The sequence below is a fragment of the Lissotriton vulgaris genome, chromosome 11, assembly GCF_964263255.1.
Source record: "Lissotriton vulgaris chromosome 11, aLisVul1.2, whole genome shotgun sequence".
NCBI classification, from domain to species: Eukaryota; Metazoa; Chordata; class Amphibia; order Caudata; family Salamandridae; genus Lissotriton; species Lissotriton vulgaris.
The window spans coordinates 401,347,896-402,501,328 of NC_141699.1; the positions used below are offsets into that span (position 1 = coordinate 401,347,896).

At 45.1% G+C, this 1,153,433-nt stretch overlaps 3 protein-coding genes across 4 annotated transcripts; 2 read left to right on the forward strand and 1 right to left on the reverse strand.

Annotated features, from left to right (window-relative positions):
• Positions 1 to 94,022: 94,022 nt before the first annotated feature.
• YKT6 (YKT6 vesicular SNARE protein) lies at positions 94,023 to 212,653 on the reverse strand. Its single transcript, XM_086943437.1, has 8 exons — positions 212,568 to 212,653; positions 182,941 to 183,096; positions 181,709 to 181,791; positions 166,554 to 166,654; positions 164,970 to 165,074; positions 138,695 to 138,760; positions 104,503 to 104,604; positions 94,023 to 100,393 (listed from the first exon to the last, which is right to left on the reverse strand). The coding sequence occupies exons 2-8, from the start codon at positions 183,042 to 183,044 to the stop codon at positions 100,358 to 100,360; spliced, it is 597 nt and encodes a 198-aa protein (XP_086799563.1). The 5' UTR covers positions 183,045 to 183,096; positions 212,568 to 212,653; the 3' UTR covers positions 94,023 to 100,357.
• Positions 212,654 to 391,149: 178,496 nt separating this feature from the next.
• Positions 391,150 to 852,822, forward strand: GCK (glucokinase). Of its 2 annotated transcripts, none has more exons than XM_086943439.1 (10): positions 391,150 to 391,542; positions 633,672 to 633,834; positions 756,271 to 756,425; positions 758,173 to 758,292; positions 759,354 to 759,449; positions 759,595 to 759,694; positions 816,083 to 816,266; positions 828,441 to 828,596; positions 829,875 to 830,108; positions 849,974 to 852,822. In XM_086943439.1, the coding sequence occupies exons 1-10, from the start codon at positions 391,150 to 391,152 to the stop codon at positions 850,116 to 850,118; spliced, it is 1,746 nt and encodes a 581-aa protein (XP_086799565.1). In that variant the 3' UTR covers positions 850,119 to 852,822. The 2 variants fall into 2 exon arrangements, with proteins under 2 accessions (XP_086799565.1, XP_086799564.1); XM_086943438.1 differs by lacking the exon at positions 391,150 to 391,542 and adding an exon at positions 574,672 to 574,824.
• A 42,824-nt stretch (positions 852,823 to 895,646) lies between these two features.
• MYL7 (myosin light chain 7) lies at positions 895,647 to 965,506 on the forward strand. Its single transcript, XM_086943440.1, has 7 exons — positions 895,647 to 895,730; positions 923,457 to 923,561; positions 925,917 to 925,992; positions 928,061 to 928,165; positions 929,393 to 929,471; positions 956,381 to 956,429; positions 963,016 to 965,506. Exons 1-7 carry the CDS (start codon positions 895,728 to 895,730, stop codon positions 963,118 to 963,120), a joined length of 522 nt encoding a protein of 173 aa, XP_086799566.1. The 5' UTR covers positions 895,647 to 895,727; the 3' UTR covers positions 963,121 to 965,506.
• Positions 965,507 to 1,153,433: the final 187,927 nt, after the last annotated feature.

Sequence of the window (1,153,433 nt, forward strand, 5' to 3'; positions counted from 1 at the left end):
GAAATTTTTCTCACTGTGGGATGAGAGACTTTCATGAAAGAGTGACACTTCAGTCTCTCCTCCAAGGATACACTAGTTTGTGTGGTGGTGATGATGGACCCTAAGTAATATAGGGATTGGATTGGAGTAGAGGTTGATTTACTGTGATTGACATGCAGTCTGAATCAATGGAGAAAATTGCTTGTCAACTGGCAATACAGATGGGCTTTTTGAGGTGTTGACACCTTGATGAACCAGTCGTTTAGATACAAGTAGACGAATATTCAGAGTTTTCTGAGGTGTGCAGCTACCACTGCCATACACTTTGAAAAAGTTTGGGGGCTGATTTTAGGTCCAATGGAAGCACTTTGTGCTAGTAATGATCATGACCTTTGATAAACCTGAGGAATTTGAGGTGCTTCTCGGCTATTGGAACGTGAAAGTACGCATTTTGGAGGTCCATCGAACAGAGTCTCCCTGGTGCAGGGATAGATATGATACAGCACAAGCATTCAAAACTTTTCTCTTTAAATCCATTTATTGCTTAGTTTTAGATAGAGAATGGGTCTGAATTTGTTTTTGGGGCCTTTATTTTTCACCAGGAAATAACGGGAATAAATCCCAGTGCCTCGTTGTTTGTGAGGAATGCAAAAAGAACTATTGATGGATAGAATGCAGAACAATGTCATACATTCACCCCAGTACAGATATCTGGGGCTAAATTAATCGTTTTGTAGCTCACCATGCCAGTCCAGTTTGAACCCAGCCATATGCAAATCACTCTTGACTCTGCAACCAATGAGAACAGTCCAGCCCGAACTGCCAGGCCAGGTCCTCCCTGGACTGGAAACAAGCATCTTAGGACCGGTTTCATCCATCATTTGTTTGCGTAGCACTTTTCACCCTAAGTGGGATGGGTATGCCCAGACGTGGGTCCCTTGCTCAGTGTGCCACTGGATTCAAGTTAGCCTGGCTGTTGAAGGGTAATACCCAGAAACTGGTCCCAGGATGCTTGTTTCGAGTCCAGGGAGGACCTGGCTTGGCAGTTCGGTCTGGATTGTTCCCATGAGGCACAGGGTCAAGGCTGATTTGCATATGACTGGGTCTAAACTGGGGTGGAATGGTGAGCAAAAGAACAATGGATTTAACCCAGATCTCTTGCCTGGAGTTGAATGTCTGATTTATTCAGCATTCCGTCCATCATTTGTTTGCGTAGCCTTCATTGTTTGTGAGGAACAGTCTGCATTGCATGCTTCTGCAGAAGAATGTTTACTTCCTAGTGCAACATCAGTAGATGTTGATTGGATGGTTTTGGTGGGAGATTTGGTGGAGGACTGGTAAACATGAGACAATACCCATTCTATACAATATTTAAAACCCAGGCGTCTTTTGTGATGGAGTGCCACTCTGTCATGAAATGGGTGAACGGAACAGGAGAAATGGGAGAAGCAGAGATGTATTGTTACAGCCTTCTGTAGGTTTTCCCTTTTGAGCAGGCTGTTGGCTAGCTCTTCTTCTGGGTTGGTGACATAGTTGTTGTTGTTGTTGGCAATCTGAGTACCATTTAGGGGTTTGAACACTCTGTGTGTAAAACATTGTTGATTAGGCTTGTATGTGTGTGTTTGTTGATCTTTTTGTTTCTTGAAACCTACTGCCTTCAGCGTCCCCATCTCAGGATTCATCTGAGCCATTTCGTCATCTGTATGACTGCGAAATAAGGTGAATTTGGAGAAGGGATGATTAAAAAGCAGTTTTTGTGTTTCTTGTTTAAGGGCTGTAATGTGAAGCCAAGAGTGCCTTCCTAGGGCCACACCATGACAGTACACGTGGTTTGCCAATAATGATGGGTAGGCAGCAGCACTAAATATTTGGTTGGAGACCATCATGCCCTATTTACCACCTCGAGGAAGTCCTCTCGTCAATCTCTAGGGAGGTCTTCTGCAAACTTTTGCGAAGCCTCCCACAAGGTTCTGTCGTATCTGACCAGGAGGGCCGATGCACTTGCTGGTTTTATAGTGGTGGCTGCTGTATCACAAACCTTGTGCCCCACTGAATCTGACTTCTTGCTCTCCATGTCTGGAAGTAATGTAGACAAAGAAGTATTAGAATGCAGTTGCTTTGCCGCAGGGATGACCACAGAATCAGGTGGAGAGTCGGAACAAAGAAACAGTAGGTCCTGCTCTGGAGGTCTAAACTTCTTTTGCTGCCTTGATAGAGCAGATTTTGCTGAGGCTCATGTGAAGAACAGCTCCACGGCCGGTTCAAGTTGGCCCAGAACTGATGATAGGAGTGGTATGGAAGTTGATCGGTGGTGAAGTGTCTCAAAATCCGATAATGTAGATGGTGTGGGAGCCGGCATTGCGATGTTCAATTTTGATGCGCCTCTCACCAGTACCTCCTGAAAAGTGGTTATGTCATCCACTGGAAAGACCCTTGGATGGGGAGAGTCAGACAGTGTTGGTGAATATCTGCCAGTGCTGGATGAGTACGATGAAGAATAATAGATCGAACGGCTTCTTGACCTTGCTTAAGACCTGGACTTGGATGCATACTACTATATTTTTTTGTAAAGCGCGAACAGCTACCTCACGAGGAGGTGTCCCGGCGCTGAAAGAACACCATTAACCAAGAGGACTGAAGTGCGAGTGCCTAGTGAGGTTGGGTAAAGAGCCAAGTTTTTAGTAGTCGCTTGAAGCAGATTTCAGACGGGGCGTGTTGGATTTCTGGGGGCAAAGTATTCCACAATGTCGCAACATTTGCCGAAAAAGTTCGACCCCCCAGTCTCGCCCTTTTCACTCTGGGGGCCGCAAGCAGAACGCGGCAGTTGGAGCGTAGTGCACGGTCCTGGAGGATCTTGGTAGCCGAGGTTTCAGATATTTTGGGCAGGTGCCAAACAGAGATCTGAAGGCCAGCGTGAGTGCCTTGAATTTGATTCTGCTGGCAACTGGCAGCCAATAAAGTGAACGAAGATGCGGAGAGACTGAATGCTTGAATGGAATTCTCCTTAACAGTCTCGCAGCCGCATTTTGGACTAGCTGGAGTCTTTGAATTAAGTATTTAGGCAAGCCCAAGTAGAGGCCATTGGCGTAGTCCAGCCTAGATGTCACTGTGGCATGGACTACTATTTTTCGGCAGCTCTCTGGTAGCAATCTCAGAAACTTGCGAAGGTTCCTCAATTTGCTCAGACAGCAGCCGACAACTTGTTGGATGTGCGTGGAGAAGGACATACTGTCGTCCCACCGCACGCCCAAGTTTTTTGCCGGTGAGCTGGGCGAGGGGGCTTGTCCCATTTCCGCAGGCCACCAAAGCTCTGGGGGTGGGGGAGGGCCCTTTCCAAACAAGATCACTTCTGTTTTATTGGCGGTGAGCTTTAATTTATTCGTATTCATCCAGCAAGCTACATCTTGGAGACCTCCCTTAAAGCTCAAGAAGGACTCCTCCGATGACTCTGAATACGGAAATACCAATTGGGTGTCATCGGCATAGGAAATTGCCTTAACACCCCAATTGGCAATCAACGTAAAGTGTGGGGCAAGGTAGATGTTGAATAAGAGGGGGCTGAGAGCTGATCCTTGAGGGACGCCGCAGTTAAGAACTTTAGGTGTTGAGGATGCAGAACCCAGCGCCACCTTCTGTGTTCTTTGGGATAGATACAACTGTATCCAATGCAGTGCCTGGACATGGATGCCTATCTCAGCCAGTCTCATCAAGAGTCTATCGTGATCAACCGTGTCGAAGGCGGCCGACAGATCCAGGAGTACTAGCATTGCTGAATTTCCTGAATCCATCGACCACCTTATTGACTCTGCCACTTCGATTAATGCTGTCTCTGTGCTAAAGCCAGGTCGAAAGCCTGATTGCGTCTCGTGAAGTATCCTGTTGTCCTCGATGAATTTGCTCAGCTGGCGCTGTATTATTTTCTCGAGCATTTTTCCCGGAGCTTCAAGCAGGGAGATCGGGCGTAAGTTGCTGAGGTCTTTAGGATCCCCGTTGGGCTTTTTTTTTAACGGGAGGAGGGTGGCATGTTTCCAAACGGTTGGGAATGTCCCAGAACTAATGGACGTGTTCCAGATCTGTTGTAGTGTGGGGGCCACAAAGTCTGCTATCATGCTCCATAGTTTAGGCGGGCAGGGATCATCCGGGGAGCCGGATTTGCAGCGGTTTAGTTCTTGTATGACAACCGTCAGGGGTATCGTTTGGAATTGAGATAGGGGTTCAAGTGTCCCTTCTTTGATGACTAGATCCGTTTTCACTGTTATTTCCGCAGGTCCAAAGGACTCATAGACGTGTTTAATTTTTTGGTCAAAGAACTCTGAGATATTTTCGCATAGAGTATTTGACGGAAGGACCTCCCTCTCAATACACGTTGGCTTGAAGAAGGACTGAACTATCTTAAAAATCTGTTTGCTCTAATTATCTGCTTGTTGGATTGAGTCCGCAAAAAATTGCTTTTTTGCCTTTCTAGTCGCTTTTTTGAGTTTTCTGGATGCTTCCTTATAGTTAGTTTTTTCTGGGAGCCCGTAATTAGCTCTCCAATGTCTTTTCAGTCTCTTACAGGCTGCTTTCTCTGCTCTGAGATCCTGGGAGAACCAGGGCGCGGAGGGAGAGTCACGTTTACATATTGCCCGTGATGCTGGAGCAATGGAAGCTACCATATTTCCAACCCAGTCATTAAGTAGCTGTGCATCTGAATTAGCATTTGAGGTAAGAGAGGGGGTAGTCTGAGCCAAAACCGGGCCCATGATCTCAGGGACCAGCTTTTTCCATTGTCTCTTCATAAAAGAGCATTTGCTGGAGACAGGACTAACCATCGCTATTTTTAATGTGAAAGGGATCAATGAGTGGTCTGACCAAATTAACGGCAATGGTTCCTCCGCCTTTACGTCGTTAATATTGGAGAAAATTAGGTCGAGCATGTGGCCTGCTCTATGAGTAGGGCCATCATTAATCAGTCTCAGGTTGGCTGTAATTAATGTGGATCTCAACACCTCAGCCGTGGCACAGTCCGATTTGTCCATGTGAATGTTGAAATCTCCGACCACGATGAGGTGAGGATGGAGGAGGGAGCTCTGAACAATTGTCTCCATCAGCGTAGACAAATTAGGATCCTCACTACCAGGTGGGCGGTAGATCACTAATCCCGCTAAGGACAGCTGCGGGCTTACTTGAAAGCAAAAATGTAGTCCCTCAATTACCTGAATCAAGGTGGGGGTTGAGGATGTTAGAGTGAGCTGCTCTTTAAATATGACAGCCACACCTCCACCTCTCTTGGTGCCTAAGCGGTTTGAAAAACATATTTTATAACCAAGGGGTACTGCCAGCGCTAAGGCCGACATATTATCGTCTTTGAGCCAAGTTTCTGTTAAGAACAGTACGTCCCATTCGAGGTCATCTAGTAGCATCCAGATCTCATCTGAATGCTTAACTAAAGATCTGCAGTTTAGGAGGCCAGCTCTAAGGCTTTTATTATTCGGCGGCTTGAATATCATGCGCCTCTTGTCGCCAATAGGTGACAGAGAGACTCCGCAATCCCCGCAGGTCTGAGGAAGAGCTGTGGTCTGAAGATCTACCCCCAGAGTGCGGCATGCGGGAGTGGATTTGAGAGCCCATAAATTAGCTCCTGACCACACAATCCTCTCCTTTTGCGCACACTCACCGGCAGCATGTCTGGCCCCGGCCGCGGTCTGATCGCGGACGGGCGCAGACGGGCTTGCCTTAGGCGCGCCTTTGGCGCGCAACCGGCGCGCCCGCTTTGCTCGCCCGCTGCGCGTTCTGTGTGTACACATAATAAATAGTATTATGATGGCGATATGTGCGTGTAGAGCAGAGGTCTTCAAACTGTGTGGCATGCCCTCTTGGGGGGGCATGGATGGGCTCCTAGGGAGGCGTGATTACCTTTGCAGATGCCTGGAATGTTGTGATTGATGACGAGATCTGGAACGTGAACGTGGGGCCTCAGAGGTGGGGTCCCACAGGTTGTAGAAGAGGTGCTGAGCCTGGAGGTGGAAGAGGTACCAGAGGAGGTGGAGAAGGAGTAGGAGAGACTGACAGCAATATAGGCAACAAAGGAGAATGTACCCTGAGTAGTCAGAGTCATGAGATAATGGTGAATGTGTAGGTTTTTTTACTCTTTTCGCAGGTCTGGATTGTATCGACGTCAACAGACTTCTCTACGTCGATTTCTCCTATGTCTCGACAATGACATACTCCTCGACGGCAAACTTCTCCTGCACCTCTGTGTTATAGTCTCCTTCAACATTCTATGTCCTAATGTCAAATGTCGTCTCCTCTTTGACATCGACCCAGCCCTCTAAAGCAAACATGTAAGAATTGGTACCTTGTTTGGACGTCGATGCCCTCGACGTCTACCAGGAACAATGACAATTTTGAAGTGAGCTTCTCTTTTTGGATCTCCCGTGCCTGGAGTCCTTAGAGGAAGGTGGAAGAGTCTTGGTAGAGAACTGACCCTCTCCTCGCTCTCTGGATGTCCGACCTTCTGATTGCGGCTGCTGCCTGCATTGCCCCGCTATACCATGGAGGTGAATCTTCTTCCTTTCCTTCAGGGTGCCCCTGGAAAACTTCCTGCAGTGTGGACATCTAACAGGAACATGGCTCTCAGGAAGGCAGATGATGCAGACATTATGAGGGTTTGACTTGGCCATCTTTCTTTCACTGGCAGGACACTTGTCAAGTAAAGATGGCATTTTATTTGACCAATAGAAAAACAATTTGTCAGAAAAAGACAGAAAAACACTGAGACAGATAAAATCAGTTGAGTGAAACAATTGGCACAGATTTCCTAGTGAGATTCTTGAAGAAAGATTCTGTCACCAAGAACCGGAAGCAAGAACTGAAGCAACTGCCACCTGCTGGGCATGGTAGGATACTGGTGGTGTCTAGGCCCTTAAAGGGGCAGACGCTGTTGTTCACATTTACATAACGGCAGCCTATAAGGCTACACTGTCCTCTTTTCCTTCATCTTTCTCCTTTTAAAAAGGGTGTGTGAAAGAGATTTAGGTAGTCAAATAACTTTGTTCAAATTAATTGGCCCTAAATTTATATTTACATATGTATTCATTACCCTTTTTTAAATGCAATCTGAAGAAATTGCCCATTATAACCTTTCTTTTAGGCAGCACAATATTCATGTCTCAAGTGTTTCTCCAGGCCTGAAGAAAGGTGAGCATCTACACTTAAGGAGACATATTATGAAAAGTGCTCCGGGATCCCCACACATGGGCGGGACTATTTAGTGCTTATGACAATCAATGGACATCCCATGAGAGAGAATTACAATTACTATAATCTATTATTTAAAGTTTAGATTTTTTTTAAATTAGAAATGAGAAGCTGTAGAGTGGAAATGTTATGTAGACTTGGCGGGTTAAGAACCCAGGACTTTTGCTTGATTCTATTAAAACATTTTGAGAACTTAATTTCCTCAGGTACGATGCAAACTTTCACAACTCACTGCAGTACCCTAAATCACGAACACACGAACACATCTCTGTCTAAGTGCACTAAGCATAACAATTTTAATATTTTAGTTTTTAGCACTTACATAACAATTAAATCCGTTGCTATCCAATTAATTTATTGGATGGATTTATATTACTCCAGCATTTTCTCTTCCTGCCACTCTTCTTTGCTTGAATGATAAATCAAAAAAAAACTTGTGATGAGGAAAACATTAAGTTCTGACAAATACCTCATAAGTATGGTTCTATGTAAACTACATTGATCATGCTTGGTGGGGCCTATACCTATCACTCTACATCCCCCATAACACCTCACTTTATCTGTGACCACTGCTTGCTTGCACACATCCTCATTCGGTTCTCTGCTGAGTACACTCACCTTATGACGCCTTAGCCACACTTACTCATTGCTTTTCCTCCTTCTGCCCAGCGCAACTGGCATTCACTCTATTCTTGCTTGTATATCCTCTTTTCTGTTTTCCAGTCCCCTCATTCCTCCTTCTCTTACTTACACATATCCACACTCCAGAATTTGTATTGCTTCAACCTTATCCCGTTTCCATCTCCAATATCCTTCGTACACTCTTCTAATATTTCACCCACCATCCAAGTTTCTGCATTACCCATCAACCTGCAACAAAATCCTCACGAGAAACATTCCCGCTAAGAAATTGGGAGGAATAGCTGTTCTCCAGAAAACCTCACAACCTACAAAATCCAAATGTAAATTTAAGATGCTGCTCCTGTACTGTCCTCCTATACCATTCTTAACAACATCATTTATCCCTGTCTAAAGACTTCTTTAAATCTTGCTTTTCTGATCTCCAAGCAGACTATTTCCGAGACCACTCTAAAACATTCCAATCTGTGAAAACTCTCAAAAGCAGACTCCATCTTTGACATTAGAGGAAATGGGTATTTGTGCATAGATGACTAGTTAATCGTGACTCGCAATAACTGTAATATCAGTTATCAATGCATGTGAGAACTTTAATCTCATGTGGTTTTTTTATTTAAACATAGCAAGAAGAGATACACTGGTTAAGGGAATTTATTTTTATCAGATAAATTGATGTATATACTGCTTTAATTGTTTTGCGGTGTCATGGTTAGACATCTTGAATAAGTGACAGATTGAAACAAATTCCTGCGTACAAATATTCGCATAAAAGAACACTTTAATATATTCTCTCTTCAATCCAATCAGGATTTCACCCTGGTTGTAGCATAGATTCTGCACTTATTACAACATGGGATGATATCAAAACAACTGTGGGCCTGTAATTGGACCTTTCTGTAAGTTTTTATATGGTCCATTACCCAACTCTCATTCGGAGACTAAAAAATACGGGCAAAAAGCACTATCCTCTGCTAGATTCCATCCTTCGTGACTAACATATCGATCATTAAATCTCTGCAACCCTTTCACTTTTACCCACAAGAATCCACCAATGTTCTCCTTCTCTTTAACATATACCCTATGTGCCTAATTTAAAAGAAACTGACGCATCGGCATCAATGCGTATGTTTCCTTGCACTTGCACCAAATGCCCTTGCGATAGCATGGATGCGCTGTATTTATAGTACAGGATTCTATGTCACAAAGATTGAACTGATGCTGCAGAAATTCAGACACATCTTTTGGCCCAAAAGTGACGCATTGCTGAATTTGGTCGTAAAACTGATGCAACTCCAGCAATGCATCAGAACACATAGTCCCATTGTAAAAGCACTGCACCAATCCTTACGCCTGGTCTGAGCAGGCGTAAGGATTTTAACGCAGTCAAGTCATAGGAGTGACGTAGTGAAATGTAAATTTAATTGGGCCACTTCTATGTGGTATTTTTTCATGGGAATGGTTACCCTGCATACATTATATCTGGTACGGGTAAAATCTGACCAGGGCTCTACAAACTGATGCATTGAACCCAATGTGTCAGTTTGTAGATATGGAGCAGTGTGACGCACTGATTGCGCCACTGCTGAGTCAAAAGAAAACAGCAGTACCAGGGGCCTGTAAATAAGCCCCTATGTTTCTATGGGAGATGATCTCCTACTTCAACCTCAGCTACTACAATTACATGAATGTAACACAAATTATGAAGAAACCTTAGAGCCCATTTGAGCTACACTCCTATGTCACTGACTAATGCATCCTATAAAATTATCATTGGATTCAGGAATATTACCTCAATCAAAACATAATAAACAGAGACACTATCCTATAGGAAATAAACCACCAACCTCAAGTCCAATAGCTCACCCAAGGAGCCTAGACCACCAGCTAACCTATCACTAAAAGTAAGGAGTCTAGGTGTGGTCATGGATAAATACTTTCCCAGATTACTCAAGTAGTCATGTTTTCCCTTACCATTGTTTGCACCACAAATTCTAAGCCACCATAAACCTCATACTCTCCTGTCTAAATTACACCAACCATTTTTATCTCAAAGCACCACCCAGAGGGATTCCGAAGCAACAAACAAATCCTGAAAGCAGTTTTGAGACTAAGCCTTAACTGTTATAACGTTTGTCACCCTTCACCTGCACTTCAGTCTGTACACTTGCTTCCTGTGGCCACACGTACTTTCAAAGCAATGTGCATAGATCATCGCACAGATCAGTTCCACTTTTCCTTTCACAAACACTCTGTCTTTCCCAAACATCCAGAGCTCTTCAATCTGGGATAGCTCCACTTCTATCTGCTGTTTCCTTCAATGCATCTAATTCTGTCTGAAATATCTCAGTTGAAAGGATTAAGATATGGAACTCACTCCCTGCAAGAATATGAGTAAATTGAACACATCTAAAATTCTGAAGTGTGCAAAAAAATAGGTTCTACCTATACTCAAAGGTATTATTGTAAGAAATTGGATTATTATTAGGGGTAGATGACTACCCAACTCAAGGAATAATCACAACCCTGATCAGGGTGAACCCTCAACATCACCAAATCAACCTAAGCTCAACCCCTGGTACCATGGCATAGAGCAGGAAGTATTAACTTAGGTCAACATGTAAAGCATTTAATAGTGCCAAAAAGCACAAAGCACCAATGTTAGTCAAGGTTGTTGTTGGACCTAGGCGAAACTTGAAGTTGATCGTGGAGGAGCGTGGGTCAGGTACACCAACCAGGTTCGTCCTGTTCTAGGATTTTACTTTTAACTTGGTCTTTTAAACCCCAGTCCACCACAAGAGTACACCAACTGGGGAGGAGCTACGACACCAACCAAGATGGCCGCATAGTCTCCCGGCTCCGCTGACCTCCGTCCTACGCTCGCTTATCCTGTCGAATATCCTGATCTCCTGCCCCGGATTCGTGTCGGTGAACTAGTCGGCACCCTGATGGTGTGATCCCGGAATTTTTCTGATGTTCTGGGGCGAAGTAACATCGAAAATGTTTTGAGGCCTAACCCAGACTGGAAGCCGGTGTCTCGATTGCTGGTCTACCCGGGTCCAAAGTGAACAACAACAGACTGCTGAGGGCGGTTGGGTCCGGTCCTTGGAACTTTTGAAAATTTCTCTGGACTACTTTGCAAATATCTGCTGCCTGGTGCTGTACCTGAGGTGAGGTGACGAGTGACGCACGGTGCTGCATCACGGGGGGCCCCGGCCCGGAGGCCCGGCACTAGCACCGCTGGTGCCCCGGAGTCGGGGTCCCACCGCGCATTACTGCATGCTGCTGGCCCGTCCCTCACGGCTTGTTTCTGCTCCGGCGTATCCTGCCCCGGAGAAGGCGCCTCTCCGTGGGGATCGTTATGCCTGCGGACGTATGGAACTTGGCGGAACGGACTCAATGTGGCCCTTCCTTGCGGATGGTAATGGCGGAACTTGCGGCGCTTCACGCGACGGTGAAGGCCCAGGTCAATCACTTGCTGTCGGCAGCAGATGGGATCATAGGACCGGGAGCAAGCCCTGACTTGATTTTTGAGACCCGGCAGCCGACTTGCCTCCTGTTGGATGCCCTAGTGGCGCGTTTGGACCCAGTGCTGGAAGCTGTGCCTGCCCCCGAAGAAATGGAACTCATTGTGTGTGCTGAGATTGGTGACTCTCTTACGTTCTCGGAAACATCGGTCCTACAGTTATCGGAACATTTCACTGCTTCCCCCATCCTGGACACTGTTGGCCCACACTATGATCTGTATCGGAACGAGTCGCACCCCCTCCCCAATCGGTCTCCCAACATGGCGGATGTAACGATGCTTGGCTTCGGAGACGGGGAGGGACATCGTTGGTGCAAGCCGTATACTTTGGGATCTGCTATTCCTCTCCCATTTGCTGACTCAAGCTCCGGCTGCTTCTGTGTGACTTTTGACTCTCCGGGGATGGGGCTTTACTTATCCGAGGGACTCGGCAACTTTGATAGACGGGGCCAAGGCTGAGATTGTGGGTTGAATTGTTTACGATGGACCTATCGGTAACGGGACTGCTTCATTACCAGACGGATTCCGGGGCGGGGAGTTTGTGGTTCCCCCCGGGGTATTTTTGTATGGTGGACAACTTTATTCGTGTTGGCTTAGGGGGGCCCCCTTTGTTAGGGCGGGGGGAGAGACCGGGAGCGCGTAGACTATCGCCCTCCTCCACTTCCCCGTTGGGTGGGGTTTCCTTTCTTTCTCTTTTTTCTCTGTTTCTTCTATATTTCGGGTTCGGTTCTCGGGCGACAGGCACACTGCCGGGGGGGCCGTAGTCATCTGCAGGGGTGCAGGGTGGGGGGGAGGGGATTTTTCGTTTTTATTTTGTTTCTATGGCCTTTTTTTCTCTTCTCTTATCTTTCTTTGTCTTTTTCTTTTTCTGGGTCAGTGCAGTGGGTTTTCTTTGGTATCAATCACTGCTTTTTCATCTGTGCCTCAATTTTCGTGGTGTTCTCTGGGTCTTAGGGCAGGTAACTAGCAGGCGCGAACTGACCATAATATTCCTTCACATCCTGAACCGCCTGTTTCAGCGCCATTGATTTGACCAATTACTGTTTACTGTTGACACGTTTACTATTCTACCTGCCATTTTTCGCTGCTGGGAAATTGTTCGGCACCTGATCCTTCCATCCTATATTATAAAATGAAAACCTTTTATATCCTGTTTTTCTAATTGTGCTGTTCAGTGACCAAGAGTACGCTAGCATGGAGATTCTGCTCCCTGAGGTGCTGCATATGATTAAAAATTGCTCTCTGTTAATCTAACTGCTTAGCGGCCAGCCCCGGGGGTTGTAGGCCCATACTTGTATTTGGTTGAAATGTCAATAAAGGTTTAAAAAAAAATTAAAAAAAGAGTACACCAACTGCCTGAAGCTTAACTCCGACAAGGTGGAAGTACTGGTCTTCTGCAACAAGTCCTCCCCATGGGACACCACCTGGTGGCTGTCGGAGCTAGAACCAGCAGTCACAGATGATGCAAGAGACCTAGGGATCATCCAAGATGACAAGCTCAACACTCAACATGATGGCTTAAGTCAACGCAGTGGGCACCCCCCTGCTTCCAAATCCTATGCAAACTGCAAAAGATCTTCAATGGTTGTCTCAGACGTTCTGAAGGACCGACACGCAAGCCCTCAACAACAGCAGGTGGGACAATGGCAATACTGTTGACACTAGAATCTCCAAACAACTCCTACACAGACTCCAGGCCATCCAAAGCACCTCCGCAAGACTCGTACTCAACCTCTCATGCTGCACCCAGGTCACATGCACCTCAAGAAGCTTCACTGGCTCCCCATTCACAAGCGCAACTAATTCAGATTTCTCACGCACACATACAAAACCCTACACAACACAGGACCAGAATACCTGAACAGCCGCATACACTTTCACCAAACCACTAGATACCTATGTTCTGCCTCACTCTCACTCGCACACACTCTTGGCATCCATAAAAGCAAAATAGGAGGTCACTCATGCTCCTACATTGCACCCAAAACTTGGAAAGACCTTGTTCAACACATAAGAGAATCCTCCTCACTTCTTGAGTTCCACAAGAAGCGTAAGACCAGGCTCTTCGTATAAGCACCTTGGGGACCACACACCTGCCCAAACGCCTGAATAGGTTTTTGGGTGATTACTGTGCTATACAAATTAAGATAACATAACACTTCTGAAGCCTCCAGGATCTCAGGGATGGCACTTAGAGACTCACAGATTGTTAGGTAGAGTCCCACAGCAGGGTCCGGTACAGGCTCATGACACTCAATCAACTGGGTACTTCCTAAAAAAACCTCTTGCAAATTGTTGTCTCCCTCTAACCACACAGGAGGTCAGTCAACTGACCATTAGAGTCCAATTATTTTTCCTGGGTACCGGAAGGAGCAGGTCCAGTCCTTCAGAGCTCCTTTCAGGTCACAGACAGCAGGTCCATTCACCTAATTATTTTCCACAGGTCCCCAAAAAATTCTGCAATAGGTTTCTGGAGGTGTCACGTTTATGCTTGGCACTAGTTAGTGGGTTGGGATAACTCCTTCCTCCTCTCAAATCAATGGGGTAAAAGTTCCAAGGCCCTGACACACCTATTTTTGCAGTCATTCCTGTTTGCTGTACTGCAAACAGGTGCAAAATGCACTGTTTCACAGCATTTTAAAGATGGTGAAATTCTTCTGCCACACTAAACTTCCACTCTGAGGACTGGGGGCGCAAGTGGGCAGTATACTATGCTAATCCTAGTGTTCATGCACATTTAACACTAGAATCAAGTTAAGGCAGAAAATGTACCCACAACAACACCAGAGACTAAGTCTGGTAGGACAGAAGCAGGGTCTTCAGCAACCAGACAGTTGATACACAAGAATTATCTTGTCATTCTTTTCTCTCCCTTTTAAGTGTGCCCCAAGTGTTACACACATTTCAACAGACCTGTAAAGCAGGATTTGGCACTATTCAGATAAAAGGTGTCCACAGACCCAACCCTGCATTTTCTGCTGAACTCCGAATGTGCCCATTCAGTTCAGCCTATTATTTGCTTCTGGGGGGCATTTCAAATCTTTTTCACTCCTTTTGAAAGCTTATCACTGGCTAGGAGGAGCTGGAGAGCCAATGCAAATAATCCTCCAGGAACCTCAGACAGGAAAAAGCTACCTTTCTAAAAGGTACTTTTCTTTAATATTTATTACAAATATGACTTTGCCATTGATTTGAATGTTAATACTAATTATAAAAAATATTTGTTTGGCTGATTCCCATTCCTGAGATACAGTATTACTCATTTTTTAAGCCTTTTTTTCAAGTTTTCCAACAACATAAACATGCTGAACAATAATAGTCGTTTGCTACATGTGCTTTGTGCTCCTTCCACACAACTACAATATCACATCATCAGTCATCACTAAACCTTAAAAAAAGGTCATCTAGCTAAGTCAATACATACATATTTTGAACTACTCCTGGAGTCCATATCTCAGTTATACACATCTGTATATAGAGTCCTGAATTGTCAGCATCCTCTGAGTCTGTTTCCTGATTAGAGCTAATACCTGGTTTGCCACAGTTATTAAACTGTTCCAAAAGTAACTCCCATGTTTCCACATCATCAGGAGCTTTCACATTACACCTTGCCATTTGTATACATGCTGCTCTTCTGCAAGCATCCATTCCAACACATCTTTAACCCAGAGTGCTATCTGTGGCATACATGTCCCTATTCACCCAATTGCTACCCGCTGCTTTGCTAAGAGGAGTGCAAGCTGCAAAAGCGTATAGGGCACCTTCCTTCCTTTGAGCCTAGCCACCAAACCCAGCAGATGAGCCCTAGGAGTGAAAGGGATTGTAGCCCTTAAAGTCCTCCCAACCTCAGGCACCACCTTTCTCCAATAATTATGGATTTCTTCACACACCCAAGCTACATGTAAAACTGTAGCTCCTTCCTCACCACACTTAGCACATTTTGCTGCCCTAGTGGGGTCAATTTTGTTCAGTGTTCATGGTGTACCATATGTCCGATGAAGATAATTAAAATGAAAAAGTTGAAATCTACTATTATGTGAGACCATGGCGACAAATTCACAGGCCCTGTTCCAATCTCCATTCAAAAATGGTTCCCCCAACTCCATCTCCAAGGCCGGCCTGCCTCTAAAATGAGTCTTGTCTGTGTCCCAATTAATGGCCTTGAGATGGTAATCAAGTTCCTATCCTCCCCCCATCGGAGTAATCCACCCAACAATTGAGATGTTTATAGTGCTGCCGGGAAGCTACACCACACTTCCTTGGCCGTATTTTCCAAGTTTGCCTATTGCAAAAATTGACCAGCCCCTACTTAAAATGCCTCCTGCGCATCCGGAAAGCGTTCCATTTACATGTCAAGAGTCTACATCCCAAAAAAGTTCAAGGTTCCACAGACACAAATCAAACAGTGACCTACATAGTATTTTCGTTACAACTGACTCCCATATTGTAGCCATTTGGCGTACCAAATACGGGGTTGGAAAGTTTGAGAGAATTCTCTTATCAACATGCATGCCAATGTCTTTACCCCTATCGTACCCTTTAAGAGACGCTTCTCTCAATCATCATACTCTGGCATCCACTTCATAATAATAGAGCTGTAGGTCTGGCAGGGCAATTCCTCCCCCCCTTCATGTCTCTTTTAAACACTAGCAAGGAGACTCTGCAATGTTTTCAGACCCACATCAGAGAGCTCAACAAGCTGCTCAATTACTGAAACATCTCTTGACCAAGCGGTTATAGGGAATTCTGAACTGTATATTGATATCTCAGGAGGGAAACCATCTTGGAGATTGCCACACAACTGATAACCGATAAATGTAATGTATTCCCAAACTCCACTGATTTTAAAAGACCCTTCAGAACAACATCCACAATAAAGCAATCATGAATAACCGCTGTATGGATGACCATAAGTCCTAGATAATGGAAACCTTGTGGTTTCCACTGGATTCCTCGCTCTGGGAGTTGCTCCTGGGTGACCGTAGCTAGCTCCCTCCTCCCATAGGCCCCCCCCCCCAAGGGAAATAACAATGTCTTCCTGACAACCTGTGCAGACCAGATACATTGCCAAATTCAACCATGTGCCTCATCAGCAGTGGTAACGCCTCCCTAGGGGCGCGAACATTAACTAACACGTTCTCTGCGTATAAAGAGATTATGTGTACGGACTCCCCTACCTGTACGCTCCAATGCTCCAATTCCTGGCACAATAGCATTGCCAAAGGCTCCAGAGCCAAAGCAAACAGATGTTGTGAGAGGGGAAAGCCCTCGCGAATGCCCCTCTCTACCACCCAGCCATGTGACACCATGCCCCCCACCCTTATTCGGATCCTAGGATCCGTGTAGAGCAGTTTCAGCCAATCTCTCAAGGCGATCCACAATGCCCAACCCCTCAGTACTTCCATCAGATAGCTCTAATTAACGGTATAAAAGGCTTTCTCTAAGTCAATTCATACCAGTGCCTCGTCTTGTTTCTCTAGTGCAGTTTCATGAATAGCATGGGTCAGTTGGCGCAGACTGAAGGCATGGTAATACGCTGTATTGATCTTCATGGACAAGCTCCTATATTACGCCTCTCAACCTAGTCGCCAGGAGCTTACAGAAAACAGTGAGGGGTCTAAAGGAGGAGGGGTCCACTACGTTTCCATCTGGTTATAAGAGAACACATGTAATGACTTCACGTGCACTAAGGGGCAGGCCTTTTTCCCTCTGAGCCTTATGGAACCCCTCCAGAAGTTTCTCTGTAAGTTATGTAGAGTATGTTTGAAAAAAATCTACAGGGAACCCATCCCCACCCATAGCTTTTAGTGTATTGAGATCCTGCAGCGCTAATTTCAGTTCCCCCAGAGTGAGCTCTGCATTCAAATCATGTGCGCTGTCTGATGACAGGTGAGGCAACACCACCCCAGCAAGGAACACCCCCACAGCATCTCCTTGGCTTATGTCCCCTGCCCAGTAGACTTCCTGACAAAGCACTCTGAAAGTATTCAATATATCAAGGCAGCTTTCCCTGGTGTTCTGATATAAAGTATAGGCAGGTCTCCTGTTCTTGCTTTAAAATCAAAGCCAGTAGCTTTCCCTACTTATCTCCCTCACTATGTAAGTGTTGCCTATAGTTCTTTAAGGTGTATTTATCTAGGGTGTCCCATAACTCTTTCAAGCCACTTTGTCTCATCACCACCTCTCTACACATATCAGCAGAGTTCTCCTCCCCCTTTGGGCTTCAGCCAGTCTGTTTTCTTGGATAGTTATGTCTGACTCCAACTGTTTCCATGTCCCTCAGGTAGCCCCTATGCATGCCCCCCTCATCACCGCCTTCATGGCCTCCCATTCACTGGCCCTGATAGGGGTAGAGGCCCAATCATTTTCAAGTATTCAGTAACGACATCGGTCAGTGACTCTTGACATGCCATATCGGTCAGCACCTCTGGAAACATTCGCCAACTTCTATTAGAGTGTGCCCCTTCTCTCCACTGCAGACAGAGCATCACCGGAGCATGGTCAGAGAGATATCTTCCTAAATGAACTACAGCTCACATCGTTTCCACCCTAAGACGGCTACAAGCAGGCGATCCAAGCGACTGAGTGTTATGCATAAACAAGTGACAGGTATATTCATGTGTCTGTGGATGTAGTAATCTCCAAATATCCAGGAATCCCAGATTGTGCACAACCTCCGAGAGCAACCTGGTCATTGGTGGCTTTTATCTCTGTAACAGTGGATGCTGGTCCCTGTTCCCATCCAAGAAGCAGTTGAAATCACCTGCCCAAATTATAGAGGAGTCCTCACTGTCCTCCAATAACTCTTGTATCTCTCCCAAGAACCTCCCATCATCAGTATTGGGTGCATGTGTGTTTATTACGGTGATATATATGCCATCTACTGTACCTTGGAGTAGAAGGTAGTGTTCCTCTATATCCGACTCAATATATGATGAAACAGCACACCAGGCGCAACCTAGATTTCCAACCCACTAGCATAGGAGGAGTATGATGCTGAATAAAATTGCCCCTGCCACATTTTTGCCAACTTCTGGACCTCGCTACCCTTCAAATGTGTTTCCTGTATGCAATTTGGATTTTATTCCAATTTAGAAAAGAATTTACCCTATATCTTTTGGTGTATCCTCCCAATACCCGCACATTCCAGGTTAACGTATTGCTACAGTCAGCCATGAGTAGGTATGCATTACAACCCAGAAGGTTCTGCACACCATAGCACGCTGAAGCATATCATGCATACGATTACCCAAAACTTCTCAGGAACCAGAGGTAAAACAGCAAAAAAATTCCCAACTCCCCCCTCCTCTCTAGGCAAACAATCTAACAAATAATAGTATGGTACAGCCATTATTTTAACGCTGTCAGTACCAATAGCCTAAATCCCAACCAATCAAACAAGTCCTACAATAATATGTGGAAGTAACTCCCCAGTTCCCCATTGCATCATCTAGAATCTAGTACCAAAGACATTTGATCATGACACTCTAGGAACACCACAAACAATTCCCATATGCCAACTACCCTCAAACAGTGCCAACCAACAAGAGTCGACATGAGCCAATTGGTCCCAAGAATCAGACAGGTGCATCACTCCATGTTCATCGTCAGAGAGGAGGGGACCTCCATTCTCTCTCATTCAGCAAGAGGGGAGTCCAGCACCATAGTACCCTGTCCTAGGATCACAATATACATAGATCCAGACATTCCATCATTCCACGCATTCAGCTACTCATTGTCTCCTCATGTCCTCCAGTCATCGGTGTGCGTCTCTTTTCCACCTTGTGAGCGATTCCTCCATGTCCCCACTTTGTCTCTTCATGTCCTCACTTTGTCTCTTTGTACTTTATTCCACACCTCTAACCACCTCCAAACATCGTCTGAAGAGTCTATCAAATGAGATTTCCCTTCTGAAATCACAAGCAGTTTTGCAGGGTGTAGAAGCATGTATTTAATACCTATGTTCTTCAGCTTTCTCTTTACATCCAGAAACGATTTCCTATCACCCTGCACTTTCTGAGTGTAGTTCTGGTAGATAGACATTTTGTGATTCTCACATTGGGCCTTGTCGGTTTCTCGTGGCGCTTGGAGTATACTGTTTCTATCTTTATAATTCAGCACACGTGCTATGATTGCCCTAGGTGGCACCCTCTGGCATGCAGGCTACCAATGCCTGATGTGCCCCTTTCAATAACAAAGAAGGGGGAAAGATTACATGGCTTCAGTGTGTCCCGTATTCACTTTTCAATTAATTGTACCGTTGAATCTCCCTCAGCACGCTCAAGTAAGCCCCGCAGGCGGATGTTATTGTGGGTAACCTCACCTCCGCATCCTCGGCTCGCACCCCAGGGCTCCAGTTTTGGATGTGATACTAGCCACTTGCTTTTTGAGCGAGGCCATCTCCACCTTGAGCTCACTTGATGGTCTTTTCCATCACTGTTACCTTAACCGACATTCTAAGCAAGTCCGCTTGAAGCATATTCACCTCTAAGGACACAGTTTCGATATTTTTCTCTAGTGCCACACAAGATCCTTGAATAGCCGTGAGTATGTCTGCTTGAGAAGGTTCCTCTGTAGGTGACTCTTGTACAGTATCTGTGTGGGAGCCCCCTTGGTGAATCTGCCTTTATGAGCACAGTGTTTGGGTGGTATATTGTTCCATCATGTACCCTTGCACGGAATCGGATGGTTTTCCCTTCCTCATTAGGAGTGTGTCTTGAAAAATACTGCAGACCAAAATTGCGATTCCTTAAATGCTTAAGCAAAATAAGGAATCGCAATTTTTTGCGATTCCTTAATTGGCTAATTTTTCATACATTTCAGATTCGGAAAAAAGGCCGTTTGCGATTCGCTAAGGCCGAAATTCAGCGAATTTCAGGCTTAACGGATCGCAAAAGCCTTGATACATATGTAAATGTAAATGTAAATGTACAGATATTTATATAGCGCAAATCACCAACCGGTCTCTAAGCACTTGCTTAGGGAACCCGTCCTGGTATTCCCCTGTGAGATAACCCCGGCAGGGTATCCGCAAGGTGAAAGCCAGGCATCCCGCCGCGAGGGGCCGTTGTGGAGATTAAGCAAGCTATTGCCCAGAGTCGCAGAGTGTGAACCCGTGAATCGAGTAGGCACCAGAGCGAGAATTGTCGAGTCCATGGACATTTTTTTTTAGGACTCAAGACCCCGTCGAGTCGGGAATTGAACCCTGGTCCCGGGCTGACCTCTGCTTCCAGGTCTGCCTCCTCTAACCAGTGAGCCACACTTCTCCACATATGGCCCCAAGACCTTCTGACCTTCAGGAGGATACTCAAGACCTGGCTCTTCGATCAGTAGCGCCTCCCAGCGCCTTGAGACCCTTGCGGGTATGTAGTGCGCTTTACAAATGATTGATTGATTATATTCAGTGTCCCAGAGATTGGCCCTCGTCCTCAAATCCAGATCAGGCTCGGACCAAAACCTAGACCCCAAACCCCTACCAGCCACTCACTTTGTCGCTTTTCTACCTCGCTGGTCGGGGGATGCTGGACACCCCCCAGACGATGTTCACCATCTGTCCTGAGGCACTTCCTGGCCTCCGATCCTCCCTCTGGACAGCCCCCAATCACCACACCGCACCACTGCGGCCTTCCACGGTCACCAGAGAGTCCTCCGCCCTGTCCGCTCATCTCCTCTGGGCCTCAGGGGCTGTGCAGGTCACCGCAGCCAGACCCTTGCCACAACCAAACATTTCTGCAAACTTCCTGCTCCTCCTCAATATGTGCAGCAGCAGGCCCGACCCTGCGGTGCCAAGGATTCCTCGTCATTACCTTGTTCCTATCGCTGTTTGTCTCTGGAGCGGGCCACTGCAATCGTTTCCTCCTCCAAATCCACTTCTCACTTACGGCCCCCGATCTCTTCTTGGTCCCCCCGGATTCCACCGCCTGATAACAGGGACCGTGCCGGGGCCAGCTGTACCACAGCGCAACTCGGCAGCACCCGCAACCCAAGAGATCCCTCTGCCTCAGCCACGAGTCTTTAACACAGGGCCTACGGCCACAACGATCACCACAGCATCTGCTTGGCTGCTGCAATCGCAGCAGACCCTGTCCATGCCAGCAGCGACACAGCAGGCATACCGTCCCCTCCTCAGTATGCACGCCCGACTAGTTCCAGACCCTGCCCTCGGCGTCACAAGGCCTGCAGGAGCCCGATTCCAGCTTCCAGGGGGTTGGAGGGCAGCACCGGACCGCCAATATTTAGTTGAAGCATGCAGTAGAATGCAAGATATGCTCGGGGCACAGGAGGCGCTCCTTAAGAACGCATCCTGTTGGCCATCTTGCGTGGCAACACCCCCCACAGTATTAAAGTAACTGTAATGACATGTTAACATTACATTTCGCTAAGTTCTACCTTTAAATACCCTGCACCCCTCCCTTGTGGGCTTCAAATTCTAGATAGGGTTGACTTGTTAATATTTGAAAGGGTGGTTTTGACCTGTCAAAAGGGTTTATGTTGACGTGCTGAATTGCAGTCTAACACTGCTACAGTCAGGATACAATGATACGCCTGAATCCATGTTTGCACAGCGCAGTAGTGGAGGGCACAAGAGGTGTTACAGTCCAATAGTGGCCTTTAAATTTCAGGTCTCGTGTACACTTTGCACCATATACTAGGGACTTATAAGAAAGTTAAATATGCCCATTAGGAGTATGCTGGATCAACAATTTTTAAAGAAAAAGTGCAGGTACTTTATTACTGGTTAGCAGGGGTAGATCTCAGGGTTCTAAAGACAGCAACAATATAGGCTCCAGCAAAAGGTTAAAAAAAATCCGAGGTGACCACGCAGAAAAGGTGGGTTTCCTACAATTGTTTTATAATTAACCATAAATATTGGTTAATGCTTTTGAGCCGTGCCACCACCACACTGTATTTAGAGCACGACTCCCAGCACTTTGCATGTAGGTGTAACTTAAACCAACACCCAGTTTAATCTGCCACTTCAAAAGGGCATATTGATTCTGATGCAAATAAAAGTGTGTGGTGAACCTGTCAGTTGAATGAGGAGTTATGCAAATGCTACAATGCGATACTCTTTTGTTGCATTAATCAATACCAATGCATTGAATGTGTGTGTTAGATCATAATTTTGTAGTAGTTGTGAAAGTTCCTCTGAAAATGTAAAAAAATAAGTATTACTCATTGAAAAAGAATTACGATACCTCTCAGAGATCACCTCAGGGAAACTTCTCAATGGAACTGCAGTTAACAACACAAAGTTACCAGGCAAGCACACAAAAGTTGACAAAATACCAACATTAGCCCCTTAACTGCGGGCCTTCGACCAATGCCCTTCCCAGTTAGGCTATTTGGGGTAGTTTGCGATTAGGGCTCCATAACTTTTTCCACATAAGGTACCCATGCACAATTTGCTGCCTTTTTTCCCCAACATCCTAGGGATTCTACGAGTTCCCAGGGTTTGTGGATTCCATGGAGGCCACCGATAAAATAGTCAAATATAGCTAAATGTTGAGTTTTTGGGGAAAAATAAGAAAAAAGTGCTCGGGATAAAAGTGTTTGTTTTTTTTTCTCCAAAAATTGCATCAACAAACGATTTGCTGTGCTAAAGTCCTTATCTTCCCAGCTTTCAGAAACATGCACCGCCGAATAAAAAAACATTTTTTTTTTTACCACAGTTTTGGCATTTATCAAAGAGGTTAACCCATTTTCCCCATTTTTCTGCTCTCAACCTTCTTCCAATTTGTGGTAGAAACTAATGTGAAACTCAAGGGTGATCCATGAAATCTATAGATTTCTGAAACATAGACAACATTTTGAATCCAGCAAGGGGTAATATATGTAGATACCCCAAAGTTTTTCTAAAAAAACTAACAGTTGAAATAAAGACATATTGAAAATCAGTAGGAAAAGCTGCCATTTGGGACAATGTTTTCATCTGTAAATTTTTGTCACGTTGGCTGATTTACAAAAGCAATATACCATTACGTCCATTGATTGTTGCGAGGATATAGGGGGTTTGTAGGTTCTCAAGGAACCCACCGTACCCAGTGCCAACAAATGAGCTGCACCGTACAAATTTATTTTTCATTGTGTACTGAGTGCAGGCCAATTCATATGGTAAAATATGTAGAGTGAAAAATGGATATCAAGGAAACCTAGGTATTTCTGAAATGAGCACAAGATATGGAGTTTAGGAGCAGTGGTTATTTTACATCTCTCAATGTGTGTGCACCCGTACTAGCATATGATTTAGAGTGTATTTTTCAAAATGTCTTCTTTCTTATACACTGGCTTACATTCAATGGGCACAAATGCAGCAAAATCCAATTTGTAATAACAGATGTTCTACTATGCTATACTCTCACATGACTTCTGATAAAAATGGTACCTCACTTGTGTGAGTAGGCCTAGTGCAACAGGAAACGGTTCAAAACACATGTGCGCATCACTTTTTCCCTTGAAAATTGACCCTGTATTAGGACGAGCTTAGGCAGTGTGCTTCTTCTGCTCGGCGAGGCATGCTGTATCCACTTTTACGGGCTTTGGCCACACCCTCGCTGCTGATTGGTTAAACTATGTGTCGTTCAGAAAAGCTTCTGTGTGGTATGTTTTACTTTATGTCTCTCCTTCTTGTGGCTAGTTCCCGCCCCTGGAGTATTGGCCTATTACTAGTCTGCTTTCTCTGTAATCTTTTCTCTTTGTGTTCTATGTTGGTTTCCTTATGTTTGAGTGTGATTCGTTTTTGTTAAGCTTTCATGTTTGGACTAACTAGTTGGAGTTGAAATGGTGCCACTGCCTCTGTAGTGCAGCCACAGCACCCCCTTCCACGGTCCCGCCCACATGTCTCATGGGTGAATCGTACAGCCCATCACGGGTTTTGCCTGGCAATTGGCTGTGGTGTGTTTCATCTCCACAGTACAATAGACCATAGGAGCCCAAAAGGGCAGAACTGCATAGTCCCGCCCATACAGGGCTGGCCGTACTGCCCACCACCACCATGGCAGTAGCTTAGATGTTGGCAGCTGCAGCCATAATAATTGCACCCCCTGGGGACGCATCACCAGCTACAAGACACACAAATGATGGACGGAATCCGGAAAAAAATCAAACATTCACCCCCAGTCAAGAGATCTGTGTTAACTCCATTATTCTTTTGCTCATCATGCCACCCCAGTTTAGACCCAGCCATATGTAAATTAGTCTTGCCCCTGCTCCTCGTGGGAACAGTTCAGCCGGAACTGCCAAGCCAGATCCTTCCTGAACCAGAAACAAGCATCCTGGGACCAGTTTCCGGGTACCACCCCTCATCAGCCAGGCTAACTTGAATCCAGTGGCACAATGAGCCCGGTACACGCGTCTAGCATACCTAGCGCACTTAGGGTGTGAAGGCAAAGGACACACAAATGATGGACGGAATGGAGTACAGGAGCAGGTGGGTCAAGACTGATTTGCATATTGCTGGGTCTAATCTGGGGTAGCATGGTGAGCAAAAGAACAATGGATTTAACCCAGGTGTCTTGACTGGGGGGGTGGGGGTGAATGTTTGATTTGTTCCGCATTCTAACCATCATTTGTGTATCTTTTGCATCCCCAGTTAAAGCAGCCGCACCCCCACACCCCGGAGCCACAATCCCATTTTGCCAACATCATGAGGCTCTCTGAGACCAAAGGCAACAAGCCAAAGCACGTGAACAGCAAGAGGGAATACTGGTAAATCCAGGAACCACAGCCAAGCAGTTTCCATGTTATTGTGAAATACCATGAGCAGCCTTCAGATGTGGCATAGGAGAAGGTGAATCCAACTTTTCATGTATGTTAGGAGGGGCTTGAAGCGACGCCTCTCGGAGACTTGCCGGCAGCCCAGCATGCTCTCCCCCAACCTCCAAGTTGGAGGATTCTACAAAGAAAGCAGCGGATTTTGCTGTATTCTTTGACGAAAAAGTGAAAACACTTGTGGATCAGGTTGCTCATCCTACCCCTCCAGAGGAGCGCAAATCCTTAGCCATTTGGCAGAACTTTGAACCGATCTCTGAAGATGCCCTCCTCTATTGTATCCTTGAAACAAAGCCCTCCGACCATTCTGTTGACCCCATCCCTAGTGCCATTGCCATTGACTTCTATACCCATTCTCTATGCGATTGGACCACTCTGGTCAACCTCTCCCTCTGTCAAGGCTCCCTTCCTGTCTCCTTCAAAACTGGGCAGGTCACCCCTCTGCTTAAAAAACCCACTGCTGATGCGAATGACCTCAACAACTTCCGCCCCATCACTAACCTACCCTTTCTTGCGAAGATCACAGAAAGATGTGTAGCGAAACAACTCTCTCGTCATATCAAGGACAATGATCTTTTTGACAGTTTTCAGTCCGGCTTCATCCAAAACTGCAGCACTGTAACAGCCCTGCTGCAAGTGATTGATGACGCGCTGCGGATACTCGATTAGGGGGGGTCTTATCTTCTAATTCTCCTTGACCTTTCTGCAGCCTTTGACACCGTCAATCACAACACTCTCCTCAACACTCTTCAGCAGAGAATGGGCATGGAGGGCACTGTGCTTAAATGGTTTGTTTCCTTCCTCTCTGATAGATCCCAAATGATCAAAATAGCGAATAGTCTTTCATCTCCCTTGGCGGTAGGTCAAGGTATTTCTCAAGGCTCTATACTTGCACCCACATTGTTCAATCTCTATTTAGAACCACTGGGAAATCTCCTAAATAAATCCGGTATCCACTATCATCTCTATGCAGACGACACTCAAACCAACTTCAAGGTTGCCTCCACTCACGATCTCTCCATCCTAAGCTCTACTCTCGACTCCATTCAAAACTGGTTGTCAACTAATCAACTGATTCTGAATCCCTCCAAAACTGAATTCCTCCTCCTCACTTTCTCCTCCCCCTGTTCAATCATGGATGGATCAGATCAATCTACTTAACAATAAACCCGTCATTGTCGACAGCGCAAAATCCCTTGGTGTCATACTCGACAAAAAACTCAATCTAATCTCCCACATCAATTCCATTGCAAAGTCTGCTTGATACCAACTGCACCTTTCTTTTGGGAATTTGTTGCTTCTTCCCGGAGCAAGACCTTAAAACCCTGGTCCAATCGCTGGTCCTCTCCAGACTGGACTACTGCAATTCTCTTCTTACTGGCCTCTCCAAATCCCACCTATTCCCCCTTAAATGTGTTCTCCATTCAGCAGCTTGTTTCTTTTATGGGGCCAAAAGAAGCGACCACATCACACCCATGTTATCCACCCTCCGCTGGCTTCCCATTGAGGCAAGAACTATCTACAAGACTGCCTGTATCACCCACAAAGCCTTGCACTCCTACTCTCCTCACTACCTGGCGAATAAACCAAAACTCTCTGGAGGCTCTAGACCAGCACATCATGCGGAAAATGTACTTGCTTGAACCTCCCACTTTCAAGAAGGACAGATCGATGGCCCAATCCTTTTCAGGCAACGCGGTGAGAATCTGGAACTCATTTCCGCCTCAGCTCCGGACCACCATCTCATCCCAGACCTTCAAAACTGACCTCAAAATTCTCCTCCTTCAAAGACACTTCCAAATTTAATTCACACCCTCTCTATTATCTGAAGGAAGACCTTCCATTATAGAAAACTCTATTCTCCAGGACTATGGAAGTGCCTTCCCAGTGTGTTCTTGTGGTTTGAGTGTCTGCCATTTATTACAGAATTAGCCTTCTACTTGTGTTTGGTACTCTTTTGTAACATGCACACGTCACTTTATTCTTGTAACACACTGTTTGCTACCTCTTACATTGCTTTCTTTAGATACTTGCACCAGTGCCACCATTGCCTACGTAACGTTTGCTCTTGTGTTTGAGTGTATGCCATTTATTGCAGTACTATACCTCTACTTGTACTTTTTACGCTTGTGTAACCTGCACATATGTCACTTTTTCCTCCTGTAATGTTCCGTTTGCTACCTCTTGTATTTGTTTACTCACGATTGTCACTTTTGCCTTATGTAACTTAACGTTTGCTTTTGTAATTTGTTCACTTGTAATTTTCTCCTCATGTATCAGTACTGTTCCTATTGTGAAGCGCTCCGACACCTTCGGGTGAAGCCTGCGCTATATTAAAAACGCATAAAATAAATAAATAAATACAATGGTGTAGCAGCTGAAAATCTACAAATGTGCTCACTTGCTCTAACCGATGCTTACAGTTTGTTAGTGTGCCCTAATGTAGATTTTATATTTTATATGCATACGTTTGGGTAATGTATTTTGATCATGGGGAGGGTAATGTATTTTAATGTATCTAGTTTAGATGTTATGTAGCCTGTTAGCCAATTCCTAGAAGCTGTAAGTCATAAGAAAGGCAGTGCATCTACAGGTGGGCAAGACAACAAATATACGGGGAGGATCTGACTCGGATCTTAGATCCCGTGCACGAGCCTTGAAATGTTTATTCACTAATAGCTGTATATCTGTACATTTCTTTAATGCAACTTGGAACTCCTGCAATGTAAACTGGTGAAACTTAACAAGGCTCGAAATTGCTTGCTTCATTAGTCTATTTTCTACATCAAAACAACTTTGGCACCCTGTCTCTCCTCTTTTTCTTTATTTGGCTTTTAAAAAAACAGCATGGCCATTTCACAGCACTGTTTCCTTTCCCCGCATCCTGGAAGAACAATCTCTACTGGCCCTCAGTTGCGGACAAGATGCTGCATGGCTAAATCCTTATAGGCCCCAAAGGCGAGACCAATTGGATTGCAAATGCTTGTTTTCAGTGTTGCCAGCTGTAGATTTTGGACTCGAGCTCAGCTGGCACCTAGAGAAACCTAGTAAACCTGTAAATTTGTGGCCACTATCTGCAACCACTGGCACACATAGGGCACATGTATCAAGATTCCAATTTGCGAATTCTAAATAGCGATTTTTAGCGAATCGCTATTTAGAATTCGCAAAATGGAATGTATGTACAAAATTGCTATTTTTTAGCGATTCCTTATTTTTCCTTATTTGCGAATTCGCATTTTGCGAATTCACAATTAAGGAATAATTCCCATGCATGCCTATGGGCCAGGAGGCCCATAGGAATGATAGTGCAATAATTCTCAAATTGCGAATTCGCAATTTGCTAATCGCAATTTGAGAATTATTTCAAGGGTGCAGGGGTGTCTAAAAGACACCCTGCTGCACCCATAAAATTTACATGTGTGTGCATGTGGCGCACATGCATGCCCTATGGGCATGTATGTGTGTCACATGCCACCCTCACAAATGCCAAATAGGGCATTTTTAAAAGAAATCGCAAATTACCACCAACTACAAGTTGGTGGTATTTTGTGATTTTTTAACACAAATTCGCAATTTCAAAAAGTTACATACATCTCATTTAAGGAATCGCAAAATTTGCGATTCCTTAAATGCTTAAGCAAAATAAGGAATCGCAAATTATTGCGATTCCTTATTTTGCGATTTTTTGATCCATATGAAAAAATGCTAAAATGCCTTTTGCGAGTCGCAAAAGGCTTGATACATCTGCCCCTAAGCACCGCTTTCAACAGGTGGGTATTAGGGCGCTCCCTGTTGTGCAGGAACCGAACTGTGGACATGATGTTTGGGGGGGTGAGGTCCAAAAGGAAATGCGGTGCTACGCAGGATCAACCACAGCGCAAGGCAATCTTGATTTGCAGATCTAATGCGTCAGAGCAGCCAACGAGCGTGACGTTGAGTTGGGTGGGGATGGAGACCTGCTAACGAATTTTTCAAAACTATTTGATACTACAGCAGAGGTAATGGGGCCACCAGATTCAGCTAGATTTGGGATTCTTCCACAAATCATACTAACAGTCAACCCTAAAACAGCCACTCAGCCTGCTGGGATTATCTGCGGTATTATAAAGAACAGTGGTCCCTATAACAAGAATTGTTGTGAGCAATGATCATACACTAAATAGGTTGTATGTCTTCTGTCCATCCGGACAGGTTTTTATTTTGAGTCAGAAAAATAATTTTAATTATTAAAAAATGTCAAGCGGGCACAGCCGTGACCTTCAACATTTACAGGACAACAACAAAAAAGACAGAAATGGAAAAAGCAAAAATTTGTCTGTACATTAGCTTTTCAATGGGACAGACATCAAATTTTAGACCGCACCATTGCAATTATCCATGTTACATACACTTTTTGCATATGGGGTTTATGTGTCGACGTTTCGATGCCTTTTTTAGAATGAGGGCATCATCATCAGGACATTGGATGACATTTTTGTTGTCTTAAATATTATATCAATTGGCCTTTCCATCACATTTACATCATCAACATTATTTACAAATGGGAGGAAAAGAAAGGGGAAAGAAAAAAGTAAAAAGAAATAGCATAAATAACAGGCATATAGTTTAAATCCTCATTGGTTCTTTTGTTCAACTGTTTTGGGTGAAAGGTGGCATGCATAAAAAGGCCATTTGTCTGTGCGTAAATGGGCGAGAACTTGATTAAATCAGCTTTGTTGTGGCTGTGAGCTGGTGGTCCGAGTGCCGCAGTGGGGTTGTTTGCTAGTGATTTTCGTGCAACATCAGCGACGAGCATTAAGATTGAGTGAGGACGGCGAGTGAGCGGGGATCGACAAGTTTTAATTGTGGCTATACGTATAACATGCTTTTAGATGCAACTGGATTCACCTACAGATTAAGGACAGCCGGCGAACCTGTATTTCCGTAGTTAGCCTGGCGTTGTGCGCAGAGTGATCTGTCGAAAGAATGACTGCCGGTTAAAGGGAGGCGGGTGGTGACTGTGAGCAGTGGCCCGTGGTGGATGAGCTATTTACCTGCAGCTTCGCGGTTCGTTATATGAAACACGCGTTGGTTTAGTCACAGCATTATATGCGGGGATCCGCCGGAAAGTACAGTGGTTCCCTGGCGGTATGCGCAGAGTGATCTGTCGAGAAATTAACTACCAATTAGAGAGAAGGAGTCAGGCGGTAGCTGCGAGCAGTGACCTGTGGTGGTTAAACTGTTTACCTGCAGTTTCGCGGTTCGTTATATAAAACGCGAGCCGGTTTTGTCACAGCATATTTTTAAGGGATCCGCCGGAAGGCACAATGGCTCTCTGTAGTTGGACAAAAAATGCCACAGAGATTACATACTAGACGCTGCAGTTTAGGCGTTACCAGGGGTTGTGGACTAGTACTTACTTCGGGATAACTTGGAGACAGCCGCGGGTCTGGCGATCTGGTGCTCGACAGCAGTGCACGTGAAAGTGATTTTTAAGGAAGGGGAGGAGTGATAGTGAACAACGTAGAAGGACTATCGTGAGTTAAACGAGAGGGGATTTTTGGCGGCCATTTTACAGTGGTGACAAGTGCTCGAGTGTCATGCATATCAGCATGTTAAAACAGTACATGAACACAGTCATTTCAAGGCGGCCATTTTACAGTGGTAACAACTGCTCAGGTGTCAGGTCTCGTTTAACTCACGATAGTCCTTCTACGTTGTTCACTATCACTCCTCCCCTTCCTTAAAAATCACTTTCACGTGCACTGCTGTCGAGCACCAGATCGCCAGACCCGCGGCTGTCTCCAAGTTATCCCGAAGTAAGTACTAGTCCACAACCCCTGGTAACGCCTAAACTGCAGCGTCTAGTATGTAATCTCTGTGGCATTTTTTGTCCAACTACAGAGAGCCATTGTGCCTTCCGGCGGATCCCTTAAAAATATGCTGTGACAAAACCGGCTCGCGTTTTATATAACGAACCGCGAAACTGCAGGTAAACAGTTTAACCACCACAGGTCACTGCTCGCAGCTACCGCCTGACTCCTTCTCTCTAATTGGTAGTTAATTTCTCGACAGATCACTCTGCGCATACCGCCAGGGAACCACTGTACTTTCCGGCGGATCCCCGCATATAATGCTGTGACTAAACCAACGCGTGTTTCATATAACGAACCGCGAAGCTGCAGGTAAATAGCTCATCCACCACGGGCCACTGCTCACAGTCACCACCCGCCTCCCTTTAACCGGCAGTCATTCTTTCGACAGATCACTCTGCGCACAACGCCAGGCTAACTACGGAAATACAGGTTCGCCGGCTGTCCTTAATCTGTAGGTGAATCCAGTTGCATCTAAAAGCATGTTATACGTATAGCCACAATTAAAACTTGTCGATCCCCGCTCACTCGCCGTCCTCACTCAATCTTAATGCTCGTCGCTGATGTTGCACGAAAATCACTAGCAAACAACCCCACTGCGGCACTCGGACCACCAGCTCACAGCCACAACAAAGCTGATTTAATCAAGTTCTCGCCCATTTACGCACAGACAAATGGCCTTTTTATGCATGCCACCTTTCACCCAAAACAGTTGAACAAAAGAACCAATGAGGATTTAAACTATATGCCTGTTATTTATGCTATTTCTTTTTACTTTTTTCTTTCCCCTTTCTTTTCCTCCCATTTGTAAATAATGTTGATGATGTAAATGTGATGGAAAGGCCAATTGATATAATATTTAAGACAACAAAAATGTCATCCAATGTCCTGATGATGATGCCCTCATTCTAAAAAAGGCATCGAAACGTCGACACATAAACCCCATATGCAAAAAGTGTATGTAACATGGATAATTGCAATGGTGCGGTCTAAAATTTGATGTCTGTCCCATTGAAAAGCTAATGTACAGACAAATTTTTGCTTTTTCCATTTCTGTCTTTTTTGTTGTTGTCCTGTAAATGTTGAAGGTCACGGCTGTGCCCGCTTGACATTTTTTAATAATTAAAATTATTTTTCTGACTCAAAATAAAAACCTGTCCGGATGGACAGAAGACATACAACCTATTTAGTGTATGATCATTGCTCACAACAATTCTTGTTATAGGGACCACTGTTCTTTATAATACTTAATGCCCAAGGTCCCTATGTGATACCTTATGGGTTCCCTTGTTTGTTTGACACACGGGATTATCTGCGGGGCTGGATAACTGTATCTCTTGGTAGGTGCTTGTTCTCTTCTACCACAGATCCTTAGCTAGAGGTACTTGCCCTGTGTGCGCACTCGCCGGGCTTGCTCGTCGCGGGCTGCTTTTACATTCGTCTGTCTTTCTTCCCCAGTTGTTTTTGGCCTCGTGTTACCTTCTGCACTTGCACGGGCGTGCACCCAGATCTCTCGAAGGCCGTCCGTTTGTTTCCTGTTTTCATGGTGTACTCTCTGTATCGGATTTCACTGCTCTTCATCTTGCAACACACCCGAGGAATGTGCTGACACCACCAGACAGACAGCTGTTGTTCTCTAACATAACTGCATTGCTGTACGTCTTTGCTTTACCTCACGGATGTCTCGTGCTTCACCGCATGAAGGTTATTTTTCACTCCTGTCCCTCTCCCCACTTTATTGGTTGTTCGGTGCTAACAGGTGTTATTTAAATTGCTTAAACACGTATTATTGTTAGCGTCATTGTTTGTTTAAGGCTGAAGTCAGTCAGTCTCAGACTCTTGCGTGAGGACAGGTTTGATGGGAAAAAGTGACCAAAACAGAGGAAGGGCGGGGACAGTTCAGGGTGAGGGGCGGCTCTAGGCTCATGGCGGCCCTGGGCAGGGAGCCTAGGTAGGGGGCCCCGGAAGAGAGGGGTCCGGATGGAGCAGACCCCCCCCACCCCCAGGAGGGTCAGGGTGTTTGTAAGTGGAACAGAGCCGGAGGCCGCCACGCAAATATGTATCCATCCTCAGAAGATTATTATATTAAGGATATACATTGGCGTGGTGGCCCCTGGGGTTTGGTGGCCCTGTGCAGGTGCACAGCTTGCACATGCCTAAGGCCGCCCCTGGGGTGACTGAAGAAGGGGGCGTGAATTGCGCGAGCTAGGACTGCCTTGGAACGGCTGCGCTGCGCTGTCTATTTTTCTGGCCTGTGCGGCAATTTGCGAGTCCATCAAAGGAGTTATGCCACAGAGGGGTTTATTTATTTCCTCGAGAGTGGACCCGCAACCTGTGTGACTGTCGCCTTGGCCTCACGGTCTCTGAGGTAACATTCGCTGTGGTATCAAAACCGCGCGCAGGAGTACTGCGTTTTACCTGAACCCCTGTGAGAAAGCTCCCTGCTGGGTCTCCCGTCTATTCCGTGCAACCTGGGCCCCTTTGCCTAACCTCAAATGCATTAAATATTCATCATGAGTGTGAGTGCTTCTGTAAGAATGAACTGAGTGTGTCCATTTGGGCGTTCGTGTCCACGCGTCACTACAGGGTGGTCTGCTGTCCTTTGCTGTCTCGTTCAGTCAGGGGTTGACAGCCACCTGGACCAGTTCAAACTAACCATAGACTCGGCGCAGAATAGATCAGAGTGATGCAGAGTGTAATGGCGTAGAATTGAGTGGTGCGGAGTAGAGTCCAATGGACTAGAGTGCAGTGGCATAAAGCGCCTTGGTGTAGATGGTGCAGAGTGAGTGGTACAGAATAGAGTGGTAGAGTGGTAAAGCAGTGGTGTAGAGTACAGTGATGAAGAGTACAATAGAGTGATGTAAAGTGCAGTGCCTGTGAGAGCAATGGTGTAGAGTGGTAAAGCATGAAGTGGCATAGAGTGCAGTGGTGCAGAGTAGCATGTCATAGAGTGCAATGGCACAGATGATAGTGGTGCAGAGTTGCGTAGAGTGTAGTGACAGAGCACCATGGTGTAGAGTTGTGCAGCGTACAGTGATGCAGAGTAGAGTGGCGCTGAGTGTAATGACACAGAGTGCAGTCTTGCAGAGTAGAGTGGCAGGGAGTAGAGTGGCACAGAGTACAATAGTGTAGCTTGCAGTGGCTTAGAGTGCTGTAGAGTATAGTGGCGCAGAGTGTAGTGGTGCGGAGTAGCTGGCGTACACTGCAGTGGTGTGGAGTGCATTGGTTTTGAGTAAAGTGGGGTTGAGTGCATCAGAGTAGAATGCAGTGGTTTAGTGTGTCATAGGGGACAGTGGCATAGAGTAGAAGAGTGATGCAGAGTAGCGTAGCACAGCAAAGAGGTCAGTGGCATAGAGTAGAGTGATACAGAGTGGAATGATACAGAGTTGAGTAGAGTTGTGTAGAGTGACGTGGACTGCATTGAAATAGACTGCAGTGGCATAGAGTAGTGGAGTAGATTTCAGTGGTGTAGAGTAAAATGATGCAGAGTAGAGTGGTGTAGAGTTAAGTGGTATAGAGTGGAGTAACGAAGACTCCAGTGGTGCATAGTAAAGTGAGGCAGAGGCCACTGGCGTAGAGTATAGCGGTGTAGAGAGGCATAGAGTGCAGTGGTTCAGAGTGCAGGGTCATAGACTGCAGTGATACAGAGTAGATTAGAGTGGCATAGAGTGAAGTGGCATAGAGTGCACTGGTGTAGTGTGAAGTAGAGTTGAGCAGAGTAGAAGAGTGCAGTGGCATAAAGTGCATTGGTTTGGAGTAAAATGGTGTACAGTGCATTGGCATAAAAAGCAGCTGCGCAGAGCAGAGTGAAGTGGCACTGAGTCCAATGGCTCTAAGTGCTGTGGCGTAGAGTAGATTGTTTCAGAGTAAGGTAGAGTGGGGTACAGTAGAGTAAAGTGGCATAGAGTGCAGTGTAGTTTAGAGTGAAGTAGAGTTTCATAGAGTAGAGCAGAGTAGAAGAGTGCAGTGGCGTAGAGTGCATTGGGTTTGAGTATAATGGTGTACCGTGCATTGGCGTAGAATGCACTGGCACAGAGTAGAGTCAAGTGCCACTGAGTGCAATGGCTCTAAGTGCTGTGGCGTAGTGTAGATTGTTTCAGAGTAGAATAGAGTGGGGAACAGTAGAGTACAGTGGCGTAGAGTGTAATGTACATTAGACTGGAATACAGTGGATTGGCATAGAGTGGCACTGGCGTAGAATGGAGTGGTATAGAGTAGAGCGTATTGGCATAGAGTGCAATATTGCAGAGTATAGTGGCATAGAATGGGGTGGCGTGGAGTGGTATAGAGTGCAGTGGTGCATAGTAGAGTAGTGTGGGGTAGACTGCATTGGCACAGATTAAAGTGGTGCAGAGTAGAGAGGTGAAGAGTTAAGTGGCATAGAGTGGAGTGGTGCAGAGTAGAGTGCAGTAACGCAGTGTGGAGTGGCATGGAGTGGAGTAATGCAGAGTGGAGTGGAGTAAAGTAAAGTGGAATATGCATGGTGTGTTAGAGCACTGCCATTATAGACAACACATCTTCAAATAAAATGACCTTTGCACAGACATAAGTCTGTAATATTCTAAAATATCTGCACAGTTTATGTACAGACATGTAAATGTTGTTGCATGCAAGAAAAAAAAACCCATCATGCAGCCTTCCTCAAGCACAGCCCAAGTAACCAGCATGATTGTTACATTAATCCTCTCACTTTAAAGTCAGAGAAAAAACAGTAACTATCAAGTTCTCTGGTAGACAGAGCCTGGTGTTTGACTGCCTTTCAATGCACAGCAAATGTGACAAGATAAGAACAAGATTTAATGGCCGGTTTACAGAAATCCAGTACTGAAGAAGAATACAATACATAGGGTTTGGACAATGGAAGGACGAGCTCAAGCCTGGCAGCCTAAAACAAATAGAGCCAGCAAATAGGAAGCAAGCAAATGTTAGTACGAAATCAGAAAGCCAATGATAACCAATAGGAGGAATGCATTCCCAGGGAAGCTTTCTGAATGTCCCCACAATGTTGTTGGCATACCAGACAGCTGAGCTGCCAGGTAGGCTTTGACTTAAAATGAAATTAAATGAAAATAATTAGATCATGAATTTAAAATAATAACAGACAATAAGAATGCTCAGTTTCCCCTCAAAAGATAAGACATATGGTAAGGTTAAATGAATAGTAATTTAAGTAAATACTTTTAAAGGTTAACATTAGACTATTTCATTCAATTAATTATGGATAGTTAAAGATTTGTGCATTAAATTGCATTATTTATAAACAAAATATTTTTTAGGATTACAGTTAGGTTATTTAATTATAAATTAAGAATGTATTTGAAGGTTAGGGTTACACTACTAATACCAATTAAATTACTTCAATGCATTTATAAATTAGGTAATTAAATTAACAATAAATTAATAGAATACATTGAAAGGTTAGAGTTAAATTATGGATAATAAATAAAAATAAACGTTTAGATTACACAAAGTGGTTGCAATTACAATGAATAAAACATATTGAAAAATAAAAACAATTGAAAAAACGTCCATGGTAGGGTTATGGTTGGGGTAGTGATTAAATACTTGAAAACCCTTGTTTGATAAAGTAGTTGAAGTAGATCTTTTGAAGCAATGGACTTCGAGGTCAGAGTAGTAATGGCTGATATATGAGCATACGAACATTTGCCTGGCCCAGAACTTTATGTCCTCCAAAGTGGGGTTTCTACTGTTTTCCTCCAGTCAGTAACCTGTATTATCAAGAAGACCCTGCACACTGGTGCTGAGTACACACTACATCTAGAATCCTAGAACACATTGCTATCCTGACCAGTAGTAGATGGAGAATTGGACTGCCTTGTGTTAGAGAGGACCTGACCCTGACCAGTGGAAGGCCCACACCAGTCAGTGTCAAATTAAGATTTGAATGGAGAATGACTCAAGGACCCAAGATGCCCAGGAGCAAAGCGACCCTGCAGAGACGCTGGCATGGAAGCAAGATTAAGACAAATAACAATCATCTCCTGGATCCTAGAGTTGCAGAGGCATTTTCCAGAACAAATGCTGGTGGGTTGACACCAACCCTGACCCACACTCTTGGTGTGCCTATATCTAAATCCCAGAGAGAGCTGAGACCCTCGGTTACCTGGAGCATGCTCGAACTATCTTTATAGCCCTACGATTCTGGAGGTTGTGGTAGGTCCCTAATACAATTCTCCAGTGACCTGTCAGAACTCATAACTATTGGCATCCATGGGTTGTCCCCACTCCCGTGTGTAGCTTCCCCTTCAGAAATTCTTGAACACAGTTGACCATTTTCAAGATATGGGTCCATAAATTTGGGACCCATGAGACATCGTATTGGGTGCGGACACATTCTTCCAATAACAGGCTCAGAAACCAGATGGCCTAGCATTGGTCTTTGACTTAGACCAATGTCCCGACCAGACAACAGATCTTAGATACCATTCCCTGAAGCCCACTGAACCGAGGCTATTGGCACTCAAAAACATAATCAGTGACTCTACCAGGGTGCCACCTTGCTCAGTGCTTGGTGGTTTTTAGCGTGAAGGCATTTTTCTATTTTTCAGTGAAAAGTCCACAGCTGGTGCTTCTACCTAATATATTGAACTCAGAGCAACAGGCTGTTCATAAAGAGGACCAAATGTATCACAGCAAATATTTTGCACTGTAGTCCTTCTGTCTTGGATCTATATTCCATTCTCTGAGACTGTAGTAAACAGAATCTTAAATCTAAAGAATCAAAACATTCTCTTAGACCCATAAGGTAACCTATGCCCCAGAGCCAATATCATATCAAATCTAGCGCATCAATGCTATACAATGTTTGAGGTCATATCTCAGCAATAAAAGGAGATAGCAACTTCTGAATTTCCACTAGTATATTAATTTTAACTGTTCCTTTTACTTATTTGTAAAATAAAAGTCCTATTCTTATTGGAAGAGCTAGCACTGGTTGGCAGGAACTTATTCTTCTGATGGATACTTCTAACCCCAGATTACACAACTTGCAATCCCCCTTCAAAGGAGATAGGTCTGAGAAGAAGAATGAGGACGTTTGCAGGACCAACCAGGGAAATACTCTCCCCTTTGGTGCCTGGTTAAGGTATGCAGGATGCCCATGTGGCTGCTTGGTAGATGTCTAAACCAAGAACACAGAGAGCCCGGGCTGTATTCGCAGCTCTTGAGCTGGTGGAATGAGCTCCAATTCCTGGCAGGAGGATTATTTGAGACCACAGCATAACACAGTTAGGTAGCCTTTCAAATCAGGGAATTTGACAAGGATCTCATCATTAGCTTGGTGTTTCTTATTTAAATTTTTTATAGCAGCTAAGGGCCTGCTTAAGATCCAACTGATGTAGCCTCTCCTCCTTAGATGAATCTTGGATAGAGAAGAATGTGGGGAACATGATTGCTCCAAATGAAACGGTGACACCACTTTCAGAAGAAAGGACACATGGGTCTAAAGCACAGCTTGCCAGGAGCTGCTGTTCTGCCCAAAGGTCTGTTCTGCTTTTTCATCAAACAGTCTGTTCCGTCATAGGGCATGTCCATGAGAGAAGCTGCGATGCCAGGAAAACCCAATAGATTGCACCCAAGCATGGAATCTGAGGTCAACATTGCGTCAAAACCAGTGATGTCCATTTCAGATTGCAATATGTACTTCGCTGCTCCTGACCATCTTGTACTGTTTTGTCAAAATTACTACAGAAGACCTCGGACAACAGAGGATAAACCTCATGCGCTATACCCAAGAAGGCATGAGTATAACAACCCTGGAGGAAAATGGCCTTTGAGGCCCATATAACTAGACTGGATCATCAGAAAACCTTACTGCCATTGGCCTCAATCCTTTTTGACTCCCTCTTCAGAGGTCCCAAACGAAATTAGTTTTGAGTTACATTTTCTGATGGAGTCCTGAACGAGGTACTCAGGAACAGAATGTTGGAGCAACTTTGGGTCACCTGTTGTGTATCGCCTGGAGATAGGCAGATACGCAGGTGGGCTGTGGCAAGGTTACAGACAGTCCACTGTAATACAATCAGTCAATGACTCTTTAAAAGGCAACAGCAGTTTCAAAGTAGTAGGACCAAGTAAAAAATCAGTCAAGAGCTTAGCCTTTGTCTCTTCCATGGAACGCTGTAAATCTAGGATTCTGCAGCCCTATGAACCATCACCGCAAAAGAAGCACTCTACTCTGTTGGGGTTCCGAAGGGTGGATTTAAGTCCATCTCTGGGGAGGATCCAGGTCACTGGCGTTCTGGAGATAAAGATACAAGACAGCATCTGTATAATCTGCAGGCGGCTAATTATCTGCCTCTTCTTCATCATCCTCATGATGAGGAGCATGCTCAATGTTCTCCATGGTATCAGAGTTTGAACCAAACAGCCTGCATTCTCGGGTAATACTTTTGTTTAGGTAGAGGAATAGGGAAGAGCGGAGGAGTCCTTCTTGATCTGAGACTGTACTTGGTCTATAGTGTAGAGTGACGTACGGTAAGCCCTTGCCGAAGCTGGTTCCAGATCTAAAATAAGAGTCAAGGTAGGAAACAGTACCAGAGCCTCTGGAGCGAGGTGAGGCCAAGATAAAGGAACCGTCAACACTATTAATCTGAACCAAACAGTAGTGTCCAGAACGTCAATTATTTCTTTATTGAAGTCTTGATTGTGACACTATTCAAAGTTCATACAAAGTGCTGTTTAAAAATATGTCTGCAGCATGTGACAATCCAGAATACATATGAGTGACGGTTTCATCGTCGACCCAAAGCATTACGGGAAAACCGTTAATCAGGGGTAACTGCAATGTAAAGTTTAGAGGGTACTATCAGAACATGTCATGGGAATACTGTCACGGATTGATAACAAAACTAAAATCAACCAATATGTGCACTCCATGCAGGAAACAAAATTGTGAAGGTTCCAAAACAAGAACGGTGAACAATAGTCCTACTGCTACAATATGGCAGTAAACTGTATAAATCAACCTACATGGCTGTGTATATAATAAATAAAGTGAATAAAACCGAGTGTCATATTGAACAAAAGTGTTCCATCTGTTAAGCGACCATTAAAAACCAAAAATGTGAGAAATGTAAAAACGCATCAGATGCTTACACACGGTTATATAGTGCTCAAGTATGCATACTCGTGAAATTAAATAGCAATTGGTGCATATGCATTCACATTACGATGTCAAACGGTAAACGCTAACTGCAATGACCATGCGAAAATGTTTCAAAGTTGGAGCATAAAACAACGATAAATGAGACTCCACACTGTGTATTACACAGTAAGAGTGCAAACATATGGATGCTTCAAGAAGCACAAGGCCGACAAATACGCCAGCCGCGTTTTAAATATTGAAACAAGGTTCACTCTATCAATCGTGCTGAGATGCTGAAATGTGGTGATCCTGGCAGGGTGTTGGAAAGTAAAGGTACGCAACAGTTAAACAACTGCATTGTATTTAAATCTAGGCAGCCGTACAATACCTATGAACGCACTAGTTACCTTGCAAAATTGAAAAGTCAGCCCCTCCAGCGTGGTGACTCCATGAGCATGCTCCGCACATAGTGTCCATCATGCGTAGTGGTTTTATATGGACCACGTAGCGGAACCATAACAGATAACCCAGAAGTGAACAGAAAATGTGAAAGAAATAAACAAAATACTCCCTTCGTCATTGTGAGAAGCTGGCCTGGTATATGATGTCCACATATGTAAGTGTAGCAAAAAAACGGAGTTATGCCCAAGGGATGAAGGGTGGGCAGGGCCAAATGAACTTATAAACAAGAAACTAGCCAACCCTTCAGTTATTTAGTTCCTGCAATTACTAAAGGTAAAATGGATGCACACGTTTCTTCTGTTTACCATGGAAATTTAATTTTCAATCCATTCATTATTTCATTTTTTTTAAAGTATAATCATACGTGGAAAAAGATGAAACATTGTCTTTTCAACATTAACCAACATAACATAATTCTGTGATCAATTGTGCAAATATTGACAATAAATTATATCAACAAGAAACCATAAATCATAGTAATCGACTATTCATATACAAAAGTGCATTGGTATTTGTCAAAAAACACCTAACCGTTAATCAGAGGTTAATCCAAAGACATAGAATGAAGACAATCATCTTCAACATTATTTGTTGTATAAATACAAAACCATATTCAACATTATTTGTTGTGTGAATACAATTGTAACAATAAAGTTTTTCCCAAACAAAAGACCAGTTTGTCGGTTTTCGCTTGAATGTTAATCACAGCGCCTCGATGTGCTGCCTTGCACAGGAGTGTAAAGCAGCTTGTTTTACCAGAATGCAATCTTATCATATAGATTAAATAAAAAGAACCACACAAGGTATTTATAAAAATATGTATTTATTATATAATACTCTCTAGCACGTTTACATACCTCCTACCGGAGATTAACACAATGCACACAATACTTTCCATAGAATTACAGTAAATAGAACAGAAAACACAGTGGACCCCAAGGGAGACCAAACCATAAACGAAGAAAGTGGTATAAGAACCACGACTCAGGTCAAGACAATGTAGAGAGGATGTAGAATTGCTGAGGACCTAAGGAACCACCCAAGGTGAGTGACGAGGAACCCCACTGAGAGTGTGTAGAGTGGGAACACGACCTTGGGCTCCGTACAAATCAACGTGTAAGTCACTGTTGGAATTTTAAGGGTTAAGGATCCTTCCCAGTGGACTCTGAAGGAGCCCCGGGGAAGACAGAAGGTTGGACAGCCACACCACCCGTGAATAGTACCCACGTTACCTGCACCAGGGAAGCCGGGTGCATAGGTGGGAAGTGGTGTCAGAAACCGCTGTCGAACCCAATGGAGGACTTCAGGAAAGGGCCACTGCTGGAGAAGGAGAAAGTGTCCGGTGGAATCAGAAGGTGGATTCTAGTTGAGAGTAACCTGCAAGCAGAGGGGAAAGAGTCTATGTCACTCAGGAGTGACCAGGAGATCTGGAAGACAAATACCCACTGATGTGGGGTGTTGCAGGAGAGTTGACGGTGAGCTTGACTCTGCAGCTATGATGATCAGGCAATGCTGGGGAAAACCAGGAGCCGTGCATGAGCTGTCCCAAGTCGGATGGCGAGTGCGGAGGGGTCGGTGTCTGGCGGAAGCAGCAACAAGCCTTGGCGAAGGCAACCAACACAGAAGTCGAAGAAGGTGCATTGTTGAGACCAGCAAGGTCCAGGGACTCACCACAAGCAGTGGAGTCAGGGCAGGCCCCAAGTAATAAGGGGAGCCCAAAAGAAGCAAAGATGACCCTCAACAGGACTCACAGGCACTGGAGTTACAAGAGGACATTGAGTAGCTCACCAAAAGTTGCAGACCACAGTGCAAGCAATGGGGTGTGACCAAAGATTCTGGTCACTGGAGATGCTTGAGGGTGGGGCTACTTGGAGCCCGAAGACCTTGGTGGAAGGAAGCCAACAAGCGTTTGCAATAGCAAGTTGACGCAGTGCACATGGGTTTGGTTCCTACTGCTCCCACGAGGGTTACTGGCCTCAGACTTGGCGAGAGGGCAAGGCAGGCTTCGAGAGCATGTGGAGAAATATGACCTGTGTTGCACAACCTTTCTGAGTCCATAGGAGCTCAGGTTCAGCAGACTAGTCAGCTTGATTGCGGTGCCTGCAGATGCAGGGAAGTGACTCCTTCATTTCAAGGGAGATTCCTTCAAGTGTCTTGGATGCCCACAGGCCTTAGAAGGTTCCTGTATGGTGCACAGGAACAGGCGATGCAGCAGACTGAAAAGGGGATGAAGCCGAGCCCAAACAAAGGCCAGCGAAGTCCAGAGCGCCCAGATGGTTGAAGAAGTGGTGTCTGAATTGAATCTTGTCCCACGACGAATCTAGGGACCCACCCACATTTTACAAATGTTTCCTAAATTTGTTTAGGATTTTTCTTGTGTTGTGTTTTCACTTTATTACTGTTAGAGTGCTGCATAAATACTTTACACATTGCCTCTAAATTAAGCCTGAATGCTTTTGTGCCCAGCTACCAGAAACTTAAATACAGGTACATTTTGGTGACTTTTGTGGTTCACCCTGACAAGGATTGTGTTTATTATTTGAGTGAGGCTTCCACACATCTCATCTAATAACCCGATTCCTTACACTGGCAATAGCGGTGTGGGCTATTCTTTCAGCACCCATCGTTATACTTCCCCACAATAGTTTTTTAGGTCTCTCCTCGCGATGCAGAGCGTAGCGCTGCTCGCGAAGCGAGTCTTATTGTCCCTGTGTAGGCTGCGAAGTGGGACAGTAGATGTGCACGAGCTTACCAAAGCTATTGCAGACAATGGCTGCGACGGCGAGCTTTAGGAGACACGCGCTGTGAATGCGCGCGCTTTAGGGGACACAAGCTGTGAACGCGCGCGTCTCTTCTCACCCTCTCCCACACTTTCACTTTCACAGCGACTGTCTCCTAAAGCACGCAGTCACAGCCATTGTCTGTAATGGCTTTGGTAAGCTCGTCAGCAATGTGTCCCCTCGCGGGACACGAGGTGGACGAAAGACGTCCTGGCCCGCTGCAGCAACTCGAGGCACGCCTGCGCCAGCTCGACATAAGCTTGTTTGTTAATGTTCTTAACAATTGCAGCTAAAATTCATAGCACGTTTCTTCTGACAGAACAATGCAGCCATTTTATGAATGCTTGCAAACTTCCAGTAATTTAAATCAAGCAAAAAAACAGTGTGCAGAGTGCATAGAAGAGACGCACCATAAAAGAGAATGAGACATCTCAGTCACTGGTAAGTACAGCATGGACTGTCTTTTTTGAACACTTTTCCCTAATTTTTAACCGTTTCTCTCCACCCCTCCCTATAAAATCTGTTTGCTGCGTGTGTCCTGCTTCTCAGTGAAGAGTCATGCCTGGTTCCTGGAACGTTTCTATGAGAGCCTGTGCGCGCGCCATAGTTATTTCTCGCGTTTCCTACTTAGCTTCACCGCTGCCATTAGTGTTTTGAGAAACGGAACAGACCTATCTTTACCTTAATAAGAAAGAAGCAAGACCCTTTCAGCAGATGGCGTTTCATTTTGCCTACCGTTCTTATTTTATTTTTTATTTAGCAATTACTAAAGTGACGCAGACGTCTGCTTTCAGTCGTCTTAAACTTAATAGAGATGCAAGGTAGTACTTTAGACCAATTTCATTTAAGAATTAGGTATAACGTGTACCGATAAAGTGTAACTTACTGTACAAACAAATAAAGATTTACATGTTGTTTAGTACGGATGGAATTATTTTGCCTGGAGCGCTTGGCTCTTCAAATGTGTGCAGTTTGCCATAACACAGGTTAATGATCGGGCTGCCTGCTGTTCTTATGCTTTCTCCTGACAGCGGTGAAAGCAGCACACTTTTTTTTCTCAAGTACTTCCACACTCTTAGGCATACAAAAAACGGCATTAACTGAAACATACTGATAAATCTGCTTACATACAAGCAAACTCTCAGGACACCGACATGTGGAAACTAAATCCGCGTGAAAAAATACTGCATTGACTTGTTTAATAGTAGAAGCAAAAGTTATAATGACATTTATGATTTCAGAATCACAGTATTTGCCCTTTGTGCACTGCTGCGGCAAATCATCCCCGATTCGACACCTTCCATTAAAACATCATAGACGTACGACCCTCTATGTCAGAAAGCCAATTAACCCTTTAAGACACTCACAAATAGAAAGTTTGCCAACTACATTACACTGAGCTAATGGCATAGGGACATCTGATTGTTGAGTGTTTTTGAGAGGTGACATTCCTATTGTTAGCAAAGTTTAAAATTAGACTGCCGGTAAATTAGAGCATCCTTATGCAGTTAGGCAGGGCATGTTTTGTGGAAACGTGGAGTTTCCCAGTGAAAATTGTCATATGTACCTAGCTTCTGATGTGAAACGTTTTTGATAAAATGCCCATGGAGCGGAGTGGCTTGTGGACGTGTGCGTTCCAGTCTTTTGGCCCTCTCAGTAAATTACAGTGGATTCTCCCCACGTTTTCTTTTTACTCTCTGTGTCATTCAGATTGCTATGAACGTGTTTGAATAGAGAAACACGTCTGAAAAGTGTTGTCTACTTTAAAAAAAGAAAATGTATTTTAAATGTTTGTAATGTTTGTGATTTACATTCACATTGACTGCAAATGGTGTAGGTATCATTACCCGTGGGCAAAGCACAGGGCCCCAGATCCACTGTTGTGCAGAAGGCCTTCCGTCTCCTAGTTATGAGTTCTGAGCCATTTTGCACTAGTCTGTCAAGGTTTGAGTGGCCCATTAATGAACGAAGCAGACCTCAGTCCTCACGTTTCGCTACGCCACTCACATGACTCCCTTTACTATGTTCACTAAGAGCCTTTGAAATCTTTACTGCTTCCATGTCGCAGGAGGGCTTTACTCGCTAGAATGGAACATACAAATGTCGATTTGAGACTCCCAGAATCCCCTCTGCCCCAAAATAGAGGGGGGCTGGGGGCTCCCTAGTAATCCGCCTTTAATGATCAGCCATACAGTCAAATAGTAGAATGTATCATGGTGCACAGGACCTTTCTGCCTTTTATGTCCTCTGAAGGCTTAATAACTGAAGGTACTTGAAAGCTTACCACTCAGTGCCAAATAATTACACAGCACATAATTACACTGTACTCAATGCAACATACATTCCAAATGCCACTCAGCGCCACATAATTACATGCCACATAATTACACTGCACTCAATGCCACATACATTCCAAATACCACTCAGTGCCACATAATTACACGCCACATAATTACACTGCACTCAATGCCAAGCAAAGACAGACTCGGCTGTTCCTAAAGGAGAGAAGAAGGGAAAAGTGCAGTCACAGGGAGGGTAGAGGTAGTGCTCAGTGGAGGGCTACCCTGGGTATCCAATTTGTTGGTTTTAATGGCCTCACACACCCTTGCGAGTGTCATGCTTCATCATTGGCGTTTGCTCCTCGTTGGGCAGGCGGTGCAATGCCCAACGGGCTCACCTCAAAGAGGGGCTCTTTGGTGGAGATCTTTTTTCCAACTGCCTATGGGTGAAGTGAGAGTGAGGGGCCAGGAAGGAAAGGATAGTGTAGATAAGTGGATTTAAAATGTGGCAGAAGATACCGGAGATCAATTTATTCTGGTGGTCCCCTGCCACAAGTAAAAACAGTTGGTAGCCTATGATCGCAGGAAATTAGGATTCCACGTCACGATCCAGGACTACATTACATATCGTACGGTCAACATGTTTCTCGCCTTTGCACACTGGCTGCGATACTTCAGGACCTAGTTAATTACATCTATCTCTAGCAAAGCATGACCTAGTTAAGTGTCAGTTAATATTTTACAGTTGTACTACCTGTATGGGACAGCTCTTGCCTAAAGGTCAAGGTGTATAGGTGTCAACAGTACCCAGTAGGTTTGACATCAAGGGGGGAGAACCATAGGGGTTTAAGGTTCTCGCTGCCTTGGTTAGTGCCCGGTGTGCCTACCCATCGCTACCGGGATCCAATGCAACCTACACTCCAAATACCACTCAGTGCCACATAATTACACGCCACATAATTACACTGCACTCAATGCAACTTACACTCCAAATACCACTCAGTGCCACATAATTACACGCCACATAATTACACTCAACTCAATGCCATATAAATACACTTTATCTATCTATCTATCTATCGCCATCACTCTAGCTGTCTATCGCACTCACTCTATCGCCATCACTCTATCTATCGATCGCCCTCACGCTATCTGTCTGTCTATCTATCTATCTATCTATCTATCTATCTATCTATCTATCTCCCTCACTCTATCTATTGCCCCCTCCCTCTATCTATAGCTCTCACTCTATCTATCGCACCACCATAGCATCACTCAGCACCACCACAGCATCACTCAGGGGCACCACAACATCACTATGCACTACCACAGCATCACTGAACGCCACAGCATCACTCGTCGCCACCACAACATCACTCAGCACCACCACAACATCAATCTGTGCAACCATTCAACAACTGGTTCAAATATGTTCTCTCAATGTTTCAAGCTTTATTACAAATGTCACAAAAACATGTTAATATTTCACTTCTGTTCTTGGTATTTTTGCCCACGTAGGATGCACTGACCATGCTGAAATGTCTGTGAGTGCCTCAGGATGGAGAATGATTGCCATTGCTTTGCAGCTCTGTGGCAGGTCAAATAATGAAAGGGAAAGGCCACCCTGTCATATATATTCTCTGCTTGTTAATAATGTGAGCTACTGACTGAATAGCACAAGAGTAGTGGTTTCCTGGCAGTGTTGTGTATCAAGTTTTGGACCCAACACCCTCTATATTGCTCAAGGTAACACAGCTGCTGCCCTCCCGCAACTAGTTCTGAAAACAGCAAGGAGGTTGTCATGTTTACACCTGGATCAAATAACAATGCTGTAAGCAGGATCCAGCTCCATTCTCTACTACCATCCATCATGTTGCTATCTAAGCCAACCAGAAACCTTCCCCATGGATCAGGCCAGAAAAAGCAATCTCTCTAATCTACAGCTGGAGGGGTTGACCAAGGAGGTTGTGGGGCTTCATGACCTTTTCATAGCCTCATTATGTAATGCTGCTGTTGTTGCTTGAAATAAGCAGGAGACCATGGCCAAAGTGGAGGACCCCCTCCCCCAAACTAGATGTATCTGAAACTGTGGGAAGAGAAGTGGCATGCTGCCCTCGATATGCCATTAGTCCAAAATGAACGATTGGGATGCAGGCACTTGATAAATATTTATCCTGGCCAAGGACTCTAGAAAGAAGAAATGGACTAGCAACCCAACCCTTCACACTACAATCCACTCCCCACAACATCTGAGTTAAAGTGCGCTATACCATACAGAAGGATATGCCTGCCTGATGTGTCAGAGGTAGAATGTGTTAGAAGCTGCCAGAGAACAGCTATTTGGACGCTAAATGAACTGGCATTCAAGTTTCAGTATCATAATGGGCAGTGACACAAACATATGGGTTCCATAGAACAATCACACAAACCAACATTGTCAGCTGTGTTGTGGCAAGATGACATGGACTATTCCAGAGACAAGACAGACCTCTACAGCACAACAGTATAAGGGAACATTAGACATATTATAAAGTTCATGCATCAGCATAGCTCTTTGGCATCCACATACACCAAGTTTCATTAACTTCATGAATGTACGCAATCTTGTTCCTGAGGGCCACAAATCATGGATTGAGCAGTATATGGTGTGTAAATGTGTATGGTAGTATACACATATGTGAGACTCCCTCATACACACTTTCACTTGCCAACCACTTAGACCATGACAACTCTGATGATAAGTGCTTAAAGATGCTCCAGTGGCAGACAAAGTGCATCTCCAAAGCAGCCAAGAGTATCCCATCCACTGCCACCAAGAAGCTACCCTCAGAATATGATAACAGCAACCCTTCCACTGCCACCAAGAACCTAATGTGGCATCGACCAAGAATGGCCTCTCTCTTATAACCAAGAAGACACTGTTCTCTGTAGCCAAAGGTTGCCCTCTTTTGCCACCGGAAAGGCACCATGTGTGCTGCGATTCTGACAATGGTACAAAAGGGGGTGGTGATGGACGGAGCATCTGAATCAATCAAACACTCACATCCAGTCAAAAGATCTGGGTTTCATCCATCACCGTTCTTTAGCCCCCTCTGCCACCCCAGTTCAGACATGGCTATATGCAAATCAGTCTGACCCTGTGCCTCATGGGAACAGTCCAGCCTGAACTGCCAAGCCATATCTTCCCTGGACCGGAAACAAGCTTCCGAGGACCGGTTTCTGGCATTCCAGCCGTCTTCAGCCCGGCTTGCTTGAATCCAGTGGCAAAGTGAGCAAGGGACTCACGTCTGAGCATACCCTGCCACACTTATGGCGGCTAAAAGCGGTACAAAAGGGGGTGGTGATGGACGGAGCATCTGAATCAATCAAACACTCACACCCAGTCAAAAGATCTGGGTTTAATCCATCACCGTTCTTTAGCCCACTCTGCCACCCCAGTTCAGACATGGCTATATGCAAATCAGTCTGACCATGTGCCTCATGGGGACAGTCCAGCCCGAACTGCCAAGCCATATCTTCCCTGGACCGGAAACAAGCTTCCGAGGACCGGTTTCTGGCTTTCCAGCCGTCTTCAGCCCGGCTTGCTTGAATCCAGTGGCAAAGTGAGCAAGGGACTCACGTCTGAGCATACCCTGCCACACTTATGGTGGCCAAAAGTGGTACAAAAGGGGATGCTCCGTCCATCACCACCCCCTTTTGTACCGCGATTCTGACAATGGCAAGCCCCACTGGACCTTTCAACTGCATATACAACTTGTCAATCATCGTTATCAGTACTGTGTCAACTACCAGAGCAGTATTGTGGCAATTACAACTGCCATGTCAGTGGTAAACACCAGAGACACAACCATGGCAAGCACTACTGTTGCCTCCGTTCCTGCCATCACTCATGCCTCCGAGGCAATCAGTACAACCTCTATGATGTCTGTCATTCACCACCTCAGCTACACCTGTGACTCTTGTACCAACAGGAACCACATGTGCCAGATGTGCCGCAGCCACTGTTCAGACCACTGCGCCGCTCGGACCAGGTTCTCTGCAACAACGCTAGCATGTGGGGTGGCTAAATACCTAAGCTGGGCTTGGCTGATAAGATCAAAAGCTCTACGATGAATTGGCATTGCTAGCCCTAAGGAAAGATGTAATTGGATCTCGGTTTTTAATTATTCTTCTTTTATTAATGTATCTTAATGGTGCTTATTGTATTGAAATTTTCACCAAAGCTGATTCTTGGTTTAATTTTTTTATCATTGTATTGTAATAATGATTGTTATTTTTAAACTTTTTATCTGATTATCCCCTCAAAGACATGTTTTTTTTAAGTGTGATGTGCTTTTTAAGATATTTTATATCGAAATAAAGCTTTGTTGAACTGAACTGAACAACAACATCAACCAATGCACTCACCATTCAGACATCTGGAGAGGTTAAGGCTCAGATTCATCATGCTGATGCTATCCCATTTCTACCTGAGGGTACAGAGAAGGTGGAGGAGGGTGTTGAGGCTATGGAGCTGTCAAATGCCTGGAAAAATGGAGTCCATCATGACTCACGGCAGTGGTGGGTACAGCTGCCACCTCTTTCAACACAGGACATCCTTCTAACTGAATGCAGAATCTTTGTCAACACTTGTATAGCCTGCAGGAAGGGCAGACAACTCTTCTAGCAACCTTGGTAGACAAGCTGGACCCTTATCTGTCCTCCATGCGATCAGGGACACCTTCTGAGGTCAGCTAGATCACATACGTCAGGTGGAGCAGTAAGCTGCAATAACATGGCACGACAGAGGCACTTTAAGTCCTCTAAACATGTTCTCTGCATCTGCACTGACCCGGAGTCAGCAGATGGTGGAGGTAAACCACCATTGGCCCAGCTCTGAATAGCCTAGCCAAGCTGTTGGAGAGGAAGGAGTTAGCCTTATACCATGAAGCACTTTGCTTTGAGGGATTGTACAGCTCCGTCGAATGCAACCCCCACCTCCCAAAAGGGACTCATCCTCCTCACAGACCTCACCACAGAGAGGAAGGACAGAATCTGCCCGTATGGAACGGCATTTAAGACCTCAGAGAAAGGCTACATGCAGTAAGACAGTTTAGGCAATGACTTAATTTCAGAACATTTGGTTTGCTGCAGATGCAGGTCTTTATGTTCAAAGTTCAGAGGTGTTTTTTTTGTGCATTCTTTTTGACCCCCTCTGCATCCTTCAAAGGTGATAAATGACTCTTTTGGTTCAAGGCTTGTGCTAACCACTCATTGCCCCTTTTGTTGTTCAATGATACAATCTATGCCCACAGTATGCCACAAATGAACTCTATTTTACAGTGGCTAAACTGGCTTCCACGATGTGTCAGGAATTACCACCATTATGCCGGGGTCTGGTATGCCTCTTGTGCACAGAAACTCACCATCGCTGCCCCAGCCCATCATCCAATACCCACCCCACCACACAGCAGTCAGGACCTTTAAGCGAGTGTTGCCCATCTTAGGCAAGGGATATTTTTTCATCAAAAACAATATGATTCCTGAGGAAAAAGCAATGTTTTTTTTCATGTGTGCATTATATTTAGCCTATTTTGTTTCATGAATAAAGCAACATTATAGTGCATTAAATCTAACAAGATTTGACTGTACAGCATACATCCTGAAGTTGTGTATTTGAATATACGATCATATGTGATAGTAAAGAAAATAGGAAGGCTTGAATTTAAAATTATTTTTAAAGCGCACGTACACCAGCGGTTTCTTGGCGCTACAACTAACAAAAGACCGGAGCTGGATAAACAAAAGCAAACTGCTGGAGGGTTAATTGAAGGACTTGGTGAACAGATGAGCCTTGAGCTGCTTCCTGAATTGCGGATACAGGGTTAAGGCTCTGAGCTCAAGGGGCAGAGAGTTCCAGAGGAGCGGCGCAAGGGTCGCAAATTTCGAACCTCCCCATTTCTTTCTCCGGAACCGTGGGATTGTAAGAAGGGACTGGGTAGATGAGCGTAGTTCCCTGGTGGGAACGTAAGGGGAGATCTCGGATGAGATGAAAGCTGGTGCCGTGCCCAGTCGTGCTTGAAAAGCGATGGAGGCGAGCTTAAACTGGACACAGGCACGAACAGGGAGCCATTGTAGCGACTTTAAGAGGGGGGTGGTGTGGTGGGATTTCGGGAGTTTGAAGACCAGGCGCGCTGCCTGGTTTTGGATCTGTTGCAGACGCCGTAGGCTACATGCAGGTATACCTGCATATAAGGCGTTTCCGTAATCCAGGCGGGAGACCACCATGGCCAGGGTGATCAGTTTGAGGGCAGCAAAGTAAAAAAAGCGAGACACCCTGCGTATAGTGCGCAGTGAAAGGAAGGAAGAAGAAACCACAGAGCTAACCTGGGAGTGAAGAGTGAGTTGAGAATTGAGTTTAATACCTAATGTTTTGACTGAGGTAGAGGGGATAGGTGGAGGGCCGAGAGGGGGGGGGGCAAAATAAAGAAGACCAGGGGCTGGATGAACCACCCGTCAACACCAGCTCGGTCTTGTCTGGGTTGAGTTTCAGATGGTTGTGGTTCATCCAGTCCCGGATATGGATCATGATAGATTGGAAATTAAGAACAGAAGAGGGGGAAGAAGACAGATTGAAGACAAGCTGGAGGTCATCCGCATAATTAAATACGGCGACCTCCATTTGTTGCAGAGAGAAGATAAGAGGGGCGATATAAAGATTAAACAAAAGAGGGGAAAGGGAGGAGCCTTGGGGGACCCCACACTGAACTTTCCGAACGTCCGCAGTGAAATCACCCAGGCGTACAGCCTGGGTGCGGTCGCTCAGGAAGGAGGACAACCAGACCAGAGCGGTGCCCCCGATCCCCGCTGCCTTGACATGGGAAAGCAAGATGGTATGATCCACCGTGTCAAAAGCGGCTGAGAGATCGAGGAGGACCAAGGCCTGGGGCTGGTTGGTATCCATACCCTCCCTGAGGTTGTCCAGGACCAAGAGGACTACGGACTCCGTAGAGTGTGCGGGCGGAACCCGGCCTGGCGGGGGGCAAGAGCTCCATGCTTCTCCACAAAGGAGCTTAGAGCGCAGGTGACATGGTGCTCGAGCACCTTTGCCAGAAATGGCAGGAGGGAGATGGGGCGAAAATTGGCAGGGATTGAGGGGTCCGCGCCCGGCTTTTTCAAAATGGGTACAATTACCACTGATTTGAATGGATTAGGTACTACGCCTTGGGAAAGAGAGCTATTGAGGAGGTGAAGGGGGGGGTCTGGACAAGTGATAAAGATATGACGGAGAATATGAGCAGGGCAGGGATCCAATGGGGAGCCGTATTTGACAAGGGGTATTATGGAGGTCAGGGATGCCTTAGTTAGAGGGGGAAGGGTGGTGAGTTCTCCCTTAGGAGGGGGACACTGGGGAATGAAATAGTTATTGAGGGAGTGACAGAGTTCTTTGGAAGGGGCAGGCTTTAAAGTTGTTCTGTCCGAAAACGCCAAATTGTGCACGATCGAAAAAATTTCCTTCGACTGGTTTTCTGCTGCGAGGATTTTGGAGGAAAAGTAGGTGGTTTTAGCCTCCAAGATGTCTTTTTTGTATTGGGTCAAGATGTTAATGAATTCCAATCGCAGTGAGGGGCAATAGTTTCTCCTCCAAGCCCGCTCCGCACGACGTACCGCTAGTTTGGTGGCCTTGAGATCTTCATTAAACCACTGATTGGCGTCCTTCTCCTGCTTAGAGGTAATTCGTTTTAGAGGGGCAACAGAGTCGCAGCCTGAGGAGAGCCACTGTTCAATGGCCTTGACCTGGGAAAGGGTGGATAGACCTTGTAAGGAAGGGAGGGAAGTGGTGAGTAGGGAGGATAGATTTTCTGGATCAACGCGGACCCAGATGTTTTTGGGGAGAGGGGGCTTGACCGGAGGGTGAATGGGAAGGGCAAATGAGATCAGGTGGTGGCCAGACCACGTGCAAAGCGAGATGGAAAGGGACTCTACAGGACAGTTCAGGGACCAGATCTGGTCTAAGATGTGACCTTTGGTATGGGTAGGAGAATGGATATGAGATGTAAAGTTGAGGGATTGAAGGGTCTTTGAAAATTCTTTTGAAGATGGACATTCAGCTGGGTCAGAGGGCCAGAAGTTAAAATCACCCAGAAGTAGAATGGAGGAGTTGTTAACGGTGATCGTGGCCAGAACTTCCAAAAAGTCAGGGAGAAACGATAAAGGGGATTGAGGGGGGCGATAGGTAAGTATGCAGGTAAGAGGGGGCGTGATGGAAGTGGTGCGGATAGCCAGATACTCGGTGGTAGCGATGTCTGGCAGAGACAGAGTTTGGAAAGGAAGGTCGGTACGGGCGATGACCGCCACGCCGCCCCCGGCTCTGCCAGTAGTGCGATCTGCACAAAGGGCGTAATATGGGGCTGGTAAAGTGGCCAGAAGAGCAGGGAGGGAGTCATTACAGAACCAGGTTTCCGTTAAGAAAAGGAGATCTGGGGCATGAAGGTCTAGCAGTACCGAGAGTTCGTGCGCATGGGCTACTGCAGACCGGGTATTAAGGTAAAATGCTGAGAGGGTTTTGGAGGTAGCAGGGAGAGCATTGTCTCTAGGAGAGTGGAGGGGGGCGACTTGGGGAGGGGGGATGTCAAGGGGAGCAGCCAGAGACAGACCAAGAGACGAAATGCGAGAGCAGGTGGAGGCTGGTAAGGACCATGGTCCCCGGAGGCAGCGTAGTTGATCGGGGGTGTAGATGGTAGGTCTGTATCATTATGCACATTTGCACACCAAGAAAATCTTGATACAATTAAATATGTGCTCTTGGACGCGCCCCTTAGCATCGCCCATAGCCCCGCCCCCAAACTCATCCCTAGTCCACAAATCAGTTTGGTGAGTATCTGCACTTATTTTTTTCCATTTAAAGCACTGACTATGATGCAAGGGCCAACTCATAGTGCCTGAAAACAAGTCTGTGAAGGTAGACTACGAGAGCTCTCAACAGCTGGCTGATTGTCTCCTATGAGCAAGAATATAAGTGTGAGGGGCTGGATAGCTTGCCAATCAGCAATGAGGGAAGCCAGAGAAGTTTTGGGCAATGATAGAGGTGTCATCAGGAGGTCACTGGCTCACAAATCTGAGCTGACATCTACTCTCACTCTACTCTACTCTCACTTCTACTAAATCACAAATAGGTATGGTTGCGCTAGGAAGAGTGACTATTATCCCTATTTGGGTCAAAGTCCAATTAGGGACGTGACTATGGTCAGAACAGGAGAGAAGCCCCTTCCTATGGAAGAGGAGGGCTCAGACACATATTAGTGTCATGCTTCATCATCGGTGACCTCTCCCCACCCTGGTAGGACAGTGCCACCAGGGCGGACTCGACCTCCTGATGGATTCAGACAAGAGGTAGTTCTGTTTTCTTGCTTTTCCATACATTACTATACAATTAGCTCCAACACATTTTACATAATGAATTCTGTATGAGTAAATAATCCTGGAACCCAGATTCCAGTATAATTTGTGTCAGCAACAGAGCGTGTTAACAACGTGAGTCACATCAAATTACAACAGTGTGGGAATACACGTAACAGAGCTGAACCAACTCCCCCACCCGCCCCTTCCTCCTGTAACTCCTGGCCACGGGCATTTGTGGTTCGTAAAGGTCAGGAAAAAGCCATGATATATACTTTAGGGCTCTGCAAAAGTGAAACGTGAGTACAAACCCATTGCTTGCCCTACACAGAGTGTATCACAGAGAAAAGAGCAACTGTGTTTTTCAAACATACATCAAACAAAGGGTTGTAGTGGAACTTAGTGTCGCACCTCACAAAAATTAGCTGTTTGGTGGGTATGAAGTATAAATACACAAAGTATATAGAGGTAGATTCGATAATGGTGCCACTCAGGGTAAAAACTTATCCTAGCACCTCAGATGTGAATACACAAAGTCATGAAACTTTTGTGTCTAAACATTGTAGGAGATATACCCCAGACACTCATTCAAAATACATAGGATGTCTGTTTACGACATTTAATTAGTATACAAAGAGATCTTTTTGATTCTTTTCACAGATACAGATCAACGAGAAAGAATTATATTTTGCTAAACACACTGTCATCAACATAGTACATTTGTTTTCATATTGTTACGAGGAATCACATTTTCCAATTCAATGTTCGGTGATGAGAATCAACAGCCGACACGTGTTTCGTCACGGAGGTGACTTTTTCAATGCTGTGTGACAATGAGATAACATATATTTCAACAGAACAGTCACTGACTAAAGTATTTGGTACATTTAAGTAAGGGTGACAAGACTGTATATTAGAAGCCCAACCTAAAGGTGAAGATCAGTGGAAGGATTCGCCCTATGAGAGCCCAAAGAGAAAGTGGTTCAGTGAGAAATAAGTCCATCGCAATTGAATTGTGTCCAGTGTGAAAAGAAAAAGATGGCATGCAAAACATATAAAAAGTTGGATTTGCCCTTAAGCAGTAAGAAGTGATAATGGGCATGAGAAAGAAAACCGAAGAATTACACTAGCTGTAGTGGATTGCTATATTAAGGTTAAGGTCTACCTTCAATGAACGGGGATGTCTCAGCATAAAGAATATAGTGGGAATAACTGAGGTACAAAGAGGAGAAATAGCTTTATTTCACCTCGTTTTATCCTCTTTCTATGTGTGCTGCAGACGACAGCACACATGGTGATTGATGGAATGCTTAAATTAATCTTAGCCACTGGCAATGGCTGGGCCCAAGCTGAAGTGGCATGGTGGGCACAAAAATGGATTGGGATGCGGTCCGAGCGATTGCCAGTGGCTGAGAATAATTAAAGCATTCCAGCCATCACCTTGTTCTATTTGCATTTGCCGCCCTTGGTGTTCAGGGTATGCCCAGATGTGGGTACTGGGCTCACAGTGCCACTGGAACCAATCAGTAGCTGGCTGAAGAGCCCTAACGAGGGCAAACCTGGTTCCATGTTTCTTGCGTTCTGCTTCAGGAGGGACCTGGCCTAGCAGTTTGGTCTGGACTGTTCCTATGGCGAGCAGGGTCAAGGCTGATTTGTATATGGCTGGGTCCAAACTGGGGTGGCATAGTGGCCAAACATCGAATAATTGGAATGCGGCCTGGAGCAAGTGCCACTGACCTCTTAAAGATGGTGGGAGTTTCCCCTGGAAGAAACCCGTTTTAACTGTGTTATACCATTTTAACAAAGGAAGAGTTTAATCTTTTTTAGTAGCATATATTTTTGTATTATAATATTGACATGTGGAAATTGTAATGATTTTAATTAATTATGCAATAAACCTCTTTGAAGTGCCAGTGGCAGAGATTATTTCAAGCATTCCATCCATCAACTTGTTGTTTTTGCATTTGTGGGGAGGATGACCATTTAGGAAAGGATGCAAGGCGCCTACTAATTGCACTAAGGAAGGGCATATTGACTGTGTCTACTTTGATTTTTCAGAACCTCAATAGCCAGCGGAGAAGCCAGCCTTTCAGGGAGTCATTGAGTAGTAGGCTTTGCGTTGGGAGATTATTCGGGGAGCAGGGACAGCCTGCAATATCTCATATACTGTGCCCTGGCATTTCCAGAACTGTGGTGCTGGCCTCATTTTTAGAGTATTGGTGCTAAAGCCATAGAAGGAAGGAAGACTCAGCCTTCAAGCAGTTTTGCTGGAGACCAGACCACTCTAGTAAATGTCAGGTGGGGATAGCCACTGGCAGGAGATGCTGCCTCTTTAATGCCACAGGCACTGACCCTGTTTACTGTGGTCTCAGAACTCATAAAGGACGGTGCACAGTCAAAATATCGATTCCCTATTATCGACCTACAGTAATATCGAGTTCAAAATATCGAAGGTGAAGAATATCGAGGTCAAGAATATCGTTGGACAGAATATCGACCCTAAGGTAAGTAATATCGATTTTTGTATATCGATGTAAGTAATATCGAAGTTAGTAATATCGATATCAAATATATCGATGTCACTAATTTCTATGTTACTAATATCGATATTTGTTTTTTGTTAAGTATTTTATTTGTTTTGAATTATGTGTACGGTTTTTTATATATTAAAAATGTTATTTTAAATTTCATTTTATGTTTTAGTACTGGAGCAGGTTGTCGGTTTATAGGGTAATAGGGTGGGAAGTAATTTAATTATAGTAAATTAATTATTAATTTTTAGTAATTGTAAATTAATTGTAATTAATTTTTGCGTTTAAGTTCTGTAGCGGGTTGTGGGTTTATAGGGGAATTGGGTGGGAAGTAATTTATTTGTAATTAAGTAATTTTTTATTTTTTATTGGTATTGATAATATTTTTTTTCTAAATAATTAATTGGTAATTAATTATTTTAATTGGTAATTAATTATTTTAATTGGTAATTAAGGTTTGTAATTGGTAATTAATTTTTTTATTTGGCAATTAATTTTTTTAATTGGTAATTAAGTTTTGTAATTGGCAATTACATTTTTTAATTGGTAATTAATTTTTTTAATTGGTAATTTTTTTAAATTGTTAATTGATATTTTTAATTGTTAATTATTTGGTAATTTATATTTATTAATTAATATTTCTTGGTATTTATTGTTATTTTATTGTTAATTATTCAATTGTAATTATGTTTTTAGTAATTATTAATGGGTATTTGCAAATTATGCAGAGTTATTTAAAAATTAAATTTTCAATTATTTTATTTACAACTATTATTTATAAGTATGTTATATTTAACTTCTACACTATCCAATGCTTTCCCTACTGTTGCACTCTCTGGAGTGGGAATAGTAATTTTTACCCCTACGCTATCCAACACTTTCCCTACTGTTGCACTCTCTGGAGTGGGAATAGTAAGTTTTACCCCTAGACTATACAATGCTTTCCCTACTGTTGCACTCTCTGGAGTGGGAATAGTAATTTTTACCCTTACGCTATCCAACACTTTCCTTACTGTTGCACTCTCTGGAGTGGGAATAGTATTTTTTACCCCTACGCTATCCAACGCTTTTCCTACTGTTGCACTCTCTGGAGTGGGAATAGTATTTTTTACCCCTACGCTATCCAACGCTTTCTCTACTGTTGCACTCTCTGGACTGGGAATAGTAATTTTTACCCCTACGCTATCCAACGCTTTCCCTACTGTTGCACTCTCTGGAGTGGGAATAGTAATTTTTACCCCTACGCTATCCAACGCTTTCCCTACTGTTGCACTCTGGAGTGGGAATAGTAATTTTTACCCCTACGCTATCCAACGCTTTCCCTACTGTTGCACTCTCTGGAGTGGGAATAGTAATTTTCACCCCTATGCGATCCAATGCTTTCCCTACTGTTGCACTCTCTAGAGTGGGAATAGTAATTTTTACCCCTACGCTATCCAACGCTTTCTCTACTGTTGCACTCTCTGGACTGGGAATAGTAATTTTTACCCCTACGCTATCCAATGCTTTCCCTACTGTTGCACTCTCTGGAGTGGGAATAATAATTTTTATCCCTACGCTATCCAACGCTTTTCCCTACTGTTGCACTCTGGAGTGGGAATAGTAATTTTTACCCCTCTGCTATCCAACGCTTTCCCTACTGTTGCACTCTCTGGAGTGGGAATAGTAATTTTCACCCCTACGCTAACCAACGCTTTCCCTACTGTTGCACTCTCTGGACTGGGAATAGTAATTTTCACCCCTATGTGATCCAGTGCTTTCCCTACTGTTGCACTCTCTGGAGTGGGAATAGTAATTTTTACCCCTACGCTAACCAACGCTTTCCCTACTGTTGCACTCTCTGGAGTGGGAATAGTAATTTTCACCCCTATGTGATCCAATGCTTTCCCTACTGTTGCACTCTCTGGAGTGGGAATAGTAATTTTTACCCCTACGCTATCCAACGCTTTCTCTACTGTTGCACTCTCTGGACTGGGAATAGTAATTTTTACCCCTACGCTATCCAACGCTTTCCCTACTGTTGCACTCTCTGGAGTGGGAATAGTAATTTTTACCCCTACGCTATCCAAAGCTTTCCCTACTGTTACACTCTGGAGTGGGAATAGTAATTTTTACCCCTACGCTATCCAACGCTTTCCCTACTGTTGCACTCTCTGGAGTGGGAATAGTAATTTTCACCCCTATGTGATCTAATGCTTTCCCTACTGTTGCACTCTGGAGTGGGAATAGTAATTTTTACCCCTACGCTAACCAACGCTTTCCCTACTGTTGCACTCTCTGGAGTGGGAATAGTAATTTTCACCCCTATGTGATCTAATGCTTTCCCTACTGTTGCACTCTCTGGAGTGGGAATAGTAATTTTTACCCCTACGCTATCCAACGCTTTCTCTACTGTTGCACTCACTGGACTGGGAATAGTAATTTTTACCCCTACGCTATCCAATGCTTTCCCTACTGTTGCACTCTCTGGAGTGGGAATAGTAATTTTTACCCCTACGCTATCCAACGCTTTTCCCTACTGTTGCACTCTGGAGTGGGAATAGTAATTTTTACCCATACGCTATCCAACGCTTTCTCTACTGTTGCACTCTCTGGAGTGGGAATAGTAATTTTTACCCCTACGCTATCCAACGCTTTCCCTACTGTTGCACTCTCTGGAGTGGGAATAGTAATTTTCACCCCTACGCGATCCAACGCTTTCCCTACTGTTGCACTCTCTGGAGTGGGAATAGTAATTTTTACCCCTACGCTAACCAACGCTTTCCCTACTGTTGCACTCTGGAGTGGGAATAGTAATTTTCACCCCTATGTGATCCAATGCTTTCCCTACTGTTGCACTCTCTGGAGTGGGAATAGTAATTTTTACCCCTACGCTATCCAACGCTTTCTCTACTGTTGCACTCACTGGACTGGGAATAGTAATTTTTACCCCTACGCTATCCAATGCTTTCCCTACTGTTGCACTCTCTGGAGTGGGAATAGTAATTTTTACCCCTACGCTATCCAACGCTTTTCCCTACTGTTGCACTCTGGAGTGGGAATAGTAATTTTTACCCATACGCTATCCAACGCTTTCTCTACTGTTGCACTCTCTGGAGTGGGAATAGTAATTTTTACCCCTACGCTATCCAACGCTTTCCCTACTGTTGCACTCTCTGGAGTGGGAATAGTAATTTTCACCCCTACGCGATCCAACGCTTTCCCTACTGTTGCACTCTCTGGAGTGGGAATAGTAATTTTTACCCCTACGCTAACCAACGCTTTCCCTACTGTTACACTCTCTGGAGTGGGAATAGTAATTTTCACCCCTATGTGATCCAATGCTTTCCCTACTGTTGCACTCTCTGCAGTGGGAATAGTAATTTTTACCCCTACGCTAACCAACGCTTTCCCTACTGTTGCACTCTGGAGTGGGAATAGTAATTTTCACCCCTATGTGATCCAATGCTTTCCCTACTGTTGCCCTCTCTGGAGTGGGAACAGTAATTTTTACCCCTACACTATCCAATGGTTTCTCTACTGTTGCGCTCTGTGGAGTGGTAATGGTAATTTTAAGTTCTATGCTATCCAACATTTTTATTAAAAAAAATGGTTTATTATAGATTTTGAATAATATTTTTATTTATTTAGCTATTAATTTGCACTCTGGAGTGGGAATAGTAATTTCCACCCCTATGTGATCCAACGCTTTCCCCTACTGTTGCACTCTGGAGTGGGAATAGTAATTTTTACCCATACGCTATCCAACGCTTTCTCTACTGTTGCACTCTCTGGAGTGGGAATAGTAATTTTTACCCCTACGCTATCCAACGCTTTCCCTACTGTTGCACTCTCTGGAGTGGGAATAGTAATTTTCACCCCTACGCGATCCAACGCTTTCCCTAGTGTTGCACTCTCTGGAGTGGGAATAGTAATTTTTACCCCTACGCTAACCAACGCTTTCCCTACTGTTACACTCTCTAGAGTGGGAATAGTAATTTTCACCCCTATGTGATCCAATGCTTTCCCTACTGTTGCACTCTCTGCAGTGGGAATAGTAATTTTTACCCCTACGCTAACCAACGCTTTCCCTACTGTTGCACTCTGGAGTGGGAATAGTAATTTTCACCCCTATGTGATCCAATGCTTTCCCTACTGTTGCCCTCTCAGGAGTGGGAACAGTAATTTTTACCCCTACACTATCGAAGGGTTTCTCTACTGTTGCGCTCTGTGGAGTGGTAATGGTAATTTTAAGTTCTATGCTATCCAACATTTTTATAAAAAAAAATGTTTTATTATGGATTTTGAAAAATATTTTTATTTATTTAGCTATTAATTTTTATGTATAAATTTAGATAATGTAGTATATAATTAATTTTAAAAATAATAAAAGTATATTTAATTTGTTTAATTTATTAAACATAATTCTTTATTTACTTATGTTTTATGTTTGTAAATGTATTTGTAATTTATATTTATTAATTTATAAATTATTTAAAAAAAGTATTACAACTTATTGTTAAGTATGTATATATATATATATGATATATTTTCTGTATATTGTTTAATGTATTATTATTATATATGTATTATTTATTAATTTTAAACATTATTAGATATTTTTAACTATGTATTTTATTTATTAGTGTTATTTACTTTATTTTACAATTATATTTTTATAGAAAAAAACCCGATATTTTTATCATCGATATTTTTAACATCTATATTTTTTCCCGATATTTTTGTACTTACCATGTTGTAGATAGGATGTCGATATTCTTGCCTTCGATATTTCTGCATCGATATTCCTGTAGGTCAATATTTTCTTGGTCGATATTTTGTCAGTGATCCATAAAGGACAACTCTCAAATTCTCAATACCAAGTCCACATTGCTACTTTTCTCTCAGTTCTATGTCTCTCGTCATAACCATTGTATTTATTTGTATTTGTGTCGTTTATAAAGCGCGCAGCTACCCCAACGGGGTGTCCCGGCGCTAATGATCAGATAGCTGTGGAGACAGGATACTAACAGAACAGAAAAGTTTTGAGGGATCTGCGGAATTCAAGTTCTGACTGAGTTAGACGAAGGGAAAGCAGAAGTCAATTCCAGTAATTGGTTGCACCAACTTGAAAAGTTTTACCTCCAGATCGGGCTTTTTTGAATCTGGGAGTGACTAATAGCTGTTTGGTATTGGAGCGCAGGGCTCTCGAATGACTGTATGGAAGGAGACAAGAAGTTAAATAACCATCTCCTCAGCTAAAAACCCATTCAGCCTCTGTTGCTACCTTCACCATTATATCTTCCTGTACTAATGGGTGCCTGCCCTCCCTGTACACCCCCTCCGGTCATGCACCCTCAAACTCCTCGCACATCCCACCTGCATTCTTTCCTCTCACTCACATATTCAACAGATACCTGTTGTGAGGCAGCTCCCCAAATGCTCCAAGTTAGCTGTGGTTATACCATTGCTACGTTTGTTATCCAATAGTCTCAATGAGCTATTATTCAATCATGCTCATTAATTACTAGCTTGGTTGGCAACTAATGGATCTCTTCTAGTCTGGCTTTTGGACTTTTTACTCAGCTGAGATGGTCCTTCTTCCTCGCTACCTGATCTCTTCTCCCTAGCAGAATCGCCAATACTTCATATTTATTTTCTGGACTGGTCATCTGTTTTTGTAGTATTTAATTTGGTAAACACTTTTGTCTAATTACCAGCCCGCTGTGAATAGTTTTTATTATACCTAGTACATTGGTCTCTTAGCCCCACGGTTTGTTTACAGACAACCCACTTGAAGTTTGAACCCCAAGGGGCGGGTCTGCCCTGGGTTATCTGGTATTTAGGTTGTGTCTGGTCAGGTCATGTGCTGCTCTGTGAGGCATGCTGTTTTTAGCTATGGACTTGAAGCTCCGCCCACCCTCCGCCTAAATTTTTCATTGGCTTGTGTCATTATTCTTTGTAAACTGTGGCTTTTCATTGGTCATTAAGCTAAGTAGTCCTTTCTTAGTATCACCTGGTCTCATTTTGTAACCTTTCATTAGGGCAGCCCCTGTTACATGTGTTGTTACTTGGTAGGCTTTAATTACAGTCTCCCAGCACAATTTGGTTAAATGGTTTTCTCCTGCCTCCTGAAACGCTCTCCCCCAACACTTTTTTTTAATTCATAGCATGGCACGCCACGCTGATATAGTGGCGGCTGTGCCTTTAGCCTGTTTGCGGGCTGAACATGGACGCATGTTTTTCTTTTTTACTATTTGTTCATATTTTCTGTTTGCAAGCGCCCCATATGGCGCTTTTACTTTAATGTCAGCCACACCCCTTTCTTTAGACCCGGCTCGTCTAAAGAAAGGTGCGTGGCTGCTATAAAGTGAAACAGCGGCATGGGGCACTTTTACCCCCAAAAAAGCATTTGTGTGTCAATTTGACAAAAATATGCTTTTTCTTGTATGAGGGTCCCATACCCCGCTTTCACTTTAATGGCGGCTGCGCTCTTTTCTTTAGATGAGCCAGGTCTAGGGGCGAGGCCGCCATTAACGGGAAAAGCGCAGCATGGTACTTTTGGCTATTTAGGCTTTTTATTGGCATTGTCATTTACAATGTCAATAACTCAAACTCTTGTAAATGCGAGACCTATTGCATTGCAAATGCTTGTCTTGCTTTATACCTCACCTGGTACTATTTTATCCTTCACAGTTTCTTTACACTAAGGATTCCCAAATCAACTCCTTTCATTTAATTGACAATGACCATAATTGCTTTTGCATTTATACTGACTCTCAGCATACTAAGGAAAATATGGCCTTACATACACTACACTCTTTCAAAACAGATTTCTTTTCTCGGTCTGCCACATCCAATCCCTCTATTCTAACTCCACTTTTTCCCATTTCCACTCCCCACAACATGCGCCAACACCACAAAAGCTGTGTCTACCGATATCACCACATATGGTCTCTTTCTTTCCACAGACAATCAACTCCTCATCATGAGAAGGATTTTTTCACATCTCAATATTAATACAGCGAAATCCATCACAGAATCACTTGCTGTGGGCAAATTAGACTGTAGTAACAGATTACTCATTGATCTCCGAAAATATGCTTTCTATTTGATTCACAAAGTTAGTTTCTTTCCTATCTGTGTAATGTTTTTACTTCCACACCCCTTTCAACTCATTAAAGAGGTAAACTCTCTTCTTAGCAGACAACAGCTATCTTTGGGATTGCAGGGTTCTTGGGATTGCAGGGTTGAGCCAACTCCACGAACTGGCCTGACCAGTTCAGCACGTCTTCGATACAGGGATTGCCTAGAGGAAAGAGAGGTCTGCATATCAGCGGTGCCAACCTCCCTCTCTGCTTCAAAAGCTCCAACTCCTTTTCCAAATGTCATGAGTGAAGCCTTACAGAGCCAATTGGACAGTGCACCCTTCACATTTGTCTCTCTTCCTCTCCCCTTGAACCCTTTACTTTCCTGCCACTGCATACACATTTGTGATTTGTGTCCTATTCTGTGTGTCTCAAGAACCAAGGTGCGACAAAGAGTCTGCAACACAATCCTCTCTAGCCAAAGTAAGTCATGACAGAAGACTCATAATTTGTTCCCCCATTTGCGTTGGCCTCTGACATAATCATTTAAGTTTGAACAGAGTGTGGTACGGACGTTTCCAGGAAATATGAAGTGAGGGAACCTCACTCTGTAGCAAAAGGATTAGGTTACCCTGTAAGCATCTGTTCGTGGCATGTGGTGATGTAGATGCACATACTTGTCATACTTTTGCCATCTAGAGCAAGGTCCAGAGTTGTGCAAGTTGTTTTTCTTCAAAGAGGTCTTTCAAGTTACAAGACTGAGTTACTCCCCCTCTCTCTGATATTGCCCAAGGGCATTGACTCCTTTGTTAGATTACTTTCCAGCAGACAGGTGAGAAAGATATGTGTAAGAAAAGCTATGTCCATTCTAAATGTAAGTATATCACAAAAATATATAAAGTAACTACAGCGGCCACAGGCGTTCGGGGAGGAGGGTGGGTGCATGTGAATCTACAGCACTACATGCCACGAGCAGAGGCGTACAGGGTAACCTAATCCGTTCAATGGCATGTGTGGCGGTAGACACATGCTCTGCACAGACGGTTAAGCAGTCCCTCCTAAGAAGCAGTGGCTAGCCTGTGAGAGTTGCAGTAGTTTGAAAAAGGGTATGTAGCACTGCTCGACCTAAACTGGCTTGTTGGCTAGCTAATACATCCACACAGTAGTGTTTGGTAAATGTGTGTGGTGTAGACCATATAACTTTCTTACAAATGACAGCTATGGGAATATTTCTGAGAAAGGCCCTACTGGCTCCATTTGTATGAGTGGAATGTGCCCTGGGAGTAACAGATAAAGGTCTTTTGGCCTTAATGTAGCAAGTTTGAATACATTTGATTATCCATCTGCCTATGCCCAATTTGAATAATGGATTGCTTTTATGAGGTGGGGAAAAGGCTACAAAGAGTTGCTTTGTTGTCCTGAAAGTTTTTAGTTCTATGTAGAACATGAGTGCTCTTTATACATCTAGGGTGAAGTCTTCAAACTTTGTTGCTCTGAGCCCCCCTAAGGAAAATGTTTTGAAGTTGTGAAAACGCCACTGAACATAATTGCGGTGCTTTGGGCCCCAATGCACTCCACCTGCTACACTAATGATGGCTGTAGCCCTGAGAAGCAGGCTAGCGCTCTTATTTCACTCCTTCTTGACCATGTCTGACCATCACTTCAATCTCAAAACACGCTTGGTCTTTCTGAAAAAAAATGAGCTACTGCATGCTGCCCCCTTTTGTGCACCAAGGGCTCCATCTGCCCTAATGCTAGCAATGAAAATGAGCACCCATTCTCATTTTTTTTATCATAAAACATTCATAATTGTGGATGCAGTGAGCCCCTGGGCAAAAGTGTCACTGCACTGGTTTCACTAATGATGTCTGCAGCATTACTGCCGCCTCAGACCTTTGTTAACATGGGACACGATCTCACACCTCCCTCCCCCCCCCCCATCTCACATCATCCCTCTCGTCTCTCTGATACCCAAACCAAGGTGTCTCCTCTGCTTCATTTTACTACATCCTTGGGCCGTTACTCCAAGGCTCGAAGAAACACTGACACAGCAAGTGTGCCCTGAGCCTTTAGTGCAGCACCAATGATACCTACAGCTCTGCAAAGCAGGCTGTCTACTCTGCCCACTCAGCCATGCCATTACTTATGGGCCTAATGCCCACAGGAGGCTTTCTGCTGCGTTGTGTAAAAAATGTCTCTTTGATGCTCAAATCAAGGTGTCGCCTCTGCTTCCTTTTACTACATCCTTGGGTAGTTACTCCAAGGCTCGAAGAAAGACTGGCACAGCAAGTATGCCCTGAGCCTTTAATGCAACTGCACCACCAATGATACATAAAAGCACATGTACCCCCTCTTCCCATCCCTGTTGCTTGGGCCCTGTAACATGTGCAACAATGGTGACCTGGGCCCTAATGCTAGCAAGAAAAATTTACCCCATGCTCTTTTCATAGTAAGACTGCCATAACTGGGATCCAGTGACCACTCACAGAGAGTGGGTGGCTCCTGTGCTGTGAAATAAACAGCGGAGAACTAAAGAAGAAACAAGTATTCTTCCAGGGTGCCCGCCACCTGAAAGAAATGCAAATGTGGTCGATGGTTAACCACCAAATATAAAGGCTGCTTTGGAGCCAATGTAGCTTTTAATTAATGGCATCACTCAGCGTCATGGTGGCAAACATTAATTCTTTTTGATAGGTGATATATATGTGAGCGGTTTCTGTCCTCCATGGGAACTACGCTATTGGGCCAGCAAGTAGAGGCAGAGCTCCGACGGTCACTTGTCCTAGAGTCCGTCCTCTACTTAAATCTCATGTCAGGCAACCTACGCAGTGGACGCGTGCACTATTAAATCTGCAGCGCAACCTGTAAGTGGACCTGCAACTTGTTTTCTGTTGTGCTTTTTAATTCCCCTGCTTTCACTTTTAAAGTGTGTAAAGTTACTGGCAGCGTTACTGTCTTGAAACAAACACCCTGGTCCACCGCAAGCGCTAGGCTTGATTGATGTGGAGGGTGTAGGGTGGTTTCTGTCCTCCCTGGGAACTAAAAAATTCCGACGGTCACCTGACTTAGAGCCCATCCTCTACTTAAATCTCATGTCAGGCAACCCGCGCAGTGGACGCACGCAGCGGTCGCACCAATGTCGCGCCGAAGACGAGCCAAAGACTAGCCCGTCTGCGCCCGTCCGAGCCCGGTCGAGACCAGTGGCCAGGACCCCGGCCCTAACTACCTCGTATACACCTGTGCTTTCATCTGAACAATTACTGGCACTTCGACCCCAATCTTAAAAGGATGCCAAACTCTCGCAGTAAAACACACAGGTAACGCAACATGCCTAAATTGCAACTTCTCGCTCTTGAATTTTCAGCCATACCCCTCCATTACTAAAAATTGCACTTCGTATACCCCTCATATACCTTCTGACTCTGACAACTTTCAGTTTTTAAGTTTAAATTGTCGCTCACTTCCCAAACATAAACTTGACATCTTTAACCTTATTTGGGAAGAACAGCCAGACGCTCTCTTTCTGACTGAAACATGGCTGCATGACAGTGCTGGTCCTGACATAGCCACAGCTCTTCCAACCAATTATTCCATCCTGCGAAGAGACAGAGCAATGAAAACAGGAAGTGGTAAAGCCAATATTTAAAAAAATTACCTGCAATGCAGATTTGACCCTTTGGACATCCCCGATTGCGAAGCTGCCTCTTTCAAATTAACTTTGAACCCCAATTTTACTCTATCGGGTATGCTCGTTTACCGTCCCTCGGGTAACCCGACACTGTGGGCCCACTACCTTTGCCAACTATATCACCCTGCTTCATTTAAGCTCTAAGAACTTCTCTCATAGGAGACCTCAATCTACACCTAGAGGATTCTTCCAATAAAATCTGCAATAACCTTATAGATGACATTGCAGCCCTTAACATCAAGCTTCTTAACTTTGGCCCCACACACAAAGCAGGACATCTGCTAGATCCTATTTTTTCCAGTCTTTCTGAGATAGTATGCTATCCGGCCACTCCTATTTGTTGGTCAGACCATTTTCTATCTAAATTTAGTCTCAGATTAGCCGCCCCTACCATTCTTCCTTTCTCCTCTCGGATAACTCTGAAGGAATTGGAAAAAACTTGACCTTTCTGCCTTAAACAAAGCTCTCTGCGGTGACAATCCCGCAGATGATCTTAAAGTGGAGATTGCTGCTGAAATCACGCAAACTTGGCTTTCCAAAGCCGTAGACTCATGTCTTCCTACATCTCATAAAAAACTCAATAACCATTGCCCCCAAGCCCCATGGTTCAATCACTCCCTCAAAATTGAAAAATCCAAATGCAAAACACTTGAGAGGAAACGGCGTAAAAATTATTCATCTGAGCAAAAAATGAAATACACCAAGGCCAGAAATAATTATCACACCTCCTGTATAAAAGCAAAAACCATTTATGTTTCTAAAACCATCACAGAAGCCACCAACCACTCAAAAATACTGTTCAGTGTGGTTAAATAACTGGCGGAATCTCAAACAGTCGCAACCCCTCGACCATTAAACGAGCAACAGTGCGACAACCTCGCTCAATTTTTCAGAGGGAAAATTGAAAATATAATTCTGGAAATAACTAGTTCCAGCTCTGACAACACCATTTCCACTAATCAAGAGGGCACAGTAAATCCCTCTGCTCCTATGGACACTTTAGATTGTTGGCCTCCCATTAATATGGACAAACTCAAAATTATTCTTGAAAAAATTAAAATCAGGTTCACTTAATGATCCCCTCCATATTACCATCTTGAAACAACTTGATGACCCTCATCTGCAGGTGATTCTTAATACTCTAAATGCCTCACTCTTACAATCCACTGTACCTGCTCCTTGGAAACACGCAATGGTGAACCCCCTCCTGGGAAAAACGATGTTTGATCCAGATGTTCTTGCCAACTAAATACCTATTTCCCTCTTACCAGTTTTTTCAAAAATTTTGGAAAGACATGTCCACTCACTACTAACACAATTCACTGAAAATATTAACTCTCTCCATCCCTCTCAATCCGGCTTTCGGGCCAGTTATTCCACCCAGACAGCATTAATAGGAGACACAGAAAAGCTCCGTCAACTTCTAGATGAAGGTCAGACAGTCGCACTTATTCTATTAGACCTTAGTGTGGCCTTTGATACCATCTCGCACAAACTGCTAATACACACGCTTAAAAACTCGAGCATATGCGGCTCGGCACTAGAGTGGATCATTTCCTTTCTGGAAAATCGTACTTTTCAAATCATGTCAACCACGGCCTGCTCCAAAACCTATACTTCACCACACAGAGTACCTCAGGGCTCGATCCTCAGTCCACTGCTATCTAACCTTTACGTCAGACCTTTAGCAGATATAGCAGATCAAGATGGACTAACTATTTACCTATGCGGACGATTCCCAAATTATCTTTTTCTCTCCCTAATTCTAACCCCTTGGCACCTTCCCAGCTTAAACAAGGTCTCATCAACATTTCCAACTGGATGACCAAACATCAGCTAAAATTAAATTGTGAAAAGACCGAGGTTCTCATCTTGGGTAAACAGAAAGACCTTTGGAAGCTCTCCCATTGGCCTACTCAAAAGGGTAGTCTCCCTAAACCGACCAGCCATGTTCGGAACCTGGGCACCATTGTGGAAGACACACAGTCCATGCACCAGCAAACCGTCAAGGTAACTGCACTATGCTTCACCATTCTGAAATTGCTCAAGAAAATCCTATGGATGTTGTCCGTCTCCACCCAAAAGATCGTAGTTCACGCTCTCATCACATCGCGACTTGACTACGGCAATATTCTCTATCTAGGGTCAAACAAAGCTGTGGTCCTTAGACTGCAGCTAATCCAGAATTCCGCTGCCAGGCTGCTTTGCAGAATTCCAAAGACTTCTAGCATTTCAGGATATCTATGTGACCTACATTGGCTCAGGGTGGAGAACCGTATTGAGTTCAAAGCCCTGAGCTACATGTTCAGGATAAAAGCAGGCACAGCTCCCCAATATCTCCAAGCACTAGTACGCCCTTATGTGCCTTCTCCCCATTTAAGGTCTGAAACCTTGGGCAACTTTTTTTTGCACAAGGTTAACTCTCCAGAATGGGAGGGAGATCTTTTTCCTATCTGGGTCCCTCCATCTGGAATACTCTTCCCACTTTCATCCATAAAGAAACTAATTACATTTGTTTTCGTAAAAACCTCAAAACCTGGTTGTTTGATCGGTAATGTCAAATGAAGGATCCGCATGCTGCCTATGTCCGTCCTGGCACCGGGAAACCCTTTTTGGGTAGCTGAGCGCCTTACAAACTCAAAAAATATATAAAATAAATAAATAGTGTGATACAATTTTAAAAATAATGACATTCACAGTGTTTTCGGTCACAAATTGGGACCTTGTAGCTCTATAAGCAAGTCACTTTTCCTCACTGCACCAATCAAGATTTAATTCTGTGACTCTCTGGTCACACACAAAGACATCTGCAGCAATCACATTAGCCAACTGAGGTTTCATAAGATAAAAGAGTATATTTCCCTTTGATTGGTTTAACTTGCATTTATTTTTCATTTAAGGTGTGTGCATCAGGGATGTGGATTTCCTATAGCCTGATGCCCAGGACATATTGTTTGGGGTCAAGGGCAACATGTTTTCATGTGCATTTTGTCCTTGGGACAAATAGGCCCATCCCCTTACAGCACAACCCCTTTGGCTGACGGTGTACAGTACCACATTATGGATCAAGGAAGTGCTATGCCTGCAGTTAATGTAATATTTCTATCCATGTGTTAATGCTGAATAAACTTGTGTTTATGGTTCATTATTGCAAATCCTTTATTATTAGGGTGAGCACTCATATTGTAAGCGTGGACTGAGCTACTGACAGTGATTTCAGTATAAAAATGTGTACACACATTTTCAAGGTTTAGCAATATGAGGCTATGTATAATGCTCCCAGAATACTCTCTGATTAGATGCAAATATATGCAGTAGCTTGAAACCAAGGTTGACGATTTGCTTTCAAAATTAACTGTTCACAAAGGGATAAAAACATTTCACTAAACTACTGTAAAGTTGTAGGTACCAATTCTTTGAAGCATCATTTAGTAAAATGTGTTGATGTATGCTAGTATTTCCCAAACTTATTCATAATGGAAAATCAGTGTAACTGGTTTCAATAAGATTACGGGAAACAAACAAACAAGCATTAGCAAAGCCATTAGCTCTGAAAATGGTGGTCAGCATTTAGGTTTTGTCAATGTGTGAATTGTTTTGCCATGGTCTTTGTAAAACCTTATTGGTGTGGGAGCTGCCGGGCTCTCACCATTATAAAACACATTTGCAAAAACTACAATTGTTTTTGGTCTCAAGCACATATTGCCACAGTAGTTCCTGGCACGGAGGAAAACTACTTTGTATGCCGATATACTCCTTGTGAAAGAGCAGAATACGGTCACTCAGAGTGAAGCTAGCCGATAGAGAGAGAGACAGAATTTTATTAAACGCAAAAGGTCATGGTTAAGGCGAGACCTACTTAGGGGCCCAATTAATAAAGAGAGTCTCAAAGGTGCACCCCTTGTATATGTCCTTACATTAAGTAAATATATATGGCTTTCGTGAATTCACAAGAATTCACATAAATAGGCCAAGAAATAGTACTCATAAAAAATATATGTTAACTGCATTTTAGCATGAGCAAATATGAATGTGTAGATTTGCTCATGCGAATATCTGAGTGTATGCAAGTTCACTTTCCCTCCAACCACTTTTTCCCCAACTCTGGAAGATGTTTTACATCTGCCATTGTCAGGAGTAAATTTCAAAACTTTCTCAGTATGGGAAAAGATTAGAGAAGAGTTGGTGAAAATCATTAAAACATGCAAGTTAGTAGGTCTGTACAGTCTCAAAAGGGCATTCCAAGTCGAACTATTGCTTACCACTACCTTCAGCCTCAGTATGTAGATCTGCGGAAACGTGGCAACATTAGGGAATTGCTGGTATTCAAACCCTACCATGGTATGAGCCCAGGCATAATCGGAGAGGCTATATCAGAGCTCTTATATAATGAGATTGCTGCCATAATGTGTCGCCGCAATACATGGCACAAACGGGACAAGTGGATTTTGTTACAGGACAAATAGATTTATGAAGCAACCTGCCCCATGGACATGTAGATCTTATTACCCAAAGGTGAATAAAAAACAATAAATTGCAGATTCATTTCTTCTTTTTAGCCATGTCATTGACATGAACTTCACAGTCACTGCCCTATACTACTCAGTAGTATCATCTTTCATGTTCTTGTTTTAAAAGTATTTGTGATCAATTATTGAATACAAACAACATATACCATTTATAGGTGTTGCCTTCTTATATTGCTGTACAGTGTTGCAGTAACATTCTTATGATGTATTATGTTTTGTGTCATTTGAAGGCATTTAATCGCCATTTATACTGTACATTTAGTTAGACATTTTGAGACTTGATTAAAGTGCTATGTACAAAAACTCTAATTTCTGACTGAACATTCACATCGTTATTGTAACTATGATAACTTTGCCCTACTGTACCTAGCCTCAACCCCTAAGCCACTTCTTTTCAGCTAGATCATGGCTGCATGTCCACATCTACCGAGGGTCAACACCAGTACTCCCAGCTTCGATAGTGCTGGACTGTCCCTTATACGGTTAAGGAAAAAGTCTGACAGGAAGACCCATGTTTGTAATAAACCTTCTAACACTAACACTAACACTAACAAACACACACACACACACACACACCCCCCACAACGTTAAGGTTTCAAGAGGATGCTGGAGGAACCAGAGGCAGAATAACACAGTTGAGTCCTTCCAAGAACATCTTGATGACTGGAATTTTTAATAATGAGAGATTGTCTATTATTTAGATAGGCAGCCGCTGCAGCGAGATTGAACAGTATGGAAGTGTAGGCTAAATTGGTCTTTTGCAAATCAAGTAGGTAGTAGATAATGTCTTGCACTGTGGCTTTTAGTGGATCAATTTGTTTGGACTGACATTAACAAACAAAACATTTCCATTTTGCAGCATAACACTATAGTTCTTGGTCTGAGTACTTCTTTGAGAATGTCCATACATTTTTTTTGTTAAGTTAGGGTAGCCAAACTATGACTGCAGTAGGCAAATTGCTAGGTTGAGCATTTTGGGGTCTAGGTGTCTGATTTGTCCTTGATTCTAAGTGAGAAGGTCCGGCCTGTTGGGGTGCTTCTCATGTGGAAATATTGAGAGATCCAGAAATGTTGTGAACCAGGGCTGACACGCTCAAGTGGGAGCTACAAGGATCATGGTAAAAGAGGTTTGCCTGCGTTTCTGAACCAGAAATGGAGGGAGAGGGACAGATGGAAGAGCATGGGCTAATATCCCTGACCAACTCATCCTTAGTGCGTTGCCCTTGAATACTGGGTGCCTGGAGGTAAAGTTTGGACTGTTTCTGTTTTCTGCTGTGGCAAAAAGGTTGATCTGAGAAACCCCCCACCTTTAAAATTAGGGATGGAGGACTTCTGGGTGGAGTTTCTAGCGTGGGTCTTTTGCTGCATCCTGCTGACGAAGTCTGAAAAATCATAGTCTGTCACCGGCAGATATTCTGCCAACAGGTGAATGCTGTGGTGGAGAGCCCAGTTCCATATGGTCTGAGAGAGGTATGATAGCTGTAAAGACTGCCCCCCCCCATCCCCGTTTTTGTAGATAATACATGCCTGTCATATTGTCCGTCCGGACGAGGACAATCTTGTGTAACAGGCAAGGAAGAAAGGCTTCCAATGCTAGGTATACTGCCTGAAGCTCCAGGTAGTTGATGTGCAGACTGATGTTTGGCACCCCAAAGACCTTGTTCTGTCAAGTCTTGTAAATGGGCACCCCCAACCCATGTTTGATGCGTCTGTGGTGAGAGTGAAGTGAGGAACAGGGTCCAGAAAAGGCTGCCCCTTTAACAGATTGTTGCTGTTCCACCATTGCAATGAACAATAAGTTTGGCAGTCTATCAACACTAGATCTTCGAGGTGACCCTGTGGGTGAGACCACTGGTGAGCAAGACATTGCTCTAGAGTGCGCATGTGTAACCTTGCTTGGGGAACTATGGCAATGCAAGAATCCATCATTCCTACCAAAGGTATGTCAGCCCTTGCTGAGAGTGTCTTGCTTGGTTGGAACTGGAGTAGAATTACATGAAAGTTCTAAATTCGAGTGGGACTGAGGTAGGCTAATCCAAACTGGGTGTTCAAGACTGCTCCCAAGTAAGGTTGAACTTGTAGAGGTTGAAGGTGAGACTTGGGGATATTCATAGTAAACCCTAGCTTGTGAAGTAGATCCACTGTCAAGTGAATGTGCTTTTGGCATTGTTTGTGAGAGATGGCCTTGATGAGCCAATCATCAAGGTTGGAAATACGTGGATATTTAGTCTTCGCAGATGTGCTGCAACTACTGCCAAACATTTGGTAAAAACCCAAGGAGCGGAAGTCACCCTGAACGGAAGTACTTTCAATTGGAAGCGCTTGCCTGCTATAACAAAATTGAGGTATTTGCGGTGAGCAGGGTGTACTGGTATGTGAAAGTAGGCGTCCTTTAGGACTAGTGTTGCCATAAAGTCTCCCTGTTTAAAAAGTGAAATAAGATTCTGTAGAGTTACCATGTGGAAGTGTTCGGATAGGATGTAGTGGTTTAGAGGTCTGAGATCTATGATTGGTCTTAGCGATTTGTTCTTTTTTGGGATCAGAAAGTATAGAGAATATACCCCTGAGCCTTGCTGTTGAAGAGAGATAGGTTCTATGGCTCTCTTGAGAAGAAAGGCTTGGACCTCTTGTTTGCGAAGTTTCCTGTGAGTACGAGGAGGAATGTTGGGCGGAGTGCTAATGAGATCCAGACAATAGCCATGTTGAATGATGGGTAGTACCCACTTGTCTGTGGTGATGGGACTCCCAGTCTGGGTAGAACTGTAGCCTGCCCCCGACAGGTGTTGTGTGTTTGAGGGGGGCGATTGAGTAATCACTCCTTCGCACTGGGTGCTGCTTTGCGTGCAGAGGCACCCGCCCCTTCTTTTGTTGCTCCCTCCTCTAAAGGAACTTCTAAAAAAACACTTACCGTAGGTGCACTGGGTTTGTTTTTGTGGGTAAGTGGATTTGTTTGTGGAGGTGGATTTATATGCACCTCTGTAGCCCGAGTGACGAAAGCAGCCTATCGGAGTGGCAGTTTGTAACGCCCCCATGGCCCTAGCTGTGTCAGTGTCCTTTATCATTTTTTCAAAGGTAGTATCTACCTGCAGTCAAAAAAAGGTGATCTTTATCAAAAGGCATATTTAAGACTGCCTGATCTTTATCAAAAGGCACATTTAAGGCTGCCTGATATTTATCAAAAGGCATATTTAAGACTGCCTGCTGGACCTATGACTTAAATCCACAACATCTAAGCCATGAGTGTCTTCTAAGAAGCACGCTAGTATTAATACCTCTAGTCGCTGTATCTACTTCGTCTAGGGTGCAGCAGATGGAATTGCTGGTAACCGAGTGCCCTTCTCTGACAATCTGTTGGCCTCTTTTGCGGTATTCCTCAGGAAGATACTGCAAGTTCTTCCATTTCATCCCAATGGGCTCTATCATAGCGCACTACAGGTGCTTGTGAATTGGCAATACGCCAATGATTGGCTGCTTCTGCTGTAACCCACTTGCCAGCTGCATCCATACAATTGCTTTCCTTCTCAGGAGGTGGAGTGTCCCCAGTAGCCTCACTGTCTGCCCAATTACGAGCAGTAGTTGCAACAATAGAGTCTGGTGCAACTGGGCTCTGGATAAAGAGGGGGTCAGAGGGTGCCGCTTTGTATTTTTTGTCCACGCTTGGGGTGATGACCTGGCACTGACTGGCTCTTGGAAAATGTTGTCTTCATGTCTCATCAAGGCAGGAAGCCTAGGCAAATACTATGTGTCCTTAGGAGTCAAAGAGGGTGGTGTGAAATAGAAAATCTTGCTCTAGGGGTTCTTTATGCATCTCAACACTAAGAAAAGTTGCTGCCCAAGCGATAACTTGCAGAAAGGAAGTGGTATCTTCAGGAGAGGAGGGAAGAGTTGGATATCATTCTGGATCGTTGGGAGAAGTGGGATCAGTGTCATACAAATCCTTGGGGCAGGATGCCCTAGGGCCCTCCTAAAGCCCCATTGTCTGAATGTGGTGACCGTTGAGGTAATTTATCAAGTGGGTCATGGGTTGGAGACAGTGGTGGAGGCAAGAGAAGTGGGGATGGAGACGATGGTAATGGTGGTGGAGGAGGATGGTGAGTAGGACTGGTGGCTTTATTTGTTGTCTCCTTTGTGGGAAGAATGAATAGTGCCTCCTCAAATGTTAATTTCCTCTTTGGCGGCAGAGAGGCAAGAATTTGAGCAGTTCCTTCTTGAATTTGAAACGCTCTCTGACAAAATGTTCTTCTTTTCCAAAATGGGTTCGACAGAAGAGATGGAAGCCGATGAAGGTCTGGATATCATTACTGATAGTTTAGACATGAAACTGTGTAGCTTGCTCAGCACCGAGGTAGATGGGGTAGGTTGCCGGGTCGATACCAAAGGTTGTGTCGATCCCAAAGCATGTACTCCGTCCGAAGAGATTAATTCTGAAGGCTCAAACCTAGGGATCAATTTTCGGTGCTGAGCCAGAGGGCGGCGTCTGAAACTGTTTTTCAGATTCGAATATGATCCGAAGACAGTGGTGGTCCGGCGACCTCTGATAGTGGGAAAAGGGATTATTGTGTGGCAGACATGGACGGAGAAGCAGGGGCTGGGGGTCACAGTACTCAAGCACTGGCCGAATGGAAGTCTGTGCATCTACATATCCAGCTCCATGTCAGAGCTGGAGCTTTCTCATTGCGAAAGCCTCCTATTCTTCAGTGGTTGGCTTTTCCTGGGCATGTTCTTTGCCGAATAGGTCTGAAGTTTCATCCCTGCTCCTTCAAGACATTTCCAACCAAACTTCAATCACAAAGGATTTTCGTGGACTGAAACGACTTACGCCTGTCGCAGTCAACTTCTTCATGGTCGGGCAAAAGGTACAGGATTCACACAAGGTATTGACCGGTGTGTGGGCATTTTGTGTGGCAACGTGGGCAAAATCTACACAGTGTACTTTCCCTCAGAAACGCATCTTTAGTGGAGGCGGTGACACGCAGGAAGGTAGGCCCAAGATAGGCGGTGCCTCGAAGGGCAGTCGGTCGAAGTTCGAACCGACGAAATTCGAGTGCAGCACAGAAGTGAAAAAGCACAACTGAGAACAATACGTCCAAGACAAAGAATCTGAAGAATCATACCAAACTGAGTTGAAACACAGAGCAGAGGAACACACGTTCGAACCAGATTGCAGAGAGAAAACAATCTTACCAAGGAGTCGATGCCCATGTGCAATTTCACAGGAGAGAAGGAGTCACTTGGTCTTGTGACTCGAAAGACTTCTTCAAAGAAAGACAATTTGCACAACTCCAGACCCACGCCAGATGTCAAGAGTATGCAGAGCATGTGTATCTACAGCCACACATGCCATCACACATACTGTTCACAGAGACGGTGTCCTATTACAATGAGGGAACATCACAGGCATCCATCTCACACAAATTCTTCTATAGTGTTGCCTGTCAATTTCCTGACAGACCGAAAGAACAATGAATGGACCGTGGCCTTTATTTGCTCTACTCCACATTGTGGAGAAAGCAAAAACATTATTTTCGCTACCTTGTAGCCAATCCCACTTTTTAGCTCAATAGTTCAGGAGGACGAACATATAAATGGGGATGATATATCAGTGCTGTCAGCTATCAGCCACATTTGCAAGGGTGAGGGACATAAAGGCTTTCAAACGAGGATGGCAATGGTGTGAAGGCCTTCTACATCTCTAAACTGCAACCCTCTCACAGACTAAAAGTTTACTCAAAATCCTACAGGTGAAAATATATCCTAGAACGCAGTATGGCTATACTAAGCCTCCCAGCACTACACACTGTTTCAGAGGAATCAACATTGTAAGTGTATGTTGTGATCCTGTATTACATTTCCAATTGTATCCATGTTCCAATGGCTTACATTTTAAAACTTATGTTCAGCTTAAGAAGACAAGCCCTACTGGTTAGTTACACCTCTATCATTGACATTTAATTAGTTGTCATCATTTTGATCTTTTTTTAACCCATTGGTCTACCTTGCACGATCACAATAAATTCTATGGCATGGGCAACCTGATTTTGTTCCTCCGTCATAGTTATCCTGATATTTTACACTCCCCACCATATTGCCTCATTCTCATCGCTACCCCCCAGATTTATAATCCATATAACAAATTGCTCTTCCAGCCATTTTTAGGTTTCGCCTGGGGCCGGAGCTCCTAGCTCCGCCCAGGAGAAATCTTATGTCCCTAGAGTGTACTGCTTAGTCCCGCCTCTGCTTCCATTGGCTAGCTCCATAAATGGAGGCTAGCCATTGGAAGCCGGATCTGTCCGTCAAGGCTGGACCAGATTCGGGTGCGTTCCCGCGATTTTTTCCCTCTCCACCCTTTTTGCATCGTCATCGGGCGGTGGGTGGAGTTTCGTTTTTTTTTTCATTTTGTGTTTGTTTTTGTCATTCCATGCCGACCACGGCCGCCGGAAGAAGTCCAGGTGAGTGCCCGTCCTCCCCCCCCCCCTGTCCGTGTCCGCCCCCCCCTCCCGCTGTCCGTCCCCCCTCCCGCTGTCCGTGTGCCCGTAGGTGCTTGTTTTGTCTTTGGAAGCAGATATCTGATCCTTGCTCTGACTGCCGCCTGGGGCGGGGCTCTGCCTTCGAGGGCGAGACTTTTACCTTTATCAGATCGCCGAGACTCCAGCTCGCTTTCTGCCTGATGGCAAGGCAGAATGCCTATGCCTCCACAGAAAGGAATTCGTAGAGGCCGTATTTTTTGAGAACCTCCGCATTCATACTCGTACGTGTGCTGTTCCTGCGCCCCCCCCCCCCTGTCCGCACCCCCTCCCGCTGTCCGTCCCCTGTCCGTGTGCCCGTAGGTGCTTGTTTTGTCTTTGGAAGCAGATATCTGATCCTTGCTCGGACTGCCGCCTGGGGCGGGGCTCTGCCTTCGAGGGCGAGACCTTTACCTTTATCAGATCGCCGAGACTCCAGCTCGCTTTCCGCCTGATGGCAAGGCAGAATGCCTACGCCTCCACAGAAAGGAATTCGTAAAGAGGCCATATTTTTCGAGAACCTCCGCATTCATACTCGTATACTGAGCCAAGAGCACACGTACGCAGAATATGCCCCCATGGGGGCAGAGGAGGGGCTGCATTCTTGAGTGGTCAGAGTAACAGCAAGCCCATTAGTATGCCTGTCATTACGGTTTGATGCTATCGCACAGTCAAACCAGCACATAGCGAACGAGTCCTCAGTCCTGCAAGCACACTTCAGCGTGTGGGGACACACGACAAGTCTGCCGTGCCTTCGCGCGCACTGTCTCTTTGGCATGTTTGCTGAAAACTCCTCTCAGTTTAAAATGGTTTTGCTGCAAGTTGGATGTTTTTATGTTTAGCAACGTGCCTTTTACCTGAAAGTAAAAACCAGTTACACAGACTGAAAACGCTACTCTGAATTATTTCTGGTATGAAATATAGGAGAAGTAGGGTTAAAAATAGCCTGCTCTCAGGGTCGCACTTGGACAAAAAATCGTCCTGGGCACTGAAATAAAAGTGGCCCCCATTAGCGAATCCGATAGCTAAGAGACTGGCGCACGCTTGCAAGTCAGGTCAGTTTTCATCTTGTAAAGACTGCGCACTATGGGGATCTTCCAAGGTCTGGGAGCCTGCACTCATTTGTGTTTACTGCTGGCTTTACTTGTGGTAACATCGGGGAAATCGATAGTAAAACCAGCCCACAAGGCCATAAAACAAGTCCACAAAGTGCTAAAAAAAAAAAAAAACAGCCCACACACTGATATGCCGGACCGGCCCATCAAGCACTGCCTGATTGCCCTGTAGGCCAATTCGGCCTAGCCTGGGATGAAATCTTATTGGCAAGTTTAATATAGCATTGCTTGCTTGGGTGCGTTTGGGCAGGGTGGACAGAGGGTTAATTGCTAAACCTCAGATCTATGTATCGACATAGATTTTGACTGGAGTGGGTTGTTCCTGTTCTCAAGCCTGTTAGAGACACATTGTAACATCCCTTTTTAATTACTATCAGGCTCTATGTTCGTGTCCTTCGCTAAACTGGCAAATTACACTGTTCGATTTCTGAACAATTCATGTAAAAATAGTTAAGGTAATCTATACCTGCAGTATATTTCCTGTTTATTTACATGTTTTTATTAATCTTGCACAAAAATGCCAGTTAATTGAAACACCATAAGCCGTAAGCGATACCCTTATTAAAGAGAACACGCTTCTTTAGATACCCCCTGATCCGACTTTTTTGTATCTACCTAATGCCCTGCATGTTGGTAATAGATCAGTGATTTAAACATGGTGAATCCATGCTTCAAAGTAATACCTAGCACTGTTCTGAAGAAGAGTGTGTGTATAACCTATTTCATTTTCAAGAGCAGGCAGTGGTCCGTGGGACTGCTGACTGCACTTTAAAAAAAGTTTTTTTTGGTTTGTTTTTTTAATTCTCAGAAGAGTAGGGCCCATTGGCATCCCTTCCCGTTTCCAAATGGCTTACCACCTTCTTTGGACAAAGAGTCAAGGGGGCAAGCAATTGGGGAATCCTGGGATTTGCAAATAGCTTGTCTGCATTGCCAAATAATAAATTGTGGTTGTTGCCGAAGGAAATGTGCATGAAACCAGCAAAACAAACTGAAAGCACACTTGGAATGAATTATGCACGTTTGTTTTCCTTTGACCAGTATCATAAGAAGCAGATTTAGACAAGGCAGTAGGATGTTGTAGTGCAAGTATGGCTACACTTTCTACAGTAGATTACTTGTCACCATGGAGGGTCATGGCAATAGCACTGGACTACTACAAATTTCCAGGAGTACACTAAATAACACAAAATATGTGAAGGGACGCTTATGATAAAGGGTATTCGCCAGATGTTTTTTTTCACTTTGTTTCTGATCAGAAACATAACCCTCCATTATATAAGGTGGTATTTCCAACCTACGTACCTGAAAATAGACTCGTACCTTTTTGAAGGTGTATATTTCTGGATGTTTCCAAAATAATAAAGTGAAAAAAATATATTTAAAAACCTTTTTCTTCGTGTGTAGGTGTTACAGATACTTTCCATGACCATACACCTTATTGTGATCCATTCATACACCCTCTTAATGTTCTGGCCAGACCTTTCTGTAGGAGTAAGTCCCTTTCAATAATGATATCGTACATCATCATTTTTGTTTTACAACTGGAAATATTATTTAATGCTGCACAGGGCTCAAGTCGGGGTACCACGCGGGTGGGCGCGTCCCTCCACTTATTTTACCGGGAGCTTGATAAATATAAACTGCAACTGAGTGCAAGCTACCTGTCGTGACGTTACTTCCTGTCATGACATCAGCGTCCCCCCACTTCTCCGCATTGTAGAGAGCAGTGTTCAGAGGACCTTTGTTTCCAGGATTTTCTCCCCGATCTGTACAGCTGCCACATACGACTGCCTGGATCGATCGCCTGCTCCAACATAGGTGGCTCACCACCGCATCTCACTTCAGTTTTTTCAGTCGTGCTCGTTCTGAACACACGGTTTTGCTGGTGCACCTAGATAGAGCAGTTTGTTTGTTTTATTGTCCGCCCTTTCTGATGATCCCTTCCATGTGTGCCTCCTGCCTTTATGCTGTACTTTATAGCACCCATCATGGCATTCCTGCAGCCATGATGGGCAGGCACTTAGTCTGCTGACAGACGGAGATGCCTTCAGAGGTTGTTATGGAGGCCGAATCACTAAAAGAACATGTTGAAAAGGAGAGCTGCCGAGGCAGCTCGGCTGCAGCGTCCGGGGAACGTTCTGCCTCTTCACCTTGGGGGTTGGACAGGCTCGGAGCTCATGAGCTAGGAGCTTGAGAGCCACAGCTTCGTTTCACCTCTTTGGGCTCCACGTGCTGCAAAGGAGGGTGCAGAGTAGAGAGTGCAGAGTAGAGAGTGTGCAGAGTAGAGAGTGTGCAGAGTAGAGAGTGTGCAGAGTAGAGTGTGCAGAGTAGAGAGCGTGCAGAGTAGAGAGTGAGTAGGGAGTGCAGAGTGACTAGGGAGTGCTAGGGAGTGCAGAGTGACTAGGGAGTGCAGAGTGACTAGGGAGTGCAGAGTGACTAGGGAGTGCTAGGGACTGCAGAGTGACTAGGGAGTGCTAGGGACTGCAGAGTGACTAGGGAGTGCTAGGGACTGCAGTGACTAGGGAGTGCTAGGGACTGCAGAGTGACTAGGGAGTGCTAGGGACTGCAGAGTGACTGCTAGGGACTGCAGAGTGACTGCAAAGTGACTGCTACGGAGTGCTAGGGAGTGCAGAGTGACTGCTAAGTGACTGCTACGGAGTGCAAAGTGACTGCTAGGGAGTGCTAGGGAGTGCAGAGTGACTGCAAAGTGACTGCAGAGATTAAGCTAATGGCAATGTAAATGACAATGCCATTTATTTACCTGTTTTCAAAACCAACACATAAATACAAATGTTGTCATTTACAATGCCAATAGCTCTAACTTTTCCAAAGGCAAAACCATTGCATTGTAAATGCTTGTTGTCTTCTGGTCTCGTATCATAGTTTAGTGCTGGGTACAAGGACAAAACACCATTTTGTGCTGGATTAAAAGCAACCACTACAACAGTAGGAGCATTTGCCAGCCAATGATGGGCTGTTCAGAGACTGCCGGTGCTTGTACCTGCCCTATAGTGTGGGTCTCAGAGTTAGTTCCTGCCTCAGATCATTTATACTAAGCCTCAGAGGCCTTAAAGAACCTAAACCAGTTGTCCAAGAAAGACTGCGACCAATCCCTGGACGTGGAGACCATGCCCAGAATGTGCCAGATTTGCAATTGCTCACTTACTTTGATTACTGATAAAGCTAACTCGGAGACCCACACTATAGGGCAGGTACAAGCCCTGGCAGTCTCTGAACAGCCCATCATTGGCTGGCAAATGCTCCTACTGAACTGCGGATCGCTTGCCAAGCACAGTCTAGAACAGTTTATTTTGCTGGAAGAGAAATGCCCCAAAGTCCCCTTCTTAACAGAAACTTGGCTGAATAAGGATAGCTGGCCATATATTGAGGCAGCGTTTCTCCCAGAATATACAACAGTGAGCAATGACCGAGAGGGTAAAAAAGAGTAGGAGTGGACATCATTTTTAAAGAGGACCTTAAATGTAAGGCATCCATACTCAATATCACAGACTGCGAAAACTTGCTTTTCTCAATTAAACTTTAACATACCTTCTCTGGTTGACTCTTATATCATCTACCTGGACCAACCACACAATTGGTATAGGTTATGCCAGAAATGGCTGTGCTACATAGCGTTCAGGCAGCTAGTTTCACACTACTCGGGGATTTGCACATTCAGATGGATGTCACCACATGTCTTTGACAGTTTATTGGTCAGACCATCTGTTAATTCCATTCTCTCTCTCTAAAACAGAAGGGCCCAAATTCAACAGCACATTAGTGAAACCCTCCAGTCAACGGTCCAAACTGGACACCAAATGATGGAAAACAGCTGAAGAGAATTCTGCCCCCAGGTCGGATGGCGATGTGGTTGGTCATCGCTTATTCAAACTTCCAAGAGTGGATTAATTCGACACTAGAGACGCTTATCCCTAAGAAGCACTTCTTGAGCCCCATGCTCTTTAAAGTGTACGTCCGTCCTCTATCAGATATAATTTGTGCTCAAGGCTGTACTATGGTCTCTTATGCGGACGAACCCCAGATTGGTGTCTCCCTGTCAGCCATACTCACTCAACCTTTGGAAGACTAACTACCTGTCTGGAGCAGGTAGCCAGCTGGATGGCTAGAAGCTTTCTCAAGTTAAATGGGGATAAAACAGAGGTTATGGTGACTGGCAATAAACTGTCACTCTGGGTCAATTCCTCTGGCCCCCATATTGGGGGAGCATCCCACTATTAAACCTGAAGTAAAGAGCCTTGGAGTCATTTTAGATTAAGATCTAGCCATGGTTTCCCAGGGAAAGAAGGTTGCAGGCACCTGGGCAGCCTCCTAAGGTCTCTTCGGAAGGTACTCATACGGCTCCCTATGGAGTGTCGTAGGACAGTGGTTCAAGGCCGGATACTCTCATGTCTAGACTATGGCAATTTACTCTATCTGGGTAGCCCCTCATATGTCACCAGAAATCTGCAGGTTACTCAGATTGGAGCAGCAAGAGCGTTGCTGGGCCTACCCAGAATGTAGTCCGCTTGTTCAGTGCATGCTCCGCTTCATTGATTGCCTATAAATAAAAGAATAGAATTTAAGGCCAATTGTATTGCTTATAGGATAAAGCATTCTTCGGGTCCGCATAGCCTTCAAAATCTCAGCACTCCATACAGTGCCCCCACAGAACTGAGATCCAATGACCTCTTCCTTCTGGAGATGCCCAGAATCAGGAAAGCAAGAGGCGGGTTGTTCATTCGTCTACCTGGTCGATAAACTCTGGAACTCCCTTCCTATCCATCTAAGATCACACAAAACATAACTGAGCTTTACGAAACAGTTTAAAATGTATCTTTTTTATCTAAGTAGCGCATGCCCTCATTTGTCCTCACTTGTTCTGTCAGTGCCGGGAAGCCCTTGTAGGTAGGTTGTGTGCTCTATAAAATAATTGCTCAGAATTTGCAACAGGTTTCTATTTCCCTTAGAAGCTGCGACTTAACAGCTTATGTTTTGTATCATGCACAACTGGGTTGTTGCACTTGGCTTGTTTGGGAGCTAAAATAACCCCAAAAAAATATTCCATACCAGTCACACATTGCACCAAGTGAATAAGGGAGGGTTTTCCCTCCACATATAAACATGGAACCACAGTTTAAAACTAAGCTATGGTTCAGGCTCAAAAACATAAAACCAGTGAAATTCACCAGTTCTAGTTCTCTGGCACACACAACGCATGCCATAAATAAATTCACCCGCTATGTTTCACTTTTGCTAATCTGTCTTTTTTTCCCTGTGCATTGCCAAATGGTTGTTTCCAGCAAGGCAGGTGTTAGTAATGTCTTTCATTATGTGCACCATGAACCATAAGTAGCACATTTCAGTTTTAGTTGGTTTTTTCCCAGTGAATTTCAAGAGTTTTTATTTTTTATAATACACTATGTCCCTAACGCACACTGTGCATCGTATTCAGCCGTGTGCAGCGGGGCGTTGTCACAGATTTGGGCCTGTAGCCAGGCCATGTACACAACCCACTGAAAGAAGCATTCCTGCTCTGCACGGATTTCGGCTGTGTTCAGGGGGCTTTCTCGCAGTTTTTTTTAACAATTAGTGAAATTTGGAAATAGAATGAGGTTTGCGATTTTTGTTTCACTAAATGTCAAACTAATCAACTAATTAAAATGGCTGCTTGTTCAATCACGTTTTGATTTTCCTCAACACGCTGTTTTCTGCAGTTTTCTGGTGTAGTACTATAGTCTTTCACATCGCTGGTTACCCCACCCTTCCCAGCTCTCCATTGGGGTCCACTCTTCTCATTGTGCCCCTCCATTACTGTGAAGTTTTTGTCCCACAGTGCAAAAGTTGTGAACTGGACTCGATTCACGATTTTTAAGATGGAGCAACAAAATTAATCTTACAGGGCCCTTCGCCGAACAAGCAAATTTGTATTACATTTCAAATGTGATTGACAAGAGTCACACAATCAGTGAATCGTGACCGCATATGGCACAGACACACAAAAGTGTTAACCTTTTAAAACCCACTCAGCACATTTTTAAATGATTATATTAAAAAAAAAATACTAAATGGATTGACAGTAAATCAACCTTGGCACACTACAAGTAAAGTTCTACTTTTATGCTAAATTTGGTGCGCCAGTTCACCTGCAAACACTGGTTCAAATTAAGTACTGTGGCGAGCCCTGACATACATTTATCTACATACTAGTTTGTTTTGTTAGGCATAAAAATTAGGCACTTGAGTTTCGAATCACTTTTTGATTAAAACATTTCATATTTCCAGTGCTGGGAGGATGAAAAGGAGTGCAAGGGGTCTTCCACTAAGGGTACCCGGCCAAGGGAACATTGCAAAAGCGCCAAAGTGAGGCCAAAATCTAAACAGGTTCATGGCACCCCAGTGGGTAATCATCATTTTAGGAAATCGGAGGCAGACGTGTTTGTCATTTTAAATTTCACAGCTGCATCGGCTCAGATTATAACTACTTTTTCCACACATCACTCAGAAAACACGAGTTGAAAAGCGCGATAAAAGTTTGTCAACCTTTATTAAAATACAATCTCTGACAGACAAGTTATTTGACAAAAATCACGAAAAGTTAATAAACTCTTTGCAAAGTAAAGTTAGTGTTACATACTTGGTAATTGAAGGTTCGCTTAAATAAAACATTCCTCGTGGAGTGCTGAACTTTCAAGATTCTGGTGCACATTTTTAAACACATGTTGCATCCTTTTCTAAGCAACGCTGTGTTGGCAAGTTCTGTATTTTCCGTTTTTGCAGGAGCGTGGATGAGTGGAGGGAGGGTGGCTGGGAGAGAACAATGCTATTATGCACATTTTCTGAGGCTGATTCCAAGCACACACAAAAACACACTGATTTGAGTAGGAAACAATGTTGTCACATTGGAGGACATCGGGGAATTTTGGGGATGTGACAAACTCCAACTGGGTCAAACAATGGCCCAAAGGGAGTAAACATATACAGGAAGGCGAGTAGGCAACTATAACAACCGAATAATCTGTATTTAGGAGTCAGCGGGGTGGACAGCGAGCCCTTTAGAGACTGGTGGCAGTACAGAGGGGTGACTGATAGGAATAATTCTGCGTTTGCTGCTTAAATGTTTCTTTCTATCTGGATTTTACAATTAAAGCATATTCATGCAGGTTTTTGATCTGCAGTCATCAGCTTTGTTTGCAACAGTTTATTTTCGGGTGTTGGTGGTCAGCACCAACTTGAGAAGGGTTTCCTCAGATTAACAAATGCGGAAGTTTGGCTTACAGGTGAATGAGATTTTAAGAGCAGCTGGTGGGGTGGTTTCGGGTGAACTGAATACCAAAAAATATGAATGATCCTGCCCGAGTCCTTCCTGCCAGAAACATGTTTAGCCACAACCACTAGTGCAGGTCGTCCTTGTTCACCCGTAGGCCAGGCCCCATTCTGCTTCAATCTAGGGATCCCGACAAGAAATGCATCTTATACCTAGGAAATCACAAAATTCCTAAGATAGAGAAAATACATAAGAAATCTCACAATTCTATCACCTCCAACCCAAAAATTGAAATCTCTTGATACTGACAGGACTAAAAAGATGAGTTGATGCAAAACGTAAAAAACAAGTTATTCACCTCACTTTGTGAATTTACTCCAGGTGCCAGACTGGATACGGAAATCTCAAAATCAGTACTCCTGCCTGCTGATGCCATTCCATTCAGAAGCTCCAAACTGAGCCACATATAAGCGCCACCACGCACCAGTTTCTTTCAGGACCTCTCCAGAGCTATCACACATAGAGCCCATTGGAAAATTGACCTCCTAGTGTGTAGATTTGGGACCTAATTAAATGTAATGGACTATGCAGAACAGGTAGGTTGAATGGCGGTGAGGCATCTGCGCTTAGAGTGTACTTCAGAAAGAACCTTAACAAAGGTTACTAACTTGTTCTTCTGATGGATACATCCCTCACCTTGTGATAACACTGCAATACCTTCCAAGGTGGTGGGTCCGGGGAATAGCTCAAACTAAGTAGTTGTGCAGGACTGAGCGGGCAAAATGCCCATCTCGATGGACCTGGCTGTCAAGGCAGTAGTGCTTCATGATTGTGTGCACTTATGCCCATTTAGCTGCCTGAGAAATATTCAGGACCGGTCCTCCGCAAGGAAGTAGCGAGAATATCTCCCAGTCTCTACTTCTGAGGCGGGGTCGCTCTCTATGAATACTTTGGCCAATACAGCATACATCTGGCATAAAATGGGCATGTGGTCCTCTGAGAAGTGGTCTGAAGAAGATGGCAGGTGCAGTGGGTCAAAAAGGAATGGCAGGGCATAGAGGAGTTGGAAAATCTGCAGTAATCATTTGTCGGAAGCGAATAGTGGCTGATCCTGCCTCCTACTGAGTATCTGTGCACTGGTAAAGGTGCACTAAAGGGGAACAGAGGTTATGGCTGAAGGGGCTGAAGATTGGGATGAATGCCTGCCCCTGCTAGTCTAGTCATTGTCTGGTGGGTCATGGTCCGACCAAAAAAGGGCTTGGAAGCCTGTTTTCTGGAGGACCGAGATGCTGTAGATAAGCCAACCCTCTGGCTTATCAAGCATTAGCAAAGCCAATAGGTCTTGCCTATGCAAGAGGTATTGGCTTTGCCAATATGTTTTAGCCATGTTGCACACTAGCAAGGCTAAAAGGTAATGGGGTAAAGGACAGTGGAGTGTCAAAGCGGAGTAGAGTTGAGTATTACGGACTGGCGAAAAGTGGTGTGAGTAGAGTGTCATAGAGTGTAAGGGCATAAAGTGGAGTTGAGTAGATTATTGTGTCATGGACTGGCACAGAGTGCCATGGAGTAGTTTAGAGCAGATTGGAGTCACGTACAGGGTGTTGCTTTGAGTAGAGTGGTGCAGAGTATACTGTTGTAGAGTGGAGTGGCATAGAGTGTAGTAGTGAATGAGAGTGGAATGACAGAGTGGAGTCAAGTGGCATACAGTAGAGTGGAGTGGCATAGAGTGAAGTGGAGTAGTGTGTCGTACAATAGAGTGGAGTAAAGCGGAATAGAGGGAGTTTGTCACAAGGGCAACAGGGAAGAGAAAGACCAATGGGGTGACTGGTGGGAAGTCCGGGTACTTTCAACCCCTTTGTTTTCTCCTCACCAGGAAGAAACGTGGCCAGCCTCAAATACGGAGCTTTCTACTTGCCAGGACGGTCCGTTTAACTGGGAAGATGCCGTCCCCTCCTGTGACGTCATGAGTTGCCGCCCAATAAGGAGCCCCAGAATACAGAACACAGTGTTTTTCCTATGGGGTATACGGAGAACACTCCCTGCCTTGACCAGACGTGTAGGACAGGACAAAACCAGCCCGAAAAGAAGAGGAGGACTTCTCGTGGCATTCTTGCTTTATTTTGCTTGTTTGTTTTCCTTCACTTTTTGATTTACTCACAAGTACTGAGGGGTAAAACTGGCTACTCACAAAAGACGAGACTATTTAAAAATAAAACCGCCTCTACCCCGACGCAGTGTACGTCGTATTCCTTCAGACCCCGCTACAGAGTTGCATAGAGCATCAGAGTGGAGTAGACTATCAGAGTGGAGATTCATAAAGTGGCCTAGGGTGGAGTGGCGTAAAGTACAGTGGTGCAGAGTAGACTGGTGTAGAGTGCATTGGTTTTGAGTAAAGTGGTGTAGAGTGCATTAATGTAGAGTGCAGGGATGTAGAATACAGTGGCGTAGAGTGGTGCAGAGTAGAGTTAAGTGGTGCAGAGTAGAGTTAAGTGGCATAGAGTAGAGTTCAGTGGTGTAGAGTGCAATGGCGTAGAACACACGGTTTCAGGGTAGTGTGCAGAGGTGTAGCGTAGAGACCAGTAGTGTACAGAAGAGTGGCGTAGAGTGCAATGATGTGGAGTTCAGAATAGATTAGAGTGGAGTGATTCAGAGTATAGTGGCATAGAGTGCAGTAGATTGGAGTGGTGCAGAGTGCAGTGGCATATAGTAGAGTGCAGAGGTGGGGAGTAGATTGGTGTAGAGAGCAGTGGCAAGGAGCACAGTGGTGCAGAGTAGAATATAGGGGTGTAGCGTGCAGAGTAGAATATAGGGGTGTAGCGTGCAGTGACAGAGTGCAATGGTGTAGATTGCAGTGGTGCAGAGTAGAGTGGTTTTGAGTTCACAAGGAGAATAATCTACAGTTAGAAGTATCCATAAGAAACAATTCTCAGTGCAGATGGACATGTTTGACAAATTGTTTCTCAGGGGTGCCGAATATGGGCACAGGAGGGCTGGATGCATGGCAGTTTTTCAGGATGTTCATATGAAACAGATTTGCAAATAATGAATTATAACAGCACTAGTTTGCAGTCTGTGGTTTTTCTGGAAAGTGTGCACTAATCTGGCCCCTCCTCGACAGGCTTTGGACACACCGGATTTGCATATTTCTATTCAGAACTGGCACCAATGGTATTTGCAGCCATTAGGAGATGAGTGAATGCAGGCCGAATGCCTTTGAGCACTTATAATCAGGTCCATCCTTGTAGAAATTTAGCATACAAAGGTTTGCAAGGGGGAGGGGTGGGGACAAATGCAAAAGGCGCAGAAAGCAAACATCATTCCTTATTATTTAGCCACATATATTAATGGAGTGCTAAAACACACCCGATATGTGGTGCAAATGTTAGTTATGCTGCAGTGTTTTTGCACCCTCTATTACTGCACAGATCTAAAGGACTCCTTTTGAAGAAATGTGTTTCTAGTGATTGAACCTCACACCAATATGCTAGTGGCTGTTATTACAAACACTGCAATGCCACACGCTCTTTAGGACTCTATTTGAAGGGGCATGGAAAGGATGGGCAAGAGTAAGAGGGGGTCCATTGTGGGTCTGGAGGGGCATGGAAAGGATGGGCAAGAGGGCAGTCCAGTGTGGACACAGCTTGCTGTGGGAGCAGTTTGTCGGATTTAATATCTGGAGTACTTCAGGCCAGACGAATAAACAGAGCATGAAGAACTGGGGTCACGTTCAAGTTGGAGGGAGTGTGTCAGGATGAGCTTCAGACCAGGAACAGTCTTCACTTTGGAATCGAAAGTAGAAATGGAAGTGACATCAAGTCTGGGGGTCTACGTCCAACATAAACCCGCAAGCTTCCAACAGATATCTTCTCAAAATGCTCAAGGAAAGTATGGGCTAGAAGTATCAGACATAGCCTGCTGCCTCTAGGCGAAATGTTCAATTTTTACAGCTAGCACTAAGATTTGTTAAACCACTTTAAGACACAGCGAGGATTGCAATCCCACAAATGTGTCGCTCACTGCAGGAAACAAGGAGGCAAGCTGGTTCAGACAAAGATAAATAAAAGCAATGAACTTTCCTGGTCATCACCTCCTAACTGACCTTGGCCCACTAAGTCCAAATTGGTTTCTCAGTGATGGGATATAAATAAATGCCCACTATACGTCTTTTATAATTCCAGATCGTATTACAATACTTTGCAAAATTCTCTTTACACAGTGAGACATCGCCATTTGACAGCTGTACGATTTAAAAAAGTTAACAGCGTGTATAAATAATGAAATGTTGGTAATAACAGTGCACAGGTTGTCAGTCATGGACAAATCTATATGATGCTGTATGTGGGTAAGCCTGTGACTTGCAAACATGTTTTTTCAACAAACCTGAGGTTAAAAAAAAGTCTGCTTTTTCTACAGCACTTCAACACTTCTTTTATTTTCTCTAAAATGGTTTTGCTTTAAACAGGCCATTCTTTATTCCCACAGACTTATAGGTGTGGTTTGACTGGTGCCCTGGTCCACTAGTGATATCACAGACTGAAATCAGAAACCTGGAATGGTGTTATAAAATCCGAGTCCCAGAGTAAAGATGATTCCTACAGTGACACCACCGTTTGGAGTGAGTCGCAGTCGGCCACCTGATTCCCGCAGTGAGTATAAACATGGCAACAGTGTCCTCCAGCGGTATCACAGTTTGGTTCGAGTCAGAGCCGAACATCCTTTCCCTGCAGTGAAGCCAAACAGGTCGAAATATGGGTAAGTGAATTGTGGGCGAGCTACAGGCTTCGTCAATGAATGCCTGAAAATGTATCACTGTAGAGCCAGTCTGTGAGGGGGAGACTGGGCTCTCGAGGGACTGTGACTGACTGCCCTCCAGAGACGTTTTAAGGTATGGGCAAAGTGGGCTCTGACCCAGGGCCACACCCTTTCAGGGGCCCCGCTGATAGAGCCAGCTCTGTTCTGCAGATAATCTTTCCCTGATAACCTTGAATAATTCTTAAATAGATTGTTTAAAATAGTGTTTTCCTTTCATTTATTTTTTAATGAGGCTGATGTGTGAGTATATTACAGACATTCTGCAGAGAAATAGGTTTTGGTTTCATTCAACATCCATAAAAAAGTTTCTTTGAGATCATAACAGGACCGCACATATGAGAAATGGGAGGGAGTCACAGAGATTAGTTGTAGTAATGTTAGTGAGCTGCTGCTGTGTTACAATATTGAAAACACGCGTCACTATGCCAGAATATTAGATGTAAACACATTTAGAATTTGGACGAGGGTGCCTGTGCACTGCCAGTGACCTGGCCACAGAGGGCTTGAAAGAGGTGACACTGGATCATAAAATCAAAGCATTTCCGAACTGGGGCCCCCAACATCCTTAAAATGCCCCAGCTGCCCTCTCCTGGCCCTGAACAGGCAAGTACAGGCTGACTCGTCGAACATGGAATGTTAGAAAGCTTCTTTCATTTGGAAAGCACTCCAGGAAAACTATAAGCCCAGAGTTCCCTTACGCAAGAAAAAGAAGAATAAATGAGTTGCTCCCCAATCTCCGGGCCCGCTGCCGGAGCAACAGCAATGTCAAAACTCCAGACACAACAACGGAGATCGTAAGAAACAGAGGCCGGAAACTAGGGGAGGAAGGGAGTCTCCTCTTGAGGGAAAACTGCACGTGGCCGCAGACGGGACACAAAACCCCGAAAAGATCTCAGCAGCCTGGGCTAGAAGGAGCGCCCACAGGGGACCCGCGGGCTCATAATGCCAAACAATAAACAGACAGAAAGGTCCCCACAGGGCAGTACGTTTGTAGGTCATTCACAGACCTACGGAGATTGTGGTGTTTGTTACGCAGCGCGCAGCTGACAGCCAGAAGAGTAACAGGCCACGGAAACTGCAAAAAGACAGGAACAAGCTGTAGAAAAAGACCGCAGCAACTTTGAAAGATGACGACAAGCCACTTGGCAACAGCAGGCGAGGCCAGGTTCAAGGGTCACTGTAATATGCATGCTAGGTCGGTCTCGGCCCTTCACAGACAGATGTGGAACAGCAGCGCTACCAGCCTCCTGCTAGTACAGCACTTCCATGTATTTACCGGGTGCATGTGAAACAATAGCAGACCTCAAACCCAATGCCAGAATATGGCACCCTTCTTTACGAGCTACGCCATCATTTTTCTGGACTTGTAAGAGGCAGACATGGTTTTAAAAATACTTTTTAGAATCCTCCCCCCACTGCACTTGCAACACTTCGATCAAAGAAAGAGAGACGACAAAACAGACCACTACCACCGTTTGTAAGAAGTAATTACATCTTCCATTATTTTCTTTTTTTAATCGTTGGTCCCCCTTGGTGAAATATAAAGGCATTTCTGAGGAATACATATTTATTTGCCATTGGTTAACCTTCCACTTCCCAACAGAGCCCCACAGTGGTCTAGCCGCACTGAAGGCTACTGGGAAGCCATGCACAAAAGGGAAAACCGCTGACTGGACAGGAGCTGTAAATGATGCTACAGGCTTGTACAAGAGAAATGGACAGATTAGGACATTGCACCGGTGCCTTCAAAAGTCAAGCTGAGCAGGGCAGTCTCAGCCGCATCAGGCTGAGCGAGGGGTTTGATTATTTCTATGTCCGACGAGAAAAGCAGTGGACATGTTTTCATTCAATCTCAATTCACTACCTCAGCCACACTGCTCATAAGAGGTACAGAATTTGAGGAGTAGTTTCCAGAGTTCCCCAACGACAAGACCACCTCTGGGGGCAGAACGAGCTAAAAAAGAATTGGCAAAGCCAATAGGTTTCGCCAATAGGAAAGACCTTATGGCATTGCCAATATTGTTTAGTCATGCAAGACAGTCGCAACAGCTTTGGTGCCTTGCTAGAAAAAATAAAATTAAAATAAACGCAGTCTCTGTGTCATTTGGTAGGTGGTGTTCAACAGGCCGACATGCACCTACAAATGGGGGATGGATTCCAGGAATGCGGCAGGCGGGGTGTGAAGCCACATCTTGTGCGGTATCTCAAGGGAGAGAACATGAGTGAAAAAGAGGCAGGAGTAGTGCAGGGAGAAAAGCACACACTGCGAGAGAGAGCAAAATGGGTGCTGGTGGGGGGCGAAGAGTACCTAGGTAAGACAGCAATGGGAGGGAGAAAGGCATACATGGAGACAGAGAGGTAACACATATAATCTCATGAGTGCTGAAACAAATAGAAAAAAAGTAGTTCCATAAACGAGGGTAGAGGAAGCTCAGAAGTCAGCCAATCAAAGAAGAGGATTCAAAGGCTATGCTCCAGGCAAGGGACAAACACAAGATTGACAGGCGGAAAGCAATGCAACAGAAAGCAAGTAAATAAGAGTTAGAGTAAAGCCAACCAGTGGTAAACAATGGGCGGACTACAATCTTCTGTATGTTTTGGGCAATCGCAAAATATGTCTTTCCCAACCAGACAGCTATCTGGTAGGCTCAACCTAATAAGGAAGGTAAAAGTCACTATGCAAGCAGACACCATCTGGAGAAGAATCACCAAGATGAAAACAGAAGTAGGTTTTAATACATATTTAAAAAAACTGAATACTGGCTAATGAAGAAAAGTAAAATAGGTTTCTACATACGTTAACGAATGCCTGCCTAGAAGCTGGCAGAAAACATTTTAAGAACATATGTTTAAATATATATATATATATTTTTTTAATAACAGGCCTCCGCAGGAGCTGAAAAGAAAAGGGGACTATATAAGTTTTTGAGAGCACTAAAACTACTGCTGAAATGATCGATACATTGGAGGGCAAAAAGTCTAGGGTTTGCAGCCTTGCACCAAAGTTTGGACACATCGTTATTTGGAAACGATAGCTAGGAAGCAAATGCTCAGACCCTGCAGTACTGATACTGAGGTTGTGTTTTTCTAGCAGACAATGGATGTTTTAATAAAGAAAAACACAAGCTTGTCTGAAAGAAACTGCTAAAACACCACCCAAAAAGCAACATATCCCACAGGTATGAAAGTAGCAAAAACATTTTCGACAGATATACCCTTCAAAAAAGTTTATACTAAGTGGACACCATGTCAGCCAGGAAGAAGTAGCGATAGGAAGGCAATAAACAACACTAATGGACGTACAGAGGTTACAATATTTATTGGACCAAATACAGCCCTGTAAAGAGTATACCACTATGGTCAGCTAATATTTAAATATATAAATTCAATGAATACAAAATAGTTAAAATGCTGAAATCTACTCTCCTTCTCAGTGATTAATCAACTTTTTACAGTCTCTTGTTTTTCCTCTTAAAAACCAGTAACCACAACTATTGAAAAAGTACGAATTTCCTGTCCCTATCGTTCGTATTCTAAGAGGACCAAGCAATGGAGAAGGGAAGGAACAAGCTGTGTCTTCAGAAACTCGAAATCTGCTTTGAGCCGCACACACAATCCAGGATGGAAAAGGATCTCAGGTTGGTGCTGTGATAAGAAATTATCATGCAGAGATTTATTTCCAAGTAACTACCTCCCATATTCAATCATTTGAAAGCAACTCATAAAACACTGCTGATCCCTCTTGCTTTCAAATAGAAGCTTTAAGTGAACTGAGAAACACCTGAAGGAACAAATAACCACATATGGACAACAAACACGTGAACCAAGTCATCAGCACGCAGAATAAATGCTGCACTCTGGACAGACCCGGGCATAGGAATCGGACAGGAATAGGCACACGTGTAGCTCCATCAAAATGCATTTAGCATTAACCCGGTACAGTTAGGTCTCACACTAGTATTAGACCACAACTACCCACATATTCATATTTGTATTTGGAAATCTACCGGTGTGCCCCATCGATGGGGCTAAGGAGTTCTGCTAAACTCATCACAAATTGGCATCAGTGCTAAACTGCTTTAGATCAGAGTAATTCGAAGGAGTATAAAAAACGAAAAGAATGTTTGAACAATTGGTGCATCCAGAAGAGGGGAATTACAGGAGTATGTAGTGTTGCTAGTTAAAATGAAGTTCACGCCTTACATGAACACAAACAGAAGTTTCAGACATTCCTGGATGAAGTTTTTCAATCTTAAACCTACACTTTATTTTCCCTTGCTTTGAAAAGGAATAGAGGAGCTTATAAAGAGCACATTTTGTATTCCACAATTTAACCTATGGTTCATTCGAGGAGGGAGCATGCTCCTGAGAGTCTGCTAATTTTAAAATAGCCATAAAACAAAAGGGCGCGGTTGTATAGCGAGGTTTCTACAGCTAGCACCAATCACTCCCGTGATTGTCAAATTAGTGTATGTGACTGAACCGGATCAAACTTATCAAGACTTGCAGCTGCAGTGGCTTGCTAGGAAATCTGCCAAGTTGCTGACAAGCACATCCGGTGTAAGAAAGAAAAAAAAACTAGACGTTAACCAAGATCCGAGCCTCGGCCAGAATTACAGGACCATGGATGCTTCACTGAAATTATCACTAGTAAAATAAGAACAATGTTCACATTTGTGCTTCTGCTGGCGAGCTGCCAATATAAAGGAAACTGATTTATAGAATAGCGGTCCACGTAGTTTACGAACTCTTGGTGCTGCACCCCTATAAAGGAGTACCTCAAATCCAGGCACCCAGTTTGCCGCACTTTGTAAATGTACCTCAAGCATGATGAGAGATGACCAGCTAAAACCTTTCTGTCTCATTTAGAAGATCTAGGAAGGATGGGCTGAAATATCCACTGAGAATCAATTCTGCCTACTGATTCAAAGCAACTCTACTTGCACTCACGTCATATGCATCTTGGAGGATTGGTTTGCAAAGAAATGTTGCATGTTGCTTGAATACTATTCATTTTTTGTGATTCTTCGTGAACACAGATTTCAGTTACCTCCTTCTGGAATGGGAATGGATGCACTAAATTATTTTCTGTACTAAACGTTTTCAAGTTACTGAGCACCATACATGCTGGGAGAAGAACATATCAAGGGACCCTGCACACACAACAAAAACTCCTCTTTATTTCAGAAAGGCAGTCCACGCCCAAGCTCTAAAAGAAAGATTTGTGAACCCGTAAGGAAACTCTGTCGTGGTCATACAGAGCAGAAGGTGCATTTTTGGAAAATCAAAGCTTAAATACATTTTCTTGCAAAAATCTGCCAATAATCTCAAAGCAGTTTTCAGGATGGTTTCATTACTAGGACCGATGCCTCGCAGTCTTCTACCAACACAGGATGCTCCAATCTTCGCAGACATCACAAGTACAATCTTGTACTAACATGGGATGCTCCAATCTTTGCAGACATCACAAGCTGAATCTTGTGAGCTATTATGCAGATTTACTGTGGCGTCAGAGCAGCGAGTCACCAAATGTCTGAGCCACAGGTTGTGTCACCACCCTGGAGAAACCCCAAAATGTTGTTAAAAACAGGCAGTTTTCTGTGCCAGAGACTTTTGCCAGAGTTGGACCTAATTTGTATACAGAAGGAGTCTCTGCCTAGAAGTCTCAATAGGGAGGTCAGTAAAGCCCGGCTGGCAACAACTAACATTCTCTTGTAGTCCACTTTATATCTCCCTGGAAACGCTCAAAGTAAGGGCTAGCAAAAACCCAGTACACCCTCTGCAAGGAATCTTATTCAAGCAAAGTGTGACCGAATGTTCTGCATCCTTTTTCCCTATTTCCGTCAAAATAATATATTGAAGTCTTGACATACAATTGCCATTCAAGAGCATACCAATCAGACTTTAACTCAAGTAGAGACAGTTGGAATGCTACCAGCATAAACATTTATATTAAAATGATTATTTCAAGCCACTGTTTCCTGCTAGGTGCTTTTCTCATTCATGCAACCCGTTGCAAACACAAAATTCCAAGAGATGATGGAACATTTAATACTTTCAAGCTGCCACCACTGCAAAACTCAGCAGCCACTAAAACATGAAAGGGGAAAAAAGCAAACGATAAGACATTAAAACAAGCTACACATCCGTCTCATATCCCATAGCAGAACTAGGTCTAACAACAATTCCGCTGTGGTTCCAATAAAGGAGGATATGTTTGGGTGCTTTAGGGAAAAGAATTGATAGTAAGATGGAGTCGCTTTCAGAGAAGAAAGTGGGGTTTATTTCTGAAGACTGAGGGAGTTGGGAAGGTCTCAGCCACCAACAGTCACATAAGGATGAGGAGGCCTGCGTGCAACATTTCAAACCCAATTATGATATTACACAATACACACACTGGCCTCTTTCTGACATTTACTCAAAGGACGCAACTTATGTAGTTATTACCTTCACTTGGCTACGTCACATTTAGGGCAAGACGTTAAACCCTGCCTGTAGGACAAACAAGAGTTCAGAGGAGACAACCACTTCAGCGCTTCCTCCAGGAATATACCACATAAATATGATAACCATGGCCACCCTCACTGAGGAGACAACCAATGTACTTTCCACCCAATGGAAGTAAATCTTTCGGGAGAGCACTGCATCATGCCTTTCAAGACAAAAAACACAAAGGTGACAACTAGTGCAAGCTTTCACGTATTTGACATCACAAAGCTGGCAACTCTACTCCAGTCCTGACCTAAAGATATCAGATCACTGAATAGACAGCAGCCAAACCTTCACAAACGAAAGCAATATTAGGTCTGGCCTTCATCTAAAAGGTCTCATCATTCCAAGGACAACCATTTCGTTTAGTGCCCATCACAGTACAGAGGGGAGAATAAGACAGCAACATCCACCTAATAAACACCAGATTCAGCGAATAAACATCATCCAATGGATACAATCACTTAAGCCTTCACACAGAGGTAACCACGCCAAGGAAGAGACAATCATTGCTCTCATGTCTGAAGATGTAATAACTGAGTGTCCTAAATTTGTTGCAGTGAGAGTACAGACTTGGCGCTCCGAATCAAGCTATAATCAGTGATTGTGATTGGAAGGTGTTTGATGTGTGGAGTTAACTTAAATACGCTGCATAAGGGTTTCTGAATAGCATTTTAGGACAGAAAGGACAATCCGGTATGGATACCTTAGTGTCAGAAGAAAAAATCCAATTTATGAAGCTATCTATCTCAATATCTATTACTTTAAAGATACAGAGTGGCTTAAACCATAGAAAACACATCAGTGAACTGCGAAGGCACTCAAGAACAGCCTGACCGTCTCTTTTCCAGCTCCTACACCTATCAGATCGAAGGAGTGCATAGGATTGCTCACAAAGCAGTGTGTGTCCTAACGGCTTTAAATTGTTAACTGCAAGAGCCCACCGTCTTAATACAAAGCGACACTTATTTTGTCACCACAAAAATCACTTCAACATCTTAAAAATGTGACTGTAGTTTGGTTTCTCAAAAAATGAATTGGATTACAACAAATAGGTTCCATGAGTGACCTGCAAGATTTAAGACTGTCTTAACAGAGAATCAACACTGACATAAATATTCATAAAAGTTCTGTTTCCCGACACCCCTGGATTTCGCTCGGAGGCCCAGAGGAAGGAGAGGAAGGGACCAGCCTGAAACAGAGGACACACACTGGCTCTCTCCCATCTACAGTTAAAGTTTGGTTTCATTTTCTTCACTTGTTCTCCTTGTCGTTAGGCATACATGGAGGTCCAGGACATGAGCCGAGATCTGATCGTTCTGGAAGGGAGACTTGTAAGGTTCGGTCCGTCACATGATCTCACAACAGGAGTTCTGCTTCCGGGCCTAAGCGGAAAAAGAAAAAGAATAGTCTGTTCTTGATTCTGACCATGGACTAGCTCTTTGCAGCTCCTTTTGCACCAAAAGCACTTTAGCCACACACAAACATTGCATCATCAATAGAGTACAAGTAGTCCCAAGGTCGTTATAAAAAGACTTCAAGTCATTCCGAATGCTGCAGCGCGCACATTACTGAAAATTACAAGTCGTCCGTCAGTATCAACAGATTTGACAAACCTGCACTGGCTCCCAATAGTCAAGAGAATTCACTTTAAAGTTCTATGCATTGCGCACAGAGTCATGTATAAGAAGGGTTCTAAGCCAACCCAAAGTTTAACTACCTATGACCCCACTAGAACTCTGCACTCCACCAGCAAGCAACTCTTTTAAGTACCCAGAATAAAGAGAGCCAGGAGCGGCGGCCGCTCCTTTGCATTTTTGGCACAAAAACTCTGACACTCCCTTCCTTCTCAAATAAGAAAAACAGAATCACAATTTAGAACATTGCTAAAAACCGCCCTTTTTCATGAATTGGTCAGTCAGAATTCTATCTGTTAGCTATCTCAGCACAGGAGGCCCTTATGCGTAGCAATGCACTGTACACATTTCCATGAGTAGAACAGAATACAAAAAATGTGCACAGAAATGTAATTCAGGTTTATGCCCTGTGGATTAGTGTCCAGTGTAATTAATGTACTGCTAAGCAGCTTCTCTGCATAAATGACTTCACCCCCCACCCCATGCTTGTGCTGACACTGTGAAAATGCATACATTTTTCTTGAACCGTAGGCAAGCAGAAACTAGCCAGAAAAGAGTGGGTAGGGTCCGTCATATGCCATAATTGTTCGCCAGGAAGTTCTTTATTCATTGTAAAATGTGTCATATTTATTCTTACTTTTGCTTGTACAGTCTGTTCATGCTGTGCTTGAGATTGTGTGCCTTTTGCCTGCGTTGCTTCGACTCTATGGCATGCTATTTTTGTTGGTTCTATTCCTGCAACAGTTCTCTCAGGTAACATAACTGGTTCTATTGTACAGTGCTCCGACACTTTCGGGTAAAGTCTGCGCTTTATACAAATGCATTAAATAACCCTGCTGCCTTCTACCTCACTTAAGTCACCAGTGATGGGTGTCTCACTCTTCACTGGTCTTTCTGCCTTCTACCTACACAAATCAAGCAACTCTGAGAACATTTGAGTCTGTCTTCTTCTTAGTCACGTGCACAATTCCTCCATGGTGCCTCTAACTGTTTTCAGCATCTACATTTACACCCTCCTTAAGATCATCAGTAATCACATCCCCATTTCACACTTACTTGTACATAAAAATACAATTGTAAAAAATCCACTGGAAGACTGACTTCTTCAGTAAGGGTGATGGATGGCAAGCTTCTTTAAACGTAGTATCTCAAAAAATACAAAGCAGTTCTGCCTACAATTCAAAACTTAACAATCTCTACAATACCCACACTGCGTTTTATATCCTGGAAGAGACATCCTTTCTAAGCACTGAATCAAAAAGCTTAGAGTTTATCCATGACTCAACCCTGAAACTTGATCAATGGTAACCAAACCGCCCCACTTCCTCCACCAACTCTCAGGCTTTATTACCTTCCTCTCTGTAAGGAAAATGGTAAAAGGCAACACCTCCATATGTCATTAATTGAACAGTACATTCTACTATCTTGGCCAGCTTAAATACCAAATAATCCATCCCCACTCACTGAGAATCAAGCGGCCCGACTCTGGCTCTAGGTAGACTATACTCTGGTGGTTTCAGATACTTCCCAGACCAGGACGCAGGGCCCTGTACTCAGGTCTTTGAGAACCTCAACTGCAGGAGAGCGGCACTAGCAGGAGATAAAATGAGCCTGCATGTGTGTCCCATGCCTAGATATTGGAAGCTACCGATACTGCCTTCTTTCCTCCCAGAAACTGTGAATTGATATGGACAATATTCAGCACTTGCATCCCCAATGTGCTACTAGTGTGTTTATAGCAGTCAAAATTCCTAAATAACAGGGACCCAAGGGGAGCAGTCACCCCAGCACCCTCAGCAAACACCTTGAGTGCAAAAAGACATGCTGTCTTGAGATTGCAAATGGGCCTGTTCTGGAGTTTGTGCCTCAAACCTCGAGGTCACCCACCTCAGCCTTAAATTTGTAGGAAAATGAAGGGATTTGCAACCAACAGTCCCCAAGTTCTTCCTCCAACTCTGACCTGCTCTGCAAGTAAATAAATAGATGAAGAGTGGCAGTAGAAAGGCCTGCCTGAAACTGGTGCCTTTGCAGGTGGAGTTCTGGGAACAGTGACAGAGGAACCGACTCACCAAGGGATATTGGAACACAAATGAGTGGGTGTTTAGACAAGTCATCTGCACCGTTTGGAAACGTTGTGCCATCTTGATTTATGTTTATCCCCACTGGACTTAACAGTGTGCAAATCTACTAGAGATGCTTTGACTTTTAACAGGAGACTTTTTACAGCAGAGCCTTCAGTGCTGAGAGAAAGATTGTGAGGGGCAGAAAAGGGAGAGGTGAGAGGGGCAGAAAAGAAGTGAGAGGGGCAGAAAAGGGAAAGGTGATGGACAGATATTGCTCTGAAATGGTAATTTCAGAATCCGTGTGCATATTGTCCCAAAAAGTTAGCAGTTTTCATGCAGGTCGGTCTCATCTATGGTGGAAGTAACATATTTCCAGTCCACATGTTCAGGCACCTGCCCTGTCCCCTTTTCTCCCGCACTGGTGTCCTGAGGAGAAAGGTTTTAAACTTTGAAAAGCCAAGCCCCGTCTGACATTGCTAGCTTTCGCCTGGCACCCAATACTCTGTGGCCCAATACTGTCTGGCTCGAGAAAAAAAAAATCACGCTTTTCCTTTCTCATCTACTTTCCCCAACACGGTCTGTTGATACAGAACCCATCTGGAGGCCTTGAAAAATAACTATCTCGTCAATTTTCTATTCTGCTCCATCTTTCCCCCGACTTGAGTCGACAATCTGCATGCCACTGGAGGTGCTCCACCTTTCAATAAGAGAGGCTCTGCTGCAGAGTACTGGGCTGAAAGGGAGTAAACCTAATGTATACCTCCACCCATATTGAGGGTGGCTACTAAATATCCTACTAGGCTAAGAGGAGATTAGCATTGGTTTGTGGTAGGTGTGTTTTGCAATTGCATGTGGTCAAGAACCTGTGTTCTGGCACTCTGATCCACGTGGGACAGTGTGCACAAGATGGTGATTAGCCAACAGGAATGCCTCGTCCATCCCGCCTGTGTCTTTATTCAGGGGCCAATTCCCGAAACTCACTTGTCCATCTCATGAGCTGGGAAGAATAACCCTCCCTTCCCTTGAAGATCAGGTTTACCCATTTTCAACTCAATCTTCCCCTGCTCACTTTCCTGTGCTGCACCGTCTTTACCTTGTCCCTGAGGCGTAACCAGTCTGAGTATAATCCACACCCCAAGACCAGGTCTGAATAGCCTGACCCACAGTATCTACCTAAAAAGTCCCACCAAGATCAGGACAAAGGAAATGGATGGCTCTCCTGAATAGAGGAAGATTTTAAACTTCAAGCCAAGCTTGCACTGTATTTGGCATTGGCAGCCAAAGCGTGCCTTCTAAGGAGGAAACACATGGCACCCCTCGTGCCAGAAATTCGTACTGAATCTAACACGGAGGAGACTGCACAGGAATGTTGATCGAAGGCAGGAAAATGCCAGCTTCTACCTTCGTTCTGGGCTGGGGAAAAGTAATGGACGTCTTGTGTCTTTACAAACATTTTGAATCTTGGATGTCATCACCAGAAGCAGTTAATTCTGCTCACAGTCTGACACCCAGACAATCACAGCCACGGCATAAAGTCCCAAGAAGAAATTCAGTTTGGAGTGCAGAGTTGCACTCATTTCCTCCACTCTTTGTGGGAAGCAGTCTTTGAGAAAGAAGGCAAGGACAACAGGTTTTCGCAGCTGTGTAGAAAACATTTGCTTAAATCTGTGAGCACGGTTGCTGGGAGGAATATCTAGAAGGTTTTTGCAGGTGTGAAAAAGGCCATTGACTACCTGTGTGGTGTGATGCGTGTGTGAGTATGACAAGTTAGCATGCAGTGTAGAAAATACTTACTGTTTTATAAAAGGCCTTGGACTGTGTTCCTAGGACTTCCGACTTCGACACTAGATCATCCAACTTCTCTCCTCGTAGTAAGAGAGATTCCATGGTGTTGTGCTGGAAGAAAACAGTTTGGCTGTTAGTAGCTCCTGAGGCAGTAATGTGAGCACAAGTAGAGCATCTCAAACCCCTCCTCCAGCACCCTCAGGCCTGGCCTTTAGTGCAGGCCTGGCCCATGTGGACTTATACAAGAGAGCACTGAGACCTGTCTCTCCACACACCTCACACACAGGGTACCCTAGTTTTGTATCAAACAACCCTAAGTGGAACTAGTTCAACACCATAGACTGCTCAAACCGAGGGAGTTCCTGTGGGTCTCTGTTACTGCTAGAAGGTCACGCCTTGGGAGACAGGTGGAGAGAGCTCAAAATACCACAAGGTATGAGATGCAGAAACACTGAAACAATCAATCAAAACAGAAAAGAAAAAAGCAAAGCAGGTTATGGAAATTCAGGGAATAATAACAATCCAACCACACCCTACCACTCTTTACAAGTTCACATCCGCCCTTTGCCTGAGAGATGCATCCTTTGAAATATGACAAACAAAATTACGAAAAGGATGTAAACAAAGAAAAAACAAGGAAACTCCGATTGGCGAACTTAATAAAAGGAGGTCAAAAACTAGCGACTCCCTTCCTTGTTATTCAAGATAATTCCTTGCCAAAGTCCAAACATGCCTCTCCCCGTGTGAGCAATTCTAACATTAAGAGTATCTCACAACTCCACGAGCTTGTCCCTCTCATAGGAAGTAGTTCTTATCCACCTATTACACTGGTTCAAGTCGCATGTTCGACATACTTCTGCCATCTAGTGTCTTAATGTGAAGTAGTTTTAATACATGAAAAACAACCCGGATTTTTAACAGAGGGCACTGTGCAACCAGATCATATAATAGCTTCCACAGAAACTCTAAAACCTACCAGGAGACTACTACAAGCAGCATTTCGAGGGTTGCCCATTTACTTACTTTTTTGCATGCATGGATATACTGGCTGATATACAAGTGAACTTAAAAAAATACATTAACTAATAGAATGCGGGTTACATTTAAGCAACATATAATTTTGTAGCACTCACTTTGTTCAATTCACTTGTTACACATGAAGGTACAAGCTGTGGAACTGACAAACGCTGCTAGAAGGAATGGCAATATCCAAGCTAAAAAAATGTGTATGTTTGTAGGAATCTGGCTCTGTATATGATATTGCCACTAGGTGGTAATACAGTGCACAGACTCCAGGGGTTCCCCATAAAATGTACAGGGCTCAATGCAAAACCCAAAGTACTCTATTAGTGGTAGTGTGGGCAAGCAGCCTTAGGCCTAACACAGAGGAGTGTAAGACATTTATTGCACACACATGATGAATAAAGGACACACAACTCAAGAAGGAGATCCAGACCAATTTAATACAATTATACTTTGTTTGAACTTTATTTTAAGAGCCAGGTCTTCGTAATAAGGCAAGTACGTTTTTAATTAAAAAATACTTTTCACTTTCAAAAATCGACACAATGTTTTTCACACTGTCCAATGTTATCATTTGGGGAAAACAATATTGCGGTTAACCAGGTGAGTATCAAACTTAGAGCTCCAGTCGTCAGAACCATAAGTCAGCAAGGGCCAGGGATCAGGTAAGTACCAAGACTGCACCACTAGCGGCACAAGGGCGGATGGGCCCAGAGGTCAAAATCGGCGCTCGACCCAATGCTTTCCAATGGAGACAGGGGGTGCCTGGAGCCACACTGCTTGCAGGTAAGGAAATCGGTTGCAGGAGTCAAGCTTTGGCGGTTAGCACAAGCACGGGGGGGCACAAGGCAGCACCAAACATACACCAGCAGCGGCAACTGGGTGCAGGATGCAAATTCGACGTTGGGCACCCAATGCTTTTCAATTTGGGTTTCCCTGATGCCAAAGAGGCAGCAGGTGTGGCACCTGGGGTTGCAGGAGGAAGACCAATGACATCAGAGGTAAGTTGGGATGTCGGAAGGGCACTGTCGGTTCAGTTCACCAAGGACCAGGGGCTTCGGCTGCAGGGATGCCTTTGGAAGTTGGACTCTTCTTACCAGAGCCGGTCCCAGTTGGGGGAAGCCTGTGGATTCACACTGCAGGCGTTGCGTGGAGGGCAGGAGAGGTCAGCCAACGCTGGACACTTGGTCAAGATACCTAGGGAGACTTCACTGCACTGGTGAGCAACTAAGTCTCGGGCCATGGACATCGGGTGCAGAGCGGGCTGGAGACGCAGATTCACCTGGATCCGGAGTCCTTGGATTCGGTTCCTTCTGGACAGGGCCGCTGTCCTCAGGAGATGGGAGTCTTTATTGAAGAAAATAGTCCTCCCAGGGGTTTTGGAGGTCGTTGTTGCAAGACAGGTTGCAGGGTTGTCGAGGCTGGAGACAGGCCGGTAGGACTGGGGCCAAGGCAATTGTCTTCTGACTTCTGCAGCAGGGTGTCTTCTTTTTTCTTTGGTCATTGCAGATCTGAGGGCTAGGTCTGGGGAAGCCACCAAAATACCAACTATAGAAGGCTTTTTAGGGGAGTGACAGCTATGGCCAATGGGCACCTTACCTACACCGTTTTTTATGCCATGCAACTGTGGGAGGGAGAACAGGCCTAGCACCGATTAGAGGGGTCTCCCCATCTTTAAGATGGCAGGGACTGAAAAGTATGATTCACCTTGCTTCCCCCCACCTTAGGGGTAGGATTGGCAGAGATGGACACACTTATCTTTTTGAATTTTCCCGCTGGCTTTCCCGCCCAAGGTGGGGGTGAAAACTAGGGGCTGCCATCTGCTGCTAGCAGCAGAGGCTGGGCGGGGGTTGCATTGCAAAGGAGGAAGCCTTTGAATCTTACCCTCTTCGAGCACTGGCCATCCTGGGGGGAGGAAGCATGACACCCATGCCCAGGATGTGCATTGTTTCCGGTCCCATAGAGCAGGGGCTCTCTACGCAGGGGTCCAGAAACAACATGTCGGGTGGTGGGTGGCTGCATACACCTGATCAGAGACCACACCTGGGTTGGTTGGGATTCATGGGGCACCTCTGAGGTACCCTCTGGGTACATGGTACAATAAATCCCACACTGGCATAAGTGTGGGTTTAATGAAAGGAGTATATTGGTACCAAACATTCCTGTATTCAGTGAAGCGATCATGATGCTGTGGAACTAGAGTTGTCGAGTTCCCAGCCCATGTACTCTCTAGGGCTTCACTGGCACTTGCAATATCAGGAAATGGTGCTCAATATTGTAGGCGCATATCTGCTGATGCAGATATGCCCCCACCTGTAGTATGGTGCACCCAGCCTTAGGGCTGTGAGGCTTGCTAGAGGGGTGACTTACCTATACTGCCAGGCACCGCTAGTTGGCATGGCACCAAGGCAGGGCGCCATGTCAACCTTGTTGTTTTCTCCCCTCACAGGGACTTGCAGGCTGCCAGTGAGGGGGGTTCCAAGGGACCCTCTCCAGCTCTCAGGCCCGAGATACCCAGGGTACCATTTACTAGGGTCTTGCAGGGGGCAGAAGTACTAATTGGGAGTTTGTTTTAGGGAAGGAGCACTGGCACTACATTTGAAACCACATCAAAACCAGGTGAAAAAGTGAGGAAAAAACATGCAAAAGAGGAACTTTCTCACAATGTTCATGTGCAAACTGAAGTAAGAAGCAAAAGGCATGCTATAAAGTTAATAGTTAATGAGAAGTCGAATTCGCCATCAGATATATAAAATAGTCAACATGGGCACAAGATGGATGGACGCTGATTTTCCAAAATGCCAAGGGGACCGGAAGTGACATTGCACATTTGGTAAGAATTGAAGACATCAAGTGGTTGACCTTCTTGTCCTACTTGACCCCCTCAAGGACATCATACTTGTTGATGTGGGGCAGAGTCAAAGACAAGGAGTTGAACCTACAGAAAGTAAACAGGTCTTTAGAGCGTACAATTATGGAAAACAAACTGTCTGCCTCTTAAAGAAGTTTTCTAAAGCTCCCCAGGTGAAAGGGATGTTTTTAAATACCCAATCTATCACAGGCTAGGGGTTCATAGGCTCTCATGGAGAAAAACAGGTAGCAACAGACTGATGCAAACTGCCCATTTCTACCTCTGACTTTCCAATTCTAAAAAGGTTTAAAAAAAAAAAAAGCTGTCCAATACAAAGGTTTCCTGTTGGAAGGCATCAGAGAGAGCAGGCAGATTGCGAGGCCACCCAACACCATTCTCAAATGGAATGGGAAGCTGTGAAATGGGGTAAGCTTCCCCTTTGTAAAAGGCTTACCACTTACTTTGAGACAGTAACTTCGTAAGGGTTTCCGAATGGACCGCAACTGCAGTCCCAAACCATCAATGCATGGCTAAAATCCGTTGGAAAGACAGAGGCATAATTAAGGAGAATGCACTACTTGAAGATACAGGAGTTATTAGTACACTATGCTACAAGGACAAGTGAAAGACAATAGAAACCAACCTGCTTTTATGGGTAACATCTTTTGCATAGCAGAGGGCGCATTGCTGTGACTTTGAGACTTGCAGGGCTTACGACCACAAAATAGCTTTGCACACGAGGCCCCTAGTTTCTGTTAATTTAAATGTTTGGCTTTTTTCTTGAACCTCAATATGTCCAAAATATGTTTTCATGAAGTATACCCTCGAGGTGAAGGAACCCACTGCTCCAAGGTCCAGCCTTACTACACACCATGCTCGCTGCTCCTGTACATTAAGATGCTAGTGGTACCTCCTTTTCGGTTGCTGGAACTCCCATCTCAAAATGAAGGGCCAATTGGGAGAATAGTTTTTAGGGAAGAAGCACTGGCACTGGGGAGCTGACTGGCAGGGACCTTGTGCACTACAATCAAAACCTCATCAAAGCCCAGTCAAAAAGGGGGGGGTAACCATGTTAAAAGAGGCAATTTCTCATAACTATGCTCTGGGTTTCTCACACACACACATTCAGGTATAACCAGCATGGCTGCATTCGTTTTTCTTTTTACCCCAGCCCATGCGGAGCACTCCAAACCATTGCCCAGCAGACACTGTACAGGGGCTGCAGAAGATACCACTCCACTGTTCTCTTGTGGCCAGTAACAAGGTCAAGTATGGGTCTGAGGACACCAGTTGCTCAGTCACCATGGAGACAATGGCACCAGTGTCTCTAAGTGCTTCAACTCTAACCCCATTAATATGTGGCCGTTACCTGTATTTCTGCAGATTACTGCGGCAGACAGCCTGGACAGCTAAATGTACCACACCCTCTGAGACTAGAGTTGCCTCAGTGAGCTCTTTGACAAGGTCAGGACTCACCTATGATCCCATCTTGAGACTTACCACTGCATTTACTGCAGGTGCACAAGAGGCATTCTTTTTATATTTACAGCTACGGTCTCCTGTTTGGTGTCTAAGGGCTCTGCAACCAGGACACCAAACCTTTTTGGGATCCCATTTCTTACCCTGGAACCCACCCGTGTCTATGTAGAGTTTCGGGCCCATTGTTCGGAGTACGTTTTTGGGGGCCTTGAGAAGGCTTGTTTTTCTGTTTTGCTTCATCACCCTCTTTCAGTTTGGGGGCTTTTGACCTTTATATGGTCACTCCACCAGTGGAAGTTTTGGTCATCCTTGTTTCGACCCAGTGTCTGCCTTCTTATCCAACTCTTGAGGAGAACTTAGATCTAGGTCTACCAGGGACTGATGTAATTTCTCTTGATAACAGTTACTCAACAGATGCTCTTTCATCAATAAATTGTAAAGCCCATCCCAATCATTCACACTGTTCCCTTTCAACCAACCACCTAGTGTTTTTACTGAAAAGTCAACAAAACCTACCCAGGATTGATTCTGAGTTTTTCGTGTCTCACTGGACTTGATCCTATACACTTCAGTGGTGAGTGCAAAGCCCTCAATCAGGGTACTCTTCATGTGGTCCTAGGACTCAGCATCTGCCTCATTCAATGTCAAGAGTCTATCCTTGCATTTACCAGAAAACAGTTCCAAAAGGAGAGTGCCCCAATACATCTGGATGACCTTCCTGGCTCTACAGGCTCTCTCAAAAGCTGTATCACCTTCTGTATATTTAGGGAAAATCCCTTTTGGTGTTTTAGTGTCTGAGTTTTCCTCCCTATTTATAGGCCCATCTCTGCTCTTTCTGTTTCTATGGCCAGGAGTTTAGCCTCTAATGCCATCTTCTTGGCCAGTTTCTGAAAATCTGCATCTTCAGGATCTACTTCTTACGAGACACTACTAGGAGTGCTTCCAAAGGTATTGCTTTCTGCAGTGTTAGAATCAAAGTCAACATCATCAACTACTTGCTCTTCATCTGCCTCATGTTCGCAAGGGAGGTTGTTCTACTCACCCATGGCTCTAGCATTTTCTGCAAGCAATGTTTGCAGATGGGATTTTGTAGGTCTAGATCCCATGGAGAGGTTCCATACTTTGCAAAGGGCCATATGTCTGTCCAACTAAAGGTTTTTATACAGCCCACCGTCGAGCTCCAGGAAAATACATGGTGTATCAGTCACGGTTTAAGTGAGTTGGGACCTTTTAAGAAAAGTGACAAAAAATACTACAACACTTTCTACAGGACTAACTTACAACAAAAACGTTTTAAACTTCTAAACAGTTTTGCAAAGGGAATTAACAAAGGCCCTTAAGGCTATTTTGAAACAATTTGGAAAAATTGCTCGCCTGAAATTTTTTTTTTAATGTAAAGACAGTTTTGGATTCCTTTGTGAAATCCCTTATCAACCAAGTGGTACAACAAATGTCAAGTCTTCTATCCAACCACTGTACCACCAATGTAGGAAGCTGACTCTTTATGTTATATATCAATAATCTGATATACCATGTAAAGAGTCCAAGGGTTCCCTTACTAGTGGACAGGGCTTGCTATAGAATCCCTAAGTGCTCTACTAGGTAGTGGTGTGGTGGAGCAGCCTTCGGCTTAACAAACAGTAGTGTACGACATTTGCAAATACCCACACTGCTTAATAAATGACAACATGATCAAGGAGATCCACACCAATTTATAAAAATAGCAAGCATCTTAATATATGTTTAGGCATCAGAGAAAAATCGTTCAGGTAAGTATGTTTTTAAATATAAATTCTTTTCACTTTAAAAAGTGGACACAGTGAACTTTGAGTTCTGCAATGTTATCCTATGAAAAGAAGAACAAGTTCTGCAAGCAGGTACAGTACATCGACTTACAGGACCAATCCCCAGGATTTAAGGTGAGTGTTGGGTAAAGTCCAAGGCAGCACCAATAGTACACCACCAGCAGCACAAGGTCGGCCAGGTGCAAGGTGCAAATGAGGGTAGGGTGCCCAATAGGTTTTAATGGAGATCAGTCACTGCGGAAAGAGGCTGCAGTCTCTGACTGAGAGTCCCTTCGAGGCGAACCCACAAAGGGGGGGTGGGGCGGTTCAAGATTTGTGATGCTTGGAGACGTAGGGACACCAGGGGTCCTCTTCTACACAGCCTAGGGGTGACGGATGTTGAGTTGTCTTTAGGCATCAGGTTTCCTTAGCGGGAGCAATCTGGGTCGAGGCGGCCTACATGCAGAGGCTGCAGGCAATGTCGTGGAGCCCACGAGGGGTGAAACCACGCTGGACTCGGGACTCTGGAGTGCTGGGGAACCTTGTTCGCACCGGTGGGCTATTTCAACTCTGCCTGGAGGCGTCGGGTGAAAAGGTGACTTCGGGTGTTGGGCCTTTGGCGATTCCAGAGGTCTCAGAGTCTTGCCTTTGGAGTTTATTTTAAATAGGTCAGCTATTTACAGGAGCTCCTGGTCTTTATTGAAGCAGGCAGCCCTCCAGGGTCTGGAGGCACTCCGCTTCAGGAAGAGTCGACTTTGGCAGAGAGTAGTCGAAGAATGGCAGACTGGTCAGTGGGGCTGGGGCCAGGTCAGGTGCTCTCTTCTGTGGCTCTTTGTGTCCTTCTTCGTAGGACATCAGGATCTCCTTCTCTGGTGCCAGAGACTCCCCTAATTACTGAATTTAGGTGTGTTAGGGGAGTGTAGGGTAGGAGTTAATCGGCTACTAACCCTTGGGGTCATTACACTCCCTATATAATCACTTCCTGTGTGAAGAGGACATAACCGTGTCCCAGAAATCCTAGATATGGCATCACAAAGGTGCAGATCACTGAAAAATCGTGCCCAGCTCACAGGTAACCCACCTGAGGGGTGGTACTACCTTGGGGGTTGCACGCCTACCTGACCAGCAAATTTTCCCACCTGTCCAGGTGCCAAGTGGGCTATGAACTGGTGGAGGTGGGGAGGAGGTTGGTGGGGTGGTAGGGGGGTGGCTTCCATCCTGTGAGGGGAGCCAGATTTGCATTTCAAAGGCGGTTGCTCTTTTAAAGCTCGCCAACCAAAGGAGGCAAATCAACAGGTCATCCTGTGGGAGGGGGGTTACATTGTCTTCCCAGAGAGGCTTTTGTTCCTGATCTCCTGAGAGCAAAATGCGCTCACCCTAGGACTTCCGAAACGTGTTTCGGGTGGCAGGCTGGCATAATCCAGTCAGCAAACACACACCTCTAAGGTTATTTTGATAATCCAACACTGGCATCAGTGTGGGTTTATTAAGACGAGATGTTTGGCATCAAACATCCCTATTTTCAGTGAAGCCATCATGTATTTAGGGAACTTGTTTTCACCAGTGTCGAGTACATGGTTTAAGATGGCTTCCCTGGTCACTTGCACTGGCAGCAATCGAACTGACCAGAATAGGGGCGTATATCTGCTCATGCAGATAAGTCCTAACATGTAATATTAAGCACCTTGCCTTAGGGCGGTCAAGCCTGCTGTAGGGGTGACTTAGAAGTATAATATGAAGTGGTAGGGGACATGGCACACAGGGATGTGTGACAAGTCGTGTTTTCACTTTTGTCTGCACCAAGACATGCAGCCTGAAATGGCAGTCGTGCATGTGCTTGGTGAGGGGTCCCTTAGAGTGGCACAATTCCTGCTGCAGCCCTTAGGGACCCTCTTTAGTAACTCAGGTCCTAGGTACCAGGGTACCATTTACCAGCCGCTTAAACGCGGCAGCAATTCAGCTGCGCTGCGGCGGTTTTATTGAGTGGGCGGGGCCGCGTCCGCCAACGGACATGAGCAGCACTACGGAGGTAGTGCTCGCGACCGCCGTTGGCCGATGGGTGCATCGAAAGGGTTAAGGACTTACAGAGGGTGCAAAGGGTTCTGCCACTTGGGGGAACAATTGGGCAGTTTTGGGAAAGGGCTCTGACACTGGGGACCTGATTAGGTTTCACCTACTAGACAGTGTATGTACTGTTTGCTGCAAGATATATTGTAGGCTTACTAAGAACATTCAGGGGCTTGGAGACCATCCATTGCTTACCACGGATTGGCTTTCAGGTCACTCTTATATACCTCCTTCATTTGTGTCCCAGCTTGTCAATCTTGTGTTTGTTCCTCCCATGGAGCATTGCCTCTTTATCATCACTTTTAGATTGGCTGGATTCTATGCTTCCACTTCTTGCTTTTCAAGCATTATTTTTTTATTTTCAGTTAAAACCTCCATTAAAGTGCATGTTTTCCCAGCTGTCTCCCTCATGGCCATCCCTTCCCCTGCACTGTGTTGCTACAGTCAGTCTGCTTTCCCTTACTCCTCCATATTGCCCTCATTCTCGACTCCTCACCGTTGCTTTCTCATCTATGTTATTCTTCACCACTCGCTCCACGCTGCTTTTCACACATTGCTTCTTGTCCCCAGCCAAACACTCCCCGCTCCCTGCTCGCCAGTGTGCCTCTTCCCCCCACCCCAGCTCCACATTGCTCTCTCACGTGTTGCTTCTACTCCCTCAAATCATGCCCTCTGTGTTGATCTGCCCCTCGTGTTACTTCCCCCGCTTCCCAACCTGCTTGAAAAAAAAGGAAAATGCAACTTATCCTGTATGTACCGGTTTGTGGGATTGTAGTGCTATGAATTCACATGCTGTGCATACTTCTGCCATCTAGAGCTGTATTCAACTTGTTTTTCTTTGAAAAGTCTTTCAAGGCACAAGGTATAGTGACTCCTACTAGAACTGGTAATGTGCATGGGTATCATCTCCACTGTTAGATTGTTTTCCCACATGGCGGGTGAGGATAGAGACGGTACACAAAGTGAAAGAAGATGGCCAAGAAAGTAAACTTAGAAAGAAAATAAAAGAAAGTATATGAAAGAACTGATGGATTCCGCGGAGGAGGGTGGGTGCATGCGAATCTATGGATCTACATGTCACAAACAGATGCTTACAGGCTAAGTAACATTTTACATTTGTGGCTCGGTGAATACACATACTGTGCACAGACTGTAAAGCACCACTCCGAAAAGCAGTGGTTAGCCAGAGGATGCCGCAGAAGACTGAAAAAGTGTGCGTAGTACAGCCTGGCCAACTTGAGCTTGTTGGCATGCTAGCACATCCACACAGTAGTGTTTGGTGAATGTGCGTGGGGTGGACCAGGAAGCTGTCTTAAAGATGTCAGCCATTTAGATATTACCCAGAAAGGACATGGAGACTGCCTTCTTGCAAGTAGAATGTGGCCTAAGTGGAGCAGGGAGAGGTATTTTGGCTTTGGCATAAAAAGTTTGAATGCACTTGAATAGACACCGAGCTACCCCTACTTTTGAAAATGAATTGTGTAGTTTGGTGTATGCAGCAAATAGTTGTTGTGTCTTATGAAATGATTTAGTCCTGTCATTATAGTAAAAGAAGGCTCTTTTAATGCCTTGTGTTTGAAGGCCAGTCTCGGCTACTGAATTTGGGTATGTGAAGAACAGCAGGAGCCCAACTGTCTGATTAAGGTAAAAGGTGGGGGGGCCACCGTAGGCAGAAACTTTAGGTTAGTTCTGAGGGCTACTTTGCCATTGCAAACCTGGAAAAAAGTTCAACCTAAAGTATAAGTTTAGAAGGCACTTAAGCATCTAAAAGAAGTAATTCCAACAAGAAAAGCAACTTTCCAAGATAGAAATTTAAGAGGGCAAGAGTGAATTAGCCCAAAAGGGGGTCCCAGGAGTCTAGTTCGGATTACATTTCAATTCCAGGCCGGGGGAACCCTGGGGAGGGAGGAATACATTTTTAAATCCTTCCAAAAGGGATATAATGACAGAAAATCTGAATAGTGAAGAGTGTTACCGGTTTTGAAGGTGAGCTGTAAATGCAGCCAAGTGTAAACAAATAGATGTGCAAGCCAGGCTTGACCGTTGTAAATGAAGAAGGTAGCAAACAATGTTTTGTATGATTTGATTTAGTGTGTCACTGTAGGCAGTAATGAACAAAACTCTTCCACCTTGCTGCGTAGCAGGTCGGCGGCTGGACAAAAAGAACTTGAGCTGTTGGCAGCGAGCACCTCCCCTCCCCCGCAGTCTCGAGACGACTTGCTTCAAGCACCCCCCCCCCCCCCCCCCCCAAGGGCCCTGTGAGATCAGTGTATCCTCTATCCCAAGCAAAAGAATGCCTTCTATGGACCCGAAGTGCCCCACCCATCATGACCTTACCCGCCACAGCCCAGCATAGTTCACCTATCTGGCCCCCTCTGCCAAGATAGCTATGTCCAGATGGCCGACGTATCAACCATGCTTGGACGTTTCAAGAAATCTCGTTATCTCACTTTAGAGAGGTTGACCCCATCCGGGATGAAAAAAGGAGCTCCTTTTGGATGCACCACCCCTGGGATAGCCTGCAATGTTTTTGGGATCTAAACAGCTTACCGACCTCAGGATAATGTGGGACCAAATGATGACAAAGTGCAGTAGATTTTTAGCCACTCAGCCCATTTGTTTGATCAGCAATTCCAATAAATTCCTCCTGCCCAGGTGCACAAAATTGCAGCCACCAAGATGCACTACCACAGCCCCAGGAGGCGTACACCCCTTGAGTAGCCATGATTCAAGCTTATCCCTCCAATGTACCAAGCGTAGCCCTCCTTGTCCATGGAAAGACACATGGCAGCCCGCCTGGCAGACCCAACCCTCAAAGCTACTTGTGGAACAAAAATGTTGAACGCGCCGTATATAAAGATAGCCTATTACCCACACTTCTGACAACAGTCAACTCAGCATACACAGTGGCTACACACTAAGGATGGACATACATTCCAAAGTTAGAGCGAGGTAACCAAACTTTAAAACCTCAAGAACCAAATTCCAAGGTGGAGCTCCTTGTGGTTTGGGTGCCTGTGCGTGCCCAGGTGCTGAGTGAGAAGATCAGGCTGGTTGGGGAAGCCTCTTGTGCTGGACCACAGACAACTTTAGGAGGGTCACGAACCATACATGCTTAGCCCACATGGGGTCAACCAGGATGAGGGAGGTTTGCTGTAAACTCCGAAACACAAACAGAAGTAGTGGAAAAGATGGAAAAGTATAGGAAAATATCCCTGACCAGTTCATCCATAGTGCGTTGCTGATGGACTGTGTGTGGAAGCGAAACTTGGGCACTTGGCTTCTTTCAGAGGTTGCAAACAGATCTAAGTCAGAGAACCCCAACGCTGGAAGTACGGGCGTAGGACTTGCGGCTGGACTTTCTGTTCGTGGACTAGTTACCTCATCCTCCTGAGCAGGTCTGCAAAATCGTTGTCAACTACCGGAAGGTACTCTGCCAACAGATGTACTCTGTGGTGAGTAGACCAACGCCAAATGCTCTGCGCTAATATAGAGAGCTGGGGAGAGTGGGTGCATCCTTGTTTGCGAAAGTAGTACATGGCAGTCATGTTGTCTGTTCTAACCAGGACTACATTGTGATGCACCTGGTAGAAGAAAGCCTTGAGAGCTAGCTGGACTGCTCACAATTCTAGGTAATTGATGTGGACGTCCTTTTGAAGGGGTTTCCACATGTCTTGAACAGTCTTGTCCTGTAGGTGTGCCACGCAGTGCCTGAGGGAGGTGTCCGTGCTAATGTTCACTTGGGGAACCAGTTCAAGAAAGGCTATTGCTGTTTCCCCACTGCGGACAGCAATTGGTACTGGTCTAAATCAACACTATCTTCCCATATATGCTCTGCTTGTGACCCCTGTGCTGCAAGTCACTCTTGAAGTGAATGCATATGTAAGCAAGCATGGGGAATGATGGAGATGCAGGAAGCCATCATGCAAAGAAAGCACATCACTGTTCTGACCTTTGAGGAACGATTTGACTGCAAAAGAGGAGGCAGAAGCTGGAAGGCTTTAACTCGTTCAGGGCTGGGATATGCTTTCCTGGTGACAGAATTGAGAAATGTCCCTGGGAAGGGCTGTATTTGAAGAGGTGGGACTTGAGCACTTTCATAGTGAAACCTAGGGTGTGTTAAAGATCTAAGGTACCTGGGTGTGGGCCAAGCACTGCTGCCTGCTTGCGCTCTTCATCAGCCAGGTATACAGGTACGGTAAGATGTGGATGCTGCTCCTCCATAGAGGGAGGCGTTTTGTGAAGACTCGGGGGGCAGTAATTATCCCAAAGGGCAGATCTTTGAACTGTTAGTGCCATCCACTTATCAAAAACCTAAGGTGACAACGATGAGCCAGGTGGATTGGAATGTGGAAATAGGCGTCCTTCAAGTCAAGGGCAGTCATAATGTCACCTTGTTGCAGTAGAGGAATGACCTCCTGGAAAATGACCATGTGGAAGTGCACCCACAGGATGTACTTTTTGAGGGGCTTGAGGAACCTGTCTTTCTTGGGGATAAAAATGTATAGGGAGCATACCGCTTTGCCCTGCTGGTGTGGCAACACACTAAATGATACAAAAAAAGTGATGGATGGAATGCTTGCATTAATATAGGCCACTGGAAAATTATTCAGAGCCACATCTCAATCCATCGTTATTTTGCACACCATGGCACCTAACTTTGGATACAGCTATATGCAAACCAGTCTTGACTAGTTATGGGCTCATCAGCCAGGTACAGCTTGGTTTGGTTGTATGACAGAGGCATGCATGGCTAAACCACGTGTGCCTCTACAACGCTGCCCAAACAACAAAAGCATCTGAACAACGCATTCCTTTATCACGCATGCCTTTACCACAAAAATTCAGTGTAAAGGCATGACTGGTATAGGGATATATGTGGTAAAGATCACACCCAGCCCCTCCTCCCTGGGCCCTAAACACAATCCCGCCCCTCCTGAGCCCTAAAACAACACCAACCACACCAAACTAAGCCCTAAAAACAACCCAGACCACCCAAACCTAAGCCCTAAAAACAACCTCGACCCCTCCGAGCCGCAACAACTACCCCCTCCCCCCCCCCCCCCCCCACAAATGGAACCCTTAAAACAACCCTGGACCCAGCCGAGCCCTAGAAACAATCCCAACCCTTAGAAACTACCCCCCAAAACCCAGCCCCACTTACCAGACCTCTTCCAATCCTTCCTTTTCCTGGCACACTGTCTTCACCACACATATGCGTGGTTAAGGCATATGCATGGTTAAGGCAAGCATGGCTCTGCTTGTGGGAAACGGCACGCATGGCTCAGCCCGTTTCCTGCTTAGTTCCTTTGAAACTGTGCACGAGACCCACATCTGAGCATACCTGTCCCACTGAGGGCAACACCCTAAAGTATACAAAAAAACATGATGGATGGAGGGCTTAAACTAATTTCATCCACTAGTAACTCCTAATCCATCGTTATTCTGCAACCACTGTACCCCAGTTTGGACCCAGCTATATGTAAATCAGTCCTGACCATGCTCCAATCAGAACAGACCAGCCCGAACTGCATTCTTCCATCTTATTGTTGTTTTTGTATCAGTCTCCCTAATTGAGCTGGGTATGCCCAGACGTAGGTCTCGGGCTCACTGCGCCACTGGGATCAAGATACTCCTGTTAAGGAAGGACCTAGCCTGGTAGTTCAGGCTGAACTGAACTGACCTCATGAGGAGCAGGGTCAAGACTGATTTGCCTATGACTGGGTTCAAACCGAGGTGGGTAAAAAATTATGGATTGGGATGCGGCCTTGGGCGATTGCCAGAGGCTGAGATTAATTCAAGTATTCCATCAATCACCTTGTTTTTGCATTTGATGCCCTAAGTGCTGGTGTGGCGGCACAGGCTCGATGACACCTAACAGTAGTAGCATGTGTGAGAAAATGTCCAGCACAAAGAAAATGTGCAATCATATTCAGAAAGTAATAATGAATCAGTTGTGAACAATACTTAACTTTCCTTTATTATGTAATTTAAAAAACTGGGAAGATATTCACGTGTATTGGGCACCAAGTCATGGCCCATAGTGTGCTCAAAAGGCCAAACCACCTGTAGCAGGGAGGCGGGAAAGGATACGGACGATACCACTCTAAAAGACTGGTGGTATACTGACATACCTTCCACCTCCTCTCTGTCACCACCTCAGGACACCTGGGAACACCTGGAGTCCGAAGAGTGGTGGAATCAGCAGGCTAAGACAACCGAGGGATGTTCCTTTTACAGGGCCAGCTGTATAGAAGAAAGCACCTCCCCCTGTGACGCGCTCCTATGCAGAATGGACAGCCTTGAGGAAACAGGCACGCCCCTCGATGACGCGCGGACCAGGGGATTGGTCAAAAAGCAGGAAGTAGAAGGAGCAGTGTGTCCCGGCACCTCGGAGGAAGAGAGGAGAGCGATTCGAGAGCGTGGAAAACGGAGGAGGACGGAGTACGGAGTTTGCGGAGGAGAAGAGGACGACAGGAGCTGTGCCAGGAGGCCAACTATACACTCACGGAGGAGGAGGAGTGTGGCTCACTCAGGTGCGTGACCGTGTGTCGGACTGGTTGGGGAGGCGGGAAGCTGTGGTGTAAAAAGTGTACATATCGTCTCCAGCCTACCCTCCCTTTTCTTCCTTACCTCCCCTTACCTCCTCTCCTCCACGAATACCCTTCACTTGTCTTGCACAGTCTAGTACCACTCTGTAGTAAGTAGTACACGATCACCGGTGTCCTCACTCCTCCTGGCAACTTGAGCGGTACACTAAGAGTCTTCTCTCTCTCCCGCATGTGGCGCTGGAACCCAACCAGAGAAAAAGAACGGGTCTCTCCAGAGAGAGGAGAAAGACGGACGAGTCCTCGAAGATCCCGCGACCTAGCTGCCACCTTGGACCCAGCCGCCCTAGCCCGAGAAAGACTAACACAAAGAAAGAAAAAGATCTTTATTAAAATAAAACCGCAGTTACCCCGCTCTGGTCTCTGTGTCCCTCCTTCTGAACCGCCACACCACAGAAGTCAAAGTGAGCGAGAAAACAATTTGTTAAATTCATAAAAATAACATAAGGGTGAGGCTAGAGGGACAGTGGTTATAGGAGTGAATACTGTGAATGACAAGCATTTACAATGCAATAGGTCTCGCAGCATTAAAGTTTGAGTTATTGGCATTGTATATGACAATGTGTTGCATGAATTTTTTTGCAAAGTCTGTATTGGTGCAATCCAAATAACAGACTAATATGTCCACCACTCAAATTAATTTCATATTTCTCTATACTAATTCATCACTATACTTTATGAGTTCCGGAGTAGCGTGCTACTTGCCGAAAAGGCACTTCAACACCTTAACAGGGGTAGCAAGCGCTATATAAAGGCAAACCTTTTTACCTCTTCTACCCTTTCACTATTCTTCTCAATCCAAATAACTGATCTAACATATCCATCACTCAAATCACTTTCACATTTCTCTATACTAATTCACCACTAATCCTTTTTGGGGGCCGGAGTAGCGTGCTACGTGCTGAAAAAGCGCTTTGGCGCCTCATCAGGGGTAGTAAGCCTTTCAGATGATTTCTATCTACTCTTCCATCCTTTCACCAACCCATACATCCATAAGAAATGCGTTACTTACCTGTAACTGCAGTTATCCAGTATTAGTGTCTTTCATAGATTCACATGCCTGAATCATTCCCCGTCGTCGAGACGGGAGCCTCCGGTATATAAAAAAGTAATGTCCTAAGACATACATAAAGAGAATAGGTCTAAGGGTCTCACCTTAGTAACCTATCTAGGTCCTTATGCAGGAAGGACCGAATAGAGTAGGCTCCAGGGTCCCACCTTGGTAGCCTATCTATGTCCTTTTGTAAAAAAGGACCAAAGTAAAAGGAACAACCAATCAGCTACTACCTCCCTCTAGAACCTTCCTGTGAGGAGCCTCAGTCTCTCAGATTTTCGTACGCACCAAGTTGGTTAGGTGTAAACCTGTTAGAGAGAGGTGAGTCCTTCCAGGGGAAGCGGGAGGGTGCATGTGAATCTATGAAAGACACTAATACTGGATAACTGCAGTTACAGGTAAGTAACGCATTTCTTATTCAGTATTTGGGTGTCTTTCATAGATTCACATGCCTGAATCAGAGTAGCAAGCTATACAATATGCACATTCTGTGATGATACAGAAAATATACGCCTGCAAATAAGGAACATTTGTGACTGTAAAGGCAACAGCATACAATGTTATGCAGAATCTAGTAATAAAGAAATGTGCATACCAGTCCAGGATGGTGGGAAGTAGGAGGGCTCACCTCACTGGAATAGGTGGCGAAGCACCGCTCTGCCCACTACTGCGTCTTTCGTCAGCTCAGCATCCAAGCAGTAGTGCCTGGTGAAGGTATGCGGGGACTTCCAGGTCGCCGCTCTACAGATGTCCAGGAGTGGCACTCCAGCAAACAGTGCCGCAGATGTAGACATGGCTCTGGTGGAGTGGGCTTTGGCCCGTGAGTCCAGAGGTCGCCCTGCCTTCTCGTGGCAGAGAGTTATAGCTGAAGAGATCCATCTTGATATACTTTGTTTTGTTAGGGGCATGCCCTTCCTAGGTCTGCTGAATGCGACAAAGAGTTGGGATGACTTCCTGAATTGTCTGGTTCTGTCCAGATAGAATTTGAGGCATCTCTGAAGGTCTAAAGAGTGCAATGATTTCTCAGCCGAAGTAGATGGGTTCGGAAAGAACGATTTAAGAACCACAGGCTCATTTAAATGGAAGTCCGATGGGACTTTGGGTATGAATCGTGGGTTGATACGCAGGATGACTCTGTCCTCTTTGAATTGTAAGAAAGGGTCCTGGATGGAGAGGGCTTGCAATTCGCCTACCCTTCTGGCCGAGGTTAGCGCCAGTAGGAGGGCTGTCTTCCACGACAGGAATTTGATATCCGATTTGTGGATAGGCTCAAAGGGATGCTTCATCAACTGGTGAAGAACTACGTTGAGTTGCCATGTTGGAGGGACAGGTTTTGGCCTAGGGAAGGACCTGAAAAGGCCCTTTAGGAATTGTTTGATGAGCCTGTCCGCCCACAGGGAAGGGCCCCTAGGCGTTCGAGTGAACCTAGAAATTGCTGCCAGGTGGACCTTGATGGACGCATGGGCAAGTCCTGAGTGCGCCAGGTGTAGGAGGTATGGCAGGAGTTGTTGGGGGGTGACATGGAAAGGATGTAGACCTTCCTTCTCACACCAGACGCAGAAGCGTTTCCATTTGAGAGTATAAGTCTTTTTTGTGCTGTCAGCTCTAGCGTTGGCCAGGACATCTTTGCACTCTTGTGGTATGTTCAGATGACTGAACTCGCGGTATTCAGGAGCCAGGCTGACAATTTCAGAGGGCCCAGGTTCGGGTGGAGAACCTGCCCGTGAGACATCGTGAGCAGGGTCGGGTGACTATGTAGGCGAAGAGGTGGATGGACCGATAGACGATGGAGCTCCGTGTACCAGTGCTGCCTCGGCCAGATTGGGGCGATGAGGATCAGGGTGCAGGGCTCCGATTTCATTTTCCCGATTACCCTGGGTATCAGTGGGAATGGCGGAAAGGCGTAAGCAAACACATTCTGCCAAGCTATGGAAAATGCATTCCCTAGTGTCCCTGGTTGGGGAAGCCTGCTTGCGAAGCTTGGGCATTTGGCGTTCTCCCTGGTGGCGAAGAGGTCTATCTGTGGCGTTCCCCACTTCGCGAAGATGTAGTCCATTGCACCCGCGTCTAGCTCCCATTCGTGGGATAGGGATTGTTCTCTGCTCAGGGCGTCCGCCAGGACGTTGTCTTTGCCCGGAACGTATTCGGCTTGGAGTGTGATGCCATGTTGTAGAAGCCAGTTCCAAACTCTCTGAGATTCTCGAGAGAGAGAGAGAGAGAGAGAGAGCGCGTCCCTCCCTGTTTGTTCAGGTAGTGCATCGTCGTTGTGTTGTCCGTCCTGACTAGCACTGGGGAGTTTCGGATGCGCGGGAGGAACGATTGGAGCGCCAGGAAGACTGCCCGTAGCTCCAGAATGTTGATGTGGAGTTTGGATTCCTGTGGCGTCCATTTTCCGTTGGTCTGTAGTTCTTGCAGGACTGCACCCCAGCCCTCCAAGGATGCGTCCGTGGTGATGATATGTGGTTGCGCCGGAAGCAGGAACGGCAGCCCATGCGACAGGTGTTTGGCTGATCTCCACCATTGTAGATTGTTGATCATAGGTTGGGTGACTCGTATGCGGTCCTCGAAAGATCCCGCAGCTTGTGTCCACTGTTTTGACAGTTCTTCCTGCAGGGGGCGCATTTTTAGGCGGCAGTGCGGGATGAGCAGGATGCAAGACGACATCATGCCGAGGAGCGACTTGAAGATACGGACGGTCAGAGTCTTTTTGGATGCCACTGACCTGGCCAAGGAGATGAGTTTCGATTTTCTCTCCTGCGATGGAAAGGCTTTTGTGCATTCCGTGTCCAGGGTCGCTCCAAGAAAAGTGATGACTTGGGTTGGTGTTAGAGATGACTTTTCCTTGTTGAGGGTCAAGCCTAGGCGGCGGAAAAGATGCAGACAGGCGCTGGAAGATGCGGCTGCGGCTTCTCTCGACGGAGCCTTTACCAGCCAGTCGTCCAGGTAAGCGAAAACCTGGTGTCCCTGCTGGCGAAGAAAGGCTGCGACAGGAGAAAGGCATTTCGTAAAGATCAGTGGAGCAGATTTGAGGCCGAAGGGGAGGACGCGGAATTGGTAGTGTACCCCTGCGACTGCAAACCTTAGGAACTTCCTGTGTCCCTTGAGGATAGGGATGTGGTAATAGGCGTCCTGTAAGTCTAGTGATGTCATATAGTCGCCTTTTTCCAGAAGTCCCAGGATCTCTTGTAGCGTGACCATCCGGAACGACTGTTTCTTTAAGAACACATTGAGAGCTCTCAAGTCGAGGATCGGTCGCCATTTCTTCCTCTTTTTGTGGATTAGGAAGAAGTGGGAATAGAATCCCTCCCCCTTCTGGGCGTGTGGGACTTTTTCTATTGCGCCCTTCTGAAGCATGGAAGCTAGTTCTTGGAGAAGCAGCCGTAGGTGTCTGTGAGGGCGCTTGACGGGTGGTGTCTGTGGGGGATTTGAAAGGAATTCCAGAGAGTGGCCGAATTGGAGAAGTTGTAGAACCCACTGGTCCGTTATTTGCCGCCAATTTTGAATGTAAAAAGAAAGTTTTCCTCCAAGTCGTAAAGAATTTGATGGTGGAGGGGCTGGCCAATTGGTAGAGTCATTGGCGATTGCCTGCGGGTCTCTTCTGTCCCTTTCCTCTGTAGGATGATTTGTTGAAGGAGGACTGACGTCCCGACTGGTTTTGGCGCTGTTGAAACTGCGTCTTGCCCTGTGAGTAGGAGTAAGAGGACTTATTTTGATAAGAGCCTCTATAGGAGGATTGTCCTCTTCCCCTGTTGGTACGAAAGGACTGATTGCGAGATTGCAGAGTGCCTAAGGCTCTGGCTGTGTCGGTGTCCTTCTTGATTGCGGTGAGGGCTTCGTCAATCTTCTCGCCGAAAAGATGATCGCAATCATAAGGCATATCAAGAATTTTGGTTTGGACCTCCTGCCTGAAAGAGGTGGCCTTAAGCCAGCCATGGCGTCTTAGGACAGCGGCGCCTGCCAGCTGTCTGAAGCCAGTCATGGCCACGTCAATGGCACAGTCGATCAGTTCTGATGCCGAAGTTTGGCCCTCAAGGAGGAGCGAGTGTGCTTCCGCTTTTAGATCTTCTGGAAGGTCAGCAAGGTAGGGCGCGATGTCCGCCCGGAGTTGACGGTTGTAACGTCCGAGAAGGGCAATGGAATTGGCGATCTTCACCGTCGTCGCAGAGGTAGTGGAAAAACGTTTCCCAACTGCATCCAATTTCCTGCCTTCTTTATCTGGTGGAATTGATAAAGGTGATGCAGGGTTGCGCGAGTTCTTCTGCGCCGCCTGGATGACCACAGAGTCCGCCTTGGGATGACCCGTAAGGCATGCTGGAGCCGACGACGTAGCTCTATATTTTTTGTCCAGTCTGGGTACAACTACCTGCAGGGAAGCTGGAGACTGCATGAGCTGTTTGCCCTGTTTTAGTAGATAATCAATGATCGGGATCGATCTTGTAGTTTTCTTTATTGGTTCCTTAAAATCATAAAGGAAACAGTCAGTTTCCTGAGTTTCCATGGACATATGGAACCTTTTGGCTGCCCTTTCCATGAGGTTATGGAAACCTCCAATATCTGCTGGCGGGGACTCAGAGGATTGTGGCTCCGGAGAGGCTGGAGAATGAGTGACGTAGTCTTGGTCTGCATCCACGTCCGTATCGTCGTCTCGGACCTCCCCTTCTTCATGTTCCCTTCCCTCATCCTCGGACGAGATGGGGTCTTGTGCTGGGTCCTGTGTCCTAGGAAGAACCAGTGGAGGGGGCTTATGTTTTGGCACCTGCGCAGGAACGGGCACAGCTGGCTGTGGAGTTGGCGGAACAACAGGAGTGGCTTTTTGTGGAAACCGCTCTTTGTAGTCCTGAATGAGGAAGCGCAAGTCTGAAACGAAGGAGGCTGGCAAGCACACCATTGGGGTCACCTGAGTGTGAACTTGGGTAGATACAACTGGAGGAACAGGTTCTTCAACCTCCTGCTCTTCGTCCGTACTTTGGCACTTGACAATCAGGTCTGAGGGGCTAGTGGCCTGGGTAAACATTTCCTCCTCCGGTTCTTGGTCCTGTAAGAAGCAGGATGGCGTCAGCTGCTGGACCTTACTAGGCGATGTCATCTCCGGTGTAATCGGTATTTTGGTGATTTTGATGGTAACATGTGATGTTTGGGCGTCCATCGCATGTGATAGTAGCTCAGACTCCTTCCAGGCACTAGTTGCCGTCGATACCTGTGACGATGGCTTCATTAAGGAGCTCTCCGTCAGTGGTTGAATTTTGGTCTTCGTCGACGGTGGGTCCGTCGACTACGCCCTCGTTGACGGTGTCTTTGTTAGCTTTTCCGCTGTCGACTGCTTTGTCGTCGGCGCTGTCGTCGACGGAGTGCCCTTCGTCGACGGCTTCGTCGACGGTGTGACCTTCGTCGACGGTGTCGTCGTCGACGTCCTCGTCGACGGTGTGCTCCTAGTCAACGACGGAGCGGAGGATGAAAGCGGTCTTCCTGTCGACGATGAGCGAGTTAGTGTCGTCGACGAGGAGGACGCCGACGATGCCATCGTCGTCGATACTGTCGTCGATGTAGAGACGGTTTTTAGCGATGAGGTGGTCGCCGATTGCGCCATCGTCATAGTAAGCAGTGGTTGCTTCCTGGGGACAGGAAGGTCCTTGCTAGACACGGTAGGCTTGCCCTCTGAAGACCTCTTGGACTTCTTAGGAGGGGTGACTGAGGGGCCAGGCGAGGAAGCCCTAGGCCTCTTCAGGGAAAACTGTGAGGCGCCAGACATGCTCTCACCTTCAGAAATCAGGTCGCCTTCCGGTTTGTCCTTAAGCCTGTTTAGCCAAATTAGAAGTCTCCCTTCCCGGTCTTTCTGGGTCTTGTGGGAGAATTTACGGCAAATCCTGCAGTCTACGGACTGGTGGTGAGGATAGAGACAGTAAAGGCATGTCTCATGTTCGTCGTCCACGTGAAGCCTCAGTTTGCCACAGGAGGCACAGGGTCGAAAAAGTGCTCTCTTCTTGCTATCAGCCATAGCAAGAAAGTCGAAAAAACTGTAAAGTTAGATGAAAATTCGATATTCCTGAGGAGAACTCAGGTGGAGACTCCCTAGCACAACGTGCGGTAGAAAATCTGAGAGACTGAGGCTCCTCACAGGAAGGTTCTAGAGGGAGGTAGTAGCTGATTGGTTGTTCCTTTTACTTTGGTCCTTTTTTACAAAAGGACATAGATAGGCTACCAAGGTGGGACCCTGGAGCCTACTCTATTCGGTCCTTCCTGCATAAGGACCTAGATAGGTTACTAAGGTGAGACCCTTAGACCTATTCTCTTTATGTATGTCTTAGGACATTCCTTTTTTATATACCGGAGGCTCCCGTCTCGACGACGGGGAATGATTCAGGCATGTGAATCTATGAAAGACACCCAAATACTGGATAATCTAGGATTTCCACTTATTCTTTCATCCCTTCACTCACCCATCCATTCTTTCAGATTTCCATTTACTCTATTATCCTTTCACCCACTGATCGATCCATCCTCTCCGATTTTCATTTACACTGCCATTCTTCCACACACACCTACCAATCAACCTGCCCACTCATCCATCCTCTGAGATTTCCATTTACTTTGCCATCTTTTCATCCACCCATCCATGCATCGTTTTTCAAGATTTCTATTTACTCTGCCATCTTTTCATTCACTTGCTACCCATTCTCTCATCCACCCATCCTCTGACCCACTCATTCACCCATCCTTTTACTCATTCATTCATCAACCCTTTCACCCATCAATCCATCCTTTCGCCCACCCATCCTTCTATCCACTCATCCATTATTTCACCATCCATCTTTTTACACAGCCATCCTTTCAACACTCATACACTTTCACCCACTCCTTCATCCATCCATCTATACATCCATCCTTTCATCCACTCACCCATCCATCCTTTCACTCATCTACCCATTCTCTCACCCACCCATCCTCTGACCCACCTTTTTACTCATTCATCAATCCTTTCACCTATCAATCCATCCTTTCGCCCACCCAGCCTTCTATCCACCCATCTATCCTTTTACCCACCCATCCTTTCAACCCTCATCCAACCTTTCACCCACTCATCCATCCATCCATCCATCCATCCATCCATCCATCCATCCATCCATCCATCCTTCCTTTCATGCACTCACCCATCCATCCATCCATCAATCCATCCTTTTATCAAACATTCCTTCACCCATTCATTCTTTCACCCACACGTTAAATGTACCCACTCGTCCATCCTTCTTTGGCTTTTCTATCTGCCCATCTTTCAGTTCTTCCTTTTGGAGTTAATTATGAGCTATTGTCTGCCAAGTTGCAGATAAAGAAGCCCATAAAGAACCTCACCCCTGCTGTAGCAGGTAAAGCGGTGGGTTCACAAAGCCCCTGTGCCACTGTTAGCAGTGGTTGTAAGGCAAAGAGCAAACTTGGCAGCAGAAAGATAGCTGGCTTCGAACAAATCACCAGGGCTGAAAACTCACACCCTGGCTCCAAAGATAGCTTGAAAGCTGAAACATAAAAGGACTTTCACATAATACTTAGCCATCCCACCAGGACAGGATCTCATGGCAAAAGTGCTGATCGAGAGATGTTCTTGCCACCTGAATGTAGGCACTTGACCTCTTTGTCTGGTACTGTGAGGCGACATGACAGGAGGCGAGGATTTCACTTTCACCTTTCAACCTGTGTTTCTTGGAACTGTATTGATGTGTAGCCAGTGTAAAGTCAAAGTTGATGAGTCTGGTTTGATCCACATGACTTTGAATGGGGTCGGGAGGTTTCTTTGTATTCACCTTCACTGGATATAAGCCAAAACCACAGGTCATCCTGTGGACTTGGAGATGCAACAGCTGAACAAAGGCTTAAGCTTAAGTTCTATCAAACACCTGGGTTGTGATAGCACGTGCTCTGACAAAAACAAATCTTTTTCAAAGGGCATGGGACACCTCCCAAGTACTCTCTGGCAATGGAGACCAAAGTGGTACTTGGTAACAAAGACCACAGCTTGCCCACAAGTTCAGGTAAAGGTATTTTTGACATTTCTCAATTTGCTTGGAATCCCTGTCCAGGGGAAGGGATATGTAAGGTAGCCTCATCAGGTCTGGCAAAAGTGGTACAACATGAATTCTCTCAAGATGATGCCTGGGCTTAGCGGCAGTGGCGTATCGAGGATGCCAGGAGTGGAAATGCAAGACAGCGACATGCCGCCCCCAAACCTCCGCCCCATGGTTGGGTACGTAAATACAGCCATTACAGGGTGCAGAAGCGCCCTCGTGCCCCTGGTGTCACTGCACTTGCTGCACTGCTGATAACAACGCCCCTGCACAGTGGAAGGCATTCCTTAAACAGCCAGAGCGGTCCGCACCCTAGCTTGTGACGAACATAGGGATTCCCTAAGACACCACTCTATGCTTGACATACACGTCACAGCGCTACACGTGAATATGATGCGGGCAGTATTGTTCCTCGAGGCAAACTACACATTATGCAAGCTGCCACAACGGAGCTTTCTTGAAGAGGTTATTTAAATGATGTGCTCACTCTGTTAAAGCGTTTGGCTTGAAAGAGATGCCCGTTCAACCGGTACAGCTTCCTCCATCTTCTGGCCCCGCGTCGGTAGATCGATTCTGTGGAGAACAAGCATTACCCCTTCCTCCAGCGCTTCCTCTGCCTCCATTGCTGCTCGTCCAGGTGCTTTAGCGGGCGCCGACGCTCGTCCCAAACTCCCTGGGTTTCCGAGGTGAAAAGGAAAACGAAACTTAACAAGATCACGCGCGACCAAATCATAAGGCGCGTGTCGTAATCCGACTCTGCCATGCTGTATGAATGCTGCGCATGGTGCGCGTGGCCAGCTCCTGTCTCCACTCATTATCGGCTGAACTGATCACTATAGTTCTCTGGCGAGAACGCACTTCGCGAGTTTCTAGCAGAGAAATAAAAAAGCATATCCACTGTCTCCCAGAGTAGAAAAGGAAAAATTCAGACAAACCACAATAAGGAGACTGAAATGCAAAATCCGAAGGTAGTGTCGCTTTAGGGATCTAAAGATGAGAAATGTAAATGAAAAGCTAATTTCCCCAACAAATGCGTAGCAGAATACTCTCTGGACAAAACGTATAATTGTACAGTAAAATGATGCAGTTGGTTCTACAGAAAAAAGTTATGAAAATAATTACATTAATTTCTGAGAGGTCACAGTCAGAAATGTAGGAAGACTCCAACGTAACTAGACAAAACAGTCGGACCGACTTACTGTGTGAAGACAGGTAAGCCTCTAACACTTCACAGTCAAGAAATGTTTAATCGATCAAAGTCTTGCCCCCATCATTATGTGTGATGCAACCTGTCAGCAAGTGATTTATCACGAGACCCCCTTGATAAAGAGTGATGTCTATAAATGGAACAAGCATCAAAACAGTTGAAGAATAATTAAAAAAAATTATAGTTAGAATAAGTGTTGTAACTAGAGGGCAACCGAATTTTCAGTCGAAAATATAACATGCAAAAATGAAATCCGTATTTGCATCCCAAGGCACTAAGCATCCCAGAGGACCAAGCGCCCTAACTGGGCATATGTAGCCTGTCAGCAAGTGATGTACAGGTGACCCCTTTGATAAAAAAAAGGGAGCGGTCTGTGGGCTGAACAGACACTTACAGGTTGAAACAGAATTAAGATGAAAAATTAAAAATCAAATGAATGTAGCAACGGAGGCATGGCAAAATATTTTGTACGTTAAGTAACAGGAAAGGCGAGATTTAGATCTTGGTGACAATCCAGACGTGCAAAGGATTCCAGGGAGCCCTGCTCCCTAGTTGGGTGTTGTCGAATGCATCCAGAAAGGCATACCCAGCAACCCATATACAAAATTAGCACCATAAGAGTTAATTTGCAACATGATGGGTGTATGTTGCCGATATGTACAGGCGACATAATGTGGGAGCCTCTAATATGCTTCAGAGAATTTGAATATATAAACCTGTATATTGATGTGAGTAATTATTTGGTTCTAAGAAGCATAAATACATTCTAATGGTCTTGTTGCAGCAAGTATTAATGCCATTAATGTAAGTTTGGGGTCAGATCCACACAGGCAGTTTCAATCAATCAATCGAGGGTTGGTAAAATGCAGCTTCTCACCCAAAAGGGTCTGAAGGAGCTGAGGGGTGGGGGCGGAGTTCCCGGAAGTTCACGGTGATTCGTCGAAGAGCCAGGCCTTGAGGTCCTTCATGAACTTGGAGTGTAGGTGTCTGACGGAGGGTGTTCCATGCCTTGGCTGCGAGGAAGGAGATTGAACGACCTCCTGTTCTGGTCTTTTTGATGCGCTGCACTGTAGCAAGGGAGAGCTGGGCTGAGCGCAGGGATCTTTGGAGTGTGTGTAACGAGAAGCGATGCTTCAGGTAGGCAGGTCTGTGTTGTGGAGGGCTTTGTGGGCATGGGTAAGAAGCTTGAAGGCGATTCTCTTCTCTGCGGAGAGCCAATGTAGTGTTCACAGGTGTTGAGTGATGTTGCGAGGTAGGTTGAGGACTAGTCTGGGGGAGGCTCTATGGAAGTTCTGGAGTTTAGGTTGAGGTTCTTGTTGATCCCAGTGTAGAGGGCGTTGTTGTAGTCTAGTCTGCTGCTGATCAGGGCATGGGTGACGGTCTTCCTGTGTTCAAGAATAATTCAGTTGAAGGTCTTTCGTAGGAGCCGGAGGGTGAAACAGGAGTAGGAGATGGCATTGATTTGGCAGTCCATTTTGTGTTCGGAGTCCAGGATGATTACAAGGTTGCGTGTGTGGTCAGTGGGAGAGGTGGGGTTCCCGAGGGCGGGGGGCCACCAGGTGGCGCTCCAGGCATCGGGGTGTGGACCCATGATGAGTACTTCGGTTTTGTCCAAGTTGAATGGGAGGTAGCTGTTTTTCATCCAGCTGGGGACAGCTTTCATTCCTTCTTGAAAATTGTTTGGAGATGTTGGGATTGTTGGATAGTGAGAGGAGGAGTTGGGTGTCGTCTGCGTAGGATACAATGTTGAGTCCGTGGGATCTGACAATGAGTGCGAGCGCATCAGTGTAGATGTTGAACTGGGTGGGACTGATGGAGGATCCTTGGGGAACTCCGCAGTTGGTACTGTCAGGTCCGAGAGGAAAGTTGGGAGTCTGACTGGTTGTGTTCTGCTGGATAGGAATGAACGGATTCAGTCGAGGGCCTTGTTCCGGATTCCTGCGTTGTGTAGTCTGCGGGCTAGGGAGCGGTGAGACACTGTGTTGAATGCTGCAGAGAGGTCCAGAAGGATAAGGGTCACAGTATCTCCTCTGTCAAGGAAGGAGCAGATGTCGTCTGTCGTGGCGAAAAAGGCGGTTTTGGTGCTGTGGTTTTTCCTGAAAACAGATGGGGAGGTGTCGAGGATGTTGTTTTCTTCTATGAAGGAGGCGAGCTGGCTGTTGACGACTTTCTCGATGACTTTCGCCGGGTACGGGAGTAGTGAGATCGGTCTGATGTTTTTGAGGTCGGAGGGGACCGCCAAGGGTTTTTTCAGGAGAGGGTTTATCTTGGTGTGTTTCCAGTCGTCGGGGAAGGAGGCAGTCTCGAAGCAGCAGTTGATGAATCCTTGATGCTCGGGGGCAATGTTGTTGGCAGCTCTGTGGTAGATGTGGTGGGGCAGGGGTCCGCGTGGGCGCGGAGTGGGTTGACTTCATAGTCTTCATGGTCTCACCAATGGTGCGGGCAGCCCAGCTGTCGAGTGTAGGCTGCGTGGTGTCGGGAGTGGTGGGTGTAGGTTCTGTGTGTAGTTTGCCGTCAAAGTTGTCATAGATGTTCTTTGTGGTCGAAGAAGACGCTGAGTCTGTTGCAAAGGTCCTGGGAGGGGGGAGAAATCGGTGGTCTCACTTAGGTTTGGCCGAACTCTCTGATGATGTCAAAGAGCTCCTTACTGTTGTGTGCATGGGCGGAGATTCTGTCCTGGAGGGCTTTCATCCTTGTGTACCTGATGAGCGTGTGGTGGGCGGAGGTGCTTCTTTGAAGATGGTGAAGTCTGCTGTGGTTTTGGAGTTTAAGAATAAATAGAACAGGAAGGACATGTCAATACTGCCACTGGCACAATTAACTATAAAAGCCCATGTGTTGATGTAAGTTAATATTGCGCTACAGAGAACATAAATGAATTCTAACTGTATGGTTGCAGCATTTATTAATGTCATTAAAGCAAATTTGTGTTTAAAGCCACATAAGCCACAGCTTATGAACAGGTGGACCAGGAAGGATATGTCAATATTGCCGAAGGCACGCGCCCTCGTGGTATTTTAGTGTGTTTAGCAAAAAGAGAATATTAGATTGCAATTAGTATAGGCAATACAATATCACAAAGAATCCTATATGAAGTTTCAAGCACCTCATGATTGGACATATAAATACTTGAACGTGGTGCAAGGAACAGAGCCTAAAAATGTTTAAATGATGATAAGTAAAGAATACACATTAACCCCCGAAGTCAGGATCCACGTCCGGGCTGAGCTGCAATTTCAGAAACGCAAAAAAAGTCCTTGTTTCTAATGTGCTTTAAATAATGAAGTAATAAACAGCAGACTCTGCATTGAAGTTACTCAGCACATATGCATACGGTGGCGATGTCGGATGAGCTAAAAGTTGTATGCCAACATGAACAAAATTAACAGCAAGGACACAATAACAAAAACTGCTGTTTGCAAATGAAGTTATTTATAAAATTAGTAAACTGTTGTGTCTTGCTCAATTGAAAAAATATATTAGATCTCTCAAGTAGTGAGGGTTTAAAAATTACTATCATTCTTTATACGGAACTAATGGTAAATCTGCTTTTAGCAAATAAACGTAGGTATCTAGAAACAATATGTTTTAGCTAATAATAAGATCTTAGAAATAAAAAACAGATTAGCCGTTAAAATTTCTCACTATATATCGGTAGTAGCTGTAGTGTAAAAGTGCTAGACTGTTAATGTCAAAATGTTCATAATTGAGACATGATGGCAAAAGCTGCAGTCTCCTAAAGATGTGCTTTTATAAACAGTTACCTCCTACAGACAAACGTCAATGTCATATGTAAAAAGAGAATACCCATAGTAGGTGACACTGGAGGGTAAATGTTAACAGTAGGAACAAGTATATCCACAAAGACCTGCTTGAGAGGCTTACCAGACAAGTACCACAGCGATAAGATCTAAAGACACGATTTAGAAAAAGGTAAGGTGTAAAATTCCAACATCGGTATTTTGTAGATGGATTCAGGCCCTGGTAGGTGATCGTTCATAATTAGGAATATGTGCACCCACGTTTGCCTGAATAAGGGGCATATCAGACTAGTACCTGAACGATAGGATGTAAAGGATACAGTTCAGGGAAAAGGAAGATGCAAAGCTATCTTGGTAATGCCGGATCCAGAGTGACAGAAAAATGGTCCAAGCAATAGTGGGTACATGCAAGTTAAGGAAGGTACGATGTCATAGGAGGCAAAATAACATGTAATGAATATAATTTATAATCACTATACCTGGTGTAAACATATGGAAGGACAAGACCCTAAATAGCAAAGCTTGCTACCACTATAAAGATACAATCGTGCAGACAGGTAGAGCTTAATGAGCAGACAAAGTTATGCAAATCCCCATCGACATTAAGACCACGGTCAACAGCACGTAGTCCAATTAGCTGCTTCTTTTTGACGTAGCGGAGCTGCTCTGTAGCACCACATTGGTGGATTTTCACCAGTTCTAGAGCATAACACATGATCTTGATGTCATCCGTATCTGCATGGATTGAGTTGTAAAGAATTGCTAGAAGGTATCTGATGTTCCTGTTCCGAATGGCACGTATGTGCTCCTGTATTCTTTCCCTAAAGAATCCAATAGAGCTACACACATATATAAGGGGACAGTAGCAGATAATAACAAAAATGACACATTTTGTTTCACAGTTGATAAAATCATGAATAGAGAAGCATGCACTATTATTAAATTGAAATTTGCTTTTTTTGTCCAAGGTAAATGGACAGATATTACACTTGCTACATTTGAAAAAAAAAAAACTCTGTTTAGGGGGTAGCGGCCACTCTGGAATCGGGTGGTAGAAAGCTGTGGCATATTCTGCCGTAATAGTAGTGCCTTTTTTAAAAACAATTTCAGGCTTGGTGGGGATCGTGCTTTCCATATTTGAGTCAAGACATGCCAGTGTTTACACATGATGTTATAGATCTCATTGCTATTTCTATTATATGGAGAGAGGAGTACCAGAGGATGTTTACTTTTGTACTTATCACATGAGGTTAGCAAAGATGATCGTTTTGTAAAACTTTTTTTGACATTGTGGATGCAATCCATCATATAGCATAGCATCTGTTGCGAAACCTTGTCTCCATTTGTTAAAGTTAAGAGTAAAATGTATTGTCCTTGCTAAAGTTTTGCAGAAGGCAGACCATTTCTCCAAATAGAATGGCCTGGATCTGGTGTCTAGGATGCACACTGGTAGAAGCGTGTGGACTTCAGTTACTAGGAAGTGCAGAAGTTCTGTGGAGAGGGAATGTTTGCACAGGGTGAGGGGGAGTTTGGTTGTGAAGCAGTGAATTCCAGCAAGTAACCTAGCTCTACAATGGGAAGGACCCATTCATTAGAGTTGCCAGTGTTCAAGAAACCCCTGCAATTGTCCCCCAACAGTTGTTACGCGGTCATGGGGAGGGAAGAGAGTGTCACTGTTTGGCAGGTGTGGCACTGTTTGCCACATCCTTGCTGCCCCTGCCTTTGGAGTTATTCCCTTTGGAGTAACCTTGAGAGGGTTGCTGATGCTTCTGGTAGGAGGTGGAATTTACTGGAGAGTTGGCTTTGGCCCGCTGCCATGAAACGAAAGGACTCGCATGGTGATGGGACTGGTGAGCACCCATTGCCTTGTCCATGTCTGAGTCTTTCTTGATTTTCTCGAGCATCTGATCAACCTGTGGCTCAAAGAGTTTTTCCCTGTCAAAGTGTAGGTTGAACAGATGGTGCTGGGTCATAGGCTTAATGCCAGAGACATGGAGCCAGGCATGATGGCGAATGACGAAACTGGAGTTATTACCTCTGTCTGCGGTGTCAGCAGTGCCTATGAGGTGGTATTAGTGATAGTAGGACGTTCTTTCGACTAACTCTTGAGCTTACGGAATATACTAGTCATGTAGGTGATGGATCAGGTTGCCTATCTCATCTCACTGGGCTCATATGTGGAGAGTATTCCCCCTGACGTGTTAGTGGAAAGTAGATCGACTGGCCAACTGTTTACCTACTGCGTTGATCTTTTTAGTCTCCTTATCTGGCAGAAGCGCATCTCATACCATGGGCATTATTTCTCTTACATGCAGTATGTGCTACCAACAAGTCTGGTGGGAGTTGAAACCAAATGTAAGATGAGTCAGATGTGAAGAGCTTGCACTTTTTACCCACCCTTGTAATAGCAACTCAGAGCTTTACAGGATCCTTAAAAATGTCCTGAGCGGTCTTTAATATGTCCTTGAGCACGGGGTGATACTGAATTGAACACTGGGTGTTAGAGTTTCAATGAGGATTTAATCCCCTTCAGGGATTGCGTGAAGATCTACCTTGTGAAAGGTGGCCCCAACTTTGAATGATCTCGTGTTAAAAGGTGGGGAACCCTCTGGCGAAGGTGGTGGATGTGGCCTATGTGGAGGAGGATGGGGAGGAGAAGGTGGAGGTACAGGGGGCAAGACAGTAGAGGACTAAATCCCCTATTTTGATGTTTTTGCAGCTTTGGAGGTGGTGGTGGGACCTCCAGAGCTAGCTGCTCCACAAAAGTAAGCGTCCTTCTCAGAGGAAGAGTTTCCTGCACCTTTAGTGGCAGTTAAGAAGACATCTTGCCTGTTTGTGAGTGATTAAAGAGTTGTTTCTGCCCGAGAGTCCAACTCCTCTTAAAGGTGCTGCAGAATGGATTGGTCATGTTTCTCGGAGTCCTCAAAGGAATGAGCTGTTGATGGCCTACTGGGCGCCAAAGTAGATTCCAGCTTTAAGGAAGGTTTCGATGTTGAATGTTGTATCAGCTATGAAGTCCCCTTTGGTGCTGGTGTCGAGGGAGTCGTCATTGCCAAAGGCGGCCAGGTTTTGTGCGGCTGCTCAGCAGAAGGGCCAGCCTCTGCTTACCATTCAAAGTTGTCACCAAAGGTGTCCGGGGTATCAACATCTCACTACTGAGCTATGGTACGTCAAGCAAGTCAACAATCATGCCAGTCCCAGAAGGTCTTTTTGGACCGGAAATAGAGGCTGGTGGGGCAGGAGGTCTCGTTGTTCTCCGGCGACAAGCATAGGTTGCAGACCTGGTGATGATCTGCCCACAGGTACTTCAAGTGACACTGCGGACTGTGCTGAAAAGGATTTCTTTCCATCACAGTCTGTGGATTCTTGAGAAGGAAGGCCGATGAGACTCTGAGAGGTAAGTCGACGAGCTCCCGGACGCAGAACCAACAGAACCACGATGGAGGCAATACCAATTGCAAAAAAAAAAAAAGATTGTCTCTTGCAAACGGGAGTGGAAGAACTGAATCCCAGACAGCAAGCAGCACGCAAAGTGAACTCAGAGCTTTAGTGATGCACGTCTGAACCAGACGGCAGAAGAAAACAATCTAACAATTTAAGCTGATGCCCCGTGCAGATTATCAGTCATAGGAGGAGTAACTATACCTCGTGACTTCAAAGACTTAGTTGACTAAAAACAAGTTGCATACTTCCAAGCCTGACACTAGATGGAAGTAGTACGCAGAGTAGGTGTATAATACAGCTACAAATGACACAAACAAATGCTTTCCTGCATTTTATTTCTTTTTAGTTATTGCTCCAACTCATAAAGGGCCCTCATCAGGAACAATAAAAAAACAAGTCTGTGTCATTTTGTAGGTGCGCACATGTGATAAGCGTGCCTGTACACTAATGCAGTTGGCCGCATCAAAGGCTTTTAAAAATGATTAAACTATACTGCACAGCATGAATAAAAGCGGTTGACAAAGCAAAAAAGTCCCAAAGGCGAGATCTACTGACTTTGCCAATCCTTTTTTATTTTATTTTTTTAATAAAAAAGCTATTCCGGCTTGAACTACGAAATGGCTAAATAAGACAATTATTTAAAAATGTGATGTTTATGCAGCAAAATTCCCAATATGAAAACATGCCCATGATAAGATTTTTCCACAGCTCAATGTGCCCTTCGCGATTAATTCCACTAATAAAAACACTCTTTATATATAATTTTTTAAAAATTGAGAATTCTATACTAAAGCCTCCCATTGGAATTAATTCCAAAGTTTAAACCTTGCAGCCATGTTTATCCTGGTATTACGGTTTTGTGGACTTACCAGAATAATTTTGGTTTCATCCAGCTCGGCTTGCACTTTACTCATAGCATCTGCTTCTCGTGGATTCTGGGAGGAACAAGAAAGCATATATTTAAAGACGGCCCTTTGCAGCAAGACATCAACAAATAATGGAGTATTTCTCAGTAATTCAAGTGAAAAGGGCAGGTGGGGGCATTAGGAGGGAATGCAACAAACCCACTTGAGTAAGGACAATAGTATTAGCAAGGTTTGGAAAACTATGCTGCCCAACTGTACTTTTCTTTTTTGGCTTGTTTCATGTTTTAACCAATATCACACACCAAATGAAGCTCATGGATGCTATCTGCGACATAATACATGAGATATTCTGGCTCAGATACCATCGAGAGATGTTCAGCTTTTGAAGGTAATTTTTTGGGAAAAGGAATTCTCTCCTTCTGTAGCACAATAACTGTGGGGCAATATCACCCTGAGGCCAAGCAGTGCTGAACTAGTAAAAAAAATGTTAGTAGAATATATTTCCAGTCTTTGGCATCTGAGACTGGCCCAGTGCTTGTGGTGCCCTCCTTGTTAACAATCTATATACTAACTTGTGTTGAAATCAGTCTGCAAACCAAGACAGTAGAAGGCACCAACTACATTAATCGCAATCAATTCTTTGGACTTCTTTCTTTATATAAATCCTTCAGACTTTGAATCCAAGATGCAAACACATGTATTTAAAGGAGTAAAAATAGATAGCTCTAACACAGTAACACATATTAGAACATTAGTTGGTGTACTAAATTCTTTGAATATCTTTAAAGAGGAAATCAGCTCATGGTCTTCAAAGACCTGATCAAAATGGAATAAGGACTTTGACTAAGGCATTACGTTTTGAGATTGATATGCAATATTTCTCAATAGTAAACAGGTTAATGTGATTGGTAGTATGGACCAATGAAAATGTAATAAAACAATATTTGATGTCTAAATTAAATCATACGTTACAAAATGTAATTTTTTTAAATTTCGAAATGTGTGCAATGCAGTAGAAATGAATGGCGACTAATAGAGGTTTAAATGCAGTGCTACAGTTAAGCTCAAAAGCTCATCATATACAAAAGTGGGGGCGTGGTGGCTAAGATAGCAACCGGGTGAACTCCCTGCACCCAGTCTGCTGCAACACATCCTGCGAGGATCCTGTACTCCCCAACCCTTCCCCCCTGACATGACCCGGTCTCCTCACACGCCATCAGAGCAAGCTGTGGGGTAACGGGCTGTTCTTCTGTGGTCCTCTGGTGACCAGCCAGAGCAGCCCAGCGAGGAGCAGAATATCGCCGACAGTGAGGCCGCGGACCCATGCAAGCCCAGAGCCTGCCACAGCCGGCAATGCATCTCCCCTCATTTCAGGGGTGCGCTTGACTTCAGTTTGGGTTATGATGGCCGACCCCTTTCTTCTGCCCTGCACTGTCAGCGCACTGGAGGCTGCGCGTCTCGGGTGTTGCCGTATGGCGCAACTGAGTTGGCCTCACTCCCCGGCCTGGGCGGAGTGGCTGGGGAAGGCACCTGCCAGTATCTCGACATTTTGGCCAGCGATGCTCTCGGTTGTGGCCCTCGGCTGCACAGCCACTGGAAAAGAGGCTCTGTGGCCCCCGCCTCACCCACACCACCCTCCGGACCACCACTGACATGATTGTGGTCTTCTGAGAGGCCTGAAGACTTTTGGGGTATATGGACTATATGGGAGGAGGCCCTAAACCAGCTCCAAAGGGAACAGTGATACATGATTTGCAGGGTCTTGGAGATTGTGCCCTCCTCCTCTCCAGCACCAGTGTAACAGTGTCCCTGCAATTGTGGCCTTCTAGGTCCACCAAGTTGATAAAGGGCCCGACATGGGCACAGATTCCTACTGTGCTCCCCTATTAAGTCTGGGCTGTGTTGTGCCACACTGCCTTGAGGAGGAGGCTTTTACTAGCTGCCTCTAATGGTATCAGTTATTTGAGCTGGTGCCCAGCTCCCCATACCTCCTGTCTGGCTGCCATCGGAGAGGGGGAACATCATGAATGGACATAAACCAGGGGCCCAGAGCGTGATGAGGAGTTGGGTGCTCCGTGGTTCTCCTGCTTGCGGGTGTGCCTGAAAAAACAGGTACAGGACTCTGTGTCTACGCTGGCTGCATTCAAGCCAGATGTCGTAGAGACAGACTTAAACATCAAAGACCAACAAGAGGAAGTTAGCTTTCTCAAGAAATGTGTTGAGAATCAAGAGGGTCTATCCTGCCATAATGTGAGATTCGTGGGGTTGCTGGGGCTCACCGAAGGACCTAGCATAGAGCTCTACCTCGAAGAGTAGCTTGCGCAGACAGTGCTGGGGCGGTAAGCTTTCAACCTGGTCTGTGGAAATGGACCCACAGGGAGCAGGGCAGGCCACCCCCTTCCGGCGCTCCCCAGAGACCATTGGTTGTCCGCCTTTTCAACTACTGGGACAGAGACTATATACTACAGGTAGCACGCGCCAAGGGATCTTGGATGATCGGTAACTCTCTGGTAAACATATTCCTTAACTACACCGTGTAGGTACAGAGGTGGCGGACCTCCTTCCTGCAGGTGAAGCGATGGCTCCATGATCATGTCGCAGTCCTGACACTCAAAATAATGCACAAGGACCATGTCACTTTCTGTGTACCCCTGGGAGGCCTGGGCTTGGCTGGAGCGTAGGAGCATCGCCTTGCTCCCAACAGGAGAGGGAAAACTGGTCGACTAGAAGGTGCAACAAGAGTGAAGGCCCTGTACCAGGAACAAAAAGGCAGGCCCCTCAAAAGCCTGAGAGAAAGCCCAAGTGGTTGCTGTGGGGGAGCGACACAATGTAACTCCTGTCCCTCAGGACTGAGGTGGAGAGACCAGAGACCGATGCAACTGAGACAAACTTGGCTTTGATAGACTTCCTGCCGTGGAAGGTCCAGTCATCACTCCTGTGTCTGCCGATGACCTACTGTAGGTTGCCCAACCTGGCCATGTGGTGTGGCTTGCTGGAGGCTCTGTAAGTACACTTACTGGAGGTCAGAGGGGGGCTTGTAACTGTAGCAGTGGACTGCATACAAGGGGCTCCTTATTGAGTAGACACATTGATGCTGCACTACCCTTAGCACACATTTGGATAGTGGCTACAATATAGGACTGTTTCTTTGCATTATAGTGCATCTGGCTTGGCTCCCGTTGGTTGGTAGTTGACTTTACCTTTCCCTGTTTATTGTGCTGTTCTATTTTAGTTCAGGTATGCATTGCTGCGAGGTTGGGGGTGATTGTGGGGGGAGTGGGATTTCAGGTCATATTGCATGAACAATGCAGGCTCGTAAACTGTTAGCTAGGACGTAATACCTGATTTTGACCTGTAATGTTAGGGGTAGGACTAGTTATGTTAAGAGGTATTGCATACACCAATATTTAAGGAGGTATGGGCTCACATAGCCTTTCTCCGGGAGACCCACCTCATCGCCCCTGCTCTGGAGGGGGTGCGCAAAAGATGGTGAGGTACAGAGGTGGGAACCACATACTCCGGGTTTGCCAGGGGACTTGATATGGGTAGCTCCTGGGGTGCCACTTTCGGAGTTGCACACTAGGATAGACTCAGAGGGGAGGTAAATGGTGTTGGAGGGGCTGTTAGAAGGGTTCTCTGTGACCCTCATCTCTTTATATGCTCCCAACTCTAACAGGCACTTTTTCTGAAATCATTAACTCCAGTGTTATTGCATGATACAATAACTCCTTTCTACTCAGAGGGTGAGGGAAGGGGACCATAATTAGGTGTCGGATGTGTCGGACTGTACCCACAGGCCGGTGCCTGGTACACAGTCTATTGTTTTATCAAAACATTTAGGACAATGGGGGTCCTACACATAGGAGTTAGATGCCTGGCGCTGTTTACATCACACAGCTAGGGAATACTCCTACCATTCCAGTTTGCATGACTTCCACACTAGAATCCATCTATTCTACTGAAGTGCTCCTGTGCTCTCCAAGGTGCCTTGGGCTGATTACCTGGGGTGAACCTCCTCTGATCACAGCGCCCTCAAGATCCTATTGGCGTGGGGCCAAGGTCGCCCGTGCATACTAAGTACTTTCAGGTGGAAGCCCTACAGGATATGGTGTTCCACGCCACTCTCCCGACCATATCACCTCCTACTTTGGGGAGAACGAGAGTACTGCCTCAGATACCTGGATAGAATAGGATGAGTTGAAGTTGGTCCTCAGGGTTCAACCCATAAAACAGTCTATGGCATCACGTTGGTGCTGCGAAAGAACTTTAGAGCCTGGAAACAGAAAATACATTAATTAACGTTACATGTGGCCCAGGTTGCCACGGACTCGTTGGCGCAAGCAAAGCTTGCGCATACGGCCGCTTTGTAGAAGTTGGGTTCCCTACACTACAATGGATACTCTGCCAGGAAGCACACGGAGGGAGATAAATTGGGCAGGTTTTTCGACTGGCTCATCTGCTCCAACTCGCCCAGGGTCCCTATCGCTGTTATTCAGGACGGGCAACATTGTCAATACCCAGGACGAAATTAACTGCCATTCCTGGATGTGCTGTGTCTCCTCAAACTGAAGGCGTCCCATCGCGCCGACCCGGAAGTACCAATAACAGAGGACAAGAGATTCTGTGCGCTTAAACAAATGACTTGGGACAGAATTCCGGCGCGGATGGTTGGCCCGTGGAGTTGTTCTCCACCATCGCATCTCATATTACTTCATGCCTCCTTCAAGTCTTAAACTCGGCCTACTCAGCGGGCATACTCTCCCCCCTTACAGGAAGTGGTGTTAGTGGGCCTTCACAAAACAGACAGAGATCCACTGCTGTTGGGTTCATATAGCCCTGATTCACTTTTACAGATTATAAGATCCTTGGGGAGGTACTAGACAATAGGCTGATTCCCATAGCACAGCATGTCATAGAACATGGCTAAAACGGTTTTACACCTGACTGGAAGACCTTTTCGAAGTTGCGCCACCTTTTCATGCTGATGCATTGAGCGAAGACATCGGGCAACAACCCCTGGATTGCCTCTCTAGATATAGAGAAGGCATTTGATACTCTGGGTGTGATTACCTCATGGTGGTCCTCAATAGGCTTGGAGAGCGCCTGAGGTTTCTGAAAAGGATTATCCGACTATATAATTTGCCACTTGCACAGGTGAAGACAGGTGATATGATCTCTGAACTGTGCCATATAGAGCGTGGCACATGAAAGGGTTGTCCCCTGTCCCGATCATCTTTGCTTTGGCCATTGAACCACCTGCGTGTGTGCTCGGCGCAAGGGAACCAACTGGGGTATTTGGGTCGAAGACAGATGAGATCAAATCTTGTTCCCCCAACAGCGATCATGAACAAACAAAGGCAGAGGATCCTATATGCCCCTCTCCCCTGGGAATCAGAGTGTACCATGCAGGCAAAGACCTGGTACACAGTAATACAGGATGGGTGCTGACCAGGGTGTCCGGTTCCCTATCATTCTAGATGGCCTTAACACTCTCTCCGATGGGACACATAGCCAACTCTAAAATGTTGGTACTTCCAGAACTTCTGTATTTCTTCTCTGCCATACCTGTCCTGCTGCCTAAGAGGTTCTTAGCAGAGCTTTACTCTCTGCTGATCGCCCTGATCTGAAGTAAGGGAAGGAGACGGATAACGATATCCAAATTATATGCCACACTGACTCAGGGTGGCTTGGGAGTACCAAACTACACATATTACTACACCGCAGTCCAACTGCAGTGGCTGATGTACTGGATGGCCGAATATGTCTGAATTAGGACACTGGTTCGGCGGAACGGCAATGCCCGTGATATTGCAGTGGTTGCTGTGCTCTGACAAAGTGATCTCAAAGTGGGAGGGTGGGTAAAAGTCCTCATGCAAGTGGCTAGGGCCTGCCGGAGAAACCTGTACAATTAAACACCGTATACTTAACTCATGTGCACTGGCTTACCCTTCCAGGCAATGCCGGGGTGCTCCACACTTCGACTTAGGCAAGAAGTGATCCAGGGGATGGAAGCAGGCCTAATCAAATAGAGAGACTTCTTCAATGATCAGGGGTACATCACTCCCATCCTTACGGGCATACTAGGACACTACACTGACTATCACACCCACACACAGATAGGCAATGGACGTAGTGCACAGGTGTGACTAATATTATCTATCAACACCAGACTTAAATATACCCAGTTCAATTTTTTACATCTCACCCACAAGGGTATAGCACATATGTACTGTTGGAAATGGCACTTCTTGCAGGGATATTCCCAAACGGTTTGCTTCTTCCTCCTATATTTTTCCTGACCCGTGGTTGTTGGCAATAGGACTCTGGGCACTTCTCCACTGCCTATCAGTACTAAAGTGCATATGCTCTCTGTGTAAATTGTTATTGTGATTGGTTATCCATGAATGGCATATTTGTATCACCAAGAAGTCCCTAGTAAAGTGCACTGAGTGTGCCAGGGCTGGTGATACAAATGCTACCAGTGGGCCTGCAGCACTGATTGTGCCACCCACATGAGCAGCCCTAAAATTGTGTCTCAGGCCTGCCACCGCAGTGCCTGTGTGCAGTCTGTGAACTGCCATGTCCTCCTGGTCATTGTCCCCACTGACCAGGCCTAAACCTTCCCTTTCCATGCACATTGGTCACCCCCATGGAAGGCCCAAGGTACCCCCTTGGGCATTGTGCGGTTTATGTGAAAGGTAGAGCATGTACTAGTGCAGGTGACATGCTCAGGTAGTGAATTATAGCCATTTTCGTTTTTTCACTATTGTAAGGCTATCTTGCCCATATGCTATCATGGGGAATTCTGGCTACAGTGGTTAACTACATATCTTCCCATAGGTGCAAGATAGGACATAAAAGTCTGGCATCGCTAAACTCAGAATTTAACAATACATCGTTTAGGAAAGGTGTTTTTTAAATCCAGTGTTTGAGAACAGCACTTTTAGAAAGTGGCTGTTCTCTTGTCTGACCTTTCTGTGTGTTTTGGCCTGTTTGTGAATTGACAGTCTTGTTTGTGAGTGGCAGGGGCTGGGTGGCTCCCAGAGGCTGAATGGGCCATCCTGGGCTGAATAGCTCCATCTGCATCTAGAGTAGTGGGAGGGGGTAGCACCTGGACCTGAATAGGGCTGTGCCTGCCTTCCACAATGCTGGCTCTACCTCCTGCAGGGGCGGCTGACAACCCTGCCCCTCTCTCTGAAAGGAAAGGAGAGGCCAGTAAAACAAAGTGCTCAAGGAACACCCAGAACTGGTTCAGACCGGGCTCACAGCCCTCCTTCACAAAGGTAACAAAGACTTTTAGGGGTATAAGTATAGGACCCCAGACTACAGTAAATTAGATCATCCTGGAATCAAGAAGGAACCTCTGCCAAGGAAAAAGCTGGAATACTGAAGAGGAAGGACTGTCCTGCTGTGTGTTTGTGGGCTGACCTGCAGTTGTTTTGCTGCCAAGGAGAGGGGAAGGACTTTGCTTTGTGCTGTGTCCCCTTGCTTGAAGAGAACTCCAAGGGCCTGAGTTGAGCTGGCTCCCTGTTAAGAAGTCCCAGGAACAAAAAGACTTCACCCCCAGCTTCCCTGAACTCTACTGAGGGAGGTCTGTCCTTCTTAGAGTGCTTGGGCCAGTTGTGGTGCCTCTGGAAGTTGTACTTGTGTTTGGGAAGCTGGAAAAGAAGATACTAAAGACTTTCTGCAAAGTTTCACGCATCGCTCGCTTGCGGAGCGCATCCCCATCAGTGCGAGGAAATTCCCGCCGCCGCGAAGATTGAGATAGTCGCAGCCCCTGTTGCCGCTGCAAGAACCGACGCATCCTTCACTTGCGGAACGCATCGCTCCGGTGCGGGAAAAGTACCATCGCTGCGAGTATTGTCGCAGAGCCTGTCGTCGCTGGGTGAGATCGCTGCACCGCTTGCTTGCAGACCACATCACGTCGCTGCGAGTATTGTCGCATCGAGGGGCTGCGAGAGGAGAAGATCGACGCTGCGCATCGCCGCCAACCCGAGATCGTCGGCGTCCCGAAGGTCATTCCATCGTGCCTTTGTGAGACGCTTCCTACGGAACCTGCACACCGGAATCCATACAAGGTATCGCCTCCCTCCCCATACAGACCGGATTTGTCGCAACATGCCTGCTGCGTCCAGCGGGACTGTTGCATCTCCTCCCCAGGGTCTCAGGAGTGATGCATCGCTTGTTTTTCAACGCTGCAGCTTCCATTTGGCTAAACGTGACGCAACTGTGGGTATTTTGACGCACACCCTAGAACTCTTTAAAATCATATTCTTGAACTGTGCATGCTGGATTTTTGTCATTTTGGTCTTGTGTAGTTTAGATTAAATAACTTTATTTTTCTAAACTGGTGTGGAGTACATTTGTGGTGTTTTCACTGTGCTACTGTGAGTGTTGGTACAAATACTTTACAGATTGCCTTTGATAAGCCTGTCTGCTCGTGCCAAGCTACCAAGGGGGTGAGCAGGGGTTATCTAAAAAGTGTTTCCCCCGTACCGCGACTAGAAGCAAGGGTCCCACTTTGGACATTGGAACCTACCTCTGCCAATGAGATGAATTATGTACAATTTTGGGAGGAGTGTGCATCCACTTGGATTGAATTTAGCGATGGCACTACAACACCCAGGAGGCTGTGCGCGGCCACGCCCAAGGAGGGGCAGGTGTAGGCCGTTTAAAACTGAAAATGCAGCAACTCCTTCTTACTTGCAAAGCCACAGAAGAAGGGAGCGTGCTAGGCTCTCGAAACGCGTCTGGCGATTTGGCAATAATTTAACTGAAGGGTTTTTCCTGTTTGTTTCTGCACTGGCATGCTGCATTAAAAAATGTGTTCTTACAGACTTCCGTGTGGCCAGTCTACTTTGGGCTCCTGGATTGATTGGATATATATATATATATACTGGTGGAGCAGCAATTAAAAGTTGGCATAATCATGTCTCTTAATATATTGTAACACCTTCTAAAAGTATTTTTAGAAGACTAGGCTTTAAATATGTGTCACATTTCTGTGGAACTGTGACAGCGTGTAAATAAAATAAGTAAATGAAATAACTTGTAGTACTAATCCAACAATGGACTTAGAATAATGAATACTCTTCAGTGCAAGAATTAGCATTTCAACTATAAACCAGGTGTATATTTCTTAGCATTTAGTCCACAAACATGGCATAAGGAAACAACATCAGTCTACGCGGCCTTCTTTGACTTACCTGGGCCTTCAACCTCATGAACAGAACCTTTCACTCTGAGGAGCTGAGAAGGTCTTGCATGAATGCACACTTGGTCTATTTGATCACCGAGTTATATGAGGCCTTGGCCATACAAATAAAGTTCACAATAGTAGACCATCTAACCGAATAGGACCTACCCAGGAGTAAACAAGGGTGCCTCCTAGCTTCATTATTACTACTTCATGAGTATATCAATGACCTAATGCAGATGTGCAAGTATTCACCTGAGATGTTCCAAAAAATAAATCCTGGCCCTACTGTATGAGGATCTTAGCGAGAAACATAAATGTACTGCTATTGCTTCTCAATTGAATGGCCCTATCCGGCAACAGTCAAATAACTAAGATCAATAATTAAGCCTAAAGCCCTGTCCTCTGTGGACCAATCATAATAGGCTGCCAAAAAAGATCTGCGTTGGGGAGGAGAGAATAGCCTGCAAATAAGTCACACAATTCCAACAGTTCTGGTTCAACAAATACTGTCTGTCAATGTCACAACACACTATACAAGAAGCCTGGTAAGGGCAGCTAAAGATATTGACAATTTTTCAGTAAGTGTTGTGATGGAATGTTAACTTGACTTGAAAATCATATTCCAGATAAAAGCAAAGGCAGTCCAGGCATACAATGTCTCAGCCGTAGCTTACACAACACAAGATGACTCAGTGTGAATTCTAGAAAAAGTGCTCTCCCTCTGCCAACCACTCTTTTTAGCCTACTAAAAGTACAAGGTGGGTTTTCAATTTCAATCATTTTTTATTCGGTTTTTCAGCACAGATGACTATTGTAGGAAGGGATGTTATTTTCGATGATCACCCCCTCAAGTTTTTGGACTGATGCTGCTGGTTTTCAACTCTGTAGTGCACTGGGCCCTGCTCTCCAGGCCAAAGTGTATGTGCTCTGACCCCCAAAGTACATGAACAATTGGCTAAAACCCGATTGGCTCATTTAACTTACCTATCAGTCCCTAGTTTATGGTACCAGATGTACCCAGGGGTTGTTGTAAATGTCATCAGTGGATTGCAGCAAGTGACTGAGCAACCACAGTGGCGACAAGGTGAAAACTTGCTCTAGGCCTGGTATTGCATCCTAGTCGGACAGCTTAAAAATGACAACTCAACATGGCAAAACAAACTGTTATGCTGAGTTAAATCCTTCCTTTTTAATAACCCAACTCTAGGGAAGGCCTTAGCAGCCCACCTCACCAGGTAGAATGCTTAATATTAAAAGGGAGAGGATGCTTCTTTTGTGTTCAACATACCATGACGGCAAAAATATGAAATTGCCGTTTTCAATGTAGCAAGGCCAGCGGTCCCATTGGCTAACATTGAGTTTCACTAAACATCACACTAAGCGCTATCTTTCATTTGGGACCGTCAAAGATATGACTACAAGGTATCAAGTTAATTGTTACATTAAACCTGAATCATTGCTGAGAACAGCTTTAATGTATCTTTTAATAGCAAGGTTTCCTGTCTATCTTAAGAAGTTGACATCAGGGACAAAATTCTACCCTTGCTAGGAAGAATGAAGCTTTCCCAGGAACAGAGAACAAAGAGAACTGCTGCTAGGAGGAGGCATGACCTCCTCCAGCAGGATGACTACAGGGCGGTGACCATAGATGGCTGTGCTTTAAAGAGGCTCCCGCCTCAGAGAAGCAAATGGTGATCACACCTTCGCCTGCCTGCACCTTTGAGCAAGCAGACAGGCTGGCTTCTCCTCCAGAGGAGGAAAACGATTGCAGAATTGGCATTCCTGGAGGATGTTCTGGGAATGTTCCAGGGGAGTGCCCAGGGCTTCTCACAGAGTAGGACAACTTGCGCCATTTAGGATTCGGGTACAAAGGTGTATAGTGTGTAGGGAATCCAGTAGGTCTCAAGAGGTTGTATGGAGGCTAAGTAGATAACACTAATGCTCCCTTTTGTGATAGTGTGGGCGAGCAGTTAGGCTTATCAGATGGATTTGTTAATGCATTTGTTGTACACACTGTGGCAATAAATGAGACACACACTCAATGAATAAATCCTAGACCAATTTAGAGAAATCATTCTTTGGCGTATTTATTTAATAAGACCACAAAACGTACATAGAAACAAGTACGTTTTTAAATAAAAAAACTTTTCAGTTTCAAAAGTGGACAGTCTTTGCAATGCTAACCTATGGTAGGGAAACAATAATGTGATTTTGCAGGTAAGTACACAACTTACATTTCCATTCTATGGGGTTGGAGTTTAGCATAGGGCAAGGTTCAGGAGAGCACAAACAATGCACCACCAGCGGCAGCAGAGAGCAGAGGTCAAATCTTGAGTTAGGGCCCAAGGTTAACCAATGATGACTGGGTTTGCTTGAAAACATACTGCTTGCAGGTAAGTAAAGCGGCTGCTGGGTTCAAGCTTCGGAGGTTTAGGCAAGCAAAGCGGGGCCACAATGCAGCACCAATCATACACCACCAGTGGCACAGGGGCGGCTGGGTGCATGGTGCAAACACTGTGTGGGGCACCCAATGCAAGTCAAAGGAGGAACTCTGTTTTGGAAACTGGCCGCATGTGTGGAATCGGAGGCTGGATGAAGAACACCAGTGACAGCAGAGATGGGATGCTGTGGGTCGCAGGGACACCGTTGATCGAGCTATCCAGGGCCCAGGGGCTTTGGGTGCTGGGATGTCCTTTGACGTTAGGTTTCTCTTACTGGAGCCAGTCACGATTTGGGGGGGGGGGGGGGGGGGGGGGGGGGGCTTCGGATTTACACTGTAGGCATTGTCACGGATTCCAGGAGGGATCGGCTAATGCTGGACTTGAACTCAGGATCGCTGGGGAACCTTTTCTGGACTGGTGCGCCACCTGGACTCAGGCCAGAGGCGTTGGGTGCAGAGTGGTCAGGGACTGCAGTTCCAGAGGGCACCAGAGTCCTTTGTCTTGGTTTCTTGTTTATTTATTTATTTATGAAACTTATAAAGCGCACAAATGCCCAAGGGCTTCTCGGCGCTAATAACAGTATACTAAGACTCTAGAAGGCGAGCAGCGGGGAGTTATTGATTGAATAACCATGTTTTGATTTTTCTGCGAAAAATCATCAGGGATTCGGAGGATCGCATCTCCAGGTCCAATGAGTTCCATAGTTTTGTGGTACACACCACGAAACGTCTGTCACCCCAGGAAGCCGTTCTGGTTCTAGGCACGGACATCAAGAAGGCATTGGCAGACCGTAATTGTCTATTGGGGACATGAAATTATAGGGCATTTAAAAGGAAGCGAGGTCCTTGGTTGCGGATTGCTATATAAGCAATGCACAAAGCCTTAAACTTTATTCTGTTTTTCACAGTAAGCCAATGGTAACTTTTTGTTACATGTACGATAGGCATGAACTTAGGAGTTGCTGAGAGCATTCTGGCAGCCGCATTCTGCACCAATTGCAACTTACGGATCATTTTCTGTTGGGTGTTCATAAACAACCCATTCCAATAATCCAATGAGGACATTACAAAGGCAGTGATCAATGTTCTGCCAGAACAAGGAGGTTGGTAAGGTAAGATCTTTTTGATGATTTTAATTTTATATAAGGAAGCAGATGCAATGGTATTTGCATGAGCAGCAAACGAAAGCTTTTCATCCAGAATAACTTCAAGATTTTTCACCTTAGCAACTGGATTGGGAAGAGAGCCTAGGTCAACAGGCCACCAGGAACTGGACCAGATCGGATGGAGTTTGCCAAAAATCATAACCTCCGTCTTCACTGAGTTAAGCTTGAGGCAATTTTGTGCCATCCACTTGCTGACGGCAAGCATACCCAGTTGGAAATTAGCTGCTACTCTCTCTCCATTGATTTATATTGCTAACACCAATTGGGTGTCATCAGCATAGGATGTTAGGCTCATCCCATATAGCTTGATGATTCTTGCTAAGTCCATCACATAAATGTTAAAAAGCAATGGACTCAGGGATGAGCCTTGTGGGACACCACATGGTAAGGTCATTTGGGCAGAATGATAATTGCCCAACGTGACCATTTGGGAGCGTTCGGAGAGAAAAGAAAGTAGCAGATCTCCCGCTTTATCCTGGATGCCTATAGAATTGACACGGTCGATCAAGATGTTGTGATCGACCGTGTCAAAGGCCGCTGATAGGTCCAGCAAGATAAGAACGGCTGACCCACCCTGATCCAGAATTGTTCTTATTTCGTCTGTGGCCTTGATCAAGGCTGTTTCTGTACTCTGCCCTCGGCGAAAGCCAAATTGGGTATCGTCCAGTAAAGAATGATGTTCAATATACTGGGAGATTTGAGTATTCATCAGTTTTTCGACCACCTTGGCTGCAAAGGGCAAGCTAGCAATAGGTCTGTAATTTTTAACATCCTCCGGATCTAAATGAGATTTTTTTTAGGAGGGGCTTCAACAACGTGTTTTTCCAATGGTAGGATGAATACCAGTGAGGAACATAGAGTTAAATATTTCAGTAAGAGAAGCAGCTACAATTTTTGCCACAGGAACGAGATTTGCTGGTGGGCATGGATCCTTAACTGATCCAGACTTGACTGAAGCCATAATATCCTTGACTTGGGACGTTTCAACCTTTTGAAAGGTCTTAAATGTAGACTTGGGTTCATTAGTGAGAGGGACCGAGAGACGTTTGTTAGTATGGGATGAAAAGTTGGTGTATATATCATTAACTTTCCCATAGAAATGATCAGCCAAATGATTGCAGAATTCTTGAGTAGACGGCAGGGTTGTTAGCAAAGGTAGTTTAGACAGTTTGTTACCAATTTGAAAAAGTTACTTATTAGAATTTTTGACTTGTTCTATTTGAGCTGAGTAATAGGTACTCATTTCTTTAATAATCATCTGTTTATATATCACAAGTTCTTTTTTGTCTATTGCCTTCCTTTCTGGCAAATATGCTTTTCTCCACTGTCTTTCCCAGTTCCTACATATCTGTCTTTGCTCTCTAAGGGCACTAGTGAACCATGGAGCAGATGGAGTACTTCGATTTTTGAGAATGATTTAGTAGGAACTGCCTCACTGATAGCATTGGTTAACCAGTGCGTATATGTTTCTGCAGCTAAATTGGGGTCATCTAGCCTATCATATTTTGATGTAGTTAAAAGATTGGTAAACTGTTGGTTATCAATCTCTTTTTTTGATGATTAGAACGGGTTGTTAATATGTGTCACCCTTTGAACAGGAGGTGGATTATCTATAGGAATTTCAAATATGATAGCATGGTGGTCTGACCAAGCCAGTGGTAGTACATTTTTGATTTTAACATTTACAACATTCGTAAACAGTCCATCCAACGTGTGACCTGCATCGTGGGTACTTTTAAGAACCCGTTGTGTAAGACCCAAGGATTGTACATCTGAAAGAAGGGTAGTTGTATCTCTATCAGAGAAGTCCTCTAGAGGAAAATTGAAATCACCCAATATAGTAGTGGCATTGTCTGTCGCTAGGGATTCCATTATATCGGTAATGAAGGCTAGAAATGGGGCTTTACTGCCCGGGAGCCGAAATAACAGAATACCTTTAAAGCGCTGAGAAGGTCCCAATGCAATTGAGAAGAGCATGGCCTCACAGGTAGAGGTGGGGACTTGATTTATGGTGGCTGCCAGATTTTGACGGTGTATTGTAGCTATTCCTCCATCTATTTTTAGAGCCCTGTCCTGTCTCAGGATATTATAGCCCTCTGGAACTGCTATTATTAAATCTGGGTCTGATGATGGATTAGTCTAGGTTTCCGTAATGAATAGCAGGTCCAAGTTGTTAATACTAATTAATTCTGCTATCTCTTCTTTGGGTTTACACATTGACCTGACATTAATAAGTGCTGCCTGGATGTAGTGTTTTTTTTCTTTCTGTCCCGAAGAAAAATAGATTTCGCTGGTACTAAGGTTGGTGTCTATTGTAAAAGAGCAGTAAGTACATGTCTTAATACAGGGATCAGGAGCATCATAGAATGAGAATTGATTACATTGGCAACTGACCTGCGGGCGAAGGGATAGCAGCGTCGCGCTACGGTAGCACAGATTGCTGATAGGGCATTTTTGGGCAGGGAATCTGGCCCTGGGCCCTGTCCTGGCGCGGATGGGCGCAGGCGGGCTTGCCTTTGGCGCGCCTTCAGCGCCCTCCCGCTGCGCGGATGGACAGATGTAATTGTTTGTACCGGAAGAGGTCGGGAGGGGCCAGGCTGCTAGAGCGCAACCGGCGTCCTACCCCCAAGATGGCGGCCACAGAAAGATATCGGCCCTAACAGCACCTAATCGGCTGTAAGACCTGAGGTGCTGTGGTAAGTGAAGTTACAGCAAAGTCCCCTCGGCGATAACACTTATAAAATTACCAATTCTGTTCCACAATTGGCAGACAACAATTTAAAATATTTCGTTTTCAATATTATTAAAATAGCCTTCGCGCTTCCCGGCTTCCGCCTCAGGAAGTTCTAGCCACTGTTACACTGTCTTGAGACACGTCCACTGTCCTCAGGAGTTCTGGTCTTTTTTTAAAGCAGGCAGGCCTCCCCGGAGTATTGGAGGTCACTGGCTGCAGGACAGGGTTGTTTTCTTTGCAGGGTCTTTGAAGATGCAGACAAGCTAGTAGAACTGGGGCAGTTGGCGTCTCCAGTCTTCTCTGCATGGCATCTTCTTCGCCCTCTCCCTTCTTCCGTCGGCAGGACTGGTTTCAGGATATGAGGGGGCCAACTAAATACTAGATTCAGGGGCAATTCATATCTCTGGTTTCCCTCAATCATTTTCTGCCTTTTTAGTGTCTAATTTAAGATTAAAATACACCCTTTTTCTAAAAATTGATGTTTTTAGGTTTTGGCTGGCGATGCGCTTTGCGCATGCACCAAAAAACCTATTGAGTTGTGTGTGTGGGTCGGGTATACGCCCCCTCCTCCAATTGGCTAGCTCCATAAATGGAGGCTAGCCATTGGAAGACGGGCCTGTCCGTCAATGCCGGACCAGATTCGGGGGCGTTCCCGAGAATTTTTGGCTTTTGGCTACGTCACGCGACGTCAGCCAAAAGCCGGGAACGCCCCCGAATCTGTTCCGGCATTGCCGGCACCCGCCTTCCTGCTCCGGCCGTCTTCTGCGTCTCTCCTCCCCCTTTCCCGCCCCCTCCCGCTTGTTTCCTGATGCTGGCCTCCCCCTTTCGCCGTCGCCGTGCGAAGAGCTGCTTCAGGAGCGGAGTGGAAGCAATGTTTTGTTTGTGAGTCAGGTGGACTGCACAGGCACCGCGATTTCTGTGCGGGCTTACCGGAACGCACACTACAAGGTGAATGTTGCGTAAAATGTTCACATTGTTCAGCTCATCTTAGTTACCCGCGCCCTTCCTAGCCCCTCCCCACCCGTCTACAGGACCTGCCCCCTTCCAATGCTCCTTGCACTGACTGTGTGCAGCAGTTTGATGCCCGGCTTACCTGTGTGTGGATAAAGATGCTGATCGCGTGGAGCCTGCTTCCAGGAATTCTCCCGGGTGTGCGCGACCCACTTGCTGTCTATAAACGATACTACTGCCCATTGTTGGCTCACCGGCGCGTCCGGCGTGCGCCCGCAGCCCCTCGGCCCAGTCCTTGGTGTGCTATGGGGCGGGGATGACAGAATACTCGAGGGGGGTGAGGGCAGAGGGAGGCGAGCGTTGCTACAACTAAAGAGCCACAGGCTTTCGGCACAGCCTCGGCGTCCCTGGCAATCGCCGGACCCGGCCAGACGAGTTGTTGGGCGGTATATAAAAGGGCCAGGGCCGCGCCGGGGAGGGCGTCTTCTCTGCTCTGCCTGAGGCGCGGAACCCAGCGGAGGACGGGGTGAAGGAGGAGGCAACCGCCGCCCGACTCGGCCCTCACCCTAGGAAAGCTGTGATGCCCCCCATAGACAAGTAGGAAACTCCGACCAGCCATGGCCGACTCCCTCCGGCGGCTGAAGAACGGGGCGCTGTGCAAGTACATGCAGGAGAAACTGGACGACTGGTACCAAGACTACCACGTAAGTCTGACTGGAGCCGCCCGTTGGTGAGGGAAGGGCGGTGACGTGCGTGCGCCCCGGGGAGCATGCACCGCGTCTGAAGCCTGCAGCGGTGCCCACATGCAACCCTGAGTAGGCGACTTCTAATTTTTTTAGCCAAAGCTCTTGATATGTCTTAATTCTCCCATAGAAAATGACCATCATTTTAATTAAGTCAATCGATAAATCGAATCTGTTCTTTTCTGCATCCAACTTCTCCATCTACTGCTACCAAAATGTTGAGATGTATGTGTGATTGGTTTCTGGATGGTGGACGGGCGCTTGAGTGCAAAGACTTTTCAATTTTCATGCATACATTGGAATTCTGGAAGTCGACGACTTGGACTAACAGGCAACTGCTCGTGTCTGCAGCAACCGCCACACTTTATCATTATATGAAGTTATATAAAATTTGCTGAAGATACTTAGCAAAATATGAACATATCTCCACACAGAGCCTTGCATACACATTCATCTCTTTGAAAAATAATTTTAGTAATCCTGGCAGTGTATGACGGACGTTTAGTAGTACAGAATTTGGCTATGCTTTTCTATAAATGCACTCGCCGTTTTCTTTCTGCGTTTTCAGATGTGTGGTAACAGGTGTTTTAACGCGACGCGCGTTATCTGGGCCGTGTTGACGTTCCACTGCAGAGTTTAATATTCCTGCAGTGATTTCACGGGGGAAAAAGTTAGATAAGATCGGCAAACAGTAGTAACCTCTTCCCGAGGGGGCGTGGCACGAGCAGACCTTTATTTCCGCAGGGCGGGCTCTAATTTCATGTCCAGGAGGGGGAGTGTTGGATTTCGTCATGCAGGTGAAATCTTTTACCGTTTACAAACGGTAGCCTCAGTTGTAACGCTTCATCTCTCAAGCGTACACACTTGACATTCACTAAAATAAAACATACAAATGCCAATGCATTATCTTTCTTTGCACGTTAATTACTTGGTCCACATGGCTGCATGATTTATGCATGGTGCACGTAAATAAATTATATTTTGCCACATACGTTACAGAATACTACATATTGGAAAGCACACGAGTTTAAGAGTACTACTGTTCGTACTAACCTGAAAAAGTGCAAGTGCTCGGAATAAGGAATGGACATAAATAGCTATAGGTGTGTGTTTTCGAAACATATCTGATCTGCAATAATAATTTGAAGACGGGCCTGTCCGTCAATGCCGGACCAGATTCGGGGGAGTTCCCGAGAATTTTTGGCTTTTGGCTACGTCACGCGACGTCAGCCAAAAGCCGGGAACGCCCCCGAATCTGTTCCGGCATTGCCGGCACCCGCCTTCCTGCTCCGGCCGTCTTCTGCGTCTCTCCTCCCCCTTTCCCGCCCCCTCCCGCTTGTTTCCTGATGCTGGCCTCCCCCTTTCGCCGTCGCCGTGCGAAGAACTGCTTCAGGAGCGGAGTGGAAGCAATGTTTTGTTTGTGAGTCAGGTGGACTGCAAAGGCACCGCGATTTCTGTGCGGGCTTACCGGAACGCACACTACAAGGTGAATGTTGCGTAAAATGTTCACATTGTTCAGCTCATCTTTGTTACCCGCGCCCTTCCTAGCCCCTCCCCACCCGTCTACAGGACCTGCCCCCTTCCACTGCTCCTTGCACTGACTGTGTGCAGCAGTTTGATGCCCGGCCTACCTGTGTGTGGATAAAGATGCTGATCGCGTGGAGCCTGCTTCCAGGAATTCTCCCGGGTGTGCGCGACCCACTTGCTGTCTATAAACGATACTACTGCCCATTGTTGGCTCACCGGCGCGTCCGGCGTGCGCCCGCAGCCCCTCGGCCCAGTCCTTGGTGTGCTAAGGGGCGGGGATGACAGAATACTCGAGGGGGGTGAGGGCAGAGGGAGGCGAGCGTTGCTACAACTAAAGAGCCACAGGCTTTCGGCACAGCCTCGGCATCCCTGGCAATCGCCGGATCCGACCAGACGAGTTGTTGGGCGGTATATAAAAGGGCCAGGGCCGCGCCGGGGAGGGCGTCTTCTCTGCTCTGCCTGAGGCGCGGAACCCAGCGGAGGGAGAGGTGAAGGAGGAGGCAACCGCCGCCCGACTCGGCCCTCACCCTAGGAAAGCTGGGATGCCCCCCATAGAGAAGTAGGAAACTCCGACCAGCCATGGCCGACTCCCTCCGGCGGCTGAAGAACGGGGCGCTGTGCAAGTACATGCAGGAGAAACTGGACGACTGGTACCAAGACTACCACGTAAGTCTGACTGGAGCCGCCCGTTGGTGAGGGAAGGGCGGTGACGTGCGTGCGCCCCGGGGAGCATGCCCCGCGTCTGAAGCCTGCAGCGGTGCCCACATGCAACCCTGAGTAGGCGACTTCTAATTTTTTTAGCCAAAGCTCTTGATATGTCTTAATTCTCCCATAGAAAATGACCATCATTTTAATTAACTCAATCGATAAATCGAATCTGTTCTTTTCTGCATCCAACCTCTCCATCTACTGCTACCAAAATGTTGAGATGTATGTGTGATTGGTTTCTGGATGGTGGACGGGCGCTTGAGTGCAAAGACTTTTCAATTTTCATGCATACATTGGAATTCTGGAAGTCGACGACTTGGACTAACAGGCAACTGCTAGCGTCTGCAGCAACCGCCGCACTTTATCATTATATGAAGTTATATAAAATTTGCTGAAGATACTTAGCAAAATATGAACATATCTCCACACAGAGCCTTGAATACACATTCATCTCTTTGAAAAATAATTTTAGTAATCCTGGCAGTGTATGACGGACGTTTAGTAGTACAGAATTTGGCTATGCTTTTCTATAAATGCACTCGCCGTTTTCAGATGTGTGGTAACAGGTGTTTTAACGCGACGCGCGTTATCTGGGCCGTGTTGACGTTCCACTGCAGAGTTTAATATTCCTGCAGTGATTTCACGGGGAAAAAGTTAGATAAGATCGGCAAACAGTAGTAATCTCTTCCCGAGGGGGCGTGGCACGAGCAGACCTTTATTTCCGCAGGGCGGGCTCTAATTTCATGTCCAGGAGGGGGAGTGTTGGATTTCGTCATGCAGGTGAAATCTTTTACCGTTTACAAACGGTAGCCTCAGTTGTAACGCTTCATCTCTCAAGCGTACACACTTGACATTCACTAAAATAAAACATACAAATGCCAATGCATTATCTTTCTTTGCACGTTAATTACTTGGTCCACATGGCTGCATGATTTATGCATGGTGCACGTAAATAAATTATATTTTGCCACATACGTTACAGAATACTACATATTGGAAAGCACACGAGTTTAAGAGTACTACTGTTCGTACTAACCTGAAAAAGTGCAAGTGCTCGGAATAAGGAATGGACATAAATAGCTATAGGTGTGTGTTTTCGAAACATATCTGATCTGCAATAATAATTTGTTAGCATGTTCCTTCTCCAAAAATCCCTTGTCATATCACGATACGCAAGTTGGTAATTGTTTTGTATTTGAATTATGTTTCTTAAACAAGATAGATTAGCTGAATACATTTCGTTCAAATTAGGACTATTAGTGTCTTGCTGCAACTGAATACATTTTTAATTTACAAATGAGGGTTTGTAATGTTTAGATTAGTGAATCACTTACCAGATGGACACGCATCTCTCTCTAAACGTGATATGCAACAAATGTAATAGCCCCAATCATTTTTACTGTTAAAAAAATCAGTACTACCGTCCTACTTTATCACCATTTATCTACCTTGGTCTCTGCTCTTCAGTTGGTTTTAAATCAAATCAATTCAGTTCAGTTTCTTGATAAGGCAGTTCTTACCTCTTCTTTTTTTTTTTTTTAAAGAAAAGAATGCAGTGAACACCTAATGCAGAACATGAGTAGGGCACCCATGCAGCGATTTAACCTTGTTTTTTTAATAACGTGCTCTTATGTTAGATGCTTTCCCCTGGTCAAACAGCAAGCGAGTAGACCATTGTAAAACCAGATGATACAACGGTTCTGCCAATATAGGGCAGACAAGAAATGAAAGGACTGCATGGGCAGATCCAACTGGCCATTACATTCAACTTTGTTATGAAAGCAGCTAACCTATAAGCATGATATACAATATAGATGTGCAGTTGTCAAATTGGTTAAAATTGACACACTTTACTAAAATAAGGAGATATCTTTCTTAAAAAACTGTATTATGGGTAGCCATACCCGATTTCAAGTTATTGGCATATAAACGTCCTAACATGAAACATTTGTTTCACAGTTTTTTCCCAGTCCGTTCGGGGTGTAAGAGAAAAAGATAGGAATTTAAAATGTGATTGATCTCCTCACAAATCCCCCTTCCTATTTGGTGGTGGAGTATGGATCATATATCACTTCAGAGTGCAACTTTTTTAGCTATAGAAACTGTGTCTTGTAGACAAATTTGACTTGGTCCAAACCCCTGCCATTACTACACACCAAAGAACATTCAGCTCAGGCCATTACTGGTGCATTCAGTATAAATGGGAATAATGCAAAATTGGAGCATTGCTCCAAAATCTTCCAGACAATGCTGCTGTGTGTGCAGTACAGACACAGGAGGGGTCACCAAAAGCTGCCTGGGTTGCTTCAATCCCACTACAGGATATAAATTTTATGAACAAGCAAGTTGGGTGCATTTTTGTTTCCAATTTTACTTCTGTTACTGCCAACGAAAAAATAAACAATTGTATTAGAATACCAGCTAGTCCTAATCCACGGGCACACTCAGCAGATACAATCCTGCATGAGCCGTAAATATCTTTATTTGTGGGCCTGTCTGCTGGAAGGCCAGATTTTGATGATTTAGACCTCTTAGTAAAACAGCTGACTTACTACAGGCTAGGCCTCCTCATCCACACTTTCAAGACACTACATAACACTGGCCCAGCATACCTCACCAATCGCATCTGCCTTCACAAACCCTACAGAAACCTCTGCTCGCCCTACTTGCACAAATTCACTCATACAGAAAACCAGATCCGGCGGTTGAGCCTTCTCCTACATCGCCCCAAAAGCATGGAACGATCCGCAGATACACCTAAGAGCCTCCTCCTCATTTCTTGAATTCCGCAAGAAGCTGAAGATCTGACTTTTTGAGTAGTGCCACTAGGCCCTAGGTGTGGTTAGAATCGCACCTGCTCAGTGACAAGATACCCTCCCGGGTAACAGCGCGCTTTACAAATCTGCATAATTTAAAATAACCTCGCAGAATAAATTGGAATGAAAGGCTGTAGTTAGAAACACAGAAATGAAAGAACATTTTCACCCTTTGGTACAAAGATACATTTTTGTAGACAAAATGCTGTTGTTTGGACTTGCAATGCTGTCTAAGTTGTTAGCCATTATAAAGGCTGCAGCAGTATTGTTACATTATAAAAGGCTGCTCCACTTACAGTGTGGTAGAAATAGGTTTGCCAGTGTTAACTTGGGTACATAAAATAATTTACAGCAGCGTCAGTTGCCTTTGTGCTTATTAGAGAAGTTAGTAGAATGTGCTGAGTTCCTTTTCCTGTTATAGCTGCATGAGTGAGTTCAAGTCATTGGTTGTGATCAAGACAGTTCCAAAATGTATGGAATTTGTGTGTCTTCCATGCACTTTTTGCTGTGCATTTACTTTGGAAGACTTGCATTTCGAATCTTGGGTGATGATGACATGGGGTAACAAATTATCTAGAGGATACGCTGGTGTGTGAGTTGGTTAGCATGATATCTTCACATGGCTACCACTCACCTTTTGGCACTACACAAATACTCTCTCATGTTCTTTTGTCAAAGATTCCAGGAGATTTTTGCAGTTATCATGCACAAGTAACTGAGGTCAAGTTTTTGACAGAAGATCTATCAACAATAGGTTACATTGTTTCAGATTATCTTGGAATTTAATTTTCTACAGTACAGTTGTATGACCATGTAGTGGATATCACCTGCACATACCAGGCGTCTGAATATTGAGTAGTAGAAGGGCAGTGTTAAGATTCATGATTCTCTCTCCCCTGCACAATGGCCTCTTTACTATCCTAACAGATTATGTTGTCGACGCCGAGACTCGACCCTGGCCCCCCAGCTCCATAATGTCCGTGTTCCCGTTCCTTCCCGCATCCCCCTCTCCCCCCCCCCCCGCTGTCCGTGTCTCCGGCCGTCTGTCCCACCTCATTTACATTAGAACATCTTCAGTCCTGCTCTTTAATAACCAGCTTCCGCAACAACTCCCCGTGCCAAGTCCTCACACACACTCTTTACATAAAACGATATTCTGCTGCCATTGGAATTTCGTGTGCCCCTGTTGCCTGCTTGTGCCTCTGTGTGCCCCTGTTGCCTGCTTGTGCCTCCGTTTTCGTGCCCCTGTTGCCTGCTTGTGCCTCCGTGTGCCCCTGTTGCCTGCTTGTGCCTCCGTGTGCCCCTGTTGCCTGCTTGTGCCTCCGTGTGCCCCTGTTGCCTGCTTGTGCCTCCGTGTGCCCCTGTTGCCTGCTTGTGCTGTGTGGGTGTGTGTGGGAAGCTTTGTGTGGCTGTGTGTGTAGGAAGCTTTGTGTGGCTGTGTGTGTGGGGGGCTTTGTGTGGCTGTGTGTGTGGGGGGCTCTGTGTGGGGGACTCTGTGTGGGTGGGCTCTGTGTGTGTGTTTGTGTGTGTCATTTGCGAGAGATCAAGCTAGTGGCATTGTAAATGACAATGCCATTTATTTATGTTAAAAAAAACATAAATAAAAATAATGGCAAGAGCAATGCCAATAGCTCTAACTTTAACAAAGGCAAAACCATTGCATTGTAAATGCTTGTTTTTATTGTTCTATGTTTCTTACTTATTTACTGTTTTGGTACTCCTAAATGCTTTACACATGTTTCTTTGATAAAGCCTGACTGCTCTGTGTCACAGCTACTGAGGCTGAGCTATGGGTTTTATAAAAGAAGCCTAACTGGACATGATAAAGACTGACATTATTACATGGTGAGGTCTCACATCTATACCACATAATGGGTATTATCAGCTCCACCCTCTTCAAAACCTACATGACTCCACTCACAGACATCATCAGATCACATAACATCAACATCATCTCCTTAGCCAATGACACCCAACTCGTCCTCTCACTCTCAGCAAACCCAACCAGACAAAAAACAACTTCCGCAACTACATGAAGAACCTAGTGACATGGATGAAAGACAACTGCCTCAAGTTGGACACGAACATAACTTCGGTAGATATAATGCCCTTTGGAATGACTCCTGGTAACCGCCGGAGTTCAGACCTACCCCCACACAAAAAGACCATGCCCGCAACCTCGGCTTCATACTAGACAGAGAACTCTCTAGGAGACGCAAAGTCAACTCCGTCACACCCACCAGCTTCAACACCATCCACATGTTCCAAAAGATTTTCAGAAGGCTTCCCACACACACCAAGAAAACTGTGACGTAGGCCCTCATCAGCAGGAGACTCGACTATGGCAATGCACCTGATACAGGCACAAACTCTGAACTCATGCAAAGACTCCAGACTTATCCTAAAGAATGCAGCAGCCAGACTTATCCTCAACTTCCCCAAGAGAATACACATCACCCAACTCCTCAAAGACCTCCACTGACTCCCCATTCACCAGAGATGCCAATTCAAGCTCCTGACCCATGCATGCAAAGCCCTCCACAACATCGGACCACACTACATGAACCACAGCCTCACTTTCCACCAAGTCACCAGAAACCTGCGTTCGCACACCTCGCCCTTTCACAGACCACACGCATCCGCCATAGCCGCAGGGGAGGACATTTGTTCTCTCACCTCGCCGCCAAGGCATTGGACACCCTCCCTCTCCACCTGCATACCTCACCCTCGATCAACCACTTCAGGGAGGGACTCAAGACCTGGCTCTTCAACTGAGACCTGCAGCATAGCGCCTTTATAAATAACCCCCACCCCTCCCGGGGTGATAATTAGCCCTCAATGAATATTATTTGATTGATTGATTGATAATAAATCACTTTCCTACAAATACTACCATCAAATGCAAATAAGACGACAACACTATCATACATCCACTTCCTTCCCTCTCTTGTCCTTCTTGACCTGGCCCATGTTCTCACCATCAATACTCCGCAAGTAGCTAGAAAGTTTCTTTTCCAATGGAATACCATCAGCAAATACTTAATCTTATTTAAAACGTTTAACTAGGCATTATCATCTACTGACTTGCCCTGGTCATATAGTTTGAAGCTTTTAAAGGATGTTCATTACACTTAAGTAGTTTCAGGTACAAGAGTTTTTAATTTTCTGTGGACAGATATCTGTTGCTTTGTAAAGTCTTGATCCATCTTCTGTGAATTCTTGATTAGTTTCTCAATCCTCAATATCTGCCAATGTTTACCGAGTCGATAAAAATCACGCCGAGGAAAACAATGATGAGAGATGCTCTAAAAAGAAGTGCATAAATAATTGGCGGAGCTACTCAAGGAATCTTGGTAAGAACATCCCTAAATTAGAGATAAAATACCAGATAGACAGCCCATACAAGTGAAGAACTATAATAGGAAGAGAGGCAAATATGCAAGGAATATTTCCTTGATGAGCAAAGGAGAGAGGTGATGGCAATGACAAGAGTGCATGTGCCGGAGCTAAACCAAGTGAAAGTGTGCAGGAATATACACAAGAACCAAAAGAGTGTTGCAATAAACATGCTCCGGTATCAGTGCTCCACATATTAGCTGAATGGCACAGATGCCAGGTGAGAGATAAGATTTTAGGGGATCCATCAGCCACATATGATCCAATGGTTCTGGTGAATTAACGTTCTCTTCAACCCATAAACAGAAATACCAAAAGTGATGAGAATATTTATTAAAAAAGCTATGGTGCTTGAAAGAGAACATACGGAGCTTCAAGGAAGGATGATAGCAGTACATCATATACCAATTAGAATCTTCACTATGAGCCACAATGTGAAAATTGAGACCTTTCACAAAGTCGTCATGTGCTATCCAGAAAAAAACACTCAAATATAAAGACAGAACTACAGACATCTGCATTTTCAACCTTAACCAAAAAGCAGAAAAGTGACAACGTAATACAACAATAGAATACAGACTGATGTTGAATGGCTTACTTGATATTTACTGAGGTAGCTGTCCAGGCCTGCGTAGGTGATGGTAGCTGGAGACCCAGAAGGCCAGTCTATTCTCTCCACCTGAGTGGAGAACTCATCAAGAACCTGGCAGACCATTTGGAAACAAAGCACGTATTACTGAAGGATTTCACAGATTTGAACAATGCACATGTGTTTTCTCCAATCACAGACTTTGTTTGGGGCCCCAATTCTTCATTTGAGACCTGGATGACACAAATTTGTTCCTCCAATTTCCAACTCTACTTTCTCAATAACCAGTGACTAGCTCTAGCCTCCTAACTACCACATACTTAGCTGTGCATGTAGTTTATCTTATTTCCTAACAGTGAAGGAAATAAATGAAAGCGCCAATACTTTATAACCATTTAAGTTGTGTAATTCCATTGGTTTTTAGGTCATCTGACCCATTTCTGATGCAGAAGCAAACACAAGCAAATCAGGCATGCCGCTGCACAAAGTAATAGTCTAGTCTGCATTTCAAGGCCCTAGGCAGAGGAGCACAAGCCACATCAGAAGTGGTTTGGGCTTTTTCCAGGCACCATCGGTGAGATGCACTTTGTGTCTCAAAGGCAGCAGGCTGAAACCCAAATGCTGATATTCACTACCACTTATGAAGAAACACTAAGACAGCAAAAGATAGATTATTGAGAAAATATATTTTAGATTCGGACTTTGCAGCTCTACTGGCACCTATCTAAAACTTGGACGGTGCAGATATATCTCATCATAATTTACAATAGTTTTTAGGAATTCAAGTTCCAGTTTATCCACCCATTAACAGTCTAAAAATCTAGGATTCAATGAGGTTTCGGCTTTTCATGTTTACACTATCTGGGTCCATATTGTAAAATGGTTTGCAAGTACCAGAAAGGTGAATTTAAGTTTGGTACAGACATGTATGAGGTAGGGAGAAATCTTTATCATCCTGGGAGACTTGATTAGTGCACATTTTAGTAGTAAACATCCCCAGCAAAGGCCACAGGCTTCTTTGAGCCTGGCTGGCCTTATTTGCTTGTTTGCTAACGTCAATACTGTGTCACAGAAACAAAGAATAACATTCTTGAAGTGCAGAACAAAAGACCTGGTCTTTAACCTTCATGAGGGCTGGAGGTTACTTCATGAAACTCTGGTACCTTTGCTGGTTGGTAACACAAAGATTTATTCTATCATGTTTTGCTAATTAATTACATTAATTGCACTATTTTTTTCTTTTTCATAGTTACTACAACTATACACGTTATCAGCACTAGATTAAGACATTGATTTTAATAAAAGTTAAAAATATATCCATATTGTGGATTCTTGCGTATGTCCATTCAAGGTGAAAGGTGTTCGAAACTCACTAACTAAAACATAATCCTGTAAGTCTCACAGGACTGATCGTTGCCCAGAATGCTCCTGATGTAAGTGCAGGTGGTTCATGGATTATAGTCCACCAGGTTTACTGTCTCTCGTTGGTAAGTTGCCATTGAGCCTTCACTTTGCTAGAGGTTTATAGGAAGCTTAATCCTGGGCTGTAGTTTGCAGAGAACTACTAAAAGCGTATCATCCCATCCTACTTACCTTGTCCAGCAGGGTAAAACAGACTCGGGGAGGGTATTCGTTATCTGCAATGACCACACCAGCTAGGGAGTCGTTCCGAACACACACATGGCACAGATACTCTGAAAGAGAGAGCAAACAGTGGATGCAAAAGTTTTGGGTAACCAACACAACAGGAGCAGGAGCTGTTATCATAACCAATGGAACATAAAAGTACGACCCGGGTAAGCTAAACCCATCTTCTCACGGGTGGGTGCTGCATCGCAGGGGCAGGCACCAACAGGCAGTACCAGACTTCGAGAAATGTCCTTGTCCGTTCGCCTTGGTATCTAGAAAACAATTAGGGTTGAGGTGCTTGATCTATTTACTTGATAAAAGTGGAGTACATTAGTTTTCCAGAAATGGTGTCCCTTTGAACTTCTATAATCTCAGCATGCCTTGAATCTTTGACAGCAATGCGGTCAGAGACCTGCCTCATACCTCTGCCATGTTTATTTTCTGTGTAAGGTTAAGGAAATGAATCAGTTGATTGATGTAAAGCATAGAAAAGGAAATGCCTAAATTTGTGAAGGGCGTATATGTTTTATTCTCTGTGCATTTATTCAGGTAGTACTAACCTGATTTTAATGGTTCATTGTTAGACCTGTCAGCCCTTTGGGGTGGTCCCTCCATTTATTTATTTATTTTTGTTCCCTTACTGCCTCCTAACCTTTGTTTTTTATGTCCACTGGGATTTTATTTTAAATTTTATTGCATATTTGACTGCTTTTCATTAACCTCTCTCTGAAAAGGCTGGCATGGCTACGGAGCAGCCAGTCTCATGACTACGAAGTGGCGCCACATCAACAGCAATAGCCACAACCAGTTCTGATACACTATTCAGCAGAATGTCACTTGAAGAGACTTTAGGCACGCACTTCTAATTTAAAGAAGTAATACAAGAAGGCAGAGTGGTGATGGCTAAAAGTTGTGTTGGGGATGACCGGGCCCAGGACATAGGACCACTTGGCAGCACTGCAGTCATACGTTAGGACTTGTACGGCAGACAGACTTGGAGAAAAGCATATCCAATATCACTTGAATTACATTTGGCAGGCTGACACGACTGAAGTACAGTGAGTAACATGACAGGATTGCCTGTGAGAGGTCTATAGGGCAGAGTAAGGCTCAGTCACATGACTGAAAGGCACAGTGAATAATATCATGTCAGTATCAACTCTCATATGCCAGAAAATATGTGGGAAGAATCAGCCACATGTCAGTCTTGCAAATGAAAGGGCAACAGAGTCAGTCATGTCTCAAGCACCCATCCGAGATCGGAGTGATCTCAGCCCAACATCACTGCACCACATAGAAAATTAAGTCCCAATAATTCTAACATAAAGAGAAGAAAACCTAAAATATATATATCGCACTCTTACTCTTTACACTTACTGTAAAGAAAAAAAAAAGTTGAGTTGAGATCTGGAGGACCTAGTATATTTATGAAGTTACTCGACCTGTGGTTCTAGTTATACTCGTTGATTTTTCAAGCCAAGAGCATATTAGTTTACTATACCATACTACTACTGCCAATTGCGGGAGTTTAATTTTTTGTTTAGTAACCATAATTTCCTTTTACTTTTGTTCTAAGCCCAATAGGTCATAACTCAACAGAATAGTTCTTTTCCCAGCAATTAATTTTTAAATGTTATACTTCATACAAGTTTGTAGTGTTAGAACATCACTGTGGTCTTTGGATATACACAGCAGGGATTAGCTACAGGGTCTAGCCCTTACACCTAGCTTTCTGCACACCCATCTCAGTCTTTAATTGGCCTTTGGCCAGACCCTGTGGCCAAGCTCCTGCACACCAACATTAGGAGCATGTTGCAGTCCTAAAATCCTGTGCACTCAACCTCTGTTGCGCCGCATAATGGATATGCATGTGTTGGGCCACTCGCAGCAGGCTCTGTGTTTATGCACTGTGCCTGCCCTTGTAGCACTAAACCAGCTAAGGCTATCAGCAGGTCACAGGGTCTGGCTTGATGCTTGGACCTGTGCCACCATGTACGCCACTGAACAAGCTGCATGTGGTCTTCACCTTTAAGTAGTGCAATATGGGACAAGTGCGAACTTAAAGCTAGGCCCATAACAGTCCTCATTCCCCTGAACCAGCTGTTCACAGCATCTGGCCACGATTGCTTGATTAAATGTGATTTCTTTTGGCTTATACAACTTTTTATTCAGTAACTGGAAGCAAAAATAAATAATCTACACACACATTTCCAGGCCTGATTTAGGAGCTGTGAACTGCAGGATATAAACTTTTTCTTTAAATCTAGGGTAACTATCAGCCCTTCTGGCACACCACCATATCTGCAAAGGTGTAAAGAAATGCGCTCTCAGTCCGCTAATAACCCTTCTCCTCCTTCCATGTGGGGTTGCTTTTTCCGGGGTGCAGGCTTCAGTGTCTGGCACGCTTTAATGGCCACCACAAAAACAATTTTCAGTTTCTGCTAGCTGATTAGATTGCTAAGCTCCTCGAATTCTCAAAGGATCCACAATGCCAGCAGTGAACAAAGGTATAAAATTGCTCCCACTTTTAATGGGATTGGTTTGTTTTTCAAAAGCCAAACAATAGTAACAGGTAAATGTATGTATGGCGATCAAGGTATGTGCTTATGTATTTCTGAAACACAGAAATGTTTTAAACGACCATAGTAGCAGCTTTTACTGATCAAGCGATCGGACTGCCTTAGATCTTTTGTCCTGTGAAGGGGGTGCTAGAGAGCCAGCTGCAAGATTGCAACAATATAGTGCAGATCAGCTGGCAGAGAGCGAATTATCCCTTCAGAATCCTGCAATCTGACTACCCAGGAAAGACCATCTGTGAGATACATGCTGGTGAAGCGCATTGGGTGACTTTACTGGCAAAATTTATAATAAGTGGCGCTGAAACGGTTACACCTCCGAGTTGGGGAACCGAGATGAAAGGCTGTTAAAGACAAAATGGTAGATGCTGAGCTCGAAGCCCAGCAAGCAAAAGGTGAGTGCACTCTGTGATCCGGAGACAGCACATCGCTGAAGGGGAACTAACTAGCCACCAGCTAACTCCGAAAGCTCCCAGGTTTAACACAGAGGCTTCGGGGAACTGCTAAAGCCTGCGCGCCCATCCTGGACAGAAGGCGGCGGCGCTGGAGAACTGAGGAGCGGCCTGGTGAGGTGCGACTTGGGTGAGACACACACTTGCTGATGAACATAGGCAAACCCCTATCTGGCACGCTGGCCTGGAGGAACCTCCCGTCAAGAGTTGGATGCTTAAGGGGCTGAGCGAGGACCACGGTGGGGCTGCATCAGTGGCGACTCGAGCTAGCAAGCCGGCAGAGAACTACGAGGCCCGGGGCGAGTTGCGGCAGACCGCTACACGCACAAACAGCCCTGAAAACGGCACAAGAGGCCTGTGCGTGGTGGGTGAACAGCGTGATGCAGGGCCCCGGGTGGCGAGTCAAACCCATGTGGACACACTAACAGCTCTGAGAAATGTGGGTCACCACAGGCATAAGAAATGCAAGCAAACTGGAATAAAAGTGGACATAGTATATGGGTCCCTAGACTAATGAAGCAGTCGGGCCCCAGACACACGCCCTTCAAGGACTAATTGCTGAACTGAAAGGAGGCCTCACCCTACCTTCCGACAGTGCAACCTTTAAATCAGACGACAGAGCGTATATGCACGCATGCATCGAACTTTAAAAAAAAAATCCTTATTATCAATCAGTGCACTGACTGGGAAGGTTTAGGGACAGTTTGGGGAGTATGTCAAAAGACTTGTTTTCTTTTTTTCTATCTTTAAATTCATGTAAATATCATTACGAGCATGGAGGGTTAAAGATACTAAACCTTAAGACTATTAGCAGAATGCTTTATATCGTCCCTAGAATCCGGCTGATGTCTTGGTTGGTCTATATCACCAGTCTCTGTCTCTCTCATCCCGTACACTCCAGACATATATTTTTGTTTTGACAATAACCTTCATTCTTATGCTCATAAAACTACATGATAATATTACAAAACTTTATCTTACAGAAAAGCTTTACTCCATTGATACTTTTGAGGCCAAAGCCTTCTTGGCAGGGCAATTGTTCTGTTAAGTGTCAAATATGTCACCTCTCCTTATCTCGGTCTGCTCACAAATGTTTAAACTATTGCAGCAAAGCTAATACTCGGTTAGAAAATGCACAACAGTGAAAGAGCTACACTGGCTGCTTGTAGGATCCTGTATACAATTTACATCCATATGTATCATCTACCAAGCACTTCATGACAAATGCCGAAGTCTCTTTGCAGTCATCTTTGGCTATAGATATGTTAGTTAGTTCACCAAATGTCACTCTCCTTCTAGTGGCAAACATCCATCAGCAGACACAAAGTTTTCAATTTGTCTTGTTCATGAATCGAAGGACTTGGAAATCCCTACCAAAAGGTAACAAAAAAGCACATGATCTTCTTAGATTGTGGGAAAACCTCAAAACTTCTCATAAATACGCCTTTCACACAATCATTTATACAGGCACCAAAAACCTGAAAAATATTGCCTGACCTGCAGGTTAAGCAACTCAAATTATCTGCCAGGCATTGAAAACATGCCCTCAACCCATGAACAAGACACAATACATTTTGGCAATGAAGAAATGTAAGCAAGCCAGGGGACTCAAACAACTATCACCTCATTAGGGCTCAGCCTTAAATCATTTGTCGACTTTCTTAGGGTAGTTACTGGCTCATCTTCAGTAAGCTGTCACTTTCGCCCATTTAAAGAGACAAGCATTTGCAATGCATAAGGTCTCGCATTAGGAAAGTTTGAGCTATTGGTATTGTAAATGACACATTTTTTATTTGTGTTGGTTTTGAAAATAGCAATAATAATAGCTTTGTCATTTACAGTGCCAATAGTTATAACTTGTGACACCTATAGCATTTGTAATGCAATATGTGTTGTATTCACGTGACTTAATACTTAAATAAAAGTTATTGTAATTTATAATGGCAATAGCTTAAACTTTTGTAAATAACTTTTGTGAAGAATATGTTCAGTGTATTTTATTGTGACGAAAATCCAAGAACAGAAGTGAAATACTAACCTCTTTTTGTGACATTTGTAATAAAGCTTGAAACATTGAGAGAACATATTTGACCCAGTTGTTGTTGAATGGTTGCACAGATTGATGCTGTGGTGGCGCTGAGTGATGTTGTGGTGGCGACTAGTGAAGCTGTGGCATTCAATGATCCTGTGGTAGCGCATAGTGATGTTGTTGTGCCCCTTAGTGATGCTGTGGTGGTGCTGAGTAATGCTGTGGTGATGCGATAGATAGAGTGAATGGGATAGATAGATAGATAGATAGATAGATAGATAGATAGATAGATAGATAGATAGATAGATAGATAGAGTGAGGGCGATAGATAGATAGAGTGAGGGTGATAGATAGAGTGAGGGTGATAGATAGTGAGGGCAATAGATAGATAGAGTGAGGGCGATAGCAAGATAGAGTGAGGGCGATAGATAGATAGAGTGAGGGCGATAGATAGAGTGAGGGTGATAGATAGTGAGGGCAATAGATAGATAGAGTGAGGACGATAGCAAGATAGAGTGAGGGCGATAGCAAGATAGAGTGAGGGCGATAGATAGAGTGAGGGCGATAGATAGATTGATAGATAGAGTGAGGCCGATAGATAGATAGAGTGAGGCCGATAGATAGATAGAGTGAGGGCGATAGATAGAGTGAGGGCGATAGATAGAGTGAGGGCGATGGATAGAGTGAGGGCGATGGATAGAGTGAGGGCGATGGATAGAGTGAGGGCGATGGATAGAGTGAAGGTGATAGATAGATAGAGTGAGGGCGATAGATAGTGAGGGCAATAGATAGATAGAGTGAGGGCAATAGCAAGATAGAGTGAGGGCGATAGATAGACAGATAGAGTGAGGGAGATAGATAGACAGATAGAGTGAGGGTGATAGATCAATAGACAGATAGAGTGAGGGAGATAGATAGATAGATAGATGGATAGATAGATAAATAGATAGATAGTTGTGTGTGGTTGCGGTTGTGTGTGTGTGGTTGTGTGTGTTATGCTTTGTTATGCTATGCTATGTTTTGTTGTGTTTGGTATGCTATGCTAGGTTTTGCTAGGCTATGATATGTTTTGTTTTGTTATGCTATGTTTTGTTGTGTTTTGTTAAGCTATGCTATGTTTTGTTGTGTTTTGCTATGTTTTGTTATGCTATGTGTTCTTGTGTTTTGTTATGCTATGCTATGTTTTGTTATGTTATGCTATGTTTTGTTATGCTATGCTATGTTTTGTTTTGCTATTCTATGCTTTGTTTTGCTATTCTATGCTTTGTTTTGTTATGCTATGCTATGTTGTTTTGCTATCCTATGCTTTATTTTGTTATGCTATGCAATGCTTTGTTGTGTTTTGCTATGATTTGTTATGCTATGCTATGTTTTGTTGTGTTTTGCTATGTTTTGGTATGCTGTGTGTTGTTGTGTTTTGTTTTGCTATGCTATGTTTTGTTATGCTATGCTATGTTTTGTTGTGTTTTGCTATGCTATGCTTTGTTATGCTATCCTCTTAACACCTTAAGTGCTGCGCCCGTCCAGTGGCCGACGGCACCACTACCTCGGGAGTGCTGCCGTCGGCCATTGGACGTTCCAACTGCACCTGCGCAATGGAACGTTCAGCACTGGAGCTGGACGTTCCATAGCCGTTAAGGTGTTAAGTGCTGCTGACAGCCAACGGTCGTCAGGAGCGCTACCTCCCCAGTGCTGCGCACGTCCATTGGACGTCCATTCAGCACTAGTTCCAATGGACAGTGCAGCACTGGGGAGGGATATTTACACGCAGCTAAGGTGTTAAGCTATGTTTTGTTGTGTTTTGCTATGCTGTGTTTTGCTATGCTTTGTTTTGCTATGCTATGTTTTGTTATGCTATGCTATGCTTTGTTATGCTATGCTATGCCATGTTTTGTTGTGTTTGATATGCTATGTTTTGCTATGCTATTATATGTTTTGTTTTGTTGTGCTATGTTTTGTTAAGCTATGCTGTTTTGTTGTGTTTTGCTGTTTTGTTATGCTATGTGTTATGTTTTGTTATGCTATGTTTTGTCATGTTATGCTATGTTTTGTCATGTTATGCAATGTTTTGTTATGCTATGCAATGTTTTGTTATGCTATGCTATGTTTGTTTTGCTATTCTATGCTTTGTTTTGTTATGCTCAGTTTAGTTTTGGTATCCTATGCTTTGTTTTGTTATGCTATGCTATGGTTTGTTGTGTTTTGTTATGCTATGCTATGCTTTGTTGTGTTTTGATATGCTATGCTTTGTTATGCTATTTTGTGTTATGCTATGCTGTTTTCTTTTATTATGCTATGCTTTCATTTGCTATGCTATGTTTTGTTATTCTATGCTTTGTTATGCTATGTTTTGTTATGCTATGGCAAGCGTTGTTTTGTTAGGCTATGCTATGTTGTGTTGTGTTTTGTTATGCTAGGTTTTGCTATGCTTTGCAATGCTATGTTTTGTTATGTATGCTATGTTTTGTTGTGTGTTATGCTATGCTATGTTTTGTTGGGTGTTGTTGTTTTGTTATGCTATGCTTTGTTTTGTTATGCTATGCTTTGTTATGTTATGCTATGTTTTGTTCTGCTATGTGTTGTTGTGTTTTGTTATGCTATGTTTTGTTATGTTATGCTATGTTTTGTTATGCTATGCTATGCTATGTTTTGCTTCCCTATGCTTTGTTTTGTTATGTTATGCTATGCTATGTTTAGTTTTGCTATCCTATGCTTTGTTATGCTATGCTATGTTTTGTTGTGTTTTGCTATGATTTGTTATGCTATGCTGTGTTTTGTTGTGTTTTATTATGCTATGCTTTGTTTTGCTATGCTATGTTTTGTTATGCTATGCAATGCTTTGTGATACTATGTTTTGTTATGCTAAGCTTTGTTTTGTTATGCTATGCTATGTTGTGTTTGTTTATGCTATGCTATGTTTTGTTGTGTTTTCTTATGCTATGTTTGCTATGCTTTGCAATGCTGTGTTTTGTTATGTATGCTATGTTTTGTTGTGTTTAGTTATGCTATGCTATATTTTGTTGTGTTTTGCTATGTTTTGTTATGCTATGCTTTGTTTTATGTTATGCTATGTTTTGTTATGCTGTTTTGTTCTGCTGTTTTGTTGTGTTATGCTATGCTATGTGTTGTTTTACTATGCTATGTTTTGTTTTGCTATTCTTTGTTATGTTATGCTATGGTTTGTTTTGTTATGCTATGCTATGCTGTGTTTTGCTATGTTTTGTTATGCTATGCTTTGTTTTAGGTTATGCTATGCTATGTTTTGTTGTGTTGTTATGCTATGTTTTGTTTTATTATGATATGTTTTGTTTTGCTATGCTATGTTTTGTTATGCTATGTTTTGTTATGCTATGCTATGCTTTGTTGTGTTTTGCTGTGCTATGTTTTATTTTGTTATGCTATGCTTTGTTTTGCTATCCTACGCTTTGTTTTGTTATGCTGTGCTTTTGCTATCCTATGCTTTTGTTTGTTATGCTATGCTGTGTTTCGTTATGGTATGCTATGTTTTGTTATGCTATGCAGATGAGGGTGTGTGAGGGTGAGTGAGGGGGGTGAGGGTGTGTGAGGGTGAGGGTTTTTGAGGGTGATGGTGTGTGAGGGTGAGAGGGTGAGGGGGTGTGAGGGGGTGAGAGTGAGTGAGGGTGTGTGAGGGGGAGAGGGGGTGTGAGGGTGAGGGGGTGTGAGAGTGAGGGGGTGTGAGGGTGAGGGGGTGTGAGAGTGAGGGGGAGTGAGGGTGAGGGGGTGTGAGGGTGAGGGGGTGTGAGGGTGAGGGGGGGTGAGGGTGAGGGGGGTGGGGGGGTGTGAGTGAGGGTGAGAGGGTGAGGGGGTGTGAGGGTGAGTGAGAGGGTGTGAGGGTGAGTGAGGGTGTGTGAGGGTATGTGAGGGGTTTGAGGGTGAGTGTGTGAGGGTGAGTGAGGGTGAGAAGGTGTACGAAGGTGAGGGGGTGTGAGGGTGAGGGGGTGTGAGGGTGAGGGGGCGTGAGGGTGAGGGGGCGTGAGGGTGAGGGGGCGTGAGGGTGAGGGGGTGAGAGGGTGGGTGAGGGTGCGTGTGAAGGTGAGGGGGTGTGAGGGTGAGAGGGTGTGTGAGGGTGTGAGGGTGAGAGGGTGTGTGAGGGTGTGTGAGAGTGAGGGGGTGTGAGGGTGAAGAGGTGTGTGAGGGGTCAGGGGGTGTGGGCGAGTGAGGGGGGTGAGGGCGTGAGGGTGAGTGTCTCCAATGAATGTTGCTGCTTCACCTTCTTTGAAAACGTTCAGTGCTGCAAATACAGCATGCCGCCCTAATTATCACAGCATGAGGCCCCAAAGTGATAATTATCACAGCATGCAGAGAGGCGCCCCACTGGAGCGCTCAACTGCACATTAATTATAGTTGAGTGCTCCAGCAGCCTGGGGCGCCTGTTGACATGCTGTGATAATTGTTACTTGCAGTGCACGATACTGATTCCCGCCCCTCCAGGACTCCCTGACTTGCCTCATGGTTGCCAAGGCAATATTTCTGAAAATATTGCTCTGCTACCGTAAGGCAGGTCATGGAGTCCTCGAGAGGTGGGATCCAGAGCAGACAAATCTGCTAAACAGGAGCTTTTCCCAATGGCAGGCCTCCGTTTCAAGAGGCCTGCCAATGGAAAAAAGGGGCGTGGCTTCATGCCATACTGAAATCCCCTGCTCACAATATCTCTTTGCCTGCAGCAGGGCCATGCCCTGCAATGCAGGCTTCGACCTAAAAATGAACAATTATCCTCAAACGGATGTGAGTAACTGTCCGCCGACGGCCCTATGCCCCTAGATCGCACAGTAACTAGTTACACCATAATTTTAATAATTAAGCAAATAGTAACTTCTGTATTTACGGCACTTAGAAATGTCAGAAGTGTGGCATTAACCACTTTAAGAAATAAAAGTTATCTATTTAATGCTATTAGTTTGTGGAGTCCTGAAATGCAATAAAGTTTCACGGGGCTCATTGTGACAGCGTCAGCCAATGACAGAACCAGAAGAGACAGTTTTTTTTTTTTAACACTTTTCATGTAATAGAATGCAGCTTTAAAATTTAATTCTGCCTGTCCTGGCTGCAACGTCTATGCTGCTGTGTGGCAGGTAATAGCCTTTACTTTGTGAATGGGTGCTATATTAGTGATGGAGAGAGTCGGTACGATGTAATTCAATTCATCCCTCTGCCTTCTGGTGGCGGGAAGCCCTATTTGGGAAGCTGTGCTCTTTAAAAATGCCAATAGAAATAGTGTACCCTCTGCTTGGGAGCAGAGCTAAACAAGGTTTAAGCAGCAGTGACACAACAGTCGTTTATAGCACACTTTCAAAAGTTATCTATGCGTAGCTTCTACTGCTCAGGCATGTGTAACATGCATTGTCCTTTTTCTGTTAGTTGAGCAACCTCCTCTTCTGAAATACCACGTTTTGATAGCTCTATTTTAGGGTCTGCTTGAAGCAGTTTTTCATCTTCTGCACTCACAGAGCCAGAATCACAGAAGTTGGAAGAAGAGAAGCATAAAATCCCCATGAGCCCGCTTCTATGAGCTGCACGATAAAAAGATGACAGAAAGCACTTAAAAGGGTGCTTGCCAAACAGAATAATCGAATTGTGTAAAAAACATCCCAGGACCTTGGAAAGTACTGATTTTGCCAGCAAACAGATTTTTAGAGCCCAGAAACTGACTGCGGCTTACCCTCTGCATTGCACATTCCCTTGTCACCCCGTAAGCATTTGCTTAAAAGTGCACAAGCACATTACAATTAACATATAATAATACTATAACCCTAAGGAGATAACCACTCAAGCCCCACAGTCATTACATAATCAATCAGTGACACTTATAAAGCGCGCTACATACCCGTAGGGTCTCAAGGCGCTGGGGGGGGGGGGGGGAGCCGCTACTGCTCGAACAGCCAGGTCTTCAGCTTCTTCCTGAAGGAGAGGTGGTCTTGGGTCAGGCGCAGGTCGGTCGGGAGGGAGTTCCAGGTCTTGGCGGCCAGGTAGGAGAAGGACCTTCCTCCTGTAGTCGCTCTTCGGATGCGGGGGACGGCGGCGAGGGCGTGGTTGGCTGATCGGAGGTGGCGTTTGGGAGCGTAGAAGTTGACTCGGCTGTTGAGGTAGCTCGGGCCTTGGTCTGTAGGGGTTTGTGTGCGTGGGTGAGGAGGCGGAAGGTGATTCTTTTGTTGACGGGGAGCCAGTGAAGGTCTCTCAGATGTCCGGAGATGTGGCTGGTTCGTGGGATGTCGAGGATGAGTCTGGCTGAGGCGTTCTGGATCCGCTGGAGTCTCTTCTGGAGCTTGGCGGTGGTACCGGCGTAGAGGGCGTTGCCGTAGTCCAGTCGGCTGGTGACGAGGGCCTGGGTGACGGTCTTCCTGGTCTCGGTGGGGATCCACCAGAAGATCTTCCGTAGCATGCGTAGGATGTTGAAGCATGCCGAGGAGACGTTGTTGACTTGCCTGGTCATGGAGAGGGAGGAGTCCAGGATGAAGCCCAGGTTGCGTGCATGGTCTGTCGGTTTGGGTGCGGTGCCCAGGGCGGGAGGCCACCAGGAGTCGTCCCAGGCGGAGGGAGAGGAGCCCAGGATGAGGACCTCCGTCTTGTCCGAGTTCAGTTTCAGGCGACTGGTCGTCATCCACTCGGCTACCTCTTTCATCCCTTCGTGCAGGTTGGCTCTGGCGGCGGCGGGGTCGTTGGTCAGGGAGAGGATCAGCTGGGTGTCGTCGGCGTAGGAGATTATGCTGAGGTTGTGTTTGCGTACGATGGCCGCGAGGGGGCTCATGTAGACGTTGAAGAGGGTGGGGCTCAGAGATGATCCTTGGGGGACGCCGCAGATGACTTCGGTGGCCTCTGACTTGTACGGTGGTAGGCGGACTCTCTGTGTTCTTCCGTCGAGGAAGGAGATGATCCATTCCAGCGCCTTGTCCTGGATTCCGACGTTGCTGAGGCGCCGTACTAGGGTGTGGTGGCAGACCGTGTCGAATGCCGCGGAGAGGTCTAGGAGGATGAGGGCCGCTGTTTCTCCGTTGTCCATCAGGGCTCGGATGTCATCGGTGGCGGCGATGAGGGCGGTCTCGGTGCTGTGGTTGGCTCGGAAGCCGGACTGTGAAGGGTCGAGGGATCCGTTCGTCTCGAGGAAAGCGGCCATCTGCTTGTTGACGGTCTTCTCGATGACTTTGGCTGGAAACGGGAGGAGCGAGATGGGGCGGTAATTCTTGAGGTCGGTGGGGTCCGCTGTTGGTTTCTTGAGTAGAGCGCTGAGTTCGGCGTGTTTCCAGCTCTCAGGGAAGATGGTGGTGTCGAAGGATGTGTTGATGATGTCTCGCAGGTGGGGTGCGATGACAGCGTCGGCCTTGTTGAAGACGTGGTGAGGGCAGGGGTCGGTCGGTGATCCGGAGTGGATGGAGTTCATCGTGCGGATGGTGTCTTCGGTGCTGATCGGGGTCCAGGCGTGGAGGGTGGTGGTGGGGGGTGGTTGTTCGGTCATGGTGTGCGTTGGTTGGTTGTTGAAGCTGTTGTGTATGTCCGCGATCTTGTTGTGGAAGTGACATAGAAGAGCACTTAAGCCTTATGAAGTAGGATACAACCACATTTGTGTTGTGGGAAAAACCTCTGCATCACATCACTTAGAAAAGAAGCCCTCAAGCTTTCAACTTGAAGGGAACATCACTGTGGCAGCAGAAAAACCAATGTTGTCTAAACAGGCAAATATTAAATTCCTGAAAGGAAAACGCCCTGATATGAAGACACTACTTGGCACAAGACTGAACCTGTGCATATCTGATTAGGGTGCTTGTTTCTAGAGAAGCTAAAGTTAGTCTGCATCTCTTACGAACACTGAGAATGGCACAAATTACAGCAGATGAAAAGCAGGCCACTTTATGAATGATTTATTTTCCAGTACTACACATTACTACATGCATTACCAGTGCCACCTATATTATCAGCCATATTAGTTCTAGATGAAGATGCAGTGGTAGGTACAATATTTCTGATAAGTATTTTAAGTGGCATGGTACCTTTAATGATGTGCCTATTACGTAGCACAGTAATTCTGACAAGCACAGTCTATAGATCAGTAACTCTGATTGCCACATTCTGTAAAGCATCAAGCAGTCTGGTTGGAACAGTAACTTAATGAGCCACGAAGGCAAATGGAGTGGCTGCACAGGCTGCTGGGCATTCTAAATAGGCACCAAAAGGAAAATGTGATTAAGGGAAGCCCTCGCAAACTGGATGCACGAACAGTGTTACGTTTTGGACTTCAAGCCATGTGACAGTCTTGGAGTTTGAGAAAGGTAGAGTTAACGTGAATCCTGAAAAACTAATGATCTGGTTTGAAATGAAAATAAGGAGAGAGCGCGAGAGAGAAATAAAATATATAGTTTTATACCAAACGGAACAAAGACAAAATAGAGTTTGATGGATCAGACCTGTACTTGCTTGGGCTGTGGTAAGTTGGCAGGAATAAATTGCCTTTCAGATGGAGGGCAAATCGGACACAACAAACAAAAGAATCACATAGCCTAATCAATAAACAAATATCTAGGAGAGCAAGGGCAAGGCGGTCAACAGGGAAACACACAAATCTCCAGCAGCAATGGGAAATAAAACAAATGCCTTGATAAGGGAAAATAGCATTGGTCGCCAGAGCTAAACATTTGGAAAATAGGAGGCAAAAACAAATTGTAGTCCTGGTCTTTCAGTAAAAGCAGAAGGTGGAATCCCAACCCTTTTGTTTCAATCTGGATCCTGCAGCTACATGAATTGGGTGAAGGAGGTAACCTGCACTATGTGGACAGACAGTTTAAGGCTAAAACTTCAGCGGCGGATGCGAAGGAGGACCTTTTGCAGCTTCACAGCAACTGACATAAAGGAGAGGGAAACTATGTTAGTAACAACAACAAAAAGGGATCACAATGTACATCAATAACAAAAGTTGTCTTGTTGCCCTGGTTTCTGAGATGGCAAGAGAAGGTGACTTAATTATAAAAAACAAAGCCTTTGTCGTCAAAGGGGAATAAGCAGGGTTGTCTCAGCCTGCCAACTTTAAGACTGATTGAAGGTGACTGAAGGATATTATCAGATGCCCAGAAAGATCTAAAGCAAGCCCGTGCAGTATGTGCTTAACCAGACGTCAAGAAGGAGGGAAAACCAGGGCTCTCATGTTTAACACACTTGAGGAAAAAAAGAGAAGGTGAAAAGACTTAAAAAGAATATGGAACTCTGGAAAGAGAAATGCATTCTTGCAGCTTGCAGTAATTCCCTATAATTTCGCAACAGTAAACACCAATATTTATAGCGCTGTAACAAACATGCTACTGTCCTGATGAGCACTATAAGGTATTTCAGGAAACATAGGAGTGATTGCATAAACAGGGGTAGGAACGTTTCGGGCAACAAAGTTCATATTAGGGAACATAAGGCAATAAATATCAAATCCTGGTAGTGATAGTTCTTACATGGATCTTTGATAGAAGAGCTGGTAACCACAGCAGTGCAGACCATCAGTAACTCGTCCTCATTAATGCCCTTCTGTCTCATCTTTAGTGGTGAAAACAATCAATATCAAAATTTGTGCCATACAACTGACTTGCCTTGCCCCTGGCAGCAAGGATTGCTTGCTTATACCTTGCTTTTCTGTCAAAATACCGAGCCCATCCTTTCCTGAGAGGACCACTCTTACCTCACTTTGACAAAGACTCGGCTTCTAACAACTTAAGTTATTTAGGATACCCCATCCTTGCACTGACAGAGATCATGTTAGGCACAGGTTTAAAAAAGATGGCCCGCACTACCCTAACTCTCATGGTGCACAACTGATAGACACATGAGAGGAAGACTGCCACAATCTAATGCGGCAAGGACTAGGTTTAAATTACTCTGTAATTGATGCTCTGCCACCCTCTCCACTCTCAATCATTATCATCTTACCTTCCGTTTGATGGGCAGAATGGTACCCTACCAGCAAAGAGCCCATAACCATTATTTTGGCCTCGTAGTGCCAGCACTACCGTGGACTGGGATATTGAGGCAAGAGGGGTGGAGGGAGTAGGGTTTGGAGACACCCACCCTTACCTTGTTCTTTGATAGACGCCCTACTGCCTGGTCCTGAACGCTCCACTATCAGCTGGCTGGTGAAGGTCATGAATTCCTGGACACTACAGAGACAGAGTGGTAGATTCAGCTCTTGTTTACGAGAAAGCACATGACATTCTTCGCAAGCAACTCCAAGCATGTAATGAAATGAAACACACTGCAGACAAACAAACAATGACACCATGGGCAATACTATGGATTTTTCATGAGATCATGGCAGCTCAAAGAGAGGTATCGGTAGAACATAGAAAGCTATACCTGCAGGGCACACAATGGATCAACAGATGGTGCATAGTGAAAGTGAGGCCAGTGTCACCCAGAGGAGTGCAAATGTAATCCATGGTTCCAACTAGAAGAGCAAAAACTCAGGGAGGAGTGAATGTTTTGGTGCACAAAGACGAGGCACTAGAAGGCCATGAAACATGATTAAACAATGAGTTTGGAAAATAAAATAGAAGTAAGGAGTAACATTTTTGAAAATTTGTGAATGGCAAATCAGATATAGCAAAAAAACAACTGAACACTAACTTTGAGAGGAATTTTGGATTTGGGAACACAGATCCAATACAGAATGCATTAGGAATTGGGAATGAAGGAGAGAGGAGTGATTCAAGAGATTTTTGTGAGAACGTTTGTGATTAGAAGAGAAAATAGTGATTAAAAACTCATACAAAGAGTTTAATAACTAATGTGTTGGGGAAGAAAACAAAAACTCATGAAAAGTAATTAACAAATAAGAAGTTATGGAGAGAAAAGAGTGACTGAAGAATAAACAAGAAATGAGCGAGCCAGGAAAAGAAATGTGTGAGTTAACTAAAGAGTACCAGTCTCCAATAGGAACTGATGAAGAAATAAATGCCTTGACATTTGGGGCTACATTTAGAGGAACAAGTAACAAATCACGGCATAGTAAGAACCGGTCACAGCTTCACAAAATATGCACAGGGGGTCACAACTTTGAGCTATGAGCTCTTGGGGAGCAGACTCAAGTTTGCAAAATGCACAATCGCAACACAAGAGGTCGAATCACTTCTCAGAACTCCACTTGGTTTTATACTATTTGCACATGACCCACAGTGGAGGTAAGGAATCTGACCAGGTGTACACACTGCATAGCAGAGCAGTCAAAATCTACTGTTATCTAAGAAGCACAAAAAGCACAGTAGTGACGTTCAAACTCTGCAGTGCAGCAACTGCAAATAGGAGCTTACCTGGACCTCTGGAAGAAGCTGAAGGACGACACATCATATGCTGCCTTCAGAAGGTGAACTTTGGGATCTCCCTTGTAGAGGATGCTGAGGCTGTAGAGCCTCATTGTAGTGTCTCCTTCACACACACTTCACTGTCCCTTCTGCAACCCGAGTAAACTGAAAACAAATTAAAATATTGAAGCAGCAATGTTGGAAAACAAACTTTTTAAATGTATTTGATTTGTATATGTGAAACATAAAACTGATCAAAAATATACTCAACACACTTAGAATATTATCAACCTATTGTAATCTTGAAATAGGTTTCCACACTGAAATGAAAAGCTTGTGCGCTGGGTACACTGAGCAATTTTATCACAGATGCTCTTTCAAAAAATGTTATTTGAACAATCTACATCAACACAAATATTTGCTCCAATACATTTCCAGTTAAGAAAAGGTCACTCATCCGTGAATACATCTCCAGCATGATTATGCTATTCCTCCAGACAATATCACAATCTCAATAAACTATTCATAGGTGCATGGGAGTGGCCTAAAGATCTGGAGGCCCTTGAATCAGCTGAAATTAATTCTAGCTCTGTATGAATAGCTGACACAATATGGACTCTAATTAATAAAGCGTGTCTCTGTATTCAACCATCTATTCTATTCAAATACACTTTATTGGTTAACCACCATAGCGGTGCACCACTAATAAGCAGGGGTATCAATTTCACCAGGTACCACCTCCTAATTTTTAAGAGAGAGATAACCTTCTATATGTATTATCTTAATTGTGCCACACCAGTCATTGTCAATTTTACAGCACGTCACGTGGTCTCCATTAATACCCTCCATGATAATGTAATGTCAAACAGCATACTGCGATAAGATAATTCCTTAGCAGCAACTAAACCAATTCTGTACAGTCACCATTTTCCAGTTATTTTCTCTAAAAAACAGCATAACTTTAGTTTTGGATCACTGTATTTTTTAAATAGTTTTTCTGCCAATGCTGCCCTTATTTATTTATCAGTAGTTGTAACCTAAAAGCAGCGTTGCTCAAGCCCACAATATTGCCTGCATAAAAAACACGCTGCGATATGATGATTATGTTTAGCCTAACCACATTAGGGAAATGTTGAGGTTTGGAGTGGTTCATCCTACTAGAATCTTCTATCCAACCTTTAAGGATGGGGCTATGGGTGGCTGAGCTTTGGGATTGTTAAGCACCAATAATGTATTGAATAGTACTGCGTATGTGCAATATGTAATACCATAGCTGCCATTAGACATCAGTATTATATGGCTGTTTTGTCAATCTTAGTTCCTGCCTTTTATTGATTGTCCCTTCCATGGAGCATAGCTTGTTTACTCTTGCTTTAGACTGGTTTGGGTGTAGCCTTTCGCTGGTGATGTCACATGAGGATAATGGTTTTTAGCCAGTACGCATCTGTTCTTGGCATATAGAGCTGCGCACTATCACCAAAGGAGGAGTCACCTGCCTCGTGACTGGAAAGACTTCTTCGAAGAAAAACAACTAGCAACCATCCGGACCCAACACTAAATGGCAGGAGTATGCAAATCATGTGATCTACAGCTCACATGCCTTGAACGGATAACATGTTTAAGGGAGTACATGTCTTGGTTTTTGGAGTGTCCTTACGCTTTTTACTTTGCTCCCACTCCTGACTAACCCCAACTCTCTCCTACCAGCTTCCTTGCCGAAGAGCTCCCATGGTACGCCAGCCACTTGATGATGGTGTTGGTGATGACCTGGATGCTGCTCCCTTGCACTACCGAGTGCTGCCTTTCTCCGAGGGTGTAGTGGCTATTAGTTTTGCCAGTGCCAGAGACTTTACAACTCTGCTGATTTTGACAAAGCCTATAGCAGCCTACCACAATATCAAAAGTACAGAAAACTATGAAAACACTGTTTTCTGTACTTTCAAGATGATCACTTGGTTACTGGTTGCTTGCACTGGTAAAGCAGATTGCGAAGCATGCTGAACAATGGCAAAGCAATTCCGACTTACTTTACCAATGCTTGTTTTTTAACCACTGAGCATCTTAGAATCCGATAGCCACAACACTGGCAATACTGGCTTTCCTTTGCATCCAGTGTTATTAGAAGTACCATTTGGTATCAGCGAAACTTAATTCACGGTCAATAGAAATCCATTTGCTGCTATTGAGCTTTTTACTTTTCATTCAAATCTCCACTTATGCAAATAAAATGCGGCTCCGTAGTTCTCTCTGCCCGTGCGGAGGTCGATTACTGAAGGTGGAACGTGTCCTTATGCCCTAATACCGATACACGTCGGTGAATCGGCTCCCGGAATGTGAGGGGAGCACTTAGAAGGTTAGCCCGAAGAGATCGGTGGCTGGGAAGCAGTGTTTCAGCTGCCTCGAATGCTCCGCGTCGGAGGCTGCAGTAAGTGAGGCGGAAGAGAAGACCGCAAGAAGACCGCGTGGCTGCACGGAATATCGGCGGACAATCTATGAGGTCCTGACTGGTGTCGGGGAACGATCACTGAGAGCAGCGGTGGAATGGCAGACCTCGGTGGGAGCCGTGAGTAAATGTGATCGCTAACGGGAGACATCAGACCCGTGAGGAAACGCTAGCGACATTAGCTTACGCAAAATGGCGGCATGTAATGCCTCTTGAGCGAGGACTCCCTGATCTGTGTAACTGTACATCGGCACGTGAGGAATAACCTGTTTAGCGCTGATCCTACCCAGGGTGCGATTGTATAGCTGTGGGACATTAGCGACTTAAGGAGTGTGAATTATGCTCAACTCGAGCAATGTGTAATGGAGGCATTGCTGATTACCGGCACCCGCTAAGAAGGGATGAGATAAGGTCGGCTCACTTGACCGGACAGTGGCGGCTGGCGCATGTACAAACAGCGCAATGGTAGCGATACTGGCACGAATGTAAGGAAATGCAGCAGTGGGATATTAGAACGGAAACAACAACAGAGTGATCGGCTGTGATTATTGTGACACATGGATGCTGGGGCTGCTTTGATGTGGAAATGAATGCGGATTCCATGAATGGGGACCCGCAGACCTGTGACTGAATTCTGTGCTGCACTATGAGTTTATAGTCCTCATATCAGGCCCCCCGGGGCACAATCTAGATTGGTCTCAATAAGTGGTCTGCTGACGTGTCTCTGATAGTGCAAGGCTTCACGCGAAGGGTGGCTCTCAAAATGGCGGCGCAGGGCTACGGCGCTGTATGAGTGTGCGCACTTCTCACATGACGACTAAACAGCCACGAGAAGAGAACGGCTAGTGCGATCTTCATACCAGCTTTTAGGAGGCTTCACCTTGGGACTATTCAGTTACTTGTATTGCGCCAGAGGAAGGAATAGGTGAGACATATACAACACACAAGCGCACAAGCGCACACAGTGCTTAAAAGAAAGAATCTGCGCCACGTCATGGCAGATAGTAAAGAGCTAGCGAAAAGCTTGAAGAGACTAAAATATGATCAGTCGAATCCGAATACGCCCATCAAAGGGGGAAAAAACAACCCTGATCCGGTCGACCTAATACTCAGCAGACTGGATGAGGTGTGGGACCTGGCAAAAGCGACCAAAGAGGAGGTGGCGGCGATCAGGCAGGATTATCGCGACACCAATGCGAAACTGCTGGAAGCGGAATCAAGGATTAGCAAGCTCGAGGACATGGAAGTCAAGTCTTGTGCTGCCATCAAACGTCTGTGTATAGCTGCAGATCAAACGACACGAAAACTCGCGGAGTTGGAGGACAGGAACAGAAGGGGGAATCTACGCATTTTTGGGATTCCGGAAGGTTCGGAGGATCAACATGGAAGTTGTGTGGCCTTCTTAGAATCCTGGTTTACTCAAGCTACCAACTTGTCCTTTCATCACCCGTTGGAATTTGATAGGGCGCATAGAGTGCCGGGCAGGATAAGTAATTCTCAAAAAGGGCCTAGAGCTATTGTTTGCAAGCCACTACGCTACCAGCATGTAGAGCAGATTCTCACCTTCATGCGGAAAAACAACCATATCCTGTGGAAATCAGCTAAAGTCTACATCTCACAAGATTATAGCAAAGAGACGGTGGACATTAGGAAAGCGTTTTTGGCACTCCGACCGATGTTGAAGAAAAGGGGCTTCCAGTATGGTTTTATGGGCCCAGCAAAATATCGTGTGATTATCCAGGGTTCTCCACACATCTTCTCCGATCCACTGAAACTGAAACGCATGCTGGATGGCCCAGAGGACCTTGACATGGAAACGAGTAACCCCGAAGGCTCAGCGGACCTGGCAATGATCTTCATCCTCGCATTCCATGCAAGCTTTCATGCGTGTTCCTCTCCCTCACTATGGAGGGAGGCTAATAGTTCTAAACTCTACTTCAGTTCCTTGCAATCGAATGGTTTTTTCAATGTTTGCAATGGTTATTGATCCATTGGTAATGAGAATGTTCTGTTGTTGCATATTAGTTTAATGATCGTTAAGCAATGTGCACCTGTATGCGAACGGAGACGCTCCCCATGGGGTATTCTGAAAGTTCTTGTTAGTCGATACTGTTGTTTTATTGAATTTGCAATAGGTTCAGCAGGTAATTCAGTCATTCACACTCCTGTCCTAAGGGGTCCCTAGATGCAGGTCCCTAGACCGCTACTTTGCCTAAGTTGCCTTAGTTAGTTAACAGCGACCGCAGGTCTGCGGTGTGAGTTCATTGTTCCGCTCATGTTTTGAAGTGTATAAGCACGGGGAGGATGCGTTGCAATCTCTCTTCAGTCACCATGCCTACTACGTACAGGTGGGGTTGGGAGGGTGGGGGGACGTGGGGATTTGGGGTTGGGCTGTGTGTTCTATGTTCCATTATTTTTCTTCTTAGTGCTTGCATAATCTTTATCGTCTCAATGCTTGGTGGTGGGGAAGGCTGTGGGCTCTACTGTGGCGCTGTCGTACATATGAGGCTTGTGGATCTTGAAGGTCGTTACCTCCCGGTCATGCTAATGTTCATACCATGTGAGTTGTATAGTTATCGCGATGAAGGTATGCCCTACTGATGTCACACAATACAATCAATACTCCTTTGGGGGTGGGTAATGTGGACAAACTGAAGGTATTATCTCTTAATGCTAAAGGTCTGAACCAACCTGTCAAGAGACAAAAGATTTTAGACTACATAAGGAGATTAAAAGGTGACATTGTTTTGCTACAAGAAACAAAACTTGAGAGTAAGCAATTCTATCACCTGAGGAATAAGTTTTATAATGAGGTAGTGGGCGCAGATGCTGTGAACAAAAAGAATGGCGTCTTGATACTTATAGCAAAAAAGTCTAAGGTAGAACTTTTGTCTTCTGAAGCGAGTGATGATGGTAGGTGGGTCACGGCCAAACTAAGTAGGGATAATACAGAGTTTTACGTTACGAGTGTGTACGCTCCCAACACAAGCGACCTTAAATTTTGGGAGGTTTTGAGTAAACATATTGAGAGTATCCCGGATAATGCTGTTCACATTTTGGCCAGGGACTTCAATCTTCCGATGGACGCAACACTGGATAGGGATTCCCACTGTCCTTTTAAAGCAAATAAGTCACATAAAGCCTTTCTCAATTTATGCCAACACTTCCACTTGGTAGATACGTGGAGGCTACAAAACCCCACAGGGAGAGACTATACTTTTTACTCCGCACCACAAGACTCGTACTCCCGAATCGATTACATCCTCATATCGCAGAACGGTGTCCCTAGAATAGACTCGACTAACATAGAACCCCGAGTGATGTCTGATCACTCTTGCATCTCCCTATCCATAGCTCATGTCAAACCCTCCTCTCGTCAGACGTCTTGGCGCCTGAATGATGAAATCCTATGTAATGATCACCACCGGACCACGATACAAGCAGCGATCTCTTCCTATCTGCAGGTCAACAAGGAGGGAGACACATCTGATCTCATTAGATGGGAGGCCTTAAAAAGTACCATAAGGGGGGTATGCATCAAAATTAGATCTGCGATGAACAAAAATTATAATGCAAATCTGGAATCCTTGGAGTGTGAAATTGTACACCTAGAGAATAAACATCTGAAGGACAGGGATGATATGTCTCTATATGCCTTGGCGAATAAAAAATACGAATACAATAAAATAGTTAGCGAGAGAGCGGGAGTCTGGTTGGACAAGAGAAGGAGATTTAAGATCTGTAACTCCAATAAAGCTGGTAAGAGTCTAGCCTCGTACCTGAAGTTTAAAATTCAAAAGAACACTATTAGTGTCATTCAGGACGCTCTAGGATCCTCTCACTCGGATCCGGACAAAATAACTGAGGTGTTCAGAGTATTCTACGAAGACCTATACGCAAAAAATAAAACAGTGGAAGAAGATAGGATTGGTAGCTACCTAGCTGAATGTGATCTTCCACGTCTCTCTGCTGAGGACCAGGTTAGTCTTAATGCCCCGATTAGTGCACTAGAAATAGGAGATGCGATTAAAAGTCTGAAATCAGGGAAGGCACCAGGCCCGGATGGCTTCACGGCCAAATTTTACAAATCCTTCCCCTCCCTACTAATAGAGCCTCTTTTACGTTTGTTTCAAGAAATAAATAACTCTGGTGAGGTTAGAGGCACACTGGCAGAAGCAATAATTGCAGTTCTCCCCAAGGATGGGAAAGATCCCACGCTCCCGAAAAATTATAGACCTATTTCACTGATTAATATAGACTGTAAAATCCTGGCTATGATACTGTCCGCCCGCCTTCAGAAGGTCCTTCCCCAATTAGTCCATCCATCTCAAGCAGGCTTCCTCAAAAATAGGCTATCCAGTGATAACACAAGGATTCTGGCGCATGTTCTAGAAAAGTCGAAATTGTTAGGTACACCCACAGCAGCAATAACACTGGACGCCGAAAAAGCCTTTGACAAGGTTGACTGGTCCTTCCTTGAAGCAGTTCTTCGCAAATTTAACCTAGAGGACACATTCACAAGGCTAGTAATGTCACTGTACTGTTGTCCTCTGGCGAGAGTTAGAGCTGGTGGATCTTTCTCTTCCGCCTTTTGTCTAAAGCAGGGCACGAGACAGGGTTGCCCCCTGTCTCCTTCATTGTTCTTATTGGCAATTGAGCCGTTCTTATATCATATTAGACAGGACCCTAACATTGCAGGCATTCCATTTGGAGATTGTACGGTTAAATTAACGGCGTATGCAGACGATGTGCTTGTCCTATCTGAGAGAGCTGACGAGGCCATACCTGCGCTCATGACTGATATTGAAGAATTTTCTAGGGTTTCTGGGTATAAACTCAATAAAGACAAAACGGAGGTCAAACTCCTGAATAACATTGGTGATAAGGGAATCATTGGGGACTCCGGTCTTTCATGGCAGCCCAAGTGCTTTAAATATTTGGGGTTGGACTTTGATAAAGATTTGATCACCACCCTGAGAATAAACGAAGAATTGACTCTTAAAAAGATATCCACATTACTTGAAGGGTGGTCTCCAAAATTCATCTCCTGGTGGGGTAGAGCGGAGACGCTTAAAATGATGTCCACTCCGTTGGTCAATTACCTGGCCAGCATGCTCCCTATGACATTCTCGAACAATTTTGTCACAAAGGTAGACCAGCTGTTTGGTAATTTACTGTGGCGGGGTAAGAAAGCCAGGGTGTCGCTAAAGAAACTGCAATTAGCCAAAGATAAAGGAGGCCTGGGTCTGCCTTCGTTCAGGAACTATCAGACAGCTTTTCTTTGCAAGCAGGGTGCTCAATGGTTACCGAAATCACCGATCTACACACCATTATGGATTAATATTGAGGAATCACTAGTGAACCATGCTCCACTCGAAACCCTACTCACTATGGACCTGTCACACTTACCACACTCCAAATATATAATGCTAAATACTAGGCGGGCACTGCTTAGGCTTGACCAAACACACAAAACCAAATTGGCTTTCGCTAAGTCATCTTTTATGTCCTTATGGAAAAATCCCTATCTCAAGCACAACTGTAATAGTCTCTTCTGGGACTCGTGGTCCAAGAAAGGCATTAACTTGGCAGGAGATCTATATGAAGAAAAGGAACCACTCCCGTTCTCTACTTTGCAGCGGAAACATGGTCTTACTCCGATGGATTTTTATGATTTCCTGAAAATTAAAGCTATTCTGACTGCACGTAATTTCTCTCCCTACACACCATGGTTAATAACTCATCTTCCACGTCTTATGCATGCGGGTCACTTCGTCTCGAAGGTGTATAAACTTTTATTGCCCTTGCCCAAGAAAACTCACAGGAATGTGGAATTGAAATGGGAGGCTGAGCCTAATTTAACAGGCATAGATTTCGACTGGGAGGTAATTCAAAAAACGGCCCTTGCCCACAAAGTCTCGCCCATCCTATTCCAAACAAAGTACATGCTAATAAACAGGGCATTTTGGACTCCAGATAAGCTCTTTAAATGTAAATTACGAGATTCTCCTACATGTTGGAACTGCCAATCAGGTTCCGGTGATCTAGCACACATGCTATTCAACTGTCCTTCTCTAAGTGTATACTGGGGGAAAATATTTGATTGCATGGAGAAGCGTGGCTCAATGGTTAGACTGGCAGACCCTGATGCAGAGGTCTGGCCCGGGACCAGGGTTCAATTCCCGCCTCGGCTGCTCTTGGACCCAATTTCCCCGGACCTGATAATTCTCGCCTCGGTGCCTAGTCTAATCATGGGTCCCACTCTGTGACTCTGGGCAATAGCTTGCTTAATCTCCACAACGGCCCCAGCAGCGCTGTGGATGCCTGGCTTCACCTTGGGGGTGCCCAGGAGTGGACATTTCACGGGAAGGCCAGGATGGGTTCCACAGTGGTATGAATACAGCGCTACGAGGCCTCCGGGTAGAAGTGCTCTATATAAATACTCTACATTTACATTTACATGTATTTAAGATAAGGCCTGTACAGGACTTCGTATATGTACTCTTGGGGGCGCTCGATCCACAGTTATCAAATGACCAGGACCGCATGCTTTTAGACTTACTGCTAACGTTGGCATGTAAAGTGATTCTGTGCAAGTGGAAAAGTGCTAAGGAGGTGAACTTCAAAATTTGGCAGGAGTGGGTAACATTTCTGAGAGGTGCCAATAATCCTGCGCTACAGGCAGCCACATGGAGCCCGTCCAATAGAAAGCTGTGGAAATCATTAGACGTATCCTCGTTCCACTACGAACCTCCCTGATGTGCTGTATGTGTTCCTGATACATTAGCCTGTGCTATCCGAGAGTAAATTTGTTGTTGCCCGTTGAGACCTATCCTGCTGCCTCCACACACTGAGTGTTATGTATGTATCTGTATTACAATGATGCAAGCAAGAGTTGATTTACTTTATATTTCATTTCATTTTTTGTAACTGTCTATCAATAACTGAATCAAGTAATCTATGTGATGGAAGAGTTATTGTATTGTTTTTCCTTTTGTTTTCTACTTCAATAAAAACGACTTGAAATAAAAAATAAAAAAAAGAATATTCTGAGGAAATATTTTCAAGAGACAACATTGCCTGCTTAATAATAAATATCTTATTAGCAGGTGGAGAAATATATGTATTAATTATTATCAAATCTTAAGAATGTGCGAGCAAACTTGTCAATGCAGGATAAATTTCCAGGAATTCCTGAATTCTTTGAAGTATCGCTGCAGGGCCTTAAGTGATAAAAATAGCCCTAGGTAGGCCAGAAGGGCTGCCATGTCACTGAAGAATAAAAATCGTAATACACTCCATTACGTCACGGGGGCTTATTCACTAAAATAGTAAAACTGCACAGGGATTTCTAAATCTATGCAACAGGTTACTTTTTTTTTTTTAATTCACAAATTCCAAAATTAAAGCTCCATGGAAACCTGCATTTGGCACAGATTTCTACATCGAATCATATTGGAATCCCATGATTTCCAAGTATGCAATCCATTCCCACCATTTGGAAGTCTCCGTGGCAGAGAACTCTCCACAAATGAAAGAATGTCCCCTGTGCAAATGCATTTGTTTGGCTTCTTCTTCCTCTGCGAGGAAAATACGTTTCCCTCATGGAGAAACCCCTTCCTCTACACCCCTACCAAATTTGGGGGTGACCAATTCAGTTTTGTGAAGATATGGGTGAATTATGGGATATGGCTAGGTAGCCTTATTGTGGAATACACTCACAAAACCTTTACTGGGTCTAGTCAGGTTCGTTTGTAAAGCATTAAGCTCAACCCTGGGTAGCTGTGGCTTCGGACAGCAAGGCTCAGACAAAGGAACTTAATTAAAGTATTTAACAGTACCAAACAGTGGAACAAGAAAGTCGCACATGAACGAAACAACACCAATTTATAAAAATAGAGTTTATTTTTAGGACATTTTAATGAGCAAAATCTACCAGAGGGTTCCAAGTGCAAACAAGCACTGGCTGACTAAAACATTGTAAACTTTTTTTAACAGTTAGTTAGGCTACTTCAGCCCAGCTTTGGTGACAAAATCTAACCGGGAGAAGGTCTAGGGGGCCATTGGGGTAGATCTGAACAGTTTCCTGGCCTCTATAGCGTTTTCCCAGTACAGTTCCAGCCTTAACAGCATGACTGTCATAGACTATAACGGACTGGTCCAGATTCTGGGGATGCAGGAAGAAAAGAGGCTTAAAAATGCTCTGGTTGATGTGCAGTCGATGGAGGTGTCTCTGTGACGATTCCTTAGTCCACGAGTGAACGACTTCGGCCACAGAGGTTAGGGTACCATGAAGTCCTCTTCAAAACAGTAGAAGGCCAGCTGCTTGTCAGCTACTGGTCCCCAAGCACAGCAGTTGGAGCGAAATCCTTTAGTGGGGGCTATTTTCCCTCTTGGGCGACCAATTCGGACTCTGACGACACTCTTGCATCCACCCGACTTGGGCAAAACTTTTGGCCTCCAAGGATCAGTATCTTACTAGCGCCAAGCGGCAGCTAGCAGCGAATCTCCGATGGCTAGCAACTTGCTGGTTTGGGTTTGTTCAGCTTTTTTGTCCCTGGAGCTTGTTCCAGGGGATTAGCCAATTGATCAGTGCAGTCAGTGGTTAGGTCTGGGGTCTGGGGAAGGGGCTTAACGTTTCCCCACCCCAGGAGCCACTGGAACAGTCCTAAGTTTGCTAGCCCAAAAGTGAAGCCGGTGCAGTCCAACAGATGGTGCAGCCTCTCTTTGTGCAGTCCAGGAGCAGCAGGGCAGACCTTCTTTGGTCCTTGTTCCAATTCCAATGTAATCTCACTTCCAGGGTGCCATATTTATCCCGTTAAAATGCCCCAAGTGGACAACGTAATCACTAGTCAATGGGCTACCAGCTCCCATCCCTCTTAGTGACGACCTTTCGGTGATAAGTGGCATCTGACAAACTCAGAGTGCATCATTCTGGCTACTACCAAGATGCAGGAATTTCTATACCGTGTCAAAAAACAATCTGTGATATTGAGGATATACAGCTGTTATCACTGGATGATGAAGATTCAACTTCACCCTCCATTACACGCATTTTCTCAGACTTAGGTATTTTGACTGATGTTAGTACTGACAGTGGCAGGAGACTCAAGTCCACTTTTTTGCTTGCTTCACAAAATGACATTGCTATAGACATTTTTCATCAACTTGTGACTAAGGAACTATTTGAATGGAAAAACAGAATTTAACAATACACAAAGATTAGCAGTGACAATCTATCACAGGGGGAAAGACATGCACTTGCCAAACTAACTGCACTTCCAGAAATAACTATCCAGGAAGCAGACAAGGGAGGCAATTTGGTGCTCATGAACACACAGGCTTACATCCATGAAATAGACAAATGTCAGATATCACAGCATATGTAAAATTGAGTTATAATCCCTTACATCAAATTACATTAACAATAGAAAGGTGACTCAAGATCTGGCATGACCAATGCCTAATCAACCTAATCAGTGATTTAGAATTCAGATACTCGTATATACCTTATCCTAGAGCACCCTGTATTTACTCTCTATCAAAAATACATAAACCTTGTAACTTTCCACCAGGGTGACCAATTATATCTGGAATTGGATCCCTGGCCGTGATGTCTCGGGATATATTGATTTCTTCCTACAACCTCTAGTGTGTAATCTTCCATCACATGTGCGTGGCACAAAAGATCTAATGAATCTATTAGTTGATTTTGGTTATTGTGTGACTAATGTTGTTTTGTGACTTCGACATCTGTTCACTCTACACCTCTATCCCCAAAGAAGCAGGCACCAAGGCTAGCCAATATTTTCCTTCATCTCGAGATGCTACGTTGTGGGAGCATACACTGATGCTGATAGAAATGATTACATTGGTTCTGGATAACAATGTATTCTTACACAATGTTAAGTGGCATTGCCAGTGCCAGGGTGTGGCCATGGGGTCGAAATGTTCTTTTTTGTTTGCCAACCTTTTCATGGGTTGGCTAGAGAAAGTGGCCCAGTAATAGGATGAATCATGTGGTGCAATGGGAGAGCGATATCGATGATGTGTTGATGATCTGGACAGGGCGTGTGGTTCTATTCGGTGAATGTTGTTCCTTTCTTAACAACAATCTATGCAACATTGTATTCACACATCAACACAGCCAGACAGAGATAATGTTTTTAGATCTGAAAACTGTAGATCAAGAAAGGAAAAGCATGGATCTTCTTTATACAGAAAAGCCACAGCACTTAATTCAATTCTACACACTCATTCTTCACATCCTAGATCACAGGTCTTCCCTATTCCTTTCGGAGAGATGACTAGGAGAATAAGAAATTGCAGTGAAGATGTGGTTTTTCAATTGGAGACAGACCATGCTGAAAAGATATTACAAGCAAGGGGATATCCAACAGGCATCATCTCTGCTGCCAAACAGTGTATTCTAAAAACTGATCGCAAAAACATATTCATGGATAAGAGGAGACAAATAACCAATACGAATAGGGTTTTTGTGATTACACCTTACCATACTCTAAGTCACATTTTCTACAATATCATGAGCAAACATGGCCACATAATTATGGTTGACTTCACTGAATAAATGTATCTCAGACAAACCGGAGTTAATTTAGAAAAGAGGTACAACCTTACAAGACATACTGTGCCCTAGTTTCTATAATCCCTAAAAGACAAACACAGGCTTAGATTGGTCACCGTCTCAACTAATGGTTTCTATAAATGCGGACATCCAAATATGTGTCAATACACCCTGGATAAGACAAAATGTTTCCAGCATAATATAACTTTTGAAAATAAAATAGACACCTTTATAAACTGTAACACCAAATTTGTGGTATACTGTGTCCTGTGTGTATATTGGCAGTACTATTCCCCCCTTAAAAGAAAGGATTCAAGAACATATTCGTGCCATGAGGAATGGTGACGAAAATGATCCTCTAGCTGTACACTTTAACACTTGCCATGGGTCTGCAGATTGGCGCTAATAAGATTCCATGGTGTGGGGATTGCATAGGATCACCCTAGAGGAGGCGATAGACTAAAAGTGCTGAGACAGGCTGAATCAACAAATGTAGGGCTGTGTACTATGGCTTAAACGTAGATGGGGAACTTTACACATTTTTAAATGATTAAAAGACCCCGTCTTGATGTTCTGTAATATAAACTCTTGCATTCCCTTCACATTAATCTGTGGGGTTGTTTACTCAAATTGGACAATAACATCGGAATAAACGTTTAGATCAACACGTTTTTTTAAGCCTACCAAATATGTTGAGACAACCCATAGATGACCATTCTATAGTTCTATGGTATAATATATTGTTTTGTCTGTACATACCAAGATCTTTAGGACTCATCAACAGTTCATTGTTAATAAAAAAATGTAAAATGAGAAGCTTCACCAACATTCTTTCATTTATTTATATATTGTTGAATTATAAGTCTCCCTTTCCTAATGAGCATTACATTTGTTAAGATGTTCATTTCTTCTGTGACCATATTATTTTCTCTTTTCCCAATGGAATAAGTGCTAACAGATATGCTCTTTTCATTACGGCACTTCTTGGGACTAATAATTCCTTTTTTGTTTATCACGCGGAACAGTTTTTGACAGACCGTCCTATTGGTTTGTTCCAGGTGGAACTTTTCTATTATGGTCTGCTGTTGGGACTTAGTGATAATTTGATACGATAAATACGGCACCCATTTTTTAAGCCGGACGGTCGAGCAGTCGCCCCTTTCACCTTTGCTTTGCTCTGGGTGAACCTCTACAACTGGTCTTATTGTTGCAGATTTTGTGAGTACTTGGCGCATTAAACATAGCGCCCATTCTCCAAGATGGAATTTCAAGCCGTCTCTACTTTTAGCGAATTTTTCCAACTCTTAAGGAGTCACTCATATGACCATACCTTGCTCGCGTCTACACTGACAATGCCGCCGGTAAGAGTTGGCCTCACTTTTTACACCTGGCAAGGATATGTTTAAATTGTAAGGTATTGCAATGGACACTTTTTTCAAGCTTCCTGTTACCTTCCCGTTACCTTTTCAGCTACAGGAACACCAGTTTATTACCAGCTTACAGCTGTTGTTGTTACGTCTTCAATAGAATGTGGTTTCTTTGACCTCAAGAAAGATGGCGTTAGACATCTGGAGCGTCTTCCCCTCGTGATGTTTAGAAAGTGTATTGTATGTGTTTTGGCAAGTGCGAATAACAAATGATTCACTTTGCTAACTCAAATAACACAGTTTGGTCCGGACACCGACATCATGGTGTTTAGTTCTCAATACTTTTAAAGAGTTGTCATTCTGGTTTTTTAATATGTATATGATTAAGCAATTATGACAAGCGGATGAAACCAATATTGTTTATTTAATTACTAACTGAATGATATGCTCTCAATTGTACATGGACTGTTTAAATTATAACTTTAGATATCTTTTCGCAGCTTGTTTTGTTGGCGTGGCGTTTGTCTTACTCTTACGAGCATTTTTTGGTTGTTTTTTCCTCTTTCCTTTCTTAGGAACATTAGCCCCTTTGAGAACTTTTGATTGAGTAAAGGATTATGACAGGCAGTGCACTGCACGCACATTGTGAGTAACTGGCTTTACCAATTTGCGCCAGCACCAGATAGATACTAAGCTCATTGTACTCAAGAGAGCGTAGGAAAGAAGCTGACATTTTGCTCAGCACCGGTGTCCAAGACGGTACCTGGGAGTGAACACAGAATCAGTATTCAGGCTCCCCTCCACAGAGGGAAAGTCTTGAAAAGTTCCCAGAAAAAGGGCCTCAAAAGGCTTTTGATGGAAGGATTCCCAGACCCTCCAAGATTTTGATCAGCAACAGTTCAGGTTGCCTTTTCTCCCACCCCGGTGTTATGACTATCTCTAGTCCGGGCACAAGAAGGGCCCAGAACCATTCACTACCCCAAATCATTGGAAAGGAAGTCTGATTATTTACAGTAGAACACAATAAACATACATATTTAAATGTAATTCACAAAAAAAGTGTGCTGGGTCTATTCTTGCATGCCCCTGTCGGAGGGCAAATGCATCTAGCAGTCTTTGTCTGAATTTTTTCTTCTGAGACTGGACCCGTGGCCTGTATTTGCAAGACTATAACCTATCTGAACGATATTGGCTGCAGATTCTCCTACTGGAAGTGCTTGCTCTATTAGATTGTGCAGGAGCTGTCACAGCTGTGACATCCCTTGTTTGACATGCCTCAGCTGTACCAACCCATCTGGTATACCACTATGTCATCTCTTGTCTGACATCTCTTTACTAATACATCAACATCAGCGCTTTTCATGAGCACCAGTTAAGGACACAAGAGATTACGTGATTCGCCCAGATCACAGGATGTTTAGCCGACAAAGAGATTCAAACCTGGTATCCCAGCTCCAAAGCAGGCCACTCTGGCCATTACATCACATCCTCTCCCCTTCATGGTTGGTAGTTGGTTCTGTTTTAGGCGGCACTAACAGGAGAAATGGGCTCGTGTAAGCTGCATCCTTTCAGAGAACCCTGGCATCTATTATTTTTTTTTACAAATTAACCACTGCTCTGCACAAGCCCTTTCATTACGTGTCTTTACTCCTGCAGAGAGGCTGGCATGTCCGTGATGTGATATGCACAATCTGATTTGTGTCAGCCTTCATATGACTTTTCTGTATCAGCATTAACTGTCCCACGTGTGTCAATATGGGCTTTTAAATAGCGAGCGGGACACCACGCTGGAATGCCACTGCATGACATACACAAACTCTAATCCAGAGACTATTACTCAGCTTATCTCTGGCATCTATCGGATAATGAATGTGACGCCATTCAGGATAGCCACCGCATTTAACATTTAATTTAGAAACTGTTTGAATTTATCTTGAACACCATATGGAAATTTGAACGTATCTTTGATCAACACGGTGAACCTGAACTAGCACTTCTGGGAGCTCAAGAGATGATTCTTCTACACTGTACCCATTGCTATTAGTCTGGCTGACTGAAGATGTATGTGGTTTTTTCCCCCCGGCTATTAACCCGGTAAGAACCAGATGTGGGGCATTTAATTGTACTTCGAGAAACCACAGCCAAAATCCCCTTGTTTTTTCTTGACAGGTCCCATTACCTATTTTTTACATAACCATTGTATGCGCCCTGAAGAAGGTGAGACCCAGAGAGGGGTCTTTCCACCGAAATACGCATTAGCGATGGAATGTGTTCCCTCCATGAACTTATTTGACTTACCCCTCTTGGAAAGTTAATGAATATACCTGGGAAAATTCCTCTCAAAGTTGAATGATTGACATTTCTTTCCAATATTTAAAAAATTGTAAATTCATTTTGCATACGTTCATTGCATTACGACAGTGACTCATGTTGCTTAAATCTTTATCACACTATTGTCTTTTCGTGTTGAAGGAGCTTGGTTCACATTTTTTTTGGTATGTATCGAACGCCTTTATATATGGTTTGCTTGAGTATGTTAGGGTGTGATATTGTATGTATGTGATGATTGGTTTGTGTGGAATGGGACTTGTTTTGCTATAACTTTTTAATATCAAATTTATATGTGATCTATCAATTTATATATTATGAAAAAAATAAAGTAATGTTTAATATATTTCGGGTTATGGTCAAGCCAGAGCAGTCAATAGAAGACGTATGGCACATTTCAAAACATATAGGTAGAGCTTTTTTGTTTTGTTTTTTGTTTTGCTCCACGTGTGTCTACTACCTGCATTGGTCTAAAACCTCTCCCAACATCCTGTCTCATGTCCTTTAATGCAGTAACAGTCACTGTCTGGTATATCCCTTCTATGTAAGTCCCATCACAAATGTCTCTCCAGTGACAAAGCCTAATGTAAATGTCTTACAAGTCTTTTCTTTGCCAGCACCTCGTGATGTCATTCAGGGGTTAACACAACTGAGGCATGTCATGCAGGTATAGTTTCCAGATACGACATGTCAAAAAAGAGTTAACAGTAACTGTACAACACCATGTCCTCTGTGAGCCCTAATCAGACTTGCCTTTGAGGTGACAACCAGTGTTACATTTCTAGGAAACACCCCCAGTGTTTACCCTACCATTATTTGTCTCCCTCTACTGGTAAATCTCTAACTGTGCTCACCCACATCTACAGGTCTCCCATTACAAGAATCCTACATCCATTATGCTTTGATCCATCACTCCTTCTTCCTCAACAATCCAACCTCTTTACCTTTTCTTCTTACCTTATCACTCCTCAAATTCTACATTTCTACTACTGTACTGCTCTGTTTAATCCTTTTATCACTCTGTGCTGTCCCATAAATTTGACGCCTCAAACCCCGCCCCCCCCCACCGGTATCTTGTTACTTTAACAGCTTTACCTAGACACCTCCACTATGTGAGACATGTGAGACCCCTATACCCAAACCCTCTACTCATGTACATATCCCTTCAAATACATACCCACCTATCCATCAACTCTTTTACATATCCCTACCAATATGCTAACCCCTTTATCAGCACCTCGTAGCTCTAATCCTGCTGTGTCCCGCTACCTAAACCCCAGTTTCAATCCCTTTACTATACATCCATTGACCACTCTTTCCATACATTTCTAAGCTCTACCTCTTTGCCTAACACTATCTCCGCCCATCTACCCCTGCTCTGCTATCCCCTACCTATTCTTAGCTACCCCTCTTACTCGATTTCCTACTACAACTATGCCTTTACCACTGTCATATCCAGGCATTTACGTCATCACCTCGACATTGCCACTATCTGTGACCCCTATATCTATATATTCTACAAAACACGGGAAAAGGGATGCTATGCAAAATAAAGCAGCCTTTTTGTGGTCTTGCCACAGATATCTTGAGCGGTCTGTCTGGAGACAGCACTGTGAACAATACACCACAGAGTCAATCCTTGCTAAATACTGGATGGCTTCATGTCAAGCTTAGTTGGCTTGCTCTTGTATGCGGCCTTGCTCTTCTTCTGTGTTTGAACTGACCACAGGAGCTTTTAAGGTCGAAGTCTACTAGACAGTGAAGCCGTCTGGTTTGCTAAAGACATCTTGGGGACATTCAGAAAGTTTGCCTGGGAATGTATTCTGCTGGTTGCTTACCACTGGCTTTGTGGTTTGTAACTCATATTTTCTGGCTTTCTCTTTGCTGACTTTATTTGCTGTAGACTGTCCAGCGGGAGTTTGTCCTTCCGAAGTAGCAAATTCTTTCCACACTACCTCTCATTGTATTCTTACAGGAGAGTTCCTTTCTGTAAACAGTCCTGTATACCTTTCTGTTACCTTGTCACATTTGCAATGCATTCAAAGACAGAGGTCAAATATCAGGCTCTGCCTTCCGAGGGAGCTTGGTGTTTACTTTTCTTTCTTTGACTTCAAAGTGAGAGGATTTATTTGACAATCTTGCTGGGTATACTGGGGCAGGAAAGGTTTTTTTCCAGTACACAACATTTAAATGAAGTATTATGCAAGTATTAGGACAACACAAATTAAGCACATGTGTTCTTAATTCTGAAGTGTGTTGGAAACAAATACTTTAATAAGATCAAAACAAATCAATACACTAAGTGATGCATTTCCAAACATTATCGTTTGTGCGCTGTATAGTTTTATTGTTAAACTGTATGTATATGCAAATATAATAGTCATTTTAATTGAAAATGTGTTGTCTCTTAATCTAAGACACCTTTATGGAGTGCTGAGCCAGACTAATAATCTCCAGGAGAGCGCTCTAGTACTTCCCTGGACGACTGAATGGGGTTTGATATGGTGTAATTACATGTTTGAAGTTTTGACCAGGTTGTTTTTTTGGCCAAAGCTCCATAAAATAAATACACCTTTTATACTCTGGTGCACTTTCCCAGGTGCAAGTCAATAGGGGGACATTGACATGTATTTGAACTACAACAATGGACAAGACAGGGCTGTCCTCTATCGCCATTTATATTTGTATTGGTCCTAGAGCCCCTCACAGCCTGGATTCACCAAGATTCACTAATTCAGGGTCTTCACTGGACAGATGACTGGGAAGGCAGAATATCGCAATATGCAGATGAAATACTGCTCTACTTCGTGGACCCATATTTCACATTGACCAGTCTAATGCACATGCATTAATCGTTTGGCCAATACTCGGGTTACATGATAAATTGACACAGATCTTCGATCTATACTCTGAGGGACCCGTGTCCACGCTGCCTCATGACTGCGAAGCAATCAGTCAATCTATCTCACAAACGACCCAGAACAATTTTTTTATAAGAACTTTTTTACTCCATTGGACAGGCGGAAAAGAGATGCTCACCATTGGAGATCCTTACCCTTTTCGTTCCTGGGAGAGCTGTTTGTTTAGGATTACGTCCCTGCCTTGATTTCCTTACGTTCTACAAAATACGCATCATCCAGTCTGCAACTCCTACTTTACAACATTGTAAGGCGAACTACAAACCACTAATATGGGATTGATGTGAAGCCGGAATACTCATACATAAACTCACTAGAGGATAGTATGACAGTGGAATTGCCCTCCTTGACGGGTGGTGGTGAAGAGGTCAATTAAGGTTACGGCTAACTGTGACAATTTTTTGTTTAATGTAAGCAAGCAATCTTGAGAAACAAAGACCAAAACAAAGACAGACAAATTGAAAGAGCAATGCCTTTATCCTCCCCCCTCCCCCCCAAGAGTGAATCAACGGTATGAATTTGTTTTAACGTTCTGGGTCACAACGAAAAATCGACTCCCAATACTGAGGGGATTGCTCAACACGCAAGCTTACAAGTTTAAAGAATTGGCAACATGAATAATAATGCGTCAAGTCTGTGCTTGGGGTATCATGTTGCCTTTTTTGCAATGAGTACAAACACAGGTTCATATAGGCCACAGTTTCTTGCTCCAACGTTACTAAAAACATTGGGTCATGTGTGGCCCTTCGCAAAGCTTGACTAGTCATCTGCCAGTTGCTTATTTCTGTACTTGCCTGTTAATCTGGTACTAATGTGGGGAAATCTTCGCCCAGATAGTATAAAGCCATTAACCCGTTAACCGCGGCGGAATTGCGGGCGTTTTCTTGCGCAGGTGGAATGCCGTCGGCAGCACTGGGGAGGTAGTGCTGCCGTTTGCCATTGGCCGACGGCAGCAGGGAAAGGGTTAAAGGAGCCGGGTTTCTGAAGCAACTACAAATGGCCAAAAGAGAACACCGAAAATACTTTATTACAAGGAGAAAATGGTGTGCCCGAAAGACAAAGTGACATTTTTCCTGGGGTTCAGAAATCATTGCAAGACATGGAATACATTAAAAAAACAAAATAATTAACAAAGTCCTGGTCATCTTTCCAATTGACCACTTAGGTACCATTAGACACCCATGAATACATAGAACAGCAGATGCGTCCACTAAACAACAGCTATATTTCATGTAACTGCTCAATTTGAATTTTCTCCAAGGAAAGGGGCTGTGAGAGGAAGTGGAGTGTCTGGTTAAAGACATGTTTTTCTGGTCAAGAGAATGAAGGAGACAGACCACGAGATGGTGAGCGCGGTTAGAGTTAGTAAAAACCTGTGGTCATGTGTTCCTGTGTGGCCCTTAGCAAAGATTGACTGGTCATCTCCCATTTGTTTATTACTGTACTTGGCTGTTTATCTGGTACTAATGAGGATATCTTTGCACAGATAGTGTAAAGCCATTTAAGGGGACTTGTTTCTGGAGCAAGCACAAATGGCCAAAAGGGAGAACACCAGAAAAACTTTATTACAAAGGAAAAGGGAGCGCCTAAAGGACAAAAAAATGTATTTTTCCTGAGGTCCTGAAATCACTGCACGATACAGAAAGCAGTGAAAATCCATTGTGCTTCTATAGGGGGAAATATGGCCACCTAAGCATTGGTTTGGTAGGACCATTTTTTTCATAACTTTTATTTGCAGTCTGTTTGAAAAATTACAGATCACATGTATTGCAGACAATAATACAGAAGTAGATTTTAAGGGGTCTGATAAGGAACGTGACTGGAAAGGGGACGCCCTCAGTGTCAGGAGAGAGATGATAACAAGAAATGACAGGGGTGTGATGGGGAGACAGTCCATGTCAGGGGAATTAACAATTAAAAATGTAAACCAAGGGCTCGAACTGCAACTGCCAGAGCCCAGCTCCCGCAAGTGTTCCTCTGCCTGGCCGTTTTCCGGGTGTGTGCCCAACCTCAAAAGCAGCCTACCTTTTTAAACAACAAACCTCCTGAAAGAAGCCCTGTTGAAGTCCACGCTTATAATTAACAATAAATCAACAAGCATTGGCATAGCCAATAGGTCTCGCCTTTGAGACCTTATAAGTGTTTTGCTATGCTCCTACACCTTGTATACCTCTGCCTTATGTAACGTTTCCTATAAACTGATTTACAAACGTATGATTGATTGCCTCGGTGAGGGAAAGGGTGCCTGGAAACGAGGACATTTTCAATGGTCTGAGCTCCTTTTCTGAAATGAAATCCAAGTGTTTGAAATAATATTCATACATACTGGAAACGCATCAAATCGAATTGGCGCTTAGTGCTTAGATAACAGGGTTTTTTATTAAATAATGTAACAATACAAGTTCAAGCAAAGTGGCAATCGGAAAGGAGACTGCTGGGTATGCTGCCCAATGCCCTCCCAGCCCCTCCCCCAAGGCTCCATGGTAAACACAGATCCTGCAGCAGGCGCTCCACCTCCTGAGCAACCTGGACAGGATGAGGTCCGGTCCTTGCAACCTGGAGCGGGTGTTCAGAAGCTGGGAGCGCTAGGTTCGCTGCAGTCACGGGTGCACAATGGACTTGCCGAGGGCTCTTTGAAAAGAAGCCTTAAGGTGCTCTGGAAGTCAGCCGGAGTTGGGGCAGGGTGGGAGGGGCAGTAGTGGAGGGGTAAGAAGTACTCATGGCAAAGGTCTAGCCCACAGTAACCAAGAGAGTGTGGTGGATGTGAAGAAAGATCAAACACGGCAGAGCGCAGGCTGCTAATTAGCAGCTCAAAACAAAATGGTGGGAGCGGGCACTTCTAGGCAGATGAGAGGAAGCGCAAGTTTTTTATCACTTGAACGCCGGGCGCCAGCTGCTGCTAACGGGCATTTTATCAGATCATAAATGTGTCTGTAATTTCTGTGATCTGCACTGAGAGCGCGGGAAAAACATCTCATTGGCAAGCATGTGTCAGCGACGTGAAAGCCCCCCTCCCTGCCACGACTTCAGGCATCACCAACATCAGGTGAAAACATCAATGAAAACATCAATGAAAACTAAAAAGAAAGAAAGTGGTGACGTTTACAAATGGGCAAATATGCCCCACCTCTGACACCGGAGCGTGGCTGCTGTGTTCACAACAGTTATTTTGATGAGGATTTCGAACAAATGCGTTTCTGACAGCGCTGTGCTTTTTTGTGCGTGCCACTGCGTAAAGATCGTGACTTCGGGGTCCAAAGGATACATTTCATTACAACCACAGAATGCACGAGGGGGGAGAAACACTGCGTGGGAGACAAGCGCAGCCACGCTAATTTAAAACAGATGGCCCCTGCTGGCTCCCGAGAGCAAAACGCTCTGGGAGTAAACATTTCCAAAGAAACTGGGACCTCTACAAGCCTTTGGCCAATTGCATACTAAAGCCAGAAGCAAAGGCAAATCGTGTGTGAGTACCACACGCACAAGCTTTTACAAAAGCTGAAGGGATTCAAGAGATCGATTCTAGAGCAGCTCTGTGCTAGACTCTACCTAAAAAAGTGCTGACAGAGTAGCACTACAAAGCATACAGGGACAAGACATGTTGAGGAAAGGAGGCCATTGCTGTTCACTTCGACCGCAGGATAGGAACAGAGGCAATATAACACAAAACAATGAGGGTTTTGGTGGGGTGAGTGCGATTAGAAGGACAAAGAGCTTGTAAAGATACAGCTCTCGTGTGCAGTGTTCAAACACAAAAAAAAGGTAGCTCCTAAAAACAGGAGCAGTGGGAGGACACGTACTTGGCCTATGCCCTGGGGAGGGTTAAACACAAGAAGAGGCATGACGCATGCATGCCATGGATAAATGGAGACAAAAGATTAGGACTGACAAGGGAGCTAGCAAATGGTAAGCCTATGGGCAGGAAGAAGCCCACCGGTTGAAAACATCATGTCTTGCTTTGACATCTGTGCTGTCTAGCCAAGACCTAAAAACAACACCACGTTTAAACAACACAAGTTTGCTGCATTTTAGTGCCTCCTAGCGGTCACTAGACAAACTGCAGAAGAGATGTAGAAAATACAACATCAATCTTACCAAGACGCTGCATACTGTAAACAAGCATTGGCAATGCTTTTGTCAACATCCCCTCATCAGTCCGCTAGCAAACTGGAAAATAGGCCTTCTTGCATTCAAGAGCAGGAGGAAGGATGGACCTGAACAGCCAATATAACAAGCATTAAAAATGCAATATGTCTCGCCTTTGCTTAAGTTAAAGCCATTTGCTTTGCTAATGGTATTTTTTAGCAAAGCAAAAGGCTTTAATTTAATCAAAGGCGAGACCTATTGCATTTTTAATGCTTGTTTTTAAGTTTGTCTACATCACTCTTGTTATCTTAACAGCCTGCATAATAGGGGCCCCCCTCTACAGGTTATACTTTCAACAAAGGGAGAAGAGGGGAAAGAACCAAAGAACACTGAGCATACTCCCTAGTAGCCTATCAATCACTTATATTGGAGACTTAATCTCTCCCGGGCTAGTTACTAAATAAAATTACAACAAGTTCAAGTTCAGAAATTTGTATAGCGCACTACTCACCCATAGGGTCTCAAGGCGCTTGTGGGAGGGGGTGCATTATTTATCGAATAACCAGGTTTTAAGTTCCTTTCTGAAGGAAATGTGGTTCTGTGTGAGGCGGAGGTGAGTGGGGAGAGAGTTCCAGGTCTTGGCCGACAAATTCACATCTATAAATTTACATGAAAGAAAAGAGAAAAATACCCCCTGGACTGACTCCTATAAATACATCCATCTCACAACCATTCAAACACATTAAAACTCACACAAATTTCATACAAACATCATCTGAATAAGGTGGAGGTTATGTAGGACAGAAAAACCTCAGCGACCAGATTGAATCTTATGTTCAAAGCACAAGGATGAGCATGAGGTCGACGCGTGTTTCGGCAGTATGTGAAGAGTAGTTATACCACCTTCATCGGTCAACAAGAGAATCACCTTCCGACTCCTCACCCGGTCAACAAGAGAATCACCTTCCGACTCCTCACCCACGCACACAAAGCCCTACAAACCTTATTCTGACCTGACCTACTCCTGGATCTAAGAGAAGGGCTCAAATGATCGTCCACCTAAAGTTCCCCGCCTGGATAGGACACTCAAGCAGTAGAATCACAGCTGAAAGATTGGAGATATGTCCCGGACCCTCTCCACAGCAGTGTTATTGATGAAAAAGTAGTTGAGTCCATAAAAGGGGCCATACTTACATACATACATACATACATACAGTGAAGTAGTGTGGCTCACTGGTTAGAGGCGGCAGACCCGAGAGCAGAGGACGGCCCAGGACCAGGGTTCGATTCCCGGCGCGGCAGGTTTCTGGACCAGGGTCAGCGGACTCGATAATTCTCTCGCCTCGGTGCCCACTCTGATCAGCGATCACACTCGGCAACTCTGGGCATTAGCTTGCCTCATCTTCACTAACGGCCCCACCAGACCGCCGGGGATGCCTGGTCTCACCCTGGAGATACCCATTAAGGGACCATCTCTCAGGGAAGCCAGGAAGGGTTTCGCAGCGGTCGAAGCGCCTTGGGACCCTACGGGTAAGTAGTGCGCTATATAAATGCCTATACATTTACATTTACATTTACATTTATACTTCTTGCCATGTAATGTATATCTCCTCTTCTGGCCCATTTGATGCAGCCACTTACCCACCAGCCCAAAGTCCTGTAACATACTTTTTAAGGCCTACCTTGTCTTAGGTGTGTGGATACAATCTTTTCTAGTGGATTAGAATCCATCAGGGTATGAAAGTCGCCCCTCGCAACCACCGGAAGCGGGGACTCCAGAAGATTCCACTCAAGAGTTGAATAGTATGATGTATCATCTGCATTAGGGCCAAAAAAGGCCCGCAAACATGAAGTCATAATTAGAAAATCTCAGCCTTGCCAAGACCTACCTCCGTGAGCTATCGGTCTTAGAATACAGCAATTCCACCTCTGCTCCTTTCCTTAATTAAATTGCAACCCCTTTAGAATATTCTAACTGATAGGAGGCCTTTTACAAGAGTGCGTATCCTTTTTAATAGACTCAATCAAAGCATCATCATCATCTAGAGTGCTGTTAACTTTACATTTACTTGTTCCACATGATGCGGAGCTTTTCAGGGATTTTAATTGCGCCTTAGCACCCAGTTTGTGAAGTCCCCCCATTTTCCTCTTCAACTCCCACTGGCCGGTAGTTTTAAGATGTCAGATCTTATGCAACGGTATAGCCCTTACTGGTAAAAATAGTACAACTTGGAGTAGGATTCTAGCAGTCATGACTAAGGAGCTGGGAACCACTGGTTCTTTATATAAGTTTGGGGCCCCAAAATATTTTAAGAAAGTCCACATAAAAGTCTTGAAAGCTGCACTTAGTCTGTGGCACAGTCAGGAAGACCTTGGCATTAATTATTTACTCTGATTTTTCACCTATCTGGGACTCCCCAGGAACCCCAGGTGTATTTTTGATAGTTTGAGCTATACCTTGAGGAATGCTGGTATAACAACCTGGGGAGAAATATTAATACATGGTTTGCTACCCTGAGAGGCACTCAAGCTGAGGACTGACGGTCTTTTATCTAGATTTTAAAATGTGCAACTAACCTCAGGGTATGCAAGTGAGAGACAGGAAATCGAGGATGTTTGGGAAGATGAGTTAAGATTGCAGGACGTGCAGCCTATGAAAAAAGAGGTCTCTATTTAGTATTGGAAGCTTCTGGATTCAGACGACCAAAATCTGAGCCGAATCCTGAGCTCCTGTGCCTGTGGCAAGCATCTTTAGTTACTATATTATACGGTTAAGCCTGCAAATCTATAAAGGAACCACTTCTTTACCCTCAATAGGATATTCTGGACCCCTCAAAGGATTGCAAGTTTTTCAAAAAAACAGATTTCTGGATGCAGATGTTGCTTCCCTGAAGCGAATGACGGGTGCATGTTTTTCAATTGTCCTTTGATAACTAGCTTCTGGGAGAGAAGAAGCTAGTTATCAACATCATCATTGAAATTCTGGAAGTCCTAGTCAAGGTAACGTATCTTAGTTGAAGTGGCATCAAAATTTGGCAGCAAGTTTAAACCGTCTGGGAAAATAAGTTAGCCACACACTGCTGTTTCAGGGTTTCAATATGCATTTTCTGGACATTTAAATAAATTGTGATAAATTAACTGGAGGATACCACTAGATCGAAAAAACCATGATGAAAGAGAAAAATTCTTAGTGTCCTTACTCGTGGCTATGGTGTACGTTTCTGCCTCTACCTGTAATGTCAATTTAGCTCTGTTTTAGTCTATCTCGTAGCTAGTGAATTATTTATTTTGTTTAATGCCCTCACTTTCTATGTTTTGTTTTGAATTGCTTTGAAACAGGATTAATGGCCTCCTCCAGTTCCCAATGTCAAGGCTGTTCTTATTAAACGTATTAATTGAGCTAAGCACACCCTGCTGTATGAATATCCTACTCAAGCCTTCTCCCGAGGATTATAATGAGGGTCATCTACTAGTTGTTAATCATTCAGCTAGGAAATAAATGAGGGTGGCAAGGCCTCTTTCCACTTCCACCATTTATGAAGAGAGGATAAGGACCATTGGATCACCTTTTGTCACTCTACGTTGTCAACCTCCCTTCTAGTGTTTATGGGCTCCCCCTCCAGTACAGTTAACTTGTGTGATAATATCTTGCGTAAATTATCACTTTCTACACTACATGTAAATGAAACCACTAATCCTTTTTCAAGTAAATGCACTAATAATGTTATTTATAATACAATACAGCAAGGTCCGAGCTACAAGTGCAGAAGAGCAATGCACATGTAACAATGAAACACAGCAAAGAAAGCACTAGCAAAATTAAGAAGAAAGCTATAGCAACGACATAGCGTTCTATTCACTACACATGGGGTTTTAAAAACATCTTTATTTTGGTTATTGATACCAACAAAGTAATGTAGTCCTATATTTCACAGTGGCCAAAAGACCATAATCCTACTATGTTTATCTAGCCATCCTGTGGAAATCCCAACTTCAACTTACATGGCATGAAACATAAAAGGGAACTTCATAATTGCTCCACTTTTGAACAATGAGGAGCATCTTTTGAGCATTCTATGGTCACTGCTTCCACAACCTGCAGACATGTAGTAAATGAGGCGAGCATGGCTGGCATTCTCACCCCCTGCCTTTCCTAGGTGCATGCTGTGCACGGGGTAACAACTATCTTTTTTTTTTAACCCAAAGAAAGAAGAGGGCAGTTTGCCTAAGTCCTTTGTTTTTGGGAAACGGGCCGAGGCGGTGTGGAGAGTTCCTATTATCCAAGTCATTTTCGACAGATCCCAGTTTATGGATGTTATTGAAGTTTTCAAAACCTAATCATGGGCACATCACAAGCACAACCAGAAATCACATACACAGATCTTTAGCTAGGATTATTTTCATGGGTGTTAATATGGCATTATTGGTATGTGACCCATTGAAGCAAACCTCGACTAACACCATGCAAATGTTGCTTAGACAACTAATATGACTAGCAGAGAGCAAATAGTAACTACTTTTCTGTATGGTGAAAAAAACTTCCATATGTACATACTTTTGAGGAAGGCGTAAAAACGTATTTTTATCCACAGAATGGAGGGCAGACTATGGAGAGAATAAATAAGCGGAGAACGCAACTGAATCCATCTTCTTGGATAAGCAATCTCACAGCTTTCCTCATTATTTCACTTTATCCTTCCTAAAGTATCCCCCCCCCCCCCGCAACCCCTTTTCTCGTTCCCTTCCTGCCATCTTCTTCACTTCTCTGTATAAGAAAACGTCTTTTTCAATTCTCTCATTCTTGAACACCCTGTTCCTCTCACGCTCAATCATATTTCTGTCTTGAGTTCCACTCAGTGCATTGAAGCGGCCTATAGCTGTCAAATGCCTATGATAAAAATAACAAAGCCATGGATATACTGTTCCAAGCGGACATATACGTGGTGCACGAAAGTTGAACGCTTATCGAAGTCTTCACACTGGAAACGTAGGCACCACATCCTTAGCATGAGAGGAAGAAAACCGGGACGTGAGGGGAATGTGGAAAAAACGCTTCTATGTCAAGCATCCACAGGGGCCCATGGTAAGAGACAAGCTCTTGTCATCTGTAACCCTAAACGAATATCCCATGGCTAGTGAATGAAGCATCACTTCAGCGGTACATTCTACGGACTCACTAGAACTCTTCCTGTAGGTCTTATTCTCCGATGCTGTATACAGTACATATTTTAAGGAGAGAGACATAAGTTAAATGCCTGCAACGCCAGGATGAGACCATTAGTACTGCGAGACCATACGAACGACAAAATGCTAGTTCTACCAATGATCTAACATCATAAGCGGGGTGGAGTGGGAGATATGGGGAACGCAGTGCCTGGGCATGGCTCTGGTGGGCCCAATCCTAATGTTGCCTTAAGTGAGCCTGGGTTAATTTGTTATGTCCCTCTATGTCATCACTGACAATAGATCATTTTGCTAACCACACCTTCGATCCTAAATCCGATTGACGTGGAAACATCATCTTTGAAATCTATTAACGGTCAAATCTCACATTCCGAAGGTGGGAGTATTATCCACCAACTCATTTTCTTTAGTTGAGCAGACACTCTCGTGTGGCATTTAAAACCTAGATCAGAAATAAAGTTTGGGTGTCTTTTTTCGCGCGGATCCGCCCCAATAAGCCCTTCCTCTGAGACTCCCCTCACTGGCCTTCTATCCGTCCTCGCCACAATTCCATCTCCCCTATCACCACAAAAGCCAAAGCCCGTCTAGCCCCACGCTCTTCTTACACTCAAATTGCTTTAGAGTCACCTAATGTCTTCCTTATGTTATTTCCCCTCGCCCCCTCCTATGAAACGCCCATGGAACACTCCATTCTAATCCGGTTTTTCGCTAGCCCCTCTGCTTACCTCTATTCTGCTCCTTCGTTCTCAGCGCTTCCGGTTCCGTGCTAAGTGCACTTCTGATAGGATAGTGACTGATTCCCATTAGAGGAATGACCGTTCGCAACTGCCTACGTGACACGTCACGTCCTATAACTGCGTGTCTTCGCTATGTCAGCCACATCGCCGCCTATGCAACATCTAGTAAGCGGCTTTGCACGTTGAGTGAAGCTCGATCTTGGCAGTTGGAGTAACGGTTTCTCTGCAGCGTTCAGGGAAGGATTCAGCTAACAATGAATGTGAAGTATAGAGAGCTGAAGGCATCGTGACTGACAGTCAATCTCACGTGGGCATGCGTGGCCCTCTGGCCACGTGTTTTTTTTCTGGAATGACCAGTACAACATGTAGAAAGTCACCTAAAGCCGGTATTTTTCGCTCTAATGGCACACCCCTAAACAGTGAATAAAATGTTCCATAATAACCCTTGACTGATAATTAACGTAAGCAAAGAAAACGGTTACAAGTGATTTTATATTGTTATGTTTGAGTACAATGTCCGAGTCTTTTCAGAATCTTTAAACGTGCACCAACGGTCATTAGGTTTTTTGTGGAATGACGACATCCTCAGAGCTGTGAAGATACAAAAATTACCCTGGGACTAGGTAGTGTAGTGACCTGCTGGTCACTGGACTAGTTGTTGTTCTTGCCAGCCACTCCCCGACGGCTGGCTTACACCCCACACCCATCCAACAGGCGTCATAGGGCATGTGACCCTGATAATAAAAGGGTCCGGGCGCACGTGCCCTGGGGCCAGTTATAATAACTAAGTACCCAGGTCTGTGTGGTCATTACTTATGCATGGGGCCCTAGGGCTCGTAGCATTACAGGTAGGACGTCTAGGAACAACAATCAAAGTGCATTAAAAATATGGGAACTGTGATCTTGAGTGGAATGGGGTTTGTGGGGTTAAAGGCATGGCTAAAAAGAACAAAATATCCTGCAACGTTATTACTGGTCTTGCATCTTTAGGTTACTACACATACAATAGCACACACCTTAAATGGAAAATAAATGCAAGCTCATCAGTGGGAAATGAACATTTTCACATTATGAAACCCTGATTGGTTAATGTAATCACTGCAGTCTCTGTGTATAACTGGATAGCCACAGAATAGAATTCTGTGATGCAGTGGGGGAAGAGGGAAACATCATTTTCAACGAAGGCTTTTCTACTCGTGACGTTTTCTACGAGGCACTTACCTCGCAAACGTCTTGTCCACGCGTGTGCCTTCAACGACAGCCTTTACCACGAATACTCCGCTCATCTTACGTTCTGTGTGTTTTCATTCCGGTCATCCTACGTTATGCGTGAAGTCCTTCTTTTATTTTGTTTGGTGTTTTCACGCTTGTTTCTTTGGTTGTTCGAAGTAATTGCTGCCGGTGTAAGGCGTGCGGCTGATAGGTAACTAATCTGCTTTTTATTTTTATTTTCGTTAATACGTAATTTTTTAGTGCTCTTACATTTAAATTCATATTAAATTTTAAAGTAATTGATGTATGCGACTTTATTGCTTTGTTCTGCACTTGTGGTAGCTGTAGACAGCTAGGCTAGAAACGTTGAGTTATCCTTGCTTCTCTCTAGAGTATGCCTTAACTTTAATTCTATGTGCTAGTTAAGCATATTAATAGCAGCTTTTATCTGCCTTTAATATACGGCTTAAAGTCAGAGCTGCTGCATTTTTTTAGGTTGTATTATCTGTAAATATACTAATGTGGTTTTCTGGGTGAGAAATGCTGTATAGTGTAGGATTCCTACTAGTGGTGCCATTGTGGTTTTTAGGAGGACATACAGGTTTCTTTGTATTTGCATCATCCTTAGTTTAGACTTCATGGGCTAGAAAAGCAGATCCGAATTTGCTTTTTTGAGAATCTATTTCATTTCTACAGTAAGGTGAGCTGGTCCCTGCTTGCCTTTTGTTTCCTGGCTGTGTGTTCCTTCTGGTGAATTTACTTTTCTTACTTATAGGAGCGGGATGCTTGGGGTATAGGGGTATTGGGTGGGGTAGTGTTTTAATACTCAGGTATTTTTTTCCAAGTTGGATAAAAATACTGAGTATTATTTTATAAGTGGGTACTTCTTATTTATTTGAAAAATGCGATTTTTTTAACATGAAATTACTACCTTTACTTTTAGGTGCGGGATGCTTGGGGTATAGGGGTATTGGGTGGGGTAGTGTTTTAATACCCTGGTATTTTTTTCCATATTTTGAAAAAAATCCCTGAGTATTATTTTGTAAGTGGCTACTCTATAATTTTGTGAAAAATAAGAAGTTACTTTACATGAAATTTCTACGATAATTTTTAGCAGCGGGATGCTTGGGATATAGGGGTATTGGGTGGGGTAGTGTTTTAATACCCAGGTATTTTTTTCCAAGTTGGATAAAAATACATGAGTATTATTTTATAAGTGGATATTCTATAATAATGTGAAAAACAAGAAGTTATTTTACATGAAATTTCTATGATAACTTTTAGGAGCGGGATGCTTGGGGTATAGGGGTATTGGGTGGGGTAGTGTTTTAATACCTAGGTGTTTTTTCATATTTTGAAAAAATACCTGAGTATTATTTTGTAAGTGGCTACTCTATAATTTTGTGAAAAATAAGAAGTTACTTTACATGAAATTTCTATGATAACTTTTAGCAGCGGGATGCTTGGGATATAGGGGTATTGGGTGGGGTAGTGTTTTAATACCTAGGTGTTTTTTCATATTTTGAAAAAATACCTGAGTATTAATTTCTAAGTGGCTACTCCATATTTATTTGAAAAATTAGAAGTTTACTTTTCATCAAAGTACTACGTTTACTTTTAGGTACGGGATGCTTGGGGTATAGGGGTATTGGGTGGGGTAGTGTTTTAATACCCAGGTATTTTTTTCCATATTTTGAAAAAAATCTCTGAGTATTATTTTGTAAGTGGCTACTCCATATTTATTTGAAAAATTAGAAGTTTACTTTTCATCAAATTACTACGTTTACTTTTAGGTGCGGGATGTTTGGGGTATAGGGGTATTGGGCGGGGTAGTGTTTTAATATCCAGGTATTTTTTTCCATATTTTGAAAAAAATCCCTGAGTATTATTTTGTAAGTGGCTACTCTATAATTTTGTGAAAAATAAGAAGTTACTTTACATGAAATTTCTACGATAACTTTTAGCAGCGGGATGCTTGGGATATAGGGGTATTGGGTGGGGTAGTGTTTTAATACCCAGGTATTTTTTTCCAAGTTGGATAAAAATACCCAAGTATTATTTTATAAGTTGATACTCTATAATAATGTGAAAAACAAGAAGTTATTTTACATGAAATTTCTATGATACTCTATAATAATGTGAAAAACAAGAAGTTATTTTACATGAAATTTCTATGATAACTTTTAGGAGCGGGATGCTTGGGATATAGGGGTATTGGGTGGGGTAGTGTTTTAATACCTAGGTGTTTTTTCATATTTTGAAAAAATACCTGAGTATTATTTTGTAAGTGGCTACTCTATAATTTTGTGAAAAATAAGAAGTTACTTTACATGAAATTTCTATGATAACTTTTAGCAGCGGGATGCTTGGGATATAGGGGTATTGGGTGGGGTAGTGTTTTAATACCTAGGTGTTTTTTCATATTTTGAAAAAATACCTGAGTATTAATTTCTAAGTGGCTACTCCATATTTATTTGAAAAATTAGAAGTTTACTTTTCATCAAAGTACTACGTTTACTTTTAGGTACGGGATGCTTGGGGTATAGGGGTATTGGGTGGGGTAGTGTTTTAATACCCAGGTATTTTTTTCCATATTTTGAAAAAAATCTCTGAGTATTATTTTGTAAGTGGCTACTCCATATTTATTTGAAAAATTAGAAGTTTACTTTTCATCAAATTACTACGTTTACTTTTAGGTGCGGGATGTTTGGGGTATAGGGGTATTGGGCGGGGTAGTGTTTTAATATCCAGGTATTTTTTTCCATATTTTGAAAAAAATCCCTGAGTATTATTTTGTAAGTGGCTACTCTATAATTTTGTGAAAAATAAGAAGTTACTTTACATGAAATTTCTACGATAACTTTTAGCAGCGGGATGCTTGGGATATAGGGGTATTGGGTGGGGTAGTGTTTTAATACCCAGGTATTAAATTCAAATGTCTCAAAAATGATATACAATCAATTTACATTATAAGCAATGGATCAATGCAATTATTAATTACATCATGCTCATTTTATATCTTTGCAAATCAAATTTGAAATAGAATCAATGTTTAAATATTGAATTTAGTAAAAAAAACATTTTTCAGTTAAAAAATGTATTTATTGAGTCAATTTTAAAAAGATAAAAATGCATCATAAATTTAATAATAATGAACAACAATTTTTTATTTTAAATCAAAAACATTAGTAATTATTTTATTAACAGGATATTTTATTCCTTTTTAGAGTTCAGTTTAATCGTTATAAACATACATTTTAATTTGAAAGATACTTCATAGTCAATAAATATATCATATTTGATTCTGTAGTCAGTCGTTCCTCTCAGCATGCAAAGGCTTGAAGACGGGGTCTGGTTAGGTTTTGTTCTTTTTTTAACCAATAAATGAAAATATTTGAAAGGTACATTTACTGTAAGGAAAGTTCTGTACGGTAATTTCAAATTCTGTGGTGAGTATCATTTTCAAATTTTATGAACTACACTTTGATCCCCATGCCGGTTGCCATAATATACTCACTTTGGGACTAATATTATCAGACTATTGAACTTTGAAACATTCTTTTATTCAGACCTTACCTAACTTTGTTAATAATAAAAATTTGAAAAATAAATTAAAATATTTCAAATTAAATATAATGATCCAAAAATGTTGTGCAGTGAGTTTCAAAAAATATGTGCTAGTTGGTAAGGTAGGTAAAGTAATTTTTAATTAAAATTTGGGTCAATTTTGAAAAATGTCAATTTAAATTTTTGGGTGATGTGTAAAACAGGCAATCATTTCACGTGTTAGAAATGAAGAATATATGCAAGACTTTCAAGGTAGTCAGACGTGCCCATTAAAGGAAATTGTTGGAGTTTTGATTGAAGTCTTTCAGTCATCTCTCGGCTACGTCTTGTCACTCGAGGATTTAGTATACCTGATAGTGACTGAGCCATCCTCATTTCTTGAAAACTTTGTTCTTTTTTTAAAATTTCCAAGAAATGATAAAAGTTTGGTTGACTTCTACCTATGGATTTATTAAATGAATTATGCCATCCTTCGATGGAATTATTGGTTTTTGCTCCTCCCTCTAAGCAAGTTAAGTAGCAGTTCCACCACTCAATGGGGAACCATGGCTTCCTCCTGCTACCTGACCTGTTAAGATTGCCAATCCAGGTTCCCTCAAAATAATTTAAAAGAGGTGCCAATTTCTCTTCATTTGCTATATAATATTCTGATTGTACAATTCAGTGTAGAAATCATCTACAAAATCTGGAGGATCAAAACACAATGCTGTTCGTTTTTTAAGCTCATATTGCAATTTGCTGTCTGACACATAATCTTCGGCTAAGGATGTTTTCTGTATATTTCTCAATACGCCTGCGAAAAGTGAAAAAACAACCTTGAATTTGGGTGTCTGGATACAGTTTACAAATGGTATTAATCATTTGTATCTCAAAATCAATTATTACTTTCCGAGGACTTTTGTTGAGAGTTTTGGTTTTTATAACTGATAAAAACTCAGAGTAAGTGGAAGATTGTCTGTCAGGCAGCAAACCGAATACTAAGGGTATAGTTGTGTGGTTAATATTGCCATGAATAGAATAAATTTGGGTAAATGGATGGGGAGTAGATTTAAATGTGCCATCCATCATCCAAATTTCTGTATTTTCAAGAGTGGCCAAATTACGTGTTGTAGAAAAGATTAGAAGACGCTTTTCAGGATTAACATTATCATATAAAAGGAAAGATTCATTACTAAAAGTCACAGTTAGTTCTTGGGGGATGTTAATGTCGGAGAAAGTTTGTGGTCTAATAGCATGTGGATTGATTGCCTGTTTTGTTCTTTGAATCATACGCCTTAAATTGGGGATTGTGGGCATATTACTGGCAACATGCATGGGGATGTTTTGTGCTACTTCCCGTAAAACTGAGCCACAGGGTTCATTGGAGGTGGACGCCAAAATTTTTATCTGCTGTAGATTTTCTCTTACCTCAATCTCCATTGCAGAGGCAGAGTGGTTATGCTCTGTGGACCTCTCCACTATGTCTCCCAGAGTAACCGCTCTGCCTTTGCAATGTGATGAGAAATATTCTACGCACCTCCAATGACTCCTGGGCTCAGTTAAACGATCCTTACAGTAAATGTAGCCTCCAAATTTTAACAACCTGTTACCCCTCTTAGATTGAATGTAATTTGCTCGGCGACTTGAATTATCTGTTGAAGATCCTGTAAATAGAAGAGGATGAAAAATAAGTATTCATTTTTTAAAAACTTTTTGTGTTTTTCTGTACAGAAGATTAATGGAATCTAAATAGAATTACAAACATTAAAAAAATTTCTGTTTCAGAATAGATGCAAGATTTAGTTTAAACAAATTAATAAAAACTGGATTCAGAAACTTTAATACAACTGTTTCCACCCATATCCTTAACCACACATGTATTATAACGCATGGGTGGTTACCACTAATAGTCTTTATCACGCATACATTTACTACAAGATATGTAGTAAAGGCATGTGTGATAATTTTAATTTAAAAAGTGGGGTTGGGGGGGTTCCCCCCCCCTTAAAAAAAAAGCCTCTTTGTTGTAATGTGAAAGCAAACAGCACGGAAAGAGGAAAAGAAAAGACACTTCCACTTCCTCGTTATGATGTGTAATGGGGGAATTGGATATTTATTAAAAAACAGAGAACTGGTGAGGAGGAGCCACAGGTATTTGGAACATTATCTTTGAGGACATAGGTCAGCCCCTGATGTGGGGTGTTTACTGTTGAACTACACAAAAATGTATTACCTGTTTTCTCCAACCCTACAGTGGCAGAGATCAGAATTATCCCTTATCTAAAATATGCCTTTATCATGCATGGGTTTTCAATGAAAATTATTGTAAAGATTTGATTTTAAAGGTATTTTTGTGGGGAAAACGGCCTCTACAACGAAGCCGTTTCCACGAAATCATTTACCACAAATGCACTACAACGCATGCGTGGTTACAACGAAAGGGTTTACCATGCATACCTTTACTACGAAATACGTAGTAAAGGCATGTGTGGTAAATAAAAAGAAAAATGAAGGGGGGTTTAGGGGGTCTCCCCCATAAAAAAATTAAAGGTCTTGGTTAAAAAGGGGGGCTGGGGGGGTCTCCCCCCTAAAAAAAACAAAACTAACCTGAGGAGCCGAAGAAAAAGCCGAAGCTGAAGCAATCAACGTCGTTAGGGAGGAAACGGAAAGTATCTTCCGCTTACTCTTAACGACGTACAACCGACGTAACCAGAGAAGATGGAGGGAAGGCGAGTTAAAAGGTAAGGGGTATTTTCGAAAAATACATATATATATATTAAGGGTTAAGGGTAAATATAAGGAGTGAGGCTGGGGGAATGTAAGTGGAGAGTTTTAACCTTTATCAAGAGTATGCCCTCACCATGCATACATTTACAACAAAAAACGGTATAAATGTATGCGTAGTAAAGGAATATTCGAGGTAAAGGTTAAGTGTGGAAAACGAATTCTGTTGTAACGCATGCGTGGTAAAGGCATGCGTTGCAACAAAATTCTTTGTAACATCATATATTCTTTTTGTGGTAACAGTAATGCAAGGAAATGGAATATGCTTTGTAACTTATGCGTTGAAAAATTTAAATAGGGGGTTTGGGGGGGTTCCCCCCCCCAAAAAAGCTTGCAAATCAGAAAGGGGGGGATTGGGGGGGTTTCCCCCCCAAATAAAAGGCATGAGTTGAGACAAGATGCATAGGGGCCCATTAGGATGGAGGGCAGATTGCCCCCGCCAGAGTGGCAGTGGCCACCCCCTACCCTGGTGGAGGCAATCCGCCCGATAAGCATTCTCATTTTCCCCTCCGCCAGATTAGGATAGTAATAGATTAATATGGTGGCGGTGTTCAATGGACACCGTCTGCCATATTACGATGGCACAAAGTAGAGGCAGGTGGAGATTGCTGCGGGGGCCCCCTGCAGGGCCCCCAGTTTGCCACCACTGTCGGGTGGCACATGGGGGGTGCATAAGCAAAGCGGCAGGCACCGCGCGGTGCCTGCCGCTTTGTATATGCAAATGCAAAAAAGCATTTTTAGCATTGTGGCGGGCGGTGCAGAGTGCACTGCCCGCCACAATGTTAAAACTACAGGATGTGCCCGCCACTGTGGCGGGCATATCCTAATTCCCCCCACGGGACCCCCGCCCTTATGGCGGGCGGTCCCGTTCTCCGATAGGGTGGTGGGCGGACAATGTCCGCCCGTCATCCTAATGGGGTCCTTAGTAACATCATACATCAAATTATAATGTGTTAAATTATTCACAGTTTTAATATCTGATTTAAATGGTTAATTTATAGATTTGTTTTAAAAAAAAATGTTTTTGACTGTACCTGAGGCTTGCATTTCTTTGTTCTTCTCTGGTGAAGATTCGTTTGCAATAGTATAGCTGTATGTTTTGCTTTCTTTTGTATTCTCTTTTCTAGTCTGTTTGGTTTTCCAGGTCAATGTTGAAGACGTAGCTGCAATTACATGTATCAATAATAGGATTAGATTAGTTTACAAAACGTTATTGGTTAATCTGCAAATTTGAAATTAATTTTTAAAAGTTTGTTTATCTGTTTCATTATTTTCTAATATTTCTATTCAAATCCTTAATTTTAAAAAAGAGTAAGATGGTTCTATTAGTAGAGGTTTATTTAAAAAGATAAGGAAAATTTAAAGGTTGTTTTATTTGTACCTGAATATTGAAAGTTTTGTTCTTTCTGCAAAAGATGTGGAAAGCTGATTTTCCTTTTTCTAGTTTATGGTTTGATGAAAATGGTTCTTTTTGCGATTTCTGGTTAGAAAAACATAATTATAGTATTTTTAAACAATTATTATTTATACATTTTACACTTCTCTGTTGTATCTTTTTTACTAAATTTATTAGATATTGATAAAGATCTTCTCTGAGGTAAGTTCCTAGATGAGTAAAAATACTAAATCTTGCTCAAGCACACCGTTCAACATCTAACCTTAGGTAAGTACCCGGTAGAGTATAAATAGTAAATCTTTTCCATTTACCTACCTACTTCTTTCCAGTGGGAAGTAACCGTCGGAGAAAGAATAGTAAATCTGGCGCAAACATGCTAACAAACATCATTACAACTACTATGAGGTAAGTACCCAGAGGAGAAAGAATAGTAAATCAGGCCCAAAAACAGTGATCAACACCTCTCCTGCGGTATGTAACCAGTGGTGTATGGATTGTTAATCTGACTCTCCAACACTAACCAGTTTTTTCTTTAATTTAAGTATCTTGCGGAGTAAGTTTACTAATACTTGACCCCTTGACTCAGCTTAACATTTTCACTGGTGTATGTTTTCAATATAGTTAAAATTTTAAAACGTGCATTCAGAAAACAGAGTTACATTGTTAAACCTGTATTGGTTTTAAAAATTCAAATGACAAATTAAAAGGTTTTTTCATTTATACCTGAAATTTGATTATATTAATACAACTGATATTATAAGTTGATCTTCCTATTTCCAGTTTATGTATTGACGGTAATGGAGATGTCTGTTTAAATAAACAAAGAAATAGTATATTTTACAATTTAGAAATATTATATTTATTTGTTGTAACATATTTTGTAAATTTAATATGTTTTAACAAACACATTCAATAAAGTAATTATTCCGCTTAATACGAATAGATAATCTGGCTCACATACATTGTCCATCACCTTTACTGAGGTAAGTCCATGGTGGTTTAAGACTACTTAATCTGGTCCACATACTCTGTCCAACATCTATCCAAATGAAAGCACCCAGCTGTCTAAAAACAGTAAAACTTCTCCCCAGTTAATACCCAATATCCTCCCTGACGCATGTTTGAAGCAGAGTAAGAATTTGTAAAAATACTCATAGAAAACAGAGTTTCTTCATTACACCAGTTTAAATTTTAAAATTAGATAAGGCAAAATTATAGGTTAATTAATTTGTACCTGTAGATTGGTTGTATTTTTCTTTCATGCAAATGATCACTTAAGATGTTCTTCCTTTTACCAGATTTTTGATTGTCGCTAATGATTCTTTATCTGATTTCTTGTTAGAAAAATAAAGACATTGCATATTTTAATATTGTAAATTCAAAATATTACATTTCTTTGTTGTAAGTTCCAACTAAGAATAGCACTAACAATTGAAAATCTGGCACCAAGACACTGACCAACACACCTATTCTGAAGTAAGTTCCCCATGAAGGAAGATTTATAATTGATGAATACAGACTCTGATTAAAACCTGCCCTCTGGTAAGTTCCTGGCGGAGTAAGAATAGTAAGGGGAGTCATTAGGATTGCAAATTTACCTATGTTACCCACCTGTATTTGTATGCAAAAATTGGCAGGCACTGCACGGTGCTTGCCGCTTTCTGCATATAAATACAATATATGCATTTTTACAATCGCTGTAATTGTAAAAATAGAGGATGTGTCCGTGATCTTGGCGGTCACATCCTAATTTCACAGGAGGAAACTCCGCCAGCCATGCAGAGTTTTCCTCCTACTCAGGGGTTGCAATTCGTTGAAAAGCATGTGAAACTTCACTGAGAGGACCTGTTACGTGCCTCCTGGGTGAAGTGAGGAGGAGCACATGGTGAATACCTATGGTATCCCCCTGTATTTGTATGCAAAAATTGGCAGGCACCACACAGTGCTTGCCGCTTTCTGCATACAAATACAATGTATGCATTTTTACCATTGCAGCAGGTGCAGCTAGAAACCGCACCCGCCGTAATGGTAAAAGTCGAGGTTGTTTCCACCTTTTCCAGAGCATGCGGAAAATCCTCTTCTGACCTATCAAAGACTCACCGCCACATTAGGATGGCTGGTGGGTCCTGGTTTCAGTCCGCTGCTTTACTGCCGCTGTTGGCTTACAACTGCGGCAGAAAAGCTCTAATATGACATAATATACCATGAACATAACATTAAAATGTGTTTTTAAAAATGCGTTGCTGTGGCAGCTTTTCCGCCATGAAAAAGCATGTGGAACTTCACTGAGAAGACCCGTTGCGGGCCTCCTCGGTGAAGAGGGGGAGGGTGGGAGGTTCACATGGGGGGTACCTATGGTACCTCCCTGTATTTGTATGCAGAAATTAGCAGGCACCGCACAGTGCTTGCCACTTTCTGCATACAAATGCAATGTATGCATTTTTACCATTGTGGCGGGTGTAGCATAAAACTGCATCCGCCGCAATGGTAAAAATAGAGAATGTGTCCGTTAGGATGGGGGACACATTCTAATTTCACTAGAGGGTACTCCGTAAACTATGCGATGGTTTCCTTCTACTCATGGGTCGCATTCCTAATGGGTCTCTAAATCTGGCTCCCAAAACTTTTATAACACATACCCTGTGGTAAGTACACAGCGGTGTAAGATTAGTAAATATGTCTACAAAATAATGACCATCATATTTTCTATATTAAGACTGATATATTTTGCAATTAGACAATGGCCAAACATCTTTTCAGCAGAAAAGTAGTTCATACCTTACTTTAAAAATAAACTGCTTCACTATCCGTTTCAGTATAAACTAAAATAATAATATACTTTAAATTTCTTAACCTATACATTTTTATATTCAGTAGAAATTTAACAAACACAAGCATTATAATATCAAAATATTAACTAGGTACTTTATTTATGAACTTTACTCTCAAATATTCATATTAATAATAATTTATTATTTATTCTTCAATTTCAGTTAATTTTAATCATATATTAACTTCCATAGACATTTTGTTTGTTAAAACTGTTTTTTTCCAAACATGGTTTATGTGACATTTTAACAAAATCAAACTAAAAACAAGGCAAAATATATTTACATTACCTTTGCGATATTTTTTATAGTTGGAAGCAATTAACACTCTCCTCAGAAAAGTTTTCCTATAATAAAATTAAAATACATTTTGTAAAATCTTAAACCGGATTAACTATTCCATTATAATATTTAATGTGTGTTAAAACGTGTACTTACTTTGCTCAGTAGATGGCAGTAACGGACTTAAATTGAGCCTTCTTTCTCCAGTTGCTCTTAACAGTGTTTACTCTCGAGTTAACGGCGAACCACTGATAAGAAAATGGTGGACAGCTCTATATATAGGTAAATTGATTAATAACTGTAATTTAAAGTAAAATATGTGTGTAAATCAGCTTAAAAAACGGGTTGCAATCGTGACTGAAAGTGTATTTTAAAATGTACATTTATTTTGAACAATTGACCTTCATCGTTGTATTTTTCATCCATCTTGGTTGGGGACACGTCTTTGAAGGGTCAGTGAAAGTGACAAAAGACAAACGCTGTCACTACGCAACATATTTTTTTGTAACCTATTACTTTCATTGTGTTTACTTTTGCGTCGTTTCTGCTTAAAAAAGGTTTGGTGCATCATTACGTTATATGCGTGGTAAAATACTTCGTTTTCATTTTCTGCGTGTTAAAACCTCTTGCGTTGTAAAATTCACGTAGTATTGGCATGCGTTGAACTTGTTTGCGTGCTATAATCATATATAAGCAGGGGGTCTCGTGGACGACCAAGGCAAAACAGGGATCTGCTGATCATGGTGTCCAGATTGTACATCACAACCAGAGACCAGGACTATGCATGAATTTCCTTCACTTTATTCTAAACAGGAATTGTTGCCAAGTACATTCCTTAAATGCTAAAACAACTACATTTCTCAAAACACACAGGGAAATAGGAAGCAACAAACTAACTACGTGTTTCACCAATCATGATAACCAGTCCATTATATGGTCCTCTATCCATGCCTTTGCACCCTTTTTATTCACTATTTGGAGAAAGTTAAGTCACTCTTTTCTCCTGACTTGTTTGCATTTCTGATTGTTTATGTTAGATGTATACTATACTGAACTGGGTGATCGCATTTACTGTACCTCTTTATTTAATAGCACACCAGATTTCCAGCTGCATAAACACCAAGGGAAATGGGCTCCTCACCCATTATCAAGCAGGCTGTTGAAGGGCACTGCGGTGGCCTTTCAAGTCCTTCGGCTTGACAGTGTCGTGTCCAGACAGGGCAGTGGGGGAATCCCTGAAAAGGCTCACCTGCGATCACAGAGTGGCCAGTAACTTCTCACACCAAGCATTTTCAATGCAGTAGGTATTGCATTTGTGAGAGTTAGAGCTATTGGCGTAGTAAATGACTATGTCTTTTACTTATGTGTTTTGGTTTTGGTGCCCTGTCTGGACATTGAAGGGAGTGGCCTCTCTCCATTTCAGAGGACTTGGGAGCCCGGCACTTGCTGTAACCCTGCTGTCTTAAGACAGCTGGGTGTGAGTCTCAACAGGTGTTTCCGCAGGAGCGAGATGTAAGATCAGATGCTAGAACCCAACTTCCCACACTCACCAGAGCCAGTCCAACAATGTCAAAGCTAACAACGGTGGGAAGGGTGAAGAAGGGGAAAAACAAAACAAGGAAAGTGAAAAGGAGATCTGTTACATTTCTATTCTATAACTATACAAAGGAATGTTATCTATATTTATTGTTTTACCCTTAAAATATATCTACCTGGTTGCAGTCCGTCTTCCTTTCGTAATTAGGTATTGAAAAGCAGAGAACAGAAAGCAGTCTTGACATAACTAGAAAAATATAAGGAAAAGTAAAGTTTTAGACCAAGTGTTCTATGTAAATGCTCCCTATGGTGTGTAATAATAAATAGTGTAACTAACCTTAACAAATGTTATGCAATAATCCAGTTAAGCCCAAAATCTCACATACAATATATACTAGACTAGGGAAAAAACATATTCTCCCATACTGGATAAAAAATACACAAAAAGGTGCCGGGCCATGAGATATAACTAATTAGCACCTTGTAACATCAGCATACTAATACTATATATATTCTTTGCCTTTACCGCCAGTGAGATTTAATAGTATTAGAATCTCCACTCGCCATGGAACACATACATCAGATAAATGTTTCATATCTATAATACCAAACATGCATATACATTGTTACCGTCCTGATGGTATGGGAACCTTTAGAATTACTTGTATTTTCCTCTCGTCAGTCACAGGAAAAATATGACAGGCTTTAGGTGAAGATCTACACAGGATCAGCAGAGGAGGACTCGAGGAACTGCAGCGAACGCGGAGGAGCCTCTCGGAAACCCGGAAGGAGAATGCTTAAGGAAAAGAAGACCGAAAGCAGAACACTAAGACAACCCTACGTGGGATTACGCCAACGCGTCCATTTCCTTAGGGAGGAGCAGAAGTCAGGGAAGTGTGGGGTAAGGCAAGAAGTCTCGGCATACACTGAATGTGAAACGCGTTTATGAAGTCTGGGGCCCCTAATATATGGCCTAGGCTCTTCCCCTCGCACATGTGCAAGAAAGAGCAGAGCACGCCAGACTCTGAGTTAGAGGTTTTAAAATGCGTATGTCTGTCTGGCCGCTGCAAGACACCTGGCCAAAGGGACATGAGCACTTTGAAAAGTGCCCAGGCAGCCCACCCTCCTCCCTGCTGCTACCATGCAAGCAGGGAGGAGGGTGCTCCCTCCTCCCTGCAGCACTGCCTAGTGGACTTTGGGGGAGTCACTGACTGGACCAGAGAAGCAGCTTCAGCACTGTCTAGAGGACTTAGAATGAGAAATTACCACTGTGATCAGAGACACAGCTGCATTCCTGCCTATGGGACTTAGAATGGAGGAGTTACTGGCTGGACCAAAGAAGCATCTAGCAAAACTGCCCAGTGGACTAATAACGAGGAATTACCACTGGGAACAGGGACACAGCTGCAGCGCCGTCTGGAGAACTGAGAATGAGAAATTACCTACTGGACCAGAGAAGCAGCTAGCAGCTCTGTCTAGAGGACATAGAATGATGAATTACGGACAGGACCAAAGAAGCAGGTAGCAGCACTGTCTGGAGGACTTAGAATGAGGAATTACCAACGGGACCCGAGTGGCAGCTAGCAGCACTGTCTAGAGGACTAAGAATGAGGAATTACTAATGTGACCTGAGACAGCTGCAGCACTGCCTAGGGGACTGAGAATGAGAAATTGCCAAAGGGACCAGAGTATCAGCTAACAGCAGTGTCTAGAGGACTTAGAATTAGGAATTACCACTGGTACCAGAGAAGCAGCTAGGAGCACTGCCTATAGGATTTATAATGAGGAAATACCGACTAGACCAGAGAAGCATCTAGTAGCAATGCCTAGAGGACTTAGAAAGAGGAATTACTGACGGGATCAGAGAAGCCGCTAACAGCACTGCCTAGAGGATTAAGAATGAGAACTTACTACTGGGACCAGAGAAGCAGCTGTAGCACTGTCTAGAGGGCTCGAAATGAGGAATCTCCACTAGGACCAGAGAGGCAGCTGCAGCACTGTCTAGAGGACTAAGAATGAGGAATTACTACAGGGACCATAAAAGCAGCTAGCAGGGAATGCTTTGATACAAGTATGTCTATACTTGAACATTTACCCTCCATGAGCGGCTGTAGTCAGTGGGGAGAATGGTGACAATGTAGACCTCAACACCAGTTCCTCCATAAAAGGGAAGGGTGGCACTTATGATAACAAGGCCATATTGGAGGATGAACCAAGGGGTAGCAGGCCCTGTTGACCGGATCTCCACGCTGGAGGGACAGGGACTAAACCAACTACTTCAGAGTAAAGCTGAGAGTGAATGCCCCAGAGCCTCTGTGGAGGGCAAGTTGACCTTGATACCGGATATTTATAATAAGATGTGCACAATTTTTTCCAAATACATGAAAGATTCCAAAAAGGAATTGGCTGTTCATGGAGGAGCCTGCCAGGATAGGCTTCAGAACATGGCAGTCACTCTCACACAAATCTTGGAATTAAATAAGAAAGCCAAGATCCAAAACCCTCTGTTTATAGATGTCCATCTCAGATTGATCGCATGGAGGATTTAACAAGATATTGGAATGACCAAGCAATTTCTTAAGTCACTGCAGATTTCATACAAAAAGCCTAAACTGGCAGCAAATTCTAAAGATATCACTCTGGTTGGTGTATGAAGAAACATCTGTATCATCTGGAGGCAGGAGTTGTCTTGAGCCTAAAGTTTCTGTTGGAAAAAGCAGCAACAGGATTGACCTAAAGAACGGTGATGCCTTCATGCCTGCGATCTCCGCTGGAATCTTTCAAGTGAATGAGACCCCCGTGGGAGGACACCTGTTGGTATGTAAGGCTATCTAAATCATCAGAATATAGATTTTCCAATTTATGGGATGTAGATAAGGTTCTAAGCATATTGCTGGATTGGCAATCAATTAATCTTTTTTATCAGAAAACAATTATGAGCAAAACTGGCTTATCCTTTTATGCCTACTGTCTTCTGATAGGGCCTCCGATATCAATGCTCTAGACATCTAAAGGCATATGTTCATACCTGATGGTTTCACCTACACGATTTCCAGAAGGACCAAGACTGATACCAGATCCATATTTTACCTGGCTATTGAAAATATGCCGAAAAATTGTACAGTGTGACATGTGAAGACCCCTGAACACATGATGCCAAAACTAAGGTCAATGAAGGAGAGACAACTCCTGATTGCATTAAAGAAACCATTTAAGGCTTTTTCATCACCATCCATAGCCAAGTAGGCAAGGTAGATCGTCCATGAAGCAGAAATAGATGTCTTGTTTTGAAGCACAGTGAGAGGGGCGGAGGATTCCAAAGCAGTGTCAATGCGAGCACAACTGAAAGACACTGTGAATGTTTTAAATTGGTTATCGTAATTGGAATTTCTGAGGCAGTGTCCTTAATAATAAGTAGGCTTTGAACATGCATAATCCTTACCTCTAGTTTTGACATACGGTGTGACATTTCCTAGCTATCGAGACCGACATTTTCAGTTCTATTTAGAGCATGGAGGCGAGGATTATCCCACCCAGGAATATCAGGGGAATATTCTTACCTCCCTTGAGTTACTTCATACAGAGTAATTACTTTGATTGCAATTTAATAAAGATATTGTAGTGTATTGGTATTCCCATTATTCAATGTCTGTATTTAATAATGTTGCTTTAGCTGAAGTTAGTTTGGTAAACAGTGTCATTTTCATGATCCATCTACATGAGGTATTACGGAATACATGTTCGTTGAAGAAATTTGATAACTGATTTTGTATTGCCTGGTCAAATCAGAAGAATGACCATTAAGTGGAAAGGAAGTTAGGAATTCCCCACAAGAAGAAAGAAAAGAGATAATATAGATAAAGAAATATATTATGGACTGGGTATCGTGATTGTTGCAACACGTAGGTAATTTATTGCCTCCTATTTTCCAGGGTGTTTGGGAAATATAGTTATTTTAGCATTTTGTGAGTATACTTGGTGATAACTACTGTTTAGAAGAAATACATACATAATCCTTGCTGTCTTTACTAAAATTGCAACTTTCCTTCTAGCATACGCAAAGGTGTACGAATGTGCCGAGGACGTCCTCACGGCTCGGGCATGAGGGAAAATCAAGTCACGGTCCTTGATGCTCCCAGATGATGCCACTTCAAAATACTGATCCATACTTACAGACCCCTGTCCTTCACCTCACTCACATCACGCTGAAGCCACAGCGGAGGTCATTCCTTCTCCTATCTTGCAGCTAGGTTCTAGAATGACCTCCCTCTTCACTTCCAGAATTCAGGAAAGGACCCAAGACCTGGCTGTTCAACTGAGTCGCACCAACAAGATCCTCAGTGCCTGGATACCCTCACAGGTGATTAGTTGCGCTGTACAAGTCTTGATTGATTGATTGCTAGCTAGGTAATTCCACATTTTGACATCCACCTTTCGACTGAGGCCACAAAAATAGAATAGAACTGCAATACTATCAGAATATGCGCACAGCTGGACTGTAATGACAAGTACAGATATAGACAGAGGATGAATATCCAAAGACATTGCCATATTCGCAGTGAGGTGCTTCCATCACAAATAAAATGTGTTTGTCAGAACCACTATCAGAGGGCCACAGGCACTCTGGGGCTCCTGGGCCCAACCATGGAGTTTTTTCGTTTTACTCCTAATGTCCCAAGGCACAACCTACTGTGGTTTTTGAGCCAGTGGACAAGTACCCCTTCCACACTTGACTCTCGGTTAGAGTGGTCAGAGCAGCTCAAGGCTGCCTCGAGGAGAAGTGGACATAGGATAGTGAACACAGGCTCATAATTCAAAGGACATGCATCAACAGTAATAAATCATTGTACATCGAAATACTCACTATTATGAAATAAGGGAAGAATATTGGTTCTCTGGTAGCTCCCTGTCCGACTCCTCATTTTAGCAAATGTGGTTATTCCCCATTCAATACTAGTAACGTCCAGGGTATGCCCCCTAATAGTCTCAAGAGTCAACTACGAATCTGATTAGATGTCAATGGCGTTCCAGCCCTATCACGCTTCAATTACCCCCTCATCTAGAAAGAATTTTCAAGTAAGCGTCCGGACAAGCTAGACAGGTTTTCTTTTTTCACTGAGAAAATTCCAGTGCAAGGTTTGCAGAGTAAATATTTTTATTTTTGAGTGTTTGTGACTCGTTTTCAAGGATCAGGGTCAATTTGTAAGAAAGGAGTGACAGCCAACACGTGTTTTGCCCCTTTCACACGGACATCCGGCCTGGGGCTTCCTCAGGGCTGTACGTTTAAACAATACAGTGAGAAGAATTACCAACAGAAAAATGTAAGTCATACATGGAAAAAACAGAGAATTGCGGTGTGTGAGGTGCACATACATTATGTACAGTGTATACAAAAAACATTACATTGACAATGATTAGAGGACAAATGGAGAGGAGATATACAGTTATGTGTGACCAGAAAGCAGCACAGGGATAAGGAGAGGGAATTCCATTCGGCTATTAGTGTTATAAAGCACTCAATTTCTCTTCATGGCCTTGTTGCGTGCAGTTAATTCACGCTTACTGTGGAAAGTTTCTGAACAGGACTTGGGTGGTCCTGTGGTATCAGCTTCTGGTATAACCCTGCATTGTAGAAAAACACAAAGAAACCCAGGTGGGGGTCATCAGGTTAGCTGACAAAATTAAACACAATCATGTCCCGTATGGAAGGGTTGATGACCATTTTGAAGGTCGGATTCTCACCTCAAAGTAATCTCTGGCATAGTGCCCTCGCATTGGAAGTTTCAGTCGGCATCAGCATCGGACCACTTCTGCCGTGGTCTTAAGTATAGTGCTGATGCTTATTGCTTCCAGGTGGCAGTTCAAGTGGTTCCGTGACGGCTCCCAGTTTATGGGCGCCATGTTGGAGTGGGGAACATTTCCGTATAGTCAATTCACTCGAAGGTTATTCCTCCCAGCAATTGCAAAATTCTATAGGTGTAGAGTGAAATTCTAGATCAGGGTTGGAGGCATTATTTGAGAGCAAATTCTCTTCTTTCCAGCTTTCAGGTGAAGAGATATAGAAGAGATACATTTTCCGTTTCGGGTTATCATTACGGGGACAGAGTTCATGGCAGCTTCTAAGTCTATTCTGGTAGTTAAGGAGGAAGCGGAGTTGCTAAGCCCTTAGAGCAGTTGAGAGTCATGGTCTTCCTATAGGGTGGTTAAGGAGGACCAGCTCCTGTTTCGTGTCGGTGCTAGCGTTTTGTGGGTACATGTGGGGGCCTATGTCTCAGTGATTTGTGGAGAGGTGTACATCATAGGACGGACACCTAGGGTATGAGTTAAAGGGAATTATGTATCAGATATCAGACATCATGGGTGTGTGATATGCTATGCTTCAGTGGTGAGGGCTTAGCACCACAGCGCACAAGTTGATTATTGAAATTTAATATGAATGTTCTATCAAACTAGGGCTGAGTGGGAGCAGGTGTATTGTGCCCCGCCCCCCTGCAATGGTGGATCGCTGTTTGGCGGCTGTGTGAGAGACTGGCGTCTTTCTGATTCCTGATCTCCGGTTTCCATCACGGAGCCTGGATCTGACCGGGTCTGTGCGATTACACTAAACAGAATGCTCCCTCCCTGTTCGGCAAAGGATTACTTTTTTTTTGATTGAGACTTGCTTGCTCACGATTCTGCAGGCTCGTATGTCTCGAAGCACCACGCTCTTCCAGGAGTTTTGCCGGTAAGGGAGGGGAGAGAGGTCATGGCCGCAGTTTGATGCATGAATGCCCCACGAACGCCCCACGAATGCTGCTTGTTTCTGTTCTGCTCGAACTGCAGTAATTGAGGGCAATTTGAAAAGAGACTGACATCTCCTGGATTTAGTCGGTGTTGGTCCGGTGGAAGAGAAGAGAAGTGAGGGGGTCTTTTTCTGCAGCGGCGATGTCTGTTTTACTTGGATAATAAAGTCCCCTCCCCCGAGACTAAAACCTTTAAAATAACGTTTTTGGAGAGGCTGTGTGAGGAGAGAGGGTCCTCGAGAAAAGGTTTTGATGGGGCTGTGACTTTTGTGGGAGGCTTATTAATATAATAACGAGATATTGCGACAGGGGTTTTCCTGGTGGAGGAAATTCACACGTTCCGTAGCCCTGAAACATCAGGGTTTTCTTCACCCAGTCAGCAGTAGTAAGCAACCAGGAGACACAGAGGGTCCGAAGCAGAGGCATTGAGACTCTTATTTTCGCTATAAGAAACAAAGAGACATGCAGCTCAGTGAAGCTCACTAAAGCGGAAATAAGAGCTTTTCTGACCTATTGTGACCTCCCCAAGCAGCCTAAGACCAACTGGAATCAAAGACAGAGTCGGTGAAGGGCTAAAGGCGAAGTGTAGAGGAACAAATCGGATCTTGCCTGTTGCCGTTGGGGGAGTCCGGGAGGAGGATTGCCGACCTGCTGGGGTTGCTGAATGCCTGCCTCCTGCTGCCCGCCCCCATTTCCACCTGGGGAAGCGCTGGTCGCTGTGGAGTGCAGGTCAGGGAACCACAACCCCCAGCAGCCCAGGGAACCACGTGACCCATTTGTAGCACCAGGAGGCGCATTTAACTGTCGTCAACCCTCCCTCGCGGGACGCCGGGCAAAGGACGGGCCCCCTGTGGCCCTCAGAGGCCTGAGGAGGACGGGACGGGCCCCACCACTTGGTTTTCCTGGAGGAGGTAAAGCCACTAATTGACATACTGTACTGGACAGTAGTATTTGCCCAATAAACTCTATTACCTTATCCACACCCAAGTCATATCATGACCCAGAAAGGGGTTGTTACAAAACTAGCGCTTCGGTCGGCTACTTGTCTGAGGATGCAAGATAAGCGCATAAATAACACACTGTTACCTTCACGTACAGACGCTGATAAAAATAACTGCCATCAGCCTGTAGTCAGTCCACCTTGTAATTATTCCCCTCCTCAAACAAACAATACAGTGTGTAGACTCTCACTGTTGGAGGAATTAAACAGTCTGTGTAAGACCAGCTATGCCCCTGCAGGATCACCATCCCCACCATCCCCACCAAATAATATTAATTCGTTAACTACAAATGAGAGAGTGCTGGAACCCTTTTCTATATTTACAAAAACAAACACACAATGTAGAGCATCCGTCCGGGCCACACCTAACAAAAGGAAGCATGACGGGGATAAATATAATGAGAGCCAATTCAAAGTACAAAAAATACAAAATGAATCCCCAATCTTGACTCCACTCCCTACCAATCTTCCCCCAACTGCAGAGGTGGCCGAAAAATTAGTCGACCTAGCCCCTTCTTCCCAGATGGCCCTATTGTCAATGATCGAACAACTGATCAAATCCATTATACACCCCCTAATCGACAAAACCAACATCTTGGTGGATAGATTGACAGGGATTGAGGTAAAAAATAAATTCTAATTTGTTAACCTCTACCCACGGATACTTCAAATAAGCCTAAACCTGCCATTCAAAATAAAGTTGCTCAAACTCGAGCATCAGTTCCCACCAATCTCCCCTTAAACATTTCTAAAGCTTCTCCTAAACCCACTACACCGAAAATTTTTGTCCCCAGAGTAGAGCGCAACAGGGTTTCTAGAAAGCATCTACCTCCAGAGGCAGCCCCATTTGTATGCATCCTCTCGGGAGTCCCGCAACTGAAAAAGGGAAAACCAGAGAGACAAGATGACTTGTTAAATAAGGTCCAGTTTTGGCTATCTAAATATAGACCCCTGCCCCATGATCTTGACGGCGGGATTGTGAGCGTGAGGAGAGTGGGTTGGCTGGGCCTCCTTCCGAAAAACATTATTGGTGACTTGATACTAATAAGATTCAGAAGCAGAAACATTGTCCCATACCTCCGAACTTGGCAACCTAAAGAAGGTGATGGCCCCATATCCATCTGGGATCTACATGACTTCTATCCAAGCACATCATATATCCCTGCCTCCAGGCCAATGACTGGGGATTGTACCAGGTTGGGTAGAGGATTTAGCTTGCCGCTTTTTTGTAGTATTCCCGCACCAAACAGATTTGAAATACCGTATAACATTTTTTAACCACTGCAACCCCTTGCACATTCCCTTTTGATGAAATGGAAGAACTGTCATCATGAACCCTGTAAAGTATGCCATTGTCAGGAAAGTTACATTCACAGGGTGAGCAAATGTCTGTTTTTTAATCTGTAGATAATCTGTGCTTCACATGTATGTATTTTTTAACTATGATTGTATTGTATTTTGTAATTGTACGCTTTCATGATTTTATATAAAAATCGAATAAAGCATATCGAACGGATATGCTATGCTTCAGCGGTGATGGCTTAGCACCACAGCGCACAAGTTGATTATTATATACAAAGAGGAGGAGCATCAAAAGAGTATAGAGTATAAATTTGTGTGCCAATCCAAATATTAAAAATCTTCCATTAACAGTCCTTAGACAGTAGATTCAGTTAAAAAAGATCTTCTTTTTTTATTGTATCAATCACAGTTCATGTCATACTTGTTGTACTAATATTTCCAATAGCTGTGCTGTATTCCATAGTTTAAATCAGACTCCACATATTAAATCAGCCGACGCGTTTCGTCCTCAAGGAACATCATCAGGGCTGAAATTATAAAACAAATACACAAAAGATAGATCAACAAAAAGCTATCTTCATTAAGTCTTCATAAGTACAATAAATGATCCTCAATAGACCCATATATTGTTCATAAATTGTCAAAACAGTATCTCCTGCCTATATCCATCCTACCGAGTTTTACTCACTCAAGATGAAGAAAACTGTACATTTCTATTTTATATATGCCCAGTACTACACTAATACTATCCTTTTTACATCCATCATCTACCTCCTAATTTCTGTGCAACCCAAAATTAATAAGAAACAACCTGATCAATGTATTATTTTAAAATAAGAAATCTCATTAACCACATACTTCTAATTTATAGAAGACACGTGGTATATTGATAAACCTTGATCTCCACTTCTTATGGCTCACTCTAGTCTTGTTACTCCTAGTCTTGTCTATTGATTGCCAGTAAATATTCTGCAATTAAAAGAATATAATATGACTGTCTAAATTGGCCCAGACTCCTATTTAATTCCATCTTATTGTCCAAAAGGTTCTCACCTTTCATACTGCGCTGATCAATCTTTGATATTTCCTCTTTATTTCATCGTAGTTGTTCGCTTTTATGCTGAAAATATCTGAGAGTATAATAAAGAAAGAGCATTACTATGTCTAGCTAAAAAGAGTTATGGTCTAATTATTTATGCGCCAAACGTTTGGCGCTTTGAATGTCCTCTCCGTTCATGGGAGTTCATCATTTTAAAATAACACCCAGTATATTTCTGTGTTTCATCTCTAAAGTATCTTGCAAAAGCAACTCGCCTAATATACCCCACTTGTTTGTGTGGGCTTGATTCTGTTCACTGTCCTTAATCTTCATGTGATTGTTCTACAAAAGAGAACCAACATATTTTAGAGATAAGGCACTTTGGGCCATATGTATGAAGCTCAAAAGGGTTCGCAAACACCGAAATTCGCTAAATGGTATGTATGTAGCAAATTTGATTGCATTTAAGGAATCACAAATTTTCCGATTCCTTAAATGCAATGTATGAAACACCCAAGTTGTGCAATTTCTCATTAAGAAATCGCAAATTACCACCAACTTGAAGTTGGTGGTAATTTGCGATTTCTTTCACCCACGTCGCCTGGCCAAAATGCCCTGAAAAGGGCCTGGTATTGCCTACGCGAAACATTGCCTGAACCTAAGCCCAAAAAATCCACTGAAAAACTAGTATGTGTTACAACATTCTCCACTATTTCCCCAAAAATCCGCAAGACTATCAAAAAAAACTGGCATATTGTGAACTCGAGTAAGCTTGAGCTGGAAGCACCTATGTTTGCCTTTAAAAAGAGCAAGAATCTGAAAAACCAACTTGTAAGGGCAGCCCTTCCTCCAACTGAAACCCCCAATACTACACTGAATGATTTCTGGTTACTACCACCATTGAGGTCACTGCAAATGTGGTTCATGTGTTGTTTGTGAATTTTGTATTGAGTGTAAAGAGTTTGCCTTCAAAGATGTAAGAAACGAGCTGAAGACTTTCACAAACTGTAACAGTTGCAATCTTATCTATGCCATCCTGTGTCCCTGCAACATGATTTATGTGGGACAAACTAAACAGATAATAAAGCTACGGATCTCGCAGTACCGAAGCAGGATCAGGTGCAGAACGGCTAATGCTCCGTTGGTCGAACACTTCATTGATAAAGGACACAGTGAAAATGATGTACGCTGGACTGTGATAAACCAGGTGGCCCTACCACCAAGAGGCGGAGACCTCTCCAAGTTACTAAATAAAGAGGAGCTGAAATGGATCCTCAAGACAGATATTCTGATCTGCGGACTGAATCTCCAAGAGGACTGGACTAACCTGATATAATAGATGACCTTCTAGTCATCAGCAGCTGCTTTTAATTGACATACCATTTGAACTCTTTTATATTGTACCATGTTCCTGGAATTTATTTTAGTTTATTTCCTCGCTCCCTAGTCACTTCTATCACTTTTTCTATCACCTCCTCACTATTCCTATATAGACGTCCCCATTCCAATATGGCCGCCGCAGTCCCTGTACAGCTAGCTCTTTTATTTCCATGCCCTCCCTATCACCAATCAGAAGCCTCCTCTCACTTTCTATGAACCCAATTAAGACCAGCAAGCCATCGCATTGCCATGGAAGACTGAAAAATCGACTGAACCGGTAAGCGCTTTATCCCTCCCCTGGTACTTCACCGTAACCAGTATGCTGCCAACTATTTCTAATTATCCCTTCCCTCTTCCTCCCAGGCTTCTCCTAACCCGATCAAAATACCCTTTTTGATGCTCCCCCCGGCTCCCGATTCTGGTAAGTCTCATGCCCCTTGTTCCATTTATTTCTCTGAACTATCACCCCTCGACCATGATAATTATTCTGGTCCTTTCACCCTTAGGGAGGCCGCCCTCATTCCTTATCGCCTTATCCATCCTAGCAAATCCTAGGTAAGCACTGTAGCCATCACACGCTGGCTTTCACCGCGCCGCTTTCACATCTGATCCGCTCGTGCTCACCTTGCCACTCGTAATATAGGTTCCTCGTAACACCACTTTATCATCCTGTTCACCCCACTTCACGATTACCGCTTCCATCCTGCTCCAATTTTACTCCATTGCGCCGTTTCTCACAGTATATTTTCCTAGTACCTCACTGTGCCGATTCTCACCACAGGTTACACTTTCGCTCACCATACGTCAGTCCTCCATGACTATTTTAATCGTTTAAACCACTGTAATGTACCGTCCTCACTGTTATAGGTATTCTTCATGAGGCAATCATTTATGTGAACCACCTTCTAGAACGGAAGGTCCTAATCTATCTATGCCCTGTCCAACCACGAGATTCCTCATGCTTCCTTCCCTTGCGAGTACACAATGAATGGAGGTAGTTTCTTCTCCAAACCCATGGTCCACAATCAATTAGGCACCGTGGCACCGTCTTAGCACCGCAATTAGTTGTGACATTTTGAATGGAGGGCGTCTCTACTCCATATTCATGGTCCACCTTTATGTAGACACATTTGCACAGGTATGTTGTCTTTTCACATCACCACCTTTTTCACAAATCACCACCTTGTAAGCATAATTACGTACTTTTTAACCCCAATTCATCCTTTTTAGGTCTTGTAGCGAAAACAGCGCGTCAGCGCTGTGTCTCGCTAGAGATCTTTTGTGAGTGACTCTGCTTCCCAGGAGACAGTTTCGGTCGCGCGCATTTCCTGTTGCTGAAGCCGATTTCATTTGGTCACGCGCACAACACCGCGCGCTTCAGCATTCATTGCAGTTTTGATACATTGAAGTGTGTGCGTCGTGGCGGCATTTCCTGTTGAAGAAGCCGATTTCAGTTGGTCACGCGCACAACACCGTGCGCTTCAGCATTTATTGCAGATTCGATACATTTAAGTGTGTGCGTCGTGGTACACGATGTTTCCAAAGCTAAACTGTTCTTGTAGCGCCTCGCAATTACTTGGCATTAATTTCCTAGCTTAGTGTGTTTTTAACTTACTGACAACTTTATATAAGTACTGAGGCGGACTTCAATTGGAGTGCGTTTCGTGTTTTTTTTTTCCTAAACATGAACTAGCGCGAAATGGACACGAATAGTGCTTTGCTTGGCGTTTATACAATATTAGGAGTTTCCAGCACATTTAACTGTGTGCGTCGTGGTACACGATGTTTCCAAAGCTAAACTGTTCTTGTAGCGCCTCGCAATTACTTGGCATTAATTTCCTAGCTTAGTGTGTTTTTAACTTACTGACAACTTTATATAAGTAGTGAGGCGGACTTCAATTGGAGTGTGTTTCGTGTTTTTTTTTCCTAAACATGAACTAGCGCGAAATGGACACGAATAGTGCTTTGCTTGGCGTTTATACAATATTAGGAGTTTCCAGCACATTTAACTGTGTGCGTCGTGGTACACGATGTTTCCAAAGCTAAACTGTTCTTGTAGCGCCTCGCAATTACTTGGCATTAATTTCCTAGCTTAGTGTGTTTTTAACTTACTGACAACTTTATATAAGTACTGAGGCGGACTTCAATTGGAGTGCGTTTCGTGTTTTTTTTTTCCTAAACATGAACTAGCGCGAAATGGACACGAATAGTGCTTTGCTTGGCGTTTATACAATATTAGGAGTTTCCAGCAGAGTAATTTGCAATGCTTTTGTTTTCGTTGGCCCCATAGTGTGCGTTTCCTGCAGAGTAATTTGCAAGGCTTTCATTGTCGTTGGCGCCATGTCAGAAGTGTCCCGTACAGTAATTTGCAAGTCTTCCACAGCAAGCGTTTAATGGTGCTTTACATGTTGTTGGCGCCATTGTAACTTTTTGTCTGCACAGTAATTTGCAAGTCTGGTTAAAACCAGCGTGATGTTAAAGTCGTATAGAGTAGTGCCATCCTTTGATAATTAGTGTTAAAGTAGGCACATCGTTTTCTTTGTTATAAGGCAATTGTTCAGCTATCGATTTTACAGGGTAGACATGGGTGTCGCATGCGAGGGAAAGCCAAGACGTGATGCAGCTTTGAGTTCGGCGTCTATATTTGACAGACTTTATTTTATAGAAAGGCCGAGGTTAACATTAAGTCGTGGGGGCTTTGGAAGGGAAGCTTTCATTTATTTTAGGCGTGGCATATTCTCGTGTTACACTTTTCGGTAATGTAATTAAAAGTGCACGCATAACGTAGCATTGTAGCATGCTAAGTGTAACTTAATGAACCAGAAGTTAGTGACATTATAAAGACATAGGCCACTTTCTTTAATGTGCTTACAGCAACGTGTTGTAACATTTGAGAGGCAGTGCATGGATGTCGCATGAGAGTGAAAGCCAGAGTTCGGCCTCTATAGCTGACAGACTTTAGCTCATAGAAAGGCCGAGGAACAAAATTAAGACGTGGGGGCTTTTCAACAGAAGCTTCTATTTAAATTAACTGTGGCCTTCAAGACTTGATGCAGCTTTGAGTTCGGCGTGTATATTTGACAGACTTTATTTTATAGAAAGGCCGAGGTTAACATTAAGTCGTGGGGGCTTTTAAAGAAAAGCTTTCATTTATTTTAGGCGTGGCATTTTTTCGTGCTCCGCTTTTCGGTAATGTAATTGAAAGTGCACGCATAACGTAGCATTGTAGCATGCTAAGTGTAACTTAATTAGCCAGAAGTTAGCGACATTATAAAGACATAGGCCACTTTATTTAATGTGCTTACAGCAACCTGTTCTAACATTTGAGAGGCAGTGCATGGATGTTGCATGAGAGTGAAAGCCAGAGTTCGGCCTCTATATTCGACAGACTTTATCTCATAGAAAGGCTGAGGAACAAAATTAAGACGTGGAGGTTTTCAACGGAAGCTTCCATTTAATTTAACTGTCGCCTTTATTCATGATACACTTTTTGAAAATGTAACTATAAGACCACGCATAACCTAGCACTGTAACATGCTAAGTTCAACTTAATTTGCCAGTAGTCAGTGATATTAAAAATACATAGCCAACTATATTTTATATGCTTATAGCAACGTATTCAGAGGCAGTGCATGGATGTCGCATTAGAGTGAAAGCCAGGATTGGATGCAGTTAAAGTTCGGCCTCTATATCCGACAGACTTTATCTCATAGAAGTGGAGGAACAAAATTAAGACGTGGGGGCTTTTGAACAAAAGCTTCCATTTAATTTAACTGTGGCCTTTATTCGTGATACACTTTGGGAAAATATTACAAAAAAAGCACGCTCTATGTAACACTGTAGCATGCTAAGTTCAACTTAATTAGCCAGAAGTTAGTAACATTAAAAAGACATAGGCAATTTTATTAATTTGCTTACAGGAACATGTCCTAACGTGTTGTTAGAGCATGGTTTTGAAAAACTACACAATTCAGATGTAGTTCGGTTAAAGGTTGCCTTTCTTAGAGGCTGGCCTGGTGGGATTTCTTTGTTTATGTTACTTTACAACCAAGGTTGTAAATAGAGGGGACTAACAGGTGTGACATGGTAATTCGTTTTCCTGTTTGTTGTGCAAGGTCGTGTTACATGTCACAATGGTGCTTAAAACGACGCTTCCTAGGCGCCAGGTCTGCTTTCTGTTTTACAAAGTCACATGTTGCCATTTTTAGCTTTCGTATTACAAAAAAGCATTGTTATTTTTAAATAATACGTATTATGTAGCTACTCTATATGTCTCATTAAATTTCTCGTGCAAAGTTTAAAATTATTTGGTAAAATTACATATTGTGGGTATGCTTGCAGCTTTGTTGCTTCACATTACTCTTAAGGATTAGGAAGTTTTCATTAAACACTGGCATTGCTTCCTTGTCTTAAATGTGTACCTTCAAGAACTCAGTTGGGGAATGGCTGTAGCTGTTTAGCAAGCTGAGATGTTAAAATACTACACTAATCATATCTAACTTTTCTTCTTTACATGGGCTAGTAATTTACACATACATTTTCTTCATTATATATGCCTTTTATGCTGCTATTCTTAGACCTCCTACATCTTGCTTTTCACTGCTACACTCCAAGGCAACGAATGTATGCTACCCATTTTAAATGTCCTTGTGTCAAACAATAAACATCTCATTAAACTCTATTATACATATTGCTGGCTACTTCTTTACATATTAAACAAGTTCTTTCACCTTAATTTTTACCACTAACTACTGCTCTACTCCTTAACAACATGCACTGTCTACATAATGAACGCTGCACATTCACTGCATCACAATACTTTAATGCGAAATTTACATGCATGGCAAATGCAGTATCACTAACATAGAAGCTAGTTTATAATTGATGTGCTTAACCTACCCTTAAACATGATATTGTGATATTACACGACTCCCACTTTGCAGTATCGCTCTAAATTCGGCACTACCAGTATGCACTGTTTTCTACTCTGCACTACAACGCTGCACTACCACTCTGCATTACCAGTCTGCACTACTAGTTTGCGCTATTAGTTTGCGCTACCAGTCTGCTTTACCAGTCTGTGGTACCAGTCTGCGCTACCAGTCTGTGGTACCAGTCTGCCCCAGTCTGCCCCACCAGTCTGCCCCACCAGTCTGCCCCACCAGTCTACCCCACCAGTCTGCTCTACCAGTCTGCCCCACCAGTCTGCGCCACCAGTCTGCGCCACCAGTCTGCGCCACCAGTCTGCGCCACCATTCTGCGCCACCAGTCTGCGCCACCAGTCTGCGCTACCAGTGGTGGCGCCACCATTCTGCGCCACCAGTCTGCACTACCAGTCTGCGCTACCAGTCTGCGCTACCAGTCTGAGCTACCAGTCTGAGCTACCAGTCTGCACTACCAGTCTGCGCTACCAGTCTGCACTACCAGTCTGCACTACCACTCTGCGCTACCAGTCTGCCCTATCACTCTGCGCTACCAGTGTGCGCTAGCAGTCTGCGCTATCAGTCTGCGCTAGCAGTCTGCACTACCATCTGTTTACAACTCTGCACTATCACTGTGCACTTTGCAATATGTATTACCAAGTGCAACTCTGCATTGCATTCCATTAGGAGGACTTAGGTGTTGCATAAAAGCAAAGCCAACACTCAAATACAGCTCTTTGCTACCACTCTGAACTACAACTTTGCACCACCACTCTGTACTACCATTTTGCACTATTAGTCTGCATTACTGCTCTGCATTACCAATCTGTACTACTAGTCTTTACTACCAGTCTGCACTAACAGTGTGCATTACAACTCTGCACTATGACTGTGCACTTTGCAAATCACATTACCAAGTTGCACATTGCATTGCATTCTAGTAGCATGGCATGGGTGTTGCATATAGCAAACAATAAACCTTAATTACATCTATGCACTATCACACTCTGCATAACACTCTACTCTTTACATATTACTATGCATTCGGATATCAATATGCATTATGTATTAACAATCTACAATCAGCACTACCAATCTGCACTCTGCAGTATTAATTTGCACCTTGTGGTAATAATCTGCACTTTGTAGTTAATCTGCACTCAATAGTACCAAACTGCACTGTGCACTATCACTGGCTCTCTTAATTTGCACTCTGCACTACCATTTGCATTCTACTATTACTCTGCCCTACCAATGTGTATTACCACTCAGCAATATTACTCTGCACTCTGGATTAATACTCTGCACTATAACTATGCACTCTACTCTACAACTATGCGTTAAAACTCTGCACTCTGCAGTACAACTCTAAACTACAATTATGGACTCTGCACTACAACTATGCAGTACACTTTTGCATTACTTATTTTTGCTCTACACTGATACTCTCCAGTATCCTCCACAACTCTCCACCACCACTCTGCAATATTACTTTTGGTGCCATAATAACTATTTTCATGAACAATGATTAGCAAGTCTGCTTAAAACCACGTGATATGAAAGTCGTATGAAGTAGTGCTATCTTTTGATAATTCGTATCGATATGCAAATCGTTTTCTTTGTCATACAACAATTTGTCAGCTATCAATACTACAGGGAGGACATGGGTGTCGCATAACATGTAGCCAAGACTCCATGTACCTTGAAATTTCGCTTGGATATTTGACAGATTTTGGCTCATGGAAGGCCGAGGAACAAAATTAACACGTGGAGGCTTTTCAAAGGAAGCTTCCATTTAATTTAAGCGTGGCATTTTTTTGTGATACACTTTTAGGAATGATAATTCAAAGTGCATGCATAACATAGCATTGTATTATGCTAAGTGTATCTTACTTAGTAAAAGTTAGTGACATATAAGACATAGGCAACTTTATTTAATGTACTTACAGCAATGTGTTCTAACATTTGAAAAAAAAAGCATGGATGTTGCATGAGAGTGAAAGCCAGAAAACATTACATGCAGTTGTGGTTTGGCCTCTATATTTAACAGACTTTATCTCATAGAAAAGCTGAGGAACAAAATTAAGACATGGAGCTTTTGAAGGAAAGCTTCCATTTAATTTAACTGTGGCCTTTATTCATGATACACTTTTGGGAAATGTAACTAAAAGAGCACGCATAACCTAGCACTGTAACATGCTAAGTTCAACTTAATTTGCCAGTAGTCAGTGATATTAAAAATACATAGCCAACATTTTATATGCTTATAGCAACGTATTCAGAGGCAGTGCATGGATGTCGCATGAGAGTGAAAGCCAGGATTGGATGCAGTTAAAGTTTGGCCTCTATATTCGACAGACTTTATCTCATACAAGTGTCGGAACAAAATTAAGATGTGGGGGCTTTTGAACAAAAGCTTCCATTTAATTTAACTGTGGCCTTTATTCGTGATACACTTTGGGAAAATATTACAAAAAAAGCACGCTCTATGTAGCACTGTAGCATGCTAAGTTCAACTTAATTAGCCAGCAGTTTGTAACATTAAAAAGACATAGGCAATTTTATTAATTTGCTTACAGGAACGTGTCCTAACATGTTGTTAGAGCATGGTTTTGAAAAACTACACAATTAAGATGTAGTTCGGTTAAAGGTTGCCTTTCTTAGAGGCTGGCCTGGTGGGATTTCTTTGTTTATGTTACTTTACAACCAAGGTTGTAAATAAAAGGGACTAACAGGTGTGACATGGTAATTCGTTTTCCTGTTTGTTGTGCAAGGTCGTGTTACATGTCACAATGGTGCTTAAAACGAGGCTTCCCAGGCGCCAGGTCTGCTTTCTGTTTTACAAAGTCACATGTTGCCTTTTTTGGCTTTCGTATTACAAAAAAGCATTGTTATTTTTAAATAAAACGTATTATGTAGCTACTCTATATGTCTCATTAAACTTCTCGTACAGAGTTTAAAAATAATTCGTGAAATTACATATTGTGGGTATGCTTGCAGCTTTGTTGCTTCACATTCTCTTAAGGACTAGGAAGTTTTCATTAAACACTCGCGTTGCTTCCTTGTATTAAATGTGCACCTTCAAGAACTCAGTTGGGGAATGGCTGTAGCTGTTTAGCAGGATGAGATGTTAAAATACTGCACTAATCATATTTAACTTTCCTTATTTACTACCTTTGTTAATAATTTACACATACATTCCCTTTATCATAAAAGTCTTCTATACTTCTTACCTTACACGTCCTACAACCTATTTTTCACTGCTACACTCCCAGGCTTATAAGCAAATAATGTGTGCTGTGCATTTTAATTGTAGTCGTGTCAAAACTTTGTATCAAAACGAAATACAGCACATTAAACTGTATTACATATTTTGCTGCCTCCTTCTTTACAAATTATAAATGTTTTATCCTCCATTTGTAGCACTAACTACTGCTCTACCCCTTAACAACATGCACTGTTTACACAATCAGGGCTGCACATTTACTGTATAACAATACTTTAGTGCAAAATTTACATACATAGTAAATGCATTATCAATACTAAAGAACTTGGTTTGTAGTAAATGTGCTCAATCTCCCTTTAAACATAATTTGTAATTATGAAGCAAATGTTTACTTTTACTATCTGTAACAACGCCATGTATTGTACTTCAAATAGTATTAAGCATAGCAAACGCCAATAATCATTGTCATTACTATGGTAAACATTGATAACACCAGTCCTTAATTTTAACCTGTTGTTGCGTGGCTGCTTTCCTTACACATTGTACATATCCTGTTTTCATTGCTCTAAAAACTAACTATATTTTTTGCCCTGTTTAAGGATGCATTTTGGAAAGGGGCGACCACTCGGTCCCCCCGAACGTATGGTGGAGTGCCCCGATCCCCCCGGGAAGCCATTTTGGGCGGGAGGTGCGTCTCGGCTGGTATGCCCAAAGCGGCGTAGCCGGGGCGCGCTTTTTCCCGCCCAAGAGTGGGTTGTCCTAGACAGTGAACCCGTCAGCCACGCCCCCGGAGGCGGGAGGAGGCGGGTTTACGCCCGCCCGAAGAAGAATAAAAGGAGCGATAAGCCAAGGAAGCATCCTCTTGTTCCTGTGCTCTGAAGCTGCACCTCCCCGCTGCACGTGAGCTCGAGACGGAACGAAGAGCCATTTTTGAAATTTGTAATTTCTCTTTTTCTCTTCTAGCACTACAAGTCTAGTCCAGGACCTTCCATCTACGTGAGGAAAATGCCGGGCAAAAGGGTCGCAAAGAAGGTTAGCACCGACCAAATGCTCCGGATGCTGGTGAAAGACATGGCGGAGATGAAGAGGAAAATGGCGACCAGGGACGGTACAGGAAGGCCAAAAAGAACCATCCCGGTGGAGGTCCCGGCCAGGAGAAGGAAGAGGGCCAGGAATGGGGCGAATGAGGACGAGGTCCCAGTTCCGGAGGCTCCCCCGGCGAGCCCTCCCAGACCAGTGGAGACTCCCGCGCCGGTTCCCGTCGAGGGGCAGCGGATCCCTGTGGTGGTTACCCCGGTGAACGAGGGGGACATGCCCCCGGAGTTGGCCGCCCAGCTGGCGGCATGGTTGGGTAGTAACAGCGGGGGTTCCGTTGCTCCAGGGGACACGGCCGAGGAGGCCAAGCAATTAATGAGGCAGTTGCGGCAGTCACGGGAGGCCGCAAAACCACCTTGTCCTTTTGTTCCCCCGCAGGCTCCAGTGGGTCAACCCGCAGCGGGCACGAGTTCGGCAGCGACTACGGTTACAGCTTCTAGCTCAGGTAAGCAGCTACTGCCGATTGCGGGGGAGGGGTCCGTACCCTCGAGAAGGGAGAAAGTGGCTCAGCATATTCCGATGGAAATCAAGGAGAGGATATGGGCTGAGAAATATGTAAACATGTTTTCCTTGCTAACTGATCATTACGAGATTGAGCACGTGAAAGTTCAAAAAGAGTTTATGCACCCGAGTGTTTGGCGCGCCAAGATGGCCGCTTTTAGAGTCGATGAGACGATAGGTAATTGGGGCAGAGCATTCGGCATATTCACTTCAATTATGGGGGAACGGAGGCCTGAACTGTTGGCCGAGTTACCCGTGTACCAGACACGTATTATGGAGTTTTCTCAGACATATGAGGGCAATCAGTGGTTTTGTTATGATAATATTTTTCGCAAGGCCAAGGAGTTCGACACATGTCTGACGTGGGATTGTTACGACTCCATTTCCTGGCAAAAAATGGAGAACTCAGGCATGTTAAAGGCGCCATTGTTGGGGGGGAACGGGGGCGAGTTTTCCCGCCATTCATCTGGGGCGCCCTTCGGGCGGGTTCAAGTAACGAGCATCACCCAAGGTCGAATGGCAATACAGGTAAAAAAGGGGTCTGCTGGAATTTTAACAGGGGAAAGTGTACAAGGCCCCAGGGGTCATGCAAGTTTAGGCACGACTGTGGGGGGTGTGGACAGTCCTCGCATCCCGAGACCATGTGCAGAGCCAAAACGGGTGATAACGGAAGTAGGGGAAGCGCCAAACAGGTCTAAAATAGTCCGAGGGGCGCCTTTACCTACACCTGTTGATACCATGGCAATGATTCCTTGGCTCAATGAATACCCGGATCACGTCTCCGCTGGGGTGTTGCGAGACGGTTTTTCGTATGGTTTCCGCATCCCGGTGGGGAATTTTCAGGGTAAAGCGCATTGTAGGAACCAACTGTCGGTCCTGCAGAATACGGCGGTGGTACAAGCGAAGATTGGGAAAGAGGTGACCCGGGGTCGGGTTGCCGGACCATTCGACATGCCACCAGTTCCTAATTTTGTTTGTTCGCCCTTGGGAGTGGTCCCCAAGAAGGACCCGGGTGAGTTTAGATTGATACATAACTTGTCAGCTCCGAGAGGTCTTTCGGTGAACGATGCGATAGACCCGGAGGGGTGTTCGGTGCGGTACGCATCTTTCGATGATGCCGTCGCCATGTTGAATCGCCTGGGGCCCGGAGCGCTGATGGCCAAATCAGACATCGAGTCAGCGTTCCGGTTGCTCCCGGTACACCCAGACGATCAGCGTCTCCTTGGTTTTATGTTTCAGGGGCGCTATTACATGGATAAATGTATGCCAATGGGATGCTCCATATCTTGTGCTTATTTTGAGAAATTCAGTTGTTTCCTGCAATGGGCATTCACAAGAATGACGGGGTTTCAGCATGTTATGCATTATCTTGACGATTTTCTGTTCCTGGGGGCAGCCGGGGACCCAGAATGTGCACAGGCTTTAAAAGAATTTTGTGGTCTGATGAGTCAGTTTGGTGTGCCATTGGCGCCAGGTAAGACTGTGGGGCCATCAACTTCGCTCGAGTTTCTTGGAATAGAGCTTGATTCCGAAGAAGGTTGCTTCCGGTTGCCCAAAGAAAAGGTGCGGAAATTCAGGGCCTCGCTTGAAACATGCATTAGGGAGACTAAGGTGAACTTGCATCAATTGCAGCAGACTGTGGGTCAGTTGAATTTTGCCCTTAGAATAATGCCAATGGCCCGCCCTTTTTCCCGCTCGATTGCACAAGCCATGGTCGGTCTTAAAGAGGGGCACCACCGCACGAGGCTCTCGGCAGAGATTCGCCAGGACATGCGCATTTGGTTGGCATTCCTGGCGGATTTCAATGGTCGGGTTGTCTGGAACAAGCCGGCGGTGTCCTCCGAGGAGTTGGGGCTGTGGACAGATTCGGCGGGGAGTATAGGCTTTGGCGCCATATTCGGTAATCACTGGTCGGCTCAAACGTGGCCGTCATGGTGGCACGAGTGTGGGCTTACAAGTAACATTGCTTTTCTCGAACTGTTCCCTATTCTGGTGGCCTTGAAAACATGGCCTGAGGGGTTTCGGGATCACTCTGTGGTGTTCTGGTCTGATAACATGACCGTGGTTGAGTGTATCAATAGTCAGGCAGCACGATGCAAATGGATTCTGAGATTGCTCAAAGAAATTGTTTTACTATGTATGCAATTGAACGTGCTCTTTAGGGCGAGACATGTGCCAGGGGTGCTGAATCAGGCTGCTGATGCGCTTTCTCGTTTCCGTATGCAGGCCTTCTGGGGTTTTCTGCCCACAGCGGACCCGGTGGCGGCACCATTTCCCGAAGCTCTCTGGTCTCTCGGTGCCCCGAACTACAAAACCTCGTGGGAGAGAGTTTAGCACCCAGGACAAGGAAGGCCTATGAAGGGGCGTTCCGTTCCTATTGGTCCTTTTTGGGTTCTGCTAGGGGGGAGCTTTGGGGCCAGGAAGAGTTTGTCATACATTTTTGCTGTCATTACATGAGGCAGGCAAATCGGTAGCCACGGCCCAGAGGCATCGGGCCGCCATTTCCTTCATGGCACGGGCTCATGGTATCCAGGACCCTACAGCGTCTTTCGTAGTGCAGAAAGCGCTGCGTGGGTGGCAACGCCTTGAGGGTCGCAGAGTAGATGAAAGGCACCCGATAGGTCTGGAAAGGTTGGCCCTGTTACTGTCCGTACTCCCTGCGACATGTTCATCCCAGTCAGAAACAGTGTTATTCCGGGCCGCTTTTGCATTAGCATTCCATAGGGCTATGCGGGTAAGCGAACTGGTGGCAAAAAACAAGCAGGATACGGGGGGGGGACTGTGCCGAGAGCACATTCAAGTTAAGGGGGAGACGATGATTGTCTCGTTTGCCAGGTCCAAGACCGATCAGGGTGCGATCGGGGACAGCGTTGTAGTCCATCGGATTCCCGGATCTCCCATGTGCCCCGTCGTATGCGTTGAGGAATATTTGGCGCAGAGGGCGGCATCATGGGGGGGGACCTTGTTGAGACACGCTGATGCCACCCCACTGACGAGGTTTCAGTTCCAGCGGGTGCTGGCAATGGCAATTTCGGCCGCCGGCTTGAACCCGGGCGAGTTTGGGACCCATTCCTTCCGGATAGGGGCTGCTACAGAGGCTACAGCCAGGGGTCTGAGTGTGGAAAAGGTGAAACAATTGGGGCGTTGGTCCTCGAATTGTTACAAAAGGTATGTGCGGTTGCACATGTTGTGAAGCCGAAATCAGGTACTCACGCTTCTTGTTTTTGTTTGGTTTACAGTTTCGCAAGCTTACGAGGCGGGGCGGACTGTGCAGTCGACCCGACACCTGGGAACCACCGGTCAAAGATCACCGGCTGAGGAAAAAGTGGTGTGGGTCGTGGGCCACTCATACGTGAGGCGTGCCGCGGACGTATTCAAAGCAGGTGACATGATTCACATGGCTGGGGAATACGGGTACAGGGTGACCTTCTACGGAAGGGGCGGGCTCTGTATTGACCAGTTTCAACCTTTTTTCAAGGGTTTGTTAGGGCGGACAAGGTCACCGCCATCTATAATCATAGTGCATCTTGGGGGCAATGATTTGGTGACCACTGGTAGACGACTACTTCTCGAGGCGATACTATCCACAGTAAGTTGGTTGGCGAGAAGGGTTCCAGGGTGCACGATTGCATGGTCCCATATGATTCCACGGAAGGTGTGGCGGGGGGCTAATTCAGTGTCTGCTATAAATCATTCTGTGAAAAAGGTGAATAACAAGCTTGGTAGACTGTTCCGTACAAGTACATTGCATTCGATTCCTCATGGTTGTATCAGGGGGGACAATATGTATCTAGAGGATGGGGTCCATTTGTCCCGGGTGGGGAATTCGTTACTCATAGGAGACCTCGTAGCCTGGTTAAAGAGTTTACAGCATGACCTTTAGGTAGGAGTTTTGTGGGGGGTCCGGATAGCCGGTCAACTATCCGGCCTGTGGCGGTAAGGTCATGATCGGTGAGCAGTCATTGGAAGATCCCTAGGGGGGGGCGTCACCCATTACGGATGGGAGCGCCCGAGGGGAGGTGGCCATTGGCCCCTCAACGGGGAGGCGGTCCCTTCTAAGGACGGGACGCCTAAAGGAAAGGGAAGGCGGTCAAGGCCCCTCCCTGGATAGGAGGGGCTACGGGCCCCTCCTGGGAATTTCCCGGGGCCAGGACATCTGCGACGGCAGATGTGGTAAGTTGTGTGGGGTGGGGAGGGGGGTCTACGCTACCTTCTAGACACCTCACACGAGTCCTCGGACGACCACTAAGATGGCGTCGAGTTAACAGGGGCCCCCGTCAAGACAAGGGAAATTGGTATGTGCACATGAGGTGCAGTCCTCTGTGCGGCCACCCCTCGCAAGTGAGGGGGGAGTTCTGGTTTAGGGATCTGACACCGGTTACGACCTTGCCGTTGGCCCTTAACGTTAGGATGTACAATTTCAATTTGAAATGCATTTGTAAGGATGTTAGTATCGGCTAGGAGAACCTTTGTATTAGAAATGTGTTAAGGTTAGCCAAAACATCGGAATGTGGAAATGAAATTGTACATGATATGAAACTGTTATTTTAATGTTTTAATTTTGTTTCATATTTTTTATAAATACGGCCGGGAGGGTAACTCCCTCCCGCCTTCCAAAAGTTCAGAACTGTTTCCGGTTTCCCATTCTTGGGGATTGTGTTGAGAGGGGGTGGCGGGTATCTCAGCCATATGGAAAGGGGCGACCACTCGGTCCCCCCGAACGTATGGTGGAGTGCCCCGATCCCCCCGGGAAGCCATTTTGGGCGGGAGGCGCGTCTCGGCTGGTATGCCCAAAGCGGCGTAGCCGGGGCGCGCTTTTTCCCGCCCAAGAGTGGGTTGTCCTAGACACTGAAGCCGTCAGCCACGCCCCCGGAGGCGGGAGGAGGCGGGTTTACGCCCGCCCGATGAAGAATAAAAGGAGCGATAAGCCAAGGAAGCATCCTCTTGTTCCTGTGCTCTGAAGCTGCACCTCCCCGCTGCACGTGAGCTCGAGACGGAACGAAGAGCCATTTTTGACCCACCCACCAGCCCCTGAGGACAGCAAGTTGTTTTGAAATAAAGTCATTTGACGTGGTAGTTGTTTTTCTTACAGGTTGTTCTGAATAAAGTTTGTGATTCGGTTTGCAATAAAGTGGATAATTCTTCGCAGCATGCTTTATTAAATACTTGCATCAGAGTTGATCAGTAATGTTTTTAGAGAGTTTATACTTGAACTGCTTAAGGTATAATTGTCTTTTCCCTCTTTAGTAATTAGTTTTGTCGTATTTATTGTTTGGTCGGGCGGTAAGGTCATGATCGGTGAGCAGTCATTGGAAGATCCCTAGGGGGGGCGTCACCCATTACGGATGGGAGCGCCCGGGGGGAGGTGGCCATTGGCCCCTCAACGGGGAGGCGGTCCCTTCTAAGGACGGGACGCCTAAAGGAAAGGGAAGGCGGTCAAGGCCCCTCCCTGGATAGGAGGGGCTACGGGCCCCTCCTGGGAATTTCCCGGGGCCAGGACATCTGCGACGGCAGATGTGGTAAGTTGTGTGGGGTGGGGAGGGGGGTCTACGCTACCTTCTAGACACCTCACACGAGTCCTCGGACGACCACTAAGATGGCGTCGAGTTAACAGGGGCCCCCGTCAAGACAAGGGAAATTGGTATGTGCACATGAGGTGCAGTCCTCTGTGCGGCCGCCCCTCGCAAATGAGGGGGGAGTTCTGGTTTAGGGATCTGACACCGGTTACGACCTTGCCGTTGGCCCTTAACGTTAGGATGTACAATTTCAATTTGAAATGCATTTGTAAGGATGTTAGTATCGGCTAGGAGAACCTTTGTATTAGAAATGTGTTCAGGTTAGCCAAAACATCGGAATGTGGAAATGAAATTGTACATGATATGAAACTGTTATTTTAATGTTTTAATTTTGTTTCATATTTTTAATAAATACGGCCGGGAGGGTAACTCCCTCCCGCCTTCCAAAAGTTCAGAACTGTTTCCGGTTTCCCATTCTTGGGGATTGTGTTGAGAGGGGGTGGCGGGTATCTCAGCCATATGAACATGAACCCTGTTATTCTATTACTACACATCGGATTACTATCTCCAAACAATGCATTGTCCCATCTTTCTTAACTACACACACCTCTATGCTTTTGAGTCTAAGTTGCTACCAACTACTTGATTTTGCATTTTCCTGTTTATCTTTAAACAGAAACTTTTGCTGCTTAACGATCCCCAAGGCCAGGAAGCTTATATTAAGCCCTTAAAACGGGGTGATGTTACTTTGTGCTACTACTTTGCAATACACTCTGCATTCCGCATTACCACTATGCATTCTGCACCACTAGTCTGCACTACCACTCTGCACTACCAGTCTGCACTACCAGTCTGCACTACCAGCCTGCACTAACAATCTGCATTACAACTCTGCACTACCACTGTGCAATTTGCAATATGCATTACCAAGTGCAACTATGCATTGCATCTAGTAAAACAACTAAGGTGTCGCATATATGCAAAGCTAACACTTGACTACAACTCTGCATTACCACTTTGGAATACCACTTTGCACTACACTTTTACACAACACTCTATTCTCTGCAGATTACTATGCACACTGCACTACATATCTGCACCATGCACTATTAGTCTACAATTTGAATTCCCAATGTACACACTGTAGTATCAATCTGCACTGTGTAATACTAATCTACACTCTGTACTATCACTGTCACAATTTGTACTCTGCACTACCATTAAATTCTTTATGTGCACTCTGCACTATTACTTTGCAGTACCACTATGCATTACCAATGTGCACTACAACTCTGCACTCTGCCCTAACACTCTGCAGTACAACTCTGCACTATGCCCTAACACTCTGCATTACAACTCTGAACTCTGCCCTAACACTCTGCATTACAACTCTGCACTCTGTCCTAACACTCTGTACAACAACTCTGCACTTTGCACTACAACTCTCCACTACCACTCTCTATTTTGCACTACAACTCTCCGCTACCACTCTCTATTTTCCCCTACAACTCTCCGCTACCACTCTCTATTTTGCCCTACAACTCTCCGCTACCACTCTCCACTTTCCACTACAACTCTCTGCTACCACTCTCCAATTTCCACTACAACTCAACTACCACTCTTAACTCTGCCCCACCACTCTGCCCCACCACTCTGCCCCACCACTCTGCCCCACCACTCCGCCCCACCACTCCGCCCCACCACTCCGCCCCACCACTCCGCCCCACCACTCTGCCCCACCACTCTGCTCCACCACTCTGCCTCACCACTCTGCACCACCACTCTGCCCCACCACTCTGCACCACCACTCTGCACCACCACTCTGCACCACCACTCTGTACCACTACTCTGCACCACCACTCTGCACTACCACTCTGCACTACCACTCTACTATTGTTCACTACTACTCTGCACTATCACTCTGCACTACCACAATACTATTCTGCATTACCACTGCATTTCTATTTTACATGTTTTCTACAAATTTGCATTGTGCAATTCCAGTCTGCATTTTGCACTCTCAAACTGCGCCACCACTCTGAGCTGCCACTATGCGCTACCACTCTTCGCTACCACTCTGCGCTACCACTCTGCGCTACCACTCTGCGCTACCACTCTGCGCTAACACTCTGCGCTAACACTCTGTGCTACCACTCTGTGCTACCACTCTGCGCTACCACTGTCCACTACATCTCTGGTACAACTCTGCGCTACATCTCTGCGCTATCACTCTGTACTACCACTCTGTGCTACCACTCTACAATTGTTCACTACTACTCTGCACTACCACTCTGCACTACAACAATACTATTGTGCATTACCATGCTGCATTACTATTTTACATGTTTTCAGCAGATTTGCATTGTGCGATTTCAATCTGCATTCTGCACTCTCACTTTGGCTACCACTCCGTGCTACCACTCTCTTTGCCACTCTGCGCTGCCACTCTGCTACCACTCTGCGCTACCACTCTGCGCTACCACTCTGCGCTACCACTCTACTATTGTTCACTACTACTCTGCACTACCACTCTGCACTACCACACTACTATTGTGCATTACCACTCTGCATTACTATTTTACATGTATATTACAAACATGCATTGTGCAATTTCAATCTGCATTTGCACTTTCAATTTGCGCTACCACTCTGCGCTACCACTCTGCACTACCACCCTGCGCTACCACTTTGCGCTACCACTCTGTGCTACCACTCTGCGCTGCCACTCTGCGCTGCCACTCTACACTACATCACTACTTGTACACTACCACTCTACACTACTATCGTGCAGTACCACTCTGCATTAACACTTTAAAGACATCAATCCTGTATCTTTTCAAATTTCCTTAATTAACTTTAGTACCTCCCAATATGTAGCATTATGTGTATTAGTTTATATTGTCACATTAATTATACAAAATCACAAAACAGTAATGTAATCATACATACAGGGCATATAATGTATTAAATAATCAGCAATAACAGGTATTACATACACAATGCAAGTATATTATTAATTTTATAAAAAAGAACGTGTGTGTGACTATCTAGACGTAAAGAAATGTGAAAACGTGTAGACTTTTAATCAATGAACAGCAATTTCACTGTACATATTAAATGCAAATAGGACTATATATATACACGATGTATTTACATGTTATATTTTATTGCTGTTTGCATATTATTTACGAACAGAGCATATTTAATAATATACTGATAGCGAATAAATGTATACTTTTAATAAAAAGAAACTAACTTTGATTTCCTAAAATATACTTCCATTTGAAGAAACGAAACTGCAACAACTTTAACGTTCGCCTTTGCCCTTTTCGTTCCCATTAACAATGAGCAAACAGCCTTTCTCACACTTACCCATTTTCTCACTAACCCTATGCATTTTTTTTTCAACCACCCTTTGCATTTTATTGCCCTAGGAGACTCTTATCAGATAACAACATCCTACTTAAACTGAAAGCCGAAAGAGTTGGTACAGACTTTGTTACTCGGCGTAATCGAACGTTATTTGGATTTTGCTCTGTGATTATTCCTATACTTCGCCTACGCATTTGCAAACATTTGCAATTATTTCCAGATTGCTATTAAAAAGGTAAGCTTCTTTTGACTTAAATGACTTTTTGGTAAAGAAAGCAATAATAATATGTCTTTACATAATTTAGGAATAGCATACATATGAGATTATTACATTAGAATTACTTAAACAACGAAAGCATATTTTAATTAATGTGCTTAGTAATTACTATGCCCGTCCTACTTTAAAATGTTATTTAAAGCTATAATTTCTTATGTGTACGTGCTTATAATTATTTGCAACGTTTTTCTTACAGCAATATTACTTGGAGTACTTGGCTGAAGCGTTTACTACTACAGGAAATAAAAGCGTATTTTTTGAACAAACACAACAAATTTGGACATCATAAAACGTAAGTGGTTACGCACTTTAAAAATAATTTTTACTTTTGAAGGTAAATTAAAGTTATTAAAAAGTTATATACAATGGGCAAGTATTATGTTTGGCAGTATTTTGCTAAGTAGGATATAACCAGTATGTAATATTATATATTTACGCGGGCAAAATAACAAGATGAAACGGGCCGTCTTAGCATATTCCTTCCAATTCGCATATGCAACATTTACATTGGCACTAAACATTAGCAAGACATAGAATCTTTATTAATGTTCGCATACGCATTCCCAAAACTGCGTACGATACTTAACATAAAAGTACCTGTTAAACCGTTATTTACAATTACGTTGCGATTAATAATACTTAAGAAAAGTCAAAATCGCCCAGTACTCAATCTTTCACCAAGCTTGGCTATATATGATACAGTACTATGCATATTTATTTCTGCGTAAGTTTATAATATATTTTGCAAGCATACATAAAGTAGCAATCAGTAAAAAAATCATCAAGTAAATATAAATAAAGATGTCGATATAATGACAAGCATTGCTATTTTAAAAACATTTCTTCGCGCGTTTGTGTAGAAGGCACTTTTCGTAATGCAAAATACGCTTTGAAAACATAGCAGCACCAGTTTATCTGTTGGTTAAACTAAATACAGATTACAATTTTGATAGCAAACCTGATGACACAACAGCTAATATATCTGCGATTAATAATACTTTAAAAATGTAGAAAACGCCCAGCAGGCAATCTTTGAACAAGCTTTTATATATATAGTACAGTGCTATGCATGTCTATTTTTATGTAACTTTATACATAAGATATTGTGGAAGCATACATAAAGTAGCAATATGTACAAAATGCTTCACGGAAAATATAAATAAACGTCTGATATAATTACAAGCATTGCTATTTCGAAAACATTTATTCGCGCGTTCGTCTGAAAGTCACTTTACGTAATATGACACACGCTTTAAACACATAGCAGCACCAATTGATTTGTTGGTATATTAAATACAGATTACATTATGAATAGCACACTTGCTAACGCAACAGCTAATATTTCAATAGGCTTTGGTATATAAAGTAAAACAAATGCAGGTCGCTATGTATTAATATTTGAAACGTATGGCAATGTACATGCAATTTACTTAACGAAATGCAATTTACAAGCATTGCATCGTTCAAAACTTTACGGCATGCTTCGTTAAACGTCTGATATAATTACAAGCATTGCTATTTTGAAAACATTTATTCGCACGTTCGTGTGAAAGTCACTTTACGTAATGTGACATACGCTTTAAAGACACAGCAGCACCAATTGATTTGTTGGTATATTAAATACAGATTACATTATGAATAGCAAACTTGCTAACGCAACAACTAATATTTCGATAAGCTTTGGTATATAAAGTAAAAAAAATGCAGGTCGCTATGTATTTATATTTGAAACGCATGGCAATGTACATGCAATTCACTTTAAGAAATGCAATTTACAAGCATTGCATCGTTCAAAACTTTACGGCATGCTTCGTTGTACGAAGCAATTTACCTAATGCCATTTTTAAATTGTACTTCACATGCTGCCAAAATTTATTCGAGATTTAAAAAGTAATTGCTTATATAATTATCTAAAAAGCATTTTATTAAGACTTAAAAAGCAGTTACGTACGCATGCATCTAAATATGCGCGAAAAAACATTACTTTGGAACAACACTTACAAATTACTATTTAATGTACAGTTACCTCATGCATCCATTTATATAGCGATATAAACCAAAAATATATATTACTTACTATTAATATTAACATTTCGAACAGTTGAAATCTTCAACAAAGTCCGGAAATAGCAGTAAAGACTTAACGTACAATACGTCGATCCTCATGTGGCATCACGTGATACAATACGGCAAAAGTGATTGGCTGTTAGAAAATACGTTAGTTCAATACAAGCGAGGCTTTTAAATACGTAACGCCACGGTACGATAAAAATCACCATTGTTAATATAATTTAACGTGTAAAGACACATGCGTATTTGTTTTTTAAAATATACCTTAAATATAACATTCACGGAGCATATATTTAACGGAACATCGTAGACAAATAATACCGATTATTAGCATTTGAACAACGCTTACATGCATATCAACTCCATGCATTCATTTAAATACCAACGTAAGTAAAAAAATATATTACTTACTATCAATATTCACATTGCAAAGAATTGAAATCTTCGGCAAAGAGTAGAAATCGCAGTATAGACTTAGCGTACTGTACGTCAAACTGCACGTTGCATTACGTCCAAAAAGCGGCAAAAGTAATTGGCTAATAGAAAAGACGTCACTAAATACATGCAAGGCTTTTACAAACGTAGCGCCACGCAACAATAAACGACGCCATTTATAATTTGATGTTACGTGCTTAAACATGCGTATATGTTTTTTATACGAAATACATTAACAATAAAAGATTTACGTAGCATTTATTTAAAGGAACATCGTACACAAATTATACCCATTATTCACATATAAACAGTTTGCAATAATCCCAAAACTGCCATACTATACGTAAACTTGTAAACCACTCGCATTACGCACAGAGTACGTTCTTGTATCAGTAATATTCTAATTTGCATCCTCTTGAAATACACCAAGGACCAATATTAGCCTTAGCATGTTAACCATATACGCATTGTTCACAGACCAATGATGGCTAATCAAAACTTCTAATATATCAACTTCAGTCCTTTAAACTATATTCTACTTCTCTGTAATTATTATAGTGCAGGGTAGAGGAAGCCTGGATTAGATATAGTAACACAATGTAAAAGCATTACACACAGATAAAATAGTATTAAATACCGAAGGTCGGAACAATTTGCAATAATCTCAAAACTGCCATAATATAAGGAAACATGTAAAACACTCGCATTACGCACAGAGCAAAGAACGTTGCTTATAAGTAATATCTAATTTGCAACCTCTCGTAACACACAGCAAACATAATGTTGGATTTAGCATGTTAACCAAATGCACATTAATAACACGTAGAGCAATGATAGCTAATTTAATACTTGTAATATACAGACTCCAGTCCTCTATACTAAATTGTTCTTTTTTGTAATTACTATTATGCAGTTTAGAGAGAGCCTAGATTAGATATAGTAACACAATGTAAAAGCATCACACACAAATAAAATAGTTAAATACCGCTAAACCGAACAGTTTGCAATAATCTTAAAACTGCCATACTCTACAAACATGTAAAATACTCGCAATTCGCACATAGCACAGTACGTTTCTGTATCACTAATATTCTGGTTTGCACTCTCTTGTAATACACACAAAACAAATATTAAACTTAGCATGTTAACTATATGTGCATTAATAACACGTAGAGTAATAATGGCTAATTTAATACTTGTAATATACTTACTAGAGCCTTTAAACTAAATTCTGTTTTTTTTTGCAATTATTAGAATGCAGATTAGATAAAGACTTGGTTAAATATACTAACGCAATGTAAAAGAATTACTTTAAAATAAAATAGTTAAACACCGCAAGTCGAAACAGTTTGCAATAATCCCAAAACTGCCATACTATACGGAAACATGTAAATAACTCGCATTTTAAAAAGACAAAACAACGTTTCTGTATCAGAAATATTCTGGTTAGCACCGTCATATAATACACACTAAAAAAAATGCTGGACTTAGCAGGTTGACAAGATGCACATAAATAACATGTAGAGCAATGATAACTAATTTATTTTTTATAATATGCTGACTAATGTCCTTTAAACTAAATTCTTCTCTTCTGTAAATATTATATGCAGCCTAGACTGAACCTGAGTCAGATATCTTAACACAATGTGAAAGCATTACAGACAAATAAAATAGTATTAAACAACGCAGGTCAGGCGTTAATTGATAGGAAACCAATTTACACGTAATTATTTAAAAGCATTTTCTAACAGACAGCAATTATAACTAATGCATCTTTAAATGCATGTAAAAAACTGCATCTGAAAAAAATAACTGCTAGTATTTAAACAAGCATTGCCATATGCTTCTATTTTTACAACTAACTTTGCTAATCACAATGTAGTGGGGAAAACATTCATTTGCGTTTAATTTTAAAAATAAAGTTGCTTACTATGCTATATATACACAAGAAACCCTTACATAAAATATTAACCACTGTATAACTCATTAGTAAAAATTCTCAAAAGCATCGACATACTGTAATAAATGCATCTCAATAACGTACTAAAACCCTAAAATATTGTATTTAAATAAAACAACTTACATGTAAACTCTTTGCATATATAGTTACCATACAATACAATTTAAAGAAGTAAGCAATATTGTGATACGCCAGTAATCACACAAAAGCACAAAAACATTAGCAATACCAAAATACACCTTATTAATAAAACTCAAAAACACCATACTGAATATTTTTTAGCACGCATTTTATTTGAACTAAATTAACACATGCGATGCTGTAAACATCTTATTTCGGTATATCTCCCTCAAATTTGAGACAAGCAAAAATAATTAAAGTAAAAATTTGAAAACGCATTAACGTTCAAATATTATATAGTATCTAATGCATGCATTTAAAACACTAGTAACATAAAAAACACATATTACTTACGATTACGAATAACATCGGGAACAGTCCGACTCCGTCACAAGCCAGGGCACTCGTACTAAAGATTTTACGTACCTTACGTCAATTAGCACGTTGCATCACATAACGTTGCATCACGTGATGCAAATCAACAAATATGATTGGCTGCTGAACACGGTACTAAAATCAACCGTAGCATAATATCGAGCGCTGGCCAACAGTCTCCCTATGATATCTAAAACACCTCTAACTCCCGTGATTGTCAAAGGCCAGCCCCCTACCATTTTAAAAGCGGCATTAATCAATTGCAGATCCCTTCCTGCTCACGCCTCTGATATCTGGTTATCACTCGACACCCATAAATGGGACTTCTTGTTTCTTACTGAAACATGGATCAAAGATTCTTCCAAACCAGACATCCACCTTGCTACTCCCCCCGGTTATTGTTTTACTGGTATTAACCGAGACAACTCTAAGGAGGTCTTGCGGTAATTGCCAAATCACATTTTAAACTTAATCTTACGATAATTCCCAATCTCGGCCTCATTGAAGCCGCATATTTTACGGTTGTGGACACCGCTTGCACTATCTGTGCAGGCATATTGGTCTACAACCCCCCCTCTGCGACGTCCTCCTCTCTACATGCTTTGACGCATTCTATTGCAGATTATTCTCTCAAACATTCCCATTTTACTGTATTGGGAGATTTTAACCTCCATATCGATAACCCCTCTTGCTCACAAGCCTCCTTCCTGCTAGAAGCTTTACTTGGACTTACCTTGCCCCAATTAGTTATTGGTCCCACCCATATTGCAGGCCATACACTTGATCTCATCTTTTCCAACCATCCTGGCATTTCCTCTTCCCCTCCGATTCCCATTACTTGGACAGATCATTTTCTGATTCCATTTACCTTCACGGCCCCTCCCCCTCCCTCCCCTACCCCTCTTAACAGAGTCAGAGGTCGGAAATGGGCCAAGGTAACCTGTGACTCCTTGGAAACCCACCTACATTTCCAACTCAATCAGCTAGAAGATCTTGATACAGAGACCACTAGATTTAATTCGACTCTCTGCGCTGCTCTTGACTCTGTTGCCCCTTTTGTTCCACTCACTTCTTCCAATTCTCGTCCCTCTGCTCCTTGGTTTTCTCCTTCGCTTCGTGAGGAGAAAAGCAAGTGTAAGCAGTTGGAACGTAAATGGAGACAGGATTATGACCCTCTAGCCAAACTGGCCTATAAATCGGCCCAGAACCATTTCCACAAACTGAAACGCTCCTCTATGAGAACGTACTTTTCCACTCTCATTCATCAGGCGCATAATTCCTCCAAAACTCTTTTCTCCATTGTGAAAGACTTTGTAAATCCCCCGGCTTCAAAATCCCAATGTATCCCCACTCAAGATCTGTGTAATGGACTCTCGGACTACTTCCAGGAGAAAATAGTCAAACTCTCCTCCTCCTTTGCTACGGTATCTTCTAATTTCCTTGAAGATAATCCATGTTCTACTCCCTGTTCTTTCAATTATTTTAATGAGCTGACTCCGGACCTTGCGCTGTCTCTGCTACACAGCGTAAAGTCTGGTTCCCCTCTGGACCCAGTCCCGGCTAAAGTCATGGGCATTCTTGCCCCTGTTCTAGTAAATCCATTTCTCTCCATCTGGAATACCTCCCTGTCCTGCGGACAGTTTCCTTCAGTGTGGAAGCAGGCCAGGCTAATTCCCATACTGAAGAAACCTGGTGCTGACCCCCTCCAATTTAGCAACTATCGGCCCATATCGCTCCTGCTCAAACCTGCTAAGATCTTGGAGAAGGTGGTACAGAAACAGTTGGAGCAGTATCTAGAATCTAACCAGCTCCTACATGACTCCCAGTCCGGTTTCAGAACCGGTTACAGCACTGAGACGGCGCTGGTAGAAGTCTCTGAGATCATTAGGGAATCAGTGGATAGGGGCGAGGAGGCCATGTTGGTCCTCCTCGACCTATCCGCTGCATTCGATACTGTATCCCATAATATACTTGCCACCCGTCTACAACAGTTAGGGGTAGGAGGCACAGTGCTGGCCTGGACTAAATCTTTTTTGTCCAGTCGATCTCAGAGGGTTACGTTGCACCCTTTTGAATCTGAGGACAAACCCCTCCTGTGCGGAGTGCCCCAGGGTTCGGCCTTGAGCCCTTTATTGTTTAATGCCTATGTGGCTTCTCTTGCCAAGGTAGTTGAGTCTTGGGGTGTCAGAGTGGTCTCTTATGCTGACGATACTCAGCTTGTTTTCTCCTTTAGAGACCACTCTGACTCCCTCTTTTCCAACTTTAGAAACTGCCTTGGCAATATTTGCACATGGATGGCATCCAATCACCTTGCCCTTAACACCGACAAAACGGAGGTTCTCTTTTTCAGCAAGAAATCTCCCCCTCCTGCAAATCTTTGGTGGCCCACTGTTTTGAATCCTCCCCCCTCTCCTGTACAAGCGGCTCGTAACCTTGGTTTCACCTTTGACAACGCTTTGTCTGGAAGGGTCCAAGTCAACAAAGTAGTAGGTGCTTGTTTCTCCAAAATGTGAATGATCAGAAAAATTTTCCCCTACCTCCCTCAATCATCTCGCAAAACAGTCATCCAGGCACTTATTACCACTCATCTAGACTATGCGAATAGTCTATATGCAGGTGCTCCCCTATACCTAATTGACCGCCTGCAAATTGTCCAGAACGCGGCAGCTCGGCTCATTGGTAATATCCCCGCTCGTACCTCGGTCAGGACCTACCGGGATGAGCTCCACTGGCTTCCCATAGCCCGTCGCATTGATTTTAAAATTCTGACTCTGACATTCCGAGCAATCCATGGAATCGGCCCTCTCTATCTGAGAAAACGTCTTATGTTCTCTTCGTCAGTTAGACACCTGAGATCTAATAGCTTGCGTCTTCTGACGGTGCCACGATTTAGGCTTTCTCGTAGTGGCGTCAGATCTTTCACCGTCACTGCCGCCAAGCTCTGGAATAGCCTTCCTCTTGATCTCAGGTTCTCTGACTCCGAGCCAGCCTTTCGACGCCAACTCAAGACCTGGTTGTTCACTATGCATTAGGGCGGCAGTTCTCCTAGGTTCAGTATTTTCTTTTTCCTGATTGTGATGCATCCTTGGTTTACTCTTTTTGGGGACTCTTATGTAATCTTAGCGCCGGTACACTTCCGCCGGAGGTAGCCGTGCGCTTTATAAGCTTCAAATAAATAAATAAAATAAAACATTAAAAAAAATTAGTTTTAATATTGCATTTATTTTACGAAACCCATTTATATAAAATATATTAAATTGACAATACAAAATAACTACTATCAAACTGTTCCCTTTCGATAAATACTTGGCATGCGTTTAAAGGAAGCCTTGGGTACAAGCACTAGCAACATACGGGCATTACAAAAGTTACCACGTATAAAACACCCCAGGTGGGAAATTACCAAACAAAGTATGGCAATTAACTGTTACAACTGCATTACATAAAGTGCTAATTTAAAATAATTACATTATAAAATAATAACAACGAGGTGTATACAAAACAAATGCTAATTTTAGATACATTAGATAACAGCATCATTGGCTAATTAAATAATAAATAAAGGAAAGCATATTATTATTGCATATTACACAAAATTACTACAACAACTAATGTTGACAGGGAAGATATTATGCATAGTATGCACATTACAAACACATAATAACATTATAGTCAGTACATAGGAAAATGTTAACACAGCATTTGATAGAGTAAAGTTCAGGTACTCTGCATTATCACAATACACTCTGCAATACTACTGTACATTACTACTCTGCAGTACCACTCTCAATTACTACCCTGCACTACATATCTGCGCAACCACTATGCATTACCACCCTGTACTACAATTTTGCACACCCACTCTGCAGTACCACCCTGCACAACCAGTCTATACACTACTCTGCACTACCAAACAGCACACTGCTGTACTACCAACACTCTGCACTACTAAAATGCACTTTGCACTACCACATTAAACTCTTAACTATAACTCTTTAGTATGCACTATTACTCTGCACTACAAACCAGCATTATAATGTACAATACTGCATTACCACTCTCCAATCTACATTACCACTTTCACTCTACACTACAACTCTACAATACCATTCTCTATCTGCATTACCACTCTACACTCTAAAACACCACTTACCTATCTGCATATTCACTCTACAATACCACCTTGCACTACGACTTTGCATTACTACTCTTCATTATTACTTTATACTCTGCATTACCACTTTGCACACTACATAATCAATTTGCACTTTGCATCCTCAATCTGCGCTCTGTATTACTACACTGTGCCCTGCATTACCACCATGCACTTTGAAGTAATAATCTGCATTACACATCATTAATTTGCACTCTGCATTCTTAATCTGCACTCTGCATTTTAACTATGCGCTCTGCACTATCACTCTGCACTACCACTGCAACTTCACATTATAACTCCACACTCAACAGAAACACTCTCAACTCTACATTACCACTCTCCACATGCACTAACACTCTCCACTCTGCACTACCACTCTTTACTCTGCACTACAACTCTACACTCTTCACTACAACTGCCCAGTATGCACTATCATACTGCACTGCCACACCGCATTACACTATGCATTACCAGTCTTTATAAATACTCTGCATTACCACTCTGCACTAACACTCTGCATTGCCACCTTGCACTGCCACTCTGCACTGCCACTCTGCACTGCCACTCTGCGCCTGCCACTCTGTACTGCCACTCTGCACTGCCACTCTGCACTGCCACTTAACACTTCCATTCAGCACTGCCACTCTGCACTGCCACTCTACACTGAGACACTACATTATAACTATTTACCACCACTATGCACTTTGCACTTGCCAATACAAATTACCACTCTATATTACCAATCTATACACTGCACTACTAACCTACACTCTGCACTAGCACTGACTCTCATAATTTATATTCTGCAGTACCAATATTGATAAGCAATTTAATGTTCTTTTTCTTTCTAAGTACATGCTTCCTGATTGCTCTCCTGTTTATTAAGAAAACTTAAAGCATCTTATAAAGCTTACTTTTAATGTTTTTACTATTTATGGACTGGTTTGCAAAAAAGGACATTTATACAAAAATATAATTACTTACTAATATATGTCTTGTTGGTGCTTAAGATATTGTACTATATTAAAGCCACCTTACAATTGATTATAGCTTCAAATTACTACTTTGAGTTAGTAACATAATGTTACATTGCATATTTTCAAAATACTTTATGTTGAAAAAATATGGGCACCTTTATTTAATATGATTATAACAACGTGTATTAACATATGTTATTACAGCATGATTTTAAAAAAAAGAAGACACAATCCAAATGTAGATTGGTTAAAAGTTGCTACTCTTAAAGGCTATCCTGATAAATGTCTCTGTTGATGTAACTTAAAAAACAAGGTTGTAAATAGCATGGACCAACAGGTGATATATAAATGTGTTTCTTCTTTGTTAGCCAGGGTTATGTTACATGTCACAATGATACATAAAACAACGCTTTTCAAGTATCATATCTGCATACTGTTTTATAAGTGTCACATGATGCCTTGTTTGGCTTATGTATAACAATAAGTAAAGTTTCATTTATGGTTACAAGTTGCCATTTTAAAGGCTATCCTGGTAGATTACTCTGTTAATGTTACTGTTAAATTTGGCTTATGTATAACAACAGCACAGGCTATTCTGGTAGATTACTCTGTTGATGTTACTGACAAGTTTGGCTTATGTATAACAACAAGCACAGTTTCATTTATAGTTAAAAGTTGCTATTCTTAAAAGCTTTCCTGGTAGATATCTCTGTTAATGTTACTATAAAACACAAGGTTGTAAATAGCAGGGACTAACAGGTATAATATGTTAATGTGTTACTATTTGTTAGCAAAGGTTATGTTACAAGTTACAATGGTACATAAAAGAACGCTTTTTAGTACCATATCTGCATACTGTTTTATAACTGTAACATGATGCCTTGTTTGGCTAATGTATAACAACAAGCACAGTTTCATTTCTGGTTAAAAGTTGCTATTCTTAAAGGCTATCATGGTAAATTTCTCTGTTGATGTTACTGCTTTGTTTGGTTTATGTATAACAACAAGCACAGTTTCATTTATGGTTAAAAGTTGCTATTCTTAAAAGCTATCCTAGTAGATTTCTCTGTTGATGTAACTAAAAAACAAGGTTGTAAATAACAGGACTAACAGGTATGATATGTTAATGTGTTTCTTGCTTTTTACCAAGGGTTATGTTACATGTCACAATGATACATAACAACGCTTTCTAAGCACTATATCTGTATACTGTTTTATAAGTGTCACATGACACCTTGTTTAGCTAACGGATGGAAAGGGGCGACCACTCGGTCCCCCCGAACGTATGGCTGAGTGCCTCGATCCCCCCGGGAAGCCATTTTTGGGCGGGAGGCGCGTCTCGGCTGGTATGCCCGAAGCGGCGTAGCCGGGGCGCGCCTTTTCCCGCCCTAGAGTGGGCTGGCCTAGACACTGACGCAGCCAGCCACGCCCTCGGGGCAGGCAGGGGCGGGTTTACGCCCGCCCTGAAGACGGATAAAAGGGACGCAAGACCAGAAGACGTCCTCTTGTTCTTGTGCTCTGAAGCTGCACCTCCTCGCTGCACGTGAGCTCGAGACGGAACGAAGAGCCAATTTTGAGCGTTTTGATCTTTCTTTTTGTCTTCCAGATACTTTGTCGGAGAGATGCCCAAGAAAGGCGCGAAGAGAATGACGACTGACCAGATGGTTCGGGTCCTCGTGAAGGAGATGTCCGAAATAAAGAAGCGGATGGCGGAGCGAGACGGGGAGGGGGGATCGGGGCGTCCATCGGCTGGAGCAGTTCCTGGAGGGAAGCCCAAGAGGCCAAGAAGGGGACCAGCCGGGGGAGACGTCCCGGTTCCCAGTGCCCCGCTCGAGGCGCCAGCCCCGGTACCGGGGGAGGGGAATCCGATTCCCGTTGTGGTCACCCCGACATCCACTGAGGATATGCCTCCCGAGTTGGCGGCACAGCTAGCAGCGTGGTTGGGCGACAGTAGCGAGGGCGCCACGGCTGCCGAGGCACAAGCACTGATGAAACAGTTACGTGAGAAACGAGATGCAGCCAAGGTGCCCGCGCCGGCTGCAGTGATAGACAAGCCACGAGTGGCGGAAGCAGCGTCCGGTGCAGGTAAGCGGCCATTGCCGATCGCGAGGGATGAGTCAGCACCCTCCCGTAGAGAAAAATTGGGGCAACATGTTCCTTTGGCAATAAAGGAAAAGATTTGGGCGGGAGAATACGTGAATATTTTCTCTCTGCTTGTCGATCATTATGAGGTTGAAACTGTTAAGGGTCAAAAGGATCTAATGCATCCGAGTGTTTGGCGCGCAAAAATGGCCGCCTTTAAAGTGAATGAGAATATTGGCAACTGGGGCAATGCATGGGGAATTTTTACGTCGATTTTGGGGGAACGTAGGCCTGAATTGCTTCCTGAGTTTCCAGTTTATCAGTCACGAATTATGGGGTACTCGACATCGCACCAAGGTAACCATTGGTTCTGTTATGATAACCTTTTCAGGAAGGCGATGGAGCATAACAAAAGTTTAACCTGGGACTGTTATGATTCTTTAACATGGGATAAGATGAAAGAATCAGGAATGTTGAAAATGCCGTTGGTGGGGGGCAATGTTGGCGAGTCCTCCCGCCAATATGCAGGGACGCCCTTTCGGTCAGGTGCGGGTACCGACGATTACTCGAGACCTGCCGGCAATACAGGGAAAAGGGGTTTCTGTTTCAATTTTAACAAAGGTAAATGTACTAGGCCCCAGGGATCGTGCAAGTTCAAGCATGAATGTAGTAGTTGCGGGTCGCCCCATCCTGAGTCCTCGTGCAGAGCCAGAACGGGTGAGAATGGGGGTAGAGGAGGCGCCAAACAGGTCTAATCCAGTCCGAGGGGCGCCTTTACCAACCCCGATTGATACCTTGGCGATGATTCCCTGGCTCAGTGAATACCCGGATCGTACTTCTGCTGGGGTGCTTCGGAACGGTTTTTCATATGGTTTCCGCATCCCGGTAGGGGACTTTCAGGGTGTCGGGACGTGCAAAAATCAACTTTCCGTCTTGCAGCATACGACCGTAGTGCAGGATAAGATCCGGAAAGAGGTTGCCCGAGGTCGGGTCGCCAGCCCGTTTAGTGTACCCCCGGTACAGAATTTTGTCTGTTCTCCTTTAGGGGTGGTCCCCAAGAAGGACCCAGGTGAGTTTCGATTGATTCATAATTTATCAGCTCCTCATGGTCTTTCTGTAAACGATGCAATTGATCCAGAGGTATGTTCGGTGCGGTACGCATCATTCGATGAAGCCGTAGCCATTTTGAATCGCCTGGGGCCCGGGACGCTGATGGCGAAATCAGATATCGAGTCAGCGTTCCGATTGCTCCCGGTACACCCAGACGACCAGGGTCTTCTGGGATTCATGTTTCAAGGTTCGTATTACATGGATAGGTGTATGCCGATGGGGTGCTCTATATCTTGTGCATATTTCGAGAATTTCAGTAGTTTTTTGCAATGGGTCTTCACGAAGAAAACGGGTTTCCGAAATGTAATGCATTACCTTGATGACTTTCTGTTCCTTGGGGCCGCCGGGGATGACGAATGCGGCCGGGCCTTGGCTGACTTTTGTGTGTTAATGGGTCAATTTGGCGTGCCATTGGCACCAGGTAAAACTGTGGGTCCCACGACTTGCCTCGAGTTTCTGGGGATTGAGTTGGACTCTAGTGAGGGTTGTTTTCGTTTACCAGCTGCCAAAGTGTCGAAATTCAGGGCAGCCCTGCAAGTATGTATAAATGCAGCTAAAGTTACGCTGCATCAATTGCAGCAACTGGTGGGGAAGTTGAATTTTGCCCTGAGGGTGATCCCAATGGCCCGCCCCTTTTCCCGTTCAATTGCCCAAGCGATGGTTGGCCTAAAGGAGGGTCATCATCGCACGAGACTATCGGCTGAGGTCCGCCAGGACATGCGTATTTGGTTAGCATTTTTGGCGGACTTCAATGGTCGAGTCGTCTGGAACAAACCAGCCGTGTCCTCTGATGAGCTTGGTCTATGGACAGATTCAGCGGGAAGCATGGGCTTTGGCGCCATCTTCGGCACAAAATGGTCGGCACAAAAATGGCCGACATGGTGGCATGAAGAGGGGCTGACAAGTAATATTGCTTTCCTTGAACTGTTTCCCATTTTGGTGGCCCTCAGAACCTGGCCCGAAGGGTTCAAAGATCATTCTGTCATATTTTGGTCTGACAATATGACCGTGGTAGAATGCATCAATAGTCAGGCAGCACGTTGTAAAATGCTTTTAAGGCTGCTCAAAGAAATTGTCTTACTGTGTATGCAACTGAACGTGATATTCAGAGCAAAACATGTCCCAGGGGTGTTGAATCAGGCGGCTGATGCACTGTCTCGTTTTCAAATGCAGGCTTTCTCGGGTTTCCTTCCCTCAGCGGACCCAGAGCCGGCACCCTTTCCCGAAGCTCTCTGGTCTCTCGGTGCCCCGAACTTCGTCACCTCGTGGGAGAGAGTCTAGCACCAAGGACGAGGAAGGCATATGAAGGGGCGTTTAGGGCCTATTTAGCCTTTTTGGGGACTGAGAGAGAGGGGCTTTGGGGCTATGAGGAATGGGTAGTACATTTTCTGATGTTCTTGCGTAGGGCTGGGAAGTCAGTGGCTACGGCCCAGAGGCATCGTGCTGCCATTTCCTTTGTTGCCAGGGCTCACAATATCCAGGACCCGACAGCGTCTTTCGTGGTACAAAAAGCGCTGCGTGGGTGGCAACGCCTTGAGGGTCGCAGAGTAGATGAGAGGCGCCCGATAGGTCTGGATAGGTTGTCCCAGTTGCTGGCCGCACTCCCTGCCACATGCTCGTCTCAGTTTGAGACGTTTTTGTTCCGAGCTGCTTTTACGCTTGCATTTCACGGGGCGATGAGGATAAGTGAATTAGTGGCGAGGAACAAACAGGATGTGGTGGGGGGTTTGTGCCAGGAACACGTTCAGATCAGGGGCGAGACGATGACTGTCTCCTTTGTCAGGTCCAAGACCGATCAAGATGGGATGGGTGACTGCATAATCATTCGCAGGATTCCTGGGTCCTCCATGTGTCCGGTAAAGTGTTTAGAAGATTACCTAGCACGAAGGGTGGCATCATGGGGGGGGACATTGTTGAGACACGCGGACGCCACCCCACTGACGAAATTTCAGTTTCAGCGGGTGCTTGCGATGTCAATTACCGCAGCGGGCTTGGACCCGGGCGAGTTCGGGACCCATTCCTTTCGGATAGGGGCTGCCACTGAAGCTACAGCCAGGGGTCTTAATGTTGAACAAGTAAAACGAGTGGGGCGTTGGTCCTCCAATTGTTATAAGAGGTATGTGCGGTTGCACATGTTGTAAAGCTGTAATGATGTACTCACGCCTCTTGTTTTTGTTTGGTTTTCAGTTGCGCAAGCCTACGAGGCAGGGCGGACTATGCAGTCGACCCAACACCGGGCCAGCGGTCAGACATCACCGGCTGTGAAAAAGGAGGTGTGGGTCGTGGGCCACTCATACGTGAGGCGTGCCGCAGACGTATTCGAAGCAGGTGACATGATTCACGTAGCCTGGGAATACGGGTACAGGGTGTCCTTCTACGGAAGGGGCGGTCTCTGTATTGATCAGTTTCAAGCATTCTTTGAGGGTTTGTTAGGGCGGACGAGGTCACCGCCGTCTATAGTCAGAGTACATTTGGGGGGCAATGATTTGGTCACCACCGGTAGACGACTTCTCCTAGAGGCAATGCTTTCCACTGTAAGTTGGTTGGCGAGGAAAGTTCCGGGGTGCATAATTGCGTGGTCTCATATGATCCCACGAAAAGTGTGGCGGGGGGCTATCTCGATTCCTGCTTTGAACCATTCTGTTAGAAAACTTAATAACAAAGTGAGTAGGTTGTTCCGTTCCAGGACATTGCATTCTATCTCGCATGGTTGTATCAATGATGACAGTATGTATTTGGGGGATGGTGTGCATTTGTCTCGGGTGGGAAATGAGTTACTCATAGGAGACTTCTTAGCATGGTTAAAAACGTTGAAGCATGACCTTTAGGTAGGAGTTTTGTGGGGGGTCCGGATAGCCGGTCACCTATCCGGGCCTGTGGCGGTAAGGTCATGATCGGTGAGCACTAATTAGAAGATCCCTATGAGTGGGCGTCACCCAACACGGATGGGAGCGCTCGGGAGAGGTGGCCATTGGCCCCTCAATGGGGAGGCGGTCCCGTCTAAGGATGGGTCGCCGGAAGTAAAGGAAAGGCGGTCAAGGCCCCTTCCTTTGTAGGAGGGGTTACAGCCCCCTCCTGGGGAATTTCCCGGGGCCAGTGACATCTGCGACGGCAGATGCGGTAAGTTGTGTGGGGTTGGGGGGAGGTCTACGATACCTTCTAGATACCTCACACGAGTCTTCGAACGACCTTTAACTGGCGTCGAGTTTTTAGGTGCCCCCGTCAAGTCAAGGGAAATTGGTAGTAGTTACACTTGAGGTACGCCTCTGTGCTGTCGCCCCTCCCAAGTGGGAGGGGTAAGTCTGGTTAGGGATCTTGACACCGGTTATGATCTTGCCGTTGGCCCTTAAACGTTAGGATGTACAATTTCAAGATTTCAAGAGAATGTTTTGTAGGATGCTAGTTCGGCTAGGAGAACCTCTGTATTAGAGAATCTGTTAAGGTTAGCCAAACATCGCAATGTGGTAATGAAATTGTACATAACATGAAACGTTTAATGTTTTTAATTTTGTTTTAATAAATACGGCCGGGAGGGTCACTCCCTCCCACTTCCAAAAACTTCAAGAACTGTTTCCGGTTTCCCTCCTTTTGGGATTGTGTTGAGAGGGGGTGGCGGGTATCTCAGCCATATGGAAAGGGGCGACCACTCGGTCCCCCCGAACGTATGGCGGAGTGCCTCGATCCCCCCGGGAAGCCATTTTTGGGCGGGAGGCGCGTCTCGGCTGGTATGCCCGAAGCGGCGTAGCCGGGGGGCGCCTTTTCCCGCCCTAGAGTGGGCTGGCCTAGACACTGACGCAGCCAGCCACGCCCTCGGGGCAGGCAGGGGCGGGTTTACGCCCGCCCTGAAGACGGATAAAAGGGACGCAAGACCAGAAGACGTCCTCTTGTTCTTGTGCTCTGAAGCTGCACCTCCTCGCTGCACGTGAGCTCGAGACGGAACGAAGAGCCAATTTTGACCCACCCACCAGCCCCTGAGGACAGCCAGTTGTTTGTAATAAAGTTGATTAATAATTCTGTTTTGTTTCGTTTACAGGTTGTGATAGTATCATGTTGATGTTGAATATAATAAAGATTGGTCTATTTTGAACGTTTTTCGATTAAAGAGATTCGGATATAGTGTTAGTTTTAAGCATGCACTTTTCGGTCATAGTGGCCAATGTATTCGTATGTGTTGTTAGCATTGTCGTATTTATTTTGGTAGGCGGTAAGGTCATGATCGGTGAGCACTAATTAGAAGATCCCTATGAGTGGGCGTCACCCAACACGGATGGGAGCGCTCGGGAGAGGTGGCCATTGGCCCCTCAATGGGGAGGCGGTCCCGTCTAAGGATGGGTCGCCGGAAGTAAAGGAAAGGCGGTCAAGGCCCCTTCCTTTGTAGGAGGGGTTACAGCCCCCTCCTGGGGAATTTCCCGGGGCCAGTGACATCTGCGACGGCAGATGCGGTAAGTTGTGTGGGGTTGGGGGGAGGTCTACGATACCTTCTAGATACCTCACACGAGTCTTCGAACGACCTTTAACTGGCGTCGAGTTTTTAGGTGCCCCCGTCAAGTCAAGGGAAATTGGTAGTAGTTGCACTTGAGGTACGCCTCTGTGCTGTCGCCCCTCCCAAGTGGGAGGGGTAAGTCTGGTTAGGGATCTTGACACCGGTTATGATCTTGCCGTTGGCCCTCAAACGTTAGGATGTACAATTTCAAGATTTCAAGAGAATGTTTTGTAGGATGCTAGTTCGGCTAGGAGAACCTCTGTATTAGAGAATCTGTTAAGGTTAGCCAAACATCGCAATGTGGTAATGAAATTGTACATAACATGAAACGTTTAATGTTTTTAATTTTGTTTTAATAAATACGGCCGGGAGGGTCACTCCCTCCCACTTCCAAAAACTTCAAGAACTGTTTCCGGTTTCCCTCCTTTTGGGATTGTGTTGAGAGGGGGTGGCGGGTATCTCAGCCATATAACAACAAGCACAGTTTCATTATAAAATACAAAATTTTAACTATCATATATTTTTTATTAAACATCTCCTACACAGCTATAACTATTTTCTCCAAATACACACTGTAGTTATGTTTGCAGCTTTTATTAATACACATTACTCAAAGAACAGGTAGTTTTTATTAAGCATCAAACAATGCACTACTCACTATATGTTTCACACTCAATACCTACCAACTTTTGCTAAATAATTCTTGCACCTTAATTTGCTAACCTATTAAATGCTGTGCTTCTTAATTTAATTCTGCGCTGCTGCAAAATGCTGCTTATTTAAATTGTCTGTTTTTACACAATAATCAATCAAATTGTTTGCAACTACACATTTTACTGCCTACTGCCCCACACATTAAATATGTTTTGCTACCGTAACTTTATGCACTATCTAATAAAATACCCTTGGGACTGTGCATTAACTCTACAACTATTTCTGAACATACACTGTATTGTAATACATTAATATAAATTTACATGCATGTTAAATGCAACATTAGTAATGAAACAGATGACTTCACAACAATGTGCTTTATACTACCTATAATAATTTACATAACATATCCTTTACTATTATAGCCTTTATGCTGTACTGTAGTATGACACTGCTCTCTGCACAACCACTTTGCAGTCTGCACTGCCACTGTGGGCTCTACACAACCACTCTAAACTACCACTTTTGCAATGCAATAACAATATACACTATTACTATACACTACCACTCTACTACTAATCTGCACAACCACTGTGCATGGAAAGGGGCGACCAACTTGGTCCCCCCGAACTTATGGCTGAGTGCCTCGATCCCCCCGGGAAGCCATTTTTTGGGCGGGAGGCGCGTCTCGGCTGGTATGCCCGAAGCGGCGTAGCCGGGGCGCGCCTGTTCCCGCCCTAGAGTGGGCTGGCCTAGACACTGACGCAGCCAGCCACGCCCTCGGGGCAGGCAGGGGCGGGTATACGCCCGCCCTGAAGACGGATAAAAAGGGACGCAAGACCAGAAGACATCCTCTTGTTCTTGTGCTCTGAAGCTGCACCTCCTCGCTGCACGTGAGCTCGGGACAGAACGAAGAGCCAATTTTGAGCGTTTTAATCTTTCTTTTTGTCTTCTAGATACTTCGTTTGAAAGATGCCCAAGAAAGGCGCGAAGAGAATGTCGACTGACCAGATGGTTCGGGTTCTCATGAAGGAAATGTCCGAGATAAAGAAGCAGTTGGCGGGGCGAGACGGCGAGGAGGGATCGGGGCGTCCACCGGCCGGAGGGAGGCCTAAGAGGCCGAGAAGGGGGCCGGTCGGGGGAGACGTCCCGGTTCCCTGTTCCCCGCTCGAGCCGCCAGCCCCGGTACCGGCCCCGGTACCGCAGGAAGGGAACCCGATTCCGGTCGTAGTCACCCCGACATCCGCTGAGGGTATGCCTCCCGAGTTGGCGGCACAGCTAGCAGCGTGGTTGGGGGACAGTACCGAGGGCGCCACGGCTGCCGAAGCGCAAGCACTCATGAAACAGTTGCGCGAGAAACGTGATGCAGCCAAGGTGCCCGCGCCGGATGCGGTGATAGACAAGCCACGAGGGGCGGAAGTAGCGTCCGGTGCAGGTAAGCGGCCATTGCCGATCGCTAGGGATGAGTCAACACCCTCTCGTAGAGAAAAATTGGGGCAACATGTTCCTTTGGCAATAAAGGAAAAGATTTGGGCGGGGGAATACGTAAACATTTTCTCCCTGCTCGTTGATCACTATGAGGTCGAAACTGTTAAGGGTCAAAAGGATCTGATGCATCCGAGTGTTTGGCGTGCCAAAATGGCCGCCTTTAAAGTGAATGAGAATATTGGCAACTGGGGTAATGCTTGGGGAATTTTTACGTCAATTTTGGGGGAACGTAGGCCTGAATTGCTCCCTGAATTTCCAGTATATCAGTCACGAATTATGGGGTACTCGACATCGCACCAAGGTAACCAATGGTTCTGTTATGACAACCTTTTCAGGAAAGCGATGGAGCATAACAAAAGTTTAACCTGGGACTGTTACGATTCTTTGACATGGAATAAAATGAAAGAGTCGGGGATGTTGAAAGTGCCGTTGGTGGGGAGTACTGTTGGTGAGTCCTCCCGCCAAAATGGGGGGACGCCCTTTCGGTCGGGTACGGGTACAGACGATTACCCGAGACCCGCCGGCAATACAGGGAAGAGGGGTTTCTGTTTCAATTTCAACAGAAGTAAATGTACTAGGCCCCCGGGATCTTGTAAATTCAAACACGAATGTAGTGGTTGTGGGGCACCCCATCCTGAGTCCTCGTGCAGAGCCAAATCGGGTGAAAATGGGGGTAGAGGAGGCGCCAAACAGGTCTAATATAGTCCGAGGGGCGCCTTTACCAACCCCGATTGATACCCTGGCGATGATTCCCTGGCTCAGCGAATACCCAGATCGTACTTCTGCTGGGGTGCTACGAAACGGTTTTTCATATGGTTTCCGCATCCCGGTGGGGAACTTTCAGGGTGTCGGGACGTGCAAAAACCAACTTTCCGTCTTGCAGCATACGACTGTAGTACAGGATAAGATCCGGAAAGAGGTTACCCGAGGTCGGGTTGCCGGCCCGTTTAGTGTTCCCCCGGTACAGAATTTTGTTTGTTCTCCTTTAGGGGTGGTCCCCAAGAAGGACCCAGGTGAGTTTCGATTGATTCACAATTTATCAGCTCCTCATGGCCTTTCTGTAAACGATGCAATTGATCCAGAGATATGTTCGGTGCGGTACGCATCATTCGATGAGGCCGTAGCCATTTTGAATCGCCTGGGGCCCGGGACGCTGATGGCGAAATCAGATATCGAGTCAGCGTTCCGTTTGCTCCCGGTATACCCGGAAGACCAACGTCTTTTGGGATTCATGTTTCAAGGTTCGTATTACATGGATAGGTGTATGCCGATGGGGTGCTCTATATCTTGTGCATATTTCGAGAAATTCAGTAGTTTTCTACAATGGGTTTACACGAAGGAAACGGGTTTTCGAAATGTGATGCATTACCTCGATGACTTTCTGTTCCTTGGGGCCGCTGGGGATGATGAATGTGCCCGGGCCTTGACTGACTTTTGTGTTTTAATGAATCAATTTGGCGTGCCATTGGCACCAGGTAAAACTGTGGGTCCCACGACTTGCCTCGAGTTTCTCGGGATCGAGTTGGACTCTAGTGAGGGTTGTTTTCGTTTACCAGCTGCCAAAGTGTCGAAATTCAGGGCAGCCCTGGAAATGTGTATTACTGCATCTAAAGTTACGCTGCATCAATTGCAGCAATTGGTGGGGAAGTTGAATTTTGCCCTAAGGGTGATCCCGATGGCCCGCCCCTTCTCCCGTTCAATTGCCCAGGCGATGGTCGGCCTAAAAGAGGGTCATCATCGCACGAGATTATCGGCCGAGGTCCGCCAAGACATGCGTATTTGGTTAGCATTTTTGGCGGATTTCAATGGTCGAGTCGTCTGGAACAAACCGGCCTTGTCCTCTGAAGAGCTGGGTCTATGGACGGATTCAGCGGGAAGCATGGGTTTCGGCGCCATCTTCGGCACAAAATGGTCGGCACAAAGGTGGCCAACATGGTGGCATGAAGAGGGGCTGACGAGTAATATTGCTTTCCTTGAACTGTTTCCCATTTTGGTGGCCCTCAGAACCTGGCCCGATGGATTCAAAAATCACTCTGTCATATTTTGGTCTGACAATATGACCGTTGTAGAATGCATCAATAGTCAGGCAGCACGTTGTAAAATGATTTTAAGGCTGCTTAAAGAAATTGTCTTACTGTGTATGCAACTGAACGTGCTATTCAGAGCAAAACATGTCCCAGGGGTGATGAATCAGGCTGCTGATGCACTGTCTCGTTTTCAAATGCAGGCTTTCTCGGGTTTCCTTCCCTCAGCGGACCCAGAGCCAGCACCCTTTCCCGAAGCTCTCTGGTCTCTCGGTGCCCCGAACTTCGTTACCTCGTGGGAGAGAGTCTAGCACCAAGGACGAGGAAGGCATACGAAGGGGCGTTTCGGGCTTATTTAGCCTTTTTGGGGACTGAGAGAGGGGGGCTTTGGGGGCATGAGGATTGGGTAGTACATTTTCTGATGTCCTTGCGTAAGGCTGGGAAGTCGGTGGCTACAGCCCAGAGGCATCGTGCTGCCATTTCCTTTGTTGCCAGGGCTCATAATATCCAGGACCCGACAGCGTCTTTTGTGGTACAGAAAGCGCTGCGTGGGTGGCAACGCCTTGAGGGTCGCAAAGTAGATGAGAGGCGCCCGATAGGTCTGGATAGGTTGTCCCAGTTGCTGGCCACACTCCCCGCCACATGCTCGTCTCAGTTCGAGGCCTGTTTGTTCCGAGCTGCTTTTACGCTTGCATTTCACGGGGCAATGAGGATAAGTGAGCTGGTAGCAAGGAGCAAGCGGGATGTGGTGGGGGGTTTGTGCCGGGAACACGTTCAGATCAGGGGTGAGACGATGACTGTATCCTTTGTCAAGTCAAAAACCGATCAAGGTGGGGTGGGAGACTGCATAGTCATTCGCAGGATTCCAGGGTCCTCCATGTGTCCGGTGAAGTGTTTAGAAGATTACCTAGCACGAAGGGTGGCATCATGGGGGGGGACATTGTTGAGACACGCGGACGCCACCCCACTGACGAAGTTTCAGTTTCAGCGGGTGCTCGCGATGTCAATTACCGCAGCGGGCTTGGACCCGGGTGAGTTTGGGACCCATTCCTTTCGGATAGGGGCTGCCACTGAAGCTACAGCCAGGGGTCTTAATGTGGAACAAGTAAAACGAGTGGGGCGTTGGTCCTCCAATTGTTATAAGAGGTATGTGCGGTTGCACATGTTGTGAAGCTGTAATAATGTACTCACGCTTCTTGTCTTTTGTTTGGTTTTCAGTTACGCAAGCCTTCGAGGCAGGGCGGACTATGCAGTCGACCCAACACCAGGCCAGCGGTCAGACATCACCGGCTGTGAGAAAGGAGGTGTGGGTCGTGGGCCACTCATACGTGAGGCGTGCCGCAGACGTATTCGAAGCAGGTGACATGATTCACGTAGCTGGGGAATACGGGTACAGAATGTCCTTCTACGGAAGGGGCGGTCTCTGTATTGACCAGTTTCAGGCATTCTTTGAGGGTTGTTAGGGCGGACGAGGTCACCGCCGTCTATAGTCATAGTACATTTAGGGGGCAATGATTTGGTCACCACCGGTAGACGACTTCTCCTGGAGGCAATGCTTTCCACTGTAAGTTGGTTGGCGAGGAAAGTTCCGGGGTGCATAATTGGGTGGTCTCATATGATCCCACGAAAAGTGTGGCGGGGGGCTGTTTCGATTCCTGCTTTGAACCATTCTGTTAGAAAACTTAATAACAAAGTGAGTAGGTTGTTTCGTTCCAGGACATTGCATTCTATCTCGCACGGTTGTATTAATGATGACAGTATGTATCTAGGGGATGGTGTGCATTTGTCTCGGGTGGGGAATGAGTTACTCATAGGAGACTTCTTAGCATGGTTAAAAACGTTGAAACATGACCTTTAGCTAGGATTTTTGTGGGGGGCCCGGATAGCCGGTCAACTATCCGGGCCTGTGGCGGTAAGGTCATGATCGGTGAGCACTAATTAGTAGATCCCTATGAGTGGGCGTCACCCAACACGGATGGGAGCGCTCGGGAGAGGTGGCCATTGGCCCCTCAATGGGGAGGCGGTCCCTTCTAAGGATGGGTCGCCGGAAGTAAAGGAAAGGCGGTCAAGGCCCCTTCCTTTGTAGGAGGGGTTACAGCCCCCTCCTGGGGAATTTCCCGGGGCCAGTGACATCTGCGACGGCAGATGCGGTAAGTTGTGTGGGGTTGGGATAAGGTCTACGGTACCTTCTAGATACCTCACACGAGTATTCGAACGACCTTTAACTGGCGTCGAGTCTTTAGGTGCCCCCGTCAAGTCAAGGGAAATTGGTAATAGTTGCACTTGAGGTACGCCTCCGTGCTGTCGCCCAGCCCAAGTGGGAGGGGTAAGTCTGGTTAGGGATCTTGACACCGGTTATGACCTTGCCGTTGGCCCTTAAACGTTAGGTGTACAATTTCAATATGTCAAGAAATGTTTTGTAGGATGCTAGTTCGGCTAGGAGAACCTCTGTATTAGAGAATCTGTTAAGGTTAGCCAAACATCGCAATATGGTAATGAAATTGTACATAACATGAAACGTTTAATGTTTTAATTTTTGTTTTAATAAATACGGCCGGGATGGTCACTCCATCCCACTTCCAAAAACTCAAGAACTGTTTCCGGTTTCCCTCCTTTGGGGATTGTGTTGAGAGGGGGTGGCGGGTATCTCGGCCATATGGAAAGGGGCGACCAACTTGGTCCCCCCGAACTTATGGCTGAGTGCCTCGATCCCCCCGGGAAGCCATTTTTTGGGCGGGAGGCGCGTCTCGGCTGGTATGCCCGAAGCGGCGTAGCCGGGGCGCGCCTGTTCCCGCCCTAGAGTGGGCTGGCCTAGACACTGACGCAGCCAGCCACGCCCTCGGGGCAGGCAGGGGCGGGTATACGCCCGCCCTGAAGACGGATAAAAAGGGACGCAAGACCAGAAGACATCCTCTTGTTCTTGTGCTCTGAAGCTGCACCTCCTCGCTGCACGTGAGCTCGGGACAGAACGAAGAGCCAATTTTGACCCACCCACCAGCCCCTGAAGACAGCCAGTTGTTTTTAATAAAGTTGATTAATTTTGCTGGTGTTCTCGTTTCCAGGTTGGAGTATCATGTTGATATTGAGTTAATAAAGAATGGTCTGTTTGAGTACGTTTTACCATTAAAGAGATTCAGATTTAGTGTTGAATTTTATGTATGCCCTTTCGGTCATAGTGGCCAATGTATTCTGAGTTTTAGTTAGCACTGTCGTATTTATTTGGTAGGCGGTAAGGTCATGATCGGTGAGCACTAATTAGTAGATCCCTATGAGTGGGCGTCACCCAACACGGATGGGAGCGCTCGGGAGAGGTGGCCATTGGCCCCTCAATGGGGAGGCGGTCCCTTCTAAGGATGGGTCGCCGGAAGTAAAGGAAAGGCGGTCAAGGCCCCTTCCTTTGTAGGAGGGGTTACAGCCCCCTCCTGGGGAATTTCCCGGGGCCAGTGACATCTGCGACGGCAGATGCGGTAAGTTGTGTGGGGTTGGGATAAGGTCTACGGTACCTTCTAGATACCTCACACGAGTATTCGAACGACCTTTAACTGGCGTCGAGTCTTTAGGTGCCCCCGTCAAGTCAAGGGAAATTGGTAATAGTTGCACTTGAGGTACGCCTCCGTGCTGTCGCCCAGCCCAAGTGGGAGGGGTAAGTCTGGTTAGGGATCTTGACACCGGTTATGACCTTGCCGTTGGCCCTTAAACGTTAGGTGTACAATTTCAATATGTCAAGAAATGTTTTGTAGGATGCTAGTTCGGCTAGGAGAACCTCTGTATTAGAGAATCTGTTAAGGTTAGCCAAACATCGCAATATGGTAATGAAATTGTACATAACATGAAACGTTTAATGTTTTAATTTTTGTTTTAATAAATACGGCCGGGATGGTCACTCCATCCCACTTCCAAAAACTCAAGAACTGTTTCCGGTTTCCCTCCTTTGGGGATTGTGTTGAGAGGGGGTGGCGGGTATCTCGGCCATATTACTACTGTGCACTACCACTCTGCAGTACTACACTGCATTACCAGTATTCACTATGCACTACAACTCTCTACTTTGCACTACTACTTTACAATACCACTCTGCATCATCACTCCTACCTCTGCACTACAACTCTATAAGCTGCATAACAACACTGTACTGTGCAGTACAACCACTAACAATATACACGTGTACTATACACTACGACCCTGCTACTAATCTGCACAACCACTGTGCATTACTACTGTGCACTACCACTCTGCAGTACTACACTGCATAACCACTATTCACTGTGCACTACAACTCTCTACTTTGCACTACTACTTTACATTACCACTCTACATCACCACCCCTACCTCTGCACTACAACTCTATAAACTGCATAACCACACTGTACTCTGCAGTACAACCACTAACAAGATACACTATTACTATACACTACAACCCTGCTACTAATCTGCACGACCACTGTGTATTACCGCTGTGCACTACCACTCTGCAGTACTACACTGCATAACCACTATTCACTGTGCACTACAACTCTCTAATTTGCACTACTACTTTACAATACCACTCTGCATCACCATTCCCACCTCTGCACTACCACTCTCCAAACTGCATAACCACACTGTACTCTGCAGTACAACTCTGCAGTTTGCACTACCACTTAGATTACCACTCTGCACTACCAATTTACAGTATACACTGCCAATTTACACTCTGCATTATCACTGTGCACCCTGGACTACCAAACTGCACTATGCATTACAAATGAGCACTCTTTAAACTAATCTACATCATGCAATACCACCTGCACACTAGAATACCACTAGCTATATCAACAGCACTCTGAACTACCATTAACACACTTAATCTGCACTCTGCACTGCCACCCTGTACTACCACTCTGCACTACAACTCTGCACTACCACTCTGCACCACCTCTCTGCCCTACAACTTTGCACTACCACTCTATAATATTAATGTGCAATTTTACTCTACACTATGCATTGCCACTGCACTATTTTTACACAATAAGCAATTAATTGCTTGCTACCACACATTCTGCAGCCTACTGCCCCACACATTTAATATGATCTGCCACCATAACTGTATGCACTATCTAATAAACTACCCTTAGGACTCTGCATTAACTCTACAACTAATGCTAGACATACACTTTATTGTAATACATTAATATAAATTTAGATGCATGTTAAATGCAAGATTAGTAATGAAACAGCTAACTTCACAACAATGTGCTTTATACTACCTATAATAATTTACATAACACATCCTTTACTATTATAGCCTTTATGCTGCACTGCAGTATAACACTGCTCTCTGCACAACCACTTTGCAGGCTGCACTACCACTATGCGCTCTGCACAACCACTCTAAACTACCACTATTGCAATGTACTAACAATATACACTATTACTATACACAATCACTCTGCTTCTAATCTGCTCAACCACTATGCATTACCACTGTGCACTACCACTCTCCAGTACTACACTGAATTACCAGTATTCACTGTGCACTACAACTCTCTACTTTGCAATACTACTTTACAATACCACTCTGCATCATCACTCCTACCTCTGCAGTACAACTCTATAAGCAGCATAACCACACTGTACTTTGCAGTACAACCACTAACAATATACACGTGTACTATACACTACAACCCTGCTACTAATCTGCAAAACTACTGTGCATTACTACTGTGCATTACCACTCTACAGTATTACACTACATAACCACTATTCACTGTGCACTACAACTCTCTACTTTACACTACTACTTTACAATACCACTCTGCATCACCACCCCTACCTCTGCACTACAACTCTATAAACTGCATAACCACACTGTACTCTGCAGTACAACCACTAACAATATACACTATTACTATACACTACAACCCTGCTACTAATCTGCACAACCACTGTGTATTACCGCTGGGCACTACCACTCTGCAGTACTACACTGCATAACCACTATTCACTGTGCACTACAACTCTCTAATTTGCACTACTACTTTACAATACCACTCTGCATCACCACTCCCACCTCTGCACTACCACTCTCCAAACTGCATAACCACACTGTACTCTGCAGTACAACTCTGCAGTTTGCACTACCACTTAGATTACCACTCTGCACTACCAATTTACAGTATACACTGCCAATTTACACTCTGCATTATCACTGTGCACCCTGGACTACCAAACTGCACTATGCATTACAAATGAGCACTCTTTAAACTAATCTACATCATGCAATACCACCTGCACACTAGAATACCACTAGCTATATCAACAGCACTCTGAACTACCATTAACACACTTAATCTGCACTCTGCACTGCCACCCTGTACTACCACTCTGCACTACCACTCTGCACTACCACTCTGCACCACCTCTCTGCCCTACAACTTTGCACTACCACTCTATAATATTACTGTGCAATTTTACTCCACACTTTGCATTACCACTCTACACTATAACTATGTACTCTTTACTACAACTAGCACCCTGCACTACCACTCTACACACTGCACTGTAATCTGTACTACACATTACAATTCTCCACTTTGCAATACTAAACATCTCTGAACTACAAATATGCATACTGCAATACAACTCTGCACCACCATAATATGCATTATATTATTACTATAATAAATATACTTACATGTCAGTTAATGCATTTGTGCATTATACATCTCTGTAAATACCATTAAGATTGCATTTGTAAAATAGCTGTTCTTTATAAATGCCAGTATAATTGCATTAGTGAAGTACATAATATATGTAATTAGCAATATAATACCATTCATTACTGGAACTCTGAAATACATATCATTTATAAAATATTATTTATCTCTACAGACTATATTCATTATTGTAATAACAATTCAATTGCATCATTATAAGTGCAATTATCATATTATAAATGCACTAATTTCTGACAGTATCATAGCCTTTATTATTAACAAGCATAAATACATATTATTATAATAAAACATTAACATAGACTATCCTTAATTAATGTCAATCATACAAAATTAATGCACTGCATCTTCCTTGTAAATTTCATGTACATACTATTACCACATTACTGATTATTAATATTTGTCATTAGCATTGCATTAAAGCATTGCTTCCTGCAGATAGGTAACACAAACATAGCTTTACTTACTGCATATATTCTATAGTTCATTCCCATTGTAATAATAATGCCTACTCTTTATAACTGGTATTTATATAATATTAATGCATTGCCAAATACATTGCCTAATATGTTTAAGTATAAGCATTATATTGATACAGTATAAGTATCATATCTAAATCATTTATAAAATACATAATCATTATAAATGTCACTATAAGAGCATAAAGTGCATAATTTTTTATCAACATTACTTATTGCTTTTATATAACACATTCTGTATCATTGACACTCTTATTAAAACATGCATTCGTATATTGTATAAATATTATTCTATAGCATTATCAATGTGCATTATATATTCATATAATTAAAATAGCATTACTAATATGCAATTCATCATAAGTATCACTCCTATTGCACTAAATAATGCCTATTTTATCAAAAAAACAATTTTATAAATGTGATGTACAGTAAATTTACAAATTTATTAAATTTATAATCATTACAAATAACATAGCATATTGATATTAGTCTTTTAAAATAATAACAACAACTAGAATTAGTAAAATGTTGTTAACAAGCAAAATGCATTAATACAGGCTACAAAATGATAATATATATATATTTATTACTTTGTTGCATAGTACTGCTACTTTCACTTATCACTAGCACTGCCCTAGCTTTGCCTGAGGCATAAGGGACTTAAAAACAGCATTGTAAACTACAAGACACACCTCACCATCCCCAACAACATTGCCCAGACCAAAAACCTCACACCTCCAACCTACAGCTTGAAGTATCAAGCTCACCACCTGCCACCTAACTGCAAACAGTGCCATACTGCCTACCACTTCCTACTTTATACCACTTGCCTCACATCTTGTACATACTACCTCCTGGCCACAAACTGCCTACAATCTGCCTATCAACATCTACCTGCATTTAAATTAATGCTACATCTCAACGCAAGTTCCCTATTGACACAAATTTACTCTCTGCCAAAAGTCACTACATATATCATTACATTACATATCAATTGCAGACAGCTATATCACTCTCAATGCTTGTTTTACCTTATTGACCACATGCAAAAGTACTGCCCCAGTACAACATCTGTTTGCACTAACAAAATTCAAACATCCAACAATCATGCAAAGCGATTGCAAAATACTGCAGGCAACGTCCAGTAGACATTTGAAGCACTAAACAAGTTAAAGAACTATTTAATATACAAATATGATGTTTTACATTTACATGTTTAAATAACATAATGTTGCCTATATTAATATACACATCCTGACAAATCATAAATGCATCAGGTGTGTAAATTAATACTATGTTTACTAATTTAACTTGAGCCAAAAATGCAAATTCTCTCTTTATAAATTATTAATATATAGGATATCTAGTAATCTTATATTACCCTTGTAAAATAATGTACCTAATTAACAATATATGTCATTAATTGTATAGAATTACAAATATTGTAATAATACTAATTATATCATTTGCTTACTTTTCAGTATATTATCAAGAAAGAAAACAACAAAGGTAAGACATCGATTTAACTAATATATATATCTATGTTAACTAACAATACCCATCATAGATACAATTAACGTTGTTATATAAAAAAAGTCTAATTAGAAACATATTTAACAAATACAATACTTATATATAAAAACATAACTATTACTAATAAATTATAACACCAAATATTATATAAAAAATAAAAACATGCACAAAATAATACAAGCTGATTACCATCAAGGACATGACAAATTCTCAACTATATCAAAAGGCAAACAATGTTTACCAAATAGTACATTTGCTATTATTCATAACTATGAAAAACCTGCACAAATATGGAACAAAGAAGACTTACATTACATTATGGATCTTGGTGATGCTTTATATAAAGATATGCACTTTTTTAATAAACAAGATCTTATGCATCCTGATGATTTACCTAAATATATTTCACATACGAATAGCATATATTCTATAACAACATGTCAACCATACTATGGAAATATATTACAACAATTTGATACATTATACCCAGACATACAAACAGCATTAACAATATCATTATTAGAGTCAGGAGTACTACTCTGCATGGATATATACGTTATATCTATTATAAAAACAGCAGATCACTATTATATTTTTGATTCACACAGTAGAGACAGCAATGGAATGCCACATCCACATGGAACAAGTATACTTTTGCAAAAAGACACTTTACCTGATGTAATGAACTACATTTACAATTTAGCTCACCAAATTAAAAAAAATAATGAAGATAATGTACCATTCGAATTAACTGGATTAAAGATACGAAGCATAAAAAAACAATCGTTAGAAAAGGCAGAATAAAATTATATTAAAAAAACAGCATGTACAGAATCACAATACTTTATGCATACTACAAATAAAACTGCAAAATACCACTCTGTTGCAAGTACATCTCACCAAGAATTTCATTCATCAAAGTTCATTGCAAAAAAAAACTTAAACTAACAAAAGAAGATTCATCAACTACAAATAAAACAATTACACATATTAGCAACAGCCAATCTTCACCTAACAAAAGACAACGAACAAATACTGTAACCTCCAATAATATTAAAATAAATAATAAAAAAAAAACAGCACACAATAGTATACACAATAATGGTAATACACCAGCACCTCATAATACTATAAACATCTATAAAAAATCTATAAAGCAACACATAAATATACAAGAACAAAATACAAGCACTTTAAAAAGCCCATTACTAAAACATGCACAAAAACAAACAAACCAACCAAAAATATACATCACAATACAAATACAAACACAACAAAACAACAAATATGTAACTCTATAAAAGCCAACATATTAACAACTACAGCAATAACAGAAGTATCACAGATACCAATTAATATTCAAGAATTACAAAACTTACATACAAAAGAAAATATAACATCTAAAGCAATTACATGTAATATTAATATTAAAATACAATCAAATGAAATTGATAATAACGAAAACAGAATTAATGCAGAACATAACATATACATTACAAATAGTATATTTGCCATTATATATAACTGCACTCACAATGCTTCAAAGTGGACTGAAGAAGACCTTAATAATATAATGCAATTAAGTTACAACTTACAAACGGAAATAGAAATATTTTATAACAAAAAAAAAATAGAAATAGAAGACATACCAAAATATATCGATCACAATAATATAATATCTGTAATTAAATTTGATAAATATTGCTATTATAACATATCAATGCAAAATACTTTACAAAAAGAAATTACACAAGTATTAAATAATATGTTGACAACATTTAATGCTATATTATTATTCATACATCACAAAATATTCACAGTAGGTAAAACAAGTAAATCTTTCTTTATATATAATTGCAATACAACAGATCTAATAGACAATATATTTATAAAGTTAAAAAGTACAGCCATAAGAATAGAAACAGCAAATAAAGTAATAGAATATCTATTACAACTTATTATTACTGAAATGTATAATAAAAATAGTGATATTATAATACAATTAGTGGCTATTGATATACATACAATCCAAAAAAAATCTTTAAAAAAGACAATCCAACGAAAAAAAGATAAAGCTACAGCAAATACACCTAAACATATGACAGTACATATTGCAAAAGCATCACACATTACAAATATAACTGTTATACATTCACCAACAAATACAAACAATGATAATGCTGCCAAAAATAATCAAAGCAATATTACTGAACAAACAGAAGTATCATTAGTACCACAAACAATTAACACAAACTTATATAATGACTCTTTAACAGAACAATACATCACTATAGATGAACACACAACAACAAATAATACACAACATAATGATATGATAGAAAACATCACATTACAATCAAATATCATTGCAAAATTTCAACAAGAAATACAATCCGGGCCAGAATATATTTGTACCATTTGTAATCAAACGTAGCATAAAGAAACAGTGAGACTAACACATGCCATTAAACACCAAAAAACATTTATACAATGTGATATAAGTTCACAAAAAACTGACTATATATGTAACACATGCCACAAATATATTAGTCAAAAGAAAATACCTCCAAGTTCAGTATTTAATGGAATGAAATTTCCAGATATACCACCTGAACTATACCTACATAACTTAGAAGAAAGATTAGTTTCACCAAGAATACCTTTTGTACAAATAAGAACATTACCTCGTGGTTTTCAAAAGTCTTTATCAGGTGCTGTTGTTAATGTACCAGCTGATGTCATGACTACTGTTACAATATTACCTAGACAAATACATGATAGCATGACAATACCCTTTAAATCAAAACGAAAATTAAGTTATAAATCATACACACATTTAGAAAATGTCAGACCCAACATTGTAAAAAAAGCAGCCATACATCTAGCACAAAATAGTGCATTATTTAAAGAATATGGAATAACAATAAACAAAAATTGGGAATATACAACAGAAATTACAAATGACAACATACAAACTTCAGAAACAAACAATACATCAAGCAGTTCAGATAACATACCAGCAGGTAACTTAGATACTATGTTAACTAATGAAACAATAACAACAGATAGCTTTAACATTTTAAGTTTAGCTCCTGCAGAACATAACATACCACGAGGTTTATATGAAGATAAAGATTCAGAATACTTAGCATTCCCAACAATATTTGCTGGACAACGTAGACCAGCAAATGAAGATAGACATGTACCAGTACATTACAGTACAATTTGTAAATGTGAACTAAGAAATTATGACAAAAGAGTAGCACAATCAGTAACAAATATGTTTTTTAAACTTAAAAAATTACAAGTTAAACAAATACAAGACAAAATTTTCATATCACTAAAAAAGCATTTTAACAATGGCCAAGTTATAACAGTAAAACACATAAAAGAAAATTTAGAAGGAATACTACAGTATAATGAAGGCTACAAAATTTTAAAAACAATACGCAGTTCACCTCCATATTGGGAAAATTGTAAAAAAGAAATATTTGCAATGCTAAGACAATTAGGAGTACCAACTTTTTTTCTAACATTATCAGCAGCAGAAACAAAATGGTTTCATTTGATTAACATATTATTACGAATAAATGGTAACAAAGAATGCACTCATGAAGAATTTGAAAATATGTCTTGGGAAAGCAAATGTACATTGATACAACAAAACCCAATTATATGTGCTCGACATTTTGACTACCAAGTACGAAAATTATTCAATAGCGTATTATTACATAAAAGTAATCCTATTGGTAAAATAGTAGATTACTTTTACAGAGTGGAATTTCAACAACGCGGGTCACCACATATACATGCATTACATGCACCTAAGTATAATGAAGCTAAAAATGAAGAAGTAACAAAATTCATTGACGAACATGTAACATGTAGTAAAACTGAAAACTCAAATATACAACATTTAATACCCTTGCAAAAACATGGACATACTAAAAATTGTCGCATTAAACATCAAAAAACATGCAAGTACCAATATCCTAGATACCCGATGCGGCATACTATTATATTAGAACCATTGCAATTAGAAGCAACCAATGATCTCATAAAAGAACACATACAAATTATCCATACAACAATGCATACACAAGAATTTGCAACTTATACATTTGACAATTTTTTGCAACAAATAAAATTAACAGAGGAACAATATATAACATGCATACAGTATCTAATACAAAAAACAACTATAGCTCTAAAAAGAACTCCAGCTGAGTGTTTTATAAATAACTACAACAGCATAATATTACAAGCATGGCAAGCTAACATAGATATACAATACGTTTTAGATGCATATGCATGTGCTGTATATATTGTTTCCTATATTAGTAAATCTCAAAGAGGATTAAGTAAAATAATTGCACAAGCTACAAAAGAAGTACAACACAATCCAAATATTAAAGAACAATTGAAACACATAGGAAATACATTCTTAAACTGTACTGAAATTAGTGCACAAGAGGCAGCTTATCTAATACTACAGATACCATTACGAAAAGCTTCACGATCATTTGTATTTATAAATACATATAGACCAGATAAACGCACATATTTAATGAAAGACATAAATACAATAAATTCACTACCAGACACATCAACAGATATACAATTTGACAATATACTTGTAAAATACAGCAGACGTCCAATAACATTAGAAAAAATCACACTAGCTGACTACGCATCTAATTACAATGCAAAAAACAAACTGCAAAAAAAAAAAATTACAAACACACATGATAACTTGCTTTTAGAATTGAACTTTTATAGCTCAGATGATGAAGAAATAGAAATTAATGACATAATTAATAAACAAGGCAATACTACATTTACTGAACGCACAAAACAAAAAATTATACGATACTGCAGATTCAGCAAATTAAATGATTCAGAAAATTATTACAGAGAGTTATTATTGCTATTTTATCCCTAGCGAATAGAGAATAATATAATTGGTACAAAAGATACATACTATGAAAGATATCTGGAATTACAAACAGTTATTGATGCAAACCATTATATATATAATAAACAAAATGAAATACTTTGCACAAGTAATATATCAACAGAAAATAATGCAAACCTTACACCACCATTATCACCTGTAATAAATAACCAAGATGATTTACATGATGACAATGACCTATATCATCAAGAATTACAGTATGACATATCTTTAGATTTGGGAATTAGAAGTACTACAGAAGAAGAAGCATTAATAAATAATATGTTACCACAAGACAAATACAATGAACTAATGCTAAATTTAACATTAGAACAACTAAACTTCATTTATCACCATCTAAATGCAATTAAAACACAAAAGCTGCCTTTTTATACTTTTTGTACTGGAGGTGCAGGAGTAGGGAAAAGCTTCCTTATAACAGCACTGCATCAAACATTATTACGCTACTACAATACCAAAGCCGGAGAAAATCCAGAAAATGTTCATATACTACTAACAGCACCAACAGGTAAAGCAGCACATAATATACAAGGACAAACACTACACAGTACTTTCAAAATACCAGTATCCCAAACATTAACATATAAACAACTAACTCATGAAAACAGGAGCATACTTCAAAGTAAGCTTATGCATTTAAAAGTATTAATAATAGATGAAATATCAATGGTTGGTGCAAATATGTTTAATTTCTTACACAATAGATTGCAAGAAATAAAAGCTTCTAACCAACCATTTGGAGGGGTATCAATATTAGCAATTGGAGATTTCTATCAATTAAAGCCTGTATTTGATACATACATATTTGACAATTCAAAACATTTGTACGGGCCATTAAGCACTAACTTGTGGAAAACACATTTTCAATTATATGAACTTACAAAAATAATGAGACAACAAAATGACATGCCATTTGCAGAAATGCTCAACAGATTAAGAGTAGGGAAACACACAAAAAATGATATCACAAAGATCAAATCACGAGAAATAGAACCTCCACAAAGTATTAAAAAATGTATACCATATATAATGGGTACTAACAGAGAAGTAAATGAAATAAATAACACAGTATTATCACAACATATGCAATATCATGCAGTTTATACCACATTAGCAATAGACACAGTTGCTTCAGACCTAAGTCAAGAAGTTAAAGATAAAATATTAAAGCAATTACCAGCAGACTCTACAAAAACAATGGGATTAGCAAGCATACTACATATTGCAATTAAACTTCGATATGATTTAACTGCAAATATTGCTGTCAATGATGGATTAACAAATGGAGCAACAGGAACAGTAGAATATGTTGATAGTACAAATAACATACCTATTATAGTATGGATACATTTTGATAAAAACAATATTGGTAAAAGTACTAGACAACAAAACAAACATTTATACCATGCTAATATATCACATGAATGGACACCAATATTGCCTATAGCAAGAAACTTTCAATACACTAAAAAATGTTTAACTATAATACAAAAGCAATTTCCATTACGGCAATCATCAGCACGAACAATTCATAGAACACAAGGTGAAACAATTGAACCACTTTATATACACTTTAATAATACCAAAACACATCACCTACATATGTAGCTATTAGTAGAGCAAAATCATTACAGAATATATATATAAAAAACTTTGACGAAAAAAAAATTGCAATACACCCAAAGGTCAATGAAGAAATGTTCCGATTAAAAACATATATGTCACTACAAATATCCATAACTCAAATATCACAATTTAAAAACTACTTTACTGTTATTGTACAAAATATACGCTCACTACAAAAAAAAAATCAATACATATTAGCTGACAGTAACATATTAAATGCTGATATTTTATGTTTTACAGAAATAAATACAACACATAAACCAAGTACAAATGCATTTATAATTCCAAATTACAATATGCAAATATTTGATAAATACCATGACAAACAAACAAACCATGGTATTATAGTATATTATAAAACAAACCACAAAATACAACCAGTATTTACAACAGTAAAACAAATTGACATCTTGCAATTTACAAAAGAAATACAAAACAATGACTACCTATTTGTGATAATCTACAAACCACCAAAGGTAAGCATTCAAATACTATTACAAATACTAACAACAATATTAAACAATTATCCAAATCATAAATATATTATAATGGGTGATTTCAATGTTGATTTACAAAAAACAACACACAATACAAATGTATTATTAGATTACATGTTGACAAACTATAACTGTGTTCAAATAATAAACACACTTACAACAGATTACAATTCTATATTAGATTTAGATCATATATTTACAAATGCAAACATACAACATTCTGGAACTTTAGAGTCATATTACAGTGATCATAAATAAATTTGGGCAGCTATTTAATATATAAGCATTACAGTACAGTTATGATATGTGTCAAATTTACAATTATGTTACCATATTAAACTAATTGCATTTTTTTACAGATGATTTCTATTCAAGAATTAAAGGACAGCAAACAAGACGAAAGTAAGCCATACCAAAAGGCAATTCGTGTAAACATCATTCACTGTACAGGAAAAACATACTATCGCAATGCTAAGCAAGAGAATAAAGTCATGTACCATATGGCATTAGCAGATCAAACATCGTCTTTAAAAGCTACTTGCTATAATGAAGACTACTATGCTCAAACCAAAGAAGGATATGGCATGCTAATTCGCAATTACCTTATGAAAAATGATACTATGATTATCACAAAACAAACTAAGATTTCAAGAATGCCAACAATTGAAATACCTGCAGAAATAAATCTAGAAGCAATTAATATTTTGCAACCACCACCTCCACCAGTGTCGCCAATCAAAACAGTGGGAGAAGTGAGTGTAAAAACACTCCTAAGCGTCTCCGGAACAATAATTGAGGTAAGCTATTTTTTTATACTTATCGTATTTACTACTGCATTATATGATGTACCAAAAAAGGTACACATTTAAAAAGTTAACAATTGCATGTTACTGAAATACACCTATGTACAAATTAAAAAATGTATTACAGTTCTAAATGTTTAAAAGCACAAAAATTGGCTAATTGCCTACCAAACTTTCAACCTATGCTGTTCCTTATAATTAATGTCTATATTACTATGTAAACTTATGTTAAATTAATATTGCTACTCTCCAAAAACAAATACCAAGTAAGTAATCTACAACTTATAAATATACACAAACTGCACAACATATGCAAAAACATATTGCATTTACCAAGAGTACTAAAAAAAAATAGTGCAACTATTATGCATTCCATTATCATACAAAAAATGTATGCACCATTTAATAACAGGTGAGTAAAACTTTTAACCTATGCTGTTCCTTATTATTAATGTCTATGTTACTATGTAAAATTATGTTAAGTTAATATTGCTACTCTCCAAAAACAAATAACAAGTAATCTACAACTTATAAATATACACAAACTGCACAACATATGCAAAAACATATTGCATTAACCAAAAGTACTTAAGAAAAAATAATGCAACTATTATGCATTTCATTCTCATACAACAAATGTATGCACCATTTAATAACAGGTAAGTAATATAAATACTATACTATATTAGTGCCAGAGTATACTAAAGAAAAAAAAATGCAACCATTATGCATTTAATTATCATACAACAAATGTATGCACCATTTAATAACAGGTAAGTAATGTAAATGCTATAATGTATTATTGACAGAGTATTCACAATAAGTAAACATATATACAGAAAACAAAATAATACATGCATATAATATATATATCACAACAAAAGTGTGCATCATCTAATAGCAGGTAAGTAATATAAACTATACTACACTATCTACAAAAGTATGAGACCAATAACAATGAAGAACACACTTAGTATACCAACCTCCCTATCAAAAAAAGTACCTCCCACCATAGAACAGGCATTCCAACAAATACATGAAGTTGTACCCACCATAGTAACAAGCACTACCTCTACTTTTAGCATTGTGACGTGCAGTAAACTCTACATACCTACCACAATGCTAAAAGTACTCATATTCCACCTTTATCTCACAAATCGATATATAACTAATACACAGTATGAGCAAGCAACTTTACAAGGTAAGTAAAGTAATAATTGAATTATTAACATATCCTCTTCATAGCCATGGCATTCTATGGCAACAACTTGCAAGCAGCACACACCACACAAACTGCCACTTTTACAAAGAATACAACGTACTCATATTCCACCTTTATCAAACAAATCAATATATAACTGGTATACAATACGAGCAAGCAATTCTACAAGGTAAGTAAACTAATAATTGAATTTTTATCATATCCTCTTCATAGCCAAGGCATTCTATACCAACTTGCAGCTACCAATTGCAATAACTAAAGATTGTAAGTTTGAACAACTGTTGTTACAAGAAGAAAGTAACACAATATCAAAAAAATACCAATTATAACAAACAAATATCTGAAAAAGAGTTAAATTGTTTGCAAAAACTGGCATGTCAACACTAATCATATTTCAGGTCAGGCAAAAACTAGCACAATGCTTGTGACTAAATAAAAATTATATAACAAACATATGTTACTTTACAGGAAGAACAAACCAAAAATATATTTGTTGGAGGACAAGAAACACAATTGAAAAGTATCACTGTTAAAGATACAACTGACTCTGTGAAAATTACTCTATGGAGAGAGGCAGCTGACTTCCCAATAGAAATTGGAAAATATGTACATTTATCTCACCTGACAGTGCATGAATTTAACAAAGAAAAGATTTAGAACACAACTCGACATACAAAAATACAAGTAAGTAAAATTTACATTACAATTTATAGTTAGCTAATATGAGTAATTAAATAAATACTAAATCAGTATCTTTGCAGGTAGTAAAACCACCACAAGAAAACCTCGACATAACTATTTATGGATTAGACAACGTACATCAAGAAACAAGCATTGTAACAGTACAAGTAAATGGAACAGAACATTTCCAATCCATGGAAATTCACAATATTTCATTAATGGACTTTTTACATATAAGCTATGATGTAGAAGACTTAGCTGATGCATTAATGAAATATCTACCATTATCTGTAAAGATAAAATTTTGTAATGGATATATAACAAACATCATTGACGATATATAATGTAATGCAATTATACAAACTTTGACAAATGTTGCCTACTAAAATAGAATTGATGTTTACAATGTTACTTTGCACAAGTTTTAATAACACAACATATATATATATAGTTTGATACTGTTTGATACAAAACTAGATTACAAAATTACTTTTGATTGAAAATCACTGTTAGAAATGCTTTTATAATAATTACTGTGTGAATATTACTGAAAATGTTGCCTACTAAAAATACAATTGTTGTTTACAATGTTACTTTGCACAACTTTTAAAAAAGACAACAAATATATATATTGTTTGGTAGTGTTTGATACAAAACTATATTACAAAATTACTTTTGATTGCTAATCACTGTTTGAAATGCTTTTATTATAATTACTGTGTGTAAATTACTGTACAAACCTTGAGTTATTATTGTATACCCTATATAGTAATACATTTGCTTACATTTACTAAGTGTAACATATACAACGTTAGTTCACTACTAAGTTTTAAAAGAATTGCATGTTAGTAATCATTTACAAGTTCTACATTTACAATTAATAAAAAAACATAACATAAATTTGAGTTTATATGAAAATGTTTATTATATAAAAACCTAGTTTACCTATACTGTTTTGCTGGTGCACCGTTTCTAATCATGTGCAAATTGCAAATTGAATGCCACTATTACTATTAGTAACGCCTGTCATATCCACTAATTTACTTAAAGCTCTAACATAATGTTACTACACCTAGCACCTCCTTTCACACTGCATTTTATTGCCACGCGCCTCCATGCCATAAAAACACTTATCTACCAGTTAATGTTAATATATCAACATACTATTTATAAAATAGTACAAATACTGTATATAAATTATTTATATGTTACCTCCAACATCGGTTTACAACTATAATACTACTACACATATCTCTAGTACTACTATTATATAAACACCAACTATACTACATCCAAAATTTACAAGTTAATCAAAGTCAGTGTATACAAGGTATTCTTTTAATGAGTTGTTATTTGTTTCTCACTATACTCTGTCTTCACTATATGAACTAAAAAATAGAAGCTACCCTGTCATTTTGTGTTTAGCTATATATATGATATTAACTTGTCATTGACTACTTTTCTACCTAACACTTGCTCTATGTCTAGTAAATAGCAGGACTGCAATTGTATACATGCTGCCTCGAAGACACCCTTAAAACTTTTACTCAAGTTCACTTCTCTACATAATGGTAATGTACTTGACTGCTAAATTAAAGCAATAACTCACACCTACTAAGGTAAGTTATACTATGTTCGAATTATGTGTCAATACTGTAAATTACTAAAAAGTTAATTGTACATTAATACTTATGCAACTCCTGCCATCAAAATGCAACTACACCATACTTGTTCGGGGAGAGTGGTATACTCCCTGGGAAATTCCCCCCACACTTTTTAATAACAATAAACTTTAAGCAAGTTATCTCTCTTTGCTATAGTTATTGTTGTATGAAAGTGTGTGGGACCTTCATCTTTACTACTGTAGACAAACATCCACCTCTACCAAAAAATCATTAACAAAATACTCAATGTATACTTGCATTATACAACATTAATTTTAGACCTTCTGTAACTAGCACAAAAAAGAGTTCACCCACAACACCTAGTTAACTTAACTATTTACTTAATACCATTTACTCTACTCAGCATCCTAATGCACAGTGTTTATAACATTATAAAATACTATTTACACTTTGCAATTAAAACAAAGTATGTGTATTAAAAGTATAATTCTACTTGTATGTTATTTATTCCTCACTGCAACTTGTCGTTACTATATCAGCTATAAAATGTCACTCACCATGTCACTATCTATAGCTTTATAACTGATACTAGCTTGTAATTACCTGCCCTTTTACCTTAGTCTGACTCTATCAACAATTTAATACAACAACTAAAATTATAAACCTGTTACCTAAAACAATTTCTTGAATACTTTCACCCAACTTTCCTTCTCTGCCTAATGTTTCCCACCTTAAATGATACACTAAAGCCATAACTAACACCTGGGACATACTTACATACTGCCTCTCTCTACCACTTGCCTACTGGTCCTAGTAATACTTACCTCCCATTTACTATAAATGTATCAACATCACTATCTATAGCTTTATAACTGATACTAACTTGTAATTACCTGCCCTTTTACCTTACTCTGACTGTATCAACAATTTAATACAACACCTAATATTACTACCTGTTACCTAAAACAATGTCTTGAATACTTTCACCCAAGTTTTCTTCTCTGCCTAATGTTTCCCACCTTAAATGATACACTAAAGCCATAACTGACACCTGGGACATACTTCCATACTGCCTCCTCTACCACTTGCATACTTGCCCTAGAAATACTTATGGAAAGGGGCGACCACTCGGTCCCCCCGAACGTTTGGCAGAGTACCTCGATCCCCCCGGGAAGCCATTTTGGGCGGGAGGCGCGTCTCGGCTGGTATGCCCGAAGCGGCATAGCCGGGGCGCGCCCTTTCCCGCCCTAGAGTGGGCTGGCCTAGACACTGACGCGGCTGGCCACGCCCTCGGGGCAGGCAGGGGCGGGTTTACGCCCGCCCTGAAGACGGATAAAAAGGGACGCAAGACCAGAAGACATCCTCTTGTTCCTGTGCTCTGAAGCTGCACCTCCTCGCTGCACGTGAGCTCGAGACGGAACGAAGAGCCAATTTTGAGCGTTGTAATCTTTCTTTTTGTCTTCCAGATACTCTGTCGGAGAAATGCCCAAGAAAGGCGGGAAGAGAATGACGACCGAACAGATGGTTCGGGTCCTCATGAAGGAGATGACTGAGCTGAAGAAGCGGGTGGCGGAGAGAGACGGGGAAGGGGGGCCGGAGCGTCCGTCGGCTGGAGCAGCTCCGGGAGGAAGAGCCAAGAGGCCAAGGAGGGGACCAGCTGGGGGAGACGCCCCGGTTCCCTGTACCCCGCTCGAAGCGCCAACCCCAGTACCAGTAGAGGGGAATCCGATTCCTGTGGTGGTCACCCCGGTGTCCAAAGAGGATATGCCGCCCGAGCTGGCAGCACAACTTGCAGCGTGGTTGGGCGACAGTAGTGAGGGCGCCACGGCTGCCGAGGCCCAGGCGCTGATGAAGCAATTGCGCGAGAAACGGGATGCAGCCAAGGCGTCCGCGCCGGCTGCAGTAGTTGACAAGCCACAAGGGACGATTGCGACCGCGGATGCAGCGTCCGGTGCAGGTAAGCGGCCATTGCCGATTGCGAGGGATGAGTCAGCACCCTCTCGTAGAGAAAGGTTGGGTCAACATGTGCCTTTGGCAATTAAGGAGAAGATTTGGGCGGGGGAATACGTGAACATCTTCTCGTTGCTTGTTGATCATTATGAGGTGGAGCATGTTAAGGGTCAGAAAGATCTTATGCATCCGAGTGTTTGGCGCGCAAAAATGGCCGCCTTTAAAGTAAATGAGACTATCGGCAATTGGGGCAATGCATGGGGAATTTTTACGTCAATCTTGGGGGAACGTAGGCCCGAGTTGCTTTCCGAGTTGCCGACCTACCAGTCAAGAATCATGGGGTACTCGACATCACACCAGGGTAACCATTGGTTCTGCTACGATAATCTTTTTAGAAAGGCAAAAGAGCATAATAAAAGCTTAACCTGGGATTGTTATGATTCTTTGACATGGGATAAAATGAAGGAGACAGGTATGTTGAAAATGCCATTGGTAGGAAGTAATGTTGGCGAATCCTCCCGCCATTATGGGGGGACGCCCTTTCGGTCAGGTACGAGTACCGACGATTACTCGAGACCTGCCGGCAATACAGGAAAAAGGGGGTTCTGCTTCAATTTCAACAAAGGTAAATGTACCAGGCCCCAGGGATCGTGTAAATTTAAACATGAATGTAGTGGGTGCGGGTCGTCCCATCCTGAGTCCACGTGCAGAGCCAAAACGGGTGATAACGGGGGGAGAGGAGGCGCCAAACAGGTCTAACGTAGTCCGAGGGGCGCCTTTACCTACCCCGATTGATACCTTGGCGATGATTCCCTGGCTCAGTGAATACCCGGATCGTACTTCTGCTGGGGTGCTGCGGAACGGATTTTCGTATGGTTTCCGCATCCCGGTAGGGGACTTTCAGGGCGTGGAGAAGTGTAAAAATCAACTTTCCGTCCTGCAGCATACGACCGTGGTTCAGGAAAAGATCCGGAAAGAGGTTACTCGAGGTCGGGTCGCCGGCCCATTTAGTGTACCCCCGGTACAGAATTTTGTTTGTTCTCCTTTAGGGGTGGTCCCCAAGAAGGACCCGGGTGAGTTTCGACTGATTCATAATTTGTCAGCTCCACGTGGTCTTTCTGTAAACGATGCAATAGACCCAGAAGTGTGTTCGGTGCGGTACGCATCCTTCGATGAGGCCGTAGCCATTTTGAATCGCCTGGGGCCCGGGGCGCTGATGGCGAAGTCAGATATCGAGTCAGCGTTCCGGTTGCTCCCGGTATACCCGGACGATCAGCGTCTCCTAGGTTTTATGTTTCAGGGTTATTATTACATGGATAAGTGTATGCCGATGGGGTGCTCTATATCTTGTGCCTATTTCGAGAAATTCAGTAGTTTTCTACAATGGGTCTTCACAAAGAAGACGGGTTTCCAACATGTAATGCATTACCTTGATGATTTTCTGTTCCTTGGGGCAGCCGGGGATCTCGAATGTGGCCGGGCCTTGGCCGAATTTTGTGTATTAATGAAGCAGTTTGGTGTGCCATTGGCACCAGGTAAGACGGTGGGTCCTGCGACTTGCCTCGAGTTTCTGGGGATCGAGTTAGACTCCAGAGAAGGTTGTTTTCGTTTGCCAACTGACAAAGTGTGGAAGTTCAGGGCAGCCCTGCAAGTGTGTCTAAATGGATCTAAAGTTACGCTGCATCAATTACAGCAGTAGGTGGGACAGTTGAATTTTGCCCTGAGAGTTATACCGATGGCCCGCCCCTTTTCTCGTTCAATTGCCCAAGCTATGGTCGGCCTAAAGGAGGGCCATCATCGCACGAGACTATCGGCTGAGGTCCGCCAGGACGTGCGTATTTGGTTAGCATTTCTGGCGGACTTTAATGGTCGAGTCATCTGGAACAAACCAGCCGTATCCTCTGAAGAGCTGGGGCTATGGACAGATTCAGCAGGTAGCATAGGTTTTGGTGCCATCTTCGGCACAAAATGGTCGGCACAAAGGTGGCCGACATGGTGGCATGACAATGGTCTGACAAGTAATATTGCTTTCCTGGAACTTTTTCCCATTTTGGTGGCCCTGAGAACCTGGCCAGAAGGGTTCAAAGATCACTCTGTGATATTTTGGTCTGACAATATGACCGTGGTCGAGTGCATCAATAGTCAGGCAGCACGATGTAAACTGATTTTAAGACTGCTCAAAGAAATTGTTTTACTGTGTATGCAACTGAATGTGCTGTTCAGAGCAAAACATGTCCCAGGGGTAATGAATCAGGCGGCTGATGCACTGTCTCGTTTTCATATGCAGGCTTTCTCGGGTTTCCTTCCCTCAGCGGACCCAGAGCCGGCACCCTTCCCCGAAGCTCTCTGGTCTCTCGGTGCCCCGAACTTCGTCACCTCGTGGGAGAGAGTCTAGCACCACGGACGAGGAAAGCATATGAAGGGGCGTTTAGGTCCTATGTAGCCTTTTTGGGGACTGATAGAGAGAGGCTTTGGGGCCACGAGGAATGGGTAGTGAATTTTCTGATGTCCTTACGTAGGGCTGGGAAATCTGTGGCTACGGCCCAGAGGCATCGTGCTGCTATTTCCTTTGTTGCCAGGGCTCATAGTATCCAGGACCCGACTGCGTCTTTCGTTGTACAGAAAGCGCTGCGTGGGTGGCAACGCCTTGAGGGTCGCAGAGTAGATGAGAGGCGCCCGATAGGTTTGGATAGGTTGGCCCAGTTGTTGGCTACTCTCCCTGCCACATGTTCATCTCAGTTTGAGGCGGTGTTGTTCCGAGCCGCTTTTACGCTAGCATTTCACGGGGCGATGCGAGTAAGCGAACTGGTGGCAAGGAACAAACAGGATGTGGCAGGGGGTTTGTGCCAAGAACACGTTCAGATCAGAGGAGAGGCAATGACGGTCTCCTTTGTCAGGTCCAAGACCGATCAAGACGGGATGGGTGACTGCATAATCATACGCAGGATTCCCGGGTCCTCCATGTGTCCGGTAAAGTGTTTAGAAGATTACCTAGCACGAAGGGTGGCATTATGGGGGGGGACCTTGTTGAGACACGCGGACGCCACCCCACTGACGAAATTTCAGTTTCAGCGGGTGCTTGCGATGTCAATTGCCGCTGCGGGCTTGAACCCGGGCGAGTTTGGGACCCATTCCTTTCGGATAGGGGCTGCTACGGAAGCTACAGCCAGGGGTCTTAATGTTGAACAAGTGAAACGAGTGGGGCGTTGGTCCTCCAATTGTTATAAGAGGTATGTGCGGTTGCACATGTTGTAAAGCTGTAATGACGTACTCACGCCTCTTGTTTTTGTTTGGTTTTCAGTTGCGCAAGCCTACGAGGCGGGGCGGACTATGCAGTCGACCCAACACCGGGCCAGCGGTCAGACATCACCGGCTGTGAAAAAGGAGGTGTGGGTCGTGGGCCACTCATACGTGAGGCGTGCCGCGGACGTATTCAAAGCAGGTGATATGATTCACGTAGCTGGGGAATACGGGTACAGGGTGTCCTTCTACGGAAGAGGCGGTCTCTGTATTGACCAGTTTCAAGCATATTTTGAGGATTTGTTAGGGCGGACGAGGTCACCGCCGTCTATAGTCATAGTGCATTTAGGGGGCAATGATTTGGTCACCACCGGTAGACGACTTCTCCTGGAGGCAATGCTTTCCACTGTAAGTTGGTTGGCGAGGAGAGTTCCGGGGTGCACAATTGCGTGGTCCCATATGATCCCACGAAAGGTGTGGCGGGGGGCTATTTCTATTCCTGCTTTGAATCAGTCTGCTAGAAAGCTTAATAACAAAGTGAGTAGGTTGTTCCGTTCCGGGACATTGCATTCTATTTCGCATGGCTGTATTAATGATGACAGTATGTATTCGGGGGATGGTGTGCATTTGTCTCGGGTGGGGAATGAGTTACTCATAGGAGACTTCTTAGCATGGTTAAAAACGTTAAAGCATGACCTTTAGGTAGGAGCTTTTTGAGGGGTCCGGATAGCCGGTCAACTATCCGGCCTGTGGCGGTAAGGTCATGATCGGTGAGCAGTAATTGGAAGATCCCTATGAGTGGGCGTCACCCAACACGGATGGGAGCGCTCGGGAGAGGTGGCCTTTGGCCCCTCAACGGGGAGGCGGTCCTGTCTAAGGAGAGGCTGCCGGAAGGAAAGGAAAGGCGGTCAAGGCCCCTTCCTGTGTAGGAGGGGTTACAGCCCCCTCCTGGGGAATTTCCCGGGGCCAGTGACGTCTGCGACGGCAGATGTGGTAAGTTGTGTGGGGTTTGGGGGGAGGTCTACGCTACCTTCTAGATACTCACACGAGTCCTCGAACGACCTTTAAGTGGCGTCGAGTTTATTGGGGCCCCCGTCAAGTCAAGGGAAATTGGTAGTTGCACTTGAGGTACGCCTCAGTGCTGTCGCCCCTCCCAAGTGGGGGGGGGGGTATTTCTGGTTAGGGATCTTGACACCGGTTACGACCTTGCCGTTGGCCCTTAAACGTTAGGATGTACAATTTCAATATTTCAAGAAAATGTTTTGTAGGTTGTTAGTTCGGCTAGGAGAACCTCTGTATTAGAGAATCTGTTAAGGTTAGCCAAACATCGCAATGTGGTAATGAAATTGTACATTAATATGAAACTGTTTAATATTATAATTTTTTGTTTTAATAAATACGGCCGGGGAGGGTCACTCCCTCCCTCTTCCAAAAACTTCAAGAACTGTTTCCGGTTTCCCTCCTTTGGGGATTGTGTTGAGAGGGGGTGGCGGGTATCTCAGCCATATGGAAAGGGGCGACCACTCGGTCCCCCCGAACGTATGGCAGAGTACCTCGATCCCCCCGGGAAGCCATTTTGGGCGGGAGGCGCGTCTCGGCTGGTATGCCCGAAGCGGCGTAGCCGGGGCGCGCCCTTTCCCGCCCTAGAGTGGGCTGGCCTAGACACTGACGCGGCTGGCCACGCCCTCGGGGCAGGCAGGGGCGGGTTTACGCCCGCCCTGAAGACGGATAAAAAGGGACGCAAGACCAGAAGACATCCTCTTGTTCCTGTGCTCTGAAGCTGCACCTCCTCGCTGCACGTGAGCTCGAGACGGAACGAAGAGCCAATTTTGACCCACCCACCAGCCCCTGAAGACAGCCAGTTGTTTGTAATAAAATGGATCGATAATTCTATTTCGTTTACAGGTTGTGGTATTATCGTGTTGATATTGAGTGTGTAATAAAGTTGGTCGATTTTATGTATGTTTTGTGATTAAAGATATTCGGTTTTTTAGTGTCCATTTATAAGCATGCTTATTTTGGTCATAGTGGCCAATGTATTGTTGGTTTAGTTAGCATTGTCGTATTTATTTTGGTCGGGCGGTAAGGTCATGATCGGTGAGCAGTAATTGGAAGATCCCTATGAGTGGGCGTCACCCAACACGGATGGGAGCGCTCGGGAGAGGTGGCCTTTGGCCCCTCAACGGGGAGGCGGTCCTGTCTAAGGAGAGGCCGCCGGAAGGAAAGGAAAGGCGGTCAAGGCCCCTTCCTGTGTAGGAGGGGTTACAGCCCCCTCCTGGGGAATTTCCCGGGGCCAGTGACGTCTGCGACGGCAGATGTGGTAAGTTGTGTGGGGTTTGGGGGGAGGTCTACGCTACCTTCTAGATACTCACACGAGTCCTCGAACGACCTTTAAGTGGCGTCGAGTTTATTGGGGCCCCCGTCAAGTCAAGGGAAATTGGTAGTTGCACTTGAGGTACGCCTCAGTGCTGTCGCCCCTCCCAAGTGGGGGGGGGTATTTCTGGTTAGGGATCTTGACACCGGTTACGACCTTGCCGTTGGCCCTTAAACGTTAGGATGTACAATTTCAATATTTCAAGAAAATGTTTTGTAGGTTGTTAGTTCGGCTAGGAGAACCTCTGTATTAGAGAATCTGTTAAGGTTAGCCAAACATCGCAATGTGGTAATGAAATTGTACATTAATATGAAACTGTTTAATATTATAATTTTTTGTTTTAATAAATACGGCCGGGGAGGGTCACTCCCTCCCTCTTCCAAAAACTTCAAGAACTGTTTCCGGTTTCCCTCCTTTGGGGATTGTGTTGAGAGGGGGTGGCGGGTATCTCAGCCATATCTCCCATTTACTATTAATGTATCAACATATTATTGCTAAAATTGCATAGAAAAAGTATATAATACAGTTATATACTACCTACATCATAGGTTTACAACTACAATACTACTACATATCTATATAGTATTGTACTATAATATAAACACCTGCTAGACTACATCCGAAGTTTACAAGTTAATCATACTCAGTGTATTGAAGGTATTCTTATAGTTAATTAGATGTGTATTTCACTACATACTGTCACCTATATGAACTAAAAATAGAAGTTACCATGTCACTTTATGTTTCCCTACATCATTGATACTAACCTGTCATTAAGTACGCTTGTACTTCACACTTGCTCTATGTTCATTTTATTGCCAGAATTGCAATTGTATACATACTGCCTCAAGTATATGCTTAATACTTTAACCCAAGTTCCCTTCTCTGCATGATTACTAAACTTGACTGCTAAATAAAATCCATAAGTTACACCTATTAAGGTAAGTTTGCTATGTTATAAAGTTATGTATCACTAATGTGAATTATTGAAAAGTAGTTATTGTCCAATAATTTCCATGCACCTACTGTCTGAGATGCAAGTACATCATACTTGCTGGGGGAGAGTGGTATACTCCCTGGAAAAATTCCCCCCACACTTTTTAATAGCAGTAAGCTTTGAGCAAGTAATCTCTTCTTGCTAAGGTTATTGTCATAATAAAGTGTGTGGGACCGGCATCGTTACTACCATGGATAAACATCCACCATTACAAAGAAAATCATTACCAAATGCTGAAACTATTACTGCAGTACAACTTAATTTTAGACCATCTGTAACTAGCACAAAAACTATTTCAAGCACAACAACTACGTTACTTAACTATTTACTTAATACCATTAACTCTACTCAGCATCACAAAGTTTACAAGTTCATAAAATGCAGTGTATTAAAGATATTCTATTACTTAATTTTTTGTGTATCTCACTAAACCGTGTCTGCGCTTTATAAACTGAAAATAGAAGTTATCATATACTTTGTATTAAACTATATAATGAATACTAACTAGTTAATTGTGTGTTAAAAATGGAACTTTTAAAAAGTAGAAATTTTCTTTTCATTAACTACTCTTGTACCTCAGACTTGCTCTATGTCCACTTTAATAGCAGAATTGCGATTGGATACATGCTGCCTCAAAGATATCCTTAATACTTTGACCCAAGTTCCCTTCTCTACATGATGGTACTCAACTTGACTGCTAGATTAAAACCATAACTCACACCTAGTAAGGTAAGTTATGCTATCTTATAAAGTTATGTGTCAATACTGAATATCACTAAAAAAGTTTAATGTAAATAAATGCAGAAAATCATCACAAAATACAGTATAAAAAAACTATGCCAAGCAAAACCAAAAAACTCTAACTTAAATACTACGAGACCTATTGCATTGCAAATGCTTGTTATGCCTTTTCCCCCCTTTTTTCCCATGCAATAGAGGCTTGAAACAATTAGGCATTAATTAATGTCCTGATGATGATCCCCTTGATGAACTAGTGGGATCGAAACGCCGTCAACCTTATATGTACCTTATACATAAAGTATACCATGTGACATGTATATGTAAAGGTGCATTTTTGATTATCTGTTCTAATTGCTATTACAGAACCTTAAACCTTTTGCCTAAAAGCCCTGTTTGTGTTCACTGTTTTCCTTATGTACTAATCTGGATGTACTTAAGTAGGGTACAGGCTTGTGCCCCACAGAGTTGAATTGTCGAAGGAAATCCTTTGTCTATTTTGCTTGAAGTAAAACATTGAGACCTCTGTCCGGCTGGACAAGTCTAACTAATATAGAATCCATTGTGTCTATATTTATTGCTCTCGTATTTCCTTTTGCATAGGACCAATGTTATTTTCAATAAGTATTCTTTCACAAAAGCACTTTTTTGCATTTGTGAAGGTGCCATGTGGCGCACATACATGTCCTTAGGGCATGTATGTGCACTATATGCGCACACATGTGAATTTCAGTGGTGCATCAGGGTGTCCTTATGACACCATTGCACCCTTGAAATTATTCTCAATTTGCGATTCTCAAATTGCGAATCACAAATTGAGAATAACTTCACATTCATTCCTATGGGCCTCCTGGCCCATAGAAATGAATCGGAAATTATTCCTTAACTGCGATTCACAATTTGCAAATCGCAATTAAGGAATTTTAAGAAAAAAATCACTATATGAGATTCGCAAATCTGGATGTTGATGCATCTGCCCTTTAATTATCTATTGAGTTGACTGCTATATATTGCCGTGTTAATTACATAACTCACCCCTTCGATTGGAATCTCTATTTCTGCCCGTGTTTTTAATAGTTACATTCTCCACCTGTTCTTCCTGTCGTTGATGTGCTAAAAAGATATATAAATCACCAAATTACTCACTATACTATTATCCAGTTCTCCCTTGTAACATTCAGGATGCCCAACAATCACTCACCATATTTCTACTTGAGTAGTATGTTCTCCTTCGGCACAGTCCAATAAATCCTGCCGATATTCCGCTCCCCTCGATTCCTACCTTAAGAAACAGTCGTTAGCCAATCAGCACACATGTGCCAATATTCTTTCCACCATTCAAAAGGTTGAAATTTCAAGTCAACCTCTCATACCATATGTTCCCTCTCTGGTCCGCTACGTATTATAACCAATCACAATCCCATACCCTAAACCAATCCACATCGCTCATTTCCCGTTATCTCTGAAATGCTTCAAGCTTCCTCTCTATTTCGTTACCGGGTACTGAGCGTCACCCGTATTTTGATTGACCAATCGTTAATGACTCTGCCCTTCCATTGTTAGTGCGCAGTACCATAAAAATCTTGCCTCACTATTCTGCAATTTAATTCATGTATATTTGGTGGTCCTATATCAACGTGCACAAAACTGTCCTGTCATAAGCTCCGCTTACTTTGCGCGTAGCAACATGGAATGTTACCTTACTATTCTGCAACTTGATTCACATTTTATTATATAAACGTGTACAGATCCGCCCTAAAATAAGTATATGACAATTAAAAACCATGGTTCTTTCCACATATTTCCTTTAAGTGGCTCTTATTAATTTTGAGTTGCACAGAAATTAGGAGGTAAATGATGAATGTAAATAGGATAGTATTAGTCCAGCACAGGGCATATATAAAATAGAAATGTACAGTTTTCTTCATCTTGAGTGAGTAAAACTCGGTAGAATGGATATAGGCAGGAGATACTGTTTTAACAATTTATGAACAATATGTGGGTCGTCGTCACGGCTCATGCACGAGGGAAAAACAATTCACAGTCCTTCTTGCTCCTGGGGACCTCCTCCAACATATGGGGTTACTGCAACTCACTGTTCATGGGCCCCAGCTCAATCAATAAGGTACGGTTCTCCACGGCATCTCATGCTAGCATCCGGAGTCACCGAACGCTACTGCACAAGACGGCTGTAATGCCAGAAACCGGTCCTAGGAAGCTTGTTTCCGGTCCAGGGAAGGCATGGCTTGGTAGTTCGGGCTGGATTGTTCCCATGAGGCACAGGGTCAGACTGATTTGCATATGGCCATGTCTGAACTGGGGTGGCAGAGTGGGCTAAAGAACGGTGATGGATTAAACCCAGATCTCTTGATTGGGTGTGAGTGTTTGATTGGTTCAGATGCTCCGTCCATCACCACCCCCTTTTGTACGGTACACAGACAAAATATCGAGTTTTAAATATCGATATACAATAATATCGAAGTTTAAATATCGATGGGACAAAATATCGACAGTCTTAATATCGATATTAGTATGATATCAGTAATATCGAAGTTTTAAATATCGATGTCAATAATATCGAAATAAATAACTTCGATGTTACTAATATCAATTTTTAAATAAATTTAGTGTATATTATATTGTATTTATTATGTTTTATTTATTTTTAATGTAATTTAATTAAATATTGTCTTTTACTACTGTAGCGGGTTGTGGGTTTATAGGGGAATAGGATGGGAAGTAATTTAATTATGTTAAATTCATTATTAATTAGTAGGAATTATTAATTAATTAATTGAGAAATAATTTTTAATTAATTTAATTAATTGATTAATTGATAAATATGTTCTGTAGCGGGTTATGGGTTTATAGGGGAATAGGGTGGGAAGTAATTTAATAATAATTAATTAATTAATATATGTTTGTACATATTTTAATTAATAATTAATTGGTAAATAATTTATATTAATTAGTTAATTAATTAATATAATTTTGTACATATTTTTAATTATTAATTAGTTGGTAATTAATTAATATTAATTATTTAATTACATTAATTATAGTAATTTTTTTATATATAATTTTTTGTTATTCTTAATTAATTGGGAAAAATAATATTAATTATTAAATTAAATTAATTACAGCTAATGTGCTAATACATTTACTTTATTGTTATTGTTAATTAATAATTAATTGGTAATTAAATAATATTAATTAATTTTGGGTAAAGGAGTATTTTTAAGGTTCTGGGTCAGTTTTCAGTTTTTGGATAAAGGGGTATTTTTTGGGTTCAGGGTCAGTTTTCAGTTCATGGGTAAAGGGGTATTTTTAGGGTTCAGGGTCAGTTTTCAGTTTTTGGGTAAAGGGGTATTTTTAGGGTTCAGGGTCAGTTTTCAGTTTTTGGGTAAAGGGGTATTTTTAGGGATAAGGGTCAGTTTTCAGTTCATGGGTAAAGGGGTATTTTTAGGGTTCAGGGTCAGTTTTCAGTTTTTGGGTAAAGGGGTATTTTTAGGGTTCAGGGTCAGTTTTCAGTTTTTGGGTAAAGGGGTATTTTTAGGGTTCAGGGTCAGTTTTGGGTTTTTGGGGTACAGGGATATTTTTAGGGTTCAGGGTCAGTTTGGGGTTTTTGGGGTACAGGCGTACAGGGTAAAAACAAAAAAATATTACATTAAATCAAATAAATAACATTAAAAAAAATATTACATTAAATTATTAAGTGTTTTATTTATTTTAAATGTATATGTATTAGTTTTAATTTTGTTTTAATATTTTTATTTAATATTTGTAAAATTATATGTATTTTAACATTATTTTTACATTATTATTAATACATTTAAAAAAACGATATTTTTGATTCCGATATTTTTGTACTACGATATTTTTTTTCGATATTTTTGTACTTACCTTTGTGAAGATAGGATTCCGATATTTTTTATGTCGATATTTTTGCTCCGATATTTTTGTATTTCGATATTCTGTCTGTCGATATTATGTCAGACATTCCTTTTGTACCGCTTTGTTTGCCATAAGTAGGCAGGGTATGCTCAGACGTGAGTCCCTTGCTCACTTTGCCACTGGATTCAAGCAAGCCAGGCTGAAGACGGCTGTAATGCCAGAAACCCGTCCTAGGAAGCTTGTTTCCGGTCCAGGGAAGGCATGGCTTGGCAGTTCGGGCTGGACTGTTCCCATGAGGCACAGGGTCAGACTGATTTGCATATGGCCATGTCTGAACTGGGGTGGCAGAGTGGGCTAAAAAATGATGATGGATTAAACCCAGATCTCTTGACTGGGTGTGAGTGTTTGATTGGTTCAGACAGATGCTCCGTACATCACCACCCCCTTTTGTACTGCACAAGGCTTTGGCACTTACCACACCGCAGTCTTTCCCACAGAACCTCCCCCCCCCCCTGCAGACTATGGAAACACCCTCTAGGCCGGCATCAACAAATCCCTACTCTACAGACTACAGACAATACAGAACGACACCACCAGACTGGTCCCAGGCCTCCCCCGGCACGAACACACCAGCCAAGACCTACGTAGACTCCACTGGCTCCCCGTGGAGAAAAGTGTCACGTTCAAGATCCTCACCCACGCCTAAAAATGCCTACACAACAATGGCCCAAAATACCTCAACAACAGAATCAACTTCCATGTACCCAAAAGAAAACTCTGATCCACCAACCCAGCGCTGGCAGTAACCCTGCGCATCCTCAGAGCCAGAGCAGGCAGAAGATCCTTCTCCCACATTGCAGCCAAAACATGGAACGAGCTACCAGCAGACATCATGCATGCCCCCTCCCTGAACACCTTCAGAAAAACCCTCAAGACTTGGCACTTCGGCTAAGCAGATCTACCATCCCCGCGCCTTGAGACCCTCATGGGTAAGTAGCACGTTTACAATCCCCTGATTGATTGAGGGTTGCTGCACTGCTACCACAAAAGGCTTCAGCCATTACCACAAGGCAGTCTTTACCATGACGACCTCTCCTGGCATACGAGGTTGCCACACGTCTACCACACAAGACTTTGCATTTTACCTCATGGTCTTTCACTGCTATTTTTACAGTGGCCCTGTCCTGGCATATTGGGGGCGCCAACTTTGTCTAGGACATAGGCAACAGCTTAATCTGTGCAGCAGCTGTTTCTTCCCACCTCGCACAGGGACTCCTCTTAACAGGGCTTCCCACTGAACCTCTCTCCCTCCAATGCTCTGCTCTTCCAGACAGGGCACACTGGTCTTGGAAAACAGGCAGGCACTGGTGCTCCAGTCTCCAGGGCAGGTGATCTTGGATTCCCTGGGTGAAGTTCCCTCACCCAGCTTTGAGCCTAGATGGCCTTGACCCTCTGTCATGATCTCAGGCAAAGATTTTTCTGAGCTTGCTGTCCTCACACAGCTAGGAAGTAACAGAGGCTTAAAGACAACACAAGGTCTACCGAGCCTGCACCAGTCACTTCCAGTCCGTAACCGACGCTGTGGGGGCAGGTGTTGACGGCTTAGACCGCGCACTAAACAGGTACCATTATTTAAGGTGCTGGTTCCACAGGAGCAGACTGCTGTGGCATCCCAGGGATTAGCTTGGGGTCGCAACATTAAGGGCAGGACCATTGGGCCTGCACATATACAGACCACAAGACTCAAGGTTGTTTATTATTCACTGTGTGTAGTACCGTTTCACTGAGGTCCTGACGAATTGCTTAGAATGCAAGAAACATGTTGACCTGATCAGAGGGCAGCAGATATTTTGCTGTAGCGTAGCACTAGTACGTATCTCCCCTCCCACTTTTTAACCAAGGTAGCCAACCAAGTTAATAAAGGCCAGGGTGGATTGCCTAACCTTTTTTAACTCACAACACCGCACGACTACACATCCACTTCCGACGACTTTTACCCTCTTACCCGCATGCAAAATATGGCAGGAACAAAAGATCTCCGATAAAGAGCCCCTTCGCGGGTGCCCGTCAGACATTGCAGTGCCAGTCTGACGAGGAGCAGAACCCATATGATGAAGCATGACACCTAGCTTGCTGGGTGTGTGAGGGTTTTAGTTCCGAAAAGGGGATTTCCCCCTTTTTTTCTGTCCTTGCTTCTACGCTAGTCTCACACTTCCTCCCTATCCCACTCTGGGGAACTTTGTTCCCTTCTTGTGTCACTGTCCTCACTCAGCTGCCATAACTCCTTTGCAGATGACAATTTTTGAGTTCTCAAACTCCCCTTCTTATAGTCCATTTCTTGACACCCCATGTTATTTTTGTTCTGAGTCTTTGAAGTTTAATGTTGGGATTCTGCCTCTTTTGAATTTCCTACTCTTCTGCTCCCTCTTCCACTTGAAAAGAAGTCTGTCACAGCAAGAGTGTCTCCGGAGCTGATAGTCCCATAACATAGGCCATAGTAGTTACTAGCGTTCACACATGGATGTCAGCCACAGTGATATGTGAAAGAGTACCCTCTGAAATGTACAGGGGAGGCCTGATCATCCCCTCCCCAGTGCATGCCTCACCCAGGTTACAGGAATGCAGCAATAGACAAATCTGTCTAGAGGATCTTTCTCCCTCTTCTCCATGCTTTCACCATGCAGACCTGGGTATCCCAAAATTGAGCCCCGGGCCCTCCATGCAATGTACCATTAAAAGGCACAATACTCCCAGTGTATTCATACAGCACAGTACAGTATCCTCCATGTAGTGTACCACTCATAGGCACACATACATCCAGCACTTCCATTTAACACACATGCACTGCCCAGCATTGTATCCACCAAGAACTGTACCACTCTTAGGCACATATACATCCAGTATATGAATGTAACATGACACACTGCATACTTCATGTACGAATTGTACCACTCAGAGGTACACATACACTCAGGATACACACTTATCATGCATGAACGGTAACCTTCATGTACTGTACCACTTACAGGTACACATACACCCAACATGTGTATTTATCCTGCACATAATACACAGCGCTACATCCTTCAGGTACTATATCACTCACAGGCACACATACACACATATTCGGTCACCTAAGAGACCTCCACTGGCTCCCCATCAACAAGAGAATAACGTTCTGTCTCCTCACCCACGCACACAAAGCCCTCTACGACCTAGGACCCAAATACCTCAACACGCGCCTGACCTTCTACACCCCCAACCGCCAACTACGATTGTCCAATCAAGCCCTCGCCGCGATTCCACGCATCCAAAGATCCACCATGGGAGGAAGATCTATCTCCTACTTAGCGGCCAAAACATGGAATTCTCTCCCCACCCACCTCTGCCTTACACAGAACCACCTCTCCTTCAGAAAACAACTCAAAACTTGGATATTTGATATATAGCGTACCCCCCCCCCCTCCCTCAAGCGCCTTGAGACCTTCTGGGTGAGTAGTGCCCTATACAAATTTTAACTTGACTTGACTTGCATTTAACGCTCATGCACTGCAGAGCACTGTATCCTCCAAGAACTGTACCACTCATAGGCGTATATACATCCAGCAAATACATGTAACATGACACCCTGCATATTTCATGTATGTATTGTACCACTCAAGGGTACACATATACTCAGCATATGCACTTATCATGCATGAATGGTACCCTTCATGTACTGTACCACTTACAGGTACACATACACCCAGCACCCCAGCACATGTATTTATCCTGCACATAATGCACATCACTACATCCTTCAGGTACTGTACCACTCGAAGGCAGACTTACATCAAGCACTTGTATTTAACACGCATGCACTGCATCCTTAATGTATTGTACTACTCACAGGTACTCATACAGCCAGCACATGCACTTATCATGCACACACTGGACCCTTCATGTATTGTACATATAACCAGTACATGCATTTATCCTGCACGCACTGCACTGTGCAACGTCCTTCAGCTACTTTACCACTCAAAGGCACATATATCTCCAGTGCATGCACTCACCATGAACACACTGCTCAGTAGTGCAGTATCCCTGAATTGTACCTTTCTCAGGCACACCATCTCTGAGCTGCGTAGCACTTCACATCATTCTGATGTAGACCAAGTGTGAGTGAAGCATGCAGCAGTGGAACTTTAAAAGGGAGTGAGCCTGTAGGCCTCACTTCCACGACACAGGTTAAAAAGGACCTATTCACTCCTACTGATAACTACACAGTATACTACCACCACCGCAAATGTGCTGCTTAACCCCTGGTGAAGGCGGTAGCCTTCCACCGCTATGAGGGTAATGCTTTGGGCGACACTCCCAGTCCAACAAGACTGCAATCTTTGAGAGAGGCCTTTGTCATGGCACACATTCATGATATGTGTTTGCCCATCACAATAAAAATCAGCATTTGGGATCAAGACAGCTGTACAGTTGGGTACTCAGTGCAGAGATGCAGTCTGTTACCACCCAGAGGACTTTTCCATCCTAACAGGCTTTTTATAGTCATTTCAGTGGTAATCGTACAAATTACATGAAATAGGGCAAGGCCTCATTTTGTTTCTCCATAACTATATGGGCTCTCATTGTGCTACCCAATATTGTTTTTATGGCATGCCCCATTGTGTTAAATAAATGTAACTGGTTTGTCATAGCATATGGCCATTGGCTATGACAATACAGCAGGGGGTTGGACGTAGGACCATGGCTCTAGCTATGCCCTGCCCAACCTACATTTGTACCCACCTATCAAGCTTCATCCTGTGGGAGTATTGCAGTACCTCACAGGAGAACAGCACCCGTTCCCAGTGGAGAACCACAGTACTCATGGCATGAATTTTCTTTTGGTTTTAGCCCCAGGGGTGGCAGGGTGTGGGGGTTACCCTCTAGGTCCCCCGCCCCACAAGTGCCTGGGTGTGAGAGTGTCCTTACCCCTCCCCCTTATATCCTATTTTTAAAACATTTTCATGACATTAGGATCAAGTCCCCGAGTCCTGTAAAGGCAACATTTGCTTCAGAGTTGCTTGGTACCATGGTATTAGTGCCGGTCCCACCTCACCAAAATAGGTGACAGGAAAAAAAGCACCCTTGGACAACCGGAGGGTTTTATTTTTTTAATTCTGTGACCTACTGTCCAGATATGCCTACTTTTTTATTCCCTCCAAGTGCAACCCAAGCACCTCTTTCAGCATGAATTTCTTGAAAAAGACTGAACAGATTTACCAAATGAAAAAATGCATGATTTGTAAGTAAACTATTTTGCCAAATTTGGTGTCATTCTGTTGAGCCATTCTGTCTGTAACAGAATTAACATGAGAAATCAAAATTCTGAGACCCCCCTTCTCTTGGCCACTGCTTGGCAGATCGGAGCAAAACTTTCCATGAAGGAGGAATTTATTTGGGGGGAAAGGTTTGTGTAGATTCATCAATCTGCGCCAAAGATGCTAACAAAAAAACACTTCTTCACTTCAAAACTCTATCCTGACTAGAACTGCACCGTATATTTATATAATCTAGTGGCAGTCGCCACATGGTAGTTATAGATAGGTCAGCAGCTCCATAGGAAAAAAAGGCCTTTTTTCTATTGCTAATAACTTTGGCACTGTTTGAAGAATCATCGCAAAACTTTCCAAAAAGGTGCAACGTTTAGGCTAGTTTGTGCATGGGAGGATTGAGGATCTTATGTCAAGTGGGGGATAAGAAAAAAGGGAGGGTCCCAAAGTAAAAAATTCCCATGCATTTTCCATATTTTTTTTTTACATGGGCTACAGCAAATACTGCTGAACAGAATTACACTGAATTCGGCAGGAAGCTAGATACCAGCCTGCAGATTGTGCTGTTTGTGATTTGGTGTAAATCTGCTCAATAGTTTTAAAAAGACACAAAGGTTAAAAAATATTCTATATCTGAACCGTTGGGTCAATGAGATTCTCACGAGTCCAGCGTGATTGTGAATAAAAAAATGGAGCCTCGTGATTTGTTGGGAGACACGTTTTTCCGTGAGCCTTCACACTCCAGCGGTAGAGAAAGACTCTAGCGAGTCCCACAGCAGCAATCTCTATGATTGGCTGGCAGTTGGAAATTTAAAAATGAAATGACCTCCATTACTGTTTACAGTGAAGACTTGTAGGTGTTGTGGAAATTAGGCAAAAAACTATATAAGGGGGCAGGAGAAGGGTTTCCTGTCCCCCTAGATTTTGACAGGAGGCCTCTATGGTATGAATCCTGCGATGAAAGTAAAGGTATAGAGGTTTTTTTTAAGTACGATCTTGCAGGATTGTGACAAGTAAAGAGAAATAGGTGAAATGTCTATACATGCTCCTAGGAGAACTGCATATTGTGCCCCTTATGGTTTGTAAGACATAAGTAATGTTATGAATTGAATTAAAACATTTTTTTTTAAGTTGAATTCTCGCGGGATTGAGAAGAATAGAAAGGAGTAGGTGATCTTTTTTTTTTTTTTTTTGAAATAATTTTTATTGTAGGCCTGTACAGGCCTTTACATATATAAGCAGTTATACAATGTGGTTTGTTGGACAGTACACAGCCGTAATGCCCACAGCCCGGGGTTGGGCGGCGATGATGTCTCTGCTCTTCCATGCCTGACGTTCGTGATAGGGGAGTGGCTGTCATTCGGATCTTGTGCATGCCTACTTTTATAGTCCTACCCAACTATGCGCTAATACCCCCAACTCCCACCCCCTGCGCTAATCCTAGAACTCCCCCCCTTGTCCCATCCCACCCACCACCACCTATCTAAGGCTCCTATAGCGGACATTCCTGGAGTACTGGCAATAGCCCCCCTGCATAACTGCTGCTCCTGGGTGCTCAGCTAGCCTCCACCTCCCTATCTTCCTCGGGGGCCTCCTCCTCCCCGTTAGCCTCGCTATCCCTGAGTGCTTGAACCATCACTTCCCACGAGGTCGCAGTGTCTGCCGCAGTCTGACTAGGGGTCCTGCGCGCAAGCTGGTACCTATGTGTGCTGTCAGCTGCCGCCCGTTTTAGGAATTCCTGCCGCCACCTCCGTGGAGTTGGCCCCACCTTCGCCTTCCAGTTCCTAGTGATCTCCCTCTTAGCCACCATCAGCCCCATATCAATGAACTTGCTCGTGAGTTTGGTCTTGGGGGTGTGGGGAAACCAGTGCAAGAGACATTCCGCCGGTCCATAGTCTATGGCCCTATCTGTCACCTCATTCAACACCTCCCCTATTTCCTGCCAGTAACCCCGTAGGGCCGGGCACGCCCATAACATGTGCACTAATTCAGCCCCTTCCTCTGGGCATCGGGGACAGGTCGCTGTTACCGCACCGAAATACCGCCTGATCCTTCCCGGGGTCATGTACGCCCTGTGTAATATGTAATAGTGGATTAGTTGGAAACGTGCGTTTCTCGTGCTGTTGTGATCCCTACGGATAAGCTGTGCCCACGTTGTATCAGGTATGTCCTTACCCAGGTCCGCCTCCCACTTGGCTTTTAGGGTTGTAAGAGGGGGAGCGGTCTCTCTAACCATTCGATTGTATAGGCACGTTACCGCCTTGACCGTGCCCGCCGCCATCATAGCGTACTGGCACGCCGCCGCCGTCTCAGGTTCCTCAAGTCCCGCGCCCCAGTGGGCCTGCATTGCCCTGGTCACTGCCGCATGAAGCAAAAATCCCCCTCTTGGGATACCAAAGCGGTCCATTAACTCCTGGAACGGGAGCAGCGCGCCATTTTCGTAGAGGTCCCCGACCACCTGCACTCCCGCTTCCTCCCACCCCTGAAGTTGCGACCAATCGCCGCCGTGCGGCAAGGCCGTGAGCATGCCCAGAGGGATCTCCGGTGCGTATGGGCGCCGCACCCCCGCCCTCCTCTGCACTCTGTTCCAGCATTGACGGTACGTGCGCTGTTCAAGCAACAAATCCCGACTGTCCAGCCGCTGCTGGAGGGTAATATACGCTAGGACATGTCTGGGTGTTCCCCGCAAGCTGTCGTCCTCCGGGCCCCGATACACTCTCGCTACCTCCTGCGTGAAAATCTGCAGTTGGGCTGCTAGATAATAAAGCTCAAGATCTGGCACCGCCAGTCCCCCCTCATCTTTCGGGCGAGAAAGCGTGGCGAGCGCCACTCTGCACCGCCCCGCTCCCCAAATAAACGTCGTTATCAGAGACTTAAGCAGCCTTAAGAAGGAGCTGGGTAGCCAGATTGGGAGCGTCCGGAAGAAATACAACAGTCTCGGCAGGGCAATCATCTTTAGCAAGGAGATCCGGCCCGCCACCGATAGCGGCAACGTGGCCCAAAAGGCCATGCAGCCCCGCAGTCCTCGCACGCACCTCCCCAAGTTGCCCTCAAGCAAGGCCTCCGCCTTATGGTAAATATGGACCCCCAGGTACTTAATGCAGGCAGGTTCCCAGGCCGCCTCTGATCGGTGCTGTGGCTGGGCTGTGCCCTCCTGCAGCGGGAACAGACTCGTCTTGGGCCAGTTAACCCTCAGGCCCGACATTTCTCCGAAGCTTCCCAGCAACGCTTCCGCTCCCTGTAGGTCCTCGACGCCGTCGCGGAGGAATAGCAGTAAATCATCGGCATACAGCGAGATAAAATGCTGTCCGTCTCGGGCTCGCACTCCACGGAAGTGCCGTCCCGTCCGGGCCTCAGCCGCCAGCGGTTCTATAGCCAATGCAAATAGAAGCGGCGAGAGGGAGCAGCCCTGCCGAGTGCCGCGCTCTACCGGGTAGCGGAGGGACACCGTCGATCCCACCCTCACCCTAGCCAACGCTTCCGCGTATAGGACCTTCGTCCAATGAATATAGCCCGTTCCCAGCCCAAACGGCTCCATCACAGCATAGAGGTAGTCCCACTCCAGGCTGTCGAAGGCTTTCTCAATGTCGACCGAGAGGACCAGCTCCGTCCCAGCCCCGCCGTCCAGCCCGTCCATGAGACGGACGAGCCTCCTGATATTTATGGTGGTGTTGCGCGTCGGTATAAAGCCATTCTGGTCTTCGTGCACAAGGCTCGTCATGTGGGGTAGGAGCCTCGCCGCTAGTATGGAGCTCAGGATCTTATAATCTGCGGTGAGCATGGAGAGTGGTCGATAGGACACGGGGTCACAACTCTCTCTGCCGGGCTTCAGCAGTGGAACCACTAGCGCTTCCCGCATTGACTGAGGCAGCCGGCCCGCTGCCTTGGCCTCTTTATACACATTCAGTAGTCGCGGCGCCAGAGCGTCTAGATATTTACTATAGAACTCTATGGGGAGCCCGTCAATACCCGGCGATTTATTCCGTGCCATGCGCCGCACCGCCGACTTGATCTCCCCCAGTACAATGTCCGAGCCCAGGTCTTTTGCCTGTTCTGCCTCTAGCCGAGGCAGGGGCAATCCAGTCAAGAAGGGTTCCGCCAGCCCCGTCCTGTCGCCTGGGGAGCTCTTGTATAGTCCCTCGTAATACGTCTGGAAGCCGTCGACTATGCCCAGCTGAGTGTGTTGCACCGCGCCCGCCGCATTCCTCAGTTGGAGTATGGGAGCGCATCGTCGAGTGGGGTTCGAGAGCCACGCCAGGAGGATACCCGCCTTATCGCCTTCCACGTGGGAGCGCAGCACATAACGCTTATAGTCGAAGGCTCGGAGCCTCTCCACTTCAATGGCTACTGCCTCCCTAGCCGAGCAAAGCGTCTCCTGTAGTTCTGGGTGCCCTGGCCGCTCCCTCTCCGTCTCCCTCAGCCTGGCATCCGCCTTGGCCAAATCGCCCAGCAGCACCTTCCTCACGCCCACATAATCCCTAATACAGATACCCCTGACCACTACTTTAAAGGCGTCCCATTCCGTCGCCCTAGTGGACGCCGTCCCTTCATTCTCCGAGAAGTATAGAGCCACCCCCTCCGCAAGGGCCGCCCCGAAGAGGGGGTCCTCCAGGGTCTCGGGCCGCAGTTTCCAGGTAGGGACCCTGGGTGGCTCCGCCACCCACGCTAGCCGGATCAGGAGCGGATTATGGTCCGAGATCGTTCTCGTCAGGTACTCAGACCCCCTCGGGAGCAGAGTATCGTGTCCAGACGGACATGCAAGTCGTGGAGCCCGGAGAAAAATGAGTAGTTCCGGTCAGTCGGGTGCTGCCCGCGCCAGACATCCACCAGTTCCCAGCTCTCTTGCCACTCCCTCCTGCCTCTAGATAGCCTGTGGACCGGGGAATCGTGTAAGGGGGGGTGAGACCTATCTAAAGAGGGGTCCGCAATGGAATTAAAGTCGCCCCCCAGAAGGATCGGGCCTGCCAGGGAGTGAGCTAGCTGTCCTGAAAGCATTGCGAGGAAGGCCAACTGATCCACATTCGGGGCATATATACTAGCTAAGGTAACCTCTCTACCTTCCAGCTTCCCCTCCACCACCACATATCTCCCTTCCTGGTCTACCCATTGGCGCGTAAGCTGGAAAGGTGTGCCCGCTCTAATCCATAGTAGTACCCCCCTAGCGTAGGCTGAATAGCAGGTGTGGAAAACCTGTCCCCGCCATCTCCTCTGTAGCGCCGCCCCTTCCTGTCGTGTAAGATGTGTCTCCTGCAGCATTGCGATGTGCACTCCCCTTCGTACTAAATAGGCATGTACCTTGTGTCTGCGCTGCATAGTATGTAGGCCCCGCACATTCCAGGTAATACAGTTCAACTTTTGCACATTAGCCATTGTCCCAGTGATCCGGTCGAAACCTTCCCTCCTGTTCCTGCCCCTCGGTGGTGGTGGTGCCCCCCCTGAACAAAACAAAACATCTCAACAGTCCTACCCATGGTGTACCCAGGGTCAATACCTGCAAGAAGAACAAACAATCCCCAACTGTGGAACCCCCCCCTCTCCCCCAGAACAGGCCCCAATATCATGATATCAGTCCCCATCCAAACACCCATACCTGATTGACCCAGGTCTCAACTACACAGCCGCAGCTGTGGGTGCCTTAAGGGCCTACGGAGCGCGGTCTCGGCCAGAGGGGGGCTGCGCCGCCTAGCTCCCTGCCCCCTCTCCAGTTACCCATGCCCTCCCTGCTCTGAGCACCCCGTTGTGCCCCGGCCCTCGCTATACTCGTAAGCATGGGTTCTCCTCCCAGGTCCCAAACATTACCTATCGTCCACTGCCAGTAGTTCAGACATTCAGGATCTCGTCCGCCGTTTGCGGTGTCACCAGCGGCCCTCCAGTCCGATGAATCCCAGAGAGGTCCGACTCTGAGCCCGAGGCCGAGACATGAGTGTCCGAGTCTGTGGCCCCTCTGGAGTCGGGGCCCTCCGCCCGTCCAAGCTTCCCCACTTCCAATATTGCGGCCTGCCGTTCGGCTTCAGTCTGGGAGGCCGTCGGCCCCAGCCTCCCCCTTCCTCGCTTTCTCAGCCTCTTTGAATTCCGCAGCCGTGCTGGCGAGCGTTCTCGCTCCTTCTCCCGTTCCTCCTGCGCCCTGGCTCCGTCGGTTCCAGCCTTGTATGTCTCCCACCAGTCCCAGGCCTCCGCCGACGTGCTAAAGAAGATCGCCTTGTCGTCTACCACCACTCGTAGCCTGGCAGGGAAAAGTAAGGAGTAGGCAATCCCTTCAGTCCGTAGCTCTTTTTTGATTGTAAGGAAGGAGGCCCGCTGCTTCTGTGTCTCGTAGGTGAAATCCGGAAAAAGTGTGACCCTGCTGTTCGCAATCTGAAAGGGGCCATCCTCCCGAGCCTTCCGAAGGAGGAGATCTCTGTCCCTGTGGTGAAGCAACTTGGCTATTATCGGTCTGGGCGGGAGCCCGGGCTTGGGAGGTCCCGAGGGGACTCTGTGAGCTTGCTCCAAAGTGAAGAATGGCGAAAGTCCTTCCGGTGCTACCACTGTTTTTAGCCATTCCTCCATATAGGCAACCATGTCCCTTGCCCCCTCCGTCTCCGGCACGCCTACGATCCGCACATTACTGCGCCGGCTCCTATTTTCAGCGTCTTCCGCTCGCCTTTCCAGGGTGCGTATGCGGTCTAGGGCCTCCGTTAGCCGTCCCTCGATCACCTTGTGGGCCGGCGCTAGATCCTTGATCACCGTTTCGGCATCCTTGACCCTGTCCTTTAGTTTGTCGTGGTCTGCCCGGAGCAAGCCCAGCCCCGACGCCACCTGCGCTATATCGTTGTGGAGCGCGTCTCGAGTGGCCGTTATGGCATCCAGTATTCGATCCTGCAACCGCTGCAGGTCTGTCTGCTCAGTGGGGCCCCCCTCCGCCGCACCAGACGTTGCCGCCTCCTCCGCCTTGGCTTTTGGCTTCCCCATCGTAGTAGGCCTCGCCGCCCACGTCCTTCCCTGTTGTCTGCGTTGCCCAGGGCCTCAGCTACGTGGCCCTCTCCTGTGCGCTATGGGGTCGCTCAGCGCTGAAGCCGTGCACCAGAGGTATCGCCCACCTCGCAGCTCGTCCCCCGGGGCCTGTGGCAGCCTGTCCTCACCCCCCTGGGCCAGCGTTCCTGGTGTGACTCGCCACAGGGGGCCGGCGCCGCCGAGGACCCTCCGCTGGATTTTGGGCTCTTCCGCTATGCCCCTGCACACCTCATTAGCCTCCGCAGCGAGGCGAGGGGGAGGGGGGAGGGGCCCCCGAGTTGTGACGCGCCATGCTCCGTTCCTCGAGGTGCACTGCTCTAAGTGGCCCCCTCTCACCCGCTGGTATGACTGGGGCTCAGAGCCGGTTCGCTGGTCGGCTGCTCATTCCTATGGCGGTGGGGGCCGCCTGCCTGCACCACCCGCTTCGGCTTCCCCGGGCGGATCCTCTCTTCCTGCTTTCGCGGTCTCAGCGCTCCGCTGCCGAGGGCGAAGGAGCGTCTTCCTCAGCGGGGGTACCGCCGCCGGGGACACCCGAGCCGGTGATCGCGCCCTTTGCGCAAGCTCCGGCAGCGCGGACCTCTGTCTGTCCCCCGGACCCTCAGGGCTCCGCTGTGGCCGCCATCTTGCGTGCCGATCTCGATCCGTCCGCCCTGGTGGCCGCCGCGAACGGCGGTCGTTCTCGCTTCTGCTTTGCTGCTGGCAGCCCAGATTCCGCCCAGCTAGTCACCGGCAGGGTTCAGGTCGGCGCCGGGGCACACACTGGCTCTTCGGCCCCTTCTGCAGGATGATTGTGGGGAATAGGCACGGAGCTCCGGGCTCACGCCGCCATTTCCCTCGGCGCTCAAGCCACGCCAAGGAGTAGGTGATCTTTGAATACACTCTGGTATGCACACTTGTTACTGTAGGAAGTAGTCTTACTGGAGATGGTGTTTATCAGATCCTACTATTTATGCCCATTGGCTTGGGAAGAGTTGTGAGTAGCGAGTTAAGACACTCCATACACCCTACTACCCACACCCGTCATACAATAGAGGGGTCTTAGTGGAGAGGTTAGTCCTTCCTCACACCTTACTACACACACCTGCCATCTGAGAGAAAGGTCTCAGCAAAGAGGCCAGTCCCTCCCTATACCCTACTATGCACACCTTTTATCCAACAGAAAGGTCTCAATGTTGAGGATAGTCCTTCCTCCCACACTACTACAAATGTTTATCTTCCTGTGGAGGAGTGTTGGTGAAGAGCTTCGTCCTTCCACACACCCTATGTCACGGTGGTCGTCTTCCTCAGGATCTGCACAATGCTCTCTAGGGCCCACCTCCAAGCACTTGTAACTGAGTGTGCTGTTATAGTGCTGAGGATTAAAGTGGCCAGGCGCGGGGAAGGGTGTGGTAAGGGAACGGCGGAGAAGGAGACCTAAAAGAAAATGGTTAGTACACCAAAATATTACACATTGATATTCTAATAAACAAGTTTGCACCAATCATGGCTTTGTGACTGGATTATAAGATTGCATTGTTAATCTCTTATGATGCTGCTCATCGAAATACCAAATGTGCTGTCATTCATGTACTCATTAACTCCAACAGTTAAAATTAGTGTTGAAAACTACATTCTCCTTATTGATGACTGGGTTTATCTTGCTGCTCATTTGCATACACTCTGCAGATACTCTGTTCGGAAATGCCAGAATTCAAAGCACACTCTGTTGAGCAAAAACGTTTCTACTCGTAAGAAAAAAACACAACTAAATCCCGGGTCTGAGACTCTGATATTCTTCAATGGTTCAATATGTAAAGGATCCTTATTGCGATACCAAAATCAAGTTCTGAGCACCAGTACAAAACTATGGCTTACCGCTCAGAGCACGGCCTGCTCTGATAAATTCTTGCAAGAAGGCTGTTAAACTCAGTGATGGCCACCCTGGAAATTGGGACCAGCACAGGAGCCGGCCCTTAATTTGGGCAGAACGTGAAGGCAGGTCTGCAGTGGGAGGCATCCAAAAGTGAAGATCTTATCGGGAGCTGACCCACTGGGATGGAGACAGGCGTTCAAACGCTCAGGAGGCCGGCACAAGGAGCCGCCCACTAGGATGGAGAAAAGAACTGAGCTTGTGCTCCTAGCAAGGACAGAGGTATAGTGAGCAGCGGGGACAGGGTGGGCCGCCTATTTGGAGTTAGACCGCACTCAAGATGACTGTCTCCAAGGCAGCTGGGAAATGTAGTTCCTCTGAGAGGTTCTCTGTAAATAAGGGAACAAACAAAGTGGAAGAGGTGTGGCGCAGCGACCATGGTGGCTGACTCTGGACCACTGGGCTCACGGTTCAATCCCCAGCACCAGCAGCAGGTTAGCCCAGCACCATGTGACTCTGGGCAATAGCTAGCTTAATCTTCCTAACGGCCCACAGCGCCTGGACACCTCTCCGGAGGTAGCTGTGCGCTTTACAAATGCTGGTATTTCATTTCAAATGTGTTTTTGCAATCACTGGCACAAGAATGAGAATAATAAAGCATCTCTGCATAACAGTACCCCCATTAGCCCCCAGAACAGTACAGCGACCAACGCTCATAGTCTCTGCAATGTATCTTGCAGCAGCAGAATTTGTAAGAATGACTGGTGCAGCGGCAGCAGGAGGCAAGCCATAGCAGGCTATGGAGGATGGGTGGGTCAGGCCCTAGAAAGCGCCACGACATGGCGCTGACACCCTACTACACCCACCTGTCATCTGAGAAAGAGGTCTCAGTGGGGAGGTCACCCCCTCCACATACCCAACTTTGCACACCCATCATCCAGGAGGGGGGTCTTAGTAATGAGGCAGTCTCTCCACACATACTACTACGTGTGCTTATCACCCCATGGACGTGTGTTATTGGACAGGTTAGTTCCTCCATATACCTAACTAAGCACACCCATTATCCTAGAGAAAGGTCTTAGCAGAGAGGTCAATACTTCTCTACACCCTACTATGCACACCCTTCTCTACACCCTACTATGTTCTCTATCATTTGAGAGAGAGGGCTCAGAGGAGAGACCTGTACATCCACACACCTTACTATACACATCTGTCATCCGATAAAGAGGTCTCAGTGAAGAAGGCCTGTGCCTCCCTACACTCATCATCCAAGAGAGGGGTCTCAGTGGAAAGGCCAGTCTCTCCACACACCCTACTATGCACACCCGTTGTCCAGGAGAGGGGTGTCAGTGGAGAGGTTAGTCCCTTACCACACACTGCTATGCATGCTGATCACATTTTTGAGTGGTGTTAGATGAGAAGTTAGTCTCTTCCTACTATGCACACCCGACACCAGGGGGAATGCTGTCAGCAGAAATGGCAGTCCCTCCACACACCTACTATGCATAGCTGGCAGCACAGAGAGTTCTCAGTGGAGAGTCTAGTCTTTCCTCTCACCCTACTACGCACACCTGTATCTGAGAGAGGTCTCAGCGGAGAGGTCAGTTCCTTCACAGACCCTACTATGCACATCCGTCATCCGAGAGAGAGGTCTCAGGAGAAGCTAGTCCCTCCCGAAATCCTGCCATACACACCCGTTATCCACGAGTGAGGTCTCATCAGAGAGACAAATTTGTCCCCTCACCCAGCTATGCACACTCGTCATTCAAGAGAGAGGTCTCAGCAAAGAGGTTAGTCCCTCCACACACCCTACTTTGCATATCTGTCATTTGACAGAGAGGTCTCAGCAGAGAGCCCAGTCCCTCATTAAATTTAATTTAATGGAATTTTGTGTTTTTTACTTTATAGTGGGTTGTGGGTTTATAGGGAAATAGGGTGGGAAGTAATTAATTATAATAAATTAATGTTTTTTTTTTAATTTAATGTTAATTATTTAATTGATATTTAATTGTGTTAATTGCACTTTTAATTTTTTTAGGGTAAATTGTAGGTGTGGGTTTATAGGGGTAAAGGGTGAGAAGTAATTTATTTGTAGTTAATTAATATTTTGTTGTTAATTAATAATAATTAATTGATGATAATTTATGTTAACTGTGTAATTTGGTTAGGTGCAGGTTGTGGGGTTTATAGAGGTAAAGGGCGGGAAGTAATTTATTTGTAATTAATGAATAAATAGTTTATAATTATTATTAATGAATTAATTGATAATTATCTTAATTGTTTTAAATTGTTTTTAGGTGCAGGTTTTAGGGTTTATAGGGTTAAAGGGTTGGGAGGAAATACATTTTAATTAATGTATAATTAGTTGCTAAATACTTTTAGTTATTTAAATTGAAAATTAATTTAATTGTGTGATTATATTTTTAAGTTTAATTTTAGGTGCGGGTTGTGGGGATTATAGGGGTAAATGGTGGGAAGTTAATTAATTTGAATGATTTATAATTTGTTTTTTAATTAATAATATTTGTTAATTGATAATAAATTATGCTACTTGTGTAATGACATTTATTTCTTTAATATTTTCGATGTGGGTTGTGGGTTTTGTGAAGGTATGGGGTGAGAAGTAATTTTAAGCAACTGATAATTATGTTTTTAATTAATGTTAATCATTAATTTATTATGTTAATTGTGTAAATAAGTTTTTGTTAAATGTTATGAATGTATTGTGTGTTTTGTGGGGGTAAATTGTGGAAAGTACATTAATTATTAATTAATGAAAATTAGTTTGTTGATGAATATTTCTATCAATAGTGCAAATATTTTTTAGGTGCAAGTTGTGAGTTTTGTGGTGTTATAGGGTTATAGGGTAACTAAATTAAATTTATGTAATAAATAATGTTTTTGTTCATAAATAATTGACCAATATTTTTGTATTTTATTAATATTTTGATGAATTTGTGATATGTATTTCACATTGTAATATGTTTATATATTTTAATTTTTAATATTAAATATATTTTTATTTATTTATTTAACATTTGTATGGCGCGACGAATCATCCCCAAGGGGATCTCACGGCGCCTCGCAGCAAGAGAACCGACCACCCGCTCAGCCTGAGCCCCTAGAACAGCCAAGTTTTTAGGCTCCTCTTAAAGTGCCCCAAAGAAGAACAGCCACGCAATCCTTCCGGTAGCCTGTTTCAATGGAAGGGGCAAGATATGAGAAGGCGCGGCCTCCCATTCTGGCCCTGTTTAATGTACAATGGGGCCAAGAGATTTTGATTACTCGATCTCAGCTGGTGCCCCGCGATATATGCTCTAACCTTCTTTCTTAGGTATGCCGGGCCCAGGTCTTGCCTTGCTTTGAACACCAAGAAAGGAAGTTTAAAGATTGCTGTCTTCCTCACAGGCAGCCAATGCAGGGATAACAATAGGGGACGGGATGGGGTACGCCTGGGCTTGTTCAGAGCCAATCTTGCACTGGTGTTCTGCAATATCTGGAGCCTAGAAAAGAGGTCTTCCCTAGCGCCCACCAAGAGAGCGCTCCTGTAGTCCAACCTGCTCACAATCAACACCTGGAAGAGGGTTTTTCTTGTATCCACAGGGATCCAAGGAAAGACTTTCCTCAGCATTTTCAAGATCCCAAAGGAGGAACCAGACAATGCTTTTACGTGATCCTCAGAAGATAGCTTACAGTCCAGTAGGATTCCCAAATTCCTAGCCTGATTAGAGGGGGAGGAAGAGATCCCCAGTTCCAAGGTCCACCAATCCAGAGACCAGAGTTCCTCCGCCTTCTCAAACAAGAGGATCTCCGTCGTATGAGTTAAGCTGGAGAAAATTATCTCTCATCCAGGCCGCTATGTTCAACATACAGATCTTAAACTTGGTTCTCGTGACCGATTGATCCGGATCAAATGGAATGATCACCTGAGTGTCATCTGCCTATGAGATCGTCTCAAACCCGCAAGATCTTATGATGGCAGACAACAGGGCCACATATATGTTGAACAGAGTGGGGCTTAGGATGGAGCCCTGGGGAACTCCCTTATCCAGAGGGGTGGGATCTGACATAAATGGCTCCAGTTTAACCCGTTGGGATTTGTTTGTCAGAAAGCTTTCCAGCCATACCAGTGCTTGGCCCTCGACACCGATCTCCTGCAGTCTGCCAAGCAACATAGAACGTGAGATGGTGTCTAAGGCTGCCGACAGATCTAAAAGCACCAACATGGTGGGAATCCCCTTGTCAAGGGACATTCTAATGCTGTCTGTGACTTCCATCAGGGCTGCCTCTGTGGTATGTCCAGCTCGAAAACCCGATTGACCAGGATCTTGAAGTTGATTCTGTTCCAAGTAACCAGTCAGTTGCTGGTTGACCAACTTCTCCATAACCTTCGCGCCGCATGGCATCTCTAATGGATCGGCTGACGTCTTTTTCAAAAGCGGTCTAATCAAGGCATTTTTCCACTTATCAGGGAAGCTGGCCGTACCAGAGAGAAGTTATAGACTTCCGTTAGCGAGGGGGCTAGAACAGAGGACAGTTCTGCCATCACAAAGGAAGGGGCACAATCTGCCTCCTCTGAGCCTGATTTAGTGGTTGCAAGAGCCGCCGTTACTTGCTCTGTGGTGAAGCTGGAAAAAGAGACAAGCTTAGGTAGGGAAGGGTCCCTACTCGTCAGGTTGGGAGCCCTTACGGTCTCACTATCCCCCAGCAAATTGTAGATATTATCTATCCTTACCTTATCGCATAGGTCTTGCGAGTGAGGGACCGCTGTGCTGCTCACCATCGGATTGGTGAATTCTTTCAATATCTTAAACAATTCCTGTGAGGAATTTTGTGCTTCCCTAATCCCTACATTCAGGTGTTCTCTCCTGGCGGTTTTGCAGTGACCTGTGAAGGATCCGCCGAATGCCTCCGGCGTGTCCTTCCTCCAGGACCTCCGCACATTCTTCCTTCCCAGGGGCTTATTTTTGCCCTCTGGCTGGGTGAAGGAGAATCTTAAGGCCCAGTGATCCATCCATGTTAGCTCCTGTGGAGATTTTACAGACAGAAGGGGACATTGGTAAAGATAGAATCCAGGGTGTGTCCCGCGCAATGGCTGGGGTCAGACACTCTGGAGAAAAGCCCCAAAGATTCCATTGCTGATAGAAGGGCCCTGGGTTCTAAGTTTGAGGAATCTTCCAAACGATTATTAAAATCACCTGCTAACACAAAGCAGTCAGATTGAAGGATATATGGGGCAAGGGTTTCCGTGAGGAAGGAGCAAAAAAATTGCTTACTTTTCCCCGGGGGATGGTAGACTACTGCGCCCATCCATCTGGAGTCCTTCCGTGAGTCTATCTGAAACACCAGTAGCTCTATATAGGTTGAGAGTACTGAGTTTAGCACCCTAATATGATGAGGAGCTCTTGTTGCAACGGCCACCCTTCCTCCCCGTTTGCCCTTACTGTCAAGTCTGATCACCTTATACTCTTTAGGGGAGGGGCGGAATGGTTCTGGAGCCATGTCTCGGTCAAAAGACATAAGTCTGGCTGCCCTTCCTCCAGCAGGTCCCAAACTTCAGCCGAATGTTTAGAGACCGACCTTGCATTCACATATAGCCCCTGAAACAGTCCTCTCTGAGCATCGTTGTCTGCCTGAGGAGATTCACCCTCCTCCAGAATCAGCCCCAGTTCCCTAGTGAGCTGCCTGGTAGGGAGACTGTAGTTAAGGGTACTTCCAGATTCACTGGCTCAGCCACAGATCCTGCACAGCCCACCCGGAGCCTCCTCACTGATCCGCAAACTACCTCTGCACCCCTGCCTCAGTCCCCAAAGTTGTTCTCTTGTGTAAGAGATGAGAGACATCCTGACCTGAGATATGGGCAGCACTTGCTGGCAGCCAGCAGCGAGCAGGCGCAGACGGGCTTGCCTTTGGCGCGCCGGCAGCGCACCCGCTCTACGAGTCCGTTGCGCTTCCGCGTACTTTTATTTTGTCAACACATTTATATTTTTGTTATTTATTTTGTTTTTAAAATAATTTTATTTTGTTGAAGATATTTTGTTTGTTGTTAATGTTGAACTTACTTGAGTGGGAATAGTAAATGGTACCCCTCCGCTATCCAACTGTTTCCCTACTGTTGCATTTATTGGGGAGGGAATAGTAACTATACCCTCCCAATTCTAACACTTTTCCTACTGTTGAAATTACTGGAGTGGGAATAGTACATTTTACCGCTCTGCTTTCCAACACTTTCCCTACTGTTGCACTTATTGGAGTGGGAATAGTAAATGTTACCCCTCCTCTATCCAACACATCCCCTACTGTTGCACTTATTGGAGTGGGAATAGTAAATTTTACCCCTCCGCAATCCAACACTTTCCCTACTCTTGTACTGACTGGAGTGGGAATAGTACATTTTTCCTCCTCAACTCTCTAACACTTTCCTTATTGTTACACTCATTGGGGTGGGAATAGTAAATTGTACCCCTCCGCAATGTAACACTTTCCCTATTGTTGTAGAGATTGGAGTGGGAATAGTAAATTTTACCCCTTCGCACTTCAACAGTTTTCCTACTATTGTACTGGCTGGAATGGGTACAGTAGATATTACCTATCCGCAATCCAACAATTTTACTACCTTTGCATTTATTTCAGGGAGATTTGTAAATGTTATTATTTTTGGGTTGTGTGACATGAGTGTAGTACATTTTTTTATATATTTATTTTAATAGATTGCGTAGTTTGGTTTAAATTGTAGTCGGAATAATAAATGTATAACATTTTATATTTTATATATTATTTTATGCTGTTATAATTTATATTATGCTTTTGTTTATTTAAAATTATTATATTTTTAAATTATTCATATTTTCTTTTTTTAATACATTTTTTATTGTCAACACAAATGTAGGACAACAAAAGAACCAAATAAGAAAAACAAGCAAGGTATATAAAAACTAAATCATAATATTCGATACTTATACATTCTGAAAAAAGAAAAGCAATCCATTAAATAATTAGATTATCAACTCATAGAGAGAAGTAAAGTAAGTAACAAAACCGTATACATTTCATATATCAAGAATAAGTATTTAGAACAATGAACCCCAAATCATATTAAATTTACGCATAGATTGAGCACCCTTCAACTTTGATAGTGCTGCCTCCATATCATATATTTGTCTGAATAATATCCACCAATCCATTACTGTGGGAGGTTTTGGTGAAATCCAAACCCAAGCTATTGTCAATCTTGCATAAGCAAGCAAGATAGTTAAGAGATCATCAGTACCAGGTCTCGTATTTCTTTTTCCAATCATTATTTCCATAATCGTTAAAGGTGTTTTGCTTTCCAATTTTTGTAATAAGATTTTTGTCACCTGCTGCCAAAATAGAGAAAGTTCTGAACATGTGACGAACATATGTTTTATGTCCGCCACGTGCAAACCACACCTTGAGCATCTTGTCCGGTCATTAGCCTGATTGTTAGGTGACCACTTTGTTATTCGATCTGACGTATAATATAATAAACAAATTGTACAAAATTGTTGCATTCGTAGCTTAGATGAATGTTCTGCTCTAACTATTGTACTGAGTGCATATGATATATTTTTAGCCGAGACGGGCGCCCCATTAACTCCAGTCCACGGTTCAGCTCTTCTTTTGCAGTCATCCAACCTGTGAGCACAGAGACTTTTATATGTTTACTAATCAAAGATTTTTCATTATATCGTGCAAGCAATCCCATATATCCGAATCAGATATGTTCATCAGATTTAGTTGCTTGATAAAATAGTCACAAATCTGCATGTATTTAAATTGCATATTATCCGTTAAATTATACAAAATCTGCATTTTCCTAAAAGTGATAAAACCATTGTGATCGTAAAGATCACCTAAACAAGTTACCCGATGAGCATTCAACTAAAGGATCATGGAATATCTCTGGCAGCCTTGGATTATACCAGAGAGGAAATTTATCATGCAGTAGTGGCACCTCATATTTAAGTGAAACAGAACACCATATAGCTATACCATCTCGGGCTGTCTTAAATTGAACCCTTTTAAAATAGTTCGGGTCATTAGTTCTAAACAAAAACTGACTACTCTCTTCACCCAACATAAATTTATGGAAGTAGGTACTTCTCTCAGGGTTAATAAAACAGTTTAGCCATATCTTTCAGCAGTGTCTCAGTTTAGAGGGATTATTCTTTCAATTTGTGCGGCCATCTTGACTCCAAGGTATGTAGCCTTGTATTGGTGGAGTTCATTTAAAATTCAGAAGAACCTGGGTTTTATATATATTTAGTTTATATCCGGAAACCAACCCGAACTCTCGTGCTTCCTTTGTTATAGTTTACAACGCACCTCCCGGATCCGTTGAAAACACTGCTATGTCACCAGCATATGCGATGAGTTTGAGAAAATTATCCCCTACCAGAAGAGGGCGAATTAGCTGTTGATTCTGGATAATTGGGACAAAAGGCTCTATATAGAGAGCAAATAAAAGTGGTGATCAGGGGCAACCTTGCCGGGTGGCCCAAAGAATAGGAACAATGGTAGATTGTAACCACGCATACATAATTATAGCACTAGGTTTATCGTACAAGGCTTTTATCGAAGTTACATATTGCCCTTTAATGCCAAAAACTTCTAATATGGCCCACAACAAGTCCCACCCCACTCGGTCAAATGCCTTCTCAGCATCTGATAAAATCATACTGAGTGGGGTTGATCGTACCGTAGCCAAATCAAAAGCAGTAACAGCCATATTTACGTGTGCAGTCGTGTCTCTCCCTTGGATAAAGCCATGTTGATAAGGCGACACCAAACTGGGTAACACAGGAGATAAACGATTCGCAAGAATTTTCGCAAAGATTTTTGTGTCTGTATTGATGAGTTATATTGGTCGATACGACCCGTACTCATCCACTTGTTTGCCTTTTTTAAGAATTATTTTATTTGTGTTTCCTTCCATGAATCAGGAGCCCTACCTTCTTCACCAATAAGTCTTATAACCTGATTAAATAGTGTCAGCAATTCCTCAAGAAAGATCTTGGAAAATTATTAACATTTTCAATGTGTAAAATAATTTGCACTAAATATAAAGAATTTTAAGTTGTTTAATGTTTTTATTTAATTAGAACGGTTTGTTTTTTAAAGAACTTGGGCCTGATTACGATGTAGGTCGGAAAGCTTCTGACCGCTGGTCAGAAGCTTTCCAACCAACATGGTCAGTTTGCGGTCTGACCACCGAATTACGATGTAGGAGGTCGGAACGTAAACCAGCAGGTCATCAGGACGTGGTTCGACCGGCTCTCGGAGTCTTACGTCCAGTAGACCTGCACCATAACCCCTATGTTCGGCGTTTCTGCCGTCGGGATTACGATGTCGGTTTCCGACAGCCTTTCCGTGCCTGCCTTTGTGACATGGAAAGGCTGTCAGAAAGCAAGGCCCCTTGTCTCTACAGCCCAGGTTGGTGGCCAAGGGGGTACCTAGGGTGCCTCCCTGTAAATCCCTGCACTGTGTGGCAGGCACCAGGAGGTGCCTGTCACAGGGTGCAGGGTTTTACCCCCCCATTTCTTTATGGGAGCCTGTTTATGGCTCTAGCACAAGCTTTGATAGAGAAATGGGAGTATGAGACCGAACAGTGTTCGGTCACATCGTAATCAGGCAGACAGAACCGCTGACCGGAGGTCGGTCGATCCCATTTCCGCATTGTTATTGGTTGAAGGAAACTCCAACCCACATCGTAATAGGTCCCTTAATGTTAATGGTATATATATGTGTATATATATATATATATATATATATATATCTCTCATATCGCTCGACGCTGCCGCATCCCAGTTCTGCTACTCCAACTGGACTCAGAACGAACAAGTCAGACCCAGCTCTGTGCAAAATCAGTGTTTTATTCCATCAATCATTTAACACCCAAGCAGTTCTGCTTGACGCGTTTCGCCTCTAGCCAGAGGCTTGATCACATGATACGTTACTGGAAATAAAAGAGGGTACTTATTGCTTTCATGAATTTCACAAAGGCGGACCATAGTGTCAATGTCCCGCCCACATTAACTCCTTAGTGTCTCTCATTTTGTTCATGGTGGAAAATGGTGTTAAATTTCTTTTGAATAAAGGGCACAGTGCCCTATTCCGTTATTCTATCTTTTCCATTTCTCACTATACAAAAAAAGTGCTGTACAATGTTATATTGATGTCCTACATACAATAGAAAAATAATTTCTCGCACATAAGGCTAAAACTCAGATTTTGAGGGGAAATATATATAATACCTCATAAATATCTAAAATTCATGATATATACATCTTATTTACAATAAAAGACACAGTGTCTAGTCTATAATAAAATGACCCTCTTTGAATCTTATTCTAGCAGCATTTATATTGTGCAAACTATAGCAACTTTAGTGTGAATTCTTGCAAAGACACATTTCCTATGTATTTCCTAAACCAATCTTATAAACAGAGGTTTATATAAAGGAAATGTCAATATATAATTTGTAAACACCATTTCAAACTTCAAAAACGAGTACATTCAAGCTGTATAAAACAACTTTAAATATCTTAATTCATCCTGGCTGTAAGTACCAAATCTCATCGTGACCCCAAAAAGAGAAAGAACTAAGTGCATATTGTGCAAATTTTAAAACATTACCATTCAACTTGTCTCAATATTTCATGATTTCATGAAGTGGAAGGAAATTGGTTCATCATTGATGATTATCAATTTTTAATTCTACTAGATGCAGCATTTAAACCCACCAACCTAGATGTAGAGCGGTTGTCGGTCCAACTATGTCAGATACATCAATTAATAAGTGGAAGTCAAGGTTGGATTACTGATTAAAATCCGATATCCCCGATTATCAATTCTCTATTAGACAATATTGTTCTTTATTCAAAAAAACCTAGAGACATGTATACAAATCTTCACTTGCATTTAGGCCTCGTGGGGCCTTGCTATCAAGTTCGATTATATATCTGGTCTCCAGCAGGCGGAGCTTCGCATCCCTGTCACCTCCTCTTTTTAGAGGCATAACACAGTCAATTACAAAATATAGGAGGCCAGATGGATCACTTTTGTGTGCACTTTCAAAGTGACGGGCCATAGTATAGGCATGGTCTTTACCCACTATTGCTCTGATGTGCTGCAGTACCCGTTTATTTACCGGCAAACGAGTGCTGCCTACATATCGTAACTCACACGGGCACTGCAGCACATAGACTGCAAAATCAGTCCTGCATGACATGCGTTTTTTAATTAGTACAGGTTTGCTGTTAAAAGGCACTGTATATTGAGTTTTATTACACCCATTTTTGCAGGCTTTACATACAGCACATTTTTTAAAACCACCTCCAAGGGCACCCCAGGTATCTGAAATAGGTTTTTCTTAAAAATTGCTCACTAGTCTATCAGACATGGATACAGATTTTCTGAACGTGATGTTCGGTTTGTTCACTACGAACTCACCAATAACAGGATCCCCTGTTATTAAGTTCTAGTTTTTATAGAAGATTTTCCGAATCTCCTTATGCTGTTTACTAAAAGTTGTAATGACTCTGGGTGTAATCGTTGTTTCTTTGGATAGCCCCTCATTGGATTTCTCCTTAGTTGTTAATGCCTCTTCTCTAGATATTGTTAGAGACCTGTTGATTGCTCGTTGTACCGTTTTAGCTGAGTAGCCTCGGGACAAGAATCGTTCCTTTCTTTCCTCCTGTATTTTGTGGCACTCAGACTCAGAGCTACATATCCGCCTAATTCGCAGCATTTCCCCAAAGGGGATACTGCTTATTAGGTGATAGGGATGCTGGCTAGAGGCATGTAATACCATATTTCCGGCTGTGGGTTTCCTATGCATTTTAGTGGCTAACCGATTGTCTGTAACGTAAACCTCAGTATGGAGAAACACCACTGACTTGTCAATTATGTGTGAGGTGAACTGCAGATTTAAACTGTTTTTGTTTAGTTCCCCAACAAATACTTGCGCTTCTATCATTGATCCTCGCCATATTAAGAACAAATCATCTAAGTATCTTAGATACAATGGTACATGTTCCTGCATTGTTCCCACCAAAGAGCCGCCCAGGACATGCTCCTCCCAAAGTCCCATGTGCAGACATGCTAGACTCGGGGAGAAGCATGACCCCCATCGCGACCCCTCTGACCTGCTGGTACATTTGGTTATTAATTAGGAAAAAGTTTTGTTCAAGGCAAATTTGTATCATGGATAGAAGCATTCTGTTATGTGCAGAAAAATTCATGGGTCGTTTGTTTAAATAAAACTCTACAGCTCGTAACCCGTCAGAGTGTTTGATCGAGGTGTACAAAGATGTTACATCAAGTGTTATAAGTTGGCTTTCCTGTTTTCAGTTTCTATTTTTGGTAAATTCTGGTGGGGTTTTTTCAGTGTTTTCTATATCTTAAAAAACTGTTGCCATCAGTGGTTACACATTTTCGCGCCACTAAAAGCAACAGAAAAAGTGTTTCTGGTGTTTATGGAACGTTTTGCTTTTATTATTGCTGGCTTATTGCACCTAAAGAACATGGTATATAGACAGTGTACTTATAGTGTATAGGAGGTCCAAATAGATTTTTGCAAATTAATCTTATTGTAGTACACCATACAATACTTCTTCAGTGAATCTTTGGGTCATGTGCGCTCGCCCTTTCCTTCCTATGTAAACTTCTGTGAAAAGGCCCTCTCAGCATTCATAGCTCCTTGGGCTGAGAACCACCAGCTAAGGGACACAGTTGGAATTACTCTTTCTTTGATGCCACATAAAGCACAAAATGATAAATATTTGTGTTTTAGTTCCTGTGCATAAGAAAACAGTGCACCAGAATAGACTAAAAAGTCAATAGCATCCCTCATTAACTCGGAAGATTGTAAAGATGCTTTCAGCATACCATCTAACAAGTGGCAAGGATCTCCTACAGGGAATCACTTCAGCTCGGGTATCAATTTTGACAGGTCACCACACAACTTTGTTATATATGTAGCTGAATCACTGCAAATACAAACAATATCACTCCAATCTTTGTTGAACTTGGAAAGAACCTTTTTTGCAGAGCATTACAAGTGACAATGCGTTCCATGTTTTCCAAAAGTCTGGTGTCATGTTTTCACCACTATCCCAGATGCTTGGTGATATATATACTTGTCACTATACCTTGCATTGAATGTTTAAAGCCTGGGATGTTGGCAATTCACCTACTATCAATACTGACCCACTAGAGACTATGGTCTGATGTATTAGGGGGTTTTACCCATTCTCTGTAGGTAAATGTGATGACACATACTAGGAAAGATTTTTCTGAAACCAGCCATTTTACCTATCAGTGAAAGAATCAAATGCAGCCAAAATATCAAATATGAGTTTGATATTTCCTGATTCTCTTTAGTTTATAAAAGGATTAAACTAGACCTAAAACATAAAACAAAACTCTGCATCTTTAGACCAAAGGCCACAAAATCGAAAAAAGTAAAAGTAAAAAGAAACAATATTTTAGTGGCATCCCTAAAGAACAAAACTCAAGCAGAATAATGTTAGCCAGTCTTTCTTACTGCTAGCTTGTATAACAAAGTTACATTGTATTGACCCCTTCAGGAACAAAACAATTACACTTTCACTCTCCTTTTGCTTTCTTTGAATGGCAATTAGTTTGTGGCTGTCCAGGTGTTTTTTCAGTGTTTATATGTTTTCACCAGTGAGGGCTATTTTTCTTTTAGTGGGGTTTTATCAGTTATTATAGGTTTAAACCTAAAACCCCACAGCTTAGTTATAAGTAAACATTTAGAGTCCCAAACTGCATTGTTCAGTTTTCTAATGAAATCAGAAGTATCCTGTACGTAGGATTTAAGGCCCTTTACCCATTCCTGGAGATAAAAATCTATATATCGGGATATATTTTCTGTTGAGCTATTTATCGCCGATATAATCGGACGTCCAGGTGGCATTGTGGTGTCCTTGTGCACTTTTGGTATCAGGTAGAATGTTGGAATTACCGGATGGTCTTTTTTCATGAATTTATATTCATCATCCGATAATAGCTTGGCACTCCTCCATGCCATTAGTTTAGAACTCTGTTCTTGCCAAGAAGACCTAAGAGCTAGCATGTTGCTTTTTTTGTAGCAGGAAGTATCGAGTAATTGTTTTTCCGCCTCAGCTACAAACATGTCCCGTGGCAAAAGGACTATGTTTCCGCCTTTATCGGCCTGGCGGACAATCACATTTTGTCTGATTCCAGTTTTTTAATCAGATTGTAGTAGCATTGGTTCTTTTTGTTAGCAACTTCATGTTTTTGGTTGGTTTTTATATACAGTTGTTTAAGCTCTTTAATGACCAAATCATGGTATATATATATTGTATTCCAAAGTGCCCTGAAGCTTTTCATTTTTTAAAAGGCCAACACGTTTCAGGATTACACATCCCTTCTTCTCGGGCTGCCACAAACCAAACACCTGATCCTCGCATTGTGTTAGAATTTAGCTTTATTTATCTCCATTACTACCCTCTGGTGGGCGCATGCTCAGTGCAGTTGATTAGTGCATGCTGGAAAACAAAGTTCCTAATGCGAGCGTTTGTTCTTCACTTCTGGTAAGTTCAAGTGTTTATTAGCAATATTTTAGGCTTACTTTCATTCCTTAGTAGGTTCCGGATCATTAGGCAGGTTAAATCAGCATATGAGGCTCTGTGCTGAAAAACGTCTTGATCAGTGCATTACGACAGCCTCACTTGCTGGAATCTGTGTTTCTCCTCCAGTCAGTAATGGTGCCCCTTCTTCACGGCCAGGCTGCCGTGCAGTTATTTTGTATTCCAAAGTGCCCTGAAGCTTTTCGGAGGTCACTCGAACAAGCCTCCCCATACGGCTTCCAAATGCAACCTGCTTACATGCTCCTTTTCATTTTTTAAAAGGCCAACGCGTTTCAGGATTACACATCCCTTCTTCTCGGGCTGCCACAAACCAAACACCTGATCCTCGCATTGTGTTTGAATTTAGCTTTATTTATCACCATACTACCCTCTGGCATTTAAGCAGGTTGCATTTGGAAGCCGTATGGGGAGGCTCGGTCGAGTGACCTCCGAAAAGCTTCAGGGCACTTTGGAATACAATATATATATATATATTAACAAAAGTCCTGAACCTTCGTAACCTCCGTTCCCGCAGTCAGGTACAGACCTCAAAAAACGTGGTCCAAGTAGTAGATTTTCAGTGCATAAATCTTTTATTTCAGTGTAGCCAGATATATGTATGACGTTTTACTTTCACGCACATAGTACACGTGATCAAGGCTGCGGATGCAGTTGAAACGCGTTGTGGTGGAATAAACCTAGTTGCAGACTAACTTGGATTTGTGGATTGTCTTGTGTGGATATATATATATATATATATATATATATATATATATATATATATATATATACTTATTATGAGCTATAACCGCCAACATAGGGAACTGCGAAAAATTATCCAACGCAACTGGCACCTTGTAAAAGAGGATCCGGTTATTGGAGACTCTCTTCCAGAATACCCCGCCATTACCTATAGAAAAGCAACATCTATGGGGGATGTTCTTGTAAGATGTAGTCCAGAATATAAGGACAGTACAGGCTTGTCCCTAGCGCGCAAAGGGTTTTACAAGTGCTCCAGCTGTAAAGCATGTTCCTTTGGAGTGAATAAAACTTCCTTCTTAACAGCTTTCAGCTCCAAACCACAATATATCAAGTTTCACTTGACATGCAAGAGTGATTTTGTGGTATACATTCTTGAGTGCACCTGTAATTTAAAATACGTGGGCAGTACCAAGCTTCCAAGCCATAAGAGGATATTACAACATATTAGGGCGATCACCAACAACGACCCTAATTATCCCGTGGCAAGACACTTCCACGAAGTCCATGGTGGCAATCTGAAAGACCTAAGATACTACATCATAGATACAGTCCCCGCGCAGAGAAGAGGAGGGGATAGGGAAGGCATGCTTCGCAGGCTTGAGACTCATTATATCCTGTCCTTAGATACTAAGCAGCCAAAAGGTCTTAATAGGACGGAAGATTTATATACATTTTTGGAATGAGTACCAAATAGTATTAGCCTTTAAGAAAAAGCGCATTCTTGCACTTTGCTCATCAGTTAAATATATGAGGACATATAAGTTTGAATTTCCATCCATTTCGGGTTGTAAATATCCAATGAATTGATTTTGTATTGTAAATAATGAATTTTATATGAGGATAAAGACATATGTACATATATATATATTTTTGATACTCCATAAGGGATTTTTAACTATTTATGCAATTTTAATGAAACCATGAGTGGATTGATCAAATATCACTATTTACAACTTCAGTAATTATGATCAATTGTGGGAAGCACTCGTATGTACATTTGTATTGAATTGCAATTATTTATTTGGTTAGAACCTTTGGAGAGTGATAGATGTATATATGATACTTACCTTGGATTTGTCTTGTAAGAACATTGGAAATAACTATTAATTTTTTCTGAACTGCTTTTTGGAAAGGTATCTTCATGTGTTCATAATTTATTTTTTGAAAAAATATTTTCGTTATGCACATGGGTTATCATTTTAGTCTAGGGACAAAGAGGTTTTTCTTTCTATCACATTTTTGATAAATGTTTTAGTATAAATTCTCTTTAGTTAGATTCACGGGGATGCACTACAGTATTAATACGAATGGACAATCAAAAAACAGTACATATTATCTATCTGTATTATACAAGAAACACTTTGAAAGAATGAATTTTCATTCGTTTCAACAAATGTATTTTACAATTACTTTTTGCATTTTGTATTTTACGTACCACACTTTGATAATGATGAAGAAAGACGCAAAACAGTATTCTTTCTATGTCCATTTGCATGCACTGGCACTTTAAAAGGAGGTGTACTCCACGACACTGTTGTCATGTGATCAAGGCAGGGATCTGCCGAAACGCGTCGTGGCTGACATGGTTGCACTTTGAAGCTAAATAATAAAAAAGACAAGCACGAAAACTGGGTCTACCTCGTCTTTGCTGGTGTGTGGCTGTAGTTCTCTTGTGGAGACGGAGGCGAGCTCTTGCAACATATATATATATATATATATATATATATATATATATATATATATATATATATATATATATATATATATATATATATATATATATATATATATATATATATATATATGCCACCAATCCCGCCTCCACAAGAAAGAACGGGTCCGACACATGCATAAAGGTTTCTCCAGGTAAGGATTTATTGCCACCAGCTCATGGACGCAAAGTTGATAAAACACCTGGCAGACGCGTTTCGGCGTTTGCCTTCCTCATTGCCAGCTTCGTGCTTTTCAAATGTTGTTTTCTGCGCGGGCCATAGCCTGCCGGTTATCTTCCCATTGGAACTTGGTTAATCCAATTGGAGGCACTGCTCTTGCCACCTCCTGTTGCAGTGCGCTATGCTAGCTGGTAGTTGTAGTCCCCACGCATGCTCATTGTCCTTCATGTTCCCGCAGCATATCACAGGCAGTCTCAAAACACGGACTCTGGTTCAGTGACCGGTCCAGAAACACGATTATGCCCCGGCATTGCCAGCTTTTGAGTCCGCTACTTTCTGCCACGGGAGACAAAGCATTTGGCAGCAATCATCTCCCAGAGGAACCTTCACCAGCAAGATGCCGCTCCCTCCCCAAACCACGACGAAAATCCTGGGCAGGGGGGGCGCCGCTGTGTGCATCCAGCACGAAACACCACCTCGAGTGTCGACTATCAGCGGAGCACCTGAACGGGAGGCGTGTCGGATAATGCGGAATCGACCACCGCATATAACATCTGCCACCAATCCCGCCTCCACAAGAAAGAACGGGTCCGACACATGCATAAAGGTTTCTCCAGGTAAGGATTTATTGCCACCAGCTCATGGACGCAAAGTTGATAAAACACCTGGCAGACGCGTTTCGGCGTTTGCCTTCCTCATTGCCAGCTTCGTGCTTTTCAAATGTTGTTTTCTGCGCGGGCCATAGCCTGCCGGTTATCTTCCCATTGGAACTTGGTTAATCCAATTGGAGGCACTGCTCTTGCCACCTCCTGTTGCAGTGCGCTATGCTAGCTGGTAGTTGTAGTCCCCACGCATGCTCATTGTCCTTCATGTTCCCGCAGCATATCACAGGCAGTCTCAAAACACGGACTCTGGTTCAGTGACCGGTCCAGAAACACGATTATGCCCCGGCATTGCCAGCTTTTGAGTCCGCTACTTTCTGCCACGGGAGACAAAGCATTTGGCAGCAATCATCTCCCAGAGGAACCTTCACCAGCAAGATGCCGCTCCCTCCCCAAACCACGACGAAAATCCTGGGCAGGGGGGGCGCCGCTGTGTGCATCCAGCACGAAACACCACCTCGAGTGTCGACTATCAGCGGAGCACCTGAACGGGAGGCGTGTCGGATAATGCGGAATCGACCACCGCATATAACATCTGCCACCAATCCCGCCTCCACAAGAAAGAACGGGTCCGACACATGCATAAAGGTTTCTCCAGGTAAGGATTTATTGCCACCAGCTCATGGACGCAAAGTTGATAAAACACCTGGCAGACGCGTTTCGGCGTTTGCCTTCCTCATTGCCAGCTTCGTGCTTTTCAAATGTTGTTTTCTGCGCGGGCCATAGCCTGCCGGTTATCTTCCCATTGGAACTTGGTTAATCCAATTGGAGGCACTGCTCTTGCCACCTCCTGTTGCAGTGCGCTATGCTAGCTGGTAGTTGTAGTCCCCACGCATGCTCATTGTCCTTCATGTTCCCGCAGCATATCACAGGCAGTCTCAAAACACGGACTCTGGTTCAGTGACCGGTCCAGAAACACGATTATGCCCCGGCATTGCCAGCTTTTGAGTCCGCTACTTTCTGCCACGGGAGACAAAGCATTTGGCAGCAATCATCTCCCAGAGGAACCTTCACCAGCAAGATGCCGCTCCCTCCCCAAACCACGACGAAAATCCTGGGCAGGGGGGGCGCCGCTGTGTGCATCCAGCACGAAACACCACCTCGAGTGTCGACTATCAGCGGAGCACCTGAACGGGAGGCGTGTCGGATAATGCGGAATCGACCACCGCATATAACATCTGCCACCAATCCCGCCTCCACAAGAAAGAACGGGTCCGACACATGCATAAAGGTTTCTCCAGGTAAGGATTTATTGCCACCAGCTCATGGACGCAAAGTTGATAAAACACCTGGCAGACGCGTTTCGGCGTTTGCCTTCCTCATTGCCAGCTTCGTGCTTTTCAAATGTTGTTTTCTGCGCGGGCCATAGCCTGCCGGTTATCTTCCCATTGGAACTTGGTTAATCCAATTGGAGGCACTGCTCTTGCCACCTCCTGTTGCAGTGCGCTATGCTAGCTGGTAGTTGTAGTCCCCACGCATGCTCATTGTCCTTCATGTTCCCGCAGCATATCACAGGCAGTCTCAAAACACGGACTCTGGTTCAGTGACCGGTCCAGAAACACGATTATGCCCCGGCATTGCCAGCTTTTGAGTCCGCTACTTTCTGCCACGGGAGACAAAGCATTTGGCAGCAATCATCTCCCAGAGGAACCTTCACCAGCAAGATGCCGCTCCCTCCCCAAACCACGACGAAAATCCTGGGCAGGGGGGGCGCCGCTGTGTGCATCCAGCACGAAACACCACCTCGAGTGTCGACTATCAGCGGAGCACCTGAACGGGAGGCGTGTCGGATAATGCGGAATCGACCACCGCATATAACATCTGCCACCAATCCCGCCTCCACAAGAAAGAACGGGTCCGACACATGCATAAAGGTTTCTCCAGGTAAGGATTTATTGCCACCAGCTCATGGACGCAAAGTTGATAAAACACCTGGCAGACGCGTTTCGGCGTTTGCCTTCCTCATTGCCAGCTTCGTGCTTTTCAAATGTTGTTTTCTGCGCGGGCCATAGCCTGCCGGTTATCTTCCCATTGGAACTTGGTTAATCCAATTGGAGGCACTGCTCTTGCCACCTCCTGTTGCAGTGCGCTATGCTAGCTGGTAGTTGTAGTCCCCACGCATGCTCATTGTCCTTCATGTTCCCGCAGCATATCACAGGCAGTCTCAAAACACGGACTCTGGTTCAGTGACCGGTCCAGAAACACGATTATGCCCCGGCATTGCCAGCTTTTGAGTCCGCTACTTTCTGCCACGGGAGACAAAGCATTTGGCAGCAATCATCTCCCAGAGGAACCTTCACCAGCAAGATGCCGCTCCCTCCCCAAACCACGACGAAAATCCTGGGCAGGGGGGGCGCCGCTGTGTGCATCCAGCACGAAACACCACCTCGAGTGTCGACTATCAGCGGAGCACCTGAACGGGAGGCGTGTCGGATAATGCGGAATCGACCACCGCATATAACATCTGCCACCAATCCCGCCTCCACAAGAAAGAACGGGTCCGACACATGCATAAAGGTTTCTCCAGGTAAGGATTTATTGCCACCAGCTCATGGACGCAAAGTTGATAAAACACCTGGCAGACGCGTTTCGGCGTTTGCCTTCCTCATTGCCAGCTTCGTGCTTTTCAAATGTTGTTTTCTGCGCGGGCCATAGCCTGCCGGTTATCTTCCCATTGGAACTTGGTTAATCCAATTGGAGGCACTGCTCTTGCCACCTCCTGTTGCAGTGCGCTATGCTAGCTGGTAGTTGTAGTCCCCACGCATGCTCATTGTCCTTCATGTTCCCGCAGCATATCACAGGCAGTCTCAAAACACGGACTCTGGTTCAGTGACCGGTCCAGAAACACGATTATGCCCCGGCATTGCCAGCTTTTGAGTCCGCTACTTTCTGCCACGGGAGACAAAGCATTTGGCAGCAATCATCTCCCAGAGGAACCTTCACCAGCAAGATGCCGCTCCCTCCCCAAACCACGACGAAAATCCTGGGCAGGGGGGGCGCCGCTGTGTGCATCCAGCACGAAACACCACCTCGAGTGTCGACTATCAGCGGAGCACCTGAACGGGAGGCGTGTCGGATAATGCGGAATCGACCACCGCATATAACATCTGCCACCAATCCCGCCTCCACAAGAAAGAACGGGTCCGACACATGCATAAAGGTTTCTCCAGGTAAGGATTTATTGCCACCAGCTCATGGACGCAAAGTTGATAAAACACCTGGCAGACGCGTTTCGGCGTTTGCCTTCCTCATTGCCAGCTTCGTGCTTTTCAAATGTTGTTTTCTGCGCGGGCCATAGCCTGCCGGTTATCTTCCCATTGGAACTTGGTTAATCCAATTGGAGGCACTGCTCTTGCCACCTCCTGTTGCAGTGCGCTATGCTAGCTGGTAGTTGTAGTCCCCACGCATGCTCATTGTCCTTCATGTTCCCGCAGCATATCACAGGCAGTCTCAAAACACGGACTCTGGTTCAGTGACCGGTCCAGAAACACGATTATGCCCCGGCATTGCCAGCTTTTGAGTCCGCTACTTTCTGCCACGGGAGACAAAGCATTTGGCAGCAATCATCTCCCAGAGGAACCTTCACCAGCAAGATGCCGCTCCCTCCCCAAACCACGACGAAAATCCTGGGCAGGGGGGGCGCCGCTGTGTGCATCCAGCACGAAACACCACCTCGAGTGTCGACTATCAGCGGAGCACCTGAACGGGAGGCGTGTCGGATAATGCGGAATCGACCACCGCATATAACATCTGCCACCAATCCCGCCTCCACAAGAAAGAACGGGTCCGACACATGCATAAAGGTTTCTCCAGGTAAGGATTTATTGCCACCAGCTCATGGACGCTATTCAACTAGCGGCTAGGCGGCAATGGTTTTAGTATCATTGTACATTCGTCCCACATGATAAGAGACACATGATAAGAGACACATTTTGAAGCAGTGTCCCCAAAAGTCAGTTTTTCCAAATAGAGCCTATTGAATCCCTTTCAAGGGAAACTGTTAGAGGCAGTTCAAAGGTAGAATGTGCTGTTTTCCCAGCTGTTAGCAAAGTGGCAGCTATTCCAGATGAAGCAACAGCTAGAGCCAAATTCCCAGAAGATCGAACTTTGGCAAGTATGAGGTTGATTAGGTAAGTCTTTCCTGTGCCACCGGGGGCGTCTATGAACAATAGTTTGCCTTGCTTCTTTTCAACACTATCAACTATGGTGTTGTAGGCGAGTTGTTGACTAAGTTAGGCAAGTGTTGAGCAAGGTAGTTATTTAGCTCTGGAATATTGTGTGCGGCAGCGATATTGTGGTATCCAGTCAGGTTAGTTCGGACCGCTGGCGGCAGGCTGAAATCTTGTAAGGACTTCTCGCTTAATAGATACAGTGAGTCTTCAATTTCTATAAGTCCTTGATTTATGATTTCATTGTTGTTAGCAGCCCGTGCCGACGTTGTCCGGGTATGAATTGCTGCCGGCCAGTAGTATATTGTTTTGTAGGATTTCGTTTTGATAGCATTTCTTATCTGTGACAGGCTTGTGAAACGCTCCGATTCACAGTGCACTGCTGATGCACTTAAGAGTGCGCGTTCAGTAGTGTGTGAACTCGAGTTTCCCTACTTTATATTTCTTTGCAATATTATTTAGCGCAAACTCGACAACATGGCATGAGCACAATTTACATTACAGAAGAACACATTCATTTGTGGCAGGCACGGGGAGACAAAGCGATTTGCCTGGAATCACAGGATGTTGAGCTGATGCCGAGATTCGAACGTAGCTCCCCAGCTCTAAAGTTCGCAATTCTAGAACATGTGGCGGGAAGTGTGTCTAAAAGTGTATGTTGGTGCTGGCCATCAATGAGAGAGACCTGTGCATTTTTCAAATGGGTGGTGAAAAAATATGAGTATGTTGCTGGAGATGTGGGCCGCCGTGCTACCAATGTACTTACCGGGGGAGGGTAAACACCGATTATTCCGCAACTTTCTTTCCGCATACCATCACTCCGCATACTTTCATTCCGAAAGTACCATGACTCAGCAATGCCATTATAACGCATAGCATTACATTTTATATTCTTTTACTATGCATACATTTACCACGAAATTCGTTGTAAATGCATGAATGGTAAAAGCATGTTTTTTTTAAATGTTTGGATAAGGTAAGTATGGGTATAGGGGTATATGTTTTGGGGTACTAAGGTATATGTTTTGGGGTGTTTGGGTATTTTAAGGGTTCAGATATAGTTTTGGGTTATGGGGTACAGGGATAGTTGTAGGGTTTAGGGATAGGTATGGGTTTTGGGGTACAGGGGTATTTTAGGGTTCAGTTAGGTTTGGGTTTTGGGGTATAGGGGTGTTTTTAGTGTTCAGGGGTAGGTTTGGGTTTTGGGGTACAGGGGTATTTTAAGGGTTCAGGGCTAGGTTTGGGTTTTGGGGTACAGGGGTATTTAAAGGGTTCAGGGCTAGGCTTGGGTTTTGGGGTACAGGGGTATTTTAAGGGTTCAGATATAGTTTTGGTGTATAGGGGTATTTTTACGGTTCAGGGGTAGGTTTGTGTTTTGGGGTACAGGGGTATTTTAAGGGTTCAGGGCTAGGTTTGGGTTTTGGGGTACAGGGGTATTTTTAGGGTTCAGGGCTAAGTTTGGGTTTTGGTGTACAGAGGTATTTTAGGGTTCAGGGGTAAGTTTGGGTTTTGGGGTACAGGGGTATTTTTAGGGTTCAGGGCTAGGTTTGGGTTTTGGGGTACAGGGGTATTTTAAGGGATCAGGGCTAGGTTTGTGTTTTGGGGTACAGGTGTATTTTAGGATTCAGGGGTAGGTTTTGGTTTTGGGGTACAGTGGTATTTTTAGGGTTCAGGGCTAGGTTTGGGTTTTGGGGTACAGGGGTATTTTTAGGGTTCAGGGGTAGGTTTGGGTTTTGAGGTACAGTGGTATTTATAGGGTTCAGGGCTAGGTTTGGGTTTTGGGGTATAGGGGTATTTTTAGGGTTTAGGGATAGGTTTGGGTTTTGGGGTACAGGGTATATTTATAGGGTTAAGATGGGTTAGTGTTTAAGGGTGTTGGGGTATTTTAAGGAGTAAGGGTGGGTTATGATCATGGGGTGCAGGGGTATTTAAAGGGAGCAGGGTGGGATTAGCACACAATATGAGACATGGCATGAAGGGTGGAACGTACCACACGCTCCCAGTGTTTGTCACGCCCCCAGCACACGCCCACAGCACAACGCAGACACTCCCACAAGGGACTACTTTGCTGGCACGGTTCTTTTACCATTTAAATGTATATGGTGGGCGTCTGTATAGCCTATGTCCTTCTGCTGCAACTGCCCTTTCCAAAGCTGTATTGGGTGTTGTGATTGGTGCTGTGGTTCCTGAGATTACCCGCCTCAAAGGTTTGGGCTCTCTCTTTATTTTATTAGTATATATATGCAAATTGAGCCTGCAGCGTGACTCTGACACCTACTAAAGGATTAAATAATGTTTTTAAATTACAAGCTGAACTTACTGAAAGAAAATAAGAAAGGCACGCATTTGGGAACTCTGATACCCATCATGCATCAATGAAGACTGCTCATATGCACACGCCCCACTGGGGGCGATCATGGTAAATAAAAAGGCCGGAAATGGCTTTAAATGCGAAGCTTCAGGCTGATTTCTAGAGGAGCCCATGAAGAAGAGGCTTAGGGCCTTGAAACACGTCGGCATGAGGAAACAGTTGGAGCAGATGCAGGCTGCATTTTACTGTCGGATGGCTGAGCACGGTTGAGTTCCCTCTCGATGCTTTGGGCACTTTGTTTGATAACATATACATATATATTTCTATCAACCCAGCAGAAAGCCGCTTGACCTGCTTACGGGGATGGGGTCCGTATGTCGGAAACAGCCGACTTCCGACAAATTTAATGAAGAAAGCAATCCCAGATGAAGCGCTCCACCTGCGAGCAAGCACCTGCCATGGCCGAAACACGGCATACCATCATGGCAACCCATTAAACAGCATTTGTTAAAGCACATACCTTTGGAGTCCTTGTTCTTGTGGTGCAAGTGAAGCGCTTCATCTTACAAAGGACTGTGTGGATTCAGTCTACATGTGAGGTACATAATGAATATTTAGTTGTTACATTTTGTTCAAGAATAAATGCTGCATTTTCCATGAGAGTCTTCATAAGCAAGAAAAATGAAATAATTACCATCTGGTTAAAGCAAGGGAAATACATGCTGACATTGGCGAACAGAAACGCTGGTATTTTCACTACAAATTTTGACAGTCCTTTGTCGCTTACCATTTTTCAAGTTTCCACCAATTAAATTAACCTTTCTGTAATTTAAACAAGTTACCTTTGATGAAGTTGTGATGAGCACTGAGGAAGGCTGTGTGTCAAATGCAGTTGCTCTGAATAAATCAAAGAATGTCCTGTGAGTGCTTAGTGCCTGTTTTGGAGCCTCATATTTTGTACGTGATTCACCCTCACGCTATCAGGAGATAGCACCCGTCCACAGTTCTGTAGTTGGGTGAAACCTTGAGCTGGACTTTAATTTCTGCCAGAACCGCTGTGTTTGAAAAGTGATACCATCTCATCAACCTGAACAGTTGACAATTATGCATTGGTGGGAATGCAGTCAAACAGACGAAAACCTGTGGGATTGGACACTAGTCAGAAAACCATGGCAGTGGCAAGGGACAGACAGACTGATGATGAGGCACCTCTGTTTGGGGGGCACTGTGGCCTTCACCTTACAAAGGACTGTGTGAATTTCAGTAATTTAAACACACGTTACCTTTGATGAAGTTGTAATGACCACTGAGGAAGGGTGTGGCCGAAATGCATTGGCTCTGAATAAATCAAAGAATGTCCTGTGAGTGCTTAGTGCCTGTTTTGGATATGGATATGGATATGGATATATATATATATATATATATATATATATATATATATATATATATATATATATATATATATATATATATATATATATACATACACATACATACAGACTAGGCTCCCTTCAGGTGAGAAAAGAGTGCGACACAGCTCCGGGATAGACTGGAAAAAGGCTTTATTAAAATTAAAACGCTCTGTGTGCAAAGTCCAAAGAAAAGCTCGGCAGACGCGTTTCTGCTTTCAATTTAGCTTCATCAGTGCCTGTTTCTGTGGCTTTTCATTATCTTGGGGGTCAGTTGTTTTAAAGATGTCCGTTATGACCACTTCCCATCAGGTGATTTCTTGCCCCTCCTCCGCTTTGGGGACTGCTGAGCACCTGGCGCTCCTCCCTCCAAGCTGCTGCATTCTGGGTGTTGGAGTCCTCTGTGCGAGCCCATTCAGTAATGGGGCCTCTCAGTCCATCATGTGATATATATATATATATATATATATATATGTGTATATATATATATATATATATATATATATATATATATATACACATATATTAGCAGAACAACTCAGCAGAACTCCACGGAGTATCCACAGCACAGAGAATGTCCACAGCACGGCAGTTTTCCTTCAAGGTAATTTTATTTTTATGTTCCTTCTCTCACACCATGTGCAACACAAAAGGATGGTCGACGCATTTCGGCTGATGCCTTCAACTGGACCACCTATATATGTTTATGTATAGGAGTATGAACATTTTTATCAGACTTGCATTTCCTGGGACTGCTGTTTTAAGAATGTACAGATTAATGCGTTATTTGCACAAAATTTATCAGTATTTGAATCTGTTATTATCTATTTATGGATTATCTATGTACTGTATGAGGCTCGTTGCACACATTACAAAATGGTATTTAAAACCAGCATGAATTTATGTGTGCAAAACATGACAAAAACGCAAATATAACATTGTCATTGCTGTATAAAAACAGGCGGAGAGTCTGTTTTCAGTATTTTTGTTGCACTGTCACTTTAAATGTTAGAGGAAACACAAGTACGTCATGTGATCAAGGCCTCTAGGGGCTGACACGCATCATGGGGGAATAGCACTGAACTGAATAAACCTGCTTGCACGAAGAAAAACTGGTGTCCGTTCCATTTCTGACTCAGTATTATGAAGTTGTGAAGATTTGGTATGGATGTTGGGCCGAGGCGGCTTTCTCTGACGTAACGGACCCTCTCTTGAGCAGGGCTGCGAGGTGGAAAGCTGATGCCGGTGAGATTCCGTAAGTGAGAAGACTCTGGGAAGAGAAAGCCACACAGCCCCCCCACCGGCGGGAGCAACAACTACGAGTGGTGAGAAGCAGTGGAACCCGGGTCGGAGGACATGGGATTCCAAGGTGGACGCACAAGGTACGAGTTGTCCATCAGTGTTGGGTGAGAGGTGTGCGGGGCAAGGAACAACACAGCGGAACTGTTGTTTGTGCCGATTATTTAAAGTGCTCAGTGTGGGCGCCGACGTACTACGCGGAAGAGAGGAGGCCGCTGACGAAATGTTTTTGGAAGTAGCAAGCGCACGCACTGGTACCTTAAGGGAGTCATTAGGATCTCAGGCGGATTGCCTCTGCCCGCATGGCGGTGGCGATCTGCCCGACATCCATCCCTGTCCACCACCCATTTCCCCCGCCACATTACTATGGCTGGGGGACCACGGCAGACGGAAAGACCGTTTGCCGCTTTTCTGCCCGGTCGACAAGTCGACCGGGCAGAAAAGAGTTTAATATGGTGGTGGTGTCTGCTAGATACCGCTATCCATATTATAATGGGGCGGACACATGCCTTTCCGTCGCGGCAACAGCATGCGGGAATCTCTTGCAGGGGCTCATTGCGGGCCCCCAGGGACTCAGGAGGTAGGGGGTGCACATGGGGTTACCTATGGTATCCCCCTCCATTTCATTATACACGGTGGCAGGCACCGTGCGGTGCCTGTCACGTTGTGCATTGAAATGCATGACGTGCATTTTTAGCATTGTGGTGGGATGTGCCCGCCACTGTGGCGGGCTCATCCTAATGGCCCCCACGGGACCCCCGCCCTAATGGCAGGCGGTCCCTTTTCACGTCGGGATGGACAGGCGGACTTTAATGTGTCCCTAAGTCCCAGCGATAGCAGCGGCACTCCAAACCTAAGGGAATTGTATATAAAACTATTGAAGCTCATGCGCTCGGAGAGGGCGAAGTGGTGGGAGCACCAATCCCTTTCCAAATATTTGGAGGTGGGTAGGGTCCCTTGATCCGGGCTATGCCAACTTAAATCCCAACATGCTCTGGGATTAGGGAGAATGCAATTTGGAATCATCAAAGAGATTAATTAAGATTCAAATCGATTATGCAGAAATTTATAGAACGGACCTGCAAACCCAAATTGACCAACTGAATGTAACAATACGTTCCACAGAAGGCAGTGAGGCGAATACCAAATTGAGAGAAGATATGATTGCACGCCTTAAAAAAGATGAAGATATCATAAAGAAGCGTAAAACTTATACGTTTCGATGAGACAAAATGACTGTGACCAATGTCAGATTTTCACATTTGCACGCAAATATGATGCGGCCAAATCTAGTTATAAGAGGAATGACAATGGAAAGGAAGGAGGAGCAATGGCAGGTCCCAGTAGTTGATTACCAGTAGCAACTTCAGTCTCTGACCTAAGTTCGTCCGTTGAAACAGAATCAGAAACAGAAAGTACTCCAAGGGGGCTGGGCGTAGTTTGCGTAGCGCCACTACGCACACTACGCAGAATTTTGGGAAAAAAATCGCGGAAAACGGGGGCGCGACCTGAGGGTCCATGTACCTGGGACAGGGGTCCCTCATGCCTGGGCAGACTCCCTGATCTCCCCGGCCTGGTTGGAGCCCGGGAGCCCTGGAGCCCGGGAGCCACGGAGCCCTGCAGCCCCGGAGCCCTGCAAACCGGGAGCCCTGCAGCCCTGGAGTCCCGGAGCCCACTGCAGCCCCGGAGCCCTGCAGCCCCGCAGCCCCCAAGCCCTGGAGCCCCGGAGCCCTGCAGCCCTGGAGCCCTCCTGCCCCGGAGCCCTGCAGCCTTGGAGCCCTGTAGCCCCGGAGCCCTGCATCCCTGGAGCCCTGCAGCCCCGGAACCCTGCAGCCCCGGATCCCTGGAGCCTCGGAGCCCCGGAGCCCCGGAGCCTTGGAGCCATGCGGCCACCAAGCCCTGCAGCCCCGGAGCCCTGGACGGGACAGGCAGATTGGCATCATGTCGGTCCCGGCCATTTGGTCGCACCTTTCCACTCGGCCATTTGCTCGCACCCAATGCTTCCCAATGGGGCGACCAGATGGCCGGGATTCCCTGGAAGTCCCGATGAGGTGCCATTCACCTCCCGGATCCCAGCCAGGGCTCCAGGAGGTCGGGCACGTTGGCGCCATGGGTCCCCTCCGTCACTCGGCACGCACGGGTTCCCAGAAAGAGGGGTAGCCTTCCTCCGGATTACTAGGGGCAAGGGTATGCCCGGACACCCTTCCGGGGCTGGCGGTTCCCTGCCGGGGACCAGGTGGGCGATGACCGGGCAACACCTCCCAGGCGTCCGGGGCTCCATCCTCCAGCCCGCGGCATGGCAAAGTACACGGGACAGGCTCCATGGGTCCCGGGCAGTCCTCCCCGTGCCTGAGGCCCAGCGTGGGGTTTCAGAGCCCCCCCCTGAGCCCTGCAGCCCTGGAGCCCGGCAGCCCCGAGTCCTGCAGCCCTGGTGCCCGGGAGCCCTGCAGCCCCGAGCCCTGGAGTCCCGGAGCCCTGCAGCCTCGGAGCCCTGCAGCCCCGGAGCCCTGGAGCCTCGGAGCCCTGCAGCCCCGGAGCCCTGCAGCCCTGGAGCCCTGGAGCCCTGCAGCCGGGAGCCCTACAGCCCTGGAGCCCGGGAGCCCTGGAGTCCTGCAGCCCCCGAGCCCTGGAGTCCCGGAGCCCTGCAGCCCCATAGCCCTGGAGTCTCGGAGCCCTGCAGCCTAGGAGCACCGGAGCCCTGCAGCCCTGCAGCCTCTGAGCCCTGCAGCCCCCGAGCCCTGCAGCCCTGGATCCCTGGAGCCTCGGAGCCCTTCAGCCCCTGAGCCCTGTAGCTCCGGAGCCCTGGAAGGGCAGGCGGGAGCCCTCCCATGGAGGCTCAGGGCAGGCAGATTGGCGTCATGTTGGTCCCGGCCATCTGGTCGCACCTTTCCACTCGGCCATCTGGTCGCACCCAATGCTTCCCAATAGGGCGACCAGATGGCCGGGCTTCCCTGGAAGTCCAGATGAGGTGCCATTCGCCTGCCAGATCCCTGCCAGGGCTCCAGAAGGTCGGGCACGTTCGAGCCTAGGGTCCCCTGAGCTGTGCAGTGCGCACTCTTTCCCAGAGAGGGGTAGCCTTCCTCCGGATTACTAGGGACAAGTGACTCTGGGACCCCTCTCGGCCTAGCGGTCCTCAGCCGTCAGCTGGACGGGCCAGGATGCCGCCCCAGCCCCGAGTACGTCCCTGGTCCTGATGCGTGGCATGATGCCCTGGACGGGGTCCGGGAGGGCCCGAGGAGGTGTCCCCTGCACCTCCGGGCCCCCCTACTAGCTCCAGGGGATGTGGTTCCGTTGTGCCTGGGGAGCCTCCCCTTGCTTGACTGGTTTCAGGAGCTCCGGCCAGGGCCCCCCCGATGGCCCCGTGAGGGTGGCCTCCCCACCCGGGGCTCCGTCCTGGGTCCTGCCGCATGGCAGGGTGCCCGGGACGGGGTCCGGAGGGCCCGGGGAGGCTCCCTCTGCGCCTCCTGGCTCGGGACCCCCGGCTGCGGCCAGGGGCCCGGCCGGGCCCCGGGTTGGGTGCTCCGGCCCTGGGCCCTGTCCCCCGGCCTGCCGCACTGCCAAAGGCCTGGGACAGGGTTCCGTTGGGCCCGGGGAGCCTCCCCTTGCTTGTCTGGGTTCAGCAGCTCCATTTGGGGCCCCTGAGGGTCCCTCAGGGGCCCCGGGAAGGGCAGCCTTTTCACCCCGGGCTCCGTCCTGGGTCCTGTCGCGTGGCAGTGTGCCAGGGACTGCCTTCCCCCTCTCAGCATGGCCGGACCTTACGGAGGTCTGCCTGAGAAAACTCGGAGAAAAAGAACCATCAGCAAGGGGCTGAGAGGCAGGAGCGTACCCGGGCCCCTGGGGACCGGGAAGCCTCCCCGGCAGGCCCGGGGAGACTTCCCCTGCGCCTCCGGGCCTTGGAGCCCTGGCTGGGTCCAGGGGCCCAGCCGGGTCCGTTGTGCCCGGGCAGGCCTCCCCTGCTTGTCAAGGTGTGCGCGGGCCCCGGGCCCTAGGGCCTGTCAGGCCCCCTTGCAGCCTCCATGGTGGGGGCCCAGCTGTGGCCCAGCTGGGGCCCCGGGCCTCTGGTCCGCCATGCCCCAGCGCCCGCTCACTCCTTCGTTGGGGCACAGGGTGTCCAGATGGCTTTCCTTTCAGTCCCGGGGCCCTCCCGCTGGGGCCCCCAGGAGCCCGGGACGCTCCTGCCTCTCAGCCCCTTGCCGAAGGTCCTTTTTCTCTGAGTTTCCTCGGCAGACCTCCGTGAGGTCAAGCCATGCTGAGAGGGGGAAGGCAGTCCCGGGGCCCGCCCGCCGGGGCCCCCAGGGGCCCAGGAATGCTCCTGCCTCTCAGCCCCTTGCCAATGGTCCTTTTTCTCCGAGTTTTCTCAGGCAGACCTCCGTGAGGTCCGGCCATGCTGAGAGGGAGAAGGCAGTCCCGGGGCCTGCCCGCCGGGGCCCCCAGGGGCCCGGGGACCCTCCTGCCTCTCAGCCCCTTGCAGATGGTCCTTTTTCTCCGAGTTTCCTCATGCAGACCTCCGTGAGGTCCGGCCATGCTGAGAGGGGGCAGGCAGTCCTGGGGCCCGGGGACGCTCCTGCCTCTCAGCCCCTTGCAGATGGTCCTTTTTCCTCGTGTTTTCCCAGGCAGACCTCCGTGAGGTCCGGCCATGCTGAGAGGGGGAAGGCAGTCACGGGGCCCGCCCGCTGGGGCCCCCAGGGGCCCGGGGATGCTTCTGCCTCTCAGCCCCTTGCCGATGGTCTTTTTTCTCTGAGTTTTCTCAGGCAGACCTCCGTGAGGTCCGGCCATGCTGAGAGGGGGAAGGCAGTCCAAGGGCCCACCCGCCAAGGCCCCCAGGGGCCCAGGGATGCTCCTACCTCTCAGCCCCTTGCCGATGGACCTTTTTCTCCGAGTTTTCTCAGGCAGACCTCCGTGAGGTCCGGCCATGCTGAGAGGGGGAAAGCTGTCTCGGGGCCCCCCGCCGGGCCCCCCAGGGGCCCGGGATGCTCCTGCCTCTCAGCCCCTTGCCAATGGTCCTTTTTCTCTGAGTTTTCTCAGGCAGGCCTTCGTGAGATCCGGCTATGCTGAGAGGGGGAAGGCAGTCCCGGAGCCTGCCCCCCGGGGATGCTCCTGCCTCTCAGCCCCTCGCCGATGGCCCTTTTTCTCTGAGTCTGCTTGCCCTGGGGGCAGGCAGGCAGGCAGGGGATATTAAGCCAGCATACCCCCTGTGCAGGGCGGCCTGTCATGGGATTCCCTGGCTGTACTCTGATCGATTGGACACTCTCAGTCAATTTAGGGAAGGGTCTGCTTATCCAGCCTCGGCTGTTGTTTCAAGCAAAGAGCTTCCACCCCGCATGGACTGTCCGACTCGAGGGTTCACCCTACCCAGCAGGACGAATGCTGAGCACCCCCGGCAGCTTGTGTCCCACAGTGGTCTGACCCGAGTGGAAGGGGTCGGCTTGCGCCAGTCCCTTGGATGCTGCTGCCCGGCAGGTCCGAAGGCCCCGTGGGCCATGCCGTCACTCCTCTCTGCCCAGCACATTTCCACAGCAGCTCGAAATGACCGTTCTGAGAGGGTGCCGTTGTCGCCAGGCTCCTGCACCCCTTCCTCCTCACTCAGCTTGCGCCTTAGCCTGCCTCTCCCTCTTGGGGGAGACGGCTGGGCCTGCCGGTGCCCATGCGACCGCACCTCTCCATGCCCCTCCACAGAGCCCTCCTGCCCGGCGGGTGGGCTCCTTCCCTTGGCAGGCTCCTGAGAGACGGAGGGATGTGTGAAGGTTGCTGGTCGGGGAGATGGGCATGCGGCTCCCCACCCCGTCATGATGTGTGGCTACCTGGTTGATCCTGCCAGTAGCATATGCTTGTCTCAAAGATTAAGCCATGCACGTGTAAGTACACACGGCCGGTACAGTGAAACTGCGAATGGCTCATTAAATCAGTTATGGTTCCTTTGATCGCTCCATCTGTTACTTGGATAACTGTGGTAATTCTAGAGCTAATACATGCCGACGAGCGCTGACCTCCCGGGATGCGTGCATCTATCAGACCAAGACCAATCCGGGCTCGCCCGGCCGCTTTGGTGACTCTAGATAACCTTGGGTCGATCGCACATCCCCGTGACTGCGACGATACATTCGGATGTCTGCCCTATTTACTTTCGAAGGTACTTTCCGTGCCTACCATGGTGACCACGGGTAACGGGGAATCAGGGTTCGATTCCGGAGAGGGAGCCTGAGAAACGGCTACCACATCCAAGGAAGGCAGCAGGCGTGCAAAGTACCCACTCCCGACTCGGGGAGGTAGTGACGAAAAATAATCATAGCCTTGATTACATCTCGCATTGACTACGCCAACGCTCTTTACGCTGGCATTTCTGCCTACCAGTTGCGCCGTCTGCAACTTGTGCAAAATCAGGCAGCCAGGTTAATTTTCTGTCAGCCAAAACATCTACACATTACTCCGCTACTAAGGAAACTCCACTGGCTGCCAGTTGCCAAACGTTGTATCATCAAACTCGGTTGCACCATATTTAAGGCGCTACATGCTCAGGGTCCGGCTTTTGTTGCTTCTAAAATTTGCCGGTACATTCTTTCCCGTGATTTGCGTTCTTCCTATCATAACCTTCTCACTATTCCAGTAGTGAAACGCAAAAAGCATGGTGGCCTCCGATTTGTGTTTTTGGCTCCTAAATTATGGAATTCACTTCCGAGAGAACTTAGATACTCTCCCAGTTACGCTCTTTTTAGATGTTCACTTAAAACTCATCTCTTCCGGCAGGCCTTTGTGTAATTCTGCATCCTTGTCCCCCCTGTTGTTTCTAGCGCCATGAAACCGTTTGGTGTCCGTGCGCTGAATAAGTACTTTTAACATAACATAACATAACAAAGAAACGTGTGCAATTCCGCATCCACATTAAGGCTCCATGGGACCTCTGTTCCAATTATGCTTCAGGCTTGAAACTGAGATATGAGAGCTATAAATAACCGGCCTTCGTGATCTCTTTTATCCGTTTGAAGTTACAGTGCTGCTGTTCGAGTACAACCTTACTAGCGGGCACCTTGGAGCCTTTAATATTTCACGCGGCAGCCTGGCCGCGAAGGTTTGCACCACCCTAAGAACACTGGGGGCCACAGGCCTGAAATTCGCCAAGCCTCTCAAGTGAAGCAGTAGCCTAGAGATTTATGGACACTATGAATCCCGGAGCCCATCCAAGGGCTGTGAAATGGTACCAGCAGAAATGACATGCACCCATCCAGGAAATTGACACGGACTACTAGTTCCATAAAGTAGCGCATTAAACTCATAATAGTGGCCCTTGTGAGGACGGTTAATTGGATAAATAAGTGAGAGTGTCATAGCACCAAAGGAACTCAAGTCGAGCCTCTGAAGATGAGCGAAGGCTCAGAAACACGTCAGGCTTAAAACTGAGACATAAGAGCTCCAAATAACCAGCATGTGGTGATGTCTTTTTCCCGTCTGAAGTTACAGTTCTGCTGTTTGATTGCAACCTTACTAGCGGGCACCTTGAAGCCTTGAATATACATATGTGTATATATATATATATGTGAGCAAACTTGCGGAAGTAAATGAAACACGTTTCCAAAGAAAATGAAGAAAGTTTTAAAGTTGGAAACGAGCCCCAGTGTCAACCTCCGATATCTAGAACCAGAGCAGAGTTTGTGTGTCTGTGTATATATATATATATATATATATATCTATATATATATACATATGTCCTTAACCTCCCCTCGTATTGCGGGGACAGTACGGATTTCATCACTAAAATAGAGGGGATCAGATGGGAGGACAGTTTCTGGATGGTTACAGTAGACGTGGTCTCACTGTACACGTGGATCAGACACCCTGATGGTTTGAAAGCATGTAGACATTTCTTGAGGGATAGGTCTATTTTCTTTTTACAACAAACAGAAATGCTGCTTGAAATGTTGGAATTTTGTTTAATGAATAATTTCTTTCTGTTCGATAACATTTGGTTTAAACAAGAGGTGGGGACGGCGATGGGAAGTTGCGTTGCTCCTAGTTTTGCCTGCATGTTGATGGGTTGGTGGGAGGAACAAGTCCTATGGTCGGAGGAGAATACCAATCTCACTCGTCACATTGCCTTTTACACCAGGTATATTGACGATATTTTCCTGATCTGGGATGGCCCCAAACTTGAGTAGAACAAATTCCTTGCCAGCATCAATAGGAATGATGTAAATCTAAAATTTACCAACAAATCAGACCAAACAGAAATGGACGTTCTAGATGTTACAGTAAAAGTTATGGAGGGAGCCATCCAAACCAGCTTATATAGGAAACCTACCTCAGGCAACAGTATTTTACATGCTAGAAGTCACCACCCCAATAACCTCAAGGACAGCATCCATATGGAGAATTCCTGATGGCTAAGCGTAATTGCAGCTCAGAGGGGGTATTCAAGAAAGAGCAGATCACCATGACACAGAGATTCAAGGCCAGGGGATATTCTGACCAGGTACTGCTGGTGGCCAAAGAAAAGGCCAAAGCAAGGAATAGGGAAGCACTTTTGACCAAAAAGATAGTGAGAGCCAATGAGAACCTGGGATCTAACAATGTCAGGATGATAACGACATACAGCGCAGAAGCAGGCAGAGTACGTGAGATACTGAAGAAGCACTGGCACATTGTAAAAAGTGATCCGGTTATAGGCAAAATGATCAATAGACAACCACAGTTGACATACAGAAAGGCACGCTCTTTGAAGGACATGCTAGTAAGAAGCTACTTCAAGGCACCCACAATGAAAAAGAATTGGCTGAAAGAATAGAAAGGCTTTTACAAATGTGGCAAGTGTAAGGCCTGTGCCACTAGCAAAAATGTCAAGTCCTATCCCCTCCTATAGGCAAAAGTGAGGCGATTGGGAAATTTATGAATTGCAATACTGACCACTGTGTGTATGTAATTGTCTGCCCATGTGCAAAATTCTATATTGGGAGCACCATCTTCCCAATAAAGAAACATGTATTGGAGCACATGAGGGCATTTAAGAATGTTGACATGAGCTATGCCACTACGCGCCACTGGTTACGCTTCCATAACAGCGATGTTAATCATTTTTCCTTCTTTGGCATTGAGAAGGGGCAACAGACTTAAGCAGCTACGTGTCCTGGAATCCCAGTACATCATTCGTCTGGATTCAAGAAACCCCTTTGGGCTGAATGAGGATGAGGAGTTACACGTGCATATTGGCTGAAAACCCTATGTTAGGCCTTTATGGTATACCTAACCCCTGCACCTGACCCTCATCTCTACCCCCTTCCCAGCTGTTGTGTTTGCAACGTCCAACTCACACTTTCCTTTAGAGAGGGCTCTCTCTATCGATAGATGTGGAGTTAGGAGCTTCACATTAGAGCTTTGACTAGACGACCCCTTCACAACCCACAAGGTCAAGCACATGGGGTAGCTCACACCTGATGAGCAACCCATCACTACGTCACTTTGGTTAAAATTACCCTCATTCCCTCGTTTGCACACTACCTCACCCCACGTTTTAACTGCACAATCACACCCAAATTTATACCTCTGTTGTAGGTCCTGTTAGGCTCTCAACAATCAGTGTAGGGTTCTCCTCCTGCACTATTCACAGGGCTAAAAGATTGATTTTAGCACCTTTTTGTTTACATCTAGCCATTTCCCTGGATTGGCTTTTTAAGCCGGGTTACCCCCTCACCCCCTGACCTAGCCCCATCCCATAGGACATACGATTCTGTAATATTCTCTTGGCAGTTTGTTAGCAGTCATATAGAAAGATTGGCCACCCGGCTGTGACTTAGAAATTTGTCCTGTGTGTAAACTCAATTTTCTTTTTTCCATCTTTCTCAGGATTAAATGTACTGACCAAATGTCAGATAGTAATAGATTCTCCATGCTAAGAGACAACAAACGGCCACTTGGCCTCCAAGCCTGATGTTTTTTGATGTTGTTGTAAATTTGGACTTGATGTGGTGTAAAAATGCAGACACCTGATCTAGTGCTTAGAATTTGGCCACTTGGCCGTAATGCAATTGAATTTAATTTATTTAGTTTAAATATTTAATTTACAATTGCTTGTTTATTTATTTAAACAGTACAATGTCACTTACATTTAATTTCAAGCACCAATGTTATGCAAGCCTTTGCACCACTGAGTCTTTCTTTCACTTCATTTGCAGTCCTCACGACTATTGTAGTTCTAATTGGGTTGTGGTCCTATGTCAATTTCCACTACTCCCCTAGTGCACTTTATAATGGTGACTGTGTGTTTATGTGGCAGGCTAACGAAGAAGACCGCCTGGTCGAAACGCGTCGCCAATAAACGATTTTTTGAACACGGACCCTGGAGTGCGAGTCTTTTGTGTTTCCTGGGACTTTACTGTGTGGGGAACCCCTTCTAACATATATATATATATATATATATATATATATATATATATATATATATATATATATATATATATATATATATATATATATATATATATATATATATATATATATATATATATATATATATATATATATATATATATATATATATATATATATATATATATATATATATATATATATATATATATATATATATACACACACATATTCACCAAAAGCTTCCTTCGAACAAGAAACAGTAGCACGCACTCACAGGATTCTGTGTTGCCCCAAAAATTCCTTTCACTATCTAGCAGCATCCAGTTTTCAAGGAAATACCGACGCATTTCGTTACCAACAGATAACTTGGTATATCTATATATATATATAAGATTGAGAACGGCTGCTGTGACAGCCGACGAAATGCGCGTTTTCAGTTGCGGGGTTGAGGGAGACCAGAGGAAATAAAAGAAGCCTTATTCCAACAATCTAGATTGCGTGCCTTCTTCCGATGTTCCGATGTGGAGAAGGATTGTATTTGTATATATATATATATATATATATATATATATATATATATATATATATATATATATATATATACACACATCTATCTATCTATCTATCTATCTATCCCTCTATATATTCTTGCAGTTCCCAATGCCTGCCCTCGTTGCCATGACCGGACAGAGGCTCAGGAAGACGGCACCAACACAGTTTGAAGTTTTCACAAGGTTAGTTTATTTTGTTTTTTAAATATCACCAGCAAAGTGCATATAGGACAAATGACCTGCGCATTTCGGCCTACGGCCTTTGTCTGGCTCACATAGGTAAAGTGCAGAGTGTCTCTTAAAGGACTTAGCCCAGCACCCTGATCACATGATCAAAAAGAGATTTTGAATAAAGGAAAAATATATGTGAAATTGAGTTTTCTTCCATATACCAAGTTCACATGATATTACATAATATGTTACACAAGTCACAATCAAATATAAATTTAAATTTAAAAGTCTCAGGTCACATTAATTTTGTAAATATTATATAGGTATAGGTGCAGTTCTTATACAGTGAGCATATATAATGTGCAGTACTTGTTTTGAGCCCAAAACTAGGGATTTGGTGGTAGCTGTGTTGTGGGCAATGTTTTATGGCCCTGTTTATTCATATTATTAAGATGGTGAAGGGCCAAACTTCCAGCATATAAGCTGTCCTAGAACACAGCAAAAAGAGGTGTACATGAATCGGGGAAAAGATTATGAGTAGATTTCAGTCATTGCACTTCAAAAATCTCTGTTGTTTATACTCATATGTTGAAGAACCTTTTTGTTTGCTCCAAGATCATCTCTGGGATCTCTTATATGTTTATTAATGAGGTCCTTAGTGGATGGAACTATTGCACTCTATATGGTATTTCAGATGACAGTTTGCACTAGCATAGAGTATTCTTTCATGCTGTGGAAATCGTTCATTCACTTTTGAAAGACAGGGGCTACATATAATTGTCCTACTCTCTAGAGTCCAAACTGTCAAAGTAGGACCCCCATATGTGGGTGAGCATCCACGCCGACTTATCCATTCAAAATACCCACTGTAAAGAAGGTCAATGTGAGTGTGATGTTAACATAATTATATGTAAAGTGCAGGTGCAATTTGATACCATTGTGCAAAATAGTGCCAATGTCCCTAAGAGAGGGTGCAACTACGGCTTACTTTTGATCAAAGGCTCCTTCTGCCCTATAAAGTACAAGTGTCGTCTATTTAAAATAAAGTAGTTTAAAAATATTATAATCCGCATAAATCAATTTAGACCAACAGCCCTAGTGAGATCAGTAAAATTAGCTGTCCAACACTGTTGAGATGCTTCTAAAATTTCAATTTTCATTAAAAAAAATACTATAAGTTTCTCGTCTAAAGTAGACATATTCAAAATTAGATTTAAGACGAGATCTGAGAGGATATAATAAGTGACAATGTAACTTGTAGTCGAGGTCATCTTATTCTGTGAAAAGGACGAGAAAGGTATCCACGAGAGCTGATGTCAGGGTCCCTACTGATTTTCACTACTAGTAAAAGGTATTTTTAAAAGATTGGAGATCGTAAAGGTAAAGGGGAATTAAAGAAAAGTGTGCAATTCCGCATCCACATTAAGGCCCCATGGGACCTCTGTTCCAATTATGATGATCCATCTGTATTCTGCTTTCCTTAGGCTAAGTTTATGGTTCACACCTCTGATCTTTGCTGGGACATGTTTGACACCAAAGAGAGTTGGTTGAGATCAGCTCCATGTTCTTTCCAAATATGTTTGGCCATGGCTTATGTGTAGTCCTTGTTAGTAACAGCTCTTATATGTTTTAGGATACGCAATTTTAATTTATTGATGATACTTCCAATATAGGGTTTCCCACACTTAAATTGTAGGACATACGCCACATGAGATATCTCACATAAAATCCTCTCTCTGATTATTTTCATTTCCCCATTAAGAGTTGTTACTTCTTTGCAGTTTTGAGCGCATTGACATGCCTTACATTTCTGGCATTTGAAAAAGCCCTTGATTCTCAACTTCCACTTCTATAAGTCTTTGAAAGTAACTATGTGTCAGTAGTTCAGATGGGGATGGTGCCTTTCTCTATGTTTTGTTTAGATGATCTGTGGTGTCTGTTGATAAGTCCTCGTCTTTCCTTAATATTTTCCAGTGATTTTGCAATGTATCTTGTATGATTCCACTTGATGTATTGAATTGTGTGATTAATCTCAGGCTTGTTCCGCCGGCCTACTCCTTATTACTGTGTGAGTTCTTTGGATGTAGTAGGGATTCTCTGATCTTGGTCATTGCTCTTTGCTTGGCATTCTTCAATACGGCTCCTGGGTAACAATGTTTTAAGAATCTGGCAAACATCAAATCTATTTGTTTGGCAAATTTCACTACTTCCGAACAGTTCCTGCGAGCCCGCAGAAACTCCCCTTAGGGTACACTCCATTTGAGACATTTGGGGTGAGCACTGTTCACCGCAAGTAGACTGTTGCAGGCCGTCGGTTTCCGAAATAGAGTGGTGCAGATTTTCTCATTTTGAATGTAGACATGAATGTCCACGTACTCAATTTCGACTTTGCTCATTGCGTATGTGAATTTCAGTTGGAGAGGGTTTTTGTTAAGAGATTTCAAAAAGGGCTCTAATTTCTCCATGGGTCCTTCCCAAATTAAAAAAGAAATTGTCAATGTAGCGCACCTACATTATCACCTTTTCATCGTTGGTTTGTTTCCTTCCGTCCATATGCATTCGGCTTCCCAAAAGCCCATGGTCAAGTTGGCTTAAGTTGGTGCAAAAGATGTTCCCCTGGCCGTTGCCCTGTTCTGCCCATAAATATATATATATATATCTGAGGAAAGAGCATGAATGCTCTGAAACGCGTAAGGCAAATGGACTTAAAAGCGGAGCTGAAATCCTGTTCCTAGCAAAAATAAAAGTTTGTTAACTTACTGGCTGGAGGAGTGCGTCTTCAATGCAGGGGCATTTTTGGAGAATATATATATATATATATATATATATATATATATATATTCCATGTGACTCCTCCTCCAATCTCTCGGTGTCTCAGGCACAGTACAGCCTCGCACACCAGCAAGCAAAGGGAGACGGACCACAACGAATCAGCATCGGTAAGTTTATTGATGCACAGAGAGCAGCTACGTGTTTCTGGCAAGTTATGCCCTTGATCACGCTGCTATATATATATTTTGCCTGCTAAGGAAGAGCCCGCACAGGTAGGTATATGCCAATAATGTATTTGCAGGAAGCAATTGTAGAAACCCACAGCATTGTCCACAGAATTCTCACACCCAGCCCGATGCGTTTCATGTAGGACACTTCTTCAGGGGCTCTGAGTGGAAAGTCTATGCTTCGGTGTTTATGGCGGCATCATTTGTAATTGCATTACCCCACCTCCGTGGGTGTGACCATTGCTCCAGTGAGCTGCCGTTGCTTAGCTTAGACTGCTGTGCTGGCAACTTTAAATCCATATATGTATATATATATATATATATATATATATATATATATATATATATATATCCACACGATCCAACCAATTAGGTCAAGAAAACGGCAAGCACTCCGATGTAAAGATGTTTTTTCAAAGTCTATTTATTTTCCAAACCCCCCTTCACCCCTGACAGACGCGCTCCGCAGGTAAGCTTTGTCAGTGTCAGGTTGTGCAAACATACAATCGCCATTTTAAACCCTCCGCTCTTTTTCATTTCATCGACATAGAAGATGGTATATTCCATGGAAACTGCGGCCATCTTGTAGTGTAGTATTACAAGTATTGTACCTTAGTTTAAACGGCTCAGATACAGTGCTCTAGTGCAAATTAAAATGGTTGACTACAACAAACATTACATTATTCTTATGCACACTGTAATCATGTATCAAATTGTCTGTTCATATATATACATTCCAAAATAGGATCCATTTGGATTCACAAGGCTAGTTATGTAGGGGTGTATCCCCTAATCTCAAAAGGGATATAACCATTTCAAAGTTTTGTATTGATTATTTTGTCTCTTTGTAAGGCCCTGTATGGGCTTGAATCCAAAATGTGTATGATACAGATATTTACATATTAGCAAGGCATTATCCAGGGATCATGCAAGTATAGGGAAATACCTTTTTCCTAAATATTTACATATTTACAAGGCATTATCCAGGAATCAGTAAATAGAAAGAAAGTGCAACCCTGCCTTATTATATAGTGGTCCCAAAAGTAGGATCCAAACAATGTATGTGGGGTGATTTATCTAGGAGCCAACATTGCACATGACAGGAAATAAGTCAATCCAAGTATACTCAAAGAGAATATTTTAGAATATATATGTATTTTTATTTTTTTATATTCTTTGAGTTAATCAAGCAAGAAAGTACAAAAATAGATTGCATTTTATATCCACATAACATTTTTTAGAGCATCAAAAGACATACATTGGTGAAAAGAGAGATAAAAAGAGAAAAAATTCATATTATATAATGACATACCCAGTAACAGACCACACTTCAATCATACTTCCATACTTACTACTACCAATTCAGTCAACCTCATATTCTACCATTCAACTTTCGTTCTTCCATTCATTCCTAAAGTCCTGGTGTATGCAATACATAGATGGTAAATTTGTTTGCATAAACCAAGATGTTAATCCAGGAGGCAAATGACATATACACGGGTCCTGATGAATATAGGACGGTATGCCGTGTCACTGGAAACACAAGCCGACGCGCGTTTCGGTGACAGGCCAATGGGGCCACACCTTCGTCAGGGCTAGAAGCTGTTAACTGGACGGGGAACAGGTATAAAATCTGAAAATAAAAACAATGTCTTAGATTTTTTGTTCTATATACATAATACAGGTATAAATTGTTCAAACATACATTTTCTGTTATTTGATACATTTCACATTTTAGATTAGCATTAGTTATTGGTATAATGATTATACGGTTGACTTCCTGTGGCTGTGCAATGCCAAACTACCTAGTGACACTCCCTAAGACAGACTCCCGGTTAGGTGAGGTCTGTTGAAGGCAAAAGGATAACCTTAACTAAGCGAACCATTGAGTACATTACATAACACTTCATATATTCAAGATGTATTATTCGGAAGAATTTTCCTCATAAACATATACATTCATTCTTAGCGCACATATGACCTATATTGAAGTCCTACTAATGAAGGCGCAGATACTTTTGACCAAAAGTCCTACGCAGGGACGATAACACTCTCTACTTAGCTTCATATTGAGTATTGAAGGTAGGTAACACTCTCTACTTAGCTTCGTACTGAATATTGAAGGTAGTAGTTCTAGAAATAAAATTCGGTTCAAATTAGGCTTTGGTAGAATAGAGTTTAGTTTGGGCAACTAGTGTTTTAACAAGACCATAATAAAGTCTCCCTAATTATTTTCTAACACAGTTAGTGGAATTGACTCCAGTATAAGTTTCTAAAACCCTGTATATAGCTACAGAATAATATATTACTTCAAGCGTTACCTTAGGATTCTTGAAAAAGGAACCTTCCAATAGGGGTATATGATTAATAAGGATCCAAGGAATGAGGTATTGTCGCTTTCAATGATATTTTCTAGTAAAAAAGAGGGACACTAATTATGGCAATGGTCATACTAGTCGGTCTGACGTCCAAAGGATTAAATAACAATATTCCATTACCTATATAGGTCAGTATCTTATCGCGTTTACGAAAACATCATGCACTGGACACCTCATAGAGCAATCGAAAGATAAGGGTGGGCAGGATAGTGGCGGCTGTGCCTGAAGCCGCGAGAGTGATCCCGCTGTGTTTTCACAGTCCTGCTGAGGTGCCAACGTGCTTCAGCGCTAAGGTCAGGAAAGTGTGATTCAACATGGCAAAAGGCTGCTCAGAGACTGACATTCCCAGCTACCCACTTGGGATTCATTGACCAACACTATCAGCGTGTGTACAGCTGGCGCCTCATTGAAGGGAGAAAATAGCACTACATTAACCAGGAGGCCAGAGTCATGGTCACGCCCTGCTGGGTGGGGCAAATTTTGCATAAATGTAGTGCGAGAAACTGCCGGTTTGAACACCACAACATCCAGCACCCCATGAAGAAGTGCTTCATAAAGCACGAAACGCGTCGGGAAGGACTTATTTCTCTGCTGCGATGTCTGACTGCTGAAGACAGCCTTTTGTTGAATAAATGGTGACAAGACTTCAACTAGCCTGTGCGTGGTCCTCTCAATTGCAGGCAAAACTGTGTTTGGATAGTGGCGGCTGTGCCTGAAGCCGCGAGAGTGATCCCGCTGTGTTTTCACAGTCCTGCTGAGGTGCTAACGTGCTTCAGCGCTAAGGTCAGGAAAGTGTGATTCAACATGGCAAAAGGCTGCTCAGAGACTGACATTCCCAGCTACCCACTTGGGATTCATTGACCAACACTATCAGCGTGTGTACAGCTGGCGCCTCATTGAAGGGAGAAAATAGCACTACATTAACCAGGAGGCCAGAGTCATGGTCACGCCCTGCTGGGTGGGGCAAATTTTGCATAAATGTAGTGCGAGAAACTGCCGGTTTGAACACCACAACATCCAGCACCCCATGAAGAAGTGCTTCATAAAGCACGAAACGCGTCGGGAAGGACTTATTTCTCTGCTGCGATGTCCGACTGCTGAAGACAGCCTTTTGTTGAATAAATGGTGACAAGACTTCAACTAGCCTGTGCGTGGTCCTCTCAATTGCAGGCAAAACTGTGTTTGGATAGTGGCGGCTGTGCCTGAAGCCGCGAGAGTGATCCCGCTGTGTTTTCACAGTCCTGCTGAGGTGCTAACGTGCTTCGGCGCTAAGGTCAGGAAAGTGTGATTCAACATGGCAAAAGGCTGCTCAGAGACTGACATTCCCAGCTACCCACTTGGGATTCATTGACCAACACTATCAGCGTGTGTACAGCTGGCGCCTCATTGAAGGGAGAAAATAGCACTACATTAACCAGGAGGCCAGAGTCATGGTCACGCCCTGCTGGGTGGGGCAAATTTTGCATAAATGTAGTGCGAGAAACTGCCGGTTTGAACACCACAACATCCAGCACCCCATGAAGAAGTGCTTCATAAAGCACGAAACGCGTCGGGAAGGACTTATTTCTCTGCTGCGATGTCCGACTGCTGAAGACAGCCTTTTGTTGAATAAATGGTGACAAGACTTCAACTAGCCTGTGCGTGGTCCTCTCAATTGCAGGCAAAACTGTGTTTGGATATATATATATATATATATATATATATATATATATATATATATATATATATATATATATATATATATATATATATATATATATATATATATATATATATATATATATATATATATATATATATATATATATATATATATATATATATTATATATATATATATATATATATATATATATATATATATATATATATATATATATATATATTCTACTGCGCTCGCCAGTAGATGGTTATAGTTAGGACCTATTATCCATAGGAAAACTGCAACACTTTACTGGCAATAACTTTGGCGTCGATTGATAAATCTTCTTGGAATTTTCCAAACTTTTGGCCAGCTCAGTTCCACTCCTTCCTTGAAAGTTTGGGTTTGATTGGTGAAGCAGGGGCGGAGAAAAAAGGGGGTCCCAAAACGTGTTTTCCCATGCAATTTCCCATAGGACCTTTAGACACACGGCCACAGCTCAAACGGCTGAACGGAATTACACCAAATTTGGCCGAGAGGTAGTACTCAGTTCCGACTTGTGCCTTTTGCTTATATTATGTCAATCTGTTCAGTAGTTTTTGAGAAAATTGAGGTTAAAGTCATTTATATATCTATGGGCGCGGTAGATCTGCGGATTGTGCGAGGATTAACATTGTAGCATAAGCACACCGTCCCGTTCACATGCTCAATTCTAATTGGTTGTCAAGCAGCAGTAAACATTCGAAACCAGGAACTGTTGGCAGCCATTTTGTGCCTCGGTAGAAGTGAAGGTGAAGAAGTCTGTGAAATATGTTGGCAAAACGTGAACAGGGGCAGGGTAGACACACCCTGACCCCCTAGGCCTGCTCAGGGGGTCCTATAAGGACCCGTAGGGCAAAAAAAGTAAGATAGTATTTTTTTAATTTTTTTTAAAGTCACAGGACGCACGTAGGATCCGCGCATTTCGCCGCTGGAAAAAACGAAGTATGTATTTTTGAGATATATTTCAAGCTTATGGTTTAGATGTTGGGTGGCTCTAAAAAGAGCCCTTGTGTTATTGAGAGATTTTTGCAGAGTCTAAAGTTCATGAGGAAGACTCTGTTCCCTTCATTTGTAAAATGTACACCATTCCTCCTAAAGATGCCATCCATATTGAAACGCAGATTGTTGTGGAATATAGACCCCATTCTATAGTCTTGGAGAAAAGCAGAAACAGATGTATTCACATGTTTCCTAGCTTTCTCAATCTGTGGACAAAATTGATTAGACTAGTTCCATTTGTGCTTTTGGCATATGATAGAATAGACAAAGGGAGTTTGGGGGAAAATTGAAATCAATAATCCAAAGGTGTCCAACATAAGCATTTGCAGACCTACCCCAGACAAAGTGCCTAGGTCAGGGGTCTCCAACCTTTTGTGTAGTCTGAGCTACTTCTGGCCAGTGAAAATCGTCGTGAGCTACTGAACCCGAATCAACTCGCGCATTTTATCGAGAGACCCCCCCACGCCCAGTTTCATTGACTTTAAGCCTAATTTCATCAGAGCCCATACTGTGGTTTGAACAAAATACCCAAGACAGGCCTGACTTAAGAGTTCCCTAGAACACCAAAAGGAATGACTTTGGATTTGTGACGCTTCAAGTCATTTCAATTAATAGAAAATTAAAATTAAAATTAAAAATTAAAAATGAAGGTCCAAAATTAAGACCTTCCAGTAATAGTGGTCATTGAAATAATCATTGAAATAGTGAGTGCTTGTCCCAGCAAGTCTTTTTGTGTTAAAAAATGACCACCTTCCTTTTTCTGCATCCCACTCATTTCTGTGTTTCGGTGTCTGTGTCTCACACCCTTCACCATCTCCGCCACCCTCTCCTCAGCTGCCCTCTGCACTTCCCAATTCACATTTGAGTCTCCCCATCACTCTTTCTACCTCCTGTTTCCCCCCATACAGCTCTGCCTGAATTGCACCCTTTTTCATGTTCATCCTTTCACTCTCTCCTTGCTGTCACTCTTTCCACTCCCTTTTGCCCTTCCCTCCTCTCTCTGACCTCCATCTCTGTCACTCTCCTCTCATTGCCATTCTTTCCACTCTCATTTGGCCCTTATGAACCTTATCACACGCTCTTTATCTCCATCCATGTTACTCTCCTTGCTGTACCTCTTTCCACTTCAAAGGCGAAGTGGTGGGCAAATGCTGATCACCCTCGTGAGGGGCAGCCCTTTGCTCAAACAGACAGACTGACGGCAGGGACAGAGAGGAGGGACCAGTGCCCAACCCGTTTTTCCCGTGGGCAGGTAGCCAACACGTAGCCACACCTCTAGGGTGGGCTACCAAGCTCCTAGCATCTAAGAAAGGGTCCCAACTTCTTTAGAGTGGGCATACATATAATTTTCAAGGTACATATATACGAAAGTTAAGTACAGAAAATCTGTACTTACCTTTCTATATTTTGGATTTTATATTTTGTCCATGATATATGTATTTGTAAAGCACACGTTCACCCAGAAGGACATCTTGGTTCTGAATAGCAGATGTTTATTGTTACCCAACTCAATGGTACCAACTTTATCAACCTCAAAAGGATGAGAGGCTGAGTGGCCCGCTGCGATTTCAACCTGCGACTATGAGGTCAAACACAGGCCCCTACAATGATGAAGGCATTAGACCACTGAACCACCAGAACACGCCATATATGTATATCGGAATAGTGTAGCTACGATATTTAAGGGACATACCTAATATTTATAAGTGCAAATATGGCATATGCCTGTGTTAATGTCATACAATATGTTGAGTCTCAGTTAACCTGAAGTAACATAAGGTGTTAGCATGGGCTTTGGAAGGAGGGGTGCCGCAGGTGCTGCTGCACCTCCAGACCTGGAGACACTGTGAAAGTGGAGACCAATGAAGCCCTTCAGTCATTTTTTTCTCCCACGGCTTTAGCTGATTGTTCAAATTTAGTTCAAGGTCAGTGGAGGTTAAGGAGAGCCCACTGAACAAATTTGTACAAAGCACTTTACATTGCCTTGTTATGTATATTTAAGGTTACACTTTATGGCTTACAAGAGATTACAAACTTTTGTCAATCTTCCAATTCAGACCTGTGGGGTGAGCCAAGTGGCAGGCACCAAGGTAAAAAAAAAATCCTTTTCAAAGTTTACATACATGTATATAAAAATTATGCTCATTCAGTTGTTTTAACTGTGGAATGTAGGGCAGGCAAGATTCAAAATAGGTTGAGAAAACAAACAAATACACATTAATTTTACACTTTAGGGCTCGTGTGGCTAAAACAACTTTAATGTACCAATGACCTATTTTCAACAACTCGTTTATTAAAAATAAAACTCCACACATTTAAGACTATTGCAACGTAATATACCTTTGAGCCACATTATTGCAAAAAATATCTCAGCCTACCTCCCACAAACACACGCGCCCCGTTTAAATAGGTTTGCTCATTTGCTGCTCCCACTTTTCAGTAATACTTGGATTTTCGGATCCTCTGTCATATTAGTGAGCTGAAGCCTCTGGGTACCAAACCCACTGAGAACATTGTTCCAGCCTCATTGGATGTTGGGGTGGCTGTGCAGAGCCAGACCCAGGACCCCTGACCCGACTGTCATTTCTTTACAGGTCTGGGCAGCCAACCTCTTTCAACAGAACCATGAAGCTTGCAAACCTTACTACACATGCAGTCAGAACACTATAGGAACTGACGTACAGCAACCTTTAAACCAGATGAAAGGTCATTGTCAATTTAATTTAGAAGTCTTTATTGAAAATTCGGCTGAAACATGCTAACATACGGTGCTATATAACAGGCACAGACAACACGTTTCTACACCTAGGTTATCAGATGGCTACATCTCACCATGGATGCAGTACTCCTGTTCTTAATTCTTCTTTTAAAGGTGCTCGTTTGCAGCAATGTTAGTTCAAATAACGTGGACTTCAATCCCCGACAAGTAATAAACTGCAGCGTGTTAGACTAGCTCCGTCGCATGGAGGGGAAGAGGAGCGGAAGCAAGGAGGAGGCCAAAACAGCAGCCCGGGCTGGGGCAGAGGGAGGGGGCCCTGGCTACTGGGAAGGGAAGGAGCGGGGCAGCAGAGCAGCCCAAGCTGGGGTCAGCGGGAGGGGCCCTGGCTGCTGGAGCCCAGAGGGGCACCAGATTTGAGGCATCTGCATATTTCAACAAAAAAAGGCACGAAAAACGGCACAATCAGGGGGGGGAAGAGGCACAAAAAAAACGAGCTTACCTGCAGTGGCTGATTCTGGCGGCGGGAGTCACGTCTCCTACTGCTTGCGCTGGCACCCGTCGCACAATGGCAGTTAGTGCGATGCCAGTGCGTTTTCAGTAGGTAATGACGTCAGACTCTCAAGAGAGACGTCGGAAGCTCCAGGAGAGGAGCGTCATCCTCTTCGCCCGCCCCATCCACACATTATGCCCAATCAGAGCGAAGGGCTTGACGAGCTACTCCCTGGGTCTCCACGAGCTACCGGTAGCTCGCGATCGACCGGTTGGAGACCCCAGGCCTAGGTCATTGCCACCACAGTGCACAATTATGAGGTCAGGGTGTTGGAGATGCAAAAGGTATTAAAGCAATGGCATCAATTGGTGTCACTTTAATCCTCTCTGTCCAATCCATTTAATGTCTACTTTGGTAAACCTAGGTCTTTGTGAATTCCTTTGTGTTCTGCATTCCTTTGGCTCAAGAAAATATAGTTGTGTCCCATATTTCACACTCTAAGCATCTTGAAAGGAGGTCTCGATGCACGCAGATGGTCTCTGTAAATAAATTGGCAGTTTGAAAACTAAGATCTTTCTAAAATGGTGGATAAGATGCAGTGTTGAAAAACAGAAAAGAAATGATTGGTTGTTTGACAACATTCTACACAGAAAACTAGGGTGCATGTTTCTGTTTTATAAAAGCATGAGTTTTATTGGTTATTAGAACGTGATTGAAAATAACAATACGTAGGATAAGGTTGTATATTGAGAAGTCGAGCACACTTGCTGTTTTATTTAGTAACATTGTGTGATGTACTTTTGCGTTCTTCGAGAGCCAGCATTACTTTTTTGCATGGGTAGATGCTAATTTGTATGTGGAAATACAATGTGCTTTGGATTTTGAAAGTGACAACAGATTTCACTGCTCGATCTTTCAAAATGCAAACTAAGTTTGCTATGGGAGGGCGGGAGTCGTGAGAGTCCCGCCCTGTCAAAGCAAGCAGCAGTATACTGGGGGTAGGCACCCCGGGACACTGCAGGAGCCGGTCGTGGTAGTTCCCAGGGCCCTCGAGGGCACCAGGCAGAGGGCCACGCAGTCTGCCTTCCGTAATACACAAATTCCCGGGGATGGTGATTCCCGGGTCTTGAGGGGGCTCGTTGAGGCCCACATACTTGTAATTTTGTTGGGGAGGGTTGGATGCGAAAGTGGTGCAAGGGGTTTGTAAATCTGGTACACAGTGTTTTACTTTGCTTTTCTTTTTGGTCTTGTAGGGGATCCAGGGTAAATATAACGGTTTTTGTACAGCCAGTAACTTTTAACCCTATCCCCAAACGGCTTCCTGCCTGTTGCCATAATAACAGTTCATGGAACACTTACGTGAGCACAGAGGTTAAAAGTTCACCACACTATAGTTATAAACTCTGGTAAAGATGTGGTAAGGAGTTAGCCTCAGAATTATACTTGAAAATATAAATATAATTTATATTGGGGAATGCTACCCCCACAATAAAAAGACATATATACTTTTTTAATTAAATTTTATTGAAACAATAAATTACTGGAAATATAACTAAAGATCATACAATAAATAACTAGAACCATAACTTTAACAAAACAATATAATAACATGTGATGTGGACTCCAATAGAAGTTCGGTAGTTAATCTACCAAACAAAAAAGAAAATTAGTGTTTAAAATTAGGTCAATGTGACTAAATGAGGTCAAACATTACAAGTCAAAGTAACACTTGACTATATTTACAATTTTTTAATGTGTGCAGTGTGCCTGATACATTTCACTTATCTTATAGGCTTGCATTCAAGCGGTCAACAGGTGTTTAAAATGATTCAGAGATGAGACAGAATTAGGTGACAGATCAAGTCATTATGCAGGACAATATTTTTAGGGCTTATTTACAAGACTCTTGCACCACTTTTGTGTTGCTTTTCTCATGTTGAAAGTGATGCAAAAGTGGCACAAGGGGTTTGTAAATAATATCTTTTATTTCTAATGTAGGTATTGTATGTCTAGGCCGTTCTGCTGACTTTGTGTAAACACTGTGAGCAAGAGAGCTCACAACTTCAACTGAGCTTTGGTTCTACGCGTCAGAGTTGACAGCAGCGTCCATAACTTTAAACGAGAAAGAGAAACGATGTGAGAGAGAGTGAGAGAGAGAGAAAGATAGAGAAAACAACATTAAAACTGTGAGAGAAAGAAAGTTATAGATGAAGCAGATTTACAAACTCAGTCTCCACCACCCATGGACCTTTCTCCCTGTTGTTGCTAGCTCCTTTGCTATGCCTTATCAATCAAACCTCTTAAATTGATCTTGGGTGTACCCACTCTCCAAACGCTTCCACTGCCCATTGTACATGCAGACTTTGGTCTACCAAAATGGATGTTTTGAAATTAATTTCCACAAGATTTAAAAAAGGTGAATGCAAGAAAAGTTACTTGCTGCATATGCAAGACTGCTTTCAAGAGGAGACCCCAATAAAAAGTACTGGTGTGGAACTGCAAGTATGCGGAAGCACTTGCAGACTAAGAATCAGGTCAACTTTGCAAGGGAAGAGTTAAGGAGATTGAGAGAGGCTCCTCCTGCTTCATGAGAAGGCCCCAGTACCAGTGGAGCAATACCGTCAACCTCTACTGCACAGCCTAATATTTGTCACCAATTTGGAACCCTTTAAGAGAAAAAATAAGAAGGTTGGGAGCTCTGTATGCCATCCTAATACCTAATCATCCATTAGTTATACAGAGATTAACGCTGTATCAGAACCATCTGTACAAGTGTGAATTGGAGATTATCTGCCACCAAAACCCCTCAAGTACTTATATCCGTTACTTTTTAACTTCGTCGACTAGTCATTAAAAAATATGGAGAGCGTGCTAAAATATAATATTGGCCAATCGATTACATGTGCATTACACAAGAAAAACTACATCGCATTAACTTGAACAGCACGTAGGACACTGCTGCGGCAACGGCCACGTGGCGCTTGGCAAATTAAAGAAACGTGGTAGGATTAAGTGATTTGCACAGAAGAAAGGATAAGAAATCAAGTTTAACGTTATTAAAAAACATGGATAGCATGCTAAAATACAACATTGGTCAATTGATTAAATGTTCAGTGCATGGGGAGGAAGCAGCTTGTGGTGTACTACCTAAAAAATTAAAGGCGGCAGGATTAAGTCATTTGCCCATAAACATCTCCTACCAAGACAACATATTTGAGGTATAAGAGCTGGAAACCGTGCTAAAGTACCCTATTGCCAAAAACAATACTTTTGCAATGCATGGGGAACGTGACGCACTACTTACACGAGAAAAAATACATTGCATTAACTTGAACAGCACGTAGCACACTGCTGCGAGAACGGCCACGTGGCGCTTGGCAAATTTAAGAAACGTGGCAGGATTACGTCATTTGCGCAGAATAAACGATAAGAAATCAAGTTTAACGTTATTAAAAAACATGGAGAGCGTGCTAATATACGACATTGCTAAATCGATTACATGTGCTGTGCATGGGGAGGAAGCAGCACGTGGCCTACTACCTAATTAATGAAAGGCGGCATGATTAAGTGATTTGGCCGGAAACGACGGCTTCCAAGGTAACTTATTCAATATACAAGAGCTGGAAACCATGCTAAAATACACTATTGCCGAAAACATTACTTTTGCAATGCATGGGGCACGTGACGCACTACTTACACGAGAAAAACAACATTGCATTAAGTTGAACAGCACGTAGCACACTGGTGCTGGAACAGTCACGTGGCGCTTGGCAAATTAAAGAAAGGCAGCAGGATTAAGTGATTTGCACAGAAACAAAAGCTACGAAGTCAACTTTAACGATATAAAAAAGCAGGAAAGCGTGCTTAAAAACAACATTGTCAAATCGAACAAAAATGTGCATTTACGTGGTATTTAAAGATCATTCAGATGAATTAATTTAATTACTCAAAAAAAGTGCTCACCTACGAAGAAGTGGATTGAACAGTATCAATGGCTGTGACAGCAGGATAGTAAAAGTTCGAGAAGGTTGGCAGGTTATAAATGCTTTGCAGAACGATGATTGGTTGAGCATGATGTCACTGGGTGTGAGAGCTATGATATGAGCATGCGCAAATAAAATGAAATACCTTAGGGTACCTAGCCAGACGGTGGGACGTATTGTGCGCATGTGTAACATTAACACACATAAGCTACCACAAACATGCATGCGGAAAGTGAAGGCAACTCCTAGGGGGTAAAAACACAGATGGAGCTCAGATGTCGTTTGAACACCGGCTACTGCAGGAGGCGGGAAGCCGGCGGGACAGTGGGGGAATTGGAAACCCTCCAAGGGTCCTCAACGGTGACGGTCAAAATAAAAAAATTTAAAAGTCCGTTTCCTGGGAATGGGGTACCCGGGACCTTGAAGTGGGTTCAGGACGGGGGCTATCCTCCATAAAATAAAAATATATAATTAGCCATGCCCCGGGGGATGGGGACCCCGGTGCCCGGAATTGGCCACTTGAGGGGGGCCACGCGGCCCTTTCCCATAAAAAAATTGAATACGGATGATCCGCTTATTGTCATCGTACCATAAGGGTACTCTTTCGATCACGCGCTGAATGCTAATTGGCTGACAAGTGGTTGTCAACATTCGAAACTAGAAACTGTTGGCAGCCATTTTATCCTCGGTAGAAGGGAGGCTGAAGAAGCGTGTGTAATGTGTGTTTAAAACATGAAAATGGGGAGGGTAAACATACCCTGATGCTCTAGGTCTGCTCAGGGGGTCCCACAAGGACCCCCAGAGCCCCAATTTTTTGTAAAATTGTGGGGGTGCGCGTATGATCCGCGCATTCTCGCGATATTAAAAAAATAAATAAACGTGGGCATCCGCGTGTGTTTGGTAATTTGCATTCTTTCAACTGTTTAAAGGAGATACACAAGTGCTGGATCCAGGATCCACCCCTGAGTAAGAAAAGGTAATAATAACACTATTTACCTGCTAAGTGAATTTTCTTTCATAGACTAACATTGAGTGGTTTCACTTGCAAATTCTTCAAAGTGCGGAGTTTTGGAACTTTAAAATATTCACCTAAAATCATCCGAACAACGAATTCCAATTTACTCACCTGTGTCTTTTTGCCCAACACTGACCCTGAAAAGTAGTTCTAAGCATACTTACAAGTAACTTGTATTTCCTTTTATAGGAGTCCCCTTCCTATAAAAAAAATGAATAAAGTTAGATTTGCGGGTCAGGCTCTAGGGGATGGGGTCCCCACTGCCCAAAAAAAGTAAAAGGAAGTGGGGGGGGGGCACACAATGTAATGTAATTTAAAAAATGAAATATCTAAAAATAAATCATTAAAAAAAGAATTTGTAAATCAGTATCAAAAATATAAGAATAAATATATTTAAAATTGTCATTTACTAAACCTTTAAAATTCGTTGAAAAAACCATAGGTTTCAGACATGTTATAGTTAGAAATTTGCATTGAAAAAACCTTTGAAATGCACTGAAAAAAACACAGGTTTCAGACATGTTATAGTTAGAAATTAGCAGTTAAAAAACCTCAGAAATTCACTGAAAAAAACCACAGGTTTCAGGGGTGTTATAGTTAGTTGGACATTTCACTCGTACAAAACCATTGAAATTCCCCCGTTATAGTTAGTTGTACTAACTAAAACTCACACGTCCGCAATCAACTGCTGATGATGTCACATATTACATCATTCATGACATGGTCAGTGACATCACTGATGACATCTCAAATTACATCACTGATGACATCATCCACATGACAATCTGATACATCTTATCATTCACTAGTATAACTTTTTAACACTCATAATAAAATATGAAGTACCATACTTGAAATCATTGATACACCAATACAAGTTTCTAAAAAGCCACTTAGTGATTCCTAGCTCTACACACAAATGTAAACACTTACTCATAGATTCACTTATACATGCTAACAAAGATCAATACAACACTATTAAATATACTTATACACCTACATCAACATCACACACCAGCTCACATCATATCCACTTATGCAGTCATTCTACTCACTTATGCAAACAATTGATCATACTTATATTTACAAAGCTACAAAATTGCACAAAGACCACTTTATGTATTCATGTAGATAGTAACTCATACTTAGTGTGTTATAAAATCATTATTACAAGAATACAGTTATCCATAAATTCACTCATACAATCACTGTTTTTTTCAGTGTATATATATATATATATATATATATATATATTCTGCTCAAATGCTCCACGTCGCAAAGAATTACCCACACTCAAGGGAGTTTTAATCTCCAAAGTTTGCTTTATTTTCAACAGACAAAGACAGACGCCCTCGCATTTCGGCACACAGCCTTTCTCGATGTCGCGATGTATATATATATATATATCTATCCATCTATCTATCTATCTACCTATCTCTCTCTCTCTCTCTCTATATATATATATATATATATATATATATATATATATATATATATATATATATATCAAAGTAAAAGAGCCGTAGACTGGGGCCCTGATGTGGTAGTCCGAGTCGGGCTCCGGAAGCCCAATACTTATAACAACAGCAAATACCCAGTTAAAAGATCACTCGGACACTCCTAAATCAAAATGCACAGTGTTTATTCTGGACAAGCCAGTCCTCAGCAATGCGTTTTGGTCGTAGCCTTGCTCACGGTATAGTAGGGAAACTGATCTGTCCATTACATAAATATGGTCACTGTCAGCGAAAAAGTACAAAAAGTGAAATCCATTTATGAAAACATACGAGTTTGGTAGCCATTTTAACAAGTGCAGTGAAGAACATGAGATACCATTATAAGCACATTTAAACACATTGCATTTCAATATGCAGAGTTTATTTCACCCATCATAGGCTCAGGCGGGCGGAGCAGATTGTTCCTCCTCTCTGCCAGCCCTGCGAGGTAGCAAAGGGCTCTCTCCTACATACGGTTTGGCAATGCATGGCCCTGTCAAGGTTCTGGCATGGGGTGATAACATGTCTCTCAGAAGTTTTGGGTTGGGACATTCCACATTGCCATGCTTGCTGCTGCTCCATATCACTGAAGGGATTGGGGTCAATAGATACAGATGCCATTTGTTGTTCCTTGGGCTTACGTTGGCTAAGGTAGACAATTCCAGGACATGGAAAGATGCCTCCCCGCCATCTATGGGGGCTTGGAAGCAGGCCTCGACTTCTGCATGGGGCTGAAAATACCGATCTTTAAGGCTCAGAGGTGTCCCCAAAAACACCCAAGGATATGGAAGAGGTGGGCAGACTATTGGGGTCTTTACTTGGAGCCCAATCCTCCTACATCACATAACGAGGACATGATGACTAGATGATGAGTGACAAACCAGATTATAACTATGCTTGTATTCAACTGGGAGGGCGGGAGATTTTTTAATGTTAAGTTGCATTTTGGAACTATGGTACTGATGCTTATCGTTTTAGTTTACATCCAGATATCCTTACATTCCAAGTGGTCTTATCTGCCTACTGTAAATGTTGACATCACTATTGCTACTATGCTTATTGTATTATTGGTAACCCTGGTTACTCCGAGTTGTAATGTCTGTCGACAATAACATTTTATTGTAAAAAAAATAAAACAATCCCAAACTCTAACCCATAATAATCAGTGACTATCCTTGTATATAATGAGATCTCACCCTGACGATACTCCCCCCCCCCCCCAAATATGGTGACTCAATGATGCCCTTCTGGAGGATTAGAACTCCAAAACTGGTATAGCAATATGCCACTTTCTGGAAGAAAACTGACCGGGGGATACCTCAGACATGACCAGGTGGAAAGCCTATCTTAGAGGCATTTTGATGAGCCTAGCAGCTGCCAGAAATAAATCCCTGAATAAATGGCTTGACTCAATTGAATCAGAAATTAAAATCTTAAATGAATCAATCAGACACTCCATTGGCTCTTAGGATGTCCCTAAGCTGCTCAAACTACAATACCAATATAACCAAATACTAGCAAAAGTGTGCAGAAATGGGTGCACTTGTACAACGTAGAGATACTGACCAATAGAAATAGAGCCAGCAAAAGCATTAGCAAACTATCTGAAATTTTCCAAAAACAGGACTAACACCTCAGCCATCAAAAACAAAGCCGGCGTATCTTCAATTTTGTAGGTATTTCATGAATTCTACTCCAATCTTTACACCTCAAGTTCAAGAACCAACATGGAGGAATGCCAGTCATACCTGAACTCTTGCATGCTACTAGAGAAGACAAATCCCTTCCAAATGCCCTCATCAATGCAGAGATTTGCACTGCCATTAAGTCCTTCATACGAGGGAAGGCTCCGGCCCGGATGGGTATTCAGTAAAGTTCTGTAAAACTTTTGCAGATCTACTATCTGACCCACTTCTATCCCTATTTCAATCATACGATTTCCGCAGGTCATGTCTCTGGCACTGAAGCCACTATAGTTGTTATCACCAAAGAAGGCAAAGACGCCCAAGATGTGAAAAATTGCAGACCGGTATAATTAATCAATATCGACTGTAAACTATAAGCCAAAGACCTGCCTTGAATATTAGAGAAGGTGGTATCAAAACGTATCCCTCCTTCCTAGACTGAATTCCTGAAAGTCAGGCTCCTGGTGGATAATAGCTTGGTCTTCTGTCATGCACCGCAAAAAGCTCAGTCATCACACTCACCATCTACTGTGATGGCTTTAACTGCAGAAAAAGCCTTTGATAACGTTTCCTGGACTTTTCTGCATAAGTTGTGAAAGAAATTCCAGCTAGGCGATGATTTCATTAATACGGTCATGGCACTCTACACGGAACCAGTAGCAAAGGTCGTCAGAATAAAGTGTCACCTGTCAGAATCACTCCCTTTGGGACAGGGCACCAGACAGGTATGTCCACCCTCTCTGCTCCTTTTCCTTCTAGTTATCGAACACCTCCTCTTCTACCTTAAAACAGAACAACAACATTAAAGGTGTATAATTCAAATCAGGCAGGCAACTAATTGCAGCCGATGCGGATGATGTCCTAATCTTCACTGAAGACACAGACAAGGCAATCCATCTATTATGTCCAAAATGTAGAAATACTCCAGAGTCCCTGGCTATACACTCAATTGCTCCAAAACCAAGATCTTCCCCAAGAAAATTATCTGTACCCCCTCGATTATGGGGATTATGGGCAATTCCAACATGAAATGGCAACCGGATGCTCTGAAAAACCTAGGTATCTGGTTTGCAAAAGATCTGCAACCCTCCCTCACGATTAACGAAAATACAACACTTTCCAAAATCAAAGACCTGCTAAACTCATTGTCCCCCAAACACATAACATGGTGGGGTGGGACAGACACCACAAAAATGATGATCGCATTGCTAGTCAACTTCTTCTCGCGTATGCTTCCCACAAACCTCTCCTCCACCATCTTTAAAACTGTACACAGGCATATTTCTGATTTACTCTGGAAGGGAAAAAGAGCTAGGTTCGCTGGTCCCACCCTTAAATTAAACAAGAGCAGGCGTGGCTTGAATATGCCTGATTTTCACAGATAACAACAGGCATTTTTAGCGGCCCAGGGTAACTGGTGGTTTAGAGAGGTGAGTGTCCAATTCCCACCACAGCTCTAAATTGAATTGCACTTACTATCTCCCATCCCTCTGAGCTCCATCTTTACCATCCAAGGTCTCCAGAAATTACCCCTGGCTCACTCACTTCCCATAAACCCAGTTACGGTCTCCGCCCTCCTGCGAGTAGATAAGACTCTGAACAAACGCATCTCTGATTCCACCCTAGCTTCTTTATGGCACAAACACAAAATTAAACTTGACGATAAATCTACGTTTTGGGAACAGTGGTCCAAAAGGGGTATCAACTCAGTTGGAGACTTAAGCACAGCCCTGAATCTAATCCCCTGTGCTGACTTGAGCACCCCCGATCCTTGAGCTTCCCCCGATCTAAAACTTAAACAAGCATTTACAATGCAACGGTCTCGCCTTTGCAAAAGTTAGAGCTATTGGCATTGTAAATGACAATATTTTTTATTCATGTGTTGGTTTTGAAAACAGATAAATAAATGGCATTGTCATTTACAATGCCAGTAGCTTAATCTCTCGCAAATGCAAGACCTATTGCATTTGCACCCACACACACACACACACACACACATAGAGCCACACACACACACAGAGCCACCCACACACACAGAGCCACACACACACAGAGCCACACACAGACACTGCTCTGAGGACAAACACTCTTTATGGGGCATTTATGTCCTCGAACTGAGGTCCTTTAAATAATCCTTAGGCAGGAACGTGGGCATAAATGAAAGCAGATAATCTCCCTTGTTTTAGGACACAGCATGCGTTTTGGTAAGTTTCCAAGGCTATCCACCATATTTTATTGTTGTAATACTTTATTCGATATTGTCATATCATAAAAAGTACGTACATTCTATAAAAGCATGTTTTGTAAAATATCCAATTCATAGAATAAAAGGCAATAAAACATTATTTACATTAATAAGAACAATTTGATGACAATACTAAAGTACAACAATATTAAAATACATGTAAGTTAGAAACAGTATGAATAGGATCTATACTTTGTTAGCATTTAACATCCTGGTGCGGATAAGCCAGGCGCATGATAGATATTTTGCCACTCCACATACAGTAAGAAGGGATGTTGTATCAGTTGTAAGGGTACGTAGGGAAACCCGGAAATCTCTGACCCCCAACTCAATACAAACTGGTTTCAACCATCTCAGTGTTGCCCTTTTGTAAGCTTTACAGCCAAACAGAAAATGTGATAGGGATTCTGATTTGCAAGGGCAACATGGGCAAGTACCGTTTGAGACCCTTGATCCTTTCCATCTTTCAGTGAATTTATTGAGGGGTAGTGTCCCATACCTCATCTTTAAGAAGACCGATCTGTCTCTTGGTATTCTGATGAGGTCTAAAAACGGTTCCAACTTTCTCATATTTTAATTCTTGAACTATTTGATTGTGGACTCCTACTGGGGGCAATGTACTCCAAGATCCCCTTGTCCACACTACAGAAAGAGACCCTTGAATGATATGGGTAAGGGGGCTACACCTGTGAACCAACATTATTCCTGGCATCCATTCGGGACACATATTTTTGACCTCGAATTGCATCTGGCCAGAAATAGCAAGATTACTCAAATCACTAGGGGAAAAAAATATTCAGCACCATTTTTTTTTGTTCACCATAAAAGAGATCTCCTTTGTGACGTTGACTGACAGGAATACAGGCTTCTGGGATTCCATGTCCAAATTGCAGCAGAGGGCAGTTAATTATCTGAATAGATCTTTTAAGTACGGGCTTTTCTGGAACATACATTCACGCCCTAATCCACATTTTCCAGGTTGTCCAGATGGCATTTCTCCCAATTACCGCAGAAGTGTAACACTCATAGTATCAGATGTACACAAGTATTCACAGATAATCAACCAAACAACGACCCTTCGCATTTCCTCAGCCCTATCAATGGAAGAATGCCTCGACTCTCAAACCACCCTAATGTATTCATATATCATATTCTTAAAAAACCTGCGCAAAAACGAGGAAAAGAAACACCCTGCGAACGATGAGCCAGAAATATCAAACAAGCACAGCCAGGGGGCAGGAGAGCTAGCACAGCCAGGGGGCAGGGGAGCAAGCACAGCCAGGGGGCAGGAGAGCAAGCACAGCCAGGGGGCAGGAGAGCAAGCACAGCCAGGGGCCAGGAGAGCAAGCACAGCCAGGGGCCAAGAGAGCAAGCACAGCCAGGTGGCAGGAGAGCAAGCACAGCGAGGGGGCAGGAGAGCAAGCACAGCCAGGGGGCAGGAGAGCAAGCACAGGCAGGGGCAGGAGAGCAAGCACCGCCAGGGGGCAGGAGAGCAAGCACAGCCAGGGGGCAGGAGAGCAAGCACAGCCAGGGGGCAGGAGAGCAAGCACGAAGGGGCAGGAGAGCAAGCACAGCGAGGGGGCAGGAGAGCAAGCACAGCGAGGAGGCAGGAAAGGGTAATAAAAGCGAGCACTCATCGGCTTGAGAAGTGGACTCTGCAGCTTCTCTACTTGCGGCTTTGCCGCACCCTAAGGGGAGTCGCCTACCCCCGGGAGATGGCACAGGGTGCATCCAGGGCTCCGCCGACCGTGCAAGGAGGAGGAGGCGGACAGAAACTTCCCAGACAGCCCAAGCTCACAGAGTGATGCGCAAGAGCCGGAGGGGACCCTCTGCCGTGCCGGCTTCACCAGTGGGCCAAGGGAGTGATGACCGGGGCGGTGGGTCTGCGGTCGGGCGGCACTTTCTCCTCCTCCGATGGGGCCGCATAGTCAGTGGTTATCCTGAAATTCTATCTTAGAAACAGCTACTCTTGAGCTAAATAGAAAATTCAATCCCTAGGCCACCCACTGCCCTCATAAACTCGGTCTGTGACCGAAACCTCTCACTTCCCCTCCAATTGGTAACACCAGTATTTGCTCTCTATAACCTCCTCGCTATCGTTTTCTTAAAAACTAGAGCCCACAGAGACCCCTTTTCATCCACCATTGATTCCCTTAACATGGGCCCTTTGCGCGGCTCGCCGTAGATTTTACCACCGGAAGCCAGCGGTCTACCGATTGGCTGCTTACAGGCTTCCGTTCTTGTGACTGCGACAGGGGTTCTCGATAATTGGCTGAGGCGCGAACATGATAATCAAGAAGCCTTCCAAGGGGCGCAACGGCTTTCCGAGTTGGTTCAGGTAGAAGCAGACCTGGAAAATTACCTGGCAAGAAAAGCTAGTCTTGGTACGCAGCCAGAACCTGGGAAAAGGCCAATTAAACGCAGGATCGAAAACTATATTCGTGCCGAGGGAAAGAAATGCTGGTAGGGGGCAGGTGTACAAATTAGTCAGCTAGATAATGGTCTCGCGCCCTTCGCAGGGGGTTCCTCGTCCGCCAAACTGCTACGCCGTGGGGCGCGCGACAGTCTCTTTCAAATGCCTTCTCGCTGAAAGAAAAGTGTTGGGAGAGTTCAAACAAGACAAGCATTTCAAAGCGGGGGCATCGGGCGGCGGGTGAGCTTTGAAGAAAGGAGCATTTGAAGACGGGAGGGGGCTGGGGGGCAGGAGGAGGGGTCTGTGGGGGGGCAGCGAACGAGCTAGAAGGCATTGGACTGGGAGGGGGGTGGAAGGGACGGGAAGAAATTGCCACGGGCAAAACTGAAACGAGCTTGTTTCAAAGCAAAAGAAAAAAGCAATACACATTTAAACATGCATTACTCGGACCACGCCATGACACCACCATCTTTCTCCGAGGCCATACAGAAATGCCTCGGAGAAACGCAGCCTCATTTTGGGATTCGGGCATGTTTTTCTTTCTCTCCTCTTCCCATTGGCTGGAAGGTAAAATTCCAGCCAATGTGAAGAGGAGAGAAAGAAAAGAGAAAGAAAGTAAAAAACACATCCCCGAATCCCAAAAAGACGGGGCTTGAACGGAGTGAAGCCCCTCTCCTCCAAAGGCTGGCCTCCGTTTTGGAAGCCAGCTACTGGAGAACAGGGGCAGGTTCGAGCCCCCACACTGTCAACATAAGATCTCAAAAAATCGAGACTGCGCAAGCGCAGCCTACGCAGTCTCGACCTAAAAAGTGATGAGATCACTGCTGAAACCACATACCCCAGAACTGTCTGGACTACTGGGAAATCTTAAAAGGCTAGGCCAGTCCGCATATAAGTTACTGGACCTGCATAAGCACACCGCCTCAACAACTTGAAAAAGAAATGGTCCCCATACAGCGCAGAAGTATCAAATCACATTTTTTGGACGCTACCTGGGATAGAAGCTGGCATTCTCCTTCTCTGGCTAAAATTACACCTGCAATCGAACCGTCCAGATTTTGGGTGATACACAAAACATACTAGATTCCACCAGATTGCATAAACTAGGGATCCTACAATCAGATAATTGCTGGTGATGTGCAGAATCGCCCGGCTCACTTGAGCATATGTTTTTCACATGTAAAATGGTTCAGCCCCTCTGGACCAAGATACACCAGCCCATTGATAACATATTTAACATTCAGCTCACACCATCTTTCTAAACCTCTACTTTAGATCTTGAGGCACACCCCTTAAAACACTGATCTCCCTTCATGTGACTCTTTGCTATTAGATCTTATGCTAGCACTGGGCTCCAAAACAGTCCTGTTAGAGAGGAAGTCCACCACAGAAATGTACTTCAACAAATGGTGGAACACCCTGTGTGCCACCAGGAGTGTGGACAATGTACAAGAAATGACATAACACATCACACATCACACACGCCCTGCCTATGGAATGCACTTGACTTGTACCTACAAAAACTGGATCAGCCGTAGCCCCGACACGCCTCCCGCTCACACAATTCCGCAATTCACTGATACAGAAAGAAACCTCAAACACACATTTAGTAGACCGACCCTCAATGCAATCTCTGTTGACCGAGTGCCCTCTCCCCCTTTCCTTCAATCTCCCTCCCCCTCTTTTCTTTCACTCGTCACTTCCCCTCTAGTGCGCTATTCGCGCCTCGCTCTCTCTCTTTCCTTTCCTTTTCTATTCGTTCTTTTCCTTTTATTTTCTGCTCACACATATTGTGCACATCAGGGTCTTCAATTGTCATCTTTCACGGAGATTCCGTACCTAACTCCCTACGTTATGCTCTCAGTGTACTTCTCCATGTGGATCTATCACCATCCCTGACAAATGATATACCAACAGATGTTTTTTGCACCATTGTGCATCCCCATGTTTACCTATGTTATAGAATGTACCCTGCAGTGTGCCATCACTACCTAATCCGTAACTGCGTATTTCCTTTTCAATCAGGTTGAACTTAAAAACAGTTGTTAATATTAATAAAATACTTCTAAAAATTGTAAATGCTGGAGATGAGCCTGTTTAAGTGAATGGAGAAAAAGCTATTTTGGAAGGGTGATGGAAGTTTGCAAATTGTATAGGCCTGTTAAAGTCTATGGAGACGTCTGGCTATTTTTCGTGTGAAAACGTCAAAACAATGAGGTGAAGTCCCAAAAAGAGTGTCAGTTGACAGGTATGCTGGAGTCTCTGCGGACCAATGGTAACCAGTTTTTTGGGACTCTAAGGGCCCTTGGAGTGGAAAGCAGAACGCGCGGCCACCTTGCAGGCCCACTCACTTCTTGTGAATGCCCTCCCACAGACACCCGTGCTTACCTTTGCCCGACAGGGCACCTGTTTTCTCGTTCGCTCGACCGCAACAGATTGGACACGGCTTTTTATGACGTCGAGGGCCGATGGGGTTGCCTCGACGACAAGGTGGACCCGGTGCAAATACAGCGTAGAGTTAGGAGCGGTTGCCGAGCTCGCCAGGAGATCGCGGCTGTTATGGCCCTGCCCTTCCGCATGAGGGCACTAATGGCGGGAAGGAGCCGGCGTCATTGCCGGAGGGGCCTTAGGAGACACCGAGGGGCGAGGGCTGACAGGACGGTGCAGGGATTGCAGGAATAAGCTGGTGACACCCGTTTCAGTCTTACCAGGAAGGCCCACCTGAGCTTGAACATTCAGCCCCTTGGAGGCCAGCCGTGTCAGCAACCGGGGCTGTAGAACAGCGAGCAGTAAGTGGACAAGTCAACTGACAGCTAATGCTTAACCGACCGGGTCAAGGGCCTCGCTGTAGACACTTGTGGAGAGCAGGAGTGCAGAAGCTTCCAGAGACCGGGGAGCAGCAGGCCGAGCTGGTGGGCAGTTCCTATCTTCCCGTAACTCCTAAGCGGGCGTCTGGAGCGGGCAAGAAAAGGAGCGCGCCCGTATCACCTGCCAGCAGCCTTTTCACTGAAAAGAGGTGGAGACCGAGGGGGCAGGAGCTCCATCCCAGCGGACGGCAGGTGCCCACACCCGGGAGCCAGGAAGGCAAGCCCAGCAGCTCGCCCCGCTGTCTTTTTTTGCCGGTTACATTTGACGGCTCTTTCCAAGGAACCCAGGCTGCCCTCATGCTGGATAACAGAAGCAGGATGGACGCCTCCAGGATGCAGAAGGTAAGAAGTGCCGTGGAAAGAAAGGCCCAGTTGGGGAAAAAAAGTACAGGGCCTAAAGTTTTCTTAGGACTTGGCGATTCCTGCATGTGGAGTGGTGTCCAGGATGCAGAAGGTAAGAAGTGCCGTGGAAAGAAAGGCCCAGTTGGGGAAAAAAAGTACAGGGCCTAAAGTTTTCTTAGGACTTGGCGATTCCTGCATGTGGAGTGGTGTGGCTCACTGGTTAGAGGCGGCAGACCCGGAAGCAGAGAACGGCCTGGGACCAGGGTTCAATCCCCGACACGGCAGGGTCGTGAACCAGGGTCAGCGGACTCGATAATTCTCGCCTCGGTGCCTACTCTAACCAGGGATCACACTGGCAACTCTGGGCATTAGTTAGCTTGCCTCATCTCCACAACAGGCCGCCCCCCACAAACGCCGGGGATGCCTTGGAGATACCCAGGAGGGAACATCTCACGGGGAAAGCGTTGTGTATTTGTACTTTTAATATGCATTGCTTGCACGCGTTCCATATGGAACGCGAGAATTGTGTTCTTTGTGGGGCATTTGATGAGTAGCCAGCTACCAGTCAGGCTGCATACCTGCTTGCTTATATAAGAACAAATCCAATTTGAATCTACGTTCAAGTGTGATTCATTAACTTAACAAATGGCGAGGAGGATAGGATCTGGACACCTCATAGTTTTGTTTTTTTTGGCACGGAGGGATTTTCTGTTGGACATTGCATTTCTGTAGGTACATACAGGTTGTGGAAATTTTGAACAATGCTGTACGTCTCAGTGATGGAAGGGCGTGGAACCTTAAAAGAGTTGCAAAATGTTCAGCACCTTCAGAATCCCCTAACAAATCTTCGTATTTATATGATTTTGATGATTTGTTGTGCAATAATTCTTCTAATGTTAATCCTGACGTCACTCAATTCTCAAGAGGTTGTTTTGGATAATTCCAGTATCGCTGTTCCTGGAACACCAGGAGTTACCACTCAAGATGATTCGAATATTCTTTTTAGAAACTCTAAACATGAGAAAAGACCTCCAGTATGATTGGCAGATTATATTTCTGAAAGTTTTCCATTGTAATATGATTCTGTGTGATGTATTCATCTTCTTTTACAGGTTTATTTTTTTCGTGTTTCTCATATACAGTTATAAAAAAAAGGGGGATGGGGATGACATGTATAGTTAATTTTTTTTTAATTATGTTCCGAAGGGGATGTGTTTAATATGGATTGCTTGCACACGTTCCATAGAATATGGAACGCAAGGTTTGTGTTCTTTGTGAGGCATTTGATGAGAAGCCAGCTACCAGTCAGGCTGAGTACCTGCTTGCTTATATAAGAATAAATCCAATTTGAATCTACGTTCAAGTGTGATTCAATAACTTAACACCTACAGTCTGACTTTATCTTACACCTGCAGGTTGTTCTCTTCATCCTGGTTGTCTCACTTTGTCAATGTTTCCCTATCTTTTTCTTCCCCCTTCTTTTCTCTTTATCTTTCTTTGGTTCAAAATCTGATGATGAAACAACTCCTCTTTCACAAACATGAACTCCGGTGCCCATCACTTCCAACCACCGGCACAAATGAAGCACTTGGGGACTAATCCCACAAACATGTCTGCCAATGTAATTTACTGCTGTCCTGGACCAACCCCTGTTTTACCATCAGAGGAAGTAAGGCACAGCTCTGCCAGTGTACCACTCACAAGGCTTGCTACTGCTTTTTTCTTACGCCTACCAACATAAAGGACATCCAGTGCATGTCAATACTGCCCTGTAGCGCTTGGCATTATGGGATGGAAGACAGGCACAGCTCTTCTTGTGCACCTAGGGCACAAATTGGGACTCTTAAATAGGAAGAATTGCCCTATATGCGCTTTTCCCATGTTGATGTGTCCGTCATTAGTGTAAACGGCAAATATAGATGATGTAGGGTGCAGATGACGGGGTAATGTTTTGGATGTAGGGTTAAGGTTCAAGTAGGCGGAGTAGGTAGTGTGGGATAGTGTAGGTAACAGTGTAAGGTATAGTGGTACGGGGCTTATCGGTTGTGTGTACTGTAGATTAGAAAGTTAGGGTTAGAGCATAGAGGTGCCCTGTCGGTGTAAGATGATGGTGATGATGTATGTGGTTATGCATGGTGTAGATAGGTAGGTATGTAAGGTGGAGGTTTGGGTGTAGGTGCGGTTGAAAGAGGTGTAAGTGGTTGTGTAGGCTGTAGGTGGTGGCATAGGTGTGGTGGTGACACAGGGAGAAACCACTGTTACAACACAACTTTTACAACGCACACCGTTACAACGCACACCATTACAACACAGGTTCCTTTACAACGCATGGCTTTACAACGCATGACATTACATAGCAGATGCTATTACAACGCATGCCATTACAACGTAAGTATAGGTAAGTAATTTATTTTATTTTACCTTTTTTAAATTACTAAAATATTTAAAATTAATAAAATAATTTAATTAAAGTAATTTTATATATATAGTTTGGTTTTTGGGGTACAGGGGTATTTTTAGGGTTCAGGGCTGGGTTTGGGTTTTGGGGTACAGGGGTATTTTTAGGTTTTAGGGCTGGGTTTAGGTTTTGGGGTACAGGGGTATTTTTAGGTTTTAGGGCTGGGTTTGGGTTTTGGGGTACAGGGGTATTTTTAGGTTTTAGGGCTGGGTTTGGGTTTTGGGGTACAGGGGTATTTTTAGGGTTCAGGGTTGGGTTTTGTGTTTTGGGGTACAGGGGTATTTTTAGGGTTCAGGGTTGGGTTTTGTGTTTTGGGGTACAGGGGTATTTTTAGGGTTCAGGGTTGGGTTTGGATTTTGGGGTATAGGGGTATTAGGGTTCAGGGTTGGGGTTGGGTTTTGGGGTTCAGGGGTATTTTTAGGGTTCAGTTCTGGGTTTGGGTTTTGGGGTACAGGGGTATTTTTAGGTTTTAGGGTTGGGTTTGGGTTTTGGGGTACAGGGGTATTTTTAGGGTTCAGTTTTTAAATAAATAATTTAAAATTATTAAAAAAAATTATTTTGATTAATTTTATTTATTAATTATAGGTCTTTAATAATAATAGTTCTTTTAAAAATAAACTTTTAAAAAAATATATATATAAGTACAAATTAATTATTTTAAAATAATTTAATTTATTTAATTAATTAAATTTTATTAAATTACATTTTTAAATAAAATAATATACTTACCTATACTTACGTTGTAATGCCATGCATTGTAATAGCATCTGCTATGTAATGTCTTGCGTTGTAAAGGTATGCGTTGTAAATGTATCTGCGTTGTAAAAATTGCGTTGTAACGGTCTGCGTTGTAAAAGTTCGCGTTGTAACGTCATACATCCGACACAGGGGTTGAAACGGAAGAAACCACATGTATATGAACATGAATATGTATAGGCGGTTAGAGTATAGGTCGTGGTATGGGGAAAACACTGTGATGTGACACAAATATAGGTGATGGTGATTTAGTGGTACAGGTGATGTAAAACCTGGTGCAGGATGTAACTGGTATAGAGTTGGTTGGTGTAGACCAGTGGTTCCCAAACTTTTGACTCCTGAGGACCCCCACTGAATCACTACTGGAAGCCGGGGACCCCCAAGCAGTTTGTACAATTTCAATAAAAAAAAAAAAAACAGTAATTTGCAAAAAATACACAAACAAGTACACACCAAACAAATACTTGCATTACTAAAGCTTTTATTATTTACAGTGTGTGTTAATTTGGTAATGCGAAGATCTGACCGTCGCCACATTGGTTTTGCACTCTCTTCAGTGCTCTTTGGGCAAGATAATCCGCAAGTTCATGCATATAAACTGACTGCCAATGTATTTGTTTTAAAAAAAATGGGTCGCACTCGGGGACACCACCACATCACTCGGGGACACCACCACATCACTCGGGGACAACACCACATCACTCGGGGACACCACCACATCACTCGGGGACACCACCACATCACTCAGGCACACCACCACATCACTCGGGGACACCACCACATCACTCGGGGACACCACCACATCACTCGGGGACACCACCACATCACTCGGGGACACCACCACATCACTCGGGGACACCGCCACATCACTCGGGGACACCGCCACACCACTCGGGGACACCGCCACATCACTCGGGGACACCGCCACACCACTCGGGGACACCGCCACACCACTCGGGGACACCGCCACACCACTCGGGGACACCACCACATCACTCAGGGACACCACCACATCACTTTAATACACCACCACATCACTCAGCCCAACCACATCATCACTCAGCACCACAACAGCACTGTCCTTGCTTGCTACCAACAAGCATTGCCATAGCCAATAGGACTCTCATTAGGAAAGTGTAAGCTATTGGCCTTCTGAATAACAATGCTATTAATTTATATATTTTCAAAGCCAACACATATTAAAAAAATGTGTCATTTACAATACCAATAGCTCACAATTTCCTAATGCGAGACCTATTGCATTGTAAATGCTTGTTTAAATGATTCTTATGCTGCGTGTGTCAGACTGGCCTGTAGGGAAACCCGCAGATAGTGAGACAGAACGGTGTTCATAGTTGTTGAATGTCACTCTTATTACAGACTTGATGCTTCTCACCGCGCTCGTGTTTTTTCTTCATGATACACCCACGTGTAAATATGCAATAATGAACATTAACTCATATTCTGTGGGCACGTTTAGTGTCGCTCCCGGGTACTGCACCGGGGACACTTGGGAGATGTCACGCTTTCCCACGTGTGGTGTGAGCATCTTGTTCCACAGGCTTGCTCTCAGTCCTATTACTGACTGTTGCACTTTTTAAAGAGAGAGCAGGTATGTAAGGCGCTCGCGATATAGAACACTTTTAAAATTAAATTAGGGCACAGGGAAGTCCCCAGCACAACGTTTACGAAAGTGCTATTCTTAACCTCTGACTCTGACTCTCAGCTGAATCAAACTGAGGAATGTTAAGAAAGTGGTTGTCTTTGGAAACTGCTACAGCGCATCAATCCTGAAGCCATGACATCCTAGGCCTTCAATATATTAATTCATAGTCAAGTGTGCAGCAGATGAAAAGACAAGAAGTAAAGGGGATGGGTCATCAGTAAAGAAGATTGTACCTGGAAATATACAGTCACTACTGGGTATGGTTTAAGAAGCTTTTGCAGTCAGCAAAAGGAAAGGAAAAGATTAAAATGCACGAATCATTTTAACTTCGGGGCAGTTGTAACAAGTGCACTTATTTACAAATATAATTACTTATCTGGTATGCTGTAGTCCTGAGTAGATGTGTCACAGAGTTTGGACTGCTTTCAAATATACCCACACAAACACGCACACACAAATTAAACACTTACATGCAGTTCCAGCCTCCAATGCTCTTCTATCTCGCCACGCAGCTGCTTTCAGGGCAAATGGGGACAGATAGCAAAATGCCCTGGGCCTGGTCACAAACAGAACAGGAAACGCACGCACTCCTGTGCGAGCTCGACGTCAGGTGATGGGCAGAAGTAAATAATAACACAATATAAGGGCAATCACCCTTCAGCTTGCACCTATAGCTGAAGGGTGATTGGCCAGATTTCACTGCTGTCTTGCCGCCCAGGCCCCAGGCGCCAGCAACATTCACACCTCTCTTCTGCACTGTGCGCCTGGGGGCCAGATTGTATTGTAGTCATGCTGCCCGGCGCCAAGTACATTCACACCTCATAAGCCTTTTGTTTTTTTACCGACATTAGGCACTCAAGTCCTGCGGACCCCCTGGGAATGTGTCACGGACCCCTGGGGGTCCGCGGACCACACTTTGGGAAACGCTGGTGTAGACTATAGATAATATGTTGGGGTTTTCAGTAATATAGGATGTATGTGGTGGGGTGGTGTTCTGTGGCTGGTTGTAGTTGGTAGGAGTGGAGTGAGGATCGTGTATGTCGTGTAGTTGGTGTGAAGAGGGCGGTAAATGGTGGTTAAGGGCATATTTGGTGTAGACTGGTGTAGGTGTAAGGTGGTGGTTTAGAATGCAGCTGCGGTGAGGATGTAAGACGCAGATGTAGTGTAGATGTACGATTCAGACTGTTGGTTGCGAGGTAGGGAAAAGATGCAGTAAGTGTGGGGTTTGAAGGTGATTAGGTAGGTGGAGGGTCTAGGAAGTTGCCTGACTAGTGAAGTAGATGAAGTAACATGCTTCGAGGAAGGAGCGGATGAAAGTGAAGTACTCCTTCCTTCTCTTGCGTCCACTGTAAGTTAGTGGCCTGTGCGAATCATGGGAGGAAGCGACATGTGTTGAGCTGTATATTTGGGTGAAGGATGTACAGCACGAAGAGGCAATGTGTAGGTGGTCCAGCTTGCCATGCACACACCAACCAACATGCATTACACACAGCAAAAGACGCACCGATCGTGGAGGCAGAAAATGTGCCGCTTACACCGAATTTAGAATTTGACTTTTTTTCAGAGCATTTTGCTAAATCTCTTTCCCGAGATCCGTTCAACCTTGAGAAATTGTATATTCCCAGGTTCTGCCTGGCCTGTGCTTTCATCCCCAGCGCGGGGTTCTTCCTCCAGATAGGCATGTAGGTGGGTTGTGTGTTGTGTACATTTTCTGCTGCACTTTTACAGTGGACAGTGCCGGTCCTAGGCCTTTTGAGGCCCCGGGCGAAAGGAAAGATGTGAGGCCCCTCTAATTGCATATTGCGTCGCAAGAAGTGACATCACAGAAAGTGACTTCGCAGGACTTTTGATCTTAGTTATTTGGCATCACTGAAGCAAACTAATGTGAATATGGACAAAAAGTAGAGGGGATGGAAAACAGGTGAGCAAATATACATGAGGCACTTTCAAGTAGTTCAGTGACAGTGACAGTTCCAACTTCCAGATAGTAAACTGACTTCATAGCTTCTCCCACACTCTCCTGTGCGGGGTGGCATCTGCTCCCCTAAGAGACTTCTTCCGCGGTGCCCTTTAACTCAGCGCCAACGTGAAATGACACTGTACATCATCAGACACATCACTTGCAGCAAGCCATAATAAATATGGCTGAGATACCCGCCACCCCCTCTCAACACAATCCCCAAGAATTGCGAAACCGGAAACAGTTCTTGAACTTTTGGAAGGCGGGAAGGGAGTTACCCTTCCCGGCCGTATTTATTAAAATATGAAACAAAATCAAAACATTAAAATAACAGTTTCATATCATGTACAATTTCATATCCACATTACGATGTTTGGCTAACCTTAACATATATCTAATACAAAGGTTCTCCTAGCCGATACTAACATCCTTACAAAAATGCATTTCAAATTGAAATTGTACATCCTAACGTTAAGGGCCAACGGCAAGGTCGTAACCGGTGTCAGATCCCTAAACCAGAACTCCCCCCTCACTTGTGAGGGGCGGCCGCACATAGGACTGCACCTCGTGTGCCATACCAATTTCCCTTGTCTTGACGGGGGCCCATGTTAACTCGACGCCATGTACGTGGTCGTCCGAGGACTCGTGTGAGGTGTCTAGAAGGTAGCGTAGACCCCCCTCCCCACCCTACACAACTTACCACATCTGCCGTCGCAGATGTCCTGGCCCCGGGAAATTCCCAGGAGGGGCCCGTAGCCCCTCCTATCCAGGGAGGGGCCTTGACCGCCTTCCCTTTCCTTTAGGCGTCCCGTCCTTTAGAAGGGACCGCCTCCCCGTTGAGGGGCCAATGGCCACCTCCCCCCGGGCGCTCCCATCCGTAATGGGTGACGCCCCCCCCTAGGGATCTTCCAATGACTGCTCACCGATCATGACCTTACCGCCCGACCAAACCATAAATACGACAAGATTAATGACTGAAAAGCAAGAGACATTCCTACTTAAAACAGATCATGTCTCAACCTAAAACATCTAAAACATTACTAATCACTCTGATGAAAGTCTTTAATAAAGCATACCGCACAGAGTTATCCACTTTATTGCAACCGAATCATAAACTTTATTCAGAAACAACCTGCAAGAAAAACTACTACGTAAAAACGAACTTTATACCACAACAACTTGCTGTCTTCAGGGGATGGTGGGTGGGTTCAAAAATGGCTCTTCGTTCCGTCTCGAGCTCACGTGCAGCGAGGAGGTGCAGCTTCAGAGCACAGGAACAAGAGGCTGCTTCCTTGGCTTGTGGCTCCTTTTATTCTTCTCTGGGCGGGCGTGAACCCGCCTCCTCCCGCCTCCCTGGGCGTGGCGGACGGCTTCGGTGTCTAGGACAACCCACTCTTGGGCGGGAAAAAGCGCGCCCCGGCTACGCCGCTTCGGGCATACCAGCCGAGACGCGCCTCCCGCCCAAACTGGCTTCCCGGGGGGATCGGGGTACTCCACCATACGTTCGGGGGGACCGATTGGTCGCCCCTTTCCATATGGCTGAGATACCCGCCACCCCCTCTCAACACAATCCCCAAGAATTGCGAAACCGGAAACAGTTCTTGAACTTTTGGAAGGCGGGAAGGGAGTTACCCTTCCCGGCCGTATTTATTAAAATATGAAACAAAATCAAAACATTAAAATAACAGTTTCATATCATGTACAATTTCATATCCACATTACGATGTTTGGCTAACCTTAACATATATCTAATACAAAGGTTCTCCTAGCCGATACTAACATCCTTACAAAAATGCATTTCAAATTGAAATTGTACATCCTAACGTTAAGGGCCAACGGCAAGGTCGTAACCGGTGTCAGATCCCTAAACCAGAACTCCCCCCTCACTTGTGAGGGGCGGCCGCACAGAGGACTGCACCTCGTGTGCCATACCAATTTCCCTTGTCTTGACGGGGGCCCCTGTTAACTCAACGCCATGTACGTGGTCGTCCGAGGACTCGTGTGAGGTGTCTAGAAGGTAGCAAAGACCCCCCTCCCCACCCTACACAACTTACCACATCTGCCGTCGCAGATGTCCTGGCCCCGGGAAATTCCCAGGAGGGGCCCGTAGCCCCTCCTATCCAGGGAGGGGCCTTGACCGCCTTCCCTTTCCTTTAGGCGTCCCGTCCTTTAGAAGGGACCGCCTCCCCGTTGAGGGGCCAATGGCCACCTCCCCCCGGGCGCTCCCATCCGTAATGGGTGACGCCCCCCCCTAGGGATCTTCCAATGACTGCTCACCGATCATGACCTTACCGCCACAGGCTGGATAGTTGACCGGCTATCCGGACCCCCCACAAAACTCCTACCTAAAGGTCATGTTGCAAACTCCTTAACCAGGTTACGAGGTCTCCTATGAGTAAAGAATTCCCCACCCGGGACAAATGGACCCCATCCTCTAGATACATATTGTCCCCCCTGATACAACCATGAGGAATCGAATGCAATGTACTGGTACGGAACAGTCTACCAAGCTTGTTATTAATCTTTTTCACAGAATGATTTATAGCAGACACTGAATTAGCCCCCCGCCACACCTTTCGTGGAATCATATGGGACCATGCAATCGTGCACCCTGGAACCCTCCTCGCCAACCAACTTACTGTGGATAGTATCGCCTCGAGAAGTAGTCGTCTACCAGTGGTCACCAAATCATTGCCCCCAAGATGTACTATGATTATAGCTGGCGGTGACCTTGTCCGCCCTAACAAACCCTCAAGAAAAGGTTGAAACTGGTCAATACAGAGCCCGCCCCTTCCGTAGAAGGTCACCCTGTACCCGTATTCCCCAGCTGTGTGAATCATGTCACCTGCTTTGAATACGTCCCCGGCACGCCTCACGTATGAGTGGCCCACGACCCACACCACTCTTTCCTCAGCCGGTGATCTCTGACCGCTGGTTCCCAGGTGTCGGGCCGACTGCACAGTCCGCCCCGCCTCGTAGGTTTGCGAAACTGTAACCAAACAAAAACAAGAAGCGTGAGTACATGATATCTGCTTCACAACATGTGCAACCGCACATACCTTTTGTAACAATTCGAGGACCAACGCCCCAACCGTTTCACTTTTTCAACACTCAGACCCCTGGCTGTAGCCTCTGTAGCAGCCCCTATCCGGAAGGAATGAGTCCCAAACTCGCCCGGGTTCAGGCCCGCGGCCGAAATTGCCATTGCAAGCACCCGCTGGAACTGAAACTTCGTCAGTGGGGTGGCATCCGCATACCTCAGCAAGGTCCCTCCCCATGATGCCGCCCTCTGCGCCAAATACTCCTCAACGCATGCAACCGGGCACATGGGAGATCCGGGAATCCGCTGGACTACTACACTATCCCCGATCGCGCCTTGATCGGTCTTGGACCTGACAAACGAGACAATCATCGTCTCCCCCTTTACTTGAATGTGCTCTCGGCACAGTCCACCCCCCGTATCCTGCTTATTTTTTGCCACCAGTTCGCTTACCCGCATAGCCCCATAAAATGCAAATGCAAAAGCGGCCCGGAATAACACTGTCTCCGACTGGGATGAACATGTAGCAGGGAGTACGGACAGTAACAGGGCCAACCTATCCAGACCTATCGGGTGCCTTTCGTCTACTCTGCGACCCTCAAGGCGTTGCCACCCACGCAGCGCTTTCTGTACCACGAAAGACGCTGTAGGGTCCTGGATACCATGAGCCCGCGCCATGAAGGAAATGGCGGCCCGATGCCTCTGGGCCGTGGCCACCGATTTGCCTGCCCTGCATAGAGACAGTAAAAACTTTATGACAAATTCTTCCTGACCCCAAAGCTCTCCCCTAGCAGAACCCAAAAAGGACCAATAGGAACGGAACGCCCCTTCATATGCCTTCCTTGTCCTGGGTGCTAAACTCTCTCCCACGAGGTTTTGTAGTTCGGGGCACCGAGAGACCAGAGAGCTTCGGGAAATGGTGCCGCCACCGGGTCCGCTGTGGGCAGAAAACCCCAGAAGGCCTGCATACGGAAACGAGAAAGCGCATCAGCAGCCTGATTCAGTACCCCTGGCACATGCCTCGCTCTAAAGAGCACGTTCAATTGCATACATAGTAAAACAATTTCCTTGAGCAACCTCAGGATCCACTTGCATCGTGCTGCCTGACTATTGATACACTCAACCACGGTCATGTTATCAGACCAGAACACCACAGAGTGATCCCTAAACCCCTCAGGCCATGTTTTCAAAGCCACTATAATAGGGAACAGTTCGAGAAAAGCAATATTACTTGTAAGTCCACACTCGTGCCACCATGACGGCCACGTTTGAGCCGACCAGTGATTGCCAAAGATGGCGCCAAAGCCTATACTCCCCGCCGAATCTGTCCACAGCCCCAACTCTTCGGAGGACACCGCCGGCTTCGTCCAGACAACCCGACCATTGAAGTCCGCCAGGAATGCCAACCAAATGCGCATGTCCTGGCGAATCTCGGCCGAGAGCCTCGTGCGGTGATGCCCCTCTTTAAGACCGACCATGGCTTGTGCAATCGAGTGGGAAAAGGGGCGGGCCATTGGCATTATTCTAAGGGCAAAATTCAACTGTCCCACAGTCTGCTGCAATTGATGCAAGTTCACCTTAGTTTCTCTAATACATGCTTCAAGCGAAGCCCTGAATTTCCGCACTTTTTCTTCTGGCAAGCGGAAGCAACCTTCTTCGGAATCGAGCTCTATTCCAAGAAACTCGAGCGAAGTTGAGGGCCCCACAGTCTTACCTGGCGCCAATGGCACACCAAACTGTCCCATCAAATCACAAAATGCATTCAGAGCCTGTGCACATTCTGTGTCCCCGGCTGCCCCCAGAAACAGGAAATCGTCTAGATAATGCATGACATGCTGAAAACACGTAATCCTTGTGAATGCCCATTGCAGAAAACAACTGAATTTTTCAAAATAAGCACACGATATGGAACAGCCCATTGGCATACATTTATCCATGTAATAGCGCCCCTGAAACATAAAGCCCAGGAGACGCTGATCGTCCGGGTGTACCGGGAGCAACCGGAAAGCGGACTCAATGTCAGATTTGGCCATCAGCGCTCCGGGCCCCAGGCGATTCAACATGGCGACTGCATCATCGAAGGATGCGTACCGCACCGAACAAAGCCCTGGGTCTATTGCATCATTAACTGACAAATCCCTCGGGCCTGACAAATTATGTATCAGTCTAAACTCACCCGGGTCCTTCTTGGGGACCACTCCCAATGGCGAACAAACAAAATTAGGGACTGGTGGCGTGTTGAATGGTCCTGCCACCCGACCCCGGGCTACTTCTTTCCCAATCTTTGCTTGCACCACTGCCGTATTATGCAGGACCGAAAGTTGGTTCCTACACTGTGCTTTACCCTGAAAATTCCCCACCGGGATGCGGAAACCGTAAGAAAACCCGTCTCGCAGCACCCCAGCGGAGACATGATCAGGGTATTTGCCGAGCCAAGGAATCATTGCCATGGTATCAACCGGTGTGGGTAAAGCCGCCCCTCGGACTATGTCAGACCTGTTTGGCGCTTGCCCTACTACCGTTATCACCCGTTTTGGCTCTGCACATGGTCTCGGGATGCGAAGACTGTCCACACCCCCCACATTCATGTCTAAACTTGCATGACCCCTGGGGCCTCGTACACTTTCCCCTGTTAAAGTTCCAGCATACCCCTTTTTTACCTGTAGTGCCGTTCGGCCTTGGGTGATGCTCATTACTTGCCCCTGTCCGAAAGGGCGCCCCGGATGGTTGGCGGGAAAGTTCACCCCCGCCCCCCCCCAACAATGGCGCCTTTAACATGCCTGATTTTTCCATTTTTTGCCAAGAAATGGAGTCGTAACAATCCCACGTCAGGCATGTATCGAACTCTTTAGCCTTACGAAAAATATTGTCATAACAAAACCACTCATTGCCAACATATGTCCGAGAATATTCCATAATACGTGCCTGGTACACAGGTAACTCGGTCAACAAATCAGGTCTCCGTTCCCCCATAATCGAAGTGAATATGCCAAATGCTCTACCCCAGTTACCTATCGTCTCATCGACTCTAAAGGCGGCCATTTTTGCGCGCCAAACACTCGGATGCATGAGTTCATTCTGAACTTTCACATGCTCAATCTCATAATGGTCAGTTAGTAAGGAGAACATGTTTACGTATTTCTCAGCCCATATCCGTTCTTTGACCTCCATCGGGATATGCTGAGCCAATTTCTCCCTTCTCGAGGGTACAGACCCCTTCCCCGCAATCGGTATTAGCTGCTTACCTGGGCTAGAAGCTGTAACCTCCGTTGCTGCCGAACTCGTGCCAGCTGCGGGTTGCTCTACTGGAGCCTGCGGGGAAACAAACGGACAAGGAGGTTTCGCGGCCTCTCGAGACTGCCGCAACTGCCTCATTAATTGCTTGGCCTCCTCAGCCGTGTCCCCTGGAGCCACGGAACGCCCGCTGCTATTACCCAGCCATGCCGCCAACTGGGCGGCCAACTCCGGAGGCATGTCCCCTTCGTCCACTGGGGTAACCACAACGGGGATCCCCTGGCCCTCGGCAGGAGCCGGCGCGGGGATCTCCGCTGGTCTAGGAGGGCTCACCGGGGGAGCCTCCGGAACTGGGACCTCGTCCTCGTTTGACCCATTCCTGGCCCTCTTCCTTCTTCCGGCCGGGGCCTCCGTCGGGTTGGGTCTATTTGGCCCTCCCGCACCGTCCCTGGCCGCCATTTTTCTCTTCATCTCCGCCATGTCCTTCACCAACATCCGGAGCATCTGGTCGGTGCTGACCTTCTTTGCGACTCTCTTGCCCGGCATTTTCTCGTAGGTGAAAGATCTTGAACACGATTTGCAGTGCTAGAAGAGAAAAGAGAGAAATTACAAAGTTCAAAAATGGCTCTTCGTTCCGTCTCGAGCTCACGTGCAGCGAGGAGGTGCAGCTTCAGAGCACAGGAACAAGAGGCTGCTTCCTTGGCTTGTGGCTCCTTTTATTCTTCTCTGGGCGGGCGTGAACCCGCCTCCTCCCGCCTCCCTGGGCGTGGCGGACGGCTTCGGTGTCTAGGACAACCCACTCTTGGGCGGGAAAAAGCGCGCCCCGGCTACGCCGCTTCGGGCATACCAGCCGAGACGCGCCTCCCGCCCAAACTGGCTTCCCGGGGGGATCGGGGTACTCCACCATACGTTCGGGGGGACCGATTGGTCGCCCCTTTCCATTCATCATGGAATGACATTTCATGTACAATAAATACATCAAGTGCAGAACCCATCAACTGAAAGCAAAGCCAAGACAGCTGCTCTTAAATAATAGAGATAGCAAAGCCTAGGAACCTAAATCTAGACAACGTCTTCTACCACTTGAGAAGCATATTTAGAGTCAGCTTGGACCTCAAATTTACACAGTAAAAAAAGAATGTACAGTTCATCAACTCGAAGTAAATGTGAGAGAACTGCTTGCAACCAAGAATTTACAGACAGACTTGGCAGTGCCTATAGTGGTACCGGTACCCAATAAACAATCAGGGTTGCATCATGTCTTGTAACAAGGATGCCAAGTTGAGAGTCCAAAAACTTACGGCAAAAGCAAGGTGACTGTTCGTACACTGGAAGCAACGGGACCGCTAGTGCCAATGAACTAAAAACAAATATATATAATGTAACATATTGCACAGAATCCACTAACATAAGGGCAGTGTTACTGCATGGAAATTAAGTCCCAAAAATAATCGAAGGGATCTCTTCTACCACAACAAACATAATTTTTGTTGCCTACTAAAGTGAGCTATGTGCAGCTCAGTCAGCATCTTCTCCTGAGGCTTGTCCTAACCCCCTCCCAATCATGCCTCATTGTACTGTAATGTTATGTGCTTAAAATAGCCACGCAACTTACTCTCAGCCACAGGTTAATAATAGCTGGTGGCGCCTTACTGTAATCAGCAAATTGATTTTTATTAAATGGCTCAATGTGTCTTTTTTGATAAAAAATTACACTTTGCGGCCTAATTGTGATCCCTAGCTATGTGTGTGCCATTCCATTTCTGGTGCTTTCTGGATATTTTAACATATTCTTAGAGTTTCTTGTTGCTATAATGGGTGTAATTTCCTAATATTAATGTTTCCCTCGTTTACATTGCTTGATTTTGTTCGGGAGAAAGTGTCACTCATAGTAGTTGGAAAGTCACTCATAATTACACTGACATTATAAAAATGTCACACATAGCAATCTGTAACCTTGGCAGCTATGATGTCACTCATAATCACAATGAAATTCTGAAAGTGAAACTGCCACACATAGCAATCTGAAACCTTGTCTAATACAATCAACACCATAGCATGAATGAATATACCTAAGACCTCTGCCCCTTCAGAAGCTCAAGCTCCACCAAGACATGACGACTCATGGATACGCGAGAAGTGAACGCGTGGATATTCAGTAAAATACAGGAATCTCAGACGGCATAATTAATGCGCGGCAGAAAGAGTTTGATATGAGCGACGCTGTTAGCACAAGCACCACTGAAAATATCGTGTTTCAACCAGGCCCAAAAGACATGATATTATTGCTGTCCTACATACCTCCGGAAAACAGGGCCCCGTGAGACCAGACCTCCGTCTTGCATACAAGTGGGCACAGTCCTGACAGCTGCTGCAACTGGATTACAAACTCCTGCCCTCTTCGACTCCCTCGGCTGGGCTCCGGTATTAATTGGGGGTACACAAAACGGTGACAGCATGCGCCAGCACGGGCAGGGTTGGTGCAAGCTGCCTGCAGCAGGTAGTGCAACACTGACTGCAAGCAAGTGCCATAACTAAATAAATTTGCGGCGGCGCCCGCAAACGGTGCCCACAAACCACTAGCCACCTGCCACTTTAGCTTTTCTCCACAACTACTTCTTAGACCCGCTCTAGCAACAGGATGTGACGTCCCTCTGCGGCGCCAGCCAGAAGCACACCCGCGGCCGCCTAAAAAATTGTGCCGCCCGGGGCAGACCGCCCCCCGCACCCCCCTAGCTACGCCACTGGACACTAACTGCCTTACTGCCTGCGCGAGCGCGAGTGCACGCAGCGCTTTTACCGCATTTGCATTTCATGTCGGGCCGACGGGCCGCCTGCTCTGCGGGCAACTCCGTGGGGCCGGCGGCGGGGCCCCCTGAGCGCGAGGCCCTGGGCAGCTGTACCGCCCATGCCTAGGACCGGCCCTGACAGTGGATGTATTTCTTCTCCCTTGTTTCACTCTCTGCACCCTTTGTACTCTTTGGTCCCTGTGTGTTGACTTTGATGCAGTTATGGTACTCTAGTTACACCACTCGATGCACACTCTGGAACACCTGTACAATCTATACTTTACTGGGAACGGGAGGCAGGACCCTACGGGAGGCAGGACCCTACGGGAGGAGGCACCCTGTTCAGGTCCTAGCTCATGTACCTGTCCCTGATGCTGGCATGTGTCATATAATCCTAGAAAGCACACACTGGTGTGCACACCTCCCTGTTTCTCATGGTGTGGCAGCTGCTCGGTTTTCATTCCACTGCGGTGTTCAGACTGAAAGTGAAGCTTTGCCAATAAGGCAGGTGCACAGTAAGTGACTAGTTAGTTACATGCCTCTACACGTCTGGTAGAGCTGGGACCGAGTCCGTCTATTGTGCTTACCTCTAAAAATGAAGTCATATTTAACTCTGAATGTCCAGTAGAGCACTAAAAGGACTGTATCTTATTCTCACCTCTGGAAGGCCAGTAGTTACAGTGCAGAGTCAGAGATGTGGCAGGCCAATGACTTTGAAAGATTGGTAGGGCTGGGTTAAAGGCAGTCACATTTTGCTGGTGTGTCTGTGAGGTTGGTAAGGCAGTGTAGGTCACTGGGCAGGGGCATCTTGTGTAATGCTGCTGGTGCTGAGAACGACACGTGGTAAGCTCGCCGAGGTAAAGGAAGGCCATCAGTCTAGTTTTGATGACTCGCGCCATGCCTGAGTAGCATCACTCAGAAACTAACAACCCATTAACCCGACCTTCGACCTCTGCAATGTGGAGGCAGCACTGGTCAGCTGTCCGGTTTCATAAAAGGAGCAAAGTCAACAAGGGCCAATAACCAACCCTGACCCTGTCGGTTAAGAGCACCGGGACTTCACAAGAGCAACCATTCAAGCGGTCCAAGGTCAGGAGCACAGCTCTGGAAGACCAGGCGATCTCAGACTGGAAGGGCGCCGTGAACTTCAGCACCATGGGGAGCGCCTCTGCTCTGAACCCTGAAGCATGCAAGCCCACAGAAGTCCCAAGGACAAATGCGTAGTTTCTCTCCTCCCCTCTCTCTTTTCTTCCTCTCTCTTTTCTTTCTCGCTTGTCTCCATCTCTCCCTCTTCTCTCTCTCTCTCATTTCTCTGTCCTCTCTCTTTCCCTTCTACCCTTTCTTTCTCCACTCTCTCTCTTTTTTGTCTCTCTTTCTCTTTTCCTCGCTCATATTCCCTTTCACTCGTTCACTAACTTTCTTTATTTCCCACCCTCTCTTCTCTCTCTCTTACTATTGAAGCCCCAGGAAAAAAATGAATTTATTAGTGAGATAGAGAGCGAAAGGGAGCAAGATGCACTGGTATGCAGAAAGTGAGTGTGTGGGGGTGGGGGGAGAATACAAAGAACTACTTCAAAGAACTTTCTTTGTCTGGCATCACACTACCCCATCACCATATTTGCATCTCACCTTTTGCCATTAATTCCTCTTATTCTAGCCTTCTTTCCTCCAGCTCCTTAGTCATGTCCCGTTACCTCTCTCCTATTCCCTTTTCCGTCTCTCATGTGCTCTTTCCATCTCCCCTGCTCTTTGCCTATCCTGAGCCACCTCTTCCTATCTTCTCCCTTACATATCTCCTGCTACCCTTTCACCTTTCACTTGTTACTTCCTTCGCAGTATCATGTGTTTTTTCTGTTTCTTGCTTCTCTTCCCTCTCCTGACTCATCCTACCATCTCCTACTGCCTCTTCCTTCATCACTGCTTTGAAACAGCCTTGTGCTACACAAGAGCTATACACGCATCCAGCCAGTAAAATCCAATCAGGCTGAAAGCAGTCTGGTTGCTTGTGATGCCTGTTGGGGGGAGTGGAGGGGGGAACGCTTGGTAGTTTGGGATGGACTGTTCCTCTGAGGAGCAGGGTCAGTACTTTTCTGCACAAAGAAGGGCTCTGTCTAGAGTGGCACATTGGGAGAAAAGCAATGTTTTGGAAAGCTACACAGAGCGATTGCCAGTGGTGTAGACTATTTCCAAGCATTACCCCATCACACTTTGTGTGATTCTGATTAGCGACTCATGACATCGGACGGAGCTACTTCTTATTTTGTTTTCAATGGGTTGGCTATAGTTTTCCCTAATGTATTGGGAGGCGCGACTTGGTGCTCTCTCAGGTTCTAACGAACAACACAGGAAGTTGGTTATATGGGCCGGGATGCCCGCCACCCCTTCCACCACCAATCCCAATGGGAGGAGACAGACACAGTTTGAACATTTGGAAGGCAGGGGGGCCTCACGACCCCGGCCGTATTTACTAAAATATGAAACAAAATTTAAAACTTTAAATTAAAAAACGTTTTATGTATCATGTACAAATTCAACTTCCATTACATTTGATGAAGACAGGTATTCAGGCTAACCTTAACAAATCTCTAATACAAAGATTTCCTAACCGAGTCTAACATCATGACAAATGCATTGCGTACGAATTTGTACATCCTAACGTTAGGGGCCAACGGCAAGGTCTTAACCGGTGTCAGATCCCTATCACCAAATTCCCGCCCTCACGTGTGAGTGGCGCATGCGCCGAGGACTTTGCCCTCGCAGCCAACTGTAACTTCCCTTGTCGTGGGGGCCCCCTTTCACGCCATCTTACGGTTGTCCGAGTTCCCGTGCGGGGTATCCGTAAGAAGGACAGCGTGGACTCCCCCCCTTTCCCCGCACTCTCTTCCGCCGTAGCGGATATCCGGCCCCCGGGAAATTCTGGGGAGGGGCATATAGCCGTCTCCCCCTGGGAGGGGCCTATGGCCGTCTCCCCCTGGGCGACCCATCCGTAATGGGTGCCGCCCCCCGTAGGAGGGGCCAATGGCCGCCTCCCCCCAGGCGCTCCCATTCATAATGGGTGGCGCCCCCCCTAGGGACCTTGAAATCACTGCTCACCGATCATGACCTTACCGCCACAGGCCAGATAGTTGACCGACTATCTGGCCCCCCCAAACCTCCTGTAGGTCATGTCTCCTCAATCCCACTAACCAAGCTATCAAGTCTCCTATCAACAAGTCATTCCCCGTCCTGGACAGCTGTACCCCATCATCTGAATAACAGTGATCGCCCCAGATGCACCCATGAGATATGCTTTGAAGATGAGCATAGCGAAACAATTGCTCCATTTTATTGTTGACCCTCTTTACCGAATGGTTCAACGCTGTTGTGGACAACCCACCCCGCCATACCCTCCTCGGGATCATGTGGGACCAAGCTATTGTACATCCCGGGAGCGTCTTTGCTAACCAACTAACTGCAGAAAGTATGCGCTCAACTAAAGCTCGTCTGCCCAGTCTTACCACGTCATTGCCCCCAATGTGCACTATGACTACAGAGGGCGGTGACCTGTGCCGCCCTGTAATTCTTCCACAAAACTTTGCAGTCGGTCAATACACAGGCCGCCCTTCCCATGGAAGGACACCCTGAACCCATATTCCTCACATGTGTGGATCGCATCACCTGTCTTGAATATGTCCCCGGCACGCCTCACGTATGAGTGGCCCACGACCCAGACCACACATCTTCCATTCCTTGTTCCTGAAGTGGTGGTTAGCTGACACTGGGCCGGTCCCAATTTCCGCCCTGCGTCACAGGCTCGTGAAACTGTAATCCAAACAAAAGACAACAAGCGAGAGTGCACTTCTTTAGTAACTTACAACATGTGCTGTCGCACGTACCTCTTGAAACAATTCGAAGACCCGCGGCCTAACTGTTTAATATTGTCTGCCTGCAGACCTTGAGCCGTAGCTTCTGTAGCGGCCCCTATCCTGAATGAATGTGTCCCAAATTCACTTGGGTTCAAGGCCGGCGCTGCAATCGTGATTGCCAGCACCCTCTGAAACTGAAACTTTGTCAACGGGGTGCCGTCCGTATGTGGCAGCAAGGCCCCCCCCCATGTTGTCAACCTTTGTTTTAGGTAGGCCTCAACATGCCTCACTGGACAACAGGGACTACCTGGAGCGCGCTGCAACACAATGCTATTCCCCTGGGCCTCCTGGTCCGTCTTTGACCTGGCTATCGTGATCAGCAGAGAATCCCTCCTTACTTGCATGTGATCCCTGCGCAGACCCCCTTCCGTATCTCTTTTGTTGGCAGCCACTAGTTCGCTCACCCGCAGGGCCCCATAGAACGCCAACGCAAACGCTGCCCGGAATAGTACAACCTCGCTAGGTGAGGAGCATGTCTCCTCCAGTTTAGCCAGCAAGGAGGTCAACTTGTCAAAACCTATTGGGTGCCTGTTATCCTTTTTGCACCCTTCTAAGCGCCTCCAGCCACGCAGCGCCTTCCTGACTAGAAAGGAGTCCGTCGGGTCCCTAAACCCATGGAGCTGAGCCATAAATGATATGGCGGCCTTATACCGTCTTGCGGTTGCCGCCGACCGGCCTTCCTCATGAAGTGCCACTAAAAATTGGGTAAAGGACCCCTCCTGCCCCCATCTATGCTCCCAGGCCGGGCCCAAAAAGGTGCAGTACGAGCGGAACGCCCCTTCATAAGCTTTCCTCGTCCTGGTCGCTAAACTGGCTGCCACGAGGTTTTGTAGTCCGGGGCGCCGATTTGCCATAGTGCTTCCGGAAATGGCGCTGCCACTAGCTCGGCTGAGGGTAAACAATCCCTGGAAGCCTGCATTTTGAAACGAGAGAGCGCATCAGCTGCATTATTCAGTACACCCGGCACATGTTTAGCCCTGAATTGTACGTTTAATCTCAAGCATTTCAACACAATTTCTTTCAACAATCGCAAGATCCATTTGCAGCGTGCTGCCTGCTGATTAATGCACTCAAACACAGTCATGTTATCGGACCAAAATACCACAGAGCGGTCTCTGAATTCCTCCGGCCATGCCGATAGAGCCACCCAGATGGGGAAGAGCGCTAGAAAGCCAATGTTACTCGTCAAACCGCTTGTTTCCCACCATGCTGGCCATCTTTGGGCCGACCAACGGTTTCCGAGGATTGCGCCAAACCCCGCGCTGCCCGCCGAGTCGGTCCATAAGCCTATTTCCGCCGACGAGGCCGGGGCTTTGCTCCAGACCACTCGGCCGTTGAAGTCCGACAGGAATGCCAGCCAAATGAGCATGTCCTGGCGAACCTCTGCCGACAGTCTTGTGCGATGGTGCCCTTCCTTGAGGCCCACCATGGCCTGGGCAATGGATCGTGAGAAAGGACGAGCCATCGGTATCACCCTTAATACAAAGTTAAGCTGAAACACTGTTTGCTGTAATTGGTGCAGTGTCACTTTCTCGTTCCAAAGACACTGCAACAGGGAAGCCCTGAATTTGGCGATCTTCTCCTCCGGCAAGTAGAAGCACCCCTCCACGGAGTCTAGCTCGATGCCCAGAAACTCCAGTGAGGTAGTCGGCCCCACCGTCTTACCTGGCACCAACGGTACCCCGAAACCCCGCATGAGCACGCAGAAATCCTGCAATGCCCGTGCACAGTCCCAAGAGCCCGCTGGGCCGAGAAACAAGAAGTCATCAAGATAATGCATCACATGTTGGTGCCCTGTGGCCTTCGAGAACACCCACTCCAGAAACGAGCTAAACATTTCAAAATAGGCACACGAAATTGAACAACCCATTGGCATGCACATATCCATGTAGTATCTCCTCTGAAACGTAAAACCCAGCAAGTGCTGATCTTGGGGATGCACCGGAAGCAAACTAAATGCAGATTCAATATCCGATTTTGCTAACAATGCACCAGGGCCTAAGCGATTCAACATTACTACTGCGTCATCGAAAGATGCATACTTTACACTGCAAATGTCAGGATCAATTGCCTCCTTAACGGAAGCCCCCTTTGGTGCCGACAAATTATGGATGAGCCTGTACTCCCCCGGGTCCTTTTTAGGCACTACCCCTAAAGGGGAACACACATAATCGGCCGTTGGTGGGTCACCAAAAGGTCCTCTGTAAATGTCCTGAAGCACACCCCTGCATTTTACTATTGTACTCCACCATTGTTTTTCACTTCGTTTTTTATCAAGTTTGGCGTGCATGCACTCTGTTGTGCACCATCCCGAATGCACCTGTACGAATACTGAGAAACGATGTGATGCGCTCCGTGCGCATCATTTAAGAGTTGCACAGCCTTATACACGTTTGTGATTCACATTATTCACGTACTCAAAAAGTAATCAAAAGTAATCAAAAGTTTCAATCCATTTATTTATATTCTTTTCTGTTTTTGTCTCTCACATCAAAGGTACAAGATTCCATAATTTCATGTATCTTATTTGCTTTAGAATTGCCAATCCAGGCTTAATCACAAGCACGTTTAAGAAACTCGAATCCTCCATTGACATTCAAATTCACCCAATGCATTTCGATCATATTTGGTCTTCGTCAGGGGTATCTGTAATAGTTAATAAATATATGTCAACCAACCAAGATCGTCCATGTGCAGCAACAATAAATTAACAATTCTTTCTTGTTATATCCCCCTAACCTTCAAATAAAACATTGCAGTGCTACCAAAACAAATTTCATCGTCCATTGGTGTCCCCGTGTCTATCATCCCCAACCTCTGTTTCTCGACCCCACCCTGTTGCGCAATACCCCATAACCTAAAGTGTAAACACAATAATCTAATCCAACCTTGTCATCATTACATTGCTAACAACTAAACATAAATTACAAATGCTACCTCTGTGATTACCTCCCTTGGTTACAACTGGCTGAATCTGCTATTTAGGAACATTATATCCCTGGTTCTCACCTACGGTGATCCTATCACGTTATACACAGCAAATCCTCCTCTTCTCTGTTCGAACACGATTAAAGTAAACTTGTCTCTCGTAACTGCTTATAACGTCACGTGTACCATTCCCAGCTGTAGTCAATTCATCTTACCCGATCCTGTGCTCCACCCCCAAAAAACTCTCCCGTCAACCTACTACACTAACCAGAATCCCCTTTTCCCTGCTGATGTGCCTAATCTTACACCCTGTGTCTAAGTATACTCATAAACAACGAAACATCACAATAAAATGAATTAATCTGAGAAAATAAAACCAAAAATAAAATTAAAACATGTCCCCAAATGTCCAACTTGTAAGTGCTGCCCAAAATGCTTTGTTGACATGCTGGTGCTCTTTGACCTCCTTCACACCAGAAACATATTTCAACGGCCTTAGATTATTGTGTTTCTTAAACTTGCTTGTGATTAAGACTGGATTGGCAATTCTAAAGCAAATAAAATACATGAAATTATGGAATCTCGTACCTTTGATGTGAGAGACAAAAACAGAAAACAATATAAATAAATGGATTGAAACTTTTGATTACTTTTGATTACTTTTTGAGTACGTGAATAATGTGAATCACAAACGTGTATAAGGCTGTGCAACTCTTAAATGATGCGCACGGAGCGCATCACATCGTTTCTCAGTATTCATACAGGTGCATTCGGGATGGCGCGCAACAGAGTGCATGCACGCCAAACTTGATAAAAAACAAAGTCAAAAACAATGGTGGAGTACAATAGTAAAACGCAGGGGTGTGCTTCAGGACATTTACAGAGATTTGTTTACCCCGACGCGTTCCGGACCCTGTAAGCACCCAATTGGAATACAAAAGTATGTACATGAAAAAGAACATCTTCTCACGTCAAAGGCCGTTGAAATATGTTTCTGGTGTGAAGGAGGTCAAAGAGCACCAGCATGTCAACAAAGCATTTTGGGCAGCTCTTACAAGTTGGACATTTGGGGACATGTTTTAATTTTATTTTTGGTTTTATTTTCTCAGATTAATTCATTTTATTGTGATGTTTCGTTGTTTATGAGTATACTTAGACACAGGGTGTAAGATTAGGCACATCAGCAGGGAAAAGGGGATTCTGGTTAGTGTAGTAGGTTGATGGGAGAGTTTTTTGGGGGTGGAGCACAGGATCAGGTAAGATGAATTGACTACAGCTGGGAATGGTACACGTGACGTTATAAGTACGAGAGACAAGTTTACTTTAATTGTGTTCGAACAGAGAAGAGGAGGATATGCTGTGTATAACGTGATAGGATCACGGTAGGTGAGAACCAGGGATATAATGTTCCTAAATAGCAGATTCAGCCAGTTGTAACCAAGGGAGGTAATCACAGAGGTAGCATTTGTAATTTATGTTTAGTTGTTAGCAATGTAATGATGACAAGGTTGGATTAGATTATTGTGTTTACACTTTAGGTTATGGGGTATTGCGCAACAGGGTGGGGTCGAGAAACGGAGGTTGGGGATGATAGACACGGGGACACCAATGGACGATGAAATTTGTTCTGGTAGCACTGCAATGTTTTATTTGAAGGTTAGGGGGATATAACAAGAAAGAATTGTTAATTTATTGTTGCTGCACATGGACGATCTTGGTTGGTTGACATATATTTATTAACTATTACAGATACCCCTGACGAAGATCAAATATGATCGAAATGCATTGGGTGAATTTGAATGTCAATGTAGGATTCGAGTTTCTTAAACGTGCTTGTGATTAAGCCTGGATTGGCAATTCTAAAGCAAATAAGATACATGAAATTATGGAATCTCGTACCTTTGATGTGAGAGACAAAAACAGAAAAGAATATAAATAAATGGATTGAAACTTTTGATTACTTTTGATTACTTTTTGAGTACGTGAATAATGTGAATCACAAACGTGTATAAGGCTGTGCAACTCTTAAATGATGCGCACGGAGCGCATCACATCGTTTCTCACCAAAAGGTCCTGCAACCCGCCCCAAACCAACCTCCTTGGCGATCTTTTTGGCGGCAACCGCCGGGTTGCGCTGAACTGACAGTTGGTTTTTACAAGAGGGGGCCCCCCGAAAATCACCCGCCGGGATCCTGAAGCCATATGAGAAGCCATCTCGCAGGATCCCGGCGGACGCATGATCAGGGTATTTGTTGAGCCACGGGGTCAAAGCCAGGATATCTATGGGCGATGGTGTTGACTTCCGCAGCGCCGTATCAATCCTGCTTGGTACCCCCTTTACCTCCGGCACCATTGGCTCTGGATCGGCAGCTAGTTTTGGGGTGTGAGGTGTTACCACAACTAGAGCACGCATGCCTGAACCTACACGTTCCTTGCCGCCTGCTACACGTTCCCTTATTGAAACCCCAACACACTCCTTGCTTATTTCCGTTCCCGCCCAACCTGGGCTGAGATCCCCCCGTAGTTTGGTCGAAAGGGCTGAGGCTGTTTTTGTGTAAAGGCCCTGGAGCCATTTGTGCTCGACCCTGAACCACCCGCTGATCCCGGCAGGAGCTGCGCATGCCACGATACAGTATTCAAACAATCCCAAGTCAGTGTTTCATTAAACTTTTTCGCTTTTCTAAAAGCCATGTCATACCCTTTCCATTCTTCTCCTCCATACTTCTCATGGAAGCTCGTGATCCTGCTTTGGTAGCAAGCCAGGTCACTCAACAGTTCCGGTGTTCGTTCAGCGATAATCGCTACAAAAATAGAAAATGCCCTGATCCAATTCATCATGGACTCCTCGACCCTGAATTCTGCCAATTTTGCCCGCCATACACTGGGGTGCCATGAATCCTTCTGAGTCTTGGCATATTCTAACTCACGATGTTCAGTCAACAATGAAAACATGTTTATATATTTATTAGCCCACACCAGTTCCTTAGTGGCTATGGGAATATGTTGAGCCAAGCTTTCCCGCCTTGAGGGTACCGCGCCCTCCCCCATCATTGGGAGTGATTTCTTACTGGCTTCCGCCGCACCTCCAGCCATGTTCGTCAACTTATTCTGGTTTTCGACAACGACCACCTTCACCACCTGTGGAGAAATAGATGGCACGTTCGCTGTCCCAGCACCCCTTGTCTGCCTTAGCTGCTCTATAATCAGCCTAGCTTCTTAGGCCGGGTCTTCCACAGCCGCGGATCCCCCCGCTCCCATCTTCAACCAGGTTAACACAACCGCCAACTGAAGCGCTAGTTCGGGAGGCATTTTGTTGATATCCAGCGGTGTGATAACCACAAGGATTGGCAATCCCCCATCCGGTGTGGGTACCGGGCTGGACGCTGGAGTTACTGGGACCAGTGGGACCTCCATCGGGACTGGGGCCTCGCTAGGAACCGTTTTCCCCTTCCTCTTTTCCCCTTATTCCCCCCTGGGGTAATGTTTGGTAAAGCAGGCCCCACAATCCTCTTAGGTCGCCCTGAGGGGCCCGCTTGGGCCTCTACTTGTTTCCGGAGGGCCGCTAACCCTCGACCCAGCTGGTCTACTTTACCAAATTTTTTATCCATCGCGATACTTGGTTCACCAATGTCCGTAGCATTCGTTCCATCTCGAAGCTCTTTCCGCTCTTCTTGCCAGGCATGTCTGCGTACGGCTTTTACCTCTGCCTGTTATCCAGCCGTGGTAGCCAGGAAAATGACGAGCATCGAGCACCTGGTGCTGCTCTACGCTCGTCATTTTCCTGGCTACCATGCCTTTCTCGTTATCTCGAGATAAAGAATGAGATTGACAGATTGCTTAATAATCTGCTTTGATATAGGAACCATCCTATCTTGCAGTAGTTTAATAAAGACAGCTCTATAAGCCCTGAAGAAGTCTCATTCCTGAGACGAAACACGTTGGCTAAAAGGAAAAATGAACTTGTAAATTTGGATTTTTTTATCTTTTATGGATCATCATAATAAAGAATTGAAAAAGAAGCATCATTCATTTTTGCATATTCAAAGGGGCAACACCATTCAGATAAAACATTTCAAAGCTGGTGCCAACAAAGCAGGTTTTTAGCAGTGCAACAGGACTGCGCAAGAAGTGTCTTGTATGGCCGCTCCCTCTGTTCAAGTGAATAGCAATGAGGTGATCTGATGAGATGATGTTCTGCATGGCTTACAAACCTAAAGAGATTTATTGTAGCAAATTAAGATTTAAAAATGAGTGCTCTACTCACAAATGTTTTCACACATTCTTAAATGAAAAGATATAACATCTAAAAACATCAAAAGAATCTTATTTGTGACCAGTGCTAACAATATTGAATGCATGCATGTGGATCTTTACGCCATGATGATAAAAAACTGGTCTCTGACGCAGAAGAACAATAAGACATGTTGGAATATGTATTGGCACTGAGCAATGACTCCAGCAGTAAGCAGAAAGAACAGCCTTACAGCGGATATTTTTTGTGATCATTTTTTAAAGAGCAAACTCTTTTAGCAATGAGGTAGGCCCTTATTATGAGTCTGGCAATCCACGGATCTCCAGACTCACAGTGGCGGTCCTCTGACCGCCCTATTACACCTATGGCAGTCGGGCCCCACTGAAACCAAGCATTCCATCGGACCCGACAGGGAACCGCTGTTCCCTGGCAGTCGCGTGATGGTCCTGGTGCCACAATATGCTTGACGGGTCTGCCGCAGTCCGATCAAGCATATCACAAGTTTCCTCTCCGCCATGGTTTTCATAACGGTGAGCTTGCTATGAAAACCGTGGTGGAGAGTAAACAAAGGGGCCCTACAGGGCCCCCTGGTGCCTCATGCCATGTGGATGGACACAGGGGGGCAAAACATGTGTCCTCTGTGTGCATGCACCCCAGTACCTTTACGGCGTGGACTGCAGCAGTCCATGATATGCAGGTATTGCCTTTGACGTTACCAATACGGTGCCTATTTCATAGGCTGTGCCCTGGGAACGCCAAAGAACTGCCCACAAGACCAGGAGAAAACTTCTGATTTGGCGGGCGATTCCTACACGGGATTGGAGGTGCAGGAGTTTGGCGGTCCTGCTCCCGCACTGCCAAACTCACAATAAAGCCCTAAGGCTCAAATACACAAGAAACTGACCTCATTAATTAGGGAGACTATGTGCGGAAGAATATTGATATCAGATCCTTTACCAGGAGTGACTATACAAGTATCAATAGGCAACCTCTTTACAGCTAACCAGTTTCTTCTTGCCTCTAAAAGTTTAATGCCATTCTAAAAGTCGAAACTTTGGACAAAAAATAAGCTGTGTGAAAAAAAGCAGGTATGACTCTCCAGGGAAGATATTTATTATGAATTTGTCTCTTGGATCATCTTTGGGTTTAATCTCTGGACAAAAGAGAGCTGGTCAACTTTTATGACTCCTCCGTAATTTTAGTTCAAGAAAGTGGGATGTTAAAATCTCCGCCACTTATTTTTATTAATTTTTCCCTGACCGGCAATCTCATCCCGAAAGAGAAGACAAAGGGAGCTCCTTGCTATTTTTGTTAATTTTAGACTAATGAGCTCCTTGCTCAAAATAATGCAGATTTTATATTTGCCATTTTAATATAATTGAAAAGCAATACAGATTGCATCATAATAGTTAATGTTTACTTTCCTCCAGGAGTCTAATCTAAGCAATTGCTCATACTTGAGAAAGAGGTGGAAAATATATGGATTCTGTACCACATCTCTTTAATCAACATGGAAGGTGTCTTGTGAAGAAGTACATCTCAGATATAAGTTGAATAAAAGGTTTCTTTATTCATTTCAAAGAAGGAAAGGATCTCATCCACAGGAGGCACAGGCAGGCAGCAGCAGCAACTGACAGGGTCCTGGCCACCCTTAGAATCATCACAAGACTACATCATGACATTCTATAAATAACATTCTATAATCAGAAACTACTACACATACATAGCACATAGAAGGACACCACACACCTTCCCCTGAAACACAAAAAAAACTATTTCAAAATATAATCTTTGAGAATTGCAGGAGCACGGGTCAAACGTGAACTTCTTCTGACAGGAACATCAGACTTGACATGAACCTCCTTGTTAATCAAACTGCTATTCGGTAAGGTCTTACCAGAAGAACCTGAAAATGAAGCAATACGATTCAAATTCCAAATCCTTCCATCATTTAGTTTAACAGCATTATGGAAGAGTTTTGTGACATAAAAGGGGGAAGAAAACTTAGCCCCAGAAGATCTAAGTGGAAGACAAACTCTTACCCGATCCCCAACACACACCTTGGTATGAGCAACAGCATGTCTTTTATCAAAGTTTTCTTTCCTCATATTGGACTTCATTCACTTGCTGTGATTCCCTGTTTCCACCCCTACATTTCTCATCCAACTCTGAAATATAGAAGTGTTTGGAATGCGACCTCGGAAAAGCACAAAAGGAATATCACCTGTGGTGGAATGTGGTGTAACTCTATAAATCATTACTCTGTCCATCAGATTATTTTTCCAATCCGAGCCCTGGTCTTTAGAGATCTGAATAGACTCCTTAAGTACGCGATTGAACCTCTCCACCATTCCGTTACATTCCGGATGGTAAAGTGAACAACGCTTGTGTTTAATACCTTTACTTGCCAATAAATCCTCCATTTCCTTTGACACTAGTTGCACACCATTATCTGTAAGGATAGTTTCAGGGAAACCTTCCCTACCAAAAATGTCTCGCAAAAATGTAACTACATCTTTGGTCTCAATATTTTGGGTTATTTTTATCTCCGGCCATCGTGAGAACATATCCATCATGACTAGAACATATCTCTGACCATTCCCAGAGGAAATGGGACCTAGAATGTCCAAAGCTACATCCTGCCAACAACGTACCAGCATATCCCTAATAACCATTGGTTGCGTCCTTGTTTTACACACTTTGTCAGAAGAGTTACATTCAACGCAATCACGAATCATTCGCTCAACTAGAAGATCAATGCCTGGCCACCAGAAATGTAACCGTATTCTCTCCTTAGTCTTGGATATGCCTTGGTGTCCTTCGTGAGCTAAGAGAAGAATTTTTTCCCTAATGAGAGAAGGTGGAATAAGTCTAGTGCCTCTCCACAACAAACCATCCTTTAAGGATAGCTCATCCTTGACATCCAATACCTCTTAGCCGGAACACTCAAATTCTTAAGACATGGCCAACCTTTACTTACCAAATCGCAAACTTCTTGTAACTCAGAGTCTGTACACATAGCATCTCTCCAATCACTTTCTTGTACAACTCCTTCAACCACCTCGCAGACCTTGAACTCATCTACTTCCCAAGAATCATCAAATGGTAAAGAATTCTGGTCAGTTTGTTCCACAACTAGCCTAGAGAGACAATCCGCAACTTTATTATTCACCCCAGGTAAATATCACACACCAAATTTAAATTCTTGGAGAGCGATAACCCATTTGCAAATACGTGAAGAAATGGCATCCAAACCCTTTTTATAAAAGACCTCCTTCAATGGTTTATGATCTGTGTGAACCACAAACGAATTGCCCCACAGAATTTTTTTTAGTTTCCTAATTGCCCAATAAATACAAAGAGCCTCCTTTTCAATCACAGAATATGACAACTCTGGGCCAACTAAAGACCTAGACAGAAACAAGATGGTAATCTCTTTCCCATCTCTCATTTGTTTGAGCACAGCCCCTAAACCTCGAGAGCTAGCATCTGTGATCAAAATTGAATCATTATTCACATCAAAACTCTGTAAAGAAGGAGCTGAGCTTAAATCATGTTTAACAAGCTCATACTCCTTTTGGCACATCTCAGACCAAGAAAACGTAGTTCCTTTTTTTAACAAAGCTCTCATGTTAGAAGTTTTATTGGCAAAATGAGGCACAAATTTGTTATAATATTCTGCCATACCTAAAAAGGTAACCAATTCTTTCCTAGATTTAGGCATAGGCAAGTTTTGTATGGTCTTCACCAGTTTATCCTTTGGTTTTAAACCATTGGGAGTTAAGCAATGACCTAAGTAGTCAATCTCCGACAGATTAAATCTGCATTTATTTTCTCTCAAAGTCAGACCTCTGTCCTCAAAACGCTCCAAAACAGATCTAACTCTAAGATCATAGTAACAACAAAGCCCCTGCACTGGAGACAAACAGTAATTTCTTGGTGATTTACATTTTCAATGAGAAAAGTAAAATGAGCACATCAAGACTTAAGTGAGTCGACCAATTGATGCAATAAAAGAGTTCAATGGTTGTAAAGTTCTTGGTGTATAACACCGGTTTAATGTTCCTCTGTACTGGCCAACACGTGTTTCATCGCAGGGAACAGACTGCGAATCTTCAGGGCCTCATAAGCTATGAAACGATAATGGTAATTTGGCCACCCGGATGGGAAAAGATGTGTAGAGAATAAGCGTTGCTCGCGTAGTTGGCTGTCTCTCATTAGTGTTCAATGGAGGCCAAAAACCGGGAGGAGAAGATTTAGCGCAGTAGCGCTCGAAATCAAAGACAGGCGGATACACCTGACTATCTGCATTCCCCCTCCTGTAGTTCCCGGCGCCGTGTTTCGAAAGACGGTCCGTACAGAGGAACATTAAACCGGTGTTATACACCAAGAACTTTACAACCATTGAACTCTTTTTCTCCAGTGCAGGGGCTTTGTTGTTACTGTGCAATTAGTGTGGATCCTCGGGGTCCCACCTTGAGCGGTTACGAGGGATTACCGCCCGCCCTTCTTTGCCTGGACTGCTGTACTCTGTAGTAGCATATACCTTGCGGTTACTCAGGTGTGCGCCTGGTCATTTCTGGAATTACCCCAAACCCTCCCAGTTGAATTCTAACTCTAAGATCATGTTCACTTTGTGATGAACCAAAAACAAGTACGTCATCCTGATAAATTTTAACGCCAGTGATACCCTTCAATACATCCTCCATCACCCTCTGAAAAACGGAAGCTGCAGAGACTAAACCAAAAGGTAAACGAGTAAACATGTATGTGCCAAAGGATGTGATGAAGGTAGTAAAACCCATGGACGTCTCATCAATTCTCACTTGGTGGTATGCAGCCCTCAAGTCCAGAGTGGAGAACATGCAAGCATCCCCAAGCTGAGTTAACATGGTATTAATATTGGGAAGAGGGTATCTATCAGCTACAACCTCCCTATTAAGACCCCTAAGGTCGACACAAAAACGAATCTCGCCTGAGGGTTTACGCGCTAAGACAACAGGCGAAACCCATTCACTTGCTTCAGATTTCACAATGATTCCATCACTCATGAGTTTCTCTAATTCTAAGCGCATAGGTTCCTGCATAGCTAAAGGAACACTGCGGACTTTACATGCCACAGGAACAGCATCTGTCTTCAGGATAATATTGTGAACATAACCAGAAAGACAACCTAGTTTATTACTAAAGACATTTTCAAACATTCCTCGCCAATCAGGATAAGACACCTCATTTTTACTAAGATCAGAGACTTCTTGTACACCTATCACATTACAGCCAGATGTGAATGAAGACAGATCATTTGAGACAAGATCATTTTTCCCTGAGTGAGATACTATGTCTCTTAGAACTATGCAGGGATTCTCACCAGGAAGTAAGGCGAGATGTAAGTCCGCCTGGTGAAACCAACTTATGATGCTATCTCCCCTGCAAGAGATGTACATTTTCCCAGCAGTAAGTCGTCCCTTGTAATCAATCTGTCCATTGAAATAACCTACAAGTTTAATAGGTTTTCTCCCATAGGCCAAAGGCCTTATATCTGGTTTGAGAACTTTTACCTTTCCAAAAAGTTTCTGGTTAAAGAAAGTTTCAGGAATTAAAGTAATTTTTGCTCCAGAGTCAAATAGTATTTTGACCTCACAATTATCAATGTGCACAATATCAATAGCACCTTTACATTTTTTCCATCAGATAAGGAAATTTCAGCACAATGCAATTCATCTGAATCAGAATTAACAGTTTCATCAAATATGGAAATCTCACCACAATGTAACTCATCTGAATCTGAATCAGAGTCTTCATCAATTATCACTTCCTTCACTTGTTTCTTTTTTTTATTAGTTTGAGACCTGCAGGCCTTCGAGTAATGTCCTACCTTACCGCAGTTGTTACACTTAGAAGATAAAGCAGGACATGACTTATCATTAGCAAGATGATCAGAGGCATTACAACGAAAGCATTTTAGTTTGGAATTAGAGGAGGATCTGGAATAATTGTAAGAAGAAGAAGCAGAGTTAGCAGTATTTGATGCAGCTCTCAGATCAGTTTTTTCCAGGGATTTCTTTTTAACAACTAAGACTTTTTCTTCAGATGCCTCTTTCTCTTTTTTAAAAACCTTTACACATGCATCAGAATGTTCTAATCTTTTGGCTATAGTGATAACCTCATCTAAATTAGGATCATCTTTTTGCCACTGTTCATCTTTAACTTTTTCTAGACAACATCCTAACATGAATTGATCACGTATCCTTTCTTCTAAAGTACCCTCAAATTTACAAGTGGCAGCCAATTTGCGTAAAGCTGTGATATAGGTTTCTATAGACTCCTCATCTTTCTGCATACGCCTGCCAAAGTGGTACCTTTCTAAAATGGTACTCACTTTTGGCAAGTAATGTTTATCCAGTTTTTTAATGTTGACCTCAAATTCATTTAAGTTGTTAGCTTCTTCAGTAGACAATTCAGGTAAATGCTCAAAAACTTCTTGCCCCTCAGAGCCTAGGCAGCGCATTAAAAGTGCAGACTTCCTTTCTGCAGAAAGAGAAGTACCGCACACCCTTGCATAATTTAGGAACACCTTTTTCCATTTAGACCAGCGAATCGGTGGATCACCTGGTTTAGAAAGGAAAAAAGGAGCAGCTGTAACGTTCTGCATGAGTGATTAGTACAATAAGCACAAAAGATGAAAATAGAATGTCAATGAACCTGTAGGGAAGTAAAATTAAGTTATAATACACAAGAATACTAACAATACCTGTTAAAATAAATAAATAAATAAATAATTTAAAGAAAGTATAGCAAGAGTAAAACAATATACTCTAACAAGGCTGAGTTTGTCAGCGTAAATAAGGTACTGCACACTACTGAAGCACTTCTAACAAAGCTGAGTGTGTCAGCGCAGAAAAGGTATATAGCAAGAGTAAAACAATATACTCTAACAAAGCTGAGTGTGTCAGTGTAAATAAGGTACTGCACACTACTGAAGCACTTCTAACAAAGCTGAGTGTGTCAGTGCAGAAAAGGTATATAAAAGCATACACACTGTTGGAGCTGAGTGTGTCAGCGTAGAGACTTTCCCACGAAGCTCAGATCGTTGTTATCACAGAAAAGTCTTCAAAACAATAAGATCCATGAAGAAAAGTCGGTATCAATTTAAGAAAAGCTTGTATTTAAGTTTCCAGCCGAGAGAAAAATGAAGCGCCGGTGTGACTCGAAATTCAGCTGCAGCGTTGCCAAGGAAGCTGAGCGTTGACAAGAGCAAAAGCGTTGCCAAGGAATGTCCGTCACTCTTTGAGTGTGACGCGTTATGCGTGCTCGAAACGCAGCATCTGGATGTGCGAGCGTTGCCAGGAAAAGCGTTGCCAAGGTAATGTCCGTCACTGTTTCCGTGTGACGCGTTATGCGTGTTTGAAACGCAGCGTCAGCCTGTTAGCTTGAAACGCAGCGTCAGAGTCAGGAGGGTCACACGTATGCGCAACCAATGAGCCTGGAGCGCGGGTGAGAGCGCGGCTGAAGATTAAGGCTGTTTATATATGAAAGCCTTTCGTTGGTGGTCTTGCGGTCATAAAAACATACGGTAATGAAAGTCAATAATTATTAATTGTTAAACAAGAGACTCGGCACGCAAAATTCACTCGGCAAGTAAAATTTACTCCGTATATAATCACAGAAAGTCGATAGGCAACACAGTAGATAGTCACAGAAAGTCGATAGGCAACACAGTAGATAGTCACAGAAAGTCGATAGGCAAAACAGTAGGCAGCTATTGAGGCAGGCAGCTATTGAAGTTAATTAGCAGGTTCTTTTAAAGAAGTTAAAATAACGTTTTTGTTTCCAGTTGGAAAGGGAAATCTGCCAGTTTAAAAAAAAATGAGTAAGTAGAAAAATTATTATTCCTTACTAGGAATATAATTTCAGTAAGGTAAAAGGAAGAGAGTCATAAATTGGTAAAAAGTCTTCTTTTTTTTAATTTCCCAAGCTGAATAGCAAAACGAAAATTAGCATAAAGTACCTTAAAATGAAGATTTTTCTTTCTTCTTGGTGTTGAGATCCTTTGAGAAATTTTCTTTAAAAGAGGGAAGAGAAAAAAAATTGTTCTTCTTTTCCAAAAGAATATTTAAATTTGAAATGAAATCCTCATCCCGTCCTCGTCGCCAATGTGAAGAAGTACATCTCAGATATAAGTCGAATTAAAGGTTTCTTTATTCATTTCAAAGAAGGAAAGGATCTCATCCACAGGAGGCACAGGCAGGCAGCAGCAGCAACTGACAGGGTCCTGGCCACCCTTAGAATCATCACAAGACTACATGATGACATTCTATAAATAACATTCTATAATCAGAAACTACTACACATACATAGCACATAGAAGGATACCACATGTCTGTAATGGGAAAATCATTGAATCGAAAATTTAACTGAATGGGTTACCCATGTCTTAAAATTATATAAGTCTGTCTGTGTGTTGGGACCTGCTTCAATCATAGCTTTGTGTCATGGTGTGCCGCTTGTGGTGTCCCCTCTTCTCATGTCATCCTTGACACCACACCCTGTCAAGAAACCACTGTGTGTCTGCTTCTGCATGTGCATCAAGTATAATGGGGTGACCCAGTGCCCTTCAGAACCTGGGTGTACGAGAATGTGGAATATGTTGGTTCTGTCGGGTACAGAATTGATTCTAGGTTAACTGAATACCAATACTCAAACCTTTCAGTAATACTCAATGAAAAGCAAAGGGAAGAAAAAGGCAAATACCATGAATCAAAAAAACAAGAGCAAAAACAAAAACACACCAAAATTAAATCAATAAAGGTCTGTATTTAAGGATAAATCCATATGTTCTTTACATTTTATGGTGTCGAAATGACATGAACAGGCTGTCAAGGTTCATGAACATGTAATTTGTTCCAACGGTGCAAGTGATATGGTCCGTTCAAACTCAAAAAAGGTCTTCACAGGGTTAAGCAAGCACAATCTAGTAAGAAACGTTCGGGGTATTGTATTCCCATTCCTCCTGCTCAAGTTCAGCTCTGATATCTGTCATTGTTTCCGTCTAAGGTAGGCTTGGGTACAAGCTCATAATATCAAGGCTTACCAATAAATTATTGATTGGATTGTATTATATGTCTGTGAGTAAGTTCAGATGATCTTAGTGTCCTTCCGGTATGTAGGGGTGCCCTGCACTATCGGTTTGAGAAAGAAATGTCAGAAGCGCGATAGTGGCTTTTGAATAGCCCCATAGGATTGGGCATTCTCCATTCGATTTTTAATCTTGTTTCTGCGTTGAAAGATCTAAAGGGAGGATTTTGTAGTTCTTCCTGTCTCCCAGGATACGGTTGCACTCGGTCTTGTAATCCTCTTTATTCTGTATTACAATACCACCACCTTTGTCAACCTCTTTTGTGATAATTGATTAGTTTTCAGTTCTCTAAGTGCTGAGGTCTCTTCCTTACTTATGTTGTGGTAAATGTTACTCTATCCCTCCTGTATTTGTTTCACCTTATTAAATACAGGCTGCTCAAATGTGAGAATCTCAATGGGGATAGTCAAAGACTGTGGACAGAAAGTCGACTTAATCTTCAGTCCTGTGTCCCCAGGGGGTTATGTTTCCCCAGTTTGTTCAGTTTTTCAAACAATGCTTTCAATTTTAGTTTTCTGATAAATTCTTATAGTTCTCAATGGAGGCGAAATTTGTTGAGGTGTGCTTTGGGCTCAAACCCACCCTTATTCAGGAGCCTCACATGAGTATTTGTGAGTGTTATTGAGGATAGGTTGGTCACAATGCAGAGTGTGTGTTGGTCCCTGGTTTTGTGTCCCTCGACTTGCTCCTGGTGTTCATTCCTGTTGGGTTCTATTGCCAGTGTATCTGTTTGTTTCTTATTCTTCTGCCTCTCCTTCCCCGCTCTATAAAAGGAAACCTCTGATTGAGAGGGAAGCATGGGGGCTGGTCCTGGTGAAAAGGGTTTTCCCAACCAAATAATGGGTGGGGTTGTGGTGGAGGGTAAAACTGTTGTGGTAACCCAATTGGATTTTAGAGGGGAGTGTATTTTGCCAATCCTGCGGCCATTGTTTTGATCTATTCTTTTCATGTTGTTTATTCTTAAAAGCTATCCCCACTTGACCAATTCCCTGTGTCTGATGAGGCTTCATCGCACATGTTGTTATCTGTTGAATCATGCTGTTCATCGATGTGGGTGTAATCAGGGTTTGATCTGTTAAGCCATGTTGTGTATCTACGTGGGTGTAATCAGGGTTTGAGTGTGGATATGTCTTTATTATTATTTAAAATTATTATTTAAAATCTTATATAGCGCGCAGCTACCCTTGGGCATCCCGGCGCTTCCAGACAACATCAGATGGTAGAGGGGACAGCATCGAGGCGTTATGCCGGAAACAGAAAGGTTTTAAGACCTTTGCGGAAACGCAGTGTACAGGGTTCAGCTCGAAGTTTTAGGGGGAGCGAGTTCCAAAGCTTTGCCGTATTAAATGAGAATCTTCTCCCACCAGTGCGGGCCTTTTTGACTCTAGGCACCATCAAGAGATGTTTCGTGTCTGATCGCAGCATTCTGCCAGCTTTGTAGGGAGTCACTAGATTTTTTAAAATAAGGGGGCCTTTACCTGCGAGAATTTTATGCGCGGTGCAAAGTGCCTTAAAGGTCACTCTCTCCCGCACGGGGAGCCAATGCAATGCCTTCAATGCCGGTTTCGCTGATTGCGTCCTCGGAATGTCCATAAGCAGCCTTGCCGCTGCATTTTGGACCTGTTGAAGGGTCTTAAAGGTTGATTCAGGGGTGCCCAAAAAGATGGCGTTACTATAATCGAGTCTAGATGTTATAAGACCCTGAATCAGCAGCTTCCTCGATGTTACCGGTAGTAGAGGGAAGATTTTCCGAGCCGACCTGAGCAGGGCATAACATACTCCTGCTGTTTTCTTGGCTTGGGTGCGGAAAGACAAGTCTGGTTCTAGCCAGACTCCAAGGCTTTTGATCGCATCTTTGGGGGCCGGGGGATCGCCCATACATCCCGGCCAGCTGAGCGGCGGGAGAAGGGTAGTTTTACTCCCCAGCAGCATTATTTCCGTCTTTGAGCCGTTTAACTTGAGGGAGGAATCTCCCATCCAAGTGTGAACATCTGCCAGGCAGGAGTTCAAGATGTCAGGATTGTCGGCCAGATGTGATAAGGAAACCACTAGCTGCGTATCGTCAGCGTAGCTGACGATTTTAATGTCATATGGGGATACTACGTCCTCCAGGGGGGCCATATATACATTAAATAATGTGGGGCTCAATGACGAGCCCTGTGGAGCTCCACACTGGAGGGGAATGGATTTGGATCTCTCAGGGCCATTCCACACCTGGTTGGAACGATTCGAGAGAAAAGATCTCAGCCACTGCAGGGCCACCCCGGAGACCCCTACCTCAGCCAGCCGTCGGATCAACACCTGATGGTTCACGGTGTCAAACGCGGCGCTGAGGTCCAGGAGGATCACCGCCACTGACCCTCCTGAGTCCAGGATGCATCTTGCTTCCTCGACAACTGCCAAGAGGGCCGTGTCTGTGCCCTGACCTGGGCGGAATCCAGTTTGTGATGGTCGAAGGAGTCCATTCGACTCCAAAAAGGCTGACAGCTGCCTGTTGACCAACCGTTCAGCAACTTTGCCGAGACCTGGCAAGAGCGAGATAGGTCTAAAGTTCGCCAGATCATTAGGGTCCAAATTGGTCTTTTTTAAAAGAGCCTTAACAACAGCCATTTTCCAAGTGGGTGGCACCACACCCTGGACAAAAGAGGCGTTCATAAGGTCTGTTACGGGAGCTGCAATGGATGCTGTTACCTGCTTGAGAAACTTCATGGGGACCGGGTCCATGGGAGAACCACTTTTAATCGACGATAGAGTTTTGGCGACGTCGCTCACTGATACTGGGCCAAAGGTGTCAATGTGGAAAACGTTCTCTCTGGCCCGAAATCCCACGACCTGCTTGCCAATGTCCTGAGATAGGTTCGGCTGGGGCAGAGAGATTAAGATCTTCTCAATTTTTGTGTGGAAGAACTCAGCCAGTTGTGTGCTTTTTTGTTTGTCATGCACCACATCCGGCTCCGGAACTTTGAGCAGTTCTTTGACCACTTTGAAACTCTCCCTAGAAGAGCTCGAAGCAGATTTGATGCGGTCATCAAAGAATAGGGCTTTCGCGCGTCGCAGGGCGGACTTATAGCCCCTAATTGCAGCCCGATATTCTTCTCTCCTAGAGACTTCCCAGTTCGTCCTCCATAACCTCTCCAGCCTTTTGCATCCCTTCCTGAGGGTGCGAAGTTCTCCGGAGTACCACGGAGCCGAGCCAACTCGTTTGTCCCTCTTAGGAACTCTCTTTTTAGGGATCAGAGCGTCCAAAGAGGCGGAAAACCAGCTGTTGATATTGGCATCGGCCTTAACGGGATCCGACTCAGGAGGGGGAGGCGAATCTTTCAGTATAGAGGACCAGTTGTCAACCGATAGTCTGGCCCAGGCTCTGTCCACTAGGAAGGCCTGTTTGGTCCTTGTAGGTCGTAGGTCGATTTGCCACAAAGCTGATACCAGAAAATGGTCTGACCATGGAAGGGGAAGGGCCGGCCTAGCTGTGAAGCGGGGAATGTTCGAAAATATCGGGTCGAGTAGGTGTCCCTTTTCGTGGGTGGGGCCGGAGTTAATTAAGACCAACTCGCGCTCCTGTAAGTCGCTCTGGAGATCCAGCGCCGTTTGGTCAGTGGGCTTGTTGAAGTGAAGATTGAGATCACCCAGCACCATGAAGTTGGCCGTCGCTGCGGCCAGGGCCGTCACTGATCCTGCCAGGGAGCTCACAAAATTACCCAGTGCGCCCGGAGGCCGGTAAATCAGCAGACCCGATATTGACACTGTCGGGGATATCCTGAGGGCGAAGTGACAGCTCTCACAATCCGAGAGTTGGCCACTATGCGTCCTGCAAACAAACAGGCTCCTATATACAATAGCGAGGCCACCCCCTCGTCCCTCTGGTCTGTCCACCTGACAGATAAGGTAGCCCGGTGGAAGAGCTTCCACGATATCCGCATCGGAACTGGGAGTTAGCCATGTTTCCGTTAGAAACAAGATATCTAGTGCCAGATCCTGGATGAGTAGGTTGACTTCTATAGCATGACGTGGGAGGGATCTACAATTCAGTAGCCCTACAACCAGGTCATTCTTCCCTTTAATAGCGGAGTGATTCCTCTCGGCTCCCTCAGCTGGGAGGGGGGAAGGGCATTGCATAGGCGGATCAGCTCTCTGAGGCAATGCATGCCGAAGAGCCATGAGTTCATCGCGCTCATAAGCGCGCCTCATGGTAGTAGATTTCGGCAGAGTATCAAGCCCTGGGCCCGTCTGGGCGTGGACGGGCACAGACGGGCTGGACTCTGGCGTGACTCCGGCGCTGGGGTCGGCGCTCCCGCAAACGCGACCGCTAGCGCGGGAGACTGCTGTTTCCTTTTATGGGGACACTAGAGCGCTCCCACCGCTCTTGCCCTCACAAAGATGGCTGCCGTGAAAAAGTAACTTCCTAGCCCTTCAAAAGCCCCAAAACGGCCGATAGAGCCGTGCAAATGCGGCGAAAATGAGTGAAGGTAGGCTGAGAGAATGCTGTCTGCAACACAGTATGGAAAATACAATTTTTAAAAACACTGTAAAAACGAGCAAAGTGACTCGTAAATAACACACAACACACTAGTACACATCAGTGCATTGCAGGTCGCGTTTTAGAATGCTACTCGCCAAGAATCTCGCAAGCACGGTCAGAGGGCTCCTTTTATGGGGACACTAGAGCGCTCCCACCGCTCTTGCCCTCACAAAGATGGCTGCCGTGAAAAAGTAACTTCCTAGCCCTTCAAAAGCCCCAAAACGGCCGATAGAGCCGTGCAAATGCGGCGAATGCATAGATAGGAAAAGCGTTTCATGTCTTTGTGAAATGTTTGTATTTTTGACTGTGTCAGGCTGTCTTTATATTCAGTCATCTCTTTATTGACCTCATCCAGTTTTTTTCTTATAATAGGTGATTGTTTCCAGGCCAAGGAGGAGTTGGCCCGGCAGTGGCCAAGGGTATGCTCAGACGTGGGTCCTTTGCTCACTGTGCCACTGGATTCAAGGTAGCCTGGCTGGTGAGGGGGTGATATGCCAAAACCGGGTCCAAGATGCTTATTTCTGGTCCAGGGAGGACCTGGCCTGTCAGTTCGGTTGGGATTGATCCCATGAGGAGCAGGGTGAAGACTGATTTGCATATGGCTGGGTCCAAACTGGGGTTGCATAGTGAGCAAAAGAACAATGAATTAAACCCATATCTCTTGACTGGGAGTGAGTGGTTGAAAAGTTTCAGCACTCCGTCCATCATCTTGTTGTGTTTAATTAAAAAGCACACTGACTGTAACTACACCAACGTCTTCTATATGATCACATGCCCCTGTGAGCTTAGCTATGGGGGAATGACCATCAGGAAAATCAAGAAACTAATCTGCAAACATCGGAGTAATGTCAGATGCAAGTGCAACACGACATGGATGATGGGCCACTTCCTCAGGGAAGGCCACACACCAAACAATATGCAATGGGTTGACATTGAACATTTGTAAGAAGGTCTCAACTATTTGCAGAACCTCCTATTCGAGAAGGAACAACTGTGGATTTACCACTTGTCCACACATAGAACTGGATTAAATGATAATGTACTGTGGAATGCCATTCAGGTGCAAAGAGATTCCACATTAGGAACCACACTCTGATGTACACAATATGAGGCTGTCCCCCCTACTATGTCACACAGAGAAAGTCTGGCTCCCTAATAAGCATTCAGAATTTTTTATCACCCATCACACTTTATACTGATTGGCAGCACAGAACACAATATCTGACTTTTAAAGTTACATAGAAACCACTTTCTGAGATTAGGATTCCAGATCTTGTGAAAGATGTGGGTTAAACCCTCTAATCGCCAACCTTTGCTACTGCACAGTGAAACAATAGTATTGATCTTAAGGAATATGTGAGGGAATCCCACTGACTTTCAACCTTTGTCATTGCATAGCGTAATAACTACCCCAGGCCCACAGAGGATTTATAATTGGGTAAAAAAAAATGACACTGCACTTGATCATAGTGCATGTTTGTATGCAGATAAACCTGACAGGCAACACATCATGTTGGGCATATCACAATTAGATATTCGCCGCTTCATCTGCCCACTTTTGAGTTTGTGTTGAGGAAAGGGTTACTCTTCAGCATTCCCCCTTGGGGTGCACTCAATGTGTTGGAGGGTTGGGTTACTCCCCTCAGCCTGCGCCGAGTTCTTGTAGTTTCCTGTACATCTGCACACGGTAACGCGAAGCACAATGACTGCCGGCTGACCATGTCATAAGTGATGTAATATGTGAGGCCATAAGCATTGCATTGCAGGGACATAAGTTATAGTTTTGTCAGTTAACTATAACTGATAAATTTCACTGGTTTTGTACAAGTGAAATTTGAGCCTAACTAAAATGTTTTTGTACCCTTTGTTTTATTTGAATTCCTATGGTTTTTAATGTTATTTCCTAGCTAGAACGTCCCTGAAACCTTTGTTTTTTCTTGTGAATTTCTATGGTTTTTTAACATCATTTCCTAACTATAAATAATAATAATAAAGGGGCTTATAAAGCGCACTGGTGACGCCATCCCGGCGTGTCCCCGCGCTGTGGAGAGAGTGACGGAGCAGGCAGTAAGCGAGGCTACTGGATGAACAAGTGAGTTTTTAGCAGCTTCCTAAATACAGTTTCAGTCTTGGCCTGCCTAATTTCATAGGGCAGAGTATTCCACTGGTTGGCTGCCAGCACTCGGAAGGAGCGACCACCCATTCTGGCCTTTTTAATGCGGGGAACTTTTAGAAGGCCCATGCCCATGGAGCGAAGTGCTCTGTTGGGTTGATAGGGGATAGCTAAGTCCTTCAAATATTCAGGGGCTTTTGAAGCGGTAATCCTGTAGCAGATTAAGAGTGCCTTAAATAGGATCCTTTTTTTTATAGGTAGCCAGTGAAGGGCAGACAGAGTGGGTTTTGATGCCGTTCTTTTGGGGAGTCTGAGAACTAGCCGGGCTGCAGTATTTTGTAGCACCTGGAGCCGCCTCATGTTTTTCTCAGTGGTCCCCAGTAGCAGTACATTCGCATAATCTATGCGGGAGGTGACTAGAGCTTGGGTCATGGTCTTTCTAGCCTCCAAGGGCAGAAGGTCCAAAGTGCGGTTTAGGGTCTTCATTATTCCAAAGCACTTCCCTGCTACTTTGTTGACATGGCTGTCAAAAGACAGTTTCGGGTGCACCCATACTCTCAGATTTTTTGCCTCCCTGCCAGGGATAGGTGTTGGGCCAAGGCAAGGAGGCCACCAATCCTGAGTCCAGCTGGTATCCTTTCCCCCGATCACTAGGACCTCAGTTTTGGAGCCGTTAAGCTTCAGGCAGTGTTGGTCCATCCAGCCAGCAAGCGCCTGCATGCAGGTTTTAAAGTTGGCCGCTGCCAAAGTGGGTGCCTATGAGAGGGAAATGAGCAGTTGAGTATCATCGGCATAGGATACCAAATCTATGCCGTATGATTGGACCACCTCTGCTAATGGAGCCATATAAAGGTTGAACAGGGTGGGGCTCAGGGCAGAGCCCTGAGGCACCCCCTGTTCTAAGGCTTTGCTGTCAGAAAGAAACAAGCCACTCTGGACCTGAAAACTGCGGTCAGAGAGGAAGGCCCTGAGCCAGCCCAATGCCGCCTTGGTGACCCCAGCCCTGCTCAGACACTGTAGCAAGATGGGATGAGCCACAGTGTCAAACGCAGCGCTGAGGTCCAGCATAATGAGAGCCATAGTGTGCCCTTCATCTGCACCCATCCGCAGAGTTTCGGTCGCTCGCAGGAGGGCCGTCTCGGTCGAGTAGTTCTTCCGAAATCCCGATTGGGAGCTGTGAAGAGCTTTTATTGCCTCTAGGTGCTCCATAAGCTGTATATTAGCTAGTTTTTCAGTCACTTTTGCAAGGAAGGGCAGGAGGGAAATGGGTCTTAGGTTCTCTAGAGTGTCCTGACTAACATTCGGTTTCTTTTTTATAGGCAGCACTATAGCCTTCTTCCAGTCACTCGGGAGAGAGGCAGACGAGAACGAGAGTTGAATGATGTGCCTAAAGTGGGGCTCGAGTACTTCCAAACTAGCAGTCAGAACTTTAGGAGGAGCAGGATCTCGAGGAGAGCCCGATTTGACACTTTGGCAAACCTTTACCAGTATATCAGGTGGAGGAACCAGGAAGCTGTGGAAAAATAACTCCGTGGGTCCGGCCTCACTGTTTTCCAAGGGATCATAGGTGGCGGTGAGGTTTCCCGAGAAGCTTGCATAGATATCCGAGATCTTTCCCGAGAAGTATCTCGCAATCCGATTGCATGTGTCTACTGAGTCATTGGAGGACCTATTATCAGTCGAGAGTACAGAAATCTCCTTAAAGATTTTAAAAAGCTCCTTCGAGGAGTTCTCTGCCGCATCAATCCGATGTTTATAGTGGGCGGCTTTAGAGATACGAACTTCTCTATAGTATTCCTTCTGCATTTTTTTATATTTTGTTTTAAACATAGGGCAAAAGTTAACACGCCATGCACGCTCCAGTTTTTTACAGGAGGATTTGAGCGTTTGGAGTTCAGGAGTATACCATGAAGAGGTTTTCCTCATGTTTTTTGGATTGCTGCCATTACGAATGGGGGCGGTTTTATCAAGGGCGCCTAAAATGCGGGATTGAAGGTGACTGTATGCAGTATCACAGTCCGTCCCTCCTAACGGACCACCCATTGTGAGATGTTCATTGAAGGTAGCCTGAGAGAAGGATTTCCATTTACGCCGCGGGTAACGCTGTACAGAGTCTTTCTTAGAGACATCCTCGGAAGACTGAATGGCAAAAGGAATGACAAAATTATCAGACCAAGGGACCGGGATCGGAGTAGAGGATTGTACTCTAGAAGGGTTACCAAAGATGGGATCCAGGAGATGCCCTAGTCTGTGAGTGGGGTCATGATTTATAAGATCAAGCTGTAGAGAATGAAGTGCAGACCTAATGTCGCTCGCCTCCCTGTCTAAAGGGTCATCAAAGTGGGCATTTAGATCGCCAAGCACAAGGAAGCTCTTTTTCCTGATCGCATGGTGAGCAGTGGCCTCCAACAGGTTGGCAATAAAATCATGCATCCTGCCCGGAGGTCTGTATACAAGGATGCCAGAAAGGGAGGTTTGAGGTCCCATATTTATCGTGAAAACACCCGCTTCACAATGATCAATATTCAGAGGCAGTAGGGTACATTGTATTGCAGCTCTAGTAGCAATAGCAATGCCCCCCCCACCCCCCCCTGCCATCCTTCCTGTCAAGTCTAGCAAGGGAATAGCCAGGGGGCAAAGCCTCTATGATGTCTGGATCAGAGAGTTCACCCAGCCACGTCTCGGTACAGAACAGTATGTCAAATTTCTCGTCTTCGAGTAGATGGTAGATTTGAAGACTGTGACCACCGAGAGAGCGGCAGTTAATCAATCCTACCTTGTCTTGTCTGTTAGCAGGCACTACCCACACTGGATTGAGGGGTTTAAAGGTGCATATAAAATTGTATTTCCAATCTGAAACCTATAACATTTGAGGGTGGGTGTGAGAGTGCCTGTAAAGGTTAGTGAGTGGGCGTGTGAGTGGCTGTATAGGTATCTGAGTGGGTGCATAAGTCTCAGTGGGTCTGTGAGTGGGTGCAGAAGTCTCCTTGTGGGTCTCTCAGTGGGTGTGTGAGTCTCTGAGTCGGTCTGTGAGTACTGCATGGGCCTGTGAGTGGGTGTGTGAGTCTCTCAGTGGGTCTGTGAGAGGATGGATGAGTGTCTGAGTGGGTTTGTCAGTGGGTGTATGAGTATCTGAGTTTGTCTGTGAGTGGGTGCATGAGTGTCTAGAGTGGGTCTGTGAGTGGGTGCATGTCTCAGTGGTTCTGTGAGTGGGTGTATGAGTGGGTCAGCGAGTGGGTGCTTGGGTCTCTGAGTGGATGTGCGAGTGGGTGTAACAGTGTGAGTGGGTCTCTGGGTGACTGCATTAGTGTCTGAGTGAGTATCTGAATGTATTTTTTTTTCCACTAGGATATACGCAAATACGTCACGTTACACGGGACGCACTAAGCTTTGCGCAGAATTCACGAATATCACTTGTGAAAATTATTTTTTTCAATGTGTTGTGCACATAAGGGATGCCTGGAAAACCCCTTTCTCACATACATGGGGTCAGAGTACCTCTACCCTGATCCCTTATATAACTTGCAGTATTTATTTTGCGTCCCCGGGACCGTGTCCCGTTGTATATAATGACGGATGCAACTTTCTATACAGGTTGTGACAAGCCGATCACATCTTTGCTGTTGGCGAGGGGATTTGCTAACCGCCGCAAACTATTCACCAAGGATTCGCGCCTCTAGATTTACAAACTTGAATTTTCTTTAATATTGGTAAAACTACTGTATGGATTTACACCAGATCATAAAAAGCACAATTTCTGGACCAAGACCTACTTTCTGCCACATTTGGTGTCCATGCGATAGTCGTGTCTAAAATCCTTATGGTAATTAACATGGGAAACACACTTTTTTGACCCCCATCTTTTTCTCAGCCCCCGCTTGATGATGAACCCAAATTTTCCATGCACAATTAGACCCACTGGCATAATTTCTGGGGAAATGTTTGTGAAGATTCGTCAACCGGCACCAAAAATATAGACAAGTCAAAAACCGATTCTCCTATGGAAACTAGTTCCTAACTATAATAAGGTAAGATATATATATAATGTAAATAATGTATATATTGCAATATGAAAGAGACACATGGAGTATGGTTTTGGAACTTTGAATATACTGTTATTAATGCCCACTGGGGCAGAATTGTTTATGAATTTTTGTCATTTAAATCATAACGAGTCACATCAATCGAATTGAGATTGAAAATGAGGAAATACACCTTAAGGAATTATATTGAATAGAAAGACAAAGTTCTCATCCTTGAAATGTGTAAAAAAAGCAATATTATTATGAATTTAAGCAACACTTTAAAATGGCTGCCACTTTCACTAAGCCTAAGATGTGGTGTAGTAGTCCTATTTTGATGTTTATGTTGCTGTGATACTTTAACAAACATAAATGAAATTAACCCGTGACAAAGGAGCTCGGTTCCGAAACGCGTCAGGCAAGGATTTGCCGGTGAATTGAAAATTAAACAATCTTTCCACGTATCAAGGAGTTGGGCTCCGTTCTTTTTGGTTTGTGCATATACCAAAGGATTGGTGGAATATATATACATATATATATATATATATATATATATATATATATATATATATATATATATATATATATATATATATACACACACACACACACACACACACACACACACACACACACACACACACACACATTTACAAGGCTACATATATATAACATTATTTGTGCCCCGAGCCTTCCTCCCCACTCTCTCTTCCCTCCCCGCAAGCAGCAGCCGACCTCCTCCTGTGCTTCCTGAAATAAACAGAGTATAGCTTAAATCACTTCAGAATTTAGAGACTCCTGTTGAAAGCATAGTTTTATTTCTGCTTTGTAGAATGACTTAACCCTTAACCCTGACTTAACCTTTGTCCCAAAAAATGGGACATGTATTGAAAATGAAGGAAAGCGTCAGATGCTGGGACAGTCCACTGAAAATCAATACTGAGGAACTCTGTGTTGCCTGGTCACCCTAGTATATGGTACCTTGGGTACTCAGGGCCTGTAAATTAAATGCTACTAGTGGGCAGCAGCACTCATTGTGCCACCCACTAAAAGTAGCCATTTAAAACATGTCACAGGCCTGCCACTGCAGCCTGTGTGCAGTTATAAACTGCTAATCTGACAAAATAAACCTTTTCCCAGGCCACCACCTCCATTTTTAATACATATAGAGCACCCCTAGGGTAGGTCCTAAACAGTTCATAGGACAGGGTGTATTGTTTTAAATAACCTGGACACATACTTTTAAGTTTTATATGTCCTGATAGTGCAACAAAGTCTAAATTAGTTTTCCACTACTGTGAGGCTTATCTCTCCCATAGGGTTACCTTATTACATTTAAAAAGTGCTAATGATTGGGAACAGGTAGAAACGTCATGTTTGGTCTCAAAAGAATTGCAATTTAAAACCCTCTTTAAGGGTAAAGTTAGATTTTAGATAACAATTTTGAAAATGACATTTTTAGAAAGTCTGCATTTTCCTACCCCAAAACCTTCTGAGGCCATCTAGGAGTTTCCAGTTTCCTAGGTCGGTTAATTGCTCCTCCATTAGGAATGTGTATTGGCTCAGGAAGTAAACAATAGGGTCTAGGTTTAGCTGGGACAGGGCCATCCTGTCAGAATGAGAAGGAGGCAGATACCAGACTTTTGTCACCCAAGGCATTTTGGGACCTGGGCAGGGAGGAAGGAAATTCCAGAACCATCTTTGGGGAGGGGGAGGGTAGGGAGAAACTCCATAAGTTTCTTCCACTTCAAAGGTGGCACCAGGTATAAATAGTGGACCCTCAGGTCTACTCTTCAGTGCACTCCTGGCCCTGCGGTAAAACTGCAGAAGGACTACCTTGTATTCCAGGAGACTACCCTCCTGCTTGAGGTCTACCGTGTTTGTCAGAGGACTGGCCTGCTGGCTTGTCCTTCAGAATTTTTCCCGCTGTTTGAGGACTTCCATGTACTTCAGACTACTACCCTGTTGTTTGAGGCATGCCTTGTACTTCAGTGGACTGCCTGCAACTATAGGCCTGCCTTGTTCATTGAAGGAGAGAGGGCATCTCTTTGAACCCAGGACCATAAGAGAGACTCCAAAGGTCAGTTGGATGACTTCCTGTTCAGTTGACATACAGGGACACCACACACTCCAGAGGCCTTCCTGCAACTGTTCAGCTGACTTTCTGCAACTTGTCCTACCTGGTCCTGCACCTGGACCTGCACCTGGGCCTGCCTGAGCCCTGCTGGTATCTGCTGGAGTACGTTCCTGATCCTCAAGAAGTGCTCCTGTTGTGAAATCTTGAAGTTTTGATCTCTTCTTGCCGGACTTTGGGAAGATATTTTTTTCAGCGGAAATAACCTGATCCCTGAATCCAGTACTCACTCCATCGCAGTGTGCCTGAACCTGTGACTTTGCCCCGGTCGAGCACAACCACATACCCACAGTTAGCGCTTTCTGCTTCTTGGTACTATTTTTACCAAAACCTTTAAAATTGTTCATTTCCAGTTCCACATATTGGATTTTTGTCATTTTCATCTCAAACTGTTTACTAACTCTTATCTATTTTTCTACATTGGTGAGGGATTTTTCTTGTGTTGGGTTTTCACTTTATCGCTGTTTGTGGGCTGCATAAATACAGTGCATCTAAGTTAAATCTGCCTGCTTTTGTGCTAAGCTAACAGAGGGTTAAGCACAGGTTATTTGGTGAGTCTGGTGGTTCATCTTAACAAGTATTGTGGTTGTTGCTTGAGATGGGTTTTCACTACTTAAGCAAAAACCTCAATTTCTTATGTCCCTCAAATTTCTTTGCAATATAAATGGGATTAAAGTACAAAGGTGAATAGCATACAAATATCTTGGAAAGGTGATGGTGACTATCTTCTAGGGTTGCAAGCCAGTACTCCAAAGATAATGGGCAAATTGATTCAATTTAGCACATAAGAAGGGGCCCTATCTGTTGTTCCTTTGATTCGCACTTATAAACAAAATCTTCTTCCTAGGATTACAAATGGTGCTGCAGGATTAGCATTGGAAAATCGTTTTGAGTATAAAACCTTTTGTTATCTTGCTGCTATCACACTATTTAATGGACCTTATCTGAAGTTTTTATGGTGTTTTTTTCCCTCTGATTTTTTAACCATGCGTGAACCCCTTTGTACCATGTATTTTATGATATGACGTTTATGGCTTGCTAGAGCTGAATAAAGAATTTGATTGACTGATCAATTAAAAGGTCATTCCACCGGCCACATTCTCAACATCGTAGCTGCCAAATTTTAGCCATCATTGACATACGGTTCCGAACTACTGGCAATCCGGGACGCTACAGCGTTAAATCTCGCCCAATCTAGGCTGTTCAAAACTCTTTTCTCAATCCCGAGACACATTTCGCAAGCCCAAATCCGTTTGGAGTTCGGTCTCACTAACCAGCTCCCAGCAAGACAAGGAGCACTTGTTAAATATTATTGGCGTATGAGGGAGGCAGAAGACGAATCCCTGGCCCACCTATGCTGGTTAGAAGTCGAAAAACAGGCCGGGCAGCCAGACTCAATATACAAGATCTTGAGGCAAGCGTTGGAGGCATTAAAACTAGATGAATCTTGGCGTCTGCCCATGACATATTCTGCCTTCAAACTGATAATCAAGAAAGCAGTCAAGCAATCATCACTATTCATGGACAAAGCAGCAGTGGCTGGCAAAAGCCATGCCTGGATCGTTTTGCCGTCATATACCCACCTAAAACCACAGGATTATTTGAAAGAATGCTTCAGGGACCACTATAAAAGGAAACTAAGCCTTCTAAGGTTGGGTTGCTTCTCGTCCAAAGACCTCACTCCCAAATGGCTACGGCAGTGGGCAACTCCCGATTGCCGTCTTTACTGCACCTCATATGTATATGCCCGGCACTCCAAAATCTAAGAAAGACGCTTCTTCGATCTCTCTTAAGAGAAGCCCAGGTGAGAACTTGCAGGGCGGCGGTGATAAGATGCCTAAGCGGTTCTTGGATAGAACTATCATGTAAAACCATAACATTTTTAGGTTTCGACCTGGCGAGGGGCACGCAGTGCCCCTCCCAGAAGGAAAACTTTTGTCTTCAGTAGGGATGTTCGGACTGCCTCTGTTTCCCATTGGCTAGCTCCATAAATGGACGCTAGCCATTGGCAGACAGAGGCTGTCAATCACGCTTTCTCGGGGAAAACGCGATTCGGGGGCGTTTCTCTGGCTTTTTTTAAGTCCCGCCCCTTTGTCCCGGGCAGCGCTGTGATTGGCTGCAGGCCCGGGACACCTCCGTGATGTCATTCCCCGGACCGCGCTGTGATTAGCTGCCGGCCGGGGAGCTGACTTTTTTTTTTTTAACTGTACCCTACATACACAATATACTAAACAGTCCTGCCCCCGGCGGCAATATGGGCCCCATTTAACACCCATGATGCAAGTAAACCAATGTTGGGTTCTAGTAAGTTCTCTACCCGTCTAAATTAACGCGAGGATATCTGTGGTGTCGTATTATATAGTTTGGATTGGCAGTTGGCATGTTATCTCCTAAACTGCTGACCGTTTTGAGTGTTTCCCTCCCGGACAACAACACTGCCGGGGTTTGGCGCGCTTCACCTAGCAATATCAATCATGTCGGCTCTTTCATGCCGGTTTCCCCTCCATCCCCAGACAACGGGTCCAGGCCGGACCCTTGTGCACCGGGGATGCTGGGAATCCGGCCAGGACTCACCGTCTTCCTTTTGGACACCATCTTGTCCAGTTTCTTGGCGATGCGCAACACCTCGTCCTCCTTCACCATCATTGTCCCGTCATAAAGGGCGAAAAACTCTGTGACGGAGGTGCTGCGCCGTGGACGGCGGGAAAACTAAACCTCAGCTGCCGCCCTCCGATACCGCTGCACGAGCACTATTTCCCACAACTACTGGTCACCCAGTCCGCTCTACACAAACACCAGAAATCCTCACAGACACACCCCTTCCAGCTGTGTCCTGGAGGCACCGTTCAAACAGTGCGGGTGGGGTTTCGATGTCCTCTTTTGGCCGTTGGGATTCGTAGTTCATAGCTCCTCTTTCCAATGTTAAGTCTGGATCTAGGGAGCAAATGATAACTACATCTCCAGTTGTGACCCGCACGTCTCGACGCCTGCAGTTCACGACGGGAATTGTAGTGTCGGTGCTCAAGCATAACGGAAGGCAGCACATTACTCTTTGCGGGAGGAGGCCTATGTTTCCCAGAGTGCCATTGGAAGGCGCTCCGAGCGGAATGTTCCAGTCAGGGATGGGCACATGCTATGGATAGGATGGCGCTGACAGGGCTGTAGCTGTGGTACCTGAGCTGCGCCCTTCTTGGTAAACAAGCTTTAATTACGGTTCAGTTTTTTCTTTTTTTCAGTTAAACCATTGTTCACGAACCGGCCTTTTGTCCGCGTGCCGTGCTCTGGATGTAAAAAATAACATAACGGGTGTCGTTTTTTGCATAACATGTTTTGTGACACGTATTTTGAGAAAGGCGCGCCCAAAGTAATATTAATTTCAAAACATACTTACGAAACGTAGAACATCAATTGTTTTATTTATCTTTTTCTTCTTTATCGTTTGTATCTGTAATGTGTGAATACGTAGAAATTCTCATGTAACGTACTTGGTTCTATTGTGAAGCACTCTGACACCTGTTGGTAAAGTCCGCGCTGTATAAAAATGCATTAAATAAATAAATACAAATGAAAAACACAGCTTCTGTGTCTGCCTCCACTTTTCGCCTAGGGATAGCAGCAGAAAAGGGATGGAGTCACAAGGTGCAGAGTCTGATAGTCAATTTACATTTATGTTTTGTAAAAACCCTGTTTAAAAAGAAATGAGTACATTTGTTTTGGCTTACTTTATTGGGTGCATAGCGCATTTAAAAATATATTACGCGTGAATGCACCTGCTGCAGAGATCCACGTACTCTTAAATTGATAGCCCTGGTGGCAATCATGAATGTGGATTGTAATCCAGTCCAGTTTGGCAGATTGCTGCTCACCCCTCACTGTTACCTCTGTAGATCGCTATAAAATCAGAGTGGAAAACTTGCCACAACCAGCATAGCAACACAACTCATACCAACACAAAAAGGGACACGTAAAGCTAATCAGAGCTGCCAGAAAAACAGATATAAAAACATACATGTATTGTACTCTGCTTATTTGTCGAAAGTGAAGGGAAGCCCGACCCCAACTGTAGTGCGAGTACTGCCCCTTTAAGGTCACTGAATGCTTCGGTATGATGTGGGGCCGGGACAGCTGGGCTGCGGCCATCTGACTGACTCGGTCGGGTCTGACATCTGGGGGCTCACTGGTGTGCGGCACGCGAATCGCTTGATGTCGCTATTTAAATGCAAATGTGCGGGGGATCATTGAAGCCTCAGCCCGTAAATCCACACAAAAGGAACCGTGCGCGCCTCGCGAGGAGGAGGGCCGCAGCTTCGGGAGGTCCGGCCGGCAGCATGCAAATTGCATTCAGGCCCGCACCCCTTCTGTGTGACTAACTCCGTCGAGGTACAGGGCCGGGTGAAGGGACCCGGGTCCCCTTCATTCACAGGGCCTCTCTGCAGGGGCAAAGCAGACAGTGAGAAGGGCTGCTCCCTTTTCAACCATAGACTTCTGCACTGGGGGCAGGGGTGCAAGTGTGAAGGGGACGCCCACCCCTTCACCCACAGCGCCTCTCTTCTGAGACACAGCAGCCTTGCATCGCAGTGCTTTTCCATTGGGGCAGAGCGGAACATTCTGGATAAGTGGACATTGGAGCAGAACACTGTTGTGTTATAGAACTCGTCTGCAAGTAATTGCTGTCTGCTGAGCTCGTCCAGTAGGGTACAATAGGTCTCACATTTGCGAGAGATTAAGCTATTGGCAATGTAAATGACAATGTCATTTATTTATCTGTTTTCAAAACCAACACATAAATAAACATTTTGTCATTCACAATGCCAATAGCTCTAACTTTTGCAAAGGCGAAACCGTTGCATTGTAAATGCTTGTTGAACCTTGCCGCCATACAGGTGGAAAAAAGGGTACCATCCAAAGAGGTCCCTGGACAATAGGACAGGCTTTGGCAGACCACAGACTTTCCCTCCCTTTTTTCCAATGGTTGTTTTTGTGCATCATGAGTTAATAATAACGAGCCTCTTGTTTGAATAACCATTATTTTTTTATACTTTTTTCTTCTTCTCTTAGACCTTTTTTTCTGCCACTTTTGCAGAGCATGTTATTAATTTTTAACTCGACTCAAAGTTTATTCTGTGTTGTTTTTATGATGTAAATACCGCTTGCATGGTGGTAAGTCCACCCTTTTATGATTTTTTTTTAAATCGAATAAAGTATTATTATCTGGCCACACGCCAGCACCTGATTAGTTGAATCCAGAATAGGATACTGCTGTCAAAAGACATCTAAGCTTAGTGACAAAGAAATTATTTTTTTAATAAGGATCAACAGTACATTTTTACCAGGCAGTCAATTAAGTGCCTTCATACTGATAAGAGGACATGTGAAACTCAAAACTATTTAAAGAATATTCCCAGCCCAGATTTAAGAATATATCTGATTTAAAAGTGATTTGTTTGACATTGAAAGTACAGAATGCTAGCCATAGTTGGTTATATTTACATATATGCATATCAGTATGGACTTTTACATTTACTTTTGACATCCTAAAGCACGGAAGAGTCAGACTAAATGTCGAAGGCAACTTTTTTAACAAGTTGAAGATCAGGACAATTTAAATGCTTTTAAATGTTGACTTTGGCTCGAGGCTGATAAGTTTGTCTTCTGAGTTGCATCGGTTTTTAAATATTTTTAGATAGAGAACTGTGTTTTTAAACTTTTTGTAACGACTTCGATGCCTGTTGTCTGTGGCGCATATGGTTGAAAACCTATTTTTTCCTTGCAAAGGCTTTTAAGTAACTATACAATAAATACTGAGATGTTATGATTTAGAACTTCAGGTTCAGGCCTCTCCACTTAATGCAGGTTGGCTGCTTGGCTTTTTGCTCCACAGATGCTGACAAGGGCCTAATTATCTGTGACAATGATTAAACCTTTTCTGTAAATGAATACGTGGAGTGTTTGGATAATATTGTGGTAGAATACCTTGAGCTGTCAGAGGCTAGGTCGACCTAAGCTCTTTCCACAAAGCAGTTTCCAGCTGTTCTTTGTAAATCTTGTCCAAACCAGTGCAGTTGCAATACGTCTTTATTTCTTCCTGCACCATATACAGCGTATTTGGGCCTTTGAAGACTGCATTAAAGGGATTCCACTTGAACTACGTAGGAATAGCATAGTTCAGATGTCTGCTAAAGACAATGGAAAATAATACTTTATAAAACTTGTATCTAAGCAGTGTCAGATTTACCCACACAATCCTTGTGATCAGAAAAATACATTAGTGTTTATTTTGTTCAGATAATTATGAAAGTCTCTAGTCCCGTTAAAATTCAGATTTAAGTTAATTGTTTCTTGTTTACATATATGGGCCAGATGCATCAAAGGGGTTTGCCCATTCTGTGTCCAACGGAAAACGTGTTCATGCATATGGCCTAGTTTTTACAAATGCTATTACTCGGTTTTAAGCCAACACGTTTTGCAAAAAAAAATTGCTTTCTCAAGGCAGAAATAAATACAAAAACACACTGTTAAAGATACAATATGAACTATAAAAATGAACTTAATCAAATGGATTTTTCTTGTATCCTTGCGATCAGTTTAGATACCGAAATCTAATACTATAGTTGAGAACTGTCCGAAAGAGTATCTTAAGTCATATTTGCATACATTGATTATTAGTGTAATGACTCTGTAGCACAGACTATGCATTCTGAAGTATAAACACGGTTGTAAATATAAAATATATTTATTATTTCCAGGTATTGTTTGTAATTATGCTAGCGTATGTCATTGCCATTTTGTGATTTTAATATATTAGCAAACACATTACTAATGTTAATGTTCAATGAGCAACACTTCAAACTTTATAATGTGCTGGGTTCCTGGCAAATCAATACAAACAGCACTGCATTCAAGAGTTTGGCAGTTAGCAAGGTTTGCACTGTAGGATGTGTCTGTTTTGCCAAGACAAGTTGAATAGAAAGAAACATAATTAAACTTGCAAAGGAAGACAATGGCAGAACATGGGGTGGGGAAGTTATGGCCCGTGCTTGGATGGAGTCTAACGCTGGCGTTCACTGCTAGGTTAACAAGTAGTAGTAGTTCCACCACTTGATCGAATTAGCTGTAAGGGGAAAGTGTTGCATTGCTAAGTCTGCATGGATACCATCACAAGGCGACGTTTCACTTATGGAAGGTGGATATTGTCACCTTACTGAGCTTGGCTGCAGTGAAGCTAGAAGGTGGAGCCCTCTTGGTCATGATATATGTTAAGTGCTCAATGAGGGATTCCCATGTCGCCGCCAAGGGGAGTTATCTAATTCCTCTGTCCATTTCCCTCCGCAGTACTCATCCCTTCTCAGTACCCCAATTTGAGGAGAGTTTGAGACCAGGCAGCCAAACAGGGAGGGCTTTGTATTTTTAATGGTAAGTGATAGCTCTCTTTTCTAGGATTAGAGCCAGGTTACTGAAGCGTGTGACTGCTCAATCTTTTTTAGAGCACATGTAAATCCCCAGGGCTATTAGAGGGAAGTCTGCTGGAATTGGCTTGGCCAAGATTGAAGAGAGTGTGGCTAGGACAGAGCTTGTGTGTGAAGTAAGACATTTCTACAAAGTAAAGAGGGCAAGTCGGTGATGCTCAGGGAAAGTATTTATAAAGAGCAACGGAAGAGAGGTAGGCTCTATGCAGCAAATAGTATTGTACTAATTTGAACTTTGCTTTCTGGTGGTTGTGCGAGGGAATTCTAGAGGACGGTTGTTCCTTGTTGTGAAATATTCTTCCTGTATCAGCTTCCAATTGCCCCTCAGGGCAGTCAACGTCTGAGATGCAAGAGGTATGAGGGCCTTATAAATCCATGGCCGGGGTGCTAGCTTATGGCATGGCTGGGTTTCTGTTCCTCATATTTCTCCCTGTTGTTTTGGGTTGAGTGTTTGTAATTGCCTTACACTACACTTCAGGAATTTGTGTTGGACTGTGGAAGCCATATGTGGGTATGTCATTAGCTTTGCACATAGGTATCTGTTTAATACCTGATCAATTTGTACTATACAAAGTCACACTCTTCTGTTTTTACCTGTTGTGAGGGAGCCAACCTAGATATGGAATGCATGGTTGAAAATGTGTAATAATGATTTGGTGGCTTTTGATGGTTTGGGTTCCACTGTGGTGGAAGGAATGCTTTCCTTCCCACTAATTGCTGTGAAACCTTAGGATGTTTTCACCACTTAACAATTTGGGAGTGATTGGATGTACAAAAGGGAACTGGCGGAACAAGTGGGCCTAATGATGAAGATACTTGTCTATCAGGAAAAATGAATAGAAGGAAGAAAACAATAAAACAGATGCAAATTTATAGACTTGGCACTACTACTGGCCAAAAGGTCTTCCACCATACACTCACAGTTTGATAGAGTTTACATAGTTGAACAATAATTGACAAATGTTTTGAAATAGGCGGAAACTGAGAACAAGGTATTAAATGTGTTCCTGGAGAAAGGGGGAGTAGACAAGAGAACTATACAGAAGTGTGAAGAGTATATATTACAATTAAAAGGAAGAAACTACCTCCAAAGGCAATTCAAGAGTATGTGCCTTGCAAATGAAACCGGATTACTACAAAAGCATGGGTATACTTGAGACCCTAATGAGTAGCTCAATGATGAACCGGAGCTGTAAATAGATAAATTCCAAAAGCCTTCATATATAAAGAGGAAGGAAACATGTCAGCACCGATTTGTTCTATGCAAGAAGTCAGCTCATTAATTCTGATATGGCCTGAATACCTTAATAATTCACTGAGTGTATAAGTATAATTGAGAGAGAGAAAAACTCTGTTTTATTTAGACCTTAGTCTTTAAAACCAAATCGAATAAAATTCAGGATAATGTACATAATTAGTTATTAATAAAACAGCGTACAACTTTTGTTAAAATCTTTAAAAAGTATAAAACATACAAAACATTCTACTTAAAATCCGAATTATCTTAGACTTTTTAAAGTCAGGGCTGTTCGTTATCTTCATCAGTCCATCATTGCTATAAGGAGATTAAAAGGTATTAATACCCATTGGACTTATCCTGCCTGAGTTACTCTTCTTCATTTATTGTATACAGGGTAACTGGGGTTTCTCACTACACTTCTTTGAGCTTTCTCCTGACCATTTGATTAATTTCTTTCAGGTAATAACCCAAAGCTATAGCTATTTCTAGATATTCCATTCTTAGCACTAAATTGATTGCTTGGGCTCTCACTCTTGTGTTATATTTTATGAATATAGGTCGCAGAATCCGTTTTCTCACTTCAACATACCTGAGACAGTCAAGAAGAATGTGCATTATCTCACACTTAGACCCCATACCGCACTTGCAAAAACCATCTGGGTACATCATTTCTGCCGTGACTTTCTCCTCCACTCTCCAAGGGATAATGCCAATTCTCATTTTTAAAATATCCCACCTAAATCCATAATTCGGGAATGCTTCTAGGTATGGATATCCTATATCGGTTTCCCACACTTCTATCATGTTTTTTACCGATTTTTTGTTTCTTAAATAACCTAGGTCCTGTGACCTCGAGTACTCCCTTCCTTTTTGTCTTAGTGTCACTTTTGTAAAGACTGCTTCTAAGGGGTTTTGGGTCGTACCCACATCTAGGCAACAAATTGTCTTCTTTTTTGCCTCAGCTGCCCATCTTAGATGGCTATGTTGTATTTCCCCACTACACCATGTATGTGCCTTGCAAATGAAACCGGATTACTACAAAAGCATGGGTATACTTGAGACCCTAATGAGTAGCTCAATGATGAACCGGAGCTGTAAATAGATAAATTCCAAAAGCCTTGATATATAAAGAGGAAGGAAACATGTCAGCACCGATTTGTTCTATGCAAGAAGTCAGCTCATTAATTCTGATATGGCCTGAATACCTTAATAATTCACTGAGTGTATAAGTATAATTGAGGATATGAACCAGAGCTCAATAAGTAAATGAGAATAGATGTATATATGAGATGTTGCATACCCCTATACGTTGTTTACTGTTTTGTATGTAAAGATGAATGCATGGGACAGATGCTTTGGAAGGACATGCAAAAAGAGAAGGTGAAGTCATTAAAGTGATTATAGACTCTCACTGTGAAGCCTATGAGAAACTGGAATTGTATTAACTGTTTTTGAGTAAAGTTATAAAATAGTGTTTTTAAATAATGTTATTTTTGCCAAAGATCAATTAACTACTGTCTGTTGACTGTTGGCTATGTTCCTACTCTAGGAGGATAGCTCCACATTAGCTGGAACACATTCTTTGTTACAGTGACTGCATTTGTCAGTCTGGAGGACAAATCCCAGTTCTTGAGCGTGCTCTTGAGTTTGCCTTAGTCCACTCTATTTTCACTGTCTCGTGAATTAACTGTTTGGTGATTTGGAGTAGGTTCTAGTGTTTCAAGGTGTTATCTGAAATGTTGCTGACGTTTAAGATAGCATAAGATTTTTAGCCTTTGTTCAGCATCCGTATGTCACTGGGCATGACCTTAAAGTGGGGACAAACTTATATGTTTGCAAGATGAAGTGTCATGTTATATTGAGCGAGTGGAACATTTCTAACCCAAGTTTGATTTTTGCCATTCATTACGCGCTCTTTTCCACTAATCCTGGGCATAATATTGTTTCTAGGTTTCTGTGAGTTTTATGCAAAATATTACAAGGCTTTGGCATGATAACTGAATATTTAAATTATTGGTTAAAAGGGGGTTATTATATGTGTTGACATTGTTGCGGCATTCGTAGGTGTGCCTCACGTCGCTCTCTATTTGTATCTGGCATTTCTGTTGACTTTCCTCCTTATAAAAAGTGAAGCAACACGTAGTACAGCTCGTGCCTGTTAGAAGGAGTGGGGGAGTGGAACTAGCCCTCTGGCAGATGAAAAGAGTGATTATTTAAAGGTGGAACCCCGCAGGGCTTTTACTGTGGACATGTGCTCTGACTTCAGCATGGTGACCCATAGAGAGTTGTATTGGAGGCAACTAGGAGTGAATTACTGCTCTGGGGCCCAATGTGTACTTCTCCCAGCATGCACATCGCATCTGAGTGGAGCTGAGTGCAGGAGGAACGTGTACAGGGAATTAGCCCACGACTGCCCACAATGACTTTGGACCTGTGCAGGACACGTCAGCTATGGGAAACTTCAGGGGCCCAGTGTGGCTCAAACGAATCAACTCTGATAGAACACACTTGTTGACAATAGTTAAAATATCTTCATTTTAAGATAATGGGGAGTTAAGAGATGGTTGGGAGCCTAGTGTTTATAGGTGGGGAGAACAACTCAACTGGCATATGCATAATTTGACCAAGGGTTTGCATACGGGCTTCTGATGGTGCAGCGGGGCCAACTCTGATCACAGTTGAATTGAGATCAGCCATGGGGTTTTCAAAAGAGAAGTTTTCCTATGCACATAGTTTCCAATAATGGAGTGCAAATTATCTCAAATGACGAGCAGGAATTTGTGACCCACTTCAGGGTTAAGCATTTCTTTGGGCCACTCCCAGTTCAATACTCTTTTTGAATGGGTTACTCCAGAATTATGTTCATGGGGCTATTGCATATGCCTTAAGATCCCAAAGTAGTTAATGACTATGGTCCCAATTTAGAGTTTGAAGGACAGGGTATACTGTTATGCAAATGCAATGGAGTACACTTTTCACCATACATTCGATCGCCCTCCATCATTTAGAGAAAGACAGACATTGAGACTTTTGTTGAAGAAACCCCAGTTGGCTGTGTCAACAGAAAGCTTCCACCATTGGCCTGATGGAGTAGGAGCCATGGGAGGAAGTACAATGCAGTGCCCACCCTATTAAGAATGCATCATATAGTGTCTGTTTTTCTCTTGTATGTCACCGCTGGGGAAAATCTGGTGTTGAGGGTCAGAAAAAAAAAGAATGACCACCATATCCTGGGAGATATTTCCCAAGCTGTGGTGGTCATTGATATATATATATATATATATTTTTAAACATTTTTATTGTTTTGCAACAAGGAAAGAACACATAACAAGCATGTCACTATCATGCAGTGTCCCCGCGCCCCCCACCCCATATCCCTTCCATTTCCTTCAAGGTTCAATATCACAGTGTCATAGTTCAGATGTTCATCCATGGCAGTTCACCAAATCTTTTAGTCCCATGCCCTCGATTCCGAACAACATTCCCCCTCATGCCAATCCAGCGTATACATGGTCGAGTCTCCTTAGAGACCTCCATCTAGGCCATGGTATTATCTCCATTTACCCCACACTCTACGGAACTTCTTCGGGCACCCTCTCACTTTGTATGTGACCCTTTCGGTCGCCATGTAAATGTCCATACCCCTCATCCATTCCCCTATCTGAGGTGTATCTGGCGCCCCCCATTTCCTAGCTATGTCCCTTTTGGCCACTACCAGAGCTAACACTAAAAAGAAGAGCAGTGGACGAGCTAGGTCCACGTCATTGGTCATTCCCAGGAGGATGAGTTTCGGGTCTAATGGAATGTCTATCTCCAGTATCTCACCCAACTCAGCGGTGACCTCGCCCCAATAGGTCTGAATGTGCGGGCATAGCCATAGTATGTGTAAGAAACCTCCACTGTTGTGCCCACAGAGCAGGCAGCTAGGGTCTGGCACTCTCCCCATTTTATAGAGCCGCACTCTATCAAGGTACGCCCTGTGTAGGATCTTAAACTGTATTAGGCGGAGACGTGATTTAATTGCTACTTCCCTAGGGTGCATCAGTACAACACCCCAGTCTACATCATCCATCTCCCCTACTTCTTGTTCCCATGTGGCCCTAAGGCCCTCCAGTCTATTTGGTATATTACTCATAATAGTTTTGTATGTCAGGGATACGGCCTTTTCAGGGATCCTCTCCTGTAGCAGTCGACCCTCCAGTGGCGCGTATTAGGGAAGTGTCTCTTGTAATGCCCCCACCGCCCTCCATGCATGCCTCAGTTGTATGTATTTAAAAAACTGGGAGCGGTGTAGCCCAAAATCTGCCTGCAGGGAAGGAAACGACTTTAGCGTCCCGTTTTTGACTACATCACCCAGGGTAGAGATGCCAATGGCGTCCCAACCCCGAAACCCTCTCAGCTTGTCGAGTTCCCTCAGCCAGGAACAATCCCATAGCGGCGTCTGCTTCGTAGGTCTGTGGGCCCACCCAGTGGTTTTCGTAGCTGTCTTCCACGCCCCCAGTGTGATTTTAGTAGCTGGCAATAGTCTGGCCTGTCCCTTCCCTCCGTATATGTAGTGGAAACATGAATGTGCGCCCACGGTGTGTCTTTCTAGTGCATACGTGGGGTGTGCGGCAGGTGCATGTAGCCAGTCATTAATAGGGGTCAGATGTTCCGCCCAGTAGTAGGCTTCTAGGTCCGGGAGTGAAATCCTTCCATCATATTGGTGTCTCTGTAGAGTCGGCAGCGCCACTCTGGGGTGCTTTCCCAGCCATAAGTACGACCTCAGCTCCGCATGAACGTCTCGAAAGGTCTTGGTGGGCACCGGGAAGTATTCATTTTGAAAAGGGTATAGGAATCTCGGGAGCGAGACCATTTTGAACAAAGCAGCCCTTCCGAGAATCGTCAGGGGGATCAATTGCCATCTACAAGCGTTGGTTTTAAACTCACGTATAACCCGGTTAACATTGCGTTCGTACGAGGCGTCACCGTCTGTTGTGATAAATACCCCTAAATACTGAAATCCCTCTCCGGTCGTCTGTAAACTCTCTGGCAGCTGGGGCCATTCTTTCCGTCCTCGGGGGTCATAGAGTGTCGACTTGTGCCAGTTGATCTGGTACCCTGACTTAGTGCCGTGGCGGGCGGGAAACATCCTTAACAACGCGGGCATTACACCGCGCTGCTATTACGACGCTGCCTTTACAACGCAAGTCGTTACGACGACTTGCGCTGGAGGGCGCTATTGGATAGGGAATAGTTAATTTTCTATTCCAACACCTTCCCTACTGTAACGTGGACTGGAGTTGGAATAGAAAATTAAACTATTCCACTATCCAGCCCTTACAGCGCAAGTCGTTGTAATGACTTGCGTTGTAAAAACAGCGTTGTAACGGCACGCGGTGTAAAAGCCCGCGTTGTAATGCCGTACATCCGTGGCGGGCCAGTTCATCGAACAGCGCCGGTATCGTGCTTTCCGGTTGTGTGATATAAAGCAAAACGTCGTCAGCATATAGGGATAATTTCTCTTCCTGTATCTCTGCCTGCCCTACCCGAAACCCCCTAATCTTTTCGCTTTGTCTAACCGTGCAGGCCATCACCTCGATGGATAGGGCAAACAGCAGGGGCGACAGGGGGCAACCCTATCGGGTTCCCCGTTGCATAGGAAAGGTCCTCGACATTGCCCCGTTAACCCTGACTCGAGCACTAGGGCCAGTATAGAGTAAACTAATTTTGTGCCTGTATTTGGGTCCAAAGCCCGTGTGTTCTAATACTCCCTCCAAAAAGGGCCAATGGACAGCATCAAACGCCTTTTCTGCGTCCAAGGACAGGAACCAATGTGGCTTTGTTCTGCCTTCCACCTCACAGAGCCAATTATGCGTTCTTCGGAGATTGTACCTAGTCGCCCTCTCCGGGATGAACCCCGATTCGAGAATCGTCAGGGGGAGCGATTGCCATCTACAAGCGTCGGTTTTAAACTCACGTATAACCCGGTTAACATTGCGTTCGTACGAGGCGTCACCGTCTGTTGTGATAAATACCCCTAAATACTGAAATCCCTCTCCGGTCGTCTGTAAACTCTCTGGCAGCCGGGGCCATTCTTTCCGTCCTCGGGGGTCATAGAGTGCCGACTTGTGCCAGTTGATCTGGTACCCTGACTTAGTGCTGTAGCGGGCCAGTTCATCGAACAGCGCCATTATCATGCTTTCCGGTTGTGTGATATAAAGCAAAACGTCGTCAGCATATAAGGATAATTTCTCTTCCTGTATCTCTGCCTGCCCTACCCGAAACCCCCTAATATTTTCGCTTTGTCTAACCGCGCAGGCCATCACCTCGATGGATAGGGCAAACAGCAGGGGCGACAGGGGGCAACTTTGTCGGGTTCCTCGTTGTATAGGAAAGGTCCTCGACATTGCCCCATTAACCCTGACTCGAGCACTAGGGCCAGTATAGAGTAAACTCATTTTGCGCCTGTATTTGGGTCCAAAGCCCATGTGTTCTAATACTCCCTCCAAAAAGGGCCAATGGACAGCATCAAATGCCTTTTCTGCGTCCAAGGACAGGAACCAATGTGGCTCTGTTCTGCCTTCCACCTCACGGAGCCAATTATGCGTTCTTCGGAGATTATACCTAGTCGCCCTCTCCGGGATGAACCCCGTCTGGTCCTTATGGATCAGTTCCAGAATGACCTTTCTCATGCGAAGAGCCAATATTGTGGCATATATCTTCGCCTCCACATTCAGTAGGGAGATGAGATGGTAAGACGCGCAGTCCTCTGCCGGCTTCCCGGACTTGTGAATAGGAACAATCGTGGCCTGTCTAATGTCCAGTGGGAACTGTCCCTCCTCCTCAGCGCCCCGGAAGAGGCCCAGTAGGTGCCGAGTCAGAAGATCAGCCATCTTCTTGAAGAACTCCGCGGGGAAACCATTTGAGCCCAGAACTTTTACTGCACAGAGTTTAGTCAGGGCCACCCTAACTTCCTCCTCAGTGACGTCAGACTCCAGGTCCATTCGGTCAGCCTCCTCAAGTTTCGGGAGGGTAATGTTCGCCATATATTGCAGCGCCTCCTCCTTGGACCGTAGATCATGGGCCTCGTATAAGGTTTCATAACAGTCGTCAAATGCGTCGGCTATCTTATCGTCCGCGCTGACCCAGACGTCATGGCCAACCCTTATTCTTTCCACCCATCTGTCATCCCTCTCTTTCCTGCTAAGCCACGCCAGAAGCTTTCCAGATTCATCACCTACATCATAGATGCGGTGTAGGGTAGCCAACGCTTGTGTCTTAGCCTCCCCCGTCACTAATTGTCTATAATGGGGGTCATTGATATTTTCGGGAAAAAACTCCCACTATGGGAGTTTTTGTTTCATAAAAACAAAACATTTTGTTAACTTTGGTGAATGTCCATCAACACCAACAGCAGCCACTCACCAAACATTTTGCACATTGAAAGGGGAACTGTTGTGACTGTGATTCCTTTTAATGTACAGAGATGACTGTTGGGCCGGCAGTCATATATATATATTTGACCAATGGTAGTCCATCAGAATGGAAGAGGTATTTCCCTCCACCACCCTGATGGACAGAGTACAATCTGTCAAATACTAATTTTTTAGAAACACTCCACAAGGTTGTCGCAAATTTGGCCAATTTAAAACCTACCTTAACACTTCTGGGAGATTTTAATATGCACTTAGAGGATCCAGTTGGAACCCACGCAGGCAGACTCCTGCTGGACCTCTCAGCAATTACTCAACTTGTCCCTGACCCTACGCATGGAAAAGGTCATCTGCTTGACCTGGTTTTCTCTAATGATGCTCTCCTGAAAGTTCAGATCCATTTTCCGATCATCTGGTCCGAACATTTTATGATTCCTTTCACTATTGACATCCTTCATCCTCACTGTGCTTCCAGCTGTATCACATGGAAAGATGGTTGCTGGTCTAAACTTTAATGTTGACTCTTGGAAACAGATTCCTTATAAGACTAGGCCGGAACTTTATCAAGATCCTAATCGAGCCTGCAGCGAGTTCTCGCACTTAATCAACAAATTCCTGGATCAAGTAATAACTATAGAAACTCAACCAGATATAGTAAATCGAAATCAGCCCCTTGGTATACTCCTCATTTTAGGACTGTAAGATAATTGTGTAAGAAAGCATAGAGCAAAGAGATTATGAAGGAAAGATTACTCAGAAATAGGTCAAGCTAAATATAAGGAGCTCACTAGAACCTATCACTGTGACATTAAATTGTCTAAGACAATATACTATGATGAAAAATTTAATTCAGCCTCAAATGCAGCACCTAGATAAATATTTCGGATTGTCAAAACCCTCCTATACCTACTCAATAACCTCCCAATCCATGTATCATCAGCTTCCCGATATCTATCTTACCTTTTCTCCATCTAAATCAGATTCTAAACCAGTGGTTAATAGTAATGGACAATGGATGAATAATCAGTCCTTAATGCTACCCTTAGTACCTTTCCTGATATGACACCAGAGAATCTTTCAATGATTTTTAATAAGGTCTCAAGTCATGTTCTCCGCTGGATCCTGCCAATGCCCCCCACGGTCATCTTGGCAAAAGTTTTGGATCAAATCCTGCCTCTCCTACTCTGCATTTTAAATATCTCTTTAGCCAAAGGAACGGCCCCAACATCATGGAAACATGCCATGGTGAAGGCCCTCCTCAAAAAAACTAATCTTGACCCCTTTGGCCCATGGAATTATATGTCCATCTCTCCACCGTCTGGCCCAAGGAAAGTCCTCTAGAGTCATGTTAACAAGCACCTCTCAGAGTATCTAGAAGCCCACAACATTCTCCACCCTAACCAGCCTGGGTTTAGAATGAAACACGGTACAGAGACTGCACTCCTGGCTGTTGTTGAGGAGGCTAAAATGCTCCTGGATCTGGGAGGATCAGTTGCCATTGTCCTCCTCGATCTCAGTGCAGCACATGATACGTCTTAACAAAGACAACTGCTAGAGTAAGGTGGGGAAATCAGGGTCAGCTTACAGAACCTTTTAGTGTGTCCAAGGGTGTTCGCCAAGGAGGCATCTTGGCCTCCACCATTTTTCTCTCTATTTGAATGATGTTGTCCACTTTCTTGCTACAAAACCTGCAGATGCCCCATTGCAAAATTAATACACTCCTATTTGCTGATGACACTCTTTTGGTATCAAAAACACTGGATGGCTTGCAATCACTATTGAATCAGTTCGAAGTTTTATGTAACTCGTGTGGCCTTGATATAAATACATCCAAAACTAAATATATGGCAATCAAGCCACCTAAAGCATATAGGGGGAGGCCTACCTTGGATGTGGTCCCCCTTGAGAAGGTTGATACATTTCAGTATCTGGTTATCACGATGTCAGAAAGGATGTGCTAGAACCCTCATATAACAAAGATGTCCCTTAAACTTGGACACACAGTTAGGGTACTTTTTTAAAGAACATCAATCTTCAAAGAGCAAACTTGTTGCCCCAGCCCTCCAAATTTATGATTTGAAAGCATTGGGTTGTGCACTTCATGGGGTGGAATTATTGAGTGTAGAGAAATGTAATGAACTTGGAAATATAAAACATACATTTGGGAGAACCTTGCTGCATATCCCTCCCAGCACCCCGGTACTTCCCTTGAAGTTGGATATGGGCATAAGATCAATTGGAGACATGGCGAGATTGCACCCCTTGCTGTATTTGAGACGAATTTGGGCTATGCCTGAATTATCTTTCTATGCTTTGGCACTCCAAGAGGTTGTAACCTATGATAAATCCAAGAAACGTGCATGGCTTTGGAATGTAAACTCATTACTGGCTGATGTAGGACTGCTGGAGATTTTTGGATTATAGTTGGGTAAAAATTCGGCACACGAGGCGTAAAGATGGAAGTCACGTTCGTGCATTCAGCAGCTTGTTGTACACAGCGCGATTTGAGGCGGCAGAGGAGCTTGTTGAAGGAGCATCCAAGGTACGCGATAAACCCGGGGGCTCAGCGGTTTGTAGATTGGTTGAGTTTCAGAATAGACTCACTCAGTTCGCGTCTTTGTTTTTCACAGTTGCAGTCAGGAAAACAAACAGACCAGTGTATTCACCGAGGGTGAGTGTAGTTTTTAGAAGTTCCAGTTGTTTGGTGCAAATTTGTTTGTTTCATAGGTTTTGATGTTTGTCAACATCGTACATTTCCCTCGTTTTAGAGCCAGATCCAGTAGCGCCACGAGGAGGGTAAGCGTTATTGTCAGTTTCATGGACCACGGGTAAACAGGTGGAGGTTTCATAATCACTCTTAACACACAACCCTTTAGTTTGAGCACCAGCACGCAAACATATTTAACCACATAACTTCTGGCCCCTCATCTGCCGGACTGTTTTACATGTCTCATTTGTTTAGATTCCAGGCCCTGGAAGAAGAGCCTCTTCTGGCTCGAAATGCATCGGGCATTCTATTGAAAAAGCGCATTAGAATATATATTTCTGCAAAATCTGTTATGCTTTCCTTTTGTTAATTTGCTCACAACATTAGTTCTGCTGTTAAAATGAATTTAAACATGTAAACAGTCAATTATTCAGAATGATGAATACAATGTATTGATTTGTTGAAAACAAATTTGTATATGTCACATTTGATTTTGGAAACAGAAAGTTTAATTAGAATTGAAGAATAAAACTAAAATAGTTTTGCAACAGTGCACAATGGTCGGGTGTGATTTCACTCGAGGTAGGAAGGTTCAGTATCAGGCACGTGAGGACAAACGCGCTACCACCGTTGCACGCATATGAATACGTTTGTAAAATAAAACTTAAAAATACCCAGCATTCAATATTCATAAAATGTATAGACTAGGTGTGCTCCTTCTCCATACTCCCCTCTCGGCATCGTGAGCACACATTGACAACAGGTGGTCACTTGATGAACAAGTTTTGGGATTTCAAATCTAATTGTGCATTTGAGGACTAACTTTACACCATCTGGTCCCAAATAAAAGAAAATTGTATATACAGTTCAGGTTGGGTACTCTTCCTCTTAATGTGTTTACGAGTGAGTGGTCCTGCCCCACCCCTACATCCAAATGTTGTCCCTGTTTTCTGGATATGATAGAGACTATAGCCCATATAATGTTTGTATGCCCAGCCAACAGGACTCCTCAGGACAAATGGCTGAAACCAGTATGTAGAGGACTGGACACAAGGAACCATATAATTGCCCTAAGGATTTTGAGATCTGATTCATCCACCATGCATGCTTGCTTGTGCTGTGATGAAGTTTCTGGAGCACCTGTGGAGCATTAGGAGGAGCCTTCATATAATTCAATGTTCTTAACCTCTCAAAAGACAGCCAGACTTTTAATTGAATATTGTCCCTATATGAGGTAAATGCCGACCATTTTAAGTGGCTTTTTAGCTCTATTTTATAGGCTGCTTCTAAGTTTTTTAATCTATTTTATGTTTTTATCCATGTATGTATCTGTATTTATGTGATTGTAAAGACTGTTGATGGCATTTGGTTGCTGAAATAAAGTTATTACTGACTGATACCGTCAGTCATGCCACTCTTATTGAGAGAATACGTAACATGGGAGTTACTGGGCGTGCCCTCTCCTGGCTTCAATCTTTTCTAACGGATAGGACCTTTCAAGTCCATGAAGGATGTTGTACCTCAGACACCTTTTCATTGAACAGCAGCGTTCCCCAGGGCTTCTCAATAAGTCCTACGCTGTTCAATTTATATATGCGTCCTTTGGCGGATATCATTCTGTCATTTGGGATTTTCTTCATCTCATATGCAGACAATACGCAATTGGTTTTTAGCCTCTTTCGCAAACAGAATCCCTGCTCCCCAGCCTTAGGCCCATGTTTAGAAGCTGTGACCAAGTGTATGAACAACTCCACCCTGAAATTGAACGGAGACAAGACAGAACTCATGATTCTTGAGAACTCCCCGAACTCTCAGCTGGACCTGGGATGGTGAAGCCTTCTGGGCACATTCCCTTATCCCAAGTTGGCCATAAAAAGTCTAGGTTTTTTGTAAGACCAATCATTGACCATGGATACCCAAGCCACAAAACTATCTGCAACATGTTATGGCATCCTTAGGACTCTCAGGAAAATTCTTCATCTGCTCCCCCTTCCTCTAAAAGAATAATAGTGCAGGCACTGATTTTAACGCGCATCGACTATGGAAATTCCCTGTATCCGGGAGACCCTAAATATGTTGTTAGTATACTTCAGGTGGTACAGAATTCAGCGGCTCGGCAGCTCTATAATTTTCCCAGACACGAGTCAGCCCAGCAAGCTCTTCTGTCTTTTCATCAGCTCCTGGTGGCCAAAGTGTCAAATTCAAATCCCTTCGTATAGCCCACATGGCTTTGTTGGGCAAAGGCCTTTTGAATGTTCAAATTCTGATTTCTCCCTATACCCATAATAGAAATCTGCGGACTACTAACTCCCGACTTGCAGCGGTCCCCTCCAAAAAAAGCCACAAGTGGAGGTCAGACATTTCAATACAATGTTGCAAAGTTATGGAATTCTTTGCCTTTCACCCTTCGGACAATTAACCTCGAACTCCATTTTCTCAGAGTACTGAAAACATGGTTGTTTGACTGTTTTTACCTCTAATGATTTGGTCAGTAGATATGTACTTAGAGCTGGGACGTCTATGGGTAGCCATGTGCTCTATAAGTGCTTCTAAGATAAGATAAGATAAGATAAGATAAGATAAGATCAGATAAGATAAGATAAGGCGGTTCCCAGGAGTTTCCTAGGTTGTTTTAAAGGAGAGAAGCAACTGGTGGAGTGTCAGGCTATACTCAATGACATTTTTCATTGGAGTAATGTTACTGGAGCTTTGCATTCTTTCTATCACTGGTTAACTAATGCACCAAATTTAATTGCACCCGGTCCACAAATTAAATCCTGTCCTCAGAGCAGCAACACTTGGTGGTTTAATGAAGAACTGTTTGACCAAGTGGCGTAATGTAAAAAGATACCCCCCCTTGCAGAATAAGAAGAGGGGCCAGATCCTCCCGTATTTGACTGATATTCATTGGCTGAATGGGGCCCCTCTGACTAGGGCTGCAAGGGCACGTGTTACACCCCTGATGTGACCTAAAGCATCTTTTCATCAGGGCTGAGGCTGGGCGCCAATGAGGAAATTCAATTGAAATGAACTATGTAAAAGAAATGTTTGACGGCATTGACAAAATGGGCAATTGCCCAGGGCCTCCAACTTCCAAGGGTCACTCCTGGATATTAAACTCTCTCTCTAGCTCACTTATGTTTATTTCTCTGTCTTAACCTTTAATGTATAAAGCAATATCGTTATGTAACATAGAACTTCAATTAGTAGAAAATGGGTAATGAAATTTAAAGTTGTTCAAAACATGGGCCCCCAAAATATTTTTTGCCCGGGGTCCCCACAAGTCGTCATTGACTCCTTCGTTCATGTCTAAGATTGCTGAATCTGCACTCAATCAACTCTCCGCACACCTTGAATAAAGCTTTTTTCACATGTCCACTCAAGCATGAGTCTGCCCTGCACATGGAACTGAGTCTGCATTGAAAATCTTCCTCTTATAATAGATTCTGAAGAACCTGTTGCATCAATCCTTTTTACCCTTCCATGGAGTTTGACAAAGTCTCACATCATTCTTGTTCGCCTGCCCTAGGTGGGTAGGATACTTGCTTACCATGAGACACAAAAGGGCCTTCACCTTCTTACCTCTCATCTCGATCAGGACCATGTAAGTTCCTCAGGATGTCCTCTCCGAGTCCACTTTGTGTCTTGTTTACATGGCCCCTCTGTGCGACACATCATAGCACTTTGCTGTTTTACTGCTACACAGATGATATACAGCTCAATATGTGCTTTAGTTCCCAGTTAAGTGTCACCAATTTACTAACCAAACTCCGTAGCTATCTGGTTGATAATGCCAGTTGGATGCACTCCAACACTCTTACACTCACCGCAGACAAAACTGAGATTGTCATTTTGCTGTCAATTACATCATCTGGTCTGAGACCTTGTAGAATAGGTACTCCCACAGCACCCCTCTCCTCTTAAACACAAATCTTATGCATCATTTGTAATTATCAGTTACATTTTAAGGCACAACAGGCTGAACTAGAATCAGTTTTGTTTCTGATTTTCAGGATCCTTTGCAAAGTATGACATTTTCTGCCACTGACCTGTCGCAAAGCCATAGTGTGGGGAGTCATTTCAGCTTGCCTGAACTCAGGGTCGGACTTGCCTATGGGACATTCTGGCAGTGCCCGAATGGATGGGCTGACAGTCAATGCATGGGCTGTTTTGTTGGGTTGTTTATGGGGCTGTTTATGGGTTGGTGGATAGTGGTAAATTTGAGCCAGTGGTTTCCGGTGCTCTGCACCTGCACTTAATGGGCAACACACCAGCACTTATGACAGTTTGCACATGGTGGCGATGTTTGTCTAATTTACAAATGAGAGCAACAACAGTTGTTTATTAATTCCATATTCATTAAAAATACCTGCTACCCAAGCTATTCTTATAGCTTTGGGGGCTTGGAACGGTCTGAATTGTCTCACTCGTATGAGTGTGACGGTTTGTAGTTGTGTTGGTGCTGTCATTGCCAGCGATGGAAGGGGCTCTATGGTAGACTGGGCTCTTGATGCAGGCCCTGGTACTTATTGTTTTTACAAATTAAGAACAGCTAGTGGGACCATTTTTTCCTGTTGATTTCTCTGATATTTCCACAAACACAGCCAGCAGCATGCACAAATACACGCGGTGTCATATACCTTGCAAAATACCCATCCAGCATGTCTTTACAAATTTAAAATTGCCCTGATTTGCAAATGCGGGCCACTTTTTAAAAATGTATCTATCTAATTCGCTAATGGGGGTCACTTTTATTTCGGTGACCAGGCCTTTTTTCTGCCCCAGTCCGACCTATGGTAACACTATCTGCTCAGATAAGTAATACCTTTCTACGCTTCAAGCCGTACAGAATCTGTGGCCCTTTTACTTTCAAATCCAACTCACGGAGAACCTATTTGTTCCCATGTGTGCCGTCTTTACCGGCTATCCCTTAACAAATGGGTGAGTTTTGAAAGCATGTTCCTCTTCGTCCTGGCCATGTCTTTGGTACCTTTTTCAGGGACACTCTCCTCTCTCGCCCTTTAGGTGTGGGAGAGGTATTCCCGCATTTGAGATCAGTCGATGACGCTTCACATCAGACAAGCCCAGATCTCTGCACTGGGGTGAATGTATGACAATGTTCTGCATTCTGCCCATCAACTGTTGTTTTTGCATTTGTCACCCCGAGTGGGACGGGTATGCTCAGACGTGAGTCCCATGCTCTCCATGCCACTGGAGTCAAACCCGTTTTACCTGTTTGGTTAAATTTTTAGTTGGACACGTATTCCCTGCTTTTAATCCTGTGGCCTCGCATACTTGCACTGCTGTCACCCTTACACGTATATAAATGATAAAAACGCACCGCATTTTGTGGGTCCCTGCCCCTAAATCGTGGCGGCCATATTGAGTGGGGTCATTTCGCGTGCTGTAGTCCTTCCTCTATTTCTCTAGGCGGACTTAAAGGTAGGCAAATTTGGGCAGCTCGCTCTATTGCAGCGCTCCCGCCTTTCTGCAGCGCTTGTCTGTTGAAGCTCTGCATTTTAATTACCCGTTTTACCTGTTTGGTTAAATTTTTAGTTGGACACGTATTCCCTGCTTTTAATCCTGTGGCCTCGCATACTTGCACTGCTGTCACCCTTACACGCATATAAATGATAAAAACGCACCGCATTTTGTGGGTCCCTGCCCCTGACTCGTGGCGGCCATATTGAGTGGGGTCATTTCGCGTGCTGTAGTCCTTCCTCTATTTCTCTAGGCGGACTTAAAGGTAGCCATGCTGACGCGCAGCGGCCACGTGCAGAGGGGACGCCAGACTGACGCCGGAGTTACGCCAGAGTTCAGCCCGTCTGCGCCCGTCCGCGCTGAGGACGGGCTGCGGGCTGGGCTGGACTCTGTGCTACCTCCCTTCCGCTCGCCTGTTACAAGGTATTCAAATTCAGATTTTCTTGCACTTAGACCGGCCTCTTTGCCCTGTTTTCATCGCTATGCTCCTGAGGGGATTCTGCACGCCTACAAGTGTAGGGCTTGTTCGGCCTCTCTGGATTTCTCCCGCATCAGCACTGTAACTCCTTATCCTTCGCCCTTACTTCCCGATGTGCTCGGGAGATCGGGCTTCTTGGTTAACGCTCGTTCGCTCATCAAACACAACATCGCCTTTCACGATTTTGTTGATGAGCGACAGCCAGACTGGGTCTTCATTACAGAGACCTGGGCCTCAGACACCTCAGGACATGACCTGATCTTGGCCATCCCTGATGGATATTCTCTTTACAGGCAGGATAGATCTCTACGAAGAGGAGGTATTGCCATTCTTAGTAAATCCTCCTTTCCCTGTTTGATAAAATCTATTTCAATGCTGGGTACGAAGCCCTATATTTTTGTATTACCCTCTCTCCTTCGGTCTCTTTTTCGGGGATCTTGGTATACAGGCCCCCTGGTCTCAGAGCCAGTTTCCCTTTAAAACTACTGACACTCTTGGAACTCTATTTCGGAAAATCTGCCTTTACCATCCTGGGTGATTTTAATTTTCATCTGGATGAGGCTAATTCAAAGGACACTATATCTCTCGTCGATTCATTAGGTGCATGTGATCTTGCCCAGCTTGTCAATAGTCCTACACACAAGGCCGGGCATATACTTGATGGGGTATTTTCTAACGATCCCAGGCTTTCTACTGGCCCCCCTCTTCCTTTGGTATGGACTGACCATTTTGCCGTCCCAATGGAACTCTCTCTTCTCGTTACCTGCCCTATCAACATTGAAACCTCTCCATTCATTCCCAGGCGAAATTTTAGGAAAATCTCGGATGAGGCCCTTGCTCCTTTTGTCCCTTCTTCCGAATCGCTATCTCTCAAAGATGCAGCTGCTGCAGCTCAAGACCTGACAGACTCTATTGCTAATGCAGTGGAACAACTTGCCCCATCATCTTTGTCCTACGTCGCGCGCCGGAAACCTACGGCACCTTGGTTTTCTGACCAGCTGCGACTCTTGAGGCGGGGCTGTAGGAGCAGTGAGAGAAACTGTAGGAAATCGTGGGACCCAAAAGACCGTGAGGCCCACAAGTCTGCACTGCGGGAATACAAACGGAGAGTGGTGACAGAGAAGCAGGAGTACTTCTCTAACCTCACAAGCTCCCTCTCCTCCTCTAGGGAGCTCTTTAAAATCGCAGACACCCTATGCTCCCTGCAACTACCAGATCCCGTAGTTAGCTCGCAAGAACTCTGTAATAACATCTCCGATTTCTTCCACAATAAAATTCTTGATATTCATACCTCCTTGGAAGCTCAGTGCCAGGCGCTGGATCAAACTGTTCCATCTGTTATTTCCAGCCTGGACTCCGTAGCTACAGATTCCTCCTGCTCCTTTGCACAGTTTCCCTCTTTATCTCTAGAGGGACTAAACCTGTTGCTAGACAAGACTAAATCTGCTTCCCCCCTGGATCCTATACCTTTGACAAAACTTAAAGAATGTAGAAACTGCCTTCTTCCTCCCATGCTTGAGGTAATAAATAAGGCTATTATCCAGGGCTCTTTTCCACCGGTATGGAAGAAGGCTACTGTTAAGCCTCTCCTCAAGAAGCCGTCCCTCGATCCGGCCCTTCTGAAAAACTTCAGGCCAATCTCCCTCCTGCCTTCCCCCGCCAAGATGTTTGAGGCGCATCTTAATCTGCATTTATCTTCTTTCCTTGAGTCATCCGGATACCTTGACAACACGCAACATGGCTTTAGAAAACACCATAGTACCGAGTCCGCCCTCATCTATGTAGTCGATAATATCCGACGCAAAGTGGACTCCGGCCTTACCACGGTTCTGGTTCTGTTGGACCTCACGGCCGCGTTTGACACCCTATCCCCGGCCATTCTTACATCTCGGCTTAGGGAAGCTGGTGTCACGGGGTCGGCCCTGAGTTTACTCAACTCCTTCCTGCTGGAAAGAGAACAGAGAGTGATGCTTGGGAACCACCTCTCCCCTGCTAAGTCTTTGCAATGTGGGGTGCCACAAGGGTCGGCATTGAGCCTGACCCTGTTTAACATCTACGTGGCCCCCCTTGCTAGACTAGTAAGATCGCAGGGAATGGAGGTGGTGTCCTACGCAGATGACACCCAGATAATGGTGTCACTGGCTCACTCCTCCGTCAGGTCATCAGCTGCCAGCTTCAGGGTATGCATGCAGTATGTGGCAGACTGGATGACCATAAACTCCCTGAAGCTTAACGGCGAAAAGACGGAGGTGCTGATTTTTGGGAAGGACCAAGATGCTTGGTCTGATGAGTGGTGGCCATCCTCGCTTGGCATCTGCCCCACCCCCTCCCAATCTGCCAGAAATCTGGGTGTAATATTTGACATCTCGCTCTCTATGACCCTTCAAGCCAACAGAACCGTGGCTACTTGCTGGGGAGTGATTAGAATACTCAATAAAATCCGAGGGTATCTTTCCCCCCAAGCTCGTAAACAGGTTGCAGTTGCCTTGGTAGGATCAAGGCTAGATTATTGCAATTCTCTTTATGCGGAAGTCAATAAAAGTCTTGTGCACCGACTGCAGATAGTGCAGAACGCGGCAGCTCGGTTTGTTCTGGCTCTCCCTAAATCCTCCTCCGCCACTGCAGCCAGGAAAGAACTCCATTGGCTTCCTGTCCACCACAGAATTTCTTTTAAAATTCTGTGTCTGGCTTACAGAGCTTTGGCAGAAGGCCCCTCGAGCGCCATTGGTTCCCTTCTGACACGCTACGTCCCTACACGAGACCTTCCCTCTTCGGGACTTTGTCAACTGGTTGTTCCTCGGACTAAGTTAGCCAGATGGGGAGCCAGAGCTTTCTCTGTGGTTGCTCCGAAGCTTTGGAACTCTATCCCTATCCAAATAAAAACCCTTCCCTCAATGGAGACATTTAAAAAGGCTCTTAAAACCTACCTTTTCAGGAGGGCATACCAATGAGAGAAGGTTGTAGAAGGGGGGACATTGCTGCTGTATTTGATTTAGGCGCCTTGACGCCCGTTTCGGGCTAAGTTTGCGCACGAGAAGACCCGGTTCATTCATTCATTCAAGCTCTCCTGGCTGATGAGGGCGGAAAGCCCCAAACCGGTCCTAGGATGCTTGTTTCCAGTCCAGGGAGGACCTGGCTTGGCAGTTCGGGCTGGACTGTTCCCATGGGGCACAGGGTCAAGACTGATTTGCATATGTCTGGGTTAAAACTGGAAAGGCATGGTGAGCTAAAAAACGATGGATTTAGGCCCAGATCTCTGTACTGGGGTGAATGTATGACATTGTTCTGCATTCTGTCCATCAACTGTTGTTTTTGCACGCTTCACATCAGACAGCCAACGCGTGGGGTACCCTTCCTTTACCGTTGTGTTGTGATAAATTTAAAGGCTTTTCTACTTTCTACTTCCATGCGATGTTTGACCCTGTGTGATGTAATCTGGAGCTGTTGCCCTTAGTCGAAGTTTGCGCCATATAAAAAAAACCCTACAAAATAATTAAATGAATAAACCATGCACCTTTCCTAGCCAGGTGCCTTAAATGAACCTGCAAAATAAATAATGAAATCGCGCTCCTTTCCTAGCCCGGTAGTGGAGTCTGCTGTAGGGCAGCTCTCACTGTCGACTATAATAAAGGGATCGGGTTGTGTGCTTTGTCCTAAAATGGTCCCAAGATGGCTATGGTGTGAGGCACGGTGAGGAGCAAACACAGCAGCATCTCTGGCAGATCTTCCGCGTTGCGCCCCTTCCAAAACATCGTGCGCTTCCCGTTAATGGCGGGGCCGTGCAGGGGACACTCTGGGTAAACACATTACCGGGGGCCGGAATCCGCGTTGCGATGGCTCAGCACTTCGCGGCAGCCGGGCAGGGCCCGTGCGCCTCACACCGAGGCCTGTCGTTGTTTTTCTGTTAATTGGAGCAAAGTCCTAAAACCGTCTCCAGAACCTCAGCGTGTAAGTGCGCGCGCGCGCCCGCCCAAACTATAAGATGACGCGTCACGTGGACTATACGTTAATAGGCGTTGAGTGATTTCTGTTTTGATGCACGATGTTCTCTCACATGAGTTATGCGTCGCTATGCACTTTTAGTGATTGATGTCGCTTATGTGTTTTCTCTCACGTGGCTTCATGTCGTATCTTAAAAAAAAAATAACAAAGTGATTAAATGAATGCTCTACCTAATCTTAGACACAGAATTCGCTTAGCAAAGCCTTCCTGTCCGTCGTTTTTCGCCCACCGCCCCCTCTAGAGAGCGATGAGGTATTTTCATATCAGTCTTGGTGGTGTTACAATATAAACAGTTCAGCACGAGCTGCCAGGCCAGGTCCCCTTCAGAGAGGAGCACAAGCAACGACGTCATGTCAGATCGAGTTCCTTAATCCAGCCCTTGCTGATTTGCCCATTGTGCGTTGATGTTGTAACTTGGGACCTTACACACATAAAGGAGAAAGCAAAACCACGTACCAGGGGCTGCATTATCCCACTCTGTGCCATGGCACACACTGAAGTCTGTGCAGCGCGCGCAGAGTGCAACAGTGCGCTGTATCACAGTATGAGCTGCAGTGCAGCCGCAGACTTGGGCCTGCCCTGGGAGCAGTGCATTAATAAAAGATGCACTGTCCGTTTGAAGCCGCCAGCCCACTTTTCACTGCACGTTTCAATGCGGCCTGCATTTGAAAGGAAGCAGTCATCTCCTTGCAGGCAGGTGCAGTAAGTGACTGCACGCCTCTGCAGGGGGATGCTGGCGTTCATTTACCCCTTTCTCAACTGTCCAGGGGCACTGCACGGTGTGCCCTGACAGTCCTCCACTTCAGCGTGGTGCGCAGTCAGTCCACCTCTCTGGCAGCTTCTTTCCCTCTGTACCCACATCTGTAATATGCCACGGGCGCAGAGGCAAAATGTTTCCTTCTGTAAACATTCAGCAAGAGGCTCTCAAAGTGTTTCCTTGTTTGCATATGGGAACACTACGTTCAAAGGAGTCTGAACGATCCCTATCATATCGAGGTGATCTGACTGAATGAACATATTCCCTGCCAATGCTTGATTAGAAGCCGGGAGATGGAGAGATTTTCTTACAAACATGACTCTAGTCTGTAATCCCCAGGTTTTATTTATTTGGTACTCGGTATTTGATATATTGCCGATCTAGTGCCAACAATTGGTCAGCACTTTGCAGAGAGCATTTACTTGCAGTAGGAGCATCTCCAACGCGAGGTGCTTTGGCTAGCTTCATCTGATGTGTGAAGAGCAGTCGACACTGGGTTACATGAGCAACAAGGTGATGGGCAGAATAGCGGTGCCGGTGGACAGTGAGGATGGTGTCTTATTTTAGTGTTGGACAAATGGGCATCACCATTACAAACTATGATAATTATCAATACTCGAGGGGCATGTTTACCATGGAAAAGGCAAAAATTACACACTTATTGGAAAGGCAGAAGACACACATTTATATAATTGTTTGTCTCTTTCAGGAAAATTACGTACATGCTAGTTTGGTAGAGTAGACACAGGAAAGTGACAGATTCTTAAAAAGTTGATTCAGTTATCTTAAACCAATATTATGCATCTGATTGCAACACTGTGTCCCAGAATGGTGGCATAGCCAAAACGATGACCACCAGGTCCGGTATCTGCATTAAACTTCAGTTGAAATTTTCCTAGGGAACCTTTACCCTGGGCCTTCTGGCTCCTGGAGGTATTTCTCTGCTGCCGAGAAGGTTTTTGAAAAGACTTCGCCAAGAAAGCCTGTTTACGCCGCTGATGCTTCTGGAAAGAAAATAATGCTTCCTCTCCTTGAACTCCTAATGCAACTTCTCCTCAAGGTCCTTCTCAAAAAGTTGAGGCCTTGTAAACTGCAACCGCAAAGCCATCAAACATTGAGCAGCATCTGTATTCCTGCCATTCAGCAACAAATTGCGCCTGGCCGCAATGGAAGCACCACAGGATAAGGCCGAAGCTCTGACTGAATCGAACGCAATGCCACAAAGAAACTCAGTCTGACATCCATGGACTCCAACAACTCAGGACACTGCTTCTCCCTCCTGCATCGTAGAGAACACAGTCTTGAAGTAAGACAGTAAGAACTGCACAACATATGCTCCATAAACTCCAGAAACGACTGGCAAGATGAGACCCAGTATAAGCCTTCTTAAAAGAGGAGTCAATCTTCTTATCTGCACCATCCTTCAGGACATTATCCTCGGCCATGGACGGACGCCCCACTAGACTGGCCACAATAGAGTCCACATCGACCGTCTCCGGAATAGTGTCCTCCATGTCCCGCAATGGATTCAGTTTAGACATGAAGCGAGGCATCAGGGTGCGTATTTGATCCTTCCACTCCTTCAAAAAGACGATTGGTGCTGTCTCTGTCCTCTCAGACGTCAGCTACTTTGGCTCGTTGGTCGGAGGTGTGGGGTTACGTGGTGGCTTCTGTTTTCATGGTGCAGTGGGCCAGGTTACGCCTTCGGTTGTTGCTGTGGTACCTTCACTCGTTGTGCGGTTCCCGCTTCTGGCTCTGTCCTTGGAGAGCCTGTTGTCTCTGAAGGGTGTCCATGGGTCACAGACAGGAAACCAAACAGGAAGCGCTTGCTAACCCCACCCACCCAACCTCCTGCCATTGGCTATAATACAATAGCCATAACACACAATTCCTGACATACCCTGCACAAAAAAGGCCTGATACCAGGAGGGTGGGTGAGAAGTATGACTGGAGCGAGGACGAGTAGGACTAAGAGTAATGAGGATTACCAGTAAGTAATCAGGGTATTAAGTCTATGTCCGTCATCCTCGACTCAGTCATAACTCGTGAGGCATACCAAAGCAGACCCCCAAAAGTGAAGGCCTTTTGGATTACCAGTAGAAACAAACCAGACACCACACAGGAGAGATGTGCACTACAATAGATTTAATGGCATGAGCTACAAATCAAAGAGGCGCAGCAGGCTCCACAGCACGCAACACACCATACCCAAAAGTCAAACGGTCATTCAGAGTGCAATTCAAATGGTAATGTCTAATACAGATAGAGTCAGAAGCCAAAAGTCCTAGGAAGACAGATTTCATCCAACACCACCCCATTAAAGGAGGCCCAGGATGCCAAGACCCAGTGAGTGGACCAGGCCAGGACACCCCAAGAAGAAGGCAAACCAGAGCCCCGATATGCCAAAGAAATTGTGTTCTTAATCTAAGGACCCACGGTCAGGTGAGAGGCAGCCTTCCCATGGCACGCAATACCAAAAGTCTCTAACAGAATGTCAATAGCACAAACAGCAGCAGTCCGGTCCACATACCCAGATAAAGCACGATTCACGTCCAGAGTGTGCAATAAGTGTTCCTCAGGAGAAGAAGGAGTAGGGCAGGAAGAAGGCAACACCAATTCCTGAGAAGTATGAAATTTAGAATGAATCTTAGGAAGAAATCCAGCACCCAAACGTCCACAGCATCCTCCATGAACCTCAAAGAAGGAGGGGAACATCACAAAGCAGGAAGTTCACGCAACTTCCTGACCGATGTGATGCCACCTTAAAAGACAAAAACTTCTTATCCACTGTCAACAGAGGCTCAAAAAGAGAGGACTGAAGAGCACATAGGACCAGATAAATACCCCATGCAGGCACAGAAGATCGGACAGCAGAGAAAGGGAGAGAAACTCTGGAACAACCAGGAAACCAAAATCCCATTCGCCGAGGCCAAGGGAGCCTGATCCCTGAAGGCCCTGATAGCCGCCTACTGGCTTTTAAAGTAGAGACTACACAACCCTTACTGAAACAATCCAAAAATGAATGCAGAACGGCAGAGATAGAGCAAGAAGCAGAAGACGGAGCATGAAGAGAACAGCATTTCTCGAAAGTAGACCAATGCTTAGAATAAGAAGACAGAGTTGACAACCTCTGAGAACCCTGCACCACAGATATAATGGGGTCCGGCAAACCCTGCCCACCTAACGTCTGCAGCTCAAACTCCTGACCGCTAAGGTGAGAGGGACCAGCAGGCGAGGAAAGAAAGAACTCAGAGGAGACGGACTCCGTGGCATGATCCAAGGAGGAACCACTGCTAAACTCAACAACAGTGGTAACTATGGTGCAAATATGCCTTTGTTGCAGGAATGATTGTTTTTGTGCACGAAGGGACACTTTCCTGCACAAACACAATAATCGATTGCGTTTTCCGCCTATGTTTGGTACACAATGCAGCACACATAGAAGGAGAAAAAAACAAGGAAAAATAAAGGTATTTCTCCTCGTTGCGCCATTTTTACGCCTCCCCTGGATAGGCGTTAGAATCGGACTCATTCCCAGGTGTAAGAAACCATGTAAATCTGTGAATGCATCAGAATCCATGGGTGTTGCGTGGGCCCACCAACAACAACACCCATGGAATGCCCCTTTCATGCAGTGTAATGCATGAAAGTGGGAGATATGAACAAGGCCATGAAAATTCACACAGTGTGTCTTTTTGCGTGGCCTTGTTAATATGGGTCAGCACACTGCACCACTGGAGCGTCAAAAATAGTGCTTATCAGATGGCGCAAGGGGCTTGCAAATATGCCCCCAAAGTGTGGAGTTCGCTGTTGGGTTCGTAAACTTTGGCTCATCCAATTGCTCTACAAAACATTGCACATGCTGTTGTCAATCAACACTCCGCAGTCACACATATACTCAATCGGAAAGGCAACCCTACTGAATCGGAAAGACAACCCTACACCAAAGACGAGCAAAGCAGGAGCCCCACCCTGAGGGTGGCTTCAGCTTGCGCCATGACCTGACTGAAATCCAGAGACTAGTTCTGCCAAGCATTGACCTTAGAAAAGAAAACAGTTTGCAGTGGCGTAGCAGGAGGCGGGGGGTGGGGGGGCAGGTCCACCCCGAGGGGCATGACTTTTGGCTCTTACTTGCATTCGGCAGCACCTCCCCACGCTCTTCAGTGCACCCGTCGCAGGGAGGCAAATGTAGGGACCGCCCCGAGCGGCCTAAGGTCTAGATATGCCTCTGACAATTTGGCGGAATCTCTCGGTAAAGCGAGGAAAGAGAGGAGAAGAGTCAACCTGCCTTGTGTGGTGCTAGCAGGTAGATCGGGGTTCAGGGGTACAGCAGGGTGCAAGTAGAGTCGTTATTATTCAGATATTGCTGTGATCAGCTTGCATATTATTGAACCACATTCAACAAAATGATGAGAAAGTCGTATAGTTACTTACATGCTTTACGGTGGATGAGTGGAAATACTTTTTTTGTTTTTTGCTTTTTTGGTCCATAAAACAAAACAAGCAACCTAAAGGGGGTTCAACAGTATAGTTCCATCAAAAAACAGACACTTTTTCAGTGGATCCCTTGCTCTTCTTCACCACTCACCACTTTCCAACCTGTGGATCAGTGTCCATGTTAGCCATCAGTGGTAGGTTTTAGAGGCACACACCTCCAGTCAGACAGGCGTAGTAATCCCAGTCTTGTTGGACATGTTATAGTCCTGCATAATGTCAATGTGCTCCAGCACAGGTAGCAGGCAGTTTGTAAACCATCTCTATTTGTAAGTGAGTGTGTGGGTAGGTATTTCATCTCCATTGTGTCTCATACTTTAATATACCAAAGATTTGGTGCTGGAGGATTTTTCTGCTTCCACATGTGCACTTTAACCATTTCTTACAGCCACCATCTGTTAAGAGTTCACCAACCACTCCCCATCCCTCACATCATCCCACTCTTCTAGTTTAATACCTATAACCATTAGACATACATTTCTTCACTATCTCCAGTCCGGCTTAGCTGGTGAAGATGGCAGCTCGGGAGCTGGGCAGGGCAGGTAGAGCTAGGTAAGTGTAAGGAGGAAAGACTTGGGGTGGTGCCAGCTCAGCAACAAAGTATGAGCTGGCAGTGTATGAAAATCAGCCCGCAGGCAAGGTGTCAAGGCACTGGGTAGTAGGCAGACGTGGGCTCCAGCCTCTAGCAGGTCACTGAGGCAATGGCCGGGCCAGGTAAGTACGACTCGCAAATAGGAATTTACAGCAGTGTCTCAGACACTGTTTGCAATTCCTAATGGGGTCGCAAATTGCCTGCCTCATTAATATTCATGAAGCGGGTGCAATTTGCAAGCCCATTGGGAATGACAGCACTCCCAGGGATGGTGGCCTACTGGGGCCAGCAGACCACCATGTCTGTGACTGCTTTTTAAATAAAGTAGTTAAAAAAAATGCGGGAGAAACATAGCAAGAATGGTAATGGTATTCCGAAAAGGTTACATAGTTATATCATTACTTCAAGCATCAAGTTCGCATAGTCTTTGGTTCATTGCGTCTCGGCTTCCCTCCCGTCCTCCCGCTATGCTGGTTTGGTTGGGCTGTGTGTCAGTTCGTGTGGCCGATGGTTGATCTTGTGTGCAGCCCTGACTGTCCATCCCCCCCGCGGCAAGAAAGGAAAAAGAGAGGGTGGGAGGTAGAGAAAGGGTATTGTATGGTTGTGGTGTTGGGTGGAGCACAGTGCATGTCCTGGGCTACAAGATGTAGGAATCAGATGTTCTCATATTGGTTGGCGCTATGTGTTAAGAGTGCTTGGTCTGGAGAAACACAGCCAACTTTAAACATCATGCAGTGGTTGGGATTGCCTGCACAAATGAGACATTATTACTACCCAAAGAACCCTATTTTTTTAGCAATCTCAGAATGAAGAAAGATTGCTAAAAAACAAGCAATACTTCCTAAATCCGAGCTTTGCACTTTGCATGCAGCTCCTTAATGCTGGCTCATAGCTCACTGTACTTAGGTGGAAGGATTATAAGATATCATTTATAACTAGGATCACTAGAATTATGCGATTCGGTTGTCGCTGCATTTTCCTCATAACTATGGATTTGCCGTATCTGACACATAATCATCGTCCACTGCATAATCTGTAGATTTTACCAATACATTTTGTTTCTAACTGAGTCAGTTCAATAGTTACTAAAAAACGTAGCAACACATGTTCCTGCACACTAGAAGGCTCTTCGCAAAGTTTGACTGGTCATCTTTTAATTGTTTATTGCTGTATTTGGTTATTAAACTGATACTAATGAGATGAAACATTTTCCCAGACAGGCTTACAGTGTTTAAAAATAAGAAAACAATGAAGCTGTACTGTCCCAAAATGCGCCGCGTTAGCCGGCATCAGTTGTATTGTCTTGCCACATAATTTGGTCCTCCCCTGCCTCATAACTCAAATGGCTCTGATTATAACCTATGCGCTGCATGTAACAAAAGGACCTCCATGACAAAAGAAGTAACTCATTGACCCATCTTCATAAAATATAACTGCGATCTGCAAGCTAAACGTTGTGCTTTGCAGTAGACAGGCTACCCCTATGTGCTAACTAATGATGAGTCAAAACTGTGACTAGACAGAATACCGATCTCTCCAGCAAGTACATATTACTCTCTGAAATCTGGACATGTGCTAGTAAATAAAATAAGGACATTTAGGCCAGCCAGCTCTAGTTGAAAATAACCACCTGACTTGGCCTTCTAGCGTGATCCCCCACTCTTGTCCACTTTGACCTAAATGTGAAAGCCTGGTGGAGGAGTGGGCCAGATGAAAGACATTGCTTTAGTTGTTGGGAGGCTGGCCCATGGGCGCCGGGGTGAGAAAGGCGTAGCAGGAGTACAGCAGCAACTTGCCTCTCCGTGAAACCTAGGCACACTGCCCCCTTCCTCCACCCACCTTGGGCTGAACGTGAAGCTGCAGTGGGGTCAGGAGCATGTAAAGGACACAGCCTCTTCTGAGCCGACTGGGGTGGAGGAGGGGAAGAAAGGGGAGTGGAAGACATGGAGCAAAGCCTGCAACATCACCTGGCCCTTACCATCTTCACACTCCTCCGTCTCACCATTGCCTCAATGTAACAGCTGGTTGAGGACTGGTGGAGGAAGTACACTGCTTCTAGGGTGGGGGCCAGCCCCACAGGGGCCAAGGTAACGATGCCACAGCAACAACACTGGCCGCCCAGCGACACCTCTGCAAGTTCAAGCGCCCCTTGCCCATCCTCTAAACTTAGCACAATTTGTCTCTTGTCCGTTTCCCTCTGCTGGCCCCATATGAAAAAGACAGTAATTAAAGTTCCCATTGGGCACATTAATTTGAGTAAAAAATATTCACAAATATACATACACCACAAAACAATACACAGGGCACATATGTAATAACCAAAGAGGCAATGCAACAATCCTAAATTAAGTAAATATACTTCACAGATTTATTAAAACAAGTGCAGTAGGGACCAATATGGTCAATATAAAAACATTTGTCAATACATTAAAATCATATGCAATAAAAATATACAGTGTAAATTATACAGGGACAGAATTAAAAAAGGAAAAGGTTAGTTCCTATTAAGGGAGAAGGAGACACAGAAATTGATGAGAACAATAAAGCTTTTCGTCAGTATTGCTGTCTCTCAAAATATAGCGTGTTTCTCCTTTCTTTAAAGTGACGCGTTTCGGTGACATCTAACATATAGCCACCTTCTTCAGGAAAATATTTTACCATCCCAAACAATCTGCAATTAAAAAGACATCATTTTCTACAAACCGCACCGGCAGAAATGATATCATAAACATTCTCTTATTACAAAGCCACAAAATTAATCCATATTCCCTCACAACAAATACATAAAGCCATTAATAAATATGGACAGATATATATCGATTATATTTCGATTATATAATCAAATAGACAAACCATACAAAGTTCATTAAATGCTTTCTCCAGTACAGATCAGTCCTGTTGTCATAAAACACAGCTAATAGTAGCATATTAAATTAAGGACACCCTTTTTTTCATATCCGGGTCAATTTCATAATTGGTAAATACCGGGAATGAAAATGGCCTGGGCAGGAAGGCATGGCAGGTGGCTGTGGAGGACAGTAGGGCACTGTGGACAGGTGGCAGATGCCCTAAAAAATGTCCCACCCTGCTGTCAGCTTCTGGTCATTCCATCTCCTTCTCTGCTTCCGGCACTGACAATAGCTAGCCAGTAGCGGGAGGCCTACTATAAATCACTTCTCTCTCAGAAAAGCATAATCCACCCACTCCCTGAATAGGCCTGCTTTAATTTGTCCAGCCAGATTCCTCATTTAGTGGAAGGTTTTTATCAATTCTGCACCCCACCTGGAAACTACTTTAGAGGCCAAGGAATTGTGAAGAATTCAGTTCTTCATGCACAGGGGGGCTGGACTGGCCTGCAGGTCAATCTGGCAGCATCCTAAGGGCTGGTCTCACTGGTCCGTATATGCGCTCTTTAAGTTGAAGCTGTCTGGTTGACTAACGATATCTTGGGGAAATTCGGAAAGCTTCACTGGGAATGCATTCTGCCGATTGTTTACCATTGCTTTTGTGGTTTGTAACTCACATTTGCTTGCTTTCTATTCGCTGGCTCTATTTGTTTTAGGCTGACCAGCTTTAGATTATCCCTTTCCTTGCCCAAATCCTATTTACTGTATCCACCCACCAGTACTTGATTGCGGTAAACGGGCCTATAAATAATGTACGTATCTTGTCACAGTTGCTGTGCATTCAGACAGAGGTCAAATTTCAATCTCGGTCTTCCAGGGGGCTTGGTGTTTACTTTTCTTTCTCTGACTTCAAAGAGAGGATTTATCTGACAATCATGCGGGCTCTGGGGGAGTGCTTGAGGAAGGCATATGTTTTCTAGCAAACAACAATCAAAAAAAGCCCAAATACAGCACATATTTTGGAAATTCTGAAGCATGGTGGAAATAAATATTTTAAAGCGATAACAACAAATCAATACACTTGGTGATCACATTAACCCCTTCGCTGCGGCGGCTATTCCGCCGCAGCGCTAAAGGGGCGGGGCGGCCGCGCGGCCGCCGCATGCTGGTGACAGAACCGCTCCGTCACCAGCTACAGTTGAGCTGTGCTGGTGACGGAGCGGTTCCGTCATGACCCGCCCCGCTCTTTAGAACGCCCGCGCAGGCGCGAAATCAGCGCCGCGCAGGCGCGGCGGCCGGGCCATGACGGAACCGCTCCGTCATCAGCACAGCTCAACTGTAGCTGATGACGGAGCGATTCCGTCATCAGCATGGAAGGGGTTAACATTTGTGCACTGTATGTTTTTATCAGTGAAATTGTATGTCTGTGAAAATGTAATGGTGATTTCAATTGAAGATGTGTTGTCTATAATGGAAGTACTTGCATGCAGTTTGGACTGGCGACTTGAAGGGGTCAATAGGCCCCAAATTCACACTTGCACCATGTACAAGTCGCCATTTTAAGTAATGAAAGTTACCATGCCGCAGGGCATTATGACTGTTTAGTTTGCCACAATACCATACAACCACATTAATGCTGTCACACAATTTCACTAGTGCTTTTCAAACACAGTTTTGTTCCTCATTTGATTAAGAATCTTTTTATATAAAAAAGCTTTGATGCGTTAGACATTATATTTATAACAGGTTGGGTTTCCACATGTGTTAAGAAATCATGTGTGCCGTGCTGCTTTTCTCTTATTTTACGTCACAATGGGTGTCTGCCAATGGCATTAATTGTCTTATACCCACTTTGATACAATTGTGTATCTTATATATTTCTTAGCCCTGAAGAAGTCGCTGTGTACATCATGGTAGTGACGAAACACGTGTTGGCTACGCTAAGACTCTGTACCAAGGAATGCACAACAAGGACAATAAATCCAGGAACCACACAGAACAGTGGATGAACAGTGTTTTTCTTTCCTACACTCATTACTGTACTAACTTAATTCTATGTACCACTAGTGTGTGCAGGGGACCTTGGAGTTCTTATAATGGAAGTATGCCACCACACCATGCATATTCCATTCTATGCCAATCCACTCTTACTCTGAACCAATCCACACTAAGCCACTTCACACTGTGTCACTGCACTCTAATCTGCACAACTCCACTCTAAGCCACTTCACTCCACACCTATCTACTCTGCACCACTCTACTCTATGCCAATACACTCTAACCTACATTACTCTACTATGCACCATTGCACTCTTTGCCACTGCACTCTACACCACTTCACTCTATGTCACTCTACTCTGCAACACTGCAATCTAATCTACTGCACTGTATGCCGGTGCACTCTACTCTGTACCACTCCACTGTATGCCAATCCACTCAAATCTACTTCACTCTAATCTACTGTACTCTACCGTGCACCACTCCACTCTACTCTGAAAAAATGTACTCTACGCCACTGCAGTTGGTGCTACTCCATTCTGCGCCGCTCCACTCTGTGCCACTCCACTCTGTACCACTCCAGTCTGTTCTGCACCACTGGACACCAATAGTCTACACCACTTTACTCAAAACTAATCCACTCTATGTCACTGCGCTGTATGCCACTCTACTTTAAACCACTGGACTCTACACCAGTGCACTCAACACCACTTTAATCAAAACCAGTGCCTTCTATGCCACTGCATCCCACGCTGTCAGATCTGATTTTGCAATCTCCTCACGAGCTGATGACTGTTCCACCAATTCCCTTTACCGGGACCAGCAACAGTATAGGTAACACTGCTACTAAGCTCAGCTCGGGGGAAAGGGGAATGGGAAAATAAACAAGAGAGACTGCCTCAGTTGGTGGCCTTCTTCTGCTATGCTGTCTGGCACCTGCAAGTAAGCACAAACAATTATTGTTGTCCCTAACTCTCATTTATTACACTAATAAGCTAACTTTCTTAGTTATCTATTTACTCTGAGGAATTAGCTTCTCTCTTGGTGAGTTGTAATGTATATCTTGATTGACTGGAAGAATACTTGATCAACTCACTGTGCGCCAATAGCTGATAAATAGAGCTTACAATTTGTGTTATATGAACTGTTGCACTTGTATTACACAACTGTTGTCTCAAAACATTACTCCATAGTCATTGAAAGTCTCTAGTAACACTTGAGGATCAAAAATTGAGAATGAAAGATCCCACAAGAAATAAAAGACTAATGTCTCTGATACGCTTCTTTCTGTTGGTGAATTCTAAGCGCTCTCAATTCTGCCAAGTCGCTGAGCGCTTACACAACTCAAGTCTCTAAGCGCTGCACTCAAAATTGTCTTTAGTACTCTTCAGATCTCCTGTCACGAATTAGGTGCGCTCACTACTGCTGGCAAGTCACTTGTGCGCAATTGCTGCTGACTGGACACTGCTCACTTCCATGGAGACTCGAAGAACAGCCATTGTGCCCTAAAATAAACAAGCATTTACAATGCAACGGTTTCGCCTTTGAAAAAGTTAGAGCTATTGGCATTGTAAATGACAACATTTTTATTTATGTGTTGGTTTTGAAAACAGATACATAAATGGTACTGTCATTTACAATGCCAATAGCTTAATCTCTTTATCTCTCACAAATGCCACACACAAACACACAGACCCACACACATACATACCTACAGAGCCACACGCAGAGCCACACACACATACAGAGCCACACACACACATACACAGAGCCACATACACAGACACACACACAGCTACAGACACACACACAGCCACACACACACACTTCATCCACCCGCATTAATATTATTATTTAACGTGACTGGGCTCTGCTGACATTAAACCATATTTATCTGTTGCTGGTAAGTCCATCATTCTCGTGTGCGTGAGTACCTGTGTCATTATATTCAGAGCATCGCATCCACAGAACACACCCATCACTTTATACTCTGAGTAGATACACTGCATTCAGGTGAATATGTGTGTGTGTGTATATATATACATATATATATATATATACATATATATATATATATATATATATATATATACATATATATATATATATATATACACATATATATATACATATATATATATATATACATATATATATATATATATACATATATATATATATATATATATATATATACATATATATCACTGCTCAAGTTTCTTTCGAGTCCAAAGAAAGAAATTACGGCACTCACAGGGAAAGTGTTTAGTATGTTTTTACTCGCTCAGCAGACAAACGCGTTTCGGTATTCCTTCGTCAGTGTCTACCATTGACGCGGAAGGAAGCGTGTTTAAAAGGTTTACATCACGTTTGTGCATGCACATAGAAAGAGGACTGACGTTATACCTCCGTGAGAAACGCTTTTTGCATAGTAAATTACTTTTTACATCAACATTTCAGAATTCACAATTATAAAGGCATATAAATTACTTATCAAATATTCAGGCACTTTATATTTTGTAATTTACCAACATTTTAGCATACAAGTGTGAAGTATATTTGCCTTTGTTGTGTGGTGTGGGTTATTAAGCCGTGGATCGGCTTAATAACCCACACCACACAACAAAGGCAAATATACTTCACACTTGTATGCTAAAATGTTGGTAAATTACAAAATATAAAGTGCCTGAATATTTGATAAGTAATTTATATGCCTTTATAATTGTGAATTCTGAAATGTTGATGTAAAAAGTAATTTACTATGCAAAAAGCGTTTCTCACGGAGGTATAACGTCAGTCCTCTTTCTATGTGCATGCACAAACGTGATGTAAACCTTTTAAACACGCTTCCTTCCGTGTCAATGGTAGACACTGACGAAGGAATACCGAAACGCGTTTGTCTGCTGAGCGAGTAAAAACATACTGAACACTTTCCCTGTGAGTGCCGTAATTTCTTTCTTTGGACTCGAAAGAAACTTGAGCAGTGATTTATCACGTGGGGCGCCGCCACGAGAGGCACCCGCCTGCGAGTGACCCGGATTTTGGTGCAACGGAGCGAATATACATATATATATATATACATATATATATATATACATCGCTATGATACTTTAAGAGCTGCCACAGCTAAGAACCGTGGAATAAAACATACGGAAGCAGCCAAAGTAACAGAGGATGATTCAGTGGTCTATAGTTCGGCCGTAGAAAGTGGCTCGGACAATGAGGGACCGAGAGACAAAAACAATGTTACACTGACTTTGGGGGAAGAGTTGGAAATTTTAACAGACAGCAGAAAAGACACCCTGAGGTCACGATTCAAGAACAAAACTGTGCAACAAAAACTCAACGCAGAAGGGGCAGGCGCAACGCAGCAAAACAAAGGAGAGCCAAGCAGGCGAGGTCGGGGCCGGGGAGCAACTCGGAAACCACGACAATAACTCCCGTTGCAGAGCCACCAATCATGGATAATGCTCAGGAGAAGGATGTAACTAATATCAACACATCAAAATCAATAATCAACCTGAGCTCCACAGTATTAAACAAGGCAGAAGAACAACTTCTGATGTTGGGTCTGAATTTTTGTCCGGAATCAAACTTTTGTTACACCAGAACAAGGGCAGACGTGTACAAATATATACGGAAATTAAAGTTGAAAAAACAATTTCTGCATAAATCATCCAATGAAAGCACTAATCCACCACAAACGAGATCAGGCAATGAAGGATTAACGGTGCAGGATATTGGCCTTTTTCACAACTTGTGTCAATTGGAAAGTGAGGATAGTCTGGGGACACAAGAAAGAGTTGCACTCAGTGGGCAATTGAAACCACGCACCCCATTTAAGCCTAAGTCCAAATATATCCCACTATCGGCCCGCGATGGATTAGATGCATTCAGTGAATCAGTGGTGATGCAAATTAAAAAATTGGCCCGTGCAAACAACAAGGGGGACAAAAAATACACAAGCCAAGAAAGAAGATTAAATCAATTGGTAAATAAGCTACAGAATGCAGAATTGGTGATCCGCAATTCTGATAAGGGTGGAAACATTGTGTTGTGGCCAAACGAAGATTACCTTAAAGAAGCATACAGTCAGTTGGATGACATCCGGTGCTATAGAAAGAGTAATCCACACCATTATAGACTGATGCAGGAGAGTCTACGTAAAAAGTTGGTAGCCTGGAAGGGGCTAGGTATGTTGAGTGGGGATGAATTCAAATACATCAAAAATGACCACCCACTAACACCATATATATACTTCATACCGAAGGTGCATAAAAATCTGACCACCCCACCGGGACGTCCTATAATATCAGCATGTGGTGGGCCCCTGGAAAACTTGTCAAAATATGTGGACTACTTTCTACAGGCACATATGAAATCCTTGAACTCATACGTACAGGACACCGGAGATTTCCTGCGGAAAATTGAACAAATTGAATGGAAATCTGATTTCCTCCTGGTGACACTGGACGTCAGTTCATTGTATACTTGTATTAAACATATGGATGGCCTACGGGCATGTGAATACTATTTAAGCAGTAGGCCAATGGAACTGACCAATCATACAAAGATGCTTCTTGAAATGTTATCTTTTTGTTTAGAAAATAACTACTTTATGTTTAATGGCCAACTATACCAGCAAACCCAGGGTGTAGCCATGGGGGCCAGCTTCTCCCCAAGCTATGCCTGCCTCTTTATGGGGTGGTGGGAGGAGCTGGTCCTAAGGCGGAAATATACACACCAGTGCACCACCAATATAATATCATGGCTGAGGTTTATCGATGACCTTTTTATTGTTTGGCATGGAACTGAAGAAAGTGTTTTTAATTTTGTACAGGACATCAATGTTAATGATCTTAATCTGAATTTTACTTCTAGTATCAGCAAGGAGTCGGTGACATTTTTAGATGTGCGTGTTTTTCTAGATAATAATGTTCTTAGTACTACCCTTTTTAGAAAACCTACGGCGGGGAACACTCTTTTACATGCTACAAGTGCCCACCCAAAACACCTGATAAAATCAATCCCGTACGGTGAGATGCTACGCATCCGCCGTATATGCAGTAATGAAGAGGATATGCAGGTTAAACAACAAGAAAGTCTTTGTAGATTTGTGGAAAGAGGATATGGGCCCGGAACAGTAGAAACCGCCATCAGGAAGTCACGACTTAAAGCTAGAGGTGATCTACTAAAGTCCAGTGAAAAAGCGAGCCAGGCTCAGAGTACAGAAGGCAATTCAGTCAGACTAGTTTTGACATACTCCAGACAAGAAAAAGAACTTAGGAGTATAATAAGGCGCAACTGGCACTTTGTGCAGGATGACCCAGTTATAGGGAGCTTGATGTCCACCAATCCCTCAATAACCTACCGAAAGGGTATGAGTTTGGGCTCTATCCTAACAAAGAAAAGCAAGGAATGTTTTGGTAAGGAACCCTGGCGCCCTATAAGCAAAGGGTTCTATAAATGCTTTGCGTGTAAGGCATGCCAGCATGGTGTTAACACCAAAAAATACACCACGGTTATCCCAAAAATCACGAGGGAAATCAAACAACATCTGACTTGTAAAACGGAATTCTGTATATACATCTTGGAATGTGAATGTGGGCTAAAATATGTAGGGAGTTCAAAACTACCTATCCACAAACGTATCCTGCAGCACTTGCGTGCGATAACTAACAAAGATCAAAGTTATCCAGTTGCCAGGCATTTTGAGGCCTTCCACAATAGCAAACCTCAGTGTTTAAAATATTTTGCTATTGAGTCAATCCCTGCCACAAAAAGAGGGGGAGATAGGGAGGCCCTTATGCGTAAAACCGAAACGAAATACATTCTGGAATTTGACGCCAAATGGCCCGGGGGATTAAATACCACGGAGGACCTCCATACATATTTATGAGATGTTATCAGTAATATATGTGAGGTCCCCCATAGGTATTTGTGTAATCAACAACAAGATACGGCAACAAAATACCCATCTTACAATTAAGGAGGAATTTAGGAATATACAATTGCTAGATTTGCACATATTTTGTACTCATATTAAACCTGTCTTTTAAAACCATTTTTTGTTTTTGGACAGATTATAAGTATTAATTGAGTGAAAATAATGATCAATTATCTCTGGCTGATTTTAGATATCGGGGTCGTTTTTATCCGGGTGTCTTTCTTTTTTAGCTGGTTTTAATTGTGTCACCGACTTCCTCCTTTTATAATTATGAAATTGTAATGTGTATAGTATTTTTAGCTGATGGTGCTCTCATTTACTATAGTGTCTTAGATCTTTGCAGTTATCAAGTAATGAACTGCTAATTAACATGAAGTACTGTATGAATTAATATGAATATGTCCCTTATATGAACTTTTTATTTATGAATTGTCCTCTAAGATGTTCCTAACAACTATGCGCTATAATGAATTTTACTTTTAACCAAATTGAAATGCGAAATGTAAAATATCTATACAATAATTTCACTAAATGATGTAAGCATGAGTCACTTTATCTATTATGCGCCTTTGCACGAGTTCACTTTTAAGGATATATAATGGGGGATCCCACTGTAAAATTAAGTGAAATATTTATGAAATAAGCACTAGGGGTTGCAATAAGTGCCACAGATATCCTATGGAGGAGTAAGGTGTTGGAAAATGATAAATACTCATAAACAGCAATGGGAAATTTCACTATCTATATGATTTAGTGAGCCCTTAATGAACTAGTGTAGTTGTATAGAGGTTAAAACATTTTGTCGCTACTCATGTGGTTAATTGTAAATAAGTATTATGAATATGTTAATGGAGAATTTGTTTCATTTATTATAGTTTGAGCACGATAGGGTGAGCACTGATTAAAATTAGAAAGTTTTGCAAATGGATAAATAGAGTTGAAAATAAGTACGGAAACTCTTAAGCATTTATGCAGTTATCTTCTTTTTTCTAAAAAAACTTTAATTGTTGAAGGAATGGAGTTTTTTCTGAATATGGTACAAATTATTTGCATAATGAGAATGAGAATGTGTATATGCAAACGTATTTAAACAGTTATAAATGCTCCATTAATTTCAATGTATTTAAACGGATAGCATTTTCTCTATGTCCATTTGTACATGTGAGCACTTGCACTTTAAAAGGAGGTTGAATTTATGGCATCGTCATGTGACCAAGGCCGCAGGGACGGCCGAAACGCGTCATGACTAGCTGTTGGGGTTAATAAACACTGCAGAAAACTACAGGAAGTGGTCCTTGCCTTGTTTTTTTCGCCTAGGAACGGTGAAAGTACTGCGAGGTATTGCAGAGATATATATATATATATATACATATATATATATATATATATATATATATATATATATATATATATATATATATATATATATATTATATATATATATATATATGAACAATCTCAGCTTTCTCTCTCCTGGAGCCCAAATTACGGATACCGACGGCGCAGAAGAAGAGAGGAGACCCAAGTGCAGGTGAGCAGTGATTTATTCAGTCGTGTTGAAGGCGCACCTCAGCATAACGTTTCGGCCTTCAAAATTTGTTCTCAAGCAGAAATTTAATAGTGGCAAGTGCACGGACCCCAAGGGAGGGGGATAATCTGAACTACAACTACCAGTATGCCTCACTGGAGAGTAGCATACAAATTGGGTAAATGACGGTTGCTGTTCTCTTCGTCACTTGTTACCTGCCCCATGAAGAAGAGGCATGTTTGCCTTGAAACGCGTTGGGAACTGAAAAATACCAGCTTTGATGTTTATCTGCCGAAACAAAAGGGTTTGTTAACCTTCTTGTGCGGAGTGGCGTCCTTACGATCGAGGAACTTTTGGTTTGTCATGTCACGCGGCAGCCTCAGCCGCGGAGGATGCACCGCCCGGTGTAACGGAAATGGGTCTGCATGGTTGCTCACTTGCAGCTCGTGAACAGCGCACGAGGAATTTCTTGAATTATGGCAGTGACATTGAAAGACCTGGGGCCCACTGGAGGGCTGTAAAATTTGTTCTAAAGCAGAAATTTAATAGTGGCAAGTGCACGGACCCCAAGGGAGGGGGATAATCTGAACTACAACTACCAGTATGCCTCACTGGAGAGTAGCATACAAATTGGGTAAATGACGGTTGCTGTTCTCTTCGTCACTTGTTACCTGCCCCATGAAGAAGAGGCATGTTTGCCTTGAAACGCGTTGGGAACTGAAAAATACCAGCTTTGATGTTTATCTGCCGAAATAAAAGGGTTTGTTAACCTCATTGTGCGGAGTGGCGTCCTTACGATCGAGGAACTTTTGGTTTGATATATATATATATATATATATATATATATATATATATATATATATATATATATATATATAGATATATATATAGATATAAACAATCTCAGCTTTCTCTCGCCTGGAGCCCAAATTACGGATACCGACGGCGCAGAAGAAGAGAGGAGACCCAAGTGCAGGTGAGCAGTGATTTATTCAGTCGTGTTGAAGGCGCACCTCAGCATAACGTTTTGGCCTTCACAGAGGCCTTGGTCACATGACGCATGCAAGGGAAAGGCAAAATTTAAAGTGCTAGTGCCATTAAGTTTGTTACGTGATTGGTTGAATCTAATCACATGTAGCGGTATCTAACAGTAGACATAGACAACAGATTTGTTGAGCAATGTCAAGCATCTCGGGGTAATCCCCCTAATACTGAGAGCATTGTGCAAAATACAAGGTGCTAATAATACCATCCAGACAATTTAAGCAGTCAACAAATAACAGTAAATACTTTGTACAAATAACGGTATTAAAATCCGAGTACAAAAGGAATATATATATAATATATCAACAATAATAAATATATTTACAATGACTACATATCATGATATATGCACTGGATAAAATTATTGATTGATGTTGCGCGTAACCGCATAAATGCAATTTACGGACCCATAAAATCATGGCAACCTTAAATAAATAAATAAATGTATTGCACTATGCAAGCAATCTGTCTATGTCATTAAGTATATGTGGGGAGGAGATAATCTTTGTTTGTTTCAAATACAATATCACAGCCTCCCCCATATATACTTATGGTAGGATATACCTAAGTACTGCATCCTAAAGCATATGATTATACAACAGCACTGGTGATAGTGAACAGTGATATGTGAATCAAATTGTTTTTTCATTTTTTGTATTACTCAAAAAGATAGATTAGACAATCCTGTATATTATACAAGCACATAGCCTAAGCCTAGGCTATGTTGCACAACTTGGTTGGTCGCAGTACTAGACACTCTCGGGACTTTGAATTTTTTAGGGGATCTTAAACAGCCCGGTTGATTCACAGGACACACATGCTCAACAAAGCTCCAGACAATCAAGATCAGTCAAATGATTATACTCCAGGTAACCCATTATGTACAAGGAGGGGCCGAGAAAGGGTTTGTTACTCAGAGACAGGTATAGAAATCTTCAGTGGAATTTAACCCTCCCGGGGCTCTACTATCCATTTCTAATATGTACCTCATCTCTAACCTTCTCAGTGCTCCCTCCCTGTCACCTCCTCTTCTTGATGGGCCTATACTGTCTATGGCATAATATTTCAATAGAGTGCTATCGTTGTTGTGGCACTCTTTGAAATGGCGCGCTACTGGGTATGCCGGGTCACTGGTGTTAATGGCCCTTATGTGCTGGAGTATCCTCTTGTGCACCTGCAGCTTGGTACTACCCACATACCGCAGGGCACACGGACACTCCAGCACATATACCACAAATTCACTTTTGCAAGTCAGTTGTTTTTTGATCTTGCGAGCACTGGTAGTGAAAGGAACCACATATTCTGACTTATTGAGCCCATGCTGGCACGCCTTGCAGGAAGAACATTTCCTAAAGCCCTTGCTCTTGTCTAAACAGTTCTTGTGTGATACAAACTCAGGGCTGGATCTAACAAGGGCATCCTGCATAGAATATGCCTTTCTATAGGTGATAGATGGTTTAGCTGGGATTTTATCACCTATAATTGGGTCGCATTTGATTAAGTCCCAGTGCTTGGTGATGATCTATCTAAGCGCGCCATGTTGCCTGTTGTAGGCCCAAATCAGTCTTGCAGACTGGTCTTGGGAGGTTGCAGGTCCTGATTTGTCTTTACGCTGAAGGGTCTGGCTACGTGACAAAGCATTAGCTTTCGCCATAGCTTTGTCAATTTGACCAGGCTTGTACCCTCTCGCAGGGAATCTAATTTTGCTAGCCTCCTGTGCCAGATGGCATTGAGCATTAGTGCTGCTCAAACGTCTGATACGCAGCATCTCCCCATAGGGGATGCTGCGTATGAGGTGGGAAGGATGATGGCTACTGGCATGGAGTACTGTATTTCCGGCTGTGGGCTTCCTATATAGCCTGGTCTCAAGTTTGTCCAGACAGTTTTTGATAGTCATGTCGAGAAAATGTACCTGCTCCTGACTAATGTCTGAGGTAAACGAAAGATTGAAATTGTTACAGTTCAGTGTCTCAATAAAATGCTCAGCTTCCAGACGTGTGCCTCTCCAAATAAAAAACACATCGTCTATATAACGATACCAGCGCACAATAGACCGTGTTGCTGTGTCAGAGTGTTCGCCACACAGGACCTGTCTCTCCCAGTAACCCATATGCAAACAGGCATAACTGGGAGAGACACAGGCCCCCATGGCGACACCTCTGACCTGCTGATAGTATCTGTTATTAAACATAAAGAAATTATGATTTAAACAGAATGAAATCATGGATAACAACACACGATTGTGTTCTACCATCATTACCGATCTCTGACCCAAATAGAACTCAATGGCCCGTAGACCATCTTGGTGGATTATGCTGGTGTACAAAGATGTAACGTCTAATGTTACCAATAACCACTCAAGATCCCAAACTATGTCCTCGATTTTGCGCAAAAAATCATTGGAATCCTGGACAAATGACGGCAAACTTTGTACCTGTTCTTGCAAGAATGAATCCACATAAATAGTTGTCTTTTCCAGCAATCCCCCGCATGCTGCAATGATTGGTCTTCCCGGGGGATTGTCTGGGTTCTTATGAACCATTGGGATCAGGTACAGGACCGGCATGATCGGATTGTCGTTTTTCAGATATTTTAGTTCATCCATGCTTATCAAGCCATAGGACCTCCACCCCATCAATAGTGAGTAGAAGTCCGCCTGGGCTTTCCTGACCAAACTGATGTCACAATGTCTGTAGCAATCAGAGTTCTTAAGTTGAGAGAGGGCTTCCTCCAAATATAGTTGTCTCGGCCATAAAACTATATTGCCCCCCTTATCGGATTGCCTGACAATGATGTTCTCATTCTGCTGAATCTTCTTGATAAGTTTCAGATATTGATAATTCTGTGAATATTTCTTTCGTTTAGTACCAAGCATTTTAGAGTACAGCACTTTGATTTCCTTAGAAGCCGCATCATGGAAAATGTCAATGTTGTCATATATCATTACAGGAGTGTAAGTTGAACGAGGTTTGAACGATGTTAGGCCCCCTAAGTTATTGACAGTCTGCGCCGGTGTATCCTGGGACACCGACTGTTCCAGTCTGAGTGATTCCATGACCTGAAGACATGGGGCATCACGAGCCAGGAGCCCCTGGTTATCCAATTCTGCCCGCACTGATGTTGTGCGTGTTTTGCTCCCTGAAAAATGTTTTTGTAGTTTCAACTTTCGGATAAATTTATATAAGTCTATCCTGATGTCAACATAGTTGAAGTCACTGGGAGGGCAGAACATGAGACCCATTGATAAAATGCGTAATTCAGACTGAGTGAACACAGTGTCAGTGAGGTTAATAACAGAGAGGGCAGTACCTGATCTTGCCGATGAGTCACTCACTTCCTGTTCCATTTCCTAGTGCTTTTCTTCTTTTTTTGCTGATTTTTTCCTTGTGTTGGCTCTTCGGCGTTGGTAGCGTGTGGCATTGCGGATTTTGTTTCTGAAGATGCTTGGATTCTTGGACGTAAGGTCTCGCGTCTGTCTTTCCGTAGGCATTCCAGCTCTTCTGCCAACGTGAGCTTGGTAAACCCCAACTGGGAATCTGCCTCTGAGGTATTGGAGTCAGAATCACTATTCATGCTGGAGCTTAAATTCGATTCCGAGGTGTTATCCGGTAGTGCCACTCCTGGCACAGGTTTCTGAGTGGAACGACCAGGAATGGATGCAGACTTGAATCTCCTGCTGGCTTTAATAGCTTCGTATTTTTTGGCAAATGTAAAAATTCGCCCCTCAGCATAGTCCGCTTTGTCTCTTTGAAATTTAAAAGCTTTCCTCTTACTGATTGCTTCCTCTTCCTTTTGGAGTCTTGCCATCATTTCACCTCGCAGTTTTGTACATTCTGTCGTTAGCTCGCTGCATGATGATTCTATCTCCATATTAAGCTCATCTATTTTAGCCTGTGTTTTCAGACGATCACTCTCAGCATATCGTACCAGTATCTGTACTAGCCTGCGTGAGGAATCGAGATTACACTCTGCCCATTCCCTGAGCATATCTGGGTCAGGATCTTCATAGCTGGGGGCTAGCATCACTCGCAGCCCCCGCGGTATTCTGTTGACCTCTAGATAGCGGCTCAGGGAGCGGTGCTCCCACCACTTCGAAAGTTCCCGCCTCATAAGTTTTTCCAGCTTTTTAAACTTCTCTCGGGTGCTCATCATTTCGCTTACAGGTGCATCTTGTACTGCGGACCCAGATGGCTCCCCAGCCGGGGAATCATCAAACGCATTCAGGGCTGCCAATTCCCTCGCTTTTATCGTGTCTGCTGTCATGCTGCCTTCCTTGGTTGTCTCATATATATTACCTACTGGCGGTGGCCAGTAGGTAGTTATAGTTAGGATTTTTTTCAATGTTAAATCTCAAAATTCTATTTGGAATAACTTTAGCACCGGTTGACGAATCTGCCTGAAAATTTCCTCAAAATGGCCTCGTTGAGCTCCGGTCCTTCCCTGAAAGTTTGGGCGGGATGCGTCAAGCCGGGGCCGAGATAAAAGGGGGTCCCAAAACGTGTTTTCCCCATGTTAATTTCCATAGGGCACTCAACCTCACTTTTAGCCCGAACGGCTGAATGGATTTACACCAAATTTGGCAAAATTGTAGGGACTGGTAGCCCGATGTGCCTTTGCTATGTCTCAAGATATGTGCTACAGTGGATTTTGAGTAATTTAGGTTCAAAAAAATATATATATCTATAAGCGCGCCCCGGTACGCGCTCCGGGGAGCGCTCCGGGCGCGACACGTGACTTGCGCGTAGAAAGCTGATTGGTTCTTGGGTGTCTGTAAACATTCGAAACAGTCCGGAGCGGCCACCATCTTGTGTCTCGGTAGGATCGAGACACAAGAGGTGGCCAAAACAAAGGGGGAATTGACCATAAGGGGGCAGGGTAGACCCCCCCTGACCCCCTAGGTTTGATGTGGGGGCTATAAAAGGGTCCCGCTGGGCAAATTTTTGAAAAAAAAATTTTCGATTTGCGCGGGGGGAGCGCCCGGTACGCGCACCGGGGAGCGCACCGGGGAGCGCACCAGGGAAAAAAAAGAATAGCAGAGTTTAAAAATGTAAGTCATTTTATATAAATTGGAGGTAGTTCTGAAAAGAACAGTTTTTTTTTCTTTTTGTTGTTTTATATATTTTTTTTGATTTTCTGAACATTTTTTGGGGGGGGATTTTCAGAACAATTTTATATATTTTTTGTAGTTTTTCTGGGGTGAAACAAAAGACGGAATTGCAAACAGCTCAACTGGAGCAAAAAAATGAAAAAAAATTAAGGTTGCTTGCTGCAGTGATGGTTGTCTGCAGCTCGATTAAGTAAAGTGATGCTCTGCTCACCATAAGATATAGTTTTGTTGCAATATATGCAAACAAATTTAAATTTGGAAAACTTTGTTTGAACATTAGGGACCATCTCCCTAGCCTCTGCACCCGATGGAGTGGGTTGCCAGAAGTTGAAGGATGGGGAGGGTTCTTGCTCAGTTGCCTGACTTCAGCTCTTGAATAATTGTTTGGGTGCTTCCTATGCATGTGCCTTATCATCGTGTGGTTCCCAAACGAATATTTCCTGTTTGGGTTCCCTCTTGACAGTTCTTGGTCACAGATGAGGCAAGTGACCTTTGCTGCATTAACTTTTTTGGCACCCCTTGGCATTTTGAAAAACTCCCAAATAAAATGTTCTTTGGGTTTGTATGGGGGAGTGTCCTCAGGCAGATATTGCCTCTCCTCCTGCTCCTCTTCGTCCTTCTCTTCTTCATGACCACCAATGTGGTCTTGTGGTGGTCTTTGTGGTGGTGGTGGAGGTGGTGGTGGTCCATATGCACCTGCAGCTGCTACTACTGAAGCCATTTTTCACAGTCTTCTTCACTCAAACAACAAAGTGAAAATGAGGAAAAAAGGTGGGGTCTTTCATCATTTGGAAAACAAAACTGTTGTGAACCAATCAAAAGTGTTATTTTTAGGTCACATGACCCGACGCGCTTACGCTACGCGCCCCGGGGAGCGCCCAGGGGCGCGTCACGTAAGCGCGTTGAATGCTTCCGGGTGCGTTTACGCCGTGCGTATCATGCGGACGCGATTCGTCACGATCATGTTTTCGTTCGCGACATTGACGCTAACGGGACGCTTCCCGGTTCGCGCACCGGGGCGCTTAAAACGAGTACGCTCTCCGGGGCGCTCACCGGGCGGGGCGCGCACCGGGAGCGCTCCAAGGAAAAAAAATAATAAAATAATTTTAAAAAAAATTGGAAAAATTGTAGGGACTGGTAGCCCGATGTGCCTTTGCTATACTCAAGTGGTTTTTACAAAAATTAACTTTGAAAAAAATATATATTGTGCTACATTGGGCTATATATATGTTAAAGCCCAAATGTAGCCCAATGTAGCCCAAAGATGGCCACCAGAGACAAAAAAAACAAATGTAGCCCAAATATCAGCCATATGTGGCCCAACTATAGCCCAGTGATAGAATGTACCAGAGTGTTCTAAAGAACAATTAGAGCGTTAACAGTCTTACTTATAAAGTGAGACTTATAGTTAGGAATTAGCATTTAAATAACCTATGAAATTCACTGAAAAAACCATAGGTTTCACACCAGTTATAATTAGAAATTAGCATTTAAAAAACCTATTAAATTCACTGAAAAAGCCATAGGTTTCACACCAGTTACAGTTACCTGGAAATTTTACTGACATAAAACCATTGAAATTCCACGTTATAGTTAGTTGGACTCACTATAACTTGCGCGTGTAATGCACTGCTGATGACATCACATATTACATCACTCATGACATGGTCAGTGACATCACTCATGACATCACTGATGACACCATCCTTGTGACAGAGTGCCTGACCTCCTTTCACTGTAAGGTAACCCTTGAAACACATATTCAAAAATAGAAACTAACATTTAAAAAAAAATGGAGATACCTATACCAGTTACAACAACCAATTCAATAATTCCACCATCTATATACACATCCACTCATTCACCAACAGTTCTATATAGTCATTCATACATATACTCACTTATCATATGTAGTGAGACACCTTTACATCCGTTAACACACCAACAGTCTTCCAAAACTTGCTCACACACATACTCACACATGCAAATAAACGATTGAACATCCATTTTTTTGCATATACAGCTATACACAAACTACCACCTTACTTCTAAGGAAACTTAAACATACTTACTCTCTTAAACAATCACTTATAGAAACACATACTTATTAAAACAAGAACTCTTTCAATCTCTCACTCTCACATATACTCGCTTATATACATCAATACTCACATATACTAGATTAAAACATATGTAGTTACTGATAAAGACACTAGTGAGACAGTCATTCACTTACTAACACATACATATACACATTCATTCACCCATACAGTCCGGCACATATGCTGTCTTCAAAACACATACAAACAGTGAGTCAGCCATTGATGCATCTATGTGCTAAGTAACACCCCCACCAAATCAAATATATATATGTATGTGCCTTGAGCAATCATAATGCCTTGACAGTTTTTTACTCGTGTCAATAAGTATTTAAAACTCACTAAGGAGTGCCCTCGTATCCCTGTTATGTGAGCGATGTATATATATATATATATCACATTTTACAAGCTAAAGTGATGTGCCAACTTTACATATCACTTTCATAATTTATATAGTTTTATAAAGTTGGCCCTTTTAAATTGGAACTCATTTGACTATATATATATATATATATATATATAAATATATATAAACGCTAATAACGTGTCACCAAGAACACCGCACAAAAATAATCTGGGACCTAAAAAACAGATATGTGGCATCTTCTAAGGGAAGTACAGGGGACCAGCAGCAAATAAGAAAGATCCTCAAATTAAATTTCAACAGTCTGACAGAGAACGCACACATTCCCTCTCTGGCTCATAAGCATAGTGACACCTCGCAACCCCCCCCCTCCACGCCCCCCACTACGTAGACGGAAACCACACATATGCACAGAGACACACTCAGAAACATACACAAGCACACACAAAATTACATTCACATACACTGACATATACAGCCACGCACGAACATAAAGTCAAACACACAGAGACAAAAACGTACATGGAGAGATCCCGACACACACAAACAGAAACAAAACGCATGCTCACGGACCAGACAGAAAAGCAAAGAAAGAAAGGGCACAACACACAGACTCACTAGCAGGCAGGCATGGGGCAACATAAAAGTACGGGGAAAGCTACAGACAAATAAACACACAAAAAACAAGCAGCTATGCACTCACAATACACAAACACCGAAACACACAGGCAGGCACGCACGAAGTAACAGAAACGTACCAAGAGAGATACAGACAGACAGATATGCAATCACAAAACACAGACACACACAGGCAGGTGGGATAACAGAAACGTACAGAGAGAGAAACAGACAGATACACGCAAGAAACAAACAGCTATGCAATAAAAACAAACACAGAGGCGGGCAGGCACGGGGTAACAGAAACGTACAGAAAAAGATACAGACAGACAGATACACGCACAGAAACAAACAGCTACGCACTCACAAAACATAAACACAGACACACATAGGCAGGCGGGATAACAGAAACGTACAGAGAACGATACAGACAGATACACGCAGAGAAACAAACAGCTATGCACTCAAAAACACAAACACAGACACACACAGGCAGGCGGGATAACAGAAACGTACAGTGAGAGATACAGATACACGCAAGAAACAAACAGCCATGCAATAAAAACAAACATAGAGGCGGGCAGGCACGGGGTAACAGAAACGTATAGAAAAAGATACAGACAGACACACGCACAGAAACAAACAGCTATGCACTCACAAGACACACTGGCAGGCAGGATAACAGCTATGCACTCCAAAAATACAGACACACACTGGCAGGCGGAGTAACAGAAACGGACAGAGAAAGATACAGACAGATACATGCGCAGAAACAAACAGCTATGCATTCACAAAACACAAACACGCAGGCAGAGACGGGGTAACAGAAAAGTACAGAGAAAGATACAGACAGATACACGCAAAGACAACAAGCCGCTCTGACGGACAGAATGCTCTGCAACGTACCAGTAGATGCGAGAAGTCGACGGGCCCCGGCGCCATCTTCGGAGGAATGAAACAAAGCAAACCTTGGCAAAAAAGAAAAAAAAACGCCCACTGCCGCAATGATGTTCACAAAGGGGCGGAGAGAGAAAAAAATCGCCGGAACACCCACGAATCGCCTCGGACAATGACGGACGCCTCTCCCTTCCAATGGCTAGCCTCCATTTATGGAGCTAGCCAATGGAAGAGAGAGGTGGGACAAAGCCACATACTGTTCTCAAAAGATTTCGCCTGCGCGAACGCTGCTGCGCAGCGGACGCCAGGCGAAACCTAAAAAGACAGGGAAACCTTACTTGATAACTGGAGAGTACTTCTCTTCACTGAAGTTACTCTCCCACACTCGTGTCTCCCAATGCTGACTTGAATCTCTGGCGAATGTCGAATGGAGGCTCTTGTCGCTTCAACTATTGCTGAGAGAAAACAATAACGTTTTTTTTTATTCCCAAAATTCCCTCCAGATGCTACTCAAGGCTAAAAGAGCGTCGCGGAGGCTAGGACGGAGCACACAAACTAGTACAAAAATTGCTATGAGGTAACAGCCAGAACACGGGAAAATAGCTGTTGCTCCTGACTGAATTCAGTTGAAGTGCGCAGTGCATAGCTCGCGCAGGCGCATTATTCCTGTTTGGGAACCTCGAGTCTCAACAACTAGACCGAGAACCCAAACAGGAAGTGAACTTTCTCTTGCAGTGTGGTGCCTACGGAATTTGTACCTTCTGCAAAACGGACCACAATTCAGCCTTCCAACTAGGACTCAGCCTTCGCCAATAGGGGTATTTCCAAACATCCAGTCCTCTTTGAGCCTTTTTAAAGCCAAGGCTTGCGCTTACAAGGGGGGTCTTAACACACGCCAACTACTCTGCACCACTGCACTCTATGCTATTCTACTCCACTCTGCAACACTCTACATTACTGCATGCTATGCCCCTGCACTCTACGCCACTCTACTCTAAGCCACTGCGCTCCTTTCCACTCTATTCTAAATCACTGCACTCTGTGCCAATGCACTTAACACCACTTTACTCAAACCCAGAGCACTCTATTCTACTGCACTCTATGCCAACTACTATATGCCACTGCACTCTATGCTACTGCACTCTACACCTTTCTACACCATTGTGCTTAATGTCACTGCACTCTACGGCACTCTTTTCTACTCTGCACCACTGTACTCTACACCACTCTGCTCTGCGTCAATCTACTCTGTGTCACTCCACGCCACTGCATTCTAGCACACTCTACAAGACTGCACTCTCTGCCACTGTATGCTATGCTATCCTGCACCACTCAAATCTACGCCACTCTACTGAGCTCTACGCAAATGCACTCCATGCCACTATGCTCTACGCCACTACACCCCACACCCTACACCACTTCCTGCCTTTCTAATCTATTCTGAACTACCGTTCTCATGCCACTGCATTCTACACTACTCTATTCTACGCCCCTGCACTCTACCCTTCACCACTCCTGTATTATCTGCATCACTCCAGTCTGCGCCACTTCACTCTACTCTGAAACAATCTACTGTACGCCACTGCACTGTATACCATTGTAGTCTACTCTGCACCACTCTTCTCTACACCGCTGCACTCTGCGTCAATATACTCTGCACCACTTTACTTTACAATGTTTCACTCTAGCCACTTTACTCCACTCTTTGTTACTCTGCTCTATGAAGAACTATGCCACTCATTGCCACTTTACTCGTGTCCATTTTATGACACACTACTCCACTCAACTACTCCACTCTGCTCCACTCCACTCTATGACACTCCATGCCACTCCTCTCTGCTCTATGCTAATCCACTTTACAACACTCTATGCCATTCCACTCTCCTACACTACTCCACTCTATGACATTCTACTCTGCTCTACACTACTGAAACCAACACACTCTGCGCCACTCTGATAGAGCGCGCAGGTCGCCCGACTCTTTATCTTAGCAGATTTCGCACACTTGGGCCCATCACGTGTTTATGACAGTATTTTTGTGAATCGGGCGAGTCTACACAACACCATCAGTAATTCTATGTGTTTTCATTAACACTATTACCAAGATACCTGACTTACCACAGGCACTTACTTTCCTGATGGATCAGGAGCTAGCAGTGGACAAGAGATAAGAAGATACTTAATACTTTATACATTTAATAACACTTTTATACCTTTATAATGACCACAGGCACCTGAAGGGTTTTAAAGATTTTATATAGTAAATTTAAATCAGAATGACATAAGAATAAGACTAATACAGATTAGAATATCAATAATCAGGATTATAACTACAATGCAACTGTGAATGAAGGCAAGCACCATTGAGTGCGTGTGAAAAATACTACTGGGTAAGGGTAACAGGGAACATGCTATTCAGTTTCAGGCTTATACTAAGGTAGGTGAGTTTAAAACATATTAGTCAGTGAATTTGCTAAAGTCTTACAAGTGATTCAAACTGATCTTAGTCTAACTGCTAATTCAAACCTAGATTCTAAACACAAGTAAAATTAGATCACACTAATTAAGTAAAACAGTTTCACTATGCCCTACAGGTAGGGGGAAAAATGGAACATAGCTAATAAACAGTTTACATGTAAGTCTTTTGGAGATGACAGACAGAATACCATGGGCAAGGATGCTTTATTAAAAGGAAAAGAAGGAAGGAGAATAGATTGACGAACACCCACAAATTTATATTTACCTAAGACAGGAATGAGGACTAACACTGGCCACGGGTCAGCTTGGGAAAGGCGAGGACAAGGACCCTCAAGGATTTAGGATGCCAGTAGGCGAGCAGGTACAGCTCACGGACAATCAGGACAGGATACCCCTCAGGATTTGGGTCAGGACTGGGCTCACCAAAGGGCACGACCAACACCTGCAGCTTCGGATGCAACGCCTGCGCTACTCCCTCTCTGCACGGAATCCGCCAGTAACCCGATTGGGTTCTCGAATCTCCCAGCAAAGTGCTTCACCAGCACTTAAGACAATTCCCCCCCTTGGAGTTTGTGGAAATTACGGACAGAGTGCTCCGCAGCTCTCTGTATCAATCACCTATAGAGTTCGTAGGGTCGGTGACAGGTCAGCTATTTGGACAAGTCGGACAATTTCTCTAGCTAAAACTAGACTAGTTATACTCTTTTCGGGTCCCTAGACCACCCACAATTGTTGCAAGTGACTGGATCCCAACTTAGGATTGGTCAGGAGAGGTGGTTAGGTCATTGTCACCACCTAAAATTCTGGGTTCCCATAGTTAATATTCAAATTTCGTACCCACCCCTTACATTCCAGTTCCCAGGGCTTGAGAAAGGTGTAAAACAATAGAACACACATAAAGTGTATACAAATGTAACATATTTAGGTACAGCCAAAATCTTCTCTCGGTGCATGGAAGATTTTCCCAGGCGCATCCCAGCTTCAGAAGCCAGCTGGCTTGGTTTTGCTTCTGCGCGGTGTGGGTTTTCTCTCATCACGTGTTTGGGGTGACATGGGTTTCAAAGATGGAGCGGCTCCCCACTCCCAGGGCCACAGATACGCGGTACATGAAAAGTAAGCGAAAACAAATTAGAAACACAGAAAAAATGAATACACTGTACACCATGATGAGCTACACTGCACCCTTACTTTATAATATCTATAGCATTAGGGTTTTAGGCAGAAATAGACAGATGAGCAAAAGCGGCAGTAGCAAGCGGAGAGCATGTTAAAGACAAAGCGGCCATATTAGCAATACTGCGCATGAGCAAAAAATCCCTCCAGAACTGCGAGTGCGTCACATCACATGGGTATGACCGACGCATGCGCAGACTAGATTTCTCCGAAGCAGCGATTCTGTAGTATGCAAGCCTCATTACGATTAATAGACACATAGGCAAGCATCTCTGGGACACCCGCGTGTAGTGTAAAAGTGCAATATTAATGACAAACAGGTTGATTAACGATATTACAGGTTAAACGAGGTTCTTGAATGTGAGCAAGGTGCTTAACTTGCGAATCCTTGCTCCATCTATCCCCTCTTTGATGATATTTACTATCATCACTATTAATGGAAACAGATGCCAACTTCCTTTCTCACATCTCACTCATCTCAATCTCTACGAATTTGTTGTTGAGCCTCTTCTCAGCATCCTTATTAGGATGGAAACTCTTAGCTTTCTTATAAATCTGGTTTCTCAGCTCCTCCAATTCAAGTTCATCTATAATCCTCTTCACTCCTCTTTTATTCACAGTATACTTCTTTCTGCATTTTTGACATCTGCAGCAAATTATTATAATCAGCACAATCAGACTTATTCCAGCTATTGGCATCAGTATTTTTCCCACAATACTTCGACCTATGTTAGAAAACCAACTACCTACAGAGAAGAGACCATCTGTTAGTCTCTTCCAGGCACTATCAACCGCCAGTGGTTTGAGTTCTTTTTCCAAATTAGTTATGTTTCGCACATATTTCTTAATTTCTACGCTCTTATCAGGAATGTAAGTGCAACAATGTTGCGCCTTCAGCATCCTGCATACTCCGCCCTCTTTTGCCAATAAGGTATCAAGAGCAAGTCGATTCTGTAAAACCATTGATCTGATCGCAACCATTTCAGTATTGACCAGTAGGAATCCAGCAGCAGTGTCAATTGATAACCGATCCACTACTGTAGAAAATTTGCAAATTCGGTGAGTATTCAGAACCACTCCCACTCCAGGTATCAGTGCACTAAATATATCACCTATAATTTCTCCTACACTTTCTCGTCTACTACGTACTAAACCATTAGTATTTTCATTGCTTCCAGCGGCGTTGTTCACATGGTATATTTTCGGGAAGACAATGCCAAAATAGCAGCTTCCATACCAGTGATCTGGCAATTTGAAATAAGCCTTGTTTCCACATATATAATAAATTCCGGGAAACACAGGTTCTGACCCATTTTTGAAACCCCAACCTCCAATTACCTTGTAATTGTGTTCGCATTCACTGGAACCGATGAATACATTTTTATAATAACTAGTCTTTTCTCTATGAAGACAGAGTTTCCCCTTTCGTTCGAAGTCCAGCAACAGTGCAGGATTAGCTTCACCATTTGAGGTGCTTTCCATGTTTTCAGCCCATTTAGGAGTTTTCTGTCTCTTATCATTTGCCTTTCTCTGGAAACTCTCCATTCTCTTTTCTGCCATTTTCAAAAACTTTTCTCTTGCTCATGTAATGAACAAGTCAAATTATCTCTGCGTGCTTCATTTTAATCTATGTCACCTATAGTCAGGAAGTATTCTCCCATGTAACAAGTCACTTTGCTTCTAACATGTACAATGTTCAGGTTTCCCCGAATAGGAAGTTCAGAAAAGATTACGTCAGTGTTTGAGTAGTAATACTGTAAGGTACTTCTGTAAAATAAGCTTGCTAATATACTACATTAAATTCCATAGGTCAGGGGTAGATGGTGATAGGTCACACGTTCAGCTACAGAAGTAGGTAGCTTCATGCAGACATAGCAATCTTCTATTTCCATGGCTTCTACATAATGCACTAAAAGATTTGCAAAGACATTTAAATGGGTTCTGTTTCTGATTCTGTGATAATGTAGTCCTTCCTCACCTGATGCATCTAAGTCAGGTCTAGTTTGTTTCATGCTAACGGTATTTTCACGTCTTTCTACACTTCGTGGTGTTTCTTCGGTTTGTACAACTTCTGTGTCTGGCGTCATTGATTTAGTAGGGTACAAGTCAGTATCTTTACTTATCATAAATGGTATAAAGACTGTTAGTTCTATCCATACTACCAGTACTATTGCTACACTACATAAGCATATTTTACAGCATGTTTTACAACAATTTCCTCTAGGTCTTCCATTCACATTTGAATCAGACATTTTGGCTCAAAAGTAGCTTTCCAACTCATCTTTGTTTCTTTACACAAGAGGCTTACGCAGTTTCACTTTCAGGTTGGGTCTTCTTCTTCGGAACCCTGATCAGTAATTGATTCTTTGTCGCTTTTGTCACTTATTTCGAGATCATCAATTTCTTCCAACACCAAGTAGGCCCATTCAGGACTCCGATAATTTTTGTTTTGTCTTTTTATTCTGGTACTGCGTCTGTTTGGCTGAGTTCCTGCTTTCTGCCTTTTACTGGCAGCCCTCTTTCGGTCTTCTAATTTCTCTTCTACTGTCTTTAATCTTAGTTTCAGTCTTTTTATGTATCTGGGTTCACTTTTCTTCTTGAGCCTTTTAGCTGTCACTGTAGTTTGGCCCTCCTCACGAGCCCTTTTATTTTTGTTTAGTTGTGGCACTGTTACTTCGATGATATCTTTTTCCCTTCCTGTCTGACTAGTCCCAGGTCTTTCTTCAGTTTCTTCCGCCTGGTTTCTAAGCTGGCCTTGTTCAGGGATATTTTGGATTTGTCTTTGAGTCTCAACTGTTTCAGGCTCTGCCTCCTGAACACGTTCGTCTATTTCTATCTGTTCCTGTTCATGCACTTCGAACCCTTGATTTTCTTCCGCATGAACTTCAGCCCTAATTACTATCTGTCCCTTTTCAGTTTCTGGAGTCTTTGGAGGAGTGTCGATGACTTGGTCTGTCCCTACTTGACCTATTTCCTGATCAGGTCTGATGTGAATCTCGATAACCTGATCGTCTCCTTCTAGTCCTGTCTCATCCTCACTATCCCACTCTCTGTCTAGGTAGGAATACTTTCTGGTTCTTATTGGATCAAGAATCAGATCGTCTGCTGGGAACCATTCGTCTTGACTGGTGCTCGGTAGTATGACATCAGCTAGATCCGGACCCTCATCTGGAGTCTCCTCAGCTGCACCACCTTCAGCCGCTTCTTCTCCGGTTACCCTCTTGGTATGGCTGGCATGGATCCACTTTGGCACGCCTGCGCACTTCACTGCAGTTGTAGTCACAAGGATCACTTGTCTCGGTTTTCCCCACTTTGGTGCAAGGCAACTCTTCCGGGTGTGTTTCTTCAACACAACCCAATCACCAGGTTTCAGTTTATGGGCTGGAGTTGTAGGCCAGGCGACGGCGTCCTCCCCAATCTGGTGAGAGATAGAACGCACTTGGTCACCCAGCTGCCTGCAGTATTCTAGTACCAAATCATCAGAAATACTTAGCAGTTTGTGTTCAGGTACCCATGCCTGTCGCATCACTCTTCCCATTAGTATCTCATGGGGACTCAGGCCTGTCTTTCGGTTTGGAATGCTTCTCAATCCCATCAGGACAAGGAGCAAGGCTTCTATACTGTTCAATCTTGTAGAGTTACACATTTTTGCCAATCTTGCTTTTATAGTGCCATTCACCTGTTCGACTACTCCAGAAGCCTCTGGATGATATGCACAGTGCAGTTTTGGCTCAATCTTGAATGCCTTATAGAGTTCTGATAAGATTTCGTTGGCAAAATGCCCACCTCTGTCTGTTTCAATTGTTTCTGGAAAACCATACCTAGGTATTAGCTCCCTAAGTAACAATTTGGCTACAGTAATAGCAGCATTTTTCTTTGCTGGGTAGGCCTCCACCCACCTTGAGAACAGGCAGACTATAACTAGGACATACCTATATCCTTTGCACATGGGCAACTGAATAAAGTCAGCCTGTAGTCCGATGAAGGGATCTTCTGCTTTTCCAATCGTACTCTGGTCCATTACTGTTCTTTTCCCTGGGTTAAATTGCTGACAAACCAAGCACCTCTGGCAAAGTGTCTCTGCAATGTTTCTGAACTTCGAATTGTAAAACACTTCTTGGAACATACGGCACATCACATCCCTCCCTATGTGTGTGTCTCCATGTATCAATCTGGCCATTGGAGCAACCATACTGTCTGGTAATACAGGCATACCCTTCTCATTAACCATAACACCATCCCTGTCCCTGGGTTGACATCCATCTGTCTCCCATCTCTCCTTTTCCTCCTCCTCTGCTGCTTGCTGCAACTCTTTCGGTTCCCTCCAAGTAGATACATTCTCAAACACCATAAGTTGGCAGCTGTTTCCGCCTCCCCATAATTTGATTTTTAGGGACATTTTGTATCGGGCACAATATTGGGCAATTTGGTCAGCATATCGATTTCCAGCTGTCACATCGTCGTTGCCAGATTTGTGAGCAGCACACTTGACCACCGCCAATTCTTTGGGCAACTGGATTGCTTCCAGTAGGTTCTGTACCACTTTTCCATTTCTGATAGGGGTACCTGAGGAAGTCATGAATTCTCTTTGCAACCATAGCTGGCTGAAGTCATGCACAACCCCGTAACCATATTGACTGTCAGTGTATATGGTTACTCTCTTATTTTTCCCTTGTTTGCAAGCTCTTGCCAATGCAATTAATTCAGCTACTTGGGCAGATTTTATTTCACTTAAGTAGGATGCCTCTAGGGTCGTTTCCAGTGTGACTACGGCATAGGCAGCACTCAACCCTCCATCCTCATGTCTCAAGCAGGAGCCATCCACAAACATCACAAGGTCTTCTACAGGTAAGGCTGTTTCTTTTATATCAGGACGTGGTTTGGTGCTAAACTCAGTTAAGTCAATGCAGTTATGTTCAATTTCACCCTCCACTTCTGCATTTTGGGTGATGGGTAACAAGGTTGCAGGATTTAGAATATTACATCGGGAAATTATCACATTTTCTGCACCTATAGGAATTCTCTCATACTTAGTCAGCCGACTAGGTGTGAGATACTGGGTCTTTGTTCGGGTCAGCAGAATCACAACTGAATGTGGAACATATACTGATACAAGATGTCCCATGACAATGTTTTCACTTTGTTCTAGACTAGTGCAAGTGGCAGCTACTGCTTTCAGACATCCAGGCAATCCAGCAGCCACTGGATCTAGAGTAGCCGAAAAGTAGGCCACTGGACGTCTGGTCAAACCATGCTCTTGAGTTAGGACTGAGAGGGCACAATTGACTCGTGTATCACAAAACAACTCAAAATTCTTAGAATAGTCTGGCATTCCCAATGCAGGAGCTGAACACAGACAGTTCCGCAATTTTATCCAGGCTGTCATACTTTCGTCATCCCAAGTAACTGGATCTTGTACTCCTTTCTTGGTCATTTTTATCAGTGGTTTGGCTAAAACAGCAAATCCCACAATCCATTGTCTGCAGTATCCTACAACTCCTAGGAACATTCTAACTTCCTTCTGAGTTCTAGGTAACTCCATATCTCGAATTATTCTAATTTTTTCTGAAGTGACCCTTCGGATACCTTTTTCTATCTGATGCCCCAGATATTTCACTGAGTTTTTACAGAACTGCAATTTGTCAGGTGATACTTTATGTCCTCCCTTGCCTAGATGATTCAATAAGGCAATGGTATCAGTAACACAGTCGTTTCAACTTTTAGACGCCACCAGAAGGTCATCTATGTACTGTACCAAAACTGATTCTTTAGGCAGGATTAATGATTCAAGACATCTTTTTAAAATCTGATTGAAAATCGAAGGACTTTCGGTGTACCCTTGAGGGACCCGATTCCAGACGTAGACATGACTGTCGAACTCAAAAGAGAAAAGAAATTTGCTGTCTGGATGCAATGGGATGGAGAAGAATGCGTGACACAAATCAATAACGGTAAACCATTCCGCATTCCATGGAATCTGGTACAAAATCACTGCAGGGTTCGGCACAATAAGACAGCCAGGTACAACAATCTGGTTTACCTTTCGCAGGTCCTGTACTACCCTGTATTTTCCGCTAGGCTTTTTAATTCCAATTATGGGTGAATTACAAGGACTCATTACTTCCTGTATTATGTTTGACTCTAGCAACCTTTTTACTTCAATTGCAACTCCAGCTTTCACTTCTGCACTCATTCTATACTGTCTAGTTTTCGGGTAAACAGCATTTGTCTTAATGGCTATTTTAACTGGGTCCACATTTGCCATTAATCCCACATCTATCCCGGTAAAATCCCACACATCTGGTATCACCTTTTGTTGGAGCTCTTCAGGTAAGTCCTGTATTGTCAGTGTCTTAATTTCTGTGTCAGGCCTCAGTAACATCAATTTGTATGGGCCACCTTCATCTGGGGTCTGAATTTCGACGCCTTTTGGTGTGCAAAAGATGGTACAGTTCATTTTGCACAACAAATCACGTCCCTGTAGATTCACTGGACTAGAGTCACAGACAACAAATCTGTGCATTTCTTTGAAGTTCCCTATAGAAATCTCCATTGGTTCAGTTACTGGAGTACTGATTATCTGATTTGACACGCCCACTACTTGGATAGCTTCTCCCGAGAGGGGTAGGTTTGGAACGTCCACTGTTCTCACAGTAGAACGGGTAGCACCAGTGTCCAACAGAAAGGTGACATCATTTCCTTCAACCTTTCCTTCAATGTATGGCCCTGTCTGGTCTACCGTTAAGGAGGCGCCAAGCACGCACTCCTCGTCCTCCCCCCTCAGGCCCCGTCAGTATGGTTCATCACAGAGGAATGTATCATTTAACAGGAATTGCGAAGTTGCTGCATTTCTCTCATCCCCTCCTTCCCATACCTCGACCCCCTCATTCTGCTGAGTCTGATTCTTATAATTAGGTCTAGGAGCTCGAGGCAATGGATGCTGTTTTACCTGCTGCTGGTTCTTTCGTGGCCCCTCTTTCTGCACCTGTGGATTTAAACCATTTATAGGGGCATTACCAGCCTGCAAATGTGGACACTCGTCTCTCCAGTGCCCTATCTGACCGCACCCGTGGCAGGGGAATTTCTTTTTGGCCTCTTCTTTACTCATTTTTACTCGGGGCTTCCCTCCTCCCCCAGAATTAGTGTTTTGAGTAGTATTATTCATTTTACTTAACTGTTTCTCTTGTTGTTCAGCCAATTTTACTTGTGCCCACATAACCTTCTCCTTCAGGGCTTTTCTTTTGTTCTCCAATTCATCCTCACAGTACTTGGCGTACTTAAGGACCTTATCTATGGGTTTGCCCTGCCAACAGATTTTATTATCTCTGATCCACTGGGATATTTCAGGTCTCAAACCCAACACGGATCGATAAATGAAATGGGTCATATCCTTCATTTCAATATTATCGATTCCACTGTAGGTTTTGAATACCTGTAGTAATCGTTCATAATAGGAGTGCACTGTTTCATCACAATTTTGGGTAGTCCTATCTATTCGGGTCCAATCGGTTTCCTTTGCTGGCACTTTCTCTTTTAGGTATTGTATGACTTTATCATACTTTCTCATTACATCTGGTGTAGGAGCTCTGGTTCTGGAGTCTCTCTCATATTCTTCATTGGGCCAATCAACTACAATCTTGCATTCTGTCCACAAGTCTACAGGAACTACAATGTCAAAGAACCCATCCAGGTCCTTCAGGAGACATTTTTGAACCTTCACGAATCTTTCAACCTGCCGATACCACACTACGGGTTTCTCTCGTAATTTTGGGAAGTCATTGGTAAAAGACACAATATCCTGTCGGGACCATGGGACATGTACATATTTCCCACTGGGTACTTTTCTCATAGGATACAGGTTTTCTGCCTTGCCCACTTCTTTTAGAACATATTCTGAAGTCTTTGGTTTGGCCTTACTGTCTTCCTTTTTCTTTGCCCACCTGGCGTTCCATTTGTCTAGATCTCCCCATTTCTGCAGTATGTTCAGCAATTCTTTTATCTGTATCTTCTTCCCTGACACATTCATGTTTTCTAAATCTTTGTCGGAAAATTTGGCTCTGTAGGGTTTCTGTAATACCTTGGATCGACTAACATCTATTCCCATATCCGTGGCTGTGTCCATTAATTTTTCATGGAACACTCTGGTGCTCCGGGTAAGGCTTTTGCTGATAAACAGCAACTCCTCCTCACTAAAAGTATTCAATCTGTCTAATCCCACATTTCCAGCCATTAGTTCCTCCATTTCTATCCTTAGTTTGTAGATATCTAAAGGTTTGGGCTGGGGAGTTTCTTTTTCTATTTCTCGGGTCCATCGATTCAGTTCCTCCGGAGTCACTACTGTGGCACTCCGAGTCCCTGAAGCTGTTTCAATTAGGACTTCCTTTGCCTTGGTCTGATGTCCTGACCGCGGTACACTGGTTCCGGGTTCCCTTATAGGCAGATCCATTAGAGAAATCACAGACTCACATTCACTTACCTGATCATCAACTATGAGCAGTTCTTTTCTTGGTGGGGCTACAATTGGTGTAATAACTGGAGTACTTGGACAAGCCTGTCTATCTCCATAAAGAGGAACAACAGGACCAATAGTCACTGGGATTGTTAGGGCGTCAGGACTGGGATTTATCTGAGCTATGGTCTGAATTAGTTCATCTCGCTGTTTAATCAGTGCTTCTCTTTCTCGTTCATGCAAAACCCTTTCCATAGAGTTGTCATGCATTACTTGGGGTACTAAAGGAGGGTATATACTCGGGGCAGTTGGGATTGCTAACCCTGGTCTGTCCTCCCCAAAAGGTGGGTAATTTGGGACCGCTGTGCCAGGTCTGCAAAATCCGTCACTATCACTGGGTTTGCTACCAGTACCAACTACATCTGTCTCACTGGCCCTCCTACTTCTAGGATGTCGGAAAAACGGATTCTTCGAGCTTAGGGGCCCAGACTCTTCAGCATAAGGAGGTGGATTTTTCATTAACAAATCCTCCAAGTATTCATCCTCCGAATCCCCCATGGCCATTAGATGTCGAGTTTTCTCTGCCCTTTTTCCTCCCTCTTGTTCAGTTACCCCGAACAGCGGAAATAGTCCCTCAACCATCATATTCTGTCTTCACTGCTTCGTCTTTTTCTCTTTTGTTTCCCGCTGCAATTTTGGATACCATTTGCTCACTCCCTTATCCATTCGGGGTCTGTCTCGCTCTAGAGCCTCAATCTCCCATTCCTCTAAAGCTTCATATTGCGTTAATCTGGGTCAGGGGTGTAATTCATTCATTCGGGTCCTCAAGTTAAACAGGATTCTACCATTAAAGGTACCATCGAGGGGAAATGCTAGGACTCCGTCATCTTCAGTATACTTTACCCAATTTTCTAACCATACACAGGTATGATACCCTTTATCAAACATCATAAATGATGCGGGAGTATTAGGTGGTGGAATAATCACACCCTCCCTAATTCTAATGGGCTTGTCTTTCTTGAAATAATTCTTGATCTTTTCAGCAATGGTCAATTTTCTCTTTCCTCCGTACATATTGTAAGGTCTACCTCTTAGCATCTGCTCCTTATGAAAACCTAGATTTTTCGGATCAGGTAAAAATTCAGGATACCACATACACCTCTCCAAACTATCTTCAAGCTCGGATTGATTAATTTTGTTTACTAAGGTGCTTCCAATGCTAGCGCGTCTTTTAATTCACAGCAACCAATCAGCACAGAGGTTGCAAACACTCTCGACCAATGGGTGCGCGGCCCCTTCGTGAGACGCGGTCTCACTCTTCGGCGCTCACCCCTCCCTTACAATTCTTAGCTTCGCTACCACCCGCTGGCTCGACCAATACCAGCGCGGCACGGAGTGACGTCAGTGCAGCCTTGCGACCGACTCCCTCCTTCACAAGGTAACAGAAACTTTGAATTTTTCTTAAAGTGCAAGTGCTCAGTTTAGTTAACAACGTATAACATTCGCCATTGTGCTTGAGGGTTTTAAAAAGGAAAAGGGTTTTTCTCTTACTGCAAGTAAACTACTTCTGTCTACTTTTCATTCACTACGGATAGATCTCTTCTGCCTATCCTCTCTCACAAGCATTAGAGAACCTGCTACTCCTTTGACTCATCCACTTCTTTCCGGGATATATACTAAGCCAAACTTTCACCAGCGGACTCCTCTGCTGTCACTCAAGCTCCGAAGAACCTATTACTCCTTCCGCATGTGGCCCTTACTAGGTGATATCACAACGGGAGTTTCAACAGGGTACTTGTAGCTATCATTTATTCAATAATTCATTCAGGAAATTCCTAATTAGCGCTTCCAGTTCTGCCTAACCATGCACTAATCTCCCTCCTAGCCAGTGACCTCACAGCCAAGTGGATTCTACTCACCACTTGCTATTTTATTTCCCAGGGGATTCCCACAACAAGAAACAATCACGAACAATTATGTTAATTACATGCAATAATATAGCAGCATTTCATAAAATATAATTTGAAACCTTTTATAACATTTAAATGCAATAACAAAACTTATTTTAGCAGCAATACATTTTAGCAGCATATTTTTATTTTTCACAGTTCCTAAAACTATCTTATCTACCTATCTTAACTAGTCCTAACCATCTATCTGCTACCAGAAAATTACTGATTGAGCGCGCAGGTCTCCCGACTCTTTATCTTACCAGATTTCATGCACTTGGGCCCATGACGTGTTTATGACAGTATTTTTGTGAATCGGGCGAGTTTACATGACACCATCAGTAATTCTATGTGTTTTCCTTAACACTATTACCAAGATACCTGACTTACCACAGGCACTTACTTTCCTGATGGATCAGGAGCTAGCAGTGGACAAGAGATAAGAAGATACTTAATACTTTATACATTTAATAACACTTTTATACCTTTATAATGACCACAGACACCTGAAGGGTTTTAAAGATTTCATATAGTAAGTTTAAATCAGAATGGCATAAGAATAAGACTAATACAGATTAGAATATCAATAATCAGGATTATAACTACAATGTAACTGTGAATGAGGGCAAGCACCATTGAGTGCGAGTGAAAAATACTACTGGGTAAGGGTAACAGGGAACATGCTATTCAGTTTCAGGCTTATACTAAGGTAGGTGAGTTTAAAACATATTAGTCAGTGAATTTGCTAAAGTCTTACAAGTGATTCAAACTGATCTTAGTCTAACTGCTAATTCAAACCTAGATTCTAAACACAAGTAAAATTAGATCACACTAATTAAGTAAAACAGTTTCACTATGCCCTACAGGTAGGGGGAAAAATGGAACATAGCTAATAAACAGTTTACATGTAAGTCTTTTGGAGATGACAGACAGAATACCATGGGCAAGGATGCTTTATTAAAAGGAAAAGAAGGAAGGAGAATAGATTGACGAACACCCACAAATTTATATTTACCTAAGACAGGAATGAGGACTAACACTGGCCACGGGTCAGCTTGGGAAAGGCGAGGACAAGGACCCTCAAGGATTTAGGATGCCAGTAGGCGAGCAGGTACAGCTCACGGACAATCAGGACAGGATACCCCTCAGGATTTGGGTCAGGACTGGGCTCACCAAAGGGCACGACCAACACCTGCAGCTTCGGATGCAATGCCTGCGCTACTCCCTCTCTGCACGGAATCCGCCAGTAACCCGATTGGGTTCTCGAATCTCCCAGCAAAGTGCTTCGCCAGCACTTAAGACTATTCAACCCCTTGGAGTTCGTGGAAATTACGGACAGAGTGCTCCGCAGCTCTCTGTATCAATCACCTATAGAGTTCGTAGGGTCGGTGACAGGTCAGCTATTCGGACAAGTCGGACAATTTCTCTAGCTAAAACTAGACTAGTTATACTCTTTTCAGGTCCCTAGACCACCCACAATTGTTGCAAGTGACAGGATCCCAACTTAGGATTGGTCAGGAGAGGTGGTTAGGTCATTAAAATTCTGGGTTCCCATAGTTAATATTCAAATTTCGTACCCACCCCTTACATTCCAGTTCCCAGGGCTTGAGAAAGGTGTAAAACAATAGAACACACATAAAGTGTATACAAATGTAACATATTTAGGTACAGCCAAAATCTTCTCTCGGTGCATGGAAGATTTTCCCAGGCGCATCCCAGCTTCAGAAGCCAGCTGGCTTGGTTTTGCTTCTGCGCGGTGTGGGTTTTCCCTCATCACGTGTTTGGGGTGACATGGGTTTCAAAGATGGAGCGGCTCCCCACTCCCAGGCCCACAGATACGCGGTACATGAAAAGTAAGCGAAAACAAATTAGAAACCCAGAAAAAATGAATACACTGTACACCATGATGAGCTACACTTCACCCCTTACTTTATAATATCTATAGCATTAGGGTTTTAGGCAGAAATAGACAGATGAGCAAAAGCGGCAGTAGCAAGCAGAGAGCATGTTAAAGACAAAGCGGCCATATTAGCAATACTGCGCATGAGCGAAAAATCCTCCAGAACTGCGAGTGCGTCACATCACATGGGTATGACCGACGCATGCGCAGACTAGATTTCTGCGAAGCAGCGATTCTGTAGTATGCAAGCCTCATTACGATTAATAGACACATAGGCAAGCATCTCTGGGACACCCGCGTGCAGTGTAAAAGTGCAATATTAATGACAAACAGGTTGATTAACGATATTACAGGTTAAACGAGGTTCTTGAACGTGAGCAAGGCTCTTTATGTGCGAATCCTTGCTCCATCAACTCCACTCTGCTTTACACCACTCCATGACACGCTGTGCCACTCTACTCTACGAAACTGTACTGCACTCTACTCTACTCCACTGTGCACCCCTCCACTCTACCACACTCTACTTCCACCACAACACTCTACACCACTCCACGACACTCAACTCAACACTACACTACTCCATAACACTCCACTCTACTCCACTTTACAACATTTTACTCTGCACTACTCTTATTTACCCCACTAACTTTCAGCCATGTTGAACAGCAGCCACGCTGGTGTGCAACATGGCTAAAGCATTTTGTCAAAACCAGTAGTTCTTACATAGGCAAGAGCTATTGGCTTTGCCAATGCTTGTTATGGCTGTTTGTGATCCTGTTATATGGTGTGGTGGGACAGTTTCTACTGTTGATTTTGCTGATGTTACCATAAACATTGTCTGCACCTAGCACAAATGCATGCAGTCTACCATACCTCACAAAACAGTTATACAAGTTTAAAACTGCCACGCTTTGTAAATGTAGGCCACTTTGTTTTTGTTATCTGACTCGCTAATGGAAACTACTTTTAATTTGGCACCACAGTATTTTTTTCCTCCCAGTCTGACCTAGTCCATATCAGGACTAATATTTCAGGTAAATCAAATGTCCTGCAGACCACGCAGAGTCCAGCACTCTACCTCTGACACTGAGTCTAGCCCATCAGTTTGCTCATGATACAATTGTTCTTTCTAACATCAATACAGTGCTTAGTTTGTAAAAAATACAAAAGTGCCAGGGCTCTCATTGGGAGGCCTTCGGCTTGCATCACACATTTTCCTATGCTGCCAATGATAGTAACAAAAAAACTACTAACCATCACACTCATTCATACAAGTGTAACATTTCGGACTTTTTTCGGGCCCAAAGCTATAAGAATGGCTTGGGCAGCAGGTAATAGTAATTTTGAATGGGTATTGAATTACAAATAAACTGTTGCTGTGGTCATCTCTATATTAGCCAGACAGTGCCACATTGTGGCAGACTACCACAAGCGCCGGTGTTGACAATTTAGGGGCCGAGTCCGATCTCGGTCGGAAGGGCACCGAATCGGGTTTGGCATTAGCAGATCCGTATCGGAGGCTGGATTTCCCTCCAAGTTGTGCACAGGTCTGAACATCGAAGTACGATGCAAAAAAGCGCGAATCTCCATTTGAATCGATTCCGGATCCGAACCGCTCTGTACGACTCAGTCACAAGCAAACCGTGGCGCGCAATGGAGATGTTTCACGACCGAGCTAGTACGATGCTCGACTCGGACAGCTGGATCGAGTCGGAGCGTTCGGCTCGCAATAGCTCCCGGAGTCGGACTTCGGGGGTCCGCGTCGTACCCCCTGTTACCCGCAGCCTTCCGACTCGGACACAGGAGGAGACCCATGGGTCTCCCCAACACAGGCAAGTACGGTGCGGATGGCACCGACGCGTACCCACTGTAGGGGGCGCACTCGTCCACGACGTACCCATTCAGTCAATGGGAGCCCATGTACGCGTCGTACGACTGGCTCCCATTGACTTCTATGGGAGTCCGACGAACCGAGTCCGACGGTATACGGCCGCATCGTACTCGCTCGGTCGGACTGCAGGAGTCCCTATCGGTCAGAAAACACCCGGGATCCAGATCGGTGGGAGTGCTTTTCAACCCAGATCGGAATCGGTCCCCAAGTGTCAGTGCAGAGCACTGGACCCCACTGGCTCAAATTAAGCACTGCATCAATATACACATTTAATTTGTGTGGGAGCAACTATCTGCTATTGAGCCTTATTCAAGAAAAAAACGGAAAATACAAGCAGAGATTTTTTTTACATCTCTGCCTGAAGGTGATTTTATGTGGTTTTTATTAATTCACAAACATATCCAGAGATACTTCTTGAAAGCGGCGCCAGACAAATATTTCCAGGCACACTGCTTGGAATGTCTTGTGTCATCTCCTGTAAGCTACTATTCCTCCTTTTTGGAAATATTGCACAGCATACAGTTCAGCGCAGGGGGATGAACCTCGCTGTGTAAATGCAGATTTTTTTTCTCCTTGGGAACACATTTTCCCTGTGGAGAACGCTCTTCCCCTACATCCCCTCTAAATTTTGCAGTAATCTGTTCCAACTTTCCGACCATTTTCAGGGTCAAAAGAAGTTGGATATAAGTTTCCTAATACCTACAAACATACATGTTTGTGGGCGTTCACAACCTTACAAGTCAAAACACACATTGTACCCTGTTGATAGAGATTAATTGGGTGCCTACCCAAATAGTAAATGAAGAATATTCAAAATCCTTCCATGTCCTTATAGGAATTCCTAATTATTTTACTCGATAACAGGTTCTTTATTCTAACTTCATTTCAATCCAATATTGTATTACACATGTCCTGTGTGATAGTACAGTAAGCAGCAGACATGTGTTTCGCCCCCTACATGGCTCGATAGCCTGGGGCTTTCTCAAGGCTTTTGCAATTATTTAGATTCTCCAACGTGAGACTCAGTTTCTTCACAATCATAGTTCAAATAGTATATTGTTCTTTTTAGATTCTTACAGGTTCAATCCCAGGAGTTCTCCATTTGGTGTGTAGCATCCAATTCCCTCCCCTTACTTGGGATTTACTACTGCAAATTATCAGCACTTGTAGACTGCAACATTGTGCACACCATACAGGAGACTGACATGGCTCTAATGGGCTGGGATGAGGTACTGATTGCCTGGCACATAGACTGCTCATGACAGAGTTTTGCTAGGCTGGGCTTCCGAGAAGACCATGACTGGGTTCTAATGTGTTTGTTAGGTTGAATACTCAGAACAGGGCTCCAGCAAACTGCACACATGATATGACCCTGTCTGTGCTCAGATCAGCTGGCATGTTAAAATCCTTGGTGGTCTGCAGTGGGCCTCCGGCAGGGTTCCATAGGACTCACTGCGTTCGATACCTATGGCAGGCCAGTGTATCAGTGGTCTGATCACAATAGATGCCCATGGTAGGAATTTCATTGTTGGGACATAGTACATGAAGACAGTACTACAATACCCTGGGCATATGACATAGCTGTATAAGACTTCTCTGGGTTGGGCACGAGATACCTATGCCGAAGTTTAGCATATGGCATAGCCGTGGCCATGCTTGTGTGGTCTGGGTGTTTGACATACACGTGGTAGAGCTTCAGAATGCTGAGCACATGATATACATATACCAGGCCTGTGATTCAAGTACACTCCTTGCTCAGTGTACTGGTGTCTGAGATGGCCATTTAATTCGTAATGCATGGAGATTCTAGGGGATGACTCACAGAAGGGTGCACATGTGCAGAAGACTCATGCACATTCATTTGCAGAACTTTTTGTGCCTTTTTCAATCATGAGAATACTTCTTTTTAGGATCTGTTCAATGAAGCCTTTCCATGATTTCATCGTAAGCAAACGGTGCAGCAAAGAATTTCACAAACGTCATGTGCATATGCACACGTCTTTTAGTTAAAAGGCCCCAGGTACCTAATGTGCCTGCCAGGTGGGTGACTGTGTGTAACGTGTACATCAGCAGTCCATGGCACACATGGCATATAGCATTTGGAATCGCTAACTGTAGAGAACCCATACATAAATAGTAAGGCCAGAGAGAAACCCAGGCTATGTGAAATGGTAAGCAGCAGGAAGTTGTGTTGAACAGGTACTTAAAGCTGAGAAGATGAAAAGTGCATATTCTCTGGTTTAGCTCTGTTGCTGATGATAGTGAACACCTAATCTACTGTGGGACTACATATCAGTCAAAAAGCATGTGGTACCAAGAAGTAGTTATTTCACAGATGGTTACTCCTACGTCCCCCTCCCCACTCAATGAGAGAACAAATTATATCACCTGCCAGTAATTGGGTTCAGTTGAATGCCAGAGTGCTATGTAGGTACCCCATTAAAGCTGTATACCCACTCCATATGATAGGATGTCTATACCCATTCACTGAATGTAGCCCGATTAAACGATAGGGGCTGTTCCACAAACAAATGGAGTTTGCAAAGCAATCATGGAGAACAGATCAATAGCTAATCCCCTCAACTGCTGTCACAAGGAGGCTTCATGGCTATACTCTATAGCCAAAGAGGTGAGACAGCTGTCTTGTAGAAGATGTGTGACTGTCACAGGGGACCCGAAACAACAGGTATTGGAGGCTATAGGGCCAGCCACTAGAAAAGCATGTCTAGTCTGTGAGGCTATTTGGTGAGAGGATTACAGGTTCAGGCCACGATTTGCTGGGACAGGCCATAGATGTTGCTCCCATCTCCAAACCGTTTATGGCCAGTAACCTTTCTGACCTACACATCAATAGATTCTTAACAAAAGGGGAGAAAATTCTCAGTTCTCAATATTCTATATACTCATTCGTTTCTAGAAGAAGATAAATCCCAAAGAAAGGAATAACATATCATTAATCAATTATTTTATTATACAAAAATATATAGATACAAAAGCATACTTTATGATACACCTTTATACATTTGAAGAAGTGCTACATTCCAAATTGAGATTTGAAAATCAAGTGTAAATGAAACTACATTTAATTTGTTCTTATTGTTACCTTATTAAAGTTCAAAGTCATCATTGGTAAAGCTGAAATCCTTTACGTTTTTTCATATACAGTTTATGGATGAGCCAAGTATGATTTTAAGCCACATTTGTTATTGTTGAGCCAAGCCTCAGCCACTTTCTCAGGCTCTAACACATGATATAAGTTCGATAACCCATATATTTGAAAGAAAAACAAGAGAAGAAAATGTAAATACAAATAGGAACAAGAAAAAACAAAGCACTCATTAATTGAATTAAAACCACAACTTATCTCTGTCACTTCAAATAACAATATTCAGTCATTTTAACATTCTCTAAAATACCTAATAACAACACACCATAAGGTTCTCTTCTTCCAGAATAATCACATATTATAACTCATGGCTATTCTTCATTAGATCAACCTTCAAACAAGTATATGTGTTTCTTTATGAATAGTTGGCAGATTCAAATTATTCATAATGATATATATATATATAGTGATCAAGGGCTTTTCGCCCGAAACGCGTCGCTGGTTCTGTTTTAAATCTTTTAATAAATACCATCTTGCTGAATTGGCTGGTCCGGTCCTCTTCCTTGTTGGCGTGGAGGCGGTGTCTGCGAACGCAGAGCAGGCTGGGGAGGAACCTTTTGTTCATATATATATATATATATATATATATATATATATATATATATATATATATATATTTAATCCATATATATATATTTAATCCAAACACGCCAATATGTATATATGTAAATGCCCTGATAGAAAGTAATATTGTAGGTTGAAATATATTTCTCAATTAGACTCAACAGGGTAGTGACATAAGATGCTAATGGTTGATAGCCTTACAGCTTGTATATGATAATAGTGTGTACTTTATATTTCAATCTATTTATTGTCAATTCTCATTAGTAACGAAACATTCAAGAGAAATAATTTAACTAAAGTATATACATTTACAATTGTATCAGGAAGCAGACAAAGCTTGACTGCATTAGCAGCAAAACCTTACTTAATGAAAAAAAAGTTCAGTATTTATTTGATAAGATGTTGATATTCTTGAACTTCCCTTTAAAGGCCATACTGTAACCTACCCTTTCAGAAACATAAGTGATTTCTAGAATCATAGATCTTTATCATTTTTTTTTTTTTTTTTTTAATTTTTGAAAACCTTTATTAAAACAGAGCACACAGCTATTCAGCCTGACATCCCGGAGGCAAGGCAGCATGAAATACAGGAGAGCATTAGTGCAAAAGTATCAACACATAATCATTGAAGGTTAATTTTATGTTTTATAAGAAGAACTAAACCAAAAAGAACGCCCTAGGGCGCGAAATGATGGCAATGGAGTCCAATGGTAGTCAGGGTGTCAGGGACGGGTAGGGGAGGATAAGCAGGGAAGCAACAAGATAGGAGAGGCATTCAGGATAAGAGGGGGGGGGGAGGAAGAAAATCAGGAGGAGACAATACATCACATCACAGTTGGCGTCACAGGTCAGGGCGACCCATGTTCACCTAAAGAAACAGGTTCCGGTGGTAGACAAACGTCCCCTCTATATGCATTCCAAGCCCCCCATACTTTGTTCCATGTCTGGGGTCTCCCTCTTGCCACATAAACCGTCTTTTCCCGGAACATACACCAATCCATATTGGCTTTCCATTGCACCACCAGGGGGGCCGTGGCCGCTCCCCACTTCTGAGCAATATCCCGCTTGGCCACCATGTTTCCCAGGGTCACCCACCTAGTCTGCGCTGTATTGTGGTCAGACGGTTCCCATACGTTAAGGAGACACCGCCGAGCCTCTGCGTTAACGACCACTCCAGTAACCTCACCCATGATCCGGTGCACCCTCCTCCAGTAGGAGGCTATCACGGGGCATTCCCACAGAATGTGGAGGAAGGTGGCGAGGGCACCGCAACCCCGGCGGCAGAGTCCGTCTGGCGAATACCCCATGCGCACCAGTCGGGGACCTGTCACATACACCCGGTGCAAGATCTTGAACTGCACTAGACGGAGGCGAGAGGAGATTGCAACCTCCTTAGGGGAGGAAACCGCACTCTGCCAGTCCTCGTCGTCAATTTCCAGACCATCCGCCACCCACTGATCACGCAAGCCAAGGAGAAGGTCTGTACGAGCGTTAATCAGTTTTTTATAGGAAAGGGAGATTGCGCTATCTGGCATGTGCCCATCTAGTATTCTGTCCTCCAATGGGGAGCTCTCGGGATATCACCGTCTGTTGGCATGGCCGAGAGCAGTGCATGTTTCAGCTGGGCGTAGCGGAAAAACTCCGTGTCACCCAACTGGTATTCGGTTTGCAGCTGAGGGAAGGTCTTAACGACGCCCCTGGAAAGCATGTCCTCCACCCTGGTTATGCCGATAAGGTCCCATTTATCAAAGCCCTTGGTGTGCCACAGTTTACCCAGAATGTCTGAATCAAATAGAGGAGTAAATCTGGTCAGTCTACCCTGCCAGCCCTGTGCCTTGGTAATCGCCCGCCAAATATGGACCGCCGTCCTTGTCGGACCCGACATCCGCCGATCTAAGGATCTCGAGTACAGGGCCCGGTAGTAGTTGCCGCCACCCAGGAGCCATCTGTCCATGGCATATCCGGGACTATCCCCAGGGCCGTAGAACCCATGATTGAGGGCCGCAAGCTGGGAGGACCAATAGTACCGACGCACATCCGGAAGAGCGATGCCGCCGTCGTACCATGGAAGCGTGAGCTTATGGATTGCGACGCGGGGTCGGCCGTCCCAAAGAAGGGTCCGCTGGAGACTCTCAAGTTCCCGGAAGTAGCGGGCCGGAACCGGGTCCTGGGCGTTCTGCAAGGCGTATAAGAACCTGGGCAGGGACATCATCTTAAACAATGCCGCACGGCCGAGGAGGGAAAGCGGGAGTTTAGGCCAGCTATCCACGTCACGCCGTAGACGCTGGAGAAGAGGGAGTAAATTGTGGTTGTACCGCATCTTTGAGTTCCCGGAGATGTAAATGCCCAGGTACCTGAAGCCATGGCTGGCAATCTGAATATTACAGCCTCTGGGGAGGCGTGGAGTATCCCCCTTGAGGACGTACAGAGAAGACTTGGCCCAGTTTATAATCAGGCCGGAGAAACGTCCGAAAAGTTTGAGCACGTCACAGGCCACAATGAGGGACCTACATGGGGAAGTCAAGTAAAGCAGGATATCATCCGCATACAGGGTGATCCTGTCTTCAAAGCCAGGGGCCCAGGTGATACCACGTAAATCCGGGTGCGTACGCAGTATGGCCGCGAGCGGCTCAAGGACCAAGGCGAACAGAAGAGGCGACAGGGGACAACCCTGTCTGGTACCCCGATGAAGGGGAAACGATGCCGATAAGCGGCCATTGACCGTGACATTGGCCAGCGGCTCGGCGTATAGTAGCTTCACCCAGCTCACAAAAACCGGCCCAAAGCCGAGCTTCGACAGCACTGCCCAGAGGTAGGTCCACTCGAGGGAGTCAAAGGCCATTGTGGCATCGAGGGACGCAAGTATCGCCGGCTCTGCGAGAGTGTGGGCCCTAGCCATAACGCCGTGAAGTCGGCGCAGGTTAAGGGCAGTATTGCGATGGGGGATGAAGCCCGACTGGTCGGGATGCACTAAGTCGCCAATGACTCCAATCAGTCGATTGGCAAGAAGTTTGGCAAGAATCTTGGGCTCCACATTAAGGAGAGAAATAGGACGATACGACCGGCAAACGTCCCGCGGTTTACCCTCCTTATGGATGACCACGATAGTGGCCAGTCTTTGATCCAGGGGAAGATGACCCGCCTCAAATGCTTCTAAGAACATTGTTCGCAGGTGCGGGGATACCGCATCCGGGCGAATTTTATATAGCTCGACCGGGATGCCATTAGGACCAGAGGCCTTACCGGTACGTAATGAGCGGATCGCCAAGGCGATTTCATCAGCAGTTATCTCTCTATCCAAGTCGGCACAGTCCTCCTCAGAGAGGCAGGGAAGATCAATTGCCGAAAGGAAAGTCGTCGAATCAGCCTTGGAAAGGTCCGAACTGGACGCATAGACCCCCCGGAAGTAACCAGCAAAGGATTCGACAATGGCACTCGGGTCCGTGAGGACAACCCCGTCATCACCCAGAATTTCAGGCACCACGCGGCTGGCCATCTCTTTCCTATCCAATCAGGCCAGCAGCTTCCCGGCTTTATCGCCTACATCGTAAATACGGCCCTGCTGTTCCTTAGCCAGAGTCAATGCGACATTCGTCGCCAGGTCATGATATTCCGCTTGCTTCAGTGAAAGGGCATGTAGAACCGAAGGGTCAGGCTCGGGTCCCAGTTGGGACTCAAGACACAAGACCTCTTCCTCGATGCTCAGCAAATCGGCATCCCTAGCCCTTCGGGCCTCTGCGATGAGCGCAAAAGCCTCGCCTCTAAGTACAGTTTTAAAGGCCTCCCATAGGGTGACGGCCGAGCCAACCGAACCTACATTTTCCGCAAAGTAGAGGTCTATGGCTGTGGCCAGGAGGGAGCGAGTCTTAAAATTGCGGAAGTACCACGGGTTTAATCGCCGCTGGCCGTCCCGACAGGACCACGTCAAAATCGAAGGAGACCCAGAAGGGGGAATGATCAGAGATGTCCCGTGCCAGAAATCGGGCCTCGGACACGGCCGGCGCGTGCGCCGCCAGTGTGAGAACATAATCGATACGGGAGAGACTGCAGTGTGCACCCGAGAGGAAGGAAAATTGGCGGAGCGTCGGATGGAGAAGACGCCAGCCATCCACCAGGCCCATTGACTCGAGAAAGGAGGGCAGCCACTGTTGGGAGCTACGGAGGTCTCGAGGCGGTTGACGGTCAAGGGAACCAGAACAGACTGAGTTAAAATCACCCCCACTATCAACAGACCAACCGGCAAAGACAAAATGGCACCACCAAGGTCCTGAAAGGTACTGGACTGCAATCCTGGGGGGACGTACACCGAGAGTAACGAAAGGGAACGCCCCTCCCATCTCCCCGCCACTGCTGCGTAGCGTCCCCTCTCATCAATCACAGTGACGTCTATCTCTAGTGGAAGGGACGCACGCACCAGGATACCCGCCCCGAGATCCGGAAGAGAACCCGGAGTCGGCCACCATCTTGTAGCCTTTGCGATTAAGAGCTTTACAAGAGTTACCCACCAAATGTGTCTCTTGAAGGAGGACAATATCAGGCATGTGTCGTTTAATCAATTGAATTACCACCCCTCTTTTGACCCGGTCTCCCAACCCATTAACGTTCCAACTGAGAACTCTTAGTTTCTTACCCCCATCACCCCGCAGCCCGCCCCACCCAGTCCCAGCAGACACCGACATCAAGTAAAGTTCAACAGCGTACACGACCCATTGCCAGAAAGAAAGAAAAAGGAAAAAACCAGCAAACAAGAAAACACGCTCGAACATACCCCCCACCCTGCACCCCTGCATCAGACTAAAAAGCCCCCCCAACCAGCAGTGTGCCTGTCGCCCCATTAACTAGTCTACGAAAAGTCCCCAGAGGAGTAAGGAATCTCCATGAACACATCCCGCCGCCCACCATGTAAGCGCCAGGAGAATCAAGTTAGATTACGAATACCAGCACCGGCAGTCACTTGAAACGGGGGTGCCGTAAGCCGAACCTTACAGTCTCACTCATCCGGACCACCAGAAGCACCTCCATCTTGGTCTTCTTGCTCGTCCCGCCGAGGAGATACAGTGTCCAACCATTCACTCACGTTGTCGGGGAAGTCAAAGAACAGGGCCCGTCCCTTATGTTCAACACGGAGTTTGGCTGGGAACATCATAGAGTATTTATAGCCCATTTCCCTGAGTCGCCGCTTTACTCCCGCATAGCTCTGGCGTTGACGCTGCACTGTCCTCGTGAAGTCAGGATAAAAGTGCACCTCCGCATTCTGGTAGTGAAGTGGTCCATGCGTCCTGGACGCTTGCAAGACCGCGTCCCGATCCCTGAAGTTGAGGAGGCGCGCCACAATCGGCCGAGGCGCCACGCCCGACTTCGGCGGGCCGCCCGGTACCCGGTGGGCACGCTCCACCGAGAAAAAGTTACTCAGTCCAGTGGGTGCTAAATGGGTTTGGATCAATTCCTCCACAAATAGGTCAGTCGCTGCTTCCTCGGAGCCCTCCGGTACACCAACTCTGCAGACGTTTTGCCGCCTGGCTCGCCCCTCAAAGTCCTCCAGTCTCCTCGAGAATAGGTCCGTGGTCATCCGCAGGTTACGGACCTCGGTCTGTAGCTCCGAGACGTCGGAGGTTAGGCTGGAGGTTTTAATGTCTAGTGTCTTCACACGATCATTGGTCTTTCCCAAATCGGCCCTTATAAGAGTGATATCAACAGCCATTGAGTCAACCTTATGAGTCAGAGTTTCATGTTGCTGCTGCATATCGGCCCGGAAGCTCGTGATGGCACCCATGATGTCGCTAAGGGTAGGCTCCGACCCATCAGGCGAGCTCGTCGATGGAGGGCCCTTAGCCGTGGCCCCCGTTGCGGGCGGTGTCTTTGGCTGAACATAGCGCTCTATGCGGTTCAGTTGCGTTTGTGACTTGCCTCGACCACCTTTGTATGGCTGAGATACCCGCCACCCCCTCTCAACACAATCCCCAAGAATGGGAAGACGAAGACGGTTCTGAACTTTTGGAAGGCGGGAGGGAGTTACCCTCCCGGCTGTATTTATTAAAATATGAAACAAAATTAAAACATTAAAATAACAGTTTCATATCATGTACAATTTCATTTACACATTACGATGTTCTTGGCTGACCTTAACACATCTCTAATACAAAGGTTCTCCTAGCCGATACTAAACATCCTGTAAATGCATTTCTCAAAATTGAAATTGTACATCCTAACATTACGGGCCAACGGCAAGGTCGTAACCGGTGTCAGATCCCTAATACCAGAACTCCCCCCTCACTTGTGAGGGGCGGGCGCACAGAGGACTGTACCTCTGTGCCCACTTCCAATTTCCCTTGTCTTAGCGAGGGCCCCTGTTAACTCAACGCCATCTTAGTGGTCGTCCGAGGACTCGTGTGAGGTGTCTAGAAGGTAGCGTAGACCCCCCTCCCACCCCACACAACTTACCACATCTGCCGTCGCAGATGTCCTGGCCCCGGGAAATTCCCAGGAGGGGCCCGTAGCCCCTCCTCCCCAGGGAGGGGCCTATGACCGCCTTCCCTTTCGGCATCCCCATCCTTAGAGGGGACCGCCTCCCCGTTTGAGGGGCCAATGGCCGCCTCCCCCGGGCGCTCCCATCCATAATGGGTGACGCCCCACCTCTAGGGATCTTCCAATTACTGCTCACCGATCATGACCTTACCGCCCGACCAAAATAAATACGACAATTTAAGCTAAAGAGGAGAAAAAGGCAATTATACTAAGCAATTCAAAGTATAACTTCTACTAAGCATCACTGTTCAACTCTGGTGCAACTACTTTGCCGAAAAAACATGCTAAAAAATTAACAACTTTATTACATACCAAATTACCAACTTTTATTCACAACAACCTGTAAAAGAAACAATATCACGTCACTCAACTTTATTCAAACAAATCGCTGTCATCAGGGGCTGGTGGGTGGGTCAAAATTGGCTCTTCGTTCCGTCTCGAGCTCACGTGCAACGGGGAGGTGCAGCTTCAGAGCACAGGAACAAGAGGATGCTTCCTTGGCTTGTTGCTCCTTTTATCCTTCTTCGGGCGGGCGTGGACCCTCCTCCGATCCGCCTCCGGGGCGTGGCCAGCGGTGTAGGTGTCTAGGACAACCCTCTCTTGGGCGGGAAAAGGCGCGCCCCGGCTACGCCGCTTCGGGCATACCAGCCGAGACTCGCCTCCCGCCCAAAATGGCTTCCCGGGGGGATCGGGGTACTCCACCATACGTTCGGGGGGACCGAGTGGTCGCCCCTTTCCATATGGCTGAGATACCCGCCACCCCCTCTCAACACAATCCCCAAGAATGGGAAGACGAAGACGGTTCTGAACTTTTGGAAGGCGGGAGGGAGTTACCCTCCCGGCCGTATTTATTAAAATATGAAACAAAATTAAAACATTAAAATAACAGTTTCATATCATGTACAATTTAATTTACACATTACGATGTTCTTGGCTGACCTTAACACATCTCTAATACAAAGGTTCTCCTAGCCGATACTAAACATCCTGTAAATGCATTTCTCAAAATTGAAATTGTACATCCTAGCATTACGGGCCAACGGCAAGGTCGTAACCGGTGTCAGATCCCTAATACCAGAACTCCCCCCTCACTTGTGAGGGGCGGGCGCACAGAGGACTGTACCTCTGTGCCCACTTCCAATTTCCCTTGTCTTAGCGGGGGCCCCTGTTAACTCGACGCCATCTTAGTGGTCGTCCGAGGACTCGTGTGAGGTGTCTAGAAGGTAGCGTAGACCCCCCTCCCGCCCCACACAACTTACCACATCTGCCGTCGCAGATGTCCTGGCCCCGGGAAATTCCCAGGAGGGGCCCTCCGCCCCTCCTCCCCAGGGAGGGGCCTATGACCGCCTTCCCTTTCGGCGTCCCCATCCTTAGAGGGGACCGCCTCCCCGTTTGAGGGGCCAATGGCCGCCTCCCCCCGGGCGCTCCCATCCATAATGGGTGACGCCCCACCTCTAGGGATCTTCCAATTACTGCTCACCGATCATGACCTTACCGCCACAGGCCGAATAGTTGACCGGCTATCCGGACCCCCCACAAAAACTCCTACTTAAAGGTCATGGCTGCACAAACTCTTTAACCAAGCTACGAAGTCTCCTATGAGTAAAGTATTCCCCACCCGGGACAAATGGACCCCATCCTCCAGATACATATGGTCCCCCCTGATACACCCATGAGGAATAGAATGCAATGTACTTGTATGGAACAACCTACCAAGTTTGTTATTCACTTTCTTCACCGAATGGTTTAAAGCTGACACAGAATTAGCCCCCCGCCATACCTTCCGCGGAATCATATGGGACCATGCAATCGTGCACCCCGGAACCCTTCTCGCCAACCAACTTACTGTGGATAGTATCAGTTCGAGAAGCACCCGTCGACCAGTGGTCACCAAATCATTGCCCCCAAGGTGCACTATGATTACAGATGGCGGTGACCTTGTCCGCCCTAACAAACCCTCCATAAAAGTTTGAAACTGGTCAATACAGAGCCCGCCCCTTCCGTGGAAGGTCACCCTGTACCCGTATTCCCCAGCCATGTGAACCATGTCACCTGCTTTGAATACGTCTGCGGCACGCCTCACGTATGAGTGGCCCACGACCCACACCACTCTCTCCTCAGCCGGTGATCTTTGACCGCTGGTTCCCAGGTGTCGGGTCGACTGCACAGTCCGCCCCGCCTCGTAAGCTCGCGAAACTGTAAACCAAACAAAAACAAGAAGCGTGAGTGCATGACATTAGCTTCACAACATGTGCAACCGCACATACCTTTTATAACAATTCGAGGACCAACGCCCCAACCGTTTCACTTTTTCCACACTCAGACCCCTGACTGTAGCCTCTGTAGCAGCCCCTATCCGGAAGGAATGGGTCCCAAAATCGCACGGGTTCAAGCCCGCAGCTGCGATTGCCATTGTTAGCCCCCGCTGGAACTGAAACCTAGTCAGTGGGGTGGCGTCGGCGTGCCTCAGCAAGATTCCCCCCCATGATGCCGCCCTCTGCGCTAAATACTCCTCAACGCATGTCACCGGGCACATGGGAGATCCCGGAATCCGCTGGACTACTACACTGTCCCCGATCGCACCCTGATCGGTCTTGGACCTGGCAAATGAGACCACCATTGTCTCCCCCTTGATTTGGACGTGCTCACGGCACAGACCCCCACCCGTATCCTGCTTGTTCCTTGCTACCAGTTCGCTTACCCGCATAGCCCCATGGAATGCTAATGCAAAAGCGGCCCGGAATAGCACTGTCTCTGATGGAGACGAACATGTCGCAGGGAGTACGGCCAGTAACAGGGCCAACCTTTCCAGACCTATCGGGTGCCTCTCGTCTACTCTGCGACCCTCAAGTCGTTGCCACCCGCGCAGCGCCTTTTGTACCAGAAAAGACGCTGTGGGGTCCTCGATGCCATGGGCCCGTGCCATGAAAGAAATGGCGGCCCGGTGCCTATTGGCCGTAGCCACTGATTTGCCTGCCTGATGTAATGATAACAGAAATTTCAGGACATACTCCTCGTGGCCCCAAAGCTACCCCCTAGCTGAACCCAAAAAGGACCAATAGGAACGGAACGCCCCTTCATATGCCTTGCCTTCCTTGTCCTGGGTGCTAGACTCTCTCCCACGAGGTCTTGTAGTCCGGGGCACCGAGAGACCAGAGAGCTTCGGGAAATGGTGCCGCCACCGGGTCCGCTGAGGGCAGAAAACCCCAGAAGGCCTGCATACGGGAACGAGAAAGCGCATCAGCTGCCTGGTTTAACACCCCTGGCACATGTCTTGCCTAAAGTGGACGTTTAGTCTCATACACAGCAGGACAATTTCCTTCAGCAATCTCAAGATCCATTTGCAGCGGGCTGCCTGACTATTGATACACTCAACCACGGTCATATTATCAGACCAGAACACCACAGAGCGATCACGAAACCCCTCAGGCCATGTCTTTAAAGCCACCAGAATAGGGAACAGTTCAAGAAACCCAATGTTACCTGTGAGCCCACTCCCGTGCCACCATGCCGGCCATGTTCGTGCTGACCAATGATTAACAAAAATGGCGCCAAAACCCACACTCCCTGCCGAGTCTGTCCACAACCCCAGCTCCTCGGAGGAAACCGCTGGTTTGTTCCACACGACACGACCGTTGAAATCCGCCAGAAATGCCAACCATATGCGCATGTCCTGGCGAACCTCTGCCGAGAGCCTTGTGCGGTGGTGCTCTTCCCTAAGGCCAACCATGGCTTGAGCAATAGAGCGGGAAAAGGGGCGAGCCATTGGTATCACTCTCAGGGCAAAATTCAGCTGACCCACAGCCTGCTGCAACTGATGCAAAGTTACTTTCATCTCGCTAATACATGTTTCAAGCGAGGCCTTAAATTTCAGTACCTTTTCCTTGGGCAAACGGAAGCACCCCTCTTCGGAATCGAGCTCTATTCCAAGAAACTCGAGTGAAGTAGACGGCCCCACTGTCTTACCTGGTGCCAATGGCACACCAAAGCGTCTCATGAGATCACAAAATTCATTCAAAGCCTGTGCACATTCTGTGTCCCCGGCTGCCCCCAGAAACAGAAAATCGTCAAGATAATGCATGACATGTGTAAACCCTGTGGTTCTTGTGAACGCCCATTGCAGAAAACTACTCACAAGAAATGGAGTAACCCATTGGCATACATTTATCCATGTAATAGCGCCCCTGAAACATAAAACCAAGGAGACGCTGATCATCTGGGTGTACCGGGAGCAACCGGAACGCCGACTCGATGTCTGATTTAGCCATCAGCGCTCCGGGCCCCAGGCGATTCAAAATGGCGACGGCCTCATCAAAAGATGCGTACCGCACCGAACAAACTCCCGGGTCAATCGCATCGTTCACCGAAAGACCCCTTGGTGCTGACAAATTATGTATCAACCTGAATTCCCCTGGATCCTTTTTGGGGACCACTCCCAGCGGTGAACAAACAAAATTAGCAACAGGTGGCATGTCGTATGGTCCCGCAACCCGACCTCGGGCCACCTCTTTCCCAATCTTTGCCTGTACCACCGCCGTATTCTGCTGAACCGATAGTTGGTTCCTACATTGTGCATTCCCCCCGAAAATCCCCCGCCGGGATGCGGAAACCATGTGAAAAACCATCTCGCAACACCCCAGCGGAGATATGATCCGGGTATTCGTTCAGCCAAGGGATCAGTGCCATGATATCAACCGGGGTAGGTAAAGGTGCCCCTCGGACTATTTCAGACCTGTTTGGCGCCTCCTCTACTTCCCGTATCACCAGTCTTGGCTCTGCACGTACTCTCGGGGTGCGAGGACTGCCCACACCCTGCACACTCATGCCTGAACCTGCAAGACCCCTGTGGCCTAGAACATTTGCCTCTGTTAAAGCTCCAGCAGACCCCTTTTTTACCTGAGTTGCCATTGTTCCTTGTGTTCTGATCATTGCTTGTTCCTGCCCGAAAGGGCGCCCCCGACGAATGGCGGGAAGACTCAACCCCGTTTCCCCCTAAAGATGGCGACTTCGCCGTGCTCGACTTCTCAATTTTTTGCCAGGAAATGGAGTCGAAACAATCCCACGTCAGGGATGAGTCGTGCTCCTTGGACTTACGAAATATGCTATCATAACAAAACCATTGATTACCCCCATATGTTTCATAAAATTCCATGATACGTGTCTGATACACGGCTAATTCCACCAATAAGTCGGGCCTACGTTCCCCCATAATAGCAGTGAACATTCCAAACGCTCTGGCCCAATTGGCTATCGATTCATCTACTCTGAAACCGGCCATCTTTGCGCGCCATACACTAGGATGCAAAAACTCTTTCTGATTTTTTACATGCTCAATCTCATAGTGATCGGTCAACAAGGAAAACATGTTCACATATTTATCCGCCCATATCCTTTCTTTTACCTCAATCGGGATATGCTGAACAACTTTTTTCCTCCTTGAAGGTACCGATCCCTCCCCCGCCATCGGCAGTGGCTGCTTACCTGAACCGGTAGCTGTGACCGTTGTCGCTGCCGAACCAACGCCCGAGACCGGGTGTTCCACGGGAGCCTGCGGGGAAACAAAAGGACACGGTGCCTTCGCAGCATCTTTCGATTGCCGCAACTGCTTCATTATCGACCTGGCTTCTTCAGCCGTGGCCCCCTCATTCTCTCTGCCCAACCAAGCCGCCAACTGGGCAGCCAGCTCAGGAGGCATATCCTCCCCGTTCACAGAAGTGACCACCACGGGGATCGGTTGCCCCGCGTTCGGGACCGGAGTCGGGGCCTCGACCGGGGCGACTGGGTGCGTTGGAGGTGATTCGGGAACCGGGGCATCCCCACCCGACGCTCCCCTCTTGGCCCTTCTACCTCTCCCGTTCGGGACCACTCCCGGCAATGCTGGTCCGATGACTTTCTTTGGTCCCCCCGCACCATTCATTGCCGCCATCTGCTTCTTCATGTCCGCCATGTCCTTTACCAGCATTCGAAGCATCTGATCGGTCCCGACCCTCTTTCCGACCTTCTTGCTAGGCATCGTCCTCGGATAATCCTCAAGGTCCTAAGTCAGGAAACTCTGAACACGCTGAAAGAAGAAACACAAAATTAAATTCTCAAAATTGGCTCTTCGTTCTGTCTCAAGCTCACGTGCAACGGGGAGGTGCAGCTTCAGAGCACAGGAACAAGAGGATGCTTCCTTGGCTTGTTGCTCCTTTTATCCTTCTTCGGGCGGGCGTGGACCCTCCTCCGATCCGCCTCCGGGGCGTGGCCAGCGGTGTAGGTGTCTAGGACAACCCTCTCTTGGGCGGGAAAAGGCGCGCCCCGGCTACGCCGCTTCGGGCATACTAGCCGAGACTCGCCTCCCGCCCAAAATGGCTTCCCGGGGGGATCGGGGTACTCCACCATACGTTCGGGGGGACCGAGTGGTCGCCCCTTTCCATTCGATGCCCTGTCGGGATCGCCTCTGCCCGCCATAATGGGTCCGATGAGAACAAAGGCGGAGCGCCACCCAAGCCCGGGTCCGCAGCGAGACGGGGAGGTAGGGCCGAATAAACAAGACCAGGTTGAAGAAAGCGTGAGCTGGAGACACTATCACTTCGCCAGTGGGGACGGCAGGCAGCCACTACGCATTCCAATCATGCGAAGTGGCGAAGTCCGGAGGGACAATGGCGCAGTCCCGGTACGGAGTTCAGCTCGACGTAGCTCAGCACTGGAACCACCGATTTGAAGGCGGAATGCAGCTCCCGCTTCAGCGGACCACCAGCAATAAGGTACCACCACCGTGGATCAGGATTTCAGGCAGGATATATGAGGCGGGTCGGACGGTTCACGAAGCTCCGAGCTTACGCGGCCATCTTGGTTGCCCGCGAAGCTCCTCCTCCGATCTTTATCATTTTATCTACCCTTGTTATTTAATATGATTTCATTACAGAGTAACCACAGTTCTACACTACTCAAATTGTACTTATCTCAATCAACAACATCATTCTTTATAGTAAAAGGAAAAAGCAAAGAAAATAGAAAAAAGAGAAAAGTAACAAACACTCCTCAATCATATATCCTTGGCTACAGTATAAACTTTCATAATAATTCAAGAAGCCACAAACACATACCAAGAGATATATAATTTCAGATCCAGGCTATAATTACAAAATTTTCACACATGAGCTTTTTGGACATCTTCACCTTCACATGGCCCCAAATCTAGCTATCCCTCAACGTTAAAAGCACAAATAAAAAAAGATGAATAGAAAAGTCCCTATTTCCCAAAGCACACCAAATCCATTTATACACCACTGCTCTGCAAAAAGGATATGATGTTCATATATGCATTCTTTTCTCAGTGGTACTTCACAAATAAATGACTATAATGATAGACATATCTTTAAAAAATGTCAATCCAATACTAGGCTTATATCACAATTCATTATTTTCAAACTGTTGTAAACAGTTAGAGTCACAATTTAATAGAGTCATAGCTCATACCTTCCTTCACAGTCAACCTTAAGTAGCTGTTGAACTTGAATTTGGCACCTGACATCACTTCATCTAACGTTCCCACTCAATTCAAATTTCAACTGTCCTTTCTGCCCACACAACACACTGCTATTGCTCTCCCATTTCAAAATTACAACTTCAAGAAGGCACTCTTCATGATGATGTGAGAATTACAACTAAACAAGCTTTATTCAGACTATAAAAACTAAATAAAAATAAAATCTTGGGTATCCTGCATCAAATAATTAATTAACATATTTTAAAGCATAGATCTATTTTCAAGAGTGCATCGGTCTCGGACCCCAACATACCACATTAGAGGTAGCATCTTATGTCATTACTCTATGTCCTGGCCATTACAGGATCAGTTACAAATATTTCATATAAATCTTGTTTTGTTGTTCTGCAATTAAAAAAAATCTCATATCATACTGTGAACTACACCAAGGAAAGAGAATGAAGACAAAACTGGAGAACATTGTAGCCTGTTGCAACTTGAAAAGAACCTTAAATGTCCAAATTACCCAGTTAACAATGTTAAAAATAAATTGATCACTTCTATCAAACAACATCTATACATATTTTGGAGACATCAATCAAATTCCTGGGTGATAATTGGTACTTCACAAATAAAAGACTATAATGATAGACATATCTTTAAAAAATGTCAATCCAATACTAGGCTTATATCACATTTCATTTTTTCAAACTGTTGTAAACAGTTAGAGTCACAATTTAATAGAGTCTTAGCTCATACCTTCCTTCAGAGTCCAGCATCTCTTCTCAGTGAGCAAAACACAGCTTTACCACCTATCAACCTTAAGTTGCTCTCGAACTTGAATTTGGCACCTGACATCACTTCATCTAACGTTCCCACTCAATTCAAATTTCAACTGTCCTTTCTGCCTATCCAACACACTGCTATTGCTCTCCCATTTCAAAATTACAACTTCAAGTAGGCACTCTTCATGATAATGTGAGAATTACAGCTAAACAAGCTTTATTCAGACCATAAAAACTAAATAAAAATAAAATCTTGGGTATCCTGCATCAAAGAATTAATTTACATATTTTAAAGCATAGATCTATTTTCAAGAGTGCATCGTCTCGGACCCCAACCTACCACATTAGAGATAGCATCTTATGTCATTACCCTATGTCCTGGCCATTACAGGATCAGTCACAAATATTTCATATAAATCTTGTTTTGTTGTTCTACAATTTATAAAAATCTCATATCATACTGTGAACTACATCAAGGAAAGAGAATGAAGAAAAAACTGGAGAACTTTGTAGCCTGTTGCAACTTGAAAAGAACCTTAAATGTCCAAATTACCCAGTTAACATTGTTACAAATAAACTGATAACTTCTATCAAACAACATCTATAAATATTTGGAGACATCAATCAAATTCCTAGGTGATAATTGGTCTCAAACCACCTAACTCTCACATTAAAGTTGTGTCTGTCAACAGCACTCCGAGTTCTGGTCATTATGAGTTTACCTGAAGATATCGCACATATTCCTTTCTATCTTATTCAACCAATTACAAAACCTTGTATCATAGCTTTACTTAAAAGGGAAACGAAGCTAAAGAAACTTTTTAATAAACATGCAAATTAGATAAGACCTTGAGAGCCATATCTCCATAAAGTTATTTATCTATCAGGAGCATACATCTATTTCCATGTGATGACCGTATCAAAGCATCTAGTAGAGAACCATTTTAGACGAAAACCTAATTAATAATGATATCAGCAATAATATGTTCATAAATTATTTTTTATGTTAAAGACCATAGGTTTGATTTCAAGTAATAACCAGTTTAGATCCATCTACCATCCACAATTAAATGTACACCTTTTATGGCCCTACTAAATGCTGGTTGTTTGGAATTCAATGTTATGTTTTAATAGTAAAGCACAGTCCCACCAGCAAGGGTATCCTGGCCCTGAGCAGGTGGTGTGTATGCCTAGCCTTACCTATGCTAGGCTGGTTCATTGAATGAGGCAGAGCTTCAACTTCTTGCGGAATTCAAGACAAGAGGAGAAGGCTCTGATGTGAAGAGAGAGGTTGTTTCAAATTGTTCTGTCAATCTACATCTCATAAACACCTTGCTTCCCAATATTAAAAAATACCAACTTCCCTATGTACACTTGTCAATAGATAACAATATCATATTTCAAGAGAAACAGGTGCTTACAGACAGTACACAATATTTTAGTTTGGATTCTGCAGATCCATCCATTATATTGCATCCTCCATACTCGAACCCTCAAGTATCACCTCATCAACAAACACGGTTTCCAATATGTTACAATAATACAGCAACCATCCCTATGAACAAAGCTATATCATATTAATGGTATTCCAAATAAATAAACAATATACAGAAAGAAAGCAAAAACGTAGGTTCAATGTTTAAGTTCAAAAGGAATAGAAATGATATTCAAGATTTACTACCCAATATCCTACACATTTAGTACATTATTTTATAGTTGTATAACATTTCGTATAAATATTAAGACCTGTTTTATAGTCTGGATGGTTTGTGTCTATCAGGTTTCCCTAAGTCTTAATTTATTTTCACATGCCCCTCCCCTTTGACTACTCTGCACATGTTCAATATCTATTAAAGTTTTTTTACCAATTTCTTCTCTTTTTATGCTTACTCAAAAATGTTGAGCTATTAGATATTTGCTGTCAAAATGTTTAATAGAATTAAAATGCTCCTTCCATCATTCTTTCTGTTGCCATTTTTCGTAGAACCAACATATTGTTTCCCATGAATACATGTAGTCAGGTATACAAAATATGTTGTATTACAATTAATGAACTGTCTGATGCTGATTTTTTTCTGTCCATCTCCTCTCTGAAATGATTTTGTTTCGTCTCTGACATATCTGCAACATACACAGTTGCCACATTTGTGGCACCTTGATGGTTTTACTGCTAACCAATTTGATGATTTCTCACTTTGATTCCATATTGTATCAAGTGGACTCAAAATTGTTCTCAGTGCATCTGCCCTTCTGAACGCCTTAGGGTCTTGGCGGTATTACCTCCAATAAATCCTTACCCGTTTTCAACACTTCCAGTACTTATTGAGAGCACTGAAGATCTTACCTTTTTCTGCACAATTTTTTGTTACAAATTTAATTTGATCTTGTCCCTTTTTTTTCTTACATGATTTTTTCCTATCTACTGGGGGTCTCATCTATTAATATGTTTAACCTTATCTATGGATCTCTGAAGAGTTTTCATCGAATACCCTGTATTGAGCAGTCGCTTAACTACAGCTTGTTCTTCCTTTTGATATTCTTCTAATTTAGTGGAATTTATCTCATTTCTTAACATTTCTCCATATGGAATGTTTCTTTTCAGTACCTCAGGATGTCCGGAACTATAGTAGAAAATGCAATTACTAGCAGATTTGCATCTTAAATGAGTGACTTGGAAAACTGCCATCTTTAACATATAATTTCAGACCCAAACATTGTAAACTGGTCTTATTATATGCAATTATTAGTTCAGTAATCCAACCAGCATTTAAAAAATGATATTTAATGAGTGATTATTCAGTTCCACACATGTGTTGGCCAAGCCCCGAAGAGAGCACAAAGAAGCTTGCATGACTAGCTCCTGCAGCTGTATTGGTTGGCCTGTGGGCTGCAATGCTAAACTCATCGGCTGCACGTCTAGCCATTACAAAGAATAAGGTTGGAGCAATGTTCAATTGGCGAATGAGGGGATACGTGTGATTGAATTAGGGGATTTATGTGATTGTACATGACATGCAACAAGAGTGTGACAGTGAGGATCAGTGTGGGTGGCAATGTAAGGCTGTGGGTGTTACAGTGTGAAGCAGGGTGCAGCTGTGTGTGAGACGAAATGAGTGTATAGGAAACTGTGACTGGGTAATGGGCAGCGTGTGTGGCAACGTGTCAAATAGGGTGATCGAAAGAGTGTCAGGCTGTATATATACCTGCAGATCACTGAAGGATGATAGATAAGTTCTGTAGGATAACAGAGGCATTAGTAGAAGGCCCTTAACCCAATGCCCAAAGCAAACACACATCCCACCCCTCCCTCAGGCACACAGTGTTTTAGCAGAAAAAGAACCCCCTGGTAAGCCTTGTCTCTCATTGTCTCTTCAGTGCACACTTGCACGGTCAATCATGTTGTGTAGGAGGACTCAGCCACCCCACACTGGACTGCACAGACCGCGACAACCAGTCCTATACGCAATGTGTGATGTAGGTTTCCATTGTTGCTGCCTGTGCCTTTGCTGAGTGTGGGGAACACTTGCACTGTTGTTGCTTGTGCTGTCATTGCTTCATTGCTTTGTGTTCAAGGGAACATAGCACATGTGCAATCTGTGCACTGTCTTTTGTTAACATGCGTGGGGAGCCTACAGCTAATAGTGAATGGGGTTGATGGGGTGGTTGGTGTGTGTTTACGCTGTTCGGCACACATAAGGGTGGAGTGTGGGCATTCACCACCGATTGCCATGTTTGCTTTGCTTTCTCTCCATTTATTACCTACTAAAAATTATTTAACTTCTAAGACCAAGCCGGAATATTTCAGTCTTTATGTTAAACTTTTTACGGGGGTGGCAGTAGTCGACAGATTCCTGTCTTTCAGTCAAGGGCCCTTTAGCCTCTCATTCAGTGGTCTTCTAAACTAATCTTTGAATACCAGTGAGTTAGAGGCTAAAGGGCTGAGTGTAAAACATTGCAAGCAATGTCCAGCATTTGAGAGCGCCTTTCATTGATGCGTTTGTAGTAAACATGCTTGTGTAACCTATAGGTCAATGTCCAAATTCTAGTCCTAGTCAAATAGCAGAGGTTTGTCTGAGTTTGCCGCAGATGTATGGATGTAACCGGCAAAGTGTAAGTTTGAATCCTTGCAATTTTCAGCTCAATCTTTCATTGAAGAAGAAGAAGAAGAAGAAGAAGAAGAAGAAGAAGAAGAAGAAGAAGAAGAAGAAGAAAATTATTTATTGTGTAGTTAATTAAAACCATTACAATATTCCAAAGCATAAAACAATTGATACCCCATTAAAAATTTGATTTCAATTTACGATAAAATATGTTTAAAAAAAAAAACGGCAAGAATTGCTGGATTATGGTTATAACCTGTATTATTATTTTGTTAAATTCGCAAAATAGGTTAAAAATGTAATAATTGGCAAATTAATTGTGGGTCCTTTGAGTCCAGGATTTTTAGTATTGCCGATCCGCTGGTGCGGATACCTCTTTCATTAAACTTCCTCCTAAGCAAATCCCGGCGGCAGCCCCCTAACACCGGGCAAATGCATATCAAATGTGTGAAGTCCTGTACAAATGCCCCGCATAGGTTACAATCTTTTGAGCCGGGGGTCCTCCAAATTGGTTGATCGGCGTTGGAAAGCAGTTTCCCCATTCGCAACTCTAAGTACTTGGTTTTTAGATGAGACGGAAAGGTGAGGCCCAGGTATGCCGCTGGCTCAGACCTTGTGTATGATTGTAAAACCATCCATGCGTGCTCAGGTCGACTTAAAGTTACTTTGTCTTCGATTAGTGAATGTGATTTTGCTGCTTTTTTTATAATCAACTGGAATGATGTCCAGGGTAGTTTCCGTTGCCAGAGAGCTGCCATCTTGGTTATTTTCAAAGAAGCTTGTAGGTACATTGCGTAATGTGATTTTGGATCGTTTTGCAAGGCTTCCCAGAGTGCCAAGTTGATTTCTAGGTCACGATTAAGACACATTTTGTACCAAAATTTCATTGTCTCGTACCTTTTATGGAGTGGTTGATGCTGTAGACCGAACTCTAGACGTACCTGGACTGGTGAGGCATCACATGGCAAACGAAATACTCTTTTGTACACTCGAGTTTGTATTTTGTCTAAAATTGGTGCAATGTTTCCATGATGGACCACACTTCCATAGGCAATAGTTGGAAGTAGTTTTGCTTTGATAACTGCCAACAGTGGAATGAACGATGGGCTTTTTAACTGTTTTGATATGCTGCAAAATGTAAACAGTAAAGCGGTTCCCTTTTTTTGGATTGTTTCATAATGCGTGACGAATGAAAACCTTTGGTCCAAGTATATCCCCAAGTATTTGTAGCTATCAGCTACTTCCAACTCATTGTTGTCAATTGTAAATTTTGGCTGTTTGGGCCAAAAGTGTGTTATAATTATGACCTTTGTTTTTTTAATATTTATTTCCATCAGGTTTGTTTTAGTGAAATCAGCTAACTCATGGATTGATCGTTGCAGACCGATTCTCGTCTGGCTTAGAAGTACAACATCATCTGCATATGACAGATGTTTTAAAGGCAGTGTACTGAGCCTTGCCGGGTGTGAATTAACCCCGTCTAGCCTTGGTGTTAAATCTGCCATAAATAAATTAAACAAGTGCGGGGCCAAAATACAGGCTTGTTTTAGCCCTTCATTGGTGGGGATCTTCCTTGTGAGCCTCTGGCCATCAGAGATCTTAACCTGCATCCAGGTGTTGGTGTAAAGATCCATGATTGGGTTTAAAATTGTGTCTGGTAGACCCTGATGCCTCAGTTTGGCCCATAATGTGTTTGGGCTGATACGGTCAAAGGCTGCCTTAAAGTCCACGAAGCATAGATGGAGTGCCTGTCACTGTCCTAGACTTTTATCGGCAATTAGCCCTATAGCTAGTGCATTTGCAATTGTGCCTGTGCCACGACGAAAGCCAGACTGATTTATAGGGATTTTTTTATTCTCATCGGACCATTTTATCAAATCGGTTAAGATCAGAGATACATAATATTTGGCCTCAGCATCTATCAACGTGATCAGGCGATAGTTTGCTGGATCTGTGCGCTCCCCGCCTTCATATATAGGATTGATAATCACGCCTCTCCAGCTTTCTGGGATACGACTGGTGGTGCTGATCATATGTTTCAGCGGTATCAAGTTGACAGTGGGGAGCATAAAGATGCTCCGCTCCCAGTCGCACTGCTGAAAAGGATATTCCATCCTAACTCAGTTTCCAAAGATCTCGAAAAATCATTTTTATCCATTTTAACAATTTTTGTCCAGTCTATTTTATACTTTTCACTTTTATGTTCCACAGGCATATGCAATCATGCGTCTTGAATGCTTCATATATTCACAGCGTGCCACAGGCCTCATCAGGAATATGACCAAAACTCAAGATTTCGTCGAGCCAGCATTTCTTTATTAATACCCAATGCATTTCGGGCTATTCATAGCCCTTCGTCAGGGGAACTGCAATTAAATCATTACAACAAAATCATTAATTTTATCGTGTCCTGGATCAAACATATACAGTTCTCAGTCCTTTGGTTTCGCACAACATTGTAAGCAATAAACCCCGTGTACCCCCATGTGAAAAACCCCATGTAATCACAATCAATACTTCATCTGTATTCTCTGTGTCCTCATATGCTTTTTTTCACCCTGTGCTTTTCCAAGTTTTATGTTCACTCCTATCATCATTCCACGAGCGTCGTAATTCAACCCCCCACTATGTTTCACTACATGTTTTATTGAGTCTCCTTCATCTGCCCTTCTGCATTAATCCTATCTAAACTTCCCCGTTACCTCTGTCACACCCTCTCTCAGCGGTATCAAGGCCACAACCAGCTTCTCATCACCTGTATTTTGGAGGCTTTCTTCGCCCCACAGATCACATGCAAAATTAAGTAAGCAGCGATAAGCCTTCCCGCATGCAGTTACTCATTCATACAGATCACCACATACAAAGTCGTAACTATCATCAAAGTTTGACCGCGCGCTCACTGCAATTGAAGGCAACCACGCCCCACAGACGGACATCTTAATTAATTAAGAACAGTTCTCCGTTTTGACTTTGACAGAGAACTACATACAAAATCGTAAGAGTGGAACTTATTCATCGAGCTCACCTAGTTTTTGAAGGCGACACCGCCCCAAAATTTACATGTGAAGAGACTTCGCTATCACACAAGCTGATAGACACCCATCCTAGCTTGGTAGATCGCTGAATCATTACACTATTAAAATATTATTGATCAGTCAGTGCTTTTAACTACTCAAGTGTGACCGCTCATCTCTACCCTCACAGATTTATATACAAATTAATTGGTGGTAATTACCTGACGAAGGCACCTCCTAGTGCCGAAACACGCATAGAAGACACCATCTCTACCACTTCTAATCGTTTATTTTGTATTTTTTAACCAAGAATTTATGATATGTACCCAAAAAGTTATTGGTGATGATTTTAAAGTATAAATGTATTTGCTTAAATAATTAAAACTCATTGTTTTTTAACTTGTGTTACTCCTTGAACTCATTTCCCATAGTACGCATGTTCAAAATTACCCGGGAATTTTATTTTCAATTGGGTGCTGATCATCTGGAACAGACTACAGATCTTACTTGCCCAGTAGTTGGGATCTTGTTTGTAGATTGCCTGTGGCACACTATTCGGTCCTGGCGCACTATCAAGCCGACTTTTTCTTATGATTTGCAAGATTTCTACTTCAGAATGGCGAGAGTTGATTAAGGTGTATCTTCTTTTTGCTTTTCATGTGTTGTGGTTGCAACCGAGGGCAGCAGATCCAAATTATTTATAAAAAATGGGGAAATGAAGTGCTGTACCCATGCATGCTCAGCGACGCAGGTCATGTTTATAATTTTGGAGGTTCTGTTCATAAAATTCACATGCTCCCAGAATGCTCTAGCGTCAGATTTCTTTGCATTATATAATAATTTTGTCCAAAAGTTGTTTTCTTTAGTTTTTTTATCAATCCAAATTTGTTTCTTATATTTTGTCTTTGATTGGTCTATGGTTGATAAACTGTACACCAATAAGTTTGGTAGTAATAGCTATTGTTAAATACCAAATATAATTCATTATGTATTGTGTTCTATATATGTGGTCATTATTAGTACTATTGCAGTACAGTACATTTGTCTTTCTAAGAAAACGTGAGAAAGTAAAATGCGTTCATATCTTGACCAATGGGCTTTTGAGTCTGGAAGCAATGTGTGCCTCTGTCCAGCGCATTCACTTTGACTTCTGACACCTGTTCTCAGCCAATACACTCAGAAAAAAATTGTGATTGTCCTGGAAGTGTGGCATTTGGAGCACGGTCCAGTGTAAGGACAAAAGAGCTTCTTGTCCCCAAACCTCTCCTCTAGGGTGCATCATGTTGCTCAGTACAGCCTGCACACACTCGGGTATTTTTTAGGTCGAAGGCTATCTGACAGCACAGCTGTCTGGTTGCAAAAAGACTTCATATGGGCATTCTGAAACTTCCCTGGAAAGCATACCGTCCATTGTTTACCATTGGCTTTGCGGTTTATAACTCACATTTTTGTCTTTCTATGTGCTGGCTCTATTTGTTTTAAGCTGCTCAAGCATCTCTTCGTCCGTCCCGCGAAGCACAGCTTGTTCACCATTGCTCCTTGTATTCTTCCACAAGTCCTCACTTTCTGTAAGCAGGCCTTTAAATTTTGTTCTTATCTTGTCAAATTTGCTTTAAGTTCAAAGGCCGAGGTGAAATGTCAGGCTTTGTGTTCCAAGGGAGCTTGGTGTTTACTTTTCTTTATCTGACTTCAACGTAGGAGGATTTATGTGACAAACTTGCTGGGTACTTGGAAAGAAAAGTTTTTTTGTAGCACACAAGAAAAATTAAATGTCTGTAAATGAACTGTGCAAATATTTTACACTATATCAGAATTAGAAAAATACGAATGAAGTGCATATTTTTTGTAATTCTGAAGTGTGGTGAAAACAAGTATTTTAATACAATCACAACAAATCAGTACACTAGGCAATGCAGTTTCCACACATTATCCTTTGCACACTGTGTAGTTTTATCAGTAAAACGGTATGTGCAAATTTAAGGGTCATTTCAAATGAACATGTGTTGTCTGTAATGGCAGTGCACTACCACACCTTGCATACTCCACACTATGCCACTCTACTCTACACCACTCCACTCTACCATGTTGTATGCCCCTCCACTCTAAGCCGCTCCACTCTATGACACTCTACTCCGCAACACAACACAACACTCCACTCCACTCCCCTCTACCACATTGTACTCTGTGTCACTCTATGACACTTCACTCTAGGCACTCTACAGCACGACACTCTATGGATACTCCAAACCAATTCACTCTATGAACTCCACTCTACACTACTCATGCCACTTTACTAAACTCCAATCCACCCTATGACACCCCACTGTACTCCACCCCACTGTATGACACTCTTCTCAGTGAAACTCTACTTCACCTTACAACACTTAACTTTACTCTACAGCACTTTATGCCGCTATACACCACTCTAGGACACTCAGCTTTACACCATACCACTTCACTATACGACTGTACTCTACTCTACGACACTTTATTCCACTCTATGCCCCACCACTCTATGTCCATCTACTCTGCTCCATGACACTCCACTCCATTTTTTGCTACTCTCCTGTGTGCCTCTAACCTTTAGCCTAGCTTCACAGCAGCCACGCTGAAGTACAACATGGCTAAAACACATTGGTAAAGCTAATAGCTCTTGCGTATGAGTGACCCATTGGCTTTGCCAATGCTTGTTTCCCCCCCTTATAGTACGTGCTCGACCAAAGGTATTGGAGCACTTTAAAGGAGAACTAGTTATATTTCACAAGGTCATTTCACAGGGTGATATTCATTTTGTAGGCATGTGCAGATTAAGTTATTGGGCCACAATCGCAGAAAGTTGAGCCGACTCGAAGACTTGAACTGGTTCCCCAGTTTCAAAGTCTGCAGCTTCGACCATAACGCCACATCCTTTCCCCCATTTGGTGGGAATGCTCTGATTGCAACCAAACCATTGTCCTAGAGCTAGCATACTGAGTTGGAAATCGGTTGGAACTCAGTTGGAGCCAAAGGACTATTAACTACAGCTGCCACCCAGTTCGGTATAAAAATAGCTGCCTGAACCAACATATGTCCTGTCTAGATCTCGTGTTTGCTGCTGATATATTAATAAATTGGGAAAGCAGATTTGTATTAATCCTATCAGCCAAACTGGAAAAGTGGAACAAAATAATTATGGAACCCATCATACTACACAAGTCACAAACATAGCACTGTGAAAGTGATCTCTTTCTGTGCATGCTGCAAACCTTTATGCCATGTGGCCAACAACATTGATATTTAAACACATTTCTGCATTTGCAAGTTGAAAAATGGTGCACAGTGAGTTTCTACATTTTTTGCATGGTGCAAAACTCTAATATCAGTTTCTTCGCATTATTTCCAAATGTTCTTCCGTCAACCATCATTCATACTTCCCCAGTAGATGGTGATCTAATCTTATACACAGGTAGTGCTAAATTCTCTACATGGAAAATAAGAGGGAATTCGATTTATTTAAGCATATTTCTATATTGGGGACATTACCCAATGGTGCTATCGCTTGACAATAGAAATGTTTTGTTACACGGAAGTTACAGATGCTCTCAAATTATCAGACACTACCAAAATAGTTACATGAGCTGTTTCTTTTTAAAGGACGGGGGGTTCTATCAGCATTACTTCAGTATTTCAATCTTGAGCCACCTGATAGCTTGAAGGTCTGCCAGGTAATGGGGAGTGGATGTCTGCAGAACTTTATGGGTGACGCAAGCAGTCTTTCGAATAGTCCTGGCTACAGTTGGCAACCATCGGAGAGTGTAAAATGCTCATTCCTTTTGGCCCTGTAGACGAACTGTGCTGCAGAGTGTAGGATTGATTTCAGCTGGATGAAATGGGTTTTGGGTCAAACAGTCAAGAAATAGTTACAATAGTCTATTCTGGAGATCAACAGTGTACGAGCAAGAGATTTCAGATCTTGTTCTGGAATTAATGGCAGGTGCTCATGGTGCTGATTTGAGAGGGTAGGTTGAACCCTTTGTCTAGGATGACTCACAAAGATTTGGCACTGTCAACAATAGTGGGTTTACTGATAAGGATGTAGTCCATGTCCATCCATGATTGCAGAATTTTAAAGGCTATCCTGAACATATAGTGTTTAAAAGCATAAAGCACCAACCGGGGCTATCTGGTCACGGTGGACCGGGTCAAATGTGAAAGTTCAGGCAGACCGCGATGGAGTGCAGGTTGGATACAGGGATCAGCCTTGGCCCGCTGAAACAGTACTTTCGTTCATGGTTAGTGGTTAGTAGTGGTAAAGTCCCAGAGTCCTAAAGCCAACAAAAATGAATTCAGCAAAAAAGTTGCCCGAGCAGAAAGGGCCATGTCCAACATGCAGTTTCTGTGCTGTAGCCCTGATTGAAAGCAGATTGAATTCCTCTACGAAGTAGTTCTTTTTGGTGCGTTGGGTGAGTTGCTCTGCTACAAATCTTTCAATGATTTTTGCTAGGAAAGGCAGGTTGGAGATCGGGCAGTAGTTGTTGAGGTAAGTAGATTAGATTAAAATACTTATAAAGCGCATGGCTGCCTCGGCAACGAGGCTTCTTAGCGCTGGAGCAGGACTAAGCAGGGAGCAAACCAAGGGTTAGAGCTTAGGAAAGAGCCAGGTCTTCAAAAGTCGTCTGAAGGCCTGGTGCGAATGTGTAGGGGAAGGGAGTTCCATAAGGCGGGGCCAGATGTCTAAAAGAGTGGCCGCCAGATCTGAACATACTTATGCAAGGAATTTGTGCAGAAAGCAGATTGGCTGAGCGCAGTGCTCGCGGTGGAGAGTATAGGGTGCATAGATCGCCAAGAATGTCTGGGTCATCCCTATCAGTATCTTTTTTTTTGTCCTCATTCGCCAATACCTTTAACGTGCTGACCGTCTGTACATTACCCTTTACCAATGGGCTAGGATGACGTGGGATCTTCCCTCGGATTCTCTGGATGCCATCAGCCCAGAGCCCGGAGGGGTCTGTTCCCAGACAAAAAGGCACTTCCCATTTGGGGAGGTTAGGTATCACTCCAGATTGATCGAAAGATCCTATGGACCCTCTCAATGCCCCATAAGCCATGTGCATAACCATTTTGGTCCAGGGAGTGTCCAGTTGGCATAATCATAGGACCACACCAAAAAAATAAAAAAACAAAACTCATCTCCACTGCAACAACAAGTCCCAGTATGCGATCTTTTTCCTGCTACATTCTCTGGCCATATCCGTTTTAGATGTTTCATGCAAGGAAGTCAACCAGCCCGGGTGAGCGGGGGGGTCAGAATTAACCCAGTATTTGCACATTTGTCTTCTTGCCAGTAGAATTGAGTAAAATAAAAAGAGCCTGGCTAGTATTTGAGTATGTAAGCCAAAGATTATTAATTTTAAGTCGATTACGATTGTCACTCCCAGTATGCTCTCCATTGTTTTTTGTACTTCTTCCCAGAATGTCTGGATGGAGGAATCTCTGTCAATACCTTGTGCGTGATACAGAGTGCCTTGAAGCGAACACGGTGTTCGAGGGGCAGCAAATGCAAGCGGTGGAGGAGATTTGAAGCATGGCTGTACTTGGGGAGGGGAAAGATGGCGCATGCTACCGCGTTTTGGATCCGCTGTAGTCGGTTCAGAACAGATTTATTTGAGCCCAAAAGGAGCACATTACAGTAGTCCAATCGGGCCAGTACGGAAGCTTGAATGATCAACTGGCGCGTTTGGGCCAAGAATTGGTTTGAGGCCACGTAGGAGTCCAAAACACTTCCCGGCCACTGACTTGGCATGAGTCTCAAAATTAAGATCTTTATCAAGCATAACACCCAGATTTTTCACAGCGGGTTTAGGAGCTGGAGGGGCTCCAAGGGCCAAGGGCCACCATTCATTTTTCCAAAGGTGGGAGTCTTTGCCAATTAGAAGGATCTCAGATTTGGCAGAGTTCATTTGCAGGAAGTTGGCTGTCATCCACTGTGTGATAGCTAAGATATCGGCCTTAAATGTTGCTCTATCTTGGCTAAGATTGTTAGATAGGGTGATTAGCAATTGGGTGTCGTCAGCATATGACTCTGGGGAAATTCCTCATGCTTTGGCCATCTGTGCCAAAGGGCTCATATATAAATTAAAGAGCGTAGGGCTCAGTGCTGAGCCCTGAGGAACCCTGCAGCGGAGTGGGTGAGCATGAGAGGCAAAAGGTGGAGCTGTCACTTGAAATGTCCGGTCGGTCAAAAAGGATGAAACCTCCAGACGGTGGCGCAGGATTTTATGGGAGACAGTATGGAATGCTGCGCTCAGATCCAACAGCACCAAGGCTGAGGTTCTGCCGGCATCCAAGGCAACTTTGAGTTGTTCTGCAACAGCCAACAATGCCGACTCAGTACTGTATCGTGGTCGGAAACCGTTCTGGGAGCTATCAAGTATATGATTGACTTCTAGAAAGTGAGTTAGCGTTGAAATCACGTGTGCTTCCAGAATTTTGGAAAGAAATGGACGATAGTTTTCTGGCTTGGAAGGGTCTAGTGTGGGTTTTTTAAGTAGGGAAACCACTTTTGCATGCTTCCACGATTTTGGCATCACTGCTGAGGAGAGGGATAGATTGAGCAGCTCCAGACAGTCAGGTAGTAGGCCCTGTTGAATTTTCCTGAAAGCGTCCTGTTTAAGGGGGTCGTCTGGGAATCCTGATTTAATTTTGACCACTAATCTCTCCAAGTCATTTAGGTGGATAGTGGGAAGTGATGTAATAGGAACAATCTCAGGGCCAGTATATGTATTCTTCCCGATGGCACTAGGGGTTGTGCCAAGGTCGAAATTGTGGTAGATGCCTTCGACCTTCTCCATAAAAAAAATGCCAGCTTTTCGCAGTGTTAGCTCGAGGATATAATACTGCCGGATCTCGAAGGGGAGGTGACCAAATCCTTCAGAAGAGAGAATATAGTTTTACTGTGATTGGTACTTGTGGTGATCAAGCTAGAGTAGTGGGCTTGCGTACTAATTTATGATAGGATTTGATGGCTGTTCTATACTGTGTTTTAGCCTGGGAGTCGTATGAATGCCCCCATCTTCTTTCCAGGATCTTACAGTTCTTCCTGGCTAGGGTCAGATCTTTGTTGAATCAGGCGTTAGCTTGGGAGCTTTTAGAGTGAGTTAGTTTAACCCCTCCCCTGCTGGTGACGGAACCACTCCGTCATCAGCCGCGGTCGCGCTGCGCTGATGACGGAGCGGTTCCGTCACGGCCCGCTCGGAACGCCTGCGCGGCGCGGATTCCGCACCTGAGCTGAACGTTCTATTGAGTGGGCGGGCCGTGACGAAACCGCTCCGTCATGAGCACAGCACAACCGCGGCTGGTGATGGAGCGGTTCCGTCACCAGCATGCGCCCGCCGCGCGGCCGCCCCACCCCCTTAGCACTGCGGTGGAATAGCCGCCGCAGTGAAGGGGTTGAGGGGAATGCAGGAGTTCAGTGCTTGGGTAATCCACCTTTGGTAGAGTGCATCAGCCTCTTCCATGTTATTGGATCTTTCTAGTGGAGTATACTTAGTATCTATAGAGGGTTTTTTGAGGAAAGGGGTGACTTGTCAAGTTTTGAAGCAGTCAGATAATGTTCCTTGGCTGAGAGAAAGATTCACCAGTTTTGTCCAGTAGGAAAGCATGTGAGACTAAAGGTCTTTTGCAATGTCGTTGGGGATTGGGTTTACAAAGTAGTTTCAGGGTTTGCTTTCATGATAATCTTGAATAAGTCTTCCTCTGTAATGTGATTAAATAGTTGCCATGTTTTATTGGATTTGCAGACCACGGGAGGGGGTAGGATGGATGGTATAATGTAGAAGTGGTTTAACTTTGATGTAAAATAACTGTCAAAACTCCTCTGCTTTTGATGGTGGATCTTCAAATTTGATGGATGTGGACCTAGCAAGGATTTTGGTGGTTTTGACCAGATTGAAGAGTTGATTTGGTCATTTCCTGACTGAGTCTAGGAGGGATCTGAAGTGGTTGGATTTCTCCCAAAGGATTTATTTATTTATTTATTTATCGATTTGTTAAGCGCAGTTGCTGCCCAGGGGCGTCCAAGCGCTGAGTTTAGACAGAGATGTGACGGAGCAGAAGGGAGGACTAGAGGGGCTTAACGAATAGTGTTGTTTTCAATTTCTTACGGAATGAGAGGAGGTCGGGTGTGGATCGAAGAGCAAGGGGGAGGGCATTCCAAAGGATAGGTTTGTTTTGTAAAGGGACCTACCATTTCTGACACAAGTGAGGTTATTGGTCGAGGGTGACAGTGTCCATTTCTTCCCTAAGGCTCTTAAAGCTTTCCTTTCCTCATATAGGGCCTTGTTGAACCATGGTGCTGATGGTGTAGGTTGGTTGTTAATGATTTGAAGTGAAGCTACATCATCAATCAGAAAGGCATTCAAAGCTGTGGGAGGTCAAGTTATTCACATCGGGGATGGGGCTGATGGGGGGTCACCATTGGACTACCAAAAGTAGTAAGTGCATTCTGTGAATACCAAAAGTAGTAAGTGCATTCTGTGAATAACAAAGTAGTAAGTTTAGGATTTTGTCTTAAGTTAGTTCTGTGAATCGGGCCCAACGTTCCTGATGTCCCGATACCAAGTAGTTGCTCTTTGTTGTTAGCCCATTATCTCGGCATGAAAATGTCAGAGGGTGAAGGAAATAAGAGAGTGATCAGACCAATCTACTGAGAAGGGAGATGGGATATTTCACTGGGGACATTTTCTTTGGAGATTATTATGTCTATTATGGAGCCTTTTGTATGTGTTGGTTTAAGGTTGTGTTGGATTAGATCCTAGTTAAAGAAAGTTGAGGCAAAGCGCTTCACTGCATTGTCTTCCAGAAAGCTCACTTTGTTGCTTAGTGTGGTGTGGTCAATTATGAGGTCCTTGCATTCCTCAACAAAGGCCATTTTACCACCTGGTGGGTGGCAGTTTGCATTTATTCTGAAAGCAGAATTGTGTTAAGCATGCAGGGGCAGAGTGAGGCATTGGAAGGTGTAGAAAGAGCCATCTGGTATCTCCTTGAATTTCAGTGAATCTCTTTAAATGGTGGTTATACCTCTCCCAACCCTGTTTACTCTTTCCTTTCTGACGATAGAGTAATTTGGAGGACGTAAACAATCAAAAGTGCTGTGGGATGTGCCATTAAACGAGGTCTCTGTAAGGATTAACACCATCGCTGCTGATGGTATTCCCCTCCTGTGCTGAGCTATCTGTAAATCCCATTGTTCATGACGAGCTGAGTTCGTCATCAGCACAGCTCAACCGTGCATCATGAGCATCGAAGGGGTTAAGAGGTCATGGTTGTATTGAGTGATAATGTCAGAAATTTCCAGTTTGTGCTTCAAAGCAGATCTACAATTGTGAAGCTTGCAGCTTAGAGCTGAGGTAACTGATTTGCTTTGAGGGGTGCTATGTGTTTTGATTATGATAATAATATTGTTCCTGTTAGTAAGAGTCTGCTTTGGGCAGGATTGGTGTTTGGAACAAATCGAAGAGATAGCCGGTGTTCTGTGCTGGTTGGAGTTGTCTAGGGTGGAGGTGGTAGGAGGAATAGAGGAGTTGGGGGTAGCGGGGTGCTGTAACTTGCAGGTAGGTCTATAATGTCAGCTTGGGTGAAAATGGGTGTGAATCTGGTGAGGCGAAGTAAACGGCTAATTGTTTTTTTTATCCATCTTTATTGAGTTTTATAGCAGTACACAGCATGGAATACACAACGGTCATATAAGTTTAATTAAATTACATCATGCACTCATCAAAAAGTTTATTTACATTTTGGTTCAAAGGGTAGACTCAGGATGACACAAATATTTGAAGAACAATAACAGGAAAAGAAAAGATCAATAATTAAAGCTTAAAGCCTTCGTCCCTGATAGAGGTTATCGCAAAGTTGCATGTATAGCGGTCTTTGGTAGCCTGGGTTGGCACGCTGCACCCACAATTAATGTGTTAGGATTGCGCCTGGGGAGTAGCTTAGTTCTGTACCTTGCTCTATTATTCACCACAAAGGGGGTCTCACTTATAGCTACGGTGGTCAGGCATCGTCGTTAGGATCAGTCTGAAGTGAAAACGTGAATTAGCCCCATGCTGTAGCAATGGTACTTTTACATGGACCACAGTCTTCCACTTGTCGCAGCATCACAGATTCTGCCTCTGGCCACTAGATCATTGACGCCTTCCACCTCATCCGAGATACACGTCTAGTCAGTAACTGCACTAAATCAATAAAGCTGGTGGTGGCTTCCCCTGCTCGTCACCATCTATAAATGCCCAAGACACAGCTGTTGTGCTGTTCAAGTCTTTTCGACCCATTATTCACAGGAGTGTCGGGCAAAAGGAGTCCCGTGAGGGGACAGTCCTAGAACATGTGTGGAAGGATAGCTTGAGGAGCTTGACAGCAAGGTCAAGCAAGGGATGCCATGGGGTATATTCTGTGGATCCTGGATGGTGTCAAATAAGCCCTTTGAAGAATGATGTGCTGTATATATTGGAATTGGGCATTGCGGGAGACCTTGCACAGGTAAATGAGTGCCCTTGAGGATCATAGGGCAGCGAGGAAGGGCAGTGGTCCTATCTGAAATGGCTCTTGAAATCCATGAAATTAGCCTTCTACCAGTGAAGGACTGGGTAATTTAAGACCCAGCGGTGCCAGGGGACAACACCTGAAACCTTCGTGGGTAACCTGTTCCGGCGTACAAATGACAGAGACACGGGACACTTCCTTCGGCGTCAAAGATTCGAGGTTTATTTACTGCAGGGAACACAGAAGTCACGTGAAGTACATAGTATGCAAGTTCGCGGAGTCTGATTCAATTTGCTACTGTGAATCGCTCCTTTTTATACAGTTTTCTCTCATAGGTTAACATGGTACACAAAGGTCTACAACTTGGTTCCCATCATAATCCCCGAGAGGGGTCGCTTTGATGTATTCAAGGTCCGGAACATAAGTACAGAAACATTTGGTGGTTCCCAACTGTAAAAACCCATCTTCTCACCATTAGTACATTCCAATCGGCAATAAACAGATCGAAAAGGAACAAGGACAGGTGCAGAGTAAGGCAGAAACAGTGGGGAGATCGGAAAGGGTGTAAAAGGTGTGGTATCGGGAAACACGAGCTACAGGCATCAAAGGGACGTGCCTAATGAGATGCACGGCTAAGACAATAGACCGGCACGGCAAGATAAGCCTCAAGCGGGGCCATCTGCCTTACAGTATCATCCCCCTCATCATAAAGACACTTTCAAAGGAAACGTGTCTTCCGCAAGAGTCTTGGGAATCCCAGGGTCGCGAAGCGGACAGAGTCCGTTCGCTGGCTACTTGAGGGCAAGAGACAAAATGGATGCCGTATCTAAAATGGAACCCGTGGGTACAGATAGATAAACTCACGAAACAAACGAACGGTTTAAGTTAGTACAGCGAAACTGCGTACACCCACTAAACTCGTCATTTGCGGTTCATAGATACCAGACTCGACCATATTCGTGCGAGTCAAAAACACCACTTACGATCGTCACGGAACCTCACCAGTGCCAAATGAGAAGAGTGTTTGGGATGGTGGATGGTGGATGTGTGGGGTGTCCAGTTGCTGGAACACTCCAGAGGAGTTCTAGCTCCAGGACCAAGCGCCTGTGTGTCAGGAAGTACCCCGCCGGGAGGCCGGTCTACTCTGACAAGAGATCAAAAGGGATCAAGTTGCCCAGACCCAGTGAGTCCTGCATCTCCTCTCTCCCTGCCCGTTCCACCCAGAGGGCTGCCAAAGACTGCGGAGGGATTTTCGGCACATAAGGCCCCCCACAGCTTGACATGCAGGGCTCGCTGATAGCTAGTATGATGCTCTTGAAGTAATGCATTTGGTAATGTAGGCAGGGATACTTTAGGATCGAACAGCTCTCTTTATTTTATTCAACGTACCTCGACCGCTGTTGGATGACATCTCTGTCAGCTTGTGCCCTGCTAATTATTGAGCCTGCCATTAAAGCTGAGCTCCAAGATAGTAGTGCTAAAAAATCAGAGCCCTCAGACCGTTGCCATCTGCGTGTCACTGTAATTTGGAAGGGGTGACTCTGCGCCTGCCGGTATCCCAAATCAAGTTGGTTAGCATTCCATCCAACATGTGAAACACCTTATAGGGAATGGAGAAAGGGGAAGTTTGTAAAGTAGCAGAGTAATCTCGTTAGCATCCCCATTTTAGATAATGTGACCCAGCCCTAAACAGTGAGACGGAGCAACTTCCAAAAAGATTGATTTGGGGCCAAAGAGCAGAGATTGCACTCAATACGCTGCCCTCAAGGAGATCAGGAGTGGAGGGATATATATGAATAACTAAGTATCGAAATGTGTGGGGCTCCCACTTCATCTGGTGGTTGTCTACCAAAATAGGGTAAGCAGGGCATTCCCAATGTAATGGAAACAGGTAGGTTTTCGACCAGTTAGTCCGCCATGTCTGAGGTATTCCGGACGTCGTGCAGTTCATGTGCTATATCAGCCTCACTGCCTCGCACATCCTGGACATTGATGAGAACATCACCAGCATACAGTGATGCCGTGTGGGCTTCCCCTCTCAAAGGAATACCCCAATCCCTTCCAGAGTAGCACAGTTGCTGTGCTAGTGGCTCCATTGCCAGGGTGAAAAGCAGCAGTAACAATGGGCAGCCCTGACGCCTTTCCCGACCCACTGGGAATTGGCCCAATATTAATTGACCGTTTTTTTACCCTGGCCACTGGTTCCATGTACAGCAATTTGACCAGGTGCAAACTACTCTTTGGTATTCTGTGCCAAGGATAGTGTGTCTTCAGCTGGGAGGTAAGGGAGTCTAAGAGAGAAGATAGTTTGGAGCACAGCTGGAATATACTTTCATTGATTGGGAAACTTTCAAGTTAAGGAGATGTAGCTGGTCTTCCAGGAGCTGGATTATGGAAGTGAAGTTACGGGGAGAGTGGAGTTTGGAGGGCGGATGGGCAAAGTGTGGTGGGAGGTGTTGGTGATTCATGGCATGCTTGGGCCACACAGAGTATTATAAAATTTTTCGAAGGGATATAGCTGAGGTCATGGGCTACAATACATTGCGCTTCATTGGAGGGAACTCCAACTTATATTTAATAGAGGTAGTAACAAAATAACTTTGCTTGTATCATGATTCCTTTGTGCAGAGCAAACACCTGCTTTGTTGCACTTGAGGCTGTGGCATCCATTTTAGACAAGATGGCGTTGAGATTAAATTGAGGCCTAGTTCACATGTGCGAGGAAAACACACTTTAACATGTCATAACAAATTTATTTTAACTGCATTAGCCTCATGTCAATATACACATATGATTTTGAGTGTAGATTATCATGCACATTTTGATTGAGACGTATAAACATGTAATCTACTCCGCCTTTAATGATTTTATCCCCACTGAAACCGCGAACTATTTACAATACAGTCTGCATTACTCTCGGTCACTTGCGTCTTTGCATCTCGATTCTTCCAACATCTTAAGCCGATTAGACTCAGTCTCTGAAATCTTCTTTCATCTCTATCTTCACCTATTTCTTTTAGATGTTATCTCCATTCTTTTAAACCCTCAATTTGGACCCATTTTATTAATGATTCATTCAGAGAATTCCAACAAGACAAATAGAATGATTGCATAAATTAACACCATGATTTTAGGGGTTAGTGTAACATTTAGCATGACCCCTCCAATATTATCAAACAACTCACCAACCTTCCTAAAGCCCTTTCCTACCTCATCAAACCAGAAACCCACTTATTCCCATAAGCCATGCTTTTCAAAAGCTTTGACGTCACAAGAAATGCAATTTACATTAGCAACATAGACATTAATAAAACTATTGTTATCCTGGAGGAAAGTCCAGCATTCTCTGTCACTTTTTAAACCCTACAGACTCCACTATCTTTCTATAGAAGGATGTCTAGCGCAAAGCGGTTTCGCACGTATCAATTAATTCATTATTTATGTGCGATAATCCACAAGCAATGTTAGAAGCCAAGTGATCCACAAGCATATTCAATCTTCAACTGTTAACATTTTTCTTAGCTACTCCAGTAAATGGAATCATACCTCCTTCCTCATACAGCACAAACTGTTCAAATCCTCTCTTCAAACCAATGGCATCACTTATCTCATTCACATGGTAAACCCTAGAGAATACCAAAGCGAGGTAGCAGATGTCTATCCTATTATGGGGTAGGTTTTTTTAACATAACATTCCGAACACATAATATATTCCTCTAAGTATTGGCTCTTCACTATCCAGTAATTCATCAATAAAATCATATCTCCTTTCCCACTCACTCTTTCCAGCAAACTCTATTGACCTAACTCCTGTAGGTTCATGACACACCACACACTATTTACCCTTTCTCCCTTGCACCATTCTCAATCTTGGATGCAAATTTGATTATTTAAATGTCTCCTCAACCTCAAACTGCTCTCTAATCTTGGTCTCATCCTTTCAGTTTCTCAGAATGTTCACTTTTCTCTCAGTATATACATGCTCCTCTTTACTGAACTACAACCATATCCCCTTTTAATTATTTTAATATCCAAGTTAGATTGTACAAACCCTTTAAAAAATGTAATATAGGTAATAGGATTCTCAGAATCTTCAGAAACAAGAAGATATTCCAGTGAACGATTGAAGTCCATAATATACGGTTACAAAAACTCTTACTTACCAAATATACTAACAAAAACATTGCAGGCTAGACTGCACAATACTGGTAGTTGATAATAGGTTGCTCCTTCACCTGCAGAAGGAGAGAGAAAAGTGCAAACAAAGAAATTTCCAAAAGCTATGATTCTGACATACTCTTCTAACAAATTAGCATAAACATTCACCTCATAAGTACTCACTAACCTGTCAGCTCATGTTAATGTCATGTATTCTAATTTATGTAATGTAGTTGATTCAACATGTTAGAGCCATATCCAACCAGAAAAATCATGCATAACATTAGACCAATTAACGCTATGTATCATTAGTGAATCTACCACAAATTGTACAAACATTTGCTGTAGCTCATCTTCTACTGAGATCAAATACCGAACACAACAATTCAAAATCAGACTAATAAATCAGACTTCAATTTTTTTTTCAAAACAATAATCAATCTTCTTTTTTGTAAATAATAATCAAAAAATAAAATCAGACTTTCAGGATCTTCTCTTTTTCTTAGTCTTTATACTTGGAATCAGAAACAACAAAATCAGCAGGTTTCTTGTAAAGTTCAAACTCTTAGTTTCAAAATCATCAGGGTTTAACACAAATATATAGGCGGCTCTTCTTCTACTGGTTTGCCTTTGAAAAAGAATTTGCAACAGATTATTGGATTGTAGATTTATTCATCTGATTCTTCTTCTGACATAGATGCTAGATACTTCTACTCAGGTGATGGATACTGTAAATTCGGGATTGTTCTTCTTATTGTTCTCTTGGCAAAAGGCAGTTCACAGTCACGCTAGGAATTTATTTCAATTATCTCTAGTTCTTCTTTGATTGATTATGTTCTTTAATTCTTCCACTGTCTCTTTTTACAGATTATTTTCACTGCATTAGACTACTTAGCTCATTGATGCATATACTCAAATCCTTTGTCTTCACTTGTGACTACTGCTGAGACTTCTCCACTCACAATTAAACACGTGCTTTGATCAGCATTAACAGCTTGACTCACTGTGAATTGTTTTTCCTGGTGGGTTCTCGAGACTCTAATTTTCAGCTTGACTTTTTCCTGAACTGTTTCATCCTGTTTCTTGTGAGCTTGCAATAGTTCTTCACTCTGATTCTCAAACAAAAACTGACTATTGATACCTTCACCACAATCTTGTTCACCTTCCTCTTCACCAGTCTCAGAATGTACTTCTCCTCCCCCCTCTGGATCCATGCAACGAATTTGAGCTTGACTCTGTGAATTAGTAGTTGTTGTTGCCACTTCTTCATACATCAACTTCTACGCTCCCAAACGCCACCTCCGATCAGCCAACCACGCCCTCGCCGCCATCCCCCGCATCCGAAGAGCGACAACAGGAGGAAGGTCCTTCTCCTACCTGGCCGCCAAGACCTGGAACTCCCTCCCGACCGACCTGCGCCTGACCCAAGACCACCTCTCCTTCAGGAAGAAGCTGAAGACCTGGCTGTTCGAGCAGTAACGGCACCCCCCTCCCCCCAGCGCCTTGAGACCCTACGGGTAAGTAGTGCGCTCTATAAATGTCTTGATTGATTGATTGATCTTCACTCCTCTCATGTGAGTTGCATGGATCCACACTTGGATTTCAGTACATCTACATCACAATTCCTGATGCTTGTGTCCGGTAACTAAAGTGGCATTTCTTTCAATTTGAAGAACAGTACATAACAAGTTTAGGACCTCATTTTCACAATGAGTTCCACAATCCATCTTAGTACAAGTAGGCAGTGGCGTAACAAACCTTGAGGGGGTCCCCCTGCAGGGTACGTGAATGGGCCCCCTTCGGACTCAATCTAGAACTCCCCAGCAGAAGTGCAGTGCTGACGGGGCTCCCTGGAGGGTGAGGCCCCCCCCCCGCAACGCGGAGGCTGCAGGGGCCTGTGTTACGCCCCTGCAAGTAGGCAAGCCAAACCTCGGTGCTAACTCTCTCAACAAGAGTGTATCCACAGCCATGCTGTCGATTCTCCTGGTCGCATAGGCCTGAACCAGGTACAAAACAAAGCAGACAATCACAAGAACAAATTTAAGACCATCGTAAATGGACATCTATATGAAGTCTGCCTGAAGTCTAGTAAATGGGTGTTCTGATCTGCCTATTTGGGTTATGATGGCCTGTGTTCACTTCCCCCGATTATTTCTCTCTGGCACAAATTTTCTGTTACGTTTCTGAATTTTGCATTGTGCAGTACTTCCTGAAAGTCAATCGTTGCATCCCTCCTCACATGACTACAGCCATACAGATAACGGGGTCACGGAATATAAATACCACTGTGTCTGGGAAGACATATTGGTGATCTGAGGTCACCTGCAAATCATTCTACTTTTTCCAACAACCGGTTAATTCCGATCTTTTTCTCTCATCCTCTGGTACCTCCTCCTGTAGATCTTACAACTCACTCAATGTTGCCTGTATTGGATTTACCAATAAACAATTGATATTGTATACATCATCATCAGTATTTCACATTGTTCTTATTCTTGTATTTGTTTCTACTCATTTGATGTTACAAGTGGACTTTTAGGGTGCGGTGTTTTGCAACCTCATCTGCATATCTGTTACCCATTGTGGCTATGCTATTACCAGATTTATGGGCTATACACTTGACAACTGAAATTTCTCAACGTTGCTGGATCGCTTCTAATACTTCTAAAATGCATGAACTATTCCTAATGAGAGTACCAGAGAATGCCATTAACCCCCTTTTGCCCATAGCTGCCCAATGTATCACTCCAAATCCATACTGGTTATTTGTGTAAATCATCACACTCAATTAATTTGCTAAGCAGAAAGTTCTTGTCAGACCATTCAACTCTGCCACTTGTGCAGAAGTTACATCAGACAAGTATGATGCTTCAAGTGTTATAGAAATGGAACAGATTGCCGAAGCTGCTGTCAGTACTCCTTGATGGTCTCTCAAACAAGAACCATTATAAACAAAGTCAGATCAGCCATTTTAAGGGAAACATTTTTGATATCTGATCTTGGCGTTGTTCATAATTCTGTCACATTTACACAATTGTGGTTGGGGTCTTCATCGTCAACTTCATCATTGTCTGGAATCAGCAGCAGCGTTGCAGGATTTTAGATATTGCACCGCCTTCATGTTTTCAGCTGCTAGTATTGTTTGCTAATACTTTGTGTAGCGGCTGTTTGTCATATCCTATGTTTTAGTACAAGTCAGCAAAATCTCAACTGAATGAGGGACAAACACAATGAGTGTATTACCCATGGCCATTTCTTCACTCTGCTCTGTGACAAGGCAAATACCAATGACCGCTTTAGACAACCTGGAAGCGCTGTGGCTACTGGATTTAATGTAGCAGAGAAGTGAGCAACAGGCCACATTAACTCATCATGCCTTTGAACGAGTATGGCAGTGCACACCTGCTATTTTCAATGGCAGAACTGAAAACACACCTTCTAAAAAGTCAGGCATTCCAAGGGTGGGTCCACTACTAAGATTTTCTCTAAGTTCTCAAAGGCCTTCATGCATTTACCATCAAATGGTACTGGATCCTTGAGTAAGTAAAGGTTTTGCAGTTAGAGAAAAGTTTGGAAACCACTCACAATAGTAGCCAACTTTCCTAGCCAGAAACATGTTCTAGGATGCTTGATTCCGGTCCAGGGAAGACATGGCTTGGCAGTTTGGGCTGGACTGTTCCCATGAGGCACAGGGTCAAGACTGATTTGCATATATCTGAACTGGGGTGGCGTGGTGAGCAAAATAACAATGGATTAGACCCAGATCTGTGACTGGGGGTGAATATTTTGCCAATGTGCAACATTCCGCCCATCACCTTGTGTGTTTAACATTCTTGCTTCCCTGTAGTAGTCAGGGGATTTGTCTTCAGGGTTGATAAATGTGTTCTTGGATGCTCCATCTTTGTGGGAGAAACCTTGTGACCATTGTCAGCAATATGATTCAAGAGTGCAGTTGTTTCTAATTTACAATCTTATGTCTTAGATGCCACTGGTGGGTCATCTATACATTTCACTAACACTGAGTTACAAGATAGATGTACACTTTCCAAATCTTTCTGAAGGTCTGACTAGAGATTGAAGGAATTTCTGTGGTATTGGACACCATAGGAAAACTTTATTTTGGAACATAAATGCTAAAAGAGAGAGGAATAAAGAAAAACGCTTGGCACAAGTCAATGACTACATACCATTCTACATTCCTTGAAATTTGGAACATAATTACAGCAGTATTTGGTACTACCAGACATCATGGGGCTACATTTTGACTGGTTTTCCTAAGGTCCGGCACTATCTTCACTTACTGCTTGTTTTTTTAATGTTCATCCCAGGAGAATTCTAAGGACCACCTCTAGTATGATGCTCTGCTCTAACCTTTTTTTCTTGCTGGGCTTCATTCCCTCCCTTTGCTTCTCGTTAAAGTTTATAATGTTGAATTATGGGTTTAGATTGCATTAGTTTTGACCTGTATTCCTAATGGTTTTGCACTTTTTATCCACCCTATCTCTTTCTGTGAAATCCCATACCTCTTCTTTGATAGTATGCTTTAAATCAAGTCATGTCATTTTTTGTAAGAACTGGAAACAACTGATCTCTCAATTTTGGGGATTTTATTTTAAACACAGGAGCTTCATCTCGGGTTTCAATTACAACACCATTCGGTGTACAGTAAATCACACAATTCATTTCACAAAGCAAGTCTTTGGCACGTGAATTAAAAAGATTCAAATCACTCAATATGAATTGGTAGCTATTCACAATTGACCCTATTTCAACTAAGACATTTGCCACCACCTGATTTGTAATCAGTTTATTAGTGATTCCAACAACTTGTACTTCTCTTCCTGAGAGGGGAAGGGTTTGAGCCTCCATGGAACGAACCACTGAGCAGGTAGTGCCAGTATCTATTAGAAATGATACGGTGGCCATTCACTTCACCAGCTCCATATGGCCCCCTATGGTCTACCTAAAGGCTGGCACCAAGCATGCAATCCTCCTCCCCACTCAAGCATTGTCATTGCAAATTTGTTGCATCCGGTAAAAACTGAGTAAAACGCTTGCTCTGAATCAATGGATTCGTTGGTGCCCTGGACTGTCTGGCATCTTGTTTCGCATGTTTTGCTGCAACACTGGAGCTATAGGCATACAGGCACATGCATCAAAGGATTTTGCGATCGCAAACGGTGCGAATCGCAAAAATCGGCCGTTTGCGATCGCAAAATCTGCTTTTGGAATGCATGAAGGGTGAAGGCCCTCGCAATTTGAGAATTCGCAAATATTTGCGAATTCTCAAATCGCGATTGCATTTAAGGAATCGCATTTTGCGATTCCTTAAATGCAATGCATGAAACTTAAAAAAACGGCGATTTCGCAATTAGGGGGAGCAAACTACCATGAGGTTGAACCTCATGGTAATTTGCGAAAACGTTTAAAAATGCACTTTTGGGCATTTTCAAAGTTTCATGTTGTGCACAGATTGATTTCAGGGGTGCAACAGGGTGTCCTTTGGACACCCCTGCACCCTTGAAATCGCATTCTCAATTTGCGATTCCCTAATTGCTAATCGAAAATTGAGAATGTTGTCCCATTCATTCCTATGGGCCTCTAGGCCCATAGGAATGAATGGGGAGGTATTCCTGATTGCAATTCGCAATTTGCGAGTCGCAATTAAGGAATATTAAGAAATCGCAATTTTTTCAGCGATTTCTTGATGCATTGCATTTTGAGATTCCTTAATTGCGATTTCTTATTTTTCGCAATTAAGGAATCGCAAAAAGCAATATTGATGCATGTGCCTGTTAGTCATTTGGAATTGTCCCTGATTTTGCACATTCTGCATAGGAGTGTCTGTTGGGTTGGGGTAAAAAACGGCACTGTAACTGGGGTAAATAAATGGCACTGTATCTTATTTGCATTTTGCTGCATCTGGGGAAATCATTCTAAATTCGATGTGGGTGCTGTCGACACTTGCGCTTCCAGTGAACAAATTTACCACAGATGTAATAAGCAAATTTACATTTGCATTAATTCCTGGATTGTTCATAGACCCTCAATCAATCAATCAATCAATCAAAGCATTTATATAGCGCACTACTCACCCAGAGGGTCTCAAGGCGCTAGGGGAGGGGGGTCCGCTACTGCTCGAACAGCCAGGTCTTAAGTTGCTTCCTGAAGGCGAGGTGGTCCTGGGTCAGGCGGAGGTGGGTCGGGAGGGAGTTCCATGTCTTGGCGCCGAGGTAGGAGAAGGACCGTCCCCCTGTGGTGGCTCTTCGGATGCGGGGGACGGTGGCGAGGGCATGGCCGGTCGATCGAAGCTGGCGTTTGGGAGCGTAGAAGTTGAGGCGGCTGTTAAGGTATCCTGGTCCTTGGTTGTGTAGGGCTTTGTGTGCGTGGGTGAGGAGTCGGAAGGTGATTCTTTTGGTGACCGGGAGCCAGTGCAGGTCTCTCAGGTGTCCTGAGATGTGGCTGCGGCGGGGGATGTCCAGGATGAGTCGTGCTGAGGCGTTCTGGATCCGCTGAAGTCTTTTCTGGAGTTTGGCGGTGGTGCCGGCGTAGAGGGAGTTGCCGTAGTCCAGACGGCTGGTGACGAGGGCCTGGGTGACCGTCTTCCTGGTCTCGGTGGGGATCCACCGGAAGATCTTTCGTAGCATGCGCAGGATGTTGAAGCACGACGAGGAGACGGCGTTGACTTGTCTGGTCATGGAGAGGGTGGAGTCCAGGATGAAGCCCAGGTTGCGTGCGTGGTCTGTTGGTTTGGGTGCGCTGCCTAGGGCGGGGGGCCACCAGGAGTCGTCCCAGGCGGAGGGTGAGGATCCCAGGATGAGGACTTCCGTCTTGTCCGAGTTCAGTTTCAGGCGGCTGTTCTTCATCCATTCGGCTACCTCTTTCATCCCTTTGTGGGGGTTGGCTCTGGCGGTGGCGGGGTCGTTGGTGAGGGAGACAATCAGCTGGGTGTCGTAGGCGTAGGAGATGATGTTGAGGTTGTGCTGGCGTGCGATGTCTGCGAGGGGGCTCATGTACACGTTGAAGAGGGTTGGGCTGAGCGAGGAACCTTGAGGAACGCCGCAGATGACTTCGGTGGCTTCAGATCTGAACGGGGGGAGGCGGACTCTCCGTGTCCTACCGGCGAGGAAGGAGATGATCCACTCCAGTGCCTTCTCCTGGATTCCGACGTTGCTGAGTCGCTGCACTAGTGTACGGTGGCAGACCGTGTCGAAGGCCGCGGAGAGGTCTAGGAGGATGAGGGCCGCTGTTTCTCCGTTGTCAAGCAGAGCTCGGATGTCATCGGTGGCTGCGATCAGGGCGGTCTTGGTGCTGTGGTTGGCCCGGAAGCCAGACTGCGAGAGGTCGAGGGATCCGTTCGTCTCGAGGAAGGCGGCCAGCTGCTTGTTGACGGTCTTCTCGATGACTTTTGCAGGAAACGGGAGCAGCGAGATGGGGCGGTAGTTCTTGAGGTCGGTGGGGTCGGCTGATGGCTTCTTTAGTAGAGCGCTGAGTTCGGCGTGCTTCCAGCTCTCCGGGAAGGTAGCGGTGTCGAAGGAGGTGTTGATGATGTCCCGCAGGTGGGGTGCGATGACAGCGTCGGCCTTGTTGAAGACGTGGTGAGGGCAGGGGTCGGTAGGAGATCCGGAGTGGATGGAGTTCATTGTGCGGACGGTGTCTTCGGTGCTGATCGGGGTCCAGGCGCGGAGGGTGGTGGTGGGGGGCGGTGGTTCGGTCGTGGCGTGCGTAGGTTGAGTGCTGAAGCTGTTGTGTATGTCCGCGATCTTGTTGTGGAAGTAGGAGGCGAGGGAGTTGCAGAGGTCTTGCGAAGGGGTGATGTCGTTGTTTCCGGCGTTGGGGTTGGGGAGCTCTTTGACGATGTTGAAGAGTTCCTTGCTGTTGTGTGCGTTGTTGTCCAGTCGTTCCTTGAATGCGGTTTTCTTGGTGGCGTGGATGAGTTGGTGGTGTTTTCGGGTGGCGAGCTTGAGGGCAGTCATGTTGTCTGGTGTTGGGTCTCTGCGCCAGGTTCTCTCGAGGGCTCGGCAGTTCTTCTTGGAGCTCTTGAGTTCGTCAGTGAACCATGGGGCTTTCTTGCTACCGGGTCTGCTAGGCGGGGTCTTCAGAGGGGCTCGACCTTGCATTTGCACCACATCACTCCTTGTACCACTCCTTGTATTTCTTGCGTCTCATTCATACTAAAATTTCCAGAATGTCCAGGCAGCACAAAATCTGAATGTGAACGTTTCATCTGATTTCTGTGGTTATTCGTCTGCGCAATTATCAACTTCTCTTTGACATTTTGCTGCTTCGCATCAAAACAGTTACTGTAGTACTTGGCATACTTCAATATCTCATTGATACTCTTAGTCTGCCAACACATCACCCTCTGCTGAATATGAGTGCTAAGCTCTTGTTCAAACCCTAAACGAATCTCCTAACACTTTCCCTTCCGCCCCACTGCGTTTATGAGCCTCTCATAGCTTATCTCCGTTATTTCTGTTTTACTTTTCTCAACTTGAAATTCATCCGTTTAAACCTTCAATATTATAGGCTGCCTCATTTGCACACCCTGCTGCATCTCTGACCTAGTATCTCATTTCATCTGAATTATAGATCATTATTCTGTTAATACCAATTGTACCCTATAAAATTTCTCTAAATCCGATTTTCAGATCAGCAATGTTCATTTTTCTCTTCTAAGATAACGTAGTTGCTATCGATTTTACAAGAGAGATAGTATTGGAAACTACTGTTTCTGTATTCAAAGCAGTTGTAATCCAACTAGGGTCAGGTAAAACTTGCAGTGTACACTCAGGTGAAGCACTGGCAGTTGTGATAGCCTTTGAAACTGGCACTGCAAAAATGATTGCTCCCTGCATTTTTATACTCGGCTCCCCACTCACACCTATAGCAGGTGCCAATGGTCCATGTGCCTGTGTACTGTCTCTGTAAGGAGAATGTCTAAAATCCAATAGGTCATTTGAAAAATGATTCTACTCTTCTGCATCAGTTGTGTTATTCTTGTTTCGTCTGTCCCTTTCAGAATTCTCAATTTGTTCTTGTCTGACTCATTGACTATTGCAGGGAACAATCTCATTCCTTCTACCATGCCCTCTCTCTATGCCCTTTTCTGATTGGCCCACTTCGATTCCATTTTCGGACTCATTGCACCTTCAATCTATCTTATTATATTTCTTGCCTTCTGTATTGCCATTTAATCCCATTTATTTAATACTTCAAATTGGGTAGGTCTAGACCTAGGCATTGCTAGCTCTAGCATAATGTGTGGACTAATTGGCCCTTTCTGGGCATGGTCAGGTCTGATTAGATGTATGTCTCCTCGCTTAAAACTTATAGCCAAAGTGATTATAGTCATATCAGAGTTGTAGTGTTGGATTCATTCATAATAGTGTTTGTATGAATTGGGCCTCGTTAGTGTGCTGACTCCTTTTTGTGCTACAAGCGCTGTTATTATCTATGCAACCAATGTTCTCCTGATGTCAGCGCCACATGGTTTTCATGCAATTATGCTATTACGTTGTTCCTGCTGTCACTCTCAGCCATAAGCAGGTAGCAGCCAACTATCAATGTATTCACTGAGCATTTTGAATAGGCTTGCCGTAACTTGCAAACATAATTCCAAGCATGCATTTCGCAATGGAGAAATTGTTAATGTGCTAAAACTACCTTGCGCTAATAGCATAAACATGTTATGTAATTTGCTGGCCACAACTAGTATTAGCTTTAGACATTTTTGTTTCATATTGATGTATAAAATGTCACATCATTAGCGTTTGCAAAACATACAATGCAACATAACCCAGTCCGCCAAATGTAAAGTCAAACTTCTTTCTACACAGAGAACTTTGCCAGGATATTGAAAAGACATGCTTGATTTCTGTTATTTGAAGTTTAAAGAACAAAAAACTTGAAGGAACTGAAGAATATTTCAGGAGGTATCATCGGCCACATGGCCACACACACCTCTCTGCGCAAGGGAGACTTTTTTTGGGGCTCACATTAAACTTGAGACCTAGTATGCATAACCCTTGCATGAATTTTCTTAGCAGAAATATATATATTTTATTTTGGCACTACTCACTTTTTAAAGTAGCCACCTCCTGAACTGATGATTTTAAACATTTGATTTTCATCATGTTTCCTTTTAAATTGGTAGTATTATACCAACACAGGACCATTTAATTGTCTATAATAGTGTTGTTTGCCAGTACCTACAAGAAAGGATTATAAATGTAACTAAATCTTACTAACCTTTAATTTTGAACTAACATAGGCACCTTTGGTGAACACAGATTCTCCCACTACTTTTTCAGTCTCAAAAGACATTTTTGTGTACATGTGTTTGGAAACATGCATGTGGGCAACATAAACTGCTGACTTTCTACCTATAGTGGTGGGCCTTGCACGACCTCATGCTTAGTGATAGGCCATTTAGATTTGAAATCACCTTATGTATGGTGGTGAACACTCTTGTCTGAATATTTAAAACAAATGTTATTAATTACATCCGAGCTTTCTTCAACTTTGCAGCCTTGAAAAAGCTCCAGACAATACTGATACGCAGATGGTGAAACACGTGTCAGCTGTTCACAATATATCAACAGTATAAATCACTTATACGATTAGGACTTCTCTGTAGAGGTATATGAAGATTAGCATACAATGGAATTTATCATCAGAAAGGAAAAATGTAAAGAGTAAAAACAAGACAACTACTAATTTGTTCTCGTCAATTTAATGGGTAGGCACAATCAATCTTCTCTCTCATTTGGCTGTAATGAGGTTAAGTATATCCAAACCTTAAGAGTGGACTACCCCCACAATTGGATATTCTTCAACAGGTTGGCGAGTGCTGGACCTTTATGCATTCCCAACACAAGAATTAACAGCATAAATCCAAAGAACTCACATACAGTAACAATTCATGACTCAAAACAAATCTCATTCTCAAGTGCACACCCCACAATGCATTACTAGCACACTGTACATTCTCAATCGCAACAATCATTCTGCTCTACTTATCCTCCTAATCATTCTGCACAGGAACAGCACTGGAACATCAGCGGGGTCAACAATTAATCCAAAGAAAGAGTCAGGAAGGCAGACTAATAATTTGTGTGGGGATGCAGACAGAGTTAGTTTCTACTCCACCCCTTATCTTCCAAACCATCCTCTGCTACCAAATAATTGTGGGTGCGGAGGGGATCTAGAAAATAATCTGCTTCAGAATTATGGGCCCAGGAGTAGGGTGGCTCAGGGACTGTGTTAACTTCAGTTGCATGAGGCAGTATGGCCCAGAGAGAAAGGTAAAAAATAATATTTTAAAAAAAAATCAAATAAGAAAGACTACCTAAAAAGTCAGTTCTAGGGCAGAATTTAGAAAACCTTGGAGGCTTATTGCAAAATTCAAAAGTGATACAATACAGACATGCAGCAGTAGTCTTGTTGTGCTGAAGACTCTCTGTATTAGGAACAAATGCAGAATAATAGGAAAAATCAGTAACAGGCTAAGTCAAATGTGCAGCAAAATCAGTAAGAGATTGAGCAGCATCCCTAGGATACGGAAGGTCCTCGTTGCCGTCAACCGACACTACAATCTAGTGTCTGTCTCTACCAGAACTGGATGCCATACACTCTTGACTCGACTAGGGTTGGGGTTAGATCTACCAGTACCACTTTTTAGGGTGCTGTACGGGTGGTCATACTTACACCTCAATGAGGTCCTGACCACCACCAAAAAGTGTAGGTAGATCCCTTTTGTTTGGTCCTGAAGAATTGCCATCATTAGATAACAGGCAAGAAACATGTTGACCTATTATACTAGCACACATTCCCGCACACCTTAGCATGGGAGGGTGCATCTTTCATTTTTAACCAGGGTAGTGACCACATCATATTAAAATTGTTCTGAGTGGACCACTATTCCCTGTTTTAACTCACACATACACCATATTATCACCTACACTCGTATTACACATAAGAGCTCTCACACGCACTGCACCCAACGGCTTAAGCAATAAAGATCTACGCTAAGTAGGCCCCAACACAGGCGCTTGATTGGGTATTGCAGCACCAACCCGAGTAGGAGCAGGCCCAATAATGAAGCAAGACACCTGTTTGCTGGGTGTGTGAGGGTCTTTTTCCGATAAGGAGGAATCACTTCTCCTGGACTTGCGTTTACCCACACACTAGGGTACACTGACTTCCACCTGCATGTCTCATTCGGAACTACATACCTTGTTGGTCACAACAGCATCCCTAGTAGTCACCCAAAAAGATCTCCTAAGAGTTCTGGTTAACCCCCAAATTGAAGGGTTTATATAGCAGTTTTCTTCATATACAATTATTAGGACTACAAAGTAATGGTGATGTGAGCAAAGAATTACATTTTCAACAAATCAGAATACAGAAATATAAAGCATCTCATAACCCTGCCACCTTAGGACTAACCCACTAAATGTATATTGATTCAGTGGGGTTAAAATAACGTCATCCGGAAATGTCAGAACAAACTAGTTCCATAAACAACAGTGAACCATCGTGAATGAATGCAATGCTGCATGCAAAGCGGAAGGACTTTAAGAAAATATTACAGTAGGCTAGAGCTTTCTTCAAGAGCAGTGCCATTCAGAAATTAACAAAATCACATCTTGCTTGATTATGTGCAGCAGAAGTAAATAGAGATTGAACATGGTATTGTGACATCCTTCTTAGAGAAGATGAAGTTGGGACCTAATTGAGTCCTAGTTAGCATAAGCCAGGAAAACACACTGAAATGTTGTAGCAAATTCATTTTAACTGCGTTATCCTCATGTCAGTATACACATTCAAATTCAAGCGTAGAATAATAATGCACGTTTTGATTTAGACGCATAAACACGTCATCACCATGGAAAAAGGGGACACCTCTACAGTGGGAAGGAAGTGAGGAAGCACAGCAGAAGAGATCATTAATTATAAGTCTGGTTTGTCAGAGTTTTAGCTCCTTTCTTGGTATCATAATCCATCACAAAAGGCTCTCAGCTAATAAGTATGCAAGTACCTTCAAGCTATTTTGCCCTGATGTTGTCAGTTGTGTTCATTCGTGGCTTTCAAATGTCATGGCAGACACAGTTAATAGCTAAAGTTTATGCCAGCACCATTCTGCCCCAGTGCCCAGGCCCACCATGAAAGGGAGTCATGTTTAACTTTCCATGCTAACAGTAGGCGATAAACAAAAGGCAGAACAAAAAGGTAAGCCCTGTGCTGTATACCCCTGCGTCCTTGGTTCATTGACCGTCCTTTCATCAGAAGTTAGTGAGTTTCACCTACCTTTGGATGTGCATACCGGCACGTGTTGAGCCCCAATGTCATGTTTCCCCAGGTACATTGCATTATGGTATGTTATTTTGAGGCAGAAGTTGCCCACCCCTGGGTCACACATATCAAGAAAGGGCCTTCATTTCCGGGGTTCCACCCTAATTATTAGTAGATTAATTGCCCGATTGTTGCTGTAACTTTTGCAAAATATTCACTCTGCCATTGGCATTTGACACGATAAACCAAGTTGTATCATCAGTTCCTCATCACGAATTTGTTGAGTTGACAAATACAGACTTGGCAGCAAAATGTCTATTTTTTGCTCAACACTCTGTATTCCTGAGCCACTGATGTGTTACCTTGTACTCGGCTGTATGATCGTGGCTCAAAAATGGATGATCTAGGGTCAATGTTTTGGGGCCTGCAGAGGCCATTCAACTGCAAAACGATGAAGGTGAGTGAGCCTTAGAGACTGGGGCATGTCTTCATACATTAGAGTCATGTGAGAGCCCAAACAATTCATACCCCATTATTAATGAATAGTAAAGCAAGCAGCACTTATACACATACTCACACTTCAATTTTTACCAGGTTTTTCTTTTAAACCAGGAAACAGCACTACATATTAATGTGGTACTGGGAACACCATGACTATCTTGTTGCACCCAACAGCAAAAACCACCAAAACACATGCAACAGAACACAGTGGACAGAATATGTCATTTACATCCAAAACAGTACAGATACAGCATATTGTCACCCATCATGTTGCTTCCAAAAGCAGTAGACGCCAAGCAGCTCCACAATGAAACGCAACAAAGATATACTTTGCACTGTTTTCCTGTTGCAAAACCCTCTAGATAAAGCATCCCACATACATCCAACATAGTACTGATATCCCTAGAATCTGAACATCTCAACACTTCTAACTGCTCTTACTGTTGTGGAAATAGATACATAACCTCCAAAGAGATATGGCATTGCTTTGCGCCTGCACCCCTGCCATACTAAAATCATAGTTTGACACCTGAATTAATACGACATTACCATTCACCCGACTATAAATTTACCATACTCACCTAGGCCCATAATTCAATTACACGTTTACTTAATCAGCTAACCTTCGCACTACTATCATAACCATCTAACATGAGTGTCTATGGCTATATGCCCCCCGGTTTCACCAGTCACAATACTGTTCTAGTGATAGAGCAGAACATAATACCCAAAGTCCATCAGTAAACAACCAATTAAACCGCAGTCTGTGAGGAAGACCTCATACCAGTCTGAAGCACACATCCCAGAAAGTCCACCGTGCTATGAGATAATACTAGAGGTAGGTATACACCAACAGGTTATCATAACAGCATTAAGAATCATAGAGCCCAGTGATATAAAGATTAGGGTGTTGTGATTGCGAGATGAGGATCCTCTAAACTACCTACAGTCGAGGACTGGTCTTGTAAGTAGAAACCTAATTTCTTGCCTACCGAGACTAAAACTATGCATGGTGATCTGTTTCTTCTTACTTTTTTAGTCTGACTACAGTGCTTACTATTATGTGCAATCCAATTGTTCTATGCTATTATGCTAGTATCTATACTACGGTAATTATTGCCTTATTGATTACCGTGATCAGGAGCGGCCCGTGCAGGTAAGAGCGTGGGGCCAGGTTGGGTGGAATCCGACCATGAGGGGAAATTAAATAAATAATTCATTTTCCCTTGTCGAAGTCTGTCGAAATAACCCCCTGCCCCCACCACCCGGACCCACCTCTCTTACCTGCACAGGCCGCAGCTGACTTTGATATTGTATTCTTTTGTGGATTGTGTTGCAGGCAGTGCTTTAAAAGGGCCGGCACTTCTTAGATTTATCACTCTGAGGACCTGCACTTCTCTACTGCTGAGGAGAGTACCAGTACTCATGAAAAGGTAGGCTCATTGGCTGTGAGTGCTGGTGAGCAGGTGTGGAACGTGCCTCTAGCAGCCAAGGCGCTGCTTCTGTAGCCCTGATCTGACCCCAGCTAAGCTATTCAGCAGGGCTCATTTGAATAATGTCTGGGTGCTCACCATCACGCTGTGTTTGACAGAGCAGGATCCGTTCAGGCCCTGTGCTGTCAATCACATTCACACTATCCTGTACATTTGTGCTAACACAGGCATCGTGGCAGTCCCCTGGCAGTGGCAATCAGGCTACGGCTAGTCCGGCCCTGGTGGCAGTTAAAAAAGCCATGGTATGTGAAGAGTATAACATGGCTTTTATCATACCCAAGTCTTTTGTGTGTCTGCTTATGTTTGTGTGTTTGCCTGCATTTGTATGCCTGTTTTTTGTAAGAAAAAAGTGAGAGAAGGAGAGATTCAATCAAGACACTCTCAGGAGGTATTTTAAAGTAAATGGGTGGCACTTTGTGTGTACATGTCTGCTCGGCGACAAAGATTCATAAATAACGTAAAAGGGAGGGTTGGTGGGTGGGTGAGTAAGTGAGTGAGTGGATGGATGAGTGAGCAAAGGTGGATGCATAGATGTATAGCTGTATGCGTTACAGCGCCAGGACACCCCAGTTGAGGTATTAGTGCGCTTTACAAGTACAAATTACATTACTTTACATGTATGTATGAATAGATGGATGGATGAGTGAAAGCATGGATGGATGGGTGAAAGAGGGTGGATGATTGGATAAAAGGACGGATGATGGGTGGATAAGTGAAAGATTGGATGGATGAATGAAAGGGAGGAAGGATGGATTAAAGGGTGGATGATGGATGAGTGAAAGGAGGGATTGAGTGAAAGGGAGGATGGAATGAAAGGGTGGATGGAATAAAGGAGTGAAAGGGTTGATGGATAGATGAGCCAAAGGATTGATGGATGAGCCAAAGGGTGGATAAAGAGATGGATGAGTGAAAGGATGAATGGATAGGTTTGGAGATGGATGGATGGATAGGTTTGGGTATGAAGGGAGGACAGACGGAATGGTGAAAAACTGAATGATGGATTAAAGACTGATTAGATGACAGAATGTAAAGGTTAAATGGTGGGCATCAGCAGGTGAATGGTAGGATGTAAGGATGAATGGATAGATCGATAGAAGAGACAAGAGATATCTTCTGTTATGTTATGTTATGTTATGTTATCCTCCATTTATAGCACGCACGGCTACTCGTAAGTGTACCGGCGCGAAGCTGTCGCAGCAGCACGTTGAACGTGAACTGACTTCTAAGATACTGAGGGCCAGACTTGTAAAGTGCTCCATGGACCAACGTGAGGGCCTAAAACAGTATGCATTGGTCAACTGGAAGCCAGTGCAAATCCCGAAGAAGCTGCCTCGCACTGGACCTTCCCGGCTTACCCAGTAAAGCTGTAGTCACCGCATTCTTGACAATCTGTAGCTTTCTTAACTGATATGCCGGAAGACCAATATATAAGGCATTAGCATAGTCCAGGAGTGAGAGAATGAGAGCCCGGGTCACCATTTCTTTAGCCATTCTAGGCACTTCAGTGTGCCAAAGCACACGCCAGCCAACCTGTTGATCTGGGGCAAAAGTCTCAATTCCTTGCTAAACCATACCCCCACATTTTTTGCCGGGCTCCCCATAAATTTAGGCGAGGGGTAGCCTGCCGGCCAGATGTCTTCTCTAAAATGGGGGGGAGGATCCGTAAAGAAGCACCTCTGATTTTTTTTAATTGGGCCTGGGCTAACTAATGAAAAACTCCTGCCAAACAATTTTTGGCCATTACTGGGGAAAGATCTGTTTTCTTCCACGTAAAGAGGAGCTGGGTGTCTTCAGCATAAGCTATGATCTTGGCCCCCAGCTCCTCCGCCAAATAGACAAGGGGTGTCATATAAAAATTGAACAGAAGAGGGCTCAATGTAGAGCCCTGAGGAACCCTTGTAGCCAAACTTCGCAAGGATGAGGCGAAGGGTGGCAGCCAGACTTGCTGCATTCTATTGGTCAAAAAATATTTAATCCATTCCTACGCCTGTCCAGAAATGCCAACATAAGATAACCGTGCCAAAAGTTGGCGGTGTGGGACGGTGTCAAATGCGGCAGAGAGGTCTAGAAAAACCAGGGCTGCTCTGCTGCCAGCATCGGTACAAAAGGGGGTGGTAATGGACGGAGCATCTGAACCAATCAAACACTCACACCCAGTCAAAAGATCTGGGTTTAATCCATCACCGTTCTTTAGCCCACTCTGCCACCCCAGTTCAGACATGGCTATATGCAAAGCAGTCTGACCCTGTGCCTCATGGGAACAGTCCAGTCCGAACTGCCAAGCCATGCCTTCCCTGGACCGGAAACAAGCTTCCGAGGACTGGTTTCTGGCATTACAGCCGTCTTCAGCCCAGCTTGCTTGAATCCAGTGGCAAAGTGAGCAAGGGACTCACGTCTGAGCATACCCTGCCACACTTATGGCGGCCAAAAGCGGTACAAAAGGGGGTGGTAATGGACGGAGCATCTGAACCAATCAAACACTCACACCCAGTCAAAAGATCTGGGTTTAATCCATCACCGTTCTTTAGCCCACTCTGCCACCCCAGTTCAGACATGGCCATATGCAAATCAGTCTGACCCTGTGCCTCATGGGAACAGTCCAGCCCGAATCTGCATGTCTCTAATAGGTGAACCGAGGGTTTGGTCATACTGTTAATGTAGCCCCAAGTCTGTCGAGTCCACCGTTGACAACTCAGTCAAGGGCCCATATTCCATCCACTTTATTGGCGAAGGACTCTATTTAGTAATTTATTTTGTTGTTTTATATCGAGATAACACTTCACCTACCACCATCTTTTGGAGCAGCTTACACATGCTAGAAAGATTTATATAATTGTATTTGAGCAACCTGTAGAAGATGCAATCTGGCAAATGGGGATATGAGAGGTTTCCCCACAGGCCATTGCTTCTACTGGTCCATAAGAGATACTTTCTGAGGTACTTGTCGCCCAAAAACGTTCCATTTACTCACAGGCGAGCCTGCCCCAGTCAGGGCCGGGAGTTCCAAAGGGAGAGGACCCTGAATTCAGGGGTGGAATACAGGCCCCTGTGGCTCACAGAGGAGCTGCGCCCCTGATGGCGACCCGCCACTTGGCCCAAGTCCTTAGTATATGCATACATGCCAACATTTTAGAAGAACAAAGTGGGAGATTAAAAAAAATTATTGCCAGAATGTATTTCCCCTATTGACTTCTATTGAAGCAGAGGCAATCTCAGGTGGGAGACAGCCAAAATAAAGTAAATTTAGGCTTTTAAAAAATTGCGAGGCTCCTGTCTGAGTGGGTCTATTGACATGCATGGCATATGTGAGGCAGCCAGCGTGAGTGAAAATTTAGAGGCCTCTCACCAAGTTGTGTAAAGGAGAGGGGGTTACTATTTTTGTTTTGCCCCGGCCCAAATTGTACATAAGTTTGGCCGATGATACATTTTCTATTCTTTTAACAATTTTTTCAGCATACTATCCGCAGCACTCAGTACCTAACCTTTAGTGAAGCTAAAAAAAGGTGTGTACATTGGACCGACGAGAGGCCCCTTCCTGTATTCGGCCATTGAAGCAGGCAGGCCTTCGTCACTGTTTCAACATTGCATGAACCTTTATCAGGGTCAGCTGTGAACGCTAGGCCAGGGCAGGCTATCGCCGGCTCCTGGCCTTGAACAAACTACAACGCTCTGAGAGGGTGGGCGAGTGAGAGGGCACGCAGAAACAGAGAAGCCGCAAGGCAGGAGCTTCTGTCCACTCTTCAGAGCTACCGAGGCCGCCATTTAGATTTGAATAGGAACCTACCCAGCACCTACTATGCACTTTGGAGGTCGAGGACAAACAATCTAACACGAGTAGGACAGCATGGACCTGGTAAGGCATTTTTATTTGACTTTAACACATTTATTCTGCACGTTTTGGAATAATTCCAATTTATGGGTTGATGCATGTTAAAGGAGACCTCCAATCTGGCATAGCTATATATAATGTAATCTACTACGGAATAAAATTCACTACGTTATATGTAAAAATAAAATAAAGTCACTTCAGAGTTTAGGGGCCTTAAAAAGATAACCTACCTTTGCCCCTTTCCCAATACAGCTAAAGGAAGTCATTTTTTTTCATGGCTGAAAATTTGGTATTCATATACTTTTCTTTCCAGAAAATCTAAGTACTTCTCTAAGCTTTGAATTCTGAAAAGGAACATATTGCCTGACTTTAAACATAAAAGTAAGTCAGTACTTACCGGTACATGAATCAGCAAACCGGCTTCCTTTGCTTTCAATTTGGCAAGACTGAGAATAAAACGGAAAGCCAGTTCATTTGCAGGATTCCCGATTTTTGCACAATGAATGGAGTGGCGATAGCGCCTGAGGTTTGCAGGCAGTAAAAGATAATGGGCACCAAACAGGTTAAAAATAAGGCTGGGACTTCACAACTGGATTTAATGTTGTAAACACAGCTTTCCGTGGAAGTTTTGACGTACTGGTGAAGGAACTCTCTCACAAAAAATTACCCGAACGAGATGTCGGCATAGTTAAGGATCTTTGCTTCCTCAAATTATGGGGGCATTTTCTGAAAAATATGAACCTGTAAGCGGCAGCTACTTGCAGCAGCATTTAGTGCTATAGAAATATTAATTTGTACATTAAACAAGAGTTTCCCAGATGTCTATGCCACATCTTAAAGGAGTCTTTTGTATTTTGATTTTTTCTCGAGTCAGAAGAAAGTCTTTTCATCTAAAGTAAAACTGGATTTGTTTTGCACATTGTAATGTTTATCTGGATTGCATTAGGTATCCACAAGCTTCTTGTCAGACCCATTTTACAAATGTGTTTCTTTAGAAAACTGTGTGCTTTATAATCTTTGGTTAATGTCGTGGTATTGTGTTTGATAGAGGTATTTGGGCTCTAGCGCACTGTTGCATGCGAAGTCTGTGTATAGCCCTCAGTTTATTTTTTGTTTGAAAGCGTCTCCCAAAAACTGCAGCTAGTGCAACAAGCCGATGGAAGAGCTATTAGCTTTGTCAATGTTTTGTTTAGTCATGTTGTTCAGCAGTGCAGCTGCTGTTAAGCATGGCTGAAAGTACAGAAATAACAAGGATTGGCAAAGCCATCAGGTTTCACCTAAGCAAGAGCTATTGGCTTTGTCAGTGTGTTTTAGTCATGTTTTAGAGCAACGCGGCTGCCGAGCAGCATGGCTAAAAGTCATTAAAAAAGCTCTCTGACGCTGTTACATCACAGTGCTTTTATTTCTACTAGACTTGATGAAAGGTGGAAACTTGGAGCAATTGGTTAGGGGTGCCACTCATCAAGCCGGCCATACATTAGACGCCATTTTCTCTAATAATTTGCAGCTCTATGTAACTAGAATCCTGCCGCTAGTTTGGTCTGACCACTCAGCAGTTTTCTTTGAGCTCTCGATACCGGACCGCAAAGTACAGAATGTATCTATAAGTCACTCTAAGAATAGAGCCTGGAACAAGATAAAAGCAGAGGATCTATATCAAACACTAACTGGGACTATCACTCCTATTCCTAGCAATCTGGATGAGGCAACCAGATAGTACACTAAATGGCTAGAAACTGCAGGGGACAAGCTAGCCCCTTTAAAATGCCTTAGCCATACCAGACAACATCCCTCCTCACCATGGTATTCGAAGGAGCTGAAGGACCAAATGCTGGCCTGCAAACGCCTGGAAAGAATAAGGAGGGGGGTTTACAAGGGAAATTATTCAAAAGGAATACAAAGCTGGTCTAGCACTATATAAACAACTACTTAAAAACTCAAAACAAGAGTTTTTCAGCAACAAAATTAGATCAGCTAAAAACTCCACTAAAAAGCTTTTTCAAATAGTAAACTCTTTAGCTCATCCTCGCACTCCTCATATTTTAGCCAGTCAAGAGCTTTGTAATAAAATTGATCAATTTTTCTTTGAAAAGGTTAATAGTATTTTTTGACATTTTCAGACTCCTCTTCCTCCTCTACTATCAGTTCGATTGAATATCAGCAAGTTACTAAACTTGATACGCTGACCTTCAATCTTTTTACCGGTTTAGATGGAGCTGATACTTACAAACTATTGGAGAAAGTTAAATCAGGCTCCCCAACTGACCCTTGTCCATGCTCAATTTTAAAACTGGCAGTAGGGCCTGTCGCAAAACAATTGACCTATATTATTAACAACTTATATCTAGAAGGATACTTTCCCAAAGAATGGAAACATGCTTCCATTTTGACTCTTCTTAAAAAACCTAACCTAGTGATCCCAATAACTTTAGACCTATTTCTAGGCTACCCCTTCCTGCCAAACGCATAGAAAGTAATTTGAACTCCCAACTTAACACATATTTGCAGGACTCACAGGCCCTTGATCCAACTCAGTACGGGTTTAGAGAGGCCCATAGCACAGAAACAGCGCTCCTAAAGTCTACAGAAGAAATTAGAACCGTTCTGGATCAATGGGGAAAAGCCGTACTAATTATGTTGGACCTGTCTGCGGCTTTCGACACGGTCCATTACGCTTTGTTGATGGACCGACTGGACGAGTTAGGGATCAAAGACACGGCGTGGAAGCTCCTTAAATCGTTTCTCACTGATAGAAGTCCAACAGTGAAATTAGATGAATTTGAAGCCAAATCTTTCTCCCTGCCCTGTGGGGTACCGCAGGGTTCGTCGTTGAGCCCAACATTGTTTAATGTTTACGTGTCATCATTAGCTCCCCTAATTCAGAGCTTTGGGTTTACCCTAACATCCTACGCTGATGACACCCAAATTGTGGTGACATTATTACCAGAGGACATACAGGAAACTGCAACAAGGCTGCAGGATTGTATGAAAGATGTGGGAGTCTGGATATCCCAGAACTGTTTGAAGCTTAATTCCGGTAAAATGGAGGTAGTCCTTTTTGGAAACAACCCCACTTTCTGGACCCCTAGTTGCTGGCCAGACGAGATAGGATCCTTACCCACGCCAATTAAAAAGGTCAATAACCTAGGAGTCCTGATTAGTGACAAATTGAGTTTTAGGGATCAAATTAACCATATTGCCTCTACTACCTCATACATCCTTGAATCTTGCAAAAAAATAATGCCTCTTCTGCCGAAGGAAGCACAACAAACTGTAGTCTTGGCCCTTGAAATGTCTAGACTAGAATATCGTAAAAGTCTATATCTTACGATTCACAAAGTATCGATGAACAAACTGCAGATGTTGTAGAAAGCTGCAGCCAGACTTATTACAGCTACATCAAAATACAAGTCTATCTCAGCTAAAATAAAACAACTTCACTGGCTCATAGTCAGTAAACATACTCAATTTAAGTCCCTGTGTCTAGTATTTGAAGCCCTTCATGGTATTGGAGCAGTATTTCGAAAAGGTCGTTTTAACTGTTATCTGCCTAAGAGAGCATTTCAGTCAGCCGACCAAAAACCCATCATCATGCCTCAGGTAAAAAAAGCTATCTGGGGTGGTAGGAGTTTCACGGTCAATGCGGCTAAGCCATGGAAAGGTCTACTGTTAACCCTTAGAAACATACCAAACGTCTTGCCTTTTAGAAATGCATTAAAAACATGGCTTTTCTCTATTTAATTGGATGTCTCTGCTTTCCAGCTTGCAGTAGGTCTTCTCATAGTGCTAGGACACCTTTGGGTATCAGTTTGTGCTCTATAAGTACAAGTAACATTAACATTAATATTATAGTGGGTGGGGATGGGCAATACAGACAACGGGAGCGACAGTGGGAAGGAACAGGCAACACTGACAACTAAAGGAATGATGGAATGTAAAGAGGAATGTGACTAAAACCCTGCTTTGACGTGCCTGGTGCAGGCTGCATCATACTGCATTGATTTCTTGTGGGAGGTGGATAAAACAGACAACTGGAGGGTAGTAGCAGCACAGACAAGGGGAAGAAGCAAGAAGCAACAGGGAAGAAGCAAATTAAACATCAGTAGGTGGAAGGGGAAGAAGCACAATGGACAACAGGGGTGGAAGGGGAAGAAGCAACACAAACAACAGGTGGTGGGAGGGAAAGAACCAACAGAGACACAGGTGTGGGAAGGGAAAGAAGCAAGACAAACATGGGGGTGGGAGGGGAAGAAATAACAAGGAAAACAGGTGGGTGGCAGGGTAAAAGCAACACGGACAAGGACGACAGGGGAAGAAACAAAAATAATAAAAAGAGTACCTCAATCACAGTGCTATCAGCGGAAGGACAGTAAAAAAGCTCAAGCAACCAGTACTTGGCCTATGCTCCAGTTGAAATAAGAGGCAGGGAAGCCAGCATGCACTGGCTTGTTAGAAAGCAGTAAATAAGAGTAGCAATGAAGTCAACGAATGGTAAGCAATGGGCAGGGTGACAGCCCCTTGTTGTACACAATATCTCTTGCAGTGCATGTGTTAGCGCAGGGGAGACCTAAAAAGAGATGTCCTGCAGTCGGTGCTAAACTTGTCATAGCACTTTAGACCCATGGGTAAGACATATTGGTTTTGCCAATGCTTCTTTGGCTGTACTTTAAGCCCCTAGCCATCCTTCCCCTGTTTCTGTGTCTTACTAGGAGTACATGCACCGTCCTTTTTTAGGATCAGTTGGATAAAGGGATTCAAATAAAGGTTCTGTTTAGCATCAGCCAATGGTGAGCAATCACCCCGGCACCCTAAACACACAGGAACTTACAGCCTGATTCATGAAAACCGGAATCTGCGATTCTCAAATAGTGAAAAATTGCGAATCGCTATTGAGAAATCGCAGATCGGAATTCATGACGTTTTGCGATAATAAAATGCGATTCTCACGCGGCCGCAAAATCCGTTTGCGATTATGGATAATCGCAGAAAAATCGCTATTTCCAGCTACATCCGTGTCGGGATTGCGATATCGCAAATAGCGATATCGCTAATTGCGAGATCGCAAAATCGCGAGATCGGGAAAACGGGAAGTCGCATTTCGAGCACAGTGATGACATCACAACCAGGAAGCAGCCAGTTCCCACCCCCATTCACCACAGTGAGGCAGACCTCGAGTCAGCAACTGGGAGAGCTCCTGCTATTCTTGTTGGATTCCAACTCTGAAACAACAGTGCTGCAATGTCTGAGGAAGCTGTTCCTGGGCCCAGCAACACCACAGGGCGGAAGAGGAAGTTAAAATTTTCCAAACAGGAGCTGGAGCATTTGATAGAAGGGGTGGTGGCCAACCACTCCAAACTGTTTGTCAAGGACTCTAGGAGGGTGCCGTAGCAGGAAAAAAGGAGGATCTGGCAGGGAATAGCGTCCACGGTGAACTCTGTGGGTGTGGCTGATAGGTCATTGGACGAACTAAAAAAACGCTGGTACGACCTCCGAGGTCGTGCCAAAGAGAAGGTGGCAGAGCGCCTTGGAGAGGCATCGGGCACTGGAGGGGGAGGACCTACAGTCCCTCCAAACACAGCCTTGGAGGACCAAGTTGAAGACACGCTTGAGAGGGAGGCGTGCATTGGAGTAACGCGTCTGGACTCATCCCGCCCCACCCAAGACATCCAAGGTAAGTGGCATGCGACTGCGACCCTGTCCCCTATGAATGCCCATGACCATATAGCCTCCCATAATGTTCCATAGTCATGCCATTGTTGCACATCAGGTAATGCCCTGAAGCATTGTGGGACATGTAGTGTGGCCACAATGTAGTAGTACCACAATGCAGCCAGACAGGTTCCAAAGTACGCAAAGCTATAGCCAGTCAGGGAATGTCACCCAGCATGCATGTAGCAACTGCACGTGTTACAGATACATGCAACTAATGAACGTCCACTTACCCTCACAGGTGGCGCAGACAGCAGCGACAGTGAGAGGCTGCTAATAGATGAGGAGGCCCAGGATGAGGAGGAGGTGCCGCCACATACACAGGCACCAGCCCCTGCCGCAGCAACAACACCAGCAGCCAGGTCCACCAGCAGTGTGCCTCCTGCGTCTGGCGCAGCAACCACTGCTGCAGCCAGGCCCACAACTAGTGTGCCCCCAGCCTCAGCCGCAACAACTACAGCCGCAGCCAGGCCCACAACTAGCGTGCCCCCAGCCTCAGCCGCAACAACTACAGCCGCAGCCAGGCCCACAACTAGCGTGCCCCCAGCCTCAGCCGCAAAAACTACAGCCGCAGCCAGGCCCACTACCAGTGTGCCTCCAGCCCCGCCGCACCAGCAACGCCTGCTGTGACACCACCAGCAGCTGGTGCTACTACATCAGGGTCCGCGACAGCGGCAACACAGCGGCCAGCCACTGTGTCAGGCCAGCAGAGCAGGCGTGGCAGGTCTCGCCAGCAGACCAATGCAGCAATCAGCAGGAGGGGGAATGGACAGCGGCTGGCGCGAATGAGCGTGGAAAGACGCATGCTGCGTATACATCAGCTGCAGGCACGCCGCCAAGGTGCCATACAGCTACAGCTGTACAACATTGGGCGCAATGTGGCCGGAGTGGGGGACCGCATGACGGCGGCCACGGCAGGTGTGGGGGAGGGAATGGCCCGCATGACTGCAGCCATGGAGGCCAACACTGCAGCTATAACATCTCAGCGCAACGCAGCACGCCGGCGCCACAGTCAGCTATTGACCCGGCTGACGGCCTACACCAGGTCCAATTGTGTTGTAGGCAATGCAACATCACAGTTGTCGCGGCGGTCCCTTGCGCCGCAGCAGCTCATCCAGTGCTGCGAGGATGTGGCCAGGGTCCTTGAGCACCTGACCACTGCCGTGACAGCACTACACCCTCCTGCTCTACCTGCCACTGTTGGGGGTGATGATGTCAGTGAGGGGACATCGAGCATGAGCAGCCACTCTGCCTCACAAGTCGGGGCATTCAGGCGCAGCACCAGGCCCACGGCAGGTACACGTGCCTTGGAAGAGGATGAGCCTCAGAGGCGCTTGGGTGGTACGCGCAGGAGGCGCAATTGACTATTTCTGGCACAGGCTGAGTATAAGCCTGCCCTGTCCTTTCACACAGCAGTATGCCGAAATACTGTTACCAATGACAACATTTATAGTGGTAGCATTATTGTGAATGAAACAATAATAATTCATTTTGCAGCACACATTGGCGTTGTGTCATTATTACATTTTGCATGCATTTGTGATTTGTTGAGTGAGGGTAGAGGGTGCACTAGAAACTGTTCATTGTGATGTGGTTGCGGCGTTTGTGGCCTTCAGCTGGGTTCTCCCTGCGTGCATGGCGTGCATGTGCAGGTGGCCGGTCGTCCCCTTCCGATTCACTGCCAGAGATGTCGACAGGTATCCGGCGCTAGGTAGCAATGTTGTGTAGGATCGCACACACAGCCACAATGCGGCAGCACACTTCAGGACTGTAGTACATGGCCCCACCTGCCTTGTGAAGTATGCGGAATCTGCTCTTCAGTAGCCCAAATGTTCTCTCTATGCAATTCCTTGTGCGCATGTGTGATACGTTGTAACGCCGTTGCTGTGGTGTAGCAGGGTTGAGGTATGGGGTGAGGAGGTATTCACGCAGGGCGTAGCCACTGTCACCTGAATGAGAGGAGCAGAGGGTGAGTGCCTGTGCAGCGCAGCTAGTCATTTGCAATGTGACATTGTGGGCAAAGTGTACTTACCAAGTAGGTGTTCTTCCCCGAAGTCTCCCCTGACCAGTCGTGTGTGGAGGCCGCTGTGGTGGAATATGAATGAGTCATGTTTACTCCCCGGGTACTATGCCACTATGTCAGTGATGTATGTCTTTGCATTGCAGACCATCTGGATGTTGAGGGAGTGGTAGGACTTGCGATTGCGGTACATGTACTCCGTTCCAGCAGGTGGGCAAATGTGGACGTGGGTACAGTCAATGCATCCTATCACGTGTGGGAAACGGGCAACATTGTAGAATTGTAGCTTGGTCTCATCCAATTCCTGTTGGCTGGTGGGAAATTTGATGTGCTGGTGTAGCTGGGTCAGCATTGCGTCAAGGAAACTACGTAGGCAGCGGGACATGGTGGGCTGGGATATCCCCCCAGCTACCGCAACTATCCCCTGGAAGCTCCCAGAGGCCAGGAGGTGCAGGCTACACAATACCTGGACATGTGTTGGGACGGCATTGGTCCGCCTTGTTGGGTGCTGCATCAGGGGGTCAAGGTCCTGTATAAGCTTGATGATCATAGCCCCATTCAGCCGGTACTTTGCGTATATTTGCTCTCTGGTCTGGCCCAGCAGGGTGACCCGCTGGCGGAATATCCTCTCCTGGATTCTGCGTCTCCTCCTTGCTGCTCGCTGTAGCCTTCTCCGCCTGACCACCGTGTACATTCCTGGCATTGTGAGACTCCTTCTGCTGTTGCTGCTTCCCCTTAAGTGTGTTTGGTCAGGCCTGCACCAGTTACTGATTGGCCAACGGTTTTTCAAAAAAAAAATTCCAATGGGTTTGATGGTTACCACCTGCTTTGGGTTCTCCTTAAATTGCGCGTCGCAAAATGCGATTTTTGGCTTTTTCGCTAATAGGGATTTTTCATGAATACCGATTGCGAGTAAAGTGCGAATTCGCTATTATTTTCGCTGATTCCGTGCATTCTCACAATTTCCGATTCGCTATTGGTATCCTGCCGGAATTCTGCAAATATTTTAGCGATTTCGCAAATCTGTGTTTGCGATTTCGCATTTTTGATGGTGAATTCCGATTTTGGAAATTGCGCCCGCGATAGCTTTTTCGCAGCTATTGCGGGCGCAATTTTGCTTCATGAATCAGGGTGATAGTTTCATGAGTGGGGTGAATGGGCTGGGACATCCCCTTAATAGTCACATTGTCGGTCTTGGCCTGACAGTATTAGTCGTATCAGCTGTCTGCAACAACAGTGACAATAAGTAACTGTTGCTGCAGACTTGGTAGATGTATGTATGTATGTATGTATAGGCATTTATATAGCGCACTACTTACCCGGAGGGTCCCAAGGCGCTTCGACCGCTGCGAAACCCTTCCTGGCTTCCCTGAGAGATGGTCCCTTAATGGGTATCTCCAGGGTGAGACCAGGCATCCCCGGCAGTCTGGTGGTGCCGTTAGTGAAGATGAGGCAAGCTAATGCCCAGAGTTGCCGAGTGTGAACGCTGATCAGAGTGGGCACCGAGGCGAGAGAATTATCGAGTCCGCTGACCCTGGTCCAGAAACCTGCCGCACCGGGAATCGAACCCTGGTCCCGGGCCGTCCTCTGCTCTCGGGTCTGCCGCCTCTAACCAGTGAGCCACACTACTTCACTGGGCGAGACAATATATTAGCAGGAAGCGGCGAGCCAGAACTAAGGCAAAGGTCAGTCAGGCTTGGCTCTAAAAGCCAGTGCAGGAGCCGAGACTTGAAAATATTTGGCATGGAAATCATCCAACAAAAATTATGCAAAAATACAATAAAGATGCTTTAAAAAAAAGTGCATTCCTTTATCATGCAGATGTGTTTCACCTTAGTACTTCAGATTATATCACTGCATTGAGAGGTGTTTATTAAAACTGATAGTTTTAAAATATAAATCTAGAAATATTCATGCCCCCCCCACTCTGACGACAATGGTTAGTGAAATCAGAGGCATGTCAGTTGTCATGTGTACCCCATATCAGTGTTCCCAGTAAGCCGCGCGGGTGCGCGCCCGCGCATCTATAGGGCACCGAGCGCGCAGTGTCTCCCGTGAAGCGCGCACACGTTCTCACCGCCGCCCGCTTTTAAAGCGCAAGCGGTGAAAAACGGCAATTTCCCTGTTGCCTAGGGCCTTTGTGAAAGTATTCATGTTAATCACAGCGCCCATTATGCGCTGCAATTAACAAGAATACTTTCACAAATTCCCCACAATCAGCCCGCAGCCTCTCACTATTCATAAAAGACACGCATCACGTCCAATAGCATGACGTGTGCTTTTACACGTCATGCTTTCCGACTTGCGACATTTCTTTTCTAAATAGAGCGCGGCTGGGTGCTGATTGTGGGCCATTATGAAACTATTTATGTTGATTGCAGCGCATAACAGTGCTGCAATTAACAGAAATCCTTTCACAAAGGCCCAGAATCAGCCCGCAGCCAGAATCCATTAAAGATGCAGCAAGTCTAAAAGCATGACGTGTAAAAGCACACGTCATGCTTTTTGACTTGATGCGTGTCTTTTCTCAATAGCGAGAGGCTGCGGGCTGATTGTGGGAATTAGTGAAAGTATCCCTGTTAATTGCAGCGCATAATGGGCACTGTGATTAACAGGAATACTTACTTTTCACTTATTTCACTTGTCCTACTGATGCGTGCGACGCTTGGAAAAATTTATGTACAGGTCTGGTCACAATTTGGCCCAACCGAATGCATTTAAATGTACAGAAAAATGTCTCGAAGTTGAGAAAGGGTCTGAAGGGGCGCACGGGGGCCCTGCATGCGGAGACCACCGCCAAGTCTTTGCTGAAACTGAACATACATGTTTTATTTAATAAAATATTGATTTGACCCCTGAATGAGGCGCATTGAAGTGTTTGCGCGTCGTTCTCACAGCGCTAGCTTTCTTCATGGCGCACAGAAGATACATACGTCCTTGGCTCTCACCAACTTCCTGCACCCTAGAACAGTAACTGCAGACAGTCCCTGGTTTCTATTAACCACCGACTAGCAAGGTACCTCGATATCGCAAGGATGAAAAAGCTGCAGGCTGTCGGAGGGAGTGAAAGTGTAAAGATGCAGTTGTTGGAGGCCATCGCCAGAGGGACGTGATTTGCATAACTCCTGCCACTAGCATGTATGTCCCAATGAAACTCCGGACAGGCAGCTCTTTGAAGTGACAACACATTTTCTTGTGGGGAACTCCATGTTGTCACCTCATAGCTTTCATCACCACCACTTCGTTAAATGTCAACGTTAGTCAAATGTGAATGTAAAAGTCCAGCTAGTTATGTACTGCTTTAACATGTTTAGAGATAAGTTTGCAATGGGTTGCCTGCCTTGTTGTAATATTAAGCAGCAAACTCAACAAAAACATTTCCATGTGCATCGTAAACCCCGAAGTTCATGTCTTCCTGACGGTTTCTTTCACGCACTTGTGTGTTAATGTCAGTGTAAAAGTTCCTGCGTGTTTGAAACGGCTCCTTCAATATGCAAGTGAGGTGCAAATTTATAACGCACACAGAAGAACACGCACTCTTTACCAACAGCAAATAGTATTTAAATTCACTGACCAGTCTCAGCAGGGCAGCATGTGCATTCCTCTTTTGGCTCGCCGCTTCTACTCCCACTCAATTCTCACACCTAATCACAGTCCCCGATTCGTCTTTCCTTTGCCATTTACTGCCTCCTCTCTCCTCCCATTCTCCGCTATTCCACGTATCTTCTTTTCACTTCACTGTCTGACACACCCATCCTCGCGCAATCCTGCACCTTAACTGTCTCCCTATCTTCCTCTCCCTACTTTATTATGTCTCGCCCCACCCCATCCCCAGCCTTCGCTCTCTTCCATTCACCATTTATCCCCCGTCCTTTCCCCTCCTCCTTTCACTCAGTCATTCCATTCGTACCCCTCCTTCATTTACCACTGCCTCTCACTCTTCTGTTATTTTCATTCCTACTCTCGCCTCTATTAGTTCTCTTCTTCTCTAGATCTTTCCCTCTTTGCTATCTCACCCCTCACTACTCTCCTGTCCTCTCCTCTATTTTCTTCATCCGTTCTTCCTCCATTGTCCCCTCTCAGTGCCTGTAGGTGGTTTTTGCAGCTGTGTCGTTTATGTCCCATGCCTGGCCGCTCCTTCCACCGTCTCAGATAATATAGTTTAGTTTTTTTTTTAAATGATATGCCTTTATTTCTACAGCGTCCGTTACTGCACATGACCCCCACATCAGTGGTCTGCATATGTATCTGGGGGCTGTGTGAGCAAGATGTACACTTCACAGCGTATTAAAAAATTAGTTATCTTTACCTCCTCACATGCAGTTAGTTTCAGTACCATCCGTCCGAAGGTGAAATGTATCAAAGAATTTAAGACCAGTAGATGATGTAGCCCCCAGGCTAACGTACATGCTTATAAGGTCCCAAAGGCGACCCAAATACTTATAAGGGATTGGCTATGCCAATGCTTGTTTGAATGTGCCAGTCACCCTACAGACTCACTTACTTTCTTAATATGCTCTAAGCAGCTGCTACATCAGGCTATTCTCCACTGAGCCCCCTTGAACCCGGATTGCTCCTTTCAAACATATTGCCACCACATGCAACCATGACAGTGTAACCACTTATTCGAGACAGAGCAAGACGCAGCTCAACACTCTGCTTTAATTAACACACTGTGAATATGCTGTGACAGCCCAGCCAAGTGCCATTCATTGTGCAACAATCTCAGGCATTGCGGTAATGTGGAAACTTTTCTTTAAATGCGTTTGTATAACGTGCAATGCATGGCACTTGCAGAGCTGCATTCAACGGCTAGGAGGGACACTTTCTCGCGAATAAAATCAAGCAGTGAAGACAAGGGAAACATAGCAATTTCAGAAATTGTGCCCATTTAAGCTACGAGAAACTCTAAGAAATCTTAAAACCACTATAAAACACAGGAAATTGCATGGCATTCCGTTAGTGGGGAAACGCAAGTGGTGAAGGTGTGGGCTGCAAGAGCGTTTATATCTCACCTCCAGCAGAGGCCACAACCAAAAACCATCAAAAAGAACACATTCTCTATTAGCTGCCAATATTTTTTTAGATATTATATTTCACATTTCCATGCTTTCTGTCTACTTAATAGTGACACAAGTGCCAGATGTTTGACAGCTAGTGTGGCATTTTCCCGAGAGTGAAACCAAGCGATGAAGTGCATGGAAACAGATAAATAATGGAAATTACACCCTCTCGAAAAATAAGACCTACAATATCTTGAAACTGCTTCAAAACCCCTGAAATGGAAAGTTAAGATACTGATATGATTTGTGTGCCCACAAGATATAAAAATAAAGAAATCATCCTAATACATCTCATACCTCCCATGCATCTGTACTTTATTGCACCTTAATACAGCTAAGCACATCTTGCTGAAATCAAATGAACACAGGGCGGATACTTTGATATTGCGGACAGTACAACAATAGGCAAAATCACGTATAGCTGGAATTTTTACATTTTATCTGTACATACTACAAAGAACAAATATGAATAGAAAACCGGTTTAAAAGTGTTCTGGGGGTGTTCTATGAGCGACTAACACTTAAGGTAAACATATAAAGTAACATATAAAGAAATGGCACGTTACAAATGAATACAATTTCGTTTTTCAGTCCTTGTTAGTGTCAGGTCCACCTTTGCAGACTCTTTGAATAACAATTAATGTCAAATTTTTATCTAGGGTGAGTTACCTGACTGCTACTTTCCACCAGTGCCTGAGAGCAGCTTGTTTTAGTGCTTCAGCCGGGGAGGAAGGGAGAAAGTCTATAGCTGCAATTTAAAGATGTGTCAGAGCGCATGGAAAACCACAGGCAGTTCTCTTCAGCAGTAAAATCTTATGATGGTACCAACGTTGGAGTATTGTGCTTTTCTAAACCCAAAGTGTACTTGCCTGTGTAACCAATTCTTGTCATGGCGTGTGTATCCAAATTGCAAACCTGCCTTAAGACCCTTAACGTGCACTGTATGTGTGGAAATGCACAGTTTTTCAACTTTTTTAAGCAAAGATTTGGAGTGATATTTCGCGCTGCACCCGCACATGCAATCTGGTTCCTGGCGCACATAGCCTTCCCTGCAGCGCACATAGACCCTACACTGCCACCCACAGAGGAAAAAAATTAGAGGGAACATTGCCCCATATGTGGCCTAGATTCTTATAGATGGAGCAATATTATACAATGTTAAACACAAGAGGTTTTAATACAGTGCTCTTCCTGAATTCATGCTTTTGAAGGTCCTCTCAGTTGGGCTAATAAAAAAACCCAGAAGGCTTGATAAAATTAAGTATTTGCCTATGATCACCCAATTTGTTCAGGCAGGGAAGCAATTTGTTCAGGCAGGGAAGCTGGGATTGACCTACATTTTTAAAAATTTACATTGTGCAATTCAGCTACTAGATGGGTATCTCTTTCTCTTGCCCATTTTTCATCAAAGGGTAATGCTTTGTCATCAACTCATGCTGCATAAGGTTAGAACGTGAGGGCAGGTAGATGCCACACGGCAGCTTATCTTATTTTTGGCACAAGAGTTCAAGGTCTCAAGAAGAGCCAATCGTCTGGCTTGAGATTTCAGTTGTTTACCCACCTTTAGGATTTAGCCTCGAGTTGCAGAGTAACCTACAAAGATGTGTGTGATGCGCAGACAAGATCGAGAATATTGATCTGATTGGGCCCCTGCTCCTCACAAACTCTACATGAGCGCACCACTTACAGGTTTTAAGTTGGTCGGGTCCTGCCCCATCTCCGATATGGCAATAATTAGGAACTTTGAAATGTGTCCTTATCAAGTCCTAAATGCATATAAGTTACAGGTAAAAAACAATGCTAAAATTCCCAAGGACTGTAGAAAACATTGAGGCAATCCATAACAGTGATGAAGCTCTTCTGATCATTCCATTTTAACTTTATCTTGAATTTCCTGAGAGGATTTGTTTTTTTCAGGTGTTGCATTTCTGTAGCTGTTTCAAGTAGCATATGGCTCTTTTGTGTAAACAGAGTTGCTACTAGGCACCTGGGAGAGTTACAATTGTGAGTAAGTGTTCATGAGAGGACACAAGCGAGAGCTCCTTAGATGAGTCTTAAGATTGCGTGAATTTCTCACGGTGCCTATCTGTGTGACATAAAGGCGTTCAGATTTCATGAAAGTGTATTCTTGGATACTACAAGGTCTGCTCTTGCTGCCTATCCTAAGCCTGCTGTGCTGATGTTAGGTATGGATTCATGCTAGCCTGCTTTCCTTGACCTCCTTCATTGCTCTGAGGAGGAACAGAAGTAGAGTGGTCGACATCTAGAATGGTCCAGGCTGTACCGCAGAAGCCATACACTGACTGAACTTACTTTCCCTACCACCGCCAAGGGGTGCCAACCCATCCTATCCTTTTTAGTTGGGAACACCTCAATGCTTTATGGGAAATCTTAGACTCAAATCCTCAACAAAACTGACTAAGCTACTCTCCTGCACACACACACACACATACCAAAATAAAATGAGTATTTACTCTCACATGTTTTTGCAAATGTTTGTGGATAAAAAGCAATTTTATGTGTTACGGTCTAAAAAAAAAGTTTGTGATGGGCTTTATATTTATGGCAATTTAATTTAAAAAAAATCCATCTAATGTCAGCTGGTCTTCTGGGGGTGGAGGGTCATGTGGGGTATCTAGTCAGTATTGTCCAGTGAGATTCTGATTTACAACTCTCACCTTCTATATCTCCCTCCAAGGTGCATGCAGATATCAATCAATCAATCAAAACAAGCTTTATTCGATTTAAACACTTAAATCATAAAAGCATAATACATAAAAGAATACAAGTCATGTGTTGTATGTCCATTGGTTTGCAGGATTGAGAATGTCAAATATCCAACACGTTGATAGATTATTAATTTCATAACATCAAAATAGATTCTATTAAGAAGCCATACATACACAAGGATTAATAAAATTCATGTAGTTATTAAAACTAAGGGGATAACATAGTTTTTCGGGTTCTCATAACACCCTTCAAGTATTTTGCTAAACTTTTAATAAAAAAATATACATCCAAAAGTTGTAATTTAAAAAAAGCAGGCTGACATTGTCTCAGACCCAACCTCTTCAATATTGGCAAAATCCATCTTCTGCGCAAGAAATCATACAATTTGATTTGAGGAGAACAAAACATGTATAGTATTCTGAGAGGAAATGTCGTCACAAGGACACAGGTCTAGAAGTCGGGACCAGTCGTTCATATTAGGAAACGCAATCATTCTATAAAAACTGCCAAAACGGAAACAAGTTAACAACATCCTGTCATAACTCCCCTTCACACTTGCAAGATAGGGTTGAATCCCTGGCTCTGATAATAACAGTTGGTTCTCTCTAACAGATGATTTGACCATTTCTTGAGATAGTCTGTAATTCCCCAGAAATTCCATGTAAGTAGTCTTTAGTACTTTCCTTGGAACAATAGCAATGCTGGACGGGTTAAAAAAAGTATTCTGGACATTAATCACAAATCTTTAACATAATTAAGCCATGGTATACGTGACTCCCCTTCCAATTTAAGACACATAATTAATCACATCACGATTAAGGCCAGTGGCGGGACTAGACCAGATCTTGTGCCAAAATACAACCGGCTGTATTTTGATTATATCTGACAAATAAGTAATTCCTAGTTCTGCATGGTAGATGTAAGTAGCCATACTATTGGGAACCACTAGGAGATATCTTATAAATACATTCTCCACTAATTGTAAAGGTTGTACGTCTGCAACGCCCCAAATACCGGCTCCATAAATGGCTGTTGCAATACATTTGGCAATATACATTTTTATCAGTTCAACAATAGGTTGTTTACCCAGCTTTCTGGCAAAATTCACCAAAGCTGCAGTAGAGTTTGCGAATAATAATTTCCTCGCTTTTTACAGCATTTACCTACGAGCCAATTTTTTTCAAAAACTATTCCCAGGTATGAGAAATAGTTCGAACATTTCATTTTTTTGTTGTTAATAAAAACACCTCAACACTTTACGCTGTTCTTGCCGCATTTCATTACATATGTTTTAGTAACATTAACCTGGAGATCCAGATTTGACATGAAAGAAGCAAAGCTAGTAACAACCATTTGTAACCTATTTGTGGACGAGATATTAAGACGGCATCGTATGCATTTAATAAAGCTACAATTGGATGGGCGTCAATTCGAGGGGTATCCTGACATTCCTTGGTTAATGCTGCGCCAAAGCCGTTTATATACGAAGTAAAACGCATGCACCCCTGCCTTACTCCCTTTCTAACAGGGAAATTCTGACTGCGCTCCCCCTCTACCATATCAAACACTGGCCTGCGCATCATGGTACAATTGCCCTAAAAAATGAATAAGTTGCAAGTCCATGCCCATGCCCTCTAGGATGCACCAAAGCCTGGGGTGGCTAACGCAATCAAATGCCAAACTCAAGACAACAAAGGCCAGAAAAAGATTCCAATGTTTGGACTGTATAAATTTGCCCCAAATTAGATTTAAAATGTAAGCCTTGTTCAAGAGTACCTAGACCTTGTCGGAAACCATATTGCAGTTCCGTAATTATGCCCATCTCCTCTGCACATGTCTGCAATCTATTTAAAATAATATGGCTGGCTACTTTCACAAATGCATCCAAAAGTGAAATTGGCCTGTAACATGCTAGATCATTGCGGTCTCCTTTTTTAACAAGCATTTACAATGCAATGGGCTCGTCTTTGTTAAAGTTAGAGCTATTGGCATTGCAAATGTCATTTTTTTCATTTATTGATTGTTTTTTAAAACTGATAAATATATGGTATTGTCATTTACAATGGCAAAAGGTAAGCATTAGAGAGTAGTAGAGAGTAATAGCTTAATTTCTCGCAAATGCGAGACCTATTGCATTTGCACCCACACACACACACACACACACACACGCATCCACACACACACACACACACACACACACACACACACACACACACACACACACACACACAGAACCCCACACACAGAGCCACACACACACACACACACACACAGAGCCCACACACACACACAGCACACACACACACAGAGCCACACACACACACAGAGCCCCCCACACACACACATAGAGCCCCACACACACAGAGCCTCACACACACAGAGCCACACACACACACACACACGCTAGCTCTAAAGTAATTGAAGTGAAGTGCTGATCTTCTTTACCTAGTTTTAATACTCTTAACAGACCCTGGGTAGAGTCTCCGCACTAGGCCAGCTGGAACGATACCGCACTGCCTGGAAGCTACAGGGGTAATGCGCAGTCAGGAGATACACGAAGAGCAGGTGTAAAGAAAGGAGCAACCTTATAACATCCACTACCTGGTCACGGTCAATTATCGTCGACCCGGGGGAATAAGGTATCTACCCAGCATTACAGGTCTGCGAGCTGCTGCCGAAACATGAGCAAAGACAGCAGCTCTGGCTGGTGTACCACATCATTAGGCTGAAAATTGTGGGGTCTCGGAGGAACGTGGTCAATGCGGGTACGGGCGTGTCGAAAACACGCACAGAAAAGTTGTTTGAACTAGGGTGCCGCCTGACTGGTCTAGGCTGTTCCCTAATGGCCTCCCGAATATGCTAAAACCCGAGACATCATACCTGCGCAAGTCAGGAAGGATGGCTTCGCGATGAAAATAGTTGCACTACAAATAGGCAGCACTGGAGCTGGGCCGCAATCCAGACTCCAGCCAGCACATACGAGGGCCGGAATACGAGCAGGTACCCCCAGAAGCTGACCCTGAGACCAGCATCCCGTTCAGTCCTCCGTCGTGGCAAGCTGGATGAGCAGAGAAAACCCGGAGCAAAAGTGAAGATATCAGCAGGGTGTGGTAGGGTCACGCCCCTCGTCATCACAACTGCACCCACAACTCCAGTGTAAACCTGATAAGACAACAAAGCGTTCCGGGCTGCATACACCTTATGGGAAACCCCCACGCACCAAGGGGCCGACCAGCTAGACCGACCGCGCAATGCCCAACATGCAACTGGCAAATTGCCCCACAGTACGTGCTCCCGCAGCAGCGAAGAGGGCGTGAACGAAAACTACGCTGTGGTCCCGCCCTAGCCTCACAATGCAGCGCCCGTGCAAGCGGGGCCAGAAACAAGGTGTTTGGCGCCTTCCACACACCATGCAGCGCCCTGGATGAGCCAATAGCACGACGAGGTCATTGCTGTCACGACGCAGCGCAACATGGGAGAAGACCGCTCCCGTAATTGTGGTGCCATAACACTACAGTAATCACACCACCTTGTGGCCTTCTTAGCTGCAATGCACCTCCCGAACTATTCCAAGTTTAAAGCTGTGACCAACTGCCCCCACCCGACTGGACTATACTCCTAGGTCAAAGACTGTCTCACCTCCCGTTCTGCGTGCTGCATCCAGCGCTGGGCAACTGCTGCTGACCGGTATTGCAGATGCTGCCTGGAACGGAAGAACCACGTGCAGACACCACAGTCACTGGGTACATCGGGAAAAAGTTCGAAGGCTGAGGAACAAAAGATCCTCCAATACTGGTCGACCCTCAGACAATGCGACTCACTCCTAACATATGCACTACGCATGGGATTGGCTGTACGCGAAAAGGTGGCAAACTAAATCCATGACCACAAGCATCGACATCGTGGCGCTCATCCCCTAGTCAATGCCCCTAGATGCTACCGGGTGATCACTATGCCCAGCTCCTGCAAAGAAAGCAAATTGCAGACTTATATAGCGCAAACTTGACCCGAAGGTAGCTTAAAATGAGCACTGGTCACTCACACATTCAGGCACAGGGAGATTAAGTGATTTACCCAGAATCACCCGATGTGGACGCGACCCAGAGGCTCAAACTCTGGTTTCCAGCACCCTAGACGGCACTCTAGCCAACGGACCACATCCTTTCCCCGAGAAGTTACTGTAGCAGCTCAGCACATATACTCGGGCACCACTGTGAAACAAAAGCGCCCAAAAAATGGAGTGTGATCGGGGGAGCAACTTCACCTCCTACGTGCTGAATTCTGATAATAGCACTTAGACAGCATGTGCAGCCTGATGTGCTACTACTGTCGCCACATAGTGGGTGGGAACAACCCCAAAAACGAGCCACTATGTTAGAGCCTCCCTAAATTGTTTAATATGCAACGCTCAGCTGACCCCCCCCCCGCAGCAGGGTCAGAAAGATCCAGGGGGAAAAGGACAACAGCAAGCCAGGGAAGTGTGTGCCCGGGCACAAAATGTAACAATAGACCGCGAGAGGCCTAGCGCTGTGTGTTACAGGGGACGATCATCCGCAAAGACGGGCACCGGGTCATCCCTATGAGGCCCAGTGCAAATTTGGCACTACCCAGGGGTGTGGGCATGGAGTTCTCGCCTGAGAAACCAGGAGTGTGCGCAGGAGTGAATCGGTGAAAGGGGAAGAGGTGAGTCTCGAACCATGGGCCGGCCACGGGATGCACCAGAGATATGCGCAGGCGCAGCTTAACGTCCGAGGCAGGAGCCCACCCGGCGCCACCAACTATGGAGGGCTCCCAAATCCCCACTTTCCCGCACACAAAGCCCCTCCAGTGTTCGGCATGTCGTCCCGCACACAGACTGCCACCGGGACCGAATGGCGGCTTCATTCAGCCGGGGGCCGCAAACTACCCCCATCGCTCAACTGTTCCCCCGTCCAAGGCAACCCCGCCATCCATGATGGAACTCTGCAGCCAGTCAGGGAGGTGCAGGCCTTTGCCCAGCCAGCAGAGTGCTCCCAAAATGGAATGTGTGGGCACGGGGGACAGGCGCACTCACCCAAGCGAACGGGCACACACGAGGCGCCAGACCAGGGGACGTGCATGACGGACCTCGTGACCAGCGTGGACATGGGCGCGACCCAATCAGCGAGACGGGCAGCGGTCCGCCGTGCACAAAAGAGCTGCTCGGCCAGCAAACAAGAAAAGCGAGCACAACCAGGGAACAGAGGTAAGAAAAACTGCAGAGAGGACATATGGAGCTCTACCCCGTCCTTTTCAGACTGGGGGTGTTTTTTGGACTGAGGACGTCACTGAGAGAAAGAACCGAAAACACGCCCCCACCAATCCGAAAAAGACGGGGCTTAAATTGTCACTGGGACCTCTTCTCCAATGGCTGGCCAGCATTTAGGAGGCCAGCCAATGGAGAAGAGGGGCGGGGTTAACCCTCCATACTAAGAAACATAAAATCTCGCCAGTGAGACAGCGCAAGCGCAGCCTACGCTAACCAAGACCTAAAAATGGTTCAAGGATTGACTCAGACCAAGTGGGGGTACTTCCATGATTACAACAGGCTTTTAATACAGACGTTAAGAGTGTACCCCATAGGAATGGATTTGATGCATATAAATCCATGGGAGCACTATCTGGCCCAGGAGCTTTCCTTCCCTTGCTTGCATTGATTGCCTCTATATCTTCCTTCACCATAAAATCAATGTCTATGGGGTGGAAATTCAGAGGCTGCATTCCCAAATCGTGCTGACAAATGTCACCAGTACCATTGGAATATAAATTAGAAAAATGTGTCACCCATTGGTCTGCACGATATCACCAGTATCCAGTCCTGCCACTGGGTGTCGATAGCAGAGAGACTTACAGAGTTAGATGCATACTGACACCATACCCAGGATCAAAGTGTGTGTACGGCACTGCCAACTCTATTATACTGGTGCCACGGTATTTGGCAACACCGGAGTGGGTGTCAGAAAGTTCTCTTCACTCCTGGTCTGGGCAGCCGGTTTTGCTCCAAAATCAGAGAGTGTATTTTAAGCAGGCAGATATCCCTCCCACTAAACCAGGAACAAAGGCTGCATTTTACAAGAAAAATGTTGCCAAATATGTAAAATTGGAATTTGGTTATTACAAATACAGGTTGTTACAAATATTCGAAAATGTTGGAATGTGCCACATGCCTATTTGGCTCTGCGCTAAGCAAGAACTAGACCTTTAAATAAAATAGGAAGAAAATAGAATTTTACATGGTTCATGTTAACAAAAAATGTATATTTTAAGAAATATCTACTAAGAAATTGCCTTTTGGATAGCGAGTAAACTTCTACTGGCACAGCATCGTGGCGCTAGTTGTACTCTAGGAATGACTTTCTAAGCTGAGCTGGAGGAGGTCAACGTGGAAAATAAGATTGGTGGGAAGGGTGAACAAAGCAAAACGCTGAGGGGTGAGGAAGAGGCGGGCAAGAAAAAGGAAAGGCAGGCAGAGTCACCAAGTAACATGGAGGCCAGTGTAATTGGGAGTAAACAGGTGTGGGTGAAAGCAACACATATGGGGGTGGTGCAACACAGAAGGCTTGGGTGGGGTCCAAATAATAAAACATATCTCCAAAAGCGCCAGAAGTGGAAACACAAACTGGCCAAGGAAGCAGTATTTCGGCCATGCTCGAGGGGAGGGACAAACACACAAAGAGTGAGTGGAGCGGGAAAGCACTGACCAACGAGAAGCAAGGAAATGAGAGTGACGTTGAAGCCAAATAGTGGTAATCAATAGGCGCGCTCTAAGCATCTTGGAAGTAAATCTAATGTTTTGCAAGTGTGCTTGTGCATCCTCAGATGAGACCTAAAAACCTGGAAACTTCAAAACCAGGGCCAAATCTTATTAAAATGTTTATTGCAAATTTGCAATGACATGTGATTGCACATTTTTAAGTGGGTGGCGATGTTACATTTTCAACACTGAATATTAATGGTAATAAGAAATGTGACCCATTGTGTGTGCCATGCTTCTTGTAAGAAACTGGGTTGTTAAGCTGGGGAGGAGGTGAGGGGGCAATTAGGAGGTCACATTTTTTATTAGAGCTGTGAAAAAGTACGTGTAAGAAAGCCTGGCTCACCCTTGGTAGCTGGGTCAAGCAGAGTAAATGACAGAAAAGTGTGTTCTCCATGTACAACAACTGAAAAAAACAAAATACAGTTAAAAATAAAGTACAGGTCCAAACTAAAATTAGTTAACAAGATAAGAGTTTAGTGCCCCATTTAAGGTCTAGCAGGCCAACTGCCATGCATCTGATGTGGCAGAGGCACAACCATCTTTGCCCCATGGCGGTTCCTGTGTCTATGACTTGAGGCGTGATAGGGGAAAATGTGATGGTCGCTCCACCATGCCAATATTTCTTAAGATAAAGAGCAAAGTAAGACTTTTTATTGGAAATAATGTACCTAGTTTATCCCAGCTATGGGTACATTTTCAGGTTTTTCTGTTTAAGACCACCGTTGTTGAAATGGACGAATGGGCACTGGTGGGTGCAGCATTGGATCGGCCACCTGCAGAGGGTGGCCCGTCAATGCCAGTACGACTGGTGTTGAGTAGACCTCAAAGGTTTGGTAGAGTTAAAGGTGGCTCCACTACCAGGAAAATCAGTTCCCCCACCTTTGAGGGAGGGGGGTTTCTAGTAGTAGATATACAAGTGGATTGCTCATCTACATTTACAGGCGTAGATCTCTTGGAGAGCAGTAGGAATAGCATTCACCTGAGCGTTTTTAACACACACACGACTCACTTTAACAATGCAAACACATACATACATTCATCCCACATACTGAGTTCTTCCTCTTCTGCTTTGATTACAAGACTGACTCTGAATCAGCCTCCCAGGTGAAGAACTCCACACTCAAGAAGAGGAACTTCACTAAGCAGGAGACATATCTTATAGTAGGCTTTGTTGTAGAAAACTAAACGGAACGACATGGCGTGCCTCCATACACTCTTATTGGAGCAGGGAAAGCAGCTATGTGGCAGGAGGTGAAAGACTGTCAGTCAATGCATTGGAGACACGTTCCGCAGGGAACCTGAAAAAAAAGGCCAAAACAAAGTGGGCCAAGGAGAATTTCTCCAGCATTCAAGTGGCAAAGGCTCTTCCCAAAGATGGATGTTACCCCCGATGAATGTATTCTCTACACTACAAACTCTGATGTGCTATTAGGCTTGCCTGTTCAGGGTAATCCCAATATAAGACTAAGGGGCAGATGTATCAAACCAATTTTTTGTCGCAAACGCTGCCAATCGCTAAAAAGCAGTGTTTGCGACAAAAAAATAGGAAAATGGAATGTATCAAGTAAAAAGCCTCGCAATATTAAGGAATCACAAATTTTGCGATTCCTTAATATTGCGTAAGCATTTAAGGAATCGCAAATTGCGATTCCTTAAATGCTATGTATGAAGCATTTAAGTTTTGCGAATTCAGGCTAAGTAATCGCAAATTACCACCAACTTGTGGTTGGTGGTAATTTGCGAATTCTTTTACAAATGCACTTTTTGCAATTTGTAAAGGTGCCATGTGACGCTCATACATGCCCTTAGGGCATGTATGTGCTCCATATGCGCACACATGTCAATTTCAGGGGTGCAGCAGGGTGTCCTTAAGACACCCTTGCACCCCTGAAATTATTCTCGATTTGCGATTAGCAAATTGTGAATCACAAATTGGGAATAAGTTCACATTCATTCCTATGGGCCTCCTGGCTCATAGAAATGAATGGGAAATTATTCCTTAATTGCGATTAGCAATTTGCTAATCGCAATTAAGGAATTTTAAGAAATCGCTAAAAAATAGCGAATTTCTACATACACACCATTTTGCAATTCTCAAATAGCGATTCTCAAAAAATCGCTATTTGAGAATCGCAAAAGGGTATCTTGATACATCTGGCCCCAAGTAATAGATTATATCACTGTTTGATTACTAGATTTGAACTCCACACGTCACACTTCCCCCGCCCCACAGATAGGCACACAACTCAAACTTCCCCCTCAAACACAGTTTAATCCCCTTTGTAGATCTAATTTCAAGTGCAGTAGTAGCTTTAGCAGGAACAGAAGTAATATCCTCTCTGGTAGGGCAATAAGCTGGTGTGCTGATCTGATGATGCATCTCATTATCTCTTGCAAGGAGCATGATTGGCCTTCCAGTGAGATGCCCTCAGTGTCCCACCGACACGCTGGAAAGATCCAGTGGCTAGCAAATTAAGCGCAGCCTATATTATTTTGCTATGGGCAGGTTTAGCCTGGGTGCAAGCTGTAGGTGAAGGGAGCTACTGTCCCAATCTTCAAGCATATAAAGAATGATATCAGGTGAGAAGTGGTATCTTGCAATGACTGCTTCCCTGAACATACCAAAGATATAGATCCTCTGACTGTAAATCCTGTCTTTCCTCCTCAAATAGCAATTATGCGGGGCAAGACAACAAAGGTGATCACCAATTTGGCGAGAATTTTTTTTGTGTGTGAATGGTTGTTATTGTAATGAGCTTCATCTGGTGACGGGTGTGGTGTTCTGACTGTTCATCCCTCCCCCAAATTGCAGTAGCTAGTGGGTTGAATGTGATCATAACCATTTACTATATGTGGTATTACATAAAGCAATAATTATTGGTATGCAAAACTGTTTTATATAAAAAAATTGACTTTCTTAAAGATAAAAAATCCTTTTGTTTTCCTCTTTTTCCCTTTCTGTTGTTAAAGTTATTATTTGCCTGCATTAATTTCTATGAAAATGTTTTGGAGCTTTAGTAATTACCTTGGTGTGGTGCTTAACTTATTCCAAAGCTTGGCTAGAGTAAATTTGAGCTTTTGATGTCATTAGTTCTGTTGTAGCAGATGTAGATATAACTTTGTTTAGTAGGAATCGTCGTACACTTTTGTAAGGCGGAGGGGGAGAAGGGTGCATGGCAGATGGGAGAAGGGTGAAAGGCAGAGGGGAGAAGGGTGCAAGGAAGAGAGGAGAAGGGTGCAATGTAGAGAAGTGTGCAAGGCGGAGGGGGAGAAGGGTGCAAGGCAGAGGTGAGAAGGGTGCAAGGCAGAGAGGAGAAGGGTGCAAGGCAGAGGGGAGAAGGGTGCAAGGCAGAGGGGAGAAGGGTGCAAGGCAAAGGGGAGAAGGGTACAAGGCAAAGGGGAGATGGGTGCAAGGCAGAGGGGAAAAGGGTGCAAGGCAGAGGGGAGAAGGATGCAGGGTAGAGAAGGGTGCAAGGCGGCGGGGGAGAAGGGTGCAAGGTGGAGGGGGAGAAGCTTGCAAGGCAGAGAGGAGAAGGATGCAAGGTAAGTGTTACTTATAACGGCTGTATTGGTGACAGTGGCATAACAATCGCCCCGCATCCCCTGCAGTATGGCGGGTCGCTGGCCTGAGAGCTCTAGACTGGCACGGAGAATGGGAGGGGGGCCCCCTCCATGTAGTTTGCAGGGGGGCCCCCTCATGTTTTGTTACGCCACTGTTTTGTGTGTATGTTTTAATATTTGCACATGCCTGTCGTAATCCTGTCTTGAGTTCCCCTGTACTCCACCTATATAGTAGTAAATAACCCCTGTTTTCCTATCACCCCCTTGCCTCACCTACATTTAAACCTAAATTGTATACATCTGTGTGGTGATTTCTCTGCATCCCTGGTGGAGAACTTCACAGATTAGATGGGCAGGTGTATGCAGAGATCTCTACCTTGAAGTTAGTACATTGCATTAGTGAGTGCATACAGTAGTACTAACGGAGTACTACTGTACGTTGTCAAGAATGCTTTTGTGAATAGGCCACTTTATGTTTACCTTAGGCATGTTAAATAATGTTCAGCACAATTTATTGCTGGGTGGTTTCACAAATTGTCTGAAATTACATTAGAGCCAACCGGTTTTGACTTATCTCTCTTTCCTAAAACTAGCCCTGAGAATACATCGCTACAAGACTGAACTGTGGTCCTCCCACCCAATTTCAAGGCCAATTTTACTTCCCTCTTTTCACAGCTCGCTCTCTTTTTCAATCGTATGCCATACGTTCTTGACCAAAACTAAATCTGAATTCTTAGGTAGGGTGGGCCTTCCAGTATTACAATGCTAGCAGTCCAATGGCTGGTGGGCAGCTGGGGGGGTTTCACATGGGAGCCAGCTGACAGCCTACTGTGGGACAGACACCAGGTGGTTCTAAATGACATGGGGGAAGTGTAGTTTTAGTGGATGTAGGACAGCTGATGTTTTACAGCAGTTCTACTGCATCCGCAAAACAATAAGTGAAGCACTTTGAGTTTTCCGTGGTGTTTGCCCATCATTTGAACAGGGTTTTCACAGCACAGCTGTCAAGCTGACCTATAGTTCACAATATACATAGAGTGGACTTTCAGTCCAACCTTTAAACCCATTGTTTTTCTTTCTCTGTCTCTGTCATCCATTGACCTGGCACTTTGTCAATCACGTTTTAGCTCAGCCCAGTGGAGTATTCATCTCTCACCTTCTCTCACCTAATGCTATTTGCTTTTTGGGTGTTTATTTCCACCCCCACTCAAGTGCTTACATTAAACTGCATTAGAGACTAAAACTAAAACCCTCTCTGTCGGGTCACGGTGCTCCCTTTTGAGTGTGACATTCCGGTGTGCTAACCAGGAGAGCAGCCGCGGTCGGTAGTGGGAGTACCTGCCGGGCGGTGACGTGGGGAGGGAGAGGGGGGGGGGTGGAGGGTAGTGATCTATGGATTAGGGAGATTTACAGGTAAGTAAACATATAAATAAATAAAATGAATTTCGTTGCATGCACTGCATCCCCAATGCGATGAACCCAGACATGTCATTTTGTCATTGCTTCATTTTTATTTTTATACTTTTTAGTCAGCATCAAACTGTATTTGTGAATGTAAAAAAAAAATACCCATATATACATATATATATATATACATACATATATATATGAATATATATATATATAAAGACATAGTCCAGTCCCGTGGCCCTATCCCGCATCAAAATCAGGGAGCTCCCGTAAAATAATTTCGGGACCACAGTCCCGTTCCGCAGTATCTATCCAAACTACAACTCCCAAGAGATACCTAGCGGCCGCCCGTCATTCCTCGGTTGGTGATTGGCTACTGCCGGCACCACGTCACGATGGTATTAATATTTACATTGACGGGCTAATTTGATTGATGCAGGGCATTTATTGCATGAGAATTCCTACCGGGAATCTCTTTTCTGGGGCGGTCCTCTGCCAATTATATATGACGATCATTGACAATTATTGCCAGCGAGGTTACCTAATAAAGCCAACTTCTTATACCACACGCACTCACCAAATTGAGAAGCACTGTATATATTGAATGTCAAAATACGGACATAGTGCTACAGAATTTTTGAAGCGATATAAGTTCTTCATTAACTATGTATGTTACTGAGTATTTTCTTTATGTCTATTGTGTATGGAAACAATTGTGGGACTATAAGTTTGGCAAAACACAAAATGGTGGTTACTTGATAAAGGCTTTCGCCGAAACGCGTCTTTGGTTAACGAGTGCACAATAAAGGGTTTGTGCAAGAATTCCTGGTGTGCCGTCTCTGTTTCCTTCTATTTGGTGGGATCCAGTACCTGCAGATATATATATATATATATATATATATATATATATATATATATATATATATATATATATATATATATATATATATATATTTTGCCACTGAATCCTCACAAATTTAGAGAAAGGTCTGCACTCTTTAATGGAGTTACTTCATTTGTTTTTATTTGCCTTTTCAGGCTAGCACACAGGACGCGTTTTGGGTAGTCAGTTAGCCTTTCTCAACTGAAAGGAGCGTGGTGTTTTAACTGTATATACTAGCACGTGTGCTCAATTAAACCCTGTGGAAATGTTCACACACTGTTCCCAATTTAAATATTGCAGTGTCTTGACAAGCGTCATTTATAGTTCACAGTTCGGGACAGGTAAGATTTCAACACACTATGCAAAAAATATTCAATAATAAAAACTGACAATCCTTTATCTTACTGGCAGTTCTTATTTGCAGTCCGTGCAACCTTTAAAAATAAAATGAATGTCTGCTTTATCCATGTTTCACCACTTGCAAATACCTTAAGCTGTGCCCAGCTCCAAAGCACTCCTTTTTCCTTGGCGGGGGCGAGGGGGGGGGGGGGGGCAACAACCACTCCTGCTACCTCCAGTAAGTCGCACACAGCAGGATTGCTGAGAGGTCATCGGAGGCCATGCTGGAGGTAACAGGAGGGGTTCTTGACCCCAAAGGTCCCTCAGCATTCAAGGTGACTTCATCCCCCAACGAGTAGTGTGTCAAGAGGCGCGTTTGCATAGTGGTGAAGAAAGGCTGTGTGGCCTCCACTGACCTTTCAGAAATCTCGCTGTGTGGGACTTACTGAAGGTAACAGGAGGGGTTGTTGGCCGCCAAAAGAACCCTCAGCATTCAAGGAGACTTCATCCACAAACCAGTACTGCGCCAGGAGGCTCATTTTCAGAATGCTGGAGAAAGGGGGCCTGGCCTCCGATGACCTCTTAGCAATTCCGCTGTGTGGGACTTACTGGAGGTAGCAGGAGAGGTTGTTGGCCCCCAAGGACCCACAGCTTTCAAGGGGACTTCACCCACAATTAGTAGTGTGACAGGAGGCACATTTGCAGAGTGGTGGGCAAAGGAGGTGGGACCTCTGATGAGCTGCATCTTGAATCACGATTCCACAGGGGACGAAGGTTGCGCTGAACACCGCGGGGGTCCGTGGATTCTTGCATGTTGAGAAAACAATTTTAGAAAGCAAAGTATTGGTCCCTCAGGGACTTCTCTAACACACCCATGGGGTCAGGGTACCTCTACCCTGACCCCTTTATTCACTTTGCACATAATTTTTCAGCCCCGGGGACCATTTCCAGTCAAACAAAATGGTGGCCACAACTTTTCTGTGACGAGGCGGCCAGCCAATCAGGACTTTGCTGTGGCACGTGAATCAGTGGATTCCCAGTAAGTGGATCTGCATCCCTATATATAAAAATTGGTTTTCCAGTTAATATCTCTAAAACTACTGAATGGATGTCCACCAAATCACAAAAGCGTGATCTGCGGAACAAAATCTAGCTTTCTGCCAAATTTAGTCTAATTCTGTCCAGTGGTTGGAGCTGTAGTTGTGTAACATGGGGAATATGCATCTTGAGACCCCTCTTTTTCTTGGCCCAGCTAGATATGCCACTCCGGAAATTTGCTGAGCCAAGCTGAAGTGAGAGTCAATGTTTTCTGGAACATTTTGTGAAGATTCAGGCAACCGGCGCCAAAGATATAGGGAACTGAAAAACTGCTCTTTAATAGAAATGAAGCCCTAACTATAACTTAACTACTACTGGCAACTGATATATATATATATACAGAGAAGAGGAGGGGATAGGGAAGGTATGCTTCGCAGGCTTGAAACACATTACATTCTTACCTTAGATACCAAGCAGCCAAATGGTCTTAATATGACTGAAGACTTATATACATTTTTAGAATGACTATTAAGATGATGGCTTTGTATTTTGCACTCTGATCTCATGTGGTCTTCATCAATGTAATGTAATATAATGTTTGAAATATCCGTAACCTCTTAGATGTAAATACTTTGATAGCTTGTTTATACTGTAAATAGTGGATTTTACAAAATGAAAGATGAACATATATATATATTTGATATTAAAAGGGTTTTAATTATTTATGCAATTTTAAATGAACTATGAGTGGATTGAACAACACAAATAATGAATTTTTGATGTTGTCAATTGTGGGAATCACTCATTAGACAATTATATTTGGTTGCAGTTAATTGGAAGAACCATTTAGATATATGTCTTTCCTTGTATTTATCTTTTCAAAGAAAATGGAATTGTTTTTTGGTAGGGTACAATTCAAGGTTATTATAATTGTTTTTCACAGAGGGTAGCAATTTTGTTTATTGGAAAAAAGTGGTTTTTTTATCACATTAGTATTTATATTTTAGTCTCAATTCTTTTTGGATTCACGGTGATGCACTTTAGTATTTAGTGAATGGATATTTGAAATAACAACAGTTGATATGTTATGAATTGAAGGTTATCAAAATGCAATGTAGTTGACAACAAGCACAATGTATTATACATGAAATTTCTTTAGCTCAACTTTTATGCATTATTTTTACAATACTGTATTTTACAATTATTATTCAGCGAACCTGTATTTTACGTATCACACGAGAAAGAAAGAAAACTGTTAATAGTAAACTTTCTATGTCCATTCACGCACTGGCACTTTGAAAGGAGGTGCATCCCACGACACTGTTGTCATGTGATCAAGGCAGGGATCTGCCGAAACGCGTCGTGGCTGATGTGGTTGCACTTTAAAGCAAAATAAAAAAAGAAGCACCGAATTGGGTCTACCTCGTCTTTTTGCGTGTTCTGGCTGTCGGTTTCGCTTGAGAGACTGAGACGAGTTCTTGCAGGATATATATATATATATATATATATATATGTGTATATATATATATATATATATATATATATATATATATATATATACACATATATACATGTATATATATATATATATATATATATATATATATATATATATATATATATATATATACTGAAAAAAACACAGGTTTCAGGGACGTTGTAGTTAGTTGGACATTTGACTTGTACAAAACTAGAGAAATTCGGCCGTTATAGTTAGTTCAGCTAAATATAACTTGCGCCCCCGCAATGCACTGCTGATGATGTCACATATAACTTAGTTCATGACATATTCAGTGACATCACTGATGACATTACTGATGACATCTCAAATGACATCACTGATGACATCATCCAGTGACTATGTGTTTCTGTAAAGTTTAAAAATGTTTTATATATATATGCCAAGGTGTATTGAAGAATGAGTGGGTGTATAAGTGTCTGAATGGATGATTTAGTAGGTGCGTGACTGACTGTATAAGTGAGTGATTAATCGTGTCTTACTGAATGCATGGGTTAGTGACTAAACTTTGTGAATGTCTTTATTAGTCTGTCAATTGGTGTGTAAGCGGCTGCATGGGTTGGTGAGTAGCTACATGAGTGTCTAAATGAGTTAGTGATTGGTGGTCTGAGTATCTGTATTGGTGCCTGAGTGTCTGTGTGGGTGGGGGTGTTGTTATTTTGTGTTTAGAAGTGCGAGTGGATTATTCACTGGATGTATGGGTTCAAGAGTACATCTGTGAAGGGCTGTATGGGTGGGTGAGTGTAAGTATGGGTGTGTTGGTGAGTAGATGTCTCAGTGGTACATGTGTGAGTAACTACATATGTGAAAGGGAGTATATATGAGTATTGGAATATATAATTGACTATATGTGAGTGATTGCGAGAGTGGCTGTATGAATGAGTGGCTGCTTGTATTACTTATTGTATAAGAGTGTAAGTATGTGTTAGTATATGTTTGAATAAGTGAGGTGGTGTGTGCATAACTATACAGGTGAGTAAATTGTAGTGTGATGGATTATTTGCATGACTGACTAGGTGTGTGAGTAACTCTATGGATGAGTGGCGGTGTGTGAGTGTCTGTATAGGTATATGAGTGCATATGATAGTGCTGTATTGATGGTTGACTGCATGTATGAGTGACTGTATGAGTGAATGAGTGTAGACCTAGGAATCAGTGAGTGGGTATTTAGTAACTAGTATTGGTCTGTCTATGGTTTCGAAATTGGTAGTCTGTCTTTTAGAGTGGGTGTATCAAAGGTTATATTAGGGTATGAAGAGGTGCATCAGATTATCATGTGGAAGATGTCATCAGTGATGTCATCAGTGATGTCACTGGCCATGTCATGAATGATGTAATATGTGACATCAGCAGTGCAATGCAAAGGCGTGAGTTATAGTTAGCTGAAGTAACTATAACGGCCAAATTTCTCTGGTTTTGTACAAGTGAATTGTCCAACTAACTATAACGATCCTGAAACCTGTGGTTTTTCAGTGAATTTCTAGGGTTTTTTTAATTGCTAATTTCTAACTATAATGTCCCTGAAACCTATGGTTTTTTCAGTGAATTTCAAAGAATTTTTAAATGCTAATTTCTAACTATAATGTCCTAGAAGCCTGTGTTTTTGTCAGTGAATTTCAAAGGTTTTTTAAATTCAAATTTCTAACTATGCCTACAGAGGTAGGACATGTGAAGAAAGAGGAAGAAAGGTGCAGAAAGAAGCAAGAGAAATGCCGAAAGAGGCAACAGAATTCCAGAAAGACAAAGAAAGGTGCAGAACGAAGCAAAAGATGTGCACAAAGCACCAATAGAGGAGCAGAAAGTGGCCTTGTTGCAAAGTCATCCTGTGCTCCCAACATTTTGCTGACGGGTACTGGTGGTAACTGACTCTGACTAACCAGGCCTAAAGCCAGTGCATTGCTAAAAGACACTTGGAATACAGTGAAAACACCTACATACACTGGGGAACACTATGCGTTGGGGTATCCCTGTGATTGATATGACCTCCTCTGTAAGGCCCTATACATATTAGGGCAGGGGGATTAAAACGATCTCTAAGTCAGAGTTGCAGAAAGATGCTTCTTTAAGTAATAGGCACATTTGCAGAGTGGTGGAGAAAGGGTGCTAAGCCTACTACCAGCACTCAGGAATTCTGCTGCATAGGACTTAGAGGAGGTACTAGAAGGGCTTATTGGCACCCAAAGTCCCTCAGGAGTAGATTGGACTTCATCCCCCATCCAGTATTCTGCCAGGAGTTGCGTTTGCAGAGTGTCGGTGAAAGGGGGGCAGGTCCTCCGAAAATGTCTTAGCAATCCCACTGTGTGGGACTTACTGGAGGTAATAAGAGGGGTAGGTGGCCCCCAAGGACAACCTTGGGGGCTAACTAGCCCTCCTATTACCCCAGGCAAGTCCCCATTGCCCACCACTCTGCAAACAAGCTGTCTGGTGCGCTCTTGGATGGGGACTGAAGTCCTCTTTGCTGCTGGGGGTCCTTTAGGAGCCAAGTAGCCTACCTCTTACCTCCAGTAAGCCCAACACAGTGGGTGGGATTGCTGAGAGGTGGACAAAGAACATGCCCCCTTTCCCCATCATTCTGCAAATGCACCCCCTATACAGGACTCACCAAGGACTACCTAACCCCTACTCCACCATTGGTACTTACCGAAATGTTGCATGATGGGGGCTGTAGTTTCACACAATTCACTACAGCTGCAGGTAATTGGGAGGAGTAATCTGACTTCCTGTACAGGGGAGAACTGCAGCACCATAAAGGAAAGGGAGGTGGAGTTTTAGTTTTGCGAAGGGCGTCTGACGAAGGCACACCTATGCCGAATTGCATTATGCCCTGCATCCATCATTAAAATAATCTTTCAAAGGCCCCGCTGTGTCCTCTGATCTCTTCCTACTCGGAGTGGTGCTTTGTTGATGTTTTACGCGGTAGCTGGCAACCGCGTTTGGAGGACCCGTTCTACAAGTGGACTGCGGCTTTGCTGGTTCCAGTGGCAACGCTGGGCTTTTCTCTCTCCGAGGTATCGGATACGCAGCCCGGCCGCAAGTATCCAGGCTGAGTAAGGGACCACCGACAAGAAGCGGCTCGTGACTTCACGTGACAGCAGGGTCACTGCATTCTCGCTGTATGGCCCGGCTTGACCCTGGTGACTGTGGCAGAACGTTTGGGGACCCGAGAAAGACTCTTATGGGTAATATACAAGACTCACCATGGACTACCTAACCCCTACTCCACCATTGGTACTTACCGAAATGTTGCATGATGGGGGCTGTAGTTTCACACAATTCACTACAGCTGCAGGCAATTGGGAGGAGTAAGCTGACTTCCTGTACAGGGGAGAACTGCAGCACCATAAAGGAAGGGGAGGTGGAGTTTTAGTTTTGCAAAGGGCGTCTGACGAAGGCACACCTATGCCGAAATGCATTATGCCCTGCATCCATCATTAAAAAAATCTTTCAAAGGCCCCGCTGTGTCCTCTGATCTCTTCCTACTCAGAGTGGTCGTTTGTTGATGTTTTACGCGGTAGCTGGCAACCGCGTTTGGAGGACCCGTTCTACAAGTGGACTGCGGCTTTGCTGGTTCCAGTGGCAATGCTGGGCTTTTCTCTCTCCGAGGTATCGGATACGCAGCCCCGCCGCAAGTATCCAGGCTGGGCAAGGGACCACCGACAAGAAGCGGTTCGTGACTTCACGTGACAGCAGGGTCACTGCATTCTCGCTGTATGGCCCGGCTTGACCCTGGTGACTGTGGCAGAACGTTTCGGGACCCGAGAAAGACTCTTATGGGTAATATACAGGACTCACCAAGGACTACCTAACCCCTACTCCACCATTGGTACTCACCGAAATGTTGCATGATGGGGGCTGTAGTTTCACACAATTCACTACAGCTGCAGGCAATTGGGAGGAGTAAGCTGACTTCCTGTACAGGGGAGAACTGCAGCACCATAAAGGAAGGGGAGGTGGAGTTTTAGTTTTGCGAAAGGCGTTTGACGAAGGCACACCTATGCCGAAATGCATTATGGCCTGCATCCATCATTAAAAGAATCTTTCAAAGGCCCCGCTGTGTCCTCTGATCTCTTCCTACTCGGAGTGGTCGTTTGTTGATGAATATAAATATATATATATAAATCCAGCTCCAAGTCTGCCAGTACTCCCTCACTCGCTAGCCGGTGCCTGGTACATGAGGGCAGTCTCGTGGTCAGTATCAGCGCTCCTAAAGCGAATCACCAGCACTCGCGGGGGTATAATCCTCCTTCAGATTTATTGGCACACAGTAAACAACAAACGCGTTTCAGCGGTACGCCTTCCTCAGTGTTGGCAGCAGCCGCGTTCGTGCCTCATTTTATTACCACAATCATCCCAATTAATTGAAAGTTAATTGGAAGTCAGGCAAAGTTGAAAGTCAGGCAGTAAATGGATCACGCCATATTGGAGTGGTAAATTTCACACCGGCAAAAAATACCTATATATCACAGCACCCGCTATGAAGAGAATTACACTTCTCAGCACCACATTTATCACATTCTTAGCAGGGTTGTGTTACATTGTTACATGCATTTTGTGACATATCACGCTTAAAGTTTGTTAAAAGTCATAATTGCGCCCTGTATGGCCTTGCTGAGCCAATTGCTCATAACAAACTATACTGCGGTCCTCTTCAATGTAACATTTCAACGAGTAATGCACATCGCGGTACCACCCATTAATTACGCCCTGTATGGCCCTACCATCCTGGGTACATAGACTTACAGCTTGCTTGCTATACAAACCACGCCTGCGCTTAAACCATAAGTGAGGCCATATGGGCCGTGTTATTCTGCGCTAATTTAACCACTCCTAGTAGTCTCATATTACAAGATCATAACAGTCGGCTGATAGCTCTGCCTGCTTCCCATTACCATATTTACAAGTGCACCCCAAGTTCCTCTCCCATATTCAGATCTGTTGGTTACTTAGTCACCATATCTAAAATATAACGCAATTCTAGTCTTTGCAACTACCTCTCTCTGTCACCCCCTCGTATGTCACGTGTTACATGGTCAATGCAAAAATATTTCATTAGATGCCTGTTGCTGTGGTGCTATGCCTAAAAGTGCCTTGCAACAGGGTAACTTGGGTCCCTCTTTTGAATTGCCTGCTGATGTTCCAAAATGCGATTTTACCGGGGTGGATTGTTGGGAAGTACCCGCAGAAAGAAGCGGTAAGGACTGAAACATTTTTGGCAACATCTCTTCAACTTTTTAACAGCGAAGCATAGCGAGGGGGAGTGCACTTCCAGGATTATTGAAGTTTTAATAACTAATGTTCAGCGACGTGGCCTCTGATATTTTTAGAGTGCGACCAAGTGCATGCTCTTTGGGAGATGGAGGCGCCCCAAGCCAGCCTCTAATGGACCTGAAATGTAAATACCAGCAGCTTGAGTAGCTGTATGAGAGGGAAATCAGGAAGTGGTGGGAGGCCACTTCACTACAACACTACATCGATGTAAGCAGAGTGCCTAGAGGACTCAGGATCTATATGGTCCGGGCATATGAAAATCCTGACCCGAAGCTTTTGGATGAGTGGGCAGAATGCACAGTGGCTCCTCGAAAGGAATGTTAGCGATACTTGTGAAATATGCCTGGAGTGATCGGGAAAGGGCATCAAAAGAAATTGAGGAACTGGAAAAGAATATTCACGTTGAGGGTGACAAAGCCGAGCATGAAGAACTAAGGGCATTGATGAAGAAACGCTTGGATACCTATGAACAAAGGATTAAACAGAGAAAACAACAGAAGATCGACTGCGACACGAAAGAGTATGAACAAGGCAGGATCCTCACGTTTGCTATAAAATACAACGCACATAGGTGTGACTAAAGGAACAATAGAAATCAAAAGGTGGTGGAGCAAAGAGATACATCAGAGTCTAAGGTGACAGATGCCGAACAATCCGAGGAGGAATCGGGAGGTGCAAGAGCCAGTGGAACAGTACCCCACAATTTTCATGAGGAATTCAGCCTCATCCTCCAAACGTGGCTTCGAGAGAGGCAAAGGCAGACCACCGGAATAACAAACTGCAGAAACACGAGAAGAAGAGGGTGGCAACCAAAGAAGCAGCAACACGGGCAGGACCACCCGCACCAAACGAAACACCAAATTCAGACAATGAGCACCGTAGTCGAAAGTGAGAATCTAACCATCATTAACTTGACACCCAGAGAGCTGACGCCAGAGGAGGAAACAGTCCTGATACTAGGACGTTTGTTCTGCCCAACCAGAAACTTTGAATACGCACAAACAAGGATTGACGTTTATAAACTAGTAAGGAAGCTCAAGTTATTTAAATTCTTCAAATTGAAAGGCTTGGACTCTAGACCTGGGCCCACGGAAGCTATACCAACAGGATTAGATATCCTGAGTGGGAATGATTTAGACTTGTTAACAGTCTTGGAAGAACTTGGAAGCAGCGGTCCCAGTTTACTGACACACGTCTGGTTGACACGGATGCATTGTCCATCTAGGGATCATACAATCCAGACCATCGAGTCCTTTTGGCCAATCTCTAAATTCTTTCCTCAAACACCGGTTGATGCAATTGATATTTTTTCGGATAGAGTAAATCAAGATCTTCTGAAGTTAAAGGAAGACAGAGATAAATCAAAAAGTCATGGAACATTACATATGCACAAAGACAGGCACTAAAGATTTTAGAGGCAGACAAATCAATTGTGATCAAGCCCTCAGATAAGGGCAGAAATGTTGTGCTGCAGACCCAAGAGAATTACTGTAAGGAGGCACAGCATCAACTGAATAACCCAGAGGACTACTCACCGATTATGATCAATGAATATATGGAGAGCATAAGAGAATATGAACAATTGATCTCCAAATGGCAAACAAGGGGGATGCTCTCATCAGTGGAAGTTACTTTCCTATCAACGCCACATCCTCACCTACCGACATTTTATCACCTGCCAAAGGATTCATAAGAACAAATGGAACCCTCCGGGACAACCAATAATCTCCTCCAATGGCAGCCTGTTAGAGAATATGTCTAGTTTTGTTGACTATTTTTATTTCCATTTGTATCTGAATTATCTTTGTATACAAGAGACACAAAAGATTTCCTGAAACATATTCAAGGAATTGTGTGGGAACCAGATTTCCTAATGATAACGCTAGATGTAGCTAGCTTGTATACAAGCATAACACAAGAGAATGGAATTAAGGCCATGAAATACTTTTTAAAGGATCGCCCCTTAAAATACCTGGAACATAGCGAGATGCTGATTGAGTACTTGCATTTCTGCTTGCTCAATGACATGTTTATCTTTCAGGACCAGGTATATGAGCAGATGAAAGGTACGGCCATGAGGGCCCAGCTATGCAAACTTGTTTGTAGGCTGGTGGTAGAAGCAGGTGGCCTGGTCCGATAGTTGTGACAGATGGGTGGAAAGCACAGTCAGCTGTCGACGTTATATTGACGATCACTTTCTGATCTGGCGTGGCGCGAAAGAGTCAGCAAGACAATACATTGAGTACCTCAACTCCAATGATCTTAACCTCAAATTTATGAGTAAGATGAGCTTGATTGAGCTTACTTTTTTGGACCTAATGGTATTTGTCGCAGTGGATAAAATTCATACAGCACTATTCAGAAAATCGACGGCAGGTAACCCTGAACTGCATGTCAAGAGCAGTCATTCTATTAATCCAAAGAATAGCAACCCATATAGGGAACTTTTGCAGATTAAAAGATACAGTAATAAGGATGAGGATTTCCATAGAGATGCATCTGAGAGCATTAGACGATTTGAAGTGAGAGGGTACCGGGAATCTTGAAAAGAGCTATCAAGAGAGTTGTAGGTAAGTCCAGGGCTGACTTACTGAAAGAGGTACCAAAAAAGGTGAAGTCTCATGTGAATAACAATTTTAGGCTGATAACAAACTTTTCCAGTGTGGGAAGCAAGGTGAGGAAAATAATGCAGACCAACTGGCGTATATTGTCCGACACAGTATTAGGACAGGACTTACCAACTTACCCCTCATTGACATTCAGAAAAACACGTTCCATTAGAGACCAGTTGGTTGAGAGTTACCTGCCACCACCTAGAGTGCAGAGAGGCATACAGGGTATAACTGGCTTTTTCCTGTGTGGCAGATGCACGGCATGTGCCAATAGTAAAAAGGTGACCGCATATAAATTTGTGGGTCTCAAAGATCTGGTCCGTATTACCAAATTTATTAACTGTAATCCACCCTTCATGGTATACTGCCTAACATGCCCGTACGGCCTGAAGTATGCGGGCAGCACAATCCACCCACCTAAAATCTTCATTTTAGAACATCAGCGGGCAATTCAAAAGAAGGACCCAAGTTAACCTGTGCAAAGGCACTTTCAGGCATACCACAACAGCAACAGGCATCTAATTAAATATTTTTGCATTGACCAATGTTTCATGTGACAATCAAGGGGGATGACAGAGAGAAGCAGTTGCGAAGACTAGAATTGCGTTATATTTTAGGTATGGTGACTAAGTCACCAACAGGTCTGAATATGGGAGAGGAACGTTGGGTGAACCTGTAGATATGGTAAGGGGAAGCAGGCAGAGCTATCAGCCGACTGTTATGATCTTGTATTATGAAAGTATTGAGAGTGGTTAAATTAGCACAGAATGACAAGCCCCATACAGGGTTCAATTCTGGTTTAAGCGCAGGTGTGGTTTGTATAGCAAGCGAGCTGTAAGTCTATGAACCCAGCATGGTAGGCCCATACAGGGCGTAATTAAGGATGGTACAGCACTGTGCATTACTCGTTGAAATGCTACATTGAGGAGGACCGCAGTATAGTTCGTTATGAGCAGTTGGCTCTGCAAGCTCATACATGGCGCTATTATGACTGTTAACAAACTTTAAGCATGAAATGTCATAAAATGCATGTAACAATGTAACATAACCCCGCTAAGAATGTGATAACTGTGGTGCTGAGAAGTGTAATTGTCTTCCTAGCAGGCTCCGTGATATATAGGTATTTTTTGCTGGTGTGAAATTTACTGCTCCAATGTGGCACGATCCATTTATTGCCTGACTCACAACTTTGCCCGACTTTCAATTGATTGTGATGATTGTGGTAATAAAATGAGGCATGAACGTGGCGGCCGCGAACACTGAGGAAGGTTTACCGCTGAAATGCGCTTGTTGTTTACTGTGTGCCAATAAATCTGAAGGAGGATTATACACCCACGAGTGCTGGTAATTCTTTTTAGGAGCGCTGATATATATATATATAAATATATGCATATCTATAGGGTATATGTTTCATTTTACATTCACAAATACAGTTTTCTTGAGTGGTTTTGAGTGTATGTGGAGCATGATTAGGGATTCAATTTAAAAACACAAGTGGACTCAGACAAAAAACGTTCTTATCACTTTACCTGCTGACACTGATGATGTCACGAGTGGGTATCGGTGCTCCATACCGGGATGCAATGGAGATAACAGGGAAGCAAGATCATTGGTTTATGATACCATTGCTCTCCTCTTGGAGGGGATTATGGAGTAAAGGAATTGATTTTGGTTAGGATTGTTATTCGTTTCCTCGTGCTTTGTCACTCTTCTTTCTCCCATTCCTACTTTGAGGACTTGTCTGGTCTGGTCTGCGCATATGATGTGCACCATAGTTGGCGCCCACTTGGAATTTATGATTCCTGCTTCCACTGTCCATTATTTACAGGTGGCTTTAAATGTGGTTTCTGCTTAAACTCCTCCATCCCACTTAGGATTCCACCCACCTTAAAGTACTTCACTGACTTCCAGTTCCCAAATGTCTCTTGTTCAAAAGCCTCTTTATTTGTCTAAACACTTTGTACTGCAATATCCCCTTCCTCTAACAAAAACTCTTCTTTTGTTACATCCCTTTGTGACCTCTGCCTTCTGCCCATGCCTCTCTCTGCTTTCCTAAGATCAAATATTCTTGTCAAGGTGGACTTGTCATCTCTTATAAGTTGCCATTCCTCTGGAACTCCTTGTCGATTGACCTAGGAGCCTTGTGGTTTAGGAAATCCGTGAAACTCTGCTAATCTAGTTTCAATGAAGTGTCTCCTCTTTTTTTCTGCAGATTTAGCCTATGGACATCGGTGTGCTTTACAAACACCATAAATAAATAAATTAGTGTTTAGCATTAGGTATTTATCTTCAGTAACTTTCTTTGTATGGAGACAACAGGGCACTGGAATCCTTCTGCAGATATGATTCCATGTTATCTATATATTTAGTGTGCAATGAGTTCAGAATTTGCAATGTAGTTTAGAGGTTTTCTTTGTAAAGTAGAATCTCAATGATGTGATCACTTCAGCAGGTATGTTGTTATTGGTGATTGGATCCTGCCTTATTTTGTTGAAACAAAAAAGATTTGTTGGCCTGATTTAGACTTTGGCGAATAGTCCACTATTCGCCATGGTGGCAGATGTAATTTTCGCTGGACAACCACTTGCCATATTTTGAGATCCCCACCAGCCCGGCGATGTCTCTATACCCTCAGAGACGGCGCCATCACATCGGCTCCTCTGGATGCACTCAAAATTTGATGCATGCTCTTCATGTTTCGTTCGGCTGCTTATCAAACTTTTTTGTTTTCCAAAAGGACCCAGACACCGTGGGAGTTCTCTCCCAGAGCGTGGGAATCATTTTTCAGACCGTCTGCTATAATAGGGCAAATGGTCTGATGCACCTACACCACTGGCCGGACTCTGTTGGACGGTCAGTGTAGGGTTTCTGACAGCAGAGCCAGAGAGTGCACCACCATCAGAAACATGACAAGCCGCTTGGCTCAAAACAGACCCAAAGATAAGCTAGTATTGAGTACATGGGGAGGAGGGACATACTTTATTGCTTAGCAGCCATCTTCATAAATGATTAACAAATCCAGGAATTGTGGCAGAGGACACGCAATTGAAATCAGGCTACTGTTAATTGTGTAGTAATGGCAAGGAAACATACGTAGCGAGGTGGACAGTCTGTTTGGCAGGCAGAGTACCCTGTTCTCCAAACTCTAAATTAGGCCTTTAGACTTACCAAAACCTTAAAATACTGTGACTATGTTTTTGGATTTTCACCAGTGCTTGAAATGGAAAAATAAAAGTGCAGGTACTCTGTACCAGAGTACCTGCTTGTTTCTGCAAAGTCTACATACACATCCGCAAAGGGACAAGGGTCTAAGGGATAATTTAGTGACCAATTACCAGATTCAATTCCCAAATACCACTAAGATTGAATACAAAAAACAATCTGGCGGTCAAGAGAAACGAAGAAAAAGAGAGAAAACTGAGCACCAAGACTGGTTAAACACCTCACTACCATTGTGTAGCATCCAAAACCAAAGAAGGCTCATTAAGAGCAACTAACACCTGAGGCATAGACCCTTTACGAAACAGTCTGATTTCCATCAACTGCCAAGAGTGGCCAGTGTCAATATTTGGATATCATTACTCACTGCCACTTAATCTCTTAAACAAAGAGAGAGATCGTGTGGTTCTAGTTTCGTAATAGTCACTGTGACCTCCCTAGAACCATCTAGGATTGATGATTATTTAAGTCAACACTCTCCAAAGTGTAGGCAATAGATATCCATAGTGATGGAAAAAGATATATATGAGTGCAGTGCAAGTGAGTGAAGTTTAAAAAGGATATGGTAGGATAAAACTTTTTATTTTAATATTCTTACCAAACCTGATAAAAAGGTGCAGACGCGGTGTGTAACAAATATGCCGCTGATCACAAAATGGCCAACTAGTTGCAGCCAAACAGGCTACTTGCCCAGGCTTTCTTCAGGACCTACGCTTAAAAAGCTACTGCATCCGTGAAACATACAATTGTACATAGTCATATTAGCTCAGCTTAGGCAGAGTGATTTTCACACCTGGAAAAGATAATGACAACACAAACACAAAACATTGTTGTAATGAATTGTACCAGTCAGAACATGCTCATCTTAGTTGCCCTTTTCTATGCCCAACTCAGTAGCATCATGTATTTAACAAGAACAAGTCCACTCACCTGTCCTGAACTAGGTCTTGGCCTCACCTCACCCGGTAACGACTCAGGTAAATGAGACCCCGCCCTATAAACAAATGTTGTAAAAAAACTTAAAAACCGGGGGGTACTAACAAATAGCCAAACTTAGGTGGACTGTTGTCTGAAAAACAGTCCACCATTATAATTAATTTAATTGGTGAGAAACAAAACAGGCTCAAGAACCTCACTGTCCTGTGCTGGTTCTTGTCAATAGATTATGCAAATAGAGCCTCTTTCATCCGTTACTTCTATGTTCATAATACTGAAGCAGAAACTCATAGGCAGGTTAGCTGCATCCACAAGATTAAAACTCAAACTGTCCCTGCAATGAGAATGATCTCGCAGTAGGCAAATACTGTTTGTTTAATAGGTCGATATTCAATAGGGACCTGACGATTAGCTAGCTCGGCTGTTAAAGACAGCTGGAGTATCGTTTCACATTCTCAATTAATCTAATCGTGAACACTTCATTATAGGCTAGCCTAAACTAATATCGCTTATGATCCCTCTGTACTTGTTGCCAGGCACCCTGCATGTATACTAACGTTTACCTGTACAAGCATTCCTGTAAGACCCAACTGAAAGTCTTTCTCTCGTGCACGGCTGCCGCAGGAGGTCTATTAGAGTGCTTCTCAAAGCCAACATGCATCCGCCCCTAAACACACTTCTTACCTTTCCGTCGGTGCCCCGGGCCAAACCCAAATTCATTGGAGGTCCCGAGGCGCACAGAACTGGTGATTTGTTGCTTCATGTGTCAAGGCCAGCTGAGCTGCAATTCAGATTTGTGTCTCTCTCATGGAAGACTTGCTGGGAAGTTCGAGCCCCCTTTATTTTGATTGCTAATCAATGTAATTGCCATCATGAGTTGATGACTCTCTTCCTCTTTACTGTTAAGTAAAGGGAAGACAGTGATATCAACAGACAATATTCTCCTGCATTCAATTACACTTAATGTTCTTCCAGGAAAACGTTTTAAGCTTTTATTTTCGATATTTTATTGAGGGAGACTGAATGAACATGCAGTACTTGCATGCCCCAGTCTGCATCATCCATTATCAACAATGGGGTAACCCAAATTAGTCCTGGACCTGGGTACAGTACGTTATCAAAAACAATGGTCCTTGACCGAAATAATTTAGAGATTTAATCACACTTGTAGTCATCAATTACTCAGTTTGAGCCTTCATTCAATTGCTCCTGGTATGTAATCCAAAATTCTTTATAAGATTGCAAGACCCAACACAATCACTAGGAGAATTAGTTCATTTTAATTCTACCAGACATGTATATTCCTTTTAAAAATTCAAAGGTTCAAATACAGTTTTTTGTTTTCAATATTTAGGTACAAAATTGAGAGTGCTCGTAAGAACGTGCATAGAGATAGTGCTCAAGAATTGGCGCATGTGATTAAGAAGAAGGAAAGAAAAGATTTGGTGACAATATATAAAAAACACAATACTGGTGCAATGATTTCAAACAGTATCAACTTATCCAAAGGGGTTAGCTCTGCTCTTTATGGGGCTGAGTTATGGGGCTCATCTATTACAAACGAACTGCCAAGATACGAGAGGAAATTTTGTAGAGCAATTATGTCCCTCCTACAAGGTACGCCTATGGTCCCACTAATGCTGGATTTAAGTTGTCGCCCAATTGACGACAAAGCAAAACTTCGGCCACTATTGTTATGGGCCCGCCTGTGGCGAGTAGAGGAACTTGGCAAATATGCAAAAGGCCTTTCAGAAATTATGTCTCTTCCAGGATGGCAGAAAATTAAATGGTTGAGAGATATGAAAACCTTGTAATCAATGTGGGTCTAAAAGAAGCATGGCTAAATAGATCCTCACCACCTAAAGAAACTTTAAAAATCCTGTACTGGAATTGGATTGCGTCAAAAAGGGACAGCAATGACTGTTCGGGCAGACTCACGGAAGATTTCCTGAATTTTAAGGACTTGCCAGCGCGTGAACTGTACTTAGATATAATCGAGAAACCTTTTGATAGGGCCCTCTATTTTAGATTTAGAGTAGGTACACTTCCTTTGTATGCCTTTTCATCACGTTGGAAACCGCCCGCGCAAACCAGAGAGTACTGCCCAATGTGCATAGGCAGACCAGAGACAGTGGCGCACTTCTTGTTTGAATGCGGAGAGTACACCTTGCCACGGAAGAAATGGCTTAAACATTTATGTCGCCAGCTAAGCACTAGGCGCCATGCGGAGGCAATACGCATACTTAGGTCCGACTGTCGCACTTTATATGCTTGCAAAATTTTTATCATGGGCTTGGTCCATTAGATCCAAGAGGCTTAAATCAATTGTTTAATTTGCTTTTTAAATCATTTTATGAAATATCTTTTTTCCCTATGAACTCCGGAAATTCTTAAATTAACTGTATACTTAATTTTCTGTGTTTTGCTTATTCTGCCCTTTTTAAATTTAAATTGTGTATTTTATAAGCTTTTATGATAATTTTTATCGAAATAAAGCCTTCTTGACTTGACTTGACTTGTATAGGAGTAACGTGCTATCGATACTGGTAGGCAATATAGTTTAAGAGTCCTTATTCTGGAAAAGCACAAATTCAGAATTTAAAATGTAACATAATTTTTAGGGGTTCTCTTTATTAATAATAATAGATTTTTAACCAAATGAATCCTTTTGACTAGATTAGGACGAGGAAAGACTGGGCAAACGCTGCTCCCCGCCCTGCCTGCCTGCAGCCTGGTATCGTAGCGCATCACCGCCAGACTGCTGTCATTGCCAAATTAATTTTGCACATTCTCCTAGCAGCGCCAGTTTGCATTGACTGTTCATTAATTCATCTTTAGATCGTAGCGCCAGATTGCATTGATTGTTAATTAATTCATGTTTACATCGTAGCGCTAGATTGCCTTGATTGTTATTGTATTCATTTTTAGTTGGTAGCGCTAGATTGCCAAAGTGCGCTGTTACTACAGTTTCATCTGCGCTTCCTGTAGATTTTGATGTGTGCCTGATTGTGCCGGTGCCACCGCCATTTGCATCGCATTTACATCCTGTTTCGCTTTAGGCTGCCTGCCATTTTGTTGTTGTTGTTGTGCCTCCCTGCCCGGATCTCCGCCCCGCTCCCGCCTCCCAGCTGGTCCCCCCTCGCCCCTCCCCCCTCCACTACTCTCTTATGACAGATGCTTTTGCGCACAGCGTTCACGCGCAGCGGTTGCGCCCCATGTGCGCCGAAGGTGCGCCAAAGGTAAGCCCGTCTACGCCCGTCCGCTCCTGGACCGCGCCCAGCGCCAGACCCCCTGCCCCCGCAATACCCACTCCACCCGCATTACATACGATGCCGCGACCCTCTCAGCCCTTAACCCCGGCCGACTCCCAAACTGCTACCAAGCCGCGCCAGGACACACCCATGGACCCTTCGCCTGCCACTCCTGCAAGTTCGACTGCATCAGGACCCACACCAAATCCACAAACTGCAAACAGAGCTCCGGCACTAACCATCTAAAATGCATCCTGCTCAACACCCGCTCAGTCCACAGACACTGCATTGAACTCTGGAACCTACTCGACACCACATCGCCGGACGTCGCCTTCCTTACAGAAACATGGATGAACTCCTCATCAGCACCCGACATCGCCATAGCCATCCCGTGCGCCTACAAGATCATCCGAAAAGATCGCACCAACCAAACAGGAGGAGGCATCGCCATCGTCCATAAGAACACCATCCGCATCACGACCAGTTCCGACGATAACCTCGCTTCCGCCGAACACCTTCACTTCCAGATTCACACCGACCCCAAAACGACACTCAGAGGCACCCTCATCTACAGACCACCAGGACCCCGCACACAATTCACCGAAGACATCACTGACTTCATCAGCCCACATGCCCTCCCCTCCAAGAACTACATTCTACTGGGAGACCTCAACTTCCACCTGGAAAAGAAAAACGACAGCAAAACCACCACCCTCCTAGACAACCTGGCCAATCTTGGACTCAAACAACTTGTTGACACCCCCACCCACCTTGCCGGATACACCCTCGACCCTATCTTCACCTCCAGCAAGCACATCTCCTTCGATCACACCACAGCTCTCCATTGGACGGACCACAGACAACCCACCACAACCTATTCCTCGAAGAAACTTGAACAAAACCACCACCGACCAGCTCTTCACATCGCTTCAACAAAACCCCCCTGACAAATCATCGGACCCAAACCAAGCAGCCACCAACCTCACACAATGGATCACCCACAGCGCCGACGAACTAGCACCCCTGAAAAACCATCTAATCAAACAAGGTAACAAAAAAGCCCCCTGGTTCAACGATGACCTTAAGAAATCCAAGAAGCTCTGTCGTACTCTTGAGAAAACCTGGAGAAAAAACCCAACCACCGACAACCGGGCCACCTTCAAGAACGCCACCCGCAAACATCATCAACTAATCCGATCCACCAAGAAATCAGCGATCAAGGATCGACTAGACAACAATGCCCAAAACAGCAAGGAACTATTCAACATCGTCAAAGAATTTACCAACCCCACCGCCGGCACCAACAACATCACTCCCTCCCAAGACCTCTGCGACTCTCTATCCTCATTCTTCCACAACAAAATCGCCGAAATACATAACAGCTTTGAAAACCAGTCCGAAGACCAGTCCACCCCACCCACCCCCGAACCAAAACCGCACTCTAACAACCTTTGCGCCTGGAACCCAATCACCACCGAAGACAGCATCCGCCTGATGAACTCCATCCACTCAGGATCGCCAACCGACCCATGTCCCCACTACATTTTCAACAAAGCAGGCTCCATCATCGCTCCCCACCTCCGCGATGTCATCAACTCTTCCTTCAACTCCTCTACCTTCCCGGAAAACTGGAAACATGCCGAACTCAGCGCCCTTCTGAAGAAACCCACTGCAGACCCTACCGAACTTAAGAACTACCGCCCCATCTCGCTCCTCCCATTCCCCGCCAAAGTCATTGAGAAAGCAGTCAATAGTCAGCTCGCCGCCTTCCTTGAATCCAACAAATCCCTCGACCCCTCACAGTCCGGCTTCCGAGCCAAACACAGCACCGAAACCGCCCTCATCGCAGCAACAGACGACATCCGTACACTACTGGACAACGGAGAAACAGTTGCCCTCATCCTACTTGACCTCTCCGCAGCCTTCGACAAAGTCTGCCATAGCACCCTCATACAACGCCTCAGCAACGTCGGAATACAAGGAAAAGCATTGGACTGGATCATCTCGTTCCTCGCCGGAAGAACCCAGAGAGTCCGCCTCCCCCCTTTTAGATCAGAGGCCACCAAAGTCATCTGCGGCGTACCACAAGGATCATCACTCAGTCCCACCCTCTTCAACGTATACATGAGTCCCCTCGCATCCATCGCGCGCCAACACAACCTCAACATCATCTCCTACGCAGACGACACCCAGCTGATCCTCTCCCTCACCAAAGACCCAAACACCGCCAAAACCAATTTACACGAAGGAATGAAAGAAGTAGCCGAGTGGATGAAGAACAGCCGTTTAAAACTAAACTCAGACAAAACGGAAGTCCTCATTTTAGGGTCATCCCCCTCTGCCTGGGACGACTCATGGTGGCCACCTGCCCTGGGAACCGCACCCATACCAACAGACAACGCACGTAACCTGGCTTCATCCTGGACTCCTCCCTGTCGATGACCAGACAAGTTAACGCAGTCTCATCATCATGCTTCAACATCCTACGCATGCTCAAAAAAAAATTCCGCTGGATCCCCACCGAAACAAGAAAGACGGTCACCCACGCACTGGTCACAAGCCGACTGGATTACGGAAACACCCTTTACGCCGGAACCACAACCAAACTACAGAAAAAACTCCAACGCATCCAAAATGCCTCAGCCAGACTCATTTTGGACATCCCCCGGCAAGCTCACATTTCCGACCACCTGAAAGACCTCCATTGGCTCCCTGTCAACAAGAGAATAACGTTCCGTCTCCTCACCCACGCACACAAAGCCCTCTACGACCTAGGACCCGAATGCCTCAACACGGGACTTTCCTTCTACACCCCCTCCCGCCAACTACGATCGTCCAATCAAGCCCTCGCCGCAATTCCGCGCATCCACAAATCCACCATGGGGGGAAGATCCTTCTCCTACTTAGCGGCCAAAACCTGGAATTCCCTCCCCACCCACCTCCGCCTTACACAGAACCACCTCTCCTTCAGAAAGCAACTAAAAACATGGATATTCGATAAGTAAAGCACCTCCCTCCCTCAAGCGCCTTGAGACCCTCTGGGTGAGTAGTGCACTATACAAATTTTGGAACTTGAAATTGAACTATCTCTAACATATACCTTGCAGTTTGCATGCCGTTCTTTGATGACAGTAAATAGCTCAATGTTCTATATTAGGATTGTGACTTACAAATGACAAGTAACAAATAGAGCTCTCTTACAGAAGCAGTAACCTTCTGACCTACTTACATTATATGCATTTCCTTATCGGCATGGTACACGTTCTGAGCAGCAAGTATTTCAACCCACTGTACTACCTTTGGATGAGTCAAAACTTCCACTAGACAAACCTCCATCACTTTTCAAGAAGACAATTATTCACTGGAGTTATCTTGACATTTTAATTGATGCCTGAAAATTGCTGGAGGCCAGGAACATGGCCGCAGGTGCTTCTAAAATGTTAATATACTTGCAAAAATGGCGCCCCCCACCCCAAGTCAGCGCCGGTGTGGTGGCACCGATCGCACTGCCCTAGAGCCGGCCTTGGGCCCCACCTGGAAGAAAAAGCTCAAAGTAAGCACTGGCTTGTGTTCACCAAACTTGCTAAAGGAAATTGTAATTAAAAGGACAAGACTCCTCCTGTCAAGACAAAAGCAGATTTACTGTCATGGCAGGGAGAGTATCTATCTCCACACGGGTGAACTGCTGGCCCCAAATGGCTGCTCGCAGGCTGCAACTCAAATAATCACCTGAACAATGTGTCTTACAAAAAGGTCAAACAATAGGGTACTCAATAGTCACATATTTGTTTAAAAAAAACACTGTCTTCAATTCTCCTAGTGAATTCTTCACCCGTCTTGTATCATTGTGAGTCTTAGGCCTGTACTGCTCTTGCACCACGTTCAACGCTCTCTACTGATGTCTGCAGTAGCGCAACTTTTTTATATTTAATTTCCTCTCTATCACATTTTAATGCAGTGATGCAGGCACTAGCACTAAAATCTTTTATACTTACCTGGGATGTGTGGCTCGGGGAAAGGCGGAATATAAGTCTTAGCGGAGTAGCTTCATGGGAGTTTGTTTGGGGTGTTCCACTTCCCCTTTATCCCCTCTCATGTGCCCTGCTTGTCATATAATGTATTTTGACATTGCATGCCAGCATGATTGTTGGAAAATATGAAGCTCGCTCACCTCCACCCACCACCACCACTCTTACTGACTAAGCTACCCCCTGAGATTTTTTGGGCACCAAACATGAGTACTGGTGCGCACCACTTGCAACTATTGTCACTAACTAGTAGCCCACTTCCTTCCAAGAACCTCAGGAATGGCACAATCTACATACAGTTTGCCGACTCAAGGGTATGTTTCTATACATAAATTACACCTGGATGCTTTGCTAGTCCCTCGCATTACACCTTCTAACTCCTTACTGCAGTACCGCTGCTATGATATAAAAGTAAACGGTTACTGAGCTAACGCATTCCCCAATGTTTAAAGAATAGAAGTGTATTCAACAATACGTGACATGAAAGTAAATAGCCACATAATGTATTCAGTCATTGGGATGATAAAGCTTTGTCACAATTGTTCAGGTGGAATTATATCATATTCTGAGCAAATATTTCTTCCTACACATTTACACCTGCTTATGGTTCGTGTTCACTAGACGAATGGCCACTTCCATGCATTTGTTTCTGTATACATCCACACCACTGATCCTCATTGCTACATAAGGAGTTAAGGGTTATTGAAGTTAAACGTGCCGCATTCTCCATTCATAGCTAGTAGACCAAGTCCAGCTAAGTGAAAACATGTTTGAAGACTGTGTTGGAAACAGCACTTCCTGATACCTTTTGGTAATTTTACAAAATGGTCTGTATGGAGCGGAAGACCTAAGTTCTGGTGATGGGACAGAGTACTCCTGATTACACAGAAGGTTCAGGTACTTGCCAAGGGAATTCTGACTGTCTACCAACCCCTGACCTGCAGTGACCACCAGTTTGATAGACCCTTGGTGCTAAAACACCTGTTCACTTCATTTTCCAATCTTCAAAGGTAGCTCCTGTCCTTCATTACACAGCTGCTCATTCTTGGTTCTTTCAGGTCTTCTTTTCAAGAGAAGAGACAGGGCTTAGTGAAGCCCAGGATGCTTACTGACAGAGGTGTAGGGTATACTTAAAGCACCCTATATCTTTCTCTCCTATCTATTTAAATTATGGAAGGCCCAAACAAGAGTTGTCTCAAGGTAATACTTCCAGAGTAGAATGAAATTCTGTATCCACAAGGAGATGCTCCCTATATGTCTGCACACTCCAGGCTCCTAGAAAATCTCAGTCTCTGTGTCAGACAGGCTATGTCACATAGCGTCATTCAGTCAGCCCACCTCACATCACATCAACATGCTGTTTATCAGGACACACCAATGCTGCCTTTCAATGCTTTCCACCTGCCTATTCCTCTACTATACTAGGAAGAACAGGTTCTTGCTTTTCAAGCAGGTCTGTGTCTGTGTACTTTCTTAGTGGTCAGTGGAGCTCCAATTAAAACATATACTACAAACCTTAACCTTTGACACAACATGCACTGATCATTAAACTCCCAACATATTTTCCCCACACTGTATAGAGGCCCCTAAAGGTTTTAAACCTCTGTCCTCATTGATGTGTACCACCAAGTCAGAATGGTTAGGTTGCTTCCAAGTACCATCATTTGTTATTTTATTGCAATCCATTTCTAGGAGTTTTTTATACTTAAACTCTGGCAAAGCATCTAATTAATGGTAGATACTGGAGGGTAGGATCCATTCCAGATCTCGATGATAGTTACATAAAATAAATGTAGATATAATGATTCTAAATGTAAATCATTTACTTAGTTACTGGCTATCCTACATGTATGGGTGGATTTGGCGCTCGTGCATACACGTGGGATACTGCTGAGTGACGTTAAAATGCTGTAAGTGTCTGTTCGAAAATCAATACGTTATCGGTATAAGGGAAATCATCCACAATAACCTATCTTGGACTTTGTAGAAATTATGCTAATTGCTGTAGGTGTAGTGGTAAATACAAAATAATTAATGCAAAAAAAAAGTATAAAATGCGCTCAGGTTTTAAGCCACTGTCATCACTAGTTGAAAGAGTTAAGGAGGGTAAGAAATGTAATTGATAATTGGGGTGGATGACTACTGATGTTAAGGAATATTAACAACCTGTGCCAGATAAATCACTAAAGTTGCCAAACAAACCTGAGCTCAACCCCCCTGGTGGCAATGGCACAGAGTAGCCAGGCTTAATTTACAGGCAATGTGTATAAAGTATTTATGAAGTTACAAAACATTAATAAAGTCAAAATGCAAAACAATAAAACTCCCACACTAAATTAGAAGCATATAGCAAATTGTAATAAACAAAATAACACCAACATTACAAAAATCAAATAAGGGAACCAGAGATATAGTTTTAGGTAGAAATAGTGCCAGGAAGCATTAAGTGCCAATGATAGTCAATGGTCACAATAAACTAGAACCTAGGCACAATTTGACACTGACCGTGATTAAGCACAGGTCTTATACACCACCAGGTTCATCCTGGTCAAAGATTATACCTTCTGACGTTAGTGCTTTAAATCTCAATTCACTGTAGGAGTACACTTATAATGCCCCCCACCAGGACCTCACTGGAGGCACTTAAACTGCAGTGTCCAATCCAGGCCCAGTTGCCACCGATCGGCTGGGTAGTTTCAGGAAAAGGTCTCCTGTTGCTTGGTATGCCCCTGTAGCTTTGACAGGAGGTTAGCCTTATCACCCTTGAAGTCCACTTCTTTGTCCTGAGTGCAAGAGAGAGTAGGTTCAGTCCTTTGGGGATGTTCTCAGTTCACAAACAGCAGTTTCAGTCCTCTTCTGATCTTCCTTCAAGTCTAGGTGTGTTCTGATTTGGGTGCCTGGAAATGCCACTATTATGCCTGGAATGAGATAGTGGGTGGGAATGACCCCTGAACACAGTATAACCAATGGGGTAAAAGTTCAAAGGGCCAACCCCAACCAGCTTGGTCATTTTCAAGATGGCCGAAGTCTTCAACCACACCAAATTCGATCTCTAAGGATTGGATCTACGTGCGGGAAATGTACATGGTAATCCTAATGTCCGCCCACAGCTAACTAAAAAATCCAGTTTAGTCAGCCACAGTATCCCCAATAAGCTCAGAGAAAGACATCTTGTAGAACAAAAGTAGGAGTTTCCAGCAACCAGGCAGTACATACAAAAAATGTATTTGGCATCCTGTTTCCCCTCCTTTCAGGTGCACACCCACTGTTATATGTAAACCCAGAAGACCTGATAAGCAAGATGTGTCAGGGTTATTCCATCCCGCCATCAGGTGGAGCTCACAAGAGTCCTGTGGAGTTCAGATGTTACACCAAAATATGACAGAATTCTTTCGAACACCTAGGATTTGCAGACCCAGTCCAGGCTTCCAAACCATCTTCCTGATACATCATGGTCCCTGTTGTCCTTTCTGTCGCCAAACCCTGCCCTTGTCATGCTCTAATGGTAGTGATCCTTATCTTTATTCCTGGATCCCAATGTCTTTCTGGCCCTATTATACTTGCCTTCAGGACTTTTCACTCTTTTGGCTCCAACCCACACTCCTTTACTAGCTTTCCTGGCTTTCCTGTGTCCTGTCTTGTGTCTGCTGGCTTCCCTGGCCTTCCCCTTTCCATCTACCAGTTCAGCCTCCCATTTATTGATGGCTCCCTGATTCATTGCAACTGGTTCATTCCTTGCAGTTGGTCTTTCTCTCTGCACCTTGCACCTCCCCTGAGCTTTCACCTGTATCCGCCCTGAGAACTCAGTGTGCAGTGGCTCGCAACTGACCTTTCTGCTGAGTCTCCTTGAGCTCTGTTTGATCATGCTACTATATTCCAGGCTTGCCTTTTAATTTCTGTTTTCATAGTTGTTTGATACTATGTTCCTGTTCTGATTAGTTATTTAAGTAGGTTGCATGTCTCTTGTTTATCCTGCCTCTTGGTTCCAGTGTTTGCCTTGTTTCTAATTCTGGCTGCACACATCCAGACCTGCCTTGCATATGCAGATTCCTAGTCATGTAGTCCATGTTCCTGTTCTGATTGCATATTCCTGTCCTATCCTAGTTAGTATGCTGATTTCCAGTATTCTTAATTCTGTCTATTCCAGTCCTGACCGTGACCCTAATTTCAGTCCAGCTTTTCCCTGAGCCCACTTTCTGCTTCCGTGTACCTTCCACTGTTCTCCTAGTCTTCTTGTGTGTTGTGCTATTAATATTATTTTAATATTTTCCAAGGGAGCCAGTTAGTCACCAAGGTTTGTGCCTTTGTCACAGAACCACCCAGCGCTTCTTCTCCAAATGGGCTGCTGGGTCTCTACATGAAATCTGTGAGATGATTCTGCTCCTTGCCTGCTTGTGAGATCTTTTTCACCCCACAGAGAGATCACTTCCATGCATCGTTTCTGAAGGGAACGATTGACAAACTATCATAAATGATAACGTCTATTATTCCCCTCTTGCACCTTCCCATCAGTTGTTCTCATGTTAACTTTACATGTTCCACTGGAGACTTCCCAGTTCCCTCTTTACTGCCTGTTTAAAACTGCTTCACTCCTCAGCTTCTGTATTGCTTTACTCCCAGCCTTCAGGTACTCTCTTGATTATTTAGCCCCTTCTCTGGTAAGCATTTGTCTGTGCATAGAGCACACACTGCTTTTTTTACTGCACATTGTCCTAAACTCTGCTAGTGTCCCTTACAGATTGTCCCAAACTTTGCTAGATCCCTGACAGGATTTGATATTCAAGCAGGATTTGATACTGTATAGAAACCCAAGTATGAACAAGGCGACAGACTAGTCTACGCAAACCTCTGGGAGTTTTTTTATTATCAATATAGTGCTGTAGAGTGACCCCATCCAACCACCGTGCTAACTCTTGTTTTTTCAAATGTTCCAACTTCAAAAAGAGGGCACGCAACCCCAAACTTTCCTGTACATCTTGTGCCACAGGCGGGGCGGTAGAACTTCTTCCAAATAGGTCCTGTGCCAGTTCTTCCCATCCATCATTGAAACGTGGCATAATATAGTCATGTAAAACAGTAATGAGTGCAACCAAGTCCAATATTTAATAGAAAACCAAGATTGAACAAGGCGACTGACTAGTCAGGTTGCACCTCATTTGGTCTCCGAAATTAAGTGTTAAGACCTGTGCACAAATCATCCAGCACTTGGCACCCTTTAGTGCTACTGTAAAACAGATTCCAAACTTGATGAAAGCCAGGAGGTGCACCAAGAAAGCAGAACCAGTGAAATGTAATTCAAGACTTGTGTTCTGCAGTTCTGTGTGTAAACCCATGGAATGGTGGAACACGTGTCCCGACACTTAGCAAAGTGTCAGACAATATGCCTGGGATTTCCCTTTCATCATAAGGTGACCAATGATTCATGATAAATGTATATGGCGTACTAGCCTTTTCTATTATAGAGCCCTGATGAAGTTCCATTTATTTATTTTGGGAATGGACCGCGTTGACTAGTTGTTGATTTAATGTGCACAAACTTTGAATAAAGGATTTCTTCATGTATTACATTGACCTGGATCTGCTTTCTTGGTGCACCTCTTTGCTTTCCTCAGGATCTGATACAGTAATGTTCTGTTATGTTCTGAGGAGTTATCGCTGTCCATTCAGGTCATCCTATTGTGTGCTCCTGGGAAACAGTTTACACCTATTCAAATACTATTTATTTGCTGGCAGAAGTGGGAGAGCAACTTCAAATTTATCCTCCAGGAACTTCAGACAGGGAAAAGCTAACTTTTTAAAAGTTAATTTTCCTTAATATTTATCAAAAATCCGACTTTACCATTTAATTCGATTTCTAATGACAATCACATAATTGTTTAATTATTTTTCCGGCAGACCCCGTTCCAGAGATACAGAAGTAGGATTTTAAATCTGTACTCTGGTTTCCTACATAGGACAGCTAGGCCTGCCACAATGAGAAAAAACCTTGTTGGGTGCTAGTCACGGTAAGGACAAGTTAACAATAGTTTTCTACGTGTCCCACTGTTAAATACCAAGCCTTAAATACCTTGTAGGCAACAAAGTCTACATAGGTCTGATTTATTCATATTTAAAAGGGAGTTTTAGACCCGTCAAAATAGTTTATTTGTATTGGCCAAATTGCATTGTTCAAACTGCCACATTAAGATTACAATAGAAGGCCTGAAGCCATGTTTTACACTTTCACTGTAGAGAATGGCACAATAGGTGCTGCAGTCCACAAGTGACATTTAACTTGCAGGCCCTGTGTACATTTTGTACTGATATACCAGGTACTGATAGGTAAGTTAAATCCACAATATAGGAATATGCTGATTTAACCATGTTTAAAGGAGAAGCACCAGCACTTTAGCACTGGTTAGCATGGTTAAAGTACACAGAGGTCTAACACCAGCAAAAATATAGGGTCCAGCAAAAGGCAGAAAAAACTGAGTGACCAAGCAGAAAGTAGGATTTTCTACAAGTTATCAATTGTCTTCTTTGAATGAGTCCAGTTTCTTATATGCAAGTTAAAAAACAGACTTACTAATTCTCAAACACACCCATTCACTTTTGTTTCCACCACAGTGGACTCCTAGCCTCGGATTTAAATTCTGTCTTGAAGCAGTCATAGAGTTTATTCCTGGCTGCTACTTGTAACTCCGGGCAAATGGAAATGGAGCTACATCTGGGCCTGTATTGTTGATGCATGTATGCATGTTTGTATTGATAAAGAGAAAACTTTACTGGAAAGTAAAAGAGCAATGCACATTAATTGGGATGGGAGATGATACAACATGTTGTACATCTAATTGTCAGATATTCCAATTCACATATATATGATTGCAATAGATTTCACATGTTTGTAAGTTCTCCAGGCAGTGGGAAATTAGTAGTCAAGTGCTGAATCCAGCATTACAGCTTGGTCACAAAATCAGTATTTTAGTGTCTACAGTACATTTATTCTCATGGAAACTCTACATCTGAACTCAACCTCGAAAAGTAGGCCTAAACTCCCTTCTTTTGATAGAAGAATAAAAAAAAATCAGGTTGTACTCAACTAACACTCTCTTTCAACTAGGATATGCTCCCTGTTTTGTCCATGTAAGATATCGCTTCTGAACACTGAATGGTGCTACAAGCCCTCTTGTCTCTATTGACCACAGATACAAAAGTCCCTAATTGCACTTGGATAGCTTTTGGAGACTATTTGAGATGCTGCTACATCCCCATGTGACTCACAAACTTATTTCTGTAATAATATGGTAACCTCACCTACCTTCATTTTTAAGAGAGTTCACATTTATCTGGGATGCATTTATATATCCTTAAACTGGCATTTCATTTGTTCTTAATTGGTTGTAGCAATTTTCCTCACATTGTTTGGGTATGGCATTTTGCTTGACTACAATAGACTAGGAAGCATAGGCATTTGTGTTTACCAGGGCAGTAAGGCAAGGGAACAGCTTCAAACCAGCAAGTGCAGTTTATGTTGATTTGAAAAAGAGCTATAATGACTTTTGGCAAATTAAAATGTAACTAAAATTGGAGCTGACAATAATAATACTGAACAATTAGGGAAAACAGTCATTAATATTTTGGAAGAAGGGGTAGGGAAAGAGCTAAAGCCCATATGTTAAAGACTACACAGCATTCTTAAGCACAATTCAGCATAGACGTCTGATGAAGACTGTTCCAAACTCACTTAGCAAAACGAAAAATTCTGGGAAAATATGCAGAATTTATCAGACATGTTTTATATAAGGTTTGGGGTAAAGTCCGTGTAGAAAAGTCATTGTGTTAAGAACTGCGCCCTTTAATACCTTGTTTTTTGTACCTGTCACACATTCTGCCCCACACTCCTGTGTGATACCTTAGTAGTGTATTGTGCCTCTACATGGAGGGAGGGAAGGGATGCCACCTCTACGAACGTCACCCTCCAATGGTGCTGCCGTGAGCTGTCCTTTATGGGAATAACACAGGTCACTGTGAAACTGGATTGACATTGTGGAGCCACCTAGTACTCTGCTACCACTTTTGGACATCCTCTTTGCATATGCAGACTAAGAAATTGACAGTTTGTTCAGCATGGGATGGCTGCTGGCCTTCCTTTGAGCTGCCTTTCTTCTCATCCCCCCATTTCTGAGCACCCCACTGCTGCCATGAATTCTCCGGATACCACTGTATGAAACTACTAATTATATCTTATGGTGAGATTTTGTAAAAGAATGTCATTGGATTACAAATATTTCAAGTATAGAGGAAGGTGATTTTTTTACTATAAAAGACTGATAATAATCTCACTGCTAGAGCCATAGTTTGGGGGTTTTTCTTAAGATAAATACCATAGATATGGCGATGGATAAATTGCATTAATGGAATAGATTTAAAAGAACTGATGTGGGTATAATAATTTATTATACATTTTTTAAAGAATGTGACATTTACGTGAGAAAACGAAAAATACACATTAATAATTCTACCCAACTCAGGTGGACCAGATCCTTTCTGAATTTCAACTGCAAGAGGATGATCTGAAGAAGCTTATGAGAAGGATTCAGAAGGAGATGGAGAGAGGCCTCCGCCTTGAGACGCATGAGGAAGCAAGTGTGAAAATGCTGCCCACCTACGTACGCTCCACCCCAGATGGTTCAGGTAAGAGAGTAAGATATGTTTTCGTAAATGTGGCTCTTCTGCTGTTAGAACTGCAAGGGCCTGTCAACAACTGGATTCTATTAAAGAGAGTGTATGAACTTTAAGCGTTGGCCCATGAAATTTCCAGATGCTGCGTGTTAGATGTGAATAATTTAACCTTACTCCACCAATAGATCTCAAGCTATTCCATATCAGGTGTCCCAAGCTGTCAAGTTGTGGCAGGCAAGTTGTGAGTGACTCTGCTTATATAAATGTCTTGAGTTGTATTATGTTGAGTGTGAACAGCCCATACATCTGGTCGCAAATTGTCACATGCTATGATTGAGTAGCTCATTTAGGCCTCAGATCTCAAGGTGCCCATGGCATGTGAATATCTTACAAAGTTCTGATATCTCGGATGATTATGTATCAATTTTAAGTAGTTCACAATATAAAGAGTTCAAATGGTGCCACACCAAATGTGATTAACTAAACGTTCCAAAGGTATACGTATATTCCATATCGGGTTTGAGGAGCTCATTCAGATAAGATGACTGTTACCCTACACGAGGCCGAGTAGAACTTTCAACCAAGTCTCTTTTTTTGCTGAACATTTGATATATTTCTCACTAACAACCCTCAATATTATTCTAATAGGTTCTAAAAATGAATTTGATTGTGTCACAATAATGTTCAAAAAGTTATTGATAAGTGAATAATTGATTGAGTCGTCATACACTTATTTACAAAGCATACAATTAAGACGTGAAACAAAATGCATAAATAGGTAACATTTGTGATAAGCAATCACAGAAAGAAGGTCACAACATACAACCCTCCTTCCAAGATCCACAGTTTGTGCTTCCACGAAAAATGGGGCTTATTACGATGTCCGGCAGACTTGCGTCCGCCCAACACTGTTGCTAAATCGGGACCGACCGACCTCCAGTAAGCATCCCGACTGCAGTATTAGGATGCGACTGCACATGGTGCAGTTGCACACTTCCATTTCTCTATGGGAGCTTGTGCTGCAGTCGGAAACTGGCTGCAGTACAAGCTCCCTTAGAGAAATTAGAGTTTTTGTTAATCCCTGCATGACGTGGCAGGCACCATGGTGCAGGGCACCATATGTGTCCCTCAGGCGCCTAACCGGAGGTCACCGCTGCTAGGGGCCCTCAAAGTTGCTTTCCAACAGGCTTTTCATGGCAGAAAGCCAGACATGAAAAGCCTGTGGGAAACCGACATCATAATCCCTATTGCTGAGACGGCATCCGTAAGGGATTACGTGGCGGTTCCAACTGGCTCCTTGAGCCCATCGTAAGCCAAAAGAATTGAAGGGTTAGACACGCACCAACAAAAGTTGAAGATATTGCAAAGTTGTCGCGTGCTGCTGGGGCTTCGCTCTCTGATCCTTGGAGCGTGTGGGAGAAGCATCAAAATTGCAAATCAAGAGTTGGAATTGTCCCCCTACGCACAGCGTTCAAAATACCCCACCAAGGGTATAATAAATTGAATCCAAATCAAAAGGTTAGTCCATTATTGATTTAATCTCATTAATGGTTTCAAAAGTTCATTCATGGATAGTAGATTAAATGTAACAAACAATGTCCAAAATGCTTGAATTGTAAATCCCTATGCATTTCGGGCTGCCCAGTGAGCCCTTCGTCAGGGGAAATCTAAAATGAAAAACAAATGAACGGTCCACTGTACCTAAATTCAGGAAGGCTAGAACCGGCGGCCGTCGCTTTGCGGTCCAAGCTTCCAGAGGCTGGAACGCACTCCCTCACAGCCTTCGTCTGGAACCCTCGCACACCCTGTTTCGTAAGAAACTCAAGACCCTTCTGTTTCCCAAATAATCCTTCCCCTCTTCCCCCCTTTTGGTCTGCACAGATTTATAGCGCGGGGATGCCTACGGGTCACCAGGCGCTCTAGAAATCATAAAATAAATAAATAAATAATAAATAAATCGAAAATATATCCCCATTTAGTATATCATGAACATAATACTGAATCAATCATAATTTCAAAAAACACAGTGGATAATCATCATCATTATGTGCCATGTGCTTCAAAGTTGAGTCAAACGGAATGATACAAATTGCATTAAATTACAAAACAGAATGTGTTAAAAAACGAGTATAAGTGAAAATTGTAAGTGCATGTGTGTGGAAAACGCGGTACTGACATTAAGCGTAAGAATAGTCTAAGTCGGAAAAGCCCAAAGAGTATACGAAGTAGTGTCAGTAAGGTAACGAGTAGAAACATGGTCCACCAAGGGTGAATATGAGCGATATTGCAGAGTTAGTACCTACTTCAAGCATTCAAGTGGGACAGTCAAACTGCCATTCGGGTGCCATGCGGCTAGCGTTCTGGTGAATATGAAAAGCAAGTGTGCGAGTAACGTAGCAGGTTAATAAATATAGAAAGCGGACTGCGGATGTGAAAGTGTGGCGGACATCTTGAAGGGGTGAAAAAGTCAACAGTGGAAGATATAGAACAGAGATAGAAAATGTGTGGTAAATGTGCAGAGCGGGTGAAAGAGATATGAAGTACATATAGGATAATTCAGTAAGCCATAACAAATACAAAAATGAAAAGAACGATTGTAATGTTGATGGTACGGTTCATAGGTAGCAAAGAAATTCCATTCTATCATTGAGCCCAGTGGGCTGCATCGTGCACAGGTATCTAATCCAAAGGTTCTCTCTTTGGAGCAGTTTATCCTTCATGTTCATGGTAGTTGTAGGTTGTACGTTTTCAAGTACAGTAAACTTAAGTTGTGCAACATTGTGTCTATTTTCAGCGAAATGTGATGCAACGGTGGATTTCATGTTGCTGGTTCTGATGTTGCTTTTATGTTCCAGAATTCTTGTCCGAATTTTGCGTTCAGTGTGCCCTACGTAGCAGAGGCCACATGGGCATTTAAGCAAATAAATCACATTGCTGGTATTGCACGTGGCGGTTACCTTCAATTTGATAGGATTCCCTTTCATTGGATGGTTTAATGTGTTACCCTTGATTATATTGTTACAATTGCTACTGTTGTAGCACGGTTGTAATCCTTTATATGTGTCATGAGGTTTGAGGTGTTTGGGGTGACTTAGTATTTCTTTGAGGTTAGGTCCACGGGTATAAGAGAAAATAGGAGGTTGTTCAAACAGATCTTGAAAGTCTGATTCTCTGCTGAGGAGTTGCCAGTGTTTTAAGATGATTTTGCGATATTTAGTGGTTAATGTGGAATATTTAGAAACCACGATCATGCGTTTGTTGTCAGTTTTAGTTTTGGTGGAGAGCAATTCCTCTCTGTTCATGTTGTTACATTTTATCTTGGCAATGTTTAGAATGTTCTCAGGAAAACTCCGGTCTTGGAATCTCTGAACAATAGATTCAATTTGTAAGGTGCTGTCTGAAGGATCCGATATAATTCTTTTTACTCTCATGAGTTGAGACAGAGGTAAATTGTGTTTCAGGCTGGGTCGGTGAAAACTAGAATAGAGTAGGGTGCTGTTGCGATCCGTGGTTTTTCGGTACAGAGAAGTTTGAAACTTATTATCGATCAGTAGAACTTTGACGTCCAAAAAGTTGATGGTTTTTTTATCGAATGTCCACGTGAATTGAATGCGATCGTTGAAGGTGTTTAACAATTGTAAGAATTCCAGTAGTGCAATGCAATGATCCAGACCATAAAATGAAAATGTCATCAATGTATCTTAGAAATAGTTTTCCATGTTGCTTCCATTGGGGTAGATTGAGGATATTGTGTTGTTCGAAATGGTGCATGAAGAGATTGGCGTAGGTTGGTGCAGCACAATTTCCCATGGAAGTACCGCTGAGTTGGAGATAGCATGTGTCTTGCCATTTAAAGTAGCTTTGATATAGTGTAAATCCGAGAAGTTCAATCAAAAAAGGTTGTAGATCAGTGTTGATGTTGGAATTTAGAATAGCGGACTCAATGGCCTCAATGCCGAGATTGTGTGGAACTGATGTGTATAATGCCTTGACATCAACAGTGCACAGCCAGTATTCTGAGTTGATGTCCAACAGTGAGTTGTCTAACTTATTCAAAAAGTCAGTGGTATCACGTAGATAAGTAGGAGTGGTGGTAACCAAAGGTTGTAGATGCTTGTCTAACAGTTTACCTACAGGCTCGTGGATACTGCCCCCGGTGGATACAATGGGCCTGAATGGTGGGTTGTTGAGGTCCTTATGCACCTTCGGTAGCATGTACAATGATGGCGTTCTGGGATTGTTCTGTGTTAAGAATCTCTTGCTTTAATCTGTGATGATGTTTTGTTCCAGAGCTTTTTGAAGAATGTTCGATAGGTGGTCCTTAAATTCATCAGTTGGATCGTATGTTAATGGTGCGTAAGTGTTGGTATCCGTGACATGGTTGTGAACTTGGAGATCATAGAATGTTCTGTCCATAATCACCAGTGCGCCGCCCTTGTCGGCGTTCTGGCATATGATGTTAGGGTTGTCTGCTAGTTTTTGAAGAATGTTGCGCTCTTTCATGGTAAGATTGCTATGTTTCAGTTTGGGTTGGAAGTTCAGTGATGTAATGTCCTGTTTGACCAAATTCTCAAAGGTATCGATAATCTTATGGCTCACAGGAGCCAAAAATGTGCTCCGGGGTCGTAAATCTAAGAGAATCTCATCTTGTTGTGTAGTGACATTGGTCACGTTTTCAAAGTAATGTCTTAATCGAATGTTTCGCATGAGTTTGAAAAAACTGATCTCTAACTCCAGAGTGTTTGACTTGGTAGTTGGCACAAACGATTGACCTTTTTGCAAGATTTTGAGTTCCGGATTGGAAAGTTCATAAGAAGAGATGTTTATGACGAGGTTGTTAAATTCTGTTATTTCTTCTTTCCCTTTTTGTCCTTTTTCTCGGGTTCTTTTGTTTTTTCTACTATTTTTGCCCCGCCGGGGTCTTCCTGATCGCCTGTGCTCACCCCTAAAAAAGAGACCGCAGGCTCTGTTGTGTTGCTGGTTGAGGCAGTAGTTGTTGGTTGGGTTTGTGTCTTCTGGGTGCGTGACTCTCCTTCAGAAGAAGAGGTGTCAGTAGCAGAGTAGGGATTGTATGGTTTGGGATTACAACCGTGCTACAACTGTAGCAATTGTAACAATATAATCAAGGGTAACACATTAAACCATCCAATGAAAGGGAATCCTATCAAATTGAAGGTGAACGCCACGTGCAATACCAACAATGTGATTTATTTGCTTAACCCCTTCCCTGCTCATGACGAGCTCAGCTCGTCATGAGGCACAGTGGAGCTGGGCTTATGACGAGCTGAGCTCGTCATGAACAATGGGAATAGAGGTCATGCAGCACAGGAGGGGAAAACCTCTAGCAGCCAAGGTGTTAAATGCCCTTGTGGCCTCTGCTACGTAGGGCACACTGAACGCAAAATTCGGACAAGAATTCGGGAACATAAAAGCAACATCAGAACCAGCAACATGAAATCCACCGTTGCATCACATTTCACTGAAAATAGACACAATGTTGCACAACTTAAGTTTACTGTACTTGAAAACGTACAACCTACAATTACCATGAACATGAAGGATAAACTGCTCCAAAGAGAGAACTTTTGGATTAGATACCTGTGCACGATGCAGCCCACTGGGCTCAATGATAGAATGGAATTTCTTTGCTACCTATGAACCGTACCATCAACATTACAATCGTTCTTTTCATTTTTTGATTTGTTATGGCTTACTGAATTTTCCTATATGTACTTCATATCTCTTTCACCCGCTCTGCACATTTACCACACATTTTCTATCTTTGTTCTATATCTTCCACTGTTGACTTTTTCACCCCTTCAAGATGTCCGCCACACTTTCACATCCGCAGTCTGCTTTCTATATTTATTAACCTGCTACGTTACTCGCACACTTGCTTTTCATATTCACCAGAACGCTAGCCGCATGGCACCCGAATGGCAGTTTGACTGTCCCACTTGAATGCTTGAAGTAGGTACTAACTCTGCAATATCGCTCATATTCACCCTTGGTGGACCATGTTTCTACTCGTTACCTTACTGACACTACTTCGTATACTCTTTGGGCTTTTCCGACGTAGACTATTCTTACGCTTAATGTCAGTACCGCGTTTTCCACGCACATGCACTTACAATTTTCACTTATACTCATTTTTTAACACATTCCGTTTTGTAATTTAATGCAATTTGTATCATTCCGTTTGACTTAACTTTGAAGCACATGGCACATAATGATGATGATTATCCACTGTGTTTTTTGAAATTATGATTGATTCAGTATTATGTTCATGATATACTAAATGAGGATATATTTTCGATTTATCAGACCGTTCATTTGTTTTTCATTTTAGATTTCCCCTGACGAGGGGCTCACTGGACAGCCCAAAATGCATAGGGATTTACAATGCAAGCATTTTGGACATTGTTTGTTACATTTAATCTACTATCCATGAATTAACTTTTGAAACTATTAATGAGATTAAATCAATAATGGACTAACCTTTTGATTTGGATTCAATTTATTATACCCATCGTAAGCCAGCCAGAATGACTGGCCACTTTCACTTCCAACCCCGTCATTGTAATACGAAAGAGAGACCAGCGGTCTGAGGCTTTCCGACAGACATCAAAATGAGGGCCTAAATGTATGATATTCAAGTATAAGCTCTTTACAACCAATGTACAAAATAATGTGCTTTACATATTATTATTTCCATTTTTTTCACAATGTTCATAGTATCATGTATGTATGAGAGCTCCTTTTTTACTATTGGATGTAATTAATTTATATATATTGGTAGTGGTTGGATAGTGAAATATTCAATCTATATATTCTGCAGTAGTCAAACATATGATAATCTTGATTTCATGGATTTTCAAAATCATGTGTCGTACTGGTGCGTTTGGATATTCCAATGTAAGGAATGTATTGAGTTCCTTATATTTGAATACCCAGAAGTGCCAGAACCATACATGATTCAGTGTTTCGCATGAATACCATACATTTAGAATCAATGGAAAGTCTGCAAAAGCACGCTTTATTGTGAAAGAATGTAATGCCAAAGATTCTGTAATTAATTTTTTAGGATTAATGCCAACATACAGTTTCTTTTCGGGGAAAGATAAATATTTTTAACAAGTGACAGGATTCTCAGTGGGATTTATTTTAACTCCATTGGGAACAAAAATCTTTATGAAAAGGTTAGAAGTAAAAAGCAAACTTAAAAATGGGGAATTGAAAAGGGTTGGTATGCTCTAAAAAACTACTTAGACAACATTTTTATGGTTTGACTAGACTCAAAATTGATATCATACTAAATTAATATGACACGAGAAAAATGTTTGGGATATATAGACGAATGGAGAAATCTAGCAATGGTATTTGTTAAAGCATCAGTGGATGATAAAGAAAAACAAAGATTAGTAAATCCTCAAAAAAGTAACTTATACTTGCATAAATTATACACATTGTACATATGTGTTTAGGCGCGACCAGTGCGCACCCTTACCTACGCAAAAAAATGAAACTCCAACATTATACATCATGTGAGAGCAATCAAAATATCTTTGGCATTAAATGTTCATACAGATGTGCTACATGGAAATTAAAGTTAAAGTTAATCTCAAATGAACATAACATTTAAGGTAAAAAAATGGAAAGGCACTGTTGGTAAATAATGTTTTGGAAAAAAGAATACCAGCTTCACAACTTAAGTTTCATGTGTTGAAATTAATAAGGAATTGAAGTCCATATATTGGAAGAAATCCAAAGGAGAGAAATGTTCTTGATGAAATTAGGGTATCATTAAAAAATTTTAATGTTAGATATTTAAAGAACGGAATTGAAATGGTGTAATATATGCTGGATTAAAAAAAAAGATGTCAGGATTGCGTGAAATGCATGACCCACGTTGTGGTTCGGCATTTTTCCCTTGAAGGTTGAAGATTCAAAGAATAGGAATCAAGAAATGACTAGGAAATGTCTATTGAGTTAGAAAAAAAGACGATGGGCCTGATTACGACTTTGGTGATATGGCAGTGGGTCGCCATGCCAGCACCCCGCTGCAACACCATCAAAGCCATCCTGAGACCACTTGCCAGATTAGGAGTTCTCTCCTGGTCTGGCAGGTGGTGCTTTGGCGGTACCATGCGGTGAACCTTAGACAGGCACTGCAATGGGAACTCCAAAGCAAGTTCCTGCACGGCATAAACTGTTAAATCCATGCTGTGCAGGAACTGGGGGTGCATGCTACAGAGGGCACACAATGTGCCCCCTGCATGCCTCCCCATGGCCCAGAGGCACCAGGGGGCCCTGTAGGGATCCCTTAGTTTCCTCACTGTCACAGTTTTCATGGCGGGCTCACTGCCATAAAAACTGTGGTCGTGAGGAACCGCCAAATATGCTTGGCGGTGTGGCAGCACCACCAGCATATTGCTGGGCCAGACCGATGCGACACAGCCGAGGGATCATGGATCCGCAGAAGTTGCAGAGGTCCTGTGGTGGCTGGACTGATGCACTCCTATTGAGGCGGTTGGACCGCCAGTGAAGCAGTTCCCGCCACACCACCGCGAGTTTGGTGTTCAGATGGACTGCCAAACTCGTAATCTGCCCCTATGTCTCCAGCAGAAGAGTAGAAAGAAAAAGACAGAAAGACCAGACTGACATAGTGACATAGATGCTGATGAAAAGGAAAGGAAAGATGTTGATTGCAGGAGCTGTCTTTAATGTTGTTTTTAATTAACTGCAAGAGAGAAAGAGAAGTTGGCACATGAGAACATGATTGCTACTGGATTGGTAGTGCCTAATTTGTATTTCTGGTTAACCATTAATGGAAAGGTCCTTCATAACTGATCCAGAGCCGTGAAGAACAATGACATTCATATTAAAGGAACATAATGGAGGGCGAATGTTATTAATTGAAGAAAAGCTGTATTGTACATGGTATGAGTTACAGCCAAACCTGTTAAGGTTTACGAGGTTGACAGCTTGTGTTTTTTTCTTGCAATGTACATCCGTGTGTCTTAGCATATAACACATTTTGAAGAAAATTGTCAATTCTGATTGTCTACTCTTGCAGGCACACACTTCAATGATATTGTTCAGTTAATTAAAACTTTAGAAAGCAAACAAGCGGGGTTACAAAATGCTAAAATATATATATATATATATATATATATATATATATATATATATATATATATATATATATATATATGTATATATATATATATATATATATCATAGCTCCCCACAACAAGTAGAATAGACCAGCACTCACGTTAGTTAGATCTTCTTATAGATTTATTGGTGAACAACTTTGAAAACAAACGCGTTTCGGCAATGCTGCCTTTGTCAATGTCGGCGGCAGCCGTTGTCATGGCAATATTTAAACATGTGATTCATCATGACTTAGAAAACGGACAAAACAGTGATTTTGCTACTGTGGGTTCCATCTTGGAACGTGTTTGATGTTTATAGAGTTAATTGTTGAATATACAAATAGTCTACGTGTATTACATCATACACAGTATGATCGCCCTGATTATTTATATTTTCAATTCATGATAAACAATCTTACGTACAATATTTACAGTATTAACACACACCATGTCCTGTATATACAGTTGGTCACCACTTGTCGCTCATCATTCAGGCTCCTATGGTAACTTTTAAGTATTACGCCCTGAATGGGCTAACTGACATAGTGAAATAGATGGTGATGAAAAGGAAAGGAAAGATGTTGATTGCAGAAGCTGTCTACTTCAATAAAGAACATTGCACTACAGGTTTTAGAATTGCAGTGGGGATAATTGTTCTGTAATTCTACTAATTACATTTGTTTTTTAATGAACTGCAAGAGAGAAAGAGAAGTTGGCACACGAGTACATGATTGCTACAGGATTGGGAGTGCTTAATCTTACAAAGACATACTAGGTACTGTGGCCATCAAATTAGCAGATTTGCATTATTATCAAATCCGCTTTAGCCTGTATATATGGATTTTAAAAGCATACTGGTTGCATGTGCCATATATTTTACAAATTTACAACTCAGTTGGATGTTCTCTTCAAAACGACATAAAATCAGTGTTTAGTGACTAATTCTTACACGTGAGACTAGAAATTCTAACCTTGACAGTTTCCTTTGTTTGTCGGTCAAAAAGAACCAAATACTGAAAATCTGCAAAATGGTCTCAGCCTTCTAAACACACATTTAAAATGTCATTGTAGGCCAAGTGTGTTTATAGCCTGGTATGTGATCCTTTGTAGAGATCCTCTGTAATATATGTATGTACGTTTCTGATGTATTGTGGGGATGGTTTTAGGAATAATCCAATCACCGATCAGTTGATCAGGCATGGCGCATTGTTGGCAATCAGTTTTTGTCTTGTTGGAATTAAAGATTTTACAGAAATATTGGCTGAGTCTTGTGACACGAGGACTGCCCAAGCCTCTTACTTGGGCATTCCGCATGGAGGTTTTTCAGATCTGTAGTGAAGTACTTCCCCCATGAGGTGATGGCACTTGGATGCTGGATTTCCAGCCAACAAAGATTTTTCAGTGTGCCAGTGAGAATGTTGTATAATTTCCTACAAAATTACAGAAATGATTCTCTTCTTGCGAGACCTTGTATAGTTAAGCTGAATTAAAGGCGTATTTGAGCTTGTGAGAAATAGTTTTGTAATCAATGCAGATCTATACAGTTTTGTTTAGAGCTTGTCTAGTAATTTGGTGTCTTCTGTACACTGCACCTATTTTCTAAGGACTAAACCTGAGAAGGCCAGGTGTATTAAAGGATTTTGTGGTTGCTAAGCCTGTGTAAAAAGTCAGTTTGTCATGTGTTTCCTGAAGATTGTGGTCCGGAGAGTAGAATGTAATTTGTTCCATGTTCCATGCTTTAGTTTTCAGATCACCCACTATAACAGTTTTCGTTGTGCTGGGGATAGATGTCAAATTAGCAGTGGCATATCTAAGTATGTAGGAGTGGTATACGATTTGAATATGTCCCAGAGATAGGTGAAGCTTTGATAATGACCTGCAGAATGACAGTAAACAGGGCTTTAAAATTGTACCTATTCACTGAAGTGAGCCAGTTAAAACATGCAAACGTGGGAGGAGAAGGGGTCCTATTTATTAATCCCCAAGAGGAGGCAAGCTGTGGAGGTTTGAATGATCTGAAGGCAGTGAGTCTGCTTCTAGAAAAACAAAATGGCAGAATTCTAGTCTGGCTTGCAGACATAGTTTTTGAGATGCGTTTGCGGAAAGACGAGGTAGTGTTGAAAATAATCCTTAGTTTTTTTGCGAAGAAGGTCAGAGGACGCGATGGGCACCACCAATTGGCCTTCCAAATAGAGGTATCTCCAAAGACTAGTATTTCAGTTTTGGAGGAGTGGAGTCTGAGCGAGTTGCAGTTCATGCAGTCTGCTATGGAAGACAAGCCATGGTGGAATCTTGATTGACGAGATATAAAAATCCACATCTAATCTTGGTATTCACGGGGTAACATCCACATAGGAAAAAATGATAAAACCAAAAGAGCGAACAAAAGCAGCAAGAGGAGTCTCATAAATGTTGAAGAGAGTGGGGCTCTTCGCTGAGGTTTGAGATCCTCCACATTTGATTTTTTGTAATTCTGGATTAAATGGGCTAAGGAACACTGCCTGGGAGCAGACAGTTAAAAATTAGGTAAGCCAGTGAAGGGCACGGGAATTCCACACCAGAGTCAATCAGATGCAATAAAATGCTGAATTAGGATGGAGTGGAAGCCCGTGTCTAAAGAGACAGATGCATCCAGGAGGATCAGAATGACTGAGTCAAGACACATATTAATTTAATTGAGGATACTCACCAGCACTGATTCTGTTTTAAACCCTTCGCAGAGGCCAGATTCATTATCACCATAGTACTGGGTGAATTGTACGAGAGCTGAGAGCTGCTTTACATAAAAATCAAGTGTTTTTGAAGAAGAAGAGAGCAAGGAAATTGGCCTATACTTAGTTAACAATTTAGTCTGTGTAAGACTTTTTATAGGTTAAGTTCTTATTTTGTCTAGAGACAAGAGACTGATAAAAGAGCAGGGGGGAGCAGTAACAGGGGGCCTTAACTTAGGATATTTTGCTGATCAAGACTCAAGAGGCAATCCAAAAATTAGTGACAAGATATTTGTAAGTACGTAATATTCCTTCTGTGGGTAAGAAGCACAAAAGGTTGCGAGTCACTGTCTGAAAGATGGTCTCCTAAAGGGAGGGCCTAAGAGGCAGTTTTTGAGAGTCTGTAAGTTAACCCCTCCCATGCTCATGACGGAGCCGCTCCGTCATGAGCATCGGCTGAGCTGTGCTCATGACGGAGCGGTTCCGTCATGGCCCTGCGGCCGCGCCTGTGCGGCGCTGATTTCGCGCCGGCGCGGCGCGTTCTATTGGGCGGGCGGGGCCATGACGGAACCGCTCCGTCATGAGCACAGCGCAACTGCGGCTCGTGACGGAGTGGCTCCGTCACGAGCATGCGGCCGCCGCACTGCCCCCCCGCGCTGCGGCGGAATTGCCGCCGCAGCGAAGGGGGTAAAAGAACAATTAATGAACAGAATGCAGAACAATGTCATACATTCACCCCAGTACAAAGATCCAGGCCTAAATCCATCGTGTTTTTGCTCACCATGCCATTCCAGTTTGGACCCAGCCATATGCAAATCAGTCTTGACCCTGTGCCCAATAGAAACAGCTTGTTTCCGGTTCAGGGAAGATCTAGGTCTGAACTGAGGTGGCGGAGTGAGCTAAAGAATTATGATAGATTCAACCCAGATCTGTGACTGGGGGTGAGTGTCTGAAAAGTTTCAGTGCTCTGTCCATCATCTCTTTATGTTTGCTTTTGCTTTGTACGCCCTAAGTTGGCAGGGTATGCCCAGACGTGGGTCCCTTGCTCACTTTGCCACTGGATTCAAGCTAGCCTGGCTGATGAAGGGTATTACTCAGAAACCGGTCCCAGGATGCTTGATTACGGTTCAGGGAAGAACTGGCTTCGCAGTTCGGGCTGGACTGTTCCCATGAGGCACAGGGTCAAGACTGATTTGCATATAGCTAGGTCTGAACTGAGGTAGCGAAGTGAGCTAAAGAATGATGATGAATTCAACCTAGATCTGTGACTGGGGGTGAGTGTCTGAAAAGTGTCAGCGCTCTGTCCATCATCTCTTTGTGTTTGACTTGAGTCTGTTAGTTAGCCATGATTTTGTTTTGAAAGTGATCAGACAGGTTATCACATGGGGTCTGCTTCCGGTGACTTGAAGCTACTAAAAATGTTTAAAAAGTAATTAATTTTATTCGGCACCCTTTGGATGAGATAGAGCAACTGACTGATAAATAAGCTTTTAGCCAGATACAAGCCCACAAAGAGACATGATAGACAATAATAATGAACTTTCATAAACGAAATAGTGTTTAGATTAGGTCAGCACAATGAAGCTCCCTGCTTCAAACTTAGAAAAGCAGGTTAAATAAATAATTATTTATAATGGACTTTGTATCAAGATAAATCAGTTTTCTGAACAAGTGCCAGGATTTTGGTTACAATCATAGTGCTGTATGGCCCTCTTGGAGGCTGTATCAAACCCCAAGTGGTTTGTAGTTTCTCCTATAGATAATTTCCCACTATAACTAATACAATAAAACACTGTAGTCTTCACTGCAAGCTTCCATATTATTATAGTAGTGACCATAAAGAAAACAACAAAAATATGTCAGACTTTGTAGGAAGCAGATATAATACTGACACTTTTGCTTGTGTCTAAAACTTCACAGTTTCTACCAGAAAGAGATAAAAGAATCTGCAAGCAAGAACATGATAAAAATAGAAAAGGTCTCAAAGGGGTTAGCCACCGTGTTCACAACAAAGGCAGAGGTGAAGACGATGCAAGCACTGAAGGGTTTGGGCAGTGCCAGTAATGTAAGTTGTTAGTGTCAGCAAGGGCAGTCAATTTCAGCTACCTAAGAATCTTAGGACCTCTGTCACTTAATTTTTACAGATCAATGAAGGTGGTGACCTTAATACTATATCACAGGCTGGGCCTTTAGAGAAATTGGAGCTCCAAATGCATCATCAGGAACAGTGAGCATAACTTAGTGGATCACTGCCACTATATCGAACCAAAAATATTGTGATACAGAAATATTGTGTCAAGAATATCGATCACAAAAATATTGTTTTTATGCATATAATTGTAAGTACAAAAATATTGAAAAAATATCGTTTTACACTAATATCGAAAAAATATATACAATAATATTATTTTTTAATATATATATACAAATATATATAGTAAAAAAATGTACATATTAAATATATCAACATATTACATTAAAATAATGTAAATTAAATATGTTTAAGTAATATTTAAACATATATATAAATACTTTGGGCTCTATTAAGATGTCAGTCGGACGAGGCTCTGATCGACACCGTAGCGGAATGGAATCCGCCCAACTATTAGTCTGCGGTTCCACCCTCAGTATTAGGATACGCTCACCCTATGGGTGGTCGGAAACATAAATCTTTCTATTGCAGATTGCCCGGTGGGCAGAAAAGGGCCACAGCACAAGCTGCAGTAGAAAAATGTATGTATTTAAACGTGCCTGCCACATGGTGCTGAGATGTTAAAGGGGGAACAGCAGGTGTCCCTCAGGCCCCATAGCAGAAGGCCTGGGTGCATGGGGACCAAGTAAGGGGCCCCAAAGTCAATTTCCGATTGCCTTTTCATGGTGGGTGGACCTCCATGAAAGGTCAGGCAGAAAGCGACATTGTAATCCCGACGACGGAGCCAAGGCAGGCTCCGCTGCCATTTTGGGATTACAATTCAGCCATCAGAATTGGAGCGTAATTCCCCCGTGGGTTTCCCTCCGACCGCCAGTATCATTAAACAGCAGTCAGGCAGAAACCTATGATGTCGGGCGGAAAGTCCCTGATGAGCTGTCGGATAGCTTTCACCCAGACATCATAATGACAACATTGTTTAAACAAACATACACACATATATATAAATGTGTGTATATTTATATGCAGCTATATAGTATAATACACATTTTTAGAATATTAATTATAATCTATATTTTATTTTTTAATTTTTTTTAAATATAACAATAGAACAACTATATACATATTTTAGATACACATATACAAATAATTAATCAATGTAACAAACAAAGTGCAAAACATTTACAATATTTCTAATTTAATTATACATAAAACAGTAAACAATATATAAAAATTCATTTTTACTAAAAATGTGTTAAATATTAAATACATCTATATGTATATAAAAATATAACATTTAGGGCCTCATTATGATGGAGGATTTTCCGCCTCCTCCGGGCCGGGGGAAGCCACCTCCGGCCCGGAGAAGGCGGAAAATCCTCTGCAAACTCACCAAAGACCCACAGCCGCATTACGATGGCTGGTGGATCTTGGTTACTGTCCGCTGCTTTTCCGCCGCGGTCAGATTACAACCGCGGCGGAAAAGCTCTCATTTGGCTGGCAGTGTCTATCAGACACCGCCAGCCAAATTAGGAAGCATTTGTAAACATGCTTTTCCGCGGCGGTTTTTCCGCCGTGTAAAAGCATGTGTACTTTTGAATTTGGGGGCCCGTTGCGGGCCCCCAGGGTGTTGGCGGGTGGGGGGTGCACATGGGGGGTACCTATGGTACCCCCCAGCATTTACTTGCACAAATCGGCAGGCACCGCGCGGTGCCTGCCGCTTTGTGCATGTAAATGTTAAACATGCACTTTTAACATTGCGGCGGGTGCTGCTTGAAGCAGCACCCGCCGCAATGTTAAATATCCAGGATGTGACCGCCAGGGTGGCGGTCACATCCTAATCGCACATGAGGGAACGCCGCAGCCCATGCAGACGTTCCCTCATCCTCTGGGGTCGCGGACGGACGTAAGTCCGTCCGCGATCCTAATGAGGCCCTAAATACATAAACACATAATAATAAATATGTAAACAATACTAAAAAAGTATTAATAAGCTCCAAGAATAATAAATACTTCAGTATGTGAAACAGTAGGGAAAGCATCGGACACCGAAGTGGTAGAATTTACTATTCCCACTTCAGTGTGTGCAACAGTAAGGAAAACGTAGAACTTGGAAGGGGTAAACTTTACTATTTCCAATCCACTGTGTGCAACAGTAGAGAAAGCATTGGACTCAGGAAAGGTTAAATTAACTATTTCCACACCAGTCAGTGCAACTGCAGGGAAAGCATTGGACTCAGGAGGTTCTACATTTCCTAGTCCCACTTCATTCTGTACAACAGTAGGGAAAGTGTTGGACTCAGGAAGGGTAAAATGTACTATTCCCACTGCAGTCAGTGTAACAGTAGGAAATGTGTTGGACTCAGAAGGGGTTACACTTACTATACCCAGACCAGTCGAGGCAACAGTAGGGTAAGTGTTGAACTCAGGAGGGGTAAAATGTACTATTACACTGTGTGCAACAGTAAGGAAAGCGTTGGACTCAAGAGGAGTAAAATGTACTATTCTCACTGCAGTCGGTGCAACACTAGGGAAAGCATTAGACTCTTCACTTCAAACTAATAATATATTTTTAACAACTCTATTAAACAACCAAAAATATAAAATGCTAAATATAAAAATGAACCCGTTCGCTGCTAGGCCTCCCTGTGCTAAGCGTTTTTTAGCTATTTGGAGTAGTTTGCGCTTAGGCCCCAGTAACTTTTTGTCCACATAAGGTATCCACGCCAAATTTACGTCCTTTTATTTCAACATCATAGGGATTTTAAATGTACCCAGGGTCTGTAGATTCCCCTGGGGGCCCCCAAAATTTGCCAAATTACAGCAAGATTTTGTTGTTTTGGAGAAAATTGGGAAAAGTGCTGCAGAAGAAAGCGCCTTTTTACCTGCAAGTGGTATCAACAAAGGGTTTGTGGTGCTGAAATCACCATCTTCCCAGCTTTCCGGAACAGGCAGACTTTTGTCAGAAAAACAAACTTTTCTACACAGTTTTAGCATTTTACTGGCACATAGCCTATGTTTGCTACTTTTTGGGCTTTCAACCTCCTTCCAGCAGTGGTAGAAATGGGTGTGAAATCAATAATGGATCCCGGAATGATATACATTTCTGAGAAGTAGTCAAAAATCTGAATTTAGAGGGGGAATGGCCACTGCCTGAGTCAGCTACCGTGTCCCCGCAAGATATTCTTCATAGTCCTGAGCCATCCATGCCACAAAATCACACAAAATTGAGCCCTAAGTAGTGTTTACCTGGCGGTGGGCTGACGGGTTGAATTATGACCCGGGAAGTGGATGTACGGACTTGACGGAGGAGATGGCAGCTTCGTAATGGAGGCCTCCTGATAGCCAGCGTCACAGAATGGAGCCCAGACAAATTGGAGGAATCGGTGCCCCGCAGTAGCCAGCAGACGAGCACGAAAGAACCTGGCAGTGACGGAGGACCCGTACGGAGTGAGGCAGATGTTCTGGCGAGACCATGGGGGAGTGCGCGGCGGTCCGGGGCACGAGAGATGAGTGCCTCACGAGCAAGCTCCCTTAATTGAGGCCCCGGCTTGGCGGGTCTTCCGGTCCTGGGCCGGGACTGGTTGAATCAGAGACCCTACAGACAGTAAATCGGACTGGAAGTAAGGGTGCTCACCTAAAGCAGGGGGAGGATGCATCAAGTAGCGGTGGCAGGCTCCTCCTGGTGGCGAGTGGTCCTGCGTGCAGCAGCGTACGTCCAGTGGTGAGGCGTGCTGAGGGCAGTGGGGAGCCCCATCACCCGAGTCCCCGGCTGGGAGAGGCCTGCTAGGCCCAGAGTAGCCCTGATTGACTGCGAAGAGCAACAGGGGCCCAAAGTGCAGCCGGACAGTGCCTGGCCCCATTGGGAGACATTAACGGGGATATAGCGTCGGAAGCTGCACGGACGGGTGCCACTGCGTGCTGCCTCAGAGCAGAACACAGGATGAAACTACCAAAGGGCCCAGAGGTACCCACCTATTCCAAATAAGGGGACCACATTAGGTGATAAGGTGAACTCTGGTCCTTGCCGCATCTGACGGCTGGTATCGCTGATTAGGCACACAGCGGGGGTATCGTCTGCATTACGGCTACAAGTGGATGAGGCGGCTCCGGATTTGCTCAAAGAACATTGTTGGCCCTCGGGCCCTGGGTGGAGAGGAAAGAAGATATATACCGGCTTCACGTAAAGGGGGGCTAGAGGCTACCTACGGCAGTAATTCGCAGTGCCCCAGACCCTCATCAGAAGCGCCAATTACCTCCTACTTGATAGTCTGAATAGCCTGCACAGGAATAGAAGACAGCCGACTCTGAAGGGGTGAGTGCAGTGAAAGAGACAAGTCGCCCATTATGCTACGGAGGTGAAGGGAGCGGGTGGATATAGTGCGGCCATAGGACCATCGGTGTGCGAAGACAGCATACACATAAGAGCACCTTACCGCGAAATAAGGGACACATATAGGAAGCAACAGAGAGGCGGCCCTGAGGGAAACCCGACAGGCTGACGGTGGGATTACTGTATCTGCTGGGCAGACGGCGGGCATTACCCAGTGCCATACCAGACCTTCCACTGACCCCTGAGACGTTTCACTGCACACATGGCATCTGGTAGGGGACCTAAGGCCAACGCACAAAATACACTGGCCAAGTTTGCTTAGAATAAGGCGGGAGATACAAGCTCACCGCGTCAAATGGAAACAGAGGAGACGCAGACTGGCCCTAAACAGGGGTCGGAGCCAACACTACACGCCGTCATGGCGGCTATCCATGGAGTGCGGACCTCGTTGGACTCGGTAAAGATGGAGGTCTCCCTAATCAGGGTGTATTTTCGCAAGATGGATGAGAGGGTTAAGGAACTAAAAATTGTTACTACGGCACTACAATCTGATATCTCCCAGCTCCAAACACAGGTGGCTGACTTGCAGAAAAGACAGGAGCGAATGGCACAACAGCTTTATGAGTATGAAGGCCGCACAAGACGCAATAATATACGCATTTTTGGGGGCCCAGAAAGAGCAGAGGGGCCAGCGGCAGACCTGTACGTCAAGGAACTTATAACCACACACCTTCAACCTAAGACTCTATCCAAATACTTCTCAATTGAGAGGGCACAGAGAGTGCCCAGTGGCAGGCCGAAACCTGAAGCCCCCCATGACCCCTCAAAGCCCGGGTCTTTAACTATCGAGACAGAGATATTATACTCCAGACGGCAAGGTCGACAACAGTGAGGTTGCTTCCTTTCCAAACTTCACAGCTGAGGTTCAGGCCCAATGCCGAAGTTTTCAGGCGGTGAGAAAAGACTAGCTTCGAGTTGGGCGATAGGGCGGGAAGAACATTGGCGTAGTTGGAAAGGAGAGATCGAGAGGCGAGATGGGTGCCCAATCTGACACTGCCAGGAGGCGGGACAATAACCCACCCTATGGACATAGCGGAAGCATTCGCAGACCACCTAAAGGAGATATACTCCTTTTCTACCTTATACACAGCAGACGACTCGCGCCAGCTCCTCCTAGATAGGGATATGCCGGTCCTTTCAGACTCTGATAGAGATGCCCTTGAGGTTGATCTCTCGGATGAGGAGATCAGTAAGGCCATGTGTCAGATCAAATCTGGGAAAGCGATGGGGCCCAATGGAACGCCCATCGAGTTTTTAAAGGTTATGGCCTCTCGGATAGTGCTACATTTACGGACCATGTATGAAGAAAGCCTGGGAAACCTGCAGACAATTCAGGCTCGTACAGGCCTATGTCGCTGTTTAACGCAGAAGCTGAAATCCTGGCGAAAATTCTTGCCAATCGGCTTGTTGCAGTCATTTCTTTGCTGGTTTATGCAGACCAATTGGGATTTATGCCAGAGAGAAATACGGCCCTGAATATACGTTGTCTGCACAATGTACTGGCACAAAGGGACTTTATGGGGAAAGATACAGTGGTGTTGTCGTTGGACGCCTCTATGGCATTTGATCCAATAGAATGACCATATTTGTTTGCAGTCCTCGAAAAGGTAGGATTGTGCCCCATAATTATAGGTTGGGTAATACTATTATATACCAATATACAGGGACAAGTAAGAGTGAACAACTACACGTCCCGTGCGTTCATGTTGAAACGGGGTACCAGACAGGGGTGTCCTTTGTCCCCGCTGCTGTTCTCCCTCATCCTAGAACCCGAAGCGGCGTAGGTGCGTCGAGATGTGATGGTGAGAGGGCTTCAATGGGCTGCAGATGTGGAAGATCGAATATCCTTGTATGCGGACGACATAGTATTGTACCTTACCTCCCCCTATAAGTCCATCCACGCAGTGCTTAATATATTCACAAACTTCTGGAAAGACTCGGGCTACGCGATAAACTGGGGTAAGTCAGTGCTATTTGTGCTCTGAGGCCAGATGCCTCGTCTTCCAGCAAACTCTACGATAACGGTGGCAAAGGAAGGTTTCTGATACTTGGGGGTCTTCGTTACATCGGACGAGGATTTTTTCTATACTTCTCACCTGGTTCCCTGCTGAATAGGCTAAGAACGGATGTGAAACACTGGAGGTCTCTTCCTCTTTCCCTTGTGGGACGGGCTTCCCTTTTTAAAATCCTGGCCCTTCCGCACTTTTTATATATCCTACATAACTGTCCATATCTGGTCCCAGATTCCTATTTCAGAGCAGTGGAGAGTGAGGTCTGAACACTACTGTGGGATGGTAGGGCCCCTAGGGTGACGCTGCAAAAACTAACAAAAGGATGGTACGATGGAGGCATAGCATTGCCGATATACAACTCTATTATTGGGCAGCACAGCTGGTGGCTGTTAAACGCTGGTTGTATCCTGCCCCTGCTGACCCGGTCTACGCCCTAGACAGGTACCAAACGAACCGCTCGGGTTACTTGGGGGCCTTGTATTCGCGTGATAGGAAGAAGGGGAAGAGTAACATTGGGCCCACTTTACACACACTGGAAATATGGCACAAAGCGAACTCTCGATTGGGGTGGGTGGGTGCCCTCACTAAAGTGACGCCATTGTGGTATGCAGAGAAGCTGGGCATGTTGTGCTACCAGCCTGGGTTTGACAAATGGGACCTAAGTGGTATATCAGTTGTAAAGAACATGGTTCAAAAGGGTGCTATTCTTACATTCAGAGATCCCTGGACTCAATACCGATTAAATAAAGGGTAAGCATATAGGTACCTGCAAATAAGGCATGCACTACAAGCGGCCTTTTCGAACTTTACAGACATACTGGAATCGTCACCACTGGAAGACCGCTTGCTGGATGGGCCACTACACTCGGAAGCCATATCCTTGACACATAAAAAGCTTAGCAATAATCTGCCAGATACATTTAGCAAACTTAGGGAGAAGTGGCAGAGAGACCTGGGTCCAATTGACGACGAACATTGGCAATTCGCTCCTATGTCCCCTGGGAAGCGGCCATCACACTTAGATTCAAGCTGATACAACTTAGGATTCTAAACCGATTATACATGACCGGGACACTATTGGCAAAAATAGGATCTAGACCTGACGATCTTTGCTTGAGAGGATGCCAACAGCAGGCCACATTCTACCATACTATCTGAAGTTGCCCATTCATCCGTACCTTCTGGGACAAAGCCACGAACCACATGCAGACAGCTGTGAGGAAGGAACTGGTCCTGACACCACAACAAGGGCTTCTTAATATCTGGGCTGCAACTGACCTAACCGACATTGAACAACAATTAGTGGCACTAGGATTTACACTGGCTAAGCAGGAACTGGCAAGAGGTTGGGGAAGGGCCGCTCCGCCCTCTACTATCGTTTGGGCCAAAGAATTAGACAGATGCATGGTGGCGGAGATGGAGGTGTTTGTAGCCAGGGGTTGCCCCAGAAAATAGGATAGGAAATGCTCCAAATGGAATGTGTATCGTGGAGATATCTGTGTGTCCCCAATGTTGGCAATAGAAATGCGTAGAAATGCGGGCCGAGATGGGGCAGATTGATGTGTATCTGACAATGTAAGTTTCAGAAAGTGCAATGATGTGAGTAACTTAAAAATCTGATGTTGAATAATGAGTGTATACTTGCCATTGAAATCAATATAAACATAATAATAAATAAAAAAATAAAAATCTGAATTTAGCAAGGGGTCATTTGTGTAAATTCTTCAAGGTTTTTTAATAGAAATTAACAATTGAAAATAAGAAATATTGAAAATGAGTTGAAAAAAAACCAGCCATTTGTGCCAACGTTTTTCACATATATCTTCTTCTGAGTCTGACAGATTTATGAAAGCAATTTACAATTACATCCACTGGACCCTTATAGTTGTTGGGATTTTTAAACTTGTAGATTCACCAAGAACCTGAGGAACCCAGAGCCAATAACTGAGCTGGCTCTTTCATTGGTTTTTCATTGTGTACCAGGTATATTCAATTTGTTTGCTAAAATATAAAGAGTGAAAAATAGGTATCAAGGACACCTATGTATTTCCGAAATGGGAGCAAAATATAGATTTTAGAAGCCGAAGTTATTTTCAAGTCTCCGAAATTTGCATATTAATTATAGGAAATTTTTCAAAGCAACTTCAGTTGTTCTACAATTCTGTATTCCCTTAAGTCTTTCGATGAAAATGGTACCTCACTTGTGTGTGTAAGCCTAGTGCCTCTTACAGGAAACGGCCCCAAACTGAACATGGACAAATCACATTTGTCAACTGAAAACGTACCTTTTTTTTGCAATGTGCCTAGCTGTGGATTTTTAACCCTAGCTCAGCCGGTACCTAGGGAAACCTATCAAACCTATTCATGTTTTAAAACTAGATAACCAGGGGAATCCAGGATGGGGAGACTTGTGTGGCTTTCACTAGGTTATGTTACACAGAATTTCTTGCAAACCTCACATTTTGGCAAAAAAAACATTTTCCTCACATATCTGTGATGGAAATTCTGGAATCTGCGTGGAACCACAAATTACTACGCGCCCAGCATTATCCAACGTCTCCCGGTAAGAATGGTACCTCACTTGGGTGGGTAGTCCTAATGCCCGTGACATGAAATGCCCAAAACTCAACGTGGACACATTACATTTTTCCAGGGAAAACTGATCCTTTTTTGTGCAATGTTCCCAGATGTGGATTTTGAACCCTTGCTCAGCCAGCACGTAGAGAAAACAAGCAAACCTGTACATATCTGAAAACTAGATACCCATGGAAATCCAGAATGCGGTGAGTTATGTGGCTCTCACCGGGTCCTGTTACCCAGTACTCCTTGCAAACCTCAACCTTTGTTAAAAGAAACATATTTTCCTCACATTTCTGTGATGGAAAATTCTGGAATCGGCGTGGATCCACAAACTTCCACCCACTGAGCATTTCCCAAAGTCTCCCAATACAATTGGTGCCTCACTTATGTGGGTAGGCCTAGTGCCCGCAACAGGAAATGGCCCAAAAAGCAACATGGACACATCACATTTTTCCATTGAAAACTGACCCTTTTTAGGTCTCGCCTAGACGAAAGCAAAAGTGAAGCTTTTGCTGTCTAGGGCGAGACAACTTATGTTATCACTTTTGGGGGAATGTGGACAGCAGACTGACACGCGCTTCTCCTGCCGGAGATTTGACCACGTTGGCACGTTTTGGCGCCTTGGCTGCTTGGCGGTGCGCGCGCTACATCGTCAGTTTCGTTTTCGAAGCCTTGAATTAGTTGCAGTTTGATTCATGTGGAACGTGCAGTGCCGGGCGCGCGCTACTTAGTCAGTTTCGCTTTTTTTTTTGTTCAAAGGGGCTGGCGTCAACGCGTCTGGAAATTAGTGAGAAGCCTTGAATACAACGGGCTGACGAAAAGCTATGAGTTTGTAATGCAATTAAAAAGAACGTGCGGCGTGTCTCTATATTCAGTCAATCAGCAGGGTCCGGGTGGGACCGGACCCCCACCTAGGGCCCAGGAAGCGGCAAAGCGCCAGCGCAGCTCTCCCCGGAGCAGCGGGAGAGCCGCTCATTTAATATGCGGCGCAGCCCTTAATGCCTTGCAGGCCAGGACTGGCCTGCAAGGGCAATACAGCGTTTTCTTGGGGGTCTCGTTCGAGCGGCCCTGCTGACCAGGTGGGGCCGCTCGGTGGCACTGTGGCAAGGTCCGGAGCTCTCCCCCCCACCTGACAACACTCACCGGGCTCTGCTGGCGGGGGCTACACGAGAGCTCCTGCTCCTCGGGGCTCTTTCCGCAGCACTTCTCTTTGCTCCCGGTGTGACTCCTCGGCTCTGCAGCTCTTCTCCGGGGCCGCGGGACAAAAGGCTACTCCTCTGCGCAGGCGGCTCCGGGGCTCTCCACAACTCACGGGAGCCCTGGGCCGTGGGAGGACTTTTCCTCTCCTTTCTCGGGTGCTCGAGGAGGCGGGACTTCCGGCCGGGCCGTGATGCAATTGGCCGGCCGGCCAGCTGGGCATTGTAGGCGGGGGTTGAACTCACCGAGGGGTAGGCTCTCTCGAGTGAATTCGTAACCGAGGCAAACAGCGGCAACTGAAGACGGCAATGAGCGGGGTGGCATCCGCGCCGCTCGGCCACCACACGGGGTGACAAATGCCGGGTGGGCACCGGCCAAGGCACATGGAGCGCTCCCAAGCACTTCGAACTGGGACAAGAGAGGTACACAAGCTTGCCAAACACATAGGAGACAATGGCTGCTCGCGCACTTTTGGAGACACGGGCTGTGAACGCGCGCATCTCTTTACACACAGTACCACACCTTTGTGAGCGAGTGCGCGAGCCGCAGATCACGCTGGTATTGCAGAGCCAAAAGACTGAAGCAGCAGAGTTCACAGACCTCTGACGGGCTTGTTTAAAAACAGCACCGTGCCCGCTCCTGCTTCCCCAGCGCCACACATCTGATCGGCTTCACAGTCTGCTTTAATTTTTATATTTCATTTCCACCATGTGGCTGCATATTCACAACAGCACCGCACCGGCTGCAATGATGCCACACGGCTTCTTTAATATCCATATATTTGCTCCTACGCGCACACTTCACCAATGCCACGCGTCTTCTTTAAAATGTTGTTTACCAAAAAAGAACTCGGTCCCGTGTGATGTCATCGGGCGAAGCCGGGTTTGATGTTGTTGTGGTCGTGGGGCAATGGTGCTCTTCGGCCGACCCTGCAGACTGTAGGCTGCTAGTTTGCGATGGTGGCCAACCCGGTGCAGCACCAATTCGCCGCTCCAGGGTCAAGTGATGAATCGCTGGTGTGCCAAAGACCGAGACTCTCAGGTCCGGGAAGATCCCTCTGCAGTCACAGCACTGCCGAAGCCATGGGAAGCATGCAAGAGAGCTCCTGGTGATCTTCTGTGGGACGGAACAGGCAGCCCGACTGGGGCAGACCGGAGGGGCTGCGGACAGAGCTGCAGAAAGCAGGTAAGGGATTCTCGGCAACAAAGCCCCTAGTGCATTGCATACCTAACCGCCCTTCAGTGACACCCTTACCGCCTGCGGACACCCAGCTTTGCCACGGTTAGTTGTACTCTCTTTACCACCATGCACACTCCTCCGCTCTGCCACATTTGGTTGTACCCCCTTACAACCCTGTGCACACCCAGCTCTTCCCCCCCTTAGTTGTACCCTTATTGTCCTGCTGTACCAACTGTCGTTCACTGCCAGTCCCTAAGCATTCCTGAAATGGTTCCTGCTCTCTGATGCCCTAAGCAGAATAGATTTTCTCTGAACACATCCAAGCATAGCTGTCCTTATTCTTGATGCAAACTTCCACTCAGCTATTCCGTGTTTCATTTGTCTGAAGGCCTACAAGTTGTCCTAGGTTATTTTACAGCGTGATGCCTTCATCTTACACCAGGGTAGGTACGTGGCTGAGGTATAATAATTTAAAAATAAGTAACGAGGTGAGTAGGTGTTCCTTGCTCCTCACAAAGGTGTGTCTTACTCAGGAACGTCCAAGTGCAGATTGTACTCTCTCTCAAAAAAAACCTTTGGAAAATGGTCTATCATTACCTTAAACCTGATTCTCAAATGTATTCTTTCTTTGGGGAGTTATCTAACTTTTAAAGTTAATGTGACTTACTTGCAAGTTTCCAGGAGGATCCACACTTAAAGAAAGGGTTGTGAATTGAGGCCTGTAATTGGTAATTAGTGGATATTCATAATTCTATCCCAACACGTTAGACAATTTCAAGTAAGCACAATTCGAGCCACTATTGCCTCAATTCTCTTTTGTTGCATAAAGGTAAAGTTCATGAAACTAAACTCCCAATTTAGCATGATATAGGAAAGCTAGGAGTAAACCGGATGCTTATAGATTTTACTTCTGGAAGTAGTCCCAAGTGAAACTGATTTTGCATGATTGCCTTCTCCTACAAAGAAATCCATCTCGTCTAACAAATATGTGCCTCTGAAGTTCCCTGAAAAAAAGGGTGCCAGTTTTATTGTTTTATGAGGGTGGTTTCACCTAACTTTATAAGAAAATACTCAAAATATGAAATCACAGGACGTAAGCGTTAGAGACAGATGGATGCTGTATGGATGAGGCTTGAGAGGGACAGGAAAGTCTTTGAAGATGAACGCATAATGAATTAAAGTACAAAGCTCTTAAAAAAAAACTCTGCCAGTGTTTCAGCACACATTACACTTATGTGATAGGTATCACACCCTTGCATTTCTCGCGTAATAGATACAGAAGGTCAAACCTGCTGAAACATATCAAGAGAAAGTTCTAGAAGAAAATCTAAACATGTAGAATTTGATGCGTTAAATACTGGTTCTTCAAATTATGTTGCATTTCCATATAGAAAACTCCAGAAAAAAATGTGTTTGCCATAACCGGTAAATATCGTTATCCTAGGGTAATGGTTTTTACCTGGTGTGGAAAATACCTGGAGTGACTCCGGAACCTCATGGCTTAATCACTGTGCACCGGCCACTTCCAATGCAAACGGCGCAGATGTTGCAAGGGGCTCTCTGCTACCAGGGGTCCGGTGCCCTCCAGCCTAGCGATGACACTCCTGCCCCCTCCTGCTGGTGCCCCCACCCTGCCCCCTTCCTTCCAGGGTGTCTAGCAGCTCCTCTAACCCCGTCACCAAACAAAACGCTGCCTCTTCCCTAGGCGACCAAGCCAGTGCCCCCCCACCTCTCCCGCTTGCACACCCCTTCTCCCTCCCACCCCAGTCACGCTACAACATTGCCAGTCCCACAGCACCAACATATCCCCGCTCCCCCAGTAAGACTTCACCAAGGGGGGGCCTGTGCGAGGCTAGCTGAGGACCGCTGATCATGGCCTGCAGAGAGACGCTTTCCCATTTCTTAAGCTGGTGAGACAACAAACTAGGTAAGCAGGAACGTAATGTGAATCCGCAGCAGTAGTGGAAGGTGAAAGAGGATTCCAGTGCTGGTTATTGTTTGCAGGTCAAGCAGCGATGCACCTTTTGGGTAACACAAGTAATATAACTTTCTTTAGAGTTTTGTGATTTAAAGGTGCTGGCACCACACCCCCTCACTTCCCCCATCACTGCCTCCCCTCAGTGCCCCCCTCAGTGCACAATACCTCCTCACTGCCCCCCTCAGTGCACAATACCTCCTCACTGAACCCTCAACGCACAATACCTCCTCACTGCCCCCCTCAACGCACAATACTTCCTCACTGCCCCTCTCAGCGCAAATGCCTCCTTACTGTTCCTCTCAGTGCACAATACATTCTCACATTTGCAAGATTAAGCTATTGGCATTGTAAATAACGATGCCATTTATTTATCTGTTTTCAAAACCAACACATAAATAAAAATGTTGTCATTTACAATGCCAACAGCTCTAACTTTTGCAAAGGCGAGACCGTTGCATTGTAAATGCTTGTTTTGCAATGTGCCTAGCTGTGGATTTTGAGCCCTAACTCAGCTGGCACCCTGGGAAACCTTGCAAACCTATACATTTTTAAAAACTAGTCACCTCGGGGAATCTAGGATGGGGTGACTTGTGTGACTCTCACCAGGTTCTGTTACCCAGACTCCCTTGCAAACCTCAACATTTGTCAAAAATAATACATTTTCCTCACATTTCTGTGATGGAAAGTTCTAGAATTTGTCTAGATCCACAAACTTCCACCCACCCAGCATTCCTCAAAGTCTCTCTATAAAAATTGTACCTAACTTGTATGGATGGGCTAAGTGCCAGCTGCAGGGAAGGGCCCAAAACATATTGTGGAGACATCAAAATTACCTATCACAAACAACCTGGTTTTGCAAGGGAGTTATTCGGGGTTTTGGCCCCGGGTTTGATGGCCATCTAGGGAAACCTACCAAAACCAGACATTTCCGAAAACTAGATACCAGGGGCAGTCTAGGGAGGTATGGCTTGCGTGGATCCCTCAATGTTTTCCAACCCAGAATCCCCTGCAAACCTAAAAGTTAGCTAGATAAATCACATTTTCCTCCCATTTCCGTGATGGAAAGTTCTGGAATCTGCGTGGAACCACAAACTTCCACCCACCCAGCATTCCCTAAAGTCTCCCGATAAAAATGGTACCTCACTTGTGTGGGTGGGCTTAGTACCTGCGGCAGAGAACAGCCCAAAATGTATTGTGGGGACATCAAAATTACCTTATCACAACAACCTGGTTTTGCAAGGGGGGTCACCTGGGTTTTTGCCCCCGGGCTCAGCAACCATCTAGGGAACCCTACCAAACCCAGACAATTCTGAAAACTAGACACCCGGGGAAGTCCAGGGAGGTGTGGCTTGTGTGGATCCCTCAACATTTTCCTACCTAGAATCCCCTGCAAACCTCTAATTTAGCTGGAAAAAAAATCACATTTTCCTCACATTTCTTTCTGGGATTACTATGCCAGCACAAAGGTCCTACCACACAGCGTTCCACTCATTCTCATGATAAAAATGATACCTCACTTGTGTGGGTGTCCAATGCAGAATCACCTAAAAACATATCTTATAAAAAATATAGCGCTGAGAGTATGCTGTGCTATCCCCTCAATCCCTATGTTATAGGCCCTTCCTCGTCGCAGGCCAATGGCCCACCCACACATGTGAGGTATCATTTCACTCAGGAGACTGATGGGAACGCTGAGTGGCAAGACATATGTTCCAGCAATGTGATTCCCCCCAGAAATGTGAGGACAATTCTGATTTATTCAGCCAAATTTGAGGTTTGCTGGGGATTGTGGATAGGAAAATGTTGGAGGATCTACGTAAGCCATACCTGCCCAGACTCCCCCGGGTGTCTAGTTTTCAGAATTGTCTGGGTTTGGTCAGAAAGACTGTGGCAATTCTTTTTGCTGCCCCCCCCCCCCACTTGGGGGCAGATTGGGGCTATTGCCCCCAGCTGCCTCCCAGGCAATTCTTTTTGGGGTGTGGTGGCATTACAAGACCATTTAATGCAACCCCCACCCCTACGTATATAAAAAAACAATCTATGGTGCCTAGTGTGCCTCCACCGGGAGGGGTCAGATGGGGGGCTATTGCCCCCATCTGCCTACTATGGTAGGCAGGCAGACTGTGGAATTGTCAGGGTGGTGGGGCATTGCCATGCAGTCCCCACCCCTAAATATACCCTAACAATAAATCCCTGGTGCCTATTAATCTTTCGGGGGGGGCAGATAGACAGAATATGCCACAAATTAATTGTGGAGCGCAAAGGCCCTTGCCCAAGGGGCCGCTCACCCCTTCTTGGTGTTCAGTGGGTGGATACCTGCTTGGGGATCGCCCTTCTTGGGTGACTCCCAAGCAGGGGTCCCCTAGGGAATGGTACTATTGGACAGGGGAGATTCTCCCCTTTCCAATGATACCTTTCCGGTCTTTCTACGTGCTCATTGAGCTGAGATAGCCCTATGAGCATGTAGAAAGTGAAACTGAAATGAGCATGGGCTCATTTCAGTTTCGGTTTTTCTGAAATTACGTCAGCGCGACGTGCATGCTGATCGTCATTTCAGAGAAACCAGGGGAACAGCCTCAGGAGCTGAGGAAGGTGTTCCCCAGCTCCAAGGCTGTTGGGGGAAAAGGAAATCCCTCTGGTGCCTGCACCAGAGGGATTTCCAGTGCCATGGCATCGGACGCGAGGAGCCGTCCAACGCACATGAGCACTTTTGCATCTGACGGCTCCTGCGCGTTCGATGCATGGAGCGGGTTAAATGTCTTTATTTCACAAAAACATATATTTTTAATTATTGGTATAATTGTTATCAATTAACACAAATATTATTAATATAAATAAAATACCTCACTATATTCCCACAAACATAACACCCAACAATTAAAAACAAGCACTGGCGTTGCCAATAGGTCTCGCAGTAGGAAAGTTGGAGCTATTGGTTTAGTAAATGACAAAGCCCTTTATGTTTTTAAAATGAAAAAAAATAAAAGGCATTGTTATTAGCAATTGTAATGGTTCCAACTTTCCTACTGCGAGACCTATTGGCAACGTGAGTGGTGTTGCATGTGTGAGTGGCGTTGCGTGTGGGAGTGGCGTTGCGTGTGTGAGTGGCGTTGCGTGTGTGAGTGGCGTTGCGTGTGTGAGTGGCGTTGCGTGGGTGAGTGGCGTTGCGTGGGTGAGTGGCGTTGCGTGGGTGAGTGGCGTTGCGTGGGTGAGTGTAGTTGCGTGGGTGAGTGGCGTTGCGTGTGTGAGTGGGGTTGCGTGGATGAGTGGGGTTGCGTGGATGAGTGGGGTTGCGTGGATGAGTGGGGTTGCGTGGATGAGTGGGGTTGCGTGGATGAGTGGGGTTGCTTGGGTGAGTGGCGTTGCGTGGGTGAGTGTGGTGTTGCGTGGGTGATAGTGGGCTTGCGTGGGTGATTTCCCTTTTAATGAATATTTATTTTTTTAATCATGGTGAGCTGGCCACAGACATGTAGCCCCTAAGCACCGACCATACCCTTGTATATAACCCCCAGCAATTAAGGTTGTTGCAGGGTTAGAAACAACTCATGCAGCATAAACACAGGCAGGGCAAAACAGTGGTTTCACAGCAGAATCGGCAGTCTGAAAACCGTAGCAAGGCACAGGGTTTGGGGGACGGGCAAGCAATGAAGAGACAGGAAACAAATTAAATGGGGGAGGGGGGGCAGGAACGATTGGAAAGCTCGCAGAGGAGGAGAGATAAAAGCTGCAAATGCAGTAATAGAGTGATAGATAGAAAATACAACTTTGCTCAGGGTACTTTATCAATGAAATAAATATTCATCTAAAAAAGTTTGATTTCAAAGCGTCCTGTCCTGCTTAATGAGTGCGTGTTGCAAGCTGGTCAATGATGCCACAGAAAGGGCTTAAAAGTTTCCCCTCTTCTGGTAAGGACATGGATGGCTGCGCACTCTATGCACGGGGAAGGGTGGGTTGAGGGAAACGTTGCATTTGTGCTCGGAGGGTGGGGGAGGGCTCAACACCAATCCGGAAGGTGAGAGCGCTCACTTTGAAGCTCCGTGGGCTCCTGTGGTGACCTCAAACCAAAAGCTGTCTGGAGGCGCTGAGAGGCGGAAAAAGTTACTGGCAGCAAACGAATCGCGGCCGAGGTGGTCTTAAGCGGAAGGCTGTAGAGATCCAACTGTGTGGAAAAGGAACAGAGTGAGGATTTGGGTAGTGCTGACAGTGGAAAGCACTGTAGGAGTGGCTGGGCAATTTTGAAACTTACTCAATATACACCGGAAGGGAGCCCCTAGGATAAAGTGTGTCCAAGTGGGCAGATGCTGTGGTCAAAACAGCAGTTTTGAAGGGAGGCGTCGAAGCGCGTCCAACTGCAACGAGGAGACAAGGGGAGAGGAAGTAAACAAGGGCACTTCAATTAACCCAGGGAAGCGGATAGGAGGAGGACAGCACGGGAACTTACTAGATTGGATCGAGGTGCGTTCTGTTTCGGGGATCCGTTTACTGCGGGCTGAGGTGGGCGCTGTGGTCAAAACAGCAGTTTTGAGGGGAGGAGTTGAAGCGCAGCCAACTGCACCGAGGAGTCAAGAGGAGAGGAAGTTAACGAGGGCACTTTAATTAACCCAGGGAAGCGGACAGGAGGAGGACAGCATGGGAATTTACTAGATTGGATCAAGGTTTGGAGAGAGAGGGGAGGTGCTGGTGTGGGAGGGGGGAGGTGCTGGTGTGGGAGGAGTGCTGCTAGGGAAAGGCTGTGATTGCGTGGAGAGAGAGGGGAGGTGCTGGTGTGAGAGAGGGGAGGTGCTGGATCAAGGTTTGGAGAGAGAGGGGAGGTGCTGGTGTGGGAGGCCAGACAACAAAAAAATAGGCGGCTTGTTTTACCCGGCGAACGTCGAACGTCACAATGGCAGCTTGGGAGCCGTGCTTGAAATGTAAAAATAGAAGTGCAGGGACTCGTTTCTGAGAAGTGCCGCCGGTATTGTCTAATTAAATGTATTATATCTCTTGAGAAGTGCCGGTACTCTCCCTCTTAAAATACTCCGTTCCGGGCAGCACCGGCCCATTTAAAGCACTGCTTAGGGTAATTTACAGGAGGGGGGCGGTAAACGCACAGGACGGCGCCACGCAGAGCAGCAGAAAAGGACAGGCAGAGAGTTGTATCACATGTAAAGCTGGAGACCCTGTAAACGGGAGTCAAAAGCAGACCGGGAAGTGAGCAAACTAGAGGGACCAGGTGTCAGGTCAAGGGGCGAGAGGCGTGTAGAGATGACTAGGGGCTGAAACTTCCCCTTATTTTGCAACGCGCTGAACATTCGGAGGAGATGTCTGTGTGTCACGGAGACGTCCTTTGATGAGTTACTGCAAGAAGTAGGCGATTTGTACAGAACAGCACATTTCCATGCCACATTCCTGTAATACTTCCAAGGACAGACGTAATCCGTTTTATTTGCACAGAAATATGACAAGCAAGTTTCCTGACCCTCTCCAAGTGCCCCGTGCAGTGCACGAGGCAGCTCCGAGCTCTTCGACAAACAAGCACAGGCCCGGGCACTGTCGCAAGAGGCTCGAGAAGGAATCCTCAGCCGGCGCGGGCTGTACAGCCAAGACGGCGAGCTGGCAGCGAAGGAATAAACACAACGACGCGATGCTTCCGAGAAATGCAAGGCAGAAGCCGTCTGGCCTGCCGTGACGTTCAATAGACTGTCTGGGGAATGCGGCAGGCTGCAGCAGTCCTGTCGATACTGCGAACGCTTCCGACCAACCACCCCTCCTGCCCCCACCCAGCGTACAGACTGGTTACTGTGTAGAACCTGAAGCATGTCAGCCAGGGTCTCACATGCAAGCAGGCCTCGTTCCTCGGAATTCGAAGTGAGGGGCGGAATGAATGTAGATCACACAACGGCTTTGGGAGCGGTGTTTGGTGCGAGGTGAGTTTAGTGCCAGGAGTCCTTTCCCTACAGAGAGCGCAAGACCTAAAGAGAAATCAACATTATAAAATGGAAAGGAGTAAAGCAAACACCCTAACCCTGGAAACAGGGCAGAGATTCCAAAAGACCGCATGGCAGGGTAAAACAACAAGAAAATACGAGAAGGGAGGGGGGAGGAGAGAGTGCGATGCGAGAAGCCGGATGGGGGCGGGAGAGCCTGGAGGGGGAGCGTGAATGCGCGGATTGGGAGGGAAGCCTGATGGGGGCGGGAGAGCCTGGTGGGTGGGCGTGAATGCGAGAGAGGGGAGGTGCTGGTGTGGGAGGGGGGAGATGCTGGTGTGGGAGGAGTGCTGCTAGGGGAGGAGAAGCCGGATGGCGCGAATGCGAGAGAGGGGAGGTGCTGGTGTGGGAGGGGGGAGTTGCTGGCGTGGGAGGAGTGCTGCTAGGGGAGGACTGGGCTGGGCTTGGATGCGATGCGCGTGCATGTACACGGGCACTGCATGAAAACCGCGGGGCTGAAAGCCCTTTGGTTTGAAGATGTTTTCGCCACATGAATTCTCGCTACGCTCGATGCGCTTGCGCGCATCGATAGGTCGCGAGACCTAATGAGTAGAAATAAATAAAGTATAACACAATTAACACATTAAATAGTTATTTGTAACTTTCTCCCATTCCTCTACAAACTAAACACACACCTAAAATATAACTTAATAAATATGATAAGTTTATAATTAACATAGTTATCAATTAAGTAATTTATATCAAAGTAATAATTAGCAATAAAGTATTTCTTAGTTAACTTCCCACCCCTTAATCCTAAGAACACAATTACCAGCAACTGACATATAATTAAAAAAAATCTTAATTACACAGTTCAAATAGTTAATTGTCAATGAAATAACTGAAAATTTAAAATAATTATGAATAATTATAATTAACTTGCTTTCCACCCTGTACCCCTACAAACCCAACACCCCACACCTGAAATTTAATTAAAAAAATATCTTAACGACACAATTTACATTCTGTGACCTGTAAATTTTCTGGGAACATGGCGGCCGTGAGGTAAACGGTTGCGGACCGCCAGAGAGACGAGGAGGATGGGTGCGTAGGCGTGCGCCCCCCTCCCCTCCCCCACCATACCTAATCAGATAGTGACAAAGTAACTCACTGCACATCAGCAAAATTGAATTAATGCGGTTACACTTGGGGAATGGCAAAGGTCTGTGGAGCTGCCCGGAGGCAGGGAGAGCTGCTCTGACGTGGGAGAGGGCTGCGGTGCAACTGCGCAGCTGGTGGCTGGCGAGAGCCCTCTCGCATAGCGACAGAGGCAGAACAAGCTGCTTTGTGGATGAAAGAGGGGAAAAAGGCAGCGCTAAGGGAGTGCTTGATGTTAGCTTTGTTGCAGCCTCACAACATGTGAATAAAGGCCATTGGGACAGTAAAAGAGGCCAAGGAGGGTTACAAGCACAGCAGAGTGCTCCTATGGAGAAGAGTGCACCGCCCCTGGAGAAAGCAGGTGCCGTCCCTGATAAGATATCCAGGTATATCTTGCGCACCCGGGCTGCTTGAAAATCGGTTGGGGTAATTTTAGATCTATAATTACCCCTAGCCTTAGAGGCCCCCAGTGATAAAGGTGTTAATAAAACAGGGGGCTTAGCCCCAACAAAACTGGTGAGAGCAGTGGAATCATCGACCCAATTGGGGAAGAGTCCTCGTTGAAGGGGGGAAAAATCTCACCTCCTCAAGGTCATGGTCTCCCCCTCCCTTAAATCATTCTATAAGGTTGTGACCCATATAACAACTTCAGGGACAGAGGGTGGGAGACCAGCAACTATGTCCCAAAAGGAGTCTGGGATGGGGAGGTTAATGCTGCCCCAGAAGAGGTCAATACAGCCCGGGAGGTCACGAGGGTGTTGAGGCAAGAGGTGGAGGTGGTGTAGTGGCTGGGGCACATTCCAGATATCAAAACAGAATAGGTTCAGTGCTCTGGAAGTAAGAGATGAGGTAGATGGTGAGGGAAGGCCAAGGCACGAAGACCACCCTGTACTGGAGACAGGGGGACTGATCTGCACCATGAAACCCAGTTGGCCTCCATTCTTTTAGACTTAAAAGAAAAGAGGAGATCAGAAGTCGTTCAAAACATCAGAAACCAACCAAGCAGATATACAAGCCTCCTATGCAACTTTAACACAGAAACGGGATGATGTAGCGGCGCAGACAGGCGCACTGGAGGAAGAAGTAGCGTTAATGAGGAAGGACATCACCAAAAATACTGAGGGGCTGGGAGCACTGGTCAAGGAAAATATAGGACTCTGAAACTTTGGAAAGAACTGAGAATCATTCCAGGAGAATTAACTTGGGAGTCTTAAATATTACAGAAGCTGAAGAAGGAACAACATCAAGGCTTTTATAATTAAACTGTTAAAGGAGACCATCTTAAGACAGGGCAGATGTCAATTTGGATTATGAGATATAGCGAGTCCATCGGGACACTTTCAAGCGTAATATGGGACAAAAGCCAAGAAAAATTCTTGTAAGCTTTCTCTCATATACGATCATAGAAACAATGTTGACAGCAGCTCTGAAGGACAGACAATATACAGCACAAAGTTTTATTTTCTCTATCAGGTCAGATGTGTGCTGCGTAACAGATCAAAAGCAGTGGGAGTTAGTCAGAAGGATGGAGGAGTTAAATAAACTTGGAGCCAGAGCACAACTGAAATTCCTAGCGATGCTTCGTGTCATGTGGGACAACCAGGTGTGCAATTTCTGGACAGGTGAAGAAGCAGACAGCTTAATTGACATTATAAGGAAGAGTGGAGTATCTTGAGGGGAACTAAGAATGAAGATATAAGTCATAAGTTAAGAAATCACAGGATTACCTCTGCATGGTTGTGTAGGCAAACACGAGTACAGGAGTGTTTACGTAATTTGTATAGAAAACTGGGGAAGCGCACTACCAACATAATTAAACAATCGCTGCCCCAGCTAATACCCCCACCCCTGCCGCAGACTTCCAGAGGACTATAGGTGTAGTGGCCACGGAAATAGAACTAACAGAATGTCGACTATCACTGACCCCTGATCTCGGATGCACTCCCATAGACCTGGATACCCACATAACCAATAGTGATCTGGAAAGAACCCCGGTATTGTTCCTGCAAGCACCCAACACCGAAATGGGAACTATAACCAAGGCACCTGCATGGAGGGGGAGCAATCAGAAGGGTACAGCTAAAATTTGTAAAACCAAACAATCTACCAGGGCGGGGTAAAGCGGAAAAAAACCAACAATGGAACACATGTCAACATGTGAACTCCCCCTACCCTGGTTGTGGACAATGGTCAGAACCCACAACCGGACACGTCACTCCCGCCATGGGTGGCTGCCCTAATGGAGGTTCCACGAGGGCAGATATGGATCATTGTGAGAGAGGAGCTTGCCGCAGTATTAGATTGACTTGATAAACTGGCCAACCTGTGTATTAATAGTGACCGAAAAACTCTTGCAAACCCGCACCAGTCAGAGTGAGCAGAACTGACCCTGTTGCAACAGACTTTCTGGTATCGCAGAGGCTATGAAAATGCCTGAAACTACTTGTGACGTGGTCCCTTCTTCCATGGATCTGGCACCAATCGCACAGACCCTGAATCTAGGAAGGGAGAGCAGGCACTGTCATACACAGATATTTTGACTAATAGTGTGGCTGAAGCAGGGCCTCAGAACCGGGGGGTGGGGTAGGGTCTGATTTGCCAACCATAAACCTTCCCCCAGCTTCAACCCATATGTTGTTGTACTCACAGGAGTCCCCAAAGTTAAAGAGGGTCAGAGGAAAACACAGTTTGAGCTCAAGAACAATTGTTTACACTGGCTTGCCAGATATCGCCAGTATGTCTACTCACACGCTAATGAAATCCTTATGAATCGTAGGGTCAGCTGGTTGGGTAACATGCCCAAAGATCAACTTGGGGATTGTGTCATAATCAATTTTAAAAACCCACATATTGTACAAAACCTCCAGCAACTGAACCTCTATACCCAGGATCCAGGCACCCTAATCAGGCCGCTCCCGCTCACCCACTTTTACTCAAGATCAAAGATCCAACCGTAGGCAGGAAATGATCGATCTCATGATGACTGGTATCACAAGCAGTCATTGTTGGGACTGAGGTACCAATACTCGAGGCCCCAAACATTTAATCTGCCTCTAGGAAATAGATATGGGGTTTTGGAAGAAGTCAATTGACTGGTACTTACCCCTAGGATGTGGGGCTTGTGGCAGAGCCTGTGATCTGGCTCATCTGTTTTGCATGGGGCAGGTAGGGAGCCAAGATGGAACAAACAAGGGAACCCTCACTGGGCATGGCCATGGTTATGAAAACTGTAGAGTCTAGGTCCATCAGACAGTGCCCCAACGTCAACTCTGAGATTGTGCACTCTAGTTCTATTGGCTCCCTGACATTATCCCCAGGCTCACCAGTAACATCAAGCCCCAAGCTTAACACGTTGCCACTGGTAATAGCCCCCTCTAGCTCCACGGACTGACATGCTCAAACCCACTCTCCAAGCGTATCAGAAAACCCCTGGTGCTTCAGCCACTAGGGCGAAATCAGTAGCCACTGCTGGTATGATGAGCAAGTGCCACAATGTGCCATTTGAGTCAGAAGATTTACTGGGGCCTGAAGCCCAGGATGGTAGGTCAACCATTCAAATTGTAATGAACAAAATGAAGGTTCTATCCTGGAATATAGCTGGTCTCAAGAGTAAACTAAGCTGTTCAGATTGGGAGGATTTTGTGGATTAATTTGATATATGCATGTTCCAGGAAACTTAGGCAATGGAGGAGAAATTGCATGTGGGGTTTGCATCTTTCAAATCCCTGCCATATCACAGGGACAGGGCAGACCCTCTGGAGGGCTATGTACCTGGGTAGGTTCCCATCTAGGCTGTATACCCACCCCGGTGGAGCACCCCTCAGTCGATATCCTGTGTACCATGCTAACCTTCTCAGCAAATTTTAAACTAGCTCTAGTCAATATCTATTCCAGGCCAGTGAGGATTGGCCAAGAATCAGGACCATAGATCAACTCAATGGCCTAATCTCCAGATTTGCTAACAATGTTTTGGTGGTTAGATACAATCTCTTATTCTGAAACACACTCTTAGAGCCTGCAATGACTGAACCAGTTCCGACTCTCCTGTGAAGCACACATTCAACAGGGTTGGTCATTCTTCCATCATAGACTACATTATGATAGAAAACTGGATGTGGGCCAGAGTTGTTAACTTCACTGTCCTGTCACGACAGAACAATAATCATAACGCCGTAATCCTTGAGTAATTGATACCAACTATTGGGGGAAAACCTGATCCAGCCTCAACAATAGAGAAATGGCTAACACTCACCAATGGCAGTTAAAAAGTAAGGTGGACGTGGATAGAACAATCGCCCCAAAAAATGGCCCTTTTATTTGAATCAATCTTACCAATGTTTGTGGAACTGGCAAAATGTGTCATGGAAGACGGTACCATTGTATCCACAATAGATGTTGCTAAGATTCATGAGAGCATGACCGCAAAGTTGGTGGATACATTCTGGCCATTTGGCACCCAGAGGGGAGGGTCAAAGATGAAGCAGACCTGGTTCAATGGTAGTTGACGGGAGGCAAAGAAGGACTTGATAGAGTCCATAAAATCAAGAAGTAGCACTCAAATTAAAACAGTGAGGGCATTCTAAAAAACAACCATTGCACTTGCAAAGACATTGTGGGAAATGGACCTACGGGCATCCCTGAAACTTGCTCCAGCGGCCAAAGATATGAAATCCTTTTGGAACACAGTAACCACTGCTAGCAGCAATGGAAAGGCGGTTCTGGAGCCAAATATAGCGTCTGATAGCTGGAAAGACCGACTTATCTAGATATGGCCAGATATGGGGCCAGATATGGGGCACACTAGCAATTATGGTAGCTAAAAGAGACATTGCGCAGAAGTGGGGCGCTTCAGAACTACCCACGGTGTCACAGTGGAGCAGGAACATGGACTTGCTGATGTTCACGGAGCAGGCGGTGTATGTGCTTGGGGCCTGCCCCCGTATATGAAACAAAGCATGGTCGGCATGGAATATATACAGAGGGGAGCTATGTGACCCATTGCCAGAAGAAGACAGTATAGGCTCAGATGAGGAGGAGGAAGGGGAATAGAGAGGGGTTGGGAGGGTGTGCGACCTAGGAGGGTGAGGTAGAGATGCAACACAAACATAACACACCACATTAGTGCCTCTTTACGAACATATGATGCTAAACTGTATGCTCCCACGGACATGGCAATTGACATTAAGTGTGGTTCTAAATCTTGAGCCCAGTTATCAGTTTTGTTCAAGTTAAAAAATACAAAAGTTAGACCTGAACCGTCGTCAACCTCGACACAGACTGTCGAAAATCCATGTTTGATTGCTACGCCGCCAGACCCCAGGGTTGTCGGCTATGAGGCTGTGTAAAATTGGACAAACAGCGAAAAGTGAGTACATATGACGCGGCTGGCCCTAGGGATTGTAGGCCTTAAGCTGTGTTTACTTTTGTCTTCTGAATATCCAATAAAGGTCTTATAAAAAAAAAAAGGGGGGTCAGACAGGGTTGTGTGCTCACCCCTACCTTGTTCTGTATTTACATCAATGGCTGATAGGTGTGCTGAGTGGAGTGAAAGACATAGACGCCCCCAAGCTAGCACACAAGTTTATTCCAGTAATGATGTTTGCAGATGACACCCTTCTGCTTTCTTAAATCTCCGATGGGTATTCAGAGAATCCTTGGCGGGTTATGTGAGTTTTGTAGACTCAGGGGGATGGAGATCAACATTCAAAGGACAAAATACATGGTCTTTAACCCCGCTAGCTCTACCCACCACAATCCGCACATGAATGGTATTCAACTGAAGTGGGTATCTGTTTTTGACTACCTAGGTCTTACCTAAATAGAAAAAATGGACTGGGGCCTCAAAGGACACTTCAAGCCTCAAGCTGGCTCAGACCGCTGGTGGTTTGGCCAAGCTTTACAGAAACTCTTTTCATAAGCCTGTGGGCCCGGTCATAGAGATCTATAAAACTCAATTAAGGAGTGCTGCCCTGTATGGGGCCGAACTCTGGAGTCATCGTCCTCTCAAGATCATTACTAAAAACGAGAACAGTTTCCTCAGACAGTTGTTTGGTCTACCGGTATGCTCCCCACTAGTAATATTTTGCCCGGTACAGCACCATTTTGAACCGGCATTTTATGTAGACCACGCATTAGTCAGTAGTTTTAAACGAGTCGTTTTTAACAGGCATTGATAATCACCGCTTTGCCCACGATTTGGATTCATTATCTTTAGCACTCACACCACTTTAACTGATGAGGTTTTGAGATCCTGTAATATGTTATGGGATCCTTGTAAACTAAATAGGAGAATGAGTACACTTGTTTCGACACTCCTATCTCTTGCTATGGCCTCCAGAGCACCTCGCTGAGCACTTGAGCATGCTACTTTCTAAAGGACATTCAATCTGGACATATTGAAATAACTATGTGGTTTTTTCTTTCTCTCTGTCTTTTTATATGTTTGTCTGTCCCCCGTTGTTTAGAATAAACTCGGTTTCTCTCCAAATTCGAGGGAATCTTTCTAGTATTTTTGACAATTTTTTACACTAGCAACTGCAGGTTAGGGTGGGCCTTAGCACGCCCATACCGCCGGGGTCCTCTTCACACTACACTGGCCCTGACGAAAGCCTGACAAACCCTTCATTTATGGCAGAAACATGTTGACCAACACTTTTAGGATAAATATTGACTTATAATTTGGTCCTTTATCCTACACTTTTGTTTTTACTCATGTTCAATTGGCAAAACTAATAAAGAAGCCTTTTTTGACACAATTGGGCATTTTTAAATTCACTTTCATCACGTTTCACTATTCACTGAACCAGCTCCGCAGTAAACTGGCATTGAAGCACACTAGGGTGGCATTCGGCCACTCCTGGTGGGGCACGATGAAGAAGCATGTCACCAACCAGGTTGGTGAGTGAGGGCCTTCAGAAAAACTAAAAGTGGTTTCATTCACTAGTCTAACGCTTCTGTGAATATGGTTACATTCTTGCTCTCTTTATATTATTGAGACACTCCTTTGTTGTTTCTTGCATCTTAAGATAACAACATACATTAAAACAGATTTCAGGACTATTTAACAATTCAAGATATGTTAATGCCACCCTCCATTGTGAAAAAGCAGGCTAAATTAACATAGGTTTAAGACATGATTGGTAGAACATATGGTAAAATACACAAAAGAATATAAGGTGCAATAAAGACTGTTCTTACTTGCCATTGGAGGGATGGGGGTGGAGGGAGTACTGTACTCAACGTACCTTCTGTTCCATAAAAACATGCTAGGCGCCAGAACCATCCCTGACCTAAATCTAAATAAAAGGGACCTTTCCCATAGGTTAGCTCTAATGTTAAATACAAGGCCGTGTCACATGTTGCAAATATGGTATAGTAATGGCAGAAGGTACTAGCAGCCTCCTGAATCCTCATCATAATAGTATACTCTAAAAATCTATTCTTAACCATTTTTTTGCAGTTTTAGTGATTAGAAAAGGGGCCATAAACAATTTGGGGAGGCCAATATCGTCCAAAGTTATTAAAATATGTCTCAACCAAGGTATAGCAGAGCCCCTATCCAACTTTAGACAGTCTTCGAAAACTGCCCTATTAAAACTAGCAACATTATTACTCCATACACTGATCCATAATGAAAGGGGAGCTTAAAATTAATTGTGATCCATTATATATATTACCTACTGGCGGTCGCCAGTAGGTAGTTATAGTTAGGATTATTCTGTATAGGGAATTCGCAACATTCTATTGGGAATAACTTTGACGCCGGTTGAGGAATCTGCCTGAAATTTTTCTCAAATTTGCCTCGCGGCGCTCCGCTCCTTCCCTGAAAGTTTGGGGGGGGGGGGATTCGTCAAGCGGGGGCCGAGATAAAAGGGGGGTCCCAAAACGTGTTTTCCCCATGGTAATTTCCATAGGGCGGTTGAACTCACTTTTAGCCCGAACGGCTGAATGGTTTCCACCAAACTTGGCAAAATTGAAGGGACTGGTAGCCGATGTGCCTTTGCTATGTCTCAAGATATGTGCTCCAGTCGATTTTGAGTCATTTAGGTTAAAAAATATATATATCTATAAGCGCGCCCAGGTACGCGCACCGGGGCGCTCACCAGTGCGCTACGCGAGTGGAAAGCTGATTGGCTCTCGGGTGTCTGTCAACATTCCAAACAGTCCGGAGCGGTTGCCATCTTGTGTCTCGGTTGGATCGAGACACAAGAGGTGGCAAAAACAAAGGGGGAAATGATCAAAAGGGGGCAGGGTAGACCCCCCCTGACCCACTAGGTTTGATGTGGGGGCCATAAAAGGGCCTCGCGGGGCAAAAAAAAAAATTTTTTTTGAATTGCGTGGGGGGAGCGCCCGGTGCGGGCACCGGGGGAGCGTACCGCGGAGCGTACCATGGGGAAAAAATAATTACAGAGTTTTTTAAAAATGTAGCATTTATTTATAAATTGGAGGTAGTTCTAAAAAGAACTGTTTCTTATTCTTTTTGTTGTTTTATATTTTTTTTATTGTTTTTTGGAACATTTTGTACTTTTTTTGGCTTTTATGAACAATTTTATATTTTTTGTTATTTTTATGGGGAAAAACAAAAAACAGGGAATTGTCAACGGCTCAACTGGAGCAAAAAAAAACCAGGAAAAAATTAAGGTTTTTTTGGGCAATTGTGGTTGTCACCAGCACAGTTGATGAGCTTAATGCTTTGCTCACCATAGGTAATGGTTTTACCACAAAATATACAAACGATTTTGTATTGTCCAAACTGTGTTTGTATGTTTGGGACCATCTCCCTTGCCTCTGGACCCGATGGAGTGAGTTGCTTACTTTGGGAGGTGCTGGGAGAAGATTGGGGAGGGTTCCTGGTCATTTCTCGGACCTCTGCCCCAGCATAGTTGTTAGGGTGCCGGCGTTGCATGTGGCGAATCATGGTGTTGTTGCCAAAAGAGTATTTTTTGTTAGGGTTCCCCCTTGAAAGTTGAATGCCACAGATTAGACAATTCACCTTTGGCGCATTTACTTTCTTCTGGTCCTTTGGGAATGAAAAAAACTCCCAGATAATGTGCTCCTTTGGCTTATATGGGGTAGTGTCTTCAGGCAGGAACCTCCTCCTCTCCTCCTCCTCCTCCTCCTCCTCTTCTTCATCTCCACCACTGTGGTGTTGTGGTGGTCCTTGTGGTGGTGGTGGTGGTGGTGGTGGTGGCTGAGATGCTCCTGCTGCTGCTGCTATTGAAGCCATTTTTCAGTCCAAAAAGGTACAGAGAGGTCTTTCAACAGGTCTTCTTCACTCAAAGTACAAAGTGAGAATGAGGAAAAAAGGTGGGGCTTTCATCATTAGGAAAACAAAACTGTCCTGAACCAATGAAAAGTGTTATTTTCAGGTTACATGACCAGGGCTTTCATCATTTGGAAACCAAAACTGTCCTGAACCAATAAAAAGTGTTATTTTTAGGTCACATGACCCGACGCACTTACGCTACGCGCCCCGGGGCGCGCCCAGGGGCGTGTAGCGTAAGCGCGTCAGATGCTTACGTTGCGCGATCGTATGCGCTCCAGTGCTTCCGGGTGCGTTTACGCCGTGCGTATCACGCGGACGCAGCTACGCCATACGTTACGATGATGTTTTCGTTCGCGGCAAAAGCGCTAATGGGACGCTCACCGGTACGCGCCCAGGGGCATGCCGCAAGACTGCGCTTACCGGTGCGCTCACCGGGACGCGCACTGGAAGCGCTCCAGGGCAAAAAAAAACATGAACAATATACATAAAAAAATAGTTTTACATAAATATCCAATATAGGATTCATTATAAAAAATATTACATTTCATAGCTATGGAAATTTGCTATTAAAGAACCTTTGAAATTCACTGAAAAAAACATAGGTTTGAGGCCCTATATATAGTTAGGAATTAGCATTTAAAAAACCTATGAAATTCACTGAAAAAACCATGGGTTTCACACCAGTTATAGTTAGGAATTAGCATTTAAAAAACCTATGAAATTCACTGAAAAAACCATAGGTTTCACACCAGTTATAGTTAGGAATTAGCATTTAAAAAACCTATTAAATTCACTGAAAAAACCATAGATTTCAGGCCAGTTATAGTTAGCTGGAAATTTTACTGACATAAAACCATTGAAATTCCCATGTTATAGTTAGTTGGACTCACTATAACTTGCGCGCCTGCAATGCACTGCTGATGACGTCACATATTACATCACTCATGACATGGTCAGTAACATCACTGATGACACCATCCTTGTGACAGAGTGACAGATCTCCTTTCAGTGTAATGTAACCCTTGAAACACATATTCAAAAATAGAACCTAACATTTTCAAAAAAATGGAGATACCCATACCAGTAACAGCAACCAATTCAGTAATTCCACCATCTATATACACATCCACTCATTCACCAACAGTTCTATATAGTCACTCATACATATACTCACTCATCATATGTAGTGATACACCTATACATCCTGTTACACACCGACAGTCATCCAAAAGTTACTCACACACATACTCACACATGCAAATAAACTATTGAACATCCATTTATTTGCATATACAACTATACACACACTACCACCTTACTTCTAAGGAAACTTACACATACTTACTTTCTTAAACAAACACTTATAGAAAAACATACTTATTTAAACAGGAACTCTTACAATCTCTCACTCTCACATATACTCACTTATAAACATCAATACTCACATATACTAGATTAAAACATATGTCGTTACTGATAAAGACACTAGTGAGACAGTCATTCACTCACTAACACACACATATACACACTCATCCACCCTTACAATCCTACACATATGCTGTCTTCAAAACACATACAAACAGTGAGTCAGTCATTGATGCATCTATGTGCTAAGTAATACCCCCACCAAACCATACAGTCACTCATACTGATATTTAAAAAAAAATCTAATAACTCATATACACACACATGTAGGTACTCACCAACCCATGCAGCCACTTATACACAAAGTGAAACACTGATACATATATTTAAATATTTAAAAATTACTCGCTAATATATGTATTCACTAAGATACACTTAATAAGCCAGTTAACCAATCAAATTTTTTTTTTAAAACATCCATTTAGACACTTATTTAAAAATGTATTCTTCCATCGACCTTTACAAATACATTTGTAAAACATATTTATTTTACAGAAAGACACACATTCACTGGATGGTGTCATCAGTGATGTCATGAGTGATGTCACTGACCATGTCATGAGTGATGTAATATGTGACGTCATCAGCAGTGCATTGCAGGCGCGCAAGTTATAATGAGTCCAACTAACTATAACGTGGGAATTTCAATGGTTTTATGTCAGTAAAATTTCCAGCTAACTATAACTGGCCTGAAACCTATGGTTTTTTCAGTGAATTTAATAGGTTTTTAAAATGCTAATTCCTAACTATAACTGGTGTGAAACCTATGGTTTTTTCAGTGAATTTCATAGGTTTTTTAAATGCTAATTCCTAACTATAACTGGTCTGAAACCTATGGTTTTTTCAGTGAATTTCATAGTTTTTTTTAATGCTAATTCCTAACTATAAGTCTCACTTTATAAGTAAGACTGTTAGCGCTCTAGTTGTTTAGAACACTCTGGTACATTCTGTCATTGGGCTACAGTTGGGCGACATCTGGCTGATATTTGGGCTATTTTTTTTTTGTCTCTGGTGGCCATCTTTGGGCTACATTGGGCTACATTGGGGCTACATTTTGGCTCTAACATATATATAGCCCAATGTAGCACAATATATATTTTTTCAAAGTTAATTTTCGTAAAAACCACTTAAGAATAGGGCTACCAGTCCCTACAATTTTTCCCAATTTTTTATTTATTTTTTTATTTTATTTTTTGCTTTGGAGCGCTCCCGGTGCGCGCCCCGGGGAGCGCCCCGAAAAGCGTACTTTAATAAAGCGCCCCGGGGCGCGCTCCGGGGAGCGTCCCGTAAGCGCCAATATCGCGAACGAAAACATGATCGTGACGTATCGCGTAGCCGCGTCCGCGTGATACGCACGGCGTAAGCGCACCCGGAAGCACTCGAGCGTATACGATCGCGCAACGTAAACATCCGACGAGCTTACGCGACGCGACCCGGGGCGCGTAGCGTAAGCGCGTCGGATCATGTAACCTAAGAATAACAATTTTCATTGGTTCATAACAGTTTTGGTTTCATAATGATGAAGCCCCTGGTCATGTGACCTGAAAATAACACTTTTCATTGGTTCAATACATTTTTTTTTTCAAAAGGATGAAAGACCCCACCTTTTTTCCTTATTCTGACTTTGTCCTTTGACTTAGGAAGACCTGTTTGTAGCTCTCTCTACTTTTTTGCTCAAAATAATGGCTTCAGTAGTAGCAGCAGCTGGTGCATCTGCACCCCCACCACCACCACAACCACAACCACCAAAAGGACCTCCTCAAGATATCATTGGTGGTCTTCAAGAAGAGGAAGAGGAGGAGGAGGAGGAGGGGACTTCAAGATGGCTGGAAGAACACAATACCCCATACCAGCCAAGACCACACATTATTTGGGAGTTTTTTACTCTCCCAGAGGGGAAAAAAAAGTAAATGCACCCAAGGTCAGTTGCAAAATTTGTAGCATGGAACTTTCCAGGGGAAACCCAAATAAAAAATATTCATTTGGGAACTACACAATGTTACGCCACATGCAGCGCAAACATCCTATAAACTATTCTGCTGCAGAAATGAGGGAACTGGCCAGTAACCTTCCCCGATCAACAAGAACCAGCTCAAAAAGGAAACAACCCACTGCGTCTGCACCAGAGGAAAGTGAGACGATGCTGTGCATTCAGCCCCGATTTGCAGATTTCAGAATTATCTGTAAATTTTGTGGGAAGACCATCTCCTACCGAGAACAGAGCGTAAAGCTCAACGTCCTTGCTGGGGACAACCATAAATGCCCCAATCAACCCTAATTTTTTCTTTTCTTTTAGATTTTGCTCCAGTTGAGCCATTTTCAATTCCCTGTTTTTTCGTTTTTCCCCATGAAAAATACAAAAAAAATCTAAAACTGTTCAGAAAATCCAAAAAAAGTACAAAAATGTTCAAAAACAATATAGAAAATATAAAACGACAAAAAGAAGAAAAAAAACAGTTCTTTTTAGAACGACCTCCAATTTCTAAAAAAAGGCAACATTTTTAAAAAACTCTATCATTAATTTTTCCTCATGGTACGCTCCCCGGTGCGCGTACCGGGCACGACCCCGCGGCAATCAAAAAAAAAATAATTGTTTACCCCGCGGGGCCCTTTTTAAGCCCCCACATCAAACCTAGGGGGTCAGGGGGGATCTACCCTGCCCCCTTATGGTCATTTCCCCCTTTGGTTTGGCCACCTCTTGTGTCTCGATACTACCGAGACACAAGATGGCGGCCGCTCCGGACTGTTTCAAATGTTTACAGACATCCAAGAGCCAATCAGATTTCCGTGCGTACCTCGCGTGTCGCGCCCGGGGCGCTCCCCGGAGCGCGTACCGGGGCGCGCTTACAGATATGTATATTTTTTTTAACCTAAATTACTCAAAATCCACTGGAGTACATATTTTGAGACATAGCAAAGGCACATCGGGCTACCAGTCCCTACAATTTTGCCAAATTTGGTTGAAATCCATTCAGCCGTTCGGGCTAAAAGTGAAATCGACCGCCCTATGGAAATTAACATGAGGAAAACGCGTTTTGGGACCCCCCTTTTATCTCGGCCCCCGCTTGACGAATCCCCCCCCCAAACTTTCAGGGAAGGAGCGGAGCGCCGCGAGGCAAATTTGAGAAAAATTTCAGTCAGATTCGTCAACCGGCGTCAAAGTTATTCCAAATAGAATTTTGAGATTTAACATTGAAAAAAATCCTAACTATAACTACCTACTGGCGACCGCCAGTAGGTAATATATATATATATATATATATATATATATATATATATATATATATATATATATATATATATGTATATATATATACCATATGAAACTGCCGAACATTGAGGTACCACACATCAGCGACTTTTCACCTTTTATTCACACAAGTGGCAAGCACAACCGGCATCTCCTGGCAGCAAGGTATGTCCAAACGCGTTTCAGGCTTAAACGGCCTTTGTTCACTGGTATTGTCAGAAGGCAAGGATTGGTAGTGTCGCGCCGAAGGTGCAGCGTTTACGAAGTGAATCGACGTAGTGGGCGTGGCTTGTCAGCACTCTGGTATTTGTAGTTCTCACATCTTTAGTAGTGCCACCCCGTCTTCTTTATAGTTTAATCCCATAGTGGGTTTGCTGAAAGAAAAACCGCTGTGTTGGCTGTTAATTTTGCGTGTGATAAACGGTATCGCTGTTCCTCCTGACGTCAATTTACCACTTGCTCGGGGTAAAGGAGCTGCACCTTTGCAGCGGGGTGCCTCGCGACCCCGGCATGGCCGCTTACATAATCCATATGAAACTGCCGAACATTGAGGTACCTCACATCAGCGACTTTTCACCTTTTATTCATCACAAGTGGCAAGCACAACCGGCATCTCCTGGCAGCAAGGTGTGTCCAAACGCGTTTCAGGCTCAAACGGCCCTTGTTCACTGGTATTGTCAGAATGCAAGGATTGGTAGTTTCGCGCCGAAGTTGCGGCGTTTATGAAGTGAATCGCCGTAGTGGGCGTGACTTGTCAGCACTCTGGTATTTGTAGTTCTCACATCTTTAGTAGTGCCACCCCATCTGCCGATTGTGCTTGCCACTTGTGATGAATATAAGTTGAAAAATCGCTGATGTATGGTACGCTCTCACCATCGTAGTCAGACATATCAATCAAGATCGTATCATGCACATGATCTAGATATTAGTACATTTATACTTATTCCTCTTCCACAGGAAGGCGCTTACCGACACTATCAGACTCCTCACCACCACGGATGTCTCCGGTGGATGGCATCACTACCTTTCAAAAGGTCCCAGTAAGAGGAGCTGCGAAGCTCAACATACTGATGTTGGTGCCTGCACCTTTAACGTCCGTTATATTCAATAAGTTTCACTACCAGTCAGTGGCAAGACCAGTCCTTCCTTTGGTGCTAGGCCTACTAGAGCCATCATTGGAATTGTTTTTGACTCCGACCTCAGGTAAATCAGCTACATTGAGGTTGCAGAAAAAATATAGACATCCTGAGTCAGATCCTCTTTTTCCCCACTCCGACCCATCTCCTGACTGTGTGGTCATATTAGCGGTCAAGAAACACCATACTACTACACCTGCTTCTTCTGTACCACCTGATAAAGAGAGCAAGAAGCTGGATTCTGTTGGCTGCAAAGTATATAGCACAGCTGCAACCACCATGAAGGCGGCAAATGCATCTGCCGTTCTGGGCAGGTATGATAGAGAATTATGGGACTCTATACAGAAGTTTGCAGATGACTTTCCCAGAGAAAAATGGGAAGACTTCTTAGAGATCGTCAATTAGGGTTTGATGGTGTCTAATCAGATAATCAGTGCTGCAGCTGATTCCTCCTTGTTGGTGGCACACGAGTATTGTCATGCCATGGCCTTATGTAGACATTTTTGGCATTGTCTCACGATCCTCAAATACGACTCTCAACAAAGTATCCTTAATCTCCCATTCGCTGCATCCACACTCCTCGGGAACTACACGAACGACGAGATGGCTTGGATGACATCAGAGATGGAGACTCTTATGGCTGTTGGACTAGAAAAGCCAAAAGAACAAAGAAGGTCTTTCAAGCCCTACTGGCACCATTTTTACCTCTAGAGGGTTCAAACCACTTATTGGTATCAAAGTCGCCAGCAACCCCAACAGCAATGACCTTACCAAAAACAGCAGCAACAGCGAAGGTAGCCTAGAGGAAGATCCACCCAATAGCCTGCTCAAGGGGGTAAACCCACAGCAGGCTCCAAGCCATACCTATTTTCTTCCCCCTCTTCTGTTACCCACTCCAGTAGTGGAAAGAGTTTATTATTTTCTGGTAGAGTGGTAAAAATTCACAAAAGATGCCTGGGTATTAAATATTATTCAGAATTGGTATTGTCTCAGATTCACAAGTCCTCCACCGACTATATAATCAAAACCATCCAATCACCATCTTCGAATGCCACAGTCGGAAGTCAATATCCTGTTGCAGATGCACGCGGTGAAGGCCATTCCTCACAAGGAAAAGGCATTAATTCCAGCTATTTTCTGGTGAAGAATAAAGGTAAGAAAGAATTTAGACCCATTCTCAACTAGAAATTGGCCAACAAATGGATTAGGCAAGAAACGTTTTGGATGCTGGCATTACATCAGACCTATCCCCAGTTACACCAGGGAAATTGGCTCGGCTCTATAGACCTTCAAGATGCATATTTTCATGTGCCAGTCACCAAGTAACATCGCAGGTTCTTTAGGTTCATCATGGGGCAGGATGAGTATCAGTACTAAGTACTTCCATTGGACCTTGTTAGCACCCAGAGCTTTCTCGAAATACATGGCAGAGTTAGCTGCCCATCTCAGGAAACATTGAATCTTCGTCTACCCCTGCTTAGGCGATTAGCTAATCAAAGCATCGACTTCTCAGGAAGCCCAGCTTGATTAGATGTGGACATGGAATGTCCTTCAACAGTTAGGACTACATATTAACCACATGTCAACGTCTACTCCTGTTTAGACTCTGTATTATTTGGGGGCTTCCATCAATATCATTCAGACAGGAGTGTGTTCTCCGGAGTAGAGATTGTTATCAATACGTCTGAAGTGTCACTCTCTCATTTAAGTCTCTCATCCCATGGTGAGGTCAGTATCTTCTCTCCTCGGGTTAATTGCCTCATGTATCTTCCTTACTCCAAATGGCCGGCTCCACATGCCTCCCCTTCAGTAATGTCTTGAAGATCAGTGGATCAGTGAGACAAACTGAGGGGCAACTGGGAAGACAGGATTATATTCTTCCCCCATGCAAAACATTCTCTGAAATGGTGGTGCTCTCCAACCAACCTGCTTCAAGGGATGCCATTTCATCAGGAGGTTCCCTCCCAGACCATAGTGACAGATGCATCGTTGTTAGGTTGGGGAGCCCACATGGATCATCTCCAAATTCAAGGCATATGGACCTATCACATCGATCTCCTCGAGCTCTGGCCAGTTCACCTAGCGCTAAAAGCCTTTCACCCGTCATTCAATACCCAATCCCTGCTTGGTCGGATATACAATTCAACCACTGTGTTCTACTTCAACAAGCAGGAGGGAATGTGGTGCAGACCTTTATCCCAGACAATTTGGAGATGGCTGATATCCAGAGACTTGCGGATCATGGTGACTCATCTCTCAAGTGTGCAAAATGTTCAGGCAGACGCCCTGAGCAGAGTTATGCAAGAAATCCGCAAATGTGTTCTTTCCAACAACGTAGTGCAAAACATCTTCAGGCTGTGGTGTGCTCCACACATAGACTTGTTCACCACTGCAGAAAACAAAAAAATGCAAAGGCTTCGCCTCAAGGTACTTCCAACCAGGGACACTGGGCAAATGCCTGATGGATTGACAGGTCCAGCAGATTTCTCTATGTCTTTACGCCAATCTCCCTGATCCTGTCGATCCTACTTGAGAGCCAGAATGATCTTAATTTCTCTGAAGTGGCCACGTCAGTAGTGGTTCACGGACCTTCGTTACCTCATCCACATCTCAAGCTGCCATGCAGACCAGATCTGCTAATAAAATTCAGAGGCAAGATGGTTGACCCCAATCTCTCCTCCTTGAATTTGGTAGTATGGCTCCTAACATAGTGCAGCATGGACTCTAGAACCTGCCACAAGTCTACCCAGAACAGGGACCCTACAACCTGCCAGGATGATGTAATTCTTCCCTACCTACTTCATTTGGCAAAATCTGGCTTGCAATTCTCTCCCATAAAGTTTCACTTGGCAGCTCTTCCTGTCCTTCACATACCTCTTTTTTCCAAATACTCGTGATCAAGGACTTTTTAGAAGGCTTAAAAAAGTTTTGCCCCAAACAGTAAACGTTTGTGCCGGGCATGAAGCTCAGTAACCGCTCTAGTGCATCGTCTTGTGACAAGCACAGCAACCAGACGAGTGCATCATCTCATCACAGGCGCGGAGAGAAACAAGCGCTTAAATCCTCAGAGACGCTTATCAGCACAGCACATCTTGATGGCCCTAAGCTACGGCTCACATACACATAGTCTAACACTGCAACATCAAAGCATTTCCTACCATTTTTAAAAAAAAACTCACGTCCCGGGACCCGCTAAGCCTGCAGGCTTCGCCCAGCTTCCTCTAAGCCTAATAATCATGTCGGACGGCACTGTAAGCGTACCACGTGACTTTTAGAGGAAAATACTTTGTGAGTGAGGGAAAGGGATGTCTGTGTTTATAAAGGAAAGTATCTGCAAAAGCATCATCCTCACATAATCTCACCTATTTATAAGCATCTAACACATAATATAAAAGAACATGCGGGGAATGAGATTTTGATATCAATTTATGATCAATTTAATAACTTATCTCATTCATCTAATTTGGACCGCTAGTATCTGTCATTGAGTAAAAGACAACCCCTGTATAGGTTAGACAAAACCCCATTAACTGACGCCACTCAGAAGAACCACTTACAACTGATAAAGTTTAAAAGTTTTATATAAAAGTCAAAGTTAAATGCAAATACAATCCTCTCGGGATCAAAGTATACAAAAGAATACAAAATCAATTCCACATTCAGCAATTTAAAGCTTCGATGTGAAGTGGTTCCTTGGCGTCATCTACAGAAAGAGAAAAAGTATCACGTTAAATCTGTCCCTACTCTATGCTATGTGACATCCCTACTTCGTTAGTTCCTGACCTAAAAAGGTGTCAGCAGTTTGACTTCCAAAGAAGATCAAACTCTCTTAGCCTCTAAAGGTAACTTAAGTTTAAGAAGCAGTACCCTCTCTGCCTACCCATCCGCTCTTCTAAGGGTCCTCGGCCTACTGCTCTCTTGCGCTCTGATCTCTCTCAGCGCATCTGCTCAAGTCATCTACCCTCTTGCTCTCTATGATGACTTCTGCTCTGAGCTGTTCGCCCTCGCCTTCGCTATCTTATCCCCGGGGTGCTGTCCCTAAAATACACAATCACAGTGTGGGTGGAACGCCCCTTGACGCCCACCACGGACTTTCCCCGATGATGTCAGCTTCTGGCTTCTTCCATTGCTTCGTCTCTTTCGCCGTCCGTTAAGTTGACCTTTCTTCTTGGGATGTCATCTTCGTCTTCTTATTGGTGACTTCATTCAATATTATAATTGACATTTCAGAGCACAAGTCAACATCGTCAACAGAACTTTAAACTACGACTATGATGTTGACCCTTCTAGGTCCTGTGAATGGACTTCTCAAAACAACTCTCAAATTCCAAGCGTTTCTCGTCACGTTCAGGCCATAAACCTCGTCCAGCGTTGTCACCTTAAATCTAACAAGTGCTAGACTTCTTGGCTCTCATGTCCACATCAAGCTATTTACGACTCCTGTAAGTCCGCTAAATTATATACATTGGACTGTGCTCCTGCTAACCCTTGGTCAGTCAGGTTAGAATCACAAATGACCTAAACCCTTCTAACATTTTCACAAAAGCCGTCTACACAGTATAACTTTTAACACACATTTATATATGTTCGTATTTAGCAAAAGTCTTGATTATACTTGAATACATTTTACATAGAATATAACTACGTAGAGTATAACTTTATATGCTCATTCGCTATCTCGTGTTATATATGATCTACACATTTCCTTACGTTTCATTTATCGCTGTTTCTCCATTTAAAGTTTCACACGTACACGAATTCCACTTTGCACGTTCTACATTTCGTAAGCATTTCTACACCATTTCTACATCAGCCTACTACGTATACGGCCTTCTAAATCTAATACATGTTCTAAAGTGAATACAGTTTCATTTCCTATATTTACGTTGATTACATCGGTTATCTATATGCTATAAGTGTCACTTCACATTACGATATACGTTTCATTCCTACATTATACAATGTGCTTGTAAATACGGCCTATACATAATTTCTATTCAAATTTGCGCTCTCTCAGTCCCCCCTTTGATGACTTTTAGGAGTCATCACTAAACGCAATTTGAATAACATCTCTAAACCGAACTAGTTACAATATTCCCTCTTTTCATCGTTTCGAGAGCTCTTAAACTTTTGTACTGTTGATCTTGTAAAGCAGCTAATCTCCTTTCTTGCTCTCTCATTGTTCGTTGTAACTGGTTCGACCTATACCATTTATACAATTTTACTAAACCTAACAATGTGATTATGCAAATTAATATTATCAATACAGGCTTTATTATGTACCATACTATGCTTTTCCCAAGGTTGGCAAACCAACTCCCAACCTTTCCTACTCCATGACCAACTTTTTCCCAAACATTTATTTTTGATAAATCTTCGATCTCTTGATGAATCTGTGTAATGTTCCGTATGACTTTCTCAAGTGGTTTTGAATTATCAGGAATATAAGTACAACATTCCTGGACCTTCAAAGCCTTACAAACTCCGCCTTCTTTTGCTAGCAGTACATCTAAAGCAAGTCGGTTCTGAAGAACCATTGCTCTAATCGACTGCATCTCACCTTCTACCAACATTAATGACCTTGCAGTACTTGCAGATAATCTATCCACAACTGTAGCCAGTCTCCTGATCTTAACATCGTTAAGTATTAAACCTAACATCGGAAACATCGCTCCAAATACATCTCCTACTACTTCTGCATCTCCTACTTCCCTTTTCGTTCTCCTCGAAGCCTTTCCTTCGATTATCACTACATCCTTTGCATGATATATTTTGGGGAAGACAATTGCCAAGTAACACGAACCATACCAATTGTCAGGTAGTTTTACATAGGCATTTCTTCCACATACAAAATATACATTCGGAATAACTTGCATCTCTTTCATAAAGTCTTTCGTATAGTACTCCAATCTAAAAGCATGTTCGCAATTTACTTCACCTACAAATACATTCTCGTAATACGTTTTGCTTCGAGTTAAACATAACTTTCCTTTCTGCGTTCTATCCAATGCTATTGGACCATTGCTACCTTTCTTTTTATGTGCCTTCTCTTCTTCGGTCCAATCCGTTTTCCACTGTCCTGACATTTTTAGAATCTTCTGTCTTCTGTATCTATCATCTACTTGTCCTATGAACTTCTTCTCTACCTCTGATACTTTGAAAGTTAGGTTATTTCTGCGTGCATATGATGTATCTAGTGTATCCCAAGGAAGAAAGAATTTAGCTAGTCTATCCTCCTTTTTGTAATAGTCCCACTTATTCATTTGCTTATAATTCGGAACTTCAGGCAGTACCGAATCATAATTTGAAAAGTAGTACTCAAATCCTTCTCTACCATAAAATATACTAAGCAGTAAACTACATGTTATCCCATAAGTCAATGGGAGATGATGATATCTAATGCCTTCATCTACAGAAGCCGGCAATTGCATACAAACGTAGCAATCTTTGGCCTCCATGGCATCGATATACTCATATAACAATTTGGCATATGCATTTGACCTAAAGTTTCCCTGTGACTCGTCTATATGTAATCTACGAGCTTCATCTGCCAATAACGCCTTTTCACGTATAACATTGCTCTCCTCCTTTTTCCCCACAAGAGCAGGTCTCAAAGTCGTTATAGGCTGTACATTTGCTGTTTCTTTATCACTTTCATGTCCTATTATGTATGATATTGTCACTACCGTAATTATGAGAAAAATTACTACTGCTATTAGTGTACCTATTATACATCTAGCTTTTCGGTTTGGGTTGCCGTTCTCCATGTTATCAAAACAGCGTAGCTCCTTCTTTTGCGAAAAAGTTTTCCTTTAGCAGTCTTTGTTTGCTTTATTTGCTTTCTCAGTCTGTAAAGTGCTTTTTATTAACAAAGTCTCTTTTTCGCAACAATGTCTTTTCTCTTTTAGCAACAGACAACCCTAACCCTTCTCCGTCCTCTAAGGTAATCCCTAATTTTATTCTTCCTTCCACTCGGTGCTAGGTTATCTTCTTCTTTATAGCTTATACACAAAAGTCTTTTATGCATCCACTATTATTCTCGCACCTGCAGCTTTCACAACAATTTCCAATAATTCAAAACGAATGACTTTTTCTTCTTCTTCTGGCATTTGCTGACCAAATGTTGGAAATTGTAATCTGTTTAGCACTAAATCTTGAATTTGACTCAAATATGGGGGTATGGGAAGTGTGAAAGTCAATAATCCCTCAGTCTCGAGTCCAGGCGTCAACATCCATATCTCCACTGCCACAAATGGATCGTGATCGATTACTTTCACTTTCTTCACTCTCCCAGATTTCTGTCCCCAAGACATCTGCTAGATAAGTCCACTCTGGGGTGGCGTACCTTCTGCAGGGCACACGTACCCTTCTCGATCTCCTTGGACTTTCAGTTCCTGAGTCTGTAGTTTCCTCCTCCTGGTCTGATTCTTCTTCGATCGGAACAAGAGTTCTTTCTTGCTTTTCTTCTGAGCTTGGCCTTTTCTTTCTCTCCGGCCAACTGGCTTTGTCACCTCTTGTCCTTCCGCTCCTTGTTCTTGGACCAGTCTCTTGGTCACTCTCAGTTTGTTCGATATCTGTATCGGACTCCCAATTACTTTCTTCTCCTGAGGCGACTTCGGTCCCACTGGTGTCTTGACCTTCGTCGACCTGTTCCGTCTCAATCTCAGCCTCTTCGCTCACCTCCACAGCTTGGCTTTCCCCCTCTATGGCTTCTCCGCTTTCCGCTGGATTCTTATCCGAGAGAGGAGCTGTTTCTTCTAGAGGTGTTGGCACTCTTCGGGTGTGTGAGGCATGTATCCAGTTTGGCAGACCTCCACACTTTACTGCAGTATTCGTCACAAGTATAACTTGAAACGGTCCTCTCCAGCGCACGTCTAAGCAGTTCTTCCTGACATGCTTCTTCACCAGGACCCAGTCCCCCGGACTCAGGTCATGGCACAAATCTTGTGCTGATGGAACCTCTGCAGCCTGGACCTGGAGGGACACAGAATTAACGGCGTCAGATAGTCCCTTACAGTAGTCCAAGATCAAATCGTCTGTGATGTTCACTAGAGCTGCAGTCGGAACCGATGGCAATCTCATAGCTCTCCCCATTAGCACTTCATGAGGAGAGAGACCTGTTTTCCTATCCGGTGTGCTACGTATGCTCATAAGAACCACTGGAAGTGCGTCTGGCCAACTCAGGGATGTTGCTGAACAAACTTTGGCAAGTCTGGACTTGATTGTGCTGTTGATTTGCTCCACAATCCCTGAGGCTTCTGGTCGATAGCTGCAATGTAGTTTCTGATCAATACTCAAAGCTGAACACAGCATCTTCACTATTTCGCTATTGAAATGAGTTCCTCTGTCCGATTCCAAAGAGGATGGCACCCCAAACCTCGGTATTAACTCTCTAAGTAACAATTTTGCTACTGTAAGTGTATCGCACCTACGTGTAGGGTAAGCCTCAACCCATCTAGAAAATATGCAAACAATCACTAAAACGTATCTGAGTCTGTTGCATTTAGGCATTTCAATAAAATCAAGCTGCATCCTATTGAAAGGCCCCCCAGACCTCCCAATGTGACTCAATGTAACTGGTGTTCTCTTACCCACATTTAGTTGCTGACAGATCGTACATCGCTGACACACAGCTTCTGCCGCTACTCTAAATTTGGGGTTAAACCACGTTTGTCTGAATACTCTCACCATAGCATCTCTTCCTATGTGTGCTGATCCATGCAATTTCCTTGCCATTGGACTAACAAGTTCATTTGGTAAAACTGCTCTCCCATCTGCAGATATCCAGAAATTCATCTCACTTCTAGAACAACCAGCTGTTTCCCAACTCTTTTTCTCATCATCTGGTGCATTTTCCTGAACACTTCTTAATTCATCCCACGTATCTACAGTATCTAACAACATTGTCAATTCAGGGAGGAGCTACGCGGGCATCCAAGATGGTCGCGTGAGCAGAGAGCTCCCGAGACCCGCGCCGTCCTCCTTTATCTATCCTTTACCTATCCTGGTCGTTTTGACGGGCTTTTGCAGCGCTATCATCGCTGATGCTACTGATCCTTTTCCGGTCGAAATCGGACCTTGGGGACCATTTTTCTGCAACTTGGAACTTTCTGGCCTGCCCGCGGGCGCGACCGGGGACTTGGCTGCCCACTGTGGCCGACCTGTAATTGAACAACAACGGCTGCCTGGCATCTGGCCCGCCGGAGGTGTATTGCTTTCACTTTCGGTTTCTTTCCCTTTGTTCCTGTCTCCTCCTACTCTGCCTCGCCTGCTGCCCTCTTGATCTGCATGATCCTCCGTTGGACTGGCAAGGAGGCCGCTACACCTCTGTCTCACTGGCGCATCGGAGTTTCGAGACTTTTCTACCTGCTCATCACCTCCTCTGGCTAACCGGTCAACTCTGAATGCGAGATGGCGACGAAAGTGGAGGCCGAAAGGCGCCGGAAGGCTGCGACCCGGGGGGGATCGATCCAGACGAACATGATCGAACGCTATACCCAGCCGAGAGGCTCCCCCGGGGCCGTATGCATGGGTGCTGAAGGACTTCAAACGGACACATCGTCTACGTCGGAAGTGTCGCTCCAAGACCTAATGGCTGCCATCACTGGACTCAAGGCCGACATGGGCCAACAATTTGAGGCCGTAGTGACCAAAATAGACACGGTGGCGGTGGATGTAACTCTAATTCGAGCCGACCTGGCCAAAACAAATGAGCGGGTGAAGGCACTGGATCTTAAAACGTCGAGCCTGGTGAACGACATGGCTGAGGCGCAATCCGAAATTGGCAATCTGCGCGCATCGCACGACTTACTGCTCAAGCGGATGGAGGACTATGATAACAGGGCCAGGCGGAACAACATACGCCTTGTCGGAGTTCCGGAAGGCGATGGTTCGGTAGCGACCGATCTTCTGGTCGAGGAACTAATAGTCGCCCAACTGGCTCCGGCAGGACTTAGTAAGTTCTTTGCCGTGGAGCGCGCCTATCGTTTCCCCGGAGGTCAAGTGAAGCCGGGGAACCCGCCGAGGCCTATCATCGCCAAGCTTTTTCATTACCGGGACAGGGATGCTATCCTCCAGGCCGCCCGTAAACATGGTCCCCTGAAGTATGACAATAACTCTGTCTCCATATATCCCGACTTCACTCCTCAAGTGCAGCGGCAAAGATCAGGTTTCCTCGGAGTGAAGCGTCGCCTAAGGGACCGGGGACTGAAATATGCCATGCTGTTTCCGGCCCGGCTCCGGATTGAATATCGGGAACGAGCCTATTTCTTTGATCAACCTGAACGTGCGGCCGACTGGTTGGACTCGTTGCCGGCAGATGACTTTGGGAGCGGAGGCCCTGGTGGTGCGGAAGGTGGTGCAGCGACCCAGGAGTAACGGACGCCCTGGAGGTTCCGATTGAGACTATGCAACGTACTGTACATATTGACTTATTCCCTAATGACTCTGCCCGTGGCGGTGTGGTAACGGGTGATTTCTCCCTTCCTCCTCGGGGGGTTCTTTGTGTAGAAGTATGGGGCGACAGGCACACTGCAGTTGGGGGTGGCTTTTTAGTCAGCAGGGGTGCAGGGAGGGGGGTGTTGTAACGGGTTTGGGTTCTGGGGTCGGTGTTTGGGGACTGGTTTGTGTCTCGTTCAATTTGTTCTGTTCTTTGTTTCATGGTATTTCATATCTTGCAATGATTGTTTATAGTGGGTTCTGCTGGGGGGTGGGTGTGGAATGTTTTTGCCGTAATGGGGGGGGGTGAAATGCGGATTCTTTCTTGGAACGTAAATGGTTTGGGTGACAGGATTAAGCGGGGCATTGTACTGCAATTTTTGAGGCGCCACGCCCCTGATGTTGTGTTCCTTCAGGAGACCCACTTGATTGGTAATGCTTGCAAGGCCCTAGACCGCCGGGGTTATCGACTGGTTGCACATGCGGGTTTCACCTCGGGTTCCCGGGGTGTGGGTATTATGGTAAAGTCTTCCCTTGCTCTTGCTATTGATGATGTTATCCTTGATGGGCGTGGGCGGTATGCTGCTGTTTCGGGGAGGTGGGAGGGTAAACAGGTCGTGTTTGTTGTTGTCTATATCCCCCCGGGACTGCAGGCTACCACTTATGCTGATTTAGGCAGGACTCTTCTTGGGCTGCCAGACGGCTTGTTGGTCTTGGGCGGGGACTTCAATTCTGTCATGTCCGGCGACTGCGACCGACTACCCCCTAGAGTATTGCCACAGTCCCAGATGTGGCTCAGTGAAATGGCGGACACCTTTGGCTTAGTAGATGTCTGGCGCTCACTACATCCCGCGCTCCAACAATACACTTTTCACTCTGGCGCGCACGGCAGCCTCTCCCGTATTGATTACTTTCTTATGTTAGCCTCCACTTTGTCCACTGTTCGTGAGATTCGACATCTCCCCCGGGGTATCTCGGACCACTCCCCCCTGCTGATCACGATTTCTGTGGGTGTTTTGCATGGTAACAGAGTTCCCCCGCTCCCTCCCTGGCATCTTAAAAACCCCCGGCTCCGTTCAGACCTGATTAAGGCAATAGATTACTATTTTTCTGAGAATCTGGGCTCTGTCACTTCCCCCACTGTTCTCTGGGAGGCCTTCAAGACGGTTATTCGGGGTTCCGCCCTGTCACTCATTGCCACTGAGCGTAGGGTCAAGAGGGAGGCTGTTGTGGCTCTTGAAACTGAAATCACTGCGCTTGAAAGTGAGTTGGGTGGGAATGACACGCCTGCACTGTTGCATGAATTGGAATTGAAACAAGCAGATTATAAGGCCTGTGTCACGGATGCTGCTAAATTGATGCGGTCAAATCAACTTGGTCGACTGTATGATGTGGGTGACAAGGCTAGCAAGCTTCTTGCGTGGCTGGACAAGACTGAGCGTGCGAGTCGTGTTGTTCCCTCCATTGTTCGTGATTCTGGTGTGACTGTCTCGGATCCGGGTGAGGTTGTTGAGTGCTTTGTTGACCACTTTCGTATGGTTTATACGCCTGTTAGTGATCGAGATGAGGCCGACTCCAGGTTCCTCCTGCGTGACATTGCTCTGCCTACTGTGTCTGAGGCGGACTGCCTCGCTCTGGAAGCCCCCTTTACTGTCGACGAGATTGCCCTCGCAATCCGTTCCCTTCGCTCGGGTAAGGCAATGGGCCCTAACGGACTCCCCATTGAACTCTACAAACTTTGTCCCGACAAGATGGCCGCCCACCTGCGTCACATGTTTCTCGAGGCGGTTGAGGCTGGATGCCTCCCCCTTGAGCAGCGCCTTGCTACCATAGTGGTCATTTATAAGGATGGCAAACCTCGTGACCGTTGTGCCTCGTACCGCCCCATCTCCCTCCTTAATGCGGAACCCAAAATCCTTGCTAAGGTGCTGGCCAATCGGATGCTTGCGGTCATTTGTGATTTGATCCATCCGGATCAATCCGGTTTCATCCCTCACAGGAACACTGCTCTTAATTTGCGTAGGCTCCACAGTGTCCTCGCGAGAGCTTCTATTCTCGCCGAGCCAGCAGTGATCGCCTCCCTTGACGCCACGATGGCATTTGACACCATTGAATGGCCCTACCTATGGGCAGCCCTCGCCAAATTTGGCTTTGGCCCCAACTTCATCGCATGGGTCAAGCTTCTTTATGAACAGCCGCTAGCTCAGGTTGCTGTGAATGGGAGGTGCTCAGACCCCTTTCCTTTGGGCCGCGGCACGCGACAAGGATGTCCCCTTTCTCCGCTTTTGTTCGCTTTGGCACTCGAACCTCTTGCCGCGTGGCTCCGGTGGGAACCCTCGATCAAAGGGATCCGATGGTCCCCTGACCTCGAGGATCGTGTCTCCTTGTATGCGGATGACATCCTCCTTTATCTTACTTCCCCTCAGAAGTCACTCAATGTCCTCTTCGACGTCCTCACGTCCTTCGGTAAGAACTCGGGACTGGTCATTAACTGGACCAAGTCCTGTGTCTACGCCATAGCTGGTACTCTACCGCCTCTCCCCCGTAGGTTTCCCATTCTGGTAGCGACTGACGGTTTTAAGTATCTGGGGGTCCATGTATCCATGATCTCCTCGGTCCGCTATGAGCGGAACTTGTATGCTCCGCTCCGCAGACTGAAGCAGGATGTTCGGCGATGGCGCGATCTGCCCTTATCTCCATTGGGCCGGGCGGCGCTCTTTAAGATGATGTCGCTTCCCCGCTTCCTCTATGCCCTGCAAAATTTCTTTGACCCCGTTCCTGCCCGCTATTTCCATGAAGTCGAGAGTTTACAGCGGCAACTTATCTGGGATGGCCGTGCCCGCATTGCCTTATCTAAGCTCACGCTCTCCTGGTACGACGGAGGTATTGCGCTGCCGGATATTAGACGGTACTACTGGGCCTCACACCTGAGCGCCATCAACCATGCGACATATTCTCCGGAGCCAGCCCCTGCCTTTGCTTTAGATAAACTGTTGTTGCCCGGCGGCAACTTTAATAGGGCGCTATACTCTAAGGCACCCTTTCGACTCCTTACGGGCCCCACGAAATGTGCAGTGCGGGCATGGCGAGATGCTACGGTGGCCACGGGCTGGGGTGGTAGACTGACACGTATGACGCCACTGTATGACTCGGAGCGACTGGGCAACCTGTGGAAGACGAAAGGGTTTGAGAAATGGGACATGATCGGGATTAGTACTGTGGGAGACCTTTGGACACGTGGCGCGGTTAAGTCCTTTGAATCACTAAAGCTGGAATACCGGCTCGATGATAGGGAGCACTTCCGGTATATGCAGGTGAGACATGCCTTGTCTTCGGTCTTCCCCTCCGGTACGGACGTTCCGCAGTCCTCCCCTCTGGAGGATCGAGTTCTAGATGGCCATGTCCCAGACAGTACCATCTCCTTAATTTATAAGAAGCTCATTCATAACAGAGCTGACCAGCTCGAGAAGCTCCGGGCTGCCTGGACTGCTGACGGACTTGAATTGGACGACGAGGACTGGCAGTCCGCTGTGTCCTCCCCTAAGGAGGTGGCTATTCCGGCACGACTTCGCTTTGTTCAATTGAAAATCCTTCATCGCGTGTATCTTACTGGAACGCGTCTGGTGCGAATGGGTCTGGTTGCTGACGGACGCTGTAAGCGTGGGTGTGGGATGGATGGTACTTTTCTTCATGTTTTGTGGGAATGTCCAGTGATTGTAGCGTATTGGTCGAGGGTGCATGATGTTATGAGTCGTGTCACGGGGGTCCCATTGCTTCCTGAGGCGCGTCGTTGTCTGTTGAATGTGTGGGAACCGACTGACTGCACTGCTGCCCAGACACTTTGGGTCACCCTAGGCAATATGATTGCGAAGAGGGATATCGCACAGCTCTGGGGCTCCCCGAGATCGCCAGTGCTCAGTGCCTGGAAAGAGAACATGGACTGGTCCATGTTTCGAGAGAAGACGGTATATGAAGCCCGGGGGCGCCCAGGGAAGTGGTCCAGAGTTTGGGCTCCCTGGAATACTTACCGTGGAGACATCTGTTCTCCTCCACTTGACTACGAAGTCCCTCTCCCCTCCTCTCCGTGATTTACGTTCCTCTCCTCTACTTACCACATGCTTTGCTCTCTTATGCGCGCCACCCCCCCCTCACCCTCGTTTTTTCTCCTACATCCATTCCCCCCCTCCCACCTCCAGCAACCCTTGCCACTATGATACCATGTGTTTGTTTGTTTGTGTTTATTTCGACAAAAACATAAAATTAAACCTTTCTTATCCTATTTGTATGGTATTACGCTCTTGCCGATAATGTTGATGTGAAAGATTGCTTCAGCAACGTACTGCCTCGTATTGCACTTTTTGCTCAGCCAGTTTTTGTCATAGCGGCCGGCCCTGCGGGGTTGTAGGCAGACGCTGTGTATTGTGCATTTGTTAATAAAGGTTTTAAAAAAAAAAAAAAAAAAAAAAAAAAAAACATTGTCAATTCAGTTCTTTCCTGGATTCCCCCCACTTTTACATCAGTGTGAGAATATCCCTGTTCTGCGCAGTAACGCGCTACTTCATCCGCATAGCGGTTTCCTAGTGACACAAAGTCAATGTTCTTTGTATGAGCTGCACATTTGACCACTGCTATAGCTGTTGGACCTTGCAATGCTTCTAACAAAAGTCTCACGAATTCTCCATTCCTAATGGGAGAACCCGAGGAGGTCATGTAACCTCTTTGAGACCATAACTGCCCGTAATCGTGAGCTACCCCGAAACCATACTGGCTATCGGTGTATATGGTGACTCGAAGTTTGTCGCCCGCTAAGCAAGCACGAGTCAAAGCAACAATTTCAGCTACCTGAGCGGAGTGTACTCCTTCCAGGCAAGCGGCTTCTATTACTCTCGTAATTGTGCAAACTGCATAAGCTGCTCTCAGCTGACCGACATTGTCTCTTACACATGAACCATCAACAAAGAAAATTTCATCTGGGTCAGTCAATGGCTCATCTACAATATCGGGTCTCGGCTTGGTGCATAGTTCAGTCACATCAAGGCAGTCATGATCTGTACAGTTTTCATCATCCACCTCATTCGGAAGTGGCATCAAAGTTGCAGGATTCAAGACGGAGCATCTTTTTAGGGTCACATTCTCGGCAGCCAGTATGACTTGCTCGTAGCGTGTGAGCCTGCTATTTGTCAGATGCTGAGTCTTAGTCCTGGTCATTAACAATTCTACAGAATGTGGTACATACACCTCTAACTGATGACCCATAACTACGCTCTCAGATCGTTCAATGCTGACACCCGTTGCAGCTACGGATTTGAGACATCCGGGCAACGCTGCGGCTACTGGATCTAATGTAGCCGAGAAATACGCCACTGGTCTACGCGCATCTCCGTGGATCTGAGCTAAAACTGCTAAAGCGCATCCCTCTCTTTCGCAGCAGTAAAGCAAAAATGGTTTTGTGTAATCAGGCATTCCTAAGGCCGGGGCACGACATAAGTCCTCCCTCAGCTGCAAAAACGCCATCAAACAATCTTTGTCCCATGGTACCGGATCACTTACTCCTTTGTGCGTCAGTTGTAATAACGGTTTTGCCTTCAGTGAGAAGTTGGCTATCCACTGCCGACAATAACCGACCATGCCTAGAAACATCCTGACTTCTCTTTGTGTTGTAGGCGCGTTCATTTTCATGATCGCCTCTATTCTGTCTGGAGACACCTTCCGCTTTCCCTTTTCAATCCTATGGCCCAAGTATTGCACTTCAGTTTTACAATATTGCAATTTACTTGGAGACACCTTGTGTCCGTTCTCGGCCAAGTGATTTAACAAGGTTATGGTGTCTTCTCTGCAAGCTTCCTCAGTTTCTGACGCAACTAGGAGGTCGTCTATGTACTGGACTAGAACCGAATTCTTGGGCAGTACTAGACTTTCAAGATTTCGTTTTAATAACTGGTTAAAGATCGATGGGCTTTCTGTATACCCCTGAGGGATACGACACCATGTTAAGACGCGATCTTCCAGCTTAAAAGCGAAAAGATACTGGCTCTCTTCATCTAAAGGTATCGAAAAGAAAGCCTGGCACAAATCTATCACGGTAAACCATTCAGCTTGGAACGGTATCTGAAATAATATCACTGATGGATTCGGTACCACTGGACAACATGAGACAACAATGTTATTAATCTTCCGAAGATCCTGCACTATTCGGTATTTTCCACTAGGCTTCTGCAAACCCATAATCGGGGAGTTACATGGACTTCCCACGATCTCCTTCAGTATTCCCTGTTTAATCATGGATTCGATCACAGGCTTTATTCCTGCAATCGTCTCTGGAGTCAACTTGTATTGTGGGGTTCTTGGATACTCCGCATTGGGTCTTACCAAGATTTTTACTGGCTCTACTCCTTTAATCAGTCCTATTTCTTCTCCAGTAAAATCCCACACCTCAGCTGACACTTTCTCTCTCAAATCCTGTGGAAGTTCCTCCACTGTTAAGGTAGGATATAGTTCCACGCACTCTTGCGAGTTTACAACCTTAAAATCAGCATCCTCATCATTGGTCTGCACTTCTACTCCTTCAGGTGTGCAATGTATTGTGCAATTCAGTTTACACAATAGATCTCTTCCTAGCAAACACACAGGGCTAGAATCACAGATCACAAACTGATGTTCGTCACTGTAATTCCCTATCTTTACTGACACTGGTTCGGTCAGAGGATTAGTCATCCTCTTGTTTGCGACTCCTACCACCTGAATCGTCTCTCCCGATATTGGCAGACCTGGGACTACCGCTGATCTCAATGTAGATCGAGTAGCACCCGTATCTACCAAGAAGGTTGTAGGACATCCAGCTACTTCAGCCTCTACGTATGGTCCTCTCTGATCTACTTCCAAGGCTGCTCCTAGAGTACAGTCTTCCTCCCTGTTTACTCGTTGCCCTGTAAGAGGATCAACGTAATAGCATTCCTCTCCTCCTACAAACAATGGCATTTGTCTATAGGTTTTCCCTCCGTTTGTGATGCGAGGCGGTTGAGGAAACGGGGCTCGAGGAGTCTGAGTCCCCCCTTTGATAAACTTTCCCTTCGGGGCTGCGGCTCCCTTAACCACGTTATTCTGTACCTCTTTCTCCTCTTGTTCTAATTCCCCTGTCTCAACATTGTAAGGACACTCGCGTCTCCAATGTCCCACTTCGTTACACTGGTGACACCTCGTTGTCTTTTTCAGTGTCGCGATATCCATTCTCGGTCTCGGTCTTTCTTCCTCATCTCTGCTCTGATTATTCTGTTTCTTTGCTTGCGCTCCTGTTCCCTGTTGCCGCTGTCCACCCTTTCCAGCTGCTTGCATTTGTACCAGCATTAATTTTTCCTTGAGTTTCTTTGCTTTCGAATCTATCTCATCGCTACAGTACCTTGCATACCTCAGAATTTCGTCTAAAGGTTTGTTCTGCCAACAAATCAGATGCTGTTGTATCATCAGGCTTATGTCTGGTCTTAATCCTAAAACAAACTTCGACACAAACTGTCCTATGTCCTTAGGATCCATTACGTCTAACCCACTGTATTGTTTAAATGCTTTAAGCAGCCTTTCATAGAACTCGTGAACTGTCTCTTTAGGCTCCTGAGTTGTTCGATCTATCTTAACCCAATCTATATCTTGTACTGGCACTTTCTCCTTTAGCCATGTTATTACTCTTTCGTATTTCTCCATGACTCTGTCTGATGGACCATTTGTCCGAATATCTCTCGGAGGCTCGCAAGTAGGCCATTCAACGCTAAGCTTGCATGCCGTCCACAAATCTCCGGGTACTACGATATCGAACAACGTGTTCAAATCGATCCACAGCACCTTAGAGATCTTCACGAACCTCTCTACCTGCTTGTACCACTCAACGGGATTTTCTCTAAGCTTTGGGAAGGAATTGGTAAATGCCGCCAAATCCCCCCTACTCCAGGGTACATGGACGTAATTTCCGTTCGCGATTTCTCGCAAAGGGAAAGCTTCCATTCGCATTAGATCTGTATCTTGGGACTTCGCAATTGTACTCCTTCTAACAGATCCCTTCTTAGACCATTTTTCCTCCCATCTGTCCAGATCTCTCCATATTCTGATACACATGACTAGTTCCCGTATGTGTACTCTTAGTCCAATTGTTCTACGTTCATCTAAATCTAGGTCTGTACAATTTAGCCTATGATTGGGCTGTAAAGCCTTGGTCCTTGACAGGTCTATCATATATCTATTTGCCAAATTTGTTAAATTTTCATGAGCTGACCTCGCTCTCCGAGTAACATCTTTAGATAAGAACAATATTTCATCTGGTGCGTACAATTCTAATCTTTCTATTGCCACTGTGCCGTCAATTATTTCATCCAAGTCTGATTTTAAGCTCATTACATCAATCCGTCTGGCTTTTATTTCGGCTCTCAGTATGTCAGTCCTAGGTGGTTCGCTCATACCTCTCTCACCTCCACTGTGCGCCCTACGCCTGAGCACAGGTGAGTTATGAGGAGTTTTCTTTCCATCCCTTTGTTCCCACCTCTCTAGATCCCAAGCCTTTCCATCTTCCCGTGGGGTGTGGTGGAACATTACTCCATCCCCCATCCCTACACTTCGTCGTTTCGGCTCGGTTTCTCCAGATACGAGATAGGATCCACCGTTCTGTTCTAAATCACTGTAACTCGCTTGCTGTCTGGTGTCGCTCAGTAACCGATAAGGTCCTTCATGGCTCCCCATGCTCCCGCGATCTCGATCCTGATCACCAGAAGTATGGCGAGACGTTTCGCGACTCCCTATATTCTCATGACTTCGCTCGCGCTCACCGGATGCATGGCGAGACCCTTCACGACTCTCCATGTTCCCGTGATTCCAATGTTGCACTGTTTCACCCGGGGTATGGTGAGTGCATCTGAAAGTGTTACGGTACTCCTGCGTCCTTCGTTCTCCTTCACTAAAGGTGACGCGAGGCACTTCGCCACACCCTGTACTCCTGTCTTCGCACATTTGCCTATTGCCGTTTATAGTAGGACAATTATTTCCTCTGCTTTCCTGACTCCCTCTCTCCCACTCTGGGCTGCTTTCCCCAGCTCCACAATGAGAGAGGATCCTGTTATCCTGGTCTCTCCACTCTGCTCCTGTTTCTAAACTTTTATTCCGAGCCTCTTCAGCAGTATCCCATTCTTTCAGGTATTCCCTTAATTCCTTATGGGTTTTCGGTTTTGGTCCCCTTAAGTCCATTGGCCCTCTTTGACGCCCTTGTTCTACCCAGGGACCTGTTGCTGCATCTAATGGAGTACTCCGACTCATCGGTGCTAATATCTGCCTCTGATCCCTATTCTCCATCTCTGCCCTGTCCCTGTCCCATCGTGCCTGTTCCTCCTGCTGGACCCCTTCTGGGTTGTAGATTGACACAATAGGGCCTATGGTAACCGGTACTTGTAGAGCATCTGGCATTTGGTAAGACCTTGCATGTTGCGTTTCTGGCATTTTCTGGACCACGAATCTTCCCACTACTCTCTGTTCGGAACTAGATTGAGGTACTTCCTCCTCTTTCTTGGCATCCCACTCTGTTACTGGGATCGATTTGTATTCCCCCCATCTAGCTCCGTCCTCTTGTGGTAATATAGGACTTGCGGCCCCTCCGCTATACAGAGGTGGTCTATCTGTCAATAGCCTCTCTATCAAATCCTCTTCTGTCTCGCTTTCCTCTTCTTCCTCTAGAGGTTTCCTTTCTCCCGTGGCTTCTATCATGGTGAACAGTTTGTCTGCTTCTATCTTCTGCACCCTCCATTTCTTAGCTTCCTCATCCCATTTGGCATCCTGTACTGCCTTTACTGATCGTCTCACTCTTTCTTGGCGCCTCTTTATGCTCTTTTCGTGTGCTGTTCTAAACCATACACTAAGTGCTTCGAACTGTGTTGGCCTCGGTAGAGGTCTTGTTGCAAGCATTACCGCTTTTAGTTCGTTCAACACATCTAGCTTAAATGTTCCAAATCTCGGAAACGTCATTTCCTTACTCCCTTCAGTTAGCTTATTCCACTCGGAAATCCATAATATCGAGTGCAAGCCTACATTCACTGCCATATAATAAGCTGGTGTGCCTTCTGGTGGAGCTTCCTCTCCGGCATATAAGTTTCTTCTATTTCTCCTAAAGAGTGCTCTTAAGCTCTTAAAACACTTCATTTTCGATAATCTACAACTTTTCCCTTTACTCTTCCTTGTTTACGTCCCGATGACAACCAACCAACCAATCCCTACGCGGCTCTCGCTAATCGGCCTATCTCAGTGCGACTCTCCGCTGACGTCTGACAAACTAACCAATCTCAGCGCGGTTCTATGCTGACGTCACTCGTTCCCTCTCTGCAGCAGTTCTCCTCCGTTCTCAACTCGTCTCACGATTTCACATGCGTTTTCATTCATACACTGAAAAATGACTACTTCCGTCCAAGCGATCACTTTTCTCTGACTGTACGGCCACAGTCTAACTGTAATTGTCACCTCAACTGACGAAAACGTCTTCCCTCTTACGGTCAGACGATCGCCTCAACTGATAGGTTACTTACACACAGTAAACGTACGACCAGCGTCCGTTACTCATTCACTCACTCATACGCTCCCCCTATCATCGGTCTGTCGGGAAAATCAATGGTACCTCATGACTCCCTTTCAATGGTAGACAAATTACTCTGGGTGTTCGATACACCCGAACCACTTAAGTCCTTCCCTGGAGCTTAAGATTTCATCCGGTTGCGCGCGCTCACAACCTTCCCTCAATTCCACTACAGGCATTCAACTCTGCTTGACATTACAACACAGGAACAACATAAAACACCGCAATCTTACAACGCATGACCCTTATACTCACTCTCGACCGACTCTGCTGCTTTTCTCTCGTCGCACTGTCAGCACCGTCTTCGGCTGCAATTCTTCTTCTGGTCGTCGATGACTAGGGACCTTGGGGTAAACTAAACCTGGCCTAGGTCGTCTTCCTCAAGAAGATAACCATCATTTCTCTGCTACCAACTGCGGGGAATGAGATTTTGATATCAATTTATGATCAATTTAATAACTTATCTCATTCATCTAATTTGGACCGCTAGTATCTGTCATTGAGTAAAAGACAACCCCTGTATAGGTTAGACAAAACCCCATTAACTGACGCCACTCAGAAGAACCACTTACAACTGATAAAGTTTAAAAGTTTTATATAAAAGTCAAAGTTAAATGCAAATACAATCCTCTCGGGATCAAAGTATACAAAAGAATACAAAATCAATTCCACATTCAGCAATTTAAAGCTTCGATGTGAAGTGGTTCCTTGGCGTCATCTACAGAAAGAGAAAAAGTATCACGTTAAATCTGTCCCTACTCTATGCTATGTGACATCCCTACTTCGTTAGTTCCTGACCTAAAAAGGTGTCAGCAGTTTGACTTCCAAAGAAGATCAAACTCTCTTAGCCTCTAAAGGTAACTTAAGTTTAAGAAGCAGTACCCTCTCTGCCTACCCATCCGCTCTTCTAAGGGTCCTCGGCCTACTGCTCTCTTGCGCTCTGATCTCTCTCAGCGCATCTGCTCAAGTCATCTACCCTCTTGCTCTCTATGATGACTTCTGCTCTGAGCTGTTCGCCCTCGCCTTCGCTATCTTATCCCCGGGGTGCTGTCCCTAAAATACACAATCACAGTGTGGGTGGAACGCCCCTTGACGCCCACCACGGACTTTCCCCGATGATGTCAGCTTCTGGCTTCTTCCATTGCTTCGTCTCTTTCGCCGTCCGTTAAGTTGACCTTTCTTCTTGGGATGTCATCTTCGTCTTCTTATTGGTGACTTCATTCAATATTATAATTGACATTTCAGAGCACAAGTCAACATCGTCAACAGAACTTTAAACTACGACTATGATGTTGACCCTTCTAGGTCCTGTGAATGGACTTCTCAAAACAACTCTCAAATTCCAAGCGTTTCTCGTCACGTTCAGGCCATAAACCTCGTCCAGCGTTGTCACCTTAAATCTAACAAGTGCTAGACTTCTTGGCTCTCATGTCCACATCAAGCTATTTACGACTCCTGTAAGTCCGCTAAATTATATACATTGGACTGTGCTCCTGCTAACCCTTGGTCAGTCAGGTTAGAATCACAAATGACCTAAACCCTTCTAACATTTTCACAAAAGCCGTCTACACAGTATAACTTTTAACACACATTTATATATGTTCGTATTTAGCAAAAGTCTTGATTATACTTGAATACATTTTACATAGAATATAACTACGTAGAGTATAACTTTATATGCTCATTCGCTATCTCGTGTTATATATGATCTACACATTTCCTTACGTTTCATTTATCGCTGTTTCTCCATTTAAAGTTTCACACGTACACGAATTCCACTTTGCACGTTCTACATTTCGTAAGCATTTCTACACCATTTCTACATCAGCCTACTACGTATACGGCCTTCTAAATCTAATACATGTTCTAAAGTGAATACAGTTTCATTTCCTATATTTACGTTGATTACATCGGTTATCTATATGCTATAAGTGTCACTTCACATTACGATATACGTTTCATTCCTACATTATACAATGTGCTTGTAAATACGGCCTATACATAATTTCTATTCAAATTTGCGCTCTCTCAAACATAAAAGAAAGGAACATTGCAGCCTCTAATCCCGGTCAGGCATCTTCTTCAATTATCATTCCACCTTTATTTTTGCCACATGATGGTTAACCAGCTATTCAATATGAAGAGTGGATTGACCTTTTGAAAATTATTTTATTGCCTTAGATGGTCAAGAGTTTAGACCAGAAAGGAAGGTACCCTGGGGCAAAGAAGTGCATCACATTTTAAAATTTCTTCCCGAGATACGTTACAATGCTGAAGAACCATTACAAGATGTGTATAAAGAAGCCATTTGCATCTGGAATGTAGGTTTGCCAAAGAAGAAAACATTGTCATGTCCAGATACAAATTCTATACTTGGCCTTAGGAGAGTCATTGGAGAATTTTGTATCTGGCCTGTGCAAATTGTCTGTCAAGTGTAAGTTTGGTTGAATGATGGAGGAACTTACTAGGGACCAGCTAATAATCCACTGCAAGAGCAAGAAGACACATGAATACTTATGGGAACTCTTCATTAAAGGAAGCTCTTAGCATAGCAAAAATGTGGAAGAATCAGAACTTTGTATGCAGGAAAGTGCAAAAAAGACTTTGTAAGTCCTGGAAGTTAAGTTTCTACAGTTAAAAAAAAGGGAGATTCTCGAGAGAACATAGGTGCAATCAGTCGTAACAATAAACACAACAATAAGGTACAGAAAGGGGTCATAACAAAAATGTGCCATAGGTCCGGAAGCACATTCCATTCTAGTGACTGTAAGTGGTGATATGGAGCTACCGAGGAGTGCTGGAAACGCGGGTTCCATCTACACATGTAACGAGTCAAAAAAACTCAAGTAGCGGTCACAGAAGGAACATAGGAAGACAGACATAGTAATCTTGTTCTAATCGGACATAAGGAAACAGTGGATGAAGGAAGGAGAATCTGACCAAACGTATCCTTTGTAGTTAAGAGCAAGACGGTTAAAATGTTGGAAGACTCTGGGTTTTTATACACCATCATTCCAAAAAGGATTTGGGTGAGAGAGTGGCCGCAAGTAACATTGATGCCTAAAGACATAAATCCAAGTGGATATCAAGGCAAAAGAATAGATATTTTGGGTTACTTCTAAACTCAGATCGAATTTATGTCCAGACATATTGAGGGGAAGGTATACGTGGCAGGGGATTGCCCATCAATATTGGGATGGGTGCATCAATATGACTTACATATTGTGATTGATCCCAATGCTCCCTGCCAAGATATGGTGGTGAATGAGTTTAGTGTTGAGTAGGTGTTGAAGAATATGAGTGATGTGTTTGATAAAAAATTGGGATAGTTGAAGAGATACATTCACAGAATTGTTCTGAAGCAAGGTACCATCCCAGTGAAACACGGGTTGAGTAGGGTACCTGTCGTTTTGAGAGGAGTAGTTAAAAACATTTTGAAAGACATGATTAAAGAGGGGTCTCACAGAGACTGTAGAGGCCACAAGTTGGGTCTCGCATGTAGTCATAACTAAAATAAAGTGATGGCAGATTAAGATTCTGTGTGGTTCTGCGTAGCTTAAATCAACACATTGTTACAGACACATTTTGGTTACCTAATATCAATGAGCTACTTCTACTGCTCATAGGGGGAGAGTTTTTCTGTAAGCTTGACCTCAAAAGTGCATACCATCAAATTTGCTTACATGAGGATTCAAAGAGTTGGACTGCCTTTATCGCAATGGAGGGCACATTTCAGTTTACGAGGATGCCATTTGGGTTGGCCTCCGGTGCAAAGTGTCTTCAGACACATGATGACCTAAGTGTTCAAATGTATAAGGAATGTAATTTACTTCCAAGATGACATCTTGGTGTTTGGGTAGTCTATACACGAACACAATTGCAACTTGAAGTTGGTTTTGCGCAGATTACCTGAGGCCGGAATCACCTAGAGGAAAGACAAGTGTAGGTTCTTAGATGAAGAGATTGAATACCTGGGCCATACCATCTCGATGATAGGATAAGATCAGATCAGATCAACACCCATCACTCGTGAAAAAGATCAGCTGAAATCCTTTATGAAGCTTATCGAATACTGTTTGAAATTTGTCAACAATTTTGCAGAGAAAACTGAAGGATTGAGAACATTGTTAAGAAAGGAGTGCGCATTTAGGTGGGGCAAAGAACAATAAGAGACTTTTTATAAGGTGAGAAAGAAAGTATGTGAGGTGGGTATATTGGTGCCGTTTGACACTCCACAGAAATCCATCTTAACAGTGGATGCTAGTGCATATGGAGTGGGTGCTGTATTGTCCTAGATGCATGGAGGATGTGAAATAGTGGTTGTGTTTGCTTTGCACTCATTAACTGAGAGAAAACAGAACTACTCAGTCATAGAGTGTGAAGAGTTAGCCACAGCATGTAGTGTAGAATATTTCAAAATGTTCTTGTGGGGTTTGGAGTTTGTATCTGCAAGGATCAAAAACCTTTTTATCAAGGTTGTGACTCCAGGAGGGGCTGGTAAAGGTTCTTCCTGATTGGCAAGACTATCGCCTAGGTTGCAAGAATACAGATATAAGATCGAGCACATTCTTGGTTGGCAGAAAGCCAAGCGGACTGTCTCTCTTGTTTGTCTCTAGATTGGACTGAGGTCGATAAAAAATCTATCTTGGCCAAAGAGCAAGAAGAAGCTGTGGTGTGGCTGTCTGACGTGGAAGAATGTGCGTGTGGAGTGTTCCCTGCGGAGGAATGAAACAGATGTATGGAAAATAACTATGTACCTAAAGGTGTTAAACAAATGGTGGTGGAAAGGGGATGGAGGGAGAGTATGATTGCTCCTCTATGATGCCGTTTGTGAAGGTGTTGGATGACTTGACACTCATATAAATGATGAATGTGTACCACCTAAGGGATTGAAGGAGAAGATCATTTACATAGCACATAAGAGTCATTCAGCGCACACTATGACTGAAAAAAGAGCAAGAGAACATTTCAGGTGGCCAGGTACTGATGACCAAATCACATTGTGTGTGCAGAAGTGTGACTGGTGCAAAGAGAGTGAAAAGAAACGTAAAACAGGAGCCCAGGCTGTTAAAGGTCCTGTTGAGGACCCAGGCAAACTGTGGAGTTGTAGCGGGAATTCCGTTCTCCTACAATGTGCAGAGAGACCTGGAACCTCGGTGAATTAGGATGGCCCAAAACTCACCTCAGTACCCAAAATCCCCTTACCGAGCTAGCTACAGTGTCTCATTGGTCATAACAAACTCCCAATGCTTAGACAGACCAGAACATGAACTTAGATTACCTCAGGTATCGTGGAACACATGAACACTCTTTCGTTATATAATCATTGCAAACCAGAACATGGAGTAAATGAGGACACGTACATGTTTGAAATATTTATTTACTAATGCATGGTTCTCAAACGCAGTATCTTGTACAATACTAGCAAACATATTATAAGCAACAAAGTTATCAGCATAGTTATTAGTCCATAAAAGGCGAATGGTGACAGCATACTAAGATGTTGAAATGAATAGGAATTAACAACGCCTAATTCACAACCTCCCTATTTAACATAGTATTTTATATCTATGAAGGTCTCATTTGAGTTTTAGCAGGGCGGGCCCATACCTCAAATTCTCAGTGGCAGAGGATCACATCATCTTCCACCAGCTCTCCATGCGAAGCACCATCAAGTGTGTTACGTGTGTGTTCAGCACAACAATATAAAACCCGCCTAGAGACAGATTTTGACAGCAGCATGTGTGTTATGTCTATGGAGGTGCGAAGATCAGACCTCAGAACAACATCGTGTCGAGTTATCCTTGCAGCCTTCAGCACTCACTGTGCAGACAGTGTACCGAGCAAAACTGATATCAGAGCAATAACATATTATTTCTCAAGTGAATAATGAAGCTCTTCTGGGTTGAAAGCTAAAACAACAATTATGTGTCATGTGCAAAATGAGGCAGAAAGGTAAAATGGCGTTTAAACATTTAATAAGCTCATGCTAACTTAACACAGTATATAGAAAAGAATTAGCTATATGACAGAGTACAGCATGTTTGGATTTTATAGGACCCATGGATAGTGTGAGAGCTGAAGTCAAGAATGCATTGGTAATAGTGGATGTACATTCCAAATGGATAATAGTTATGTTTTTACAGAGGTGACCACCAGATGTACTATGAAAACTCTGGAGTAAGTGTTTTTGGAGGAAGGTTATCCCCAGCTATTGATCTCAGATAAATGGACTTAATTCACTTCACAGGAGCTGAGATCATACTTGGAAAGGTGTGCAATAAAAACACCATTGCAGGGCGCTGTACAACTTCCAAGGCAACGGGCGGAAAGGGCCAACCGATTGGTAAAAGGTGCGATATTGATAGCGAGCCAAGGAGGGAGTGATGTGAAAGGAATGGTGAATATCATGGTATGGGCCCATTGTATCACAGAGAATAGTGTGTCTAATACATCACTGTCTGAAAGAATGAGAGGGGGAGGAAGCCAGGCACAAAAATGACACCAATATCATTGATGAACAACTGCAGTGAGGCAAAAAATGAAAAGAGGCAGGGTGTGTTAAAAGGGGTCATCAAAGCGGGGGATTAGATGAAGGTGAAACATGGCAGAATGAGTGTAAGATTGTCTACATTTTGGAGTCCTTTCGAAGTAAAGGAGGTGCAAGAGGGCTACATTTGATTGGGGAATAGAATCGAATGGAATCATCGCAAGGTGGCACTTTACCAGAGAGGGGATTGTGGCAATGACAGGGAGGAACCCAGCCAAGGAGGTATCAGCAGTTTCATGTTGATAGATGATGAGGAGTAGGTAAGACAATCTGTAGGTGACATGAGAAGGCATTTTGAAAATGGCGGTGGGGAAGTGAAAGAGGGAGTTTGCGACAACACTCTCATTTGGGTGTTAATGAGGTACGCCATTAAAGATGTTGCAGACGCCTCGTTATTTAGAAGACTGTTGAACACTTAATGCTAGTCCATTGTGCTTGGAGAATTACTCAAGTTATCTTCATGTTTTCTCAGGAAGTTCGTTTTTTTATTACCTTGAGTTGTGCATATATTTTGATCTTATACGATGTTTTACCTTCATTTATTTGTTGGGTATAAAGGGAGGGAATGTCTAGTAATGTGTATCTTTAAAGTTTTAGAATCTTTCATGTGCGCATTGTATTAAAACCTTGTGTTGTGTCTGTTTGAAGTGAAGGGAAAGGTTCTACTTTAGTCAGTTCGTGTGCGACTAGCAAGAAGAGGATCAACCTGCTCCAGGGTGTTGGAATAAATACTTAAAGCCCTTTATGGACTCATTGGCTTTCTTCACCACATATTGCAAGGTATTTCTGCATGATTATGCAACGCAGAATTATTGGATTTACAGAAGGAAATATATACTTGATGCCTTGAATGGGTTCATCAAAGGGTAATGGAGTGCCATCTAGTGGTAGAAAACCGTGAGGCATTCAGGGATTTATGATTGGGGGCGATGGTCAGAAAAGAAGCTTTGGGTTTAAGGATAAGAGAATCCAAAGGAGGAGATAAAATCACCCTGGGACATGCTGATATGAAACTACACTTTCACAAGTAGCACACTGAGGTAGATTTTTTACTTGCCATAAAACCACCGGTGTGTAGTTTTGCTCCTGGTGATTGGCGGTCTCTGGCTACCCAAATGAATACATTCCAGGATATAGAAAGTTTGGCCAACGACTGAAGGAGCGTGAAGACCAGAAGACTAACATCGAATGCCAAAAAGTAGGTTGCGGCAGAAAGCTCATGCGGAAATGTGTGTACTTTTTCTCTCGCAGCTTTTCTCTTTTTTTCTGTAGTTCTACCGAGCAGGGACCCGCACATAGTCCGTTCTCCAGGCACATATGGCTAACCCGGGGTTCCATTGCTCTTTTCACAAGAAACGGTGTGAGAAATAGGTTCGGCAGGGTTTGGTATATTCAAGCAAGACTGAATTCAAACTGCTGTGACAGCTTATAGGCCAGGGATAGAAAATATTGCAACAGCGCAATGTATGCACGGGGTGGAGAGTGCAGGTGAGGTGATCTGGTTCAGAAAATGGACTACTGGAATCTATTTTGTAACCTCCTCCTGTGGGCAGGCCCTTGAGAGTTTGCAGCATGGCGCGTGTGCACGTGTGTTGTTTATTCAGACAGGTGAACGACCCAGGGAACACGAGAATATGTGATTAACATTGCATTGCAATTTGGCAGTGCAATAACTGCCGATATTACTGGTGGCAAGGTGTTGAAAAAAATGCACATATTCACAATTGATTAGGATGTGTGTTTTTACAGATCTTTTTAGTTTTGAGGAGTCCCTGGCCGTATTTTGGAGTTTCATTCCATAACGTCCATCTCTAAATCATGCTCCCAGCTCTTTAAATGATGTATCTCTGACCTGGCATTGAGTGTATCGATCGTGATGATGGTGATACTGTATCTGAGTTGTGTCTGTACACATCCTGGAGGTATCCTTGACTGCCCCTTGACTCTGCCCATACGTGTACAAACAGAGTAACTTGGTTTTTGAGAGAAATTAAATAGTACCTTGGTACCTTCTGTCAAAGGTAAATGATAGAAACAATTACAAATAATGCCCAGTAACCACCTCCTGTCACACGACCCATAGAAAGAGCTCCACAATCATCTGTATTTGTTTCCTTATTTACAAACATTGGGAGTACTTAGAAACAGGCTCATTTGAGTCAAGTTCAAGTTCAGGAATTTGTATAGCGCACTACTCACCCAGAGGGTCTCAAGGCGCTTGAGGGAGGATGGGTGCATTACTTATCGAAAAGCCAGGTTTTTTTAGCTGCTTTCTGAAGGAGAGGTGGTTCTGTGTAAGGCGGAGATGAGTGGGGAGAGAATTCCAGGTGTTGGCCGCTAAGTAGGAGAAGGATCTTCCTCCCATGGTGGATCTATGGATGCGCGGAATTGCGGTGAGGGCTTGATTGGATGATTGTAGTTGGCGGGTGGGTGTGTAGAAGGACAGTCGTGTGTTGAGGCATTCGGGTCCTAGGTCGTAGAGGAGGTGGTCAGTAACCTGGGCAGCCATCTCCACCACCACTAGGCTCCCTACTGTCATTATTTGACACCTTTGCAAAGGGTTAAGAGCAGGGGATGAGCACCATGTTCCCAGGACATGCCCCAGCACAGTATTCATTCATACATGATCATTGTCTCATTATGGCTTGAGGAGGGCAAGTTGTCAGGTAATAAGCACCTGGACTGCCATTGTCCCCGACTAATGCATCACCATAGCACACTATGTTGTCACACTTTCTGTCTTTGCTCTCATATTATGATTACAATTAGGATGCTCATAATTATCAGACTTAAAATACACCCTTGAATGATGAAAACTAGATGGCAACCTTTGGTCTTGGGGCACGTAGCTGCAGGTGTTCATGTTCTTCTTTGTTACACAGATTTTAATATTGACATGTTCCTAGGGGTGCATGTGCAGGGCAGCGTCTTTGCTTCAGGCCATCCCTCCCAGTATATATGAACAAATGGAATCCACTTGGGGGTATGGGTGGTCCCTACAATGGTGGGGAGCACGAAGTGTTATTTAAATACCTCTCACACACCAACAGGCCCCTTGGTGTCATGCTTCATCATTGGGGTCTTCGCACCCCTCTACGGGATGCGGTGTGCTACAACCTACGTCTACGCTGGAGCTCTATTTGTTCAGACTATGTGAGGTGTGTGCGAGGGTGTTTATGATATTGAGTGAGTAGTGGGGTTTGAAGTGATTCAAAGTGATGGTTAAAAAGTACCTGGCTCGTGGGGTAGACTAAAATTGTTTTAATGGGCCTCCGGGCTGGCAGTATTAAAATGATGTGTTGCGAGGTTCTTATGTAATATAATGTACATCACCTCATGAGTGCGTTAACATGTTTCGGAGGGGCACTCCTTCTTCAGGACGGGATATACAAATCCCCACCTTTCTCACGTGTTTTTAACAAACTCTGTAGTTTACAGAAAAGTGATTGAATAAATAAAGGCTAATGTGTACCTAAATCAATATTTTTCTAGGAGGTATCTGCGATTAGCAAACCTAGGGGAACAACAAAAACATGAAAAGGAATAAAATAATGCGTTCATAACTCCTGTTGTCAGTTGTCTTATTCCAGGTACAGTGACCTAAGAAACAAGCATTTGCAATGCAATAGGTCTCGCATTAGGAAAGTTTGAGCTATTGGTATTGTAAATGACAAATTTTGTATTTATGTGTTGGTTTTGAAAATAGCTAAATTAATAGCTTTGTCATTTACAATTCCAATAGTTTTAACTTTCGCAAATGTGACACCTATAGCATTTGTAATGCAATATGTGTTGTATTTACGTGACTTAGATGTATTGATATTACAAATAACAATGGCTTTTAATTTTTTTTAATAATTAATACTTAAATAAAAGTTTTCGTAATTTATAATGGCAATAGCTTAAACTTTTGTAAATAACTTTTGTGAAGATTATGTTCCGTGTATTTTATTGTGACGAAAATCCAAGAACAGAAGTGAAATATTAACATCTTTTTGTGACATTTGTAATAAAGCTTGAAACATTGAGAGAACGTATTTGAACCAGTTGTTGTTGAATGGTTGCACAGATTGATGCTGTGGTGGCGCTGAGTGATGGTGTGGTGGCGACGAGTGATGCTGTGGCGTTCAGTGATGCTGTGGTAACGCATAGTGATGTTGTTGTGCGCCTGAGTGGAGAGAGGAAGGGCGATAGAGGGAGGGAGGGCGACAGATAGAGCGAGGGAGGGCGATAGAGTGAGGGCGTTAGATAGAGGGAGGGCGATAGATAGAATGAGGGAGGGCGATGGAGTGAGGGAGGGTGATAGAGTGAGGGAGGGCAATAGATAGAGTGAGGGAGGGCAATAGATAGAGTGAGGGAGGGAGATAGATAGAGTGAGGGAGGGAGGGCGATAGATAGAGTGAGGGAGGGAGATAGATAGATAGATAGAGATAGATAGATAGATAGATAGATAGATAGATAGATAGATAGATAGATAGATAGATAGATAGATAGATAGATAGAGTGAGGGCGATAGAGTGAGTGAGGGCGATAGAGTGAGTGAGGCCGATAGAGAGAGTGAGGGCGGTAGATTGAGGGCGGTAGAGTGAGGGCGGTAGAGTGGTAGAGTGAGGGCGGTATAGTGGTAGAGTGATGACGGTAGAGTGAGGGTGTGAGGGTGGTAGAGTGGCAGAGTGAGGGCAGTAGAGTGGCAGAGTGAGGGCGGTAGAGTGGTAGAGTGAGGGCGGTAGAGTGGTAGAGTGAGGGCGGTAGAGTCAGGGCATGAGGGCAGTAGAGTGGTAGAGTGAGGGCGGTAGAGTGGTCGAGGGAGGGCGGTAGAGTGAGGGCGTGAGGGCGGTAGAGTGGTAGAGTGAGGGCGGTAGAGTGAGGCCGTGAGGGCGGTAGAGTGAGGGCGTGAGGGTGGTAGAGTGAGGGCATGAGGGCAGTAGAGTGGTAGAGTGAGGGCGGTAGAGTGAGGGCGTGAGGGCGGTAGATTGGTAGAGTGAGGGCGGTAGAGTGAGGGCGGTAGAGTGGTAGAGTGAGGGTGGTAGAGTGAGGATGTGAGGGCGGGAGAGTGGTAGAGTGAGGGCGGTAGAGCGGTAGAGTGAGGGCGGTAGAGTGAGGGTGTGAGGGCGGTAGAGTGAGGGCGGTAGAGTGGTAGAGTGGTAGAGTGAGGGCGGTAGAATGAGGGCATGAGGGCGGTAGAGTGGTAGAGTGAGAGCGGTAGAGTGAGGGCGTGAGGGCGGTAGAGTGGTAAAGTGAGGGCGTGAGGACGGTAGAGTGGTAGAGTGAGGGCAGTAGAATGAGGGCGTGAGGGCGGTACAGTGGTAGAGTGAAGGCGGTAGAGTGAGGGCATGAGGGTGGTAGAGTGAGGGCGGTAGAGTGGTAGAGTGAAGGCGGTAGAGTGAGGGCAGTAGAGTGGTAGAGTGAGGGCGGTAGAGTGGTAGAGTAAGGGCAGTAGAGTGAGGGCGGTAGAGTGGTAGAGTGAGGGCGGTAGAGTGAGGGCGGTAGAGTGGTAGAGTGAGGGTGGTAGAGTGAAGGCGGTAGAGTGGTAGAGTGAGGGCGGTGGAGTGGTAGAGTGAGGGCGGTGGAGTGGTAGAGTGAGGGCAGTAGAGTGGTAGAGTGAGGGCGGTAGAGTGGTAGAGTGAGGGCGGTAGAGTGAGGGCGGTAGAGTGAGGGTGGTAGAGTGAGGGCAGTAGAGTGTTTGAGTGAGGGTGGTAGAGCGGTAGAGTGAGGGCAGTAGAGCGGTAGAGCGGTAGAGTGAGGGCGGTAGAGTGGTAGAGTGAGAGCGGTAGAGTGAGGGCGGTAGACTGAGGGCGGTAGAGTAGAAGAGTGAGGGTCGTAGAGTGAGGGCGGTAGAGTGGGAGACTGAGGGCGGTAGAGTGAGGGCGGTAGAGTGGTAGAGTGAGGGCGGTAGAGTGAGGGCGGTAGAGCGGTAGAGTGAGGGCGGTAGAGTGGTAGAGTGAGGGCGGTAGAGTGAGGGCGGTAGAGCAGTAGAGTGAGGGCAGTAGAGCGGTAGAGTGAGGGCGGTAGAGTGGTAGAGTGAGGGCGGTAGATGCAACGATGCTGCTGATCCAGCTACATAGAGAAGATGTGTTCCTCTTAAGTCTCAGTGGGGCCAACTCACTCAACTGACGCAGTCCCTGCTTGCCACGGTACCTGCATTTCAATGCACACTACCTGCTTAGATTGAAACAAACTCACGCACCTCCATCGTTCAATCATATTTGATGTATGGAAATCACACCCGTGCATTTTCAATATACATGTATTCAGCCATGGGGCAAAAATTTAATTTAATAGAAATCGTTAATAGAGAAGCATGTTGTGAAATTGAAACTCAAGAAAAATAATCGACCCTCCTCATCTTCTGAATAACCGCGCCTGCTGGAACCTGAGACATGGGTCCTTTGAAGGGTTTGGTTGAAATGCAAAGCAAATCCTCCATATAAATTCCACATACAGGGCACTATGATCAGTAAGAAGGTAAACAACTAAACGAACTAAGTGCAGGTCGTCAGAAAACTACATCTGGAACAGATATTGCTACTGCCAGGCTCTTAATAGATACATAGAATATGTTTTCGATAACACGGTATTTTATTTATTTTGAAATTTACAAAGGTGATCCACCGTTGGTGCTTGTAAAAAAAGAGCACTGCAGAGCGGGTGGGGGAGAAGGACGCTGGCGACAGAGCAAAGTGGAAAGTAGATTGGGAGAGAGGTGCACATGAGCGACGACTGAAAAGCAAATGACACTCTTTTGAATATAAAAATAAATGAATTAATGTACGAGGCACAGAAAAGCGGTATTGAAATGTGCACAAAAAACGTGGGGACAATGGACTATGTAAAGACTTTCATTAGGGGAGTAGCATTGTTGTGGCGGGGCGGGGAAGCGCATTCCTTTGAATTCTGATGCCGAGGCTCAGACATATGGTGTATGGAGTGCGATGTGCGATGTGGCTGGTATTGTGCATGCGCCTGGCTCACATGAACAGTGCCTAATCTGCAGTTTGGGGAGACTTTTCGGAAGCCTTACTATAATCTCGCCGAACAATGCTTACGCATTGGTTCAGCGAGACCTAAACAGCCAGCGAACGAGTCGCCACAATTTTCCATAACCACTCTCGGTCTTCTGCAGTGACCCACAGACGGGAAGGAAGGGGCCAAGAGGAGCAGGGGGCAGCAGACAACCAGCTTCCATAGAACAACATTAAGCGTGCGTTGGGCGGTACAAACTGTGGCGTGCTGGGAGGTGCTATATATATGATCACCCTTACTATTGCAGAGCTGCAGCGCCTGCCTAGCAGTGGCAGAAACTTGAATAAGTATGAAAAACTGACAGTAAAAACTTACTTCTCAGTCAAGACTACTCACTCGTCCGGCGCCCGTGATGGTGAGCCGCATGGGTTGACTGTGGTGATGGGGCCACTAGCACAGTTCTGCGTGAGGTTACATCCAGATTATGGGCAGGCCCCGCCTCGGGTGTTTAATCGACAGAGTGGGGGCTGGAAGACAGCCTGGTGCGCTGCGCGGCTCCGTGGGCGGCCCCTGGGATTAACTCCACTATGATGCAAAGGAGCAGCAGTTTCATAGCTACTGAGAAACATAATTCATCCTCCCTCACTCCATTACTCAACATACCCATACCCCCACCCCCTCCCTATGTTGCCACCGGTACTTTTATAACAATACTCAGTGGTGGTGTGCATAGAACTGGTGTTTATCCTACAGTGCCATAAAACAAATATACTCCGAGCCACTTGAATTATGCGTTTGTGCTGTCGCAGAGTTTTTCGCATGATTAAAAATGTGCCGTATTTTTCACATAATCTATCATCTACTGTATAATTTGCAGATTTTAGCTGAAAATTGTTTAGCTTAAACGGTCCAAAAGTTACTAAAAGGCAGTCACATATGTTGCTGCACAGTGGAAGGCCTGTTGCATAGGCTAAATGGTTACCTTTCTGTTGCTTATTACTATATTTGGGAGATAAACCAACACTAATGATGTGCAACCTATGCCCAGACACTGTTAACAGGTGTAAAAATTTGAAAATAATAAATACTATCACAGAATGTACCACATGCTGCATAATTTGCTTAATCTTGCAGCTTAATGTACTCAACCCTGCTGCATAAATTGTCCCTTTGCTGTCGAATAATTCCAGTGACTCTGGCTATACTTCACTTGGCCTCAGTCAGTGGTTCACAATTATTACCTGAGGCAAGTAACTACTTTAAGTAGGATTATACCAATATTTAGCCAAAAAGACACAACTTATATGTTTTGACACATATTTAACTCTCTTTTGTAGTTCCCCACAAGAATGGTATTGAGTTTTTCTACCTAGTATTAATATTACTGATTGAAGAGCAACTCGAATATTAAATAATGCTTTATAGTGTGGTACCTACCGTAGCTTGCCCTTAACTTTACATATGTATTTATTTTGAATTGCGTGATACCACCTGCTTGCAGTGATAAACAAGCATTTGCAATGCAATAGGTCTAGCATTACTGAAAGTTTGATCTATTGCAGTTGTAAATAATAATGCAATGCCAATAGCTCAAACTTTAAGTAATGCGCGACCTATTGCATTGCAAATGCTTGTTCTTAAGAGCATTGTCTTATGTTCCCGCCCATTAATTTGTTTCTCCCAAGCTTTATTTCCCACGTGTTTTCATAATGACTTTATAACATTGTATAACATTTCTATATTTGTCCATTGAGTCTTCAGAATGTTCTGTCGTCTCTCAGGACATGGGAAAGGGTTGTCCTTGATCGGGTTCCAACACTTGAGATCAGAACTCCTGAGTTCTTTCCAATGCGCCTGTGCACACAGATCAAGTGGTTATTAGCCTCATCTCTCATTAAGGCCCATTTACTAACTATAAGAGAAGTCAAAAAGACAAGATTTTAGATTTTTTTAAAATGGTTTGACTGTATACCACTTATCTCTACTCTAATCCCATTTAATACAAATTAATATTTGTGCATTAGCACTTAGTACAAACATAGTTAAATTTTGAGCAGAGCAGATGCTTAGCATGAGAGTTCTGAAGCGCCCATGTTTGGTGCTAATGCGCAGAGCAAAGCTTTCCCTCCAAGCGTTATGACAGCATGCGCAGTCCATTTCCCGCGTTTTAGCTGCCATTTTAATTGCACACGGGTTACTTGTTATAGACACGTAGGCAAGCTTTCCCCTCTTCTAATATGTGTAAGAATAATAAACCACAATTGAAGTTCTGGTTAGAAGGCAAAGACCGATTATCAAGGTGGCCTTACTGCACTTAATTGGAGTTTAATTTCTTCACAAAGAATTGCCGCCATGTGTGGAACTACTTGAAATCTTAATTGAACTACGTTATAAAAGGTGGTGATATTTCAAAATCTGAAGTTTATCTCTCTTTCAAGGACTAATGTTTTCACATGCCACCTCTTGTAAGCTTAATTGCATCCTGATATAATAGGCTTTTATTAACAATTTTGGGACGATACTTCCACTCCAGGAATCTCCTTATATTATCACCTTATTGATAATCTGAAAATATCCACATAAGCCCTGATGAAATTCCAAAAACCTCTGGTTTTGGGGAACGAAACGGGTTGGCTGTTTTTATTAAATATTGTTAATTTTGAAATAAAAGAAGAGAGTAAATAAAATACAATTGGACTCCCTGTATTGTGTTCAGTGCACCTCCGTTTAAACAACATTTAATGGGTTGGCTCTATTACTTTAAGACTGCTGGGCTTCTTGGAATGACTAAAACAATACAAGCAGTTAAAAGACATTTTTGGTGGCCAATATTATCTACAGAAGTTATGCAGACATGTGATCTTTGTGCACAAATTAAGAGTTCACATCAATACCTGTTCCTCCTGGACCATGGAACACATCATACTTGGACTTTACTGTAGAGTTACTCAAGAGCCTCTACTGTCATTCTTGTAACCATTGATCATTTGACAAAATTGGGACATTCGATTGAATTTCCTTGGTTGCCATCTTCTAAACTGTGAATAAAAATCATAATTTGGTTACATGGACTGACACAAGTTTTCATAACAGATAAAGGTTCTTAATTAATTTCAAATTCTGGGTTGCCTTATATAAATTGTTGAACAAGCAAGCTCATCTGTCTACTAGTTATCACCCTCAAATGGATGGACAGACAGACGGTTAACTCAACATTTGAGCTACCAAACAGCGTTGCAAGAAGATGATTAAAGTGAAACAGTATGGTTAGCAAAATTAACCTATAATAATGCTGAGCACTTTGCTACAGAGGTGTCACCTTTTTCTTTATCCATGGACAGCAACCTATACAATGAGTCACTATGACATGGCCAGGGAGACAATGACAGAAATGATGGGGCAAGGCATTTAATGTCAGCAGTGAACGTTCAGCTGTAAGGGCAAGTTTGGATAGAGAGTGGCACAGTCCTAGTGTAGCCATATTCGAACTGAAGGTGAGTGAAGCATGGCCACTGGAAGTGGAAAGCCACTCCGAGTGCTGGACAGCCTGGCACAAGGCTACAGTAAGTGGACAACCATCCGGCATGCCTGATTGCAAAAAGCCAAATGAAACAGGATGTATGCTTGCGGGTGAATGTTGAAGAACGACCACCTGAAGTGAAGGCCCACACTGTACACGTGTATTGCTGGTGCAAGGTTCTTGGAAGTGAACTGCCAATGGGCTAGCTTGATAGACTGAAGGTAACAAAGCATGTTGGGAGTACAATTGCGACCATTGAAGCACAGCCACTGGAAGTGAAGGGGCACTTTGTGTGCCTGGCTGAATGAAGTACGACTACCAGAGTAACTGAAGGTGTATGAATTTCTCGCCGTCTAGACTATGAACGCAGTCTGTTGGTTTGTCATGAATGATTAAGCATGGTTACTGTACTGTAACAACTTCACAGCCACCTGGTACGTCTGACTGGAGGAATCATTGGTTGGTATTGGTACAGTGGTCAGCAGGTAGAGAAAGTAGTGCCCGGCAATAAACATTCATAGGAAGGAAATATTACAAACCTATCTTCTATTTAAATGCAAAGGAAAGCAAATTGAATGGAACGCTTATAAGTGTAAGCAGCCAATCAACTGCAGCCTTTACTCTTCCAAACAAACAGGTGTGGTCTCTTTTATTAGGGTGCAGGTGGGCCTCAGCCTCAGAGGTACAACTGCTAAAGGTTTGGAAACTTGTTGGGGGGGGGGGACGTCCTAGGAGCAGGGAGCAGTTGGGGCTTGTGTTGAAGGATGATGAGTGAGAAGAAAGGGGTGTTGCCGAAATATGAGTTGTTTCGGTTGGGAGATTATTTCATGTTGGGGGGAGGTTTAAGGTTGGTGGAGGATAGTTTATTCAATGTATTAGTGAGGTGGAGATTATTCAATTTGATGTAATGTTACAGGCCAACCTCTTGCCTGTCCTAATAAAGCAGCCCTTTACTCTGAAGAAGTGTCCAGTTTTGGTCCCATATTGGCGGGTGTGCCTTCTGTACATTCTTTGGTTTGTTTATTAAGAGGGACAGGTCCAACGGGGAGCACCAAAGTCCTGTAGGAACTACACCACTATCCGATGCCAGTGCGCCGAAAAGAGATTCAATGTATGGGTTTGCACGCTGACAATGTGCTTTGTTTTTAAAGATTTTTACAATTAATTATTGCTGCTAGAGCTTACGGTAAAGAAGTGTGCCATAATCTTTGTCTCAATGAAATCTAGACCTACTATCATAATAATGCGGAGGGCGGGGGGTGAGAGGGATGGAGGGGGTTACACTATGGTCCACACAATGCTACAGTTCGGAGAAAAATACTACAGAAAGAATACAGAGCGGGAGATGCAATCTGTATTTTCCGTCCTAGGTATGGAATGAATAACGAAGTCACATGTCCACAAAATGTAGTTTAACTCCAAGTGGAGGCTCTGAGATGTAAACGCGTGGACAGCAGCTGTGGGCTGTTTCATTGTCGTCGTGAATCATGTGTATACTTCTCGAAGCAGTGTCGTGGAGTAGCGATACATGGGTGTTACATCTGCCTCTCTACAAACAAGACCACGGAATCAGCCGCACAGACAACATTCCCAGCCCAGGGCTCCCCACAAAGGAACATAAATCTCACCAACGGGCTCGCCTGCCCCTTTGTAGCTCCTAACACCAGCTACCCACGTGCTTCCTCCTTGTGTAGCCTCAAGCGCGGGAGGGGGCATGGCGGGCGGGAGCCCGCGCCGTCCGGCAAAATGAAAATATTTTTCTTCATTTGTATTTCAGTGACGCACTTGTGCCAATAAAGAGGATTCTGCAGTAAGAAACGGTCTCCCGCAACAAAAAAAAAACGTTAAAACGAAGGCCATTTAAAAAAATTAAAAAACGATTAAACAAGTGAAGGATAAGGTCATGAGCGTGCGAGCATGCACCTCAGCTGTACGGGCGCACACACAAAGTCATGCTGCGTGCGTTTCCGTGTGCCGTGAGCGTGCACATCGGACGTCGTGGCTCCCGTGCTCATGGAGAGGAAAGACCGGCCTAGAGAGCAGCGGGAGAGTCCTGAGTCAGCCCGGTGAGTAGGGGGACTGTTTTTTGGTGCATCAGGGTAGCTAGACAGGAGATGAGCACTTTGAGTGTGTGTATGCGCGTGTGTGACTGTGTGCGTGTGAGCAGGTTGGGGGGGGTGTGCGCGTGTGTGTGTGAGCGTGTGTGTATATGCAGTGTGTGTGTGCCTGTGTGTGTGTGCGTGTGAGTAGGTTGGGGAGGTGTGTGCACGTGCGTGCGTGTATGCAGTGTGTTTGTGTGTGTGTGTGTGTGTGCGCGTGACTAAGAAGCATGGCTGGCAATCTGGAGATGTACACGGCTCCTGGGGGCTGGGCATGCACGTCCACGATGTGCAATCGGCACTCGTGCCCAGCTCTATGTCCCTTGACAAGCAACTCGGCAGCAATAGGTCTCGAGCGAGACCTAAAAAGTGTGGGGCAGCAGCTACTAGACACATTTTTGTCATCCTAATAGTGAAGGTGCGCCCTGTAAAAAATGGGGGACAGGGACATGACATACACAACAAAAAACATAAATCACACGCTCGATTTGTGTAAACCTGTGTGGTTCAAGTGACCAGAGAGTAAGTGGTAATGGTCTTAAGTTGAAGGTAACTGCTTACATATTCTCAAAATATTAAAACCCCACTACTCACTCAATATCACAAACACCCTCACACACACCTCACATAGTCTGAACAAATAGTGCTCTAGTGTAGACGTAGGTTGTAGCACGCCGCATCCCGTAGAGGGGTGCGAAGACCCCAATGATGAAGCATGACACCAAGGGGCCTGTTGGTGTGTGAGGGGTATTTAAAGAACACTTCGTGCTCCCCACCATTGTAGGGACCACCCAAACCCCCCAGTGGATTCCATTTGTTTATATATACCTGACTAGGGAGAACGAATCCACAGTTTCTCTCTCTCTCCCCTCCTTGTTATTTTCCTCCATCCCTCCCAGTAACCATGTCAACAAATGCTGACCCTACACCCAGCCTCTGTATAGTGCACAGATTCAGCATTGAGCCTTGCCCTTCAGGCTTTCCAGCCAGCCCACTTGATTTTCATTTCCCTGATTGACGGTCCTCTCTGCGAAGTTTAGTCTGTCTTCTGCGAAGGCTTTATAAGCCAATCAGCCTGCACTGTCATATGATGAGCAAAACGTGGGAGACGTGGCGTTGCGCGTGTTCGCTCGCACACCAACTGACTGCAGGGCAAATGTTGGGCATATCCCACAGAAACCTGAAGGCCTGAGCAATATACCTGATATGAGGTTCTCAAATAAGTAGACATTTTCAGAGAGAGTTTCACTGCAACTACGGACGCGGTGTAATTTTCCGCCGCGATGAGCTTCTCTTTCAAAATAGGAGGATTGGGCTATTGGCACTATCACTCCGGTTTTACAAACCACACACTGATTGTCACGAGTGTGGTTATGTTTGTTCACCACAGTCATAGACGGACTTGCATTTGCCCAGAACACTCGTTAGGTTACTGGGTGTAATAAATGAATGCAGATCCTGGCATGTGGATCTTTTTTACCGCATCTGATGAACCTTAACTATGTGTTTACTACTGTGGAATACATGATTTGCCTGAATGAAGTATGCTTGATATCATTTTGTTTTTCAGAACAAATCGTTGATGAATTAACCGTAAATTGTGCGGTGATCTATATCACTTCATGAGTGCACCTTAGCCTTGCTACCATGCATCCAAAGGTTGAAACATGTAGACCTTGCCACCATTTTTATAACGGATGTCTGTGACCAAGAAAGTCACTGTAGACATCCACCATTTCTACTTTTAACCTTGCCCTATTGCCCCACTAGTAAAACTCTTTTGAGGAGTTATAGAGGCAATTTTAAATTCACTTGCACTTTTCACTCACTTCAAAAGAAAAAACCAGCTCTGCTGTAATTCAGGCGTAGAGGCATACCCGAGAGGCACTCAGCCCCTCGGGTGGGAACCCTATGATGAAGCATGCCGCCAAATAGGTTAGTGGGTGAGGGTTCTTCTTAAAAAAATAATTGCTTTCCTTATTTGGTCCACAGTTTCCTATAATCCTTCGCAGGGATTACTCCTTCTTTGTTGTTGTTTACTTATCCCCAAGGGACCAGGAGTATTTTCCAGTTTACCCTTTCTCTCTCTTTGTTGAATGTTAAATTACAAGGAACACAGCTTTCTCTAGCTCTTAATTAACTGGCAGGATTGTGTCCTAAGTGTGACGACACATAGCCAGAGACTCAGATGTGTTACAAGCATAGTAGTAAACCTAGAAAAATCTCACAAACTTGAGCGAAAATTTGAAAGGTCCTGTGTGTGTGTGAGATTTTCCCCTTTTTTGGCCAACAACCTGTGAGTGGTGTGGATAAAGTAGAGACATTTTGGGAGTCCTTTGAAACACTATTTACTCCTTCCAGGAGTTTTGTATGATCTCTGCATTAAGAACTGCACCAGTAAATTGGGGATTTTGGATTGGAGCCATAAAGGCTGGCACAATTTTAGCGAGATTTCAGGACTTAGGAAAGACCGAGGCCATTAACATGAATTGGCCGGATGTAGGTGCTGAGATACTGTGGACCCAGAATCGCCAATTCCGTCCAACAGCCTTGCAGCTACATCCAGTCATTATACATTTTTGTACCTGGAATGGGGAATAACCATGAAGCCCTTGAAATATGCCACTGGGGGTAAAGCAGTGCATGCCAGGAGTACAGGGCAGGCATCTGTAACGAGGGGAGGCTGTGGCCTGTGTGGGGAGGCATAGTCCCCTCCGCTGTAGCGCAGTAGAGGGTTGGGGGTCTGCCTGCATCCCTTCACTTACTCATTTCTGTTTTGTTTAGCATAAAAGTGTTTGCATGTCAATGATAGCGGAACATGCTCCTTCTCCCCTTCACAGAAGCATCTATATGTGATTTAGAAGATTATGACGGCATGGGCGTCCGCAGGGGAAGGCAAGGGGGTGCGCTTGCCCCCCCCTGGATCGCCGGTCCCATTCCTTTTGGTCCGTAATGTTCAAGATTACAGCAGGCTGTTCCCCTGCGGGAAACCCCAGGAGTTTAAATGTTCTCTCACTTGGGGCCTCTCGCACTTCTCTTTGAACTCTGGAGGCTGCAGCAGCCCCTCCCCGACCTCGAGCGGACTGTGGACAGGCCCATTGTCATTCTCTCTGCTGCTGATCATCACATAAAGAATGACAATGGGCCGTCTGCATTAAACGTGCCTTTAAGGCGAGTGAGGAAGTTAAAATTTTGCCTCCCCCTGAAAACATTTCTGCGGACGCCCATGTATGACGGTAATATGGTGGTAAGGGTTGACAAATATTAAAACCTTGGGCCTCATTTACAAGAGGCCTGCGCCACTGGAGCATCACTTTTTGTGACGCTCCTGTAACGGAGGCCTGTCAGTCATATCTATGAGGCGACGCAACGCCACCCTGCGTGGTTTTGCATGGCCTCATAATTATGGACTAAGGCAACGCAGCGCAACGCACTGCGCTGACTTACTCTGCGTCAAAGAGGGATTCCATAGGCATGGCAGTGGGGGTTCCCGTGCAACACCCATGGGTTTTGACGCTGACCCAGAATGACAAACTCACATAAACCTGGGGCAGCGCCAAAACCTTACGTTTCCGCAGAGCAGGTGTAACAAGGAGAAATGTTTTCATTTCTCCTCATTTTTAACTCTTTCCAAGTGTGATGTATTCTGCAGCACACATAGAAGGAGGGAAACACCTCCATTGATTGTTTTGTGTGCAGGAGGGTGTACCTTCCTGCACAAAAACAATCCTTCCTACAACGCAGACTCCCTTGCACCATGGTACAAAGTTGCCTATATTGGCTCAAGGCAGCCAAAATGGCACCAGGGCAGTGGGAAAGGACATGAATGTGCCATATATCATAAATACGACGCATTATTGCCCTTACTTTTTGACGCAGGGCAGCGCAGCAAAGTGACTTACTGTGCTGCCCTGCCTCAAAAACTTGTAAATGAAGCCCATAGTCCCACTGTGGTCTCACTTTATTTCACTCCAAAGGGACACACAAGATGTTGAGTCCGTATTGGAGTTTAGAATCAGCATTGCTGGATGTGCTGTGGAAGGATCAAAGCAGTGAACATTTACTACATTGCACTTTCCGAGTTTTGGGATATAAGCCTAATTATACATGCTGTGCTATATAAATCGAGCCTTGTGTGTGTGGGTTTGTATGTCATGGGGAGAAGTATAGACCTCGTCCATACTTCCAAGACTAAAGATACAGGGGCATATTTATGGTTTTTGCCCAATTTAAGGCATACGGTGCATTCCTGACTTTTCCCCCTACACTGGCACCCTTCTGACAGTCTCGCATCAATGCAGGACCCTTTGCACCATGGAGCAAGGGTGCCTGCATTGCATGCAGGATTGTTTTTTTTACAGGAAGGGGTCCCTTCCTGCACAAAAACTATCCTGGGAGGCATTTCCCTCTATCTATGTGTGCTGCAGAATGCAAGAAAGAGGAAGTAACGAGGAGAAATAAAGATATTTCTCCTTGTTTTACCTCGCCTGGGGAGACGTATCTTTTTGACGCATTCTCAGGTTTACAAGGTCTTGTCAATCTGGGAATGCGTCAAAAACCATGGAAGTTGTGTGGGAACACCCTCGCAATGCCCATGGAATGCCCATCCAGGGCAGAGTAATACAACGCAGCCATTTGTGCTGCGTTGTGTTACTCCAGATTTTGGAGCCACTCAAAGTGGCTGTGTGTGGCTTCACAAATATGACTTAAAGTTTGTGTCGCTCTTGCACCTCGTTGCCTAATACAAAATGAATGCAAACCAAGTCATAAATATGGCCCACTATGCCTTCCTTCTTAGGCAATCTGCCGAAGGCAATGCTTTCAAATTTAACAGAGCGAGAAAGAGAATATGAATCATGTTAAAAACAGATCATCATTCAACATTGAAAATGATTCACAAAGATTTCTCAAGAAGTAGGCATGACTTATTCCTGACTTATCCGGATTTAGGTGCACCCACGCATGATGAACTGCCTTTTGAATCAGCTCCCTTATGATTCCATGGATTAAGAAAGATGGAGGCAGCTAAAAAATGTACATGTTGAAATGCAATGTTGTTTCTGAGGAGAAAGATAACTGATGAAAAAGGTACCGAATACTTTCTCCTCCATAACATACAGTTACCTTGGAGGAATAAACATCTGTCCTCTGAGTGACAGCTAACCCTGAGAGGAGTTATCCCCTCTGGAATAGGGGCTAAAAAAGACGTGAGGTATCCGCCTCATTTCTATACATCAGTGGTGTAACCAAAGTACAACACTGCCACATGGTGGTGAAAAAAGCAATTGTTTTGCAATGCAAGACTTCTAATAGAAACATTATTCAAATATTTGAAACAGAGAGGCCTGTTAGAAACCGTTTGGAATCACGGTTTGTACATACGAGAAGCCTACGGGAATATTAGCGAAAAGGTGTTTTTTCAAATGTATTGGCTGTTAGCCGAGGACAACTGTAATTCTCGAAAAGAACAAATTCAATTCGGCGAATAGCAGAACACACGTGTATTTCACATCATACAGCTTCCTCAATGTCGAACAGGTGCCTCCCGTCTGAAATATACAATTTCAGATGGGAGGCACCCATACTAAAGCCATTGTTTGGCATCAAAGATCGGTAGTTTCCCACCTGAATTGAGTCTGTGGCATGTATGCAGTGAGTAGACAGACAACCAGACACACCAGTCTCTCTCTCTCTCTCTCTTTCTCACTCATTCTCTCCGACTATTCTTCATTGTAGTTAGCCCTGATGTATACTTAACAAGTGCTCAGAGGGTTTTCTGGAGGCAGCAGCCCTTCCTTTCCGCTCTGAGATTGCAGGGGTCAGGAAGTGGACATAACTGTTCGTGGTGTGGGAGAGCCCAGGTAGGGATGAAGCCAGACTGACAGCTGTGCTGCTGTCAGTTTACACTCACAGGGTTCATTCGGCTTGATCGTCCAGTGTCGGAGGGATATTTATCCCCATTGCGGGTGTCTCTCTTAACCCCCTCTAAGATTTCAGGGTGCTTCTTCCAAACGTAACAGCCTGACAGGCTTGTCAGAGGTGTTTGCAATTCTGGGAGCAAAATATTCACGTAGCGCCCTCCGGACGCTTCATTCAAGTTTGCCATGTGCCATAGGCACCTGTTTCTGAATATTAAAAAGAAAATGTACCCCAATGAAAGAGAAAGCATGGCATCGGGTGCCATCTAGTGGTGTGGCGCTGTAAGCTGCCTCTTTATCAATTAAGACGATAGGATTTTCTTCAAATTAAAAATGTATAGATACATTTTGCTGAAAGAAGATGGGGCCCTGAAGGAGCAGACTTAGAGCATAATGCCCTTTGTGCCATCCACCCCCTTCTAGTGGCCTTGAAAGGCGACACAAGCGCCTTGCTATAGGCTGAAAGGTGTTCTTATGGGGACGACAGCAAAACTGTAACTGGCAGCTCCAGCAGGTGGAGCCATCCAGCGCCCTGGACATTGTTAACTGTCTCGTCATGAAAGCCCTGCTTAAGATTTGTAATCATGTTTTCCCGTAGAAGGGACCCTGAAAAGGCTGGGGCCCTGGGCAAACAACGCGAGCTCATACCCCTGTAGCAACACTGCTGCGGCGACGCAGGGCTGGGTCTACACAGTAAAGTGAGGTTAGGCCAGTGCCTTAGAGTGTTACAATCAAATGGCAGCAACACTGGGTTTGAGTTTGATGTTTACCTGCATTTAGCATTGATTGCTTTGTTTAGAATTTTTTCTTAATAGCCATCAAAGATTTTAAGAGGTATGCACTCCTGCCTGACTTCCCTTTATTTCCAGTACAACAAAATCAGCGGAAAAGATGCGATCACAAGGTCAGCAAGTGACAGCGGCAGCCTGGTGTCTGAGGTACAGTTTAGGGGGATTGGATTCCTGCCCAGCTCCATGGCCCTATAATCCCCACGAGCCACCTGAGCCCAGCAGTAATAGAGAGAGAGAAACAGACAGAGAGAATGTCTCACTCAGTGCTCTCTCATCTGTGTGTCATTTTATTATGACCACTTGGACGTCACACATTTACCAAAACATATGATTCATGAAGAAATCAAGAGCAATGCTTCTTGCAATTTGGATAAAAGGCAAGCTTTGTTCCTGGAAACATAAATCTAGAAATGCCATTAAGCAGCCATAGAAAGCTCTGTCAACAACCAATTGAATGGTGTAATTGCCAAAGAACAGCTCGTGGCAACCTTTCAGAGAGGCGTGCAGGTTTCAGGGTCAGAACTGCACTCCTGAAGATACTGTATGGAATGATTCCCATCTTGGACAAAGAAGACCCTGTTTGTCCTACTAGATCTATCATTGGTCTTCGACACAGCCAACCATGGCAGGGTAATTTGAACAATGAAGCCAGCACAGGTTCTTTGAGGTCAGGTGCTAGGTTGGCTTGCCTAATTCATCAACAACCAATAACAAGCGGCGAGGACTGAGAACTCCACCGCAGACAAAGGAGCAATGCCTTGTGAGGAGCTCCATGGTTTGATTCTGGCCTTTGCCCGTTACAGTCTGTATATGGAGCTAAAAAAGTGCAGTTTGTGAATACTGAAAAGTAGTAAACTTACTCAAAAGTGTACAGTACTACAAACATGCAGTTTGTGACTAGCTCTTTGTAACACTACTGTAGTACTTCAAAACATACTACAAAGCAAAGTCTGTGAATCAGTCCCTGAATTTTGGAAATGCTATACTGGCAGGTACCTCACAGTTATCCATCACAAATATAAAAAAAATGTCTACTGCCTTAACGTCATGGGTAGAATTCAAGAATTCAGTTAAAACTTGGCTGCCTGTCCTACAATGCCGTCCACTACAGCAACCCTCCTTGCATGGCAGAATTGCAATCCACTTACAGTGGTTTAGGAGGCATCAGAAGTACAAATCCCCTATATTATGAAGTACAAAATACAGGACAACTTCTGGCCTAACACAATGCTTCACTAGTGCTCAGTGGCGGCTGGTGAGATTTGAAAGTGGTGAGCCGTAAACTTTGTGGTGGAGCACACTGTGGCGAGCGAGCGTAGCGAGCATGACAGAATGATCTAAGAAGGGTTCGTGGGGGTTCGACCCCAAGAAAATGTTGAAAATGAGAGGGCAAATGGTGCATTTTCTTTTTTTTTTTTTAAATAATATTTTATTGGAAAGAAAACAGAGTCAGTCACAATGAAAACGACACAATTGCATCAATTTACAGAACAAGCAGAAAATTAAGATCGCATACAGTTCGTCTTATGGGTCCGGCTCGGGTTGTAGCCAGCTCGATTGTCGGAGATTCACAGAGTTCACCTCGATATTTGTTCCAGTGTCCCCATTTCTTATCCCACTTCTTGGGGCAGCCCCTGACTTTGTACACAGTTTTTTCGGCAATAATGCAACGGTCCATCTCAGCCATCTAGCCCACCAACAGCGGCCTCTCCGGAGCGCCCCATTTCATAGCAATGGACTGCTTGGCGAGGAGGAAACCCAGTGCAACCCATTATAGTTCCAGTTCGTTCAGGTCATTAGGTCCCCACATATTAAGGACACACTCCTTCGGGGATTGGGGAACTGTCTTACCCAGGGAACTGCCCATCTTACGAATAGTTCCACCCCAAAAGTGTTGGATTACCGGGCAGTCACATAGGATGTGATGTAAATGTAAATTGATACTTGTATAGCGCACTACTCACCCGCAAGAGTCTCAAGGCTCTTGTACGAATACCGCTGTGGAACCCATCCTGGCTTTCCCTGTGAGGCGTCCACTCCTGGGCACCCCAAAGGTGGAGGCCAGGCATCCTTAGTATTGTGGGGGCTGTTGTGGAGATTAAGCAAGCTATTGCCCAGAGTTGCAGAGTGGGACTCCATGATTGGAATAGGCACCGAGGCGAGAATTATCAGGTCCGTGGAATTTTGAGCCCAAGACCCGCCGAGGCAGGGAATTGAACCCTGGTCCTGTGCTAGACCTCTGCATCAGGGTCTACCGCTCTAATCATTGAGCCACACTTCTCCACCATGTGATAGAAGGCGCCAGTTGAGCCGCAGCTTCTCAGACACGACTCGTCAGGGCGTTTACCAATTTTGACCAGTGTTGAAGCCGACATGTAGGCTCAATGTAAAACCTTCAGTTGGATCAGTCGGAAGCGGTGGCAAATAGCTGCCTCCCTTGGGGACATCAGGGCCATCTGCCATTCCTCATCATCCAAAGGAGCCAAGTCGTCCTCGCATTTATTCTGCAGAGATTGGAAGGAGTTAGGGAGATTGTTAAAGAGCTTGCGGTAAGTGTAGGAAATGGCCTTCACAGGGAGAGGTTCAGACAGTAGTCTATCCTCCAGAGGGGAAGTCTCAGGTATAGATGTTAGGTCGGGGATTGCAGTGAGAATGGTGTGTCTGATTTGCAAGTAACGAAAGGATTCAGTCGGCGCAAGGGAGTGTTTGGCCTGCAACTCAGCAAATATCAGGTTTGCCCTTATGTACTAGGTCTCCCACCGTCGAAATCCCTATCATGTCCCATTTGTCGAAACCCTGAAGAAAGCAAAGGGAGCCCAGTCGCTGGGACGACCAGAGGGGTGTTGCCCTGGTAAGTTTATTTGACCATCCCATACACTTGTTGGCTCTGTGCCATATTGCGCACGTGTGTGCCATGGGACCCGTGTATCTACTCCTAACCGGCTTACTGTAGAGGGCTCCCAAATATCCCTCCCTCCCGGTCTAGCATCTATCAAGGAGGAAGGCCGGATTCATGGGTGGACCATGTATCCAGTGATGAATCGCCACCAGTTGCGACGCCCAATAATAAAGGCGCAGGTTAGGCAAGGCAATTCCCCAGTCGTACCAGCCTTGAAAGAGTTTGTGAAGGGCAATGCGGGCCATCCCCGTCCCATAACAAAAGACGGATGTCACTCTCCACCGCGTTAAAATAGGAGTCAGGGATGGTGAACAGACAGTTTTGCATGGCATACAAGAAACGCGGGAGCGCCAGCATTTTAAATAGGGCCGCTCTGCCAGGGAGGGAGAGCAGGAGGGATCGCCAGTGGGCCACGTTATGTTATGTTATGTTAAAAGTTTGTGTAAGCGCGACAGCTGCCCCAGCAAAGGGGCGTCCCGGCGCTGGTAGATCAAGTGCAGTACCGAAGAGGCAGGCCAAGTCGGGAGAGCAACCCTAAAGAGGAGGAAACAGCACGGTTTTGACCGCTTTCCGGAAGGAAACCAGGTTCTCCATGCCACGGATGCCCAGCGGCAAGCAGTTCCAGAGTTTGGCTCCTAGAACCCGGAATCAGCGCCCACCCATGCGGCAAAGTTTGGTACGCGGTACAGTCACCTGGTGTTGACCTAGTGAGCGCAGACTCCGCTGGGGCACATATAGGGTTAGAAGCGGACACAGGCGGTCTGGGCACCTGGATTTAAGAATCTTGAACGCCAAGCAGAGAGCTTTGAACTGGATTCGGCAGTTCATTGGAAGCCAGTGTAGCTTTCTAAAAGTGGCTCTGGCAGAACATCTACGGGGAAGACCTACCAAGATCCTTGCTGCCAAATTCTGAACCTTCTGCAGACGTGTTATCTCAGCTTTGTTTATACCCAGGAGCAGCACGCTGGCGTAGTCCAGACGTGAGAGAATGGTAGCCTGGACAATAAGCTGACGTACTCTCGAGTTGAAGAATTTCAATATTGGATTAAGGCCCCTCAACTAAGCATGAGCGAATTTTGCGGATCTCGCGTTCGCGAATTTTGCGGATTTGCGGATTCGCAATCCGCAAAATCCGCGAATTCCCGCGAATTCCCAAAGCAAAGCACACCTTCCCTGCCTCAAGTGACCTGAATTAATTTGGGGCTGATTCATGTGTCACAGAATATTTTTTTAGCTGGCACCTGCTTCCTTAGTGCGCCCTGATTAGTGATCTTTTGCACTTGCTAAGTGCTTTCATTGTTGCAAAATTAGTTACAACACCTGCCCTGCCCCAACTGACAATAATGAATTAGGGGCTGATTAATGGATTTTAACTTCCAGCCTGGCTCCTGCTTGTCTCCCTTAGCTGTAATTCAGGACCTTTGTGGCATATGTGTAACTATTCTGAGGTTCAGAGCAGGGTCACATACTAGTTTCAACTGGCAACTGAACTCTGGAGGGGCCCCTCAGGAAGCACTCCAGGAAATGGCTACTAATGATGAGCCTGAACTTTTGAACCTGGTAAGTAGTTACTTTCAGTTTTGCTAAGATCGTATTTCTGCAATTTTGCACTTATTCGCGGGGCGCGAACTCACGCGAACAGTGCGAGCAGTGCGAGCAAAATCCGCTGCTCGCGGATTTGCGGATTTTGCGGGAAATTCGCAAATCTCGCGGATTGCGGATTTCCCGAAAATCCGCAAAATCCGCGAGCGGAACGGATTTTCCGCCCACGCCTACCCTCAACAGACCCACACAGGTTGCTGCCACTCTCTTGGTGTGGGTCTGAAAGCTGAGCGAGGAGTCCATCCAGACTCCCAGGTTTTTGACTAATGACTTGGGTGCTGGCATGGTGCCCAGAGAGGATGGCCACCAATGCTGATTCCAATAGGTGGTGTTCTTCCCTGCAAGCAGCACCTCCGTTTAGCCAGCATTTAGCTGCAAACAGTTGTCAGTCATCCATTAGGCAACTGCAGCCATCCCGTCCCTAAATCTCGTGGCCGATGCAGATGGTCCTTCAGTAAGAGTGATGACCAGCTGAGTATCATCTGCATATGATACCAGCGTGAGACCCCACTCCTTTGCTACCACCGCAAGCGGTTGCACATATAGATTAAAAAGGGACGGGCAGAGCCCTGAGGGACTCCCTGACCGATATGATGGGACTGAGAAAGATACGGAGGTGCTGACACCCTGAAGGATCTGTCCTTTAAAAATGAATGAAACCATTCCAGGGCGAGGCCAGTGATCCCGACTGCCTCCAGACGATATAACAGAATGTCATGAGATACCGTGTCAAAGGCCGCGCTGAGGTCCAAAAGATTCAGCGCAGCACTCTGACCGGCATCGAGAATCGTCCGGAGATGTTCGGTCGTGGCCAGTAGGGCAGACTCGGTGCTGTGGCCCGGCCTGAAACCATTTTGAGATGGGTCCAGGATGCCGTTCTGGTGCATGAATTGCGACAGCACATTGTTAACATGGGCCTCAGCTAGCTTAGCCACCCAAGGGAGAAGGGAAATTGGTCTAAAGTTCTCTGGTATAGAAGGATCCAGGATGGGCTTTTTAATGATAGGGGAGACCCATGCCTGTTTCCAGGCAGTAGGAACACTAGCCATAGAAAAGAACAGGTTAAGTATGAGACTTAAAGGCTGCTGGAAAAGTGTCAGGGACTCCATGAATTGTGCCGGCTTCATAGGGTCTGCCGGAGAGCCCGATTTAATTTTCCTGCAGAGTTTAGCCAGCTCATCATTAGAGATTTCTGGTATGTGAGTAATCTTCGCAACGGGGTCAGCAGGTTACGATCATGGAAGATCCTGGGGTCTGATGTAACATAGATACCAAGGTATTTGAAACCATCTGTGGCAACAGCAATAGAGAACCCCCGGGGCAGAATCAGTGGGGGTCCATGTAGCATGATTAAGGTTGATTTAGTTAGTTAATCGAATAGCCCGAATATTTCCCGAAGTTAGTTAGGACATTAAACAAACTATTAATAAAGGATTTGAGGGAGGATACATATACAAGGATGTTGTTGGCGTAGAGGGAGATTTTGTCTGTTATCTCCTCGTTCCATTGGAGGCCTCTAATGGAGACGTCTGTGCGGACCCAGTGGGCCAAGGGTTCCAGGGTGAGGGCAAATAATAGTGGTGACAAGGGGCAGCCTTGTCGGGTTCCCCGGTGAAGTCGGAACCGTCAAGACGTGTGGTTGTTGACCCTGGCTTGGCCCAATAGGTCTGTGTTGAGGAGTCGCACCCAACGGATGAAGTTTGGTCCGAAGCCAAATCTAATCAGGACCTCAAAAAGATAGGGCCACTCAATCGAGTCGAACGCCATCGTGGCATCAAGGGACAGGATGGCGGCATCTTGCTGGATAATAGGTTGCCGACTTAAGACATTGTTTACTCTTCGTAGATTTAGGGCCGTGTTGCGTCCACGAAGGAAGGCGGATTGGTCATCGTGTATTAAAGGAGGAGACGGTTAGCGAGAAGTTTAGCCAGGACCTTTGCCTCTGCGCTAATTAGAGAAATTGGTCTATAGGATCCGCAGTCTGTGGGTGGTTTTTTGGCTTGAGGATGACCGCAATGGACGCTAATCGTTGATCGAGGGAAGGATACCAGCCTCACAGCTGTCTTCAAGCATGTTTTTTAAATGGTGGACAAATCCCGGAGACATGCTTTTCAAGAATTCGATAGGGACCCCGTTGGGGCCCATAGCCTTGCCAGAGTTAACGGCGAAAAGTGCCGTAGTCAGCTCTTCTATCGTGATAGCAGAGTCCAAGGCCTCTTTATCAGTGTCTGAGATAGTAGGTAAGCGCATCTCGTCCAGAAGTTGTCTGGGTTCTTCCGGAGTATAACATGCTCCAGCAGTATATATACGTTCTAAATGATCAGCAAAAGCCTCTGCTATTTCTTGCGGGTCTACAATCGTGGATCCATCCATTTGTACTATGGATGACACCCATATAGTACCTTGGTCACGCCGTTCCAACCAAGCAAGCATCTTGTCCGCACTGTCCCCAAATTCATATACGCGGTGGTGAGTATGAAGTAGTCGGGCCTGTGCCTTTTCCTGCGCTAGTGCCTTATAGGCTAGTTGCTGGGTTCGGAGACGGCGAGCTGTTTCTACCGAGGGGGCAGCATTTAGGGACCTTTCGAGACCAAGGAGGTCAGATTCAGCCTGTTGGATCTGTTCGTTATGGTTCCGCAGGTAACCCATCTTGAGTGCTAATGCCTCGCCCTTAACAACCGCTAGGTATGCCTCCCAAATCGTGACCGCTGAGCTCACCGATCCGACGTTTTCGGCAAAATAAAAATCTGTGTGTTCTATCAAGCTGTCCTTGATGTCTGGGATTTGCAGAAGCCACGGGTTAATAATTATGGGGCCTCTGGTGAATCGGCAGTGATACGTTAGGTCAACGCTGAGAGTGATCTGAGATGCCCCATGGGAGACCTTTAGGGCGAGTGAAAAAAACCAATGTCAGTCGTGGGGCAAAATAAATAGTCAATGCAGGACATACTGTTATGTACGTTAGAGTAGTGCGTGAAATAAGGTGTGTCAGGGTGACGGGTGTGCCAAATATCTTCAAGACCCGTAGCCTGTACAAAGTCAAACAGGTCAGAGCCCTGCCTGTGGGAGCTGCGCCTAGGCCGCCGGTCCAGCTTGTCACACATTGTCATGTTGAAGTCACCTCCGAGGAGGAGTGTGCCAGTGGGAAGGCCCAACAACCGGGTGCCCAGCTCCCTGAGGGAATCATGACCTAGAGTCGGCGGGAGGTATGCAGATATAATGTTTAGGGGACGCCCGTCCCAGGCGGCCTCAATTATTGCAAAGCGGCCCAACGGGTCAGCCCATGTTTTTGTGTAAGTGAGTGCCAAGCTCCGTTTAACAAGAATTCCTGTGCCCTGTGAGCCAGAGGTGAACCCCGCGTGAACTAAAAGTCTATAGCCACCTCTCTGAAGGGCTTGACACGTGTTGCCTACCAAGTGTGTCTCCTGCAAAAGGACTATGTCAGGGGAGTGGCGTCGTAGGTATTGGAGGACTATGCTGCGTTTTATTTTGTGCCCTAGTCCATTTACATTCCACGACATTATCGTGATTGTCCTAGAGACGGGTTGTGTCATGATGGTGGTTAACGTGGGATCTACGGAGATGGTGTAGTAGGAGAGATAGCGTGAATCGCTGGAGTGCCTCACCGAGGTGGGACAGAGGATCAGAGGTCTCTGAATCGCATAGGGATCAGGTGATTTCCAGTGGGGCTGACCTGCCAAGTGTGGACCCTGAAGGAGAAGTGGTGTGCGACTAGAAAAGACTCTGATACAAACCACAAAAAAACAAAACAGAACAACCTAAAACACCCCTCCCTCCCAAACCAACCCCCCTCCCTGCCCCCCTGCCCGCAGACTGAGAACTATCCACTCCCCAACTTGGCAGAGTGCCTGTCGCCCTCCCAAACATATATGGGGTGCGTGGAGAGCCATGGGAGCCCTCGCTCAAAGTCAACAGGATTGTACAGCCTACTGCAGCTTAATACAGGTTACATCAGCCGTGGCATTCACATAGTACAATAAACGAAAAAACAAACTGGTCGATCAATGGTGTCTGGACCAGAGAAAAGGATACGTGAAGACCATAGGTGGGCACCAACCAGCAAATATCCGTCCGGTCAAGGATGGAAGGTGTCCACAGTACAAGGTGGGTCACGGAACAACAATTGGGTCGAGCAGCAGAAATGGAACGGGCAGCTGAGAAAGTCACTGGTCACCTGGAGTCCCGTCGGTAAACAGGTCCTGGCTTTCCGGGAATGAGCCCGGGCCAGCATGTGCATTCGATCCTCGTCCATGAGTTGGAGCGGACCCCGCTTGTCGCCATCCCTCGATCCAGTCCCACACTTCTTCAGGGGACATGAAGAACCAAGTCTTGCCGTCCGATTCCACTCGCAGTTTAGCGGGAAACAACATGGCGTACTTTATGCCCTTGGAACAGGGTGCTTTTTTGACTTCTAGGAAACTGCACAGACGATCCTGGACTTTCACTGTGAAATCAGGAAATAACATGATCTGAGCGTTCTCCAGGCGCAGAGGAGGCACCGCTCATGCTGCTTGAGGATGACATCTTGGTTCCGGAAGTTAAATACTCGGGCAATTATGGGGCTAGGGGGGGCGCTCGCTTTTGGTCTATCCCCCGGGACCCTATGTGCCCTCTCAATGGAGAAGTAGTTAGACAATTGTTTTGGTTGGAGGTGTTTGAGGATTACATTTTTGACGAAGAGGTCTGTAGCTGGCTCCTCCATTCTCTCCGGAACCCCCATGATGCGGATGTTGTTGCGTCTCGCGCGTCCTTCATAGTCGTCGAGGAGCTCACTCATTTGCAGCTGTTGTTTCTGCAATTGGGTCTCTTGGCGCTGGAGGGTGGAGGTGTCCTCTACGAGTGCTACAGTTTTTATTTCTATATCACGTACCTTGGAGTCCATTTTGCGGAGATCTGCGCGCAGCAGAGTGACCTCTTGGTTCACTAAGTCTATACGGGTCTCCAGCGATGTGCGGACCCCGGCTATCGCCTCCATCACATCTTCTAGCATGGGGGTCTGAGATGCGGGAGGAGGGGTCGCAGTTTTAGGCGCAGATTCAAGGTTTGCCTCCTTGGTCTCTCCCTTCGATCCCCAAGATAATTTATTGATCTGCCAATGATTAGACGGCCTGTTGTTCTTACCGAAGGCCATCGTGAAGGCCAAAATGCACTATGTAGGCCAACGGGACGGGTCTGGGCACACCACAACGGATGTAGGCCCCCACTCCTCCAGCCCGGGCCAGCCAGTCACCACCGCTCCCAGGTCGGCGCCCCAAGTAGTCGAGGGCCCCAGCAGGAGCGGGGGAGCAGCAGCAGATCAGCAGTGGTGTGTGGGGATTGTAAGAGCGCCCCGCACCCCGCAGCAGGTAAGAGGTCGTGAAGTAATGGCACCCCACTCCAGGTAAATACCAGCAAGGCAGTTCAGGAGGAGAGGAGGGAGCGCCCCAAGAGCCGGTCATATGCCGGATACCTGCAGGCGGGGGCCGGGCTCCAGCCGCCCGGGTGTTAGGCAGATCATCCAAGTGGCTCCCCAGTGTGGGCCCAGGCCAAGGTCGAGGTCGCAGTCCACAGTCACTCAGGCCGAGACTCACGGGAAACCACCTTCAGGGCAGTGAGGCCGGGCCTCCGTCAAAGCACTCCCCCCCTGCCCCCGCTCTGCACCACGGTCAGGAGGCACTGATGTTGTTCGCGTGGGCTCGGGGTACCTTGTCGCTGCAGCCCCCCTGCAAGAGCAGGCGACAGACAGTCGGCACTGCCCCATACAAACGGGGCGCCACCACGGAGCACCCCTGTATCAAGTGTTGGCCGCTTAGCGACCCACGGGGGCCGAGGGCAAGTCCAGTGGGCGTCCCGGAGGGCGACACTCAGCAGGTGCAGGCAGGGCAGAGGCAGGAAGCACCAAGCGGTCGCCGCGGCAGGCCCAAAGCCGGGGACCCGTGCCGATCGCACCTCGGGTATCAGGGGAGCCCACCGTCAGCAGTAGTGGTTGACCCTCCCCAGTGCGCAGATCAGGACCCTCTCGGGCGAGCTCTCAGTCGCCTCCTCCGGCTCCGACACGGGCGGGCGATAATCAGCTTGGCCCCACACTGTGGCACGACACCCTGGAGCACCCCCGCAGCCAGTGCGGGCCCCGCCGCACTCCACGAGGATCGAAGGCAAATCTAGCAGGTGTGCCGGCAGGTGACACTCAGCAGGTGCAGGCAGGGCAGTGGCAGGCAGCACCCAGCGGTCCCTGGGAGCAGGCCCCAAGCCGGGGACTCGCGTAGATTACACTCTGGGCCGCAGAGGGGCCCACTGTCGGCCGTGTAGTTCGGCACTCACCAGTGCCCGCAGAACAGGGCCTCCTCGGGCGAGTTTGCAATCACCCCCACCAAGTTCTGACGGGGGCGGGACCTCGTCACAGCGGCAACCAGGCTCCGGAATTAGAGCCAGAGTCGTGCTCCACAGCACTCAGCAACCGCAGCCGCCATTTTAAGCCCAGGGGCAGCGGAGTCTGGTGGACCAGTCGCGACCATCGGGGCCCGGAGGCGATCTGGAAGCAGGCAGCAGCGTCCAGGTCAGTCGCGCAAGCAGTACCCCATTGGCGTAGAGGGTTTCAGGTACACTGGCTGAGGATTAGTGTCCGAAAAATCAGCTAGGGCAGCGGAGCCGCTCTAGAACTCTCCGGCTGCAGACCACGCCCCCAAATGGTGCATTTTCAAGTAAATTTGAGAACACATGCACTTTACTCTTCACAGTCAAAAACGAGGTGTGGTTTGGCCTAAACTAATTAATAATTAGTCTAGGCCAACGCTCACCTCCTGTTTGACTGTGAAGAGTAAAGTGCATGTGGTTATGTAAATGGTTAAATACATACAAATAAATACATACATCCCAACAGTGACCCTCCCGGCGACTTGCATCCACGCTGCCCTTCTGGAACTAGGATGCAGACACGTGACTGCCAGCACTGCAGCACCGCAGCGCCCCCTGCTCTCCCAGTACAGTGTAGACACACACAGCTCCGCCAGTGCACCTCCGTGCTCTTCAGTAGTACTCGGTACCTCTGCTCTCCAAGTACAAGTTCATTCACACACAGCTCTGCCAGTGCACCTCCGTGTTGCCCACAGCACTCAGTAACCTGAGCACTAGGGCACACAGACACTGTTCTGCTGAAGTACCTCACTGAGACTCACAGCAAACCTGGCCTTCAATTATTATTATTATATTCTTATATAGCGCCAGATTCGACCCCTGAAGGGGTATCTCCGCGCTTGCCTTGGGAACCCGTCCTGGCTTTTCCCTGTGAGATAGCCCCTACAGGGCATCCCCAAGGTGAAAGCCAGGCATCCCGCCGCGGGGGGCCGTTGTGGAGATTAAGCAAGCTTAATGCCCAGAGTTGCAGAGTGTGAACCCATGATTAGGTCAGGCACCGAAGTGAGAATTATCGAGTCCATGAACATTTGAGCTCAAGACCCTGCCGCGTCGGGAATTGAACCTTGTTCCCGGGTCTGACCTCTGCTTCAGGGTCTGCCTGCTCTAACCAGTGAGCCACACTTCTCCATGACTAGGAGGCACAGCTCTGCCAGGTCACCGAGCTTCTGCTGTACTGAACACACACACACACACACACACACACACACACAAGGGCGGGGCTTCAAAAGACACTTTATGGCTTCTTATAAAAGGAGATCTGTTCTTTGTGCACTTAATGCTTCAACATCTGTACCCAGCCCTGGGGCAGACAAACCCATTTCCCAGACAAATCGTCCCAAATAAGTTCTCTTGGGTGGGGGAATGGCATTAAGGCTTTGTTGGTTGACTCCTTTTAATTACTCTCAAGTCTCACAAGGTATTAAGTCACATTGTTTGAGAGTTACATTGAATGTGCTCCTACTGGAGCAAACAGTTCCTTGGAAATTAACAAAATGTGAGTCTATCCTGTGTAATTGTAAATCCTTTGCTAGAGAAAACAATGTATTTTCTTACAGTTTGTCTCACTTTTGTTAGGATAATAAGACATCTCTGAAGACCCTTTCTTTTGAAATGTCAAATAATTAACAGGTTTGAAACATTCTTCTTTTTATCGGAGGACTCAGTGGATGTAACATATGTGGAAGAAACATTTGTGAAGGAATATAATCTAGGTATCAATCATCAACCACCAAGACTTACATAAACTGCTATGCTACAATCTGCTTTTAGCACCTTTTAAAGCTGTTCTCTGTCATAATAGAATTAAAAGACCCTCAAGCATTTCCACAACATAGCTTCCCACCCAGACGAAATGGCTCATACAGTAAGGATGCTTAAGAATACCATGTAGATCTAAATCCCAGAAGAAATTGTACTTCCCGCTCAAGAGAAAAGGAGAACAAGCTGTTGTGTCACTCCTCACCACAACGAGTTATGCTCATATAGATAAGGAGTGACAACCCTGTCTCAGTAACTCCTTTGCAGGAACACTATATACAGATAGGGATCCTCACCTGGCCCCTAGAAACATTAAACACACACAGTTCTTGGTATTTTACAATAAAAGGGTAATTTGTTGTGCCTATTTATACATAAATCGTATGTATCAGAATAATGGTAATTATTAAGATAATCTCAGCAGTCCTTATATAGAAGAAGGTGAATTTTGGAAATACCTCGAATTTTTAACATCACATATCCTTACATTCTCCATTACGTTAATCTAGACCCTACCTAATATCTACATACATGTTATCAGCCTCATGGTTATTATATTGCCTAAATAGTTATTAGAATTCCCTAACTATGTATATGGCAGGCCACGTAAGTAGCCCTGCATAACTCAAAAAGCCATCAGGTCTGCAGGTGGATAGCCGCACTTTAGCAGGTCCCTGTAACAATCAGTCCTCGTGTGTGCTCCACCGAAATCCTCTGTACTCTTTCTACCGTCTCCTCGACTGATTTACAATGGCGGGAGAAGGGAGATCTCCTGTCCAGCTACTCATATCATCACTCAATACTTCAGTTACAGAAGCACATGCGAGGCAGGCAAATGCTGCCATTTCATTTCTTTCCAAGTCTGATCTGCATGATGTCCAATACCCTTGCAGCTCTAATATATGTAGGTAGTATTGTTTGTTGTCACTCATTCATTGCAATCACTCCTAACAATTGAAGCACTGAAACTTCGACCGATAGTCATGCAAAATAAGGGATGAATAGATCTTTTTGCCAGCCAAGTGGCTGCGTGTTGAAAAATGACAATCACAAGTTCCAACTCATATCTAGTGGGACTGTAACAGTAATCCTTCGCCCACAACTGTTCATGCCTTAAGGCCGACTTTTTACCACACACTTTCCACACGCCTGCACGGGGCCAGAGGAACTGAACAGAGAGAGAACTTCCATACAACACACCTTAGGTAGTTATCAATCAAACCTTGAATGGCCCTGAGGTGCAACACATGATATTTCTCTGGTACATGCACAGTGGGTGTTATTGCCCGTTTCCTTGTGTTGAACTTGTTGTCACTATCACATATTCCAAACTCATTTAAATTAAAATAGTACCTGCAAGGGATCCGATGAGTGCGCGCTTGTGTTGCTGTGTTTGAATGTCTGCATCTGTGACTCGGAGTGTGCTTTTGTGTGTTTTTCTGCATGTGGTGTGTACACATGTGCCTCCTTACGCGTCTGGACTTGGGATAACACCTAAAACCTTTGTGGGTAACCTGTTCCGGCGTACAAATGACAGAAACACAGGACACTTCCTTCGGCGTCAAAGATTCGAGGTTTGTTACTGCAGGGAACACAGAAGTCACGAGAAGTACATAGCATGTAGGTTCACGGAGACTGCTTCAAATTGTATCTGTGGATCGCTCTTCTTATACCGTTTTTGAGCATAGGATAACATGGTGCACAAAGGATTACAACCTGGTTCCCATCGTAAAGATCATAAGGGGTCGCTTTCATGTATTCAGGGCCCGGAACATAATTACAGTAGCATTTGGCAGTTCCCAACTGTAAAAGTACATCTTCCCACCATTAGTACATTCCAATCAGCAGTAAACGAATCGAGGAAGAGACAGAAACAGGTGCAAAGGAAGATGAGGAAAGTGAACAGATCGAAAAGGGTGTAAAAGGGGTGGTATCAGGAAACACGAGTTGCAGGCATCAAAGGGGACGTGCCTAATGAATGCACAACTAAGACAATAGACCGGCACGGCAAGATGAGCCTCGAGCAGGGCCATCTGCCTTACAGTGTCATCCCCCTCATCATAAAGACACCTTCAAAGGAAACGTGTCTTCCGCAAGAGATTGGGAATCCCAGGGTCGCGAAGCTGACAGCGTCCGTTCGCTGGCTACTTGAGGGCAAGAAACAAAATGGATGCCGTATCTAAGATGGAACCCGTGGGTTCAGATGAAGAAACCCACGCAACAAACGAACGGTTTAGGCTAGCACAGCGAAAACACGTACACCCACTAAACTCGTCATTTGCGGTTCATAGATACCAGACTCGACCATATTCGTGCGAGTCGAAAACACCACTTACAATTGTCACAGAACCTCAGACGCTCCTTTTGCCCTCATGTAGGCAAGCACTAGTCTGAATCATAATCGATCTCGATATTCATCAGACCATCTAGATGCTGCTGCAACATAATTCTATCCATCAGAGTTCCTTTGGTAACTGGCGGCCGCCTTATACACGTCGTAGCACAGAGGCCACATAAGGCAGGACCACACTGCACACAAAGACAACACGTGAACAAGAATGCTACAACAACCCCGATGATCATCAGAATCTTCCAACTCCAAGTCGACATTAGACCCCAAAACCACCCGAGTAGCGTCCAATCCCCTACGTCCACGTGTATGGACTCAGAGATCTTATGCAACTTCGAGATGGCTTGATAGACAGTCGGAGCGTTGTCTGGAATGAATATACAACAACTCGAATGGATCACCTTACATACTCCACCTCGATCTGCTAAGACAACGTCTAAAACCATACGATTTTGTAACGTCATAAGCCTATCCGCCTGAAGCTCTGCTGTGATATTACCAAGGGCACTGGCAGTGATGTTAGCTGTCGATTCCACCACTCGAGTCAACTGTCTCAGGTTCCTACTATTGATCATAGGTCCCCAAAACGGCAAGAAACCCTTGAAAAAGTCTCCTGCCTCTTGACCGGCAGTGTCCTCTTCGCTAATCATGCCCCTCACAACTCTGGTCTTGTGATAATCGGAGTAAAACTCGGTGGCAACAAGTTTGCAATGTAACAGGTGCCCGCGAAGTCAAGGGGCAACCATTTATATGCACGGTCATAACAAACAAAGTACGTACCCTTGGCAGTCAGGAGAACAGGGGAAGAGAGCATTGGTAAAACATACGTCTCAGAGCAAGCACTCTCCCCAAGATGAGCTCTCGGGCTTCGGCCACGGCCTTTTAGACAGAAATTACCAAGGTGGGGTACGATCCATATTGGAGACGAGCTTCTAAGCTGTCTATCGCCCACGAGCACACTATATTCAGCCTCACTCAGATCCCTATAGGCTCATACCTCTTCCTCTGGGATGAGCGATGGTTCATAGATATCCCTATCTAAATCCGCAATCGCTATCGCCAAAGACTTATGGTACGGACCGGGACCATAGTGTGGAGAACGTGGCTCTCGATTGGGGTAGGAATCTAGTGCGCTTCGAAACATTGTTTGGAATGCTCGAGCTGAACCCTGGGAACTGTAAGGAAGGACCAAGTACGGAATTCCCTTATCGGTGGTATGTGGCATTAACCCACACACCCAACAATTGGTAGTGTTCATCACCAACTGATGCTGATGAAGGAGCTGAACGAAGGAATTGTTCATGAATTCCGCACGTCTAACCTGCTCGTGTTGGGGTAAGATGTGGAAAGAATGAGGAGAGACAGTGGAGGTAAGTTTAGGTTCAGAAGAAGGGGTAGGTGAGGCAGAAGGCAACAATGACTGTATCATGTAATACACCCCACCCACCAATAACGAGGAAACAGTTAAGAACAGAAGGAACACCTGAAACATGAAGCATTTTGTACGGGCAATTCTGCGCAATTCGAATCTTTGAGCCTGAGCCTTTTCCAATTCTGACAACTTCGAGAAAGCCATCCTCTAATACCGTCCGCAACGTTCTTGACGCACTTCGTTCTGTGTAGCAGTAGTCAATCCCCAGGAGTTCCTAGGAATCAACGGTCTCTGACCTAGTGTCAAGACCTACTAACCAGAAGGAAGTACCCGCGCGGCCCTACGGTCCACCCGGATGTACGGTATTTTTAATCAATAATATATACAAAATCTCCTAGCTGTGGAAGCAAAAACACATACGTAGAAAAAGACTCAAAATTTAAAAAATCACAATTATGCAAGTGTGTTCAAACTTTGTAGTGGCAATGGGGTAAACGTGGATGTCAGGGGAGAAAGCAAATATTCTTTATTTATTAGTCTCTGGTGTTGGAGCGGAGAAAATATCGGCTTCTCCCAGGACGTGTCTGTTCATCAAACAGTTGGTCCAACGATGACACAGAGTTCTGTTGATCAGTCAATTGTTCAGATCTTGAGTTCTGTGATGACAAATGTTCAACAATGTCGTTCTGCTGCACTGAGGTATCTCCGACAAGCTGAGCGTCGCTGAATGGAACAAAGTTCGGTACGGTCTCAACTTCAGACAAGGCAATGCCCTTCCTCACCCACGAGTCTGCTGGTAGAGGTATAGGTACCTTTTTAGTATGGGTGGCGTGCACCCAGTTCTTACGCCCTTCCAAACGAACAGCAGTTCTCGTGGCAAGGAGCACCTGGTAGGGTCCGGTGAAACGAGGCTCAAAGTTGCGCTTCCGGCCAAAATTCCTCGTCACCACCCAGTCTCCGGGCTGGAGCTGGTGGCCTGGACCCTCCGTCTGCGTCGGCAGTGCTTCAAAGACCTGTTGGTGAATTAACCTCAGTTTAGCAGTCAGATCATGAAGATAATCGATCAACATTGGATATTCAAGATCAGAGAACACACTGGGTCTAGGGACCCCCCAAACATTGGCAGGGCGGCCGAACACAATCTCATAGGGACTAAGCCCTACTCGGGAGTGCACGGTCGCCCTGGTTGACAGAAGAGCTAAGGGCAAAGCGTCAGGCCACGAGAGACCAGTCGTAGCCTGAATCTTCGCTAGTTTCAATTTAAGGGTGCCATTGTACCCTTCAACCAAACCTGCTGACTGGGGATGATTGGCGCTGTGGAATTTCTGTGTAATTCCAAGGCCCTTACACACATTCTTCATCACACTCCCCACAAACTCACTTCCGTTATCGGACCATACAATCCGTGGCATTCCATACCGAGGAAAGTATTCCTTCAGTAGGATTTTTGCAGTGGACAGAGCAGTGTTGTCTTTAAGAGGGTAGGCTTCAATCCATCGGGAGAATGCGCAAACCACAACTAAAACGTACTTTAGATTATTGCATCGCTCCATATGGATGAAGTCTAGCTGAATCACCTCAAAGGGACATGACGGAGGGGCAAAATGGCCAGGGGGTGTAGGAGTTCCCTTACCAGGATTGTACATCATACATATCATACAATTCTTAACCAATCTCTCAGCACACTTAGTAATACCATCATTCTTCCATACAGGGGACAACAACTTGCAGATACCTTTCGCACTAATATGTGCCAAGCCGTGTGCCATCGTCACAACAGCTAGCATATACGCATCCGGCAACATCCACCTCTTATTCTCCGACAAATCGATCCAACAGCCATTCGCATCCAAATTTCCCGTACTCTCTTTCCACTTCGTCTTTTCAGACTCGGTGGCCTCGTTCTGAATCGCTTTCACACTCTCGATAGTGTCTTCACACATACCAGTTTCTGCGGGCCACCTTACTGAACTCGTCACATACATTTTAGTGCTAAGGTTCCGGGCAGTCTCCTTAGCAACTTCATCAGCGAACGCATTGCCACGACCAACATCATCCGTCACTTTACGGTGTGCACTACATTTAATAATCGCCACCTGCTCGGGCAAAGTAAGTGCATCCAAAAGATCATTCACAAGTTGTCCATGCTGAATCTTTGTGCCATGCGACGTCATAAAACCTCTCTCTCTCCACAAACGTCCGAAACTGTGAGCAACACCAAATGCATACTGGCTGTCCGTAAACACATTCACCCGCTTCCCTTTCGACAACACGCACGCTCTAGTCAAGGCAATCAGCTCTGCCGCCTGCGCAGAATTCTGATTCAATCTCGCAGTCTCCACAACCGTACTCAATGTTACCACAGCATACGCAGTCGTCACATCACCATTCGGCAACTTAAAACACGAACCATCCACATACAGGGTACCATCAGGGTCTTCCAATGGAGTATTTTTCAGGTCCATACGACCTTTTGTTTCCTCCTCAGTTCGTAAGTAGCAATCGTGTGCAGCTACCTCATCTGATTCCATATTGATTGGCAACAAAGTCGCCGGGTTTAGGACATTGCAGCGTTTTACTTGAATGTGACTTGCCAGAAGCGTCAACTCATAACCAGACAACCTCGCACTCGTCAGATGTTGGGTTTTCGTACGATTCAAGAGAGTGTCAACTGCATGCGGAACCATCACCGTAAGCATATTATCCATGACCAATCCTGCAGATTGTCGGATGGACACCGCAGCTGCCGCTGTTGCTCTCAAACAACTCGGCAATGCTCTAGCTACGGGGTCCAAGGTCGAGGAAAAATATGCACATGGACGCTGCTTACCACCGAATTGTTGCGTCAAGACACTCAACGCACAACCTTCCCTCTCGTGAACGTATAGTGTAAACGGCTTACTGTAGTCAGGGGTACCTAACACAGGGGCCGAACACAACGCGTTACGCAGTTCAGAAAAACTTTTCTGACATTCTTCCGTCCATGGTAAAGGAGTTGGAACATCCTTGCACGTAAGAGCCACCAATGGTTTCGCTAGCAATGAAAAATTTGGAATCCATTGCCTGCAGTATGACGTGATACCTAAAAAGGCACGCACATCTCTCTGAGTTGTTGGCACAGTCATTCGAGCAATCGCTGCAATTCTCTCTGGGGTCAACCTTCTTCCCTCCTTTGACAATAAGTGACCTAGATAGGTTACTTCTTGGCAACAATATTGCAGTTTAGAAGGTGACACCTTGTGATGTAAGTCACAGAGATGCTGCAACAACGATACCGTAGCAAGTTGGCAAATGTCCTGAGTATCCGCAGCCACCAATAAGTCATCGACATATTGGATCAAGGCCGCACCGGCCGGCAACACAAACGCATCAAGTTGGCTCTTCAAGGCATGGCTGTATATCGATGGACTCTCACAGTAGCCCTGAGGAGCGCGTTTAAACCTAAAGCTGCGGCCACCAAGAGAGAAACCGAAAAGGTCCCTACTCTCCTCAGCGATCGGAATGCTGAAGAAAGCATTCTTCAGATCGATCACCGAGAACCAAGATGCAGAGGCTGGAATCAGAGTCAGTAGAGCCGTGATGTCAGGCACCACAGGGAACTGAGGAATCACAATTTTATTCACCTCCCGTAAATCGATGACAAAACGATAAACAGGAGGCTTTGATGGATCGGTACGCTTCAGAATGGGCAACACAGGGCTATTGCACACATTTCCCCGAGTCTCTTCGATAACATCTTTCTCAATCAAATCGTAGATGATCGCTAACAGTGCTCGCTCACCATCAAGGGAGATACGATACTGGGGAATACGTGGCAAACGCACATTGGATTTCAGATGCACAACATAAGGGGAGATGTCAAGCAGGCCCACGTCATTGGGACCCGTTGCCCACAAAGATGCAGGAAGAGAACTCAATTCCGGTGGGAGCTTGTCGATGGACAAGTACATAGGAGAGATAACTTTCTCACCCAATGTAAGCTTCACTCCCGCAGGAGAACAATACAAAGTCGCATACAGACGTTTCAGCAAATCCAGGCCCAAAAGATTTTCACCACAACCAGTAGTCAAAATCAAAGGAACTTTCAGCTCACGAGGCCCAATTGCAAGGGGCAAAGGGCGCGAAACCGGATTGCTAACAGGGGCGCCAGAGAATCCAACGGAGACATTTGTTAAGCCAGACAAAGGTGCGCCAGGGAGTTTCGAATGCATGATGGAACTTTTCGCTGCACCAGTGTCCAACAGAAAAGGCTCAACGACGCCCGAGGTGGCAACTGTGACGTAAGGCCCTCTCTGATCAACCGGAACTGATACTACTCCCTCTCCTTGTCTATGGCTGTCCTAGTAATTACCGTCGTCAGTGCCCTGATCGACGTAATAATCGTCCACATTGTACTGTGCAGATCTGCCTTGCGACGATCCGCACTGATCGAAACAATTATTAGAATCAGAAAAATTATTAGAACGATCATTTTGAGTACCACGACCTCTACCACCCGAGGCCTGTTGAGGACCACTACGGCCTCCTCTAGATGAATTACCACTATTTCGATCACGCAAGACTGGACAATCGAATTTCAAATGACCCTCTCCCCTACAATAGGCACACTGATTGTACCCCAACGTAGATCTCTGCGAAGGGGAGTCATTTCGTGATTGCGACCTATTCGACTGAGACTGCGATCGATTCCGCTGTTGCGAATCATTCTGATTCGAACGCGGAGGATACGCTTGTTGTAACAATACTTTCGTTTTTAGCTCTTTCGTCTTTTTATCGGCACGATCATTTTCCTCTTTCTCCCTATTCTCATAATATTGGGCCGTAGCCAATATCTGAGCAGAAGTGGAAACAGCCCACGCACTCTCTATATTCCTTAATTTGCTGCTTAAGTCCGGCAACAAATTTGACACGAACTTGTCCACGAACAATCTCTGACCTCCCTCAGTACCCATATCTTGACCACTATGATCAATGAATGCCTCCTCAAATCTCGTAAAGAAGTCAGAGACACTCTCATCCTTCTTTTGTTTGCAAGCGGACAACTTGTCCCAATTCACTTTCATAGCTGGCATAAGCGTCTTCATAAGAGTTATTATTCTCTGAGGGAGATTAGCAATCAACTGTTCGGGCTTAGCCCCACCAACTTGCAAGGCATCCGCAGCAAGAAGTGCAGCCCAGTCACCGCCTAATTCCGCCGCATGGTCTTCCTGACGAATCTTTGCCCATACCGGTTGCGGTACAACATTGCCAAACAACATATCAATAACGGCAAGATTCATCACCGTCGCATCCACTAACTGAGACAATTCTTTATAGTACCCGGCAGGATTCTTTCGAGGGTCAGGCAAAGATTGCTTCACCTGCAAAACTTCCGATCGCTTCCACGGGAGGTGTATCCACACTCTCTGGAAATATGGCGGAATAATGGGATTAGCATTAGGATCGCCAGGCATCCACACTGGTGGAACTTCGCGCATGGGATACTGACCAGGCGCTGCTGGCGGTTCCTCAATGTCTTCTAAAAACAATGCCCGAGGCATTATAGAAGGACGAAAAGATAGCCACTGCTCGACAGCACGTCGAACATTGCTACCCACCATTATTCCGCTCGCAAACTGAAGCTGAAGATTAGTTAGAGCAGCCAATACATCATCAGTCGCATCGGCTGATATCTGATCACGTAAAAGCTTGCACATTTCCTCAAACACGAACCTTTGTGTTGGTATGTTGAATTGACAGAACGTATCAAGCACCACACGTGGAGGATTCCTAAGGGGGTATCTAATCCAACCCATCGCCATGTTATACAGCGAGTCCCGTTCCCTACCACCAGGAAGTTGACTTCGCCTTTGGGGACCATCAGAACCAGCGGACTCAAGAATTGGTCCAAGAGAATTGAAGAAGCTAGCAGCAACAGAAGGGACGCGACGTTGAGCAGATGGGGTAACAAGAGAAGTGTCGGGAACAGAAGGGACGACAGGAGTAACCAAAACAGCAGAAGCAGCGGGAGCAGGAGTATGAGGAAGTACAAGTGGGGGAGCAGTAGGAACGGGAGCAGGTAAGGGAGCAGGAACAGGTTGAGGAACGGAAACAGGTTGGGGAACGGGAACAGGAGCAGGTGGAGGAACAGGGACAAGGGGAACCACAGGAACTGAGGTACCCTGTGCATACGGAGGTTGTGACTTCAAGAGATAGGACAACAAGGAATCCTCTACTACTTCCTCCTTCTTATCTGCACCCGTCGGTAAAGCGGGTTAACACTTATCTATAGTCATGCGCTGCAATCTATCGAAAACTTCCTTTTCCTTTTCCTCCTTATCTCGCTGGAACTGCTCTGCATTTCTTACCGTTGTAACAATTCCTTCTCTCTTATTACGTTTAAGCTGTTTGATTTCTTTTTGCTTGGCTTCTTTACGCCACAACCGAAAGGAATCAAACATGGCCGGCCTTGCTTTTCTTTGGAACAATTTGGCTTCAAGATTATCTAAAATCGGGGCCTCAAAACTACCGTGAGGTGGCCAACTAAGGACACCGTCTTTTTTAGTGTAACGAACCCAACACTCATTGAATGTAATTGGACCCAAACCGTGTCGACTGTACAACTCGTAAATTGGAGTTCCAACCGGAGGTATCGGACACGAGTCCTCCAGACGAGAATCCGCACCACACCCTTTAAAGCAACTGAACAAAGTACTACGGCCAGGCATCGTGCACACTAGCCGAGTTTCACAAACGTCAAGGGTTATAGGATTACAATGTCCCTGCAAAAAGCAAAAAGCCTCGGTTTTTGGCGACTGCAAACGTCAAATAGTACAACAAAGAACAAAATACCAAGAACCACAAATGCAATGGAACCATGCAACAACTAAGCACCCACAACAAAGGACTCTGGGAGCGACCCACAAATACTTAACTCAAAGATCAGTGGCGTCACCAGGAAGGCCCTTCAATCGTCTCGCTGTACCAAGGTCTACGCCAGGCACCAAAACAGGTCTACAGTCAGGGCAGCAGTCGGTCGCAGCCGTCAGGAGGCGGGGATCTTCGCGGGAAAAGTCGTCGTGCCACTTGTCACGACAACAGGATCGATGAAGCGGGGTGCACCTTCCCTCGGAGATTTCACACGAAGTTCCTCACGATCGTCGGGCTTTGGACCGGTACCACTGATGCAGCCCCACTGTGGGCGCCAACTGAAGGACTGGGTTTTTCTAAGACCCAGCGGTGCCAGGGATAACACCTAAAACCTTCAGGGGTAACCTGTTCCGGCGTACAAATGACAGAGACACGGGACACTTCCTTCGGCGTCAAAGATTCGAGGTTTATTACTGCAGGGAACACAGAAGTCACGAGAAGTACATAGCATGTAGGTTCACGGAGACTGCTTCAAATTGTATCTGTGGATCGCTCTTCTTATACCGTTTTTGAGCATAGGATAACATGGTGCACAAAGGATTACAACCTGGTTCCCATCGTAAAGATCATAAGGGGTCGCTTTCATGTATTCAGGGCCCGGAACATAATTACAGTAGCATTTGGCAGTTCCCAACTGTAAAAGTACATCTTCCCACCATTAGTACATTCCAATCAGCAGTAAACGAATCGAGGAAGAGACAGAAACAGGTGCAAAGGAAGATGAGGAAAGTGAACAGATCGAAAAGGGTGTAAAAGGGGTGGTATCAGGAAACACGAGTTGCAGGCATCAAAGGGGACGTGCCTAATGAATGCACAACTAAGACAATAGACCGGCACGGCAAGATGAGCCTCGAGCAGGGCCATCTGCCTTAGAGTGTCATCCCCCTCATCATAAAGACACCTTCAAAGGAAACGTGTCTTCCGCAAGAGATTGGGAATCCCAGGGTCGCGAAGCAGACAGCGTCCGTTCGCTGGCTGCTTGAGGACAAGAAACAAAATAGATGCCGTATCTAAGATGGAACCCGTGGGTTCAGATGAAGAAACCCACGCAACAAACGAACGGTTTAGGCTAGCACAGCGAAAACGCGTACACTCACTAAACTCGTCATTTGCGGTTCATAGCTACCAGACTCGACCATATTCGTGCGAGTCGAAAACACCACTTACAATTGTCACGGAACCTCAACTCTCCCTCCCACAACCAGGCACTTCTGCTTTCTCGCAGTGCGAGAAGCAGAAACATAAAATGATAGTTTTCCTATTTTATATTTCTGCTTCTCGCACTGCCAGAAAGCAGTGGGGCAACGCCCCCACGCCCCTCTGGAGGAGCAGCCACTGCTTGTGCTGCTGTGACCGCCGTGCCCTCTCTACCCATTGACGGAAGTCAGTGCATAAACTAAACCCTTCCCAACCTACTGAAGGGGTTAGCCATGAGCTGCAGTGGTCTGATTTCCTGCTTTAGTTGAGTACTGTGTAAAGGGTCGTATTTCCGCACCATGCGGATGCCTTATATAAAAGTGTTAATGATTAAAAATGAGTAATACACGTCGAAAGGGTACAGAATTTCAATGCCTTAGGTTTTTCACAAATCATTGTTTTCAGGTGCATTAGTTGAAGGACTTCAGTTGAAGTAAACAAACACTACAAGTCCCACCATTCACAGATTTATAAAATGAAAGCACAGGAGTAGAAATGGTGGTGCATGCTGTTCCTATTAATAAAGGATATGTGTGCAAGTGAGCCCTCCTCTTCTCGTGAGCTAAGGTGTGAGAACATTCTGTTGCCAGTCACAGCGATCAAACCTCTAATCGACCAGTACAGTAGGTGCACAGTGATTCACCACCCTGGTACCTTAACACATGCCTGTGTTCGTCCTTACACTACTTCTTGGTGGTGGAGGTGGTAATGTCGGCGATTGGTGATTTTGGGTGTAGGTGGTCTACGTTGGGGTGGTTTTGTATGTGGTGCAGTATTTAGGAGGTGGTCTATGATGTTGTTGGTAAGATATAAAGTACTGATGAATGTGGTATAAGTGTAGGTGTTATGTGGTGTGAGTAAAGGTGGAGAGTTGTGATGTAGAAGGCATTGTCGCTTTTGATGGTAGAGGTTTAGAATGGACTGATGATGGGTATTTAGGTATTGGAGTAGGTGAATTTAGACTATTCAAGTGGCAGGACATTGTGTAGTTTGTAATATACGTGAAAAAAAGGTTAAAAACTGGATGCAAGAAAAGTGGATGTAGGGTGTAGGCTGCCAGATTTCCAAGTAGTAGCATAGGTGATGTTGTTTGGTGTAGTTTTAGATGTTAAGGTTTGTGAGGTGAGTGGGGAAGTGTTGCTAGCGGTTTCTTATATCATTGTGTGGCACTAGAAGCCATATAGAGTGATGGTAAGATGGGCAAAATGCATTTGGGGTGGGAGTAAAGGGTTTATTATGGTTGTTTCAGACTCACATTATGAAGTCATGTATTCAGAGATATCCAGCCTACCCAATACAGTCTTCACGTTTCACATCACCTCAGACGGACAAAGCTCTTTGGGGATATGCATGCCTGGGTAGTTTTGGAGTGCGCGACTCAGGTCTGACCAGAAAAATGACACATGAGAAGGTAAGCAATGGCATCATAAAGACTGCTCTCATAATGGTATACCATTAGACCTGTTGCCTCTGTTAACAATTCCTGGCCCATTGCATTGAAGGTTCCACATCTTGCCCACAAGCAGATATGCATGTTCATACTTTGACAACGCCTTTCTCTGTTCCCTGCTCTTGTAGAGGTCGGCGACTTCCTGGCCCTGGATTTGGGAGGCACTAACTTCCGAGTAATGTTGGTGAAAGTGGGAGAAGACCTGGATGGGCAGTGGAAGGTGGAGACCAAGAACCAAATGTACAGCATCCCAGAGGATGCCATGACGGGCACAGCAGAAATGGTAAGAAAGATTCACACTGCAGTGGACCTTATGCAAAGTTTCTTCTTGGTCACAAAACTGTCGGTGCAGAATCCAGCTAAGTGTTTGCCTTAGAGACCCCAGTCTCATTTAAGTATACCTTACAGCATACCCAGGACTTTCGACTTTTTAAAAAACATTTAAAAACTCACCTTTTTAAATCAGCTTATTTAAATACTCTTTGCCCTCTCTGCCACAAGTTCACTCCCGCGCCAGACACTCCTGAGTATTTGAGCGTGTTATAAGTCTTTTATAACATAACATAACATTTATAACATAACATATGGGTTATTCACATGCTACACACGCTACAATGTTCTGCAGTCTCTAGAGGTTATTTACAGTTTGGTGGCTATAGCAGATATGTCAAAAATTGGCAGACATTCCGTCTGCCCATTTCAGAGTGCATACATTGGTATACGCTCTAAATGTATCCCCGTCTGCCCTATTTAGAGGGCATAGATGATTATAAACCCTAAATAAGGTAGCTGGGACATCCACTAAACTCTAACTAACGCCCTGTCTGCCGCACTAATTAAAAGCGGAGAGACTAGAACCATGAGTAAAATTATGAGCAAACTTAAAGCTGATAGCACAATTGCACAACCAATCCAAGGTAGTGTTTGTATCTTTTCATTGGAACGAACAAGTGACAGTGTTGGTGTGATGTCATGAATTACTCATTGCTAGCAACACTGCCACATACCTCTGAGGAACTTGAGTAACTTCATGCATGATATGTCCGCGTAGAGTGTTCTCCAAGGGCCTCACCCTCGCCGTAACATAATAGCACTGTCATTCAAGGAGAGTCTGTCTGGCCCTCTCACCTTTGTCAAAGTAGGTAGCTTGAACCCTCTAGTCGAATGGACTCTGCCATAAGATTTACCGCCCGCAACATTTATGACCCTCCATTCCGGCATTCACGTTCTTCTTAACTATTAGTGTCAGTACATCTATGAGTGCAGCTCATTGCCTAATGCTAATTAATCTGTATTCATTAATAACTCTCTTGGGCAATCATGAGGGATTTACTCTGTCCATTTATGGCATTGAAGGACCTTCTGTCAACAGCCACGTAGATCTTTAGTTCACGCAGGAAACTCCCAAGCATTGTGTGCTCCCAGGTGAAACAAACAGAAACATAGGCTCAGCTCTGCTGACTTTTGGGAAGAATGGCCTCTCTCATCTGATGCTCAGTCAGCTTTCAGCTTCAGGTACCTTAGCCAGAATCTTGGTCACCTCAATCGCCCGACCTTCTCAACTTTCAGACGTCTACCATCCGAGTACTCATATAGCCAAAACTAAACTGCATTTCTCACAACCATTCGGAACAACCGCACAGCATTCTCTGCATATGTCGTATCCAGGTGCTTAATTGGATTTACACAACATTCACCTACATGCAGCCTTTGCATGGTAGTCAACATACCAATTGGCGTGTCTTTATGTGTTTGTACATATCTAATTCAATAATTGTGTGAGGTAATGGATTGTCCAAAAGGAGTTATTGTGTGATGTTATGGGACTAATATGAACCAATCCCCTTGCAATGTAAGGACTCAGCCATAGCCAGTTTGTGCAATATCATGGGTCAGAAATAGCCCTTGATTGTGTGATTTGGTAGCGTACTCAGAGCTTGGTGTGGGGGTATTTATTAGTTTCCACCATCTCTGGATTTCACCTTTGTGAACACGTTGGGTTCTCACTGATGGATGGTTTCTATTCCCAGCTCTTTGATTACATTGCTGAGTGCATCTCTGACTACCTGGACAAACATAACATGAAGCACAAGAAACTGCCCCTTGGCTTCACTTTCTCCTTTCCTGTACGGCATGAGGATATTGATAAGGTAAGAGTGGTGGGGGGAATGTTCTGCTACCTGGGTGCACTACAAACATGGTCTCTTCCACAGTGAACATAGGAAGAAACTGATTCTGCTCACAGCTGTCAAGAAGATCAATAGGTCTGTCTCGTCTTTGCTTCCTCCTACCCCAAATCACTATTAGGCTTCGATATGAAAGACACCTGGGCCTAAATTTATATAAGGTTTGTACTGACACTGATTTCAGCAATGGATCACGTTCCATTCGAAAACAATTTTTTGTGCTGAAAGTTGACTCTTCCGCTGTGCCCAAACGCCTCTTGATAATTAATGGTAGTGTATGTAAGAGAGTGTTTTTAGGGATGGGCCAGCATGAAAACCATAGGTTTTGTCACAAAGCAAGATCTACTAAAATAGCTTGAGCTGACTTTTCCCCAAATTCTAATCCTATAAAGTACCAGGAACAAAGAATGGGTTGAGTAGTATATCGCTGCATATACCTTCGCGTAACATGTGCTTTACTTTAAAGCACATATCTTACTTGGCTTACCTCTGTGAAGGTGTCTACTCCTAGGAATCTGTACTGGAGGGCGTACTTTCAGTTCAGATTACAGGTGAGAAACTGCTGGCTCACCTTTGTGTTGCCGCGCGAGGCTTGGCATCACGCAGAACAGACATATATCAGGGGCGCCACCAAAGTCCTCAGCAGAGGACTCTTAATTAAATCTGGTGATGCACTATTTTCTGCTCTTCATGCAACACAGTGCAGCAATATTTCATGCAGTGCTCCCTTGTGTGAAAGAGCGTAAATCAGGGTCCTTGTTTCTAAGCCAGGTAGAGTGCATCTGAGGGCTAAATGAGGAAAAACCAGATGCAGCTAATCGATTTTGATGTGCTCCAAGCTCTACAATCCTACATGCGTAATATACCGCCGTCTTCCATCCAAGCTCATCTGCTGCCGGTTGGATCCCGCGTCTTTCAGAAGATCCTTAGTAAAAACCGAGCATATCCTGCTGAAGCAAACAAAATTTACTGTTTCTCAGAGCCGCTTGGTCTCACCCTTTCTGTGTCTGGTATTCATCCCACAGGGTATTCTCTTGAACTGGACGAAAGGCTTCACAGCCTCTGGGGCGGAAGGCAACAACATTGTGGGACTTCTGAGAGATGCGATTAAAAGAAGAGGGGTGAGTCCTAAAATAAGAAATGTGGGTGACTTTTAGTTCATATCTTGATCTACGCAGGGACACTTTACGTTTTCCAATGCCTTTGATGTCTAAAAACTTCTTTATTATTTTTGGCTCCTTATTTCATCACCCATCGTATTGATAGGATTTTGAGATGGACGTGGTTGCCATGGTGAACGACACAGTTGCCACCATGATCTCTTGCTACTATGAGGACCATATGTGTGAGGTCGGCATGATAGTGGGTGAGTATCCTGGGCTCTTTACTTCATTACTTCCTACCCATGCCAGTTAATATTACTACATTCTACTTTGCTGGTTTTATGTGGTTGACAGGGAGCACATAGTGGGAGATTGATCAAATGAGACACTTTCCAGTTAGTGTGTATGTTTTCAACCTGCGTTGCCTTTCAGTACCTTCTGTAAACAGACTTGACCACGAGGATAAGTGTTTTTGGATGTGAGGTAAGAGTTAGCAAACAGACTCTGCATTAAGGTCGACAACTCATTAACCATCATCAGGACACACGCGACAATGAAAACAAAGCACTTAGATTAGGTACTCACACCTGTGAACACTACGTCTCTGATTCATGACTGTAGATTGACAACTACTCCTGGGTTTCAGGTTAAATAAACAACTAAAACCTGGTGCAGGATGGGCACTGATAGCGTGAATACATGAATGGAGAAATAGATTGAAGACAAACAGTAAAGTGTTAGGCAACCTACCTTGGCTTTTAAAGCAGAAGTAGATTGTGATTGGTCGGTTGGTGGTGCACGTGACACTTCACAATTCAAAATTTGCAAACATTTGTGACAAGAATTTTCAATTCTATTAAGGACTAGGAGGCGAGGATTATGCTATCATTTCTTTAATGAAATGCCCAGCAGCCATAGACACAAGTAAACTACAATACCCAGAAACACATGGGTAACAACCATAGAGTCAGGGGTATATAAAGGCATATAGAAAGTCACTCTTCCTCTTTCTTCTGTGAAAACAAATCCAGGAAAACAGAATAAATCCAATCCGGAAAGTCAAACAAGGAAAGTAGTATCACCAAACTAGGAAGTCCAAGGAACATCCAAAATGGCACAGATTGACGAAGACTGAAGCCAAAATACTCCGCAGAAGCAGGAAGGGAGACACCAGGCAGGCCGGAAACATCTTCATTTGGGATCAGATCCTGAAAAGGAACACAAAGCCGTAATATTCAAGCTATGCAAAAAATGAGCATAAAGCAAGGGGGGGGGGGGGGAAGCACAAGATGCATGTAAACAATCCATCATTAGCATAACTGCAATATAAGTATATGAAAAATGCAGACAACGATGGGTGGGATAATCCTCGCCTCCTAGTCCTTAATAGGATTGAAAATTCTTGTCACGAATGTTTGCAAATTTTGAATTCTATTTCAGGACAGGAGGCTCCGATTATGCTTGTTTAAAGCTGATCCACCACAACAGAAGCAATGTGATCAATAGGCTTAAAGTAAAAGGTTTTGAACACAGAATCAGAGGACCAGTCAGCGGCCTTCATAATATCAAACAAAGTCACTCCCAAGGAGAAGGCTTTAGAAGCCATAGCACCACGAGCAGTGATGTAAATAATTAATTTACTCTCTTAATTTCTATGCAGATAAGTACTTAATCAATAATAACTCAATCGAAATGAAGGAAAACAGAGTCCGTGGTGTAAGAGTTTCTAAGGGTTTTATTCCTCATAAAGGAATCAGGATATCATGTTCTGACCACCACACAGGATGTCAGAAGGGATAGATGAGCGCGCTGTCGTTTATTGACAATACATAGCTTATATACTTGATTTACATCATAATGTTCAATGTAAGAGGCGTAACAGCTGAGAGAAGACAAGATAACAGTATACACGTGGTGCTAGTACATCATCAAGAGGCGTAAACTAGGCGTGAACTAGGGTGTGTGCTAGAAACGTCACTGATAGGTGACGCAAGTGGGTGGCACCAAGGGGTGGTGCTAACAGAATGTTGCAATGTCAGCAGAAATCGGAAGCTTGGATGCGCGCGCAGCTGCATGACGTGTGATAGACGGGGTGCAGGGGACTTGACATTTACACTGGCGGAAAGAGACAGAAGTCTGGCATGTCAGATCAACTTGTGCTTCTATCATATCTGATATCTGATGTTTAGGAACTAAGCTATCTGGGCAGAAAGGTCTCTAGAGCAGAAGCTATTCTATACTTGCTGTGAGTGCGTGTATAAGCGCCTGAGTGTCTGTATGAGAAGCGTGGGGGCATGGGGCCTTCCATGGAAGCATGGCAACAGAGGCTATGAATTACTTGCATAAAGACAGGTCGGCCCTTTAGCCCTGTAGCTGAGGAAGGATGTTTACTGAAGCTAGCAGGCTGGAATGTATCTTCGGGGAGGAAAACAGATAACTCGAAGATTATAGTCAATCTTGGCAGGCAGCAGGCTGAGCTGAGCACGGAGGGCCGCGCTAGAAGTAAGTCAGAGTTCACGGGTACGGGGGCTGCTTGGGCAGAGGCCCTCGCAGTCAGAAGCCAGAAAAGAGGCTCGGTGGCAGAGATTCAGGGCCTACTTTCAGCCAGGCTGAAAAACGTAGGAGTACACTTCAAAAAGACGTTGGCATAGCATACTTAGGAACGGACCATCAAACCCATTCATGGTGGGTCTGAAAGAGGACAAGTTAACGTTGGACGCAAATGTATTTGCGTCTTCATAGCTGGTACAGGAGGGAAGTTACATGCACTTTTAACTCGTACATGGAGTCGGTGGGGTACTCGCTAGGGAACACAACATGACCATAAAATTTATATTACCTCATTCCCTCCTTGTTCCCTACGGACCCTTCATGATATATCGATCCTCATAAATCGATCAGTTTGTTCTTGTAACATTATATGTTCGTCTTTCTTTCTTTGACTGTTTGAGAGGCAACTGGAATGCTCAATGCAGGATGTGGCACACAGTCCACATATCGCTGGCCCACACTGCAGGCACAGGCAACAACTGAATACTATAACAAGGCCAATGCCTAGGAAGGATAAGATCTTCCATCCCCAAGCTGTTAACGTAGTCCAGAACCAACCGGACCAAGTCCAGGTGCCTGGATTCTGATGTATCTGATTTGCAATTTTATGTAAACGGGTGATAGCTTGATAGACAGATGGTGCGTTTTGTGGAATGAAAACACAGCAACTTGACCCGATGACCTTACAGGCTCCACCTCTATCTGCCAAGATGACGTCAATCACAAGGCGATTTTGAAGGACAACAGTCCGTATAGCAGACTGCTCCTCTGTTAAGTTACCTAGAGCGGAGGCAGTTTCGTTCACTACTGCTTCGAGTGTTCTCGTTAATCTGCGTATTAATTTACTGTTTTGGACAGGCCCTAGGAAGAAAAAGAATCCTTTATTGAAATCAGTGTACTGTTCCCATGCCGTTTCTGTGTAGTCGACAAGGGGAATATCTCTTTTGGGTCTATTCGGTGCTAGATTCGTATTTCTATGGTAATCAGGGGGAGCTAGAAAAACAGGTGGCAGGAGGAAGGCAATGTAACAGGTACCATCCCAATCTGGAGGCAAACGTATGTATGCGGTATGACCACAAACAAAGTAGGAATGACTGATAGCTTTAAAGGACGATTTACCATGGTCACTGAACTCGACCACAGTAGTGCATTTACTATGACCTACGTGTACTGAACCTTTCTTGCTAACACATAATTCACCTGTGACTGGTAGTACTAACATATGGGGCAGAACTGGAGCAGTTTCAGATTCAACAGTGAGGATCATAAGGCTAATTGTGTAATTACCTAATCCATATACTTCATTTTCTAGATCAGTTCCTATTCGAGTGGGAAGTCCCTCTTTATCAGGATAACAGACGTTGAGCAGGACTAAGTTCAAGTTTCCCCAAACCCAGCCCCCATCGAAAACAGCAATATCAGGATCTAAAGAATTAATTATTTTAAACCATGCTCCACAGGAGCCATTGTGAGTGAATGGGTACGGAAAGAGAGGCAGAGCTCCCTTGTAATTCTGGTAGGGAGGGAGTCGGCCACATATCCAACAGTCTGTAGCATTATTTGTCTGATGGGAATGGTGTAACATACTAATGAATGTATTGTTGCGCAGCGCAAGTCTGTAAGAGAGTTCATGTGCGGGAAGTTCACTAAAAGTGTGTTCAGCAGAGACATTGTAAGCAGATTGTTCACGCCTGAAAATAGGCCAGTACATAGGAAGCAGAATGCTGGCAATAATAATTAGAATACTCAGAATAAACATGATTATTAGTGTCACTATGCAGTGACTACGAAGTGATTTGCAATATGTTCTTCTCTTTTCCTCTCTCTCTCTAACTCGATCTAGGGGATACATGTCAGAAACTATTTAACCGATTCACCTAGGGGAGGACTTAAACAATTAAACTGTCTGACTTGCTAGATCGAAGCTTCATACGGTAAAGTTCTTGAGGAGTCTTTTCTCTTTTAGGCACAGTAACGTCTTGTGCTTCAACACAGTCTTTGGTGGGGGTGGACGAGTCAGAGTCCTGTTTCAGTCCGTTTTTTAGTTCATTGCATAGTTTGATGTGACTCGTGTGGACCCACCCCTTTCTCCCCTCGATTTTCACGGCGGTCCTGGTGGTAAGCAGAACGGTCTTTGGAGACTTCCAGCGGGGCTCCAGCGGACTTTTCCGGTCGAAATTCCGGACGAGTACCAGGTCCCCTGGACGGACCTCATGCGCCTTTACATCGGTGTTGTCAGGGAAGGCTGCGGCAACCTGTGAACGACATGATTGGAGTGCAGACATCAAGGAGGCAAGGTAATCTGTCAACATGTTACAATCAATATCAGTGATCTTTTTCGGAACGGGCGTCCCCCACATATTCGGCGGTCTGCCAAAGACCACTTCGTACGGGGATAGCCCTGATCTCGAGTGGGCGACCATTCTCATGTAGAATAGTGCCACGGGCAGGGCGACTATCCAGTCGACCCCTTTTTCCTGACAGATCTTGGCAAGACGGATTTTTAGTGTCTGATTATGCCTTTCTACAAGGCCAGCTGCTTCGGGATGTCGGACACAGTGGAACCTCCACTGATATCCTAGCAAGAGGGAAACTTGTCTCATCAGCTCGGACGAGAACGGCTGTCCGTTATCTGAATACACGACACGGGGCAAACCGTACCGTGGGAAGAATTCACGAACCAACTGTCTGGCAGTGGTCGGAGCAGTGTAGTCTGGGACTGGGTATGCTTCGGTCCAGCGGGACAGAGCACAAACAATTACAAGGACATACTTAAATCCTCTACAGCTATTCATCTGGATATAATCCATCTGGAGGACTTCAAAAGGGTGATCGGGAGGATGAAATCCACCTTGCTCAACAGGGACACTTTTACCTGGATTGAACTGACAACAGATCATGCAAGTACGCACTTTCTGTTTTGCTGCTGCTCGTAAGTGTTTGTTGTACCAGAGATTCTGTAAACTGTCTAACATGGCTTTCTCTCCAAGATGGGCAGGACTATGTGCTGTATTTATCATGACTTGAACCATTGAGTCGGGGAGAAACCATATAGATTTTCCCTTCGTCACCCAACCTTGATCTGTCTGAATCCCTCCTAGTTCAGTCCATTTCTTTATCTCCTCTGGAGTAGCATGTGTCTGGATATCAATTACATCTAGGGCGGGATCTCTAACTGCCATACACTGGGTCTGGACTATTGTCTTTGTCACATCAGTAGTCTGGGTGTGAGTCAGTGCTGTATGTTTTGCTGTCTGGTCTGCCAGGTCGTTACCCTGGGAAACAGAATCTGTGACTTTAGTATGTGCCTTACACTTCATGACTGATATGCCCGAGGGCAAATGTATTGCTTCTAACAGTGCTTGAATGAGGGGGCCATGTTGGATCTTGGCCCCATGGGAAGTCAGAAAACCTCGTTCTTGCCAGAGGACTCCGAAGTCGTGTACAACTCCGAAGGCATAGCGGGAATCTGTGTATATGTTAACATTTCTGTTCTTGGCTAGAATACAGGCTCGAGTCAGAGCGATGAGCTCTGCCGCTTGAGCAGACAGTGTGTCAATACGATGTGTTTCTTTAATTTCAGTTTCAGTGGTCACGGCGTACGCGGCCACTAATTCTCCTGTACTTGTTCTCATGCATGAACCATCCACATAAAGTGTCAGGTCTGGATTTGTCAATGGGACATCTGTTAAGTCTCGTCTAGGCTTAGTTACTGCATTAATTATTTCTATACAATCATGCGGAGCTGGATCTGTCATAACTGTAGGTAACAGTGTTGCTGGGTTCAGGATGCTGCAACGTCTGATTTCTATGTGTGGCTGGAATAGTGTTAATTCATAACCTGTCAGTCGTGCTATAGTTAAGTGTTGAGTCTGGGTTCTGTTTAACAAAACCTCTACAGAATGTGGTACTTGAACTGTTAACTGATGACCTAAAACAATTGAATCACTTTGTCTTATTGCTAACGCTGTTGCTGCTACTGACTTTAAGCACGCAGGGAGTGCTTGAGCTACTGAATCCAATGTACTAGAAAAATAAGCACAAGGCTTATGTGAACCTGCTTGGTCTTGAGTGAGGACAGACAACGCTGTGCCATCACGTTCTGTAACAAAAAGTGTAAACGGTTTGCTGTAACATGGTGTCGCTAAAACTGGTGCTTGGCATAAAACTTTCTTTAATTCTTCAAAAGCTTGTGTGTGTTCCTGAGTCCAAGGGAGGACAGTCGAAGTCGCTGCCTCCTGTGTCGTTAACTGGATGAGTGGTTTAGCTAGAAATGCATACTGGGGAATCCATTGTCTGCAGTACGAGGTGAGGCCTATGAAGGCCCGCACTTCCTTTTGTGTCTTGGGTTGCGGCATGTTCACAATTAACTGAATGCGATCGGGAGTGAGCTGTCTCCCCACTTTGGACAGCAAGTGACCCAAGTACACAACTTGCTGAACACAGAATTGTAGCTTCGAAGGAGACACCTTGTGTCCCTTGTCGGCCAGGAAATGTAAAACTGTCAGTGATGCTTTTTCACATTCGGGCTCACTTCGTGCGGTGATCAGCAGATCATCGACGTATTGTAGTAAAGCGGTGTTAACTGGCATTTGAATACAATCTAGTTGTCTTTTCAGTGCTTGACTATAGATGCTGGGGCTTTCTGTGAATCCTTGAGGTGCGCGCGAAAATTTGAAACTGCGTCCATTTAAACAGAATCCGAAGAGATATTGGCTCTCTGGATCAATAGGCACGCTGAAGAAGGCGTTCTTGAGATCAATTACAGTAAAGAACGTTGCTTCTGAATCAATAGCAGTCAAGAGAGATGATATATCGGGGACCACAGGATACTGTGGGATAATGCATTTATTCAATTCTCGAAGATCAATCACCAGCCGATATACTGGCGGTGCATTGGGATCAGTACGTTTAAGAATCGGAATGATGGGTGAGTTACAGATATTGGAGTCGGTCTCGACGACCACTCCTTGGGCAATGAGCTCTTCAATGATTTTCAGTAAAGCCGCTACAGCATCGGGTGGTAACTTGTATTGTCTGATTCTGGGTAATACAACACCTGCCTTGAGGGTAACGCGGTATGGTGTAATGTGCATACATCCTACATCAGTTGGGCCTTTTGCCCACAAGTAATCAGGTACATTTTTCAATCTGACGTCAAACTCACGAAGGACGTAATGACCCTTGAAATCCCGCAGAAAGAGTCTAACCCCCTCCGGGGAGCAGCATATTATAGCTCCTAGAGCCTTCAGTGTTTTAATTCCTAACAGATTTTCCGGACATGATTTTGTTAGTAACAGGTCTGTAACGCGTGATAATGGACCCACAGCCAGGGGAACTGGTTCTGATACTTCATTTACAATAGGTTGTCCTGAAAAACCAAGGGAAACATTTTGTGAGCCTGAGAGGGGTGCCCCTGGAACTTCGTCATGACTTATTGTAGTGCGACTTGCCCCTGTGTCAATTAAAAACTTTCTATCTTTCCCCAATACTTGACTGTGTACATAAGGACCTTCTTGATCTACAGGAATCTCGATAAGAGGCAAGCCACCTTCCCTCTCTAGGCTGTTTCATGTATATCGGGAATATTCGGGGTAAGCAGACTGGGCATACTGGTACATCTGTTGTGAGACTTGCTGAGTTGCAGCAATGGGCTGTGGCTGTGGTACTGCTACGGTCTGTGCTGTCTGTGCAGATGCATGCATGGGCTGTGTATTCTGTGTAGACTGATGCTGGTTATGGTCTTGTCTAGGCGGATGCGGTCTCTCTTTAGTTTTACCTGTCGCTATGTTATGTTTCAGAACTGCACATTCGTGTACGTAGTGACCTGGCTGCTTGCAATAATTGCATGTCCCTTTAACAGGAGCTGCAGCGTGACTTGTCTGGGTCGTACCTTTCCTGTGACTGTCGGATGGGACCGTCTGGGCTACTAACATTTTCATTTTCGTGTCTTTCATGCGCTTCTGTTCCTGATCTTGTTCTTCCCTAATTCTATTCTGGTGATATTGTAACATTTGTAACATCTGGGATGGCGTATTTGCTTGCCATGTACTCTCGACTTTATACACTCTATTTTTAACTAACGGTAGGGAATTCTCGACTAACTTTGATACAAAAAGATGTGGGTACGACTCGCTACTTGGCTGGAGGCCACTATTGATAATAAAACATTTCTCGAATCTTGAATAAAAGTCGCTAGTATCTTCATCATGTTTCTGTTTACAGGACGAGATTGCATCCCAATCCTCCTTTCTAGTTGTCAATAATCTGGGCAGGACCTGTACTATCAAACCTGGTAATGCTTTAGTTTTGTCCCCAAGGCCTAACCCTGGAACCCGTTTTTTCTCTTCGTCTTCTATTTCTGCCCAGGCAATCTTTGTGTCTCCCACCTCCCATTCCTTTTCCTTTAATTTCTCGAATATACCCGTAGGCAATAATACTTTCAACATTTTCATGATATCATCATATGTGTAGTCCCCCATTAATAACATGTCTTTAAGCTCTCTATGGAAACCTGCAGGGTCTTTATCATGGCATGGTACTAATTTCTTCATTTCTAACAGTTCTAATTTAGTCAGAGGCGTGTGCACATACACGCGTTTCAAAACCTTGTCCTCACCCATAACAGGGTGTACTTCTCGTAAGGGGTTCTGACTTTCAATACCACCCCCGCACTGCATATGGTACATTTTCCTTTCTGGAGGTGGGGCGGGGACATATTCAGGACTTACAAAGGTATCATATCTGCGTCGTTGTTCTAGAATTATTTGAACTAATTTAGTGCTTAGGCCTCTCCATCTATCCATCAGTAGTGCTTCTAGTGTCTCATGTAAGGGACCTGGATCGGAATAATGTTTTCTGTACTTAATGAGAAGGTGCTGAATCATATATACCCCTGCTAATTTCTGTTCGTCGGGGGAGAGGTTCAGAAATGTCTGTGCTACGGTGTCATCATTATATATGTCTGCATTTTCGGCCCATGATACCGCTGATCGGGCTAATTCTTGTTCATCCATAGAATTGAGTACATGGTACCCCACTCGATCTCGAAGCCGTTTATCAGTTTCCTGGAACTGATGCTCAGCAGAATTCGGATTCGTTAAGGCAGAGAAGAAAACTCTCTTGCTTTCTGGACGGATACCCTTCCTAAGATAAGTTCCCTTACCTACATATGCTATAGTGCTTGTAGTCGGTTCTAGTTCTTCAGATTCTTCTTCCTCCTCGGAGGGAACCTTTTCTTTCTCTTTCTCGTGTACTGCTATCACTGCTTTCTTAATCTTTTTATACATGGCCTCTATGCAATTTTGTCTGTCATGTTTTCCATCAGCTATATTTTGACCCCACTTGTTCAATGCATCTAATTCACTCTGATCTGTTCCGGGCCTGTCTCGTTCTCTTATTAGACAATTTATGAAAAATCGTAGTATCAGTGCTTGCATGTTAACTTTCTGTTTCTCCAGGGCATCCTTAATACTGTCGGGGTCCTTTCCCGTTTGAACGAACTCATATATTCTATCTAGGCGCTCCTTCATTCCTGCATAACATAACAAACTATCAGTAGCAGATCTTAACCGTAAAGACGCTAATATCATTAAGTCGTCCTGTCCAGGTTCTGGATCATATCTACAAACTGACATATTTTCTTTTAGTGCATCAAGACGGGATGAATTAGAAGAACGGGGGGATCTGTGCGTAAGAGGACTCTGCATACCTCTGAGATTTAATCTGTGAGTCGGTGGCGGGGTCTGGAGACCCGCGGTCGCACCTCCTGAAGCGGAAACTTGGGCATTATCTCTGTGTGTAGTCAGTATCTGAATTTGTCCTTTAGTAGGATCTGATTGAAGTGGTTTCGGCAGATCAGTTTTAGGTGAGGGAAGTGGCGGAGCTGGCGGAACGGAACTAGTCTTTTTCGGTGTCGGCTGAGAGTGATCTTGGGGGGCAGTACCACCCCCGGCCCTGTCAGTAGGCAGGGCACGAACAGGCAGATTGGTGTAAGCTGGCGCTACATCTTCGAGATATGAATTTAGGAATATGTCTTTAGTAGTCTTATGCATTACTTTAGTTGGAACTAATGGTGACGGCAAATTTTTCGGTATTTCTGAAATGGCGTCAGGGGTACCATCGGCCAAAAGATACATGTTGTTCACTTTGCCATTTTGGATACGATCTATTTGTTCTACTTTTACTCGAATTCCCTCAGTAACTAATTCGTTTTCTTGGGCCTTTTCTGATTCTTTAAGCCTGTCTTCTCTACGGAGTGCTCTATCAGCACGCTTACGTGATTCCTTACGCCAAAATTCTATGGCGTCTTTCTGAGATTGTCTAGCTTTCTTTTTCCGTAATATTTCTTCTACCTTTATGATGCACTCGGCATCCCATGTTCCGTTAACTGGCCATCGGTATCTTTCCTCTAGGTGCTTGGTATAATCTGTCCATAACTCTAGATACAAGATGGCGTCTATGCCATGCTTATTATACATGAAATTACCTGGAGTGTCCCTAGGGGGGATTGGAATCTCTTCCTCTAACATCCCTTTCCTAGTTCCTATCTGCTTTAATTTGTTAAAAAACGGCATTGTGCCTACTTGATACTGAAATGCTTGATCCTTAATACTTAATTTCGCCTGTAACTATTTAAACAAAAAAAACACAATAATGCACAAAAACAATCACATTCATACCACGACATTAATCACATGAAACATTTAAAGACATAGCTAACTTCCCCCTACTCTGAATGTACCGCTCAACGATACAGATACACTGCTGTAACAGTGCAGAAATTCGGAATACTTTATATACTGCTAAACAGTACAGATACACTGCCTAAAAACAGTGCAGACCGGACTTGCGTACCCAAACCCGTCTAGATACGACCCAGCAATGGTACTCACCGGGAAGCACGGAAAACAGAAGGCCTCGGAAAACTCGACTGGACTCGACTCGGAACTTCGGAAAACTTCGGAAAACTTCGGAAAACTTCGGAAAACTTCGGAAAACTTCGGAAAACTGGTGGGCCTCTTCACACCTCGGACCTTGCTTCCTTCGGCTGGGCTCTGGTCGGGATCCTCCGCACTCCTCACCGCCTCGTCTGGGCACTGATCGCAGTCTTCGTCACCTCCGTGTGTCAGAGGGGGATGCAGGAAATCCTGCCAGTACACGTGTGGTCCGTCTAACTGATGGCAGGGGACACGGATTGCAACGCACCTTCCGGCGCGTGAGGTGGGGGAGGGGTCCCTGTTCGGGCGCCAAAATGATGTAAATAATTAATTTACTCTCTTAATTTCTATGCAGATAAGTACTTAATCAATAATAACTCAATCGAAATGAAGGAAAACAGAGTCCGTGGTGTAAGAGTTTCTAAGGGTTTTATTCCTCATAAAGGAATCAGGATATCATGTTCTGACCACCACACAGGATGTCAGAAGGGATAGATGAGCGCGCTGTCGTTTATTGACAATACATAGCTTATATACTTGATTTACATCATAATGTTCAATGTAAGAGGCGTAACAGCTGAGAGAAGACAAGATAACAGTATACACGTGGTGCTAGTACATCATCAAGAGGCGTAAACTAGGCGTGAACTAGGGTGTGTGCTAGAAACGTCACTGATAGGTGACGCAAGTGGGTGGCACCAAGGGGTGGTGCTAACAGAATGTTGCAATGTCAGCAGAAATCGGAAGCTTGGATGCGCGCGCAGCTGCATGACGTGTGATAGACGGGGTGCAGGGGACTTGACATTTACACTGGCGGAAAGAGACAGAAGTCTGGCATGTCAGATCAACTTGTGCTTCTATCATATCTGATATCTGATGTTTAGGAACTAAGCTATCTGGGCAGAAAGGTCTCTAGAGCAGAAGCTATTCTATACTTGCTGTGAGTGCGTGTATAAGCGCCTGAGTGTCTGTATGAGAAGCGTGGGGGCATGGGGCCTTCCATGGAAGCATGGCAACAGAGGCTATGAATTACTTGCATAAAGACAGGTCGGCCCTTTAGCCCTGTAGCTGAGGAAGGATGTTTACTGAAGCTAGCAGGCTGGAATGTATCTTCGGGGAGGAAAACAGATAACTCGAAGATTATAGTCAATCTTGGCAGGCAGCAGGCTGAGCTGAGCACGGAGGGCCGCGCTAGAAGTAAGTCAGAGTTCACGGGTACGGGGGCTGCTTGGGCAGAGGCCCTCGCAGTCAGAAGCCAGAAAAGAGGCTCGGTGGCAGAGATTCAGGGCCTACTTTCAGCCAGGCTGAAAAACGTAGGAGTACACTTCAAAAAGACGTTGGCATAGCATACTTAGGAACGGACCATCAAACCCATTCATGGTGGGTCTGAAAGAGGACAAGTTAACGTTGGACGCAAATGTATTTGCGTCTTCATAGCTGGTACAGGAGGGAAGTTACATGCACTTTTAACTCGTACATGGAGTCGGTGGGGTACTCGCTAGGGAACACAACATGACCATAAAATTTATATTACCTCAGCAGAATGAGCCCCAAACACAGATACATCGATGCCAGCCTCTGCCATGAGCCATCGTACCCACCCAGCTAACGTAGCCGGTATAACGGGGCGAAAGGGCTTCTGCAACGCAATTAACAACTGACCTTGCATATCAGAACAAAAAGTAGAAGTACTTACTTCATAATCCTTGAGACACTGAACGACACACAGTTGAGGACGAGCAGGGAAAGAAGGATAGGAAATAACCGCAGTATTGGTCTTGGTACGTCTGGAGAGACGAAACGAGACCCCCTCAGGAGTAAAACTGCGTCCGGCTAGATCCAAAGCCCGAACATCAGAAACTCGCTTGCAGGAGACCAGACACAGCAACATAGTAAGCTTAGCTGACAACTGCTTACGAGATAGTAAATAATTAATCGGCCAGGCCTCCAGGAAACGTAAAACAATAGAAACGTCCCATAAAGAAACATACTTTGGACGAGGGGGATTTGCAAGGCGAATACCCTTGAGTAATTTGACAACCAGAGGATGTTCACCTGCCGGTTTATCGTCCAAATGGGGATGACCCGCAGAAATAGCTGAACGGAAGTTGTTCACAGTACGATACGCCAAGCCAGAGGAAGCCAGCGAGGCCAAAAAATTGACCATCACAGAGACATCAGCCGATGTTGGATCAACTTGCAGTTGAACACACCAGTCATTCCAACGCTTCCAGGAGCCCCTGTATCGTTTGTGGGTACCAGGAGACCAGGCGTCACTGATGAATTTGGAAGCGTCCGCAGAAAGGCCTGGGACCGACCAGCATTCCCTGAAATTCGCCACGCTAGAAGAAGGATAGAGCCTGACTGAATCAGGGGATGCGGATTCTGAAGCGGATCGAGTAGAAGATTCCACTTCTCTTCTGGGGAAGAAGGAACGGCACTGCACAAGCCATTTCCAGGAGAACTGGGAACCATGCCTGAGCCCTCCACAGAGGAGCGATCAAAATCAATTCCGACTGATACCGTTTCGTGTAAGCCAATACCCTGGGAATCATCATGAATGGGGGAAAGGCATAACACAGAGCAGTCGGCCACGGTTGGAGAAAGGCATCCGTGGCTAAGGCCGCCGGATCCGGCCTCCAACTGAAGAAACGTGGGAGTTGGGTGTTGAGACGAGATGCAAAGAGATCGATCTGACAAGGGCCCCAAGACCGGAGAAGAAGACGGAACACACGAGGATGCAGCCTCCAATCGCTGAAATCCCTCAGGTACCTCGAGTTCCAATCCGCCACAAGATCGTTGCACCCCAGAAGATACTCTGCAATAACCGTGATCCTGTTGTGCAGACAATAATGCCAAAAGTCCTTGGCAATTTCCGCCAACAACTGGGACCTGGTTCCCCCCAGTTTGTTGATGTACCGGACTGCTGACACGTTGTCCATGCGGAGAAGTATGCAGCAGTTGGACTGAAGGGGAGAGAGGCAACGAATCGCGAAGGATCCCGCCAATAGCTCCAGACAATTGATGTGGAGCGAAAGCTCTCTGGGGGACCACGACCCCCCGTCGAGACTGGGCCACACCGGGCTCCCCAGCCGCATCGGCTGGCATCCGATTCTATCGCCACCTCCGGCGTGGAACCGAACAGGGCTCAACCATTCCATGCCTCCATATGATCCAGCCACCATTGCATCTCTGATTTCGCCTCCTCCGAGAGGGGAATCTGGTCGGAATAACGGAGGCTGTTCTGAAGATGACGAATCTTCAGGCGCTGCAATGCCCTGTAATGCAGCGGGGCCGGGAAGATCGCCTGTAGAGAAGAGGCTAAGAGACCGACAACTCGTGCTAACGATCTCAATGACACAGTCTGTTTCGAGATAAAGGAAGTCAATTCCCTCTTGATATAACAAATCTTTTGATTGGGCAATAGAAGTTGACAGGTGAGAGAATTGACTTTGAAACCCAAGAAGTCGATCACCTGAGTCGGACGTAATACAGACTTCTGAGCATTCACCAGAAAGCTGAGGGACTGCAGAAGCTCAATGGTCCATTCCAGATGAGACATCAATTTGACCAGACAATCCGCCAGAAGGAGGATGTCATCCAAATAAATGATCAACCGAACACCCCGACTTCGGAGAGACTCCACGACTGGCCGCAACAGCTTCGTGAAGCACCAAGGTGCTGACGACAGGCCGAAGGGAAGAACCTGATATTGATACCAAGTCCCCAACCAGTGGAACTGGAGAAAATGACGATGTTGGCGGAAGATCGGGACTGACAAATAAGCGTCCTTGAGGTCTAGACGAACCATCCAATCCTTGTCCCTCAAGAGATCCCTCAACAAATGAATTCCCTCCATTTTGAAGTGGCGGTAGACCACTCCCCCGTTGAAGTCTTTCAGGTTGAGAACTAACCTCGATCCCCCTCCCTTCTTCTCCACTAGGAAGATCGTGCTGAAGTACCCCCGTGGATGACGCACGGTCAGAACAATTGTCCCTTTGAGGAGTAGCGACTTGAGTTCCTCTGTGATGAACTCTTGATCTCTTTGGGAAAAGGAAAGTGGAGAAGGAAGGTGAGTTTGACTTTGGGGTTGCTAAAACTCTATCCGGTATCCCTGAACAGTCTCCAGCACCCAAGCATCGCTGGAGATCAATTGCCAATTGCGGAGGAAAAATTGTATCCTGCCCCCCAGAACAGCACTGCATGCAGGAATTAAGCTCACCGGAAGTTCCGGAATCTTGGTATCCACCGGCTTGACCGCCGGAGCGTCCTTTCATGTATTGGCCACGACCCTTTCTGGAGGGGTAGAAGTTTGACCTCTGGTTATAATTGGACTCCTGATGACCCCCTCTGTTGGATGGATAGCCTCTCTGAGAGGACTGCTGCTGCTGACCACGGCCGAACGAGCGCCCTACCACGTCCGGCCTTGGCAAAAACCGGACGGAGCGCTCGCCGGAGTGTCGTCTGCGCCTTATCCAAACCGCTGAAGGTATTTACAAATTGAGTCAGTTCCTTCAGAAACGGTTGTCCAAAAAGCAAACCTTGTGCAGCAGGACCTGAGTCGGAGGATGAGAGCTCAGCCAACTTCGGGTCGAGTTTCAATAAAATGGAACGATGTCTCTCACTCGAGAGTGCGCAGTTTGCATATCCTAATTGGCAGATTGCACGCTGTGCCCACTCAATGAGTTCCTCCGGGTCAACCAGTGTCGAAGACTCCTAGCCATAAACCCAAGATCTAAAATCTTAGTTAGCGAGCCTAGCATATCTAAGACTTTATCCTGACAGGAACGATCCAGGCCTTTTTGTAGGATCTTTGGCGAATTTACGTAAATAGGTAACCATAGTGGGATCCACCTCTGGTGTGTCCGCCAAATTATCAGCCAGGTCCGGCCTCGGGCACTCCGAACGGAGTCGTGCACGGACGTCCTTGTCAAAGGATTGCCTAATATGCTGTTGCACATTTCTGAATCATTTTTGTCCACCATAAGCGTGGAAGGGTATACTCAGATGTGAGTCCCTAGCTCATTGCGCTATCAGGATTCAAGCAAGCCGGGCCGAAGACGGCTGAAATGCCAGAAACCGGTCCCCGGTAGCTTGTTTCCTTCCCAGTATAAGAATTGGCTTGGTAGTTTGGTCTGCCCTGTTCCCATGATGCACTGGGCCAGGGTCAGACTAATTTGCATATAGCCAAGTTCTGAGCTGGGATGGTGCAGTGAGCTAAAAAACGGTGATGGATCAAGCCCTTATCTTTGGACTGGGTAAGAGTGGTCTGCTTAATTCAGACACTCTGTTCATCACCACCCCATTTTCTGAATCATTTTTGTCCATCATAAGCGTGGAAGGGTATACTCAGATGTGAGTCCCTAGCTCATTGCACCATCAGGATTCAAGAAGCTGGGCTGAAGACGGCTGAAATGCCAGAAACCGGTCCCCGGTAGCTTGTTTCCTTCCCAGTATAAGAATTGGCTTGGTAGTTTGGTCTGCCCTGTTCCCATGATGCACTGGGCCAGGGTCAGACTAATTTGCATATAGCCAAGTTCTGAGCTGGGATGGTGCAGTGAGCTAAAAAACGGTGATGGATCAAGCCCTTATCTTTGGACTGGGTAAGAGTGGTCTGCTTAATTCAGACACTCTGTTCATCACCACCCCCTTTTCTGAATCATTTTTGTCCACCATAAGTGTGGAAGGGTATACTCAGATGTGAGTCCCTAGCTCATTGCACCATCAGGATTCAAGCAAGCCGGGCCGAAGACGGCTGAAATGCCAGAAACCGGTCCCCGGTAGCTTGTTTCCTTCCCAGTATAAGAATTGGCTTGGTAGTTTGGTCTGCCCTGTTCCCATGATGCACTGGGCCAGGGTCAGACTAATTTGCATATAGCCAAGTTCTGAGCTGGGATGGTGCAGTGAGCTAAAAAACGGTGATGGATCAAGCCCTTATCTTTGGACTGGGTAAGAGTGGTCTGCTTAATTCAGACACTCTGTTCATCACCACCCCCTTTTCTGAATCATTTGTGTCCACCATAAGCGTGGAAGGGTATACTCAGATGTGAGTCCCTAGCTCATTGCACCATCAGGATTCAAGCAAGCCGGGCCGAAGACGGCTGAAATGCCAGAAACCGGTCCCCGGTAGCTTGTTTCCTTCCCAGTATAAGAATTGGCTTGGTAGTTTGGTCTGCCCTGTTGCCATGATGCACTGGGCCAGGGTCAGACTAATTTGCATATAGCCAAGTTCTGAGCTGGGATGGTGCAGTGAGCTAAAAAACGGTGATGGATCAAGCCCTTATCTTTGGACTGGGTAAGAGTGGTCTGCTTAATTCAGACACTCTGTTCATCACCACCCCCTTTTCTGAATCATTTTTGTACACCATAAGCGTGGAAGGGTATACTCAGATGTGAGTCCCTAGCTCATTGCGCCATCAGGATTCAAGCAAGCCGGGCCGAAGACGGCTGAAATGCCAGAATCCGGTCCCCGGTAGCTTGTTTCCTTCCCAGTATAAGAATTGGCTTGGTAGTTTGGTCTGCCCTGTTCCCATGATGCACTGGGCCAGGGTCAGACTAATTTGCATATAGCCAAGTTCTGAGCTGGGATGGTGCAGTGAGCTAAAAAACGGTGATGGATCAAGCCCTTATCTTTGGACTGGGTAAGAGTGGTCTGCTTAATTCAGACACTCTGTTCATCACCACCCCCTTTTCTGAATCATTTTTGTCCACCATAAGCGTGGAAGGGTATACTCAGATGTGAGTCCCTAGCTCATTGCACCATCAGGATTCAAGCAAGCCGGGCCGAAGATGGCTAAAATGCCAGAAACCGGTCCCCGGTAGCTTGTTTCCTTCCCAGTATAAGAATTGGCTTGGTAGTTTGGTCTGCCCTGTTCCCATGATGCACTGGGCCAGGGTCAGACTAATTTGCATATAGCCAAGTTCTGAGCTGGGATGGTGCAGTGAGCTAAAAAACGGTGATGGATCAAGCCCTTATCTTTGGACTGGGTAAGAGTGGTCTGCTTAATTCAGACACTCTGTTCATCACCACCCCCTTTTCTGAATCATTTTTGTCCACCACAAGCGTGGAAGGGTATACTCAGATGTGAGTCCCTAGCTCATTGCACCATCAGGATTCAAGCAAGCCGGGCCGAAGACGGCTGAAATGCCAGAAACCGGTCCCCGGTAGCTTGTTTCCTTCCCAGTATAAGAATTGGCTTGGTAGTTTGGTCTGCCCTGTTCCCATGATGCACTGGGCCAGGGTCAGACTAATTTGCATATAGCCAAGTTCTGTGCTGGGATGGTGCAGTGAGCTAAAAAACGGTGATGGATCAAGCCCTTATCTTTGGACTGGGTAAGAGTGGTCTGCTTAATTCAGACACTCTGTTCATCACCACCCCCTTTTCTGAATCATGTTTGTCCACCATAAGCGTGGAAGGGTATACTCAGATGTGAGTCCCTAGCTCATTGCACCATCAGGATTCAAGCAAGCCGGGCCGAAGACGGCTGAAATGCCAGAAACCGGTCCCCAGTAGCTTGTTTCCTTCCCAGTATAAGAATTGGCTTGGTAGTTTGGTCTGCCCTGTTCCCATGATGCACTGGGCCAGGGCCAGACTAATTTGCATATAGCCAAGTTCTGAGCTGGGATGGTGCAGTGAGCTAAAAAACGGTGATGGATCAAGCCCTTATCTTTGGACTGGGTAAGAGTGGTCTGCTTAATTCAGACACTCTGTTCATCACCACCCCCTTTACTGAATCATTTTTGTCCACCATAAGCGTGGAAGGGTATACTCAGATGTGAGTCCCTAGCTCATTGCACCATCAGGATTCAAGCAAGCCGGGCCGAAGACGGCTGAAATGCCAGAAACCGGTCCCCGGTAGCTTGTTTCCTTCCCAGTATAAGAATTGGCTTGGTAGTTTGGTCTGCCCTGTTCCCATGATGCACTGGGCCAGGGTCAGACTAATTTGCATATAGCCAAGTTCTGAGCTGGGATGGTGCAGTGAGCTAAAAAACGGTGATGGATCAAGCCCTTATCTTTGGACTGGGTAAGAGTGGTCTGCTTAATTCAGACACTCTGTTCATCACCACTCCCTTTTCTGAATCATTTTTGTCCGCCATAAGCGTGGAAGGTTATACTCAGATGTGAGTCCCTAGCTCATTGCACCATCAGGATTCAAGCAAGCCGGGCCGAAGACGGCTGAAATGCCAGAAACCGGTCCCCGGTAGCTTGTTTCTTTCCCAGTATAAGAATTGGCTTGGTAGTTTGGTCTGCCCTGTTCCCATGATGCACTGGGCCAGGGTCAGACTAATTTGCATATAGCCAAGTTCTGAGCTGGGAGGGTGCAGTGAGCTAAAAAACGGTGATGGATCAAGCCCTTATCTTTGGACTGGGTAAGAGTGGTCTGCTTAATTCAGACACTCTGTTCATCACCACCCCCTTTTCTGAATCATTTTTGTCCACCATAAGCGTGGAAGGGTATACTCAGATGTGAGTCCCTAGCTCATTGCACCATCAGGATTCAAGCAAGCCGGGTCGAAGACGGCTGAAATGCCAGAAACCGGTCCCCGGTAGCTTGTTTCCTTCCCAGTATAAGAATTGGCTTGGTAGTTTGATCTGCCCTGTTCCCATGATGCACTGGGCCAGGGTCAGACTCATTTGCATATAGCCAAGTTCTGAGCTGGGATGGTGGAGTGAGCTAAAAAACGGTGATGGATCAATCCCTTATCTTTGGACTGGGTAAGAGTGGTCTGCTTAATTCAGACACTCTGTTCATCGCCACCCCCTTTTCTGAATCATTTTTGTCCACCATAAGCGTGCAAGGGTATACTCAGATGTGAGCCCCTAGCTCATTGCACCATCAGGATTCAAGCAAGCCGGGCCGAAGACGGCTGAAATGCCAGAAACCGGTCCCCGGTGGCTTGTTTCCTTCCCAGTATAAGAATTGGTTTGGTAGTTTGGTCTGCCCTGTTCCCATGATGCACTGGGCCAGGGTCAGACTAATTTGCATATAGCCAAGTTCTGAGCTGGGATGGTGCAGTGAGCTAAAAAACGGTGATGGATCAAGCCCTTATCTTTGGACTGGGTAAGAGTGGTCTGCTTAATTCAGACACACTGTTCATCACCACCCCCTTTTCTGAATCATTTTTGTCCACCATAAACGTGGAAGGGTATACTCAGATGTGAGTCCCTAGCTCATTGCACCATCAGGATTCAAGCAAGCCGGGCCGAAGACGGCTGAAATGCCAGAAACCGGTCCCCGGTAGCTTGTTTCCTTCCCAGTATAAGAATTGGCTTGGTAGTTTGGTCTGCCCTGTTCCCATGATGCACTGGGCCAGGGTCAGACTAATTTGCATATAGCCAAGTTCTGAGCTGGGATGGTGCAGTGAGCTAAAAAACGGTGATGGATCAAGCCCTTATCTTTGGACTGGGTAAGAGTGGTCTGCTTAATTCAGACACTCTGTTCATCACCACCCCCTTTTCTGAATCATTTTTGTCCACCATAAGCGTGGGAGGGTATACTCAGATGTGAGTCCCTAGCTCATTGCACCATCAGGATTCAAGCAAGCCGGGCCGAAGACGGCTGAAATGCCAGAAACCGGTCCCCGGTAGCTTGTTTCCTTCCCAGTATAAGAATTGGCTTGGTAGTTTGGTCTGCCCTGTTCCCATGATGCACTGGGCCAGGGTCAGACTAATTTGCATATAGCCAAGTTCTGAGCTGGGATGGTGCAGTGAGCTAAAAACGGTGATGGATCAAGCCCTCATCTTTGGACTGGGTAAGAGTGGTCTGCTTAATTCAGACACTCTGTTCATCACCACCCCCTTTTCCGAATCATTTTTGTCCACCACAAGCGTGGAAGGGTATACTCAGATGTGAGTACCTAGCTCATTGTACATCAGGATTCAAGCAAGCCGGGCCGAAGATGGATAAAATGCCAGAAACCGGTCCCCGGTAGCTTGTTTCCTTCCCAGTATAAGAATTGGCTTGGTAGTTTGGTCTGCCCTGTTCCCTTGATGCACTGGGCCAGGGTAAGACTAATTTGCATATAGCCAAGTTCTGAGCTGGATGGTGCAGTGAGCTAAAAAACGGTGATGGATCAAGCCCTTATCTTTGGACTGGGTAAGAGTGGTCTGCTTAATTCAGACACTCTGTTCATCACCACCCCCTTTTCTGAATCATTTTTGTCCACCATAAGCGTGGAAGGGTATACTCAGATGTGAGTCCCTAGCTCATTGCACCATCAGGATTCAAGCAAGCCGGGTCGAAGACGGCTGAAATGCCAGAAACCGGTCCCCGGTAGCTTGTTTCCTTCCCAGTATAAGAATTGGCTTGGTAGTTTGATCTGCCCTGTTCCCATGATGCACTGGGCCAGGGTCAGACTAATTTGCATATAGCCAAGTTCTGAGCTGGGATGGTGGAGTGAGCTAAAAAACGGTGATGGATCAATCCCTTATCTTTGGACTGGGTAAGAGTGGTCTGCTTAATTCAGACACTCTGTTCATCACCACCCCCTTTTCTGAATCATTTTTGTCCACCATAAGCGTGGAAGGGTATACTCAGATGTGAGCCCCTAGCTCATTGCACCATCAGGATTCAAGCAAGCCGGGCCGAAGACGGCTGAAATGCCAGAAACCGGTCCCCGGTGGCTTGTTTCCTTCCCAGTATAAGAATTGGCTTGGTAGTTTGGTCTGCCCTGTTCCCATGATGCACTGGGCCAGGGTCAGACTAATTTGCATATAGCCAAGTTCTGAGCTGGGATGGTGCAGTGAGCTAAAAAACGGTGATGGATCAAGCCCTTATCTTTGGACTGGGTAAGAGTGGTCCGCTTAATTCAGACACTCTGTTCATCACCACCCCCTTTTCTGAATCATTTTTGTCCACCATAAGCGTGGAAGGGTATACTCAGATGTGAGTCCCTAGCTCATTGCACCATCAGGATTCAAGCAAGCCGGGCCGAAGACGGCTGAAATGCCAGAAACCGGTCCCCGGTAGCTTGTTTCCTTCCCAGTATAAGAATTGGCTTGGTAGTGTGGTCTGCCCTGTTCCCATGATGCACTGGGCCAGGGTCAGACTAATTTGCATATAGCCAAGTTCTGAGCTGGGATGGTGCAGTGAGCTAAAAAACGGTGATGGATCAAGCCCTTATCTTTGGACTGGGTAAGAGTGGTCTGCTTAATTCAGACACTCTGTTCATCACCACCCCCTTTTCTGAATCATTTTTGTCCACCACAAGTGTTAGACCTGGCACCTTGGCGTGAGTCTCCCTTCCACTTTTTGCTGATGTGCCTCCGATGTTTTGCTGGTTTTCCGATACTCAGGGCACTGCGCCACGGCTGACCCGTGCCGCAGTGCAAGTACTCCCTACTGTAAATTGTACATACGATTGGTATCCATGATTGGTGCATTGGATTTACTGTTAGTCCCTAGTAAAGCGCACGAGAGAGTGCCGGGGCTTGTAGATGCCAATACTGCTGGTGGGCCTGCAGCGCTGGTTGCGCCACCCACCGAAGCAGCCGTAAAGATGTGTCTGGGAACTGCGACCGCAGAACCCGCGGGCGGTCTCGTACTGTCGCGCTAGCTGGGCAAGTGTCCCCACTTGCCAGCACCGACCCTTCCCTTGACTACATATTAGTCACCCCTATGGTAGGCCTGCGGGCAGGGTGCGTTGTAGGTGCAAGGTAGGACAAGCCCTGATGTGCGTGGCATGTCCTAGTAGTGACTTACAACGAAGACCGTATTTCACTACTGAAGGCTACCTGCTCCATTAGGCCAGACTGAGCTGCGAGGGTTGTTACACCCTATAATCCCCGCAGGCTCAAGGAGCATGGTAGTGAGTCATGTTTAGTATGCCTGAACTCGGGATAATGAGATATTTCTTGTAGGCAAGTTTATTTCAGTATCCGGGGTTTGCAAATGCTACTTTTAGAAAGTTAGCATTTGCTTGCTTAACCATTTCAGCCGCCTCTGCTGGTGTGTATCTGACTGTCTGGGATGTGTGAGTGACAGGGCTGGAGGGATGACGGGTGGTGAATGCGCAGATTACACCTTAGTGGGAGGTAGGAGTGCCTCTTGACTCGAGCTGTCACTGTGCTCGACCTCCACAATGCTGGCTCCACCCTCCTGGGGAGCGGCGGATGACTCTGCCGGCACCTGGCCCAAGAAGGGCGAAGCCCCCATCAACAAGGTACTCTGGCCACTCCTGTCCGGACAATGCTGGCTCCACCTCCTGTGGGGCGTCTGATGCGCCTGCCCCTCACACTGAAAGCAGAAGTCGGAGTACACCCGCGGGGGTACTCCAGAACTGAGAGTGGCTAGGCAAAGGCCCCCCTGGCCTGCGAGAACAAAAGAATTGGCCTATAAAAGAAGGAGCCCTGCTCCTTGAAAATTAGATCCGGTTTGGGCCACAGAAAGACTCTGCCCTACGAGAAGGACCGTGAGAGACAAGGAAGGGTGCTGACTCTTGCCTGTGTCTGGTGCCTTGCTGCTGAAGGAGAGGAAGACAATAAGACTACGAAAAGACTGTTGTGCTACTTGTGCCAAACTCTGCAAAGAGATCTCCAAGGGCTTGCAACTGAACTTGCCGCCTGACCAGCGTCCCAGGACCAGTGGACGCTACCCCCTTGGAAAGCGACTGCGGGTGCTGACCATCGCCGCAGCACTGACGGAGGAATCTCCTCTAAGGCATCAACCTCCTCCCGACCACCGTGACCGGGGCCCAAAGCAACAGCAGAAGCAAAGTAAGGACCAGCCGCCGCTGGCCCGAACACCGTGACCGCAACTGCACCGGGAGCCCGAGAGCAAAGCAAAGGAGGACCCGTCCGGTCCAAGCTCTCGAGGGGACGGCATAGCGAGCCGCCACTCACCTGCAAAGACGGACAGTTGCCCTACGAGACTCCGCAAGGTCGGTAAGCCTGCCCGACAGCCCAGCTGTGAGCCCACAGCTGCACCGACATTTGGCTGGGTACGTCCTGCACTTGGGGACCGTACTGCCACTTGTCACCACCGCACAGCCGCCGCCTCCAGGGTCGGAGCGGACGACGAGGAAAGGACCCTGCCGCCACAGAACACCGCTGCCCCGGACGACCAGTGACCTGCTCGGCCGAAGAGCCGCAACGATCAGCGACCCCGGGAAGGCAACGCGACGTGGGACAGATCCCTTGGAAGCCGCCGGCTCCGCAAGAACATTGAGTAACCCCGGCCTACGGGCCCCAAGAGAACTGCAATAAGAACTGTGGTAACCCGAATTAAGTAACTTGCAACCGCCTTCATAAAGTTATTGACTGTATTCATAAGCCTGCTTAAAATCTATATAAAGATATATATTTTTACAAGAATACAGTCTGGTCTCGTTGTGTGGTGGGTTGGTTGTAAAGGTGTACTGTTGCAAGTGTTTAACCCTATATGCCCCAAAGATTAGCCTACGACTGCTTAAGCCACACTACCTAGAGGGTAAGCAGAGGTTGTCTGGAAGGTAACCCTCAGCCCTGACGAGGAAGAGAGAGTCCCTGCTTGTCGCTAGTGTTACACTGCGCCAACTAGAGCCTCCCCCTTCCTACATTGGACGCAGCGGTGAGGATTTCGAATTTACACTTGCGATAGTTATACCTGAGCTTCTGACCACTACACAAGGATTACGGTACAGTTACTAAACCACAGACTTTGCTTTTTGAAAGAAGATTCCGCGTGCAGAAACCATGCCGGGCACAAAGAGCCTGGATGGAGCGGAGTCCACGACCTCTGAGGTGTTGGAGGTGGAGTGGGACGCCGCAAAGCTGGATAAGTACACCAGAGTTGAACTGAAGTTTTTCTGTAGGAAACTCAAAGTTCCGCACGCTGGCTGCAAAAACAAGCCGGAGCTCTACAAGGCCCTGAAAGCCTGGGTGGAGTCCAGAAAGACCCCGGAGGAGCAAGACGTCCTCGCCGAGCAGAATGCAACGACGGAGCAGAATGCACCTGGGGATCTGATCGATCTCGAGAGGCAAGACAGCGAGCACAGCTTTGGTAAAGGCCTGTCGCCAGAGGAGCTGGCGGACAGGAAGGAAACCCGGAATCACGAGAGAAAATTGGCAGAATTGAAAATCCAGCTGGAGCTGGAAACCAAAAGAATGGCGCTGGAAGAGCGAAAGCATCAGATGGATTATGAAATCAAGATGAGGGAGATAAGTCTCAAGGAGAGAGACTTGGATCGGCCTCCCTCTGGTGGCAGCACATCGCCAGTGCAGGTAGAGTCAAGAGTGCACATCCCGAAGGACGTAGTTAAGGAGTTCTTTAAGGGGGATGACATAGGACAGTGGTTTAGGGCATACGAGGTAGCCATGTCCTCCCACCGGGTCCCTGACAAGGATTGGGGAGCGGGGTTGTGGGGAAGGTTCCTTAGCGAAGGGAGAGATACCTTGCTAGATTTGCCCGTTGAGAATCAGAGATCCTATGCCCACATGAAAGAAGCTTTATTAAACAGGTACGGGCTTACCCCTGAAATGTATAGACAGAAGTTTAGGGGATGTACTAAGCGGCCTGGGAATACGTATGTGGAGTATGTGACTTACTTTTGCAGAGCACTGGATGGTTGGGTGAAAGGTAACAAAGTTAATGATTTTCAAGGTCTCTTTGATTTAATTGCATGGGAGCACTTGGCTGATCACTGTTTTCCTGAGTTACGCCAACACCTGATCGATAGCAAGCTGTCCAACCCGAGGAAGCTTGCTGAGGAGGCGGACCGCTGGCTCAGCACCAGGGTCCACAAGGGTCCCGTGGGAGATTCCGCCAAGAGTGGGCAGGGTCCCCAGCAGAAGAGTGGGGGGGACAAAGGGGGAAAACAGAAAGGGTTCCAAAAAGGCCCCCAAAGTAGTTCCCAGGGGAATCCGCAGCAGGGTTCTCAGCCTCCCCCACCCCCGAAGCAGAATGGAGTCCCGACAGGTAAACCTGTTCCAAAGGGGCCCTTCAATTGTTTCAAATGTGACGAGCCTGGGCACATATCCAGTGACCCCAAGTGTCGCCTATTTGGGAAACCTGCACCCACTGGTGCTCCGCCCCGACAAGTGACTAGCGTTCACCTGGGAGAAGAAATGATGGTCCCGGGGGGTGGAGATCCCGTTCACATGACCCTGGTCTCGCTAGGAGACAGTGAGATGATCCCGACGAACTACCTGCCCTCTAACACTAAGAAATATGGGCAGGTGGTGATCATCAATGGTAAGGAAGCTGAGGCTCTTAGAGACACAGGAGCCAGTGTGACTGCAGTGAGGCAGCACCTGGTGTCTCAAGAGCAGGTTGTACCCCATGCCTACTGTAGGGTTATCAACGCTGATAATTCTGAGAGTCAGTGTCCGATGGCTCAAGTTCCCTTCGAGTGGGGGGGGGTCTCTGGTACTCTGCAGGTCTGTGTGAGAAAAACCATGCCTGTTGACTGTTTGCTAGGGAACGACTTGGAGCACTCCCCTTGGGAAAAGGTGGAGAAAGCGACTCACCTGCGGATGGTGGGTCTGCCTGACTGGGCTTGCGTGACCACCCGGTCGATGGCAGCCAGTAAGGGTGATCGAGGGGTCCTGGGGCCTGATGGAGAGGCCCAGGAACCGGCCTTAGGGAGAAGGCGCAGGGGGCGCGGGAAACCGGCCCCTGAAGTTCCTACGGTCCAGGAGGAGGCAGACCTTGAGGGGGATGCCCTGGAGCCTACAGGGGAACAGATCGCCGAACTGGGGGACCTGCCTGAGCTGACCCATTGGCAGCAAGAAGGAGGACCCTCCAGGGAGGAATTCTGCAGGGAGCAGAAAGAATGCCCTTCTCTCGTGGGTATGCGGCAGCAGGCTGCAGACCAGGCCAATGGTGTTCAGGCCAAAACACATTACGTGTACTGGGAGAACGACCTCCTGTATTCGGAACCTAAGGCTGCTGAACCTGGGTCAGCCCGTGTGCTGGTGGTACCCCAGAAGTTCAGAGCCTTCCTACTGGGTCTGGCTCATGATGTGCCTTTAGCAGGACATTTAGGGATGGACAAGACCTATGACAGGCTTGTCACCCACTTTTACTGGCCCCAAATGCACAAGAGTTCCGACGCTTATTGCAGAACCTGTCCGACTTGCCAGGCAAGTGGGAAGACGGGAGGGAAGAACAAGGCTCCCCTCCAACCCTTCCCTGTGGTCGGTACGCCATTCCAGCGAGTGGGTATTGACATCGTTGGGCCTCTGGACCCCAAGACAGCCATGGGCAACAGGTTCATCCTGGTCTTGGTGGACCATGCCACCCGGTACCCTGAAGCCATCCCTCTGAGGACAGTGACGGCTCCCGTGGTGGGGCGTGCACTGATGGGAATTTTCTCACGAGTAGGATTCCCTCTAGAGGTGGTGAGCGACAGGGGGACCAATTTCATATCGAAATATATGAAGTCCCTTTGGCAGGAGTGTGGCGTAACGTACAAGTTCACCACGCCCTACCATCCCCAAGGTAACGGGTTGGTTGAAAGATTCAACCGAACCCTCAAAGGCATGATCATGGGCCTGGAAGGTCCGATGAGGCGTAAGTGGGACGTCCTCTTGCCATGCCTGCTTTTTGCATATCGCGAGGTACCACAGAAGTCCCTAGGGTTCAGCCCCTTTGAACTGCTGTACGGCCACCCCGTGAGAGGACCACTGAGTTTGGTAAAGGAAGGCTGGGAGCAATCTCCCAGGAAACCTCCCCAGAATGTATATAGCTACATGCTGGCCTTCAGAAACCAGACCAGACGCTTCAGACAACTTGCCGAGGCAAATCTGGAAGCGAGCCAGGAAGAAATGAAGCGGTGGTACGATCAGAATGCCACTCTGGTCGAGCTTCAGCCTGGACAGGAGGTGTATGTCTTGGCCCCAGTGGAGCCCTGTGCCCTTCAAGATAAGTGGACAGGACCATTTGAGGTTGTGGAGCGCAAGAGCCCCGTAACATACTTGGTGGACATGAAGACGCCCAGGAACCCTTTGCGGGTCCTACATGTCAACCGCCTCAAACCCCACTTGCGAAGGTCCGAAGTGGGCATGCTGTTGGCAACCGATGACGGGATGGAGGAGGAGTCGGAGCCTCTTCCTGACCTCTTGGTGGCCTGTGAGAAGGATGGGTCAGTGGACGGAGTTAACCTCTCACCCTCCCTGACCGCCGAACAACAGGAGGACTGCCGCCAGTTGCTGGGGCAGTTTCCAGACCTGTTTTCCCTGGTTCCGAGTGTCACAGATTGGTGCGTCCATGATGTGGACACTGGAGACAGCTTACCGGTGAAGCATAAGGCTTACCGGGTAACTGACAGGGTCCGGGCCTGCATCAAGGAGGAGGTCTCCAAGATGCTTGCCCTCGGGGTGGTTGAGTCTTCCAGCAGTCCTTGGTCCAGCCCCGTGGTCTTGGTTCCGAAGGCTGCTGCGCCGGGAGCCACACCCGAACTCCGGTTCTGTGTGGACTACAGAGGACTCAATTCAGTCACGAGGACTGACGCGCACCCCATCCCCAGAGCTGACGAGCTCATTGATCGGCTAGGGGCTGCCCGGTTCCTCAGCACGTTTGATTTAACGTCTGGGTACTGGCAGATCGCCTTGACCGATGGGGCAAAGGAGAGGTCGGCATTCTCTACACCAGATGGGCATTTCCAGTTCCGGGTTATGCCATTTGGAATAAAGAATGCCCCTGCCACCTTTCAGAGATTGGTCAACCAGGTGTTGGCTGGGCTGGACGAGTTCAGTGCCGCCTACCTGGATGACATCGCGGTGTTCAGCGGCACCTGGCCCGAACACCTGCGACACCTCTGGGAAGTGTTGATGGCCCTGCGCAGAGCAGGCCTCACAATCAAGGCAAGCAAGTGCCAGATTGGGCAGGGTTCAGTGGTGTACTTGGGACACCAAGTTGGGAGTGGCAAGGTAGCCCCCTTGCAGCCCAAAATCGAAACCATCCTGGCTTGGGAACCCCCCAAGACCCAGACTGCAGTGAGAGCCTTCCTGGGGCTCACTGGGTATTACAGGAGGTTTGTCAAGGGCTATGGCACGATCGTGACCCCCTTGACAGAGCTGACTTCGAAAAAGCAGCCCAGGAATGTGATTTGGACTGACACCTGTCAGAAGGCTTTCGACACCCTGAAGACTGCCATGTGCACGGCGCCCGTGCTCCTGGCCCCAGATTTCTCCAAGGAGTTCATTGTGCAAACAGACGCTTCAGAGCATGGTGTAGGGGCTGTTCTTTCACAGAGGACTGAGGAGGGCTTTGACCAACCCGTAGCCTTCATAAGTCGGAGGTTACTTCCACGGGAAAGTAGGTGGAGTGCAATAGAGCGTGAAGTATTTGCTGTGGTCTGGGCGCTGAAGAAGCTAAGACCCTACTTGTTTGGGTCTCACTTCCGAGTTCAGACGGACCACAGGCCCCTCAGATGGTTGATGCAAATGAGGGGTGAGAACCCGAAACTGTTGAGGTGGTCCATTTCTCTACAGAGTATGGACTTTACGGTGGAACACCGCCCTGGCACCGATCACGCCAACGCTGACGGTCTGTCCAGATTTTTCCGCCTTAGTGATGTGGAACTCCCTGGGGAAGGGTAGTTCCCCCCACATTTCAGCTGGAGGGGACACATGTTAGACCTGGCACCTTGGCGTGAGTCTCCCTTCCACTTTTTGCTGATGTGCCTCCGATGTTTTGCTGGTTTTCCGATACTCAGGGCACTGCGCCACGGCTGACCCGTGCCGCAGTGCAAGTACTCCCTACTGTAAATTGTACATACGATTGGTATCCATGATTGGTGCATTGGATTTACTGTTAGTCCCTAGTAAAGCGCACGAGAGAGTGCCGGGGCTTGTAGATGCCAATACTGCTGGTGGGCCTGCAGCGCTGGTTGCGCCACCCACCGAAGCAGCCGTAAAGATGTGTCTGGGAACTGCGACCGCAGAACCCGCGGGCGGTCTCGTACTGTCGCGCTAGCTGGGCAAGTGTCCCCACTTGCCAGCACCGACCCTTCCCTTGACTACATATTAGTCACCCCTATGGTAGGCCTGCGGGCAGGGTGCGTTGTAGGTGCAAGGTAGGACAAGCCCTGATGTGCGTGGCATGTCCTAGTAGTGACTTACAACGAAGACCGTATTTCACTACTGAAGGCTACCTGCTCCATTAGGCCAGACTGAGCTGCGAGGGTTGTTACACCCTATAATCCCCGCAGGCTCAAGGAGCATGGTAGTGAGTCATGTTTAGTATGCCTGAACTCGGGATAAGGAGATATTTCTTGTAGGCAAGTTTATTTCAGTATCCGGGGTTTGCAAATGCTACTTTTAGAAAGTTAGCATTTGCTTGCTTAACCATTTCAGCCGCCTCTGCTGGTGTGTATCTGACTGTCTGGGATGTGTGAGTGACAGGGCTGGAGGGATGACGGGTGGTGAATGCGCAGATTACACCTTAGTGGGAGGTAGGAGTGCCTCTTGACTCGAGCTGTCACTGTGCTCGACCTCCACAATGCTGGCTCCACCCTCCTGGGGAGCGGCGGATGACTCTGCCGGCACCTGGCCCAAGAAGGGCGAAGCCCCCATCAACAAGGTACTCTGGCCACTCCTGTCCGGACAATGCTGGCTCCACCTCCTGTGGGGCGTCTGATGCGCCTGCCCCTCACACTGAAAGCAGAAGTCGGAGTACACCCGCCGGGGTACTCCAGAACTGAGAGTGGCTAGGCAAAGGCCCCCCTGGCCTGCGAGAACAAAAGAATTGGCCTATAAAAGAAGGAGCCCTGCTCCTTGAAAATTAGATCCGGTTTGGGCCACAGAAAGACTCTGCCCTACGAGAAGGACCGTGAGAGACAAGGAAGGGTGCTGACTCTTGCCTGTGTCTGGTGCCTTGCTGCTGAAGGAGAGGAAGACAATAAGACTACGAAAAGACTGTTGTGCTACTTGTGCCAAACTCTGCAAAGAGATCTCCAAGGGCTTGCAACTGAACTTGCCCCCTGACCAGCGTCCCAGGACCAGTGGACGCTACCCCCTTGGAAAGCGACTGCGGGTGCTGACCATCGCCGAAGCACTGACGGAGGAATCTCCTCTAAGGCATCAACCTCCTCCCGACCACCGTGACCGGGGCCCAAAGCAACAGCAGAAGCAAAGTAAGGACCAGCCGCCGCTGGCCCGAACACCGTGACCGCATCTGCACCGGGAGCCCGAGAGCAAAGCAAAGGAGGACCCGTCCGGTCCAAGCTCTCGAGGGGACGGCATAGCGAGCCGCCACTCACCTGCAAAGACGGACAGTTGCCCTACGAGACTCCGCAAGGTCGGTAAGCCTGCCCGACAGCCCAGCTGTGAGCCCACAGCTGCACCGACATTTGGCTGGGTACGTCCTGCACTTGGGGACCGTACTGCCACTTGTCACCACCGCACAGCCGCCGCCTCCAGGGTCGGAGCGGACGACGAGGAAAGGACCCTGCCGCCACAGAACACCGCTGCCCCGGACGACCAGTGACCTGCTCGGCCGAAGAGCCGCAACGATCAGCGACCCCGGGAAGGCAACGCGACGTGGGACAGATCCCTTGGAAGCCGCCGGCTCCGCAAGAACATTGAGTAACCCCGGCCTACGGGCCTCAAGAGAACTGCAATAAGAACTGTGGTAACCCGAATTAAGTAACTTGCAACCGCCTTCATAAAGTTATTGACGGTATTCATAAGCCTGCTTAAAATCTATATAAAGATATATATTTTTACAAGAATACAGTCTGGTCTCGTTGTGTGGTGGGTTGGTTGTAAAGGTGTACTGTTGCAAGTGTTTAACCCTATATGCCCCAAAGATTAGCCTACGACTGCTTAAGCCACACTACCTAGAGGGTAAGCAGAGGTTGTCTGGAAGGTAACCCTCAGCCCTGACGAGGAAGAGAGAGTCCCTGCTTGTCGCTAGTGTTACACTGCGCCAACTAGAGCCTCCCCCTTCCTACAACAAGCGTGGAAGGGTATAATCAGATGTGAGTACCTAGCTCATTGTACATCAGGATTCAAGCAAGCCGGGCCGAAGACGGCTGAAATGCCAGAAACCGGTCCCCGGTAGCTTGTTTCCTTCCCAGTATAAGAATTGGCTTGGTAGTTTGGTCTGCCCTGTTCCCATGATGCACTGGGCCAGGGTCAGACTAATTTGCATATAGCCAAGTTCTGAGCTGGGATGGTGCAGTGAGCTAAAAAACGGTGATGGATCAAGCCCTTATCTTTGGACTGGGTAAGAGTGGTCTGCTTAATTCAGACACTCTGTTCATCATCACCCCCTTTTCTGAATCATTTTTGTCCACCACAAGCGTGGAAGGGTATACTCAGATGTGAGTCCCTAGCTCATTGCACCATCAGGATTCAAGCAAGCCGGGCCGAAGATGGCTAAAATGCCAGAAACCGGTCCCCGGTAGCTTGTTTCCTTCCCAGTATAAGAATTGGCTTGGTAGTTTGGTCTGCCCTGTTCCCATGATGCACTGGGCCAGGGTAAGACTAATTTGCATATAGCCAAGTTCTGAGCTGGGATGGTGCAGTGAGCTAAAAAACGGTGATGGATCAAGCCCTTATCTTTGGACTGGGTAAGAGTGGTCTGCTTAATTCAGACACTCTGTTCATCACCACCCCCTTTTCTGAATCATTTTTGTCCACCACAAGCGTGGAAGGGTATACTCAGATGTGAGTCCCTAGCTCATTGCACCATCAGGATTCAAGCAAGCCGGGCCGAAGACGGCTGAAATGCCAGAAACCGGTCCCCGGTAGCTTGTTTCCTTCCCAGTATAAGAATTGGCTTGGTAGTTTGGTCTGCCCTGTTCCCATGATGCACTGGGCCAGGGTCAGACTAATTTGCATATAGCCAAGTTCTGAGCTGGGATGGTACAGTGAGCTAAAAAACGGTGATGTATCAAGCCCTTATCTTTGGACTGGGTAAGAGTGGTCTGCTTAATTCAGACACTCTGTTCATCACCACCCCCTTTTCTGAATCATTTTTGTCCACCGTAAGCGTGGAAGGGTATACTCAGATGTGAGTCCCTAGCTCATTGCACCATCAGGATTCAAGCAAGTCGGGCCGAAGACGGCTGAAATGCCAGAAACTGGTCCCCGGTAGCTTGTTTCCTTCCCAGTATAAGAATTGGCTTGGTAGTTTGGTCTGCACTGTTCCCATGATGCACTGCGCCAGGGCCAGACTAATTTGCATATAGCCAAGTTCTGAGCTGGGATGGTGCAGTGAGCTAAAAAACGGTGATGGATCAAGCCCTTATCTTTGGACTGGGTAAGAGTGGTCTGCTTAATTCAGACACTCTGTTCATCACAACCCCCTTTACTGAATCATTTTTGTCCACCATAAGCGTGGAAGGGTATACTCAGATGTGAGTCCCTAGCTCATTGCACCATCAGGATTCAAGCAAGCCGGGCCGAAGACGGCTGAAATGCCAGAAACCGGTCCCCGGTAGCTTGTTTCCTTCCCAGTATAAGAATTGGCTTGGTAGTTTGATCTGCCCTGTTCCCATGATGCACTGGGCCAGGGTCAGACTAATTTGCATATAGCCAAGTTCTGAGCTGGGATGGTGCAGTGAGCTAAAAACGGTGATGGATCAAGCCCTTATCTTTGGACTGGGTAAGAGTGGTCTGCTTAATTCAGACACTCTGTTCATCACCACCCCCTTTTCTGAATCATTTTTGTCCACCACAAGCGTGGAAGGGTATACTCAGATGTGAGTCCCTAGCTCATTGCACCATCAGGATTCAAGCAAGCCGGGCCGAAGATTGCTAAAATGCCAGAAACCGGTCCCCGGTAGCTTGTTTCCTTCCCAGTATGAGAATTGGCTTGGTAGTTTGGTCTGCCCTGTTCCCATGATGCACTGGGCCAGGGTAAGACTAATTTGCATATAGCCAAGTTCTGAGCTGGGATGGTGCAGTGAGCTAAAAAACGGTGATGGATCAAGCCCTTATCTTTGGACTGGGTAAGAGTGGTCTGCTTAATTCAGACACTCTGTTCATCACCACCCCCTTTTCTTAATCATTTTTGTCCACCACAAGCGTGGAAGGGTATACTCAGATGTGAGTCCCTAGCTCATTGCACCATCAGGATTCAAGCAAGCCGGGCCGAAGACGGCTGAAATGCCAGAAACCGGTCCCCGGTAGCTTGTTTCCTTCCCAGTATAAGAATTGGCTTGGTAGTTTGGTCTGCCCTGTTCCCATGATGCACTGGGCCAGGGTCAGACTAATTTGCATATAGCCAAGTTCTGAGCTGGGATGGTGCAGTGAGCTAAAAAACGGTGATGTATCAAGCCCTTATCTTTGGACTGGGTAAGAGTGGTCTGCTTAATTCAGACACTCTGTTCATCACCACCCCCTTTTCTGAATCATTTTTGTCCACCGTAAGCGTGGAAGGGTATACTCAGATGTGAGTCCCTAGCTCATTGCACCATCAGGATTCAAGCAAGCCGGGCCGAAGACGGCTGAAATGCCAGAAACTGGTCCCCGGTAGCTTGTTTCCTTCCCAGTATAAGAATTGGCTTGGTAGTTTGGTCTGCACTGTTCCCATGATGCACTGCGCCAGGGCCAGACTAATTTGCATATAGCCAAGTTCTGAGCTGGGATGGTGCAGTGAGCTAAAAAACGGTGATGGATCAAGCCCTTATCTTTGGACTGGGTAAGAGTGGTCTGCTTAATTCAGACACTCTGTTCATCACAACCCCCTTTACTGAATCATTTTTGTCCACCATAAGCGTGGAAGGGTATACTCAGATGTGAGTCCCTAGCTCATTGCACCATCAGGATTCAAGCAAGCCGGGCCGAAGACGGCTGAAATGCCAGAAACCGGTCCCCGGTAGCTTGTTTCCTTCCCAGTATAAGAATTGGCTTGGTAGTTTGGTCTGCCCTGTTCCCATGATGCACTGGGCCAGGGTCAGACTAATTTGCATATAGCCAAGTTCTGAGCTGGGATGGTGCAGTGAGCTAAAAACGGTGATGGATCAAGCCCTTATCTTTGGGCTGGGTAAGAGTGGTCTGCTTAATTCAGACACTCTGTTCATCACCACCCCCTTTACTGAATCATTTTTGTCCACCATAAGCGTGGAAGGGTATACTCAGATGTGAGTCCCTAGCTCATTGCACCATCAGGATTCAAGCAAGCCGGGTCGAAGACGGCTGAAATGCCAGAAACCGGTCCCCGGTAGCTTGTTTCCTTCCCAGTATAAGAATTGGCTTGGTAGTTTGGTCTGCCCTGCTCCCATGATGCACTGGGCCAGGGTCAGACTAATTTGCATATAGCCAAGTTCTGAGCTGGAATGGTGCAGTGAGCTAAAAAACGGTGATGGATCAAGCCCTTATCTTTGGACTGGGTAAGAGTGGTCTGCTTAATTCAGACACTCTGTTCATCACCACCCCCTTTTCTGAATCATTTTTGTCCACCATAAGCGTGGAAGGGTATACTCAGATGTGAGTCCCTAGCTCATTGCACCATCAGGATTCAAGCAAGCCAGGCCGAAGACGGCTGAAATGCCAGAAACCGGTCCCCGGTAGCTTGTTTCCTTCCCAGTATAAGAATTGGCTTGGTAGTTTGGTCTGCCCTGTTCCCATGATGCACTGGGCCAGGGTCAGACTAATTTGCATATAGCCAAGTTCTGAGCTGGGATGGTGCAGTGAGCTAAAAAACGGTGATGGATCAAGCCCTTATCTTTGGACTGGGTAAGAGTGGTCTGCTTAATTCAGACACTCTGTTCATCACCACCCCCTTTTCTGAATCATTTTTGTCCACCATAAGCGTGGAAGGGTATACTCAGATGTGAGTCCCTAGCTCATTGCACCATCAGGATTCAAGCAAGCCGGGCCGAAGATGGCTAAAATGCCAGAAACCGGTCCCCGGTAGCTTGTATCCTTCCCAGTATAAGAATTGGCTTGGTAGTTTGGTCTGCCCTGTTCCCATGATGCACTGGGCCAGGGTCAGACTAATTTGCATATAGCCAAGTTCTGAGCTGGGATGGTGCAGTGAGCTAAAAAACGGTGATGGATCAAGCCCTTATCTTTGGACTGGGTAAGAGTGGTCTGCTTAATTCAGACACTCTGTTCATCACCACCCCCTTTTCTGAATCATTTTTGTCCACCACAAGCGTGGAAGGGTATACTCAGATGTGAGTCCCTAGCTCATTGCACCATCAGGATTCAAGCAAGCCGGGCCGAAGACGGCTGAAATGCCAGAAACCGGTCCCCGGTAGCTTGTTTCCTTCCCAGTATAAGAATTGGCTTGGAAGTTTGGTCTGCCCTGTTCCCATGATGCACTGGGCCAGGGTCAGACTAATTTGCATATGGCCAAGTTCTGAGCTGGGATGGTGCAGTGAGCTAAAAAACGGTGATGGATCAAGCCCTTATCTTTGGACTGGGTAAGAGTGGTCTGCTTAATTCAGACACTCTGTTCATCACCACCCCCTTTTCTGAATCATTTTTGTCCACCATAAGCGTGGAAGGGTATACTCAGATGTGAGTCGCTAGCTCATTGCACCATCAGGATTCAAGCAAGCCGGGCCGAAGACGGCTGAAATGCCAGAAACCGGTCCCCGGTAGCTTGTTTCCTTCCCAGTATAAGAGTTGGCTTGGTAGTTTGGTCTGCCCTGTTCCCATGATGCACTGGGCCAGGGTCAGACTAATTTGCATATAGCCAAGTTCTGAGCTGGGATGGTGCAGTGAGCTAAAAAACTGTGATGGATCAAGCCCTTATCTTTGGACTGGGTAAGAGTGGTCAGCTTAATTCAGACACTCTGTTCATCACCACCCCCTTTTCTGAATCATTTTTGTCCACCATAAGCGTGGAAGGGTATACTCAGATGTGAGTCCCTAGCTCATTGCACCATCAGGATTCAAGCAAGCCGGGCCGAAGACGGCTGAAATGCCAGAAACCGGTCCCCGGTAGCTTGTTTCCTTCCCAGTATAAGAATTGGCTTGGTAGTTTGGTCTGCCCTGTTCCCATGATGCACTGGGCCAGGGCCAGACTAATTTGCATATAGCCAAATTCTGAGCTGGGATGGTGCAGTGAGCTAAAAAACGGTGATGGATCAAGCCCTTATCTTTGGACTGGGTAAGAGTGGTCTGCTTAATTCAGACACTCTGTTCATCACCACCCCCTTTACTGAATAATTTTTGTCCACCATAAGCGTGGAAGGGTATACTCAGATGTGAGTCCCTAGCTCATTGCACCATCAGGATTCAAGCAAGCCGGGCCGAAGACGGCTGAAATGCCAGAAACCGGTCCCCGGTAGCTTGTTTCCTTCCCAGTATAAGAATTGGCTTGGTAGTTTGGTCTGCCCTGTTCCCATGATGCACTGGGCCAGGGTCAGACTAATTTGCATATAGCCAAGTTCTGAGCTGGGATGGTGCAATGAGCTAAAAAACGGTGATGGATCAAGCCCTTATCTTTGGACTGGGTAAGAGTGGTCTGCTTAATTCAGACACTCTGTTCATCACCACTCCCTTTTCTGAATCATTTTTGTCCACCATAAGCGTGGAAGGGTATACTCAGATGTGAGTCCCTAGCTCATTGCACCATCAGGATTCAAGCAAGCCGGGCCGAAGACGGCTGAAATGCCAGAAACCGGTCCCCGGTAGCTTGTTTCCTTCCCAGTATAAGAATTGGCTTGGTAGTTTGGTCTGCCCTGTTCCCATGATGCACTGGGCCAGGGTCAGACTAATTTGCATATAGCCAAGTTCTGAGCTGGGATGGTGCAGTGAGTTAAAAAACGGTGATGGATCAAGCCCTTATCTTTGGACTGGGTAAGAGTGGTCTGCTTAATTCAGACACTCTGTTCATCACCACCCCCTTTTCTGAATCATTTTTGTCCACCATAAGCGTGGAAGGGTATACTCAGATGTGAGTCCCTAGCTCATTGCACCATCAGGATTCAAGCAAGCCGGGTCGAAGACGGCTGAAATGCCAGAAACCGGTCCCCGGTAGCTTGTTTCCTTCCCAGTATAAGAATTGGCTTGGTAGTTTGGTCTGCCCTGTTCCCATGATGCACTGGGCCAGGGTCAGACTAATTTGCATATAGCCAAGTTCTGAGCTGGGATGGTGGAGTGAGCTAAAAAACGGTGATGGATCAATCCCTTATCTTTGGACTGGGTAAGAGTGGTCTGCTTAATTCAGACACTCTGTTCATCACCACCCCCTTTTCTGAATCATTTTTGTCCACCATAAGCGTGGAAGGGTATACTCAGATGTGAGTCCCTAGCTCATTGCACCATCAGGATTCAAGCAAGCCGGGCCGAAGACGGCTGAAATGCCAGAAACTGGTCCCCGGTAGCTTGTTTCCTTCCCAGTATAAGAATTGGCTTGGTAGTTTGGTCTGCCCTGTTCCCATGATGCACTGGGCCAGGGTCAGACTAATTTGCATATAGCCAAGTTCTGAGCTGGGATGGTGCAGTGAGCTAAAAAACGGTGATGGATCAAGCCCTTATCTTTGGACTGGGTAAGAGTGGTCTGCTTAATTCAGACACTCTGTTCATCACCACCCCCTTTTCTGAATCATTTTTGTCCACCATAAGCGTGGAAGGGTATACTCAGATGTGAGTCCCTAGCTCATTGCACCATCAGGATTCAAGCAAGCCGGGCCGAAGATGGCTAAAATGCCAGAAACCGGTCCCCGGTAGCTTGTATCCTTCCCAGTATAAGAATTGGCTTGGTAGTTTGGTCTGCCCTGTTCCCATGATGCACTGGGCCAGGGTCAGACTAATTTGCATATAGCCAAGTTCTGAGCTGGGATGGTGCAGTGAGCTAAAAAACGGTGATGGATCAAGCCCTTATCTTTGGACTGGGTAAGAGTGGTCTGCTTAATTCAGACACTCTGTTCATCACCACCCCCTTTACTGAATAATTTTTGTCCACCATAAGCGTGGAAGGGTATACTCAGATGTGAGTCCCTAGCTCATTGCACCATCAGGATTCAAGCAAGCCGGGCCGAAGACGGCTGAAATGCCAGAAACCGGTCCCCGGTAGCTTGTTTCCTTCCCAGTATAAGAATTGGCTTGGTAGTTTGGTCTGCCCTGTTCCCATGATGCACTGGGCCAGGGTCAGACTAATTTGCATATAGCCAAGTTCTGAGCTGGGATGGTGCAATGAGCTAAAAAACGGTGATGGATCAAGCCCTTATCTTTGGACTGGGTAAGAGTGGTCTGCTTAATTCAGACACTCTGTTCATCACCACTCCCTTTTCTGAATCATTTTTGTCCACCATAAGCGTGGAAGGGTATACTCAGATGTGAGTCCCTAGCTCATTGCACCATCAGGATTCAAGCAAGCCGGGCCGAAGACGGCTGAAATGCCAGAAACCGGTCCCCGGTAGCTTGTTTCCTTCCCAGTATAAGAATTGGCTTGGTAGTTTGGTCTGCCCTGTTCCCATGATGCACTGGGCCAGGGTCAGACTAATTTGCATATAGCCAAGTTCTGAGCTGGGATGGTGCAGTGAGTTAAAAAACGGTGATGGATCAAGCCCTTATCTTTGGACTGGGTAAGAGTGGTCTGCTTAATTCAGACACTCTGTTCATCACCACCCCCTTTTCTGAATCATTTTTGTCCACCATAAGCGTGGAAGGGTATACTCAGATGTGAGTCCCTAGCTCATTGCACCATCAGGATTCAAGCAAGCCGGGTCGAAGACGGCTGAAATGCCAGAAACCGGTCCCCGGTAGCTTGTTTCCTTCCCAGTATAAGAATTGGCTTGGTAGTTTGGTCTGCCCTGTTCCCATGATGCACTGGGCCAGGGTCAGACTAATTTGCATATAGCCAAGTTCTGAGCTGGGATGGTGGAGTGAGCTAAAAAACGGTGATGGATCAATCCCTTATCTTTGGACTGGGTAAGAGTGGTCTGCTTAATTCAGACACTCTGTTCATCACCACCCCCTTTTCTGAATCATTTTTGTCCACCATAAGCGTGGAAGGGTATACTCAGATGTGAGTCCCTAGCTCATTGCACCATCAGGATTCAAGCAAGCCGGGCCGAAGACGGCTGAAATGCCAGAAACTGGTCCCCGGTAGCTTGTTTCCTTCCCAGTATAAGAATTGGCTTGGTAGTTTGGTCTGCCCTGTTCCCATGATGCACTGGGCCAGGGTCAGACTAATTTGCATATAGCCAAGTTCTGAGCTGGGATGGTGCAGTGAGCTAAAAAACGGTGATGGATCAAGCCCTTATCTTTGGACTGGGTAAGAGTGGTCTGCTTAATTCAGACACTCTGTTCATCACCACCCCCTTTTCTGAATCATTTTTGTCCACCATAAGCGTGGAAGGGTATACTCAGATGTGAGTCCCTAGCTCATTGCACCATCAGGATTCAAGCAAGCCGGGCCGAAGATGGCTAAAATGCCAGAAACCGGTCCCCGGTAGCTTGTATCCTTCCCAGTATAAGAATTGGCTTGGTAGATTGGTCTGCCCTGTTCCCATGATGCACTGGGCCAGGGTCAGACTAATTTGCATATAGCCAAGTTCTGAGCTGGGATGGTGCAGTGAGCTAAAAAACGGTGATGGATCAAGCCCTTATCTTTGGACTGGGTAAGAGTGGTCTGCTTAATTCAGACACTCTGTTCATCACCACCCCCTTTTCTGAATCATTTTTGTCCACCACAAGCGTGGAAGGGTATACTCAGATGTGAGTCCCTAGCTCATTGCACCATCAGGATTCAAGCAAGCCGGGCCGAAGACGGCTGAAATGCCAGAAACCGGTCCCCGGTAGCTTGTTTCCTTCCCAGTATAAGAATTGGCTTGGTAGTTTGGTCTGCCCTGTTCCCATGATGCACTGGGCCAGGGTCAGACTAATTTGCATATGGCCAAGTTCTGAGCTGGGATGGTGCAGTGTGCTAAAAAACGGTGATGGATCAAGCCCTTATCTTTGGACTGGGTAAGAGTGGTCTGCTTAATTCAGACACTCTGTTCATCACCACCCCCTTTTCTGAATCATTTTTGTCCACCATAAGCGTGGAAGGGTATACTCAGATGTGAGTCCCTAGCTCATTGCACCATCAGGATTCAAGCAAGCCGGGCCGAAGACGGCTGAAATGCCAGAAACCGGTCCCCGGTAGCTTGTTTCCTTCCCAGTATAAGAATTGGCTTGGTAGTTTGGTCTGCCCTGTTCCCATGATGCACTGGGCCAGGGTCAGACTAATTTGCATATAGCCAAGTTCTGAGCTGGGATGGTGCAGTGAGCTAAAAAACTGTGATGGATCAAGCCCTTATCTTTGGACTGGGTAAGAGTGGTCAGCTTAATTCAGACACTCTGTTCATCACCACCCCCTTTTCTGAATCATTTTTGTCCACCATAAGCGTGGAAGGGTATACTCAGATGTGAGTCCCTAGCTCATTGCACCATCAGGATTCAAGCAAGCCGGGCCGAAGACGGCTGAAATGCCAGAAACCGGTCCCCGGTAGCTTGTTTCCTTCCCAGTATAAGAATTGGCTTGGTAGTTTGGTCTGCCCTGTTCCCATGATGCACTGGGCCAGGGCCAGACTAATTTGCATATAGCCTAATTCTGAGCTGGGATGGTGCAGTGAGCTAAAAAACGGTGATGGATCAAGCCCTTATCTTTGGACTGGGTAAGAGTGGTCTGCTTAATTCAGACACTCTGTTCATCACCACACCCTTTACTGAATAATTTTTGTCCACCATAAGCGTGGAAGGGTATACTCAGATGTGAGTCCCTAGCTCATTGCACCATCAGGATTCAAGCAAGCCGGGCCGAAGACGGCTGAAATGCCAGAAACCGGTCCCCGGTAGCTTGTTTCCTTCCCAGTATAAGAATTGGCTTGGTAGTTTGGTCTGCCCTGTTCCCATGATGCACTGGGCCAGGGTCAGACTAATTTGCATATAGCCAAGTTCTGAGCTGGGATGGTGCAATGAGCTAAAAAACGGTGATGGATCAAGCCCTTATCTTTGGACTGGGTAAGAGTGGTCTGCTTAATTCAGACACTCTGTTCATCACCACTCCCTTTTCTGAATCATTTTTGTCCACCATAAGCGTGGAAGGGTATACTCAGATGTGAGTCCCTAGCTCATTGCACCATCAGGATTCAAGCAAGCCGGGCCGAAGACGGCTGAAATGCCAGAAACCGGTCCCCGGTAGCTTGTTTCCTTCCCAGTATAAGAATTGGCTTGGTAGTTTGGTCTGCCCTGTTCCCATGATGCACTGGGCCAGGGTCAGACTAATTTGCATATAGCCAAGTTCTGAGCTGGGATGGTGCAGTGAGTTAAAAAACGGTGATGGATCAAGCCCTTATCTTTGGACTGGGTAAGAGTGGTCTGCTTAATTCAGACACTCTGTTCATCACCACCCCCTTTTCTGAATCATTTTTGTCCACCATAAGCGTGGAAGGGTATACTCAGATGTGAGTCCCTAGCTCATTGCACCATCAGGATTCAAGCAAGCCGGGTCGAAGACGGCTGAAATGCCAGAAACCGGTCCCCGGTAGCTTGTTTCCTTCCCAGTATAAGAATTGGCTTGGTAGTTTGGTCTGCCCTGTTCCCATGATGCACTGGGCCAGGGTCAGACTAATTTGCATATAGCCAAGTTCTGAGCTGGGATGGTGGAGTGAGCTAAAAAACGGTGATGGATCAATCCCTTATCTTTGGACTGGGTAAGAGTGGTCTGCTTAATTCAGACACTCTGTTCATCACCACCCCCTTTTCTGAATCATTTTTGTCCACCATAAGCGTGGAAGGGTATACTCAGATGTGAGTCCCTAGCTCATTGCACCATCAGGATTCAAGCAAGCCGGGCCGAAGACGGCTGAAATGCCAGAAACCGGTCCCCGGTAGCTTGTTTCCTTCCCAGTATAAGAATTGGCTTGGTAGTTTGGTCTGCCCTGTTCCCATGATGCACTGGGCCAGGGTCAGACTAATTTGCATATAGCCAAGTTCTGAGCTGGGATGGTGCAATGAGCTAAAAAACGGTGATGGATCAAGCCCTTATCTTTGGACTGGGTAAGAGTGGTCTGCTTAATTCAGACACTCTGTTCATCACCACTCCCTTTTCTGAATCATTTTTGTCCACCATAAGCGTGGAAGGGTATACTCATATGTGAGTCCCTAGCTCATTGCACCATCAGGATTCAAGCAAGCCGGGCCGAAGACGGCTGAAATGCCAGAAACCGGTCCCCGGTAGCTTGTTTCCTTCCCAGTATAAGAATTGGCTTGGTAGTTTGGTCTGCCCTGTTCCCATGATGCACTGGGCCAGGGTCAGACTAATTTGCATATAGCCAAGTTCTGAGCTGGGATGGTGCAGTGAGCTAAAAAACGGTGATGGATCAAGCCCTTATCTTTGGACTGGGTAAGACTGGTCTGCTTAATTCAGACACTCTGTTCATCACCACCCCCTTTTCTGAATCACGTTGCACTTACTAGGCCACCGCTGGGGACGGAAGCCAAGCCGTAGAATTAGAGTGGATGATGTCAGCGGGGTCAAAGGAAAGAACTTGGGGATGGGTAGGGGCATCCACAAAGTGTTCCTTGCACTTTCTCTTCTTAGGAGGAGGGGAAAGGTGTTCTGAGGAAGAAGAAGAGAGATGGTCATCACTCTCGGCCTCCACCGCCATAGTCTGCGGCTTAGATGTGGACATAGGCTTCGCCAAAAAATTGGAAGCATGTTTATTTATTTATTTATTTGTGGTATTTCTAGAGCGCAACATTCATCCCAAGGGATATCAAGGCGCTGAAAAAAAGAGAAGGCTGCTGAGGTTTATTCAGGAGGGGTTAGTCTTTGGGGAAGAGGTGCGTTTTAAGTTTTTTTCGGAATGAAAGAAGGTTTGCGGTATGTCTCAGGTCAGTCGGTAATTCATTCCATCGTTTGGCCGCCAGGTGGGAGAAGGCCCGTCCTCCTGTCCTTGTTTTGTAGATGCGCTTAGGTTTTGCCAGGGCTGAGTTGGTGGAGCGCAGGTTCCTGTTTGGAGCATAAAATTCAATTTTCCCCTGTAGGATTGTAGGGCCTGTTTTGCTTGTGGATTCCCAGGGGACCCAACCCTGCTGTTGAGCATACTTAGTCAAATGTCGTTTGAGAGGAGTAATGGCACGCACCAGCGCCTTATTCATAGAGTGTTGAACACCCCTATCCAATGCCTCAACTAAGCCCTGTTCAAGAGAATCAGAGGCCTCCTCGTCATATTCCATGTCATCAACATGAGAACCGTCTGCCATGATACCACAGACGCAAAATTCAGCCCACAAGATGACAAGTAATGGATTTGCCGAAGTCAAAAGTCAGGGGGAGTGCCAAAAACCTCACAGCAAGCCAAAGAAGCCTCAAAAAATCGCTTCAGTAATTATTAGAACGTGGAGGGAAGGCTTGCCGTATAGAAAAATACACACTCTAGGCAGAGCCTATGCAAATTATCCTTGCCTGAAGCTTTTAGAAGCAACCGGCGTCAAGGGGTTAACAAAGAGGCTGTGGGAGAGTCAGTCGCGAAGGACGTCCTTCCTGAAAGCTCCGGTTCTGTGAGAAAACCCGGAGCGCCGGAAATGCCCAAATGCGCATGCGCGGGCTCCTGCCGCCTCTATGCACGGGGAAGAGCTCGCGCAGGCAGCGCGAGCCTTCTCAAACCCCTAGATCCACTCCACAAGGAAGCCGACACAGGCGCAGAGTGCCCGAACGGCAAGGGAGGCGGACACACGCTCCCAATCGAAGGGTGCACGAAGCGCAGGAGCGCGAACCAACGCGACAGAAGCGCAACAAAGCGAAAGACAATGTGGCACAAAGCGCGAAATACAGTAGCAATATTAAACATCAAATCGTAAGTATATAGTATGAAAGCACTTAACTGGCTGCGGAGCAGCAAATAAAGAGGAAGAGTGACTTTCTATATGCCTTTATATACCCCTGACTCTATGGTTGTTACCCATGTGTTTCTGGGTATTGCAGTTTACTTGTTTCTATGGCTGCTGGGCATTTCATTAAAGAAATGAGATAGCATAATCGGAGCCTCCTGTCCTGAAATAGAATTACTTAAGCGGTGTCAAAGCCTGTTTCACGTCTGAATGTTCTGCTTGTTAAGCACCATAATTGTGGAAAACTACTTTGATGATTGTTATAATGTGAGAAGAGTCTGCTGTCTTTCAGAGGGATGCTTGGAAAATAGATGTGTTTGGGTGTAAGGATTACTCTGCTTTCCTTAACACACCAGCTCCCACATGGAGCACTAAAAATCATTTTGAGAGTTTTTTCCCAGAAAGCCTAAACAAGCTTTGACATAGTAAACATAATAACTTTCTCCACTGCCTTCAGTTTTTCGAATGACTTATGGATCCTTTACAATCAAGTAGCCTCTCTGTATTAAAAGTAAATTATTCCGTATCAGTTTGTGGGCACTATGCGGCGCAATTCTCATGCAGTGATCTCTGATTTGGGAAACCACCATTTTTTTTTTTACGGAGTTTTATATAGCGCAAACTTGACCCAGTACTGGGTATCAGAGCACTTTACATAGCACCAGTTGCGTTACATGAGGACACATTCATTCTTGTTAGGCATGGGGAGATTAAGTGATTTGCCCAGAATCACAGGATGTTCAGCGTCATTGACGAGACTCAAACCCTGTTCCCCAGATTCGAGGTCGACCGCCCTAGCCGTTAGGCCAACTCCTCTCCCCAATCCCCCAGCTTCTGTAATCATGTGCTGTGCCACCACAATGAATATAATCACACTGAACACTTGAGGGGCGAGTATAGCAACAAAATGGCCTTGGAAGGGCTGGACTGGCTGCATGCTCCTCATGGAAAATGCTCTGTAGAGTTACCAGTTGACTACTTGTAGGGGCGGATGGGCGAAAGGACCATGTCAGGCATGGAGAGCAGCCCTGAGGAGATACACACAACGTTCCCACTTTATTGTAGACATGTACATAATTTCTTGCCCCCTTCTTCCCTCCAAATTCTTCTAGCAGCAGTCACACTCGCTACACTCACTACAATATGTGGCTCGAATTAACACATTTTCTAAGTCTTTATTTTATTTTCCAGTCCATGATGGGTGCATGGACACAGCTGTGAGTCCCCAAAAAGTGTGTGTAGATGTCACAAAATATTTTGGGATATTGAGCTCAAGTCCTTACAAATGTGAATGAATGATACTAAAGCCCAATAAATGCTTGTTGGTCTAGCTAAAGATTCAATAAATATACGTGAGTGACTAACAAATGTGTATTCATGCAGGGAAAGCCATGGAAATAGAACCTCATTAAAGAATTGAGAGCAGAGTCTGATGCTACTTCATCTCAGTCAATTAAAATTAGAGTAAAGGGCTCTTGAGTCCTGAGAAACACAATTTGCCCAATTTAATGTTGACAGTGGTAGTCAGGTGGTGTGTTGTGTGCATTGCCTTAGCCTCCAAATCCCACAGTTACAGCAATTTTTTTTTTAATTAGGGGATGCCAACACTATTTCATTATTCCAGTAAACACTGCATTACATCTTTTAAAACATTAACAATAGTAGACGATAGTCAAAAGGTGTTTTGTAAATTTGTATTACCTGATAGGTGATTAGTAATTTCGCCTGGTTTGGTAGGAGCAGCCTACACTTGTTTCTCCGCATCTTTTGGCACGCAGGCCTGCAGCTTCATCATGGCTGTAAAACTACATGCAAACAAGTAGAAACACTGGAGGTCTGATTCACAAAGGGCCTCCTCAGTCGTGGCAGAGACCCCGCAGTTGTGTTGGAGTCTCCTCACTTGGGTGCACTCTGCGCAATGAGAATTCTCATTGCAAAGATTACGCCCAGAGTGCGGACACTCCCACACAGCTACTGGGCTCTGCCGCAAGTGAAGAGACTTCCCCATGACTGTGGGGCCTCCGCCCCAAGTGCAGAGACTCCCCCATGACTGCGGGGCCTCTGTCACCAGTGTCGAGACTCCCCCACGACTGCGGGTCTCCGGCACGAGTGCAGAGGACCTTTGTGAAACAGGCCCATTATAAGGAACTGAATGTACTCACCATAACCAACAGTAAGTCTTATTTGACATACCGTTCAGTGAGATGATCATTCATCATTTTCACACAGTGAGATAAGCATTCATATTGTAATGAGAAAAGTGGCCTATTGCCATGAACAGTGGAAATCCCAAACTGTAAGCGAACTATTGCCATATTTAAGTATTTCTTGACATATCTTAGAGATAGGAAACTATTCCATAAAGGTCAGAGTATTTTAAGAGAGTCCTGAGGGTAATTTATACAAGAGATAGTGCTATCAATGATATCTTGTGGTGGGGTAGGAATTACCTAATGGTGAATCAGACCAGCTAGTATCTGGAGTTGCATCAAAGTCATGATGTGGTAGGGGATGAGGCATGAGGTAATAGATTAGCACAGGTAGTCCGGAGGGCCGTGTTATGCGTATGAGATGAGGTGCTGAGGTTGGTATAGGGAGTCTTATATGTGATGTTATCATAGCATTATCGCAGGTCATTGTGATACAGTGGGTTCTTTTGGGTTTAATTAGGTCAGGTGATGAGGTGACGTTGGTAAGAGTTGTCATCATAAAAAAGACCATCTGAAAGGATAGAGAACCTGACTGGGCCTACTGGGGCCAGGGGGTGGGGGTCTGTGAATATGTGCTATCTTAATAAGAAGGACCAGCAGAAGGTGCAAACCCATCAGGGCAGCAAGACAGTGTAAGCAGAAGTAAAAGGAGAATTATTGTTGTGATTCCTACTTTTCGGAAAAATAACTTTGTCGTGGACCAAATGTAAAAAAAAGTAATCATAGCCTGAATAGTTTACTTTGACAATAAAGGAGAGCAGAAATCAATGTAAAGACTAAGAGAAAGTGAGTGTTCTGTACAAGCAAATATGACAAATTTTCATCATACCTGGAATCAAAGAGGATATGATAAATGGAGGGGGGATTTGCGGAGTGTCCCGCAAGCGGGTGCAGCGAAGTTGTGGAAGGATCTACAGTACGGTGCTATAATGGCCTCCAGGGACCGAGTGGAGGGTACTTGGAATGCAAATGCCCAATAGCATTCGTGGCATGACAGGGAAAGGGATAAGGAATATATCTGCAGCAGGAACTGCTATATGTTACTTTTTTGGTCTTCAAGTCTGGAAAAAGTGCAAACAAGGAAACAATATCTCCATCTCCTGCGGCTTCTGGGGATTAGTGAGAAGGAGATCGCTATTTTCTTTGGTAACCAACAGAAATGGAAATACATCATGCAAGGTGGCAGCAGCCATTTTGAATTTGAAGTGCAATATATGTGTGCCAAAGTTTTCGTAAAAGTAACCATTACATCAAAAGGCGTTTATATCATGCAAGAGGATGCATACATTGTTGTGGCATGATATGTCAGTTGGTTTGTGGAGAGGGTCCGAATGAATTCCAAATGGGTGTACAAGTAAAAACCTTGAATGGAATGGTCTCTCTTAAAAGTCAAAGCGTAGTGGTATTTCTGTGGTGGACATCTTGAATGGCCGTAATGCATTGATTGTATTGCACTCAAATGGAAATAATGTTGATACAATATTTAATTATTTGGCAAACCGATTCTTGTTTTTCATGTCGGATTATCTGAAGTGTGAACTTATTCGGAAAGGCCAATAGTTAGCCGGAACGTATTGGCAGTAACCAAAAGATACTTATAAGAATGAATGAACATACCTTGAATTACTTGATCGGGTATCAGTCCCCATCAGGGTCCATGTGTCTCATGCTTTTTTTATAGTGTATTCACATGGGAACGTATTTAAATACAATAATGCTTTGCCAATTTATATTTTGAGATCTGTAGATAAAGAAGTTTAAACCTATTATGAGCAACCAATAATTAAAACACATATGCATAATGCATTAGAACATTGGAATGTTGAGAGCTCCTTTGAAGACAATGGAGCATCAGCGGCCTCAGTAAACTGGTACAGGCCCTCTGCTTTCAACATTTCAATGTTCTAGTACACAGGCTCTGCCTTTCTCTTTCCCCTGCCTCTCCTAAATATATGGACTGGGCAGAGGAAAGCGAAAGGTAGAGGCTGTGCTGCAGGGCCAACCGGAGCCGTTCCCCTCTTTTCTCCCATAGCTTACAGAGTCACTGAAGCCTTGAAGGAGAAAGGGAATGCTGCTCAGCTCCTGGGTCTCCCTGGCTCGGCTGAATGGGAAAAAACAGTTTAGCCAAGCCCAGGGGCTGATTTCAGCCTCCTTTCACACCTATAGCTCTGAATATTCAACAGGTAAGAGCTGTGGCCCTGCACGCGGCTGTTGAACAATCGCAACAACATGCTGTATATTTACTGTTTAAAGGGCTGATAAATATTGCAGAACGTTACTTGAATATAAAAGGCTGTGAACCATTGTTAACCTCCCAAAAAATTTTTTTTAAAAAACAATCACAGCAACAGCTGAGAATCTAAGGCTTTGGAGCCTCGGGGATTTCAACCCCCTCGGGTCTATGTTTTTCTAATTAGGACAATCTGCCCGTAAGGAGCGGAATGTTCTAATAGCATTATTGCCTGCCTTAGTGCCTATCCCAACCATTAAAGGCACTTTCCCTTGTTGAAGTCCCTTGCCTTCGGCTTGGGCCTTTATCTCTGAAGGCGGGCTTTAATGGCCGGCATAGCCCGCGGGCTATAACACTATAGTCTGGTGTTATTAAGGAATCTACTGTCAGTTGCTAGGAATAAATTAGATGACTGGTTTCAGCAAGGACTCCTCAGCATGGAAGAAAAATATTGTCTGTATATCAATTGTCCTACAATGTCACCCTTTCACCTGTTGCCCCAAATCCATAAAAGGGGAGTTTCTAATACCAGGACATAAAATAATTTCAGGAAGTAACTCTATCTGTTCCAGAATAGGTCAATACATAGATCAATATATTTACCCTTTTACAAAAAAACAAGTGGAAAACGTAGAACGACGGTTTAACAACATTCTAGCAACTGCTGACATTGTAAGTTTCTCCACCACTATCAAACATAACATAGCATTCAAGCAGTAAGAAAGGCATTCAATACCGGATCTGGTCACTACGTGGAATCCAGTAATATAATACTTAATATACTGAGATTTTTCTTAGCAACACTTTTACAGCATTCTACACATGTATCTTTATTGGTGAAATTTTGGCTATGAGATGAAGCCTTCAAAGAATTCCAACTGTTATATTGACAGCATCGTAGTGATGTAGCAGGGATCCAGACAAACCCATTAAAAATATCATACAAATATGAACCAGTATTATTGGTAAATCTGCACCACTTATAACATCTCCAAGGCATAAGTGTTTTTTAGACTTGACCATTTAAATTAAAAACAACAGAATACAAACTAAAATCCAAGGAAAGCCTACACCAGCTAAAACAGTTCTATCTGCTGATAGCTGTCATCCACCAAACACTATATAAAACATGCCTAAGGGTGAAATACTCAGATTCAAGATAAACTGCAATTAAACTGATGTATTTACATAAAAAGCCAAGAACCATGCTGATAGACGTGAAATCCATGGGTGTAAGCAGACACATGTGATTAAAATTACTCAAGAAATAACATCCCTAAATCACATGGAACCTTCTTCAGGAACCAAAGGGACATAGCAATATCAATCCAGAACAAATCAGACTTGCTACCAGTCTCCACACTGGTCACTAAATAATCAGAAAAATACTAAGAAAACAGTGGCAACTACTGATAAGCAACCCCACAGTTCGTAGTAATATTATCATTACGCCACAAATGGGCTTTTGAAGAGCACCAAACTTTGAAAAACTACTGTGACGCTCTGAGTTTACTGACAAACATCATTAACTTACCACATTCTCAAAAAACCTAGTGGCTTCCACACGTGCCATGACTGCTCAGTATGCAAGTTTGGTAGAAATTGTTCCTTTTTAAGAATTCTGTGTAGCCACCCCAAAACAGTGGATAAACTGCAATAGTACATATGTGATCGTTGTAATAAAAATGCCCCTTCCAGAAACAATATATAGGGAGCACCATTAGCCGGATAAAAAATTAGTAAACAGGAGCACTGCCTCAATATCAACAAAAAAGACAGAAAGCTTCCTACATATAATGGAATTATAATTGTGACATCACAAACACACCAGGATCTTAACTTTATTCAGACTTAAACAAATTTGACAAAATCATGTGACGGCGACCAGGAACTACAACTCTGCCCCAGAAAAAAGTGAATGGATTCTAAGAGCGGACACCATAAAAATGGACTTAACAAAGATGCGGAAATTTGCCCTTGGCTACAGTGAACTTGGGAGCTCCTACCCAACCGACTAGCTCCGCTTGGCACACGATCAAACCTTGTACTACTGCAACTGAGCACTGCCATTACCTCATTATCCTTTTTCCAACTTCCCTTACATCTCTGTGTATAAACACAGTATAGCCCCTATGCACATATATATCTTTATTCCTCCATGATACCCATGCTCTAAACATACCCTCACAGTCCTTTGTAGTAGTATGGGCCGTGATGTTCTCTGATATTACTTTTCCACAATTAATGGTTGGGGAGAGAATGTAGCCTTATGGCTAGAGAGATCGACGTTGAAGCTGGGCAACCGGGTTAAAGTCTCGGCAACGACGCTCAACATCCTGTGATTCTGGGCAAATCACGTAATCTTCCTGTGCCTAACAAAAAAGAATATGTCGTCATGTAACGAAACTGGTGCTATGTAAAGCGCACTGATACCCGATATCTTCGGGTCTAGTTCACGCTATATAAAACTCTTAAATTTTTTATTTTTTTTTAATGGTTATTCCGAGACATGATTGTTACTCTATGTATCTGTCTCATAACCAGTTTGAGTGACCTTGATGAAGTATGGTTAATTATGGGCTGGTTTTACTATCCTCTTGCTCATGGCCTCTAACCCCAAATACTATCAATAACTAATACTGTTAATGGCTACTAGATAACATGTATTACTTATAACTATGTTGTAACATGATAAAGGTTTCAAATCCATTCTTCTGCTCAAATAAGTGTAAAACGGAATAAACACACATTTTTAATTTTATTGACAAATGTGATATTTACTGTACATTTCTTACTTCTACCCTACTACATGATGCATATTTTTATTATCTGTCGACCCATAGTAAGGTTACATTTCTTTATATAGCGATCTCAAAACATTAATTGGTTTGACAAAACATTAATTCTCCAGCACTGAATCTTTCATGAATTCACATGCTTGAATTATTCCCCGCCACCAGCATGGGAACAATTCAAGCATGTGCATCTATAAAGATTCCAATGCTGAAAACTGGAGTTACAGGTAAGTAACTTGTTTCTTTATTGTATTCAAATTGTTCCTATGCCATACTAAAAGCCAGAGGTAGCTTCTCTGCTAAGGAGGAGGAGTGTCGTCCCCCGCCAGTGGCCGCAAAATTTGAAAAATAAAGCATGTTTATTATTATCTTATTATTTTTCCTTTCTGCTCACTCTTGTGGGCGGGGCCATCGTGGGGGGCAGTCGCAGAGGAGTGCTGGGAACTGCACTCACTGCGCATGACAGTTTAGCCGGCTGTCTCAGGATGGCCAAACAGTAATGCTCACTGACATCTCCCCAACCTGAGCTGCATTGCCAGGTAAATAGAGTAGAAGAGCTAGGCTCCCAGTCCCCTTTGGAGCGGAAAACAATCTTGTTCAGGCCAATCTCAGCGCTTCTCTCAAGCATGAGAGAAGCGATGCCACTGGCCGCGGAGGAGTCTGGTAGCCTCAGCAGGAAGGAGAAGAGCAGCAATCGGCGAGAAGAAGGTAAGTTCTTTTTTATTGTCTTCCTTCTGCCCCCACTTCACACTCCTCCCCCACTCTGCCGTGAGAGCAGTCCGCTACTGCTCAAAGCATAATATATATGGACCGTTAGGGGAATTAGTACCTGATCGGTGAGTCCAAGATATGTTAAATAATAATTATAATTACCTTTCCATATGATGGGAATGATGTACCTGAATGGTTTTAAAATAAGTATTTGCACGCACTACAGCCGTTTTTTTTAAATATGCTTCTGGTCTATTAAGTGTAGATAGGGAGAAGTATGTGATATCCACTATAGACTCTTCTCTTTAGGCCAAATCCAATAAGTACAAGCTTTAAATGTACCCACTTCAAAAACAAGAACCGGTTTGAAAAATAATTGAATAATGAATTACCATAATTTCTCTGTGCGTAAAATAGATGCAGTGCATTATACGCATTCAAGATACCAAAGAAATACTGTTATGCTTTGACTTGCAAGTGATGGTATTCCATGGAAGGTTTTTACACCCATTCAGACTTTCTTCTGGGTGCTCTCCCCAAACCAACCCATATATCGCCCCACAACAATCTACGCTTTACTTGCACAATTCAAGCTCGTATGGATGTAATGGTTACACTATAAGAAACGTTTGGCAGGCATATACTACACTCTAACATGGTTGCGGCAACCAAGCATGATGTATTTCAATCGGGTTTACTTCACAAAATGGGGACCTCCTTCCAACCATTTAATGAACCCAACAGGAGACCAAGACACCGCTTTCTTGTTGGCACTTTTTCCAGACTTGACTTGATAAAACAGGTAACATATGGCGGCCCCTGCCTTTCCCTGTCATGCCATAGATTCTGTTGGGAATATAAGTGTCATGTAACTCAACCTCTTACCTTGCAGGCCATTTTGGCACCTTACTGTAGATCATTTGGCTGCTATACTACATTTGCTTACCAGACAACTTAATAATCCTCTCCCCATTTATTATATCCTCAATTATTCCAAGTATGATGAGTATTTGTTGTATTTACTGGCACAAAGAATGCTCCCTTCCACTTTACATTGAACTTTACTCTCATTAATTCTCAATTATTCGATTCAGGCTGCCATTGGTTCTGCTACCCTTGGGTCACAACGCAAAGTAACGCACAATGCAATATAGTTATCTTTTCACATCCGATTACATTGACTTGCCTACCTGATTCTTTATACAGGGTTCGCTAATCCTCCTAGTGGTCCTTCTTATTATGATAGCACATATTAACATGACTCCACCCCTTACCCTAGCAGATGCACCAGGTTTGTTGTCTTTCCTGATGGTCTATTTTATGATGACAGCATTACCGACATGGCCTCACCCCTGAACTAATTAAACTGAACAGGATGCACTACATCGCAATTACGTAACATAAGATTATGGCTACATGACTTGTTGGACACCCTATGCCATACCGGTTGTATGACGTTACAACGCATGCCATAACCCCGCATGCCATTACAACGCAAATCCTTACCCCGACTTGCTGTCTGGGGGCCGCTGGAAGTTGGAATAGTATAATTTACTATTTCAACTCCAGTGTGTGCAACAGTAGGGAAGGTATTCGAGTTATATCCAACACCTTCTACCCCCTGCAACAAGCCCTTTGCATTGTAACGACATGCAGTGTAATGGCATGCGTTGTAACGCATGCGTTGTAACAGTTGTTTCCCATGCCATACCACCTCATCTCATATGCATAACAAGGTACTCCAGATTGCCTGTGCTGATCTATTAATTATCTCTTGCCTCATTACCTACCAAATCATGGCTTTGATACCGGCTCGAGATACATAGCTGATTTGATTGACCACTACGTATATCCTCCCCAACCATAACCTGTTAATACATCTGTCTCTTGTACAAATGACCCTCAGACCTCGCTTAGATATTCTAATATTTATAGAATCTAAATAATTCTGTCCATAGTTATCACAGTGTGCACTTTAGTGCCCAAAACTTTACCATTCTTCCCATACACTCCATCTGTATTTGCTATGTCAAGAAATACCTAATTTAATAAATAATCAACTCACAATGTCATGCCCCCTCTGGTCATGGCGATATGCTACTTTTTTTCTACCACGTGTCAGCATGTGTGTTGTGCCCACTGTGAAAATGATGCATGATAATCCCACCGAACTGTTAGTAAAATTACATTTTCTGTTCGCTATGGTGATTACTTTCAGTTCCTCATGAAGGTTCCTACTTGTTTCTATGTGTATTACAGCCTTGAAAGAGCCCCAGGGCTGTATGAGCAGAAGTGGCAATACACGTGTTGGCTGTTCCTATCAAACTAAGTATAAATAAAAGTCATCTATCGAGGATGAATAGTTACAAAACAGCTGTCAACTATCACCTATTATTGTTAATTTATGTTTGATGTAATGCTGCATTTATGCAATGATTAAATAGTATTGGCATTCTTTAATATTAAAAAATAAAGAGGTGGTTGTGCTGTGATGGCCTTGCTCATCCCTGGCAGTGTACATCTGATATGACCGAGTGACTTCATGGCTGCTCCATTTGTGGATTTATTGGCATTTTTGTTTTTATCCTTGATAAGATGTGCGTTCCTGCTTTATCACGCCTTGAATAGGTTTCTGAAAAGAGCTTAAAAATACCTTTTGAATTATTTAAGATTCTTAAGAAAAATGAGATACCCTGAGTATAATTTTGATTTCAGACTGTTTTGTGGGACAAAACGATTACTGAATAGATGTAAAGTGGCTTGTGACATGTCCCTCTCCTGAAAAGGGGATGCACGTTTTCTCTTAGCTGAGCAGCTACCAATTTGCAGCTTGCGTCTTCAAGAGGCACCGAGATGTGTATTGTCCCCTTGAGTAGTTTATCCACATATCACCTTGGCTCACATTTGGTTTTGTATTCACAAGGGAAAAAGTATGTGTTGATCAACTTAGAGTACGTGTATGTGCAATTGTCTTTAGCACTGACACGTGCATTGAGCGATCTGCTCTTTTCACGATGCAGCATTTCCCTCTTAGAAGTGGATTTGAACCACACAGAAGCCGCGTTAGCTGGCACTGGGCAAAGTTTGATGCATGCAACCAACACACACAATCATGAGTAGAGTGCATTTTGTGTGCACAGCACGAGATATGGCATTTTTTGTAATCCGTAAGAGTTTGAGTCATGAGTTTGGAGGCAGCAAGATGTAGGCATAAACTAATATTTGAAGGAATATGTCCAACACCTGCTAGCTTTTGATAAGATTTGTCCTGTCACAAAATCTCCCAGTCGTTGGAGTCTTCGTTTAACCCTTCTATCACCATGATACAACTCAACAAAATACATATTTTATGTTTACTCACGAAGGAAATTTAGCAGATTAAAAAAATATGATCAGAATAAGAGTTAGATCCTTTAGACTGGGCTTTGTTCACACATATGATCTTAGTTAAGATCCTAATTTGCTTTGCCTCTTGTTTCTCTCCCCCCCCCCCTTCCCATCCTCAGGTACTGGCTGCAATGCCTGCTACATGGAGGAGATGGAGAACGTAGAGTTGGTGGAGGGCGAGGAGGGCCGGATGTGTGTAAACACGGAGTGGGGTGCCTTCGGAGACAACGGTGAACTGGAGGACTTCCGGCTAGAGTATGATCGAGTGATAGACGAGACCTCCCTTAACCCCAGCCAGCAGCTGTAAGAGGATAAGAGTTCATGTCACATCTGGGTTTGGTTTCTTTGTAATGTTGTGTGCCACAGTTTCAGGCAAGACTGCGCCCCAGTGGCGATCAAGAGACAGAAGTGCCCAGAACATGGAGATCTGACACCCTGGGTCCACTGGGGCATATTACCAACAAGTAGCGATATTTATCGCTAAATAGGCTTAGCTGCGATTTTTTTATCAATGAGCATCGCTGGAATTTATCGCTGAGATAATGTGCTATTAGCAACGTTTATCTCCAAAGCGATACATTTTCCGGTGATAGCGGCGAAATGCGTGAATATCTCTGAGAATACAGCGATATTCACGCATTAGCGACGAAATGCTCTTAGCCATGTTATCCACCTCCCATTGGATAACATGGCTAAGAACTGGTCTGGGCAGGTGTTAGTATTTGAAGATATTCGCGTTTAGCGCCAATATTTCCATCGCTAACAGTTTGGGTACACCCACTTTGCATGTCATTAGCGATAAATATCGCTAACATGCAAAGCGGACCCCAAACCGCTCGCTATCACCTAAAAGCTGTCGCTAACTGCTGTTAGCGGCAGCTTGCTAATAGGGCAATAGTATTATCGCCGCTTAGCGACCGAAAACGGCTGCAAAAGCAGCAGAAATTCCCTATCGCCACCCTTGATAATATGCCCCACTATCCTCAGCCATGCAGGGAATACTTGCCACTATAATGTCAAGGAAAGTACATATAGTTAAGTATGGTATTTCCACTCTTAACTCCACATCGACTAACCCTGACAATATATGTAACTTCAACGTATGTGGACATGAATTTAAGAATAGTAAATCTATCCTTACTTACGTATACTTACCTTGATAGTTTAGAGGTAGTTGATATTTTACAATTGATATTCTTTTAGGTGGATATTTATAATCTTAATATTCTGTTACAACTCATTTATCATTAGTGGTTCGCATAATATCAGCCCCAACTTACACTGCAAGCCACATCTTCCAGGCTTAGCACTTCGCCAAACTCAAATGACAAGCAAATCGTGACACAGCCATTAGGTCTGAGTTTAAGGTGCTAACACAAACAAGTTTAGCAAAGTAGAGTGAGAGACATGCTTGGGAGCTAGCAGAAGTGAACAGTGAGGATTACTGTTATGATATAGTTCCTCATGCAGTTCAAAGCAAGCAATCAAATGGAGGTGGAAGAATACACCCGAACAGACAGTACATTTACTTGAGAGTTGAATACTCCACTGGGCTGAAGCAAGTCATGTTTGGTAAATTCCTAAGCAAATGGCTGGAAAAGACTGGTCAAAGAAAGCTAATATTCGAAAGGGGTGACCTCAAAAGACAGATATATATATATATATATATATATATATATATATATATATATATATATATATATATATATATATATATATATACATATATATATATATATATATATATATATATATATATATATATATATATATATATATATATATATATATATATATTTAACAATAGGTATGTTTGGCTGCCGGGCTGTCAAGACCCAGATCTAAAAATGAGAGGCTGATTGTTAGCTTATCTGGCAGGAAGTGTATAAAACATCCTTCCCCTCTCTCTTCACTAAACTGATTGTTAATTTCATTCCTGAATAAAGCTAAAACAACTATCTGATCCATTTGATCTCTGGTTTCTCTCTTGATCAATGTTTTTTTTGTGTGTGTTTGTTGTTTGTATTCTTCACTTCTCTATTACCAAGTAGTCTCCAGGCATGCAAGTTATCCACAAGGCCAAAACAGACAAAATAATCTCAATTGCTACCCCTTTTCCATTATACAACGAATTACTGTAATGTATTGTATTGATAGAAAGGGAACTCAACCCCAAAGATTTTTTTAATTGAGATTTCTGTGTATGGAACGGTCATTGGTTGCCTAGTTTTTGACAGCTAAATGTCAGAGGTGTCTCCCTGATGTTGGATCCACCTAATTAATCCCAAAGAAGAAGAAACCTTCTCTTATAGTTCTCTTTTATTGTGTCTTTTATATGTCTGGCCCTCTTTCACTAGCTTGGATACTTCTCACACCTCTCTCACACATGGATTATTAAGAAGCCGAGTATTCAGGGGGTTCAGTCTTGTACAAAGAATGTCAGAGGTAAACAGACTTGTATAATGTGCTACTTGGTGTCTGATCAAAGAAACTTATTCTTTGACTACAAAAAGTCTAAAATGAAGTGGTGGAGGATAACACCAAAAACGAAAATATATAATCTGCTATCTAAGAATCCTATCTGAATCCAGTTGCAAACACTCAACCTCGCAAATCTGCCTTAATTCAAGTTATACTTAATTAACTGTACCCCATACCTAAAGCTTTGCGGTGTCAAACCTGCCGAATTGAGACAATTTTTCCCGCAACTGACCGTGCCACCAGATAGAGACACCCAAAAAGCTCTCTAATCAACCCAACCTAGTAGCGACAATTTGAGACGTGCCTGTTCTCCCAACACACAAACAAAGTCCAGGAGCTCCCACTCATGAAGAACTAAGTTGCCCCATGTCCACACCATAACACAATGCAATACTTTGTCTATGTTTTTCACTAATATAAGTAAAGGGCCAATGCGCAGGATCAGGCTGTGTTCGTCCCAAATGACGGGGGCCCTTGCTCAAATGAAGAAAACCATTGTAGAACAAATTTCAAAGTAAAAACCGTAAAGGTCTTTTTTTTAGAGAAGGCAAAAAGTAGTTAGTCGAATTCAATAATGCATAACAAATAAATCCAATTGTGAGAGTTCATAATGTAAGGGAATTAGCCAGAACGAAAATTTAGTTCAGCAAAGAGCTAGCATAAATCTACTCGACATTTTACTTACTTGGGTTGTCTATTTTGACAACCCAAGCAAGAACTAACATCTGTTATTTATAAGCAATTAGAATTTGAAGAAATGGGGTGACCCCCCTCAATTTAAAAAAACAAGCTTGTATTAATTTTATTTTTTGCTTTCTGTTTGGTTTGTGGGAAGCAGAAGTACACACCATTGTAGCTGTCTAATTTACCTTAAAATGTGATACTGACAGAAACTTATTGAAGAATGGTGACTGCAGCGGTTAGTGGCATTGCTTACCTTACTATACAGTATGAGAAAGGACCCTCTGTCTACTCCTAGAAGGCGAGGTTTTACTTGACTGGAGACACTGGGAGTCGTCTTCTATGGTGGTGGCAAAAATATCTGGCAGGAAAGAAAGGTTACATTGAAGATCATCTGTCTCCTTGCATAGGCGCAGGCTGCTCCCTTATTTGCACTGCTGGATGTGGCATAGGCGGTTAGAAATATTAACTTTATCAAGGTGCTTGCATGGGTCATTCCCCAAGTGGAAGGTCTTTTGAATGTCATCCATCTACTTCTAGGATTTAATTTTAAATATTCTGGGGAGCTGGCTCTAGTAATTATAGAAAACTGATGAGAGGAGCTACGTGGTCGCTGCATGACCTGTGTTCAGGCACTTATTGTCGTTGGAATCTGTTTGTGAGGAATGATTGAGTCTATCATAATGGTTTGGTTGAGATTATCTACCTACTTGTGATAGCCTGTATGTTTTGTTTTTAAAGGCAACAACTCATGGATGTGTTTGAGACAGTGTAGACTGCACTGAGGAGAATGTATCTGTGTTTGCAGAATGAACTATGCAGCTACAAGTCCTCTCAAAAATCTTGCTGTCCAACAGTGCTTATGGAAAGGGGCGACCACTCGGTCCCCCCGAACGTATGGCAGAGTACCACGATCCCCCCGGGAAGCCATCTTGGGCGGGAGGCGAGTCTCGGCTGGTATGCCCGAAGCGGCGTAGCCGGGGCGCGCCTTTTCCCGCCCTAGAGTGGGTTGGCCTAGACACTGACGCAGCTGGCCACGCCCTAGGGGCAGGCAGGGGCGGGTTTACGCCCGCCCTGAAGACGGATAAAAGGAGAAGCAAGATCCGAAGGCATCCTCTTGTTCCTGTGCTCTGAAGCTGCACCTCCTCGCTGCACGTGAGCTCGAGACGGAACGAAGAGCCAATTTTGAGCGTTGTAATCGTTCTTGTTTGTTTTACAGATACTCTGTTGGAGAATGCCGAAGAAGGCGGGAAAGCGCATGACTACCGAACAGATGCTGCGTGTTCTCATGAAGGAGATGACCGAACTAAAGAGGCGAGTGGATAAGAACGAGGAAGGGGGACCAAAACGTCCTTTGGCGGGAGCAGCCCCGGGAGGGAAAAACAAGAGGCCCAGGAGGGGAGCAGCGGGAGAAGACATCCCGGGTCCCAGTGCCCCGCTCGAGGCACCAACTCCCGTGCCGAAGGAAGGGAATCCGATTCCCGTTGTGGTCACCCCCGTGTCCGAGGAAGATATGCCGCCCGAGCTGGCAGCACAATTGGCAGCGTGGTTGGGAAAAGGTAAAGAGGGCGCCACGGCTGTCGACGCACAGGAGCTAATGAAGCAACTGCGTGAGTCACGGGAAGCAGCGAAGGTGTCCACGCCGGCTGCAGCAGTAGAGAAGCCGCAGGGGACGGGTTCAGTAGCAGAGACAACGTCTGGTGCAGGTAAGCGGCCATTGCCGATTGCGAGGGATGAGTCGGCTCCCTCTCGTAGGGAAAAATTGGGTCAGCATGTTCCTTTGGCTATTAAGGAAAAGATATGGGCAGGGGAGTATGTAAACATATTCTCGTTGCTTACTGATCACTATGAGATGGAGCATGTCAAGGGCCAGAAGGAGCTCATGCATCCGAGTGTTTGGCGCGCAAAAATGGCCGCCTTTAAGGTAAATGAAAACATTGGCAATTGGGGCCAAGCGTGGGGGGTTTTTACATCGATCTTGGGGGAGCGAAGGCCTGATCTGTTACCCGAATTGCCGATTTATCAATCACGAATCATGGGGTACTCGGTATCACACGAGGGTAATCATTGGCTCTGCTATGATAACCTGTTTAGAAAAGCTAAAGAACACGATAAAAACTTAACATGGGATTGTTATGATTCTGTATCATGGTCCAAAATGAAGGAGACTGGTATGTTAAAATTGCCATTAGTGGGGAGTGTCGTCGGCGAGTCTTCCCGCCAGTATGCGGGGACGCCCTTTCGGTCAGGTGCGGGTACAGACAATTACTCGAAGCCTGCCGGTAACACAGGAAAAAGGGGGGTTTGTTGGAACTTCAACAGGGGTAAATGTACTAGGCCCCAGGGATCATGCAAATTTAGACATGAATGTAGTGGGTGTGGGCAATCATCCCATCCTGAGTCCACGTGCAGAGCCAAAACGGGTGATAACGGGGGTAGAGGAGGCGCCAAACAGGTCTAACATAGTCCGAGGGGCGCCTTTACCTACCCCGATTGATACCGTGGCAATGATTCCTTGGCTCAGTGAATACCCGGATCGTGCTTCTGCTGGGGTGTTGCGGAACGGGTTTTCTTATGGTTTCCGCATCCCAGTGGGGGACTTTCAGGGTGCATCGAAATGTAAAAATCAGCTATCGGTCTTTCAGCATACGACTGTGGTACAGAATAAGATCAGGAAGGAGGTGGCTCGAGGTCGAGTCGCCGGTCCGTTTAGTGTACCACCGGTTCCTAATTTTGTTTGTTCCCCGTTAGGTGTGGTCCCAAAGAAGGACCCGGGTGAGTTTCGGCTGATACATAATTTATCAGCCCCACGAGGTCTCTCCGTCAATGAAGCGATAGACCCGGAAGTGTGTTCGGTGCGGTACGCATCATTCGATGAGGCCGTAGCCATTTTGAATCGCCTGGGGCCCGGGGCGCTGATGGCTAAATCTGATATCGAGTCAGCGTTCCGGTTGCTCCCGGTACATCCAGACGATCAGCGTCTCTTAGGTTTCATGTTTCAGGGTCATTATTACATGGATAGGTGTATGCCGATGGGGTGCTCTATATCTTGTGCCTATTTTGAAAAATTCAGTAGCTTTCTACAATGGGTCTTCACAAGGAAGACAGGTTTCCGAAATGTGATGCATTACCTGGATGATTTTTTGTTCTTGGGGGCGGCCGGGGACCCGGAATGTGGGCAGGCTTTAGCACAGTTTTGTGACTTGATGAATCGGTTTGGCGTGCCATTGGCACCAGGTAAGACTGTGGGGCCTTCCACGTGCCTCGAGTTTCTGGGGATCGAGTTAGACTCCGCAGAAGGTTGTTTTCGTTTACCAGCTGACAAAGTGTCAAAGTTCAGGACATCCCTGCAGATGTGTATAAGGGGACCTAAGGTTAGGCTGCATCAATTACAGCAGTTAGTTGGCCAGTTGAATTTTGCCCTGAGGGTTATACCAATGGCCCGCCCCTTTTCCCGTTCGATCGCTCAAGCCATGGTCGGCCTGAAGGAGGGCCATCATCGCACAAGGCTCTCGGCAGAGGTCCGCCAGGACATGCGCATTTGGTTGGCATTTCTGGCGGATTTCAATGGTCGAGTCGTCTGGAACAAACCAGCCGTGTCCTCTGAGGAGCTGGGGTTGTGGACAGATTCGGCGGGGAGCATAGGTTTCGGTGCCATATTCGGCACGAGATGGTCTGCACAAAAGTGGCCGACATGGTGGCATGACAGTGGACTGACAAGTAACATTGCTTTCCTGGAACTTTTCCCCATTTTAGTGGCCCTTAGAACTTGGCCCGAAGGGTTCAGAGATCACTCGGTGGTATTTTGGTCTGACAATATGACCGTGGTCGAGTGTATCAATAGCCAGGCAGCACGATGCAAGTGGATTTTGAGACTGCTCAAAGAAATTGTTTTACTTTGTATGCAATTGAATGTGTTATTCAGAGCAAGACATGTCCCAGGGGTAATGAACCAGGCGGCTGATGCACTGTCTCGTTTTCGTATACAGGCTTTCTGGGGTTTCCTTCCCACAGCGGACCCGGAGCCGGCACCCTTTCCCGAAGCTCTCTGGTCTCTCGGTGCCCCGAACTTCGTAACCTCGTGGGAGAGAGTTTAGCTCCCAGGACAAGGAAGGCATATGAAGGGGCGTTCCGGTCCTATTTGGCCTTTTTGGGTACTGATAGGGAGGAGCTTTGGGGCCAGGAAGAGTGGGTGGTGGATTTTCTGATGTCCTTACATCGGGTCGGGAAATCGGTGGCCACGGCTCAGAGACATCGGGCGGCCATTTCCTTTGTTGCCAGGGCTCACGGGATCCAGGATCCGACAGCGTCTTTCATTGTACAGAAAGCGCTACGGGGGTGGCAACGCCTTGAGGGTCGCAGAGTAGATGAGAGGCGCCCGATAGGTTTGGATAGGCTGGCCCCGTTATTGTCCAGTCTCCCTGCTACGTGTTCGTCTCAGTTTGAGACGGTGTTATTCTGAGCCGCTTTTACGCTGGCATTCCATGGGGCTATGCGGGTAAGCGAATTAGTGGCGAGGAACAAGCAGGATGTGACAGGAGGATTGTGCCAGGAGCACGTCCAGATCAGAGGGGAGACGATGACGGTCTCGTTTGTCAGGTCTAAGACCGATCAAAGTGGGATGGGTGACTGCGTAATCATACGCAGGATTCCCGGGTCCTCCATGTGCCCGGTAAGGTGTCTAGAAGATTATTTAGCACGAAGGGTGGCATCATGGGGGGGGACCTTGTTGAGACACGCTGACGCCACCCCACTGACAAAGTTTCAGTTTCAGCGGGTGCTTGCGATGTCGATTGCCGCTGCGGGCTTGAACCCGGGCGAGTTTGGGACCCATTCCTTTCGGATAGGGGCTGCTACAGAAGCAACAGCCAGGGGTCTGGATGTTGAACAAGTTAAACGGGTGGGGCGTTGGTCCTCCAATTGTTATAAGAGGTATGTGCGGTTGCACATGTTGTGAAGCTGTAGCAATGTACTCACGCTTCTTGTTTTTGTTTGGTTTTCAGTTGCGCAAGCCTACGAGGCGGGGCGGACTTTGCAGTCGACCCTACACCGGGCCAGCGGTCAGACATCACCGGCTGTGAGAAAGGAGGTGTGGGTTGTGGGCCACTCATACGTGAGGCGTGCCGCAGACGTATTCAAGGCAGGTGATATGATTCACGTAGCTGGGGAATACGGGTACAGTGTGTCCTTCTACGGAAGAGGCGGGCTCTGTATTGACCAGTTTCAATCATTTTTTGAGGGTTTGCTAGGGCGGACGAGGTCACCGCCGTCTGTAGTGATAGTACATCTTGGGGGTAATGATTTGGTCACCACTGGTAGACGACTTCTTCTTGAGGCGATGCTTTCCACTGTAAGTTGGTTAGCGAGGAGAGTTCCAGGGTGCACAATTGCATGGTCCCATATGATCCCACGAAAAGTGTGGCGGGGGGCTATTTCGGTTCCTGCTCTAAATCATTCTGTTAGGAAGCTTAATAACAAAGTGAGTAGGTTGTTCCATTCCAAGACACTGCATGCTATTTCCCATGGGTGTATTAATGATGACAGTATGTATTTGGGGGATGGAGTGCATTTGTCTCGGGTGGGGAATGAGTTACTCATAGGAGACTTCTTAGCATGGCTAAAAACGTTACACCATGACCTTTAGGTAGGAGTGTTGTGGGGGGTCCGGATAGCCGGTCAACTATCCGGCCTGTGGCGGTAAGGTCATGATCGGTGAGCACTAATTGGAAGATCCCTATGAGTGGGCGTCACCCAGCACGGATGGGAGCGCTCGGGGGAGGTGGCCATTGGCCCCTCAACGGGGAGGCGGTCCCTTCTAAGGATGGGTCGCCGAAAGAAGAGGAAAGGCGGTCAAGGCCCCTTCCTGGGTAGGAGGGGTTACAGCCCCCTCCTGGGGAATTTCCCGGGGCCAGGACGTCTGCGACGGCAGATATGGTAAGTTGTGTGGGGTTTGGGGGGAGGTCTACGCTACCTTCTAGATACCTCACACGAGTCCTCGTACGACCTCTAAGTGGCGACGAGTTTTATTGGGGCCCCCGTCAAGTCAAGGGAAATTGGTAATTGCACTTGAGGTACGCCTCTGGGCCGCCCCTCACAAGTGAGGGCGATATTTCTGGGTTAGGGATCTTGACACCGGTTACGACCTTGCCGTTGGCCCTTAAACGTTAGGATGTACAATTTCAAAATTTCAAGTAAATGTTTTGCAGGATGTTAGTTCGGCTAGGAGAACCTTTGTATTAGAGACTCTGTTAAGGTTAGCCAAACATCGCAATGTGGTAATGAAATTGTACATAATATGAAACTGTTTATTTAATGTTTTAATTTTGTTTCATATTTTAATAAATACGGCCGGGGGGGTTACTCCCTCCCGTCTTCCAAAGACTTCAGAACTGTTTCCGGTTTCCCATCCTTGGGGATTGTGTTGAGAGGGGGTGGCGGGTATCTCAGCCATATGGAAAGGGGCGACCACTCGGTCCCCCCGAACGTATGGCAGAGTACCACGATCCCCCCGGGAAGCCATCTTGGGCGGGAGGCGAGTCTCGGCTGGTATGCCCGAAGTGGCGTAGCCGGGGCGCGCCTTTTCCCGCCCTAGAGTGGGTTGGCCTAGACACTGACGCAGCTGGCCACGCCTTAGGGGCAGGCAGGGGCGGGTTTACGCCCGCCCTGAAGACGGATAAAAGGAGAAGCAAGATCCGAAGGCATCCTCTTGTTCCTGTGCTCTGAAGCTGCACCTCCTCGCTGCACGTGAGCTCGAGACGGAACGAAGAGCCAATTTTGACCCACCCACCAGCCCCTGATGACAGCAAGTGGTTTTTGATTAAAGTTGATGGACAACTCTGATTGTCGTTTACAGGTCGTGGTATTATCATGATGATTTTGAGTATGTAATAAAGAATGTCGATTTATGTGTTGCAAATAAAAGAAATTCTGCTTTAGTGTTCATTGGTAAGCATGCTTTTAATAAAAGTATAGTTGCTACTGTATTTTAGTTTAATCATTTAGTTAGCATTGTGGTATTTATTTTTGGTCGGGCGGTAAGGTCATGATCGGTGAGCACTAATTGGAAGATCCCTATGAGTGGGCGTCACCCAGCACGGATGGGAGCGCTCGGGGGAGGTGGCCATTGGCCCCTCAACGGGGAGGCGGTCCCTTCTAAGGATGGGTCGCCGAAAGAAGAGGAAAGGCGGTCAAGGCCCCTTCCTGGGTAGGAGGGGTTACAGCCCCCTCCTGGGGAATTTCCCGGGGCCAGGACGTCTGCGACGGCAGATATGGTAAGTTGTGTGGGGTTTGGGGGGAGGTCTACGCTACCTTCTAGATACCTCACACGAGTCCTCGTACGACCTCTAAGTGGCGACGAGTTTTATTGGGGCCCCCGTCAAGTCAAGGGAAATTGGTAATTGCACTTGAGGTACGCCTCTGGGCCGCCCCTCACAAGTGAGGGCGATATTTCTGGGTTAGGGATCTTGACACCGGTTACGACCTTGCCGTTGGCCCTTAAACGTTAGGATGTACAATTTCAAAATTTCAAGTAAATGTTTTGCAGGATGTTAGTTCGGCTAGGAGAACCTTTGTATTAGAGACTCTGTTAAGGTTAGCCAAACATCGCAATGTGGTAATGAAATTGTACATAATATGAAACTGTTTATTTAATGTTTTAATTTTGTTTCATATTTTAATAAATACGGCCGGGGGGGTTACTCCCTCCCGTCTTCCAAAGACTTCAGAACTGTTTCCGGTTTCCCATCCTTGGGGATTGTGTTGAGAGGGGGTGGCGGGTATCTCAGCCATATTACATTCAGGATCATAAATACTTTCATCACGCAGATGGCTTTGGCCATGCCCCTGCATGACCTAAGAATGAATTTAGTATATGTTTATTACAATGAAACAATGGGGGGCCACGGGTGTGGTGGGTTTATTTCTAATTGATTAGATAGTACGGTTGTTTAATGTTATTGTTGTGGGATAATGATATTTAGGAATTGAAAGTCATATGACATATGATTCACTTTTGATCCCAGCTTCAGTGATTCTTGAAGAATAGATTTTTTTTGCGTCAGATGCTGTCTTTTGTATCTCTTTACATGTTTGTTTGTGTTTGAATTCACTGCAGCAGTACACATGGCATTCTATGTTATGATTTATCCTCCAGAAGTTAGGTAATTTCTATCTGAGTTAGTTGCTGTTATTGTCCATAACAGACCTTCTACCATGCTCTATAAATGGTGCTACCATGCCGTGTTTAGTCTCTATGTCAAAAGAGAATGCTTGTAGGAAACCTTTGACTCAATGTCAGTCAGTCAGTAAAACTTTATTCGGATTTTTACAACCATAAAAGTATACACTTAAGCAGCATATCATTCAATAAAAAAGCAAATCAGAGTCATGGAATATATAATACATTTCTTAAGCCTATAATTCACATATCCATAAAATAATAAATACATATCCTAGCATTTATTTTTTAAAACAAGCTATTCCATTTTTGAGTCACAACGACCTTCATGTATGTCTTACACCATACTTCTATCCCTAGACACCTCATTCTCCCTGTCGCTTAAAAGATCTATATCTCGTCAATGCTCTTCACATTTAAGGAACTCTTTAACTTTATTTAGATATTTCCCAATGCCACAGGCTATATCTAAATTCATTATTCCCACTAAGAGGTTTACAGCTTGCATCCTATTTTTAATATCATATTTCTTAAAACTCGGGCCTAAAATCTCTCTTCGTATATCTAACATCCTCCAAGAATCTAGTAGTATATGTAGAGTATCACAAGTAGTAGTGGGTGCATTTTCCATTACTGGTTATTATAAAGTTTTTTACCCCTTTATTTGCGTAACAATGGTTTATCCCAATTCTCAGTCTTAGCACTTCACGCCTTAGCTGACAGCTAGGTAGCCTGCCTGTATAGGGGTAATGTAAATCATTTTTCCATGCTGAGGCCATATGGGAAACTAAGTTTTCCATGATAGGTACTCTTGATCAAGGGTTAGAGACACTTCTATTCCCAGGATCCTAACGAGTTTTACCTGTTGACCATGATCAAGAGAAAGGCTCCTGAAAGGTCCTGTGGGAGCTTTGTTGCATAAGTTGTAAAGGCGGAGCTGTCCACCTGTATGCATGTACCCCTTCCTATGTATGGTGAAGAGAGGAACAACCAGAAATCTGTATAATTATATACTTAGGGATATCTGTGTTCATGTCCCTTCAGTGCTTCCTGCCTCCAGGCTCTCTTTGGGGTTAGGGTTGTGGTATCCGAAGTTAACAGAAGTGCTATTCAATGGTTGCTTTCTCTCACCTCCGTAGGTATGAAAAGATCATCGGGGGCAAGTACATGGGGGAGCTGGTGAGGTTGGTCCTTGTGAAACTTGTCAACGAAAGCCTACTCTTCAGCGGTGAAGCCTCTGACATGCTGAAGACACGGGGCACCTTTGAGAGCCGCTACGTCTCCATGATTGAAGGGTGAGCATCCCAGTTACTAACCATTTGTATGTTCTTACAACGCATTCCGTTGCAATGCATGCCTTTACCACGCATGCGTTACAACGGAATGGTTTTTCTACGCATAACCTTTTCCTCGATTTCTTCCGTGGTGACGTCGGATGTGGTTAAGAGGAAGCGGAGGTTTCTTTCCGTTTCCTCTTAAACGACGTCGTTTTCCTGCACATCTCGACGTTTCTTCTGGTGAGTTTTTTTTGGGGGGGAGACACCCCCAAGCCCTTCTTTTTTTTACCCTTTACCACACATGCCTTTACTACGTACCTCATAGTAAAGGTATGCGTGGTAAAGGCTTTCGTGGTAGCCACGCATGCGTGGTAATGCATGCGTGGTTAAGGTATTCTTGGAAACGGCCGCGTTTTAGTGGCCGTTTCCCTTACTAACCACAAAGAGACATTGTGAAATACAAGAGGCAGGAGTTAATGGAAGCAAGGAGAAACAGAGATAAAGGAATGGAAACTGGAAGAAGAATTAATGTAGGAAAACAGGGACAATGGGTTTCAGAAGGGCAGAGAGGGCAAGAACTGCATATGTGCCAACTTTGGTCCTCTAACATCCACAAATAGAACAATAGCCAAAAACCTGCCATGCTAATGCATTCTCAGAAATATAAGAGAAAGGGCTGAGGCTTATAACAGGCCGCTATTGCTGATGCAGAGCCCTGTAAGTGCTTAGGACCTCAGCACATTATAATTCTGGAGAAAGCCAAAGACAATAAATGTAGCTTGTCCTCCTTGTACAAAAGCTCACCATATGCTGAGCTATACAGTAGTAAAGCTAACAAGTCACTCATTGTGCAAAAGGAAGGGAATTACAAAGCAAAAAGTTGTTTTATTTCACATACTAGTGGGAGATTCCTATTGACTGTATGTAAAGCTTTTCACACTACGAAATCCTGCATATCTCCGCTTTAGGTGTTAATATTTCCTCTGCCCTCTCTACATGAGATTGTCTTATCTGCCTACAATGTAAGTAGCAGCATCACCTGTACATTACAGCCACATCTGCTGTCTCCCATAAGGTTAGATCTATTAGTCATCGTGCTATCAAACTAGTTATCAAGCTGCCTATTAGTGTGTAGAGCTTCAATCCCACTAGGAACAACAGGAGATCTGTTTAAAGAATAGCTTTCTAGAATGCTTAGTAAACTGCGACCTAACAGGCACGCCAATGTTTATGCTGAATAGGCTATAGCACAGTCATCCATGCTAATGTCTGTTTCACTCCCCTCTGCCACTACAGGGACTCTGAGGACCGCAAACAGACGTACAACATCCTTACTTCACTTGGGCTACTACCCACCACAACGGACTGTGAAATTGTGCGAATGGCATGCGAGAGCGTCTCCACACGGGCAGCACAGATGTGCTCCTCGGGTTTGGCAGCTGTAATCAACCGAATGCGTGAATATCGCCACGAAGATGTGCTGAGGATCTCAGTGGGGGTGGACGGGTCAGTTTACAAGTTGCATCCCAGGTGAGATGGTGTCCTGGCCCCTGAAAGCCACTGCTTGACATGGGTATTCAGACAAAATATTGAGTTGAAAATATTGATGTACAAGAAATCCATACTCTTCAAATACAGAGACACAAACACAGGTTGACCACCTTAGTCCATACATGCTATGTTGTACTGGGACAAACAGACAGCCTAGGTCGTCGGTTCCTGCCCAGGAATTAGGATGTGACCGAACCCTGTTCTGTAGTAATCCTATTCCTTACAATGGGAGCATGCATTCCGAATGGAATGCATGCTCTCACTGTAAAGAGCAGAGGTGCAGTTCATCCCTGCACCCCTTGGCAGGCACCTCAGGCACCTTCGGCAGCCTTGCACCCATGGGGGTCCTGCTGGGGGCCCCCAAAGGCAGATTCACAATGCCTTTCTGTGTCAGAAAGGCCAGCACAGAAAGGCAGTGAGATCTGCCATTGTAATCCCTCGCCCCGAAAGAGCCGGCTGAGGGATTACTGCAGGGTTTCCGAATGGGAGACAGGCTCTCCGAGCCCGTCAGAGGCCATTCAGAAAACCAATTCGGATTCCCTCAAATTTCACCTAGGCTACAGTCTACCACAACCATTGACTATAAGTGGCACTTTGTAATTTTTGGCGCTATTCCTACTTAGGTCGAATATATTGGTATTCAGTCAATGCTGACCACAAAAGCACATATAAAGATGACAAAATAAAACAGAACTAAAAATGCATACATGTAAAAATACATTAGGATATAAAGTGCAAAACGGCATATTAAAATATGGACACAGTCTCCCACCACCTCCTCATCCAAAGACTTCACCACATCTGCATCAAATGCAACGCCCTCAAGCTACTAATCTCTGTTCTCACCGAGCACACTCAGAGTATCCACCTCCCACCGTACAGCTCTGACACCAAGAGCATCATCTTCAGCGTTTCCCAGGGCTTCTCACTCAGCCCCACACTGTTCAAAATCTACATGACTCTGCTGGCACCTATTGCTCGCAGCCACACTCCCAACATCATATCCTACGCTGGAGACACCCAGCTCATACTCTCCCTCACCAAAGACACGGACACCACTAGAGCGAACCTCCAGAACGCCATGATCAATGTCGCCAACTGGATGAGAGCCAACTGCCTCAAACTCAACACTGACAACACCAAAGTTCTCTTCTTCGGAAGACCCCCCTCACCGAGGAGCAATCCCTGGTGGCCCTCCGGCCTTGGACCAGCACCTACCCACACCACTCACGCCCGCAACCGTGGAATCATCCTCGACAGTGAGCTCTCCATTAGACAACCGCCCAACTCGGTTGCAACCACCTGCTTCAACACCCTCATAATGCTCCGTAAAGTCTTTCGATGGATCCCAACCGACACCAGAAGAAGCGTCATACAAGTCCTCATCACCAGCCAACTGGACTATGGGAGCACCCTCTATGCCGAAACCACCACCCTCTATGCCAAGTTCCTCCAAACAATCCAGAATGGAGCAGCAAGAAACATCCTGGACCTGACAACAAAAACCTCAAAAGGATGCGCTATGTTAACATGGAAAATCGGGGCCACCGCGAACGCCAGTAGAATGTCAATCTGCATAGATCATAAATTAGATAATACCAATGCAGGTAGTCTCAAAACTCTAATATAAGAAGAAGATATGTTATAGACAATATCGAAACAAGAGATTAATACAAAAGCAGCGTGGTTATACTAATAGGTAACTGGCGCAAAGGGTTTAGATTCGTACTAAGTGATAGATAAGTTTTATGACGGTGCTCAAAGGGATGGAGAACCACAAAACTCCATAGATCGAGAGACAATCTCTTACAACACAATTTCTGACTCCCAAGCACACGTATGTTAATAAATACGGTTTCCCTTTTTCAATAACACACATATTTCATATGCAGAAAAGTACAGATCCACAATTTCAATCTTTAAATCAAGTTCTTGTCTTGTTTTATTCGGACTTCTTCCAAACAGCAAACAACAGCCAACGCGTTTCGTCGCTTTAGATAGTAGTTCTGCGACTTTCTCAAGGCTGTACAAGATAAACATGCAAAATTTGTGTCGTATTTCTCCATAGTAATTACTCTTTCATAATCAAAAGCACATTATAAAATTCCCACAATCTTAATCCTTGCTCACCAATTGTGGAGAAAAACATTCACTGTTTTATTCTTTTAACAGTATTTGCCACAACATAGGCAAATACGAAATTCAGTATACAACAGAGAACCACGTGATGGAGAGAGCGGAAACAGAATGTTTCCAATGGTCCGTAAGATCTCAACCTTATCTCCCATACGAGGAGCTTTACAGCATAAAATTTATAGAAACTCGATAGTAAGCCCGTGTTAGAAAAGCATGTTCCAGTGCTCTTGATACCCAAAATAATGGTGTATTGTTCCATGCAAGAAAAGAGATGCCGGGGTGTAGGGAAAGAGAGTTTATTTTAAGTCAAGAGAGACACTAATAAGAAGTGAGTAATGTGATTTCATAACGATACCTAAAGCTTCCAGTAACAATGTTCAGTGAATAATAAAGACATATTATCTAATTATAGACAAATGTCTCTGACACTTATTTCTTAGAATCAGGAAATCTATTTTTTTTTAAATATGACCTACTTTATGCGTGGTGATACTTCCAACCCACACGTGGGTACTGGTGATGGCGCAAATCCCTATATATGCGTAAATCCTCCTCTTATTCATTCACAGGTCCTTATTTTCCATTTCTAAAATTTTAAATTGGATATTAGATCTCAAATGTATTACTTATCATTACCGCCTGAAGGGGCCAACAAGTTAAGTTGCCCTCGTAAATAGTCAGTCTTATTAAACCAAAGAAAGCTTTTTGTTGCATCATAACCAAAAGAAATACATTTGGATGTTATAAAGCTTTTGGTCGCGAATTAATCCCAATCATTTTGTTGAATAAGGTAAAAGTTTTAGTCTCCCGCTCAACCCCTTCGATCTCTTTTCGTGTTCGTTTAGCGTCAAAACGTTTTATTTGCAGTTCTGAGTAGCGTTGCTTAAAGGTTTCCCATCGCCATCATATCGTTTGTGTGCCCGGTTCAGCTGCGTCCCGCCATGTATTTAAAACCCCTTTCTCTGTTAACATCTCTGATTGGCTCGTATTCCCAAATCAGGAAGGAAATCAAAACAGGAGTGAAATCAAGCTTCACAGCGGCCATATTTGCAGCGCAAAGTCGCGAGTAAAGGAATAAGCATTTGAATCACGATTAAAAGCACATAGGCTAGTATTTATTCAAAATCATTCGAAAATGATAAATGAAGTGGCATAAATTAAATCACCCCATTTGGCTGCAAATACTCAATATTGAAGTAGTTATATAGTTCAGTCTTTCATTTATGAGTGAACTTATAGAGTGGTCTAATCAAAATATTAAAATCGCTACCCTATTGCCCCACACATTGAATTGACTCGCCAAATTTTAACAGAAATCATTTCCGTTAGTTATAGTGATGTTGTGAAGCTAAATGGGAGTCGCTAGAATTTTAAACTTATAACGCTGTATTTATAAGGTGAGCGCAACTAAACAAAACACAAGTTTGTGTGTGTATTGTTCAAGAGAATGAGAAAACATGTACGGTTAGCTCGATTTCTTCAAAAGATTTAGAATCATATTATTTCACATTAATGGAGTCACGTAAAGATATAATATTTACCTGCATGTTGGTGAAGTTAGTATGGAGTGGTCTATAATTTAACTATATTTTGTGATTAAGGGAAATACATAGAACCAAAGAACGTCCATCAGTAATTCAACAGCTCAAAGATCGTTGAGAGAAAAGTCATCCATTACAGAGTTTCTGTACAGTATAGTTCGACATTTCCAAAACCAAGATTTATATATCATAGAAGATGACTGCTTACTGAGATGTGTCCATAACATTCTTAAATACATACAATGTAAATCATCTATTAACCCCCAGAAAGTAATGTAGTTCTTGGTCGATATTGAGACCACACTCTGAGCTACGCATCTTAAGTATCCACAGTGCTTCTCTCCTGCGTAGCATAAGTTCTCTATTACCCCCTCTTGGGTGTCTCGATATGTGATCTATTACATAGTATTCAAAACGTCTATTTGAAATTTGTGAAGGGCAAATGGACATATGTGCAGCTAAGGAATATCTCATGTCCCCTAGCTTGACTGCCCTCACATGCTCACATATCCTTTCCCGTAAAACTCTAATTGTACTCCCAATATATGTTTTCTTGCATTTACATTCAATGGCATATACCACGTATTTAGAAAGGCAATTAATATTGCTCCTTATTTCATACCTTATGCCATTCGGACTGTGAAAGTGTGTGATTTTGGGTTTCGCCCATTTGCACGCTGTGCATACGTTACAACTATGGAAACCCTTGCCCTGTTCAGTTAGCCAATTAGTGTTGGGAGGTGTAGTGAGATAGCTAGGACTCAAGATGTTCCTGAGTGTAAGTCCTCTTCCATACGTTATTGCTGGCTTTTTTGTTACATATTTTTCTAAGCATCTGTCTGCTTGGAGTAGGTGCCAATGTTTGTTCAAACTCTTACTCAGTATTTTAGACCAGTCATTGTATCCAGTAATTAACCTGATTTTATCCACCTCCTTTGTCTTCTTATGACAATCCTTTAGTGTGCGTTTTATTTTATTTATTCTAGATTCAGCCTTCCTTAGAGTGGTTGTATCATAACCTCTATTGATAAATCTCTCTAGGGTTCCTCTTTTTTGTTTGTCAAAGTCTGTATTTACACTACAATTGCGCCTAATCCTCATCAGTTCTCCATATGGGATTGCTTTTATTTGATGCGGAGGATGCACACTTGTGGCATGCAACAAAGAGTTGCATGCTGTTTCTTTTCTGAATGTTTTGCTCTCAATCTTACCTTCTTTTATGAAAAATTCAATATCCAAGAAGGAAATCTTAGTTTTACTGTATACTGCGGTAAAAGAAATGTTTAAGTCATTGTTGTTCATATACTCGATGAAGCTTATCAGCCTTTCTTGAGAGCCAGTCCATATCATTAAGCAGTCATCTATGAATCGACCCCAGTATAGGATAGAGTCATTCCATAGTTGGCCTTCTGGGCCCCAGATCCTTCTCTCCTACAGCCAGCCCATAAAAAGATTGGCATACGAGGGAGAAAATCTTGAGCCCATTGCCACTCCCTGTTTTTGTCTGTACCATTTATCTTTAAACAAAAAAACATTGTTGTCAAGTATGAGTTCCACCATCTCAATGAGCATCTCTGAATGTTTCAATGCACCAGCTGCTCTTTTATTCAACATCTTCCTCATAGCCTGCAATCCACATTCCCTTTTAATACTAGTGTATAAAGATGTAACGTCTAAGGTTACCAAAAACATATTTTTATCCCAGGCTAAATCGGAGAGTATACCTAAAATGTGTTTAGTATCCCTTATGTATAAGGGTAAATTCTTCACCAGAGGGATAATAAACACATCTACATATTCTGATAGTCGTTCTGTAGGACCTCCAATGCCTGAGATGATCGGTCTTCCAGGGGGAAATGCCATTGCTTTATGTACCTTAGGTAGTGTGTAAATACAAGGGTATCTTGGTTTATTAGGTTTCAAGTACATTAGTTCGTCATTGTCTAGTTTATTTATTTATTTATTTTTAGAGTTTTCTATAGCGCGAACTTGAACCGATTAGGTTATCAGAGCGCTTTACATAGCACCAGTTCCGTTACATGTTATCACAGCACATTACATAGAATCAGTTACGTTACACATTTCAGGAACTTGAACCGATTAGGTTATCAAAGCGCTTTACATAGCACCAGTTCCGTTACATGTTATCAAGGCACTTTACATAGAATCAGTTACGTTACACATTTCAGGAACACATTTCTTTTTGTTCTAGTGAATAGGGTTATCTCTTCACTCGGGGGAAGGGATACACCTGGCTATATTCCAACAGTCACACAGGCGATTCGTCGTTAAAGCTATAATTCTAAACACAGGGAGGGGATACACATGGATACAATCTAAAAATCACATAGGATACTAGTCGTTAGAGTTATCTTCTATCTACACATGAGGGATGTGACTGGAAACACTCTAAGGGTCACATAGGGGTGGTAGAGAGTACAAAGGTCCACTGCACACACTAGTGATAAGAGTCCACTACATACACATAGGAAGGGATATGACTGGTTAAACTCTAAGAGACGCATAGGGGTGGTATAGGGGTGCGTTCGTGTCCCTGGAGCCTGTGTCCGCCGGTCATAGGAAGCGTGTCCCCAAGGGCGCCATCTTGGAGTCAGGCACCGTTGGCGCGAAACAGCGTGGTCAGCAAGGGGGGGGGGGCACATCTCTGCCCTCGGGCCCAGGCCCGTCTGTGGCGGAGAAAGGATGTATGGCCCCCGGAGCAGGTAAGTGGGATGGTTTCAAGGCGGCGCCGTCGTCAGCAGGGGGCGCCGCCGTCAATCACCGGCCCTTTACTGGTGTGCCCCTGGAATGACCGCAAAGTCTCGGCGGGTGGCAGCGGGTGGCAGCGGGGGACGCGGTAGGAGCCCTACATACCGCTCGGGTGATCAGCGCCTGTCAGACTCGCCCCCGGTCTCCGCTCCTCGACCTTGTTGTTTAGCCCGGGCTGGTAACGGGCGGCCGCCATGTTGGGTCCCAGGCAGGGATCGGGAGCAGTCAACCAACGCCGCTCCACAGGCACCAGCAGCGATCGGGGTAGCCCTGCAGGTGTCCCACACCTTCCGCTTCAGTTAGGAGGCGTGTGCATCGCGGGGGGCCTCCTAAGGACGCTGGGCTGCAGGGTGGACACGGAGCTTCAGTTCCAGGCGCATTTGAGAGCACATTGTGGCCGCCATGTTAGAGTCAGGCATTTAAGGATGTACAGCGCCTCAGACTCCACCGCCTCTAGGGACCCCGAGCGCGCTTCGCAGGGCTCACCTCATGGATCCTCCAGGTTCAGGAGTGTCAGTAGCAGCAATGTTACTCAGAGGGGTCGGGCTGTCTCATCACGGGCGGGCTCCGGCCGCCATCTTGTCCCTCGCTGGATTGTTGAGGTCAGGCAATGAGAAAGCACAGCGCCGCAGAGACCACTGCCTCCAGAAACCCCGAGCACGCTTTGCGGGGCTCACCGCTGCGTTCCTCAAGGTGCCGGTGTGTTTCAAGCGTCTGTGGAGGCCACGCTGATCAGAGGGGTCAAGCCGTCTCTCGTCGAAGGGTGGACTCCGGCCGCCATCTTAGCCCTCGCTGGATTTTCTTCCCGGACTTCGCATCAGAGTAAGGCCAGTGCAGACGCTCCCGAGAGAGCAAAATACATCCCACCGGAGCCTCACAACATCCGACGCCGGTAGGTTCTTTTACCGACGATTCTGCCTCCAGGGGGCTGCCGAAAATTGCCCTGATAAAGCGCGTGGACCGGGAGCCGAGATGAATCCCGACTCCCGGCCACCACTTCTTAAGTTGATTTGTTATATATTCCGTCAGAGTCCACATGGGGTTGCCATTCAAAGGCTCATAACAAAGAGGGTTGCTGAGTTGTGTAAGAATTTCTTCGTCATAGTCTTTAGAGTTCATTAGTACCATGTTACCCCCTTTGTCCGCCTCCCTTATTGTTAATTCTTTATTATTACACAGATCTTTAAGTGCTTGTCTTTCTCCCCATGTTAGGTTGTCATTTCTACATCTTATCCTCTTGTTTTTATCCTCATGCCTTTCCAAATCGGCTAGTACTAATTTATGAAATAATTCAAGATTGTTACCAGATGTTAGTGTGGGTGTCCATTTAGATTTCTCTTTCAGATTGCCGGAAATGCTATAATCATCATTGATGCCTAGATCTCTCATCACTATTTCTGATGTAACTGTTTCATCCTCACATTCAGTCAAAGATAACAGCAGTTTGGTATCCAAAACATTTTGTATACTTATTTCGTCAGACACTATCAAACCCAGATTTTTATGCAGTTCTTTATTGCCAGTCGCTATTGAGTCAAAATGTTTTTTGAGTTTCAGGCGTCGTATGAACTTAAATAAATAAATTTTCAATTCACATATATCATCAATGATGATGAAACGGTTACGTCAGAAATTGTGATGAGAGATCTAGGCATCAATGATGATTATAGCATTTCCATTAAATTAGTACTAGCCGATTTGGAAAGACATGAGGATAAAAACAAGAGGATAAGATATAGAAATGACAACCTAACATGGGGAGAAAGACAAGCACTTAACCCCTTTGATGCTCATGACAAGCTCAGCTGGTCATGAGGTACACTTCTCGTACACTCATGACGAGCTGAGCTCGTCATGAACAATGGGAATTTATGATGGTCAGCGCACAGGGTAAATCTGCACCGCACCAATGTTGTTAAATATCTGTGTAATTATAAAGAATTAACAATAAGGGAGGTGGACAAAGGGGGTAACATGGTACTAATGAACTCTAAAGACTATGACGAAGAAATTCTTACACAACTCAACAACCCTCTTTGTTATGAGCCTTTGAATGGCAACCCCATGTGGACTCTGACGAAATATATAACAAATGAACTTAAGAAGTGGCATGGTTTGGGACTACTAGACAATGACGAACTAATGTACTTGAAACCTAATGAACCAAGATACCCTTGTATTAACACGCTACCTAAGGTACATAAAGCAATGGCATTTCCCCCAGGAAGACCGATCATCTCAGGCATTGGAGGTCCTACAGACCGACTATCAAAATATGTAGATGTGTTTATTAACCCTCTGGTGAAGAATTTACCCTTATACATAAGGGATACTAAACACATTTTAGGTATATTCTCCGATTTAGCCTGGGATGAAAATATGTTTTTGGTAACCTTAGACGTTACATCTTTATACACTAGTATTAAAAGGGAATGTGGATTGCAGGCTATGAGGAAGATGTTGAATAAAAGAGCAGCTGGTGCATTGAAACATTCAGAGATGCTCATTGAGATGGTGGAACTCATACTTGACAGCAATGGTTTTTTGTTTAAAGATAATTGGTACAGACAAAAACAGGGAGGGGCAATGGGCTCTAGATTTTCTCCCTCGTATGCCAATCTTTTTATGGGCTGGCTGGAGGAGAGAAGGATCTGGGGCCCAGAAGGCCAACTATGGAATGACTCTATCCTATACTCGATACATAGATGACTGCTTAATGATATGGACTGGCTCTCAAGAAAGGCTGATAAGCTTCAACGAGTATATGAACAACAATAACTTTAACATTTCTTTTACCGCAGCACACAGTAAAATTAAGATTTCCTTCTTGGATATTGAATTTTTCATAAAATAAGGTAAGATTGAGAGCAAAACAATCAGAAGAGAAACAGCATGCAACTCTTTGTTGCATGCCACAAGTGTGCATCCTCTGCATCAAATAAAAGCAATCCCATATGGAGAAACTGATGAGGATTAGGCGCAATTGTAGTGTAAATACAGACTTTGACTAACAAAAAAGAGGAACCCTAGAGATTTATCAATATAGGTTATGACACAACCACTCTAAGAAAGGCTGAATCTAGAATAAATAAAATAAAACGTGAAGACACACTAAAGGATTGTCATAAGAAGACAAAGGAGGTGGATACAATCAGGTTAATTACTGGATACAACGACTGGTCTAAAATACTGAGTAAGAGTTTGAACAAACATTGGCACCTACTCCAAGCAGACAGATGCTTAGAAAAATATGTAACAAAAAAGCCAGCAATAACTTATAGAAGAGGACTTACACTCAGGAACATCTTGAGTCCTAGCTATCTCACTACACCTCCGAACACTAATTGGCTAACTGAACAGGGCAAGGGTTTCCATAGTTGTAACGTATGCACAGCGTGCAAATTGGCTAAACCCCAAATCACACTCTTTCACAGTCCGAATGGCGTAAGGTATGAAATAAGGAGCAATATTAATTGCCTTTCTAAATATGTGGTATATGCTATTGAATGTAAATGCAAGAAAACATATATTGGAAGTACAATTAGAGCTTTACGGGAAAGGATATGTGAGCATTTGAGGGCAGTCAAGCTAGGGGACATGAGATATCCCTTAGCTGCACATATGTCCATTTGCCCTTCACAAATTTCAAATAGACGTTTTGAATACTATGGAATAGATCAAATACCGAGACACCCAAGAGGGGGTAATAGAGAACCTATGCTACGCAGGAGAGAAGCACTGTGGATACTTTAGATGCGTAGCACAGAGTGTGGTCTCAATATCGACCAAGGACTACATTACTTTCTGGGGGTTAATAGATGATTTACATTGTATGTATTTAAGAATGTTATGGACACATCTCAGTAAGCAGTCATCTTCTATGATATATAAATCTTGGTTTTGGAAATGTCGAACTATACTGTACGGACACTCTGTAATGGATGACTTTTCTCTCAACGGTCTTTGAACTGTTGAATCACTGATGGACGTTCTTTGGGGCTATGTATTTCCCTTAATCACAAAATATAGTTAAATTATAGACCACTCCATACTAACTTCACCAACATGCGGGTAAATATTATATCTTTACGTTACTCCATTAATGTGAAATAATATGATTCTAAATCTTTTGAAGAAATCGAGCTAACCGTACATGTTTTCTCATTCTCTTGAACAATACACACACAAACTTGTGTTTTGTTTAGTTGCGCTCACCTTATAAATACAACGTTATAAGTTTAAAATGCTAGCCACTCCCATTTAGCTTCACAACATCACTATAACTAACGGAAATGATTTCTGTTAAAATTTGGCGAGTCAATTCAATGTGTGGGGCAACAGGGTAGCGATTTTAATATTTTGATAAGACCACTCTATAAGTTCACTCATAAATGAAAGACTGAACTATATAACTACTTCAATATTGAGTATTTGCAGCCAAATGGGGTGATTTATTTTATGCCACTTCATTTATCATTTTCGAATGATTTTGAATAAATACTGGCCTATGTGCTTTTAATCATGATTCAAATGCTTATTCCTTTACTCGCGACTTTGCACTGCAAATATGGCCGCTGTGAAGCTTGATTTCAGTCCTGTTTTGATTTCCTTCCTGATTTGGGAATACGAGCTAATCAGAGATGTTAACAGAGAAAGTGGTTTTAAATACATGGTGGGACGCAGCTGAACCGGACACATAAACAATATGATGGCGTTGAGAAACCTTTAAGCAACGCTACTCAGAATTACAAATAGGTAAGAGATGACGAAAGTCGAAATACCAACGTTTTGACGCTAAACGAACACGAAAAGGGATCGAAGGGGTTGAGCGGGAGACTAAAACTTTTACCTTATTCAAAATGTTTGGGATTAATTCGCGACCAAAAGCTTTATAACATCCAAATGTATTTCTTTTGGTTATGATGCAACAAAAAGCTTTCTTTGGTTTAATAAGACCGAGTATTGACGAGGGCAACTTAACTTGTTGGCCCCTTCAGGCGGGAATGATAAGTAATAAATTTGAGATCTAATATCCAATTTTAAATTTTAGAAATTTTAAATAAGGACCTGTAAATAAATAAGAGGAGGATTTACGCATACATAGCGTCTTGTGCCATCACCAGAACCCACGTGTGGGTTGGAAGTAGCACCACGCATAAAGTAGGTCATATTAAAAAAAAAATTGATTTCCTGAGTCTAAGAAATAAGTGTTAGAGACATTTGTCTATAATTAGATAATATGTCTTTATTATTCACAGAACATTGTTACTGGAAGCTTTAGGTATCGTTATGAAATCACATTACTCACTTCTTATTAGTGTCTCTCTTGACTTAAAATAAACTCTCTTTCCCTACACCCCGGCATCTCTTTTCTTGCATGGAACAATACACCATTATTTTGGGTATCAAGAGCACTGGAACATGGTTTTCTAACACGGGCTTACTATGGAGTTTCTATAAATTTTATGCTGTAAAGCTCCTCGTATGGGTGAAAAGGTTGAGATCTTACGGACCATTGGAAACATTCTGTTTTTTTTTTTTTTTTTGGTGAAAACCTTTATTGTACCTTCACATCTTTACACAGCATGCCGCCTACAACCCCAGAAGGGCCGGCCGCTAAGCGAGAGTATCACAGCAGAACGACGACCTTAAGGAAGTACAGTGCAATGTTGAAGAAGTCATTGAAATAAGGGTCGTCAGAAGGTGGAATGAAGGACATCCGCAAATGTTCCATAAAGTATAATTGAGGTTATCATTTTCTATTTTTAAATGAACCAAAAGAACAATCAAACATCGGGAAATCACAGTGCGATCATTGGTAACGTACATTGCAAGATAGATATAAGAGTATACCCAGGAAAATACAAAGCCCCTTTCATTCTGAAATCGACTTAAGGCCTAAAGAAGTTGTCGCCTCCCCCCATCCCCCCTGAAGGACCCCACTTCACAGCCAACCGCCCTCACTCCAACCCATCATCATCATCCGAGTCCAGTGGGTCATCCTCTGGCAGTGGGTCACAGATGTCACCCCGGTAGCTGTTCCATGGGGACCAGACCTTGTTCCACTTGCCAGGGCAGGCCCGACTTAAGTACACTGCCCTTTCTGTAATCATCGTCCTGTCCATGTTTGTGCACCACTGTGATGCCGTCGGAAGATCCGCCACCCCCCAGCGCTGCGCAATGTCCCGCTTTGCCACCATCATTCCCAGTGTCACCCAAAGGCGGCCATACCGTGACAAATCTGTTGGTTCCCATACATTGAGGAGGCATCTTCGCGGCTCCGGCAGCACTGAGACCTCCAGCACCTGTGAAATAGTACGCAGGACCTGACGCCAGTAGTTGTGTATGCGCGGGCAATCCCAGAATGTATGGAAGAAGGTGCCCTCGTCTCCGCAGCCTCGCATGCAAAAGGGGCTTGGAGCTCGGTGTATGCGGTGTAGTAGTGTTCTAGTGTAGTATACTCTGTGGAGGACTTTGAGCTGAACTAGTCTCATCCTGGCTGATATGCCCGCTTCCTTGGGGGAGGCTAGCGCCTCGTTCCATTCATGTTCGTCAAGTGTGCCTACCTCCTGCTCCCACCTGTCCTTAAGGGCCATCAGCGGATCTGGAGAGTTATTGAGAAGCTTCCGGTATGTTAGGGAGGTTGCCTTCTCTACCATGTAGTCTGTCAGGAGGCGATCCTCCAGCGGGGAGGACTCAGGGAGAGTCGTTCCGGCTGGGATGGCCGAGAGCAAGGCGTGGCGGATCTGTACGTATCGATATGACTCGTGTGGTCCTAGATCATAGATCTCTTTCAGGCGGGCGAAGGTGACAACAGTTCCCCGTTCCCACATGTCTCCCACCGTGGAAATTCCTATGGAATCCCATCGGGAAAACCCCTTACTGAACCGAAGATTGCCCAGAGCGCGTGTGTCCCAGAGCGGAGTGAGTTTAGTGAGCGTGCCTTTCCAACCCAATGCAGCGGTGGCTGCATGCCAAGTGGCCACGGTGAGCCTAGTGGGGCCTACAAGCAATCTCAGCTTCCTCCGATCGTAAAGTGGGGCTAGCATGGTACTGGCGCCCAACTGTGCCCTATCTGCCTGAAAGGCAGGGTCGGATTGCGGGGCATGCAGCCATTGGTTAATGGGCCTGAGCTGTGCCGCCCAATAATAAAGATGCAAGTTCGGGAGTGCAATGCCACCCTCGTACCAATTTCTGCAGAGTTTGGTTTGGGCTATGCGTGCAGGGCGATTGCCCAATAATAATCCGGAGACCACCGCTGCGACCTTCCTGAAGTATCCCGTCGCCACCGGGAAAGGAGTGTTATCTAGAATGTACAGGAAACGGGGTAGCGACTTCATTTTAAACAAAGCAGCTCTCCCCAGCATCGTTAACGGCAGTCCTGCCCAGAAGCCCGCGTCTTGCTTAAGACGAGTCAGAGGTGGTAAAAGGTTCAGGCTCTTGTATTCGGAAGGGTCTCTCGTGATATGAATGCCTAAGTATTTAAAGGAGGAACCGGCCAGCCTTAGAGGGCAGTCCGGCCCAAGTGTTGGAGGGTCCCCAGCCAGCACATACAACTCCGACTTGTTCCAGTTAATGGTGTAGCCTGAGACTTCGCCGTGGTCGTTGCAGAGGTGCAAAAGAGCCGGTACACCATGCTCTGGGTCCGTCAGGTACACCAGCATGTCGTCCGCATAAAGGGATATGCGGTCTTCCCATCCCTCCCTCCATTGAATCCCCTTGAGTAGGGGGGTATGTCTGATGCGAATAGCCAGGGGTTCTAAGGAGAGAGCAAAAAGCAGGGGGGAAAGAGGGCAACCCTGCCGGGTGCCCCGGCCAAGCGGAAACGTGCGTGATATGTGGCCGTTTGCCACCACGTGTGCCACTGGCGCTGTGTAAAGTAACTTAATCCATGAGACGAAGTTTGGGCCGAATCCCATGTGTGAGAGGACCTCGAAGAGGTAGGCCCACTCCACCAAGTCGAAGGCCATCTTCGCGTCCAACGCCAGTATAGCTGCACTGTCCTCGATGCAGTCCGCCCTCGCCAGCACCCCGTGCACCCTTCTAAGATTAAGTGCAGTGTTTCTGTGAGGCATGAACCCTGACTGGTCCGGGTGGACAAGGTCGGACAGGTGTGGCAGTAGGCGGTTGGCCAGGAGTTTTGCTAAAATCTTACTTTCCGCATTTAGCAGAGAGATAGGGCGGTATGATGAGCACTCCTCTGGCGGTTTACCAGGCTTAGGGATAGCTACTATTGTGGCCGTACGCTGATCCAGCGGGAGCATTCCCTTCTCGCGACATTCTACATACATTTTGAGCAAGTGTGGGCAAAGATCTTCAGTGCGTGCTTGGAACCACTCGACTGGAATGCCATTCGGCCCAAGCGTCTTGCCGGTTCTGAGGGCCCCAACGGCCAACCGAAGTTCATCGGCGGTAAACGGCGCCTCCAAATCGGCTACAGCCTCCGGCTGCAGCGAGGGGATGTCTATATTGCTTAATGCACATTGGGCCGCAATCATGGTAACTTCTCGTTCGGGGGTATATACTTTTTCAAAGTGGGACGCCAACGCCTCCACCACTCGGTCGGGGTCAGTTTGCATCGCGCCAGTGCTATCTTTCACCTGTTGAATCCCCCTGGAACTACCCCCCCGTCTATCGAGCCAGGCCAGCATCTTCCCTGCCTTGTCCCCCACATCGTACACTCTGTTCTGTGTGTCGGTGATATGTCCCTGTGTCGTATGGCGAGCATGGTCTGTGTACAGCTGCTGGTGAAGTGTGAGGGTGTGTGCCGTATCAGCCGTGGGATCAGCTTCATGGGCAGCTGTGGTTTCGCGCAGTCTGAGCTCGAGGGCGGAGTGTTCAGCTGTCTGTTCCTTCCTATGTGACGCTATAGAGCATATCGCCTGTCCCCGTAGCACTGTTTTGTAGGCCTCCCAGAGAATCTCTGCAGAGGCCGCAGTCGGTTCATTTTCCGTGAAGTAGTGCTCCGTGGTCTTTTGAAGGGCCTTCCTGATCTTTGGGACCTTAAGGTAGGAGGCATGAATGGGATATATGCGGCGACGGGACCGCGTCCGGGAGGTGACGGTGAGAGTCAGTGGTGAGTGGTCGGAGATGCCCCTAGGGTGTATGTCCACCTCATCTACGCGCTGTAGCCCATCCCCTAATGCCAAGAAATAATCAATGCGGGACAGACTGTTGTGAACTGTGGAGTGGAACGTGTAATGCCGGAGCCCAGGGTGGACATGGCGCCAAACATCTACCATTCCCAGTGCCTCCAGGAATCGCTGAAATCGGGAGGGGCCCCCCGGCGTGGCGGTCACCGGAAACCTGTCGAGCTGTGGGTCTGCAGCTGCGTTGAAGTCCCCACCCAAGAGCATGTCACCCTCCGGAAGGGACAGCAAGAAGTCTCCCAGGGCCGGAAGCATCACCGAGTGTAGGGATGGTGGGATGTATACTGAGACCACTGTCAATGGACGACCGTCCCACTGCCCCGCCACCGCCGCAAAGCACCCCTGAGCATCGGTTTTAAGGCTAAGGGTTATGAAGTGGGAAGATTTTTTGATCAGTATGCCCGTGCCCCGTGAACCAGTAGAGAATTCGGAGTGGACCAGCATTCTATACCCCCTCCTGTCCAAGGCCTTAGTAGCTCCACCCACCAAGTGGGTCTCCTGCATGAGTATTAGGTCTGGCTTATAGCGTTTTACTTCTGACAAAACAAGGCCGCGTTTTACTTTATCACCCAGGCCTCGCACATTCCAGGTGAGAAGCCGGAGAGTGGAGCCACTCGTTTGCGTCTCACCCACCCCCATGGCGTTGAGTTGTACACCCGCCATCAATATTCATCAAACACACATTCTGTCCATAAAGAAGCAATCGCACCTGCAATAGTACAGTAATAGTCAAAGCACACTGTACAATTCGCGATCGACTTTGTGAATTTCCCATATAGAAGAAACTTCCCCCCCCCACCCCTTCCCACCCTGCCTCCCTGCTAAACGGACCTGCAACTGCCCGCCACCCCAACTCAGCAGAGCGCTTATCCCATTCCAAAAACAGAGTACTTGCACGTCAGGGGAGAGTGTCCCCCAAAGCAGGCGGTCCCTCTGCCGCCCTCGGGGTGGCCAGGCCAGCGTCCATGAACGACGAAAATAGCCATCATTGTGGGAGAAAACCAGAGTCCAACCAGTCCATCACCTACGAGTTTCATTCGCCCCCAGCGGCCCCGGATCGGTCCTGCGATGGCGACTCGCTCGCACTTCCCCTAGCTGAAGATTGTGAGCCTGGTCGGCCGTCGTCGTCAGGCCTGTTACATCGACGGTTAGAAGTGCGGTCCACCGTGCGCCATCCTTCCAGCCAGTCTCTCGCCGTCTCCGGAGAGTCAAAGAAGCAGACCTTCTTGTCGGCCACCACTCTCAGCCGGGCCGGGAATAACATGGAATACGGCAATTCTTGTTCGCGAAGCGTTTTCTTCACCTCCAAGAAAGTTCTCCGCTTGCGGGTGACCTCCGCTGTATAATCCGGGAAGAAGGATATACGAGAGTTCTGAATATGAATAGGCGGTGCCACCCTGGCTGCTTGGAGAATAGTGTCTCGATCCCTAAAATTGAAAAGTCTTGCCAGGATGGGACGCGGGGCAGCCCCCGGTGTAGGGGTCCCGCCGGGTACTCGATGAGCATGTTCTACTGTAAAGAAGTTGGAGAGCCCCTTCGGGGCCAGTTGGGTCTTTATTAGATCTTCCACGTACAGGTCCATGGCCCCTTTCGTCTCCGATTCCGGGACCCCCAAAATGCGGACATTGTTGCGTCTGGAGCGTCCCTCATGATCATCCAGCTTGCTTTTCAGGAGCTTATTGTCCGCTTGTAGTTTTTCCATAGCCACCTGTAGATCAGAAACGTCCTCTATGAGTGATTTAGCCACTACTTCCACTTGTTTCACTCTTTCACTCATCTTTTGGAGGTCGGCTCGTATGAGAGTCACCTCGGTAGCAATCGAGCCCACTGTTGCCTGGACCTGTTCCAGAGCACGTAGGACATCTTCCAGAGTAGCTTTTTTTGTCCCTTCATTGTCAGCACCTTTGCCTATGGACTTGCGCTGCTCAGGCTGAGTGAGTGCCTGATTGTCGTAAGCGAACTTGCCGAGTTTCGCCTGGGCGGTGGTTTGCCGTTGTCCTTTCCCCGCCATTTTGGCTCTGCGGCGGGACACCGTCTGTGGTAAGGTGAGCAGGCAGAGGTGGCCGTTCGGGGGGAACAATTCGGGAACAGGCCAGCGATCACTGTCGATGTCGTAGTGTCTCCGGCAGTAGCGGGCCCGTTCTTGCTTCGGCGAGCCAGAGCAAGATGGCGGCTATTGCGCAGAAAGTTACAGGTTCCAGCCGCGGCCGGTCGTCGTTGTAGGGTACTTCTCCGCCATACCACTGGGCAAGTAGCGCTAAAGATCAATTGTTCAAAGGGGATCTGCCGGTCCGGCGGTTCGCTGTTGTCGAGTTCCGTCTTAAGCGGGCACTTCCTGTCGATCACGCCGAGGAGGGTCTACTTCCGCTCGGCCAAGAGCTCGACTCGGCACCGCGGTTGCACTCGTGTCACTAGGCCCCTCGGCAGCGAAGGACTGAGTTGGTTTTTCGTCCTGTTTCCGGGGTCGGAGAGCTCCCAAATTTCTCCTGCGGTTGTCGTTCGGTCACCGCACCCAGGACACCCCTTCTGGGACGATTAGTGGGCGGATAGGCATGCGGATTGTTGCGGGAAGCCGCCTTGCTACGGGAGCCTCTCTAGGTTGCTGCCGCCATCATCGGCTGCTAGCCACGCCCCCCGGAAACATTCTGTTTCCGCTCTCTCCTTCACGTGGTTCTCTGTTGTATACTGAATTTCGTATTTGCTTATGTTGTGGCAAATACTGTTAAAAGAATAAAACAGTGAATGGTTTTCTCCACAATTGGTGAGCAAGGATTAATATTGTGGGAATTTTATAATGTGCTTTTGATTATGAAAGAGTAATTACTATGGAGAAATACAACACAAATTTTGTATGTTTATCTTGTACAGCCTTGAGAAAGTCGCAGAACTACTATCTAAAGCGACGAAACCGCGTTGGCTGTTGTTTGCTGTTTGGAAGAAGTCCGAATAAAACATGACAAGAACTTGATTTAAAGATTGAAATTGTGGATCTGTACTTTTCTGCATATGAAATTTGTGTGTTATTGAAAATCGAAATAAGAGATGATTGTAAGAAAAAAATATAAAAAGAAGATCTACAAAAGACAATATCGAAACATGACATGAATGTAAGAAATAAGAAAAAAATAGTATGTGCTAAACAGATTCACTCTTGAAAACTGATATTCTATGCTATTTTAAAAAGCGACTAGTTAAAAACATACATAGCAATTCAGATCATGTTGTAAGGTTTAAAACCAATAACTGAATAAAGATCTTACAACCCTTGCCTCATTCCACAGCATACTTCTTTCTAATTTTTAGCACCCAGCAGATGTAGCTAATCACAGCATGACATATAGATTGTGATTTTAAGTGCTGTAGTAATAGCAAACCTTTTTGTGTGATAGGAAACCTTATGGGGAGCATATTTGGCACATTGTATTCCTACTTAAACTTTAAAAATTCATATCTGTGGCTCCCCTTATTGGATTATTTTCATTTTAGTCTATTTTTGTTTCGCTTTAATACCGTTTTGGTTCTGGATAATTAATTTACATATTGCCCTAAGTTATGTCTGTCTGCTCTGTGTCATAACTACCAGGGGATTGAGCTCAAGTTAAATTAGTAACTTTAAGGGTTCACCCTGACAAGGAAGTGATCATTACTTGAGGTAGTTAGCCACCCATCCAGAATAATCATCCACAAACTCCACATCTAATTACATCGAAGATATACCACCAAGGTACCACCAAGGTACATACATGAGGACTTAGGTATAGAAAATCTGTATTTACTTACCTTTTGATATTTTGGGTTCAACAATTTGTCCTCAACGTTTGCACGCCTTGATATTATGGATTTGATATCCTTAGTTCACACCTTATATACTTGTTTGTCTTCTGCTTGTCCATGTTATGTGGCCATTAAAGCTGGAGATGTTCAGTGTCTTGTCTTCCTAGGTAGCTGGTTCTGCTGGCTCCATGTTAATGTCTGAATATTATGGATGGTATAAGGAGCCATCCTTGAAGTTACCCAGGACCTGTATAAAGGCTGAGCAGGGGAGATGTTCACTGTTCAGTAAAAGTGTATGCCCCTACCCCAGTTTCTGAAACTTTCTACTAATAAAACGGAAGCTCTTTTTTACTTCAAGATGCTTTTGAGAAAACAGGATTAAGAGTACTTTATTCTGTTGAGCGCTCCTTTAGATGTGAAGAAACGAGGATCTCTTGAGCTAATAATTTCTTCTTTTGTGGTTCATCTCTTACAGCTTCAAAGAAAAATTCCATGCCCATGTTAGGATGCTGACACCACACTGCCAGATCACCTTCATCCAATCAGAAGAGGGCAGTGGCCGGGGTGCAGCCCTCGTCTCTGCAGTGGCACACAAAATGGCCTGCTTGATTGGCCGCTGAACACTGGTGGCAAAATGGACCCAACCTCTCCGCAAAGCAGATCCCAATGGATCATTCAAGGGAGGAAGTCCCCTCCTTTAGGGATACTGCTGCCTTGGATGAACACAGTATCAAGGGAGCAGACTGAACAAGATGGCAGGAGAGAGTTATACATTGCCCTTTTTGTGTTTGTCTGGAGGTCTAAGCATCTCACAACATGTCCTCATACACACAAAAATATGTCTGTTTTAAGGTGCCAAACAGGTAAAAGGATATAAACCTTATGAATCAGTTTCTTGTGTGCAGAACTTAGCATTCCATAATAATTATGACGTTTTGTGCATTATATAGTGTTTGCTACAAAGGTCTTGCAGCTTCATTATGCTCCATGTCCCTATTAACCTTCTCAACTATACTTGTTTTATTTGTCTATGAAGAAAGAAAGTCCAGACAAAAAACATTTTTTGAACATTCAGCAACTTGTCCATAGCAGACTCCTTGACCTAAGATCTGTTTAAAGAAGAGGAAGAAACCTGAGTTACAGCAGACAGAGTGAGATAAGAGCTCTTTCAAGAATACTATGAAGGCTGTCATGTACTAGGTAGAGTACCTGAGAGTTTCTTCTAGAAAGCCCGGCAAACTATGACATACCAAGCAGTGGCTAATGAGTACTTTGTAAAATGCTAATCAGGCTGCCTCCTAAAGACATAGTGACCTTTATAGAAGGCTTGCTAATCAAGCTATGATATAGGAGACAAATAGTCTTAATTATTAACAGATTAGCATTAGATTGTGCGTAGTACTAACTATCCGTACAGATGTAAGTAGAGGCTGATTGACCATTTAGGAAATTGAGAGATTACCCTGAGAGGCCGATTCTTCAGAAAGGTTAGTAGGGCTGTGGGGCTATGCAAAGTCACTCGTGTGAGAAGTATATAGGATAGTGATGGTTAGTAGTGATTGAATCATTCTGTCTTAAGACAGCTTCAGGTGTTTTGCCAACCTTATGAAATCAAAACTGAATGGATTTATGCCAAACTTTGCACGAAAGTAGAACTTTGTTCAGAAAGTATGACTCTATTGATTTGATGTGAATTTGTTCAATTTTTCCAAATAGCAGGCTTTAAAGGGTTAACACTTTTGTATATCTTGGTTGTAGTAGTCAACTGAGTTTTGTGGACAGGCCGTAGGACCATCTGCAGACTAAAAGTCAAAAACTGAAGACTTCCTATTGGTCAACGGAGCTTTCAGCTTCTGTCTACCACTTCAGGTCTGTGAACTGCCGCCTTCACAACCTCACAAACCTGAGACTATGGAACCAACAATGGTGATTGGTGGGCTGCTGAAGAGAAGTTATTATGTTGCCCCCCATTACAGTACATTGGCAAGGCCCCCACATTCCAAAAATAAACGATAACGGCCACATAAGGTGGCGTAGTAAGAACACACTGACAACCAGCCCAAAGTGGAATATGCTTCAGAGGACCCCATAAAAGTTTTTAAAAAGTTTTAAATAGGCCAAGTGGTAAAGTCTGTGGACAACTTTCAAGCATGCGGACTAGGTACACCTAATATGGCAGCGCCGGCTCGTGGCCTCGAGAACTAGATTGCAGACTTAATACATCAAAATCCAGAACTTCAACAATGAGACGCAGACCATAGACACCATCTCAGATATATCAAATTTGCACCCGAGTATCAAGGCTGGAAAATGTAACTATCATTATAGGTGTACCATGTCATCAGCCTTGAAAGGTAGTCCGTGGGACCGCTGACACATGTGGAGAGTATTAAATAACAAAACTTTGGCTTTATGAAAATACAAATTAACTTTTTTTTAAACTGCGCCAAGTCTGTGCCCCTCTCACAAGACCGCAGCAAGAGCTTTAAGTTTTGTGTGGTCTGCAGACTATTTTACAGTTTGAAGACCATTCTGACATTTTGATTGACAGCCAACTCAGGTAACTTTGCCCAACCAGACAGAAGCACTCTTTTAGAAAGAGCAGGAGACTTGAGCCCTTGGGTGTTGGGGAGAGCTCACCGCAACAGGAAAAGGTGGCAGACAGCAGCCAGCAAAATATTCCTAAACCATCAACGCAGCAGCTGAGACTGGTGAGAAGGTGGTTGGCACCGTAGACATGATGGAAGCATAAAAAACAACAACAGACTCCATTGTGTGGGAGTTTTTCAACCATCCCCATAAGGAAGGAAAACGTAATGCACGGACAGTGACCTGGAGCTCTTAAAGAAAAACGCAGCCAATGCCACTGAGGATTTTACTCATTTGGTATGTCAATCATGAGAAGACAGCGGAGGTATAATCATGAAAATTAGTAAATGAGGTGCCAGCAGGAGCTGGGCAGAGCAGAGTGTCAGTTCCCAAGTATGTCACAGAAGTTGCTGTACAACATGGTGCAGTGGGCCCACCCACATCAGCCATTGGCTCTCTTGCTCTGTGAGTGGTGGCATTTTCTGTGATCACATGCACATCCACAAGAAAAAGTGCACCTTAGGACCATGGCTGGTGGGGTAGTACTGTACTTTGCCAATGCTTTGTTATTTGTATCCTTTCTATTTTGTTAGTTATTCTTGAGTGTTTATACTATGTCTTCAGGTTACAGTAATTCAAAGCCATCAAAAAGAGTTGCTATATTTATTCTACGTACACATGACTTCTAGGGAGAACCTGTACTATTTTATTAAAACTATATGCAATGGTTATTTTTAATGTAAATTGTTATTTTAATCAAATTTAATCAACATCATTTTTTGTTGTTTTATTTATTTTTTGGGCCTATACTTGGAATAAAATATGAAAAACATTTAAGGATCGCACCACCTTGCCAAGACCAGAACTATTTGCTTTCAAAACAGTCACAGCTGCACTGGGAACACAAACCAGCCCTAGCAATTCAGGTAGACAAGCCCGGGGTAGGGGGGGGGGGGGGGGGGGGGGTAGTAGTGTTAAGATTTGCTGCTGCTTTTGTTACAAGGCGCTGATATTGCGGCACTGCTGCAAAACCGGCCACACTGCTCCAAAAAACAGCCCCCACCCTTCCAGCCCACTGGGAAAACGCCCGATCCCCGCTACTGCCAGTCCTGCCCTGAAAACAGTTAGATGAAAAACGTTAAGCAGTGACAATTAATCTGGGTGCATTTCATACAAACATGTTTCTCCCTCCTATGCCATCACAGACAGGTATGCACAATATGGCCCAGCAAACTGCACTCAAGATGTACCGCACTATGAGGACCAAGAAGGCTGAAATGTGTTTGGGGCTGCTCATTCTTTTCATTTTAGGACAGTAGCAAGATTGATTAGTAGCTTTAAAAAATAGATTTATTATTATCATTCAAAGTTCATTAAAACCATTACATGTACAACTAATTAAAAAACAATAAAAGCGAAGAAGGAGGAAAAGGACTTAAACGGTTATACATTGTGTTTTTAATAAAAAGTTCTTGCCGACCCAAGCTCGTAATCAAGTTGCACCTTTCAACTAGTAGGTCATCAAGCTAGATTCAGGTAAATGTGCAAAAGTGTCAGAAACGAAAATATGAAGAATTCCTATATTAATTACTTTGTTTAAGTACTGTAATTTAGGAAAATACTCGGTCACAATTTAATTTTTGTTGCCGATCTAAAACAAGTATACTGTGCAGGGCCATAATGGAGTCAGTTAAACTTTAGAACAAAACCATAACTACACAGCTATGAGCCAGTAGTTATTGTGGGAGCAGTATGCTCACTTGCTGTAAGAGCCAGCCTGTTTTGCAAGCTAACTGCATATTATTCTTTTTAAAAGGGATATTACTGTAGGCCCACAGGAACTAATTTGCAAGTTCCTTGGAGCTGGGCGTAACTGTTTTCGCCAAAGGGCACAAGCGGGGAGCAGGTGCACAACAGATGAAGTATGCTTTCTTGGCAATAGCCGCAGAAGTGGCATTAAGTGTCCAGCCAAGACTGCTTCCAGGACGGTGTACAGTCCTTAAAAAGATATGCCCCAAGCGGATTAATAAAAGTGGTTGTTGAACAGATGCTGCGTTGTGAGTAGTCAAGTACGGTTGTGGAGACCATGCAGAATATGACGGCAGCACTACCCATGCAAACCTTTTCTGGGGAAACGTGCTTTGTCGGTGATCCACAAGAGTTGTTTTAAAGCCCTGTTGGTGGGTTTTTTAAGGTGCAAAATTCCATTTGGAGGACCAGGCATTGGCAAGTTTTAACTTGTGAAGGGCCACTTGCAACACCGTTGGTCAAGATAATTTACTAGGTGACTGCCTCTCCATTCCCACCCAGCACCTGACAGCAAGCGAGGTTTGGGAAGCTGCTCTTAACTTCTACCAAATTTAACAATTGCTCCACTTTTGACTGAACATTGGTGGAACAAACCGAACTCCAGTCTAATTTGTGCTTGGGTTATCCATTGTGGCAATCAGAAACGGCGTTTCAAGAGCATTGATTACAGCAAATTTAGGGTGGCTGCGGTATTTCCATGCATTAGTTCGGAGCCATACGTTAGTGATGGTAGAAATTTTGCCCTGATGTCTTGAAGCAGGTGGCGTTGAGATGTACTGCCAATCTTTTTTTGCAGAACTTTGAATGCAAACTGTACTTTATTTGCTGTGGCCTTTCGGAGCATTAGGTGTTCCCTAAATGAGGTTTGAGCATCCATTAGCACACCTATATATTTGTAAGATTTGACTAGTTCCAATAGTTTATCAAGGACTTTCTACTTGAAATTTGGAAAAGAGGACCTATATGGAGAGGAAAAGCAGAACTCTTTAGTTATATCGTGGTTTAATTCTAGTCCGCAAATTTGAGTGACTGTGCCAATTTGGTGCTCAAACTCTGAAGATCAATTGGGGTTTGACCCAGTAAAACGATGTCACCAGGAAGGAAAGTGAACTAAATCACAAGGGCCATCAAAAATCAAATTTTTGATTTTAAAAGTTCAAACTAGTATTTAGTATTTGGCGCCTAGACACTGTAATTGTTGATACAGCCAGTATATTGAAGGCATTTTAAAGACTCATCTGCTAATTTGGAGGGGCCTCATGGAAATTCAGAAAGATGGATGTCTAGGTCCTCCATTTAGATGTTAAAAAGACACAGGGCTAGTACACACCCCTGTTTACACCACTATGCGTCAGGATTTTACGGGTGATGTAATGGCCGTTGCCAGCTTTGATTTGGACCCAGGTATCGGAATACAAATTGACGATGGTATGAATAATTTAGGAGGCACTCCTTCCTTGCTCAAACTTGGCCAAAGTTGGTCCCTTGGGACTCAATCAAATTCTGCTATCAGGTCCACAAAACATACGTAGGGCCCGATTCAAAGAACTAATTTAAGACAAAATCCTAAACTTACTACCATTTTGGTATTCACAGAAGGCACTTACTCATTTTGGTATTCACAGAAGACACTTACTCATTTCGGTATTTACAGAAGTTAGGAGTCCTAACTTTAGGACTCCGAAATGCCTTCTGTGAATACCGACAGTCTTAAAGTTAGGAGTTTTCTCAATTTAGTAGTAGTAAAGTTAGGACTCCTAAATGCCTTCTGGGAATACCGAAAGTCTTAAAATTAGGATTTTTCTTAGTTTAGTAGTAGTAAAGTTAGGACTCCCAACTTTAGGACTCCTAAATTCCTTCTGTGAAAACCGAAAGTCTTAAAATTAGTATTTTTCTCAATTTAGTAGTAGTAAAGTTAGGAGTCCTAACTTTACTACTACTAAACTGAGAAAAATCCAAACAGAAGGCATTTAGGAGTCCTAAAGTTAGGACTCCTAACTTCTGTGAATACCGAAATGAGTAAGTGCCGTCTGTGAATACCAAAATGGTAGTAAATTTAGGATTTTGTCTTAAGTTAGTTCTGTGAATTGGGCCCGTAGACTTTAGAATTTCTGTCTTTATCTTTTTCTGCAATGAGAGTGACAGCAAGGAGATTAGTTGTAGTACTCACACCTGCTCTAAAGCCAGTCTGCATCGCTGGAATTTTGTTAGCAGAGCTAACCAAAGCATCCAACTCTGTCAAGAGATTTTAAGCATAAATCTTTGAATCAACATCAATTAAGGCATTAAGTCTATAGTTAGCTAACTTAGATTGCGGGCCGGATTTATAAATTGGGTGAAGGATACTGCTTCGCTAGGAGGGTGGTATGATGTCAGTTTGAAAGCAGTTGTTAAATATTGGGGTCAGATGGGTGGCCCAGAACTTTTGTTCATGCTTGCATAGAGCATTTGGGAGCCATTTAGGTCCTGGGGCCCCCTTTGATCTAAGATGCTTAAGAGAGCGCCAAACCTGTGACTCCTACCCCCATGGTTGATCTGGGTGGAAAGATGTTGTTCCTTCTGTTAAAGTGGTATAAGCAGAAGACCCGGCTAGTGCCGGCATCTATTTGCCAGTGAACGGTTATGTTGGAGCATAAACAGCTGTTATACATCTGAGCCACTCTGTTTCTGTTATGCCAACATTGTGCTGTCAGTGGCTCCCATTTGCCATTTTCTTGATTTCAGCCCAAAATAAGCTGCTGTTCGCTAGTTTGCTTGTGCGGAGCAGAGTGGTTCATGTGTTTGTTTGGTGGACTCATTTAGGCAACCAATTAGCTTTTCTATAAGCTTTCCTCATGGCTGAAGTGTTTCTTCCTTGTCTCTTGAGCTAAAGAGGAATCTGCTTTAAGAGCTCCACAAGACTCCCAGTTTAACGGCCTCTTCATCTGTAGAAGCTGTGGGGTAAACAAATCTGAATTTTAGATGACAATAAAACGTATTTTGAAAGGGCGCCAGTAAGGGCAGAGACCACAGACTCCCAGGTCTGAGCTGGTGTTGATTGACAAATTATGCTTGATTGGCGCATAGTCATGTGACTGACCTGTTTGGTCTCTGTAGTGGTACCGATGGGCTAAAATAAAATGGATTTCTTCATTCAGTGCTTCTGATTGATTCAAGCATTTTCACCCATCACCATTGTGAACTCTGTGTACTTTAGAGCCTAATAACAGATTCTGTCTCTGGTGTGTAGCCCTTTCAAGAGGTACCAAGCTCTATGTATAGCAGGTATATTGGGTGAACCTAGCTACAGGTCAACAGATCTCTGTACACCATGGGGGTGTTACATGGACGGTACAAGAGAAGGAGGTGAGCAGAAGGGCACAGGAACAGCAGCAGTGGTGGGATAATAACAGACAGGGAATGGGTGCTGAGGTGGTGTTACATGGGGCTCAGGTGATGAGGAGAATGGTGGCGCTGTGAGTGGGAGGAGCAGGAGGGCAGATTTCTAGTCTACCAATATTGTTGCCCCATGTTGCTAAGCATGGTGGAGTTATAATCACCTTTGAGGACAGAGAGGTATTTTATAGAGCCACTTCACTTCCCAATACTCTTGTGATATTATAAGACTAGGAGACTCAGGAGAGTGGAGAGATTTCAATAATGTTTTGCGTTCCTGTGTCCTGTAGACGTAGATGCTTTAAGAATCTTTGATCTTCATACTTCGGAATTTATTTTGACTACTTATTGGTTTCATATTAAAAAAGTGTGTAACGCCTCCCCACACTAGGTGGCATGTTGCATCGCTGGGGCACTCCTTTGTCATCAATGGAGTGCGGCAGAGTGGGCTCATCTTGAGCTTCTATATTTTTTGTTTTTAAGGAGATTTTCTGTGGAGTGTGCAGGGTTGTGAACGGTAATGTTTAAATGGTATTGAGACAGGATAATCTGAAATATTTTATTATACGATAACCCACTCTAATCCAAAAAGTTAAAAGAATTGAGTAGTTGGATGTGAGGTAACTATTACCCCCCATTACCTTGAATGGGTCGACATGTTTCAGCCCCAGATTGTGTACCATCATATCTCTGGGCTTTCTTTTAGACTAAACAACCCTTCTAGTGAGAAAATAGAATGGTCGTGCATTATCTGTAATCTCTATGTTGGGAATCCTATTATGAAATCCTATAGGAACAGAAAACTGCAACATAAATACAAAGTAGGAAGACATTTCTGATGCATCCGGTTTCTATGAGCTGCTAGTGCAATTCACCACTTAATTTTCACCCCATAAGTGAAGCAACAATACAGCACGTCAAATAATGCCTTTCAGTGTATTCTGGCACTCAACTATAACTACATGTGTACACGTGTCTGTAGGGCAGAGCATCAACAACATGGTGCAGGTTCTGCAGAGAGAAACAATCATTAAGAATATTTCCTAATGTTTGTAACATTTGGACAATCATTAAATTGAGGATCATGAGTTTGTTTTGTATTACAAGAATCCCTTGGTATTGTTTTTGTAGTTAATTGCAGAATGTAAATCACTTTTGATGGTACTGCAGTGGTCAAGGCCACAATCATGTTATATCTCAGATCGCCCTTGGTAGCTTAATTGCACTCTATGGTTTTTAGTTTATTTGTGTCATATGACCAACTTGAGTTTGTCGAGTTAGAGTAGGGTGGTCGCTAGTTATATAGTTGTGTATTACCGCTACCTTTTTGTTTGGGTCAAAGTTATTGACTTCTGGGCAAAATAAGTAGAGTTGAGCGGCTGCTAAAATCAACTCTATTAGACACCCCTCCATATTATAGTAAGACGGGCATCTGTTATACATAAACCAGAAAGAGATTTGTTCCTGACTGACATGGTCCAAATATTTTCTGCTTACCCTATGAAGCGGCTTTCTAGGCTCTGAGGATCCGTCTTAACCATTGTGTCTTTGTATAGGACTTTGATGCATTACATATCCTCTTTAGTGGATTCAGGTGGATCTTGGTCACACCAGCCAACAAAGCATTGCCTCTGTGAGGTGCCAATAAATCTGAGCCAGAATAGTAGTTTTGAAGCCTGTTTCCAGTAGGGGTAAATCTCCTTATTTTTCCACAGACCATTCTACCTCCAATAAATAAAAGATATTCAACAGACAATCCATGCAGGCTCTTTTACAGTTTGTTTTGCTTTAGAACCAACAGTTTGATGTGTTGAAACCTCAGCTTTCGAAATCTCCTAGGGGAAGGCACGCTCAAAATAGAGTATAATTCAAAATTTAAGGAATTTATGAACATGCAAGAGATGAAGTGGATAAGCTCTGCACACAGAACATTTGTTTTATAAGGTTTATATTCTATTTGGAAGCTGCAGTATGTTCATTTTGTTACAAACCTATCTCAATAACGTTATATGAATATATTTGTATTGTTGTGTTTGGGTATTAACATGTTAACCTTTTGATTATGATTACGGGTGTCACAGAGAACAGGTTTTAACATATAAGAAGTGCATAGAGACAATTCAGCCGCTCTCCACACCCTTACTTTGCTGGTGTCCTGGGGGTACTGCTCTCTAAGCAAACTCAGTATTCGGATAGCTATAAATGCATGCCACAGAAGCTGAAGGCCTATCCCTCCTCACCTCATCTTTTTCCACAGCATGTCCTTGGAGCTGGAGAGCGGCCTCTCCCCACCGCTTTAGCCCTCAATGCCTGTCACTTGGGGTGAACGTCTGATCCCTCCCTCCTATCCTTTCTCATTGCCTTTCACCAGAGTTGTTGCTCTGTTCTCAAGCCCTTTCTACTCAAAGACTGTCACTGGGAGGTGAAGGCAAGCGTTCTCAATATTCAGCCAATGCTAGGAGGTAAAGGTCTATCTGTCATCTTTTGCCAATCTCAAAGCTTTTCTTTCAGTGGTGAAAACATTTCACTCTATCATCAGTATCCAATGTCTGACACTAAAGTGGCTTTAGCCCTATCCACTTTATCTCACATGAAGTGAGACCTATCACTGGGCTGTGGAGATCCACCCGTTCTCGTCACCATCTGCCCATGCCAACCACTTTTGGTATGAACAGATATTGGGTGCAACTTACAGTCAGAATTTCCTTCTTTAGGGTTACAGTTCCTAAGATGGTGAGAGCTCTTTTGCAAGACACTAATTATCGTTTGCACAATGTGACCAACAAAGATCTTCTTGGAGCAGAGCAGTCCTATCTAGAAACCTAAGAGGCACAGTTGGGAAAAGATACTTTAACCTGAAATTGTTCTATGTTTTAATTAGGTCTGAGGTGACAGTGAAGCTTTTAAACAGACCTTTTGCATACATTATATTTAGTGTGTGATTTGCGTCTGCCTCTAGAACCATTAGCATATTACGGCTAGCCCCTTTCAGCCTCTACCTTGACACTTGTCAATCACAGTGTCGTCAGCCCTGAGAAGAATTTCTTTCTCACCTGGTGTAGTTGGCCGCTAGGGTGCATCTTTCTGCCACCAATGCAGTGCTTGCTTGATTGAACTGTATGTAAGACTCCTTTACAACTAAAGGCCCCCGCAGATCTTAATTGTGGGTAAGGTTTGCAGGTAAATAAAAGAAGCTCTACTGTAACAAATATTGGCTGCCCTAAAAATGGCAAGCAAATAGCGTTTCCTCAACATCGAGTAAAACGTACAAAATAGAATAAAAAGTAAGGTAGTCTGTGGAGATTGGTCATCACAAGGGCCTAAAGGTAGTTGTGAAAAATAAGTACCTTGTGACTGAAAAGACCGCTAGAAAGTGCACCGTGCAAAGCCTGAGTCTCATCAATACAAATTTGTGGTGTAGGTCTCCCACGCATACTAAACATGTTGCTGGAGTTTCAGTGGGGCAAATTCCCGTATAGGTTTGGACAGTAGGTTTTTCTGCAGCACACCGCATTCTCTTCCCCAGGCATCCCCCTAGAAACGCATACTTCAAAGTCCTAATAGAGATGGAGAGGTAAACAAGTCCTCCTATCCCAAGCTGTGACATAAATTCTGAATATATTTCAACCAAGGAATACTCACGCAGTGGTCTAGTGTTAAGCAATCTGCAAGCACAGCCCTATCAAAGGATATCTGGCTTTGGTCCAGATTCTAAGCCACAAAAGGAGGGGTTGAATTTGAATGAAGTTGTTAATGTAGCCAATCCCTACCTCAGTGTGGCAAACAAAAGAACTAGTGCTTTGGGGGACAGCTAGCAATCTCTTGAGAAAACTATTCTCGATTTTTTCCAGAGCCCCCTAATCTTCAGTGCCCCACACCCCTGCCCCATACAAAGCAATAGCACAGCATTTGGCTTTGTAGACTGTAGAGAGTTCCTTTATTGGTTTCTGACCACGTTTACAGGCCGAATTGAGGCAGGTCTCCACTGATTTGGAGAAGGCAGCAGCTCTACTGGTCTTCACCGGTCCGCATGAGAGTTGAGTATCAAAGGAGATGCCAAGGTAGGTAAAGGTGGGAACAGATCCAATCTTCTTGCTGTTCACTACAAAGGAAACTATATCCTTCTTCCTTCCCCCAAAAATCATTATGCGGGTCTTGTTCTGGTTGACCATGAGATCTAGACTGGCCATAAACTCACAAAATTCGTCAAGCAGACGTTGTAAGCCATTTACAGGACTAGCAATTAAGACTGTATCATCCTCATAAATTCGCGCTGGATTACTCCGAACACCTACACGAGGGCAATCAAGCCTGAGATTAACTAATTTATACTCCAGGCTGTTTATGTAAATGGAAACAGAAAAGGAGCCAGTATGCAGCCCTGGTGTACTCCACTAGCCAGGCTGAAAGGTGATGTGGTTTCCCCACCTGGGCTGTAACTTATGCTGGCGGTGACATCATTGTGCAGATCTCCAAGAAAGTTAACGATACAGAGATCGACCACCATATCAATCATGATGTCCCACAATTAAGACCAGTTTACCGAGTAGAAAGCAGAACTCAAATCCATAAAAGCCAGATACAACTTGCCTCACTTCTCCACAGTGTATTTGGCAATTCGCAGATATAGATTTAAGGACTTCTCGACTGTACCAAGGCCAGAATGGAAACCAAATTGAATATCCAAAAGTATGTTTCGTTCCTCGGCTCAAAGCTGCAAATTATCCAACTAAATTCAGCCAAAAGTCAGTCAGTTCTGGGATGCACAGGGAACTTACCGCAACTGCACCTCCCTCAAAAAAGCTATTCCTCTAGATAAGCACATAAGCTTGCACAATTTGTTATTGTCCACCTGTTTTCTCCTGCAGAAGCACCTATGCAAGATCCTCCCATTTCTTCCAGTTTACACTCATTAGATAGTAATTCAGACCACAATATTAAGTCTGGTAGATTACTGTAATTCGGTTTTCCTTGGATCTCCCACTTTTATCCAGCATAGATTTTAACTGATTCAAAATTCAGTGGCTCGTCTTGCACAGCAGCCTCCTAAGCAAGCTTCAGCGTCAGCTGAGCTCATCAGATTGTATTGACTGCCTATCACCAAGTCATTTTCAAGGCATCAATCGCATTGGCCCTATCTACCTCCAGGAGAAGTTCGAGCTCTACTCTCCACGCACTCACTCTGGTCCTCAGAAGCACGGCTTCTAACATTTTCCACGCTTCGCTGATCCAGGACCAGCAGCTCAGCATTTTTTGCAATGGGGCCACCAGGTTATGGAATGGGATCTCCTCCCCTCTGCCTCAGAACTTTTGTTCACCTTCTTCCTTTTCAGAAAGCCTTGGAAACTTGGCTATTTTCGAGCTAACCTCACCCTTTCCTCTGCCTTTCTGCTTAAATCTCAAATCCCGAAGATCATGGGCAATGTTTAGGTGACAGTTAGCCTCTACAAATAGCATTACACAATATAAACGTACATACAAACCTCCACTTCACTGACCCTTTTACTGTGTGATTTCCTTTCCTTTAAATGTCCTCCCTGCCTGGATTTCTTTTCAGCATATTCTCTGGCCTTTCTCCGCTCAGCCAACCCCACCAGTCCATTCCATCAGTGCCTGTGACTAAATTCTGGACCACTCCCTCTATTAGTCTCTTCACAATTCTGCAAGTCAGACATGGCTTTGCCAGTGCTTGTCTTCTTGCTTCATGTCTGAAGTTTCGCCCTCTCTCTTTTTCTTCCTTTAATGCCATGTGAAGACCTCCTGACATCTAGATCCTATAGGACAATAGATTGTTTCCCTTATCCACTCCAAATGCACCTCACACTTCTGAAAGCTCTGTCTCCTGACTTGCTATAGAAGATTTGGTCTTGAGAATGCCAGCTCTGAACTATATAATAAAGGTCAAATCCGTCCCTTGTTCCTACATGTATTTGTTCTGAAAGTTAACTGCTGACTTTGTACTATAACTGTAAAATCTATGTGCATATGGCTATATTATAGTTATTCTGTGCAAAGTCTATTAGCTATCTCGAGTTTAGTTCTCAGAAGACCTCACAACCAGGTCATAGTGTATTAAACTGTAAACATCAGTAAACAAACATTGGCCAAACGAATAGATTTTGCATTAGAGATCTGTTGGCTTTGCCAATGGTTTTTTGGCAACGCTGCACAGTGGTGGTTGCATACGCTGTTCAGCTTTTTTATATAAATGAGTGCATTTTTTTTAATGTGATCTAGCCACCAAGGTGCGCCATTTTGCAATCATGATGACACATGCCCTTGCATGCAAAAATTATTATTTTTTTTTTAATTTACTGGTCTAATATGGATTGGTACATATAAACAAAAAAAAGAAGAAAAAGAAAAATATTGCAAAAGCGCGTTGTGTTGTTGGGCGGGAACCGAATGTGGGGGTGATGGGGCGGCAGAAGCACACTGAGGAGAACAACATGATGGGGTGAAAAACCAGACAACGGGAAAGCAACAAGGGGGTGGCAGTCTGAGAGGGCTAGATGGGGCAGTAACATAGAGCATTTGGGGGGAAAAGAAAAGCAAGCAATGGATAGCAACACAGAGTAGTTGGGTGACGAACCAGTAGAGGCGGAGAGCTGTAAAACTCATGCACTCTGATCGAATGCGGGGAGAAACACATAAGGTTACAGATAGTGAGATGGAATACAGGGGCATGATGTAGACAACTTGCAAACACATGTACTGTCACAGAGTGCTTCACAAAAATCTAGTGCTGGAAATTGAAGCGGACATGCCGGACAATCAAATCGATAGAAAAGAGGCAATGATCCATTGGAGCGACAAACTCAAGATTGATAATATGGGGCACCAATAGGAAGCAGGCAAATGAGAGTAGCAAGGAACGCCAACCAATGGTAAGCAACGGGTGGGCTCCACATCCCTCTATGTTGTTGGTTAACCAAGATATGCCCCGCAACAGGCAACGCATGTGATGTATGGAGGCCAAATCTAAAATACAAAAATGGAATAAAGAGTTTTGGGGACAGTATCCAGCAAATGAAGCAACCTACATAAAGTATAACGTGAAAAATGCATGTATGTGACTAACAGAACGGGAAATCCTAGTTGAAACGTAAAGTTTTAATGGAATAAAGCAAACTCACTTCTCAAATGTGTTTTGAATAAACGGTACATGCCACATTTGGTGAACTAAATCTTTTTTTCTAAAGCACGTCTGCATGTGGATATGTTAAAGATGATAAAATGGGGAGGAGGTGCGGTCAAAGAGACAATGCTGTGCAATTCAGATTTGGTGAAGTTGGTTTGAATCCTGGGGCTGGTGCAATATCGGTTATTCTGGGCAAATCACTTACTCCCCCCACGCGTCAAAAGGAAAAAAAAACACGACCTTGTAAAATGTAACCTGGGGAGCTCTTTAATGCCCGTAAACCTAGTTTGAAGGGAAGAAAGTTTTTTAAAAGGACTCGTAGTAATAGCAATGTTCGCAACACAAGGAGGCAAAGGATGTTGTTCCAATGTAACCCCGCAATTCAAACCTCCACGCTAAGTGCAGGGGGTAGCTATGCAATGTGTTTGCTGTGTGTGTTTTGGGCACTGGTATCTTCATTAAGGAAAGTGTTTTGCGCATGATCTACCAATCGATTTACCATCTTGGGGCTGCGGTCATGTTCTTTCTTGAAAGAGGCAGTGAAGTGCCGAAATAAAAAGTGAATTCCCAGAAGCACGCATTTCTAAAAATACAGTAATGGATGAAGAGTGTGGGGGACAGTATCCAGCGCAGAAAATAACATGCATAAAAGTATGACGTGAAAACTGCATTACGTGACTAACAGAACAGTGAATCCCATTTGAAATAAAGGTGAAATGTAAAGTTTTAATTGAATAATCCAAAATCATTTCTAAAGTATGTTTTGAATAAAAGGTATATGCCACATTCAGTAAAACGACTTAAAAAAAAAATTGCACTTCTGCGTGTGGACAGCCGCGGTCAGTAGTGGGAGTACAGGCCGGGCAGTGACAAGGGGGAGGGGCAGGGTGGGGGGTAGTAATGTATGGATTACGGACGGACTTTAAAACTGCTGCGGCCGGTAGTGGGAGTACCGGCCGGGCGGTGACGTGAGGAGGGGGAGGGCCACAGTGGGGGTAGTAATGTATGGATTACGGACTTTAAAAGGTAAGTACAGATAAAAATAAATAAAACGAATTTGGTTGCACACACTGCATCACCAAATGCGATGCAGTGTGTGCAACGAAATTCGTTTTATTTCTTTTTATGTTTACTTACCTTTTAAAGGCCGTAATCCATACATTACTACCCCCCACCCTGCCCCTCCCCCTCCCCACCTCACCGCCCGGCTGGTACTCCCACTACCGGCCGCGGCTGCTTTAAAAGGTAAGTAAACATAAAAATGAATAAAACTAATTTCGTTGCACACACTGCATCACCAAATGCGATGCAGTGTGTGCAACAAAATTCGTTTTATTTATTTTTATGTTTACTTACCTTTTAAAGTCTGTATTCCATACATTTCTACACCCCACCCTGCCCCTCCCCCTCCCCACGTCACCGCCCGGCCGGTACTCCCACTACCGGCCGCGGCTGCGGTGTAGATATGTTAAAAAAGAAATTGCAAAGGAGGAATGTGGCCTGAGGCACAAAGCTGGGAACTCTAGATTGGGAGGACCTTGTTCGAGACCCTGAGCAGTGCCCTGTAATTTTAGACAAATAATAGTGTGCCTACCGGGTGCGAGTCGCCCTCCCATAAAAGACATGAAGCAGGTTGTTGTCGTTCACCGCGTAGTCTTTTATTGAAACTTCAAGCAGTGTCATTAATCCTTTATTCATCTTGGATTATTAATCCTTTATTCATCTTGATTAAGGTAAATCTTTAAAATACTTTGCTTATCAATGCCACAGCATACAAATAAATCTCAAAGTTGTAAATTGTCATTATATTTACAACCCACTCTCCAAGGGGCCTTTTAATTAACCTTCAGGCTGTGCCAGCAGACCACAACCAAGATAGCCTGCTCTCCTTAAGTTGACCGTCCTCCGGTCAACGGAGCCGCAGGTAAATAATGTGCCTCCACTTGTGACAACCATACCGGGGTATACCCCCTTCAATGTTATAAACATACGCCAAGGCATCTTGGGTAGGGCAGGAGAGGTCAAGGACCACCAGCAGGTCAGTCCCCCCTCTCCCGCCAGCCCAGAGCCCCACAATGACTGCTTGCCCTTTCCAAGGGGCAGCCAGTCCATACCAAAAAGGAAGTCCACACCCTTTTCTTGCCTGGGACCCCGCCATTCTCTTCCTTGTTGCAGGGATGGGTGGGTGGGTAATTCTTATGCTGGTCTGCTGCCGCCGGAGCTGTTGAGAGAGGACAAAGAGGGTTAGTTCTGCCTCCCCCGAGGCTTTTTACCCTCGGGGAGGGAAGGTCGACCCTGCCTTCCTGACGATGCTGGGCTCCCGTGATAGGCTCACTTGGACATGCCTTACTGGCTCTTCCCTGTCTTGTTGCTGCTTCGAAGATGTCTCTGCTGGCTCCTGCCCCGAATGCCACTAAGGGCGCCACGCCCCTAGGAGCGGGTGGCGCCGTCATTTCCCCACACATGAAAAGGAAAAAAAATTACGACATTTTGTGATGTAATCTGGTGCGAGTGTAGAACGCTGTAATGTCAATAACGAATTTTAGAACCCAAGGCGAAGGAAAAGAAACGAGGAAGAGGGATGGGAAAACATGCACTCTCATGGAGTACTTACACCAAAAAAAACGTTCCTTGAGCGCAAACACCATCCAAAGAAACAGATGTGAAAGAGGCAATGCTCCATGGGAGGGAGAAAGACAACAGTAACAAGCTAGGACACCAATAGGAAGAATGCAACTGAGAGTGACAAGGAAAGCTAACCAATAGTAAGCAGCGGGCGGGCTCCAGCCTCCTCTATGTTGTTGGTAAACCAGAAAACACATCCCAGTATACAACACATGCATTGTCTAGAGGCTCGACCTAAACATACTCATGCACATGTACATTCTGATATAAACAACTGATATTGCTTCCTGTGTAGCACTTAAGAAAGAGGAAGCACATATATAAAGCTGAGACAAAGCCACAAAGTAGCTACTAGCTGGGCTTCCAGAATACAATGGAATCACTGAAGTCTAGTCGAATCAATTGCAACAACCATAGTAAAGCAGACAAGAGTGAGCTCCAATGAGGTGTAATCACTTTCAAGAAACTCACAGACTGTGTACTGCCTGATGTCTAGATATTTTGATATAAAAAGTTGTTGCCCCCCTACTAGAAAGGTAGGATTAAAGTGATTTGCCTGCTGCACGGTTTTTCAAAATGCCTGCAGCGACATGCAACTACATCGATGGAGCTCGGAGCAGAATCTGGGTGCATTTTCAAGTTCTCAAAGAACAAGTCTCTGAAGAGTAAAATTTAACATTACCAACTCCTGAAATATTGACCAACACATATATCTAGGGGTACGTAAAATTTGCATAATTTGCTTTCATGTAATTACATGCAATTTTGTCAAAATTACACGTTATTGTGCAAATTGGAAATCCCTTACTGCTGAAGACGAAGCTGTCACTACCTGATCACGGGGAACAGGGAAAGAAAAGGCAGAGAGCTGCAAAATACATGTATGTGGTAAATTCTGGACTGGAACCTACCAAAAATTACAACAAAAATGACTGATATTTAAAAAAAACAGACAGTACTTGACTGTAATACCGTGGATTCTCAAGGTGGCTTGTGACGCATCAGGCTAGTGGGCTTTGTGGCTTGTAAGGATTTCCAGTAGGCCAGCGTGTTTTGTTGGAGGAACTTGAGGAACATAAGGGAGGCAGATACATGATAAATAATGTAATATTAGGAGACTAAGGAAGTCTAGCGGGTGAAATCAAAAGAGAACATGAGGCAAACAGTAAGGTACCCATTAGAATGAGTTGCATGAAAAGTGGTACAAATAATGAGGCCCTTACCAACATGATGTTGTATAATTGTGACCAGAAAACAGTCCAACAGAAAGGAGTATTGTTTAAACTTTGTGGCAAGACCTTAAATGATCCTGAAGAAAAAGCATATGGGGAACCATCTGTAAGTTGGACCGTGAGCAGGATGACATAGAAAACATGTTCTTGCTATTCTAAGCCCAGCATGCCATGCTATGCCATACATGGCCACCATGTGCACTACCATCCAAGATGTCACCTACTTCAGCACCTAGATAGACTTTGCTGTAACACGTGTCCTTATTCCCCTGTGGTCCCTTGGATCCACCCCAACCAGTACAAATGTAGAGTCTTAACAATAGCATAGTAGTTATGATAACTGCATATTAATTAACTTTTTATTTCCTCTTTTTTCAAAGGACTACTTTAGACTGGCAGTGCCAAAACAACATAATTGATTTCTCACATAATTGATATTACATCCACAATGTTATTAAGACAAAGAAATTACCGCTCTTCTATGTGCAGCAAACTATATGAATGTTTTTTTAGACCAGTCTGGAGATAGCAAAACAAATAAATGGAGGAGAAGAGAAAAAATATCAATTACATTTAAAACCTACATCATAAATTGTAAGTATGCTGCTTTTCACAGCCCCACAATTTGCATCACCCTGGACTTAGATTCCATTATTTAGGGTACCTGCTGGAGGCTATCTTTGTTTCCCTCGAACTGGGTTGTGATTCCAGCCCATGCATCCCTCCCACCTGGTCTGACCATCTAGTGATCCTCTTCTTATTAAAAAATACCAAAACAGCACTATTACTTGACACATATTACCAGTGCTTCAAACATGGCTTGAGAACTGTCCTGAGTGATCAAAGATTTGGTTGCACCACTAATCAGAGTCAGATTATACATTCCCAAGCATTCTGCCATTCTTTATCCACCTTCATCACCAAAATAGACAGGATAAGATTTGAAATAAATAAGACCTTGGACAGTTCATTTAGGGCCAGGACCCCGCAGCCTGTCCCCGCCCCCTCCCTACAACTCAGTAACCCACATGCATATCAAATGACAGAGATTTGTGTGGGTTTAAAAAGGCTATGTTTAATCATCAAACCACATAAACATGACAAGAAATTAAAATTGCATGATTATCAAAACATAACACACTTTTAATAATCGACATTCCAATTTATAACCAAACCCCAGCACTAAGGGGGGGGCAACCTGCGCAAGGTGCAACCCACCTGCGCCCTAGGGTGGTGGGCCCCCACCCCTGATCCTTGTCCGTCATTCCGGGGCCCACCTCCCGACCACCAGGCTGCCCAGGACCCCAGGAGGCTCGAAACCTGTCGCCCTAGCCTCCCCAGCCGGTGGTCACCTTTCTCCCAGCGGAGAGCTCACCATCTCCCCCCCCCCCCCTCAGTGCTGGCCTAGGGAGTACGCAGGGCAGACTCCCATCTATTGTGTGAGTAAATGTCAATGTTCGCAGGTCTCTTTACCGCCACAAGGGTGATCCAGGGCCTTAGGTCTGTCACCCTCCCCACCTGCGTTCAGTACAAAAGACCACAATCCATTAATCCAGGTATCCGTGCCCAAGTCTGACAGATGTACCCCATCTTGGTGGTACATTGCTTCTCCAGAAATCATCCTGTGTGGAATCAGACACAAGCAGCCCTTCACTGAGCACAACTTGGCTAACTCCGCGTTGAGCCTCCTAACTGAAACGTTCAGAGATCTTGCCCGCACTCCGGGGCCCCAGGTTCTGCATGGGATCATGCAAGACCAGGCAATCCTGGCCAAAGGAAAGATCCCCCGCTAGCCATGCGAACTCAGTCAGCAGCGCTTCTTTGACCGCCAGGCGCCCCCTGACGACCATATAATTTCCTCCCAAGTGGATGATTACCAAATCCGGGGTCTTCTGCCCCTCCTGCTCTCTTAATTCCTCCACGAGCTGTCGTAGGTGCCGGATTCGCAATCCCCCAATGCCCCGCCACAGGAATTCTGTCCCGCTTAAGCCCGCCGGCTTCACGACTCGCCTCTGCCGCAACCGCACCGTGGCGCGCCGCACGAACGAGTGCCCCAGTACCCACACCAACTTCGCGGGCATCCTACTGGATAGGGTGGAAATAGAAAAGTTAAAAACCTGCTTCAACATATTAAATACACTTAGTCACAACAAGTCTGGTCTGATGTACCTCCTGAAACAATTAGAAGACCAGCGCCCCACCTTTCTCACTGTGCCGGTAGGCAAATCTGCCCCAGCGGCTAACGTGGCTGCCCCGATCATGAATGAGTGCGACGAGTACCCAGCACCTTCCAAACCTAACTCCCCTAAAGCCAGACCCAGGACAGTCCTAAATTGATAGTGGGACAGACAGTGGCCTTGTTCATGTATGAACAAGGCTGGCCCCCCGTGTGAAGGGCGCAGCGCCAAATATGTCCACAGCTGGGCCACAGGACAAGCTATAACCCCCGGAGCAGGGTTCAACTTGATGGTAGAGCCCTTCCCACCCTGATCAGTTTTGGACCTTCTGAGGATCACTTCCAGGACCCCCAGGGAAAAAGAGGTGTCCCGGAACTGCAAACCCCTCCCTTGGTCATTCCTAGAAGACCCGACAAGTTCACCCAGTCTGAAGGCCCCATAAAAGGCCGGAGAGAAGGCAGCCCCAAATAGCGCGCATTCAAATTGAGACCTACAGACCTTAGGCAGGACCACTATGTTGTTGGATAAGGTTACCACGTCTAAAGGCCTCCGGCAATCCCGCCTAGGCCCCTCCAACCTGGCCCATCCAGCCAGGGCCTTCCTTACGACAAAGGAGGCACTAGGATCACTTTGGCCGGCTAGCCTCGCGAAGAAACCTATAGCTGACACATGAGCCCTCGCGTAAGCCACTGCCCTGCCCTGATCCCTCAAGAGCTGAAGGAAGCCATATATCGCTTCAGGAGAAAACAAACCCGGGATACCTGCTCTCAGCACAAACAACCTGAAAGAATTGAAATGTAGTTGATAAGCTCTCCTAGTGCTGTCGCTCAGTGAGGCACCTACCAGCCCCGCTAGCGCGGGGCTCCAATCGACCACAGTGATGAAGGGAACACTGTCATTCGCTCCTCCGCTTGTGGGTGGAATCTCCGGAAGTCCTGCAACTTGGAACGAGACAAAGCGTCAGCAGCGTGATTATCAACGCCAGGTATGTGCGCAGCCTTAAAAGTTAGGTTTAGTCTCAAACATTCCAACACTAGGTACTTCAACAATCTCAAAACATGCTTGCATGAGGCACCCTGTCTGTTGATGGCTTCCACTATCGCCATGTTGTCTGACCAGAAGACCACAGACTTGTTCCTAAATTGATCCGCCCATATTGCTACAGCTACCACAATTGGAAACAGTTCCAGAAAGGCTATGTTTTTTGTCAATACGACCTCATGCCACTCTGATGGCTAATGCACCCCGCACCAAGAAGGTCCCAATATGGCTCCAAAACCAATGCTGCCCGCCGAATCAGTATACAAGCCCAGTTCTGTCCTAGACCCTTGTGGCGCAGGCCACACCACCTTCCCATTGAAGTCTTTCAGAAAATTGCACCATATTGTGAGATTCTCTTTCACCTCGGCCCTCAGGCGCACACGGTTATGCTTGCGGGACAGCCCGCCCATGGCTCTGGCAATTGACCTGGAGAAAGGGCGGCCCATGGGAATAATTCTCAGCGCAAAATTGATCTGACCTACCAGTACCTGTAACTGATGTAAGGTCACCTTAGGTCCCGCCAGGGCTGCCTCAATGGCCTGGGAGAAAGCCTGTATCTTGTCAAGGGGGAGCCTACATTCCCCTGCCACTGTATCGATCTCTATGCCCAGGAAGGTCATGCACGTATCAGGGCCCACTGTCTTCCCTGGTGCTAGGGGGAAACCGAACTCCTGAAACAAGGCCACTAGCTTCCCCAGAGCCCAGGTGCAAGCCCCTGACTCGGAAGGACCCATGACCATGAAGTCATCCAGGTAGTGAACCACCTCTTCATGCCCAGTCCTATGTGTAAAAACCACTGCAGCATGGAACTGAAAGTCTCGAAGTACTTGCAAGAAACAGCACACCCCATTGGCATACACCTATCATAGTAGAATTGTTGGTTCAATTGAAAACCCAATAGATGATAATCAGATGGGTGCACTGGTAACAAGCGGAAGGCTGACTCAATATCTGTCTTGGCCATGATGGCCCCAGGCCCCAAATCCCTCAACTTCTGTAACGCTGCATCAAAGGAAGAGTATGTGACCGAACACAGGGAAGGGTCAATGGCGTCATTTACTGGCGCCCCCCGAGGTGCTGAGAGGTTGTGGATCATTCTAAACTGTCCCTGCTCCTTTTTTGGCACCACCCCCAGTGGGGAACAAACAAACCCTTCCAAAGGGGGGGACGGGAAAGGGCTCGCCACCCGGCCCAAGGCGCGCTCCTTCTCAACTTTCTGAGCGACTACCGCAGGATGCCTGCGCGCTGAAAGCAAATTGTTGCATTGCCTGACAGGCGCCACGCTCTGCGCCGGGATGCGAAAGCCTTCCGAAAAACGTAAGTAAAGGACCTTGGCTGCTGTCCTGTCAGGATACTGATTCAGCCAAAAAAACAGTCTCCCGATGTCCACGGGTGTGTGCAGCTTAAGGCTGAGGGGGTTTGATATCTCTGTTTCCAGCCCCTCCCGCTCCTTTGACTTCTTAACACATTTGAACTCTTGGGTAGGAGGGATGGCCACAGAAAGAACAGGCATGCCTAAATCTACACTGCCCGGTGGGCCAGGTGCACATCTTCTTGTTGAACGCCAGCAGGTTCCCTTCTTCTCCCCCGGGCCTCCCTGAGATGTCCGAAAAGGCTGCTTGGAGTGCTGTTCTCTGTGGCTGACACTCTCTAACCACACGTTAACCTCTACTTGATCCCACCCTATACTTGGGTTAGCTGCCTTTGCCCACCCTTGGCTTCCTATCTTTGAAGGACCCTTCTTTTCCTTCTCTCTCTTTGTATTCCACATCATGCCTCTTTGGTCGAATTAGCGCGAATATGTCGACATATTCGCCTTTCCATATTTTTTCTTTCATGTCGCTAGGTACATGGGTAGCTAATGCTCCAGGCTGTGACAATATGTTGCCCTGCGCAACCCCATGTCACTCACACCCTCCAAAGGTTTGCTGGAATCGCCCCCCCGTCTTACCTCCTATGGGCATTGACAGACCTGCTGCCACCGGGGGATTTAGTTCTGGCGCCAAAGTTGCCTTGCTGCGGGATTCCACCAGAAGGGCTAACTGTTTCTGAATACTATTTAGCGCCTCCTGCTCTGCCGATTTCAGGGGGAACCCAGGGCGCCACTGCTGCATTACCAGCTATAGGAAAGGTAGCGGGTGCTGCCAGCTGGCTGACTAGAGTGGATACGTTAGCTAAAATCTCTGTTGTGGGGTCCGGGGACGCCCTGCCTGGCCACCTGCTTGCTGTTGTGATGAGGGAGGGATGGGTGTCACCATTTTTGGTGTCTCCATCGGCGCCTGTACTGTCGCTTAAACCTTCAATGCCTCCCTAATCTCTGCTAGGGCTGACCCTAACAGGTCCCCCAGGGGGCCCGGAACATTACTCATTGGGCCTGTGCTTGGTTCCGATGGGGGAGAGGGCACTACATTTAGCGGAGGCGAGGGGGCGGGACCTACTGGACTCTCACCCCCGCCTGCTGGCCTGCTCGCATCATGAGCTCTGTCCCTCTTGTGGTTGCTCCCCTTCTTTCCCTTGCTCTGCACTCTGGGCTTCTTGATTAAAGGTGGGAATGCAGCCCTAGGTGGCACACCCTCCCTACGCGGGCGCTCTACTGTTGCTGGTTGCTCAGGGAGTGGTTTATCCTCATCACTACTCTCGTTGGCGTTATCACCAAGCTTCGCTAAAATCATTTTTAACATTTGGGCTATCTCAGGCTCAGTATCCTTTCGTTTATGGCTAGCTTTCTTTGGCGGCATCTTATTCTTTATCCGTACCCCGACTCTAATAACTTCAGCCCCTCGCAGCCTCCCTAGGCCCTGCGCTCACTGCGGTGCTACTTGTATGCCCAGAGACTCCCGCCTAAATAGCGCGTTGTGTTCCTGCCCCTCCTGCTATCCTTCCAAAAGCGCCCAACACAGCCGACAGGAGAACCGTGCACCCAAAGGCCCCCGCCCGCAGCCACAAGAGTCCGGGGCTTCTCAAATTAAGTGCTCGTGTCGTCCACTGCTCCCGCTCACTGTAGCCATGAGTGGGCCCCCCAGTCACCCGAACCCCCTTACCTGGCCCATCAGGTCACCGCTGGAAGGACGCCTCCAATCCTTGTCTCCACGCTCCTGGAACACCGCTGGCTCGCTTCCACCGCCGACCGCACCTCCTCTCACGACCTGGACCCGGTGGAACAACGGGGGCAACTAACTCTCAAGTTTAAAGACTAATGCTATGGGACGAGGTGGAGGCGCAGGTCACGGGCGAGCGCAGCAGTCCGATGAGGGAGAAGGGGGACAAAGAGAGCGAGGTCACTGACCCTTGCCCCTAAATAGGTCCCGGTCTCCGCCCCCTTCGCCCCCATCGGAAGTGCATCACGCCGTGACCCGGAAGGACCTGGGCGGCCGGATGCCTCGCGGCGATCCGCCCGCCCAATGACCATCGAGGGGAGGGGCGGGAACCGGGGGGACGGGCCCTAAGGGCGCGCTCCTTTACCGTCGCGCTGGGCATTGTGTTTGAAAGCTTTATTGAAGAGTAATGATATGAAACATCAATATGACATCAGCAAAAGGAGATAAATGTGTAATAAGTCATTTCTGAATTCAAAACAGTGCTAATGTCATAAGAAATAAAAGCATTTTATGGGATTTTAAAGGGAAAGGAAGAGGGGGGAGGGAAAGGGATGAGAAGTAATGCTATAACAAAATAATGCTATAGAAAATAACGGCAAAGAAATAAATGGAACAGGCAATAATACAAAATAGTAAAGTGAACAGCTTCCTTTGGGTGAGTAACTGAGTAGGGATGCCCAAATATTGGTCTTGGACACAAAGCTTCACTAAGCAAAAGCATAAACAATAACAATTTTGTATATAAAGTGTAGAAATTGTATTCAAACACACAATAAAAACATATTAAAAATCATTGTTCTTACATAAAAAAGACCCTTTGCATCAATTAAAAAAACGAATTCACAATTTATATACGTAAACAAATAATTGTACTGAAATCTAACAAATGATTAAAAACCTTTCTATGTATCAAATTTAAAAATGAGAAGAGAGAGACACACTAAGACATCAACAATTTGTCATTCAAAAATGCACATCATGGCCCTCATTTAAACTCAATCCAAGACTTGGCTTTTTCTCTTATTCTTGGGGTGAGTTGGGTGGTTGGTTTGTGCAACAGTAAGCGTTGACGCGTTTTGATGGCTTTTGTTTATTCGTGTACCATCTTTTTCAAGACTTTTAGATTTTTTGTCTCTCTTATAGTGGCACTGGATGGTTGCCTGTACGGATGAATCCTTATTCCATATTCAATTATTTGGACAAGGGTTTGGTTTCTATTTTCTGGTTTCGCATTGTTTCACCATGACCTTTCTTTAAAATCTGTTTTCTTGTACTCCGGAGGTTATTGTTTCACCGTGGTCCAATAAGAATTAAGGAAATGTGCCTCCCTTATCATTGACTGTAGGGTTACAGTAGATGTTAGTCTTCACATCAACATTCAATCATTGGGTTATTCCAGAGTGACGTTGTTCCTCTCTATTTCGATACTAAAATTAGGGTAAAGTTCGTCTTGGGGTCGGGTGCACGAAAAGGGTACCGCGTTTCCAGGTGCAAGATCACAGGCGTAATCTTGCACTGTATCCCTCAGAGGAGGAGATGCGCCTTGTTATTGCGAATCTGTATAGCCAAAGTTTCCTTGAGCTCTGATCCTCTTTGTTTAACACCCGACTCCCGTCTTCTCGCTCTCGTCTCTGATTCCGAAACTGCTGATATGAATAATAATAGAAAATATACAGTATATAAAAATATTGCAGTATAGGAAAACTGTAAACAATATTAAATAAAACAAGAAGGAGAGAGTAAAATCCTTCAAGGAGGTTTAAAAGGTTCTGAAGTGAGAGGGGTATGTTTCTTTTGAGCTAATTGGTCTAGGTATGTGGTAAGAGGTAACCAATAAAGGTCTACATTGCAAGATGGTTTACAGGAAGAGGCAAATGCAACATCAAGTCTATGAAAATGACATAAAGAATTTCACCAACAACGTATGGAAACATTCGTAAGGGACTTCTAGTTAGAAGCTATGTGTTGAAGTGCAAGTGCAAGCATGAGAACCAAAAGACCATGTAAGTGTGGAGGAAAATCTAAAGAATCTGAAAGACTGCCTAGAAAAAGAAGGTCGATTGAGTATCGAGCGGGGAGTGTGAAAATATGAGAAATGTATGCCCAGACCTGTTTCCAGAAAGCAGATACAGGAGGACAGAAATAGAAGAGATGTAGAAGATCAGCATCGGAGGTACCACAAGTCCAGCATTTAGAGTCAGAAGAGGAGGTGAAGCGAGATAGAGAAAGAGGAGAAAGGTAAAGTCTATGATATAGAAAAAATAAAGATTGAGTAAGAGAAGCAGATCAAGAGACTCTCAAACTTTTGGACCATAGTTTATCCCAGAGAGCAATGGACCAGGTACAATCCAGATCTTTTTCCCAAGAATGCATCAATTTGGCTTTGACAGGGTTAGGAGAGGAAAATAATCTATAAATAAGAGAAGCTTTAGGAAGGGTAGAAAGTACCACAAGGAGATGAGATGGGGGGTTAGTGAAGTGGAGGAAGGAAGAGAATAATAACGATCAAGAGGTATTTCCATCAGAATATTGTATTTCTGTAGAAAAGAACGAGGACAACGGAACTGAAGTTGAAATTGGGGGAAGAGCAAGGCGACAGACCATCAAAGAGATGATTGACCCCTATGATACCCTTTAATCTCCAGGATGTCCAACAAATAGGCCTGGTATTTAAAAGAATAAGTGAGTTATACCAAATGGGTGAATGTAGAAAAGAATCACGCGAAATGGTCAAAGGAAAAATCAAAGGCTTTAGAAGAGAAGAAGTATGTTTAAACAAAGGAAGAGAAGTATAAGGAGATTTGGTGGAAAAGCGTGAAACTTCCTGAAAGGAAAAGGGTAGTAATAAAATGTGTTCAATGTGGAGCCAAAGAGGAGAAAAGGGGGAATGTTCTGACGAGAGCCATCGTGATGCTTAATGCAGAGAGAAGGATTTGTGATACAGACGGAAGTCTAGAAAATTAATACCACCATTCAATTTAGCTTTGCGAAGAGCTATAAGAGAAATTATAGATTTTTTATTTTTGCAAAGGAATTTTGATGGAGAAGAATCAATCCGTTTGAAATAATAGGCAGGAATATGCACAGGTAACATGGAAAAGGTATAAATAAGAATAGGTGCAATCATCATTTTACTAGAGTCAAGAAAACCCCACCAGGAGAGAAAGAGGAGATTCCAGGAGGAAAACAATTGATCAATTCGAGAAATAACAGTGGATATATTTAATTTAATGGAGGAGGAAATAGAATTGGAGAACCAAATACCAAGATATTTTATCTTTGTGCTGTTCCAGGTAAAACCAGTTGGGGAAAAAAGATGAGGGAGAAAAAATGTGGTCAGAGGGAGAATTTCTGTTTTTTCAGAATTGATCTTATATCCTGAGACAAGGGAAAATGCCTCAAATTCAGACAATAAAGGGGGGATAGATAATTCTGGGTCTGAAATAAATAAAAGGATATCGTCAGCATATGCAGAAAGTTGTAATTGGTTATCACCATAGGGGAAACCAGAAATGGAAGTGTTATTACGGATGGAGGATAGAAATGGTTCAAGAGCCAATACAAAAAGAAGCAGGGAAAGAGGGCAGCCTTGACGTACTCCCCTTTGAAGGGTAAAGGATGAGGAAAGTTGACCATTAACGAGAGCCGAAGCTTTGGGCGAAGAGTATAACAAAGATATTAGGGAGATATATTTGGGGCCAAAGCCGTGCCATTTTAGGGAAGCAAACAAAAAGGACCAGTCTACTCTATCAAAGGCCTTTTCCGCATCTACAGAAATAGCAGCCAAAGGGATGGAGAGAGATGAGGCCTTATTCAAGACATTTAAAAAGAGTCGAGAGTTATCGGAGGTGAGTCGCCCTTTAACAAAACCACATTTTTCTTTACTAATAAGATGAGGCATAAATGGATCCAAACATAGAGCAATTAATTTAGCAAAGAGTTTATAATCAAAATTAACTAATGAAATCGGACGATAATTTTTACAAAGTTTGGGATCACGACCATCTTTTGGGATAAGACAAATGGTGGCATCCTGAAAGAAACCATCCGCTTTGCAAGAAGAATAAAGTGACAGGAGTTTTGGCAATAAAAAGTCGGAAAAATGTAGGTAAAATTCAACCGGAAAACCATCAGGGCCCGGTGTTTTACCTTTAGTGAGAAAAGACAAAGCTGTAGAGAGTTCATGCAATGAGAGATCAAGTTCAAGGTCGGGGAAATTGAGATGAGAGGTAGAGGGCTTGGGCAGTTTTTGAAAATAAGATTGAATAAGAGAGGGAGTTGGGGGAGCTTTCGGAGTATACAATTGTCGGTAAAACGATTGGAATTGGTCAAGAATGTCTTTGTCTGTATGAAGAAGAATATTGTCAGAAGAATAGATGGATTCAATAGAAGTGCGTTCTTTACGAGACTTAAGATAGTTAGCTAAGAGTTTTCCAGATTTGTTACGACCACCATAGTAACGCGCACTACTGCGAAGAAGAATTGAAGATGCATTATCAGTGGTGAGTTTATTAAAAGCAATGTTGGCGCGCTAAAGCTCTGGTTACATACATTTATCAGAACAGGTGTAGAATTGATGCTCCAATTTTATATGTGCTAGGTAAAATTTACATTTTTGAATAAATTGTTTCTTTTTCCTAGAGACAAAATCGATAATAAATCCTCTCGCAGTAGCTTTAAAGGAATCCTAGAGGATATGAGAAGGAGTATTAGGATCAGGGTTGAATTGAAAAAATTCAAAGAACGAAAAGAAGAAGAAAAACAAGCATTTGCAATGCAATAGGTCTCGCATTAATTAAGTTTGAGCTATTGGCATTGCGAAATATTGCAACACCAATTGCAACAAAAGTCTATAAATTGTAGGCCAAAAAAAATTGTATTTTTTTTTGTAGCAATGGTGGCATGCTGCGCTTTAGATGAATATGTTTAATAGTAAAGTGTGCCATACTGCGATTGCTACAATAGTTAATTGTGGATGCGTTAACAATTGATGTGTGCACTGATGGCTGGTGGTGTGTGTGCCTGTACAAATGGTGCACTGATGGCTGGTGGTGTGTGTGTCTGGTGGAAGTGTGCACTGACGGATGGTGGTGTGTGCCTGGTGAAAGCGTGCACTGATGGCTGGTGGTGTGTGTGTGAGCCTGGTGAAAGCGTGCACTGACGGCTGGTGGTGTGTGCCTGGTGGAAGCGTGCACTGATGGCTGGTGGGGTTTGTGCCCGGTGAAAGCGTGCACTGATTGCTGGTGGTGTTTGTGCCAGGTGAAAGCGTTCACTGAGGACTGATGGTTGATGGTGTCTGTGCCCGATGAAAGTGTGCACGGACGGCCGGTGGTTTGTGTGCCTGGTGAAAGCGTGCACTGATGGCTGGTGGTGTGTGTGTGCCTGTTGAAAGCATGCACTGATGGCTGGTGGTGTGTGTGTGTGCCCGGTGAAAGCATGCACTGACGGCTGGTGGTGTGTGTGTGCCTGTTGAAAGCATGCACTGATGGCTGGTGGTGTTTGTGCCCGGTGAAAGCGTGCATTGACGACTGATGGTGTCTGTGCCTGGTGAAAGTGTGCACTGACGGCCGGTGGTGTGTATGCCTGGTGATAAACATACAGGGATGTGGCCTAACGGCCAGAGCTGCCCACTTTAGAGCTGGGGAACCACGTTCGAGTCTCGGTGTCACCTCAACATCTTGTAATTGTGGTCAAATCATGTAATCTTCCCACGCCTTCAATAAAATGGATGTGTGCTTGTGTAATGTAACTGGTGCTCATGTGAAGCCTCCAATATACCTTCGGGTCGAGTTTGCGCTATATCTATAAAATTGCACACAAAAAAAACCCTTGCATCGACTCTGGCCTTCCATGCAAACTGGCTTTTCTGGTGTGGGTTGTCTGTGCCTCGTGGGCTTCTCTTACTGCTCATGTAATTATATCTTTTCAAGGCCCTGTAGTATTAACCTTCGGGTGATTCATCATGGATGTTGCCCTTCTACTATGACTACATTTAGGTAAGCTCTGAGCCGCATAATCTCGACGCAGATAAGTTTTTCCTGCTCCACTCTTTGTTGTCACTTTTTTTACCCTATTTGTCATATTTGTAGGGAGCATTGCACTGGCATCATTTTATTTCCAAATCTGCACCGTATGTTCAAAGGAAGTGCAGGAGTTTCACTGAGACATTTTGGACAGAGGTCAAACACCCTTCCTTTTTTTCCCCCCCACTGTTTTATGTTCTGATGATCTGATTGAGTATGACTATATGGTTTGTGTGATAGAGAGTTGTGTGGATGAATGATTAGAATGACTGAACTGTGTGATATGTTTTTAATGTTTTATTAGTCTTTGGGCTGATGTCTTTTCCATGACCGTATCACTTTATGAATTTTCATGCACTAGAAGTTGACCCAAATTTATTTTGGTCATGAGAATCTTATCAAAGAAATGATTATCTAAAAAGAAATACATTTTTCTAAAAATATATCAGCTACTCTGTGGGTGACTTTGGTTGATTTCATTCATATGGTGCTTCATGCATTGGGAACGCCCCTTTTCATGTTTTTGTAACAAACACCCTTCCTTCTACTCAGCATTAGGGTAAGTTCGAAGTGGCATCGAAAGCAGAGTATGGTAAGCATCACCGAACCTGCCATCCATCTACTGCAAACCAAGACAATTCCAGAAACAAGAGCAATTAAAGCAAGAGGCTGTGACAGAAAACATGCGTGGATCGTACAAGAATAGAAACCAAACACAGTTTAAGTCTAACAGTACAGAAACAAACACCGTCCCTGCAAAAGAAACTTTTAATTTCAAAGCTACATAGCACTTTAAAGATTTACCGAAATGAAATGGAACAAGGCGAGAAAGACGTGCCTGTTGACTAATCGTGCCAAAAAGCTAAAAGGGAGTGCAAAAGTCTCTGTGCCCGCTGGCCATACACCAAACACCCGGAAGAGTAAGACCCCCGGGGAGCAGCAGCGGCCCTCCCCTGGCTCATTTCCCTTCCCTAAACAGATGGTCATTAACACATAGATGCTAATGAATTCTTTTCAGTGACCCTTTGTTACCATGGTTACAGATTCAGGGCGCTGTCAATTAACACCTTAGCTGCTTCGAACATTCAGCTCCCAGTGCTGAACGTTTGAATAACGAGCGCTGTTGTGCGCAGCAATGGGGAAGTAGCGCTCGTGATGACCGTTGACCGACGGCAGCGCTTAAAGGGTTAAGGTGCCTGCATTGCACAAACGCTGCAACAACAAAATGCGAAGCTCTCCTTAACCCCTGCCCTGTTTTATTGCTGATATAGAATTAGTATCTTCGGCTCCAAGAGAAATACACAAATGATCAAAGGATATTATTAAATGAAAAAGGGACTGTAAGAGCAGAATAGATATAGCACAAACTGTACTGCATCTTGGAGCTTTAATACAGCAATGCTTGTGACATTGGTAGAAACCCGTTGGGCTGTGATCTGCTGGCGCCCAGAGCGTTTCGACCCTCTAAACTGGTTTACTGGTACTAACCACAAGCTGCGCGAGTGCCCGCGTGGGCGGGGGTGAGCCAACGATCTAACAGGAGAGCTGAGCCAGGGGTCTGGCTCGGTCTTAAAGTCTGTGCAGGAGCCAAGCCCTGAACATATTGCTATGTAAATCGTACAACAATCATCACTAAGACATGATAAATCTCTTCAAAGTTAAAACAAGCATTTACAATGCAACGGTTTCGCCTTTGTAAAAGTTAGAGCTATTGGCATTGTAAATGACAATTTTTTTATTTATGTGTTGGTTTTGAAAACAGATAAATAAATGGCATTGTCATTTACAATGCCAATAGCTTAATCTCTCACAAATGTGAGACCTGTTGCGTTTGCACACACACACAGAGCACAAACACACACACAGAGCCACACAAACACACACACAGAGCCACACACAAACACACAGACAGAGCTACACAGACAGAGCCACACACACACACAGAGCCGCCCACAGAGTCATTCACATAGAGCCACCCGCACACACAGAGCCACCTACACAGAGCCACCCTCACACACACAGAGCCACCTACACAGAGCCACCCTCACACAGACAGAGCCACCCTCAGACAGACAGAGTGGGGGGGACGGACACCTGCACAACGAAGAGGAGCGGGGGTGGGGGAAGGGACACCAGCACAACCAGGAAGAGCGGGGTGGGGGGTGACGGACACCAGCACAACCAGGAAGAGTGGGGGTGGGGGTGACAGACACCAGTACAACCAGGAAGAGCGAGGGTGGGGGGGCGGACACCAGTACAACCAGGAATAGCCGGGGTGGGGGGTGACGGACACCAGAACAACCAGGATGAGCGGGGGTGGGGGGTGATGGACATCAGTACAACCAGGAAGAGCGGGTTGGGGGGCGGACACCAGTACAACCAGGAATAGCGGGGGTGACAAATATCTTTTATACGAAGGGGGCCTGAGGTTTTAAGAGCAGTGTGACCGACTGAAGGACAGTGCACAAGCGTAATTGTTCTGCTGGGAAGCCATCTCCACACTGCTGCCCATCACAACCAGGAAGAGCGGGGTGGGGGGACAGACACCAGCAGGACCCCACACTTGCACCAGGATTGAAAGCATGGCCCGGCCCGGCCCGGCCCTTACAGCAGTCTCAGTAGCAGGGACCCACTCACTGAGGATGCTCCAACCTCTTAATCACAAGTACATCCCGGGACAGAGTTTTGCAGCAGAATAGCACCCCAGGGGAGGTGGGAGTTTCCAGGAGATAAGGGGCAGGGTGAACCACTCCCTCTGTTAACTGCGCTACACACATGTTGGAGACTGCGCTCCAAGGAGTGAGAACCCACCTACTCACTGATACTGTTGTCCAATCTGTCTCACTGATACCCAGTGACTGAGTCTGTGGTTAAATGTTTTATATTTACACCAATTAGGGATGTTGTGCTCCCAAGTGTGAGGATTAGATCCAGTAAGTGAGACTGCATTATACTGAGTGAGACTCGGACCTATCAGGTGAGAGTATATTCAAATGCGTGGAACACTGAATTCCTCGGGGTCTGAGGGTGAACTATAGTAAATGGGTTCACTGAGGCAGGGCAGCATTGGGGTTGTCTTCATCAGAGTCGGATTTAGACACATTAGGCCCTGACACCAAAACAAAATCGCCCCCTGTTAGCAAACTAGAGAGCTAAAAAGAGACCCACATTTGCAAATTAGGCCGGTTTTAAACTTGTAGATCTGTGTGTGGGTATTTTCAAGGTATGGGAGGCTGTAGGCATTTGTGCTTACACCATGCAATGTGTGTGGTAATACCAGGACAATCAGCAGTAAAACCCACCTTCGGACCATAAAACAGGTTCGCAGACAGGCAAAAGTGGCCCACACGCTGATCTGTCAGGGCAGTCCACCCGACACTGGCTGATTGCTCCAAGACCAGTCCGACCCGGGTCTCCCTGCGTCCTCCGCACGAAGTGCTTGATACGGCGGGTGTTTGTGTTCAATGGCTGTGTTCACATCAGGCTTAACCCGTAAGAATCGAGTTATTAACTGAAGACGTTTCCGATCAGTTCTCTTGATGCCTCGTGTACTCTTCAGCTTCAACGCTGTACCGAACGCGCCCCCTCCCGGGCAGCCATCTGGTCTGGGATCGCTGCCAAGGAATGGGTGAACGCTGGAACGTTCTCAGAAAACAGCTGAACTCTCAAGTGCTGCCCCGAGGAGGCATGGGAAGGAGGTAACCCGAGCAGGCATAGCATGGGAAGCGAGACAGGGGAGGAGGCATGGCATGGGAAGAAGGTAACCCGAGCAGGCATGGCATGGGAAGCCAGGCAGGGGAGCAGGCATGGCATGGGAAGGAAGTAACCCGAGCAGGCATGGCATGGGAAGCCAGGCAGGGAAGCAGGCAGGGCATGGGAAGGAGGTACCCTGAGCAGGCATGGCATGGAAAACGAGGCAGGGGAGCAGGCATGGCATGGGAAGGAGGCAGGGGAGTAGGCATGGATGGCATGGGAAGGAGGCATGGAAACAGGCATGGCATTGAAAGGAGGCAGGGAAGCAGGCACGGCATGGGAAGGAGGCAGGGAATTAGGCATGGATGGCATGGGAAGGAGGCACCGGAGTCTCCGAATGCTGCGAGAGATGGATGAGAAATTAGGGAAGAGAGTGAAAGAGATGGAGAAAAATAGAGTGAGTGAGCGGGGTGGAGCAGTAAGAAGTGCCGAGAGTGCGGTGTAAGTGAGAGGCTTGACGAATCCTAGAAGATTGCAAAGGAGACATTAGTGGCGAGGTGTGAATGAAGGAGGAGTGATAGGGAATGGGGAGAGATTGACTGAGGAAAAGAGTGAATACATCCTGGCAACTTAAATCGCGCACCGGGCGGAGAAGAGCTGCGGCAGAGGGAAAGGGGGGGAGGAGGAGGGAGACGAAGCGGGAACGGGACGTAGAAGAGACGGAGAAGATCGGTGGGGAGAAGAGCTTCGGGCAGAGGGAAGGGGGGCCATGCACGACAACAAACCGAGACAACAGGACACCCAGTCGCGCAGCCCACCCCTGCAAAGCACATGTCGGAAGAGCAGTAAGAAGTGCCGAGAGTGCGGTGTAAGTGAGAGGCTTGACGAATCCTGGAAGATTGCAAAGGAGACATTAGTGGCGAGGTGTGAATGAAGGAGAGTGATAGGGAATGGGGAGAGATTGACTGAGGGAAAGAGTAAATACATCCCGGCAACTTAAATCGCGCACCGGGCGGAGAAGAGCTGCGGCAGAGGGAAGGGGGGGGGGAAGGGGAGGGAGGCGAAGCGAGAACGGGACGGAGAAGAGACGGAGAAGAGCTGCGGGGAGGAGAGCTGTGGGTAGAGGGAACGGGGGCCACGCACGACAACAAACCGAGACCACAGGACACCCAGTCGCGCAGCCCACCCCTGCAAAGCACACGTCGGAAATGACAAAAACATGCTGAGACGGAAAAAAAAACATCCGCCCACCGCCGCAATGACGTTAACAAAGGGGCGGAGAGCGAAAAAATCGCCAGAACGCCCACGAATCTGCTCCGACAATTACGGACAGATCTCTCTTCCAATGGCTAGCCGCCGTTTATGGAGCTAGCTAATGGAAGAGAGAGGCGGGACAAAGCCCCGGACTAGTAATCATAAGCTTTCGCCTGCGCGAACACTGCTGCGCAGTGCTACGCCAGGCGAAACCTAAAGAAGTGCGTTTATTTAAGACGGAGAAGCTTTGGCATTAAGAGGGCACATTATAGCAGTGCACTGAGAAGAAGGTATTAACAAGAAATACATCCCAGGGTAGGGGTCGAGGGAGAGGTGGTAGAGGGGAAAGAGGATGAAGGGAAAATAATGAAAGGAAGAGCAGGAATACGACACCACATAGAGACGGGAGAGATCGAGAGACAGACGAGTGGGACTAAAGAGTATGCAGTGACAGGAGGGAGAAATATAGACAGATGAGACAGCGAGACAGGTTAGAAGGATAGGTGATAGACATACAATAGACAAATGACTGAGAGACAGCCGAGAGTCAGAGAGAATGGAAGACCTGCTGTGAGAGAGTACCACAGTATGCGAGAAGTCATGTAGAGACATATGAGAAATAACCAAGAGACAGAATGAGACAGGTGTGAGGAAAGTGATAGAGATAGCGGGTGATAGCAACCGTGAGGCAGAGAGAGGTATTAACAAAAATAACATTTGAAGCTTCATTGTATTTGCATCTGAATCTAAAAGCATCTTCCTGTGATCTTAGCGGTTACCGTGAAAACAAAAAGCCCTCAAACATATCCCTAAAGCAAAACGTATTGGCTCAAAGCAAAACTCAACAAATATATCATAAATATCAGCAGCGACAGCGATTCCACTCCGCTCAAAATGAACGAGGAAATGGCGGCGGAGTGTATTGTCTCGGGCTCCACCTTCCCATGTGCAGCCAATGACAGTGAGGTAAAAACTACACTGGCTTCTACGGGAGGGGGGAGAGGTTTAACGAAGATTATAGGTACACACACACAACAAAGCCACCTTCGTCACATACACATTCAGACAGAACTGTACATACTTTCTTAAAACAATTCCTTGACTTGTAGTTACAAGCTCTCGGCATTGCTGTGGCTGGCGGGCGGGGGGTGGGAGGGGTGGGCGGAAAGCGGGAAAGTGTCTGGGTGTGTGAGTGTCCAAGAGTCAGAAAGACGTGCTTGTAAGATCATATCCAAAAACTGTTTGTGAGGTTTGTGGGGGATAAAGCGAACAGAGGATTTGCAATCCAGAAATGGATCCAGAATCTGATTGCAATCTCCTCCTATAAGTAATGTCATCTTTGTGTTGAATACATTTGCCCGTAATTAAGGGCCAAAAAGAACAATCAGGTTGAGTACTGTAGGACCATAGATATTAAAAACAGTTAAAGGAATTTAATTAATTAGTAACTTAGCCAAAATCCATCTACCATCAGCATATTTTTCTTCTAATAGAACTTTACACTTCAATTTTTTATGAATTAAAATAGCAGCTCCATTTTTTTTGTTGATAGAGGGAGAAAATAAGACTGTACCAACCCAGTTCCTTTTTAATTTAAGAGATTCAGGATCAGTAAGGTGAGTCTCTTCAAGAAGGAGAATATCAGGAGTATAAGAAGATAAGTGAGAAAGTACTCTCTGCCGTTTAATGGGGTTAATAAAACCTTTTACATTCCAAGAAACAACTTTAAATTTATAAACGAGATAAGTATATTAACATCAAAAAGTGCAAAAAGACATGCAAACATCATAGAGCCGAAAAAATAAAAAAGTGAGAAGAGAAAAGAAAAACAGCAAAAAACTTTGAATAAAGAGGAAAGTTGAAAGAGGGAAAAAGGAGAAGAACTTGCAGAAATGCAAAGAGGGAGAAGAAAGAGGAGACAGTACATATCACAAAGGACGACTGCAAAAAATATACCTGAGAGGGAGATACAAGAGGGAGGTGGGGTAATGGCGAAATTTAACAAGATGGACGGCTCGAAGAGTAGGAATCCAACCGCTCCAGGACATCAAAAAACCACAGGAAGGAGGCCACAAGAAGGAGGGAACAAATTGCATGAATCTATGGAAGGGAATGAAGAATGATGAGATCAAAGAGGGAACATAAGGAGTACATTATAAGGTATGTAACAAACTAATACAAATAACAACAAATTTGGAAAATATGTAAGATAAATTGAATACGAAACTCCAACAGGAATGCTGTGAAGAGACAACAACAGGAATGCTGCAAAGAGACAACAAGAAAACAAACGAACATTATTGATGATCTATTTAGCCAATGGAAGAAGAGGAGGTATCCATGCCACTATTGGACTGAAGAAGGATTACATTTTTGAGTTCACCAGGATCCTGAAAAGTCTATGTCCGGTTTTGGTGAGTGACCTTGAAGATGCACGGTTGGAACAAACCATATCGAGCCTCAAGGGAACGTAAAGAGGGGCGTAGAGACAGAAATTCTTTCCTCTTGATGTAGTAGCATTTGAGACATCTTGAGAAAGGAATACACGTTGGCATAACCAGGAGACTTGTCTTTTGGCTCTAGCTGTGGAGAGAACGGAGAGCAAATCTGTAAATTTCAAGAAGATAATGATGACTCCCCAAGGTTTTGTTGAAGCAGCTGATCAGGGACCAAGTCTGTGGGCTCTTTGGATACTGAGAGAAGTAGTGGTTGACATGTCCAAAAGCTTTGGCAGGAAGGAAGTGAAAAACGTCACTGGGTCGTCTCCTTCTAGGGATTCCGGCAAGCCATAAATACGAAGATTTTTCCTTCTATTTCTATTTTCTAAATCCTCAGTATGTTGCTGAAAAGAGAGAACTGATTTTTCTAAAGAGGAAATGCGCTGTGAATTGGATTGTATCTCCGAAACCTGTTGTCAACAGAAGTAATTTGAGTATCCATTGCCGACCATTTTTCTTTCAAAAGTTGCATGTCCTTATTAGTTTCCTCAATAAATGGACGTAATGCACGTATTTCCTTTAAAATTAACTCCATAGAAATAGGAGATGAGTGTTTATCAGGAGAAGGAGGATCACACTTCAGACGTTTAGTTGAAGAAGTAGGAGGCGGAGATTTATTGGATGTGGCTTGGGTAGTGGAAGAACGATGAGGAGCTGTCCCAGCCATTGTTATCTCAGTGGTGGAAGCGTGCAAAGTTGAAGAGGAAGTCCCTTGAGCACTTGTAGAGGGCACAAAAATAAGTTTTGGTGCGCGCAACTTGACCATAGGAGATAAAGTACTTCCAATTCAGTGTAGAGTAGGCTAAATTATTGGTAGGTAGAATGGAGGCTGAACCATAAGCGTAAATCCCAGAAATTGTAAGAGGGAATGAGTAAGTGTGCAAAATTTACAAGGCTGGAAACATTGTAAACGTGCAAGCCTGAGTGGACCTCCGGTAAGAAAAAGACATGTCATCAGGAGAAAGTCAATATGTATGAATATAAAGCATAGTCACAGCAAAATCAAACTGAAAAATATAATTAGATGCAGTCCCGGAGAAATATGGCAAAAAACGTCAAAGCCACTGTATTAAATAACAAAGAGGAAAACTTCCAAAGAGACCATCAATGAAGGTAATAGTAATCATCAGCACATAAGTTGAGCGTCATAAAAATTGTACATACAGCAAGAAAGCAATCCTGTGAAGACACACTATGAGGGAAAAGTTGAAATACCTCTAAAATGGCAGAGATATGAGGTAATCATTGTAAGTTCCCTTTGAGGATGAGTGTAGCGTCAGTGTAGAAATGGCCCGCGCCTCCAGGGCAATTGCTACAATTCTTGATGATTCCTGACTAAAACAGCAATGTCAGGAGTACAGGAGCATTGAGCAGCAGCAGGCGGCAGTATATCAAGGGTGAAGATGGAGGTGTCTAAAATGGTGGCAGCCGTCCCCGTTATGAGGGAAACGGACCTCAGCTGCTAACTGCGCATAAACAAACGCTCGTTGTAAAAAAAAGGGCTCACCGGGTGCGTTTCGTATTCCGAGAAGCTTGTCCCGGTGCGGCGGAAGACCCACTCTAGGCGGCCATCTTAGTTGGCGCCGTAGCCACGCCCCTCTCTGGACAGTTCTTCAACAAGGGATCTATCTCTGCAACAGGAAGTCATCTCCTTCAGTAAGGATTCAGAGGTAGTAAATCTCATTAGGCTGCTAGACCCACTAGCTCACTCTCAAACAAACGCCTGGCCATGATTTTGAACCAGATTGCCCCTCTAATGGCCTTGGGTGAGGCTACCTATTCCAATCAATTAGGCCTATCATCAAGGCACGCGCAATTAAGAATGATTAACTCTGTTGTTGAAAAACTCTATCCTTTCCCAGGATGATCCCACAACTATCGGCATATCTCTCAGCTGCCAGGTATTGTAAAAATATTAGAAAAACTATATTTCACTCTGTTTCAAACATTCATAGACTAGCCTGCTCCACTCCCCATACTCCTCAACTTTTACCCCATGTGCCTCATTGTGTCTTTTTCCAAGGGAGCAACCAGCATTGAAAATATAATTGGGCCTGGGGAAAGGAGGAGAGTGAAGCTGGGGCAGGGCCAGGGGGGGTAGTGGAATTAGGTAAAGGTAGCACAGCACAGTGGTACTTCTTTTGTATTAATCCAAAGTACATTTGTTGTAAACAATGGCCTTAGGTGAAAGGATTGTTGTCCAAAACATGCATTTCATTGCTCTGTATCAAATTTGCAGAAGGGAACATATACATCCAGCACAACAGATCAAAACCTGCTATGCGTGTATGTGTGAATAAAGCTTACCCTGCTGCTTTGCATATTATAGAGTGCCTGTTCTTTGTGAGTGAAGAGTGAGAGAGAGAAAAAAGAGAGTGTGTGTATGTGTGTTTGTGTGTGTGTTTCTTGCACTCCCACTTCCCATGTTAAGGGTACCTGTTCTATGTGAGTGGTGCTTACACTACAGTATCTATACTCTGCCAGTTCCATGTGTGTGAGGATGCTCCCACTGCTACCTCCATATTGTACTGGACCCGTAGCCAGACTGGTCCTCACCATCCCCTGCTGCAGGCACATCACCGAACACCTTTGTGTACTTCATAGGCTTCCAGTCAACAAAAGGATCACTTTCAAACTCCTCACACATGCCTACAAAGCTCTCCACGACGCAGGAGCTGCATATCTGAAACACTGCCTCTCATTCCACGTACCCACCAGACAACTTTGCTCCGCACAACTGGCCCTGGCCACCGTCCCACAGATCCACAAGACCAAAACCAGAGGAAAATCCTTCTCCCACCTTGCCGCTAAGACCTGCAACATCCTGCCTCTCCACCTCAGACAATCCCCATCTCTGACTCAATTCAGGAAGGATCTCAAGACCTGTCTCCTCGACTGAACCCCTGTGTCCAGATGGATTAGCACTGCCCCCTTCACTACCGCCCTAGCGCCTTGAGACCTTCATGGTTGAGTAGTTGCGCTATATTAACCCTGATTGATTGATTGATGCAAGCAAGAGTATTCATGAGAGAGTAATGGTTGCAGAAGTGGAAATATATGAGATGTAACATAAGCAGATGGGTGAAATGTGGAGTGAACATGGGTGTACATGTGAGACAGAGTGAACATAACAGGAGTGGTTGAGGCACTTTGAAAACAAATACCCCATCAATGGGGCTCAATAATGTTTCATTCACAGTCTCACAATTTAAGAAACATTTTCAATAGGAACTATCTAGAGCAAAATTATTGTTCCTCATATATCTTAAAAAGCTAACACCTATTGATCAAAGCTATAGTGCTGGCTGGCTTTAGGTGTATGTCAGTTGTTGTGCAATATATCTGGATGCAATAACAGAAAGTTAAGAGAGGTACCAAAATATTGGTGGATAGCACACTATGGGAACCACAGAAATGCAATTTATGTGTTTTATCCATGCCCTTAATTACATGTGCTACACCCCTTTCAGTACCTTCCACCCATCCACACACATTTTTCACCTCACTTAAAGTCCTGGTGGTCTCATTAATGATTGCACATGTCAAAAGGATCCCATTGAACAACGCACTTATTTTAGACATATCTCCGAGATGCAAACAGGTCAAAAATCCACATATCAACCAATATGTCAAAAACTGGAGCGAGAGAGGGAGAGACACGCAGGCTGAGAAAGAAAAGGCAGGCAGATCACTGGCGGCACTCGCGGGGCAGTATCTGCAGTCCGTGCTGCACTACTTCAGTGCAAATCGCTTAACAGTAGTGCTGTATATGCACCACCCTAATCTCACCACGTTCTAGGCCGATAACGTTTTCAAGACGAGTGTGGACAGGACATTATACTTCCTGAGTGTCTATAGACACATCTAAGGGGTTCTGCTTGCATTGATTTGGTAAATGACAGCCACTGCAGGTTTTCAAAGTAGTATTCATTTTAGCCAATTACTAACAAGAGACTCATTTGCATCTGAAAGGCAATCTGCGCCCTCTCTCCCACTGGGCTGTTTAACCCTTCACTGCATACAAGAAAAGAGCAAGCACACTAGAAACTAACGTTCACAACTCTGAAGAGCAACGGACCCCACTTGCCTTTTAGATCACCATGTTTCTGTGCTTGACTATTGCCTCGGGGTGTCAGGTGTCTTCCCCAGAAATATAGGTGTCTCATAGCAAGTATTGTGAAATAGTCCCTGCTTCATGTGGCATGTTCATCAGTCTCAGAAAGAAAGTGAGGCGAAAAATACGGCAAATGTTCTTAGGCCTCACTCTTTCACCTCAGAATTCGGTAGTGGCAAGCCTGTGAGAACGTGCAGCATGTTTCACAGGGTGAGTCACTGTAAACGTAGTCTGCGCTGTGAAACCGGTCATGACACGCTGCCAAGCCACACTCACAGGTGACTGGGTGTGGGAAGTGGCAGTGCCTAGGCCTTGAGACCCTGAACCACATATGCAAAACCCAAGCATCTCCTGCCTCGCTACCTGTACCACTAGAGGAGTGGTAACGAAGCAGTGAGAACTGGGGCCCATCATTCTGAGCAGTGCCGTCTGTGTTGCATCCTGTCTGGAAAATCAGTGCAGTGGAGTCTGAGGGAAGGAGCTTTGAGGTCATCCTGTATCTTATGTCCTGCTGCAAGTGTCTCTGACTGCCACTTTATTTATAGTGGAAGTGTGAACTTTTACATGCAAAAGTGTATTTTGGATTGTTTCACTTTAGGACCTCAGATTATATAACTATAGTGAACATAATTTCAGCTGTGGTAGTTTTATGAATGACTGAAGAGGTATGTCAGTTGTCTTATTTCTCCTATGGAGCAACATTAGGGCCTGGTAAATCATACACAAGAAAAATTGTACAAGTGAATTATTTGAAGGTGTTCTCAGATGCGATGATCAAGGAAAAGAAGGCACAGGGAACAATAGTAATCGCCCAGGGTCACACTGTTTGGACAAACTTGGAAGCCAGGATTGAAACCAGGTTTTCTGTTTAGACATTGTGCAATTCCAATCTTGGATCGGTGTCACATTATTTCCCCTTCTGCCCTAATGACAGTTTTATTAGTGAATGAATGAATAAAATGCTGTTAGGCAAACAGATACTTCAGAAATAAATGTTCCGGTGCAGAAGCAAGGGTGGGGTCATGAGGCAAGTCAGTTCTCTAGGACCACCTATACAAAGCGTTAATTGATGAAGCAAACATTATGGTCTATTATACCATATATGAGAGATGTTTTTGTTCTGTGCACATCCTGACCTGAATGATTTGAAGGTGCTCTCAAATGTGAAGATCAGAGAATAGCAGGCAGAGGAAGAAAAGTAATTTCCAAGAACCACATAGTTTGGCCAAGCTGGAAGTCTCTGGGTCATTGCTCCACAACTAGTGTTTGCCCGGGGCCCAACAAAAGCTTCTGACAGGCCTGGGCGTGTTATGCAAGTGCATTAAAAATATCCTTTGTATTTTTAGAAGATAGGGCAGCAGTGGGCAGACCCTTCTTCGTAGAACAGGCGGTCCTTAAATAGTAACAGGGCAAGCTTCCCAACTTCGGAGGACAAGGACAGCTAGGGCAGCATCAGCACAAACCTTTGGCCTCACAGAATAGTTACAGATCGGGCAGCAGCAGCGCAAGCTTCACTGCCTTGCAGAACAGGGAAGGTATGACAGTAACAAAGTGCTGCAGCTGCAGTTGGAGACCTGCAGTTTGTGTTTATTCCTGGGTGTTCAGTGTGTTGAGAGGTAGCTGTTATATCGTAGGTCAGAGTTATTTGAAGCAGCTCAGCCACAGCCTAAGTAACCATGCCGTAGACCAGGGTCATCAAATCGGGGAGGGGCGGGCCCCTTGGGGCCTTAAGTGATTCCAGGGGGGGCACAAGCCTCTAACCAAAAGAGCGATACCAAAGGGGATGATGGACGGAGCGTTTGAACAAATCAAACACTCACCCCCAGTCAACTGATCTGGGATTAATCCATCACCATTCTTTAGCTCACTCCACCACCCCAGTTCAGACATGGCCATATGCAAATCAGTCAGACCCTGTGCCTCATGGGAACAGTCCAGCCCGAACTGCCATGCCATGTCTTCCCTGGACCGAAAACAAGCATCCTGGGACCGGTTTCGGATTCAAAATCCTCATCAGCCAGGCTATCTTGAATCCAGTGGTAGAGTGAGCAATGGACCCACGTCCGGGCATACCCTGCTAATTTAGGGCGAACAAAGCTATACCAAAGGGTATGATGGACGGAGCGTTTGAACAAATAAAACACTCACCCCCAGTCAACTGATCAAGCTCTCCTGGCTGATGAGAGCTGAAAGCCCGAAACCGGTCCTAGGATGCTTGTTTCCAGTCCAGAGAGGACCAGGCTTGGCAGTTCGGGCTGGACTGTTCCCATTGGGCACAGGGTCAAGACTGAATTGCATATGGCTGGGTTCAAACTGGAATGGCATGGTGAGCAACAAAATGATGGATTTAGGCCCAGATCTCTGTACTGGGGTGCATGTATGACATTGTTCTGCATTCTGTCCATCAACTGTTGTTTTTGCATTTGTCACCCCGAGTGGGACGGGTATGCTCAGACGTGAGTCCCGTGCTCTCCATGCCACTGGAATCAAGCTATCCTGGCTGATGAGGGCTGAAAGCCAGAAACCGTTCCTAGGATGCTTGTTTCCAGTTCAGGGAGGACCTGGCTTGGCAGTTTGGGCTGGACTGTTCCCATGGGGCACAGGGTCAAGACTGATTTGCATATGGCTGGGTTCAAACCGGAATGGCATGGTGAGCAAAAAATTATGATTTAGGCCCAGATCTCAGTACTGGGGTGAATGTATGACATTGTTCTGCATTCTGTCCACCTACTGTTGATTTTGCATCTAACCAAAAGAAGCATTATGCTGATATCAGTGCTTTGTTGTCATGGGGTGGGGGGTGGGGTTGAGCGGCTATCTGCTCTATAATGGGCCATGACTGCCATCATTCGTCATTTACACCCTGGCTGGTGGTGTGTGTGAAAAGGGAAGGGACTCCAAATATTCTTTAAAACTTCAAAAACCCCACCCCCACTTCGAATAATCACACTGTGGATACTTTTGCACGTTAGTAAAACATGGCATACCCGAATAGTATTTCTATTTAAACATTTTTAAAACAGTGCAGAACTGCCCTGCGATGTTTAAATAAGTTTCGACATATTTAAACATTGCCAGTTTATAGAAATATTTTGAACATTATTGTAGGGGGCCTCAAAGATTTTTTTCTCCACAGGGGGGCGTGGCATTCATAAGTTTGAAGACCACTGCTGTGGACAGGGTTTTGCATGATGCGCTCACCAGGCGCTGTGCACTCCCAGCCTCGGTGCTGCCTCTGTTCAAAACGCTGATGGACCCCAGTGACGCAGATAGTCGGACATGAGTGAATGGCCCACCGAGGCAGCCATGTATCCGTCATGTGAGAGAGGGAGGTGGGGGGCTGCGCCGTCGGGGGGCCTCTATATCCCGGGCCTGCGCTGGAATCCGGCCTCTGGAGTGGTTTTATCTTGTGCAGGCCTCTCTGGCTCCAGACTGCCATGTTTGGCGATGCCGCCCGGCCCCTGGGCTATTTTAACTCTGAAACCGATAAGAGACGGTATATAACCCGGCCCCCCCAAAGAGCGCCCGCATTTCTGAGGTGACCCCGGACGGACGGAGAAATGGTGAGTACCTGAGCCGAGGAGGCTTCCTGAGAACTGCTAGCGGGCCAGGTTCAGGATTGGGGCTGGGAGGATAGCCGGGGCCTACCTTTATGATTGCACATATAAAGAAATGCCATTATGTAACCGACTTTCAAACAATAGGCGTTGCTGTTTAACTAGCGGGAGAGTATGCGACTGCTGGCTTTGCCAGGACGAGTCCAGATCAGGATTTAGAAGCTGCCCCTTCGGCGAAGCCCATCTGTGCAGTGAGTCGGTGCCTTAACTCGATGACGTATTTTTTCACTGTTATGCTCCTCTCTAGCACAGAAGTTGTACACAGATATGTGCAGCGATCCGTAACCCATTCAGCCCTTCTACTGGTTGAAAAGGTAACCTTGCGCTATCATCAGCTAGACAAACGCGGAACCCTAAAATATCTCGTTCACCAGTGCAAAGAAATCAGTGTCAATGATAGCAACGGTCTTCTTTCGGGCCCACAGTATATCTGCGATGGAGTGTTGGTGCAAGGCAGTTCTATCTTCTGTGGCGGGGACAGGTAGGTGGCTTGTCGCAGGTGCTAACTAGCTCCTAGTTATTATTAATATATGTCGTTTTGTATATAGCGCGAATTTGCCCCGGGGCCCTCGCAGCACTGTGCAGAATCTTCCCATCTCATCCACCCTATGTGCTGCACACTCGGAGACTGGGGATGATTAGATTCGGGGCGCTAGAGGCCTTTCACTCGATCCATGTGTGTGGCATCGGGCTTCTGGTGAGTTCACAACTGCTAAGCCATTTGTGTGTCCTCTGTTGACTTTCTCTACACAATCTACCTTGAAGGTACAGGGCCAGACTTCAAATGTTTGCATGACGCTGTGCTTGCAGGGCGCACGCTCCTCGGCAGATGCTTTAAAATACGTCTCCTCTAGAACAGTAACCAACAATGACACTAACCATTAACCTTGGGTTCCGAAGCAGCGGTCTGCCCGGCGTAAAGCGCTCCGACGCCTCGTCAGGGGTAGTAGTATGCGCGATATAAATGCAATTGCAATTACAGCAAAGCAGAAAATAGCCGCGCACCGCAAATCTAACCTGTAATTTATGAATCAGGGCCACAAAAGGGCGGTAAGAGCACAACCACACATAGGTATTCGCATAAACCAAGGTCAACTAAAATAACATACCCTCCTTTCGTGTGAAATGCTAGCACCCAGCAAAACCAGACGCATATAAAGGGCAAGCGAAATAATACCAAGCGTAAGCCATATGATGTGTAATAGCAGCGAAATTGCCAGGCTATAACAACCTTTAGAGTCTTGCTAAAACAGATTGTTAGTGCCACAGTGGACAGTGCCCCCCCCCCCCCCCAACCAGATAAGACTCCTGCGTAATACGACGCTGCGCAGTTATTTCCTCATTCGCGCAACGCTGCGCAGCTGATTTTCACGGGCCTTCGTGAATGTCAGTTGATCGGGGCCCAGGGGTACTAAAGCGCCAAGTAAAGCTCAGGCAACGCCACTCTCTGATTTCTACAGGCGAGTTACACGGGCATTTATTTTTCATCTGCAGTGACTCGTCGAAAGAGGAGTGTGGGAAAACACCCTGAAAGTGGGAGACCCAGAAAAACGTTTTTGCTCTGCAACTTTGTAAAGTTTTATTTAAACAGTCACAGCTTTCAAGGACTTCAGAATGTTTTGTTAGTTATAATGAATCCAAATACGGGAAGAAAGCATCTGATGGTAGTAGGTTTAGAGAAAATCTCATTTACAAAAGGCTGGTGCGATAAAAATGTTCACTTTTTTCTATGTAAGAAACTTCCTGCACAATGAGGTGGGACGAGGATGGTGAACCTTGGCGTTTAAACGGATCCTGTGCAAACTGCAAAATCTGACAACTTGGCCCAACTTCAAGATCTGAATTTGAAATGAGTACAGTGTTGTTTAAGACAAAGTCAAGAGTCATCCAGCAATTTTCGAAACAGGGCGGACTACTTTATTTTGCGTTAGAAATTGCTGGATCTGGTGGCTTAGTGGACTAATGCTCCAACTGAAGGGGTCTGTGTTCGACCTCGTGGTCACAGGTTCTAATCCTCGCAAGTACTCAGCCTTTCATAAAATAAAATTTGTACCATTGAGTTGGGTAACATCAACATCTGTTATTCAGTGCCAGGATACCCTTTGCGGTGAGCATGGGCTTTACAAATACATGTTAAATGCATTTCTGCATGTGTATTTATTAAGGTTATTGTAGTGGACGAGCAAAGCAGCCATATAAATTGAGGTGGGCTGGATGAAATCGATTGTATTGTGCTGGTATTTGAAAATAGCTTTCCAACACGTGTGTGAGCGGACTTAATTCAATGAATTGAGCTAAAAGTACATGGAGGGTGGCTGTGTCCAGTTCCGGACACCATGTCTAAGGTACTGTATTGAGCTCTGGAGACCTCACATGGAGGGTGGCTTTGTCCAGTTTTGGACGCTATATACACCTGGGGCCTTATTTATGAAGGCCTTGCGTCAGGTTTGCGCCGCCGGTGCGTCACTTTTTGTGACGCATCAGCGGTGTAAAAAATGCGCCTCGTTGCGCCATATTTAAAAAGTGACACATCTAGGTAGATGCGTCACTTTTTAAACCCCTGCGCCACATTATACCTCCGTCAGGTATAATGTATGCAGAGGGGGCGTTCCCCCGCAAAAAGCCTCGTAATAGTGTCGCAGTGAAATCTATGAGATTTCACTGCGTCACTTTTAGGACGCTGTTGCGTCAAAATCTTGTGCCTGCCTCACAGCAGGCGTAAGGCTGACGCAAGCCCTTTCACATGGGGCTTTCCCCATGTGAAAGGACGCATTGCTGGAGTTGCGTCACTTTTGTGACACACTCCAGCAATGCATCACTTTTGCGCTTACAGATACGTCAGAAATACTGACGTATCTGTAACTCCTTGCGACATGATGGGCCATACATTAAATATGACGCATTAGGAATGTCGCAAGGAGAGCGCAGTGAAAAGTGACGCATCGCTGTTTTCACGCAGCGATGCGTCACTTTTCATAAATGAGGCCCCTGGAGTGCTGTATTCAGTTCTGTAGACCTCACATGGAGGAAGGCTGTGCCCAGTTCTGGACGCCATATCCGGAGTACTATATTCACTATTGGTGGGTTTGGAGTGAGTGTTATCATGTGACAGAAATGAGTAAGGAAAATGGCAGTCTGTAAGATCTAGAAGATAAGGAGCGGGTATAGGACTCAGGCATTCACGTGCCTCAAAGTATTAATAACTATAGGTACGGGAAGAAGACATATACAGACCTAGGTATAACTACACTATGTGGAGATTGGTGATGTGACATTTACATACGTCTGCAGTATGTGGACAAGAGAGCTACCGAAAGGGACATTTACATACCTGAGTGGCCTACCCTTGGTTTATGGACATGGGAAATATGAAGGAGAATTCTACCCACCTCAGAGGTAAATCTACGGTATATGGAAAGGGAATATGTGAAATAGTCTTGTACATACAAGAGAGGTATAACTAGGTAGAGAGGAATAGAAATAAAACATTTTAATATCTCAGGAGTAGAAATACACTAGAGAATGAGACTGTTTTGGTTATTGTGAATCCTGAAAGGCAAAAAGAAAAGAGCTAATAACCCAGAAGCTTTGACAGATTGCATTTTGTTTAAATGAAAACACTCGGATTTGGAGCTTTGAAAGTATTGTTGAACTAGTGTATATCATTTCCAACTCTGGTGGTTCCCTAGTTTCTATCCCTCCAATTACTTTCCCCAGTCAGGGACTTACGCTAATCTCATTGGCTACTCTGCGTTCTCCTATCTTCGGATTCTGGCGTCCAGCAGATGGATTCAGACCGTACCCCACAGAAATATCGATTTCTATTTCATTTATTGTGGTTTTTGAAGCCACCCACTCCCAAACATTTTCGTATGTAAGTATTTACAATTCTAAATAGCGGGATGACTTCTAATATTTAATGCATGGCACGGAAGGTTAAGACTTCTTCTCACAAGCGTGAGTGAAGCTCTGGTTAGATATGACAAAAGTAGTTTAACCTTTGTGAAGGGGGGGGGGCGGGGCGGCAGACGCGTTTCAGCACCGTAGGAAGTTAGGTCCATTAAAGGGGCTCCAGCAGAGGCATGGCTAGCACACGGGCGGTCTGTGAGGTATGTGTTGTGTGGGCTGTCGTGATACTTAGGTGTTGTGGACTGGAGGGAAAGTAAGATGCCTTACAAGTAACACCGTGCGGTCCTCGCAGAGCGGCAGCACATTTTTTTGGAACCGCCTACAACAGAAATAGTGAGTGCAAACATCAGGAACTAAGGGGCATATTTTCAAGGGGGTTTATCTCCGCTTTTTTGGCTTTAAAAGCCAAGAAAGCGGAGATAAAATTATCTCCCTATTACCTAGCTGCCGCTAACACCAGTTAGCGACAGCTAGTAGGAGATAGCGACCATCTTGGGCCCCACTTTGCATGTCAGTGATATTTATCACTAATGAGATGCAAAGTGGGCGTGCCAAGATGTTAGCGACTGAAAACAGTCGCTAACATCGCTATCTCCTATTACCAACTTTTGGAGATATTCGCGCTAAGCGGGAATATCTCCAAAAGCTAACACCTGCCCTGAGCAGTTCTTACGATTCAGAAAAGGGGGTGGTGACTGAGCAGTTCTTAGCCATGTTATCCAATGGGAGGTGGATAACATGGCTAAGAGCATTAGCTCGCTAATGCATGAATATCGCTGACTTTTCAGCGATATTCATGCTTTGCGGCGATTTTTACCGCATTTGCGTTAAACCTTGGTAATACCAAGGTTTATTTGCGGTAAAAATCGCTGCAGCGCTGCGGTAATTTTTTGTCTCTAACCAAGCAATAGCGATAATTATCGCTATTGCTTGGTAATATGCCCCTAGATTCAGTGATGGTGAAGAGCAAAGACAGAGCTGGAGGTTAAAGCCCAGATTAACTGAGGCTATTTGCTGCAGCAAAGCGACACATGGTATTCACTATTCAGCGCAAAAGGTGTTTTGCTCTGAAAGCTGTCTTTTCCCAGCACATTTTGCCCTGCTTTGCTATATTTTGTTTGAAGCAGGCGTAACTGGGGTGGATCAACGCAAGTACCCATGCATTTAGACGCAAAGTCTGATCTACTAAGACAGCGAGACCGGACTTTGTGTAAAAAAAATAAAACCTACTTGGAGGAGGCGTAAAACAATTGGAAATGTGCTAATTTCTCCAAAAAACATATGCTTTGCATGTGTGCTGCAGTGCACATCACACGTGGGACCTTATGAGTTGTTCCAAGGATAGGCATATGTACTGAAAGGGTATCTCTCCAGTACAAATCCTTTGACAGACAGTGCACGATCACCTCTGTACCAGCACACAGCATGACAGCAGCAGCAGAACAATCTTAGCAGAGATTGCTCTGTCCCCAACCCCCCATCACCACACCCCTCCGCAAGACTTAGCTGCTGCCTCCTTTGCGTGAAAAATTAATAAATCTGAGCCTAGAAGTCTTCTACGATGCTGAAGAAGAGATCTAAGGCTGGCCTACCATCCCCAACACCTGTTCAATATCTATACATTTATTGAATATTTACCAAAGGGTTTCCGTCTGTAAATTTAAAGATGTATTTTAATTTCAGCTAAAACTCCAGGTAACAGAAGGTGGGGGTGTACAAAGTCTCACTGGGGACCTCCGCCTTTTTCTGCTGCGAAAATTTCAAGCACAATTTCATAATGATGTCGTAATGTAAATCAAATCAAATCAAAAGAGACTTTATTCGATTGCTTTTTGAAACAATCATAAAAGTACATTTAAACACTTCATTCATTAAAATTGTCAGTTACAAAAAAAGAAACATGATTACATTACTAAAATCAACATACAAACATTCTTAATAGTCTCCAAAATTACAAAGTAATACATATCCTGTGGCTAAAGACTTTTTTTAAAAACATGCCAATCCTCCAGGCTCTATGTATATCGTCCAGGAGCTGCAGAACCAGCAATGCAGGGCGACATTGTCTCAGGCCCAGCTCCTTTAGAATCGGGACAATCCAAAGTTTCCTCAGGTTACTATAAAACCTACAAAATAACAGGACATGAATTGTTGATTGGTCCGAACAGTTGTCACACGGACACAGTCCTAAAGTTCGCGACCTATCGTTCATTCCTGGGAAGCTTACTAGCCTGTGGAAAATGTTACATCTAAAACGGGTTAATAAAAATCTGTCGTAGCCACCAGGTACAATCAATAAATAGGACTGAATGTTAAAAGAGGATAAAATCAATTGATTATATTGCACAGTGGGTTTTGAGCTCTCGCTAGCCAATCTAATTGAGTACAAGTGAAGTTAGCCCTTTTTTGTAATTCCTTTCTACTGATCGATTGCATTGAACTCGGGTTATTATAGTACTCCGAGTGGCCGAGATCAGACATAACATTTCTAATAAATCTCAGCCATGGGATCAGCAGTGCTCCATCAAGCTTTAAACTATCTGCTAAAACTTCCTGATTTAGCTTGGTCTCAGGTTTCGACCAAATTCTGTGCCAAAGAAGGATGGGCTCCACTTTTATCAAGTCTGAAATAAAAGGCAGCCCGAGCTCTGAGTGACAAACGTATGCCGAGATACTACTGGGAACAGCTAAAATATATCTCAAAAAGATATTCTCGACCGTTTGAAGTGCACTGAATCTCTACTAAGCCCCATACTCCCGCTCCATACATAGCTGCAGAGACGCACTTCGCTTTTTAAATCTGTAAGAGTTCCCGTGGTGGTCTTCTCCCTAATTTCCTTGAAAAGTTTACTAGGGACAATGTTGTCCTAGCCATTACAAGTTGTTTGGCAGTAATGGCTTGTGTCCATGAATCGGTATGCTCAAACAGAATTCCTAGATAGGCAAAGCTAGTAGTGTGATCTATTTTCTTGCCCTCCAGGAACATGTCCCTACATATATGGCTCCCAGGCCCACATCTCATGATGTAAGTTTTAGAGATATTCACCCTGAGATCCAAATGTCTCATAAACTTGACAAAACTATTTAAAACTCGTTGCAGACCTTTTTGCGTACGGGACATTAAAACTGCATCATCTGAATAAAGAAGGGCAGGAATGGGTCACCCAGCTATTTGTGAAAAGTCATTATTATCCTTAGTTAATGCTTTACATAATCCATTGATATAAAGGTAAAAAGGAAAGGAGCCAGGACACACCCTTGCCTGACTCCTTTCCTAATAGGAAAAGGGGCCGTACGTTCTCCGTCTGGGCCAAAACGAACTCGCTCCTTAGCGTCACAATATAGGCGTCTGAGGAAGTGGATTATGTGTATATCTACCCACAGCTGTTCAAGAATAGCCCATAAGTCCTCATGTCTTACAGAGTCGAAGGCAGCAGTAAGATCGACAAACGCCAAGAATAGTCTGCCTTTTTTCACTCTCATGTACTTTCCCATTAAGATAGATAAGTTTAGGCTCTGCTCCACTGTCCCCAGACCTGCCCGGAAACCATATTGTATGTCGGGCAGTATAGTGTTTTCCTCGGCTCAGTCACCTAACTGTTACAGTATTATGCAACCAGCTACTTTAGTCAGAGCATCCAATAAAGAAATGGGTCTATAGCACTTTGGGTCTTGGCGATCCCCTTTCTTAAAAATTGGAACAATGGTAGATTCCACCCATGTAGAAGGAAAGGGGCAAGGCAGCTGGCGTTCAAAACCTGGGTAATGATTGGGCCCCATAGTTCATTGTTGGATTTAAAGAGATCTATGGGGACCCCATCTGGACCGGGGGCCTTTCCCCCTAGGCTTGCGTCAAGAGCACAAATTACCTCCTCCAATGTAAACCTAAGCTCGTGGTACATATGTTCAGGGTTATTAGCATTTTCCCTAGACATTCTATCGGGGGCAGTATTTTCATCAACATTATACGCCCTTGCGAAGTAGTCAATCCACTGGTGCTCAGCTATAGCAGCCTCTATGGATGGCCCCTCACCCGAATTCAAGAAGGGGGTCTTTATCACCCTCCAAAAAGCTGCATTGTCACCCCTTATGGATGCTTCATGGAGTGAGTCCAATGTCTCGTTTCTCACTGTGGCTTTACGTTCCCTGAGAGCAGCTCTATATTTCCCCCTTGCACTCCTAATATCTTTGATATTTTTGGGGACCTTATGTAATTCCCTTTTCAGGTTAGAATATGCTCGCAAGCATTTTGAGTCAAACCAGCCATGGGTATTTTTTTTTTGTTTTTGTTCTTTGGGACAAATAGTGAATCCCTAACAGCCTCAGCTATTAACTTAAAGGTCGAGAGGATACCAGATGGGGTTACTGATTCATCCAAACATGTGTTGATTGCTGCGCTGCATTTACATACCGCTTTTTTAGTTATGGCCACGGGGTCCACTTTCGACCATCGCAAGTTATAGCCATTGAGCTTGTTAATAGTAATGTCTTTTAGAGCCTGGTCTGTTACATCTTGTCTATGTATTTTGCTAGATGGAATCAACACTGAAAGGCACAAAGGATAGTGATCGCTCAAAGAGTTGTCATCCACCGAAAATGATGTCAGTCTATGAGCATGACTATTCAATGCGATAATGTAATCAATGGTAGAGTGACAGCCCCTGCCATTAAAAGTGGAGAAGTGTGGCTCAATGATTAGAGCGGCAGACCCTGATGCAGAGGTCAAGCCCGGGACCAGGGTTCAATTCCCCGCCTCGGCGGGTCTTGGGCTCCAAATTCCACGGACCTGATAATTCTCGCCTCGGTGCATATTCCAATCATGGAGTCCCACTCTGCACCTCTGGGCAATAGCTTGCTTAATCTCCACAACGGCCCCCACAACACTAAGGATGCCTGGCCTCCACCTTGGGGGTGCCCAGGAGTGGACACCTCACAGGGAAAGCCAGGATGGGTTCCACAGCGGTATTCGTACAAGCGCCTTGAGACCCTTGCAGTGAGTAGTGCCCTATACAAGTATCAATTTACATTTACATTTACAAAAGTATGGGGCATTGGGGTCTGTGTGCTGGTTAGTTCATTAGCGAAACCCAGATTCATGCTAAAAATCAGGTTGTTATACAATTCCCCCAAAGGGAATGACGGAAGTGGGTGTTACCAATACCATCCTCGGGGAGAACGCCGCAGGTTTTCCCCCCTCCGCTTGAACAAAGTGCACAATTAAAGTCACCTAACATAATCAGCATCATATCTCTATGGTATTTCCTATGTTCTGACTGCAGGTTATTATGTATTTTCGATAAGACATCTCTCACTAAAGCCGGTGGAATGTTGTGGCAAAAGTATATCAATAATATACAATAGTTATCTTCAACTTGAATTAACATTAGTTGATGATAGGAATCTCCAGCAAGGAGCTCCTCCTGTTTTAAGGCCAACCTATTTAAAATGTACATTCCAAGACCCCCTTTTGCTCTACCGCTGGACCCTTCAATAGCTGGAGTGTGGAAGGTCTTAAAGCCATTGATGTGAAGTGGCTCCTTAGCCCATGTTTCTTGCAAGCATACAATATTGAATGTTGTTATAAAACTCCAAAAAGTAGATTAGTCAGCTTGGACAACAAACCTGCGATGTTCCAAGACACTATATTGCAGCATGCTTTCTCTACAAAAACTTGTTGAGATGGACTACCTGATAAACACACCAAACCGTTGTCACTACTCAGTGGGATCTGTTCTATTTATGTTGTAATGTAAAGACAGTCACCTTAGTCATAATTGTGACTCATACGTCGCTGACTTGTATAAAAGTAATAGTAGAGCAGCGAGACCTAGAGTCAATCCTTGATACAAACATTGACTCCATTTTAACCTCCTAAGTGCTGCTGACGGCCAATGGTCGTCAGCAGCGCTACCTCCCCAGTGCTGCGCACGTCCATTCAGCACTAGTTCCAATGGACAGCGCAGCACTGGGGAGGGATATTTACACGCAGCTAAGGTGTTAAGGGGAAAAAGAAAGGCATTGGTGCTTGAGGGCCACCCCGCAGCCAGCCTGTCGTGTGTGGCATTGTCTGAGTTTTGGGGGAGCAGAGTAATAACCAACACAGCGCTGACACCTCGGGGCCAGTCACAGAACAGCATTCGAAACAGTAATAGAAAGGGTAGTCCGACAAAACTAAATAACAGACACAGTGGAGGGGTTATAGAAGACCCCTAACTGCTGAGGCCAAGAGGGAGCAGACATTGTAGGGACAATAGGGACACCACTGGTCAGTCACGATATGGCACGAATTCAATTGGTGCAGCAGAGCAGGCACAGAGCTCACTCAGCAGTGACGTGTGGTGCACAATCCCAGTAGACCATTGGCTGCAGGGACATTTTAAGAATTATAGGGGCTCGAGCCAATTGTATTTTGGGGAGCCCTGTTCGGAGCAGTTTAGAATTTATGATCCACTTTTAATCTCCTTTATGCCCTCTCTGTGGTGAACTTGTTACATTTAATATTCATGGATAGTGATGCGTGTTTTCAATATTGTAACAGAGCAGCAGCTCACTAATTATATGCAACTAATCTCTGTGACCCCTCCCATTTCTCACATATGAGGTCTTCCTTTGATTTTAAAAGAAACTTTATTTATGGATGTTGCATGAAACTTAAACCAATTTCTCAGCAAAATGTCTGTAATAGACTTTCACACACCACTCACATCATAAAAAATAAGTTAAAGAAAAACAGCATTTAGAACAATCTGTTGAAGAATTATTCAGTGTCATCGGGGTAAGCCTCTCCAGAACAGAGCTGGCTCTATCAGCGGCCCCCTGCAAAGCTGGTGCCCTGGACCCGAGCCCACTTTGCCCATGCCTTAAAACGCATCTGATTAGCTGAGGTAGCTACTCAGATCTAACAATGAATTAGGTCCTCTACGAACAAACAAATATAGTTTCAGCTTTGAAACACACTGCTCTGTGTACAAGTACAACACTGAATGAACTACTGGAAGGCGTGGGCTGCCCTGGAACATCTACAATAAGAGTTGCTCAGTCATAATATAGTATTGGCAAAATCTTGACGGGAGCAGCAAGAAACCAACGAAGGAGTGACACCTGGTGGCCAAACACGTTATGGCATTGGTGAAGGCCCAGAAAGTAGCAAAGAACCACTGGTGCAGAATTGATACTCAATGGACAGTTACAATATCACATCCACAGAGGTCTGGAAACTGCCTTCAGTGTCTCTCTCAGCCACAGGCGTCGCTGTTGTGATTGACTTCTTTATAGCAATGAGCAACGTAGTTCCAGCGGCGATGGGTAGGTGACTGTAAGCGGAGCTCAGGCTAACACCAACATTGTGGTGGAAGATCTCCTGAAGCTTTACCCGCTGGATACTGTTGTTGTTTGATTGTTTCTAACCTTAGGTATTAACAATCGCAACTTGAAGAAGGGTAATATAGTTATATTCACCCATTCACTCACTAGGTTGGTAGTCAAACTAGCCTACATACACCATACCAAGTGACAATAGTGTAGATAGTTACAGATACCCTTAGATACAGTCTAACTAGTCCCCCTGGTCCTGAAGAATCGCTCAGTAAATTGTAGAGTAGCGAGAAACATGTTGACCGGACTTTAACACACTCCAGAAGAGAGTGGGAAACATTACTTTCCACTACTCTCCTCTAGGATATCGCTTTTAATTAAAGCAGTGGCCTTCCTGAATAAAATTGTCTCCGGTACCACTAGCTTTATTTTACTTCACATAGTTACATCTACCTTGAATCCTGGCCCCATACCCGCACTTCATCTATACGGCAGTTGGAAAAAGATCTCCGCCAAAGAGCCCCTCTATGAGGTGTCGCCCGTTGGGTATTGCACCGCCGACCCAACGAGGAGCAAGCCCAAATGATGAAAGCATGACACCTGAAAGGGTGTGTGAGGGCATTAAATCCAACAAAATGGATTCCCAGGGTGACCACCTGGTTACCCTGTTCTAATCCGCTTGCACTACAGACTGTATAAACTCCTTCCCTTTCATTAGGAACACCGCGACAATCTTTTGCATTCCATGTAATTTGGGCACGTCGTGCTGTGGACCTTCTGCTCCGACAAGAGCAGTAATAGCCCTAGACTCCTCCTTTTTGATATCAAAAGCCCTGGGCCCGAGCCCACTTTGCCCATGCCTTAAAACGCATCTGATTAGCTGAGGTAGCTACTCAGATTTAACAATGAATTAGGTCCTCTACGAACAAACAAATATAGTTTCAGCTTTGAAACACACTGCTCTGTGTACAAGTACAACACTGAATGAACTACTGGAAGGCGTGGGCTGCCCTGGAACATCTACAATAAGAGTTGCTCAGTCATAATATAGTATTGGCAAAATCTTGACGGGAGCAGCAAGAAACCAACGAAGGAGTGACACCTGGTGGCCAAACACGTTATGGCATTGGGGAAGGCCCAGAAAGTAGCAAAGAACCACTGGTGCAAAATTGATACTCAATGGACAGTTACAATAACACATCCACAGAGGTCTGGAAACTGCCTTCAGTGTCTCTCTCAGCCACAGGCGTCGCTGTTGTGCCTGACTCCTTTATAGCAGTGAGGAACGTAGCAGTAACACACAATGGCCAGCCAACGACCAGCACATGCTTTCCCTCCTTTATGGTCACAAGACGTTCCCATTATTCTACCATGAATATGGATGCAACTGTTGGCCATATAACCATGGCTGTGCCAGGAGGCTGTGTTACTGTGCAGATGAAAACTGCAGTAGAAGGACAAGACAATATGACTGCGCCCTACAGTCCTGTGAAGGATGAGGACAAAAAAATAAACATTTCAGACACAGCTTGCGCTGAGGGGGATAAGGGTCACAGGGTAGGTTGTAATAGGGGCAGGGGCGGCATAACCTAAGGTGCCTAACAAGGATGGACTGCCTTGAGTTTGGGTGTGTGACGGTTTCCCAAGTACAGCGCCTACATGCCCTATTAGCAGAACAAAGTACCATAGTGTGACTACAGTGTGACGCTTTACCACCTTTACCACTACAGAAACATAGTACGCATTCCCCTTTGGTAAAGTCCCACTGACATAATGGGTGCCATATATTCCTAATTAGGTGTTGCAGTATGGGGATGTGGTCAGCATCTCAGCGGGGAACATGGTAAGAGAATCATTGTCTGGTAGTTTAGTCTCATCCCCACATTTTCAGCCCTTGTCATATAGGGCGCCACATACACAATTTCTCATCTCCAGGGTATACAATACACGAGGTATGGAACAATAGAAACAGATGTCTGGCAAAATACTACTTAGGTATGCACCTGGAAAACTGCTAAGACAGGGGCAGCACTCACCCCAGGCAAATCGTAGGCAGCGGACCCACTGCACAACCAACCAAAATGGTTGGTGACTCTACTGGTGAATTACACTCTAACCCATGGAGGTACCCGTTACAAGTGTGTAGTATCCTGCATATATATTGTAAGGTGTTTTACCACCTCTGCTCAGCCAGTGCCAGTGCTCTGACTCATTTGAATGTTGGAGTCTGATGATGCCTCGGAATGTTGGGACTGAGAGAGGCAAAGTGACGGTTGGTCATGGGCTGAGCAGCTGACAGGCAACTCCTGGTGGGGCTCTGATCTACTACCTTAACTACTTGATGTTCTGGACTTTACAACATGTTAACTACTTGAATAAAACATCCTGAATTACTACCTCCTGTGTGGACTTTCATCACTACAAAGTGGCTTGTTGCTGGCCTTGTAAGTCTGTTCCACCCACCTGGAGATACTAATCAGGGCCGGCACTAAGCATGGGCGGTGCTGGCAACTGCCCAGGGCCTGCGCTCAGCCCACCAACATGGGTTTCCTGTGGGCCTGGGGTGGCCAACCATCCTCCATTTTGCAGGTTTGTCCTGCAACCGTTGCTCCTCTCTCGCTGCCCTCATAGAGGCAATGCAGAAAGCCCATTGCTCTACATTTTGGTTCTATGCCACTTTTAACCTTCTAAAAGGACACACTAATTTCACTCTTTCAACCCTACTGAGCTGTTAAAGAAGTGCCTGTCTGTGGCATAGAAGGAAGAGCTGCACCACAGGTGGGGTCTTGCAGCATGCTCGGGGCCAAGTTCAGCTTTTGAGCTGTATATACAGCCTCCTGCCTGTAAACATGCCTCTTTTGTGAATGAAAACAGTGCTGGGGACCTGTCTTTCATAGTATGTTCTTGATGTTTATTTCTTCACTTAAGCCTGTTTCGAAGTGCTGCTGACATACTTTCAGATCAATGGACAGAGGTATGGGGAGACCATGATATTTCTAGAATCAAACTGTTTCTTAAATGAGTAGACCCGAGACTGCAGCATGCTGCTTACCTGCTGCAAAGGCTCTAGATTTACCACTGCATGTAGGTGAATATAGCACTTCTTCCCCAGGTATGACCCAGGCAATTTCTAACCGCATGCTTACTAGAAGCTTTTGTATTAAATCTAAATACTCCCAATGTTGCCAAAGGGGAGCAGAGGAATACGTTAGGAATAGTGGTTGCACAAGAGCATACAATTTGACAAGATGAGAGGTGAGGATTAAAAACCATTTCTCCTGGTTCCACATACCAGCTAGTCCACTAGACCACACCTGGGGTGGCAGGGGTCTGATAGCAAGGGGCTAGCCTTACTACTGAAATGTCACTATGTTCTGAGCCCTGCAGCACTTTAGAATGCAATGTTTATTTCCACCATATTTAGACAAAGTGGTAAAGCAGGGATTAAATGTGAAGGATCCTGGTTCCATGGCTAAAACTACCCACGGGACCAGGTTCTGTGGGAGTGGGAAGGTACTGGGCAGTATGCTAGAAAGATACTACTATTTACCATTAGTGTCTCAAAGTTTAAGGCTATTTCACTTCATTTGGAAACCTTAAATGTTCATTTTATAAACTTGTCCACCAAAATGTGCAATATTGAGCTGTCAAAGCTAATTCTAGGAGATGGTAAACCGATTAGAACTCAAACATAGTATGAACAGTAGTCACACTTGATAAACTCTATCTGCAGCCACATTTTCTTTTAAGTTGCACTGCTAACTTTAGGTTTAGGAGATTTAGAAAGAAACCCCAAAAATGTGTTACGCAACTTATTGCCCCCTTGCTCTCCAAAAAACATCATCCTCTGATGTCGCCCTGCAAATGTGTGTCTGCACAGGCAGCGTGTTTCCACAGGCACAACGTGTCCTGTAAAGTGATAATGGGAAGTTGGCCAACTGCTTGGGCCTTAAAGTGTTAAACATTGGCTCACAGCCCAATTAAAGAGAACCCCCTTCCCCTGTGCCTTACAGTGCTGAGTCAAATCTGTGAGGCACAAGGAAAGGGGGCTCCCCTCCCCTGGGCCTGCAGCGCTAGGCTATGCCTGCGAGTCCACGAGCAGTGGGGCCCTCTCCCATTGGGCTTCACAGCCTTAGACCGAGGGTCATACCCTAGTCCTGTAGCTTTATTGCAAGATCTTGTGGAGAGATCACCTAGCCTGGGCCTCACAACCATGGTCCAGAAACACGAGGCCCAATGGAATTGGGCCCTTCCCAATTCTTTGCAGCATTACACCATGACTGTGAAGACCTGGAGAGGAGGACCCTTTCCTTTGCCCTCTTGCAATTGCCTCACAGTGCTGTAATATCACTATGTGAATGGGTCCATGTCAGAGGCATAGCCATCCATATTGCAGAAGGTGCAATGGCAGAGCGCCCCAGGGGTATTAGTTGCCCAATATACCCAAATTATGCCTGGTTGTTTTCTGTGTACACTTGGACTGTGCACCAGGGCCCAAGGCACTGTTGCTATGCTTCTAGCTTCTCTTCTGTAGGCTTCTATGCCCTATTTCAGAACTGTGAGGCACAAGAGAGGCTATTGTTCTACTGGGTCTTGCCGCCATGGCAGGGGTTCAGGGAGAGGGTGCCCACCAAGAAGTCTTGCAACATTGAATTGTGGGTTGATGCTCATAGGATGGGGCCTCTCTCAGAGGTATAACTATCAATAGTGCAGCACGTGCAGTGGCATTAGGACTCAGGGATGTTAGGGACCCAATGCACCCAAAATGGGGATGTGTTTTACTGTCCAGCATCATTTACTTGCATCATGGCCCGTGGAGCTCTCACTATGCCACTACACCCATCTCCAATGCATTTTGCAGCCATTATCCAGAGGTATGAAGCCCATGACAAGCCCATCCTCCCCTGGTCCTTGCAGCCAATGCCTGTGAGAAGTTGGCCCGATATGCAACGTTCGCTATTCTAGCGACCGCTATGTATCGTTCCAACGACCCTTATGGTGTTTGGTTGTAAGTCAACCTAGAGACCAGCTATCCTAGTAGCGTGGATACGAGCAGTCTAAGGCTAAAGACTCGAGAGGGCGCGTTAAGCCAGCTGTTTACCACACATGTACCCCTTGAACACCCAGTGAAAGGACACCACACAAGTGTTATGAAAATTAACAGGATATTTATTAAGATTCACAACAGCCCTGGACTCTTTATGAGGACAGGGTACTAAGCACAAACCAAATCTCTTAGGAAAATACTTCAAGTGCACAATTAAAACAAGTGTCCGAGGACACGGAAAGTTTAAGGTCTCGGGTGGACCCGATAAGGCAAGTCGGAAGCGAGGGACTCGGGACCCTAGAGTAAAGAGGCTATGCAGGCACCGAAATGCCGAGTTACCTAGCCACGAGGGCTGCGGCTGCACAAGTCTTACAGGCGTCGGGGTCTTCGCTGACGAGCCAGGAGCCGGAAGAAAAGGAGTTGCTGGCCGGCGACCAGTGATGAAGAGTTCGTAGAGATCCAAGCCTGGATCAGAGATTGTTGATACCTGAAAGCAGAGGGGACCAAGTTCGTACTACTAGCCAGTAGTCAGAGGGTACCAGGATGGCACCGGTTGGCCGTCACCTCGACCAGGTGAGTGGGCGACGCTAGGCTCTGCAGTCTCACGGACCAGGAGGCGTTGTCGGCGACCACGGCGGAGGTGCGAGCTGTCCCACGAAGGATGATGCTGTCGGCGTCGCTGGGCCCAGGATGGGGCAACAAGCCTTGGCAGATCTCAGGGCCACGTGGTGGGCCTAAGATGGCGTCTTGAGTGGACCAGGAGGGTCCGGGGTGCTTCTCGCAAAGATGGAAGCAAGGGCCAGTCTGGAGCAACCAGACCAGCAGTGTTGATTGTCGGATGTCGTCACAGAAGGGCACAAGCCAGCGGCTAGTGACCAGACAACGTGCTGAGCAGCGAGCAGAAGGGCCCCACGCAGATCGTGGAGATGCTGGGAGACTGCACTTCGGTGCTGGAGCGGCTCAGGGTCGGGGCTTCTCGGACCCCAGAGCACTCACCAGGGAATCGCTTCGATGGTCGTGCTGGTTAAGAGCGTGCAGGTTCTGATGATGGCCGGTCCCTCGAGGTCTCGTCGCACCCACCGATCACAGCTGAGCTGATGACGTGGGTAGAGGTCAGAGGTGCCAGGGAAGCCGGTTCTCGTCGAGCTGGGCCGTCGGATCCTTGAGGAAGGACTTGCAGCAAACCGCAGAGTTCTTAGATGGTGCCCGCTGATGCAGGGTGACTACTCCTTAGTCACAAGGGAGAAATCTTGAGAAGAGTCTTGAGTGTCCTTTCGTAGAAAGTAGTTCTTGATTCAAAGATGATCTAATTTGGAAGGGTCCCCGCTCCGGCCTTTATTCTAAAGAAAGGGGTGGGTACATGACTAGGTCCTGCCCTAAGGGTGGGACCAGGAAGGGAGGTAGTTACACCCCTCTCCCCTGCCGGACTTTCCCCAGGCCAGGGCTGGTGCCCCTGGAACTGGTTCTGACCGGCATATGCGTAGTGAGCACCGGGGTGCCACTCCGCAGTCACCTTCTCGCAAAAGCCCTACCTACCCAGAATACACAAACCCTGTCTGGGACGGTGCGAACACCGCCCTCGACAGGAAACCCTTTGTCCAAGCTCTCCTCGCTGGAAGGACTCCCAGCAGCAGGAGGTCAGACTCGTGTCTGTGGTGGCAGCATCCATTTTGTGGAGCTGAGGCTTTAGTTAACTTTAACCGGGGTTCACAGTTACGTACATGTCGTGTCCCTCTAGAAGGGCGGAATGCTAACCTCGTCGCCAGAGTTGGTGAGAGGGCAGCATCCCGATTCGTATGACACCTTACTCGACATGTCTTGATAACGCGACACCGAAGTTACCGATGTGGTACGCGTTATCATGGAACAGCCATTGGGTCTTGATTCCGCAAGCTGCAACCGGGCTCGGCTCGGGCCAGAACCTAGTTCACACGAGCCCATGCACTCTGCCTTCAGGATTGTCAAGGCCTGCCATAGGAGTGACTGATAGGAACTCGAGTGTCCATTGTATGGTTAGATATAGGGCTACTATATCTAAAGCAAAGTGTGATTACACGACTTCGCCCCAGCTGTCATGCAGCCAGTTGTGTCAAATTTAGGAGGCCAGCCAGGGGTGGCATAATACATGCTGCAGCCCCTGACGGCCCTGGGTACACCTATGCCCTGAGTTACAGGGTCTGATAAGGTGGCCCAGTACCAATTGGTAAATGCACCTAGGGTACATATTGTAATTTAGAAAGAGAACAGCCAGGCTGTGGGTCTAATTAGCAGGCCCACAGCCAGAGAAAGTCGTAAACCAGTGAAACAAAAGCGAAAAATCTGGGTGATCATAGGATTGCAGACCCTACTCTCCTACATGACCCCCCCCCAAACGTCGGAACAATAAGCTAACCTTGACCAGGTGAGTCTTCTTGTTCTAAGTGGAAATATCTGGAGAGCCCATCGGCATTGCCATGATCAGTACCAGGTCTATGTTCCACTGTAAAGTCCATCCCCTGTAGGGAAATGGACCACCTTAGCAGTTTGGGGTTTTCACCCTTCATCTGATTTAGCCACAAGAGGGGCTTATGGTCGGTCTGAATCTTGAAGTGAGTGCCAAACAAGTATGGCCTCAGCTTCTTCAGGGCCCAAACCACAGCAAAGGCCTCCCTCTCAATAGCTGACCAATTCTTCTCTCTAGGGGTCAGCCTTCTGCTTATAAAAGCAATGGGCTGGTCTTGACCATCAAAATTCAGTTGAGAAAGAACAGCTCCCACACCCAACTCAGAAGCATCTGTTTGGACAATGAATGGTTTGGAGTAGTCCGGACTCTTGAGGATAGGCGCCGTGCACATGGCCTGCTTTAGGTCATCGAATGCTTTTTGACAGCTCGCTGTCCACTGAACCTTTTTTGGCATTTTCTTGCTTGTCAGTTCGTTTAATGGTGTCACGATGGAACCATAGTTCCTGACAAACTTCCGGTAGTATCCAGTCAGGCCCAAGAAAGCTCGAACCTGAGTCTGGGTGGTTGGAGGAGCCCAGTCCCTGATTGACTGTATCTTGCTCTCCAGTGGCTGAACCTGGCCTCCACCCACAAGGTGGCCCAGGTATACAACCTGTGTCTGCCCTATCTGGCACTTGGTGGCCTTGATAGTGAGGCCTGCTGCTTGCAGAGCCTCTAACGCTTTCCGCAGGTGGACCAGGTGATCCTCCCAGGTGGAGCTAAAGACAGCAATATCGTCAAGATACGCCGCACAGAAGTCATCCAGCCCAGTAAGGACTTGATTCACCAACCTTTGGAAGGTGGCAGGTGCATTTTTCAGACCAAAGGGCATCACCACGAACTGATAATGCCCACCAGGGGTTGAAAATGCGGTTTTAGGCTTGGCGTCCTCAGCTAACCTGATTTGCCAATACCCAGCTGTCAGGTCAAACGTACTTAAGTAGTTGGCCGAGGCCAATCTATCGATAAGCTCGTCTGCCCTCGGTATTGGGTGGGCGTCAGTCTTAGTGACTGCATTGAGACCCCTGTAGTCTACGCAAAACCTCATCTCTCTCTTACCACCCTGGGTGTGAGGTTTCGGCACTAGAACTACGGGACTAGCCCAAGGGCTATCCGAGGGTTCAATGACTCCCAGCTCCAACATTTTCTGCACTTCACTCTTGATGCAGTCTCTAACGTGATCAGGCTGCCGGTAGATTTTACTCTTAACGGGCAAGCTGTCACCAGTGTCAACCTCATGGGTGCACCAATCGGTCTGGCTGGGTGTTAGAGAAAACATATGTCTGAACGACTGAAGAACCTGTTTACAGTCGCTCTGTTGATGTTCGGAGAGGCTGCCACAAAAGACAACACCATCTACCGATCCATCGTCAGGATTCTGAGTGAGCAGGTCGGGGAGAGGGTCACTCTCTTCTTCCTGTCCCTCATCTAGGGCCATGAGCAAACTCATGTCCTTCCTGTCGACATATGCCTTGAGCCTGTTGACATGAAGCACCCTGTGGGGGCTCCGGGGAGTTCCCAGGTCGACCAGGTAGGTGACCTCTCCCTTTTTCTCCAGGATGGTGTAGGGCCCGGACCATTTGTCCTTGAGTGCTGCTGGGGCCACTGGCTCCAACACCCACACCTTCTGTCCGGGCTGGTAAACAGTCAAGACAGCCTTTTGGTCATGCCAAGCTTTCTGGAGTTCTTGGCTGGCCTTAAGGTTTTCAGATGCCTTCTCCATGTATTCAGCCATCCGCGAGCGGAGGCCAAGCACATAGTCCACTATGTTGGCTGCAGGCTTTTTGAGAGGTCTCTCCCATCCTTCCTTCACCAAACACAGGGGTCCTCTTACAGGATGCCCATACAAAAGTTCAAAAGGGCTGTAGCCAACCCCCTTCTGTGGGACTTCTCTGTAGGCGAACAAGAGGCAGGGGATCAGGACGTCCCATCTACGCCGAAGCTTTTCAGGTAGTCCATGAATCATCCCTTTAAGGGTCCTGTTGAATCTCTCAACAAGCCCATTGCATTGTGGATGATAGGGTGTAGTGAACTTGTAGTTGACACCACATTCCTTCCACATAGCAGTTAAGTAGCTCGACATAAAGTTTGCACCTCTGTCGGAGACGACCTCCTTAGGGAAGCCCACTCTGGAGAATACTCCAACTAGGGCTCTTGCCACAACAGGTGCTGTAGTGGTCCTAAGGGGAATAGCTTCAGGATACCTGGTGGCATGATCCACTACCACCAGTATAAACTTGTGCCCTGATGCTGTTGGTGGTTCCATGGGACCGACGATGTCGATCCCCACCCGTTCAAAGGGCACCCCCACCACAGGCATTGGTATAAGGGGGGCCTTTGTCGTGCCACCTGACTTACCACTGGCTTGGCAAGTGACACAGGAGCGGCAAAACTCCTTGGTATCTTCGTTCATATGAGGCCAGTGAAAGTGTGAGACAAGCCTGTCCCACGTTTTCGTCTGGCCTAAGTGACCTGCTAAGGGAATCTCGTGGGCCAAGGTAAGTAGGAAACCACGCGGAGACAAGGGTACAACCAGCCTCCTGGTCATGCCAGGCTTGGGGTCTCTTGACTCAGTGTACAGGAGTCCATCTTCCCAGTATACCTTGTGGGTACCTGTGGCGTTCCCAGCAGCCTCAGCAGCAGCCTGCTGTCTGAGGGGTTCAAGAGAAGGGCAGTCTAACTGGTCCTTCCCCAGGTCTTCCCTTGAGGGTCCCCCTGAACCCAAGAATTCAACTTGATCAAGTTCGAACTCCCTAGGCTCAGTTTCCCTCAATTCCTGTAGGTCAGCCTCCTCTGAGACTTGATCCACGACCTGGGGCAAGGGGGAAGGCGCAGCCTTAACCCTACTGCTCTTTTTCTTGGGAGGTGTCTGGTCCGTTGTTCCAGGATCCAGCACCTGTTCAGTGGGGCATTTCCTGACCTGTGACCTGGTCACAGCGAACACATGTGCTGGCAAACCTAACATTTCCATGTGAGTCCGGTGCTCCACTTCTGACCATTGTGATGACTCCAAATCATTGCCCAACAAACAATCCACTGGGAGGTCTGGACTAACTACAACCTTCTTTTGGCCAGTTACCCCTCCCCAGGAGAAAGCTACAATTGCCATACTGTGATTGGTAGTGACATTGCTTGCATTGGTCACCAGGAATTCTGTACCTGGCATGATCTGTCCAGGGTCCACAAAGTTAGGCGTCACCATGGTGACGCTGGCACAAGTGTCCCTATAGGCCTGAGCCATCTTTCCATTTATGAAAGGCGTCTGTCTGTATTTGCCCAAGGTATTGGGACTTATGTCAGGGGACACGTCCGCGTCCCCTGTACTGACAAGGACAGCCTGAGTGAGTGTGCCAACTAAGTTGTCACGCCCCTCAGAACCCAGGGTTAACCCTACTAAACCCTTGGGAGGCGCACTACCACTGCCGACTGTACTAGGGGGCACAGGTGCCTTAGGGGCTGCAGTGGCAGGAGTCTGCCCTCCTCCTTTCTTGGTGCACTCACTAAACCAGTGAGATTTACTTTTACAGTACTGGCACCATCTTTTGGATTGGCCTTCTTTCTTCTTTTGGGGGGCCTGACCCCCTCCCTCTTTGGGTTGTTGGGGACCTGTCGAAGACTTCTGGTCATTTTGTTCCCCCTTAGAATCTTTACCCTTCTGGTCTGCTTTCTTCTGACCACCTTGATTCTGGCCCTGGTTCTGTTTAACTCTCGTACGAACCCATCTGTCTGCCTTCTTTCCCAATTCTTGGGGAGAGGTCAGATCCGAGTCGACAAGATGCTGATGCAACAACTGGTTCTGACAATTGTTTAAAATTTGTTCTCTCATCATCAAATTATACAATCCTTTGTAATCAGTAACCTTACTGCCCAGCAACCAGCCCTCAAAAGCCTTAGTGGCACAATCGACAAAGTCAGACCAATCTTGAGACTGCGTTTTCTGGGTATCCCTGAACAGCACCCTGTACTGCTCAGTGGTTAGGCCGAACCCTTCAACGAGTGTATTTTTCAAGACTTGGTAATCGTTCGCATCCTCCACCCTTGTGGTGAGGAGCTTGTCCCTTCCTTTACCTTCAAAGGAGAGCCACAAGATAGCTGCCCACTGACTCTGGGGAACACCTTGCACCGTGCAGGCCCTCTCCAAAGCAGTAATCCATTTGTGGATGTCGTCCCCTTGTTTAAAGGGGGGCACTATCTTACCAAGGTGTTTCGTATCGAAACTCTTTTCCCTATTGCTAGGTACATTGCTGCCACCAGTGGGAACTACCCCACTTAACTGTTGCTCTCTCGCAAAGGCAAGCCTTTCTTTGGCCAGGGCAAGTTCTTCCCTTTCGATCCTCAGATTAGCTGCCCTTTCCTTAGCTTCGTACACTCTCCGCTGAGGGGACGTCATCCCTCTTTGCGAAGAGTTGCGAGAGCCATTGGTTTGAAGGGATCTGCCAGAGTCTCTCGACAGAGATCGGGCTTGTCCATTCCCAATGTTAAGCGGACCTGACAGTAGCGCTGGGGGTCCCCCAGTACCACTATCATGTTTGCTTAAGTTGGACCTGCTTAGTCTAACGACTTCTACCTGTCCCTTATCTGCCTCATCCCCAGAGGGATCCTCATCCTCATCATCCTCCACATCTTCGTTCTCAGTTGCGAGGTGGATGAGGTCAGGATCGTCTCTGGTTCCCTCGAGGGGAGGCATGTCTCCTTCTGGATTAGAAGAGCTAAGACGGGTCTCAGCTTTTCTGGCATCATAAGTCTCCAAGAGACCAATCAGAAAGGACGTGGTGGGGTTAGACCCCTGCTTGATCTTCCGGGAGTGACACACCTGTCTTAACTCCTTGAAGCTCAGCACAGTATATCTTGAAGGGATGACCTGTGGAGGGTCAACTGACACAAGGGGAGACTCAGAGTTTCCTCCTTTGTCCGACATACTGTTTCTAGTGTGGTGTAAGTGATGCACCTACCTACACTACGTGTTTACCTACTGTTCCCTTGCTAAGAGTTGCAGCCAAGGTGTGCTAAGCCTTGAGGAGCTGCAACAGCTGGTTCAGTAGAACTCAGAGTATTCTAAGCTTTAGTTATATGTACTAACAGTACTTATGCGATCTTTCAACAAGATATTCTTAGGATACGTGTGGTAAAACAACAGCAAGCTCAAATCCCAACCGCTGCTCACCAATGTGAGAAGTTGGCCCGATATGCAACGTTCGCTATTCTAGCGACCGCTATGTATCGTTCCAACGACCCTTATGGTGTTTGGTTGTAAGTCAACCTATAGACCAGCTATCCTAGTAGCGTGGATACGAGCAGTCTAAGGCTAAAGACTCGAGAGGGCGCGTTAAGCCAGCTGTTTACCACACATGTACCCCTTGAACACCCAGTGAAAGGACACCACACAAGTGTTATGAAAATAAACAGGATATTTATTAAGATTCACAACAGCCCTGGACTCTTTATGAGGACAGGGTACTAAGCACAAACCAAATCTCTTAGGAAAATACTTCAAGTGCACAATTAAAACAAGTGTCCGAGGACACGGAAAGTTTAAGGTCTCGGGTGGACCCGATAAGGCAAGTCGGAAGCGAGGGACTCGGGACCCTAGAGTAAAGAGGCTATGCAGGCACCGAAATGCCGAGTTACCTAGCCACGAGGGCTGCGGCTGCACAAGTCTTACAGGCGTCGGGGTCTTCGCTGACGAGCCAGGAGCCGGAAGAAAAGGAGTTGCTGGCCGGCGACCAGTGATGAAGAGTTCGTAGAGATCCAAGCCTGGATCAGAGATTGTTGATACCTGAAAGCAGAGGGGACCAAGTTCGTACTACTAGCCAGTAGTCAGAGGGTACCAGGATGGCACCGGTTGGCCGTCACCTCGACCAGGTGAGTGGGCGACGCTAGGCTCTGCAGTCTCACGGACCAGGAGGCGTTGTCGGCGACCACGGCGGAGGTGCGAGCTGTCCCGCGAAGGATGATGCTGTCGGCGTCGCTGGGCCCAGGATGGGGCAACAAGCCTTGGCAGATCTCAGGGCCACGTGGTGGGTCTAAGATGGCGTCTTGAGTGGACCAGGAGGGTCCGGGGTGCTTCTCGCAAAGATGGAAGCAAGGGCCAGTCTGGAGCAACCAGACCAGCAGTGTTGATTGTCGGATGTCGTCACAGAAGGGCACAAGCCAGCGGCTAGTGACCAGACAACGTGCTGAGCAGCGAGCAGAAGGGCCCCACGCAGATCGTGGAGATGCTGGGAGACTGCACTTCGGTGCTGGAGCGGCTCAGGGTCGGGGCTTCTCGGACCCCAGAGCACTCACCAGGGAATCGCTTCGATGGTCGTGCTGGTTAAGAGCGTGCAGGTTCTGATGATGGCCGGTCCCTCGAGGTCTCGTCGCACCCACCGATCACAGCTGAGCTGATGACGTGGGTAGAGGTCAGAGGTGCCAGGGAAGCCGGTTCTCGTCGAGCTGGGCCGTCGGATCCTTGAGGAAGGACTTGCAGCAAACCGCAGAGTTCTTAGATGGTGCCCGCTGATGCAGGGTGACTACTCCTTAGTCACAAGGGAGAAATCTTGAGAAGAGTCTTGAGTGTCCTTTCGTAGAAAGTAGTTCTTGATTCAAAGATGATCTAATTTGGAAGGGTCCCCGCTCTGGCCTTTATTCTAAAGAAAGGGGTGGGTACATGACTAGGTCCTGCCCTAAGGGTGGGACCAGGAAGGGAGGTAGTTACACCCCTCTCCCCTGCCGGACTTTCCCCAGGCCAGGGCTGGTGCCCCTGGAACTGGTTCTGACGGCAGATGCGTAGTGAGCACCGGGGTGCCACTCCGCAGTCACCTTCTCGCAAAAGCCCTACCTACCCAGAATACACAAACCCTGTCTGGGACGGTGCGAACACCGCCCTCGACAGGAAACCCTTTGTCCAAGCTCTCCTCGCTGGAAGGACTCCCAGCAGCAGGAGGTCAGACTCGTGTCTGTGGTGGCAGCATCCATTTTGTGGAGCTGAGGCTTTAGTTAACTTTAACCGGGGTTCACAGTTACGTACATGTCGTGTCCCTCTAGAAGGGCGGAATGCTAACCTCGTCGCCAGAGTTGGTGAGAGGGCAGCATCCCGATTCGTATGACACCTTACTCGACATGTCTTGATAACGCGACACCGAAGTTACCGATGTGGTACGCGTTATCATGGAACAGCCATTGGGTCTTGATTCCGCAAGCTGCAACCGGGCTCGGCTCGGGCCAGAACCTAGTTCACACGAGCCCATGCACTCTGCCTTCAGGATTGTCAAGGCCTGCCATAGGAGTGACTGATAGGAACTCGAGTGTCCATTGTATGGTTAGATATAGGGCTACTATATCTAAAGCAAAGTGTGATTACACGACTTCGCCCCAGCTGTCATGCAGCCAGTTGTGTCAAATTTAGGAGGCCAGCCAGGGGTGGCATAATACATGCTGCAGCCCCTGACGGCCCTGGGTACACCTATGCCCTGAGTTACAGGGTCTGATAAGGTGGCCCAGTACCAATTGGTAAATGCACCTAGGGTACATATTGTAATTTAGAAAGAGAACAGCCAGGCTGTGGGTCTGATTAGCAGGCCCACAGCCAGAGAAAGTCGTAAACCAGTGAAACAAAAGCGAAAAATCTGGGTGATCATAGGATTGCAGACCCTACTCTCCTACAATGCCCACAGCTGAGAGTCCCCAGGGATGGAGCCTCTTCCTCTGGGCCTCGCAGCCATAGACCATAGCTGTGTGGCCCAGGGCAAGAGGCCCCTCTGAGAAGCATAGATATCAATAGTGTAGCAAGTGTGGTGGCCCTGTCAGGTCATGGGTCCGATACACCCAAATTATGGATGTACCTTACGTCCCACTTACCTTGCTATCACAAGAACCCACACCACTTAAATACTACATACATACATAATAGGGAACTAATATGGGGACAATTGGTTAACATTTGATTAAAGATATAGGTTTTGGACAACTAGCTAAACCTTTTCTCCCAACATGACTGATTGTAATGTAATAGAACTTTAAAATATATGTACTTTTTTTATTAGGGTTATTATTTATGTTTTTATTGTTGTACTGATTGCCACATCAGGAAAGTTGCTTCTTGCAAAGTCGCTTCAACGAAGGCCGGATAGCTCATAGTTTAAGTGATGGCAATTGCTATGATGTCATGCTGTATGCAAATTAGAAGGGCCTTGCACATTCCCTTTCTGGTGGGGGCCCCATAAGTCTTAGAATTGTCCCTGATCCCAGCCCTGTGGGCCTGGGTACCCCAGAGGCAGACATAAAGGGGGATTACAAGTTGGACCTTGTGGATCCACATAAGTAAAGAGGAATTACTGGAGTAACCCATAATTTTGGTTCCAATTTCCCTGGTTGTTCCTTATTATTTCATGGTATCTCAACCAGAGAGTTCAGCTGCTTTTAGTCGAAATCTCTGGGTGAAATCACAAGATTTGCAGAATTACTGCTGCTCTCATCATCCTGACCTAATCTTAGGCGGCACCGCAGGTTTTGTTCTAAGTTGGAGGTGAGGTAGATCCATGATAGAGCATTGCTGAGTGGTTCATCTTTCAGAGAGCTAAGTACATGTCTCCCTGGAGGCCTCCACCCTTCCACGTTTCCAAGTGGTTCATTCCAAAGGACCATCGAAGCTTTAGGCAAACCCATCTACCCTATCACACAGTGGCAGTTAGACCCTGCCCATGCAGACTATAGCACAATTTTCCCTTTGCTAGGGGATACATATCAATTATCCCACCCGACTAGATGGTTATAACTACTGCTTAAACAGATCCAATGGAACATGCCCTCTACCATGTAAAAAGTTCACCTAGTTACCTCGGGCCCTCACTCACCTTATAAAGTGTGACCTTTAAAGATGTTTTCTGATCTCTCCGCTCCACCATCATTTAACGCTTACTGTTACTTACCTCTACAACAGGCCAGCCGGAAAGCGGGGACGAGGAGCAAGGCAGCAGCCAAGCAAAGGGGATCTTCCAATGTCTTCTCCATGTTTGAGCAGTCACAGATCCAGGAATTCAAGGAGGTAAACTGGCCACAAAACTAAGAAGCAGTTGTGAGCTTTGGGATTTAGGGAAGCATCTTAGATAACTCACAGTCTGCACCAAAAGTGCAAGACATTGTTGCTTACAAGGCTGGTGTCCAAGAGGGCTAGCGTACCTTCAAACTCACTACTACCCCATGAAAGATATTACACTGTGTAGAAATATGGAATAATATGGTATCCACAATGAGGTGGCTTAGTAGTCAGGCTGGCGTCTGTAGAACTAGAACAACTGTTTATTAAATTATTTCTCGGTTCCCCAATTTCCTATAAGTATTTGGTCCTGGAAAAAATCTATTTTCCTCACTGTGCCTCAATTTTCTAATCTGGTAAAGTTGGGAAACCGTGCAAAAGAAATAATGTCAGCATTAAGTGACATTTACAAACAAAAATTGTCTTTTAGGCCTTTTGCATTTTATAGTGTGCAAGACTTGTATAATTTCCACTGAGTATGGAAGAAAAAATCCTCGTAACACATGGGAAATATGTGGAATGATTTCAGACACAATTTGTTTACACAGCTTCATATTCATTAAGTGACACAGGTTGTAAACTATTAATTTGTCTCAATTGTCCTATTTGGTTGCAGATACAATAGAAAGGTGAGCTAGACATAAAATTAAGCAAATCAATCCTTAGTGCCCAATGTTCAAAATGTCACTTGTTCTAAATTTCTTATGTTGATACTCATAAGGTGCTTACTTCATGCTCTCTCTTATGACTTCACTTGCTGTAAAGTACCCCAAATCAAAATTCTCTTTCAAACTCAGGGATCAGAACAATTTATTCCCACCTTAAAAAAGCCTGAGGGTTTACAGCTCCTGGGCGAAACTCGTGTTGGCTGAAATATGCTATGAAATGCCCTGTAACCAGAGAAGAAAAAGGAATAAAGATCCCTGTGAATGTAAAGCTAAGTACATTACAGTCAACACATTTAATATTTGTGTTATGTGTGCGAATGCATAACAGAAATAATATGTGTCATTTTCACTTTGAATATAGGTACTCTTAACTCTCACTGTGCTTTGTTACTATATACTTGATGGGTTAGAGTGTCCTAACTGTTTCCTCCAGAGTGTATTCAAAACCAACAATAACCATTTACACCCTGAACTGGCTTTTTAGTGTTTGCGGTAATAGCTCTAGAACGGTTGTGGTATAGATCAGCACATACTGTATCGCTCCCAAAGGACATGTATTCTACTGCCAGGGCTAACTTTCCCAGAAACACCACCAAACTTCATAATATAGGAGTAGCACTCAATATATGAAAGTCTAAAATAGGAACCTTTGTTTTGTTGTAACTCTGAGTACTTGACAGAAACTTCCAAATGAATCAAAGATTTTTTAGCTAACAAAATCGATGGCAATTAGATGAATCCAATTTATCTATGAAAGCCAATCAGCCGAATATATTTAAATCATCCAAAAGCTTTGTGTTTGTTACTGCACAAGATTTCCAATTTGTTGATCAAGGTACCACAGACAAATATATAAAAAAGTGAATTGTTTATTTCCGTCCTGAAAAATGCGGAAATGGACATGGACACAGCCAGCACGTTTCATGACTCGAAAACGCACGCAAAATCAACTGTGGGCATTCCTGAGAAACTATGTTGGACTTTTACTATTACCACATGGAGGTGAAAGATATATACGCACCATGTGCTGGAGCATTCCATAATAATTTGCCCTGAAGAAGCCCAATGTGTAAGGTATGAAACACGTCGGATGTGTCCATGTGTATATTGCATTTTTCAAGATAGAAATAAAGAATGAACTTTTTAATACATTTGCTCGTGGTACTTTGAAAAAGAAATCAGAATTCTAGTGCAGTAACAAAACTTTTTGATTTTAATATATTCGTCTGATTGGCTTGCATAGATGTATTTATTTAAAAAGTTTTCTATAGCGTGCACATGATCACTGAGGGTATCAGAGTGTTTTACAGTATATAAATTAGATTAATCTATTTGCCATTGATTTTGTTAGCTAAAACAATATTTTCTTGGATTTGGAGCTTTGTAAATTGTATAAATTTAGTTACGACTAAATGAATGTTCACATTTTAGACTTCCATATATTGAATGCTTCTCCTTTGTTATGTTATGGCTTTTTAGTGTGCTTACAGAACAACCTTCATTTCATAGTTTGAAAACTGCTCTCCCATTAAACCACTTCACCAGCATCGAAAACATTTTTTAATATTACAGACCGTATATTGCTCTTCAGACATGATCGCCCTGGCCTTTGCTCTGTTTTATTGCATCTTTGTGGGTGAAAATGTTTAGAAGTACAGAGAACCACATAACAAGAACTTTTAAAATATTTTCCTAGGCTTTCAGTTGCATTGACCAGAACCGTGATGGCATTATCACTAAGCCAGACCTCAAAGAGACCTACATGCAGTTGGGTGAGTAAACTGTTGGGCTGGGGTTTAATGGGTGGGTGGTTATATATCAATATATTGCTGCTGAAATATTGACATACAAAAAATATCACCACCACCACTGTATCGCCTACCACAACATCCAGGTAAGTTCTTCTTAACCGCACATCTGTTTATCTAGACTTACTTTGCTTTGTAGTGGAAAGGCCAATATTGTGGAGGCAACATTTCTGTAGGTCAGTATTTCAAACAGCTCATAGTGGTTAGACCAATCGCAAAGGCTGCAGGCTTTGAACGTCACCATAAAACCCTGAACTTAAGGGAGTTAACCATGACTTGTTAATTGGCTCCCTGATGGTGATGTAGTTGTAAACTCTCTAAAAAATATTAGTATTTCAACAAATGTATACAAAAAGACTGCAGAAAAGGAACACAAGGCCCAATAAATTGAATATGAACCAAGAAATGTATTTTAGGTAAAAAAAAACCTTATCTAAATTGGGTAATATATATCAATTTCCTTCTGTGCTACTCCCAAATTCAATTTCCCCACCATGGGTGACTTGTCTCACCCGTGTTTACAACATTACTACATCAGTGACTAATACCAGGAATACCAGTGCTTTACAAAGAAAAAATTAAAAATAGAAACAGGAATATATCGAGTAGGTGAGAAGATCAGTAGAGCTATGGTCATAGAGTTAAAAAAAAGGCTCCTGCACTACGCATATTGCATATGTTTTTCCAAACTCCTACAATTGTGCATTTTGCAATGAGACCGATTAGTAAATCAATCAAATCACAAAATAAAGGTGGGTTTAGAAACCAGTTGGTGTACAAAAACATTGGCTGGTTTGAGACCCAACCTGTACATCGAGCCCTTAATTATTTTATCTGTGATTAATGTATTCACTTGGCTTTAATGTGAAGGGAGGAAGGTTGTTCAAGAATTAAATGGAGACTAGAGTATTACAAATACAAGTAAATAACATTACCTTCTCTCTTACTTAAACCTCATTAACCTTTTCCCTACAGAATTGCTGTTTTGTATGCACTAATAAAGTGGGTTTTATCAGCAGGTGGCATGTGCACATATACATATAACAGAACAAGGGCTTAATTGCTCCTCAAAATATGTAAATATTTATGCCTGAATGACCTTGCAGACATTTTTCAAACGTAACACACCAGCAGCACAAGGGTTAACAATCAATAACACTTCAATAGTTTACAAAACTCATCCCTCATTACAGGGTCTTTGTAGGAACCAGGATGACACTGGCATGGGTGTCAGTTTAAATGTTTGCTTTCACTCTACCTTAGGTGCTTTTTTGCAACATTGAAGAATAGTAAACAAAGCTGCCCCCATATTGATTAGTGACAAGAAGCTCTCATTTGGGTTTGACCAAACATTTTAAAACAGTCTACCTATTGTCTATCTATTCGCAAATACAGGGAGAGCGACCGCTATGATGTAATGAAGAACTATAGGAAAAGAATGACTCACAATGAAAATAAAAATGATCAAGCAGAAAAGAATGTGGGCGTGATTGAGATTTCAAGCATGCTCTCTCTTCCGATTGGTCAGTGCAGCGATGTGTACACCATGAGGTCATCAAGCATTATTGGGGCTACCTTGTCATTCATTATCAAATGATGCAGAATGTGATGTGAACAACTTGTGTTAATGTTGCTGTTCCATTAGCCAGTGCTGATGTGACACCATTGTGATAGAATGAACAAGAACCTACCCTCTTAGTGGATTAGCAATGCACACAACAACTGCAATGTACCAAAAAACAGACTAACCAAGTACTCAAAACACATACTCCTACAGAATTAATTATCTGATGTTGAGCTCAAGCAACAAGTGTGCACATTGTTAATGCTCGGATGATGAACTACGGCCATTCCAAAGTTCTGTAGTTGTTCCTAGCTTTTCCTTGCTGTTGACAGGTTGGCATAGCGCCAGATGTGGTGACCTTAATAACACATTATGCAGCTTTTGCACTGTTTTAGAAACAAACTTGTAAAAAGACTGAACATACCTCTATAAAGCAGATCGTGATTGCTGTCTGGTTCGTTCTTGCAGGTAAAGTGAACGTGAAGGATGAGGAGCTGGATGAAATGCTGAAAGAGGGGAAGGGACCCATCAACTTCACTGTCTTCCTGACGTTATTTGGCGAGAAGCTCAATGGTAAGCCAACGACCTGTAAGCATCTCAGACAGCGAGTGGTCTTTTAGATACATTTATATGTGTTTAGGTTCCACAGAGCTCACCATCTTAAGATTAGACTGCAAAGATATCCTTAAGCAGGCAGACATTTTATAGGTTAAGATAATCATGATAGACACCAAAGATAACTATTATATTAAATTGATTTACAAGTGCAGGTCTTAGACGGCAGAGCTATTCATATAGCTCCACTGTTTTTAGAAGCTTGGTATACTACTGTAGAGAAAGCCCTCAGCCAACAAATATCCTGGATGTAAACACAGTGGGACTTATGTTCTTACGTTGCCTACTTTTACTTCATATCCTTTAGTTTTTCCCTCTTTTATTTCACCCAAGCAATGTTTTTATTTGATTGAATTTACTAGATACTTTAGTATACCACCACCACTAACCCCAACCATCAGTTAAATGTTTTTTCAATAAATATTAGCCCTAAGTGCTATCCTTATTTTGCTATTAAATACAATATAATTAATTACTGTATTGTAACTGTAATGCTAACCCTACTGTCAAGGTACTTTTAATATTTTAATGAAAATAGCTTGACCTTTTAGAAAATGTAATTTCATTTAAAGTTAGGCTGAGAATGAATCACATTTATTTTAACATTATTCTAATTCGAGTACTAATCCTAGCTTTTTATATATATTAATTTTTAAGTTACATTTATCCAATTTTAATACTTTTACCACGTTTAACCATACATGTTATTAGAGTATATTCATTTAATTCTAATTCATGCACTTACTAAATCTTTTTTTAATTTACATTAATTAATTAGATGTCTTTGAATGAAACAAGTACTATTATTGTAAGTTATTTAGAAATATTTTTATAAACCAAATACTGGCTTATACTTCCCTTAAAAGATACTGTGTCTGATTCTTTGGCTAAAGTGCTAGTATTACACAGGAAAAACAATCTTAGTAAATGTCAGATGAAGGAAATGGGTGAAGTAAAGATCAGCTACCTATTAAGATTGACAGCAAAGGTCGCCTATAGATGCCACAAATGTAACAACCCCAAAGAAATCGAAACCAAAGCATCTTCCTGGATTAGTAATGGCTGGTGTGGGGCTGTTAAAGATGAGGCAGTTTGCAAACAAGGCACTGCCTTGGATGGGTTAGGTGGGTGTGCATCAATGAAGCTCTTGATACCATATTTTTGTTTTTGTTTTTTATACCACAGGCTCAGACCCTGAAGACTCCATTGTCAATGCATTTAAATTGTTGGACCCCAATGGTACCGGTCACGTACACAAAGATGAGTGAGTAACATGAGCACATCACATGTAATGAGGAACATTATAGATGGCACGGTCTGTGCTTATCGCAACTTATACCTACAAAGTAGTGGATGCGAACTATGACCTACCTTTCATGACTCCATGCATTTATTAGAAGATGTGTAACAGTGGGGTTATGCTTATGATGGATGACCTGGTTGTGCGGGTTTAGCTCAAAATTGCACTGGGTCAGGAATTGTTCCTGAATGACCAGTAGCTCTTTCAGCTGAACTTGGCAAGGAGTCCAAATCTGTAATCTTCTCTTACTGGGTTTTACATGGTGTCAGTGCAGTTGTCTTTAGCTGTGAAACGCTTCTAGGGATTCTAGGAAGTCTATTCTCTGCCGTCTGGAATTGGCCGTTCGTTTTTTTTTGTTTAATTTAAAATGAGTTTTTCTTTTTTTCGTAACCAATACAACATATATTGCAGCAGCCCAGTATACATCATTATTTTGATACTATCATACTTTTCAAGGACGACTAGAGCGTGTTTTGATTGACAACAATGCACACACATTTACTCCATCTATTATATATAGCTTCATTTCCCTTTTTACCCTCTACCAGGTACATTATCGCAAACGTCTAATATTACAGAGTATGTTTTAATTCCATTTTCTCTTTAGTGTTATCCTCTTTGCTCTGCGAGGAGGGTCTTTCTATCTTTGGGCTTGCATTGTCTACCTCCTCCCCATCTATCAGTGACATTATATATGCACAAAAGAGTGACCAGGAATCTCGGGATGGTGCTCAGAGATGCTGCTCCTAACTTAATAATTCTTCCTGTTCGCAACAATGCATAGCCGCGTACAATTGATCTACGGTAGATGGTTTTTAGGTCTCAGCTAGCGTTGCTGCGCACATGCGTAACTCGCTCGGCGAGATTTAATGATTTTGAGGAGTTTTGGTAAAGGGCTTTAAGCCCCGACACTCTTTTCCATTGGTCCCTCGGCAAGATTTAATGATTTTGAGGAGTTTTGGTAAAGGGGATTTAAGCCCCGCCCCTTTTTCCCATTGGCTGGCGTCACCGTTTATGCTAAACGGTGGCCAGCCATTGGAAAAGAGCTTTCCATGATGTGTACTTTTGGCTTTTGCAGACTTGGACGGGCTCGCCTGCTTTCCTCCTGTCGCAAACGTGTTTTTATCTTTGAGGGGCCATGTCTTTCAAACACATGGCCCCATAAAGACAAGAGATCACCGCTTCATCTGCTGTTGGCTCCTACATCACCGCGAGCCACGCTGGGATTGGCCAAGCGTCGCAGGTTGCCTAGCAACGGAGGGGGGCTCTTAACTTAATCCAGCACCAGCACTCTGAAAGACTATTACAGAACAGTCTGTACTCCAGCTTCCAAGAAGGATACACATCCGAAATCCAGTGCGGCCTATTACCTGGATAATCTTCTGCCGCTGAACATTGATGTAGAGAGGCTTTTTGTGCATATGAGGGGCCATTTCCATGTGCGTGACAAAATGTGAGCGTTTTAAAGCGGATCCGTGTCATGAATTTTAGGGTTGGATGAAGTTTTCACTGAACAAGCGTAATCTTGCTGAATGACTTTTTTCACCGTTATCCTGTAACAGATAATTTGCGTCTCGGAAGACGGATGTTTAAAAGCGGGAAGTGCTTGCCTCTAGAATGCTTTTTTTCCCCTCGAAGCAGTTGCTTGCTGGTATCTGGGATTTATTTTGAATTCGACGTCTATCTTAGGAGACCAGTGAAATGAATGAGCTTATTTTTTCGGGAGATTATGTGTATTCAATGAAGTGAAATAGTGGCGATTTCGGCCAGCCCTAATAAATATTTGAAATATTGCAGTTCAGCAGACCTGTCGATCACAGAAAGCCAGTGGTGCATTGCACATGCGTGCCTTTCCGTGTTCCGAAGCAGCAGGACAGGCTGGGAATACCGTAGAAATGGAAACCAGGCGCGGAGAGCAACAAAGCTGTTGCTTTCTCCCAAACAGCACTACTCGTTTCCAGAAGCGATTTGTGAGGTGCAGTGCGATGTCCCCAGACATATTACGTTCTATGTTGGTCAGACAGATGGCGCACAATTTGGAAGCACGTGCACCTGTACCCCCATATTCTAAAGTTCAGCCTCCAACCTGGAAAGCTCTAAGGAAGCAGAACAAGCAGTGACAAAGTCAAATGATCTGACATGTAGGTTGCTTGAACAGTGCTTGCGCACTGACAAGTCCAAACACAGAAGGCCTGTGGTGTGTACCAGGGGTAAAGTGTGAAAAGGTGACAGGCTAAAGACATTTAATACTAAGTGAGTACTAATAAGCATGATTTCCTGCAAACGTACACTAGTACAAAGCCTAACAAGCATTTTCAATGCAATACGTTTTGCATTTGCGAGAGTTTAAGCCATTGACATTGCAAATGACAATGCCTTTTATTTATATGAAACAACACATGCATAAAAGGCATTGTCATTTACATTGCTAATAGGTCAAACTCTTATAATTGCGAGACCTATTGCATTACAAATGCTTGTTTTTTTACATCCATACCACTGCCACCCTACATTTGGGTAATAAGAGAATTAAACACACAAGTTTACATCTGGTATCTGGGATGCATCTCCCAACAATGCTGTCTGAGGCTCAGGGTTCAGTTGCAACTCTGTCATTTCATTATTTTTTTTCGAAAATGCGTTGCTGATAGCTCTGCAGTCTGAGGCATTACCACAACATCTGTATGAACAAAGCAGATTCAAGCCCACATCATTTACATTCCGCCCCACCCTATGAACCAAACCTGGACATACGTTCCAGAGTATAGTAAGAGTGATGTTTGTATAAATGTGCTTATATGCGAATGGGATCAACAGTATTTCCAGCTTTCGTCCAAGATCAGCCCTCCCAGAGACCCTTTCCACTGAAGTCGAGTGTTGTCTACTATACTTGGCAGTGACGACAACATGCCAGCATATAAATACCAAGCCCCTTCACTCCTCCCTTCCTACAACCTTCGTCAACTTTTCAAACTCAACTGGAGGGTTGGGAAAATCATCCCACAAAGCCTGGATTTCGGCATGAAGTCTGGTTTATGTCATTAATTTCCAGTGCAGATCTGCCCACTTTGTACTGGTAATCCTCTAGTTTTAAGAACAAACCATTAGCAAACAGGTCAGCCATCTTCTGCAATCCTACACTCTTTAATATTTGTGTACACCGTTTGTCCTTAGTTATTGGCAGACGCTCATTATCCACAAGAGTTAAAAAGGGATAGTAAGGAGTAGCGTGCCTCATTCGGGTGGATAGCCATCGCCAGTCGTAACCAGTAGTTCCTACAGTATCTATGTCGTCCGTTCTAAGTCGTGAGGGATCCCCGACTGTGCCAAGTAGGTGTTTTATACAACAGAAAGCACGCTTGACTTAAACATGTTCCAGTCTGGAAGCATGATCGACCCAGTATTTAATATAGTGTATCTGTGCAACAAGGTAGTACAGTGTAAAGTCAGAAACCGCCAGTCCCCCCCAATCCCCGTGGCCTCCGCAGGATCTCTCAGGGTAATCGAGGCTGTACTTCAGACCATATTAATTCAAGCAAGAACTGCCTCAGTGGTTTAGAGAGGTGTGGCGTCAGACTGACTGGAACATTTAACAAGCATTGGAAATGCCAAAGGCCTTGTATTTGTTGGAGTTCGAGCTATTGGCATTATAAATGCCAATGTTTTACCTATGTAATAGATATGCACTCCCCACCTTAAAAAAATAAAGAACTCCATTGTGTGTATTTTTCTGTAGTACACCTGCAGTGGTGCCATAGCAATGGGAGTGAAAATGGCAGGTCTACTCTGAATCCATGTTAAATCAAGCAGTATTGTGAGGGTGCAGTACCAACTGTCACTAGGTGTCCCTTAGGACCTCCTTTGGCCACTTATTTATTTATTTATTTTATTTACGCAACTTTTATAGCGCGACAAATACCCGAAGGTGTCTCGGCGCTGTGGAGCAACAAAGATTCATCATCCTACCGTCTTCTCACTGGTTAAAGAACCATGTTTTCAGAAGCCTACGGAAACTAATCAGATTCGGAGCGGCTTTTATGGCAGTTGGCAGGAGATTCCAAAGTTTTGGAGTGGCCACGATAAAGCGCCTATCGCCCCAGGTGACTGATCTTGTACGTGGCACCGGCAGAAGACTGGTATTGGCCGATCTTAGTTGCCTTCTGGGGGTATAGAGCTGAAAAGCTTCGATCAAGAATCTGGGTCCTGTGCCATGTATGGCCTTATAAGCAATGCAGAGGGCCTTGAATTTAACGCGGCTCTCAACTCTCAGCCAGTGAAGCTGACGAATACCAGAGGTGGTAGATTTGCGGCGAGGGATGTTGAGGAGAATCCTAGCAGCCGCGTTCTGAATAGATTGCAGCTTCATGATGACACGCTTCTGAGTGTGGAGGAAGAGAGCGTTCCCATAATCTATTTTTGAGAAGACTAAGGTAGAGACCAGAGTCTTCCCAGCTGACGGAGGGAGATAAGGTAGCAGCTTCTTGATCTTTTTCAAGATGTAGAATGAAGATGACACAACCTTATTGACATGGAGGTCAAAGACCAGCTTGTTGTCGAAAATCACTCCCAGGTTTCTGGCTTTTTCCACTGGGACAGGTGGATGGCCGAGCTTATCTGGCCACCAACCGAGGGACCATTCAGGGGAGAGTTTTCCGAAGGTCATGATCTCGGTCTTGTCCGAGTTAAGCCTGAGGCAATTCAAGGCCATCCAAGTACTGACCTCGAGCATAGCTTTCTGGAAGTTGGCTGCTACAGTAAGGCCATCCTTATGGATACCCAGCACCAGCTGGGTATCATCTGCATACGATGTTAACTGTATCCCATAGGCCTTTATTATCCTCGCTAAGTCTGCTACATAGATGTTAAAGAGCATGGGACTTAGCGAGGAGCCTTGTGGGACTCCACAAGGGAGTGCAGAGATGGGAGAATAAAAGTCTCTGAGCCTTACTGTCTGGGTACGGTTTGCCAGGAAGGATGAAATAAGATCCTTAGCCCGACCATTTATCCCCAGAGTTGTGACACGGTCGACAAGAGTGACATGGTCGACCGTGTCAAAGGCTGCTGACAAATCCAAAAGGATAAGAACAGCCGCCCCTCCCTGATCCATGATCGTCCTGATCTCATCAGAGGCCTTTATCAAGGCAGTCTCTGTTCCATGCCCTCTCCTGAATCCAAACTGCGTTTCGTCGAGAAGTTGGTGAGTCTCGACGAACTCTGAGAGCTGCTGATTCATCAGATATTCGCATACTTTGGCAGGAAAGGGCAGGCACGCAATCGGTCTATAACTTGCGACAGCAGTAGGATCTAAGGACGGCTTTTTTAGGAGGGGTTTAATAACAGCCTTCTTCCATATACTAGGAAATTGGCCTGTTAGGAATATGTTATTGCAGATTTCCATCAATGGGAGTGAGATCACTTCTGTGAGTTTCTGCATCACGGACGGGGGACAGGGGTCCAAGGGAGAGCCTGATTTAATGGTGGAGATGATTTTGATCACATCCTGATGAGAAACAGGTGTAAAACAAGAGAAGGAGTCGGGATTAGGGTGTGACAGTATTTCTTTCCTGCTGTCACCTCTATGTTCAGTTCTGATGTCATTTCCAAATGAAGCGTAAATATCTGCAACCTTAGTAGTAAAGAAGATGGCCAGTTCATTGCAGAAAGTCTGTGAGGGCTCCACTCCAGGTCCAGTGGAGGGGGTGGACAGGGTGGTGACGACGGCGAAAAGTTCTCTGGCAGAGTTAGCAGCAGTCTCAATTTGTGCTGAGCAAGGACACAGATGGTTACTGCGCCTGTTCCCAGAGGTTTCTTGACCAGTATTATGCGTCGACGTTTCGACCCTTAAGTGCCCTGATTGGTGGTCACGGCGGGTCTTTATCAAGACAGGGGAGGGGTGGGGGACCTGGAAAGAAATGAGAGGGGGTTTCAGAGAGGTGTGGAGCAACGTTTGTACAAAAGGAATTGTGTGAGCCAATATACTCACAAGGGGTCTGGAATCACAGGAACAGGCGCAATAACCATCTGTGTCCTTGGAGCATTCACTCAGGACTCTGACCGCCAAACCAAAACTTTCCCTCCTCCCTTTCATCTGTGTACAATATTGTATGAATTTGTAAATAAGTGTCACTGAATTTGTTTCACTACTCACTTTGTTTACCAACAGTCACTCTTCACATGTTTTTAACATTTATTGAAACTGAAATGGAATGAAGAAATTCCAGTGTATTATAATTGCGACTTTTTCATATATAAAAACTTTGAACTAAATTTGTTCTCATAGAGGTGTGATTGAATGTAATTGATTGTCATTCTTTTCATTATATTATGAGCTAACATAGCCTTTACTTAAAGTAATTTGTTACGCCACCCGACAGAACCATTGTTTCTTTAATCATACATGCCCAGGTTCTGAGGGACACAGGGTTACCCCTTTTTGTTTAATTAGGCAAAGGATGTGACATGTCGGTGAGAGCTGCTAACTGGTGAGATGGGAATCCGTGTTAGAGTTTGGTGTAGGCTCAACATCATGTGATAATGTGCTGATTGTTTGATTTCCCCTGAGCCCATGCCGGGGGTAGACAGGAAAGGTATATTGAATGAGGGCACTGCACTGCAAATTATGCATAAAGTAACCAAAAAATAAAAAGCTGGCAAAACAGGAGTGATCCCTGAGGGGTAGTGGGGGCCTGCAAGCTTTGTTGTGTTATTGAAGCGAAGAGGGAGAAGCACAGGGAGATTAAGGGATATGGAGCACCCGAAGCAGTGTGGAAGGGGGAGGTGAAGGCACAGGGAGATAAAGGGACTGTAAGCAAATGAAGCCATCAAAGTTTTGTTACACAAGTAAACGGAACAGTTAACAAGCAAAAAGGCAGGCCAACTAAAAAAAAAGTTCTGTCTAAGTATAAATAACAAGCACAGTAAGGACACGTAAGATGGGAAGTCCTCATGGGAGGATACAAAATTCCAAAAGAAGGGACTACTAAGTGTATTCACCAATGAAAAGTCAGCATTTCTAAAGGACAGCAACAGGAACCAAAGAAAAAGATGGGTGGTGTTTCTAGCTCATATCCTAGATACATACAGCATGTCTCAAAGAGACAGCGCAAGTGCTGCCTAGACGAGACCTAAAAACTTATATAAAAACGGTGGCATAACAATAATTGTAATGATAAAGACGCTCCCCTCATCATTGACAGAGGCAATTTTACCTACCTCCCCACCCTGGTTTTAATGGATTTTAAAGCAACCCCAAAGTTGTTGCATACTTATTCTGTCATATCTCGCATTATATGTATCCCTTAGTATTTCAACCCATCTTTGCACTGGAACTGGGGAAATCCACAGTCAAAGCAACCGTGTTGTCTACCAGTGGAAACATCATTGATTTAGGCAAGTTTATTCTGAGTCTAGAGAAATAACACCACCTCCCTCAGCATAGGGTTCAGATTAATGGCTGGATCCTTCACATATATCATAACTTCAACTGCATAAAGGGAGATCATAAGGGATCCATTGCAGGGTGTGAGCCCATGCTGCCCATGACACCCTCACGTACAGCAAGTCAGTGGTCTGGTTCCCCTATTTATCTGTAATGTTGTAATGATTGTCAATTCTAACTCTAGTTGTTCGGGCAGCATATAACAGATTTAACGTTTTCATAAAGTGCATTCTGAGTCCCATTGGTAAGAACACTCTACCCACATATTGACACTCTATGGTGTTGAATGCCGCTTCTGCATCTATGCAATCCGCCAATGACGACAAATAGGGTTCGATCCTAAGCATTACTGACATGCAGGTGCGAAGATTTAAAGCTGTTGGCCTCTGTGGAATAAACCTGGTCTGCTCTAGTAATACCAGCAATTGAATCAAAGGCTGCAATTTATACACTAGTATCTTGACAAACATTTTGTAATCTGCCGTCAGTAATGACAACGGTTTGTAGGAAGAGCTTTCCTGGGGATCCCCCCACTGGTTCAGTAATACCACCACTACTGCCTCCCTCATATATGGTGAGGTAGGGTTCCCTTTTCCAGTGCCTCGCTTTATACATACTGCAGTCTGAGGGCTAGCAAGTCCACATATTGTGTAAAAAAACTATTGTCCTCCGGGAGACTTACCACTGAACAGCACCATGAAAGCTAGCTTGATATCCTCCAGTATGAGTGGAGAGTTAAATATCTCCCTCAACACATCATCCACCATGCCCAATGTGATTATCCAAGATATGCGTCTATTTCCACATCAGTTTTATCCAAAGACGAGTCTTATAACTTCTCATCTGACTTTGTCATTTGGTTCAGTTGTTAGTTCACTATCACTGTTTTCAATACAGAGAATCGTGCCCACTTAATTTTGCGGTCTGGTTAGACATGCCAACGTGCTACCTGGCCTATCTCCTTCACCAAACAGTCAAGCTCTAGCCGGTTTATTCAGATATAGTACTTCCCTGTCTGCAGCTTCCTGAAATTCCATCATGTTGTCATTCAGTCTCAATATAACAGCCTTATCTTTAGTGTTGCAGTATTCTGCATTAAGGAGTTGAAGTTCTCTCTCTAATTTACCTAGGTGTAGCAAAAGTGATTTCATAATACCTGAGCGTTTGGAAATACAGACTACTTTGTTGCAGGCCTTAAACGCTTCCCACAGGATGCTCACCTCTGTAACTACATTTTCGTATATCGTAAAAAATGTAATAATGTTTCGCATACCTGTATCCTGAACTCCTGATCTCTTCAATCAGTCAATCAAGAATGTGTAGAGCGCACTACTTACCCGCTAGGGTCTCAAGGCGCTGGGGGGGGGGCTGCAGCTAGTGGTTGAAGAGCCAGGTCTTGAGCAGTCTTCTGAAGGCCGAGAGGTCTGTGGTCTGACGTAGAAGGAGGGGGAGGGCGTTCCAGGACTTGACGGCGCGGTGGAAGAAGGATCTGCCCCCGGAAGTGGTTCTTTGAATTCGCGGGACGGTGGCCAGGGACAGGTCGGCGGAGGGGAGTTTCCTGTTGGGTACGTAGAAGGAGAGTCTGTCGTTGAGGTAGGCAGCGCCGGTATTGTGGAGTGCCTTGTGTGTGTGGATCATGAGTTTGAATGTTATTCTTTTGTCGACAGGTCTTTTAGGTGCGGGGTGATGTGGTTTCGGCGTGGGACGTTGAGGATCAGGCGTGCGGAGGCGTTCTGGATTCTTTGGAGTCTGTTGATGAGCTTGGACGGGGCTCCGGCGTAGAGGATGTTTCCGTAGTCGAGTTGACTGCTGACGAGGGCGTGTGTGACGGTTTTCCGTGTGTCCGTCGGGATCCATCTGTAGATCTTGCGGAGCATACGGAGGGTGTGGAAGCAGGAGGAGGAGACCGCGTTGACTTGGTTGGTCATGCTGAGCTTGGACTCGAGGATGACCCCAAGGTTGCATGCGTAGTTGGTTGGTGCCGGGGGGGTTAACAGTGATGCGGGCCACCAGGAGTCGTCCCACGCTGAGGGGTTGGGCCCGAGGATAGGATCTCCGTCTTGTCCGTGTTCAGCTTGAGTCGGCTTGCCTCCATCCAGTCGGCGACGGCCTTCATGCCCAGGTGTAGGATGGATTTGGCGGTGAGGGGGTCCTTGGTGATGGAGAGGATTAGCTGGGTGTCGTTGGCGTAGGAGATTATGTTGAGGTCATGTATTCTGGCGATGCGAGCGAGGGGGGCCATGTAGATCTTGAACAGAGTTGGGCTGAGGGAGGATCCCTGGGGACGCCACAGATGGTTTTGGTGGTTCCTGATTGGAATGGGGGGAGGAGGACTCTCTGGGTTCTGTCGGTGAGGAAGGAGTTGGTCCAGTCCAGGGCCTTGTCTCGGATTCCTGCGTCGTAGAGGCGTGTGCGTAGTGTGTGGTGGCAGACGGTGTCGAAGGCGGCAGAGAGGTCCAGGAGGATGAGGGCCGCTGTCTCGCCGTTGTTGAGTAGGATTCTGATGTCATCGGTGGCGGCGATGAGGGCGGTCTCGGTGCTGTGGTTGCTGCGGAAGCCTGACTGGGAGGGGTCCAGGATGCTGTTGTCTTCTAGGTAGCGGGTGAGCTGGGTGTTGACAATCTTTTCCATGACTTTCGCCAGGAACAAAAGCAGGGAGATGGGCCGGAAGTTCTTGAGGTCGTTCGGGTCGGGTTTCTTCAGGAGGGCGTTGATCTCGACATGTTTCCAGCTCTTCGGGAAGGTGGCGGTCTCGAAGGAGAGGTTGATGATGTGGCGCAGGTGGGGTACGATGAGGTTGTCGGCTTTGTTGGCGATGTGGTGGGGGAGCGGGTCAGACGGGGAGCCTGAGTGGACGGTGCTCATGGTCTTAGTTATATCTTCGGTGCTCACGTTGGTCCAAGAGGTCAGGGGATCGTGGTTAGTGGAGCTCGGGGTGTTCGTCGTGGCGGGGACCATGGGGTGCGTCCGGGGGTTGAAGCTGTTGTGGATGTCGGTGATCTTGCGATGGAAGAAGGCAGCGAGGGTGTCGCACAGGGCTTGTGAAGGCGGGATGTCGTTGGTGCAGGAGCTGGGAGTGGAGAATTCTTTCCCGAAGTTGAATAGCTCTTTGCTGTTGTGTGCGTTGTTGTCGAGGCGGTCTTTGAATGAGGTTTTTTGGTGGTCCTGATGAGGTGGTGATGGTTGCGGATGATGTCTTTGCGGGCTGTGTGGTTGGCAGGTGTTCTATCGTTGAGCCAGATGTTCTCGAGTTTTCGGCAGGTGCGCTTGGAGGCTAGGAGCTCCGGGGGGAACCAGCTGGCTCTCTGGCTGGTGTCTCTGTCGGTGGGTTGTTTCATGGGTGCTACGGTGTTGGTGCAGTCCTCCCATCCAGCGTCTGAGGGAGCGGGCCCCCTCCTCGGGGTCGGTGGGGCTGTTCTGACGGTTGAGTGCGAGGTGAGTTTCTAGTCGTTCCTTGGTGACTTTGCCCAAGCGTGAGCGGGGGATCTGTAGAGTGCGGCAGTGGGTAACAGGTTTCTGGAAGGTGAAGTGGATGCAGTGGTGGTCAGTCCAGGTGAGCACAGTGACGTGGCTGAAGGTGACGTGGGGGCTGGCGGTGAAGATGGCATCGAGCGTGGGGCCGGCGATGTGGGTCGGGGTAGTGACGATCTGTTTCATTCCGAGGATGGCAAGGTTGTCGACCTCTTATTTCTGTACCTCTAAGTCTCCATGTAAGGAGTTGTCTAGAATACAGAAGACTGATGAAGCACCATTCTGACAGGGGCATGGTCAGATAATGTCCGGGGCAGGATTTCTACAGCATGCTCTAAGGGCACCATGCTACCGGGCAGTAACCACATGTCTATATGTGAGTGTGTGCTATGCATGGGCGAGTAAAAGGTGTATTCGGCGTTACCCGGGTGTAGTAGCCTCCAACCATCCACAACCTGACTACCATTTCCATGATATGGTGCACTGTCAAGCTAGCCCTCTGCGGGGCACGGGTGGCCTAATAATCCCATTCTACTGTGTCAGAAAGTGCAATATTGTAATCACCCATTCATTTAGTTTCCCAATCTTCTGTACTTTGCTTTATTAACCTCCCTAACTCAGCGCCCTGTGAAACAGGAAGGGGCCACGCAAAATCTAACAAAATAATTCTATATTCTCACAATGTTAGCTAATGTAGCATATACAATGTATGCCTCAATTTCACATCATCTGTTATAACAGGTCATCACATAGCAACAAAGTCCAAGATTACTGAGGAACTGTAATCCAGAGGACAGAAGGAGGCGGATGACAAGGAGGCAAAGTGAGAACCATGAGTTCTGGTCCACCAGGGCTGGATCCTTACAAAATTAGTTATACATTCGCATGAGAATAATATACAAACATTTTAAGTTGGAATATTTTATGGGGTTAGAGCCTTTCTTAAATGGTATTACTCCAATCCTCATCCCTGGACATTTCTGGTCATTCTCTCCCCCTTTAGGTTAACTGTTGTGGCCCTTACTGACTTTACAGTTGCCCCAAGTTCAGTACACTTTCATGGATATCACAATCCGGTTAAACCCCCCAATCAGGCTGGCACACACACAAGCACCCCACTACCTCCCAAGGTAGCAAACTGAAGTCACAAGTATTTGTAAGGTGTCAAAACCTCAAGACATTGTAGCCTCGGCACCAAGACAAGATGAACTGGACCAGGAAGAAAAAAAGAAAACACCTAGAAAGATTAGAGTTTTTCAGGATACAGCAGCTCCGAAGAAGGAAACTACAGGATTCAGTAAAACCCTTGAGACACAGAAAGCAAGATTTGGGGGGCTCCTCAGTGCACAGTGTCTTAAATATCTGAGTTTATAGATCCGTTTACCATGCAAAGAGGTCCTGCTTGCCCAGACCCAAGTACAATGAGACTGATTTTAAAATGAAGAAAGACTCACCATCAAATACCCCCAAAATATACAGAGATCTCTAGGAAATTTGCAAAAATTAGGTACTACAATACATAAGTGCCATCAAGGAGGTGGATATAAATACTGATTCTTATGAGGAAGGAAGCACGATAACTGTGCATGATCACTGTGACATCCTGACACATTAGCTCTAACTCAGAGGCATCTAGAGTTTCATCTTCAACTTGATGACATCTTCCCTCTTGGACCAGACACAAACAATATTCACTCCTCTTTATTTCTTGTTCCATGCCAGTCCAATCACGGTTCATGGGGCACCTGCACTCTCCTCAGACCTTTTTAACATTTTACTTATTCCCTTGCATTACTGATTTTTAGGTTGAGCATTTGAGACCTCTTCTATATACTTTAGTATATACTTATATGTGTATGTACTTTGTGGGCTCTGGAGATCAGCCCTAGGACTTGTAGGCTTACGCTCAGGGACTTTTTTCTGTTCAACTGCCTCTATTTAACTGTCTTAATAGAAAACGACGAGCAGAGTTCAGTAAAATACCAGAACTGATTTCTGCTTAGGGACTTTATTTTATTTATTTTTCTGGCAACTGCCTCTATTTAACTTTCTTGATAGAAAATTACCAGCACAGGTCAGTAAAATACCAGAATCACTTTAGCATTCTCTAGATTCCAGTCCATAGAATTTGTCTTCCATGAGCTCCGGTAGACAATAATATCTTTTTCAAATTTTGTATTTTCAGTAATATGACCTCCAAAGGCCCATATTTTATATTGAAACTAGAGCTTTGGACTATACCATTTCCCACTGAAAGCCAATATATCTCTCCATGTGATCCCATACCTGGTGTGTCATGCAGTTTGGTGCTTATTTTTTCTCCATGTTAAAGAACAGGATATGTTTCAGCCCCCAGGCTAATGTGCTGCATAGCTAAATACATATAAGGTCCCAAAGGCGAGACCGATTGCATTGCAAATGCTTGTTTTTTATGGGCCCACCTTCAGGGCACGTTCAAGATTAAGTACCCACCTGGCGCACATATGCTAAAGAATATTATATTCGCAAACCCTATTTGCAAAATCACTGTGTTTGTGACAGCAAAGTTCCTTGTTGCAATGTAAAAAAACCATTTTTTGAGTCAGAATAGCAATTTTGACTTTTAAAACGGGCTTGGTCCACCATAATGAACTGCAATTTGGAAGGGGCCAAAAAAAGGGGTGCTCCTTCCAAATTGCAATTTGGTATAGAATGTATCAGCGGTTTGCAGCTGTAATTCCAGTTACAAACCATTGTACAGTTACTGTCACCTCAAAGGGTAGGCCAACTGAATCACAAAGGGGAGGGAGCCCCTTGGGATACTTTCCCATTTGAGAATCATGGTGGCGGCCTCAGCAGGAGTAGCCAGTGGTCCAGCAGTGTCCACGGTATCTTTCAAAATTCTAAACGTATTATTATTTTTTTAAGCGGCTCTGGTTCCTTTAAGAAACACAGGCTTCTTTCCAAAAAAGTTTTCTGCTTGGAAATTAAAACCTATGGATGGGGGTCTGTTGTCTCTTACAGGCCACTATCCCTGTATGTGTAGCCTATCACGGGGAGCTGCAAATTGTGACCTGCTTAATTAATATTCATTAGCAGCAGCGGCTGGTGCAGGTAAGTGCGGTGAGGCGGGTCATTGCGGGGGGATGTCGACAGACAACCGAATAGGAGTTATTTACTTATTTAATTTGCCCTATTCCGCCATCTGGCGCTATTCCCCTGCCCACCCCTACGCCCTTACCTGCACCGGCCGCTGCTGTTTATTAGGCAGGTTGTTTGATGAACCCCCTGCGAATGTTGGTTTTGTGAATCGACCTAACAGTGCGTAGGTTTGTTCACAAAAAAAGATACTTGTTGCAAAAACGTTGGTTGGCATTTACAACCAATTTTTGCTACCAATATATTAGTATATCTAGCACTTAGTGACTAATAATGCACACTTGACAGATGCCTCCTTCCAGTAAATCACTGGCTAATTCCCAACAACCTTAGCTCAACCCAAAAAAGACCAAAATCGTTATCTGCGGCTACCTCTATGGTGCTACCTTCATCCTTACTTCAATCAATCAATCAATCAATCAAACAATCAATCAGGGGGTTTAAAGCGCGATACTTAGCCATAAGGGTCTCGAGGCGCTGAAGGGGGGGAGGGGGAGCAGCTCTGATTAGCTGCAGAGCCAGGTCTTGAGGCTCTTCCTGAAGGTGTGCAGAGTAGGGGATCGTCTAATGTTGACTGGAAACTCGTTCCAGGATTTGGCTGCGATGTAGGAGAAGGCTCTTCCGCCCGTTCTGAGGTTGCAAGGGGTTTCTTCCAGGGCGAGGTCAGCGGAGCGGAGGTTCCTTTTGGGTATGTGGAAAGAGACTCTTTCGTTGAGGTATTTTGGTCCGGTGTTGTGGAGGGATTTGTAGGCGTGGGTGAGTAACTTGAAGGTTACTCTCTTCTCGACGGGGAGCCAGTGGAGGTCTTGCAATTGTTGGGTGATGTGCTCATGTCGTGGGATGCCGAGGATGAGTCTGCCCGTGGTGTTCTGGATGGTCTGGAGTTTGTGTTGCAAGGATTTGTTGATTCCAACGTAGAGGGCGTTTCCGTAGTCCAGTCTGCCTGTTATGAGTGTGTGGGTGACGGTCTTTCTGGCTTCAGGGGGATCCACCTGAAGGTCTTGCGGAGGGTGTTAAAGCAGGTGGAGGCGACAGTTTTGATCTGTCAGGTCATGGTGAGGGAGGAGTCGAGTATGATACCGAGGTTCCGGGCATTGTCAGCGGGGATGGGGAGGTGCCAAGGGCGGGGGGCCACCAGGAGTTTTCCCACGCCGAGGGGGAGGATCCGAGGACTAGGACTTCTGTCTTATCCGAGTTGAGCTTCAGACAGCTGCTGCTCATCCACGCTGCAACAACTTTCATTCCTGCCTCGAAGTGAGTCTGGGGGCTTTGGGGTCCTTTGCAAAGGAGAGGATGAGCTGGGTGTTGTCGGCGTAGGATACTATGCGGAGTCCATGCTATCTGATGATGGCAGTGAGGGGGCCATGTAGATTTTGAAGTGCGTGGGACTGAGCGATGATCCTTGTGTTACTCTGCAGTTGATCTCTGTGGGTTTGGAGAGGAAGGGCAGGAGTCTGACCCTATGGGTTCTGCCGGCGAGGAAGGAGCGGAGCCAGCCGAGGGTGGTTCCCTGTATTCCTGCGTCATGGAGTCTGGCTGAAAGGGTGCTGGGGAAGATGGTGTCAAAGGCTGTGGAGAGGTTGAGTAAGTTGAGGGCTGCGGTGTGGCCTTGGTCGTGGAGTGTGCAGATGTTGTCTGTGGCAGTGAGGAGGGCAGTCTCAGTGCTGTGGTCGCTGCAGAATCCAGATCAGGAGGGGGTCAAAGATGGAGTTTGCTTCAATGAAGTTTGTCAGCTGGGCGTTGACTATCTTCTCAGTGACTTTGGCTGCAAAGGGAAGGAGTGAGATGGGTTGGTAGTTCTTCAGGTACGTCGGGTCTGCAGAGGGCTTCTTGAAGAGGGGCTTGACTTCTGCATGTTTCCAGTCGTCTGTGGAGGTTCCGGATTCGAAGGTGGCATTGATGGTGCGTCGTAGCTGGGGTGCTAATGCGGCAGCGGCTCTGTGGAAGATGTGTAGAGGGCAGGGGTTTATGGGGGCTCCCGAGTGGGTGCTCTTCATGGTCGCGGTGGTATCTTCAGTGGTGACCGGGGTCCAGGCAGTGATGGTTGGCTGGCAATCATCATTGGAGGGGAGGGTGGTTTCTGGAGTCTGCTCGCTGACGTTGTTGTAGAGGGCTTTGATTTTCAGGTGGAAGTAGGAGCCGAGCTTGTTGCAGAGGTCTTGGTAGGGAGTGACGTCTGTGGCTTCGCTGTGGGGCTTAGTGAATTGCTGGATGATGTTTAATAGTTCCTTTAAGTTGCTGGAGTTGGCGAGGATTTTGTTTAGGAGGAAGGTCTTCTTTGTGGAACTTTTGCATTGGTGGTAGTCTGTCATGGTAGTTGGGTTTTCTGTGGTTTTGCTGTTCCTCCATCGTTTTTCGGGATATCTGCAGGAGCGTCTGGTTTCTTGGAGGTCGGTGGTGAACCAGGTGGCCTTCAAGGGGTGTTGTCTGTCAGTGTTGCAGTTGGTGATCCAGTGGTGTAGTTCCTTAGCTGCAGAGTTGGTGTCGGTCGAGGTGGGGCAGGGGAGGGTGGGGGGAGTCGCTGTTGAGGGTGGAGTTGTGGTTCTCCTTTGTGACTTTGCTCCAGTTCCTTTGCGGAGGGTGAGGAGTGGGTTTGAAAGCAGTGGCAGTGTTGAAAGAGAAGTGCAGGCAGTGGTGGTCTGTCCAGAGGGGCTGTGTGGTGTGGCAGAAGCAGTTGTTGCTCCCACCTAGCTCCCAGCAGTCATTCCACTGCCCCCACCCTGACAGATTTAATTATACCAAAGTTCACCTGGCTCCAAGCCATTCTCCAGTACTCTAAATTAATTTCTTATGAAATCCTACTTCTAGTGGTAACGCCTTGCTCCAAGGACTCCCTGACCCCACCATGGCACCTCTTAAGGGCATCCAAAATGCTGTGGCAGTTTCGTCCTGGGCCTCAAGATATATGATCACATCCCCCCATCCTGTTAGAATTACATTTGCTCCCCTTACCAGCCCTCACCGTCTTCAAAACCAGCGGCATCATTACAAGTCCATTACGGCCAGCAACTTCTCCCTCCCCAGCAGACCTACAGGCAAGTCACCATCAGACTACAGACTAAGAAGTGTGAAAAAGAAAAACGAAAACAGCAGATCCATCCATCCAATCAGAATCTGATATACCATCTCCATCAGGACCACTCCAAAGCTGATCCAATTTAGGAAAGAGTAGAAAGCGCACCTCTTTAAAGAACATTACAATGCATTGACAGCCCACAAACCAGCTACCACTCTTATCACACTTTGAATTCATGCTTGTCTTTGAGCCTGTACTGTGCTCCTATGCCTTTTAGCTTTGTTTGTGCTTTAAATTACCACAAATATACATATCTAAATAGATACTTCTTCCATCTGTGAATCCTAAGACACATCTTCACATGTATGTTCTTCCCCCTAAGTGCAAGCACTAATTGGACTGGTTATGTCAAATCATGATTATGTCACAAGGCCATGTGGAGGCCTCCCTAGACATCCCTCCCATAGGATGTCATTATCACGGGCACCCCCCAGACCAAGAGGCCAAAAGAACATCCAGCGTTAAGCTACAAAACAAAGGACTAGCATATTGGTATATAAGTAGTGTGAACTTGATTATAATTGCGGTCAGTGAGTTTATGAGTATTAGCCAATATGGTTCAGATGTACTAATCTTCCTACAATGCAATGCTGCTTGAAAAATCTCAATGCTGCTTGTTACCCAAAATATACAGCTTAAAATCAAAAACAATAAACATAGAGTAGTGTTGCAGTTCCTTTTATGGATAGCAATATTGAGCATTATTATTGGGTCATGGTTTTATTCTAGGCTTACGTTATAGTACACAGAGCTTAATTAGAGACTGTGGTTGCAGGCGGGGCCCAACAACACTCATTTTTATTCTTAGACTTGTTAGACAATAGCAAAGGGAGAAATCGGGGATGTAAAAAGAACCAGCAAGGGTGATATAAAGGGTCAGGGAGTTTACAGCTGTGCATTAAACCGGTATTAGGTGAAATTAAGGCTTGGCAGCCTTGGTATTTGGAAATCCTGACATTCAGCAGCACCGGAGGTTGGCTTTTGAGGAAAAAATTCTGGACCCGGCACTTATTCTTTTCCAGATTAAATACTGAGGGACTGAATTACAAACTGCACTGTGTAGCATGTTTTGCAGTGATACAAAGGGTATTACAACATCCAATTCACAAACTACGTGTGGAATTTTACAACTGCGCACTCCCTATACTCATGTGTGTAGAGTTCTCAGCCCGTCTGTGGAGTCTCCGCGTAAGGAGAACTCCGCACAAATAAGTTTAGGGCGATAGGAGTATTAAAACTTCATACATAGTTTGTGAATTCTGAGAAAGTAGTAAACTTACTACTAACTGTGAGCTCACCTTTGAGACTCAGGAGTACAAATTATGAGCATTCGACCAGTCAAAGGTATACTGCGTGAAATATCACATGCATTAATAGTAGAAGAATAACACAATTTAATTTACCACCACTTTTGGTTCTTGTTTGGTCCTGGTTTTATTTGGCACTAATTTTCTACCATGCACCATGTGCGCGGATGCTAGTTTGGGTGTCTTATGTAAATATGGGTTTGGCCTTTAGTTTGCACCCACTCAATCACACCCGCTTTCCATGAATTAGCATGTATTTCACACTAAGTATGTAATACATCACGTGCTGTGTCTGCATCAATAGTCAGCAAAACATCCTTTTATGCCTGAAAGTTGATTGGCGCTAACATTTCTGCCACTGTTATCAAGTAGTAAATGAATGAATGGATGAGAGGTTCTTAGATAGCATGCGGCTACTCCAAGCGTGTCCTAGCTCTTAGGCAATTAGAGACGAAACAAGCATTTACAATGCAACGATTTAGCTTTTGCCAAAGTTAGAGCTATTGGCATTGTAAATGACAACATTTTTATTTATGTGTTGGTTTTGAAAACAGATAAATAAATGGCATTGTCATTTACAATGTCAATAGCTTAATCTCTCGCAAATGCGAGACCTATTGCATTTGCACTCACACACACACAGAGACTCACACACACAGACTCACACACAGAGCCCTCCCACACAGAGCCACACACACACACAGAGCCACACACACACACACACAGTGCCCCCCCCCCACACACACACAGCGCACACACACACAGAGCCCCCCCACACACACAGAGCCCCCACACACACACAGAGCCCCTCCACACACACAAATAGCCCCCCACACACACACAGAGCCCCCCACACACACAGAGCCCCCCCACACACACACACAGAGCCCCACACACACAGAGACCCCCACACACACACAGAGCCCCCCACACACGCACACACACTGAGACTACTCCATCACACCAATAAAATTCAATTCAAAGCATTATACATTCACGCTATCTACACTGCTGTTTTGCAGTATAAGGCGTTTCAACATGGTAATGCTCTTCATTCCTCTGTGGGAAACAACAAACACAGGATGTAAACAATGTCCATGTTCAAACAAACCCATTTCAGGTTCCTGTGTCCTATAAAACATGGTTTTGCAATGTTCCTTTCCAGGAACTTGGATGCGAGAGATCTCCAGAGCACCCCTCAAGACATTAGTATTTAAGAGATCTGCCAATCTTCCTTTCATGTTCTCAAGCTCCTCCAACCCTGTGGTCTCCACAACTCCTCTGTCTGGACCTCCGTACTTTGGATCTACAAAGTTCTGGTCCGGTCGTCGAGCAGAACACTGGCCAACACATTTCAACTCCAGGCTGCAATGCTTCAACACCCCCAGCACTAACTAGTTCCTGCACAGTTTCCAACCAAGCCTCTGCACAATCCAATATCTGCTCACAAATTCCCCATTCAACCCCAGAAGTTTATTCTTTTGCATTCAGCCTTCCATGACGCACCAGAGCCTATACTTAGGTCACTTACTCGGGAAGATATCTGGAGGAGAATGAGCTCCAGCGGTGTACGGTGTACCCCAGTACTCTGCTCCCAAACGCCACCTCCGATCAGCCAACCACGCCCTCGCCGCCGTCCCCCGCATCCGAAGAGCGACTACAGGAGGAAGGTCCTTCTCCTACCTGGCCTCCAAGACCTGGAACTCCCTCCCTCCCGACCTGCGCCTGACCCAAGACCACCTCTCCTTCAGGAAGAAGCTGAAGACCTGGCTGTTCGAGCAGTAGCGGCACCCCCCCCTCCCCCCAGCGCCTTGAGACCCTACGGGTAAGTAGTGCGCTCTATAAATGTCTTTGATTGATTGATTGATTGCTCTCTGACACCGCCGCCATCTTACCAGCAGCAGCACCCCTGCCAGACTATCGAGGCAGAGAAAGGACTAAGGTCCAACGCGCAACGCAGCGCTACGGGTGAAAAATGTTTTGTAGGCGGCCATCTTGAAAATAAGACATTAATCAGCTAGTGACCAACATCTGTAATACAACAGCAACCGATTCAGAATCTATGTTTTTCTTGATTGAGTAATTTATTGAGTTTTTACTTATTGATATAAAAATGTATTGTTTTATCAACAATGTAACTATGGAGTAAATGTTTCCCCTTACTAATAAGTTACTTTTAAGTGTGTTTAAAGTATATAGAAATGCATCGAATTTCAAAAACATCAAATGTTCGCTTATGTAGTGGAAAACAAATCAACGCGTTCGCGTGTGCTTTACTAAAAGATGGCTGTTTCCGGAATTAAGAGGTACAAATACCCACACCCAAGATTTACTCTTTGAATCCCAACTGACACCTTTTCCTGTAATCGTCTCAAAAACTATAGAGCGGATTATCAGCAAACAAAAAAAGATCTGTTCATAGCAAATTTCTAACTTCATACCAAGCTTAGTGTAAACCTGTTCAATGCTCTACTTACGTATCGAAGAATTAAAATCCATATTAGGCTTTAAAAATGGGCAGTGCTTAATTTTGGGGACCGGCACTTATTTCTCTGTGTCAGATATTTCCCTGGAGTATTCAGATATTTCCCTGGAGTAACAGAGCGAACAGTATACAAAGGAGAAATAAACAGGAAAAGCAAAACAGAAAAACAGTCGCCAAATGAGACAGCTTGCATCAACCTGCAAGAGTGAGGTAACGGGCTGGGAGTGTCTGGCAACGGAAAAAATGCAGAGGTGGATTCCGGACTTCGCAGCTTTGCTATTCGTCACTGGCACATTTTATAACACCGACAACGGATGTGCGAGCAGAGTTTTGGGTGCGAGCACTTATTATTTTACAAAGAAAGCACTGGTATTGGGAACCATTTGGATCGATCACATGTGGCCTAACGGCTAGAGCGAGGGGAAACCAGGTTCGAGTCCGACAGAGGCGCTTAACGTCTTGTGATTCTGGGCAAATCACGTAATTTCCCCGCACCTTACTAAAAGGAGCGTGTCTGTCTGTAACGCAACTGGTGCTTATGTAAAGCGCTCTTCTACCCTCGGGTCATGTTCGCGCTGTAAATTAAATCTCCAAAAAGCACCTATACTTTAACCAAGTACAGGACATTTAATCGAAACAGTTGGAGGTGGATGGGATAAACATTTACTGAATTGTATGCGGATTCTTTGTATGCAGGGCCCCGAAGGGGCGACTGTGGTGATCCGCGAGGGGGGAGCGAGAACAAAGACACCTCTTGCCCAAGCGGCGACTGTAGTGATCTGCGAGGGGGGGGGCGGGAACAAAGACAAGGACAGCGGGAAGAGGGACGGACAGCGGGAAGGTGGTCAGGATACAACCACGCGGGACAGGGACGAGGTTAACAATGAAGTAAAACATTGGTGTAAAAAAAAAAAAAGTAACCGCCCACAACTTCATGACGGTAAAAAGGGGCGGGGCTTAAAAGAAAGACAGGAACGCCCACGAATCTGCTCCGAGAATGATTGCCACATCTCTCTTCCAATGGCTAGCCTCCATTTATGGAGCTAGCCAATGGAAGAGAGAGGCGGGTTAAAGCCCCATACTGGAGATCAAAAATTTTCGCCTGCGCGACACTGCTGCGCAGTGAACGCCAGGCGAAACCTAAAAAGAAGAAAGGAACAGCGGGAGTCCTACAATCCCTAAAGTTTGAATTGAAATGTTTTCAACTCTTTCGTGAATTTAGTTTTCTCAGTGATGGATCTCAGATGCCTAGGCATCTGATTCCACATGCTGGCAGCCTTCACTGTAAAAGAGGAGCCCCCTTTGTGCTATTTTTTAAAGTGGAGGACTGAAATTAGACCAGCATTACTGGAGCACAGGGACCTCCCTGGTCTGTATTCCTTGATCCTCTCATTTACATAGGCGGGCCCTTTGTTGTGGAGGGCTTGATGTGTCAGTGTCAGAGCCTTGTACATGATGCGTTGCCGAACCGGCAACCAATGCAATTTCTCCCGTAGCTGAAAAACTGACGCATGCGTGTACCGCCATGTTCTGTACTACCTGTAATCGCTGAAGAAAATGTTCAGGAAGACCCAAGTACAGAACATTGGCATATTCCAAACTAGAGAGATTCAGTGCCCCACGTACAGTGACTTGTGGTTTCATGAGCAAGGAAGTTGAGAGATTTCACAACTGCTGACACCTGAGCACTGAAATATAGTTGAGAGTCAACCATAAAACCCAGATTTCTGGCCACCGCTGTTGAAGGAGGTACAGGGGGGACGCTGTTGGACCTTGCTCCTACCCATCTGGGGAGGGGATTCAACCCAAACAATAAGATCTCGGTTTTGTCTGGGTTGCACTGCAATTTATTGCTCTGAGCCATTGACGCAACACCTTCGTTTAAAGTGCAAATGCTCCTTTCCCATCTTAAGTGAGCAAGGAGCTGTGTATCACCCTGTATGATGTGACCCTGATGTCAAAGGATTCAACCACATATGCCAAGGGAGTCATATAAATGTTGAAGAAAGTCTGACTCAGAGAGGATCTGTGCGCCACCCCCCTTCAATCTTTTTGCTCCAGATGCATAATGCTTCATCCAAACTACCTGCTCTCGTCTCTCAAGAAAAGAACCCAGCCAGCTTAAGGCTGAGTCCGTCAGCCCCAGATGTACTAGCCTGGATGCAAACGCTGGTGCAAAATGTTGTTAGCTAGGGAGATACTTTTAGTAAATACATGAAACATGATTTGTATTAAGATGCACAGAAAGCCTGTGATGGGTTGGTGCCAGGGTAGGTGAATACACAATGAACACCTTTTTTTGCCAAGACAGGACTGTTTTCTTTTCTGCTTGGTCTATCCATAACCTCTGTGTTACATTTCTTTTGCCTTCCTTTTTATAGCTCATTCTCGTCTTCAGTCATCTTGCGTCTTTCCTCCTTACTTGCTTTTGTTAATTTCTCCTTCACTCAAAGATGGGTGGCCTAAAGGAACAAGCACTGGCGTTGCCAATAGGTCTCGCAGTAGGAAAGTTGGAGCTATTGGTTTTGTAAATGACAAAGCCCTTTATGTTTTTAAAATGAAAAAAAAATAAAAGGCATTGTTATTTGCAATGGTAATGGCTCCAACTTTCCTACTGCGAGACCTATTGGCAACGTGAGTGGTGTAGCGTGTGTGAGTGGCGTTGCGTGTGTGATTGGCGTTGCGTGTGTGATTGGCGTTGCGTGTGTGAGTGGTGTTGCCTGTGTGATTGGCGTTGCGTGTGTGAGTGGCGTTGCCTGTGTGAGTGTTGTTCCGTGTGTGATTTGTGTTGCGTGTGTGAGTGGCGTTGCATGTGTGAGTTGTGTTGCGTGGATGAGTGGCGTTGCGTGTGTGAGTGGCGTTGTGTGAGTGAGTTGCGTTGCTTTGAGTGAGTGGCGTTGCATGTGTGAGTGGCGTTGCATGTGTCAGTGGCGTAGCATGTGTGAGTGGCATTGCGTGTGTGAGTGGCGTTGCGTGTGTGAGTGGCGTTGCGTCGGTGAGTGGCGTTGCGTGGGTGAGTGGCGTTGCGTGTGTGAGTGGCGTTGCGTGTGTGAGTGGCGTTGCGTGGGTGAGTGGCGTTGCGTGGGTGAGTGGCAAGTTGGAAGTTCGGTGGTATTATATTTACATAAGGCAGAGTGAAGTTCCCTCCTAATTCTGGCATATAAACATATATTCCCTGCATAGGTTTTATTTGAAATGCAGTGCTACGATGAATGAGCGCCAGGTCTGCTGGTGTTTCGAAAACACTGGCTGATTGAGTCTTGGTGTCAAAAACAACCATGTAAGATGCTAATAATTTAATTCACTTGTGGTGGGTGCTGCACAGATGATGAGACAACAACAAATACACGTCTGCGAAGAATAAAGCTCTAGAAAGACCCTGAAAAGAGAGGCGGCCCTGAGTCAGCTTCTTCAGCACAGCAAAGGACAGTTGACTTCCCCACACTGGCAGATCTTCAGGCACCGCCGACTAAGGGGTCATTCAGCTGCTGCTGCAGGATTATACGAAAGACATCACTGCCTGCTTCAGAATACTACCAGGGAGCCCTTGGACTCGGATCTCTCTTTGGAGAAATCAAAGGCACAAACTGATCACGGTGAAACATCCTTGGCGAGCACGAGAACAAGCTGAAATGGAGTCAGAGACCTTGGGGAAAACAAGCTCTTGGCATTGCTAAGATTAGGGGGGGGGAGGAGAAATGCGGCTCGGGAGCAAATGGTAACGTTCGCGTGAATGGGAAGAGCCGTGGGAGGTGGGAGGGGAAGTCGGAAAGTGCGAAGTGCAGACGGGGGGGCGGGGTGTGGAGCCTTTGAAGTGTGTGTGGCTTTCATGTGGAGTTCTGGGTGGGGGTGCATCCTGCGTGAGGAGGTGGTTGGTGTGGTTGATGCATAGATACCGGCCTCTATCTGGTTGGTAGGTGTGCGGGCAGGTGCAGGTGTCCTGAAATCGTATGTGGCCGTGTCCCTGCCTACCTACTCTGGAAATCGGAATGGCCCGAGGGTGGGGGAGTGTGGGCCTGGAGGGGTTTGCCGGTGATGGGCAGATGAGTCACTGCTGTGGATGAGCTGTGCCAGCGTCCCGGAGATAAGCATTAACCCTTCACTGCCCAGGGCTGCACAAGGAGGATACTGCCAGTGGCGGGAGGCTTGGTTTGGGGCTGGAAGTTTGTCAGTTCATGGAAGCCAGGAAGGCCTGTATGCTGTTAGATTTGCGGTTCACGAATCTCTGAATATTTTGTCCGCCACACTGTAAAATACCGATATGGCTCTTACAGACAGGAAATGGTTCGGTTACTCTAGCCCACTTTTTCTTTCAAACGCACTGCTGTTTTGTTTTGACCATTATACTTATCTGCGTCACGAGTCAATGCAAGTGTCTCACTTCCCGGAGATGATCTTATTCTGTGAGATAAAAAGTACAACTCGCCTCTCGGGCACACCCTCTGTGTGTATATGTTAGAGCTCCTACTTGTAGGAGGAGTTAATTGTCAAATCAAACTGCACTAGCACCGGTGTTCTGCGCACGTACTTACAAGAAAACACAATAGAATATTATATTGGGTGTGGGGAAAAAAGCGAAGAGTAAAACTTAATTTTTTTAGAAACAAATAGAAATTCGGTGACGGTCCTTTCAGCATTAGCTGCTGCCTGTGCCTGTGGACCTTGAAATGAATGGCGGCGTTGTCGATCATTTGTTAGACATGTAAGTTACTACCCTGTTTACAGCGAGAGTCGATAGGGGCTTTGTGAGTTCTAACTTTTCACTTAATCGATATTTTTGTATACATCCTCGCCTTCCCTTTACTGGTTATACGATGTTCACGGAATACCGTTTCTGACCGACTCAATTGTGATGCATTTGACAAAACACTCAACAGCCGCTTCTAAAGCGGCAGTGGCGATGTTTTTAAAAAAGTTTTGTGTACATAGTTTGGAGGAATAGGAATACGCACTGCTGACGAAACCATGTTCATGTGGAATCCAAAAATGGGGTTAGTGGAAGGTGGTAGAAAGGTGCGGAGTCACGAAGGGTAGAGTGAGCCATGAGAATTATTCAGTACCGACCCAAACATTTATTTACAATTGCAATTCATGAATAACAATTATCTTTTGTAGTTTACATGTATATGTAACAATGGGTACATACCTCACTCACCTACGTGTAACTAGTGGCCTACAGCTAAAATATGGCTCGCTGTAACAAAAGCATTAATAACCAGCTACCTTACATAAAATAGAAAACTGTGACCCATATACAACAGATACATCTACCTCCAACCATTTACCGATGCAACCCTATGACCGAAGATGACGCGGCAAGATGCGAAAGTCTAGAGCCTGGTGTGGAGGGGGGTGAGGGGGGGGGCGGGAATGCAAGCAAGGGGAGGAGAAGTGTGGCAGGCGGCAGGCGGATTAGGGAGATGTCAGCTGGCCTCGCAATGCTGCCAAATGGCCGGAGGGAAGCCGGATGGGGGCGGGAGAGCCTGGTGGGGGGCAGGGGGGGCGGGACTAGCGTGGGAGGAGTGCTGCTAGGGGAGGAGAAGCCTGATGCCGGATGGGGGCGGGAGAGCCTGGGAATGCGAGAGGCTGGGCTTGCATGCGATGCGCGTGCATGTACACGGGAACTGCATGAAAACCGCGGGGCTGAAAGCCCTTTGGTTTCACGATGTTTTCGCCACTTGAATTCTCGCTCCGCTCGATGCGCTAGCGCACATCGATAGGTCGCGAGACCTAAAAACTAACACATCCGAAAAGTTAGTTGAGTCTGGGGAAGATACAATAACATGTCCGGCTGGTCCCTCTGACCAGTCATTAGGTATGGGGTGGTATCTGTTGCATGTTTGACATATGAATAAAAACTTTGTCTAGATGCCAAGTGCAGGTGTAGTAGAGTTTGAGATCACTTCTTTCACCTATAGACAGTTCTAAACACTTGTGTCTTTTCTCTTTTGTTTCTAGGCTGAAACTGCTCCTAATGAATCAAGCAGACAAGTTCTCAGAAGAAGAGGTGAGCATGTGTCAAAGACTACAGAACTGACTTTGGGAAAAGCCAAGTATAACTCAAATCCTTGAGGTGGTCCTTGGGGTACACATTGTTTTGGGACCTCTTCTGTGCATGGCGAGAAATGCCCCTCACCCACCCAAGTGAATTGTATACATTGCCAATTTCCACATGGTACCCTCTTGAATACCACTCCACCTTCCATTGTCGGAAGTTTTAGGCCGGCGGCATATTAAGCAGTGGGTTAGATGGATAAAACAAGGAGCTCTGACAAAAATCTTCAAATCAGCTCCCACACAGTGGCGGCCGATGCATATTAAAAGTGCTGAGGCGCGGGTAGGGAGAATTAAAAAATGTTTTTTTTTACCTCATGCCGCTTCTGCCACCTCACACCTCGGATCTCCTCTGCCTCCTGGTCCCAGGAGACACTGGGACAGCAGCAGACTCCCTGTGCAATCCCTGCGCTGCTGTCATGTTGTGAGAGCAGCGCAGAGACCGGCCTGAGGACGCTGGTTTGCGCTCCGCTCAGGTCAGGGAGTCTGTGCTTATTCTCCAGTCCGGCTGTACAATACAGCTGGGTTGGAGAAACCTAACTGTGCATGTCTGTTTTGCCGGCCCAAGATGGCGGGCCAAAAAGACATGCACAGTTAGTTGTGCTCATCACTCGGCCCCCCTCCCATGGCCCGGCCCCGCCCATTCCCACACACGCCGGCTCAGCCAGCAGCCAGAAAAAAAAAACAATATTGTTTTATTTTTCAGCTGATGGCTGAGCAGTGGGGCAACACTCCTCCGCCATTGTGGAGGGCGCGCCGCTGCATCCACATCGCACCATGTGATCGAGCATGGCATGCTATCAACCCAAGGTCATTTTAGAACACATGAGGCTAAACTGTGCACTCTACAACACGGGCTGTCAGGTACTGCTTAAACAAGAATATCATTTGTTAGGTAGTTCTGAAGGTACACCAATGAAATATTACACTTCAGGAAATGTCACAGCACCCTGGAGCACAATTTCTTTAAAACCGAAAATCTTTCTTGTGCCTATTCAGAAATTATATGCCAGATATATAAAAAAAAACTGCATGCACAATATGCAAACATTTGTGCCAATGTAGATGCAGTGCCTATCTGATGCATTACACTCAAATGAATACATACCTAGGAAAATAAAGAGATAAAACTCCAAATTTAAATTCTGTTTCAGAACCTAATGTTCATTTCTGTTCCACTGTGCTGCTAATAATATGCTAGTAAATAATATTCGTCGAGCCTCAATGAAGCCACATGGCTGGTCTTGTAGAGAACAGGACTGATGCTTCTCTCCTCCACTTTAGATTCCTTGAGCTTGCCAAACAAGAAGAATCATAAGAAGAAACAGACCCTGTAGAATTAGTGTTCCTTCAGAGGAAAAAACAAAGGAAATGAAAAGCCTTTGGAAATTTTAGTCTGAAACAGATGATTTGAGACACATTGGAATTCAGGATGAGTCCTGTAAATAGGAATTGCTGATGCATCACCTGGAAGGGAAATAACAAGTGACATTAGAACAAAAGGCGGCCTTATTAGATAGCATTAACGTGGACAGGAAGGAATAAAAAATACAGACACTCTAAATGGAGGATGATGAAATCCTAGACATAAAAATGCACAATATTAAGTGAACAACAATAAGACCTCAAAATATCACTGGACTATTGTGAATGTGGAAATTGTAAGTTCTTGGTCTGCAGGGACAGCCAAAAAGGAATGTTCCAATAGTGACCACTATAAACCTGAAGGTAGAATGCTGGTCAAAAGACACTGTGAACATCACACGTGTGAAAAAACCTGATAAACAAGGCAGGTGACGGTAGGGTTCCCAGGTACCCAAGGCCAACCAAATGTAAGACATTGCTGGAACCTATCTAGCCCTGATGCCCCAGCCTGAGGGCTGCCAACCTAAGCATGTGTATACATGGCGCAGCGGGAACAATCCTAGATTATACCAAGACTAACAGGGGTGCCGATGAGGTATACCAGAGTATTGCTCAAAGTATCAGAATTGGTCTGCACTTACTTCTTGTACCAATGTTTTTCCACTTTTGCTTGGTGGGAGGTTGAGTAGAGTTCCTGATCTCGCAATCAGCAGATGAGACATAATTGTGTGCTATGTCATGTATATCATTTGCACTTTAGAATCATTTACAATAAGATGTTGGGACAGGGATATCCCCTGCTTGGTAAATAGGTGAGTATCCTGTCTTGGGTACATGTTTAACTGGAATCCTGACTTTTTGAAGGCCCTTACATCACACTTATGTTGCTTATGTGGGATGCCTTGGTCTTTCCCTGGTAATGCGAGTTCCAGAACCTGTTCTGTGACCTGGAGGGTTGCATACAGTGTGCCCTCATATAAGCACCATTACTGTCCATGCCCTGGGTGGATAATGTAAAGCTGTGGCAGCAGCATTCTGAGATTGTGTCAATCAGTAGTGTGACAAGACCTTTTTCTTTGTGTCAGAGTGAGGAGAGTCTACTAACTAACTAACTACTGAACTGTAGAACTAGGCACTGACATTTCATGTGTGTTGAGTGTATGCACATGCAATGAGTGTGTAGCACATGTATGGCAGTAGGAGTCTGTGGTATGAGTTGGAGTACTGGTACAAGTTGGATCCAAATTGGATGGCCTCTGGTTTAGCATGGCACGGGGTGGAGGGTGATGCAGCTGAACCAAACAGTTCAAGGTTATTAACTGCATCCCTGTCCCTAGAAGGTGGAGATCCATTCACTGAAGTGAAGGAGGATGAAGAGTAGGTTGCCTTTAGAAATTCCGTGAAGATTTTCTTGTCAAACAACTGTCATTAACTGATTACTAGCGGTGCCTTTTGGTTGCAGGTAAAGGTGAGGCATGGGACGACAGTTTCTGTTTTTTAAAGTGAGGACATTTCTAGAAATGCCCTTCTCCTTTGTCTGCCCTGATTACTGCTTTGTGACTCCTGAAGAGGTGCACCTACCTCATACTTCATTGTGCCCTTGCTTTAGATACTCCTGCTTGGAGTCAGGTTCTTTGCTTCCTCTTGTGATAGCATCACTTAGTACAAGGGCTGTGTCTGAGGAGCAGCCTCAAAATTACATTTCAATGAACACCAGCCCAGGTCTGAAACATTTGACAGTGGATTCACATTCAGTCGGGAAATGTGTATAAAAGTGGGATCTAAACGACCTGCTTTGTTCCAGTTTGTATTTGTATTTGTATTTGTATTTTGGATTTATAGAGCGCCTTATCACCCAGGGGTCTCTAAGCGCTTATCAGCGGATGCACCTGGAACGCACAAGGGGGCCACTAAAGCGTACCCCATGCTTCCTGAAACAAAACGGTTTTCGGCTTTTTTCTGAATGGTAATAAACTCGTTTCCTTGCGCAAACTCGCTGGAAAGTTGTTCCAGACTATGGGAATTGTATTGGAAAACGCTCTCCCTCCAAGAGTAGATAGCTTGAACCTGGGACAAGTCAGAAATGCGGCATCTGCCGATCGTAGGGTCCTACTGGGAGCATAAGGAACTAAACGCTCCCTAATATATTTTGGGGCTTGCCCGTACAGGGCTTTATGCGTAATGCAGAGGCCCTTGAACTGAGCCCGTTGCCTGACTGGAAGCCAATGGAGCTCACGAAGGAGTGGGTGGCATGTGTTCTTCTGGGTTTATTAAAAATTAATCTGGCTACGTCGTTCATAACAGTTTGTAATCTAGCCAGCAGTTGTTGAGGAGGACTGGCATACAGGGAGTGTCCATAATCCAACCGCGCCAGAATCAAAGCTGACACCGCCCGTTTGAGCGTGTCCAAGGTCAGAAGAGGGGATAATTTATGCAATTGTCTCAGTAAGCCCACACAAGTGCCAACAACCGCTGAGACCTGGGTAGACATAGTGAGTTTGGCATCTATGTATAGACCGAGACTTTTCACGGCCACTGCTGGTTCCGGGAAAGGGCCTAGTTCAGTGGGCCAGAGGAGGTCGTTCCACAGACTGGATGCCGTCGTAATCGCCAGCACCTCAGTCTTGTCCGGATTTATTTTCAGCGCGTTGGCCATCATCCAATTGACAGTAAATTTTAAAATATTTTGCAGTCTCAGATGTGCTGTAGGTGAGTTGTCAATTTGAATAATAATCCGGGTGTCGCCGGCATAATTGTAAATCCGGCAATCCATCTGATTTAATGCCGAAATTAGGGGCTGCAGGTAGGCGTTAAACAATAAGGGTGAGAGAGCCGAGCCCTGTGGGACTCCACATGTAAGGTCTGCTGGATCAGAGACCAGGTTCGCCAATTGTACTCTCTGAACCCGGCCGGCAAGGAAGGATGTCAGCCAGGCATGGGCAGTGCCCTGGATACCTAGGTCCCTCAACCATGATTGACCGTGTCAAATGCCGCGGAGAGGTCCAACAGCACCAGGGCACACAGGATTTTCTTATCTGCCCTGAGTCTCAGGTCATCCAGCACGGAAAGCATGACCAATTTCGTGCTGTGATGAGCTCTGAACCCAGCCTGGTTGGGTTCTAGCAGATTGTTGTTTTCAAGATGACAAGAGAGCACTGGCAGAACATGTTGCTCAATTATTTTGGCTAAGAATGGCAGTTGTGAAATGGGCCTAAAATTTTTCAGGACCTTAGTGTCAGCCCCCGGCTTCTTTAATAGTGGGATCAAACGGGCCCCCTTAAAGTTGGCAGGAACCTGTCCTGTTATCAAGGAGCTATTGAGAAAGTACATCATCCTCAAGCCCAGGCCAAGCTTCTTTAAAGTTACTTGGAGGACAAGGGTCTGCTGGTGAGCCAGACTTAACTCGTCCCATCACTACTCCCAGCGTCTCCTTGGTGAATAATGGTAGTGCAGTTAACGGCTGCGTAACTACGGGGATAGTGGGAACAATGTCTCTCGCACAGCTTAATCTAGGAGTACGCTGGATTTCGGTCAAAAGATCCGTTATTTTATTGGTGAAGAAGGACTGAAAGTTTTGACAGTCTTCCTGCGAAAAGGAGGGGGTCTGTTCTTTATTCTTCCTCAGCTCTGTCAGGACCTTAAAAATGTCTTTCTGCGGATTGATTGCCGCCGAAATTCTACCCTCATATAACTTTGTTCCAGTTCCTTGATCTGCTTGACCAACAAAGGAAGTGATCCCCAGTGTAATCGCAGAGGTGCTGTGTGACCAGAGCTAGTGTTTCCACGATGGCAAGTCTTCCAGCACCTGAAATCTGCACACGTTGCTGGAGAAGCTGAAGGTCTGCCTAGCACCCAGAACTATGCCTGATCAGAGAGGAAAAAAGAGTGCCTGGCGCTGCAGACGGGACAGTTTTTAGGAAACACCAACTGTATTTCCTGGGTGCGGGACACTCAGAGGCTGCTGGGTGTTCTTTGGAGCAAAGATGGATCCTACCAGTGTTGTGAGGGGGTCTCCTGTCTCCCAGCATCTCCAAGGACTGCTGAGCAGGCCAGCCATGCAGCTCTCCTAATGTGGTCCTAATTCTGTGTGAATGTCCTGGCTCTCAGTGGAGTTGTTGCTGAAGACGCCGGCCAGGAGAAAGTCCGCCAGCGCTGATTGACCGCAGCAACATGAGTAGGTAATGGGGGCTCACACACAAAAGATTGAGTTAGACCCATAGGCCTTGTTCTGGAATGGGAGCACTGACTGTTACTTTAGCAATTCCAATTTGGGTATGAACTGGACAATGAAATACTCCACACGATTTGAGACCTTACGAACTGCACCTGTGCTTAAGCTGTACCTCTCCTTGTGTAGAAGTTCCCTAGACACTCGAAAGACCCCTAGAACACGGAGAGGTTGCCATACAAGGTGTAAAAGCTTATCTAGGAGTTATCATTTGAATCCTAACTCTGTAGGTGAGCCCCTTTACATTGTTTTGCATTACATTTTGCCATGCTAATAAAGTACTTTCTTTTTTACTAAGATAAGCACTGGGATGGAAAGCGTATTATTGCAGCAGGTTTTTTTTAATTGTAGAGTTCTCAGCTGTTGCCACCCACACTACCTCCCACAGAAACTTTGGACTGCTCGCCCTCATTACCCTGAGAGCCATGTGCAAAACTGGTATAATTGGCCCAATTGGCAGAGCTGCAATCAGTTTGACTCCAATACACCAGTGGCAGACAACCTCGGCCACCATATTTGGGACCCTCTAGTCACTGTCTATTCAGTGCCCCCCTACTCATCAGACAGGTGTCTGAATGAGTATGAGTGGTGGTAGCGGGCTGTGGCCGGTATAGGGCATATCATGTAAGCTTATCCAAACCTGAAAGCAAATGCTTAGCGGTAAGCCCACTGGTGGAAATTCCAGATGTAGTGCTTTTACTCACATTAAACTAAATTCACTTCTATCATCGTATGGATGCAGAGCTATCTGGATAAGAAGTGTAATCCATGGAATGCGGTGGGCCTCAATGCCCAGTAAGTGAATGTTTATAAACTGGCACATAGTCTGGTATTAAAATATGTTCCAGTGCAACTCTTAGCACTTCTTTCAGCGCAAAACAAACTGAAAAAAACCCAAAGCTGCAGTATACTCTAGCATGCTCATGTATCATCTTTTCATTTATAGGTGGAGCAGATGTATGCAGTGACGCCGATTGATGTGGCGGGAAATATTGATTACAAGTCACTCTGTTACATCATCACCCATGGAGATGAGAAGGAAGATGCCTAGTCAGAAAGTAGAAATCTGGACCTGTGAAGAACTATAAGCCATTCTTTCGCAATTCCCATTTTAACTAGCCAAGACTGACAAATAAAATCATGTAATAGTCGATTTGACTTGTGGTATATGATTTTAGGATGTGTGAGTCCACAGCACTCTGCATTTGAACCAGACAGAAGATTTTTTAAAGATATTCAGGAAAATATTTGCTTAAAATGTTTATATGGGATTTACACGAGAGGTTTGGAGGGAAACGGTCATTGTGTCTTTTCCAGGCATGTTCAGGAACACAAAATTAAATAAAGAAATAATTAAATAAAAAAAGCTTTATAAGAAGACGTGTTAGGCATCGTTATGTTTGAAATAAATATTCCTAGTTCAAAACTTCCGGCAATGTGGAGTGCATCCCTGTCAGATGTTGCCTTGAGATATTTTACATTTCTTTTGATTTATGAATATATTGAGCTTATAATTTTCTGTGCCTATTGTGTCTCAACATAGCTGTAAGCTTTTTTGCCAAAATATGTTAAAATGATCTAGGATGTATTTGTATTTTGATTTGTAAAACAAAAAAACAGCAGCAAGTTCATTTCCTGTTTTCCTGTGGTAACACCTGTGTTTGGAGAGTTTTTAATCACAGAAAATGTAAAAAAGGAAAATGTCCTTAGAAGTACAGGAAAGGCTGCACTTGCTGTGTTCCTCTGTTTTATACACCTTAAATGCTCTACTGGTGAGGAAAAAAGGGACAATATTGGGGCTTATCTGAAAGCGAAGAATACAAGCTCAATAGATGATGTAAATATAGTTTAAAAAGGTTCTCTCATGATGGATACCCTTCTCAAAGTAGTAAAAATATGATATGAAAATTGATCTGCCACAGTGAGCTCCTTAGTTGCAACACTATAACTTTAACTTTCAAATTACCTTATTTTGTGAGGTTGACCAAAGCCACTTTTCTATAAAGTTCCAATACCAGGACTTGCGGTTAAAGGTGCATTTGTGTTTACACCGAATACTTCAAGTAGTTGTTGTCAGCTAGAGGTGATGCTTTTCAAGCAAATTTGTTCTGTTCACAAACCCTGGCTATTAAATTAGACTACGTCATAGATTTGACAAAAAAACAGGAATATGCAAAATGCCACAAATATCATTTATAAGTAGTAATCCTCCAATATGGCATTTTCCGTCCCATCATACTCCTTCACCAATCAGTTAGTTCTGTGCTTTGTAAGGCAGTGGTACAAATAAAAATAATCTCCCTTTTTAAACAGTTACACATGATCCTAAGTAGGCTGGCAGACGTTCATGCTTAGAACTATAGGACACATAACATGGTACCATCAATTATGCTGATTTTGTTATACTGTTAATCTACCTACATTAAAATTGTGGACACAGTTAATATTGTGTACATATTGTGGCATACAAGGGGACCCTTTTAAGTCATTTTTGGATGAGAATTTCTGCTATGGCATTACCCGGTTAAATGGCTTTTTTACTTCAAATTAGCAATAAAAATTAAATAAGATAAAATGACTGAAAGAATACGTATAACTAAGAATGCTATTCCATACTGAACATTGTTTATGTGGGTAAAATATTGTCTTTTTGGGCAACAGAATTTCAGAAGCGTGTATCTACATGTAAAGTTAATTGAATAATATAGCCATGGCCACAATTTGGAATGAGTGAAACGGATTATCAAAGTTGCCTTTTTACATTGCATTTGAGAAATATAAGAGCGCTCAGATGGAATCATCCATATTTCAGATGAATTTAGATACCCAAGAAAAGCAATAGCAAGTCCTCCTCTTGGAACAAGACTGCAATAGTCTTGTAATTGCATTTATATAGCGCTTACTATCCCCTGACAAAGCGCCAAAGCGCTTTTTCAGCAGGTAGCACGCTACTTCGGGATCCATAAAGAATTAGCGAAGAATTAGTATAGTGAAATATGAAAGTAATTTAAGAGGTGGATAGGTTAGTCAGTTATTTGGATTCGGAAGGATAGCAGAAGATTAGAAGAGGAAAAAGGGATTCTTTGGATTCTTACCAAAGAGATGTGGTCTGCGATCAGTTAGAGAAGAAGACATTTCAGTACTTGAAACTTCCAAACCCAACTGCCATTCAGGCAATGTCCCAATTTAAATCAACAGCTTAGGCCCAGGCAGAAAGCAATACTAATCGTGTGCTGGGCAAGTGATCTCTTTTGCCTCCTATTTACACAGGATGAACAGAGACTGTAAATCCAGATAAAAATCTTTTAATATACATCATTCATTGTACCTATACAAACTAATGTAAATATTTTCTTGTGCATACATATAATCCTGTGCCATTTGTTTTTATTGAATTCAAATAATGCAATAAACAAATTACCTACTCCTCTTTCCGAGATGACAGTGGTACTTCGTATGATTTCTCAAAATGTTTCTCTCCTCAAATGCATGCATTGTTTGAGTGCAGCGATTGCTCCTCAGGAAGCTCAAGTGACAAGAAATCTCATTCTCTGAGAATGTATAAAGTTTGAAAAAGAATTTCCTGCTTTCCAACGTGCAGAGAAACAGATAGCAGTGCATCCCAAAAACGAGTTCAAGTACCGCTGCATAACTTTATGTAATCATTGAAGAGGGACACATTTAATTGACAGAAGAAGACCCTCCTCCCGGGACTTAAGTAACATGCGAGGAAAAGTTAAAGTATATATAATCAGCACTGGTCGAAATCTAGGGTAAGGCAATGACTGCCATCTGGATTCATCATAAAATTGCAGATGATTGGAATGCATAAAACTGCAGCATAAAACACACAACAGCATTGCAAATACTGGCACAACAGCACAATATGGTTGTGCATTTGTTAATGCTTTGCTTTTCCTCTTCTAGCTCTACCTTCCTGTAGATACAGCTCTTATCCAGACGGGATTCTCCTGGATGTAAGCAAATGAAGAATTCCAGCCACCTTTTCTCAAGTCAGCAGCCAGACTCAATGTCCAAACATCACAGCAGAAGGCAATAATAGAAATAAAACAATGACATGGTAAACCAAACGAATTGTCTGCTGCTTGCATCAACAACAATTCTTCCAAAAAGACGTTTAGTTTGGCTCCTACAATTGCTAGCACACACACAGTCCAGATTCCATATATGAAACTTCAAGAAGACCAAGAACGACCACTTTTTCCTGCTTAAGTGTTTTTAAATGTCCCTTCAAAGGGGTAGCTTCGCCTACTTTCTGCTCTTTCTTTGGGGGAATATTCATTGATTTGTTGTGATATACTTGACGTACATTGTTTATGTGCTGCAACTGATATAGGGCCAGTGGTCCTGGTCAAACTGTGCATCATAAAGAAGTGACTACAAATACAAATTAGATGTCATCTGTCCTACCATACAACACTCTTATTTTGCAATACCTTTATAATGGAGCACTTCCAAATCAGTTTCCGAGACATTATCCATTGGAAAGTTACTGTTAGACCAGAGTTTTCATCAGACAATAATCAATGCCACTGCGGAACAGCCACAACTAGTAAGTGCCCTGCCATGCTCCAGTCGATCTTAATGGCAAACTTACAAGGGAAAACCAATGTACATGAGTCTTCCTTAGCACTATCTAGGATTATATCCGCCACCTTAGATTTCCAACTTCCTTAACCCTTAGAACTCATATTCACCCTAGATGCCGAATTGTGCAGACCCAATAATTATCACTATAAACCCATTGAAAAGACCCAGAACCACCACGCCAATGTATACACATTCTTCCTCCAACCAAGACCCAAGTCCCAGTCTGCCCAGTACCACACAAATAGATGACAAAGCAATTAAATAATGTTTAAAAGCTTTCACAAAATCACTGAAGAGAGATTTCCTGCATTATTATTGGAGTGGGAAGCCTCACTTAACCTCTCTGAATGAAGAACAGTATCTTCTCTAAAAATCCTGACCTTTGTCCCTTTCCCTTACCATACTGAACTTTCCAACCACTCTTCAAGGGACAAGCGCTGAATTATAGAGAAACCTCAAAGGCTCTAACCACTCATAACACATGCTACTCAGCCATTTATCCAACAAGCATTTGAAAACGTTTGAACCAAGCATCGTCAACCTACTCTTCAGGCATGGATCGGTCCAGAATCCATCCGAATATGTGGCAGTCCCCATTCTCAGAGAAATCAAATTTAGATTCCAAGGATCTAACCAACTACCACCCCATCTCTAAAATGTCATTATATTAAAAGTCTAGAAAGCAAGGTTACCATATTGGCTGAGGGAGTCTGGAACATTCCTCTCCAACAGAAGCTAAGACTTAATTTAACTGATTGCATATAAAGAGATTCTTTTGGTTCCAGTCCTTCTTCAGAAGGACTACATGCAGGTCTTTGGACAAGTACTAGCAATGAGCTGCCTGTAGTTATAGGTGCATACAGAGACATTATCCAAATCCTTGTCTTCTGGGTAACATCCTAGTACCAGAATGAATAAAGAGGTAATATTGCTTGAAGGGTCCAAAATCAAAGTTCTGGTGGTAGGCAGTGATATCACTTCAGACGTGCCAATCACCTCTGTCAACTCCAACCATAAAAAGCTAACAACATGGGCATCTCTGTTTCAACTCTCCACCCAAGCTCAATCAGCAGCAAGGAAATCAGACCACCAACCTGAGAAGTGATGGTCCAGCTTTGTCTTCTCAGTCTGAGTTAACCCGGAAAGACCTGGATACATATGCCTCAAGGATCTGGGTTGACAACTCAGAACACCCATGATTCATCACTGAGGGCCCTAGTAAAACACCTGTGTTTCTGTAAAGAGCTGTCAGCTATATGTGGAGAGTGGCAATCTCTTCACAAAAGTCCTGCGCACTATTCTACTTGAAACTTAAGAGTTTCTACTCTTAATTTTAAACCATTCATTGATGAAACAATTAATCCATGAAGCTTCTTCTCAGTTTCAATCACTGTTTATTCTCCATTAGATTATGAATTCTTATTGTTTTTCATGAGAACATTTGTATATACAGATTTCATTCATTTTTCACTTGTAACGTTGCCCAATGCATTTTGGGTCAGAGTTGATAGAGACCCTTCGTCAGGGGCCTGAAAGTAGCAAAATACAGGACCTTAGCATTCAATCATGTATGTTTTTAACATTTTTAACCAAACGTTATGAAAATACGTGAAAAAATACATGTACAGTATACTACTGAAATACTAAACCGGTAACATATCTATCATGAATAACCGTGCTGAAAAGGCTGACTGGTTATATATGCGTGGATATCGAGCGTTTCGTAATGCATTGACTCGCATTTAATGTGTCTAGTGTTGGGCGTCTTGAAAAATACGTAAATTAAAAAGTGCTTTAAAGGAAAATGCTAGGAAATAATATCGAAAGACGAAACTTACTCGTGCAATGGATGTGGAGTGAAAAAACAGCGTCTGTTGTAGCCGTTCACAAACTTCCGCTATGTGCGCGGTGAAAATAGGAATCGAGTTTCTTAAAGAAACAGAGTGACTTGTCACGTGGAAGGTTACCAAAGCGAACAACGCTGAATATATTATAATACGTTTGTGATACTGTGTGTAATATATAAAGTGCGTTATTAAGATTATGCCAAAAGCTATAAAAAAATTATAACAATGAAAGGTGTTTCGCGGTGCAGTGTTTATAAGAAACGAATGTTGGAGGTCATGTGATCTGAGTGCACACGCTTCATACGGAAGTTAAAATGGTTTCGTTTACGTGCTCATAGAGGAGCCAATCAGGGGTTGAGAAATGTTCGTTATCTCTGTGTTTCTGCTAATAAAGTTAGATAATTACAAAATATAACCAGTCAGCCTTTTCAGCACGGTTATTCATGATAGATATGTTACTGGTTTAGTATTTCAGAAGTATACTGTACATGTATTTTTTCACGTATTTTCATAACGTTTGGTTAACACCTTAGCAGCTATGGAACGTCCAGCTCCAGTGCTGAACGTTCCATTGCGCAGGTGCAGTTGGAACGTCCAACGGCCGACGGCAGCACTCCCGAGGTAGTGGTGCCGTCGGCCGTTGGAATAGGCGCAGCACTTAAGGTGTTAAAAATTTTAAAAACAAACATGATTGAATGCTAAGGTCCTGTTTTTTGCTACTTTCAGGCCCCTGACGAAGGGCCACTATCAACTCTGACCCAAAATGCATTGGGCAACGTTACAAGTGAAAAATGAATGAAATCTGTATATAAAAATGTTCTTATGAAAAACAATAAGAATTCATAATCTAATGGAGAATAAACAGTGATTGAAACTGAGAAGAAGCTTCATGGATTAATTGTTTCATCAATGAATGGTTTAAAATTAAGAGTAGAAACTCTTAAGTTTCAAGTAGAACAGTGTGCAGGACTTTTGTGAAGAGATTGCTACTCTCCACATATAGCTGACAATTCATTTAAAGGCACGGAAGGCACCGTGTGACAGACCTAGCGCCAACTCTAAATTTTGAAAAAAAGAATCAAAAACAAGAGTGCAAAGTGATACTATACTCTGATATTTCTGTAAAGAGCTGGTGACATTTATCTTCACGCAAGCTTTCAGAAACAGAAACAGCTTTGCATCACCACCGACCTCCAACTCCTATCTTCACACACACAGTTAAAGACTCATGTTCTGCAATGACTGGTTTCTCCAGTGCACACATAATCCAAAGTGCCTCAATTAAAAAGATACAGGATTAGTACATGTTCTGCTGCACATCATCCCAGCCCTTTCAAATGAAGTTAAAAGATAAGATAGTCAAAAATATGCACTTCCACATCTTTTACCCTACCCTGAAAATCCGATCCTACATAGTTTCTGATGCACACGTGGAATTTATAGGTTAGTCAATGTCAGTGTGCATTTACAAGCTTTCTGTGAGTATGCATACCCTAGGTTCTCCATTGTTAGTCTGCCAGATGTTCATTGACCCATCATTGCTTGTGGACACCCCAAGTCCTCCTCCACTGGAAATATCCAGACATGTGATACTTTTTTGGTGAAATCTTTCTTTGGTTGAATCACACATTTCGAGAATTGATCGAGGAAGATTCTGGGAAAGTATCTAGTCTTTTTCACACTTAGCTGATATTGACCATATCAATAAGTGAGTTTTGTTCCAGGCTTGCAGACTTGAGAAATTGTACTGCAGTAGGAAATTACAGAATACATTATAAAAAGGGTAAGGGTGGTGATTTTCCTTTTCAAAAAGGTGATGTTTTTGGGTTGATTTTAGATTGTCTTCACATTATCATTAACCAAGACCTTCAGCATTCCATGCTTAGCTTCAAGCTCCAATAATCTATTTGTTATCCAAAGGTTTGAGAGCCAAATAATCTACTGGATAATAATAAAATGTTGAGAACCCAAATGGAAAAACTGCTGGAAAATGGCCAGACAAATTAAGCCATGTTTGTCCTGCATGGGCTTAATTTCTTCTTAAACTTCCAACTTTAATCTGGAGCAAATTGAAAACACAGATCCAAAAAATGTCCTAATCTTACCTAGTAACATTCTCAGATGCTAGGTCCCTTGGCGGGATGGGGATTGCATTGGTGCTTTAGTCTGCAGCACTAAGTGATAAAGACACCATCTCAGCCGTGGACCCCTTTAGGAAAATTCCTTTTTCTGCATAATTCCCTAGATTTTATGCACAAGTGTAGCTGGATTTACTGGCTCTTGGAATTTGATCTAATAAAGTCAAAGCACCATCTGCATATTTTTAGGTCTCGCGACCTATCGATGTGCGCAAGCGCATCGAGTGGAGCGAGAATTCATGTGGCGAAAACATCTTCAAACCACAGGGCTTTCAGCCCCGCGGTTTTCATGAAGTTCACGTGAACATGCACGCGCATCGCATGCAAGCCCAGCCTCTCCCGCCCCCATCAGGCTTCTCCTCCCCTAGCAGCACTCCTCCCACACCAGCAACTCCCCCCTCCCACACCAGCACCTCCCCTCTCTCTCCACGCAATCACAGCCTCCCCCTCCCACACCAGCACCTCCCCCCTCCCACACCAGCACCTCCCCTCTCTTTCCACGCAATCACAGCCTCCCCCTCCCACACCAGCACCTCCCACACCAGCACCTCCCCTCTCTCTCCACGCAATCACAGCCTCCCCCTCCCACACCAGCGCCTCCCCTCTCTCTCCACGCAATCACAGCCATGCCGCACTGCCGAGCCTGGGCTTTTCCAGCTCTTCCCTCCCACTCTCTCACTCTCCCGCCCCAACCCGACTTGTTCTTGTTCTGAATGCTATAAACTCAGTGCTGTGCTGTTTGCTCGCTGTTGCACTGCTGCCAGAACTAGCATTTTCAGATCAAAGAGTTTTTGCAGCACACACAACTGATGTGGTCGCAGGGACTTCATTAACTGCAGATGTACGAAGCGCCGAGCCAACTGCACAGAAAGAGCCAGTCTCTTTGAATAACAGTCAAAAAGAGCCACGAATGAAAAACAGATCCCTTGAGTCATCTGATCACCTGCAGACGAATGACCGCTTTGGTTTCAATGACCTCGTTTTTTTTTGGTTCTTGTTTGTGCGTAAATATTTGAAACCAAACAGAATACGACTTTAACCAAAACCCATTTTTTCCAGCTTGCAGGCACATTGTTTAGGCGCTTTCAATGCTTTCGGTTTCTATTACAATCAGAACTGTCCTTGCTACTGTTGCACGTGGAATGTTTTCTGCACCAGAGTGTGGGATGCAGTGTCATCAGAATGCAAAGGCTACACTAGACCTTTGCGTTCATCACTAATGTCCACCCCTTGGGTGGCTGACATGAGTGAGGGCCCACAACTTAGAGGGATGTTGTATGATACTTGCCTGGTCATTGGATGGGCATGCCCCATTCAGGAGTATCTTATAGAAGTTCTGAGCAAATGCATTAAAGCAGGAGTGCCTGGAAGAGACCGCGAGCTGAGAACGGGCACTACCGTGGAGGGCCCCACTCAGGCAAACTACATTCAGAGTGGAAGGAAGCAAAGAACTCTGGCCTTTTACGTGACCAAACAAGCACGCGCATCAGCCTCCCTCCTACTCGTACTTTCAGTTTCTCCCGCCCCCATCCGGCCTCTCTCCAAGCGCATCGCGCTTTCGCACACAGGCATTCCGCCTGCCACACTTCTCCTCCCTCGCATTCTCGCCCCCCCACCAGGCTCTCCCGCCCCTATCCGGCTTGTTTCCTTTATCGCTGTATTTTCTCTTGTATCCTCTTTCCGCTGCAATTCTCACGTATAGTTTTTCTTCTTTTTCGTTACATTCCTTTATTTTCCTTTGTGTCTCCCTTTTTCATAGGTAATCTTTCCTATCCCACTGTTCTGTTGTTCCTTTTCTCTTTCTTTCGTGTGTCTTTCTTTGATTTAAACACAGTCCCCACTCGTTAACTCAACTGCTTTGTTTAATTGTTTAACACACAGTAACTGTGTCACCGTTGACCATCTGCTCTTGAATGATGGCATGCTTGCCCAGCCCCCCTCCCAGCGCTATTTACTGTCACGTCTTTCAAGAGCCATGTGTCTCAAGTTTCGCTTTGACATATTTCCGCTTAAATGCTTGCATGTTTTCATTATACTAAGCACGAGAAAGAAGCACTCGTCGGTGTTTTCAGAAATGCACGCGCTCCCTTGGCGTGTCAGAGGTTGCTGCCTATTGTGAAACCTTACCCTCTCCTTACAGGCCAGTCCAACTTTCCGCAGTTTCTCATTAACTGCTCGCCCTCTCTTGGGGAAATATTTTCAAAATGGACTGGGCGCCCCCACCACACAGATCAAAATGTTGTGCCTCTGTGGGGCCGCCCGTTCGCACACACTATAAGTCCAGCTCAGTAACTCCTTCAAAAAATAACATGCATGATATAAAACATCATCATGGCACGATGTCAGAGGGGATAAGGACATTATGCCTCTTTTTGCCTGACCTCCTTACGTGTCTTCCAAGAAACACAACAACTCGGCTCCAAGTTAATGGATAAAAACACGTGCAGACACACAGCTCTGGGGTTCAAAGACAGATAGGAAAAAATCCGATCAGCCTCCGGACAGGTGACACTATACAACAACACCCAACAAACGAATCCAGAAACCCAAATTGTCCCTGTGTGGACGTGCAATCAGAACACAGAAAACATCTAAGCCGAACATTTCTACCCAAAATATGTACAATCGCCCTGTAAAGCTGCAAAAACAATGGCTGGCTCACACAACCACGCAAACGTACTGTTTAAAAGTGTAGGAGACGCATTCCTGCTACTACTGTCTGCTTTTTAACACTTATTATTCATGCGGAGGAAGCAATGTATAGATACTAATACTGCTAATTAGAACAACGTTTTTCATCATGTGTTATGCTCTTGTATTTAAGTGAAACCACAATATAAATGAACATGACTGAATTGCAGTTTGAAATTAAAAAATCTGAGATTAATCCCGTCTCCCCTGCTTCACCAATGTATGTGATCCAGGGAATTTTTTGTCTCACCAAGCCGCCTTTGTATTATCACATATGACCGTCCCATCAAGCGCACGATTTCGGGGTGAGCACTGTTCAAACAAGCACTGGCGTTGCCAATAGGTCTCGCAGTAGGAAAGTTGGAGCTATTACAATTGCAAATAACAATGCCTTTTATTATTGTTTTCATTTTAAAAACATAAAGGGCTTTGTCATTTACAAAACCAATAGCTCCAACTTTCCTACTGCGAGACCTATTGGCAACGCCAGTGCTTGTTGGTATTGTTGTTATGCATTACACCAATTAGGCCCAGCTGCCGTTACTATCTGAAGATACCTCTCCCATAAGCCCCCATCTCCTGATGAAATGGTCACATGCTATCAGACAATTAAACATGTTGACCTTTCCTTGATAAATGATCTTAACATGTCCATATGTTTTAATATGTACAGTGAGTACACTATTAGAAATCCACACTCCCTGGATACATATTTAACTTTGTGTAACCACACACAATATTCTGAGGGCATGCATCCCAAGAAAGAGTGTGACCCCATGGCCTTCAAAATTAGAATCCAATCCAATCCAAAAATTCTTTATTTCGGTCTTTTAGACCATAAAAGATACAATAAAAACATTCAACATTAAAAGACATTAAAAAACATTTCATAAAAATCATTTCCTTGGGAGTCTGTTCATGAGGGGGGTAGCATTAGAGTTCATATCAATGTTCAATCTTTTAGTAGTTTATTTCTTATCTGCCACATGGCCATTATGTATTTGGCAACTGCAAAGACTATGTGAGGCAGGGTACTAGTTTTCAATATTCTGTAAGAGTGCAGATGGCTCCTTATGCCCAAGTTCCTACATAGTGGCACAAGCCAATATTTCCTTGGTCTATTGTAGGCTGGGCAGAAGAACAGAACATGAATTTCCTCCTCATCATGATTACTGCACCCTGGACAGATTTTGTCATCCCTCTTAGTCCATTTGCAGGTAAAAGTTTTAATGGGCAGAGTGCCTAATCTCCATTGGATGAACAATTTTCGAGCCAAAATGGGGAAAATGATGTCCATAAAACCTTCAAATTGGTACGAATTTTTGGAATCCAGAAATCGGTCTGTTAAAGTGCCATTATTGGGTGCAGATGCCAAAGTAGATAAACTTTTTTCCTTTTGTATTTCCACCAGTCTTTTACGGGAAACCCTTTGGCAGCCTTGTTCAGGAACCTCCCATAACTCCGGGAGTCTCAGGCGATACAGTTCTTTCTTAATGAAGACCAACCAAGGAATTCTGTCACGCTTGTTCAAGTTCATTACGTGAATGAGATCTTGCCTATAGTGAGCAAGCTCGCTCGTGGTCCAAAGCCTGTGCCAGAATCTTAAAAGCTTTAATTCCAGATCGTCAGCTATGGAGGGGAGACCCACGTCTAGTCTCAAGGGGAGCAGGGGTGTGCCACGGGGGAGGGCTAGGAGACGTCTAAGAAAAATATTTTCTACACTAAGAAGTTCTGTCCCTGCTTTATGCCCCCATAGCTCACTTCCATAAGAAGCAGACGCTTTTGCTTGGGTTTTATACATTTCTATTGCCGGGCTGATGGGTTTAAAAGTTGAAGTGTTTGCAACCTTCAAGATTGTACCCGACAGTTGAGACAGCTTTAGCCGGGATCTTGCTATTTGGGGGTCCCAAGATAGGTTCTCGTGTAGGGTTACACCCAAATACTGAAAGGTTTTTACCCTTTCCAGTCTTGCTGGGCCCAAGGAGGGTTAGGTCTAGTTTTGGGGGAGGGATTGAATATCATGAATTTGGTCTTTTCTGTATTGATCTCAAGACCATGTTGTCTACAGAAAAGACCAAATCCATCTAAAATCCGCTGGATCCCCATCGGGGATTTGGAAAGCAGGAAGGTATCATCGGCGAACATGATAGCCGGTACCCTCCTGCCTGCCAAGAAGGGAGCGTCATTGTCCCTAACATTGTTGAGATGAGATATGACACTGTTAACGAAGAGGCAAAACAGGGTTGGCGCCAAGACGCAACCCTGTCTTACCCCTCTAAGAACTGGGAACCTGGATGACAACGCTCCGTCCCTCCCACACCTAACCTGTGCAAAATTACTAGCGTGGAGCCTAACTATGGCATTTAGTAGATGGGTAGGGAAACCCAGCTCCTTAAGGACCTCCCACAATTTTTTTCGGGGGACCAGGTCAAAGGCTGACCTCAGGTCCATGAACACCATGTACAGCCTCCCCCCCTCGATCCTCACAGTTTTCCAGTAGAGGAGAACGAGGCGGAAAATCTGATCCATGGTGGACGTGTTTTTCCTGAAGCCAGCCTGGAGGGGACTCAGAATTTCATTTTCCTCCATCCAATCTAGAAGGTGGTCCAGGAGGAGGCGGGAAAATAGTTTTTGGGGGACATCTATGAGGCGTATCGGCCTGTAGTTGGCTGGGAGAAGAGAAGAGCCCTTTTTAAAAATAGGCACTATCTCCGCCCCCAGCCAAGTACAGGGGATCTCCATACCTCCCGTGATTGAATTAAACAGAATGAGGAGGTACGGCCCCATATCTCTGGGTGCTGTCTAAAGAGGTCCCCGGGCAATCTGTCTAGACCCGGGGCCTTCCCCTTCGCCAGTCTCTCTATTGCACTGACCACTTCGCCGAGGGTGAATTCCAATCCGGCTACAGGATCGGATATAACATCGGGGTCCACATCATTGGCAAATTCAAAAGTATCTTGGTACAATTTGCCAAAGTGGTCTTCCCAGACAGAAGATGCAATGTTTGGCTCCACTGCAGCTTTGGGTTCTCCTGTGCCTGTGTTTACCAAAGACCAGAATTTTCTGCAATCCCTCGCTTCTAGCCCTAGGGAGAGGTCCTGCCATCTGTTCCAATCCCATTCCGACCTTGCCTTTGCCATGGCTTCCCTATATTTCCGCCTAAGCTCGGCGACCTTACCCTTATCAGAACCTTATCAGATTATTATTGTGGCTATTAGCTCTGTCTTGATCTTTTTACAGGAAGAATTGTACCAAGTTGGAGTTCGCGTCTTTTTCTTCCGTGGGACTACCGCTGGGTAAAAAACCTCACCTAGAGCTCCCACTAGATCTACATGGATTTGTGATACTTTCTGATTGAAGTCTGGTGGTCTAGGCTGATTAATTAGTACATCCAGTTCTTCTAGCGTAGGGAGTGCTAATTCATAGATTTTAGTTAAGCTCTCTACTGAATTTGCCAGTTTCCCCCATTTTACCCTACGTCTATTAGAGCTAAGAACCAAATTCCCAGGATCTTCACTGGGATTAGCGGGTAGTGACCCAACCGCAGGTGCAGGATGCACCATATCTAATAGAAGTGCGTTGTGGTCACTGTCTGTTCTTACAATTACCCTAAAGTCCTGAACCTTGGACCAGAGACCAATGTCCACAAAAATGTAGTCCAACCTTGATTCATGGTCCTTCCTATTGAAGGTGCACGATGAAAGGGTGTCGGAAGGAGTGCGTCCATTACAGGCCCTTAACGCGAAATTTAGTGTTAGGGACATAATTTGCACTGCGAGAGGGGACCAAGATTTAGGGTGGGGGGATTGACATAACGGAACACCCCAAAAGTCATCTTCAGCAGTAAGGGCACCCTCCTTTAACCCTTCCAGTGGTTCAAAGTGACAATTAAAATCTCCGCCCATCACTATCTTACAATCAGTGGGGAGTTGGCCCAGGAATGACGAGATCTTCTAGTGTAGGTGACTCCATGGCCGCACTGACTGGGCGAGAGTATACATTGATAATTGCCAGATTTACCGCATTAGGCCACTTGAGTAGAACACACTGGATGTCTTGCGAGAACGTCGGTACATTCTCCGCATTACACCCAATGTGACTAGCTACCCAAACCGCCAAACCACCTGAGGGCCTCCCTTTACCACTCCACCTGGCTTTAATTTCAAAAACTGCATATCCTACTCTACACAGCGGTTCCCTGGCCCATGTCTCTTGGAAAAGACAGATATCACTACTGCCAACTAGGGAATCCCAGTCATTTGTGTGTAATTTATTAACAATACCCGCTACATTCCAAGAGAGGACCTTCAGGGTTTTGGCTGGAGGTTTTGATCCCAACCCCCCAGTTTTCTCTGGTTCGCTGTCCGGTGATGGAAATGCGGGCCCCTGCAGTGATGTTTCCAAAATGGATGAGACAGTGGGTGTTAAGTTGGGACCAGGTGGAACTACGGGTGTTAGGCTATGACCAGGTGGACTACAGGGTAAGTTACTTACTCGGCCCTGGGAGCCAATAGGAGTTATGCTTTCCCAGGGGGATATATCAATTTCTCGAATGATGTCATCAATGACGCCTGCAGATTCACTAGCGATACTTTGGGTACGTTGTGAATATGCACCCTTTTGGAGTCAATCGACCTGATCGAGGCAGCTGAATCTGATAGGGTGTACATAGGTGCCATAGGCAGGAATAACATTGCGGTGGGCTTGTATCTTGACCCATCAACAGCAAAGCCCACCCTTGTCCAGCCATCATCCCTTCTCATAGTCAAATCACGTACATTGGGGTAGAAATATGACAGGGGAACCAATTCTATGGAAGTATTTCCTGAACCCCCAAGCAAATTACAGATATAGGTCACAACCTGGGGACTCTTAAAGCTTACAATTATACAGTCCCCCACACATTTCTTGGCAGTGTACCCAACCCATGGAACCCTCCTAACTATAAGAACCTCTCCTTTTAGATTAGGTGGTAGGGGCCTTTGGATATTTAACCAGCTGATGACCTTATTACGTAAGGAATCATAGGATTCTACCACGTCGCTGGAAAGCTCTGGTGCCCCCATCAGAATCACAGTATAGGGTGCCGCCTCTAGAGGCAGGTTAACTGCTTTTTGCCGGTTATTGGAACTAGCCAACCGGTTTGAGCAGTTAGCTGTTCCATTTGATGATCTCTCCTGGCCAGGTAAGCTGGCCGAAGCAGGTAGCTTCGACCTCCCTACAGTTGGTACCGGAGGCAGTTGCCTAGGAAGGGGTACAGGGGCAGGCTGTGGCACCGTGGCTATGCTGGTATGTTCCCCAGAGGGAGCTATCGGTGGAATTGGGGCCACAGTGGTTGTAACAATGGGGGGATGAGAAGTCCCGGCATTATCCCCATGGGCTCCATGTGTGCTTACTCTTGGCCCTGACTGATCGCCACCACTTCCGCTTGGTCTTTCTATAGCTATAAGTCTAGCCTCTATGGAGTCTAATTTAAGGGAGAGAGGATCCAAAAGGCTTTTGAGGATACCAGTAAGTGAGCGGATAATGTGCTCTGTGGTTTTAGGAATGGCCCTACCAAAAATAAATGGACCAGTGTGCGAGGGAATCGGAGTGGGAGGTGGGGTGCTCGCCGTTTCCATGTCGTTCCCAAGGACAGATGTTCCAGGGGTGTTCAGGCTATCTTCCGTTGTATTCATTATGGGGTCAACTTTAGCCCTTTTGGCGCCTTTGGACTTCCTGGATCTTTTTCTTTTCAGGACAGCGTCCACTCTATGGCCCATGTATTCAGTTGATGTAGGACCATCCCCCAGAGCCCTAGTTGGTACTGGCACAGCAATGAGGGAGGGTTCCACCTCATCAATAATACGTAGTGAGTCTCTGTCCCTATGAGAGTTGGATGGTGTCCTTAGCTGCTGTAGGACGGACTCTATGGTTTGGTCAATGCTATCCATGAGTGATAAGTGCGTGGCATCAAGAAGTAGTGATGACCTGGCATTAGATGGTGACCCCGGTGAAGCCAGATGCGAATTTTCTATACCCTCCGCAATTTGCTTTTCCAACACATTAAGTCCCTTATTAACCACTGTATTAGCCTTGGCAAGGAAATTATCCAGAGTACCTGAAGCCATGGAGGCTGCCTTGCTTCTTGTATCTCTTGTAGCCATTTTGTTTGATCCCCCACTTCTGGGCGGCCAGGCAGGGCGGTAAAGGTGACCTGGGAGGCAAGGCGCTAGAGGGGAGGCCCGGTCCGGTCTCTACCGCCCTCTAACGGCCTCAAACGGCCCACCCTTTGCCCGGGCTTCGCCCCGGGCTCCGACCCGCGCGCGTCCCGCGATGCGCGGGATTGGGCGTGTTGATATAGCGGGAGGGGTGGGGGAAGGCGGGGGCGGGAAGAGATAACAGCTGCGCTGAGTTGAGAAGCGATTGGTATGCTGGTTCTCGCAGTCCCGGCCCGCGCTGCTGCTGCTGTCGATATCCCCACAATGCACTCTCCTCGGCGTTGCCTCAGTCCATAGAAGCCACAATCCTCAGGGCAGAGTCCGTGATAGGGGCAGACTCCCGACTAGAGTCCCAATGGCAAGAAACGGTTGCAAGCGGCATAATTCCCTAGATTTTATGCACAAGTGTAGCTGGATTTACTGGCTCTTGGAATTTGATCTAATTAAATCAAAGCACCATCTGCATATTTTTGGTATTGTTGTTATGCATTACACCAATTAGACCCAGCTGCCGTTACTATCTGAAGATACCTCTCCCATAAGCCCCCATCTCCTGATGAAATGGTCACATGCTATCAGACAATTAAACATGTTGACCTTTCCTTGATAAATGATCTTAACATGTCCATATGTTTTAATATGTACAGTGAGTACACTATTAGAAATCCACACTCCCTGGATACATATTTAACTTTATGTAACCACACACAATATTCTGAGGGCATGCATCCCAAGAAAGAGTGTGACCCCATGGCCTTCAAAATTAGAATCAGTTCAGGAACAGTTATCAGTTGTAAGCCTCACCTTTCAACATTGATGGTGTACACAGCATGCTATAAAGTGATTATTAGCCCTTTCACCTGATTTGGCCTACCACAACCTGAGAGTGAGACCGCTAAGAAGCCCAGAGCACAGCTGCTTCATATGTGCATTCACAGTGTTGTGCTTCCTTGAGGTGTCTCTTCCAGAAGGAGTAGTTCACTCACACCTTCCATTGTCTCATTGGTACTGCTGATTTGTTAAAGTATAATTATTGGTCTGCAAGACAGAAGTTCTAACTGATATTTAAGTTGTACCAGATAATGAGGGAAGTTCCCTCTTCGCTGGGTTGAGCACATTCAAATTATAGCAGCTCCTTGACTGGGCTTTTGTTGTGACTGTACTAGTTTCAGTGGAAGGTCCCCCCAAATCACCTGTCTCCCCTCTTTTCTCCAGCTGAATACTACTGGTTTACTGGCCTATTTTAAGTCTGGGATGTAGGAGAATGCTAAACAGCAGCCACTGTAACTTCATAATTCCAGATGCTATGGCTGATCTTGTAGCAAGGCCACAGTAAATTGGAACAGAATGTACATTAGTGGCAAGAAAATGTCACAATGGGCCACAGTATGATCTTACACCACTCAGGTGTGTTCTTTCAAAAGCATGGCAGGACTGCCACTGCAACCCTAAATTGCTGCAGCTAGTAAATGGTAAAAGAAACAGTTTTTCATATATGAAAAAACATGCATTTTAGATTAGGTAAGTCACACGTAAATAGTTTCATGGCGCCCAAAGTGGATACATTTTGTAAAAAGGGAGCATAACAGGAAAATAAAGGTGTTGGGGAAACAAGGCTGGAGAAGTGACTTGTATAAACACCTAGGGAGAAGAAAGAGGCTGAAAGAAAGCTGGCACTGGTGGTCTCGTGTGTAACACCTGCTGCTGCTCTCGACGTTATACTCAAAATCGCGGCGAAGGGGTCAGTGCTCATTTGCCCCATACAATGAAAGGCACCTGATTTTGAGTATAAATAACGTCGGAAGCACTGGTAAGTGTTACACATGAGACCACCTGTGTCGGCTTCCGTCTGACATGTTAAATACGCGTGCACGATGCATGCACTCCATTCTACCAAACGGCTGTTAATACAGGATGGGTAGGATCAAAGCGGGCATTTTTCCTTGACTAGTGAATACCTCCGTAAAAACCCCACCACCCCAAGGACCAGTTCCTCTAAAGGATATGACCACAATCAACCTTTCTGGAACAGGGGCTTTGACACCTTATATCTGCATCGAAATGATTTTCCTTTGTCAATTTTCAACATTTCAGTGTGTGACTATAGGAGACGCCCCCTGCAACAGACCATGAGGCAAATAGCCCCCCCGGGCGCTACGTAAAGTTGCACAGGGATACTCTACATGAGCATGTGATCCTTCATTTTCAAGTGTGTCCTTGTCACTTATGTTTGTTTTATAAGTATGCATATGTGTGTTTTTTACCACGAGTGCCACTTCGGTTGTGTTTTTAAAAGAATATGTTTTTTAATGCTGCTACAACTAGGAGACCCCACTATAGGTTGTATGTGTGGTAAAATAATCTGATCCCACACCAATGGCTATGTCTAACACTCCATTCAGACCACCCTCTACCTTCCTTCCCACAGCCGCTATGGTGCCCCCAGAGGTTATTACCTTTGAAAAACTGGTTACTAAGGATCTAAATACACTGAAGGAAAGAAAAAGATTAATTCCCTACAATCTACCACTAGCAGAGAAGAAAGCTATTAATTCACTTAAAAACCACGAAAGACTTGTCATTAAAAGTGCAGATAAGGGCGGAGGTATTGTTCTGCAGAACAGAGATGAATACACTGCTGAAATTTTGAGACAGCTTTCCAACACTGACCATTATATGAGACTCCCTACCAACCCCACGAAAGAACTACAGACAATTATTTTGAAAATTACCACAGAGGCTCTTGATTTAGGGATCATTAACCAAAAAGAGCATAAATTCCTTAATATCAAATCACCTCGCATGCCTGTAATCTACACCTTGCCTAAAATACACAAGAGCATTACTACACCGCCAGGACGCCCAATTGTATCCGGTTGTGGCTCGATCCTTGAACCTTTGGGCAAATATGTCAATTTTTTTATCAAGGATTTCGTACCAGAAACTCAATGCTATGTTAAGGATAGAATAACTATGGTCAATTTCATTGAGGAAATACCCTTTACTGTAGGCGACCAGCTGTTGTGTACAATGGATGTTGAGTCCTTGTACACAAATATTCCCCAAACTGCTGCCTTGTTGGTCATACGTGACATCCTTGACACCAGGCCTAGACCTCACCGTGTCCCAACAGTCTTTATACTTCAACTGTTGGAAATCTGTTTGACTAAAAACTTCTTCTCCTTTGACCAGCAGTATTTTCAACAGGTTAAAGGTACTTCCATGGGGGCTATTTTTGCCCCCAATCTGGCAATATTATTCATGGATCAAATAGAGACCTATTCTATCCTAACACCTTCCAATCCCTTCTCATCAGATATCATCATTTGGAAGCGCTATATCGATGATATTTTTTTAATTTGGAACAGTGATGAAGGAAACTTGAATCAATTTATTCATTGGTTAAACAATAATTGTTGTGGGCTCACATTTACTAGTTCCATTGACAACGAATCCATCCCTTTTCTGGACCTAAACATATATCACCTTGATGGCCACTTACACACTAGGTTGCATCGTAAACCCACAGAGAGGAACACACTGTTATCCTACAACAGTAATCACCCCAGAGACCTTAGAGATTCCTTACCCTACTCGCAGTTCCTCCGTATAAGACGGAATTGTTATGCCAAGGAAGACTATTTTAAGGAAGCTGCTGTACTGTCAGACAAACTAAAACACAGGGGCTACCCAAATAGACTAGTAAGAACAGCGGTCAAACGTGCCTGGTATTGCCCCAGGGAAGCCCTTCTCTGCCCTAAAGATAAAGAGTCCACCACAAGACTGGCCTGCGTAACTACGTTCTCACCTGCATCCAATGAACTGAAAAAAAGCATACTTAGATACTGGCCCACTCTCAATGCAGGTACTTTGCATTATGACCGCCCTCTGTTTGCTTACAAAAAAAGCTCTAACCTGAAAGATCATTTGGTCCGTGCTGCTCTTCCCAATCCTCCAATTTTGAGCACAATAAACTCCTTATGGACCCAAACACCACTAGTGGGACATGTCAAATGCGGTTCATGTAGCGTATGTGAGTTTACCATTGAAGGCAAATCTTTTGTATTTGACAAAGTCACCATCCAATGTAAAAACTTCACCAATTGCAATAGTAGTGATGTGATTTACTTGATCCACTGCCCTTGTAAACTTATATACGTGGGGCAGACGAGGCAAAAAGTCAAGACAAGGATTTGTCAACATCGGAGTCGAATTCGTTGTAAAACTCCCAACGCCCCACTGGTGGATCACTTCACCGCCAAAGGACATACAGACAATGATTTGAAATGGACTGTCCTTAAAACCGTGAAGCTACCACCTCGTGGAGGTGACATCGGACTATTACATAACAGAGAGGAACTCAAAATGATCTTACTTTTTGACAGTATACGAAGTGGCCTTAACCGTAATGAGGATTGGACCTCACTTCTGTGAAAATCAGCTGCCTTGTCTCAAGAAACAATCAGCATACTGCAAACACAATGTTGGGATCTTACTTCCATATTATTGTAAACTGAACAAATGCTTGTGAATATGAAACTGTGCAATATTGGTTTTGAAATGTCATTTTAGTCACCTGCATGCCCCTTGTAATCACTTCGCCGCTTAATTGATCTCTTCACCCCCATTAGTATATCCCTTCACTATTACAGTTCACCCTTCCAATATGTCAGCTCCTAACTGGGTCTGCCCCTACCAACATGGCCGCCACGCCCTGCCAATTGCCCCAGCATCATGGCCGACGCGCTTATTTCTCACAAGCGCGCCCACTCCCAGACGTTTCACGCCGCGATCGTGCACCGGGACGGTTCTCTCAGTTCCATCGTGAACGCGAGGTAAGCGGTTTCCCTCCAATTCTCCCTTGATCGATATACCTTCTTAATTGTTCCTAGGTGCTTATAGGCCCCTCCATTTTCTCCTCTTCGTAGGAGCCCTATCACAGGCTAGCGTGCTCCGCAGCAGGAGCCCTCAAAATCAACTTCTAGGTAAGATGCCCATGGTATAGCTCATGATACCAACGGTCCTCGCACTGTACTCACGGCCAATTAGTGCATGGTTGGTTAACTTTTCCCCATTCGGCTTTAGGGTTATTCACCGGATGCTGCAATCTATTCCAGTCCTTCCCCAGGAGCCCCATCAGAGGCTACCTTGCTCGTAACACAAGCCCTCTCCAATCCTTCACCTTGCTCGTAACACGAGCCTTCTTCTATCCTTATAGGTAAGCAGTTTTGGGTACAGCGCGTTTATGCTCACAGCTCCCTTAATGTACCATGACATGGTTATATAGTAATTCATTATTCCCGGCCCTAGTTACCTCATCCAGTTTATTTAATTTTCACTGCCAACCTACCGGACCACGGTCCTTGGTATCATTTCTTATTGTTTTTAAGCCCCACAACCAGGCAATCCAGTAGGTTAATTCCTTAAACCTTATCTGGTTGCATGTTCTCCGCAGGTTGAATGCGCCCAGATCAGCCCCCCTACATACCAATCGGATTATAGGCTAATCTCTGCTGGTTAATCTTACAACCAGGTTGCAAGGTAAGCAAGTTCCCCTTGGAACCCTAACTATTGTTGCCCCTCATCACCGTCTAGCCCCTGTTAACTCATGGCCCCATCTCCATAGGTGCCAGACCAATTAATCGTACTGCACCAGCTTGAACATCCCCGCCTTCCACAGACGACAGGTGGATAGCGCGCCTGACTTCGAGATTCTTTGCGCTCATGTAATTATCTCCTGCACCTATCCCTTATTGACGACCCACCACCCTCCATAATCTTGTGATATATATCACCCCGGCATGCTATAGGCACTAATCTTGATACATGATGGTCACGACACAAACCCTCCCGTGGCATGGTTTGATCACACTGCGTCGTGGATGGTTGGCACATGCTGCCTGACACCTCTCTCACATGGATGACCAAGTAGCACCTTAAAGCATGGTATGAGTTTACATAGGAACTGTCCTAAGAGTTACACAGTTGATTAATGAATTGTTATATGTCCCCTTCCTTCCTGTCTATACAGGCCTTTAAATTCAGGCAGGCAATGATTGTCCTGATGATGATCTATTATTGTTAACTGGATCGAAACGCCGTCGACATAATATGTGGTTTAAACACTAGTTCACTATTACGTGCCAAAAATCATGTGTTTCCCACATATGTGAAGCAAATACACTGTAAATACTGTTCTCTTGCTCCCGTTCCCTCATATGCCTGAATTACCTTATATGTATGTATTGTCTAATGTATGTGTAGCATTGTGGATGCAGGACTGTGTCCCACTGTTCCATTGTTTTTCGCCAGATTTAACATATTTAATTATTGAATACATTCTAAAGTCAGGCTGGACTTTCTGTTCATTATAGTGCATATTGTGGCTATAATTATTGTGGTTGTTATTTTCCTTGTCAAGGACCGTTGTCTCTTTACTTAACTGATACCCCAGGTGTCAGGATTTGCCCAGCCGCGCCTACCGAATCTTTAACGGACTACATCGTCCATGAGCCCTCTCTGCAGGAAGTATAAGGTAGGACGAGTCAGGAGAGGAAGTTGCACGTAATACTGAGTCCTTCGTTTGTGTCATTGGTAGAAGCGCTGGTTGCTGTGAGCCTCGCGCGGCTAACGCGGAAGAATTCCTTCGGCTGCTGACCCACTCGCGGAATCTAGAGGTATTTTCGATTGTAGGAGACCCGCTGGGAGCCGTTGCTCGCGAGTCGTGTCTTTGTCCTGAGATTCCTTTGTTAAAGCCCCCATCAGAGAATTGCATCGGCTGATGCGTAACTGACATTGTGCGTGGGCTGCTAAGACCCACGGAACTGAGCGTCTGGTCACAGCTTGTAGTTTCATAGTTTTGCTTTCTAATAGAGCCTTTTTGGGAAACAGAGCACCGGAGCGTTGTGGGGCTCTACACGTTACCGTGTGCTGGGCTCCTTAATGAACACCGGAACAGTGTGGTGGTCTCAACTACCTGCTACTGGTTAATTGGATTGTTTATTTGTCCTACAGATAAGCGGAGAGTAGTGGTGGTCGCAACCACACGTTGCCGATTTATCATTCGAATATTCTCTTTCTGTTAGGATTGGTTTCAAAACTTTATTGACTGCCGAGGTTGTGGAGTACTCTCAAGAGCATCTGTAGATTGGAACAAGTTACACCGAATTAGAGTGACAACAGAGAGAATTATCTCTAACTCTTTTTAGGTGGTGAAAGAATTCGGGGATTGAATTATTCAATGGATTAAGTGAAGAAACTGACATTGATATTAAGAGAAAATGACAAAGTCCAGTTCCTCATTATATGGTGTGTGCATGTTATGGGCTCGAGATATATATATGAACGAAGCGGATCGATGAAGTGAATAACCTGTGTGTTTTTGATTACAGGAAACAGGACTAGATCTATCTTATGGGTTGGAGGAATAGGTACAGCTTTGTAAGGTATTACAGTTCTAGTGAGATTAATTGAGAGTAGCCTTGTTTAAAGTGCCAAGTATATAATGTATCATGCTTTGTCATTTCATATCCCTTGTCCCTGCTGACCCTTTCCCGTCCCTGGTCTTTCTCTGTTATTATCCCTCGCCTGATGGTTCGAACCCCCTGTGAGCATATTCAGGGTGTTGGTAACATCGGGAGGTGGACCCCTTTGTTCATCGTTTGAATCCTGCGAGGCGGGCCCTGACACCAGGTCCTTGCTTACCTAGAGCGTTCCCTTGTCTTTAGTAATAGTAGGCTACGAAGCCAGGCAGATTTGGTCGGTCAAGCCCTTGTCCCCCCCATAAGGCAGCAATCTCCTGTATGGCCAAAAGTAATGCTGTCGCTGCAAAGCGCCTATAGCACAGTTGAATACGATTAACCAGTCCTAAAAGACCCAGTTCAGGAGAAGGTGCACGGAGGAGTACCTATTATTTGCACCAGCATTACAAAGACTTCCTGCCAGTAAGCCAAAATTGGAGGGCAAGCCCAGGACTTGTGCACAAAATCGGCATCTAAAACATTACAGTTAGGGCAATTTGTGGGTTGCGTAGGGTCAAACTTTGCCAGTTGACTAGGGGTTACATAAATTCTGTGGACAAACTCAAAGTGAAGCAATTTATGCCTATGGTTAGGAGATACTCTATGGATCTGCTCGAGACAAAAGGCCCACTCCTTGTCAGTCAGCGAATGTCCAAGATCGCTCTCCCACATCTGTCTAGACTTCTCGTCCCATCCCACCGAAGCTTAAAACAGGCCTTGTACAGTTTTGTGACCAAATGTGATCCAGTGTCGTCAGCAATGAGTAGAGTAAGCAGGATGCATGATATATTTAATGCTAATATTTCCTTTTGTCTCCTCCGAAGGTATAATAACTAGGTGTTCACCTTCAGAAAGGTAGGTACGCTCGGTTTGTATTATTATTTTTTTTTTCACTCACTTCAAATCAAGGTCAGGGTCCCAGACGGGGGCGTGGTTTGCCGAGCTATGGAATGGCTGCTCTCTGAGAAAGCTCCGTCGGCCAAGAACTAATCCTTCACCATATCTGCATAAAAAGGGAGTCGGAGCCCAGCCAAAACCGAGCACCAGATAGCGGACCACCACCTGCCCCGATCCAGCGCTGAGGTCTAAGCCCTGAAAGGTGGGAGCAGAAGGCGAAAGTGGGCCCAGACGCCGCAAAGTGAGTACCCCGTACTAATTGAGACCGCAGCTTTGGCCTACACGCGGACCTCGTCTGGCTGAGCTGACAGGTGCCCCCTAGCCTGGACGTTGACTGCTGTGCGATCGATCGGGCCCGCAGTACTCAGCAGCCCGCGGCGATATCCAGCGGAGCTACGATGACTGGGTGAGCTGGAGTGGTAAGGCGACTGTGTGAAGCTCCGTGGCCCATTGGCGCCATCTTACTGATGCCGCGCAGCGGATACCCCGGGCTGCTTGGTGCCGCGGCTTCGACCTGCACGCGGGCCTCATCTGGCTGCCTTGACTAGGGCCCCCTGGCCTGGGACCTTGCCGTTGTGCGGCCGGAAGAGCCTGCGGTGCCCGGCAAGCCAGCGGGGGGACCCAGAGGAGTGGAGTTGTGATGAGCAACTGAGCGGCAGCCATAGAGCTGTGGGACCCGGGGACACCATTTTGGGCCTGTGCAGCATGATCTGCGGCCTCAGCTATCCCTGGGGGCGATCGGACTGGAGTTGGCGGCCGGCTGTTCTGATTCGTGCATTGAAGTCGACATATTGCGGAGCACGCCGGAGACACAGAATGCCCTGCTGGCTCACCCTTGCCTGTACACAATGCACATTATGACCATGCTGCATGGTGACCGGGACTGTCGTGGAGGCTAAATGGCGGCACTGTGATGAGTGATTGAAAGGAGGCGATTGTACAGCCGCACGGTCGCCTCGTGCTACTGAGGTAGCTGGGATCCAGCTTGAGGAGGAAAACCCTAAGATCCTGCCTGACTCCCGAAGCACAGCGTAGTGAGTGCCCTGATTATCCTGGTGCTTCTATCTACCTTCCCCAAGCTCTTTGGCTCCCGCCGACTCTGATTGACCACAGAGAGGAGAGTTGGTGTGCGCAGCTGACACCAGGTGTGGAAGTATACTGCTGCTGCGACATGGATACTCTATGCAGCCATGGAAAAACAAGACTCAAAACAGCCCAAAATTAACTTCGCTCAAAGGAGGGAGACTGGTCTTACAGAATCCAATCCAGAGACCGGCGCAGGGGGGTCCACTGAGAGTCAGTCGGGGGATCAAGGAGAAGATATTCGGACACTCATGCTGTAAATGCACTCCAGCCTCCGTACCATTGACGCCAAACTGGATACACTAACCACCCAAATGTAATCTGTGGAGGCCCAGGTAGGAGCTCATGAGCATCGACTGGATATTTCTAGAAAATAAACAAACAGACTTCCATGAGTTCCAAGTGGAGACCAAAGAATAATTGTTGCATATGGATAAACTCCTAGGGGTGATGCGCGCTAAAAATGAAGATTTGGAGGCGAGATCATGCCGCAATACCCTACGTATTAATGGCATCCCGGAGACCATGGCCATCGCTAAAATGAAGTGGTATGTGTCAGACTTACTCCGAGAACTCTTTGATGCACATCTCTCACCAGTTTTTGCAATCGAAAGAGCCCATCGTGCCTTGGGTCCTAAACCTCCGGTCGAGGATACCCCCGGCCAATATTGGCGATAATTCTTAACTAAGAAGATCGGGATGTAATTCTGCGACAGGCACGTGAGATGGGGAAAATCACACACAAAGGAAACCAGATCTTCTACCCAGATTTTACCCCGGCAGTACAGTCGGCAGACGCAAATTCTTACCTGCTAAAAAAATCCTTATGCAGGCACATATCCCATATTCACTACTGTACCCTGCCAAACTTAAGGTGTCATACGGTGGTTCTACCCACTTCTTCACCGACCCCAAATCCGCGCTCAAGTTTGCAAAAAGATGTGGGCGGTAAGCAGGCGCAGCGCAGCCCGAGACTGGAGACGTCACCGGAAACCCAGCCTATTGTTAGATGGCTAATTATGGTTCCAACTATTTGCACCTTGTATTTTTGCCCTATTATCCAATAGTTCATGATAGAAATAACTGGCATATTAATTGAACAGAATAGATTTCCCTTCTTCTTTGCCTTTTGGAGGTCGACTATACAGGTAACAGTCAGAGGGCTTTATTCAACGTGGAGTAATGTTGCTTTGTATGTTCCCGGTCTGGGGATTGATGTCATGTTGTTGACGCCAGGTGGTCGAGATGGGTTGGGCGAGACTGGAATACCGACCAAGTGACTTATGTTCTTTAATCACTGTTTTCCTATCCATATTCGCTGCAGGTCTCACTCTCTGCAGTTTCTTGGTCACCCTGCCTAGGTAGGGAAGGATGCCGTCACTACCACATCCCCATGGGAAGTTTCCCATCTCTTAGCTGTTATTGGTTATATTCTCGGGTGGGTTTTATTCAACCTAATTGGGGGGTTGGAGTGGGTGGAGGGCGGAGGGTTGGGATTGTTAATGTATGTTATGACCGTATTTCAGCCTGTGAATGGTTTAATTGCACACGTAATTCTGAAGAAAAGAGGTGTAGCCCAGGGCGATGTGATTTTATGTATATTGTATTATTGTATGCCACATTAATAGCCTGAACTTCCTTACATGGTATATTAGAGGTTTAAATGACAGAAGAAAATCCAGACTCGTACATGCCTACCTCACTAGACATAACATAGACATCTGCCTCCTGCAGGAGAAGCACCTAAATGTCAGACCCTCCCCGAAGCTCAAACATACAAGATGGGGACACGTTTACTCCTCGATATACCCTAACTACGCCCATGGGGTAGCGATACTGGCTAAGCGAGTTCTGGACTGGAGAGAGCGAGAGGCACACACAGACCAAGAGGGCAGGTTCCTTATACTAGTGGGAGCTCTGGGTGGTATCCCCGTTGTGATAGCTGCAATCTATGGTCCCAATGTGAACACCCCCACATTTTTTCAACATATTTGGACCCAGATTAGAGCGACCAGATGCAGCACAGTCCAATGGGGAGGGGTGGGGGGGGCTGTGTTGCATGACGATATGGACAGACAAGGGACAGCACGGTCTCTCCACCCTGCCGCCTACAATGCACTACATGCCATAATGATGGACAGCAATCTAGTTGACATCTGGCGAATGAGAAACACATTAACAAGGGAAGGCACTTGCTTTTCTGAACATCATAGGGCTTGGTCCCGGCTGCACTATTGGTTGACATCTATGGATTTAGCAAGTTGGGTCACCGATGTGTCCCACTTGCCGCAAACTTTGTCAGACCACGCTCCATGCCTTCTGCGCCTGACGCTCCCAGACTCCATCCCGCGCGCATTCTCTTGGAAACCCACCCCACATACCCTGTTGGACGAGGCCTTCAAGGAAGAAATACACACTGATATAACTGATTATTTCACTCTTAATGTAGGCTCTGTCGACAGGGAGGGCTCACTATGGGAGGCATTCAAAGTGCTCATTAGAGGTAAATGCATTGCTCGTCAGGCCGGGGTACTGAAGTCCTTGAGGGGTACGCTTTCATCCTTAGAATCTCAAATTAAAGACCTTGAAGTACAATTCTACACAGATGGGAACTCTGAAACTCTAGCCCTCCTGAAAACCAAATAACTAGACTATGCTGATGAAGCGCAATGTGAGGTGAAGTTTCTTGGAAAATATACAGAAGCGCGTAGATATGGGGAGGGCGATAAGCTGGGGCGCACACTAGCTGGTATGATTCGCACTCCACGGTCCACAACTTACATTCCCGAACTGACTAACGTACACGGTGAAACAGTTAGGGGCCAATTAAATATCCCTAATGAGTTCTCCACATTCTATTCTAGGTTATATACAGCCACTCAGGATGACTGCCCGGATGGCCTGCAGGCATTCCTCGAATCTTTACAACTCATTTGGTTTAATAATGGACATAGGGAATATATGAACATACAGTTTACAACTGAAGGTGTCACTCAGGTGATAAGGGGTTTACCCCTAGATAAAGCTACCGGATCTGACGGATTGACAACGGCATTCTATAAAATGTACTTTGAGGAGCTTGCGCCTTGTCTGCTGGTGGTATATGAGGAGGCCCAGGAATCAGGCATACTGCCCCAAACGATGCAGGAAGCGATCATTATCACTTTGTTAAAACCTGAAAAAACGGCCACTGTACTAGATTCCTTTAGAACTTGTCATTAATTAACGTAGATGTTAAGATACAAGCCAAGCTGATAGCTAATAGATTGCAACCTATGCTCCCCCTTATAGCTCACCCTGACCAGTCAGGGTTCATCCCTGGTAGGTCTACCTCTCATAATCTCTGAACCGTCTTCTATGTGCTCCACTACCTACTCCCGGATGTACAGGCTGCGGCGGTGTTCCTAGATGCTACTAAAGCATTCGACATACTGGAATGGCCCTACCTTTTTGCGATATTAGCCCGTATGGGGTTCAGTCCCTTGTTTATCAACCTGATCAGATTGTTATACACTATGCCCACCGCTCGGATCAGGGTCAATGGTCTCCTATTGGAGCCCTTCCCAATCTCTCGAGGTACGCGATAGGGTTGCCCTTTATCCCCCCTACTATTCGCAATCACGATGGAACCCCTGGCCGCACGTATCAGACAACATCATACTGCCAGGGTGATATGGTTTAGTACCTGAATTCTCCTTATCTCGCTTTACGTTGATGATGCTACTTTATATCTTAAAGACCCCGCGTTCAATTTGGACCCCATTCTTAGAGAATACATTAGGTTCAAGGGACTGGCAGGAATAACCATCAATCGGGCTAAATCAGTCATATTTCCCCTGATGGATAACACTTCGGTTGTCACCTCTGAGTTCCCACTACAGTGGGAAGCCGAAAAGGTCAAATATCTAGGCTTCGGGTTAAGTCGGGACCTGCAGGAGGTTTGGAGGTTGAATTATGGCTGCGCCATTAATTGGCTGGGAGATAAGGTCTTTATATGGTTATAACTCCTATTATCTCTGGCCGGGAAGATCACCCTGGCCAAAATGGTCATACTACCTAAGTTTTTATACCTTTTCGTTAATATCCCAATTATTCTTACACACGCCTTTTTTTAAACGCTAAGCTCCTTGTTGATATCCCTGGTGTGGGCGGGTGGGCAAGCTAGGGTCTCGTGGGAATTGTTGTCCCTTCTGTTACAACAGGGGGGCATGGGAGTCCCAGATATGAAACGATATGCCCTTTGTGCGCAAGCACAGTTCTTACATTACTGGGTTCACCCAACTCCCTTTCAACCCCACGTGGCTGTAGAGACAGATGCCATGGCACCTGTCCCCCTCTGAGTGGCGTTGTATCAGCCATATAGTTGCCCCAGAGAAGACATTGACACCACAGCAGCCCTATGCTGGGCCTGGGATGGGTTTCCTAAACGAGCAGGCGCCCAGATCTTATATGCCCCTTCCATTACATTAGCACAAAACCCCATGCTGCCCAACGTCAAGGATGGGATAAGTAAGAAAATGGCACAGAAAATTAAGTTACACACATTTGCAGACCTCTACCCAAAAAAACACATTTAGGGACCCCCCGGCTGCGACAGAGGGGCAGACAGTGTCATTTGCTGAAATGTTTCTTTATCATAAAATACGTGCTGCTAGTCGCACCCTACAAGACGACTTCCCGGCTCCCTCGCCAACCCTATCAGCTCTAGAAAATCTGTTGCACTCTCCATCGCCACGCAAACTTGTCACACCTCTCTAAACACACATGCAAACTACGGCTCCAGTGATACGACCCAGAGCAATACAGGGGTGGAAAGACGAACTTCCCGTCCCCATATCAGAGGAACAATGGAGATATTGTTGCTGTCAACTCACCGAACTATCCCCCTATTATAGACTCCGCCTACTCCATTTTAAATTCCTACATAGGTATTTCAGAACACCCATTGGGCTATACCGTATGGGGTTACATGAGGATGAGAGCCGCCGGCGATGTGGGTTTACCCCAGCTACTTTCCTGCACATGATTTGGAATTGTCCAACACTTGACACGTTTCGGTCCACGATATTCCTCTCAATCAATCAGATCGTTGGGGTGTCCCTATCTCCGTCCCCCTGTTGGGACTACTAGGTTATGTCAAAGACACACCAGTCCTGAAACGCAAATTACATGCACTACTTTTACTATTCGCCAAGCACCAGATAGCTGTGCACTGGGGGAGCAGGAGGAAACCTACGGCTAAGGAATGGATCAGAGATGTTACATACGGACATTCCCAGCTAAGCACGTTTTGGGAGTTGATGCCAGCCACTTCGAGACCGCGTGACATGTGGGAGCCATTTATTGCCTGGGCCAGAGACCCTGGTGATGAGGAGGGAGACGACTCGACATGTGCTCTTCTAACGAGGAAATACACTGATCCATTGTGGTTACCTAGTATATTCGAGTTGTGGGATCTAGACAGGCGGGGTCTGGGTTTTGCTATTAAACTCTCCAAAATACAATTGTAAACCTCAGGCATGTTGATGCATGAATAGATGTTCCTGGTTTTCTGGGGCATATAGTCCCAATGGACGCACCATATTTTTATATCTGCAATGAACAATGTGTGTTGACGACTAATTCTGAACTTGTATAACTGGCATACAGGTCTGTTATTTTGTGTGTTTGTTGAATTTTTCTGAAAATGTCAATAAAAAAAAAATAGGTCAGGGTCCCAGACAATAATCCTGATGAGTGCCTGAGACTGTACAGGCTTATATTAGGGCAGAAACATGTCGGTCCAATCCAAGGGTACACAAGGATCATCGTATCCACCATCATACCCTGTCAATACCTTATGGTAATTTTAATTATACCTAGGTTACCACATTAATGAAAGGATACTTTTGTGGTTTACCCAAAGGTATTTTTAGTTTAAAAAAACTGGACCCTAGTTATCCAGATGCAAGATTAATATTCAAGAACTCCCTCAGGATAGCCCAGCCTGTGGTAGAGTCTGCTTTGGTAGTATCATCTTACCAGGGTGGGACGAGGTGGCCTATGATGAAGCATGTTACATTACGTGAGTCCGCCCACCTTGCCCAATTGTTGGAATTGCAGATGCTCTTAACATAGGGACATCACGCCAATAGTTGTGCTTTGGAGAAGTGGCTTACCTTCAAAGACTTGGCAAGCGCAGAAAAGTGTTACTCCAACCCCCCATCTCAGTGAAGGAAATTTTGGTGATCCTTGCAAAGTGTCAGTGCTATTTAATGGTGGCTTCAGAGGCCCGGGGAACGCATCGCACAACAGCGTCCCACTGATGGAACTACATTTCCCTGAAGGCCATGAACTCCCACATAGCTTAGAAATGCAGCAGCCACCTTGGATTTCTGGGTATAACTTTCCTCCTGGTCCCCTGCATCTTTGATAGACAACTGTGATACTACATGGATCTGGAAGTTTACAGAACTGTGTCTTCCAGTTGGAGATGTTTATAGGACATTGGGACTACAGAGAAATATTGTGAAAGTCGAGTTGGAAAAACAAACTTTGAACATTTTACTTGAACCTTTCTAAGACTATACGATTATCTCAATTACTTACGCTTATTCTTAAATCAGAAATGTGTTACAAATGTTTATGCATTTATGATTACGCATATGGTATCAAGAGTTCCAATAAAGTTTATATGAGTAGTCAAGTTAGGAATCAAAGGATATTAATGTTTGAGAATTACTATAGAGTGGCACCGAAATCAAATAGAAAATATAACTCTTCTTCCACAGAGAATGAAATGTCACTAAGCTTCAGGCAGTTACCACATTCATAGAGACGTGGTACAAAAGGGGGTGGTAATGGATGGAGCATCTGAACCAATCAAACACTCACACCCAGTCAAAAGATCTGGGTTTAATCCATCACCGATCTTTAGCCCACTCTGCCACCCCAGTCCAGACATGGCTATATGCAAATCAGTCTGACCCTGTGCCTCATGGGAACAGTCCAGCCCGAACTGCCAAGCCATGCCTTCCCTGGACCGGAAACAAGCTTCCGAGGACCGGTTTCTTGCATTCCAGCCGTCTTCAGCCCAGCTTGCTTGAATCCAGTGGCAAAGTGAGCAAGGGACTCACGTCTGAGCATACCCTGCCACACTTATGGCGGCCAAAAGCGGTACTGATGAAGGCGTAATCTTAGGTCCTAATCTTTTATGTTTATGTTTAGGACTACCAAATTCCACATCAAAGTACAGAGAGTTGGTTATACAGAGATATCACCATGGTATATCCATTCACTGTTAACATTGAGTACAGAATTGTTATGAGCAGTTCCTAAGGTTATTTGTATAAGCGTTTAGACAATGCACTATGCCTTGCAGATCTCAAAGGGAGGCAAAAGTGACATCACTCATAGTGGTTTTAGTCCATTGTCCCCGTTTTCTCTCTTATCCCATTCTGCATGTTTACCATAAGCTCACATGTTCTGTTATATGTGGTCACTGGCGGATGTGGTGAGAAACTGACGCGAGCTTCTGATAGATCTCGGGTACAGTTAGCGCTCTCTGACAGAAGGCCCTTTATGCACTGTGAGGGATTGGATCCAAATAAACATTTTAAAAGTGCCCATGTAGACCACCAATAAAAATGGTCTACTTTTGTAAACGGGGACATGAACAATATTGGTATTGCTATGTCCCTACAGCAATCACTCACTGTATAGACCTCAGTAGCTTTTCCACGTTATAAAAGCATGCTTAAGAATAAAGGGCATATTTTTCACAAGTTGCCTTTGGGAATGCCTGGGAAAAAGATATGTTTGTCATTTTAATTCCTGCAACAAATGCTGATGCATGATGATACTCTGTGTTTGTATAGCCTAGTTATGATTTTAATAAAAGCTGTTCATCTCTGCATGAAGCCTGGATAGATATCAAACCAGTTCTACCAGGCTCTACATATTCGTTACTTGGTGTCAAATTGTTCTCTGGGAAAAAATAAAGGTCTGGCATCCCATTAAATCGCTGGCAGGAAGTTGGAGCAAGAGGTTTAATTATAAGCCCCCCTCCGTGCTTAACTTGGAAGGAGAAGGCAGGAGCTCCCAGGGTAACATGTTGAAAACAGGGTAAACAGATATCAGCTGGGAGGCTCATCCTCAAAGGTGGCCTATTCCCAGCCTGTGTGTCTGCTTTCACCGCAGTGGGTGGTCTGGAATCAAACCAGACTGAATTGGTTTTCCAAAGGAGTTTCATAATTTTACTAAAACATTGTGTGGGTGAGAGAAAAGAGCTAAACACATAGGCCCTGTTAAGCGTGGGCGGAAAATCCGTTCCGCTCGCGGATTTTGCGGATTTTCGGGAAATCCGCAATCCGCGAGATTTGCGGATTTCCCGCAAAATCCGCAAATTCGCACGCAGCGGATTTTTTGGGCGGCGCGCGGCGTTGGTGATACAATTTTTGCGGCGCGCGGCGTTTATCATCGTTTGCCGAGTTGTTTTTTTCGATAGTTTGCGAGTGCTGCGCCATTTTGGATCTTGCTGTGTGATCCCGCGGGAATTGGCGAGCGCGATTACGTCATCGCGGCTTGCCAGCGATAGTTTGTCAACGCGAGTACGACGAGATCACGTCTCGCGGTACTTCGCAATTGCGAGATTTGAGATGCGGCGCGCGAAAATATAAATTTGCAATTCTGCACAAGAAATCCACCAGCAAGCAGCATAAACCTTCTAGAAATGATGATTTTTATGTGAATAACTCCTTAGTTTGACATTTGCCTGCACTTTTTTAGCGAGGAGTCCATTTTGGGGAGGGGGGCAGGGGGGTGGGAGGAAGGAAGTGCCCCATAGTCTTCAACTTCCTGTTCCTGTTCAGCAGGCTCCTCCCAGTGCTTTGTCCATCTCCTGGTCACTTTTCATTCGGATGTGGACCTGGAAGGATTACCTTTTGTGGATGCTGCTGGATCTTTGGATTTGAGGCCTTTTTGACTTTCTTTGGATCACTGTTGGATTAGAAATTTTACAAGTAAGTTTGTTTGGGGCATTACAGTTGCTGCAACTAAAATTTTGGGATTTTCGATTTTTGGGCTGTTTTGGGGCCTTTTCCCAGGGGTACTCAGTGGTGGGTGGACTGATTCTTTCTGTGGGTTGTCTTGAATTTAAACATCATGGAGGCCATAGATGAATTGGGATTGTGCTGATTTTTCTGTGTTTTTCGATTTTTTTTTTTTGTAAAATTTTGTGTTTTTCGATTTTTGACCTGTTGTTGGGGCCTTGACCAGGGGTAGTGAGTGGTGCATGGGGCCTAGTCTTTCTGTGGGCTGTCTTGAATTTAAACATCATGGATGGAATGGGATTGTGCTGATTTTGCAGTGTTTTTCGATTTTTGGGGGTGTTCATGGGGAGGGACATGCCATGTGGCTGGTGGCCATTTTGAGTGCAGCTACAGGCACTGGCCATGTGCTGGCAGGCAAGTGGCCATTTTGAATGCAGGCTTTGTTGTTAGGCCTCCAACCATTTTGCCTACTTTTCAACCTTTATTTATGCCAGGGGTAGTGAGTCTTGCATGGGCCTAGTATTTCTGTGGGTTGTCTTGAATTTAAACATCATGGAGGCCATGGATGGAATGGGATGGTGCTGATTTTGCAGTGTTTTTCGATTTTTGGGGGTGTTCATGGGGAGGGACATGCCATGTGGCTGGTGGCCATTTTGAGTGCAGCTACAGGCACTTGCCATGTGCTGGCAGGCAAGTGGCCATTTTGAATGCAGGCTTTGTTGTTAGGCCTCCAACCATTTTGCCTACTTTTCAACCTTTATTTATGCCAGGGGTAGTGAGTCTTGCATGGGCCTAGTATTTCTGTGGGTTGTCTTGAATTTAAACATCATGGAGGCCATAGATGAATTGGGATTGTGCTGATTTTTCTGTGTTTTTCGATTTTTTTTTTTTGTAAAATTTTGTGTTTTTCGATTTTTGACCTGTTGTTGGGGCCTTTTCACCAGGGGTATTTGAGTCTAGCATGGGCCTAGTCTTTCTGTGGGCTGTCTTGAATTTAAACATCATGGAGGCCATGGATGGAATAGGATTGTGCTGATTTTGCAGTGTTTTTCGATTTTTGGGGGTGTTCATGGGGAGGGACATGCCATGTGGCTGGTGGCCATTTTGAGTGCAGCTACAGGCACTGGCCATGTGCTGGCAGGCAAGTGGCCATTTTGAATGCAGGCTTTGTTGTTAGGCCTCCAACCATTTTGCCTACTTTTCAACCTTTATTTATGCCAGGGGTAGTGAGTCTTGCATGGGCCTAGTATTTCTGTGGGTTGTCTTGAATTTAAACATCATGGAGGCCATAGATGAATTGGGATTGTGCTGATTTTTCTGTGTTTTTCGATTTTTTTTTTTTGTAAAATTTTGTGTTTTTCGATTTTTGACCTGTTGTTGGGGCCTTGACCAGGGGTAGTGAGTGGTGCATGGGGCCTAGTCTTTCTGTGGGCTGTCTTGAATTTAAACATCATGGATGGAATGGGATTGTGCTGATTTTGCAGTGTTTTTCGATTTTTGGGGGTGTTCATGGGGAGGGACATGCCATGTGGCTGGTGGCCATTTTGAGTGCAGCTACAGGCACTGGCCATGTGCTGGCAGGCAAGTGGCCATTTTGAATGCAGGCTTTGTTGTTAGGCCTCCAACCATTTTGCCTACTTTTCAACCTTTATTTATGCCAGGGGTAGTGAGTCTTGCATGGGCCTAGTATTTCTGTGGGTTGTCTTGAATTTAAACATCATGGAGGCCATAGATGAATTGGGATTGTGCTGATTTTTCTGTGTTTTTCGATTTTTTTTTTGTAAAATTTTGTGTTTTTCGATTTTTGACCTGTTGTTGGGGCCTTTTCACCAGGGGTATTTGAGTCTAGCATGGGCCTAGTCTTTCTGTGGGCTGTCTTGAATTTAAACATCATGGAGGCCATGGATGGAATAGGATTGTGCTGATTTTGCAGTGTTTTTCGATTTTTGGGGGTGTTCATGGGGAGGGACATGCCATGTGGCTGGTGGCCATTTTGAGTGCAGCTACAGGCACTGGCCATGTGCTTGGCAGGCAAGTGGCCATTTTGAATGCAGGCTTTGTTGTTAGGCCTCCAACCATTTTGCCTACTTTTCAACCTTTATTTATGCCCAGGGGTAGTGAGTCTTGCATGGGCCTAGTCTTTCTGTGGGTTGTCTTGAATTTAAACATTATGGAGGGCATGGATGGATTGGGATTGTGCTGATTTTGCAGTGTTTTTCGATTTTTTTGTGCTCTATAACTGAACTGATGTTCCTCTGTCTTCCATTTTTTTTAGGTGCACAAGACTCAAGAGAACCACCAGTGCCAGGAAGAAGTCCTGCAGCGGTGTGTGTGTGCAGCATAACGTCACGCGACGTCACGTCTGGCCTCAGACAACTCTACAATTCGTGCAACTGCGGCCTGCTGTCTGACCTGCTCTGAAGAAGATGGCCCCAAAGAAAGTTCTCCGTAGCTCCTCTAGCAAGAAAGTTGCTAGTAAGGAGCAGAAGAAGCAAGTTACCAAGGAGGCTGGTGTGCCACCCGCCACTTTTTTTGGGAGCAAAAAAAAAAGTACGCCTGCAGCAGCAGGATCTGCTGGGGACCAACCTGAGAGCAGCACCCCTGCTCCATTGGGTTCAGTGCCTCCACCACCACGCCAACTTAAGTCAAAGCCCTTGAGTGCTTCAGAGGCAGTCAGTGTACTTCTCCAATCACCATCGACCAGTGATGTTGGCTCATCGCAAGAAAGTAGCAGCAATGTCCCTGAATCAACACAGGTTGTTGTAACTCATCTGACAAGTGTTGAACAACCACAGCCGCAACAACAACACCATGTGCAAGTACACGCCCAAGTACATGTGGAAGGAGAGGCAGCAAAAGGAGATGCGCAAGCAAAGGTGCATGGACGTTCACAAGTGCCCACAATAGTTGTTCCTCCCGAAGTAGGGGCACATTTGGAAATCGACAATGAAGCTGAGGTATCATTGGAAGCCACTCCTCCTGATGATCATTCATTGTCTTCCACATCCCTAGCAAGGAAAAGATCAAGGGGGGTGTCTACATCTTCTTCAAGCCCACCTCGTTCTGGTGCAAGTGATCTGTCTTGGGAACCACGACAACTGCGGTCTGACAGTGAGGCAGAGGCACACCATGATCTGCCACCGGTACCTAAGCGTAAAAGGAAGGTCGTCCAAAAACTCAAACCTATGGAGTGTGATGAGGCTCAACAAGAAGTGACAGATACTGCTGGTGATGAAGCCTCTCACGATGACGACGAGCCAGTCATCACAAAGGTCACTGCAGCCCCACCGGGCATGCAGCAAAGAGACATTTTGACCCTATCCCGAGAAGCTGCTGAGCGTGATGATGATGTCGGCGAGGAGGCAATGGAAATGGAATCATTAGATTTGGAGTTAAGTAGTACACCAAAACCTACCGCTTCCATATTTCTTCCTCGCAAGAAGGTACCCACCTCGTCCTCGACCTCAATTCGTGGTGGTGAAAGTGCAAAACGTACTGAAGTTCGGCAATCCACATCCTCCACTTCATCTGTCATTAGCAGCAGGACCACCACCACCAGTATCGCCGCCTCCTCCGGCCCCCGAAGACATTTCAAGTCTCCAGTTTGGGACTTCTTTAGTGTTTGCCCAAAAAAGGAAAACGTAGCCATTTGTAGCCTTTGTAAGCTTCGATTTAGTCGTGGTAAGCTTGGTTCTAACTATGGTACCGGAGGCCAGAGAGGTCATCTTGAGAGAAGGCACCCTGTCGAATGGTTTCCGCACCTAGAGGCGGTCAAGAAAGCCGGAATTGCACGTAATGAAAACGTTGATTTGTCATCTGCTGATGACGAGGAGGTAGAAGACGATTCAAACACTTCACTTACACCCAGTTCCCATGTCAGCAGCACACCCCATGGGAGCCACACTAAGAGTGTGGGAGAGAGTGAGACATCAATGCGGAAAAGTTCATCAGCGAGCGTAACTGGGTCGAAGAGATCATCATCATCCCGTAAATCATTGGTCCAGGGCAACATTAAAAAGATGTTGTTTACAGAAGCGCAATATGAACGCAACCACCCAATGACCCGTCTGTATAACACTAAGCTGGCTAAAATGCTAGCTCTGGACCTTCTCCCTTTTTCTTTTGTAGAAGGGGTTGGTTTTCTAGAATTAGTGACAGCGCTCTGCCCTAAATGGAAGGTTCCTAGCCGGTTCTATTTTGCCCGAGTTGCGGTTCCAGCACTACATGAAGATGTTCTGAAGGTGATTGGGGCAGCTTTGCAGAAGAGTGCTGTTCACACTATACATCTGACAACAGACATGTGGACCAGTGGCGCAGGCGCTGATTACATGTGCATCACTGCACACTGGGTCTCTTTTTCAGGGGCTAAAGCAAAGCTAAACTCAGGTGTTGACACTAACATTGTTTTTAAAGGTGCTCGGAAACATGCAACACTAGCCATGTTTGGTTTGGAGAAACGTCACACAGCAGAAAACATTTTGGATGTCTTTAACACAAAGGTCCTTAACTGTCTGTCCCCACTAAAACGCAAGGTTGGTTATGTTTCCACAGACAATGGCTCCAATATAGTTAAGGCCATGAGGGACGGTTACTATTTCAGAGTGCCGTGTTTGGCGCACTGTATAAACCTGGTTGTCCAAAAATTCTTGGGTAATAAACGCAGTGCAGCGTACAGTGTATTGGAGAACTGCCGAAAAATTTGCAAGCATTTCAGGCATTCTTTTAAGGCCCGCAAGCAGCTGAGGAGCATGCTATATCAAAGTCAAATGCCAGTGAAAGCACTCATCCAGGAGGTGGTAACACGTTGGAACTCAACCTTCTACATGCTTGAGCGTCTGTATGAGCAGTATACGCAACTCGATCAATATTTCTTGAAAGAGGGTATAGAGGAGCTGAGGATGGGTGGGCCGCAATGGAACATAGTTGAAAGCCTAACACGCATGCTTCGTCCTTTTGAGGTCTTCACACGTGCAGTCAGCAAGGAGGACTCTAATTTGGGAAAAGCTATCCCATTGTTGTACATGCTGGAGGACCAACTGAAGGAGGTGTGTTCTGTGTTTCGAAAAGATGACAAAAAGAAAGACTCTTTGCTTCTGGCTGAGAAATTATTAGAGCTCCTACAAGGTGATGAACGTCTTCAAAAGATCCACTCAGAACAGCATTACATTTGTGCTACTATTCTGGATCCACGCTACAAAAAGGCGCTGGCAGGCAGAGCATTCTTTCCTTTTGCTGATGAAGATGTTACAAAGTACAAACGTTGGCTAGCCTTGTCAGCCAAGAAGTTTGAAACAGAACGGCTGGAAATTGAAGGAAATGGCAGTACATCAGCAGGCCATCCCCAGTCAAAACAATCCACTTCTGCACCTGTGGCTGTGGCACAAGTGACCTCTCAGCCGTTAAAGACACCGGCAACCGCATCATCTGCACGAAAGACAGCAGAAACATTGGAGGCTGAAGAGGATTGGCTAGCTCTGCGTGGGTTTGGTTCTCAAAAGGCCAGAGGCACAGCAAGAGCTACGCAAAGTGGAGGAACCTTGGAGGAGGACCTTGAGTCGATGGTGAAGGACTATCTGAATGACTCCACAGAGGTCTATGTTAATTCTGACCCATTGGCGTATTGGCATGGGAAAAAAGAATTGTGGCCACAGCTCACCAACCTGGCTTTAAACTACTTGTCTTGCCCACTCGCAAGTGTGTCTTCTGAACGGGTTTTCAGTGCGGCTGGTGGGATTGTAACTCCCAAACGGAGCCGCCTCTCGCCCAAAAATGTGGAGAGGTTAACAATGATCAAGATGAATCAGCACCTCATACCACCAGATATAAGAGTACGAGAGAGCGTGCCGGATGAAGAGGAGGTGGCCAGCACCATAGATGAGGGAATTTCTACTCTGTCAGGTGGCACTGACCTCACCCGGGCTGAATTCGCAGAGTATGATGACGAAGCCTTATTCTTATTCCTGGACCGTGATTCCGACTTCGAGCCCTGAAAATGAGACAACGAATCAATAACTTTCTTTTTCATCCTTATTCACTTTTATTCCTGTGTGTCTGTCTTTCTTTGTTGTGCACAGTTAATATAATTCAAACTTTAATCAGATAATCACAAAGACAAGCCCATCAGCAGAACTGTCTTCACTTGTTTGCTAATTTATTTGAAGGTGCCGCAGTCTGCATTCCTCAGGTTCACAAGTTCAGAAGAACATGCTCCTCTATCCTCCTCCTCCAGACTCCTATTTCCATCAAAGCAGAGGGCTGGTTTACGCCCAATGAAGAAAGACTCAGCACTTGTGGGGGTGTTGTTCTACCTCTTTGCAGGTGAGTTGACGGGTCTGGGGCCATTGCTGGGAAGCACTAAAAGTGGTTTGTGCCAAATCCGAGGCGGAAATTTTTTTGTGTTTTTGATGACTTGCTTGCCTTTGAGGTGCTCTTAGGGGGGGTTCCGTCTGTTTGTGGGTGAGTTTCATGGTCTGAGAGCATTGCTGGGACACTCTAATCTTGATTGCATTTGCTTTTCAGGAAATCCGTCGTGCCAACCCCGACTTATGGCCCAGCTACGCAGCGCGTTTGGACCGAAGGCCCAGAAATATTGCAAGTATGAGAGTTTGCTTTTGGCCTGTTTGGGGGTGTTATACTTCTTGGCGGGTGGGTTGCCGGGTCTTGGGGCATTCCTGGGAAGGTCTAATACCGGGTAGAAGTGGTTGGGACTAAATCCAGGCCGATTTTTTTTTGGGCTATTTCTGACATTTTGCTCTATGTAGCGTTTTCGGGGGCCTGTTTGGGGGGCTTCCTGGTGTTTCTGGGTGAGTTTCGTGGTCTGGGAGCACTGCTGGGACACTCTAATCTTGATTGCATTTGCTTTTCAGGAAATCCGTCGTGCCAACCCCGACTTATGGCCCAGCTACGCAGCGCGTTTGGACCGAAGGCCCAGAAATATTGCAAGTATGAGAGTTTGCTTTTGGCCTGTTTGGGGGTGTTATACTTCTTGGCGGGTGGGTTGCCGGGTCTTGGGGCATTCCTGGGAAGGTCTAATACCGGGTAGAAGTGGTTGGGACTAAATCCAGGCCGATTTTTTTTTGGGCTATTTCTGACATTTTGCTCTATGTAGCGTTTTCGGGGGCCTGTTTGGGGGGCTTCCTGGTGTTTCTGGGTGAGTTTCGTGGTCTGGGAGCACTGCTGGGACACTCTAATCTTGATTGCATTTGCTTTTCAGGAAATCCGTCGTGCCAACCCCGACTTATGGCCTAGCTACGCAGCGCGTTTGGACCGAAGGCCCAGAAATATTGCAAGTATGAGATTTTGCTTTTGGCCTGTTTGGGGGTGTTATGCTTCTTGGCGGGTGGGTTGCCGGGTCTTGGGGCATTCCTGGGAAGGTCTAATACCGGGTAGAAGTGGTTGGGACTAAATCCAGGCCGATTTTTTTTTGGGCTATTTCTGACATTTTGCTCTATGTAGCGTTTTCGGGGGCCTGTTTGGGGGGCTTCCTGGTGTTTCTGGGTGAGTTTCGTGGTCTGGGAGCACTGCTGGCTATATCTACTTTACTTTGCAAGAGGTTTGAAGCAAATCCATGGTGGCAGAGGGGACTTAGGGCCTAGCTGCAGAGAGCGCGCGGAGTGATTTGGGAAATTTGTGAAAAATTGACTAAGTCCCCATTTTTGTACTTTTGCTCTTTGGCTGTTTGGGGGTCTTCTACTCGTTTTCTCCTGGGTTGACGGCTCTGGGGCCATTGCTGGGAAGCTCTAATACCGGATAAAAGTGTTTTGGACCAAATCCCAGGCGGAAAATTTTTTGTGTTTTTGATGACTTGCTTGCCTTTGAGGTGCTCTTAGGGGGGGTTCCGTCTGTTTGTGGGTGAGTTTCGTGGTCTGGGAGCATTGCTGGGACACTCTAATCTTGATTGCATTTGCTTTTCAGGAAATCCGTCGTGCCAACCCCGACTTATGGCCCAGCTACGCAGCGCGTTTGGACCGAAGGCCCAGAAATATTGCAAGTATGAGAGTTTGCTTTTGGCCTGTTTGGGGGTGTTATACTTCTTGGCGGGTGGGTTGCCGGGTCTTGGGGCATTCCTGGGAAGGTCTAATACCGGGTAGAAGTGGTTGGGACTAAATCCAGGCCGATTTTTTTTTGGGCTATTTCTGACATTTTGCTCTATGTAGCGTTTTCGGGGGCCTGTTTGGGGGGCTTCCTGGTGTTTCTGGGTGAGTTTCGTGGTCTGGGAGCACTGCTGGGACACTCTAATCTTGATTGCATTTGCTTTTCAGGAAATCCGTCGTGCCAACCCCGACTTATGGCCTAGCTACGCAGCGCGTTTGGACCGAAGGCCCAGAAATATTGCAAGTATGAGATTTTGCTTTTGGCCTGTTTGGGGGTGTTATGCTTCTTGGCGGGTGGGTTGCCGGGTCTTGGGGCATTCCTGGGAAGGTCTAATACCGGGTAGAAGTGGTTGGGACTAAATCCAGGCCGATTTTTTTTTGGGCTATTTCTGACATTTTGCTCTATGTAGCGTTTTCGGGGGCCTGTTTGGGGGGCTTCCTGGTGTTTCTGGGTGAGTTTCGTGGTCTGGGAGCACTGCTGGCTATATCTACTTTACTTTGCAAGAGGTTTGAAGCAAATCCATGGTGGCAGAGGAGACTTAGGGCCTAGCTGCAGAGAGCGCGCGGAGTGATTTGGGAAATTTGTGAAAAATTGACTAAGTCCCCATTTTTGTACTTTTGCTCTTTGGCTGTTTGGGGGTCTTCTACTCGTTTTCTCCTGGGTTGACGGCTCTGGGGCCATTGCTGGGAAGCTCTAATACCGGATAAAAGTGTTTTGGACCAAATCCCAGGCGGAAAATTTTTTGTGTTTTTGATGACTTGCTTGCCTTTGAGGTGCTCTTAGGGGGGGTTCCGTCTGTTTGTGGGTGAGTTTCGTGGTCTGGGAGCATTGCTGGGACACTCTAATCTTGATTGCATTTGCTTTTCAGGAAATCCGTCGTGCCAACCCCGACTTATGGCCCAGCTACGCAGCGCGTTTGGACCGAAGGCCCAGAAATATTGCAAGTATGAGAGTTTGCTTTTGGCCTGTTTGGGGGTGTTATACTTCTTGGCGGGTGGGTTGCCGGGTCTTGGGGCATTCCTGGGAAGGTCTAATACCGGGTAGAAGTGGTTGGGACTAAATCCAGGCCGATTTTTTTTTGGGCTATTTCTGACATTTTGCTCTATGTAGCGTTTTCGGGGGCCTGTTTGGGGGGCTTCCTGGTGTTTCTGGGTGAGTTTCGTGGTCTGGGAGCACTGCTGGGACACTCTAATCTTGATTGCATTTGCTTTTCAGGAAATCCGTCGTGCCAACCCCGACTTATGGCCTAGCTACGCAGCGCGTTTGGACCGAAGGACCAGAAATATTGCAAGTATGAGATTTTGCTTTTGGCCTGTTTGGGGGTGTTATGCTTCTTGGCGGGTGGGTTGCCGGGTCTTGGGGCATTCCTGGGAAGGTCTAATACCGGGTAGAAGTGGTTGGGACAAAATCCGCGCGGAAAAGCCTTTAGTTTTGGCACTTTTTGTAACTTAGGGTTCGTTAGGGTTAGCCCTAGCAGCAGGATTGCATGTGTATCGGGGTGTTCTAGATTTTTCAAACTGAGTTCTGGGGTCTTAGAGCACTCGTGAGAATGTGTAATTTTGGTTGCAAGTCATTTGAAGAAAATCCATGGTGGGAAAGGGGGGATTTGGCATAGTTAAAGAAAGCCTTTGCCACTATTCTTAACTTAGGGTTCGTTAGGGTTAGCAGTATTTCTATTGCATGTGTTTGAGTGGGGGGGATTTCGAGTCTTGGAGCGATGCTGGCTATGGCTACTTTTGCTTGGTTGCTTGCAAGTGGTTTGAATGCAATCCACGGGGGGTAATGGGTAATTAGGGTACTTCGGCCTACTTTTACTTTCAAAGTAAGTTTTGTCTCCAGTTTTCTGCTAGGCCTCGTTTTTTGGGTGGGAGCACTGCTAGGAAGATCTATTTTTGTTCTAAAACACAGTTTACAGTACACCTAGCTTGAGGGGCAAGATCCGCTACATTAATTTGCCCATACTTATTTATCCTTGAAAAGGTGACTCAGAGTACGCACTTTCAAAAACATTGTACTGTCTGTCTACTAGGAAAAACAAATTGTGACTTTTTGCACTCCACAGCCTACATACCTTATATTTATTTATCAGTGGTGTTGTAATATTATATCACTTCCTGTTTTTCGTTGAATAATTACAGGCCGGGTTTCAGTCTCTGCAATGGGGAAAAAAGGATGGAGTCAGGCTTCACAGTAGCGAGCCACAATTCAGCATCAGGCAGGCAGTGGACAGGGTGTCTTCTGGTGACCAACATCGGTGGACGAAGCGTCGGCTGCAATGGAGGAGTGCCGCTAATAGGAGGATTTTTTTTCTGCGGGCAACTTACTTACCACTTCCAACAGGACCACTACAACCACATAGATACAGTATCCCTTGCCTTTTTCTCTGACTGTGACTGCATTTCTTTGCTCTCTCTCGGCTTCTACATTGATCCCTTAACACATCACTTAGTCCACTCCACTATCTGCACCACACATAGTCATTTGTAAGTGCTCCTACGTAATTCGCAAGTCGCAGCACGCCCCAGGCCGTAGAGGACTGGGATGGCCCCAATGATGAAGCATGTCACCAAGGGGCAACCCTGGTGAGTGAGGGGACACCTAGAAAAAAAGCAATTTCTCCTTTTCTATCTACTATACCTTCTGTCAGGTTACGCAGCCCCTAAGCGCCTACCGTACTATGAAACTACATTTCCCATGAGTAGGCGGGAGACTTGCAGACTATTTAGTGAGACTATATGAGAGTACCCTTGTATGTTAGGACATCACTTCACTGATGCCTGTCTTGTCTTCTCTTACAGGTATCCTTTCCCTGCTGACCCTACCTTTACCCATCCCACATTTTTTATTTTAGTTTGTTATTTTTCTCCCTCGCCTAATGCCTCGAACACCCTGTGTTTACACTTCTGGGTGTTGGTGACATTTGGAGGTGGAACCATATTTGCATCGACTGGATCACGGGGAGTAAACGTGACACCTTCCAGACCAACCCCATTGAGTGTTGTTGTGAATGGATTTATAGTGACCAGCAAGGCTCTCGGGTATCTGGCTACAGAGACCTTATGTTGAATATAGTTATCAATAATTCCACACAGGCCCTGTACTGTCGCATTCTTTCTTTCCACAGTTGTCGATGATATATTCTTACTCTGCTTGACAAAGAACCATTGCTAATGTGAAAGAACTTCAACCGAATTAGTAGTTATACTTTACCATTTGTTAGGCTACAATGTGGCACTGCTCTACTGTACTTCTGTCACCTGCTATATTCTCAGTTGTACCGTTGAATTGCTCAGGAGGACAAACCAGATTTCATTTTCTTTTTTTTCATAGGCATGCAACTGCCACTGTGTCACACCACTAGTACCACCGCTATGAGGAAATTTTATCCGACCAAGATTGCCAACGTTATTCGGTGTTTCCCGTGGAGCCAGCCCTGGGCCTAGCCCTACTTTCAAACACAAATTACAGGTAAGATAAGCGTTTGGTGGTTTGGGGGTATAATGGAGTATTAGTACGAGAGACGAGAGACTGAAGGTAGTACTACTAAAGTCCTAGGACTCTTGGATTCACTTCACTTAGTCTGTGAGAGGCACTTAGTGTTGAAAACATTTGGGCATTTACACTTAAAGGAAGAAAATGGAACTAAACTTTCAGGAAAACAGTCAACGTTAAACCCCCACCCACCAGGCAAGCAGTAAAAAACAGGTATGCTCAGATAAAGTTTGAAAAAGTATATTTATATCCCTAACAAAATAATCTCCCGCAAGACCCTCCCTAACCCCAACGATTGTCCTTCAAAAGTCCCCAAAAACCCAACTCCCAATTCCCACCCCCCAAAAGTCTCTAAAAAAGGGGCAAGGGACACTATGGGTGGATGCTGTTAACTTTTTGGGCCAGGGCATCATGCTCCTCGCGGAGCAAGGCGAGCTCCTGCTGAAGGCGGGACACCATCAGGGTAGTGCGGCGCAGGCGTGCCTTCACTGCCTTGCAGGTGCAAGGCCTGTGAGAAGCAGCTGTTGGCCTTGCTGCTCGGCGGTGGCGTTTGCCTTTGGCAGCCCGGCTCAGTCTCGGTGGACCACTGTGCTGGGTGGCAGCCGGTGGGGCCACGGAGGCCGATGCAGACGACGTTGTCGTTGTTGTCGACCGCACACTTTCCTCGTCCTCCAGGGCCACCAGCCGCCGATATTCCGCAACAGTGGCCTCGATTCTCCGTTGCCGGGCCGCTCTAGCCAGCTCCTTCCTCCTTGTTCGTTTGGAAGGAGAACCTATATGAAGAAAGAAAGACATAGTCTGTAACCAATGCTCTTTAAGATTAACTCAATCATTCAGCAGAAATGTGTGCTGCAGTACAACTAGCAACTTGCAAGCGCATTACATAACTATTGAGGCCAGTATCTATCTAACCTCACACTTCTTCATCCTTGCTCTAACATTAGTGGGAGTTTAAGGAACAAATTCTATGAGCACTGTGGACTTCCATTGGAGTCGACTATGAAAGTACACCAGTCTTATTCTTCTTCTTGTCTCTTGTTTTGGAAAATTGGTACGTTATTTTCTGCAAGCCGGCATAATGCCAGCGCGGTAAACTTGCACCCGAGAAAAAGAGACGCACGCCATGAGGAGTGACCTAGACTTGCGTTGCCGTTGCGTTACTGTACCCGTCCAGTACATGCAGGTGGTGAATCTCTTACTTTTCTATTACGGGTGGCACTGAGAATACTCTGTTACAACTCAAGGGCTACTGCTTAATTAATTTAACTTTCACCCTACAGTGGAAATGAGTACTAGAAATGGAAAATTGAAGAAGATAAATAATCTGATTATCTATCACTTCACATGGGATGTTTTTGCTTATATATGGGATGACTTTAGGTGCTTTGCTTTTTATTGAGTGACAGGCAGTGATACATCCACACATGAATGACTGAGTACTACTAAACTTATTAAGAGAGGTAGGGAGTGGCCACCATAATAACCGGATCTATGCAGTGCTTGCAATACAAACTACTGCTACTATTTATGGTAGTATTTGGACAAAATTAAAAGTTCTTTTCCTTGCCTTTCCTACACTGGAACGGACGTGCGGGTGCAGTGTTACATGCTCTTCAAAGTTACACTTAGTTCATCCACTGACCATCTACTCTCTCTAGATCATGGGTACTCACAAACTTTCTCTCAGGGGCTACATTTACAGTGTAGTTTGGGGCCGAGGGCCGCACTGGTGGGGGCGGAGTCAGAGGGGGCGGGGCTAAAGCAAAACGATAACTTGTGACCATGAGGTTGCACACAGGTCCCTGCAGCAGATGCCCTCATCCACTGAGCCACCAGACCCAGCATTTACATACATCTCTCTCCCTCCTGCTGTCCCTCCTGCCCTCCCTCCATCTCTCTCTCCCTCCTGCCCTCCCTCTCCCTCTGTCATCTCACTGTGTGTGTGTCTATCTGTGTCAGCCTTCAGCCCGGGTTGAGACCGCTTCCTCAACGCGCACACACAGACAACAACACCAAAGTACTTAACAGGTCTTTAAAAGACCATTAACATATTATTGAGGCTTTGTTTGTTTTAGCGCCCCTGCTTCTCCACCCTGACAATCACTGCTTGCCCGGCCCCACAGAGCAGAGGCTTTGTTCTATTTCACCTCTTTGTGGCCTTGCATCTCCACTCTGCTCTGTGGGGGCCGGGGGAGCAGTGATTGTCAGAGTGGAGATGCAGGGGCGCTAACAGGTGAAATACAAAAAAGCCTCTGCTCTGTGGGGGCCGGGGGAGCAGTGATTGTCTGCAAGGTCTGCGCACCGCCAAGGAAGGCTTGCCGGGCCACCACCGGCCCGCGGGCCGTACTATGAGTACCCCTGCTCTAGATACACATATGCTATCTAAGAGTCAGATAGTAGCATGATCCAGGTATATGGACACATACAGTTTCTGTGTCACCCACCCAGGCTGTTGTCCTTCCACCCATCATTGCTTCATCATTCACCCAGCCATGCATCTCATATTCTTGCCTTCCCAGCTAGTCTTCAATCTCAATAAGTAAGGAATATATATAAGAGCTTACCTCTGGCCGCCACCACCGTCTCAACTCTCACAGCCGCCGCCGCCGCCTCCTCCCCTGATGAACTGCCCTCCGCCTCCGTGTCGAGCACCACCACCACACTGGCCCCGCCACCAGATGTTCCACCTACAAAGTACATTTAAGAATCTTAGAATAAAGCACTCACTAGTCACTAGTATTTGGTCTAGGAATGAAGACATGTGAAAACAATGTAATTTGTGACTGTCTACGTTAAAGTTAAAAAAAATGTCCCTTTTTCCAGGGAAGGTTGTCTTGCTGCACTTTTGGCACAACTGATGAAGGCTGATTTTTTAACACGCACCATTTTTCTCCACACAGACAGAAGATGGACTTCTAACAACAAGATCAAGTTGAAACCAGGTGAGAGCTCGGCTCGACCACAAGAAATGTCTTCAATTAATCGTCAGCACTAACCACTTTTCCATTATCAGTTAAACGTTTAGTTTTATTATGACTTCATTTTAATAAATGTGTTTACTTTTAATAAAGCTTTTAAATTTAAATACAATCTGTGTTTTTTGGTCCTCCAGACTAGAGTGACTGAGCGAAAGGTTTTGCAATTTTTGCAAGCATGAGTCCAGATAGAACACTTCAAAAGACATTATGGACAATCCCAGAGGACTGCACTAAGTTGATAGAGCTATTGCTGACTAGAATCATGGGAGTTTCGCCAACCGTGCAATCTTAGTTAGCTACACAGACAGACTAATAAGAATAATCTAGTAATACCACAGGGAGTCATAGTAGAGGCAGGATAAGAATTTAGATACAGTCTACAAGAAGAGCAAAGACAATTTTGAAAAAATTCAAATGAGGAACGCTAGGAAAAATAGGTACTAGTCTAAAATGAAAACTTACTGGGGCCAGCAGAGGAGCCCTCGCCTGCCCGATCCTGGCCCTGTTGAACAGCATCCTCCGCCTGCTGCTCCTGTGTCCTCCTCTCGCCCCTGGGGGGAGCTGACGTACAACATGAAAGAAAGAACAGAAAACATGGATGATTGTTGCTTGTCAATGTCAACCAAATCAAACATTTCAAAAGAACAATAACAAAATATTTCCGCGAAATTATATTGATTATGGTTACTTTTTATTTATTTGCGGACCTGTGACTTCGAAAGTCACGTAACTCACTAAACAAAGTACTGAAACGTTCACCTAGGACTGGCAGGCAGCAGTCCGCAGGCAAGACGCAAAGTGACAGACAAACTCCATTGTGATTTCAGTCAGATCAGTGACAACACTAACAGTTGCCTGCTACATTACCAGTCATTTAAATAGTCAAACTATCAATCCACCGCCACTATTTTTCTTATTGTCAGGGTTACAAAGGAAGGGGCAGATTTAAGCCCTTGCGGCTCTTTTGCGCCGTTCTTGCGTGACTTTTGTGACGCAGCAGCTAAACAAAAAAGGGCGCCATGGTGCGGCGTATAATATTATAACAACGTGACGCATTTGGGAGATGCATCCCGTTATAAAGCCCTGCGCCATCAGGGGGCGTTCCGGCGCAAGGGAGGGCATTCCTGCGCTGGAACACATCCTAATAGTGGCTGAGGGAAATCTACAAAATATCAATCAGTCACCTTTAGGACAATGATGCGTCACACAAACCCTGCACCTGCTTGAAGCAGACGTACGGCTTGACCCAGCATTGGGGAGATAGGGTACCCCAGAGCATTGATGGAGCTGCGCCATCGTTGCGACGCAACTCCAGCAGTAAAGCTTCGGTGACGTTTTGGGCCCATGGGGCGCCGCATTGCAAATACGGCGCACCATGTTTGGTGGTGGTAGCGGGCCGCACAATTAATGGCGCATCCCTGCTACTTTGCAGGGATGCGACGGTAATTGCAATTCTGCCCCTTAGGGGCATACTTACTTACGCGTTCTGGCGCATCTCCAGAGATGCGCCAGATCAAATGCGTCACGCAAAACTACCCTTGCGACACGGCAGATGTGCCTCATTTACAATGCGGCGCGCCCTGGCGCAAGGGTAGGCACTTGCGTGACGCATCTCGTCACGTAAGAGCGGCGCATCGCTGGAGTCACGTCGCCAACGCAATGCAACTCCAGTAATGCTCAGGGCCACCCAATACTTTACATGCTGTGTCAGTCCTTTCGCCTGCTTCGAGCAGACATAAGGAATTGAATTGACGTAGCAGCGTCGCAGAAGTGCCTGCGTTAAATCTTGTAGATTTCACGCAGGCAATTTTGCGAGGCGCACAGCCGCTGGACCGCCCACCCTGCGTACTAGGAACGCACCCATTGTGGTGCAGGCCCATGGCTTTATAACGTCACGCATCTCCCTAGATGCGTCATGCTGTAAATGACTTGCAGGGATGCGGCACGTTTACGCCGCTGTTGCGTCACGCAAGGCAACGTAAACGTGGCGCAAGGGGCTTGTAAATGTAATCTGCCCCCTAGTGTCTAGCATTACGCAGTTCTGTTAAGTACACTCATACATAATAGTTACTCAGGCCAATGAGACCACAAAATAGAAAACAAATAAGCATAGTAGCAACCCCACTGAGAAGGAGAGCAGTGCACCTGAAATGCACAGAAGATTTTGAAATATAATTTAACTACAATGTAATCGTCATCAGCGGCATTATTGGCTTGCTCCATGTAAAAAACAAATATTTGCAATACAACAACACAGAGCAGGAGAAAACATCATAGTAGTGAGTGATTAAATGCCAATGGCTACTACTACTCACCAAGCCCGGGGATCTCCAAGCCGAGCTGGTCCAGCAGGTCGCGCTCGCGGTCCAGGAGGTCCGTCCAGCGATGGGTGACCTGGCTGTAGGTGCGCTGGACCCCGTAGAGGTGGGATATGGCCCAGCACACCTTCTCCCACCGCTTCCGGCGCTCCCGCATGTTGTAGCCGCCGGCCGCGATCCTGCCGCCTCCCGCGATGGTCCTGGGCAGGCGGCGCTGGACGAAGTAGACCAGCGCGCCCACTTCCTCCGGGCTGAATATCTCCCGGCGCGTCACCTGCTCCCCCCTCGATCTCACGCCTGCTGTCCTGCCACTGGGTCCAGCACTACTCCCCGCCGCCGCTGCGGCCCTCAAGTGCCTGGGCAGCTTCACGGCGCCTGGCTTGACCATGGTCTGGGCAGGTAAGGTAGGAAGAAGTAGAAAATTAAGAAAGAATAGGATAGGGAAGAAGAAAAGAAAAGAGTTTACAAAAGTAGTTTAAAAGTAAAGAAAAATAGCAGAAAAGACAAAAATATACAGCTAGGAAAAGAGAGGGATAGATAAGAAGCAAAATCGTAAAAAAAAAACTGAAAACAAGCAAAGGATGGGAAAGATATCAAGAGGATTAAACACCATGCCCAGACACAGGAAATGAATGAAAAACAAGATGGCCGGCGCCCGTTTCCGAGCGCGAAAGTCAGTTCGCGCGAGATTTTCCTCGCGATCTCGTGCGAACCTCTAGATTTCCCGCGCGATCTCGTGCGAACCTCTACTCGCAATGCGCTTACTGCGCGAGATTATACATAGCGGGCGGAAACGGAAATACGTCACGCAAACAAAATGGCCGCGCCCGTACTCGACCTTGGGGTAAATTCGCGTGTTGCGCTGCAAGCGGCTCGCGAATACTGCAAAAAAACTCGCGAAACAACAAGCCGCAAAAAAATAAAATGCTCATTCGCACGAATTGGCGGCTTCCGCGGTCGGTTTCGCACGACGCCACGCCCCGCGAATAGCGCGAAAAAAACCGCAAAACGATTTCAGCAAAAGCAAAAGCAATGAGCAGGTGCAAAAGGTCAACCTCATGATTTGTAACGATTCTTTGTATTGCTTCCTGAGGGGGCCCTCCAGAATTCGGTTGCCTGCTTGCAACTATTGTGTGACCCTGCTCTGACCTTAACTGTATGCCACAAAGGTCCTGATTTACAGCTAAAGGAGCAGACAAGCAGGTGCCAGGCTGGAACTTTAAATTCTTTCAGTGACACATTAATTAGCCCCTAATTCATTATTGTCAGTTGGGGCAGGGCAGGTGTTGTAACTAATTTTGCAACAATGAAAGCACTTAGCAAGTGCAAAAGATCACTAATCAGCGCGCACTAAGGAAGCAGGTGCCAGCTAAAAAAATATTCTGTGACACATTAATCAGCCCCAAATTAATTCAGGTCACTTGAGGCAGGGAAGGTGTGCTTTGCTTTGCCGAAAATAATGTACACTGGACAACCAGAGGGTGTGGTGATGAAACAGAGGGTGGCATGGGTGGGCCAGAGGGTGGCATGAGTAGTCAGAGAGTGGCAGTGGTGACAGAGAGTGGCAGTGATGAAGAAGAGTGTCCCAAACAGGCTGGACATGTAGAAACAACAAGTTCGCAAAACTTGCGACCCGACAGGTAAGTTCGCAAATTGCGAAATTGTAAAAACCCTCGCGAACTGGCAGAAACACGGGCGAACACAAAAAAAAATAAAAATCCGCAAATTCGCGGGAATTCGCGGATTTTGCGGATTGCGAATCCGCAAATCCGCAAAATTCGCGAACGCGAGATCCGCAAAATTCGCCCATGCTTAGGCCCTGTGCGCCTGCTATTTGTAATGACTGCAGTAGCAGGGCTTACTGGGGTGGATTTACAGTAACCCAAAGTAATGAAAAATGGTTGACTTGACTGTGGGAATTCTTTTGAGGACAGGTTGATGATACATCGCAAATCAATAGCCAGTGGAAAGTTTAACCAAGTCTTCCCGCCATCAACTCGCCAAATGGACTTGGAGAAGAATAGAAAAGGAAGAGCCTACTGCTTTTTCTGTCTGTAAATTGACAGAGGTCTGGATCTGCTCTCACTTGTGTCCAAGAACTGTGATTCTCATGGGTCCAATTGTATTGCATTATATTGTAATTGCTTTATATAGCGCTTACTACCCCCGACGAGGCTCTTAAGAGGCACGCTCCTCCGTAACCCATAAAGGATTAGTGGTTAGCTGCCTGCTTTAGTCCCAGGGGCATAAAGAGCACAAAGGCTATAATTCCTTTGAAGAAACAGTGGGCACTGGGAACTTTACAGGACCTCTGGCTTAAAAAGCGATTGAGCCTTCCTTTCACTGCTGTCTCTACTCTGGTATTGGGGATGAAGCCTGACAATGAGGGCTGGAAACTTTGGAATAAACAGGTGAACTAACTTCAGTGACCAAGAATAATTGGGACTTGCAAAATTTCAATCTCTAGAGATCCAGGAAAAGATTCCGGTGCTACATGAGAAAGGCACAACCTCAGCGTCAAGTTCGCTTGGTTTGTTCCACTTTAGAATTTTTCTGCAATGAGAAAGGTAGCTTCAAGCTGAATCTTATGCAGAAGGTATCAACATGTTACCCGATTCAGGATTTTGCGCTCAATAATTTATGTCTCAAGGTAAAACTTGAGGGTGGAAAAGGCAGATCCTGTAGATAGTCACTTCCTGGCTATGTCTTTTCAAATGTATCCCACTCTGATCAGCAAAACTCAAGTCTTCAGTGGGATCCCTCATTCAATTTAGCCAACTGAGTGGGACCCTTGCCATAAAGAGTGTTCTTTCTTGTCCGCCATATTATTTTGACAACCATAATATCAGTAAGTCAGAAGCTAAAACAGTAGACTAGGGTGAACTCACCTGTATCCAACAAAATCTCGATTGTGGTTGACCTAAAAATGCACCTAGCTCTTCTTCACTTGCACTTAGATTGGTGCTTTGTGTTTTCTAGGTGCTTTGACATTTAAACTTAAAACAATTATATATCTGGTTATCTTAATTCAATTTTGACTGTTTTGGGGTCAGTTCACATATTGATTTTTACTTCTCCTTCCTAAATTGTTATGGGAATTCTGTTAATGGATTTCAAGAATGTAATGTTTTGGTGCTGCGTTAACATTTTAATTACCTTTCTCGAAAGAAGACTCTTGCATTGTCCAATAGCTGTCATGAGTAGTCAACTGAGTGGGACCCTTGCCAGAAACAGTCTTCTTTCCTGTCCATCTATAACATTTTGACATCCAGAACTTCATCTAAGTCAGACGTTCAAACTATTGACTATGGTGAACTCATCTGTATCCAACCCACGTTTGATTGAGATTGACCTGAAACTGCACCCAGGTGTCCTTCACCTGCACTTAGAATGGCACTTTGTGTTTTCTAGATGCTTTGACATTTAAACTTTAAAAATACATATCTCAGGTTCCCTTCATTCAATTTTGACCATTTTTGTGTCACTTTACATATTGATTTCTTTCTTCTTTTTCCTAAATTGTTTTATGGGAATTCTATTAGTGGGTTTTAAGAAGTTGATGTTATGGTGCTGCTTTAATACATTACTTGCATCTCTCTTAAGAAGTCTGTTGCATTGTGGTATAGCTGCCATGAGTAAGAAAAGTTTTTCATTGAAACTGTATTTACCTTACAAGGCAATGGTTCATTAACTTTGTAGGAGCTCCTCCCTTGCTCTACCACAGAAATTAATCCATGACTTGACAATAGCTGTTAATAGAAAGAGAGAAGGTTGTACTGAACGATGCTAGAGAAAGTAAAAGTATTAGTTCTGCAGAATCCTAGATGGACACAAACCATTGCCTCTGCACTATATGGTCTTTCAATTCAAAAAGAATCATAAATCTAGCACATCTATAGGGTTTGCTGTAATCCACCATGAGTCACTCAGTCTTCTTCTTCTGAACAGATTGTTGACTGAGTGGTCTCTTGTAAATGCCCCTCACTGTGCTGAGCGCAGGATCCTGTACCATACACTGAGAAGAAGACTGGCTATTAGTAATCACAGATGCCTTACAGTATACATCCCATAGAGGCTCAGAATACATTCAAAACTATCTGCGAGGAGTGTTATTGCTAAAGGAAATAATGTAAACTTGAATTTGATACAGGATCCTAGCAACAAGATATCATGTTGAAGGTTCACAGGAGAAGAAGAAATGCTCAAAGCATTCAGAGACAACTGCATTGCTTACAAACTCCTGCCCTGTTTCCATCCATGAAGTAACAAAAGGGTTTTAAAGTCCAGACTACTACTGAGAGGCACAGTAATAAAAGCAGAAATGAGTTTGGCACATTAACTGTTCCCATGAATGAATCAAAATACTCATGGTACCTGGTAATGAGGGCCACCAACAATTTGTGGAAGGAGTGTTTTCTCTGCCAAGAACAAGTGGGAAACGGTTTACAAGACAAAAGTGGGCACTGCATTACTGTGATCATCCCCATGTTTGATAACAACATAGAATATTCCTCCAGAAGGCTTAAAAGCACGCCAAGTAAAAAAAAAGGGTGACAAAAGCAGGCCTCTGTAACCAGACTTGAAAATGTCTTTTCAGCGTGGCCTTATGTGATGTGAATGTGCAGGGAACAAACATAATGGCCCCATAGGTCAAATTAATGCAATGATCTACTAACCCAAAACTAACCAATCGTCTATGGGTATAAGTTGTATATCATTAAATGATTCAAGGCTCAACTCCCTTTATAAATGCTGTGTATGATACCATCAATATCAATCAGCATATGTCAAAGACTGGTGGAGACGCGCAAGTGGTCGAGGAAGCAAGGTGCATCTAGGATTCAGGAGGATCGGCTTTGCTGATCCTCCTGGATCTAAGCGCTGCATTTGATACTGTAGATCATAAGATCCTGATTCAGCGCCTTCTCAACTTAGGGGTAAGCAGCACCGCACTGCGATGGCTCACATCCTTTCTGAAGGACAGAACCTTTCAGGTGTGTGAAGGGAATGCGCGCTCCAAGCCTTTCCCCCTCCAGTGTGGGGTACCTCAGGGCTCTTCATTGAGCCCTACCCTATTTAACATTTATATGGCCCCCCTGGAGGATGTTGTCACCCCCTTTGGGATTAAAGTTGTCACATATGCTGACGACACCCAAATGGTCGTCTCACACTCCCTTGAAAAGGACAACTTTAAAAAGTTGCATAACTGCCTTTCAGGAATCTATCATTGGATGTGTGACTCGCGACTTAAACTTAATGGCACAAAAACAGAGCTCATGCTGCTGGGCCAGCGAATGACATCTCTTCCCCCCTCCATATGGCCCATGTGTCTAGGGAATCTCCCGCAACCAAAGAACTTGAAAGCCTAGGGTTCTGGCTAGAGCAAGACCTTTCTCTGAAAACACAGGCTAAAAAAAAGGCTGGCACCTGTGTGGGCCTACTTCGCTCAGCCCGGAAGATTCTCCCCCTACTTCCGGCACAATCCCAAAAGCTGCTCATTCAGGGTCTTATCTTATCTAGATTAGACTACAGTAACACCCTTTTTATGGCCGCGCCAGAATCCACCATTAATATCCTTCAGCGCATCCAGAATGCTGCAGCTAGGCTACTGACAGGCACCTCCCGGAGAACATCGGCTAAACCAGCACTCAGAGCCCTTCATTGGTTGCCTATCCGGGAAAGGATAAAATTTAAGGCCCTGTGTATCACCCGCAGATCTCTTCAGGGCAAAGGGCCCCCTATGCTTGGGAAAATGCTCTACCCCTACAAAACTACCAGGTCCCTGCGTTCATCCCAAGGTAACCTGGCTACTGTTCACAGAGTTAGGAAGGCCCGCACTGGAGGCTGACGTTTTTCGGTCACCGCGGCTTCCTTATGGAATTCTTTGCCAATCTGTCTCCGATCCGAACCGACCTACATGAAGTTCCGTAAACTCCTGAAGACACATCTCTTCCCACAATAGCCATAAGTTCACCCGTCATCCCCCCCTGAGCTTCCCCTCAGACTTCCACTGCATCTTCAGCACTGGGACGCTTCCGGGCAGCCATGCGCTTTAGAAATCTTTTTTCATTTAATTTCATTAAGTGCTCAAGTTGTGAGATATGCTTACATAAAAACACAAATAGCACAGAGTATCCACATATTTTAAGCCACAGAATATGTTATGTTATGTTACATCCATTAATAGCGTGCTCAGATACTCATGAGTGTCCCGGCGCGATGCCAAAGGGGTGCTAAGAGAAGCTATCAAGCAAAGAAATGGGTCTTCAGTTTCCTTTTGAACACAACTGGGTCCTGGATAGACCGCAAGGCGAGGGGGAGGGCATTCCAGGCTGCACTAGTCTTCACCACAAAGGAGCTACTCCCTAGCCTCTGAAACTTGAAACGCAGGACCCGGGCAAAACGAAGGGACATGGATCGGAGAGTTCATGAAAGGAACGTAGAAAGAGAAGCGCCTCTGAAGATAGAGGGGGCCACACCTGTGGAGAGCACGATGGGCCAGAAGAACCAGAGATTTAAATGTAACCCTGTCCACCACAGGGAGCCAATGAAGAGAGCGCAATTGGTGGAGCACGCTGTTCCTCGCCGAAATACCCAATAACAGTCTGGCCACCGTATTCTGAACCACCTGTAACCTTTTGAGCTGGTAGCCAGGGTCGCCAGCATAGAGGGCATTAGCATCATCCAGGCGTGACAAGATCAAAGCGCATGCAACTGTTTCTCTCGCCGCCTGCGGAAGAAGTGGAAAAAAGTTCCTGAGTGTCTTAAGAAGGCCAAAACAGCAGCCGGACAGTTTCTTAATATGTGTCGAAAAAGAAAGACTCTCTTCGAACCATACGCCCAGATTTGTATACGGGCTGTCCCGTGGTTAGGGCAATGGAGAGTCAGGCGGCCACAGCTGCTATCGGAAGTCAGAGGGGAACTTGCCAAATAACAGGATCTCAGATTTCTGTTATTTGCACTTAAGCTGTGCATCCGCCAACCATTTGAAAATGGAGGCAAGGCACTGTTGCTCCGCTAAAACAGTCTGTTGCTTTATCCCAGGTAAAGAGCAGTCTGAACTAATTATCATCTTGACTCAACTGTGGGGGGCGTTGACGTTTTCACCCAGGTAGAATTAAGCTGCAGGCTCATCAGGCCAGCACAGTCTGTCTAGTGTCCTTAGTAGGAATAATCTCTACTCAGCCTCCTTGTGTTCTCACATCATATGACTATCCTGGTGAAGATTTCCCAATCTTTCCATGTATCCCATAGAATGATCTGGACAAAATGTAGTGGAAGCGTTGGGCATCCACATTTCTTGAGGTTGGTGATTATAGAGCAGAGTTCATCATTGGGATAGTCATATGCTGACTGATGTTGATGGAAGACACTGCATGTATAAATGGAGGGGGATCTTTAATCATTGAATTATATACTATTATAAACATAGACGATTGGTTAGGTTTGTGTTAGTAGATTGTTCCATTAATGTGACCCTTGGGTCCATTGTGTTTGTCTAGAATTTGATCCAAATTGCATTCTGGGTTTATGTGTTGGTCCTTGTTTAATATATGTTAGAAGCGTCTGCGAAGGGAGCAGCTTGCACAGCATTTTTTGGAGCTGCAAGTGCCCCCTCTCTCATATTCATAAAAACAACTGGATGAAAAATATTCCATGAGGAAATAAGTGATACAATTAATCGTCAATTAACAAGGAACGTCACGGATGCAAAAAGTTTGAGAAATAGCTCTAACACAAAAGGTTGGTTTGACAACAAATACACAGTACTTAGTAGTCACTTAAGAGCATTATCCACTCAAAACCAAAGGATAGGGAAGCAATTCCGCATCTTAGACTTTGTTACAAACAGGCCATAATAAAGAGGAACAAGGAATTACAAGTTAAGGCCTGGACCAACTTTGTACATGCAGCAGAGAGCAACAATGTTTCCCTTTTCTCGTAGACAATTAATATACCCTTTCTTAGGGACAGTTCAGCTCAGAAAATTGAATCGTTCGTTTTGGCTAATGAGTGGGTTGATCATTTTACCTTGATTTGTAACTCAGTGGATAGCTGTGATACCCCTGGCACCTATGACGTATTGCCTGTTAGTGCGAGGAACATTACAGTTACCTTGGAAGAAATTTCTCTGGCCAATAATACAAATCTAAAAGGGAAAGCTGCAGGACCCAACAGGGTGTCGGTGGATGTATATAAATACATAACTGATTTTGGGCTCCTATTTTAATATTAGTTTTGAATACATCAGGCTATATTCCCTTCCACTTGGTCAGAGTCCATAATAGTACCGGTATTTAAAACTGACATTAAGAGTGACCCAAAGTGCTACCAACTGATATCCCTTATGTGAAGAGTCATCATGGATAGTGCTGAGGAGAATTCCATACTTAGCGAATCACAGTATGGGTTGAGGAGGGGCATCGGTATGGTGGAACAGTGTTTGAATTTAAACCTTATTATGGGTATATGTAGTAGGGCTAAGGGGAGTCACCTACACCTCAGTTTTATGGACTTGACCAGTGCTTTTGAATTGGTTGACTATGGGAAATTATGGAAAACTATGCTTTCTTTTTTATTTATTTTTTTATTTTTACAAAATACATGAATTTATTTATTTATTTATTTATTTATTTATTTATTGGGCTTATAAAGCACGACAGCTACCCGAAAAGGGTTTCCCGGTGCTAAGAGATAATTAACCACAAGAGCAGAAACGAAAGACTCAGGGGAGAAGCTGGAGCAAGTTACTGGTTAAAAAGCCAGGTCTTGATGGCTTTGCGGAAGTGGATATGGCAGATTTCCAAGCGTAGGTGCTGAGGAAGGGAATTCCAGAGCTTGGGGCCCAGTAGGGAGAAAGATCTACCCCCCATCCTCACTAGGCGTACATTGGGAACAGAGAAGAGGCCTTGAGATGAAGATCTCAGGCAGCGAGCCGGTGTGTAGGTTCGCACGAGGGCTTGCAGGTATCTGAGGGCATTGCCCCATTTGATTCTGTGCATAAGGTTAAGTGTTTTGAACTTAACCCTGTTTTCAATTCGTAGCCAGTGGAGTGCTTTAAGGTGACCGGACATGTGTTCCCTTCTATGGCACTTGCAGAGCAGTCTTGCTTCGGCGTTCTGCACCAGTTGAAGGCGTCGCATGACTGCCTTTGAAGACCCTAGGTAGAGGACGTTTCCGTAGTCCAAGCGGGAGGTGATTAATGCGTTGACCACTGATTTTTGAGTGTCGTCTGGTAGCATCCAAATGATTTTCCTGAGCCACCTCAGGATGGTGAAACAGGTGGATGTCAGGTTAGTGACTTGTGGCTCCATAGTTAGGCCGTTGTCAATGATAATGCCTAAATTGATAATGCCTAAGTTAAATTAGTCGATAGAGAGTCATAATTTACACAATACATATATACTATTGAAAATCATTACATCAACAACAACAATCCTGGAGCTAAATACATAATGTGCAAAAAATTAGAGATTATAAATTAATAACATTACATACATAAAGATGCCGTTACCCATACAATAAGATGGATGCATATAGAACTGCTAGGAAAGCAATTAGCGATAACAAGCGATCAAACAGTAGACTCTAGATGATTAGTAATCTTGTCCCAGATTTGTTGACCCAGCTTCTTTTTTCTATACCCCTTAAGGGCGTACAGACTATACTCGATATTATGTATTGTAAAAAAGCGTGCCCTCCATAATTCAAAGGAAGGGGGTTCCTGCTGTAGCCACCAAGATGCTATTAAGAGCCAGTATACAGCTGTGACAAAAAATATTAGCTTTACATGTTGTTGTAATAAATCTGGTACTGCCGGCCCCATATCTACACCAAGCATTATCTGCGTTGCGCTTAATTTAACTGGAAAACCCAAAATAGCTGTTAAATAATTCTCTATCTATGAAAGTAAAGATATTAACCGCGGGCACCCACAAAAAATATGAAGGTCGCCCGCAGATAAATATCCACACCGAAAACATTTCCCAATAATATCACCCTGCCATTTAGAAATCTTCTCGGGTGTATAATATAGATAAAAAATGGATTCATAATGCTGTGCAGATAAGTTTGCCGAAAGAAATAAGTTTATCGCCATCTCCAGAGAAATTTCTATCCGTATATCCTGCCTCCCAAATTTATTCCCCCATTTAACATTTTGTTGCTCTAAATCATTCAACAAATGACCATATAGCACTCCTCTTTTTGAAGCTTTGATATTGTCTTCTATCAGAGGGTTAGCTTGTAAATTGCTTGCATTTTGAGATAAAAGATTCCTAATTTGCAAATACTTCGCAAAATTCTCCCTGGGAAGTTGATATTGCTCACGAAGTTGCTCAAAAGATTTTAAAGAGCCGTCACAAAAAAATCCCCCACCAGCCTTAATCCTTTTTGCCACCATACATTAACCACCCTATCCCATAGATCAATTGGCAGGAATATAGGAGATGTCAAAGGTGTGTACCAAGAAATTTTTTCTATTCCAAACATTCTCTTTAGTGTTCTCTAAATCTTATATGCGGCCAGCAGAACCTTAAAGCATGTACGTTTATAATAACTCCATTCCTGATACAGTAATAGACAATTTTTAGCCTTCCCACCTATTAGCATCTGATAAATTGACGGGCACTCTGCCACATTCAAAGGACCAACCCCTGTTAACAAGACATTCATGCCTTGAAGCATACAGGCATATTAATAAAGAGTAAAATCTGGTACTGACCAGCCTCCTAAGTTTCTTGGTAAGATCATATAACGCCCGGCACGGCGGGCCTTACCCCCAGCCCACAGAAAACGCATACAAAGAGCCTGAAGTTGTATTAACCTGGTACTAGCAATTTCTAAAGGGACACACCTGAAAAAATATAGTACTTGTGGCAAATTCATCATTTTTAGTAGACTACATCGCCCTACTAAAGAAAGATGAAGACATTCCGCCTGATCCAACTGTTTCCGCACCCCTGATGTTAGATCCTCCCAATTGGACTTGACCAGGGCCATTGGAGAGACCCTTAACTTAATCCCCAGATAAGTGACTTCTTCACAAACCCGTGGATCAGAGTACTTTGGCAGGTTGGCACACAGTAACTGGGTTTTAGAAGCATTCAATTTATAGCCAGCAACTACACCAAAGTTTGCAGCAATAGATTCGATCTCCACCATTGCAGCTGTAGGACATGTTGTGACAATTGCCACGTCATCAGCGTATGCTAGGACCTTAAATTGATAATTTTGCATCACCACCGGGGGAATCCTAGAGCAAGCTTCCAACATTCTTAACACCTTCGATGCTCATGACGAGCTGAGCTCGTCATGAGGTACACCCCTCGTTCACTCATGACGAGCTGAGCTCGTCATGATTGCATTGTTTTCGGAGTTCTCCAGCACAGCAGGGGAATTGCTGCAGCAATGATGGTGTTAAAAAGGGCTCAATGTACAATGAGAATAAAAGAGGAGAGCAGGGGCAACCCTGCCTGGTGCCCTTCTGTATTTGTACTACATCAGACACAAGTCCCATGGTACTAATACGGGCTGTAGGTTGCAAATACAGTGTCTGCAGTGATTTTATAAATTCGGGGCCAAACCCCCTTTGCTTCATTACGTCCCATATAAAGCACCATGAGACCCGGTCAGAAGCCTTTTCGGCATCCAATAAAATTAAACATAATGGCTCCTGGGAAACATTGACAAAATCAAATAAAGTGATCACCCGGCGAACGTGATCCGCCGTTCCTCGGTGCGGGATAAACCCATGTTGTGTAGTGGAAACTAAATTAGTGATTACTCCAGACAACCTATTCGCAAGGATCTTCGAATACATTTTTCCATCTGCGTTTAAAAGCGAAATGGGGCGGTAGGACCCAGCTAAGTTTGCAGGTTTTCCTTTTTTATGAAAGACCACAATACATGCCTCACTCCAGCTCCCTGGAGGCATCCCTTTCTGAGCATTTCTCATCATCACTAAAAGATCTGTTTTTAAAACAGAAAAAAGGTCTTATAGGGGGCGTGGCTAGCAGCCGATGATGGCGGCAGCAACCTAGAGAGGCTCCCGTAGCGAGGCGGCTTCCCGCATCTATCCGCATGCATATCCGCTCACTGCTCAGTCCGAAGCGGGTGTCCTGGGTGCGGTGACCGAACGGCGCCGGCACAGAAAGTCAGACGTTCAAACTATTGACTATGGTGAACTCATCTGTATCCAACCCACGTTTGATTGAGATTGACCTGAAACTGCACCTGGGTGTCCTTCACCTGCACTTAGAATGGCACTTTGTGTTTTCTAGATGCTTTGACATTTAAACTTTAAAAATACATATCTCAGGTTCCCTTCATTCAATTTTGACCATTTTTGTGTCACTTTACATATTGATTTCTTTCTTCTTTTTCCTAAATTGTTTTATGGGAATTCTATTAGTGGGTTTTAAGAAGTTGATGTTATGGTGCTGCTTTAATACATTACTTGCATCTCTCTTAAGAAGTCTGTTGCATTTTGGTATAGCTGCCATGAGTAAGAAAAGTTTTTCATTGAAACTGTATTTACCTTACAAGGCAATGGTTCATTAACTTTGTAGGAGCTCCTCCCTTGCTCTACCACAGAAATGAATCCATGACTTGACAATAGCTGTTAATAGAAAGAGAGAAGGTTGTACTGGACGATGCTAGAGAAAGCAAAAGTATTAGTTCTGCAGAATCCTAGATGGACACAAACCATTGCCTCTGCACTATATGGTCTTTCAATTCAAAAAGTATCATAAATCTAGGACATCTATAGGGTTTGCTGTAATCCACCATGAGTCACTCAGACTTCTTCTTCTGAACAGATTGTTGACTGAGTGGTCTCTTGTAAATGCCTCTCACTGTGCTGAGCACAGGATCCTGTACCAGGATCCTGTACCATACACTGAGAAGAAGACTGGCTATTAGTAATCACAGATGCCTTACAGTATACATCCCATAGAGGCTCAGAATACATTCAAAACTATCTGCTAGGAGTGTTATTGCTAAAGGAAATAATGTAAACTTGAATTTGATACAGGATCCTAGCAACAAGATATCATGTTGAAGGTGCACAGGAGAAGAAGAAATGCTCAAAGCATTCAGAGACCACTGCATTGCTTACAAACTCCTGCCCTGTTTCCATCCATGAAGTAACAAAATGGTTTTAAAGTCCAGACTACTACTGAGAGGCACAGTAATAAAAGCAGAAATGAGTTTGGCACATTAACTGTTCCCATGAATGAATCAAAATACTCATGGTACCTGGTAATGAGGGCCAACAACAATTTGTGGAAGGAGTGTTTTCTCTGCCAAGAACAAGTGGGAAACGGTTTACAAGACAAAAGTGGGCACTGCATTACTGTGATCATCCCCATGTTTGATAACAACATAGAATATTCCTCCAGAAGGCTTAAAAGCACGCCAAGTAAAAAAAAAGGGTGACAAAAGCAGGCCTCTGTAACCAGACTTGAAAATGTCTTTTCAGCGTGGCCTTATGTGATGTGACTGTGCAGGGAACAAACATAATGGCCCCATAGGTCAAATTAATGCAATGATCTACTAACCCAAAACTAACCAATCGTCTATGGGTATAAGTTGTATATCATTAAATGATTCAAGGCTCAACTCCCTTTATAAATGCTGTGTATGATACCATCAATATCAATCAGCATATGTCAAAGACTGGTGGAGACGCGCAAGTGGTCGAGGAAGCAAGGTGCATCTTGGATTCAGGAGGATCGGCTTTGCTGATCCTCCTGGATCTAAGCGCTGCATTTGATACTGTAGATCATAAGATCCTGATTCAGCGCCTTCTCAACTTAGGGGTAACAGCACCGCACTGCGATGGCTCACATCCTTTCTGAAGGACAGAACCTTTCAGGTGTGTGAAGGGAATGCGCGCTCCAAGCCTTTCCCCCTCCAGTGTGGGGTACCTCAGGGCTCTTCATTGAGCCCTACCCTATTTAACATTTATATGGCCCCCCTGGAGGATGTTGTCACCCCCTTTGGGATTAAAGTTGTCACATATGCTGACGACACCCAAATGGTCGTCTCACTCTCCCTTGAAAAGGACAACTTTAAAAAGTTGCATAACTGCCTTTCAGGAATCTATAATTGGATGTGTGACTCGCGACTTAAACTTAATGGCACAAAAACAGAGCTCATGCTGCTGGGCCAGCGAATGACATCTCTTCCCACCTCCATATGGCCCATGTGTCTAGGGAATCTCCCGCAACCAAAGAAAGAACTTAAAAGCCTAGGGTTCTGGCTAGAGCAAGACCTTTCTCTGAAAACACAGGCTAAAAAGACGGCTGGCACCTGTGTGGGCCTACTTCGCTCAGCCCGGAAGATTCTCCCCCTACTTCCGGCACAATCCCAAAAGCTGCTCATTCAGGGTCTTATCTTATCTAGATTAGACTACAGTAACGCCCTTTTTATGGCTGCGCCAGAATCCACCATTAATATCCTTCAGCGCATCCAGAATGCTGCAGCTAGGCTACTGACAGGCACCTCCCGGAGAACATCGGCTAAACCAGCACTCAGAGCCCTTCATTGGTTGCCTATCCGGGAAAGGATACAATTTAAGGCCCTGTGTATCACCCGCAGATCTCTTCAGGGCAAAGGGCCCCCTGTGCTTGGGAAAATGCTCTACCCCTACAAAACTACCAGGTCCCTGCGTTCATCCCAAGGTAACCTGGCTACTGTTCACAGAGTTAGGAAGGCCCGCACTGGAGGCTGGCGTTTTTCGGTCACTGCGGCTTCCTTATGGAATTCTTTGCCAATCTGTCTCCGATCCGAACCGACCTACATGAAGTTCCGTAAACTCCTGAAGACACATCTCTTCCCACAATAGCCATAAGTTCACCCGTCATCCCCCCGTGAGCTTCCCCTCAGACTTCCACTGCATCCTCAGCGCTGGGACGCTTCCGGGCAGCCATGCGCTTTAGAAATCTTTTTTCATTTCATTTCATTAAGTGCTCAGGTTGTGAGATATGCTTACATAAAAACACAAATAGCACAGAGTATCCACATATTTTAAGCCACAGAATATGTTATGTTATGTTACATCCATTTATAGCGTGCTCAGATACTCATGAGTGTCCCGGCGCGATGCCAAAGGGGTGCTAAGAGAAGCTATCAAGCAAAGAAATGGGTCTTCAGTTTCCTTTTGAACACAACTGGGTCCTGGATAGACCGCAAGGGGAGGGGGAGGGCATTCCAGGCCGCACTAGTCTTCACCACAAAGGAGCTACCCCCTAGCCTCTGAAACTTGAAACGCAGGACCCGGGCAAAACGAAGGGACATGGATCGGAGAGTTCACGAAGGAACGTAGAAAGAGAAGCGCCTCTGAAGATAGAGGGGGCCTCACCTGTGGAGAGCACGATGGGCCAGAACCAGAGATTTCAATGTAACCCTGTCCACCACAGGGAGCCAATGAAGAGAGCGCAATTGGTGGAGCACGCTGTTCCTCGCCGAAATACCCAGTAACAGTCTGGTCGCCGTATTCTGAACCACCTGTAACCTTTTGAGCAGGTAGCCAGGGACGCCAGCATAAAGGGCATTAGCATCATCCAGGCGTGACAAGATCAAAGCGCATGCAACTGTTTCTCCCGCCGCCTGCGGAAGAAGTGGAAAAAAGTTCCTGAGTGTCTTAAGAAGGCCGAAACAGCAGCCGGCCAGTTTCTTAATATGTGTCGAAAAAGAAAGACTCTCTTCGAACCATACGCCCAGATTTTTATACGGGCTGTCCCGTGGTTAGGGCAATGGAGAGTCAGGCGGCCACAGCTGCTATCGGAAGTCAGAGGGGAACTTGCCAAATAACAGGATCTCAGATTTCTGTTAATTGCACTTAAGCTGTGCATCCGCCAACCATTTGAAAATGGAGGCAAGGCACTGTTGCTCCGCTAAAACAGAGTCTGTTGCTTTATCCCAGGTAAAGAGCAGTCTGAACTAATTATCATCTTGACTCAACTGTGGGGGGCGTTGACGTTTTCACCCAGGTAGAATTAAGCTGCGGGCTCATCAGGCCAGCACAGTCTGTCTAGTGTCCTTAGTAGGAATAATCTCTACTCAGCCTCCTTGTGTTCTCACATCATATGACTATCCTGGTGAAGATTTCCCAATCTTTCCATGTATCCCATAGAATGATCTGGACAATGTGTAGTGGAAGCGTTGGGCATCCACATTTCTTGAGGTTGGTGATTATAGAGCAGAGTTCATCATTGGGATAGTCATATGCTGACTGATGTTGATGGAAGACACTGCATGTATAAATGGAGAGGGGTCTTTAATCATTGAATTATATCCATACTAATAATATAAACAGAGAGCCCAAACCTTTGAGGCGGGTAATCTCAGGAACCACAGCACCAATCACAACACCCAATACAGCGTTGGAAAGGGCAGTTGCAGCAGAAGGACATAGGCTATACAGACGCCCACCATATACATTTAAAAGGTAAAAGAACCATGCCAGCAAAGTAGTCCCTTGTGGGCGTGTCTGCATTGTGCTGGGGGCGTGACAAACACTGGGGGCGTGTGGTACGTTCCACCCTTCATGCCATGTCTCATATTGTGTGCTAATCCCACCCTGCTCCCTTTAAATACCCCTGCACCCCATGATCATAACCCACCCTTACTCCTTAAAATACTCCAACACCCTTAAACACTAACCCATCTTAACCCTATAAATATACCCTGTACCCCAAAACCCAAACCTATCCCTAAACCCTAAAAATACCCCTATACCCCAAAACCCAAACCTAGCCCTGAACCCTATAAATACCCCTGTACCTCAAAACCCAAACCTACCCCTGAACCCTAAAAATACCACTGTACCCCAAAACCCAAACCTACCCCTGAACCCTAAAATACCACTGTACCCCAAAACACAAACCTAGCCCTGAACCCTAAAATACCGCTGTACCCCAAAACCCAAACCTACTCCTGAACCCTAAAAATACCCCTGTACCCCAAAACCCAAACCTAGCCCTGAACCCTAAAAATACCCCTGTACCCCAAAACCCAAACCTAGCCCTGAACCCTAAAAATACCCCTGTACCCCAAAACCCAAACCTACCCCTGAACCCTAAAATACCTCTGTACCCCAAAACCCAAACCTAGCCCTGAACCCTAAAATACCCCGTACCCCAAACCTAGCCCTGAACCCTTAAAATACCCCTGTACCCCAAAACCCAAACCTACCCCTGAACCCTAAAAATACCCCTATACCCCAAAACCCAAAACTATATCTGAACCCTTAAAATACCCCTGTACCCCAAAACCCAAACCTAGCCCTGAACCCTAAAAATACCCCTGTACCCCAAAACCCAAACCTAGCCCTGAACCCTTAAAATACCCCTGTAACCCAAAACCCAAACCTACCCCTGAACCCTAAAAATACCCCTATACCCCAAAACCCAAACCTAGCCCTGAACCCTAAAAATACCCCTGTACCCCAAAACCCATACCTATCCCTAAACCCTAAAACTACCCCTGTACCCCATAACCCAAAACTATATCTGAACCCTTAAAATACCCCTGTACCCCAAAACCCAAACCTACCCCTGAACCCTAAAAATACCCCTATACCTCAAAACCCAAAACTATATCTGAACCCTTAAAATACCCCTGTACCCCAAAACCCAAATCTAGCCCTGAACCCTAAAAATACCCCTGTACCCCAAAACCCAAACCTAGCCCTGAACCCTTAAAATACCACTGTACCCCAAAACCCAAACCTACCCCTGAACCCTAAAAATACCCCTATACCCCAAAACCCAAACCTAGCCCTGAACCCTAAAAATACCCCTGTACCCCAAAACCCATACTTATGCCTAAACCCTAAAACTACCCCTGTACCCCATAATCCAAAACTATATCTGAACCCTTAAAATACCCAAACAACCCAAAACATATACCTCAGTACCCCAAAACATATATCCCTATACCCATACTTACCTTATCCAAACATTAAAAAAATACATGCTTTTACCATTCATGCATTTACAACGAATTTCGTTGTAAATGTATGCGTAGTAAAAGCATATAAAATGTAATGCCATGCGTTATAATGGCATTGCGGAGTCATGGTACTTTCGTAATGAAAGTATGCGGAGTGATGGTATGCGGAAAGAAAGTTGCGGAATAATCGGTGTTTACCTCCCCCGGTAAGTACATTGGTGGCAGGGCGGCCCACATCTCCAGCAACATACTCATATTTTTTCACCACCCATTTGAAAAATGCACAGGTCTCTCTCATTGATGGCCAGCACCAACATACACTTTTAGACACACCTCCCGCCACAAGTTCTAGAATTGCGAACTTTAGAGCTGGGTAGCTACGTTCGAATCTCGGTATCAGCTCAACATCCTGTGATTCCAGGCAAATCGCTTTGTCTCCCCATGCCTACCACAAATGAATGTGTTCTTCTGTAATGTAAATTGTGCTCATGCCATGTTGTCGAGTTTGCGCTATATAATATTGCAAAGAAATATAAAGTAGGGAAACTCGAGTTCACACACTACTGAACGCGCACTCTTAAGTGCATCAGCAGTGCACTGTGAATCGGAGCGTTTCACAGGCCTGTCACAGATAAGAAATGCTATCAAAACGAAATCCTACAAAACAATATACTACTGGCCGGCAGCAATTCATACCCGGACAACGTCGGCAAGGGCTGCTATCAACAATAAAATCATAAACCAAGGACTTATAGAAATTGAAGACTCACTGTATCTATTAAGCAAGAAGTCCTTACAAGATTTCAGCCTGCCGCCAGCGTCCGAACTAACCTAACTGGATACCACAATATCGCTACCGCACACAATATTCCAGAGCTAAATAACTACCTTGCTCAACACTTGCCTAACTTAGTTCCCGATCAACAACTCGCCTACAACACCATAGTTGATAGTGTTGAAAAGAAGCAAGGCAAACTATTGTTCATAGACGCCCCCGGTGGCACAGGAAAGACTTACCTAATCAACCTCATACTTGCCAAAGTTCGATCTTCTGGGAATTTGGCTCTAGCTGTTGCTTCATCTGGAATAGCTGCCACTTTGCTAACAGCTGGGAAAACAGCACATTCTACCTTTGAACTGCCTCTAACAGTTTCCCTTGAAAGGGATTCAATATGCTCTATTCGGAAAAACGGACCTTTGGGGACACTGCTTCAAAATGTGTCTCTTATCATGTGGGACGAATGTACAATGATACTAAAACCATTGCTGCCTAGCCTTTTTTTACCCGGACAACGTCGGGACGGGCCGCTAGTACTGTTATAAACATAGACGATTGGTTAGGTTTGTGTTAGTAGATCGTTCCATTAATTTGACCCTTGGGACCATTGTGTTTGTTTTAGAAGTTGATCCAAATTGCATTCTGGGTTTATGTGTTGGTCCTTGTTTAATATATGTTAGAAGCGTCTGCGAAGGGAGCAGCTTGCACAGCATTTTTTGGAGCTGCAAGTGCCCCCTCTCTCATATTCATAAAAACAACTGGATGAAAAATATTCCATGAGGAAATAAGTGATACAATTAATCGTCAATTAACAAGGAACGTCACGGATGCAAAAAGTTTAAGAAATAGCTCTAACACAAAAGGTTGGTTTGACAACAAATACACAGTACTTAGTAGTCACTTAAGAGCATTATCCACTCAAAACCAAAGGATAGGGAAGCAATTCCGCATCTTAGACTTTGTTACAAACAGGCCATAATAAAGAGGAACAAGGAATTACAAGTTAAGGCCTGGACCAACTTTGTACATGCAGCAGAGAGCAACAATGTTTCCCTTTTCTCGTAGACAATTAATATACCCTTTCTTAGGGACAGTTCAGCTCAGAAAATTGAATCGTTCGTTTTGGCTAATGAGTGGGTTGATCATTTTACCTTGATTTGTAACTCAGTGGATAGCTGTGATACCCCTGGCACCTATGACGTATTGCCTGTTAGTGCGAGGAACATTACAGTTACCTTGGAAGAAATTTCTCTGGCCAATAATACAAATCTAAAAGGGAAAGCTGCAGGACCCAACAGGGTGTCGGTGGATGTATATAAATACATAACTGATTTTGGGCTCCTATTTTAATATTAGTTTTGAATACATCAGGCTATATTCCCTTCCACTTGGTCAGAGTCCATAATAGTACCGGTATTTAAAACTGACATTAAGAGTGACCCAAAGTGCTACCAACTGATATCCCTTATGTGAAGAGTCATCATGGATAGTGCTGAGGAGAATTCCATACTTAGCGAATCACAGTATGGGTTGAGGAGGGGCATCGGTATGGTGGAACAGTGTTTGAATTTAAACCTTATTATGGGTATATGTAGTAGGGCTAAGGGGAGTCACCTACACCTCAGTTTTATGGACTTGACCAGTGCTTTTGAATTGGTTGACTATGGGAAATTATGGAAAACTATGCTTTCTTTTTTATTTATTTTTTTATTTTTACAAAATACATGAATTTATTTATTTATTTATTTATTTATTTATTTATTGGGCTTATAAAGCACGACAGCTACCCGAAAAGGGTTTCCCGGTGCTAAGAGATAATTAACCACAAGAGCAGAAACGAAAGACTCAGGGGAGAAGCTGGAGCAAGTTACTGGTTAAAAAGCCAGGTCTTGATGGCTTTGCGGAAGTGGATATGGCAGATTTCCAAGCGTAGGTGCTGAGGAAGGGAATTCCAGAGCTTGGGGCCCAGTAGGGAGAAAGATCTACCCCCCATCCTCACTAGGCGTACATTGGGAACAGAGAAGAGGCCTTGAGATGAAGATCTCAGGCAGCGAGCCGGTGTGTAGGTTCGCACGAGGGCTTGCAGGTATCTGAGGGCATTGCCCCATTTGATTCTGTGCATAAGGTTAAGTGTTTTGAACTTAACCCTGTTTTCAATTCGTAGCCAGTGGAGTGCTTTAAGGTGACCGGACATGTGTTCCCTTCTATGGCACTTGCAGAGCAGTCTTGCTTCGGCGTTCTGCACCAGTTGAAGGCGTCGCATGACTGCCTTTGAAGACCCTAGGTAGAGGACGTTTCCGTAGTCCAAGCGGGAGGTGATTAATGCGTTGACCACTGATTTTTGAGTGTCGTCTGGTAGCATCCAAATGATTTTCCTGAGCCACCTCAGGATGGTGAAACAGGTGGATGTCAGGTTAGTGACTTGTGGCTCCATAGTTAGGCCGTTGTCAATGATAATGCCTAAATTGATAATGCCTAAGTTAAATTAGTCGATAGAGAGTCATAATTTACACAATACATATATACTATTGAAAATCATTACATCAACAACAACAATCCTGGAGCTAAATACATAATGTGCAAAAAATTAGAGATTATAAATTAATAACATTACATACATAAAGATGCCGTTACCCATACAATAAGATGGATGCATATAGAACTGCTAGGAAAGCAATTAGCGATAACAAGCGATCAAACAGTAGACTCTAGATGATTAGTAATCTTGTCCCAGATTTGTTGACCCAGCTTCTTTTTTCTATACCCCTTAAGGGCGTACAGACTATACTCGATATTATGTATTGTAAAAAAGCGTGCCCTCCATAATTCAAAGGAAGGGGGTTCCTGCTGTAGCCACCAAGATGCTATTAAGAGCCAGTATACAGCTGTGACAAAAAATATTAGCTTTACATGTTGTTGTAATAAATCTGGTACTGCCGGCCCCATATCTACACCAAGCATTATCTGCGTTGCGCTTAATTTAACTGGAAAACCCAAAATAGCTGTTAAATAATTCTCTATCTATGAAAGTAAAGATATTAACCGCGGGCACCCACAAAAAATATGAAGGTCGCCCGCAGATAAATATCCACACCGAAAACATTTCCCAATAATATCACCCTGCCATTTAGAAATCTTCTCGGGTGTATAATATAGATAAAAAATGGATTCATAATGCTGTGCAGATAAGTTTGCCGAAAGAAATAAGTTTATCGCCATCTCCAGAGAAATTTCTATCCGTATATCCTGCCTCCCAAATTTATTCCCCCATTTAACATTTTGTTGCTCTAAATCATTCAACAAATGACCATATAGCACTCCTCTTTTTGAAGCTTTGATATTGTCTTCTATCAGAGGGTTAGCTTGTAAATTGCTTGCATTTTGAGATAAAAGATTCCTAATTTGCAAATACTTCGCAAAATTCTCCCTGGGAAGTTGATATTGCTCACGAAGTTGCTCAAAAGATTTTAAAGAGCCGTCACAAAAAAATCCCCCACCAGCCTTAATCCTTTTTGCCACCATACATTAACCACCCTATCCCATAGATCAATTGGCAGGAATATAGGAGATGTCAAAGGTGTGTACCAAGAAATTTTTTCTATTCCAAACATTCTCTTTAGTGTTCTCTAAATCTTATATGCGGCCAGCAGAACCTTAAAGCATGTACGTTTATAATAACTCCATTCCTGATACAGTAATAGACAATTTTTAGCCTTCCCACCTATTAGCATCTGATAAATTGACGGGCACTCTGCCACATTCAAAGGACCAACCCCTGTTAACAAGACATTCATGCCTTGAAGCATACAGGCATATTAATAAAGAGTAAAATCTGGTACTGACCAGCCTCCTAAGTTTCTTGGTAAGATCATATAACGCCCGGCACGGCGGGCCTTACCCCCAGCCCACAGAAAACGCATACAAAGAGCCTGAAGTTGTATTAACCTGGTACTAGCAATTTCTAAAGGGACACACCTGAAAAAATATAGTACTTGTGGCAAATTCATCATTTTTAGTAGACTACATCGCCCTACTAAAGAAAGATGAAGACATTCCGCCTGATCCAACTGTTTCCGCACCCCTGATGTTAGATCCTCCCAATTGGACTTGACCAGGGCCATTGGAGAGACCCTTAACTTAATCCCCAGATAAGTGACTTCTTCACAAACCCGTGGATCAGAGTACTTTGGCAGGTTGGCACACAGTAACTGGGTTTTAGAAGCATTCAATTTATAGCCAGCAACTACACCAAAGTTTGCAGCAATAGATTCGATCTCCACCATTGCAGCTGTAGGACATGTTGTGACAATTGCCACGTCATCAGCGTATGCTAGGACCTTAAATTGATAATTTTGCATCACCACCGGGGGAATCCTAGAGCAAGCTTCCAACATTCTTAACACCTTCGATGCTCATGACGAGCTGAGCTCGTCATGAGGTACACCCCTCGTTCACTCATGACGAGCTGAGCTCGTCATGATTGCATTGTTTTCGGAGTTCTCCAGCACAGCAGGGGAATTGCTGCAGCAATGATGGTGTTAAAAAGGGCTCAATGTACAATGAGAATAAAAGAGGAGAGCAGGGGCAACCCTGCCTGGTGCCCTTCTGTATTTGTACTACATCAGACACAAGTCCCATGGTACTAATACGGGCTGTAGGTTGCAAATACAGTGTCTGCAGTGATTTTATAAATTCGGGGCCAAACCCCCTTTGCTTCATTACGTCCCATATAAAGCACCATGAGACCCGGTCAGAAGCCTTTTCGGCATCCAATAAAATTAAACATAATGGCTCCTGGGAAACATTGACAAAATCAAATAAAGTGATCACCCGGCGAACGTGATCCGCCGTTCCTCGGTGCGGGATAAACCCATGTTGTGTAGTGGAAACTAAATTAGTGATTACTCCAGACAACCTATTCGCAAGGATCTTCGAATACATTTTTCCATCTGCGTTTAAAAGCGAAATGGGGCGGTAGGACCCAGCTAAGTTTGCAGGTTTTCCTTTTTTATGAAAGACCACAATACATGCCTCACTCCAGCTCCCTGGAGGCATCCCTTTCTGAGCATTTCTCATCATCACTAAAAGATCTGTTTTTAAAACAGAAAAAAGGTCTTATAGGGGGCGTGGCTAGCAGCCGATGATGGCGGCAGCAACCTAGAGAGGCTCCCGTAGCGAGGCGGCTTCCCGCATCTATCCGCATGCATATCCGCTCACTGCTCAGTCCGAAGCGGGTGTCCTGGGTGCGGTGACCGAACGGCGCCGGCACAGAAAGTCAGACGTTCAAACTATTGACTATGGTGAACTCATCTGTATCCAACCCACGTTTGATTGAGATTGACCTGAAACTGCACCTGGGTGTCCTTCACCTGCACTTAGAATGGCACTTTGTGTTTTCTAGATGCTTTGACATTTAAACTTTAAAAATACATATCTCAGGTTCCCTTCATTCAATTTTGACCATTTTTGTGTCACTTTACATATTGATTTCTTTCTTCTTTTTCCTAAATTGTTTTATGGGAATTCTATTAGTGGGTTTTAAGAAGTTGATGTTATGGTGCTGCTTTAATACATTACTTGCATCTCTCTTAAGAAGTCTGTTGCATTTTGGTATAGCTGCCATGAGTAAGAAAAGTTTTTCATTGAAACTGTATTTACCTTACAAGGCAATGGTTCATTAACTTTGTAGGAGCTCCTCCCTTGCTCTACCACAGAAATGAATCCATGACTTGACAATAGCTGTTAATAGAAAGAGAGAAGGTTGTACTGGACGATGCTAGAGAAAGCAAAAGTATTAGTTCTGCAGAATCCTAGATGGACACAAACCATTGCCTCTGCACTATATGGTCTTTCAATTCAAAAAGTATCATAAATCTAGGACATCTATAGGGTTTGCTGTAATCCACCATGAGTCACTCAGACTTCTTCTTCTGAACAGATTGTTGACTGAGTGGTCTCTTGTAAATGCCTCTCACTGTGCTGAGCACAGGATCCTGTACCAGGATCCTGTACCATACACTGAGAAGAAGACTGGCTATTAGTAATCACAGATGCCTTACAGTATACATCCCATAGAGGCTCAGAATACATTCAAAACTATCTGCTAGGAGTGTTATTGCTAAAGGAAATAATGTAAACTTGAATTTGATACAGGATCCTAGCAACAAGATATCATGTTGAAGGTGCACAGGAGAAGAAGAAATGCTCAAAGCATTCAGAGACCACTGCATTGCTTACAAACTCCTGCCCTGTTTCCATCCATGAAGTAACAAAATGGTTTTAAAGTCCAGACTACTACTGAGAGGCACAGTAATAAAAGCAGAAATGAGTTTGGCACATTAACTGTTCCCATGAATGAATCAAAATACTCATGGTACCTGGTAATGAGGGCCAACAACAATTTGTGGAAGGAGTGTTTTCTCTGCCAAGAACAAGTGGGAAACGGTTTACAAGACAAAAGTGGGCACTGCATTACTGTGATCATCCCCATGTTTGATAACAACATAGAATATTCCTCCAGAAGGCTTAAAAGCACGCCAAGTAAAAAAAAAGGGTGACAAAAGCAGGCCTCTGTAACCAGACTTGAAAATGTCTTTTCAGCGTGGCCTTATGTGATGTGACTGTGCAGGGAACAAACATAATGGCCCCATAGGTCAAATTAATGCAATGATCTACTAACCCAAAACTAACCAATCGTCTATGGGTATAAGTTGTATATCATTAAATGATTCAAGGCTCAACTCCCTTTATAAATGCTGTGTATGATACCATCAATATCAATCAGCATATGTCAAAGACTGGTGGAGACGCGCAAGTGGTCGAGGAAGCAAGGTGCATCTTGGATTCAGGAGGATCGGCTTTGCTGATCCTCCTGGATCTAAGCGCTGCATTTGATACTGTAGATCATAAGATCCTGATTCAGCGCCTTCTCAACTTAGGGGTAACAGCACCGCACTGCGATGGCTCACATCCTTTCTGAAGGACAGAACCTTTCAGGTGTGTGAAGGGAATGCGCGCTCCAAGCCTTTCCCCCTCCAGTGTGGGGTACCTCAGGGCTCTTCATTGAGCCCTACCCTATTTAACATTTATATGGCCCCCCTGGAGGATGTTGTCACCCCCTTTGGGATTAAAGTTGTCACATATGCTGACGACACCCAAATGGTCGTCTCACTCTCCCTTGAAAAGGACAACTTTAAAAAGTTGCATAACTGCCTTTCAGGAATCTATAATTGGATGTGTGACTCGCGACTTAAACTTAATGGCACAAAAACAGAGCTCATGCTGCTGGGCCAGCGAATGACATCTCTTCCCACCTCCATATGGCCCATGTGTCTAGGGAATCTCCCGCAACCAAAGAAAGAACTTAAAAGCCTAGGGTTCTGGCTAGAGCAAGACCTTTCTCTGAAAACACAGGCTAAAAAGACGGCTGGCACCTGTGTGGGCCTACTTCGCTCAGCCCGGAAGATTCTCCCCCTACTTCCGGCACAATCCCAAAAGCTGCTCATTCAGGGTCTTATCTTATCTAGATTAGACTACAGTAACGCCCTTTTTATGGCTGCGCCAGAATCCACCATTAATATCCTTCAGCGCATCCAGAATGCTGCAGCTAGGCTACTGACAGGCACCTCCCGGAGAACATCGGCTAAACCAGCACTCAGAGCCCTTCATTGGTTGCCTATCCGGGAAAGGATACAATTTAAGGCCCTGTGTATCACCCGCAGATCTCTTCAGGGCAAAGGGCCCCCTGTGCTTGGGAAAATGCTCTACCCCTACAAAACTACCAGGTCCCTGCGTTCATCCCAAGGTAACCTGGCTACTGTTCACAGAGTTAGGAAGGCCCGCACTGGAGGCTGGCGTTTTTCGGTCACTGCGGCTTCCTTATGGAATTCTTTGCCAATCTGTCTCCGATCCGAACCGACCTACATGAAGTTCCGTAAACTCCTGAAGACACATCTCTTCCCACAATAGCCATAAGTTCACCCGTCATCCCCCCGTGAGCTTCCCCTCAGACTTCCACTGCATCCTCAGCGCTGGGACGCTTCCGGGCAGCCATGCGCTTTAGAAATCTTTTTTCATTTCATTTCATTAAGTGCTCAGGTTGTGAGATATGCTTACATAAAAACACAAATAGCACAGAGTATCCACATATTTTAAGCCACAGAATATGTTATGTTATGTTACATCCATTTATAGCGTGCTCAGATACTCATGAGTGTCCCGGCGCGATGCCAAAGGGGTGCTAAGAGAAGCTATCAAGCAAAGAAATGGGTCTTCAGTTTCCTTTTGAACACAACTGGGTCCTGGATAGACCGCAAGGGGAGGGGGAGGGCATTCCAGGCCGCACTAGTCTTCACCACAAAGGAGCTACCCCCTAGCCTCTGAAACTTGAAACGCAGGACCCGGGCAAAACGAAGGGACATGGATCGGAGAGTTCACGAAGGAACGTAGAAAGAGAAGCGCCTCTGAAGATAGAGGGGGCCTCACCTGTGGAGAGCACGATGGGCCAGAACCAGAGATTTCAATGTAACCCTGTCCACCACAGGGAGCCAATGAAGAGAGCGCAATTGGTGGAGCACGCTGTTCCTCGCCGAAATACCCAGTAACAGTCTGGTCGCCGTATTCTGAACCACCTGTAACCTTTTGAGCAGGTAGCCAGGGACGCCAGCATAAAGGGCATTAGCATCATCCAGGCGTGACAAGATCAAAGCGCATGCAACTGTTTCTCCCGCCGCCTGCGGAAGAAGTGGAAAAAAGTTCCTGAGTGTCTTAAGAAGGCCGAAACAGCAGCCGGCCAGTTTCTTAATATGTGTCGAAAAAGAAAGACTCTCTTCGAACCATACGCCCAGATTTTTATACGGGCTGTCCCGTGGTTAGGGCAATGGAGAGTCAGGCGGCCACAGCTGCTATCGGAAGTCAGAGGGGAACTTGCCAAATAACAGGATCTCAGATTTCTGTTAATTGCACTTAAGCTGTGCATCCGCCAACCATTTGAAAATGGAGGCAAGGCACTGTTGCTCCGCTAAAACAGAGTCTGTTGCTTTATCCCAGGTAAAGAGCAGTCTGAACTAATTATCATCTTGACTCAACTGTGGGGGGCGTTGACGTTTTCACCCAGGTAGAATTAAGCTGCGGGCTCATCAGGCCAGCACAGTCTGTCTAGTGTCCTTAGTAGGAATAATCTCTACTCAGCCTCCTTGTGTTCTCACATCATATGACTATCCTGGTGAAGATTTCCCAATCTTTCCATGTATCCCATAGAATGATCTGGACAATGTGTAGTGGAAGCGTTGGGCATCCACATTTCTTGAGGTTGGTGATTATAGAGCAGAGTTCATCATTGGGATAGTCATATGCTGACTGATGTTGATGGAAGACACTGCATGTATAAATGGAGAGGGGTCTTTAATCATTGAATTATATCCATACTAATAATATAAACAGAGAGCCCAAACCTTTGAGGCGGGTAATCTCAGGAACCACAGCACCAATCACAACACCCAATACAGCGTTGGAAAGGGCAGTTGCAGCAGAAGGACATAGGCTATACAGACGCCCACCATATACATTTAAAAGGTAAAAGAACCATGCCAGCAAAGTAGTCCCTTGTGGGCGTGTCTGCATTGTGCTGGGGGCGTGACAAACACTGGGGGCGTGTGGTACGTTCCACCCTTCATGCCATGTCTCATATTGTGTGCTAATCCCACCCTGCTCCCTTTAAATACCCCTGCACCCCATGATCATAACCCACCCTTACTCCTTAAAATACTCCAACACCCTTAAACACTAACCCATCTTAACCCTATAAATATACCCTGTACCCCAAAACCCAAACCTATCCCTAAACCCTAAAAATACCCCTATACCCCAAAACCCAAACCTAGCCCTGAACCCTATAAATACCCCTGTACCTCAAAACCCAAACCTACCCCTGAACCCTAAAAATACCACTGTACCCCAAAACCCAAACCTACCCCTGAACCCTAAAATACCACTGTACCCCAAAACACAAACCTAGCCCTGAACCCTAAAATACCGCTGTACCCCAAAACCCAAACCTACTCCTGAACCCTAAAAATACCCCTGTACCCCAAAACCCAAACCTAGCCCTGAACCCTAAAAATACCCCTGTACCCCAAAACCCAAACCTAGCCCTGAACCCTAAAAATACCCCTGTACCCCAAAACCCAAACCTACCCCTGAACCCTAAAATACCTCTGTACCCCAAAACCCAAACCTAGCCCTGAACCCTAAAATACCCCGTACCCCAAACCTAGCCCTGAACCCTTAAAATACCCCTGTACCCCAAAACCCAAACCTACCCCTGAACCCTAAAAATACCCCTATACCCCAAAACCCAAAACTATATCTGAACCCTTAAAATACCCCTGTACCCCAAAACCCAAACCTAGCCCTGAACCCTAAAAATACCCCTGTACCCCAAAACCCAAACCTAGCCCTGAACCCTTAAAATACCCCTGTAACCCAAAACCCAAACCTACCCCTGAACCCTAAAAATACCCCTATACCCCAAAACCCAAACCTAGCCCTGAACCCTAAAAATACCCCTGTACCCCAAAACCCATACCTATCCCTAAACCCTAAAACTACCCCTGTACCCCATAACCCAAAACTATATCTGAACCCTTAAAATACCCCTGTACCCCAAAACCCAAACCTACCCCTGAACCCTAAAAATACCCCTATACCTCAAAACCCAAAACTATATCTGAACCCTTAAAATACCCCTGTACCCCAAAACCCAAATCTAGCCCTGAACCCTAAAAATACCCCTGTACCCCAAAACCCAAACCTAGCCCTGAACCCTTAAAATACCACTGTACCCCAAAACCCAAACCTACCCCTGAACCCTAAAAATACCCCTATACCCCAAAACCCAAACCTAGCCCTGAACCCTAAAAATACCCCTGTACCCCAAAACCCATACTTATGCCTAAACCCTAAAACTACCCCTGTACCCCATAATCCAAAACTATATCTGAACCCTTAAAATACCCAAACAACCCAAAACATATACCTCAGTACCCCAAAACATATATCCCTATACCCATACTTACCTTATCCAAACATTAAAAAAATACATGCTTTTACCATTCATGCATTTACAACGAATTTCGTTGTAAATGTATGCGTAGTAAAAGCATATAAAATGTAATGCCATGCGTTATAATGGCATTGCGGAGTCATGGTACTTTCGTAATGAAAGTATGCGGAGTGATGGTATGCGGAAAGAAAGTTGCGGAATAATCGGTGTTTACCTCCCCCGGTAAGTACATTGGTGGCAGGGCGGCCCACATCTCCAGCAACATACTCATATTTTTTCACCACCCATTTGAAAAATGCACAGGTCTCTCTCATTGATGGCCAGCACCAACATACACTTTTAGACACACCTCCCGCCACAAGTTCTAGAATTGCGAACTTTAGAGCTGGGTAGCTACGTTCGAATCTCGGTATCAGCTCAACATCCTGTGATTCCAGGCAAATCGCTTTGTCTCCCCATGCCTACCACAAATGAATGTGTTCTTCTGTAATGTAAATTGTGCTCATGCCATGTTGTCGAGTTTGCGCTATATAATATTGCAAAGAAATATAAAGTAGGGAAACTCGAGTTCACACACTACTGAACGCGCACTCTTAAGTGCATCAGCAGTGCACTGTGAATCGGAGCGTTTCACAGGCCTGTCACAGATAAGAAATGCTATCAAAACGAAATCCTACAAAACAATATACTACTGGCCGGCAGCAATTCATACCCGGACAACGTCGGCAAGGGCTGCTATCAACAATAAAATCATAAACCAAGGACTTATAGAAATTGAAGACTCACTGTATCTATTAAGCAAGAAGTCCTTACAAGATTTCAGCCTGCCGCCAGCGTCCGAACTAACCTAACTGGATACCACAATATCGCTACCGCACACAATATTCCAGAGCTAAATAACTACCTTGCTCAACACTTGCCTAACTTAGTTCCCGATCAACAACTCGCCTACAACACCATAGTTGATAGTGTTGAAAAGAAGCAAGGCAAACTATTGTTCATAGACGCCCCCGGTGGCACAGGAAAGACTTACCTAATCAACCTCATACTTGCCAAAGTTCGATCTTCTGGGAATTTGGCTCTAGCTGTTGCTTCATCTGGAATAGCTGCCACTTTGCTAACAGCTGGGAAAACAGCACATTCTACCTTTGAACTGCCTCTAACAGTTTCCCTTGAAAGGGATTCAATATGCTCTATTCGGAAAAACGGACCTTTGGGGACACTGCTTCAAAATGTGTCTCTTATCATGTGGGACGAATGTACAATGATACTAAAACCATTGCTGCCTAGCCTTTTTTTACCCGGACAACGTCGGGACGGGCCGCTAGTACTGTTATAAACATAGACGATTGGTTAGGTTTGTGTTAGTAGATCGTTCCATTAATTTGACCCTTGGGACCATTGTGTTTGTTTTAGAAGTTGATCCAAATTGCATTCTGGGTTTATGTGTTGGTCCTTGTTTAATATATGTTAGAAGCGTCTGCGAAGGGAGCAGCTTGCACAGCATTTTTTGGAGCTGCAAGTGCCCCCTCTCTCATATTCATAAAAACAACTGGATGAAAAATATTCCATGAGGAAATAAGTGATACAATTAATCGTCAATTAACAAGGAACGTCACGGATGCAAAAAGTTTAAGAAATAGCTCTAACACAAAAGGTTGGTTTGACAACAAATACACAGTACTTAGTAGTCACTTAAGAGCATTATCCACTCAAAACCAAAGGATAGGGAAGCAATTCCGCATCTTAGACTTTGTTACAAACAGGCCATAATAAAGAGGAACAAGGAATTACAAGTTAAGGCCTGGACCAACTTTGTACATGCAGCAGAGAGCAACAATGTTTCCCTTTTCTCGTAGACAATTAATATACCCTTTCTTAGGGACAGTTCAGCTCAGAAAATTGAATCGTTCGTTTTGGCTAATGAGTGGGTTGATCATTTTACCTTGATTTGTAACTCAGTGGATAGCTGTGATACCCCTGGCACCTATGACGTATTGCCTGTTAGTGCGAGGAACATTACAGTTACCTTGGAAGAAATTTCTCTGGCCAATAATACAAATCTAAAAGGGAAAGCTGCAGGACCCAACAGGGTGTCGGTGGATGTATATAAATACATAACTGATTTTGGGCTCCTATTTTAATATTAGTTTTGAATACATCAGGCTATATTCCCTTCCACTTGGTCAGAGTCCATAATAGTACCGGTATTTAAAAAGGACATTAAGAGTGACCCAAAGTGCTACCAACTGATATCCCTTATGTGAAGAGTCATCATGGATAGTGCTGAGGAGAATTCCATACTTAGCGAATCACAGTATGGGTTGAGGAGGGGCATCGGTATGGTGGAACAGTGTTTGAATTTAAACCTTATTATGGGTATATGTAGTAGGGCTAAGGGGAGTCACCTACACCTCAGTTTTATGGACTTGACCAGTGCTTTTGAATTGGTTGACTATGGGAAATTATGGAAAACTATGCTTTCTTTTTTATTTATTTTTTTATTTTTACAAAATACATGAATTTATTTATTTATTTATTTATTTATTTATTTATTGGGCTTATAAAGCACGACAGCTACCCGAAAAGGGTTTCCCGGTGCTAAGAGATAATTAACCACAAGAGCAGAAACGAAAGACTCAGGGGAGAAGCTGGAGTAAGTTACTGGTTAAAAAGCCAGGTCTTGATGGCTTTGCGGAAGTGGATATGGCAGATTTCCAAGCGTAGGTGCTGAGGAAGGGAATTCCAGAGCTTGGGGCCCAGTAGGGAGAAAGATCTACCCCCCATCCTCACTAGGCGTACATTGGGAACAGAGAAGAGGCCTTGAGATGAAGATCTCAGGCAGCGAGCCGGTGTGTAGGTTCGCACGAGGGCTTGCAGGTATCTGAGGGCATTGCCCCATTTGATTCTGTGCATAAGGTTAAGTGTTTTGAACTTAACCCTGTTTTCAATTCGTAGCCAGTGGAGTGCTTTAAGGTGACCGGACATGTGTTCCCTTCTATGGCACTTGCAGAGCAGTCTTGCTTCGGCGTTCTGCACCAGTTGAAGGCGTCGCATGACTGCCTTTGAAGACCCTAGGTAGAGGACGTTTCCGTAGTCCAAGCGGGAGGTGATTAATGCGTTGACCACTGATTTTTGAGTGTCGTCTGGTAGCATCCAAATGATTTTCCTGAGCCACCTCAGGATGGTGAAACAGGTGGATGTCAGGTTAGTGACTTGTGGCTCCATAGTTAGGCCGTTGTCAATGATAATGCCTAAATTGATAATGCCTAAGTTAAATTAGTCGATAGAGAGTCATAATTTACACAATACATATATACTATTGAAAATCATTACATCAACAACAACAATCCTGGAGCTAAATACATAATGTGCAAAAAATTAGAGATTATAAATTAATAACATTACATACATAAAGATGCCGTTACCCATACAATAAGATGGATGCATATAGAACTGCTAGGAAAGCAATTAGCGATAACAAGCGATCAAACAGTAGACTCTAGATGATTAGTAATCTTGTCCCAGATTTGTTGACCCAGCTTCTTTTTTCTATACCCCTTAAGGGCGTACAGACTATACTCGATATTATGTATTGCAAAAAAGCGTGCCCTCCATAATTCAAAGGAAGGGGGTTCCTGCTGTAGCCACCAAGATGCTATTAAGAGCCAGTATACAGCTGTGACAAAAAATATTAGCTTTACATGTTGTTGTAATAAATCTGGTACTGCCGGCCCCATATCTACACCAAGCATTATCTGCGTTGCGCTTAATTTAACTGGAAAACCCAAAATAGCTGTTAGATAATTCTCTATCTATGAAAGTAAAGATATTAACCGCGGGCACCCACAAAAAATATGAAGGTCGCCCGCAGATAAATATCCACACCGAAAACATTTCCCAATAATATCACCCTGCCATTTAGAAATCTTCTCGGGTGTATAATATAGATAAAAAATGGATTCATAATGCTGTGCAGATAATTTTGCCGAAAGAAATAAGTTTATCGCCATCTCCAGAGAAATTTCTATCCGTATATCCTGCCTCCCAAATTTATTCCCCCATTTAACATTTTGTTGCTCTAAATCATTCAACAAATGACCATATAGCACTCCTCTTTTTGAAGCTTTGATATTGTCTTCTATCAGAGGGTTAGCTTGTAAATTGCTTGCATTTTGAGATAAAAGATTCCTAATTTGCAAATACTTCGCAAAATTCTCCCTGGGAAGTTGATATTGCTCACGAAGTTGCTCAAAAGATTTTAAAGAGCCGTCACAAAAAAAATCCCCCACCAGCCTTAATCCTTTTTGCCACCATACATTAACCACCCTATCCCATAGATCAATTGGCAGGAATATAGGAGATGTCAAAGGTGTGTACCAAGAAATTTTTTCTATTCCAAACATTCTCTTTAGTGTTCTCTAAATCTTATATGCGGCCAGCAGAACCTTAAAGCATGTACGTTTATAATAACTCCATTCCTGATACAGTAATAGACAATTTTTAGCCTTCCCACCTATTAGCATCTGATAAATTGTCGGGCACTCTGCCACATTCAAAGGACCAACCCCTGTTAACAAGACATTCATGCCTTGAAGCATACAGGCATAATAATAAAGAGTAAAATCTGGTACTGACCAGCCTCCTAAGTTTCTTGGTAAGATCATATAACGCCCGGCACGGCGGGCCTTACCCCCAGCCCACAGAAAACGCATACAAAGAGCCTGAAGTTGTATTAACCTGGTACTAGCAATTTCTAAAGGGACACACCTGAAAAAATATAGTACTTGTGGCAAATTCATCATTTTTAGTAGACTACATCGCCCTACTAAAGAAAGATGAAGACATTCCGCCTGATCCAACTGTTTCCGCACCCCTGATGTTAGATCCTCCCAATTGGACTTGACCAGGGCCATTGGAGAGACCCTTAACTTAATCCCCAGATAAGTGACTTCTTCACAAACCCGTGGATCAGAGTACTTTGGCAGGTTGGCACACAGTAACTGGGTTTTAGAAGCATTCAATTTATAGCCAGCAACTACACCAAAGTTTGCAGCAATAGATTCGATCTCCACCATTGCAGCTGTAGGACATGTTGTGACAATTGCCACGTCATCAGCGTATGCTAGGACCTTAAATTGATAATTTTGCATCACCACCGGGGGAATCCTAGAGCAAGCTTCCAACATTCTTAACACCTTCGATGCTCATGACGAGCTGAGCTCGTCATGAGGTACACCCCTCGTTCACTCATGACGAGCTGAGCTCGTCATGATTGCATTGTTTTCGGAGTTCTCCAGCACAGCAGGGGAATTGCTGCAGCAATGATGGTGTTAAAAAGGGCTCAATGTACAATGAGAATAAAAGAGGAGAGCAGGGGCAACCCTGCCTGGTGCCCTTCTGTATTTGTACTACATCAGACACAAGTCCCATGGTACTAATACGGGCTGTAGGTTGCAAATACAGTGTCTGCAGTGATTTTATAAATTCGGGGCCAAACCCCCTTTGCTTCATTACGTCCCATATAAAGCACCATGAGACCCGGTCAGAAGCCTTTTCGGCATCCAATAAAATTAAACATAATGGCTCCTGGGAAACATTGACAAAATCAAATAAAGTGATCACCCGGCGAACGTGATCCGCCGTTCCTCGGTGCGGGATAAACCCATGTTGTGTAGTGGAAACTAAATTAGTGATTACTCCAGACAACCTATTCGCAAGGATCTTCGAATACATTTTTCCATCTGCGTTTAAAAGCGAAATGGGGCGGTAGGACCCAGCTAAGTTTGCAGGTTTTCCTTTTTTATGAAAGACCACAATACATGCCTCACTCCAGCTCCCTGGAGGCATCCCTTTCTGAGCATTTCTCATCATCACTAAAAGATCTGTTTTTAAAACAGAAAAAAGGTCTTATAGGGGGCGTGGCTAGCAGCCGATGATGGCGGCAGCAACCTAGAGAGGCTCCTGTAGCGAGGCGGCTTCCCGCATCTATCCGCATGCATATCCGCTCACTGCTCAGTCCGAAGCGGGTGTCCTGGGTGCGGTGACCGAACGGCGCCGGCACAGAAAATTTGGGAGCGCTTGGACCCCGGTATCGGGGCGAAACTTCATCTACGTCCCTCGCGGGAGACAGGCCTGGTGATACGAGGCGAGCACCGGTGTCAAGTGCATCCTAAGGACGGGCGGAAGTTCACCCTCCCCGGCGCAACCATCCGGAAGTAGCCGACGACGCCATCGCTCGACGCATTTGGCTGGCGATCCTCCCCGCCGAACGCTCCATCCTTCACGCTGTGTACCCGGTGGCGCTAGGCGGCTGTGCCCCTCGGCTGCGCTCGACACAAACCGGAGGACCTGTGCAGCACCAGTCGCCACTTTGCTTGACCTAGCCGAGGCCGCCACAGCTAAGCGGCGGCCGGCGGCACTCTAACAGCACCAGCGACCTCTGGCCCGCACCCATTCTGGGCCCCCCTGCATACCCTTCCCCCCAGCGGACAGCTACGGGCGTTCAGCCCGCTCCATTATAAACTTTGTCTCACTGGACAGCAATGGCGGGGAAGGGACAGCGGCAGGCCGCTGCTCAGGCGAAGCTAGGGAAATTTGCCTACGATAACCAGACGTCCACCCAACCTGAGCAGCGCAAATCACTGGGGAAGGGCGCTGACAACGATGGTGCTAAAAAAGCCATGCTGGACGATGTACTAAGAGCGCTGGAGCAGGTACAGGCCACGGTGGGCTCGACCGCGGCGGAGGTTACCCTTATCAGAGCCGACCTCCAGAAAATGAGCGAAAGAGTGAAGCAGGTGGAGGTGGTGACTAAATCTTTAATAGAAGACGTCTCCGACCTACAAGTGGCAATGGAGAGGCTACAGGCGGACAATAAACTTCTGAAAAGTAAGCTGGATGACCAGGAGGGGCGTTCCAGACGCAACAACGTCCGTATCTTAGGGGTTCTGGAGTCTGAAACAAAGGGGGCCATGGACCTATACGTTGAAGATCTTATAAAGTCTACACTGGCCCCGAAGGGTCTGTCCAACTTTTTTACAGTGGAACGGGCCCACCGGGTCCCGGGAGGGACGCCTACCCCGGGGGCCGCCCCGCGCCCCATCCTGGCGAGACTCTTCAACTTTAGGGACCGCGACGCGGTCCTCCAAGCAGCCAGGGTGGCACCGCCCATCCAAATCCAAAATTCACGGATTTCTTTCTTTCCTGACTACACGGCGGAAGTCACCCGTAAAAGGAGAACATTCCTAGAAGTAAAGAAGTCACTTCGCGACCAAGACCTGCCGTACTCCATGTTGTTTCCGGCCCGGCTGAGAGTGGTGGCGGACAAGAAGGTCTGGTTTTTCGACTCAGCGGAGAATGCCAGGGAATGGCTGGATGGCTGGCGCACTGTGGACCGCACCTCCAACCGCCGACGTAACAGGACGGGAGAAGAGAGCCGGCGGGGCTCGCGTTCTCCAGCCGGGAACAGCGCGAATGGATCACCGTCACAGGACCACTTGGGGGCTGCTGGAGGCGAATGATATGGCCACGAGGGACTAACAAGTTAAACCTGAACTTATTCCCACTCTGATTCTTCACCGAGTCGTTCATGGACGCTGGCCCGGGCGACCCGAGGACTGCAAAGGGACCGCCTGCTTTGGGGGACACTCTCCCCTGACGTGCAAGTACTCTGTTTTTGACATGGGATAAGCGCTCTGCTAAGTTGGGGTGGCGGGCAGTTTTGAGTCCGTTTGGCAGGGAGGCAGGGTGGGGGGAGTTGTTTGGTTTTACGGGAGATTCATGGTATCGATCACAAAACGTAAAATGTACTGTGCTGTTCACCGGAACAATGCTGGGGAGGTGGGGTCTGTACCGATGGTTTCTGTCTCTAAGGTTCGATGGTGGCGGATGTACGACCTAACGTGAGGCAGGCGGGAGAGACGCGAATGGGCGGCTCCTCCCTCAGACTTCTGGCCTGGAATGTGCGCGGTCTGGGTGATAGAGTGAAGCGCGGCCTTGTTTTGTCAGAGGTTAAGCGTCATAAACCTGACCTCGTACTCCTTCAAGAGACCCATCTAATGGGTACCGCCACTAAGGCCCTGGACAGACGGGGGTATACAATGTTGACCCACTCAGAATTCTCCACTGGGTCCCGGGGTACGGGTATCCTGCTCAAGAAGTCCTCCACTTTTATCACCCTTAGCACAAAAACTGATACGCAGGGCTGTTTTGCGGCAGTGATTGGTCAATGGGAAGGGCGCCCCCTGACTATTGTTTCAGTCTACATCCCGCCGTCATTGCACTCAGTGATGCTGCCTGCCCTGGGCGAATTCTTGCTATCCCTCCCTGAGGGAGACACCCTGCTAGGCGGGGACTTTAATGCCCCTGCTGACCCACAACTCGACAGGTTCCCAGCGACCGCCCTCCCCAGGGGTCCTTCCAGATTTCAACGCTTCCTTGAGGCACTGGGGCTGATAGACGTATGGCGACACGTCCACCCAACACTGCGACAGTACACGTTCCACTCCACTGTCCATAATAGTCTGTCCCGCATTGACCACTTCCTGGCGTTGGGGGATGGGTTACAGCGCGTCGAAGAGGTGCTCATACACCCTAGGGGCATCTCGGATCACTCCCCACTAACTCTCACCATTACTTCACAACCGCGAACACGCCACCGCGTCTTTCCGATGCACGCCTCTTATCTTAAGGTCCCTAAGGTCAGGAAGGCCCTGCAGACTGCCACGACACATTACTTCATGGAGAATGAGCCTACCACAGCCTCGGCTGAGGTACTGTGGGAGGCCTATAAGACCGTCCTGAGGGGGCAAGCCATAAGCTCTATAACATCACATAGACGAGAACAGGCGGCTGAACACTCGGCGCTCGAGCTCCGACTGCGCGAAACAACCGCTGCCCACGAAGCAGACCCCACTGATGATACATTGCATGCGCTCGTGCTGGCCCAGCGCCTATATACAGACCACGCTCGGCACATTACGCAAGGTCACATCACAGACACACAAAATCGAATATATGATATGGGGGACAAGGCAGGGAAAATGTTGGCTTGGCTCGACAAGAGAGGGGGTAGCGTCAAGGGGATCCAACAGGTTAAGGACGGACAGGGAAATATCCAAACTGACCCAGCTCGAATAGTGGAGGCGCTGGCTGCCCACTTTGAGAAAGTCTACACCCCGGAACGGGACATCACTGCGATTGCGGCCCAAAGCGCACTGTATGACTTGACCATCCCGGCACTGCTGCCGGAGGCGGCAGCCGAGCTTGAGGCGCCCTTTACTGCTGACGAACTGCGGATCGCCATTGAGGCCCTCCATACGGGCAAAGCGCTTGGACCGAACGGCATTCCGATAGAGTGGTTTCAAGACCTCACTGATGTTCTTAGCCCATATCTGCTCCGAATGTACGGGGAATGCCGTGCTACGGGGGTGCTCCCGCTGGACCAACGAACGGCCACGATCGTGGCTATTCCTAAGCCTGGTAAGCCCCCGGAGGAATGCTCCTCGTATCGCCCTATATCCTTACTTAACGCGGAAAGTAAAATTCTGGCAAAGCTTCTGGCAAATCGTCTCATGCCCCACCTCTCTGACCTTATTCACCCAGACCAGTCGGGGTTCATGCCCCACAGGAACACCTCACTCAATCTAAGACGGGTGCATGGGGTGTTGGCTAAAACGGATGAAATAGGCGAATCCGCGGCCATCTTGGCCCTTGATGCAAAGATGGCCTTTGACATGGTGGAGTGGGCGTATCTCTTTGAGGTCCTCCAATACATGGGTTTTGGTCCTGTTTTCATCTCCTGGATCAAACTGCTATACACCATGCCGGTAGCACATGTGGTGGCGAATGGCCACATTTCACGCTCCTTCCCGCTCAGGCGCGGCACCCGACAAGGTTGCCCTCTTTCCCCCTTGCTATTTGCGCTGTCGCTAGAGCCCTTGGCGATCCGCATCAGGACCACCCCCTTGCTTCAAGGGATTAAATGGAGGGAGGGCTGGGAGGACCGCATATATCGCTCTATGCGGATGATATGCTGGTCTATCTGACGGATCCTGAACACGGCATTCCGGCTCTCTTGCGCATTTGCAATGCCCACGGAGAGGTGTCGGGCTACACCATCAATTGGAGTAAATCCGAATTGTATGCCCTGACGGGCAGCCAACCATCGGTTGGTTCCACCTGCCCTCTGCGACTGGCCGGTTCATCATTCAAGTATCTCGGTATTCACGTCACGGGTGACCCGGCGGAATACGAAAGACTGAACCTAGCGCCACCACTAGACCGCCTCCGGCGAGATGCAAGCTTCTGGGCAGGATTACCGCTGACGATGCTGGGGAAAGCAGCCCTGTTCAAGATGAAATCCCTGCCCCGCTTTCTATATATTCTGGACAATACCCCTTTTGCTGTGCCCCCTAGGTACTTCAAGAAGGTGGCGGCGGTGGTCTCTGGTCTGTTATGGAGGAACCGCCCGGCGCGGATAGCTCACGCCAAGCTCTGCAAGGGCTGGTACGAGGGTGGCACTGCACTTCCTAACCTTCACCTTTACTATTGGGCGACCCAGCTTCGACCGATCAATCAATGGTTGCACGCATCGCAATCGGACCCAGCATTCCAGGCGGATCGGGCCCAGCTGGGGGCTGGTACCCTGCTGGCCCCGCTTTACGATAAACGAAAACTCAGGTCGCTGAAGGGGCCCACTAAGATCACGGTAGCCACCTGGCATGCAGCCACTGCTGCGCTAGGATGGAAAGACACTATCACCAAGCTCACCCCACTCTGGGACTCACGTGCTCTGGGCAGCCTTCGGACCAGCAAGGGGTTCTCCCGCTGGGACGACATTGGCATCTCAACAGTGGGGGACATGTGGGACAGTGGGGCTATCCTTACGTTTGACCGCCTGAAGGAACTCTATGACATGGGGCCACATGAAACCTATCGATATGTCCAAATCCGTCATGCTCTACTGGCGGTTATTCCGGTGGGGTCAATTCTCCCCGAGTCGTCCCCGCTAGAGGATCGCCTCTTGACCGACTACATGGTGGAAAAGGCCACCTCCCTCACCTACCGGAAACTCCTTAATAATTCCCCAGACCCGCTAGTGCCTCTTAAAGGAAAATGGGAGCAGGACGTGGGGGAGATGGATGAACATGAATGGAATGAGGCACTGGCATCCCCTAAGGAAGCGAGCATATCCTCTAGAATGAGACTCATCCAACTCAAAGTTCTGCACAGAACATATTACACCAGGACATTGCTTCACCGCATACAGCGAGCCCCTGACCCCTTCTGCTTGCGGGGCTGCGGGGAGGAGGGCACACTCTTCCACACATTCTGGGACTGCTCACTCATACAAACCTATTGGCGTCAGGTCATGCGCACTGTATCACAGGTGCTGGAGGTCTCAGTGCTCCCAGAACCTTGTCGCTGCCTTCTCAATGTGTGGGAGCCAACTGACTTGTCTCGGCATGGCCGCCTTTGGGTAACGCTGGGAATGATGATGGCCAAGAGGGATATCGCGCAGCGCTGGGGGGTGGCGGATCTACCGACGGCCTCACAATGGTGTGTTAATATGGACAGGGCCATGGTCACAGAACGGGCAGTGTATCTGAACAGGGGGTGCCCGGCCAAGTGGAATAAAGTATGGTCCCCATGGAACATGTACCGAGGCGAGATTTGTGATCCACTTCCTGAAGGTGACACACTAGAATTAGACGAAGAAGACTGAATGTGCGGGGGGGGCTGAGTGGTGGGGGGGGCAGCACCGGGGGAGGGTGGGGTAACGGAAAGGGATGGCTCACACTTTACCTAGCATGACGAGCAAAGTGCTGTTGGCTCTGAAGTACGCTTCCACCTAACTGGCATTCAGTTTCTAGTATCGCTTGTAATGTAATCTCCCGGAGTTTTGAATGTTCTTTCTTTGGTGTAAAACAGAAAATGAAAACCTCTTAATTCAGCATGGAACATTCGCAAATTTTCTTCACAATTTCTTTCTGGATCGTTACCTTTACGTCCTCACGACCGCAGGTGCAATTGTATTGTAATAATGGAGATTTTATTGATTAACGCTTCCTTAGCGGCCGGCCCGGTTGGGTTGTAGGCGACAAGCTGTGTAATAAATGTGAAGGCTCAATAAAGGTTTTAAAAAAAAAAAAAAAAAAAAAGCCCTTATAAATTTCCACGGGTAGCTTATCTGGGCCTGCCGCCTTTCCCCTAGCTAAACCTTTAACTGCTAATTCTAGTTCTTCTGCCGTAATAGGTGCCTCTAGGCTTTCTCTTTCATCCTCAGATAAATCTAACGTACAATATCGCCCAATAAGAACAGTAGCCCTATCAATGTCATATTCATCTCCTTTATACAATGATTCATAAAATTGCCTAAACACCTCTAATATTCCAGATTCGTTGTCTACTAAGTTTCCGCTTAAATCTACTATATTATCTATCCGATGTGCTGCTTCCCTTGACCTTAGTCTCTGGGCAAGACATCTACCACTTGCCTCCCCGTACTCATATTGAATTTGTTGTTTAATAATGAAAGCTTTTGCACTGTCCTGCGACCATTGAAGGTTTATCTTTGCTTTAAGCCTAGCTACTGGCGTCATCTGATCAGTTATATCCGCCCCCAACCGTATACCCTGCGCTAATGATTCCTCAGCCTTTGTTAATTCTTGATAAAGCTCTTGGAGTTTTATCGTCTGTTGTTTTTGGTTATATAAACCAAAACTCAGGGCCTCCCCCTTAAATGCTGCTTTAAAACAATCCCAGACATTGCCCACATTGGTTGTCCCTCGATTAATACTAAAAAATGTTTCAATCCACTGTTTCATGTATTCAGTGATTTGTTGTTCTAATAATAACTTGCGATCAAAGGAATATGCCCTTGGTCTTTTAGAGGTTACTATATCCGTTATAGAGAGAACCACCGGTCCATGATCAGACGTGATTCTAGACTAGACTTGGATAACGGCAGATTTCAACAATGACCGAGGAATAAAAAAATAATCCAAACGAACTAACTTACGATGGGGGAAAGAAAAGAACGTGTACCCAGGAGCCGTTCCCCTTAAAAAGGCCCTTGCATCCACCAACCCATGTACCATAATTAATGCCTGTAATGCCTTAAACCCTCGTGGCTTCCGACCACTATAATTTTCATCTTTATTACAGAGAATGTTCGGGGCTAAATTTATATTTAAGTCTCCGCACAGAATCAGCAGTGTAGGCCAAGTAGCTAACTCAACATTTAAAAACTCCAAAGTTGAAGCTTCATCAAGATTTGCTCCATAAACCGCACAGACTGTAAAATTTACCATACCTACAACACATTCTGCGATTGCCCATCTTCCTAAGTCATCAACAAGAGTTTTGCCGATATGCTTCTTTCCCAAAATTGCCACCCCTCTCGATGAACCCGAGTACCTAGTACAAGTAATAAGATTGAATCCCAGTTCTTCAAGCAATCGGCGTTTTGACCATACAATATAAGTCTCTTGGAGACAAATTATATCACAATAAAGGGCACGTAACTCCTGTGCTACCCGTCGTCTTTTATCTATTGAGTTCAGCCCCCTAACATTCAGTGTACCTATCCTAATACCCCTGCCTGCCATTTAACTACATCAAATCTGACTAAATTAGCTCAATTTATTAACTGAAAGGTAACAATGTTTTTACCAAAATGATTCATTTCCGACCAATTTTCATGTATTATTTTATTTTTCCCCTCCCCTCCCTACAGCACCCCCCCCAGCTCCACCCCAAGACCCCCCGCCCATTACCCCCCCACCCCTCCCACCCAAAGTGAGGCTTAAGGATCATGTCCTCAGTGATATCGAGGTGCTATGACCGACCCCCCCTCTCCTATTGACTCTCCCCTCCACACTCTTGTGCCCTATTTTCCCTCTCTCCCTCATCTTAACTATAAATATCTCATCAAACCCTGTACAGAAATGAAAAATAAACAGTCTGTTACCCTGTCTTTCACCAAAATGCTATTTTAAACAGTAAATTCACGTCATTTCAATTAATGCCAGCAATTTGGAAAAGTGTCCCTAACATTTTGCAATCATATATTATTCTATACACTCCCTTTCAACTTATGCAATTTCATCATTGCCAGAGTAAAAGGTAAAGAGGAAAGACAGAGTATCCATCTATATCTCAGAGATAAACAGAATCCTTTACGCATACTTCGTGGGAAAGAGGGAAAGTAGTATAATGAAAAAGAACTACAAACTACTACATGGTGACTACACCCTCCCTACAACATTAAGCAAAACAGAACGCCCTCATGGGGCAATGTGCCCATTATAATTAGAACATATACTATACTTTCATTTTTTAGCGCTCTTCTCCAAGTCCATTAAATAGTCCTGTGCTGCCTTGGCAGAAGTAAAATACCTTGTTTGATTTTTGAGAATGATCTTTAATTTGTACGGGTTGAGCAAAAAGACCTGAGCTCCCTTAGCTTGTAAAGGAGCAATCAATTTCCGCAATTGCCAACGTTCAGTTACAGTTACAGGGCAAAAATCAGGGCGGACAAAAAACTCGCACCCCATACCACTCCGTTTTTTTCCTGGATGTGCCAAATCATAGAGTGCTTCACGTAGTAAATAGTTATTCAAACAGATTAGTATTGCCCTAGGATATGAGTTCTGGTCAGCTTGCCGCTCTTTCCCATGTTGACGCATCATAAACGGGAATCTGTGTGCTCGTATTACTTCAGTTTCCCAGTTCCATGCACTCAATTCCGGGAAAGCTTCTTTAAACATCTGAACAATAAATTTACGCGGATCTGACCCTTCTTTTTTTTCTGCTATGCCGAGTACCCGTAAATTATTACGGCGCGCACGATTCTCCAAGTCCGTAAGGACACTCTTTCTTCTACTTCAACCACCCGAGTGGTTACTTCCGCACATGTCTTCACCAGGCGCCGTACAGTATTCTGAAGTTTTTTTACGGCTCCCTGTGTGCGTAACCCCTCAGCTTTTCTTTCACTTCGATGAGCCATAATAGTTTTATAAATCGAACCAAGAGTGATTGAGTCCTCTTCAAAGTCCTCATCTAAGTTAAGCTGGGCTAGAGGGGGTTCCCGCTCTTGCTGCGAGCTTACACCAGTCTCCCCAGTTTTTCTCACCGTGTCCTGAGATAAAGATTGCTCAAATTCATCTACATCATCCCCATCGTTATCATCAGGGAGATCCCCCCATTCGCCTAAATTACTGGAGCTATCCAGATCTTGTTCTTTATCAGACACAGTCGTTAAGTCTGACATTGAATAAAATTTACCGTCTGACCCAGCGTACTCAGACTCTGCCCCCTTATCCATGCACTGCAGAGCGAGGTCACTGTCAAATCCTTGCTGGGAGTTACCATCCTCCGTGGCTGACACCATTGCAGTTACTGTTATTGGCACTTCATTTTCTCCTCTTACAACCACATTTTAATTTCTGTCATGACTGCTATCCGAGGGCCCTCCAAGAGTAGCAGTAATAGTATCAGAACTTGAAGGTTGCGAACTAGGGGGGTCCCCAGCAACTTCGTCCTCCTTTTCTCCCACAAGCGCCAAATCTAACTCAGGGGCAGTTTTAGCTTTTACTACACGCTTCTTATCAAAAATTGCTGGTACAATCTTTTGCTTTATGGGTGTCTCCAGAACCAGAGATTGGTTTTGACTCTGACTCTGATTCACATTTTGACGCTGGGGGGCTCCTTGTACATATGCTGCAGTCGAACCAGTGTGGGTTTGTATGCTGGTGTTTTCAGAAGCCATACTCTCTGCGCTAACTGAGACAGGTTTAGTAGTAGCCATCCCTGCGACGTTGCCTTTCATTACACCTTTCGTCACATTCCCTTTAGTTTTAGGGACATTATCAGTAGCGTCCGTACTTGCACTACCCTCAGTGACCCCTCCAACAGGTGTATCAGCCGCCGCTCCCCCCTTGTTTCTGGCATTGCCCCTTCCCTTCGGCGCCATTCTTACCAGAATGTGTGTGTCTTAATTCACAGGAGTCCGGAGGATGTGTTATCTGCACAAACAGTGTGAATTACTGATGTCCTGAGCGAACTGTAAATATCCGTTTTTCCAGCCCGCTTTCACCGATAGATTCGGGCACAGCCAGAACACAGCCAGAGCATGTTAAACTGCAGCAAGGGGGGGTCACGCTGAGCCCAGCGTGGTCAGATCAGCCAGAGCACTCGGCGTCCGACGCTCAGCACGGATCTCGCTCCTCCTCTTCGCCGGCTCGCGACCAGCTGCACACACTCCACACTCGCGAACGGCTCCAGCGCCGACCTCCGCCAAACACCGCCAAACTCCGGCAATCCTCCACACGGACACCGGGGCAGACACACCGCAGCAAGCTCCAGGACAGTACGTCGCCACACACCAAGAGCCACGGTGAAGTAGAACTCAGAATTCAGGACCTAACACAGAGGTAATCACCACTGCGGGGGGGAGTCAATCAGAGTCCTGGGCAAAGCACCTCACACGGCCACAGTGGCGGCTGCCATCTTTCCTCTCCCCGGAAAACTATGCTTTCAATGGGCGTATCTGAGGATATAGTTTTGCTTGCAGCCCAAATATACAGTACTCTCACTGCCAAGGTATGTTATGGGCCAAATGAACACACATGCCCATTTAAGGTAACAAGGGGGGTGGTAAGGCAGGGTTGCATACTCTCCCAGTTCCTCGATACTCTATACATTAAAGGAGTGGATAGAGAGCTTCAGGAGCTATATAGAGATTTCCCCGGAAAAGGGGCATGGTGCATTCCATTATTCTCATGTATAGACAATGTGGTCCTGTTTTCTAGGACCATAAATGGGCTACAACAACTTATCAACTTATCAATGCCTTTACAACATTTATGGAGAAGAGGGATTTGAAGGTTAACTTACAAAGTACATTCACAATGATTTGTGGGAAAAGAGCACCCAAACCCGCTCACATCACATAAAAGGTATTCCCTTAGAGAGAGTGTCATCTCTCTCTTGTTTGAGGTTACAATTTACTCCCTCTGATTCCTGGAATAAACACACGGGTACATGCTGCGTAAATATGACGCGCTCAATTGAGGGTGTGTTTAGGTGCACATCGAAACTTGGAAATAAACAAATTGTGGAAATGCTCACTATTTATAAAAGTAAAGGATTATCAGCAGCTGTATATGGGGTGGTCAGTGGGGTTACTTTAGTACAGCTATTTTTCAAACCCAAGAGAATTGTTTTATGTTGCATTTGCTTGCAGTCCCAAAATCAACATCTACATAATTTATACACAAAGAATTAGGAAATGCTTTTATTAAGGATGTCTTATATTTGAAGCCTATTATTTGATGACACACTATTTGGAGCAAGGAGAGACTACATTATCCAAAGCTATTGTTGGGGAAGAATGTTGGGTGAGTTCCCTGCATGGAACTCAGATAGAATGGTGAGGTAGCGGGGGTTCTGGGAACGGCAGTTACGGCCGGATGCAGGATGAATAAAGAAGTCTCGAACTTACCGGTGTCTTGGATTCTCTTCAGTGGCAACGAGGATGGCAAAGCACTGTGGTAGAGATATCGTCCATCACAGGCTTACAGAAAAAGAAACCCCACTCTTGTGCTATTTCTGTGAACATGAAAGACATATATTTCTTGGCTGATTTGGGTTCTCCGTTTACTTTGCTGAGCGAAAAAGATTTTGGTGAGATCAAGAACACTGTTGGGCGAGAATCTCGTACCAAAATATTTACTGAAGGTGAAAAAGAGTGGAAGTTATGGGAAAATGTGTTGCAAATTGCGATTTGATAGTAAACGTGCTCTAGGACCTGTGTACATCGTCAAGGAGGGTAGTAATTTGTTAGGTTGGAATGAACAAGGTGAATTTGGGATTAATTTCGACCCTCATCACCTCAACAAGGTACTGTCTAAATAAAATGTTGACAACATATCTAGGACTTTTGCTTTAGCAAGTGTTTCTAACTCCTTTTTGGTCAACCAAATTGGAGTTGAGGAATGGGCCATATGTTACCCCAATGTCTTTTGTGAACGGCTAGGATATATTAAGGTTTTTCAGCACTGCATAGTTTTGAAACAAGATGCAAAGGCTGTAGCTCATAAGGTGCGTAAAGTACCTCTAAGCTCACTGGGAGAATAAAAAATGGAACTGGATAAATTGTGTTCTACCAGAATAATAGAACCCCTCGAAGGTTCTTATTGGTTGGCACCCATTGTACTTGTGTGTAAGGCTGAAAAATCGATGAGACTTTGTGTGGATCTTAGAGATCCCAATTCTAACATCTGGGTGGATCGGCAACCGTTACCCAACATAAACGAAATGTTGTCAACCTTGGGCAAAGCTAAATCTTTTACCTCTCTTGATGTATCTTCGGCGTATCATCAGATTGAGTTAAGCAGGGGCTCTAGGCATCCAACTTCATTTGTTACGCCTGTAGGAGCATTTAGTTATATCCAAATGCTATTCGGATTAGCTTCAGCATCCGTTGTATTCCAGCGGTTGATGAATAATCTGTTCAAAAACATCTTACTCCACGATTGAAAAAGAATCTTTAGCTATGTGGTGGGGTGTTCAATATTTCAAAAATGTTGTGTGAGGAAAGGAATTTGTTTTAAGAACTGACCACAAACCTCTTTTAGATCTGCTCACCACTAAGGGCGGGGAAAAAGCGACCCGGTGCATCGCCAAGTGGCAGTATAGACTGCAGGGTTATCAGTATAGTTTGGAGTATGTGCCTGGTGTAAAAAATTATGTTGCCGATTGCCTTTCAAGGTTGCCCTTAGAGGACCATGATGAAGTTCAGGAGGATATTGATGATTTAGAAATTGTGTGTGGGGTGAGTTCAATTGGTGATACTACGAAGGGGGAATTGTCTGAACAAGAATCGGTTTGATGCATCATCGAATGATCAAACCCTTCAAGAGGTGATGAAGTGTCTGGTAGATGGTTAGCCCACTCCCAGGAATACCGTTGAAGCATTGGTCCCTTTGAGGAAAGTAGGGGAAGAATTGTCCATTGTGGGGAGCATTCTGTGTAGGGGTGGGCTGTTGGTTGTCCCAGAGTGTCTTCGGGAGATAGTGCTGGTCCTGGCCCATGAAGGTCATCCTGGGAAAAGAAGGATAAGGGAGGATTTCTGGCAGCCTGGTGTTGACTGAGCGATTGAACACTATGTTGGAAATTGTTGTACGTGTGTCCTCAGTGACAAGTCGCAAGTGACTTACCTGTAACCTGTCAATCCTATATTGGTTAAGAATACACCATTGAGTAAAGTAGCGTTTGATGTGGCTGGTTCTTTTGGTGTTGGGGGCAGTACACCCACGTATGCGTTGGTTATGATAGATTATATGTCTAAGTGGAAAGAGGTGACATTTGTGGATAATATGAATTCGGACACCATCATTAAGTTCTTCAAAGAAGTTTTTTTTATGGGAACGGTTTTCAGAAGAGTCGGTAACCTACAACGGAACCCAGTTAACATCTCATCATTGGGTTACATTGGAAAGAAGTGGTGAATGATATGTTGTGGGCCATGAGAACTACTCCTCACATAAGCACAGAGATGTCTCCTTTTACTTTGCTGAGGGGGAAAATTGCGGGGATAAAGCTTAATAAAGAGTGGATTGAAAGGAAAAGCGTGGATGCAACAAAAATGGCAGCAAATGTGAAGACTGCCGTGCAGGAGAGGTATGGTTTCACGAATGAACATCATTGTGTTCTTACTGTCCAGGTGGGTGACTGGGTATCGTCCGCAAGGGTTGTCATGTTTTTCTGCACCTGTTCATGTGAAGGAGGTGAAGGAACATGTTGTGGTATTAGAAAATGGAAAGACATGGAACAAGTGTATTATTGCTGTTGTACCCAGATCAAAAGCGGAGTTTGTCGGGAGGAAGATGGGGGGCAAGTTGGTTCCTCTCTGGTCAAGGGTGACTGTACCCAGTCCAATGGCTGTGCTGTGGGGAGATCTGGCAGAGTTGTGGCACATTTTTCAAGACCTATCCCGACCAGGAGTAGTGCTGTCTTGAGAGCATCTGGCAGGGCAAAGGTACCACATGAGTTTAGTGATTACGAAATGTTTTAATCTGTTTTCCATTTGACCCTCTTAGTTAATTACTTTGCTATTGTTCTTCATGAATATGTCATGTGTTTTATTTACCCCTGTCAAATTATTTTTTGCTTCTCCTCGCTCATTTAGTCATTTGTACATATTTAGTAATTTTGTTCAGTAGGAAGGGGGCCGTGTTGGTGTAGAATGTTGGGTGAGTTCCCTTCGTGGAACTCCGATAGAAAAGGGAGGTAGCGTGGGTTCGGGGACCAGCAGTTATGGCCGGACAGAGGACGAATAAAGAAGTCTTGAACTTACCGGTGTCACGGATTCTCTTCAGCTATTGTCATGGTTTGTCTGTCTCTTGAAAAAAAATGAAAATTCCATTGATCTATCAAATTGGGGAAGCTTTGAGTATACTTAATGATCCTGTTCTACTTGAAAACCCAGATTCAATAACTCAGCTTTCCAAAAAAAAAAAAAATTGGTGCTTACCAGTTTTAGAGATGATCTTAGAAGCTTGAAAGAAGTAATCAAAACATTTGTCAGGGATTATTTAACTGTTTCTCAGTTTGATGGTTTAAAAATTAATCTGTTAATTGTTCCAAACGTTCGTCATTGTTTTATTTGACGTCATCGTCTTGGCACTGTACACAGCATTGTCGGTTTTCCTGGAAGTGAACAGTGGTGTTAAGAACTGCCAAACTGTCCGTGCGATGGGAAATGTAAACAAACAACTCTGCTCATTTTATACGATTTTAAGGAAGCGTTTTTTTAAAAACCATTATTTAATAATACGAATCTTGTGGATTTTAGAATGGCCTTTTTATGTTTATGCGAATTGGAAGATATGCAAGTACCTACAGCTGCACTGTCTTTTGGTGTAGGGGCACTACAAGAAAGAAAGCAACAGAATCAATTAGAGTGACTGAATTGTGAAATTGAGCATTACATATTTTAAATTTTGATAGTATTTTATCCTGCTAAATTTTTAATGATGTTATATATTGATGCAATTTTATGATTTACTTTGAATACAAATCGAATAAAGATTTGAATTAATGAATTAATTAATGGATGAAAAATAGATATTGGAAGACTGGTATTGTGCATAACTGTATTACTCCATAACTATTAGTACTGTCGCTTTTCTAACTACACCAGTGGCCGCAGATCGGCCAACTCACAAGGAACCATCAAACATGGTTTTGGCACCCAAGTAACTATACTGACACACAGTGAGAAGGCATGATCACACTGAGAGCTGTAAGGTGAGCAGGAAACCATTACTCGGGAATTTTACAGCCTTTGTGTGCTGGTTCTCCAAGCAGGATTTCATTTACACTTTTACAACCATTCACGACAAAGACAGTAGCTCCAAAGGAATTTCGTTTTTTTAGGGGGCTTGGGAGGGGGCTGGAAGGTTTCAGTTTTATTTTATGTTGCGCAAAGTCTACCTAAGAGCATTCAGGTGCTTAACCCAGGGCCGGCTTTAGCGATGGTGGGGCCCAGTACGAGAATCATTTTTGGCATCCCCACACCCCATGACCGCCTCCTCGATTCTCTCACTACCACCAGGCATAAATGCCCCTAATCTCTCCAGTCATAAGTTATTGCTAAACAAGCGTCCCCACCCATGAGGTTGCGCCCCCTCCACAGTTCAGCGCCCTGTGTGGCCGCACCAGTCGCACTGCCTTAAAGCCGACCCTGGCTTAACATGAGTACCAGATCGCACATTATTTATTTTTCTAGTTAGATATGGGGTGATTAAACAATTTGCCCAGAATCACTGGATGTTTTGCTGCAGCTGTGACTTCAAACTGGGTCCCCATTTCAAAAGACGATAGATTGGCTGTTAGGCAAGTTGGGGTTTAACAAACACAAGTACCCTCTCCCTTGATCCACCCAGTCAACAAAACCATCACTTCAATCCCTGTAGAATCACAACTGGAAATTATGTTAAAGTTAGAAGGACTTACATGTGACACCCCTGACCTTAACCACACTAACTATCTTGTGAGCAAGCGGTATCTATTGACGGCCATCTCACAGGTGGCATATACAGGAACCAAAGAATTGGCTTCTAGTAAGGTTCCTGGCACTGACGATTCCCATCTGAATTTTACATGGAATCCAGTACCTCCTTGGTGCCACACTTGCACTATATATAAACGGAGGCCTTGGAAAGGGGTGAGCTCCGAGCCTCCACTACGGAAGCACTGTTGATTCCCTGGTTAAAACACAGCTCAGAGGCACTTGACGCAGCTTCCTACCACCCTGTCTCAATGTTTAACACTGATTCTAAAGTGTGAGAAAATGTGCCTGAACCACTTGCACTCTCAACTGCATGACTTCATCCACCCAGACAAATCCAGATTTATTCCTCATTGGAGTACTGGTCTGAATTTGAAAAAGACTTTCAGAGCGCAACAAATGCCAAATGGCATAAAGGAGCTAATAGCAGTTAGTCTAAGGAAGGGAAAAAGAGCAAGGAAAGATCCCACTGACTTTTAAAGAGTAAAAATCCAGGTTTTCGGGGGGCGTGGCTGGACGAGCAGCGAGATGGCTGCCTAACCAGCGAGCTCCGCCGGCTGTAACCACAATCCTGCATTAATCCTGCTATTTCGTGTCACACGCACGACTGGCCAGTGCGCAGAGGTGACGGACAACCTGAAGCTTACTCGACCGAAAAATCGGCACCTTGGAGCACCCCCAACACCCTGATAGGGACTCCGCTGTTTTCGCCGGCAGGGATATACTGAGAAGCCCGACGGCCCTGGAGGCCTGTGCGGGAGCTGTGCGCTGCCTGGGGGCGTGGCGCCGTGGGCCCAGACCGCTGAGAAACTCCGCGACTGGCGAGGACCCGGCAATCGACTCATCCATGGTGGGGTAAGGCTCCGGAATAACGGGGGTCGAGCCACATATTAAGAATAATACTGTGTATGCCCGCCGCACGTCAGGGGAATCGAACGGCCTTATCCTGGTTGATCAGCAAAGTGGGCGGCCGCCATCTTAGATTGGGACCGGACACTGAAATCGGAAGCCAGTGCTGGCCGGGCCTTGTTGGCGTGGAGCCCTAGGCGCTAGCATCGGCACCCCTACAAATCCACTGTCACACGGCGCACGGGAGCCCTGGTTGCATTGGCGGCGATCCCATAATCATACTGGCCTGGCGAGTTGTGCTTACCGCGGAGGTGGCGGCGCTCATTGACTATTATGATACTACAGCGGTGAGCCCAAAAGCTGCTGAGAGACGTGCCGCTCTGTGTTGGGTGTGTTCTGCCTACCGCTGGGTCAGTGCTCGCTCGGAGGGCCAGACATACCCCATCTCTTAAGTCACCGGATTACTGCCTGCTGAGTGGCGTGCCTGGTAACCGCTGGAAACATTTGTCCCGGCACTGCCGATGTAGGAGCTGGGGGGAAAATCATGCTTGTCAGGGCCAAGTGACCTGTGCCGGGTCTTGCCGCCTTTGCTGTCCACGCGGTTTGCGATCCCCTAATTGTCAACTCAGACAACATAAGCCCGTATGTGACAGGGAACCCTGACCCGTCCTATATCATAGCGCATCTGACGATTGACCGTTAGTCATGGGGAAAGGAGATACGCGCCAGCCGAGGCTCACGTTTGAGCAAAAGAAGACATCCATGCAGGCTGAGCAGGACACTGGTGCGTCGGGGGGGCCTACCATAGAGACGTCTCAGGACATAGATGTATCTGCACTGCTGCTGGAGGTGAGGTCCAGCCTGAAAAGTATAGATGCAAAGCTCGACAGCATGGTGGCTCAGCTGGACGGTGTGAGATCTCAGGTGGCCGCCCACGAAATGCGCTTTGACAGTCTAGAGAACAGACACACGGAGTGCTGTGAATTCCAACAGGGAACCAAGGCCCACATCAACAGCCTGGAAAAGAGGATAGATGTGCTCTGCGCCAAAGCGGACGACCTTGAAGCACGTTCTCGAAAATGCAATGTCCGCATCACAGGCATTCCAGAGACAACGGCGATGGGGAAAATGGAGGTCTTTGTGTCCGACCTATTACACGAACTTTTCAATCCCAATCTGTCCTCTGTCTTTACTGTGGAGCGGGCCCACAGAGCACTGGGGAAAAAGCCACCCCTGGGTACCCCACCAAGACCGATATTAGCCAAGCTGCTAAACTACCAGGACAGGGACCTCATACTGCGATTGGCTAGAGAGAAGGGGAAAATAACACACAAAGGGAACACTATATCCTTCTTTCCCGACTTCACGCCCCTGGTGCAAGCTGCGCGCAAGAAATTTCTACCTGCTAAAGGACTACTGCTCCAGGCACAGATCCCGTACTCTCTCATGTACCCAGCTAAGCTTCGGGTTGTGCACGACGGCACGACTCACCACTTCCTGGACGCGGGGTCTGCCCTAAAATTTGCAAAACACGTATGCAGTCCCAGATCAAGGAAGAAGATGGATGCTGGGGCTGCAGCCGAAAGCCAGATGAGTGACAATGATTGAATCGTTTGCCCACATTGACACTATTTGCTGGTCGCACATGGCCGGGTTTTGGTGATTTCATAATTGGCCTTCTGCAAGTACCACTGTGTTCCTATGCCGGTACTGTAAGTCGCCGCATGTGACTGGCTGCGGAGCTGCCTTATGCTTTTCTCCAACTTGTTTATTACGGAAATAGCCTAACTAATGCGGCCACCCTGTGTGAGCAGGGGTGTACGCTCGAGATGGCACGCCTCCAAGGGGTGTCTCCCGCAATGCTACTGTTCTACTGTTTTGGCGCCATTTGTTTGGGCGACCTTGGCGCAATAGTGGGGGTATCGACACAACCTGTTTGGGGGGTTGGTGTGGGTGGGGGGTGGTGTTGGGCCGGGCGTTCTTTGGTGTATTGTCAGATGTATTGTAATCAGCATGTTCTATTGTACATCAGTGTGCGCGTCGTGGGTCGTGTGGTAGGAGGACATGTGCTTGATTATTGCGCTCAATGGGGGTGACCCGACTCTTAACATGGAACATAAGGGGCTTAGGCGACCACTGAAAATCCAGACTCATGCACAGCTACCTACTCAGACACAACATAGATATTTGTTTCATACAAAAAACGCATATCAACTCTTCCTGCTCTCCTAGGCTTAAGCACTCAAGGTGGGGTTCTGTATACTCGGCCATTTATTCCAATTATGCCAGAGGTGTAGCCATTCTTCTGCGCCGCGGCGTGGATTGGAGGGAAGAATCCGCTCTGGTGGATGAGTCGGGAAGATATGTCGTTCTGCATGGGGTTTTGATGGGCAAAGTGGTGGTGCTGGTTGCCATATATGGTCCGAATGTAGACGACCCGGAGTTCTTCAGAGGAATATGGGCTAAGATTGATGTTACTGGCTGCTCCACTATCATAACGTAGTGCCCGAAGACAAAATTGATAGAAAAGGCGCGTCCAGGCAAATGCACCCACAAGCACGCCAGGCACTAACGGATATCATGTGTGAGGGCTCCCTTGTGGATGTGTGGAGGGCTCGCAACGCGGACGCGAGAGTAGGTACATGTATATCCGCTCACCATGCTGCCTGGTTCAGATTGGATTTTTGGTTAGTCTCGGCGGATGTAGCCACTTGGACCACACAAGTGGATATACTGGCCAGGTCTCTGTCTGACCACTCCCCCTGTTTACTAGAGCTAGACATTCCAGGCAACCAGAGTAGTGCCTTCTCCTGGCGTCTTCCACCAGATGCATTCCAAGATGCCGCTTTCACTGAAGAGATCAGGCAAGACATAGCTGACTACTTTGCTACTAACACTGGCACGGTCAAGACTGATGCTGTCCTCTGGGACGCATTTAAAGCGGTGATACGGGGGCAGTGTATTGCACGTAGGGCTGGAGTCCTAAAGTCCATCAGAACACACTGGCAACGATAGAGGGAGAACTGAAAGTCCTTGAGCGATCATTTTGTGAGACCCCGACGCCTGCGCTGGCGGGGCAGATTAAGGCCAAGTTGCTAAGTTTTGCTGAGGAGTCGCAGCGCGAACTAACATTTTTGGGTAAGCAGGCTGAAGCCCGCAGATATGGAGAGGGAGATAGACCAAGCCGCACACTAGCCAGGATGATTAAATCCACCCCCACTCCCACACGAGTACACACTGTGGTTGATCACACGGGGAAGGGACTGACGGACCAGCGGGAGATACTACAGTCCTTCGCCACTTACTATGCCACACTATACTAATCCACACATAGTTTATCAGAGGAGACACTTGAGGCCTTTTTAGAATCCATAGCGCTTGTGTGGTTTAACAACGCACACAGGCAATACATGGACCGCCCCGTAACGGTACAGGAGATCGCGACCACCATTAAAGTGCTACCACTAAACAAAGCGCCAGGTCTGGGTGGACTAACAGCAGCCTTTTATAAAACATACACAGAGGAGCTAGCTCCTCGCTTACACACTGTGTTTGTTGAAGCACAAGAAGTAGGGATACTGCCAGACTCGATGAGGGAGGCCCTTATTGTCACGGTGCTTAAACCTGACAAGGATGATAGATGCATACACTCTTACCACCCTCTGTCCCTAATTAATATGGATGTCAAGATCTACGCTAAGATTATAGCTGATCGCCTACAACCTTTGCTCCCATATGTGGCCCTGCCAGATCAGTCGGGGTTCATACCAGGACACTCCACCACACATAATCTGCGAACGTTTTTTTCTGCACTACACTACCTCCACCCGGACACACAGACTGTTGTGGTATTTCTGGATGCGACAAAAGCCTTTGATTCCCTTGAGTGGTCGTTCCTTTTTACCATACTGACGCGCATGGGGTTCAGTCCACTATTCATAAATTTATACCGCCCCTAGAGCCACAATAAGACTAAATGGCATGATCTCTGACCCATTTCCAGTCTCCAGAGGGACCAGACAGGGCTGCCCACTGTCCCCCCTCCTATTCGCCATCGCTATGGAACCACTTGCTGCTAGGATTAGACAGCACCACACAGCGAGGGGCATTACATTCAGCTCCAGTAGCCTACTCATCTCCCTGTACGCGGATGATGTGACCCTGCATGTAAACAATCCGAACAAAAACCTCAACCCGTTACTGCGAGAGTTTGTAAAATTTGGGGGTCTGTCCGGCGTCTCCATAAACTGGTCTAAGTCAGTCATATTTCCACTCACTGATAGCACCACAGAGGTACACTCAGACTATCCCCTCCGATGGGAGGCAGACGAAGTGAAATAGTTGGGGATTTGGATAAGCAGGATAATACAGGAGATCTGGAACCTCAACTTTGGCAGAACGGTCACCTGGCTTGAGGGCAAAGTGGCGATATGGTCCAAGCCTGCCCTCTCCTTAGCAGGTAGAATTGCACTAGCAAAAATGATTGTGCTGCCCAAGTTCCTCTACTTATTTGCCAATGTGCCAATTCCACTGACACAACACTTCTTTGCACACTTACGCTCCAATCTGTTGGCACTCGCTTGGGCAGAGGGTCAGGCAAGAGTATCATGGGCACTGCTGACACTCCCACTGCGTCAGGGAGGTTTGGGAGCACCAGACATGCATTTATACGCAGTTTGCGCACAGGCCCAATACCTTCATTTTTGGGCCTACCCCACGCCTTACCAGCCGCACGTGGCAGTGGAGATCGACATTGTCTCTCCGCTTCCGCTCAATGTGGCTCTATATTACAAAACACCGCGACCATCACAGGATATAAACACAGCGGATATGCTCCGCTGGTCCTGGAGAGAGCTATTGAGGCGGTCTTCAGTTCCCCTGTTGTATGGGCCCGCGATGCCTCTCAAACAGAATCCCATGTTCCCATGCTTAGAGGCCAACAGCAGCGATATCTCTATTGCTGGCACCACCTTGCGCACATTCGCAGACATATACCCGGAAGGCACATTCCTGGAGTTGCCCACGGAGACAGCAGAGAACCCGGTGGCTTTTGCTGACAAATTTACATACCACAAGCTCAAGGCTGCATGCAGGGCGCTCGGGGATTGCTTCCCTGAGGAGCCACCGCAGTTCCTGGCACTACAAAACATACTAGCTAGAGCATGCCGCAAAAAACTTGTGTCCAGGCTTTACAATTCCATGCAGGAACAGTCCCCATTGGTGGTGCCCAGGTCGCAGCAATTGTGGGGTGACGAGCTGGAAGAGCCCCTGACTGATGAGCAGTGGGCTTTCTGCTGCGGGCAGCTGCTGGCACTATCCCCAAACTATAAACTTAGACTCGTGCACTTCAAGTTCTTACATAGATTCTACCGCACCCCAATCTCTCTTCACCGCATGGGCCTTAGAGAAGATGACAGATGCTGGAAATGTGGGGCGGAGGGGGCTTCATTTCTACACGTGGCCTGGCACTGCCCAGCGCTCTCGGAGTACTGGATCAAAATATTTGACGCTATTAAACAAATCCTTGCAGGGCTGATGCCCCATTGCCGCTGCTGGGGATCCTTGGCTGGGTCGCGAACACTGCACCTGCGAGCCGAAAGCTCCATGCACTACTGCTGCTATATGCCAAGAGGCGGGTGGCCATCACCTGGGGCGGAAGACTAAACCGAGGCTAAGCGACTGGCTATCTGATGTAACATATGGGCACGCACAGCTGGGCTCCTATTGGGAACTGATGCCATTAAATGCACGCCCGAGAGACATTTGGGAACCTTTCCTGCAGTGGTCACGTGGCAGACCATCTCCACCCGAGACTGCTCCTGGGAGCCCGGCTGTGCACACCTAGCCTGTTGTTGTGCTTCTGCCGGTGCTCTAGTGGGTCTGCCAGACGTTATCGCAGCTTGTGGAATAGCCGAGGCCAATGGGAGTCCTGGTAAAGGACGCTTAGACTCCAGCGGTTGCTGCGCTCATTGAGTTGCACTTTCCTCTCAGACTGATATCTTTGCTATACGGCGCTGTCTGATTGCCATTCCGGACCCGACATAGCGCACTATTGTATTTATGTCTTTCCCATACCAATGTCGCTAAAATTGTTTTCATTAATGGTCACACTGACGAACACCTATGTTACTGTTAGTAATGTTACAAAAAAAAGAAAATTGCATCCTTTTTATAACATCAAACTAATTGCCGAATATACACGTGCTCATTGTACATTTCACTTGACTTCGTGATGTAATTGTTGCTTTCATGATTTGCAAATGCTCAATAAACATTTTTTTAAAAAATCCAGGTTTTCAAGGCCTTGCGAATTGAAGAGTGAGATTGAAGACTGGAGACAGAAAAATTAAGCAAGTTCCACAGCTTGGATGTGGCCCCAGAAAAGGCTCTACCTCCCCATCTCGATTTTTAATGCTTAGGAACAATTAGCAGAATTCTGCCAGAGGATCGCAGCAGTCTAGCGGGAATGTAATGTTGAAACAAATTCCTGAGTCCTCCTGGTCCAATGCTATGCAAGGTTTGTGAACCATACAAAGAGCCTTAAAGGTAATTTGTTTGTTCACAGGTAGCCAGTGCAGTTTCCGAATCTCCTCAGAAATTGATTGAAATTTGGGGATATCAAGATTTAACCTGGCTACAGCATTGTGAACCATCTGCAGTTTAGCAAGTGCAGTCTTATTAATATCCAGATAGAGAGCATTACCGTAATCCAACCTGGATATAATAAGCACCAAAGCCACTTGTTTTCGTGCAGGAAGTGGAATAAAAGGAAACACATTCCTAAGGGATTTGATTATCCAAAAGCAGGTTGAAACGGTCCTGTTTACCTGCAGGTCGAACAATAGATTTCTATTGACCAATACTCCAAGATTTTTAGCAGTGCCTGATAGAATAGGTAAGACCTCCAGCCTATCTGGCCACCACACATTGGACCACACAGACGGTTGACCACCAAAAATCAAGAACTCCTTCTTGTCCCCATTGAGTCTTAAGTAGTTTTTCTCCATCTATGTGGCCACAGCCTGCATACAGTTTTCAAAATTGGTGGCAGTCGCATCCATGTCCCTAGAGATATACACAATGATTTGGGTGTCATCAACATAAGACAGTTCTTAGAGTCCAAGAGATCTGATAAGTTTTGCCAGTGGGAAAACATACAAGTTAACAATGTAGGGTTCAAATAGGAACCCTGATGCACCCCACAGGGCAACATTACGTACTGCGCCCGAGACCTGTCACTTAAAAAAGATGCCAAACTTTTGAGTGCCATGTCTGTGACCCCCAGGTGCTGGAGCCGCTCTACAAGCCAGGTAGGGGAGATGGTATCGAAGGCTGCAGATAGGTCCAGAAGGATAAACAATGCAGCCTCTCCAGCATCCACCATGGAACAGATGTTATTTACTGCAGATACTAGTGCCCTCTCAGTCCCATGATTGCGCCTTAATCCATTATGAGATATATCTAGCAGTTGAAATTGTTCAAGATAGTACAGAACCTGGACATTAAGATGTTTCTCCAGGACTTTGGTAGGTACAGGCACCAAGAAAATGAGCAGATATTTTTTTTAGTTCTGCAGGGTCCAAATTAGGCCTTTTAAGCAACACCCTTTTCCAAATACGAGGAAAGCACCAAGATGTAATGGCTTTATTCAGGGTTTCAATAAGATAGGGAAATATAATCTTAGCTCTTAATTGCAAGACATTAGGAAGACAAGATTCAAGTGGGAAGACAATTTGACACTGAGAAGGTAATGTTCCGTCTGTTCTTGTGTCAACTGAGTAAAACACGATAGACAGGCCTTGTGGCTCTCTTTAGTGGACAGACTTTTTAGAATGCCAAATTCAGACTGAGACTCTACATGAAGGGAATTAGAGGACTCAGAGTAGTGGTGGTCAAGGCCTTTGTATATAGACACAATTTTAGGGGAGAAAATGTGGCCATTTTCTCTCAAAAGTCCTGAGAGCTTTCTATGCTCGAAGGAGCTAAGGGAACAGATAAGAGAATATTTAGCTTAAAGAGATCTCTGGTGGATTTGGTTGAAACATGCTCATTAGTGCAGTACCAAGACTTTACCTCCTTAATGGCTGCCTTATATTCAGCCAAAATAGCCTTAATGCAATTATTTTCAGGAGAAAGTAAGATTTTCACCATGTCTGCTCTTGTCGGCGACAAGCCTGTCTAAGCAATCTAAGTCTCACTGAAAACCATTGTGTTGTGGGTGTCTTTCTTCGTACATGAATTTCCTTAAGTGGGGCTACAATATTAATAGATACCATAAGCCACGCGGAAAGTTCTATGGCCGCTGATTCAACATCCTCATGAACTGTCCATTTGCAACTATTCAAGACCTGGGATAGACTTTCTTCACTAAGCCCTTTCCAGTTCATTTTGAGAAGTGTGTTCTTTCCACCAATAAGTATTTTCTGGGAAGAAGACCAGGAAAGAGAGAAAAGAAAAGTGCTCAGTCCAGGTAAGAGGGAGAGGATTAGCAACTTTGAGCTGGGCATCATTAGTGAAGACACCGTCCAAAGTGTGGCCAGCTTAATGATCAGCCGCCGTGACTATTCGAGAAAGCCCACAGCATGACATAATTTCTTTATAGGCCAAAGTGTCCTTAGAGACATCACTCTCGAAATGTAAAACGAAATCCCCAAGCACTGTGAGGTTACTTTTGCCCAAGTACGGTTCTAATAAATGGCCAATTTTCGACATAAATTTAAACCTGGATCCAGGTGGCCTGTAAACTTGTGAAAACTAGCTGAAATGGCTGTTAGCATCAGCTGAAGCCATTTTGTTTTTGGCGGCCATTTTAGTTAGCCTTGTGCTTGCCATGTGCCTTCTCCCTCTTCACTGTTGCCTGCTCTTGTATTTCACTCGAGTCAGGAACTATAATTAACTCCTTCAGCATTGAGCCGGAGCCATGCGCATGCTCAGAAAGACCTGTAGCTGCCAAAATGCATCTGTCTTAGTGTATAACTGTCAGGCTGTTTTTACTGATGTAAGGAGAAATTTCTCCCCTCCCACTTTGTTGAGCAAACAATTTTTGTATACCCATATTAGTCAATAACTATACTTGTATGTGGCAGTACCTCCCCTTGGTCTCATGCTGACTATGCAACAAATGTATATAAAAGGCCCATGGTTTCTGTACTCTTTGGACTGCCTCCTACATTGGCCTGAGGGTACCATATTGACGCAGTCTCCCTCATGTGAGGTTAATAAACTTGTTATTTTAATATTACAGCTTCCGTGACATTCTCTTCTTTGTTGGTTTAAGGACCAGGTGCATCAGTGAACCCCTAAAAAGGTTTTTTATTCTACAAACTAGAATTCCTCCGAAAGATTCAATGGGCCCAATTTTTTATGAGAAAAATAGCCCTTCACATGGGTCTGAATCATGAACAATGAGACAAGTGTACTTACTTTTGTATATGACTGCTACCCCATCCCCTACCCTACCACTTCTATTGTGTTGCCTGGTAGAGAAGCCAGGAGGAACAGTGTCAACTGAGTCAGGCCAGAACAATCTTTAGCCCAGGTCTCTGAAACAAAGACCCAGTCAGGGTCATGGGTCATGATAAAATCGGCAGTTTCTATTTTATTTTTAATAAGGGACCAAACAATGATAAGGAATCCCAAATAGCTAGCTGCAGTAATAATAGTCCGTTCATCAGAAAGCGAGGGAAAAGAGAATTCCTTAACTAAAGTGGAGGAGGGTGTCGAGGAGTTCAACTGAAATTTACACAAGAGACAGCTATTAACTTTATTATATTAGAGAGTGCTGAAATCCAAAAGAAAAGGGACAAACTGGGAGGTTGTGATGATTACGCAAATGTAAAAGCTGGTTTCGAAAATAAGTCACCCCAGGAACCTCTTCACTTATGAAAAGGCCAGGCGTTCTGGCGCAAGGCGCAGTCCAGGCGCGGCCAGGGCACAGACAGGCTTGCCTTTGGCATGCCAGCAGCGCGTCCTATCTGCCATACTTAATTTATGTCCAAACCCCCCACACCACTAGCCTGCTGACCAAGCAGGAAGCACCCTAGCAAGAAGTGAGTAAAAATAGCTTCCCTCCGCACAATTGGCATTCAAGGCAGCGGCGGACAGGTAAAGAACAAACAGCGGAAAAGCCTGATATGAATTTAAAAGTACTCCACAATTCAAAGTGAACCAGCAATTTAAAATAATAAAACAGTAATAAAAAAGGATTAACCAAAATAGAAGGAGCAACCTAGCGTGAGGCTAACAGCTTCAGAAGATTGTTCCAGATTACGGCTGACACAGGCCCAAACGGGAGCACCCCTGCGTTGATGTACATCAACATACAGATGGCCTTTGATTCTTTAACCCCTTGCGTGCTGATGACAGAACGGTTCCGTCATCAGCATCGGTTGAGCTGTGCTGATGACGGAACCGTTCCGTTCCGCCTGTGCTGACTCCGCCCGCGCAAGGCGGAGTCAGCACAGGCGGGGAATACGCCCTGCACGCAAGGGGTTAAAGTAGAACTTCATGTTTGAGAAGCTTGACCGGATGGGATTGAGTGCTAGGTTAATGAAATAGATTCACATATTATACACAGAACCCCTGGCGAAGGGTAAAACAAGTCGCAGCAGCTCTGAACAAGTTGTGATAGAGCGTGACACCAGACAGAGGTACTCGCTATCTACCATTCTCTTCTCCTTAGCAGTGGAACCCCTGGCAGCGACTTTTAGACAAGTGGCAAATGAATGGGGTATTAGAAATAGAGGATCCTTGCATATCATCCATACTAATATAATAAAGAGAGAGCCCAAACCTTTGAGGCGGGTAATCTCAGGAACCACAGCACCAATCACAACACGCAATACAGCGTTGGAAAGGGCAGTTGCAGCAGAAGGACATAGGCTATGCAGACGCCCACCATATACATTTAAAAGGTAAAAGAACCGTGCCAGCAAAGTAGTCCCTTGTGGGCGTGTCTGCGTTGTGCTGTGGGCGTGTGCTGGGGGAGTGACAAACACTGGGGGCGTGTGGTACGTTCCGCCCTTCATGCCATATCTCATATCGTGTGCTAATCCCACCCTGCTCCCTTTAAATACCCCTGCACCCCATAATCATAACCCACCCTTACTCCTTAAAATACCCCAACACCCTTAAACACTAACCCATCTTAACCCTATAAATATACCCTGTACCCCAAAACCCAAACCTAGCCCTGAACCCTAAAAATACCACTGTACCCCAAAACCCAAACCTACCCCTGAACCCTAAAATACCCCTGTACCCCAAAACCCAAACCTAGCCCTGAACCCTTAAAATACCCCTGTACTCCAAAACCCAAACCTACCCCTGAACCCTAAAAATACCCCTGTACCCCAAAACTCAAACCTAGCCCTGAACCCTAAAAATAACCCTGTACCCCAAAACCCAAACCTACCCCTGAACCCTAAAATACCCCTGTACCCCAAAACCCAAACCTACCCCTGAACCCTAAAATACCCCTGTACCCCAAAACCCAAACCTAGCCCTGAACCCTTAAAATACCCCTGTATCCCGAAACCCAAACCTACCCCATAACCCTAAAAATACCCCTATACCCCAAAACCCAATGCTAGCACTGAACCATAAAAATACCCCTGCACCGCAAAACCCATACCTATCCCTAAACCCTAAAACTACCCCTGTACCCCATAACCCAAAACTATATCTGAACCCTTAAAATACCCAAACACCCCAAAACATATACCTCAGTACCCCAAAACATATACCCCTATACCGATACTTACCTTATCCAAACATTTAAAAAAAACATACATGCTTTTACCATTCATGCATTTACAACGAATTTCGTTCTAAATGTATGCGTGGTAAAAGCATATAAAATGTAATGCCATGCGTTATAATGGCATTGCGGATTGATGGTACTTTCGTAATGAAAGGATGGGAAGTGATTGTATGCAGAAAGAAAGTTGAGGAATAATGGGTGTTTACCCTCCGCCTATAAGTACATTGGTGGCACGACGGCCCGTATCTCCAGCAACATACTCATATTTTTTCACCACCCATTTGAAAAATGCACAGGTCTCTCTCATTGATAGCCAGCACCGACATACACTTATTGACACACCTCCTGCCACAAGTTCTAGAATTGCAAACTTTAGAGGTAAGGTGATGGTGGCAGCGTCCCCGACCCGCTCGCTTGAAGAAGGTTGCCTAAAAACTGTGCTCCATGCTGTGTGTGATTTAATTTTAAATCGTGACTCTGATACTTTGCCTAGTTTTTAAAAATACCATTTGTGCCTGCTGAATACAATCTCGCCCCCTTTTCTGAATCGTTTTTGTCCACCATAAGCGTGGAAGGGTATACTCAGATGTGAGTCCCTTGCTCATTGCACCATCAGGATTCAAGCAAGCCGGGCCGAAGACGGCTGAAATGCCAGAAACCGGTCCCCGGTAGCTTGTTTCCTTCCCAGTATAAGAATTGGCTTGGTAGTGTGGTCTGCCCTGTTCCCATGATGCACTGGGCCAGGGACGGACTAATTTGCATATAGCCAGGTTCTGAGCTGGGATGGTGCAGTGAGCTAAAAAACGGTGATGGATCAAGCCCTGATCTTTGGACTGGGTAAGAGTGGTCTGCTTAATTCAGACACTCTGTTCATCACCACCCCCTTTTCTGAATCGTTTTTGTCCACCATAAGCGTGGAAGGGTATACTCAGATGTGAGTCCCTTGCTCATTGCACCATCAGGATTCAAGCAAGCCGGGCCGAAGACGGCTGAAATGCCAGAAACCGGTCCCCGGTAGCTTGTTTCCTTCCCAGTATAAGAATTGGCTTGGTAGTTTGGTCTGCCCTGTTCCCATGATGCACTGGGCCAGGGACGGACTAATTTGCATATAGCCAGGTTCTGAGCTGGGATGGTGCAGTGAGCTAAAAAACGGTGATGGATCAAGCCCTGATCTTTGGACTGGGTAAGAGTGGTCTGCTTAATTCAGACACTCTGTTCATCACCACCCCCTTTTCTGAATCCCCCCACCACCCCCTTTTCTGAATCATCTCGCCGAATCGGCATTTTAACATTGCTATTTTCACTCTCCCTACCTGATTTAATAGGAGTGGAAGCAGCTCTTTCTTTATTTTTCCTGAGACAGCAACAAGCCGAGGCTCTACTTCCTTCCTGCCTGCCCCGGTCCGACAGGGTAACTATTACCGTTGTGCGGAGGGCGGTCAGGTGAGAGCAAGGCACTTCCGGTAGCATTGGAGCGGTTAGCGCTCTAGTGCTCGCACTTCTGGGGCTATTTAGGCGGAGCATCTACCTCATAGAAGCTGCGGTAAGGTGATGGTGGCAGTGTCCCCGACCCGCTCGCTTGAAGAAGGTTGCCTAAAAACTGTGCTCCATGCTGTGTGTGATTTAATTTTAAATTGTGACTCTGATACTTTGCCTAGTTTTTAAAAATAACATTTGTGCCTGCTGAATACAATCTCGCCGAATCGGCATTTTAACATTGCTATTTTCGCTCTCCCTACCTGATTTAATAGGAGGGGAAGCAGCTCTTTCTTTATTTTTCCTGAGACAGCAACAAGCCGAGGCTCTACTTCCTTCCTGCCCGCCCCGGTCCGACAGGTTAACTATTACCGTTGTGCGGAGGGCGGTCAGGTGAGAGCAAGGCACTTCCGGTAGCATTGGAGCGGTTAGCGCTCTAGTGCTCGCACTTCTGGGGCTATTTAGCCCTTGCCCTCCCTCGAGCGCGCAGCGGTCGCGCGCAGCCGAAGACACGCTGAAGAGCAGCCAAAGAGCTGCCCGTCTGTGCCCGTCCGCAACTGGACGGGACTAGGGGCCATGGGCCCGACATCTTTGGATAATCCTTCTGCAGGGACCCCTCATATCAGGTACACTGCGCATACTCTATTACACTTAAGGACAACTCCTCTTACAGGATGTAGTAGAGACTCCTGGCCATGCCCTGAGGGCCCTTTTTCATGCATTAACTGCCATTTTCAAGCTTCTTACACCAAATTCAGTGCTGAGGAGTATAAAGTGAAAGCTACATCACAAAAAGGGACAAAGTGCTTTCTCTTAAATGTCCGCTCCCTACCTAAACACCAACTAGAGGTATGGGACCTAGTACATACAATGCAACCAGACCTATGTTTCCTAACGGAAACCTGGTTAAAGCCCCATACTGTCCCTGCTATAGCTGTGGGGGTTCCCCTGGGCTATAAGTTTGTCCATTTTGATCGCCCTGAAAAAACAGGCGGTGGCCTAGCCATTACGTATAAAGAACACCTGAAGATTACAATACTAGAACAAAAGTATTGCCCACATTTTGAAATAATGATTTTTAAAATGAATTATGCCACTAACAGATTCTGGAAAGGAGCCTTAGTTTATCGCCCTCCGGGATAGAGGGCGGGCTTCTCTCTTGCACTTCTGGAACTCTTAGCTCCACATTTTAAAGCAAAGGAAGATTTCATCCTTCTTTGTGATTTTAATATTCACGTTGATATTTCTGTACACCCAGAAACTATCTCTCTGGTTTCTGATCTATCCTCCCTTGGTCTAGATCTGCAGAATAGCGGACCCACTCATATAGGAGGTCACCTCCTAGATTTGCTCTTTACTAATTGCTCCAAAGTACGATGTCTACCCACTGTTCAAATAAATTGGTCTGACCACTTTATCGTGGAATTTTCTCTATCCGGGGTGGATAAGCTTTTTCATAAGACCACCCTCCCACCTGTCTGGCGTAGACAGTGGCACAAAGTCACTGTAGAGGAATTGCAAAGGGTGTGGAAGCAGCCTATCCCCTCAGAGATGGACAGTGTGGAGTCCGCACTGGCCAAATTTAACAATTCTCTTACAGAAGCAATTGATAAAATAGCCCCTCTGAAGTTACATAAACAATACCCTGCTTCCAAACAGGAAGCATGGTATACTGAGGCACTCAGAATAGAGAAGCAGAAATGTAGGAAGATAGAAAAGAAATGGAGGAAAACGCGAACAGAGGAAAACAAGAAAGCACATCATGAGGCCCAGAGTAACTATTATAAAAATATTAAACTTGCACGGAGGAACAGCCTCTCTCAACAACTTGCAGAAGCGGGTAATTGTTCTAAGGAATTATTTAAAATTCTTCAGGAGTTTGTAAAACCAACTGCATGCGAAAGCCCTAATGATTTTTCTCAAACATTATGTGATGAAATCTCTCTGTTCTTCGAAAATAAAATCAACTTATGAAAAAATCATGAGGGCCTCTAGTCAAAAGAGTAACAACATTCCTTCTCCTTCTACTCTGCTCACACGGAGAGATACCACACTCATGGCATTTCCAGCAGTCAGTGACTCAGATCTCTCCTCCCTCATGAGCCACATAAAATCAGGGTCTCCAGATGATTTTCTGTCGGCTAAAACAACTGCCTACTGAAGGACTGGGTTTTTCTAAGACCCAGCGGTGCCAGGGACAACACCTGAAACCTTCGTGGGTTACCTGTTCCGGCGTACAAATGACAGAGACACGGGACACTTCCTTCGGCGTCAAAGATTCACGGTTTATTTACTGCAGGGAACACAGAAGTCACAAGAAGTACATAGCATGTAGGTTCATGGAGACTGCTTCGAATTGTATCTGTGGATCGCTCCTTTTATACAGTTTTTCGTCATAAGATAACATGGCAAACAAAAGATTACAACCCGGTTCCCACAGTAAATTTCATAGGGGGTCGCTTTCATGTATTCAGGGCCCGGAACATAATTACAGTAGCATTTGTCGGTTCACAACTGTAAAAGTACATCTTCCCACCATTAGTGCATTCCGTTCGGCTGTAAACGAATCAAGGAAGAGTCAGAAACAGGTGCAGAGGAAGACGAAGATAGTCAACAGATTGAAAAGAGTGTAAGGGGGTGTTATCAGAAACACGATTGCAGGGATCAAAGGAGACGTGCCTAATGAATGCACAACTGAGACAATAGACCGGCACGGCAAGATGAGCCTCGAGCGGGGCCATCTGCCTTACAGTGTCATCCCCCTCATCATAAAGACACCCTCAAAGGAACGCGTGTCTTCCGCAAGAGTTTGGGAATCCCAGGGTCACGAAGCGGATAGTGTCAGTTCGCTGGCTACTTGAGGGCAAGAGACAAAATGGATGCCGTATCTAAAATGGAACCCGTGGGCTCATATGAAGAAACCCACGAAACAGACGAACGGTTTAGGTTAGCACAGCGAAAACGCGTACACCCACTAAACTCGTCATTTGCGGTTCATAGATACCAGACTCGACCATATTCGGGCGAGTCGAAAACACCACTTACAATTGTCACGGAACCTCACTCCCTGCGAACTCTGCTTGGACCCCATATCCAAGCATTGATCAACCATTCTCTCAGGGAAGGATCTGTACCCACAGAGTGGAAAAAAGCGGTGGTGAACCCTATCCGAAAGAATGTGGCACTTCCATGGATGGACCTTTCAAACCTCCGACCCATCTCCCTCCTGCCTTACCTCAGCAAAATGACCGAGAGACATGTAAACACTCATCTGTCTAAGTACATTGAGGCAGCGGAGGGCCTAGATTTTTCTCAATCTGGGTTTAGGCCCAATCACAGCACGGAATCTGCCCTCCTCTCAGTGACCGATAACATCAGGATGTCACTGGATGGAGGGGGCTCCATGATTCTGGTGCTGTTAAATTTATCCGCTGCTTCCAACACGGTGTCTCATGAGTTACTTCTCGGTCGTTTGAGGGAGATGGGCATAGGAGGTATGGCTCTGTCCTGGTTGGAAAGCTTTCTCTCGGACCGACTACAAGGGGTCAGACTGGGTTCCCATCATTCCATCTTAAGGGAGCTCACCAAGGGAGTGCCACAGGGATCATTCCTAAGCCCCACACTTTTCAACGTGTATGTGGCCCCCTTGGCAGACATTGTAAGAGTTCATGGGTTCACCCCTGTGTCGTATGCTGACGACACTCAGCTTTTGTTTCCCTTTCATACCCTAACGCCCGCAATACAAAAATCTTTTGCGGACGGAATGAGGGCAATATCGGACTGGATGGCCATAAATGGCCTCCAGTGTAATGTAGGCAAGACAGAGGTCATGCTGTTTGGGGAGGCCACACTTCTGTGGTCTCCTGAATGGTGGCCCTCGGATTTGGGACCAACACCAAGTCCCAAACAGACCGTAAAGAATCTCGGTGTGCGGTTAGACAAGACACTTTTGTTTAAAGAGCACACAAATCAAGTAGCAGGATCCTGCTTCCGGGTCATTGGACTGCTTCGACGCGTCTTCCCGTTCCTCTCAGACACCTACAGGAAAACACTCGTCCAGGCCTTGGTAATCAGTAGACTGGACTATTGTAACGGCTTGTTTATCTCGGCCAATGAGGAACAACTACAGAGACTACAGGTGGTCCAGAACACCGCAGCGAGACTAGTTCTTAATGCTCAGCCAAGGTCTGCTTCACGTCCCCTCTTAGTCAAAATTCATTAGTTGCCAATTAGGCAGCGTATAAAATTTAAAATCTGCTGCACAATACACAAATGTCTGTTTGGCAATGGACCTAAATACCTAAAAGAAAAATTCACTCCCTATAAACCTGTTCGCACCCTGCACTCTAGCAGTCAGCAACATCTCCAGGTTCCTAGGATTAAAAAAGCTAGGCAGGGAGGACGAGCCCTCTCCTACAAAGCCCCATTTTATGGAATTCACTACCCCCAATCCTTAAAAATACCACTAATTTTCAGTCTTTTAGGAAGACATTAAAAACTTTTCTATTTGCTGCCTGCTAAGATACCATCACTCGAGCTCCCTCACAGCTCAGGACTAGGTTTAAGCTCTTTTGGTAAAGCGTAAGCACGGAGATACCCCTTCGGGGGTCGATTCCTGCGCTATACAAGAACATAAATTAATAAATAAATAAATTGAGCTGGGGAGCTACGTTCGAATCTCGGCATCATCTCAACATCCTGTGATTCCAGGCAAATCGCTTTGTCTCCCCTTGCCTACCACAAATGAATGTGTTCTTCTGTAATGTAAATTGTGCTCATGCCATGTTGTCGAGTTCGCGCTATATATTATTGCAAGGAAAAATAAAGTAGGGAAGCTCGAGTTCACATACTACTGAACGCGCACTCTTAAGTGCATCAGCAGTGCACTGTGAATCGGAGTGTTTCACAGGCATGTCACTGATAAGAAATGCTATCAAAACGAAATCCTACAAAACAATATACTACTGGCCGTCAGCATTTCATACCCGGACAACGTCGGGACGGGCTGCTAGTCACTTTATATGTTGACAACATCCTTTACATATGCCATGCAGTGATCTATCACAGCAGCCACTTCGACAGGAATTGAAGTAACTTACGTACTTGTATGGATATTCCACTTCAATGTAGACTTGATTGAAATTAATCTGAGTCATTCAGTGGCGAAAACAAGGTCTTCAATGGGTTTTCGGAGACAGCTTTCACTGTCACTAATGACCAGGATCGCCATGTCAATCAATCAATATCTTTATTCAGTCTGATTAGGAATAGACCATGAAAGTACATAAAAATATTGCACATAAACGTGATTACTAATCTTATATTACGAACAATTAGGAAAGGATATATAATAATAGATAGCTTTAAAATTCCATAGTACATCAAATTTCCATACTTAAAATAAGCAAAAACTGCAAGTCATAAATACATTTTAAAACACCATTGCACTCGTATAGAAAATGACCACGTTTTGAAAAAAATTATGGGTCAGGAGAAAGAACAAAAACCTCAAAACGGGTCCGCTATGCACTCCTACTATCCCAAAAATTAAACCAAAACATCTCGACCAAGTTCCATCTGCAAAACCACATTGCACATACAATTCTGACAAATTAGCCTGTCATAGCTTTTCTAGCCCTGATGGCTGCTTTCAAAAAGACGCAGACACAGTAAACAGTTTCAGGTAAACTTAGGAATTGTAAGTGAAGAGAGCTAGTGTACTGCGTCGGAAACCTAGCCTCCGTAACAGAGGTGTCAGAAAGTGCTTTCATGCTGAACTGTGCAATTTGCAAAAGAACATAAAGTGCAATAGTGATTGTGCAGAGTGATTGTCACAGTGACAATGTTTCCCTCTGGATATAAAACATTTTTTTTTAAGTAAGGACAAATGAATTAACCCTGCTCTGAAGCGAAAGAGAAGTGATCACTCCCATCTAGACAAATTCAGAATTTAGTAAAAGGGAGGTTCGTCTGTGTATAAAAGACTACTGTAATTCAAAACCGAGGGTTTAGATAACTCGATTTTAAATCTTGTGTTCGTACAGTAGTCTTTAAATAATGTATTCACCTCCTCCCTAGCGTTTTTGGGGTATACGACTAGGATCAGTGAACCAGGAGGATGAACCCAGGGAACCAAAAGTGTCCCGTATTTAGCTCAGCCAAGGTATGGAATAAGCCTTGTACAACGTTAGGCAGTCGAGTATAATGTCCTTACAAAGCTGAGCTGCTGGGTTCAGTCAAATGCTAACCCATAACAAAAATGGCGCCAGCTGAATCTTAGCAGCTATAAATCCCTGGGGCCTCATTTATGAAAAGTGACGCATCGCTGCGTGAAAACAGCGATGCGTCACTTTTCAGTGCGCACTCCTTGCGACACCAATGATGTGTCATATTTAATGTATGACGCATCATGTCGCAAGGAGTTACAGATACGTCAATATTTCTGACGTATCTGTAAGCGCAAAAGTGACGCATTGCTGGAGTGTGTCACAAAAGTGACGCAACTCCAGCAATGCGTCCTTTCACATGGGGAAAGCCCCATGTGAAAGGGATTGCGTCAGTCTTACGCCTGCTGTGAGGCAGGCGCAAGATTTTGACGCAACAACATCCTAAAAGTGACGCAGTGAAATCTCATAGATTTCACTGCGTCACTATTACGAGGGTTTTTGCGGAGGAACGCCCCCTCTGCATACATTATACCTGACGCAGGTATAATGTGGCGCAGGGGTTTAAAAAGTGACACATCTACCTAGATGCGTCACTTTTTAAATATGGCGTAACAAGGCGTATATTTTACGCTGCTGGTGCGTCACAAAAAGTGGCGCACCGGCAGCGCAAAACTGACGCAAGGCTTCATAAATAAGGGCCCTGGTTTAACTCGAAGTGGGTAATAAGACTAGAGGTGAACGGTGGTAAATTCAGCAACCATCGTAAAAAGCAGTTTCCCTCAACCTGCAAACAATAACCTTTATTAAAACCCCAAACTCCTGCACCATAGGTAGCTGCACTAATGCAGTGCAAGCTATATACCTTCAGTGGAGGTAGCAGGATCCTGCTAATATCTGATCAAATAAGGTTACAGATTGTACTGGTGGTTTTACTTAATTTAAGGCTAGAATGGGCAAGATGGGAATTCCACAGCCATGATGAACTAAAAGTTAATCCTAGATAACAAAAGCTATCAACACTCGTCAGTTCATGCCTGTTGATACTAATTTTGTTCAACGTTAGTTTGCCCAGATCACAAGGCCTGGCGTGTGACGGTTTGTTTTTAGGTTCAGGTTTTGCATAAACAAAGCAAAGCGGTCCACCTGATGTCTCAACGCATTTGCAGTGAGGGCTAGCAATTGCGTCATCAGCGTACAGTGCACAGGAATTGGGGAACCTGCAAATCAAGGTATATCTGGATGAGAGGAGGATAAATGAACTGTTCAATCATTAATAGATAAAATAAAGAATAAGGGTGCCAATATAAACCCCTGCTTCACACTACTCTTCAATGGAAAATTGGAAGAGAGCTCACCATGAGAAATTAAGCAAACTCTACCTGGGAGATCTATAGGTAAGGAGTGCAGAAGGTTTACCAAAGGAGGGTCCGTGCCTTGATCAAGCAACATTCACCAAAGTTTTGTTCTGTTCACTGAATCAAAGGAGGCAGATAGATCCATAAAAGTGAAGTAAAAAGGGGCGCGCCTGGCCTTGTTATATTTAGAGATTGTCAGAGCCAGGTTCAAATATTGTTCATTAGTTCCTAGTTTCAGACGGAAACCCAATTGAAAGGGGGAGAGTATGCCCTTGTCAGCTGCCAATTTGACCAAACGGTCATAGATTACTCGTCCGATGATTTTAATAGCGCTGTCGATGAGGGAAATAGGCTGATAGCATTTGGGTGGCATACGATCCCCCTTTTTCAATATAGGAACAATTGTTGCGGTAGTCCATGACGGAGGAATATAAACTGATAAGCAGGTATTAAATTTATTAGTGATAAGAGGACCCCATATATCAGACATGGATTTCAGCATGTCCATAGGGACCCTGTCTGGGTCTGGCACTTCCCCACCCTTACTATGATGGATGGCCAAATCCACTGCCTGCAAAGTTAATAAAAGTGGAGGGGAGTTCTGTAATCTACTGCACAAAACAGCTGACATAATTGGGGCATCCTCAATATAGTAAATAAAAGCAAATGAGTAACCCAGTCCGCACCCAAAATGTTGTTTTGCAGGAGAGGGTTGGCAGGGGAGTTCCTAGATCTAATTTGTTTTACTCAGGTCCAAAAGGTTTTGCTGTCCTTTCCTCTGGAAGCATGTTCCAAAAGCTCCCAGTCTTGTTTGTATATTTCCCTCTTCCTGTTTGTAAGTATGGTTTTATACTCAATACGTGCCTTGGTGATTTTACTCCTTATCCTGGGGCATGCGTTTAGTACTTTCCTCAGCTTTCAGTGTGCCTGGGAGCAAGCCCCATCTAAATATCTCGGGTTCCCGTTCGATGTACGGATTGGCTTGAGCAAGAACTCACTGACTGTGCATATTAGACTATACTAATGTAAAGCCATCGAATCTTGTTTGATCGCCGCTAGACAAAAAAGGAATATATCTAAATGTGACTTAAGTAAGGCTGCTAATGAGTCTTTGGGCTTTTCCAAGCCCCAAATTAATTTTAAGCCATCTGAGGAATGTTGAGTAATGGAGATTAGTTTACTGGTACGCGCTAATCCCTTAATCAGTAGAAACATAGAAGCGCAAAGGGCATTGTGATCACCCCACTCTGTGGGCAGGATCTCTCCTTTAGAAAACTAAGGTAACAAATCAGGGCATACGAACATATAGTCTATGAGAGAGGCTCCCCCTCGAAAGGACATTAACGTGTTACTCTTTCGAGTGGGTCGACGAAGCTGTGAGCAGTAAGATACTTAAGAACCTCTGCCCCCTTATGTCCTGAGTGTTACAGTGTCCTTCCATATGATTGTCTTGAGTCCCAGGACCCCCACTAAGCTTTGCATTAAAATTACTGCAAAGGAAAAAGTGAATTTGAGAATCACGGTTATCAGCATTCATTTGTAAGTGAGATATTAAATTAAACAGGCTGAATAGTGTATAAAAATAATGTTAAGAAAATCATTATAAAAATAAAAAAAACTAATTAGTCTTTGGGACACGAATTGCTAACCCTAAAAAAGAATAGATCCTCATTTGACTGTGGTATTTCTACCTGGAGACTTAGATTGACCCAAATGGCTAGTCCGACGGCCATGAGTAGAAGGAATAGTGGGACTTGAATAACAAGCATAACCCGCAAAATGCGGTGCAGCAGTGAGCCAGGTCTCCTATAATAGCATTATATCAAACTTGAAAACAAATGCCCTCCAGTCCTCATTATTAATCTTCCCTTTAAGACCTGCCAAGTTCTAACTAAGAACAAATAGAGTTCTGTAGTGCTTGGACAAAGTATGGAGTGTGTCTGCCATTGTTCTTTGATAGGGGGTAGCAGTGGAGGTAACAAGTGGTTTATCAGATATAAATGCATTGCAAGCACTAGCAGATGTTGAGACTGCTTTTGGGGTGATAAGTCAATACAAGTTGAAGAGTGCGTCAAATCTGTTAAATGTAGGAACATAGTATGGAACAGAAAATGCATGCAGTGGACCTGAACTAGAACCGGTGCATTCGAAGATTGCATACTGACTATGTCTGGCTGTTTGAGATTGCCTGAGTTTGTGTTATCGGCCCCATGGGAGGTGGTTGAACCAACCCATGCATATATCCTTGCATGCAAGATGTCTTTGGCATGAAGAAACGACATGCTTCTATGTAGTACTAGCCTATCTAAGATTTTATTAAAGTATTGAACATAAGTTTTGCGTTGGTCAAAATTCAATGAAGGTACCCCTATCAGGACAGCCAAGTAGGGGCATGCAGCTGGAGGAAGATTAATAACTGGTAGTTTTGTCTGTATCTGTGGCTGTGCTGGATTAACTTTATGTTATGTTATGTTATTTTTACTTATACCGCGCACAGCTGCCCCAGCGAAGGGGCGTCCTGGCGCTTTGACAAGGCAAACACAACACAACACCGACAGAAGGAAAAAAGGCCACAGGAATAGCATGAGAGCTAAGCAAATAAGAAGGTCTTGATAGCACGTCTAAACTGAAGAAGGTCATCAATGGCCCGAATATGAAGAGGAAGGGAATTCCACCAATTCGCCGCTAGCACTCGAAAAGAGCGGCCACCAACTCTACTCAGCCTAAAGCGCGGAACCACAGCCAGATTCTGAATCAGAGATCTGAGGGTTCGCGGCGGTACATAAGGTGTCAACAGATTCTCCAGAATTTGGGGGGACGTACCCTTAAGGATTTTAAAAGCACGGCAGAGAACCTTGAATTTGATCCTCTGATTTACCGGGAGCCAGTGGAGAGAGTGCAAGGATTTGGAAACCGAGCACCCCCTAGGCAGACCTATCACCACTCTGGATGCAGCATTTTGAACTCGCTGCAGCCGGATGAGTTCTGACTGATTAATCCCAGCCAGAAGCGAGCTGGCATAGTCCAGCAGGTACAGCACTGATGCTTGAACCACCAGTTGTCTGGTGGAGGCATCAAAAAATTTGAGAATAGGTCTGAGTCCTCTGATAATGCCATAGCAGGAGGCCGCCACCTTCTTGGTGTGACAGATGAAACTGAGGGTCGGGTCAAGCCAGACCCCAAGATTTTTTATCTCCGAAACTGGAGAGGGGGTCACACCTAGTTCAGAAGGCCACCACTTGTCACCCCATAGCCCCGCCTGCTTGCCGACCACCATAACCTCAGTCTTCTTGGTATTTAACTGGAGACAGTTGGAGTTCATCCAGTTGGCCACTGCCCGTAAACCGTCACGGAACCTGGGAGCCTCCATATCTGAGTCCCCACTCAGCGTGACCTCCAGCTGCGTGTCATCAGCGTATGAAACCATCGTCAAGCCCCATTGCTTGACGACCGCAGCCAGCGGCCTCACGTAAAGATTAAATAGAGTGGGACTCAACGATGAACCCTGTGGGACCCCCAGGTCCAACGGATAGGATTTGGACTTACCAGGTGGAATCGCAACCTGGAATGACCTTTCCGCAAGAAAAGACCGAAACCAGCATAGGGCAGAGCCCTTGACACCTACTTCCTCAAGTCGCTGAAGTAAAATCCTGTGCGAGACAGTGTCGAACGCGGCACTGAGATCTAATAACAATAGTGCCGCCGTCCGACCCGCATCAAGCACAGAACGCAGATGTTCGACCATAGAAAGTAGGGCCGTCTCCGTGCTATGGCCCACACGGAACCCATTCTGGGTAGGGTCAAGAATGTTAGCCCTGGTAAGATGGTCTGCAAGAATGCCATTCACATGGGCCTCAGCGACTTTCGTGGCCCAAGGAAGCAAGGAAATAGGCCAGTAGTTCTCAGGTTTAAGGGGGTCAAGTGTAGCCTTCTTCAAAATAGGTGTAACAACAGCCTGCTTCCACCTAATGGGGACTACACCTGAGGAAAGTGACAGATTGATCAGAGACAGCACCGGAGTGCGGCATAATGATGACATATTCTTAAGCTGAGCCAGTTTCAACGGATCTGCGGGAGATCCTGACTTAATTTTAAGGCACAGGGAATCAAAGGCCTCCATAGATAGGGAGGGCAGGATAGTTAGACACTCACTGCCTCCCAAGATGCATCTAACCCGCTCTGAGTTTGGAGAGCCCGTCGAGAAGGTTCGGTAAATAGCTTGAACTTTTTCAAGAAAAAAGGAGGCCAGACCCTCACAATGGGAGTCTGAACATATTTCTGCCGCCGTTGTCCTCTTAGCCATAAGATCCTTTAACACCTTAAATATGAGTTTCGAAGGATTAGAGCTATTAACTCACTGTGTCCCTCATTTTTCTTTTTAATTATTTTTATTAACTTTTTTATTGACTGAAAAGCTTCCAGGATACATCATTAGCAGTTAGAGGTGATACAACATTGCAGTCATGCCAATGGGGTGTATACAAAAATCTGTGGATCTACGGATTAGGGACATGAGGCCGCTAATGACTGATGCAACGTGAGAACAGGGGGAACACTTGGGGGAAAGAGGGGGGACCTAGTGGGTAGAAGGATATGGAGAGCATGAGCCATGGATTGCAGGGGAGAGGGAGGAAAGCACCCCAAGGAGGGAAGAAAGAAAACTGGGGGAGAGGGGAACGGGAGGCGAAGACTGAGGCTGGGGGGGCAGAATTAAGCAGATTGTACAGGACGCATTCATTAGGAAAGTGATGGGGGAGGGATGGCAGAGGGGAAGGGAGGAGGGACGCGGGGCGAGCAGCGGGGGGTAGCAGAGTGTGATGAAGGCAGGGGGGATGAAGTCATATGCATACTAGAGAGGCATTGGTGCTGGTGCTGTCTGGGACGCCGCGGCGTGTTGCGAGGTGTTCGAGGAGTCGCGTTGGTGGGCCAACTTGAATTGGTGGGACAATGTGGCCCTTTCCAAGGATATGGGAAGCTTGCGCAGGCCCCGTGCCTCCTCCTCCCGCAGGGCATCTTCCTCTGCTGTAGCCCATTTTTTCACCGCACCGACCCATGCCTCAAAGGAAGGTCCGGTAGCTGCCCGCCAGTGCATGACTATGTTCATTTTGGCTAAAAGCAGGGATAGTGCAGCATATCTGACCTGCACCTAATGTGTCTTTGGTCTGCGGAAGGTTACTATCACAACTGCCTCCCAAGAACGTAGGTCTGCGAGGCCAGTGAGGGTGGAAATCGAGTCAAGAATGGCCGACCAGTAGGCCTGAAGGGTTGGGCAACTCCAGAACATGTGCAAAAAGTGCGCATCTGGGGATTGACAGCAGGGGCATAAGAAATGAGTGTTGGGAAAGAACCGCTGCAGGCGCGCTGGGGATTGATAGGCCCGGTGTAGGATATAAAATTGTATATTTTTTAACCTAGCGTTTCGTGAGACTTTCTTAGGGAATTCTAGCGCCCTATCCCATTCCCGGTCATGCAATGGGCGCCCGAACTCGTCCTCCCAAGTAGCCCTCAGAGTGAGTAAAGGTGTGTGTGTGAGTTCCCTGATTGACTTATAAAGCCAAGTGACAAGGTGTCTGCCGCAACCCATGTAAAGGATGGTGTGAATGACCGGGTGCGTCGCAGGTTTGCCTGTTGTTAGGTCGCTGTGTGGGCGGAAGCAGTCAATGAGTTAGAGATGCGTCAGAAATTGTCCTGGCGGGAGGCCGTGGTCCTCTACGAGCCGGTCATATGGGCGAAGTTGGCCCTCTGCAAATAATGTCTCCGCCTCCGTGATCTCAGAGTCTGTACATGTGTGTACCATAGCGCTTGTGAATTAAAAGTCCCTTCGGGGCCAGCCTGCTAGTGGTAGTCGCGGGGAATAGCAAGGAGTTCCTGGCGCCATACGGTGTATACGTAACATACATTGGCGGGCTACGGACACCTGTATGGGATATGCCCGACGGGGCCTGGTGCTGGGGAGCAGTAGGCGACGGAGTTCGGGTGTGGGAATAGGGCCGTGGGCAGTATGACTTTCCCCGGAGTGTTTGCCGGCAGTCCAGTAGGACAGCCACTGAAGTTGTGCTGCTAGGAAGTACGACTCGAAGGCAGGGGCTCCCAGGCCTCCCTGTGTGGTGGGTAGTTGGAGTTTGGCGAGGGATATTCTGTGACGGCCGTTTCCCCACACGAGTGTGCGCAGCAGCGTTTCCAGCTCCCGGAAGAAACTTCTAGGTGGGACAACCGGATGGTTGGTAAAATGGTATATCAGTCGGGGGACGATAACCATTTTAGCGAGTGCCACCCGACCGATAGGGGCCAGTGGGAGGTTTTTCCAGAATCCCACGAGGCGCGGATGCTGGCGAGGACTCTACGATGGTTGCCTTTGTAAATGTCGGAGGGCGAGCGATAGAGGCGGACACCTAGATAACGAGGGGCGCCCATGGCCCAGGAGAGGTTCTGCATACCGATCCGGACTTCCCGAGGGTCGAGCGAATGATGTAGGGGGTACACCACCGATTTCTCCCAGTTCACTTGGAGGCAAGATGCCTCTGCGAACTCGGATAGGATCGTCCAAATGGGGGTTAGATCCTCAGTGATGTCCCGAACATAAAATAGAAGATCGTCCGCGTACATAGAGAAGCAGTGGATCGGATCGTCTATGGGGATGCCCCACACTGCACCCCCCCAGGCGCAGACGAATCGCCAACGGTTCTAGAGCCAAGGCGAAGATCAGCGACGAAAGGGGGCAGCCCTGTCTTGTGCCCCGTTTGACTCGCAGCGGGCCGAGAGGTATTTGCCGAGTCTGACTCGGGACGTTAGTTTAGTGTAGAGCAGCCGAGTGTATTGTAGAAGGGTGGGACCTATGCCCGTTCGACGGAGAACATCAAAGAGGTTTTAACCAGGTTACTGTGTTGAAGGCTTTTTCGAGATCTATGATAATGCAGGCCGCGAGTGGAAAGGTGTCACCCACCTGATCCTGAATATGAAAGACCCGCCTGATGTTCTGGGAGGTGTTCCTGCCGTGCACAAAACCGTTTTGGTCTGGGTGTATTAGGGGACGAAGTATTTGTTCAAATCGGGTGGCCAGAATTTTCCCCAGGAGTTTACAGTCCGCTGAGAGAAGCGTGATGGGGCGATAGGAGGATAGCAGTTGCGGGTCCCTATGCGGTTTGAGAAAGGATACAATCACCGATTCCCTGAGAGAACTTGGGAGTTCCCCACGCTCAAGAGCATCGGCAAACATGGCTGTTAAACGGGAAGTCAACCATGTGGAGAAGGGTGTCCCTAGCTGCCTCGCGATATGGGGAAGTGGCAGTGGATCTAGGAATTGGAGATCACTTCCTGCCGTTGGTGTGTCTGGGTGCTGTACACGGCAAGATAATAGAGCTGGAACGCGTCAAGTATGCCCTGTTGGGAACGCACCAGTGTGCCCGCGGGGGTCCGAATTTCGGTAATTGGTGTCGCGTCCGAGTTTGGACGCACCAGCCACGCCAGCAGTGTGCCCGTTTTGTCCCGCTCCTTGTGGACACGAGTGGCATAGGCTCGGAAATTGAATTTGCGCATATCCGCTAGAGCGGTTGCATATTTCGATTTGGCCTCGGACACCTGGGCCGCTGTGGCCGACTGAGCATCCTCCTTCTTGGTGAGGGTTGCTAGTGTCCGCTCTGTGTCGGCGAGTGTGCGTTCGAGCGTGCGGAGGGCCCCGCTATCTGTTTAATGCAAGCGCCCCATGTCACTACTTTGAACGTGTCCCATTCCACGAGTCTGGAGGCGGCGGTCCCGACGTTGTAAGTGAAGTATTCGTGGATCGATTGCGCATGATCGTGTCTAAATACCTGATCTGTGAGACAGTCTCTCGGGAGGCACCAAGTGGGCACCGGAGGGTGGGGTGGTCTCCACCGGAGCCGCAGGAGCCGCAGGATATGTGCGTCGTGGTTGGAGATTACGCAGCCTAAGTAATCAGTGTGTTGGACCTTGGGTATGAGTGACGGGGTGCATAGAAACCTGTCCAGTCTGGTCCGCAGATTATGGGGGATGGAGTGGAACGAATATAGCTGACTAACGGGATGGTGCGCTCTCCAAGCGTCCACTAGGGACCAGTGTGTAACCCAACGACGGAACCTCACAGATCGTGTGTGGGCTGGGGAATGTGGAGGCGGTGGATGGGATCTGTTGAGTGTAACGTCAAGCTCACAGTTGTAGTCGCCCCCCAGTATCCACAGGAGCGTGGCGAATTGGGCAAGCACGCCCGAGAGGGAGTCCCAGTACCTATCCTGCTCCGTGTTGGGTACGTATATGCTACCTAAGAGGACCGGCTGCCCGTCCAGTAGACCCTCCAACAGGACATATATTCCCTCCTTGTCCATCACCCTACGCGTCTCCCGAAAGGGGGTACCAGGGCGAACCCAGATAAGCGCGCCGCGTATCTCTTACGTGGCGTGTGTAAGCCGCGCACGTTCAGGGTGAGTATGCTAAGATCTGTGTGCTGCTTGGGAGGGTAGAAGAGGGGTGGCCTGCGCCTATATGGGGCTTCGCTAGTATGGGATATATGGGCGCGCTCATGAGTGTGGTGGCGCGGCGTGTGGAGATATCCCCCGTGTGCCTTCCTCTACGCGTGTCATTTGCCCTTATGCTCATGTCTTCTGTGGGGCGTTGGGGAGAAGAGAACAGGGGAAACAAAACTAACAACTGGATGGGGAAACTGTCCCAATACGTGGGGAGCATCGGCGAGCTCGATGCGTCCAAACTAGCTCTCCTAGAATCAGGGAGCTAACAGTCAAATCTAGGGGGTGGCCGGCTCGGCCTGCGAGGCAAGTTCCGTATCGGGCGTTTGCAGGAGAAGTGGTTGTCCATACGGGGTGTACCGTGTTCATCGTGTCCTGACAGGGGTTGTGAGTGGACCCCAGAAGGGGTGCCCACCCGTAGTGATCCTCCAGCCGAGTATATTGTCTGTGGGCAGTCTATGATATCACTATTGGGCAGAGTCAGCGATCAAGGGTGTGACCGGGGACATGGTGATGGAGTCAGCAGTGAGGCGGGGTGAGTTGCTGTCCTGCTCACCACTTGATGTAAACAGGTGTGGGATCCCCTCGATGTCTTCCTCTGACTTGGGTGCCCTGAGGTCAGCTACGGCTTGTAGGGCTCTGCGCCATTCCTGCATAAGCTGCTCTAGGTCTGGGGATTCAACGTCTTGGCGTTTAGTAGTATCTCTCCAGTTCTGTTGCCCTTGATGTTGCGTTTGCTGTGTGGCTCTCTTCCTATTGCGGGGTGTCCTGCGTCCGCGTTGCTGTGGTTGGGTCGTAGCGGAGCTGCGCGTGCAGTGGAGATCCGCCCAGTCGCAGGCCTCCTCGGCTTCAGCGAAAAAGTGCGTGGAGCCTGCGTGGATTACTTTCAGGCGGGCAGGGCAGAGCAGAGAGTACTATACGCCATTCTCCCGTCGGCGTCGTTTCACCTCCAGGAAGGACGCCCTAAGTTTTTGCACCGCCTTGGCGTAGTCCGGGAAGATCATTACATGTTGGTTTTTGACCTGCAGGGGGCCCACACATCTGGCAGCCCGCAACACTGTGGCCCGGTCCTGAAAATGAAGGAATTTCGCCAGCAGGGGACGGGGGGGCGGCCGCGTATCTGTCTCCCAGTTGGGATCCGCTGGGCCCGTTCCAACGAGAAGAAGGCGGTGCGGTCCTTTGTCGGACTAAAGGATTTTACCCAGGCCTCAACATATTCGATGGGGTGTGTTCCCTCCACCCCCTCCAGCAATCCTATTACACGTATGTTGCAGCGCCGGGAGCGTCCTTCCAACTCGTCCACTCGGTCCTCTACCATGGCCAGACGGTCCATGGCCGAAAGGAGTGTCGCTTGCTGGGTCTTCAAAGTGGGGTGGACTTCCGCCAAGGTCTTCTCTCCCTCTCGGACCCTGTCCACTACTTTCCGCTGGTCGTCGCGGAGTAGGTTGATGTCTGTGGTGAGAGAGCCCAGGCGTTCCTCCATGGAAACCCTGGAGATTTCAATGGCCGCCAGGACTTTGCCCAGTTTGTCAGATATGGTAGGGTCCGGCTGCTACGAGGGCGTCTTGGGGAGGGCGCTAGTGCAAGGTTGGTTTTCCTGCGCAGTTTCAGGGACCGTCGTCTGCTGCGTGGCTCTTGTCTTCCCCATGCCGTTGGTCCGGGGTGTAGCGTCTGCGTTTTTCGTCTGCAGACGCGGAAGCGAGGTCGGGGCGTTGCTCCCCGGCGTGGCTGTTGATGGCTTGCCGTCTTCTTGTGATAGGGGGCGTAGTGCGCCCTGAGATCGCCGGCGCCCCAGCGGGGGCCGCTTCGCCGTGTCACCAATCGTGCTCGTTAGCTGGGGCCCACCACACTTGGTAAACCTTGTGCCAATCCACACTGCACACCCGCTCTAGCAAACGGAGCGGTGGGTCACCCCTCGAAAGCCGTTGGACGCCAGACCAATAGGGATGGTCGGGTGTAGCCCCGGGAATACCGTCCGCTGTGGAGAAATCGGGAAGGGGGGCCGGGTCCTTGCCCAAATCAGTCGACCCTGGCCGCCATCTTAGGGTCAGCCAGTGGCAATTGTGGCTGTCTGTGTGCCCGGCTATCAGGGACAACCTGCGGTAGAAGAGGGGGGGGCCCCGGGAACAACTGTTGGGCACCACACTCACCCCCAGAAGACTGCTCACAGGGTCGGGAGCGTCCTGTGTGTCAATGGTGTCCCGGCGTGGGCGCCATGTTGGGGTCAGGCAGGCTCCAGGTCCAGCGGCTCCCGCCAATTTTCTGTGCCCCCCGGGGGGTTAGAGGCCGACCCACCGGCTCTCCTCGGGTACACGTGTGTGTCTTGGGGCTGGGCCGGGGTCTTCTCAGCCCCCGCAGCAGTCCACAGCAGTGTGGTGGTGCCCAGCGCCCGCCGGACGTCTCCGCCCCGCACCAGGACGGCACCGGCGGTCCACCAGTAGTAGGCGCGGGTTTCAGGCACCGAGTACAACGGCAGGAGGGGGCCACTGAGGTGCTAGAATCGGCCCTCACCTCCGCCGAGCAGCGCCAGCCTGGGCAGGACGTGGCTGGTCTCCCCCGTCACTGTCATCAACGGATCGCCGCCATTTTAGTCTCTGGTCCGCGGCGCCGGGGCGTTGCAGGATTCTAGCTCCCCCAGCGTAGAGAACCCGGGTTTCACCGACGTGTTCGGTGCTGCAGGTGATCCCGTGGCTGGAGGGGGTGTTCCTCCCCGAAAAGGACAAGTATAAACGGGCTATTGGGCCACCCGTATCAGGAGCCTCAGCAAGCAGCAGCCGCCATCGTGGCCCGCTAAGCCACGCCCCCCTCACTGTGTCCCTCATGGTGTTAGAAAAGGAAGTTGAAGTAGGCAAATTAACTACTTTCTGGCTAGTAAAAATATTTTTGTTACGTAAGTGGCCTGTGTGTGTTGATAAATTGATGACAGCAAGCGGAGCAAAATATGCTCTACCAGAGATTCTTCAGGTATATTATTCACAATAGGCTGTCTATTAGGAGCGCTAATTATATTTCCTTTAGAGTATCCTAAATGGCCGATACCAAATGCAGTCATTTTGGACTCAAAAGTGTCCAGGCGTGAGACCAGAGGAGAAAGTACAGTATTAATCCTTGAAAACACTTTCTCAGAAAAAGTCTTTAGGTGGCTAGCCAAAAGGTCATTGATAGAATTATAATGCAGGACTTGTCTTCCTGTGTGAGTAGGGGTAAAACTGGGTCTCCTGGGCCTGATGATGAATCAGTCACAGGCTCAGTCTCAGACACTTGTAAAGTCTCAGGAGAAAATGGAGGAGGGCTAGCCATCTGCTTGCGTGCCTTGTGTTTAGATCTCTTTAGCAATGCGGTATGTACATACTTACTGTTTACAACATTAGGAGTAGGGGGAAATGGCTATAGGCGGAATGGCATCACAATTCATTGTAGATCCTCGAATAGTAGTAGAAATAGAACAGTTTAGGGGTAAAACTGTGTGCGTATCTGGAGGGAGGAAGAGAGGACACACCTGGTAACCCCTGCTATTGCTATCCAAATTTATGGAATGCCTCCGTTCTGGCCATTTTGTTGCTGATGGCACTAACGGCCCATTCTAGCACTTGAGGTAGGTTTTACAAGCGGAGAAGAAAGTGCGCGGCAGTCGCCTACTTTTTCCCTACCCATGATCAAGGTAGATTATCTATATACTAAGGGCCTGAGAGAGCAGCAGCAAGCCTACACATTGTGATCTTCATCCTTTTGTCCTTATCTTCATCCTTTTGTCCTCCCTCGGACACTGTATCTACACATGCCCTGCCACCAGCTGTCAATCTTGGAATGTTGACAGTTGACAGCTGGTGACTCACGGAGCGGTTGTGTCTCATGGGCTCCGCACCCCTCGGAGCTTGTATTGGCATATTCAAATAAAGAACAACTATCTTCACTACTTCTTTGTATGAGCCGGAATTCTTAACAATTTTTGTCGACAAGCCCCAACACATGAACCCACGGAATCAAAGAAGAGGCAGCGCACCCTTCACTTATATGGATATAGAGGATGCAAGATATCATTTAAAAATTTTTTTATAAAAGTAATGGCAAGATGAAGAGAATAATAACAATGAAGGCAGCGTGAAAAGCAAAAAGAAAAAGAAGAGAAAAATTATAACAGACTCTTTAAAGAAAAACGAACAAGGTCAGTCAGTGCGCAAATGTTTTTGCTCAGCAATTTATCAGTTTCGCAAGTATACGCTTCGGCATCCTGCTACCAGTGAGGAACTTCTAATTTATAAATCAATTAAGGGTATCCAGAGACTTGTGTGTAGTGTACAGCCCTTGTGCACTCTCTGACTAAAAATTGATTTATGAGGCAATATAAGTCATTCGTATAACTGTCCTTCGCCTGTCACGTCGTTAATTTTGTACATGCAAATTTATTGCCCCAAGTGTGCAGCCTTAAACGTTTGCACTGCCTGAGGAGATTTCTACAAAGACAGTTTGATTCAGTGCTACCTCACCGTTATTCGGCTGTTGACAGTTCAACGACTTCGCCCAATTCTATGGCAGGACGGAGGCTCCGATTATGCTTTCTCAATTTCTTTACTGAAATTACAGCAGCCAATCAGTACGCAGTAAAGAAATAACAAACCACATTACCCTTAAACCCTGGGCAACCATAGAGTATGAGAGAGTATATAAAGTATCATAGAGGTGAACACTTCCTCTTTCTTTGCTGTTTAGCAGCCAGTTAAGTGCCTTTATTTCATTACATTAATGTTTATGCATTGTGTTTATTGATAATTGCAGCGCTTACTTGCTCTGACTTGTGCTTCGTTTTCGCGCTGTGTGCGTTTTTTCTACGCCGCTCGGCGTGTTGGTTCGAGTTCGCTGACCTTGTTTTGTTGTGTGATGGGAGGTCGCTGACTTCGTTGCATTTTCTGTTAAGGAGCATGTGTTCACCTCCTGGTTGCCTCTACGCGCATTTCGCGTTGTTTCTTATTTTGTGGAGCGGGAGTTGGAGCTGGCTGGGACGCGCTGCCTCGCGCGTCTCATCCTATTTGGCAGCGGCTTCGCGCATGTGCGAGAGCTTTGTTTACATGCCCGGTGAAGGCGTGTGTTTCTCCTCAGCCGTCAGCTTGCCTCTGACGACGGAAACATCTGGTGTTCTTTGACGCCTGCCCTTTGGTGCTGCCGCTTGAGCTCCCTGACGCCCTCTTGCACTTACTTTCACTGAGGGTTGTATAAATCTGCATAGGCTCTGCCTAGAGTGGAAAAAATTGCTGGTATTCGGTGCGAGTCCTCCCTCCACGTAAAATTGTATTTTGGTCAGGTTCTTCCTGCATTTACAGACTTGCACTAGGGGTACCACTCCCCCAATGTGGCTTTGCCTTTTATAAGTTCAGAAAAACTTATCATTTTCCCTTCCTGTGGGCTGTATTTGGTGGTCTTTGTCACCATGGCGAATTACTATGATGAGGAAGGTGAGGATTACTATGAGGAGGATGAGCCTTCGGCGTCCCTGGATGATTTTATGGGCCAGGCATTGTTTCAGGCAATTGCGCCATTGAAAAAACACCTTTCTGACTATGCAGCCCAACAGGGTTGGGTGCCTCCTACCTCTAGTCGTAGCAAGAAATCGCCAAAGAACCCTCACAAACCCAAAATGTGCAAAATTTGCAAAAGCCCTCTCTGCTCCTTCATCGAGGAAGCGTGCTGCGCCTGCCCGTTCGGACCCCCCTTCTGACACAGATGATGGGTCATCTTCTTCCTCCACATCCTCTGAGTCTACTAAGCCACCCCCATCCAAGAAATCTGGAAAGGAGCACTATGTTGATGCACCATCTTCTCCAAAGATTTTTTTTTTTGTTTGTTTTTTGAAAACCTTTATTTTGTAAAGGAAGATACAGTTACAGACCTATAACCACGGAGGCTGGTCAATTAAACAAATCAATATCAACATCAGAATACACAGCTCTTCAGCCGACAACCCGGCAGCAAGATATCATGATCCTGTAAAAGCATGTGGTATAAATAGGATTAGTGAAAGGTTTCACGTTTTATATTTTATGAATAAAAACCAACAAACGAAACACAAAGAAAGTCGAGGCATTACTGTATAGTAGATCGGCTGTCCCTTATGGCAATGGGAGACGGGTAGAAAAGTGTGACAATATGAAGAAGGAGAAATACCGGAGAGGGGAAGGGGAGCTCAGGGGCAACACAATAGAACACAGTCAACAAAAGCCAGGAATCGGGAACGCACAGTCAAAGGAAGAGAAGCATATCAGGAACATCGGTGAATGTGGGGTGCAAATCTCTTCACGGTACGAATTCCATTGACTCCAGACCCTACCCCATTTCTTAGGTCTGCCACGGGAGACATACACAGTTTTTTCCCTGAACATGGACCAGTCCATGTTTTCTTTCCATGCTAGGAGTGTCGGTGGCCTTTGAGACCCCCACAGTCGAGCTATATCTCGTTTAGCAATCATATTACCTAACGTAACCTATTGAGTTTGAGCAACATTGCAATCAGTCGGCTCCCAAACATTCAATAAGCAGCGTCTGGCCTCAGGCAACAACACAACACCCGTCACCTCACCCATAACTACATGCACTCGGTGCCAGAACACCGCCACTTCCGGACATTCCCAGAGGATATGTAAAAAAGTAGCTAACATTCCTCATCCACGCCTACACAACCCATCCACAGAGTATCCCATATGCATCAGCCGTGGACCCGTGACATATACCCGGTGTAATATCTTAAGTTGCACCAGCCTGAGGCGTGCCGGAATTGCGACCTCTTTGGGGGAGGATATCGCCGCCTGCCAGTCTTCATCATCCAATTCCAGCCCGTCACTGGTCCAGGCATTCCGCAATTGTAGAAGGAGGTCCGATCGATCGTTGATCAGTTTCTTATAAATAAGAGATATGGTGCTGTCGGGGACGTACCCGTCAAGCACTCTATCCTCAAGAGGAGAGGACTCAGGGATCGTAGTACCAGCCGGGAAAACCGAATTAGGCGCATGACTGATCTGAAGGTAACGATAATGTTCCCTGTCACTCAGTTTATACTCCCGCTGAAGTTCCTCGAAGGTCTTGACTCGGCCCTTAACCCAGAGGTTGCCCACTTTACTAATGCCAATGAGGTCCCATCTGTTGAAACCCTTCGACGACCACAGGCCACCCAGTGCCTCCGCGGTGTACAAAGGGGTCGATTTAGTCAGTTTATCTGCCCAACCCGTAGCAGCGGTCGCACTTCCCCAAATTCGAACCGCAACCGCAGTAGGGCCGGTTAGGTGCTTCCGATCGGCTCTAGAATAGAGCGCTCTATTGTAGTCGCCCCCGGGCAGTTGCCATCTGTCCATCTCGAACGCGGGGTTCGGGACAGGGCCGTACATAGCATGATTCACAGCACTCAACTGGGAAGCCCAGTAGTAGCGCTTGATGTCAGGTAACGCAATACCCCCGTCGTACCGGGGCAGAGTAAATTTTGCCAATGCGATACGCGGTCGCCCGCCCCACATCAACTTCCTTTGCAAGCCCTCGATCTCACGAAAATAGCTGGCAGGTACCAAATCAAGTGTATTCTGAATGGCATACAGGAAGCGGGGGAGAGACATCATTTTAAACAAGGCCGCCCTTCCCAAAGGGGAGAGTGGCAAGCCACACCACGCCGCAACATCCGACCGGAGCCGGGAGAGCGGAGGCAGCAAATTCCGCTCATAGCGGGCTTTGGGATCCAACGAGATATAAATCCCCAAGTATTTAAAGCCGACTCTAGAGACCGGTATCGGGCAAATGCGGGGGAGAGGGGGCACCTCGTCCGTGAGTGGATAAATACAGGACTTGGCCCAATTAATGACCAAACCGGAGTTCCTCCCAAAGGAACGTAGCACATCAAACAGGACCCCCAATGATTTACGGGGGGAGGTAAGATATAGCAATATATCGTCAGCATAGAGCGATATCCGGTCCTCGAAGTCGGACGACCATCGGATGCCCTTAAGCGAAGGTTCCCAACGGAGCCACGCGGCCCGGGGCTCAAGGGCAAGCGCAAAGAGGAGCGGCGACAAGGGGCAACCCTGTCTCGTACCGCGTCCGAGGGTGAAGGGTTCCGAAGCCCTGCCATTAACCACCACCTGCGCCAGTGGCTGCTCGTACAGAAGCTTGATCCACCCGAGGAATTTAGGGCCGAAACCAAACTTAGCGAGGGCTGCCCATAAATATGGCCACTCCACCGTATCGAAGGCCATCGAGGCATCAAGTGAAACCAAGATGGCCGGCTCCTTAAGAGACCCCGCCCTTGCCAAGACGCCATGAAGGCGTCGGAGATTAAGCGCGGTATTACGATGGGGTATAAATCCAGACTGGTCAGGGTGGATCAAGTCAGCAATCACCGTAAGCAGCCGATTTGCCAGAAGTTTTGCGAGAATTTTGGGTTCAACATTCAAAAGCGAAATCGGCCGATACGATGAGCAATGATCACGGAGCTTGCCATCCTTATGAATGACCACAATGGATGCCAGTCTCTGATCCCGAGGAAGAGATCCGAGATCTCGCGATGACAGGAACATCCGACGAAGATACGGTGCCATTTTGTCGGGGCATAGTTTGTACAATTCCACTGGTATGCCATTCGGGCCTGAGGCCTTCCCGGAGCGAAGTGAACGGATAGCGAGCGCTACTTCATCGGTGGAAAAATCCGCCTCCATAAGCTCCTTGTCCGAATCCGACAGGCTAGACAAGGCGATATCCCGAAGTAATAGATGTGAATCCTCCTCCGGCCTATCAGAGACGGCGCATAAACCGCCTGAAAGTGCTGGGCAAAGACCAGGGCTATATCAATCGGGTCCACGACGCGTGTACCATCCATCCGTTCAACAACAGGCACCTCCCGATTCAATCTATCCCTCTTATCCAACCAGGCAATCAACTTTCCCGCCTTATCCCCAACATCATACAGACGCCCCTGTTGCTCACGATGCATCGCCTGAGCCGCGTCAGTGACCAGCGCCTTATAGTCAGACTGTTTCAGGGCCAAAGAGAGCAGCACCTCAGGGGTGACCCCTGGGCTCCATCTGCCTCTCCAACTCAGTGATTTCATTCTCCAGGTCCACTACCGCAGCATTCTTACGCTTCCTTTCGCTGGCAATGAGGGACAGGGTTTGACCACGAATCACTGGTTTATATGCCTCCCACAATGTAACAGGGGAGGATACCGATCCCTCATTCTCAGCGAAATAGAAGTCCATACACTTCACCACCTCCGACCTAATCTTAGGGTTACGAAGGTCCCAGAGGTTGATCGAAGCGACCCGGCCCTCGGCGCCCAGCTGTATGTCCACTGTGAGCCAAAGCGGAGAGTGGTCAGAGATCCCCCTGGCCAAATGTCTGATTTCTCTCACAGAGACCATCTGTACTGCTGGTACAAGAATATAGTCCAATCTCGAGAGACTCCCGTGGGCTCCCGAGTAGAAAGTATATTGGAGCTGTCCAGGGTGCAGTTGCCTCCAACAATCAACTAGACCAAACGTGTCCAGGAGACTCTTGAGCCAAAGCTGCGCCGCGGGCAAAGTCTGGGGGGGGGCTACGATCTTCATCCCCACTGGCTACCGAATTAAAGTCGCCACCCACTATCAGTATGCCGTCAGGGAGCCCCAGGATCACATTACCCAAGTCAGCAAATGTAGTGGTTTGCAGGCCAGGGGGAACATACACAGACAAAATGGAGATCGTCTTTCCCTCCCACCGACCCGTAATAGCCGCATAGCGGCCCCTGTCATCCAACACTACGTCATCTATCTCCAGGGGGAGGGAGGTTCTAACCAGGACCCCCACCCTCTCGATCCAGAGGTAAAGCCAGAGTGAGCCACCAGGCGGTAGCCCCGTCTGTTCAGCGCATGGTATGTGTTACCAACCAAATGTGTCTCTTGAAGTAAGATAAGAGTTTTAGGCACGGCGCACAGCTTGTAGCGTAATCAATTTGGTTTGTAAGTTTAGGAAGGTTGAATAGGTTGTAGGTGCTCCAGCAGGTGGCGCAACTGTCCAACTGCGCCAGATAATATAGAAAGGTTGAGTGCGCTACTGGGATGTAGGCGCATCCCTACATTTGGGCACACTAATCAGGTTCGCTGACTCCAATAAGTTCATAGCAGATAAGTTTGACGATTTATTTATTTCATAAATACGTTTCCATTAGAAGTTCATGTATCAGATTTCAAAAGTTCAGTTCAAACACATAATATGCAAATCAATGCTCCAATGCATTTCGAGCCCAACGGCCCTTCATCGGGGAGCGCTGTGAAGAAACAGGATAAAGCGCTAATCAATACTCACAAATAAAGAACATGAAAAAGAACATAAAAAAACATTCTTAGTGCCATGTTAATAAGATACATCAACACGTCTAGTTTGTTTCATAACGACAAGCAGTGTGTTGGTAGTATTTTTATAACATTCATGTAAAAAGTGTAAGGGACTGATGGCCGATCAGTGAGGGATGTGCGAACAGTGGTGGGAACTCGGGATGGTAGCTAGTCATTCACGTTATGGGTTTAAATCCGCGCACCATGGATTTAAACCCATAACGTGAATGACTAGCTACCATCCCGAGTTCCCACCACTGTTCGCACATCCCTCACTGATCGGCCATCAGTCCCTTACACTTTTTACATGAATGTTATAAAAATACTACCAACACACTGCTTGTCGTTATGAAACAAAGTAGACGTTTTGATGTATCTTATTAACATGGCACTAAGAATGTTTTTTTATGTTCTTTTTCATGTTCTTTATTTGTGAGTATTGATTAGCGCTTTATCCTGTTTCTTCACAGCGCTCCCCGATGAAGGGCCGTTGGGCTCGAAATGCATTGGAGCATTGATTTGCATATTATGTGTTTGAACTGAACTTTTGAAATCTGATACATGAACTTCTAATGGAAACGTATTTATGAAATAAATAAATCGTCAAACTTATCTGCTATGAACTTATTGGAGTCAGCGAACCTGATTAGTGTGCCCAAATGTAGGGATGCGCCTACATCCCAGTAGCGCACTCAACCTTTCTTGAAGTAAGATCACATCTGGGGCACATCGTTTCAAGTATTGCAAAACGATCCCCCGTTTTATTCTATCACCAAGACCGTTTACGTTCCAACTCAGCACCCTAAGCTCCCCACCCCCCATCCCGGCAGTGGGCATTCCGCCCCCCTCGCCTCGGAAAAAGCACACAGGATAAAAGCCAAAACATAGTGCAGCCTCGAGCGAAACAAAAAGGAAAAGACCCCCCCACCACCCCAAAGAACCCAGAAAAACACACCCCCCACCCTGCACCCCTGCGTTAGACCAAAAAGCCATCCCAACTTGCAGTGTGCCTGTCGCCCCATTAAACTAACCTACAAGAAGAGAGAAGAAGTCCCCAGAGGAGGAAGAAGAGGCCCGATTCCCCCCACCCCCGGGTAACAGCATTGTAACGCAAATCAATCACAGAGCCCCTGCTATAAGTCCAAGGAAATCGGCTCGCCGATGCAGACTCACTACTCCTGTTCAGCCAGGCCCCCTTCGGCACCTCTCGAACTCTCGCTGCTGGTGCGGTTTGATGGCAATGTGTCCAACCAGTCACTGACCACTTCGGGGCGATCAAAGAAAAACGCTCGCTCCTCATATACGATCCTCAGGCGGGCCGGAAAAAGCATGGAATACTTCAGTCCCATATCCCTGAGTCGTCTCTTCACCCCAGTGAATCCCATATGTTGTTTCTGCACCGCCTGCGTAAAGTCTGGATAGAAACTAATGGAGTCATTGTCAAACTTAGTGGGACCTGTAGTACGTGAGGCTTGCAGGATAGCGTCCCGGTCACGAAAAATAAAAATTCTAGCAATGATAGGCCTTGGAGCGGCCCCCAGCTTGGGCTTCCCACCGGGGACTCTATGTGCACGCTCCACAGTGAAAAAGTTACTGAGACCCTTAAGCATAAGATGTTTCAGGACCAGATCCTCTACCAGAAGGTCCATAGATACATCCACAGAGGTCTCCGGAACCCCCACGATGCGGACGTTATTGCGCCTGGCCCGGCTCTCGAAATCCTCCAGCCGGCTGGCAAACAAATCGTTGGAAGTCCGGAGGGTACGAACCTCAGCCTGAAGGTCCGAGACATCAGTAGTCAAGCTCGCAGTTTTAATATCAAGGACTTGACACGCTCATTCGTTTTACCCAGGTCCGCCCTAATAAGATTGACCTCAATCGCCACCGTGTCGATCTTCGTAGCAAGGGTTTCGTATTGTTGGCCCATATCGTGCGAACACTGGTGATGGCGCCCATAATGTCCTTTAATGTCGGCTCCTCCGTTATAGGAGGACCATCTCCGGTGCTCTCAAGAGCCTTGCTCGCTCCACCTGGGGACCCTTTTGGGCGAGTGTAGCGCTCTATGGTCTGGGTTTGAAGAACTCCACCACGATGAGTGCCCTTGGCGTTCCGTTTCTCGGTATCCGCTTTGCCCGCCATGGTGAGCAATGAGCTCCGACGGAACCGGTGGGATCTGTTCAAAATGGTCCCGCTCACGGTGGCCCTCAAGGGCAAGAGTGCTAAAATCCAAAGCACACGTAGGAACTGCCGCAGGAACAGGACAGTCGTGTAGAGCGGCCGTAGTTCACCATCAACAATGACCAAAAGCTAAACCGAAAGTACCACAGGGGCTACGGGCGTGCCACACTAGCCGTTGTTGTTCAACTGCCACCTGGGTGCCTCGGAGACTCAGGTCCGGGGTTGGTCTACGATGTAGGCCGCAAACTTCAGGATGCAGTAAGTCCGGATCTCGATGTCCAAATTGATTTCTGAAAAAAGTTCACCGAATCAGCAGGGCATCAGCAATAAGCACCCGTCGTTCAAATCAGGATTTGTGGCAGGATAGATGCGGAAGGCGAAGAGGGTCTCGGGAGCCCTTTGCTCACGCGTCCATCTTGGAACCGCGCGAAGCTCCTCCCCTTCTCCAAAGGTTTTGACATATAATCCTGCGGATATCATTCATCCCAATTCCTCTGCTTGGTTGCCATCCCCCGAGGTGGCTGAATATGTCCAATCCCACATCCGTTCCCCATTTGAAAAGGATGTGCGAGCTCGTTTACGCTCGGAATGCCCTCGCCCTGATCTTTCAGACAAGCTTGCTTCCACGCCAGATGTAGACCCTACCATGGTCACATATATGCGCAAGCACTCTAAAGATCCTTCTAATGGTTTAGATAGGTCGTGGCGTTCGTGCCAAGACAAACTTCTTGATTTATTGGGCCCACTCACTAAGATTCTTGACTTGGGTTACAGGGCAAAGGAGTCTGGCGATCCTATTGACCCAGATGAGCTAATTGGTTGGTCCCAGCGGGCTGTCTGCTTTCTTGGGAATGCAAATTGTGCACTGTCGGCGGAGCAACGTCGCTCCATTTTGATGAAGCTTGATCCACGTCTCACTGATTTGGCGAATTCGGAATCTGGCCCCCAGGCTCAAGGTTTGCTCTTCGGAGCTCCATTTCTAAAAGAACTTACCAAGTTTGTTTCAACCTTCAGCGGGCCCGATAAAGCTCAAGCGAACCTGAGACGGGCCTTCCGTCCGGTTTTTTTGGGTGGAAGGATTCAGTTTTTTCTGCACAATTGGTGTTTGATCTCAAACGATGCCTGGGTGCTGGAGACGGTGCAAGGGTACAAGATAGAATTTTACTCTCGCCCTCACCAGCATTTCCGGCCACGCCCTCTTGTTTTTTCCCGACCAGATCAGGAGGTTATCTCCACAGAAATCTCTTCCCTGTTGACCAAAGGGGCCATCGTTCCGACGTTTCCTCATCCCCAGGGATTCGTAAACAACGTTTTTCTCGTGGAGAAAAAAGGGGGAGGGTCTCGTTTAGTTTTCAACTTAAAAGACTTCAACGGTGGCGTTGTCTATTGTCATTTCAAGATGGAGGGCATCCATCTTCTCTGAGACCTTCTTCAAGAAGGGGATTGGATGGTTCGACTGGATCTGAAAGATGCTTATCTCTCGGTTCCAGTTTATGCTCCTCATCGTCGCTACCTTCAGTTCCAATGGTTGGGCAGTTGGTAAGAGTACAAGGTCCTTCCCTTCGGCCTTTCTTCCACTCCGTGGTGCTTCACGAAGCTCTTTCGTCCTGTGATGGAATCTTTGAGATCCCGCGGAGTTTGGTTAATCGTCTACCTCGACGATATTCTCCTCTTGGCTCAGTGTTCGGTTCTTCTTCAATCACATTTGCAATGGTCCGTGGATCTTCTACAATCTTTGGGTTGTCTAGTGAATCCCTTAAAGTCACATTTTTCTCCATCTCAAACTATGGATTTTCTGGGCTTTCAAATAGATTCAATCTCATGTCAGTTACTTCTACCAGGTCAGAAGATCAGATCCATCAAAAGGGACTTGAGGTTACTTCTCGCTCAAGAGACAGTCTCTTTACGCTCAGTGGCTCGGATTGTGGGTCTTCTTTCTTCCTCCATCCAAGCGATTTTTCCAGGTCCATTACATTATCGTGTGCTTCAACGCCTCAAAATCCGTCATCTTCAGAAGGGTCTTCGTTACTCAGATCATGTCCTTCTTTCAGAAGAAGCCCGGACAGAGATGATGTGGTGGCTGGATCACATGGAATCCTGGAACGGCCGTGCGCTCTACGGGAAGACTCCCGATGTCGTGATAGAGTCAGATGCCAGCCTCTGGGGTTGGGGAGCCCGTTGCGGTCCAATGTCGACAAGGGGTCGTTGGTCTCCGGAGGAATTATCTCTCCACATCAATTGCCTGGAGCTTCTAGCGGGCTCTTTCGCGATTCAATGTCTCTCTCCTCTTCAAACGAATTGTTGCATTCTTCTCCGAATGGACAATGTCTCGGCAGTTTGTTATGTGAACAAACTGGGGGGTACCAGATCCAGATCCAGACTACTTTCCGAAATTGCGAAGGATTTCTGGCACCTTTGCTTGGACCGCAAGATCACAGTTATTGCCGAATACCTGCCGGGCTCCCACAATCTGATTGCGGACTGGAACTCTCGCCACCTGCGAGATTTCAGCGTTTGGAGGCTTCATCCTTGGATATTTCGCAGGTTGTCCCAATTTTGGGGGACTTGTCATCTGGACCTTTTTGCCTCCTGACTCAGCACCCAGGTTCCCCAGTTCTACAGTTGGAGGCCGGATCCGGAGGCTCTAGCCACAAATGCATTCCTTCAGGTCTGGCCTCCTCTGCTATGCTATGCCTTTCCGCCTTTCCTCATGATTCCCCGGGTTCTTGCCCGGGCCCGTCTGTTCTCTTCGGAGCTCATTCTAATAACCCCTCTTTGGTGGGCTCAAGCGTGGTTTCCAGTTCTTCTGGAGATGAGTTGCTCGTCACCGCTCCTCCTTCCACAGGTATGGAACTTATTGCTGGACCCTCTACGGGAGCCACATCCTCTAGTACTGTCAGGCCGGCTCCTGCTAGTAGCGTGGAGAATTTCGGGGAACGCTGGAAAATCCAAGGCTTATCGGGAGACGCCACCAGATTCATCAATGAGGCTTGGGCTCTCAACACACATAAGCGCTATAAATCAAGTTGGAAGCGTTGGTGTGATTGGTGCTCAGAGCGGTCGGTGGATCCCGTTTCAGCGGATCTCTCTTTGATCATTAACTTTTTGGCTTCCATGGCATCCTCTGGGCTAGCTTACAGAACGGTTAATAACTTTCGTTCTGCGATTTCTGCAGGTCATATTCCTGTAGATGGTAAACCAGCGGGAGAACATCCCTTAATCTCGAAATTGTTGCGGGGTATCCGGATGGTAAAGCCTCCTTGCCCCAAGTATCTTGCCCTTTGGGATGTCTCTATTGTTCTACGTTTTCTGTCTGATTGGCCTTCCAATAATCTCTTATCCCGCAAACAGCTCTCAGCTAAGCTGACTATGCTTCTGTGTTTGGTCTCTTGTAAAAGAGTGTCTGATGTGCGGGCTTTGGATCTTGCGGGTCGCACCTTCTCTCCTGAGGGCTTCTCTTTTGTCATTTCAAAGCGAACAAAATGTAATACCGCTGCGGTTACTTATCCTTGCTTTCCTCACAACCCTCAGTTGTGTGTAGTCTAGGTATGGGCGGATTTTGCGGATCCACGATCCGTGGATTTGGCGGATTTGCGGATCCGCGGATTTGCCCTGCTGAATGAGTCACTTCATTTCAGCTTCAACTAGTTTCAGCGGCCATGTGTGTGTTACTATGCAATCGCCCCGAGGGGCGCAGGGTTCCCTTGGGTGAGCTGTCCATCATAGTGGGTTAATGGTGGGAAGACGGTGCACACTGCGAGTGTGTGGGGAGGTGGGGGGGGGGGGATTCCAAGCCCAAAGTCAGGCGCCCCGAAGGGCGCAGGGGTCCCTTGAGTGAGCTGTCCATCATAGTGGGTGAATGGCGGGAAGACGGTGCAAACCGCGAGTGTGTGGGCGGGGTAAAACGGGCAGGGCTTCCATGCGAGTTCACATGCTTCTTGTGTGTATAAAAGGTCAGAGAAAGATCAGTTCAGCAGATGAAGAGAAAGAAGCTCCTGGTCACAGGAACAGCACGGGTATTGCGCTCGTGAAAGTCAAGGATGCAAAGGCCTCTATCCAGCATCACAACTGATTTTCCACGGTAGATTTGGGAACAAGGCACACCTGCCTCGACAACGCTCACGATTGTTTTTGGGCTGATGAATGAGTCACTCACAGGAAGGCCATGTTGTAAATATTTTACGATGGCGCCGGCAAGCTGCCAGCGCCATCCTAAAATACTTACTAAATTAGCTTCATCAGGAAGCTCTAATAGATAAAATAAAGCAGGTGCGAGCACCTGCTTTATTTTATCTATTAGAGCTTCCTGTTGAAGCTAACTTAGTAACTATTTTAGGATGGCGCTGGCAGCTTGCCGGCGCCATCGTAAAATAGTTACAACAGGCCAGCCAGGCTTCAACTTTTGCCCCCGGAATCCGCCGCTCGCGGATTTGCGAATTCGCGGTAAATTCACGGGATTTCGCGGATCGCGAATTTACCGAAAATTCGCAAAATCCGCGAGCGGAACGGATTTGGCGCTCACCCCTAGTGTAGTCCAATGCCTAAAGGATTATGAGGTAAGCACTGCACCTTTTCGTTCTGATCCACAAGGTCAATTGCTTATCGCTTTACAGAAGCCTTTCAAGCCTGTTTCTCCAGCTACGTTGACACGTTGGTTACGTTGGCTCATGCAGGAAGCGGGCATTGATATCTCCATCTTTGGGGCCCATTCTGCAAGAGGAGCTATGGCTTCCAAGGCTTTTTCCATGGGTGCTAGTCTTCATGATATCATGAGGGCTGCGGATTGGTCATCTGAGTCTATTTTCAAAACATTTTATTTTAAACCAATTGTAGATGTTGCATCTGTTGTGGTGGAGAAGCTTTAAACAAGCATAATCGGAGCCTCCGTCCTGCCATAGAATTAAAAATTTGCTAACATTCGTGCCAAGAATTTTCAATTCTATTAAGGACAGGAGGCGAGGATTATCCCACCCTTATTTCTTCTATTGTATTTATTATGCTTTTTGCATTTATGCTATACCATACTGTTTACTGTTTATGAAATGTTTCCCACCCTGTCCTGAATACTGTGTTTAACTCTTTGGGAACAGTTTTTACGGCTTCTGTTTCATTTTCTTCAGGCTCCGACCTTAAATGAGGTGTGCCGCGACTTTCTTCTCCTGGTTGGTCTGTTGCTGTTCCTATGGCTCTGGGAGGTTCCTTCCCCACTTCTGCCGGATAACGACCTCTCCGGGGGACGCCTTTGATGGATTGTTTGAGTTTTTCAGTTGATCCTTTACTTATGGACTATGGACAAAGAAAGAGGAAGTGTTCACCTCTATGATACTTAATATACTCTCTCATACTCTATGGTTGCCCAGGGTTTATGGGTAATGTGGTTTGTTATTTCTTTGCTGCGTACTGATTGGCTGCTGTAATTTCAGTAAAGAAATTGAGAAAGCATAATCCTCGCCTCCTGTCCTTAATAGAATTTAAAATTCTTGGCACGAATGTTAGCAAATTTTTAACTGCCAGCTGCTCTTTCCAGGGCATACATCACCTGCCATCTGAAGCACCTTCATCGCTGCTGGTCACGACGCACGCACGCTTACGTCAGTGGCGGCCATCTTAATCTTCAACAAGTTGCTGTTCCAGCTGTTAAAATCCGAAGCGTTACGCTGTTTATTTAAAAAAAAAAGTATATTCAAAGCATTTCTACACAAACCTACAGAGCTTCGGTATATGAAACAGTCATACCAAGAGCGTTTCAAGACTCAGGAACAGTCAGAGGCGCAACTAGAGCCACATTTTGAAGGGGGCTGAACCTTTAATCAGTAGGCAGAGTGGAGCTGCAGGGGCTCTTAGAAGGGGTGAAACAACTGCAAGGCCTAATTAACATTCAAATGGTATTTTAAAGACCTGTGAAACGTTCGGGTGCGGCTCTGTGTGTGCCCTGGATCTGTCTCATCCCGTGCTGTCACACACGACAGGAGGGGGGGGGGGAGTTGAAGCCCGGTGAGTCCAATGGGTGTTGCGCATCTGGGAACAGTTGAGGTACTTTCAAAAGTATTCACATGCGTTATTGTGTGCAACTGAACAGCATCCTTCACACCCATTTCTGCTTTGCGTGTTACTATATTGGCAATAACTAAGAATTAGCATTGTTAAGTTTCGAGTGCTCTACCACGCTGAAGGGCACAGCAAAATTATTACTACTAGCAGTTCCCTTGAAATTTACATTTCCACCGGCACAGTTAGTGTGTATTTATCCGTTCGACTTGTGCCTTTCATTACAGGATAACTTGTCTAGTACACACCCCCTCTCAACTATTTTAACTCTTTACTTAGTCCTTCCATCTTTTAAGCTTGTCCTCCTTCTCATCTGCAATGGCGTTTGGGTACTGGAATCTTTCTCCTCCCCAGACATTCTTACCAGCTGGGGGTGAGCCTGTTCTCAAATTGGAGGAAGCATTTCAAGAACTCCATATCCATGTTTGATGATGATGAAGACTTTACAGCAGAAAAAAAACACAAAATGTTGTTGCATTGTTTGGGTGCTGGAGGTATAAAGGTTTATTACAGCACAAAAAGGAAAGTTAGAGGAGAGAGGAACGGAGACATATTTGAAAATGCTATTGATTACCTTAATGCTTATTACAAGCCTATTGTCTGTGTCGGTGTGGACAGATACAAGTTTTTCCACAGAAAACAAGGCAAGGAGTAATCTATTGATGATTATGTATCAGCATTGAAAGATTTTGCCATAAATTGTTGTTTTGGAGATTTATACGACAAATTTATCAGAGACCAGATTGTCATGTAAGGGTCGAACACAAATATCCAAAATAGTCTATGGGCCAAGGGTGAATCCCCACTACAAAATATTATAGACAGTGCTAGAAGAGCTGAACTTACTGGACGCTGCACTAAAGCAGTTCTTCTGAGAACAAAGAAAAGAAAGAGGAAGGTACAGTGAGTAGAGTGGTGGATTAAAAAAACTTGTCGAAACAAGCAGGAACAACAAAAGTTACAAACCTGATTTCAGCAAATCACAAAGCAGCAACAAGAGATGTTGCTACAGGTAGGGTAGTTCATCTCATATGGCTCATGACAAGAAGTGTCCCGCTCAACGTGTAAAATGCTCATATTGTGGTATCAATGGGCACTTTCAAAAAGTTTGTCATAGGAAAACTGCAGGCTCTGTTAAACTAGTCGAAGGAGATGTGGGTGCCAACCTCAACACGTCTGACGTCAATGAGGTTAATATGTTTGTCCTTAACATAGAAGACAAGTGTGTTTTACAAGTCAATGAGGCCAACATCACCAAGACCAAGAAGCCAGTATGTGACATGAGCATTGGGTGGGTTGAGATAAGCATTGTTGCAGATTCTGGTTCCTCCTACACCATTGTCAACAGCAAAGTCTGGGAAGAAAAATGTGTTCTGCAGCTAGGGAAACAGTTGGGTGTAGCTGACATCACCATAAAAATATTCACTGGGGATCCAATAGAGGTATGCGGATTTAGAAAACGTAATTTTGCCTTTTGCCTTCAAGGGGAGAGAGTCATCGGGTAAACTTTACGTATCCTCTGTGGGCCCCTCAGTTTTAGGACGGATGGATCAAGGCAACCTGGGAATTATACTTTATTCCAGTAAGTCCGACCCTGTCTTGGTCATCCAAAATGATGAGGATTATAGCACGACCCTTTTAAACAAGTTCCCCAGAGTTTTCAGTGGTGAGATTGGTGCTTTGAAAGGGTACAAGTACAGAATACAGGTTAAGACTAATGCCATCCCAATTGTACATATAGTAAGAAATTTCCCATTTGCGGTAAAAGATGAGGTGAAAACCCAACCGTATAAACGTCTCCAGGATGGTATCATTGAGCATGTTGAAGCCTCAGAGTGGAGTGCCCCTTTGGTTGTTGCTAAACGACCAAATGGAAACCTGGGACTGTGTGTAGACTTGCGGGACCTTAACGACAACATTGTAATTGAGCAATTCCCACTCCCTAAAACTAACGAGATGTTAGCAAGCACAAAAGGAGTAAAATAGTTCTCAACTATAGATCTAAAATCCGCCTACCACCAGGTACTCCTGCATCACGATAGCAGGAAGCTAACCACATTCATAACCCCTTTTGTGTGCTATCAGTTCACCAGAGTGCCATTTGGGATGGCATTCGCCGCCGTGATGTTTCAGAGATTGATGCAAAACATATTCATGGGAGTCACTGACATATTAATGTTCCAGGATGACATCCTCGTGATGGGAAGAACAAGGGAGGAGCATGACATGAAAGTCAACTCGGTACTGGGAATTCTTGATGCCAAGGTTTTGACGGCAGAACACAAAAAATGCAAATTTGCTTGCAGTAAAGTGAACTACCTGGGACATGATATTACTGGAGATGAAATCAGTCCTAAGAAAGAACTGTTAGAAGCCATTTGAGACTCTCCTGTACTGACCAACAAGGACGAACTACGATTCTCTCTTGGATTGGTCGAACTTTAAGCAAAATTCATTAAGAATTTCTCTTGCAAAATGTATGAGCTAAGACAACTGCTCAAGTTAAAAAACAAGTTTGTGTGGAATGATGATTGTCAACCTGCATTCAGTACCTTAAAGAAAGAAATGTGTTTTGCTTTACCTTTGCAAGGTTTTGACCCCCTGCTAGAGAACATTATCACAACAGATGCTAGTTGCTAGGGTTTGGGTGCTGTTCTTACCCAAAGGGACACCAAAGGAGGAGAGTGTACCATTGCTTTTGCTTCCCGCTCTTTGACTCCAACGGAAGAAAAATAGAGTCATAGAGTCATAGAGCGAGAGGCACTAGCATGCGTTTGGGGCCTTGAACATTTCCGACAGTTTGTCTGGGGAAACAAAGTTACCCTACGCAGTGACCACAAACCACTCACTAAGGTGTTCATCGCCAAGGGCCTGTATGCTGCTTCCCCAAGGTTGGCACGGCTATCTGTACGCCTATTTGATTTCAATTATGTAGTGCAGTATGTACCTAGCATAAAAAATGTGGTGGGAGACTTTCTGAGCCGTATGCTTGCTGGTGTTTCAGACCATGAAAAACAGGATGATGTTGAAGAGTTATGCATTGCGAATATACATGAGGAATTACATGGAACTTCATTTTAATGAATGGCTTTTAGAACAAGTCAATGATTCTATTTTATGCGAGGTGATAAAAATGCTGACTAAGAGATAATTCAGTAAAAGTAACTTGTCTGACGCATTACGTCCTTTTTGGGAGGTCAAACATGAATTGTCACATGAAAATGGATTGTTGTTGAGAGGTGGGAGAGTTGTCCCCCCTGCTACTGTAGCAGGGTTTCGGTTCTCCCACAGAACTGTGCATAGAGATCTAGAACCTCGGTGAATTAGGGTGACCCAAAACCCACCTTAGTATCCAAAATCCCCTTACCGAACTAACTACAGTGTCTCATTGGTCATAACAAACTCCCAATGACTTAGACAAACCAGAACATGAACTTAGGTTACCTCAGGTATCGTGGAACACATGAACACTCTTTCGCTCTATAATCATTTCAAACCAGAACGGGGAGTAAAAGAAGACACGTGCAAGTTTGAAATATTTATTTTTCAATGCAAGGTTCTTAAACGCAGTATCTTATATAATACCAGAATACATATTATAAAAACCAGAGTTATCAGCATAGTCACTAATCCATAGTAAGCGAACGGTGATAGCATATTATAATGCAAAAATCAATAGAAATCTGTATCACCTATATTTCGCGCACCCTATTTAGCATACTATATTATATCTAAGAAGGTCTCATTTGGGTTTTAGCAGGGCGGGCCCATACCTCTAAATGTCAGTAGGAGAAGATCACAACATCAGCTACCAGCTCTCTGCATGCGAAGCACCATCAAGTGTGTTTGTGCATTCTCAGTAACTCTATCTTAAACCCGCTTAGAGCCCAATGTTGGCAGCAACTTTATTTGTGTTATGTCTAATGTGGTGCGAGGATCAGGCCTCCCAGCAACCTTGTGTTAGGTTATTCTTAGAGGGTTCCGCTCTCAGTGTGCAGACAGTGTACCAAGTGTACCAAGCACAACTGATATCAGAGCAATAACATATTATTCTCAAATAAATTACATCTTTCGTCTAGGTTGAAAGTTACAATAACAATTATGTGTCGTGTGCAAACTGAAGCCAAAGGAAAATATGTCGTTTAAACATTTAATAAACTCATGCTAACTTAACACAGTATATAGAAAAAGCAGTAACTATATGACACTACCTTAGAAAGAAGATACTTGAAATTTGCCATGAAGGGCATTTGGGCATTGGTAAGACAAAAAACGGAGTAAAAAATTGTTACTGGTGGCCTGGAACTAGCATGGCTGTTGAAAGAGTGGTCAGGGACTGCACATTATGCATCAATTCAGACAAAACACAAGTCACTTTCAGACCACCACTACATCCCAAATCATGCCCCACCATGCCTTGGGAGAAAATTGGAGTGAACATTATGGGTCCCATTCTTGGGAAAGGTGAGCAGGTGTACATAATAGTCCTCATGAACCATTTCTCTAAATGGCCAAACGGTCTCCCAGCTGCGCTGACACTAACATTAGCTCTCAGCCGAGATGATAACAGCCATGTTTGTCACTGTCGGCGTTCAAGATAAAAGCTGACATTGGTACATTTATTGCATTTTGAAAACTGCTCTGCGCCACCGATTTCCCTATATTAACTAAGTCCAGTTTCCGCAGTCTGTAGCCTGCTGTGTGTGTAACTTACAGGTGAGCGAGGCTGTAATTTCATATGGGGTTGATGTGTATTCTCCAGAGCTTTGTGCGCTCCCTGCGGTTCATAGAATTCAATCCTTGTCATGTGGCTCGGTAGATGAAGTGCGCAACTCAAAAAATCAAAATTATAATATATATAGCCCCCACCTATATAAACCCTATGCAGGTTTCACTTCTGTGCACCAGACACCAGCTTCACACCTAGGGGTTCTATATACGCCGCCGTTTCCAGCTCTTGGCCCAGGTTCTCAATAATGCAAAAAGAGCACTTAATCTGCATCCAGTGTATGGAATTAGTCGGAAATCCATGTTTAATGTGCTCTGCTGCTGCGCCAGTCGTGGTGCAGAATAGAAAGCAGGCCTGCCGTCTCTCTGGTTGTGCAGACAGCGCAGGCATATGTAACACCAAGTTATTGAAAGTGTCTCAGATGCATGAGTCCGTGCCTTGCCCCTTTGATTCATGCTTTGCTTTGTTCTCAATGAATATGCATACCATAATTTGGCTTTCTTTAGAATCTAACAAATGTTTCACCATGTGTGTGTGTTGTAATTATTATAAATATAAATCGCACAGTGGAATTTAGTTTTTTGTTTGATGGATGGGTGAGTACAATTTGATTTTTTTAATTTCGGTTCCTGTTCTGTAGCTGTCTAGGTCGGTTGTGGTGTGAAAATCAGAGGGGAGAAAACAGGGGAAATAATTATTTAAACAAAAAACCATGTCAGAGAATCTCTGCTGTGTGACATTAGGCCATTATTTTACACAGAGATGGTAATGGAAGTTGGTTTAGTGCTCCCTGGTTTGGAGGTGGGAGGTGCTGTACATTAAAAGCCTGCTGCCTTCTTTTGCTGGGTGTATATATGAATGGTCACATGACAAGCATGCTGAAATATTGCTTACTGTATTATCGAGTGACATTTTGGTTTCTTCTGGCTGGCTCTGTAAAGGGGTAACACCATGTACTTCGAGATCTGGTGCCATTCAACTTTTTCTGCGCATGGGTATGGCAGTTCTGAATTGTGGCATGCATCGTTTTTCAAATGAGACACTGAGCGGTGTTGCAGCTGTATACTGTTCACTTGACAGTAAGTCTTCTGAAGTCTTCTGGCGCTGACGGCTGTTTGCTTCTCAAGAGAGATACGGCAGGCCATTAGGGGAATGCTAGGCAGAGAAAAGTGGAAATGCATCAAACTTTAAATAAATGCACTTGTGTCAGTAATCACGGGAGGTTTCCTCCTCATACCTCCTCGGTGGCTTCTACCCTCCCATTCCAAACTCAGAGAGTAATTCATCCTTTGAGTTGGAGTGCTTGTTGGCATCGCAGAAACTCCAACCTTGCTGCCAACATCCTGACACTGCAACAGCTTACTGCTGTTTAGCAGTCTAGTCTTCCAAGCAATCACAGCCTGGTGAAGTGTGCTTCAACATTCTACTGCGCACTTCACTGAAGAATTTACTAGCAGAGCATCTGAAAATGGAGCGTTGTGGAAGTTAGTCAGGGTAGACTCGAAATATCCGGGTTTAGTTTTGTCGGTATTATCACAGGTTAAACACTAAAGGTTAGTGTATTATTCTATGTATTCTTGGAGTCTAAAGGATTAATCTTTTTCCTTGTCAAAAATAACCTTGGCTTCGAAGAAAGAAATAATGTTGTTTAAAAGTCCGAGGAATGTTGTTACAGTGAAATAAAAGAACGTTTTAATTTCCAAAGAATAAAGCTCAGTAAAATATTCCAGTTAAGAGTTGACACTGGCGTGACCTTTCAACACGCAGTGTCTGAGAAGAAGTCTCTGAGGCTTGTAACAAGCAGAAATTCAATTGAAGGTTTATGTGAGCACTTTCTCCTTTCTTGCTGCATTTTACCTTCTAGTTAAAAGAATGATTAAATATTAACACGTGCACAATATTATCTTGCCGTGTTTTGAGTAAAGCCTGCTATTCATCTTATTTGACAGTTGTGGTTAATTAGCTCAGAGAACCGCGTTTGTCACTGTGTTTAATTAAGGAAAAGGAATATGTGTGAGCTCTTCAGTTTACCACGTTAAATATTCTTCTGAGCTCAATTAGAAAGTCGAACTTTAACTTCCCAAGGCAGTGATTTTCAGCTTTAAAAGTCGTCTGTAAATGTGAAAATCATTTCTTCTCACTTTTAAAACGAAATAACAAACATGGCAAGGAGAATTGGTTTCTTGGAGAGAAGTGAAGTATTCAACACCGCATTCCAGACCCACATTAAAAGCCACTACGTTTACTTGTTTAGTAAGTATTAATAAGGAAGGAACTCTAGCAATTACACTAGAATTGAAGGAAGAACACACACTTACCTTGTTTTCTCCATACTAGACAGAGCAGATCAGGAAGTTGAACGACCTGTAAAGAAAAGAACAAGAAACTAGTGAAGGCTACTTTTGGTGAAACAGACATTACATTAAGAGAAGTAAGAAGAGAGGCAAGCCCCAAAACAACCCTCTGGTAAGATAAGTTATTCATATGCATAATAAGGAAGTAAGTTTATTGCAAACAGAAAAGGTTATATGAGTACTTATTTTTAGCCTAATAAATAGAAGAAGAAGAGGAGTGGAAGAAGCAGAACAGGCAAGAGTTTTGGAGCGGTCTCTTCTCTATCCCAATCCCCTTTTCCCCCCTTAGTACTTACCTGCAAGGAGTAACCATCCAAACTGGCAGGGGGGTCCTGAGAGGGGCATTGGGACTTAGCGGCATTCTGCTCCTGTGTGGTTACTGGCTGTATATGAGCAGCCCCTTGACAACTTGATCTGATGTTTCTTCTCGCACCAGTGAGAAAGCAAAGTAAAAAAATAGCTTTCTGTGCCCAAATGCTGTGTCACAAGGTAAGCAAGCGCAGTCGGTGATGCTAACAAGCGTAGGTGGTCCTGTCATTCTAAGTTACAGTAGTGGAAATTCCTCACTATGTCTTGGGGGTTCCTCTGAAGTTTATACTGACAGCCTGCCCACCTGTGGCTCTGTACTGGACATGTCTTTGGGAGGGATCTTTATTAATGTAATAACTGCACTTTCACCATTGCTTTATTAACCTTCCTGCTTTCTCAAATTTGCTTGAAAATGCACAATTCGTCCACTCTTTTTTCAAACTTTTCTCGGGGCAGAACCCCTTCAAACCCCAGTAGGTTGTTCCGGCTTGCTCACTAGGCTCGCTCGCTGGGGTGCAGTATGAAAATAATTTTACATCCCACCACTGTCAAATGTCACCAGCCACCACTAGACCTTGCCAGATATTGATATGATCTTCAGGCTTATTTTGCCTTCTGATATGTGGAGAACGATACATAAAATAGAAGATAATGTAGCATATGGTGATACTTGGGAACATTTAGGACAAATAGATGCGGAAAGGGAGCCTGCGCAGAAACCTCAGAAGGAGATATTAGATCTTCCTAAAGCTATTGTGACTAAGTTAAAGACTCTCATACCCCCTAAGAAAATAGATTGGACCACGTTACCGTCCTGTAAACAGAAAAAGGATGAGTTAGTTTCTGGTTACTTTTCAAGATTTGAAGAGACATTCCATGATTTTAGTGGTCAGTCATTGGCCGATGATACGGGTAAGCATTTGTTTGTTGACAAATTTGTCGCTAATTTGTTACCGGAAATAGCTAGTCGCTTAAAGGTCAGAGAGAGTTCTTGGACCACGTCTTCCCCAGTTTCCCTTTTGACTATGGCCCAATATTTTGAGCAACATTCCGTCCATCACCTTGTGTGTTTTGCCAATATTATGAGCGACAGGAACGGGAAGCGAAAGGCAGGGAAGAAAAGAAGGTTAAAGAATTAAAGACAAAAGTTATGTTGACTCAAGTATATGGTCCACCATTTAGTGGAGGTGGAAGAGGCGACCGTGCAACGTATACACCTTGGGTGCCCCCTCTCCCTTGAGCAAATTTGTCCCCTGATCAGTGTGCTTATTGTAAAGAGACTGGGCATTGGCGTTCTGAGTGCGCTCTATTGCGAGGTCAGCAGTATCAGCGGGGAAGGGGCAGTATTAGAGGACGCCCAGGAAATTCAGGAAGCAGAGGAGGTACAGGAGCTCGCCCCAGATTTGAAGCAGTTGAACAAGGACCAAATTATTCTAATACTTTTGATAGACTAAATCAATATCAAATGTCTGTTTACTCTGGTGATACCCTTGCGGATTCCAAATATGCATATTGATGCCTAGGATGGGGTAAGGAACCGGTTGAGGTGCCAGTAGATCAAATGAGTCCTTATGTTGACGCAAACGTCTTGGGATCTACTGATCCCTTTCTGGTTGATACCGGGGCTACCCGTAGTGCTCTGTCTAAAAATGGTTCCTAGGGCTCCCCTGTCCGGCACAATGATAACATCGATAGGATTCGATGGAACATCTACACCTAGCCACTTTCACAGCCACTTAAATTTGGACTTGACAAATTCACTGCAGCATGTCCATTTTTGCTTTCCCCTAACACGCCGGACAACATTGTGGGTATCGATATGCTTAAATATTTTCATGCTACAAAACGTTGTTCTCCGGAAGGTGTGTGTGTTATTTTAAATAACAATTATCCAATGGTTGAGAGATCTGTCTTATCAATGAGGATGCCGCTCTGGCATCCTTAACTATTGTGAAGAAGGAACACTGTTATTGTTATCATTTTTTGCCTCCCATCATCACAAAGTCTTGTGAAAGAAATTGCAATATTGTAGACAGCAGGTTACCTATTTAGGTCACCTCCTATCTAAGGAGGGATGTGCACTCACACTAAACTGCATTCAGACCATTCTAGACACTCCTGTACCCTGCTCCCAGAAGGATGTTCGTGCACTGATTGGGCTCACTTCTTTTTAGGCAGTTTATCGCCAATTATTAAACCTTTGTTGGCCCTTTTGACTAAAGACACTCCGATGCCCCTCCCATGGACTGCTGAGTGGCAGAGTGCCTTCCAACAGTTACACCAAGCCATTTGTTCTGCAGCAGTATTAGGTACCCCAGACATGTTGATGAGTGACTATTTGTCCCAGTTAACTTACAGCTTGTCTTCTATTTATCAGCAGGTGCGGGAAGCTCTTCCTTTGTGAGCCCTGCTGTGCTGACAGATCATCGCGACATTTTGGTCACTGAAAAAGGATGAGCTGTGTCACATGAAAGACCCAAGGAAGTCTTCCCGGACCACACGATCCCTGGTACATCTAGATATCTGCTTCGATCCAGGAAGAAAGACATTTTATCGCAGAAAGAGACTATTTGAGCCACTGTCCTGGGTGGTTAATGACGGACTACAAAGGGGGGTAGCCTATTACTGACAACTCATCTCAACGTTAGTGAAGAAACCAACACCTGCCCAGGACCTTACGGCGTCATCTATTTTGTTGTTTGCTAATGAAAATGAGCTTGCCTAAGAAGAAGAAGATCGCTGTGATAACGTGCAACAGCTGTACAATCTGCATCCTTGGTCTGACTTTGACTGCTGCCATCATCGCTACTGTAATGTGGGTAGTGGAGGAAGTAATGCCTGGAGCCTCCTTACCTAACATTACTGTTACATCACTTGCTGCAAAAGAGCACCATAATTTTGATTTGCCGCAACATGAACTGGGATACCGGCAAAATCTGAGAAATAATTAATTTCTTCAATGCTACTAACTGTTGGGTTTTTGGCAAGATTCCTCCTCATCAGAACATAAAAGGAATCCCATTGTCACAGTTGCCATTCTCTCACAATGGCTCATGCCCAGCTTGGTTCAAACTTCTATATGCCTCTATTTAACAAAGTCTGTTACCCCAAACGAAGACGGGGGCCCACAAGCAAAAGGGACTGCTTTAGAAATGGAAGAATATAGTAAAATATGTGCAGCAACAAACTATGTGTATTCAAGTTCTAGGTCGGCTAAAGGAAATGGACCCCTAGTTATCTCTGTTGCCATGACCACTGGCCCCCTTTGTGTACAAAGTACAGGCAATGGGCTAGTGGGCCACAGTAACTGTGCTACTGTGTTGCAGATGTCTTCGAGAGGCCGAAGCAGCTACCTTGCATCACGTCACACTTATTTTGTTTGTGGAACTAAGGCATACTACTTCCTACCTGCAGGCTGGTCTGGTACCTGTAACATAGTCTTCCTTCTACCATCTGTGTTTTAGCTCCCCTAACCTACCATCAAGATTTGCAACTGTTTGATCACCAAGCTGGTAGTAGGCGAAAATGTGCAATCGATGTCTCTGTAGTCGACCAGACAGAGACCACATGGGAACAATATAGACTTTAACAGGGGATTCTTCTTCTTTGTTGGCCCAGTACAGAACAGTAAGCTGGTCCGTCGCCACACCAGTACAATGGCAGAAGTGATCAATCAGACAACTGCGGCCTTAGGGAAATTGACAGAAGAACAAGCATCGATCCGTATGGTTGCTTTGCAGAATAGACTTGTTCTAGATGTTATTCACGCTGATCGAGGTAGAGCATGCTGTATCATCGGATCCAGCTGTTGTGTCTTCACACCGGACAATTCACTTTCTGTATATGCAGTCATCTCCAAACTACACAAAATAGATACTGAGATACATCAAGACTCAGGAACATGGACTTGGGCTGGATGGTTCGGGAGCGTATTTTCTGTATGGGGTTTAAAAATATTATCGGCCTTGTTCATAATTATTGCAACTTTCTTCTCTTGTTGTTTATGTATCTAGTATGGGCAAATGCTTTGTTCCTATTTCCACTTGTACTACTTGTCTACCATCTAAAACAAATGTCCAAAATGTAAATGCCCATTTAGCAATAGACCAAGAAGTCAGCGATATTATGCTAATTGACATCCATGATGTTTATCATACCCCTTTTGGAGCATGAGACAATGCCTTAGCTTATACGAAAAGGGTTGTCTGTAGAAATGTGTAATATTTTATAAAAACTTGTTCTTACTATTTCTGTTCACATGCTTACACTGCACAAAACCTGTACAAAAGGGCACTGGTTTGTGAAGCCAGTGTACTACCTCCTTGAAGCACTTGAGAGTGCTGTGTGGACGGGGTCCCAACTCCAGTGCTGATCACTATTTTGTTGGGCTTTGAACCCGTGGACAAAAGGGTGACCCTGCACCAGTGTACACCTAAAAAGGTATATGTCCACATCTTCACTACTTCTTTGTATGAGCCTGAATTCTTAACAAAAACACAAACAAAATGTCCTGAAAAGGGGGAGGCCACTATACAGAATTATAAGTTGTGAACAGTACCTTTCAGATGTTGATCAATTTCCAGGAATAGTTTAATGGCTCTGGCGGCTTCAGTTCAAGTTGGAGGCATGACAGCGAAGGCCTCAGAGAGTGGGCCCAGCCCAACCTTAAATGGCTGCAGATGGCCAAACCAGTTGCGGGAATCAGCTGGCGCCTACAGCGTCTTTACGGCTTGGAAGCTCCTCCCTTTGATCAGCGTAGGTGTACGCTGGAGGAACAAGTCCCACCCCAGGACGACAGAGAGCAGCAGAGTCCGGCCTCAAGCCAGCCCCACAGGTGCAGCAGTGCGTCCCCAGTCAACTGCGAGGCACCACATTGGTCTAGGAAATAATCCCAGGGCTTTCCATGTGACACCTGCTATACATTGTTAATGCCCGCCTTGGAGCCTCCACATACATCCACAGATGACCGTTCATTGGCAAATGGCATCAGGAGTCATCAAAGTGAGAGGCAATGGGCCTTGTCTCTCAGTCCCCCTCCTCAAAACACCACCAACCAAACCGCCAGCAAAACCGCCATGTCTAAAATGATCATCATCCCTCGGTTTCTTTACCTTTTCACAACAGTCCTCCTGCCTCAGTTGTTCCGGGATCTTGACTCCCTTCTTCAGGACTTCATGTGGAATGGTAAGCGGCAAAAACTGGCTCCTGTGGGCTGCAGTGCCCCATGGTCGAGGGAGGACGTGCAGCTCCAAACCTTCCACATTACTATCTCAGTGTGCTGCCTCCTGCAGTGGGTGGCACACTGGCTGGCAACCCTGGTGCCTTAAGAGGCTGGAAGACTCCAAGCACTGTTCAGGGACAAACCTGTACTTCGAGCTATCCTAACTTCAGACCTTGTCAGACTGCATGACAACCCCCTTTTAGAGGTGGCACATCACTGCTGGAATAGAGTGGTCTGTAGGATGACCATCCAAAAACCATTCACTCTTGGTATGACAATCTGTCACTTTTCTTACAGTCAATGGCTTTTCTGAACTGGATATAGGTGACCATGGGTGGAGGTAGGTGTTTTGACACTGGGCGATCTGTTCACTGACAATGGGTATCACGCCTTTGCTACACTGAAGCGAAACTTTGCCATCACCTCCAGGAAATTTCTGCATATTTGCGAGTTTTCTTTACAATATGTTCTGTGCAGGGACGTGGAATTCCTATAGCCCGACGCCCAGGACATATTGTTTAGAGTCAAGGGCAACAAGTTTTCATATGTATTTTGTCCTTGGGACAAGTAGGCCCAACCCCCTACAGCACAAACCCTTTGGCTCCCAGTTTACAGTACCACATTATGGATCAGAGAAGGGCATTGAATGCAGTTAAGGTAATATTTGTGTACATGCTGTACAAACTTCTAGTTATGGTTCATTAATGCAAAGTCTTCAATATTAGGGTGAGCGCTCTATGTAAATGTAAGCTCGGACTGCACTGACAGAGGTTCCAGTATAAAAATGTGTTCACACATTTTCAGAGTTTAGAAATATGAGGCTATGTATAATGCTTCCAGAATGCTTCCGATTAGATGCAAATATCTGCAGAAGCTTGAAAGCAAGATAGATTCTTTGCTTTCAAAATAAAAGGTTCACAAAAATTGCAAGTAGAAAAACCTTTTTTGCTAAACTACTGTTCCATTTCTTTGCAGCATCATTTGGTAAAATGAGTTGATGTATCCTAATACTTCCCAAAAATATTCATAATAGAAAATCAGTGTTAACAGTTTCGATAAGATTATGGGAAACATAAAAATAAACAAGCAGTGGCAAAGCTAGTATGTCTGAAATTGTTGGTCAGTCCTTTGATTTTGTCAATTTGTGACTTGTTTTGGCATAGTTTTTGTAAAGCCTTAATAGCGTGGAAATTACTGGGCCCTAACCATTATAACAAGCATTGGCAGAAACAAAATTTGTTATTGATCTCAAAAGCACACATTGGCACAGTTCTTCCTGGCACTGAAAAAAACTACTTTGTGTGCCAATTTGCTCCTTGTGAAAGAGCAGAATGCTGTCTTTCACAGTGAAGCTAGTCGATAGAAAGAATTGTATTATGCACAAAACGTCATGGTTAATGCCAGCTCTAATTAGGGGCCCAATTATTAAAGAAAATCTGAAAAGTGCACCCATGATATAAGCCCTTCCATTAAGTTGGTTTTGTTAATATTTAGGATGGATTTAGGCCCAGATCTCTGTACTGGGGTGAATGTATGACATTGTTCTGCATTCTGTCCATCAACTGTGGTTTTTGCATTTGTCACCCCAAGTGGGATGGGTATGCTCAGACGTGAGTCCCATGTTCTCCACACCACTGGATTCAAGCAAGCCGGGCTAAAGACGGCTGGAATGCCAGAAACCGGTCCCCGTAAGCTTGTTTCCGGTCCAGGGAAGGCATGGCTTGGCAGTTTGAGCTGGACTGTTCCCATGAGGCACAGGGTCAGACTGATTTGCATATGGCCATGTCTGAACTGGGGTGGTTTGGAGTTCAAAAAACGATAGATTTAGGCCCAGATCTCTGTACTGGGGTGAATTTATGACATTGTTCTGCATTCTGTCCATCAACTGTGGTTTTTGCATTTGTCACCCCGAGTGGGATGGGTATGCTCAGACGTGAGTCCCATGCTCTCCACACCACTGGATTCAAGCAAGCCGGGCTGAAGACGGCTGGAATGCCAGAAACCGGTCCTCAGAAGCTTGTTTCCGGTCCAGGGAAGGCATGGCTTGGCAGTTTGGGCTGGACTGTTCCCATGCGGCTCAGGGTCAGACTGATTTGCATATGGCCATGTCTGAACTGGGGTGGTGTGGAGTGCAAAAAAACGATGGATTTAGGCCCAGATCTCTGTACTGGGGTGAATGTATGACATTGTTCTGCATTCTGTCACTCAACTGTGGTTTTTGCATTTGTTACCCCGAGTGGGATGGGTATGCTCAGACGTGAGTCCCATGCTCTCCACACCACTGGATTCAAGCAAGCTGGGCTGAAGACGGCTGGAATGCCAGAAACCGGTCCTCAGAAGCTTGTTTCCGGCCCAGAAAAGGCATGGCTTGGCAGTTCGGGCTGGACTGTTCCCATGAGGCACAGGGTCAGACTGATTTGCATATGGCCATGTTTGAACTGGGGTGGTGTGGAGTGCAAAAAAACGATGGATTTAGGCCCAGATCTCTGTACTGGGGTGAATGTATGACATTGTTCTGCATTCTGTCCATCAACTGTGGTTTTTTGCATTTGTCACCCCGAGTGGGATGGGTATGCTCAGACGTGAGTCCCATGCTCTCCACACTACTGGATTCAAGCAAGTCGGGCTGAAGACGGCTGAAATGCCAGAAACCGGTCCTCGGAAGCTTGTTTCCGGTCCAAGGAAGGCATGGCTTAGCAGTTCGGGCTGGACTGTTCCCATGAGGCACAGGGTCAGACTGATTTGCATATGGCCATGTCTGAACTGGGGTGGTGTGGAGTGCAAAAAAACGATGGATTTAGGCCCAGATCTCTGTACTGGGGTGAATGTATGACATTGTTCTGCATTCTGTCCATCAACTGTAGTTTTTGCATTCGTCACCCCAAGTGGGATGGGTATGCTCAGACGTGAGTCCCATGCTCTCCACACCACTGGATTCAAGCAAGCCGGGCTGAAGACAGCTGGAATGCCAGAAAATGGTCCTCGGAAGCTTGTTTCCGGTCTAGGGAAGGCATGGCTTGGCAGTTCGGGCTGGACTGTTCCCATGAGGCACAGGGTCAGACTGATTTGCATATGGCCATGTCTGAACTGGGGTGGTGTGGAGTGCAAAAAACGATGGATTTACGCCCATATCTCTGTACTGGGGTGAAGGTATGACATTGTTCTGCATTCTGTCCATCAACTGTGGTTTTTGCATTTGTCACCCCGAGTGGGATGGGTATGCTCAAACGTGAGTCCCATGCTCTCCACACCACTGGATTCAAGCAAGCCGGGCTGAAGACGGCTAGAATGCCAGAAACCGGTCCTCGGAAGCTTGTTTCCGGTCGAGGGAAGGCATGGCTTGGCAGTTCGGGCGGGACTGTTCCCATGAGGCACAGGGTCAGACTGATTTGCATATTGCCATGTCTGAACTGGGGTGGTTTGGAGTTCAAAAAACGATAGATTTAGGCCCAGATCTCTGTACTGGGGTAAATGTATGACATTGTTCTGCATTCTGTCCATCAACTGTGGTTTTTGCATTTGTCACCCCGAGTGGGATGGGTATGCTCAGACGTGAGTCCCATGCTCTCCACACCACTGGATTCAAGCAAGCCGGGCTGAAGATGGCTGGAATCCCAGAAACCGGTCCTCAGAAGCTTGTTTCCGGTCCAGGGAAGGCATGGCTTGGCAGTTCGGTCTGGACTGTTCCCATGAGGCACAGGGGCAGACTGATTTGCCTATGTCCTTGTCTGAACTGGGGTGGTGTGGAGTGCAAAAAAACGATGGATTTAGGCCCAGATCCCTGTACTGGGGTGAATGTATGACATTGTTCTGCATTCTGTCCATCAACTGTGGTTTTTGCATTTGTCACCCCGAGTGGGATGGGTATGCTCAGACGTGAGTCCCATGCTCTCCACACCACTGGATTCAAGCAAGCGGGGCTGAAGACGGCTGGAATGCCGGAAACCGGTCCCCGTAAGCTTGTTTCCGATCCAGGGAAGGCATGGCTTGGCAGTTCGGGCTAGACTGTTCCCATGAGGCACAGGGTCAGACTGATTTGCATATGGCCATGTCTGAACTGGGGTGGTGTGGAGTGCAAAAAACAATGGATTTAGGCCTAGATCTCTGTACTGGGGTGAATGTATGACATTGTTCTGCATTCTGTCCATCAACTGTGGTTTTTGCATTTGTCACCCCGAGTGGGATGGGTATGCTCAGACGTGAGTCCCATGCTCTCCACACTACTGGATTCAAGCAAGTCGGGCTGAAGACGGCTGAAATGCCAGAAACCGGTCCTCGGAAGCTTGTTTCTGGTCCAAGGAAGGCATGGCTTAGCAGTTCGGGCTGGACTGTTCCCATGAGGCACAGGGTCAGACTGATTTGCATATGGCCATGTCTGAACTGGGGTGGTGTGGAGTGCAAAAAAACGATGGATTTAGGCCCAGATCTCTGTACTGGGGTGAATGTATGACATTGTTCTGCATTCTGTCCATCAACTGTAGTTTTTGCATTCGTCACCCCAAGTGGGATGGGTATGCTCAGACGTGAGTCCCATGCTCTCCACACCACTGGATTCAAGCAAGCCGGGCTGAAGACAGCTGGAATGCCAGAAAATGGTCCTCGGAAGCTTGTTTCCGGTCTAGGGAAGGCATGGCTTGGCAGTTCGGGCTGGACTGTTCCCATGAGGCACAGGGTCAGACTGATTTGCATATGGCCATGTCTGAACTAGGGTGGTGTGGAGTGCAAAAAACGATGGATTTACGCCCATATCTCTGTACTGGGGTGAAGGTATGACATTGTTCTGCATTCTGTCCATCAACTGTGGTTTTTGCATTTGTCACCCCGAGTGGGATGGGTATGCTCAAACGTGAGTCCCATGCTCTCCACACCACTGGATTCAAGCAAGCCGGGCTGAAGACGGCTAGAATGCCAGAAACCGGTCCTCGGAAGCTTGTTTCCGGTCGAGGGAAGGCATGGCTTGGCAGTTCGGGCGGGACTGTTCCCATGAGGCACAGGGTCAGACTGATTTGCATATTGCCATGTCTGAACTGGGGTGGTTTGGAGTTCAAAAAACGATAGATTTAGGCCCAGATCTCTGTACTGGGGTAAATGTATGACATTGTTCTGCATTCTGTCCATCAACTGTGGTTTTTGCATTTGTCACCCCGAGTGGGATGGGTATGCTCAGACGTGAGTCCCATGCTCTCCACACCACTGGATTCAAGCAAGCCGGGCTGAAGATGGCTGGAATCCCAGAAACCGGTCCTCAGAAGCTTGTTTCCGGTCCAGGGAAGGCATGGCTTGGCAGTTCGGTCTGGACTGTTCCCATGAGGCACAGGGGCAGACTGATTTGCCTATGTCCTTGTCTGAACTGGGGTGGTGTGGAGTGCAAAAAAACGATGGATTTAGGCCCAGATCCCTGTACTGGGGTGAATGTATGACATTGTTCTGCATTCTGTCCATCAACTGTGGTTTTTGCATTTGTCACCCCGAGTGGGATGGGTATGCTCAGACGTGAGTCCCATGCTCTCCACACCACTGGATTCAAGCAAGCGGGGCTGAAGACGGCTGGAATGCCGGAAACCGGTCCCCGTAAGCTTGTTTCCGGTCCAGGGAAGGCATGGCTTGGCAGTTCGGGCTAGACTGTTCCCATGAGGCACAGGGTCAGACTGATTTGCATATGGCCATGTCTGAACTGGGGTGGTGTGGAGTGCAAAAAACAATGGATTTAGGCCTAGATCTCTGTTCGGGGGTCAATGTATGACATTGTTCTGCATTCTGTCCATCAACTGTGGTTTTTGCATTTGTCACCCCTGTGAGAAGTTGGCCTGATATATAATGCTCACTAATTCTTAGTGATCACTTTGTATCATGCCAAGCAACCCTTATGATGATGGTTGTAATTCAACCTTGTAGACCAGTTATCCTAGTGGTAACGTGGACAAAGCAGTCTTAGGCTAAACTCTGAAAGGCATGTGAAGCCAGCTGTTATACCATACACAACCCCCTTGAATACCAAATGAAAGGGACACCACACAGATATATATTGAAAATATATATTGATTTATTAACTATAAAATCCCCTGGGCTCTTTATGAGCACAGAAGCACAAGCGTTAAATCACAAGACAGTTTAAAATACACAAAAGTTGCACAATATGGATGAGCCCTAGGGGCCACCTAAACCATATACTAAGAAAGTGGTATAAGGGATACCAGGAGGAAAGTGAAGAGGCCTAGGGCCTTGGGAATCGCTGGAGCTATTCGAGACTGGCAATGACTAAGTCGGGAAAGGCCCACGGGACTCGGGTGCAGTGTTCAAAGTGCACGCACTTCTCAATACAAAGTCTATGGTGCGTAAAAAGCACAAAGTTAGAAAGTTAGGAACCTTCCGAGTGACCTACGGAGCTGAAACTTAAAACACAGGCCCTTGGGATGTGTACCAGTGCAGGAGCACCGGCGGAGCTGAGTTACCTCACCCACAGGAAGCGGGTGCACAGGGTCGAAGTTGTGTCGGGTTTCGTCACGCTGGTCGATGGTGCTTGGAGCTGAAGATGCTGCAGGCGGCTCGATGAGAAGAGTTCCGGTGGATCCAAGGGTGGATCTGAAGATGTGAAGACCTGAAAGCAGAGGGGACAGTGTTCAAAGTCACTAGCCAGTGACTACCGTGGAACCAGATTGGAACCAGGCGATGTCGGGTGCAAACAGGCGTTGTCGGGTAGCTTCTTTCTGCAGCCACGTGGATACCCGGGGTCGAGGACGTCCAGGAGTCGGTCACGAGCTGTCCCACGTAGGCTTCTCGCTGTTTGCGGTGTCGGCGACCTGATCGGAGCAAACAGGCCTTGGCAAATGCAAGCCACGCAGAAGTTGAAAGATGCTGTTCACTCGGACCAGCAAGGTCAGAGCGGGTGCTCCTTTTCACAGGAGCTTGGGTAGGTCTGGAGCAACCAGACCTGCTGTTTAAATCTTCAGGTTCGTCGCCAAGATGGCCGCTGGCCGCGTGGCTAGTGGCCGGGATGGCGCGTCGAGTGGCACAATGCAAAAGGGCCCCACGCAGATCGTGGAGATGCTGGAGGGCTGATCTTCGGTGCAAGGGCTGCTCGGTGGTGGGGGTTCTCAATCCCCAAAGCACAACGTCGAGGATGCCTCAGAAGCTGCGCAGTCAGCTTTTCGAGTGTCTTTCAAGAGGTCCGGTCCCACGTCACTCGGTGCCTCCACGGGTCCCTTCTTCGCAGGGACTGTGGATCGGGCTCTGAGAGGTCTGGGAGTCTGGTTCTTGTCGGGCTCTGGGCTCGGTCTCCGGCGGGAGGCGGCGGCAAAGCAGACGTCGAGTTGCTGGTTGGTACCTGTGTTCACAGGGTGGCCACTCCTAGGCCACAAGGGAGATTCTCTTCAGTCTTCTGTGCAGCAGAATGTCGAAGTCCAGTCTTCTTCTTGTTTAAAGTTGATTTCGGGATGATCTGCTATGCAATGGCACTGCTCCCCCTCTTATTCCCAAACTGGGGGTGGATCACCTACTAGGTCCCTCCTCTGGGAGGAACCAGGAAGGGGGGCGGTTACACCCCCTTTCCTTTGTCCAGCTCCGCGCCAGGACTGGGGCTGGAAGGCCCCAGAACCGGTTTGGACTGGCCTATGCACGGGGACACCTTGTGTGCCCCGGGCATGTCTGATTCTATTCAGCCCTGTCCTACCCAATACACAAAATCCTGTCTGGGGTGGTGCTCGCACCTCCCAAGGCAGGAAACCCTTTGTCCAGGCCACCATCTGCCGAGTTTCGGTCAGCAGCAGGAGGCCAGACTTGTGTCTGTGGTGGCAGCGTCCATTTTGTGAAGCTGAGGCTCTGTTTAACTTTAACCGGGGTTAAGGCTACACACATGTCGTGTCCCTCTAGAAGGGTGGAATGCTATCCCCGTCGCCAGAATTGGCGAGGGGATAGTATTCCAATTCGTATGACACCTTACTCGACATGTTTTGATAAAGCCAAACCAAAGATAGCATTTAACCGCGAGGATTATAATGCACTTAAGAGTATATGGTATGGCAATATCCCGGAACAGCTTAGGGAGTTGTTCCCGACAGCTGTAGACAGGCTCAGCTCATGCTAGAGCACCATCTCACATATTTCCAAGCACTCTGCCTCCAGGATTGATGAGGCCTTCCATAGGAGTGGCTGATAGGAACATATGTGTCCAGTTTAGGGTTAGGCACAGACATACTGTACCTAAGTAAGAGGTGGTTACACCGACTTACCCCAGCTGAGTGATCAGCCAGTTGTGTCAAATATGGAGGCCAGGCCAGGGGTGGCACAATGCGTGCTGCAGCCCCTGGTAGGCCTTGGCTACACCTATGCCCTGGGTACCTATGGTACACTGTTACAGGGGCCTATAAGGTGAACCAATTCCAATTGTGTTATGCACCTAAGGTACATGGAGTCCATTTTAAGGAGAGAGCAATCAGCCTGGGGCCCTGAATAGCAGGATCCCAGGCCAACTAAGTCAAAAACCAGCTAAACACCAGGCAAAAAGTTTGGGGGTAACCATAGTCAGATATCCACCTTCCTACATAACCCCCCCCCCAAACGAAAGGAGATAAGGCTATCCTTGACCAGGTAAGCCTATATTGCCTAAGTGGCCATATAAGGAAGTACCAGCTCTGGCTTGGTAACCCCCTGTCTCATGGTCCACTAAGCAATCCCTCACCCTAAGGGTATCTGAGGGTCTCCACCATAGGGAATCTCTACCTGTGGTGTGTCTTTGCAAAGTCAAAGGCTGGTGTTGAGATGGAGTACTGAAGTGAGTTTCCTCTGTAGGGCTCAGCTTCCTCCAATCACTCTCCACCATGTGTGCCTTTCTTTCTCTGACTGAGTTGCACTGTGCTCTCAGGGTCAACCTCTGGCTACCTAAAGCTGGAGGCTGGGTCCCTCTGTTTGGCTTACTGGAGGGACAGTTCAGGTTTGGACCCTTAGGGTCCCAGGTTTGGCTGTGCCCAACAATATCCATCTGGGGGAGGTCCCTAACTACTTTTAAGGGGGATCCCTCAGGAGTTTTTAAAGCTTGCACCTCACTAGGGCTACTAGTTTCGGTGCCCCTAATCTGCTGATGGGGGTGCTTTATTTGACAGGGGGCCCTTTGGGTCTCACTGTCCTTCTTGTCCTCTGCAGCCCTGGGCTGAGTAAGGCAAGGTAGAGAGGGGCAGGTTACCTGCTCCAGACTGGGTCCCTCCTGAGAAGGGTCCACTGCCATCAGAGGCTCTGTCAGGCCAGGCCTAACAACCTCTGGGACAGTTCCTTCATCAGGGGTAAGATCAGTTCCCTGAGGAGGCTGATCCTTTCCTAAAGTCTGGTGGGAGGGAGATTTCTCTTCCTCCTCAATGCTCTCTGTTTGGGTGGAGTGATCCATCATTTCAGGCTTCACTACCCAGGTATCGGTTTGAGTTTGGGCTGTGGCCATCACAGCCCCACCAACCTTTTCAGGAGGAGACTCAGTTTGGGTATGGGCTGTTACTAGTACAGCCCTGCTACTCTTTCCAGGAGGGAAGTTATCTAAAGATGGGGCTGAGGTTTGCTCAGCCCTCCCAACCTTTTCAGGAAGGACATCTTGAATTGGGGCTGTAGCCATTACAGCCCCACTAACCTTTCCATGGAGATTTACCATTCTAGAATGGGTTTGCTGTTCAACCTCAGCCCAGGCTGAGATTTCCAAATCATTACCCAGTAGGCAATCTACAGGCAAGTTTGCTGACACTGCCACTCTCTTTGGGCCAGTGACACCTCCCCAGCTAAGATTGACTACTGCCATGGGATGATTGGATTCTATGCCATCAATGTTTGTCACCTGATATTTGGCATCAGGTAAAAGTTGCCTTGAGGGGACTAGACATTCAGCCACCATGGTGATGCTAGCCCCTGTGTCTCTGAAGGCCTCAACTTTCAAGCCATTGATGAGGGGCTCCTGTCTATACTTGCTCAAAGTGTTTGGGCAAGCTGTGAAATTGGCAAACCCCATGCCAGTCTCATAGACAAGAGTATCTGAGTTAGGGGACCTGGATAGGCCAGAGTCCACCTGTCCTCCAAAAGTAAACCCACCCAAATTCTTGGGGGTGCTCCCACCACCTGGGGGACCACTGCTAACAGTGACAGGAGGTGTTGGAGCCTTACCTGGAGGGATATTCTCCTTATTGCCATTCTTGGGACAACAGCTATCTGTTTTGTAATGCCCCACCTGTTTACAGGTATGACAATAAGGCTTTTTCTGGGATGTAGAAGTGTCTTGGGACCCACCCCCATTCTTGGAGTTTTGGGGCCCTGGGGAAGTCTTTTCCTTACTTTTATCCCCACCCTTCTCTTGAGGCTTGGTAGTCTCTTTCTTTTGGTCACCACCCTGGTTCTTAGGCCTGATCCTGGTTCTGACCCATTTGTCTGCCCTCCTACCCAATTCTTGTGGGGAGGTCAGATCAGAGTCAACCAGGTGCTGATGTAGAAGCTGATTTTGACAATTACTTAAGATTTGCTCTCTCATAATTAAATTATACAATCCTGTATAGTCAGTAACCTTACTTCCCAGCAACCAGCCCTCCAGAGCCTTAGTGGCACACTCAACAAATTCAGACCAGTCCTGAGTCTGTGTCTTCTGGGTATCTCTGAACATTAACCTGTACTGTTCAGTGGTTAAGCCTAACCCATCAATCAGAGCACTCTTCAGGACCATGTATTTTCTAGAATCCTCATCACTAACTGTGAGGAGTCTGTCTCTGCCTCTACCTTCAAAGGAGAGCCACAAGATTGCTGCCCACTGCTCCTGAGGGATCTGCTGTACCATGCAGGCTCTCTCAAGTGCAGTCATCCATTTGTGGATATCATCCCCAGCTTTGTAGGGGGGCACAATCTTACTCAGGTTTCTTGTATCAAAGGACCTGTCTTTATCCTTCTGGATATTGCTGCCACCAGTGGATCCTAATCCACTCTCTCTAGGCTGTCTTGCTCTAGCAAGTTTCTCTTGGGCCAGGGCAATCTCTAACTCTTGTCTCTGGACTCTCAATTCAGCCTCTCTAATTTGAGATTCTCTCAATTTGGTCTCATGTTCCCTTCTCTGAGGGCTAGTCATCCTCCTTCTGGAGTGACCATGAGAACCTCTAGAAGCATGGGAGTTGTCAGAGTCACCTGAGTGAGTCCTTCTCCTCCTAGGCTTCTGGTTAAGTCCACCTGGGGGTCTGAATGGGTTGTTACCTGATTCATTCCCAAGTTGACTTAAGTTAGCCTGGTTCAGTCTACTGACCAGCACCTGACTATCTCTGTCATCATCTGACTCACTGCTTTCCACCTCCTCCTCCTCTTCTTCTTCCTCTACATCTACCTGAGGAGCTCCAGTGGTGGAGGCTTCCTCATCTACCAGGATGATAGGGGCAGGGGTGTCTACAGTGTCATCCTCTGAAGGATGGCCTCCTTCAGCATCCCCTGTGGGGTTTGCTTTAGAGGTCTTTAGAGCCTCAGACTGATCCAAGAGCTCTCTTAGGTGGTCTGTAGTAGGGGAAGGCCCTGTCTTCAGACCCCTTAAGACACAAAGCTGTCTTAATTCCTTAAAGGGAAAAATAGCAAACTGGGATGGTGCCCTTGGAGGGTCACTCTCAACAGGAGTAAGTCCACTGGACCCCTCTGTTCCAGACATTGCTCTAGTGTGGGTGGATGTGTTGCAATCTACCTACACTGGTGTTTACCTACTAAACCTATCTAGTAGTTGTAGCTAGGGTGTGCTACTCCCTTTACTCTACAACAACTAAGTTCAGTAGAACTTAAGTATACTAGTCTTGTTTTATATGTACCTAGCAGGTACCTGTATGATCTTTCAAATGATAATCTCAAAGATTGTAATGGTAAAACAACAGCAAGCTCAGATCCCAATCCGCTGCCACCAATGTGAGAAGTTGGCCTGATATATAATGCTCACTAATTCTTAGTGATCACTTTGTATCATACCAAGCAACCCTTATGATGATGGTTGTAATTCAACCTTGTAGACCAGTTATCCTAGTGGTAACGTGGACAAAGCAGTCTTAGGCTAAACTCTGAAAGGCATGTGAAGCCAGCTGTTATACCATACACAACCCCCTTGAATACCAAATGAAAGGGACACCACACAGATATATATTGAAAATATATATTGATTTATTAACTATAAAATCCCCTGGGCTCTTTATGAGCACAGAAGCACAAGCGTTAAATCACAAGACAGTTTAAAATACACAAAAGTTGCACAATATGGATGAGCCCTAGGGGCCACCTAAACCATATACTAAGAAAGTGGTATAAGGGATACCAGGAGGAAAGTGAAGAGGCCTAGGGCCTTGGGAATCGCTGGAGCTATTCGAGACTGGCAATGACTAAGTCGGGAAAGGCCCACGGGACTCGGGTGCAGTGTTCAAAGTGCACGCACTTCTCAATACAAAGTCTATGGTGCGTAAAAAGCACAAAGTTAGAAAGTTAGGAACCTTCCGAGTGACCTACGGAGCTGAAACTTAAAACACAGGCCCTTGGGATGTGTACCAGTGCAGGAGCACCGGCGGAGCTGAGTTACCTCACCCACAGGAAGCGGGTGCACAGGGTCGAAGTTGTGTCGGGTTTCGTCACGCTGGTCGATGGTGCTTGGAGCTGAAGATGCTGCAGGCGGCTCGATGAGAAGAGTTCCGGTGGATCCAAGGGTGGATCTGAAGATGTGAAGACCTGAAAGCAGAGGGGACAGTGTTCAAAGTCACTAGCCAGTGACTACCGTGGAACCAGATTGGAACCAGGCGATGTCGGGTGCAAACAGGCGTTGTCGGGTAGCTTCTTTCTGCAGCCACGTGGATACCCGGGGTCGAGGACGTCCAGGAGTCGGTCACGAGCTGTCCCACGTAGGCTTCTCGCTGTTGGCGGTGTCGGCGACCTGATCGGAGCAAACAGGCCTTGGCAAATGCAAGCCACGCAGAAGTTGAAAGATGCTGTTCACTCGGACCAGCAAGGTCAGAGCGGGTGCTCCTTTTCACAGGAGCTTGGGTAGGTCTGGAGCAACCAGACCTGCTGTTTAAATCTTCAGGTTCGTCGCCAAGATGGCCGCTGGCCGCGTGGCTAGTGGCCGGGATGGCGCGTCGAGTGGCACAATGCAAAAGGGCCCCACGCAGATCGTGGAGATGCTGGAGGGCTGATCTTCGGTGCAAGGGCTGCTCGGTGGTGGGGGTTCTCAATCCCCAAAGCACAACGTCGAGGATGCCTCAGAAGCTGCGCAGTCAGCTTTTCGAGTGTCTTTCAAGAGGTCCGGTCCCACGTCACTCGGTGCCTCCACGGGTCCCTTCTTCGCAGGGACTGTGGATCGGGCTCTGAGAGGTCTGGGAGTCTGGTTCTTGTCGGGCTCTGGGCTCGGTCTCCGGCGGGAGGCGGCGGCAAAGCAGACGTCGAGTTGCTGGTTGGTACCTGTGTTCACAGGGTGGCCACTCCTAGGCCACAAGGGAGATTCTCTTCAGTCTTCTGTGCAGCAGAATGTCGAAGTCCAGTCTTCTTCTTGTTTAAAGTTGATTTCGGGATGATCTGCTGTGCAATGGCACTGCTCCCCCTCTTATTCCCAAACTGGGGGTGGATCACCTACTAGGTCCCTCCTCTGGGAGGAACCAGGAAGGGGGGCGGTTACACCCCCTTTCCTTTGTCCAGCTCCGCGCCAGGACTGGGGCTGGAAGGCCCCAGAACCGGTTTGGACTGGCCTATGCACGGGGACACCTTGTGTGCCCCGGGCATGTCTGATTCTATTCAGCCCTGTCCTACCCAATACACAAAATCCTGTCTGGGGTGGTGCTCGCACCTCCCAAGGCAGGAAACCCTTTGTCCAGGCCACCATCTGCCGAGTTTCGGTCAGCAGCAGGAGGCCAGACTTGTGTCTGTGGTGGCAGCATCCATTTTGTGAAGCTGAGGCTCTGTTTAACTTTAACCGGGGTTAAGGCTACACACATGTCGTGTCCCTCTAGAAGGGTGGAATGCTATCCCCGTCGCCAGAATTGGCGAGGGGATAGTATTCCAATTCGTATGACACCTTACTCGACATGTTTTGATAAAGCCAAACCAAAGATAGCATTTAACCGCGAGGATTATAATGCACTTAAGAGTATATGGTATGGCAATATCCCGGAACAGCTTAGGGAGTTGTTCCCGATAGCTGTAGACAGGCTCAGCTCATGCTAGAGCACCATCTCACATATTTCCAAGCACTCTGCCTCCAGGATTGATGAGGCCTTCCATAGGAGTGGCTGATAGGAACATATGTGTCCAGTTTAGGGTTAGGCACAGACATACTGTACCTAAGTAAGAGGTGGTTACACCGACTTACCCCAGCTGAGTGATCAGCCAGTTGTGTCAAATATGGAGGCCAGGCCAGGGGTGGCACAATGCGTGCTGCAGCCCCTGGTAGGCCTTGGCTACACCTATGCCCTGGGTACCTATGGTACACTGTTACAGGGGCCTATAAGGTGAACCAATTCCAATTGTGTTATGCACCTAAGGTACATGGAGTCCATTTTAAGGAGAGAGCAATCAGCCTGGGGCCCTGAATAGCAGGATCCCAGGCCAACTAAGTCAAAAACCAGCTAAACACCAGGCAAAAAGTTTGGGGGTAACCATAGTCAGATATCCACCTTCCTACAACCCCGAGTGGGATGGGTATGCTCAGACGTGAGTCACATGCTCTCCACACCACTGGATTCAAGCAAGCCGAATGAAGACGGCTGGAATGCCAGAAATCGGTCCTCGGAAGCTTGTTTCCGGTCCAGGGAAGGCATGGCTTGGCAGTTCGGGCTGGACTGTTCCCATGAGGCTCAGGGTCAGACTGATTTGCATATGGCCATGTCTGAACTGGGGTGGTGTGGAGTGCAAAAAAACGATGGATTTAGGCCCAGATCTCTGTACTGGGGTGAATGTATGACATTGTTTTGCATTCTGTCCATCAACTGTGGTTTTTGCATTTGTTACCCCAAGTGGGATGGGTATGCTCAGACGTGAGACCCATGCTCTCCACACCACTGGATTCAAGCAAGCCGGGCTGAAGATGGCTGGAATGCCAGAAAACGGTCCTCAGAAGCTTGTTTCCGGTCCAGGGAAGACATGGCTTGGCAGTTCGGTCTGGACTGTTCCCATGAGGCACAGGGTCAGACTGATTTGCATATGTCCTTGTCTGATCTGGGGTGGTGTGGAGTGCAAAAAAACGATGGATTTAGGCCCAGATCTCTGTAATGGGGTGAATGTATGACATTGCTCTGCATTCTGTCGATCAACTCTGGTTTTTGCATTTTTCACCCGGAGTGGGATGGGTATGCTCAGACGTGAGTCCCATGCTCTCCACACCACTGGATTCAAGCAAGCCGGGCTGAAGACGGCTGGAATGCCAGAAACCGGTCCTGGGAAGCTTGTTTCTGGTCCAGGGAAGGCATGGCTTGGCAGTTCGGGCTGGACTGTTCCCATGAGGCACAGGGTCAGACTGATTTGCATATGGCCATGTCTGAACTGGGGTGGTATGGAGTACATAAAAACGATGGATTTAGGCCCAGATCTTTGTACTGTGGTTAATGTATGACATTGTTCTGCATTCTGTCCATTTACTGTGGTTTTTGCATTCGTCACCCCGAGTGGGATGGGTATGCTCAGACGTGAGTCCCATGCTCTCCACACCGCTGGATTCAAGCAAGCCGGGCTGAAGGCGGCTGGAATGCCAGAAACCGGTCTTCGGAAGCTTGTTTCCGGTCCAGGGAAGGCATGGCTTGGCAGTTCGGGCTGGACTGTTCCCATGAGGCACAGGGTCAGACTGATTTGAATATGGCCATGTCTGAACTGGGGTGGTGTGGAGTGCAAAAAAACGATGGATTTAGGCCCAGATCTCTGTAATGGGGTGAATGTATGACATTCAATCAATCAATCATGAGTTTGTTAAAGCGCGACTACTCACCCGTAAGGGTCTCAAGGCGCTAGGGTTGGGGGGGGTGTGGGGGGGTCCAGGTTCCATTCCATCAAGGAGGGGGTCTGTCGAAGAGCCAGGTTTTGAGGTTTCTTGCGAAGATGGGGGGCGATGTTGTCTGTCTGAGGTGGAGCGGAAGGGTGTTCCATGCTTTGGCCGCGAGGAAGGAGAAGGAGCGGCCTCCCGATCTGGTCTTTCTGGTGCGGGGGACCACGGCGTAGGAAATCTGGGCTGATCGTAGGGTCCTTTGGGGTGCGCGGAATTTGAGTCGGCTGTTCAGGTATGCTGGTCCGGTGCCGTGGAGGGCCTTGTGTGCGTGGGTGAGCATCTTAAAGGTGATTCTCGCCTCGACGGGGAGCCAGTGGAGTGTGCGCAGGTGCTGGGAGATGTGGCAGTGTTTTGGCAGGTTGAGGACCAGTCTTGCGGTGGCGTTCTGGATGTTCTGTAGCTTGCGGATGACGTTTTTGTTTATTCCGGCGTAGAGTGTGTTGCCGTAGTCGAGTCTGCTGGTGACCAGGGCGTGAGTGATTGTCTTTCCGTGTTCGAGGGGGATCCATTTGACATTGTTCTGCATTCTGTTCCTCAACTGTGGTTTTTGCATTTGTCACCCCTAGTGGGATGGGTATGCGCAGACGTGAGTCCCATGCTCTCCACACCACTGGATTCAAGCAAGCCGGGCTGAAGATGGCTGGAATGCCAGAAACCGGTCCTCAGAAGCTTGTTTCCGGTCCAGGGAAGGCATGGCTTGGCAGTTCGGGCTGGACTGTTCCCATGAGGCACAGGGTCAGACTGATTTGCATATGGCCATGTCTGAACTGGGGTGGTGTGGAGTGCAAACAAACGATGGATTTAGGCCCAGATCTCTGTACTGGGGTGAATGTATGACATTGTTCTGCATTCTGTCCATCAACTGTGGTGTTTGCATTTGTCACCCAGAGTGGGATGGGTATGCTCAGACGTGAGTCCCATGCTCTCCACACCAATGGATTCAAGCAAGCCGGGCTGAAGACGGCTGGAATGCCAGAAAACGGTCCTCGGAAGCTTGTTTCCGGTCCAGGGAAGGCATGGCTTGGCAGTTCCGGCTGGACTGTTCCCATGAGGCACAGGGTCAGACTGATTTGCATATGGCCATGTCTGAACTGGGGTGGTGTGGAGTGCAAAAAAACGATGGATTTAGGCCTGGATCTCTGTACTGGGGTGAATATATGACATTGTTCTGCATTCTGTCCATCAACTGTGGTTTTTGCATTTGTCACCCCGAGTGGGATGGGTATGCTCAGACGTGAGTCCCATGCTCTCCACACCACTGGATTCAAGCAAGCCAGGCTGAAGACGGCAGGAATGCCAGAAACCGGTCCTCTGAAGCTTGTTTCCGGTCCAGGGAAGGCATGGCTTGGCTGTCCGGGCTGGACTGTTCCCATGAGGCACAGGGTCAGACTGATTTATATATGGCCATGTCTGAACTGGGGTGGTGTGGAGTGCAAAAAAACGATGGATTTAGGCCCAGATCTCTGTACTAGGGTGAATGTATGACATTGTTCTGCATTCTGTCCATCAACTGTGGTTTTTGCATTTGTCCCCCCGAGTGGGATGGGTATGCTCAGACGTGAGTCCCATGCTCTCCACACTACTGGATTCAAGCAAGCTGGGCTGATTGCGGCTGGAATGCCTGAAACCGGTCCTCGGAAGCTTGTTTCCGGTCCAGGGAAGACATGACTTGGCAGTTCGGTCTGGACTGTTCCCATGAGGCACAGGGTCAGACTGATTTGCATATGTCCGTGTCTAAACTGGGGTGGTGTGGAGTGCAAAAAATTGATGGATTTAGGCCCAGATCTCTGTACTGGAGTGAATGTATACTAAAAAAGGATATACACCCTGTCTTAGTTGTTTTAGGTAAGATGTCCTAAACTATAAACACAGAAAAATGAATACTTTGGAGACCTATAGAACAGGAAACTACAAAAATAGTACCTAAGCAGGGCAGTGCCAAGTGGACAAGTAGACAAAAATGAATAAAGCAAGATAATAATACCAAGTGAGAAAATATATCAGAATGTGAACAATAAAATGTATTACCTCCCGAACGGGTTACAATCTAAAAAGGAGTTAAAAACAATATAGGCCACCAAAAAGGTGGACAGTTCATAAAACAATCATATATAAGCAAGTGAACACAGTCGACGCAGCGTTTCGGTGCTTAAATTAATCTTCACACCTTCCTCAGGACGTTCACAACAATTTGATATCTAAAACAATCAAAAACAATTTTTTACAATCAAGCAAAAATTTAACAAAACATTACACCATTTGTCTACACTTTTGAATAATTCTAGCTCCTGCTTTCCTTCATACATCAGTTTATTCTCCATTTGAACATATATATTTTTACTAAAATCTCCTTTATGACCTGTTATTCTAATCTTTGGACTGGTCAAAAACTCACATGGCCACTCTTTATTTTGGTCATGCACAACTCTACCCCTTTGTGCCTGAGATGTTATATTAAGCCTTAATATTCTATCTGGGGCTAAGGGTTTTGTACATGAATGGTTTATAAGTACCTGTTGAGATTGTAGGATGAATATATCAATTCTTTTCATCCAGCAAACAATTTTTTTTCTCTTTAGCGGATTTATTCTCGCTCAAGCTGTATAATAAGGAGGCATGGAAAATATTCAGTAATTTTTAATTTTATTCTTATGGTAAATTAATTAAAGACTATAAAGTCATGAATTACCTTCTTTAAAGATGCACGTATGTTCAAAGTACACGGAGGGGCCACCGAAGAATGACATAAAGACCTAAACATATAAGGATCAACACATATCTTACATTTAAAATTTCAGGAAGACTCATTTGTTGATATACGTATCGTCCCGTATTTGTACTAACCTGATGTTAGTATCAGGCTCCGCTTTCCGTCTTCCTCGGGGCAATGCTGCGAGTCCAATTCCCGCACCCTCTGAACTGCCCCAGAGTCCGAATACAATAATACAGACAACTGAGACAATGCAAACGCCGCGGGAAAGGAAGGGGACAGCGGGGAGGGAGATCTGTAATGACAAAGAACAAGGGATTAGAACACCCTACCTCCCTCACTCTTTAACGCTACTTTCCTGATACTCTCTTAAAATAACCTTCCCCCCCAGGCACGTAATCTATACCTGTAAAAGAAAATACAACAGGCCACATCCAAATGGAGACAATTGTTCTGAAGGGGTATCAGGAACTTGTACCCAACTGTGAACGGAAAACAAAACACAGTCAAGGTCTCTGCTACGTAACCACAAATCCTATTACTGCGTTGAGAACATAGAACACATACCCTTTGCTATGCAAATATTCTCTTAATATAGGTACTTTTCTGTTCCAATACCCCTCCTGTCTCCTGAAGAAATGAGAACAAAGAAAGAATAATGAATCCTGCACAAACTACGAGACCACAGGAAAATAATGGCGAGTACTTTTCCTTAGTGTTATATGGTCACACCAAGGAATACTTCCATCCAGAATACATGAACACACCAATGTTCGATATGTACATGTGTAGAGTTTTCTGATAGACTGCGAGGCTCAGAGATAATATCCCGCAAAGTGAGTCCTATCGCATCAAGCTTATTCTCTGGTTATCACAGGAAGTACACAACATAAGTCTTCAAGACAAAGATAGATTCTGGTGACCGCAAAACGGCCCAAATAACCCTTGGTTATTCACAACAAGATGTCTGTGAACCGAGTCCCTCTCAGCCGAGAGGAACTCCAATGCAGACCAGCAAGTGGGTTGCGCTGTTGGGATCGAAACTACCAACGCCTCGCACACCCAATACAACTCTGTACTCACAGGTTCGTAGGACTTGGGGCACAACAAGTCAAAGATCCTACCACGGCTTCTTTCTGATCCAAACGGAATTATCGGCGTTTTCTCACCGTTCTCTGCATCCCTTTATTTCCCGGTATGCGCGCGCATCACGTCGTTACGTGACGTATGCACAGCATGCCGGGAAATGTAGTTCGAGGTACGGAATGCCCGTTTACCGATGGCTCCACGCCACCGACGATGCGGATCTTGACAGTACACCCCCCCTCACAAGGTGACCCGCAGCCGGTCGCGGCTTGTTCGGAAACAATCGGTGAAACTGGGCCACCAACCGGGGAGCCCGAACAGCCCCTGCAGGTTCCCAGGAGTTCTCCTCCGGACCATACCCCTTCCAGGAGAGCAAATACTGGAGACGACCCGCACCCATCTAGAGTCCAGGATCCTATTCACCTCATATTCACTATCCTGTTGCACCCAGATAGGCGAAGGGGCTTTCCTGACCGGACACCTGGAGGGTTTCAAGAGGGAAACGTGGAAAACAGGGTGAATGCGCAACTGCGCAGGCAACCGCAACCGAACAGCCACAGGATTCACATGGCCCATCACTCGGTAAGGCCCAATGAAGCGGGGATTGAACACGCTATGTTTCCTGAACCTGATGTTTTTCGTGGACAACCACACCAAGTCCCCCTTCTTATACTTTGGATTGGGTCTCCGATGCTTGTCTGCTTGGAGTTTGTATCTCGCCTTGGCCTGCACCAGGTTCTTGCGCGTATTCAAAAGTATTTTGCGTACTCGCAACAATCTGTCCCTCACCTCTGGCAGCTTCACATTGTCGCTCGTCAACAGCATAGGGGTGAATCTAGGGTGATGCCCGTAGGAGCAAAAGAATGGTGAGTGCTGAGTGGATGCGTGTTGCGTGTTGTTATAAGCTATTTCAGCCACCCACAACCAATGTACCCAAGAATCACTGTTGGTTTGTACATAACATCGGAGATATTGCTTCAAAGATTGATTTAGTCTCTCCGTTTGCCCGTCTGTTTGCGGGTGGAAACTGGTGGACACAGAAGATGTTATGCGTAAGGCAGCACACCAAGTTTTCCAAAAGCGAGCAGTGAATTGTGCCCCTCGATCAGACACAATGTCCCTCGGAAGGCTGTGTAGTCGCACAATATTCACAAGGAGCAAATGAGCCAGCTGGCCTGCAGTGGGTACCTGCGGACAAGCGATGAAATGTCCCATTTTGGTCAAAAAATCCACAACCACCACTATGGTGGTATTGCCTTGGTCTTTCGGAAGCCCCACTATGAAATCTACCGAAAACCTCTCCCATGGAAGCTCTGGAGTGGGCAAAGGTTGCAGTAATCCCTGAGGCTTTTGTCTGTCCGATTTCATCTGGTTACATGTAACACATTCTGCCACCCAACGACTCATATCAGGTCTGATGGAAGGCCACCAGAATTGTCTCTGGGTCTTCTCCAGTGTTTTGATAAAACCCATATGTCCAGCACTTGGACTTTCGTGGCACCAAGAGAACACCGTTTTCCTCAACTTGGGCGAGGGTATTAGAACCTGTTGTCCTCTCATCGGTATGCCGTTTTTCAGTTTCCATTCTGGATGATGTCGAAGCCAAGTGCGCCATACACAGGTTTGTGTACCTCTTCTGACTCCCATCAAAAAATCACTGGTTTGCGTTGCTCCAATGACGTTGGCCGGTTCCACAATGGATCGGATGGGTTTCTCTGTGGGAAGCAGGAGATTTTCTCGTCGTGTTAATGCATCCGCCTTTCTATTGGTAGATCCTGGTCTGAATGTAACCACAAAGCGGAACTCCTCAAAAAACATCATCCAGCGAAGTTGCCTAGGTGACAACTGTCTGGCTGCCCTTAGAAACTGCAGATTCCGATGATCTGTGTAAACCGTGACTATATGTTTCGCTCCCATCAGCCAGTGTCTCCATTCCACAAACGCATCCCGAATGGCCAACAACTCTTTTTCCGCAATAGTATAATTTATCTCCGCAGGACTTAGCTTGCGAGACATGTAGGCAATGGGATGTAGCATTCCAGTAGAGACCTCTTTCTGTGATAGCACCGCTCCCAGTGCTATTTCTGACGCATCCGCTTCGACAAGGAAAGGAAGGTCGGGATTGGCATGTGTTAATACGGGTGCAGAGGAAAAAGCGGTCTTGAGTTTATCAAAAGCGGTTTGTGCTTCTTCATCCCACACAAACCGAACATTTTTCCTCGTGAGCCGAGTGAGTGGTGAAACCATTCCAGAAAATCCTGATATAAACCTTCGGTAGAAGTTGGCAAACCCCAATAAGCTCTGAATATCCTTGACGTTCTTCGGTTGAGGCCACCCCACAATGGCTTGTACTTTTCTCTCGGCCATCACCTGTCCGGATGGAGTGAGCATTACTCCAAGAATTTCCACCGTTGTCACATGAAACTCACATTTGGTGATTTTGCAGAATAGGTGATGTTTCATCAACGCTCGCAACACCGTTTTCACATGTGTGACGTGTTCCTCTGTAGAATTGGAATATATGAGAATGTCATCTATATAAACTATGACATGATGATCCAGATATTCACGCAGCACTTCATTCAAAAAAAATTGAAAAGCGGCTGGGGCGTTGCAGAGCCCAAAGGGCATTACCCGATATTCATAAAGCCCATACCGCGTCTTGAAGGCAGTTTTCCACTCATCACCCCTTCTGATACGGACAAGATGATATGCACCACGCAGGTCGAGTTTGGTGTAGATGTGCGCTGATCGAACCTGTTCCAGTAAAACAGGGATCAATGGTAGTGGGTACTGGTTTTTTACGGTGATGGAATTCAACGCTCTGTAGTCGATGTAACATCTCTTTTCACCATTGGCCTTCGGGATGAAAAACAACGGAGAGGCTGCAGGGGATCTGGAAGGCCTAATGTATCCTAGAGCTAGATACTTATCTAAATAGGCTCGCAATGTCTCGTTTTCAGGAAGGGTCAGAGCATATATCCTCCCATTAGGGATCACCGATCCAGGTATGAGGTCGATCCGGCAATCATACGCTCGATGCGGCGGAAGAACCTCAGCCTCTTTGTCACTGAACACGGCTTCGTACTCAGCATAACATTGTGGAAGAGACACATCTTTTTCCGCAGCTGTGGCTATGGTATGCAAGGAACACAATGCTTGAGCCGGGCTCCAAACCCCTGTAAGACAGTGTTCTAAACAATAGGGAGAAAGAAACTGGACAGTTTTTGTGGTCCAACGTATCTCAGGATCATGTTTTTGCAACCACGGAAGCCCTAAGATGATCCCATATTGTGGTGCTTCTATAATGTTGAATCCCAAGTATTCGTGATTGGTGTGGTCATGGGTAACTTCATACTCCTGAGTATGACATGTGATGGGTCCCGCTTGTAATTCGTTCCCATCAACCGCGTATACTGTTTCTGGATTTTCTTTGGGGACTAGTTGCACTCCCAATCGACGGGCCTCGGTGATATCCATGAAACAACCAGTAGCCCCAGAATCAACCATTGCACGAATGTCTTGTTTCACCTCCCCAAATAAAATAGTCAAGTCCAGAAAGAGGTGTTTCCTCTCATAATCCGCAACTGGGGTGAATGAAGGGATGATATGTGTGCTTGAGTGCCTCCCTCCATTTGCCTTCAAGATTTGGAGTTTTCCGACTCCTTCTCATTAATTCCTGCAAGGTTTTGACCTCCCCGAAACCTGTTGGTTTTGGGTTTTACGGGGCATTCGCGTACAAAGTGTCCTTTTTTCCCGCAGTATAAACATAGTCCTAATTTACGTCTGTGTTCTCTCTCGCTGGCAGTTAAGGAGGGTCGCACGGCTCCGATGTCCATAGGCTCAGGTGGTGTACCAGTCTTCTCCCCACTGCTCGCATGTTCATAGGGCATCACAGATTTATCTTTCTTCTTATGTTCCCCTTTCCTTTCTTTCATTCTATGATCCAAACGGAGGGCAAGATCTATCCAAGCCGAGCAGGTACGGGGTTGGGGGTCAATTTGTGCCAGCACATCCTTCATCTCTTCACTGAGGCCTTGGTAAAAGATGGCTGATCTCTTGGGTTCCAGCCAATCTGTTTCAGCCACCAACCTCCTGAAATTATTTAAATATGTAACTAAATCTGCATCACCTTGCTTCAGTTTTAACAATTCCCTATCTGCGGTGAAGGTTTCTGCTCGCCTATCGAATGTCTTTTCAAATTCTTCTTTGAAATTATCCCAATGATATAAGAGTGGGTCATCCCTTCTAACTATCGGAACCGCCCACTGTGCTGCTTCCCCCCCGAGATATGAAATAAGGAAAGCCACCCTCGCTTGGTGTGTGGAAAACATCTTAGGTTTACACATGAAATGCAACTGGACCTGTGTCATGAAGACTTGGACTTTCTTGTTATCCCCATAGTATCGTTCAGGAGGAGCAAGAGGGATCTGTGCAGGCATCTCAACCACCACAGAGGTAGTAGGAGACGAACTGCCTGATGCCCCATCTGGTACAACCGTGGGAGGGGGTAATCTATCTACCTTGGCTCGTAATTGTGCATTCTCAGCCCTCGCAGCAGCAACCTCTCTACTGGAAGCTGCCAGCTCCACCTGCACTAAGGCCAAAGCAGCCAAAACATCCTCTAAGGTAGTCATGGCGGAATCACAGCACTGCCAAGAAGAGGCAAAATTTGTGGGCCGATAATTCTATCAGGCTCCGCTTTCCGTCTTCCTCTGGGCAATGCTGCGAGTCCAATTCCCGCACCCTCTGAACTGCCCCAGAGTCCGAATACAATAATACAGACAACTGAGACAATGCAAACGCCGCGGGAAAGGAAGGGGACAGCGGGGAGGGAGATCTGTAATGACAAAGAACAAGGGATTAGAACACCCTACCTCCCTCACTCTTTAACGCTACTTTCCTGATACTCTCTTAAGATAACCTTCCCCCCCAGGCACGTAATCTATACCTGTAAAAGAAAATACAACAGGCCACATCCAAATGGAGACAATTGTTCTGAAGGGGTATCAGGAACTTGTACCCAACTGTGAACGGAAAACAAAACACAGTCAAGGTCTCTGCTACGTAAACACAAATCCTATTACTGCGTTGAGAACATAGAACACATACCCTTTGCTATGCAAATATTCTCTTAATATAGGTACTTTTCTGTTCCAATACCCCTCCTGTCTCCTGAAGAAATGAGAACAAAGAAAGAATAATGAATCCTGCACAAACTACGAGACCACAGGAAAATAATGGCGAGTACTTTTCCTTAGTGTTATATGGTCACACCAAGGAATACTTCCATCCAGAATACATGAACACACCAATGTTCGATATGTACATGTGTAGAGTTTTCTGATAGACTGCAAGGCTCAGAGATAATATCCCGCAAAGTGAGTCCTATCGCATCAAGCTTATTCTCTGGTTATCACAGGAAGTACACAACATAAGTCTTCAAGACAAAGATAGATTCTGGTGACCGCAAAACGGCCCAAATAACCCTTGGTTATTCACAACAAGATGTCTGTGAACCGAGTCCCTCTCAGCCGAG

What these genes read in the sequence shown, in the direction of transcription:
- YKT6 (XM_086943437.1), bottom strand. Translation starts at nt 183,044, where the DNA reads ATGAGGCTCTACAGCCTCAGCATCCTCTACAAGGGAGATCCCAAAGTT. An exon ending in ATGAAACCAAAATTATTCTG is followed by an intron (nt 104,605 to 138,694) that starts GTAAGTCCACAA and finishes GTTTTCTTCCAG; the next exon opens with CACAACACCATGGAATCTCT. An exon ending in CCAAGGCCTTTTATAAAACA is followed by an intron (nt 100,394 to 104,502) that starts GTAAGTATTTTC and finishes TTTTCCGCTTAG; the next exon opens with GCCCGGAAGCAGAACTCCTG.
- MYL7 (XM_086943440.1), top strand. An exon ending in ATTTGGCGAGAAGCTCAATG is followed by an intron (nt 928,166 to 929,392) that starts GTAAGCCAACGA and finishes TTTATACCACAG; the next exon opens with GCTCAGACCCTGAAGACTCC. An exon ending in ACAAGTTCTCAGAAGAAGAG is followed by an intron (nt 956,430 to 963,015) that starts GTGAGCATGTGT and finishes TTTCATTTATAG; the next exon opens with GTGGAGCAGATGTATGCAGT.
- GCK (XM_086943439.1), top strand. Translation starts at nt 391,150, where the DNA reads ATGCTTAACCGACCGGGTCAAGGGCCTCGCTGTAGACACTTGTGGAGA. An exon ending in TGACGGGCACAGCAGAAATG is followed by an intron (nt 756,426 to 758,172) that starts GTAAGAAAGATT and finishes TTCTATTCCCAG; the next exon opens with CTCTTTGATTACATTGCTGA. An exon ending in CTTAACCCCAGCCAGCAGCT is followed by an intron (nt 816,267 to 828,440) that starts GTAAGAGGATAA and finishes TCACCTCCGTAG; the next exon opens with GTATGAAAAGATCATCGGGG.